General features: G+C 45.5%; 18 protein-coding genes, 1 long non-coding RNA gene and 1 pseudogene across 62 annotated transcripts; 11 read left to right on the forward strand and 9 right to left on the reverse strand.

Annotated features, from left to right (window-relative positions):
* Window positions 1-20,220: 20,220 nt before the first annotated feature.
* On the reverse strand, window positions 20,221-56,883 carry ACAD10 (acyl-CoA dehydrogenase family member 10). Of its 3 annotated transcripts, XM_059138842.1 has the most exons (14): window positions 56,818-56,883; window positions 51,661-51,860; window positions 46,937-47,085; window positions 44,353-44,547; window positions 40,828-40,986; window positions 39,567-39,726; window positions 38,018-38,159; window positions 35,798-35,869; window positions 32,952-33,133; window positions 27,659-27,809; window positions 26,528-26,679; window positions 24,986-25,159; window positions 21,045-21,101; window positions 20,681-20,818 (listed from the first exon to the last, which is right to left on the reverse strand). In XM_059138842.1, exons 2-13 carry the CDS (start codon window positions 51,845-51,847, stop codon window positions 21,067-21,069), a joined length of 1,758 nt encoding a protein of 585 aa, XP_058994825.1. In that variant the 5' UTR covers window positions 51,848-51,860; window positions 56,818-56,883; the 3' UTR covers window positions 20,681-20,818; window positions 21,045-21,066. The 3 variants fall into 3 exon arrangements, with proteins under 3 accessions (XP_058994824.1, XP_058994826.1, XP_058994825.1); XM_059138841.1 differs by lacking the exon at window positions 21,045-21,101 and having other exon boundaries at window positions 20,221-20,818; XM_059138843.1 differs by lacking the exons at window positions 21,045-21,101; window positions 24,986-25,159 and having other exon boundaries at window positions 20,221-20,818.
* A 41-nt stretch (window positions 56,884-56,924) lies between these two features.
* On the forward strand, window positions 56,925-83,275 carry BRAP (BRCA1 associated protein). Of its 4 annotated transcripts, none has more exons than XM_059138844.1 (12): window positions 56,925-57,168; window positions 59,109-59,270; window positions 59,968-60,166; window positions 61,479-61,668; window positions 66,660-66,773; window positions 68,445-68,593; window positions 73,080-73,155; window positions 73,813-73,951; window positions 74,332-74,441; window positions 75,346-75,435; window positions 80,471-80,574; window positions 82,767-83,275. In XM_059138844.1, the coding sequence occupies exons 1-12, from the start codon at window positions 57,087-57,089 to the stop codon at window positions 83,128-83,130; spliced, it is 1,779 nt and encodes a 592-aa protein (XP_058994827.1). In that variant the 5' UTR covers window positions 56,925-57,086; the 3' UTR covers window positions 83,131-83,275. The 4 variants fall into 4 exon arrangements, with proteins under 4 accessions (XP_058994827.1, XP_058994829.1, XP_058994828.1 ...); XM_059138846.1 differs by lacking the exon at window positions 56,925-57,168 and adding an exon at window positions 57,175-57,295; XM_059138845.1 differs by lacking the exon at window positions 56,925-57,168 and adding an exon at window positions 57,307-57,679.
* Window positions 83,276-115,021: 31,746 nt separating this feature from the next.
* ATXN2 (ataxin 2) lies at window positions 115,022-230,638 on the forward strand. 7 transcript variants are annotated; one of them, XM_059139120.1, is made up of 25 exons: window positions 115,022-115,259; window positions 150,935-150,968; window positions 152,314-152,373; window positions 152,913-152,984; window positions 153,738-153,888; window positions 180,539-180,663; window positions 182,976-183,067; window positions 183,973-184,170; window positions 185,650-185,828; window positions 187,668-187,877; window positions 190,341-190,523; window positions 192,343-192,540; window positions 192,904-193,011; window positions 193,265-193,335; window positions 201,876-202,180; window positions 203,663-203,726; window positions 204,304-204,456; window positions 204,840-204,906; window positions 216,131-216,315; window positions 216,629-216,761; window positions 220,371-220,424; window positions 225,723-225,868; window positions 226,536-226,763; window positions 228,994-229,162; window positions 230,019-230,638. In XM_059139120.1, exons 1-25 carry the CDS (start codon window positions 115,036-115,038, stop codon window positions 230,045-230,047), a joined length of 3,438 nt encoding a protein of 1,145 aa, XP_058995103.1. In that variant the 5' UTR covers window positions 115,022-115,035; the 3' UTR covers window positions 230,048-230,638. The 7 variants fall into 7 exon arrangements, with proteins under 7 accessions (XP_058995103.1, XP_058995105.1, XP_058995108.1 ...); XM_059139122.1 differs by having other exon boundaries at window positions 204,840-204,900; XM_059139125.1 differs by lacking the exon at window positions 228,994-229,162.
* A 2,768-nt stretch (window positions 230,639-233,406) lies between these two features.
* Window positions 233,407-268,908, reverse strand: SH2B3 (SH2B adaptor protein 3). 2 transcript variants are annotated; one of them, XM_059139128.1, is made up of 8 exons: window positions 268,523-268,908; window positions 257,553-258,347; window positions 235,698-235,799; window positions 235,525-235,616; window positions 235,344-235,441; window positions 235,027-235,241; window positions 234,760-234,931; window positions 233,407-234,595 (listed from the first exon to the last, which is right to left on the reverse strand). In XM_059139128.1, the coding sequence occupies exons 2-8, from the start codon at window positions 258,318-258,320 to the stop codon at window positions 234,300-234,302; spliced, it is 1,743 nt and encodes a 580-aa protein (XP_058995111.1). In that variant the 5' UTR covers window positions 258,321-258,347; window positions 268,523-268,908; the 3' UTR covers window positions 233,407-234,299. The 2 variants fall into 2 exon arrangements, with proteins under 2 accessions (XP_058995111.1, XP_058995112.1); XM_059139129.1 differs by having other exon boundaries at window positions 235,344-235,438; window positions 268,523-268,905.
* A 2,005-nt stretch (window positions 268,909-270,913) lies between these two features.
* LOC131811354 (uncharacterized) lies at window positions 270,914-287,604 on the reverse strand. Its single transcript, XR_009345904.1, has 5 exons — window positions 287,499-287,604; window positions 275,557-275,744; window positions 272,657-272,723; window positions 272,375-272,530; window positions 270,914-271,916 (listed from the first exon to the last, which is right to left on the reverse strand). It is a non-coding gene; the product is annotated as an uncharacterized LOC131811354 (long non-coding RNA).
* Window positions 287,605-287,771: 167 nt separating this feature from the next.
* PHETA1 (PH domain containing endocytic trafficking adaptor 1) lies at window positions 287,772-294,893 on the forward strand. 6 transcript variants are annotated; one of them, XM_059139808.1, is made up of 4 exons: window positions 287,772-287,925; window positions 289,382-289,464; window positions 290,161-290,384; window positions 292,211-294,893. In XM_059139808.1, the coding sequence occupies exon 4, from the start codon at window positions 292,234-292,236 to the stop codon at window positions 292,942-292,944; it is 711 nt and encodes a 236-aa protein (XP_058995791.1). In that variant the 5' UTR covers window positions 287,772-287,925; window positions 289,382-289,464; window positions 290,161-290,384; window positions 292,211-292,233; the 3' UTR covers window positions 292,945-294,893. The 6 variants fall into 6 exon arrangements, with proteins under 6 accessions (XP_058995791.1, XP_058995790.1, XP_058995787.1 ...); XM_059139807.1 differs by having other exon boundaries at window positions 290,217-290,384; XM_059139804.1 differs by having other exon boundaries at window positions 290,242-290,384.
* Window positions 294,894-301,469: 6,576 nt separating this feature from the next.
* On the reverse strand, window positions 301,470-626,823 carry CUX2 (cut like homeobox 2). Of its 6 annotated transcripts, XM_059139080.1 has the most exons (23): window positions 626,632-626,823; window positions 466,601-466,694; window positions 400,360-400,470; window positions 396,729-396,776; window positions 358,545-358,623; window positions 340,596-340,730; window positions 337,499-337,622; window positions 335,659-335,735; window positions 334,721-334,787; window positions 333,236-333,284; window positions 329,647-329,751; window positions 326,382-326,573; window positions 326,235-326,293; window positions 325,695-325,743; window positions 325,505-325,604; window positions 323,721-324,395; window positions 322,753-322,854; window positions 318,689-319,476; window positions 317,773-317,932; window positions 311,117-311,386; window positions 309,725-309,913; window positions 308,266-308,539; window positions 301,470-304,488 (listed from the first exon to the last, which is right to left on the reverse strand). In XM_059139080.1, exons 4-23 carry the CDS (start codon window positions 396,762-396,764, stop codon window positions 303,687-303,689), a joined length of 4,332 nt encoding a protein of 1,443 aa, XP_058995063.1. In that variant the 5' UTR covers window positions 396,765-396,776; window positions 400,360-400,470; window positions 466,601-466,694; window positions 626,632-626,823; the 3' UTR covers window positions 301,470-303,686. The 6 variants fall into 6 exon arrangements, with proteins under 6 accessions (XP_058995063.1, XP_058995061.1, XP_058995066.1 ...); XM_059139078.1 differs by lacking the exons at window positions 466,601-466,694; window positions 626,632-626,823 and adding an exon at window positions 559,818-560,050; XM_059139083.1 differs by lacking the exons at window positions 466,601-466,694; window positions 626,632-626,823 and adding an exon at window positions 559,107-559,295.
* Window positions 450,262-450,358, reverse strand: LOC131812004 (small nucleolar RNA U13; annotated as a pseudogene).
* Window positions 626,824-657,038: 30,215 nt separating the features above from the next.
* MYL2 (myosin light chain 2) lies at window positions 657,039-665,292 on the forward strand. The gene is made up of 7 exons (XM_059140418.1): window positions 657,039-657,141; window positions 658,615-658,704; window positions 660,807-660,882; window positions 661,989-662,093; window positions 662,711-662,789; window positions 662,875-662,923; window positions 664,957-665,292. Exons 1-7 carry the CDS (start codon window positions 657,139-657,141, stop codon window positions 665,053-665,055), a joined length of 501 nt encoding a protein of 166 aa, XP_058996401.1. The 5' UTR covers window positions 657,039-657,138; the 3' UTR covers window positions 665,056-665,292.
* Window positions 665,293-665,873: 581 nt separating this feature from the next.
* Window positions 665,874-698,083, reverse strand: CCDC63 (coiled-coil domain containing 63). Of its 2 annotated transcripts, XM_059139943.1 has the most exons (13): window positions 697,971-698,083; window positions 695,124-695,165; window positions 694,313-694,407; window positions 693,746-693,915; window positions 690,728-690,917; window positions 686,796-686,915; window positions 683,641-683,822; window positions 682,419-682,600; window positions 680,544-680,764; window positions 675,062-675,136; window positions 671,470-671,662; window positions 668,229-668,432; window positions 665,874-666,076 (listed from the first exon to the last, which is right to left on the reverse strand). In XM_059139943.1, exons 3-13 carry the CDS (start codon window positions 694,319-694,321, stop codon window positions 665,931-665,933), a joined length of 1,692 nt encoding a protein of 563 aa, XP_058995926.1. In that variant the 5' UTR covers window positions 694,322-694,407; window positions 695,124-695,165; window positions 697,971-698,083; the 3' UTR covers window positions 665,874-665,930. The 2 variants fall into 2 exon arrangements, with proteins under 2 accessions (XP_058995926.1, XP_058995925.1); XM_059139942.1 differs by lacking the exon at window positions 695,124-695,165.
* A 78,137-nt stretch (window positions 698,084-776,220) lies between these two features.
* On the forward strand, window positions 776,221-796,388 carry PPP1CC (protein phosphatase 1 catalytic subunit gamma). Its single transcript, XM_059139393.1, has 8 exons — window positions 776,221-776,504; window positions 787,070-787,201; window positions 788,160-788,390; window positions 792,089-792,193; window positions 793,487-793,710; window positions 793,918-794,052; window positions 795,035-795,095; window positions 795,996-796,388. The coding sequence occupies exons 1-8, from the start codon at window positions 776,450-776,452 to the stop codon at window positions 796,064-796,066; spliced, it is 1,014 nt and encodes a 337-aa protein (XP_058995376.1). The 5' UTR covers window positions 776,221-776,449; the 3' UTR covers window positions 796,067-796,388.
* A 22,431-nt stretch (window positions 796,389-818,819) lies between these two features.
* HVCN1 (hydrogen voltage gated channel 1) lies at window positions 818,820-854,951 on the forward strand. Of its 11 annotated transcripts, none has more exons than XM_059140745.1 (7): window positions 820,097-820,266; window positions 820,815-820,894; window positions 844,097-844,375; window positions 848,757-848,861; window positions 851,938-852,169; window positions 854,122-854,234; window positions 854,540-854,951. In XM_059140745.1, the coding sequence occupies exons 3-7, from the start codon at window positions 844,136-844,138 to the stop codon at window positions 854,603-854,605; spliced, it is 756 nt and encodes a 251-aa protein (XP_058996728.1). In that variant the 5' UTR covers window positions 820,097-820,266; window positions 820,815-820,894; window positions 844,097-844,135; the 3' UTR covers window positions 854,606-854,951. The 11 variants fall into 11 exon arrangements, with proteins under 11 accessions (XP_058996737.1, XP_058996727.1, XP_058996729.1 ...); XM_059140747.1 differs by lacking the exons at window positions 820,097-820,266; window positions 854,122-854,234; window positions 854,540-854,951 and adding exons at window positions 820,296-820,398; window positions 826,090-826,129; window positions 843,723-843,771 and having other exon boundaries at window positions 851,938-854,105; XM_059140748.1 differs by lacking the exons at window positions 820,097-820,266; window positions 854,122-854,234; window positions 854,540-854,951 and adding exons at window positions 820,349-820,398; window positions 826,090-826,129; window positions 843,723-843,771 and having other exon boundaries at window positions 820,745-820,894; window positions 851,938-854,105.
* TCTN1 (tectonic family member 1) lies at window positions 851,269-885,470 on the reverse strand. 4 transcript variants are annotated; one of them, XR_009346125.1, is made up of 16 exons: window positions 885,184-885,470; window positions 880,887-881,007; window positions 874,554-874,684; window positions 872,674-872,825; window positions 869,744-869,831; window positions 867,878-867,987; window positions 866,366-866,392; window positions 861,919-862,053; window positions 861,031-861,156; window positions 860,556-860,643; window positions 859,874-860,012; window positions 858,533-858,695; window positions 856,437-856,562; window positions 855,874-856,018; window positions 854,957-855,009; window positions 851,269-852,271 (listed from the first exon to the last, which is right to left on the reverse strand). XR_009346125.1 is itself a non-coding variant. In XM_059140741.1 (15 exons), exons 1-14 carry the CDS (start codon window positions 885,401-885,403, stop codon window positions 855,875-855,877), a joined length of 1,770 nt encoding a protein of 589 aa, XP_058996724.1. In that variant the 5' UTR covers window positions 885,404-885,470; the 3' UTR covers window positions 854,925-855,009; window position 855,874. The 4 variants fall into 4 exon arrangements, 3 of the variants coding, with proteins under 3 accessions (XP_058996724.1, XP_058996726.1, XP_058996725.1); XM_059140741.1 differs by lacking the exon at window positions 851,269-852,271 and having other exon boundaries at window positions 854,925-855,009; XM_059140743.1 differs by lacking the exon at window positions 851,269-852,271 and having other exon boundaries at window positions 854,925-855,009; window positions 885,180-885,337.
* A 22,509-nt stretch (window positions 885,471-907,979) lies between these two features.
* PPTC7 (protein phosphatase targeting COQ7) lies at window positions 907,980-949,845 on the forward strand. The gene is made up of 6 exons (XM_059140511.1): window positions 907,980-908,510; window positions 933,589-933,768; window positions 939,682-939,880; window positions 943,015-943,138; window positions 944,728-944,857; window positions 945,966-949,845. The coding sequence occupies exons 1-6, from the start codon at window positions 908,288-908,290 to the stop codon at window positions 946,022-946,024; spliced, it is 915 nt and encodes a 304-aa protein (XP_058996494.1). The 5' UTR covers window positions 907,980-908,287; the 3' UTR covers window positions 946,025-949,845.
* Window positions 949,846-950,940: 1,095 nt separating this feature from the next.
* Window positions 950,941-986,646, reverse strand: RAD9B (RAD9 checkpoint clamp component B). Of its 4 annotated transcripts, XM_059140510.1 has the most exons (13): window positions 986,474-986,646; window positions 984,551-984,621; window positions 983,252-983,404; window positions 981,016-981,130; window positions 971,790-971,889; window positions 968,479-968,585; window positions 964,178-964,284; window positions 964,031-964,095; window positions 963,364-963,486; window positions 960,375-960,627; window positions 953,603-953,632; window positions 952,735-952,742; window positions 950,941-951,022 (listed from the first exon to the last, which is right to left on the reverse strand). In XM_059140510.1, exons 1-13 carry the CDS (start codon window positions 986,643-986,645, stop codon window positions 950,956-950,958), a joined length of 1,371 nt encoding a protein of 456 aa, XP_058996493.1. In that variant the 5' UTR covers window position 986,646; the 3' UTR covers window positions 950,941-950,955. The 4 variants fall into 4 exon arrangements, with proteins under 4 accessions (XP_058996493.1, XP_058996490.1, XP_058996491.1 ...); XM_059140507.1 differs by lacking the exons at window positions 950,941-951,022; window positions 952,735-952,742; window positions 953,603-953,632 and adding an exon at window positions 951,111-951,854; XM_059140508.1 differs by lacking the exons at window positions 950,941-951,022; window positions 952,735-952,742; window positions 953,603-953,632; ... (1 more) ...; window positions 984,551-984,621; window positions 986,474-986,646 and adding an exon at window positions 951,111-951,854 and having other exon boundaries at window positions 983,252-983,389.
* Window positions 986,647-986,691: 45 nt separating this feature from the next.
* On the forward strand, window positions 986,692-995,526 carry VPS29 (VPS29 retromer complex component). Its single transcript, XM_059140514.1, has 4 exons — window positions 986,692-986,823; window positions 991,573-991,764; window positions 994,574-994,809; window positions 995,042-995,526. The coding sequence occupies exons 1-4, from the start codon at window positions 986,821-986,823 to the stop codon at window positions 995,157-995,159; spliced, it is 549 nt and encodes a 182-aa protein (XP_058996497.1). The 5' UTR covers window positions 986,692-986,820; the 3' UTR covers window positions 995,160-995,526.
* A 791-nt stretch (window positions 995,527-996,317) lies between these two features.
* FAM216A (family with sequence similarity 216 member A) lies at window positions 996,318-1,005,737 on the reverse strand. Of its 2 annotated transcripts, XM_059140513.1 has the most exons (8): window positions 1,005,525-1,005,737; window positions 1,003,929-1,003,969; window positions 1,000,996-1,001,117; window positions 999,196-999,325; window positions 998,933-999,116; window positions 998,297-998,379; window positions 997,825-997,886; window positions 996,318-996,719 (listed from the first exon to the last, which is right to left on the reverse strand). In XM_059140513.1, the coding sequence occupies exons 1-8, from the start codon at window positions 1,005,614-1,005,616 to the stop codon at window positions 996,690-996,692; spliced, it is 744 nt and encodes a 247-aa protein (XP_058996496.1). In that variant the 5' UTR covers window positions 1,005,617-1,005,737; the 3' UTR covers window positions 996,318-996,689. The 2 variants fall into 2 exon arrangements, with proteins under 2 accessions (XP_058996496.1, XP_058996495.1); XM_059140512.1 differs by lacking the exon at window positions 997,825-997,886.
* Window positions 1,005,738-1,006,416: 679 nt separating this feature from the next.
* Window positions 1,006,417-1,020,667, forward strand: GPN3 (GPN-loop GTPase 3). Its single transcript, XM_059139568.1, has 8 exons — window positions 1,006,417-1,006,636; window positions 1,009,499-1,009,607; window positions 1,015,803-1,015,970; window positions 1,017,252-1,017,376; window positions 1,018,263-1,018,378; window positions 1,018,504-1,018,600; window positions 1,019,111-1,019,239; window positions 1,019,957-1,020,667. Exons 1-8 carry the CDS (start codon window positions 1,006,589-1,006,591, stop codon window positions 1,020,017-1,020,019), a joined length of 855 nt encoding a protein of 284 aa, XP_058995551.1. The 5' UTR covers window positions 1,006,417-1,006,588; the 3' UTR covers window positions 1,020,020-1,020,667.
* A 2,832-nt stretch (window positions 1,020,668-1,023,499) lies between these two features.
* ARPC3 (actin related protein 2/3 complex subunit 3) lies at window positions 1,023,500-1,033,648 on the forward strand. Its single transcript, XM_059139569.1, has 7 exons — window positions 1,023,500-1,023,657; window positions 1,027,017-1,027,116; window positions 1,029,406-1,029,482; window positions 1,031,095-1,031,163; window positions 1,032,270-1,032,396; window positions 1,032,760-1,032,854; window positions 1,033,324-1,033,648. Exons 1-7 carry the CDS (start codon window positions 1,023,652-1,023,654, stop codon window positions 1,033,384-1,033,386), a joined length of 537 nt encoding a protein of 178 aa, XP_058995552.1. The 5' UTR covers window positions 1,023,500-1,023,651; the 3' UTR covers window positions 1,033,387-1,033,648.
* Window positions 1,033,649-1,050,001: 16,353 nt separating this feature from the next.
* On the forward strand, window positions 1,050,002-1,072,687 carry ANAPC7 (anaphase promoting complex subunit 7). Of its 4 annotated transcripts, XM_059140143.1 has the most exons (12): window positions 1,050,065-1,050,203; window positions 1,054,399-1,054,610; window positions 1,057,787-1,057,906; window positions 1,059,443-1,059,482; window positions 1,061,105-1,061,216; window positions 1,061,648-1,061,801; window positions 1,062,526-1,062,668; window positions 1,064,548-1,064,665; window positions 1,065,217-1,065,413; window positions 1,068,717-1,068,941; window positions 1,070,057-1,070,207; window positions 1,071,817-1,072,687. In XM_059140143.1, the coding sequence occupies exons 3-12, from the start codon at window positions 1,057,857-1,057,859 to the stop codon at window positions 1,072,004-1,072,006; spliced, it is 1,380 nt and encodes a 459-aa protein (XP_058996126.1). In that variant the 5' UTR covers window positions 1,050,065-1,050,203; window positions 1,054,399-1,054,610; window positions 1,057,787-1,057,856; the 3' UTR covers window positions 1,072,007-1,072,687. The 4 variants fall into 4 exon arrangements, with proteins under 4 accessions (XP_058996124.1, XP_058996123.1, XP_058996126.1 ...); XM_059140141.1 differs by lacking the exons at window positions 1,059,443-1,059,482; window positions 1,071,817-1,072,687 and adding an exon at window positions 1,071,527-1,071,790 and having other exon boundaries at window positions 1,050,002-1,050,203; window positions 1,054,424-1,054,610; XM_059140140.1 differs by lacking the exon at window positions 1,059,443-1,059,482 and having other exon boundaries at window positions 1,050,003-1,050,203; window positions 1,054,424-1,054,610.
* Window positions 1,072,688-1,078,268: the final 5,581 nt, after the last annotated feature.

Here is a 1,078,268-nt window from a genome sequence, read left to right on the forward strand (position 1 = left end):
TGTAATATCATTTTTATCATTTCTCTTAACCAAGATATTTAAGCCTTGAAGTGACAAGTTTGCATGGGTGCTTTGAGGGATCCTCTGGAGACGACATAAAAAATTGGTTGTATGGGACCCCTGGGTGGCTCAGTTGGTTAAGCCACTGCCTTCAGCTCAGGTCATGATCCCAGTGTCTTGGGATTGAGTCCCACATCTGGCTCCTTGCTCAGCGGGAGCCTGCTTCTCCATCTGCCTCTGCCTGCCACTCTGTCTGCCTGTGCTCACTCTGACAAATAAATAAATAAAATCTTAAAAAAAAAAAAAAATTGGTTGGAGAGAGGAGACAAGCCAGTGGCAGAGAGCTGACACGAGAGATGACAAGGGCCTCGTTAAAAGCAATGGGAATGGCTGCAGGAGGGAACAGGTAGAGGTAGAATTAATGGGTTGCCACTGTGAGATCAAAGTGTGGGAGAGGTGAAAGATGGTGCTGACGTTTCCACCCTGTGCTGTTCACCAAGAAGGGGAAGCCATAAATTTAGTTGCGGGGAAAGGGAGAAATTCGTTAGCTTACAGACATCCATATATGTTGAGAGAGTGGAAAGTGACATGCTTGGGTCCCTGCCAGTGTGCATGGTTCTGGGTCTCGCTATAGCATATATATTGGTTCACAGATTTATTTAGTTTAGTTTGTTCATCTGTGCTGCTCACCAGCTCCCGTCAGCAGCTTTCCTGCCCCTGGTCTCATGTGCATCCTACCGTCTCTGCTTAAAGAAATCTTACCTATCAAGATTCTGGCCAGGGGCGCCTGGGTGGCTCAGTGGGTTAAAGCCTCTGCCTTTGGCTCAGGTCATGATCCCAGGGTCCTGGGATTGAGTCCTGCATCCGGCTCTCTGCTCAGCAGGGGGCCTGCTTCCCCCTGTCTCTCTACCTGCCTCTCTGCCTACTTGTGATGTAATAAATAAATAAATAAAATCTTAAAAAAAAAAATCTGGCCAAATGCTATCCTCTGGGGAAGTCTTCCATAACAACAGCAGACTTCATCAGCTTCCTTCACACAATCTTCAATTCCAAGTCATCCAACCACTGCAGACCAGTTGACTGAAACCCTAATATACTTGCTGCTCCGTGCAGCTCAGTGTGACTAGAACATTAACTAGAATGTCACTCTCCCCCTAGGTTTCTCCTTGACAGCGTGTGTTGGTCTTTTCTTCCTTTCTTTCAATTCATTTTCTTGCTCTAAAGTCTTTGTTCTGATTAAAAAAAAAAATTTTTTTTCTCATTTTCTCTGGATCCATCTTTCTCTCTTGCTCTCCATTCCCCTTTGTCTGTGAACTCCTTACCAGGAACTGAGCTGACAAAAGCAAAGAATCTTTAAAGGGCAGAAGAGTGAGGCAAGGAGAGGAAGGAAGGAAGCACAGTGACATTTCTTTTTAGCATGATGAGGCAGGGAAAGATGTGGACTCTTGGACCTGAATTAGTGTTGTCCTTCCACTGAACTGAGATCGCTAGGAGAAGCAGCAGGTTGAGGAAAGCTCCCTTCACTTGCTCTGAGAAGACAGACACCCTCTGAACTTTGCAACACTCTGAAGCATTTCCTGTTAGAGCCCAATTGTATGTTTTCACGTTGAAAATAATCTAGTTCCATTCATTCTCTAAAACAGGTGGTAACTAAAGTGTCCTTTGGAGTCACTGGAGGGTGAGATTTTAGATATTTGGTTAGGGAGTGTCCATCCATTCTGGGACACTGACTCTATCTAAGGGAAGGTCCCCCCCCCCCCACCAAACAATAGATGTGAGGTGGGCAATTCAAAGCAACATTTATTTATTTATTTATTTAGAGACAGAGCAGGGGAGAAGGAGGAGAGGCAGAGGGAGAGAAAGAATCCCAAGCAGACTCCCTGTTGAACGCGGAGCCCAACATGGGGATTGATCCTGCAACCCTGAGATTGTAACCTGGGCTGCAATCAAGAGTCAGAGGTTCATCCGACTGAGCCACCCAGGCGCTCCCAAAGCAACATTTAAACAGGAAGATATTCTGCCTCAAAAGCAGGAGGAAATGTGGTACAGCCCTGGGCCCCGGCTGCTATCCTTATCTGCATATACACAGAAACCTGTGACACGTGTGGTTTTTTTTTTTTTTTTTTAAGATTGTATATATTTATTTGACAGACAGAGATCACAAGTAGGCAGAGAGGCAGGCAGAGAGAGAGAGAGGAGGAAGCAGGCTCGCTGCTGAGCAGAGAGCCTGAGGCGGGGCTCGATCCCAGGACCCTAGGATCATGACCTGAGCCGAAGGCAGAGGCTTTAACCTACCGAGCCCCCCAGGCAACCCCTGTGACACGTTTCATGCTAGCTCACTACCCCACGCATGCAGCCAGGTGCACAGAGCAGATTCCATCTGCTCCGTGCCCGCTGTCCTTGAAAGGTGGTGAGGAGGTAGTCCCAAGGTTACCAGCTTTGACAATAGAATCAATGGGAAAAATAGGTATACTTTCTTTATGGCAGGATATGCTACCCTTGACTCAATGGGGCTTCCTTTACTTCTTCCTCCTTTTCCAGGTGAGGCAGTCAGCACCTCTCAGGAAGCCCCACAGAGACCATAAAAATCCATGCCTCAGAGTGGAAAGAACTCTGCAGTCTCTGAATCTAGGTTCAAATTCATTGACCTTACACAAGTCTCTTTGAACCTCAGTCTCCTCACCTCCAAAATGGGCAGAGAAAAAGTAGTGACCAATTATTGTAAGGGTTCAAATAATATATAGATGGTTCTTGCACCTCGTGTACACTAAATACCCAGTAACTGTTATTCTAGTCACGTGGGGCAGCCTCACTCCCAGGGTGGGGGTCGACCCCGGAGCCCCCGCAAGCCTAAATCTCAGCTGAAGCACAGCCTGCTCTTTAACCCCCTGGGGAGCCCCCTTGGGACTCCGGCCACATACCAGCACGCATGCGCACTGCGTGCACTGCGGGCTTCTTACAAGCCATGCCTCATCTCATCTAATCCCCAGACAGTCCTAGAGGGGAAGTGCTGTTCTCCCCATTTCTCAGATGAGGAAACCAACTCAACCAGATGAAAAATGGCTTCCCAACATTGGCCTGCTAGTCTGTCATGGAGGCAGGTTCAAACCCAGGGCCGTTTGAATCCAGATCCGTAGCTGACAAAGATCCTCTCGGTCACCAAACTCCGCTCAGCTTCTCTAGGCTTTCTTCTTGAGTAGCCCTCAAACTAGGCCTGTTAAAAACTGCAGACTCTCAGCACAAAAGATTTATGAATCTAGCCTCCACCCCCACATTACCACATCAAAAGATTTGAGCAAATAGCAGCGAAGTTTCTCACAACTCAAAGCTGCATCTCTACAGTGACCTCAGCCCAGGAAAGTGCTGCCTAAGACAATTCAAGACTGCCCAAAAGAAGGTATTCTGTTCCAGCCAACACTCCAAGGAAGGGCACTTGTCTCCCAGTCTCGGGTAGGCTCCGAGCCCAGCTTCAATAAGCGAGTGCCAGTCAGCAAACCCAGGTGGGTTTCACATGGACCAGCCCCCCACTTCCCACTTTCTGTAGATCAGCAGGAAATTCCCTGTACAACCCTCTTCCCCGCTCCTTCCCTTGAAAATGCTCATTCTAAAAAATAGAGGTTGGGAGGGCCTGGGTGGCTCAGTGGGTTAAACCGCTGCCTTCGGCTCAGGTCATGATCTCAGGGTCCTGGGATCGAGTCCTGCATCGGGCTCTCTGCTCAGCAGGGAGCCTGCTTCCCTCTCTCTCTCTGCCTGCCTCTCTGCCTACTTGTGATCTATTTCTCTCTCTCTCTCTGTCAAATAAATAAAATCCTTTAAAAAAATTAAAACTTAAAAAAATGGAGGTTGAGGGCAGTTTTTATGCTGCACCCTCTTCCCTATTGCAATAATACATTATTGATTAATGTCTCTCCTTCCCACTGTCATTAGCATCTGCCTTTCTCTTTGACAGCCCTTTGCCCTGTGTTCCCTATCTAGTGCTGATATGATAACAGAATTCCCAGAAGCTGTTCCTCTACTCAGCCATCTTGGTTAGAACAAACAGCTCCGGGAGTCCTTGTCCAACAGATTGCCGATTTGGACCCCTGGTTGCTGGAGTCCGAGACGCCTCCATCCGTGTGCTCTGATGCTCGCACACATTAGCGAGGATGACGGAGGGTACAAGTCTGTAGCCGTGTTCCAACATGGAGGACAGTATAAATACCAACTCTTATGTCTCAGAGATGTTCAAGCACTGTTTCAAACCTGGGCTGGCACAGGGTTTCACAATGACCCAGAGGGGCAAGCTGCAGCACGGCCTGGCCCGCCCACGTTACCCCTGGGGAGCTCTGCAGCCCTGGGTGCTGACAGGCAATGGGCATCTCCAGGCGGCCAGTGGAGACTTGGCGGGGGTGGGGGGCATGTGGTGGAGCATACGGAGCCTATGCTCTGAGATCATTTCCAGCTGCTGTCTTGGGGGTGCCCCAGCCAGGCGAGGTGTCTGGGATTCAGTCTTTCTTCCAGCCTCTATAGGGTTGTTATGGAATTGTCTGATAGTATCTGAAATCAGGGCTTAGGGGAGCATGGGCGGCTTGTGGATGTCATGCCCACAATTTGCTGCAGGGAGAATGAGGAGCTGAGAAAACAGGAGGGGCTGAATGCCCCCCACCCCCACCCCAGAGTCCTTAGTCCTGATGGAACCCTGTGAATGTTTGACTGTCACAGGATCACTGGGGAGGGTTCAGCCCTGCAGAAATCCAGCCCCTAATGCTGGTCAGGAGAGGAATGGAGGAATGTGCGTTCAGTTACTTTGGGATAGAATATTGCTGTGACAAGGGAAAAATCTTTAGCATGTTGTGATCACATGCTGTTCCCTTTCCCCCGGCTAAAAAGAGGACAGGTCTAGCCACGTAAAGATGGTAGCAAGATGATTAATGTTTCACAAATAAAACTGGTCAGACACAATCATTACCACACCAAGTTTGCTCACTTCCAAGTGTGCACCTGCAGCCACAACACACTTGCGTTCTAGAGAAGCACAATGCTGACATCATCATCCCATTTTTACCACATTTGGCTCATCAGAAACGGTAACTGTTGGAGGTGGGAAAGACCAGGTTAGGACCAGGTTAGATTCCTATGTCCTCTGGATCCTTTGCGCTCTATCTTCTTAAGGCCCTGCCCCCACTTCCTTTTCTCTCTCCCCCCCCAACCTCTCTCTCTCTCTCTCTCTTTTTTTTTTTTAACTTTCGCAGGTGATTCTTTTAGAGCCCTGTGCAGTGTTAGGGACCTTTAAGCCAGCTGTAATCCTCCTTTATTCCTTCTTCATTCGGTGAAGTTTGGAGAACAGAAAGATCTTGTCAAAACTCAAGTCATATCACACCACTTTCGAAATTCACCACTTTGTTATGCTTATTATTTTCTTAAGGTTTTACTTATTTATTTGACAGAGAGAGAGCGCACGTGCACACAAGCAGGGGGAGCAGCAGAGGGAGAGGGAGAAACAGGTTTCCCATGGAGCAGGGAACCCAACGTGGGGCTCGATCCTGGGACCCTGGGATGATGACCTGAGCCGAAGGCAGATGCTTAACCGATGACGCCACCCAAGTGCCCCTGTTGCCTTTAGAATCAGCACCAACTCCTGACCAAGGCCGCTGAGGCCCGGCATGACCTGGCATCTCTAGTCTCTGCTTTTCACCCCAACGTACTGAGTTGCTCACCAGGGCACCCTTGCCTGTTCTTGTCATGCACCAGTGGCTCAAAGGCATCTTCTGGAAAGAGTTCCCTAAGCTCCCAAGCGCCCAACCCTCCACCTGCCCAGCAGTGCCTGCCACATCTCCCACCATTGTCTGGGGATACTCTTCACCATCCTCTGGTGAGATGTGAGATCCCGTTTTGTTTACCTGAACATTCTCCAGTGCCTAGACCGTGCCAGGACCACTTGACATTGAGAAGTAGGATTTTTAACAGAACTAGAATCGTTGAGGGAGGGGCTGCTGGAGGTTGCATCCCAGAGACTTCTGTGACTTATCGTTCTTGGCACAGCATTCAAGGGCCCAGAGCTTTTGCAGCCAAGGATCTGAGCGAGCGAGCGGTGAGGCTGTTCCCCAGCACAGTTTCTATTTTTATCCCTGCAGCTACCATTCTTAACAAGCAAGATTAGCCCCAGAGGCCATGAGAGCCAGTGGAGGGCCACCTGATGTGGCAGGCCACCACCCCAGGCACTTCCTTATTTTTAAAAGCCCGCCTCCTCCTCCCTCCTGTGGCCAGAGGCAAGAACCGGGGCTGTACTCTGACCCTGCCAGAGTTTGCAGAAGACTTTGCCAGGGCGGCTGGTGTTGAAATAGACATTCATTTGGGGGCCCGAATCGAACTTGATCTTTCCAGAGCAGCCAGCAGTATAGCTGGGGAGGGCTTGCGTCCCCACACTGCTGGGGTGCGAATCTCTTGTGAGCCCTTTCCCAAGGCACCCAAGCCTCTCCTGTTCGCTGATGGCACAGCCCTGGCTGTGGCTGGTGGCCATTCTCCTGGGTAAAGCTCTGCCCTTGAGGAGGGCGAGTCTGCAACACAGCAGATTTGAGCAGTCCCTGCCCATCTGGGCCAAGCCGGGAAGGGCAGCTAGCTTTTGGCCACATCCTCACAAATTATGAGATTAGCAGACTGGGTCCCAATAGCCAGTGGCTTCTCTTTGCATGCCACCCAGGCCCATGGGTCACCTATTTCTCAAAGAACTCAGACCTCAAACAGTGAGCATTTCTGCCTTCCCCAGAGAGGGGAATATTGCTCTCTGAATTGTGATGCTGTATGGTCTACCATATCTTCTCCCCCAAAAAATGACTATGAAGCAGATAGAAGGGTGTGGAAGTCGTAGGGGCCCTCACACACAGCGAGCATGGTCCTATGGTAACACTTACGTAAGTGTCAGCGAGGTGCTGATTCAGGATGTACCAGGGCTCACAGCATCCGCACCCCCCACACGTATAGGCCAGTGCACTTTGTAAGATCCTCTGTAAACCCAAGGATCAGGAAGGAGCAGAGGCACTGAGACTGAGGGGCTCTAGTATGAACCTTTATTCTCAGTTCCTTTTGAGAACGTTCACTAAGTCTCTCTGGTGTGTTTTCTTACTCCTTTGTGTCCCCAAACGCCGTTTCCAAAATAATCTTAATTAGCATTCTGGGCTATGGACCTTCCAATGAAGAACATCAGAAACCAGTGGCTTCATGATTTGGGCTCATTTCATTTTCCCAGGAGCATTCTGGCCCTGGGTCCTTAGGCTGTGGCCAGTCGTGGCTGTCCCTCTGCTGGCTGGGGAGGGCCCAAAGGAGTAGGAAGTCTGCGGGTTTGGGAGTAAGCACAGGGCTCCTAATCTGGGGCCACACTGCCACAGCCTTTACAGCCCACAGCCAGGAAGGAAGGGGCACAGCTTTGGAGATTGGAGACCAGCTTTCCAGGCTCTGTACACAACCCATTCAGCTCTCGGCGCACCCCCTTCCTCCTTGCCCGAACCAGCAAACTCACAGAAACGCCTTCTGTGGGGACATAAGAAGGTTGAGCTGGCAATGACCATTCCAGGATAGAGAAGCCGGGCAGGGTGCAGAGCACATCACTTACCACTTGGGGCACTGCAGGCCCGGTGCGGACATTCCAGCTGCCGCCATCCTCCAGCTCTGTCTTGGCCACTGCTGCTCGGCGCATCTAGTCAAGGCTGCTGGCAAAATGCAGGCAGGGGCCCAGGCAAAGAACAGAGCCGAGAGGTAGTTGCTGCTCAGCCCTGTTGCTCTGAAGGCCTGGAAGACACAAGGTGGGAAGGAAGGAAGCCCTGGGTGAGCCCTGAGCCCCGAGGGCCCCAGGAACAGGTGCCTGACTCAGAGTGGCTCAAAACAGCTCTCTTCCTGGGGATGTACCCTGACAGCTGTGTGATAACAAAGGTTCTGGAAGACTTCAGGTGAGACCATACCTGCTGTCCACTCTGCTAAGTGAGTTCTGCCACCAGGGGATCTCTAGGTTAAGTTTTGGGAAGGAGGCATGACTGAATGGTTAAGAGGCCATGCGCTGGTGTATTAAGGACCTAGAATTCCTAAAACTCCAAGATCAGATAGGCTGAGTGACCTTAAACAAGTCACTTCACTTTTCTGGGCCCCTGTTTCCTCATACTTAAAATGGGGTAGGATTGGGGACCCCTTATAGGGTTGATTCGAGGAGGAAACAGAAAATCACATCGTGGTAATCGGGCAACAACAGGCAGCTGCTGGAGTTTACAGGAGGTCGGGCAGCTGAAGGCAAAGGACCTTCGAACGAGCCAGCAATCCACAGTCTGTGCTCGCCGGATTAACACCATTGGTCGTCTGGGAGGCCACAGATGGGGCCACAGTTTTCATCATGTCAATATCTAAAGCTGCAGCCTGCAAGGACTAGGAGGAGACCTAGGTAGAAGGGCACACCCGAGAGCAGACTACTTGGAAGAATCATCAGTTTCACGAGGAGGAGTGGAAACAGCAGCTCAGAACAGAGACCTGAGGTCCGGCTGGACCACAAGCTCCGTAAGCAGCCCCTGTCTGGTGCGTGGGCTGTGCCCGGCAGCTAGTGAGACGGCGTGGAGGACTCGGTGGTGACTGCAAGGGTGACCCAGGACGTTGTGTGAGCAAGTACCGGGCCAAGGACAGACTCAGGAATGTGGGAACAGGGACATCTTCCCAGATGGCGGGGACCATCACCAGCACACACAGCACAGAACGGGGAGTGGCTTGTACTCCACTCAGGGTCACAGCCAGCCCTGTCTCCCAACGTAACAAGGGACCAAGGTCAGCCAGGACTCTGGGGAATCAAGCTGCAAGGATCTGCCCTGGGTCAGGCATTCGAGGGGGGCCCCTGCAAGCCTCCCCTGTATCTGGCATTCGAGTGCCCATGAACCGGGACGTTGAGATTCTCAGCTGAGAGGTGGTGGCTACCCTGTGAAGAGTTGGAGAAGACAGGGGTCACTGTAGGCATTGTGCCTGCCCACGAGGGATACTCAGACAGAGCCGCTTAAGGAATCATGTCACACTTGAAAAATCAATCTCTTTTGTTTAGTTCTTTTTCTAACTCAGTTTGCCTGATACCCGCACCCCACTGGGCAGAGCTAAGGCCTGGCAACTGTGTGGCCCCCTGGCCCCGCTGCCTTAGAGACAGAAGTTCACCAGGCCAACAGACAGAACGTTCAGAACGCTTTTATCGTCCCCTTTTCATTTTGAAAAGCTGCCCAAATACATCCACGCAGAAGTAAAGCAAAGTTATTAATGTCGAGGAGCCAAGCTCTTTCTCCACGATTAGCTGCATGGGGAAGGAAGTGTCAGTGTGTGTAGAAGCCCAGGCTGGATTCCCTCGCTTCGACCTCACAACCTGTCATCCTTGGGGGCCCTTCGGCCTTCCGTCTCGTTTCCTGCCAGGTCCACACGGTGGGTAGCTTTCTGCACCAGCAGCCGGGACTGATCCATCTCCATGGCCACTGGGCGATGGATGTCTGCCAGGAGTTTCCCGAAGGCCCCACGGGACCTCACCTCTGGACACAGGAGACACAGCCAGAGGGGTGACGCTGGTGCCCTGCAGAGGGGGTGGGTGGGAGCACACATGGGAGGAGACAGGACAGGGAAGGGAGAAAAGCAGGAGCCTGTCAGCCCTGTAGCCACAGACAATTTCCAGGGAGAAGAGCCAGACTTGCAGAAGGCAGTAACATGCTCTGCAGGAGCTAATCACCATGGTGACTGCACAAATTACTTCCAGGAATCCCTTTCCTCCCACAGTTCAGCCCCCTCTGGGCAGGGCTGGCTGCCCAACAGAGAGCTGAGCTGGCCACTGGCCCAGAGCTTCTGGAAATGAGGCAGTGACTGTGGGGTCCGCCCAGGCTGGCCCAGCTTCGCATCCTCTGGACGCCAGGGAGCCAGGTTGGAGAAAGGTGCCAGAGCCCCCTAGTGGGCAATGGTTATTGCAGTGGGGATTCTAAGCCTGAAACTCATTAGAGAAGGCTATAAGGGATTCTTTTATTTTTTCCATTTTTTAAAAACTAAAATATGCAAAGAATGTATCTCATGGCAGAAAAGGTACACATTTTCACATTTAAAAAAGGGAGAACTTAGGGGTGCCTGGCTGGTTCATTTGGAAGAGCCTGTGACTCTTGATCTTGGGGAGGTGAGTTTGAGCCCCACAGGTGGATAAATATCACTTAAATGAATAAATAAATAAAAACTTTTGTTGTTGTTGTTTTTAAGGAAGATACGGACTCCTGGGTGTCTCCATATGTTGAGTGTCCGACTCTTGGTTTCAGCTCAGGTCATGATCTCAGGGTTGCGATTTGCGAGTCACCTAGAGATTCTCTCTTCTTCTGCCTCTGCTCCTACTCCCCCCTCCCAAATAAATAAATAAATCTAAAAAAAGAAAGAGTATATGGCGAACATCTATGTTAAGGAATAGATTTCTCCAGGGCGCCTAGGTGGTTCAGTTATTAGGTGTCTGCCTTTGGCTCAGATCGAGCCACGCATCGGGCTCCCTGCTGGGTGGGAAGCATACTTCTCCCTCTCCCGCTCCCTGTGCCTGTATTTCTGCTCTTGCTGTGTCTCTCTCTGTCAAATAAATAAAATCTTAAAAAAAAAAAGTAACTTAAAAAAAATAGATTTCTCCAGCATCATTTTGGAATTTCACTGTAGCTCACACCTGGATTTATCTGACCAGGCTCCTTATAGGTTATCCTCACAAGTTGTTCCCAGCATTTTGGTGTTACAATCAGTGTTGCAATCAGTGTTGCAGTGAACCCCTAGGATCAAACCTTTTGTCAGCTCCTATTTACTCCCGTCCTACCAAGTTCCATGAGTGGAACTGCCACTTCGGTGTTACAATCAGTGTTGCAATCAGTGTTGCAGTGAACCCCTAGGATCAAACCTTTTGTCAGCTCCTATTTACTCCCGTCCTACCAAGTTCCATGAGTGGAACTGCCACTTCGATGCTGTGTACCTTCTGAAGACTTTTGACCGTGATGGTCAAACAGCTCCCCAGGAGGGCTGGTCTGAGCTTCAGCACAGGATGGGGCTATCCTACCGTATCTGAACCCTTAAACAGGAGCACTTTCTTTTTGTTTTTTAATTTTATTAAGTTTCTAATTTTACTTACAGTGTAGTTAGCATACAGTGTTATGCTAGTTTCAGGTGTATTATATAGTGATTCAACACTTCCGTACATTACTCAGTGCTCATCATGATGTGTGTACTTTTTTTTTTAAGTGGGCTCCATGTTTGCTTATTTATTTATTTATTTATTTAAGATTTTATTTATTTATTTGACAGACAGAGATCACAAGTAGGCAGAGAGGCAGGCAGAGAGAGAGAGAGGAGGAAGCAGGCTCCCCGCCGAGCAGAGAGCCCGATGCGGGACTGGATCCCAGGACCCTGAGATCATGACCTGAGCCGAAGGCAGCGGCTTAACCCACTGAGCCACCCAGGCGCCCTATTTATTTATTTATTTTTAAAGATTTTATTTATTTATTTGACAGAGAGAGAGATCACAAGTAGGCAGAGAGGCAGGCAGAGAGAGAGAGAGGAGGAAGCAGGCTCCCTGCCGAGCAGAGAGCCCGATGCAGAGCTCGATCCCAGGACCCTGAGACCACAACCCGAGCTGAAGGCAGAGGCCCAACCCACTGAGCCACCCAGGTGCCCCTGGGCTCCATGTTTTATGTGGAATTTGAACTCACGACCTCGAGGTTGAGAGTCTCATGCTCTACTGGCAGAGCCAACCAGATACCCCTTGAAAGTGTACTCTTTTTTTTTTAAGATTTTATTTTTTGGGGGTGCCTCTGTGGCTCATTCACTGGGTGTCTGCCTTTGGCTCGGGTCATGATCCCAGCATCCTGGTATTGAGCCCCACATCGGGCTCCCTGCTTGGTGGGGAGCCTGCTTCTCCCTCTCCCGCTTCCCCTGCAAGTATTCACTCTCTCACTGTCTTTCTCTCTGTCAAATAAATAAATAAAATATTAAAAAGAAAAGATTTTATTTATTTTTTTATTTATTTGACAGAGAGAGGGAGATCACAAGTGGGCAGAGAGGCAGGCGGAGAGAGAAGGAAGCAGGCTCCCCACTGAGCAGAGAGCCTGATGCGGGGCTCGATCTCAGGACCCTGAGATCATGACCTGAGCTGAAGGCAGAGGATTAACCCACTGAGCCACTCAGGCACCCTGAAAGTGTACTCTTTAGTCCCCATCACCTTGTTCACCCATCTGCCTAGTTGCCCCTCTGGTAACCATCAGTGTGTTCTCTACGTTTTAGAGTCTGTTTCCTGGTTTGCTTCTCTCTTTTTTTTTTTCCTCTTTGGTCATTTGTTTTGTTTCTCAAATTCCACGTATGAGTGAAATCATATATTTGTCTTTCCCTGAATTATTTCACTCTAGCTCCATCCATGTCATTGCAAATGGCAAAATTTCATTCTTTTTTTTTCTTTTATTTATTTTCAGCATAACAGTATTCAATATTTTTGCACCACACACAGTGCTCCTCTCTAATAATTTCATTCTTTTTTAATGGCTGGATTATATTCCATTTTATATATATATATCACATCATCTTTTTCCTTTCATCTCTCGATGTATATTTGGGTTGCTTCCATATCTTGGCTATTGTAAATAGTGCTGCAATAAACATAGGGGTGCCGTGTATCCTTTAGAACACTAAGTTTTTGTATTCTTTGAGTAAATACCAGTAATGTGATTACTAGATCATAGGGTAGTTATATATATTTTTAAAGATTTTATTTATTTATTTGACAGAGATCACAAGTAGGCAGAGAGGCGGGCGTGCGGGGAGGGGGGGAAGCAGGGTCCCTGCTGAGCAGAGAGCCCGATGTGGGGCTCGATCCCAGAACCCTGAGATCATGACCTGAGCTGATGGCAGAGGCTTTAACCCGCTGAGCCACCCAGGTGCCCCTGGTAGTTCTATTTTTAACTTTTTGAAGAACCTCCATGCTGTTTTCCAGAGTGACTGCACCAGTTTGCATTCCCACCAACAGTGTAAGGGGGTTCCCTTTTCTCTGCATCCTCACCAGCACCTGCTGTTTCTTATGTTGTTGACTTTAGCCTTTCTGACAGGTATAAGGTTGTATCTCATTGTGCTTTTGATTTGCATTTCCCTGGTGCTGAGTGATGTTGAGGATGTTGAGCATCTTCGTGTGTCTGTTGGCCATCTGGATGTCTTCTTTGGAGAAACATCAGTTCATGTCTTCTGCCCATTTTTAATTGAATTATTTGTGAGTTTTTGGGTGTTGAATTGTGAGAAGTACTTTCTTTTAAAAGGAATAAGAACTAGTCAGTCTCAGTTCAAACGGGTGTGAATCGTAGAAGCTTTTCTCAGTAATCCAAACACACAGGACCACCTTTGTTCTATCTGTAGAGAGGTACTGTGAGACATTGTTTGGTCTCAAGGGTTGGCTTCATTTTTGTGAAATTGACACTACTGATTTGAATTACCGCTCCCAGGGATAGCTCTCTTTTGCACGGGCTTCCAAAGTTTGAGGGGATCAAGGAATAAAGTTTTCTGAGGACATGTTGGGGTACTGGGGTAGGATAGGGCTAGACACAAGAACCCCAGGGACAAAAGCCACCAATGTGGGCTCTCTCTGCTATCTGATGTTTAAAAATGAGCTAGTAGCAGAAGTGGTCCTCAGCAGCCCCATGACCTTTTGGACCTTGGAACTTTGCCCCCTTCTGCCATAGAGGCTGGCCTTTTCCTTCTGATCACCTTGACAGAGGGAGACTCATTCTGTTCTGAATTTCACAAAAGTAATAGATGCAAAGCAAAGACAGGGACACAGCTTCCTGGCAAGAACATCATCTTGCTTCACCTGCTAAGTGCTCTCAGAAAATGATTAGGATTTGAGGTCCAAAAGCAAAACAGACGGGTGGCTCCGGGTCAGATCTGGCATAAGGAGAAGCGCTCAGTGCGCATTCCCAAGCACTGGGACCCTCTGTGACGACCCAGTCTGCTGTATGTCTTGGTGGATCCTGCTGGGCTCCAGTCTGCTCTGGGTGATCTCGAAGCCTTGGTCAGGTCAGCTTGCCCACCTGTTCAAACAGGACTTCACCAGGGCCCCTGAAACACCCGGAAGATTTCCACCGAGCAGTCTGTCTACCTGTTTCCCTTGGATGTGTTTATCCCTTGCAACAGTTCAGGTCACTGGCTGGCAATATTCCTGCCCTTTCCTCAGCCTCTAACTGGGACATGATTGATGGAGAAGGGAGGGCTGGAAGGAGCCTATTGAAAACGGAAAATAAATCACTGATTTGCAGTGTTAAATGAATGACTCTACCTTGAACTGAAACTCCTTGGTGGGATGCGACTCTAACAGTATAGTGATCCTTTGGAAACACTGAAAATAAAAATAAAAATGCTGTCAGTGGAGAGAAAGAGCCCCAGTGGGAGGGGCTCCAAGCCTGGAGGTTGGCTGAGTACTGCGATCTAGAAGAGAAAGTTTACAGTGCACGTCCTACCTACTGCTTCTGTCTTGTGTGCCCGCCTCATCTCACAGATTCTTGTCTTATCTTCCATGTTCAAAAGAGGAAAAAAAAAGTATAAAAATACCTGTCTGAAATTTGCCTTGGGGCCTACCAAATGTCATCATATTCTTGGAGGTTTTGTGTGCTGAGCTTGAGCAAGGGCTGCCCAGAGCCACACACAGAAGTGAGCTGCTCCTGGGATCCTAACCTGGACCTTCCTCACAGCCTGGATGGTTTCCGTCCCCGAGTATCCATGGGAATGTGACTGCTGCCAGGGCTCGGGGCCTGTAGGTCTGTTTTTCCCCTAAACACACCAAGGTGGCAGCGAGGATCCGGGATGGAGAGGAAAGGAGAGAGCCAGACCCTCTCATCTGCCGCCGGAGCCACCAGCCCTCTTCTTGAATGCAGTCTGGCCCAGGAAAGCCGCAGCCAGCAAGCAGAGCGAGCTCAGGGAGACCTCACATCATCAGACTAGAAATGAGAGCTATTGGTTTTTGTCCCAGTGAGGAATGAATCCAACATCATAAGAGCAATTTAAAAAAAAAAAAAATCAGCACATAGAGTTGAAAATATAATTTAGAGACAAGAGGCTGACAACTGCTATGTTATCACTATCACAGCAGGTTCTGTTGTTCCCACAGGTGCTGTCAACGTCATGGGCACAGGCTTCAGAATCAGGCCAACCCTGCACTCTCCGTTCCCTACATGGGGGGCAGGGGGCTAGTACCATAGGCAAGTGACTCAAGTCACTTCTCGGTCCTGATTTCCTCCTCTGTCCAATGAGAGTGATAATTCGTACCTTCTGCGGAGGTGAGGTCCACACAGCCCTTAGAGTAAAAGCATGATGAAGGGCGGGATGATCACAGGCCCCTGTGATGTTGTACACCTTGATCTATCCGGAGGGAGAAGCCCCTGACATCTCTGCCTTTCCAGTGGAGAGGCCGGGGGGCACACCGAAGACGGTGGGGGAGTGACGGAGTGGGGGGATTCCCGGCGCCTCACATGTGTGATGCCTCTGTTGACCCGTGTGATCTGGTGACCATGTCAGCAAAGAGCTGGCCAGGCTCCCTGCCCAGCAGAGCTCAGAGGGGCCCCGCAGGGGTCTGGCCTGATGAGGAGGAGCCCCTGGGGCTGGGTCCTAGCAAAAGGGGAGCCAGCCTTTCCCTCTGGGGACAGAATCAGCCAGTGGACCTTTTGCTCCATATTCCCTGAATCTGGAACGGAACAGTTCAAGAACTAAAAAGGCGAGAAGGCGTTACAGTGACTCCCATGTCCATATTCAAAATTTCAAATCCCTGGAAGTGTGAGCCAGTGCTCCTTCCAAGTCATATTCTCCTCTGGCACCTTCATGAAGGTTATTCCGGAAGCCCAGCCATAAACCTCCTTTGATAGGGGCGCCTGGGTGGCTCAGAGGGTTAAGCCTCTATCTTCGGCTCAGGTCATGATCCCAGGGTCCTGGGATCAAGCCCCGCATCAGGCTCTCTGCTCGGCAAGGAGCCTGCTTCCTCCTCTCTCTCTGCCTGTCTCTCTGCCTACTTGTGATCTCTGTCTGTCAAATAAATAAATAAAATCTTAAAAAAAAAAAAAAAAACTCCTTTGATGAAAGAAAACTGACTGGAACTGGGGAGTCGAAGACTCTAGAAGCAAGCCAGGCCCAAGCCTTGCATGGCTCCCATCTTTTCTGGAAGACTCCCATCCTGAGTGGCTTTCTTGCTCTGCCTCCAACCAGCTGCTGGAAGCCATCCTCCCTTATGAGAAGTTTGAGTTTGGATCAGTGTTCCTGCACCCCATGAAGCCAGAGGGAAGCCCGCGACGCTGGAGGGGGACTGGCCTTCTTGTGGAAGACTAGAATATCCTTGCACGCTCAGGAAAATTGTAAAGGAGGAAACTCGGGAGCACACAGATGCCCAGGAGTTCACACAAATGTGCGCACTCAACATCGGTCAGTCCTGCTCCATATTGTTTTCTCAGGATCCGTCTCCAAGGGTAGGAAAAGCTTCCAAAGCCTTTCAGCCTTGGCTTTCTCCTAGCCCAGGAAAAATAAGTCTGGGAACTACAGTGGATTTTGGCCTATGGAAAATCGTGAAAGGGATTGGAAGGAGGAAAGTAGACAGCCAGAAATGAAGTGTGTGCCAAAAATAATGATGTGAGTCAGCATCATTGGGCTGGAGAGAAAGCCTGCAGATTTGTGGGTGGGGTGACCACGAGGAGGCCTGGGGTGTGGGGTCCTAGCTGCAATGGTGGCTGTCCGTTCACTCCGTGCAGGCTCCATATCCAGACACCACACATACCCGCCCCTCCACTGTTGTTAGCTTTCCTAGGGTTATAATGAATCTTCCAGAACATGCTCTGAGAACACAGGACACTGAAGGATCTATTAGTGTGCCTGGTAGGAAGCAGGCCCAGTACCTGTGCCTGCGGCCTCAGCGGCTCTTATATGGTGCATAAACAGACCCCCGAACCAGCTTCCTTGATGAGGGGCAGCTATGTTCCTTAGACAAGGAACCCCAGATTTCTAAATAGAGCTCCCGGCTAGGTAACTAGGAAGTCTAGTGTGAGGGGCAGGAACTCTGGCTTCAGTTAGATTACCTACTTTAGCACTACTCCTGCCAGACGAGGTATTTGATCATTTTCTTCATCTGTGCAACAGGACATGGCAACCCGCCCATCAGTCAGGAATCAGTCAGGGCTACCGAGTTGTAGCAGTAGACACCAAATGTCACTAACTAAAGGGAAAAAAGGAACTGAATGGAAAGGTTCTTAGGAGCTCAGGTTACAGAAGGAGGCTCCGAAACAGATATCCTAGAGGATCACAGGGGACGGGGCGCTCAGCAGTCCTGCTGGGGAATGAGTGAGTGTGCCAGTGTTTCTTCTCAAAAATGCTGTTCAGTCTCCCAATTCCAGAGAGTCTGGCTGGCCTCACTTGGCTCATGTGCCCATTTCTTGGCCAGGGAGGGCTGGGCTGTCACCCTGAGAATGTGGCCACTGTGTCCAAAGGGGAAAAGGAGTGCCCCCAGATGAAACTAGGTGCTGCCATTGAGAAAGGGAACTGACCACTAGGCAGCCGAAACCCAAGCAGGGTCTAGAACGCTCACCGGACTGGGCTGCTGTAAGGGTACATGAGATGACACAGGGAATATAAAGTGTCCGGCCCAGAAGCCACAGGCTGCACTAAATGTTAGTGAAATATAATTGCCATCACTTCTTCTCATGGGGAGAGGACCAGCTGGCCTGACTTTTGCATTGATACTGGGCCTGTTCTGATGATGTACTTCCAAAATCAGTACATGCACTGGTCTCACTGTTGGTATTGAACTCATTAGCTCAGAGTGCAAGGAGCAAAAGGGAAGATTAACTGGAACAAATAGAGGAGGCTGGAGGCATATAGTAAGAAGCAAAGGAGTTCTAAATAGGCAGAATAAGGAAATGGATCTAATCATGTCCTTGTTATGTCTGGGGGACCCACAGAATTTGAACCTAGGAGCTCTGGACAGGAATCCAGACGCTAGTATTCCTAGCTGTATCCCTGGACTAATCTGTTTCCTACCTTTAAATCAAGGTTAACAATGTGTACCTCACAGGATTTGTGAAATGCACAAAGGGCCAAATGCATCCTCCTATTTGGGGGAATAAAGACACTTGGGAGGAATGCCATGAGCTACACTTTCACCTCTTTACCCACAAATCTTACCTTCATGTTCCCATGCAGGTATAACTGGAAGTGGAATGATCCCTAATCTAGGTTTTGCCTCCGCATTCCTTTTAGAGTCTGGATGTGTTTGATGAATGTTTTCTTTCCAATATTTCCATGCCCTTGACGGGCTTACATCACATGCACGAGGATGAAGTGTGTTGGTGGGAAGCAGTGGAGGGAAGAGTAGTTCATGCATTAATGATGGGGGCATAAGTTAGTGAGCAGCTTCTTGATCAAAACTCGGTAATATTTGGGTGCCTGGCTGGCTCAGTGCGTGGAGCATTGTGACCCTTGATCTCGGAGTTGTGAGTTCGAGCCCCATGTTGAATTTAGGGATTACTTAAAATTTTTTAAGTCTTTAAAACAACTTGGCAGTGTTTCTTAAAACACTAAATGGTCTCATTCTTGGACCAGTGTTGTTTTTTTTTAAGATTTTATTTATTTATTTGACAGAGATCACAAGTAGGCAAGAGGCAGGCAGAGAGAGAGGGGGAAGCAGGCTCCCTGCTGAGCAGAGAGCCTGACGCGGGGCTCGATTCCAGAACCCTGGGATCATGACCGGAGCCGAAGGCAGAGACTTTAGCCCATGGAGCCACCCAGGTGCCCCTGGACCAGTATTTTCACTTCAAAGAATTTATCCTGTTGAAGAAACAGTAAATATACATAGAAGTGTGTAAGAGCGTTCCATGCACCTTGCTTGCAAAAGAGCCAAACCACCTTCTTCTTCTCCTCTTTTTTTTTTTTTTTAAGTAGGCTCCATACCCAGCATGGTGCCCAACTCAGGGCTTGAACTCATGACCCTGGGATCAAGACCTGGGCTGAGATCATGGGTGAGACACTTAACCGAAGGAGCCACTCAGCCACCCCAAATCACCTTCTTATCCTGGAGGACTCCCTCACTATATAAAGTTTAATGGGATCAAGACAGAGTCTCCCACTGCAGAAGGTGACGGGGGCCAGACATGCTTTCCTTCTCCCTGCTTCAGGGCAATGAAGGCGTGGCCTTGGGGCCTAATCCCCGGATTCCCTGCCCTCTGAAAATCCCCATCTCAAACTCAAATCCCTCATCTCAAAGTCCTGAGGAAGCTTAACGAAGAGACCTCCCCGCCGGCAGCTCTTGTGACAACCTTGGCACGCTCTGTGGCCTGCCTTCCCTTGACTTCTAAAGCTGGGTCTCAGCTTCCCTGTCCATGTCAGCAGCTAGCTAGTGTCCTTTGCTGCTTAAGTGATCCAGAAATGACCCAGCCTGCCAAATGAGACCCTCACCGCGTCCCTCAGCCAAGGGGAGGGTAGACGAATTACGTACACCCGGACTGCGAACACCTTGGACGGTCCACCTCCAGGCGCTGATGTGTCATTAAATTAAATAAGCAAATGGGACATTTGAGTGTATACAACAATCCCATACAACACAGGAATATGTTAGTTTGTGATAGAGAAAAGCAGCTGGGAGCCTTATACACCAAACTGTTGACAGTGATTATCTCAGACAGCAGAGAATTTTAGAGAAGTATTTCTATGTCATGAACTCTTTTTTACTCTTCATATTTGAGCTTTGGTTATTTTGCAGTCGGTTTGTAACCAGAAAAAAAGTGATAATGCCATTTTCTTAAAAGCTAGATGATGGGTGGGGCACCTGGGTGGCTCAGCGGGTTAAAGCCTCTGCCTTAGGCTCAGGTCATGAGCCTAGAGTCCTGGGATCGAGCCCCGCATCGGGCTCTCTGCTTAGCAGGGAGCCTGTTCCTCCCCCTCCCCTGCCTGCCTCTCTGCCTACTTGTTATCTGTCTGTCAAATAAATAAATAAAATCTTAAAAAAAAAAAAAAAAGTAGATGATGGCTGCATCATGGGCAAAATGTGTGCTCCTGAAGACTTCAAATAACTTAAAAACAAGCACAAGCTAAGACTCCTCCCGACAGAGAACAGCAGGAAATTTCCATCATCAGCTAAAGGGGTGTCCTTGTCTGTCAACAGTTTGCAGCAGACTCCAGCGCTCTGGCTTTGATGTTATGGGTTCTTCAAAGAGAGACTTAATAAACTCTTAATGAACTCTTAATGAACGCATTTTATTTCACATGGCTTCACATTTATATCATACAAATATGCATAAAATAAGGAGCCCAGGAAGTGAGAGCTGAGTCATCTTGAGCTGGCTCTCCCCGATGACGATGCAAAGCCAAGATGAATTCACCTCGGCCCTCCTCTCTCTTCCCTGCTTCCAAGGGGAACAGACGTGTCCGGTCAGTGAGCTGAGGTCCTGCCCTGTTGACATCTTACTGGCTCACAACACGCTGCTCTCCGTCCAGCAGTGCCGGTGGTGGGGAGGCCGTGGCTCTGACTCCACAGGGTGCCGTGATCACTGAGGCAGGTCCCTGAGAGGTGCGGAAAGACCCTCTGGACAGAGAACCAGAGCATCCTTTGAGGCCTGAGCTGGGGAGGAGTCTGTGAGCTGCTCGAGCGGGTGGGGGGGTTGCTCAACAGAGGCCATGACCGGCCCGAGTGCGGCAGGACCTCAGTAGTGGTTTTGTGGTGGCATCTCTTTGAAAACCCGGAATCCTTCCTTGACTGCAAAATCCCAGGCCAGGTTAGACACATATTCAGTCAGCGTTTCATTTTGTTCGGCGGCTGCCAAGCCTGCTTGCCCTAAGCAGAAGCAAAGAAAAACAGTGATTACTCTCAAACGACCCTCCGTAATAATGCTGTTAGCATCTCCTAGCATTTGCTGAGCACCTGCCACATTCCAGACACGGTGCTAAGTGCTCTGCGTGTATGATTATAGCTCACTGAATTCCCGAAGCAACTGGTGATTTTATTCCCCACTTTATGGACAAGGATCTGGGTCTCAGAGAGAAGGTGTGCCCACGCTTACGTCAGTGGGTGGGAGCCAGGAGTCAGGCTCGGCGGGACTGCTCCCTGCTCCTCTGGTCTAAAGAAAATAAATGAAATCAGGAAGATCCCCAATATTTCTGCTGTTGCCGCTGAGCTTAGATTTTCTGTCATCCCCACCCTCACTGCCCTGGGTTTTCCTGAAGTAAATCTATGAATACTTCATTGATGTCTAATAACAAAGACTTAAAAACACAGAATACCATCATCACGCTTAAAAAAGTTAGCTGTGCCTCCTTGATGTCATCAACTGTCCAGACGGTCCAGTGAGAATTCAAATTTCACTGACTATCCCGTTAATTTTTTATAGAGATCTAAAGATTCAAATGTTATAATGGCTGAGTGTCTTTTAAATCCCCTCCCCCGCCCCTTAAGAGATTTTATTTATTTATTTTACAGAGAGAGAGAGCGTGAGGGTGTGCCAGAAAGGAGGGAAGGAGAAGCAGAGGGGCAGGGACAGGGAGCGAGAGAATCTGAGGCAGATGCCTCACTGAGCGTGGAGCCCGGTGTGGTACTTGGTACTCGATCTTATGACCCTGAGATCAACCTGAGCTGAAACCAAGAGTTGGTGCTCAACCGACTGAGCCACCCAGGTGCCCCTTAAGTCCCTTGTGATCTTCAGGTTCCATTTTCATCCTTTCTCTTTCCCCCTGACATTCATTTGTTGAGGAATTTGCGAAGTGTCCAGAATCTGGAGTTGGTGAACGGCTGTGCCCGGCGGGTCCTGTTTAACTTGCTCCTCGGAACCCTCTGTTTCCTGCGAGTTGGCAATTAGACAACTATTAGTCGGATCCAGGTCTGACTTTCTGGGAGAAGCACCAGCCAGTACACAATGTCTGGCCGTCTCTCTCTTCCTGATGTTAGCCCCGTTGATGCTTATTTTCCAGATCCATTCATGTATTAGGGGTAGAAAATTGGTGATCTGTTAATTCTGCCATTCTGTCTGGGATGCTTTCCTAGAGAGAAACTTCCCCTCCTCAGTTACTTGGTTAGCCTGACCTAGAACTTGTACACGACAGGCAGGATAAATCCTTGATTTTCCCCCCTTTCTTTATCCATTTTTAGAATCACGGATTGCTTCCCTGGTGTCCTCCAAAGCCATCAATGAGATTTTGACTCTGTTTTAGCGTTGCTCTCTACTCTTGGATATAAATACACTTGATGAGTTCCCATCCATTTCAGCTTTGTCCTTGCTGGCGCTCAATGTCACCTGTCGTTAGCCAGTGGGGGCCTATTCAGGCTGACTCCTGAGTGCTGTAGAGATGACCCCAGTTGTCCTCAATAGCTCCCTAGCTTATTGGTACAACAGGTGCTCCAGGCCCACTTGTAGACATCCTGCCCTCAACCTGAACACAACCACTTTTCTAAGAAGTCCCAGTTCTTTCTGGTGGGAATGGAATTTAGAGATTATGACATAGGGAAAACTGGGAGTATATAGTGCTACTGGGACTTTTCTAGAACTTTCTGGGACTTTCTAGGACTTTCTGGCAGGGTCTATGTGCTTTCTTTCTGCCTGTCTTCTGTTCCACAGAGGAAGCAAACTATAATCTGCCTAGAATTCTAGCTTCTTAACTAATTTAGGAGAGAGATGATTTCATTTGCTATCCTGTGAGATTTAGAATTAAAACAAATAAGATTGTGCTACATACTCTCATATACATGTGAACATTCTATAGGTGATATGTTCATGTATATATACATATTCGATTCAACCGTCAACACTTAACTTTTCTTCCGAGGAGCTCAGATGCACAAGATATAATGCATAACTAACTCCCAGCTAGTTCAATAAAGCATTTCCCCATGTATGTAGACGCACCATGTAAGAAAACACAATCTTTTTTTCTCCTTCAGAAGTCATCTTACTGGACAATTTGGCAACATCTACAAAATTTTAAAATGCACACACTTTTAGGAATTCCAATTCTGGGGATTTATCCTTTAGGTATATTCACAAATGTCTGAAAAAGGATGTTCACCATCCATCATTTGTGATTGCAAAAATGTGCAAACCATCCAAGAATACGTTAAATGAATCACACTACATCCATACAATGGAATGTTCTAGAGAAATCCGAAAGAATGATGTATATCTGAACATACTCATGTGGAAAGGTCCCTCTCAATATTGTTGTTTTTTTTTTTTAAGATTTTATTTATTCATTTGAAACAGACAGAGATCACAAGTAGGCAGAGAGGCAGGCAGAGAGACAGAGAGAGGAGGAAGCAGGCTCCCCGCCAAGCAGAGAGCCCGATGTAGGGCTCGATCCCAGGACCCTGGGATCATGACCTGAGCTGAAGGCAGAGGTTTTAACCCACTGAGCCACCCAGGTGCCCCCCTCTCAATATTGTTAAGTGCAAAAAACAAGCAGGGAATATATCTTACATTGTTGTGAAGTATATCTATGATAATCATATATATCCTATACATATACATATCATATCTTATATATGTACATACACAAATATTTCATAGGAACTGTTAAGCATAAAAAATTTTTTTTAATTTATTTTTTAAGATTTTTAAAATTTATTTATTTGACAGAGAGATAGAGTACAAGCAGGCAGAGAAGCAGGCAGAGAGAGAGGAGGGGAAGCAGGCTCCCCGATGAGCAGAGAGCCTGATGTGGGGCTCGATCCCAGGATTCTGGGATCATGACCTGAGCCGAAGGCAGAGGCTTTAACCCACTGAGCCACCCAGGAGCCCCAGCATAAAAATTTTTTTAAAATCAAGGTACTAAAAATGCATGTAGGCTAGTCACATTTTTATAAAACTTAGAGGAGGGGAGCCTGGGTGGCTCAGTTGGTTAACCATTAGCCTTCGGCTCAGGTCATGATCCCAGGATCCTGAGATTGAGCCCCACATCAGGTTCCTTGCTCTGTGGGGAGTCTGCTTCTCCCTCTCCCTCTGCCACTCTCCCTGCTTGTGTACTCACTCTCTGTGTCAAATAAACAAATAAATAAATAAATAAAATCTTTTAAAAACTTAGAAGACAGAGACACAAAAAAAACTGGGGTCGGGCGTGGGTCTGGGTGGCTCAGATGGTTGGGCATCTGCCTTCAGGTGGGTCCTGATTTCCAGGTCCTGGGATTGAGCCCTGCCTCGAGCTCTGGGCTCAGCAGGGAGTCTGCTTCTTCCTCTCCCCCTGCCTCTCCCCCTGCTGCTGCTTGCTCACTCTCTCTCTCACTCTGTCTCAAGTAAATAAATAAAATCTTTAAAAAAATTGGGGGGCCCATTTATCTTTGAGAAATGATACTGAGAAGAAAGGAAAATAATTTTATATATATATTTTTAAAGATTTTATTTATTTATTTGACAGAGAGATCACAAGTAGGCAGAGAGGCAGGCAGAGAAAGAGAGACGGAAGCAAAATGCGGGGCTTGATTCCAGTTCCCTGAGATCATGACCTGAGCCGAAAGCAGAAGCCCAACCTACTGAGCAACCCAGGCACCCTAATTTTGTATTCTTTATGATTTAATTCTTGCCATGTAGGTTTTTACTTTATTTTTTGTATGTTAATAATTTTTAAAAGTTTGGGGCACATGGGTGGCTCAGTTGGTTGATTTAGGTTCAGGTCATGATCTCAGGTGACGAGATTGAGCCCCAAGTCGGGCTCTGTGCTCAGTGGGGAATCTGCTTGAGATTCTCTCTCTGCCTCTGCCCCTCCCTCCACGTGCACATGGTTGCTCTCACTCTCTCTCATAAATAATTAACTCTTAAAAAATAATTTTCAAAAGTTTAAATATTTTAAAGAATATACACATGCCATTAATGACAGATGGAGGAATTAACCGAATCTTATAGAATTCTGGCAAATTGGTCCTTCTGAAGCCTCTGTGGCCACAGTGGTGGCAGTGGGGGGGGGGGGGCTTCCTCCGGGGAGAAGCTGCGTGGCTGTCACTCAGACCCTAAGGCAGCATTACCTGGGAGCGAGCGCTTGTGGACTCCTTGCAGGATTATGGCCATTCGGAAAAAAGACAAAGCCATGTAGAAGTTCCAGTTCTCAGGGGGACGGATCTCCGAGTGACGGCAGTACATTCTGAGATACTCCTCTGCCGTAGGGATTCCCAGCTGAGTGAGATCACAGTCACGCAAACCTGGGGCGACAGACAGAGCCATCTCTGTGCGGGCAGTCAGTGACCGCCCACTCCCCTGTGGCTGCAGGGATCTCAATTATGAAAATCACTTTCTCCCTTGGCAATGAGCTTCATAGCTAGTTCACAGCCTCAGCTCTGTATTTCAGCAGCTCTTCTGCCCTCACGATGCTGGGATCCCAGCACGAAGCTATTCACAAATCGGCCCTCAAAAGTTTCAGACTAAATTGGCAGTAAAGGTGGGGTGCCTGGGTGGCTCAGTCGGTTAAGCATCTGACTCTTGATCTCAGCTCAAGTCTTGATCTCAGGGCTGCGAGTTCAAGACCCACACTGGGCTACATGAGTGGGGGTGGAGCCTACTTTAAAAAAAAAAAAAAAAAGGTCCTGCCAAATTATGAAAAAAAAATTAACAACAAATAATGTTTTTTACTGACTTGCTTCATTTGTAATCTTTGCATGGCTTAGAAGCATGTAGCACATTTTGTTCCTAGGATTTTGTCCAGGAGTATACTTTATAATATAGGCAAGGTTATTCCTACAAAGATGTTCACTGCTTTTTGGTGAGGGCTCGGGGGAGGTAATAGAAAGAAATCAGAAATAAATTAAATATCTAAATAGGAATCAAACATCTTGATTAAGTTAATTCTATTCAATAAAATCCTATTCCATGATGCTGTAGAAGAAATACTTAATGGCATGAAAACATGTCCAAAACATGTTATTAAGTAAAAAAAAAAGCCAGGCCATAAAGTCGTTGAATCACATTTTCATTTAAACAAACGTATGGGGGCACCTGGGTGGCTCAGTGGGTTAAAGCCTCTGCCTTCAGCTCAGATCATGATCCCAGGGTCCTGGGATCGAGCCCCGCCCACATCGGGCTGTCCACTCCGCAGAGAGCCTGCTTCCTCCTCTCTCTCTCTCTCTCTCTCTCTCTGCCTACTTCTGATCTCTGTCAAATAAATAAAATCTTTAAAAAATAAAAAAATAAACAAACGTATGTATGCATGCAGAAAGATGAAAATGTTGACAATGGTCAGGTCTGGGCCTATCCACGACTTTAACTTTTTCTTTCGTTGTCTGTTGGCTGCAACGTTTTAAAATAAATTTGTATTTTTAATTTAGAAAATTAAATAGAAATTAGTTGTGTAAAAACACAAGAGGGGTCTATGCACATACCCTTCTCACTTAAAATACACCCTATACCCATCTCCCCCTGCGGACAGAAATGCATTCCAAGTGCACTTTCCACCCAAACCACCAGCACCTCAATTTCCCTCACCCAGGCCATCAGCCATCACCGCTACTTTTGTGCCTCAGGTGCTTTGAGAATGGAGCTGCCTCTTCCCTCCTCCCGCCAACCCCAGTTCCTACCTCGCAGCAGGGAGCCGGGAAAACTGGACGGCAGGTAGTGAGCGAGGCAGCTGAAGGCCACGTCCGCAAGGGGGTCGCCTAAGGTAGAGAGCTCCCAGTCAAGGACAGCAAGCACCTCGGCCTTCTCTGGGTGGAACAGCAGGTTGTCCAGCCTGAAGAAGGAATGTGGAGAGACAGCTCTAAGGAAACTGAGCACTGGGGTGTGTTCTGTGCCGAGGGTCTTCTATTTGGCCCTCCCGACCCGCTCAGCCCCTCGGTGCCCCTGTCCGCGAGCTCCCCTGCCCTCTGGCTCAGGTGGACCTAGCCAGTGAGGACACCAGCAGGAGACAGGACGGGGGGCAGGTGGCTGAGGGGCTCTGTATCCCTCTCCCAGAGCCCAGTTTGGGTCAGGTAACCCTCTCCACATGGCGATCCTCTCTGGGTTCTGGTAATTCCTCCTTCCCTGTGAAGGGTTCAAACAGGTCTGGAGTTCTTGGACACGCCTTCCACAAAAGGAAGAGTCTAATTCTTTGCCGCTTGAAGCCTTTGGCTTCTAACAAATAGAACCGGCAAGTGAGACTACGTGAATGCAGAGCCTCAGGAAAGGGGATCAGCTTCCAAGCAGCCCGGCCTCTCTTGGAACGCACACCTTTGCAGCCCCGAGCACCCCCAGGGTTGAAGGAGAAGCTTTGATGCTGGAGCAACCATGCGGGGACCACAAGCAGACAAGAGAGGCCCAGGGAGCCCAGCTGTTCAGTCTTCTCTGCCCCAGTGCCAGGCATGTGAGCGGCCCCCAGCCTGACCGCCACCCCAGCTGAAACAGACTTCGGATTCGTGAGCCAAACTACGGCTGTCTGTCTGCAGCCATGTGGTTTGGGAGATCTGTATGTAGTCGTAGTAACTGGAGCACGCGTGTGCACTTTCAAACCTGGGGGCAGTTAGGACAGCCCACCATCATTACCATTTATCTGGCCCCAAATGTCACCGGGTCAAGGTGGAGAAACCCCACCTTAGAAGGCCACCGACAGGGAGATCTTTTGTAAAGGGAATCACCCTCCACTGCACATCAGGCTCAGGCCAGCTGCTTCATTTCCCCTTCAAGTGTCCCGCCCACCATTTGTCACATCTAGACACTGGCTGCTCCTCACAGACCTGAAGTTCCCATGCACCACTGTCGTCTTCTGTTGCTTGGGAAGATGGCGGGGCAGCCACTGGATGAGCCTCTCCATCGCCGGGATGGTGCCGGGTTCTGAGGCTCGATACTGCTTAATCCAGGTTTGCATCTGCTGTGGAATATAGTCCTCTGAGGGAAAGAGAATTCGAACATGGTAGGCCACTCTAACATCCTATCCTGCAAAGGTTCCAGAAAGTAACCAAAACACTGAAAGCGCTGGTAGTGCTCTCCTGATGACCGAGGCATTTCTCACAGGATGCTCCTGCCACCATGGCTGGATCAGTGGGACGCAGGTGTTGCTCCCAGCCACAAGGCCTGTGAGCCTGATCCCTGGCCTCTCAGACATCCTACCAGCTTCCTAACAGCCTTCAAGAAATCCCTTTTTGGCTAAACAACAGTGGTTGGCTAAGCGCAGGGACTGGGGCCAGACTCCCTGGGCGTGATTCCCAGCTCTGCCATTCTCTGTCTTTGTGATCTCAGACACATCACTTGACCTCTCTGTACCTCAGTTTCTCTTCATCAGAGAGATGCTCCTTAGAGTTGCTGGGAGGATGAAGTATATAAAGCCCCTGGAAATGTTTCTGGCATGAAGTAAGTTCTACATGAGGATTTGCTATCATTACTCAGCTGTTTGCTAAGAAACCCAAGAGATTCTACCATTGAGGAACTTGTGAGTTCTGTCTGGGACTGGACACTGGAAGGAATTCTGCAGTCAACTCGGCTCACAGTCAAGGTCTTCAATGGATGTAACTGCACCATCCTCCCTTGGTGGTTCTGTATGAATGTACGGACACTTCCATAGGACTATTTTTGTGAAGGCTAACCAAATTCCTTCCTAACGGGCCAAATACTGAGCTGCACAGAAGGCCACTCAATTTGTCCTGATTTATTGTCAACTGACAATTATTAATTGTCCCTATTAATATAATTAATAAAAGTGTCAGGACCCTGGCTCTAAGCCAAGCCCTCATTTATCAGCTGAGAGAAAAATGGTCCGCAGAGGCTGACGGGTTTGAAGACAAGGAAAGAAAGATCAGGTTCTTTCTGTGGAGTCCACTGCACAGCTGGACCATCTAGACACTTGCCCTTTGCAAGATCTTGCTGGACCATGGGAAGTGGAGATCAAAGTCCATAGGAATTTAATCCAAAACAAATCAAGCCTTTAGAATTATATAATTTACAGAAGACAGAAGTAAATAAAACCATAAGGAAATAATCGTGATAAATATATAACACACTGACTTGGTCTGTTAAAAATTTCATTGAAAAAAAGAGATGGGAGGGACTGTTCTAGATTCTTTGATCAGATCCCAATTGAGGGGGGGGAACTCATTTATAAAAGATTTAAGGGGAGGGGCGCCTGGATGGCTCAGTCGGTTAAGAATCCACCTCTTAATTATGGCTCAGGTCATGATCTCAGGATCCTGCAATCAAGCCCCACATCTGGCTCCACGCTCAGTGCAGACTCTGCTTGAGATTCTCTCTCTCTGTCTGCCCCCACCTTCTCTCTCTCTAAAATAAAGAAATCATTTTTAAAAAGATATAAGGGGGTAATTGATGAAATGTATCTGAATATGGAGTGGGTTTTAAATATTCAGGGAAAGTTATAAATTTTCTTTAATGTGAGAGTAGTACTGGGGATGGTCCTTATTTTTAGGAAATGCATACTGAAGTATTTAGGAGTCAAGTGCTAGGGTCTCTACAGCTTTGTTAAATATATATAATTATATACAGAGAGAGACAGAAACAGAAGGAGAGGGAGAGAGAAAGAGAGGCGAATATGGCAAAAGTTAACCCCTGTTAAAATTAGTAGTGGGAATATGTCGTTATATAATGTACATAGTACAATAGTACATATGTACTATTCACATTTCTGTAAGTTTGTAAATTATAATCATAAGTTAAATACAAAGACCATAGGAACTGAGTTAGGCGCCTGGGTGGCTCAGGTGATTAAGTGTCTGACTCTTGGTTTTGACTCAGGTCATGATCTCAGGGCTGTGGGATCGAGCCTTGCCTCAAGATCCATGCTCAGGAGAGTCTGCTTAAGGATTCTCTCTCTCTGCAACGCCCCCCCCCCCAACTCACACACAACTATGCACACTCTCTCTCTGTTTCTGTCTAAATAAATCTTTAAAAAAGAAACACACACACAGGACCTGAGCCTTTGTGAAAGGAACCTTTCAGGAAAATCTCCTATACTGGGACGCCTGGGTGGCTCGGTGGGTTGAGCATTCGACTTTTGATTTAGGCCCAAGTCATGATCTCAGGGTTGTGAGATCAAGCCTCACACTGGACTGCTTAGTGCAGAGTCTGCTTATCCCTCTCCCTCTGATTCTCCCTCTGCTCTCTCTCCCTCTCTCTCTCTTTCTCAAATAAATAAATAAAATCTTTTTTTTTTTAAAAAGGAAAATCTCCTATACGGTTTTGGGAGCTCCCACCCCAAACACACCAACCAACGCTGCACACATTCTCTTCTCCTGGGAAACAGATGCAGCTGCCCCTGTCTCTGGCTCTGTTGGCCACTGGCAGCTATCAACCCTGCCAAGGCACTGAAACATTTTTCCTCAAGCAGACTGCCCCTCTGGGATAAGAAAAGAGGATTATGTGCTCTTTGTAGGTCACTGGTGATGGAAAGGTTCTTTGTGGTAACTGGACTGTATCTAAAGGATCTTTGTCAAAAGTGCCACCTTTTTTTTTTTTAAGATTTTATTTATTTATTTGTCAGAGATAGAGAGCATGACAAGCGGTGGCGGGGTGGGGGGTAATGCAGGCTCCCCACTGAACAAGGAGCCCGATTCGGAACTCGGTCCCTGGACCCCAGGATCATGACCTGAGCCGAAGGCAGCGGCTTAACGGACTGAGCCACCCAGGAATCCCATCAAAAGTTCCTCTTAATTAGAAATCATGTTTGTGTGCAATCTCCCTCTCTCTTATTATTTTAACAAACGTAAATGTGTGTGCTCTTGAATAGATAATACATACATGGCTTGGAATAAAGTGACAGAAGGGCACATGGTACTCTTTCTCGCACCCTCTGCCAGCCACTCCGCTCTTTTTCCCAAAGGCAACCCACGTGATGAGTTTCATGGAGATAATCACTTGCGCAAGCAACTATTTAAATATATTTGAATATGTAAATTTATTAAAATATGCCACCCTGTGCACAAATGGTGGTGTCTATTTATAGCCGATGCCCTGCCCAGCAGCTGGATTCCTGACATCACCAGAGAAATTGCAGGTTTCTTGAAAAGGGAGAGCTGATGCGTCCGAAGCATGATGAAGCCGCTTTATGCTATTAAGCTCAAAACACAGCTCGTGGCCCAGGATGCCGGCCCTTGGTTCATGTGAAATCACATCAGATTTCTGCTCTGCCTCTTTGTGCTAAGAGGTCAGTGAAAAGAGCATCAAAACAGTCTCCTTTAAAAGTAAAAGGCAAAGGATCCACTCAGCACAGAAGCTGCTGTCTGTCCAGGGCAGGACGTCACACTGCCCATCACTGCACCTGCCTGAGGCTTTACCTTCATTCAAAGCACAGGGACAGCTACCACCTGTGAGGGAGGGAGTGCAGGACATTTTGTTTGTTCTTTAACCCAACTTTTACTACCTTACTATAGAGAAAACTCTAACAAAGTAAGGAGACTTGTCCAAGGTCCCTGACAAATTAGCATCCAGCTTCTGCTCCAATGCTCTTTCCATCTTGAAACATGGATCAATATAGACAACATGTGTTGTCTTTGCCTACTGGCCATTTTACTGGGGATGACGGCTGCCAGATCAAATATAGGATACCCAGTTAAATGTGAATTTCAGATAAACAACAAATACATTTTTATTTCCAAATGAGGTGAAGGGGAACTCACACTGAGTTGGTATCCCTAGTCAACAGGTTAGAATATGGGGGAGATGGGGGCACCTGGGTGGCTCAGTGGGTTAAGCCTCTGCCTTCGGCTCAGGTCGTGATCAGTCCTGGGATCGAGCCCCGCATTGGGCTCTTTGCTCCGCGGGGAGCCTGCTTCCCCCACCCCTGCTTATTTGTGATCTCTCTCTCTCTCTCTCAAATAAATAAATAAAATCTTAAAAAAAAAAAGAATATGGGGCGAATGGATCTGGCTGTCCTTGGAAGGGATGGGGAGTACCCCCCTCAATTTGGGCTGGGAAGTCAGTAAGCTTTCTCTTTTGTAGAAAAGTGTTTCAAACTGATCACTTGTGGGGACTCAGCTCATGTGCCTGTGGAGAGGTGGAACTTTAGGTGACTTGGCAGAAAGGGCAGGAGGTTGATGTATGCGGGAGATGTACATGGGAGACTACAGCTTCTGATGTGGTTCTATCGAAAACACATTTTGGCTAAAAGCAGAGAATGAAAATACAGCTTAGCTGGAAGGTTCTTTTTGACTAGAGCCAAGCATACATATTGATCAAGAGTCAGATACTCTTGAATTTTCCAGGGAAGAAAAAGTGAAATTCTTTGGCTCGTGCTAAAGTTGGTGCATGGAGACAGTGGTGATGGTGGTTTTAAAATTATGTGTGTTTGTCAAATATATAGAATGTTACACTTCAATACACCTGACTTCAAAAAAGAAAAAAAAAAAAAAGGAAGGAAGAAAACTGACAATAACAGTGAGGACGAGGAACAACTGGAACTCTCAGACAGTAAAAGATAAGCAGAAACACACTCTACCAAGAAAATGCCTTGGCATAATGGTATTTTAAAAGTCTAACCCTGTTGAAAAGAGTATTTAGGGGAAAGAGTATAAAACAGTAGGAAGTATCTTTTTTAAAAAAGATTTTATTTTTATTTATTTATTTGACAGAGAGAGAGAGAGAGAACAAGTGGGCAGAGGGGAAGGGAGAAGCAGGCTCCCCGAGGAGCAGAGACCCCGATGCAGGACTCGAACCCAGGACCCTGAGATCATGACCTGAGCCGAAGGCAGAGGCTTAACCCACTGAGCCACCCAGGTGCCCCAGAAGAAAGTATCTTAAGTACTCTTGGCCAGTACCAGAAAAAATAAAGATTGAAATGGTCCAGCAAGATCAAAGTTGCACGGGAGAGAGATTCTATAGGCCAGGAAGGGACATAATGAGGCTAACGTATTAGGTAAATGACACCTCCATTAAAATGAAACTGGATGTCCACGGAGGGGGCGAAGAAGCCCCCCTCACAGTTAGCAAACACCAGATGTGTGAACACCCTGACATCTTGCAAATCCTGAGGGTAAGGGCACCAATGAGGAACCCGTCAGCACAAAAGACAAATGGCGGCCTGCTCACCGTGTTTCCCGTAGTCTTCTAGGCCGGCAGCCTTGAGGTCCACACTGTGAATTTTGCACAAGACTCTGTTCGTGGCAGTGTATATGGCCCGCCTCTGGCTGGGGTCCAAGCCTGGCAGAGAGGGGTCTCTGTAGATGAGGCCTGGGCAGTACTCCATCAGATAGAAGGGCATGCCGATGACCCTGGGAGGGACACAGGTGGGGAGTTTCAGCCCAGCTTCAGGCTGTTAGGGCATTGCTCTTTTTCTTTTTTTTTTTAAGATTTTATTTATTTATTTGATAGATCACAAGTAGGCAGAGAGGCAAGCAGAGAGAGAAGGAAGCAGGCTCCCCGCTGAGCAGAGAGCCCGATGCGGGGCTCGATACCAGGACCCTGAGACCATGACCTGAGCCGAAGGCAGAGGCTTAACCCACGGAGCCACCCAGGCGCCCCTCTTTTTTTTTTTTTTTAAAAGACTCTTTATTTTAGAAAGTGCATGTGCATGAGAGAGAAGGGGGAGGGGCAGAGGGAGAGAAAGAACCCTCAAGCAGGCTCCCCACTGAATGTGGAGCCCAATGTGGGGCTCGATCCCACGCCCCTGAGATCATGACCTGAGCTGACAAAAGCCAGCCGCTTAATGGACTGAGCCATCCAGGCGTGCAGCACTGCTCTTTCTGTTTGCGCTAAGTGCTGGGGAACGAGTTCAGACCCAGAGTGCTGGACACTTCCTTTCCTTCGTACATAAGCACAGAGGGTTGGAAGTACCCCATCCCCAAACCACCACACATACAGCCCCGTCTATACGTTTTTGCCAGCATGTCTCTCTTGTGTTTGGTCTACTCATGCAAGCGACAGGAATGAAGTGTGATAATGGAGGAAAGCGCCATGTTGAGGCGGGTACTTTGGAGCCACACAGAACCAGGTCTGAATCCTGCCTCTGCCTTTTCCTAGCCGTGTGATTGTGAGAGATTTACTGACCCCCTCTGGGCTTTGTTGTTTTAATCTGGAAAACTTCAAAGGGTTGTTATAAGAATTAGGGGAGCAAATATACAAGGATTGCCTGGTTCCAATGAGGCTTCAATAACTATTCCATCTCATTGATGTTATTTCTGTCATTCTCTGCTGGTGTGAGTGGCACATACACTCCCCTGTGGTATTAAGGTGATACACCAAATTCTCATTAAACCATTTTTTTTTTAATTTTTTTTTTAATTTTTTATTTTTTATAAACATATATTTTTTTATAAACATATATTTTTATCCCCAGGTCTGTGAATCACCAGGTTTACACACTTCACAGCACTCACCAAATCACATACCCTCCCCAATGTCCATAATCCCACCCCCTTCTCCCCAACCCCCTTCCCCCGGCAACCCTCAGTTTGTTTTGTGAGATTAAGAGTCACTTATTCATTAAACCATTTTTTTAGTCATTATTAGAAATCAGTTTACAATTCTAAAAAGTTGTTTTGAAAAGGCTACCATTAAAACTGTTTATCCTGGGGCACCTGGGTGGCTCAGTGGGTTAAGGCCTCTGTCTTCAGCTCAGGTCATGATCCCGGGGGTCCTGGGATCGAGCCCCGCATTGGGCTCTCTGCTCAGCAGGGAGCCTGCTTCTCCCTCTCTCTCTTCCTGCCTCTCTGCCTACCTGTGATCTCTGTCTGTCAAATAAATAAATAAAATCTTAAAAGAAAACAAACTGTTTATCCTGTCTTAACCATGGGCTAGATATTAAATTTATTATTAAATTATTGTTAATTATCTTAAGTATAATAACACTGCTGTGGTTATGAAAGAAAATGTCTTCATTTTTAGGCGGTTTATGCTGTATGCAAAGCACTTCAAAAAATTCAGCCAATTGGGGCACCTGAGTGGCTCCATGGGTTAAGCCTCTGCCTTCAGCTCAGGTCATGGTCTCAGGGTCCTGGGATCGAGCCTCACATTGGGCTCTCTGCTCAGCGAGGAGCCTGCCTGCCCCCATCTGCCTCTCTGCCTACTTGTGATCTCTGTCAAATAAATAAACAAAATCTTTTTTTTTTTTTTTTTTTAAAGGATTTTATTTATTTATTTGTCAGAGAGAGAGAGAGGAATGAGAGTGAGCACAAGCAGACAGAGTGGTAGGCAGAGGGAGAAGCAGGCTCCCGGCTGAGCAAGGAGCCCGATGTGGGACTCGATCCCAGGACGCTGGGATCATGACCTGAGCCGAAGGCAGCCCCTTAACCAGCTGAGCCACCCAGGCGTCCCTAAACAAAATCTTTTTTAAAAAGATTCAGCCAAAAATAACTGATATAAAGTGCGAGAGAAAAGTTATTTATTCATACAATGTGTAAAGTTATAAAATTATTAGATTGTATAATTATTGCTATTAAAGTTATTCACATAAAATACATCTATATACATACATCTATAAATATAAAAAGCAAATATGGCAAAATGTTAACAATTTTTTAATCTAGATGAAGGACTCTTTATACTATTTTTTTTCTTCTTTCAACTTTTCTGTATGTTTCAAAATTTTCTTAGATAAAAAGTTGGGACAAAAAGAGATAGATTCAAAAACCTTATTACAAAGCAGTTTAGAAGGACCATAATAAAAAAATTAGTAAAAATAAGCAATATGAAAGTAGATGGATATAAATTTTTAAATGATAAAGAATGTTTTCTACCAATTTTCACAAAAGCAGGCATTTCTTTCAGAACAACTTAAGGACCTGTGAACCTCCAGGGGAGGTTGCTATAAAGTCTCTTTTCTCTCCCACCCCAAATGTATTTGTCTTCACTCTAACAAACTGGTATTTGAGTTACTATATGGGCTTTTCTCTTCTGTAGTTTGAATATGTAATAAAAGAAATAAATCAGAACATTACCCTGAATCTTCACAGCGGTCAAGAACTTTGGGAACAGGCACTCCAGCATTGGCAAGTGCTTTCATTATCCTGCTGGAACAAAGAGAAATGAGTAGCAGTGCTGGCTCAATTGAGATTTTCTTGAAACTATTTTTCTGAATTAAAATCAGTACATCCAGAAATTAAAGCAGAATTCTAAAAAATATTCAATTGACCCCAAGATAGTCAAGAAGAACAAAAAACATGGGAAAAACAAGAAACAAATAGCAAAATTATGGAACTAATTCAAACATCGATAGTTACATTACATTTATTAGACTAAACATTTGAGACAGAGATTGTATTACTGCCTAGAAAGGAAAGACTTAACGATATGCTGTCCACAGGAGACATTCTTTTCTTTTTTTTTTTCCTTCTTTCCTTTTTTTAAGATTTCATTTATTTGACAGAGAGAGAGAGCACAAGCAGGAGGAGTGGCAGGTAGAGGGAGAGGGAGAAGCAGGCTCCCCACAGAGCAGGGGACGCCCCATATGGGACTCAATCCCAGGACTCTGGGACCATGACCTGAGCCAAAGGCAATGGCCAAACCAACTGAGCCACCCAAGCGTCCCATTCTTTTTTTTTTTTTTTCTTTTTTAAGATTTTATTTTTTTAATTTGAGAAAGCGTGCCTAAGAGAGAACAGGGAAAGGGGCAGAGGGAGAGAGAGAGAGAGAGAATCCCAAGCAGACTCCATACTGAGCGTGGAGCCTGACTTGAAGCTCAATCTCATGACCCTGAGATCATGACCTGAGCTGAAATCAAAAGTCAGATGTTTAACTGACCAAGTCACCCTAGGCACCCCCAAGGAGGAAATTTTTAAATGTTTTAAACAGAAAAATAATTACTCGGTCTTATTACCAGTATTTGGCATTTTTAAGTGTTTTATTTTTTTTTATTTTTTTTTAAAAGATTTTATTTATTTATTTGACAGAGAGAAATTACAAGTAAGCAGAGAGGCAGGCAGAGAGAGGAGGAAGCAGGCTCCCTGCTGAGCAGAGAGCCCGATGCGGGGCTCGATCCCAGGACCCTGAGATCATGACCTGAGCCGAAGGCAGCGGCTTAACCCACTGAGCCACCCAGGTGCCCCCATTTTTAAGTGTTTTAAATAGAAAAATAATTACTCGGTCTTGTCACTAGTATTTGGCATTTTTTTTTTTTTTTTTTTTTTTTTTTTTTTTTTTTTAAAGATTTTATTTATTTATTTGACAGAGAGAAATTACAAGTACACTGAGAGGCAGGCAGAGAGAGAGAGAAGGAAGCAGGCTCCCTGCTGAGCAGAGAGCCCGATGCGGGACTCGATCCCAGGACCCTGAGATCATGACCTGAGCCGAAGGCAGCGGCTTAACCCACTGAGCCACCCAGGCGCCCGTATTTGGCATTTTTAAGTGTTTTAAATAGAAAAATAATTACTCGGTCTTGTCACTAGTATTTGGCATTTTTAAGTGTTTTAAATAGAAAAATAATTACTCGTTCTTGTCACCAGTATTTGGCTCCTGCTTTTGCCTGCCTGGTGTCCTTTCCCTGCTTCATGTTCTGATATTAATATCTAGGGTTTCCTTTGGGAAACGGCTCTCTGTAGCTACTGTCAGTCCACAGAGTTTGGATGGGACTGACCCAGTGCTTGTTTCCAGGGATGGGCACAAGAGCCAGATTCGGCCAACCTGAACAATGCAGCCTCCTGACCCCAGATGATGGTTCACCATCTCCAGGAACTGAAAAGTCCCAAGGACAGAGAGTAAACAGTACGAACAAGAAGGGGCCAAGAGACATCACATTTCCTTTCCTACTCTGCAGCTCTCCTTCTGCAGAGCATCGAGGGCTGAAAGGGAGAAGGGAGCAGAACAGGAGAAAGGCTTCAGGAGAATAAGCCCCCAACCAACGGATCCCATCCAGAATTTTCTAGTTTGGAACTAGGTTTTTCAACCTACTATGTTTAATATTTCCGATTTCAGGAACACTCTTTTTCACCCAGAGGTTCCCCCCCCCCCCCAAAAGTCTGGTTTTCTAGAGGTGTAGGTCTAGAAAAGCAAAAACACACTTCGGGATAAAATTAGGTGACATGTTCTTATTGGAAATAATTTTGGAAATTCACACTTGCACATGAAATGTGTCAGGGCTTTCTGATGGGGCGCTGGCTTGTTAGTTCGGGGCTGAGCTGCGGAGGCTGGGGGGTGAGGACACCCCGGCTCTGAGAAGTTACCTGAACTCCCTCTCTACTGCATGGGTGGACGGAACAAGTGTCCCCAGGGGTTTCCTTTTCAGAACCAGCTGGTGGTTACCGAGCCTGACATAGTAGGTTGGACTGGACTGCCCATGATCAAACCGAAGGAGTTCCAATGGACCTGCAAGTTTGAAAACCAAGAAAATGAAAGCGGTTCTGGAGGACAGAGCTGGGCATTCCTGCTTTCTAATGAATACCACATTTGGGGTGTGCAGAACATTCTGATTTGGGCTACACCTCCTCCTCGGGCACCAGAAATGACTGAGGGCCAGGGGTACCTGCCCCCCTGCCCCAGCTCAGGTCCACTACCATGTGGCAAAGGCCACTCCGTTCCTACCACCGTCCTTCTCACTTTGTACAGGTGTCCGATTTTGTCCCTCTGGCCCACTCCCGTTCTGCGAAGAAAAGCTTTTTTGATTCTGTTTATCAGCCACCAGCACAATTGTGACAACCAATCAGGCGAAATGGGATGCTTTAAGCTTGAGGATGAGCCGTGCCCTTGTGTGTCCCTCAGCCCATACCCGGCCAAACCATGCCTGACACTGCCATGACGGCTGAAAGCAGCTTCTGCAGAGGCCAACAGCTGAGCCAAAGTGCTTTCACGGGACGCGCTCTCCCACCCCAGTGGGCTGAACTCTGGGGCTCCCTCCCAGGAACATCCTGATGAACCCTCAGCTTCATCGTAAGACCGAACTCCGGACATAGACTCGTCTCACATGATCAGAAGAGGAGGCAATGGGAGTTTGCCTGAGTTCGTGGGTCTGCTCCGAAAGGGCCCCTTAGTAGTACAAGAGACCCTAAGCACAATCCAATTCCTGGAGAACAGAACTGTGAAGCACAACACAAAATGTCTTTTTCAAGGACTGAATGTATGGAAGCAAGGCTTTATTACCATGTGGGAATGTCTTCATTCCCTGGGTGGCTCAGCCTTCAGCTCGGGTCATGATCGCAGGGTTCTGGGATCAACCCCTGCATCAGGCTCCCTGCTCTGTGGGAAGCCTGCTTCTCCCTCTCCCACTCTCCCTGCTTGTGTTCCCCCCTTGCTGTGTCTCTCTCCATAAAATAAATAAAATCTTAAAAAAAAAAAAAAAGAGCCCCTGAGGCAGCTAGCTGTCTCCCCCCACCCCCCCAGCCCAGACTGAAATTCAAAGAGTGAAAGAAGGACCTTGTCCCATTGTCAACTCAGGGAACTTCTTAAGTCACCTTCACAAAACAGGCTGTTGCCTCAGAACAATTAGACACACTCCAGTGCTCCTGGGCACATACCACTGGCTCCAGGTCCCAGGGGACCCCCGTAAACCTCCCCCCAAACATACACACACTCAGGTGGAAGAGGGGGCACGTGACCTTTTGGGGTTAATGCTTTTTCCCAAGCAAGACTGAAAACTGCTTTCGGATCCACTGAGCCCAATAGCTGTTTACCTCATCACACCGCCTGTCTCCAGCATATTCCACAAGGATTTCAAAGGGAGAGCCAGACTGAAAGCTGAGCCTTAAGAGAGTCAGCAAAATACAAACACGGAAATACCTGTGCTCTGGGTCCCCAGTAGGTCTTTGAGGTACTTCTCCAAGGACTCTCGTGGAATTTCCACTGTTTCCCTCACAGGGCCAGTGTTTGGAATAACCATTCTCATCGTAAAGCCTAAAAGGGTTTCTAATTCCTTTATGGCAGTTTCTGGGTCATTAACCTGGTTTCAAAGAGAATATTGAACATGTATCACCAGTCAATCCTCACCTGGCCTCCTGCCTGTTCTCCAAAAGGGTAGTTTTGTGGGTTTTTTTTTTTTTAAGATTTTATTTATTTGAGATAGAGACAATGTGAGTGAGAGAGAGAGAGCATGAGCAGGGGGAAGGGGCAGAGGAAGAGGGAGAAGCAGATTTCCTCCTGAACAGGGAGGCTGATGTGGAGCTTGACCCCAGGACCCTGGGCATCCTAGGACACGAACACAGGTGCTTAGCGGACTAAGGCACCCAGGTGCCCTAAAAGGGTAGTTCTTTAGAGGGAAATAGCCAAGAAGTCAGGTCTTTGGGCAAGGGCCTTGAAGGCCAGGATAGTCAGCTAACGAGGAAGCTGTAGAATGAGCTTCCTCTTCCCATTTAATTCCTAACCACATTAATCATTCTTCTCCACTGGGAAGAGTGCCAGTGAAGAGTCCGTGATGCTCCCTCACACCAGGAGGCCAGCATACAGCAGCATCCAGCACCCAGCACCCAGACGTCACAAGCCAGTTAGAGACCTCCTCTTGTGGCTTCTCACCCTTCACAGCCATCACCTGGGCGGTCCGTGTGCCCTAACCCAGAACAGCATTACTAGGATAGCCTAACTGCCATCCCAAATGTCCTAAGCCTGCCAGCCACGTCCTTGTGTAATTCCTTTTTTTCCCCCTAAGATTTTCTTATTTTTTTGAGAGAGAGAGAGCATGCAAGGGGAGAGGGTCAGAGGGAGAAGCGGACTCCCCACTGAGCAGGGAGCCCAATGCGTGGCTCGATCCTGGGACTCCGGGATTATGACCTGAGCTGAAGGCAGTCACTTAACCAAATGAGCCACTCGGGTGCCCTTCCTTGTATAATTCTTTCCTCAAACTGACTTTCTGGTAAGTGTTTGTTCTCCCTCCCTTTGGAAATGTGAGTGGCTCGTCACATAGATTTCCTAATTAATAAGAAAAATAAGACTACAGCAGCATGGGGGGAAACCACTAAACACAACTATGATTGTGAACAGTCTGCACAGATATGCTGAGGCTAGTGCCTGTTGCACAGCCGGGGTTCCAAAAAATGGTGACCGTTACCTGAATGGTGCGAATGCCAAGGCTGGCAGCAGCTTTTAGATTTGGTCCAAGATCGTCAAGAAAAATGGACTCCGACGGCTGCAGGCCAAGCCGCTCCAAGCACAGCTTGTAGATCCTGGGGTCTGGCTTACAGATCCCTTCTAGGCAGGATTCCACGACCTGAGCAAGGGACAGGAGTGAGAGGTGAGTGTCTCTAAAAGGCGGTGCTCCCACATGCGTCCTGCTATAGTTTTTGAAGAGAAATAATACAAGGACAGTTGAGATTTGTTGTAACAAGTAACTTAGGAGTTTTATGATGTAAAATGATGTTGTTTTTTAAAGATGGACATGGAAATCCTGGATTGCTACCTGGGAGCAAGCTTGGAAAACCAGAGTTCTGCTTCAGACACAGTGACCTTTGGCAAACAGTGAGGCCATGATGGGCCTCTGTGTCCTCATCAGTAACACGGGGATGTGAACAGCTATCTTACCTACAGTAGCAATCGTTGAGAACTTTATTTTTTTTTATTATATTTTTTAAAGATTTCATTTGTTTATTTGACAGGGAGAGAGAGAGAGAGTACAAGCAGGGGGAGCAGCAAGGAAAGGGAAAAACAGGCTCCCCGCTGAGCAGAGAGTCAGACATGGAGCTCGATCCCAGGCCCCTGGGATCATGACCTGAGCCCGAAGGCAGAGGTTTTAACCCATTGAGCCACCCAGGCGCCCCTGATATGTGGGTTTTTACAATAAAAAACAATGTAAAAGCTTTTTAAAGATTTTTTTTTTTTTAATTTATCAGAGAGAGAGAGAGGGGGAGAGAGCAAGCACAGGCAGACAGAATGGCAGGCAGAGGCAGAGGGAGAAGCAGGCTCCCCGCCGAGCAAGGAGCCCGATGTGGGACTCGATCCCAGGACGCTGGGATCATGACCCGAGCCGAAGGCAGCTGCCTAACCAACTGAGCCACCCAGGCATCCCAAAAGCTTTTTAAATTAAAAAAAAAAAAATAGATGAAAAAAAATTCTTAAAGCCAAGACAGATTCCTACAATACTGAAGAGTTCAGTCTCTAATGCTGTTAGACATTTCAGGATTGCTTACACTATCTTTATTCCAAGAAATATGTGTGTGTGTGTGTGTGTGTGCGTGTGCCCATGGACGTGTGTGTGTGTGTGTGTGTGTGTGTGTGTGTGTATGTATTTAGAGCCTTAGAGAACAAAAATCTAAATCGTTGCCCTTGAGGAAATATTTTTAAAACTCCAGGTCTCTTGCTGATCTAAAATATGAAAACCCACCAGAAAAGCTGCTGGAAAGCACATGCCAGAAAGCCTGTGAAGTCTAAATAAACAAGTCCATTTTTTTTTTTCAAGAAGCTCAATAGGTCTTTTAAATTGTAGCTTCCCTTGGAGGGCTCAGTGTGAACCTGACCAGCTTCAGTTGTCCAGAGGACGATATCATTCCTATAGCTTCCCTGGATGGAAGGAACCTCTGAAAATAACTGCCATGAGCCCGGACCATGCAGGGAGCTTTGCATGCATTACTCTGTGGGGGGCACACAGCTACCCTACAACTAGAAATTGCTATTCCTGAATTACAGATGAGAAAACTGAGGTTCAGGAGAGCAAGTTTGCAAGCTGCAGAAACAGGACGGAACCTGGCCGAGGTTCAGAGCGCTCACAGGGGAGGGAGCTTGGAAGAGGTCTGTATGTGTACTGCAGGGAAATTAACCATCTAAGCAGGTGGGGAGCCAGGCATGATGTCCAGGGAGGTGAGGACTTCATGTCTGATGGGCTTTCTACAAGAAGGAAGGGGGGTGTGGCAGGTGAAAACAGTATGGGCTGCGAAGCTAATTTCCAACCTTCGTGCTCTGAATTTCTGCCTGTCCATTCGACTAGATTTCATGTTCTGAACTAGCACTATCTGATAGAGCCTCCTGCAGTGATGGAAAGGCTGTCTGCACTGTCCGATATAGCAGCCACTAGCCACATGTGGTGAGTGAGCCCTTGAAATGCAGCAACTGGGTGCTCCAGCAGGCAAAGATCGTCCGTCACATGCGACACGGTATCCCTTCGTGCCTCGCCAACACCCTGCACAGAGTAACGGCTCAATGAGAATTTATTCTCTAACTGAAGTTTAAGCAGGTCATCTAAAAATAATTCGTTATCTATCCTAGGATAGTACTCTATTTTCTCTTGGGGAAATGGGGAATCCTTTATAGGTACAGTAACCTCCTAGCCCAGAAGACCATCTCTGCACTCAGTATGTCCTCAGTGTAGTTTGACAGTTTAGCACTGGGCTAGCCAATACAGTATTTGATTATTTACATTTTTTAAAAGATTTTATTTATTTATTTATTTATTTGACAAAGATCACAAGCAGGCAGAGAGGGGGAAGCAGGCTCCCTGCTGAGCAGAGAGCCCAATGCCAGGCTAGATCCCAGGACCCTGAGATCATGACCTGAGCCGAAGGCAGAGGCTTTAACCCACTGAGCCACCCAGGCGCCCTGATTATTAACATTTAAACTAATAAAAAATGAAATAAAATTCAGTTCTTCAGTGATGCTAGCCACATTTCAAGTGTTTAATAGCCATGTGTGGTAGTAGCAACCATATTGGACATTTCCATTACTGCACTAAGTTTTGTTAGCACTAGTCTCAGGATTAATGCCACAGAAATAGAGAGCAACATCGCTGGTCCTTTTTTTTTTTTTTCTTTTTTGAGGGGGAGGGCAAAGGGAGAAGGAAAGAAAGAATCATCTTAAGCAGGGGCTTGAGCTCACAACCCTGAGATCATAACTCTGAGACCATGACCTGAGCCAAAATCAAGTGTCAGACGCTTAGTCAACTGAGCCACCCAGGTGCTCCTTTTTCTTCTTTATTTAAAAAAAATATTTATTGCGATGCCTGGGTGGCTCAGTTGGTTAAGCAGCTGCCTTTGGCTCAGGTCATGATTCCAGTGTCCTGGGATCGAGTCCCACATCGGACTCCTTGCTCGGCAGGGAGCCTGCTTCTCCCTCTGCCTCTGCCTGCCATTCTGTATGCCTGTGCTCGCTCTCTCTCCCTCTCTCTCTCTCTGACAAATAAATAAAATCTTTTAAAAAAAATTTATTTATTTAAGTAATCTCTGGACCCAACACAGGGGCTCAAACTCATGACCCTGGGATCAATATTCACACACCCTCCCAACTGAGACAGTCAGGCACCCCAACAGGACTGGTCTTTAAAAAGGTCAGCAGGCCCTTTAAGACGTGAGGCCCAATGGAAGTTTGTGTGTTATATGACGAATAAGGTTCAAATTCAGAATGTGAAAGAGTCTCTAAAGCTGAGGTTTCAACCATTTGTCAAATCCCATAAATACTGGACTTTGCTGAGAGCTCAGTGACCTTTTAAATGTCCTCTTTTCGTCCTGTTATGTCTAAACCTAGTTTAGTCAAGTTAGTCTGGATAAGAAAACCCATTCACTCAAGATCAGCTAAAAGGCAGCACTTAATGATGACTCCTGAAGCAAGGACAGAGTCTCTGTTTTGATAGTTTGGGTCACTTCAAGCTTACCACATCAAACTGTTTCCGGTCCAGGGGCAAAAAGCTTTTCCCATTGGGAAGATAAAAATTATTGCTCAAGACTGCAGTCCGAAGGCCTTTTGCCCGAATTTGAGTTATGGCCTCAGTCATCACTGGGAACTGCTTTGCCACTTGGTCACTGGTCAGCAGAGAGAAAAAGGAGTCCACGGGTACAGAGGTCTTCACCTAAAAGCGGGGAAGGGAGAGGAGAACTGATAATAATTAAGAGTAGGAGGAAGAGCTTATCACCAACAGAGAAAAATATTGTTGCCTAGGGAATTCTCCTTTGGCTGTTGTGCAGAACCTTGCATACAAGGTTGTAAAAACTGACTTTCCATGCCAATGGTAGAGACTGGAGCCATCTATACCAATATTCCTGATAAGTGAATTCCCTATTTTACTCATGGATTGGCAATCTTCAGAAGTAACAACTGCAAAAGTATATGAGGCAGATCTGATTTAATCCTTAATGATCCAGAAGACATGTAATGATTTTCTTTTTTTTTTTATATAATTTATTTATTTGATAGAGAGAAAGAGAGATCACAAGTAGGCAGAAAGGCAGGTAGTGGGAGAGGGGGAAGCAGGCTCCCCGCTGAGCAGAGAGTCCGATGCGGGACCCGTTCCCAGGACCCTGAGATCATGACCTAAGCCGGAGGCATATGTTTATTGCCTGAGCCACCCAGGAGCCCCTGATTCAAAGTTTTTTTTTTTTTTTAAGATTTTTTATTTATTTATTTTGAGAGAGAGACAGTGAGAGAGAGCATGAGCGAGGAGAAGGTCAGAGGGAGAAGCAGACTCCCCATGGAGCTGGGAGCCCGATGTGGGACTCGATCCCGGGACTCCGGGATCATGACCTGAGCCAAAGGCAGTTGTCCAACCAACTAAGCCATCCAGGCATCCCTGATTCAAAGTTTTTAATATGTTCACAAGGTTGTGTGACCATCACCACAATCAATCTTAGAACATTTTCATCACTCTGAAAAGAAACCCCACATACACTGGCAATCATTCCCCATTCCACCTCCCATACCCCAATACTCTCAGCCCTAGAAAATTAGTAATTTACTTTCTTTTCCTATAGACTTCCCTATTCTGGGCATTTCATATAAACGGAATCATACAATATGCGGTCTTTTTTGATCAGCTTCTTTCTTTCGTTTAGCACGATGTTTTACATACATATTTGAAATTGTGGTAAAATATACCTAACACAACATTTACTATTTTAGCCACTTTAAGTGTCTAGCTGGGTGGCGTTAAGTACATTCATTATTGTGCAACCAATACAACCACTGATCCACAGAACTTTATTTACTATAATTTAAATCATTTTAGTAGGATTACTGTGAAGTCCACACTTGAGTTAATGTAAATAAAGAACTTAGAACCAGGGGCACCTGGGTGGCTCAGTCAGTGAAGTGGGTGCCTTCAGTTCAGGTCATGATCCTGGGGTCCTGGGATCGAGCCCCATGTCAGGCTCTTTGCTTGGCAGGGAGCCTGCTTCTCCCTCTCTTTCCCACTAATGCTTGCTCTCACTATCTCTGTCTCTCTCACTCAAATAAATTTTTAAAATCTTAAAAAAAAAAAAAAAAGAACTTAGAACAATGCCTAGTACAGAGAAAAGGGTCAATATTATTACTGCTTTTTAAAATTTTTTTAAAACTTTTTTTTTTTTTAAGATTTAATTTATGTATTTGAGAGAGAAGAGAGACAACATGAGTAGGAAGGGCAGAGGCAGAAGGAGAGGGAGAATCTCGAGCAGACCCCATGTTGAGCACAGAGCCTGATGCAGGGCTCAATCCCAGGACCTGATCACCAGATCACAACCTGAGCCGAAACCAAGAGTTGGACAATTAACGGACTGTGGCACCCAGGCACCCCTTATTATTGCTTTAATTAAGCTTTCCAATCAAAGCTGTTATGCAGACAGCTCCTTTTACAGATGAACAAGAATTGATAGAGCTCAGTAAGGAATACTTTTACTTATTCATATCTATAGCTACAGTTGAGTTCCTGGGAATGGAAGAAATACATTAAAAACTTTTACTATAGGGGCACCTTGGTGGCTCAGTGGGTTAAGCCTCTGCCTTCAGCTCAGGTCATGATCTCAGGGTCCTGGGATCGAACCCTACATCAGGCTCTCTGCTCAGCAAGGAGCCTGCTTCCCGCCCCCCCTGTCTGCCTCTCTGCCTACTTGTGATCTCTGTCTGTCAAATAAATAAATAAAATCTTAAAAAAAAAAAACTTTTACTATAAATGGGGGATGGGTGTTAAGGAGGGCACTTGTGATGAACACTGGGTGTTGTATCCAAGTGATGTATCAACTACTCCTGAGACTAATATTACACTGTATGTTAACTAACTAAAATTTAAATAAAATTTTGAAAAAAATCAACCAAACAAAATAAATAAAAACTTGAAATATTGAAAAAAAAAAACAAAGAAATGAAAAACTTAAAATAGATTATTAGGTTTTACCTCTTTATCTGCAGTTTAATCAATTTACCGGGTGAGTGGGGTGTCCCCTATCTGGCAAAAATAATATATAAATTCAAGTGTTTTTATCACTCACAATTTCAGAGCAAAGTCTCCTAAATTCTTGCAAGAAATCCTCTGTTGTTATCTCTCCCCTCATAAGTTTCATCCAGGGCCCATTCTCGCCACCTGAGATCCAGGCCTTCCGTATAGTTCCAGGAGGGATATCATTTTGTAGTTCCCATTCTATAGGAAGTAAAAGATGCAGTAAGTGAAGCACGTGGACCCATGGCCCGGCTTTAGGAAGCCTGGGGGAATTAGCATCCCCGACCCGAGGCACTGCCATGGTGCCAGGCGGATTCTGCTGGGAGTCTGAAGAAATTCAGGAAATGCAAAATCTCAGTGGGAGGCCTCCAAGGCGACAGTGATACTGAGTGAGGAGACACCGCTGCTAAGTGTCAGGTCTTTACCGGCTGCTTGACGGGACTCGACACAGCATTATGTCTTTTCTTCCCAGGTCTCTCATTAGCCGGCTCATTCACACGGGCTTGGCAGGTAGTAAGGGAATAACATGCATAATAAGCCGGACGCTGCCGGCACTCGTGAACAAGCCTGTCATTTTGTAAACTGTAGTAATCCCGTATGGCAGTGGGGCTGGTGGTACACGGAAATGTTTGCTTGGGGGATGCCGTTTTTGTGGACTAAAGAAGGAAATTTATTTCTTTTTTAAAGCGTTTATTTATTTATTTGACAGAGAGCCCAAGTAGGCAGAGAGGCAGGCAGAGAGTGAGAGGGAAGCAGGCTCCCCGCTGAGCAGAGAGCGGGTGCAGGGCTCGATCCCAGGACCCTGAGATCATGACCTGAGCCAAAGGCAAAGGCTTTAACCCACTGAGCCACCCAGGAGCCCCCAAGGAAGAAAATTTCTATCCACAAGATGCTCACACAGTGAACAGATCAGCATTTGTCTACACTGGGGACCTTTAGACAGGGGCTGCTTTTTCTTGTACAAGGTTGTTTTTTCTTTCTAAAATATAGCTTCTACGGGGCAAAAATACATGAAGCGAGGCGCCTAGGTGGCTCAGTTGATTAAGCAACTGCCTTTGGCACAAGTCATGATCCTGGAGTCCCGGGATCGAATCCCGCATCGGGTTCCCTGCTCAGTGGGGAGCCTGCTTCTCCCTCTACTCCCTGCCCCGGCCATCTCTCACTATCTCTGTCTCTCTCTCCAACAAATTAAAAAACAACAACAACAAAAAAAAAACCTTAAAAAATATATAAAACTATTGTAATTATTTCTAAGACATAATATGCTTTACACATTTTTTTTTTGTTTGGATAAAATAAGGCCTGTGCACTGAAAATATCTCACCATAGAAAGTATAAAATAAGAAAGTAAAATGATAATCTCATTCTTCAGAAATAATCAGTGTTACTGATCTGATCTATCCTTCGAGAACTGCAAGACTTTTTTTGAGAGAGAGCATGTAAGCAGGAGAGTGGGGAGGGGCTAAGGGGGAAAGGGAAAAAGAATCTTTTTTTTTTTTTAAAGATTTTTATTTATTTATTTGGCAGACAGAGGTCACAAGTAGGCAGAGAGGCCGGCAGAGAGAGAGGAGGAAGCAGGCTCCTTGCTGAGCAGAGAGCCCGATGTGGGGCTCCATCCCAGAACCCTGGGATCATGACCTGAGCCGAAAGCAGAGGCTTTAATCCACTCAGCCTCCCAGGGGCCCTGGGAGAAAGAATCTTAAACTGACTCGACCCTGAGCCTAAGAGTGGCTCAGTCCTACCACTGTGAGATCATGACCTAAGCCAAAACCAAGAGTCGATGCTTAACTGACTGAGCCTCCAAGGTGCCCCGAGAATAGCAAGGCGTTTAAAGCTCAATCCAAACAATCCTACTTGTTTAATCTGAGAACTAAAGTGTGTCACATTTTTTATGGTCTGAGAATTGGCAAGTACATAAGGGAGCTGGCACTCTCATATACTGTTGATGGGAGTGGGAACAAGCACAACCTCTATGGAAAGCAAAATTTTAAATGTATATCCAATGCAGTAATCCTACTTTCTAGGAATCTCTCCCACAGATAGATCTATAAAAGTCAGCAAAGGATATGTACAAGGCTGTGCAGAATTACTTGTAATAAAAAGAATCAGAGGGCGCCTAGGTGGCTCAGCTGGTTAAGCCTTTGGCTCAGGTCATGATGCTGGAGTCTCTCGGGATCAAGTCTTGGGATCAAGTCCCGAGTCTTCCTCTGCCCCTCCCCGTACTTGTTTTCTCTCTCTCTCAAATAAAGAAATAAAATCTTTTTTTTAAAGATTTTTTTAAAAAAATTATTTGACAGGCAGACATCACAAGTAGGCAGAGAGGCAGGCAGAGAGAGAGGAGGAAGCAGGCTCCCTGATAAGCAGAGAGCCCAATGTGGGGCTTGATCTCAGGACCCTGAGATCATGACCTGGGCCAAAGGCAGAGGCTTAACCCTCTGAGCCACCCAGGCAACCCAAGAAATAAAATCTTAAGGGGGGGGGGAAAAAAAAGAGAAAGAACCAGAAACTTAAATGTATATTAATAAATGGCTTGTTAAATCACCTATGGTACATTCATATAACGGACTACCTCACAGATGTATAAACTAAAGCAAGGGTTTGCAAACTTCCAGTTTGAAGCAAGGATGGCCTGGGAACCAACTCTGTGTCCCATCTGTTTTTGTGAGTAAGGTTTTATTAGAATACAACCACACCCATTCATTTACTACTGTCACTGTTTTCTTGCCACAACAGCAAAACAGAACAGTTGTGGTATGGCTTGCAAAGCCTACTTAGCCCTTTATAGAAAAACCTTGCTAACCAAAACACGCCTTGGTAGAGGTTACACTGACATGCTAGCCAGGAACATTCTACCCAGGGAGGAGGTCAGAGAAGGCTTCCCAGAAGCGAAGTCTTAAAATCAATACTAATAATCACCACAAGATGTAGTGAGTGTGCAAGACTCCAGGCACTGAGCCAGTAATACACTGCTTCACTTACCATCAAAAGTACCGGGAGGATTTGAACAGGTAGACAGGACGGGGAAGGGCAGCTGCCAGCAGAGGGGAGAGAACTTGCAAAGACACAAGAGTGTAAATGTGTTTGGCAAGTTTAAAGAACAACAAGTCAGTCCATCGCAGCTGAAATGTGGGCGATGCTGCAACACAAGGACAGGAGGGCTAATCTGCAAGAGGCCTTCGGATACCAAGTGAAAGCTTCTGGACTTCATCTAAGGGGCAAAGCACAGGCACTCAAGGATTTGAAGCAAGGAAGGGAGGGGATAAGATCTGTATTTCAGAAAGGCAATTCTGGGGGCTGTGTGGAAGGTGGCACAAAACCCAGAGTGCTGCAGGTGGGGGGCGGGCAGAGACTGACAGCTTAGGAGGCTCACGTGATGGTGCAGGTGGGGGAAGATAGGGAGCTAACCCTGGGCCGAGGCAGACGGAGAGGACAGAAGCGAATAGGTTCTCCAGATACTCCGGAGAAAGTTAAGAAAACTTTCAGTTCTGTCCAATGATCTTGGTCAAAAGGAGACTCGGCTGCCGGTCAAGGAGGCAGGTTTGTGGCGCGGGGAGTAGGATGGCTGTTGGGAAGGTGGGAACTGCCCGGTCGTAAATGCCAGTGGAATATGAGCAGAGGAATAGAGAAGCTGAGGGCCCAGCTGCCGCTGGAGGTCAAAAACTGCTGAGTCCGCTTGCTTATTAGCTGGGTCATGTGAGAAGGGAAACCTTCCTGAAATGAAGCCAGGTGGCCAGAAGGGGGAGCCCTCACGCCCTTCCGAGTCCCGTCAGTTACAGAACCCAAAAGAACAATCTTCAAAAGGAAAGGATCATCACTTCCCGGCCTGAGCAGGAGAAAGATGTGTGCTTAACTCACTACCCCAGCACCTCCGCTGATGAGAAATCATTGTCGCCCTGAACTCCTGCCTTTCTCCAGTGGACTTTTGTTCAAAACAAGCCCTCCCAGTTTCCTCCTCTTTCTCCACAAAATAATGTTCCTCTCCTTTGTGGGACTAGCCTGTGGTGTTGGCCATAGCTTGCTTGTCCCAAACTGCAATTCTCTTGCTATTCCCAAACAAACTCATTCTCTTTTTAAGATTTTATTTATTTGACAGAGACAGAGATCACAAGTAGGCAGAGAGGCAGGCAGAGAGAGAGGGGGGGAAGCAGGCTCCCTGCTGAGCAGAGCTGGATCCCAGGACCCTGGGATGATGACCTGAGCTGAAGGCAAAGGCTTTAACCCACTGAGCCACCTAGGCACCCCCAAACTCATTTTTTTTTTTTTAAAGATTTTATTTATTTATTTGACAGAGAGAAATCACAAGTAGATGGAGAGGCAGGCAGAGAGAGAGAGGGAAGCAGGCTCTCCGCTGAGCAGAGAGCCCGATGCGGGACTCGATCCCAGGACTCCGAGATCATGACCTGAGCCGAAGGCAGCGGCTTAACCCACTGAGCCACCCAGGCGCCCCCCAAACTCATTTTTGCTGGCAAAATAACTGCTTCATGTTTAAGGTCAATAGGAAATATTTACTCAGGGGCATGTAAAACCTGTACTTGGGTTCGCTTAGCATGGAAAATTGCCCAAGCAGCCACCACAGTAGGTCAGTTCTTCTGCCTTTTTTCCTTCCTGCTGGCTGGAATGAGAACGTGATGGCAGGAGGTGAAGCAGCGAAGACAGGCCATGAGGTTACATGGAAATGAAGAGCTGCCCAAACGTTCCTCTCAGCCTCCCCTTACACGCTTCATTCCCCCTGCGCCGACCCTAGTTTCCAAAAGTGAAACAGAATGAAGAGCTCACCTGCCGCCACTCTCCCTGGAGAAGGAATGAGAACTCCACTCATGTCAAAAATCACCGCTCTGTAGGTGCCACCTCCAGAATGTGTCCATCGCCTGGCTTGCTGGAGCCTCCCCTGGCTGTGTTTCGGGAAGGTTGCCCTCCAAGCCCACTGGAGATGTGAGGACCGGAAGAGCTGCCTCATGTACATGTTGAGGCCAAGGCTGCATGAGAAGAAGACACAGGGCACAGCTTGCTTCTCTGCCTCCAATCCAGACCTCCATCCGGGGGCTTAGGCGTGCCAACTGGACATCTCCACTGATCTCCCGCAAACACTTCAAACAACCACTAGAATTGAGCCCTCCCGGACTACTCTGTTTTCTAGGCTCCTTAGCCCAGGAAAAGGTTCCACCATTCAGCTAGCTGCTCAAGCTACAAAACTGGGATTCGCCCCTGACTTCTCTCAGTCCCCCACTTGGCCACCTCAATTCCATGTGCTCTATGCTGTTGTCTTCCTTCTGAAAATCGCCATCTACCTCTCTCCACTTACTATCCACAGATGGTCTTGCCTACAGATCGTTGCAACATGTTAGCCTCTTATTGGGTTCCCTTGCTTCTTCTCAAACTCTTCGTTCTTTCTCCACTCTTCAAGCAGAGTTGAGTGTGCCTTCAAAATTGCAAATTTGGCCACATCTTATTCCCATTTAGAACTTTCTTTTTTTTTTTTTTAAGATTTTATTTATTTACTTATTTGACAGACAGAGATCACAAGTAGGCAGAGAGGCAGGCAGAGAGAGAGGGGGAAGCAGGCTCCCTGTTGAGCAGAAAGCCTGATGTGGGGCTCGATCCCAGGGCCCTGGGATCATGACCTGAGCTGAAGGCAAAGGCTTTAGCCCACTGAGCCACCCAAGTGCCCCCCATTTAGAACTTTCAATGTTTCCCCACTGCCCTCAAGATAAACTTTCGGTTTCTTAACCTGCCCCAAGAGACCCTTTAAGATCTGTCCCCCTCCTTGGCAGCAACTCTCCCTCTTTTTTTCACTTTAATCTGGATGATGTGGACATGCAAATCTACATGCAGCTTCTTCAAACACACGATGTCCTCCTCCAGCTACCATGCCTTTTCTTGTGCTGTTTCCTTGCCCCGGACTGCTCCCTTCTACCTGTTACCTGGCTAATTCCGAAGTGTCCTTTAGGTTGTAGTTTACCTGTCACTTCCTTCATGAAACCCCCTCTGGCTACCAGAAAAGACCGATGAGAAGCCTTTCCTGTATACTCCCAGAATGCCTGGTACTGACCTCCTCCTAGTACTGACGGTGCCTCCCATCACATCAACAGGCTCCTAACTGTTCCCCATTTGTCTCTTTTCTAAACACACTTTCAAAAGGTAAAAAAAAAAAAAAAAGCCTATACACACACAACACACACACACGTATATAGACACATATCTATATATGGGGGTAGAGATAAACCAAATGTGGCAGGATTTTTAGTCAATCTCGGTGAAGGGCATATGATTGAGAGTATATAAGAGATCATTCATTGTATGTTCTTTCAACTTTTCTCTATGTCTGAAATAAAAAGCTGGGGTGAAAAAAAAATGATGAAAGCAAATTCCATTTGCAGTCAGTTCCACATGAAAATCTTTGCTTTTCTATAGCTTCAAAGCTTACTAAAAATCAGGTTTGAACAAAATACTATGGGAAGACAGCCTGTAAGTTTACAGGAGTCACTTCCGTGAGGCCATCAGTGTTCAATAAAACATAGAAAACTCTAAGGAAAGGGTTCTCAAGCAGTAAATCTTCAAGATGATACTATGTTTTTCATGTAATTGGAAATTTGCAGAATGGGGGGGGGTTAGGTTTTGAAATGAAAAACTCAAAGGTTGATTTGCATTTTCAGTTTTACTTAGGTTCCCATGCCACGGCCAGAGTTTATGATGAAAGGAGTTTATTTATAGGCTCATAAAAGCGTCAAAAACTTTGTGTCAGGGCTTAATGGCGACGAAAGGTGTCTCTGGGGCCTGAAGGGCTGACTTGCATCTCCACGGAGGGTACTAATGGGTGAGTGGGCAATGCTCCCATGACCAGCCTGGTTATTCCTTCCAACTAGAGATGACGGTTCTGTTCTAGCCACTTCCCAGCACTCTCTTCAGAGAGGCCAAAACCCTGATCTCTCCCACCTCCAGGCTTTGGTACCTGCGCACTGACCGTGACGGCTTTCCCTGCTTCATCTGCATATACATTTCCACTCGTTTTTTTTTTTTTTTAAAGATTTTATTTATTTATTTATTTGACAGAGAGAGAGATCACAAGTAAGCAGAGAGGCAGGCAGAGAGAGAGAGAGGAGGAAGCAGGCTCCCTGCTGAGCAGAGAGCCCGATGCGGGACTCGATCCCAGGACCCTGAGATCATGACCTGAGCCGAAGGCAGCGGCTTAACCCACTGAGCCACCCAGGCGCCCTCCACTCGTTTTTATAACACAGCCTCAGCTTTATCTCCTCTGCAGAGGCTTTTTTAAATTAATTATTATTTTTAAAGATTTTATTTATTTGTTTGACACAGAGAGAGATCACAAGTAGGCAGAGAGGCAGGCAGAGAGAGAAGGGGAAGCAGGTTCCCCGCTGAGCAGAGAGCCCAATGCAGGGCTTGATCCCAGGACACTGAGATCATGACTTGAGCTGAAGGCAGAGGCTTAACTGAGCCACCCAGGTGCCCCTAAAATTTATTATTTTTTTAAGTAGGCTCCACACCCAGCGTGGGGCTCAAACTCAAGAGTCTCATGTTCTGCTGACTGAACCAGCCAGGCACCCTGAGGATTTTTCTTCCCAGGCAGCCTCTAGTACTACTTTTTTTTTCTCCCCTTAAACTCCTATTGTTTCTTCTCCATACCTTCACTAGAGCATTTACTCCACGACACAGTAACTGTTTGCATGCTCATCTGCTCCTATCGTTGTAAGCTCCTTAAATCAAGGCCCATCTTGTTTTTTTCATCTTTGTATATATTTCATTTTTGTATATACCCATCCCCCTGGGGCCCAGCACTGTATCTAGACACACAGCAGGTGTTCAGTATAAATGAGCTGGAAGGATGAATTACACTGGATGAATGAGAAATTAGGGAAGGCAGCGGGACAGGTTTAGTTGTTGATCGCCACAAAGACCGGTAACAAGCCCAACTTGCCCGTCACTAGTCAACTATTCTCTGGAACTAGCGTCTTCCTTCTGTACCATTCTGACTTTCAGAATGAGATTAGTATGATAATGTAGCCTTACTACTTAACTCATGCTTTTATAAATATGCACACGTGTGTTGTCACATATTAAGAAGATATTTCAGTAAAGAGGTTGAATGTGGCTCTGGAATCAGACTGCCTGGGTTTGAATTCTAGCTTTGCCACTTACTGTGAGATCCTCAGCAAGTTTCCCCAAGATTCAGGTTCCTTCTCCCTCTGTAAATGGGAATTATTATACACCAGTCTCATAAAGTTGTTACTATTACATGAGATAAAGTATGTAAAGCACGTAAGTTAGTAGCTGGCACACTATTAAATGTTAGTACTACTGGGGCTCCTGGTGGCTTAGCTGGTTTAGCATTTGATTCTTGGTTTCAGCTCAGGTCATGAGTTCAAGGTTGTGAAATCAAGCCCTGCGTGGGGCTCTGCTGCTGGTCATGGAGACCGCTTGAGATTCTATATCTCTGTAAGACTCTTAATCTCACAAAACAGTGGGTTGGGGGGCGGGAGGGAGAGGGTGGTTGGGTTATGGACATTGGGGAAGGTATGTGCTATGGTGAGTGTTGTGAAGTGTGTAAACCTGGCGATTCACAGACCTGTACCCCTGGAGCAAATAATATATTATGTGTTAATAAAAAATAAAAAATTTTTAAAAAATTAAAAAAAAACACACTAAAAGAAAAAGATTGTCTCTTGCTCTCCCTCTTCTCCCCACCCCCTTCCCTAAAGAAAAGAAAAGAAAAATGTTATCTATTACTGTGGTATACTCTAAAAGGTTCATGAGGTCTCACACGTTATACTCACATACTATGTGACTATGGCATATGAATTTTCACAGCCATTCTCAACAAGGTGTGATTCTGGTCCCAAGGGGTCAATTGACAATGTCGTGGTCCATTTTTGGTTGTCACCATTTGGGGGGGTGCTACTGGTATCTAGTGGGCCAGACCAGGGAGGCCATTAAATATCCTATAAAGTATAGAACACACACCCCAAAGAATTATTGGGACCCAAAATGTTAATAGTGCAAAGATTGAGAAACCCTGATCTAAACAGTGTGTATTGATTGAAACCTATTTCGTATGATGCAGTCACACATAGCATGGGTTAATGTTATATGTATATGTAGTCCATGGACCCACACGTGTCCAGGATGTGCTGTGACACATCTTAGAAATCCTTATAGCGTATGCTTGGAATAGCATCCTGTCTATGTCCGACGTTTAGGTATTGATTGTGGCTTCCAGTATCTATATGCTGAAGGCAGTCTGACATACCGGAAAGAAAGCTGAATTTAAGAAAAAGCGATACATGTAGAGCCACAGGCTCTATTTCATGCGCATGACTGTGTATTATCCAATTTTATGTCAAAACCTAGCTCAAGGTCATCCAACCGATCAAGGTCGACTCCATTTGAGCAGGAACTGCGTGCTTATCACGAAAATGGGACCACCCCAGCAGTGCTTAGGTTCTCAGTAAACATTTGTGTTATGGGGCGGGGAGCAAGACCCAGATCTTACTCCCAACACCATGCGCTAAATCAGCCCACCGCCCTATCTCGTCAGAAACTCCGCAATCGAGTCCCTATTCCTCAAGGGCCTTCAGAGAGGCGGAGACCCCTCTCTGCACGTCTCTGAGCTTTGGTGTACCTATGTGTAAAGTGTGGCTAACACAAAGCAACCCCTCCAGCGCTACAGCGAGGGGTCCGACACAACAAAAGGGCAAGAGCTCGCCACAGGTCACGGTTCCTCCCACAATTCGGGGACCTCGCGGACCCGGGGACCCCTCACCGTCGGGAGGCAGCCTGAGGGTAAGACCTCTCAAAGAGGTAAACTCCAGCCTGAGCGCAAACTGACGAATCCGCCTAACGATGCACCCAACTCCTCAACCTTCTTAAGCCTCCTCCTCCCAAACCTCCTCAAGACCCGGTCGGGGAACGCAGACTCACCTCGGCGCCGTTACGCCAGTCACGTGGCGGCCACCCTAGCCAATCAGAGCGAGCGCTGCTCCGCGCACGCGGGTCGGCGACGGCGGCCGGGAGGCGGAAGTGAGGGTTGTTGGGGCTCGGAGGGTAGCGCGCGGAACTGCTGCTACTGAGGCAGTGGCGGCGGCGCTGAGGCGGTGGCAGCGCTGCCGACCCTGGGCCGCTCGGCCTCTCAGCTCGCCTCCCAGCGTCGCCTGAGCCCGCCGGGGCCCGTGCCGGCCAGCGCCTGCCCTATGAGTGTGTCACTGGTTGTCATCCGACTGGAGCTTGCGGAACACTCGCCCGTCCCCGCCGGCTTCGGCTTCAGCGCCGCCGGTGAGTCCCGCGGCCTCGGCAGCCTTCCGTCTAGCCCCGCTCCTGGGCCCGAGAGGCTCGCCCTTCCAGAGTACCGGCCCGGGGAAAGGCGGCGGCGAGGGCCTTTGTGTCAGGAAGAAGCCCGGAGGTAGTTGAGATCCGTCTCATTCCATCCATCCAAAATAGGCCTCTCGGATGTCATCTCTGGGAAGCCCTCCCGGTCCCTCCCTCCCGGTGCCTTCCCACGGGCACTCTGTTTATACCTGGCGCGTCGCCCTCTCCACCCAGGGTTGGAGTCGAGTTGTGTAAGTCGCTCTCCTCCAGGCTTCGTGAAGGCAGCAGCTGGATTCCAGAGATGGTGACGGTTCGTGGTTTAATGAAATCGTTCCTCTTTGGGAGAATTTCTGTTTAGGCGCCCTGCAACTCCAGTAGTGACTGTAGCTAAAGTCCGCACACTTGCTGTGTCGCAGCACTGGACCGAACACCTTGTGTGCATTGTCGTCTTTCATGATCTTCACACCAGCCCTGTTAGGTAAATGTACGTGCTTTTTACAGATTGAGAAACCGAAGCCCAGTGATTAAATGACTTGCCCATAATTGTGTGTAAGGGACGAAACTGGGCTTCTAACTCAGAGCCGGACTTGAGAGTCTGAGCTGTTCGTTACCAGCCCCGCAGCCCCCTTCCTGGGGAATGCAGCTGTGACTGTGTTCCTTGGACCTTAAGCAATTTCCTAACAATAACATTTATTCAAGAAGTAATTACCCAATGCTCACTCTCTGCTAGGACTTTAGTTGTTTGCAGAATCACACATGGTCCCTGCTTTAATGGCACCACCAGCTCAAATGAGGTAGACAGATGAATTAAATAATTACAGAATGAATGTGGAATTACATCCATGAAAAGCTGTGAAGGAAAAAAAAAAAGTTTGGAAAGCTATCACAAGAGGATCTTTTTGGTTTGTGAGGTAGCCTGGGGCAGGTAGAGAGGGTGTCCTTAGAAACTCCCCCTGAGTGTGTGAATTTTGGAGCTGCAAATTAAAAATTGAAAATGTCTTAAAATTTTTTTTTTAATTTTATTTATTTGACAGAGATTACAGGCAGGCAGAGAGAGAGAGGAGGAAGCAGGCTCCCTGCTGAGCAGAGAGCACGATGCTATCCCAGGACCCTGGGATCATGACCTGAGCCGAAGGCAGAGGCTTTAACCGACTGAGCCACCCAGGCGCCCCTAAAAATTGAATATGACTTTAATGGGTTACAAGCATCTTTCAAGTACAAGTGATCCCTAAGTTGTGAAAGTCAGCTAAATTGACATTAGGCACGTATACACTTCTACACAGGCCAGTCGTTGATTCACTGATTCAGCAAAACTTCAAAGACCTTCCAGGGTGTGCTACGTGCTGTGGTGTAAGTGCTGGGGATAATACAGTGGTGGGCAAAACAGGCCTGGTTCCTGCTCTCGTAGAACTTATAGTAAGAGTATTTCAATCAAGTCTCCAAATTCCTTTTCCATTTTTACATGATCACAGATTTTCATGGTATGATTCATGGCTTGAGACTAATCCAGGGTTTTTAAGAAGACTGCTGCCAAAGGTTTTTCACATTTTTATTTAGGGATTTAAGACCTTCATTTGGTGCTCAACACAGTTTCACTTTACTAGAGATTACTTAAAATGTTGGTTCATTGTTGACATTACTGCTGAACCTTCTTTAAAGCTCTTATTTTCATTGATTTGCTTTAAAGTGCATGATTTCACGAAAACAACCCCGCATTTCTGAATTTATTGCACTGGGTGTTTATTACTGGGTACTGAGGAGCCCCAGAGGTGAGTGAGAGATGCAAAAGCCCCTTATTATCTTGGAGGAGGGCAGCAGAGGGAAAAGGGAAGCTTATCGATGGATACATTGAAAGTGTAGAAGAGCTTGTTTTATTATCAGATATTAATCATTCATGTGTTCCTTAGCCGGGGAAATGTCTGATGAGGAGATCAAAAAGAAGACACTAGCTTCAGCCGTAGCCTCTTTAGAAGGGAAGTCACCAGGGGAGAAAGCAGCAATCATACATCAGCATCTTGGCCGTCGAGAAATGACAGATATGATCATTGAGACCATGAAGTCCAATCCAGGTATGCTTTCTAAAACCCCAGACTTGTGTAACATAAGTCCCTGGTTGCCTGTCTTATACATGTTATTCCATGAATCCATGATTTTGACCTCTAGTGTACTTTTATCTTTCACTACCTGTGTGCCTTACATCAGATTGTGAGGCCACATTTCAGCATCTCCAGACATTTCTCCTAAATTAATACTAACTAGGTGGGTTGACAGCTTTATTCAGTGAGGAGAGCTTCTTGCCAACTAGGTTAGTGGCAGATAACCACTGAATCCAGATAAGCATGTTGTGTCTCTCCCCTCATCCTGTACACACACTGCCAGCTCACTCCAATCCAGAGACTGGCTGTGTACTGTATCTCCAGCGTGGAAGTGAACAGAGCTGGTAGATGTGTTTTTCCAAATTAATAGCCCTGAATATCCCATTTAGGAGCACATGATGGAAGACATCTGTTTTTATTATGATACTGCTAAATGTAAGAGCCACCCTTACGTTTCTGCGGGTATTAGTGAAATTTTTATGGGGCAAAGAGTGCTTTCAAGTTTAGATGCTCCTAAAAACTTGGCTGCTCTGTAAATATAGTTCTTAATGCAATACATTACAATTTCTCTGTTGAAGTATATTTTTCTGACTCAGAATTTTAACCTAATTAGAATCCTTCCACATATTTCCTATCAGTTTGTAATCTGCTAATTTTTGATTTATGAAAGATGAGCTGAATGCCACAGTGGAAGAAAGGAAGTCTTCAGAAGCATCTCCCACTGTACAGAGAAGTAAAAATCCAAGTGTAGAATGCATAAATGCTGCTCCCGATTCTCCATCCAAACAGCTTCCAGACCAGATTTCGTTCTTTAGTGGAAACCCATCAGTTGAAATAGTTCATGGTATTATGCATCTATACAAGACAAAGTAAGAAAAACCCTTTTCCTCTTGAATTGGTCTGGTGGATTTTTTTTGGTTTGTTTTTTTGGGGTTTGGTTTTTTTTGTTTGTTTTTTTTTGGGGGGGTCTCAGGACAGTGAAGAATGTCTTGCCCTGCAGAGCAGTGGATATTTTAAGGTTCAGACAGAGAATACCTTTCATATAATGTGTGTTAGAGAATTCTTAGATGTTTTACATTTGGTTAATCTTATAGATTGGGTCAAAGCTTCTTAGAAAAGAAACATGGGGATACACTTGAAGAAAATATTCCCTGAGAAGGTAGGCATGCCAGATGACTGGAAAATTAAAAGGAAGGAAGATAAAAAGGATAAAAACATTAGAAATGATTCATAATATCATTGCAGTCTCATATCCCCTCATATGTTTCCTAAGAAGCTGTTAAGTCAGTTAATGGACTACATTTTCATTGTCTCTTTTACCCTTTTTTGTGGTCCACACAAAACTTAAAAGAAGCCAAAGGAAAAAAAGTGTTTGGCTGGGTAATCTATAAGCTGGGTCATCAGCCCCTTGGATAATTGGTAGCTGATCTCTTTAAAACCTGTCCTCCTAACATATTTGCTAGGTCCCCACTGGGAAACAGTGAATACTCAGGTCACCTTATGGGATCACACCTGTTGAAGTAAGTTTGCAGCATTTCAAAAGCAAATTGCATTGTGGGAGGTTTTTTCTATTTCCTATTCCAGCTATTCCAACCCAGCTACACTTTCTGTAATCTTCAGCGTCACATCTTCATGGTTCTGGATGCTCTTATATTTAGAACACTCCTGTTCTAGACCGCTTGAGAGAAGTACATAATTAGAGGTGCCCATGAACTTGTAGATTGATCTGTACTCTAGGTGTCTCTGCCTTTGTGGGAGTTTTCTTTAACTTCCAGAATAGTGATTTTAAAACTTAAGGAAAAAACATAGAGTTGTGCTTCTGAGTTACCAAATGAGAGATTTTTATTGAAAAGCTAATGAGAATAAAACACAAATTGCAGATTTATATTTGTAATAAGCTTTTAACTGAAGGTTAAGAATTTCAGTAAAGTTTCAGTGGTGGGTGTAATCCAGGCCACTGCACAGCTTGCGTTAAGCTCTGTTGTGGACAGTGTTGAAGGTATTCTACATTTACCCAGGTCGTGTGTGTTTTCAGGTATTGTAGCACTCTGTTTAAATCAATCTGTGAAGTATAAGGTTTATTTTTTTTCTATTTTCTTGGGCATAAAAGTTGTCTGATTAGTGTTGTCTGAACTAACCATACCTCATCCATTCAAGACAGTCTCATTGTTGTCTTATTAGTAAGATGACCTCCTTAAAAGAAGATGTGAGACGCAGTGCCATGCTGTGTATTCTCACAGTCCCTGCTACAATGACCAGTCATGACCTTATGAAGTTTGTCGCCCCCTTTAATGAAGTCATTGAACAAATGAAAATCATCAGAGATTCTACTCCAAATCAGTATATGGTGCTGATAAAGTTTAGTGCACAGGTAAAAGTTAAGATATTAAAAATCTCTTTGTCACAGAAACTGTGTTTTTGAAACTGTGTGATGCTATCTGTGCGTGATTTATATTTTTCTTTTAAGATTCTTGATATACCTATTCTTCTAGGGTATTGTTATTCTAGAAACCTTTCTAAATTCAGTAGCAGACACTCAATGCTAATTCGTACCCATAATGTTTTTATAAAGCAGATTGGGTATGAAATCTAGGGTTGTATGTGTTTGGTTATCCAGCAGTAAATACGCCAGTAGAGTAGTAGTCCCCAAACTTTTTGAAATTGATGCTATATTATTATCTGCCCTTATAACACTGTGCCCTGCTTCTTTCATTCTCTTTTTATTTTATTTTTATTTATTTTTTTTTTAGAATTTTTTTTTTTTTTTATTTGACAGAGAGAGATCACAAGTAGGCAAAGAGGCAGGCAGAGAGAGAGGAGGAAGCAGGCTCCCCGCTGAGCAGAGAGCCTGATGTGGGGCTCGATCCCAGGACCCTGGGATCATGACCTGAGCCGAAGGCAGCTGCTTAACCAACTGAGCCACCCAGGCGTCCCGGTTTTACTTATTCATTCTTAATAGTACATGTATTTCTGTATGAATTTAAGAGTGAGGTAAGCTTTAGCTGTTACCCCGGTTGTTAAAGAGACATCCTATCTGTAGGTTTTGGTTTGTTGTTGTTGCTGTTGTTTTAATGACCTGTTTTATTTGTTCATTCATTAGGTTTTGAAATGCACCTTTGTCAAAAGTTACTTCTTTCTTATCTCCTTGGTAAACAGCCTTCCTGAATTTGGCCCAGATAAACAGTTCTTGCTTGCAGATTGGCAAAGAGTTGGTCTGCCTTTAGATTGTTTGCCACTGCCTCTGACCGGTTACCAAGATTTGTGGGTGAAAGGGAGTCCATGACACGAGGTCCATTTGTCATCTCCTTCCTCCGTGCAGAAATCCAGAGTTGACCACAGTAGCAGCCATTCATTGGCCATGGGGAGGAAATTAAGAGAAGCGAGAATTGGATTATGTTTATGCCTATTCCACGGGGCACAGAAAGAGAACCCTTAGTGTAGCGCTCTATGTATGAGAGGGGACACAATTGGTATCTTTAACCTTTACAAAATACCCCCCCCATTGAGGTGAGACGTTTAAAATAGGTTTGAACTTTCCTGCACACAGACTTAGACTTCACAAGTTGACAGTGAGAATGGAAAAGCACTTCAGCAGCTGTGTTCACTGACTGTCAAGAGACCTTCCAAGGTCATTGAGGAGCTTTGCAAACAGTGGGCAAGTGGTATCTTTTAAATATGGTAGCACATGTAATAACAAGGATAATGATGATAATTTGCAGTCTTACTGCTTGTGCTATACCACTCTCTGCTAAGTGCTTAATGTGCATTATCTCATGTAGTCCTCACTACAGCCCTTTGAAGTAAGTAAGTACTGTTATTATCCTTGTTTTACAAATGAGGAAACTGACTGCGGAGAGGTTAGTGATTTGCCCTCAGTGACTGAGCTGGGATTTGAACCCTCACTTTTAATCCTAGAGCATACTCTTCTTTTACTAGGAGTGGTTAAAAGTGTGGGGAGGGGGAGATAATCACTTGGCAAGAGATTGTGTAATGCCAGCATTTTAGTTATAGCTTCTATTTGACAGGACAGTCAGCAAATGACACAGGAAAAGTCATTGAAACAGATCAGGGATAATGAATCATTGAATGTTACATCAAAAACTAATGATGTATTATAAGTTCGCTAATTGAATTTAAAAAAAAGATTGGGGGGACACCTGGGTAGCTCAGTCGGTTAAGCCACTGCCTTCGGCTCAGATCATGATCCCAGGGTTCTGGGATCAAGTCCCGCATCGGGCTCCTTGTCCAGCCGGGATCCTGCGTCTCTCTGCCTCTGCCTGCCGCTCTGCCTGCTTGTGCTCTATGACAAATAAATAAATAAAATCTTCAAAAAAAAAAAAATGGGGAAAAATGTTTAAAAGCGTATTAGACTTTTTAAGTAGTCTAAAGTCTGCTAAACCCACAAACTGTAGCAAGGACCACCCTTTATAGTGTGCAGGTAATGCTGTGGAAATTTTCTGTTACTATTAATGGATTTTTCCGCAGTCTCTTCACCTCTGTCTTTTGACCAAGTGCATGTTGTACTAGCTTATGGATGTTAGAGGCTATGAAACATTGTACTAGCTCTTCCCCATGGGGTTAGAACCCTTGACCTACATGAGTTGTCTTATTTATTGCTAATGCTGCATCTCAGGGCCTGAGCTTATCCTATCAGCGATTTTCTAAGGTCTAAAAATACCCTCCTAGTATAAGACTTTAAGTTGTTAAATTAATACTGGGCCCTAATGAAAAAAATTGGCTCAAATAGGTACCAGCTGTTGAGCACTTATTAGATGCCAGGCCTATTAAATGCTTTTCATGCATTGGCTCCTTGAGTCCTCTCAACAATGCCGTGAGGTAGGTGTTGTTACTTTCATCTTTATAGTTGAGGAAACAAGCATGGATAAGTCACTTGACCAAAGCCACACAGCTAATAAGTGTCTGAGTTAAATTTCAGAACCACGCAGCCTGACTCCATAGCCTAGGCAGCTGACTATATTCTTTTTCCTTTCTTTTTTTCAGCAGAGAATTTTTATTGAAAGTAATCCCTTCTCTGTATCTCTTAAAAGCTCTGGAATTTCTGTGGGCCTCAGCTTTATGCTATAGTGTTCTAATGTGATAAGCTTACACAGTTGTACTGTGATGCTTAGGAAACTTAGTCTTTGGGTAAGGAATTTATAATTCATCAGGACACAGGAAGGCAGGAGGGGGTTCAGTTTTGTAGTTCTTGGGGACAAAAAAAGAGAACTTCTCAGTAGAGTGTGCAGGCTCACTTTCACTCGCGTGCTTAAGACAGCCCAGAAGACCTCTCTTTTGAGAAGTAAAAACATGATCTTAACACTGTAGTTGATCACTGTGACAGTAAAGGAACACGGATCATAATGGATTTTTCTTTTTCTGAGTTTATCCTGTGAAGAGGACAATTAGAACAAAAGACTCCGGGGGATAAAAAAACCACAACCAAAAACAAAACCAAAAGCAGGGTTTCTTAAAATGTTGGGCTCTGTACAATGCAAGCATTTTTAAATAAAAGAGCTGTTTCTTCTGTGTTTTTTGCAGTTAGCTTCAGGCTTTTGTTTTGTGCATTTCAGTGGTGGGTTGAAGTAGGAACCATGCGTATTTTGTTCTCTCCTCTGGTCCTAGCACATAGCACAGTGCCTGGCAGATGCTGGGTGCCCAGTAAATACTCAGACAAGCTACATTTCCAATACGAGATTTTAAACAAAGAGATCCATGTGTTCAAAAAATACATTTCTTTGTCATGGATAAACAACTCCCCCAAGAAAAGAGCCATTTATCTGGTAGTGAGTAGATTTTGACATCTGCTCAGTATCACAGACTTTGTCCCTTCCTCCAAGGAAGTGTGCTTGCTTAGCAAGCATTTACAGAGCCAGAGGTCTGGGGAGGGGTCTGCCTCTCCTCACTGGCACAGGTGTAGCCAGCTCCCGGTGGCCTTATTTCTGGGTAGTCACTTCCCTTGGTATGCAAACCTACTTGCTCACCGTACTGCTTACTCATCCAAAGCATTTCAAGAAAAAGACGTTGCTCTTGGAGAATGGGGGAAGCCAATTTAGGTTGCCTCATCTTAATATTAAAGACATTTATTAACTGCACTCCTCACATTTTGGAGCTAAAATGCACTGTAACCAAGACCGGTTGTTTCCTGAAAGGGAGGCTCCCTGCCCCACCCTCCAAAACGAAACAAAACTGTGTCCAAAATTGATTATCTTTCCTCAGCTGCTTAGCTCATCTGGTCATATTTAAAAAATATAAATAAATCAAGAATCCACACTTGAATTACATCATTGAAGTAAAATTAAAAGCTACAGAAAAGCTCACAAACTTTTGCCGTAAGGTTCAGAATCCCCTGAGGGTAGACAGGCAAGACTTTTTGCATGGTGCAGAGGTGAAACTCTTGCTAGAGGTTGACAGTGTGGCATTTCCTTTGGCAGAACACCCTTCTTCCCCCCCAGGCAGCTTGTCTGCGTCGGTAGGGCCAAAGCACACGACTTGTTATGTTTGGGTTAATGCCCATGTGGGATTGAAACCTAGACAAACCTTGGCCTCCCACCTGCCTCTCAGAATTGCTGAGTTTAAAAACTGGCATCATGTCTTTGTTCCTTTCTACTAAGGCTATTCTAGAAGTTTGGGTTTACTTGTGCTCGTATTCACAGATGCACAGGTGCCTTTAGAGCTTTATCTGCAGGGGCCTGTTTCCCCTGACTATTTTCCACTCCAAGTATTTTAAAGGCTGGTTCATCTTGGGCCTCTTGATCTTGGCCAAGGGTTTTGCTTTTGATATTATGTACTAGGTTATTTAAAACCTCCTTATTTGTGATGTATTATTATTATTATTTGGTTTATTGAAGAAAAGGAGTTGGCTTTTCACTCCATACCAGTCCCTCTGGTCCTTTATTCTCTCTAACATAGATCCTGATGTTTTTTAAAAAGAAATCTTTCCTAACAGTCGTCCATTATGATTGAGTTCTAAGCTTTGCAAAAACAACTGTTTGTTTTCAGCTGCTGAGAAAGTGCTGATTCGAGGAAAAAATACTGATATCAAGGGAAATGATGGCCATTGCTGGTTGAGTATTAAAGTCGAATTGGCTGTCAGCTTATTGCACTTCAGCAGCTTCTGCTGGTTTAAGCAAGACTGCGGTAGATCAGGAAACATTGTAGAAACGCAGGATATTGACTCGCAGAGTTTGACTCACCTAATGAGCCTGCTTCCTTAGATGGTGCTTTTGGTGGTTGCTTTCTCTCCACTAAGTATAAATTTTAAACGCTGTTGAAGAGAATAATTGAAGCTACGCATCTTGAATAAAAAGCACATTTGCAGGATGTTTATTTTAACTTTTTCCTTTCCTCCATTGGTATACCTAGGCTGATGCAGATAGTTTTTATATGGCGTGCAATGGCCGCCAGTTCAACTCAATAGAAGATGATGTTTGCCAGCTGGTGTATGTGGAAAGGGCTGAAGTACTGAAATCTGAAGATGTAAGTGTACATCTTTCTTGTGTTTTTGTGTGTGTGTATAGCACACACACATGTGAATGTCATAGGTTGAATGTTAGGGTACCTGTGGAAGTGTCTAGAGTATGCCGGTCCATAGAGACAGAGGCAGGTGAGTGGTTGCCAGGGCCGAGGGAAGAGAGAGATGAGGAGTGACTGCACTGAGTACGATATCTTTTGGGGATGAGAAGGATATTCTAGGATTAGTGGTGAGGGTTGCACACCCTTGTGACTATACTAAAACCTGCTGAATTGAACACTTAAACATGGCAGATTTTATATTAAGTGAATTTTATCTCAGTTTTTTTAAAGTATCCCAAAATGTTAAAATTATCTGTGTTATCAAAATTGACTGTTCATCTATTCAGATGGCCTGGATCCTAAAAGAAGCATTTTTACTTTAACTATCAACCCTTGGTCCCTGTGCTAATTTTTAATTCTGTTTGGATAACAATCTATAGTTGTTCTGGTTGGCCACCCTCCGTGGAACCTTTTCCTACAAAATGTGTTCACTTAAATCATTTTATAAAGTAAGTAGTAGGTTCAGCTCTATTATATTTTTAAGATTTTCTTTCTTTTAAGGTAGACCTGAAAGGTGTTTTTACTTTGAAATTGACTTGATGGAAATAAGTTTTGGTTTGATTGTTCTATCATTAGATTAGGTAAAATAAAAATTGACAGATGATATAATCAGCCTTCGTTTGTGCCAGTTTTAGAGATTTTTTTCCCTCTAAATGAATGTGGCTTCTTGAGAGAGTTCCTGTGAAAAGCTGCTCTTCAGGGACCATAGAGAAATGTGATTTTTTTCAGCATGTCCTTCTGTGCATACCTCCCCATCTTTGGTTCAGTGATTCCTGCTCATTTTCACCTGGCGGGCTCATGTCAGTTACCTGTCTTGGGGGGGGGGGAGCAGGGGTTGCCTACAGACCATTATGCCCCCTATTTCATACCCTACTATAGCTTCCTAACCTTTTTTCATAGCACTTATGACCACTGGTACTTGTAATTATAGCATTATGATTATGATCACTGGTAATTTTAAAAATTTGATTTTTGTCTCTCTATAGCAGATTTTAAGCTCTTTGAGGACAGGCCTGACTTGGTTGGTTGGGACTGAGTGTGTCCGTTTTGCTCACCATTGTGCTACAGCTAGAACAGTGTTGGGCACACATAGCAAGGACTCAATAAGTGTGTATTAAATAAATGAACAAATCAGTGTTGTTGATACTATTATCACTTCATAGAAAGTGTTAAGTCTTAACTTACTCTGTGGAAAAATCATTGCTTTTATTCATGTGTGTTCTGTTCTAGTTACAGAGCCTTAGAAGTAGAGCCAAGGGTCTGGTAACACTTTAGATTCTCTTTCAAGTTTTTGGTGGTAGTCTCCCCTCCAGAGTACCAGCTCTGTGAGGGCAGGGATCTTTGTTGGCTTATTGGTCACCCTGTCCCCAGTGCCTTGCACAGCGCCGGGAAGATAGGTGCTCAGTCAGTATTTGTTGTGATGAAAATCTTACCAACGTAAGTTATTTGCACAGAGCAAAAGTGTTAGCAGCATCCTGCCAGGAGTCAAAAAGCAGCAGGAAAACTAGTGTTAAAACCATATATATTTAGAACCACGGATGAAGAGTGAGGCTTACATGAGGTGTTTCCCTGTAGGGCGCCAGCCTCCCCGTGATGGATCTGACCGAGCTCCCCAAGTGCACGGTATGTCTGGAGCGCATGGACGAGTCCGTGAACGGCATCCTCACTACGTTATGTAACCACAGCTTCCACAGCCAGTGCCTGCAGCGCTGGGACGACACCACGTGAGTGTAGGAGCTAGTCCCCCACCTCTCAAAGCCCGTTATTCCCCTTTCCCAGAATTAAAAATAGCCACCAACAAAAGGGAACCATTCCAAGTGCTTGACTTTGTTCACGTGAGCACCACAGCAGTGAAGAGGTTACCCGGAAGGGCCTTCCATTTTACTTCCCTTGCCTCCGTTCATATGGTAAGCAGTCAGCATTCTTACAACACCTCCTCCTCAGTATGTTGATTCAGAATCTGTGTGGGATTGCCAAAAGCAGCATGAATTGTTTGCTTCCAAGAGCCTTTGAGGCTCTTCTACCTCAACGAAGTCTAGGTCTAAAATCTCCTTTATCACCTGATGTTGACTGTTTACTTTGGTTTTCTTACCATTCGGACTGTGGTCTAACATTTCAGATTTGTATGCTGGTGGCGGCACAGTGGCCAGTAGTAATAGCAGTCACTAAGTCTGAAGCACCCATACGCCACCCATACGTCCTGTTTCCCACTGTAGAAGGGGCCTTATTTGTAGGGTGGCATGGCGCAGGCAAAGAACTGAGGTGTAAACTATACCTTGGTTTTTGTTCTTTTAAATCAAGAGTTGTTACTGTGCTGTAGGGCTTAGCTAGAAAAGTAAATCAGCTGCTGGCCTGGGTCTCCCACTACAGAGAGGAAGACAGAATCAAATAATCAAGCACACAGTTATGGCCGTAACGGGTTACGAAGGAACAGCATGCAGCATTATGACTGGAGAACTAGGGCCCTGAGATAGCCAGGGCCGCCTGAGACATGCAGTCTCCAGGAAGCTGAAGAGGTGTCAGCCCGGGAAACGGGGGCACCTGAGAGAAAGCAGTGTGAGTGCGTGGGTGTGCATGGGAAGGGGAAGATCACATGTCAAGGCCCAGAAATGAGAAAGGCGAACATCCATAGGAATCTCTTTTCTACCCTGACGTGACCAAAAGAATGGCAGCTTTCACAGAGCAGGGACCTTGTCTGGCTTGCTCACTGCTGTGCCCTCACCCTTGGCAGGAAACCTGGCACATAGTAGGAGCTCAAAAAATACTCTTGAGCAGATAAACAAACCCAGGGTTTTCTCTAGCCTGTTTAGCTTGACATGAATCTTGCCCTAATTCTAAAGCTCCCTCTGGGGTTTCTTGTGGGGGCTCTTCAAAGAATTGTCCAGGTTTAAATTCGCCTTGAATAAAGCCACACTAAGATGTGTGCATTCCACAAAGTGTTCATCTGTATTTTGTGTCCGTCTGCTATACCATTTAAGTTTTGGACACTTCTTGGTCCCCTGCCACTCCAGTTTTACTCTCAGTGCATGTTAACTGCCCCAGAAGCATGGCATTTTAAAGTTTAAAGTTTAGAAGTTTGCTCAGGAACCATATTGTCCAGCCTCCTCGTTTTAGAGAGGAAGTAACAGATCCAGAAATGAAAAACAAGCATGTTGAAAGCGTTTTGCAGAGAAGACCAGACCGGGACTAGAATTCAAGCCTCTGGATAGACAGACCTGGCAGCTAGCCTCAAAAATACACAGTTCCTTCAGCAAATATGTTTTGAGCCTCAGCACATGCATTGTATACTGCTGGCCGCTGACGGGAGAGAATCAAACATAGATCGTCCTCGGGGAAGTTCAGTCAGCTAAGGGAGCTGATATAAGTGCGTACAATTCAAGGTAGAAATCAGAGGAAAATAGAGATGGCTTTCCCACTGGGGATATTCAAGAAGGGCTACATGGAGGAGGCAGCATTGGTATGCAGTCTTGAAGAGTAGTTTTTGAACACATGGCGATGTCAGAGAAGGACATTCTGGGAAGTTTTCCCCAAATATCTCCTCAGGAAAATAAGATGACAACTCAAGTTATTTTTAAGGAGAAGGAAGCATTTAGTAAACGTTAATGACCTTGTAATCAATGAGATGGTATGTTAACAGAATACGACATGTATAGTACAGATAAGGTGACTTTTGTAGTTTTTTCCCTTTTTTTCCTCAGGATCATACTTACACTTTAGAAAGATCATTCTGACATAATACAGGAAATAAGATTTCAAAATTCATGTTTTGTTTTTTATCCAACCACTACTGCAGCTGCCACACAGACCAAAGGAATGACACAGAGCTAGTCTGGACCTTGAACAAGACAGCTCGCTGCTCGTTACAGCTGCCATTTCATTGTTTCTTCACATTTGTCTTCCAGCTTCTCTCTTTTTGAAGTTTTTATTTAAATTCCAGTTAACATACTGTGTTACCTTCGTTTCAGGTGTGCAGTGTAGTGACTCAGCACTTCCATACATCACCTGTGCTCATCACAAGCGCCCTCCTTCATCCTGTCACCTAGTCCACCCGTCTCCCCTCCCCCCTTCCCCTCTGTTGCCATCAGTGTGTTGATCTCTGTGGTTAGGAGTCTGTCTCTTGTTTGTCTCTCCCTCTCTCTACCCTTTGCTTGTTGTTTTCTTAAATTTCACATATGAGTGAAATCATACGGTATTTGTCTTTCTCTGACCCATTTTTGCTTAGCATTGTACTCACTAGCTCCATCCACATTGCTGCAAATGGCAAGAGTTCATTCTTTTTGAAGACTGAGTAATATTCCATTGTATGTATATGACCCATCTTTTTTTATCCGTTTATCTGTTAATGGACACTGCTTCCATAATTTGGCTATTGTTGATAATGCTGCTGTTAGCATCATGTCTGGGTGCATATCAGGCTTCTCTTTTGATACTAAACGTAGAGACTAGGTCATTTAGCATTTAGCTTTCTCTTAGGAAATATAGATCAAGCTTTGTTATATGTGATAAGAACCTCATGTTCTTCCTGCTAATTGTCTTTACTTGGTTTTGTTTACTCAGTTGGGTAACAAATGAATACTAGTTATATCTTAAGTATTCTTTCTTCTTAGAGCTAGTTCATAATTAGCTTCAATTATAACCTGCTTTCTATCATTTTTGCCCATCTGACAGAAATATTCATGACTGGTACTTAGTGTTACTTGTCTTGAGTATAATAGAAAGGCATTAATGGAATTTTTTTTAAGGTTTTATTTATTTTATTCGAGAGAGCATGAGAGGGAAGAAGGTCAGAGGGAGAAGCAGACTCCCCACGGAGCTGGGAGCCCGATGTGGGACTCCATCCAGGGATTCCAGGATCACTACCTGAGCCAAAGGCAGTGGCTTCACCACTGAGCCACCCAGGCACCCTATTAATGGATTTTTTAATGGCCATTCCCCCCAGCTTTACTGAAGTATAATTGATCACCAAAAAATTATATGTATTTAGGGGTGCCTGGCTGGTTCATTCTGTAGAGTGTGTGACTCTTGATCTTGGGGTCATGAGTTCGAGCCCCATGTTGGGATTAGAGATTACTTAAAAATAAAATCTTAAAAACAACTGTATATTTAAAATGTACAACCTGGAGCGCCTGGGTGCCTCACTCAGTTAGGCATCTGCCTTCGGTTCAGGTCGTGATCCTGGGGTCCTGGAATCAAGCCCTGCATCGGGCTCCCTGCTCAGCGGGAAGTCTGTTTCTCCCCCTGCCTGCTGCTCCCCCTCCTTATTCTTTCAAATAAATAAATAAAATCTTTAAAAATAAATAAAATGTACAACCTGATGACTCAGTATACATACACTTTATGAAGTGTTCACAACCAAGCTAATAAACATATCTTACCTCACACCTTTACCATTTTCCTATTTTTCGTGTGTATGTGTGTGTGGTAAGAATACGCAAAGTCTATCTTCTTAGCAAATTTCAAAAACAATATAATATTGTCAGCTGCAGTCACACTGAGGAACAATTGTTCTCCAGAATTGATTCAGTCTGGCATAATTGAAACCTTGTAACCTTTGACCAACACCTCCCAATTGCCACCTCCCCCCAGACCCTGGTATCCCTCTACCTTTCTGCTCTCTGTTTCTGTGAGCTTGCCTTCAGTGCTATTTTAATTGACTTCTTGTAAATTGAAACTTGAGTACTTGGCACTACTGTCCTCTTCCATGTATTTATTGTATGCTAACATGCCATGTGTGTTCCCGTATTCACTTACTTTCAGTGAAATTTATTACAGATTTTAGTTTTAACTCTTGGGAGCAACCTAGAGAAGACAGAGTACCTTTTGAGTGATTTAGATCTTTGGGAAATAAGGTAGATGATTTGAAATAAAAATACTTTACAGATACCTGGACATAAAATTAACTTATCTAAAGTCCCTAATTCTAGCCTGTACACATTTAATTCTTTGATCAAGCTTCAGATGGAAAAATGGAAGAAGGCATGAAGCAGATTAAGACTCATTCCTTTCATTCTTCTTTCATCAAGATTTTGTTTTGTTTTGTTTTTTCATTTCTTTGGAGAGTAACTTGCATTCTTGAGTGATACCATTAGTTATGATAAACATGTAGTATGTAAGAGACCAAAGATTTAAAATGCAGTTTTTGACTTTTGATTCTGTAACAGCCATCTCTTGTATTCCGTCTGTACCATTCTCGTTTGGTGTCCTGTCTAGGTGTCCCGTGTGCCGGTACTGCCAAACACCAGAGCCAGTGGAAGAGAATAAGTGTTTCGAGTGTGGTGTGCAGGAAGTAAGTATTGGCCGACTGCTGGGAAAGAAGTGAGCACGGCTTTCATGGTCTGGGGTTTGCTTCAATTCTTTTTCAGGCTGAGTCTTTTTTTTTTTTTTTTCTTTTTGTCTACAGTCAGGCAAGATGTGTAAATAAATTATGTTATATTCCTAAGCAAAATACTCTCTGCTTTTTATTCTTTGGTTTTTGAAGAGGACTAGACTTTTGCTGATAAACTGTGAATATTTGTCTTGCTGTTTACTTAGAGTTCCTTAAAACCCAGAAGGAGAAAATGATTGGCCCGTAAAAGCATCCTTGCTTGCTTTTTGGGTTTTAAACATAGATTTAGGGGCGCCTGGGAGGTTCAGTCATTAGGTATCTGGCTTCTGCTCAGGTCATGATCCCATGATCCCATGGGTCTGGGATCAGGTCCCACATCAGGCTGCCCACTCTGCGAGAGGCCTGCTTCTCTCTTTCCCACTCCCCCTGCTTGTGTTGCCTCTCTCGTGTCTGTCTCTTTGTGTCAAGTAAATAAAAATTTTAAAATAAATAAAAATGTTTATTCAAAACTCCTGTAGAAACAGCTCAGCTTCATTCTCTGTCAGGCCCCTTCCCACTCTGAGTGAGCCAAGTCATGTGTTTTTGTATAACTAACGAAGGTCTTACCTTCTCTGACAGAACCTGTGGATTTGTTTAATATGTGGCCACATAGGATGTGGACGGTACGTGAGTCGACATGCTTATAAGCACTTTGAGGAAACGCAGCACACGTATGCCATGCAGCTCACCAACCATCGAGTCTGGGACTATGCCGGAGGTGAACATGGTCTCATTTCCTAATTCGGAATCATTCTGCATGACCATCTCTCCCTCAGAACCTCTCCGCTTTCTCTTCCAGCTTGAAATCTTCCTGACAGCTGTGGCAAACTCAAATTCTCATGGTGCCCCATAGGGCACTATTTCCTATGAATGGCCCGAATTGCACATTATAAAAAGAGTTAACACTGCCACACTTGCCCTCTCACTCTTGCTTAAATTCAAATGATTTAGCCCACTTGTACAGAAGTATCACAATGCATTTAATTTAGAACACATAAAAACAAAAATTTGTCAAAGTTCAGAGTGTATGCAGACTGTTTTCATTGTGAAGAAAGAAGCCAAACCAGCCTTGATTGATGCATTCATTCTTTTCTTTAGATAACTATGTCCATCGACTGGTTGCAAGTAAAACAGATGGAAAAATCGTACAGTATGAATGTGAGGGTGATACCTGCCAGGAAGAGAAAATAGATGCCTTACAGTTAGAGGTAAGATACTTTATTAGTAATTACTAAGTATCTTTTTACTTCTTTTTACTGTCTTTCTGAAATGCAGATGTGGTGTTGCCACTCCCTGGCCCACATTTCTTGACGTAATACCCCAGAGCCTTCCATAAGGCTCCATCGGCTCCATCTGTCCATACCTTGCACCCTTGCCTCATTGATGTGACTGCTTCATCTTGAAGAGTTCCTGAATGTCTACAGCTCACACATGCGGCCAGTAGTTCTCTGGAATCAGCTCTCTGTCTTTACCTTCTCCTGTCTGTCGAAAGCCCTTCCAAATCTCCCCTTTTCTCAGAAGCCCTGCCAGACCCTACTGTCATAAGCCATCTATCTTTTCTCTGCTGTTAACACTGCACTGTTCATCCACCCATGCAGTCAGATGGCAAACGTTTCTTGACGTCCAGCATGTGCCAGGCACTGGGACTACAGAAATAAGCGTAGAAGTCTCACTTTGAACAAGTTGATAGTCTTGTCAGGGAGACCTGGTGGTTAAGTGCTGTTAATGATAGGCACCGTACTAAGTGAACTGAGAGGACTGACTGCTTAACCCAAGGCCGGGTGGGACAGGGACAGCTTCCTAGAGAGGGGTGAGCAGTTTTCACTTATACTTTGATTTAAAAACCTGTGGTTCTTTAAGTTAGCCTGAACAGAAACGTATTTGTTAACATGCATTTCTCTGCTTACTTGTCCAGACTGGATGGTAAGCCCCAGGACAGGAGTGTAATTGACATCTCTATATTCCCTGGTTTGTTGAGTAGAGTGTAACCAAGATGTAATAGACATTCTGATGGTTACACCTACTCTTCCTTAGGTGATTAAATGTTGAGTTTTAATTGAATTGAAGAAACTTAGTGATTAATGTTTTGGTGTCTATTCTCTATGTTTCTAGTATTCGTATTTACTAACAAGCCAGCTGGAATCTCAGCGAATCTACTGGGAAAACAAGATAGTTCGGATAGAGAAGGACACAGCAGAGGAAGTAAGTTTCTGGTTTGGTGCTGCTGACGTGCCACATGGCAGGGCTATCTGATGTTGGGGTGGGAGAAGGCAGGGTACAAGAAAAGAGGAATGCTGGAATCTTCCTTACTCTGATACAGAGATAGAGAATTGTTTGGCTTCTAAAAAGAAACCTTTGTTATACTTTAGTTATATCTCAGTAAAGCTGGGGCACGGGGGAGGGGAGGATGCAGTGCGCCGAGAGAAGAAAGAAAGATTTGGAATCAGTTGTCTCACCCCAGTAATCTAACTTTAGATCAGAATTCCAAGAGAAGTGCTTGAAATGAATCATCATTATATTACAGACTTAGCCCCTAAAGGCAGTTTTAGGCAACAAGAAATTCTAGACCACAATAAGAAAGAAATTAGTCAAAAAGAGGAAAAGGAAGAGACGAAAATATGCTGTTGTAAATGCAGCCAGCTGAACATTATTTAAGAAGGGGAGGGAAGCCAACATGTATTCTTACCTAGGATCAGTAAATCAAGACGAATAGATTAGAATTGTATGCTGAGCTCAATATTACATTAAATATGAGGTGAGGAAGAAACGAAATACCTGTTATATATCCTAAAAAAGGAAAACTTGGGCTTAAAGACCTGAGTATTTTGGTATTTTTGAGTGGGGAAAGATTTGTTTAATTTCTGTCAGGTTTTCTAGTGCCTAGTGCAATTCCATTAAAAAAAAAAAAAAAAACAGAAGTATGTACACGAGGGCTTGTAATTTGAGTCTGCCAGTTGGTTTGTCAGCTTGGGAACAGCTGCTTTGAGGAGCTGCGTGTGGGCTTCTGTGGCAGTACGATGGTGCCGAGCTCTTCAAAATCGCAGAGAAGAAAGGAAGACAGAGGTGCTAGAGCTTCTGTGGTTCCCATGGTTCCTTGTTTATCTAGGGCAGAGGTTTTTAGATGTTAACAAAATCCTTTAAAGAAATTGCCAGTTCACTGCTCCAGCAGGTGAAAGAGAAAAGTGGTATGATTTTGGTGGAAACCCAGACGGAGGGCACAGAGCTCCACTTGCTTTTTTCCCGTTGCCTCCAGCACATACAAGGAACCCTGCCAGTTCCAAAGAAGGGAGTTTGAAAACTAGTGAGCTCTTCAGGGGACTCCAAGAACCTTCCTCAGGTTCTAAGAACAGTGTCCATACAGGCTTTTAAATTATTTTTAATGATGATTTTAGTAATTTTGTGTGTCCCTAGCACTAACTAGACCTTCATATAGGGACTGCAGAGCCAGGCTTGGGTCTCATCTGTGTGGTGGCTAGGATTACCCTGGAATTAGGCAGGCAGGGCCAGGCTTACACATAGGCCAAGTCCTTTGGCCCCAGTTTCTGGATATGCCTACAAATGAGGAGAAATCGGGCTTCTAAAATTAAGGCTTAACACCAGCTTTGACATGATCTTTAGTTATAAGTTCTTGATATAGTTCCTACAAGAACCTTCCAAGTGATGAAAGTGCCTTTCCAGAGGCACTCAGGGTCACTTAATGGACTAGTTCTGAATAGGCCTTGATTGGAGCACATATGATAAAGACATGCTTCCAGCAGCACTCAGGAAGCAGAGCACGGTCACTGCCACTTGGTGTCAAGTTATGAAGTCCCAGGGACTAACATTGGCAACTCTGCACAGCCTGAGTAATGGGTTTGTGCACAGGGGATATACCTGAAGTGCTTCACGTAGACCCTTGAGAGCTAAGCCTAGGGTCCTCTCCACCTTTTCAGATTCCTTAGGATTAACTGCATTCCCTAACAAATGCCCATGAAAAGCAGGTCAAGGGGCAGGAAAGCTAAAAGCTGAAACTTGTGGAGTTTTTTTGTGTAGAGCTAAGATGGAGGCAAGGGCAGCCCTCCATAAAAGCTGGAAGGGCTTGAAAAGGATGTTTTGTTTTCTAGTAACAAATGTCGCTTATCCATAAGTTAACGGATGCTGCAGGCTTTTTGTTCTGCCAGGTCCTCCTTTTGACCAGTCCTCTGTCCACTGGCACCTCCAGCAGGAGAGTGTGTGCAGAGAGATCCAGTAGCAGACCGTGGGTTTCACTGGTGGAGATTCTTGTTCATGGGCCTCATTGGGGGCTTGTTACAGTGCTGTTCTGCCCCTACCACCAGCATCCTTCAGGGAGTACGATTACTATAGCGTGTGAGAGTCTGTTCTAGAAGCTCATGTCCACTCGAAGGTTCTTGTTTTAGTGGGGCCATGTAGGAAGAACACAGAGCAGGCAGACAGGACAGTGAATTCCCCTGAAGATCTGTCTTTTCTCATTGGACCTGGAGCTCCATGTAAATCAGTATTTTTCCAGCTGTGGATCATGAAATGAGTTTGATAGCTGGCATTTTTATTAAACAGGTAAGGTGGATATAAAATATTAGAGCACATTATCATATTTAATACTGTTTTGTGAAGCTCTTGGCGTCAGTTGTGTGTATACTGAGTATTTCTTACTGTGGGCTCATGGTCAGAAAGGTTTTAAAAAGCACTGATTTAAACCATTGTAACTTTTGTCTGTAACAATTTTAGAGAGCTTTTGGGGGCTACTTGGGTTTCATCTTGATTCAAGTGCATTTGGCCTAAGTATCTCCAGTTAACAAAACACAGTTTGGTTCCTTTTGATAGTCATATTTGTCCTCCTCAATTTCCCTAACTAACAGGAGTCAGTTTAGGAGAAGATGTATAAAGATTCTAATGGTCTTTTATTTTAAAACAATATTGGGGAGGAAATTAATACCAAATTAGAATTAGAGCAATTAAAAAAAATTTTTTTTTAAGATTTTACTTATTGGGGCACCTGGATGGCTTAGTGAGTTAAAGCCTCTGCCTTCGGCTCAGGTCATGATCCCAGGGTCCTGGGATCAAGCCCCACATCGGGCTCTCTGCTCAGCAGGGAGCCTGCTTCCTCCTCTCTCTCTCTCTGGCTGCCTCTCTACATACTTGTGATCTCTGCCTGTCAAATAAATAAATAAATCTTTTTAAAAAAATGATTTTACTTATTTATTTGACAGTGAGAGAGAGAGAGAATGAGCGAGCACAAATGGGGGGAGGGGCAGAGGGAGAGGGAGAGGCATGCTCCACGCTGAGCAGGGAGCCCAGCATGGGACTTGATCCCAGGAGTGTGGTATTATGACCTGAGCTCAAGGCAGATGCCCAACTGACTGAGCCACCCAGGCACCCCAAATTAGAGCAATTTTTTTTTTTAAGATTTTATTTATTGACAGAGAGAGAGAGATCACAAGCAGGCAGAGAGACAGGCAGAGAGAGAGGGGAAGCAGGCCCACCACTGAGCAGAGAGGCCGATGCGGGACTCGATCCCAGAACCCTGAGACCATGACCCGAGCCGAAGGCAGAGGCCCGACCCACTGAGCCACCCAGGTGCCTCAATTAGAGCAATTTTTAAGCTATTTTTGTTTTCATGACATAGAGGAATCTTGCTTTAATTGTTCTTCCAACTTAACAGAAGTTGGCTATAAAGTTAATTTCTACAGGTATTTTCTTATTTAAAAAAAAACAGTGCTGTTAGAAATCTGTTAGACCATGTGGCAAGTTTTTAAAAGTATTAAAAGCAGTGACCCTTTTCCTAACCTGATGGACAATTGCTGAGAGTTTGCCTCTGCCCAAGGGTCGTTTTTCCTTTGCTGTATGGCTGTGGCCTCCAGTGTAGTACAGAGAGGTCTAGAGCTTGGCTCTAGATTCAGACTTGGTGCCGAGTCCTGGACCCACCATGCTCTGGTTGGGTGACCTTAGGCAGATTGCCTCACCCTTCTATAAGCCTGTTTCTGTAAAGCTTCTTGAAAAATATAAAGGGATATTGCTTACAAAACACCTGGCTGGTATGTGGGCCATAGGATTTAAATTCTCAGTCCCTTTCAGTTCCTGTTATTACTGCCTCATGATCCACGCAGCCTTGCTACTTCTCCTTCCCATCTAATCTTCTCTCTGTGTCTGTCCGTATATCAGTAGAGCTGAAGCACTTCTCAGTTGTGTAGATCGTCACACCCAAGTGAATCCAGCATCTGCTTAGCTAGACTTCAAAAGTCTCTTGGTTTCCAACACAGAATACACCAGAATTTTTAAATTCTCTTCAGTTTCTTTCTTTCTTTCTTTTTTTTTTAAGATTTTATTTATTTAGTTGACAGAGAGAAAGATCACAAGTAGGCAGAGAGTCAGGCAGAGAAGGGGGGGGGCAGGCTCCCTGATGAGCAGAGAGCCCGATGCGGGGCTTGATCCCAGCACCCTGGTGCTTAACCCACTGAGCCACCCAGGCACCCTCTCTTCAGTTTCTAAGACAATGTAGCATGAATTCATTCTCTCTATATTGCATTTGCAAATTAACTCAAAACAAGAACCACTTATGTTCCATGTCACTTTGTGTACCTGAGAAAATTAGTAAGGAGTTTGGGAAAGGGGGAGCCTGAACAGTTAAAATCAGTTATCACCATTTTCTTGGATTAGATTAGTTTGTTAGATTATTTGAATAGTAATTTTTGGAATGTGATCTCAGGAGGAAAAAAAATGACGAGTTAAGAGGAGGATGCTCTGGGGGCACCTGGGTGGCTCAGTTGGTTAAGCGACTGCCTTCAGCTCAGGTCATGATCCCGGAATCCTGGGATCGAGTCCCATATCAGGCTCCCAGCTCCATGGGGAGTCTCTCCTTCTCCCTCCTCATGCTCTCTCACTCTGTCTCTCTCTCAAATAAATAAATAAAATTTAAAAAAAAAAAAATAGAAGAGAATGCTGTGATCTGGCCTCCGACAGACCATCTCCTGCTTGACTGCCCAAGTCTACTTTTGCGTCTTCCGCTTGGCATTCCGCTGCTCCTGATTATCCTGGTATTGATAAACAGTAAGGGGGAAAAAGGATTTCTCAAAATGTTTATTTCAATTACAGGAATTCTTTCAAATGATTGTCTCACCTTTTTTTAGTTCGGTTTGTCAAAGTTATAGACAGGTAATTGAAGAAACAGTGGTGAAGTTAGCCCCAGAGACCAGGAGCTATGCCTCTGTGAAGTGAAACTGACCTTTGTTTGCTCTTCCAGATTAACAACATGAAGACCAAATTTAAAGAAACAATTGAGAAATGTGATAATCTGGAGCATAGACTAAATGATCTCCTAAAAGAAAAGCAGTCTGTGGAAAGAAAGTAGGTGTAATTGGCCTCTTTTAATTAGCTTTTTCATTGTAACAGGCTCATAAACAGGTAATCTCCTTCACTAACACTTTCCAAGTGTGTCTGTCAACTAGGTTTTCAGGGGTCTCTCTATATATGAAGCAAACTTACTGTGACTTTGCATTTATTAAAGACGACAGCGTTTCACACCAGGTGGATGCCGTGTGGAATGCAGTGCTCTCCTCTGATGTCTGTGCTTCTTGTATGTGCAGGTATCTTTCATTTTTGCCATGAGAAAGCAACAGCCTTGTACTCAGAGCTTCAGCTTCTCTGAGCCATATGGCTGAGAACTGGCACTTAAGAGAGCGACTGTCTAAGCCAGTGTGTACTCTGGGATTAGACAGGAATTAAAAGCCAAATTTGTAGACTATGGTGTGAAAAGCTCAAGAACAGGGTGGCAAGAACATACTCTACTATTATTGTATGGGAAGATCGTTGCTGCTGATTGAAATTACCTTTCTAGCTTAAGTATACTCACAAATATAATGGTTTTTTTTTTACCTCCAGACAAATGGATAAAGGTAAGTTTATCCAGTTTAAGGAGGATATAGCTTTAAAAGTTGTTTTTTATTTTGTTTTTGTTTTAAATAAACCTTTACTCTGGAAGAAATTCAGCTTTACAGAGGCTGCCAAGATTGTGCAAAAAGTTCCCATTTCCCCTTTACCTGTTTTCCCGCTATTCAAAAGTAGGGATTATTGTAATATTTTTTTGTTTTTGTTTTTGTTTTTTTTGTATTGTGGCAAAATCTACATAACATGAAATTTGTCAGTGACATTGAATGGCATTCACGACATCCTGCTCCTATTGCCATTATCTGTTTCAAAATTTTTTCATCAGCCACAATACTCTTCACCAAAGTTGTCTTGTTTTGTTTCTTTTAAACATTTTCTTTGTAAGCAGTCTCTGCACCCAACATGGGGGCTCAAACTTAACAACCCTGAGGTCAAGAGTTATGTGCTCTTGAGCCAGCAGGCGCTCAAAGGCTTTGTGTGTGTGTGTGTTTTAAACTTCTGTAAAAACAACACTACGGCATTAAGAGAAATTAAAATACTGTCCTAAACTTTCAGCTCCCTAACAAACTACATGAAAGAATTAAAACTGGAAGGATTTTTTCCAACCTATAGATCATGCTGTGTATCTAAAGGTTACCATTATTAATTAGTGGTACCAGTAACTATTGCCTCTTCCAAATCTTTTGCTGTATCTGTATAAACATCTCACATACACTATCTTTTCTCTTAAAAAAATAATATTAAGTATTCTGTTTGGTAAAATACTCCATTTTAGGGATTTTTTTTTCATATTGGCACATCTAGAGCTATCTTGATCTTCATAAAGGCGGCACAGTATTCCATTGTCTGGAGGTCCCATAATAATTGATGGACAACTTAAGTTGTCTCAAGTCATAGACTACTGTAAACTCTGTTGCAGTGAGCATTTTTCTCCATGTTTCTTTCAGTGTGGTCTGAAATAGTGCTGTGGGATATATTCTGTAGGATAAATTCCTGGAATAGGTGTGGCAGAGGGCACAGTGAAATTTTTATTTTTATGGGTATTGCCAAGGTGACTTCCAAAGAGTTTGTAGCAGTTCATGCTCCAGTGCCAATGTGTGCAAGTCCCTTTTTCCCCACATCTGAGCTCTCTGGTATTCTGATACATAAAAATGGTATCCCAGGTGGTATTTTAATTTGTAATTTTTTACTTATGAGTAAGATTGAGCATCGAGAATAGGGCGCTCCTATCCTTGAAAACTCTCCTCCAGCAAGTGCAGTGAGATCAGAGCACTTGACTCTCGGAGAATGTCACTTTTCCTCATAACTTCTTTATCGTAGCTGTTATCTCTGAGACACCTATTTAACCACAGACTGCAAAACAGAGAAGCGGTATGAGTTTTATCATGAATCACAGAATTGTTTCTGCAATTGAAAAATATCCGATGCTTAGAAAAATTGTCCCGAAGCCACGCTGTTAACTTGAGCAAAATCCTTGCTTTGTAAAGCTGTTGCAGTGGCAGCAAACCAGTCCCCTTCCACCGCAGGAGGGAGGAGTCCAGTCCCTCAATGGATTCTGAGATCACAGCGCCTCTGTTCAATCCCAGAGCAGAAAGGGGACCGTGTCAGCAAATTAAAACCATGCTTTTGTCTTCCTTTGTCTTGCAAAAAAGGTGCACCCAACTAAACACGAAAGTGGCCAAACTTACCACAGAGCTCAAAGAGGAGCAGGAAATGAACAAGTGTTTGCGAGCCAACCAGGTCCTCCTGCAGAACAAACTCAAGGAGGAGGAGAGGGTGTTGAAGGAGACCTGCGACCAGAAGGATCTGCAGATCACGGAGATCCAGGAGCAGCTGCGTGACGTCATGTTCTACCTGGAGGCACAGCAGAAGATCAACCACCTGCCTGCCGAGACCCGGCAGGAAATCCAGGAGGGACAGATCAACATCGCCATGGCCTCGGCCTCCAGCCCCCCGTCTTCGGGGGGCAGTGGGAAGCTGCCTTCCAGGAAAGGCCGCAGCAAGAGGGGCAAGTGACCTCTGGGAAACAGACGTCCCTGAGACTGTTTTCCCTGGCGCGGCGGGGGTGCGCTGGGGCTCCAGTGTGAGGGTGGACCTTGAGCAAGTACAAGTGAGGACGGAGCCGCCGTTGTTTGGGTCTTTTCTTTGCGGGCACATGCTGCAGGGACTGCAGCCCGGCGGCCGGCGGAGCTGGCGAGACGGGCCGGGGCTTCAGAGCTGGCTGCCGTTGCCCACCATGATCGTTCACTAGCCTCAGGCGCTCTCATGGCCATTTTGCCTTCCTACTTGATAGAAGCCCCAGCTCTGCTGCGCATTTTTCCATTGTATTTATTGAGTTGGTGTATTTGACATTCACTTCTGGGGTCTGGTTCAAGATGACAATTTTTTTTTTTTTTTTCGGGGAACCTCAAAGGTCACATTACCTGAGGTCATAGCAGCTGCTTTAAAGAGAAGTTTGCACTGACCACTGAGGATTTATGCAAATTCCCTAGCATTAGTCGCCTGTCACGGTCATCCCTCCCTGCATCTGGGCATTGAAGAATTGGTTAAAGGTCCCATGAGAGGAGGCCGGGCCTGTAACCGTTGGTGACTAGCCTGTCACCAGCGGCCACCTCTTGCTCCAGGGCTAGCCAGGAAAAACAAACATCCCCCGCAGGCCGAGCAGACCCAGGGTAGGGAAAATGGTGGCGCTTCTAGGTTTTGTTTTTGATGACTCCACGCCACATTGTGAACTTCACGTAAGGAGGAGGCTGAAGGCTTGCTCTAAGACCCAACTCTGAGAGTGGATTTCCTAGCGTCCAGCAAGAATCAGCAAGCAGATTAATCATCCGTGTGAAAATGCGGAGTGAGGCCTCTGACTAGCTGATTGGGTATTTTGCTGGGATCAGTGTTTTCTGAATGTTTACAGAAGATCGGGCTGCATGTTCAGGTTGCGGCTAGAGGGACCTTGGGCAGATTTTCAGTGATGCTTTCAAGATACAACCAAAGGCTGTTTCTAAATCCGAAGATTGGCATTTTAACAGAGCCCCTTTAAAGCAGTCATGCGGTACTTGTTGTGAGCCAACAGAGGGGCTGTGTACTTTCTCTAGAAACCTCAACCTCAAGTAATTAAGTATAATCAAGTAATTAATAATATACAGCGACTGAGCGAAATTAAAGTAAGACCCGTGTTGGAATTGAAGCTTCCAAAAGAGGTAGCTAGATAGGTTAACAAGACATGCTGTTAAATGACGGGGTTTGTTTTCTGCTTCAGAGTTAGCCAGAGTTTTCAGATGATCACATTTTCATTGTTTTTTAGCCTATGGTTAGGCCTCATCCCCTTTGACCTAAATGTCCTACATGTTACTTGATAGCACACAAACTGTATTGTTAATCACCATCCATTTTTGTGGGATGTGCTATAGCATTTCCCAAAAAACCTCAACTGTAACTTTGCAAAATGAATGTACCTCAGACATTCTCAATTTTTACTTAGGGTAGACCCACTCTACAAGTCCCCCTTGGACTTACATATACAGAGATCTTAAAGCAAGAGCGGGAATGTAAAGCATAACCTAATTCTCTTTCCTATAGAGATTCTATTTTATTTAAAATCTATTTTTACACTAGTTAGAATCCTGCTTTTTTGGCCAAGTATTCGTCTTGCATGTCTGACCTTGCAGAAGCTGGGGTGGATTGTAGCATACTAATTAAGAGAATTAGAAGTAGTTGACAAAGCTTGCTCACTCCTCGTTTTCCCATGATCACCTCCATCACGCAGCCTTACCACCAGCTAGAAAAACAGAGATCTTCAGGACAGGTGAGCTAAGTGGTCTGAAAGGCTGTGCCCAGAGGAATGAGCAAATAGGCAAATGTTTCCAAACTACTTGAAGGTTTAAAAAATTTTTTCCAGAATAAAGAATCTTATCAAGATACATTAAGAAAATGTCTTTGATAAAGGTCAAAGAGTCATGTTTGAATTTGACAAAATTACAATAAGATAGAAACTGTTCATGTTTTCTTCAGGATGGAAATGAACCACTTAATATATCCATTCTACTTTGAACAATGAAATTCGATTAAAATAATCAAACTTTGAAATGGTTCTGCCCTGTGTGAAATTTGTGTCTCTCTGATTGACATTTTCTTGGGAGCTTCTATCTACATAACCTAAGAAGGTATCAGTGACCTGGATTTATTTTTTATTTTTTTTTTTTAAAGAGATTTTATGTATTTATTTGGCAGACAGAGATCACAAGTAGGCAGAGAAAGGGAGGAGGAAACAGGGAGCCTGATGTGGGGCTCGATCCCAGGACCCTGGGATCATGACCTGAGCCGAAGGCAGAGGCTTTAACCCACTGAGCCACCCAGGTGCCCCTGACCTGGATTTAAAAGAAGCATTAAAAATCATCGCCTCAGCACTAGAGTGAGCAGCTAGATCATTCATCTCTCCACCCCTTTGCTCCAACTTCCCAAACTCATAAAAAGTAGAATAAGGAGAATTATCTGAATTTGGAGGCTCGGGATAGGCTGAGACCCAGCACCCAACTCTTTGGCAAATGGAAAGCAATCAATATACGCACTGGAGACTTTTCCAGGCCCTATCGCAAACGGAGGCCGCTCTGTGTTTTGAAACTGCCCCAGGCGTGTCTGGTTAGGATACACTGGGTAAGGCAAAGCCCCAAAGCAACTCCTGGCTCCATGCTTGCCCAGGGAGCTTGTCCTCAGCAAGAGGGCTAGGAAACGAACCAGCCAGCCAGTAGTGTGGAGCGCTTGGCAAATCACAAATGAACAACCTTCTGTCATCACTTGGAAACCCCTCTCCTGGTACAGTCTGGATACACAAGTTACAAATACTACCCTTGAGATTTGGCTGCTGTGCGCTCTGCCACGTTGCTTGGGCTGGTGGCAGACAGGCTCACGTGATGAAGTCAATGCGCTTATCTATAAAAGGAAAGTAGCTCTCACATTTGAGGAAAGTGATTTCGTCTTCTCCAGGATAAAGCTGAATTAACTGCCGCAGTGAATTCTGCTGCGTTAATTTCTTTCTTGGCAGCAGAAGGGAGATTTTTCAGGAGTCTCTCATGACCCAGCTCCTGCTCCTTCGTGGTGCTGGGGGATGCCTACACTGCTCAAAGACCTGGCTGTCACCTTAAGTGAGTTTAGGAAGACACCAAGTGCTCTCTGACAGGCTTCTCTGCCTTTGGCCAGCCCTTTTTATTCTTGCCTGTGAAGGTTCTTGAAGTGGGAGTCCGAGAATATCTCCATAGTGTCTACACCAACAGATGTACCTTTTATTTCTCTTTTTTAAAGATTTATTTGAGAGAGAGCATGCGTGTGGGGGTAGGTGAGGGATGGTGGGGGAGAGGGAGGGAGGAATCTTCAAGCTGATGGTGGGGGAGGGGGGGTGAAGGAATCTTCAAGCAGACTCCCCCCTGAGCACAGAGCCTGACGGGCCGGATCCAAAGACCCTGAGATCATGACCTGAGCCAAAACCAGGAGCCAGACACTCCACCTACTGAGCCACCCAGGCGTCCCCAGATCTATCTTTTAAAAGTTAAAAAATTTTTAGGGGTACCTGGGTAGCTCAGTCATTAAGCGTCTGCCTTCAAGAGCTCAGGTCGTGATCCCAGGGTCCTGGGATCTAGCCCTATGTCGGGCTCACTGCTCCGCAGGAAGCCTGCTTCTCTCTCTCCCACTCCCCCTGCTTCTGTTCCCTCTCTTACTATGTGTCTCTCTCTGTCAAATAAATAAATGGAATCTTTAAAAAAAAAAAAATTAAAAATTTTTAAATAGCAGGCAAGAGTGAAGCAGTACTAGGGAGAAAAGCCTTTCCCTTCAGGAACCTCCCCACCCTGTTTTGCCCCAAAGCCAAAGCCAAGTGTCTCATCCTGTGCAGCGTGAAGTTCATTTCCACCCTGCACTGCCCTCAGCCTGGAGCAAACAAACATTTTGGCATTGGTGCGTTAGGAGACCTCAGGGAAGTTATATAAAACTTCTTTTATTTTTTACCCTCTTTTGAAGAGGGATATGGGGAGGGCTTGTGGCCTCTTTATCCTGATTAATGTAGTAATCGACTCCTTTATGCCGCCTTTTCATCTTTTAAAGGTAATGGTAACCATTTACCACTTACTGGTAAGTGGGATTCCTGCCCTCCCCAGAATGCTCAGACACTTAACAGTATTAGATTCTGGGGGCGCCTGGGTGGCTCAGTGGGTTAAGCCTCTGCCTTCAGCTCGGGTCATGGTCTCAGGGTCCTGGGATCGAGCCCCACATCGGGCTCTCTGCTCAGTGGGGAGCCTGCTTCCTCCTCTCTCTTTCTGCCTGCCTCTCTGCCTACTTGTGATCTCTCTCTGTCAAATAAATAAAATATTAAAAAAAAAACAATATTGGATTCTGTTAGACATTCATTTTGAAAGCTGCATTCCCAGAAGCCAAAACTATCTCAGCATTATTTTAGCTAGTATACTTTTCATGCACATGGAACAGTCTCTTACTGTCATTCTGAAAGCTTAGGCGAGTGTGAAGGGGAATCTGCATTTGGTTCTTAATCTAGATTTTGCATTCTTGATGTACTAAAGAAGGCCAGGGAGAGATGAACAATCTGTTGTTTTATACAAGATGATTGTGGTCTTTGGGGCCCAATGTTGAATTGCTTCAGGTCAGAAACTTCTCACTGGAATCATTGGAAAATGTGGTTTGGGTACTTGGCACGGGGCTATGCTGGTGCAGATAACATTTGTTACTCTGAGGCTAATTACCAAGCGCACTAAGTGAACTAAAGCAGCTTTGCTTTTTTTCAGGCTGGGTTCTAAATCTCCTGACCCAAAACTCCTTTCAAACCCAGCCTCGTAATAAATGCAGAGAGGCTAGTATCCTCGTATAATATGGCTGATGGTGAAATTCTTCTTGAAAGATAAAAGCAGGGGCGCCTGGGTGGCTCAGTGGGTTAAAGACTCTGCTTTTGGCTCAGGTCATGATCCCAGGGTCCTGGGATCGAGTCCCGCATCGGGCTCTCTGCTCAGCAGGGAGCCTGCTTCCTCCTCTCTCTCTGTCTGCCTCTCTGCCTACTTGTGATCTCTGTCTGTCAAATAAATAAATCAATCTTTAAAAAAAGAAGAAAGAAAGATAAAAGCAGAGCTCTAGCACTGAGCATAAATGCTGAATGCAAGAAACACTAGTGGCCTGGCCTCTGTGGAGATATCTTTCGCTATCTTTCATCTGGAAGGAGCAGAAGGTCCCAGATCAAATCTGCCCTTATGCCCATTTCCTTACTGAGACCCCTCTAGCCGAGTCGATTAGTGATTGCAGATTCTCAGTCCCTTGGGTATGGCCCAATGGGCCAAGAGTCCAGATTTTTCCCTAGAGGGCTGGGCACAGTTGAGTGCCATTAAAAGAATGATGAGTCTCCACCACTTGGAAAACCAGACGGTGTCACTTTATATCACTAACCTAACAGGCTCCAAAAGACCTCGGTGCTAACTGAAAAGAAGGAACGCGAACTAATTTCGGGGGCAGCAGAACAAGATCACAGAGAAAGACCGAGAAGTGAAGGAGAGTCCATGGAAAATTTTAGGAGGAACAAGAGAGCCGCTCTCCTGGAAACCCTCCAGCAGAGAGCAAACAAATTGTGACTTATCACACACAGCCAGAGGGTCCTCCAGCAGCATTTTCCAGGAATTATCTTTTGTGAAAGACTTAGCCTTAAGTTGTGGCCATGCCCCCTCACACATTCTAGCTGATACATTTGTGCTTACACAGAAACTATGAGCGCAAAAGCGTTTGCAGAAGAGACAGCAATAGAAGAGCCACGTCACAACGCGCCCCCCAATCCCAGCCCCACCTGTCCTTGGGGAAAAAAATGAAAATCCTCTTTTCAAAATGCATGCCTCAGGAAAACAGCTTCGTTGCATTTGTTTCCATGCTGCAGAAAATCAACACTCGCTGGCTTCCATCCCAAACAGGGCCAAATGCAGACCGCGGAGGTTCAGCCGCCAGGAACTCCGAGGCCGCCTCCATCCTCCCTCCCCCCAAGCACATTCGACTTCAATTATGTGGGAACATGCCTGGGCCGGGGGCTGCTGCCAGAACTCTCCTGGCCCCGATGGAGGAGGCCCCGTGCTGCGGCCCAGAAGCTTTCCTAAAAGTCCATACAGGATCTCTCGGCTGCTGCCAATCGTGCACTCTCCCTTTGGCCAGATTCCTAGCTCTGGCCAGAGAAGCGCCAAAGCTCTCCCTTCTCACTTTCTTCCTATACGCTCGGTGCTCCTCTCCCCACGGCCCCCCTTCCCCTCGCTCTTGTAAATAAGAATGTTCCGCTGCTTTTTAGAACCAGAATAATCCTGAGAAAAGGAGCCTACATCTAGCCCCGCCTCTCTCCTCTCTGAGCCCTCCTCAGGAGAGTGCTTTTTGGTGAACCCTTAAAAACAGTTTTCTTTTCACCTGCTGAGATAACATTCTTGTGAGAAGGGAGGTAATTGACGCTAAGAACTCATTGAGTTACTGTAGGCCCGTGTGAACCCATGCTGACTTGGAACAACCTAGAAGAACATCCCCAGGAGAGACCTCTTTTCCAGCACCAGTAACTCCCAAGTAGGCGAGCCAGAGGGGCAGACCCGGAACCTCTGGTTTCTTTGGTAGGACCCAAAGCCGGGAGAGAATGAGAAGCGCAGATTTAAGAGGATTCTCCTCCACTCGCTGAGCGATTGAGACGGGGAGCATGCTCTGCCCTGATGTGATGCACCTGATTCCAGGGGCTAGCACACGTTTGTTGAATTCCTGCTGACCGGACCACAGTTCCTGTGCATGGTCCCGTTCAGTCGCGCACGCCAGCCTGTGAGGTAGGTAGAGCTACCCCGCTGTACCAACCGGGAAACCGAGGTCCAGCCGGAGGCATCTCAGAACTGGCTGAGCTCGCATCGGGGATCCCTGATTAGGGCCGTGCTCAATCCCAGCATTGCCTGAGTCCAGACTCTGGGCTCCTCGCCACCCCACTCGACTGGCCCCTCTAAGCTTGGGACGTGGGGACAGAAAGGACACAGCTCCCAAGTCCCCGTTTTGTGGTTGCCTTGGGAAAGGAGCCGAGTACGGAGTTGAGGCCACTTTGGCGTGAGTAAAATGGTCTCATACCCCTGCCTTGTGCAAGCCTCCCCCTCCCCACGGAACTTTCTAACTTTTGTCTCTTCTCCCATTTCAATGGGGCCTGAGCCAGAGCTGATAAAGGAGGAGGAAGAAAACCACACCAGTGGTTTTCCCCCAATCCACCCAAGGGCCAGCTCTGGGAAATCATTACTTTATTCCAACTAGCCCCGGAGAGGCTTGGGCCTAGTTCATACTAACCATTTAAGCTGACATCTCAGCTCTGTTCTATAGAGCTTCATGGAAGCCGGGGTGCTTCCCGGCTGGAAAAGTTGCTTCTGGAACAAAACTGTCTAGACCCTAAGGAGTCCTTTCTTTGAGAGTGTAGACTCTGTTACTGCCCCCAGAGGCACGAGCAGGAATAAATAGGCTAACTGGAAACTAGATTCTGAAGGGATCAGTTTAGCTTGTGGCTTCAGTTTATTACAGAATCAGTGGAAAGGGAAAGCCTGGAACACATTTTTTATGAACTCCCGGCGGGGGGTGGGGGTGTTACAAAGCGGTGTTAACTTGGCAGGTATAGACTGGTCTGTGTGTGTCCGTGTGTAAAGGTCATCCAAAACCTTTTTCTTCTTCTTTTTTTTTTTTGATATTGTAACAAGTGAAATTTAATTTAGAATACAGATGCAATACCTGTTATCCTGTTTATATATTTTAAATGCTGTAAGATAATGGCAAGAGCATTGTATTTTGAGATATACACGTGTATTATTTGTATATTACTTGTATGGTTTTTTAAAATTTTTGAGATATAATTAGCATATAACAGAATGCAGGTCTGAAGCCTTCAGTGGGATGAGTTTTGACAGTTGTCCACGTCCGCGTAATCACCACCCAAATCAAGATACAGAGCATTTCCATCTCCCCCCAAAAATAGGATGTTTTATTTTTAAAGCAGGAAAATATAGAGAGGAAAAGTAAAAGCAGTCTCATTTCTTTCTTTTTTTTCTTTTTTTTTTTTTTAGAGAGAGAGAGCGCGTGTGCGCGCAAGCACAGGCAGAGTGGCAGGCTAGAGGCAGAGGGAGAAGCAGGCTCCCTGCCCAGCAAGGAGCCCGATTTGGGACTTGATCCCAGGATGCTGGGATCATGACCTGAGCCGAAGGCAGACCGCTTAACCCACTGAGCCACCCAGGCGTCCCAAGCAGTCTCATTTCAATAGAGGAAACCATTAACACGTTGGGGGTGTTTCTTCTAGTATTTTCTAGGCATATAGTTTCTATATGGTTGATTTGTTCCCTCAGTAATTACTTGAGGGCCTACCTACTAAGTGGCAGACCCCGTCAGGATTCTGGGGCTCCAGCAGCGGATACAACTGTCCCCGTCATTGCTGCCCTACAAACAAATGAAATTGTTTGAAATTTTAGAAAATGTAAATGCTAGGATGCAATAGTGTCAGGGGGCAGGAAGGAAGAGCTGCTTCAAGGAGGGTAAGGCACAGATGCCTCCGTGGTTGACTGCATACAAAAGAGGCTTGCTTTGGACTTCTGGCCTCCAGAACTGTAAGAGAATCAACTTTTATTTGTCCTAAGCCCCCTAGTTCGCGGTACTTTGTTATTCTGGGACACTGACCCGTGGGTCTTTGCTTCCATTCCCTCTGACAGCTTGGCAGCTGCTCCCTTCCCCGGCCATTTCGTATTCCTGCAGTCCACCTAGGCACTGTGTCCTCCTGCGGGAGGGAGTCTCCGGGATAAGCCTGGCCTCCCCAGGCTGCGGTTTCTCTCCACACCAGCAGTCATGATTCATTGCTGGTCATCTCCACCAGCTCTCAGAAAGAGAGGGGTTCTCAGCGAAGGGCCCTGGCCTCCGTCTTCCTTATCCTCTCTCAGTGAGCTCACCAGGTCCTGTGGTTTGAAAGACCATCTTGATGCCCTGAAATCCCATTCCCAAATTTCTACCTGCGGCCTCGACCCCGCCCTGAGCTCCAGTTGCCGCGGCTTCCTTGCTGGTCTTTCCACCGTGACTCCTACCCCCTTCCAAATCATTCTCAACACCCCCACTTATGGCAGTTATAAAGCCCATCCGTGATTTTCTGGATCTCAGAGTAAAATCCAAAGTCTTGCCTGGGCCTACGGGTCTTGCGTGATCTGGCCCTGACCTGCCTTTCCAGTCTCACCTCACAGTTCCCTCCACCCCCTCCCTACCTCCCAGCTCCCTTGAGACCTTCACTGGTGTGTTCGTCTGCTAGCACACAGCCAGCAGAGTGCCACAAACCAAACAGCTTCAGCAACAGAAATGCATTGTCTTGTGGTCTAGAGGCAGAAAAGCCCAAGATCCAGGTGGCAGCAGGACTGGTTCCATCTGCGGCCGTGCAGGAAGGGTGGGCTTAGGGCCTCTCTTTTAGCAAATGGAGATCTGGCCAGTCTGCCTCCGAGCTGGACAGGCAGAGCATTTAGAGGTTTGTGCCCAGGGGGCCTGGGTTCAAATCCCAGCTCTGCTACTACCTGGTTGAGTGATTTAGGGAAAGTTACGTGACATCTCAGAGCAGTGATTTCATCTCCAAAATGGCAATAGTAGTAAGAGCTGCTCCTCAGGAGATCTGTGGGAGGATTAAAGGAACCGGTGCTTAGCTTAGCTCGGTGGGCACAAATAGTGGTCTCCATGTCAGCATTTCTCACCCCAACCTGTTTTAGTGGCCGCTGTGCTTATCTGTCACTGTCCCCTGGCTAGATGAAGGTGGGGACCATTTTCCCTCATCTGCACAAGGTCTGGCCCAGAGAAGCCCCTCAACAGGGGACTGTTGGACGGAATGAAGGAAGGAGGGAATGAACAAGGGCCAGGCAGAGTAAAACCAACACGCTCTGCATGATAAAGGGCACGCAAGGGGCAGCCTCGCCTGGACAATGTGGGCACCCAGCCCCTCCCCTAGAATCTGCAGGACTTTAATAGAGTGAATGGGGACAGGCAACAGGAAGAAGGAACAAAATGTCTGAGGGGTTCAGGAGAGGTCAGGGTGATTGTGACCAAGCTTGCCAGGAACAGGCTGTAGGGACAAGGTGGCAACTGAGATGGACCTTGGAAGGACAGAGTGGGCTGGCCTGCCCTGTGGCCTCTGTCTTTGGAGCAGGAAACCAAGTCTGGAGAAAACTGCCTAGACCAAATGCTGCTGGGTAGAGGAATGAGTCTGTGAGATGCCTTCAGGTACAAGTAACAGAATCCCAACTGAACAGGATGGGGGATTTATCTCACGAGGTAAGAATGGAGGTAGGTCCAGTTCTGGATTGATTAGATGAGCGGCTCAACAGCCTCACCAAAGATCCAGTCCAGAAGCCCTCCAAGAGACTTTCCCTCACTTTCTATGAGGCCAACCATGGTTCATCTCCCAAGAATGGGGTTGGGCCTCGCCACCCCAGAAACTCAAAGAGGTTGACTTTTGAGACAGTCGTGCAGCTCTCTTAGCAAATAGATGAAATCATAATTGGTTGTAGCCAGTCATAGGATTGATATGGACAGGGATGGTCATATGGTGAGATTATGGCCAATGAGATGGAGAGTGAAGTCTGCTGGGGGTTTCTGGAAATGATTTTACCCCCTGAGATTAAAAAAAGGTGAAAGTGAGAAAGTTCCTTTTGTTCCTGGCTCCTGCCTTCCTTCTTTCTTTCCTTCTCAGAATGCTGCTGTTGTGAGGCTGTGATGCTTGGTGTCACAGCAGCCATTCTGTGACTCAGAGGGACAATGTTGCAGACATGCTAAGGATGGCAGAGCAGAAAGTAAGAAAGAACCAGGTTCTTGATGACGTAGTTGAATCACCAAACCAACACTGAAATTGCTTACCTCCATACAGCTAATTCATGCAGTAAATAAACCTTTATCACTTAAGTCCCATTAGTAGGTTATTCTATTACTTACAGACTAACGCATTCCCAATTGATAGAGTCCCTTACTTTCCGCAATACATTTCACATTCCTTCTTTGCTGGTAATAAATTTGGAGCTGGTGGCCGTCTTTTCTGCCATGTGGAAAGAGAGCACTTGAGAATAAAATCAATACAGCAAAAAGGAGTGGGGAGAAATGGAGAGGGACTGGATCCAGCTATGCCAGAAATGAGCCCTATTCCTGGCCTTTGTAGTTACATAAGCCAATAAGTTCTATCCTTCCACTCCCCCCACTCTTTTTTTTTTTTTTCCTTAATCCAGGTTCTTTTGATTTTCTGTCACTGAAAGTCTTGACTAATATACTGTGTCCCCAAGTGCCATTTCAGGGTGTTCCCCCAGGTCACAGATCATCACAAAGTATTTGTCAAGGAAATGAATTCACTACTTTACCTTCTCTTTCCTGCATCCCAGACGTTGGGAAGATACCCAGCCCAACTACAGTCCTATTGCTGGGTGTCTACAGTGGACAGCATGTTAGGCCATGATATCTTACAAACTTAAGGCCTGTATTAGTCGGGATCATTTGGGCACAAGTCAGAAATCCAACCCCAACTGATAAAAGCAAAAAAGAGGATTTGCTTAGCTCTCATTAAGAGACGCTTAGGGGTAGGGGTGGCCTTAGGGACCGTGGTCCTACAGCTGGCCAGCTCATTAACCACCCGGAGCTCCGTTTTCCTTCAGATTGATCTCACTTTCCCATCCACACGCAGGCTTCCTCCAGGTGGAGGCTGATGAGGAGGGCGGGGCCCCGCATGGCTCTGGGTACTGCTCACACTGGCTCACCAGCATCCGTTCTCTCCATCCTCCATGTAGAATCCCATGACTTCATTTCCTTTAGCCCAGTCTGGGGCACATGCCCCTATCTGGGATAACCACCCTGACTCTGACTGGCCGTACCTGGGCCATCTGTCACAGTGCTGTGTCCTTTAGGGCAATGGGACTATGACCACCTTGTGTGGGGAAGAGAATGCTCCCCAGAGAAAGGAAGGGTGCTATTGTGCAAATGCAGGGTCAGGAAGGTAGGGCCTGGTGGATGGAAATGCTGACATCTGTCATAAAGCCATCCCATTACAAACTGGGACTTCAAAAAATCTTGATGGATTTCACGAACTGCTTTTGGACTCACTAAATACTTCCTTTGCACCTGTTAAGGGCCACGAGCTACGTGTTAGGAGCTGGAGAAATAAAGATGATCAAGCAGAAGTCCCTACGCCTGCAGACTTCACAATCGAGTAAGTGACCAGATGTGTAAACCGGTATATCATGGTTCGCTGTCATAAACTGTTTGGCTCTGGGAAAGTGAGAGAGGGTGTGCTTCATTCTCCCCGGTTGTCCCCACGGTGGGGGAGCTTAAGGAAAGCTACAAAAGAGAAGTGTCATTTTGAGCTAAGCCTTGAAATCCAAGCATGGAGATTGGCAGGTAGAAGGGGGTGGGCCGGTCCTTCAGCAGAGGAAACAGCAGGAGCCAAGGAACAGAGGGAAGGAAGTGCCTAGTGGATCCCGAGAGCTCGCAGGGAGGCCCAGCTGGTTGGAGGGGGCCGTTGTGTGTTTGGTACCATCGTGGCCAACCATGGCCACACCCTCATCGCCTGAACCTGTGCATATGGCCTTATATGGCAAAGTGGCCTCTGCAGATGTGATTAAGTTGATGATCTTCAGATGGGGAGAATTGTCCAGGTGAGACCTAAATGCAGTCACAAAGGTTCTTTTCAGAGGGAGGTGGGAGACCAGAGCTGTAGGAGGTGGTGTGGGACCAAAAGCAGAGGGAGCAAAGGCCATGTAGGGCCAAAAGCCAAGGCATGGGAATGGCAAGCAGAAGAAGAAAAGGTAAGGAACAGATTCTCCCTAAGAGCCTCCAGAAGAAACGAGGCACTTGGAGTTCGCCCCATAAGACTCACTGTGGACTTCTCACTCCCATAACTCTAAGATGTTGTATGTGGTTTTTATCCACCAAACTTGTGGCAACATGTTACAGAAGCAACAGGAAACTAATACAGGCAGAGGAAAGAGAATAGGATCAGGTTACGAGGACCTTGTCTATATGACTCCAAGAAATTTGGCCTGGCCAGTCCACAGGTTCTAACCCCCTGGCCACAGAAATAGGTTAATAAAAGAACATGGGACCCAGTTCTGCCCGATAAGCATTGGCTCTAGGAATTTTGTGGTGATCCTGTCTTCGGGGATTGCCAAGCCGGTCAGAATGGAAGCTTGGAGCTGTAAGGGGCCATCTTTGCTATGATGTAAGGAGGACTTGTCTGGGGATGTAGTTAACACAGAGGATAGCAGAGCTAAGAGATGGAGAGGAACTGGGTCCCCAAGTCTAATACATTCTTCAGCCAATTTGTATAATAAGCCTTTGGTGCCACTTGAAATGGAGACTCATGGGGAGGAGTGGGGATGATTTTTTTTATTTTTTAAAGTTGGCTCCACACCCAGTATGGGGCTTGAACTCAGGACCCTGAGACCAAGAGTCACATGCTCTTCCAACAGAGCCAGTCAGGCGCCCTGGCTGGGTGTGATTTTTATTGGACGGGGATGATACCTGTTCTTCTCAAGCTCATTCAGGAGCTCCCACTGGCCGGTGTCAGTTCCTCCCTGGCTGTGGCAGGAGGCTTTGGTTCTCGCTACGTGGGTGTCTCCATAAATGGCCAGAGTGTCCTTCTGACATGACAGCTGGCTTCTGCCAGAGTGAACTGTCTGAGGAAGAGAAAGTGAGAGCGCCTGACCAAGATGAAAGCCGAAGACTTCTTAGTAACCAAATCTTGGAAGTGACCAACCACCATTTCTGCCATGTTCCATATGTTTGAAGCTAGTCACGAAGTCCAACCCAGTCACAGGGGGACTAGAGTTAAGCTTCACTTTTTTTTTTTTTTTTTTTTTTAAAGTAAACTCTACGCCACACATGGGGCTTGAACTCATGACCCGGAGATCAAGAGTGGCATGTTCTACCTACTGAGCCAGCCAGGCACCCCCAGCTTCAGCTTCTCAAAAGGGAGACCTATCAGAGGATGTGTAGGGCATCATTTTTAAAGCAGCAGACCACCAAACTTCCTGATATCTCATTCGTGAGATTTGGGTCACATGGTTGTACCTGAGCCAGTCACTGGTAAGGGGAATGGATTCTCCCAAGACTAGACATTTCTGAGGGCTGGGCTCAGTTTCCTTGGGGCTCAATGCCGCGTGGGGGAAGGGAAGTGCCTGAACAAAACCAGTATTCTGGGAGACAGGAAAGAATGGGTGCCAGTGTGGGACCGGCGGGAGTGTGCCATAGGCAGTACGTGGGCTGGGGTAACTGGGAAAGGCTAGGGGGACGTGTCAACGGAAGAGGAGCTAAATTTAATACTTAATTAAGTCTCGGGTTCTTTAGCGGTATATATTTACCAGAAGAAGAAGGAGAATAAGATGAATGGTGTTTCCTTCCTGAGTTGGAACCCTGTTTTGTCCCCTCTGCCCTAGAAATTTTCTAATTTGTGTTCTCTATGGAGACACAATAATCCTTTTTATCACTGAGTCTTTGCAAAAATGCTAACTATTTCATAATGAAAGTCAAGGTTGTGCTAATTAAAAGATCCAACGTGAAGCCCAGTTTTTTTTTTAATTGAAGTGAAATTCACATAACACAAAATTAACTATTTGAAAGTGAACCTTCGGTGCCGATTTGTACATTCACAGTGCTGTGCAAACACCACCTCTGTCGAGTTCCAAAATGCTCGCACACTTCTCCACCCCCAGAGCAACCCCGGACCTATTAGCAGTCACTCCCCGTTCTCTCTTCCCCCAGCCCCTGGCAACCGCCAATCTGCCTTCTGTCTCTATGGGTTCGCCTGCTCTGGGCGTTTCATATAAATGGAATCATACACTCTGTGGCCTTTTGCGTCTGGCTTCTGTCACTTACCATCCTGTGTTTGAGGCTCATTCATGATAGTGTGTGTCAGAATCTCACTCTTTTTTATGACTGAATGATATTCCATTGTCCAAATACACATTTTGTTTATCTGTTCACCCACTTAGGGACATTTGGGATGTTTCCATTTTTTGGCTACTGCGACTAGTGCTGTTATGAACATGTATGTACATATATTATTTTTGAGTTCCTGTTTTCAATTTTTTGGGGGGGTGTACACCTAGGAATGAAATTGCTGGGTCGTATGGTACTTCTGTGTTTAGCTCCTGATGAGCCGGCAAACTGTTTCCTTTTTTTTTTTTTTTTTAAAGATTTTATTTATTTACTTGTCAAAGAGAGAGAGAAAGCACACAAGCAGGGGGAGTGACAGGCGGAAGGAGAAATAGGCTCCCTGCTGAGCAGAGGCTTGTGACCTGAGCCAAAGGCAGATGCTTGACTTGACTGAGCCACCCAGGAACCCCTGCTTATGATTTTCTTAATAACACTTTTTTCCCTCTAGCTTAGTCTATTGTTTTTTTTTTTTTTTTAAGTTTTATTTATTTATCTGACAGAGATAGAAGAGAGCACAAGCTCGGGGAGCAGCAGGCGGAGGGAGAGAGAGAAGCAGGCTTCCTGCTCAATGGGGAGCCCAATGCAGGGGCTCGATTCCAGGACCCTAGGATCATGACTTGAGGCAAAGGCAGACGTTTAACACTGAGCCACCAGGTGCCCCTAGTTTACTCTAGCGTAAGAATACAGTGTATAATACATATAACCTATGAAATATGTGTTCCCTATGTTACCAGTAGGCTTCCAGTCGACAATAGGATATTGTTGACCCTGCATTGTTCAAGGGTCAACTGTATATTGCTTTTACCTTCTCATTCATTTCCCTGGTTCTCTAGGAGTGTGTTAAAATAATTTTTTTTTTTTTTTTTTTTAGTAATCTCTACGCCCAACATAGGGCTGGAACTCAAGACCCTGAGATCAAGAGTCACATGCTTTTCAGACGGAGCCAGCCAGAAGCCCCCAGGAGTGGATTTAAAAAACACAACACATAGGGGCACCTGGTGGCTCAGTCAGTTAGGCATCCAATCTTGGTTTCTGCTGGGGTCACGATCTCAGGTTCTTGAGATCAAGCCCCATGTAGGGCTCCATGCCCAGCGTGGAGTCGGCTCCAGATTCTCTCTCCCTCTCCCTCTGCCATTCCGTCTGCCAACCCGGCTCCAAATACATAAATAATACATAAATACATAAATAAGCATAAATAATACATAAATAAGCAAGATCTTTTTTTTTTAAAATAAATAAGCAAAATCTTAAAACAAAATAGAACAATACATACACATACCACACGTGTAACTCCACTTAAAATCTGTTAATTAGGGGTGCCTGGGTGGTGTAGTCGTTTGGGCATCTGCCTTCTGCTCAGGTCATGATCCAGGGTCCTGGGATCAAGTCCCACATTGGGCTCCCTTCTCTGTGGGGAGCCTGCTTTTCCCTCTTCCTGTCACCACCCCCCTTCCCGCTCAGGCTCTCTCTTTCTCAAATAAATAAAACCTTTTTAAAAATAAAATAAAATCTGTTAAATATCTGTTAATTCATTTAAAATATCAAGCAGGGTGCCTGGTTGGGTCAGTCGGTTAAGCAACTGACTCATGATCTCAGCTCAGGCCTTGATCTCAGGGTCATGTGTTCAAGCCCCACACTGGGCTCCATGCTGGGCATGGGGCCTACTTAAAAACAAAAACCAAACAAACAAAAAACCAAGCATCTATTAAGGGTCAGGCAGTGTTCTAGCCTTTATAACTGCAAACAATAAAGTTCCTGCCTTTGTTGGGCTTACTTCTAGTGGAAGGAAACAAGTAATAAAGAAACCACCAAATATATATCTAGTAGTGATAAGTGGTATGAGGAAAGATAATGCAGATTATGGGGGTAAGTGTGAGGAAGTAGGGTGCTGTTATACACAACAGGGTGCTCAGGGAAGCCTTCTCCACTAAGAAGGATAAAAAATGAGCCCGAAGATCCAAATAAGGTAAAGGACTGAGCCACGTGTATGCCTGGGGGAAGGGCATCCCAAGCAGAGGGAGGCACAAGTGCAAAGGCCCTGAGGCAGGTGGGGGGGGTGTGTGCTTGACAGGTTGGAAGACTGTCAAGGAGGCCAGCGTGTGGAGGCTGGAATAAAGCACAAGAGTGGAAGGAGACGACCGAGGAGGTAGTGAAGGTCCAGATGTTTAAGACCTTATAAGTCAAGGTAACCATGTGGCACTTATTATTAAGACGTGAGAACTATGGGAGTATTTTTTAGCATGGGAGCCATAGACTATGACCTGTGTGTGTGTCTTTTTTTTTTTTTTTTTAAGATGTTGTTTGAGAACCATACCCAGGGGGGAAGATTGTAAGCAGACAGAGGACAAGCAAGTGCAGGGCAGGCCTGGGGGAGAGAATGGGGAGAGAATGCAGCTGAGATCAGGAGGGTGTGAGTCCCTTCAGGGGAGAAAAGCAAGGTGGGGAAGGTAAGCGGGGCTCACGGGGGGAGTTCAGGGCAGAGAGCCAGGTGGCAGGAATGTCTCTGGAAGGAGGAAGTGAGGAAGTCTGCTGCTAAGGCCAGGAAGGCGGGCTTCTGCAATGGGGCCGCCACAGCAGACATCGAGGAAAGTGTTTCTTTGAAGGGGTGGGGCTCAGGAGAGAAGGCGCCTGGCGGAAAGGGAGGTGCAGGCAGGCACTCTGCTCGGTGGCAGGCAGGGCGGCAGGCAGGGCGGGAAGGCAGAGGTGGCCCAAGGGGGGTGAGCACCAGTGGAGGGTTACTTTTGTAAAGATGAGAGGTACTTGTAGTGCTTACTTAAAAACAATACATTTTTAAAACATTTAGAGTTAAATTTTAAAAGAAAAAAAAATAAATATTTAGGGGCCCCTGGCTGGCTCAGTTACTATATATAGCATGTGACTCCTGATCTCCAGGTGGTCAGTTCAAGCTCCATATTGGGTGTTGAGTTTATTTAAAAAAAATAAAAAAGAATGACTTGGGTGGCTCAGTCAGTTAAGCGTCTGCCTTCAGCTCAGGGCATGATCCTAGGATTCCAGGATCGAGACTCCTTGCTCAGCGGGGAGCCTGCTTCTCCCTCTCCCTCTGCCTCTGCTCTCTCTGCCAAGTAAAATAATAATAATAATAATAATAATAATAATAATAATAAATTAATAATTAAGAGTTTTTTTAAAAAATGAGAGCTGTTATAGCATGTTGGTTTGCTGGAGAGAATGAGCCAGAAGAGAGCTGAGCTGAGCACTGGGGCTGTCCCTCAGTAGGAGAGAGATAGTAGGATTTAGATCGAACAGTGAACCCTTCTACAAGCACAAATAATGTTTCTATGGGTGAGCCTGCTACTGAACTTTGAATTTGAACTCCTTAGGGTTTATCTAATAACCTAAGAACATCACCCGTGTTCTCTTAGCTCCAAAGCCATCTGGCAGTAGTTTGTTTCTTAGTACTATTTTTTTTTATTATGGCAAAATATACATAAAATTTACCATTTTAATCATTTTTTAAAAAAGATTTATTTATTTGGGGGAGAGAGAGCTTGTGAGCAGAAGGGAGGGGCAGAGGGAGAGAGAATCTCAAGCAGATTCCCTGCTGAGCGGGGAGCTTGATGAGGGGCTTGATCCCATGACCTTGAGATCATGACCTGAACCAAAATCAAGAATCAGGTGCCTAACTGACCGAGCCACCCAAGTGCCCCCATTTTAGCCATTCTTTTTTTCTTTTTCTTTTCTTTTTTTCTTTTTGAGAGGGAAAACAAGCTGGGGAGCAGCAGAGGGAAAGGGAGAAGCAGACTCCCTGCTGCGCAGGGAGGCCCACATAGGACTCCATCCCAGGATCCTGGGATCATGACCTGAGCTGAAGACAGACACTTAACTGACTGAGCCACCCAGGTGCCCCCATTTTAACCCTCCTTAAGTATACAGATCATTGGCATTAATTACCGTGTTCTGCATCCATCACGACTATTTTTTTTAAGATTTTATTTATTTATTTGACAGACAGAGATCACAAGTAGGCAGAGAGGCAGGCAGAGAGAGAGGGGGAAGCAGGCTCCCGCTGAGCAGAGAGCCCGATGCAGGGCTCAATCCCAGGATCCTGAGATCATGACCTGAGCCGAAGGCAGAAGCTTAACCGACTGAGCCACCCAGGCGCCCTCAAACACTGGGCTTTACCTAGGGGTTGAGAATTTAGGAATCTACCTCCTCAGTTCCCCACTACCTAGGCTTTCCCAAGAGGCCAAGTTGTCACCAGCCCAGCCTCGTTTTTGTCATTGTAGGCGAGCCTCTCGTCTCTGCCCCTTCGGTCTATCTGCAGAAAGTAGCACAAAACACTCAGGGCTCCAAATGCCAGGACACCCACCACCTCTTTAGGCGGGAGGTGAATAAGGCCAGAAGGGGAAGGGTCTGTGGGAGACACATGGGCACAGGCCCCGCATACCCATCATGACTCCCTTCAACACAGCCTCTTGCCTTGCTTTCCCTCTTGGCCAATACAGAAGGGTAAGCTTCCATTTGGAAGGGGAGGGAGATGAGTGGGAATGGGTCCATTACTCGATTACTAGAGGTCAGTCCACAAAAAACAACTTCCAAAGCTTGGCATGAAATAGCCTATGTGTAAATGCAGTCTGTTCATTCAGTGGAAACCTACTGAAAAGGGAAGGAAATTCTATAATATGCTACAACGGGGATGAATCTTGAAGACATTATGGTGAGTGAAGGTAGCCAGACGCAAAAGGTCAAATATTGTATGATTCCACTTCTTTTTTTCTTTTATTTGTTCATTTGAGAGAGAGAGAGAGCGAGCACAAGCAGGGGGGAGAGGGAGAAGCAGACTCCCCGCTTAGCTGGGAGCCTGATGTGGGGCTTGATCCCACGACCTGAAGATCATGACCCAAGCCAAAGGCAGACGTTCAACCATCTGAGCCACCCAGAAGCCCCATCTGATTCTGCTTCTATAAGGTACTTCAAGTAGTCAAGTTCCTAGAGACAGAAAGTAGAAGGGTGCTCACTGAGGGCTGGGGGCTGAGGAGGGTAGGGAGGAAACAGGTAATTAGTGTTTAATGGAGACTGAGTTTCCTTTCGGAAGAGGAATGGTGGTGTTGCCTGCCCAACCATGGGAATGTATCTGATGTCACTAAGTTGCAAACTTAAAAATGGTTACAATGGTAAATTTTCTGTTATGTATATTTTGCCACAAGAAAAAGAAATAGCCCAAGGGGCAGAAAGTAGATTAGTGGTTGCCAGGGGGCTGAGGAAGGGGGAACAGGCATTGATTGCCAATGGTTATGGGATTTCCTTTCGGGATGATGGAATGTTCTAAAATTATACTGTGGTGACGGTTGCACAACTCTGCAAATACACTAAAAACCACTGAACTGCACACACATTTGAATGGGTGACTTACAGAGGACGGGAATTAGATCTCAACAAAGCTGTTAAAAGAATAGTCCAAGTTGGACATCTTAGGAAAAGTGCTAAATTAACAGATTCTTTTCCTTCATTTGCTTTCGCTCTCCCTCTCCTTCCTGCTTTCTTGGCCTTCATGTGTTTGGACAATTTTAAGAAACTGCTGTCTGCCTTTCTCCTTTTTCGTCTAGCATTGTTGAGTATTCTGCTGACTTTTAATGCCCTTTAAGACCCTGGGGGAAAGGAAAGTCTGTTAAGGTCAGGCTGGAATAAATGGGTATTTGTAAAGTGGTATAATAATATTGCCCAATAAAAATGAGATCAAAGGGTTTAACAAGGCTTATGAGGAGGAAAAGTTGAAAATCATAGTCTTACAAGACCATACCAAAAATCTGGGTGAAAGCTGAAAGTTCCAGCCCCAAGTCTTACTATCTTCTCTCTACAAGCAGGGGTTGGGCCATTCAGCACGTGGCCTGTCTTTCATTTTCCTGCAACTTTCCTCTGAAAGTTCCCTTCCTGGTGCCTGGATGGCTTAGTCTGTGAAGCATACGACTCTTGATCTCCAGGCTGTGGGTTCGAGTCCCACACTGCATGTAGAGATTACATAAAAATAAAAGTCTTTAAAAAAAAAAAAGTTCTGGGGCACCTGGGTGGCTCAGTGGGTTAAAGCCTCTGCCTTCGGCTCAGGTCATGATCCCAGGGCCCTGGGATCGAGTCCCGCATCGGGCTCTCTGCTCAGCAGGGAGCCTGCTTCCCTTCCTCTCTCTGCCTGCCTCTCTGCCTACTTGTGATCTCTGTCTGCCAAATAAATAAATGAAATCTTTAAAAAAAAAAAATAAATAAAGTTCTCGGGGCACCTGGGTGGCTCAGTGGGTTAAGCCTCTGCCTTCGGCTCAGGTCATGATCTCAGAGTCCTGGGATCGAGCCCACATCGGGCTCTCTGCTCAGCGGGGAGCCTGCTTCCTCCTCTCTCTCTGCCTGCGTCTCTGCCTACTTGTGATCTTTGTCTGTCAAATAAATAAATAAAATCTTTAAAAAAAAAAGTTCTCTTGCAACTTGAGAACATCTAGTGCCTCCCTCATCATCCATAGGGACAATGAGGATGACTTTCCCAAGGTCATATGATGACATTTCTGGAGTATCAGTATGTTACTCAGAGTCCCCCAGAGAAACGGATAGATAGATATTTATCTATCTGTCTCCTTTTGGTAATGTTTCTCTGGGGGACCCTGAGTAATATGCTGATACTCCAGAAATTCATTATATAATTATAATTATAACATATATATATATATATATATATATCTCCATAAATAGATTTATTATAAGGAATTGGCTTGTGTATTTGTAGAGGCTTAGAAGTCCCACAATCTGACATCTAAAAGCCAGAGACCCAGGAAAGCTGATGGGGTAGTCTAATTCTAAGTCCAAATGCCTGAGAACAAGGAACATTAATGATATTAGATCCCAGTCTGAGGGCAGAAGACCAGTGACCCAACTCAAGTGGTCAGGGAGAGGACTCTTCCTTCTTCTGCATTTTTGTTCTAGTAAGGTCCTCAATGAATTGGGTGGTACCCACACACAACTGGAGAGGGCAATCTGCTTTACTCAATCTACCAACTCAAGTGGTAATCTTTTCTGGAAACTCCCTCACAGACACACCCAGAAATAATGTTTCACCAGATATATCTGGGTATCCCATGGCCCAGTCAAGTTTATAAATAACATTAACCATCACAACAAGCTTTGCAGAAAACTCATGTGGTGCTATTTTCATCCGGATGCTTCTAGCAATCCTGAGTGAGATGACCAAGAATCTGGAGGTTTGATAGTCATCAAAGGGTTAAAGGTAGGCTTCTCAGCTTTCTTCCAAATACTGGGCGTCCTCTTGTTAAAAAAAGATTTAAATAGATTTTTCTAATTACCCATCCCTAATTGTGATAGATTCCAAAAAAAGGAAAAAAAAAGCTACATCTTTCCTCCCTGCATGCTTATCCTTTGCAAAGTCATTTTGCAGCTTGTTGCCTCGAGAGATGGAGTCTCTGTCCCCACCTCTCAAATCTAGGCTTGGCTTTGACAAATGTGACATTAGAAAATGTGACGCAAGAAGAGACATGAAAAGTGCCATGGGTTGAGGCTTGCCCAGTACATGCTGCTCTGGGGCCCGTGGTGACCACTGCCACGTGAATGAGGCCAGGCCAGCTGCAGGATGATTCGAGTTATGTGGCCAAGTTGTGCTTCCCATCCCCAGCTGATCCAGAGCCAATGGCCAGACATGTCAGTGAGGCCATTCTAGACCATCCACGCCAGACCAATCACGCCAGCCCAGAAGAGAAGAATCATTCAGCCAACCTAAGAATTTTAAGGGGAAAAAAAAAAGCTTGTTGTTTTCAGCCACCATGTTGGGGGGCAGTTTGTTGCAGGGAAAATGCTAACCAATACACAAATATTTAGGATGTTCTTAAAAAACACTGAACAACAACTTTTTTAAAAAATGTGTTGAGATTATTAAAAACAGGGGACCCTGAGTGGCTGAATTGCTTAGGTGGTCGGCTCTTGGTTTTGGCTTGGGTCATGGTGTCAAGGTCATGGGATGGTGCCCTGGACTGGGCTCCACGCTCAGTGGGGAGTCTGCTTGGGTTTCTCTCCCTCCCTACTGGCCCAACTCACAGGCACATGTGCACACACACTCTTTCTCAAATAAATAAATTCTTTAACAAAAAAAAAAAAAGGAAAGGAATTGCAGTAACAGGATTCCTGAGTCATTTTCAGGATACCAGAAGCCTATCCATTGCTTATGTGACGGATGAACACTTATCCGGTATTGACACGCTGAGGACAGAAATGAGCCATATGCGTGGTGGAAGAGAGCGGGGTCCCGATCACAGGAGGGTGAATCCAGCACTCCCAGCACCCCAGCAGTCCCCTCTGCAAGCCCCGCTGAAGTCTGGTGACTAAGAGTAGTTTCCCAGGAGGCCCCTTGTGGTTTTCTGGCTTCAGCGTCTCTGATGAACTAGGCTGGCACTTTTCCGAATGCCCGTATCACAAGCTATTAACTGGAAGAGAAGTAAGCTTTATCCATGAGGGAATGTGAACTGCGCCCAAATCACATGCGATGGAAACGCGTGGGTAAAGCAGGCTCGTTGTCCAGCCGTCCTCTCCCTGCCTGGAAATGCTTGGGTCATTAGGGGGTGGCCTTGGATGTGGGCCCCACCATTCTGGCCTGGGGCTGGTAGTCATTAGCAGGTTTAAATAGGAAGCATATGCTGTTCCAGGCCCAAATAAGCAAATGTGTATAAACCGAGAGCGAGTCTCTATCAGATTGAGTGAGCTCAGGTTTATTAAATGCCTACTGAAACTGGCCTTTTCTCTTTTTATGGGAATCAGGATTTTCTGCTAGAGTTTGTGAATGACAATTTGTGGTGGAATAAAACAAAAGTTAGTGGTGGGGGCAGTGATTGATCTTTGGGAAACAGGGAAAGGAGGTAGGTGAGGGAGTCAGTGGTGGGTGACCTTGGGTGGCTCAGGCCACCTCTCTAATCCAGGGTCACTGTCTCTGCAAAGGTGTGAACACCAAAGGAAATCCTACAAATAAAAGTGCTTTGTAAATCATGAAGCGTTATATAAACAGTAGTTATTCTTACTGATGCCCTAACAGTCTATTATTTTTTTTAATAAAAGGTAATATATGCACATGGTAAAATAAATTTCCTTTTTTTTTTTTTTTAAAGATTTTATTTATTTGTTTGTCAGAGAGAGAGGGAGAGAGAGATAGAGAGCAAGCATAAGCAGGCGGAACGGCAGAGGCAGAGGGAGAAGCAGGCTCATCACTGAGCAGGGGACCCAGTGCGGTACTCCATCCCCGGACCCCGAGATCGTGACTTGCTAGCTGTAACAATGAACGTGACTTTAGGCAAAGCGACTTAACCTTGTTGTGCCTCAGTCTCCCTACCTGTCACATGGGAATAATAATCCTGTCTACTTCACAGTGTTATGCAGGTTTTCCCAGCCAACCTTGGCACTACTGATATTTGGGGCTGGGTAATTCTTTGTGGTGGTGGTTTGGGGGAGGGGCGCAGTCCTGTGCGCTGTAGGTGTTCAGTAGCCTCCCTGACCTCACTCACAAGATGCCAGTAGCATTTCCTCTTCATTTGTGACAACCAACAATATCTCTAGACATTTCCAAATGTTCCCTGCCGGGGGAGGGGGCAGCGCAAAATTCTCCCCTTCCATTGAGAACCAGTGGATATTGTGAGGATTAAATGAGTGAGTTATTATGTAGAAAGCACTTAGAACAGAGCTGGCCCATAGAACACTGTGAGGTAAGGGCTTGCAATTATTCTCATTTTCTTGTCCTGGCCTACCTTAGGGAAAATGGATAGTTTTGATAAAATAGGGTCTTGAGCAAGACAATGAGTATTGTTAAGCCCCTATCTGATTTCACTCTGAAACAAACAGCCAAGTCCTCCTTCTAAGATGATAGGTCAGCGACGCCAGTATTAATTATAGTTTGATCCCTCTGGGGGTTCCACTGTGGGGTTCCCCATCTCTTGTAGCAAACTTAACACCATCCCGTGCTAACAGCACTTGAGCCATCTCCAGTGCGGAGCACATCAATTTCAAATTCTCTCCTGTATTCGTCACATGGTGCGTGCTTCAAATCTCGGGTTTTCCATAAATCCATGGCCCCTGGAACAACAGGCTGCCCCCCAAATCCACCGAAAATAGGGGGCGAGTGAAAACAGAAAGAGAGAATGAGGAAAAACAAAAGGCTGCGTTTCTTTAAATTTCTGGCTCTGCGCAGCACAAGCATTTCCAATGAAAAATAAAGAATTCTTTCTTCTGTGTCCATTTCAGCTGGCATCCAGCTTTTGCTTCGTGAATAATGTCGCCGCATCATTATTCTGTCCCACAAGGTAAAACAAAATGAGCAACTTAACAACCAGAAGGGTGCTTGTGTGGAGGAAAGGCTCATTTAAAAGCTTTTCAGATAATGTGGTGGTTGTTCCCCTACAACTTTGCCACACACCCCCGAAATTTTTTTTTTCAAACCTATGGGAAAGTTGTTACTTTGCACACAAGGTGTATAAATTATGCCCTTCTGGAAGGCCTCCGCACCATACATGTTTTCTTTTTTTACTGCTTTTAGTCTTTTGGGATTCCTGGAGTGTCTACAAATAGATTAGCCTCTAAGAATTCTGAGTAACCATGGTTAGAAAAAAACACTGGTTTAATTAGCCATGGTCCTATTTTTGAAATTACATCTGCTCTTTTTTTTTTTTTTTTAAATGAGGATTGATCTATGTGAAAACTTGAAGAGGATGGATGGGGGGCGCATGTTACTTTTGATTTGAATTAATTTTCATGCTTTTGAAAGTGAAATCAAGAGTATTGAGTGAATAATGTATCATCATACATTAAACATGCTCAAATGAAGAGAGTTGAAAAGAAATGATTGGAGGAAAATGAATGGCTGAAAATACTGGATCACCTGATGTGTGCTGCCGTACTGAGAGGTAGCAAATCACCCTCCGCATTTCGGCTTTGTGGGGCTGCCTCCGTTTTTTCAGCCCCATATCCTCAGACTTGATTAATCATTGAAGTGATAAAAATTAAAGGGCCATACGGCTCGCTGAAGGGTCATTGAAAATCAGAAAGCAAGTGCGGAATTCAAAGGACTAGGTTCCCAAGTTTGAAAGTCTTTCTGCTTCCTCATTTGACACATTCTTCATTTCTGAAATCGTGTTTGAAATGTCCACAACTACTTTTGAAATTTAAATTTTAGCAACATTTCTCAATGTCAGAACTCTTTCAGAACAATGTTCTTCATCGCCCTTGATGACAACTCACCAGCAACACTTGTGGATTTGGTTTAAGTGGCTGCCGGAAGATCATTTAGGAAGCATTCAGAAATTTAAATTCTATTGGATATAACATTTCTGATTTCAGCATTTGTCTTTAAAGAATTCTCTTTTTTCGGGGCAGGGGCTGGGTGGCTCAGTTGTTAAGCTTCTGCCTTTGGCTCAGGTCATGATCCCAGGGTCCTGCTCAGCGGGGAGCCTGCTACTCCTTCTCCCACTCACCCTGCTTGTGTTCCCTCTCTCACTCTCTCTCTCTGTGTCAAATAAATAGATACAATCTTAAAAAAATTCTTTTTTAATTTTAAAGATCTTATCTTTTTTTAAAAAAAGATTTTATTTATTTGAGTGAGAGAATGAGAGAGCACAAGTGGGGGGAGGGGCAGAGAAGTGGGGGAAGCAGATTCCCCACTGAGCAGGGAGCTGGCCACAGGATTCCCCAGGGATCATGACCTGAGCAGAAGGCAGATGCTTAACTCACTGAGCCACCCAGGCACCCCTTAAAGATTTAATTTCTTTTTAAATTGCTTTATTTTTAATTTTTTTATTTTTATTTTTAATTTTTTAAAAGATTTTATTTATGTATTTGCCAGAGAGAGAGAGAGCGAGCGAGCACAGGCAGGCCGAGTGGCAGCAGAGGCAGAGGGAGAAGCAGGCTCCCCGCCGAGCAATGAGCCCGATGTGGGACTCGATCCCAGGACGCTGGGATCACGACCTGAGCCGAAGGCAGCTGCTTAACCAACTGAGCCACCCAGGCGTCCATGCTTTTTTTTTTTTTTTTTTTTTTTAATATTTTATTTATTTGAGAGAGAGAGTCCGTGGGAGAGAGCATGAGAGGGGAGAAGGTCAGAGGGAGAAGCAGACTCCCCATGGAGCTGGGAGCCAGATGCAGGACTTGATCCCGGGGCTCTAGGATCATGACCTGAGCCTAAGACAGTTGCCCAACCAACTGAGCCACCCAGGCGCCTTTAGTAATGTCTACACCCAATGTGGGGCTCAAACTCACAAACCTAAGATCAAGAGTCACATGCTTCACCAACCAAGCCAGCTAGGCGCCCCTTTAAAGAATTCTGAACGCACGTGGAAATCATAGGAAATGCACTTTTTGCTTCATCTGTATTGGCTGTCTTTTGCTGCATGAAACATTATCCCAGAACTTATTGATTGAAACAACAAAAAGGCTAAGTGGAGGGTCTTTAGCTCAGGGTCTCTAACAAAGCCTATTAATGTGCTTTGATCAGGACTGCAGCCACTTCAAACCTTGGCTGGGGGATGAGTCATTTCCAAGCTCACCCACATGGCTGTTGACAGCCATCAGGTCCTACTGCAGTGCTTGTGGACAGCAATTCCTTGCCATGGAGATCTCTCCATAGGGTAGCTCGCCACATGGCGCTAGCTTCTTTCAAACAAGTGAGAGAAGGCAGTCCAAAATAAAAGCCACAGTCTTTTTATAACTCAATATTGGAAGTGGAAACCTATAGTTTTTTCAAATTTTTTGTTGGAAGGAAGCCACTAAGGTCCACCTCATATTCAGTTGGTAGAAATTTCACTGGGTCTGGCCACCAGGTGAGCAGGATCACATGGGGGTGGTCTTTTTTTTTTTTTTTTTTTTTAAGATTTTTATTTATCTGAGAGAGAGAGTGACAGACTGCAAGCCAGAGTGGGGAAGGGGGAAAGCAGAAGGAGAGGGAGAAGCAGGCTTTCCGCTGAGCAATGAGCACGAAGCAGGCAGGGCTTGATCTCAGGACACCAAGATCATGACCTGAGCTAAAGGCAGAGGCTAAACCGACTGAGCCGCCCAGGTGCCCCCACATGGGTGGTCTTACTGGGTGCCTACCACACCTTTTTTTTTTTTTTAAGATTTTATTTATTTATTTGACAGAGACAGACACAGAGGAAGGGAACACAAGCAGGGGGAGTGGGAGAGGGAGAAGCAGGCTTCCCCACGGAGCAGGGAGCCCGATGCTGGGCTGGATCCCAGGACCCTGGGATCATGACCTAAGCCCAAGGCAGATGCTTAACCACTGAGCCACCCAGTTGCCCCAGATTTATTTATTTTAAAGGAAAAGAGAGAGAGCTTGAAAACACATGTGTTTGAGTTGGAGAGAGGGGCAGAGGGAGATAGAGAATCTCGAGCAACTCCCCCCACTGAGCACAGAACCTGATGCAGGGCTCAATCCCAGGACCCTGAGATCATGACCTGAGCTGAAATCAAGAGCTGGGTGCTTAACCGACTGAGCCACCCAGGCATCCCACAAACCATTTTGTCTTAAGGTATATTATCCTGACATTTACTGAAAGCTAGAACATGCTGATGTCACAGTTGCTGTTACATAGCTACATTTTCAGATGTCTGGAATGGAGGTGAAGGGTTTGCAATAAAACATATTTATTGGTTTTGGGTGGCGATCTTCCTTGGACAAAGAAATAAAAGGGTGTGTGTACAGAATGGACTCCATTATGTAGAGGTGCTTTCGGTTTCCATTTTAATATAAAAGCAGAAATTTTAATGAGAAACCCTCAAACATTCCAGGTGTAGATGTAAAATGGCAGTCAGTCACTTTAGAAAAAAGTATCTTCTTTTAAAAAAAAATTTTATTTATTCACGTGAGAGAGAGAGAGCACAAATAGCAGGAGAGGCAGAGGGAGTGGGAGAAGCAGGCTTCCCCCTGAGCTGGGAGCACTTCATGGGGCTCTATCCCAGGACCTGGCGATCATGACCTGAGCCAAGGGCAGACGCTTAACCATCTGAGCCATGCAGGTGCCCTGATAGTATCTTTTAAAAAGTTAAATATAAATTCACCATACCAGCCCAACATTCCATTACTAGGCCTCTGCTCAAGAGAAATATATCCACATGAAGACATACATGTACAAAAATGTTCATAGCAGCATTATCCATAATAGCCTTGAACTTGAAACAATCTAAAAGCCCACCAACTGATGAGTAGATACACAAAATGTGATACATCCATACAATGGTATACTACTCCATGATAATAAGTAATACTACTCCATGATAATAAGTAATGATACATGCTAGGACATAGATAAACCTCCAAAACATTAACATATGCTAAGTGAAAAAAGGCAAACATTGCCTATTGTTAGATTCCATTTATATGAAATGTCTACAATAGATAAATCCATGGAAAATATATTAGTGTTTGCTGGGGCTGAGAATGGGAACCAGGAGTAACTACTAATGGGTATAAGGATCTTTTTGGGGTGATCGAAATGTCCTAAAATTAATGGCGATTGTTCCATAATTATGCATTTACTGAGAATCATTAATTGTATACAGAATTGATAAATTTTATAATATGTAAATTATACTTCAATAAATTAAATATATATATATTTTAAAGATTTTATTTATTTATTTGACAGGGAGACTGTGAAAGAGGGAATACAAGCAGGAAGAGTGGGAGAAGGAGAAGCAGGCTTTCTGCTGAGCAGGGAGTCTGATGTGGGGCTCCATCCCAGCACTGGGATCATGACCCAAGCTGAAGGCAGACGCTTAATGACTGAGCCACCCAGGTGCCCCTAATTATTAAATATATTTTAAATGATAGTGAGTAAAAACTTTCTCATCCTAAATGAAATTAAGTTCAGCTGTCAGCTTCAGGTTTTCTTACTCAACTCCTCTTTTATCTCCCACCTGTCTGCAGTTTGGTCCTAAGATTGAATTCTGGGATCATGTTTCCAGATATGGTTAACGATCAAATCATTAAACCAGAGGAAGTTGATGTATTTTTATTATGGTCCTTTAAAACACTTTTTAAAAAAAAAGATTTTATTTATTTGAGAGGGAGAGAATGAGAGGGCAGAGGGGCAGGTGTAGAAGGAAAGCGTTCTCACTCCTGGCTGAGCCGGAAGCCCCTTGTGGGGCTGAGTCCCACCACCCTGAGATCAGGACCTGAGCTGAACGCAGAGGCTGAACCACCCAGGCACCCCTCTCTTCTGGTTTTTTAATCTGTTTCCTTTGGGTTAATTTTTAGAGGATTTTGCAACTGTTGGTTTAAAATGATACTTTTTTTTTCTTCTCAACTTTTTTTACCTTTTTTATTATCCAGTTGGGAGTTAAAGCTGACTTCCTATTTTTCAAGTATTTGCAGAATTAATGTTAATTTTTGCCTGGACTATCTAGGAGATTAATTTCAATTTGGCTCCTGGAGACTTGTGGTTTAATCATTCTCCAAGGTTTTTTTTTTTTTTTTTTTTTTTTTTTAAAATAAAGTCTGTATCTGACAATTCTGGTCAGACTCCTTAACTAATTTTACTTAAAAAACAAAATAAAAAAACCCAAAAACCTCAATTCTTAACTCAACAAAAAAAAATCTATTAGCTTCCAGTTTAATTGCCACACATTTAAAAAACGGACTACTGTGCTGGCTAGCAATCTAAGTTAAAGTAAAACTTCTAAAGGGGCCAAGGTCTAAAGTTTACACATTCTTGTGAGGTCTGTTCTGTCTCCACCAAGGGAGACCCCATTATCCATAGCTCTACCAATCACGTACATTTCCTTTTGAGTCTCATGAATGAGGAAAAAAGAAGTTCAAGTGAGGGAAAATGGGTTCAAATGAAGGTCAGATACCCAAAAGAGTTTTCTGGCTCCTGTGTGCTGCTGGGGTGGAAAAAAGTGGGGAAAAGGTAACCAGATGTAGGTGGCCGGGAGAGATTGCTCGACTCCAACCTCGTTGTTAGTCTTGGCAAGGGAAAAAAGGGTCTGCCTTTTAGACATTCAGTGACGCGGTGAGAACCTACTGTGTGCCAGGTGCCGGGGATACAAAGACAACTATGGGATGCCTGTGTTCTAGATGCTTCTTACGTAGCAAGAAAGAGTCTCCGCCCTGAAGGGACTCGCAGTCCACGTTCGAGGTTGCATCAGGTGGGGGTAAACACCGACTCTCCCAGTACTCTGAGGACGCCGGAGGATTACTGGGGGGCGGGGAAGAAACGCTTCCCTCCCGTCCTCTAGACTAGGCCGGCCGTGAGGGCGAAGACAGACACGCCCTCCCGAAGGGCAGACCCGCCTCGAGGAGGGCGGATCCGGGCAGGGCCGCCAGCCGGGCCCTCACCCGACCCCCGCGAACGCAGCCCAGCGCGGCGCCCGCTCCTCACGTGTCCCTCCCGGCCCCGGGGTCGTCTCACGTTCTGCTTCCGTCCGACCCTTCCGACTTCCGGTAAAGAGTCCCCGTTCCGCACCACCGCGCCCACCCAGCATCGCCACGAGGCGCCTCTGTGTGCCCGACCCCCGATGCGCTCGGCGGCCGCAGCTCCTCGGGGCCCCGCAGCGGCCATCGAGCCACGCCGCTTCGCCGCGGCCAGGTGGCCCGGGCGGCGCTCGCTCCCGCGGCCGGCGCGGCGGGGCGGGCGGGGCGGCGGCGGCGGCGCGGCTCCGGGCCCGTATCCCTCCGCCGCCCCTCCCCCGCCCGGCCCCGGCCCCCCTCCCTCCGGGCAGCGCTCGCCTCCCTCCGCCTCAGACTGTTTTGGTAGCAACGGCAACGGTGGCGGCGCGTCCCTGCCCGGCTCCCGGCGGCTCCTCGGTTTCGGCGGGCCTCCCCGCCCCTTCGTCGTCCTCCTTCTCCCCATAGCCGGCCCGGGCGCCCCCCCGGCCGCGCCATCCCGCGCCTCCCCGCTCGGCGCCCGTGCGTCCCCACCGCGCTCCGGCGTCTCCTCGGCGCGCCCGGCTCCCGGCTGTCCCCGCCCGGCGTGCGGGCCGGTGTATGGGCCCCTCACCATGTCGCTGAAGCCCCAGCAACAGCAGCAGCAGCAGCAGCAGCAGCAACAGCAGCAGCAGCCGCCGCCCGCGGCCGCCAATGCCCGTAAGCCCGGCGGCAGCGGCGGCCTTCTCACGTCGCCTGCCGCCGCGCCGTCACCGTCCTCAGTCTCGTCGTCCTCGGCGGTGGCTTCCTCCTCCTCGGCGGCGGCGAGCGCAGGCGGCGGGCGGCCCGGCCTGGGCAGGTGGGTGTCGCGCCCCAGCCCCCTCCGTTCCGGGCCTGGACGAGCTCAGGCCTCCTGTCCCCTCCCCCGCGGCCCACACCGTCGTCCCCGCCCTGTGACCGGCCAGGCTTGGTGGGGTGGGCTGGGGGCCCGCAGTGGGGGTGGGGCTCCCTCTCCCCCTTGGAGCCCCGGGGTTTGGATGGGGGGGGCACTGCGGGGTCCCTCCGGGAATGTCAGGTTGTGTCCAGCCTCCTGCAACATCCCCACCCCCTCCCCCAAACGGTCAAGATGGAAGGACTGGGCAGCCTCCCCTTCTCCATTTAAGTGTTCGGGAGGGATTTACAGGTCTCACTAATTGTCAGCCCCTGTCCCTCTTTTAGCCCCAACGTGGAGGGGATGCTTGGGCAGTGCCCGCGCCCTCCCCCCCGCGTTTAAATATTAACGTGGAATGGTCTTTAGGTTTTGGTTCAGTCTCCCGAAACTTGCCAACTCCCCCTTTGGGGAATAACAAGGGAGGGGGAAAGTTAGGGCAGCGTCCCCCCCTGTCCGTTAAAGGGGCAGCCACGGGGCTCATCTGGAATCGTTAGGGTCTGTCTGGTGTGTGTAACCACCCCACTCCCCTGCCTTGGGAAAGCTCGAAGAACCGGATTGAGGTGGGTGGGTAGTGGTCCCCGCTCCCCTCCCCATTTAAATCTGAGGTAGCGGCGGGGGCTCCAGAACTCCAGGAATCGTGGGGCTCTGTGCAGTCTCCTGCAGCGTTCCTCCCTCCCCCACCTGAGGAAGGGGTGGGGAGTGCCCGGCCCCCTCCCGGCCTCCCTCCTTCCCCCGCAAGGCCTCTACGCCGCGGGTGGTGGCCGATCCGCAATGCTGTCGAGGCCGAGAAGGCGCCTTTGAATAGTGGTGGGCGAGTGCCGGACCCAGGCGTGCGTCAGAAGTCCAGGCCAGATCGGGGACAGAGGGGGATGGTGGTGGCAAGGAGCGGGCACGCTGCGCATTTTCCCCAACCCCCGCCCCAATTCATAGAATTTCGAGGGGAGAGGGATTGCAGCAGGAGACCTGGTGGGCTTCCTGAAAGCAGAAATGCGGGTGTTTACTTGCGTCGTCTCCTCCTCTTTCCCCATAAACCTAGGCTTGTGGTAGGGACTGGGGACTGTGTGCTGTCTCTCTAACCGGGTCTGACTTTGGAGGGTGTGTTTGTGCGGGAAGGCCTGTTGGGGAGGGTGTGTGTGTGGGGGGTGGTTGACAGTTCGTATTTCACGAACTAAGAAAATGCTTAGTGTTCAAACGGGGCAGCAAATGTCAATAGACTCCATTCCATTGTGGCCAGTGTCCTTAACTTGGGAAGTGCCGCCAGAGCTCACCAAGGGCACGCAAGTCTATTTCCCCTGTGCCCCGAGCCCATCCGTGTTCGGCACTGCCTTGCCTCCCTTAGACCTAGGCGGGGTTGGTAGTCAGTGACGAGGGTCCTCCGGAAATAGACATCCTGGGCTTGAGAAGGTGGGATAGGTCTTTTTTTTTTTTTTTTTTTCCCCACGCACTGAGTTTTCTTTTTGAAAACAGGTTTTCAGCGATCCATTTTCAAAGAATTTTCATTTATGGCCCGAGAAGTTACCCTTCAGGATGAATCCGGGCTGATTTTTAAGGAATCCTGCTTTCAAGGGGGGAAGGACGAACATTGTGTTTTTGTTTTTGTTTTTTTTTACTTCTACCCTACCTCCCCTTCACAGTTGTCCTTTCTCTGAACCACCCTCAAACGTTAACCTTACCCTAACTAGTTCAGATAAAGTGCTTATTTTCCCAGCTCTTTCCACTTAGGATTCTGTAACTTCAGTTTCCCTTTTTCAGTGGCATCCACAGTGAAAAATGGACAAATTTTGTACCTAATTTTTTACAGAAAAGGATCCACGGTATTTTTCTTCTTAGGTATCATAGAGATTTGGCAGATGTATTTTACTTGTTCATATAATTAGAAATTAAAACTTAGGCTTTTAGGTTGCGACCGCTCTCCTTAGGCTTAAAAATTATAATCTGTTGCAGAGTGGCTTGAATGATCAAAAATATTTGGAATGTTTTAGTACCAAAGAGCCTTTTCTGTTCTTTGAGGCTTTACATTTAAGATTAATTTAAATTCTTCTTTGCTTTAAGTTCTTTCATTTGAGACATGAATTCTTGCCCTTGTTCTTTTTGATAGATACGTGAAGTTCTCTTCATTGGATTCATGTAATGTGTACTTTTATTACATAGATCTCACATAGAGTTCCTTTGGATTTTGAACCACTGCTGCTGGGTTCTTTGTAAACTGGTTACAGATTTTAAGGTCTCCTTACATATGTTTGTGTTTGTCAGCAGTTAAAATATGTCCCTGAGGGCAGGGGTAAAGAAAGAAAATGCAGCATTGGGTTTGATGTGTTTAGAGATAGTAGAATATTCTTGAAAGTCAAGAAATTCACATGTCTTCTTTAACATTTCATTATGTTTGACGTTTTAAAAAATAGTGTTTTTTTATGGCTTTCAAAAATTTATTCTGCCTTAAATTATCATATATGTTTTAGAAGGTTACTGTTTTCTCTTAGAACGACATACCCATAATATTAAAGTCTGTTAATCAAAATCTTGTTTTTGGTTTTTACCTTTTCATTTTTATGTAGTTTTAATGATTGTGCAGGTTATTTTGTGTTTTTTTTTTTTAATGGGTTTTTTTTTCTGTTTAGCATTGTAATATAAATTTTCTTTAGGTTTTTGGTTAACCACTCAACTGTTGGGATTTGGGTGTCTACATCTTTGTTATTATAGTTAGTGGTACACTAAACATCTTTATACTAATAGCTTTTGACTTTAGTCTAATTATTGCCTTAGAGAAAGTTCCCAGGAGTGGTTTTACTGGGTCAAAGGGCTTCAAGGTTTTTATGGCTCTTGCTAGCTGTGCCATATTACTCTTGAGAAGACTTGTGTTAGTTTCCATTGCCAGGAAGGTGGCTCTTCTATAGAATGGTTTCTTTGTCAGACACTGTGGGGGATTTTCAAGGGAAAAGTTGCATTTACTGTCAAGTGAATACATTATTAAGTACTTTTGTTAGCTACCTGATTATTTATACTTGAGTTTGAATTTGGTTTCTCTGAGGACTTAATGAAATAATATAAGGGAAGATGCTTTGAAAACAGTAACTGTTAACACTAATGAGGATACATGGTTTAACTATTGTGCTCATACTTCTCTAAGTAGAGGAGTGAAAGTCCTGAGAAACTTGTTCTGAAGCTTTTGTTGTTGTTAATCTCCCTCATTCATCTAAAAGTATTTTTTATTAGCTGTTAGCCTGTGACCAAGTCACTTTTGTTGACTTTTATATAATTTCATGGCACTGTTGGGAATTATTTCTGGCTAACCTATATCTCTTCCTCTCCTACATTCCCTTTCCTGTTTAAAAAAATAATGGGATTACCCATTCTGTTACCCATTCCTAAACCTAAATAATACAACATTAGAATGTCTTTGGATACAGGATTAAATGTGAGTAAAAACTTATTTTAGTCATTTTCAGCTTAGTACTTTCGTAACTGCTTCTTTCTTTCAAGGCATTGCAACTTCGAAATTACGCTGCAATTTAGTGTAAGTTTTCATTTAAGAATCTGCGAGACATTTGTCTCTTTAAATATAGTCTAGAAGAGCCTAAAACATCGACACCATTGAACATAGAAATTTATTGAAAATCCATGTACAGGCAGTTACAAGTGTTTGGGATATACCAATGAATAAAACAAAAAGATAACTGCTCTCCATTCTAACTGTTTCCATTCTAACATGATGAGTCAGACATTAATTGAGACATTAAATTAGCAAACTATGTATAATATTAGGTAAGAGCTATAGGATTGGGGAGAGCAGATTAAGGATATAATATGAGAGTGTGAGGGAAGGGAGTGGGTTTCACTTTTAAGTGGATTGGGGAGGCTTTTTTGAGGAGGTAACATTAGAGCAGAGTTTTGAGGTAGTTAGCCATTTGCTTTAACTGTACACTGGTCAGTCATATGGTCCTATTTGTAGCTTAAAAGGTTTAAACTGTATCATTCCTTTGTTAACTTATTATTTTAAGTGGGTATTGATAAAACCACATTTGCAGTTGGACCAGAAAAGTTAATTGACAATCGAAGTCATCAGAGGTAAGCTGTAGATGGCTATTAAAAGCTGTACATTTTTGTTTTTCTAATGGACTTATGTATTTTAACCTAATTGACTTAATTTTCATCCTAAGTACCTAGAGAAAATAGACTTTTTTTGATTGGGCAAAAACCTATATCAGGGAGCGCCTGGGTGGCTCAGTGGGTTAAAGCCTCGGCCTTCGGCTCAAGTCATGATCTCAGGGTCCTGGGATGGAGCCCCAAGTCGGGCTCTCTGCTCCGCAGGGAGCCTGCTTCCTCCCCTCTCTCTCTCTGCTTGCCTCTCTGCCTACTTGTGATTTCTCTCTCTGTGTCAAATAAATAAAATCTTAAAAAGAAAACAAAAAAACCCCCAACAAACCTATATCAGATCTTTGTTAGAAAAAGTAAGCCTATGGTTGCTTAAAGATTTTGCATTTTGAAAAGTCAAAACATTAATGGTGTCAGTTATGGTGTTCCTTTTTTGGTTAAATGTTAAGTTTGTATTTTCCGTGTCTAATTAGACTTATAATTTTGCAGATTTTACACAAGGGATGTTAACTCATATCATAGCTATTTAATAGCCATATGTTTCGACTTAAAGGAGGATTTAATTTTTTTATTGTTGTTTTGTGTAGCTACAGCTGTGTTAGAATTTATTTTCACTGTGGCAAAGTGTGTTCTTTATTTATTTATTTATTTTTTTTATTTGACAGAGATCACAGGTAGGCAGAGAGGCAGGCAGAGAGAGAGGAGGAAGCAGGCTCCCTGTGGAGCAGAGAGCCCGATGTGGGGCTCCTGGGGCTCGATCCCAGGACCCTGGGATCACGACCTGAGCCAAAGGCAGAGGCTTTAACCCACTGAGCCACCCAGGCGCCCCCAAAGTGTGTTCTTATACCTTGAAAGGGATTTTAAGTCTCTATAAGATTTTTTTCCTGGAGTTGTAGTTTTCCATTTTGGATAGATAGTGATAGCGTTTTGATATGTAAAGAGTTGAGGCTGAACAAAACCCTGTTTTTGTAGCTATTTGAAATCATTGTAACTTCAGCTGCAGTATAGTTGATTAACAGGCCTGGCTGCTACTGTATCTTTTTAAGTGAAAGTACTTGTTTTTGTTTTTGTTTTTTTGTTTTTGAAGCACATCTGGGTCATTTATGACTGTTACCATACCGTGATTTTAAGAGGTCTGTACAGTGGTCTTTTTCATGTTTTAGCAAGAATGTTACTAAAATAAAAGTAGGGTGCTCTTTCCTCTTGAGTCTTTTTTGCCTGCTTAGATGTTAGACTTCAAAAATAGGGATGTTTTTATCAGAAGATTGACTTATCAGTGACTGTGAAGCTGGTATCAAGCCTTTGAAAGGTTGTAGCATCCAAATCTCGAATCTGTAATGTAGGCACCTTTGAATGTGTGACCTTTACTAGCATTACTTAGGATAGGTTGAGCTGCATTTTAATGTGTTTTTTGATATCCTTAAAGTATCTTTTTCTACTCAAAAAGAATTTCTTCTGCTTTTGAAGATAAATGTTCTATGTAGAATAGTAGTAGTCTCCATTGAGGTGCTTGCCAAACAAAGCAGATTTGCAGTTTTGTAGGAGTGGTGTCATAAACCGCTTTTCTGTTATTTAAAACACCAATTAATTCAAGAGATTTTTATGTCATATATATATATGCGTATATATATATATACGCATATATATATAAGATTTCAGGCTTTGTGACTTGAAGATATGTATAGAATATGGTTGTGGATCTTCAGCAGATCTTAACCTGCCTGTAGTATAATGGAGAGAAGAAATGTACTTGAACCGGTGTCCAGAACAGATTTCTTCTCTCTCTCTCTCTTTTTTTTTTTTTTTAAATTTTTATTTATTTATTTGACAGATTACAAGTAGGCAGAGAGGCAGGCAGATAGAGAGAGAGGAAGAAGCAGGCTCCCTGCCGAGCAGGAAGCCCGATGCGGGGCTCGATCCCAGGACCCTGGGACCATGACCTGAGCCGAAGGCAGCGGCTTTAACCCACTGAGCCACCCAGGTGCCCCGATCTTCTTATTTTTTTTGAGTATAGTTGACACATATAATGTTACATTAGTTTGAGGTGTAGAACTTGGTGATTGGATAAATCTATGTATTATGCCATGTTTACCACAAGTACAGTTATCATCTGTCCCATTACATCACTATTAAAATATCATTGACTGTATTCCTTACGCTCTTTTTACTCCAGTGACTGACTGTATCTCCTCCTCCCCTTCACCCATTTTGCTCCCCCACCCTCTGCATATAGTTCTTATTCTGCTCTTTGTTTATTCTTTTTTTTTTTTTTTTTTTTTTTTTAAGATTTCATGTAAGGGGTGGAATCATATGGTATTTGTCTTTCTGGGCCTGACTTATTTTCACTTAGCATAATACCTTCTAAGTCCATCCATGTTGACTCAACAGAACAGATTTATTCTTGAAACTAATAGAGAGTGCCTGGGTGGTTTAGTCAGTTAAGTGTCTGCCTTCATCCCGGGATGGAGCCCAAGCCCCCAATGTCAGGCAGTCTGCTTCTCCCTCTGCCCCTCCCCGCTGCTTGTGCACCTGTACTCTCTCTTGTGCATGTGCAAAAATAAATCTTTTTTAAAATAAAAAAATTTAATAAATAGTCTTTGTACAGGTACTGCCTTATCTATATATGAAAGTTTTGTCTCATAATTTGAAAAACAGTAAGATTTAAATACTCATTGTAGAAAAGAGTACAGAGAATCAGAAAAACAAAGCCAAAACTCCTTTAAAATCACCCACAATCTTTCCTTTGACATACTATTGTTGGAAGTTTGGAGCTCATCTTTTCAGACTCTTTGTGAACATATATAGAATAAACAATGGAATCATATGGTACATAACTGTTGCAGCTTCAAGAGTATATATTGTCTGTCTTTTAAAATATTTTCCTCCTGGGGCGCCTGGGTGGCTCAGTGGGTTGAGCCGCTGCCTTCGGCTCAGGTCATGATCTCGGGGTCCTGGGATCGAGCCTCGCATCGGGCTCTCTGCTCGGCAGGGAGCCTGCTTCCTCCTCTCTCTCTCTGCCTGCCTCTATGCCTACTTGTGATCTCTCTCTGTCAAATAAATAAATAAAATCTTTAAAAAAAAAAAAAAATAAAATAAAATATTTTCCTCCTAAAACTAGAATTTTAGAGCAGGAAGAAATAACAGAAAATCTTAGAAGGGAAGAACCCCTAAGCTTTGAGAAGTTGGGGGACTTGACCAAAACAACTTATTTGTAGAATTTTATTATATTCTTCTCTTTAAATAAATGCAGACATAGACCTAAATAAAGTTATGGTATGTATTTTAATTTTATTTATTTATTTGTTTGTTTATTTGAGAGAGAGAATGAGAGAGAGACCGAAGGGAGAAACAGACTCCCTGCCGAGCAGGGGATCTCTGTCTGTCAAATAAGTAAAACCTTAAAAAAAAAACAAAAAAAAAATTATTTATTTATTTATTTGACAGAGATCACAAGTAGGCAGAAAGGCAGGCAGAGAGAGGGGGGGTAAGCAGGCTCCCCGCTGAGCAGAGATCGGGACTCCGGGCTCAGCTCAATCCCAGGACCCTGAGATCATGACCTGAGCCGAAGGCAGGGGCTTTAAACCACTGAGCCACCCAGGCGCCCCTATCCTGTGTATTTTAAAGAATACGACAATCACAGACGGTCGACCTTCAGGGTATCTTTTTGTAACCTTGAAGTTTGGTTCAGTGAAATAGGAGATCTAGTTTTTTATCTTTTTGGAAGACACATGCAATTTTGTACATATGTGGCATGAAATCTACTTAAATGTTAAGTCCTTGGTTTCATTATTATTATTATTATTATTATTTAAAGATTTTGTTTATTTATTTGACAGGAAGAGAGAGCACAAGCAGACAGAGAGGCAGGTAGACAGAGAGGGGGAAGCAGGCTTCCTGCTGAGCAGAGAGCCCGATGTGGGGCTCAATCCCAGGACCCTGAGATCATGACCTGAGTGGAAGGCAGAGGCTTTAACCCACTGAGCCACCCAGGCGCCCCCCTTGGTTTTACTATTTTTAATAGTTTAGTATTGTTATGAATCTGTGGTTGCTTATGAAAATTTGCCACAAGTTGGCACCTGGGTGGCTCAGCTGGTTAAGTGACTACCTTCGGTTTAGGTCACGTCATGATCCTGTGGTCCCGGGATCCAGTCCCACATCAGCCTGTCCTTGCTCTGGAGGGAGCCTGCTTCTCTCTCTGCCTGCTACTCCCCCTTGTGCTTACTCTGTCAGATAGATGAATGGAATCTTTAAAAAGAGAAAAAAGAAGTGAAAATTTGCCACAACTATTGGCCTTAGATTTTATTTGCTGAAAATTGTTTGCAGTTGTCATGTGAAAATTGGAAATTCCTTTTAATTTAAAAATACTCTGATGTAGATTGCGTATATTATGAGCCTTGAAGTATCTATAAAATAGCAATTTCATGCCATGATTAATACGTAACTGCATTTTGGAAACTGGATAAAATGGCATTCTATAATGGCTTTGTAAATCCTTTCACTTTGTGGCATGAAACTTGTCTGTCATGTAATTATAAATGAATGTAGCCGATTTTTAGTAAGCATATAAGAACTGTAGAGTGTCGTACTTGACAGTTTTGTCAGTAGTCAAATATTTTTGATTGCCACTTTATGTTCTTACTGGTTTTATGAATTATTAAATTATATTATCAATAGTAATCTTGTAAATAGGCAAAATTAATCCTGATTATAGTTTTAGTTTAAAAAGAAGGGAAAGGTTAGTTTTGAATCAAATTGCGCATTTTTCCTTTGGGGCTCAAAATCATTTTTTCCCCAAAAATCCTTTTTGTGGACAGTGTGTAGTTACCTATTTTCATTCCTGAAACACTTGAAATTAGGTAAAGACCTATGGTTTTTACATTGAAGATTGTATAGATTACAGAAAGGGGAGCTCTTCAGGGCCTCTTTCAGAGTTTTATTTGCTTTTACTTTACACATGATTGTACATAGCTTACATTTTTGATTTACAGATTGCCAGCAATAGAGAAATAAAACTTATTTACTTATGTTTTAAAGAGTTTATTTGTTTGAGAGATGGGGGAGGGACAAACAGATTCTGTGAGTGGGGAACCTGACACAGGGCTTATTCTCACGACCTTGAGATCGTGTCCTGAGCTGAAATCAAGTCAGATACTTAACTAACTGAGCCACCCAGGTGCCCCAGAAAGGTGTACATTTAGAGGCAAACATATTGACAGCAATAAGAAATACTAATTGTGTGACAAAAAGTGAAGAGATTGGAAAACTATAAAAAACACAAAAGAACACCATTTGACTCTAAGTTATAGCTGTATGCCTTCTATGGCATTCAGCCTGAGGCATTACTATTTTATAGCACAATATAGTTAGTTGATGGGCTTATAATAGTGACTCAACACAAAGGTAAATTGTTTTTCATATTTTTCAAGGAAGTATTTTTCGAGCTGTACATCAGGACCCCCTAATAAATTGTAAAAATCACTTTAGTGAGTTGTGACAAGCATTTTTAGAAAAATGAAAAAGAATAGAAGATACTAGAATGCATTGTATTCTTAGAGGTGAGAATGATTTTAAAGAACTGTTTGACTTAATGTATATGTACTGTGTTGTGATATAAACTGTAATATTTTAGAGCACTGAGATGTAGTAAAAGGACTGAGGAAGGGTTTTATAGTTAAGTCTCTGCTAGGGTTGCCAGATTTAGCAAGTAAAATATAGGATGCCCAGCTGAACTTGAATTTCTGATCAACAGTGACTGATAACTAAAGTATAAATGTGTCCCAAACTGCATGGAACAAAACTATTCATTTATATGAAATTCAGATTTAATGGGGCATCCTTTATTTTATCTGGTAACCCCAGTCTAGGCTAGAATCAAGGTTCACCCCTTGGTAACTAAAATTTAAGAGCAGTGAGGGCAGAAACAGTTTCTCGGTTGAAACAGTCATTGGCCCTTAGAAGTGGTGAACTATTTGAATAATTGTGGCAGGTCACTCATTCTTAGTCTCAGTTTTTTTTATTAAAAACTTTTTATTTGTGACACCTATTAAAAGGAGAGGGGGCACCTGTGCCTCATTTGGTTGGGTATTCAGCTCTTGGTTTGAGCTCAGATTATGATCTCAGGGTTTTGGGATCAAGTCCCAGGTCCCCCTGCTACCCGTATAGACACTGAGGGCTCCGTGCTCAGCCTGCTTGAGATTGTCTCTCTCTGCTGAGCAGGGAGCCAGATGCAGGGCTCAATCCCAGGGTCCAGGGATCATGACCCGAGCTGAAGGCAGCCACTTAACCGGCTGAACCACCTAGGTGCCCCAATTAAATCTTTCCAAAAAAGGAGGAAAAAAAATACCTACCTTAAAAATTGAGATACTGTTTTTTTGTTTTTGCTTTTTTAAAAGATTTTATTTATTTATTTGACAGAGATCACAAGTAGGCAGAGAGGCAGGCAGAGAGAGAGGAGGAAGCAGGCTCCCTGCGGAGCAGAGAGCCCGATGCGGGGCTCGATCCCAGGACCCTGAGATCATGACCTGAGCCGAAGGCAGAGGCTTTAACCCACTGAGCCACCCAGGTGCCCCGATACTGGGTTTTTATTACATTTCATTCTTGGTACATGGAAAGCACTCAGTATTTTAGGATTTGGAGCTGGAAACTGGCTCAGGTGGATTTTTAGTACTTATTTTTCTTTACGGGTGAGGAAACGAAGGCCACAGAGCTTATTTGCCAGGAGTCTTGTTCCCTTTTCTTTCTAGGATAACATTTTAAAAAATTTATTTAACGTCCAATTAGTTAACCTACAGTGTAATATTAGTTTTAGGTGTATGATATAGTGATACGAATATACAGTTTTTAAAAAATATTTTATTTATTAGAGCGAGAGAGCGAGCACATGCTCATGGAGTGGGGAAGCAGCGGAAGAGGGAGAAGCAGGCTTCCCACTGCCGATCAGGGAGCATGATGCAGGGCTCCATCCCAGGATCCCAGAATCAGGACCTGAGCTGAAGACAGACAGTTCATCAACTGGGCACCCAGATGCCCCTAATATAACCTTTTTCTTAAGACTTATTTTTAAAATTTGGTGTTTATTCAGTAATCTAAGAAAAGATTCACCTATCCTCCCCCAAAACAAACACAAACAAACAAAAAACAAAACCCATAAAACATTTCTGAAGTTTTCCGAGTTAGCAAAGGCTCTACTTTTGCTCTTGTTTTGTCATGTTTCAAGTGAAAGTGTGTCTCCTTTTAAAAAAAATTTGAGAAGGAGCGCTTGAGAGGGGGAAGGAGTAGAGGGAGAGGGAGAGAGAGAACCCCAAGCGCAGGTTCTGTGCAGAGCCTTACCTGACTTGGGCTTGATCCCAGGACCCCAAAAGCATGAACTGAGCTGAAACCAAGAGTTGGATGCTTAAGTGACTGAGCCAGCCATGTGCACTCTTTAGTTCTCAGTAAATGAATTTCCTCTATTGTTTCTGCCAGGGATTCTTTTCCTTCCTTCTGTGACTATCCATTTCTCATACTCATTCTATCTACATGGCAAGTTGGTTTTACCTGATACACCAATTCTGGTTGGAATGTTATGTAGAGGATTTGTCTTTTTTTTTTTTTTTTTAATGCTTTATTTATTAGAGAGTGATTAAGAGAATGAGTAGGAGGAGGGGTACAGACTCCTGCTTGAGCAGGAAGGACTTGATCCCAGGACCCTGGGATTTTGACTTGAGCTTCTGCCTTTAGCTCATGTCAGCCACCCCGGGGCCCTGTGCAGAGGATTCTGAGATTTCTTTTGGCCTTAGGGAAGAAAAGTGGATAGAAGTGGTGAGGGGAGTCTTTATATCATGGGCACCAGACATTATCTGTTGCCTGGAGCCTAGCAGGCTTCCCAGTTGGTCTCTTCATGTCCAGATACTTCTTCCATACTCCATAGCCATAAGAATCTTCCCCAAACATCTTTCACTTACCCACTTACTACTGAGAAACTTTCAGCGGCTCTCATTACTAGCTGAATCGAATCCAGATTCTTTGGCCTGCCAAGTCCCTCTGCAGACTGCACACTGTATTTATTCTCCAGCATAAATCAAATCATGCCAGTGTAGTCCTCTCATCCTCTTCAGCATAGGTCTTTAATGGCTTAGCCCAGATCTTCTCTCGTTGTGTCTTACCATATGTACCTTTGGAAAATGTGGTTTCTCCTGTGCTGCTAAAGCTTTTGGCAGGTATCATTCCCGTGGTATTGAATGCATAGTGCCTTATATTTAAGTGCAGTAGCTTCTCCCCTTACAAACTCTCTTTCGAATGAAATCAGATGGTAGCATAGCTACTGCCCAGAACAAAAGTGGGTTAAGTCTACCAACGGATGGGTGGTATTTTTTTGGGAGGGGGAGGTTATTTATTTTTATTTATTTATTTATTTTTTTAAAGATTTTATTTATTTATTTGACAGAGAGAAATCACAAGTAGATGGAGAGGCAGGCAGAGAGAGAGAGAGAGGGAAGCAGGCTCCCTGCTGAGCAGAGAGCCCGATGCGGGACTCGATCCCAGGACCCCGAGATCATGACCCGAGCCGAAGGCAGCGGCTCAACCCACTGAGCCACCCAGGCGCCCCGGGGGAGGTTATTTATGACTGTGGTCATTTCATAGTCCGCCATCCCTGATGTTTATACTTACCATTCTTAAAGCTGTCATGTTCAACAAGTGCAGCAGCAGTATTGACAGTGCCAGTCAGAATAAAACATTTAATTATGGTAGAAATGAGATATTGGGGCACCTGGGCTGGCTCAGTCAACAGAGCATGTGACTCTTGATGTCAGTGTGGTTCAAGCCCTGCATTGGGTGTAGAAATTACTTAAATAAGTAAACTTACGGTAATGAGAGATTTTTAAAAAATTAGTAGGAAATGATTGCTGGGGACAGGATGAATTATTCTGAAGGACAGAGAACGAAAAGTACCATGGTTTAGTCAGTAATGATCAGCCAAAAATAAAGATAATTAATGGATGAAATGGGAAAACTTGGAAGTTTGCGGCTAACCATGCTGATTTGGGAGAAGGCTAAAGTAAAGTGCTGCTGAAACTGGTGTCAGGACTTGCAGATAGTGCTCCAGGTTCACGGTCATTGAGTACATGGTCTCAGGTGACACTAAGAAGGTTTCTTAAAAAAGGCTGGGGCGCCTGGGTGGCTCAGTGGGTTAAGCTGCTGCCTCCGGCTCTGGTCGTGATCTCAGGGGGCTGGGGTCAAGCCCCACATAGGGCTCTCTGCTCAGCAGGGAGCCTGCTTACAGGCCCCCCCCGCCCCCCCGCCTCTGCCTACTTGTGATCTCTTTCTCTCTGTGTGTCAAATAAATAAATACATAAATCAATCAATCAATCAATCAATCTTTGGAAAAAGAAAATATTGTCTTCTGGGAAAAGACGCCCAATAGAAGTTCATATACTGGGTCTGTAAGCTTCAAAACCTCCTCCTGTCCAACCAAACATGTGGATGATACACAAGAGATTTTAAAAAATGTGTTGCTCAGATACTATGGTTTAGCTCAGGTCGGTAGACAGTTATTCCTTATTGTGGTAGGTTGCATTTTAATTAGCTATATTAAAACGTGATCTACGTAAAGTTCACCCTTTTTAGTGTATAGCTCTTGAGTTTTCACAAACAGAGCTGTGGAGCCACCACCACAATTAGAATGTCACTTGAAAGTTTCCTTGTGCCTCTTACCCATCAGTCCCCATTGTCTAATCCTGGCAATTATGGGCCTTTTCCTGTTGTCATAGTTTTGTCTTTTCTGGAATGTCATTTAAATGGAATCGTACAGTATACAGCCTTTGTGATTAGCTTCTCTCATGTAGAATAATGGGTTGAAATTCTTTTGTGTCACTGCATGTAATAGTAGTTTCTTCCCCACAGTTTGTTCATCGAGTATTGGACAGTCGTTAGCAGTTTTGGCTATTATGAATGAAGCCGCTATAAGTATTTGTGTATAGGTTTTGTGCGGTCATTACAATTTCATTTCTCTTGTGTAAGTACGTAGAAATGGAATTGCTGAGTTGTATGACAAGTGTTTAGTTTTAAAAGTAATTGCCAAACTGTTAAAGTCCTGTCCTATTTTGTATTCCCCTCAGCAGGGTATGAGATTTTTTAATTGCTCTAATTCCTTGGGAACACTTGGGATGTTAATCTTTAATTTCAGCCAGTCTAGTGGCATTTCATTGTGGTTTGAATTTACATTTCTTTATTGCCTAATGTTATTGAACTTCCTTTCACATGCTTGTTTGCCATTTATATGTCATCTTTGGTGAAAAGGAACTATTTGGGCTCTAACTTGTTTGGAAGTAAAAGAGCTTCTGAATTTGTATTGCCTACTAGGTTTAGAGCATCTTTATTTATTTATTTTTTTAAAGATTTTATTAATTTATTTGACAGATCACAAGTAGGCAGAGAGGCAGGCAGAGAGAGAGGGGGAGGCAGGCTCCCTGCTGAGCAGAGAGCTCCACGCGGGGCTCGATTCCATGACCTGAGCTGAAGGCAGAGGCTTAACCCACTGAGCCACCCAGGCGCCCCTAGGTTTAGAGCATCTTGAGGACAGGGACAAGTGCGTTGTACAACTTAGCATACTCAATAAGTGATAAATTCCTTATTGAGTGTATGAGCCTGGGTTTCATTGTTAAGCAGATGAATTTATTCTGTCAAGGAATAGCTGTCATCTCAAAAAGGAACATGCTATTTATTTTATAGGCATACCTTAGTTAAAACTATTCTTTAAAATTTCTCGTTTTCTAGACCCTGGGGATACTGTAGTAATCAATCCAGATGAGGTCTCTTCCTTCCTGGAGCTTACCTTCTAACTGGGGGGAGATAAGGCAGAAAGTTCTAACTGCCTCCTCATGATATGTTTGAGTTGCTAATGCTTGCCTCTTGGAAGGAAGTCTCTTAGATAAGGGGAAGAAAACATGCTGCTTTCATCAGAATATAGGCCCTCTTATAAGTAGTCTAGTATTTTTTTAATAGCTAATATTTTTTAATTTAAATTTTATTTTTTTAAAGGTTTCATTTATTTATTTGAGTGAGTGCAAGGGCATGAGTTTGGTGAGGGGCAGAGGGAGAGAAACAGACTCACTGAGCGCACCCAGCCACTCAGGCGCCCCTAATATATATATATATATTCTTTTAATTAAGTAAGCTCTGTATCCACTGTGGGGCTTGAACTCAAAACCCTGAGATCAAGAGTCCAGGCTCTGTGGACTGAGCCAGCCGGGGGCCCTGAGTAGTCTAGTATGTTGCTAATGTTTTACTCCTAATGCTTTAGGGGCAGCCACTGGCTAATCACAGTAATCAGTAGGTTTGAGAATCCTTGTGGTCTAAGCTTGTGAAAGCTGAGTAAGGTTATAATTGAAAGGGAGGGGGGAAAATTACTGAGTGGAACCCACCTTGAGATTTTTCTGCTTGGGCATATACACTTAATGTAAATATATACGTGTATACATACATATATTTTTTTTCTTAATTGGTTATCACACAATGCTATTAGATAACCTGTTGCACTGTCCCATTTTACCTGTGAGGAAGGTGAGGCCCACTTAGCTTCTCGCTAAGTGCCTGTTTAAATTTACTCTGCTAGAAAGTGGCAAAACTGGAATGACTTCATATTGTTGTCTTAGGATCTCTGAAAAGGTCTGCAAGTGAGGTGAGAAGAAAACTGGTGATGGATTTTTTTTTGTTTAATATATTTTTTTAAATTTATTTGACAGAGACAGACATAGAGGGGGAGCACAAACAGTGGGAATGGGAGAGGGAGAAGCAGGCTTCCTGCTGAGCAGGGAGCCTGATGATCCCAGTACCCTGACTTGAGCGGAAGGCAGACGCTTAAAGACTGAGCCACCCAGGCACCCTGGATTTTTTTTTCTTTTTTTTTTAAGATTTTATTTACTTAACAGAGAGTGAGCACAAGCAGGGGGAGTAGCAGGGAGAGAGAGAAGCAGGCTTTCTGCTGATCAGGGATCCCCACGTGGAGCTCCATACCAGGACCCTGGGATCATGACCTGAGGTGAAGTCAGATGCCTAACAGCCACCCAGAAGGCCCTGGTTATGGATTTAAGGGAAATTACAATTAGCTTCTTATTTTAATTGAATTTGCTTCACCTGGTGAAGAAATGTACTTCAGAGGCTCCTTAGGATGAACAATGGAAAGTGATTAATTTGCATTTGTGATGGATACAGAATTTAGTTGTTTATAGTCTGCAAATGTTATAGGAATTATTTTTTTTTTTTTTTTTTTTTTTTTTTTTTTTTAAAGATTTTATTAATTTATTTGACAGAGAGAAAGATCACAAGTAGGTGGAGAGTCAGGCAGAGAGAGAGGAGGAAGCAGGCTCCCGCTGAGCAAAGAGCCCGATGCGGGGCTCGATCCCAGGACACTGAGATCATGACCTGAGCCGAAGGCAGCGGCTTAATCCACTGAGCCACCCAGGCGCCCCGTATAGGAATTATTTTTAACATATTTTTAACCCAGTCTGAAAGGTTAGAGAATAAGAACCTCTGTTGACAAAAACTTTTTTCCTATATAAAACATGTTAGGAAAAAGCTAGCATTTCTGAGTTGTGTGGTAGTAGTAGTACTAGTAGCAGCCATTTTTATGAAAACAGTTTAGGTATCTGTGATGTGAAAACAGTTTATGGAGAACTTTGTTTATATAATGATAGTTATCATTTATTGTGGACCTGTTAGGTTTCAGGAACCGTGCCAGGTGCATTACTTCTTCTTTTTTTTTTTTTTAAAGATTGTATTTATTTATTTGAAAGAGAGAATGAGAGAGAGAGAGACAGCAGGTGCCTGTCTATATCCTTTACTCCTTAGAACAGATCAGCCTGTCAGGTTGATAGTGCCATATCCATTTTACAGATGAGGAAGTGGTAGTTCAGGGAAATTAAGGAACTTGCCCAAGGTCGAAGAGCTAGGAAGAGATGAAGCTGAGAGTCTAAGCCTGTGAGACTTAAGCACTTCTGCATTTATTTATTTATTTATTTATTTTAATAGGAAAACCAAATTTAATTTTGTAGGTACAGAAGCCCCACAAAAATCTGAGACTCAGAGGCAGTCAGGCAGTGGAGGCTCACACGCCATTCTGAGCTGAGGAAAGAGACGGGGCTGGGGCTTCAAAGGGAAGGAGGGCAATTTGCAGGAAGATGAAAAGAGCAGATGTTTCCTAGGCAGATGTTGGCCCTGCCATGTGGGTAAGTCTTTCAGATTAAAAAAAAAAAAAAACACCTCTGGTAATAACTCTTTTTCTGGACCAGGCTCCCCATCTAAAATTTCTTTTAGGCAGTTTCTTTTAGCCATCATCAGTCAGTTTTTCTTGAGTCTACTGAGACTTGATTGAGACTTGATTGCCTTCAAGTTAAAATAATTTACATGCCAAAGTGGCATATTCTGTTCCCTTCAGTCTCCTCTTTGAAACTTTCCAGTTTGTGAGTTGGTAAATCGCCCTATCTCACTGGACAAGTCTCTTAGTCCAGAGAATAGGCCAGTTCAGTTAAACACTTGTGACTCAATTTAGGAGGCAGAAATGCAGGTTTGTTTCCAAAGTTAGGTCTGTGGTGCAAGCAATTAGATATTTAATAAGAAGCATTTCTATGGAGGGGCGCCTGGGTGGCTCAGTGGGTTAAGCCGCTGCCTTCGGCTCAGGTCATGATCTCAGAGTCCTGGGATCGAGTCCCGCATCGGGCTCTCTGCTCAGCAGGGAGCCTGCTTCCCTCTCTCTCTCTCTGGCTGCCTCTCTGTCTGCTTGTGATTTCTCTCTGTCAAATTAATGAATAAAATCTTAAAAAAAAAAAAAAAAAAAAGAAGCATTTCTATGGAAACAAAAGGAAAACAACAGTTAGTGCCTGGAGAAGATTATACTCCTGGTTTCTGAGTTCTGAAGGCAGCCAGTCGAGAAGACTTTTAGATATCTGACTCCAAACCTCTTCAGAAGGAGTGAGAAAGGACAGTAGCAACCTGACAGATTTTTCTAGTTGGCAGTTCGAATGTCTCTGGTGACCCTTCTGTGGCGCAGAGGCATTAGGATTGTCCGTACATGAGCTATTGTGATTTCTTTGAAGTTTATATCAAGTTGTCCAGCTCTAGCTTGTTTGCCTGGCTTCTGCGATGTTCTCAGCTGCAGCTGCCCTGGAGGAAGCTGTGTCCAGCCAGCGAAGGTCCCTTTGCAGGTCACCAAACTGTCACGGGGTGCGGGGTGGGGGAGGGAGAAATTTTCCTTCTTTCTTTCTAGGTTCTTTGGTTTCTCTAATACGCTGTGGTCATTTGCTCAGGGTCAGGCATCCTTGGTGAACTCTTGGCTCCATGCACGTGGGGATGGGTGGTTTTGTCCGCCATTGTACCTCCTGCCACCAGCACTGTTCTGTGTCAGTGTTCTCACTCCTTCCCCAAACCCACAATTGGAGGTAGCAAGTTACAAACTACCGTGCGTAATTTGCGTAATTTGTCTTTTCTTTTTCTTTCTTTCTTTTTTTTTTTAAGATTAATTTATTTATTTGACAGAGATCACAAGTAGGCAGAGAGGCAGGCAGAGAGAGGGGGGAAAGCAGGCTCCCTGCTGAGCAGAGAGGCCAATGGGGGGGCTCGATCCCAGGACCCTGAGATCATGACCTGAGGTAGAGGCTTAACCCACTGAGCCACCCCCTGTTTTTTCTTTTTCTCTATTGCATCCCAAAACTTTGTAAAGAGCTACTTGGTCAGCTCCTGGGCTGAGGCGTATAGACTGAGGAAACAATTTGTGGAGAGAAGGCCTCGGGCTTTCCTGGTGGCCACTCGCTCCCACCGCACCCAGCCCCACCGTCGGGGCTTGCGAGGGAAAGTGGAGGCGCCCCGCCCTCCCTGCAGAGGCCGCGAGCGCGCTTCCGCTTTTAATAACTGCTCCGCTGCTTCTAGTGTAGCTGTCTGACAGGGCTGATAAAAATCCACGGAAACAATTCAGTCATTATTGTTAGCCATAAAATGGCTTCAGTTATCCATGCCTTAGTCCTAGCAGTTACGTTTATTTATAAAGGAATCTGGATCTAAAAGTTCATGACTTTTATTTTAAAATCTGTAAACAGTATTATAAATGGTGGTTAGTTTTCTACACCTGCCTATTTTGTCAGATTGTCAGTTGTAACCCATAATTAATTTGAACTAAGTATTGTATATATCATGGGTTGAGAAGGTGTTTGTGGTTTGAACTAAGAACCCAAACACCACTTACGATGTTTCTATAGGAAAATTAGCGTAGAACCCACTTCTCCACTCGCCCTGTCTTAGTCAAGTTAGAGGCTGCATAGCCCTGGGGCTAGGACACACTAAAGAAGACTTAGCACACATTAGTCTTCCAGAGAGAAAGGATTAATAGTTGAGGAAATGATTGCTGACTTCAGGGAAATTACTGCTGCAGTTATGTGTATGGGTCAGACCATCATTTTAGGTGATCATACATTTTATTCTTCATTACTGCAACACATTAATTTTGTCCACCAGATTAACCTAGCCTACCTTTTGCTGTTAGACTTAAACTCTTTTGTTCAGAAATCACCCTGTTCCCAAGCCCAAGGTCCTCTTCACCTTTCCATGATCTAACCTAGGGATTGGCAGGCTTTTTTAGTGATGAGCCAGATGACTTGGGCTTTGCATGCCACATACAGTCTTTTTTGTGTATATATTAAACCCTGGGACATATACAAACAGAGCATTTGCTGACCCTTAATAAAACCCCATTTTATGTTTTTGGTCCTATTTTTCATCAGCTCTTCAAACATGACCCATTTAAATCACTAAGGTCTCCTTTCTCATCACCTCTGCAGGTACCAGGCTCAGCCTTCATTCCCTTCTTGCTCTTTCCTCATTGTTCTGTGTTTCCATGTCCTTATATTTATCCTCATTCTCATCCTTAGATCCTTTAGATCTAGCCTAAGTCTTCCATTGAAACAAATTCTCATTTTTCTTTTTATTAACTCCTGTAGAACTTAGCTTGTCCCATATGTTAGTGTTTGAGAACATTTCCATATTTCTCTATAGTAGTTTGCTATGAAATACTAGAATAAAGATTGACATTTTCCCTCAAACTATTTTATGGAGAATGCCTAAAATTACTTTTCTTTTCACAGATCAGTGTTCCTTCTATTTGGCATCCTATTCCCTTCCCACAAATCTGAATTTTAAAATTGGAAGCTTGCGTTTCAGATCATCATGACTCATCTTCTTTATTTTACACAGGAGCAGGCACTTTAAATGACTTGTCCAAAGTCATACAACAATTCGTTTAGCACCCTAGCTCCTTTCTTTGTGACGTAAGGTCGGCTGTTTCATTTGTGCTTGGGTTTCTTCGTCTGTGAAATGGGGAGTATGAAATGAATTATGCATGTAAAGTGTTTAAATCAATGCCCGGTATGTAGTAAGTGCTCAGTAACTTTTAGCTGTTAATTAGCATTTTTGGAAATTGGTAGAAACTACGTGAGCAAGTTAAGGCTGGGAAGTGCTTATTGGTAGGTTTCGGGTAGTACTGGATGAGTGTATGCAGTTAAGCATTTTGTTGAGCTTGTATGTATACTGTTCATTAATTCAGTAAAAGTTTTTTTTTTTTTTCTTTTAAAGATTTATTTGACACAGGGAGAGAGAGAGGCAGCAACAGGTAACACAAGGGGGGGGGTAGAGGGAGGAGCAGGGAGCCCGATGCGATGCGGAGCTCCATCCCAGGACCCTGGGATCATACTTGAGCCAAAGGCAGATGCTTAAGGACTGAGCCACCCGGGCACCCCTTTTTGGTAAAAGTTTGAAGATGTGTCTGGGAGAATGATTCTTGAATCACTATACTGTATGCCTGAAACTAACTCTGTTAACTAACCGGAATCACATTAAAACCTTAAAAGATGGGGCGCCTGGGTGGCTCAGTGGGTTAAGCCGCTGCCTTCGGCTCAGGTCATGATCTCAGGGTCCTGGGATCGAGTTCTGCATCGGGCTCTCTGCTCATCAGGGAGCCTACTTCCTTCTCTCTCTCTCTCTGCCTGCCTCTCAGTGTACTTGTAATTTCTCTCTGTCAAATAAATAAATCTTAAAAAAAAAAAAAACAAAACCTTAAAAGATGAATGAAACATCTCTGCTTCCAGGTTTCTCAGTGTAGTAGGGAAGGCAGGCATTCAGATAGTGTAAGCTGGTAGCACTGAGGAGGGAGTGAGTGACTGCTGTGGGTGGGCGGTTAGGAAAAAAAACCTTGAAGAAAGCAGGAGGGTTGAGATGGATCTTGAGGAATGATGAGCACTTTTCAGTGAGGCCGTGGAAGAGAAGAGAAAGTTCCTGGCAAGGAAGTTTCTGCTAAAGCAGAAGATGCTATCAACATGGCATGTGTAGAAAGATGTGGTTCACAGTGTGGCAGAAGAAATGTAAGGGAGGCACTTACTGAAAGCGGGGGGCCAGATTTGGAAGTGCCTATAGTTAGAGAAGGAATGAAGTGAGTTTCGAAATAAATACCAATGAGAATTTTTTTAGTAGAAAATTTCAGCATATGTAAAAGTAGAAGAGTTTAATGAGCCCTGTTTAGCTACCACTCAGCTTTAGCAGTGATGGCTCTTTTTTTTTCACCTGTACTCCCCTCTTCCTCATTATCACTTGTTGTCTTTTGAAGGGGATTAAAGTTGTTTTGAGTCCCCAGGAAAGATTAATGACCAATGGGTAAAACCACTGGGACAGAGATTGAGTTTACCATTTGGAAGCACTTCTGGTCAGAGGGGATGATGACTGCTTTGGAAGGTGGATAGGGCCTTGTGTGGAGGAAGTAAGCTCAGGGAGAGGACTGAAACTGTACTGTCCAGTATGGTGGCTGTTATCCGCATATGGCTATTTAAATTTACAATTAAGTTAATTAAAATTAAAATTCAGTCCTCAGTCACACTAGCCATATTTCAATTCCTTACCCATCGTGTGTGCCCCTGGGCTATCATATTGGGCAGTACAGGTATAGAACTTTTTTTTTTTTTTTTAAGATTTTATATATTTATGAAAGAGGTAGTGAGAGAGGTAACACAAGCACAGGGGAGCTGGAGAGGGAGAAGCACTAAGCAGGGAGCCTGAATGGGGCTCAATCCCAGGACACTGGGATCATGATCTGAGTCAAAGGTAGACGCTTAACGACGGAGCCACCCAGACACACACACCCTTTTTAATCATTATAGAAAGTTCTGTTGGACAGCACTGACCTTACGGAGCCACCCAGACACACACACCCTTTTTAATCATTATAGAAAGTTCTGTTGGACAGCACTGACCTTGAGCCCTGAAACTCCTTTTTATCTGAGTCTTGTGGAACTTTTGGTATGTGTCTAGGTTGTATCTAATTGTGTATGGCTTCATGTTATGGTCAAGCCCCTTATCCCTTCCTCTAAGTAAAACTTCCTTTGAAGAGATAACTTCTTTTTAAAGATTTTATTTATTTGAGAGAGAGAACAGGCACGTGAGCAGTGGAGGGAGAGGAGGAAGCAGGGAGCCCAATGTGGGGCTTGATGTGGGGCTTGATCCAAGGACCCTGGGATCATGACCTGAGCTGAAGGTAGACACTTAACCTGCTGAGCCACCCAGGTGCCCTAAAGAGATATATTTTTACAGCTTTAGTTTGTTCTGTAATATGAGGAAAATAATTGTATTAAGCCAACAATTAAGCATTCATTTAACGTACCAGGCGTTATTCATAAGCTAGGCTGTCCATATGAATATCTTTTAATTTTTTATAACCTTATTGCAGATACTGGTTTTTGGTTTTGTTCTTTTTCAGAAGGTACTGTATTTATCACCATTTTACAGATCGTAGATTGAGACACAAACAGCTGAAGTTACGAGGTTAAGGTAATAGAGCTAGAAGTGATAGTAGGGTCAGATTTTTTTTTTTTTTTTTAAGATTTTATTTATTTATTTGACAGACAGAGATCACAAGCAGGCAGAGAGGCAGGCAGAGAGAGGAGGAAGCAGGCTCCCCACTGAGCAGAGAGCCCGATGTGGGGCTCGATCCCAGGACCCTGGGATCATGACCTGAGCCGAAGGCAGAGGCTTTAACCCACTGAGCCACCCAGGCGCCCCAGTAGGGTCAGATTTTTAATCCCAGCTGTTCGCATAGAAGTTGTATTAGTTCTTATGGGGATGGTAGTTTTTTTTTGAACTGTTGATTCTAGATGATTATGTAACTGGATTAATCTGACAGTTGTTTTGTGTAAATTTAGAGTTGCCACTTCACATTAGTTTGCTAAATAGAAAAAAAAACCTAGTTTTACTCATCTTTTCAGTGAGGAAATAGTTGTTCAGTAAGTACTAGTTACAGAATTTCCCTTTCTAATAAAAAAACTGAAACGGGAGGAACAAAATGACTCACCTAAGTGAGTTAACTGTAAGAGCTGGAGTTAGATTTCCAGGTTTTAGTTGTCCTTTCTCTTGACAACTGTAGTTACTCTGTACTATAAAAAGAAATTGAACTAGTTGATACTTGTCATAATTCACATAAACTGTTCTGTATACTTAATTTAATTAACAATTTAGAGTACTTACTGTGTACCAGGCTCTGTTTAGCTGTGGGCACACAGTGTTGAAGGAGACAAAAGTATTTGCCCCTATGGAGTTTATATTCTGGGAATGGGAGGTAGACAGAGAAATTAAATAGATGAACACATAATAGAATTTCAGATATTAAGTTCTATGATGCACTAAAGATTAGTTACTAATAAGTACTAAAACGGTGTTATACTGTTGGGGGAGCTACTTTTGATAAGATGGTCAGGGCAGGCCTTTCTGAGGAGGGGACATTTAAATTGAGGTCTAAATAACAAGCAGGTGGTCATGTGAAAACCTGAGGAGAAAGAAGAGCATTATTACAGCTTCTACTGGAAAGGGGTTGGAGGTATGTAGTATTATTTCTAAGTGTGTCAGAGAATATTAGTTACATCCAGACAACAGTTTCTCGTTCTAGAAATCTGGGTCAGTGAAATATTTTGATTGCATTTACTCAGGCCTGTTGAAATAGTTGTAGAAACTAGCAAATGACATGTATAGCTACAGTGTTGAAAGATGGTAATGAAGGAGCAGAATGGTAAAAAGTGAAGAAATAAAAAGTTCCTTAATTACATTGTAGATGGCAGTTCCAATGGAGATTGTGTATTTCCTGGACCCTCAGAATTTTGAAATGATAAGGGAAGGAATTTTATTCGTAGCTAGATTTTTAAATGTGTTTCAGTTACCAGGAGTGTTCTTGGGGGTCATCTGGCTGGCCCAGTCAGAGTATGCAACTCTTGATCTCAGGGTCATGTGTTCGAGCCCCATGTTGAGCCTACTTTAAAAAAAAAAAAAGAAGGAGTGCTCTTGGGTTGTTTTTATGTTTTTATTTATTCAAGTGGTGAAGGAAACAGATAAAATATGCATATGAAAAGACACATTCTATACTTTCTGTCCTAGACATAACCTCTGAAGTGTAAGCTGCCTGAAGACAAGGCTGTATTCATCTTGCTGTTTCAATAAATATTTGTCAAATATAAAGTTAAAAAACAAACTAGTTTTTGAGTGTTTCCTGTGTGCCAGACTTTATTTTACACCTTTAATGAAGTTTAATTGACATAAAATAAGCTTATAACTCTGGTCCAAATGAGAGTGTGTATGTGTACACATATGTTTATGTATGTACATTTTGAGAATTATTTGATCCTCAACAACCCTTTTTTTTTTTTTTTAAAGATTTATTTGAGAGAGAGAGAGTACATGTGAATGGGGGGGGGGAGGGGGTAGAGGGAAAGAGAGAAATTTGTTTTTTTTAAAGGATTGATTTTATTTGACAGAGAACAAGTGTAAGCAGGGGGACAGACAGAGGGGGAGAGAGAAGCAGGCTCCCTAGCAAGCATGGAACCTGATGCAGGGCTTCATCCTCTCACCCTGAGATACGACCTGAGCTGATGCCAAGAGTCGGATGCTCAACCAGCCGAGCTACCTAGGCACCCCCAACCTTATGACTTTTCTTATTAGCGTTTTACAGATAAGAAAATTGGGGACCAGAGTGGTTAAATAACCATTCTGGGGTTCCTGTAAGTGGCTGGCCTAGGATTTGAAACTGAACTGTCTAAAAGGCAGTAGAGTAGAATTTTGGGTGTTGATATGGTTGCCCTCTGTTTTTAAGGAGTGCACTCTGGAGTCCTGTGCTTTTGGTTTCCTGTGTTAGGGGATATCTGAGATCTCTTCCATAATTTATTCATAGTCCTTCATATTTCTGGTTTTTCTTTTTCATGTTTTTGGTTTTGGAGTTTTTTGGCTATTGTTTTATTGATGTCTTTTGCAGCAAAAAATTATTTATTTATTTTTTCAATAAGTGAGCTCTATGCCCAGTGTGGGGCTTGAACTCTTGAGATCAAGAGTTGCATGCTCTACTGACTGAGCCAGCCAGGCACCCCACATTTCTGATTTTGATCGAGTTCCATGTAAAATATATATCCATGGTTTGTGCTTTTAGAGTCTTATCTAAGAATCCATTGCTAAGGGCACCTGGGTGGCTCAGTTGGTTACTCACTGCCTTCAGCTCAGGTCATAATCCCAGGGTCTTGCGAGCCCCACGTAAGGCCAGGGGAGCTTCTTCCCCTGTCTCTGCTCAGGTGCGTATTTAGGCTGTCCCCTTCAAATAAATACATTAAAAAAAAAAAAAAAAAAAACCAACCAAACAAAAAGAATCCATTTCCAAATCCAAGGTCTTGAAGATTTAACCCTATTTTTTTTTTCTCCTAAGAGTTTTTATAGTCTTTACATTTAGGTATTTGATCTGTTTTGAATTTTTATATGTGGTATGAGATAGAGGTCCAACTACTTCTTTTGCATATGGATAGGTAATTATGCCAGCGCTGTTTGTTGAAAAGATTATTATTTCCCCAATAAGTTGTTTTGGCTCTTCCTAAAAGTCATTGATCATAACTATAAGAATTTGGGGGGGGGGTGCTTGGGTGGCTCACTTGTAAAGCATCTGCCTTCGACTCAGGTCATGATCCCAGGGTCCTGGGATCAAGCCCCACATCCGGCTCCCTGCTTGGTGGGAAGCCTGCTTCTCCCTGTCCCACTCCCCTTGCTTGTGTTCCTCTCTCACTGTCTCTCTCTATCAAATAAATAAAATCTTTAAAAAAAATATTTTTTTTCTTTTTGGACTTTGCTGTTTCATAGCTCTTTTATTTGTCCTTATGTCGACATCATATTATCTTGGTTAATGTAGTTCCCATATTATTTTAAAGCAATATTTCAATAGATATCTCTCTAAGAGAATGAAAGTTTTAAAAACAACACATGTATGGGCACATGGGTGGCTCAGTCGCTAAGTGGCTGCCTTTGCCTCAGGTCTTAATGCCCAGATTCTGGGATCAAGCCCCGTGTTGGGCTCCCTGCTCAGATGAGATGCCTCTCCCTCTCCCACTCCCCCTGCCTGTGCTCCCTCTCTTGCTATGTCTGTCACTGTCAAATAAATAAATAAAATCTTTAAAAACAGAACAACACATGTAGTGACACCTGGCTGGCTTACTCAGTAGAGCCTTTGACTCTTGACCTCAGGGTCATGAGTTCAAGCCCCTTGAACATTGAGGGTAGAGATTACTTAAAAACATCACAGGTAAAAAATTAAAATTCTCAAGTATTATTTAATGTCTGGTCAGTTCAAATTTTCCCAATAGTGTGTCTCTTAAAAAGTAAATCAGCTTTACTACTGAAGTATAATTATATAATTATATATAATTATATACAGTAAAATTCACTAAATTTATGTTTGCAATATAATCAGTTTTTTAAAAGTTTTTTTTTATTCATTTGAGAGAGAGCACAAGCAGGGGGAGAGGCAGAGAGAGAGAGAGAGAAGCAGACTCCCCACTGAGCTGGGAGCCCCACATGGGGCTCCAACCCAGGATCCTGGGATCATGACCCAAGCCGAGGGCAGACACTTTACCATCTGAGCTACCAGGTATTCCAGTATGAGTGTTTAACATCAGATTAATTTTGTTACAAAATTCAACCTTTTTTTAGGTATATGTGTTAGGAGTTTCTTTTTTCTTTGGATCTGCCTTTAGTTTGGGGAGTGGCAGGGTTTTGAGGTATAGTTTATATGCAGTAAACTCATCCTGTTCAGTGTAAAGTTCTTTGAGTTTTAACAAATGTGTATAGTCATGCAATCACTATCACAATTGAGATACCACCGTTGGGCGCCTGGGTGGCTCAGTGGGTTGAGCCTCTGCCTTCAGCTCGGGTCATGATCTCAGGGGCTTGGGATCGAATCCCAAGTCAGGCTCTCTGCTTGGTGGGGAGCCTGCTTCCTCCTCACCCTGCCTGCCTCTCTGCCTACTTGTGATCTCTCTGTCAAATAAATAGATAAAATCTTAAAAAAAAAAAAAAAAAGATAACACCCCTTAAAGTTCCCACTGTACTTTTATAATAAATATCCTTTCTTCTCCCTTAGCCCAGGGTAGTCATTGATCTGATTCTGTATCTATAGATTTGCCTTTCCAGAATGTCATATAAATGGGATCATTTGTGTCTAGTTTCTTTCCTTTAGCACAGTGCTTTTGAAATTCACCCAAGTTGTGTGTAGCGTGTATCAGTAATTTGTAACTTTATTACTGAGCAGTATTCCTCTATTAAGGATGTACTATCACAGTATGTTTATTTATTCATCAGGTAATAGACATTTGAACTGTTTCCAGCATTTGGCTATGTGAATAAACCAGCTCTGAACATTCACATTCATTTGGTCTTGAATAATTGCCTGGGAGTGGGATTGCTAGGTTGTATTAGTATGTTTAACTTTATTTAAGTATTTTTATTTATTTTTTTAAAGATTACTTATTTATTTATTTGACAGAGGGACAGACAGCAAAAGAGGGAACACAAACAGGGGGAGTGGTAGGGGAGAGGCAGGCTTCCCGCCAAGCAGGGAGCCCGATGCGATGATGCAGGTTCATCTCAGGACCCTGAGATCATGACCTGAGCTGACGGCAGATGCTTAATGACCGAGTCACCCAGGAGCCCCTAAAGTAGTTTTATTTATTTATTTGTTTGTTTGTTTATTAAAGATTTAATTATTTATTTGACAGAGAGAGAGAGAGATCACAAGTAGGCAGAGAGGTTGGCAGAGAGAAAGGGGGAAGCAGGCTCCCTGCTGAGCAGAGAGCCTGATGGGGGGCTCAGTCCCAGGACCCTGAGACCATGACCTGAGCCAAAGGTAGAGGCTTAACCCCCTGAGCCACCTGGGCACCCCATTTTTATTTATTTTTTGAGAGAGTGAGAAAACGAACTGACAGGGAGGGGGAGAGAGAGAAGCAGACTCCCCAGTGAGCCAGGACCCTTGGATCGTGACCTGGGCCAAAGGCAGATGCTTCACCAACTGAGCCACCCAGGCATCCTAGTATGTTTAACTTTATAAGAAAATGTCAGATTCTTTTCCAGGAAAAGAAATCTGCATTTCCTTTTCCAGCAGTGGTGTGTGAGAGTTTCAGTTGGTTGGCATCCTTCCTCGTGGTTAGTATTATCAGGCTTTGATTTTATGAAGTCTTACTTGGTTAAACGACTGTGTAAGTCTTCTGCCCACTTATGGGCTATTTATCTTCTCTTACTAAGTTGTAGGAGTTCTTTGTATATTCTTGGTGTAAATCTATTATTAGACATTTTGCAAGTATTTCCTTGTTTGGATTGACTTGATTTTCTTAACAGTCTTTCAAAGGACAGAATACTAAAAACTTTGATGAAGTCTCATTTGTTAGTTTTTGCTTTTATGGTTTGCATTTTTTGTCCTGTCTGAAGTTTTCATCTAACCAAAGGTTATAAAGATTCCCCCCCTATTTTCTTTTAAAAGTTTCATTTAACCCTTTTATGATTAGGTCACTGATCTGTTTGGAGTTAGCTTTGCTAAGCTCTTATTTCTTGTAGTTTTTTTGAAGATTCTCTTAGGATTTTCTGCATAAATGATCATGCTGTCTTTATTACTAAAGACATTTTCCTTTTTTCTGTCCAATCATGGAGCCTTTTCTTCCTTCCTTCCTTAAGGTTTTATTTATTTTTTTTGACAGAAAAAGGGAGAGAGGGAACACAAGCAGGGGGAGTAGGAGAGGGAGAACAGGCTTCTCGAAGAGTAGGGATCATGACCTGAGGCAAAGGCAATTGCTTAAGGACTGAGCCACACAGGCAACCCTTATTTCTTTTTCTTACCTTGATATAGCCCAGGCTAGAACCTCCAGTTCAGATGTCTCATCAAATTTTTTTTTTTTTTTTTTTTTTATAATTCTAGTCAAGATTCTTAGGAGATTCGGGGCACCTTGGGTGGCTCAGTGGGTTAAAGCCTCTGCCTTCGGCTCAGGTCATGATCCCAGGGTCCTGGGATAGAGCACTGCTTCTGGCTTCATGCTCAGTGGGGAGCCTGCTTCCTCCTCTCTCTCTGCCTGCCTCTCTGCCTACCTCTCTATTTGTGATCTCTTTCAAATAAAATCTTAAAAAAAAAAAAAAAAGAAGATTCTTATGAGATTCATAAGGTGATATGTCAGGTTTGTCGTATAATCTACCATTTACTGTTTCATCAGTTTGTGCTACGTGCTTTTGATTCAGCAATTGATACAAAGTCCCTGGCTTCGTGAAACTTGCTTGTATTGACATCAGATGTTAGTAAAATATGTTGATTTTTTTCAAAATTTGGATCATCCTCAATTCCATTGTGAAGCTTAAAGATAATTAAGAACAAGAGCACTTTGACATTTTTTCAATTATGTTTGCATTAAACTTCCATGATAAAAGTATTTAATAAGGTATCAGATTTGTTTTAGAAGTAGTGGTATAAAATAGCAGTAAACTTTTATTTTTATTTATTTATTTTTTTAATAAAGGTTTTTTTTTTAATTTGTTTGACAGATAGAGATCATAAGGAGGCAGAGAGGCAGAGAGAGAGAGAGAGAGAGAGGAGGAAGCAGGCTCCCTGCTGAGCAGAGAGCCCCATGTGGGGTTCTGATCCCAGGACCCTGGGCCCATGACCTGAGCTGAAGGCAGAGGCTTTAACCCACTGAGCCACCCAGGCGCCCAAACTTTTATTTTTTAAATTGCAGTTGTTGACATCGCAGCCACTTTTTCAGTGCAGAGGTCAGCAGATTTTTCTTGAAATGACGCAGAGAGGTAGTAGTTTAGGTGTTATAAGCCACACAACTTCTCTGTCGCATATTCTGTGCTTCTTGGCTTGTCCCTTCCCTCCTCCCTCCCTCCCCATCTTCCTCACTCCCTGAAAGCATCCTGGGCTCAGAATCTCAACAAAATCAGGTTGTGGGCTATATTTTGCTGACTGTTGATTTGTGTGGTGATTACTTTGAAATATTTCTCCATCTTTTTCTTTCTTTTTGGCTGGGCTCATTAATTCATTATTTATTAATTATATGTCATATGTGAGCTATGGTTCTTCTGTGCTGATTTTGGTAGATGTTACTAAGATGTGTAAGATACTGTCTGCCAGGCTTGGTTTAGGTTTTATTTCATCCAGGAGCTTTTGGTCAAGGACATGAATGCATGTTCAAATCCAGGAGTTTTGGGGGCACAAAAAGTGCCTTTGGGGCTACCTCCATTTCTGGTACCTCTTCTGATTTTCACAAAAGCACTGGCTGCTGATCACACTCTTTTCTCTAGTGTGGGGTTTGACTCCCTGGAGGAGGCATCATTTTCTGATTTGGTCAGTTGATGGCCCTGAGTAGTCGGCATATGATAGGTCACCAGTAACTATAATACAAATCTGGTTATGTCAGAGTCCAGTCTGGAGAGTTGAAGAGAGCACTGTGTGTTTGATTCAGAATGGTGTAGTCCAAGGAAGGCTTCGTGAAAAGGTGGCGTTTGAATTTTAAGGCTGTGTAGAATTGAGGGTTTTTTTTGTTTAATTTAAGAAATTAAAGACGTCCTGGACATAAAGTAGATAGAAGTTAATAAATCACAGTTCTTTTTTGTTTTGTTTTAAGATTTTATTCATTTGAGAGAGAGCAGCAAATGAGAGAGAAAGCACAAACGGGGTGGGGGGTGCAGAGGCAGAGGGAGAAGCAGACTGCCCACGCAGCAAGGAGCCCAATGTAGGGCTAGATCCCAAGACCCCGGGATCATGACCTGAACTGCAGTCAGACATTGAACTGATTGAGCCATCTAATCATCCCCAGAACCCTGCTTTCGGTTATTTTGGGTATATATTCTGATGTGGTAATTGCTGGATCATATGGTAATTCTGTTGAATTTTTTGAGGAACTGCCATCCTATCTTCCATAGTAGCTATACCATTTTACATTCTCACAGGTAGTGCAGAAGGGTTTTGCCAGTTTTTTGCCAACACCTGTGATTTTTTGTCTTTTTGATAATAGCTACAGTAGTGGGGGTAAAATGGTAGCTCATTGTGGTTTTGATTTGCATTTTTCCTGGTGACTAGTGATGTTGAGCATCTTTTCACATGCTAATTTTATGACTTCTTTCGAGGAGTGCTATTCAGGTCTTTGGCCCATTTTTTGAACTAGGTTGTAGTACTTTTCTTACCAGGTTATAGTTTATGTATTCTGGAATGAACCCTTTATCATATCAGATACGTGGAATGCACATATCTTCTCTCATTCTGAAAAGTATTGTCTTTTCATTCTGATAACTGTGACAATCCTTTGCACAAAAGCTTTTAATTTTGATGAAGACCTTTTTACTGTTATTTTTTTTTATGTTGTCTATTCACTTTGGTGTCATAGTTGAGAAATCATTGCCAAATTCAGAGTCATGAAGACTTGTCCCCTCTTTTTTCTTCAAGAGTTTCGTAGTTTTAACTCTTAAGTTTGCATCTTTGACCCATCATTCTAAGTTAGTTTTTGTGTATGTTATAAGGTGTAAGGGTTTAGCATATTTGTGAGGGCTTATTTCTGGACTCTCTATTCCATTGGATTTTATGTCTGTCCTTATGCCAGTATCACACTATTTTGATCACTAGTTTTGTAGTAAGTTTTGAAATTGAGAAGCCACACTTTGCTTTTGATTTACGTGTATCCTTAAATTTATAATCTTCTCTCCCTCTGCACTGTTTTTCTTTTTTTTTCTTTTTTTGTTCTTCTCCTGTTTATTTGTTGAGGATGCTGTAGTTTTTCCGGCGAGATAAACACAACACCAGGCAAAGTGGGTGCAAGGCAAGATTTATTAAAAACACTCTCTGGCGAAGTTTCAGGGCTCAGGAGAAGGGGAGCCGGGCAAGTTGCACCGGGAGGAGGTGGGCACCCTCGGGCGAGGTTCCACGACTCTAGAAAGCAGAGTGGCGGAAGTCGCTCCCAAGGCAGGGAGGAGGGGGCTTTTAAGGGGTTTTGGGGAAAGCTCAGGGGTCTTTTGGCAAGTTTCCCTTATTCAGATATCCCGCCTGCTCGTCGGGATCCCATTGGTCCACAGGAGCCCAGGGCGGGGGGGTCTCAGATTCCTGCGTGGGCCTTTGTTCTCCTGTCCGAGCTCAGGTCTTGTGGTGGGAACTTTTCGCCATCTTTAGTAGCCCTTCCTGCCAGCCCAACAGAAACTGTTACTTGTTATGTCATATTTACTACAGTCTTGGTTTAACTGATCATAAACTCATGGTAGCAGTTAACATATTCTCCCACACCATGTTTCCTGTAAACTAATAGATCTTGATTAAATCTGGACTCTGATTGCATCATATCAGAAGGTACTTTTTTCTTTTTTTTTTTTAAACTTAAGGAAATTGTAAAAAGCAGGCAGAATGATATATTGAACCCCTACACACCTGGCACCTAGTATTAATGGTTAGCCACTCATGCCAGTCTTACTTCAGTATAATCCCTGCTATTTCCTCCCTCTGTGTTATCTTGAAGCAATACAAACTGTTATTTTAAAAATTTCTTTATATAAATTTGGCATCTTGAATGACACCTTAAATTCATACTCAGTAACAATCCTGAATATGGTTATTTTGTTAAATCTGATCCACCTAATCATAAGTATATTTAGGAGTAGAGTATGATCTTGGCTTTTTTTCCCCCTTTTAAGATTTTATTTGAGAGAGAGAACACCCAAGTAGAGGGAGTGGGAGAGGGAGAAGCAGGCTCCCTGCCTGCTGGGCCTGATCCCAGGATCATGACTTGAGCTGAAGGCAGACACTTAATTGATTGGCTTCTTTGAAATTCTGTTTTTGTTTCTATAAGAAACATTAAGATGCTTTATTCCAAAATGTTAAAGAAGAAAATGAAAGGTGAAGCATAATCTAAGTGGATCCTAAAAGGGGGGGGGAGAATAAATTTGGATTTGTAGCACAAGCTTCAGAAGATGCTATTATGGTATGCTAACATTCCCCTTGGTTATTTGATTTCTTGGTTTGGTCAGTGGAAATCTGTTTCTACACTCTGTACCTCTTTATACTGCTGTGGGTCTTCTGTTATTTTCTTTGTTGCATGATTTGTTCTAATTAGTAAACTGGATTGTCAAAACAGTTCTTTGTTAGTCAAAGATGTAATTATATAATCAATAAAAAATAGTGTGATTTCTATAGAGGGTCTGTAAATTCTTTTAAATAGCTTTATGGGGATGTCACATGAATTTAAAGGTACTTAATTGGGGGGCGCCTGGGTGGCTCAGTGGGTTAAGGCGCTGCCTTCAGCTCAGGTCATGATCTCGGGGTCCTGGGATTGAGTCCCACATTCGGCTCTCTGCTCAGCAGGGAGCCTGCTTCCCTCTCTCTCTCTGCCTGCCTCTCTGCCTACTTGTGATCTCTCTCTGTCAAATAAATAAATAAAATCTTTAAAAAAAAAAAAGGTACTTAATTGGTGGCATTTCTTTAAGTCTTAACCGTTGCATCTCAGCAACCACCAAGATAAGATAACCCACACAGGATTTTTAGCTATTTGGTAGCCTTTGGTTTTAGACTACCGATAATTAGAAAAACCCAGTAAATTCAAATGATGTTTTAAAAAAATAAAAAATTTGGTTAGGTTTAATTGTGAAATTAGTTTATTCCTTGTAATGCAATTTCAGAGAGGCGGAATATAACCTAGAAATGAAAAGCCTAGACTTTGGTCACCTGGTTAAAATACCAGTTCTACTGCTCATTAGCCAGATGGTTTTGGTCAAGATAGTTAACTAAGGTCCAGTTTCTTCACCTGTAAAGTTGGGGTGAGAGTTTGACATAGTGCTTACCATAGTATATGGTTTGTAGTATTATAAGTGGTATTATTAGTCCTATTCCATGGACTACAGGAATTTTTCTGTGCTTTGTGTGAGGCAAAGAGTTACAGAATCAGAATGTTAGAAATGGAAGGACTTTCAGAGGTGCTTTGGTCTAAGATGTTATTTTCTAGTTGAGAGAGGGTTACTGAGTTGGAAAGCAAACCAGCCCTGTCCTTGGCATTCTAAGATCAGTGCCATTTTACTGGGAATTGGCACATTCATACTATTAGACTGTTTAGACCTGAATTGTGCTTCTCTTTGAATCTGTGACTTAATTGAGTATCTTGATTATTTTGTTAAAATAAGATTCTAGGGTTTCCTGGCTGGCTCAGTCAGTTGAGCATCTGCCTTCGGCTCAGGTCATGATTTCAGGGTCATGAGATTGAGCCCTTTGTCCAGCTCCACGGGGAGTGTGGAGCCCACTTAAGATTCTCTCCCTCTACCCCTCCCTAATCAAACTTTCTCTGTCTCTCTTACAAGAGAGAGAGAGAGAGAGAGTCTAGCTCTATTATTCCAGTTTTATTATTATTCCTTTATTCTGTTATTTATGAGGAATATAGCATTTTATGTTAATGTTTTTATCATTTCATAAGGGGCCTAATCTTTTCCAGTGGAATAAGCCTCAGCTTGTATTATGCTCTATAACTAAATTCACTTGAGTCCACCTTACTGGAAATAACTTGACAGCTGACTGGTATACTGCATTGTTTCAGAGGTAGGGGATTGGCAGAGAAAGGTACTTGTTACATAGATCCTGATGGAGGTACTTAGAAGTGAAAGTGCTTTGAATGATTTAACTTATTTTCGGATGTTTTTCTGCAGTTGTAAACATGGTGCCTATTTTTAGAGGCAAGAGAAAAACACAGGAGGTGACTTTGATGTCAGTCAATAATATGTCAGTTAAATCAGGAGTGGAATTTATATTTTATTCCTAAGTAGCTTTCTGTAACAGAACAGTAGGTTACCATGGGACTAAAGATTATTACGTTTGGTATTGGTTATTTTTGCAGTAGGCTGTTTTTATTTTTACTTCATTTATTTTATTTTGATCATGTTCACATTCTTCCTCCTTTTTCCCTCCCATGATACACACCTGTTCTGGGTCTCTGAGCCAGTGATGCCATAGGGAACCATTCTTAGGTAGCCTTTATACTTGGTATTAGATGAGCCTTCCACACAGGTTGCTTGTGCTATATTTGAATGGAATTATAAGATGATTAAATTTGAAAATATTTGAATTTGAAAATATTTATGAAACTTAAATTTGAAAAAAAATTTTAAGCTTGTTTCTCCTGTTGAACTTAATAAACGTTTTATTTTTTCAGAGGTCGAAACAGCAAAGGACTGCCTCAATCCACGGTGAGTAATTTTAATGTCACTTGTTTGGAAGAATTGGTAACTAAAATGTTATTTCTGCGGGGCGCCTGGGTGGCTCAGTGGGTTAAGCCGCTGCCTTCGGCTCAGGTCATGATCTCAGGGTCCTGGGATCGAGTCCCGCATCGGGCTCTCTGCTCAGCGGGGAGCCTGCTTCTCTCTCTCTCTCTGCCTGCCTCTCTATCTACTTGTGATTTCTCTCTGTCAAATAAATAAATAAAATCTTTAAAAAAATAAAATAAAATGTTATTTCTGCACCATAGACGAAAGCCAAGATGAAAAGAAATCTTGGGTTTTATACCTCATACAACTTTTGTACCTCAGTACTGTTTGGTATAAAATTATTAGCTATATGTGTTTTTGGACATGATTCTTCATACAAAATGTAAAATTGTTTGTAAATAGTATTTTTCATGCAAAGTAATAAGTCATTTGTTATTTTATAAATGGCTAAAGGCAAATCTAAATGATTAATACTCCAAAAGATAAGTGGAACAGGACTGGAGTTTGCAGAGTTCTTTGGGGTTTTGATTTTGAATTAATGCTATCTTTTAAGTCCTTTCATTTTTCTCCCTTGGAAAGGGCCATCTTATTTTAAATTTTAGAACTCTATCAATAAAATTAAACTGGGAATGAAGGGAAGTTCCATGTGATGGAAAAATAAATGAGAAACTGTCATTTATCTTTCAGATTTTGGCATTACTGGACAGATATTCTTATTTCAAATCAGAAGGACGCATGCTTTCGTAGTATGTAGTAAAGAGTGGTGTGACTGATGAGACCTGAGAGCACTAGCGTTGATTCATATGTACTAAGAGAAGATAGTCAAGGGTCTTTGACAAAGGTGCACACTCCTGCACTCCGTTTATTTATGTATATATGCTTAACCCTGTTTAGTGTACAGGTCTTTGAGTTTTGATGCGTACAGCTATGTAACCACCATCACAGTCAAGATGATAGGACCTTCTCTCACCTTGAAAAATCACTCATGCTATTTAGTAGTGATCCCTCCTCCCTCTGCTCCCCAGTCTTTGCTCTGTCCTGTTTCTGTGGTTTTGTTATTCCTCATATATGAAAGTTCACTTTTGCTTTTTTTGTATCACATGTAGTCAGAAACATTGTTAGATGGTATGACTGTTTTCACTGTTGAAAACTTAAGCTTCTGTTCTCTAAGGAAACAAAGATCGCAGTAAACCCAAGTCTTTCTTTAATGCGTGTAAGGCATTGCAGACCTAACTAAACATTTTTTAAGAAAATAAATGTTAATTTTAATATATATATACAAGGATAAATACTAATTGCTAATAGTGTTTTTTTCTTAATATTCCAGATTTCTTTTGATGGAATCTATGCAAATATGAGGATGGTTCATATACTTACATCAGTTGTTGTAAGTTACCAGATTATTGGGGAGAAGCTGCCTTGGGAGTGTAAAGTAATTTCGTGATGCTAAAATGTAGACGAATGATTTTCAAAATAACATTTCTTAGGTCACATTTAATCGGATTATTTAGGGAAAAAAAAAAAAAGCTTAGAACTCCATCCAAACTATTGAGACACACTATAAAAGTATTCTTCTTAACCCTGGTATGTATAAAATAATAGTAGTAGTTGATTAGTGCATTATTTTGTCACCTAATAAAGCCAGAATCAGAAATAATTAACTTTAGTATTTATCTATCTATCTCTCTATTTATTTATTTAAACTTCAGTGTTTAAATTCATACTGCAATCTCTGAGCAGTGCCTCCTGAGGAATTTTGAGAATTCAATGTATTGTTAATATTTTAGAATTTATTGTTCTGTCAGTGAATACCTGATATGCTGAGTGAAGCTTGGTGAGCTATATAAAAAAAGTAAAATGAAAACAATTATCCCTCTTGACTGGATAGGACACTGTTTTTTTGATAAATTAATTGTATGTTTTTAGGGATCCAAATGTGAAGTACAAGTGAAAAACGGAGGTATATATGAAGGAGTTTTTAAAACATACAGTCCTAAGGTAATTTTTACTCTTTTCCTTTTTGTTAAATGTAAAAGCCCGTGAATCATCAACTGCTGTATGTTTGTATGCCATCCTGACACTGTGTGTTAGTTCCTGATTTAGCAGTTTGTAATTGTTTCTGATATTTTCATGTTCTTTAAAGCACTTTTAAAAATTTACACTTTGGGGATGCCTGGGTGGCTCAGTAAGTTAAGCCTCTGCCTTCAGCTCAGGTCATGATCCCAGGATCTTGAGATCAAGTCCCGCATCGGGCTTCTTGTCACCAGGGAGCCTGCTTCTATCTCTCTGCTTCTGCCTGCCACTCTGCTTGTGTGCTCTCTCTCTCTCTGAGATAAGTAAATAAAAAATCTTAAAATTCACACTTTGGTTTTGCTCTTTAGTTTGAAATACTGATTATTTTGTAGACTGGTTCATATAATTAAACTTGCTCTGTGTGCTTATTAAAATATCTTGACCTTTTCAAGCATTGGAGGTTAGAAGACATATTGAGTGGTTCATTATTTTCTTCATCATCACCATTAATGTACTTAAAACAGACTATGGTAGCAAGGACCAACTTCCAGATAAGAGGATTTTGAATGATGGAATAAATAATTGGTCATATTTTTGAGAAAAACTTATGATTATAAGGTTCTTTTGAGATAGAATATTTTTGTCAAAGACATAAATAGTACCTTGATGTGCTGAAGAATCCCTGTCATATTTTATTTTATAAGTAATTTGAATATTTACTCATGCTTTTCATTTTAGTGTGATTTGGTACTTGATGCTGCACATGAAAAAAGTATGGAATCCAGTTCGGGGCCAAAACGTGAAGAAATAATGGAGAGTATTTTGTTCAAGTGTTCAGACTTTGTTGTGGTACAGTTTAAAGATATGGACTCCAGTTATGCAAGAAGAGGTAAATTTTGATTTCCTAAATATGCTTCATGGTTTATAAGATATATTTAACCAAGGACTCTATACATCAATTATACAGACTTTTTTTAAAGAATTTTTTTTTTTTAAAAAATAACCAGATTAAAATTAAAGAATAATCTGTTTAATGACAGATGGGAATTTTAATGCATTTTTTTTGAAAAATACTTAAAACTTCAGAGAAACAGTCCTTAGTAATTTTGGTAGGGTAGATAATAAGAGTTCTATTAAAGTTTGTAAAGGATTTTCTAGTTTCATGGTCAAGAATGCTATAGATCATATTCAGCTGAAATTTCTTATTCTTTTTGGCTTACAGTTCTTTAGTTTATAAATTTTTAGTTTTAAAATGGTTATAAATCATGCTTATTTAGTTTTATTATGATTTTAGTTCTATAAATGTTTTAGTTTTGTGACCTGGAAATAGAGCACAGGTCTTAGGGAGAAAGCCAAAGAGCTGTAGATGGAGAAACAATTGTCCAATGAAGATGAAAAAGGTAAAGAAGTAGAACATGCATATTAAAAAAAAAAAAATTCAGAGTATGGGAGTATGTTTTGACGATATAAAAGGGGTGATATAGTTATATTAAAATTTAATCTGTTTCAGGGGCGCCTGGGTGGCTCATGGGTTAAAGCCTCTGCCTTCAGCTCAGGTCATGATCTCAGGGCCCTGGAATTGACCCCCGCATGGGTGGGGGGCTCTGCTCAATGGGGAGCCTGCTTCCTCCTCTTTCCCTGCCTGCCTCTCTGACGATTTGTAATCTCTGTGGATCAAATAAATAAAATCTTAAAAAAAAATTAAAAAATATTTAATCTTTTTCAGATGTCCACTGAGGAGGGAAATATGGGAATGCTGTTACTTGTTTGGAGAGCATTCTTTGCAGTGTTGAGTGTTCATAACATGTTGAAAGGCTCTTCTGGGCAGTTTTGAACTTGGTTCTAAAATTCTTAAATTGATTTTCTTTTTCCTGGTCAAATTCTGTAGTCCATTCTCTTGAGTTTTAACTCACCACAATTTTTGATTTTCATTATTCAGTCTATACCAACAGCTGTTTTTGTTGTATTTATTTTTTTACACTGTTATTTAGAAATACAAGCCCCTAGAAAGTTAAAGCCTTTCTCTTGTACCCTTAACAAGGCTCTCACATATAGTTAGATCGTTCTTTTCAGAGACTAGGTACCTTTAACCGCTTTGCCGTGCTGCAGAAAGCACTGTGTTCTGTTTTTTGTACCTTGTACTCAGATGTCTGTGTTTCTGATTCACAACTCTGTCTAAGAGTCCTTCAATGGCCCATACAAGGAAACAAGTCTTTTTTTTTTTTTAGTTTCTGCCTTTGGAGTTGATCTTGTTTATGCCTGGGACCACAAAAATACAGTTACAGTTGAATGTAGTACATAGTACTCTAAAAAAAAGTATGGGCCACAACAACAAAATACTTCTTACTCTGTTGGGTACCAGGTTGTTTAGCTAACAGCCATTCACAATAGACTTTGGTTTTTTTTTTTTTTTTTAATTAAAGATTTTTATTTATTTACCCAACAGAGATCACAAGTAGGCAGAGAAGCAGGCAGAGAGAGAGAGAGAGGAGGAAGCAGGCTCCCCGCTGAGCAGAAAGCCCTATGCGGGGCTCAATCCCAGGACCCCGGGATTATGACCCGAGTCGAAGGCAGAGGCTTTAACCCACTGAGCCACCCAGGTGCCCCTTGTTTTTTGTTCTTTTTTTTTTTTTTTTAAAGATTTTTAAATTTATTTATTTGACAGACAGATCACAAGTAGGCAGAGAGGCAGGCAAAGAGAGAGGAGGAAGCAGGCTCTCCGCAGAGCAGAGAGCTCGAGGCGGGGTTCGATCCCAGGACCCTGGGATCATGACCTGAGCCGAAGGCAGAGGCTTTAACCCACTGAGCCACCCAGGTGCCCCCCTTGTTTTTTGTTCTTAAAGTGGATTGGCATTTCCCAAATTTGGAAGGATAAATATTACTTGGAAGTATCTATGGTATCCTATTTTTTGATCCTCTTCAAAATAATGTCTTTAAATTTTTTATTTTTTTATTTTGTTATGTCTTTATTTCTCAGAAAATTTGTGTTCATTGTAGAAAGCCAAGAACATACAGATCAGAGTGACAGCTTTGACAGTGTTCAATACACTCATAACGGGCTGGATGTATTTTGCTATATACATAAAAATACAGTTTTTTTGATGAGGACATCCCATAGTGGAGTAATTTAAAGTGTTTTATATAAAGACTGTAGTGGTTTAGTGAATTACAAAGTTGTGTCTAGGGCATAGTATCCTGAATAAGTCATGTGTTTAGGATTTCAGATCTCTTTTTTTTGTTTGTTTTTTATTTTTATTTTTACTTATTTATTTTTAAATTTTTTAATTATTTTAGATTTCAGGTCTCTTAAGCCAGGTTTTTAATACTGTCTGGCAGAAGTTGCCCTCTATAAGTATTATTTTGGAGATAGTAATTAGTATAAAGAAAAATTTTTAGAGTTATTAATTGGCATAGTTCATTAATTACAGAAATTAAGACACAATTCAGTAACTTGGTAAAGTGATGACACAAACCTAGCACTCAGTTCGTGATCCTGTGGTCCTGGTATCAAGTACGACCTTGGGCTCCTTGCTCAGCAAGGAGCTTGCTTTTCCCTCTGCCTCTGCCATTCCCCCTGCTTATGTTCTTCTCTCTCTCTATGACAAATAAAATCTTTAAAAATTTATTTATTTATTTATTTGACAGAGACCGTGAAAGAGTAAACACAAGCAACGGGGAGTGGGAGAGGGAGAGGCAGGCTTCCCTCTGAGCAGGGAGCCCAGTACAGGACTTAGTCTCAGGATCCTGGGATCATGACCCAAACCGAGGGAAGGCACTTAATGACTGAACCCCCCCAGGTGCCCCCCAAATCATGTTCTTAAACATTGTACTACTCTGACATAAATTATGTGGCCTCATTTGTTGTTTAGCTGTGTCAGAATAAATAAAAATAAATGTATTTACCTTAAAGGATTTCCCCACAAATAACGCCAAAGGTTAAAAAAAAAAATTCTTGTTCAATATAAATATGCAAATTATTATATTATTTAAGATTCTTTTTTAAATCTTTGACTTTGTTTTTGGGGAGACTTTTAAAAGTTAGGTTATTATGACTTTTAACTTCTTAATGCTGACTATTGATTTTATAAGTTTGTTTTTTTATTTTAATACATTTATAAGGTTGTCCTGTTCATACATATATGCAAGTGAATAAGAGGCCTAGAAATAATTTTTTTTTATGATATGGTGGATAAGTTTAGTTTGATCTCGTGAATGAATACGTTACCAGATTGATTTGCAGACAAAATGAAAAGTAACTACGATTTTGTAAGCTTTGGGTTCCTTTTGCACATCCATAGTTAGACCATTAGATTATCACTGGAAAATTAGTGTGTGTTTTATACTTTATCTGAATTCCATTGCAGACAGAGCTGGGATGCTCTCATTTTACCCACTTCATTTTGCTACCTATTTTTTAGGGCATTCAGTTGCTTTGGTGTCTGCATTTTTCTACCTTGGAGTTGGTGTATTAGATCTACTCACTTTTTACTTGGTTTCTTTTCTCTTTCTAGTGTTTTCTCTGTCTGCTTTTCTCCTTCACTCTGTTTCTGCTTTTTCTTTTGCTCCTTTTCATATTTTGCTTTTTTTTAAATTTTTTTTTCTTTCTTTCTTTTCTTTCCTTTTTTAAAATATTTATTTATTTATTTATTTATTTATTTATTTATTTATTTATTTGACAGACCGAGATCACAAGTAGGCATAGAGGCAGGCAGGGTGAGAGAGGAAGAAGCAGGCTTTCCACGGAGCAGAGAGCCCAATGTGGGGCTTGATCCCAGGACCCTGGGATCATGACCTGAACCGAAAGCTGATACTTTAACCCACTGAGCCATCCAGGCGCCCCTCATATTTTGCTTTTGATTTAATACCCCAACTCAACTACATTTTAGTTCTGTGGTCTCTTCCTTCTTTCCTTCCTTCCTTAGATATTATTTATTTATTTGACGGAAAGAGGGAGAGAGCACAAGAAGGGGGAGCAGCAGGGAGAGGAAGAAACAGGCTCCCAGCTGAACAGGGGCTCTATCCCAGGACCGAGGATCAAGATCCCAGCCAAAGGCAGATGCTTAACTGACTGAACCATCTAGACGACCCCTGTGTCTACTTTCTTTCTTTTTTTTTTTTTTTAAGATTTTATTTATTTATTTGACAGAGAGAGATCACAAGTAGTCAGAGAGGCAGGCAGAGAGAGAGAGAGGAGGAAGCAGGCTCCCTGCTGAGCAGAGAGCCCGATGCAGGACTCGATCCCAGGACCCTGAGATCATGACCTGAGCCGAAAGCAGCGGCTTAACCCACTGAGCCACCCAGGCGCCCCCGGTGTCTACTTTCTTATTTCATTCTCCTAACTTACGCTATTTTCTACCGGCTCATTTCCTTTGCTGTGTTCTCAGTCTAAAGAACGGGTCAGCAAACTTAAGGCCTGTGGGCCAGATCCATTCATTGCTAAATAAAGTTTTATTTTAACAGGGTATGCCTGTTTATTCATGTATTGTCTGTAGCTACTTTGATGCTACAGTGATAACATTGAGTAGTTGTAATAGAGACTATATGGCTTGCAAAGTCAAACCAAATTTTCTGGTTCTTTACAGAAAAATATTGCCAACTTCCGTCCTGGATCTTTTTTCCTACTGTGTTTGGGTTGTTAGGGCTGATCAAAAATACATACTGTACTCTTTGGTGAAATCATTTAGAACATACTTTGTCTCTAACTTGTGCTTTGGCTCTAATACTGTGTAATTTCATCTATTCCTTATTTGTGACCATTGAAATTGGATTTAGTTTGAAGAGTCAGTTTTCTTACCAGCTTTTTGTCACAATAACTGAAAAAATCACAAATGAGGAAAGTAGTTATTGGGAAAGCCCTCCATCATCAACCAGCTGCTCCCTCCCCCACCTTCAACTTTATCTTCCCCTTGCTATCATTGCTCTCTTGCCTTTGGTTTTAATAAATGGGATGTTTCACTTCCTGCTGAATCCCAACTTCTCTGGTCATACCCTTGATACTATTTTACCATTCCTGGGTTCTTGCTCTTTTTTTTTTTTTTTTTTTTTTTTTAAAGATTTTATTTATTTATTTGACAGAGAGAGTTCACAGTAGACAGATAGGCAGGCAGAGAGAGAGAGAGGGAAGCAGGCTCCCTGCTAAGCAGAGATCCCGATGCGGGACTCGATCCCAGGATACTGAGATCATGACCTGAGCCGAAGGCAGCGGCTCAACCCACTGAGCCACCCAGGCGCCCGGGTTCTTGCTCTTTTATGTCACCTCTGTTTTCAAGACTCTTCAGTCTTTTCCTCTCCAGTTAGTCTTTCCCGTTAGCCAAAACACCTGTACAAGTCCCTCCCTTCCTGAAAAGGATTCCCTTTTATCCTGAACTCCTACTTACTATCCTTTCTTCCTTTCTAATCCAAATTTTCTTTTTTCAAAGATTTTACTTATTTATTTGAGAGAGAGCATGGGGGGAGGGGCAGAGGCAGATTGTGGGACTTGATCCCAGGACCCCCAAGATCATGACCTGAGCCGAAGGCAGACCCTTAACTGACTGTGCCACCCAGGCACTCCATTACCTAAGCATCTTAACTCTTAATAGTTTCTTTTGACTCCTGCAACATAATCTGACTTTTATGTTCACCACTGGGGAACTACCTGGAATTAACCTCTCATTGCTCAGTCCTTTGTAGTCTTGCAGACTTCTATGGTTTTTTGACACTGTTGGTTTTATCCTCCCTCAGAAGCTGCTCTTCTGTTTTGTGTGTGTGTGTGTGTGTGTGTGTGTGTTTTAAGATTTTTAAAATTTATTTGACAGAGAGACAGTGAGAGAGGGACTATAGCAGGGGGAGTGGGAAAGGGAGAAACAGGCTTCCTGCTGAGGAGGGAGCCCAGTGTGGGGCTCAATCCCAGGACCTGAATCATGACATCATGACCTGAGCTGAAGGCAGATGCTTAACAACTGAGCCTCCCAGGCGCCTCTGTTTTTCATGTGTTTTTGTTTTTTTTTTTTTTTTTTTTTTTTTTTAAAGATTTTATTTATTTATTTGACAGAGAGATCACAGTAGGAGAGAGGAAGGGAAGAGATCACAGAGAGAGAGGAAGGGAAGCAGGCCCCCTGCTGAGCAGAGAGCCTGATGTGGGACTCGATCCCAGGACCCTGAGATCATGACCTGGGCCGAAGGCAGCGGCTTAACCCACTGAGCCACCCAGGCGCCCTGTTTTTCATGTGTTTTATTCATCATTTCTTCCCTGACCATTTTTAGGCTTCATTTCTGTTAAAGTGGTCTTCATTGTGTCTGTATTTCCAGTGTTTGTTTCTTTGCTCACTGATCTTAACTGCCTGTCAGTTGTTTAATACTCTTCTAATGTCAGCAGCCACACATATGCCCAGCATCTTTTGTATTGCCTTTATGCCATGTTGTTTTATGTAATTAGATGTTTCTCTCTCCCCTGTTATACTTTGAGCTCCTTGCGCATGAATACTGTTTTGTCTTATTTTTGTTTTTTTGAGTTTTTACTTATTTATTTGACAGAGATCACAAGCAGGCAGAGAGGCAGGCAGAGAGAGAGGGGGAAGCAGGCTCCCTGACAAGCAGAGAGCCTGACTCTCGGGGCTGAATCCCAGGACCCTGAGATAATGAGCTGAGCTGAAGCCAGAGGCCTAACCCACTGAGCCACCCAGGCGCCCCTGTTTCATTTTTTTTAATCCTTGTTGCCTCGCTTAGTATCTTCCCACATAGGACAGGCACAGTGTAAATGTCTCTTGAATGAATGAAATTAGGACCTTCCTGTATTTTTAAAAAACTATTTTATGCAAAGAGTGAGAAAACTAGAAGTGGTCTTATGTATACAGCCAGCCAGCAAACACTTACTGGGCCCTGGAATGTGTTCATTGCTCTACTTGTTTCTATGGACAGTACAGAGAAATTCAAGACTTAATCTATTTTGGGTCCCTTTTGAGAACTTCATGAAACTGTATACCCTAATCCTAGAAAAAACACGCACACAGACTTTTATATTTAATTCTGTAGTGTTCACAGTTCCTTAGGGAGTTCATGTACTCCATGTTAAGAAGCTCTGCTTCAGGCATTTTCACAGTTGGAAATACCAAGGCACATGAAGGAATTCAAGAAAAATGGAATGTTAAAATTGGTGGCATTGAATTCCAAATAGAGTTCAGAGACAAGTAGAATTGTAGTAGTTGGAGGAATTTGGGGTGTGAATGTGTGATTAGAGGTAGAGTGAAGTAAAGTAATACGTGATACTATTGTCGTTCTCATGTGGTTGTTCTGTAGCTCTGATAGGGCATGGTCCTAGGAGTAACAGAGAATGATCTCTTCTTCTTCTTCTTTTTTTTTTTTTCCTTAAGATTTTATTTCTTTATTTGAGTGAGAGAGAGTACAAGCAGGATGAAGGGTAGACAGAGAGGGAGAGGCAGACTTCTTGCTGAGCAGGGAGCCCAACTAGGGGCCGATCCTAGAACCCTGAGATCACAGGCCGAGCTGAAGGCAGATGCTTAGCTGACTGAGCCGGCCAGGAGCCCTGGGAATGATCTTTTCTGAAAGGCATGACATTAGGAAGGCCGTATCAGTCATATCTAAGGAAGAGACAAATCTCTGCAGGCTGTGACTTGGAAAACCTTGAATTCTGAGGAGTCTGAATGTGTTCTAAATTCTTTCATGGGTGGTCTTATAGTAGGGTGATGAGGCCACAAGCCTTGCAGCTGAAGAGGCACATTCTTGGAGCTAGGAGTGCAGTCAGTAGGCTCTGTAGATGGGCAAGCCATGCTAATGTTGCACAGGCAAGCAGCTGTAATGCTGGACAAGTACTAATGATCAGTCTGCCTTTTGGCAGGAGGGAGGGTAGGCCCTCTGGTGAGTAGGCAGATGGGGTGATGGATAAGCAGGTGGTCTTGGCTGGGGGATATCCAGGGAGTGGTGCAGGAAAGCCCAGTAAAGAGATTGGCTTCGGCCTGTGGGCTTGTGGACTAGTTTTAATGTTGAGCCAGCTGAGTAATTTTGTGCTCTTAATGGTCTTCTGTTAAAACTTGAACCATCAGAAAGTTGACTTCCTCTGCTGTGGGCTAGTAAGAGAAGGTTGTGTGTCCATGCTGGGGGGAAGTGGTTGAATGGAAACTAACATTTACTGAGGCCAGTATGGAGGTGACACAGAGATTATTTTATTGAGATTTAAAAAAATAAACACATATAGTAGAACAGATAATGAAACATTAAACAGTAGTTGGAGGTATGCAATAGGGAAGTATTGCATGTTTATTAAAATATCTGATATGTTAAAATTTCATTTCCTCATATGTTTTTAGAGCATATAAAAATTCTCTGCTGTATTCTTCATGTGTATGCAAAGATCAAAACAGTAATTCTTCATTTAAAAAACAAAAGAAAATAAAAAGCAAATGAAAACCTAGAATAAAATAGAATTTTGTTTATATAAAATAGAAATATTTAGAGCTAATAAGAGTAAGGTGGACTGATTGAAGATATATGAAAACTGTTGCTAACTATTGGACAGCATTCATCAGCTAGATATTTTATTTATTTATTTATTTTTCATCTAGATGTTTTAAAAGGAAAACGTCTTCACAAAGGAACAAGACTTAAAGTGTAGAAATAAGCATAGTTTATGTGAATAGGCTGAAGACTTCATAAAAACACTACTGAAGAAAATAAAAGTAGATTAGACTAAATGGAGAAATGTGCCATACTTGCAATGGAAATATGTAACACTGTAAAATTGTCCTTTTTCCTCAAAATAATCACTAAAGATAGTATCTCTGTTTTTGTAGAAAGTGATAAAATGATCCTAACATTTTATTTATTTTTTTTAAAGATTTATTTATTTATTTATTTATTTATTTATTAGAGAGAGAGAGAGAGATTACAAGTAGGCAGGTAGAGAGAGAGGGAGAAACAGGCTCCCTGCCAAGCGGAGAGCCCAACACGGGGCTTGATCCCAGGACCCTGAGACCATGACCTGAGCCGAAGTAGCATTTTTGAGCTCTTCTGGCAGGTAATTCAGATGAGTCCAGGAAGACCATTTACTTGGCAGTAGTATGTAATGCTAGTATACCCAGTTACTGTCTGGTTTTAGTTTTATTTTTTCTGTTGCTCTGCACACAGTGAAGTCTTATGAATAGCACATATATTAAAAGTAGTAATAAAGCAGGGCAGTGAGGGGATGTGGATAAATTGTCTGCATTTTCTTTTCCATTTGACTGCTTTTTTACCCAGATCAGTCCTGGCAGAGAGTGTTAAGGGAGCATGTGCACTTGAACAGTAGTTCTTCTAATTTACATAAGAAAAGAACGGTCTGATTTGTATTTTATATATTTTGCAAAGAAACAGAAAGGTGTTTGTACAGCTGTAAAAATTGGAATTAATTCTATTCACTAGCTTTTTCTTAACCTTGGTCTCAACATTTTGCTATAGAATCGAGAGTAAATTGCAAAAAGAATACTCTATTGGCTAATGGTATTGGCAGTTAGTTCCCAAATTCTTTTTTTGCTTCCTAAACATTTCTGAATTTACTCCCCTCCCCCCTAAATTTTCAACAAAATCACTTTCTTTCCATTTTTCCTTCTCTCCCTTTAACTTTTTTTAAAAGATTTTATTTATTTATTTGACAGACAAAGATTACAAGTAGGCAGAGAGGCAGGCAGAGAGAGAGAAGGGGAGAAGCAGGCTCCCCGCTGAGCAGAAAGCCTGATGCAGGGCTCGATCCCAGGACCCTGAGATCATGACCGGAGCCGAAGGCAGAGGCTTTAACCCACTGAGCCACCGAGGCGCCCCTTTCTCTTTAACTTTTGAGATAAGAACAGTTACCTTTTATTAAAAAATTGCTCTAGCAGTGATTAGACAGATTTCATTTTTTTCTGATGGTATAGACTAAAGATTCCCCCTACCCCTTCAAAATGGGTTCTGAACCAGGAGTCTAATGGAGAGGCTGAAAACAGAATGTCACCTCCTGATACCCCACAAAGTATCTTTCTGTTGGCATCTTTGTTAGAATTTCTTCTGATTTCTTTTGGAGATAATATAGAAAATAGAAGTCTAACATTTTCTGTAATCTGTCACCTTGGGATTTTTTGTTTGTTTAAGATTTTTACTTATTCAAGAGAAGAGAGAGGAAACAAGCAGGGTGGAGGGGACTAGGGAGAGAGAGAAGCAGGCTCCCTGCTCTTCAGGGAGGCTCCTGTGGGGCTTGATCCTGGGACCTTGGAATCATGATCTGAGCTGAAGGCAGATGCTTAACTGACTGAACCACCCAGATGCCTCTATCTTTTTTTTTTTTTTTTTTTTTTTTTAATAATAATAAAGCAAGCCTCACAACGTGGGTTTCCATTTTTCTCTTGTTCTGTTACATTACTCTGGCTCTGGTGTACATTTGATTCTGTGGAGTCTTGGCTATTGATCTTCATTTAGATCTTTTCACAGAAGTCTATGGTTTGTGGGTTTAAGAGGTTTTTTTTTTTTTTTTAAAGATTTTATTTATTTATTTGACAAAGAGAGATCACAAGTAGGCAGAGAGGCAGGCAGAGAGAGAGGAGGAAGCAGGCTCCCTGCTGAGCAGAGAGCCCGATGCCGGACTCGATCCCAGGACCCTGAGATCATGACCTGAGCCTAAGGCAGCGGCTTAACCCACTGAGCCACCCAGGCGTCCCTAAGAGGTTTTTTTATTTGTTTTGTTTAAAGATTTTATTTATTTGAGAGAGAAAGTGAGTTGCGGAGGGGTGGAGGGGGAGGGACAAGTAGACTCCATGTTGAGTGCAGAGCCTGTCACAGGACTTGATTCCATGACTCTGAGATCATGACCTGAGCTGAAATTAGGAGTTGGATGTTCAACTGACTGAGCCACTTAGGTGCTCCTGTTGGTTTAAGTTTTTACCCCCAATACTTGGTTGATTTTTAAGTCTTGTACAGCACTATATTAAATGGTAAAGTTTCTTTTAAAAAAGTAGGATTTCTGAAAAATTTGGGGCGCTTGGATGGCTCAGTCATTAAGCGTCTGCCTTTATCTCAGGTCGTGAACCCAGGATGGTCCTAGGATTGAGCTCCACATCAAGCTCCCTGCCCAGCAGGAGGCCTGCTGCTCCCTCTCCCACTCCCACTTCTACTCCTTGTATTCCCTCTTGCGCTGTGTTTCTGTCAAATAAATAAAATCTTTAAAAATTTTTTTTTTCTGAAAATTTTAGCTCAACTTCTAATTTTGCTAATTAAGATTTTAAGAAAATTGCTTCTCAAATGTTATATTCAGTGTTCTCATGTTATATAGCAGGTTAGTAAAAAGATAAAATAGTTTGTCTAAAAATATTTTGCCTTAAGTTTAAATTAGAGAATCCAATATGTACACTTTTCAGAGTTTATTGGTAAGGAAAATAACTGCTTTTTCATATTTAAGTTGGGTATATTTTTGGATATATTTTTCTTCAAGGGATTTTAGTAATATTCATAGTTCTGTAAAATATTTTATATAAGAAGAATATAAGACTTCTTCATTATTATTTTTTTAAAAATATTTAATTTATTTATTTGACAGACAGATATCACAAGTAGTCAGAGAGGCAGGCAGAGAGAGAGGAAGGGAAGCAGGCTCCCTGTCAAGCAGAGAGCCCGACGTGGGGCTCGATCCCAGGACCCTGGGATCATGACCCAAGCCGAAGGCAGAGGCCTTAACTCACTGAGCCACCCAGGCGCCCCAAGACTATTTCTTTATTAATGCACTTTGACATAATTTGGTGCTGGCCAAGTAGAGCTACTGACTAAGCAATTTATTTAAAGTTTTGGTCAAATACTGTAACATGAAAAGCATTTATAGGGCTGTTTATTGTGAAAGGCCTATATTGTGTGCCCTTTCAAAGTGGTGCATTGATTCACGTTACCCGGTTTCCTGCTTGGAGTCTAGGCTTACCTGTTGGGCTCCATAAGAGTGACAGAGACACAAATTGAATTTAACAAGAACAGTATCTGGGCTTTGCTTTTCCACATCTGTTGATTCTTTCCACACTTTAGTCAAAAGGGTGCCTAGTCCAGATGTCAGAAAAGAACAAAAGAAAACGATTTTGGTGGTTTGATTTGATGCTGACTTAGAAAACCATAAAGTCTGTTTTTTAGTATTTGGTTTATGTACTTTTAACACAGTAGGTGATGCGTGGACTAAAACTGAAGTCTCCCAACATGATACACTCTCCTTGTCCTTGGAGCAGCATTTTGCTCAGGAAAGAATTTTTTCAAGGGGCTCAGCCATGTTTTAAAAAGCCCGTTACTGGTGCTCTCCCTGCGCTGTATGCGCGGTTTGGAGCTGCCGTCCTCTAGGTCCTTGCCTACCGCAGCTGGTCAGATCACCTCCGTCTCCGTTTTCTTGCTAAGGATTTGTCATTCTTCCTTGGGTGGTAGTAAATTTACTTTGAGTTCTAGACCTCAGAAGTTTTTATGGAAATCACAGTTAAAAAGTAAGCACTGTTTTAGGCTATATTATTTTGTTGTCAGAGAACAGGACATAATGACATTTTTTTTATAGCAGCATATAACTTGTCAGGAAGAAAAGATCCCCCTCCCAGGTCTTTTTTTTTTTTCTCTTCTTAAAAGCTGCATCTTGAAATTGTGTAAGCTTCAGAAAAAGTATGTTGCTGTGCTTTTAAATGGGTGACATCCCTTTTTTATTCTTTCCAAGGTGGCTCTTAAACAGTGTAGTCTTTATTTCCAAATGACTAAATGATGTCAGATCCCAAGAGTTATATCCATCCACAATAAAATCTGATAAAATACAATTTTTCTCCTAAAGGGATTTAGGAATTTGGGGCTTTGTAGCCTCGAAGCTTTTATGATTTTGCCTCTTGTTTGTCATTTCAAAAGAGATACCGCTGCGGCGCCTGGGTGGTTCAGTGGGTTAAGCCGCTGCCTTCGGCTCAGGTCATGATCTCAGGGTCCTGGGATGGAGAGCCTGCTCCCCCTGCCCCCCGCCTCTGCCTACTTGTGATCTCTTTCTCTCTCTTTCTCAAATAATTGATAAGCACTGTGTCTAAGAAAGTCTGTTTTTTATTACCAGCTTTAAACAGGCAATGTGCAAAGACATTATTTAGCTTTATTTCAGGTTAAGATAAAGCAGATGATTTGGGTTATATGATCACTGGTTTGATAAACTATCAGTCAAATATGCATTTGAATGCAGAGCAGTATGCCTGATGGAAGGAGCAGTCGACAGTTTTGTGACCAGTGTTATTTGAAAGTTGTCAAAATGAGTCCAGTTCAACTAAGGTTAGACAAAAAACTTTTTGTTAAGAATCTATCTATTTATTTATTTATTTATTTGACAGAGCACAGGTGGGGGAGTGGCAGAGAGAAGGAAAAGCTGGCCCCCTGTGGAGTAGGGAGCCCAATGTGGGGCTCGATCCCAGCACCCTGGGATCATGACCTGAGCCAAAGGCAGATGCTTAACTGACTGAGCCACCCAGGTGCCCCTAAACTTTATTCCTGTGGATAGTTGTATTATTTTGAGTCATCAGTATAACAGGCATCAAGCTCCAAATCCTGAAAACTGGAATGCTGCTGTTCATATATGCTGGTCTCTTGAATTGCATGCCTTTGATGCAAGACAGTGTAGGGATTCTGGCTAGGGTGAAGTTTCCCAGAAAATACAGCTTTCGCCTCCTTATGCCGTATACGTTGCAAAGAAGTAAAGATTTTATCTGTTGTAATACTGGCATTTTTCTTTGTTGCTGACTTATGAGACAGCATTGTAGAGATAATAGATTTCAAGCCCTGAAGTACCTCCAGCTTTTGAGTTGCCTTTCAGTGAGGTAATTGGGGGGGCTGGGGGCAAAGGGACCACTGTCACATATTCCTTCTCTTTTGGACTATTAAGAGCAAAATTAGATTTTTCATAAAAACCGTTTTATTGATATATAATTTCACATACATTATAGTTTTTCATTTATATTATACAATTCAGTTTTTAGTATATTCATAGAATCGTTCACTATAGTGAATTTTAGAATATCTTCAGCCTAAAAAGAAGCCTCGCACTCTTTAGTGTCATTCTGTACTTCCTTCCAACCTACCCAGCCTTGGACAACTACTAATCTTCTCTTTGTCTCTGTAGGTTGCCTTTTGTGGTTATTGCATATAGAATCACACAATATGTGGCCTTTTGAGACAGGCTTGTTTTACTTAGTGTGTATATAATGTGTTCATCCATCCATCTATCAGTGCTTCTTCCTTTTCACTGCCAAGTGATATTCCATTGTAGGGCTAGACTACATTTGTTGTAGACTAAATAACAGACATATATATATATTTAGATTTTATTTATTTATTTGACAGATCACAAGTAGGCGGGGAGGCAGGCAAAGAGAGAGGAGAAAGCAGGCTCCCCGCTGAGCAGACAGCCTAATGTGGGGCTGGATCCCAGGACCTTAAGAACATGACCTGAGCTGAAGGCAGAGGCTTTAACCCACTGAGCCACCCAGGCGTCCCTTAATCCCGTTTATCTATTACGCAACCCCCGCCCCCCCCCTCACCTCCCCTTAGGCAACCACCAGTTTGTTCTGTTTAGCATGGGGTTTTGTTTTGTTTTGTTTTTTCTTTTCTCTCCCCACCCCTTCACTTAGCATAATGTCCTTTTCATCCATTCTGGGTATACATTTTATTTATCCATTTATCAGTTGGACATTTCAGTTTCTGCTTTTTATGTTGAGAATATGCTGCTAAGATCATTCATGTGCTGATTTTTGTGTGGACATTATGTTTTCATTTCTGTTGGGCATGTACCTAGGAGTGGAATTGCTGGATCATATGGGATGGTTTGAGGAAACTGCTGGGATGGTTTTTCAGAGTGGCTATATCATTTGACCGTCCATCAGCAGTGTGTGAGCGCTCCAGTTTCTCCATATCTTCATCAGCAGTTGTCTCTTGGATAATAGCTATCCTAGTGTGTGGTTGTGAGGTAGCATCTCATGTGGTTTTGATTTTCATTTCTGTAGTGATTAATGATGTGAACCTCTTCATGTGCTTACTGTACTTTTCTTGTGTTTTTTGAGATTTGCACATTTCTCTTGGAGAAATGTTCTTTGCCTACATTTTTAAATTAGTATGTCTTATTATTGAGTTGTAAGAATTCTTTAATTCTTTAAATATTCTGGATACCATTTATCCCTTAGCAGAAACGGTTTGCAAATATTTTTTCCCCATTGTGTGGGTTATCTTTTCACTCTTGCTGGTGTCCTTCAAAACACAAAAGATTTCGGGGCACCTGGGTGGTTCAGTAGTTAAGTGTCTGCCTTTGGCTCAGGTCCTGATCCCAGGGTCCTGGGATCGAGCCCTGCATCGGGCTCCCTGCTCAGCGGGGAGTCTGCTTCTCCCTCTCCCACTCCCCCTGCTAGTGTTCCCTCTCTTGCTGTCTCTGTCAAATAAAAACAGAAAATATTAAAAAACAACAACAACACAAAAGATTTCAAGTTGGATGAAGTCCAGATTATCTGTGTTTGTATTTTTTCTTTTTGTGTCGTATTTTTAAAAAGTTGCTTACTCTGAGTTTATAAAGATTTGTTCCTCTGCTTTCTTTCAAGATTTTTATAGTTTAAGGTCTGATAGTTAGGTGTTTGGTCCATTTTTCATTTAAATTTTATATGATTTGTGAGGTAGAGCCCCAATTTAATGGTGTTACATGTGGATATCTACTAGTCCAAGTACAGTCTGTTGAAAAGACTCTTCTTTTCCCATGTAAGTATCTTAGAACCTTTGTTGAAGTTCAGTTGACCATAAATGTAAAGATATATTTCTGTACTCTGTTATATCCTATAGATTATATGTCTCTCCTTATGTCAGTATTATTCTATTTTGATTATTGTACCTTTTTTTGTTTTGTTTTTTAAAGACTTTGTTTATTTTAGAGAGAGTGTGCAGGGGTGGGGGAGAAGAGGAGAGCAGCAAAAGGGGGAGGAAGAGGGAGAGGATCATGAGTAGACTCTGCGCTGGGTGCAGAGCCTGATGCGGGGCTCAATATGAGATCATGACCTGAGCTGAAGCCAAGATTTGGACGTCTAACTGACCGAGCCACCCATGTGCCCCTTTATTATTGTACCTTTGTAGTACAATTCAATTCACTTTGAATTCAAGTGTTAGTGGTTTTTTTGTTTTTTTTCTGCCGAAGATTGTCTGTTCTGGGTCCCTTGCATTTCCATGTGAATTTTAGGATCATCTTGTCAATATCTGTAAATGATAGCTGGGATTTTGATAGAGATTGCATTGAATATGGAGATCATTTTGGGGAATGTTACCATATTAACGATGTTAAATCTTCTAGTTCAAGCACATGGTATATCTTTCCATTTATTTAGGTCATCTTTAAATTTATTCAAAAATGTTTTGTAGTTATCAGGGTGTAAGTTTTATACTTCTGTTGGTAGCTTTATTCCTCGGTATTTTTATTTTGGTTAAAAATGTTAGCCAAAATGGAGTTTACTATTGTAAATATACTTTATTTATTTGTAGAGATTTTTATTTAGTTATTTGAGTGTGAGAGAGAGCGTGGGCGGGGGAGGGTCAGAGGAAAAAGTAGACTCCCCACTGAATATTGGGGAGCCTCACATGAGCTCAATCCTAGGACCCCAGGATCATGACCTGAGCCAAAGGGAAACACGTAACCAATTGAGCCACCTAGGCACCCCATTGCAAATGTATTTAAAAATTTTTTTTTTCATTTTTAGATTAGAGCAGTATTGTTTTATAGTCTTTATCTAATATAAATCTTTGACTCATTAGTAGGATAGGTACTAAGCTTTGAGCTTGTCTGCTCTGCTACCTTTTCTGATTTACTAATTTTCCACTGATAGTAGCATTTATGCATGTCTACTTTATAAAATTCGTTTTCTGTAATAATCAGAACAACTTTGTAATTGGTATTTTGGCAAGGTCAGATTTTTACCATGTTTCAAAGTAACAATGTTTTATGAAACAACTTCTTTCTTTCCTCTGAAGCAAATGATAGAATGGTAATTCATTCTACTGCAAGAGTGGACACATAAAATACCTATTATATAGATTGAGTCTTAGAGGCTATGTAACCTGAGCTGGACTTATTCTTTTAGCTTATAATACACTTCCAAACAAGAGTCACATCTTTTTTTTTTATCCATCCTGTTCTTCAGCTGCTTGTAGGGAAATAACAGATACAAGGATTATTTTGGCTTCTGTTGGGGAGAAAGTTGTATTCTTCCTTTTACCTTGCTTTGTAAAGTTTTCCTTGGTTGTCACATCAGCATTCTTTTCTTCCTCACTGTTTCTTTTCCTGTGATAGTTTGTAACCAGACAGTACTGGAATCGCCTAGTTAACTTCTTCCATATCCCATCACTTTCAGCTAGTCCTGGACATTAGTACAAAGAATTTTTTTTTTTTTTTTTTTTTTTTTAATTAAGAGAGAGGTGAGGCGGCAGAGGAGAGGGAGAGAGAGAATCTCAAATAGTCTCCATGCCCAGAGGGGCCTGATGCAGGGTTCAATCTTAACCCCTAAGATCATGACCTGAGCTGAAATCAAGAATAGCACACTTAACTGACTAAGCCACCCAGGCACCCCAGCACAAAGAAATGCCTAAGCATTGTTTGTTTGTTTTTTTTAAATTAAAGATTTTATTTATTTATTTGACGGATAAAAATTACAAGTAGGTGGAGAGGCAGGCAGAGAGGGGAGGAAGCAGGTTCCCTGTGGAGCAGAGAGCCCGATGTGGGGCTCAAACCCAGGACCCCGAGATCATGACCTGAGCTGAAGGCAGAGACTTTAACTCACTGAGCCACCCAGGTGCCCCTGCTTTTATTACATCATCTCATTTCTTGTTCAAAAATCTATTATTTATTCAAAAATAAGGCAAAGCCTAAGCCTCTGCCTTATGCTCCGGTCATGATCTCAGGGTCCTGGGATCAGCCCCGCATCAAGCTTTCTGCTCAGCAGGGGGCCTGCTTCCTCCTCTCTCTGCTTGCCTCTCTGCCTACTTGTGATCTCTCTCTCTCTCTCTTTCTCTCTGTGTCAAATAAATAAATAAATAAAATCTTAAAAAAAAAAATCTTCAGTAGCCTTTGTAGCTTACCGAATAAAGTTGGGATGCCATACCTGGGCATTCAGGACCCTTCCCTTCCCTTCTCTTTTTCAACCTAAAATTTCATTATTCCTCAATATTAATCCACTTCTTACCCAAGGAGGCATTTTCTGTATGCTAAACATTCCTGTGTCGACACCTTTGAGCTTGCTTAACTAATTGCTGGATTTACTCTGCCTTAAATAACTTCCTTCCTTTGTAGATTTTTTTTTTTAAGATTTTATTTATTTGACAGATCACAAGTAGGCAGAGAGTCAGGCAGAGAGAGAGGGGGAAGCAGGCTCCCTGCTGAGCAGAGAGCCTGATGCGGGGCTGGATCCCAGGACTCTGAGACCATGACCTGAGCGGAAGGCAGAGGTTTAACCAATACAGAGCCACCCAGGTGCCCCTTTCGTAGATTTTTAAATACTTTTCTAAAACCAGGTCAAACCTCCTTTCTTCTTTATAGTGTTCCTTGACCTTCCCTGCTCACTATGGTCTGATACTACACCAATGGCTACTAAAATTTACTACATTTTATTTTTAGCACAGAATGGTTTGTTTCCCCCTACACCCCATGAATCTCATGCTGAATTCCAGTTACTACAACAAGGTAGTGGTGAGGGAGGAAAGTTGGGAGGAGGGTGTCCTAGAGCCTTAACTTACTCAGCTTTCCATTTGTCTGCTGAGGTACCCCCTAAGAAATCATAGGGTTACATGGAGCATAGTGGGAAAGCCAGTTGTCTACCTCATGTCCTGAATGCTCAGCATTACAAAGCAGTGTGTGACATTTTTTTCTCCTAATGCATTATAATTTTCTACAGTTTAGAAACATGTTTATAGAACTAGGTGGGGATGTGTATTCCCTGCGCTGTCTAGCATAATGTCTCACAGAGAGTAGGTACCCAGCATATATTTATTTTTCAATTAATATTTTTTAAATATTATGTTTTTAAATTCACTACATTCAGATCAGGGGCCAGCTTTTTTTTTTTTTCTTACATGGACATATTGCCATAGATGATTAGAAACTGTAAGTACCACTCATTTTCAGGATACTAAAGAAAGCAGTTATTCCTAGTCAAATCAAAGAGCAGCTTTCCTACAACATGACATATTCAGCATGTGTTTTTCTTATAGGAGGTTGCTACTAGGAGGCGTTTTAATAATCCTTTTAAAGTATTAGAGAAAACAAAATCCCAAGTATTAAATTTAAAAAATAAGGTCCAAATGGTGCGTATACAAGCGAGAAAAGTCAGAAACACAAATAAGGGATTTAAGTGTAAATGCATACCTACATATAGGCTATTTGAAATTCTCTTAAAATAATTAACTTGCCTTAGGTATTGTGTGTGTTGGAAATGCATGCATTTTTGGGTTTATATCCATGTATGCAATATATATTCATTTGTGAAGATTTGTATCAAATCAGCGTTATCTGAGTTCAGATTGAAACCCTAAGAGGAAAAGATACATACTTTAGAGATTAATGCATTTCATTTTGGTGCTAACCAGGGTAAAAACAACCCCCTTTCTGCTTGTGGGTCACAAAACTCATTTTCCTTGTTCAGTGCTCAGGAGGCAAATACAGGATTAATTGGTTCTTCTCTGAAAAAAATGACATCCTTTTCTATTAAGGTAGGAGTTTTTTTAAAAAAAGATTTATTTAAATACCCCCTATGCTTGTGGGGTCCATGGATGAAAGAAGAAAGGTTAAGAATTTGTAATCTAGATAGAGGCTCCTCCTTGTGCCCCATTTCCTTGCTTTTCTCTCATTATTTTATTATTATTATTATTTAAGTAAGCTTTGCACCACTGTGGGGCTTGAATGAGCCCATAATCCCAAGATCAAGAATCACATGCACCATTGACAGCCAGCCAGGCCTCCCCTTCCCCATTTCTCTCTTACTCCTTTTTCTCCCTCTTGCCTGAGAAGAATGCCTCCACTTATCCCTTTGTTACTATTGCTCCTTTCCACACACCTCTGCCCTTACAGTGTTATCCCCATCTTTTTCCTTTTTTTTTTTCTTTCTAGCCCGTTTTAATAGTTTAGAAATATATGTAGATAAAAACTTTATAAAAAACCTTATAAAACATAACACCTTAATCTGTAGCATGTGCAATCTTTGTATAATATACTGTTATTTGAAGATTTAGCATTTTCAGGGAACACATCAGTTGCTTCTTGTGTGTGTGTGTGTGTGTGTGTGGTGTATTCCAGTATGGTTAACATACAGTGTTAGATTAGTGTTAGATTCAGGTGTACTATGTAGTGATTCAACAGTTCCCTACATTGCCCAGTGCTCATCATGATACGTGTACTCTAACCCTTTCACTTTTCACCCATCCTCCTGCCCGCTTCCTGGTAACCATCTGTTTGTTCTCTAGAGTTGAGTCTGTTTCTTGGTTTGTATTTGTCTCTTCCCCCACTCCCTTTGTTAGTTTGTTTCTTAAATTCCATGTCTGAGTGAAACCATATAGTATTTGTCTTTCTCTGACTTATTTCACTTAAAATTAAACTTTCTAGATCTATCCACGTCCTTGCAAATGCCAAGATTTCATTCTTTTTTATGGCTGAATGATATTCCACTATACATATATATCACATCTTCTTTATCCACTCATAGTCAGTAGACATGTGGGCTGCTAATATGGCTATTGTAAATAATGCTGCAATAAATAAAAAGTGCATGTGTCTTTTTGCATTAGTCTTTTCATATTCTTTGGGTAAATACACAGTAGTGGAATTACTGGATTGTATGGAAATTCTATTTTTAATTTTTGGGGGAACCTCCATTCTGTTTTCTGCAGTGGCTGTACCAGTTTATGTTCCCACCAACAGTGCATGAGGGTTAAAAAAAAAAAGGAGGGGCGGGGAGAAAAAAATTTTTTTAAATGGGGGTGGGGTCCGTGGGTGGCTCAGACAGTAGAACATGCGACTTTTGATTTCAGGGTCATGAGTTCAAGCCCCATATTGGGTGTAGAGATTACTTAAAAAAACAACAATAAAAAACAGTGCACAAGGGTTCTTCTTCATTTGTTTCTTATGGTTTTGATTTTTAGCCATCTTGACAGGTGTGAAATGATATTTCACTGTGGTTTTCATTTGTATTTCCCTGATGGTGAGTGATATTGAGCATCTTTCCATGTATCTGTTGGTCATCTGTGTGTCGTCTTTGGAGAAATGACAGTTCGTGTTTTCTGCCCATTTTATAATTGGACTGGGTTTTTTTGGGGGGGTGTTTAAGTTCTTCATTATTTTATTTATTTATTTATTTTTATTTTTATTTTTTTATTTATTTGACAGACAAAGATCACAAGTAGGCAGAGAGGCAGGCAGAGAGAGAGGAGAGAGAGGAGGAAGCAGGCTCCCGGCTGAGCAGAGAGTCCGATGTGGGGCTCGATCCCAGGACCTTGGGATCATGACCTGAGCTGAAGGCAGAGGCTTTAACCCACTGAGCCACCCAGGCGCCCCTCTTCATTATTTTAAATGCTAACCTTTTATCAGATATGTTATTTGATATCTTTCCCCATTCAGTAGATTGTCTTTTAGTTTTGTCATTGGGTTGTTTTTTTTTTGCTATACAGAAGATTTATTTTTATGTAGTTCCAATAGCTTATTTTTGCTTTTGTTTCTCTTTCCTCAGGAGACATATGTAGAAGAATGTTCTTGCAGCCAGTGTCAGGAATTACTGCCTGTGCTCTCTTCTAGGATTTTAGGGTATCAGGTCTCATATTTATTTTTTGAGTTTATTTTTGTGTATGGTGTAAGAAAGAGATCCAGTTTCATTCCCCATTTTGTTTCTTTATGCTATTCTTTAATCTTATTTTTTAATAAATATTTATTTTAGAGAAAGGGAATATGAACAGGAGGGGGAGAGGGAGAGAGAATCTCAAGCAGACTCCAAGCGGATCGCAGTGCCCAACATGGGGCTTAATCTCATGACCCTGAGATCATGACTTGAATGGAAACAATGAACCAACTATACCATCGTGGTACCTTGAGAAAATATTTGTTTAGTTTTTGAGAAAATTCACATTATTAATTCATCAAAACAGAAGAACAACACATAAGTTTTAAAAAATTGATCTAGAATTTCAGTGTTTGAGAAAACATGATCCCAGGGTCCTGGGATCTAGCCCTGTGTCAGGGTCCCTGCTCAGTGGGGAGTCTTCTCTACCTGTTGCTTGCTCTCTCTCTCTCTCTCATATAAATATAATCTTTAAGAGAAAAAAAAAGATTTAATTGAGAGAGGAAATAGGTAGAGGATTCTGGTGCAGACTTTTCTGGAAGTGCATTTGAGGGCTTCTGATGTCAAGTCTGATACAGATTTTTAAATTTTCATTTATAACATTTAAAAAATTTTTTTTCAAGATTTTATTAATTTATTTGACAGAGATCTCAAGTAGGCAGAGAGACAGGCAAAGAGAGAGGAGGAAGCAGGCTCCCTGCTAAGCAGAGAGCCCGATGTGGGGCTCGATCCCAGGATCCTGAGAACATGACCTGAGCTGAAGGTAGAGGCTTTAACCCACTGAGCCACCCAGGTGCCCCTAACATTTAAAAATTTTTGATGATTTTTAAGTTTCATCTAGTTTTATGTCATTTTGTGGTTTGAATAAATTTAAATTTGTATTTACTAATTTATAGCATGCCACTAGCATTTTATTTCACCACTATTCTAATCCTTCAAAAAGTTCTCAGACAACTTTGAGGGATTTTTTGGAGTCGTAGATGAGCATAATTGAGAGGTAAAAGAGGAAAAGCTAGGAGCCGAACATGCATCTTGTTTCCTGGGTGTGGGCCCTGGGCTACCCACAAGAGGTGGTGCTTTGGCTGAAACACTTCTTTCTGATTACCACCAGGTGTCGCCACTGACCCAGGGTGACGAGACCTCTGCCTAGAATCAGAAGGTTTTGAGAGCCCATCTTCTGTTGGGGGTGGTGACATTGAGGGGTTTGCAGATGTGTGGGTAGGGGGATACTTGTGTATTCTTTCCCCTCAGTCTAGAGATTTTGGTAAACTGAATGTTTATAAGGCAGGGAATGAAGCACATGAATTTAAATATTTATTATCTTTATAATTTTTATTGTTTCTATTTTCTATACCTGTTACTGCTTCAAAAACAGGTAACATTTTCCTAGCATCCTTTTTATATTCTTGCATCTTGCTTTTATTATGCTTTTGTTTCTTGCATAGAGGATAATGGAAAATTAATATACTCTCACATGGCATTGGAAAAATCTGCATGCAAATTCCTACAATTGTAATTAGATTATGGCCAGTTGATTTCTCGAACTTTGCAGAAACTTGGCTACAAACTGTATTATTTAATACCAGCATTGTTTTTTTAAAAATCCGAACATGGAATTTTCAGAATTTACAGCATTAGATATTGGTTACAGTGTAGAATGAAATATCCAGGTCTTGCTTCCTTCTAGCTAATAATAAAACACAGGGTTGACCTGAAATACAGTATTTGTGGCCAGAGTTTCCCTTAGCATCCTGACTGTATAGCCTCGTTTTTGTGCTCCCTCTCTACCTCCGCTCATTTCTTTTTCTTTTCCCCCACATCTTTCTTTTTTTTTTTAAAGAATTTATTTATTTGACAGAGAAAGATCACAAGTAGGCAGAAGGCAGGCAGAGAGAGAGAGAGGAGGAAGCAGGCTCTTTGCCGAGCAGAGAGCCCGATGCAGAACTTGATCCCATGACCCTGAGATCATGACCTGAGCAGAAGGCAGATGCTCAACCCACTGAGCCACCCAGGCACCCCTTCACTCATCTTTAAAAAAGAGACTTTCTTTGGAGGAGGTCTTAAAATCGAGGAATATCATTCTTAATTAAGGGAAACACACCTTTTGTCTTTTCTCCCTCCCCCCCCATTACTGCCTCAAAAGAAAACTATCATGCTAAGTAACAACATGTGAGTAGTTAATTCCTTTTATAATATTGATACTGTAAACAGAAACTTATGATAAAAATATAATGAAAAAAATAGGTTACTTAATAATGTCTTGTTAAATTTGAGAGACAGGGCCGGGGGTTGTGGGGGTAGGGAAAGGAAAAATGAAACAAGATGAGATCGGGAGGGAGACAAACCATATAAGAGAATCTTAATCTCACATAACAAACTGAGCGTTGCTGGGGGGTGGAGGGGAGGGATAGGGTGGCTAGGTGATGGACGTTGGGGAGGGTATGTGCTGTGAAATGTGTAAGCCTGATGGTTCACAGACCTGTGCCCCTGGGACAGGGGTTTTTCCACACTGACTTCCATTCAGGGATCCTTTTTGAGTTTATTTAGAATAACTGATAAAAATATATTTATCAATTTGAGGACAGCTTGGTTCAGCCCGTCTTTCCTAAATATTTTCACACACACATGCACTCACATGTACATACACATGCTTAGTGAGAAAAAGGCAATTTATTTCATTGTGTAAAAATATCTCTTGCTGCTTTGAGCTTTAATTTCTTGGGTAAAGAGTATCATCTTTAGTGCTGGGATTCCATGTAAGTAAATATTTACTGAAGTAGATGCCTTTCCAAGAACTAATGTGATTACAACATAGGATCAGCAGTATAATAGTAATCCTATTGCTTTTTCTTAGAAGATGACATGACTGGTTGGGAATTTTCCTGTAGTGTAGTTTTCTGGAGAAAATAGGGAATTTCAGCATCCTAATGTAAGTTATTATTGATGTTTTCTTGAAGCATTTCATGGTTTTAAAAATAAACTTGGCAGAAATAATTTTTACCAAAAATTTGTCCAATTACAAGGTGGTAGAGAGTATTGCTTAACTTAGGTGAATGTCACAGAAAGCCAAGTTTCTAGGGCCCTTAGTGGCTTCCAGCTGAAAGTGGCATTATGAAGACAACACCAGTCTATTAGAAGCTCTTAGAGAGCTTTACCAAAGTACAGTAACCTTTCAGTGGATGCTCCATCCTCCTTTAAGCTGAGGCCTGCTGTTCTTGGGGATTCTCCTTGGTACGCTCTTCGCTTTTATAATTGCTAGCAGCAGAAGCCATGCTGTTGGTAGAGCTAGTGACTAAGCCCACAGGTGCAGTTATGCTTTTATTTCTTGGTTTGCATGTACACGCCCATCTACCCCTACTTTAGGATGAGAGGAGGCAAGAGCTAGTTAGGTTTGTAGTACCAAGCTGGCTTAAGTTTGCTGGCTCAAATTTTTTATTTTGGTTATCACGTTGCCCACTAGGGAACCAGTGACTGTTAACAGAAGTCATACCAAATAAAAGATCCCTCTGGAATTGTCTCTATTAAAAGAGCCACAGTTTTTGATTCTTCCCTTCTTCCTACTCCTTGGTGGCCACTTATAGTATGGTGAGGGCACTATGACTGGGAACTAGTATCCTTTGACAGAGCCAGATCAGCAGAAGTATTATCCCCTGGCCCTGTGCTTGGTGATACCTTATGGGCCCAGCCATTTAAATGCAAGCCTGTATCTCCAAAGCATTTTCTAATACTGTTGTTAGCCAAGTAGATCTTTACTTAGCTGGTCCTAACACCCACCTAGAGAAAAATTTTCTTTGTTGGATAGCAGCTATGAGATATTTCCTATCAGCTATACATATTGATGCTCTCACAAGCTACTGCTTCTCGGTAACATTAGAGAGGAAGAGAGGACACAATAATTATAAGTGTTGGTGGGAAGTTCAGGTAGATAGACCTGCCTCCTGAACCTTTTGGGGACAGGTGACACTGTAGCGCCTAAACTGTGTAACAAAGTGGCTATAGGGAAAAATGGGTTTTCTGAAGGATTTGTTCATTTAGAATGGCTTCCGTTACTAATGGCAAGATTATGTTAGGATACTGACCCCTGCATATAGACATGGCTTTGGAAAGTTAAAATATCTGCACATGTTTAGATATAGGAGCTCTGAGCTTTTATTTAATTACTGGATCTGTTAAACCAAAAACATCCCATTTTATTTATTTATTTATTTTTAAAGATTTTATTTATTTATTTGACAGAGAGAAATCACAGTAGGCAGAGAGGTGGACAGAGAGAGAGAGGAGGAAGCAGGCTCCCTGCTGAGCAGAGCCCAATGCGGGGCTCGATCCTAGGACCCCGGGATCATGACCTGAGCCGAAGGCAGAGGCTTAACCCACTGAGCCACCCAGGCACCCCAACATCCTATTTTAGATGGGTTGATAGTTTCTGGGTCACTTCTGAAATATAAAGTAATTATTTTTAATATAATTTAATGACCTGTGTGAATACATTAAAACATTTCATGTGGCTTAAAATTATATGAGAAGAATATACCTTACTCAAAGTGTTATGAAGATTATTGTATTAGAGGCATTATACATCTGAAAGCATACCATTAGTGAATGTTACACCTTCTATATCATAATTATTTTTAGCATATCTCTGTTGATAATTTATGTGTGTATATTAGAGTCACCCATTGTCTGGCTATATGATCTTTCAGCTAAGTCCATCCTTTGCAGATGCTTTTACTGACTCTGCTATCAGTGCTAAAGTGAATGGTGAACACAAAGAGAAGGACCTGGAGCCCTGGGATGCAGGTGAACTCACAACTACTGAGGAACTGGAGGCTTTGGAAAATGATGTAGTAAGTAAAGTGTTTTTGCTGAGTATCAGACTGTGGTCATGTGATGTGGTGTGATATCATTTGGTTTTAATTTAAGTATGTTGTCATCATTCCGGTGGGTACATTTAAATCAGCAGTTTTTATTGTCTATATTATAGAGACCTCCCCCAGGCAGTAAATTTAGACAAATCTTTCTTTGGGATGCTTATGAATGATTTCCATGTTTTTAAATAGATCATAATCAACTTACAAATTTAAGTTGGGAAACATGGGAAAGTGGAAAAACTGGCATGTTTTGTTTTGAATGCTTTACAGAATGAGGCAGCCTAAGGAAATTAGTGTCTTAATTGACTCTTGACCTTTCCTAGAGGTAAGACTCTTGGGCTTCTTATATGAGGAAGACGTACTCACTATTAAGATATATTGTTAAGTTGCATTAGAAATAAAGCAGTAAGTAGATTTCTTGGTCTTAAAATTAGGACCATTCTCCACAAAAATTAATTTTTTTTTAAAGATTTTATTTATTTAACAGAGATCACAAGTAGGCAGAGAGGCAGGCAGAGAGAGAGGGGAAGCAGGCTCCTTGCTGAGCAGAGTGCCCTGGTGCAGGACTCTATCCCAGGACCCTGAGATCATGACCTGAGCCGAAGGCAGAGACTTTTTTTTTTTTTTTTTAAAGATTTTATTTATTTATTTGACAGACAGAGATCATGAGTAGGCAGAGAGGCAGGCGGAGAGAGAGGAGGAAGCAGGCTCTCAGCTGAGCAGAGAGCCCGATGCGGGGCTCGATCCCAGGACTCTGAGATCATGACCTGAGCTGAAGGCAGAGGCTTTAACCCACTGAGCCACCCAGGTGCCCCCGAAGGCAGAGACTTAACCCCACTGAGCCAGCCCGGTGCCCCAAAAATCTGCTGTTTGTTTGTTTCTTTCTTTCTTTCTTTCTTTTTTTAAGATTTTATTTATTTATTTGACAGAGAGATCACAAGTAGGTAGAGAGGCAAGCAGAGAGAGAGGGGGGAAGCAAGCTCCCCGCTGAGCAGAGAGCCTGATGTGGGACTCGATCCCGGGACCCCGAGACCATGACCTGAGCCGAAGGCAGTGGCTTAACTCACTGACCCACCCAGGCACCCAAAATCTGCTATTTCTAAAAGCTTTTTAATGTGTATTATTTTTACTTTTCTGTTAACACATCATATATAAAACAATGCTTAGTAGTAAAGACTATCATTAGGATTCTATAAATTATGTGAAACATAATTAGAATAAGGTAAAGAGATAGAAAGCAAAGTCTTTTGCCAAATATGAATGTTTAGGTACCAAAATTTGAATCGGATGAAGAATCTTCCATTGACTGTTGTGGAGAAGTCTTTATAACAAATCTGTTTTTAGGGGCGCCTGGGTGGCTCAGTGGGTTAAGCCGCTACCTTCGGCTCAGGTCATGATCTCGGGGTCCTGGGATTGAGTCCCACATCGGGCTCTCTGCTCAGCAGGGAGCCTGCTTCCTCCTCTCTCTCTGCCTGCCTCTCTGCCTACTTGTGATCTCTGTCTGTCAAATAAATAAATAAAATCTTAAAAAACAAAAACAAAAACAAAAAAACAAATCTGTTTTTAATGTTTAAGTCCAGCTATGAAACTGAAAATATATAGGCAGAACATCATTATTCATTTTCAGACTTTTATTAAAGAATTCAATATAACCTAATAGAGAGGTTCTCAGGTCTATGCACCACGTCACCTACGTAGGATACAAATCAGGTACTCCTTTTTTACTGATAGTAAGGTGGATAAACTGTTAAGTTGCCAGAGAGCATTCTGACAATATTTATAAAAGTTTAAAACACACCTATAGTTTGTCTCACCTCTGAGAATTTACTTTTGTCTTGGTATATCCATAGGACTTGGAAATAATGATGTGTAAGGATTTTTTTGCAGCATTATCTCTGATAATGAAAAATTAGAAACATCCTGTCCATCAGGAGGACATGAGTTAGATTTATTGTACTTCCATTCAGTTGAAACACTGTGGTTCCACTATAAAGAATGGCATTCTGGTATGGAAAGGTACTTAAGACTTATTAAAAGACCAAGCAAGTTATAGAATAAGAAGATCCTATTTGAATTAAAAAGGAACTTTATCTAACTGATCATGTTCTTAATGAATGCATAGAGTGCATCTGGAATTATGCCCAAGAAGTTAGTAGTGGTTAACTGTTGTGTATAGATTTTGCTATTACAGATGATATTATTAATGTTAGATACTGATTGTGCTTGAGTTAAAGCAATTTCCATGACAAATACTTTGTCATTTTGAAAAATGCTTTATTTTCTTCTAGTCTAATGGATGGGATCCCAATGATATGTTTCGATATAATGAAGAAAATTACGGTGTAGTGTCTACATATGATAGCAGTTTATCTTCATATACGTAAGTTTAAAAACCTGGCTTTTATTTTAGTACATTTGTCTTTGACTTTCATCAACTTATATTAGGATGTTGAATAAATTTTTCTGTTGGATTTTTTTTTTTTTTTAAAGATTTTATTTATTTATTTGACAGACAGAGATCACAAGTAGTAGGAAGAGAGGCAGACAGAGAGAGGAGGAAGCAGACTCCCCTTGGAGCAGAGAGCCTGATGTGGGGCTTGATCCCAGGACCCTGGGATCATGACCTGAACCGAAGGCAGAGGCTTTAACCCACTGAGCCACCCAGGCACCCCTGGATTTTTTTTTTAATGTATTTTATTTAAGAGAGGGGGAGAGGGGCGGGGCCAGAGGAAGAGGGAGAGAGCGAATCTTAAGCGGGTTCCATACCCAGTGTGGAGTGTGACATGGTGCTTGATCTCACAACCTTGAGTGGATGATCTGAACTGAAAACAGGAGTTGTATGCTTAACCGACTGAGCCACTTAGGCGCTCCTCTGTTAGATTTTAAGTTAAACAGTTATGTGAAAGAATTAATCCTGTTACTACTTAAGCTGATAAATTCTCTTTAAAACAGGGCATAAATATAGTTTAGTTTACCTGTATTCTAATTTTATGCTCTAGATAAATTTTGTTCTTGTTTTAAGTTGTAAAAATTCTTAAGTTTGCAAGTGTACATGTTATGGGAGAATAGTTTATTTAACCAGTTTTGGAAATTTATATTCTTCTAGGGAAAAGTGAAACTTTTAAAAAAAATTTCTAATTTTGATTTATACATGAGTAGATCACTCTAAGTGTTTTATATTTTTATCAGTCTTTCAAACTCTAAACTCTTAATAGTTGATTAGGACAGATATATAAACTGTGCCTTCAAAATACTCACTTTGCTCCTCCCCTCCTCTTGTTTCAGGGTACCCTTAGAAAGGGATAACTCAGAAGAATTTTTAAAACGAGAAGCAAGGGCAAACCAATTAGCAGAAGAAATTGAATCAAGTGCCCAGTACAAAGCCCGGGTGGCCCTGGAAAATGATGATAGGAGTGAAGAAGAAAAATACACAGCCGTTCAGAGAAATTCCAGTGAACGTGAGGGCCACAGCATAAACACTAGGTATTTAAAGGAAATCATGATGCAGTATTTTGGATACACAACTCAAGGTCTGTGTGAGAAGGTGTATTATTATTATTTCATCTTCCTTTAATGTAGCTTAGGTAGAGAATGCAAGGGGAATTGGTTTAAGATTCTTTTAGAGAAAAGATTGTAGTAATTTTAGAAAATATTTTTTGAGCATCAGCTCTGTGAAGCCAGGTGTTAGAGGTACAGTGATGAGCAAGCCAAGCTGTGAAGGAGCTGCTTACAGAAAAGCAATCAGGTGGGGGGATGCTGCACAGAACATGATAGCAGTTCAGTAGGATTTGCTGGATTAGAGGTGTATTCAGAGTGAGAAAGAACTAGCATGTATCCAGTGGGGTCAGAGAAAGCCTCACAGAAGAGAAATTTTGTGATAGGATAGTAGCATTGTCTGCTGCCCATCGAGAAGCAAGAGAGAGGCATTCCTTGTATGATGAAAACACATGTGAAAGAACCTGGCCAACTGAGGATAAGGCTGGTTGTTTCATCTGTCTGGCATATGGGTGATGTGGAGGGTGCAGTAGTGGCAGCTGGTGATAGGAACTGAGGTCCTGAAGGGTTTGTGTCCTGTTACAAAGCACCCTGTAGGGAGCGGATGGTGTGAACGAACTCTGGGACATTTGAGAATTGGCTGAAACATGGAGACCAGTTAGTGTATTGAAATTGTTCAAGTGTGAAAACTTGGTAACCATCTAGACCAGGGCTGGTGAGAGAAAGTTAGAAAAATCATGGGTGAGCCTGAGGTTTATTTGATAAGTTGATTGGTAATTGTACTGGAGATAGAATGGAGATAGAATGGAGATAGAAATGGAGATAGAATGGAGATAGAAAACAGAGCAAATTTGAGGGGAGATAGAATGAGCCCTTTGTTAAATTTATTGCATTTGAGGGGCTTGCAGGTCTTTAATTTATTTGTAAACGTGTTGAGGAACAAGTACTACATACCTGGTGGAGTAAGATACAGATTCTTTCTTGAAGATGCAGCTTAGAGTGATGGTTTGAATGAAAGTGTTCAGTTGGAGATGTTGAGATTGTGGGACTGGAGTGCGGATTTAGGACTTGTCAGCATTGCTGATAATTGAATGAAAAAAACAATGAATAGGTATAAAAAGAAGAGTTCCAAGAGAAAACAAAGCAGAGAAGGCCAAGGACAAAGAAAGTCTTAAGAAGATGGACCATATTTGATAGACTCAGCCATTTAGAGGTGAAGTAGGATGAGAATGAACACAAATCTGTTAACCTTTTTGCTTAGGAGGAGAATCTGAGAGAAAGGAAAGGCCAGAGGCTAGACTTCAGGGTAACATGGAAGAATTAGGGGTGTTAGGGAGTGAGATATTTTGGTTTAGTGTTTAACCTTTTTATAACAAGCATTCACTTCTGCCTAAATTATTTTTAGATTTGTTTCATTGGCCTGATATCTGTTAGGATAAAATAATTTAGAGAATCTCTCATTTTCAGGGAAAATAAATATATTCCTCCCGGACAAAGAAATAGAGAAGTCATATCCTGGGGAAGTGGGAGACAGAATTCACCGCGTATGGGCCAGCCTGGATCGGGCTCCATGCCGTCAAGATCCACCTCTCACACTTCAGATTTCAACCCGAATTCTGGTTCAGACCAAAGAGTAGTTAATGGAGGCAAGTATTTTGACCAAATTTGTCAATGTCCTCAATCAAATATACAGTTTTCTGAATATTTAAGTTTAACATAATTGGTAAAAGCATGCACATCTTCAGTGTTTTCTGTGGAGTAGTTTTTACTTCAAAACTATTTAAAATTTGCCTTTGTGGATATCAAATTAGTAGAATTAGTATAAATCATTGGCATATATAGTATTTAGTGTGGTGAAATACTCACGTGTTAAGATAAAGTGCTAAATTTAACCAAAGATAATTCACTTGGCCAGAAAACACTCCACATACAAAGAAATTGGAAACTTTGGATAGGTTCTCAATTTAAAAACCCTGTATGATAAAATTACTTGAACGTAGTTTATATGGGAAATCCTAGTTTGTGTGAAATGCTCAGTAGTTAACACAGATTAAATTCCTTAACTGTTTGCACGTTTATACTCTGCTTATTTCAAGAAACAATTTGAGGTAATTTGCTATACAAGACATGACCAAGAGTCATATGAAGAAGATGAAGAAAGAAAAGTGCTTAAAAAACAATAAAAACGACCGGTTTTTGCAATTAATCATAAGTACAGTGAAAGAGACTTGCATCTTCAGGAGGAAGATATTTTTCTACTCTACCTCTAAATCTAAGATTGAATATAGCTCATAGGTCATGGATCTTTCATGTGAGTCAGGGATACTGGACGGAACTGCTATAGGCAGTACGGAAATACCGTAGCAGAACTATGTTTATAACCTAGGGAACAAAGTGGACATTCAGTTTAAGATATTTAGGTTCAGAAAGTTAGAAAAGTAGAGAACACTTAAGTTTCCAATTTCAGTTGTTTCTGTTGAGTCTCCAGAATTCCTCTCCAAATAAACACTCTTGAGTATTTTCTGTACTTAGTATTGGGGGTGAAATTTCTTTGCTCTCTGAGTAAAGAATTTTAGATCATGAACAGAATTTTCAAGGAAAAAACATGAAGGGGGCTAGGAAATGTGTAATACTCAAGTGTGTGGAACCCTGTGGAGAGGAGACCTGGACTGTTTTCCTAAGATTAAGGTAAGTGATATGTAATGTTACACATTAGCTGTATCTTGACCTGTGCATATCCATCAGTGTCAGCTTATGTGGTGATGACTGCTTTCTAGTTGCATTGCTTATTAAGCAGTCACTTAAGTAAGTGTTAACTGCATAAATTAGCAGGTCTCCCCTTTTTTTCTAATTTGGTAAGGTTAAAATGATTTTTGAAAAGGCAATGAATAGTAACCTTTTTTATGACGCTAAAAAATAGAAGTAATGTTATATTTCTACTAAATGGGCTTGCTTAATGAGATTTAAAACTAAATTTTACCTTCAAATACAAATTAGATGAGAATCACAAATGGTTATATAAAAAACAGCATTTTTAACAGGATATAATAGCTCCTGCTTATTTTCCTGTTTCAGAAGCTAAAATTAGTAAGTAATCTTATTCCTGAGTTTTGTCATTTATTGTGTGAAATTATCTAGTTTATGTTAATACTCCTTTTAATAATTGGTTATTGAGAAACAGTTACAGAAGCAGGATTAATAGGCAAAGTCTTAACTGTCTTCTTCAATAGTATGTGTAGATCCTAATTAACCCTTTGGGAACGTATGTTCATTTAAACAGACTTAATTTTAAGGAGGTTAAAGTAAAATGTGAATTTATGTCAGTTAAGTTATGCTAAAACTTATCACAAATCAAATGACTGTCCTCAAAGGGTTAAAATGTACAAGAAATCATTTTTGTCATTTTACTTTTTTTTCTGTTTACTTTTTTCCCTCATTTTTTTCTTTAGTTTTTATACTTTCCTTCATATCATTTGTTCTGTCAGGTGTTCCCTGGCCATCGCCTTGCCCATCTCCTTCCTCTCGCCCACCTTCTCGCTACCAGTCAGGTCCCAACTCTCTTCCACCTCGGGCAGCCACCCCTACACGGCCGCCCTCCAGGCCCCCCTCGCGGCCATCCAGACCCCCGTCTCACCCCTCTGCTCATGGTTCTCCAGCTCCTGTCTCTACTATGCCTAAACGCATGTCTTCAGAAGGTACAATACCACAATTTGTTCATGTTTTTGTTTGTCTTTGTTTAACTCCTATGTGAGTTTATAATTACAAAATAGTTTCCTCTTCATTATTTAGTAGCCTATAATTTCCGTGTTTTAACTTTAGTTTATTAAAACTATTTCTATTAACCTTTTGTTCATTGGAGAGAAATTTGATAAATGCTCTGTGAAGCTATGAACTATCCTGGATTATAAGAATGGGGGCTTATCTCTGCCTGGTAAAAATGATGTTCCTTTACAGCCCCAGAAGGTCTGCCCCAGGTTTTTGTCCCTCTCAATATACAGTATAAATAGTGGTTAATGATAAATGATGAACTTTCTTCACCAGTTTTGGACTTACTGTAGAACCTTCATTTTATAGCTCTTTGGCCAATGTACTCGTGAACCTACCTGTTGGCCATAGGCAGTAATGGTCCTTTTTGAAAAGAACATTCCATGCAGCTGCCTTTGTGTGACTACTCTTAGATTATAATACAGAGATTTGTTTTATGTTTGGGGAATTTAAGAAAATTAGCTTTGTAATACTTTCTAGTGAAAGTCTAACCTGGCAGTCTTTGATCTAAAATAAAACATTGTTGTTAAAAACCATTTGCCCTTGTCAAAAAAAAAAAAATGCTGTAATTCTCATGCAGTGTTTGATGCTAAGTCTACCGTTACTACATATCAAATCATGGAGGTATTGTAGACAAATGAGACTTTTAATATAAATGCAGTGAATATGGTAAAAACCTATTGTCTGAATATGTATTTTTGATATTATTTCAGGGTATATATGTTTACATTTTAGTCCCGATTTATTCATTAAAATCGTAGTTGATAGAACTTATGCTGAGATTAATACAGTTTTCTGGCATAAAGTTCTTCCCTGCAGAAAACCCACGTTGGCCGCTTTTTAATAAATTGTTGCCATCCAGGCAGGAGGGAGGTCATGTGATCCTGACTAAAGTGGCTGACCTTGAACAGCATGTTGCACTGATTTTCAAGGTGACTTCCTTGCTAGAAAGTGCTTGTGATGGTGGCCACTAAGTGAAAAGTTAAAATCTGTTGTGGTATTTGTTGTGGTTCATGTTTGAGTAAAGCAGGACTCAGTGAGTATGAACGTCTTCACTATAGTAAATTGTACACTGCTTGTAAGAGGGACCGTTCACGTAGAAAATAAACCTTCTGGGTATTCAGAGCTGCTACATTATCCAGTTTTTCTTTTTAACTGATCTGAATTAAAATGTCTTCCAGTCATGTAGCTAGGTGAACTTTAAACGTAGAACTATGAAATTCAGTGGTTTTCTGTGTTTAATATGGGAGAGTATTTTGTATTTTATGTATTACCAAAAAGAATGAAATTTCTTTTAAGTTAGAGTTTGATTTCATTGAGCTATGCCAACTGGCTTTCTTACTCTTTTTCTCTACGTGGGTATAAAAAATTTATGATATGCATATACCTAATTCTTAATTTTTTTTATATAAATCACCTCTCCAGTTGAAAACTATAATATATAACATTAATATTTCTTTTTAGGATTGTGTCCATGATTAAATTCCTACTGAGGGTACAAATTTATTTGACATTCTTAAGATTTTGGCAGGAAGGTAAGGGTGAGAACCCTTGGCTATGACCTTAAGGATGAGTTTTGCTGAGTATTAGCACTGTCTGGCTTTTCTACTGAGAGCCATTCTGTCTACTGATTTCACTTGATTGATTGTTTGAATGCAGAGTAGACTTCTTTAGAAATAGAAGGCACTAATGGGGTGACAATTAATGATCTAGAATTTTTGATGATTCATGTAGTGCACATTTCTTCTCCAAATGCCAGTTATTTTAGTCTTTCAGGTCATGCCTTAACAGTAGAATTTTCAGCTTATAGCCTGTTCAGCCTGAGAAACTGCTTACAGGTGAAGACTGTTTTAAGGCATGGGTTGTAAAATTTATTGCCATATTTCAATAATATAAAAGTATATAGGGATTAAGAGTCTGTTTCAGAATCTTCTTCTAATTTTAGAAATAATAAAGTTTGAGGGGGAAAAGCAAAAAGTATGTGGTAAAATAAGACTGATCCTATCATGTAGCGTAACTTCTGTTAACATTTTATAATATATTTATTTTTATATGCCCACAAGTAATGAATATAGATGAAACAAATGAATAAAAATTTTTGAAGAGTTACAACATCTGTTTGATTTCCTGACACCAACTTCATCCCTCCCTTTCTTTAAAAAACAGGGAAATAATATAAAATTTATTTATAAAACCTTTTGTGGCATTCCACAGAATAATTCTGAAGGAATATGGCCAAGAATACGTTTTTCTGTTTTTGTTCTTTCTTTTATAACCAAGGAGAAGCTAGAGAGAGTGTGTGTGTATGCGTGAATAGGGTCTGTGTAGTTAGCAGAAAAGTTGTACTGATGGACGTTGAAGCATTTATGTGATGTTCACTGTTCCTTTCTTAGGGCCTCCAAGGATGTCCCCAAAGGCCCAGCGACACCCTCGAAATCACAGAGTTTCTGCTGGGAGGGGTTCCATTTCCAGTGGCCTAGAATTTGTATCCCATACCCCACCAAGTGAAGCAGCTGCTCCTCCAGCAGCAAGAACTAGTCCTGCGGGGGGCACATGGTCATCAGTGGTCAGCGGGGGTAGGTAACACTTGGCTCGGGGCATAATGACAGTGGACATTTTGTAACTCTGCTGTATGTAAGAAGGGCTGAGTTCAGTGTATATATTAAAATTATTGGAATAACCAGGAATTGGGAAACCTATATTTTTATTCTGGTTTCCACCGCATATTCACCATATGTTAAAGCAAACCATATGATCGTTCTGAATTTCAGTTTTCTCAATGAATTAGAGTAATTTTTGCCTGTTCTACTTTATGGACTTGTGATAAGATTCATATGAGGTTCATAAGTTCAGGAATATACATCATAGTTCTATAGAGTACCACCCAAATATAAAACAAATAAAGTATGTAACATAATATGAACAGACTGTATTTCCTGTCTTCTTAGCCACAGACACTTACTTTGGGCTTACAGTGCTGTGTATTCCTGTAGCATCTGTATATGGTACTAATTCCTGATTTTATTTCCCTAATAAAGAATATCAATACATGATGGGCCCAAGTTTTACCTGTGATAAGCCTGAAGAATGTGCTGACAGCAGCTATAAAAGTATAAAAGATAAATAAAAAGACTAACTGTAAGCTCAGTCCCAAACTGCTTTTGCTACCTAATGTTTTGCTTCCATGATAACTGTGGAGAGTTAGAACATGCAGTGATTGTGATTTTTAGTCATAGTCTGTCTTAATCAGCAGATAGGATTTTTAAAAGAAAAGATCTTCAGGCTTAAACAAAAACATACCTAACTCTCTAAACTTCATCGATACACATTGCTCAGCATCATGTATGCATAATTTTATGGTCAGTTACTTTGTATATTCTGTTTTCTTCTTTGGTCTTCAAGGAAGACCAAAAGAAGTTAGGTATTAGAAATTAGATATTTTATTAACATAATCTAATTAGAAATTAGGTGTTAATTATTAGAAGGAAATAATTCACTTAACAAGAAAATAGAATTTCTAAAAATCTTTATTTCTTCAGTTGTACCATTCATCATTTGACATTGCTTAGAGAATTTGGAAGTGAATTTTGAGAGTAACAACATAATAATAGAAGTGAAAACAATAACTGTTATTAGGAATACATGCAGGGTGGTGTTGCAGTTTTTTTTAATACTAATTAGAAAAATGACAGTTGTTGGATAGTTTCCTTCCATGATCCTATGACTTAAGAAAGTAAAGAACCACTAAATTGTAATTAGAACCATTTTCTTTAAACCGTTGAATCTGAGTTCTACAAATGGGTTTTTAATGGATTAAGAAACCTAACAGTTGTTTACTTGAGGTCAGGTGGAACAGGAACCCTGGTGAATTATCTTCGGCTTTTGGCTAAATTGGTTCCTTGATTTTCTTAGTTCTTCTAAAGTGCCTCTTGAGGTGGCTGGAAAGAGCATACAGGATTGGCTGCAAGCTGCCAAAAGGTGTTTGAGTTTATTATTTGAAGGAGAAACAAGTAAGCCTTTTTCTTTGGGATCTGCCACCCCACTGTTAAAGAAACACCTCACTTCTTAGTGGAGAATGTTGCTGTCTTCATCTTAAAAAATGGGGTTTATCCTGTCTTAAAATCCAGTTTCTAATTTCATTTAAAGTACTGCCTTTTGGAATTAATCTGATCTATTTAGTTATAAGAAAGAACTGCAGCTGTACTTAGGTGTTAGTAATTGCTGTCATTCTTCAGCTATTTGTGTTTTCAGTTACCACCACTGTGGGTGACGGGATAAAGAGTAATAGGGATGGTGGTTGACCAGGAGTATTTTACCTAAATATTCTAAGAAGCCTCTTTGAAGAAGTGACATTTGAGCTAAGAATGTAATGGATCAATTTTCTCTTTCTTGTAGTTCCAAGATTATCCCCTAAAACTCATAGACCCAGGTCTCCCAGACAGAACAGTATTGGAAATACTCCTGGTGGGCCAGTTCTTGCTTCTCCTCAAGCTGGTATTATTCCAGCCGAAGCTGTTGCTATGCCTGTTCCAGCCGCTTCTCCTACACCTGCCAGTCCTGCATCCAACAGAGCTGTCACCCCGTCTATTGAGGGTATGTAAGAAGGGGCTTCCGGCTCCATGTCATTTGTGAAGTTGAGTGTTAAAAGTGTTACACTAATATGAAAAATGCTGTATTTATTCATAGGTATGTATTTGAGTGTAAATTTAAAATTTGTGTAAATGAAGTATAATACAGTTTTATATTTATTCTTGAATGTCTGTTGTTACAAGGGTTAACATTCTTAGGTAGCGAATATCAATATAAATAAAGTTGTTGGTGTTTCATTTGTCTGCCAAGGGAAAAGCTTCTGGTTAAATGGAAAGTTTTTTTTTCACAAACCATAGGAAATAAAAATTGTTGAATATCTCCCCATTTTACTTTACTATTATTTTTTTTAAATACGTATTTTTTTAGCTAAGGATTCCAGGCTTCAAGATCAGAGGCAAAATTCTCCTGCAGGGAATAAAGAAAATGTGAAGCCCAATGAGACATCACCTAGCTTCTCAAAGACTGAAAATAAAGGTTAGAGCTTTAAAAAGTCTTTCAGTATAATTACAGAAATAGGAAGGAGATGTCTAAGCTCATGCTTAGTACAGATTGGTTTTGGTCAACACTTTTTCTTAGGATTATGCACATTTTAAATGCATAATTTGACAAATATCAAAATCTATAAATAATATATTGAATAAAAGCTTATTTTTATTTCCAGTATCTCATCCTAAAGAATTTTAAAGATTTGCAGTGAATTTATATTTAACAGTTTGTAATTTTATAGGTATATCACCAATTGTTTCTGAACACAGAAAGCAGATTGATGATTTAAAGAAGTTTAAGAATGATTTTAGGGTAAGTGTTGTTATTGATTAATGAATTAGAACTTTAAAAATGAATAGTAAACATGATTACAAATTTTTAGATCCTTCATTTGCAAAAATGCGTTATATGCATACTCGGAAGCAGTGAATCATGTCTGTAGAAAGCTAAACGTTCTTAAAGTTGTCTTTGTGCTTTAAAATTATTTATTGTATTTACTTACTTTTAGAGAGAGAGAGACCTTGCGGGTGGGGGGAGGAATAAAGGGAGAGGGGGAAGAGAGAATCTTGAGCAGACTCTCAGCTGAGCAGCGCAGAGCCTGACTCAGGGCTTGGTCTCATGACCCTGAGATAATGACCTGAGCCGAATCAAGAGTCAGTTGCTTAATGGACTGAGCCACCCAGGTGTTTCTGCTTGTGCTTTTGAGTAGGTAACTAAATCAGCACCTCGAGAACTATACAGATACCAAATGAAAGAGAATATAATTTTGACATTTAAAGTCAGCCATAACATAAGTTATTATTGGATCCCCATTTGATTACTTTATTCAGTGAAGAGTAGAGCAAAGCCAGGGTATTAATTATCTGGTAGGGCTAGTGGGAGATGTAATGGACCCTGGTGTTCTGGATAGTTGCAGATGTACACTTTGTACACAAATGTATTGTGGTAGAAATTGGTCTTTATTTATTTATTTATTTTTAAAGATTTTATTTATTTATTTGACAGAGATCACAAGCAGGCAGAGAGGCAGGCAGAGAGAGAGGAGGAAGCAGGTTCCCTGCTGAGCAGAGAGCCCGACGAGGGGCTCGATCCCAGGACCCTGGGACCACGACCTGAGCCGAAGGCAGAGGCTTTAACCCATTGAGCCACCCAGGCGCCCCAGAAATTGGTCTTTAATACCAGTTATCTGTCTTAGGACTCCGAACATTCTCCCATCTTTTCTGGATGAACACTGTGTTCTTTTGTACACGTTTATTATAATACACTTTGTATATCAAGTCATTTTGGGACCAATGCAAGAAGTTCTCCTGAAACTTAGCTTCTTAGAGGAAAAGATCTGATTATCAGCCTTTGGAAAATATGGTTGACTTAAGAGATGAATCAGTCAAAGGGCAGCTTTGTTATAGTCTGTGTTAGCTTCCTAAAAATTAATGATTTTTTGGTGATATATGGCCTTTTGAGTCTGGCTTCTTTACTTAGCATAATATTTTCAAAGGTCATATTTATTGGCACCATTCAAAATATTACATACCACATTTTTTCACAATTTATCTATTCAGCTTTAATGCTGTTAGTGATTATGAACTTAAATTTTAATTTTTTAAGCCATAGATAATCCATGGACATGATATGGAGAATTACAACCAAATGCCCAGATAGCCAGTTTAATATGTCATGTATTCCCAACACAATTAAAGCTCTTTTATGTACTTGGTCTCCTCAGCTGCATGCTTCTGCCAGAGGGGAGGGTTTCGTTTCTGTGCAGTTCTTTACACTGCATCTGAATAGATTCCTAAAGAATAGATGATACTATTTTGCATAATCTTCCATTTGACATAAATGAGCTCGTATTAGGTATTGCCTATTCCCTTTTATTTTCTCACATTACTTTTTAGACTCAAGCATTCAGTCCTTTCTTATGTTGAATTTATCATGTTATGAAGGAAAGAAAATTTTTACTCTGAAACATATGGGTTAGTAGTATCAGTCTTACTGAGATAAAATTTACGTGTCGTACATTTTAGCCATACAAAGTGTACAATTCAGTGGCTTTTTATATATTCACAGATTTAAACGACCATTACCACAGTCAGTTTTAGAACATTTTCTTCACCCCCAGAAGAAACCCCATACCCCTTAGCAGTCATTCCTCTTTTGCTTTTAAACATCTCTCCCACACCCCTTTCCTTAGGTCCTAGACAGTCTGCTTGCTTTCTCTCTGCAGTTAGTTGCCTCTTTTGGACATTTCATATGAATGGAATCTCATGATATGAGGCCTTTTGAGTCTGGCTTCTTTACTTAGCATAATATTTTCAAAGGTCATCCATGTTGGAGCATCTGTCATTGCTTTTTTTTTTTTTTAAGATTTATTAGAGCACATGAGAGCGTGCGAGCAGTGGGAGGGGCAGAGGGTGAGGGAGAGAGAATCTCAAGCAATCTGTCTGCTGAGCAGGAAACCCAACATAGGGCTTGATCCCACAACCCTGAAATCAGGACCTGAGCTGAAACCAAGAATTGGTCTCCTAACCAACTACACCACCCAGGCACCCCAGTACTTCATTGCTTTTTAATAATACTCCATTGTATGAATAGACCACATTTTATTTATCTATCATTTAATGTCTCTTCGAGTTTTTCCCATATGTTGACTGTTACGAATAATGCTGCTATGAATATTAGTATAGTTTTTGTTGTGGACATATATATTCATTTCTTTCGGGTGTATATACATAAGAGTAGAATTTCTGGGTCCTATGGTAACTCTGTCTTAAACCATTTGAGGAAAATTTCCAGACTGTTGCCAAAGCAACTGGAGTATTGTGGTTTCCATCACCAGCATATAAGGATTTCTGTTTCTCCACATCCTTGCCAGCATTTGTTATTGTCTCTTCTGTTGTAGACATCCTTATGGTATCTCATTGTGGTTTGATATTGGCTAACAATGTTGAGCATCTTTTTATGTGTTCCTTGGCCACTTATAAATCTCTTTTAGAGAAATGTCTATTCAGATCCTTTGCCCATTTTAAAATCTGAGTTGTCTTATTATTGAGTTCTTTATTCTGTGTACAAGTCTCACATGAGATACATGGTTTGCAATTTTTTTCTACTGTTCTGTCAGTTGTCTTTTCACTTTCTAGATGTTGACCCTTATCCCAAAATTTTTTATTTTACTGAAGTCCACTTTATCTCTTTTTTGTTGTTGTTGTTGCTTGTGCTTTTGGTGTCATATCTCAGAAGCCATGGCTTAATCCATAGTCATAAAGATTTACTCTTATTTTTTTTCTAAGAGTCTAATTTAGGGCTTTGATCCATTTTGAGTAATTGTTATATATAGTGTGAGGTAGGCTTCCAGATTTACTCTTGTGCTTGTTGCTCTTACTTGTCCCAGCACCTTCTCTTTTAAAAGATACTGAATTGGGGGTGCCTCTTGGTGGCTGAGTTGATTGGTTGTCAGGTTCTTAGTTTCAGTTTGGGTCATGATCTCAGGGGTCATAGGATCAGTCAAGCCCCATGTTGGGGGATGTGGAGTCTGCTTGGGATTCTCTCTTTGCCCATCCCCCTGCTTGTGCTTGCTTTCTCTCTCTCTTTAAAACAAACAAAATCTTAAAAAAAAGAAAAGATACTGAATTGAATAATCTTTGCATTCTTGTGGAAACTCTCATTACTGGGTTCTGAATTCTCTTCCATACATCTCTCTGTCTTTACTTATGTCAGCAACACACTGTCTCAGAATTAGTGTTTTTGTTTTGTTTTGTTTTGTTTAAGGTGGGGAGGGAAGGGAGAGGGGGAGGGAGAGAGTCTTAAGTAGGTTCTATGCACAGTGCTCCATCTCACAACATAGGGCTCTATCTCACAACCCTGAAACCATAACCTGAACTAAAATCAAGAGTCGGGTACTTAACCAACTCAGCCACCCAGGCACCAATAGAGTTAGAGTGGTTTTTTTTTTTTTTTTTTTTTTTTAAGATTTTTAAAAATTTATTTGACAGACAGAGATCACAAGCAGGCAGAGAGGCAGGCGGGGGGTGGGGTGGGTGGGGAGCAGACTCCCTGCCAAGCAGAGAGCCCGATGTGGGGCTGGATCCCAGGACCCCGAGATTATGACCTGAGCCGAAGGCAGAGGCTTTAACCCACTGAGCCACCCAGGCGCCCCTAGCGATAGTGTATTTTTAATAAGCTTGTAACTTCATTTAGTAGAAAACATTTTGTTTCTCATGTTATCAGTTCACAGTTTTCTGTAAATCTTCTTTAATGCTTGACTCTTAAAGTCCAGGTGGTTGTAGGATTAGAACACTACCTTTTTAGGAATTCTAATCTATTACTATTGGGAGCCTGAAAATTTTAATGTAACATTAAGTCTTGTATAAGTAACTTTTTTGTCCATAAAGGAGTTCTGAAAAGCAAGGAGATGGTATTAAAAAATGTCTGAGAGTGAACTTTATACTTCAATTAGGGTAAAATAACATTAGTAGTTTACACATTGAATATTACCTATGTATCCTATGCTGTCTTAAATGCTTATGTGATCAATCTTTTATTGTCCTATCATCCCTTTGAAGCAGCCTCTATTATTATTTCCAGTGTGTATATTAGGAAACTGAGGTAAAGACAAATTAAATAATTTGCCAAGAATCACATGGTTAGTAAAAGATAGGCCCAGCCATTTGTGTGTTTAAGTTTCTAGTAGTGCTTTGGATAGTACCTAACACATAGGCTGTACTCTGCTATTCAGTGAGTGAATTATCAGAGCCGTCCTCATAGTATACACGTGGCCTCAAACTATGTGATTCACGGAAATCTCTAGTCTTTCTTTGAGACAGAGGTTAAGAGTACTCTGTGGTTTTCTTTTTTCTTTTCGTTTTACTTGACAGCCATCTGCAGGATCTAATATAGCTATGTGCACGATGCTGATAACTTTATTTGTGTACGAATTCTAGTAATTTGATCTGTACAGATTAACAGTATGGGGTTTGGAGGTAAGTAAACGTGTCTGATTTGAATCATTCCTTTACAAATACCCTGTGTGAAACACTACCAAGCTGAAATGGGATTATTGTAGAACCAATTTCATTGTTCTCATGAGAATTAAATGAGATACTAATGTGAAGTGTTTAATATAGTACATGACACATCCAGTATGTATTCAGTGAATATTAATTCTTATTAGCAAAAAAACAAGACAAAACAAAACCCCAGTGTTTTACTGGCAATCACTTGTCTTGTTTGTTAAATCACATAAGAATTTCAGTTTTCCCATTAAATGTCCATACTACCCAAAGCAACCTAGAGATTCAGTGCAGTCTCTATCAAAATTGCAATGGCATTTTTCACAGAAAATGAACCAATAATCCTAAAAATTGTGTTACTGTAGTATATTTCAGACAGCCAAAGCAGTCTTGAGAAAGAAGAGGAAAGCTGGAGGCATTATGCTCCCTGATTTCAAACTATATAATAAAGCTGCAGTAATAAAAGTATGTTCTTGGCATAAAACAGATACACAGGTCAGTTACACAAAAAATAGAGAGCCCAGAACTAAAGCTATGCACATATGGTTAATTAATTTATGACAAAAGAGCCAAGAATATAGACTGAGAATATAGACTGAGAGGCGCCTGGGAGGCTCAGTTGATTAAGCATCTGACTGTTGATTTCGACTCAGGTTATGATCGCGGGGTCCTGGGATTGAGCCCCATGTTGGGCTCCATACTCAGCAGGGAGTCTGCTTCTCCTTCTGCTCCTCTCCCTGCTCTCTCTCTCTCAAATAAAGAAAATTAAAAAAATAAATAAATAAAGCATAAGGAAGGGCCAGTATCATCATTAAATGGTGTTGGGAAAACTGGACAACCACATTTAAAAGAATAATACTAGGGCATCTGGGTGGCTCAGTTGGTTGAGCATCTGATTCTTGATTCCAGCTCAGGTCATGATCTCAGGGTCAGGAGATTGAGCCCTGCATCAGCTCCCCGCTCAACGCAGTCTGCTTGGGATTCTTTCTCTATCCCTCCACTCCTTCCCCTGCTCACATGTGTGCTGTCTCCTTCTCTCTCAAATAAGTAAAATTTTAAAAAGAATAAAACTGGACTGTCTTACACTCTACATAAATATTAACTCAAAATGGATTAAAGACTTGAACAGAAACTCCTAGAAGGAAACCTAGGCAGTGAGCTCCTTGATGTTGGCAGTGATTGGCAGTGATTTTTTTATTTAAAATCAAAAGCAGAAGTAACAAGAGCTAAAATAATGCACAGTGAAGGAAACCAAAATGAAAAGGAACCTACTACATGGTGGAAATATTTGCAAATCACATAGCTGATAAGGATTTAATATCCAACATACAAAACTCCTGTAACTGAGTAGCGCACACCCCCTCCCCAAAAAACTGATCTAAAAATGGCAGAGGATGTAAATAAACACTTTTCCAAGAAGACATACAGATGGCCAATAAGTCCACGAACAGGTGCTTACCACTAATCACCAGGGAAATGCAAATCAAAACCACAATGAGATATCACCCATACTTTTGGAATGTCTGTTACCAAAAAAATTTAAGAAAATAACAAGTGTTGGCTAAGATGTACAATTTTGGTAGAAACATAAATTGCTGTAGGTGCTAAGAGGTTCCTCAAAAATAAAAAAATTAAAAATAGAACTACCATATGATCTAGCAGTTCCATTTCTGGGTATTTATACAAAAGGAATGAAAATACCAACTCAGAAATATAGCTGGATCCCCATTGCATCATTGCAATCATTGTATCATTATTTATAGTGGCCAAGACATGAAAGCAACCTAGGTGCCCATTGATGGGTGAATGGATAAAGAAAATGGGGTGTGTATATATATGTATATACAAATACATATACATATTTATGTGTATGTAATATAGATACAGGAATATTGAGGCATAAAAGGGAGATCCTGTCATTTGTGACAACGTGGATGGACTTTGTGGTCACCATGCTAAGTAAAATAAATTAAAGACAAATAATTGCATAATCTCGCTTATGTGTGAGATCTTAAAAAAAAAAAAAAAGGCCCTTCAGGTACAGATTGGTTATCACAGGCAGGGGACAGTGAAATGTGTGAATGGGGTCAAAAGATAAAAACTTCTATTTATAAAATAAGTCATGAGGGTGTAATGTTCAGCATGGTGACTCTAGTCAGTCATACTGTGCTGTAATATTTGAAACTTCCTAAAAGAATTGATCTTAAAAGTTGTCAAAAGAAAAATTTTTAACTGCAGTTATGGCTGTTAACTAGACATTGATTATTTTGCAGCATATACGTATATTGAATGTGGTGTATGCCTGAAACCAATACATTTATATATTATGTTTTATTGGAAAAAAGTAGTAAGGGGAAGGAAAAAATCTCAGTTTTCACTTAGGCTTCTTTAGTGTACTGCAGTTGGAAATACAGCTGAATGCTGAAAAGCATGAATTGTGCCTTAGTTTATCAATTTACGAGGTGGTGGTAAGTGTCTACATCACATAGGTCTGTTGTAGCAATTAAGGGAATGAGTTAAATCATTTAGAACAGTGTCCACACCATAGTGAGTACTTTAGGTATGTTTTCCATTATATATGAGTAACATAAAAAAAAGTCTCATTTTTGTCTCACTCAAAAGACTTCTGGAAATACTCAAGAGATCTCTGCAGTATGCAGTTGGTCTCTTAATGTAGGTAGCTGCTACTAAAAATTACCTGAACAAATGCTGGCTTAAACATTAAATGCCTGTTGTAACTTGAGTTGCCACTGGGTTCAAATAAATGATCCTATCATCACCTTTCGGCATGAGCTGCTTGTGGATTCTGTGACTGTCTAGGTGATGTGGTGAAGCTGGAGATGCTCTCAAGAAGCCAGCCTGCCAAGGGCCTGAGCAGTGAGACCTTGACATTTGTTTGCCCATCCTGAGGCTGGGGAGAGACCCTTTTTTTCTGTCCAGCTCGTGCAGTCCCTTCTTGATGCCTGGGGCTGCTGCTCTATTCACATTGCCACTTCGGCGGCTTTTCCTTGGTGTCTTTTTCCTTCTCTTTTTCTTGTCATTTCCTTCAGCTGCTTCTCTTACCTTTCTAGAGAGTATGGCATCTTAAATCAATCATCTTCAGACAGTAGTAGCATTGATTTCTTCTAGCCTGTAAACTTAAAAACCCCAGCACCTACTTCACTAACATCTTAGCCTTCTACTCGTCTTGGTACTTGTGTTTTGCACTTTCCTTCTTCGATAAGGTTAGAAGATCTAATTGACCAACCTTCTATCCCTCTGAATCCACCTGCTTCGGACTTGCCAACCCACCACTTCTGCAGTCCAGGCCCAGGTCCTAGTCCACTAGTGCTTTTCTGTTTCTCCCTTTCCCTTGGGTTTTTAAGCATGTTGTTTCTTTAGCTTAGATAATTCCATTTTCCAGGCTACTCTCACCCCCAAACTTTTATACCTTAGACTACATGGCACTTCCACTGAGAAACCTTTTTCTATAAATTGCTTTTCCTTTAGGATCCCATTTCATTTACCACATTTTTGTTAGGTATCTGATCTCACCCAGGTGGTAAGGGTGAGGATAGGAACTATTCGTATTTTCCATACTCAGAGGGTACAATTTCTGACACATGGTAGGCAGTTAGTAGATATTTAACTTTTGAGGTTAGGATATTTGAGTGCCTAGATGACTATGGGTGTGTTGTATATATGTTCTGTTATTATTGCTTTATAGTAAGTACATTACTCTTAAAATGTAAAAAGCCTTATTTGGTATATCATGCTTATAAATATTATTAGTTTGCTTACGCTCATGGAGAAAATTGATTATGGAGTTATTTAAAATATTTAAATATAATTGTTTTCTTTATTCAGTTACAGCCAAGTTCTACTTCTGAATCTATGGATCAACTGCTAAACAAAAATAGAGAGGGAGAAAAATCAAGAGATTTGATCAAAGACAAAATTGAACCAAATGCTAAGGATTCATTCATTGAAAATAGCAGCAGCAATTGCACCAGTAGCAGCAGCAAACCGAACAGTCCCAGCATTTCCCCTTCAATCCTCAGTAACACGGAGCACAAGAGGGGACCTGAGGTCACATCACAAGGGGTTCAGACTTCCAGTCCAGGATGTAAACAAGAGAAGGATGATAAAGAGGAGAAGAAAGATGCAGCTGAGTGAGTAAACTTTGAATTGAGCACATCCTGTTACTTACTTTTTTTTAGAGTGTACAGGGGCTTTCAGCTCAGGAATCTATCTGGACTTTTGGACTGCTTTCTGAGTACCCCCCCAGGTTACAAACAACTGTAAACAGATGACTTCTTAAGTAAATTAAGTCTTTGTACTCTGTACTCTGTTTCCTTCCTTCCCCAGTTTTGTTCCCCATAGCCAAAATCAAGACTAAATTTAGAAGAACTTTTTTTTTGTAAATATACAGGGAGTTTTGGGAAGTATATCCCCTGAATGCTGGTCAGTACCCCCTCCTAGCCCTGCTGCTAGAACCAAGAACTGCTGCTGCCAGAAAGAGATGACAAGTTATTATTGACAAGTTGGCAGATTATTATAATAAATTAATTGGCAAATTTAACTTTCTACCTTTTGAAACGTGGAAATTTATTTTCTAAAACTTTTTTTCATTAAAAGGCACTAAAAGCAAATAGAGCTTAGAAAGATGAGAAAGATCAGTTTTCAGATTGAAATAACAGTGTCTGGCTCCTACTTGGAATTCAGCATGTTTTCCGTCAGAAAACGTTTTATTAATTGTTAGGATTGTTATTAATTGTTAGATTTCTTAAGATAAACTTAATCCTCCACATTTGATATGTCATTTCAGCCTAACCACTGTTAATTTATCTATTCTGGGTTCCATACAATCCATTTACAGCCGAACTTTTGGAATGCAGCCTATTCATCTATCAGAGAGTGCTTATTCTTAATATGAGGCAAAAATTTTTATTTCCCAATAGTGGTATGTGGGTGGTATGTAGGAAAACACTTGGTTGCATTAGAAAATACTGCATGCAAGGGGGCACCCAGCTGGTTCAGTCTGCAGAGCATGCACCTTGATCTCAGTGTGTGGGTTCCACCCCATGTTGGGTGTAGAGAGTACTTAAAAGTAAAATCTTAAAAAAGAGAGAGAGAAGGAAAGAAAATACTGCATTCTAGAGAATTGGTATATTAGGGATTGCCTTTAGCGATATTTTATTTTCTCAGTTGATTTGTTGATTGCCTTTGAGAGAAGATATATTAACACTTTTTTTTAGGATTTATTTGCTGTACACATGCATATGCATGGTTCGGGGATGGGGAGAGGGCGAGAAAGAATCCTCAGGCAGACTCCCACTGAATGCAGACCTCCAGGTGGAGCTTGATCCCAGGACCCTGAGATCATAACCTGAGCCAAAATCAAGAATCAGATGCTTAAATAACTGAGCCAGCCAGGTGCCCCCACTTTTTAAAAAATTGCCTTTTTTGGGCATGCCTTAATCTGATTAAGGTGTGGGAAATACATGTATGCATTTTAATGAAGAGAATTCATGATCTAGTAAGAATTGTTTAATGTATGTTTAGCAGTTTTTTAAAAAAAGTGTAGAAGACTTGAGAGAAACACAAGTTCCATGCAAATTTTATTGGCCCCTTTTAATTTTCCCCTGGTTTAGGCAAGTGAGAAAATCAACTTTGAATCCTAATGCAAAAGAGTTCAACCCTCGTTCCTTTTCTCAGGTAAGTTTATTTCTCTCTTTGAAGTAATCATTTTCTCTAAAAAAATTAATTTATTATTGGTAATAGTATTTTCCACATACCTGCCATCTAAACTCACAGGATGTTGAAACAACTTGTAGTTTAAGTTCCTTTTTCTTATATGGTCATTTATGAATATTTTTGAGTCACTGAAAAGATTTTTGTTTTGTTTTGTTATCAGTTAAATGTGGTCTGGGGTAAATCTTTGACTCTGACTGGCTGACAAGCTAGGCTCTCAGGTTTATAGATAAACTATTTTTATTCTACTGAATTTATAATACACTTAGTAAATTTTAAAAATACTTTAGTTCATTAAAAATCACAACTGTTTTAAAGTATTATTGACAAGTTGGCAGATTATTATAATAAATTAATTGGCAAATTTAACTTTCTACCCAAGTGCTTTTCCTTTTGAAACGTGGAAATTTATTTTCTAAAACTTTTTTTCATTAAAAGGCACTAAAAGCAAATAGAGCTTAGAAAGATGGGAAAGATCAGTTTTCCGATTGAAATAACAGTTGGCCTTTCACCTTTAGATGGTTGATTTTTATTTTTGTAGCCAAAGCCTTCTACAACCCCAACTTCACCTCGTCCTCAAGCACAGCCCAGCCCATCCATGGTGGGCCACCAACAGCCAGCTCCAGTTTACACGCAGCCCGTTTGTTTTGCACCAAATATGATGTATCCAGTCCCAGTGAGCCCAGGCGTGCAAGTAAGTCCTAGATTTTGATGTTCGTTTTCCCTCCTTAGTTATTTGTATTCACACCAAGCACTCTGTCAGTGTGTGGTGACTTAAGGCAGTAGTGGCAAAACAAAAGTACTTGAAAGGGGGAGGCATGCAATAGCATGGTGTGTTGTTAGTATAAAAACCCAAATCTGAGAATGTTTTCTGGTGAGAAAGAAAGACAGTTCAGGTTTACTGCAGTTTGGGGTTTGTCCTTTTAGGTATGGGGTGATTTTATTTTTTTAATAATTCCTGGAGAATGAGGAAACCTCAGTGCTAGCTCTCTAGCAATATACAACTAAGCGAAAATAGTAAAATATATTCTTACTATCTGAAAAGTTTAATCTTTTTTTTTTTTTAATTCCCTCAAGCCTTTATACCCTATACCTATGACGCCCATGCCAGTGAATCAAGCCAAGACATATAGAGCAGGTAAAGGTGAGAATAATCCTGCCTGTGTTTGCTTGTAGTCAGCATGCTGCATGAATTCGGGAACTGATTTATAATGAATGAATATTTGTCGTTGAGCTTTCATTTTTGGTCAGCCTGTGCATTGATTTGTGATACCCAATACTAGGTAAGGTATTTGATGCACTTCCCCCACCAAGATTGATTTATTAGAGAGAGAGAAAGGGGAGGGGGCAGAGGGAGAGAGAAACTCAAGCAGACTTCTCACTGAGAGCAGAGCCAATCTCGCAACCTTGAGACCATAGCCTGAGCCAAAACCAAGAGTTGGATGCTCAACAAACGGTACCACCTGTGTGCCCCTCAGATGCATTTTAATAAACAAGACTAGGGGAGGAGAAAATGTTCATCAGTTGTGATTGTTTAAGATCCTTTTCAGAAAGAATAAGTGATTTTGAAGTTTTCATTACTAAATTTGAAAAGTGTTTGCTAAATTAGTTTACCAGGTTGTTGACCTTTTGTTTCATAATAACATACAACTCCCCCCCCCCCCGCCCAATCTGGAATTTCTTTTTGAGCTGAGGGCAGCTCATTTCAGAAACCGTCAAAATCTTCATAGTAGAGGGATATTTCCTCATCTTCAAAATGAGAATATTGTGGGGAGCCTGGGTGGCACAGTCGGTTAAGCATCCAACTCTTGGTTTTGGCTCAGGTTGTGATCTCAGCCCTGCGTTGGGCTCCCTGTAGAGTATGCTTGGGATTCTCTCTCCCTCTGCCCCTCCCCACCCTCAAATAAATAAATCTTTAAAAAATAATAAAATGAGAATGTTGTGTAATCTAATATTCTAGACTTGTGGTTAAACAGCCTTTGTGGGAAGAAAACACATACTGATCTTAAAAGGAGATCGTTTAATGTGGGCAAATGTTAAAAGGTGTCCTTTTTTGCCATCCAGGTAGTTGAGAGCTAGTTGATAAGTTACTCAGTGCCTAGCAATATTCTCCTGACCTAAAACTTCCAATTCTTAAATTAATAAACTTTCCTAAGTATTTGAAGTAATCATTTTTGGATGTTGATTAAAATTCTTACTTTTTTCTTTTTAAACAAGTATGGTATTCTTTGCCTTGGAACACTGGAACATGCCGAAAGAACTGTAGCTTAGATAATTCAAAGTTCTCTAGTTTTAGGATTAATCTTATTCTGTGGATCTAAAAAAGTTCATGTGGAGGAAAGGTTCTTCTAGTGCCATTTTGAGTGAGGTTAATATTAAGATATGTCTTCCTCTCAAACCGTTGGTGGGAATGCAGGCTGGTGGAGCCACTCTGGAAAACAGTGTGGAGGTTCCTCAAAAAGTTGAAAGTAGAGCTGCCCTATGACCCAGCAATCACATTGCTATGTTTTACTGCAAAGATACAAATATGGTGATCTGAAAGGGGTACCTGCACCCCAGTGTTTATGGCAGCAGTGTCCATAATAGCCAAACTGTGGAAAGAGCCCAGATGTCCATCAGCAGAAGAATGGATAAAGAAGATGTGGTGTATATATATATACAGTGGAGTATTACTCAGCCATCAAAAGAAAAATGAAAGGGCGCCTAGTTGGGTCAGTCGGTTAGGCATCTGCGTTTGGCTTGGGTCATGGTCCTGGGGTTCTGGAATCAGGTCCTGCATCAGGCTCCCCGCTCAGCGGGGAGTCTGCTTCTCTCTCTGCCTCTCCCCGTGCTTGTGTTCTCCCTCTCTCAAATAAATAAATAAAAATTTTTTAAAAGCGTAGGTGGTTCAGTCATTAAGTGTCTGCCTTTGACTCAGGTCATGATTCCAGGGTCCTGGGATTAAGCCTGTATCGGGCTCCCTGCTCTGTGGGAAGCCTGCTTTCCCTCTCCCATTCCCCCTAATGTGTTCTTTCTCTCGCTGTGTCTCTCTCTCCCAAATACATAAATGAAATCTTTAAAAAAAAGAAAAATGAGATATCTTGCCATTTGCAAGTATGTGGATGGAACGAGAGGGTTTTGTGCTAAATGAGAGAAGTCAGAGAACAACAAATACCATATCTCGCTTGTATGTAGTATTTAATTAACAAAACAGAAGATCATAGGGGAAGAGAGGGAAAAAATAAGATGAAATCAGAGAGGTAGACAAACCATAAGAGACTCTTAATCATGGGAAACAAACAGGGCTGCTGGAGGGGAGGGGGGTGAGGGCCATGGAGCAACTGGGTGGTGGACATTAAGGAGGGCACTGGGTATTGTATAAGACTGATGAATCACTGACCTCTGTCTCTGAAACCAATAAGATATGTTAATTTAAATAAAAACAATATTAAGGTTTTCGTATATTACTACCTGGTTATGGGATATTTTAACGATTACTTAAGACAGTACAGTGGTGTGTTTTTATGTTAAAACAAAAAAGATGATTACAATGAAAGCAAAACTATTGTAGGCTCTGATGTGAGGGCGGCACTTTAACTTCAGGCAGCAGTATCATTTCCCAAAGATAGAAGTTACACGCCCTGAGAGACCCTCAGCCAGTGTTGTAGAGCCATTTCTAGGAAGGTGGAACAGGCACACTGCAAATAGCAGCTGTAAACATAGTCTGTGCTATGAAGGTGGAAAGTGACAACATAATTGCTTTGTCCATAGTTCAGATTTGGTGATTATCAAGATTTTGTCATCTTTATTTGAGGGGTGCTTTGTTTCTTTGCTGCAGTATTTAAAGTATCATGCCATTGATATCATGCCATTTTATTTCTATATACTTAGTGTTTATCCTTTTGAATATGGACATTTTTCTTAGCCAGAGTGCTAATTACCACACTTTATAAAAATAGTAATTCCAGAGCGCCTGGGTGGCTCAGTCTGTTAGGTGTCTCCCTTTGGCTCAGGTCATGATCCCTGGGTTCTGGGATCAAGTCCTGCATCGGGCTGCCTGCTCATCAGAGAGTGTGCTTCTCCTACTACCTGCTGCTCTGCCTACTTATGCTCTCTTTCTCTCTAATAAATACATAAAATCTTTTTTAAAAAATTGTAATTCCTTTTTATCTAATAATCACCACAATCGCATTATCTTGATATTTTTTTACAGCTGGTTTGTTTTGAATATGGATCAAAGTAATAAGATCCATACAGTATGTTTATTACATGTCTTTCTAATTCCTCTTCTTTTTTTTTCCTGCCATTGTTTTGAGACAGAAACCAGTTGTTACATAGGAATGTCCTGTATTCTAGATGGTCTCTTCACTTCTTGTGATGTCACCAGTTATATTAGGTTTAATTTAATTTTCTTGTGGCAGAGAGGTAAGAATATTTAACAGATGATTGTGAGATATTTAACAGAAGATGGTAAAGAAAAAAAAAAAAGATGGTAAAGAATCTTTAACAGATGATGTTGGATCGTTCAGGAGATGCTCATTATCTGGTCCTACTTTGATAATTGGTAAAATTAAGGGCTCAGGTGGTGATAGCCCAGTCCTCCCCTCCCCAGATATAAAGTTTTCTGAAATTTGTTAGGACTCTGGTTCTCAAATTTTAGTGTGTATTAGAATCACTTGATGAATTTGTTAAAACACAGATTGCTTGGCCCCAGCCCCAGAATTTCCAATTTAGTAGATTTGGGGTATAGCCTGAGAATTTAAATTTCTAGTACAGCTTATAAAACCAGCTCCCTAGTGATACTGAAGGTCCGTGATCATATTTTGAAAATCATTGGTTAGGAGTTTGGAAACAGTAATTTCTGAACTCCTAGCATTTCTTTTCTATGTATTAGCTAGAATCATCCTGTAAGGGGCTGTTCTTTTCAACTAGGGTTGGATATGATTATCCTCAAATAGTTGGTACAGGAAAGTAAGAATAAATGCTTAAATTTAAGGGCTTAAAATTGCCTTAAGTGCCAACTTTCAGTGAGGAGTTTTTGCCCTTGACACTTTTCAGTAGTATCTAATGAAGTTGCTTTGTTTTGAAAGATGTGACTGTCCCCCCCCTTTCTTTTATTATTTTTAAAAATATCAGGAATGCATGGATTTTCATATACTTTTGTATATTCATATGTTTCAGGTTTTTGCTTCTCCTATTGCCCCATCTTTTTTTTTTTTTTTTAAGGTTTTATTTATTTATTTGATAGAGAGGCAGGCAGAGAGAGAAGAAGGGAAGCAGCTCCCTGCTGAGCAGAGAGCCCGATGTGATGTGGGGCTGGATCTCAGGACCCTGGGATCATGACCTGAGCCGAAGGCAGAGGCTTAACCCACTGAGCCACCCAGGTGCCCCTGCCCCATCTTCTAATCAATGCCACTCCCTTCAAGTTGGCTCCTGTGTCCTTTTAGTACTATTCCTTTGTCTTTGTTTTTGTTGTTGTTGTTGTTTTTTAAGATTTAATTTGTTTATTTGAGAGAAAGCACAGAAGAGCAGGGAAGAGATGCAGAGGGAAAAGCAGACTCCTGCTGAGCAGGGATTCCCGACATGGAACTCAATCTCAGGACCCTGAGATCATGACCTGAGCCAAAGGCCGACACTTAATTGACTGAGCCACCCAGGCTCCCCTATTCATTTGTCTTTGATAGCTTTCTTAGTTTCTGCTGTAAATAAGATATGTCAGGCTAATCTGTGTCTAAACCCCGACCTGGATCCATATTCCTTCAAGGAATCCTAATTCTTTTTGCAGAAAAAGTATTTATAAACCATTTTCTGGTCTTTGAGTTATTGTGTTTTGGCCTTTTCAGTGGACAAAATTGGGAAATTTATAATGCTACATCTAATTCAACTTAACATTGCAAGATTTTTACAGTGACTTTTTGCTTGCATCTTTTTCTTTTCCATTGAAAACCTTGTAAAAATAGTGACTGTATTATCCCTTTTTTGGAAAAAAAAAAAAAAAAAAAGAAAGATAGAAAAGATTTTATTTATTAGAAAGGGGAGAAGGAGAGAATCTCAAGCTGACTCCCTGCTGAGTGTGGAGCCTCCTGCAGGGCTCAGTCTGATGACCCTGAGACCATGACCTGAGCTGCAACCAAGAGACACTTAACTGACAAGCCACCCAGGTGCCCCTGTATTACCTATCTTTTAACAAATTACCGCAGAGCTTAGCTGCCTAAAACAACAAACATAAATTATTTCACACAGTTTCTCAGGGTTAGAAAATCAGGTGTAACCTAACTGGGTGGTTCTGTCTCAGTGTCTAACGAAGTTGCAGTCAGGATATTGGTTAAAACTGTAGGGTCTGAAGGGGCACCTGAGTGGCTCAGTGGGTTAAAGCCTCTGCCTTCAGCTCAGGTCATGATCCCAGGGTCCTGAGATCCAGCCCTGCATTGGGCTCTCTGCTCAGCAGGGAGCCTGCTTGCCTTTCTGCCTACTTGCGATCTCTGCCTGCCAAATAAAATAAAATCTTAAAAAAAAAAAAGAAAGAAAGAAAGAAAAAGAACTATGGGGTCTGAAGGGTTAAATGGGGCTGCAGGATCTGCTTCTAGTTCAGAGATATCGACAGGATAAAGCTGGTCATAACATGGCAGCTGGCTTCTCCCAAAATGAGTATTCAGAAAGAGAAATTGATGTAAATGGAAGCTAGAGTGTGTTTTACAATCTAGCCTTGGCAATGTGGTATGTACGCTGTAGATCACACAAAGCAGACCTGGTACAGTGGGAGGGGACTTGACAAGAGTGTGAGTACTAGGAGGCGGGACCAGAGGGGCCCATCTTAGAGGTGGGCTTATTTACATTTTGATAAAATGTGTATAATAGATTTTAAAAACATTTGTTGTCTAATTGTTAACAATAAAATTTAACATTTCTATGCAGTATTAATTTCCTTAGTATCTAGTTCATTTAGAAATCTTTAAGTAACAGTTTTGAGTGAGAAGTTGTTGGTATTTTATATTTTTATGCTGCTCTTTCAGTGTTTTAAAATTTTTAAACATTGTTTACCAAGTATATAGAGATACACTTGATTTCTTAATACTGACTTTGTGTCTTGCCACTTCACTAAATACATTTATTGTTTTTAGTAGCTTCTTTTAGACTTAGAATTTTCTGTGTACATAATTATAGGCCAATCACTGTATATTTTTCTTGCTTTATTGCACTGGCTAAGTCTTCTAAGTGACATGACCCTTGCATTGCTCCTGTTCTTAGGGTGGAGCCTTGTCTTACAGTGTTAGGTCCAGGCGTACTTCTTCAGTTACACTCTACAGGTACTGCTTTTTTCCAGAGCGACAGTTTGTGGCAACCCTGTTTTAGGCAAGTCTGTTGGCACCAGTTTTCTTTTTATTCTTTTTTTAAATTTACTTATTTGTCAGAAAGAGCGTAAGCAGGCAGAGGCAGAAGCAGGCTCCCTGCTGAGCAAGGAGCCCAGTGTGGGACTCGATCCCAGGACCCTGGAATCATGACATGAGCTTGAAGGCAGCCACTTAACCGACTGAGCCACCCAGGTGTCCATGGCACCATTTTTCTAACAGCATTTGTTCAGCATTTGTCTCTGTCACATTTGGTAATTTGGTAATTCTCTTTGTTTGAAGCTTTTACATTATTGTTTTATACATATATAAAATATGTGATCAGTGGTTACCACTCACTGAAAGCTTACTGTCATCCAAAATCCACCTTTTTGATTTATGTATCTCTCTTAATGATAAGTCTCTCTTAAAGTTTTCCCTTTAGTTTTGGGGTTTTTTCCCCTTTACATTTTACTTAAATCTAGCTGCTTTGTTCTATATATTTTTTTTTTTTTTACAATTTGAATTTCAGGAATTGCATCTCTTTCGTGGTGTTTAAAGTGGCCGTCTGTTCTCTATAACGCTCGCAGACTGAGAGTAAATGTCTAGGGAGGCTTGATAAGATCAGGTTGTAGTTTTTTAAATTTAATCTAGAATGTTGCATAGGTGAAATGTATACTGTCATGAGGAGTCATATGATGTCACCTTTTTGTGATAATAGAATAGCTGTATCTATTCAGAATAACATTTCCTACCAGCCCCTTGTCTGTTTAGCAGCCACTGACAATCATTGTCTAGCCCTAGAGCCATCATTTCATTAAGGGGTTGCAAAATGGTGACATTCTCTATTATCCCTTACTCAATTATTAGTTGGAATATTTCTATAAAGAAAATTTTTAGGGACGCCTGGGTGGCTCAGGTCATGATCCCAGGGTCCTGGAATCAAGTCTGCATCAGACTCCCGGCTCAGCAGGGAGCTTGCTTCTCCCTCTGCCTGCTGCTCCCCCTGCTTGTGCTCTCTTCTTCTCTCTCTCTGACAGAATCTTAGAAAAAGAAAAACTGGTTACTGTGAGGTATAGTTTGTGTAATTAAAATGTTATCATTTCAAGAAAGTTCCCAAAATAATGAGTTGATTTCATACTATCCTCTAAAGGTTGACCAGTGATGGTTTTTGTTGTTCTTTTAGTACAAACTCATTGTTTTTAACATTCAGTTCTCCAGTTGGCATTTTTATTGGAATGATACTAAATTTATAAATTAGGGGTGAATTATTGTCTTTTTATTTAGTCTTCTTATGCAAGAACAATTACGCCTTTCTCCTTTAAATCTGCTTTTGTATCTTTAGTGTTTTTTTTAAAGTTTCTCTTAGAAGATAGTGTGTATTTTTTCAGTTTATACTTAGGTATTTTCTTTTTTTATTGTTATAAAACCAGTGTGTTTTCCACTGCAGTTTAAGTAGTTACTTATGAAGTAAGTTTATGAAGTACTATATATGCAGGCTATTTCTGTCTTTATGTTAATTTTGTATCATGCTCTTTCATTTGTCAAAAATTTGCTTCCGAAACACAGTCATGGATTGTATAAGGCATATCATTCCTGCATGATAGTAAAGCCTTTGCACAAAACCACTTTGTCTTCTTGGTACAAATGTAATGGTTTTCTTTTGCAATTTGTGAGAAAAACTTTGTTGTTTTTAAAAATATGCCAAAGTCAAGAACTTGATTAATGTAGACATTATTATTATTATTATTATTAATGTAGAACAGAATTTCTTAGCCTTGGTTCTGTTGACATTTTGGGACAGATATTTTTGGTTTATTAGCATACCTGGCCTTTACCCATTTTTAAAAACTTTTTTTTTTAAGACTTTATTTATTTGAGGGAGAATGCGAGTGGGAGAGAGAGAAGAGAGAGAGCATGAGCAGGGGCGAGGGGTAGAGGGAGAGGGAGAAGCAGGCTCCCTGCTGAGCAGGGAACCCCCACCCAAACCCCCCACTCCGTGTGGGACCAGATCCCAGAACCCTGGGATCATGGCCTGAGCTGAAGGCAGATGCTTAACTGACTGAGCCACCCAAGTACCTGGGCCTTTACCCATTTGATGCTAGTAGTACTCCCCTTCTCCCATTTGTGGCAACCAAAATGTTTCCAGAATTGCCACATGTCCCTTGAAAGACAAATTGCTCTCAGTTGAAAATCGTTGGACATATGGAAATCATTAAACTATGGTCCATCTAAGTTATAGTTTAATATTAAGATAGATTCAATTTGAGGAAGAAAATATGCCATAAACCCAAGTATATGTCTGTATAAATACATAGGCACATGTGCTAATGCATAGGAGATAATGTAGAAGGCCACACACAGTTGCTGTTAGTGGGAAAAAATGTATGTAAATAATGGGATGGAGGATTTTATGTTGTATTGTAGAATTTTTTTATGTTTTAAAATTATATTCAAGCGGGGCACCTGGGTGGCTCAGTGGGTTAAAGCCTCTGCCTTCAGCTCAGGTCATGATCTCAGGGTCCTGGGATCGAGCCCCGCATAGGGCTCTTTGCTGAGCAAAGAGCCTGCTTCCTCCCTCTCTCTCTGCCTGCCTCTCTGCCTACTTGTGATCTCTGCCTGTCAAATAAATAAATCTTTAAAAAAAATTATATTCAAGCATTTTCTGTGTGTATAACTAGAATTTTAATTTTTTTTAAGACTATGTATTTTATAGAGATTGCATGTGCACAAGCAGGGGAAGCTGCAGAGAGAGAGGGAGAAGCAGGATCCCCATTGAGCAGGGAGCCCGCTGTGGGGCTTAATCCCAGGACTCTGGGATCATGATGAGAGCTGAAGGCAGATGGTTAACTGACTGAGCCAACCAGGAGTTCCTAGAATTTTAATTTTAAAAAAGATGGTACACTTGACTGGCTTTTTAACTTAAATTAATTATTTTAATATATGAGGGTTATAATCAAGTATCAAATAGTAAAAAGGGTTATAATCAAGTGTCAAAAGAAATCGTAAACTTTCATTTGTTAAAAATGTTATAGGAGTTTGAGGGGTGCCTGGGTGGCTCAGTGGGTTAAGCCTCTGCCTTCGGCTCAGGTCATGATCCCAGGGTCCTGGGATTGAGTCCCGCATCGGGCTCTCTGCTTGACAGGGAGCCTGCTTCCTCCTCTTTTTCTCTCTCTCTCTGCCTGCTTGTGATCTCTCACTGTCAAATAAATAAATAAAATCTTTAAAAAAAAATGTTATAGGAGTTTGGGGCAGCTTTACTGAAAGGAATTGCTTTTTCAATATATGGACTCTCAAGATCAAGTTCAGAAAAATATTACTGTATACACATTTCTTCTATTTCCACATTTCCTTCTCTAAATAAATAAAACTCTGTATTACCAGCTCTCTTAAATTTCAGCAAGTCATTAAATTTTTAGCAAGAAAATTCAAATATTTAAACAAATTCTGTCTCTAAATTAGTAATCACTTGTGTAATTAGTTCTGATGATTTTATGAACATGCCAGGTTACACATTCTTTGTGCCTTCTGCCGTGTTGTAAGCAGTGGTTCATGATTCCTCCCCTCAAGTGGCTTTGTTGACATCATACCACCCACCCATTACAGACGACAGTCAGTACAGGGCTCTAATAGACGAGTGAGGAGAAGGTACACAGAGCATGCAGCTCGTCGTTTTGGGGGAACTGGAAAAGATGTTACAGAGGAGGTCACAGCTGATTTTTTTTTTTTTTTAAGATTTTATTTATTTGAGAGGGAGAGAAAGTGATAGATAGCATGAACAGGAGGGAGAGGGAGAAGCAGGCTCCCCGTGAGCAGGGAGCCGGGTGCCGGGGCTCCATCCCAGGACCCTGGGATCGTGACCTGAGTCAAAGGCAGATGCTTAACAGACTGAGCCACCCAGGTGCCCCTGAATTTCTTTCTTTCTTTCTTTCTTTCTTTCTTTCTTTCTTTCTTTTTTTTTTTTAATTTTATTTATTTATTTGACAGAGAGAGATCACAAGTAGGCAGAGAGGCAGGCAGAGAGTGAGGGGGAAGCAGGCTCCCCGCTGAGCAGAGAGCCCGATGCGAGGCTCGATCCCAGGACCCTGAGATCATGACCTGAGCCAAAGGCAGAGGCCTAACCCACTGAGCCACCCAGGCGCCCCCCTGAATTTCTTTTAAGTAATCTCTACACCCAGTGTGGGGCTTAAATTCACACCCCAAGAATAAGAACTATATCCTCTACTGACTGAGCCAGCCAGGCACCCCAGTTGAGCTGAATTCTTTTTTTTTTTTTTTTTTTAGCTGAATTTTTAATTAATTTTTAGAATTTTAACACTGGGAGAACCATGAGGCAAAAATCTGTGTGGAATAATAAAATACATACAGTAGGGCTGCCTGGGTGGTTCAGCTAGTTGGGCATCTGCCTCCACTCAGGTCATGATCTCGGGGTCCTGGGATTGAGAGCCCCATCTGGGGCTCTCTGCTCAGCAGGGAGTCTGCTTCTCCCCATCCCTCTGCCCTGCTCCCTGCTCATGAGCTCACTCGCTCCCTCTCTCTCTGTCAAATAAATAAAATCTTAAAAGTAATAAAAGACTTAACAGGAATTTTTAAAAACAACTATTAGAAACCTGCTGCATGGTACTATGTGTTGTTGTGTTTTGAGAAAGAGCAGAAATTGTAGAAGAATTCAGTGATGGGAAAAGAGTAAAGCTTAGTGTTGGGTTTTGGCTTTTTTCTTGTACTGTTGTTTTTCTTTAAATAATAGCCTTCTGTAGCAAGTGGCATAATTTGGTGTGTCAGACAGGGATTATCTCAGAAAGTAGTATGTAGGAAACTTTTCATAGTGCTGTAAGTGTCAATGTACAGGGACTCAGTCAGATCTGGGGGTCATTGGAGAGAGTCTCTGTGGAGGTTGCTTTCAAGCTGACTCTTGAAGGATGAGTCAGAGTTGTGCTGAGGGTTGGGCATTGGTGTTTGAGGTTACATGAGACACGTGTAAGAGCATGTGTCCGATGCTATGTGCATGTGTCTGATTCTGAGGAGAGGGTATTTTCTAATACTCAGTCATCTTTTCTTCAGTACCAAATATGCCCCAGCAGCGGCAGGACCAGCATCATCAGAGCACCATGATGCACCCAGCGTCTGCGGCGGGCCCGCCGATTGTGGCTACCCCACCAGCTTATTCCACACAATATGTTGCCTATAGTCCTCAGCAGTTTCCAAATCAGCCTCTCGTTCAGCATGTGCCACATTATCAGTCTCAGGTAAGGCTGCCGTGACCTCTTAATTTTTGTTCCATTTAAATAGCTTTCAGTTTTAACCTTTAATAGGGTAAAGGGTTCTTCCTTTATATTTTGTGTTCTGTGTCATGGTAAGGTAGATAGCTAAGGATTTGGGGGCCTTTAGAAGGTTGCTGATCAGCGTAAGTATTTCAAAGGAAATAGCCAAAAACAGTTTTAGGATTTTCAGAGTTGTTTCTCTAAACCTGGAAAGTGTGGAGTTAAGACGTCTGACTGAAATTTGCCTGATTCTGTTTGATACTTTAATGTGTTTTCTTTATATTTTGTTTGAACACAGCATCCTCATGTCTATAGTCCTGTGATACAGGGTAATGCTAGAATGATGGCACCGCCGGCACATGCCCAGCCTGGTTTAGTGTCTTCTTCAGCAACTCAGTACGGGGCTCATGAGCAGACGCATGCGATGTATGGTAGGAAGCATTTTGTTTGTCTCTTTCAGTGTGAGTGACTATTAATTGTTTTAAAGCTCTGAAAAGAAACTTTAAGAATAACTTAGCCTTTTGTACCAATGAGGGTCAAGAATCTAAAGAAAAGATTAACCCATTTCTTTAAGTCTTGTCAAATCATTTCAACTTCTGTTGCTGAAATTTGTGTTCAAACGTCTTTCCTTATTTTAAGTGAAATTGAATGACTTGTATAACGGAAAGTATCATTTGTGGAGAAAGGCATCTTCCTCCTCTTCCTCATCAGTATTACAGCAGTTTGGTATGGCCTGCCTAAGGCATCCAAGAAAGTTGTGACACAATGAAAGCTCTCTCTGACAAGAAAACATTCTGCTCCACTCCTTCCTCGGGCAGTCATTGGCGTTACATATTTTTATTGCTGTTTGTTAAAATGAATGCTACTGTGTGTCTGCCGCATGCTGATTTTTTAAGAGGTCAAAATAGTATGATACTGGGTCTCCTTTAGACATGAGTCACACTTTAAATATAATCATATAAGCAGTGGTAAAATGAGAAGTATCCTATGTAAAATAATTAAAACAATATATAAAGGAATAATAGACAAAAATCTCCATCTTAGTTTTGTGGCTGGAGAGTTTTGTGCAGGTCACCTTTGCATCCATCTAAAGTACTAAAATAATGTGGTTTTTCAATGTTGAGAATTTAAAATGACATTTCCACTCATATCTTAAAGTAATAGAGTCTGTGAGTGGACCCATATTTTTCAAAAAAACTTTAATTCGTTCTAGTTTCATTAAGATGTAAGTTTTGTTTTGAACCTTCCTGAGCACTCCTGTACTGTCATTTAGGTTTTCCCATTGGCATTTCAGTTTTTTGGAGTGGGAGGAGAGAAATTTAAATTTATTCATACAAATGGAAAATACACCACTCTGAGAAAGAAAGTACCATTACATGGACATTGCATTTTTTTAAACCTTTTAAAACTTTTAAAATGACTACGGCTATATGATACTCTGTAGGTTCATAGGAATAGGCCTCAGGCAGCAGCAGTCAAGTTTCTTGTCATCCATGACCTGCTGCTCGCGCTTTCTTCCCGGAGGCGCGCTCCCACTGCCCACGCACAGTGACAGGCATGTTAAATGATTAAAGGCATTGTTTTTGTAAAGTTCCTAAACCCAATCTTTATACCTTACCACTTAAAACCTTCTGCTGTGGATTATGCCCTTTAAGTTAAAATGATGTAATTGCCACGTTTGGGGAAACTTTCTTACAAAAAACTCATTCATAATTTAATTGAAAAAATACCGATAGACTGATTTTGGCTTATGATTTTGGTTATAATTGTTTTTCATTGGCTTGTCTTAACCAGGACTAAGTATATATGAAATTGCATAAAAGTGTATTCATCATACATGCTTCTACACAGTTTGTATACATTTTAACAGTTTTTTGCTAAAGGCTTATGTTTTGCTAAAGGCTTATTATGTGAAAAAGTTTATTATGATTCTTTATATATTTCTGATAAATACATCATGATTTTAAAAATAGAAAAAACACTTCTTCCTTCCCGTTTTCTGGCATACTCCCCTTGGAATAAGGTCTAAAACTTTTGAGTTAAAATTTCCATTACTTTTTAGAGAATAGCTGTTTGTGTACCCATGCTTCTGAGACATTGTAGTAATACTGTGATGTTGAGAAGAATCTTTCTCCTCCGTGTGTTCACTAACTGCCAGCATTTGGTTTTGTCTTTTGGATGGATGTTCATTGGTTTGAAATAGCCTGTATCGTAAATACTGTGTTTGATACACTAATGGTTTTATAATTGCTTTCCCCAAACATTTCCATTTGAAAAGTAGCTGTCCTTGGACCCTGAAGTCTATTCAAATGTGCGTAAATAAGAAATACTGCAGATAAAACACTAGATCTAATGTCCAGTAAAATCTGGAATGATTTGTCATTAGGACTAGTTCTTTATTGGTGGGAGAAAGTTGCTCAGCCAGATTTGAAACTCCTCTCCTACAGTTTACACATGTTGTATCTAATTGACATCTCTTGATAAGAGTAGGCTGAGGTGAGGCTATGGACTTGATATGGTTGTTGCTATGATATGGTTGTTGATACGGTTGTTTACTCAGGGTGTCGTTTTGATATTTCATACTCTAAAAAGAACACTAGAAAATGAAATATTTTATTCTTTGCCATCATAAACCATAATTTAATCTAGTAAAGCAAGGTCATTAATTCTTCAGTAATTTACTTCAGTTATTTTAGATCTTCCAAGACTTAATTATGCCAGATATAGACACTTTGTCTTAGTTTAAAATAATGTACTTTTAAATCTGTTGCATAGAAATGCTAATTTTATACTTACTTCCCTTGAACAGCTTATATTTCATATTCCCAAAGGAACCAAGTATTTTGAGTATGAATTATGTCTATTTTTAAGCTTCATTCTATCTAAATATTTTCAACTTTTTATGCAAATAAAAGAATATGCACCCAGATGTTGGCGACAGTTCTATGTCACCCTTTTGTCATTCATTCGTTGTTAACAGCCACAGCAAAAGGCTTTAAGAATAGAAAGGACACTAATGACTACAAAATAAAAGTGATTATTTTCTTTAAATGGTTGGTGTATTTAATATAAATATGCTGACAGATTATTGAACAGCTAAATTACTAGAGATACTAAACATTCTAAATAGTTATTGACCTTGTTCTCTTTCTAGCGGTTATAGAAAGGAGTTTGATCACCAACTTCATCTCTGACCTTAATCTAACTTAAATCATTGCCTTTGCCCCTTCCCTCCTAAGAAGTTACTTTTTGTTTCCTTGTCTTCTGGTTCACCTCATTTTGTTCTATGGCAGTGGTATTTTCCCTTTCAGAAATACTAGTGATGAAACTTTCTTTACTAACCGAAGCCGTCAGGAAGAATTAGATCTAGAATCCTCTTTGAGTTTATTTGAGTTTGTTTTTGGTAGTTTAATGCAAGCAAATGAGAAAATACATGAGGCAAAAAGATTTAAAATAGACCTATTATCCCCAACACCTGACAACCACCAGTTAACATTTTGGTGCATATCCTTCCAAATGTCCTTACAGACACACAGATTTATGTAGACATTTTAATAAGAAATGATACTATACCCATGTTTAATATTACCATTATTATGTTTCTAAATTTGGGGGTTCACTTCCAGATGCCTAATAAATATCTTACAGAATAATGATGTTTCTCTTCATGATTTACAAAACTGTTTGAGTCTTTTGAATTAAACTTGGTAAATATTCTCTTATTTTGGTGCGTTATTTGTATTCAGGTTGTTCAATGGAATGCCATACTGCTCTTTGATTACATAATGATTTTGTACCTTTTATTTAAGCAAGTCAGAATGTGGAACTCGACACATTAAGTACAGAAGAAAGTGTCTTTTGGTTCAGTCCTTTGTATAATTTTGTAGCAATGTTTAAAGTGCTTGTCATCTCTTGTAAAATAAGAAAAATGATTTATGCATGAATACAAAAAGAAATTACTAAATATGTCAACCTTTCCAGAAAATTAGGAAAATGCACACCTCAGAAGGCTAATTTACCTTTCTATTTCCCAAATTCAGCATGTCCCAAATTACCATACAACAAGGAGACAAGCCCTTCTTTCTACTTTGCCAGTGAGTTGGGTTTTTTATACTAATTTTAATTGAACAGTAAAACACTTTTTAAAGAATACACGTTAAGGGAGTAGACTTGTTGAGCAATATTTTCCTTGTGCCAGCCAAAATTGTTGAATATATGTATATTTGTAAACAATTCAGAGTTAAAAAAAAAAATACAACCCAGCTTAAGAAAGCTGGAGTTAATTTAAAAACTGAATGGCGTCAGAAATTAATTTTTGCATACCAAGCAAACATGTGACGACTGTTTTGGAAGTGCCTAATATTTTACTTGTTCAAAGAAACTTCTGCTGAACTGCCTTTTTTTTTTTTTTTTTTTTTTTTTTAAATCCAAGCCACAAATTTAGTATAGAAGGCTTAAAATAGCAGGCTTTTTCAGTATCCTGGTAAGAAGAAATTCATCCTTACAAGGATTTTTTAATTGAATAGGGTTGAAATTCTAGGGAAGAAACATTTCTGTCTTTTCAGTCTTTGCATGACTGAAGAAGGTTTAAGATATTCAGGTGTAGACACCCCAGGATGTTTTGAGCTTCACCAGGAAAGCGCAGCTTTGCTGCTGGATTATGTTTGGCAGCACCGGCCTCTCTCACCAGCAGTGAAAAGGTAAATAAACAGTGGCTCCTAAATGGAGAAAGTCTGGGCAGGGCTCTGTTTTAGAAATGAATGTGTAAGGTGTGTCTTCTTTATTTTCTAGGGCAGTTTTTGAATAAGGCTAGTCGCAGACTTTCTCGGTATTTGGAATAGAGAGGTACTAACTTGCACAACAAGTCCTTCAGAAATGTATGTCAATAATGAGTCACTTTATGTGCGATACTATATTTTAAGGGATATTAAGGATTAAGATTTTAAATACTAAATTTTGGATTATTTTAGACAGACTTAATGTCTGAATTTACTAAATACCAGATTTTAAAAAGTTGAGAAAACATTTTGACTTAAGTTTTCATTGACTGTGTCATGACTTGGTATCCAAAAATAAGTGTGTACTTGTTACTCATTTGGTGCTAGGAATTGTTAACAAATTTAATCCTTTAATAGATGCTCTTTAAAAAGGAGTCTTGCTGTATATCTATACTATTAAAGGGAAACTTTGTATGTGATACAGTTTGTAAAAGACAGTGTCAGTAATTAATTTTATTATGTACTCAATTTGAGGTCTCAAATGTAGTTATCCTCACCATCTTACTGTCTCTGATAGTAAATTTGGAGTCAGTTTCCTGGTAAGTAGCTAAAAGGTCCTTAATCATCAAACCTAAATATTAACTGCCTTAGTACAACTCCCCCTGAAAGGAATTAATAGTTTTTAAAAGAAACTAACAGTGGGGCTGCTGTTTGTAATTTAATTTGCTGCTTTGTACCACCCCCTCCCAAGAAGCCATTTTGTCCTGGTTTGATCTAGTTGCCTGTTACTCCCCTTTAAGAGTTCAGTTTTCTTCACTTGCTTTTTTCTGAATTTAATAGCAAATTGGAAGATTTTGTTTTCATTTTTAGTTTTGCAGTGCTGGTGATCTCTCATGACTTGTGCATCCAAGGTCAAAATGATAAAACCTAGTTAAAAATTAAACACACAGCCTTGTGGACTGAATTGGCTTCAGTAGGATCATGGCTTAGGAAACAGTTTTTATAATGTAGTTATTAGTGTTAGGAGGATTTGACAAGTCATACATTTAGAGTTTTAAACATTTGTATCAGGGAATACAGTGAATGGGAGACTTCTGGACCAGGTAAAACCCAGAAAAGCAATGCTTCTTTGCTTAGCCTGAATTCATCCAGGTTTCATGAAGGCAACTTAATTTTTATAAATCGAAGTTTAACCGATGAATAGCTAAATCAGAATTTTGAAGAAAACTTATTTTTAGTCTTTGGAATCGTTGGCTAAATGAATGAACTAATTGGACTCAGTACCGCCTAGCTTTTACTGTCTTCCACTCTCCCCTTCTCCCTTTCCCTGAGTCTAGTAAATTTTCCTCATTTATTTTATCTTGGTTCCTTCCTCTTGGCTCTCTTTTCTTCCAACCTTTATGCCTCTCAACCTTTGGATATCTCTCCTACCCAACCTTTGTCCCATTCTTAACTGGCCTTTCAAGGAACCAGACTGAATTTTTTTGGTTATATAAGTATTGAATTAAAATGTGTCAGTTTCACGTTTTTTCCCAATTAGCTGCCCAGTTTTCGTATTTGAGTGGGGGTAAGAGTTCCTGGATGAGGCCCTTGCTTAGCAGATATCTTTTAAGCAAGAAGATAAAGGAAGTTATTTCTAATTACACCTTTCAAAGTTTAATTTGCAGTTAATGATGCATGTTTACAGGTGCTTGATTTTTCTTAGAATGCATTGTAGTTTGCTGTTACTTATGTAGGGAAAGGATTTTTTTTGTTGTTTTTAAATAACATAAGGTATTACTTGTTTCAGGGGTACAGGTTTTTTGTTTTTTTGTTTTTAAACAAAAGCCTGTGTAGATGCGCACAGTTTGGGTTACTTGAAGTATTTGTGCTGTGGATGCAAATGAGATATAAATTAGAATATAGCCTTTTGATACTTTTTATTTTTTTATTTTTTATAAACATATAATATATTTTTATCCCCAGAGGTACAAGTCTGTGAATCACCAGGTTTACACAGTTCACAGCACTCACCAAAGCACATACCCTCCCCAATGTCCATAATCCCAACCCCTTCTCCCAAGCCCCCTCCCCCCAGCAACCCTCAGTTTGTTTTGTGAGATTAAGAGTCACTTATGGTTTGTCTCCCTCCCAGTCCCATCTTGTTTCATTTATTCTGCCTTTTGATACCTTTTAAAAGTGCATGGTAAAACATATTTCATCTTTAATTTTTTTCCAAATAATTTCAAGATTTTAACCTTTTTAAATGGATGAATTACTTCATTATGAGACATCATGGATGTAATTATTCTCCTTGTTGGAGGTAATGTTATTTTGTCAGAAAATTAATAATATAGCACCCAGCTAGAGTTTATTTTATTGTTTTTTAAAACTTCACTTAGAAGGTTAAAGTACAAACCTCTCTTGAATAAAGTTTAAAAAATAGAAATTCTGAGATTCTGTACTAGGTCTTGGTATTCAGGAATAGCTTTCCCCTAGATATATTTAGTATTGTTGCAAATGAAACATTTAAGAAGCTTGGGATAGGGAGGATTTTGATGCTAATAGTGTGAAAATAAGGAGCGTGAGGGGCGCCTGGCTGGCGTAGCGGTGGAGCACGTGACTCGATCTCAGGGTCAGCATCGTCAACTCCACACTGCGGCTAAAGTTGTCTTTTTTTTAAAAAGGCCTGTGAGTGACTCTAGACAACATTCTCCAGTAGAACTTCAGTGATGATAAGTGTGCTGTAAATTGTGCTGTGTAATCAGAAGCCACTAGCTACATGTGGCTATTATAGTTATTTAAAAATAAATTTGAAGAATGAGTATAACATTTTTATAAGCAGAGTTGGGTTCGAAATTTACATCAGGTCTTTTTGACCAAGTCAGTGCCTAGACAGTTTAGGGGGATCTGAAAGTTAACGAAGTGAAGATGATGGTGAAGAATGGCTGCTTAATAAGCAGATGAGTTCGTAGAAAGACACTGACACGTGGGGACCAGGGAGTTCAGGGAAAGCAGTTAGCACATTATTCTTCCTAGCTCCCAGAAAACAGGCATGGACCCTTCCTAAAAACACACAGAGACTATCTTGCCACAATCTTCCTTGTTAATATGTTCCAGTGTGTATTAACTCTTAGGGAAACTTTTTCACTGTATAAATGAAAGTGTTTTGTTTAATCTGGGTATTAACAAATATTAATGCCTGCTGTGACATTGGCAGTGGATGCACAGGTGATCCTAGCACTGGCTTTTTGCCTCACCCTTGCCTCGTTTAAAAGATACGTGTATGGGGTGCCTGGCTAGCTCAGATAGTAGAGTGTGCAGCTCTCAAACTCAGGATTGTGAGTTCAAGCCACATGCTGGGCAGAGAGTCTACTTTAAAAAATACATACAGTTGGGGAGATAACCACTTAGGCTGGAATATTGGTGGCCTTTGGTCCTACAATGTCAGGCATAACAGAATTGCTTCATGTGCCTAACCCTCTGCATAACATTTCTTTGGGACGTGCCGGGTGTCACCTATGCTGGTGACTCTTGGCCGTCTTGCCTATTAGACTGTTGGAGTTAGAGTGCCCATTCTCATAGCAGCACTTGTTTCTTCCTGTCAGTCCCCTGTATGTCTGTATTTGCTCACGTGTCATAGGAGGAACATGAGGAGCTATTTTGGATTGTTTCTGTGTACGAACTTAGCTTCTCTGGAATTTTAGGATGAATTTGAGAGAATGCTGAAGTCCTGTGTTGCTAGGGATGTGTCTTAAGAACACTGTGCTCAGCTCATTGCCACATCGTGGTTAGATTTGTATCCGTGCTGCCAGGAGTTACTAGAAGCAGTGAACTCACTGTGATTTTGATTCTCAGATTGCTGTTTTGGGAATACATGAACAAACAAATTTATATGTAATCTCCTGTTTGGTATCAAGGTATGGTCTTGCTGAGATCCATAAAGAATTGGCATTAGGTTCTCAGGTCTGATGAACACATTTTTACTTAGAATGGCCCATCATACTTCCTTTGAAGTTATTCTAGCTAGTAAAAATCTTCCTGAAGTCTGGGATGCTTTGAAGGGAGTTCATTTTTCTACACAGTTTAGGTAATTCCATTTAGTAGATTTTTTAAAGCAAAGGTGAGGCAGATCCTTGAGTAGGGCGGATCCAGGGTATGAACTGAATGGCAGAGGGACTTCTCTGATCCGCTGAGACTGATTATGGTCATTTTGCTGTGAAGATAGAACCCTGACCTTGCCCTCGCTCCCAGCCCCATTGCAGTCCGTGCCCACGGGACACTGTGTCTGCTCCAGGGCAGTAGCATGGTGAGGTTAGCCAGATGATGGCCTTGAGCTAAAGAGAGAGAGAGTGAGTGTGTGTGTGTGTGTGTGTATGTGTGTGTGGATTGTTTTTGCTTATCTGTTTAAGTTGCTTTTTCAGGAAAATATGGTGACTGTTTATAAGAATAAATTTAATTTGATTTTAATGTGTACAGCTGTGTTATAGAATTAAAATGCTAGTGTAATTGGTAAGTGATAACGTCACACTTAGATTTTCAAGAAAATGGACGGTTTAAGTGGAGTCGAAAACAGATTAGTGAAAGCCTAAGTTAGGCGTGGAGTATCACGAAAGCTCAGCTGATGAGGCACAGAGGAGCACTTGAGACGATCCTACATGTCGATTGTACGCACACCTTTCTCTTTCACTTCAGTTTCCACTGGCTCCCTTGCTCAGCAGTATGCGCACCCTAATGCTACCCTGCACCCACATACTCCACATCCTCAGCCTTCAGCTACCCCCACCGGACAGCAGCAGAGCCAGCATGGTGGCAGTCATCCTGCACCCAGTCCTGTTCAGGTAAGGAGATACCCAGGTCCTTGTAGAAGTGCGTCGTTCTGTTCACTGGGCGTTTCCACTGCTGAGGAGCGCGTTGGGTATCGCTTGATCAAAACCCCTCAGAGCGTTGCTTCGCGGCGCCAGCAGACCGCTAACTCTGCCCGCTGTGGCCCTGGCGTTTGGTTTTTGTTGTTACTGTTTTTAAGGCATATTAAGATACATCTTGAGAATGAAGTGATTTGGGTAAGTTCTAGAAATAATTGATTGAAAAATCTAACATTGTGTAGGAGATTTGCTTGGGATTTTTTTTTTTTTTTGACAGTTAACACAATGAGGTTTTTTCCATGTTAGTTTCTGTAGTCCTATTTGTTAACAGGGCACTCGAGGATCTCTTTGACATCTTTCAGTTCCCTGGGGCAGTGGACTTGTTTTACCTCTGCTTGGTTGGGGTCTTGCTACCGCCAGGCTGAGAATTGGGCTTGTGCCCAGAAGGGAGTGTCTCTGAATGGGGGGTGCCCCCCAGCCCTGCCCTTCCCTCCCTGTACATTCTCTGGTACTTGCCACTGGCCTTCATCTTCAGTGGGCCCAGTGGAGCCTACGCTCATGTATGGAGTTCAGCTTTGTGTGTGACCTTATCTGCTTTTCATTGAAGAAATGGTTTTCTCAGTTCTTTCTTGTCGCTTTGCAGCACCATCAGCACCAGGCCGCCCAGGCGCTCCATCTGGCCAGTCCACAGCAGCAGTCAGCCATTTACCACGCGGGGCTCGCACCAACCCCACCTTCCATGACCCCTGCCTCCAATACGCAGTCGCCACAGAATAGTTTCCCAACAGCACAACAGACCGTCTTTACAATCCATCCTTCTCACGTTCAGCCGGCATACACCAATCCTCCCCACATGGCCCACGTACCTCAGGTAAACCAGCTTTAGCCAACTTTCTGTGGAGATCAAGTAGAATAAGAAAGTTATTGGAGAAGCAGTGAAGAGCCAGGTGCTCTGCAGGCTAGGAAACCCTGTGTGTGATGCCATCTGCCTGTCTCCCTTCCCCACTCAAATACATGTGATCTGGCCCTAACTGAATGTTGGTGTGGTTTTGTAATGGGGTCAGTGAAGTTGTTGATGGGTCAGTCCTTCAGTGTTTCCCATCTGAGACCTTATAAATCTCTCTGATTTTGGAATGCAACCCAGTCCTTTCCTTCCTGTGTCTGCTTTGCTATGTTTGATACAGCTTCACTGCTATATGTGTATACATAGTCACACATTCTTTCTCCTCTTCTCCCTTCCCTCTCTCTCTATCCCTACCGATTCTCCCTCCCTCACTCCCCCCCCCCCCCCGCCATACACACACACAAACACACACACAGAGAGAGAGAGAGAGAGAAAGACTGGCAGGGAGGTTGGGCCTTCACAAATTCTCAGCTCTCTGAGGTGACTGCCCTGAGCCTGTCCGCTTGACTCTTAGTTACACGAGTTCCAGAGAAATCTCTCCCCTTGTTTTCCTTGCCTGTCAGTACATCCGCTTTGACCATATGTTGTACTTCTTGAAAGGGCTTGGCCTTATACATTGGTGAGTGTAACTAGAAGTTGGAAGCACTCAGGCATTCCCATTTTTCTTAGCATCCTGGCTCTCTGGAGCTCTCCTCCAGCGTGAGCCTCTGATGGTTGAAAGGTGTGGTTGCCATCTCCGTGGTTGCCGGCTGCATCAGCTGCTGACTAAAGTCCCTGCAATCCAGGGCCAAGTTAGATGATCTTAATAAGGAGCTGCACTGACATTGGGCTCTAACACTGTCCTTGAGGCCCTCCCTGGAGCTGGTAAGGGTGAATCGGCTGTATTTGATGGCTCTTTTTGCTGCTTTCATAACAGAACTGTCTGAGGCAGGTGTAGGCTAGCCTGCTCACTGAACTCCATTTCCTGTTAAACGGTGCGCCCCCGAGGCGCTGGCGTGCTGGGGGCTGGAGCTCCCTCTCAGAAGGCGACATTGTGACTAGAGTGCTGCAGCTCTGGGGAGTTTGGGCGTCCTCCCCTGCACAAGTGAGGAAGGTCCTGTGGTGTGGCGCACTGCAGCGGATGGTTGGTTTTGACAGTGGGGAGGGGGCCGGTCTGGTCAGGTGTGGGCCAGCGTGGTTTGGCTGAATCAGGAGCTTCATGAGAGCTGGGTCCTTGAGGTGGTTAGCAGAGGCTGGTGGCTAAGTAGATACGTGAATTTACCTTAAGTTAGAGTTCCCAAAACCTCACTTTTGTGTTTTTGTGCTGAACGAGAAAAAGGTTAACACTTCCAGGGAAGTCCAGATACGCCATGGGCCCACTGGAATATGGAAGACAGTAAAAGCAGCATTTCATGCAAGGCTTATTGTGGTCGAGGACAGTGCACAGGGAGGCAGGAAAGGAGGGCTCTTCTGGGCCTGCCGTGTCTCCCCAGGGCTGGGATCCAGCAGGTGGGCTGGCTAACCCTTTTCCAGCTTGACAGACCAGGTTGCACTCACTGTCACTTGGTTTAGGGACACTCCTCCCCCACTTCATTGAGCCATTTACTGCAGCCTCCTGCTCCTGCTCAGTCAGCACGTCTCTTAGAATAAAGGGGCCCGACTGTCTCTTCTCTCGCTGCCCAGACTCATTCTTCACAGAGATGTGCCGGTGAGCAGACAAGCAGAGGGGAGGGGCAGACAACAAGAGGGCGAAGGAATCCATAGATGACTGTCATCGCCCGCTTTCCTAATTAAAAGGGAGGTTACCTTTAAAACTGCTTCAGGCCCCACTCAGACGCCAGATCCTGAAGCATCATTGCATCTCTTCCTAGTAAGTTGAGAAAGCTTCCCTCGGATCAGATAGCTAGCTTTGTGACGGTCTTGCCTGACATACACAGAATCCCGCAGTCAGAAATGTTGAAGGCTAGGATGTTGCAGCCCTTACTTTTACCCAGGCTTGCTGGGCGCCTGCACCCTCAGCCTTGGAGGACCTGCTCACGGGTGACGCATGTCTGTGGGTCAGTGGATGATCCGCTAGGGAGTGTCCACAGGGGAAAGAAAGGGCCCTGAGGGCCCCCCTGTTGGCCTTTCCTGCCCCAGCCCAGCTAAAGGAACACAGTTGACATGTTGTTTAAGCTGGAGATGTTGCCTGTATGCGTAAAAGAGCTCTCTGTTTCAGGCTCATGTACAGTCAGGAATGGTTCCTTCTCATCCAACTGCCCATGCGCCAATGATGCTAATGACGACACAGCCACCCGGCGGTCCCCAGGCCGCCCTCGCTCAAAGTGCACTACAGCCCATTCCAGTCTCGACAACAGCGCATTTCCCCTATATGACGCACCCTTCAGGTGAGGCGTGTGTGTGCAGGGGCCGCCGGGCACCCCAAAGCATTCTGCTCGCACAGATCGAATGGCAGGCAGGGCCAGCGCTTCAAGCCCCGCATTTGAGAACTAGGCAGACCCGTCAGAGTGTGCACAGTAGGGACTGTGACAATCAGTTCAGTGTCAGGGCCTGAGGCTTCCAGGAGCCGAGTCTGTGTGTGTTCTGATGGTATACAGGATTTGGCTTGATGAGAAGCAGCAGCAGCATTCTGTGTGGCTGACGCATGCTTAGGACTCAGTTGGCCTTCCTTGTTACAATAGGCTGGACAGGGCAGCGCTCGCCTTCCTTAGTGCTCCCCTGCCCCCCACCCCCAGTCTGACGGGGGTGGTTACCACCATGGCAGAGTGTGATTGTAGCTCTGGAGAAGACTACTGATGAGAAAGTGTGCTGTGTGTGGATTGGTTTTGAGTGTAGCCTTAGCTCCAGCCTATGCCCTGACAGGGAGAGAAGGCCCCGTGATTGTGCTCTAACACTTGATGGCTGCCATGGCGATACTTCAGTCTAACCTGTTACTCTGAAATCAATACTGGTGCGTGGCTAGTATCTGGGGAGGGGGTATGTTAAGGCCTTTTTCTCTACCCCATGAGCAACAAATCTTCTGGGAGTTTTACCTGAAGTGGTTTTACATCTGACTGGTTTGTTTTCTACCCACCCACCTACCCCTCCCCTTTTTGGTGCAGATGGGAGGGGGAAGAGTGAATTGAATTTTGAGTCTTGTTCAGCTAGCACAAGGATAGTTTACAGGTGTGTGCTGCAGAGACACTAGGCTGATGTACGGTGTTGCCAGTTTTCTGTTTAAATATCCACTTTTCTTTCTTACAGTACAAGCCCACCACCAACAGCAGTTGTAAGGCTGCCCTGGAGGAACCGAAAGGCCAAATTCCCTCCTCCCTTCTACTGCTTCTACCAACTGGAAGCACAGAAAACTAGAATTTCATTTATTTTGTTTTTAAAAAATCTATGTTGATTTCTTGTAACATCCAATAGGAATGCTAACAGTTCACTTGCAGTGGAAGATATTTGGACCGAGTAGAGGCATTTAGGAACTTGTGGGCTGTTCCATAATTCCATATGCTATTTCAGAGTCCCGCAAGTACCCCAGCTCTGCTTGCTGAAACTGGAAGTTATTTATTTTTTAATGACCCTCGAAAGTCATGAACACATCAGCTAGCAAAAGAAGTAACAAGAGTGATTCTTGCTGCTATTACTGCTATAAAAAAAAAAAAATCAAGACTTGGAACGCCCTTTTACTAAACTTGACAAAGGTTCAGTAAATTCTTACCGTCAAAATGACGGGTTATTATTTATAAATCAAGTTTGATGGAGTGATCACTGTCTACAGTGGTTCAACTTTTAAGTTAAGGGAAAAACTTTTACTTTGTAGATAATATAAAATAAAAACTTAAAAAAAATTAAAAAATAAAAAAAGTTTTAAAAACTGATATCAAGTTAGTGTGTGTTTGTATAAGCTTAAGATATTTCTATTATAGGATACTTCGTATCAAGGCAGGAGGGCTGAGTGTGCTTTCTTAAATAATCCTGGAAGGTTAGTTGTCAAATGACTTTTCTTCTTCACCTTTAGTTCTGGTTCAAGGTATCTCTAGAAAGAGACAAGACTGAGACATTCTCTTTGGTGGATAAAGGTCCGCTCCAGGAGGAGGAAGGCTGGCCAGAGCTGGGCAGCACTGAGATACCACATCCTCAGCCTGATGCTGGTTCTGTAAGCTTCCTTTTTAATATCTCCTGAACGCAGATGAGTGTTGTTAGTCAGAAGTCGTCCTGATTCACACACCTATTTTACCAGAAGGGGGCAGGAGACACTTTTTAAAAAGAAACTGATAAATCCAGAAGACTGAAAAGCTAAAACAGCACAGCGCTGTACAGAGTCACATACTGCTGTAGACTCACAGCCGTGCTCACGCTGCTGTGTGAGGGAGCAGAGGGAGGAGCGAGCAGTGGAGCGGAGCAGGGGTTTTGCAGAGACCGCAGTCCTGTAATGATAGAGCCTTTAAAGATTGTGGCAACGAGTCAGTTCTGAAAACTTTTAATTCATGTGTAGCAATTTGTACATTATAGCAAAATTTGCATTATTCAAGAATAAGTTACTTGTACAGTACATAAACAATACATAAAAATTTGCCAAATATCTTCTGCCTATAATGATACAGAATGGATCCATTTACGCCGTTGTCATTACAATGTGCTGCTTATTCCAGCCAAACACTGGGTGTCAGATGTGTCCTTGTTAATGGTGGATAATATACTATCAAGTTCCTCAAGCCTGTGGGAGCTGTTAGAGCTCACGTGACATTTGCAATAAGAGCCGTAGCCCTGAATTAAAAGCATGAAGGAATCTCAGGCAACACTTAGGGAAGAGTTCAAGGCCTTGATTTTGGGTTAAGAAACTGTTATGTAAAAATAGTGTTTTCTGGCCTAAGATTTTAATGATTGCTATTCCTTTTTCCTACACGGTCCAGAAATGATCAAAGGCAGAAGATTTATACCAGATAAAGCCATATGGATTGCTGGTCTAAAATTCAAGGCAGGTTAGTTGACTTAATTCTTTGGTGCTGGTGACTGTTAGTATGTAAAAGTTCATTCAAGACAGAAGGAGGAAGTGATGGTGCTGGGAGCAGTCAAGCTATCCTTGTTGTCTTGTCCTTAGAGCTAACTGGAGGGATCATGGTGCTTACTGTCCCTGTGGCACTCAGAGCCCGGGCTCTCGGTGGAGGCTGCTGGCTTGGCTTCTTGCTGCCAGTCACCCTGGGGCCAGGAGGGTGGTGGGGTGTGCTGTGACCATGCTGGGCTGACTGTAGCCAGCAGGGTCACTGCCTGTGAAGGAGGCATCTAGCCCAGGGGACCCACGGCTCCTTTTCTCCATCTCGACCTGCTCTAGCAGAAAGAAAAGGCAGTGGCTCAGTGTCACTTCTTCTCAGGCCCTGAGGGGGCTTTTTGGGGGGCCGTATTTGAGCTGTCCTGGGAACTTGGACATGTTTTTAAAGGAAGTGTTTTTCTTGAGCGTATTAACTGAAGCAGTCTGGAGGTGGGTGACTTCCAGTTTTCTGTCGCTGAGTCTGGACTTGTCCTTCATAGCCAGTGGGTCAGAGCTGCTAGTTTGCTGTGCCTGGCTTGCCTTTTCGTATTACCTGAGAATTGTATGGTGAGCAGCTAAGCAGTGAGGGTCCCTGGCTTAACGATGTCACATTCCAGGTGTTTCGATTCCATCCCTTCTGGCTAGAGGGACCGGACTCACGTGGGTTGTGCCTAATTGGCCCCTTTCCTGTGCAGCCAAGGGGACAATCTGTACCAGTGCCTTCTCAGCACTTTCTTTGATGAGTTTTCTCTAGGAGAAATTCAGAACATAGAAAAAAACCACAAATCTGGATTGGATCTGCTTTATAATCTACTGAAAACACCCAGGAGTGTTGGTTTCTAAAGTGGTGAAGAGGTGACTGCTTGGCCCCCTCGACACCCCGCCCCCCCAAAAAAAAGAAAACCCCAGAAAATTCTAGAATCAAAAGTCTGACTTCTGGGAATACAGAGAATGGCTTGAGGGAGCAAACCGAACTGTCCCCCCAGATAAGGCAAGCAGTAATTTTAGGCCCGGGTTTAAATTTAGCCTCTGACTGATGTATCTGTAAAGGTTAAGCTGTGCTGGACTCCCAGTTTCCTAGAAGCCACATGGGTGAGCCTGCTGCTGGCACCCGGGAGCAGCTGGCTCCACTCTGTCACTGCCCCCTTGTTTTAGAGCCTCTGCGTGAAAGTCCTAGGGGGAGCCAGCTCCCCTGTGAATTGTATTACTGGTGAAAGGCAAGTATAGAGGGAGGCTCGACCGCAGGCCCCCGGCCGGCGGAGACGCTGCGTGCCCGCGAGTGTGCCCGCGAGTGTGCCCGCGAGTGTGCCCGCGAGTGTGCCCGCGAGTGCGCGCACACATTCCTCATCAAGAGAAGCAGTGAGCGGCTGGCACAGAATGCTGATTGTGGCTGTTAAAGGAGTTTCTCATTAGCTGTGGCACCAGATTCCCAGCTCCTCTTTTGGCTCAAGAACGAGCCTAAAACCTTGTGGGATAGTTTATAAGCCATTAGATGTCTGGGGTTTCCTGAGCCAGCCCCGTTGGTGAAGGATGGCCCAGGAGCCCCTCCTCCCCTTTTGCTTGTCCCTTCCCTTACCCCTTGGTTAAACTAGTTTAACTCTCCCCATAAAACTGCTATTAACCAGAATCCAGTTTTTTATTCATAAGGCACCAGGGTAGAATTATTCCTTGCCACCCTCCTATTTCAGTAATCGCCTGAATTTCCCTGAAAGGGTGACGGATTTCACTTCTCTTCATTAGTAAGGACAGTGGCTACTCAGCAGCAGGTGACTGTCCTGAGGATGAAAGACGTGGAAGCCAGGCGTGCTGGCTCAGACTGGGAACTAGTCAGGTAGGGTTTGCATAGCTGTCTCTGAACTACAAAATCGCATGGGTATTAGTTTAAAGAGTGCAATGACATAGCAATAAATGAGTTTGGAAACCTGAATTCTTTGAAAAATTAATCTGAGGTAAAATGTTTAAAAAATTTTTTTAACCTTGAGCTTTGTCCTAAAGCTGAGAGTCAGAGCAGGAGTGGTGTGTTCACCTATGACGTGGGTGACGGCAGACCTGCCACGTGGACTGAGGCAACAACAGGCAAACCATAGGAGAATCCAGGGCTTGTTAGTGTTTTGGGCTTCCTGACAACACCCCCCCCCCCCCCCCGCCCCGTAAGTCTGCCATCAGCTGTGACAGTGTCAGTGAAAAAGAGAGCCCAGATTCTGCCGCCAGCTCTGGCCCTCACCCACCACCTCCCGTAAGAGGATGGGACTGGTCCTGGGGACTCAGGGCAGGAACTGGTGGCATCTGTGAACAAGAACTACATCTGTAAACAGGTGGTGGGCGATGAAACTTACAGGAGGCCCTTTAACAGGCCAAATAGAAGGGTCACATCGAAACTGGAGCAGTTAACAGTGTCCCTTAACTCTCTCTCTGGAAGGAAGGAAAGAAAATTACATTCACAAGTTCACATCTCTGCTTGCTTGTGCTCCTCAGGGCCATGTGTGAGGCCCAGGATTCCTCACCGCCGGTCAGAGAGGTGTGTACTGATTGTCTATGGCCCGTAGATGGCTCCGGGAGGAGGAGTCCATTTCGTAGTCTGAGTCCCGGGCTCGACTGGCAGCTTCAGGCTCCAGGTGCCGCAGGCTGTTTTCCAGCTCCTCGGGCGAAGGCAGCAGGTGGAATATCTGCTCTGGGGGGGAGGGCCGGCTGGGGGGACCCTCCAGGCCATGCCCTCGCGGACAGCCAGAAGAGCTAAGGTGGGGAAGGCCCAGCTCCGAATCCCAGTGAGCAAGGGAGAAAGGGAACAGGACGGTGTTGGAGGAACCTGGGGGACAAGTGACCAAGAGAGAGAGACCAGCGCAGTCAGTCTTAATGTGATGGGGCAGATGTTGGAAGAACACAAAAACAGATCTCTGTGCCCCTGGGTTTGCAGCAAGCTTTTACCCTCTGGTTCCCTGTGCCACCCACCCCCTTTATCAAGGGTCACACCTGGTGGCTGGGAGACGACGACCACATAGCTGGACAAGCGGACGTCACAGGCAGCCCCGCACTCGAGTGGGATGGGAGAGCGCTGGAAGTGGTGGAGCATGTCCACGACGGAGGGGAAATGGAGGTGCTGCACTCGGCACTGGCCTCGCTCGGTCAGCGACAGGCGCAGGTGCTGGAGAGGAGAGGAGAGCAGGCTCAGCCACTGGCCATGGAGGGCTTCGAACTTGGGGGTGGCGGAGGTGCAGCGCCACCTACTATGTCCCGTACCTTGGCTATGCCTTGGAAGTTGAACGTGAGCACATACTCCCCTCGCCGTGTCTCGCTCTGCCGTACCAGGAACACTCCGTGAGCATCGGGACCCTGCAGCTGAACCAGCTGGGCTGCCTTCACCCGGGAGATGGGGCCATGGAACCAGGGATAGCAGGACAGGAAGTGATCTGTTTTCTGACAGGCTGGGTCCGGCATCCCCCCAGGAGAAGCACCTGGTAGACAGGACAGGTGATGGTCACCCCCGGTGGGTACCTCACATCCGAGGCTGAAGCTGGTTCCGACTTACCCGGAAAACGGAGGCCTGACCCACTCACCTTGGTTCAGGGAATCTGTGCTTCCCCGTGGGGAGTTGGATGTGCCAGACTCGGGGGCTGAGGGAGTGTGCGTCTCTGGGTCTGTGTTCTCCAGCCTGCTGAAGAGGCTGAGGTTAGGATCTGGATAGACCAGGGCAGTAGGGAAAGGTCAGGAGTAGGGCCCTATGGTCTGGGGCCTCACCCTTGGCCTGTGCATTCCCGGAGCTCGGCCATCCAGGAATTCAGCTGCTGCTCGTCCCCCACCTCAAAGATGATGTCTGTCCGGTCCTTCACCTGGCAAGGAGGAAGGGAGTGGCTGTGTGGGTGCCTTGGGTGTGTAGGTGTGACCCCCGGATGGGAAAAGCCATTACTTACCTTCAGGACAAAGGTATAGAGGTTGTCCGGCATCTCGAGGCGTGTGCACCGCCGAACCTCCTGGATACTGGAGCAGGCTGCTTGTAGCTTGGGCTTTGAACTCTAGGAGACCAAGAGAGGGCACTCGAGGCTTGTTCCTGATGGCCCTTTGTCCACCCAGGCCTTTCCTTTCCTGCAGTCTCCCCAAGGGCTTAGTTGGGTGAGTGAGTGCTCGTGGTGCTGCCAGGCGGGCACCCCAAGCCTGGACCAAGGTCTAGCATCGTGGCTTGCTGGAGCCTTGCCGAAGCCCTTCTCCTATAGCCTCTGAGCACTCTTCCCGTGCCCCAGTGTACCTGAACCTGTCTCTGACAGGTGTGCCTGCTGACCTCTGTCCCTCCTCCACCGGTGGAACAAAGAGCGCCCCCCACCCCACAACCCAGCCAGGTCACAACGGCTGCTGACCTCATCAAAAGAAGTGCCGAGAGTGGACATGAGGGCATCCAACCCAAGTCACATTTCCCTCCGTGGCACTGCCTGTGCCGGGGGCTCAGCCCTTTCTCCTGCCTTTAGTTTATCCCCATGCCGTCAGTTCATCAGTGCAGGCCTCTCCGGGCCTTGTAGGAAACATGCTCTCATCACATCATAAAGAGAAGCAGCTCAAATCTTGGAGGTGAAGTCTTTTGCCTGAGGGAGGGTAGATCAGGTTTTCACCTCCGTCCACAGCGTACAGCCTAGAAGTTCACACTGCCACGCCCAGCTAGTCTGTCTACAAGGCTGAAGATGCGGGGTCGGATCTGGCTGCAGGGTGGGGGTTGGCAGAGCGGCTTAGCCACAGGTTCTTGGGGCTCCTGCCAGCATCCCTAAAGGAACAAAGCTTGGTATGGCTCGTCCCAGGTAGAACCAGCTGGAAACCTACACAAAACCTTGGACCCAGGAGTCTCCCGTGACATCCAGCATACACGGGGTTCAGAGTGCACGGGAAGTGGTCCCCTACCCCTTTGCAAGCAAGGGCTCCTCTCCCAGGTCCTGAATGAACCTGACTAAAGCAGGGGCTGAGCTTGCAGATGCCTGTTCCCAGGGAGCAGGAAGCCCTGGGGCCCTAGAGCACAGAAGCCAGCATCTCTAGGGCAACAGCTTCTCAGAATGCAGGTCTCCCCTCTACTGCCCCCCCCCATCTCCTCCTCTTCCTCTTGTGATCAGGGTAATAAGATTATTTCTCGTGAGGTCATGAGATGATGGATGGCTGCTTCCAGTAGGGGCCAGAAGCAGGTAAGAACAGCGGAAGGAGCCAAAGATGATGGAGGAATGGACAGGGAGCCTAGTTGGGCCCCATCTCTCCAGTACCTCTTTCTTCTCAAGGACCGGGAGACCGCCAGGCCCACCTAGGACCAGCCCGACCAAGCCAACACAGGGCAGGGGCAGAGGAATGGAAACAAGGCAGGCCCAAAGGCTTGTTCCTGGCACTGTGACTTTGGGGGAATCTGACCTCTGCATCTCGAGCAGAAGCTGCCTTTTCAAGAAGTGGTACAGGAGCGCATCCCCAAAGCCACGTGTGTGACTGCTCGAGACACACAGGCACCAGGCATCTCTGATAGAAGGATGGTGACCCTAGGGCCAGGCCACCTGCCTTCAGCTACTCCTACCTGCAGGAGGGCTGGTGAACAGTGAGGGATGCAGCCGTCTGGCAGGACGGGGGGCTCTTCCCAGTCCAGGCAACCCCTGCCCCCAGCAGTCCGGAGGAAAGAACAACTCTAGGAGCCCCGGACGTTGGCCGTGGCGGACTGCCTCATCTCACTAACGTGACAGCAGGCACAGAGATGTGGCCAGCCAGTCCCAGCCCTAAGTGACCACCAGCCAGGGTTTTTTTTTTTAATCTTTCCGGTTTCTCTTACTTCTCCCCCATACCCGTTTCTCAGCCTGGGAGCCCGTGAGATGTGGGGAGCACAGGAATCCCATGCGGTACGGACACGGGCCCTGGCCGTGCTAGAGTGCGCACGGCTCCACCTCTCAGAGCCGGTGTTTCCTTTCTGCACAACGGGTACGGTCCAAGTGCTGTTCCTTCCTTCTGCTGTTGCAGTCGGCTCTGCCTGGCCCGCAAGCCTCCCCACTGGCTCCAGGCCCTCAGGATCACTGGGAGGAAGTAGGCCAGGCCAAGAAGGAACAGAACTAGTCTCCCTTTCAGTTCCGCTCTGGGCCTGGCCCCAGGGTGAATGCTGAGATTAACCAACAGAGCCACTGGTTTCACTCTGAATGTGGGGCCTCCATGCCAGCTCTGTCCCCAGAAGCTGCGGAACTGCTGACCTGGCAGGCAGTGGTGAAGAGGATTGCCCTCCTTCCTCACAGCCAGCCCTGCTGCACAGATGCTGGCCCCCAGTTGCCCACAGGCTGAAATACAGGTTCTTCCCGACTCCTGTCAGGCACCTTGGGGGACAGCTGTCCCAGCCAGCCCAGTCGTCTCCCCTGTTGCCACACAGCTGGGGGCACAGCCAGGATCTGAACCCCAGAGTTGGTGTGTCCAGGTACTGTGCTGTCTGATGGTAGAGAGAGGCCAGAGGCTCTGCTCAGACTGGAGTGGTGAGCGAGCACTTGGTGCGGGATAAACCCTGCCTGTGGCCACAGCCCTAGCTGGATGGTCCAGGGCAGGACTCGAGAGCACTGGTCACACGTGGAAGGACCAATGGGTGCCTTCCTGGTTCAGAACAGCTGGGATGGGAAGCCGAGCCCAAACCCTGGGGCTGGATCAGCAGCTATAGGAACACATTCCCCACTCTAGCATGCGCTTTGTCCCACCTGAGTGACTAGAACGGCCAAAGCACTCCAGACGACGTCGTGTAAGCAGTATCATGTCACTCACTACATCCCATCCTGGGAAGCAAGTTGCGCCTCCCAGCATCCACAAAGCTAGCTGCTTTCCTATGGCCCCTCAGGCTCTGGAGGAATAACCATTTCTTTCTTTGCCCTAGCTGCCAGGGAGCTCAGAGGCAAAGAAGCAGATAAGCTCTGACACTGTCCCCACAGTAGGGCTCGCATTTCTATCCCTGACTTTATCTAGGCTCTACACTTTCTTCTCTCTCTAGATGGTAGTGTTCAGTCTTGATTGTGCTACTTCTGTAGCTCTGGCCAAGTGGCTCAGCTCAGCCCTCTGTCGGTGTTGTCATTTATAAAGCAGAGAGATTTAAGAGTCACTCTCTCCTTGCACAGCTGCTATGGTGACTGGGCAAGCTACTGCAAGTGGGAAAAATAATGGCCTGACAAACAGCTGTGAAATTTCCAGGCTGGGGCCAGCCAAGGTGGGTAAAGCCCGGGGTCCCCTGTGGTTCCAGTACGACAGCTTCCCCTCCATGTGACCCAGGGACCAGACACACATGCCTTCCTTCGGCCCATCCTGTGGTGAAATCCACGTGTCCCCTAGCTTGCCTCTGTAAGTGCCCTAGTGAAGGTAAGGGAAAAACAGCAGGGTGCAGTTTATATGAAGATGTGCTTCAGGGGCGCCTGGGTGGCCCAGTCAGTTAAGCGGCTGCCTTCGGCTCAGGTCCCTCTCTTCCCTGCCCTGCTTGTGCTCAGTCTCTCTCTCCAATTTTTTTTTTTTAATGTATTTCAATGTGACTATCCAGACAACACAATGAACCACTTAGGTGCTTCGAGTTTGTTTTAAAATGAACCTGAGAGCAGGGTAAGCCCTAAGAGAACAGTTAGTCTATTCAGTGGACATAAAAACTGGGCAGAAAGTTCCATGTGCTTCTGTAAGACTGTACTTCTCGGGCTCTAGGTTTGTCATCTCTTACACTTTTAGAGGGTGGCATGGACATCTCTGCCTCAACCTGTGGGTTTACCTGGTCCTTCCTGACCCTCACTGACCCATGGGCCCGTCTGCCTCTGCCTTCAGAGGCTTCAGAGCTGCCTGGGGCACAGAGATGGACAACTGGAACCAGACTTCCTTTCCCCTCGAAGCTGTCCCATGACCTGTTGCTGTTGCCCATGTGCTAAGTTAGGGCAGGGGTGGCCCAGAGCTCCAAGGCTACATGCTATATCCCACTCTGCCATGTCCTCGCAAGCACCGTGAATGGGGCCTATCACCATTTGTTCTTTCAAGACCCCAGCGCAGGGACCGGCCAAGCCCTCACTGAACACTGAACTCCGGGTGCAGTACCGCAGTGGAAACAATACCCAGCCCCTGACTCACAGCTTACATTTTAACAAGGGAGACAGATGCCCAGCGAGAAGGAGACCGGAAGGACCCAGACAGGTAGGTGGGGGAAGCCGTGAAGGGCCACAGAAACATGACGGGCTCCCTTCAGCTCTGAGGAGAGCTCAGCTTAGGTTCCCAGGCACCAGGATGGCCCTTGCAAAGGCCCTGAGGTGGGGAAGCGCATGAGCACCTGAGGAGGCCGATGGGACTCCTGTGCACAGTGAGGTGGTTAGAGGAGGGTGCCCGAGTCCCTGTGCGGTGTGCAGGCTTTGAGGGTCAGTTGGGGCTTGTCTAAGTCAGAGATGGGGAAATGGCAGCTGGATGTACACTTCAGAGGCTCCGGGGAGCTCCTGCCCGACAGCAGCACCCCTGCTAGTCGGGCCGGACCGGCTCTTCCCTCCTGCTCCCTGGGAAGCTGAAAAGGAAGGCACCACTTCACTCCCACCCAGGTAGCAAAGGGCCTGGCCCGGAGGGTCCAGAGGTGTGGGGAGGGCAGGCCCTCACACGTTCCATCCGTGGCATCCCCCCGGCCACTGGAGAAGCCCTTATCCAGCGACAGCCTAGGGGAAGGCGTCTCACCAGCGGGAGTCCCCTCAGACCATCGCGTGCCCCTGGCAGACTTCTCTCTCCCAGGGCTTGGGGCCCTCCCTCCTCTCCTATGAGGAACAGCAGTGGCACAGGAAGGAGGAGACTGTGTACAGTTGGGAGGTCTAGGTCCGAGGCCCGTTTCCACCCCAGCACCCCTGCCCTCGCTGCAGCCTCTCAGCGGCCTGGAGCCCTGCTCGAGGGGGTTAGACGAGTCCTAACTCCACCACTTGGTTCCTCTGGCATCTTGGGCATGGCACTAACTGCAGCCTCAGTTTCCTCTTGGTGACCTGGGGACAGTAAAAAGATCTTGCTGACCTCCCAGGAATAGAGGGAGGTTGGGAGGTGGTCTTGGAGGACGGCTTGAAAACTTAAAAGGCTCAGAGCAAATTGCAGATCTAGTCCTGGGTGAATGAATGAATGAAGAAAGGATGAAGCATCCCCATGGAGAGTGCTCAGTCTAGTGCTCAGTCAAGTGCTCAGTCAAGTGCCCAGTCAAGTGCTCAGTCTAGTCTTACTGGCGGTGTCGAAACAGCAGCCCACGCACAAGGTAAAGAGAATACCCTGGCTTATTTCCCCCCCTATGCCTCCAAAGAAGATTTTAGGATCTCTCAGTGGGAGGGAGACAGCTGCTAGAACTTAACTACTTGCCACTTAACTGTCGCTGAGGCACCTGGCAGCCCGTGCAAAAGAAGGACTCTTCCCAAGAGAGGGCAGCCTCCTGTGCCCGAGAATCCTACGCACAGTCCACGGAAGGCTCTGGCCGTGCTGGAGCCGGGAAACCTGGGGGACGCGTGTGTTCCCGTGACTTCAGCGTGATTTCCCGTGACCTGGTGTCCCACTCAGACACCTCTCTGGGGCCTGCGTAACAGCCACACGGCAACCTTCCCATCCTGGGCCTTGGGTCTCAGCTCTGCCTCGTCCTCTGTGCACAGGTGACACCTGTCCGGCTTGTCTTCCCTCTCGTAAGACCCGACAGTGCCACACCCTCCCACGAGAAGCTGGGGACGGAGTGTGCACGGTGGGTACGGGAAGGCCCCGGAGGGCGGACGCAGACCTTCGGAACAGTCCGTCTGCGCGGCAGCAAAGGCTCCTCTCTGCGAAGCTTTCCTCCTGTTACTCGCCACCCCCCTTCTCACTGCAGTCGGCCCACGTGCCTGTCTCCCCACTTTATGCCTAAGCTCTGGAAGACTTCGCTCTCTCCAGCTTTGCCTTCAGCCAGGCGCAGAGTCAGCGGCTCTAAGTGTTTGCAGAGCACCCCTGAGTGGCAGAAGTGGAAGGAAAGGCGCTGGAGGCTAAGAGCACAGCAAGAGCCCCTGCTCAGAGGCCAGAAGGTACGGCCAGACCCAGAAGATGGCAGGGGAGTTGCCTGGGGCAGCAAATGCTGGCAGACCCCCTTTGGAAGCACCCCCGTGTCAGGCACTGCGGCCGGGGCTGTCCCATCAATGGCTTTGGGACTATTGACTTCATAAGCCACCACCATTTAAAACTTTTCTCCAGTTTCACAGGAAAAGAGCACCATATTGAAGAGATGCCAGGACCAAGGAAATAGGAAGGTCACTGTCCCAGTGTAAGGGACAGCCCTCATTAAGTGTGGAGGGAAGACCTTCATGCCCTGCTCTGGGCTGTCTGTCTGCTGGAGGAGCAGTGGTGGGGGCCTTCCGCGCCCCTCCAGCCGCCCGGGGGCCGGTGCTTTATCCCCACTTCACAAGGGCGGCGCCAAGGCTCAGGAAACCTCCGGGGGTTACTAATCACAACCCAAGTCTGGCCTGATGACTGTGTTTTAACCTGAGCCCTGGGTGGCTCTGAAACTCCCTGGCACCTGAGGGGAGTCCTGGGTCCCGCCTCTCCTCGCCCCCCCCCCCCAGGCTCCTCCCACAGACGCAGGCCGAGGGGTGCTGGGGGCCCTGGAATCTGGAGGAGGGCGGCTGCTGAGGGCAGAGTAGGTGCTCCGGGGCACCCCTGCTACAGAGTGAGAGCCGAGAAAACAGGGTGACCTCCCGAGCCCCCAGGAGGTGGGCGGCGCTGAAACAGAGCTGCCACCCACCAGTCCTTCCTGGGCTACTCCGGGTGGGTCCAGAGGCCAGCTGCTCCCCGCCCTGTCCTCCGCTCAGCACTCTGTGGGCCTCACCTCGCCCCAGGAGGAGCGCCAGTCCTCACCGCGGCCCGCAGGACCCCGCGGCGCCTAGTCCCTAGGACCTCCCGGAGCTGGCCGGCTCCCACTCTGAGCACAGCCCTGGCCTCCGCCTTCGGGAAGTGGACCAAGCGCACCCCCGCCTCAGGCCGCTGCACCTGCCGCCCCTCGGGGAGGCGATCCCCCTCGGCTTCACAAATCTAGCTCTTCGCAGATTTGGGTCTCAACCCATGTGCCACCACAGGAAGGCCCTCCCTGATACACAGTCACAGTCCCCGTCACAGAAACCCCCGTACTTCCTTCCCCGCATTTATCATCCTGTGAAACAGGCTCCGCTGGGGCCTTGGTCTAGTCACGCAGCAGCCCTGGCACCGAGTCGGCCCTGAGTGCCGGGGCCTGGGGGACACAGGCCGCGGTCCCTCCTCCACTGCGGAGCCCCACCCAAGGGAACGCTCTGGAGGAGGGACAGGGTACTTCGAGGCGCTCTGTGGTCCGGGGAGGGCCGGGAGTCAGGACGTGAGCTGGGCCTCTCCGGGCTGCAGCTGGCTGGGGGAGGGGGGCGCTGGCCGCAAGCAAGCAAGACTCGGGGCGCTGCACCCGGGCACCGGTAACCCGCCCCGGTACAGATGGAGCGCGGGAGGGCCCGACAGGCGGAATCTGCTTGCCCGGGGCCACACAGAGGAGCTGCTGCGGAGAGCCAGGGCTCGGACCGCCGAGGTGCCTGATCCAGAGTGCGGCCTCCGCAGAGGGAGCCTCCCCTCCTCCAGGGAGCCTTCTCTGCTCGCTCGGTTGTGGTTAGTGCGATTCCCGTGCCTCTCCCTCCTCGTGGGTCTTATCAGGCCGGGCCATAATTTCCTGATGAGGCAGCTGCCCCCACCGTCCGACTGGGAGTTCCTCTGGGGGTGGGGACAGGGCACCAAGACCTTGTTCGGAGGTGGGGCCCAGCAACGGGGCGGGCCAGAGGACATGCTTGGGCTGGGTGCCCGGGTTCCCAGTCGGTAGATGTGGGGGAGCAGAAGCAGATATGGGGTGTGGCGAGTTATCACTCCCCCTCCCCGGTTCCCCAGCGCCTTTGGGGGCAAAGTGAAGGCAATGAGCCTGTTCCGGGGCTGAAGGCTGAAGAAGTGTTAGAACTACAGACCACAGGTCCTTCCTGGGGCCCCAAACCCCACTCCACAGGCCCTTCAAAGGCCTGCTTCAGCCACTTCTCTCTGGGGTGACCCGGAATAAATCACTTCGCTTTCCTGTGCTTTTGGTTCCTGCTCTGTAAAACGGGAATGACCATGGAACCCGCAGCCTAGGGCTTCGGAAAGCAGACCTGCCTGTGACCTGACTACACAGGAGTCCCCCAGACACACCAGTTCACTATGAGCCAGATCTCCCCCTTGGTCTGGCGCCTTTGCCTTACGCCCCTCTCAGAGGAACAGGAAAGGGATGGGAGACACTTCTGGAAAACCCACATGGGTCAAGTCAGCTTCCCCCCTTCCCTGGCAAGCAAGAGTCCCCAGAGCCCCCGAAGGGCAAGCACAGACACAGTGACACCCCCCCCCCAAGTGAAACAGTTCTGCTAGAGACACAGTTCTCCCCTTTGCCCACTCTTGGACCCTAAGGAGCCCCTATAGTGTAGGTGATTAGCCAGAGATGCTGAGACAGGGCCTGGGGGCCTATCTAAAGCCCCACCTGCAATGAGCTCCCCTTCATGCCCGTCAGGGTCCCCCCACATGCCAGACTCACAGTGACCCAGTCACAAAGCCCCCTCTCGAGATGACCCCCACCCCGCCGAGAATCACAGGAACAGGGACACAGAGCTCCAAGATGCTAGAGCAACCTCCCCCTGACAAACACCTGGAGATAGAGACCCCCCCCCCATAGGGAGACAGCCCCCCAACAAACAACTGGCCTGGGATCTCCCTGACAGTCACTCGACTCGCTTCCGAGATGCAGGAGTCCTGGTTGACACAGAGTGCCCGAGTGTGGAGGAACCATCTGTGAGGACAAGCGTGAACTCCACTCCAAGGCCTGCCCATGGAGGGGCCACACCCAAGACTAGGGGGGCTGTGGCTTAAGAGGGGCCACCCCCGCAGGTTCCACACCTGCCGTACCCACTCGTAGGCATGACAGGACAGATGAGCCAAGGAGCCAGTCAGTCCGTCGGCACCTTTGTCAGCTGATCTCGCCCAACAGGGTGACAAAAGTGACCACACCTGGCACCACCCAGGACAGAGCCTTACAGGGCAGGAATGGAGGAAACCAGTGCCCCCCACCTGCACTGGCCAACACCTCCTCCACATCTGTATTCAAGCTGAGCCCCCCACGCAGGGCACCGTTCCTGGCCCAAACCTGGGCTCTCAGGGTGGCAGGTTAGGATCAACAACTCTCCAGACCCTGGAACTGAGCAAAGACCCTGAGGACCTCACGGGCTGGTCACCCACCACCACCTTCAGTCAGTCTATGGCTGGCCTGGAACATTTTTGAGGACGGTCATGGCCTCTTAGTCTGGGAGTGCTCAGCAGGCAGCCAGCAGGCCCAGAGATGGTCCTGAGTGGGGTCGGGACCCAGCCAGAAACCCCCTCTACCCCGCCCTCCCCATCACCCGCTGCAAATCAGCTGCCACCAGCCCACACCTTGAGCGACCACATCCTGCTCCGGGAGACCCCGCCAGGAGTCGCCCCTGCCCCCACATGACCGCAGAGCCCCAAGACCGATGCGCCCCATCCCCATCCACCCTTGCCCCAGGCCATGCCCTCCCATCACAGTGCCACTGCTCCTGGCCACCTCCGTCCTGGGGACACCCCAAGCCATGAGTGCGGGGCTGCGGTGAAGACAGAGCCATGGCTCCAAGAGTCCAGGCCATGTGTCCAGCTGTGCCCAAGCGTCAAAGCTGGCACTGCCCACCTGGGCCTTCCGGCCGCACGGTAGGGTGCACCTGCGGACTTGGACACTCCTGCCCCCAAACACGGATGGGCCACTGGAGTCTGCAGGTGATCACCATGGGTGTCACCAGGCCGAGGGGTCCCGGGCCCCAAGGCCTTGGACGAGGTGCCCACCAAGGGCCCTGCTGTGAAGCCAGAGCAGCGGGGGGAAGCCCCTCACCTCAGCAACTCAGGCTTCAGCTGCAGCCCCAGGGCCCGGTGGCTGCCGAGCCGGCTGAGGGTGGAAAAAGCTGTGGTTGAGAACTAACAGCCTCTGTCGGCGGCCTGGGGTGGGGGAGCACCGGGGCGGAGGGGGCTCGTCACCACCGAGACCCACCTCCTGCCTTCGAAGAATGGTGATTCCGAAGAGGCGGGAACGATGGCCTCTGGGGCAGGGCGGGGGGGGGGGGGCCGGCAGGGGTGCCAGGAAGGCTCGGAGCCCCCGAACGGATGGAAACGCAGGCGAGAGCAAGGAGCTGGCTGGGTCGCAGCCGCAGCCGCAGCCGGCACGGCACCCCGGCACGGCACCCGGCACGGCACCCGGCGGGCCCCCAGCCTCTGAGCGCGTCCGACGGACTTGCCACCCTTACCTTGAGCCTGTTCACCGAGCGCTCCCCAGACCATGTGCCTGCACACACAGCATCTCACGGACATCAGAAAACAACAGGAAATCACAGCAGCCAGAAAGAAGAGAAACTGGATGGGTTAAATAATTAGAAGTGAAAAATAAAGCGCGAGACAAAACTGGAATAGAACCCAAGTAATGATCCGATCCAGGGTGGGAGGGGCCTGAGGCAGGAAAAGCAAAGGACAGAACCCCGAGGGAAAAGGTCACGTATTTTATTGCCCGGCCTTAAAAACCTCCAGAGATGAAGAACCTCAGGATAGAAATTGAAAAGCCAAATGGCGAATAGGGGAATATTATTAGCAGCATGTGACAGCTTATGCTCATGTAAAGAGCTCTTGCAAATCAACAAGAAAAAAGGCAGACAGTGTTGTAAAAGGCCTGTAAGTCACAAAAATCTGTATGACCAAGAAACGGAAGAGAAACAGTCCAAATCCACAGGGACAGAAAGTAGACTAGTGGCTGCCAGGGGTTGGGGAGGGTGGGCACAGAAAGTGGACTGAAGCTAACAGGTACAGGGTTTCTTTCTGGGGCGGCGGAAATGTTCTGGAATTAGCAGTGGTGATTGTGCACACAGCGAATATAGTAAAAACCAATGCACTGCACTCTCCTGTGGTGAAATATTATGTGAATTCAATATTTTTATTGGTTTTGGAGAAATGGTCTGTTCCACTGCAGTCAGAAAGAGCAAGATAACCACTTCACCTAGAAGTTGGCAGAAGTCTCAAATACCCAGTACTGGGCCTGCTGGTGGTGAGAAGGTGAGGGGCCCCAGCCCTTCTGCAAGGCTATCTGCAAAGGATCTAGCAGAAGCATAGAAATGGCCAGGTCAGCACGTGAAAAAAATGCTCAGCATCAGTCGCCATCAGGGAAATGCAAATCAAAACCCCATGAGAGAGCTCTTCACACCCACCAGGACGATTACAATCAAAAAAAGACCGATAACAAGAGTTGGCGAGGATGTGGAGAAGCTGGAGCCCTCACCCCCTGCCGGTGGGAACAAAACGGGGCAGCCGCCGCGGACAACAGTCTGGCAGTAAAATGTGAAACCGAGAATTACCATGCAACCCGGCGGCGCCACTCCTAGACAGACACCCAAGGGAGATGAACCCACGACGTCTGCACAGAAGGTTACACACGAATGTTCACGGCAGCCCAGCCCCGTCCGCCCAGGAGCCACGCCACATGCCAGAATGGGGGAGCGACACAACGTCCGTTCACTGATGGACAGACGGAACGTCGTGTGTCCACACGGTGGAATAGGACTCAGCCATAAAAGGAGTGGGGCGCTGACACCTGCCACAACATGGGTGAACCTTGAAGACGTGACACCAAGTACAAGATGCTGGTCCCAAAAGACCGGCAAATTCTCGGATTCTACTTCTATGAAAACAACCTAATGGGCAAATGCAGAGAGACCGAGAGCAGACCAGTGGCGGAGGGAGGGGACAGTGGGGAGTGCCTGCTGATGGGTGCAAGGTCTCTTTCTGAGATGACGAAAGTGTTCTAATAAAATCAGATCACGGTGATCATTGCACAAGTCCATAAATACACCCAAAGCTGCTGCTGTACGCTCGAAATAAGTTCATTTTCCGTGCTTGTGAACTGCATCTCGGTAAAGCTCAGAGGGCGCCTGGTGGCTCAGTTGGTTAAGGGCCCCCCCTCAACTCAGGTCATGATCTCAGGGTCCACATGGGGCTCTGCTGGGGGGGGGGCTGCTTCTCCCTCTGCCCCTCCCCCTGCTCGCGCTCTCTCCCTCCCTTGCTCTCAAATCAATAAATAAATAATTTTAAGAAAAAGCAAACAGCTCAGCGAGCGTGCTGTAGAAGCTGTCATAAAGCCTTCAACTCAGCACTTCCCTTTCTAGGAAGTTAACTAAGGAAGTAATGAGAGCTGGGCACGAAGATTTATGGACGAGTGTATGTCGCGCAGTTCTCTCTCCAAGCAGGAAAGTGAGAAATGGCTGAATCAGGAGTCTGGATGATATTAAATACATCACAACCTCTCTGTGTAAATGAAATATTGCGTAGTCAGTATAAAAAAAGACATTTTTGGAAGATAATTCAGAAAAATGTCCAAGCTCTGTTAAGTGGGAAAAAAAAAAAAAAAAAAAAAAAAGCAGGTCACAAAGCAGAACGAGGCGTGTGCGTCCCCCCGGGGCTGGGGTTTTTGTCCTAAGGTGTGTGCCCGCGCCCCGGCACCTGGCGCACACAGCGGGCTCCAGAGAGAAGCTCAGAAAGAAGAAGGAGCAAATGCTCGAAGAACTGCAGTTGGGGGAAAGTTAGGAAATGCAAGAAGAAAGGTCACTGAGCCTTCTGCCAAGATGGAAAATGCTGGTTCTCTCCAGGTGCGGGGCTCGGAGGCGGTTTTCAGGGAATGTTCTACAGTCTCCGCCGTGAGCTCTATGAGCAGAAAACGCAAAACCAAAACCCGGAGGAGCTCAACCGTGGAGGCTCTCGGCAAATGAGAGTTTCCTAGATTACGTGGCGGTTCAGATGAGACAGAGCAGGGGCCCTCGGTGCCGCACGATTCCCTGGAGACGGGTTTCTCGGTCCGCGGCTGTTCCTGCAGGCTCGCAGCACCCCCGCCTCGGCCAGCGCTGGGACCCCCCGCTTCAGCCCCCAGTGACGGAGGCTCCCGAGGCCTGGTGGCGGGCGCCGCTTCGGTCGTCCCCGTGGACCGTGTCACCCGCTGGTGTCAGACCCCGAGACGTCAGCGGAGTCCACGGCCGGAGGACACTGGCCTCGTCCCCAGCACAGAGGGGAGATAGGAAAAAGGGGTGTGGGGCCCCCAAAAGGAAGCTGAGGCGGCCCCTCCTGCCTTGGGGAAGGAAGCGCCCACCCCCCCATCACCACCGAAGGCCGGCGGCTCAGAGCACGGAGATCTCTCGCGCATTTTGGTTTCCTTTTCCATTCACAAAGACGTGGGTGGGGGATTTCCAGCAGCGGCCTGCCTGGCTCGCTGGGGCTGCCAGCTGGTGCCCAGGACGGCCACCGTGGGGGCCAGCCGGGCTGTGGCCCAGCCCCAGGACAGCAGCCAGGGACCCTCCTCCGGGATGCGGCGCCCCCTCGGGTGGGAGCATGCTGTGCCATGGCTGAGCCTGCTTCTGACTCAGTCACCCCCGAAATGCCACATACTGACATTCTGCTTTGCAGAATGGGAAACTGAGACTCAGAAAGGTCAAGCTCTCAGCCCAAAGTCACATATCAAGGACATGAGAGCCAAGATCTGAGCCTAAACCCGTCCCCCTGCTGCCCTTCTTCCCCGCGGCCACGCTCACAGCCCAGACTACTGCGATGGTCTTGTCCCAGGCCCCTGTTCCCCGAACGAACGAAAACCGAACGCGCACTTCCAGGAAGCTGGCGAAGGGCCCTGGGGAGCAGGTGAAGCACCCCCAGAGGCGCTGGGGTCAGAGGGTGAGGATAAACCAACGTGGTCCGCCGCCCTCCCCTGCTGGAGTCAGGAGCACTTTCTAGCGTGTGGATTCACAGAATTTGAGCTGAAAGGAAACACTGATACCATCTGCCCGCGGCGTCAGCATGGTCAGGGGTTTCTTGTGAGCGGCAAACTACTCTTCAGAAAGGATCGGACGCGGAGCCCCAGTAAGGGGCCGCTGTGTGTGCCTCCGGGGCCCCACCCCTTCCTTCCTACCCCCACCAGTCCCGGAAGGCCCAGACCAAGCCCCTTTGTTGCCCATTTCACAGCTCAGAGAGGGGTGGGGACCCGCCGGGGCCCAAAGCAGCCCAGAGCGTTGCAAGGACAGGAACCCCATTCTCACTGGGGGAGCCCTCGCCTCCGGTCATCCTGGGAGAGGGTGGGACTGGGGTGCCACTGGCCTCTGGCACTCCCCATCTGTCCCCACGGGAACACGGGGTCTCTGCCTGGCCCACGAAGATCTACAGGGCTGGCCATAAGGGGTAGGTGACTTCTCCACCTGTTGGGGGACCGAAACGCAAACCCCTGGCCTTGGCAGGCCTATAGCAGATGCTGTTCCTGGCTCTTCCGCCTCCCAGCTGTGTGGCCTTGGGCAATCGTTCTACCTCTCTGTGCCTGGTTCCTCACTGGTGAGATGGCTTCATCGCCAGCCCCGGCCCCCACGGTGTGTCAGATCGACAACCAATGTTGGTAATGACACAACCACAGCTCAGCTCTGCTGGCGGCACAGGGCGCCCTCAGGTGCTTCTCGGACAGCAGCTCGGCCGCCCCTCTCAGCTCCCCACAGGTGAGGAAATATTTGAGGAAACTGAGGCACAGTGAGAGAGGGCTGAGTGCTTTTCCCAAGGTCACACAGCTCGGGGGGGGGGGGGGGGGGCGAGGCAGGACTCAAACCGAGGTCTGTCTGAGCCAAGGGAGGGTGCCCCCTCCCGCCGGGCCGCTTCCTGCCCGGCCCTCCTCCTCTTCCTCCTCTTCCTCCTGCCTCCGAGAGGAAACCGCCAGGCCTCCGGCGGACATCCCTTTCTCTCTGCTTCCTCTTTCCCACACTCAGGGGCACGAGCTCCAGGCTCAGGCCCCCGGCATCCACCCTGTGGCTCCCTCTGCCTCTCCCAGCCTCAGTTTCCCTACCTGGAAGGCAGGTGCAATGCCAGTGCCAACCTGATCAGACAGTGAGCAGCTACAGGCTCCTACAGTGGCGCCCTCAGCCACAGCGCGCCCCCCGGGGGTGGGGGGCCCCCGGCCAGCACCCAGGCGGCCAGAGCCCCTGCAGCTGCACAGGCTCCGAGAACCACCAGACCTGCAACTCCGCCTCCTCCCGGACACACAGTGGGCGCGGCTGAGGAGCCGAGGGGGCTCGAGGCCTGGGGGCCTCTTGTCACAAACTGGGTCCCCCAGACTGTCCCCCCCCGCTGGACAATGGGCTCTGTGACGGCGGGGCCGGAGGGGCTTCCAGGCACCCTAGGGAGGTCTGCTGCCTGGATGTAGGGGCCTGAGGCCGACCCCCAGCCACCCAGTCCGTGCACGCTGCATCCGTGGCCTCTGCCACATGAGCAGCCCCACAGGCAGGTGCTGTGACCGTCCCCATTTCACAGATGGGGAAACCGAAGCCCGGAAAAGCTGAGTCGCTTGCCCCAGGACGCCCAGCTCAGAAAGAGCAGAGTGGGAACGGCTCTGAACCACAGTGTCCGACTGGCCCACCCCAGCCGCCCCAGGAGCGGCAGCACAGCTACTCCCAACCAGACCACTTCCTCCTGGGGCTAGTTGAGGCCTCTAGTGTATATGGGGGTGCGCAGGGCTATTGGCTGAGCTGTCCCCCACCTCCTTCCTCTACCTTTCTCCAGGCCAGGCAGCAGAGGCCACGGGCAGAGCATGTGGGGGGAGGAGACACTGGCCGGCCCCCTCTAGGGGGGCAACACTGGACAAAGTGATCACAGGGAGCCTTTCCCGGGCTGCGAGCTCCGAACAGCGCCCCCCCCCAACCCCGATGGGGCCACTAGTGATAGTAAGTCCTGCTGAAGGCCCACTCGGCACCCGGGGCAGCCTGTTTCCCCGGGTTCCTGTCCCAATCCGGCCACTCACGAGCTGTGTGACCTCAGCCAAGTTCTCATCTGTGAGATGGAGGCAGCCCCGGAGCTCTCACGGGGCCGCTGTAAGGGTTCAGCAAGCTGGGTCAGTGAAGTCCCGCGTATATAACAAGCGCCAAATAAATGTCGGCGAACAGGTTACTTTCCGACCACAGCTAGAACTCCACCATCACCCCCTTGTGCGGAAGAGAGAAACTGAGGCTCAGCCCCCAGACCTGACGGGGCTTTGAGACCATTTCAGCCAACTAAGGCCTGGATACATGGGGAAACTGAGGCCCCAAAGAGCAGAGAGCCGGCCCAAATGCTATGGCCGGCCTGGTTGTGCTCGATCTGAAAACGCACCCTGAGCTCCAGGGGAAGGCCTGGCCCGGTGGCTGCTTCGGTCCCTTCTCCCCTCCCCGCCCCGTCCGCCCACCGCCTCCTGCCAGGCTCTCCCTCCGCAGCCCATAGGCTGGGTCCACGCCCTGTGATGCCGGCCTGGCTCTGCGGGACCCACTGACAGGTTTGGGTTTTTTCTTTCAAGATTATTTATTTGTTGGGGGGGGAGGGGAAGGAGAGGGAGAGAGGGAGCAAGAATCTCAAGCAGAGGCCCCGCCAGCAGGGAGCCCAATGTGAGGCTTGAGCCCGTGACCCTGAGGCCACGACCTGAGCAGAAATCAAGAGTCAGACACTCAACCGACTGAGCCACCCAGGTCCCTGCTTATCCACTGACTTTATAAGAGAAGCCAGAAATCTATGGGGCGCCTGGGTGGCTCAGTGGGTTAGAACCTGTCTTGAGCTCAGGTCATGATCCCAGGGTCCTTGGATCAAGCCCCACATCACGCTCTCTGCTCAGCAGGGAGCCTATTCCCACCCGCCCTGCCTGCCTCTCTGTCTGCTTGTGATCTGTCAAATAAATAAAATCTTTAAAAAATTTTTAAAAGAGAAACCAGAAATCTGGATTCTTCTGTGAAATCTCTACATTTTATGTTTTTAAATATTGGTAACCAATCCAACTTTGTTTTTTCTTTTAACTGCTGATTACAATGGCATGTCCCAGGCCTGGCCTGGCGGGGGGCTGACACTCCACGGGCTCGGGCTCCAGGGAGCAATTGAAGACCGTGGCCAGGGGCTTGGAGGTGGGAGCCCCTTGTGATCAGGGTTCCTGTGAGTCCCTTTGCCTCTCCCAGAACTTAGTTTCTCCCCTGTCAAATGGGTCAGTGGCCTTGACCTCAGGGGTAGGGACTTCGGGTCAAGTGTTTAGGGCAATGGTCAGCACAAGCAGGTGCCCAGGCAAGATAGTAAATATGCTGCCCCCCCCCCACTCAATTCTAGCCCAACCCTGGGACTCAGATGTCTGAGGAGGGGGAGTTGCCATAGGATGAGTGGGGATGGAGACCAGAGGGTCTCGTAAGAGAAGAATCACGCCCCTGCTGATAGTGTGAGACCCCCAAGTCCTCCCTCTGGCCACATGGCCCCCACCTAACCCAGCCCCAGCACCTTTCCAATCTTTTCTGTGCTTGTTCCCTCCATTGCAGCCCCCGCCACTTGTTCATCCCTCGAAGTCTCCTGGTTCGTCGCCGCCCCGGGGCCTTTGCACTTGCTCTTTCATTGACCTGGGACTCCTACACCCAGATCTTTCAGAAATGGCGCCTTTCCTCATCTCAGACATCACCTCCTTCCAGGGGCAGGACTACTTTGAGGACCACCCCCCAATGTGGTGAAACACACATTGTGCTTCTCCTGAAGGTGAGCACCCAGAAGGGAGGCCCATCTCCCGCCCACCCACAGGGTTGCCACTGAAACCAGAGATGGCCATAACCACCCATCTTTGGACACTGGAAATAGCCACAAATGTCTCCTCCAACCACCCTCCAGCCACACCCCCCCACCCCCGCCAGCAGCCCGACTCCGGCCTCCACTTACACCCCCATTAGCAAGGAGCTCCCCTTGAGAGCCTCATCATGACCCCGAGGGGCTTTTACCCCTGCTTAGAGGTGAAGGAGGCTAAGTGGAGACGAGGTCAACCAGGGTAACACAGCTGGTCAGAAGCAGAGGTGAATCTTGAGGACCCATGAGTCCTTGGTTCCCTGGCCTCAGATTCTGGGTGGCATGTGCTTGGCTGAGGCCCAAGGAACATGCCTCTGGGCAGCTGCCCTGTCTCAGCTCGTGTCCTCCAAACCTCTGCCTGCTCTAGGCAGTGGGATCTTCTCCAAGCTGGGGCTCAGCACCGTGCAAGGGCCATGGTGTGGGCGTGAGCCCAGGGCCCAGGCCCTTAACCACCACCCACTGGCTGTCAAAGCTGCAGCCTTCCTTTGCCTTCTGTTCAAAGCTGCTCCTCTGAACAACTCCAGGCTCAGAGGTCAAGACTGCCCACCTGGCAGGCACACTCCGTCAAGACTTGGAGTCTAAGAATCCTCAGCCTGGAGCCTGGACACTCCAAGTCATTCCAGGAAACATTCAGGAACAGCCCCTAGATTGTTCCAAACACAGTGGGAGGCTGCTAGAAGCTGCTGGAGCTGGGCTGCTCCATCAAGCCAGATACTTGGTGCAGGGGCTGGGAGAGGCCCTAACAGGGCAGCTCACGTTGTGGGGGACACCCCAGGTCTTGGACCAACCACCGAGCCTGCGACACAGCCCTAGGGCCCCAGCTGCCCTCCCCCAGGCCTCGACTTCACCAGGGCCAGAACACGACACACAACATTTGTGCCTCCCAGTTGGGCAGTGAGGACCCAGCCCAGCACTGGGAATAAAACTGTTCTCAGTCCAAAGTCATTACCATGACCACCACCATGACAAGAAGAAGCACTCACACTGAGTGCTCCCTGGGCCAGTTCACGCAACAACTCCACAAGGCGAAACTGTGAGTACAGTTGTACTGTGAGCCCCCATTGTACAGAGGCGGCCACTGAGGCTCGGAGAGGGGCTATCACTTGCCTATGGCCCCAGAGCTGGGAAAAGGTTAAGTCATGATTTAAACTCACTCAGGTCCACTTGACTCCTGATACCTGGTTTTCCAAGATGGTTTGTTTTAAGCAGAAGTTGTTTTTTAAATTTATTTTTTACTTGTATTTTTGAAAGTATTTATTTAGTGTTCTCTACCCCCAACATGGGGCTCAAACTCATGACCCCGAGGATCAAGTGTCGCTCACTCCTCCGGCTGAGCCAGCCAGGCACCCCAGAAGCTGTTTTGAAAGTGAAGTTTTATAGGGACCCTGTGCTGTCACACAGATAAGACCACGTGTTTGCCTTTCACGGTGTCATAACCTCAAGACTTTAAAAATGATGAGAAAACAGTTTTTATCTGCACTTGCATTTTCCAACAGCTTCCCGTTGTGTTTGAAATAAAACGCTAACTCTTCACGGGACCCTCTAACCACACATACGCCCCATGCCCCATCTTCCCTCTCTGTGCTCCCACCCCCCAGGCCTCTTCTGTTATATTCTTCAAAACACACAGAATGCCTACCCACCTCAGGGCCTTTGTCTGTGCTGCTCCCTCTGCCTGAAACACTGAGAGTTTTTTTTTTATTTTAAAGATGTAATTTTTAAGTCCTCTCTGCACCCAAACTGGGGCTCGAACTCATAACCCCGAGATCAAGAGTCACATGCTCTACTGATGGAGCCAGCGAGGTGCCCTGACACTGAGAAATTCTTCACTCAGGATTAAGACTGGTCCAGAAGTCACCAGCTCAATGCTCACTAGGACACTTTGGTAATTAGGACAGGGTAGTGTTGGCCTAAGGACAGACACATGGGCCAGTGGAACAGAAGGGAGAGTCTTCTAGAAGCACACCAATGGACACTGGATTTAGGATAAAAGCAGCACTGCAATCCAATAGAGAAAAGATGGTCACATCAGCAAATCGTGCTGGAACAACTGGAAGAATCATGACCCCTACCTCACACTGTACATCAAAACTAATTCCAGATGGATTTGGGTCCATAATGTGAAGGCCCAAACAATAAAGTTTCCAGAAGAAAAGATAGGAGATCTTCATCACCCCGGGGGCGGATAAAATGTTCTTAAACAGGACATAAAAAGCGATAACTGTAAGGAAAGCAGCTGATAAGACGGACTTAAAGAACTTGTGTTCATGGAAAGATTCCATTAACGAAGAAAATAGAGAACCCACAGAGTTGGAGATGATATTTACAAAACAAGGAAATATATCCAGCATATATGAAAAGTCCTATGAGAAGAGACAACTCAATAAAAACAATAAGCAAACATAAAAGAGTTAATTCCAGGGGCCAATAAACATATGAAAAGGTGTTTAACCTCATGAGTCATCAGGGAAATGCACATTAAAGCTGCAGTGAGTACCCGGTATACACAGCCACCGGGAGGGGGGATGGAAAAACACTCTCATACACGGCTGGTGGGACAGAAGATCTTGCAGCCACTTTGAAAAAAATACAGACGTTTCTGATGAACATGCACTTGCCACATGACCTAACAAGGCCTCTAGGAATCTCCCTGAGAGAAATGGATGCACATGTCCACACAGGGATCTATTTGCGAATTTCATAGCTTTTATGAATTTTATTCCTAAAAGTCCCAAAGTAGAAACGATCCAAATACCACCGACAGGTGGGTGTAAGCTCCCTGCCGTACCGAGATAGGAAGGGGCTCCTGACGCACAGGAGAGCACGAATAAGCCTCTATAACATTCTGCTGAGCCAAAGGAGCAGACGCAAAAGGCAACCTGCTGCGTGATTCCATTTGTATCAAGTTCAGGAACAGAGAAATGTAATCCGTGGAACAGGAGTCTGTGGGAGGAGGGGGGGGCCTGGGTTACTGACAGGCAGCGGGAGGGAGCCCTGTGGGTGTTGGGTGACTTGGGCGTGTGCGAACATGGCCACCACCGTGGGGCTTCCCATTCGCTCACCCTCTGTCCTGGATGTCCGAGACACAGCGTCGAAGGTTACGTCACACAAGGGGATTCTTTGGCAACACCCAATCCCAACCACCAAATCGGGACCCCTCAGAGATACTCCCAGAGGCCCCACTGCTCCTCCTTTATAACATTGTGCAGAATTTATGACTCCCTATTCGATTGTATGTTTCTTGCCCAGTAGCTCCCACTAAGATGCCAGGACCCCAGCATCAGCATCTGTGTACACGGTCCATGCTCAATAAACATCTGTTAAATGAATAAGTCTCCTCCATTCAGACCGGGACCCTCCGGGGGCTAGGATCACATGTGCCTTGCTCACTTTCCAGCAGCATGACAGAAAGAGAAAGGAATCAAATGAAAGCCACGTGGTTGCATCAATTTGATACAGCTGAGTCCAAGATAGAGCTTGTCAGGTGTTTGGAACCCCTTAAGCCTCCAGCCTCACCTGCAGAGCTGAATTAAGTCGTGGAAAAACACAGAATTTTTAACACTTTAAATAAGACATCCACCAATCATGAGACATGCAAAGGAATCAAAAGGACGGTTTTCAACCCCCTAGAGAACCTCCTCCTCTTGGTCATGGTCCACCTGGGTCAGGGGTGTCAAGGACCAGAGGGACCTGTCACAGTCCACGTGATGCCCATCTACGGTGTCTCTGCACTTTCTACAAAATCCTTGACCACTACTCCTCAAAACCCTCAAAACCGTCATCAGAAACAAGGAAAGCCTGAGAATTTGTCAAAGCCGTGAGGGCCCTAAAGAGACACCACGACAACCGAATCGAATATGGAATATGCTGGAACAGAAAAACCGACGCGAGCCGCGTGCGGTCTCGGTTAGGCACATGCCGCAGTAACGCGAGCTGCTAAGGTCAGGCACGGCTGCGTGGGGCGTCCGAGGGAACCCCGGGCCATCTCTGCACCCTCTCCGCAAATCCAAAACTGCCTGAAAGAAACGCCTCACTTTTTCCAAGGCATGCTTTCCCTTGGGGCGCATGTGGCCGCCTGCGGGGCTGTCACGCGGGGAGCTTACCTTGGGCGGGTCGAAGAGCTCCAGCACGCGGTCCGCACCGCCGTCGGGGCCCCGGGTGCGCCGCAGCGCCAGCCGCCCCCGCTGCCAGCGCGCCCCGCTGTCCATGGACGCCTCGTCTGCCAGGCTGTAGCGCAGCGCCGCCTCCTTGAGGGCCTCGGGCGGCGGCTCGCGGGCCAGGCTCCAGGGCAGGAGCTTCCTGGCCAGGCCGGAGCGGGCCGGGCCCTCCCCCGCCTCCCCCGCGGCCCCAGTGGCGGCCGGCAGCTCCACGGCCGAGCCGCGGCGCAGGATGTGGCGCAGGCTGTGGCGCAGGTGCTGGAAGGTGCAGGCGGCGGACGGTCGCGGCGGGGCCAGCTCCTCCGAGCTACGGGCCTTGGGCAGCGCAGGGGCGGCGGGACCCGGGCCCGACTCGGCCGGGGCTGCCTCGGCCTTGGACGGGGGCCCGCGGCCCGTGTCCCGGTAGTCGCGCGCGGGCGGCGCGGCCCGGGTCCCCGGTGGCCCTGGTGTCCAGCCCTCGCGTACCTCGCGGCAGAAGTAGCGCTGGAAGAGGTCGGTGAACTGCAGCGACACGAGCTCGGCGCGCAGGGGCGCGTGGTGCGGGTGCTCGCGCGCGAAGAGCCAGTACTGCCGCGCCAGCTCCCGGGCCGCGGCCACCGCGTGCAGCTCGCAGAACTCGCTCCAGCCCCGCGGGGACGGCGACGACGCGGCGGCCGACGAGGAGGGCGAGGATGCGGAGGAGGCCGAGGAGGGCTGCAGGGTGGGCCCGTTCATGGCGGAGACCGAGGTGGGGCGGCCAGGCTGAAAGACACAGAGGGGTGGGCAACAAAGGAGTGAGCAGCTGAGCAAAAGACTACTTAAACCCGCGAGACAGGTTATTCACCAGGCACAACGTCAGAAATCGGAAGTCACCGATAATACCCGGTGCTGGTGAAGGTGCAGCGAAATGGTCACTCCCGTACAGTGCTGCTAGTGCTCGGAGTGATACAGCCTTTTTGGAGGGCAGTTTGGCAGGGTGCATTTCAGACCCAGGAACTCCACTTTCAAGTATTCGAGAGAATGCTTGCTGCATGTGCAGAGAGGTAGGTACAAGACAATCCCCGGATGTGACCTACCGGTGTTTATACAACTTAAATGCCCATCAGAGACTGGTACAGCAAACGGCGCTGCATCTGCAGGCTGTGGTATTCTGCAGCAGTGGACGAGGTAGGGGAAGGTCTGCGCTGCCACCCCAGGGAGATCCCCAAGGCAAACCATGAAACAATGCAGACTCTGTGGTCCCATATACGTGAACACACACAAAACCGAACTACCAATTTTGATGTCCATGTAAATGTGTTTAAGTGGCGGGCAAGAAAGGTGTGGCTGGCACAAAGCTGCTGAAAACAGTGGTGACTTCTGGGGGAAGAACCGGATTTGGGATTCAAGTAACGAAGGAACACTGCTGCTACATGTCTCTCTGGTTGAGAACACTGAGCCTGGGTTCAAACGCCAGCACCACCACTGACTCGTTACCTGCCTTTAGGTGAGTTACTGACTTCTCTCTTGTTTCCCCATCTGTAAAATGGGGAACACGCTTGTACCTGCCTTATAGGAGTGTTATGAGGATTCACTGAGTTAATAAATATAAAGGTGTTAGAACTTAGGAAAAGCCTACCAAAGGCTGGCTGTTACTATTTAAATATTACAATGAGAGTGTATCACTGGTGTCAATAAAAATAAATATAAAACGACAAATAAAAAGGAATTAACAAGACTCACAAAGGAGTGCAAAGGTTATTTCCTGCTCCGATGAGGGGGGGGGATATCAGGACAGGCAGACTCTTGCCTACGCATCCCTCCTGGGGCTCCCTTCTCCTCCTACCCCTATGGCTCCTTCTTCGGCACCACACAATCAAAACGGTAGAAGCCCCCCACCCTCTGCTGTCCAAGGTGCTGAACCCTGGACCTCTCTAGTCACAATCAATGCTGTCCTTCCAACTAAGCCTGGCTGGGCCTGGGCTCCTTTGGGGACGACATAATGACAGCTGCTCATTCTGCCACCATGCCCCCTCCCCAATAAAAAACTATTACTGAGGGTCTACTCTGTGCCAGGCACCAAGCTATACTATACACATATGTGGAGGCTGTGTGTGACCTCTGACACCTGACTGGATCTCTCTGAACCCCACTTCCCTCATCTGTCCAATGCGGAGCACATGGTACCCACTTCATTAAATGGTTATAAGGAGTCCTTGAGAGGCACTCAAGGTGGAGACCAGAACCTGGAGACCAAGGTTCCTTCTACCACACCCCAGAGCACACATACCTTCTATCTAGGCAGGGGGCGGGGGGGCAGGCCTGCAGGGAAGCTACAGGACAGTGAGGGCTGCGCTGCCCTGCCCTCCCTGGGCCATACTGGGGACCCTGCAGTGACTGCAGTGGGGCGCCCCAGGCAGTGTAGAGCAAGTGTCTGCATCAGTGAGGAAGGCGGAGACCTCGTCCGCTTTGCACACAGTAGTCAACAAAGGCTGCCAGGCAGAAGGGAAGGGAGGGGAGGAACATGTGCCCTTGGCCCCCACACTGCCCAGAAAGCCGCCCTGCTGCTGAGGGCCTGTGTGTGATTTGTCCTTAGTTAACCCCATGGCCACCCCCATGCAGTCGCACAGGCGAGGCAAGCACTGTTCTCGCAGGTTAGGGGGCCCAGAAAGCTCTAGGATTCCAGACCCAAGCTCCTGCTCCTCTAGGAGACCCTGTGTGATCTGCAGCATCACGTGCTGGCTGCAGCCTCTGGGCCTTGCCTTCAGTGTCCCCTCAGCCCTGCCTGCTCTGAGCTGGCTTCCAACTTCACACGCGAGAACCTTCTATGAGCCCACAAAGTCCTGAACTTGACCTTCAGCACACCCGTCACATGTTAGCATTCAACAGCAGGCGCGGCTCAGTCAGCAAAGCGTCCCACTCTTGATTTCAGCTCAGGTCATAACCTCGGGGTTGTGAGCTCCAGTCCCCCCAATCGAGTCTGCTTGAGATTCTCTCCCTCTGCCTCCCACCAAGTGTGTTCACTCCCTCCTCTAAAATAAATAAATCTTTTTTTTTTTTTAAGATTTTATTCATTTATTTGACACAGAGAGAGAGAGATCACAAGTAGGCAGAGAGGCAGGCAGAGAGAGAGCCGCTGAGCAGAGAGCCTGATGCGGGGCTCAATCCCAGGACCCTGAGATCATGACCTGGGCTGAAGGCAGAGGCTTAACCCACTGAGCCACCCAGGTGCCCCTAAATCTTTTTTTTTTTTTTTTTTAAATAGCTGTTATTTTTTAAATTAGTGGCTATTTCCACACCAGACTATGAGCTTCCCAATCTGGTCCCTGCTCCAGCCCCAGTTCCTAGCATGCAGCGGGAGCTCAGTAAATGCCCACTGAATGAATGAATGTACGAATGCAAGCGATCAGCTGTATTTGCAACCCATAGTCCCGCAAGAGATGCATTGGGGCCAGTCCCCCCTCAACAACCACCTCTCACCAGGCCAACCCACCTCCCAGGCACCCCCGAGTCCCGAAGCCCAAGGGCAGGGCCCAACCTCGGCCGGAGGCTTCCTGGAACAGTGTGCCAGCTCCAGGCTTCCCCACTGCCTGGGGGATGGCTGGCAGCCCTCCTAACCACACCTCCTACAGTTCCCCCAACAGAAGAGCAGTGTGGACCAAGTACTTGCTAGACATCAGGCCTCGGTTCTGCTTTTGCAAAGCATTAACTCTCCTAGGCTTCATGGAAGCCCTAAGAAGTTGGGCCTATAATTGCTCCCATTTTACAGACAGAGAAACTGAAGCATGGGAGGTCCCATTGCTGGCAATAGAAACCCCCACAGAAGCCCTCCCAAAATGCCTGGTCAGTGCCAGAATGCACACCGTTAGGAAGACTCACTTTCCCAGCGAATGTATTTTGAATGAAGGAAACCCAGGGGAGGGACATAAACTTCTCATTCAGCCCCTGCGGAAGTCAGGGGGCATCAGCTCCTCTGCCCAGGTCCCAAAGCCACCAGGGGGTCAGGAAAGCAACCACAGGGTACAAGTTTAAAAAGAATGATTGACATTTGTATACATTGTAAAATGATCACAGGAAATCTAGTTATTATGTTGTATCCTTGAAACTAATGTTTGTTGATCATATCTCAATTTTATTTCTTAAGATTTTATTTATTTGACAGGGAAAAAGAGAATACAAGCAGGGCGAGCGGCTGGGGCTCCATCCCAGGACCCTGGGATCATGACCTGAGCTGAAGGCAGACATTTAACCGACTGAGCCACCAGGCACCCCAATCGTATCTCAATTTTAGAAATACAATTTTAAAAACAAAAATAAGAATAAATGACACTATTTCTGGCTTTTTAGATGCCCTGCCGTGTGCTAAACACTTTGCATTTATACTCACTAGTTTCATCTACACTGGAGGGTAGAGGGGAGACCTATCAATACATCCAGTTTATAGATAAAAAAGCCAAGACATGGGAAGATTAGCTTGCCCAGAGCCCTACGGCCAGTGAGGTATAGAGCTGGGATTAGAACCGCTCTCTGTCCTGTGCGCTCAACCAGGGCTGTTTGCCAGTGAGGTATAGAGCTGGGATTAGAACCGCTCTCTGTCCTGTGCGCTCAACCAGGGCTGTTTGCCCCTGGAAGGTGCAGAGGCCATCTCGCTCGGGTCACCCCCACGGCCAGGTCAGAGTAGATGCTCCCGAAATAGCACCTGTATGAGTTAATGAACTCCTGGGATTGGGGCGGGCTGCGGTTTGGTAGTCCTGCTCTTGGAGTCGTACTCCTGACCGACAGGGACAAACAGAAGGGCTGCAGGGCTCTGAGAAACACACAGAGATCCACCACCCCTCCCAGCCCAGACAAGCACTTGTGGGGCTACCAGCCAAACTTGGGGCCGCCTCCTGCCTCTGCAACTTCTTCGCTGTGCGGTACAGAAAAGGGGGCTCGTCTCTCTGAGCCCGTGCCCCATCTGTAAAATGGGCCAGTGTTCAGCTCTCGGCAGTCACTAGGAACATTCTGAGAATGGAGGTCTGCGAGGCGCTGGGCACTGGGCTCAGCAAACAAGTGGTTGTTGCTATTTTATTACTCTTACTGCTAGCAGAGAAGAGCACCAGCTCCAGAGAATTTCAGGCCTTTGATCATAGAAGCCAGAGAGGGAGCCTGCCTTGTGGGCTGGGCCAGCAGGGAGCATCAAGGGAGCCTGAACAAAAGGCCTTCTCAGGGGAGAGGTGGCTCCAGGCAGGAGCTCCGGGCAGGAAGTCACCAGTCAGAGCACTGAGTGCTCAGCTAGGGCCCACGTCTGGGAGGGGTCTGGGGGGGGGGGGGGCGTGCCTCGGAGGTTTCCTGGCTGGGCCGGCAGCCAGGCGGCAGGAAGATGGTCCTCTCCTTGGGCCCGAGCCCCGGTGGCAGCCATTTATTGAACACTTACTATATGCTAAGTAATTGATCAGATCACACCCACTGTGGGATTAAAGCCTGAAAACCTCTTAGCAGAAAGCATTTATTAATCACCTGAGGAATTCCCAGGAATCTCCAGGCTTAGGGTGAGGGGTATAAGTAGGAGGGTGTTTGGGTCCCTTCCACTGGCCCCTCCTCCCCCCTTCCCCCACCTACCAGAGCACAGGGATGAACGCACTCACACAGACAGGCCTGCAAATCCGCAGAGTCCCTCCCACCTGATGCACTTGGGCTTCTGGGGCGGGGAGTTCCCAGCTATGTGTGTGGAGGTGGGGCGCCCCGGCATTTCCCAAATCCCATGGTGGGGTGAGGGATAAGACAGATGTTATGCGGAGCAGGAAGGTCGAATCCTGGCACCCCCTTCCCCCCAAGTCCCCACAGCAAACACATGAAAATCACGGTCCCCCTGCCCATCCTAGGGCCCTGGGCTGGGCTGGGGGTGGATCTGCCTCTCAGGACCCCATATTCAAGACAATTATGTCCACCCGAGTGCCTGCGGGCCTTAAAGCCCTAGCCCGAGCTTGGTGTCCCCCGCTGAAGCAGATCCAGCCTAAGCAACCCTCAAGCCCCTACCAAGTTGGAGAGAAATGAGGCGCTGAACAGCTGGGAATCCTGGCTCTAGGCAGGGAATCTGAACTGTGGGGCCCGCTCTAGCCCGTGACCCCAGAGACTGGGGCTCCTCAGCCCCTCTTCTATCTGATCACCCTGGGTAACAACATAATCTGGGGAAACTAACATTTCCCACTTAATTATGAGGCCCAGGTGCAGACAAGACCGTTACCCACCTGTGGGAATTTCACCTGCCAAGGCTTGGGGAGAATAGTTTAAATTGTGGTAAATGAAGTTAAAATGAGCCAGTCCAGAGCTTCCATCCTCCCCCAGGTCCACAGCTTCCCCTGCCCCCAGCTCACAGATGTTTGAGCAGGAAGTCCCATATTTTTGGAGGGAGACACCTCCTCCAGGGAGGCCTCCAGGTTGACTATAGGCCACAGCAAGCATTTTGTCCTTTCCCACCTATAGCACCAACTTCTCCAGCAGCCCAGACCCTCTGCCCAAGGAAGCCCAGAGAGTTGGGGGGGGGGGGCGGGACTCCAACACACACGTCTGGGAGTCAGGCCACTGCCCTCTCACACCATTCAGGCTGTCCAGACTGTGGAGAAGCCCCTGGGATGTAGGGAATAAAGGTTCTGAGGTCCTGGGGAGGCTGAGAGGTGGGTTCTGCCCTATATCACTGAGCAGTCCGTGGAGTCCTGAGGCACCCTCTCTGGGGTCACCTAGTGCCCAGGGACATTCAAGTCCTCTGTGCCCACACCCAGCCTGACACCCCAACTACCTACCCAGCTAGGCTTCAGGAGAAAGCCAGGGACTATCCCCCCAAGAAAGGGCAGTACTCCCCAGCCCCAGCACCACCCCTCCATACCAGCGTGTGACTTCTGCTCACTGCCCCCGAGTTGAGAAGGCTGAGACTCTACCCAGGGGACACCCCCGCGGTGTCCTGCACCCTGCAATGGTGTCAGGAGAGGTGAACCTCTCCCCACACTCACCTTCTCTGGCCTGTCCCGTGAGAGGCCGGCTCTCAGAGGGCGTATTCATGCCCAAGGCCCTCTTTTGTGACCGCCTCCCCCAGTCACATTTCTAGTCCTCCAGCTCCCCAAGGCCGGCACCTCCATCAGGCACCCTGTGAGTCAGCTCCCGGTGAGCAGGGCAGACTTCCTCCCTCCCAGGCCTCCCTGGGGACACAAGGGGCAGTGGCAGCCTGCCCTCGCTCACCGCCCCCCCCCCACCAACGGGGGTGGGGGCCCACATCCGGAAAGGCCCCCAGAGGCTCAGGGCCTGGCTCACGAGGAAGCCTGCAGCCTGGCCCCCCTCCCCGACCCCTGACAGGGTGGCGTGGGAGGACAAATCTTCCAGCCATCTGCTCAGCTGCTGGGCTTCCGGTCGAGGCGGGGCCGGGGGACACCAGGAGGACTTGCTCTCCTGGGGAAGTGCCCCTTGCCCTTGCTGGGAAGAAGAATACCAGGTTGCGAAGCCTAGGGGTGGTCCATGGGACCTCAGAGCCCCGGCTGAGGAATGGTGGTTCCCCAGGGGACAGGACCCAAGTGAGCTGTGTCCAGCTGTGGCCTTTGGACCTGCCCAGTTTCCAAGGGACTACAGGCCCCCGGAAGCCAGGGAGCTGGGGTGCAGGGCTCCTGGGTCCAATTAAGCCTGACTCAGCGAGTGACCCCAGCTGAGTCACTTCCCCTGGGCAGACTGCCCGCCTCAGTTTCCTCAGGGAGGGAGGGTAGCTGGGAGCAGGGTCTGGCTGGGAACAAGAAACTTGTATTACACCTCTGGACTCTGAGGCAGGCTTCTCCCATCTGCCAGATGGAAGCAGCTTCCTGCCCCGCCCAGCCAAAGATGCTGAACACCCGGGGCGGGGGGGCGGGGGGGTGGTACGGGTGGCCCTTGGGACCATTTTCCCAGGAAACCCAGCAATGAAGTATTAGCCCCCTCTAGGGCACTCACAGTAGCAGCTCACACTTATTGAGCACCGACTGCATGCCAGGCATTGTGCATGCCTCTTTTCAATATAATCCAGGCATTAGTACTCCCATGTCACAGAGGAGGACAGCAGAGCTCAGAGAGGTTAAGGGACAAGCCCAGGGGCACAGAGCCATAGCAATTACAGCCAACGCCTTTCAAGTCCCTACATTGCGCCGGGCTCACACACTCCATATATTACCTTACCCACAGGTTCATATACCCCTGAAAGGCTAAGACTCTTGGTCCCTGTTGGGCAGATGAGGTCCAGAGAGGTCCGATAATTTGCCCTAGGCCTCACAGCTAGAACCTGGCAGATCCTGGATTTGGCTCCAAAATCCATGTCGCTACCAAGGAGAAGTGGGAATTTAACAGGAGAGGCAACTCATTTAATAATACTACTAATAATATCCTTACCTATTATCGTCAGGGGAGGCCCAGCTCTGACTGCTTCATGTGCATCTCCATACCCCCAACCCCCAAAGTGGGCTGCACTGGGAGGTCTTCCAAGTGCCTCCAGCCCTGCCCTCTTTGTCCTTGGAGAGGTTCCATCCAGGAGGTGGAGGGTGTCCTGGGGTAACACGGCTGGACCAAGATATCCAAGGGCCCCCAAAGGCTGACCTGCTTCAGTGTCTGCTGGGCCCAGGCTCCCCCCATATCTGGAGTGGTTCTACAGAATCTGATTTGTACTAGAAAGTTCTATCTAGCAGGAAGGATTAAGTCCAGGATTTACAGGAACGGCAGGGGAGGGGGAGGGAAAACAGAGGATCAGGAAGGGAAACAATCAGAGCTGACACCCACAACAAACAGTAACAGTCTCATCACTATTGCTATTATCACTCCTGATCAAAATGTTCTAAACGCTTTGCAAATTCGCTCATATGGTTGCAATGACCCTAAGAATTAGGTACTCTGATCACACCCATTTGACAGACGAGGAAACTGAGGCTGGGATAGTAAAGCAAGGCTTTGTAGCCAGGAAGCACCACCCCCTCATCCTGCCTGCATCTTTCCAATTCTTCTCCTAAAAACTCAGGACCACCCCCCCCCCTCAGAACCACCCACGTGCTGGAAATGCTCGAGGGATGCTGATGGACAAACATTCCACGGCCAGAAAAATCAAGATATTGATGGTAATGATAATAATAAAATAACCACCACCATCTGTAATTGAACCTTTTCTCTGCCAGGCAGCAGGTGCTTCTCACACAATGACTCATTAAATCCCTACCATAAACCTGTTATTATCCCATTTCACATGGGGGGGGGGGACTGAGGTTCACAGGTGTCACTTGGCCATGCCCTCAGCTGGACTGAAGCAGTGGGAGCATGGAACCTCCGCCTCCAGGACCCTCCTCTCCCACTGCTAAACCCCGGAAGGTCCTCAGACCCCAGCAGCTGGTACTTCAGTCCAGCTCCTTCCCAGCTGGCTGCCTCTGTGGTCCACAGGGACTCGCACAAGTTCTAGGAATGTTCACCCTTTGGCTCAGAAGGATTTTCCCTCCCAGAGGAGGGTTGTGGGAAAAAGCTCAGAAAAAGTGTATTAAAAACCCTTCCAACTTCCCAAGCGGGCCCTGGCCTCTCATCGGCTGACCCCAGCCTGCCCGGGAGGCCTCTGCCTGCTCTCCCCCCATTAGGGCTGGGTCTCCAGCCCCCGCAGCCCCAGGGAGCCCTCAGAGCTGTTTCCGCTCTGGCAGCCAGGTCAGTGATGAGAAAGCCAGACATGACTCGCGCCCCTAGCCCTGGAGACCCATGTGCCCATCGCCTGGCAGGGGCCTTGCAGCTGGACTGTAAAAGGGAAGGCAGGATGGGCTGGCTGCCCTAGCTGAGCCTGACAGCTGGTGGGGGTCAGGGGATGCTCCCCTCCCAGGAGGGGTGCATGGGGGTCAGATCTCAGCCCCTCCTGCCCCCAAAGCTGGACGTTGGCCCTGCAGACATTGCTTTGCCAGGCCCTCTGCTCCAAAGCCCCCACCGCAGCCCAATTTCACTTCCTCCCGCTCAGTCAGGCCTGGCCATGCCCCTCCCTGGAGGCCTCCAGCTGCAGGCAGTGACCTCCTCACCTACATCATCGTGGCCGGGAATGGGGAAGAGAAACAGGAGAATGAGGAAATTAAAGAAAAAAAAAAAAAAAAAAACGCAGGACAGGCAGGAAGGCCCCCCTCCCCAGTTCCTCAAATGCAATCCCCATCATCCCAAAAGCCCCCATGGGCAGAGGGAGGGAACGGAGGGGATTTCTGCACCAAGCATTAAAGGCCTCTGAAATGACCCTCCCAGCCGTGCTGACCTAAAAGGCAAATCACCCCCATCCCGCCCACTTTTTTTTTTTTTTTTTCTTAGATAGGAGGATTCACCTGAGCTCCAGGTCTGGGGTGTGAGGGCACCAACTCAAAGAGAACTGAGCGCCAGGACTCTTGAACCCTTGGGAAGCCCCAAACTCAGCGGCTTGGGGGCACCTGGCCTGGCCCACCTCTGAGGTATGGTGACTGGGGAGAGGGGCTTCTAGAATCCAGAGACACCCTCCTAGCCACATGGTCTGGGCTGGGAGAATGGGGAGGGACAGGTGGCCCCACTCCCAGAGGGCTCTCCCATCCTCACAGCCCCGTCTGACTGCTTTCACTTTCAAGGTACCAAGGCTTGACCCTGGACCCCTCCTCACCACACACAAGTTGAGGGGGACTGCTGCCCTCGACTGACTGGGCTACTTTAAGGGGTAGACTGGGGGTATTAACCATACCCTCTCAGCGCCTTCCCCACTGCCTCCCCTATTACATCGCCAACACGTGTGTGGGTGGGGGTGTCGGCTGGGAGGGTGTCGCAGGAGCTGCAGAAGGGCCGCCCCTCCCTGAACACCCCATCCGGGTCAGGGGCAGGACAGTATTTCAGGCTGTTGTGGGAGTGCGCAGACACCGGGCAGAACCGGACAGGGGGCCTCCTCTTCCCCCATCAGAGCCCTCCCAACCCCGTGGAGGGAGCGCCGGGAAAGGCGGGCTTACCTGAGAGAGAGGGGGTACGGGCCCGGCCGGCCCATGGCGTCGCGCGCCCCCGGCCCCCCGAAATCCCGAGGGGGCGGGCGGGCCCCCGCCCCGGGCGCGTTCTCTCCCGCGCGCCGGCTCCTGGCTCGCGGCTCGCTCGAGCGGGGCTCAGGCAGGAAACCCGGGCTCGGAAAATGGCCAGCGCCTCATCATTTCCGCCGCCAGCGCTTGACAGTTGCGGGGGGATGCGCCCCCGGGCCGCCGCCGGGGAAACTTTGCTGCTGCCGTCGCCGTCGCCACCACGGGCCGCGACAGTCCGGGCGGGCGGCCGGGCGGAGGCGGTGGCCCGAGCCCATGCCGCCTCGCGCCGTTATGTAAAGAGGAACCGGCTGTGCTAGCGGAGCCCAGCGGGGGAGGGCGGCCACGGCAGAGGCGGGGCCAGGGTGGGGCGGGACCGGGATAGACCACGCCCCGGTCCTTCCCCGAGCCAGACTCGGCCGGAGGGGGGCGGATCCCAGGGGCGGGGTCGGACCTGGTCCCGCCCATTAATCCGGATCCGCCACGGCTGACTGGGTCCTGGGGTCTCAGAGGAGAGCTCGGAGAGAGGCGGGCCCTATCAAGCCACGCCCACACCTCGCCCACCCGAGGTCGCATCGCGAGGGCTAAAGAAGGGAATGAACGACCGAGGGGCGGGGCAACATTGGCCCCACCCACCTAGCCCCTGCAGACCCCCAGGTGCCTCAGCGCCGCGGGGGCGGGGCCAGATGGAGGAGAGGCGGGGCCTGGGGCGGGGCGGGGTCGAGCCTCTTGGCCTCGAGGGGGCGCGCCCCTGCGACTCCCTCCTGCAAGGCCTTATCTGCACGCTCCGGGCGGGTCCGTGCAATAGCGACCACAGCTTTCGTCACCCCCTGGGGAAGGATCCCAACCCCGCCGGGTCTCGACTATTCCGCGACTCTGCTGAACCGACCCCCCACGGCCGTAGCCCCGCCCCATTCGGGTTCTGTCCTCACCCTCGGTTCTGCTCTTGCCGTTGCTGGTGCCTGGGTAGGCCGAGCTCCCCTGGGCCACTACTATCGGGGCCACACCTCAGGAATACATCTTTCTCCAGGAAGCCCTCTCGGACCGCGGACACCCATGCTTCTGGGCCTCCCTCTCTGCTCTCCCCCGTGCTTTCATTTTCTCTGCAGGCCTTACGTGGGGTGAGGTTGACAGTGGGGTGCCCCCCAGTCTGAGGTGGAGCATACAGTCAGCGGGCCCTCCCCCCAACACGGGGCAGCGAGGTGAGAGAGGAATGTCTACTCTTCTCTCCCTCCCACAACAGGAAACTAGTCGATTAGGCCCCAAGCTTGCAGGAACCTCATCACCCCTTCCCAGACAACACACTGTCCGGTCTGCTGCCTCCTCCTCTTACTAACCTTGGGCAAATGACTTGACTTCTCCATACCTCAATTTCCTCATCTGTGAAATGGAAATAGTAAGAGTACCCACTCCACTGGATTACCGTGAGGATTAAATGAGTCAGTGCATTAAAGCACTTAGCGTTGGGCTTTGCCCAAGGGAAAGCACTACTACCTGCGTGTTTGTTAATCAGGCTTGAGTTCTGCCCCTGGAGATGCAGAAAGGGGTTCCCCAGAAGATGGGGATTTCCAGACTCCACCCAGACGGGGATTAGGGCTGGTCTGCTGTAGAATCCTTGAAATCACATAACCTTGAAGGACCTCTAGCAATGAACATGTGCTTTCCCACAAATACTTGTTAAATGCCTCCAATGCGCCAGGCACTGTTGTAGGTGCTGGAGACACAGACGTGAACAAGACAGACAAATAGGCTGCCCTTGTGGAGCTGACATTCTGGCGAGGGGACGCACAGCATAAGTACTTGAATAAATGTGATAATGGATTGAGAGGAAGATAAAACAGTTAAAGATAGACAGTAGGAAGGGGCTGTCTTAGACTGGAGGCTTGGGGAGGACCGCTCTGAGGAACTAGCATTTGAGGTGAGACCACACTTTCCCCATCCTGTAGCAAGAAGCATCTGGGCATGATAAAGTCTGAGGGAAGGGCATTCCTGGCCAAAGGAACAGTGAGTGCAAAGGTCCTGAGGTGGGAATAAGCTTGGTGCATTTGAGGAAAGTCCAGAAGGTAGTGTGATACCCAGGCTTACAGATGGGAAGAGATGAAGTTGGAAAGGTAGGACTGTCACATGGAAACTTGAAGGTCCTGGCGTCAAGTTTGGCAATTATCTTGAGAGCAATAGGGAGCCACGGGGAATTTTTGAAGGACCTGTTGAGTTTGGATTTGAGCTGCAAAGTCTGGAGTTGGCAACCCATTAGAAGGTGCGCCAGTAACATTCACACAGCATCTGAGGATGTGGGACAAGGGGTGGGGGGTGAGGTATTAGGGAAGCCTAAACCGATCACTCCATATTATTATCTCTATATGGCATCTGGGGAGACTGAGGCCTAGAGAGAGCAGTTACCTGCCTGCAGTCACACAGCTGCCAGGTGGTGCCAACAGAGCAGCAGGTACACAGCAGTTGTCAAATGGTTGCTGAAAGCTGCCAGCCACAAGCACTTTCCCTCTCACTGCCCAGACAGCAGTTTTGTTGACTTAAATGGAGACTTGTGGTTCTTCCCCTTTTTAATCACAGTGCAAGCCTTCTCTCGTGCCAGATTTCTCTGAGGCCCAAAGTGGTTTCCCTTCTCGCTTAATTTCTTCTTGCCAGGCGTCCCCTCGAGTCCAAGTTGGTTGTTTCAATGCTCTCTCCGCGAAAGACTTCTCACTCTGTTCATGCTTTTCCTTCTAAAGGCAACGGGTTTACAACAAACACCTCTTCTGTCGCCTTGCCCTAGATTTGAGAGCACCCCCGCTCTGAACTGCGATTTTCCTCTTCTTGCCGTGGCTCCTCCCACTTCATAGGTCCCTGGGGCCCAGAGTGAGAAGGAGGTTTATCCGAATTGCCCTGAAGCAAAGGAGGTAGCCTCAGCCAGCAGGTGCCACCGCCCTTGCTCTCAAACCGTCGGGGAGAACGCCTATTGCCTGCCAACGAGGGGCTGGAGACTCTCAGGATTAATAACAGTAATGAAACAGCAGCCGATGACAACATTAGTAAATGCTTATTAATACCATTAACATGATATTAACAACTGGTACTGATAACAACACAAAAGTTAACCAGTATGGAATTAATAAAAGAATCAATAACAATAGAATAATAACGTAACAACTGTTACTAGATCTTGTTAAAAATAATAAGTTACTGGGGCACCTGGGTGGTTCAATGGGTTAAAGCCTCTGCCTTCAGCTCAGGTCATGATCCCAGGGTCCTGGGATCGAGCCCCACATCGGGCTCTCTGCTCAGTGGGGAGCCTGCTTCCTCCTCTCTCTTTACCTGCCTCTCCGCCTACTTGTGATCTCTGTCAAATAAGTAAATAAATAAAATCTTTAAAAAATAATAATAATAAGTTACTGTTAGTTATTACAGAATTAATAGTAAATATAAAATAACAGTAAGATATTAGTAGCAAAAATAAATATAATAACAGGTCTAGGATTCATAGTTACCATAATAGCAAACGGTACTGGGATTAATAATAATAAATAAAAACTAAAGTAGAAAAGTAATAAGATTAATAATAAGTGTAACATGGGGCGTCTGGCTGGCTTAGTGGAAAGAACATGTGACTCCTGACCCCGAGGTCGAGAATTCAAGCCCCACCCCACACCGGGTGTAGGGATGACTAAAAAAATAAACTTAAATAATAATAATAATAACAAACGTAATATAATAATAATAATATAATCATAGTTAACAGCCCCAGGACTAATAATAGCCCTTAATAGTTACAGGATTTAAAATAATAAATAGGGGCACCTGGGTGGCTCAGTCAGTTAAGCGGCTGCCTTGGGCTCAGGTCGTGACCCCGGGGTCCTGAGATCAAGCTCCGTGTGGGGCTCCCTGTTCAGCGGACGATCTGCTTCTCCCTCTCCGTCTTCCCCTCCCTCCTTCCGGTGCTCTCACTTGCACTCTCTCAAATTAATAAAAACATTTAAAAAAATAATAAAGTAACAATAGGCTAGAAAGAGGACTAACAGTAATAGAATAATAGTGTAATCATAAGAGCTAAGGATCTAGGATTAATAACAATAGGATTACCAGTTGCGGAGGCTCGCGTGCGTCTGGTCGGGCATTGCTCCACGTCAGGGCTGGCAGAGGAAACTTCCTGTGATGATGGAGAGGAGCTGTCTGCACTTGTCCACAATGTCACCACGAGCCACCTGAGGCTATTGAGCATTTGAACTCTGGCAAGGGTCACTGAGGAACTAAATTTTAATTTTCTGTAGTGTTAATGAATTAAAATTTAAATAGCCTCATGTGGTCAGTGATCTCTGTCCTCGACGGCGTGGCTCTGGACATTTTCCATCAGTTAACTCATTTCGTTCTCATGACAGCCGTGGGCTAGGTACTCTTACTGTTGTTATTATCCCCATTTTATTTTATTTTTTAAAAGATTTTATTTATTTATTTGACAGACAGAGATCACAAGTAGGCAGAGAGGCAGGTAGAGAGAGAAGAGGAAGCAGGCTCCCCACTCAGCAGACAGCCCGATGTGGGGCTCGATCCCAGGACCCTGGAATCATGACCTGAGCCGAAGGCAGAGGCTTTAACCCACTGAGCCACCCAGGTGCCCCGTTATCCCCATTTTATTATGAGGAAACTGAGTCATTGAAAAGTAAAGTCATTAGGCCCGATCAGAATCTCCCCACTTCAAAGAACAGCATTGTCTGAGGGGACCCCAGTTAAGAATGAAGGCTCTGGGGTCACCCCGACAGGTTTAGAATTCTGTGTTCGGCATCCTCTTAGCTGGGTGATCACTTGGACTCCCTAGACCTCAATTTTTTTGTCTGTAAAACGGAGACCGTCACAGGGCTGGCTTGGTTGGGCTGTGCGGGAGAATTTGATGAGAAAACTTACAGTGATGGCTGGGAGTTTGGATAGCGCTTCTGTATGAACAGTACGTGTCCGACAGTGTTGATTATAATGTGTAATTGGATGTGAGTCATAGGTCCCTCAGGGAGTAGTTGCGAAGAATGGTGGCCAGAGATATCAGCTTTGTGGGCATGAGAGCCTCACACCCATTCTACAGATGAGGACACTGAGGTTTGACAGTAAAGACTGTTGCCTGAGGTCACCCAGCAAGTGAGCAGAGACCTTGGTGTTCACATCTATAAAATGTGCTTCTGCAGACCTATCCTTTCCCTATGGGAAACAAAGTCTGGGTCACAGGATGAGGCCTGAGCGCTTGGTCTGCCCCCTATGGACTGAATGTTTAGATCCTCCAAAAACTCATGTTGAAATCCCAACCTCCTAGGGGATGGTGCTAAGAGGTGAGGTCTTTGGGAGGCAAATGGGCCATGAGATCAGAGACTTCATAATCTATATAAAAGATTATAAAAGAGACCCCAAAGAGAGCCCCCTCTGTTTCTGCCAGGAGAGGTTACAGCCAAAAGCCACAATCTCTGAGCTGGAAAGGGAGCTTTCACAAGACGCTGAATCTGCCAGGGCCTTGATCGAGGGCTTCCCACTCCGGAGTTGTAAGGAATACATTTCCGTTGTTTCTGAATGGCCTAAGATAGAACGTCCATACTGAGAAGTGGAAGCTGCTGTAGCAAATACCTAAAAATATAGAAGCAGCGTTGGCTCTGGGTGATGTGGGTAGAGGCTGGAAGAGTTCAGGGTGCCACGAACAGACCCTTAAGGGTGATTCCACTGGAGACCCAGAAGAAAAAGAGGAGAGCGGCACAAGGTCCAAGATGTTAGAAGAATGACCCCAGAGGCCCTTCAGAGGTCATCAAGGACCTGGGTGGCCCGAGGATTTCAAGGGAGGGGCCGCCGTTCCGGGCTCCCCCACCCCCACCCCCATCATCGGCGGCCCCAGCTGTGGCTCCAGCTGGTCTCCAGCGTGCTGGGCCCTGCACAGCTGAGAGGGTATGGCTGCCTCCACCCAGATTAGAGAAGAGCTGCACATGCACAACCCAGGCAGAGGGCCACGTTGAGCACGGGGCCACCGCAGAGAGCCCCCACCAAGTCAATGCCCAGCCGATTCACAGGAGCACGGTGCCCGCCGTCCACCCCAAGGGTCCCCAGCCCGTCCTTGGGGAGCTACGAGTTGTCTCCTCTTCCCCCAGAGAATCTGGTTTCGGAGGGGAAGTGACTCAGTGGCCTAAGGCCCAGTAGATAATTATTCACTTCCAATCCCGGTAATTAAAGGCCCTAATGGCTCCCCACAGGACGTACAACCTGCCACTTCCGCAGTCCTACCCCTGCGCCTGGATCCGCGCGCCGCGCACGAGCTTCCCTGGCGCGAGCTTTGCCGCCGTCCCAGGCTGCGGGTCAGCGGCGGCGGCCGAATTGCGCGCGGCTCTGGCGCCCTCTGGTGGCAGCCTTGGGGTGGCGGCCTGGGAAGCGGCGTCCTGAGCAGGATTGTAGTGAAAATTAACTTAATTCATGTAAAAGTCCCTGCTACAAGCGGTAAGTGCTCAATAAATGTTATTGTTAATTTCCAAAGCACAAATTTGGTTATGTGCGACCTCTCTCCCCCTCTCTAAACCCTCCAAGGTTCTTATTACCTTCTGAATAAAAGCCTCACCCTGACAGGCCAGGCTCCTTCACAGTCTCATCTTCAGCGACCTCCTCTTGCCACATATCCACCAAACACCCTGTGCTATGGCCACACCAGACTTCTTTCTGACCCCGCTTCCCGCTTCCAGACCTTTGCCCACACTATTCTCACTGCCTGACATTCCCTTTTCCTTTCCTCTGCTTGTCAAACTCTTATGCATCCTTCAAAACCCCCTGAAACATGATCTGTGCTCAAAGTCTACTCCGGTTCCCTAGGGACATTGCCTCCTCTGGCCTCCTTTGGCTCCCTCTGTCACAAGCTTCTGAGGGAGAGCGGGCTTGTCTCTTATGGTGCAATTACTCATGCATCTGTCTGCATACCCCCCCCCCCCAGACTCTGAGCTCTTGGAGGGGGAGGCAATGTTTTTGCTCACCTTTGAACAGCTGGGATGGAGCAGGATTCGGGCACACATCAGGTGCTTCAAAACCTTGTGCTGAGACCAAACGAAAGGTTGGTGCTAAGTGATTATTGGTGGATGGTGACTCCAAAGCACACTGTTGTTACGCGAGCCTTGGTTCTGTCACCTTCATGCTGGCTTGATCTAAGTCTCAGTTTCCTCATCTGCAAAATGGGGATGAGAATAATACCTACTGCACAGAGTATTTGTGAAGATTGAATGAAAACATCTGTGTAGCACAGGACACTTGATCAATGATGCTTATGATGAGCTAAACCTGTTCTCGGGTCCCCCCCTTTACACTGAGGGGTAGGGGACTGCGAACACCTGAGAATGCGACCCTTCCCTATCTACACTACAAGATGCATCAGAATGTTAGCTACAATACAGCCCCAAAGAACTGGTGACAGGTACTCGAACAGACACTTGTATTTGAATGCCCATTCCGTGTTCACAGAGGCAAAAGGTAGAAACAACCCAGATGTCCATCAGTGGATGAATGGACAACCAAGATGTGATCTATCCTCAACCATAAAAAGGAAATACTGCCATATGATAAAACATGGATGGGCTTCCAAATAATATGCGGAGTGAGGGGCGCCTGGTTGGCTTGGTTGGAGGAACATGCGACTTTTGATCTCGGGGTTGTGAGTTCGAACCCCGGGTTGGACATAGAGATCACTTAAATAAATAAGCTTTAAAAAAGACAAATTCACATGGAATTAAAAAACAAAAAGAAAACAAAACAAAACCCCCTTCCACACACAGAAAAACCCCAATGTGCTGAGTAAAGGAAGCCCCGTACAGAAGGTCCCATAGTGTATAATTCCATTTCCGTGAAATATGCAGAAGGGGTAATTCCACAGAGACAAAACACAGATCGCTGTTTGTTCTGGGTCAGGGGAGGGGGGGTTGAGGATGGGGAGTTCCTGGTTCTAAGTATGGGGTTTCCTTTTATGGGGATGAAAAGGTTTTGGAACTAGGAAGCTGTGGGGGTAGTGCAACATTGTGAATGTGGTAAATGGCACGGAATTGTTCTCTTTAAAAGGATTAATTTTATATTATGTGAATTTCACCTCAATTAAAAAAAAATGTGACCAAAAAAGGGTTAGGTAGAGGACTAAGGTTTGGAGATGTGTCTCCCTTATTCCTCCAGTCCCCCACAGGCTGGTCTTTACCCCAAAATGGGCTGCTGGAGCCTGGTCTCCTACCCCTGGCCAGTCACTCCTCACCTGCAGATCACCCAGGGTGGCTCTGAGACCCCAGGGACCATGCTAGTGGCCACCTGAGCCCCTGGCCAGCCTTTAGGTGACTGAGCATGGCTTCAAAGTGAGCCAAAGCAACCATGGGAAGGTTGTCCAGCAGCAGCTCTATGCTCAAGGATGGCCACCAGGCAATCAGGTCCTTTCTGGGGAGAAAATGGAGCCACAGGGCAGGTGCATATTTGAGGGCAGAGATGACTGGTGTGAGGAGGCTGCAGTGTCCTCTGTGCACTGTCTGGGGCTGAGCTACGGTAGCACCTTGGCCTTGACTTAGTCCTGAGCCCAGAGCAGGACTTTGCCGTCAGCTGCCTGGGACGCTTCCGGACTCTGCCACATGTGCTGGCTGTGTGACCTTGGGCAAGTTACTTCACCTCTCTGAGGCAGCAGGAGCTACGGGACCAAGGAGAGAAGGAGCAGAGAGGAGGCGAGGAGAGAGGGAAATATTCAGCAATACTCTTGGAAACAGAAGTAGGAAGCTGAGGGCGTGCACAGAGAGCAGCTGAGCCCCACATTTCCATTTTCCCCAAGCTGGGCTCTCTTCTGTTTTGGGGTGATTGCCCATGACTGGTGGCCATCAGGGTGGCCTGGCTTCCCCTTGCTATGGCAGCAGCACCTGGTTTTCTAGGTAGCCTCAGATCAAGATGTTCTCTGGGGCTGACCTTCCCATCCCTGCTCCAATGACTGGTTCAAGGATGTGCAGGGACCTGTGAGAATCAATTTCGGACTCAGGCAGAACAGCAAGAAAGTGTCCTACTCCACTTGAAAATTTGAGAGCTGGGAAGACATAAGCTTGGAGCTTCTGGAGGGCCACTGTGTCTCAGAATGAATACACTCAGAGCAAAGCAAAACTTGGAGATGGAGACACTGAGAACTACTGATGTACTCAGCTAGATCCAGCCATACCTGAAACGCTGTTACTCTTAGACTTCTCAACCAGGTGTGTCAGTTGGTTGGCTCTCATTGGCTGAAGCCCTGTTTGTGGGCAGGCTTTTGGTCACTTAGCAACGGAGAGACTCCCACCCAAGAACAACAGTGGTGCCTCCCAGGAACCATCCCCCATAGAAGGTCCCTTATGGGTTTCTCATGGCTGAAATAGGAGATGAGGACATGGTCTTGGGGTTGGGAGTAAGGAGTAGCAGGTGCCGGGCAGGCTGAGAGAAGCTGGGATGCCATGGGGGGCAGGAAAATACTCCCCTCATCAGGCTGAGATCTTCTGAGCCCCTACTATGTGCCGGACACTGGGGATCCAAAGGTGGACCCTACAGACACCGCAGTCTGTTCTCGTGCTCGGAAACAGATCATTGGTAAGTGACCTCTTAAATAAATGGACAGTAACAAGTTGGCAAGGACCTCAAAGTTCATTGAATTCTTCCAACAACCCTTATCTCTGTTTTCCAGGTGAGGAAACTGAAGCCCAGAGAAGGGAAGGTGACTTCCCTTAAGTCACGTAGCTACTCAGATTCCAAGCCAGGATTCAAACCCAGGTCTGGCATCACAGCTTTTAAGTTCTTGTTAATTTTTAAAAAATCTGTTACTTATTATTTACTTTTAGTTTCAAAGATTTTATTTACTTGAGAGAGAGCACAAGCAGGGGGAGCAGCAGAGGCAGAGGGAGAAGCAGGCTCCCCACTGGGCAGGACGTGGGGCTCGATCCCAGGACTCTTGGATCATGACCTGAGCCGAAGGCAGACGCTTAACTGACTGAGCCACCCAGATGCCCCTGGTTTTTTTATGTTTTCTATTTCTCAAAGGTGTGAACTGCCAACAAAACTTGTGAACAAAAGGTGGTAACACCCCACAGTTACGGAGGATTTACTACCTGCCAACCCTGTTCTGCGGGCTTTTTATTTATTTTATTTTATTTTAAATTTTATTTTATTTTTAAATTTCCTTAATTTTTAATTTTTTTTTTTTTATTTTTTAAGACTTATTTATTTATTTGACAGACAAAGATCACAAGTAGGCAGAGGAGCAGGCAGAGAGAGAGGCAGAAGCAGGCTCCCTGCTGAGCAGAGAGCCCAATGCGGGGCTTGATCCCAGGACACTGGGATCATGACCTGAACCGAAGGCAGAGGCTTTAACCCACTGAGCCACCCAGGCGCCTTAGGGCTTTTTATTCTTAACCAGATGGGGCAGCAAGATTTAGACTCAAAGTGGGACTGCCTGGATTTGAACTCATTTTGCTCGCTGCATGAGTCCAGGCCATTTCATCTTGGTTTGTTTATCTGTAAAATGAGGATGGAAAAATCACTCCTACTTCTCAGCGTTGTCCTGACAAGTAAAACACACAGCACAGCTCAGTGAACATGAGCCATTTTTCCTGAACCCCCTCCTAACACCTTATGAGACATGGGGGGTGAGGGTAGGAACGGGATGACATGATGCTGTTATTTCTTCTGTTTTACAGATGAGGAAACCAAGGCACAGAGAGGTTAAGTGACCTCCAGCTGGAGGTCACACAGCTTGAAAATGGAAGAGTGGGGATCGGAACTCACTTATACACATTAAGCCCATTAATTTTGTTGGCAAAATTAAGGTGCAGCTCAGGAACCAGGCCAATCTAGCCTAGGAGGAAGAAAAACAAATCACACTTCATATACAGACTAAAGGCAGCCATTCTGTTGTTCTGGGAATGGGAGTGGCTTGTGTCAAGGGAAGGGATTAGTGATTTGCAGGTTTTGCTAGTGCAGGGTCGGAATAAGGGGAATAGCGTTTCTTTGGACTTGAGGTGGAGCCAGCTGCATGGTTAGGCTGTGATATCCAACAGGTCTGGGTAGTAATGCCAGCTCTGCCCCTTCCTGTGTGACCACAGGCGTGTTACTCACCTTCTCTGAGCCTTGCAGATTCTATGTGAGGGACTGGGGAGAAAGAGCTTGGCAGATCAGCAGTACACCTTGCAGGGGGCTGCCTGGCTGGCTCAGTCGGCAGAGCAGGTGACCAGATCTCAGGATCACGAGTGTGCCAGTGGAGCGTCCTTTTAACTAACTAGCTAAAGAGCTGGAGACACTGGGAGGAGGCTTAAGTCCTTGGGAGAAAGAATTCAGTAATTCGGGGGTCAGTGGCAAGGCGAGGCTTTAAGGAGTGGGGAGAGGCCCCGGAAGGGCTGGAGGGGACAAGGAGAGGAGCTGGCAGTGCTATGGAATGAGCTGGCAAGACCTTCCAGGTCTCTGTGCTTTCAGCAAAATTTCGCTCATACCCAGGACGCGGCTTCAGGCCGCTGGCGCGGACACCAGAGGAGGGGCCCTTGAAGTCAGGGACTCTGGCCCTTCCGGTCACTCCCCTTGCCCCATGTGCCTCCCAGCCTGCCGTGTGCCAGGCCCGCGAGTTGTGGTGGAGGACAATTTCAGTTCCTTCTTGGGGTTGGCAGGTCCTGCCCACTGCTGGGGTGGGGTGGCCGCTGTGGAAGGAAACTCTGCCTCAGACGCCAGCTTGGAGCGGGTCTTCCCCTGCTCGTGGCTAAGACAAGGCACGGGGGCGGTGAGAACTGGAAGTGAGATGGCAGGTCCTGTGGGCACCTTCCCAGGAGGACTGGCTCAGGCCCTGAGTCATGGGCCAGTCACCCAGCCCCGACTATGTGCCCAAAGCTGTGCCAGGCGTGGGGACGCAGGTGCGAGAAAAGCAAACTCCCTGCCCTCGTGGACCTACCATCTAACGGGGGCTGGGGTAGTGACAGGTTCGGCACAGAGTCCTCAGCCCCAAGTACACGGCCTACAGTTGGTTTCTCCTGCGTTTTTTTCTGCCCCCCCACCCTTCCATCGCATGTGCCCTCTGGCCTCCTGGTGAGTTCCTCCTCATCTCGCCTTCTGAGAAAAGCCCCCGGGGCTCGTCATCTCCTCTCCGCTCTCTTCTTGCTCTTTCTTCTCCAGCCACACTGGCCTCCTTACTATGTTTCTTGCCTCTGAGGCTTTGCATTTGCTGTTCCCTCTGCCAAGAATGCTTTTCCCTCTCGATAGCCGCATGGTTTGTGTCCTTATTTCCTTCAGGCCTTTCCTGAAAAGCGCCTTCTCTGGGAGGTCTTCCTGGCCCCTCCTAGCGACCCAGGAGGGCAAGCTCATTATCACTCACACTTCTTATGTTCTTCCCCTGCTTTATTTCTCTCCTTGACTCCTAACTTCATCTACTGTGCTGTGTGAATGTTGCTTCCTTTTCACCCCCCTCTAATAAGAGAGGGGAGGAGCACTTGTCTTTTTTTCTTTCTTTTTTTTAAACATTGTATTGAAGGGGGCACCTGGCTGGTTTAGTCTGTACAGTGTGAGACTCTTAAGATTTTATTTATTTATTTGACAGACGGAGATCACAAGTAGGCAGAGCAGCAGGCAGAGAGAGAGAGAGGCAGAAGCAGGCTCCCTGCTGAGCAGAGAGCCCAATGCAGGGCTTGATCCAGGACCCTGAGATCATGACCTGAGCTGAAGGCAGAGGCTTAACCCACTGAGCCACCCAGGTGCCCCAAGACTCTTGGTCTTGTGCTTGTGAGTTGGAACCCCACGTTGGGTGTACAGCTTATTTTAAATATACCCACCCCTAATTTATTGAGGAGAAATTCACATGGCATAAAATTGACCATTTAATTTATTCTTATTTATTTATTTACTTATTTTTAAAGATTTTATTTATTTATTTGACAGAGAGAAATCACAAGTAGATGGAGAGGCAGGCAGAGAGAGAGAGAGGGAAGCAGGCTCCCTGCTGAGCAGAAAGCCCGACGCAGGACTCGATCCCAGGACCCTGAGATCATGACCTGAGCCGAAGGCAGCGGCTTAACCCACTGAGCCACCCAGGCACCCCTCTTATTTATTTATTTTTTAAAGTTTTTTGCCGGGGAGGGGCAGAAGAAGAGGGAGAGAGAGAGTCCCAGCAGACTCTCTGCTCAGCGCTAAGAAGAGCTCTATGCAGGGCCCAATCTCACAACCCTGAAATCACAACCTGAGCAGAAACTAAGAGTCGGACACTTAACCAACAGTACCACCAGGTGCCCCCTAGACATTTAATTTTTAAGTAATCTCTATACCCAACCTGGGGCTCGAACTTACAACCCCAAGATCAAGGGTCAGGCGACCTACCAACTGAGTCAGCCAGGAACCCCAGAACTCTATTCCTTAATTATGGCTGAGTAATATTCCATTTAATGGATGCACCGTATTTTATTTATCCATTCATCCGTTGATGGACACTTGGACACTTGGGTTGCTTCCAACTTTTGATTATTGGGAATATTGCTGCTATGAGCAGGCATGTACTTATTTTTACCTTGTATCTCGATAAATGCTGGTGGAAAGAATGACTGGAGGAAACAAAGAATGACTTGGAGGAAACCAAGGCACTGGACTCAGTGGGGTGGGGCTGGGAAGAGGGGATGGCTGGGTGAGGACTTGAAGGGGGAGCCTGGAAATGGGCCACATGTGCAAAGGCCCTGAGCACGGTGCGTTGCTGGAGCAGAAGGAAGCCAGGTGGCTGAAGCTGAGGGAGTGGGGATAGGACACCAGGCATGAGAAGCATGAGAAGCTGGAGGGGTGGGCAGAGGACCAGTAGGACAAGTAGGACCTTGTCACTCACAGGGTGGAGGTGGACGTGCTTCTGAGGCAGTGGAGAGCCACGGAAAGGCTCTGAGTAAGACAGTGCCGTGCCTTGGTTTGCCTTAAGTTTTACTAGGATTCCCTCAGAGGAAGATGGATGCACCAGGTGCCGGGGTCGGAGGGGCAGCCGGGAGACGGGAGAGGAGGCCATAGCAGCTGTCCTGGTGAGAGCTGAGAGTTGATGGTGGCCTGGGATGGGGAAGTGGTGGCGAGGATGGAGAAGTGACAGACTCAGATACGGTTCGGAGGTAAAATCATCAGGACTGGTAACCGCAGCCACAACTCAGTTCTGGTTCTCAAATTCCCCTTTCCAGGCCGTCTCAATCACGGCCTCTTCTCCAGCCCTCCCCAGTCCCCAGCCACAAAGCTGCTCAGCCATTCATAGCCGCCAAAGGCTGGAATGACAGAATATCCTCAACAGATGAAAGAATAAACAAAATGTAGCATACCCGTACGGTGAGATACGACTTGGCCACAAAGAAAGGAAGTACTGATAAATGCTGTAAGGCTCATGGACATTGAAAACACTATGCTAAGTGAAAGAAGTAAGGCACAAAAGGCCCTATACTATGATTCCACTTACATGAAATATCCAGCATCGATAAATCCACAGCAACAGAAAGTAGAGGCAACCTACTGAATGTGAGAAGATATTCCCAAATGATATATCCAATAAGGGGTTAATATGCAAAATATATAAAGATCTCATGCGACCTAACACCTCAAAACCAAATAATCCAATTAAAATAAGCAGAAGATATAAATTGACATGTTCCCAAGGAAGACATCCAGATGGCCAATAGACCTATGAAGAGATGCTCCACATCACTCATCCTCAGGGAAATGAAAATTAAAACCACAACGGGATAGCACCTCACTCCCATTGGAATAGCCAGAATTAAAACAACCACAACCACAACCAGAAATAACATATGTTGCTGAGGACGTGGAGGAAAAGGGACTCTCCTGATGGTGGAAATGTAAGTTGGTGCAACCACTGCGGAAAACAGTGTGGAGATGCCTCAGAAAATTAAAAATAGTAACACAGTATGGTTCAGTCATCCCACTCCTGGGTATTTATCCAAAGAAAATAAAAACACTAATTTGGAAAGCTATATGAAATCCTGTGTTTAATGCAGCATTACTTATAACAGCCAAGATATGGAAGCAGCCCGTGTCCACCCACAGATGAATGGATAAAGATGTGGGGTAGATACACAAAATGGAATATTAGTCAGCCATAAAAAAGACTGAAATCTTGCCATTTGCAACAACATGGACGACTGAGAGGGTATAGTGCTATGTGAAATAAGCCAGACAGACAAAGACTATCTTCATACAATTTCACTTACATGTGGAATCTAAAAAACAAAAATGAACAAACAAATAACAACAACAACAACAACCAGAAACAGACCCATCAATACAGTGAACAAACTGGGAGTTGCCCTTGGGGAGGGAGGTGGAGATGGGCAAAAGGGGTGAAGGGGAGTGGAAGACACAGGCTTCCGGTTGTGGAAGAGAAGTCACAGGCATGAAAAGGACAGCACAGGGAGGACCATCAACAATACTGTAATAGCGTTGCACGGTGACAGATGGCCGCTGCGCTTGCGGTGAACAGAGCGTAAGTACATTGTTGAATCACTATATTGTATACCTGAAACTAATGTAGCATTGTGTGTCAAGTACACTTCCATGAAAAAAAAATAAAAAAGTAGACTGGGTGTTGCCAGGGGCTGGAGAGAGAAGAGAAAGGGCAGTGACTGCTAAAGGTTGTGGGGTTTTCCTTTGGAGTCACAGGAACGTTCTGAAACTAGAGAGTGTTGGTGATTAAACATCATGAATGTACGAAATGTCACTGAATTGTTTCTTTTCTTTTGTGCTGGTGACTTTTCTTAAAGAAGTATTTATTTATTTATTTATTTATGAGCAAGAGAGAGAGAGAGATTGAAAGCATGCATGCCAGGAGGCAGAGACAAAGAATGTGAAGGGGACTCCGTACTCAGCAGGCAGCCTGATGCGGGGCTCGATCCCACGACCCTGAGATCATGACCTGAACCGAAGCTAACAGTACGACCCTTAACCAACTGAGCCACCTAGGCGCAGTGTTGATGACTTTTTTTTTTTTTTAAGATTTTATTTATTTATTTGACAGACAGAGATCACAAGTAGGCTGAGAAGCAGAGAGAGAGAGGAGGAAGCCGGCTCCCTGCCAAGCAGAGAGCCCGATGCAGGGCTCGATCCCAAGACCCTGAGATCATGACCTGAGCCGAAGGCAGAGGCTTTAACCCACTGAGCCACCCAGGCACCCCACGTTGGTGACTATTTTTAAAGCTCAAAGCTCTACCTTTTTTCTTTTCTTTATTTTTAGCTTTATGGAGGTATAATGGACAAATTAAAAGTAAGACATTTAGGGCGCCTGGGTGGCTCAGTGGGTTGAGCCGCTGCCTTCGGCTCGGGTCATGATCTCGGGGTCCTGGGATCGAGTCCCACATCGGGCTCTCTGCTCGGCAGGGAGCCTGCTTGCTCCTCTCTCTCTGCCTGCCTCTCTGCCTACTTGTGATCTCTGTCTGTCAAATAAATAAATAAAAAGTCTTTAAAAAAAAAAAAATTTAAAAAAAAAAAAAAAAAAAAAAAAAAAAAGTAAGACATTTAAAGTGTACATTGTGATGATTTGATACATATATATAAACATTGTGAAGATTCCTCTTCCCTAGTTAACACATCATCAATGTGTTTTAGCGTTTCTTTCTTTTTTTTTAAAAAGATTTTATTTATTTATTTAACAGAGATCACAAGTAGGGTAAGAGGCAGGCAGAGAGAGAGAGAGAGGAGGAAGCAGGCTCCCTGCTCAGCAGGGAGTGGGGCTCAATCCCAGGACCCTGGGATCATGACCTGAGCTCCATGTGTGAAGGGGCCCCTAGCGTTTCTTTCTTTCTTTTTTTTTTCTTCTTTCGATGAGAACATTTAAGCTCTACTCTCTTAGCAAATTTAAATTATACAAACTGTGTTATCAACTGGTCACCGTGCTATATATGTATGTACACACACACACACACACATGCATTTAAAGATTTTATTTATTTGTCAGAGAAAGAAAGAGCACAAGCGGAGGAGTGGCAGGCAAGGGAGAAACAGGCTCCCTGCTGAGCAAAGAGCACAATGTGGGACTCAATCCCATGACCTCGGGATCATGACCTGAGCCAAAGGCAGATGCTTAACAGACTGAGCCACCCAGGTGTCCCTCACCATGCTATATATTATGTTTACTTTAAAATGGTTTATTTTGAGGTCACCTGGCTGGCTTGGCTCAGTTGGTGGAGCATGCAACTCTGGATCTCAGGGTTGTAAGTTCAAGCCCCATGTTGGGTGTAGATATTATGAAAAAAAAATAAACATTTTTAAATAAATAAAATGATTAATTTTTTGTTACGTGAATTTCACCTCAATGAAAATTACAATAAACATTGAGGAATTTTTTTAAAAAAAGATGCCAGGTGGTTGCTTTCTGCCTTTTTCACCCATGGAAAACCCCAACTGCAGCATGAGGGGCTCTAAGAACCAAGGTTCACAGACTTCTGGGAAAATTTCCCCACATCAAGACCCAGAAATCTTTGTGCCTGGCATTTTCCTAATCTGGTGAGTGTTTACAGTTGCGGAAATTCGGGCTAGGCTTTCCTGGCTGAAGAATTATGGCAGCATCCGGTATAGGTGGATTCAGGGGTTCAATCACTATCAGATGCATTTAGGTATCTGTCTCGCTCCATGTTGTGGGTCTTGGTCCTACTTTCTCCAGTGCTGGCTTCACTATCAGGTAAGCCCTAGAATTCAACTGCTCTTCTCCACCCACCCCTGCTTTTGCTTTGCTCTAAGCGACAAACCATCACTTGCTTAGACTAATATAATAGGATCCTCCTTGGTATCCTGCCTCTACCCTTCTTCTTGTAGTTCATCCTCCTCACACTAGCCAGGACCATGTTGAACCAAGACAGACCATGTTTCTCTCCTGTTCTCAAAACCCTCCCATGGCTCCCCATTCTTCTCAGAGTAAAAGTAAAATCTTATGATCCACAAGGCTCTAAGCCACCTGGTTCAACCAATACTCTCTGACCTCATTTCCAACGATTATTTCACTGGCCTGCTTGGCTGCAGCCCCACTGGGCCTGTTCCCTGTTCTCTAAACATGCTTGGGATGGTCCAACCTCAGGACCTTTGCATGTGCTGTTTCCTCTGCCTGGAACAATTTTCTCCCGGACATCTACATGGCTCTCTCCCTCACTTCATTCAGGTCTCTACTCCTTAGAGAGACTTTCTCTGAGCACCTTGTCTGAAGTTTCACTCACATTCTTTCTACCTCACCATGGCTGACTGTCTTCCTAGCACAGATCACTTCCAGAACTCAGTTGTTGACTGATTAAGGAACAGCACCTGAAACATAGTAGGTGCTTAGTAAGAGGCTGTAGAACGAATACATGATCCTGGTCTGTCCTGGTCCTCTCTTGTCCTCAGGCCAGGACCGGACAATGACTGAGTCCTGGAGGGTGGCAGCAAGAGCCAGAAATTTAAAAAAGGTCCAGGAGGTAGAACAATGGTATTTTGGGTGGAATAAAAAGAACAGCAGTTCCTGTTTGCTGAAAGCACCTACTGTGTGCCATGAACTTTATATTCACTGTCTTTACAGACGAGGAATCAGAGACTTAGAGACCTGAACTGACTTCTCAAGGGCCCACAGCAATCAAACGGCTCTGGGGGACCCGAACCCCATGCCCGTCCAACTCCAGGACTTTCCCTCTTCACTGGGACAAGGGGTAGGGTTGCCAGGCACCCTGTTTATATAATACAGTTCTCGACTGACTTTGTCAAAACGCCCGAAATGTGCTGTATTCAGATTTTTTGTTTTTTGTTTTAATAAATTACAAATTTTTAGCAGCGTTGTTTTTCAAATTTGGCTAGGAGCTAAAATTTCTAAATCTGGCGACGCTAGTCAGGGAAGAGCTCCGACTCCAGGCCTAGGGCTGCAGGACCTGGTCTCGCCCACGACCCCAGATGATTTTTCCCCTGCAAATCCGCCGTCAGTCCTTACCCCTAGAAGGGCGCGGTCTCCCGGGCCTAGGCCTCTTTCCTGGGATAGGGCGCTGGGGGTTGGGAATTAGGCGCGGTCCCTTTAAGAGCGGTTTCAGGAGCCGGCCTGCGGAGGCGTGGCGAACCCAGGGGCGTGCCGAGTCGGGGCAGGCCAATCCGGGGGCCGGACGAAGGCGGGGAGGTCCCGGTGTGGGTGGGTTGCGAAGGGTTAAAGGGGCGCGCCCGGGGGGTCGTGGACCGTCCGGCTGCTCCCGCCTCCTTCCGCCCGAGTGGCGCGCTCCCGCGGCTGCGCCAGCCCCGCCACCCAGGAGACAAAGCGCCACCGCTGCCGCCGCCACCCAGCGGGTCCCGGGCCATGGCCGGGCCGCCCCGGGGCCCCGCGCCTCCCGTCCCGCCGCTGCCGCCACCTCCCTAGGCTGCACGGCGAGGTAAGGCCGGCCTGGCGAGGGGGGACCTGCGGGTGGCCCTGCGAGGGGACGAGACCGGGCTCGGGCCGCCGTGGGCCTCGGGATCCCCGGCTGTCTGGGATACCTCTGCTGGAGAGAGCTGCCCATCTGCGATAACACGCCACTGGTAATTTACCCTCTGGGGACCCCGGCTGCCGGCCGAGCTTGGCCGCCGACCCCCGCCCCATAGGGGACCTCCACTCGTGGTGGAGCTCTGGTTCCCACGTTCGGCGGTGAACCACCTCATCTGGGCTCTGGCTGTCCTTTAAGGAGCACACCAGACACAAAGAAAGGAGCAGAGAGCAGCCAGGAGCAGTGCCAGACCTGGAGAAGCAGCCTCTGCAACGGGCAGTGGGGCTGCTTCGGGCCTGGGCTGGGGCCCTGGGCTCTCTGTGGCCCTTGGTCTTGGAGAGGCCCTCTTCTTCGGGGTTCTCAGCACGTTTTTCTGTCTGTATCTGCCACACCCTCTCCCCCATTTCCACGATTGGGGACACTTGTGCAGCTGGATTCAATCTCAACACCTGCGGTCTGGCTTCTTGAATTGAATGCCAAATGTCATGCCTCAGTTTCCCCAGAGTCCTGGATTCTGGGCCAGCTGTGTCCCTGGAGACCTTGAACTAACTAATTTGCCTTTTGGACAGCTTCTTGGCAGAGTGCTCACTGCCTGGTAAACATTTTGCCGAATGACTTCTTGGGATTTATTCAATCCTTCCCAAAGGGATAAAGATTAATATTCTCACTTTATGATGAGGCTGACCCTGATGCCCAGCGGCAGTGCTTTTGATTCCTTTCCCAGAGTTTGCCAGTGGGTTTTCCTCTTTCTAGTCCATGCAACCCACTCTGCAGCGAGTTTGGCAGATGGGAAACAGGTTAGGAAAGGTGAAATGAAATGTTTTAGATGGAGGAGAGAACTTGGCCCTGGGACCAGAGAGAGGCCAGGCTCCCTCTAGCTTCCTGCTTGGCCAAAGGCTGTTGAATCAACAGTAGTACCCGGAGTGGACTCTGAACTTGGGAAACAGCATGAGAGTGAGGAGATAAGTGAGTGACCAGGCCCTCCCAGGAGCTGGAGGTTGCATGCCTTCTGTTTCCTGCCCTCTTTTTTTTTTTTTTTTTTTCCTGGGCTGGAGGAGGCAAGAGTCATGGGCAGAGTGGGGTTCTGTGCTGGGCCGAGATCGTGGGCCAGGCTGGCCCCATTTGGGCAGCAGCAGGGGGACAGCTGCTGAGCCATGAGGGAAACTGCTCTTCCTTGGGTCTTAATGGGGTGGGGACATCTCAGGATCAGCCCCTTTGTGCTGGTTGCCTGGAGCATGTGACTCTGGGCACAGCACTGTGCCTTTGGACAAGTTACTTAACCTCTCTGTCTCCATTCTCCACATCTATGAATGTGGGTTGGGATGTAGAGAGATTTCAGAAGATAATTGTCTGATTCATTCCACAGGTATCTGACCATCAACTACATGCCAGGCGCTGGAATTCAGGCAGGAAACCCCTGCCCTCCCAGAGCAGGCAGAGATGACTCAGGTAATTTCAGGTTGGGGTGCAGGGGAGTGACTGGGGGTGTGTGTCTCTTGCGTACCGGGTGCTCAGGGACTGCTTCCCTGATGGTCATGCTGACACTGAAGGAAGAGAAGTCAGCCATGTGAAAACAGAGGGCTATTCCAGGCAGAGGGAACAGCCAGGGCAAAGGCTGGTGTGTCTGGGGAACAGCAAGGAGGCTCGGGTGGCTGGAGCTGAAGGAGCAAGGGGGAGAGAGGGAGGGGAAGGCATTTGGAAGCCACGGGTAGGACTGAATTTAATACTGGGACAAGCAGGGAGTCATGGGAGTGTTTAGAGTAGAGGAGGGACGTGGTTGGACTTTTCTTAACAGGATCCCTCGGTGGGGAATGGATTGTAGTGGGGCCCGGGGAGGGGCCAAGGAGGGAGTTTGGCTCTTACCCTGAAGAGGATAGGGAAGGGGCAAGGGTGGAGGCAGGGAGACAACCAGGAAGCTGCGGCAGCTGTGAGGTAAGTGAGGATAGGGATGGAGGACAGGGAAGGGGTCAAGGGCAGAGATATTAGACCAGTGATTTGGAAGAGGTTGAGATGGGGGGGGCATCACCTGGGCTTGATCAGTGCACAGTGGGGGTGAGGGGGCGGGGCAGAATGCTGAGGGGAGCATTTGGTGAGGCCGAGAAGAGTATCAACACTACCACTGCTGAGGGTGTACTGTGTGTCCAGCACCAGGCTCGGCACCTTCTACAGAGTCACTGTCACATCGCAACACCCTGATGTAGGTGCCGTCATGATCCCATCTTACAGATGTGGAAAAGGAGGCCCAGAGAAGCTTAAAGGTTGCCCGGCTCACACGACCCGAACACTACAGAGCTGACATTTGAACCCAGAGAAGAGCAAGCCAGCACCAGACCGGGCAGAGGGCAGGGAGGCAGGCGCTGGCCTGAGAGGTAGGAAGGCGATGGGGCAAGTAGGGTGGGTGGTTCTTGTGTGAAATGGAGCCAGGGTCTGCATGGAGTTGTTGGGGTGTGAGGAAGGACACATGAGTCCTGTTTTGCAGAGAGGAACTGAGGCTTAGAGCAGGGCAGCCTGTGTCTACAGTCACTCAGCTCAGGTAGGCAGAGCAGGGATTACATGCCCTGAGCCTTCCGGGCCTCTGTCTGACCTTGGTCCCACTGCTAGGTCAAGACAGGCTGATCGCTACTAAATCACAGCTCGTGTTGTCTCTTCCAGGAAGCCTTCCCTGACTGCTCAGGCAAGTTAGATGACGTGGATTCAGTTGGGAGCAGTCGTTCTGCTGCTCTGGGTCAGGTTGCCTGGCTTGGCAGATGCTCCCAAGAGAGTCACCAGCCGTACCTCATTCCTCCAGCCCCTGAGTAAGGCACCACCCAGGCTGGGGAATAAATGTTAATTGAGTACCTTCTGCAATCCAGGGATTTTACATGCTTTGCCTCTTGAAAAATACAGCTACTGTCCTGTGCAGAGTGGGGCTGTGAATCCCAAACAAACTGTCCATGAAATACTCCAAGGGAAGGTATGGGTATGTTGGGGGCCCAGGTTCCACCTCCCAGTTAATCCCGTCTGGCCAGTGTTGCCCCCATCATGTACTCTTTGGGGGAAAGTGGATAAAAATCACTGGCCAAATGTATAGAGTTGGAGTCCTCTACTTTAAGGGGATATTAGGTGCGCTCTGCATCCCTTTCCTATAAGTGAGGGCCAAGCCCTGGGCCTTTTATCTGGGTCACTTCATATCAGTGTTTTCTGCCTCTTCCCTTCCCCCTCGGCTCTGGCCTCACCAGCCTCCTGGCTGTTTCTCCAGCATAGTAGCAGGTTCCTACCTCAGGGCCTTTGCACTTGCTCTTCCCTCTGCTTGGTATGTCTCTGGGGCTCCTTCCCTCACCTCTTCAAGTCTTTGCTCAGATGTTACCTTCCCAGTATAGCCTTTCCTGACTCCCACGAAAGTCAAACATTCCTTTGGTCCCTAACACCCTTGGCCCCTTCCCTTTTTTTAATTTTCTATAGCACTGAAGACCACCTGGCAGACGTACCTTTACCTGTTTGTTAATGGTCTGCCCTCTTCCCCTGCCACTAGCACGTCAATGCCACCAGGGCAGTGGCCCTCTCTCGTTTATGGCTGTACTCCTCGTGCCTGGAACAGTCCTCGGCACATAGAAGGTCCTTAACAAATCTGATGAGTGAAGTTTGATGAATGAAGGCCCTACAGCCTTCCAAAATAAGTTCTGTTCATATCCCCATTCCAGGGATAGGCAAATCAAAGCCAGTTGTAAAAGCGGTGCTGGGACCTGGAAGGGACCACAAAGAGACAGCCGGCCTGGTTTCTGGGGAGCTGAAAACCTCCGGGCCTGAGATGAGGCCTGGGTTTGAATTTCAGTTCCGCCCAACCTGCTTTGTAACTAGCTCTCTGTCTTTGTCAAATAGGGGTGGTGCGAGCCCTACCAGCGGGGGTTTGCTGCGAGATGAAATGAGTTAATACATACAAAATGCTTGGCCTGCGGGAATTACGCTCCACCTTACCTTGGGGAGACTTCGGGGGCTAGTTAGCCCTGCATTTGGGCCCTGGCTCTGATCCTGAAGAGCTGCGTGAGCGTGGCCAGGCCGCTTCTGCTCCAGGAGCCTCAGTTTCCTCAGCTGTGCGGGGGTGGGGAGGCGTTGAGGGCCGCGGGTGGCCAAGGGTGGCAGTAAGGTCACAGCGAGGCGCGGTGCGGGGAGGGACCTGGTGGCCGTGGCAGTCACGGTGGGCTGTCCTGGGGAGCAGGGACAGGCCCCTGCGTGGGCGCCATGAAGCTGAACGAGCGCAGCCTGGCCTTCTACGCCACATGCGACGCGCCGGTGGACAACGCGGGCTTCCTGTACAAGAAGGGCGGCCGGCATGCGGCCTACCACCGCCGCTGGTTCGTGCTGCGCGGCAACATGCTCTTCTACTTCGAGGACCCGGCCAGCCGCGAGCCGGTGGGCGTCATTATCCTGGAGGGCTGCACGGTGGAGCTGGTGGAGGCCGCCGAGGAGTTCGCCTTCGCTGTGCGCTTCGCCGGGGCCCGGGCGCGCACCTACGTGCTGGCCGCCGATAGCCAGGCCGCCATGGAGGGCTGGGTGAAGGCGCTGTCGCGGGCCAGCTTCGACTACCTGCGGCTCGTGGTGCGCGAGCTGGAGCAGCAGCTGGCCGCCATGCGGGCTGGGGACTGTCCGCCGCCGCCGCGCCGGCCGCGCACGCTCCCGCCCAAGGAGAACGGCTGCGCCGTGTGGAGCGCGGAGCCCCCGGCCGCCAGCCCCGCCCCCAGCCCCGCCCCCAACCCCGCCCCCAGCTCCGCGGGCGCCTCGGCTGCGGGCCGGGAGCCCGGCCCCGCGCCACCGCCCCTCCCTCCCCGGCGGCGGGCCTCGGCGCCCAACGGGCCCCTCTGCGCAGGCTCCTTCGCCCGGCTGCACGAGCTGTACGGGCAGGAGGTCAGGGCGCTGAGAAGCCAGTGGCTCAGGAGCCGGGCCCAACCCTGACGTCACCCCTGGGGTGGGGGAGCTGGTTCCAGCTGGACCCCAGCCCCAGGCCTCAGTTCTGACAGGCCCTGCCCTGGGAGACCAGGGTGGAGGGGGGTTCCTGAGGGAAGTCAGGGTGGCCTGCTTTCCGGGACCCGGCTTCGAGGGGTGCTTTAGGACTGTGGGACTCAAAGGGAGCCCTGTGCCTTCCTCTAGGGAGCCTCCGGGGCCTCGCTGAGCCTCAAGAAGCTGGAGTCCTGGTATCCAGGGAACTCTGGCCCCAAGCCGGCCGGAGTCACCCAGCAAAGGCCTGTTGCTGTTAATAGGCCCCCACTGGGGTGACTGGGACCACGTGAGGATCTGGGGCCTGAAAGGCAATGCCAACTCAGCCCTGGTCCTGGCCGCTGGGACTGGCCCTGGACATGGACAGAGAGAAGCCTTGGCCTGGCGGCACCACACCTGGGTCTGACCTTTTGCTCCAGGGCCTGGCTCCAGGCCGCCTTCCTGACTCCCCAGGCAGGTGCAGAAGGCTGCGCAGGCACGGGTTTTCATGCGCGACCGGTGCGCTGAGATGGCCTGCTCCCGAGGCAGGACTTTGCCCTGGGACTCAGCCAGGCCTTGAGAAGGTACTGCTAGCACAGCAGCGGCCCTCTGGTTTGGGCCATGCGTGTGTCCCTGTGGGGGTTCTCACATGCCTTCCCAACACTCCTTAACCACATACTTCAGTCTCCTTCAGAAGTGGGTTTTCTGCCGCAGCCGGGCTGGGCCCTCTCAGGAGCTCCCCTGACCTTGTCCAGCCCTGAGCTGGGCAGGTGTGGCCTGAGCTGACTTTCTAGCCGGGTTCCCAGGGATGGGTGGCCAGGAGCTGACTCACCACCCAGAAAGGGCCTGGGTGCTGATCTGGTACTGCAAAGAAACAGCTGCCACGCTGTGTTTAGCTTCTGGAAGCCCCTCACTCCACAGTCCCCGCCCACCTCCACCCCCAATATTCTGATGGGGAGACCAGGTCTTGCTTTGCCTCGAGGCTGACTGCTGTTTTACGTACTCACCACAGTGGCCATTCTTCTTCCAGGGAGAATCTTGGGGGGCTGGGACACCCCTGGCCCTCAAGCTGGGTTTTGTTTACAGTCCTCAGTGCCCCACACTGGGGACCACCTGAGGACACATATGACCCAACCTGTATTTCCCCAGAGGATCCCTCTTGGTGACAGTGGGGCTTGGTCCTGAGGCCCCTTCCTGCTGTCTTTGAAGACCCTGGGGCTTGGGGAAGAATGGGGGGGGTGTCTGTGTCTGCAGTCACCAGCTCACTGCTGGCTCAGTTGACTGGGGCTTCAGTTTTAATTTAATTTTTAATACTTTAGGGTGTTTTCCCCCCAGCAACAGAGCCTGGTGTTTTCACTGCTTTTGTTTCTTGTTCGCTCGTGGGAGGGGGTGAGGTGCCCCAGCTCTGGGCTGGCTGAGGGTCGGCGGCGGGCAGTTGGCACGGCTCCCAGGGATCAGGATCAGGAGCCTGGGCTGGAGACCATCACCTCAAGAATCTCACCTGGTTTTCTACCTTCTTCCCAGTCTCTACACGTCCTGTTCCGTTGACAGGTGCCTCTGGGGTGTTCCTACGCTTCCCATGCCCCTCCTTTCCAAGTCCCCAGTGGAGGGGGTAGGGATGGCTGCTGTTGTCTATAGGCTCTGGGTCTCCAGGGATGTTAAGATCTGCCCAGAGCCCAGGTACTAGCCAGACCCAGCTGGTGGGGTCAGGTGTCAGCCCCCATCCTGGTACAGGTTTACAAGCTCTGTAAAGGTACAGTGCCTACCATTGCTCCCCTTTATCACCCCACCCCCACAAAAAAGCACAAGATGGGGTCAGGCTGCCTCTGGAGTTGGGTGGGGACAGAGATATCTGGCAGCCTGGGAGGGGCATGTAAAGGCTAAAATAAAAAAAAAAAAAAAACTGGTCAAAAAAATGGCTGATTGTCTCATTTTTCCCCATCAAAATCCTTCATTGCAGAGCAGACCCTACAGGAGAAATGACTTACAGGAGAAATGACTTGCAGATGCGAGTGCCCATGGCTGATGTTCTGCCGGGCACATTCTCAACATCTTACAGCAGATAACAGCTCCGTTTTACAGATGAGGGAACTGAGACTTGAGTTGAGAAAGCTGCTAAGTTCACACAGCTGTAAAAGTGTCAGAGTAGGGACATAAACACCTAGAATCCTGTGGAAGAAGGGCAGAGCCTTCCAGAGGAATATGGTGGGGGAGGGGAGGTGGAGTTGCAAAGTTCCTTTTCAGAGGGGAGAGGAAGGAGGGGGAAAGGTGAAGACTTAAAAGTTAACTGTGGCCTAGGGCTTGACAGTTGGGAAGGACGTCATGGATGGCCGATGGAAGAGTCAAAACCTGCCTCTTCTCACAAATCAGTTCGTGGTGGCTGCCTAGGGCCCTGGAAGAGATTTCTGACATCAATGCTGGATCAGAGAGAAAGAGCCTGTGATGAGTGATGTCTTCTGTGAGCACAGGGTGGATGGTGGTGGTGCTCAAACAAGACTCCTCGAGCTTGTTTGCTGGGCTGCTGGGGGATTCACAGATGGGAAGGGGCTGGCCCAAGGGGGTCCTAATGTGGTTTCAGAACTTGAGTCACGTGTCTCCCTTGCCAGCCTGGAAAAACCGTGCACACTCAGGAAAATGTGGCTTAGGATGAGCAACCTACCATCCTCCGTCCTCTGAATAAGTTCATGAATAAGAAATGAAAATGATCAGGGTCAGGGAATCATGCCACCCTGAGCACCGAGGATGTGCTGAGTAATTACTCCCACCTCTCCCGGGACCACAGCTGACATGGGAGCCAGGGAAGTGGTTCCCCACACAGGCTGAGTCAGGGCGCTCCCTGTGGTGTTTGTGACCACAGTCTCTGCAGGGCCTGGGCTGTAGGATGGGGGAAGTCGCAGGAGAGAGACAGCCCCAAGAGGGAGGGTCACAAGGGTGTCCTCACGTGCCAGGCTTTTGAGGGCTGGAATGTTTTCTTGCAACCCGCTGAAAGGGGAAGGGGAGACAAGTCGGTCCATACCAGAGCGTTGGACATCTACCTGCTAGTATGTCAGTGTTTCTGCCAGACCGAGGGGGGATGTTTGGGGCATGTGTCTAAGGGTGAGTAAAACATCTCCGAAGCAGGACAAAGTAGAGGAAATTGTCCTCACCAAACAGTCTTTTGGGGGATATTGTATATATTCAGAAGGATATTCTGAGAAGCCACTTGGGGTAGGGGTGAGAACCTCAAGGACGGCAACCAGGCCAAAAGCTATGGGCTGGCTGCCCACATCCATCTACCCTAAATGGTTAATTGTGCTGCTCCCTCTTGACTTTCAGGGATCAGCTAGGCTTTAGCTGCTAAAGAATGGCTGTGTGACTGAATTTCAGCCAATGAGATGTGAGTAGAAGGGTCTTTTGGCTTCTAAAAAGAGATACAATGAAGAGCTCTTCATTGCTCTCTGGGGATAGGTTACATCTGATGTGGAGCTGTGGCAGCCATCTTGTGATCATGAGTAGGCCACGCTAAGGAAAATCTGCCCTGCTGTGTTGTACATATTTGAAGATATCCTTGAACTGACAAATCAATGGACAAGAAGCCTGCCCTACTCCTGGACATCTAGTAATTTGAGGTGTTAAATGTTCTTGTTTAAATGTTTGAGTGGACTTTTTTTTTTTTTTTTCAGCCAGAGGCTTCCTAACAGGTAAGTTTGAATGACTGTAGCTGTTCCCTCTAAGGAGCATGGCTCTAGGTGACTAAGTGTAGGGCTGTTCTCAGCTCAGTGGGGAGAAGGTTAGTGCTGGGTGGTATTTGCTGGGACATCCATCTCCTCTTCGGAGCAAACAAATACTGAAAGAATAGCACTGTACTTATACGTTCTAAGAGGAGCTGTTTTGTCCCAACTGCCCACTCCTCCCCACCCATCCCCAGACACCTTAACTCATGTTACACAAACTTGGTTATTGAAAAGTTCCTACTACTTGTCCCAATTTCTGAATTCGCGGCATCTAAAATGAAACTCTTCAAGAGTAGAAAAATGATAAACTCCTTAATTAAGCCCAACTCCAAATTTGCATTTCCTGATGACTTTTTAAAAGGTGGGTCCCATGAACTGTTTTTTCACTTAGGGTTTCAAGACGGTTGCCTGCTCCTGACAGAGGGGTCAGAGCTGGCTTGGTCTGATCACACTTTTGGGGCCACAGCCATGGCTGTTCTTACCAGGAGGGGTTTGGGAAGCACTTGCAGGCTGAGTGCCACTGCACTCCCTTCATTGTTCGGGGGAACTGTTGTTGTTTCTCCGGTTGTGGGGCCGAGATCCAGGGCAGTGCACCCAGGCCTTCCAGAAGGTGCGGATCAGCTCTGCTGTTGGTGTGCACCCACCCAGGGCTTGGCACTGAGATGCCAATCGCTGCCTCCCGTGCCCCGTGAGCTCACGTGATTCTTCTCTCCCCAACTATGGTCACCAGGCAGCAGTTGGTCTCAGACGCAGGCTGAGCCAGGCAGGGTCCTGGGAACTTTGAATTTGGAGGAACAGACTCAGGTGTGAGGGGGCCTGAGAGAGAGACCATCTGGTACCCCAAAGCCTGGCTGAACCTCCTGCCTCTGGATTTCACAGGGTCTTCTCCTGATCTTCCCAAGAAACCGTTCGCACATCTCTAAGAGGATCCATATTGCTCTCAACCCAGCCGTTCCCGATGATGCCAAGACACCCAGCGGATGTTTGTTTCACACACCCATGCTCTCCTGTTGCACCAGCATCTGGGGCCTGGCACACCCAGTGGGGCCAACAAAAAATCAGCTCTTCCTCCCATCTGCTGATACCTGTGATGTCCTAGTCACCTCGGGGTAGCCATGGTTTAAGAATGCAGGTTCCTGGGCCCTGGCTCCCAGAAATCTGGGCCAGGAGGTTGGAGGCAGGGCCCAGGAAGCTGCATGTTGAGTAGGAAACAGGGATTTTAGGGCCACAGTGTAGGAAATGCTCATTTAATCTTCGAAGAAAACTTCTAAGGTGGTGTGGTAGCCAGACCCCATGATGGGCCCCGATGAGCCATGCCTCCTGGTGTCCGTACCTTTGTGTTGTCCCCTCTCGCACTGAGTCATGGCAGGCCTGTGTGCCAAGGGAATATTGTGGGAGTGACAGTAGGACTTACAAGTCTGGGAAGACACCGCAGGCTCTGCCTTGCTCCCTCTTGGCTGGCGTGCTGTGGGGACACTCAAGCAGCCCTGACAGAGGAACGGAAGCCCTCAGCCAACAAGCCAGCCCCAGCCTGCCAGTCATGGAGGGCGCCATCTTGGGATCAGATTCTCCCGCCCCAGACTGCAGCCCCGGTGGTTGGCAGCTTCCTGGTACCCTCGTGAGGGATCCAGGACCCAGAACCACCTGGTTACACCACTCCTAAATTCCTGACTCAACAGAGACTGAGAGGTAAACATTTACCGTTTTAAGCCACTAAGTTTTGGCATTGTTGTGTGGTAAGAGACAGCAAACACAAATAGATGCTATTATGATCTGGTCCTATTTACAGATAAGGAAACTGAGTCTCATTGAAGGACCCTAGATTACCTGATAGTGGAGAGTCAAACCCAGGCTAGGCTAAGTCCAAAACCAGTGCTTTTAACAACACCCTGAGGGCCTGGAGAAGGTCATGAAACCCGTGCTTATTCCTTCATTGTGGCAGATGGGAACCCGACCTGGGGTGAGGAGTCACCTTGGCTAAGGTCACTCAAGGTGCTGTTCCCTGCCCCTTCCTTACTGCTCTTGGGTTTACGGGAGTGACGTCAGCCTCCAGGGTGCCCGCAAAAGGTGCCTAGATTCTTTTTTTTTGGAAAAGATTTTATTTATTTATTTGACAGACAGAGATCACGAGTAGGCAGAGAAGCCTGCAGAGAGATAGGAGGAAGCAGGCTTCCTGCTGAGCAGAGAGCCCGATGAGGGCCTCGATCCCAGGACCCTGGGATCATGACCTGAGCCAAAGGCAGAGGCTTTAACTCACTGAGCCACCCAGGTGCCTCAAGGGTGCCTAGATTCTAAAGCAGTATATACGCTGTGCCTTTGGCTATGGAGAGCCTGGCCTTAATCTTTATTTATTTATTTATTTTTACAAAAATTTTATTTATTCATTTGAGAGAGAGAGACAGAGAGGAGCAGGGGGAGAGGAGAGAGCAGGGGCAGAGACAGAGGGAGCAGACTCCCTGCGAACCTGGCCTTTGGAATGATCTCTAGAATAGCCAGCCTGGCAGTCCTGGGCTAATCAGCCAGGTGAGGTCTGGTTTCTTCACTCACCAGTAGGTGATGGGAAGTGGGGCTGTTGGCCCAAGGCAGGAGCTTAACTAGGAGCCAAAGGGGGGCAGGAGTAGGAGGCCAAAGAGGCCTGAGGCTCAGGGCCTATGTAGGGGTGGGCCTGCTCCTCTCCTCTGGCTTGCCACTTCCCCAGGCAGATGGAACCTCCTAACCTCCTAAGAATGCAAGTCTGACCACAGCAACGGCCTGCCTCACACCGTCCATGGCTCCCTGTACCCTCAATAGAAAGGCATATTTCCCACCATGGCCCAACGGGCTTCGGGATCTGACCTTCCTCCTTCCTCAATGCACCCCATCTCAAGTTCCAATCTCTTTTGGACCTGTTCCCCCAGGTTCTGGCCCCTGCTTCTCCTCTAACTCCTGTAATATTTCAGGTGTCTGCTGAGATGTCCTCTCCTCCAGGAAGCCTTCCTGGACTTCACTACTCATACTGTCACGGTTCCCATGTTTCTGCCTTTGGATCACTGAGCACATGTAGGCATTTGATAAATTCGATAAAAACCCGGACAGTCACCCAGTTTCCCCCAACTCAGCGCTCTCTGTCTCCCCTGTCCCCTGATTGGAATCTACCACCACCCTCTTCCAAGGCCTTCCCTGCCTTCTCTTATCTTTCTGGTCTCTCCAACCCCCACTCACCTATGCTCCCTAGTTCAGCATTCCATATGTCTGTGTTTTTTACTGCATTGTCCACTCCAGATGGGCAGCGACTGCAGACAATATCAACACCAAAGATGACGGCCCAGGATGGAGCTTTAGTTCCCAGAGGCCGGGGGCACCTGCTTCTGCAGGTTCTTAGGTGGCTTGTGGATGTCAGATGTGGCTTCTTCTCTACTCCGGTCCCCACCTACACCACCACGGGGCCATATCCTGGGAACTTCTGCCTTCCGTTTTTCCAGAGCTGCGAACCGAGCTTCCAAAGAGTCAGTCCGTGGCGTTGCCTCATTTGAACCCTCACAACCACCTTATAGGGAAGCTGCCATTATTATTCTTTCCACTGTACTGCTTGGGAAGTTGAAACGCAGAGCAGCTTTGGCTATTACCCAAGGTCCTATGGCTCCAATAGACGGAGCCAGGGTTGAACCCAGGTGGTCTGCCCTCCCCTCCCTTCCCTGGAGCTCTTGGCTGACTCATCCTTCTCTCCAACTCTGAACAAAGGCCAGCCCTGCCTGAGATGTCACCCTTAAGGGCTAGCTCAGAACCCCCATGGATGGGGGCCTTGGCCTTACGTGATGCTGCCCTCGCTGCCTTGATGGGGTGCTTAGGCATCCCAGGGGGCAATCCTGCTGGGTTTGGAGTAATTAATTATCCTAATGAAGGTGATTAATCATTTGATTACCACTTTAAGGACTTGTGGAAAGTTTCCAGAAAGGAGAGGTCTGTCTTGGGACACCATGTGGCCTTGGCTCACGGGTGAGTAATGCCATCTCAGGGACTCTCCTGACATTACTGGTCAAGAAAACCCCTGCAGCTTGAAGCAGAGACTCACCATCACGGGTTGAAAGAACCCGACCTCTGCTCGTGGGAACAGGTCACGTCGAGCCATGATGTGCGGCACTAACATAATTTACACGTGTGGTTTTTCTTCACAACCACCTCCCGAGCTGGCTGGTTGCTGTGATACCCCCATTTTGCAGACAGGGAAATCAAGGTCCGAGTTACACAGCGTGGAAAGGGGCGATGCTCTGTTGGTTACTGGGAAGCCCGTTTTGGCCTTTTCATATCGAGAGGCCGGGGACACCTCCTCACTCCACTGGGTGATCCTGGGGCCATGTCCTGTGGCCACTTATTTGGGGGGGCAAGGCATGATCTCAGGCCCAGAGTCTAACTTGCTTCCACCCTGCTGCACTGAGGACAAACATGGAATCTGATCCTTCCATTTTCCTTTGCTGGAGCCCATAGCACAGTCACCGACAGAGATGTCCACGGGACATAGGCAGGTGGCACAGGCGAGGACTGAGGTGCATCACAGGCAAGTGTCCTGTCTAAAAGGGGGGAACTGCTGTTACCTTAGAACTTGGATCCAGTGTGGCCAGATCTCATGGTTTTCAAGAGAAGTCGGTAATTAATATTTTTATGTGACACGTCCCCATATTTTAATGGTGGCAAACTAATTTAAAAGCCAGTCCCCCCCCTCCAAAAAAATGTCTTGTAAAACACCTCTGAGGGCCAGCTTGGACCTCCAATTTGCATCCCCAGCTCCAGAATAAAGCAAGCAGGACACCCAGACATTATTATACAATTCTGTATTGAGCGACGCGTTTACAGAACGTGTTCTTTTTAAAATTTTAAACAAAGTTCATCAATCTCTCATAGAAACGGTTTTGTGGGTTTTTGTTTTGTTTTTACCGTTATAGGACGCGAACCGGACAAAGTTGTTCATGGGTCTGCTAGCTTTCAGTACAACAGGATTTCCGTGTTCAAAAGACTATATGCTAAGTGCTTAATCAAATCCCGTCACACAAAAGCCAGATTGAGTCCTCTAAGATCTGTAGTCTGCGGGTGAGCCTGGGTTTCAATGTTGTGTGGGTTTCAACAGTAGAAAGTTGTGTGTTTCCTCACGGTCGTCTTCATTGAGACAGGGCGGTGGTGGCTAAAAGGAGATGTTTCGTTTGTTCCAGATTTGATTACTCTGAAAATTGGTCAGTGTTTCCTATTGTCAAAATATAAAAATACCTTCATCTGGATAAAAATGTATACAGTGGAAAACTCTTCAATGCATAGCCTGGGTGTACAGAAAAGGATGTTTTCCTGCAGGGTTTGTGTTCTTTTTCATTGATTGTGGAGTCTGCAGCCTGGCCTGGGTGCATGAGAGTTGAGATTTCTGGAACAGCCCTCAATTGTCCCCTCTGGTTACTGGATTTTGCTGCATCCTTGAAAGCCCTCAGCCATCTCCCCCCAGGGCACTGGGTTGGCACCGATTGTGGCCACGTTTTCATCGTCATTCTGGTTTCAGTTGGGGAGTCACCAATTCAGCCTTCCCACGGAGAGTTTGACAAAGGAAAAGAAATAAAAACGGGAGAGAGAGAGAGAGCGTCGAAAACCAATATGGTGGCCGTTCTATCCACACTGGGAACTCTTCCGCCAGAAACCCTGGCGACGAAGGTTCTAGAGGAAGGGCTCCTCTGAGTTTGGGGGGATTGAGTCTCCGCACCCGAGAAGGTCATGTGTCGGAAGGCAGGAGGGTAGACTTAGAGCCTGGGATACAGTGGTCAGGCTGTGGTGAACTCAACCTTCTTGCTTTGTTCTGCCTTAACTTGGGAGTTGTGGAGGCCTTCCAGAAACAGCACCTGGGTCAGCTTGAAGTGAAGATGGCAAGAAGGGGAACTGGGGTCTCTAGTTGGAGGAATCTACTTTTTGGTGCTGGGTGCTTGTGGGATGACCAATGCTGTTATTCTCTTAAAACACAGGGAGGGGGAGATGGCAGCCGCAGTCCTGCTCTGGAAAGCCAGTGGGGAAACGTCCTGTGCCAGGGCCACGATTCAGGGGAGCGGGGTCACTCTGGCTCAAGTGCTGCCCTCCAATCACCTGACCCCTCGCCTGGCTTCCCGGAGAATCCAGAAACACATCTTGTCTAGAGAGGGACAGGCTGGGTGTCCAAACTTGGCAGCCCCCAGGTTTCTGACGAGAGGGCGAGGAAGCAGTTTTGTACCATGTCACGTCTTGGGGAGGCGGGCTGGCCACGGCCCACGCCTCTACAACATTTACAACAGCACGGGACGCTCCGGGTTACTGAGGCTGCACGACAGACCAGCAGAATGGAACACATCCTCAACGGCATCGAGGTTTTCATTTAGAGTCTTTTGGACTTTCTCTTTTCAACACGGTTTCTGGAAGGGCAGTAGCAATGTGCTGTGTCTCACAGACAGATACGGAAAACAAAAAGCAGTTCAAGGGTTATCTAAATTTTGGTCAGTCTTAGAGTGTTTTGTGATGGCTTTGAACAATTGTCTTCTTTTAATCTCATCTAGTGGCAAAAACGACACAACTTCAGTGTATACTTCGCAACAGTTGTGACAGCATCCTGATTTTATAACTCTCTGTAATATCAAAACAGCATTGGCTGGGAATAAATTCCAAAGGATCCTTTATTAAAATATCTAAAAGAGGTCTATAAATATTTATTTTTCTAAAAGAGTTTGGAGTTTCCAGGTGAACGTGTGGTGCCACATCGCTTCCGCCTCCCGCAGAGAGGCCAGGGTGGAGAAGGGGGTGCTCTGTGGGGCGGGGGTGCCAGAAAGAGGAGGCAGTGGCACTTGCCCCGCCTGCTCACTCACGTCAGAGAACTAGGATTACAACAAAAACCGTAAACTGCATACCACTGCTGTCCCCATTTGGATGGTTGAGTTCCTTCCTTCCTTCCCCCACCCTGTCCGGTCTGGGGGAGTGAGCGACGGTGGGGGGGCGCTGGCCCCCGGTACGCCCCACGCCCTAGCGCCCCTGCCTTCAGAATTCCCACTCCAGGGCCTCCTCCCGGTTGGCAGCTCTCTCTAGCCGGTAGATGATGCTGTTCAGGTTGGCCATCTTCTCGTGTCGCCGCTGCAGGTTGGGGTTCACCTTGGCGCTGGGGTGCAAAGCCCCGGCCGTGTCGGCGGTGGGGCTGGCACTCGGCACTTTGGCAGGAGGGGCGCCGGGTGGGGACGGGGAGATGGGGGCTGAGGAGGAGGGGACGGGTGACACAGACATCATGAGGCCCGGTGAGGAGGCAGCCGAGGGTGAGTTCAGGGACACCTCCAGGCTACAGCGCGAGGACTCTGAGACAGACTTAAAACTTAGAGGGTCCGGGTGGAGCCGCTCCCCGCCCTCGCTCTCCTGGGGGGGCTGTAGTGAGGGGCAGTCTGGCGTGGTCCCGCCTGGAAGGAGGAGCCCCGGGGCCACTTTAGGGAGTCTGTCGTTACCCGGACGGTCAGGATGCGCCTCTCTGGGGGAACCGTGGCCTTTGTCTGGCTCCCCTGAGTCCTGGAGCTGGTTGCCCGCCTCTTCCTCTGCATCCTCCTCAGTCTGTTCCTGCTTAATCCTCACCTGGGCCTTGTCCTGGGGAGTCGGGGGTGTGATGCTCTCCTCGGAGCCTTCCCGAAGCTCCAGTTCCTTCACGGTAGGCTTCTGGTCCTCAGCCTCAGAGTCGGGGCTCTGCGGGGTAGGGTCTGGGTGGGAGTGGCCTGGCGGTAGGACACCAGGACCCCCACTGGGGTCGAGGTCTGGTTCGTCTTGGGTCCCCTCCACCAACATCTCCCGGCGCATCCGGGACCTGGGGCAGAGATGGTGGTGAGCGAGGGGCCGGATGGGGGACCCAGCTAACCCCTGGACTCCATCCAGTCAAGTGGCCTTGTGACCCCGCCCACTTTCCCCGGGGGTGGGGGGGTCTTAACATGCAGCGTCTTAGTAAGTCCTGTCAACAGCCTTACTCATGGGTGCTGTGCTGTTATTAACCCTCCTTCATATAAGAGGAAGCAAGCCTCACACAGCCAGTAGGTAGGGGAGTCTGGGCTTGAACTCAGGATTGTTAAAGATTCCAAAGTTCTTGATCTAGACCTGTGCTGTCCAGTAGAGGAGCCACTGGCCACACGTGGCTCTTGAGCACTTGAAATGTGGCTAGTCTGAACTGAGGTGTGCTGTACGGGTTAAAATACACACTGGGTTTTGAAGGCTTAATACAAAAAAAAAAAAGAAGTTCTCATTAGTAAAGTTTTTATATTGATTACACACTGAAATTGTTACATTAGGCTAAATATACTATTATAATTAATTTTGTCTATTTCTGTTTTTTTTTTTAACATGGCTACTAGAGAATTTCAAATCACATGTGGCTTGCATGGTTTCTTTTGGACAGCACTAGTCTAGAGCACTTCTTGAAGCCAAACCCAGATGTGGGTTGTGGCAACATCTCTCTGCTTCTTTCCTGTGGGGACTCTTAGACATCAGCCCAGATGGGGAAACTGAGGTGCAAAGAGTGACTTGTACAGGTCACCACGGCCTTTATTTGAAAGTGAGAGAGAGTGAGAGAGATCACAGAACCCGCTCATCCTCTCTTCACTTCTGTGGTTTCCCTGCCACCGGAGGGCAACTCAGTCTCACACTAGTTTTAGAGCAGACAAACCAGGATTGGGACTACCCCCCGTCATTATTTTCTTGACAGCAAAGGAAGTCTAGAGAAGTGAAATGACTCATTCAGGGTCATAGAACAGAAGGGTTTCCTCAGCTACCTGCTGTGGCCCTCTGCCCATCTATATTAATAATAAAGTATATGTGATTGATATGTAATACTGACGATTATAAGTTATAAACATCACGCTAAGAGGTGCTTATCATGCATCAGGCACCATGACAAGCACTTTTTCCAGATTATTTATTTTTCAAAATAACCTTAGGAAAAGGATATGAGTCTCATTCCTTTAGATACAGGAGACAAGACTGAGAGAGGCACAAGGATTGGTAGGATCACAGGGCAAGCAGTTGGGCTGGGGGTCCCATCTCAGTAGCCTTGACCTAGAAGGACTCTGAGGGGTTATTTGGTTCAGTCTCCAGTCCCTCTACATAGGAGGCCTTAGTCCACCAGCAAGGGGACTCCACCTTCACCCTCAGTCTCCTTGTGGGTTCCACTGAGGTGAGCTTGGAGGGGGGTTTAGGATGGATCAGTGTCTGAAGTTCCAGCATTAGACTGTCCAAACTGTAGAACAGATATAAATATGAGGCTAATAGTCATTTACATCATAGTATAAATTAGTCTCTCTCTCTATCTCTCTCTCTCTTTTTTTTAATAAAATTCCTGACTCCTGAATCTATACCAGGGTGTACCTGGTAGTTCTTTTTTTTTTTTTTTTTTAAGATTATATTTATTTATTTGAGAGAGAGACAGAGTATGTATGTGTGTGCACAGGAGCAGGGGAAGGAGCAGAGGGAGAGGAGATAATGTCCAGCCGACTCCACTCTGAGTGCAGAAACTGACACGGGGCTCAATCCCACAACCCTGAGATTATGACCTGAGCCGAAGCCGAGTTGGGATGCATAACTGACTGAGCCACCCAGGCTCCCCTCCCTGATAATTTATTCTCGAAACATCCTGTTGTTCACCTTTCCCAGAGCTCACTGCAATTTGTAATGATGCATTCATACGAGTGCTCGTGTAATAGTGTCCGTCCCTGCGGGTCTGTAGGAGATGATAAGGGCAGGGACTTTGTCTTGTTCTCGTCAGTGCCTGGTACAGACTAGGTGCTCAGTAAACATTTACAAAATGAAATGATATATTCTCCTCTAACTTTTTGAGACCAGTTTCTTTCTTTTGGGAGTGGAGTTCTCTCTGCTCCTCAGTGCAAGTTCCTAGTCATCTTTCCAAACCCAGCTCAAATGCCACCTCTTTTGTGGAGCGTCCCCGGACAGAACTTCCCTTTCCCTCAGCCCCTTATTCCTCCCTCTTGTATAGTAATTAGGCTGTGGTAAAATTATCTGGTTCATAATTTTAAACTCTCTAAGGGCAGGGGTGATGGCTTTTTAAAAGATTTTATTTATTTGAGAGTGAGAGGGAGTGAGAGTGAGAGAGATCATGGGGGGGGGGCGATCAGGCTCCCTGCTGAGCAGAGAGCCTGATGTGGGGCTTGATCCCAGGTCCCTGGGATTGCGACCTCAGCCAAAAGCAGGTGACGCTTCACTGACTGAGCCACCCAGGCGCTCTGGGATGATGGCTTTGAACCCCTGTATCTCCAGATCCTGGATCAGTGTGCATACATTGTAACTATTTGTTGGAGGAATATGTTGGATAAAAATGGAGTGCTCAGTTCCTACGGGGAACAAGAAGGGAGAGGACATCCGCATATCCCCCAGGAAGGGAGGAGAACGTGAGGATTTAGGGACCTATGTCGTTTGCTGTTTGGAAGGCCTGGAGTCAGATCATAAGCAGAAATATTTCACAATATTTTTATGTCTAAAGTTTTTTCATTCACTCCTTGATTCAGCATTGTGGGGTATTAGATTCCTTGTCTGCCTTGTCTGTAAACAGGGATGAGACTCAGAGAAGTACAGTGACTCTCCCAAGAACATACAGCCAAGGTGAGACTGAGCTCAAGTCTTTGAGGTGCCCATGCCTGGGCTGTGGAGAGAGATTTCAAACGTTCCACCTTTCCAGGCTCCTCCTCCTTCCTCTTCTCCCTTGGGGAGCAAGAAACCATTTCCCTGCCCCCTGGAACACATGGAGGGACTCTCTCTGGCACTGCACGGACACCAGAGACCCTTCCTGCTCAGGAAGCTTGGCTGGGGAGGGAGGCTCAGAGATGGAATCCCATCAAGCCTTCCCCGCAGGGCTCTCTGCTGAGCTCAGGAAGCCCCTCTGCCGTCTCCTTGGACACTGCTGAACCAGTCACCGCCCCCAGCCAGCCCCGGGACTGAACTCCCTGGAACCCCAGCCACTAGAGACCAGTGACCCCCAAGACTAGGGAGCGATGAGTGGGAGGTAGCCACAGAAATAGGAATCACCCACTCCCCTGGGCAGGCGAGACTAAGGAGACTGAGGGTTCTCCTTTGGCCTTGGAAGTGGGAGAGGCCAAGAGCCCCAAATCAGGGCTCCCACATGAGGCTCATTGGGTAGTTAGGGCTCCTGGGGCCTGTGCCCCCAACACCATTCCCTGTCTCTTCACAGAGGCAGACGCAAACTGGGTGAAGCAATAATTCAGACAGGTGACACCAATATCATCAGCTACCCCATACTGCGTGGCCAGCATGTCCTGTAAATATGGTAGCCCCCTGAATCAATCCTCAAATCCAGGAAGCAGATCCCACTACGGTTCCCATTTTATAGGTCAGGAGACTACAACTCAGGGAGCTGAGGTGACGCGCTCGGGTGCTCACAGCTGGAAATGCTGGGACTGGGGTTTATACCCGGGTTTGCCTCGACTCTGAATCTTAACACCAGGCTGCAATGGTCTCCCCGCGCCACCCCCACCCCCAGACTGAGCTGGGTTCCCCCTGGGCCTGCGATGGGGCAGGGGTCCCGCCAGCACCCGACCCCTCCCAGTGGGCACGCCCCGCGCCACACCTGTAGTTGTGGAACCAGTTGATGACGGTGTTGGTCTTGAGGTTGAGCTGGAAGGAGAGGAGCTCGATGGTCTGCTGGGAGGGGTAGGGCTCCAGCTGGTAAGCCTTCTTCAGCGCCTCCTTCTCCTCGGGTGCCAGCACCACTCGGGGCTTCTTGATTTGCAGGAGGCTCAGGTCCTGGGGCTGCAGGCAGGGGCTGGGGCACTCTGAGCGGGTGGCCGGGGACTCGCTGTCGGAGCCGGTGCTGATGAGGCCGTACCTGCGCTTGAGGTAGGCTGAGGCGGGTTGGGGCGGGGGGAGGAAGCGCTGAGGGGCTGCCGACCAGAGGCCGGGCCCCTAGTGTTGGCAGGTGCAGGGGGCAGGGGCAGCTCCCGGCTCGCGCCCCACACTCAGGGCCACACTGCCAGTCTCATCCTTTCCTCCTCCGGCCTGGGGTTCCACATCCTCCCAAACCCTGCGCTGAGACGCGGGTCTGCCTGCACCTGCCCCTGACGTCTGGTCTGGTCGTTAGCACGTAGAGAGCGTGGCTGGGCCCTCACAGAGGGGAGTGTTCAACACCGGGGGCTATGCCGTGCTCTCTTGGTTGGCGGAAGGGTCACTGAAGGGCACTATAGTCTTGGGGGCGAGGGCAGGACATTCATGTAATGGACCCTGTAACTGCATGGTGCCTCTCCATCCCAAATCTCCAAAATGGGGGAAGAGAAGCCCACTTCAGAATAGAGGGTGTAATTCAATCCCCCCAGCAATGCCCTGAGGCTCTTCTCTTCAGATGAAGCAGCATGAGGCACAGAGAGAGGGAGCAACTTGCCCAAGGTCAGAGAGCCAGGAAGGGGTAGGTCAGTTCTCAGTTGCAGAGTTGTCTGATGCCAACAGCTCGTGTGCCCTTGGCACCCTGCGCCCTCACCGGGAACTGCCTTGCTGCCCTGGGTGACAGCTTTCCAGCTGGTTTTATCTCACCTCCCAACCTTGAGCTTTTTTTAGACTCCCTTTGGTACACCACGAGACTCGGTGGGCACACAGCAGGCGCTCAATGTCGGCTCAGTTTTTCAGGGATATAACAGTGGATGACGGAAGAATTTGCAATCTTCTCGCCCACCCCCAGGAGGGAGAATTCCTGTCCGCTGGGCCACTTTTGTGCCGTGTTGTGTAGAGTCTGGGTGACAGGCCAAGGGGAATTGGAGAGAGAGCATTCTGGGGAATACACGGTTGGGGCTGACAAAAGACCTCGAAGCAGCCTCGGGTGTAAGGAAGGATACCGAGAGAGGCGGGGTACGGGGGCTTTCACGGGAGAAACAGTAAATGGTTTGGTTGCTTTCAATTATGTGCTGGGGATGGCTGTGTTTTGCAGGCCCACACCCGGCTGAGATAGGATCCTTGGGGCCCTGGCTTTCCTTGGGTTACAACTAGATACGGTTCCAAAAGAAAAACCTGAAGCCATGCCCAGAGGACCCAGCGCTCACCTTTCTTCTCCAGCTTCTTCATGTCCCTCAGCTTCTCCACGTTCTGGGGGTCGTTGAGCCACAGCTGCATGCGTACAAAGGGCTCCCGTCCCTTCAGGCTCAGCTTGTGCCAGGGCTTGGGGCGGGACAGCAGGTCAGACACGGAGCCCTGTGTCAGCCCCAGGATGCTCTCCCCGAACAGCCGCTGCCCTAGGGACAGGGGAGGGCAACCTGTTATCCCAGGCTAGCCCCAGTGTGCCCAGGAGAGACAAGAAATAGAGGAGAACCCGGGACATCTCCATGAACTCAGAGGGACGGATCATACACCCAGTGGGATGCACACCCAGTAGGAGTTTGGAGGGAACTTTTCTGCAAAATAGGAGGTTGCGGGTAAGGGACCCGACAGTTCCCAACAAAAATGCTTTCATAATTCAGATTTCCTTCACTTCTAGGAGATCCCCGAATAGGTCAGAAAACTTCGTGTGTACAAATTAGTGTCACCTCATTAGAAAGTAATCTGACAGACGGCATCAAAATTTCAATGTGCGTATTCTCTGACCCTGCAATTCCCTCCAGTTGTATTTGCTCAACTGGAGGCACAAAGATACATACTGATGCGGTTTCAGAGGCGGAAGGAAACTGGAAATAAGCAAATGCCCATCAAATGGGTCAGAAATGTGGGGCATCCCTGGCCTGCAACACTGGGCTACAGGGAAGAAGACTTTCTGGTCATTCTAATGTGGAAGGGTGTCCACAAAACAGGGTTCACTTTTAAAAAGCAGGTTATAGGACAGTATGCATGTTAATTCATCTACATAGAAAATATGTAAAAAATCAGGTATACCTATATTCTTGCATGTTTTCAGAAAGTATCAAATATATATAAAAATTATGGTGTATGATTGGGGGCTTGGGGAGTTTTACGTACTTTTTAGTCTTTTTTTTTTTTTTTCTGCAGTTTGGTATTTTAAAATAAAGAACATGTCTTAATTTTCTAATAGAAATTATAGTGAAGAATCTGGGTTTTGTGTGCATCTCTCTGGGACAGGGGCACGACCCGTAGTGGAGACTCAGAGGAGTTCGAGATCCATAGAGTGAAAGAATTCTAGAACAGGGTTCTCCTCTGTGTCCCCTGAGGGTAAGGGGCTCGGCACTGGGTCAGGACTGTGCTAGAGTGTCACTATCACTATGGGCTGAGGATTTCTGGTCACATCAGACCCGTACTCACCCCGCTCTGTCCTACTCTAGGGTCAGAGTCAGATGCCTTCCAGAGGATCCTGGATACCCGTGGGCTGATGGGCTCCTGCAGGCTGGACCCCGGACCCCAGGATCTCATTGTGGGCACTCAGCTTAAGGCAAGTAAGAGCCAACCCGGGGAGGAGGGCAGCATCCCTGATTCCGACCACCCTGTACCTAGGTTGTTGTCCGTGAGGACCTCTTTGACTCTCTTGGTGATGGAGTATGTGTCCAGCTCAGGGGACATGGCCACAATCTCCTGGATGCCTCCCGTGGTCTGGCTGCCCGAGTACATCTTCCCCCCCAGCGAGGAGCTGGAGCGTCCCTCCGGCTGCTGGTTCTCCTTGCTGCCCTCCAGTGCCAGGATCAAGGGCTCCTGGGAGCTCCTCTCTGGCTCTGTGGGGCTAGGGGGCGGCGATGGCGAGGACCTCGGTTCCGTGGGACTGGCTGTGGGCCACAGAGAGACAGAGAAGGCAGTTACTGCCATTTGGAACAGACACACAGGGTTTGGGTGTTTGTGTGCTGGAGCCAATGTGGGCAACCGTCCTGGATGCAGAAACTAGCAGACGAGAGGCTGATGAAGAGTAGGGTATTTACATGGTCTCAAATTATCTCCCTGTAAAATACTTATTAATTACAAAGGGAAAGACTGTAACTTTCCAGCACAGCTACTTGGCAGACATCCCCTTAACCAAAGGACCAAAGGTAACATCACCAATCGAAGGACAAATCAACAGTTAGTGCCTCCTGATGCAATGGAGTGAGAAGGACACAGTGTCACCTCTGTGACAGTCCTGCTCTGAATGTGGCCTGAACCTAATCACACGGAGGCAACCGACAAAGCCGGACTGAGACAGTTTGTAGAATAATTCAGAAATGTTAAAACTGGAAAACAAACAGAGGCCGAAGACTGTTCAAATTGGGAGACTAAAGAGACAGGACTACAAAATACAAGTGTTCCTGAATCTGATCCTGGACAGGGAGAAACAACATTATATAAAGGATGGGGCGGGTGCCTGGCCGGCTCAGCCTGTGGAGCACGTGACCCTTGATCTGGGGGTTGTGAGTTCAAGCCCGAAGTTGGACACAGAGTTTACTTAAAAAAATGATATAAAGGTTGTTATTGGGACAACCAAAGAAACCTGAACATAGCTAGTGGGCTACATCAATGGTATCATACAATTGTCAGCTTTCTCGTTCTTGGGCAATGCTTTGTTGAAGTATTCAGGGATAAAGGGACACGAAGTGAACTAACCTCTCCAATGGTCAGGAGCGAAAGGGCACAGACGTGGCAAAATTAGCAACTGATGAGTCTGTGTGGGGGGTACAGGGAATCCGTGGTCCTATTGTTTCAACTTGTCAATTAATTAGAAATTACTTCAAAAATGAAAAGTTCCAAAAAGTAAGTTGGGAACCCTTTATAAGCCCAACTGACAGAGATTAACGGAATAAAATATGGTGATTCCCAGAGCAATGAAAGAGGATGTAATGAAAAGCTGTCCACAGAGTAAGAGTCCGTTCTGGGGATCTAATATGCAGTGTGGTGGCTGTGGGGACCAATTGGGCATTATACACTTGACACTTGGCTATAGGAGAACTTCACTCTTCCCGACAGAACAACAAAATGGTAATTATGTGAGGTGAAGGATGCATTAGCTAATCTTACTGTGGTAAATATTTGCAATATATATGCCTATCAAACCATCACATTTTATGGGCACCCGGGTGGCTCAGTCATTAAGCATATGCCTTCAGCTCAGGTCATGATCCCAGAGTCCCGGGATCGAATCCCATAACAGGCTCCCTGCTCCTCAGGAAGCCTGCTTCTCCCTTTCCCCCTCCCCCTGTTTGTGTTCCCCTCTTGCTGTCTCTCTCTCTGTCAAATAAACAAATAAAATCTTAAAAAAAAAAACAAACACAAAAAACCATCACATTGTATACTTTAAACTTATACAATGTTACTATGTCAAATGTATCTTAATAAAGCTGAAAAAAGAAAAAGAAAAGATGTCCATGGTACACTGGCATATTTAAAAATTGTGTTCATAAGCCACAGTTTTCATTTGGCAAAAGCCATTTGGTAGACCTGTTGGGTGGGACGACCTTGCCAACCTCCCAGCCCCCGAATCTGTTACATGGCACCACGGAGCACGTGGCACTATGCCTACAGCAGCCCTCCTCGGGGCCATCAAGAGGCCACCACCTGAGCAGTCAGTCACCCACTGGGCTTTCGGGCATGAACTGAGCCTCCCGTCTATCCCGGGAGTAGGGGAGAGGACTGAGCTGATGCCCTTAAAGGGGTGGGGACCAAGGTGGAGGTTCGAGGAATCCCAGTGCTGGTCCACATGGCACCTTCCAGCAATTTAGAAACAGGTACCTCTTCTTCAAGACATTTGGCTGCTGCCAGCCAGAAATTCACTAAGTATAAACATGTATGATGCCTAGAAAGTCAAAAGTGTCTCACAACCGTCCTGCAGTGGCTTTGATTCTAGAAAGAATATTCTGAGCTTCTGCTCTGGCTGGGTTCTTCCTTCCCTGTGGAGAGCAGGTGGATTACTGCGTTCCAGAATCTGAAACGGCTCCTTATTGATCTTTGCACGAGAAACGTGTTCTCCCTGTTCTAGAGTTTAAGGCTCTGGGCTCTCTTCGAGGACCCACCGCACAGACCTGGAGCTACTCTCACAGCCCCAATTACCCACCCACCACCGCCCGCCCCAAAACTCCTACGCTCTTCTATGCCCCTATGACTTTGCCATCCTGAAGGTCTTCTCCTTACCCTTGACCTCCTATGCATCCTTCAAGACCCAGTCCCAAACACCCCTTCTCTGAGGTACACTTAAAAGGTTTAATAGCACCTTGACTACATTGTTACACTTCACTGTAATTTCCTTCTTGTGCCAGATCTCACCCCTACCTGATGACAGCGATGATGATGATGATAATTAGTAAAACTTCCTTTTATTGGGTACTTATGACATGCCCTGCATAATGCTATGTGATCTCAAGTGACCTTCACAGCATCTCTAGGAGGTAGCTACCATGTCACCCCATTTTGTAGAGGAGGAAACTGAGGCTCAGGGCTGTTAGGCAATGTGTCCAAGGTCACACAGGGACTAGTGGCAAGCTGAGATTTGCTTATATCTGACACTGTCTTCTCGTCCACTATAAGTCCCTGGCAGGCCGGGAACACACATTAGTCATGGGTGAGTTTTAGAGGGTGGGGAGGAAGGAGCCACTGGGCAGGTCTGCTGAGTGAATAAATAAAATAAATAAATTTTGAAACAGGACCCCTGTGTTCCCTCGCAAGGTGCAAGGTGAACCCTTAAAGTTCCGAGCAGTGGCATCGCAGCCCCATGGAACTGGAAGCCCACACTGGGCATCATGAAGACACTGCTGTTCCCCGGCCCCGAATCAGGCTGATTCTGGTCATCCAGGTGGCCTCTGTGTGGTGCTGGAGATGATGTGTCCCCCCGTCACTGTCACCAGCAGAGATACAGAGCTGGTGGGGAAGGGCCAGCCTGGGGAAGCAAGAGGCTGTGTTAAGAGTCCATCTATCACGGGTATGGAAGAGGAGCTGGGCTCAGCTGGAGGAGAATCGGGGGTCTCCAAAGGCATCTGCCTCTTGGAACACCTGCACCCCCTCCTAAAGGGCCAGATTTCCAACTGGAGAGGGAGCAGGATGTGACGGAGGGAGACCCCGATGATAAGCCTGAAATCAGCCGGCCTCCAGGCAGAACGCCAGCCTTTTCTGACTCCAGATTCCAAGGACCACTTCTAATAAAATTATTGAAAGATTCAGAAATCAACGCTATCAGGAGGAACACACTAATCATAAGGGGCCAATGGGTTGAACATCAACAGTCAGGCGGGCTGGGGCTTGAGCAAGGGTGTTGGACAGGGATGTTGGTGGGGCACAGCTGGGACAGCAGGGTAACACCTGTTTGCCCAGGACTGTGCTGGTTGCAGTATAGAAAGTCCAGTGTCCTGGGCAAACAGGACAGTGGTCGTGATGGGGAGAGACAGTGAGGGAGAGATGGAAGGAGAGAGATGGAGAGACAGGGGGACATGGGGGAGGGACAGGCACAGAGTGGGAGAGAGGGGCAGGGAAAGAAGGGGCTGGGGTGCGGAGAGATTGGGACAAAGAGACACATGGGAAAGACAAGGGAGGGGGAGAGAAACGACAATGACCGTAGGGGAGACTCCGGAGGGCGGGGGAGACCACTCTGGGGGAGCTAGAGCATTCTGAGAAGCAAGCCGCAGACACAAGTAGCTGCAGTGCCCATGTTGACCACTGTGGGCAGTGCTGAAGAGCCCATCACTGAACCAGGTTCTGTTGGCGGGCAGCCGGTGTTGGGGAGGCCATGCTTTGGAAGTTTGGAAGCCTCCCCTGGCATCAGGCTCACCCCTGACTCCCGGGCCATGGATGTTATGGCTGGAACAGGTCCATACCCAACCCCGTGGCTAGACTATGCGGGACCTTGTGGGCAATGGATCCTCTCCTGACTCTAGGCTGTGGACAGCTGGTGGCCGTGGGGGCCTTGGTTGGATCAGCCACGCCCCACCGAGCCAGCAGCCAGTGCTCACATCTCTGCCTCCATGAACATGGGCCCTGGCTTCCCGGTCTGTGAGAGAGAGGGGTGGGGGACAAGGTGTCGATGCTCACCGGACCTCACTCCTTTCCTAATCTGTGAAGGATCCTTTTTCCTAGCCTCTGCTTGTGCTGTTTCTTCCACCAGGAACACCACTCTTGACTATCTTAGCCTAACCCTATCCTTACACAACAAAGACGTTTTGAAAAACCCAAACAATCTGACACTGGGCAAACGCAAACCAGAACTGCAACGAGATGCCCACTCAGACCCACAGGGACGGCTTCAGTCAAACACGGAGAATGGCTGGCGTTGGAGAGGATGGAAAGAAATAGGACCCCTCCCCCACACTGCTGCCTGGGGTGTAAAATGGTGCAGTCACTATGGGACACCTCAGTAAGTTTGGAAGGTCCTCAGTAAGTTACAGAATTATCACCCGACCTAGCAATTCCCCTCTGAGGTATGTATCCAAAGGAATCAAAAACAGGTATTCAAAACAGGTACGTGAAGTTCAGAGCAGCATTATTCACAGTAGCCAAAGGGCGGCCTAGCCACATATGGAAATATTATTCGGCCACATACAGGAAGTACTGAGACAGGTTACAACAGGGATGAGCTTGGAGAACATGATGTTCAGTGAAAGAAGCCAGACACAAAAGGCTGCATAGCGTAACAGTTCCACTGATTTGAACGGCCAGCAGAGGCAAATCCACACCGACAGGAAGCAGGCTGGTGGTTCCCGGGCCTGGGGCAGGGCTGGGTGGGCACGACTGATTAATGCACACAGGGTTCCTTTTGGGGGGCTAAGAATGTCCTGGGGTGCTGGAGAGCTGGGGGTTGCACAAAGTTTTGAATGCACTACATGCCACTGAATTGTACACTTTTGAAGCGGTTCAAATGGTAAATTTTACGTGATGTGAGTTTTACAACAATGAACAGATTAATTACAACACAACACAACATGACACAGGGATGAGAACTCTTTCACAGCTATGGGCTCTGGGGTAGGCGCTCCTAGGGACCCTAATGGCTGAAAGTCTTGCGTTCTGATCCTGGCTCTGCCACTAACTGGCCAGTGACCTTGGGCACATCCCTGCACTACTCAGACCGTCCGTTTCTTCTTCTGGACGGCGGGAATGACAAATAATTCCTCCAGTGAAGACTGATGTGAGGATTAAAGAAGCAGCTACTGCAAGTGCCCAGCCTTGGGTGTGACCAACGGCAGCCATCATTAGAACGGCAACATCAGTCCTCACAACTGCCTCATGGAACAGGGTTTTTCAATCAAAAATTTTAAATATAAAGTATTTCAAAGTATAGAAATATGCTGAAAAGAAAACATCAATCACCCTTCCCTTCCTCAGGTCCATGCCCTTAATAGATGTTAATACACCCTTTTTTGCTTCAAATCTCCCTGTTTCTTTTAAAGACAAAAAGCCACAGAGACAGCCAGAGCCTCTCCTCCCCCACGGAACCCCTCTTCCCAGGCTGGAGAGTGGTGGCTCTTTTGACTTTTTTTTTTTTTTTTCCCCCAGTAAGCTCTATGCCTAACATGGGGCTTGAACTCATGACCCTGAGATCAAGAGTCACAGGCTCTACTGATGGAATCAGTCAGGTGTCCTTCTTTTTGACATTTTAACGCACAGGTTTGTAGCCAATGCGGCAACAGTGCGCTGTCTTGTCTTGTGGGCCTGAACTTCTGCAATAAACACCATCCCCTGGGATGCTTTGTTGTCTGACATCATGTTTCTTGTTGACCTCTGCACTTCATCCGGACTCCAACTGACCTGCCCACTGGGCGTTGCAAGGGAGGGAGTGTGGGCTTCCTAGGGTCCCTCCCCGGACTCCATGCTGCCATTTCTGCTCTGTGACATTGGGCAACTCTCTGAGCCTCAGTTTCCTCACCCGGGCAACGTTCAGACCCCACCCTGCCTGTGCATCACGAATGGACGGGTAACAGCCCAAATTTCTGTGCTAAGGTTTCTGAGGCTGCGTGTTGCCTTGCTGGGAAAAAGAGGTCAATCAGTGATTCTGGTCAGGGGATGGGAGGGCGCGGCCCCAGCTCCACACGCTAAGTATTCCCTCCACTTGCTCTAGGCATAGAGTCTAAACCACCAACAGAGGGCATTCCTCTGGTTGGAGGAAGGATGGCACTGCTGTCTTCCAGAGAGAAGTAATGGCCGCTGGGAATGGCAGCTCTGGGGGGCAGGCAGCATCCTTCGAGAGGGCCCCGACCACACTCACCCTGGGAGGCGCTGGGCTGCTGGCTGACGGCCTGGCCGAGCTGGTCCGAGAGCCACAGCTGCATGCGGATGAAGGGCTCTCGCCCCTTCTGTGTCAGCTTGCTCCAGGGCTTCGGCCGGGACAGCATGTCGCTCACGCTGCCCTGGGACAGGCCCAGCACCTGGGGATGGATGGGGCAGGAAGGGTAGGGAGGCAGGCTCCTGGGCCATCCCCGGGCCTCCCCTCCCTCCCTCTGTAGAGACCACTGTTCACTCTGATTCTCTGGGAGACCAGGGCTGCCTTGATTGTTCTTCATCTCCTAGGTGCCTGCCGTGGGCCTGGGCCACGCCCCCCATCGGCAGTGCCCTTCCAGATATCCCTGCATGTAAGAATCCTTCCTGACTTTAAGAGCCCGCAAATGCCTCCTCCTTCAGGAAGTCCTCCTGTGCCTTCCACTTAGGTCACTCCTATCTCTCAACTCACCTGACCCTTTGCCTGCTCCTCTGCTGTGGGCAGAGGTGCTATTAAAAACTACTTAACCACTGGCACTGCGGGGCACCCTTTGCTGGGCTGAGCCTTAACCCTTTAGTGGTCAGATCATTGGGAGGGATGGAGGGTTCTGGAAGACGGGAGGTAAGTAGCTATCCCTAACCAGATAGAAACATTTCACTGCTTGAACAACCACAGGACTGAATGTCAGTCCTGCCTATGGCTCTCTTCCCACAGGACCCAGAGACAGGTGGATGCAGGAAAAAGGGTCTGGGTCATGCAGACCTGGGTTCGAATCCTGATTTTGCCTTGTTCCTATTCATACACACAACCTCTCTTTCCAGACCACAAGCGCTGGGGGCTGGGTCCTCAGGCGGTCCTCCCTCCCCAGGTCCCATGGGCCCCATGGCCCCCTGAGCTCCTTGGGGGTGGGCCCCACTGTCTTCACCTTCTCCCCAAAGATCCTCTGGCAGATTCCGTTCTTGGCTAGCTTCTCCTTGACCTGGCGCGTCAGCTCCAGGGTGTCCACCTCCCGGTACATGTAAAGCTCGTACTGCTCGGGGGTCAGGGGCGGCACGGTGGGCTTCAGTGTGCGGGGCACGTACGCGGGGTAGTAGGCCAGCCGCCCACCGCTGCCTGCCTCGGGGACGCCCCCTTCAGACTTCAGCTCGCCCATCCTGGGGGGCTCCTCCTCGCCCCCCGCCGACTCGTCCTCAGGGGCTGCGGGGGCCTCATCCCCACGGGGCCAGGCCCTCCCATTGGGCTGTCCAGAGTAGCTGGAGGAGGAGGAGGACAGGGAGGGCGAGACGGAGGCATAGGGGCGGCTGAGCAGGCCGCGGTCCGAGGCCCAGTGGTGGTCAAAGTAGCCAGCATCTCCGATCTCCGACTTGACCTTCCGGATGATGCTCTGGACGAAGGCCGCGGGGGACAGGACCGTGAGGGACGTCTGTGTGGCACTACTGCTGGTTCCCCCGCCACCGCCGCCACTGCTGTCCTCCTGCTTGACGTAGGTTGGGGCCCCATTCTGGCTCACAGCAGCCAGCGAGGGCCGCTCTGGGGGTGAGGGAGGGACCGAGCGGCCCCGGGGCCCGGCCTCCATCTCCAGCAGCGCCTGCTGTTGTGCCTGCATCTCGCGGCGTGCTTGCTCCAGAATGTTCTTGATGGCATCTTCCGACGTGCTGGCGGGGGCTGTGCCGTTGGTGATGCTGAGTGGGGCTGTCGCGTTCTTGGAATCACCTGTCGGGAGGATGACACAGGGTGGCCAGAGGCCCACGGTCAGGGCAAGGCTTGACAAGCAAAGGTGTTCACAGCATCAGTCAAAGCATGCTTTGGAGATACTGTGAAGATACTGCAACAAAGTGGTTAAATGAAGTTAATCTCTCTGCCACAGGCAATCACAAAGAATAGCCTCATGTATTGCCTTCTGCTCCGCTTTCTAATCTCACACACGGGGAGATCATGCTTGATGTGGGATTGCAAGCCTGGCGCGTCCCCACTTAGTATCAACACGAGCATTTTTTTCTCATGACTCAAAGTTCTATGTCTCACGGCTGCCTCTGCCACTTGAAGGGATATTCTCTGCTGTGTTTACCTGATCCCCCACTGCTGGACACTTACGCTGTTTCTAGTTGGTCACTGTTGTGAACACCGATAAAGGAACAGCTTGAATATAAATCTCTGCCCCCATCCTGGATAGTTCTTCAATTCCGAGAGTGGAGCTCTCGAGTGAGCAGTCAGCATGCTCACGTCCTCCCTGCGGGGCTGCTGGTTGCTCTCTACATAGCATCCACTCTTGTCAAGGGTGTGGAGCAAACACCCGAATGTTTATGTCTTCAGAGACCCTGAATGGAAACCCCCCTGGCTGGCCCACTCTGCTGTGATGTTGCCCAATATTTTTGTCTTATTATTACTAGTTTTTAGAGACAGAGACTGTGCATGGGCGGGGAGGGGCAGAGGGAGAGATATTTTAAGCAGGCTCCATCTCACTACTCTGAGATCATGAGCTGAGCCCAAAATCAAGAGTCGGACGCTTAACCAATTGAGCTACCCAGGCGCCCGCTGATGTTGCCTTTTTGATTTCTCTGCTGTCTTCTTCCTGACAGCCCCCACCACCGCCTGTGGGAGTGCACTGTACAGGGAGTCAGGAGACCTGGGTTCTCCCTTGGTCTCTGCAAGCATGTCTCCTCCTCTCTGCTCTCAGCTGTCCCGTTTATTTAGTGGGAGAGTTTGATGAATCTGTTTCTCATGGTTCTTTACACTCCAGTGCTGTGTCCTGTCTGCAGCTGTACCTCGTGTCCAGCATGCAGGAGATGCTTAGCCAATGTTTACAGAATGACTGCCTCTCTTGCACAGGAGCTCAAGAAAGAATTCATCTGTACACAGCAGGGCCTCAGAGGATTATTTGGGTGGGGCAGTGTAGGGCCCTGGGGCGGGCTCCTCCGTTCCTCCCAGGGACCCGGCAGGAGGACGGGCCCTTGCTGAACACTTGGCTCCCAGCCACATTCAGACACTGGGGAAGCGGGACAGTTTGCTCCGATTTGCCACCAAGGGGCAGCAGACACCACAAAGTGGGAACGTGAAAGCCAGCATCAGGTTCAAAGTCAGCCGCAATACAGCGGTGCTGGGTGCAGGGGAGGCCACTCCGCCCCCTGCTGCAAAAAGCCCTCTGACAGATGGGTAGGAGGCACAGATGTATCAGCAGAGGTATTTGTAACTTGAACAAATGTAACAACAGAGACAAAAATGTAACATTACCTGTAATGATAGCTACATTTTCAGGGGCACCCTCTACATGCCAGGCCCCCAGGCTGAGTGCTTGGTAGGACTGATTTCATTTGACCTTATACAACCTTAAGAAAGGAGTACTGATATTGTGCCCATTTTAAATATGAGAAAATTGAGGCACAGAGAGGCTAAGAAACTTGCCCAAGGTCACACAGTTAATAAACAGCAGAGCCAAAATTTGCAGCCCGGCCACTCTGGTTGCACTGCATCAAGCAATGTAGGTGACTATGGGGAATCCAAGGAGGGTCAGTATCCAATCCATCTGGATGGGGGTGGGGTGTTTCCTGGACTAGGTGACTTCTGAGTTGAACTGTTAAGCAGGAGTTGGCCAGGGGTGAGGATGGCATTAGGTGCACAGGGAACAGCACGAGAGTGGATGTGGCTATAAGCAACTCGTTCGAGAGGTATAGGGAGTCAGGAGAAGTCAAGACCTTAGGGTCTGGGGCCTTGTCGAGGAGTTGGCATTTTTATCTTTGGGGAATGGGGAGCTGTGGAAAGGGGAGTAGTGACATGACCATTTGTCTGCTCTAGAAAGATCCCTCTGGCCTCTGTGGAGAATGGGCTACGCTGGAACCTAGAATATCATTGGTAAGACCAGTGAAGAGGCTAGCGGGACAGCTCCAGCAAGTGATGGCAGTCAAGGACGGCCGCTCACCCACCTGGGCGCCAGGCACCTTCTGTGACAGGCTCCCAGCCTTGAGCTGGTGGGTATGGGGAGTGAGTGAGGGGCAAGGGAAGACAGGAAGTTCCATCTCAGACATGCTGAGTCTTAGATGCCAGTGGAGGACTCTGGTGGATACGTCCAGCTAGCAATTGGTGTAGGGCTCTGGAACTCTCGAGAGGTGTGGCCTGGAGAGGGGGTGTTTTGGGTGTTGGTGGAACTTCCAGTAATGGACGAACTCATCTAGGAAGGGTAGGAAAGTCAGAGGGCCTGGTGGGGGGAGCCCTGGGGGACCCTGTGTTTGAGGGGCTGCTGGAGAAAGTACACTCTGTTTGGCTGAATAATGGTGTCCCAATGGTATCCCTGTCCCTGGGCCCAGACTATGCTACTTCACATGACAAAGGGGATTCTGCAGACGGGATCGAGTAAAGGATCTTGAGATGGGAGATGATCCTGGGCTACATGGGCCGGCCACACATCATCACAGGGGTGCTTGTGAGAGGGAAGCAGGAAGATGGGAGAGAGAGCAGAAATTGCTATGCTGCTGGCCTTGAGGATGCAGGAGGGGCCACAGGGGAAGGACTGTGGGCGCCTCTAGAAGCTGGAAAAGGTAAGGAAATGGATTCTCCTCTGGAGCCTCCAGAAGGAACACAGCCCTGCTGCCCCGTGAGGCTGACTGCGGACCTGTGACTTTTGACTGAGTTCCTGTGTGATTACGGATCACTGTGTCTCTTCAAAGTTGAAGACACCAGGACAATCCAGACCGGGGTGTTGGCAGTAGCTTGGCTGTCCCATATGGCTGCCACTCGTCACTGTGCAGAAAACTGAAGCTGTAATTTTAGTTAATTTCCAGTAGTTTGAGTGGATATAGTCACACACGGCTAGTGGCTTCCACACTAACAGGGACCCGGTGCCTTCCAGGCCTCACATGGCTGCAGGCTGGTTGGCGAGGAGGTTCTGACCTGCTTGGAATTCCTGATGTGGTGGATGAAGGCGGACAAGGGCTCACCTCCTGCTCAGGGCAGGTCCTGGAGGCCTCAGGCCTCGCCTGCGGCAGTGACACTCACCCCCCTTCTGGGACTCGATCTCCTTCTTGGCCTGTTCCAGGATGCTCTTGATGGCGTCATCCGAGCCTGTCTCTGGTGTGCGGATTCTTGGGGTGATACTGCCTGGGGGAGGCAAGGGGGCATCTGTCGTGGGGACCTGCCTGCTGTGGGTCAGTTCCTGGAGCTGGGCAGGGTGAAGGGTGGGTCCCTTCCTCTCTCAGGGGCTCCAGGGCCAGACCTCGAGTGTGTGTGGCAAGACCACCACTTGGCCAGTCTGTGTGACAGGCTGGATCTACAAATGATTTTGGCTTGAACTAATATTAATAATACCAATCATAATGGTGACAATAATAATAATAATAATACCAATCATAATGGTGACAACAATAATAATAATAATACCAATCATAATGGTGACAACAACGATGGCCACCACAGCTAACAGTTCTCAAGCAGGTACTAGGTTTTGGGGCTGTGCTGAATGATTTCTACTCATTTAACCCTCAGAGGTGCCTGACAGATGGAGATGGATGGGGAAACTGAGGCACAGAAACTAAAGTCAGCTGTCCCAGGTAACCTAGTGCGTGAATGGCAGAGCTGGAACTCAAACTCAGGTGTGTTTGGGAGGTCAAACCTTAGGCCACTCACATGGGATACCCTAAAAGTCAAGTCTGGCAAGATTGGCAGGAACCCGGGCCATTTCACGGATGGGTGAGCTGAGGCTTGGAGGTCCTCAGGAAGTACCGACCTGCCAGGGCAGCCCCTGGCCCAGCCTTCTCCCACCATGATCAGTCTGAGTTGTCCCACTAGGGCCAAGTGGGGAGCAAGGGGTTGCCACAGGTCCCAGGAAGAAGGGAGAGAGGATATATTTCCTTGTTCTATAGAAGGGGAAACTGAGGCACAGAGCAGTAGAGCTGGGAGGTGGCAGAGTCCAGCTCTGAGGCCGGAGCCTGTGCCCTCAGCCCCTGTGCCCTGGGACGGGCCCTCACCTCGCTGCCGCACCTGGATGGTCCTCAGAGCCAGCACGTTCTGCTCATCTGACAGGAACTGCTTCATCTTGATGAATGGCTCCTTGCCCTTCACCGTGAGCTTGCGCCAGGGCTTGGGCCGGGCCAGGATCTCGCTGACTGAGCCCTGTGACAGCCCCAGCACATAGTGGCCGAATACCCGCTGCCCGATGTTGTGTTTCAGCAGCTGCTCCTTCACCTGGAACGCGATCTCCGCCGTGTCCAGCTGCTCCTCCTCGGCTCCGGCCCCTGCCCCGGCTGTGCTGCTCCCACCCCCGTCCCCTGGCTCGGGGGCCCCAGGCGGCTCGGGGCCAGGAGCGGGGGTGGCAGGGGCCGTGGGGGGCTTGGCGCCATAGAAGGCCGGGGGGAACACCAGCAGGCCGCCTGCCTCCCCCTTGAAGGTGGCCGGGGGCATCATGTGCTTGGACAGCAGTGCGTCCCCTGCCAGTCTGTCCCCAGAGGCCAAGCTGGGGAAGGGGGACAGTGAGAAAGTCCTTGGGCCATCGGGGCCCAGGCTAGGACCCAGCAGGGGCTGCCCAGGGCTGGGGGATAGGGGGTCTTCGGGCCCTGGTGGTGGAGGGAGCTGTGGAGGGGATGGGTAGGACTGCTCCGTGCCCAGAGAGTCCTTGATGGAATCGTCCTCCGAAGGGTCCTCTTCTATAACGTTGCGAGAGACGGACAGATGGAGGAAGAAAGGAGAGATAGAGAGAGAGAGAGACAGGGAGAGAGATATTGAGAGTGACAGAGAGTGAGAAAGATACCAGAGAAATGGACACAGGGAAACAGAGAGGCAGAGAGAAACAAGAAACCAGGCATACACCAGGCAAACAAGAAACCAGGGAGACACAGACAGAGGCAGAGACAGAATGAGAGGCAGAAAGAGATAGAGGGACAAAGAGACAGGAAGTGGGAGGCAGAGAGACACATACATGAGAGAGCAATTCGGGGAGAGGAGGGGGGAGAGGGCAGCGGGGGAAGGGAGAGAAGTGTTTTGGGCGTCCAGCAGCACTAGGAGCTCCTTTTCTGACCCTCAAATCCCCATCTGTGCAGGCCTGGCCCACATGCCAGTCCCGGGGACCCTTCCCTCCTACATTAACATGCACTGAGCACTTGTTCTGGGCCAGCCTCTGGCCCCCGGGTGGTGCGCTGGGACCAAAGCCCGCCGCGGCAGGATGCGCACTCCCGGCCCCCGGCCACCCTGATGCCCTCCTCTTCCTACACGTCCCCCGTGCTCGCATTACACAGGTGAGTAGCACCCACGGAGTAGATCTGTTATTGTCCCCATTTCACAGATGAGGACATAGAGGCAGCACAGAGAGCCTTGGCCGGGGCCACAGAGGTCATGGAGCTACTGCGTGGGGAGGAGGCCCGAGCAGCGAAGGTGATTTGGGGAGAGAGCAATGTCTGCGGGGTTTACGATGGGAACGCCCTGCTCGTGCCCTGTGACCTCTTCCTGCCGCTCATCGAGACTCGGAGATGAATGGAGCCTTTTGTGGAGGGTTCTTGGGAGGGCCTGAGTGAGCTATGTGGGGTAGGTGTGTGTGGACACTCGGGGTTGGGGGCGCTGCCAGTTGGCTTCACCCGGGGGAACCCCCAGCTCAGCACCACCACACAGTAGCTGCCCATCCAGTGTGCACCCCTTTCCTCCATCCCTCTCCTGCCCACACAGGAGGCAGTGGTGTGTGAGCCCAGAGAAGGCCAGAGGCAGCCCCTATCATAGTCCCTATCATAGTCCCTCGGCCCCAAGAGCATCCCGTCTCCCCTACCAGGGCTGGCCAGAAGACCCGGCTTTTCCAGAAGGAATTTCTGCGTGGGGAAGAAGGCCTCCTTTGCCATGAGCAATGAGTCTTCGGGCTTGGCCATGCCCTGAGGAGACAAGAAGCCGGGCTGAGAGGGCACGGGTGGCAGAAGGCCCGAGGGCAGCCTGCACTGCGGCGACAGTGGCGGAAAGCTCACCTGCGGGAGGCTGCAGGTGCTGGAGGCCAGCTTCATGGCTTTCAGGATGCTGCCAGAGAAAGCGCAGAGAGTCCGAGGCCAGTCAAGTTTGCGGGGCTTGAGGGGGAGGTCTGAGAGGTACTTCCTCTCGCTCCTCTTCCCTGACTCAGAACAGCGGCCCCACCCCGGAGACCCCACGGAACACTGCGCCCGGGTCAACCACGGGCTCAGGTAGCAGGCTGTGAGCCGGCTCCAGTGATAGCTGGAGGGGTGCTACCCTAACCAAGCCCCGCGGGCCGGCCTGAGCTCATCCGGTGCAAGCACCATTCCGCCAGTTCCCGCACGGGCCATGAGCCGCCTTGCAAGTTCTCGGGTAGGTGGCTCTGGAGGGCAAAGAGCCAAGTGTGGTTCAGTTCTGAGACCCAGGCTGCCCTGGGGGAGGGACAGGGGTATCACCAAGTGGGGTGTGGTGGGAGGAAGGGAAGATCATGAACTATGTCCAGGGTCCCTCCTCACCCAGGAAGAGGGCTGGGCGTGGTGGGGTCCCACTCCCCATGGTACCTCAGTTCTGTTTTAATTTCTTCATAGTCAGACTGCGCCTGGAGCTTCTCTTCCAGCTTCTAGAGGAGAAAGCAAAGATGGATTCAGGCTGGCCCACATCCTTCTGCCCCGCCCGTCTCCTGTCTGCACACCTCTCCCAAGACCTACTTCTATGGCCTCGGACTTAGCCGTGAGCTGCCGCTCCAGGTCCGCGATCTGGTTGGCCGAGGTCTCCTCTAGTTCCTGCAGAGAGTTCTGGAGGTGCTGCACGTCCTTCAGCAGCCGCAGGATCTCCCGATCCTTGGAGGCCAGCGCTGCTTCAAGTCGGGGGCCCGAGCACAGCGCGAAGTTCACCTTATCCTGAAGAAAAAGTGGGGCTTTGAGGGGCTAAGAGGTGTGGGGCAGGGGGCTGGAGGGCTGGCTACCCCACCCCCGAACCCCAGACAAAAGGGGAAATCCATCCATGGCATCCTCCCCCACCCCTGGTGCTGTGCTCCCCGGAGTGACTCAGCCCCTCTTTCCAGGCTCTGGCGTTCCTCCTCCTGTCTCTGAGCCTTTGCTCAGGCCAGTTCTACCAGCCCCGATGCCTTCCCTCTAGTATTCAACCTGGGGTGCGGGAGGAGAGTGGGTAGGGAAGATTTTCTGGAGGCAGATGTGTATAAACTGTGCAGAAGTTCTAGAACAAGTTAGTGACTTGAAAAACTGCTTGGCAGCGTCCGCTAAGGGTGGATATGCGCACTTCTGCCTGGTGCATATGTCGGGGGGAAGCAGGAAGCACGCACAAGGCACACATGTGAACACCAAGCTAACGGTCATAGCAGCCCTCTCTGACAGCCCCAAGCTGGAAGCCCTCCTCTGGCCACCAGATGCCCTCCAGTGAGAAGGGAGGATCGGGTTGGGGCACACCCACACCATAGAGAACGCTACAGCTCTGAAAACGGATAATCCACAACTACTAACACAGCACGGACTAGGCTCTCAGAATATGAAGGGAAAGGAGCCAGACCGCAAAGCATGTGTGCGGGATCTGACTCTGACCAGATACAAAAGCAGGCAAAGCCCAGCTGTGCGGTTAAGAGGAGAGTGGCTCCCTTGGGGAGTAGGTCCCGGATGGGGACCCCAGGGGGGCATTCTGAGGGCTGGGGACATTCTACCTGCTCATCTGGATGCTGGTTATGGCATCTCTGAAAAATTCAACATGCTGTACACTTAGGATATGCACATGTGTCCTTACACATATTATATTTCAATAAAACCTCGGTTATGAAAGGACCAAAAAAAGGGAAGTAGTCTAGTGAGGAAAGGGTGGGGATTGGGTGTTCCCGGCAGAGAGAACATCAAGATCAAGGTTTAGGTTTCTAAATCAGGCACAGGTCCTATCCCAGGGAGGCGTTTCCACTCATTCCAGGCAGACCCCTCAGGATTATACCTGAGACCCCACAGCCACAGGCCATGTGAGCGGTGGTTCCTTTCTCTTCCTAATTAGCCCCTAGCCCCAAGCCCTGTGGCTTCTCCAGGTTTTAGGAGATGGTCCCTTTGTCCTGGATGAAGAAGAAGTTTATGTTTGAGAGGACCTGAAGTTGGGCTTGTCCTAAGCAGCTGCAAATGAATCTAAGAAGCCTTACAAAAAACAAAAAACAAAAAAATGGAGCAGAAAACACAGCCTACCACTACCAATACCGGCTATTCTTCCAGGGAGATAAATGCCAATTAAAATAGGAAGCGGATGCCATTAACACATTAAATTAATTAGCATCGAGCGCCACTGTGGTGCTCAGAAAAACTTACCCCCCAAACCAGCAAAATTCCCCGTGGCTGATTAGCACAGGCATTTGCCGGATTCCACGGGGGTTAATTAAGAACCATCAGTAAATTCCGTCTAAGGCGACCCCAGGAGCCCTCTTGCTCTTGGTCTCTCTCACGCTCGCTCGTTGTGTTGTGCAGATATCCAGGCACACTGACGTCTACACACACTGCCTCCTGGGACACAGACACACATACAGCACACCCCGATACATGTACCTGCGAGAGTACTTGTGCTGACACGCAGATACACAGAAATACCTGGGCACCAAAGAGATGTGTGCACATGGACAGGTCACTGTGACACACAGATCATGTGTGTGCTGAGAGATCACATGCGATGTGGGCAAAACCACCTCAGGCTATAAGCCAAGAACCATTTTAGGTACTTTACATGTAATCCGCTCAACAGCCCTATAAGGTAGGTCTTACTTTTCAGGTGAGGAAACTGAGGCAGAGTTAGATTAAGGATACAGTTATCTGCCCAAAGGCCATATACAGATATACACATTCATGGTGACACACGTCAGGGGAGACACAGTCCGACACTGAAACAGAAAGACCAATACAGGCACAGGGGTCGTGTTTTGGGGAGTCTGGTGGAGTGAAACCTATGCTGGCCACTTCAGGTGTGTGCGGGGAGGCAGTAAATCACTCTGGAGCAGGCCTGTTGATGTAAGGAGTTGGGAATCGAATCCCTTGGTATGCAGAGATCTGGAAAGAAGGTGGACCAGCTGACTAAGGAACCTAAGGCTTCCTGGGAGAGGAGCAATGGCAACTTTTTTTTTTTTTTTAAAGTAGGCTCCACACCCAATGTGGGCCTTGAATTCATGACTGTGTGATCAAGTTGCGTGCTCTACTGACAGCCAGGTGCTCTGCGATGAAGACTCTTAACACAGGGCAGAGGGGTCGGTTGGGGTGACTCTGACTGAAATCCCTCTGACCCCAGGACCCCAGGCGGCCCCAACCATGAGGAAAGAGAAAGGTGCGCTAAGCTGGCTTAACACAGGAACCTCAGGATTGATGACTAAAGACTGGTGCTTTGTAGCATGCGGCTGTTTGGGAAAGCCTACTGGAATCACACTGGCATGTTCTGGGACCCAACTGGCTGATAGGACTGTTTACCTCAGATCTTGGTTAAGTGGTCCTACTGCGGTTTGGTAGGACTTGAGAACCAGTGGTCAATGGCGACACCTGGTGGCAGCTACCAGAACTGCACCTCTGCTCAAGAGCTCAAACTTACCCTCCCTCCCACCCAGTCTTGTCAGGCATCTGGCCATGGAAATGGTCCTCTTTGGCCTGAGTAAGTTGCTGGCATTCTTGGACAATTTGGGGTAAAGGAGAGCCTCCAAAGGAAGATGCTGGACTTCCTATTAATCACACATGGAAGCTTGAGCTTGCAAAGACCTGTGGCTGTATTTTGACCTTCAGCTGGTGAAGCAAGTCATAGTAATTATAGTTAACTATACACTGATGTTATTAAGATGCTATGCCCACTGTATCCACACACTTTCATGTGCCTAATTTCACACAGAGGTACATGACTGATCCACAAAATGTCATCCACATATTCATACTCACCAACATGGCTTTTCCCAACCTTTCCCTCTGGCTCCCGTATCATCCTTACCCCACTGGGTCCCTGGGGGGAGCAGCAGGCCAGGCGGATAGAGCTGTTAACAGAGGCGAGTTGTTCCCGAAGACTTTCTACCTCCCGCTGGGCAGCCTCAGCTCGCTGGGGGAGGAGAGTGGAGGCGAATGTGGTTAAGAGGGGAGCAGGGTCACACTGGATCCCACCCTGGCCTTCTGCCATCGCCCGGCACACCTGAGGAGGACTGGTGTTTGTCTCCAGCTCCCCTGGCACCTAGTGCCACCTGGATGGAGTGTCTGCAGAGTGTTTCCCAGCCCATGAGCTGTGGCAGGCCCCTGGGCAAGTTGCTTCCTCTCCCTGGGTCTCAGTTTTCCTCTTGTGAAATGCGGGCAATGAAATACATCTAAATTGGGATGCCGGCTTACCAAACTCGGTCTATGGTAGAACTTAACTCCTCAAAAATTTCTAAGAAAAAAGCCTGGAAGGAAGCCTCCAAATGTTCACAATGTAGCCTTGTGGCTTTTGAGAGAAATCTGTACTCTGCCATTCCCTGGTTGTGTGACCTTGGGGAGGAGATGTCATCTGCCCAGCCTGTTTCCCTCTTTATAAAATGGGGATGATAAAAAGAACCACCTCATCGATTTGTTTTGCAAAGTAAGTGATCTGGTAAATTACAACTCATTAGGTATTTCAGGTATCAATAGTTGGTTAACTTAATGAAAAAAGCCATGGCTGTAATTTTTATCCTCAGCTGGTGACACAGGTCATAACGATTATAGCTAACTTTCGTGTGATGTTGGCAATCAAGATGCCACTCCTACCACACACATACGGAGACCCACACACATCCACATTCACATTTTGTTAATTAATTAATTAATTTTTGTTAATTAATTTTTTAAATTGATTATTTGTTCACTTACTAGTATCCTGCCTTGTTCCAGAAATGGCTCAAGTAAGTTTTGTTTTGGGAAAGGTTTTGGGTGTGCGGGTATAGAGAAATACTTTGATGTTTCTGCACAGCTGGGGCTTCCCAAGCAAATCTGACTAAAACAGGATGGGGCTAAATGACAAGCCCAGAAGTCAGTTTCTGACATCTGCTGGTGAGAACGGCAGATGTTCCTCTCTGAAGATATGTGTTTACATTTCAAAGCGGGAGGAGACCCCGGCCATGGACACAACCCCTGGGTTGGAAAGCTGGGTTTATAGCTACTAGAAAGTTATGAGTTTTATCTCCCCCATGGAGAGAAATATTTGCTAAAAACCTAGGATCCTTGCCCTTCTGTCTGTTAGGACACTAGGGAGCTAGTTTTCTCCCTCTCAAAGAGTTCCCTCTCCTATATATAGCCACCTGGATTCACGTCTGGGGGTTCCTTGTCCCCAGTAAGAAATCTGGTGCTTGCAGGACGATGACTGATTGTCACCCCCAGGGGAAAGAGCTGGGGCAAACTGGCCGGGTTATTACTATGTAAACAGTAATAATAGTAAATACTATTTACTATGTAAATAGCAATACTGATCTGCTCTGCTCCAGAATCCTCTTGTTCACATTTTGGATAGTCTTAACACAGATTAAAGAAACCCTCATACGATGACATTTATTTTCTTCTCCATACTTTCTATAACGAGGTTTTACTTTTATACTCAGAGAAGATGAACATTAAAAAAATTGTTTCCTGTTCAAACTGCTCTAAGATCTCTTTCCTCAAGCCTATTAAACTGGTGAAGATCCAAAAGTTGGGTGACACATGGTACTAGCGAGGCTGCAGGGGAACAGGCCCTCTCTTCAACTAGCTGCAGGGAGGGTAAACTGAGCAGTTTGGTCACATCTGTCAGATAAAAATGCACAGATCCTCCGCCCAGTAGTTCCACTTCTCAGAATTTATCCTATTTATTGGCTCATGCAGGTCTGAAATAGTGTCTGTGCCAGGGTGTTCCCCGAGGGACTGACGATGATGGTATGTGGCTGGAAATACCATGGTCTTCACCAGTTAGGGACTGGTTAGACCACGGGCGGACAAACTGCAGCCGGATGCCTGGTTTGTGTACCAGGTTTTTCTGGAACACAGCCACATCCATTCGCTTGCATACAGTCTATGCTTTCACGTACGGGAAAGCGGATAAGCTGTGACAGAGACCTACAGAGCTGGGCATAGTTCCTCTCTGCCCCTTCACAGAATGCCCCCCCCCCCCCCCGCCCGGTTACATGGCAGTGCGGCCCTGTAGGGCAATACGAACGGCCATGAATAAACTATTTCTATACAGACACGGAACGAGTTCTAAGATACACACATGGAAAAAAGAAGGTTCAGGAGGGTGGGTACAGTATGTTATAGTTTTTTCTTTTAAAAGGGGTAAAAATCCATATTCATGAGCTTGTGGTTGGAGCTCTACAAGGAGACCCTAGAAACCAGAGAGGCTGCCAAAGGGAGGGGAACTGGCAAGCCGAGTTGGGGAAGGAGATGGGAGCTCCCCAAGTATAAACTTTTCTGTGTTTTGAACTATGTAAATGGATTATGTATTCAAAAAATTACCCTGAAAATGCTACCCCTTTCTATGTTTCTCTGCAGGTGGGAGGGTCCTGCCCTTATGCCCACACAGCCATGCCTCTGGGCCTTTGCTCCTGCGGTGCCTTCTGCCCGGAATGCCCTTCCTCCAGAGAACGGCTCCTGGACTGCTAAGTGTGTTCCTCCAGAGCAATGACCCACTTGTGACCAATGTGACCCACTTGCTGTCACACTGCTTGGCCATGACCCTGGCTGCTGGGTTTGCTGGGAGCCGGGTGCGGGTAGAGACTCCAGACCGGAGCCCATGGCTACATTTCACCTCCATTCAGGCTCTTGCCAGCTTTGCCCACCAGACGGCAACAGGTCTGAGGCCAGAAGGCAGGGTGCGGGACCCCATTCACATATGTGAAAACGGGGACTCGCAGAGTCTCATAGACTTTCCAGGACCTGGGCTCGGACTAGAAGATGGGGAACCCAATGAAGTTTGGGGTCTGCCCAGTGCTTGGCTGGTGGGGCTGGGGTCAAGGGAGAAGGCTGCAGGAGACCTGGTGGTGGGGAGGGAGGGAAAGAAGCAGCAGGGGTTTGTCCCCTGTCACCACCACAGGCTCTGGGGAATACGGTTCCTTACTTGGTCTGCTTGGGAGAGACCCATGTCCCAGCTAGGCCTGCACTCTAGGCTCACCAGTCACTGCTTTGCCGCCTTCCTCCCGTTGGAGAGGCCTCCTGTACAGCCACCAGGGAAGGCACTGCTGTTCTCTGTAGGTGGCCTCCTGGCCTTCGCCCAGGCTGTTCCCTGGCCTGGAATGCTATCCGGGCATCCGTTTTCAATTTGTTCATCAGATCTCAGCATCACGCCCTTTCTCCATGATGTCTCTGACCCTTGAGTCTGGGTCAGGCGTCCCTCCCCGCTGCTGCTTTCTCGTCACCCTATTTCTGAGTGTCCCGTCAGCATCCTTTCCTCCTCCCTCTGGGAGCTCAGGGTCCGGGCACCTCCTGGCCCTAGCACTCAGCATGGCACACGGCACTGATATCAACAGATATCAACTGGGTTCAGTCCCTCCCCCACCCCAGCCCGAGCCCCCAACCCTGGGCAGAGTGAGTATTAGCATACATCTTCTCACCTGATTAGCTTTCTCCAAGTTGGTCATGATCAGGCCGACTTCATCTGCCCTGAGACAGAAAGAGAAGATCCTGAGAAGGGCTTCTGGCAGCCCCTGGGCCCCTACCCCGATAACCCCAGCCCCTGCCTGAAACTAAAGGCCCGCCACAGGAGGTCAAGGAGGCTGCCGTCTACACTTCCTGCTGGAGAGAAACGGGGCTGGGCACTAAAGAGCCCAGTATGTCTGGAAATGGGACGGGGGCCTCAGCACAACACCTCTTCCGGGCAACCTGGCCTGCCGCAACCCCAGGTGGGGACAGAGCTACGCCTCCCAGCCTTTGTCCCTGCTGTGCCTTCTGCCTGGAATGCCCTTCCTCAAGAGGACAGGACCCTGAGCTTTAAAAGCCAGCTCCAAAGTGTCCTCCGAGGAGGCCTCCCTCAGCTATCTCCGTGGTGCTCCTTTGTTTATTTGCTGCCCCCCCAACCCCCACGGTCCCAGCACTAAGGGGGCCAGGACAGGCCGTATCCACCTCGGTCGCCCCTCTGCTGAGCATGGGGTTGGGGGGGGCCACAGGAGGCCTGCGGGGAGCATTTGGTGACTAGAAGCTGTGCGTGTGCTTTAGGTATGTTGGGGCCTTCTTTCATGCAAGCTGTTCCCCCCTGCTCAGAGCACCTGACCTGGCATTCTCCACGTGGCTATCTCCTTCTCATTCTGAAGGTCATCTCCTCAGGTAAGCCCTCTGTGACTATGCTGGATAATAGGACCCAACCCTCCCTGTGATTCTCTCTTGCTGCTCTTGGTTCTTCCTTTCTCAGCATTCACCAGGCACCCAGAACAGTGCCAAGCATACAGTAAGTGCTCAATAGTAATCTGTGAAGGAATGCATTTATCTCTGTACATTATCAGTTATTGTCTGTCTCTTCTCCTCAACTGAGGACAGCATCATGTTCTAGCATTTCTTCCAGGGACCAGCACAGCACTGGGTAAACAGTAGGTGTTTAATAAGTGTCTGTGGAATAAATGATGTCTTTTTTTTTTTTTTTTTAAATGATGTCTTAAAGCCATGTTGAGTCCAGAGTAATTTAAGTGAATTGACACTCAGCCCCTGAGGGTTGGACTGTGGAGTTGTGGTGGAGACAGTTCTAGGAATTTGGGGTAAGGTGAAGGACCCCACTCAGCAAACCTGCTCAGCCACGACCCAGAACGTCATTTATAGTCTGGCACATGAATGGCACAGCAAATGACCAGTGAGCAGCTGTGTGCCTACGGGGCTAGGGAGCACGGGGTGCTTAATGAAATAGGTGTTTCAGGCAGTGAGTTAGAGGGAGGAGTCAGGAAGGAATATTTGAGAGGGCCCGAGGGTGGAGGCAGGCATGGGGGTGTTGGAGGGAGGAGGCATATTTGAGAAGGTCAGAGGGAAGAGACACATCTGGTAAGATAGGAGGGAGGAGGGATGTCTGGGAGGGCCAGAGAGAGAAGACACGCCTCAGCAGGGTTTTCACTTACTTGGATGCTGCCTCCTCATCATATTTTCGCCGCAGTTCCAGCAGCTCTGTCTGTGTGGCCTTTAACGCTGGGAAAAATTAAAAAGCCAGGGTGAAGTGCCCCCCCACATTCCCCAGGACCCCATTCCTTCTGCAGGGCTCAGAAGGCAGAATGAGGTTCAAGGTGGTAAGGGAAGACCTTTCTTTTGGTTAGAACCAGTGACAGGTAGAGTTTCCTGCCCATGGAGGGGCTTCAAGCTGGTTGGAGGGTGGACAGGATGATCTTCTAGGGGTCTATGAAGCTTAGAGGACCCATGTAAGCAGTAGGGGTGTTCTGTCCCATGGCCTTGGGTATAAGCTGTCCCACAGGTTACTTCAGGACCTGGGTGGGGCCATCCGTCCATGAGCTCACCTATCCCAAGGTCCAGACTGGCAAGTGAGGGGGACAGAGAGGAGCAATGAAATCAACAGATATGTGTATATTACAATAAATGAGAAATTTCTTATAAAATTCCAGATTTCTGATTTCTCCAAGAAAATCGAAGGCTTGGTGACACTGGGTCATATGGCCATGCCTGGCTGGTGCTCACAGTGGCCATCTCTTTAGCCAAGGCCCAAGTGGTCCAGTTTGCCTCAGACCCCACCCTGCCCTAGTGCCTTCCCTAACTTGGCTGGCTTGGTTGTGAGTCTGGCCCCTGCAGGCACTGTGTTACTCCTGATTTAATTCTATTTCTCAAACCCTCTCTCCACAGCAATGTGGCCTCTGGAGACTGGGCTCAGACCCCCACTGGGTAATGCTGAACTATCCCCTTCCTCCTCAAACCCCCCCATTGCCTTCCTGATTCCAAAATACCTGAGCCTGAGTTTATAGTGTCACTGACTGTCCCCTCCCACGCCCCTTCCTGGTCCTACTGGGCTGGGGAGCTGCACGGGGCCAGGGAATGTGTGCCAGATACATACCTGAATGTAGGACTTTGATCTTTTCCTCTGCCTCCCCCAGTCTGGCTGCCAAAGTGATTTGTACTTCTTGAAGGCCCCTGCGGAGAGACCGGGCCTGTTCACACTGGCTCTGCACACGCCCATGTGCATGGGCCTTGCCTGGGTCCCCGAGTCAGCCCTCCTGGCTTCCTATTCCTCTCACCTGCTCTCTGTAATCACATGTACCACTGCCTTGTTACTCGGTCCTTAAACATGACCTTCAGGCACTTGGCTGCCTTGCTTTTTGCTAACTGTGTGGACCTGTATTAGTCAGTGACTTTGTCTCTCCGGGCATCAATTTCCTCATCTGTAAAATAAGGTTCCTGATGGTCTTTGCCTCCATGGGTGCTGTGAAAATCTCCAGCGTGATGCTGGTTCTCCCTCAGTACCATTACTTACTATTCCTGTACCCAGGGAGGCATTTTTTCCCATTTCTGGGTCAGTTGTTTGGGATAGTCACCCAGCCCACTGCAGCCAAGAGTTTTGGTGTGACGCACGTGTTTCAGCAGAGACAGAGGGGCCGCAGCTGACCTGGGGGAGGGTTTATACAAAGCCTGGGCCTTATGTTGTCTGGCTCAGAGACCCTAGGGAAGGAGCCCCTTTACCTCTGGTCCTATATCCTGTCCCTTCCCCTCTCTTACATTCCTCCAATCACACCACCTCCTTGCTGGTCAAATGCACCAGGCATGTTTCTACCTCCGGGCCTTTGCACTGGCTGTCCCCTCTGTGTGTAACACCCTTCCCCTAAATATCTGTAAGTTCCCCTCCCTCACCTTCGTAGGGCTTTGCTCACCTCCTCAGTGAGGCCTCCCCTCATACACTATTTAAAACTTTGGCTTCAATCTCATCCCCTCCCCCCCTTTATTTTCCTTCACAACCCTTATCATCATGTAGCAGACCATTTATTTATCTGGTTTATTTGTGTCTTCCTCATGAGAAAGTAAACTCCAGGAGAGTAGGAGGTTTGTCTCTTTGTTCACTGCTGTGTCCCTAGGACAGTGCTTGGCACACAGCAGGTGGCTCCATAAATACATGGGACAAACACATGATGAAGTAAGTGAGCAAAAGGATACATGTAATGACCACCATGAAGCTGGTCTAGAAATGCCCCAAGGATCCAGATTTATAACAAGCAGGTATTCAGGTATTATTATTCTCACAACAACTGTAAGGGCAACCATTTACTTGACACACTTCTCCAAGTGAGTGCCGGGCTAAGCACATGCATTCACTCTCACAGCAGACTAGGAGTTGATAGCACCTGTCCACCTGATCAGGCTACAGTACCCAGTTATTCAACCACACACTAATCTTGGGGTTGCTGTGAAGGTATTCTGTAGTTAGGGCTAACATCTACAGTCAGCTGACATTAAGTAAAGGAGAATAATCTCAATAATGTGGGTGGGCCTTGTCTAATCAGTTGCAGAGCTTAAGAATAAAACTAAGGAAGAAGAAATTCTTCTCAAGATTGCAGCACTGACTCCTGCCTGACAGTTTGCAGCCTGCTGGCTGCCTCTACCGATTCAGACTTTTCAGTCCCACCAGCGTGAACTAAGTCTTTAAAACACATGTCTTAATTAAAATAGAAAAATTTCTTTCTTTTCTTTCCCCCTCTGGGGAATCCTGACTAATACACCACCATTAGCCTCACTTTCCAGCAGGGGAAACTGAAGCTCAGACAGGTGATGTGAGCTGCCCAGGGCTGGCTGTTGAGCTGCTGAAATGGGCCAGGCCTGCATCTCTACCTCCAACCTACATCTGGATTCCCTGACGGTCCCACCTCCCAGCCAGGTGGGGGGCCCACCTGCTCCTCCCCACTCACTTTTGTTTCTCCGCCTCATTTCTCTGCAGCAAAGTTTCTGTCAGGAGGGCTTTGCTGGGAATGCCCGGGAGGCGGCTCCCCTCAGTCAGCGTGGGCCCCGCCGGAGACGTCCCCTCTCTCTGCTCTGGAGGGAAAAAAAGAGGGAAAACCACCCATCGCTGGAAGTGGCACAGCAGCCAGAGCTGTGTTCTGCAAATCGGAGGGTCTGGGAGGGCTGGGACTCAGTTTTCCAAACTCAGGTGATGGAGAGAGTGCAGCTGGAGAGACCTGCCATCACCATGGTCAACTGGGTTGTTGCCCTTGGAGGGCGTGTGTGAATGAATGTCCAGTTCCAGTGTGCCAGCCCCAGCCAGCACGCCCTGAAGCTTCCTCTACCCTCTTGCACCTGTTCCTGCCTCCTCGGCCTTTTTACTTTTTTAAGGGTCATGGTAAAATACACGTAAAAGTATACAATTCAGTGACATTTAGTACATTCACGTATTGTGCAACCGTGAGCACTAATTCCAGAATGTCATCAAAAGGAAGCCCGTCCCCACTAAGCAGTCACTCCTTTTCCTCTCCCCCCACCCTTGGCAATCACCAATCTGCTTTCTGTCTCTGGGGACTTGCATATCCTGGATATTTCTTATCACCGGAATCACACATAATATATGTCCTTCCGCGTCCGGCTTCTTTTACTTAGCAAAATGTTTTCGAGGTTCATCCAGGTTGTAGCATGGATCAGACCATCACTCATTTTTATGATTCACTAATATTCCATTTCATGGACAGGCCACATTTTGTTTTCCCATTCATCTGCCGATAGACATCTGGCTTGTTTCCACCTTCGGCAGCTGTGAATAGGGCTATTGCAAACATGTGTGTACATGTGTTTGAGCACCTGTTCTCAGTTCTCTGGAGTAGACACCTAGGAGTGAAAGTGCTGGGCCATGGGGTTGCTGTGGGTTTAACTTCCCCTCCCCACAGCTGATGGCGCACACTCAGAGGCTCGGTCACAGCCCACTGCACCTGCAGGAACGCCTGTACAGGGCCCATATCAGGTCTCGCTTCGCAGGCCCGTGGGATTCTCCTTCAGGGAATCAGTGTGTGTGTGCCCCGGGCACTCAATTTATCATGGGGACAAAGGGTGCTCAGGGACCGGCCATCAAGGGTGTCCCAAGAATCCCCAAATCTGGGCTTCTGGCCTTGGGTCCGACGGACTCCTTTAAGCTCTGTCCTGGTTTTAGGCTCCTCTGGTGAGTGCAGAGCTGGGCAGTTTGCAGAGTGGGTCCCTTGAGGGCCCAACAGTTTTCAGGCCCTGGCTTGTTCACAAACACACACACACACACATACATGGGACGTTCCAGGGGCTGAGGACACAGCAGCGAACAAATAGGGTTTGACCATCGTGAGGCACAGCAACAAGTGTTCTCATGGAGAAACACAGCCCAGGGCCAAGTCAAGAGCCCTTGGTTTGAATCCCCGCTTGACTGCTTGCTGCCTCTAAGACTGTTACCCCGTTTGTCAAACGGGGCCAGTGACACCCCAGAAAGTTAACAGGAGGAGACAGTGGGAAACCGTGTGACAGGCACATGGCACAGAGTAAATGCTCTCAAGAGGCAGTTCCCACAAGCGTCATTATTCTAATAGAGGGAAATTCAAACCCTAGAGGGACCTCTGAGGCCACACAGAGCCATCGCTGTATGAGCTGGTTTGTCAGGGAGGCTGGAAAGGCATTCTGAGTACAGGAACAGAGCCGGCAAAGTGCTGCATTTTAGTCACCATTAATCTTCCCCAGAGGACCCTGCCAAGGACCAGGCATACAGTAGGTGCTCACTGGCACTGGAAGGAAGGGAGGGGCTGTGAGATGGCGAGCGCGCCGGAGCAGTCAGACTGACTTGGTGGGCCTCAGCCCATGATCTCCACGACTCTAGGAGGTAGACCAGGGGTCTGCAATGACAGCTCTTGGGCCAAATCTGGCCCACCTCCCCTCCTGTTTTGCCTATCAAGTTTTATTGGAACACAGCCACACCCACTCATTTCCCCAAGTTCTACGGCTTTTTTTCCACACAGTTGAGTAGTTGTGACAGAAAATATGTGGCCTGCAAAGCCTGAAGTATGTACTCCCTGGCCCTTTACAAAAAAAAGAAAAAAAAAAAAAAGGTAAATTTGCTGAACTTTGAGGTAAATTCTCCTCATTTATTCCTTAGTCTCGTCCCCTTCTCTCTGCTTCATTTGTCCCCCAAAACATTTCTTACACCGGAAGTACTGTATATTTAACATTTATTGGTTGACAGTCAGCCTTACATTCTAGAAGGTCAGAGCCACAAGGGCAGGGATTTGGGCCTTATTTGTTCCCGGCTATGTCGCCAGTGCCTATGACAGTGTCTGGCTTGAAGCTCAACCAACACCCAAGACTCAGATGGTCACCAAGAGCTTTCAGGGCTGCATTTGTGCCTCCCCAGAGACCTCCTCCTTCACCTGCCATGGGTAACCACTATGCTCGCTTCTGTTCATCATTCTCCTGCTTTTAAACATTTTTAATCATCATATATGTATATCTGAACTCTATTTTTAGCTCTCCCAGTTTCTTGACTTGCCTCGCTAGATGCCGGGACAGTGCTGTGTTCCCCACATCCTGTTTCCCTCCCCTGTGGGGGCACACAGTCAGCCTGCCCTTCCTGGTTCCCCTGCAGCTGGGCGGGGCCCCATGACGGAGTTTGGGTCACCGGGATGTGGCTGGAGGTGCTGTGTGCCACGTCTGAGCCTGGACCCATAAACCTCGGTATGATCCTCTGCAGTCTTTCTCTTCCCGTTGGCTGGTTGTAACAGTCACTGTCATGTGTTGAAGACGGCAGGATCTCCACAGCTTGGGTGTGTGAGTGACCACATGGAGTGTCCCCTCCAACCTGCCACCCTTTAAATATATTATGCTTCTGCGATTTGGGATTGGCTTGTTTCAGCAGTGGTGTACCATAACCCACCCTACATGGAAAATGATAAAGTCAAGCTCCTAGGTGTCCCTACCCCCATCCCTCCAAAGATGGCCAAGCCAAGCTGCTGAAGATCCACAGCCCATTTGTTTATTAGGGACATCCCATGAAGGCCTTATCAGTACCTTTGGGGCCCAGGAGCTCGGGGTGCCTCTTCCACGAAGTGTGGAGGTCTCGCCGCGGCTGCCCAGTAGAGTCGAAGCTGGGGGGCTGCAGTCTGTCGTCTAGGCTGCGTGTCGCTTCAAACACAGGCACAGGGTCTGCATACACAGAGAGAAGAGCCCAGGAGTGGGTGTGGGGGAGCCCTGAGGGCTGCCCAGGCTGAGGCTGTAGGGCCTGGTGGGTTCCCCTACAGGGAGTGGAGGGGACCATCCACGAGAGCCTTCTGGAGTTGCTCCGATGGCTTAGGAGAGCAATGTGGAATTTCTGCTCTGTGAGGGAGTAGCCTTTTTCAGGTACCTGCTCAGGGGAGCGTGTGCCAGCCCCATGGGTGTGGGTATCTTGCCCACCTGGGAATAGTAATAACAATAATTGTCACAGTAACTGCATTTTCTGGATTCTACGGTGCCATCTGTGGTGGCCATGAGACCGTGCCTTGTACACCAACCCCGGGAGGTGTCAGTACGCAAGGACCCCGCTCCTACAACCAGCCTTCCCCTGGCGTGCAGGTAGCTGGCGGGGAGGGGACAGACTCCTGAGGGATACAGGACTGCACTGACGGCCAGCGACTCCTCCAAGGCCTGCCCAGCGCGGACAGATGGTCAAGACCAAACCAACCGGATGCTTCCACCCAGGTCCCCGCCCTTCCCTCCTCTGAGGCCTCCTCTGCCTCGCTCCCTATTTTTCTTCTCCTGCACTTCCTCAATACGATCTATCTAGCTCTTTATCTAATCCGTGGGGTGCCTTTCAATGGACCTGGACCAACACACCATCATTTGTTATATGCAAGTTCTATCTTTTAAGAAAACATTTATTTGAGAGCGAGCGCACATAAGCAGGGGAAGGGGCAGGGAAAAGGAGAGGGGGAAGGAGACTCCCCGCTGAGCAGGGAGCTTGATGCGGGGCTCGATCCCAGACCCTGGGATCATGACCTGAGCCGAAGGCAGAGGCTTTAACCCACTGAGCCACACAGATGCCTCATCTTTTAGCTATTGAGAAGTTGGAAAGTGTCTTACGTCCAGCTTTTCACCCCTACAGAAGCCATTATTTAATTGGCCATACTTGGGGGGGTGACTGGGTGGCTCAGTTGCTTAAGCGGCCGCTTCGGCTCAGGTCATGATCTCAGGGTCCTGGGATCGAGCCCCGCATCGGGCTCTCTGCTCGGCAGGGAGCCTGCTTCCCCCCCCTCTCTCTGCCTGCCTCTCTGCCTACTTGTGGTCTCTATCTGTCAAATAAATAAAATCTAAAAAAAAAAAAAAAAAAAAAAAAAAGATGAGGCATCCGTAGGTCCTTCCGTATGGAATTCTGTCGTTCCCCCCACCCCCCATCTAGTAGGCACTTCCTCTTCCTTCAGATCTAGACCCCAGCAGTTCTTCAGGTGACTTTCCCCAGCTGCCCACCGTGGGCAGGTACTAAGAACACCTGGATAATGCCAGAGCTTGGTGTGGCTTCTTCTAGGTTACAAAGCTGTTCACGGGAATGGGTTCCCCTGATGCTCCCAGCATGCCCCGGAGGCTGGTGTGGATTCAGGAAACCAGCTCAGAGAAGCCAGTTGACTTGCTAAAGGGTGGAGGTGAGGTTCAAGTCTGGGTCTCTTTCTCAGATGCCACAAAGGCTTCCTGTCCCAGAGGTGTGGACATTTCCACCCAAGCAGACCAGGTGGGTGTTCATGGGGGCCCAGGAGAGCCAGGGCCTCCTTGCTCCAGACCAAGGGGCCTGCGTCTGGTCCACAGTCCTTTCAAAAGCACCAGAGCCCTCTTTCTTGCTGGTCCCTTTCCTGGAGCCTCCTGCCACCATCCACTTGGTGACTGCTCTCTGTTGGGGGCAGAGGCATTTCCAGTGTGGATCCTGGTCACTGGTCTAATCTATACTTGCTTTTCAGGACTGCAATGCGACTCTGGCAAACAAGTCTACCTCTCTGTGCCTCCCCATAAAAGCACCGACCTCGCAGGGCTGGGATGAGCATCCACACACAAAGATTTCAACACAGTGCCTGGCATTTGGTCACCTTGGAATAAACAGAAGCTTTGGCTATTCCTGCCTTTCTGAGCTCCAGTCACAGTGGCTTTCTCTTAGTTCCTCAAATGTACCTTCCTACCCCGGAGCCTTTGTCTGGGCAAGAGCCACTGCCAGGAACACCCTGCCTTCTCCTTTAACCTCTTTCAGCTAGTTAATGCTTAATCACCTTCCATATTGCAACTCAAATGCCACTTCTTCCAGGAAGCCTGCCTTGACCAGCCAGTCATTCCTCCACCTGAGCTCTCCCAGCTCCCCGCACCTTTCCGTTAGAGCACTCACTGTACTTACAATTTTCACTGATTTGCAAGTCTACCTAATTAACACCCACTGGACTGCCAACTCCACAAGGCAGGGCTGGGACTGCGTCTGTTTTCACTCCCCACTGGACCCCTAGTGGGTGAATGAAGTCCAACACACAATCTGACCCAACAAACATCTGCTGAGGGAAGAAATGGGGCAGTGCCTACACACAGGAGCCTTCAGGTCTGGCTGGAACAAGGTCGCCTCTGCATTTTATCCCTCTCCTCCTGTCTGTTTGTTTAGGTGGCGGGAGGCTCTGACAATGGGCGTTTGTGCCGAGGTAAGCAGGTGCGCGAGAACGCTGCCTTCTTTCCCCTGTCAGCACTCCCCCCACGCCCCGTCATTAGGCAGGGCCTGCTCAGCGGGGTATGCCATTATGTCTCCCCGGGCTGATGTAATTATACATTGACATAATTAACCCAGCAAGCGCATTAGGCAGGCCAGCTAAAAATTCATCTATAATTATTTGTTGTGTGCATGCTAATGAGTCCATCTGCACTGCCTTTGTACAACACGGACAAATTAATTTACAAGTCTGGATTTTTTAATAAGTTCAAGGAAACGCTTCCTATTGTGTCCTGGTTTTTCAGAAAGAAGAGAAAGGCCGTGAGCACTTGCCAGGGTCAGGGAAGTTAGATAAACACGGGAGGGTGCAGCTCCGAGCGGGCCACAGAGGGCTCACTCTGGTTCCAAGGAGGTGGAAAAGATCTAGCTCATGGCTTGGGGGCGGGCTGGCCACGAGCCCGTCTAAGCCAAACGATTACACTTGGGTGATAAAGGGTGTCATCCACCCCATTTCCAGCCATCAGGGATTGACGCTTCCCTCCTTCACTCTGCTCGGAGGCCCTGTGGGCCACTCCTTGCTGCCTTGTGCCCTCTGTCCAGGGGGAGCTGCCCTGAGGCGGGCCCCTGGAGAGGCTGGAGGAGCAGGGTTGGCCGGATCCCTGCTTAATAGAGGCTCAGCGATTCTAAGGCTCCTGCTTTTCACCTTCATTTGCTGCTACAGGGTAGAACATAGTGGTTAAGCTCACAGAAGCGGAAGCCCAGCTCTGGATCCAAATCCTCCTTCCAAAGAGCCATGAACCTCATTTTCCCTCTAATACAGTGGGAGAACTACAACAGTTCCTAATTCCCAAGAATTATTACTGGGAAGATAAACAAAGATACCAACAGAAGCAATATGTTCCAAGGGCTGCTGGTGCCAGGTCTGGCTCCAAACTGGCTAATAACTCTGGACAGTTAATTAACCTCCCAGAGCCTCCATTCTCTCATCTGTAAAATGGGGCTACGTGTGTAGGGTGTGTTTATGATGTCTGGATGAGAGAAAAACGGAGATCTGCACAGTGCTAGGTGCCTAGCTGGGCTCGGGAAGGGGGCTAAGGCTGCTATTACATGAGGGGAGGCAGCAAGCCCGGTCTTGAGGTGATCTGGAGGCCAGCTGTCTGCTTGGTGATGCTCTGTGGAGTCTCGGGACCAGGGATGGCCTCATATATTCTCATCAATCCCCAGGAGATCCAGAATCCAACAATCCTGTTTTGAATCTCCTCTGGGGCCCAAAAATTCTAGAGTGGAAAGTCATATTGGGGAGGGACCAAAAGGTTCCCCAGTGCACAGAGGGGTTAAAGTGGGATCCTGTGACTTCCCCGAAGTCCACCAGTGAGTTGGTGGAAGGACCAAGACAGGCTCTTGGGCCTCTTCTTCCCACACTTCCTTCCTAGTTCCCCGATTTGAGGGAGAAAGTGGCAGGGGGATATTCTGATGACTCAGCCAAAGTCAGACTGTGACTGAAATATAACAACGAAAGCACGTGACACGAATTACAATTCCCACGATCTTCACCACAGCACTAAGAGATATGTGCTGTTGTGTTCCCATTTTACAGATGGGGGAACTGAGGCATAAGCAGTAGGGTGAAGTCATGTCCCCAAGGTGAGGCCCAGTAAGGAAGATGTTGCTATTCCCCATTTTCTGGACAAGAAAATGAAGGCCCAGAGAAGAGATATCATGTGCTCAAGGTCACCTAGCTCAAAAGTGGCAGAGGTGGGACTTGAACTCAGGGTACCAGGTGATTCTTTGCAGTAGGCCAAGCTGCCTTGAGGCAGGGCATGGGAATTTTTTACTATTAGGCTAGGAGCATTAGACTGATGGTTCTGTTCTTGGCCTTGCCATTGGCCTGCTGTGCGGCCTCGGACAGAGCACCAGACCTCTCTGGGCTCTCCACTTAAATTCCTATTACAAGTATATTAACCCTGGATGTCAATCAAATAGGGGCGGGGTCCTGTCAAAGTGAGTGCTTTTGGCTGTGGAGTATCCCTAGAGCTGGGATGTGTGGCAGAAAGTTTATATTAGACAACTTCACAGGCTAGCCTGACCCAAGAAGTACGAATGTTGTGAATTCCTAAGCCACCCTGAGACAAAGCGGGAGGGGGCCAGGCTGGGACACGGAGAGTGTTTCCTGCTGTGACATCTCCAGAGACAGCTGCTTAGGTTTTGTGTGTCTCAGTTTCCCCAGTGATAAAATGGGGACAGCAGACCTACTGTGTCTGGGCTGTGCGGGGCTCCCAGGAGATGCCGAGCCCCGTAACGGTGCCTGGCACCCAGCAGACTCTGAGTGTTGCCCTTCCGCTTATTATGAAGACTTGTGGCAGCCATGGAGACTCTTCTGATCTACTATAGTGTCAGCTCAGGCCACACCTGCCTGGGGCTGCTCCCAGCCTAACCAAGCATGACAGGGGGTGCAGAGTGAGTCTGCTCCTGATGATGCTGGGATGGGCAAACCTTGTATCATGGACTGAACTGTGTCTCTCCAAATCCATGTAGTAGAACCCTAACCCCCTGATCCAGCCACATCTGGAGAAAAGGGCTTGAATCCTATAGGACCAAGTGCCCTTATATGAACAGGAAGACGGCAGAACTCTCTCTGCACGTGAACAGAGGAAAGGCAGCTTTGCTGTGAAGTCAGCAAAGGCAGCCACCTGCAAGCTGGGAAGAGAGTTCTCACCAGAAACCAGGCTGCTGGCACCTTGATCTTGGACTTTCAACCTCCAGAACTGTAAGAAATAAATGTCTGTTGCTTAGGCCACCTGGTCTGTGGTCTGGTCAGAGCAGCCTGAGCTAACTGGTACATCTTCTTTGGCGCTGCCTGTCAGCCCAGTCGAGACCTGCCCGGAGCTGCACTGCAGTCCGAGGGTCTTCCCGCCAAGCTTCTTCCCCTCACCCCCAGGTTCAGACCACTTTGCCGTCTAAAGGCTCTCGGCACCTCCTCCTCTCCCTCTCCATCCTACACAGCGTCCCCCCCCCCCCCCGCCCCCCGCAAAAAACCTCTTGCCTATCTAACGCTGTTCTGGTATCTGCCTGCTTCCATAGGACCAAAACCAACATGTGACTACTTTTTCTCCTCTTGGACTCTTAGTTTTCCCATCTGTAAAATGGGGGTAGCCATGGGGCCTCTCCTGCAGAGCTGCTGCTAGAATCAGAGTCTATGGATGTGAAACCCGTGGTGTGGTGCTGGCACTTTCCAGGGAGGAGTCTGGAGTGGGCGGAGCTCAAAGGGGGACCTAGGGGTCCACGTACAGGCTTCGCTCAGCATAAATTTGTTGAGCTCTTGTCTCTGTGTGACGGTCATCCCAGTCAGGTATTGGGGGGGGGGATTGGGTTTACCCTAAGGGCAGTGGGGAGGGAGTGACCAGTTCTATTTCGCCTTTTTCAGTCTTGTCTGAGCTGCTGTGTGAGAAACGAGCTGTAGAGGGAGCCCGAGGGGAAGCTACCAGGACCGTCAGAGCAGTGATGCCGTGATGAGGGAGGCGGCAGAAGTGGAGAGAGTGCTCAGAGGTAGACAGGAAGAACTGATGGGGTGTGGTGTCCTAGGTTGAGTAGTGTTCCCCGAAATTCATGTCCATCCAGAACTTTGGAACTTGACCTTATTTAGAAACAGGGTCTTTGCAGAAGGAATCAAGTTAAGGTGAGGTCATCTGGATTGGGGTTGACTAATGACTGGTGTCCTTTTAAGAAGAGGAGACAGCACAGAGAGACACACAGAGAAGTCCCAGAGAAGACAGAGGCAGAGACTCAAGTGATGCATCTGCCACCAAGGATAGCCGGCCACCACCAGAGGTAGACAGGGGACTGGAACCGGTTCTCCCTCAGCAACTCCTGAAGGAACCGAGTGATCCTGTCAACACTTTGATTTTTGGCAGCTTTGGATGCCTCCAGAACTGAGAGAATAAATTTTCATGGTTTCCAACAACCTAGTTGGTAGGCAGCTCCAGAAAATGGTCTGGAGGACACAGGTCCAAAGTCTGCTCTCCCCCAGTGCTCCACACCTTTATCCCGGCTCCTGGCAATCCTTGGCGTTCCTTGGCCATTGTTTCTTGGTCTTGGCTCTGTTTTCACAAGACTTTCTCCTCTGTGTCTCTCTCCTCTTCTTATAAGAACCCCAGCATACTGAATTAGGGTCTACCTGATGACCTCTTCCTAAGTTGATTACATCTATAAAGACCATTTTTCTAAAAGAGGGTACCAGAGGTTAGGACCTCCACGTATCTTTCTGGGGCACATAATTCAAACCATAACATGTGGTAACTGACTGAATATCAACTGTGAGAGAGGCAGGACTGAGGCATTGCCAAGACTCCAAGTCCCATAGGAAGAAAGTCCTCACTTAAAGTCTAATCTACTTCTCTCCTGCTGCACCATGTTACCTGGCATCCAGGGAACAAGCCCATTGTGTAAGAGAAAGTGTCGGGACCTGGTTCTCACTCTATTGCATTTTTATCCTCCAGATCTACTGAGGCATTGGGCCGTGGGTCGAATAGGGTCCCTGCTCTGGAAAATACACAGCAACGATGGTCTCTTACTACCCCGGGTATTTTTTTACCCTTTATTTCCTCCGCACTGGTGCATAGTGGGAATTCTTGGGTTTTACAGTGTGTGAGAAACTCATTTCTTCCCACCTCCCCTATCTGGGAGAAATCCACGGAGCCTGAGCTAAGCTGCCAGGGGCTGAGTTACGGAGGAAAAAAATGACTAGTACCCAGACGACTGGAAGATTTGCCAAATCACACAGAGGTAAAATGCTCAGCCTTGGGGGCTGGCAAATTCAAGGCTTTCCCCCTTCCCTTGTCCAACAGCATTATTCGATCCATCAGCTAAATGTCACTGGTCTGGCCACTCTTACAAACACAAACTGAAAGAGAGAAAAGTGACAACAGATCTTTAAAATGTTTGGAAGAGGTCTTTCAGAGAACCTGACAGCCACAGGGAAGTGGGGAGCGTCTTGCTTTCATTTCTCAGTCTTCCCTTTCCCCTTGGGGCCCTGCCCTGGCATTTCACATAGTAGGTGCTCAATAAATGTGGATTGTGATAAGCTTCTAAGTCTGCGGTCATTGGTTATAACAGCAATAGGAAGTGAATAGTCACTAATGCAGTCACTATTCACCAGTACATTTTTACTGAGCATCTACTATGTGTCAGACACCATTAGTTCAGTTGCCAAATATTTTCTGAGCACCTGCTGTGTGCCAGGGAGGTTTCTGGGCCCCGGAGATAGAGCAATAGATAAGAGGGAATTTCTGTCTTCCTGGGGTTGACACTCTAGAAAGAAAGATGGATAAAGGGATAAAGGACAAATAAACCAGTGGCAGTAAGGGGACAGAGAAGAAAAAGAAGGCAGGGTCCAGGCAGAGAGAGGCCTGACATGCTTGGTGGGGGGAATGCTGCTAATGGAGCAGGGAAAGCTTCTTGAAGGAGGTAACATTTGAACAGAGCCTTGAAGATGAGGGAGCCAGCAGCGGGGAGAGAGAGAATAATCTAGACACAGGAATCACCACCAGGAGAAACAGCCCCCACCGGACCAAGAGAGGGTGGTGGACCCTTGTGACCAGTTGCCCACCCCCCGCCCCAGGTATTGTCCCAGAAACACAACTTAGCTTAATCTTCACAACAACTGACCCATTTTAGAGATGAGGATGTGGGGCTGACAGAGACTGGCAATGTCCGGGGACTTCCAGTGCCAGCCTCCCTCCCTTCCTGCAGGCTGCTCTGGGTGCTGCCGCCGAGGGTGGAAGCTGGGTTCAGAGCAGGTTCTGACCCTCCAACCACTAGTTTCTGGTCTTTGTTTCCAAAACCCCAGCTACCATCGATCCTGAAGCAGGTGGGGCACCCACATCTGGGGAGCTAGGTTCTGGGGTAGATATGACCTCCACCCAGTGTCTTGGGCCAAAAGTTCCCTAGCAAAGGGAAGCCATTTGTTCAAGGCCACCAACCCAGAACAAGGCAGAGCTGAATCTGAACCCAGTACAGCCCAAACGCCAGACATTGACATACGTACTTCACAACTTCTGCTGAATCCACCTGCCCCTAAAGGATTACCAACATGACATTTGTCCTTATATGACTCAGTTTTTTTAACTAAAAATATTTTAAATTATCGTAAATAGATCATTGGGATCCTATATCATAAATAGAAGGTGCCTAAAACCATAAAAATAAACACAAAGAGGGGGCACCTGTCTGGCTTGGTCGGGAAAGCATGCAGCTCTGGATCTCAGGGTTGTGAGTTCAAGCTCCACACTGGGTGAAAACTGATGTTATTAAATTCTAGTTAGACTCTCTTGTTACCTAAGACTGGGATCCCAAGGCTGGCTCTCCCTTGGCTAAAAAGGGAGATGCACAGGTATTCTATAGGTGTTTAAGATGCTCTAGCACCGGACTGAAGTTTATCTAGAAGGAAGGAGGTGACACCCGGCATGCAATGTGTTCAAAGTTTCACTGCTGTGCCAGGTACACTGAAGCTGTTTCCCGTGCCAGGTGACCCCATAAGGGGAAGTGCTGGGTCCCACCAAGCCCCCAATCTTCAAAGTGACCCATGTCCCCACTTTGGTGTTTGGCAAGCCTCCTATCCTGGTGTCAGGAGAAGTGACCAAACATCCCCGCATCTCCTTGTCTGGAGCAGGGAGCCCAGGTTCTGCCAGGCTCAGCACTTCCTGCGAACCTTTCAGCCAAGACCCACAGCTGCCCAGAGTTGGGCGCAGAATCCCTCACTTCACTCCTGCGACAGACACACAGTCGATACCTGGATGAGGGCAGTGGCAGTGGGAAGCCAAGGGCCTTGGATCCAACCTGGACGAAAAAGCCCCAAACAGGGAGAATCCCAAATCAGAAATGTTTGACTACAACAAATCTTTTGGATTAATCGAGCACGATGGCAGACACGGGAGATCAGACGCGAGCCATCCGAGGTGGCAGGTCCCGACGGGAGCGCAGGGAGGGGGACACTGTCAGGAAGCGGAGGGCCTTTGTCCTACAGTCATCAACCTGCTCTTTATGCATAAACTGCTTAATAAAATGACTAATTCATTTTGGTTACATTGGATCTAACCCCTTAGAGAATATTGCCAGCAGACTTGTAATATTTTAATACCACACCGGGCTTCACGGAGGCACTTCGTCTATTCCCTCTCCCACCGCTAGCTGATGCTGTGGTGTTTCTTCAGAAAGCGTCTATGGGGTTTTTGGTGGGGGGGGGGAGCCGGGGAGCTAGGAAAAGCTGTCTCATTCCTCCCACTGTGTCCATCTGAAGGAAAGTGGCATTCAGAGCTTTTTTAGGAAAGCTGGAGCCGCGAAGGCTGTCCGAGAGGCTGTTTAGAAACACATATATGCAGAAGTATGCGTGCGCCCCTCCAAAATATCTTGGAGACAGAAGCCTTCTCCCATCTGGGCCCAGGCTCTGGGCGCCTGCATGGGCGGGAGGCTCGGGCTACTGACGGCGGCAGAGAGACTAACTCTGATCCTTTAATCTTAACTTTTCGAGAGCAGATGGGGTGTGGGGCCCGTCCACACAGCCGTGAGCCATGTGTCCGCCCACCCGCTCTTCCATCCACTGCCAGGACCGGCTGCTCCGGGGGGTCTTCTGGCTGAAGGACGGACAGAGGGCCTGGGGAAGGTCTTCCTTCTTGGCACGGGGTGATGGTGGGAATTCAACACCAGCATAGCTGCAGGGACTGTTTACTGAGCACATACTAGGTGCTAGACACCCAGAGGGCCTTCTAGAATCTGCACCACGGTTACTCCTCTCTGAGGTCCCAGGAGGTAGGTGTGCTTTTCCAGACCAAGAAACAGGCTGAGAGGCAGAACCAGCCACTCAGGGTGGCCCAGCCAGGGAGCACCAGAGCCCGATTCAAAGCCAAGTCCATTATAAAACAAATAAAGTTCCCATATACGGAGTTTCACAGAAAGGCAGGCAGCGACAGTGTGTTTTGCTTCACATTGTGCTCCTGGTGGTGAGTGGAGGGTCCAGCAAACAGGAGGCGCTCAATATTTGTCTCATGAATTGCATGGGGCTGCTACTCTGTACCAGGCACCATACTCAATGTTCTTTTTCTCACCAAATCCACCCAATTGGCCTATAAGTAGGTATGATTATTATCCGTGTTTTATAAATGGGGAAACTGAGGAGCAGAAAAGTGAAGAATGACAAGGGGAGCTCAAGGCAGGACAGGGATTGGCCCTGCTCGGTAGGACGGCCCTCTGGCCTGGGGTCCCTGCTAGTGCTTCTCCTGGTGTCACTCGGCTCCCTGAATTTGGAAGCTTGAGCCGGGAGAACGAGGAGTTCTTAGCTGGGGGGGTTAACTTGTTCCTCTTCTGGGTAACACACTTATATTTCAGCAAAGGGCCCATCCTCTCAATCTAGAACCTCTTAACCTACCAGCAACAAAGACCCTCAGCTGTTTGTCACTCTTTTTGGAGGCCAAATGTCCAGTGGTTTTGTTCAAATCCTTTCAATTTTTAAAATGAACCTGCAAGTAGGTTAGGAGTCTGGGTCAAAATTCAGACTCTACTGTCTCTCTGCTGTGTGACCTTGGGCAAATGCCTTGATCTCTCCGAGCCTCCATTTTTTTCAGCGCACAGTAGGACAGCTTAGCTGCTGTCAAGGGGACTAAGGGGATCATGGACTCATTTCTGTGAAGGGCTGTGCTGCATAGCCTGACGCACAGGCACCCCCCAACCATCCCTGCAAGGGTGGCAGCTGATGCTTTAGGACCACGTTCAAAGCCTGCTTTCTCTGAGGTGCCTCCTCCGGCTGTCCAGCCGCGGGGCCCTTTCTCTGGCAGTCTGACTTTGGGTCATGATGGCCCTGCCAGCCTCCGAGTCTCTGAGGGCAGAAGAAAGCTCAGGCTTGAGCTCCCACAGGGTTTAGCTCTAGTAGGTGCCCCAAGTGAACCGATGAAAAGCCACAGCTGATGTGCCTGGCTTCCCTTCTGCAAGGGAACAGCCGTGCATTGAGCACCTACTGGGTACCAGTATCATGCCAGATGCTTTCGTTTAATCTTCCTCCAGTCCTTGGTTACCAAGAATACTTAAAGTTAGACGGGCCGCCATGGTGGGGGAGCACTTCTGGCAGGGGAGAGGGTGGTGTAATGCCTTCTAAAGTCAGCTGCCATCTTCGGGAAACTCTGACCTTGTTTCCTACGGGATCAAGTGAGCAGAGGCATATTCAGGGAGAAGGGGATGGAAGTGAGAGCAAACAGAAACAAGAGTTTCTCGTTGTACTAAAATCTTTATTACCTGTATTTGTGAAGGTGGCTTATCCACTAGATGGCGGTAGAACTAGTCATTTGGGACAAAAGCAAAGCTAAATTCTTAACCTCCCTTGCTACTTCCATCAAAGATTCATTCTCTAAAAATTAAGGTCACAGAAGTACTAAAAAAGAAAAACCCAAAACTTTCAAGCAAGAAGGGGTTTTTAAAAATATGACATGAAATCCAGGAAATATAAAAGCAAAGGTTTGACAAGAATTTCTACGTTTCTGCAAATATTTTTTGAAAGCAAACTAGGGGAGAAGATAGGAGACATGTTTACCAGGACAAAGATTATTATCTGTAATATATAAAGAGTGCCTACAAATCAATAAGAAAGTGATCTCTGACATTAAAATGGGCTGTAGATACATGAACCAGTGATTCACAAAAGAATATAAGAGGCTCATAATATTTGAAAAGATACTTAGTGTAACAAATGCATGAGTTCAGAATAAATTCTGGGTTTGGGGCCAATGCATGGCTACAATCTATTTTCCTTCCCAAGTTCTCTTCCTTGTCCTCAGAACTACAGCACAGTACCAATAAGCTGCTCATTCCTGAGCACCCTAAATGCCCAACATTGGAGAGGGCAGTCCAGAAAATTACAGCACAGCCACACAAGAGACCATTACACACGATGAACCAAAGTTACTCAGGATTTTTAATCACACAGGGAAATACGTATGCTCATATTGGGTAAAAGGAAGGATGATTCAAAATGGTACAAGCAGAATGAACTACTGTTTTGAGGAAGTACATAGGGAAAAGATCAGAAAGAAAAATAATGTTCCCACTGCTTCTCTAGTAGGGAGTTCTGTCTCCTTCTTTCTACTTTTCCGTATTTTTTGAAGTCAAAAGCATGTATATGTGACTTTTATAATTGGAGAGAAAAAAAAATTAAGCCCCAAACACTGTAAAGTATTTTCCTATTCCAGACTCAGTCACCCTGTTGCCTAAACTGCTCACCCCATGTCCTCGATAACTGACAGAACCTTGTGAGATCAGCAGCAAACACTTGTGATCTATGTAGCTTACACTCTGATGTCAGCTTTGCAGTGGGCTGCTGGTTATCAGACCCTGCCAAATACTTTCACACCCAGCACAGTGAACCTTCGTGTCAAATAGTGAGTAGCTGCTATTATTACCCCTCTGCTAAAGACATAGAACTCAGAGCTCAGAGAGGTTCGGGCCCCTGCCCAAGGTCACACAGCTCAAAACTACCGAACTGAGAGTCCTACCCTGCTGTGTCTGACTCTGCAGCTGGAACACCTAAGCTGACCAGCTTTGCCTCCTGAAAGAAGCAGGGAGAGAAACACCTGTCAGGAGTTGCCGTCTCCTGCACTGGATTTTTAAAAAACCAAAGTAAAGCAGAAAAACCCATTTTGGGGGCACTCACCTCTCTCTTCTTATCTCTTCAGCAGTCCTCTTCTGCCTGCTCTCTTACTTGCTCTCTCCTTGTTTCCTTTCTTTTCATTTCTTTCTTTCTTTCTTCCTCCCCTCTTCCCGCCTTGTACTTTTAACTAAGCACTCAGTTAACAAGTTAGCTTTGTGAAGCTCGGGTTGGTACCTGGTGACTGCGAGCGCGATAAAGAAATCAGCCGCCACCGATACAGAAGTCAGAAAGGTTTAAATCAAACCATCCTCCACAACAATGACATTAATTATGCTTTTAACACGTTTTACTGCTTTTTTTCTCACTTCACGCCACATCTGTGTGAACAATATCCAAAAGATTTACGGTTTTCTTTCGTAATTACAGACATACAGGCTGCACACTTATCAAAATACTTGCTGAGCAATCACGCCATATCGCATTCTCTGCCAAAGATTTGTGTTGGCAGCAGTCATTCAAAACAAAAATGTTGAATCAGGACTTGTGTGGCTTTGGAGGGGGGTGGAAAGTATTTCGACAAATAATTTGCCTGTCAAGAAATATAAAAACAGGAGAGTGTGCATCCTGGCAAATTTTCCAGGAGTGTTATTTTTCTGGAGGGGGTTGGAACAGCGTGTGTGTGGGGGGGACAGTGCGCCGGGAAGCTCCAAGCACCAAAAACACATCTGACATTTGGTTCTTGTGTCTGAGGATAAAATTTAATGAGAACAAAAATATGTCTTCCTAATTCCCCTAAGAAATCATTAAAACATTTTGTTATTCTTAAATGTCTCGAAAATGAATTAGAGCCCCTAAAGGGGCCGTTCGAACAGTATGTCTCCATCAGTTAAGGCTCCTTGTTCTCCAACTCAGTGACAGCTAGGGACGTACGTCTCCCCCGCCTCTCCATTTCTGGGGAGCAGAGTTGCGAAATCAGATGAGTGGAGTCAGCACCAGACTTGGAATGACCCCTTTGGGGGGAAGGGCAGGAGGGCACGAGGACCTTCTGGAAAGCTCTGCACTGGTCTTGGGAACTCTCGCAGTCCCTGGGGCTGGCACTCTGGCCCTGTGATTGTGTTAACCGCCCTATCTAGAGAAAGATGAGGGTTTCACAGTGAACCCTGGAATTAATGACTCTTTTCCAAGCAGGGGCCATAGCCTCTCTCACCCTCAAGCGCTAGGCTTGCTGGAGCTCCCCTAGGTTCGCCATAAGCAATGGTTATTCGAGGGATGATCTGGTCACCTGCCAGCGGCATGCAACCTCCCCGAGGCCTGGGCCCCTGTCTGCATTTGCAGGCTCATGATTAGGTTCTCAGTGTCTAGCAAGTGCCAGGCACACAACAGGCACTTAATAAATGCACTTAAATAAATGTAAATAAACACGTGATAGGCAGAGGGCTCTAGGTCAAAGAGCGCCTTGTCATTCAAATAACCCTTCTCCCCATTTCTGCATGTGAGTCTTGTTTCTCATTCATTCAACAACTATTAGGTGCTTACTGTGTACCAGGTTCTGGGTATACAAAACTGATATGACCAGTCAGTACCAGGCTTAGAGAATTTCACTTCTAGGAAAGCCAGACACATACATGATGACAAGTGTAGCCCAGTCACTAACTTACACAAGAGGAGGGAGGGGCTTGCGAAGTCAATTAATTCATCTGCAGTCACCCAGCGAGTGAGTGGTCTGGGTAGGACTCCAGCCTGAGCCCCGAATCACAAGCCTATCTCAGAGCTGCCCCCTGGTGCTACAGGGGAGGTACATGGGGTCTAGGGGAAGAGCCTTGTGTGGAGACTCCTAGGAGACATTTTTGGGGTCTATTGTGGGTCACTTTCCAATGTCACTTGTTGCTGATCTTGTGGGACCGTAAGGACTGAAAAATGATGGTAAATATGAGGGTTTATTTTCCCAATTATTTTTTCCAGATAGCTCTAATGAGGGTAGAGATATAAGCAGAGCATCTGCTACATGCCCAATGTGGTCCTTAGTGAGGGGGGCAATGGCCAGGGCTGTCTTGGCCTCATGGCCCGGGGGCCATGTCTTCATGGTGGGCATAGAACCCCAAGGGCTATGCTGTCCAACTCCAGCCACTCTCACTGCCCAAACATCCTCCTTGAGACACACACAGCATGCTGCCTTCCAGGGAGTGTAGGACCAGGGCAAAGAGGATGGAGTGTGCACATCCCTTTGTGGGGGGCTGAACGGGGCCCCTGAACATATACCCATGTCCTAATGCCTGGAGCCGGTGAAGTGACCTTATTTGGGAAAAGGGTCTTTGGCAGATGTAACTCAGCTAAGGTCTCTGGAGGAGATCACCCTGGATTATGGGGTGGGCCCTAAATTCAATGGCTAGTGTTCTTATAAGAGAAAAGAGCTGGAGAGTTGGGACCCAGACATAGGGAGGAGGGAGCCTCGTAAGGACAAGAGGCAAAGACTGGAATGACAGGGCCACAGGCAAAGGGACACCTGGAACCACAAGAAGCTGGAAGAGGTAAGGAAGAAGCTTCCCCTAGAATCTTGAGAGGGAGCACGGCCCTGTGGGCACCTTAATTTCGGATTTCTGGCCTCCAGAACTAGGAGACAATAAACATCTGTGGCTTGAAGCCCCCCAGTTTGTGGTGACTTGTTATGGGAGCCCCAGAAAACAAACACAGCCTCCCCCACGCAGCTGAGTTGTGACACGGAGCAGCCACTCTGGACATAGCAGCGTGTGTGCGGAGACCTGAGCCCCACTCTCCTGGCTGTGAGACCTCAGGCGCCAGACTCAACCTTGGGGTACCCCGCGAAGGGGGCTGGTTGGCCTGTTCCCCTGGAGCTGTAACATGCAGACGGTAGAGCGGCCTCAATGCCAGGCGTTTGCCTTCTAAACCCTGAGGCGCTCCCAGAGCTCGGGAGCTTGTTTCATCCTGTTCCTGGCAGCCTCAAGCCCTCCCTGGCTTGTAGCCCCATCACTTCAGCCTGAGCCAGTCTTCACATGGCCTTCCTCCTGGGTCTCTCTGTGTCCTCTCCTCCTCTTACAAGGACACTAGTCACTGGAGGTAGGATCCACCCTGTATCCACATGGTCTCATCTTGAGGTCCTTAACTAGTTACATCTGCAAAGACCCTGCTTCCAAAGAAGATCATGTTCCAAGTTTCAGGGTAGACATGAGTTTTGGGAGGACACCACTCAAGCCACCCTAGTCGCCCAAGACAGACGGAATGAGGGACTTCCCCACCCACAAACACAAAGATCCCACAAACGATCTCCCCATAGAGTAGAAAGGACTTCGCCTTCTCCATGACTCGGCTTAGCTAGGATTTCATGTTCTTCCTCATAAACCCCCAGCCCTGGTCACCCGATAGCATTGATCCCTGTGGTTGTGTAGAAGGGCCCCAGAAAGGACCAGGAGGCTGTCCGGATGGCGGGAGTTGGCAGAGGGTACCCTCCCAGCACCACCATTGTAAGCGAATCACTTACACCTCCCTGGGCTCCCGTTTCGGAGTCATGAAATGAGAAGGTGGCAGAGGAGGGGCCATTTTGGAAATGGGAGACTTTTTTACAGACGTGTGTCTGCATATCTTAGGCACACACCTAAGTGTGCTCAAACCGCTCACAGCTCTACAATCCACACCAAGATCAAGAAGCAGCATCTTTGGCCCCCAGAGGTCCCTTGTCGGAACTATTGGCTCTCCAACAGAAACCACTCTCTTGACTTCTAACAGCACAGGTTAAATTTTTTTTTTTTTTTTTAGTTGAGAAGAAATTCTTAGAACATATAATCTACCATTTTAAAGTGAACAGTTCAGTGGGATCTGGCACATTCATGAAGTCACATAGCCATCACCCCTATCTAGCCCCAGGGCATTTCCATCCTTCCAGAAGGAGACCCCACACCCATTAGCGGTCATCAACCCTCTCCCACCAGTCTGGTATCTGTCTCCTTAGATTTGCCCATTTGGGACATTCCATTTAAGTGGAGTCTTGGATTATGTGACCTTGTGTCTCGCTTCTTCCACTCAGCACCGTGATCGTGAGGGCCGTCCCTGCTGCGTGTGAGCGCGTGTGAGCGCGTCTCTCCTTTTTATGGCTGAATCAACCACATTTTATTTATCCATTCATCCATTCATGGACATTTGGGTTGCTTCCCCATTTTGGGCATTGTGGATAGTGCTGACAGATTCATCTTTGCCTGTCTTTATATTGCATGAAAAGAGAGTCACGTAAGTAATATGTTCTTTGAGCTGAGTTTGGCTGCGCCATGGTGGGGAAACATTGAGGTCTTTCCTCCAGTGCCCTCAGCTGGCAGACAGCCCTGGGCACCATCTGTCCTTTGTGGCAATGGGATGGGGGTTCTGGCAGGTAAGGCACTCGGCTCCCCAAGAAGGTCCAGGTGGGAGATCTTGACAGGAGTCCCCCAAAGCTTTCTAGCTAACATTGGAATGTGGTGGGGGAGGATGGAGGAACTGTGTGGGGACATGTCACACCAGGCTGGGTGTGCACCTCTCACCGCCCCCAACAACCCTCGCTTGCGGAAGGCTCAGCCTTGCCCAGGAGCCTTCGCTTGTCCCTAGATCCCACTGTGGGGAGGCCCCTGTGTAACAACCAATAATGGCTAACTCTTCAATGTCATTAATTATCCAGTTGTGGAACCCAAATGTATCTTACCTGGTGCTTCAATTAACTGCTTGTAAACACTCAGGAAAGCTGCCTCGGCCTCCTGACTTCTCTTACTAAGGGCCACCACCTTTGGAAACAAGAGAGAGAGTCATATGTAACCATGGCATCTGAGTCTACAAGGAAATATGATCACTTTCCTACATGTGCAAACATGGGATGGGGGGAGGTGAGGGGAAATGAAAATCAAAAGTATGGAGTTAGAAGGTCCAGGTTCGGGCACCTGGGTGGCTCAGTGGGTTAAGACTCTGCCTTCGGCTCAAGTCATGATCTCAGGGTTCTGGGCTCGAGCACTGCATCAAGCTCTCTGCTCAGCAGGTAGCCTGGTCCCCCCCCCCCCCAACTCTGCCTGCCTCTTGCCTACTTGTGACCTCTCTCTCTCTCTGTCAAATAAATAAATAAAATATTAAAAAAAAAAAAAAAGAAAGTCCAGGTTCAAATCCTGGCCCTGCTGCATTTTAGCTGTGTGACCTCGGGCACGTCATTGGCCCTCTCTGATCTAAGGTTTCCTCATCGGAAAAATGGAACCTACCTTCTGGGTCTCTTCTGTGGATGGAATGAAATTGCATGTAAGTGCTTAGCACAGGGCCTGGCACACAGCAGGTTAATAGCTATTATTATTGTTTTTGTTATGCAAGGGTCCTGCTGGAGATCCAGATATGACACGTTCTGGGGGAAAGTGGCACACATCTGGGGACTATTTCTTGCCACTGAAAATTACAGAGAACTCGTTAAAGCTCTCGTGAGATGTCAAACAGCTCAACAAATGCTTCCTGGCTGATGAAGACACAAACGGCTCTGTAACCCCATTGTGAAGACCTACCTTCCTACGTTTGTTCTCTTGCTCACAGACTTTTTTGTTCCGCCAGTGATGTTCCTTAAGATAAGGTGGGCAAGACATTTCTGGGGCTCAGCACCATCTCATCCCTCCCTGTCCTTGGCTAGGAATTCCAAGCTCTGGCCTCACAGCTGCCTTGGTGCTAGTTCTTGGTAGCCAGTTTCCCTGGCATCATCCTGGGCCTCCCTGGCACACGGCTGGTGTGAGCTCCTGGTACCTACAGGTCACTGTCCCTACATCCTCGAGAACACCCTGGGTGGGGTTATCTCCCTTTGCACTGGAACATCTTCATTCTTTCTCCCTGACAATGATATACCTCTCCCTCTGGTGCCATCTTCTTCAATGATGAATCTACGGGGAGGATCTATGTGTCAATCTCCCTTTTTCAGAGGTGGGCTTCTCTTACCAATTCCAGGGACGCCACTTGGGGGAGTGTCTGTTATCAAATTCCTTCCCTTGACATGAGCTCTGTGAATGCACTGTGTGGTGCACAGAAGGTGCTCAAAACAATTTGGGGGATGAGCACATATAAGAGGGTTGGTTGCCCCAACTCTAGGTCCTTTTTGTGACACCATTTTGGAGAAATGACAAGGGCCAATTCTGAGATGGTCTATTCAGAGAAGGGCCAACTAAGGCACAAGCCTTGGATCTAGGCCACCTGGGTTCAAATCCCAGGTCCATCACTTACTATCTTTGTGTCTTTGAGCGGACAGGTCATGGCAATCCCTGTGCCTCTACTTCCCCCTCTGTAAAATGCAAATAATAACACCACACCCTCCCTTGCTGGAGGGTCAGATGATTTAACACATACAAAGCCCTTTGTAAATCTTACGGGATACATTAAGCCCCGTATAGGTCACCTCTTGGTATGACCAACCCCTTCCTTCTTGCCTGTTACGGGGACAGGTTCTGTCCAGTGCTGGGTGATAAACCCCAGCTGTGCTTATCTAGCATCCTCCAAAGACCACCTAAGAAAGGCTCCGCCTCCACACCTCGCAGTGCATACTGGGAAGAAGAATGTGAAAACCACAGTGGTTCTTGTAAGGCTTCTAATACGGCAGCCGCAAATCACAGGTGGCTCTTGAGCACTTGAAACGCAGCAAGCACAAATTGAGATGGGCTGGGAGTGCAAAGTGCACACAAGGTTTCAAAGACTTAGCAAGAGAAAAAGAATGGTCAACAGCTCATCATGTATACTGGTTACATATTGAATTGGTAACCTCTTGGATATGCTGGGTCAAATAAAGTCCTTTATTAAAATTCATTTCACCTGTTTCCTTTTACTTGTTTTTCAATGTAGATACTACAACCTGTAAAAATACATCCATGGATCACATTATATTTCTATTGGACAGCATAGCCTGAAGGTTTTATGAAGTCCACAGAGAATTCGTTGTTTAAGAGAGGTGGAGGGAAATGTATGGTGGACGTTGAGCAAATGATTTTAAAAAGGTCAGTTACTAAAACTCCCTAAGCTCTCTTGTTATTCTGTGAACAGTGTCTGGTCTTTTAAATTCCAGAGGGAATGATAGTCTCTCATTCACTCAACAAACATTTCCTGAGCACCTACTATGTGCCCTGTGCTGGGAGCTCATCAATGAATGATGCAGACTGGAACCCTGCCCTCATGGGACTCAGTCCAGCAGGGAGACTGAGATCAAAGCAGATTCTCCAGGTTACTCATTAATTACAAATGCTAAATGCTTCAAAGGGAACGTACAAGGGGGCCTTGAGAGTATGTTAAGTGGGGAGAATCTGGCCCAGTTTGGTGGAGGGAACATTACGCATTGTCTCCTAGAGAAGAGAAAGACAATGGCAAACATAAAGAATGTTCCAGGGGCACCCGGGTAGCTTAGTGGGTTAAAGCCTCTGTTTTCGGCTCAGGTCATGATCCCAGGGTCATGGGATCGAGCCCCACATTGGGCTCTCTGCTCAGCAGGGAGCCTGCTTCCCTTCCTCTCTCTCTGCCTGATTGTGATCTTTGTCAAATAAATAAAATCTTTAGAAATAAATAAATAAATAAATAAATAAAGTTCCAGGATCTAGGAAAGGGAAAAATCAACTGCAGGTCTATTTTTGATCTTGCTGAAATAGACAAGGCACAGTTCCTGTTCTGGGGACTAGCTACGTCCAAGAGGAACCACAACATGAGAGAAGGTGATGCAAACACTAGGAAGCAATTAATTCTGAGTTTTAGGGGGGCAGCCTTGATGGGTCAATAGTAATTATTATAGTTGTAATATTCAGCATTTACCATGTCCCAGATGCTCTTACTCTCCATGATCATCTCTTTCCATGGACACACCAATCAGTAAAGGTAGCTGCTGTCATTATCCTACTACATAGATGAGAAAACCTCGATGACACTGAATAACTTGCCAAAGGTCACCCAGTAAGTAGACGGCACAGTGGGATTCATACGAGGTCTGGGGGTTCAAATTCCTGCTCTGATCCAGATGCTGGGCCCTTTCTCCTGGAGAGAAAAACCATCCCACTCAGTGGGGATAGTTGCTTGGACCCCATATGTTGCCTCGTGACATCATCTATGGCTGTACCAGGTCATAGGCTGCTGTGTTGCTGATCTGAAGCCCAGAAAAGCCATGAGAAATGAAAGCAATTCATCTTCTGAGCCCTAGATGGGAAATTATCAGAGATGAGCCAGCAAAGTCTGAATGTTTCATTTTATAGCATCTATGCTGAGCATGTGTGGGGCTTGGGAAAAGGCATAAGAACGTTTCATTGACTTGGGGCCCCTGGGTGGTTCAGTTGCTTAAGCGGCCGACTCTTGGGTTTCAGCTCAGGTCATGATCTCAGTGCCGTGGGCCTGAGCCCCGCGTCCAGCTCTGCGCTCTGTGCACAGTCTTTGGATTCCCTCTCCTTCCAGCTCATGCACGAGCCCTCTCTCTCTCTCTCTCTCAAATAAATAAATAAAATCTTTAAAAAAAAAGAAAAGAAAAGAAAAAGAATGTTCCATTGACTGCTAAAGAAGAACTGTGAGCAGGGTTGGGGCAAATGCCAGAAGATTCCTTCAATGCTTCCCTGTCCCTGCCTATAGTGCCTTCTGCTTTCTTCTCACGGTGCTTATCAGTTCGTAAGGGCATGTTGTTTACCAGTGTGACAGTCTCCTTCTGATATTGGTCTGCCCACTGGAGCTACACTGTCCAATACAGCAGCCGCTGGCACATGTGGCCACTGAGCACTTGAAATGGGACAATTCCAAATTCAGATGGGCTATGGGTGTAAAATATGGGATTTTTAAGTCTCAGGATGAAAAAAGGGTTGTAAAATACCTCAGTACTTTTTAAAAAAAGATTTTATTTATCTGAGAGAGAGAGAGAATGAGCAGGGGTGGGGGGAGGCAGGACAGAGGGAGAAGCAGTCTCTCTGCTGAGCAGGGAGCCCGACAGGGTGCTCAATCCCAGGACCCTGAGATCATGACCTAAGCCTAGGGCAGATGCTTAACAGACCAAGCCACCCAGGCAACCCATCTCAGTAACTTTTTATATTGATTTTATGTGAAATGATAACACTGTGGAATTACTGGGTTCAGTAAAATATATTATTAAAATTAAATTCACCTATTTCTTTTTACTTTGTAATGTAGCTATTAGAAAAATTTAAATTACATATACGGCTTGTGTTATATTTCTACTGGATAGTGTTGGTCTAAACCAAGGGTCAGGGTTGGCGAACTATGGTCCTTAGGCCAAATGTGGACCTTCATCTGTTTGTGTAAATAAAGTTTTCTTGAAATACAGTTGCAGCCATTCTTTTATTTATTGTCTGTGGCTGCTTTCGTGTTACAATGGTCTAGTTGCATAGCTGTGACAAAGACACCGGCTGTAAAATAAAAAATATGCGGGGGCACCTGGTTGGCTCAGTCAATAGAGCATGTGACTCTTGGTCTCGGAGTCGTTGAGTTTGAGCCCCATGTTGGGGGTAGTGATTACTTAAAATAAGATAAAATAGGGGTGGCTGCGTGGCTCAGTCGGTGAAGCGTCTGACTCTTGGTTTTGGCTTGGTCGTGATCTCAGGGTCATGAGATGGGGCTCTATGTTGGGGGGGGTCCATGCTCAGCGGGGAGCCTGCTTGGGGGTTCTCTCCCTCTGCCCCTTCCCCCTGCTCACACATGTGTGCTCTCTCTCTCTCGTTGTCTAAAATACATACATACATACATACATACATACATAAGTCTTATAAAATAAAATTAAAAAAATATTTACTATCTGGCCCTTTATAGAAAATGTTTGCCAATCCCTGCTTTCGAGACTCATCTAATGACTGGACAATATTTTCAAAAGCAGAGATCAAAAAACATCTTGGAACGGCTCTCAGTTTTAATCAGTTCAAGTTTAGGGCTTCCCACAGTAAAGATGACTTGCAGATAGGGAGCCATGTGGATGCCCTGCCTTGTTCAGTCTTGGTTTAGAACAATAACCCTGTTTCTAGAAGGCCAGGTCAAAATTTCTAATGGCATTAGAGCCTGATCTGGTGCTGGGCCTAATGTCATTAAGCATTTCTTGGCCTTAGTTTGTTCAGCCATCAAGTGGGAAAGATACTCTCCATCTGCCTAGGAAGCAACTGGGGAGGAATGGGCGAGCATGTGGCAAAGAGTGGCCACAGAAGTTGGCAAAAAGCTTTCTAATAAGGCACTTAATTAATTTTTCTTCTGACCACACAGGATGTCTTTTCCAAAGTCTGCAACTTTAGGGCGTTTCAACCACGTGCCCAGACAGGTGAGCTTGGCACAAATAAAAGGCCATGTGTGTCTTTGCCTCATGGCTGGGCCCGACCACACAGAAGGGCGGGAGAAAGTGTCCAGGATGACAGATTTGGCTTGTGACAGGCAGATCTTTGAAGGCCATCTGGGGAAGGAGGAGGAGGAGGAGGTGGCGGCCAGCTACAGACACCAAGAAGGTCACCATCAGAAATAGCTCAGCGTCTGATGGAGCACGTGGCATTTCCACTACCCGCTATAATACGAGGGGTGAAAACGTGTTTGGTCCCCCAAGTATGAAAATAACAGGTGCAAAGCCAGTTAAGTCAGGGGAGAGGCAAAAGTCTGTTCTGGCTACTTAGCTCTCATCTCTCAAGTGGTTAAAAGTAGCAAATTTGGGGGCCTCCTGAAGCTGAGCTTCCACGAGCTGTCCGAGCTAGTGGTGACAACAGCCGCTGGCTATTGAGAACTTCTCTGGCCAAGCTCTTTACAAAGAATGGTCAGAACTTCTGGGAACTGAACCTTATTCTGCACTCAGTGCTTTATTTTTGGATTCTCCGCCAGTTCTCAGATGCGAGCCTGGTTAAGGCCCCCTGTTCTACAGAGGAAGAAACGGACAGAACTAGTAGGTGGCAGAGGTGGCCCAGTCTTCTCATTCCAGGGCTCAGACTTCAATCAGAAACCAGTGCTTCCTAAAGCATGTTGCACGGTCCCCTGGGCATGGACAGGAGGACTTGTGATCAAGTCCACACACACTTTCTGCGTGGATATGTACAGAATATACCAACAAAATGGACGCTTTGACAAGAGCTGCTGGAAAAAGTCTCTGATTCAGCGTAGCCCAATGTTTTCACAAATGCATTTAAGCCACAGAACTTTTTGTTTCGGAGAGTGAACCTGGAAACTAGGGTTCTGTGGAACATACTTTGAGAAAAGCTTTCCTTTACCACTGGGTCCCGGGCTCTGGGGAGGGTGGGTGTGGTGGTTCTGGGAGACAGGACTGGGTGTGTCTGATGTGGCAGAATTCTGGAAGAAACTGAAGACTTATGGACAATGGAGAGGAGGCGGGGTGATCCGATGATCTCAGGATCAGGACCTTTGAGGAGGATGAAGAGGAACTGAGATCTGGGGAGAAAAGGAATCAGCTCAAGAAGGCAAGGGGTGTGGGGCGTGCCCTTAAATGCTGAGGCCTGGTTCTCCCTCTGGAGGCTGGGGGTGCAGATCTGAGGCGATACACGGGGAGTATGGGGGCATGGAGAACTCTGGTGCTCGTGGGCACTGGGAGGAGCACAGAGAAGGGGGTGTGGAGGGCTGCGGTGTTCGTGGGCACTGCGGGGAGCACAGAGGGCTGCAGTGTTTGTGGTCACTGTGGGGAGCATGGAGAGGGGGGTGATGGAGAGTCAGGGAGGCACCAACGTGGGAGGCAGCCTGGAACAAGAGGGTACGAATGAAGAGGGAGCATCGAGTGGGGGCACAGACCCCAAGGGGAGAAGTATGGGGGTACATGGAGAACGAGGGGGGCAGAGGCATGAAAGACAGGAAGAAACCCAGAAGCTGTGAATGGGGGAAGCAAGTTGTTCACCGTGGGGTCTGCTCAGCGGCTGGGGAGGTTTGGTGCCCAGGTCCGGGGGGGTCCTGGAGAACAAATTCGAAAGATGATCAGGAGATAAATTCCTGATTCAGGACAAGGTGGAGGCAAAAGATGGGGAGGGCTGTGGGGTATAATTAGCCAAGAGAGAGGAGCAGATTCAGGGGGACATACTCAAGAATGGTATGTAATCAGCTAAAGATCTTTCTGGCCATTACGTTGATAGCTGTAAATATTCCAGAGGTGGGGTGGACCAGGGGTGAGAGGATGAAGGAAATTTCAAGGAGGCTCCGTCTTAGAAAGCTCGAAGTTCTCAGAGTGAGCTACCTTATGAGATACTGAGCTCCCCATGAGGTGAGGCATCGAAGTAGACAACTACCCATCTGGGAGGCTGTAAAGGTACTCAGGGAGACCTGCATATGGAGGTCTGACTCGACTATCCAGAAGACTCACATGTGATTCTAAGATGAGTCTTAGAGAAGTCTGATAGATCGATCTCTTTTCTTTATAGTAATATTCTGGTTTTCCACCACCTAGAACAGGATAACATTTATCTTGGGCTGGTAGAAGAACTGGTATCATTAATAATAGCAGTGACTACCGAGCACTAACTGTCAGGCACTGTGTTATGTGCTGGGCATGTATTATCTCACTTAATCCTCATAACTGAGGAGGTGGTGTTACTGCCCATTTAATGGATGAGGATATTGAGGCACAGAATGGAGAAGGCCATAGCCTGTGGGAGTTGGGACCCAGATTCAGCTTAGCTGGACTCCAAACCCCATGCTTCCAATCCCTGCTTGGCACTGACTCTAGTGGGAGTTTTGTGGAAGCAGCTAGAATGTCTGAAAGAGTGGGAGGAGCTAGATGGTCAGGGGACTGGGAGGCCAGGAGGAGCCAAGCACCCAGGTCTTCAGCAGAACTTGACTCCCCCTGCCTTATACAGTGTGTTTGCTCGGAGCTCCATTCCTGGGTTGAGTGCTAATGCTCTCTCTGCTATAAGTCACTGATGTGGCTGAGCAAGTGAAAATGACAATTTAATGTTAGGCTTAAATAAGAAATAAGAGTTTGACTCTTATTTTTGTTGGCTATTGTTGATCTGGGCTCTCTTGGCTCCTACCCGCACGAGGCAGAAGCCTGAGACCCTCTCTGGCCTTCTGAGATCATGGGGGGCATTTCCTGGAGGATCATGGGGGTCCGAGAAAGACCTCATTCTAAGGGCTCAGAAGTCAGCATCAGACACTTCCATATCCCGACAGGATGGAGCAGAATTAAGGCATCTGGCCACCTATCACTATTTTGAATCCTCAGGTGTAAATTGCTAATTCAAATTCCATGCTTGAGCTCTGAGACGCCCCCCTCCTCTAGGGCTGCAGGTCCAGCTTCTAAATACTCCCCTCAATGCCTCAACCTGCAACGGTGATGGACATGGGCAGGAGCTCAGTAACTACAACAATAACAGGTGGTATTTACTGAGCACCTATTATGTGTGTGCCTGAGGGGAACCATCTTGCCCCCTCCCCAGGTCCCTCAAACACATACTCAGCGCTGTACATGCATTAACTCACTTGATTCTTGCAAAACTCCCAGGAGGTGGTGGTGTTCCAAAATGAACTGTGTTCCCCTGAATCTGTATGTTGAAGACCAACCTCCAGTGTGACTATATTTAGTGATAGGGCCTTTAATGAGGTATTTAAAATTAAATAATGTCAAAATGGCAGGTCCCTGATCCTATAGGTCTAATGTTCTTTTTTTTTTTTTTAAGATTTTATTTATTTATAAATAAAGATTTTATTTATTTATTTGACAGAGAGAGAGAGACAGTGAGAGAGGGAACACAAGGAGGGGGAGTGGGGGTGTAAGAAGCAGACTTCTTGCTGAGCAGGGAGCCCAATGCGTGGTTCAATCCCAGGACCCTGGGATCATGACCTGACGCAAAGATTTTACCTTTTCAAAATGTAATCTCTACTCCCAATGTGGGGCTCAAATTCACGACCTGGGGACCAACAGTCACATGCTCTATCAACTGAGCCAGGCAGGAGCCTCAAAACTAATGTCCTTATAAGAAGAGGAAGAGCCCCCAGGGATGTAGGAGCAAAGAGGTACATAGTGAGAAGGCAGCTGTCTATAAGCCAAGGAGAGAGCTCTCACCAGAAACCAACCGTGCCAGCACCATGATCTTGGACTTTCTGCCTTCAGAACTGTGAGAGAATAAAATCCTATTGTTTCAGACACCCAGTCTGTGATATTCTGTTAGCCCGATCTAAGGCAGGCGGGCTCTATGGTTATTCCCATTTTAAAGATGAGAAAACTGAGGTACAAAGAGTTTAAAGAGCGACCAAGGATGCAGCAGCTCTTCAGGGAGGCATAGGGTTTGGGCAATCTGCCGTCTTGGGGACTAAAATATTACTTTGATAGGAGGCAGAAAGAAGCCAGCAGGCTGGGGCCCTTTTTACTGAGAGGACGGACAAATGGTTGTTAATGGGACCATATGACACATGCCAAAAGGGAAAACAGCTGTCTGACAGCAGAGGTTTGATATTTTAGAAACCAGGCCTCTTGCAGCAGGTTATACTTTTAGCCCTAGCTGGTTTCCCCTGAATACACTGGTGGGGTGAGTCATGCAGGCACCCCTTCCCTGAGGAGTCATTCCTAGACTCGCCCAGCTCCAGAAGCCATCTTCTCAAGCCAGGATTTGTCAGCTCTTAGGTCTGAGCTCCCCCATGGGAAAGTGGGTTTGTCCATTCATTGCTGTGTTCTCCTTCAGGCAACTCTGTGCACAGCAGGTACTCAATAAACAACTGCTGAATAATGAGCCTCAGTGTTTCTATGTCGTCCTTGGAGGTGATTCTAAGGCTGGAGAGAAACTGGTAGAAGTGGGGGTCCCTCCTTATTGAGCACCTCTTAAAGATGGAGGCTGTTCTAGGCATTGGGCATTAAGCACCACCAGGACTAAATGGAACCCGTACCCTTGTGAACCTGACACTCTATAAAGGCAGAGATGGGCAATAAAATAAATCATTATAGAATGTGTGAACATGATCAAGTGCAGGAGAGGAAAATAAAGCAGAGAAAAGGACACAGGTTTGGGGCAGGGTGTGCACTGCCTAGCAGGGTCAGGGAAGGCCCTGGGACTAAGTTGTGCAGTGATCTGGGGGAAGAGTATTCCAGGAAGTGAGAACAGCAGGTGCAAAGGCCCTGGGGCAGAAGTGAGTTTGGCTTGAGTAACAGCAAAGGGGCCGCTGTAGTGGTAGAAGGTAAGTGGAGGGGGAGAGAAGGAGAAGGGAGGGGTGTAACCTTGCAGGCTACAGTGAAGACTTGGGACTTTTTCCTCTAAGGAGGATGAGAAGTCATGTCAGGGTTTGAGTCCAGGTTTGAGTCCTGTTAAAACGAATGTTTTGGCTATTGCATGGAAAATGGACTGAGTCTGGCTCTGATAGAAGACCAGAGAGGTGGCTACTGTAACAGTCTGGGCAAGCAAAAACACCAGCTCAGAGCAGGGTGCTGGCAGCAGAAGTGGGAGAAATGCTCCGGTCTGGATGGATGTGAATTCAAGCCACAGGATTTGTTCCTCAGGTACACAGAGATAATTGGGGGTGGTGGTGGTGAGAGGGGAATCGGAGGGGCTCCGCAGTTGGGGGCACGAACAACTGGATGATCTTAAATGGCCACTGCTATGATTTTTCTCCCCCCTTCGCAGCCCAGCACGGGGCAGGTCAGGAGTGGGCACTAACCCAACACTGACTGAATGAACAAATGAATGAATGAGATAAGAGGTTCTCTGAGCTAATCTTACAAATTACAAACTTAAAAACAAAAACAAAAACAAAAAAAACCCACCCTCATCAGGAAGGATAATGAATCATGCCCCCAGAGCAGACCAAACTAGGCTGTGGTCTTGGAGGTTCTGCAGGAGGTCTCTTGCGGGCTCTCTGATGGATTAACGGAGGAGCCCAAGGTGGGAGCGGTCAGAGGCCCAGGATGGGCCCCAGAGAACCCCAGTGCTTGTCTCAGGGAAGCCAACAGCTGGGTAGAAAACGGGAGAAGCTAGACCTCGGAGTGAGTAGATGTGGGTTCTGGTTTTGGCTGGGGCCTCGAGACCCTGCTCATCTTTGAGAAAGGCACACCCCCTTTCCGAGCCTCAGTTTCCCCATCTGTAAAGTGAAGGTGCTGGCCTTAAGTTCCCTTCCGACTTTGTTGTGCGATGGTTCTAACTCACCTAGGCAGACAGAAAGACAGACACTCTCCTCCCCACACACTGATCCCCACCCCATCGGTATTTTTTTTTTTTTTTTTTTTAAGATTTTATTTATTTATTTGATAGAGATTACAAGTAGGCAGAGAGAGAGAGGAGGAAGCAGGCTCCCTGATGGGCAGAGAGCCCGATGCGGGACTCGATCCCAGGACCCTGAGATCATGACCTGAGCCGAAGGCAGCGGCTTAACCCACTGAGCCACCCAGGCGCCCCCCCATCGGTATTTTAATCAAAGGCAGTGCAAGGCTTAGGAGCCCACCCAGGTTCTGACTGAGGGGTGGGTCTGCTGGGAGAGGATGAGGCAGGGGAGAAAAACACTGTGCAATTTTATTCTAATATTTGTAATTATTCCCAGGCTAAAAATAAGGCACAGAGAAAAGTGTTTTCAAATGTCGGCATTAATGAACACTTTTTATCCAACATAATACAGGCCCCCAAATGCATTTGATGTCAGGCTCCCTGAGATCTTGTGAGCAGCGCCCCACGCCGGGCTGGCTTTCATGGCTTGGAAGCGGTGCAAAAATGAAATGTCCCACAAGTGCAGGTTGGCAGGCTTGCTATTAGCAAGAGTATAATCATCAATTACGTCCAATCACAAACTACTGATTTTATAATTATCAAATGAAGTTCTAACTTCTCACCTCTGCTCAGTGGCAACTAATATAATCTCTCAGTTCAAAAAGGAAGCTTTTTTCTTTTTCCTTTTCCTCTCGTGCTCTCTCTTCTGGGGAAAAGAATTTCCAGGCCTCCGCGTAAGACTGCATTTAAATTGCTTGTCACTCAAAACAAAGGCGAACCACTCATTTGTAATTCACCAGCCACCTGAACAGACGGCCTGTTTTCCGTTAAGCATCCATGCACTGAAGCACAAAGATCATTTTTCTATTGTTAAAATTGTATAAGCCAGGGCTTTTTTTAGCAGCGAATACACAATTTCACTTCTCTTCCGAGGGCTCCTGGCATAAAAGGGACAGGAGGCTTTCTTTAGTGCCTTACAAATAAATTTTGCTTTGGGGTATTAAAAAAATAAACTATATGCTCATATAATAAGCCACAAAGCCATATATATATATATATATATATATATATATATATATATATATATATATTCAGGACAGGAGTTGTGTTTCTTGTCCTGCCCGCCGGGGTGTGGCCAGTGGATGAAGCTGGATGATTGAGATTCATTCTCATGGGTGCTGGAAGCATCTGTGTCCAATTTCCTCTTTTTGGGAGCTGCCGATACCGCAAACGTGGCTCCGTGCTGATTGGCATTTGGCCGGCAGGCTATGAAAGCAGAAACAACCCAGGGGTGGGTGCCCCCAGCTCAGCCTTGCTGTTCTAGCCAAAGGCAGGCTCCAGCTGTGTGTCTGACTTCCTGGCTACCTCACCCCAGAGGGACGAGCTATGGATGGCTGTCACGCAGCCCCTGCATGCAACTGACTTCTTGTGGCTCAGCCGTTGAGGGCCAGACTTGCTTCGCTAACAGCTCAGTTTTTCTGCCTAACTGATTATAATCATAATACTTCCAATTTTAATCTAGAGCTTTTTATAATGTACAAAGACCTTTCACAGAAATTAGTGCGTCTGAGGCTCCACACACTCCCAGGGGTGTCCCAGGAAAGGGAGTGTGGTTGTTCAAGAGGCCCAAGAGGCCCAGAGTGGCTCCAAGTCACACAGGAAGGGCTAAACTAGGGTGTGAAAGGGGTCTTTGGACTCAGAGCCAGCTGTGGGGCAGGGAATTGGGGGCTGGAATTTGTGTGACTCCCAACCTTAAGTGGGAACGTAGCTTCCATTTTGGGTAAATTAGAACAGACTCGGGTTCACCTCTAAAATGTCCCCTCATGTGCCTGAATGTGCGACACTTCCTGAGTGGGAGAGTAAAAAATGGGGTTCCTGCCAGCCCACCAGAAGTTATTCATAAGCTACAGCCGGTCTTTCTCTGCAGTAGCCGTGGGGACGAACAAAGATTCTTGATTTAAAATAACAGTGGAACTATTCTGTATGATGGTGGACAGACGTTAAGCCATTCCTCAAAACCCACAAAATGTGCAACACAAAGAGTGACCCCTAATGTAAAGGACAGACTTTAGTTGATAACAATGTATCAATGTTGGTTTAGCAATTGTAACAAATATATCTCATTAAAGGAGGATGTTAGGGGAAACAGGGTGGGGGTGAAGGGAAGAGGGAGTGTATGAAAGCTCTATACTGTCTGTTCAAATTCTAACTGCTCTAAAAAAAGTCTATTAACTTAAAAAAAAAGTAGTAGTGAACATGTATAAAGCAGTTACTCTGTGCCAGGTACTGCTGAGTGTTTCCCACATTAAGTCATTTAATCCAATAGCTCTATGAGATTAGTATCATTATCTTTCTCATTTTATCCTTGGGGAAAACAAGCATCAGAGAGGTAAAGTAATTTGCCCAAAGTCACACAGCAAGTGGCAAGGCTATTTCACACCCTGGGCTCCGGAGTCTACGCCTTAGCTGTGAGAGTAATGGGGTTATCACTGAGTCCTCACCCAAAGTCTGTCCCCTTCTCCATGGGATATGGTTGTGTAAGCATCCCACCATGCTCATGGGGGTCACAAAATACATTAGACTAGGGGTCATGAAAGGTGGGGTCCAGGGCCAGATGCACCCCAAGGGCATATTTTCTTGGACCCTCCAGTGTTTTAAAAATATTTGAGGCATCAAAATTCATCAAGTTACACACTTAAGATTTGCGCATTTTACCGTATGTAAATTACACCTCCATAAAATACTGTGAGCATGAAAATATGTGCATATATATTGAGCCAGCATTTAAAAACCAGAAGAGATCCAAATTGCTGGCTTCTCTTGGAAAATCAGAGGATCTGGCTACCCTAGGCCTACGTTTCCACTGACAACCATCGCCTGGAGCCAACTAGCTGTCTCCTGTTGAGACAAGCTGGGGGGTCTCAATCCCCCCAAGCCTCCCGGCCTCCTGCAGTACAGGTGTGGGCCTATCTGGACCCCCAAAGGCATCAGCATTTTCTCTCTGTCCTTTCCCCCCTTGCTTTGTCTTCACCACATTCTTCTTGAGTTCTGTCCCCTTCCTACCTCCTTGCCCTCTTCAAATTGTGATTCTGCAGTCTGCTGAAAACCAGGAGTGAGGGGCAGAGTGTCCCATACTGGTCCTACTTCTCGCTTCCATGCAGGCCCATGTGGCAGGCAAACTGCCTTTCCCAAATGCACCAAGATCTTTGTGTGAGCCCTCCATGGAATAAGTACAGAATGGTCAGGTCCTCCCACTCAAGTCCACCCGGGCTCAGAGAAAAGAGGCCATTTAGAGCATCTGGATGATTCTGCTTTCCTGATGGTGAGGGACTCATAGGCAAAGTTGAGAAAGAACTAGCAGGGCTTGGCAATCTGTATGTTCTGGTGGGAGTGGTGAAGCCAAGTTGGGCCTGGAGAGGAAGGGGTGAGTTCACAAGTCGGGGGGAGAGAAGAGCAAGGGGGTGCATGCAGCAGAGGCTTAATAAAGGCCTGGGGCTTCAAGGAAGGACCACAGAGCACAAGGCTGAGTGACCGGGGTCTGAAGCCTGCATCCCTGGCTGTGTGACTCTGAGCCAGTCCCTGAACTCTCAGAGTCTCAGCCTTCATAATTGTAAAATGGGTACAATGATATGAAGAGCTACTGGGGCATCCAATCACTCAAGGCAGTGAAAGAGCTGGCATGGTGCTCACCTAGCTCACTCTACGTGAATGTGCCAGGGATGGATATGAACATCCTTCCTTGACCTCTGTGTGCCTCCTTTCTCCACTTAAGAGACCAGCTTGGGTATGAAGGCACAGCAGCTAAAAGAAAAGCTTTGTTCACTCTTAATATGGAATGAAGATGGCCAAGTCATAGATGGTTCTGGGGATTTCTGGGCAAAGGGTTCCAACAGTGTTAGAAGTTGATGCTTTCCACAGGGAATGTGGGAGGTGGAAGCTGCTGGAACAACAGGGCCAGAGCCAAACTGTCAGTGTGGGCAGAGGGTCAGGGATGCCAAGAACCACCCCAGGCTGCCCCCCTGAAACAGCCACCAGCACCCTCTGAAATGCAGAGTGGTCCAGGGGTCAGTGCTCCCAGCTCCAATGACAGCTGCTGCCTCCTGAGCCCACTCAATGGCCCTGAGCTGGTCCCTGAGCTCTCTCTGCCCCATGCTCCATCAGCCATGTGCCGTGGCATCCTTGTACCCAGAGGGAGGACTGCAAGGGTCCCAGGTGGCTGCGAGAGGGGAGATTGTGGAAGTTCTCCAAAATGCCAGCTCCGAAGAGCAGAGTTAAAAGAGCATGCATGCCCTTTATGGAGAGGCGGCCACCCAAATGTCACGAAGCACCACCCTGCCCGGGCTTTTAAATATAGCAATGTCCTTTCTGGATGTCTCTGAGGAGTGTGACTCGAGACAGGCCCATGAGGCCTAAGCTGGACATTCAGGGCACTACTCAGCCGGGGCCACTCTGCCTGTAACTTCCAGCCGTGGTTCTCAGGGGCCGCTCAGCTTCCTGAAGGAGGCTGATGTCATTTCCAGTCCCTCTTACTTCTTTGTGACTCTGGGTGGCTGCTGGCCATCTCTGAGCCTTTGTTTCTATATCTCAGCGATACGGTAAAGATTAAAGGTAATATGCATTAATATTGCTCAGCTCACAGGCTGGCAAACAGATGGTGCTTAATAGAGGTTGATTCTACTGCTATGCATTACGATCTTCAGTGTGCCAAGCACTATGAGGGGATGATGAACCCCAAACCCAGCCGACAAGTCCTACAGTAAGAGAGACCATGGAAAAGGGCAGAGAGCAAGAAGCACTTTGGAGAAAGAGTCAAGGAGGGAGTGGCTTATCTTGCAGGGGCACTGCCTAGAGGAGGGCTTCAAGGAGGAGGCACCGGCTCACAAAGGATGAGCAGGTCATTGATGTGCAGAGGAGGGGGAAGGGGGTGAGTGCCAAGGTGGGAGGTGAGAAACAGCCTAGAGTAATCAGACGATGCTCATCGCCCCTCCCTCCAAGTCTGAAGTAGCTAACAGGGGGTCCGCCCGTGGTCCAAATCCCCTCATGAACTTGGTTTTGTTCAAGTTTAAAAAAAATGTTCATTTTAAGCCAAAATTTAAAAATCAAGAGGTTTTTACATAAAAATTGAGATTTCCAGCTTGTCTGGAAAAATTAGAAAACGTGGCCACAGCAGGCTTACATTCCTGCATAACAAGACTATAAAACAACCCCCCAGAAAGAATAGCGAATACTTACTGAGTACTTAAAGTGTGCCAGGCACTGTTCCTGTTTCACACACACACTAAATCTAAAAATGCTCATCATAAAAGCCCTAGCAGTACTAGCAAAGGTTTAACACCTGGTTATGTGGTTGGGGAAAAAAGGCCCTGCTTTGTAGTATTTGCCAGTTTCTGTGGCATAAATAATCCCACTGTGGCAGATTCAAGCTACCTCACTGAGCAAAAGAAGGCACTGTATGAGCCCCTCCAGCACATCAGTGGTAGGTGAAGGTATTGTTTCTAGTCCCCATTAGAGGAAACAGAAGCACAGAGAGGTCAAGACACTTGCTCAACGTCACACAGGCAGAAGAGTGGGCAGAGCAGGGATCTGGAGACAGGCAGTCTGGTTTCCAAGTTTGTGCTCTCAGGCTACATTCTGTGCTGCAAGACCAGACTTCTACAGTCGGCTCGAGCTGGGCAGAGGCCGCTTCTTAGCGCAGGCTTGCCTCTCTCCACTCCTGTCATCTTAGCTGTGTCTGCATTGCTCATTCAGCTTACCTGCTGGGCCCCTGTATCCCTGCTTTGGGGTATGAAATGGCACCCTGCCCCCAACATTTCCCCCTACTATACTGGGAACCTCATCAGGTACCTGGACACAAACAGAAGGCACCCAGGGTGGGGGACAACCAGCTTCTTTTCCTCTATCCCGACCCTGTCCACTAGCACCTGGCACAGGATGCCAGTGCAAATCTTTAGCTCAAATGCTCTCTTCACACTTTCTCTCATTCTCTCTTTGCCAGGGGCACTAACAGAGTCAATTTAATGGAAGCAATTTTTCTCTTCCCCTCTTTGCCTTTCCCCTACCCCATACGACAAAACTTGGGAAAAACCTGATTTATAGGGAGAAAATATAAAAAAAAAAAACAGTTCACTTTAGGTTAGACATGCAAAGGTTGCTGCATCCTCTGCACTTTGTTGGGGGAAGGCGCTTCGTTTTTCAGGGGGAGGGGGCTCAGATGGGGAACCCCATCTTCTTTGCTCTTTTCTCAAAGACAGGCAACCCTTGCAAAGCCCCCGATAACTCTCATCCTCCCAACTGAGAGCCCAGGATGGCAGCAAATGAAGGAAAGGCATATGTTTGGTGGGAAACGTGGAAATAATCAAGTGAGAGTAGATTCATGTAAATAATTTAATTACCATGCACAGCTATGAAATCTCTTGGTTTCCGCTTCCATTATTAATGATGAATGTTAACTATCAGAGGACATTGGCTGAGGTTTCTTGACATACTGGGGGAAGGGGCTTAGGTGTCCTCAGGCAGCCATACCTGGCTTGTCACTGATCAAACTGCTCGCTGCCTCCAGCTGACCCCCACCCCCATCCAGGGATTGACTGGAAGGTGTGTTGTGTATCTCGTGATGGAAGCACCCAGCACCAGCTATGGATAGACTTACTGAAAACACAGAACCTGAATGTGATCAAGTCTCCAATCCAACTGCCCGTGCACGGCAAACACAGGGGACAGAAGCAAATCAGACCATACCATGGGGACACAGGTAGAGCTGAGGGACGTCCTCCAGGTCCCACAGCTAGTGGTGGAACTGGGACTTGAATCCAAGCCCACGAGCACAGCACTCTCCTGAGACCATACGAGGGGCTAGAGAAAGCGCAGCTGGGCTTGCCAGAGGGTGGAACAGGGAACCAGAAGGAATCAGAAGTGAGTTAGGAGCTTTTTCTACAAGGGGCAATGTCTGTCATCCTGTTCTTTGTCTAGGCCAGTCTCCAATTCAGACTCCTGAGATAATGAGTATCGTTGGCCTTGCTTGAGACCAAGGATGGACAAAGGTTCAATCAGCTGTGATCAGGGGAAAGTCTTGAGGAAAAATGGTCCAGTTACTTCCACACGTAAACTGCCAAAAAAAAAAAAAAAAAAAAAAAAAAAGCTGGGGCTGGAAAACGAATTTACAGATGAGAGGAAGTAGTGTGGCCAGCCTGTCCCCGGGGCTTTCCCGGTTTTAGGCCAAAGACCTTCCCAGCTTTTTGTACCTCAAGACCTTCCCAGCTTTATAACTGGAAGTTCTGCAGCCCAGTCCAACCAGGACAGCTGGGCCCATCAACCAATCCCAATGGGCCCTGTAGGAGTCATGATATGGACCAAAAAAAGATTTAAAAAATGGAGGAGCCAATCAGGGACACTGAAACATCACCTGGATATTAGGGGATACCGAGAAACTACTGTTAGGAAACAAACAAGTAACCACGTGTGGTAGGCATGTTAACTAGACTCAATTGTGGCAAGAGAGAGAGAGAGACACATAGCGCACCTGAAACTAATATAAGCTATATGTAAATTACATCTCAGTTAAAAAAAAACTGTTAACAAATTTTAAGTATCTGCAGGACTTAGTGACTCTAGTACGGTGAAGGCTGAGGTGAGAGGGAGAGGTGGGCAGTGGGTGTGAGCATAAATGGACCAAACTGCTAAGAGGTCAGAAGAGGCCCGACAGCCAGCTTGCCAGGCTACGATCTTTCTTCTTCCCTGGAGATGGGCCACGATGTTTGTACTGAGACATCTTCCCGTCCGCAGCTGACTGCATTAGGGGCCGACACTGGTCTCAAGCGAGGCTAATGATCTTCATGATCCCAGGGGTCTGAATGTGAGACGGGTTGCTTTTGATTTGTCTGGGTTGTCGGCATCAGTGGTGGGGTGAACCCAGAGGCTGAGATGGCTGTTATGGGGGCCACCTTCCACCTATCATGTGTGAGAAAGCTGGCCTAGGGAGGCAGGGCGAGGGTCATTGCCCCTTGTGTAGCAGAAGCGCCCTCCTCGTTTCGCAGCCCTTCTGGTTCCTCGTCCACCCTCTTGGAAGCCCTGCTGAACTTTCTCTGGCCCCTCAGGAGAGTGCTGTGCACACGGGCTTGGGTTCAAATCTGAGCTCCACCGCTAACTAGCTGAGGCCTTCTGGCAAATCCCCTCAACTTGATGAGCTACAGTTTCTTCTGTAAAATGGGAAAGAATACCAGTTCTTCCCTATAGGACTGCTAGGAGGATTCAGTGGCACAAATGTGTGCCTGGTGTACAACAGATGCCCCATAAATATCATCACAATTAATGAAGTAATAAATTCTCTTTGTGAAGGCTAGCTTCAGTGGATGTTTTTTTTCTTTTCCCCAATTCAAGGTTTTCTCTTAAAACAGGCCTCCCAGTTCCCTCCCACACGGACACCTCCCACTCCAAAATTTGGGTGGAGCTGGGGTTCTCTTCTCCCCTGCTCAGGCCTGGGACAGAACTTAGGCGGAGACAGAACACAGACGGAGGTACTGGATGGCTCCTGATGGGCCAGGATCCCCGGTGTTGCTGTTCCCCCACCCTTCTCATTACAAAAAGCAACAGGCAAGGCAAACAGATGGCTGAGAGATGGCTTTTTTCCTCTCCTAAATAACAAGGTGAAAAAAAAGGGAAAGGAGATGAACAAATTTCTACCATCTAGATCAGAGAGAAATGGCCATTTTCGCTGATAAACTTCAATTAGATGCTGTCCCCGCGCCCAGGCATGTGATCTCCTGGGGGCGGGACTGGGAAGGGTCTGGCTTGCTATTGCCTATCGATGTATCATTAATTTCTTTTTGTTTCCCGCTATGGCGTACACCCGACTCAAGGTGAGAGAACGCAACTGGGCTGCGACTTCTCAGATTGATAGATTGTGTTTCTGTGCTGGGTCCGTTTCATGCTTGGTGACTTTGCAGCAAAGCAATTATCACTGTGGAATGCATAATGGCCTAATTAATAACTAATGTCAGGTTGGCCTCTGAGCCATGATTATACCTTGGCAAGCCAACTTTTTTTTTTGTTTAAACATTCCAGGAGAAAAATATTATTATAATTGACTGGTTAAATTGTCAAAGTGTCCCTACCCCGTGGACACAGGGTGTAGTAGGAAGCACGTAAAGCCTGGAATAAAGAGAGGTGTTCTGCTGCCAACTGGCTGTGAGACCTTGTTCAGCATCTCAGCATCTCTGCGCCTGAGTGTCTGTACCTGTAAACAGAGCCACCTTTCTGGAACTGAGAGGGATACCTGTGTATATATATATTTTATAATATATATGTGGGCTATGTACCTCTTATTTATTGCTATATCCCCATGGCATGGCACATAGTAGATGCTTACTAAATAATGGTTAAAGTAAAGGACTCTGGAGCCAGACTGCCTGAGTGCAAATCTTTCTTCTGCTCCCTCTGAGCTGTGTGACCTTGGGCAAGTTACCTAACCTCTCTGTACTTCATTTCTCTCATTTGTAAAATTATGATAATAACATCTACCATAAGGTGGTCATAAGGAATAATGAATTGGTATCTGTAAAGTGCTTAGAATGCTGCCTGGGACAGGAAAACCACCATGGTCATGTTTGCCAATCTCTCTATATGTCAACATTCATGGAATAAATATTCATGTAGCACCCACTATGTGTCAGGCTCAGTGTGGGACCTGGGAACATAATAGTCTACAATTAGTGCTCCCTCTTTCCTTTGGTTAAGTGGGAGGGACAAGCATTATTTGAATAATTAGAAATATATATATTTATAAACCATGCTAAATATTGTGAAGAATGCTGTGTGTGTGTAAGGAACAGGGAAGTGTGATTAAATTGGGGAGATCATAGAGCCCCTTCCGAGAAAGTGACATCTGGACAGCAACCTGGAAGACGCGTAGGTATTAGGTCACTGGTTCTCAGCAACTGTGCTGTCTGCAGGCATTTTGGCTGTCCAGCTGCAGAGGGAGGTCCTTCTGGCATCTAGTGGGTCCAGGCCAGGGATGCTAGTCCGCATCCCATAATGCACTGAATGGCCCTCACAACACAGAATTACCTGGTCCAAAATGCCCAATGTGCCAAGGTCAAAAATCCCTGCAGGAAGTGGACAAAATTGGTGGAGTGAGAGCATCAAGTAGAGGGAAGAGCAGGTGCAAAGTCTCTGGGGGTGGGGAGGGCAAGTGTTCAAGAACGTGCATAAAGGATGCAAAGAGGGAAGGGGAACGGGGTGAGAGATAAGGCGGAGGCTGGGGGACCGAGCGCCTCATTGGTCAGAGGTCTGGATTTCATTCCGGGCTCCAGTGGAAGTTACTGGAGGGTTACAAGCAGGGAGGCATACCATGTGTTGTCTGCCTTCTTAAGAGCTCACGTGGGCTGCTGGCAGAGAGCACTGGATAAATTAATTTGGAAAACAATGGGGCTGGATTCTGTGATAGCAAATTTTCAGAAGAGGCAGAGATGTCAAAACATCATCCCTGCCCATTAAAAGAACCTCTTCCAGAGGCGATGGCAGAAAGGCCCAGGGGGCACAGGTGAAGATAGGGACCTGGAGGACTAGGACAGCACAGTCAAGGTCACATTTGGGTGGAGCCTTGAAGGACAAGCAAGGATTTGCTGGGAGCTTATGGAGGAAAAGCATTCTGGGGAAGGGAACAGAATGTGCAAAGGCTCAGAAACCCTGCACAACAGTTCTCTGTCCAGGATAACTCAGAGTCAAGCTATCTGCAGATGGGGATGAATACAGTGACCTTCCTTTGTTTTGGATGCTGGAAGAGTTTTTGCTGCTTTTAGAAGGCAATGTGTTTTTTGGCAATTATTTGGTATTTATCTTTGTAATTATTATAGAAAAGAAAATTAAAGCAGAGAGATTTAAAAAAATCTTTTTATGACTCAAAGATCCTCCACAAGTGACAGATCAGAATTTGAACCCAGGTCCCACACACAAAAAATAAAATGTTCTGGGCTTTTCTCTTGAACCAATGTGAATCAGGCTGTAGCCACTAGTCCTTTGGGTTCTTTGAGACTCTCTCTCCCGTCTCAGGGCATGAGGTTAAGAGCTGGGCCTGGCACTCCTTGGGGCCCAGAGTAGGGCCCATAGTAGACTTATTTACCTCCCAGGCAGAGCTGACCTCCAAAACAGAAGCTCCTGGGCTCTTCACCAAGTCTCCTAGTTGTTTGACCTTCATGCCTCAGTTTGCTCATCTCTATGACAGGCACAGTAACAACCCCTATCCCAGAGGGTTGCAGCGATTCTGTTAAAGGCCAATACTTTTAGAGGTTCTGGAATAATGCCTGGCATATACACAGCACTCAGGAGGGTTTGGCTGCTACTTTGGTTGCTGATGTTGTTATTAGTATAGTATCCTCACAGCCTGCAGAGTGTCTGAGGAGCCCACTGGTTCAGCACCTGCCCTTTCTTAACCTAGTTTTGGTCTGACTCAATAGGAAAAATGATGGTGAGAACAAGGACCATTTCATGAGCACCTACTATGTGCTAGGCATAATCTTACAGATTCCTTCAATAACAACCCTATTAGGGAGGGATAATATTATCCTTGTTTTCCAGATGAAGAAGCTAAGGCTCAGAGAGGGCAGATGACTTGCTCAAGGTCACACAGCTGGTGAAAGGCAGAGCCAGGTTGAGTCCAGGAGTCCCTGGCTGGGTGTTCAAACCAACTGGGATTGTTTTCCCAAAACCAGCTCTGCCTCTGGCTCTTCTGCTATGCTGTCATGTCCTGTTGTCCTCTGGGGCCTGAGATCTCCATCTGCCACGTTAAGTCTGGGCCCCACCTCCAAGCTCTTTCATACCAGCCTTGTCTTTGCCACTCTTCTGCCCCTGCCTCAGGACAGGACACCACTATTGCTGTAGGTCTCAACTGCTCCAGATTTTGCTTCTTGAGTCAACCCCCTCCATGCCACACACCTCCAGAGGGATCTTTCTAGAAAAGGCTTCTGGTGCTGCTGTCCTCATACACCAAAAGGAACTCTGCAACCCCTCCTCTGCCCAGGAGGTGAAGTGTGGACTAAGCCCAGCACTCAGGGCCCTCTGTCATACTTGAATGTCCTCTCTAGCCTTGTCTTCTTCCCTGATGCCCATGGATCATAGCTCCAGAGAGGTTCAGTGGCACCGTCGCTAAATGACCATCTCATTTCATCCTCATGGCAAACCTCTACGGTGGGCACCAATTTACCGATGAGGAAACTAGAGTTTGGAACGAGAGTAAGTGACTTGCTTGAGATCACCTCTCTAGTGATCCAGCTGGGGCTCGAACCCATGTCTGCTGACGCCAAGGCCTGTGCTCTTCATCGCCACACCTCATTCTCCTCTCCGTGCTCCATCCTATCTGTCTTCCTCACCTGAGCGCAACTTCCCCTCCTCCAGGAAGTCTTCCCTATTGCCTGCCTACAAAGCCATCACTTTCTCCATGGCACACATAGGACGTTTTCCTCCTACGTCCTTTCCTAGTGCACTGTGAATCTGGGCTCCTCAGGAGTGGCTTGGCCTTCTTGTTGGACAGAACTCATTTCTTGCCTTTGCCAGTCCAGTGCAGAGCAGGACACATAGTAGGGGCTTTATAACACCTGCCAAATTATTGAACTCATTCCTTGCTCTTGCTTTTCTGCCCCCCACCCCCAGATTTGGAAGACCCTTGAATTCCATTTCCTAATCATCTGTCCCAAATGCACTGATCCTGCTGTGGACAAAACTCTGTGTTCTGGGCCCCATCCTGTTCCCCAGCAGCTAAGGAGGGGGGTACTTTCTCAAGCAGGGAGTCTGTAGGGTAGCAGACAGGGTTATGCGCTCATATAACCCTGAGTTTTTCTCCCCTTCTTGGGCATACCTTGTTAGACTATTGTTTCAGCCTCCCTTGAAATTGGACATGGCCTTGTAATTGAGATTTGGGCAAAGGAATGTGGGCAAAAATGATGTGGCCACTTCCAGGTCTGGGCCTTGAGAACCGCCCAAGAGATCCACCATGTTTTCCTTTTCCCCCCTGTATCAACCAAATGAAGGGGACTCTGGAACACAGTGGAGGACAGAGCTGGAAGATAGGACATGCCTGGGTCCCTGAATGACTACGGTGAGTCACCTTCCCCCTATCAACCAGCACTAGACTAGATCGTGATGTGAGAAATAAACTCCAGTCGTGTTTGATGTTTCCATAGGAATGAGCCTACTAGGACTCATGCTGACACACATGGGTTCAAACCCCAGCTCTTCTCGATGGCTAGATGATCTTGAAGTCTCAATCTCTCTGAGACTGTTTCTTCCTTATAAAGAAAAGCAATAATCTCTACTTTAGAATTTCCTAGACTATTCCACAACATCCCAGATATCAGACAACCAGCATGGAATGTGGTACCCAGAAGAAATGGAAATACCCTCCTGCCCCTTGGCCCCACCTCTGTGTCTCAGGGCAGGGTCTCAGCTTGGTTCTAGGACATAGGATTTGGCTAATCTTAATCTTTGTTGGTCCCCACTAGTATTTGGTTTTATTTATTTTAATTGTTATTATTTTGTGCTTGTGCTGGGAATAATTTTATTATAGGGCAGGAGTTTATAAACCTCAGGGAGAAAATAAATATGAGATCTTTGTCTGCGACAGTGTGGGCTCTAGGGCCAGGAGGGAAGAGAGTGGAGAGACTTTAGGAAATGGCCTTTGAGGGTGGAGAGGCAATGAGTACCACCATGCCAAGGTGAGCCTGATTTAAGGTGATGCTGTGCTTGGCAGGGTGGATCTGGGGGTGGACAGATGCCAGGGCACAGGTGAGGGCCTGGGGACTCAGGATACCTCTCCTGCCTTTTAGCCCTGAAGGTTTCACTTCCCTCCCACCTCAGGGCATTTGCATATATTGTTCTTTTTACCCAGAATGCCATTCTTCCCTTCCTGGGGTTTTAGCCACACTCTAATGTTCCTACTCTTGCTTTAATTCACAGGGCATTTCCTCCTGGAAGCCCTCCCTGACAACTCAGGAGGCTCTCATAGCCCCATGGAGCTCCCCATCACAGCCCCTGCTGCAGATGTTAATTATATTATATTTACTTGCTTTGTGAGTGTCTGAATTATGACTGTCATCTCCCAGAAGGTCACCTCTGGGAGGGAATGGACTTTGTCTTATTTGAGCCTGTGCCTAGAACAGTGCCTGGCATACAGAAGCGTTCTGCAAATATTTGCTGAGTAAACAAATGAATGAATAAGTCGATTCAATCTCTTCTACTTCCTATACACCTAAAAGCAGGGGTCAGCAAACTTCTCCAGTAAAGGGTCAGATAATAAATATCTTTGGTTTTGCAGGCCACAAAGGTTTTGTTGCAGCTCCTGAACTCTGCTCTTGTGATATGAAAGCAGCTATAGATGACACATAAATGAATGAGCAGGGATGTGTCCCTATAAAACTTTATTTATACAAGCAGTCTTTGGCCCAAGGGTCATCGTTTGCTGACCTCCGTCCTAAAGCCTGCCCTGTTCTTACTTAGTACAGGGATTACTTAGGGTCCTGTGCTGGGGGCTGCCCTATAGCAGCATGCAAAAGCCGAATGTTAAATTTTCAGGAATTTTGCAAGCTGGTTGTTAAACACAGCCATTATTAAAAATTAAATCAAATGAACCTATAATTATAATAAATAATTTATATTAAAAATAACGATACTACAAATGGATGAATCTTGAGGACATTATGCTGAATGAAATTAGCCAGCCACATAAAGACAACAACTGTGTGATTCCACTTATACGAATTACTTAGAGTTGTCAAAGTGAGATCCAGAAACGAGTGTTGGTTGCCAGCCATGGGGAATGGGGAATTTTTGTTTAATGGGTACAAAGTTTTAGTTTGGGAAGATGAACAGAGTTCTGGAAATGGATGTGACTACAGTTGCACAACAGTGTGAATGTATTTAACGTCACTGAACTGTACTTTTAAAAGCAGTAATATGGTCAATTATAAGTTATGTGCATTTTGCCACAAAAATTTGGGAAAAAAAGGAAATACATATTCAGTACTCATTACTTCGTAATTATTTGACTGTATTTCACTTGTCTCTGTGCTTTGAGGCTACTCACATCTATTACGTCTGCATGGTGAGTGGTGCAGCTCTTCCCAACTCCGTGCTGAGAGGATTTACACCACGGAAAGTGGCAGATGACACAAGTCACTCACCCCGTGCCATTGTTCAGCATTGACAAGCATGCCCTGGTTATTTTCCCTGACAGCCTTCTCCAATAGATGGTGAGCCTCTAAGGCAGAGCTCCTCAAACATTAGAATCACAAGCAGAAGCTTTAAAAACTCTGATTTTCCTAGCAGCAATGTCACAATAGCCAAACTGTGGAAAGAGCCCTGTTATCCTTCAACAAACGAAGGGATAAAGAAGATGTGGTCCATATATACAATGGAACATTACTCAGCCATCAGAAAGGACGAATACCCACCATTTGCATCAACATGGATTGAATTGGAAGAGATTACGCTGAGTGAAATAAGTCAAGCAGGGAAAGAGAACTAACATATGGGTTCACTTAATTGTGGAGCATAAGGAATAGCAGGGAGGACATTAAGAGAAGGAAGGGGAAATGAAGGGATGGGAATCACAGGGGGAGATGAACCATGACAGACTGTGGACTCCGAGAAACCGACTGAGGGTCTTAGAGGGGAGGGGTGGAGGATGGGCTGGCCCGGTGATGGGTATTAAGGAGGGCACGTATTGCACGGAGCATTGTGTGTTATATGTAAACAGTGAATCACGGACCCTATATCAACACTGATGATGTACTGTATGGTGACTAACATAACATGATAAAAAAAAATCCTGATGCCCAAGACTCATACCAGACCAAGAATGCCAGCTACTCTGGGATGACTCCCAGATCTCGTTTTTTTTTTTTTTTTTTTTTTAAAGCTGTCAGGAGATTCCTTTGGGCAGCCAGGGTTGAAAGCCAGTGGGCTGGTCTAAGGCTGAGCATCTCAAACTCCAGCGTGCCTATGAATCACTCCAGAGGACTTGATTCAAGGGTAGATTCTGAGTCAGGAGATCTGGGGAAGGTGGGAGGCTGAGACTGCCTTTTCACTGAACTCCCAGGGGATGTGGATGCTGCTGGCCCACGGACCACACTTTGAGTGGCAAAGCCTTAGAAGGAAAGATGCTGCTGGTCAGTCAGAGGGAAAGGTTTCCTTTCTGCCTGGTGACCACATGGCAATCTGTCTGTCTCTCTCCCACCACCCCTCTAGTAAACACAGTGAATGGAGTTACAAGAACCATTTTACAGAGCAGAAGACTGAGGCTGGTGAAGTGATATGCCCAAGACCACAGAGCCAATGAGCACTGGTGGGACTTGGACTTGGTTTTTTTGGAGACCCCAAGTCCAGTGCCCTTGCCTTCATCAACTGCCTGATTGAGGCCACTCTGCGTATGGGGATTAGATGGACTCGAAGCTGCATCCAGGCCTCTCCTTTCCTTGGCTGTGTGACCCTAAGTGGGTTTCTTAACCTCTCTGGGTCTCATTCCTGATGCTCAGGGCACAGGGAGGGGCAGACTGTGATACTGGATGCTTGAGGGCTTCTTGCAGGGCTCGCCTCATGGAGGACACCCACATCCAGGAAGGTTCCTTCTCCAGTACCTAAATCTGGGGATGACACTTTAGGGGCTCCACCTTGGCAACAACCCTAGGGGGTCATGCCTCTCTGCTAGATCAAAGGGAAGGCAGGATTGGGGCCATTCTGGGTGCAATTGTATTTGCCTTGGCAGCTCATCTGTCATTAGTTAATACACTGCTGGAGGATTTCAGATTCAGAATATTGTCATAGCCATGGTCAGCGCTTAGCCTCTGACACGGCTCTCAGTTTTCTTTGCACCAGTCATTGCTTTAAGCCTTTTATCTATAACCTCCTCTGAGCCTCATGCTTACCTTATAAGGTATGTATGAGTCCCATTTACAGATGAAGAAATCAAGGCACATGGAGAGAAAAATAACCTGCTCCAGGTTATTTGCCATGCAAGTAGCATGGCAGGGATTTGAACCCAGGCGTCCGGCTCCAGAGCTGCTCCTAACTGCTGCACATACTGCCTTTCAAATAATTTATGTGCAAGATGTAAATGCGCCATGTCCCCCAAAGTACTCTGAGTGCCCCAGGGCCAGAGGTCCTGTCTCTCTTGTTCCCTGCCCCACAGTAGGGGCCCTCAATAGGGTCTGCACACAGTGGAGGCTCAAGAAATAGTTTTGGAACGAGGGAATGAGTGGTCTGGTTTAATCTCTCCCATCCCACATCCTGGCCACGTGAAACTCAATCATAGCCATGACTGGCAGTGGTACTGAGGGGCGTGTGTCCATCTGTCTCTCCCACTAGGCTCTGAGTGCCATGAAGATAGGAATAGGATCTGGGGTGCTCATTGCCATATCCCTAGAGCCTGGCACTCACTCTGGTAAACAGTAGGGGCCAAATAAATGTCTGCTGGAGAGTGAAGTTCTCAATGGAACTGAAAAGGGAAGCAAGGGTGTGCATATGTGTTCCGGGGTGCTGGATGGAGAGCAGCGATATCAAATAATCATGATTCTACGGTCCCGCCTCTGGGAGGTTCACACCACATCGAGTTCTTTATCTGCATGGGTCCCTGGGAGGATCCCTATTTTATATTTATTACTACCCCTATTTTGTAGCCAGGGAAACTGAGGTTCACTGAAAACCCTGCCAAAGGACAGAGATTTGAACCTAGGTCTATGCATCTCTCAGCTTATATCCAAGGGCGCCCAATGATTAAGTAATTGGTGTTCACCCTCTCACTGTCAGTACTTGACACAGTTCCTGGCACACAGCAAGTGCTCAACTATCTCTTGAACATGAGTGAATACTAATGCTCACCACCTCATGTTGGGACACGTAGTAGGTGCCTGGCACATAGTAGGTGCTCAACAAACATCTACTGGATGGACGCATGAATGACCGTGAGAATGGCCACACGTCCCATGATAGCATTGTGGGCCTTCTGTTGCGGCAGCTTCTGCTTTGCTCCCTGCCATTCCCCAACCCCGGGCAGATCTGAGTGCTAAGAGACACTGGCTGACAGTGCCACAAGATGGATGCGTGCCCGGCGGCCTCATCTCCCCACCGACTGGCCCCGCATGGCCTTCCATAATGCAGTCCATTAAAAGGCTTGTAAATTTTCATACACGAAAGCCTACCATGGCGTCAGCATAGACTAATTGTTGTTAAATGTGTGGGAATGTTACCGCCACGCCGCTGGAGCGATCACTCTTCCCAGCCCAGCCCAGACGCCGACCCATTCCTCTGCAGGCGGAAAGCTTACAACGTTTGCACAAGGCCAAAAAGCAATTCGTGTCAAAAAGATCAATAATATAAAAATAAAGCATGAGAATTCTAGTTAAAGGGAATGTCATATAAATATGTGGTTCACGTCCATGATTCCAAGATTAAAAAAAATCAATCAATATCGTTCTTTAGATGATGTTATTTCTAATGAGAAATACCCGGAACAACTGCAAATAACTGCTTAACTGGGGGGAAAAAAGCATTAATAATTTACTTTATAAGGCATATGATACCGAGTGAAAGAGGATCGCTGCTGGTTCTTAATTTGGTTGTAATGCAGCGTGACAGGTTCAATGACGCTTTGGCGGGTTCTTAATATTAAATTCAGAAAGATGTTTAGTTCATTCTGAGTTTTACCCCAAGCTGGGCAGGGTAAAGCCAAAGGGGCAAGACTCGTTATGGGAGCCAAGCAGGACTGCACCATCAAGGTTATTAAGTCATCAAAGAGGAGATGGTAGGGAATGTGTGTGCATGTGTGCGAGCTAGGGGGCAGTGAGAGGGATAAAGCCCTCACGGCATCTTGTACGTGACACCCTGTTTACTGAGCAATTACTATATGCTACACTCTGGGCTGGGTGTGCAGACCTGGGTTTGAATCCCAGCTTCCGTTATGGGTCAGGCTTCCCTAGTGGATTCTAGCTGAAAAAGCTCAGCGAGGTCACATCTGAAAGGCATGCATCTGGCTGAGCAATGAGGTCCTCCCCGGTCCTAACCACCTGCAAGTGTCCAATTTTAGCCCTCAATCTAGAATTTATATCTTCAGTGCTTCCTGCAGCCCCAGACCTCTGTTCAGCCCTTCAAGCTGAGGTTTGCCTCTCCCATCCTCTGCCCTGCTGGTGAAGAGCTGAGTGAGCTCAGGCCAGCAACCCATGTCTCACCTGGAAGAGAGGCCGATACCAGCAGCGCCTCTCTCACCTGCTGCCAACAGGTAGGGACGCATGAGACACTTTGCTAAGGGCTCAGTAAATCTGCTGGCTGCTGAGCCTCAGTGACCTCATGTGAGGAATGGGTGAGACCAGAAGCCTACTCATGAGGCTTGTGGGAAGAATAAACGTGATGACACAAGTCTCAGCTCACCCAGGTGGAACGCCGACTTATGTTCAAGAAGCGCGCACTACGTGCTGGGCTTTATTCCCGGGGCTTTTCAAGTATCGGCTCAACCCTCACATCAGTCTCATTATGACTGATGTGAGGGTTATTTCCATGAAAAGCAAGAAAACTGAGGTCCAGAGAGACCGAGTGACTTGCCCAGGGACACACAGCCAGGAAGCAGACAGCTAGGAAGTAAGTTATTGCCAACCTGGCTCCAGAGTCCACGCATGCCCCCAGTGCTTGTCTTTCTCAGTGGGTTCCGGTTAGCGAGGCCATTTCTTCCTGATCTTGCTGGTTGGTCTGGACTACATGCATCTAATGTTAGTTGTGGCCCTAATAAACCTCACTTACAAACGATGGTCATGCCAGTGCTCGGAGCCTCTTGACAAAGGGTAGTTTGGGGAGCAAGGGAATTAGGACAGCAAAGATAGCTGGAAGAGCAAACAATGTAAAAAGGCCAAAAAAGGGGGGGGGCCCTGTAATTAAATTTCAGCTCAAAGGGAAGGGCAGGAGTCTGGCAGGTACATGCAGAACAAGAGGAGAGCATAGGGACCAAGTTACAACATGGCTTGTAGGGCCGGCTGGCGGACTGTGGCCCCGGGCAGGCAGAGACATGTCTGTCTTAGGTGAGCTGAGCCGTGAGGAACCCCTCCATGTCCTCTCAGGCAGCTCGGCTGCAGGAACACGGATTGACCTCTTTGGAATCTTGTCCTGGGTTAGGACCTCCTTCCCTGCCCCTGAGTGCCTGGGAGGGAAAAAAGATACTCAGTGTTTGGGGCCGGAACAGGTGGTGTTCCTTCAAGCCAACAATGATTTCAGGCTTTGGGCACTGGATGGAGGTGGTGAAGAGGGGGTCAGGTAGAGGGTACAAGGGGCACAGCCACCTCCTCTCAGTCATCTCTGAAAGGCCAAGCACACCCTACCTCATGCCATCTGATTAGCAGTTGGGAAGGATCCTATTGAAACCTGAGTCTGACCTGGTCTGCTCTAAAGTCTCCTATGGCTCCCACCCAATTCTAAGTCAGAGCCAAAGCCCTGGAAGCAGCCCCAAGGTCTGAATGATCCGGCACCTGGAAATATCCTGCTGGGTAAGTGTAAGGGCTGTGCTGTGAAAGGTGGTGGGGGGGGGGGGGGAGCTGGTTAGGGAGGGCTTCCTTACTCCCGGAGGAGGATCTGACACTTGAAAGGAGTGAATCAGGCAAAGAGAACAGCAAATACAAACACTCTGAGGTAGGAACGAGTCAGGCTGTCTGCTTGCTGAGGGGAGAGGCAGGCAGGGGCCGGTCAGTGGTGGGACCCAATGACCTGGGTTTCTGCCCTAAGGACTTTCATCATCCTACACCACCCTCCTGGGCCTGAATCCATGCTCCCTTGCTTCCCTCCTGGCCGCAGGTGCAGACCGAGGCACTGGATGGGTGCTGGCTACCTCCTCTGTGAGCCCTTGGTTTCCTCAAACGTAAAAGGGGATAATCACAGAACCTCTCCCTGACAGACATATTATGGAAAACAAATGACATAACCATTAGAAAGTGTGCAGCATATAGTCGATGTGCAAGGAAAGTCACGTGGAAAGACTTCTCTAACAAATGCAAGGTTCTCCTTTAGTGCCAAGGCTGGCTGCTTACTAAATGATAACAGTGGACAATGAGGCTTTAGAGTCACCCAGATCAGGAGGGGACACCATGGGCATCGTGGCCCAGGTCTGATCAACCACAAGATCCTGGCAAGCCAATGTGGGCAAAAGAAGGCATTTCTAGCTGTGTGCCCACCTCAAAATGAGAGGGACTCAGGGGAGACAGTGTTGGCACCTTTGGCCTTGGTGAGGCCTGCAGGGAAGATTCTGGAAAGCTTCAAACTACAGCAGGTCATAACATCTTATATCTCTGACCATTGTGGCACCCCTGATCCCATGTGAATCGGGGGACAAGTGTCCCCATCCCACTTCAGAGATGACATAGTAGAGGATACCTGACCGGACTACAGGTAAACATATTTACTTGCTCCTTGATTGACTAAATTGTCCACTCACCCAACAAACATCAACAGAGGCAGAGCCGTCAAGCTGGAGGTCACAGTGCTCTATTTTGCCACCTACATGAGCTGCAGGGGAGGCAGGGAGACTCCATCTTTTGCTTTCTTGCAAATCTCTATTTCAACACCACCTCTCTGCTCCTCCATACACAAACCTTCCACTGGGTCTGCTCTAGATTCCTTTGGCCATTGGGGTTTGTCTCAGAGTTGTACCTCAATCCCATCAGAAGAAATACAAAGGAGAAGAGACAGAATCTTCCAAACTGTTGACCCTCCCCACCTCAGTGTCTGCAGGGCAACATGAGGCACTTTGCTCTGGGAGCAACCGGCCCTCTCCCTCTGGAATTGGAGGGGCGGGGGGGCGGGGAGGCTGTGCTCTCCAGAGATGGACGCCAAAGAACTTGGTGCTGGGGGAAATGTTTTGAGAAGGCTGAAATCTGCTAAAAGGCTGAGGGAGGGGAGGAGAAGGTGGAAGAGAGAGGGGAGAGGAGAGAAGCAGAAGACAGCTGAGCATCAGGGGAAAGAGGGGAAAGAATTTGGCGCTCTCAAATCCTGGCTATTCTGGTGATCTACTGCTGTGTAACCAGCCGCCCCAAAATGGAGTGGCCCAGAGCAATTACTTCTTATTATCTCTCATGCTTTTATGGGTTGATGGGGCTCAGCTGGGCAGTTCTCTTGTCATCTCTCAGGCAGTCACAGCCAGGTGGCTGCTACAGCTGCATTGCCTGATGGCTCCACTGAGCTGGATGGCCAACATGGCTCCTTGACTGGTGCTGGGGCCTTGGTGCTCCCAGCTTTTCTCCTGCATATGGAATCTCATCCCCCAGGGCCTACATACAGGTGGGGCTGGAAGACGCAAGAGACAGCACTACCAGTCTGCTGAAGGCCTCCACCTGCTACTGGCAGAGGGTCACCTCCATCAGGCCCAGATTCAAAGAATGGAAACCAAGCTCCATCTCTTGTGGGGGAATGTCGGACAGAATGCAGTTATGCAGGGCCTGGGAGGTAGTGTGTGAGGTTCAGCAAAGAAGCAGAAGCTCTGGGAGGAAATCAAGAGGCCTCCCATGAGCTCTTGACATGACTGGGCATTATTTCGATCACAGGGACTCAATGAACCCCTAGTGACATTCCTTAAGGGCAGCGATGGTGTCTCACCATCTCTGGACCTTCCACAGCTTTCGCTTACAGCCTGGCACATAGTAAATGTTCCAGGAGTATCTGTTAAGTGGACCTGTGAGGCGCCCAGTAGAAAGGCGGCCCTTCTGGAACTGACACAAATACTTGCCCACTTGCCCTCCCCCACATCAAGAAGCATCTAGTTGACTGCCAGGTCATGACCTTCACTGTGTCCAGCACCTAGAACACCACCTGATATGCAATAGGGATAACGTGAAGGTTTGTTGAGTGAATAAGTGATTGCAGGGATTCAACAGATGATGAGTATGTCTCTTATAAGTGGTACCTCGGTCTCATCTCTAAGCTCTGAGAGGGTGGTCATGCTGCACAAACTCCTTGGGTCCTGAGAGGACAGAGAGAGCATATCTTGGCTCCGTGCCACCAAACACACCCCCCCATGATGAGAACCAATGACTCGCCAGCCACCTGACAGAGGATCTCACTGAACTCACGCAATCCTAGGAGCTGTCATGAGGAATCAGTGGCTCAGAGACGTGAAGGCACCTGCCAACGTCACGTGTTTGTCAGTGTTTGATTGGGACTTAGACCCTAGGGGGTCAGAGGAGGCAGCAGCCCCCGTGGGTCCCAAATGGCAGTGTTTCCATCAGGCCCTGGTTAATGTGTCTGCTCTGACTCCGCCAAAGGGTTTTCTATCTCACAGGCCACATCCCCTTCCTGGTGGAAGAAGAAGGAAGCAGAGAGAAAAAAAAAAAAAAAACCCTTGCAGTGGTCCTGCTGCCTTCCTGGCTGGGCCAGCACACACACTCCTTAGAAAAGTTTCACCTCTGGTTTAGCATAACAAAACTTTTAATTTAGATGTTTTCATCTCGCTCTCCAAGTAAAAATAAGTTTAAAATAATGACTGTAATAAATGAAGGTAATTAATTGTAGTTTGTTCCTTTACTGTCTAGTCAGCTTAATTTTACCTTTTCAACTAATAATGAGAAAATAATTTTTGTGCTCGGAGGGTTAATGATATGTAACTGCGAGAGCTGCTAATTGCATGTTGCAATCCATCCATCAACAACCCCATCTGTGCGACTTGATTATGTTTGCTAAATTATTGCTTTGAATTATCTTTCATAAAGCAACTTTTGTAATTAGCGGGGCTTTCGTCTTGCTCTTTTCTCTGCGCGCAAGGATATTCAAACTTTGGCCATTTCAAGCTGTCTCCATTAAGCCACCTTCTCTGGCTGTCTTTGTTTCCCTGAACAGGGGGAATCAAGACTGTCCTTTAAGCAATCAAGGCGGAGAGAAAAACCTTCCTTGATTCACAGCAGGGCAAATTCACTTCCTCTCCGCACCCCTCCCACCAGTGTGAGTGCGCGGCACACACACGCACATGCACACACATACACACGAGAAAGAAAAAAAAGGCCACACACATACGGAATGAAGAGATAAAGAGGATGCCCAGATTCTTTATACGCCACGGCCGGTGAAGTGAAATTAAGGAATGAACTTGAACATGTTATATTTCAACAAGAGGCTTACACTGGGGAAGAAGGAATGACGGGTACGATATTCAGCCCTGGCGTTTTATGGGCTACTTTATGTGACTTGAGACGGTGTTTGCCTCAGGGAATATTCCTGGGAGGTGATTAATGCCCACTTGGGAATCCTCAGCTCTGAGCCTGGAGCCTGGTGGATCGCGAGAGGGAAGTGGCATAAAGGATGAACCCTCATTAAAAAAATTAAAATGAAAATCAAATTTGGATTATAAACGGCTTGTGCGTGAGCAGTTTGTTCTGGACGAAGAAGATGCTTTTTATTAACACCTTTCTTTGGCGCCGTTTCTCCCCTGAGGCACGGGGAGGGACCTGGCGGCTGCGACGGATTAGTCAATAGATCATCAGGAAAGCAGGGGTTTCAGGAATAAAACTCCAGACAAATGTAGTCTTTTTGGTACATTAAAGGGACGATGGAAAGCCCTCTTAAGAAAATTAACGAAGTTATTTGGAGATCCTCAGCTATTAAAACAGTGAATTCAACATGCTACATAGATTTGGAAATGAGAATTCAGCTTCGTCTTCCCTTTCGGACCCACTAAAACTTGCTCTCTCTCAGTGAGTTACTGAATACCAGCTGTGTGCCAGACACGGTGTCAACTGCCTCTACCCTTAGTTGTTTGAATCCTTACTGCTAACTTCATTGGTGAGAGGAGAAAAGCTGAAGCTCAGAGAGGTTAAGGAACCTCTCCCCAGCCACACAGCTAGGGAAGCAGCAGGACTGAGATTCAGGCTGGGCCTGTCTCAGTCTGATTTGCACGTGCTTTCTGCCACGTGGCACTGGGGTAATCTCTGGATCATTATCCAAACATTAACACTGAACTCTTTCTCCTATTGAAAAGGTGATGTAAGTCACGGCTGTTTCCTTCAGGGATAGCAAGCCCCCCCTTTTGGAGAAAAGCCTTGAACACAAACTCAGAAAGAGGTAGAATCCAGTCCAAGACGAGCAGAGGCACTGGAGGTGATGGATAACAGGAATAATAAAATAACCAGGACCACTAAAATAAAGCAATGTTCTAAGCACTTTGTTCTTCCTCAGTCATGACCCTATGAAGGAGATAGAATGATTACCCAGTTTTACAGATAAGAAGACAAAGTAACAGAGAGGCTAAGGAACTTGTCCAAGGTCAAACAGTGAGGAACCGGCAGAGGCAGGGTTCATCCCAGGTTGGCTCCGAAGTCTGCTCTTTACTGCCTGGCAGCTCTCTGTGTGCCAGGCATTACATTATTTCTCAGTCCTTATACAACACAAAAAAGATCAGGAGTGTCTTTACTCCCATGAACAGATAGGGAAACTGAGGCTTTAAGTGGCTAAGAGAAGCTCTGTCCATACCAGCCGAAGCAAGGGCACAGCTGAGAAAGTGACGCTCAGTGCCTATCTCTGGGCTGCCCTGAGGATCAGCTGCCTGAGAGGACTTGTGTACTGAGAGCCCCTCATGGGACCAGGGCCTGGCAGATGGGAACCTCTTTTTTAAAAACACAAAGCCATGACAACAAATTCCCAACAATATTGGTCTTTCTGGTATGTTCCCCCAGCTCCCGCCCCAGCCCGCTGCCGTCCTCTTTCAGATCAGGCACCTCACAACCAAATGAATCAATACTGGATGGCCCTATAAATAAATAAGCACATCAGTCAACTGAGTAATAAAATGAAGGGATGAAAAATATGGAAATCAGCGACATTTGTGTAAATCTAGTTATTGTTTACTTTAATATTGCCTTATGCGCTTACGCGGTTCCAAAGAGACAGATTTAAAGTAATGTGGTGCTTGGCGGACGACAGACTTAAACTGCATCTCCACCGGAGAGCTCGGAGAAGGGCCAATCCTTCCCAGGTCCTGCCTGAATCCAGGGAGACTGAGAAGAGCCCCCCTGAAGATGGAACATTTGACAAATGGCTTCCCCTTGCACTACCCTGCCTCAGTGTAACTCCATTCTCTTCCCCGCCTGCCTCCCTTGCCAGCAGGACAAGCGGACATTTTCAGAATCCTGGTCGCAAAGTCAAGCCAAGAGGAGGGGGGGAGGTTCAGCCCCATGACAGAGGTCTAGGAAGGCCAGAGAAATAACCGGCTGAAGACAGCCCAGCTACTGCCGAAGGAAATAGGGACCGATGCGTTGTCAGGAGAGAACGTCAGTAGGGTTGGTTTTATACTCAGATGGTGGGTCAGTAGAGAGGATTTCAGGGTGGGCTGGCGACTACTTGGACTTCTCTGCAAGACCACTTTAGAGAGAATCAAAGCCAAGCAGAATGCCAGGGGACAGCAAAAGTCACCGATTTCAAACCTCTTGATTTTAAAAATGGGAAACCAAGCCTGGAAGGTGAGGTGGTTTGTTCAAGGTCATAGAAACTGTATATAGCAGAGCTGCTGTAAGGCTGGACAAAGTCTAGGGAGAGGGAGATTTCTTGGGACCAGCACAGAATCCCATCCAATAGAACAGAGAACCTGTTCTCATCATGTCACCACTGGCTGATCTGGAAAGAATGGGGTGGAGTCTGCAGTGGGGATGGGCAGGTTTCTCCTAAGCTTCCAGAGGCTGCTGGCTTCCTCTGGCAACTCCAGGGGGGACAGGAAAGGGAAGCAGGGAATGTTTCTGTGGCATGCCATGGGCCTTGGGTCTTACCTCAGCTTGGAAGCTTTTTAATACAGGAGCCACCATCTCTCTGATTTCCTGAAAAAGAGATCAGCGAAGAGTTCACCACAGTGCCAGGTGGGATATCCCCGTGGCCCCTGCTTGCAATGCACTGTTGTCCCCCAGGCCAGCATTGCCCAAAGGTATCCCGTGGGACGTGTGCTCCATGGGATTTCCTCAGGGGTTCTCATATATACACCTACACACAGACACACGCACGTGTACACACACACATAGGGTGCCAAGCCAAATCAGCCTAGGAAATAAAGTCCAACATCAAGTTTCTTCCCTGCAGGACTTTTTGGAGCCTTTAGTATAATGCACATTGGGAACTTCCGGAAGAGGGGGGAAGGAAGGAGTGCTTCCCGAACAGATCTGACCAGAGAACGTTTTTTTACGCAAAGCGCTCATGGGACTAGTGGTGCATTCTACGACTGACACTTGCTGAAGAGGTGGGCTCGACTCTCCACACCCAGCAGCATGTCACCAAAGTCCCTTCATAAAAACTTTCTGTCCTTCAAACATTTGCTCAGGGCTGTCTCCTTCAGGTGGCCATCTCTGTCTGCTTCCCCACCCAACTGCCCTTCTCTGGAAAAGACTCCATTTTATATTTTAGCAACATCACTTCTGTACTTGTCTCTCTTTCTTCTCCAGAACGGGCGGTTTCTGGCACCCCCCTGGTGCCCAGCTCAGAGGAGGGGCTCTGTAAATGTCTGATGAACTCTGTGGTAGTGAGCTGTCTTCAGAAGGGAGTCTCCTGTTTCTGGACCCTAACTTCCTGCCTTTCACAAGTGACCATGAGGTTCTCAGCCCCAAGGGCTCCCTTGGTTGGCTCCTGTGAGTTCTCCCCAGCATGCAAGAGGGAAGCCTTTTAGAACCTAGTGTCACCAAGATTCCAACCCTAAATGCTTCAGTTTCCTGAGACCCACGAGTGACTCCATGACTGCTGTCAGTCACGTCCCACAAGAGACCCCTGCGGAAGGAGTTGAGGGGGGCTCCAGAGCGTGGGGAGAGGGGACAGTAGAGAGAAGCAGGGAAGGAAGACGTAGGCACAAGAATACATATGTTCAGGTAAAGAATAAATCTCTTAATTACAAGATAAGGTTGTGTTTCTGTCCCTGAAAATGATCCCGCCTCTGGGTCCTGGGTACGCCTCCTCACTGATTAGTGTCCCCCAGGGCTCCTTGGAGCTGGTGATATACTGATGGTATGTTTGGGATCTTCAGGGGGGACATAGGGAGAGTGTGCGAATCTAGTGGAGCCATGGAAAAGGAAATGCATGAAAACCCAGGTCCCAGGTTGTGAACTCAAGTGCCCACAGAGGCCGGGGTGCAGGGAATGGACATGCGGGAGGCAGGCTGGGAGGCAAGGATCGGGAGAGCCCCAAGCACCGTGTAATGGAGGTAGCAGCTGCTCAGCTCTAGCTGGTGACCGCCATGTGGGCATGGAGCCCCTGTGTGACCAGATCCACCAAAGAGTCTCAAAAGATACTAGAAATCTGGGGTTTTGGGTGAAATCTACTGAGATGCCAAATGTTGGTAACTTATTGTAAAACCCAACTGACTTTACAGACCAAATAAAACGTATCAGCAGGTTAAACCTCTGGTCCACGTTCAGGCAATGTTGCAGTTGGAAGGGGCCTCAGAAATCATCTCTCTTGTCCCCTGATTTTCTGAAAGGGGAGACCAAGGTCCTGAGATAGGCTGGCTTTGGATGCAGGTCAACAGGCAACCCAAATAAGCTATCTGCATAACGCCACACTCAAGGGAATTCAAATCTGAGGGCCTGGGGTGGGAGTGGGGGTGGGTTGGCAGGACTTTGGGCCAATGCTGACCATTTCTAGAAGCCCCCTGTCCTGTATGCTTCACCCCTGGGAGGGAAGCTGAGCATAGGCACCAGCAGGAGGTGAGTTGGGCACCAGCCAGATGATGTTCTTAAATAAAGCCTTGGCATGACTCTCCCAATCAGGAGAGACTAGTTCCAAAAAAGAGAATTTTCAGAGGCGCGACTATAATAGGAATGGAAACTTATTCCTCCTAATTACATAATTGCATAATTATGCAGTATTAAAATTATGTAAGCTTAACTCAGAGGCTTAAAACCTGGCCTGGATTTCCCTTATCACCTGGGGGCTCCCGTGTGGCCTGGGAGAGGAGGATGAGATGGAGAATCTGTGCTGACCAGAGTGAGGGCACGTAGGTCTGCGAAGATCTAGGGCTGCTTCATCTGTGCATCCCACAGAATGGAGAGTCAGAGGCCAAGCTTCTGGCATCCTCTTTCTGGGCAGAAAATCAGCTTAAATACCAAATTGTTCTCTGTTCCAAGAAGGAAGCAAAGGGTGCTCACCATCAACTATGCCTTCTTAGCTCGAGGAGTCAAGCCCAGGACTTGAATTGGCCTTTTTGAAGGCGTGACATGGGAGACACTTGGACCTGAGACTCTTACTCCTTCTCTCACCTCGCAAACCTAAGATTCCTTCCATACTTGCTCCATGGGCAAGTTCTAGCTATAGTCCACTTCCCTCTCTTGCCTTGAAGAACTGAAGGTCCTTATGACTTGTGAGGAGAATTTCACAGCTAGAAGACTTGACCATTCTGTGCTCATGTAGCCCAATACCTTGCTTGGCCTGCCTCTTCTCCATCTTTCCATGGCCTCCTCCTCTATCAGGAAGAGGGCAGCAGGTCCCCTGGGTGATTCTAACAGGCAGAGTGGAATCAACATCTGATACTTTCAGAATGCCAAATGCTGCCCCACCCTCCTCCAAGATCCGGGCCTCCCAAGTAGGTTAGGACAGAGAGGTCAACTATTAACCTCTGCTGACCACAGAGAAGTAAAGTTGGTTTTGGGGGCAGTCAGGGTCTCTGTTACCCAGTGGCTCTGATGTGTCACATCTTTGATAACATTACATGGAATCAGAAGGCTTTATTATTCCTCTTTGTGTTTATTTCATCCTTTTTTTTTTTAAAGATCTGAGCAGCAACAGGGGGCCTGACAGAGAAAGTAAAGGAATTAACACATTCGCTCCTGTAAAGAACAAAAACATGCCCATTCTAGTCTCTTCCATTGGGAGGCCCTTATGCTATGGGGGTAAGGGGACAGGACTGCTCTGTCTGGACCACCCTTAGGGCAGCTGGGAAAGTCAGAGCTGGTGGCTGGAGCTGCAAAGCAAGAAGGGAAGGGGAAGAAGGAGGCCTCTTTATGGCGGCGGGAGGTGTTTTAGAGGAGACTGAGGGAAGGCCCAGAGAGGGTGGAGGAGCCCAGAGCTGTCCTTCCCCGACACCAATGGAAAAGGAAAATAAGATCACGAACCCTAGACAAACTGTCTTTGCTGTCAAGGCCAAGCATTTGACTAGAGATGAATATCGGGGGGTAGTGGATGTTTTAGGGAGCCTGCAGAAACAAAGACTTCAAAGGAGAAGCATCCTGCCCTCACTTTAGATAGCACCACTGAGCGCCACTATACCAAGAAACACCCAAAGGTTGGGGGCTGTAATGTCTCTTTGTGGCTAATTAGCTTCTTTTCTTGTTAGTCACTTATGTCTACAGTTTCCAAAATACAGTTTGAACAGAGAAAAATCTGCATTCCTACTGAGTTAATTCTATAACAGCAAATATACTGTACCTCAGGTACATTTTTCTTAAATTCCCGGCGGAGTTCAATTAAATGTTTATGAGAATGTTCACTCTCCTCCTGCCGTGCAGACAGCTCGGAAGCGACGGAATTAAGCTCCTTCTGAAACAATACAAAAAAAAAAAAAAAAAAAAAAAAAGGGAGAGAGAGAGAGAGAAAAGAGAAAGATTTTTTTCCCCTCCTTTTCCTTTTTCATCATCGTACAAAACAGCATTCTGAACAAGTTTTCTTAACTTACAAAGCTGAGAGAAAAGACAGGATATTGACTCCTGGCACAAATGAATAATTTACAAAACGGGATGCAACTGAAAAAAATCCAGGACAGCTTTTTTTGCTCATCGGAAGATCAATAATCTCCCATAAAGTTGGGTGGAGGTTTTTTTTTTTTTTTTTTTTTTTCCACTCTCTCCCCCACCCCTCTGCCCCACCTCTTAAATTTCCAAAGGAGTGATGGCATAAGCTTGTCAGTAACTGTAGAAAACATCTCCAAACCGTGTCAAAATAGTAAAGTGCGGCATATTGTATGGGCATATTATAGTGTAAGAAAGTGCTGTCGACAGCTTTCATATATCAGAGGTGGGAACTGTTCCAACTATGACTTACTTACACTTAAGGGTTCATAAATACGCCTTTTAAGATATAGATGGCTTTTTAATTTCAGTAGATTTTGGAAAAATGAAGGTGCCAATAAGAAGCAAGCTGACCTTTTGTGTATCCTGCAGTAAATCATTTAAGGTTCACTTCAAGTATAAGAAATATTTCACTGAAGACTCCTGGATTCAGAAGAAAGGGATTGGAAGGTGCCTTGCCTGCTTATGTGCAATGAAGGCGCCAGACCAGGTTTTTACAGGACGTACCGTCGAGGGGAAAAAAAAAAGAGTGAGGGATGGAAGGGGGGCCACTCCAGCTCACACACATCACAGACAGCGTCTGCTGGTTGTACATGTATATTTGATCACCCCTCTCTTGGCTTTCTTCGCTTTAATGGTGGCAGTCTCACAAGGGGAGTACAATTCACCATGAGTTGTCATGGGTTTCATTTGCATAATTCAAGAAATGCTCTGTTTATGTGGTCTGCTGCTTTCTTGCACCATCCCGAGATGGGCTTTTTTTCTGGACCATAACTCGAGGAGCATTTCTGTATATATCACCCGATTATATTTGCAGCAATCAAGCCCCATAATTTCCTAAATCCGGTGATGCAATAAATTTCTGCAATCAGATTTATTAAAAACACACACGCAGATGCAAGAGTGTATTTCTAGGGTGAACTCTTTAATCTAACATATGTATGATGAGGCCCGGCACCGTGTTGAAAGACCCCATTTGTCATCGCTAATACGCATTCATCTTGCACACACAATGAAACACTTTTACCATTAGATAATGAAATAAAAGTACTATTAACCCGCTGCAAATCCTTTTCCCTGTAAGAGACGAAATGCATGGTAATTGTCTTATATCATGTCTGAGTCGGTAAATCTGCTCTATAGCAGTTCACCGTAGCACCATAAACCTCATACCCATCAGAGGCAGGAGAGCCTACCCCAAGCCCAGTAGAAGTGTCTCTGCCTAGGGTGCCTTAGGGAGAAACTGGGAAGGGAATTTCTATTTCTGGAGAAACGTCTAACCTCTTGGAGAACCACGGGACTAGAAGAGAGAAGGCCAAGTCATGAAAGTAGTGAAATAGAGTGGGGCTTCAGAGGTGTGGTGCTCTCCAAGGTGCTGAAGTCAATTCTATGCCACAGCACTAGACACACCGACTTGAAGGTGCAGGCGCTGCTGGTACAAATGCTCAATGGAATTTTAAGCCGGGTAAAGAAGAAGGTATCATTAGAGAGGAGAGACAGAAGCAGTTTCTGACAGTCCACCAGAGTGACAGGAGAAAAAAGGCCACTTTAGATTTATCATTTAAAAATAGTTTCCAATAAAGACACTACAATCGACCACAACCAAAATACTGAGTGACTAGGGAGAAGTCTGCAGCAAAAGGACTGATCAAAGGTAGGTAAAATTCAACCAGGTGGTGCAGCCAGGTGGACAGAACCTCACTTGGCAGGAGAGAAGGAACTGGAGTGTCATGGTCAAAGCGAGTTGTGATAAAATGCTCACAGGTTCCCTTAGTTTTTCTCATCTGTCTTGGAGACAAAGATGTGATTTTATGTTGCTGCAGAACAAGCAGAACAGGGACTTGGGCGGACATGATGTGGTTTTGGATTATCAAGTTTCTGACATTATGTTCTAATCTCTGGGACACTGTCCTTCCCCACACCACAGCAAACAATATACCTGGTTGGTGTTGGATTTGGACTCCTCAGTTAAACAGCAAACCCAGGCCCTGAGAGGAAATTTCACAGCAGGATAAGTCCAATGACTTGAAGTGTTGTACCAGACAATTATGCTGTGTGACTGAATCCCTTCACCAGAACCTCCCAGGATGCTGGTGGGTATAAATCTGTCTGCTGCATCCACACTGAAGTCACAGCAGAGGCAACACCAGGCTGGGGAATGTTGTCAGAACCCCCAGCCCCAAGCCTGCTTAAGCCCAGCTCATGGTGTCTTTCCTGTTGAGCCAGAGAAGAGCAAACAATGTCTATGTTCTTCTCAACTTTGCCTACTTCTAATGCTCATACTTCAACCCTAAGTTCTTGCCACATTTCTATGGTAAGCTCACTAAAAACAAAATCATCAATAACAGTAATAGTAAATAATAATCATAATTATCATTCTTTGGGTGCTTATATGTATCGGGTACCATGCTAAGCTCCTTACGTACCTCACCTCATGTAATAAGCACATCAGTGTGTCTGTTTGGGATTCACGAAGCAACTAAGAAATAAGTTACAGTCAATTCTAATAATACAGGTGTGGATTATCCCGTTGGTGGATAATAAAGGCAAAATTATAATGCCTGGCTCTTCGTAGGACTTCTGCTCCACTCTTCCACTAGCCGGGGGATATTCAGGGAGCTTGTTTTAAATGGTATAATTGTATAAACCATCAAGCACAGGACCAAGTTTTCAATAAATGTTGGCTGATATTATTCTGTTATTTGGATAAACTGAGAGTTCAGAAAACATCTCAGGTCTCATCACTAGATCAGTGATTCTAAGAGTTCTGGGTTTCACAGGTCCATAAAAATATCACCAAAGAAAGAAAAAGGAAGATCAACAGAGTATAGCCAAGTTTTACTGCATCAAAGAAAAACATTAAAAACCACTCCCACTCATCCTAAAAGATAGGGCATTTGAACACTAACAAAGCAAAGGGCCAACAACAGAATCAATGAGTCTTTTAAAATAAATATGCCTGGGGTGCCTGGGTAGCTCAGTCAGTTGGGTGTCTGACTTGATCTCAGCTCAGGTCTTGATCTCAGGGTTGTGAAACTGAACGCTGGGTGAGGAGCTTATTTAAGATAACAAAATATAGGGTGCCTGGGTGGCTTAATTTTTAAGCATCTGCCTTTGGCTCAGGTCATTTCCCCAGGGTCCTGGGATGGAGCCCTGCATCGGGGCTGCTCACTGGGAGGCCCGCTTCTCCCTCTCCCACTCCCCCTGTTTGTGTTCCCTTTCTCATTGTTTCTCTCTCTGTCAAATTAATAAATACAATCTTAAAAAAAAATAAGTAAAAACACTTAAAATAAAAAAGATCCCAGCACTGTATTTATTTTAAAGGAATGGAAAAAACTCTCATAAACGTAAACCAGTACGGGTCTGAAGCTGAGATTTAGAAGCAGAGTTTTAGAAATGAATGTCTGAGCCACTACACACATACATGACTAGCAAGGCCCTCCTTTGATGATCAAGCAGAACTCCATTCCTCTCCCACCATGGCCCTCAGCCCCCAGCCCTAGGGGAGCCATGATTAACATAGCCCCAGACTTTGGACCAGGCCCAGGCCGGGAGGAGACTCATCTGATTAACCTGCCATCAGCAGCAGACAGACAGCCCGGAGCCCAGCGCAGACCATTCAAATAATGATCATCATAAACAGCCCATTTGCAACTAAAAAGAAATAATTTTAATGAGCTTGAAGCAGATGATGGATGCAGCTGAGGCTCGGGCCAATGCACAGAGAAAAAGGAAGCTGGGATTGAGCTGCACCCAGGACCAGGAGCAGCAGGAAGAAGCTGGGGTGGGATGGAAGGGTTCTTCTGTGGGAAGATGGGCTCTACAGTCCTGCTGCTTCCCCACCGTAAGTGCCCACTGCCCAGCAAGTGCCCCGAGCTCTGAGAGGATCTTCCATCAGTGTGCTGGGCAACCTTGAGACTTAGATCTTCAAAGCACTCAGAGTCTCGGAACCTATGAACCAGAAGGAAACTTGGGTCTGCCGGTCCATCATTGTTCAAACTTCAACCACACACACACCCCTCTGGCATGCATTTTGCCATATTAATATACCACATGAATTACTATTTAATATTTATCTTCAAATTGACTCCTATTTCTTTCTTTTTAAGACATGTATAGCTTTAAGCTCAATTTTAAGACTGAATTTCTACACGCTTGCAACCATTGCCCAGATCAAGATATAGAATGTTCGTCGTCGTTCCCAGCATCTTAGAGGCTCCCTTGTGCCTCCTTGTGAATACATCCTAAAGGTAGCCATTATTCCGACCCTAGCATCATAGATTAAGTTTGCCTGTTCTTGACCTTCATAATAAACCTCCCCTCTTCTTTTTGACCTAAGTAAGTTCATTTGAAAAGGATACTTTTTTTTTTTTTTAATCACTAGAGAATCCCAGGTCATAAACAGATGGCAGCCATTGAAATAAACTACCAATAAAACAAAGCACTGCTATGTGTCTTTGGTATAAAAGGAGGTTAATTACCAAATGCTAGAGAGATGTTAAAGGTAGTGTAGCACCAGACAGACTTTCTTCTTGTTAGAAGGAATGGAAGAGCACTGAGAAGGAATACATACTCCTGCTGACATGAGTTGATCCCTCTAAAGCCTGGTCTACTGACTGCTTACAATCATCTCATGTCCAGCAGTCAGTCTACATCCCACACTTCAAAATTACCTGAATCTGATTCTGCCATTTTAAAGATGAAGAAACTGAGAACACAGCCTAGACTACCTGCTCAAGTCACACAGCTGTTTAACAGATTGGATTTGCTCAGGGAGAAGGGTGGGTCTTAGGTGGGGAAGGAGTACTGTGAATTATCTCCAGGGAGGCAGGTGGAACATTCTGAGCTAAATTGTGCCTCCCAAGCAGGAGGGAAGGGGAATCTTACAAGAGTTGCTTTTGAAATTCAACACGTGATCTTAAAGTGTCAACTACATACAAAACTTCGGGCTAGATGCTATGTTCTCACAGAAGAAACACATTAAGACGCAACCCAAGTTATGTATATGTATGTCAGTTCCCCCGTCATATGTCCTGGGGGGACAGCACATACAATGTGTCAGCTTCAAAGACAATCAGCTCCAAAGACAACCACACTTTTGGGGGATTCAGACATGTCCTCCCAAAACCAACTCTAAGAAGACACTTTCTAAAAAGAATGCAGTTATTATTGGGGATTGGGCTTTAGGAAGTGAGGACCTCAGGTGTCACTGGGTCCCTGTCAGCTCCTGCCATCCTCCCCTCTCCTCCTCTCCTTCCCAGCCAGACTGAATTCTTTGCAGGAATCCAAATGCAGCAGGGTCTCCCAATTGTATGGCTCCACAGACTTCATTCCCTCAGCCTGGATGATTTCATTCTTTCTTTGTGAGTGATCTTATTAATCCTTTTGTCTCAATTTAAACGTCCCCTCTTCCAGGAAGCCTGCATAAACTCTCCCTTCCAAGTCCAGGCATCTCTTTTGTATTCCTGCTAGTCCTTTCAAATATATATTTGTCCTATTTGGAAATATATGATAAAACATCAGATTTCATTTTTTAAAGCCCTAGAACCTTGTCTTCAAATGAAATCTTACACAGAAAGAAGTTCCCTATAGAAAATAAGAGCTCATAGCTAACATTTCTGAGTTCCTATTAGTATATTTATGCTAATATTTATGGAGTGTACTAAGTACCTTACCTCCTATAAGGATATGTGGCCAAAGTGATGGTTGAAATTCTAGGTCAGGCCTGGAAAACCAGGATGAGCAGTCACCAACTTCCCCAAACACACACATGGAACTCCGCTTTCTCTTTACTGCAGGGAGATCCGGCCAGAGATGATGGACCCTCTCCATCCATTCACCTGTCCATCCACCCATCCATGGTCTCCAGTGTGCTAGGCATGAGATAAGGGGGAGGGCCATAATGAATCAGATACAGCCTGTATTCTCCAAGAGCTCAGAAACCAAGGTAGACAAGCTAGGGCCTAAAATAATTCTGGTAGAAGGGGACAAAGGCCAACATGTGAAGACAAGATCTCCAGAGCATGCTTGGAAGAATGAAAACCCAATATATCTTCTGTCTTGCCTCTGAGGGGTTATGGAAACTGATGGGGCAAGGGAGAGGTAGAGTTTTACCTACCCCTTCTAATGAATCACTATGTGGTGCCCACCTTGGGCAAGGGCTGCCAGTGCCCAGGAAGGTGTTACCTAGGATGGAAGCCCTTTACCCACACCCGTCCAATCACCCATCCACTTATCCACTCATGCATCCATAATCCATCTAATTGATCATCCATCCACCCACCCACCCCCATCCAATCATCCCTCTAACTAATTACTGAGCCACAATTCTGTGCCAGGTACAGGTATGCAGAAACCAGCTAACATGGTCCCTGTCCTTGAAAAGTTCACAGTACAGTGGAGAAGATAGGTCGATTCCAACACTGTGTGCCTAAATACAGTATAAAAGTGTGAAGAAAGTATAACGGGAAAAGACAGCAAGATGACTTACTGTGACTGGGGGGAAAGGGTCACCAAGATGGGAGTATTTGACCTGGGGCCACAAGGATGTGTGTGTCAGACAGAAGGTAAGCATTCCAGGCAGAGGAATGGGATTATTGCAATAACACTTAACTGGTCTCCCTGTTCCTGTATTTGGTTTTATTCTCCTTAACATGTATCACTATCAAACACACTGTGTATTTCACTTATCTTATTTGAGACAATGAAAACTCCACAAGAACAAGACAGATTTTGGTCCTTTTTACCTTACTATATACTCATTGCCTAGAACAGTTGCCGATACATAGTATGCACTCTAGAAATGATTGTTGGTCCAATGAATGAATGGATGAAAGAATGAATGGATGAATGGATGAATGAATGAATGCTACGTGTCAGAAACTCTGAAAGAGTCTTGTCTGTCTGGGAAACAATGATATAATTTAGAGCCCACAGACCTGTATCCAAATTTTGGCTTTGATACTTCACTAGCAGCATGACCTTGGACAAAAGACTCAACCTTAGTTTCTGTGTCTGTAAAATGGAGGTAAAAATTTGTGCCCATAGATTTATTTTAAAGATCCCTTGAGAACCAGATTGCAAGTAGGTAAAGTGATGGGCATAATGTCTAGGATCTTCAGTGTTCACACTCTCCAATGGAATTTCAGTCCCTTAGGGTGGGGACTGTACCTCTCTCATTCACAGCTGTAGCCAGGGGTTCTAGCTCAGTGCTGAGTGCATAGTAGGCACTCAATAAACATTTGCGAATGAATGACTCTTAGCAGATATAAGCATGAGAAGTCCTTTGTGGCAAAAGCAAGGTAAGACCCTCTCTGTGCATACCAAATGTCTCATTCTGCATCTTTGGTCCATAGAGCCGTTCAGGGCTTGACCATCAGAGTCTCAGCCGAACACCGAGTAGAAGGGTTTCAGGGGATGCTGTGGAGCATGGTGGGAGTGACGCCTGCAGGAGGGCCTCCGAGGCCAGCACCGGGAGGAGGCTGCAGGATGACCTGGGTTGGAGGGCACATGCCGGCCTGCCACGAACAAGGAAACAAGACGGATGGCTCCGCAGCCTGCCGAGATGGATAACTGAGCTGCAGCTGAGAGACAGCCCCGTTACCAGAGCCATCCATCACTCCCTGCACCGTATGTAAATTTCAGATGCCAAGATGTATCGGGCCAATTATCTGAGGCTGGGGCAAGGGGTGGTGCCTAAGAGAAGCAGTTCCCTGCCAAGCTAGCTTTACTGCATTCCATCAGCTGGGCTAGGGGTGACAGACAGTTCACATTCGGGTCAAAGAGCCCATTAAGGGGAATGTGGCCAAACCTCGAGGCCTGGATGTGTGGGTGAGACTGCCAACACTTCTTAGCAAACTCCCAGTGCAGTGATAACAATAATACAATAACTACCCCATAGAGGGCTTACTATGGAGATACTAGGTCCATGCTAACTGGCACACGAAAGTTCACTTAATTCTCCCAACAGTGCCTGGCACACAGTGGATTCTCTAGAAACATCTGGTGGGGGAGCAAACGAATGGTCTGTGATGCAGGTGCCATTTTACACGGAGTATCTACTCATCCAAGGTCACATGGCTGGGAAGTGGCATCATGGGGACTTGAACTTGTCAAGTTCAAGTTTCTGGATTCTTTCCTCCAGATACTGACGGGATAAACTTGCCCTGACCTGTCTGTCCTCCACAAGCACCCACGTGGCCTGAAGACCAGGAGCATGGCTGGGCCTCTGTCCCTCTGTTTGTCTGTTCCTCCATCCATCCATTTATACGCATTTACTCACCTTTTAAGCACCTACAGTGTTGCCTGGAACAAGCCAGACCCAGGTCCTGCCCTTATGGGGTTATGGGTCACAAAGAGAACACAGATAATTACAACTATAGTCCATCAGGCCCTCCTAGCAGCCCTCACGGGTCTGGCTTCCAGAAAATCCCGGTGGCAATTTGCTTCTCATTGGAGGCAGCCCAAGAACTGACATTTGGCAGACAGAGTGGGTTTAAATTCAGACATTCTTGCTCACTGGCTCTGTGAGCTCAGGCAGAGCCCCTGGCCACTCTGCCTCTAGGGTTCACCAGTGTTAAATGGACTCATGGCATCCAATCCCCCTTGGTGGCACAGGCAGGGTGAAAGACTTGTGGCTGGCAGGGGGTCCAGGTTGCAGGAAGTGCCTGTAAGGGCTGGGTGCTCAGGGGCCTCAGGTGTTGCTTGGGTTGGAGCCAATGCCAACCTAAAGGCCCCAAGAGAGTAGCAACTTTCTATGTCCTGAGGCCCAGGGCTGTGGTGGACACTGTTTTTATCAGCAAATCCTACCAGTCTGATCTAACCACATCTCATCCTGTCTACCTGGCCGCCCTAGGCCAGGCCACTGTCATCGCCTGCCTGGGTAACCCAGGAGCCTCCACACTGGGCTCCCTGCTGCTGCCAGTACCTTCCCCATCCAGCAGCCACAAGGATGCTATTAAACCTAAGCACATCTTGTCCCTCCTCTGCTCAAAACTCTTCCATGGCTCGCACCGACTGGGAGCCAAGACCAAAAGTACTCACCAAAACATCACGGCTCCATGTGATTCATCCCTAGCCCCACTTCCTGCTACTTCTCCTTTGCTCACACTTCTCCAGCCACATGCTGGCTCTTAAACTCATCAAGCACATTCCCACAACAGGGTCTTTGCACTGACTGTTCCTTCTGCCCCAAATGCTATGTTCTCAGAATTCCACATTGATCTTTCCTTTGTTTCCTCTGGTCTGGGCTCTTACATCACCTTCTCACAGAGGCCTGTCTCACCATCCTATTCAAAACAGCAAGCACCTCCTTCCTACTTTACCTGTCTCTCACTCTGCTTACTTTTCTTCATGCCACTTGCTACAGACACATGTATGTAGTTACTTCTCTTGTTTGTTGACTGTTTATTTCCACTGCCTACGCCCCTCCAATGTCAGCTCCAGAAGGACAAGAACCTGATCTGTTTGGATCATATAAGTATCTCCAATGCTCGGCTCATATTTGGTGTTCAATATTTATTAAATAAATGAATGTATAAATAAATGAATGAAAGACAGGCTGGCCAACCCTGGGCCTCAACTCCCTTCCCCCTGTAGTTGCCCCCAACTCAGTGCCTTGCCCCACCTTCAGGGCCCTACCACATCCCTAAACATCAGGTAGGAAAGCACGCCGGCTCTTCCAGCAGGCAGGACCTGGAGGTGGCTGTCCTTAAGAGAGGATGCCAATCAAACACCTAATTATCTCGCCACGAGCCGGGAGCCACATCCGATCACTTCCTCCTGCCCTTGATTGCTGCTTTATATTCTGGAGTTCTCCGAATGTAAAACCTCACAGTGCCAGGAAAGTAAAGTAGTCCTCACCCAGGCGGGTGTCAAGCGAGGAGTCAGGGACACCTCGTACCCCTCTCTTAGGGCTAACACATCTGGTCCAGCTGGGCGAGTTGGTCGGGCAGCTGCTCCATTAAGGAGGGGGAACCACACTAAGTAATCATTCATTCATTCACACATTCATTAACTCAAGCACTTATTGAGCTCCTACAATGTGCCAGGCACTTGCTGGGGCCACAGTGGTAGTGACTCATCACATCCCAGGAACTAAGCGCTTACATACGGTGTCACTTTTCTTGTCTTGGTTCATCTCGTCTCCTGCAGCTGGGGAAAACTAGTCTTAAAGAGATGATGCCTCTCCTCACAGTCAGGCAAAAGCAATGCTGGGCCTTGAACCTGAAATGGTCTTCTCCAAACCAGGGCACCACCTCTAAAGTTCGTGCCGCTTTCAATGTCTTTTCTCAAATTCAAATTTCTGGGCAGCTTCTCTCGAAGTAGGGGTGCACTGGTTGTAAGAAGGTCTGTGGGACACTCAGAAAGCTCTGGAAAAAATTCACTGATGTACAGGGCGAAGATGATGACAGGTATACAGTCTAGGTAGAGAAAAAAGCATTTATGGAGAGCCTACTGTGTGCTTGGAGCCTGGAGTAGCTCAGTGGCAGAAGACGACAGGCACACAAGAACACAGGCGTCCTAAGGGACGTGTGCAGGGAGAAAACCGTGGCTAACAGCTACATGGGTACTGGCATCTGGGGGAAGGCACCTGAGGAGGAAGATGCATGGGCCAGCGTGTGGAGGATGGAAAACCCAGGCTGTGCTGGGGAGTGGCTGACCCCTTGGAAGCATGTTAGAGACTCATGGGGATTAGGGTCAGAAAGCCATGAGATTAAGGTGAAAGCAACTGGGAGCCAGAGAAAACTGCTCAAGCAGAGAAGGGCATTTGCTTCAGGCAACTCTGGAAGCCACACTGGCAGGAGAAAAAGCCTGGAGGCCAGGAGAGTAGCCCACCAACTCCTGCCACCTGCCAGGTTGGTGAGGGTGAGTGGGGGCAGCAGGTAGGAGAAAGAGGGAATGAGTCTTCAGAACTTACTGGAAAGGAACTGATGCCACTTAGCAACGGCGAGGTTGAAGGGAAGACAGAGGGAGAGGGCCCTCAAATGGGGGCAGCGATTCACACTAGGGATACTCAGGCCCTACACTGGCCCGTCGCTTAATTTGCTATTGACTTTGGCAAGTGCCAGACCTCCCACTGCCCCACTGTTTCGTTGGTTAAATAAAGGCAACATATTTCGAGGGCATACTGGGAGGATCTGAAGAAATTTATAGATGCAATTTCTTCCTAAACAAATGGGAGGAATTCGTGTTAATAAGGGTCTGGTGGAGTCTAATTTTGAAAGTGTGAAGATGGAAACATTTTCAAAGAAAAATATTTAGTAGGGATGTTAAGAGGGAAGAGGGAGCCAGAGTTCAAAGTAAATGCTGCCCCCTTCCATTCTGCGGGTGTAACTGACTCCCGGGGACATCCCTGAAGGCCTGCCCTAATTTGGTTACATTCCATATCCCATGGCTATTCTTTTTACGATTGCAAAATATTTATTTACTTGAGATGCCGCCTCCAGGAAGGCGTTCCTGATTGAAGGGGGGGCTGCCTAGGCAGGGTCACCTGACGGTCCCTGCACCCTTCTGCTATTCAGATGACCCCGCAACTAAATCTCCTGTCTGAGACTTCCCTGACACCTCAATAAACAATCTAATTGGCTATTTCCTGTTCAGGGTTCCAGTCTTATATCAACACCAAGCCCTATTGGGTACTAATATACAATTCTTCCACTTCCAAAATGGAAAGAACAAAAGGGGTTGGAAGAGAAAAAAAAACAACTTTTTGGGGGAATCAACATAATCTCTTTTTATCTACCTATTTTTTATGAAAATGTTTATGAACAACATTAGTGTGAAATTCCCATCAAGCTGATTTTAATTACCCGAAACTGACCGGGGGCCCTCGACTGCCTTCCTGGTGCTCTAAGTAGAGTGATGGACAGGGATGTCCACACGAGGCAGGCACTGATCTGATGGGGAATGTTCTAAGACGAAACTCAGACCCTCACTGCAAGATGGGGTGTCTTGCTCTCTCCCTAAACCACAAAAGCCATTTTCCAAAATGATGCTGCTGTTAAGGCCCTTCTCTTCAATGTTCCCTCCTCATACCAGAGAAGACTTTAATCTCCATACTTTGAGGCATAACAGAATATCTCTCTACCAGAAGACACACAGTCTGTACAGAATTGGGTTTTTACTGTATTCACTGACAAAGAGGAAACTCAAGAGTGACAGAATGGCCTGACCTAGACTAGGGACTGTGGACATCCTTTCCCTTCTTCCTGCTCATCTTGTCCGTTTTCTTTTTCTAGAGCCTAGAGAGGTCCAGCACACGGGACACACATTTTCGAGCAGTGGGCCTAGATGAAGACTTCGACGTAGGCTGGGTTTGAATTCCTGCTTCTGCTGTCTCTAGCTGGGAAAGCCTAATAATACCTGAGCCTCAACCTCCTGATCTGTAAAATGCGGATGCTGCTGCTTTGTGAGCAACATTTGAGCTGGAGGGATGGGAGATGGACATCAAGCCGAGCTACCTACAAGGAAGTACCAAGGAGCAGGGTGGAGCACGGGGCTTGAGGTATCAGTGCAGCCCTGGGTTTGAATCTTGCCTGCTGCACTTGCTAGCTCTGACCTTGGCAAGTCACTGCCCCTCTCTGAACCTCAGTTTCCCCACCTGTAGCATGAGGATAATAAAAATACTGAATGAATCCCAGCCAAGTATCTTAAATATCTCTAACTTGTCCAGAAATAATAACCGCCCCCCACTGCCGCCTTCGTCCAAGCTGCCACCATCCCTCGCCTGGACTATTTCTGGGGCCTCCTTCCTTCTCGGGCTGCTCTCACCCTTACCTGCTACAGTCCCATTTCCATATAGCAGCTGCACTGAGCTGTTCAAAACGTGAATCAGTTCTTGTCTTTCCCAGGCTTGAAACTGTTCCATAATTTATTTGTGATGGGCTTAGATTAGAATCCAGACTCTCCTCATTGGGGCCAACAGGATCCAGCCAGTGCTCAAGGCTCTGGCTTTATGTGTGTACGTGCGGAGGCATCTCTCCCCAACTCTAGGCACTTTGAGTTTTCCAATGCACCAGCCCCTCCCTCACCTCAAGCATTTGCAAAAGCCTGTTCCCTTTATCTGCAATCCCTTCCCCTTCCCCAACGCCTGTATCTTGTCAGTGGGATCCTCCCTGTCCCCACTCCTCCCAATTTTAAAGTAGATCCACCCCTTCCTTGCTCCTTTCCCACACGATATTCATCATTTTTTGCAAGGATAAGCTTACCTGCATATTTCATCCTCAGCCTCCTCTCCCAGACTAAAAGCTTCAGGAGGGCAGGCACTAGGTCTGACTTCTTCTCTGTATTCCTGGCACCTAGGTCTATGACTGGCATACAGCAAAGCTTAATGGACATTTCTCTTTCTTTCTTTTTAAAAAGATTTTATTTTTAAAGTAATCTCTACACCCGATGTGGTGCTCAAATCCACAACCCCAAGACCAAGAGTTGCATACATGCTCCACTGACCGAGCCAGCCAGGTGCCCCTAGACCGACCAACCTTCCTTCCTTCCTTGTGCCCCTAGACCAACCTACCTACCTTACCTCCTTCCTTCCTCTGTCCTTCCCTGTCTTTTTATTTTTATTTTTTAAAATATTATTTATTTATTTGAGAGAGAGAGTGAGAGAGACAGAGCATGAGAGGGGAGAAGGTCAGAGGGACAAGCAGACTCCCCATGGAGCTGGAAGCCTGATGTGGGACTCGATCCTGGGACTCCGGGATCATGGCCTGAGTCACTTAACCAACTGAGCCACCCAGGTGCCCCTTTCCCTGTCTTTTTAAAAAAGATTTTATTTATTTTACTTGGCGGTGGGGAGAGCGAGAGAGAGAGCGAGCACACCAGCATGAGCGGGGTAGAGGCAGAGCGGGAGGGAGAGGAAGAGGGAAGGAATCCTAAACAGAGCCCAATGCCGGGCTTGATCTCACCACCCCCAGACCGTGACCTGTGTGACTTGAGCTGAAACCAAGAGTCTGGATGTTTAACCAACTGAGCCACCCAGGTGCCCTTCCCCTAGACATTTCTTGAATGAGCATTTGCCTTGCTGAGTTTCCTTGTGCTTCCAATGATTATAACACAGATGAAAAGACTCTGATAACTACGGAATGTTTCACACAAATAAAAATAACAATTCTATAAGAATGAAAAGAACTCTGGGGGCCAACAGGCAGGAAAGGAAGAGCAAGAAGAATTAGGAGGAAGAGGCGAAGAAAAGCAAGGGTGGGAGAAAATTCAGGATCAATGAGATGCGACTAGTGGGCTTCCCGGGACAAACCTGTGGGGCTGGTGGTAGGAGGGGGTGTCCCTGGCTGACAAGCTCTCTGGGGGCATTCCAGACCAGCTTCCGCTGTAGGGCGTTCCTGCTGAATTGAAGCACTTGTTCCAGAATGGGAAAGCCATCTCTGCCCCACACAAAACAGGCCACTGCTGGCACTGAACCTGTTATTGCTGTCAAGCTAAACTTTCTGAAGGGGCGTGCTGTTTTTTCAGGTTCGGGGGAGCAGATTTTGGCACCCCAAGATATGCCTCTTTGGCTTACTGAGTATTTTAGGTTGATTATTTTTAAGAAACTGAAGACACAAGAGAAACTCTGAAAACCAAGTAGAAGTTACCCTATTGTAAGAGATATTTACACTTTTAAGGGAAATCTCCATTTGTAAAGGTGTGTCCCTTTCAGTACCAGGAAGAGGGGGGAAGACTTTCAATCTCCAGAAACTACTAACAGTGGAAAAGGCAGGAACTTAAATCTGTATTAACAAGCTCACTCTCAGGATGCCTGGGTGGCTCAGTGGGTTGGGCATCTGTCTTTGGCTCAGGTCATGATCCCAGGGCCCTGGGATCGAGTCCCGCATCAGGCTAAAAACAAGCTCACTCTCCTTTACTGAGTCACCTCCCATAACTGACCCCCCCCCCCATCCCCACCCCAGACATCTTTTGCCATTAGCTAAAGATGGTTTTTAAGGTGATGGCTTCAGACATTCAGGGAGTTACTCAGTATTCCAGGGTTTTCCATGTATATAGGACACGTACAAGTTATTAAACTTTTGCTTTTCTTCCTGTTAATCTGTCTCATGCCAATTTGATTCTTACAACAGCCAGAAGAATCTTGAAGGGTAAAGAAAAATTTTTTTCTCCTCAACACAAGGAACCCTCATGTTGCTTCCATTCTGCTCATTTGCAAGCCAAAGACATGCTTTCATTCATTCATTTGTTCACTCATTTATCAAACATGCATTTGAGCACCTACTCTGTGCCAGGTACAAGGTCACTCATGGCCTGTGGTACTCACAGTCTAGCACCTTAGGTTTCATGGGTGAGGATGTGAAGTCAGGACTTACATGACATTTATATAGACCTGGGGACCAAATTGAGTAACAAAACAATAAAGACAACAATAACAGAAACTGATATTTTTCTGCATGTACTAAGTGACAAACACTGTGCTAGGGGATCTATAGTCATTGTTCTTTGAGTCTTAAGTAGCCCTTCAAAAGTGATGTTAATACTTCCTCTTTCAGATGAGGGAACTAAAGTTCAGAAAGGATAGGTCACCTGTCCCAGGTCACAGCTTGGTTTAAAGTGACAGGGCTGGGATTTGGATCTGGGTTCTTCTGGCTCCAGAGACCATCCATGTTCTTTTCCTGACCCCACAGCATACCTGGACCTAAATTCCCAGAGCAACTTCTGCTACTTTCCTCCTCATCCTGAGGTACCGCATACTATCTAGACATCATATTGCGGGATACATGCAGACCTACAACTCCTGAACCCAATCCTTATCCCAGATATCTATGATTAAAAGATCTGAACTCTGACATTTCTCAGAAAGATTCATCAAGGACCTAAAGCCTACTGAGCAATGATCTTGAACTTCCAGAATTGCACTAACATGGTAGTGATTTGCTTCTTGTGATTATTTAAATTCAGTACATCTAAAGTAATTTATTTATTTTTTAAGATTTTATTTATTTATTTGTCAGAGAGAGAGAGAAGTGAGAGTGAGCACAAGCAGACAGAGTGGCAGGCAGAGGGAGCAGCAGGCTCCCCGCCAAGCAAGCAGCCTGATGTGGGACTCGATCCCAGGACGCTGGGATCATGATCTGAGCCGAAGGCAGCCGCTCAACCAACTGAGCCACCCAGGTGTCCCATCTAAAGTAGTTTAGATGAAATACAATTACGAATTCAATTCCTCAGTTCCACAAACCATATTTCAAGTGCTCAACAACCACCAGTACTAGTGGCTACCATATTGGACAGTTCAGATATACTTTATTTACATTATTGTAGAAAGTTCTGTTGTAAGAGCTGTTTTAGAACATCTAAGACATGTGGTTTTTGTCCCATGCATCCCATGGTCCCTGCCTGCCAGCCATCTCTTCAAATCTCTTCAGGTCACTCAAATTGCTCTCAGAATTTCAAGGTCAAAACCTAACTGAAACCAAGGACCAAAAATACATACTCAAATCTCAAGAAGACACAACTAAGTGCTGGTGAGGATGTGGAGCAACTGGAATGCCCAAATGCTGCTGGTGGGAAAGCATGGTCCAGCCACTTTGGAAGACAGTTTGGCAGTTTCTTAAAGAGTTAAACATAAATTTGTCTTACGACCCAGTAATTCCATTCCTCTACCCAAGAGAATTGAAAATATATGTTCACATAAGACTAGTGCATGCAAACTCACAGCACCGCCACTCACAACAGCTAAAAAGTGGAAACAAAACAGCTGTGCATCACCTGATGCTGAATGGACAAACAAAATGCAGTCTACCTGTACAATGGAATATTATTTACCAATAAAAAGAACAAAATGATCATAACTGTAAAAACATGGATGAATACTAGAAACATAATATTAAGTGAAAGAAACTGACACAAAAGATCACATATTATGTAACCTACTTATATGAAATGGCCAGAAAAGGTAAATCTATAGACAAGGAAAGTAGACTCATGGTGTCCTGGGGCTAGGAGTGGAATCAAGAAGTAATTGCAAGGGCAAAAATTTTGGGGGGCAATGGAAATGTTCCAACACTGGATTGTGGTGATGGTTGCACAACTCTATAAATATTAAAACCACTGAAATGTATACATATAATACGTAAATGTTATTGTGTGTACATCATACCTCAATAAAGGTGTCTTTAAAAACTCAAAAGAGGGGCAACTGGGTGGCTCAGTGGGTTAAAGTCTCTGCCTTTGGCTCAGGTCATGATCCCAGGGTCCTGGGATCGAGTCCTGCATCGGGCTCTCTGCTTAGAAGGAAGCCTGCTTCTTCCCCCCCCTACCCCCCACCTGCCTCTCTGCCTACTTGTGATCTCTGTCTGTCAAATAAATAAAATCTTTTTTAAAAAACTCAAAAGAAATAAAAAATAGGTAGGGAAAACTATGTTCAGCTGCCATTTATAATCATAAATCTCATGGAGCTTCCTTTTGGGAGCCCTCTTTATCTTTGTACTGGACCATCATGACAGACATTTATGGACAAGTCACTTGGTGTGAGGTTTCATGGTCAACATTTTACCTGAAGTGATTAATAGTATCCCCATATCATAGACAGCAAAACTGAGGGCTCAGAGAAGATACTACCCTGGCTTAAGGGCACAGGATGTGGCACAACCAGTGTTCAGAAACATGTCTGTCCTGCCTCTCACAGTCCACAGGATGCAGCATCCAGTTCTCCCAGCAATGCTGGTGGGAGCTCAGAAGAACAAATTGCATTCTGTGCCCTTGAAACCTTGAGCAGGTGGCTGGTTTCCCTCCCTTGTGTCACCTGACACCTTGCCAGCCAGGGCCCATGGGGTCAGTTTCAGATGATTTCCATTCTAAAGCAATGTTTTGTGCATTTCTTCTTCTTTTTTTTTTTTCCTTTTTTCCCCCGTAGGGGTTTATAAACTCTGTCTTTTCTGTATCAGGTTGAAACTTAGAATACAGGTTGTCAGCCAACATGCCAGGCATTTTTCTAAAAATAACCCAAATTGGTTAAGCCATTTTTAAGCGATGGAACAGTCAGGAGAGGGGGGAAAAAAAAAGTTGTTGGGCAGGAGGAGGAGGGAGGAATTTTAAAGGTGATTTCAGAGGCTGTTTTGGAATAGTTTCAAATCAAATATAAAAAAAGGTCTTGTCTGAATGAGAGGAATATGGACCAGTGGCCGCAGATGCCCGCCACAGGATGGATGGTATGTGGCCTTCTATGGTGTCCTGGCCATCAGCCTGGTTCCTCAGGGTGGGCATTTCAATACCCCTGTTTATGGGTCTCCAGAACATCCCATGTAGAAGGGTGGGGAGGAGAGGTAGAGGTGGAGAGGGGAAAGGGGCAGAAGAGGACTTTCTTCAGGAGTAAGACATGGGAAGTGGGGGTATTCCAAAGGGCAAACATAATCAAGGCTGGAGATCGCTGTTCTCTCTCAGGCAAGGCCGCCTAGGGGCTGAGGGTGCTGCCCATTGAGTCAAATTCTCATCTGAATGCACATTCATCCAAATGTGCTAGCAATTCCCAGCACAACTCATGGAAGGCAGGGGCCCGGCAGGTGCTATTAAGGAATGAAGGGGTGGGGAGGACATGGCAAACAGGACAAGTGTCCCCGTGCATGAGGGCAGTGACAGCTCTGGCTGGTGCCACGTGGACTGTGATTGGCCCAGTAGGGTGAGAGAGTCTGATTCGACAAAAGAATCCGAATCCAGATTTTTAATTTGTAAATTTCCTGATTTTTAATTGTTGGCAACAAATTCAGAAAAATTTTTTTAACAATGCAGTCTGTGCCAAACAAAACAGATTTACTGGGGGATTTGGACCTTGGCCTGCCAGTTTGCAAACTCTGGTCTAGCCTGTTAATTACATGGGACGGAGAGAATAGTAACAAGGAAGACTGACGTTTAGAGTGTGCTTGGGGTATTCCTGGTCCTGTGCTAAAACAGCCCTGTGGGACAGGCTCTGTTACTTCCCTTTTAAAGAGGAGCACATGGAGGCACAGAAAGGTTAAGTCATTCACTCAAGGTCACTCAACTGAGGTATCAGGGCTGGATTCAAGCCAGGCATCTGGCTGCAGAGCCCAAGCTACGTGGCCATTGGTGTGACATGGGGGTCCTTAACACTGTCCAGATTCTTCACTCTCAGTTTTTATCGCCCAAAGAGGCTGAGAGTAGCATGCAGAATGTGGGTTTATCTCAGTGTCCACTCCATCCTGGATGACGCAGGCCCAGCTGACCCTAGCAGGTCTTCGGGAGGATCTACACGGCTTTTCAGAGGGGCGTCCCTAGTTCATGCATGCGGCCCAGGGGAGTCAGCTTCCTCTCATCCCAACATTCTACAGGAGTCAGGGGCAGAGACTAAACCACAGGGTACGGCTGACCACTGACTCTGCCCTCCAGCCAGCGTGAGGTCCCCAGGCCCAGCTGGCTCACCACCCCCACACCTCCAGTTCCTTCCTCCCAGGATCCCAAACAAGGAGCGGGTTTACAGCAAAATGCTCATTACCATTCCCATCCCGCCTTTTTCTAGCAGATGTGCGGCCATTACAATAGCAGGGAGAAAATAGAAAGAAATTTCGGAATTTGTTCTCCAAAGATATTCAAATTAGTTAATCAAGGGGCTTATTATTGCTTCCCCCCCCCCACCCAGCTATCCATGAGGATAATTGATCAGCTGCTAATAACTGATTATACTTCACAAGTGTTTTCTTATACCCATTACCAGTGTGTTTTGTAAAGTTCTAATTATTTCAAATTGTTCCACTGTAGAAAACACCTTTGCAACAGTCTGTCATTGGCCTTGTCAGGGATGCCTGTACGGGGTCAAAGCATGTTTGGAGGCAATGATGCGCAGCCTGGAGAATCCCATACCCTTCCTCCTCTCCTGGACTTCGCGTCCCTCCTCACTCCCTGCAATCCATTCTCCACGGAGCCACCAGGATGCTGGCCCCCAACCACCATCCCTAAAAGACAGGCCAGCTCCATACTCCTTTGCACACACTTCTTTCATTCATTCACGCAATCACGGATTCATTCCCTCACTCTTGTCTTCACTCACGTGTTCACTTTTTCATTTAACACCTAGTTCTCAAACTTGTTTTGTGTCAGGACCTGGCCCCGAGTGCTGGAGGGTCATGGGGGTGCCCCAAAGGAAGAGGTGGTGTTGGCCCTGGAGTGCGAAGAGGGAGGGGCCCAGGTGGAGAACAGGGGAAGTACATTAAAGGAACAGCAAGTCCAAAGGCCCAGGGGTGAGGATGGGCACAGCAGATTTCAGCAGGTGAGAAGAGAGACATGGCAGTGAGCGTGCCTGAGCATCGTAATAACAACAGCACTAAGAACAGTAGGTAGCTACACCTATCTGTCCACTATGGACTGGACATCTTCTTAGTGTCCGTGTAGCCTCCCCAATAGCCCCACCAGTGATGCACCACTGTTACCCCTGCTGTGTGGCTGGGGAAACTAGAGCTAAAGGCAAGTCAGCACCTGCCTGGCACTTGCCCAAGGCTAGCGACGTTCAAACCTTCACGGGCTGGCTTCAGAGGCTGCAGGCCCAGCTTCTCTGCTGTTTGTTTGCCAGCGGTGCTATGCGGCAGGTTCTCTCAAGGCCCTTGATTCCCAGAAGCGGGATTCCTTCTGGACCTGTGACACCAGACTCTCCCTCACGGCACTGCAGGGGCAGGGAGTGAAGGCAGTGAGAGGTCTGTGAGAGGAGGTGGTAGGGGATATAAGGAATGCTGCGGTCGTAGCGTGGGGAGAGACTCCGGAGGGCATGGGGTCTGGTCACAGGATTCACGCACATGCTGTACTAAAAACCAAGCACCAGGCTGCCGGGGGGCAGAGCAACGGTGAAGGTTCTAAAGCGGATCATGAGTCAAATCGGGCTCATGAGGACATGCACTTGGAGACATACACAGCCTACCCGCCTCTCTTTTGCTTTGACTCCTCCAGACTGTGGGACTGGGATCTACCACCTTCAGAGGTGTATCTTTGTGAAGACAAAGGGTCAGGGCCTGGCTTACAATGCCAGGCAACTCCCTGGATGTTAAAAAACAAACAAACAAACAAACAAACAAACAAAAAACCTGAGCTAATCTAGTGGACAAAACACCAGAGGCAGAAAGACATCAGATGCCAAAGTATCAAGGTAAAGTGAACCTTGGTTTGAGCAACTTTGGGGAAGTAGGGGTAGCAGAGGAACGTCTACCATGAATGTGGGAAGAGGCCCTCCCTTTGGAAGGCCAGTGACAGGAGTGTGGGTATGTGAATGAGCAGGAAGCTGAAAGGATGATCCTTCGGGGAGCAGGCTCTAACTTGGTTATGTTGGACAAAGTGGGAATCTGTCCCCATTCGCTGCAAGTTCTGAGTGGTAACTATTGAATTAAAAACAACAAGGGGGGAAATAGGACTACAAAGGAAAAGCCACAGAGTGGGGGGAAGGTATATGCAATTCATCTAATAAAGGACTATGTCCAGAATTAAAACCTCCTGAAACCTCATTAAGAAAAATAGAGATGGGCGCCTGGGTGGCTTAGTTGGTTAAGCCTCTGCCTTCAGCTCAGGTCATGATCCCAGGGTCCTGGGATCGTGCCCTGCATTGGGCTCTCTGCTCGGAGCCTGCTTCCTCCTCTCTCTCTTCCTGCCTTTCTGCCTACTTGTGATCTCTGTCTGTCAAATAAACAAATAAAATCTTAAAAAAAGAAAAAAAAAAAAAAGAAAAACAGAGATGATGTAATAGGAAAATGGGCAAGACACTTGAACTAGCACTTCCCCAAAGAGAAGATTCTAATAGCAATAGGCATAGGAGACGTGCTCAGCCTCATTAGTCATCAGGGAAATGCAAATTTAAACCACAACGAGCTACCTCTACCATATTTCACAGAATGGCTAAAATGAAAGACAGATAATACCAAGAGTCGATGAAAATGTGGGGCAACTGGGACTCTCAAACATGGTGGAGATATCAACCGATATCTAGAAAAACAACTTGGCAGTGTCTACTAAAGCTAAACATGCGGCCCTATGACCCAGCAGTTCCACTCCTGGGTACATCCTTCAGAGGAGTATGTTCACCAAAATACAGCCTTGCTATTTGAAATACGGTCATGGGCCAACAACACGGCTTTCATGAGAACTTGTGACAAAAGCAAAAACTCAGGACCCACTCCAGACACTGGGGTCTTTATCTCTGCAAGATCACTAGTTGATTCATGAGTACATTAAAGTTTGAGAAGTGCTGGTCTGGAACATTCATAGAAGCACTATTCATAATAGCCCCAAACTGGAAACAATCCAAATGCCTATTAACAATAGAATGGATAAATAAATTTGAAATATATATTTACCCAGTGGAATACTACAGCCATAAGCATCAATGAACTACAAAGATAAACAACAGTATTGATAAATCTTACAAATGTAAAGCAAAAGAAGCCAGATGCAGAAGATCAGCTACTGATTCCATTCATATAAGGTATGAAAACAGGCACAGTGATTTGTGTAGTCAGAAATCAGGAAAGTAGTTATATTGGCGGGGGCGGGAGCAGAGGGCAATGATTGGAAGTGGTACAAGGGATGCTTTTTGGTGGCTGGGAATGTTCTGTTTCTTGATCTTGGTGCTGGTTCCGTGGATGTATTCAGTTGTGGCAATTTGTTCACCTGTATGCTTATGATTTGTACATTTCTCTGAATGATTGTTCTGAGGCATGGGGAATGAGTAGAGGGAGAGTCAAGGGGTGAGAGGATAGGCTCTTTTTTTTTCTTCCTCCCTGTCCAAAATACTCTAGAATCTGTCCACTCTTGACATCTCCACTTCTACCAAGCCTTAATCATCCCTTGCCTAGACTGGTACAGTAGCTAGTCAGGGACTTCCCAGTGCCTCTCCCTCTCAACAATCGGTTCTGCCATAGTACCCAAGGGTGCATTCACAAACATGAATCAGACCCCACCACTCTATGACTGAAAACTCTGCAGAGATTTCCCACTGCTTCTGAGGCTGATGCCCTAGATTCTGCCCCGGGCCAGCAACCACAGTGTGGTTGGCCCTGCTACCTCTCTGTCTTTATGCCTCCTGCTCTCTATGATCCAGCCACTTCCTAGGCCAAACACTGGACTATCTCAGGGCCTTTGCACTGCTATTCCTCTTGCCTGGACCTCTCTCCCCCTAGATTTTCCTACAACTGCTCTTTCAGGCCTTCCCTGATGATCAGGACTAAATAAGACTCTGTTCTTATTCTCTCTTGGTCTCTGGTGGCTTCCTTCATGGCACTCCTGCTATGCCTCTGTTTCTCCTTCTCAACGTTGATAGCAAAGTCCATGCCTGTCTGATTCAGAGTTGTGTCCTGGCCTGTAATGGCAGCTAGCACACACAATGCTTGCCTCCTTGGGCAGAAGGCAAAGAGCTGGCCCTCCCCATAATCCATACTTTTCCTCTTTCTCCATCACTTCTCACCTGCTCTTTATTTCTGATGTCCTGGATTCTTTGTGTTAGTAACTTATTTACAGAGGCAGAACATTCCTTCAGAAAAGTGCATGCAGCAGGTGCTCAATAACTACCTGCCAAAGGAACAGGCAAGAGGGGCTCAAGCTCCAAAAGACATATTTACAAAGCATTCCCAAGCACCTCTTGACATGAGTTGTCAATGATTTTAATGCCTGTGCCAGTTTGGTTGGCCTACCGTTAAGGTTTTGAAAATATGTCCTTGAGGGACATAAGAAAATGAGACAGAAAGGCCAAGTTTAAAAACAGAGTGACTCAGTGAAAATATATGACTGATGGCTTTTAGGTTGTGGGGTGACTGGCAGCTGTGCCTGCTCAAGGCTCTGTGAGACCTGGCGCCCTTAGCTGACCCAAGCCAGGGGCAGTCCTGCTGTGGGAAGAGCGGGACATATGCCCAAGGCAGGGGGGCGGGTCTCAGTGAAGGTCCTAGGGGGTCACCCGGGCTTCTAGAGAAGGACTAGAAATGGCTTTCAGGAGCTCTAGCCTGAGGGTTCAGCCCTGGGCATGATTAGCTGTCTTAGAGGGTACAATAATAACTTCTATAAATAATTTGTTCTCTTTCTGTGGTTTACAAGTTTCATTAGTAAGTGTGAGTTGGGTAAGATCTTTTAATATGTCCTTTGAGAAATCCTGCCCCAATTTTGAGGGTGAGAAGGTCCCAGAGACCCCTTGAAACTCTTCATCAAAATCGTAGAAAGGAATACTTCTTTCCTGAGCTCTCCCAGCAAACACGGCCTGTGCAAGGTTCAGTGTGTCTTATATATATTGACCACTTACTATGTGCGAAGCCCTGTGGTAAAGGCTTAACATACATGATGCCATTCACTGTTACTAACCTCATTTCAAAGATGCATAAGCAGAGGCTCAGGAAGGCTTGCTGTAGTGCCAGAAATGGGCAGAATCGGAGGTTGAACCCAGACCCGAGTATGCCCGGCTCCACATTGCTAAGGCCTGCCCTGCCTACCTGCCTCATGGGATACTGTGAAAATGGGCTGTGATGTCCTAATGGCAGGCCACTGTCAAGACCACTAGGGCTAATCTGAAGGGGCTCCCATGGGCGAGAGGTAGATTGATTTCAGCATTAAGAAGGAAACTAATTGCAATGGCTCAAATCTATCAAAGAGGTTTAAATCTAGGAATTCATAATAATACAAAATGAAAACCTTCCCTGGTCACTTTGGAGGATGCTGGAGAACCAAATTCATTGCTTTGAGTCTGGGAAATGAAAGGAAAGACTCAACTTTACATCTTGTCCTTACTGCGCAAACTACACCCTGGGGTGACCAAACAGCAGAAGAAGAGAAGTTTCTCTCGTTAGATACATTTCAGCTAAATAACAATAAGGAATAACCGAATTAGACCATTGCCGTCCAGCAGCTCCTGAGGAGCCCTGAGTTACCCCATCGAATCCCACCAATGCTCACTCATTCCATCAAACACACAGCCTATTCGGTGCCAGACACTGTTCCAGGTGCTTTCCACACTGGCTCATTGAATCCTCACAGCTCTGCAAGGTGTTATTATTGTCTATTTCACACATAAGTAAGCTAAAGCAAGAGAGGTCAACTTACTTGCCCAAGAGCACTCAGCAAGCGAGTGCCAGCACTGAGATCTGAAACCCAGGTAGCCTGGCTCCAGCTCCCAGGCATTTAGCGACCACCCTCTACTCCCTCTGAACAGACACAAAGATCAGCAACATTGTGGTCGGAAGCTTGGGCACCAGGGAGGTATGTGGCCAAAGCCCTCAGCCAGGTCTGTGGTGGTAGCTAGCAGGAAGGCTTCCAGAAGGCAGGGCCCCTGAACACCTGCAAGGTGGGTGTGACTCTATCCATTTTATAGTTGCAGCCAGAGAAGTAACAGTGAGGGGTGTGACTTACATAAGGTCTTACCACTCTTGCCACTGTTACCTCCAGGATGCCTGTTTGCAGCTGAGCCCAGTGGTGAAGAAGCAGGCCGATCCTCAGTCACTTGAAGAGGGGGCTATGGAAGACATTTCCAGCCAGAACCCAGTGTTGACAGACATTGTATAGAAGACTTGCTGACTGATGCCTCAGATGACCCACCCAGCCAGTCTCACACAGACAGAGCCAACTTTGGGTATCACTGACCTGGGGGATGATCTCCTCTAAGGGCTGGGTGGGGGGCCCAAGGCACCCCAACCCCTACCTAGATTTCTACCTCAAAAGCAATGGGAGCCACTGACATAAAATTTTTTCCCCAAAAGATTTATTTCTTTATTTTAGAGAGAGAGAGCACAAGTGGAAGGGGCAGAGGGGGAAGAAGAGAGACTCTCAAGCAGACTCCACACTCAGCACGGAGCCTGATGCGGAGCTTGATCTCATGACCCCGGGATCATGACCTGAGCTGAAACCAGAAGCTGGACGCTTAACTGACTTTGCCCACCCAGATGCCCCCACTGAAATGCTTCTTAAGTGTGGAGAGGTAGAAAGAGAAAACAAAGCCGGGAAAGGGGCAAAGGGTGAGGGTCAGGGTGAAGTGTGATTTCACAAAGAACAGCCAGGGGAAGCCTCATGGAAAAGGTGAGTTTTTGGCAAAGACTTAAAGAGGGCGGAGAATCCAACCATGTGGCTGGGGAAGAGCTTTTCACTGAACAGGAACAGCATGTGCAAAGGCCCTGGTCCTGATGCTGGTTTCAGGGAATCCCACTGGCTGTTGCATGATAGAGATTCCGGGCAATGGGCACCACAGAGCAGGAAGCACAGATAATGTTACCAAAAGTATAACACGCATGAATACCTGGATAGCCCAGGCTCTGTGCCTGGTGTGTTTCCAGCATTCATGCACATTCATGCAGGTATAACTCAGTGACCCCCTCAGGTATACGCGAGCACCATCTCCACATTATAGAGGAGGAAACAGGCCCAGAGAGGGCAAGGTCGCCCAGGATCAGAGGTCTGGCAGAAGCTGGACCTGGGAGACAAATCCAGGGACTTGGTCAAAGTTCCATTCTCCCACCCCTACTCCGCACAGCCAGGAGGCCCAGTCCATGGAGCAGCCCTCCTCTCTCTGAGGGACCGTGTGGGGGTGTGGTTAAAATATGTTCAGTTCACTTTGCACAGGCCCTTCCCTCTGCCTGGAATGCTTCCTTCCCCACTCTCTGCCTCACTAATTCGTGCTTGGGGTCTCAGCCCAAGTGTCACTGCTTCTAGGAAGCGCTGCCCCTGCTCCCGCTTGCTGAAGCTCTGAGACAAGAGCATCTCGTCCTCCCCATCAGGGCCCTCGTGACACTTCCGTTGCATCTGGGTCCCCGACTGGAACGTCCACCCACGGAAGGCAGGGCCTGGGTCTGTCCCCTTCCCTCCTTTTATCCCCAGCAGCTGGCCCAGTGCACACAGTCGGTACCCGAAATTGTCCACCTGCCTTGGCCCTTTGGGGTGACAACCACAGCAACCTTCAGATCGCTGATGTAGCAAGGGGAAGAGCAAAGAGAGGATGAGCGATAAAGGACCGAGAGAGACTGAGAAAGGAGAAGAGGGGAAACACTCACACTAGGGCAGCGGGAGTGAAAAAGAAATTCAGAAAGGGAGAGAGAGAAGGGGAGAACAAGAGAGACCAGGAGGATGGGGAGCGAGACAGGCAAGGGAGAGGGAGAGAAAGAGATAGAGGGAGAGCATGAGAGGGGGAGAGAGACAGATCCAGAGGGAGGGGGGGAGAGAGAACTCACGGCCCCTTCATGGCAGGCAGCAGGCACGTGGGCAGCAACCCTGCCCCTGTCAAGCCCCTGCCCGGTCCCTCCTGTCTGGGCAGAGCTGGTGACCAGGCCGCATTACAAGGGCTGTGAGCGTCAGGGGATATCCACGACCAAGCCTTCCAGATGCACGGGTTCAGGGGCTTTGCTCAGCATTGTGTGTAGGGGGTGGGGTCGGGGCGTTCCCCGAGGGGCTCAGGGAGCTGTCTCCATCCTCAGCACCCTCCCCATGAGGCCAGGACTGGTTCTGCCACAGAGGGCTCTGGGCCCAGCACTGCTATCAGTGGCACCTCCTTTCAGCGTCAAAGCTGGTAACAGTACCCACTAATAACTGTGGATGGCAAAGACTGGGTTATCGGATTACACGCACAGTCTCCCTTAGACCCGTCACCACCCCCATCGTGTCACCATTTTACAGATGAGAAAATGGAGGCATAGAAAGTCACTACTGCTGGCAGCCAGTAAGTAACGGGGCCAGGCCAGGACTTCCTAAGCCTAATTCCAAGAATCCAGGTTCTTCCGTTACACTAATTTCTTTAAATAGTAAAATTTTTCCCCTGCTGAAGTAATACATGCATATGATACAAATGGCAACAGCACGGCAAGGCTTAACACTCAACAGTCTTCTGTCCCCAGAGAGGCCCACCATTAGTCTGTGTCCTTTCGAAGATACTCCATTCATACTCCAGCACGTGGGTAAGCAACACCTCTCTCTTCTTTTGTCTGACGCAGATACAAACATGCTACGTGCCATTTTCACAAAACTTACCTTGCCTGCTCCTTTTATCAGCACGTGGGGCGCCATCTATCTTTATTTTCACAACCACAGAGTACTCTCCCGCATGGAGAGTAGCCAGGCCCTCACTCATGGACAATTAGGTTATTTCTGAGCTCTGCCATTGCTAACAGATGTCGGACCGCAACAATGTACTGAGACAGTTATCTTGGTGCCCCTGTGTGGTGCGTCAAAGGCTAAGTTCTTAGATAGACAAGGGCCGGATCACAGGGTAGGCACGTTTGTAAATGTGATCGAGGATGCCAGCTTGCCCTCCAAAGGGACTGGTTCTTGCTCCCACAGTTGCATGAGGGACTGCCTCTCCCCTCGGCTGGCCACACTTTTATCAGAGGGTCGGGACAGCTGACACAGAAAAGGAGGAGGCGCATGCACAATGGGATTTTGTCAGAAGAGGGTGACAATGGGTGACAAGAAGATGTGGAATGTATCAGGGACTAGCTCTGTGATTTCAGAGGTTACTTGACACCTCCATCCCTGACCTCGAATTCTTCCTGATCCAAAAGAGCTCGTTAGTCACATCCGTCCATGGTGGGTGCTGGGTGTTCCTGAATGTCCTAGACCAGCAGTCATCGCCGCCTACGGCATGTGCCAGGCACAGTGTCTGGGCTGACATGGATCACCTCACTTCATCCTCATAGTCACCTTGACAGGGAGGTCATACTATCAGCCCTATTTGCATATTGGGAAAGTGAGACCCAAAGAGGTTCAACTCCTTGCCTAAGGTCACACAGAGCTGAGAATGGGCTTTGAACCAAGATCTACCTGACTTCAGGGTTCAAGTTCTTAACCACTGTGTTATCCTCATCAGAGGCTGTCAGACTGTCCCAGCAAGATGACCACTGAGCTCCTACCCGATCCTGACATCCCATTGGTGTTCCTTCCCATTACTGAACCTCAATCCTGAGATTTCTTTGCATGGAAGCTTCCTGGCGACCTCATACCTATTCTTCTAACTGAAGGGACTGGAACTTGGGCACAGCTCTGTGCCAATGAGGAGGAAGCAGAAGCTGTTCCCAGCAGTCTGGGAAGCCCAAATACCAGGCTAGCCCATGGAGGTCACTGAAATTTCTCTATTTCTGGCTTCTGCTTTTCCCCCATGAAAAGTTAGCCTACCATCCTTAGCTATCCAGGAGCCCAGCTGAGTCCCCAATGGAGGTATATGCTCCATTCATTCATTCATTCATTCAACAGATATTCATTGAGTATTCTCCATTGGGGTTGAGAGCCCAGACTCCAGAAACCAACCTGAACTTGACTTTCAGCCTCATCACTTCCTAGCCGTGTAATCTTGGGCAAGCCACTCAAGGCCTGTGAACCTCAGTTTCAGCATCCACCAACAAGTGGTGGTTACCAACTTCCTGGGGGAACTGGGCAGCTTGAAGAAAGGTATATCTGGAAATCCTTGGCACAAGATCTGGGGCAGTTGGTGGTGAACAAGGGGCAGGTGTTATTCTGGTTATTACTGAGTAAGAGTAACCTCTTTCCTGCCCTCGGGGAGCTTAGATTCACCTTTACCACCAGCTCCCTTGAGCATTCTCAAAGGGGCTTTTGAACATCTGCCTCTGGGCATGCTCAAGGCCTCTCCTTTGCTGACTCTTGCCATGCAGATCAATGCCAGCCTTCTAATTGCTGCAGAAACTCCTCGGCAGACCCTAGAGCTCAAACTGCCACCGCCTCCTTCTCCACCCTCCACTATGAACTTTCTAAAATTAGCTGGCACTTGCCAATTCCAAGCAGAGCTGGCTTCTGGGAGCTGGGAGGCCTTGGCACTGTCACCTGAGCCTTTTCCCCCATCCCACCATGTAATGAATCGTCAGTCTTGGCTACCCCACGACGGTCTCAAGTTTACAGCTGTTTCACCATCAAGGACGCTGGGGCTAATGGCTCTGAGATGAGAGATCAACTGGAGAGCACCAAGATGATGGATGCAGGTGCCCAACGCCAGGATGCTGGCCGCTGGGCCGCATGTAAAAGGGAATGCCTAATTTGTTCATACCCACAATTACCTGCAGCCTGCTTTTCAGGTATGATTGAGTGCGGAAGGGGTCCCAAGTGCGGTCTCTGTTTGCGGGAATTAATTATTTCAAGTGGCGCCAACCTTTGAGCTCGGTTGCTTGGATAACTTGCCCTCCCTCCCCGCTCATCGATAGGGATGCATCCCTGCTTAGGTCCTGCTTGATGTGGACGGAAACAAGGAGAACTAAAAACACAGGCATTCTAGAGGGCTTTGGAGATTGTTTTTTATATCTCACCGTGCCCTAAAACATTTTTTTTTTTGCATCAAGCCTGCACACTTTTAAACAGATGTAAAACCCCCCCAGTTAACTCCCCTCCCCCCGAGATTATGTGCACCCCATCAGAGATAATCCAGTGAGCCGGCGGGCCATTGCACCCCTGCTGAATTACAAGGATTTCTCCTGCCAACCAAATATTTCATCCAGCTGTAGATATCATGAGGAAACGGCAAACAAAGAGAGAGATTTAATAACTGGAAATAAGACTAAGGATACAGATAGTTTAATTTTTTTTTGTATTGCATCTAATTGCAATCAACAGTAGACATCTGACACAGTGACAGCCTCAGCAAAATTGCTGCTGAGAGAACAGAATCTTTGTCTAAAAATAATCAGACATTCTGTGCACCACTGTTTGTTATAACGGTAATCGATGCTGGAGGCTTTGAATTCCATCAATTTATAGATCTGCGCCAGCCTGCCTGGCGATGGGGCGCGGTGCACTGGGGCCCTCGCCGGCGCGGGCAGTGCTGGGGCCCGGTGTGTGATTAAGATAAGCCCCGATTCCTTTCATACATTCCTTATCAGGGTCTAATTCTCCAGCAGGTAGAGATGTTCACAACAGTTAAAGATTAGTGCAGCTTCTCAGACGCCAAATTTGAGGGTATTGATCAATAAATCAAATCAGGCCAATCAATGGCCCAATCAGGAGAGTCTAGCCAGTGCATTATTACCGGCGCCTCCAAGCCAAGGCTTTTCATGGGTTTCATCAAAACAGCCTCACCTTGGCTTCCCGCCAGCTGCTGGCTTGCCTAATAGACTCCACAGCCGAGAGGGGCTCCTGCCCAGCGGAAGAGCAATAAATTTCTCATCAAACAGCCGATGGAGAAACAAGATGAACATCTGTTTTGCTGCAATGAAACTCCTGTGTTCTTCAGAATGCGCAAACCGCCTCTGACAGACCACCCCAAAGGCGGCTTCCCTGGCACGCGGCGGCCCCACGGAATATTCCGCCGGTTATTTCAATCAGGTAATTTAAGGAGACTTTTGCAGTCTTCTCTCTGCAGCTACCGGAGCTCTGCAAAGGCTGTTCCGGCACAGTCGATAATAAATGCCATCCTGGGACCCTGCAGTATGAAGGCAATTTTATGATGCCCATTATGTGGCAATGTAACTTCATTAAAAGCTGTTTATTCCCCCTAAGCATTTTAAGCACTTTGCCTCACCCATAAAGGAGGAGCCGGGAGGTTACTTTTACAGAAAGGGTTCTAGGCCGTATTTCTTCCAATAACATGGAGGAGCCTCGCCCACTGGCCTTCTTCTTCAAGGAGAAGAGGCAGCCCAAGGGTCTAGGAAGTCTGGGTGACGACTCAGTTTTCCCCAGGACGCTGGGGCTGAGATATTCAGGAGAGGAGAGGCACGGGAGGCCTCAATCCTCAGACCTTTGTTCTGGGTCCTGCGAGAGAGGGATGAAGAAAGTTCTGGAAGATGCCAGCCAAAGGCAGCATTTCCCAAACTGGGGGTCCCCTGGACCATTCCTTTCGCTCTTTCATGTTGACCCTAATCCAAAGAAATTATTGCTTGGCCTGTTGGGACAGCCCAAATTCTCTTTTGCGGAGATAGCTGGCGGCTGAGAGATCATTTCATAGCCCAAGATTTGAATGTCACATGTCAAGGCTTCTTTGGCAGAGGTCTGCAGACTCCGGGGATGAGGGAATCAATTCTCAAGGGTCCGCAAGATTTGTTTCTCTCCCTTTAAGGAGATCTGTTCTTGTCGTGAGCCAGAGAAGCAATGTAGCGGAGACTGTATTTTGGCCTCTGTGAAAGCAGAGGGGAGGGGAGGAGAGTGCGTGTTTCTGCAATGGTGAGTAGCCTGCAATTATCAGAAAGATCAAAGGCACGGTTGTTCCATTCTGTGCCTCAGTTTCCCCATCTGCCAAGTGGGGCTGATGATACTCACCTTTGGGTTCTGCTGTGGTGCAGAAAAGGCCCCGGGTCAGTGAGTGATCATGAGGCTCCTTTAGTTTTGTTTTTTTTTTTAATTTTTTATAAACATATAATATATTTTTATCCCCAGGGGTAGAGGTCTGTGAATCGCCAGGTTTACACACTTCACAGCACTCACCAAAGCACATACCCTCCCCAATGTCCAGAACCCCACCCCCTTCTCCCAAACCCCCTCCCCCCAGCAACCCTCAGTTTGTTTTGTGAGATTAAGAGTCACTTATGGTTTGTCTCCCTCCCAATCCCATCTTGTTTCATTTATTCTTCTCCTACCCCTTAACACACCATGTTGCATCTTCACTTCCTCATATCAGGGAGATCATATGATAGTTGTCTTTCTCCGCTTGACTTATTTCGCTAAGCATGATACGCTCTAGTTCCATCCACGTTGTCGCAAATGGCAAGATTTCATTTCTTTTGATGGCTGCATAGTATTCCATTGTGTATATATACCACATCTTCTTTATCCATTCATCTGTTGATGGACATCTAGGTTCTTTCCATAGTTTGGCTATTGTGGACATTGCTGCTATAAACATTCGGGTGCACGTGCCCCTTGGGATCACTACATTTGTATCTTTAGGGTAAATACCCAGTAGTGCAATTGCTGGGTCATAGGGCAGTTCTATTTTCAACATTTTGAGGAACCTCCATGCTGTTTTCCAGAGTGGTTGCACCAGCTTGCATTCCCACCAACAGTGTAGGAGGGTTCCCCTTTCTCTGCATCCTCACCAGCATATGTCATTTCCTGACTTGTTAATTTTAGCCATTCTGATTGGTGTGAGGTGATATCTCATTGTGGTTTTGATTTGCATTTCCCTGATGCCGAGTGATATGGAGCACTTTTTCATGTGTCTGTTGGCCATCTGGATGTCTTCTTTGCAGAAATGTCTTGTTCATGTCCTCTAACCATTTCTTGATTGGATTATTTGTTCTTTGGGTGTTGAGTTTGCTAAGTTCTTTATAGATTTTGGATCATGAGGCTCCTTTAGAATCCTTAGATGAGCTCAGTGTCTGAGGGGAGGGAGAACACTGACTCAGAAGGTCATGGCCAATGGGTGGCAGGCTGTGGGGCCGGGCTTCTGTGTGGGATTCAGTGGAGCACACACGGTGGAGGGGAACAGCTGGGGAGGCATGTCTAACATGGTAGATCCTGAATCTGGATGAAAACTATGAGCCCCTTAACATCAACCACATGATACGCGAAGCTATAAGAAACGGAGGATAACAACAACAATAATAGTAACGGCGGTAACAGCCAATGCGATGAGCCCAAGCTCTGCACCAGCCACCGTTCTAACTCATTTATTCCAGTAGTATAATTATTATCCTCATTTTGCGATTAGGAAACGGGCCCAAAGAGATAAACTTGGTCTTCCCAGGTCACAAGACTGGTAAGCGAAAATTAATCATTAACATTTCTCTGGTACTTACTGAGTGTCAGAAACTGCTCCCTGGTCTGTGTACCTGACAGGCATTCTCTTGATTTACCTTTGTAACACCGCTCCTGGGGAGGGGGGGAGGTTATTGCTATTACCACCATTTTACAGGTGAGCAAACTGAGGCTCAGAAAGAGAGAACGTGAATTAAGCAGTTCATCAAGGGTGGCGCTAGGACTGGAACACATTCCACAGGCCTTGAAGTCTTTTGGGGACCGTTTCCTGGCCTCCCAGGCACCTTGTGAGGCAGGAAAGGGACAAGGGGAGTTCACAAGCCTGCATGAGACTTCCGGGTTCCACTATTAAGAGGCAGCCAGAGAACCGTCTTGCCCGTCTCAGTCTCCCTTGGCCCTGGGCTGTCCACTGACCTCCTTGTGTCCTTCCCTGCCTCAGAGCCGGGGCTCTTCCCTGAGCTTGGTAAGTGACCACCATTTTCCAGGGAGCCTCAAGATGCCACTTCTTCAGGAATGTTCACCTAGGGGCTCCACAGCCCCTGCATTTTCCAATCAGAATCCTCAGCACAGACATAAATAATTCAACTTTGTTACAAGTGACCATATCACAAACACCCATCTCTCCCACTGCACCTCACCTTGTTCACCTCTGTCTATCCTGCCACATAGTAGGTGCTTAAGAAATATTTGTTGAATAATCAAAGTGGGGCTCCCTGCCCTTTCAGTGTCTCCCAAGGCAATGTGGTCCACATGTGACAGAATCATAGGGCGCCTCAACTCCCCATGAAAAGAACCCAGGTGCACTTTGAGTTTCCAGTGGCCTTCCCCCTTCCCAGATGTGTACTGTTCAAATTCAGACCTGGTTCTAAGCCAGGTCTTAAATGTGGGGAGGAGGGTAGCTATATATGTGGTTTTGTAGAAAAGAAAGAGAGGAAGAGATAGAGGGAAAGAAAAAGGAAGGAAGGAAGGGAGAAAGGGAGAGAGGGAGAGAGAGAAGAAGGAAAAGAAAATGTTAAGGACAGGGGACAGGGTCCTGGGTCCATCCTGAAGCCAGGGAAGTTGTGAAACAATGATGACCCAGTCAGAGGGCTGGACTGGTCAAACCAAGAGCAAATTATAATCCTCCAGACCGTGGGGCTGTCCGCCAAAAATACAGATCTGTGAAGGGGTATCTCATACAGAGAGGCCACAGTATATTAGATTTATCATACACTCCAGCCAAGATGTGCTGCTGAGATTTCGGGGCAAGATTTATTACACTGGCTGGTTTTTAAAATGAAAGTGAAAAGAGGATATTCTGGCAAAACCACGGGCTGTTAATGGGGTGAGAATCACATAAAATGGATCATCTTCAAATCTCCTCGTATGCACAGACAGAACTTTGCAAAAAACCCTGGAGTTTTTGGAAAAAATATGCTCAAACCAGTATTTTCATACTGACTTCCTGGTTGATCTTAAGTGAATTATTCTCATTCCTTGGAAGTGTATTTCTTATTTGCAAATAATAGCATAATACCACAAAATAGAAGCCCTAATTTATTGCCTGATTATGCAGGTCACTGTGGGTCACTCTGCTGAACTGGCAACAATACCTCAAGACAGTGCTATTCTTGTCCCCACAACACAGATAAGAAACTGAGGTTCAGAGGGGTGTAGTCAGTCAGTGGCAAAACCAGATCACTAACCCAGACCTGGAGCCAACTGCACTCAGAATCCATCGCTGACCTCCTGTTCTGAAAAGTTAGCTCTGCCCGTTCAGATGAAACCTATGGGATAAACTCAGACCTCATCATTCCCGTTCTCAAAATGGAGATTCCAACAAAGAAGGCCCAGATACCTTCTAGTCCTGGTGGTGTCTGCCTTTTGCAGAGAAAGCTGCAGGGGGAAGAAAAAATGGGTGATTTTATTTTGATTTCTCCTGATCTTTGGTTTCTTCTGAGCTCTCTGAACATTGGCAGGTTCAGCTTGTACCAGGTAAAAGTGGGCTCTGCTCCCAGCAGGCACAAAAAACATTTTGGAGCCATAAGCCACAGGAACGCTCACATGCCAGAGGGGACAGAAACGTAAGGATGTAAAAGCCTCCCAGGTGAGGTGTCATGTCTGGCTAAAGGGGTCCAGGATAGGGAGAAGCAGAAACTCTAGAATAATGGTTATCAACTTGGGGGGGGCAGATTTTGCCCTCCAGGCACATTTAGCAAGGTCTGGAGATACCTTCCAATTGTCAGAACTGGGGGGTACTGCTGACATTTAGTGGGTAGAGGCCAGAGATGTTGCTAACCATTGAAAATGCACAGAGCACCCCTATCACAAAGAATTATATGGTCCAAAATGTCCGTAGTGTGTGGGGTTGAGAAACCTGGATCTACAAAGAGCCGGGGGGTACATCTGGCCCGGAGTACAGAAGACTCAGAGACAGGGGGCATCCTTACATATTTGATAGAAAGGAGAGGAACTCAGATCTGTGTGGGCAGAGGAAGTTACATATAAACAGGTTTCAGTTCACCATAAGGAAGACAGCCTTGATAATGATTAAATGAGTTCTTGGTCCTCAAAGGTTTCCCAGCATAAAGTGGTCAACTCCTGGGCCCAGTAGAAGGGAAAGCAAGCCTGGAACAGGGACCTGGAAGAAATGACCTTTCTTTTTCCATCCAAATCTGACACCAGATAAAGTTCCCAGGAGAATAGCAATGAGATTTGAAGTTCCTTCTGGAACCTTCCATAGATGATCTCATTTAACCCTGACTGAGGCCCAAAGAAGTAAATCACCTGTCGGAGCTCTCTGAGCTCAGGAAAAGCGGGAGTTAGGGTTCAAAACCTGTGTCTGTCTGTCTGTCTATCATTAGGAAGATACTCCTCAAATGCAATAATTGTCCTTGCACTCTTGAAAGCACAGTCCCTACCCCAGGGCCACGCACCCACCCAACCTGTCACTGCCTTGATTTAGCATCAGTCAGAAAATCTGGACCCAACATTTGAGACCTAAGTTCAACAGTTCAGCCCTCTCCTATGTTAAGGACACAAAAACAAGTTCCCTAAATGGCCCAGCCCCCTGCTTATTTTTTTAAACAAAAACACTGCAACAGGCAATGAAAAGACATTGTCCCAAGCGCACACTTTAATTGATGTCCCCGACCATTCAGGAATATGGATGAAAGAAAACTTGCTTTATTAATACGCCCTCATGCTATAATTAGCACAAGTTATTGTCAGGGAGGCTGCCCCTGCCTTCTGCAAACGTTACAAGTGTGGACAAAAAAACTTTTGTCACGAACTCAACACCATACTGCCACATGGCCAAGACTGCCAAGCCGGCCACAAAGAGAGAGGAAAAGCACAGGGCTTAAAGAGGCCGCTTTGAGGCACTGGATTTTGACCTATACATTTATGACATAACTTGATCATTTCCCACTGATAAGAATGACCCAAATTTAAATGTTGGCCGCTTCTGTACGAATATACATATTTCCTGCCACTTTGAGGAAGTTTCCCTAATAACTGGGAAGCTTTGTGGAAAAGTGGAAAAAGGTGTGGGTGAGGGGGTGGGGGAACCAAGGGGAAAAAAAACCTTAAATGTTTAATATTCAATAAATGTGTCAATTTTACATACAGAGGCAAATGGGTCTTTATTGAGGAATTGGTAAATTTCCTCCGAGAAAAGTAAGTGCATTTTAGCCTTCAAGGAGTCCCAGCTGAATAGAAATGGAATGTGATTTGTGATAAAACTCAGCTGCTCTATAAAAGACGTTAAATAAATGTTGCTGTTTCACCAGGGATATACAAAATTGATTGCATTATAGACTGATTCTAAGATGCTGCATCCCTGTACGGCCCCTCACCAGCTTCCGTGTGTGTGGGAAGCTGCTTTCAGAGACAATTTAGACTACGTTGCAACTCCTATTCCTCATGCTGCGGCAGAATTTTCTAGAAATGCAACATTTCCCCTGCATGCTTTGTTTTAGGTTCAACCATAGGAAACTGCTGATATTGAACCATTTTGTATTTCAGAAAAATGACAATTCCTTCTATATCTATTTAATATTTCTGGTGGAATGGCCCTATCATCCTGGGTGAGACCCTTGACTCTACTAAGGGAAATCCGGTCACCATCTATGGTTCAGGCCAGAGGGCATTCTGGGCCTGGATGAGACTCTTGCCTTTCTTTCAGGTGGGTGAGCCTGGGAATATCTCCTGCCCTTTCTGAACCTTAACTTGCCCCATCTGCAAAATGGGTTCAATTCTACCTTTTGCTCAGGGTACCTGGAAAATCAAATGAGGTAACAGATATGACCCTAGCTAGTAAACTGTCAATCATTCACGACGTGCTAATTATTTTAAGATTTCTTTATTTATTTGAGAGAGAGTGTGTGTGAGTGCGGGTTGGGGGAGTAGAGGGAGGGGAGATGAATCTCAAGTACTAAGTGTGGAGTCTGACATGGGGCTTATCTTGCGACCCCGAGATCATGACCTGGGCCAAAATTAAGAGTGGGTTGTTTCACTGACTGAGCCACCTAGATGCCCCCACAACCTGCTAAATATTATAAGGTATTTGTTGTATATCCAACCAATGGGCTGCAGGCGGGCTACAGGAGGCAGATATGACACACACAGTCTCTTCCTTAAGGAACTGATAAGGCCAGTGTCAACATATAGCTCCTTCAGGTAAGAAATTAGGTTTCAGGGATTGATGGATGAGTCCAAACTGATCAGGAAGACTTTCCAGAAAGGGGGTGCCTAGACTCAAACGCTCTCAGACATGTCCATGCTTTCCATGCTCGCTGACAGCAGAGGGTCTAGCCACCTCCGATTCCTGGCTGGATGCCTACAGAGCTTTCTTGTAAGGATCCCTGGATTAATGCCAGCCACTCTTCTACCATCCCATTCCTGCCTTGGCAGCCAGAGAGAGTATTTCAAGATACAAACTGGATACCGACACTTTTCCTGCTTAAAACCTCTCCAGGTTTCCCATCTAATTTCACATAAAATCCAAAATTTCCAGTCAGCCTGTATGGCCTCTAGGGGTCCAGGACACTGTGCTCCCCGTGCCATACCTCCCCCACAGTCCTCCTCACTTTGCTGCTACCATTCTGTCCCTTATTCTGTGACTGGAAACTGCCAAGCCAGCCACAGGGCCTTGTAAGGAACTGTATCCACAATTCCCACTACCCGACTGCCCCCTCTTTCCAGTCTTTTGCCCAGCTTGTCGGTTCCCAAAGTGTGGTCCCTAGACCAGAAGCGGCAGTGTTACCTGGGAACGTATTAGAAATGTAAATTCTTAGACCAGCTCCAGACCTGCAAATCAGAAACCCTGGGGTTGATGCCCAGCAATCTTTTTAACCAGTCCTCCTGGTGATTCTGATGCGCACTCAAGTCTGAGCACCGCTGGCCTAGCTCAGTCCACCCCCTGTGTCAAGTTTCAGCGCAGACATTACTTTTGTAAGAACTGCACCCCAGGAGAAGGTCAGGTTCTGACGGTCATGAGCTCTTACTCCCTGCTCCTCATTTCTATGAAGCACTATTGTGATTGTGATGTAATAGTCAATTGCTTTACGACTGCGCCTCTTCATGGCTAGACTAGGAGCTCCTATGAGGGCAGGTACCAATGCGCCCCAGCACCTCACTGTGCCTGGCCCAGAGAAGGTGCCCAGTAACTGTGTGTTGGATGAGCAGATAAACGAATGCACAAAGGAACAAATGAAGGGAGCCCTGGAAGAATGACAGATGTTCATAAAGAAAACAAACCTGGGAATCCTATTGTCCATCCACCAAGCCACAGAACACTTGCATTCCCATCTGATTTTCTAAATATCACCCCAGTCAAATCAGGAGCCAATTATAGTAGTGCCTGGAAGTGACCGTCAAATTAGAAAGAAGGAAAAGATGGCAAACCAGCAGAGGGGGGATTATTCCCATCCTGTGGATGAACAGCACAGTGGCTAAGCTGGGAACCCCCCTCCACCTACCCCCTCAGGGAACCACAGACCTCTCCCTCTTCCCCAACAGTGACGGGCTGTGCAGGAAGCTTCCAAATAAAAACCTGGAGACTGACAACATTGCAAGCGGGAAATCTACCTGTCAGCTCGGAAGATCCAATCCCACAGCTGTCCGAACCTGCCGGCTGAGACAGAGTCCGTCCTAAGCCCTGAGTTTACTGGAAGCTTCTTGATGCTCCATGCCAGTGTGTTCTGCTCTCTTGGAGCTTAAGCTAGAAGGGAAATCACTTCCTTTCCTATAACTCAGAGCAATTATATTCTCTTAACGTGGACAGCTGGCTCGCTGCTGCTCTCCTTACTTATGTTTTCCAAATGCTATCAGTTCTGGGAAGATCAATTATTACTGAAAAGTCGAGAAACGCTCACCGGTTATTTGCATTGATTTGGTTGACAAGACACAGGTTCCTTATGAACTACGGATGTCTGTGGAGGGGACAGGGAGGAGAAAAATGCAAGAATCTGGGACAGCTCTGGCTTCAGTCTCCAGCAACTGCAGGCATCCGAGGAGGAAGAATGCCTTGCCCAGGATGGGGACACCAAAACACCCTCCCTGAGCCCCTAAAACAAAGCCATTTCCGTAAAGACAAATGGGTAGCTGGCGTTGGCCTGCGCTGCAAGCAGCCACGATGATATAATTGGCCTGTTACCGCATCATCTTTAATCAATAGGATCCGGAGTTTCCACAGCTTGTACAGCCCAAATCTCCCTGGCAGCCAAGAACCAGCGGGTTGTTAAAAGGCCCGATAGTTCTGCCTCGCTAATGGGTGGCTTGTTCCCTCAACCCTGCTGATTTTTTAAATAAACCTAAATTCCAATAATTGTTTAATGTTTATTTTTATTTAGTTCTGGTTCAGATGCTCTGCGTCTCTCTGACAGAAATTGATATCTGGCTCATGGTGAGCTTTATTAAAACACACACACAGACACAAACACACATACACTCACGCAGATGCCACACACCCACTGGGAAGTGGTTTACTTATTTGGTTATTTATCTAGCTGCGGTCTAGACCCACGTATCTAGAGAAGAAGATGGACAAGAGGACAAATTTGCCAAGCTACACTTTCTCTCTGGCTCCTTCCCTGCTAATCCTTTACCAGGGAGCCCTATTCTCTACGCGGGCAACCCACAGAGGTGATGTATGGCCTCTAATTGTGGCCTGCATTTCTGGGCACCATCTCCGACTTCTTCTCAGTGTCACTGCAGCCACATGCCACACACCAGAGAGGGCACCCTGCGCTGTTCCTCTATGTGCTTAAAATAAACAGGACCCACTGCCCCCACCCCCAGCTACCTGTATACAACAGGGACATGGGGACAGAGGCTTCCCTGTACCCCAAGGAAAGCAAGAGGCAAAAGGCTTAAACTGCCTGCCTTGGCTGGAGACGGCCACCCTCACCCTTACACAAGCCCCTCTCGTCTTTCCATCTGGTGCATCTCAGAAAAGCCGAGGTGAGTCTGAGCTAAGGGCAAGTTTTTCAGTGATTTCTCGTCCTTTTGTGGGTGCTTGCATTGCAAGCTTATGCTGTGCCTTTCATCCCAAGGGGCTCATGCCCTCCTTCCCTGAGTCACTGCAAACCAATGACCTGAAAATCAGGCTATCAAACTACAGACGCTCCTTCCCTGCACCCCGTATTCTGTCCATCAAACTGGGGACTTTGTTATCTCCTTCACCGCCAAGTCGAACCAGCCACGGAGACCTGTGATGTCCGCAATGGATGGGGTATCAGCAGCCTCCGGTCCTTCCTCCTGATGCCAATGCCACCTGCCGGTTCAGACCCATGAGGCTCCACCAGGGGTCCTGTGAAACCTCTTGCTGGCCTCTCCCTGCATCTTCCCCTCCTCCACTGTGATTCCCAGATATCCCCTGGCATCACTGATCCCAAACACTAGCCCGATCTCATCACTCCTGATCCCACTCCCTTCCATTCTTGTCCCCCCCCTCCCCGAGCCTTTCCAGCACATCTAGCCATAGGTCAAGGACCCAGACACTAAAGAGGGACAATGTGCAATTTGCAGCTTTCCAACAAACGAAACATAAAAGGAAATAGTGTTAAAAGTGCCTCTTTCCATTGGGAAAAGGGAAGGTTGGAATGACCAAGAAGTGAGTACAGAGGAATGTTTTAAAGAACCCAGGTCCAGTGACCAGAAGAGGTGGGTCTGCCACAGCTGAAGCCACTTTCCAACTGTGCGTCCTGGGCAAGTCACCCCATCCCTGTGATCCTGGTGGTGGCTGTCATGTGACTAATTAATAATCTCATCTTGGGAGGTTTGGGCCGGAAGCTCAGGTTCAGTCCGTCACCACTGTGGGGGCTGTTACTGTTGATTACCCCCCCTCAAAATATTCCTTCCGTTGACGCATTCAAGTGCCCCCTGTCTGTACCTGGAGTTCACGTCCATCCACAGCAAGCCACCACAAACAGTCTCAAGCAGGCCCTCCATCTTCTTTGGAGGGCCCATGGGTCATCTTGCGGCCACCCTGACCCTTGCCCCCCGGATGATGCAGCCCTGTCACTGGCCACAGCAGCAGAATGACGTTTCTGTGCAGTCCCACAACCTAATAATTGTCCCAATACATACGGCGTGTACTCAGGATCTATTATCAGCTAATGAGTAAATAATATTCTGTTCTAAATCCAAAAGCGCTATTAGATACCAGAGGGGGACTAATGGGTGTTTTAAGACCCCTTTAATCACATATTAACGTGCCGCGAAGCAGGCTGCGGAGCCCATATGCCAGTCGCCCTGTGACTGAGGAATCTTCTTCCCTTTAAAGAAAAGAACGAAGCAGGGGAAGAGAGCAAGCCCTTGTCCTTGGGTCTGGTCAAGCAGCCAGGCCAGCCCTGAGGCTGGAGGAACCCCTCAAAGCTGCTTTGCTGTCTCTGAGTTAGGATGTTGCCAAATCTTGGTCTCCTTCTTGGAGGTGTGATGGGTACAGGGGAGAGAGTCAGTGTCCTCAGGCTGTCGTAACAAAGTGCCATCAAATGGGGGATTTAAAACAACAGAAATAGGGGTACCTGGGTGGCTCAGTGGGTTAAGCCGCTGCCTTCGGCTCAGGTCATGATCTCGGGGTCCTGGGATCGAGTCCCGCATCGGGCTCTCTGCTCAGCAGGGAGCCTGCTTCCCTCTCTCTCTCTCTCTGCCTGCCTCTCTGCCTACTTGTGATCTCTCTCTGTCAAATAAATAAATAAAATCTTTAAAAAAAAAAAAAACAGAAATATATCCTCTCAGTTTTGGAGGCTGGAAGTCCGAAATCAAGGTGTTGGTAGGGCTGTGTTCCCTCTAGGACAGGGAAGGCCTCTAGGAGAGGAGGCCTCCTTGTTCCTTCCGGTGTCTGGTGGCTGCTTGCTGTCCTTGGCTTTGCTTGGCCTGTGGCTATATCCCTCCCTTCTCTGCCCCCATTGTCACAGAGTCTTCTCCCTGTGTGTCCTCTCCTCATACGCAGGTCATCAGATTCAGGGACCCCTCTAATGCGGTATGATCTCATCTTAATTATATCCGCACAATCTTTCCAAATAAGGTCATATTCTCAGACTGGGGGACACTATTCAACATAGTAAAGGGGTGAGGGACTGGGTGTCGGAAGGGGGAGGAAGAGGCTCAGATGTGGAACCTTAACTCTGAGTGACTGTAACACAGAGTTCCTGACATTTTGCCCTCCCTGGTCCCTGCCCACCACCAAACATTCCAGAAAAGTTCAAGCACCCGACCCAAATTCCTCCCACCGATCCATCGTGTCATATTAGCAACTTAGTTTCTTATTAGCCACTTCCCATCGAATCACATTAATATTTGTTTTCCCTAATACAATGCAGGAGTCTTCTCAGATTAGCAACTTTCTCATCACATTAGTGGAAACAACTACTAATACAATACAATCTGAACATGACACAGTCTGATGGAGAATTGCTAACACAATCCGACTCCCCTCTGCCTTGGTCCAGGAATGTCGTCCTGTTGTTGAGCAATGCGGGGACATGCTGAGACAATCAGTCCCTGGTGAGCAAAGCCACACAGGCCACCCTGGACAGATGGGATGAGATCCAGGTATAGTAGGAGGTCTCCCCTGGAAGGAACCAATTTATGGGTCTCTCCTGTTTCCAAACACCCCCTACTCCCATAAGGAACATTCTCACTCTTCTCCTCAACATCTAAGCAACCTTGGAATCTTCAGGGAAAAAGAGACAGATGGAGAGAGGGGTCCGTTATACTTTCTACAGCCTCGTTCTCTGCAGCACTAACTTTATTGGTGTGACAAGGCAAGGCCAGCATTGCCAAGGTTAATTCATCAAGGATGTGTGGACACAGCAGAGCTAGGGTAAAGTGAGGAGCCAGACTGTTGTGCTGACAAGGCTGCTGGGGGCGGGGGTGACGACACTGAGCTAGTGATAGGCTCTCACAAAGTGGTTTAAGGAAAGCCCCCCTCAAGCTTGCTCAAGCTCTAGACTGGATTTTTTTGTTTGTTTGTTTTTTAAAGATTTTATTTATTTATTTGACAGAAAGAGAGAGATCACAAGTAGACAGGAGGGGGGGGGGAAGCAGGCTCTCCACTGAGCAGAGAGCCTGATGCGGGGCTTGATCCTAGGACCCTGAGACCATGACCTGAGCTGGAGGTAGAGGCTTAACCCACTGAGCCACCCAGGCGCCCCATGGACTGGCTTGGGTTCTTATGTATCACTGCCATGTCCTAGCTAGGTGATCTCAGACATGTAACTTAACATCTCGGTGCCCCAGTTTTCCCCTTTGTAAAATGGTAAGGAAACAAGTTCTACCCATCTAATTGTTAGGAGGCAATGAGATAGGAATAGAAAATAGTTAGAAGCTTGCACAGCATTTGGCATGTGATCAATCAGCCTTAAAGACACAGAAATGGTGATGACTGCAAATCCTAAAGTAAGTCAAGTTCAACCCCATGTTCTGAGTGAGCTCTGGACTAGTCACTGTGGAAAAACAGAAAGTTGAGTCTGTCCTGTGGAGACAGGATGCCGAACCAGGAGACAGGGGTCACAGCCTAAGTTCTCAAGCCAAATCAAGTCATCTGAACTTCATCTTCAGGGAAACTGGGAGCTATGGAAGCAAAAGGCCCCAAGTTTTAGTAGAGTTGAGGGAAGGCAGGCGTGTGGGGACAGGAGACATTGCTTCTCTTGCTGCCAAACCACCTGTCTTCTTACTGGCTCCTTAAGTCCTGGCAGAGAGAGAGGCTAAGAGGTGGCAAGAGATGGAGGCAGACAGAGGCAGGGAGAATAGCAAAGAAGCTGAGTGTAGGCTTTTCTATGGCGGTGCTTGCTTTCTTGGTCTCTCCGCCAGTTTGTCTGAGAGACTGGCAGAGCCCCCAGCCCACTTTAAACTATCCCAGGCAAAGTTGCCGAATAATTCTCACTGCCTCCAAACGGCGCTCCACGTGGTGGCCAAGAGCCTGCTGCCAAGAGGCAAGTGGCCAAGATTCTCTTCCAACAGAGACATCCCCTTGCCAATCAGAACCCAGCCTGCACACATCTAGTAAAATCAGACAATTTGCCATGAGCCAAGCAAATGACTAGGTCAGGACTTCTAGACCCTGCCCACGGCCTTCCCCCATCCCTAAAGCCTCCCAACAAGGAGGAAGGTCTACATCCCAAGGACCTAAGAACCTGCCCTCTCCTCGTTTGACCTTCAGGATCCATCCGCTGAAATCACAGCCTCTGGAGTCAAAATGCACAGATTCAAAGACCAGCCCCTCCAACTGAGCTGCTGTGCAATCTGGGGCAAGTGACCTAACCTCTCTGAGTCCCATAAGAGTTTCATAACAGGTTCATAACAGTTTCTGTCTCATAGAGTTGTTAGGAGAATTAAATGAGATCATATATGAAGAGCACTTTCCTAACTCCGGGCATTTAGTCCATGCTTAATAAATGTTCATTTGGGATATCTTTAAGACACTTCATCTATCTGGAACTCAGCTAACTAACAATATCAGCTATCCAGAATGGGGCTAAGGGCCAGATGATTTTCAGAAAAAGCCTCCAAGCAGTTAAAATAAATGTCAGAGCCAATACATGGAATGTGTAATCATGAAAACCATTTTTTATATTACTAGGAACATTATGGTCCTATAATTAATACAATAGTAAGGTAGTACTCAGTAACCACTACTACCAAGCTTTGGGCATGGCAATTAAATACATCTTGTCATTTAACCAGTGGTATGCCAGTAAATGCTTAACGACCAGTTCACTGGAAGGAAAGGGGGAGCTCTGATGTGTACCATTTCTGTGGCGTAGACTTTCCCCACTGTGGTCAACTTCTAGCTCCCACTGTTGTCACTACACCTGGGAGTGGGAAGGGAAGCTAACAGCAGGTTCTTGTCAGCCAGCTTGGGTAACCGCTGCATTAACCGACCCAGGTCCCTATGAGGTCAGTGCTATTTTAGGCCCATTTTCTAGACAAGGCAAGCAAGGCTCAGGGACACAAACCTCCTTGCCTGAGATTATACGGTGAGCAAGCTGCGGCAGCACGGGGATTCAAACACAGGTCTGTGTGGATTTTTAAACTCCTGCTCTCCGCATTAGGCCTAGCCCCCAGCCTTGTTAGCACAATAATACTGATTACTTGGTAAAGAGGGATGATAGTGAGTGTCCTCCCTCCCAAACTCATGCCCACCTCTGTTCAATCTGGAGGCCACTTTCCTGGTGAGGTCTCTCTGGTTTGGTTCTGCAGACCCTCCTGCTGTCCCCACCCGCCATGCCACAAACCCCTCCGCAGCCATGACCTTCCCCTGTGCCGGACAGCCAGACACCTTTATAAGATTTTTTAAAAGTCATCTACATGTTGACTTTCTATAAAGAGCCCCACACTGGGCTCCCTGCTCAGTGGAGAGCCTGAATCTCCCTCTCTCTTTGCCTGCCTCTCTGCCTACTTGTGTGTGCGTGTGCGCACTCTCTCTCTGTCAAATAAATAAATAAAATTGTTTTAAAAAAAAAAGTCATCTACATTTCATCAAAATTTCAGTTGATAAAAGAGGATGGGGAAAAAGAAATCATATCATATATGATATTGCCAGCTACATACCACTGATCTGCTATTAATGTTTGCACAGAGTTAGCAAGCCTATGAAGAAGGGACTGAGGGAGAGAGGGACAGGGAAACGCAAAATATCGCCTTATTTTCATTTTAGTTTTACTAAGTGAAGCTGGGCACCCTTCTCACGGTGGCAGTCTTTTCAACCATTGTGTGGCAATGTCAGATTCCACTTACTGGAAAAGTGGTGGGTCTGAGCATGTGTGACCACCCACTGTGCCAAAGGGTGGAGGCCAGCATGCTTCCTAATGACCGAGATGACAGGCCCACGTCTCCCACATCCTCACCTCCACCAACAGTCCCTCAAGACACAGGGGTCATGTCTGCAGCAGCTGCCTGTCGTCTCCACTTCTCAGATTTTCAAGGGTACAAGAATCACCCAAGCGGAGATTCTGACTCCAGAGGTCCAGTGTGGGTCTGAGTCCCTGCATTTCTAAATAGGCCTTCGGGTATGGGAATGTCACCAGTCCATGCTGGACCACCCTTCAGGTAGCTAAGGTCTAAATCCCAAACACTCAAACTGCTTAACTGCTTGTGGGCCCCCAACATTCCTCTGTGACTCAAGGTCTTATAAACCCCTGAAGCAATTATAGCTTGACTCCTAAGCGCAAATACCTCAGAGTTTGCCCCAATCCACGTGGGTCTCTCATGGTCACTCTCTGTGACAAGCCCCATCTTGTACTAACTCCTCTTCAACAAATACCAAGCTCCTACCCAATACTGGGCATGCGCAGGTGCTGGGAATATGGAAAGACCCAACGCCTGCCTGATAGTCTCCTTCACTTGTCAGGAAAATGCCTAAAGGCTATGGGCTCAGTTTCCAGGTAGTAAGAACAACAGACACGTAGGTAGTACTTAGCATGTGCAAGGGACTGTTCCAAGCACTTTATAAATATTAACCCTTTTAACCCACCCTAAGCAGTAGGTCTAGTGATTAACTTCATTTTACAGGGGAGGACCTAGATTCATGGAAATGAAGTCACATATCTGCAAATGAAACGATTTAACACCTCACCCCAGCCCAACCCCAGAAAAGAAAGTTATATACTTGGGACTAAAGGATACTCTTGGGTAGTACCATGAACTTGATACTACCGGCAGGCAAGTTAAGTAGTTATTACCTGAGTGGGACAGAGAGGCATGAGCAGGGAGAAGGCTTATATAATTCAGGACTCTTGGTTGTAAACAACAGAATCCCAACTCAAAGTAGCTTAAACACAAAGGGGAAACTGTTGCTTACATATCTGAACAATGCAAGAGCAGCTTCAGGCATGACTAGATCCAACAGCTCAAACAAGACTGGCAGAGTTTGATTTCTCTCTCTTGGCTCTGCTTCCCTCTGTCCTCCGTTTCCCTTACCATGGCTGGCTTCCCCAGTAATTTGGGGAACATAGCTGCTGGCAGCCCCAGAGTCACATTCTCCCAGAGGAAAGAGGACTTTGCTCCCTGTCATGTTCATATATAAGTCACAGGAAAGTTTTGTTGGAATACATCCACACCCAAGCATGTACATACTGTCCACGGCTGCTTTCCTGTTACAATGGCAGAGAGGAGTAGTTGGAACAGAAACCATGTGGCCCATAAAGCATAAATGTTTACTCTCTGCCCATTTCCAGAAAAACCTGTTTTAGACGGCAATAGTGACAACAATAACACTTAGCTAACACAAACTGAGTACACAGCATATACCAGATACACTTCGAGGCACTTGTTTTTCTCTTAAAACAATGCACCGAGGTGGAGAAACTAAAAACCTGAAGAGGGTAAGAGCAGTCAAGCTCAAGGTTAGTCAGCCAGCAAGCAGGAGAGCTGGGTTTTGGATTCAGCAGCATGACTCCAAATCCCATAGTCTTAACAGCTCCGCTAATCAAATAAGGGTCTTCCGGAAGCTTCAGTAGATAGGTTTTTCTAAATCAGGGTGTGATTTTCCAACTACTGGTTCAAGAAACACACACATACATGAACATGTATTTTCTAAAGTCTAAATGCTAAAGCAAACGGTGAATCCCACACAGAGCGCACACTGTTCTTGAGCTGTTTGGTGCTGCCCCATCAATGCTCCGATGGACACAACTGTCCCAATGAACCACTGGGGTCTTCCAGTGGGCAGAGGGGCCCCAAGCCCCATGAGCTGGCTGAGACTTCATGTCCCAGAAGTTGCAGCTTTAGTGCTACTTGAGTCCAACATGAATGCCAGCCCTTGCCCACTGAGGACCCCAGGCAGGAACTCCAGAGATAAACCTACCTCTTTTGAGATGGGATCTCAGCAGGTCCCAAGAATTCTGAAGAGCCCATGAACTTTTGCTTTTTCTCATTAATTTGTAAAGCCCTGCTTAGGAAGTTGCTGGGGCAATCCCAAAGATCGAGTCTTGTCTCTTGCCCTCAGTGGGTCATTGGGACACTTTGGGCTGGGGGGATAGGGGGACCCTCACTGCCAGTAGAGGGAGGCAGGAGCTGGTGTTCAGAAGCATGTCCCATGTCCAAAAGAAAGTTCACAGCTTCTTAGTCTTGGATTCAAATTCTGATGTTGCCACTTAACAGCTCTGTGACCATGAGCTAGGTGTTTCCTCTCTCTGAGCCTCAGTTACCCCTCTGTAAAATGGGTGTGATGGTCATCCCTGCCCCCTTGAAGGGTACATGTGACTTTAAGAGACATTTTAGAGCAAGCATTTGGCACAGCATATGAAAGTGAAGAGATCAGGCTTTGCAGCTAGACTGGCTTAGTTTCAAATCCTGTCTATACCACACTGCTGTGCAACCACTGCTTTGCTGAACCTCAGCTTCCTGATCTGTATAATGGGAGTCAGTGCAGAACTTGCCTCTTGAGGTTGTTGTGAGGATTAACTCAGTTTATGGGTGGTTAGGACTGACACAGTAAAATGCTCAGCAGCTTTAGCTTTTTTTTTTTTTTTTAAACTATCAGATGGGTAATTGCTGAGGTTGTAATAACGTCTGAGGGGGGCACATGTCACACAACAGTGTGAACACCCAGTCATCACACTTATGAAAAGGATCAGCTTTAGCTTTTAAAGATTACCTTCAACCAAGGCACCCAAGAGATGATCATCTTAGCAATGCAGTGTATCTTTACTTTCTGAGCTAAAAGTAACACCAACTGGCCTCTAGAAAGACTGTCCCAGCCCCTGGGGGAGCCAGCCCTGCGAATAACCCAGCTTCACACAGCACCCAGCTACTGAGGTTTGGGACTAGGTCCCCAGAGCAGACATCCTTCTAATGGGTTTCCTGCATCAGTGCCCCCAGGGCTGTGCAGAGATAACGGGCAGGATGCTCTGCACGGCGCCCCAGAGCCAGGGACAGGTGGTCTGCCCTGTCCCTGGACACAGTCGGGTCCTCTAAGGGCCCCGCCCAGGTTTCTCACCTCATCCCAATGGCACACCCCCTGCAGAGCCCCCCACTCTTTCTTCCAGTGTCTTCCCATCTCAAGAAAAGGTGGCACACCCATTCCAGGTGTTCAGGCCAGGAGCCTGGGAAGCATTTCCATTCACTCCATTCTGCCACATTAAATCACCCACGCATGAACCCCATTAGCTCCACTTTTCTTGAAGCCCCAACCGAGCCTCCTCCTGGCCACCTGCTTGCCCCCGTAATGCTGTTTCAGAGGTATCCCCAATAACACTGTCAGATGGCATGACTTCTCTTTGTACCCTTCCGTCAGCTCTGTGGGCACTAAGTCAAAAACCCAGACCTCCTGTGTGGCTAAGGAGGCCTGTACATCTGGGTGTAGCCTAGCTCTCCTCCTGCACCTCCAACCCCAACGGCTCTGGTCACATAAGCCCTCTACCCTGCGGCAGCCTTCCCTGATACAAGCCACACACACGTGCACATGCGCAGATATTCACAGAGGTCAAGAAGCACACGCCCAGACACAGAGATAAAAACACACACGCACCCAGACACATCCCACACTACCCAGGCCCCCATGCTTCTTCCCATGGCAGACGCCTTATATTTCATGATCCGGTTAGGAACCTCCTTGCCGTGCTGCTCTATCACCGCACATTCTTGATTTGCTTTGCAGGATCGCAATTTGTGATTCTTTTATCCTGTCTGTTGACATGCTTCTTATTGGTGCCCCAGCCCTCTGCTACACTGTTCATGCCACGACAGACCATTTTTCTTTTGTTCGTCGCTGTATTCTCAGTACCCAGCACACAGTACTGGGTACTCTTTTCTATTTTAGTAAGGGGGCTGCACTTGCATGCTTGTCTATGGGTTAAAGTGTCTTGGTAAAAACAAATAAATGTGGAGTAACCAAAAGGGGGTTAGAAGTTCAGGACACTTACCATTCATTCTATGCTTATCTTTAATTTCTCAGTTTAAAAGATTACATGTATGCTGCTTATAGAAAAATGTATCTTTGAAAATTAATCTTTTAAAATAGGATACTCTCTAGTGGTTCTCCAAGCTGGCCCAGCATCCCAGCTGGAAAAGGCCAGGCGGGGTTCCCAGGTGGGTGCTGTCGACATCTTTTTGGGCAGGAGTGAGAGGTCCAAACACCAGCTGGATTTGAGAGCTGGGGGTCTGCATGGCTCTCCCCAGGCCTGAGGGGGAGCGGCTGGGGTGGAGGCCTCACGTGGGTCCCATTTCCTGTGCCCTCTATCTTCCTGGCCTGTGCGCCAGTGAAGGAAATTAAGTTTGCCTAGGGCTGGATGTTCCCGAAGCCACAGGGCCAGCTGTGGGAACCGAGACCACAAGGACAGGGATTGCAGTTTGACAGTTTTTCCTCAACTCCTTGCAGGAATGGATGCTGAAGAGACTGGTGTATAACCACAAAGTCTGTCCTTACACCATTTCTTTTAAATAGGAAGTTACACATTACACGTAGAGCCCTGTTCAATATCGTTATCTCAAGAATTTCCCTTATCCTGAAAGATTTAAAAATATTTTGCAATGAGATTCACAGGTCCCCCAGAACTCAGTCTTGCCACATTCTCATGTGGGTGTCCCAAGCTTTTTAAATGGCTTTTGCCTCCCAAAGTCCAGTTCACTGCCCAATCCCAAGCTAACTTTTTACCCTGCCCAATCACATGACGACTGACTTTCTCCAAGCGTCTCGTCTTCTTATAGAAGACAGAGGTTTATAGAAGAAGAAGGAGGAGGTGGGGGAGAAGGGTGAGCAGGGGGAGAGGAAAGGGAGGGAGGGGGAGGAGGAGAAGAAAAAGAAGGAAAAGAAGGAAAAAAAAGGGGGGAACTTCCAGTTGGTCATTTGCTATTAATCTCCCTGCCCCCGACCAAGATTGCTGAGTCCTTCCTATTTATAGGGTGGAGAGAAGAAGGAAAAGCCTCTGATCCTGTTTTCGCCCGAGATAATTAAAAACTGTTTTCCTATTAACCTGTTCCACTGATGTCTGTCTGCTTAGCCTCTTTTCTTTGAACCTCCCTGACTGTGTCTCTGTGGAACCATGTTGGTCCTTTGCACAGGACAGATGGATCTGACTTCTGAAGGTCCCATTTGCTTTCCGATCCCTGGACAATCTCAGGCTGAGACAATGTGGCAGTCCCCCCACCCCAGTGTCTGCATGGACAGCCAATGAATACTCCCCTTCAAATGCACCTCCTGGAACATGTGTTAGTTGTTAGCTGTTACTAAAGCCACAAATTACTATCCCTGAGTGACCCTTTCATCCTCTCCAACTCTCTTGACCAGCTAAAACTGATTTATAGGGTAGAAATGGAAAATACGTAGCATTCAATTGGCCACTGTCACCTCGTAGGCCAGTGGCAGACATTACTAATAGATTGCCCACTCCTACCCTGCAATCCAGCCGCTGATGAATCGGGTCAGATGGATCTCTACAGTAGAGCTCAAGTCAAATCAATTGCTGCCTATGCTCCATCCTCCACCATTCCTTGCTCAGATGCCTAAAAACACCTTGAACCTGGTCTTTCTAGCTTCTCCCTCTGTTCCTGTTCCCAGAGTGACTATAAAAAAAAAAAAAAGCTTTGATTTTTAAACACAAAGCAGATACTGGCACTTCCCTACTGAGAATCCTCCAAAGGCTTCCCATTGCAATTAGAATAGGATGCCAACTCTCTCTTGTGCTCAAGCCCTGCATGACCTGGTCTTATCGGTGTCGACGATCAGCTTCTCCTAACTGGAATGTGAATTCATTTTGGGGAGGGATTTTAGCTGTCCAGTTTGAGGCAGTGGCCTTGTGCCTTCAGCAGTGCCTGGCACACATCAAATGTTTACAGACTGAATCCAGAATGTGGTCCAAGAATCTTCTCACTGTGACATTCCAGAAAGCTACTGCTGAACTGTCAAAAGTTTGCATGCAAGATGCTACCTACATTCAAAGCTTATCTGAGCAAGTCAACCTACCTCCAGTTATTTGGGAATGAGGTAATGTAGAAATAAATAAATAAATCATTTTAAATAACACTTTTGACCAGCTTACTTGCTTTCATTATACGTACAGAAAAATTTAATGCTTTATTCTTTGCAGTGGAAAAGGTCTGGTGAGGCTAAGCTTTTGGTCCAACAGGCCTGTTGACGGGATGCCTTAGGTTGGGTGTCTGATGACAGGTACCCTGCTGAATCTGTGAGGAACTTCATCATCTTTGTTGGGACCAATGCATTAATGAGGCTGCACTGCAGAGAAAGATGCTCAGGAAAGACCTCCTTAGAACATGACCTTCACAAAAGGTTGAGTCACCATGATGGCTCGAAACAGGTTTTAGAAAATCTAAACTTCTGGAAGGCCCGGGAGTCCCAGAACTAAAGGAACTATGGGAGGCAGAGGAAAAACAATCCAAGAGAGGGAGCCATGATTGGGGTGAGCTCTGGTTTCCCTCTGGTTTTCCAGGGACATTCTGGAACAAAAGGTGAACATTTCTGATGATTCTGCCAGGTTTCTTGGGGAACAGGGATGCTGGCAGGAGGAAAAGTGGATGGAGGAGAGAAGAGTAATTAGTGCTATTAATTACATCTCAACCACAGCCTGTGTTTCTGCCCCGGGATTAAAGAAACATTCATTTGGAACGACTATTAAGGTCTTAAATTCAATGCTTCACAAATCAGGGCGGTGGAATGAAAATTCTTTCTCTGTAGGGACCAGGAGGCAGAGAGTAGAGAATTTCCTATGCAGGTTGCTGCAGCCCGGCTGGAAAAGTCCAGGCTTATGAGCCAGGGTGGAAGACGGTTTGCTGGTTATTTTTGTTGGCGGTTTTGTTTTTTTTTCCCCTAAAGCTGCTTCAGGCGGGGATGTGTTCCAAATGTATAATCTAATATGCTATAAAAATCACTAATGTGATTATACTTTTATATCATATTAGAGAAAATGAATACTAATTCAATATCAAACGCTAATTCGGTAGAACCCCAAATTGTTGAGAGGCTGCAAAACATTTACTGGGCTGAACTTCCCACGGCTGATGCCTGAGAGTCGTGGTGCTTTTAGGACTTGCTACTTCCAGTTTGTGAGCTGGGCAGTCAGCGATTCCGGGGTCTGCTGGGGTCTGCCATCTCCCCTGCAGCGGACAGAAGCCAGGGTAGTTCCCCGGAGAATACATATTCTGCCCCCTTATGGGGCACTTCTCAATGCTCTGAAGAATTTTTCAAATCATAAGGAATGCAAATCCATTTAGATTTTTAAATTAAGCATGTTGTTCGACAGGACAGCATTGGCAGATGGGAGACAGCCTGCCTCTAAATCCGAGTCAAGGTTGGGAACAGCTTCTCAGAAGGAAGACTGCCAAGAACTGTGTCCTAGGAACTTATATTAATGGCCAACATTTCCTGAGCATTTACTGGGAGACAGGCACTGTTAAATGCTTTCCTTCCATTCATTCATTCAAGGCTCAAGAGGACCGTATGAAATGGCATCTTTTTTATGCCCATTTGACAGATGAGGAAAATGGAGGTTCAAAGAGATGAAGTGACTGGTCTAAGGCCTAAGAGCTGGGACGCCAGGCCAGGCTATCTGGCTCCAGAGCTGCGTTCTTAGTCACGCAACTTAACTGCTTCTAGGTAAAGAGCCAGGCCCACTGAAGAGACAGTTACACTGCACGTTGATTTATTATTAATCCTTTTGTACAGATGAGCAAACCAAGGTTCAGAAAAGTGACCTAACCTGCACAATGTCACAAATTACAGAGGAAGTTTCAGAGCCAGGACTCAAACTCAAGGCTGGCCTGATCCAAAGCCAGAGTTCATGACCACTTTACTACAAACCTCCCAAGTTCCCAAAACCAAGGCAACAATCCTCGCAAGACCCGCATCCCTTCCCCTGCCCGAAGTACTGTTCAGTGGCCCCTCTCACACCAGCCTCTCTATACCCTGGAAACTTCTCTCCTCCCACTTCTGACCTGGCAGTCCGGGGAAGGGCAGTTTGGGGCAGCTTCTGGGACAACTCTCGTTCCCTGAAATCTCTCCTGTGGGATGTCGCACTCCTTGTTCTTCCCACACCTCCATCTCATGGGTACACGGTCCCATTTTATTATCAAACATCACCCACGTTTCCCCATCCTGGCCAGCCACATCCAGAAACGCAGGGCCAGAATTACGACGTGTCGGCTCACCTTCATAAATAATATTTTGCAATTTCCTCGTCTGGGGGCATGGATAAATTATTCTTCTGCGTCAAGGTTACGATGATCAAAAAGGTGGCCCGGCTGGCCTTCCTCGAGAGTGGGGATAAAAAGGAGGCTCTGATTACATCGAGGCGCCAGGCTGAGGGGGGAGCCCCAGGCCCTGGGCTTCTGCTTTGTGGCTGCACAGCAATCAGATATCTGAAAATGCATGAACTCTGATTTTAAGGTCCTGCTGGAGAAGGAATTGACGTGACAAGCAAGTCTGACTTTCACATCATTCATAGGGGTTGACAGAAAGAGCCTTCTGATTAGAGCGCAGTTAGCACTGTTTCCTTGTTCCCTTCACTGAGAACCTCCATCCACCCTGCCACAGTCTCTCTCTCTCTCTCTCTCTCTCACACACACACACACACACACACACGGGTGCTCTCTCTACACAGGGTGTTATGGACTGAATTGTGTCTTCCAAAATTCCCACTTTAGAGTCCTAAGGGTCATTACCTCAGAATGGGACCTTATCTGGATATTTGGAGATAGGGTCTTACAGAGATGAGCACGTTAAAATGAGGTCCCTAGTCCACTATGACGGCTGTCCTTATAAAAAGGGGAAATCTGGACATAGACATGCATAGAGGGAGAACTGCCTGGTGAACATGAAGATGGCCATCCGCAAGCCAAGGAGAGAGCCCTCAGAAGAACCCAATGCTGCTGACACCTTGAGCTCAACCTCCAGAACTGCAAGAAAATAAATTTCTGTTGTTGAAGCCAGCCAGTCTGTGGTACTTTGTTGTGGTCGCCTAGGCAAATGGATCCACTGGGACATACTTAAAAAAAAAAAAAAAAATCCAGAACCAAGGTACCAAGTGGATCCTGTCATCAACACTATCTGAGACTGATTGGTGTTCTTAATTATATACCTGCTTATGGTCCATCTGTCCCTACTAGAATAGAAGCGTCATGAGGGCAGGCATATCTGTCCAACCCTACACCCGCAGAAGCTAGAAGAGTACCTGGTTGAATGAGTTCACTGAATGAATGAGTCAGAGAATAAATGAACAAATTCCAGAAAGAAGGAGCTTTGCTTTCCCACACTGCAATCTGGAAGACTGCATCCCTCTACCTGGAAGGGCAGCAGGCAGAGTTGCCTCTTAAAACAGAATTCAGGGGCCTACGCCAGCAAGAATATCCCTATACCCTGAGCTGCTTCATGCGCTGCAGAGAATAAAAAGCACAGGTGGGTTTTGCCCCCAGCTCTAAGAGCCACCCGCTGCCCACTCCTCCACTGCATTTCTTTAGGTGCTCAATAAATATTCCATGAAAAACTAAACAGATGGCAACAGAAAGCCCAGTTCTTGATAACCACTTAGAAATGGCCAAGAAGATGGCCAGGCGAAATCCATGAGCATCGGACGGTGGGAGAGGGCCTGGTCAGACTTCTGTGACTTCTCGGCCAGCCAAGAGATCTCCCTGCTCTCCCAGGGAAGGCCTACAGCACCCAGCCCCTCTCGGGCTGGCCGTCAGCACTGAGGGCTGGCGACAGCATGCCCACCCCTCCCCGCGCACACTTATGACAGCCCCCCACACAGTCTCAGCAAGATGGCACCAGGCTACAGCCTCCCCTTCCGCCGCCTGCTCTTCATGCATCCAGTAGGCGCCCAATTCTCACTGCCCTCCCAAATCCGGACGCAACTGCGAATTCTCCCTGTCAGTGCTGTATATCACTTTGAGATATATACCATATTAGCAGAAAGAACTGAATTATATTGCATTCATGATGCAATTAAACACTTCACTAGGAATCAATGTAAAACTGATGAGGCCTGAAAGTAGTGCATATGGCTTAGAACATTATAAAACATTACCTTCACTCAAATCCTTTTCAGTAGAAATTTAAATCTTCTTACAGTTACTGCTGCCAATGGTAAACCATCTACTGATTCATAACAGTGCATGGTAACGAATGAATTTTTTTAAAAATTTATTCAACTACTAAATTACCCATGAAACCGGAATAGCTGACAGGAGTAATCTGAATTATTATTAGCTCTGCAAGTATTCTGCATTAGCCAATTTAAAACCACGGTTCTCAGGCAGGAACCAGTTAGTACAGCCAGAGTGTTAAATGACGGCAATAGTTCTTCATTTTACTGCTGCTTACATTTAAAGGTCAAGAGATAAAAATTACATATGACTCCAAACATGGGAAGGGTGTTTATCTTCTTCTACGAATCGGGTCAGTTGTAAACTTTAAGAAACATCTGAGATGCTATTGGAGAAACTCAAAGGCCTTTGGAATATTCAGAGATCGGGAGGCTGGGGGTGGGGGTGTGTTTCTTCTCCCTCTTGTATCACTGCAAAAAAAGATGACATGCCCGTCTTCTTTGTGGTCCTGAAACTTGTTTCCCCCCAAAATCTAGTTCCTGTTTTTCTTCTCCGACTTCCACATGCCCCCAAGCTTCTCCCAGTGCCTAGGCAGCTCTGGAAGGACTCTCACAGGCAAGGAGAGAGGAAGTGACCGGAGTAGAAGCTCCCTCTCTACCAAGGGGTCACCTGGTCCAGCCCTCTACCTCCTGCCTAGGATAGCAGCAAGACTGAACTTTCCAGGGCCCAATCCCCTCTCTGACTGCCTTCCTGTCCATGCCCACTGCCTGTTGGTCTCCCCCACTCCACTTCAAATGCCCAGGGGAAAAACCAAAGTGAGAGAAATAAATATAAAGAAGCAACTTTCTTTGGGAGTCCAATGTTATCAATGCATGACTGAACAAGGACCATAAAGCACAAGCCTTGCTTCTTTCCCCGGCTCAGGCAAGATGGGCGCGTGAGTTCTGAGCTCTGTAGAAGGAAGAGAAGAGCTAAGCAAATTCAAGGCATCTTTTTTTTTTTTTTTTTTTTTTAATTTCCTTTCTTTGGGGTCTCAGGGGGAAGTTTTTTCCCCCTTTAGCCACAAAATTAATATATGCTCATTACTAAAAAATTCGAATGACTGGGTGCCTGGGTGGCTCAGTGGGTTAAGCTGCTGCCTTCAGCTCAGGTCATGATCTCAGGGTCCTGGGATCAAGTCCTGCATGGGGCTCTCTGCTCAGCAGGGAGCCTGCTTCCCTCTCATTCTCTCTGCCTGTCTCTCTGCCTACTTGTGATCTCTCTCTGTCAAATAAATAAATAAAATCTTTAAAAAAAAAATTCAAATGACAGAGAAGCACACAAAGAAGAAAGTTTGACAACCCAGTCTTTCAAACCCGACTCAGTTATTGAGAATGATTTAGTACCTACCGTATGCCAGGGCACTGGGGATACAGATGTGAACAAAACTACTGGAACATTCTGGCATCTACCCTTCCGGGCTTTTCATTACACATGAACTAACAGGTACATTCATAAGTAGAATTTTTCCCCCAAATTGGATCCTATTCTACCACTTTCTTTATTCATCCAGCAAAGTGTCCCAATATCTTTAATTGAAAGGCTACAATGCCACTATGTGTGTAGACCATCTACATACACATACCTGCACGGACATTTTTTTGCTAACTTGAGCCATTTTACAAATGAGCACTGTTGAAGCTACAAGTAAGGGTGGGCCCAGCTTCATGCCAAAAGGGATGTTCAAGCTGTCTGGACATTTTGAGCATGAGGGGGTCTAGGCAGTACGGACTCTCCTGTGAAAAAATTTTTTCCATAGGGAAGAAAGCATTTGTGCCCCCTACCCACCCCAGTGACCTTTTGTGAACATGCTGATTTCCATCCATTGATGTGGCTTTAAAATGTGGGTTCTCATGAGCTTGAGAGCAAGCAGTCACTTACAGGCCAGTGAATCTACCTTGGTGACAGCGACAGCAACTGTCTGATATTCTCTGGGTTGCCAGGAGGCCCCTGTTAAGCCAGTGGGTCTAACTGGGGGTGATTTTGCCCCCTTGGGGATATTTGGTAATGTCTAGAGACATTTTCGGCCATCTCACTTTAACGGGTGGGAAGTGTGTGCTATTGGCATCTAGTGGAAGAAGTCCAGGAACGTTGCTACACATGCAACAATGCTTAGGATGCCCCCCCACCCACAACACAGGATTATCCAACCCAAAATGTCAATAGTGTCAAGTTCAGCCTTGCTTTAATCAAAATCTGGGGCAGACTAGGGTGGTATGGTTGAAAGACTGCATTTTGCACACACAGACATGTGTCCCAAGCCCAGTTCAGCCATTTGCTAGCGGTGTGACCTTGGACAAGTGTATTAACCTCTCTGAACCTCAGTACTGTTCCTGTCCGTAACTACTTATTAACGGTGTCCACTTAGGGTTATTGGGAGGATCCCATGTGATAATTTGTGTCAAGTATGCAGTGCAGCATCATTTATTATCACTGGTATTACCAGTAGTAGCAGCAGTAACAAAAGCAGTATTTTTTATTGTGGTAAAATATACATAACATAAAATTCACCATTTTCAACTATTTTTAAGTGTACAATTGAACAGGATTAGTTGTGGACCCATCTCCACCATCTATTTTGAGGACTTTTTCATCTTGCAAGTGAAAATCGGTACGCATAAAACACTAACTCCCCAGCCCCTGGCAGCCACCATTCTACTATCTCTATGAACTTGACTCCTCTGGGTGTCAGTCACATAGTATGATACAGCAGAATCACATAGTATCTGTCTTTTTCTGACTGGCTTATTCACTTAGCTTAATGTCCTGAAGATTCCTCCATATAACAGCACAGGTCACAACTGCCTTCCTTTTCATAAAACTAATTAATTTATTTTTATGAGAGAGAGAGAGAGAGAAGACATGAGAAGGGGTAGGGGACGGGCAAAGGGAGAGACAGACTCCCTGCTGAGCAGAGAGCCCAATGTGGCTCTCAATCCCAGGACAGTGGAATCATGACCAAGCTGAACAACTGCCTTCCTTCTGAAGGCTAAATAATACTCCATTGTATGACTAGACCATATTTGTTTATCCACTCATCTGGCGATGGGCACTTGGCTTGCTTCTATCTTTTGGCTATTATAATTAATGCTGCTGTGAACATGGATATAGAAATATCTGTTCAAGTTCTTGTTTCTAATTCTTTTGGGGATATGCCAAGAAGGGGAACTGCTGGACTACATGGTAATTATGAGTGTTTTGGAGGGGCTGCCATACTGTTTTCCACCACAGCGGCACCACTGTATTAGAGGAAGTATTTTCAGGGACAGGCCAAGGACCATGGTCCTTGACCACGTGTCCGGGGATCTGGACCACCCAAAAGTTCTCACTTACCGAGCCCTCCTGGATACATCACCTTCCAGGACATGTCTACCTGGGTCTTTTCCACATTTGGCTATAGGATCTCAGGGTCTGCTATAGGCCAGCAGCTGTGCCTTCCTCCTCCTCTGCCAGGTGATCCCCAACGACAGCCTTATAGGCGCTCGGCTCCGAGGGGGCACACCATCCACTTTCATATGGTCTCCTCTCAATACCAGAGTCTGTTATCCAACTTGGCCCCATGTGATCTCACCATCGGGGTCCCCAACCTCCAAGAGCTGGATCGTGGAGCTGGGAGAGTGAGATGGCCCCAGGCTTCTGCTCAGCCCCTCACTCCACCCCCTCACTCCAGGGGGCTTCCCTGGGCGGACAGTGCACAGTGGATGCCCTTTGGGCTGTGGGAACAGAGACAGAATGGATCATGGGGACAGAAATCCCAGCCATTTCTGTGCTGCTCTGACCTGGCTACCCTCCCATGGGAGCAGAATGCCAGGCCTGGGAATCACACAGATCTGGGTTCCAATTTCAGCTCTGTGAGCACCTAGGAAACGGTGTTACACCCTGGGCACTCTATATAATTCCCCAATAGTCCCTCTCATTTATAACTCTCATATCAGCTCTGGGAGATCAGAGCTACTGTCACCTCCATTTTACAGAGGAGGAAACTGAGGCTCGGGGGAATGAAGCAATTCAATCACAGCTGCACAGAAGTGTGAGTGGTGGAGTTGGGATTTAAACCCAGGGGGTCTCTGTCAAAACTCTGACCATTATACTAGACTGCGATTGTAGCACCAGGCTTGTCACTGACCCTGACTCTCTTTACTCTTCTGTAAAATAGGATAACCAGAAAACCCACCTGTGGCACGGACAATACATTGGCTCCCCAAAAGCTCTTCCAATCCCTTTCTCCTTTATCATCTGCATTTGTTTGCTAGGGCTGCCACAACAAAAGTACCACAGACTGGGTAGCTTTAAATAACAGAAAATTCTTTTCTCACAATTCTGGAGGACAGAAGTTTTAGATCGAGGTGTTGGCAGAGTTGGCTTCTTCCGAGGCCTCTCTTCTTGGCTTGTAGATGGTTGTCTGTCCTGTGTCTTCACATGGTCTTTCTTCTGTACATGTACATCTCATCCGAACTGCCTCTTCTTATAAGGACACCATTCATACTGGATTAGGGCTCACCCCAATGATCTTATTTTAACTTGACTACCTTTTAAGGTCAAGGTAATTACCTATCTCCAAATAGAGCCACATTCTGAGGTCCTGGGGGCTAGGACTTCAAACTGTGAATTTTAAGGAGGACATAATTCAAGCATTATACCACCTTCTACCAGAGGACGGAAAGCTACAAGGATTGGTTTCCCAGCCTCCTACGTAGCTACAAGTGACCAGTGAGAGTCCTGGACAATGAGATGAAGATTAGATGTCCCCGAAGGGGGCTTCACTTCCTGACCTAAAAGGTAAAATCCTCACTGGAAGAAAACCTTTGCCCTCTGTGCCTTTGGCCTTCCCTTCTTTTCCTTCCTGGCCTGCAAACATGGGACCGGAAGGAGAAGCTGCCATCTTGCAGCTATGAAGATGGAGGCCGTTATGGCAGAATGGAAAGACAGAGGGTCACCTACCTGTGAACTTTGTCATTTGAGAAAAACAAACGCTCAAGATGTCCTTTGGTTGGTAAGTGGATAAACTGTGGTGTACCCAGACAATGGAGTATTATTCAGTGCTAAAAAGAAATGAGCCATGAAGCCATGTTAAAAGACATGGAGGAACCTTAATGACATATTATTAAGTGAAGGAAGCCAATCTGAAAAGGCTACATACTATGATGTCAACTCTAGGGCTTTCTGGAAAAGGCAAAACCAGGGAGACAGTAAAAACACTAGGGGTTGCTGGGGGTTAGCAGGAGGGAAGGATGAACAGGCAGAGCACAGAAGATTTTTAGGGCAGTGAAAATACTCCATATGATATTCTAACGGTAGATACATGTCGTTGTACATTTCTCCAAATACACAGAACCTACAGCAGGAATACTGAACCCTGACGGAAACTATACAGATTTTGGGTGATGACATGCCAGTGTAGGTTCATCAACTGTAACAAATGTACCCCTCTGGCGAGGAATGCTGATGTGGGGGACTACATATATGTGGGGGCAAAGGTTATATGGGAACTCTCTGTACTTCCTGCTCAATTTTTCTGTGAACCTAAAACTGCTCCAAAAATAAAGGTCTAACGACAACAAAAAAATACACCCATAAATTTAAGGCATCACTGGCCAAGTTTCCAGTTGTTTGCAGCTGAGTGCATTACTAACAGGAATAGTCCTTCTAGAACCTCATGATCTGATGACAGGGATAAGGCATACAGGTACCAGGCGGTGGCAGGTTCACTGTGGGTCACACAGGCCTGAGAGGCGTGCACTCAGGGAAGGTGGGCTGGTCCGGGAAGACCTCTCGGGAGCAACAGCGGTGCCAGAGCAGAGCCTTGAATGCCAAGTCAATTTGGACCAACAGCCTCCATTAGGGATGCCAGGCAGGCACCAAGGAAACTCAACAAGGTTTTGAGCAATAACTAGTCAGTCAGTCCTGAGCCGCACTGGATGAAACCCCCAAGAAGAGGAATTGTAAAAAAAAAAAAGAGAGAGAGAGAGAGAGAGAGAGAAATTATGGGAGGTGCTGACAGAGGGAAACTAAGAGAGTATGTCTGCACACACACCCCACATTACACATGCTGGGACAGCGGGTGCCGGACAGCTGCTTAGCACATGTGTGCACATCGATGGAGAAGGCATTAGGCACTGAGGTTTCTGGAAGAAGAAGTGGGCTCCAACTTGGAAAGGAGGCATTGTCTCTTTAAGTGAGCATAACACTGTATCATCCTTTCTCTTCCTATTTTGGGTTTTATTAGCAAAGCAGTACAATGTTTATACTAGTGGGTATTACATTTGCCAGAACAATTACAGTATGACAAATGGTACATCAATGTAATCCATCAACCTCGCCAAGACAGGAATCCTTTACTTGGGACTGCCATTAATTCTGCGCTCCTGTCTCTGGGGTCCTGGGCCCGTGTAGCCATGACAACGCGGATGACGCCTGGTGTGAATGCTAGGCCTCAGAGAAGGATGGGCACCTTCTTGGTGCACTGGAATTTAACCTCCAACACCCGCATATTAGTCTACTCGGAGCAAGAAATTAGAGTTTGGGCCTGGAACAATGCACAGCACTTGGGGGGGGGGGTGTTTTTCTCTCCATCACAGCACAGTATCTCAGAAGTGGAGAGGGACACACATCTATGGGTAGTGTGGCCTGCCTGTCACTGGTTGCTGGACACCAGTTCCAAAGCCAGGAGCGAATTCAAGCAGGGATATGTCAAGTCTCACTAGCAATGGCAGCTTTTAAGGAAAGGGAACAGGGTCTCATGGTACAAAGACAATGAGCATTTGGAGAGTGGGAGAAGGGAAAGTCATTTTCTGATTTATATTTATATAAATCAGAAAAGGAAAGTCATTTTCTGATTTCTGATTTATATTTTCTAAGATCTGGAAAAGCAAACACCTATCTAGGCCCATGGAGGAAAGAATGATTTGATGCACAAAAGGCCCAGATCTCCTCTGACTGGTCAGCTCTAGTTCCAAATGGTTGATGTATAATTTCTTGTCCCTCTACTTCCCCCAGCTGTGGCTTCTCGGGGCAGCTAAATCCCAATGGTTACACATGCCCTCAGATAAGACTGCAGCCGTCAGCTGCAAATTCACCAGGAGTTTCAGAGTTCCCCGATTCATCCCAACCGGCAAATTACAAGCCGGGAGCGGCTTTATAAAATATGAAACGGCTGCTGTCAGTTTTTCCATCAGTTCTACATATTTTGCTGTTAACAAAAGGAACCGATAACCACTTCTCATAAGGAAAAACAAGAATAAAATCAAAGGCCCCTAATGGAGACAATCTCCAAAGTGCAACAACACAAGCCCATTTCTTTTCTTTCTTTTTTTTTTCTTTCTTCCCTGACAAATCAATCTGGCCATGGTCCAAGGATACAGGCAGACAGACGGAGCTACCTCACCTGTTTTATTAAGCCATTACCAGAATCATTTTATTCCCATTTATAATGTTCAATACATGGTCTGAAGACTTTTCTAATATAGTAATTAGATGGAACACTAGATAGATGGATTAAATTGGGACGATATTTTATGCCATTGTACACTGCTTTACAATATTCTGCCTGGCTTCTGAGATACCAAAGTGTGAGCATGTATATATAAATACATCCCTTTTATTCTAGTTGGGAAGGCCGTACTTTGCATGTGGCTCATCTCAGCATGAGACTTCCCATTTGGAAATCTGATGGAAATTTATGAATCCATGATAGAACTCACCGGGAAACCCATCCTACATTCTGTCCCCTGCCCCCAAGCAAAGGTTGCCCAAGCATTACCACTGTTGTCATGGTCACCGCAGCTGATATTTAGTGGGTGCTTACTACATACCAGGCACAGAGCTGCAACCTTGACATTTATCAGGAGGTCACATAACTTGGGGCTCAGGAGCCCAGGTTTTGAAACTGCCCACAGCTGAGACTTAAACTCTGCTACTTACCTGCTGTGTGACTTGGGGAAAGTTACTTTACCTCTATGAGCCTCAGTTTTCCCTACCTGAAACATGGGGATAATGTAGGTACCCACCTCACGGGACTGTTCATAGATGCTTCGATACTTAGATGATGCTTAGCACAAGGCTAGACAGAGAACAAGTCCTCAGCAAACACCATTTTTATTATCATCTCACTTAGCCCAAGGAGATGGTATCGTGCCTCTCTTACAGATGGGGAAATTGAGGCATAGAAAAGGAGAACACGTAACCCTAGTTACCAAACAAGTGGCAGGCACAGGTATCTGTGTCCAGAGCCTGCTCACTTAATAATCGCAAAACACTGTCTCTGTTATGGGGTGCCTGGCTGGCTCAGCTGGCATAGCACAGGACTCTTGATCTCGGGGTCATGAGTTTAAGCCCCACATTGGGTGTGGAGTCAACTTAAGAAAAAAAAAAACTGCCTCCTTTGAAGAGAGGAGGGACACTTCTGCCAAGAACCGTGTGTCATAGTGTGCTGGGGAGGGCAGATATTAAACTAGGTCCCTGAATCCCTAATTTGTGCCTAAGCCACAGGTTTAATTATAATTTTAATTCTAAGGGTCTAAGGAATCGAGGCTTGGTGACCAACAAAGTAGATCTCCCTTCATATGCCGTCTCCTCTCATCTCTTGAGATGATTAAAAATAATAATAATAAAATGAAACTGGAGACATGTGTCCCATAGGTGTCACCTGGTCTCCCTTACTTCTCAGGCACTGTACGTAGGTGGGAAAACTGAGCCACAGGAGAGGCCAACTTGGAACATCAGAAAAGATATGATGCCACTTTATAGAGAAGAATACTGACGCTCAGAGAGGTGGTATAACCTACCCAAGGTCACACAGCTTTTGAGGTCACATCAGAGATCTCCGCAGCCTTGGAGCCCCAGTCAAGGTATGACAAGGGGTGCAGATCCTTGCAATTCCTATTATGCAAAACAAAACAAAACAAAACAAAACCCTAAACAAACAAACAAACAAAACCCAACCCACCCCAATCCTGCCCTCCTCAGCCTGCCTACGCAGGGACCGTATTTAGCTGTGGCGTTTTTTCTGGTTTTGTGGGTAAATAGAAAACATCAACTAAATGAAACCGATTAACATGAAAGATGAGGACACACCCAGCCAAAGCTGGTAGCTGATTACTTCTGAAGACCTGCCTTCACCATGGCCAGGAGAATAAAATTACCCTCTGTATACATTTTTCTGTATCAAGAAGGAGTTCTCAATTTGACAGGCTGTATTATAACTCTTTGTTTAAAAAAAGAAAGACCTCAATTAAACGCCAAAAATCTCTTTGCTGCCAGCTCAATTTACAATACTGATGGAAAAGTGAAACTTGCTTCCAGAACAATTGTCCCCCATCAGCAGAATCCTGGACTGGCTGTTCCCACCCCTCTGCTCAGGAAATCTGGCCCCTCTAAAGCCCTACATGGGTGCTTGGAAAGTTGTTAACTGGGTTTCCAGCTCACCCTAACTCTTCTACTGCTTTTGCAAGTATAGTTGACAAAGAACATCTCAACAATGGAAAATTTTCAGCCAGGAGCAAAGTGAAGGAGGGGGAGCTGAACCAGAATAGGATGTAAAGAAGAGAAGTTACCTGGAAATGCCAAATACTGACAGTTATTCTGGACTTGGCCCCATGACCACCTCACTCCTCCCAACTGCTCTGTTCATAGCTCCATTTTACATATAAGAAGATGGAGGCTCAGAGAGGTCAAGTGACAACTAAGGTCACACAGCTAATTCAAGGCAGAGTCCATCCAAGTGTGTCCGATTTTAACACCCAGGACCTGTAACTACGAACAACCCTTCGGCAGATTGAAGGTGGGCCCACGCTTTTGACACAACAGGCAGTTTCTTAGAGGAAACCTTTCTTTTGAAATCTTATCCTATTTGAAATGACCTTGGGAAGTCGAGCACTGTGCAAGGAATGGATGAGCCTGTGTAATGCATATACAGTCATCCCTTTGTTCATCCACTTTGTATAGTAGATTTTCTTCTATCAGGTTTTCTTTGCCACAATACAAAGCCTCCCAAGGAAGGAGAAGCAATTGGCTGGTCTGACATGTGGTGGGGAAATAGATCAGATAAAGCCAGGAACTCCCACTGCCATAGGACAAGCACCCTGTGAGCATCCAGGAAGCTTTGCCCCAGTGCAGAGCTTGAACAGCAACCATTTCGTTAACCATGACCTCAAAAGCCAGTATTTCTGAACATAAGCCTGTTCCTGAACCAGCTGTCCAGGGGCTCCTTCCTGGATCACTGGGTCTCCCATGGAGGGGAATTTAACAACTGCCCAGAGACCCACTACACAGGCTGTTCTTCTGAAGTCTGACTTTGGTGTTTCTTGCTGCCTCACTTCTTTAGAGAAATATCTGTGGTGATGACAATATTACTTTATTGAGCCCACAGTGTAGACCCTTTGACTGTCAGTGGCAGGAGAGATGTTATGATTGTTCAGATGAGCAAATTAAGGACCAGAGTGACTTGCCCAGAATCACACAGCAAGTAAAGGCTATTCTTCTCCCCAACACGAGCATTGACCTCTTCACTGGGAAGGCTCCCAGGGGTATGAGGAGATTCCTGCATCCCAGGAGGGGCTCCATCCCCCACCTAGCCCTCCAGCCCTAGAAGTCGTCCTTGAGTGAGTATCCCTCTCTCCTCTCTATATCTACTTCTAAAACCCCAACATTCTGTTTCCTAGATGCCTCTTGAATCTACCCCTCTGCCCCCCCACCCCCACACCTCTCTCTTTTCTCTCCCCAAACCCTCTCCACTCTCCTTCTACCAAGCACACTTGGACCACTCACACCAACAGAGCCTCTAATTGGCAAGAAGGAAAGTCATACCCACAATTCTCCCCGTTTCTAGCAGACAAACAAAGAAGTGGGGCCTATCTTATCCCGTGTGCCCCATGCGGCTCAGGGAGGCTGAAAACTGGCAGATAACACAGTACTGAAGACGGGACTTGAGTCTGGATTGGGTTCTGTCCTGGGCTGGGTGCTCTCCCAGCAGAACCTGAGGTGGGGATTCTCGTGCAGGTGACTCACGGAGGGAAGGCACTCAGAAGGAACCTGGAGGGAGTGAGGGAAGCAGGTGGGGGCAGGGGCAGAAGTTGGGCAGACAGCTGGGCTCAGCAGGAGTCGAGTCCCAACCTGATCCCAGGGGGACCTCTGGAGGGTGAATGGTACCAAAGGGAGGTCCTGCCTTAAAGGAAGGAACCAAGCTGTTGGTCCCCTGAATCAGTCAGGAGTGAGGTGGGATGGGCCATCTTCCGGGCAGGCAGGCTGAGAGGTTGAGAGGTTGAGAATTCCCTGGAAAGGGGAACAGTGGGAGCTGCTACTTGCCAGCTCACAACAGCTGGCAGCACTAGCTGGCGAAGGGAGTTGGAGGGGTGGGGCAGGGGGCACCACCAGCATCCCCGACGGATCCACGGCCTTCCTGCTTCCAGCCGTGAAGGGTGGCAGGGTTGGGGATTCCTTGCCTAACCCAAAGCCAAATGGTAGCAGTCCGTCTCCTTGGAAGGAGTCCCTGGGGGCTGCTGTGGGGAACCGAGGTTCAGAAAGGTTGAGCAGTCTGATGAAGGCCACACAGTGTTTCATCCCATTTACACTGAGCCATGACCCTCTGTAATAATGAAGGGCTGGCAGGCAGCCTCTCTGCTGTCCTCTCCACTCCCCTGCCCCTACCCGTCACTCCCTCCCTATCCCCACGTAGCTGCACCTCCCCTTGCCCACTCCCCAGTCTCCCCAGCGCCTGCCTGGGTGCTGGATGGGAACAGTGACACCTTGTCAAACAGGCTTTTGATAAATGCAAATCTCTCTTAATTTGAATTTAATTATCAATGAAGTGAGTGACTCCCATATCGCTTCTCCCCATCAGAAACTGGCAGATACATCTGTGCGCAGAGCGAGACTGGCATCTGCTGGTCCTCATGCCAAGCCCCTCCCGCCAGCCGGCCTGCCTGGCTGTGGCCACTGTTTGGGGGACTGGGTGGGAGGGGGGTGAAGAAGGGTAGGGGTGTGGGAGTTCCGACAGCTGGAGCCCCAACCTCTGCATCTTTCTCGACAGCCCAGGCTAGAACTGTCTATATGGCTGCCGAGGGAGGTTAAGGAACTTGTCTAAAACCTCACAGCAGGGCTGAACCCATCTGACCTGACTACTGGATTGCATGGTGGCCAAAGCTTGTTCCACTGGCTGGTGGCTCCACACCTCATTCCTGTCCCAGCCCCATGCCCATCCCCGAACACGGGAGAGAGGATGCCAACCCAGCACCATATTGCACCTTAATTCACACTAGTTCATTCCATTCAGGCAAAGCAGCCCTCTGGGGCAGCCCTATGGCTGCTGTGACAATCTCGACAAACAGATGTGGAAACAGAGAAGCTGGGAGCCAGCACAGGGTCTCCCAGCCAGTGGGAGAATGTAGGCTCTCACCATGTCATGTGTATGTACCTGCCAGGTGAGGGAGGCCGAGAGAGCAAGGAGATGGTGGTTTCGAACAGAGCAGCTCCTGTTCTGGCAAAGAGCCGGAAAACAGAATCTACAACTTAAAAATTATACCTCACTCAAAATAATAGTACAAACAGCAGGCCCTATGCTGTGGCCTGTGTCAGCAGGTTACAGAGATGAGCTCCCTGACTCCTGTGAGCAGCCCCATTTTACAGATGAGGAAACAGAGGTGCCCAAAAGTTCAGCAATTTTTGAAGCCAGACAAAAAATTTACATCTCGTGCGACAACATGGATGGAACTAGAGCGTATCATGCTTAGCGAAATAAGTCAAGCAGAGAAAGACAACTATCATATGATCTCCCTGATATGAGGAAGTGGTGATGCAACATGGCGGCTTAAGTGGGTAGGGGAAAAATAAATGAAACAAGATGGGATTGGGAGGGAGACAAACCATAAGTGACTCTTAATCTCACAAAACAAACTGAGGGTTGCTGGGGGGAGGGGGCTTGGGAGAAGGGGTTGGGATTATGGACATTGGGGAGCGTATGTGCTTTGGTGAGTGCTGTGAAGTGTGTAAACCTGGTGATTCACAGACCTGTACCCCTGGGGATAAAAATATATGTTTATAAAAAATTAAAAAAAAAAAAGAAAAAAAATATACATCTCTGTACACAAATTAGGAAATCCAGATGAATCAAAAATAATTATCACTCAAAATCCCACCACCTCCACCTATGAGTGCAACAATCTGAGGTTTTCAGAATATTCTAGGAAAAAAAAGTGGAGGGGGTCGGTTGGATAAATGAGACCAGAACAGCAGGCTGCTGACAACAGTTGGTGTTGGGTGATCAGGACAAAGGGGTTCATCGTCTTTTCCTGTTACTGTGGATGTCTACAATTTTCCATAATAAAATCTTTTGAAAACTCTCACCACCTTGGAAAAACCTCTAGTAAACTCTTGGTGATTTTCCTTCCAGAAATTTCCCTCCTCCAAAGGGACTGACTTTAATCTAATTTGACAATAACAATAATTATAATATCAGCAGAATAAGAAGGAGGGCGATGAGACTGCCTTGGACCAAAGTCTCTCATCTCTGGCCCCGAGCTGCCCTGCCCCTACTGCCCTTTCCACGGAGTATTCTTAGGCCAAATCCTGACCCCTCCCTACCCACCTGCGACTTTGGACAGCAAGAACCTGCAAATTCCAGCATTGCCTTCAAAGACACTGGCTCTTGCCCTAAAAAACATTCCCTGAAAAACAAGTGATGGGTCCTGGAGCCACGTTCCCGGAGGTTAAATACTGGTCAGCCGCTTACTTGCTGGGTGACCTCGGGCAAGTCTCTTAACTTCTCTGAGCCTTCCATGCCCACCTATAAAATGGGTTAACAACTGTTCCAACCTCAGAGGGAGCTGTGTCCCTTAAATGAAATGACACAGGCCAAGAGTTCAGCGTCTGGCTCCCAATGAGGACTTGGTAGAGTCCCATCACTTTATTTTCGGACACAAAACTCCCTGACCCTGCTACCCTTGCAGCTTTTCCTGAGACTGCTCAACTGCAGGCCTGACCCCCTCCCCACCAGACCTTGCCTACCATCTGCCCTGGCAAGGTCAGGGCAGAGGCCTACTTGCCCGGAAGTCCACAGCCCCAGAGCTGAGCTGCTGCTCTCCTCCATACAGCCACTCCTCAGTGATGGCAGCGCCATCCTTCACTCGGGTCTGGCTAAAACCTCAGTTATCCCGGATGCCCCTCACTCTCTCACACCTTACATATGACCCATCAGCAAACCCTGCAGGTCTGACTTTTAAATTATAGCCAGAAATTACATCCCTTCTCACCCCCTCCCCTGCCTTCTCATCCCCCCATCGCGACATGTGTGGATGGCTATGGTGGCCTCCCCATGGGTGTCCTGGCTCCTGGGCACAGTCCTTTGAGTTTAGCCTCCAGTGGCTGCCAGAGCCAGCACCTAAGTCCATGACCTCACTCTTCTGCTGCAGACCTTCCTTGGCTCCTACCTTATTGGCAGTAAAGACCAAAGTCTCCACCCAGGACCTATGTACATCAGCTTCCTCGCTCTCCCTTCAATCAAGAGGCACTAATTGTGGTAGAGTACATATAACAAAAATTTAACATTTGAACCACTTTATGTATGTATGCGTTAGAAAGATAGTGGGAGAGCACAAGGGGAAAGAGAGGGACAAGCAGATTCGGGGCTGAGTGCAATGTGCCGAGTACAACTCGGGGCTGGATCTCACCACCCTGAGATCACAGTCTGAGCTGAAATCAAGAATCAGAGGCTTAACGGACCGAGCCACCCAGGTGCCCTGCATTTGAACCATTTTGTGTTTGGTTCTATATCATTTAGTACGTTAAGACTGTTTTGCAACAGTCACCTCTATCTAGTTCCAGATCATTCTCATCACCCCCCAAAACCAGTAAGCACTCATTTCCCATTTCCTCTCCCCCCCAGCCCCTGGCAACCCTATGTTCTGTCCCAGTGGATTTGCCTGGACATTTTGTGGAAATGAAATTATATACTCTGTGGCCTTTTGTGACCGGCTTCTTTCATCTGGCACACTACTTTCAAGGTTTATTCATGTTGTAGCATGTATCGGTGCTTTATTCCCTTTTATGGCTGAATCATATATTCCATTGTATGGATAGACTGTGTTTCGTTTATCTGTTTGTCTGTTAATGGACACTGTTGTTTCCACCTTTCGGCTATTGTGAATAATGCTGCTATGAACATTCATGTGCATGTTTTTGTTTGAACAGCTGTTTCAATTCTTTTTTTTTTTTTTTTTTTTAGATTTTATTTATTTATTTGACAGAGAGAGATCACAAGTAGGCAGAGAGGCAGGCAGAGAGAGAGGAGGAAGCAGGCACCCTGCTGAGCAGAGAGCCCGATGTGGGACTCGATCCCAGGACTCTGAGATCATGACCTGAGCCGAAGGCAGCGGCTTAACCCACTGAGCCACTCAATTCTTTTGGGAACATTCTTGGGAGTGGAATTGCTGGGCTATATGGTAATTCTATGTTTAATTCTATGAGAAACCACCAAACTGTTTCCCATAGTGGCTATGCCATTTTGCACAGTGCCTTGGTGGCTCTCTCAGCTAGGAATGCTTTCTCCAAGCTCTCCTCATGGCTGCTGTATTCATATCCGTCAAGGGCCCCAAAGTCACCTTCTCAGTGAGCCACTATTTAAAACCGCATTAGCTCTACCCTGACTCTGTTCCCCCAACACACACACTTGGCCCCCGCTTTTCCTTCTCATATCACTTATTGCCAAAGAATGACCACACATTTCACTTTTCTATCGCTTATGGTTCTATTCTCCCTGTAGAATGTCAGCTCCAGGAGGGTAGGGACCTCCTCTGTTCTCACCACTGAAAACACAGGACCTGGCACACAGTAGGTGCTCAGTAAACAACCCCCAGAGCAGTTCCTTGTATACACTGCCACTCCCCTGCTTGAAGCGCTGGATAACTCCTATGGCCCTCGGGGTGGCCTGTCTACCTCACTCCCCACTTGTGTCCCTGTCATGTCCCCACACTTATCTTGGTTTAGGTCACACTGAACTAGATATAGGAATCCAAGCACTCATGGTCTTTACGCCAGGAGTTCCCATTCCCACCCAGTTTTCCTGGCAAACCCTTCCTCATCCTTCACAACACAGTTCAAGTGTCACTTCCTCCAAGGAGCCCTTCCTGACCCTCCGAGCAGATTTCAGTTGCTCTCCCTGGACATTTCCTTCACATCTCTATCAGAGCCTGCATTACTCTGAATGTATTTGGTTCAACTACACATTCAGCTCTCCTGGGTCTCTAGCTTGTGGGACCTCTCAGCCTCTATAATTGCATGAGCCAATTCCTTATAATAAATCTCTTTGTGTGTACACACACACACACACACACACACACACACTTCTTGTTGCTGGATCTATTTCTCTGGAGAACTCAAATGCAGATTTTGGTCCTGAGAATGTTTCTAAAGGAACAGAATTGTAAGGATGCGTTTTCTGAATTGATACAAGGCTTCTTGGAACTGGCTCACTAATCTGATTAGATTTAAGGGCTCTAATGAGTCTATTTCCAGAAGTTAAGAGAGCACGGATAGTCCACAGTGCAATATGGCAATACAGACATGCAAAATATCACCACTGGGTATTCCTCACCAACCACGTTATAAGGAGCAGGGGTCTGAGTGACTGTGTATATGATACTTTCAGTATTTTTGGCAAAATAATGAATTATAATGAGATTAGCTGGTTATTCCAATGTAGCTGGACAAAGTAAGGAAAGAAAAGGATGAGCTCGGGGATTTGAATTCCCAGCGCAAGCACCACATAAATGATCTGAAAGCTTCTCTGTGCCCCCAGAAAGAGACCCTTATAGCCTGTGGCTGCAGGGCTGAGACTGCTGAAAATCAACACTGAAATTTCATCCGGCAACTTGCTGAATTACAATGCAAGATGAAGTCTCAGCCTTGTAGTGTGGCTACTGTTTTCTTTTTGTTTTTAGGAGAAAGGGAATTCAGTTAAAGAATATATTAGGTGGGGGCGCCTGCATGGCTCAGTGGGTTAAAGCCTCTGCCTTCGGCCCGGGTCATGATCCCAGGGTCCTGGGATCGAGCCCCACATTGGGCTCTCTGCTCAGCGGGGAGCCTGCTTCCCTTCCTCTCTCTCTGCCTGCCTCTCTGCCTACTTGTGATTTCTGTCTGTTAAATAAATTAATTAATTAAATTTTTTTTTTTAAAAAAGAATATATTAGGTGGATCGTAAGATCCCATAAGGATTAGAGAGCTTTGTTTATAATGTGTCTGCTGTTGAAGTGAGGGCCTCAATGGGGAATAAATGAGATCCTTGAAGTCGGAATGGGGACATACAAGAAGACCCTGATGAAATCCGGGACACTGAACTCCTAAATTCTGATGAGGCTTCTTTACTAGTGAAAGAAGTCCTCCTTGCCCATAGTGGGAATGGCTTCTCCATCCTCTTTATGTGAGGATATCAACTCTGCATTGCCTAAGAAACCTGTAATGGTCTTCCCTGAAGGAGTTGCCATTTGAGGCAAAGCCAATTCTCCCCAGGACCCACATCCACCAACCCTCTTTGCTCCTAGACGTATAACTAGGCTCAAGTCCCAGCAGGCCACTACAGGTAAGGTACAAAGTACAACCCATGAAGAGTGCTACACCCTAAAAGAACTACTTGACTTTTCTAAGTTATGCAGACAGGAATCTTACAAATATATGTGGGAGTGGATATTAAGAATATGGTATAATGGTGGAAGGAACATAAAGTTGGATTATTGATAGGAGCTCACTAAGCAGATTCTAGATCTCCTGTTGCAGCCTGGGACGTCAGAAAGGGCTCTAACTGGCTAGTTGGTTGGCTGAAAAGTGGACCCAAAAGTGGCCCACAGAGAGTGAACTAGAAATGCCAGGCTTGCCTCAGTTTAATGTAGGGAAAGAGATGCAAGGATATTGGAATGTTAGAGTGGATTTATCATTTAAAACCTACACAACTGGGGCACCTGGGTGGCTCAGTGGGTTAAAGCCTCTGCCTTTGGCTCAGGTCATGATTCCTGGGTCCTGGGAGAGCCCCACATCAGGCTCTCTGCTCAGCAGGGAGCCTGCTTCCCTTCCTCTCTCTCTCTGCCTGCCTTTCTGCCTACTTGTGATCTCTGTCTGTCAAATAAATGAATAAAATCTTTTAAAAAATTTAAAAAAAAAAAAAAAACCAACCCAAACTTACATAACCATCCTGGGAGGGTTCAGAAGACACACTTTTCACCACACCTATGAGAAATAAATATGCAAGAGGAGTCTTGGCAATCTTTTTTTTTTTTTAAATTTAAGATTTTGTTTGTTTGTTTGTTTGTTTTTTGACAGAGATCACAAGCAGGCAGAGAGGCAGGCAGAAAGAGAGGGGGAAGCAGGCTCCCCACTGAGCAGAGAGCCCGATGCAGGACTCAATCCCAGGACCCTAGGATCATGACCCGAGACGAAGGCAGAGGCTTTAACCCACTGAGCCAACCAGGCACCCCTTGTCTTGGCAATCTTGAAGAGCTCTGTGATTGCTGTTCTCTGTAGGCCAGACCTCACAGTAGTAACTGAAGTCACTGAATTAGGAATCATAAATGCAAGATTATTAATGGATCCCGGTGCAGCAAGGGCCAAATGATGGCACTCAACTGCCAAAGCAAAGATGAGCATGGTTACTGTAATGGACAGCAGAGTCAAAGCCACAATTAGAAGTCTCACCCAGACCTATGGTGTTGGCTAGTTGGTAAAGATGTTCCTAGAAGTGAAATAGATAAGACACTTAACTAAATTCTAACTTGATCTGTGTAAGCAGAAAGTTCTAGGTCAAGTAAACATAAGCCTAAATCATAAAAACAGAGAAAGTTATAGCATCCCCTGAATGAAAGGGAGGCCGAGTCTCCTTGAGAAAGGACTCTGGTATACTATGGAAAATGTATACTGTGAAATCTTTCTTTGGCCTTTTGACCAGCGTGACTATACACTAGGGAAAAGCAAATAATCAGACCTTTTAGGAACTACCGGTTACTGGCTCTGAACTGACACTGAACTGAAATGTCACTATGGTTCACCCAGAGCAGGGGCTTCTGGAGGTCTGGTGATCGATGGAATTTTAGCTCACGCCTGCCTCACACTGAGCCCAGTTGTGGTTATTTCCCCAGTCTTGGAACAAAGAGTTGGAACAGATATACTCAGCAGCTGTCAGAATCCCCACCCTGGCTCCCTGACCTATGGACTAAGGGCAATGATGGTGGCGAAGGCCAAGTGGAAGCCACAAGAACTGTTCCTACCTAGGAAAATCTCAAATCCAAAGCAATACAGCTTTCCTGGCGGGACTGCCAAGATTAGTGCCATCATCCAGGACTTGAAAGATGCAAGGTGATGATTCCCACCACATTCCCGTTCGATTTGCCTATCTGGCCTGTGCAGAAGGCAGATGGATCTTGGAGAAGGATGGTGGATTATTGTAAGCTTAATCAAGCAGTGACTCCCAATTGTAGCTGCTGTACCAGATGTGGTTTCATTGTTTGAGCAAATTAACACATCCCCTGGTACCTGGTATGCAACTATTGATCTGGGAAACGCTTTTTTCTCCATACCTATTAATAAGGTCCACCAGAAGCAGTTAGCTTTCAGCCGGAAAGGCACGCAATACAACTTCACTGTCCTACCTCAGGGGCATATCAACTCTCCAGGCCTATGTCATAATTTAGTTAGCAGAAGATGTCACTCTGGTCCATTACATTGATGGCATTACGCTGACCGGACCTAGTGAGCAAGAAGGAGCAATACTCAGATTTATTGGCAAGACTTCTATGTCAGAGGGTAGAAAATAAATCTGACAAAAATCCAGGGTCTTCTTACTCAGTGAAATTTCTAGAAGTCCAGAAATGTGGGGCATGTTGACATATCTTTTCTAAGATGAAGGATAATTATTGCATTTGGCCCCTTTCTTATGGTTAAGTAAAAGGGGACAACGTCTAGTGGACCTCTTTAGATTCTGGAGGCAACATATTCCTCATTTGGGCATGTTACTCAGGCCAATTTACCAAGTGACCTGAAAAGCTGCTGGTTTTGAGTGGGGCCCATTCCTTGCCCAGAGAGGAGTGAATCTTATCTAGGACATTATCTCCTCTTTTGGGGAAGGGATTAATGCATTTTTGGTTGTACATAGGATAGCTGTGTCTTGTTATGTGGGAGTATGACCTTGTTATTGTCTCTATTTGGAGATTAAATGTGGTTTAAGGAGATGTATATGGTGCAAGTTGACAAGAGGTAGACTTATGATGGTTAATTTTATGTGTCAGTTTGACCAGATATTCAGTAAAACACTATTCTGGGTATGTTTGTGAGGGTGTTTCTAGATAAGATCAACATTTGAATTGAGAGAGGCAGACTGCCTTCCCAGGATGGGTGGGCCCTGTCTAACCAGTAGAAAGGCTGAAGAGAACCAAAGGCTGAACTTCTGGCTAGTAAGGGGGAATTCCCCCTGCCTGACCATTGAACTAGAACACTAGCTTTTTTCCTCTTGCCTTCAGATTCAGCCTGAAACACTGGTTCTTCTGGATCTTGAGCCTGCTGGCTTGCAGACTAAAACTTAAGCCACTCGCTCTTCTGGTTCTCAGGCCTTTGGATTTCAATTGGATTTAAACCAGTGGGTCTCCCAGGTCTCCTGTTTGCCATCTGCTGATCTTGGACTTCTCAGCCTTCATCTTGGTATGAGCCAATTCTTTATAATAAAGGTCTTTATACACACACACACACACACACACACACACATTCTGCTTCTTTGGAGAACCCTGACTAATACAGTTTATAACCTGGTGGCCCATTTGGCCTTTGTAAATGTGTTTTGTTTTGTTTAGTTTCTGCTGTATCTTAAATGTCAAGGATTTTATACAAAGATCCAGATTTCCAGTTCCTTTTTAAAAAATGGGGTGATCTGACCATACTGTGCTTGCATTCCCACCTGACAATCATTAGTTAGAGCCACTGGCCTGGGCACCCACTCTCTAATTAATTAGCTACAGTCTCTACCACTCCTTATAATTTCACATCTGCTCCTCCTCCCTCATTAAGCCTACCTACTGGACACCTGCAGGAGTTTGAACTTGCAGTTTCTGCCTCACATGTCCCCTACATCTCTAGACTATGAGGCTTAAAATGCAGGGGCCATGAGTGTGTTCATCAATGTGCTTCCTGTGTCTGCCATAAAGCTCATACTCAAAATATATTTGCTGAATGAATGAATGAATTTGTTGAAGTAATGAATGGATGGATCGGTGTCTCCTACATCCAGGACTAAAAGCTAGAAGTGCTCCAACATACGGCAACATAGCTCCCATCCAAAACAACTGGAAGGAGGGGCTACTGGAGTGTGAGGCTGTGAGGCTGTGATGGCTGTGAGGTTTCCTTTTGTGGGGGATAAAAAGGTTTTGGAACTAGATGGAAATGGTGGTTGTACATTATGAAAGTACTAAATGCCATTGAACTGTTCACCTCAAAATCATTAATTTTTATGTTATATGAATGTCGCCTCAATTAAAAAGTGTCAACAGGAGCCAGACTGCCAAGGTTCAAATCCCAGTTCTGAATTTGCTGGCTGTGAGCTTCACCCCCCTGAGCCTTAGTTTCCTTATGTATAAAATGGGACCAAAAATAGCACCACCCTCCATAGGTTTTATAAGTTAAGGGAGTTAATGTATACATAGCGCATGAGATCTGGCACATTCTATGTGGTGAATGAACATTAATTCTTCCCATTGTTGCTCTGAGGTTAACTTTTCCTCAGTTCCTCCAGGACTGGGTCAGCCAGAGACACAGAAGGTTCCTGGGAGCCCAGGAGGGACCGTCAGGACTCCCAGACCCCTTGGCTGTGTCTGACATCTAAGGAAGGGATCAAACATTTCCTGCCCATTAAATTAAAGCAAAGGCCATCCATCTAGGAAGAAATAAAAACTGTAAATATCAAAGCCGATGCCTAAATTTCCCGGGCTTCTGTTGCAACTTCCTTTCTTTAATAATTATTGTTTTAGAGGAGTCTGGGACAGAAGGGGGTGGGGGTGGGTAGATGGGTCCTCAACTCCATTTAAAGTTTACTGCTTGCACGACTTGGGTCTCCCTATCAAATATCTGCAGTCACAAGGAACTAGCCAGTGGCTGTTTGCTCTTCGGACATTATTTATGGCTGGTGTAAATTGGCAAGAGCTCCCCCGGTACATAACTTTTTTTTTTCCCTGACTTGTTTCTTTCCAGAAGATCCCAGACTGGGGGGCCAGCCTCACAGACGCCAACAGAACAATCTTCTTTCAACAGCATTAATTATCTGTATGGCTTTCCATAACAACAAAAGAAAAAATCTTGACCCTACTGCCTGCCAATATTTAAGGCACTTGGAGAGGGAAATCCATTTTATCTTTGCATCTCCCAGAGCAGTTCATTTTGATGAAACATCCTTCCTACCATCCCACTTCCTCCTTTTTTATATTCTGAACTTTCTGGCCTGATTAATTCTCCCCATCTCTGCAAAGGGCTGTGTGTACTCTTGAGTGTTGACTTGATTTTCTTCTATAAAAACATCCTTGCAAGAAATTAAAACAGTTTAGCCCACCCTTGCTCCAGAAGCTACTATATTCGTAGAGTCTCATTCCTCACTAACGGGAGGGGCAAAGAAATGAACAGATCTGTAGGGGAGGAAAAGGGTGGGGGCGGCGAGAGAAGGTGGAAAATGGAATATGAGTTGAGATTTCTTTAAATTAAAGTTAAGGATTAAAGGCATCAGGCTTTCAAGAGTTATCGTGAAAGGCTTTTTAGCAGTCCCAAGTGGACGGGCCATAATCTTCTTTTTAAATGGCTATATTTAGAGCACAGAGCACTCGGGCGGTCCAACCAGAAACTTCCAGCAGGGGACTGCATGCAGGATGGAGGGCAGTGTTTTGATAGTAGCTGCAGAAATGTGATTTACTCACCTAGGAGTGATTTGTTTTCGAGGAACATATAGCACCTGGAAAGAGCACATATATTTTAAATATTGGTGGAAGGGGTTCACTGCCAGAGCTATGTAAAGAGTAAACCCAAGAATTTGGGAAGGCAAGGCCTCGCCTCAAATGCTCCACCATTCAAGGGGTGTCTGATTCATACCTGTAACGATAACCTCTCATTAAAGCAACCATGGGTTATAACTTACACCGGCGTTTTTCAATTGGAAAAATTTTCTTAAAACCATGCCTCTCTTAACAGACCGATTAGTTGATAAGGAAAATAAGATGAAATTATATATAGGAAATATATTTATTTCATTTTTTGCTTTCCATTTCAAGCTCTCTGATCATGTTTACTAAATCTGAAATCTGACCAAGTTCATGGCTACCCTGGTTGAGAACTACTGGGTGATTTACAGTGGTTACTTGAACACAGCCTGTAGTCCACATTAAATCAATATGGTAAAGAACAATTCACCCCAAAACACAAGGTACTAAGTTAGGGATTTTAAAAATTTTAAAAATTATTTATTTATATATTTTTAAAGCTATTATTCATTTGAAAGAGACTGAGAGAGAGAGAGAGCACGAGGGGCGAGTGGGGTAAAGGGGCAGAGGGAGAAGCAGACTCCCCACTGAGCAAGGAGCCTGATGTGGGGCTCCATCCCGGGACCCTGAGATCATGACCTGAGCTGAAGTCAGACGCTTAACCAACTTAACACTTAACCAGGTGCCCCCTCCCTTTTAAAGATTTTATTCATTTATTTGACAGACGGAGATCACAAGTAGGCAGAGAGAGAGGAGGAAGCAGGCTCCCTGCTGAGCAGAGAGCCTGATGCGGGGCTTGATCCCAGGACCCCAAGTTCATGACCTGAGCCGAAGGCAGAGGCTTTAACCCACGGAGCCACCCAGGCGCTCCCCCCTCCCCGCTTTTTAAAACAATTTTAACAGGGTTTGTTTATGTCTAAAATAAACCATCAGTGTTGATGCAACCCAAAGCGGAGCCCTTAAAAGTCTGGTGGGCAACAGGCGGGAACCCAGACATAGGAGTTCAGTGGAAACAAGAATACTTTGGGCTTCTGAGACAGCAGGACCTCCTGGGCTGGTCTCAGTGGGGTTTGGTCTTTGCTCATTACTGGAAGCACGAGAAAGTGTTCTAAAATCAAAAGTGACAAAGACCCAACTTGCAAAGCAACATAATCCTCTCCTAGGAAGCAAGAACACGTTTCCCACATTTATCTCAAATTGCAAATCAAAGTGGACCACTGACATACTTTCTCCAAGCTAATCTCCAGAAGCCGGGTAACTTTTAAAGGGGTTTAAATTAGATGTGATTTTTTTTTGTGGTCACTCCCTTCCTCACAAGAACATGAGAGATAAAGCGTCAAAGCAGCACTGGGCAGTGCTGGGGTGGGAGGAAGCTAGATTCTTCTTCACATGACAGATGCCACCAGGCTTCCCCCATATACCCGTCTCATTAACAACCCAACACCTAGCAGTGGAGCCAGAGAGCCAACAGGGTTAAAAAGATCTCCAGGGATTTTGATATCCCCTGCAGATGCTGAACCATGACAACTTGTGGTTTTAAGTGGAAAGAATCATGATTTAACCCACAATATTATCAAGTCTATGTAATTGCTAGTGAACCTGCTAGAAGTCTATAAATCACATCTAAATGCACGAGCTGGTCATTCATTCTTTCATTTATCCAACAATGTTCACTGAGAGCACCTACTACATACCCAGCCCTGCTCAAGCACCAGGGAAACCCTGTACAGGCTAATGGAGATGGTCCCAGTCCTTATGGAGTTTAGAGCAACACAACCAAGCAACTTCATTGCAGTGTTGGACCTGAGAGGTATAGAATGGAGATTTTCCATACTATTTTCTCTTTTTGTTGACATTTGAAATTTTCTATAAGGTTTTTATAAAAAAAAAAAAAAAAAGTAAACATTATTTCTTGGACCAATGTGTTCATCCAACAAGAATTTGTTAAATGGGGTCCAAGGGTCAAGCACTAGGCCAGGAGAACAGGACAGAGGGATCCTCACCTTAAAAGAACTGTCTGGCAATGGTAGATTTTTGCATATTAGAAAGTGAAAACAGCCAAAACTGTTTAAAGTATTTTTAGGGAACTGGAGGAGTATTCAACCTGTCAACTTAATGGGATGAACATTCAAGGTGATTTTATGTATAGATTTTAAGAACACTTTGCACAGGCATAGCCACCATTCAAAGTAACACCATAGATAGTGGCTGGCAAACTATGGACCGTGGGCCAAATCTGGCTAACCTCATTTGTAAATAAAGTTTTATTGGCACACAGTCATGTTCATTCTTTAACATCTTATCTACGGCTGCTTTCACACTACTGAAGAGTTGAATTCTGTGACACAGCCCATATAGCCCACAAAGTGAAAAATATTTACTATCTGGCTTTCTAAAGACAAAAGTTTGCCATCTCCTGTCCTGTAGTGTTCTTTACAGAATATTGTTGGGAAAATCAAGAAAGCTTTCTAGAATTAAATCATCAACCCCCCAGGTTTTTCTGTGGTGGCCCAGGTTTTTCACACATTGGGTTTGCTTAGAGCTATAAATCTCTGGCTGTAGCTGGAAAGCTTTTAAAAATCCTTATGCCCAGGCCACACACCAGCCTAATTAAATCAGATGACCTGGTGGTGCGACTTGTAGAAAATCTATGTTTTCTGTTTGTTTGTTTTTAAGAATTTTATTTATTTTTTTATTTAATTATTTGAGAGAGAAAGAGAGGGAGTGCATGAGCTGGGGGAGAGAGAGGGTCAAGCAGACACTGCACCAAGCACAGAGCCAGATGCAGGGCCCGATCCCAGGTCCCTGAGATCATGACCTGAGCTGAAACCAAGAGTCAGATGCTTAACTAACTGAGCACCCAGATGCCTCCCAAATCTGTATTTTTTAAAGTTCTCTTAGGTAATTCCAATGGAGAGCCAAAGTTGAAAACCAGCAACCTGAACAGAGAGGCATCAGCCTTGTATTAAATTTTCAAGGGTAAATGCAGACTGTTAGTCCAATGCAGTGGCCTTGTGGAAGCTGGCCCGACCCAGGACCCAGGGCCACTAGGAGGGCGAGCAGGTCCTAGACTGACACTGATGGTATTGCCCACTGGTAAAAGCAGGCAGGCTGCAGGCAGTGGTATGCTAGCAACTGGAGAGAAAAAAAAAAAAAAGAGAAGCCCTGATTGCTAGTGCCTGCTCATTTCTGTGGTATAAATACTCCCACTACAGCCAACTTCAATCTACCAACTGGACATCAGTGACTGCAGGGCAAGGCAGAGATGTATAGTAGCATATCATTATATAGTATCTCCTTTATACTGATGTGATAGGTGTAATTAAACTTAAGAGCATATAATAGGAAAGTAATTAGCCAGTGAGGAGTTTTGATATTTATCATCTTGGTTTGAAATAAATATAATTCATTAAACTGTAGTAAGTTCGTGTAACTTTCCTTTTAATATGTCTTGCAAAAGTCCTGGAAATTTAACATTTGGCTCTCGTGGGCTAGCACAATACTCACTTCAGGGACTCACAAGGTCAAGAGAGAGTTTGGAGTTGTCCATACAGGAAAGCAATGAGGGGAGAGATAGCTAGTAGTTACTAAAAGAATTTACATGGCAAACAGAGTAAAGTAAAGGAACTGGGGTTGCTTCCTGGTAGGATGCCCTTGGCAGGTTGGTTCATTTCCTGAACCTCAGATTTCTCACATTTTAAATGGGGTTATGATAATATGGGCTCTGCGCCCAAGACAGCTTGGGTTCAAATACTGGCTCCACCACTTCCTACTGTGTGACCCTGAACAAGTAACTCACCTCTCTGAACTTCTGTTTCCTCATCTGTAAAATGGAGATAATTATAGTGTCTACCTGAAGCAGGGGCTAAATATTCTTATCTAGATAAACAGTATCTGGTACATGGTAAATAATCAATAAACTTCAGCTCCCATGGTTATCTTACATGTTTGTGTAGGATTAAATGAACTACTTCTTCACTGAGTGCTATGGCAGTCATTAATGCTATTTGCCAGATACTTCTGTGCACAAGGTAGTATTGCACTTCTTGACTACGTGTGACCGAGTGGGGTCATGTGACTAGTTTTGGCAGTGTGTTGAAAGTAGAGGTGATGGATGTGTCACTTCCAGGATGGAGTTTTATTTTTGCCACAGGAAGCTCTATAGCAGTCCATTGGCCTGAGTCCTTGAATAATTGTGATGAGTAGAGCCCCCTGCCCTACCCACAATGGGTATGAAACCACTGGACATGTCAGGTAAGCAAGAAATATGCCTTTGCTGTGTTACGTCATGGAAATTTGTGAGTCTTTTGTTACTGCAATATAATATAGCCTATACTGACTGATAGCTAAATAAATAGCATTCATTACTATTAGAACACCTCCAGAGTCTCCAAAACCACAAATGTCACCCCAAAACTCTTACCCTATCCTCAACATGGATCAAATGCCTTTAACAGGAAACTTAAACTAGCACTGGATCACTGGCAAGATACAGAGAATAAGGTCTGGTATTAACTGTCCAAAACCTACATCTGAATCTGTCACTAGCTAGATCTGTAATCTCAAACCAATCACATCAGTTCTCTGAAACTCAGTTTGCTCATCTGTGATATGGGAATAATAACAATGATCATGTTTACTGTTATGTTTCCATATGTACAACTAAAATGAGAGAGAGTGCTTTATCTAAAACACAAGCTATTACCACTGGAGGAAATTATGATCTCTGATTATGATAAAGTTGGATTATTTCCACTGCACTTCGTCATCAAGCCCCCAAAAAATTCCAATCAAGTTTTTGTTTTGTTTGAATTAATTATCTCTAGATCTAATTCAGAGTAAATTGTATCTCTGATCTCTTGCTGTAGAGAAATCTACATTCTTGTATCTCTCTCTCATCTTGCTCTAAATCACTGACATTCTACAATATGCCTTGGCCACTTGTCTGAACAATTTCCCTCCTTCTCAGAAAGTTCTTCCTAAAGTCTTCCTTAGAAATGCTTACCCTGGGGATTTAATTAACATCAGGGCCTACATATTGACTTACAATCAAAATGCAGAATGAAATCTATATATCCAAGTGATGTCCATAAACCAATTAGTTAACAACACAATGCCCCTCAGCTGCCAACTTCTTAAACATTACAAAAAAAAAAAAAGCTTCTTAATTTCATCACTTTGTTCTCACCACTTCTCAACATTGTGCAGGCCTTGGCATTTCCTAATTATGAGCACAGCCTAATTCAATCAAGATTCTGCCACCGGTTTTTCAAATGCTCCAACTAATGCAGTGAAAGCAACACCTTTTTTCCCCCAAACAAATTAATCCTCTGTATAATAATCATGATCTGAAATTTTCATTTTAAAAAAAATCATAACTACACACATCTACCTGTCAAGTTCTCAACACACACTGCATGTCAACAGAAACTAAAAGTTAGGCAGAAGGTCTAGAAAGGGTTTGGAGGGTTAGACCTTGGTTTCTTCATTAGCAAGCAGAGACTAAGGTGTGCTCAGATTGTGAATGACAACAGTCAGTGACCTGTAGATGTGTGTCCTAACAGCAGGAAGGCATTTGTTCCTTTGTAAACCTTTATTGAAAACTTACTGTGTGCCAGTCTGTGAACAAGACAGACCTGATCCCTGCCCTTATGGAGCTTATCATCTAGAGAAGGGAGACAGACATAAAACAGATAATCATGCAGATCATTATTACCATTGTGATCAGTGCCAAGGAGAAAGAGAGGAGGCACCAGAGTGTACAACAGGAGCTATATCATCTAATCGGGGGCAACAATGACCTCCTTCGGGAGATGGCACCTGAAAAAGGAATAGAGGTAAGCCAGAGGAAGATCAGGAGAAAGAAAATGGAGACATACCATGTTCATGGATTGGAAGACTCAACAGTGTTTAGAAATCTTATTCTCTCTAAATTGAGCTACAGATTCAATGCTGTCCCAACCCAAATCCTAAGATATTTTTGTGTCTATTTTTGTAAACACTGACAAGCCGATTCTAAAATGTATATGAAAATTCAAAGGACAAAGAATATCCAAAGAAATCTTGAAACAGGAAAACAAGGGTGGAGGACAAGCTATCTGACTTCAAAACTTACTGTAAAGATATAATCAATAAAGTATAGTATTGCTGTACTATACTAAATCAATAAAGTATAGTATTGCTGTACTATACTATAGTATTGCTAGACATATTGATCAATTTAAAAGAATAAGGAACCCAGAAACAGACCCACACATAGACGCTCATTTGATTTTTGAAAAAAGGCACCAAAGCAATCTAAAGGGAAAGGAAATTCTTTTAAACAAGTGGTGTTAGAACAACAGGTTATTCACATGGGGGAAAAATGACTGTCAAATCTCTACCTCACACCATACAAAAAAATTAATTAGAGATGAATCAGAGACAAACGTGAATACTAAAACAACAAAGATTTTAAAAGAAAATATACACGAACAGATTCACGATTTCGTAGGACACAGGGGAAGGAATATTCCAGAGAGAACACAGAGCAAGGGCACTTCTCCAGACACTGGAGAAGAAAGAGTCTGAGTATCTTGGGGGTAGAGGGGATCAAAAGAAGGCCAGCCAGGCTGACATGTGGTAAGTGAGGAAGAGGGGCACAGTTAGAAACACCACTTGCTATAGTGATGTTTATAAAAAACCTACACTTCTACAGATGAAAAGACAAGGTGCAGGCTGGGAGGAAATACCAGCAAATCATGTATCTGACAAAGGACTTACCTCCAGAAAATATAAAGAACTCTCAAAACTCAACCATAAGGAAAACAACTCAAGAAATGGGCAAAATATCTGACTGGACATGTGACCAAAACAGATGCACACATAGCAAATTAGACATGAAAAGATGCTCAACACCATTAGCCATCAGAGAAATGCAAATTAAAACCACAATGAAATACCATGACACACCTAATTGAATGGCTAAAATTGGAAAACAACAATGACAAAAACCTGATATACCCAATGTTGGTGAGCATGTGGAAAAACTGGAACTCCTACCCATTGCTGGTAGGAATACAAAATGGTACAGCCACTTAAGAAAAAATGTTGGCAGCTTCTTAAAAAGTTAAATATAGACTTATCAAATCAGCCAGCAATCCCCACCCCCCACGTATTTACCCTGGAGAGATATAAACTATAATCACACAAAAAGCTGTAAGCAAATGTTTATAGCAGCTTTACTCATAACTGCCAGAAACGACAAACAACTCAAACATCCTCCAACAGGTGAATGGATAAAAACTCTGATAGAACCATACAATGGGGGTACGACTCAGCAATGGAAAGGAACAAAGTTCTGAGGCACACAACTACATGGAGAAATCTCAAATACAATGCACTAAACAAAAGAATGTCAATTTAAAAGAATGTGTGTGGTTTTATGTCTATGTCTGTATCTGTATCTGTATCTATATCTATGTCTCCTGCATTATTCCATTTATACGACATTCTGAAAAGGGCAAAGCTATAGAGACAGAGAACAGAACAGTGCTGCCAAGTGTAGAGGGTTGGTAAAGAGTTTGAATATAAGGGAGCGGCATAAGGGAATTGTGGGGAGTGATGAAACAGTTCCATATTCTGATTATGGTCAGAGCTCAGAGGACTATATACTACAACAACAAAAAAATACTGTTTGTAAATTAAAAATAAAACTGCACTGGTCATCTCATCTCCTACTTAAGCATTTTGCCATCTTCTCCATTACTACTAGAGGGAATTAAAAGTTCTTAGCCAGATGTTCAAGGCCTCAAAATACCTTCCCAGGCACCCTCCCAGCCCTTCTCTACCCATCCATGCTCCCTGGCTTCTTCCTCCACTCCAGCTAGCAGGAGCTTCAGGGCTCTAGCCCAGGGCCTTTGTGCATGCTGTTCCCCCTGCCTGGACTGTCCTTACATCTGTCCCCACCCCTCCCTGACAACCTACTATTTGTTCCTTCCAAACATGGCTCAGATGCCACCTCCTTGGGTAGTCTGCCCAAAGCAGTGCCCAAACTACATCTTGGGTCAAGGTGTGCACATTCCAAAAGGGTTAATATGTGGGAAAAGCAAGAGAGCCAAGGGACATTTGTCCAGCTGAAAAACATACACTTTCTTAATAAACCTTATTTAACCTAAAGAAAATGACGAGCTGGAAACTCTCAGGAGACGGAAGGCTGGACAGGGTCCAGCTATTCAAGAGGGAAGTGGTCCTTAAGTTCTGCCCTTTTGGAGCCTCCAAAGCACACAGCTTGTCCTGTTTCCCATGTCCCTACATCTTCCCGTGTTACGATCCACAGTGAAGCAGCAGTTCCTTCCCCATGCCCAGACGGATAAAGGCAACAGCACAGCCCCAGAACACCACTTAAGAGAGATTTCTTAGGCCGCGGCTCTGCGAGTCAGAAATAAAAAGTGGGGTTTCAGCATCGTGCAATTAATGCAGCAAACATTGATTTCTGTACTGTAAGAGGCTGGTTCATTAATTCCAGATGCTCCCACCAGTCAAACCGAGGCTCGGCTTCTTTGCAAGATGAGGCAAATGAGAATACTGAATTTTAAAATTCCTTTCTGCAGCAACCTTTATTACCAAACAGAGCATAAAACCCACCCACCCAGACTGCTTAATTCTTCCTAAATAATTAACAGCACCTGCTCACCTCCCCATTTACATGGGCAAAAACTCATCGTGCTGCTTGATGCCCAAGCGGACACTTTCCGATGAGAGGAGAGATCAATTGGCCACTGACCTCGGCTACCCCCACCCAATCCTCAACAATCACTGTATTGCCCAGTGGAATATTCTTCCATGCTTCCCAGCACAAGGACCTCTTTGCTGGTTTTAGATTTTTCTCTGAATCACCTTGGGAAGGTAAACACCCAAAAGGGACTTCCTAGGAAAGATGTCTGAGGGTCCTTCGAGGGGGAAAAAGAAAAAAGGAAGCCCCCTTGGGAGAGCCATTTTCCTTTGGAAGAAGCTTCAGCAAGTTGAAAACTTTTTTTTTTTTTTTAAGGGAAATTCTCTTTTAAAATCCTTGGCAGGGCTACCTGAGTGACTCAGTCGGTTGGGCATCTGACTCTTGGTTTCAGCTGGGGTCATGATCTTCTTGGGATCATGGGATCGAGCCCCCTGGGACTTGGTGCTCTGCACTTGTTGCTCAGCTGGGAGTCTGTTTGTGCTTCTTCCCCTCCCTCCGCAACTCCCTGCCCCCCCCACCTGTCTGTGTGCCCCACGAACCTGCTCTCTCTTTCAAATAAATAAAAATCTTAAATAAAAATATATAAAAATTAAAATCCTTGGCAGATTTAACAAGGCTCAGACTCTGTAATTCAAGTCCAAGAAGGCACAGGAACTGGCCAACCATATCACTGCGTTTGCTTGCTATTCAATGGAGCCTTGATCTCCAAAGTGTGGTCCAGGAAGGTAGCTCACTATCACCCGGGAGTCTGCTGGAAATGCAGACTCTCAGACCCCACCCAGTCCTGGTGAATTAGAATCTGTATTTACACAAGATCTGGAGGTGATCCATGTTCATATTAAAGTTTGAGAAGCACTGGCGCAAGTTGTCTGTTTCAGAGAAGTAATTCAAGAAAGACCACTGTCATCTCTGTTGGGAGAGTAAGAATGCTTTTTGCTTGCCTCCTGTAAGCTAAGATATCCAGCTCTGGCATTCCAAGAGTTGCCATAGACCTCAGACAAAACCTTCCTATGAGGCGACCAGCTAAGGTCATCAGGTCACTGACCCCATGATGATATCTTAGCATGGTTCAGAAAACCCCAAGAGATGAAGCCCTCAGTGCTATTCAAAGGGTGGTCCCCAGACCAATGGCATCCACATCACCAGGGAACTTTGTAGACCTGCTAAATCCCAGGGCACTCCAGGCCTATGATTCCCCAGGAATCAGAGAAGCTCTCCAGGACAGTCTTGTGCACACCAAAGTTTGAGGACTCCTGACTGAGATCTCTTGCCAAAAGGATTCCAGTGAAGTGGACATCTGAAGTCCATACTGACATCCGAAGGCTGTATTGTTTCAATGGACTCCCTCAACTGGACTGCAACTCATTGTGGGCCTTGGAGTTGTGGGGAGACCCACCCTTGTTCTCTTTCAAATGAAGAAGAAGTTGGGAGAGCAGAGTCAAAGTGAATAAACGGTTCCCACGAGGTCATTAACCTGGGACAGGGCTGGGAAAGTGATGAGGTGTCTGGGATCCACGTTCAAAGCCACTGCCCTGGACCAACGATGAGTTCCTTGGTGAGGGGCATCAACAGGCCCAAACCCTCTCCTTGCCTGTAGCCCTCCCCAGTCACATGAACAGTTTCTTCATCCAAGAGGAACTCACGGATGAAACACTCAGTCTTTTGAATGTGTCGGTTCCCCCCTTTGCACCTCCCCAGGCTTCTCAGTCATCCTGGGGAACGCAACGAAGATTTCATGCACCAAATACCATCCAGCTCCAATTGTCATTTCAGGATTCGCACCGTTTTAATGAATGCCAAAACTGTTTTTTCACTTGATAGAGCCTGACAAGACCAACAATCACAGATTAGAGAGAAACTTCTTGCTTTTCAACAAAGGTTAATAAATAGTGACAGCATTAAGTCTATTCTGATTAACTATGCTGAAAGATATTATTGCTGTTTGTAACATGAAATCATTATTGGATTAAGCACAGCATATAAAAATGAAATGTGAGTTTTAATCTCAAACACAGACATTCAGGCTGCTCAGATAAAGGCGGGGATAACACTCAGAGGCCCATATTAATTTTTAAGTTGTTCTGGTGAAGGGATATTATCTGTCGTTTGTCTGGTCTGTATTTGATGGTCCCTCAGTGAACTCTTCTTGCCCGCCCCCCCCCGCCCCCCCCAAAGATGCAAAGAGCAGTGACAATCCTCCTCTGCTAAATCATATCACATTGAGTGTTAAACAAAGCATGGCAGGATGCAAACAGGCATCCGGGGACAAGTGGCCTCAGCCTTCTAAGGGTTCTCTGACTTCAAAGACCTTCCCCAAGAAAATTCCAATCCCAAGGAGGGGATGCATTACAGGCTGGCAAGACCCACCCACATTTTCTAAATGAAGACATTGGGGGAAAGGAGTAAAAGGAAGGGGCTCCTAGTGAGTCATTCCCCTGGGATAGGGCTGAGAAAGGGATGGCCATCCCATCTACTGTGGATGAAAAGGCCCCTCATTCATTCATGCAGCACCTAGAATGTAATCTCTAAATACCATTTCCCAGTGAAAGGATCCAGGGCTCCTATAGCTGAGTCCACAGCTGAAGTGGGAAATATCCAAGGAAATGTTTCCTTCCTGGAAAGCAAGGAGGCTGTCCAAGACCACTAGAGGAGTCCAAAGGATTCAGAAGCTGACTTGCAGAGGCCCCATGCACCCGCATCCCATCAGAGAGCATGAATAAGGATAAGAACTTAGATGAAGACCCTTCAATTATGCTTGCACCCATGGGCTTATATTTTAAAAATAAATGAAAAAACCCTTCTAATTGGTCCCTTTTGGAGGATGCCAGGGAGCCAACTCTTTATTTTGAAAACTGGCAAATAAAGGGAAAGAATTAAACATTTATTTTCCCTTTCCTGGGCACACTTTCATTCAGCAAATAATTGATGAGGGGTGGTTTCTCTGCAGAGACATCTTCCAGCTAAGAAAGAGGGAAAGAGTCAGTGTATGAACATTTTACAACCTTTAATGAATTAATGGACCTAGGCAATGATTATTGGTGGGCATGAAACCCAGTGGATGAAGAGCTGATAGGGAACTTGACAATGGATGGATTAGGCTGACAGCTCCTGAACCCACGGATCAATCTCATTGTCAAAGAAAGGGAGACAGCCAGACCTCGTGTGCCTCCTGACGACAGGGCACACTGCCACCTGTGATGTGGTCTTGCCAAAAACATTGAACCGGTATCTGATCAAGCCTCGGGGCTACTGCCAGTTCACAGGAGACCCAGGCGATGGAGGGGAGCGTTAAATGACACCATAGGTACATGTTCGGCCAGAGCCAGTGGAAGGAAACTGTGAGACAAACAGCCTGACTTCTTTAATAGGAAAAAAAGGGGGAAACAAAGCGGGAGAGCAGGAAGCTGGGACAGAAAGCCTGGAGAGATGCAGGGGAGGAGAGAGAGGGGACAGAGTGCGAGGAGGACACAGAATAAACTATGAATCCAGGAGTCCCTAGTGACATAAATAAATAAGTGGATAAACAAAAGAGCGAGAAGGTAAAGCTCTTCAACTAATAAATGCAGAAGTAATGATGGAAAGAGAAAAATCACCATTTGGCAAACACCACGGCAGTAATTGTTTCAGGCGAGAAGCATCAACATATGCTAAAATTAGTGGGCAAAAGAACGATGAGTAACCGAGTATTTACATTGCCTCAAAGTGTTTCCCCACAAGATACTTATTAATAATGAAAAGGTAATAATAACTTCACAGTGGAGATTCCCAGCCCACCTCACCTTAAGTAAGCGACCAAGTTAACCTCACTGGTAACGGGACAAATGGACATCACGTGCCTCCTGATCTGATGCACTGAGAAGGACACAGTAACACTCTGTAGGCATTTCTGCCAAAAATGCAGAACCTGAGGCAAACATGAGTAACCATCCTACATTTATAAATTAAAGGACATTCTAAAAGTGTTATAAATGGCCAGTCCTCATCAAAAAGTGTCAAGGTCATGCAACCACAAGAGTGCTGCCCTTTTGAGAGTGGCCTCAGATTTGCCCTCACTGGGACACAGTCCCTGAAGAGTCCATTTGAGATTCACATATCAAACAGTTCTCCTTTTCACGTGGCCCCACAAGGCATCTACCTGCATCCCAGCACTGAGTGTAGAGATAGTCAGTGAATAAATAATTCAATGAATAATAACAATTGAAACAAAAAAAGGATTTTTACTGGCTCACATGACCTGAAAGTTCCAGATCAGATAGCTTCAGGTATGGCTTTATCCAGCTGCTCAAATGATGTTGTCTCACCCTGCTCATCTCCTGGCTTAGCTTTCCTGTGTGTGGGTGGCTTTGTTCTCAGCCAGGGTTTTCCTCTGGCAGCTCTGTTTCACCAGCTTGGGAACTGCCAGGGAAAGAAAGTACCTCTTTCCCAGTAGTTTTAAGCAAAAGTTACAGGATTCACTCAGATTGGATCGATTTAGATACATACGCTTTAACCTGTTCTAGATTATAGGAGGCTAAAGGGACATGATAACTAATGCAATGCATGATCCAGAACTGGACCCTGGACCACATCAGTGGGTAACTGACAAAATTTGGGTAAAATCAATATACAAGATTATAGTATTGTGTCAGTGTGAATTTCCTGATTTCATAATTGTCCTGTGGTCATGCTGAATATTAACATTCAGAGAATCTGGGTAAAGAGAATATGGGGAATTCTTTGTACTATTTTTGGAACTTTTTGTAAATACTTTTGAAACTATTTCAAAATGCAAAGTTAAAAAATAAAATGTTTGAATAAATTAGGTATGAAGCCTTCCCTAACTGCCTTACCTCAAGAGGTTTCCTCAAGCCATTTCACAACACTCTTATCTTGCAACACTCAGAATTATAAATTCACTCTGGCTTCTTTGCTGAATGTAGTCTCTCTCCCTGGCCTGTGGGCCCTCTGCACCCAGGGCACTTTCTTATCAGAGGAGATCACTGTATTTCCTTCACCACCCCCTTCTTTTCCCATGCAGTTTGTATCACATGTTCCTCTTCTGAATCACATGATCCTCTGCATTTGGCTCAGTCATTCATTTGTCCAGTCGATAAATATCTGAGGGCACAGGTGTGCTAGGTAAACAATAAATGTTGAGAACCCAGTAGTGATCCGAACACACCCGTTGTTCTATGTCTATCAGACTGTAATCTCCACGGGGTACAGCCCACGTCTGCTTTGTTTCCTGCTCTGCCTCTGGTGCCTGTCACCCAGCTGGCTTTCAGAAAGCGCCTACTGAATGAATAAATGGCTGCATGGTGTTCGCGCCACCGCTACCTCCAGCACCGCAGCAAGCATACCGAGTGATCCCAGAACTCTTTCCCTTTGAGCTTGGCCAAACAGGCATGCAATGCCTTTGCCCAAATGCACAGAAACAGCCTTGGTAATCATCCATTTTAGAGAAGGAATGAGAGTCAAAAGGGAGGAGAAAGAGACTGGCCTTCGAGCACTGACAGACCCCCGGCCCCTGATATCCAGCCCTGTGCAAGTCCTGCTGTCCCATGAGGTAGGAGACAGTTCTACAACAGCTGCCAAGTTAGAGATAATTGCTGGGCCTCCTCCGACCTCACACCAACCTCCTTCCCGGCCCCTCCAGTACACTGCCCTCCCCTGGTTTACTCCAGCTCAGGGGAGCAGGCAAGGAAACATTTCCCCACAAAAAGTGTTACTGTGTTCATGTTTCAAAGAGCAAAGAAACTGACATGAATATGACGTCATAAGCTGAGGACTGCCAGCTCCTGATGCTCAAACATGTCCTGAAATGGGGACCAAGAACAGATTGCCCATTGGCTGTGCCACTGCATGGCACTTAATCACACTTTATTTTCTATTTGCCTCCATTTGTTTCCTGGGTTTACAACCAGGAACCCTCTCCCTCCCCAAGCCATGAGGTAACCCATGGTTGCAGGTATGGATTAAGTTCTACCTCTGAAAAGCAAGCAAGTCCCTGTCCTTTTCTGGGCCTGTTTCCCCGTTTGTCAATGAAAGAGGGTGGTTTGAAGTGAGAGAGCCCTGGGTTCAGGTCCCAGCTTGGCCACTTCCTCAGAGACTACGTGAGCAAGTACAGAACTGAACCCTGCCTCAGTTTCCCCATATGTGAAATGGGTCTATGCTGTGAGGCTCATGGGTGATGGTGGCTGGAAAGTGTCAAGCTCACAGAGCAGGTGTGTGACAGATGGAAGATGCTCCTTCCATCTAAATTCTCATTTCCCACCTTGTGGGGCCCTCTGGAATCACTGGCTTCTCCATTACGCTGAGTGCATCTGGCAGGAGGGGGTTATCTGACAAAGATCCTTGGAGTTGAATTTAGCCTTGAAGTGGGTGGACCATGTGCTGCCCAGATGACCTCCCCAAAGATGGAGACATCCCTGCACCGTCACTGTCTTGGGCACTGCTTGGCACAAAGGGATTTGGGGCACAATATCATTTGTTTGCTTTCCATCGCTGTGTATTTTTTTAATTTCAGGCATCACAGGCTCCCTCCCTGACCTTTCTGCTCCCTGCACCCTCCGGCCCCACCTAGACAGTGAGCATTCCACTTGCCAGGGCAGATGCCGCCATCCTCCCAAGTGCCTAAGCCAGGTCACATCTAGTAAATACGGTGGCAGCTGCATCATGAGGCTCTGCCCAGGTGAAGCACGTGGCTCCCCCAGAACTCCCGGAGGCAACAGAAGAACTCAGCGGGGAACACAGAGAGAAGAATTGTAAGTGACGTCTACATGACATCTTTGCCTGACTGAATTAGGGAGGGAATCTGGAGGAAGGATGTACGTGCCCCAGTCAAATGTCAAAAAAAAATTCCCACAGAGAAGAAACTTGGGTGGCCCAAGGACTCAACAACCCACATCTGGTGGGTGGGCTGTGTGAAGGGTCTGCAGGCTGGCCATGGAGCTGGAACACTGCCTGGTCGCACCAGGCCAGAAGCTATACGTTTGAATGCACCAGTAGATGTTACGAAGGGCCTCAGTTTCCTGCTCTGTAAAATGAAGATACAGTGCAGAGTCAATGAGATGCTGGAAGTCAACACTTAGCACAACGCCTGGCATGTAATTAGTGCTTGGCCAAAGGACGGGGAGTCACATGTTATCGCTGCTTCTGAATTTCAAAAGGAACAAAAGTGATACGTTGAGCTCATCCATCACCCATTTCATCTCACCTGCTGGAACAACTTTGCTATCACATCCCTGCCCTTCCCTGTCCACCTCCCCTCTCTGGGACATACTGGACAACAGCTAGTCCCCATCTCACCAGATGCTCCACACCTCCCCCATCTTTGGGCCTAAAAATTCCTGATACAGAAGAGTTGTTCAGCCCCTCCCCTTTCTCTCGCATCAGAAGTGTCGTCATTCAAGGCCCTTCTCTTGGAAGGCTTCCAGGGTTCGCGCCATCAAAATCCATCACCCCCTCCCTGGTGCCTCTCAGGCTTCTGAACAACTCCCCATAGCAGGGATTGTTCTCTCCACTTTACAGACAAGAAAACTGAGTCAACAAAGAGGGGAAGCCAGTTGTGCAAGGTCCCCTAGCCAGGAGGCAACAGAGGCAGACTTCAGCCTCGGGACTGTCTACATGGCTCCAAAGCCCGTCCTTTCTTCCATGCAGGTGAGAGGCTGCATGCCCCATTTCTTGGAGGTCCTGAGTAACAGGCCACGGAGGGAGAAACAGAGCCGCACACAAGAGAGCGTACACACACAGACACACAGCTTTCTGGCTTCCCATAGCAGCTCTCCCCTGAATTTCAAAACATCTCCCCTTCACTGAGTCACCTTCCTGGGAAGAGGGGGAGAGAAATCAATACTTGTTGCCTATCAATTCAGTTATCAAATCAACCAACATCGGCCCCCAAGGCCACAGCCGATTATTCCAAAACCCCCAAACCCCATTTCATTATAGTTAAAAGAACATTTCCTTTTAATCACCCCCAAATATTTCTGAGGCAGCGGAAAGAAATAAGAGTGCCGGGGGAGAAGAGCAGACGATGCATCTTTACACAGACGGGCACGGCGCCACGTGGGGGGGGCAGCAGGCTCTTCTCCGTGCAGGGACCGCTCAGTCCTCCGTCTGTTTCCCTGGTCTGTTCTGGGGCAGTGATGAGATGCTGACAGGGCTGATTGGTCAAAGGCAGCTGCTTAGAGGACAGTCGGCCATAGGACATGGCAGTGGACACCTGGCCAGGAGAAACAGTGTTTCAAGAGAAGCCACCAAGGCTGAGGTCCCATTCACCCTCTGCATGAGCCACAAGGCCCCCACACTCCAGTCCTTCCTTGTGAAGAAGCACTGACATGCTCTGAAGGCCACGGTGGCTCCCAAAAAGACAGTCTGGGTAAAGAGCAAGGGCTGAAGCAGAAGTTAGGGTTGTAAGTGGGGCAGGGGCCCACTTGGTGCTCTGTAATCTTGGGGTGTCTCTGAAGCTCCCTGGGCAGCTGTTTCCTCCTGTTAAATCTATCTATTGAGTTCATAATCCCCCTTTCTATTGTGACTCTGAAAACAGTACAGCAGTAACAGTACGGATAACGCTGGAATCAACAAGCACCAGCATGCACTGTGGGCTGGGTCCTTCCCTTACATGCGCTGTGTGAATTATCTTATTTTACAAAGGAGGAACTCGTAGCAAAGAGAGGTGAAGCAACTTGCCCCACAACACACAGCCAGAGGGCACAAAGCCAGGATTTGAACCTGGGAGAGCCTGGCCTCTGAATCGGACACCTTCCCCCATTCCCACCTCCCCAACTGGCCTGGGTGAGGTCAAGGCTTTGGGACTCAACCAAAAATGGCTGGGTTCAGCTAGACAATTCCTGGGGTTCCCTTTGGACCCTGCTGACCCACCCCCCATGAGTCATCCTGGGATTTGGCTTCTAAATTCAATACCCCAGGTCCATCAGTAGGCATTATTAGGCACCCTTCCTATCTTTTATATCGGGCATGGGGTGGGGGAGAGGAAAGAAAGGCAAGAAAGGAAACTCTGGTCTGCTAGGGACCCTGGCCTGATATGAACACAGTGCGGGTAGAACATAGCTGAATTAGATACAAAGCAAAAAAAAAAAAAAAAAAAAAAGTGTCCTAAGAGAGAGAAAAAATACAAAAGACAATAAAGGCAAAAAGAAAAGGTGGCAGCTATGGACCTCAAGCAGGATTTCAAGGGCGCGCAGGTTTGAGATAGGTGGAAGAGAGGAGGAGGACACTCCTGGGGGTCAGAAGAGCACGGGCAAGTGCATGGTCTCTAAGGTGGTCCAAATACAATGGATTGTGGGGCTTTTGTTAGACAGAACTACTGGGAAGGAGGTACTTTCTTTCCCTGGCAGTTGCTACGCTGGTGCAACACAGCTGCTAGGAGAAAACCCTGGCCGAGAACAAACTGCACCTACACAGAGGAAAGCCGAACCAGGAGACGAACAGGATGACAGAACATTGTTTGAGCAGCTGGATACAGCCATGCCTGAAGTTAGTGACTTGAAACTTTCACGTCATGTGAGGCAATAAAAATCCTTTTCTGTTTAAGCTGTTTCCAGGTGAGTTTCTCTCACACACAACCACAAGAATCCTACCCATGATAGTAGAGAGTGCCCCTGATTCTCCCTCACTGTGACACTGTCCCTGAAAAGTCTATTTGAGATTCATGCATCAGTTCTTCCCTTTCACTTGGTCCCACAAAGTGTCTCCAGGCATCCCAGCACTGAGCACAGAAATATTCATAGGAAGAATGAATGACGTTCCTCCTCCCCCAAAGTCACTGCACCGCCTGTCTGTTGAGGTCATGTTCATTGCCTCAAACCCATCCCCTGGTCTTGGAGTTATGTGTTAATGTCTCAATTTTCTGCCAGCTCCTCTACCTCTGGCCATCACAATCATAGTTAGGTGATTAACTCTAGGAGATGTTCCAGGCACCCACAGCTCTGCAAAGTGCTCATTGCTGGAGGACAGATGTCCAGATCAGGCCCCCACCTTCTGTGGGAAGCTACCAGATTGTGCCTGAATCCAATCTTCCCTTTCGCCGCAGTAAGCTCAGGAACACAATCCATCCACTCATCTAACAAGCATGTACTCAACAACTACTACACAGCAGACCTGTTGATCCAAGTGTCTGAATGAGTCTGGTTATAGGACTGGGCACTGGGGCAAAAACCCGGCAGAGCTCCTTCTCAATGAGATAGAAGAGGTTCGATCCCCACAAGCCAATCAAATCTTTATGATAGGAATATTATCTCCTCTAGGCAGGAAACTCACAAACTTATCTAGTGATATAATAAAATGTTTTGAACTAAAACAAAAATAATCCCCCCCCCCATCCAGTCCCATAGACATCAAGGCATCAGAGTTGAATCTCGTCAATATTTCTATTATACTGGCAAGGACTGCCTTGCAAAAAGGTAAAACAGTAATAATTACAATAGTCTTTTAAAAGAAATCATTACCATGCCAGATGCCAGGCTAAATGTTTTATCTATACTGTTTCATTGAATCCTTGCTGCAACCCTAAGCAATGGGAACTGGAGGCTCAGAGAGGTTAAGGAAGTGGCCCAAAGTCACCCAGAAACTGGAGGAAGCAGGATTTCTACCCAGATCTGAAAGATTCCAAAACATCTCCAAACCTCAGCTTTCTCCTTTGTTAATGTAGAGAGAAGCAGGACGGACTTCAAGGGGTCTTCTACAAATGCTAGATGAGCTAACTCGTACAAAGTGTTGTAGCACATGGCCTTGTCCATGTGAAGGGCTCCGCCCCTCTACACCAGGTAATTCATCCTCAGCGTGTCTGACATGGTATAAGGCAGGTGGGCTCCGGGTACCATGTGGGGCCCGGCTCAGTGGAAATTCCCTTCCATACGCGGCTCTCCCTCTGCTGTCTGACACGGATGCTCAAATGCCAGTCGCCTTTTGACAAGTGCACAAAACAGTTTTGGGTGCCTACAGCCTGCTGGATTCACCCTGGCAGGGAGAACTGCCAGGTGGCTCTCTTGCCGGCTGGCTCCTGCCCCTGGCTACTACCCAGAGTGGGTTCACCCAAGACTGTACCTGCTTGCCAAATCGTCGGAGGAAAGATGAGCAGTAGCATGTGGCCCAGCTCCCCTCCCCCATGGGACAAGCACCCTAGAAGCCATGCCACGTGCCCCCTGGCACTCCTAGCCCGGTGCCTGGCACATAGCAGCCGCCTGACAACACAGAGGGGGCAAGACTGCAGAAAGAGCAGGTTACAAGTTGGGTTAAAAAAAAATGATGATGATATCGTGTGCCGATGGAATGTTTTAATCTGGATTCAGGCATTCCAGAAATAACAACAGCTCTAGCTCTACAGCACTCATGCTAACCTTTTATGTAAGGTAAGGACTTTAACCCTCACAACATCCCATGCAGTAGGCACTATTATTAGCCCAATTTTACAGATAAGCAAACTGAGGCACAGAAAAAATGACCTGTCTACGATCACACACAGGTAAGATACACCAAACTGAAGCTGTTCAGCCCACACAAATCAGCCATGTTCACGAAAGCACCTGAGGTAACCAGTCAGAGACAGCCTTGAGGCTGCCACTATCATGCTTCCTGTTTCACAGACAAGAAGACTGAAGCTCAGAGAAGCTGAGCAACATGCTCAAGGCCACACAGCCTTTGAAGCCAGGCTTCAGATCTGCATTCAAAACTGGTTTCCGATTGCATTAAATTTTGCACAGCACCTGGTTTCTACTCCATAAAATCTGACTCCTCCACACCAGCCACTTCACCTTGCAGAGGTGTTACCACAAAAGACAAATCCCAATGATGAGGAGGTGAACCAGATGGGGACAGGGACTGAAAAGAGGTTCCTCTGGCCCCATGGAAAAGCCCCACAGCCACCAGGTTCCCTGCAGGGCATGGGTTTTCTGCCCTAGAGAAATGACTGTGGCTGGCTGCGCCATGTTGGGGGGAAGTTTCAGGGCTCCTCTTGGGGAGCCCTGGCCATCTCTAGGGCTGTGGCCAGAGCCCCCACCACCCGGCACAGAGAAACCAGCCCAAGGCACCAGCCTGCCCCGGGCCAGACCTGCAACCGTCTAGCAGGGGCTCCCATTTTTGGGTGCAGGTATGCCTTGAAAAGCACATTCTGTACCATAACTTTATATTGAGAAAGCAGCATCCCTCCCACAAACAAAACACCCATTGCTGTATGGCCCAGAGGTAAAGCTTGTCAAACATTTCCGCTGGAGCAGGGTGGGTTAAAAATGCTACAAACCCCAGAGGCATCTGGAGGTTCCCTGAGTCTCTGACCCAAGCCGGATCCAGCGGGGAGGCTCGTTGCCTGTCGCCAGTGCTGCAGTGCTGTGTTCCCAAACCGGGGAGGATCCCGCCAGGCTCTGACCCAAGGATGGCTTTTCTGGAGGCTCCACAGGCCAGAGGACAGGACAGCGCCATCCACGCTCTCACGTGCAAGTGGTCACCACACACACGCTCGTACATTCTCTCACACGTGTGCACACACGGCAACACAGTTCAGGCTCACACAGTGTGCGCTCACACACGACACACTCCCACATGCAACATGGTCACGACACATGCTGTCATGTATTCTCTCCCAGTGTATACCCACGCATAGCCTGGCTCACACTCTCACATGCCATGTATGCTCACACACGACATGCTCTCACATGCAGTGTGCCTGTGCACAGCACACGCTCCCCATGTGATGCACTCTCCCACGCATTCCCACATGTTCAAATGCATTCTCACATTATCACATGTACACACACCTTCCCTCACACTCATGTGCACACCCATACACACACACATGGGCATATAGACCCATGGTCACACACACATGTGCTTCCCCAAGATGCCCACACACATTCACACACAGAAAAAGCCATGTAGAGTCCCGAGAAACACGCCCAGACCCATACCCAGCCACACCCAGTTACACCCATGGCCACCTCCCAAACACACACACACAACTCAAGAACATAGACCCACAAAGATCCACACTTGGTCTTGCGCGTGGACAACCCCCCAGAGACACGATGCACACAGAGAAAAACGCCCAGGGAGCCACCTGTGTCCACATACCGGGCTGGACGCACACACAGACACATGGACACACACACACAAAGTCACAGCCTCCTGCTCTCACACCCCCAAGATCTCCCAACCGAAGGCAGGCCCTGGCACTCACCCCGGGCAGGATGGTCCAGACGCAGGCGGCGGTGCTGTCCTCCCAGCCCTGGCCTGGCAGCCAAGCCCACTCTAAGGGCCTGTCAAGCAGCACCACCAGCAAATAAAAAGCGAATGTGCAAAAATAAAACCGAAAGGCTGCGATAAAGCAGTCCCCTTCCCACAGGACTCCGCGCTGACGCAGGTTCTGCTCTCTGCAATAAACATTTTCATTCTAATTTTAAAAGACATTAGCATTACCTCTTTGGCTCTCCATCCAGCCAGACGGTACCTCGCCTGCTGGGCCACTCGCAGGCCAGCCTGGGTGGTGAGGGGATGCAGGGTCCCAGGCCTTACACCCCAAGCCTGCAGCTCACCCTGCATGAGGGGTGACGACCTAGGGACCTGCCAGCCAGCTGGGTTTTATTTATGCCAGGGATGACATATTGGATCAAGCAAAGAGATAGCCCCAAACCTCCCCTGAAGAGCGCTCTCCCACTCCAGTCAGGATCCAACCCTGACCTCCGATATGAGCACCCCACACAAGAACAGCAGCTTTCAAATGGCGGGCCTACCCCCCAACGACCGAGGGGCTGGGAGTGAACTGGGGCGCTGTTCCCCCCCCACCCACCCACCCCACAGCTGGCCCTGCCTGCAAACTCGCCTGTAAACTCGAATCTCAGCTCACACCCCCTGGTAGTGACCCAATCTGATTTCTAGGCTTGGTGAGGACTTAAGGGAGAAGGGAAACCACATGCTAGTCTGGAGAGGGAAATGAGCTATTTTTATGAGCTTAGAGGGCCAGACCCCAAAATGTATAATCTAGCCTCCCGCCTCAGCTCTTCCCTCACCATGCTCACGCCAGAGGCCCGAGGCACTCTACACAGGTGACTTCTGCAGAGCCCACCTCTGAGCCTTTGCCCTTGCTGTTCCCTCCTCCCACAACCCATGTTCCCATCTCTCCCTCAAAGCTGTGCCTGATTTCTCCTTCAGGTCTCAGCTTCCAGTTGCTTCACCCCAGATTGTTGGGGTCTGGGGATCCCATACTGAAGGGGGCAGCCCAGTTCCTGCTTTCATGGAGCTATAATGCAGGCAGCCTCCTCAGGCAGCATCCTCAGCCTCCCAGATTTTGTTGAGCACCACTCCTCAGCACCCACAGGCCCCTGGGCTCCCTGCTTAGGGGACAGCTCTGCACCAGCTGCTTCCACCTGCCTGTCTGCAGTCTGGCTCTGGCAGCTATGACTGGGGGCTCCCCAAGGGCAGGGAGCAGTACGCCGTGCTCACCAGGTCTCCCTGTGCTGGCCACAGCATAATAAGCCCGAGAGGTGGATGCTGAGAACATAAATGAACAAACAGCTTCTGCTGGCGAGGGCACGGCTCACCGTCTTCCTTCTTTGCAGTCAGTCGCACAGAGAAACCAGGAAAGGAACCTAAGTCCTTGCTAGGGAGAGGACAAAACATTGGCTCCCAGCTCTTCTAAACCCTGCCCTGGGGCTGGGGCTGCAACCCCCTCCAGCCATTTCCAACTGTTTACACATCACTCTCTTACCAACTGAGGCTCCATAGATCCCAAGCGTAAAACTGTGGGGTGGGAAAGAGAAATGTCAGCAGATGGCTCGCAACAGCCTCCCTCCAGGGCTTCCTGAATCTCCCTCTGAAACGTCCCTACACTGGCCTTCTCCTGGGCGGCCTAGTGCCACCACCGGGCCCAGGCCCCCTTGACGCAGACCTAGATGGCAGCAGAAGCCCCTCCCCAGCTTCCTGATGGTTTTTACCTGAGGATCCCTCCTCCCCACAGCAGCCTGACGTCTCTGCAAAAGTCAATGGGTCTTGTTACTGCCACTCCCGGCTCAAACCCCTACACGGCTTCTGTAGCTCTTAGTACTGACATCCGCCTCTGCTGCCCCCGACGCCCCGCCCCGCAGTCCTCACCCTGAGCCATCAGGAAAAGCCCAAACCTGACTGAGTGGCCTGAGAGGCCTGATCTGAAAACCCACCACCTGCTCCAAGCTTATCTTGATCCCCAATTAAATGATCCACCAGTCCTCAATGCCCCTGGTTCTCAACCTCTTTGCGAGTGCCCAGGCTGTTCCCTATGTCGGATACTGTTCCTTGGTGTAGAATGGCCACGCTAATTCCCTGCCTGGCAAACTCATTTTTCCAGCCCGCTGCAAACAGTTCCTTTGCCACTCCTTCTCAGCTCCTGCCTCTCCATGAACCCATACAGTGTGTAACCTATGCCACAGAAAACCTCCATCTTGGGCTGTGGGGGGGGGGGGGGGGTCTTTGTTGGGGGGGGTCTTCTCTCCCTGGTGACCCTCTTGAGAGTAGGAGTCCCATCTTATTTAACTAGGGGTTCTGCAGATCTGGCCCAGAGTAGACACATTAATATGTATTAGTGATTACTGCTGTGATGAATATAATTTTTAAGCTCCCCTTGCGGCCTGGTGCCTTGCTATAAGCGCTCATATTAGTTTGTTTCTCATAAATCAAGCCAAAACGAAAGATCCAGATGCCTCTGCTTCATCCCCAACTCTTCGTGCTCCAGTCTGGAAGTAGAGGGCTTAGGGATCAGCATGTGAGCGGTGGGGGGAAGGGTCCCTCAGAGAACACAGAGATGGGGGAGGGGTGTGGGGTGGGTGGGGAGATGATGGGGCTCATCCCCACGACACAGGCATGTGAGTATCTGAGCTGCTCACACTCAGCCCGGAACAACACGGGTCCGAGTTCCATGCTGCATGCCCCCGTGACCCCCACTACTATCCTGCTTTGTCAGCAGTAGTCAGGACAGGGTTAGCATGAGGCTAACCTCATGTGTAGGTTTGTTTTTTTTGTTTGGTTGGTTTTTTAAAAAAGATTTTATTTATTTTATTTGACAGAGAGAGATCACAAGTAGGCAGAGAGGCAGGCAGAGACAGAGGGGGGCTGAGGCAGGCTGAGCAGAGGGCCCGATGCGGGGCTCGATCCCTGGACACTGAGATCATGACCTGAGCCGAAGGCAGCGGCTTAATCCACTGAGCCACCCAGGCGCCCCTCATGTGTAGGTTTTTAAAGACAGGTGGGACCCTGAAAAGGCGACAGGAAAGATCCTGAGTACAGACACCCAGGGGTACTATGCTCTGTCCACTGGGTTGGCAAAACCCTACTTTCAGGATTTGATACTTTATCTTGAGGAAAGAAACTCACCCTCTGAAGGCAAGACCTTTGCTGCGCTCCCACCCTGCCTCCTCTGGCTGGGTCTCCCGGACAATTCCAGCTCCACTCACAAAACGGAGTGCCTTCCAAAGGGAAGAAGGAAGCTGGAGATGGGCTGAGAAGTGGAGACTTAAGACATCAGAGAAGGGCAGATGATTGGAATGCCATGAGGCCTGGGGCAAGGGACTTCACCCCTCTGAGCCTCAATTCTCTCACCTGGAAAATGGGTGTAAATACTAACTCCTGAGATCCCACACAGAGAACACCCAGCATGGGGCCTGGCCTCCTGCTCTGCTCCGCTCTATGTGTGGGGAGCCTTACGACAATAATTTAGGTAAACCTAACTAGCTTCTGGAGAGCAGGAAGAAAGGCCAGAGGGGAAGACAGCAGCTCAGGATGGACAAAGAGACTTGGCCTGGGCAGTTAGGAAACTTGAGACCATGGTCCCAGCCCCATACCCACCCAGAAAGGCTCCGCTTTGCACCCTCTGAGTAGCCACAGGAGTGCTAACCGGCCTCTGGTGATAATGTTCAGAGTGCCAGGCAGCTCCTGAGTCTCCACACTGGGGAGTTGGGTGTGGGGTGGAGGGTGGGGGGCACATTGTGGGGAGCATGCCCAGTGGCTAAGCCAGGAGCTGGCACTCATCCATGAGCAGCTCTCATCGTGCCTCCTGCCCCTGGATTTGCTACCAGCTCTATCTTGTTCTGGGGGACATGAAAACTCCCAGCCCCTGTGCCCTTCCTGGAGGAAAGGGTGGGGGTTGGGGGCTCAGGGCCTGAGCTCTGGAGGCAGATCACAACTCCAGCAAAGAGCTTTTTGTGAAGCAGAGAGCTGCCACAGTTTATGGGCCCGGGGTGGGGGGTGGTGGGGTGGGTGAGGGTGGGTGGCGGGGGAAGTGGGGGGTTGGGGGGGAGGCGGTGGCTCATTCCAGGGCACTTCCAGGGCCAATCACTTTAGACCAGCGTTTCCTGACTCTGTACAGGTCTCAGCATGCCCCCCATTATGGTTTTCAGACCTTGAAAGACAGCAACAGTGCTCAAAGCAGACAAAATGGACAGAGGCTATGAGTGCCCTTGGGTCATGAAGAGCAAAAGTAGTGACGACTGTAACAATAGTGATATTAATCAAACACTCATAATAGTGACAGCCATAAATACTGAACACCATCTTTATACTGGACCTTATGCTGGCTCCTCCACCAACATTCTCTCATTTACTCTTCAGTAGAACTTTCAAGAAGTTAGCATTGTTAAACTTATTCTACAAACAGGAAACTGAGATTGAAAAAGGTAAAGTCATCTCCCTCCTTATCCCTTCTTACAGACAGGGAAACAAAGACACAGAGAGGGCAACCACTTGGCTGAAAACACACAGCAGGTAACAGACCAGAATTTGATCCCAAAGTCTGACCTTCATGCTCTTAACCACAATTCTTTCCTCCTCAGCAAAAGCCACGCCAATCATTCAACTCAAGGTAGTGTTTGTTCAGGGCTGGGGACACTGTGGTGAACATGAGGAGTCCCTGCGCTCTTGCAGCTGACCAGCTAAAAACAGAAAACTGAAAAACAGAAACTGAAGGCTCCATCACTCCTGAGGGGGTCCTGAGTCCCCAGGTAGGGGACCAGGAGGGGACTTTATAATAAAAAGAGTTCACCACCTCCCAGAGATCAAGAAAGCCCTCCTGGTTAAACAAGATGCATTCCAGGCTGCAACAAAATTTCTGTACAGACGGGCAAAAGAGGCCTATCGGACAATGAAGTAAATCCCTTCTATTGCTTAAAATGGTGTGTGCCACCGAACAGCTGAGCACTGTTCTAACCGGGGCCCAGTAGGAAGACACACACCTCCATTCCCTGACCCCACAGACCCTTCAACGTGGAGGCGACCGAAGGTACTTACTTGGCAGGAAAGCCAGGCTCTTGGCATGACCCTTGCCTCCCCCTGCTAGCTCCAGGCCCCTGTAAACTTCTCCTGACCTTCCAGCTACAACGGGATGGCCGGAGCTGCTTACTCGAGGCCCAGCTGCAGCCTCTGCTTCCCCTCTTCCATGAGGCTCTCGGAATTATCGATTCTGCCACTGGAACGGCCAGGATAATTTTGCTTAGCTTCAAATACCTGGTCCTCATGAATTCCTTGGCCAGAAGGTTATAAAGCTTCTTCTAAAACATGGGGGAAAGATTAAGCCTGCTTATGGTTAATAATACGCTGTACCCTGTCCATCAAGCTGCCTGTCTGCTATTGAAAGTTCACTATTAGATACTTATTTAAACAGCCTCGCAAGACCTCCGAGGAAAGTGCAGTTATGCATTTTTCCCCTCCTTGCTGGCGCAAACGACTATAGATAAACATCAATTCGCTCCTGCGGATCACAGTCACAGTAAATAAATTTTTCAGGAAGCTCGAGATCCGCACAAAGGCTCCACCAAGCTCCCATTTCACACAACATCAATGTTTGGCCTCCAAGAAATAAAAGCTGTAAGGTGCCCAGCACTAGGGCAAAATTATCAATTGTCAAGTCATTTTTAAAAGAGAAAGATGATGCAGCATCTCAGGGAGACATTTCCCTAATGCTTGGGGGTAAAAAAGGTAGACGGACAGTTATCTCACCTGCAAACTAACCACTGGGACTTCTCCCCCTAAAACCTCAGGGGGCCGTCCCCAAATTTCTGGGCCCAACTACTGCCCCTTGGCGTGCCCAAGCAGCCACAGCCAGGGCAGCCGGTTCCGGCTGAGTTCAGTGACTTCAGTGACTCAGCCTCCAGGTTATTTTTACTTACTCAAAGTGGGTTTTTTTTTTTTTTCACTACTTTTAGAAGTGGCAGACGAGGCTTGTCTATTATAAAATATTTGTTGCAAACACACACACACACACACACACACACACAGGCACACATATACACACGCTTGTTCTCCACACACACTTCCCGTCTGTGTAAAAATCTCAAGTTGCTGTGGTGTGAGGGACAGGAGATGGGGAAGCTGAGATACCTGTCTGGGCAAATGAGGATTTATGTAACCCTTTGGGCCTCAGACTCAGCACAGTTCTGCCAGAGCTGGGGTCCTCTAAGCGGGGAACCTGAAGGAGACACCATTTTGGAGATGGGGAAACTGAGGCATGGAGGAACTTAAGTCAGGGAAAGGGAAGCATAGAAGTGAACTTGAATGTACCTGTATTTGAATTTCAACTCTACCACCTTCTAGCTGTGCAGCCTTGGGCTGGTAACTTAAATTTGCCCAAGCCTCAGTTTCCTTTCCTGTGAAAGGGGACTTGCGGCAGTCTCTGCCTCACAGGGTCACTGAGAAGATTCGCTTCTAGATTCATACTCGTTAATTCTACTTAAAGGGCTCAGCCCCTCCTTGCCAAGGGCTGGCAGAGACTAGGGCTAGATCTGATAGGAGGAAGCACTGCTCTTAGAGCAGTACAGCCAACCCGGTTCTAGGCACACCACTTCAGGTCACGGCCTTTGCCCCGGTTCCAGATTCTCTTTCCAAACAGTAAGACCTGGGACTCGGCAGTCTCTAGCATTAAAGTCATATGTGATGTCTTCACAACCACCTAGAAGGGAAGGTGCTGTTATTATCCCCAATTCTCAGAGTGGAAAATTGAGGTTCGGGTCAGAACCGAGTTGTCAAAGACCAAGGAAGGAAGGATGAACAGCCCCAGGCCTCAGTGCAGCCCCACTGAGAAGCCTCTTCTGCTCCTCTTCCTGACTGACCAGGCCAACTGCACTGAAGACTTCAGGTCTCAGCTTTGCTGTCAGCTTCATATTTAGGACTGACACTTCCTGGCTGTGGGGGAGCGGGGGTGGGCACCATCCCCATACCTCTTCCTCACTTCTCCACAGAACTCCATACAAAGCTCAGAGCAAGTAAGATCCTCACGACATTTTCTAAAGAAGTTTGTACTGGGAAGAGTAGCGTCCCCCCAGAATTTACTTCTACCTGGAACCTCACACTGTGACCTTACTGGGAAAAAGGGTCTTTGCAGACACAATTAGTAAAGATGAGCTCATACTGGATTAGGTTGAGCCCTAAATCCAATGACAAAGAGAATAGACACACAGAGAAGACAGCCACGTGACAACGGAGGCAGAAACTGGAGTGGTGCAGCCACAAGCCAAGGAATGCCAAGGATGGCCGGCGGCCACCAGGAGCTAGAAGGGGCAAGGAGGGATCCTCCCCTACAGCCTTGAGAAGGATTCCAGACTTCTGACCTCCAGAACTATGACAGAATACATTCCTGTTGTTTTAAGCCCCCCAGTTGATGGTATTTTGTCATGGCAGCCCTCGGAAGCTAATACAGTGCTATTCTATAAAATGTGCACAGAACCACGGTGACAATTGTCTAGACTTTTGGTTCCAGACTAGCTGGGATGAAAATAAAAATGGGCCCTCTTGGCTGGAGAACCAGGACGAGGTTCTGGGGCCGCACAGGCCATCCAGTCTGCCATGACCCCTGCTGTGTCTCCTCCAGGCCTTCCTGGAAAGGGCACGGCTGAGTCAGGATATCCACTATAGCAGCTTTGGGGCTATAAATCTCACTTTCCTCCTCTGAACAGGAACAACAAGGCTAGCCTCACCGGTTATTTATTGTCAGTTGCCTCTTACAGAAGCCATTCTCTGTCCCAGGCACTGTGCCCAGTCACCTGGTTCCTGTCAGAAGCAGGAGCACTATCTTCTTCAGCCACCTTCTTGAGGTGAGACTAGAGGGACCCCTTACACAGATGGGCAAATTAAGGCTGGGAGTAGCTGGAGTTAGCTAGGGCATGGCACAGATAGACACAAAGCCCAATCTGTTGGACTCCATCACTTCTTAATCTAGAAGAAAGAGAAGCAGGTATCACAAAGAAAGGCCTTGGCACACAGTAGGTGCTTCATAAATGCTGGTTTGGGGGCACCTGGGTGGCTCAGTGGGTTAAGCCTCTGCCTTCAGCTCCGATCGTGATCTCAGGGTCCTGGGATCGAGCCCTGCATCGGGCTCTCTCTTGGCAGGAGTCTGCTTCACCCTCTCTTTCTGCCTACTTGTGATCTCTCTCTGTGTCGAATCAATCAATAAATAAAATCTTTAAAAAAAAAAATAAATGCCGGTTTGCACTTGCTGCGGAGCCTGCTATTTGATGAGGGTACTATTTCTCAATAAGCAGGAAAAGGGAGGAGAGCCCAAAGCCAGTCTTCACCATTAAAAGAAAGAAAAGAAGCGATAGTTGGTATATCTGTATTATGCTGGTCAGGTTGCGGCACATTTGGAAAACCACCGGACAAAATAAGAGAATTGTGTCTTCAGCATCAAGGACCTTGTTCCCCTGGGGACAGTCAAGGCCTCTGGGTGGGGTCTGGGATTTGGGGTTTTTGTTGCTCCCTGTGGGGCAACAGCTCCAGGAGCATTTCATTTGACCCTCACAGAGACCAAAGATGCCAAGAGATGGGGAGATGGGAACTACCCCTATTTTACAGATGAGATCATGGAACAGAAAGGTAAGAGGGGCCTCCTGTAAGTGACCTCGCCTAGAATGCAAGTCAAAAATCTGGTTCACCCAAGATGCTCCTTCTTCTGGTCCCTCGCAGAGCTCTGTCAATTCCACAGACTTTGACCCAAGTTTCCTCCCACAATACTGCTCCAGACCCCTGTGGCTGCTTGCCAAGACACGGCAGCAGCCCCCACCCTGGCCTCCTAGCCTCCACTTGAGGCTTGCCTCTGCTCCTCTCCACTCCACAGGACAGCCAGCGTCACTTTTCTCAAGTGTAGGTCTAGCTGTTATCACTCTTCTTTCAAGCCCTCAAGATGAAGTCTAAATTCCTTACCTGGCCACAAGCACCCTGGGATCCCTCCAGAAGAGACTGAGGGCCAGGGTGACTGAGTTAGGCTTTGGGCCTATTTACTGTTCAAGCATTAATGCCCTGGTGTCAGTTTCCCAAAGCACCTGAAACTTCTGACCTCTGAGCCTTTGTATCTGCTGTTCCCTTTCCCTGGAATTCCTTTCCCTCTCCTTCCTCTCACTCACCTGGCAACACCCAGTCATCTTCCAGCTTGCGGCTTAAATGTTGCCTCCTACAGGAAGCCTCCCAGATTCTCTGGGTGGCCCCTTTGACAGCATGTGCCTCCTACTCAGGAAACCAACAGCTAAGGAGAACTCAGGTGAGGGGAACACGGGCCCCAAGGAGCCATGCCAGGGAAGATTATCCCGGGAAGGAGCACAGATTATCTGGAGAGGAGCAAAGCTCCTCTCAGCATACTCTGTTCAGAGCTCTGCGCCCCAGGGCAGACAGATCAGAGCTCCCAATTAGACCACAGACACTGCCAGGGACTGCTGTTCCCTACAAAATGTTCTCTGTTTTCTTATTTAATCTTCATTATTACCCCCATTCCCAGATGATAAAAGAGAGCCTTGGAGAAAAAAAGGCACTTGTCCTAGGCTTTGCAAAGTCTGGTGATGTGCAGGACAAACACTTGATCTCAGCAATGCCAGACTTTGCCTGTGGCTCTGGCCACCACACCACGGGGCAGATGTGCTGGAAACAGCAACGGTACAGCACAGATAAAAGGAACTATGATCAGCACCCATGTGCTAGAGCTGGAGAGGACCATACTTGTTCCACTTGAAATAACCCCCAGTTCTTCTTCTTTCCTGTGCCTTTGTCTCCCCAGCTGTAAAATGGACACAAAACACCAACACTGTACACCTGACATCCTCGCATAAGGCAGGGAAGGTCTGGAAGGGGATCAGGACTCCTGAGTCAGCAGGTCATTTAGGAGCAGTCAGGCTTCTGGGGAAACCCAGGCCGACTCTCAGCTATCTCTTTCCTATAGAGCTGTCAGTCATTTAAGAGACCAGCTATGGTACCCAGCTCCGTGGTCAGACATCATATGATGATGCACGAAGGAGGTAAGCTTCTTGGCTCTGCTTGGCATCCAAACCACACAGACTCAGAGCTGCAGATCTAGAGGAAAGAACTCAGGGTTTTGGGCCAGACACTCCTAGGTCTGAGTCCCATCTCCACCATTTGCCAGCTGTGTATCTTCAGACAAGTCCCTTAACCTCTCTAAGCCTGTTTCCTTCCCTAACTACTTCGTGCAGCTGCTGGAAAGATCTGAGTTAATGTTAAGGGGTTAAGTCCATTGCATTTCCAATATTTGATGAAATGCTTTTACTCCTTTACTTTTAAAAAAAATTGAACATTTTGGGGCACCTGGGTGGCTCAACTGGTTGAGCATCTGCCTTCAGCCCAGGTCATGATCTCAGGGTCCTGGGATTGAACCCCACATGGGGCTCCCTGCTCAGTGAGGAGTCTGCTTCTCCGTCTCCCACTCCCCCTACTTGTGTTCCCTCTCTCTCTGTCACCCTCTGTCAAATAAATATATAAAATCTTAAAAAAAAAAATTGAACATTTTATTGTGAGATCATTGTCGACTCATACATAGTCATAGCAACAAATGCAGAGCTCTCCTGTACCTTTTATCCACTTCCGCCCACGGTAATAACTTGCAAAAATGGTGGTACACAGTCAGTTACAATCAGGATACTGACATTGATACAGTCGAGATACAGAATATTTCCATCACCACAAGGGTCCCCCACATGTCGTCCTTTTATAACCATACCTGCTTCCCTCCCTGTTCCCATCCCATTCTCTATTTCTATAACCACTAATCTGTTCTCCATTTTTCTGGGTCTTAAGAATGCTATATAACTGGAATCATCCAGTATGTCATCTTTTTGGGGACTGGCTTTTTTTCACACCATAGAATTCCTTCAAGATTCATTCAAGTTGTTAGCTTATCAATAGTTCGTTCCTTTTAATTGCTGAGTAGTGTTCCATGGTATGGATGTACCACAGTGTGTTCAACCACTGACATGCTGAAGAACATCTGGGCTGCTGTTTTAGGACTATTATGAATAATGCTGCTGTGAACACACATGCGCAGGTGTTGGGGTGAGATTAAGTTTCCACTTCTCTGGAATATTGTCTTTCAGTTTTAAATCCTACAGGCATATGATCTCATTCCTTTGACAAATATTTACTGAGCACTTACTATGTGTAGGTACTGTTCTGACATTAAGGATAGAACAGTAAATGAAGAAAAGACCCCTGCCCTCCCCAGTAATGCAAAACTGAATAACTGAGCAGATGATTTCTAGCGAAGTCTACTCTCCAGCAATACACAGAAATGGATAAAGTTCACTGATTAGTGATAAATTTAGTAACTGCTCCTACGAGGAGGGTCAAGTGATAATCATTTGAGTCCATTACCTTCTTGTTAAACCTGTACTGCCTCAAGATGAAGAGCCAGAAAATTCTGTAGCAACTTTTCATTCAGGGCGTCTTCTTTAGGAAGGTCCTTGTTATACTGGAACAAGCCTACAATGTTCCCATTTCACAGGTTTTGGAAGCACCAACGCCATCTCCTGATAGCTCAAATAACAGCAACATTTCTTGAGTGTTGACCAGGTTCTGAATTGTTCTGAGATGTGTCATATACAGCACTTTGAATCCTCTTAAGGATTTAACTTTTAACTATAAACTACTCCCTGAGACAACTACACTATTAGTTCATTTTACAGAGGGAAAACTGAGTCATAAGAGGCTAAACAATTTGACAAAGAGCATATAGCTGGGAAGAGCAGGGACAGGATTTGAACCCTCAAAGACAGAGGGTAGTGATTTCATGGCCTCAACAAGGAGTCATCTTCCTCTTTGGTCTACACACACTTCTGCGATGTTAACAGTCTTCTCCTCCTGTTACCACACACCTCATTAAGGGTCCCGGACAGTGACTGTTTCCAATATAAAGTGGACAGTTCCTCATTAACTATGAAAGACCTAAGTGCTGATCACCTCACTCAATGTTCTAAGCTCTCGTCATTATAAAACGAAATAATCAGGTCAGTCAACCCTATTGCCTGGGATCAAAACGTTTTTCTCTCCTCAATGTGCCTTTGGCCAAATGGTCCCAGATGCCAATAGGCTGGGTCCTTTCTCCATCATGAAATAAACTTCCTTTTATGTCTTAAACTCCTGACATCCACTGCTCTCATGACAATGAAGATGCCAGTCATGATGTAATAGGAATATTTAACCTCCAATGTTTCCAAAGTCTTCAACAGGAGCAGAAAGCTTGTTCTTTCTCACTGACAGGGGTTGACAGCTGGGGGACATGATTATTGTGCCCATTATTAGAGAAGTCTCAACTTGCTTCCACGTTGCTTCCAGGTTAAGTATAAGGTACCTAAGAATTATGCAACCAGAATTGGGCTGGACCCTTACTGGAAGGTAAGAAGACAGCAGGGAGCAAGAAAATTTCTCAGAGCTTACACTTCAATAGGGGACACAGACTCTAACTTAATAAATAACCCAATATCCAATTACAAATTGAAACAACTACTAGGAAGGGCACCAGAGGGTGCTGATAAAAGAATAAAGAGGGGAAAATGTGCTTTAGCAAAAAAAAAAAAAAAAAAAAAAAAAAAAAATATCAGAGAGGGCCTCTCTGGGAGGAGATGGGAATTGAATTAACCAGCAATTGAAGAGCATCCGGGCAGAGAATACCATGTGCAAAGGTCCAGGGCCACAAACAAGCTTTTCAGAAACCAAAAACATTTAAGGAACTCTCTGGCTTTGTCTCCTTTCACATTCCCTATTACTCACTTAGTCCCATTCATGATGTGCCTCAAGTCTTCCAAACACATTCCCCCATAGGGAATGCCTGGAACATCTCCCAGGCTTTCTGCATGACCTGTTCCACATGTGTGCTGGTAAATGCTTCATAAGCAGCTCTCTGGGAAAAAAAAGTCCTCACTTGTAGCATCTGCCATTTCCATGGTGTAAATACTCCCACCACGGCGGAAGCCAAGCAACCAGCCAGATGTCACTGAACAAGAAGCCGGGAAGAGTTGAGGGTAATTGGCTCTCATGACCCTGCACAAGCCAACTCTAGCACATCACCGGCTTGCTCTCTCGCATCAATTCAAGCCTTTAAATGTCGTCTCTTGGAGCGCCTGGTGGCTCAGTCATTAAGCATCTGCCCTCAACTCAGGTCATGATCCCAGGGTCCTGGGATCAAGCCCCACATCGGGCTCCCTGCTCAGCAGGAAGCCTGCTTCTCCCTCTCCCACTCCCCCTGCTTGTGTTTCCTCTCTCGCTGTGTCTCTCTTTGCCAAATAAATAAATAAAATCTTTAAAAATAACTAACTAACTAAATAAATAAATAAATGTCGCCTCTTAATCCTGTCCTAATACCCTCGCCCCCATCAAACCAGCACCCCTCCCCACCCTCTCACACCCAGTGTTCATCTGTTTCCTTGCCACCCCTCTCTCTTGAGCAGCAGGGCAGCTCCGCGAGGACAGGGAATTCTGCGGGCTGGCCCGCTCACTGTTACATCACCAGGGTCCAGAAAAGGATTAGCACATAGGAGAGGCTCCCTAACATTCAGAGCATAAAAGGACGACGAGAAGGCCTGTGTGGCTGGGCTGCAGTGACATGAGGGACAACAGGGCTAGGTCAACAGGGCCAACTGCCCATGGCCTGGAGCCTCTGATGTGAGCTTTGACTTTCCTCTGAAAGTTTCTCAGCAACTGAGTGACAAAACTGCTTTGTGTTTTAAGAAGCCTCCTTTGGATGCTGGGTGGGGAGCGGTCACCCCAAGGGGCGGGGGGGGGGGGGCGCTGAGGGACACTCTTGAGATGCATTCTGGGGACAGAGATCCTAAGGACAGAGATCCTAAGGCTTCCACAAATCCCCTGTACCCAGCAGGAGCCTCTCCAGAAGGGGGTCGCCAGGAAGCCTGGATGACGGCGGGCTGTCTGCCAACCCCCCAGCACGTGGCTCCTCATTATACAGTGTAGTTGCTGCTGCCAAGCCTCCACAGCCACTTGCATACCGTTTTGCTTTTAAAATAGAAGTTTCCTGTGAAATTGCAAATAATTCATCGCCAAGAGTCCTTAAAACGTTCACAGGTATTTAAAATGCTATATAATCAAGTTCGCAAAAATATAAAGTGTAAGCGTTAAAATACTTTAATGTTCTAATTAAAACCGACCACTTATGCCCTGGCGCTGACTCCTGTTTACTATTTCTGAAATAGCCGGTGGCCTGCTCTGGGGAAAAAATTTTTTTTTAAATTGGTCTTATTAAAAAAAAAAAAAGCAGGGGGCGGGAGTTAAGTTTTCTCTCTCCAGCAGTACACTGAAGCAACTAAAAACCACGCTCTCTAAAATATCCACAGGTTGCCAACTGCTAAGGTGTAAGGGGGCAGGGGGTCTGTGGGCCCCTCCACCTGCTCCCTTGAAAACACAGACTGGGTAGAGATGGGAGAAAAGGAGAGGAGAAAATCAGCATTCTGAGAACACCCACCGCCCCAGATACAACCAACCACACCAAACCACCAAGTAGGTCCTCAGTGTTGGAAGCCCGGAGGGAAATCACATTTATTTATAAGGTTTAAGGAGATGGGTCAAGGCTCTATTTCCTCATAAGCCCTGGTCTCTGCCAAGCACAGCTATGATACCTTTGCATTTGTTGTTCCCTCACACTTACCCCTGCAAACTTCTACTCCGCTTTCTGTTCTCGGCTCCTCGAAGCTTTCCCTAGTTATTCCCAGTACTCATCCTGTTGTCTGCTCTGCTCCCACTGTTCTCCTGTGCCACGGGTGGCTTGTCACTCTGCTCCCACCAAAGCGACCTTGAATGAGCAGGTTCTTGAGCCAAATGTGGGCCACCCCATTAATGGCAGCCCCTGACCAGCTGCTGGGCTGGTCCCGACCTTGGCTCCCATCACCTAAGCTCCTTCGTGCTTCCCTTCCTTGGCACTGAGTGCCATCCATTACCACGGATTTATTATAATCTAGGCATTTGCTTGTTCAGCGCCCGCTCCTCAACTGGGCAATAATTTCAGGAGATCAGAGGCCACACAGGTCCCCAGGGTCCATCTACGTGCATCCAGTAGGTATGCACTAATGGCATAGAAAACAGTCTTTAAGTTTCCTCCTGGATTTCAGTCCTTTTAATAAAATGCTTCATTCATTCCTTCATTCAACAATACCACCCTCCCCCCTTAGCAAGACTCCACTTTGTATCAAGGCCCAGAGATACCCCAAGATGCATGGGTTCTGGGTTCCCCAAGCCCTCTGCACCCCAAAGGTTCTTCTTCCTTTTCCATTTACCCCTAGCTCCTTGGACCCATGGGGCTCTGGACTTTGGATCCTGGACCCTGGAACACCAGACTCCAACATTCTTCTTCTCCATGGTCTCCCTGACCTTTTCATCACTGGCCCTCTAGTCCTGTTCTCAAAGGCCTTGAGCACCTGCGTCCTCCCTCTCCATTCCTGCCCTACTTCTGGGCTCTATCACCGTTCACCAGCATTCTGGCTGCTCCCTGGCTGGACTCCCTGCTCCCCCTCAATCTGACACAGTGGTTCTCAGGTGGGGGCTACTGTGCCCGCCAAGGGACACTTGGCAATATCTGGAGATATTTTTGGTTGTCTCATTTAGGAGGAAGACAGTAGGTAGAAATCAGGGATGCTGCTAAACATCCTACAATGCACAGGACATCCCCCACAACCAAATGGTCCAAAATGTCGCCAAGAGTGTGGAGGTTGAGAAATTTTGTGATCAAAAGAACCTTTTAAGCAAAGCTCCAAACATTTCACTTTATTGCTCAAACACCTTCTAGGGCTACCTATGGCCCACAAAGCTACTTAGCATCTCCTCTTGACATTCAGGACCCTCCCTTCCCACAGCCTAACCCCCATCTCCCTTACATGCATGAGCCAAGCTGGCCTGTTTAGCGCTTCCCAGGCTTGGTCCTGACCTTCCTACCTCCAGGCCCTCACCCATGCTGTACACTCCTCCGTCTGTCAGCCTGTCAAGCCTTCCAGCTTTCAAGGTTTGTATGAGGGCCCTATCCTTTCTCCCAGGCCCCCCAGCTGATCTAATCTGTCTTTCCTCTGCTCCTGTGCCCTTGGCTTCAATTTCCCCTAGACCACATGCCCTGTCCACTCTGCTCACTGCTGCTTATGGGTTCTCTCAGACTCTGGAAAACCTGGCTGGTCTCGGTCATCTCTCCCCGCAAAATACTCAGCACAATATTTGTCATACAGTAGATGTCCAAGAGATAATGAACTAATTCAAACACCTTTTTTCACTGAAGTTTCGAATCCAGAAAATCCCCTAAAGGCAAACCCAAGTCAGGCCATCAGTCTTTTGTTGGACTGATTCCAATCCTTTAGTTTTGCCTTAAATGATCCGTTGCGATTTCCACTTTTCCCCTTCTCCTGAACTCAGTGCAGAAGCCTGAACTGCTCTGTGCACAGCGTGAGCAAAAACAGAGATGCTACCAAGCTCCACGTTAGCCCCACCGGCAACCGCCCCAGCCTTTCCAGGGATACTGCTGCTCTCTGCAGCAGGTCAGCTTCAACATACAAAAGAACACATTCCCAGGGCTGAAAACCTAAAAACCTCCTTAAGAAAGCCAAACACAAAAATCACTTATAATCTCCACCACCTTAAAAAAAAAAAAAAAAAAAAGAGACCTAGGAGCTATTCCACTCAGGGGTGAGGGAGCTGGGGTATTTATTCACCAATTCCTGGACTGAGAACTACTCCCAGGGGTTATGTCCCAGCACTTCTGGCCAACCCCACTCTCAGGCAAAGTGGTCTTTGTGGTTTTAGACAAAACCCCCAGGGCACAGAGATGAATCATCAGCAGGTGGAAGCTTGACAGAAGACACTGAAAAGTCCCAGGGGACTGGTGACAGCATCTGCTAATCTGCTTTTACCTCTGCCTCAGGCTACATAGTGGATGACCAATGTCCCAGCACCAATTCTCAATACATCTAGCAACCACCCCTTTTTTTCAGCTGGGGATCCCCAGCCCAGTCCATCCTACTCCCTTCCGACTGTTATGAACATCTGTCATGCTCTTTTGGCTTGCCAGTGTCAGAAGCTTCTTATGGTTGGAGAAGTCCCACCTTATATAAGTCTTGGTGGAAGGCTGTGTCCATTTCTGCTTCTTGCAATTAAGAGTCCTGGATGCTGGTTCCTCCTCCATTCTTGGGGTGAAGCTCAAACCTGGGACCAGGCCAATGAACAAATCTTATTCCCCTGGCCAGAGTGGGCTCTGCTCTTTTGGATTTACAAAACTTACACATTACGTGCTGCTCAGGGCTGGCTTTTATCCACATAGCAATACACAGAAGACGGTTCCTTGGAACCTTAAATAGTAATTGGTTTTTGCCTTCTTAAAAGACAATTTCCACACTTTCAAAAAAAAAAAAAAAACGAAAACAAAATCCAATGCATTTTGCTTGGAATAATACTCCTTGAGAAAGCTGGAATCAGGGGGTATTTGCAAACATTGAGTGGGCACTAAGTAGACAGCAGCTAAAGGCAAACCAGAGGAGACTCCCTCCCCACCCCCAACACTGTAGTAGCTACTCAGGCCAGCGATGGGGTGGTGAGGGCTGATCTCTGGATCCCAGGCACTGACTGCACTTCTCGGAAATGCAGCCATAACCAGGGGGCCTTCATTACTCATTTTGTACTTATAACTATAATAGCTTCTATTTATTAAAGAATTACTATGTTGGGAATTCATATTGAGCTTAAACTCAATAACCACATCATTGCAAGTTCACAACAACTCTACGATAGCTATCATCAACAGCACATCCATTTTATGGGTAGGAAACTGAGGCTCAGGAAAGCTCAGTGGTAAGAGTAGTAATAATAACTCAGATTTATTGAGTCTTACTATATACCAGGTTCTGTTCTAAGTGCCTTCCATTGATTTACTTTGCTCATTTTTTTCAACAGTTATTTGCTGAGCACCTACTATGTACCAAGCCCCATTCTAGATGGAAGTCAGAAGAAAGCAGGACAAACAAAAATTTTTGTCCTGCTGGACCTGATATTTTAATGGGAGAAATCAGTGAACAAGATAAATGGTTAAAAGATATACAATGATCAATCACGTTAAGTGGTAAGGAAGAAAAATAGCAGGGAAAAGAATAGAGAGAAGGAATGGTATGTGTTTAAGAGTGTGTGTGTGTGTGTGTGTGTATTTGTGTGTGTTGTGAAATTTTGGTTAAGGTGGGCAGAGAAGGCATCCCCAAGAAGATAACTTTTTTTTTTTTTAAGATTTTATTTATTTGACAGAGAGAGATCACAAGTAGGCAGAGAGGCAAGCAGAGAGAGAGAGAGAGAGAGAGAGGAGGAAGCAGGCTCCCTGCCTAGCAGAGAGCCCGATGCAGGACTTGATCCCAGGATCCTGAGATCATGATCTGAGCTGAAGGCAGAGGCTTAACCCACTGAGCCACCCAGGCAGCCCAAGAAGATAACTTTTGAGTAATGATGAAATAAGTGAAGGAGGAAGCTATGATGATGACAAGTAAGAAAAGAGGGAACAGTACATGCAAAGGTCCTGGGGTGGAGTGTGCCCCACCTGTTCAAAGCAATAAAGCGATGATATTAACATCATTTCCAGATGAGGAACTGAGTTGTTGCTCAAGGTCACAGGCAAGCAAGTAGATGTGTCAGAACTAGACTCCAGGACTTCTGGCACTAGATCAGATGGCTCTTTCTACTAAGATCCCTAGCAAGCAATTACTCTGTGCAATGCCTGAATTAAAATGTTTGTAAAACTCCGCTTGTCACAAAGGCAGCTGGGAAGTGAGGTGTCCTCCCCCAAGTCCCAAAACCACATGGACACTCCCAGTCCTGCAGATACACACATAGGTGTACAAGCAGGCCCTTCTGCCCTACCCCAAAAGACAGATAGTGCAGGTACAAGAACAGCGGCACTGAGGGATGTACAAAGATTAAACTAATAAATAAACCTGCCTAATCAATGGTTCTTGGAGCAGAGCACTAGGGAATGAGAAATCGCTACTCCTGCTGGGAAAGTCTAGCTCCTCCATGTCCTACCAAATCCACAACCTCAACCAGCAGCAATAAGAAAGACAAGCTGAGCTGGGAAGAGAGAAGGGTCAGAGCCCACCAGGTATAACTGTGTGAATGTAAGCAAGCGACTGCCCCTCTCTGAGCCTCATCTGTAAATCAAGGATGCTAATACCAGTCGTTGGCTCTAAAGACCACTGCAGGCCTATCCTGGTGAATGTCGCAGCGTATCTATCACAAATGTTACAGAGAATTTTGACCAGATAATACTTGCCTATGGTAAAAGTTCAGAGGCTACAAGGGGGTATAGAGGAGAAAGTCAATCTCCCACCCACACCAAGTCCCCTTGCCAAGGACGATCACTATTGGCAGTTTCTTATGAGTCCTTCTGGAAAGTTCTATATCAAAAATTATTCTTACTTGCTTATATGTGCAAAGAGCAGCCTGTCTGAAGTCACAAGCTTATGAAAGGCAGTGCTGAGACTGTAAGCCCTCATATCTACCTGACTCCATAGTCCGTCTCCAACCTCTGTACCACCCTATTCCTAGCTCTTCTTTTGAAGAAAAGTCTGGAGGACCAGTCCACAGATGGGCCATGTTCTGCCACAAAGGATCCCTCCACTCTCACGGGACCAGGCCACCACAGGCCTAGGGCTATAGGCCTCATCAGGCTGGGCCAGGGCCCCACCCGGCCAAAGCACCACCTCCTGTTCCTGAGCCACCTGGCCACGGACCAGATTTGGAGAACCCATCCCTTTGCCCTACTCCATGCTGTGTCCCTGGTCCACATCCCCATCACTGCTCACTGCATGGCTGCAGTAGGCCCTGCAGTGGTCTGCCAGTCCTACAGCCCCCTTTCCTCAGAGCGACCTTTTCTAAGGCAAAACTTGAACAAATCACACCTTTGCTCAAAACCTCCCCAGGGCTCCCCATGGCACTACAGATAAAACCTAAAGTCCTTCCCTACGTCCCCCAGCCCCTGTTCACCTTTCCAGCCTCCCTTCCATCTCTCTCTCTCTCACTTTGTCACCCACTCACCTGCCCCCTGGCCTCCCTTGTCACCCTCCCCCCCCAGCATGCCCACCTCTAGGCCTTCACCCCTGCTCTCCTGCCTGCCTGATGCTCGCTTTTCATTTCTCTTTACTCACAGAGACCTTCCTGGACCACAGTGGAAACTATGTATTCTTGTTATTCTTCCTCAGAGCTTCCTCACAGTACTTCGTCACTTTGTAGTTATACGCCTTGTTTCTCCTCCACCCCCTGCCTCAGCCGCTCTCCAGAACATACGCTCTGGGTGGGCAGCAACGGTGTCTTTCTCAATGACGTCTTCAGCCCTGACGCCCGAACACAGAGCTCGGTACTCATTGTCGGCTCGACTGTCTGTTGAATGGATACATAAAATGATCAGAAGAACTCCCTTCCACCGCGAACCTGTACGCATCCAATTTACTCATCTGCCCGCTTCCACAGATTTTCAGTTCTGAAAATTTGAGTGCGGGTCTGGAAACCCAGCTACCTCCGGAGCTAAAACGCCGTTGCCACCTTTGGCTGTTGCCCAGACTCCCTTTGTCTCCTCCCTTGCTGTTACATTAAGCAAAACTTCTCCATTGGCAAATAAATGCTTTTTCCATCAATAACCACGGATGACTAAATCAAACCTTTAGCTGCTGTTCTTATCTCTTAAACAGACCCATGGATTTCCCAACTAATCAGAAGGTGAATCAAATGCTGCCATTTGAGGTGGGAGATAATCCGGTCAATTTCTTCCAGGAGGAGGGATCTGGGTGGGAATTTGCGTATGGCCCCCAAAAAACAAACACTCTTGTAAATAAAGCCGCCCTCCATCCTGTCTCCACAATGCAACTCTTATTGAGTGAGTCAGGTGTTTGGCTGATTAAAAATTGATCCATTTCAAAATCTAATCAACAGAATAGGATTCTTTCATACGTTATCAAGAGAGCTGCTGACATCGAAAACCAAACCTGTTATTAACCCATGAACTCCAGTGACCCGCCGCTCGCCGCTCTGCGGGACCGTAAATTATTCAGTGGTCCAAGACTGGGGCTAGCAAGCCTGATGGATTTAGACAGGGGCGCAGTCCAGGGAGTTCAGGTCGATGGCGTGGCCCCACTGGTCCCCAGAGGCTAGGGTTCCAGACACTTGGGGTCTTCGTATCATGACTGCGAATACATTAGCCCCATCCGGCTGGGTCTTACCACGGCTGTGCCTTTGACGGAAAAGCCTCTCTCAACTCTCCATGCAGAGTAGGCAGGTTGGCCGGGGCCTCGGGTGGCTGTGGGGCTGGGGTACGATATTATCCCTAATTCCCAAGTTAATAAATTATTTTCCTTGAACTACAGAAAGGGAAAAAATAAACAAAGATGAGGGGTGCTGGCTGCATTTGCAAACAGTTAGGAACAGGCAATACAGTCAGTTTAAATATTTTACCTCCTCGTGCAAGGAAGAGCTCTGTTGCAATGGGACTGTTTAAAAGAGGAAATGAAAAAAGCCAGCCATTGGCTGTTTATGTGTCTGGTAGGGCCCAGAGGGGCGACGGGCTTTCTTGCCAACTTCTAGACTCTTTGACCTTGAATTAAAGCCTCGTTAAGAGTCATATCTTAGAAAAACAAGAGCAGAGTAAATAAAGGGTTTTTTAAAGGAAACATACATACCCACGCCAAAGTTTCCATCCTGCTAAGCAAGCAGGAAATCCAGCAGTTGCACTGGCATTATTATTTTGGGGCCCATATTCCACAGCTGACCTGATTAGAGAGGATGATTTAAGAGGGGAAAATATTAAGTCTCAGGCAGGGCTGGAAGGAGACTGGAAAGTGGAAGGAACTGGACCACCAGCAAGGGCTCTACAGAGCCACCTGTGGCAGAGCCAGGAAGGTTCTGGGAGCTGGGCAGGCAAGCTACAGTCGAATCCCAGCTCTAACACTTCATGGCTGTGATCACGGGCATGTGAATCAGTCCCTCTCAGCCTCAGCTTTCTCATCTGTTAAATGGGAATAATAAAGACACTATGTATTTTAATTTCTGCAGGTTCTCCCTGTACCTGTATGAGAGGTACACTGGAATTACTCAACAGATGGGATCTGTTGTTATTGTTAATATTATGGCTATTATGATGCATTATTATGTTTTGCATTCCTTAGGAGAATATATGATAAAGTCAGCAGTGGATTAACATCCTTCTCAACTGCGTATTTCCCAACCAAATGCTTGACCTTCCAACCTGCCTCTTTAGTGCATGAGGCTTTAGCAGGAACCCAGAAAGAACCTATATAATATGTGCTTGAGCCTGAAAGCCAAAGTCTTGGGTTCAAATCCAGTCCTGCCGATTGATAGCTGTGTGATTTTGGGAAAGTGAATTCATTTTTCTGAACCTTAGCTTTCACAACTTTAAAAAAAATGGGGTGATTATACCAACTTCCTGGAACTCACTTAGCATGGTGCCTGGCACATAGTAAGTCCTCAATTAATACTAGCTGTTATCACTGTCATTATTATTCAGACTCAGTTTCCCATTTGGTCAAATGGAGACTCTTTTTTCCACTTGCTAGCCACAGCTGAACCTGGCCAGAGCCTCCTACTGAGTGACCTGGGCAAGTTACTCCATCTCTCTGATCCCTGGGTTCCTCTCCAATAGGGGTAAATAATGAAGACTACAAACTCTGAAGGGCAAGCCCCCATCTGGCGTGGCCACAACACTACTCCCTCACTCGACAACCATGCCGAGCCTACAACAAACAAAAGAAGAAAGAAAGATAGCACTATAATTAAAATATTTGCTTGACGAGTTCTTCCCCCCAAAACGTCTGGGCCCAGCACAAGCTCTCAGCCACAAATAAATGTAGAAAGAAGGCGAATATTTCCTCCTTACACCCAAACCCTGAGAAGCCCTCACTGCAGGGGCAGAAAGCACACAACCCACTCCAGCCTAAACTGCTTTCACATGTTGGCTCTGCCCCAGAGAGTATCCAAGAGGCTAGAGAGAGGCTAACTCCCCAGCTAACAGACTCGTATAGATCACCAGGAATCCTCTCTTAAATAATAATATATTTATAAGTCTGAGGCCCCTATGACCTCTCCTCAAAGCAAAATCATCTCTGAAGGCTCCTCGACCTGATCATATTGATCCCGTCTGAGCTGTGTAATTTTGTGGCTTTGAGTTGAGGAGACAAGGACGGCCTGCCCAGCTGGCTGTGGCCTGGCGGCTCCAGGGGTGCCTGGCAATGGCTGAGATGAAGAAGAAATCAGATCTGTCCTCCAAAGTCAGAGGAGCAACTGCTCCTGCAGACAGGTCTCAGGGAGGGGATAGGAGCTCGCAGTGAGCATCGCCTCTGTCGACCCCTGTCCTCAGGCCCAGCCTGCCCCAATCCAGACCACAGAAGACCCATGGGGACTGAATGAATGGACCATAAGTCCCTGAGGCTCCGGCCAGGCAGTGATTCCGCCCAGGCCCTGCCCCACGGCCAGGCCCAACCTTACCTGACCAGACAGCGGAATCTCCAGAGGCCTCAGGTTTGGGCCCAAGGGGCACCATGCCACCCACAGTAGCCGCCAGAACCTGGTGGGCACCTTGAGCTGAGACAGGCTCCCAGGACCACCAAGTCCTCCCTGCTGCTGATGCCGCCTTTCCTGTTTATCCACTGTCTGTTTTCCTCATGACAGGCCTTCCAAGAACTGCAGACAGAAATCAATGCAGCTGGTCCTAGTGCCCACACTCCCGCCCCTATCTAACCCTCCTGCTGCCAAAGTTCAGTGTCACTTCCTACAGAGCTGGGGCAGGCTCTGAGCTGAGCTTGAGGGGCAGCCCGAGGTAGGGATACCCCCTCAACCCCTGAGCCAGACTGGAGGCCTTGAGCAGAGGAGTCCCAGGAAAGCCGAGGCCAGGCCAGGCCCTTTATCTTGACCCAGTGGGGAGAGCTAACCGGGGAGGGAGCAGCAAGGAAGAGTTTTTCCTGCCCAACTGGCCACTTAGCACATCAGAAACATGGGTAACAGGAGTTTACCCTAAAGTTTTGGTTCTTAGTTACCCGGAGCCTCTCATCCCAGCCTTGGAAATTCAATTTCAAGAGATCTGGGGTAGGGCCGGGATTCCGCACTTTAACAAGCCTCCTAGGTGATTCAAATGGGAAAGTTAGGCTGGGAAACACAATGTGTGTGCCGCTTCCAGGATGCTAATCCCTGCAATGCTCAGCAGAGAAAGAAACTGTAATTAAGAGGATAACTAGATAATGGGGCGCCTGGGTGGCTCAGCTGGTTAAGCGTAGGACTCTTGATTTCTGCTCAGGTTGTGATCTCGGGTTTGTGAGATGGAGCCCCGAGTCAGGTTCCACGATGGGCACCTGCTTGAGATTCTCTCTCTCTCTCTCCCTCTGTCCCTTCCCACCACACTCTTACACTTCCCACTTACACCACATGTAAGCGTGTGCACACGCTCTCTCTCAAATTAAGAAAAAAAGAAAAAGGACAGTTCGATAAAATAAAGGACTCCTGGATAAATGTGAATTCAGATAAACAATGTATATTATTTAGTATAAATACATCCCAAATATCATATAGGCTATACTTGATTATTATTTGTTGTTTATCTGAAATTCAAATTTAGGCATCTGATATTATTTTTATTTTTTGCAAAATCTGGCAGCCCCTGCACATGCTGGCTCTGCCCCAGAAGAGCATCCAAGAGGCCAGAGAGAGGCTGATTCCCCAGCTAACAAACTCTAAACACTTACCATCCCACACCCAAGGCTTACTGACATAAACTGAGAGAATGTCATATAGCCTCTAAAATGGACAGGAGCAGTCCACACAGCATTCGCCATGCCAAGCCCTGTTCCACACACCTCACACATACTACTCAAATCGTGTAAAAATCCAAGTATTTATCATCCAAATATTACCCTTCAAATAACAAGAGGCAGGCATTATTGTCCTTTTTGACAGAAGAGGAAACTGAGGCACAGAGTGACAAAGTGACTTGGCTAAAGACACACAGCTGGAAAGGCAGACCTGGATAACAAACGAAAGGAAGTCAGACTGCAGAGTTAAGGCCCACCACTTTACTCTCTCTAATGGGAGAATAAATGATAAAAGACATAAAAGACAAGATCGCGGGATCTAGCATGGGGTAGAACAATAGTTACAGCATGGTCTCATTCCATAAAATGTGTATATGAATTACATATAAAGGCATTAGAGGAGTTATCAGAAGGTCACCATGGCTGGCAGAAGGGTAAACTGGTACAAGCACGTTGGAGAACCATCAAAGTTATGCCCATCCCTTCCTGTAACCCAGCCATTCCATTCCTTGACACACAGCTTTGAGTCTCAACCAGAGGGGATGTCTGCCCACCTCCTCTGGGACACTAGCAATTCTTGGAGACACTTTTGACTGTCATGAGCTGCGCGATGCTACTGTATTCCAGTGGGTAGAGGGCAGGGATGTTGCTGAACACCCTACAATACCCAGGGCAGTTACCACAACAAAGAATCATCCAGCCCCAAATGTCAAAAGTGGCAAGAAAGAGAAAACCTGATATGTTCCCAAGAAAAATGTCTGCACCTCTACCCTGAGGGATAATCGTGCATCAATATTCCTAACAGTGCTCTTATAGGAGCCCCGAACTGGAAGACACCCAAATGCCCATCAACAGGAGAACGGATGAATAAATTGTGGGCTACTCACACAAAAGAATGCTAGATGGCAATGAGAATGAATGAACCACAACTGCACACGACAACCTGGGTGGTAATCTTGAGAACACAATGTTGGTGGAAGAAGCCAGACACAAAACAGCACGTGCTGGCTGATTCCCTTTACATAAAATTCACAAACAGGCAGAACTGATGTGTGCTGTTAGAAGTCAGAATGGGTCACATCAGGGCACCTGGGTGTCTCAATGGGTTAAAGCCTCTGCTTGCAGCTCAAGTCATGATTCCAGAGTCCTGGGACTTTTTGCTCAGCGGGAAGCCTGCTTCCCCCACTCTCTCTGCCTGTCTCTCTGCCTACTTGTGATTTCTCTCTGTGTCAAATAAATAAATAAAAAAATAAATAAATAAAATCTTAAAAAAAAAAAAAAGAATGGGTCACATTTGGGGGGCAGGTTGACAGGGACAGGAGGGAGCATGATATGGCTTCTGCAGTGGGAGCAGGGACGTTCTATTTGTTAATCTGAGTGGTTTTTTAAAAGATGTTATTACTTTATTTATTTGAGAGTGTGTGTGTGCACGCACGAGAGAGGGAAGGGGGAGAACACGCGTGCGTGCAGGAGCTGGGCGAGGGGAAGAGGGAGAAAGAGGATCCCAAGCAGACTCCCTACTGAGTGCAGAGCCTGACTCGGGGCTTGATCTCACAACCCTGATATTACGACGTAAATTGAAACCAAGAGTCGCACACTTAACCAACTGAGCCACCCAGGTGCCCTGATCTATGTTCTTTTCTGTGTATTTGTTACATTTGGATAAAATGTCTAATGAAACAGTGATAAAGATTTATCTCAGAAGCAGGTGATTTTTATTTTCTTATTTTTGCTTATTTGTTTTTCCCAGAATTGCCACATTGAACATGTCTTACTTTTTTAATGACTGAGTAGGCCCACAGCAAGTGCATTCATTCATTCATCAAAAATGTGCTGACCCCTACAATGTGTCACTGGCCCCCAGCACGGGGCACCGGAGGTGGTAAGGGAAGAGCTCATGGTCTTGGTGGGGGCGAGGAGAGGACGGAACTACTACCTGGGTCTGAGCCAGAAGCAGCCAGCAGCCAGGGATTTCGGCCGCCCAGCCCAGTGTTTAAATCAATTTATTTCCTCAGGGTAGGGTCACGTCTCCCCAGCCGTCTGGCACCCCCACTTCCCCACCAAACTTCCTCTTGCTTACCAGGGCTGAATCCATCATTAATGTTACTGTCTGCCCCTCCACTCATCGGAGTTAGCTGTTCCCTGAATTAGATATCACAGTCAGCACTGTACTCTGACAGCGAGAAGGAGAAGGGACGATAGAAACAGAGGAAGCAAGAAAATGTATGGCGGTGAGGAAGCCCAAGGGTCAGGTAATTTGTTCTTGATGGGAACACAAACACATGGACAAAATACCACTATATAATTAAAGCAGGGCTTTATTTGTGGTCAACCCTGGGGCAGAGGTGTTGCCAAGAGTGAACACTTAAAAGAGAGGCAGGTGTTGACAGACGAATAAGAATCCACTGCGTAGACCAGGTATGGAAAACTACTATGACAGGGAAAAAGCATGGAAGGGAAATAATGTTGCTCTCATTTTATTTTTTTAAAATTTTATTTATTTATTTGAGAGAGAAAGAGCGCACAAGCAGGGGGAGGGGCAAAGGGAGAAGCAGACTCCCTGCTCCCTGGGATCGAGACCTGAGCCAAAGGCAGATGCTAAATGACTGAGCCATCCAGGCGCCCCCACACTCACTTTTTTTTTTTAAGATTTCTATTTATTTATTTGACAGACAGAGATCACAAGTAGGGAGAGAGGCAAGCAGAGAGAGAGGGGTTAGCAGGCTCCCCGCTGAGCAGAGAGCCCGATGTGGGGCTTGATCCCAGGACCCTGGGATCATGACCTGAGCCAAAGGCAGAGGCTTAACCCACTGAGCCACCCAGGTGCCCCTCACACTCACTTTAATATGGGCCAAAACGGAGGGTCAGCCAGGGTGTCCAGGAAGCGAGCATCAGCTATAACTTAGTAAGCACTATATGCCAGGCACTATGCTAAGTGAGTTTTGCCTTATTATCTTCACTAAACCAAATGACCCTATTCTACAGATGGGAAAACTGAGGCTCAGAGAAACAACAGGACTGGCTCAGTGAGGATGGCAGACCTGGGATCCAGAACGATCCACATTCATAACCCCGAGATCGTCCCCCACCCCTCACATAGGAGAGCCATAGGGGCACTGTCAGCACCCCTTCTCCTCTCCTCTCAGGGACCTGCCTGGAGCTACTAGACCCCCTGAGGCAGCACACAAGTCAGCAAAGAAGGGAACAGAGTCTAACCGGGAAAGGCAGAGCAGGTGAGCTACAAAGCACTGCTGCAGGGCCCTGCTGGGAACATAGTAGAAAATACCAGCTGCTCCAACCAGCATCGCCTTTAATCTCTTCAGAAAATGGATGCTGCTCCTGGGTCCCTGGAGAGCCTAAAGTTTGGGCTGAAGGCTTTCTGGAAAAAAAGCTCACTGTTGCCAGCGTCTCCACAGTCACGCCGGGTGACGTCTGACACTCCGGCACCGACTCGCTGACAAGCATCTTCAAAGGACAGAAATCGGCCAGCTTTGCCATCTTTTCATACAGATGTCATTCACCCACAGGAAGCGCCATGCATTGTGAGAGTTATTTTGGTTGGAGGAAACCAACCCCAGAGCAAATCCAAGAAAGAAATAAAAGGAAGGGGAGGGGGGAGAACAACTCGGGCAAAAATGTGAAAAAGTGGCATTTGGCTAAACTGCACACAAAATAATCTTTTTCAAGATGATCTTTTTTGAGATCAAAGATGAGCGGGGAGAACTGTGCTGAACGTCAGCAGGTGCGGCGGGCTGAGAAGACGTTGTGGGACTTTGCAGGTATGTACGGGCTGTACTTAAACAGGCAAAATACAGGCCCAATGAGTCACCTGCTTGGCTCAAATATGCTCAGGGAGGAGCTACAGGACTCCGGCTAGGGGATCCCAACAAGCTCCTCTGAAATGAATTGGGAGACCCGAGGACAGGAACAGCCCACATCTGCTGACACTCTTGCAGGACCTTATTTCTCTGGGATATTTACTGATATGACTATGGCCAAGTCACTGCCCAGCCCCTCTCCAAAAATTCTTGTGGAGAAAGAGTGTTCAAAATCCCACAGACTGTGGAGTGCTGCCCAGGGCTTTGTCCTGGCACATCGTGTAGCCTCCCTCTGTCCCCTTGTCCTCCACATGATGTTCTTCAAACAACAGGGCACATCCTGTACCATGTGGCAGGTCAATACCAGGCCATTGGCAGACACGACGTGTGTCTGCTTCACCTTTGTAGAAATTTGGTCTTGCAGAATGAAATGGACAAAAGTTTCCAGAACCTTCCATAGGTAGATGTTTTAGGGGGTATTTCTCATTGCAGGTGGTGGGAAGTTAAACTAAGTGAGCCTAAATAAAACAACAAAAAACAACAGGGTGGGCACCCATGATCAAAAGATAAAAAGAGAGGAGAAGGCAGCCTCCACAATGATTCAGCCAGGGTTCTGTCTTTCTTCTTATCTTGACTCAGCATCTCTGCAGGCTGCTTGCACTCTGTCCCCATGTGGCTGTCTACAACCGTAGCTACAGGCAACTCTAGGCTTCTATCCTTTCAGCATCTCAGCTAGAGACAAAACAGACTCCTCTCTCTCTTCTAATTGAAAAATCCCAGAGAAGCTCTCTGACTGGCGCAGACTGAGCCATGCAACTTCCCTCTGGACTCATCACCATAGACAGGGGTGGGAGTACTATGAGTGACCGCACCCCCTCTTCCTGGGTTGGGTGAGGTGACTGAGGGGAAGAGGTAGAAAGCATGAGGAAGGCCGCTCCAGGAATGATAAGGAAGAGAGTGCTACAATACGGTGACCAACGGTCTCTGTCCCACTGCCTGATTTTACTATTCCATGCGCACTTGAGGACTTTGCCACCTCCCCAGCCCAATTTCTCCAAGTCCATTATCATGAGAAGCAGACTCATAATGACCATGTGGGTCACAGAGAGGAATATTCATTGAGCATTCCCCAGGTGCCAGGCATTCTGCCAAATGCCTTCCACAAATGATCTCACTGGATCCTTTTGGCAACCCTTCGTCATCCCATCTTATAGTTGGAAAAGTTGATGTTCAGAAAAGGTCAGGGGCTCACCCAAGATCACACAGCTTGTAAGAGGCAAAGCTGGGACTTGAGCCTGATTTTAGTGGACTCATAGCCAGTGCTCTTAATTGTGACCCCATTCTGACACCTAGAATAAAACACTTTAAGGAATTAAGCTCCCCTAGAGTGGCACAAAGGGAATTGCATGCTGGGATAGAGGAAGGTCCCCAAGTATGACCATGGGTGGCATTCCTTAACACTGATGCTTGTCACCTGTACACAGCTGAATCCCCTTCATCCCACATCCAGGGCCTAGCACCAGTAGACGCAACAATGTTGGCCAAACTGGATGCAAGCCCTGGACACAGGCTAAGATGGAGAGATTCCCCAGGAGATACCTAGTCTCTGGTCCCTGGGAGTGACAATGTGGGCCCTGGCCTCAAGGGCAAGTGACAGGTATCAGTTCACCTGAAAAGCATGGTGCAACCAGACATTCTAAAGAAGATTCTAATGAAGAAACTCAACTTTTCATTGCACTGAAAGAACTTCTGTGTCTAATAATATAGGAGACAAGACAACCTAAAAATGTTCCCCACCACGAAGCACCCAGAAATGCTGGATAAAATATACCAGCATCCCTTTAAATATATAGGTCAGTTCAGTAAGAAAGTAAGAAAAATTCCCAAGGGCCAAAACTGAAAAGGAAACTCAAAATCAAACTGCTAAGTATGTGAACTGATACTTCAGTGCCCTTGGCAATAAGGGGGTGGGGACAGGTGCCCACGGCGGTAGTCCAGAGACCTTCACCCTCAGTCAGAGTGGATTAGAACACTTCTGTCCACTAATACAGGAAGAAGAGGAGACAATTTGATCTGTTTTAGCCTTGCCTCTAGACTGGAAAATCAGAAAGTAGCCTCCCTTGAGAATTTGTAACCATAGGTCTGTCTTCACGTGAGTTTGAAGTCCGATATTATATTACCCTTGGAATTCTCAGATTTATGTGCATCAGAATCACCTGGCTGGCTTGTTATAACACAGATTGATGGGTTTCACCCCCCAAGATTCCTGATTCAGAAGATCTGGGATGAGGCCCAAGAATTTTTCATGTCTAAGTTCCCAGACGCTGTTGGTCTAGGGAGCACACTTGGAGAACTAATACTCTCAGTCAAGCAGTTAACATTTAAAAAAAACAAAAACCATTCTTCTCTGGTAATATCCCTGGACATTATGCAAAAGCAAATACAAAATCTCTCTAGAGCATGAGTGAGTGAACTGTGACCTGTGGGCCAAATCCTACCTGCCCACAGGCCAAATTGAGCCAAACCCACTCGTCAATGTATTTATGGATGCTTTCGTTGCACAACAGCAGAGCTGAGCAGATGTATTAGGAACTATAAACTGCAGAGCCAAAAATACTTATTATGAGGTCCTTCACAGAAAAAGTTGGCCAAATTCTACTATGGGAGTAACTCAGGCCACTCCAAATCTCCAAAGATTTAATCCTACCGAAGATGAGCTCTCAATCTAAAATTACAAAATACACAGGGAAACATTGTACTGTGTGTGTGTGAGAATTAACAGACGGGACAACTAGCAGGATCAGATTCAAGAACTTCAGGTAGTGGAATTATATACAGATCTATAAACATAATAGAAGGGAAGAGCCTACATCTAGCAGCTCTCAGATCCTCAATCAAGGGGAACATTGGTCTTGAAGATGAGGATATTTACTGAAGGGCTGCTATGTGCCAGGCTTTCGATCAAGGGCCTTTATATGGTCCAAATCCTTTTCAGGTAAAGAATTCCACATCGTGTATGAGACCAAAGCTCAGAGATGTTTCTTCACTTGCCTAACTTTACATAGCAAATATGAAGCAGAGCCAAGATGGAAACCCAAGTCTTGGCTAAAACTGAGTTCTAGAAGATTTTGAAGCCTATAACTCACTTCCACTCCACAAGGTGGTACATGACAGAGATCAAGAGTGCTTAACTTGGAGTAAATGGCCCCAAGTTTGGAGGACTCAATAACTCCCTGAAACTATATGCAAAATGCTGTGTGTCTCTATCAGATTCGGGAAGAGAAGATCCACAGCTTTCACCAGATTCTCAAAGTTAAAGAACCCCTGAGACCGTCCTATCCAAATGGGTATCTTTTCTCCACACCACACCAGAATCATATTACTAGCAGACATTTCTTACACACAATGCCAGATACCATTTGAACCTTATAAGTAATATGCTTGTATAAATCCCACACAACCCTATAGGAAGTACTTTTATCATCCCCATTTTACAGATGAGAAAACTGAGGCCACAGAGGAGTCAAGTAACTTGCCTGGGGTCCCATAATTAGCAAGTGGCAGAACAGGGACCCCAGAATGGAACACACTCACCTGCACATTTAATCTCTACCAAACTGCCTCCTGACACCCACAGTAGCCAGCTCTCCAGTTCTGAATTCAATCATTTGTCTATACATGCATGGAGGGCTCAGGGTCTTTCTTGTCTACCCTGGAACCACTTCCACATGCACAAGAAACATGAGTGTCCTACCTGCACTTCAGGGCAATGCCCCATGCCTAATCCTAATCTCTAGGTCCAGAGCAACGTTTCCAAGGCCAGCCAGACATGAACTGGATATTTCTTGGGAGTGTAAGTATGCCCCCGTCCTCCACCACCCCGCCTGGCACCAACCCAGACACCAACTACCTCCTTGGCTGGTGCCTTGCTCATCGCCAGCATAAACACACATTTACCCAATTTCTCAGAATGAGCAATATTTACTCAACAGCCCAGAATGGCTCATATGGAACTATTAAACCCCATTGCCTCAGTCTGCAGCTCAGAGCATGATAATGAATCAGTATTTTGGAGTGATTACGATGCTAATAAGAATGTGTGAGGCACAGAATATCACTATGTAGGGGCAGCCGCCAAATCCCCCGGACTCCCTGCCTCATTCGGGAATTCCGCCATTCCAGAAACCAGCCTGCCTGAGAAACTCCAGCCCCCAAGGCAGGCCACGCTTGAGTTACTGGAACACAAAGCAGATGAGAAATAGAGCCCACCATTTTGCAGAGGGCGGGTCCCACTATGCTAGCCCTCCCTGGGGATGTGGAGAGAGACAGTGCCCCCTCTTGACAGCTCTGAAAGGCCCCGGAGCCCCCTATGCTGGTGGGGCTTAGAGTTTTAGCATGGCATTTCACACACTCAGACATGTACAAACATTGGAGAAAAAAAGACTTATTCCCTCAGGCTGCATGCCTGGAGCAATGTTAGATTTGGTGGGTTTTTTTTTTTGGTGTTTTTGTTTTTTTCTTGGATCTTTCTTTCACTTGCCCCTAGGTAAATAATAAATGGCAGAAAGGAAGCATATATTTGAGGTCTTTCCTACCCCCTCCCCATTTGCCTAGGGAAACTGTCCCTTGCTTGACCTGCTCCATCTTGTACAATGCTGAATTTTATGAATGCCTGGAGAGGCCCGGCGTACAGTCTTTGGTTAGGAGACGGGGTGATAGGAGCAGCTGGGCCTCCTTATCTCGCCACTTCTCCCCCACCAGTCTTTACACCCTAAGACCCCCTCCAATTCTCCTCCTCTTTCATCCCTCCAATCCCCCCTCCCCAGGCACTGTTTCCCTCTGTTCAGGATAAAAGCCTCAGTAGGACCGTAAGCCCTATTTAAGCCAACCCTGTCTATCCTCCCCAGCCACACCCCACTTCTCTGCCCCTCACCTCCTGCTCCAGCAACACTGACCATCTTTCACTTCCTAGAGCCAAAAATGTGTCCTTCCACCCCAGGACATTTGCATGCGCCACTCCTATCCTCTACCTGGACAACCACAGTCCCTCTTCTCCTAGCCAGCTCAGGAGTCCTTCCCTAACTTCCTAACTAAATCTGTTATACAATCTCATCATTCCTGACTCATTTCCTCCACAGCCCACAGCAAGGTTTGCAATTTCAAATATGTGTGATTATTTGATTAATGTCAGTCTCTTAAGGGATTTTACTTCCACATACCATGGAGACCAACAGTGCCACGAGGGCAGAGAATACATTCGTGTTGATCACCAGGGCGTCTCCAGCACATGGCCCAGGACCTGGCACATAGCAGGTGCCAAAGAAATATGGATGAGTGACTGACTGACTGGATGAATCAATGAATCCCTGAGCCCCAGCCCCCTCCCCACTCTGCTCTCTCAACTGGTTGCCCCTTCACTGAGTTGAGCCCCATAGCTTTTCATGGCTTTGCTACATGGCCCCGTCTTATCTACTGCAAGGACCAGGTTCACATTACAAGCACCTGAGAAATATCTGATCACAATAAAATGTTCACGGACCCCCCAGTCAGAATAGCGCTTTGCCCTCCCCCTGGTGAGGAGGGAGAGGGCGCTCTGTGGGTTTATGTGTGTCCATGTGTGTGTGCACACATCTGTCTATTTCCACGCGAGATTCCCCAACAGACATGTACACAGGCAGAAAAGCACCTATGTGTGCTATACTTATTCGACAGGGGCTAAGTGAGCACCCACTCCATGCCAAGCACGACTGCTGGAGAATAGCAAATAAGACAGACCCATTCCTGGCTACAAAAGAGGTGTAATCCTTACCAGGTATTACTATATGCCAGTCCCCAGTTAAACACTTCAGGTAAGCTTACTCATCTAATACTAGTAATATTCTTGTGAGACAGCATACCCATTTCACAGACATGGAAACTGAGGCACAGATGGAATAGCACTGGCCAGAAGTCTCACTGAACCCCACCTCTCCAACTCTGGAGACAGGTTCTTGGCCACAAGGTCCTCCCTCCCTCATTGCCAACCAAGAACAGGGCCAAGAACATAAACCCAGAAACACAAATTTTTTTCATCACTGGTGTCTTTTCGAAGCAAGAAGAACCAAAAACCAACCTGGAGATGCCCAGGGACAAGGTCTGGCTGAGCGGAGAGTGATCTATTTGCTTCCTAACATACCAGGCTGGAAAAATACTTGTTCTACAGACAGCAAAATGCTGTGCAAAAGTCTCCTGCCAACGTTCAGTGAAGAGACCAGGAAACAGGCTCAGACATCCCTGATGGGAAACCAGGGAGACAGAGGAGCTAGAAGCACACCGGAGTGTTAACAGGGGCTGCATTCTTGCCATCTTCCCCACCCCCAGCTTCTTTTCTATTTCCCTCCAATAATGTGGCAACACGGCTTTCATTAGACAAAATTAATTTTTTAAATCCCTTCTTTCCCTTCCAGTCATGGGATTCCATGCCTGTGCCTCCCTGCCCACCCTGCAACCCAAAATGCCTTCTTTGGTTCCTCCGGGTCCCCTAACAACTCAGTAAAAAAGGCAGAGTAAAGGCAGCCATGGTGCTGTTGTGTGTCAGGATCCTGGGGATGGCAGGACTGGGAAAACCTGCCTCCCCTCCCTTCTCCGTGTGTATGTGTGTGTGTGTATGTGCACGAGGGTGTGAGCGCACGTGTGCATGTGGCTGAGGATGCCCGGAGCCTGTGGCTCACCAAGCAGAGTCTCCCCAAACAGAGCCTGGTGCCCACACGGCCACAGCGGAGAAACTTCCTGGGGCCTCCCTGGGGAGGGGGCAGCAGGGCAGGCCGAAGGCCCCTGTATCCCAGTGCCAAGAAGTGGCAGGTGTCACCATTCGCTTTCTTTTAAAACATCCAGCCCTTCGTGGAGGAAGATAACTGTGTCATTCCCCTTCATCTTTATCACTGGCACCTGGCCATCCACAGGATTAAGCGGATAATAAGGAGGAAGCAGGGAGGAGGCAGCAAGCCTTCCTTCTCTTTGCTTCTGAGCACCGCAGTCTTTCTTTGGCTCTCAGAGAAGCAGCCTTGTCTCGTCCTCTTCATGGAGGTCACTGGCTCCCAGAGACCTTCCCAGAGCTGCCGGCTGGGATGGGCCGGGTGGGGCTGTGTCTGGGGCAAGTACAATTTGCTCCTCTTAGCCTCTCCAAACCAAATTAAGCTGATGCTTCCCGTTGGGGTCCAGAAAGTTTAGAAGTGAGATCCATGCTCCCAAAACTTTCTGGGAGCAGCAGAACTGTGGTGTCAACACCAAGCCTGTGCTGTGACAAGAGTCAACAACACAGACAAAAATACTGTCCTCAGGGGTCTTGAAACAAAAAAGACAAGCCCAACAACCCAATGAACTATGATGCATTTGTGGGGGAGCCCCCCTAATCCTGCCAGGAGGTTCTGAAAAGCCTCCCAGATTAGAGATGTGAGAGAAGCTTGCCTGGCAGAGCGAGGACCAATGAGTTCCTGGCAGGGGGACTAGCAGAATCAAAGGTCTGAGGTAAGAAAGCATAAAGCAGGGGTGCCTGGGTGGCTCAGTGGGTTAAGTCGCTGCCTTCAGCTCAGGTCATGATCTCAGGGTCCTGGGATCGAGTCCCGCATCGGGCTCTCTGCTCAGCAGGGAGCCTGCTTCCCCACCCCCGCCCCCACCTGCCTCTCTGCCTACTTGTGATCTATCTCTGTCAAATAAATAAATAAAATCTTAAAAGAAAAAGAAAACATAAAGCATCTGTGGGTCAAATAGCAATTTAAGTCTGCCTGGGGGAGCTGGGAACAAGGATATCTAGTAAGAGATAAGATGGTGGAGCAGACCAGGGTGGAGAATGTGATCACAACAGGCCTTGTAAAAGCCAAGGTAAAAGCTCAGACTTCATCCCACAAGCCATAGGGAGCCACTGAAAGTTTTTAACTGGAGGAGTAAGTGTGGTGATCTGATTTTGTTTTTTTATAAAGATCACTCAAGGTGGAGCTCAGGGTTTGTGACTCCGGATTTTAATCTCAGAATCAAGCAAGGGCATGCCACTGCTACCTCCCTGCGATGATTTCGTGGGGCTCCTTCTACGCAGAGTCTTATGACCTGCCAAAAAGACCACATGAGTTGGGAATCTGAGGCCTACGGTTCACATCCCAGGCATCGCTCTCTGACCCTCGGTCTTGCCCATCTGAGAAATGGAGATAAGACTCCACCTGCCTCTTCAAGTTGTGAGGATTAAATGAATTTGTACCTATCAGGAGCTCAGCACGGTGTTGGTGCTAGGAAAACAGTTGCTAAATAATCAATATTGAGATGATTCTTTTCACCAACTTAAGGCCCCCTTAAGCAGATGTGGAGACCCAGAGACCACAGGTCCTGCCTGGCATTTACAAATAAGTTTGATCCATTTGCCCAGAATTTAATTATTTTCCATTTCTTTCCTATATTTACATCATAAAAGAATGTTCATAAAACCCAGGTTTCTGGCTTCTCTTGAAAATCACAACCATCTGCTTAAACCCACTGCTGTGCTGCCCCTCGAGCACCCCCTGAAGGCGTGAGCCATGTCTTCTCCCCCAGCTCCAACTGTCAGACCAGCTGGGGGTTGACCCCAAAGTAGGGAGCTTCCTAGAGCTCAGGGCTGAAGATGCTAAATCTGGGTAGAGGAGAGTTGAGGGAGGGAGGGGCTGCTTGGCAGAACCCACCCTCTGGCACAAATATCCCCTCCTTCTTATCCCCAGCAGCCCCTCCAACCACCTTCCCTTTGGTAACATCCCTTCCAAGTCATCCCTCCTTTACTCCAATATCTGAGGAGGTTTTGCCCTTAAAAAAAAACAAAACAAACAAAAAACCCCAGCTCCATGCTGTGGCCCTCAAGGCCCTGTGTCATCTGCCCTGGCCACCCTCTTCCATCTTTATCTCTTACCTCCCCACCTCTAGATACAGAAAGTTAAGGTTAGGGGGTGAGGGGAACCAGGAAAGTAAGAAGAGGTTGGAAGTAAGTTGCCATTTTGCAGATGGGGAAAGAGGAGGCATAAATGAGGCCCTTCCTGGAAACAAAAAGGTCCAGGAATCAGCCTGGGGTCATACTCCCCTCACTGGGAGACGCCAGCTCTAACTAGAACCCCCCTGACAGGGATCTCTGTCCTAATCAGGACGTTTGGGGGGCATGGTCCTCTCTACCCACCACCCAATACGCTCAGTGTGGCTCTGCACATTTTTTCAGAGACCAAGCCCAACTCCAGAAATGGAAAAGTAACCCTCCGGACCCAGAAACCCTGCAAAGAGGGGCCTCCTCAGTTTATGAGCCAGCTCTCCAGTCAGCCCAGCACGGCAGGTGCCATGATCTGCGAGGACGCAGTGACACATCCCCTTGGGCCTCAGCCTCTCGGGAGCTCTCCTCCTTCTCTTGCACCTCCTGTTTGAGAATTGCTCTGTCTCTGTCTCTGTGTCTCTGTTCCTCTCCTATGTTCCAGGGAAATGAGGGTGGGGGGAACCTCCCAAGATCCCCAATTTAAAATAAAGTCAGATCTTTTTCTCTCCCCTTCCTCACTACCTAATAACCACACTTGTGTGAAGTTGATGCTCTACATAACGAAAAGAGAGGCCTCCTTGGAGAGGGTACAATCAGACAATTTTTAAGATCATGGAGCATTAGACCATTCCCAACTGGGTTTACTAATCAAACAGCCAAATCCTTCATAACCAGCCAATCCCTACAGGGCAATTAAATCCTTCCCCTTTAAAACACTTGCCACACTGTCTGGGGACAGAAAGAAAAATTTGCAAAATTCATTTGATAAATTAGCCAGGGAAAAGAAAGGAGTGAATCAAGCTTTGTTCTTTTCATTTTTTTTAATTATGGAATTCACAATGCCTGAATAATGTTTAATAAGAACTATGAAAATTCCTAACAGTATTACAACACAACACAAAAGAATTAACCTGGTTACCGTGAAAAATTGCATATTTAATTAAGAACAGAGAGTTCAAAACTATCCAGAGATTTCAAAAGTGCTGTTGCCTGAGGGGCCAAATTACATGCTTCCAGGGCTGCTAACGGAGTTAGCGCTTTCAGTCATTACCCAGGCGTTCCCATTAAGTGACTCTGGGCAGATGACATCAAATTCATTTCAAAAGCACCAGGAACTGAAGCATTCACTTGGGTAGTTTAAGGGAAAGCAACTATCCTGCTGGTACAAATCAGACCCCTTGTTGATAAAGGCAATAATTAAAGAATAATGTTAATTAGCTGCTTTTATTTGAAGAAAAGTACGGTAGTTGGAGCGCTTCCAGGCTGCTGAGGTGGGAGCCGCTCTTTCTGGAAGAATGGGAGTCTGCTGGTTGGAGTGGGGAGCTTGGGGGTCTACAGGAAGAGAGGGTGACGGTGGAGGCTGAGGCAGGGAGCAAGAAAGATCCAGTTAAAGAGGACACTGGCCTGGCCTGCCTGATGCCCGAGTCCCCATCTTAGAATCAGCCTGGTCAGTCCAAGGTCTTCAAGGGGACAACCTGGCAAGTGAGAAAAGATGGTGCAGTCGCTATCAGGCCTGCTTCCATCCTGGTAGACTTGGGCCAACCCAGATCGCCCTGTTCGGCTCTTCCTGTCATGCCCAGTCCCCTCATATGGCCCTATTTGTCACACCTACCCCCCCTTACACAACCTCCTGTCACACCTACTCCCTATTTGGCCATTTCCTGTCTCACCCACTCTTGTCATACAATCTCCCGTCTCTTCACGGTCTGTCACACTTGGCCCTGAATCACCATTACTGCTCTTACTGTAGCAGTTTCCCCCAAAGATGGCCACCACAATCTCTCTCATCACACATGCTCTTCTTGCCCTGTGACCTTGACATCTTTTCCATTGAGTGCCAGTGTCAACAGCCTTTCCCTCTGGACCCAGGTGGTCCTTTTTAACTGCCTTGACCAGCAGAAAAAACGGAAGTGAAGCTGTGCGACTTCCAAGGCTAGATCAGGAAAACACCTTTCCTCCCCTGCCTTGCTCCCTTGGAACACTCACCCTTAGAGCCCAACCACCTTATTATGAGGAAACCCAAAGCGATGTGGAAAGGCCACACGCCGGTGTCCTGGCTGGAAGCTGAAGGCCCCAGCTGACAACCAGCATCAACCACTAGATGTGTGACTTCTCAAGTTTCCCCCAAACTGAATCTTCCCAGCTGAAGTCCCAGATGCCACAGAGTACAGATAAGCTGATGCAGTCGGGCTCCATCTTCATTCCTGACTTGCAGATTCTGTGAGGAGAAACAGCTGTTTACCCCCACTAAGTTCTGGAGTGGTTTGTTACGTAGCAATAAATGCCCGATACGTTACCATAGACCTAAATAGTCACACATTTGAACAACTGTCTTCATCCTCAACATCTCCCCTTCCTTGCAGACTCACCGAAGAGACCCAGCATAAGAAACAGGTCGATGGATATGACGACCAGTGACAAAAACTTCAAAAGGAAACCATAATTAGCTTCTGCCTTCTGCCTCTTTAGTCAGGTCTCGACAGCCCCTGTGCTCTCCAAGCGCATGCTGTGTGGGGCAGGAAGGACACAGCAAGCAGCAGGGTCTCGTGTGGAGGAGGGAGAACGGAGGAAGCCCCACACGGCGGAGGACAAACTGAGGCCCCCGTGCCGCTGCATGGTCTGCGCAGGACCCATGGCTGGTTCACCGCAGAGCCAAGCTCAAGCTCAGATCCACCTAACTCCCAGTGAAGTGGTTTGATTCTCATTAGCAAGGTGCTTAATTAGGGCAGCTCATCAATACGTCCCAGAGAAACAAATTACATTCTGGCCCCAGCCCACTCACTGTTGGCTGCCGGTCCAGCCCCAACCCACTAAAGGGGCCATCCCAGGCAGGCACAAGGTAATGTGCACCGAAGGGGCTGCCGAGGCATCCAGGCAGCTCTGGGGGTTAGGGGGCTGAGGAGTGCCTCCCCCAGAGTGCCCCACAGTGGCAGCCAAGTGGGAAGCCCGAGCTGGGCCTGGGTTTCTCTCCTCCCACTCTGGGGATGCAGAAGGCCTCAGAAGACCTCATCTACCACAAGATGCCAAGATGCTCTGCTCTCCTCAGAAATAATTTCTTCCGGAGATGAATTTCACAAAGTAGGCCATGGGCCGTGGGACCTACCCCCTCATTCACAGAGGCTGAGGAGGATGCCCTCTGAGGGATGGCACTGTCTCTGAGAGGCTTCCGGGCTGCTGGCCCGAGAGGCCCAGGGTCTAGCTACTCCTGGAAGTGAAGGGCAGGAAGTAGGCCTGGCTCCTTCCAGAGTCCCTGGCATGGTCACCAGCTCTGACCTTGGCCCTTGGGACCCTGCATCCCAGCTGCCTGTCAGTGCCCACTCCCAAGAATTCAGGCCCAGGCTCCTCCTGCCAGCCAGTGCGGCCCATCACGAACAAAACGCGGTCACATACGGAGGCAAACCTGCACATACCCAACTATGCATAGTATCTGCTCTGAGTCTTCTCAGAAGTAACAAGAGGCAGGACAGCCTATGAACTCAGGCGCTGGAGTCAGAATGCCTGACTCTGCTGAGTGACTGGGCACATTGCTTAACCTTTCTATGCCTTAGCTTCCTCCTCTGCAAAATGGGAACCTTAATAGTATCTACATCATAGGGTTGTTATGGTAATTAAGTCATTTAAATGAGGAAGTACTAAGAGTTGTGCCTGGCACACAGCCACCCATGATAAGTGTCCATTAAGTTAAAAATAAATAAAATAAAAATTAATAATAATTTAAAAAACCTCACAGCTCCTCTCATTCCTGAATGGTCATGTAAACTCTGCCTATTCTCTGGAATGGCTACAGTGAGGCCAGAAAAGCAGAATCACCTCCACACCATTCACAAAGATGGCCTGGCTGGTCCTGACAAGCCTACAGGGGCCACACATGGAGCATCGATGGAATAATTGGGCTCAACCCCCACTCACCTCACCACCTTTATCCAGCTCAACTAACTGCTGCCCTGCAGGAAATGCAGGCCCAGGGATGCCAGCTCTTCTGCTGAACAGAGGCCAGGAATGTGAGGTTTTAATAGGTGGCCTCTATTACAGCACGAGGCACAGCTGCCGCAGCTGTGATGCAGAGAAATGAGTTCACCATCTGATGGGGGAGACCAACAAGGAACCAGGGAATCACCTGGCAGCCCAGCAGGGGAGAGAGGATGTGTTCCACCTAGCAGAAGAGCGGGAACAGCAAGGGGAACAGTGTTCCAAGCAGAGGGAACAGCAAATGCAGAGTCTGGGAAGTGTGAAGAACACAGCAGTTTGGGGACAGGGAGGATGACAGTGTGTAGGGCGCAAGACAGAGAGCTGAGGTTCGAGACTAATGGAAAAAGCTGGGAGATTTCTAGAAGCCAGAAACTCCTGGGGCAAAACCCCATCTCTACTGGGGAAAAACAGATGTCTAGAAGCCTCTGAACCCTGAGCACCTGTGGATTAGCATGTTGTTCTCACTGAAGAGGGTTATGTAGCCCTTGGATAGCTCCAGAGAAGTCACTTGGAAGGGGACCAGACCCTGGAAGAGAGTTTCTTCATTATTTGCCTTTATGCCACAGCCCGAAATCATCTCTCTCACTGCCAAGGCAAGAGCTGACAGGGAGCAAGCAGGACCCCAGATGACAGAACATTTACGGAGGGCCTCAAACATACCAGACTCCATGCTGGGCCTTTCCTTTGTGTTATCTTACTTCCTCCACACTATGACCCCAGGAGGGGTCACACTGTTATTGCTGCCACCATTTCACAGATAAGGAAACTGAGGCATGGAAAGGGGCAATCCTCTGGCTGTATCACACGGTGCTGAGAGGTGAGCCAGTCTGTCTGGCAGGGGCTCCACTCTGCCCCTGCACCAACCTGCCAACCAGGGTTTTTTCCCTTTAAGGGATCGAGCTGGGGCTGGGAGGGGCATAGCAGGAGCGGCAGCCAATTCTGAGGAGGCAGCGCCCACCAGCTGGCCCCACATTACCCCGAGTAACCTCCACTGCAGGAGGATCAATACCTGGGGGGCCATGCTTAGCTTTGGGGAAATCATTAAATGTTACATCAAACTAGTCAAAAAATAGTTGCGTGGCAAGGAGATGTTGAAAGGAGCTTTTGCCCAAGAGCATGAGCACACAAATGTATGCACATACACAATAAGGTGTATTTGTGGACATAGATACACACTGATACACCCATGAGCACACTCACAGAGACACCTACATGCGGATGCAGACACACAGACACACACACTAAAAGACACACACTCACACGCACACATACAGAAACATGCTAAGATACATACACAAGGACACAGACACATACAAATGTGCAAAGACCCACACATGTACTCAAAGATATGCACATGTAAAGATGCAGTTGTACATGTCAATGCAGAAATATCAGTGCGCTGTACTCACATCCGTCTCTATTCATCTGACTGATACTTTTTGTGAGTCTACTATGTGCTCGCCCCTCTGCTGCCCAGTTCTGGAGACAAGCTGCTCCATACCTTCATAGAGCCTAGAGTTCACACAAGGAGGAAGGCATAACTAATAATCCACAGGCCTATGTCTGATACCTGCCATGGTTAAGTATAATAGAAGGCTGAACTACCATCTCAGGGGGTGGGGTGTGGGAGGAGGGAAGTGCCCCAGGGAAATGACATTGAGTAGGTTCCCAGGGTGGAGAAGGAGTTAATGGGGAAAGGGGAGAGAGGGAAGACAGAGAGGTATGTGGGAAGAGTGTCCCAAGCAGAGGAGACCGGGTCATATACAAGGGGATGTGACGCACAGGAAAATGAAGGAAGACATGTCTGGAACATGGAAAGCACTGGGAATGTGACTCAAGATCAAGGTCAAGAACAGAGGACATACTAAATAAAAATTAAAACTTAAAAAAAAAGAACACACTAGAATTAAGCTAGTATAAATCTGAAGCTGATTCTGATGCGATGTACATGGTAAACCCTTGAGCAACTGCTAAAAAAAAAAAAATCTCAAGAGAATAGTTTAAAAATAATTTAAAAATCATTAACTAAATTAAAGGTGCTACAAGAGAAAAAAATCACTCAAAACCAGAAAAGGTAGAAAGGATGAATAGAAGAACAAAAAAGACACGAGACATATAAAAAACAAAAAGCAAAATGGTAGACATATCTAATTCTATCAATAATAATATTAAATATGAGTGGATTAAAAATCCAATCAAAAAACAGATTTTTCAGACTGGAATAAAAAAAAAAAGAAAAACAAGATCCAACTATTTGCTACCTACAGAAGACACTTTAAATTCAGAGACACATTGAAAGTTAAAGGATGAAAAATGATGCATCGTGCAAACAGCATCATTAGAAAGTAGGAGTGGCTATACAGATATTAGACAAAATAGACTTTAAAACAACAAAAAATGTTACAAGAGATAAAGAGAGATTTATAATGACAAAAGGGGTCAATTTGTCAGGAAGATATAATAATTTAAAACATACATACACTAATTAAAGCACCAAAACACATGAAGCAAAATTGATGGAAATGAAGGGGAAAATAAATAATTCAACAATAATAGAAACTTCAATATCTCACTTTCAACAGCAGTTAGAACAACTAGCCAAAAGATCAACAATCAACAAGAAAGGAGAAGACTTGTAATACTATAAACCAAAAATGGTGGGCAGGGTCAGCAGGGCTAAGCCTGTAAGGTTATATTGGGGCCTTTGCCCCAAAGGCAATGGGGAGCCGCTGTACCGTCTTAACAGGTTTTTAATAATTTCACTAAGCTGCCATGTGCCAAAAAAGAATGGGAGAGGCCGGAGTGGGTACCGGGAAGCAAACTGGAGACCAAAATCCAGGGGAGAAGTGATTGGGGCATGATGGGTAGCTGGGTGGTTGAGTGGATGAATGCATAGATGGGTGCATGGGTTGATGTGGACAAACGGATGGATGGAAAGATGGAAGGATGGATGGATGGATGGATGGATGGGGTCAGTAGGAAGAAAAAGTAGACAGGTGGATAGGTGGATGAACTGCTGAGTGGATGGATAAAAATGGGTGAGCGGGTTTATGAAGAGATGCAAGAATGTTGGATGGATGGTAGACGGGTAATCACTCAGTTCCTGCTAGACTTAAGAGTACGTGGGTGCTCACAGATTGGACAAAACTAGAGTGAGAAAAGTCCTCTTTATTCTGTATTCCAGACCATATCGTCTATAATCCCCCATGAAGACATCTAACCCCTCTTCCGCTCAATAGCATCTCCATATAGGAAGCCTAAGACATGGATAGAGCATCCTCATATGGTCTGGGTCACCTCACCTGTTCATTGTCCTTCCTCATGAGCAACACTTGGGAAACACTAGGAACCAGATCCACAAGGCCAGGGTGCAAAGAGCCCTTCTCAGACCGTAACTCAAGCCCTGGCCCCCCTGCACCAACTCTATTTCTGAGGAGGGGGACACAACACCCCTGGTCCACTGCATAGCTGCCACTTAGAGGTCTCCAAAACCCACACCAGCTGGCCACTTGCACAGGGGAAAGAGCACCTGCCACCTTGCTGGGAGGCATCAGGCATGTCCCATGCAACCCTCTCCCCTCTGCCACCAATGAATGGTGTTGATCTTCTAAATACTTGTGTGCCCAAAGCATCCCCATAGCTAAGACCCTCTCTGGGCAGAGATAACGCATCAGTTTGTCACAGACACTCCTCTATCTGTTTCCCAAACAGCCCTTCCCTAAGCCCTTATCAGGCTAAACCCAGTAGGAACCAAATATACCTTGGATCCAGGGAATGGACTCTCAGCCTGCACTGGGCAGCAAACGGAAAAGTGAGGGCAGATCTGTCCCCCAGGGGCCATTCCAGACCCAGCCATGGCCTTGAGTCTTAGCTTCCAAAAACCACAGTGACAGGGGAAAGCTCCATCAGGAAAAGAGAGAGCTTACGGAGCCAAATACAAAATGTAGAATATGGCTGGTATAGCCACAGAAATGCGGGCTGGACTTAGCTTCTAAAAGAAAAAAAAAAAATCTAAAAAACTTTTTTAATAAAGCCTACAAGTCTATACCCTTCCTTCTTTATCAACGACACAATTTATTGACCAGGGAGGCCATATTGACTAAATAAATCTTGATAATGACCAAGGCAGCAATCAATACCTGCTTATTATCAGCCCAGGCCGAGAATTCCATCTTGCGGAACGCAGGCCCGACGACAGGGCACGCCACGCGGCTCTGCACTCCAGCGCGCAGGCTGGGGATGGATGGCCAAGTGGCCCTCATTTTCCAGGCCAGGAGAAGGGAATCCTTCTTGTGTTATTAATAAATCCCACACCCCAACCCCACCCATGCCTCTCAGGCTCGTGAACCTGGATTCATTGCCATGAATTGACAGTGGTAAGGTGTTTTAAGAGGTTTAAAAAAAAAAAATAAAGGAAAAAAGACAAGCATAGTGACTATAGATGGGGAATGCCAGGTTGGGGGTGGGGGGCAAGACTGAGGGGATGGGCTCTGGGAGAGGTACGCCGGGTCAGGGGCAGATCAAGAGCTGGGACATGTGTGGCCAAAGACCTGGGAGCTGGATTTGAGTCCAGGCTCTGCTACTTCCTGGCAATGAGGCCTTGGACTGAGCCCTCTGTGCCTCAGTCTGCCCAGCTGTAAGATGGGACAGTAGTAGTTTTCCCTCCCTGGATTATTGTGAAAATTAAATGAGATATTGTTCGTTAAGGGCTCTGACTACTGTCTTAGCACGCAAAAAGGGTTCAACAGATACCTGTTAAAGAACTGCCAGGCTTCCCTTCTTATGCTCCAAAGCTTGCAAAAGCCAAGCCTGGCCTCGCTAAGGCTAGCCGGGGAGTGTCTGGAGGGGTCTGACCTCCTATTCAGTGCTTCTCTGCAAGGAGCTACTCCACCTAGCTGCTGGCCAGTGAGGCCCACCAGGAGGTCCCACTGCCCCATACCCATGCTCAAACCCTTTCAGGGGTTGCTCTCAAGGCACCTGCATAATTATTATGCACCTGTATAATTACTGTTGTTGTTATTAAATATACTAATTAATAACAGTCACTACTTCAGAAAGGCTTACAGCATGCTCAGCCCTAAGCTAAGTGTCTGTATTGGGTTGTTTCTCTTTACTTCTTAGACCCTTAAAGAACTTCTCTCTCCAAACAATTATAAAGTAGGAGCTTTATGATGCCACACCCCCAGCACCTCGTACTGCTCCTAACACACAGTGCAATTAATGAATAAATGAACAAATGACCTGTCTCAACAACCCAGGGAAGCTCCATTCTGGACAGAGAAACTGAGGCCCAGACATGGTCCTTTGGTCATGGAAGGGAAGCGGAGACTTCAATCCTGGGCCGATAAGGGAAACATCATGAACCAGGCACTGGGAGAGTAACATCTTCTAGGTTAAAACATTAACTGGCTGTTCTGTGTCCCCCATAACAGTTGTCCCATAGGCCACAAGGACCTGCTTTGAGTTGTCTGTGACTGAGGCCACCAAACCACTGCTAATGGTCCACAGCCTGCTGGCAATTAATTAATGGATTTATTAATTAGGATGGGAGCCGCCTCCCAGGCTGGAATTGGGGTCACCAGTTTCTAAAGCGAGACTGACGGAGCTAAAGATAAACCCTCATTCACTGCCGGCCTGAGGCCTATGCTCAATTCCCAGGCGAGGAGTGGGCGACTTTCAAGAGCCAGTGATGGGTGAAGCAGCTGGGGTTCTAGGAGGGGCTGGTGCCCCCAGGGCCACTCCCCAAGGTAGAGTCAAGGCAGCTGCCCCACATCACCCTTCCTGTGGCATTCATCCACTCGATCATTCAAACACTGACTGAGAACTTATTATGTCCCTACCCTCCCCAGGGAGGAAGGCAGACAGTAAAGGAACAAATAAATACACATTATCACATTAGATAAAGCAGGTGGGGTTAAGGAGACGGGAGAAGGCTATTTTGGAAAGAGACGTTAGGGAGGACCCCTCTGAAAAGGTGATATTTAAGCTGAGGGCTCAGCTTAAAAGAGCTAGAACTACAGAAAACCTGGGAAGAGGGAAGAACAAGTGCAAAGGCTCTGCGGCTGGAATGGGCTTGACATGTTCACAGAACAGAGAGAGGTCAGAGGGGCTTGAACAGAGTGGGAGAGTAGCAGGAGATGAGAGGGACAGACAATGGCAGGACAACAGCAGGTAAAGGGGGACCGAATCACACAGGGCCTGTGGACCAAGCCAGAACAAGCAACCAGGAAGAGGCAATGCTCAGAGTGATAGCTCCCCCGGCTCCCAAGACACAGCAGGTACCTCGAGTGCGCGCCTCTTGTGCACTGGGTGCCTTAGGTAGACGTCCGAATCTCACTTCCTTCCTGCTGGAGACTGTGGTCCTCCAGGAAGCAGATGTAAAGCCAGGGCTAACAGGTAAAGAGATTTATCAGATCAATGCCTATGCCTGTGGGAAGGAGCCAGAAGGAAGAAGAGAGGGAAGGAAGGAAGAAGAGCCAGAAGCAAGATAGGAACGAAGGGAGGGAGGAAGGAAGGTTGGTCGGTTGGTGGTTGGTTGGTGGAAGTGTCCTAGATTGCTGAGGAGTCTTGAGCCAGCAGAGGAATCCTTGTGTCCCCGGAACAGGTCTGCGTGAGACCTGCGCTCACTCCCTGGCTGGGGCTGGATCTCTAAGAACAGCATCTGGGGCACCAACCGATCATGTTTCCTATGGTCAGGGATCTGCACGGTGCACTCTCACGGCGCTGTTGGAAAGTCACCGTTACCACATACATCTTAGAGGGAAGCAAGTCTCAGGGGAAGTAACTTGCTCCGGGACACACAGCTAGGAAGGACCAGAGCTGGGATTTGAACCCTGGCTGCCCTGTGAATAATCACAAGATAGAAACAAGAGATGGGGGTTGGGAGGAGGCATTCTGCAACAGAGCAATGAATTGGGCTGAATATCTAGTTAAAAAAATAAAAGCATTACCCAAAGCTTTTACAGTGTTTGCTTACATGGTGTCCAGTGACAGAGCATTCACTCTGAGCCACATGTGTGCTCAGCAACATCTTATTTCATTCTCCATCCTCACCCTCCAATTGACCTATGACAAGAGTAAGGATGGGGCTGGGTCCACCGGCCTGCTCAGGACTTGCATGCAGCCTGGCCTCGAGGCCTTCCCACAGCTCCTCACACGCACTCATCTTCCGCCTACCTCATGGTCTTAGCACATGTTATTCCCTCTACTGAGATGCTTTTCCCTGACCTCATCCTTGAGATCTCAGCTGAAGGGTCACTTCTCCCAGCAAGAATCTCAGGACCTCAGAATTTAATCCTAGTGCATGACTACATACCCGTCTGTCCTATGCATCCACAGTGAGAGCTGTCACTTTGCCTTCTTTGTTCCGTGACATCTCCAGTATATAATTGTTGGTTATAATATTCATGCTATTTATTGTTAATTATTGTTATTTATATAATTATTAGTTTTAATTCTTAATTATGCCACAAAGTAAAGGGTAGAGGATGACAGCAATGATTAACATTATATGGAACGTCTATATGCTGGGCACAGATATCACAGCATTTGCCATGTATCTACCCACTTAATCTTCACAACAATCCTTACGGAAGTGATGCTACTACTATCCCCATTTGACATATGAGAGAACCAAGGCTCAGAGAAGTTAAGTGACTTGCCCAATGTTACACAGCTGGTAAGTGGGAGAGCTGAGACTTGAGCCCAGGCCACCCGGTTCCAGAGCACTCACTATGTCTTTGGGAGGCGGAGGGTACCAGGCTGGATTCTGCAGCCCAAGCCACACTCCCTCAGATACCTGGACCCACAGGCGTTCATAACAGACAACAGGTACCCCAAATATGTGCTCTCAGCAGAGTGGCCTCTGAGTGGCTGCCCTGCCCGGGGAAATCTGCTCCCGACCGAGCCACCTTGGCGACCCCTGTGGTCTCCCTGCCCGCAGCACCCACGCTCCAAACAGGTGGCTGAACAAGTCAATCGACCCTAATGGTTCCCGGGGAGCCATTCACCCTATCCAGTTTGAGCGACGGCGGCTCGGAGAGTCTTAAGCACTGCTCGGCTCCGGGCGTCTCGGGCAGACGACCAGCTCAGGCCAAAGAGGCCAAAGGATTGATTTTCTCTCTCTTTCTTTCTCTTTAATGACAAACGCACATCCTGGAATTGCTGTTTCATTTGGCTGAACTGGAGGATGGCAGAGGCGGGGGTGGGGGGGTTAGTAAAGGAACTGGAAAGGAAGGAGGGGCCGCCACAGGCCCCCTCTGGGGGGTGTCTGAGCTGCTAAGAAGCAGAGACAGCAGGCTCTGTGCTCTCCTAATCCTGTATCTTCATGGAGCTGGTCAAGGGCCTTTCATTTTTTCTGGAGGTACAGACTCTTCTGACACTAGGCACTTAGGAAAAGGCAGCCAGTGGCCCTGACATCTCACCTTCCTCGTGACCTGCCTCATGACCCCTACAGCTGGTCTGATCTATTGGAGACCTTCAACCCAGGCCCTTGGCACTGGCTGTTCCCTCTGCTTGGCATGCCCTCCCCAGGTCTTCACTCCCTGCCCAGTGTGGCCAGAGCTCTTCATTCGTAAGGGACCCTGGACATCCGGATTTCATAGATAACATCTCCTGGGTTGTAAATGCTGACAACTTACACGACAGTGTTTTTAAATATTGCACTAATTTAAACAGACACATCTGTGGACCATAAACAGCTCCTAGTCTGCAACCTCTGTGATCACAGCTCCCAAAATATAAGACATTACATACAATATTAGTAATGTATTAATCTAGTGAGTCCCCAATGCAGAAAGAAAGAAAACTTACCCAGAAATCTCTGAAAGAGCTTGCAAGTCCAGCAAGTTCTAGGAACTGCTGTTTATTTGGTTTTCCACCCTGTCTTACAAGCAAAATAACCACCGAAAATAAGCCGTTAGGCACTTGCAGAACGGTAGGTAACTGTGTGCCCAGTATGTGTTTAACACCTTCGTGTTCAAAGTGCTTTAATCTTCAACAACAACCTAGAAGGTGGAGACTATTAGTAGTCCCATTTAAAAACAAGGACAGCAAAGCTCAGAGAGGTTAACTGACCCATCCAGTGTCACACAGCTAGTAGATGACACAGTGGCAGGATTAGAAGCCAGGCAGGGGCCCCTCACCATCCTGGCTCCTTGTACTTTCCTCTTGAGGTAAAGACTAAAGAACAAATTCCTGTAATTAGCTTTGATCCACCTTAATATTCTTAACTGGCAAGTGAAAAACTTCAGCCATGCCACAGCCTGTATGACAGCCATCCCATAAAACCAGAGGACCAGGATCAGCAAACTCTGGCCCACGGGGCAGATCTAGGCCTCTGCGTGTTTTTTGTGAAGTCTGATGGGAAGACAGCCATGCCTGTTCATTCTCACTGTGTACGACTATTTTCATGTTACAGTGGCAGAATGGAGAACTTACAGAAACCAAACGGCCCACAAAGCCTCAAGTATGTCATTATCTGTCTTTTCATAGAACATTTGCTACCTCTGAGGGCCATCTAGATGGTTTCCTAGAGTGTCTAGAGATGCCACACCAGGAGAAGGTTCCTAGGTCAAAACCCTTGGGGAAACATTTTCCTTAGAGACACAGAAGCACATTTGCATATTAAAGAATACAAAAGGTTGTAGAAGCTTCTTTAGCTCTCTTTAGGCTGAGTGGTCTTAATATTTGGGCTGAGATTAAATGAAATGAAGAAGCCAGCCAGAGAAGGATCTGGGGGAAAAGAGCCTCACTTGGGTGGAGGGAATTGTAAGTCCAAAGGCCCTGAGGTAGGAAAGTACTCAATGCCAATGAGGGACAAAAAGAAGGCCAATGTGACTGGAGCAGAGTGAGGAGGGGGAGAGAGGCTGGAGATGAAGCCAGAGAGATAACAGGGGGGCAGGTGATGTGGAGACTTGCAATCAGGGGAGAAGACTTGGGATGATCGTTGTATAATGGGAATATTGTCCTGGTCCTACAAAACACTACAAGCCATTTCTGTGAATGGTTCTTCAAGGCTTAGAAACCAAGAACTCCATCCTGAACATAATTTCTTGTCTCCTAAACTGCTTAGAAAGTCAAACCCTCCCACGCATCACCACACAGTGGGCCCCAAGGTCATTAGAAGACAATGCGTTTAACCGTCAACACAAAGTGTGTCCGCTTCCTTCACCTTTACAACAACCTGATATGGCAGACCAGATGGGTACAACCGGCCTATGTGATGGGTTAAGAAACAGGACATTTGGGATATTGGATGATTCATCCAGGAGTGCCAGAGGCTGCACAGACAAGAGCTCTTGGGGCATTTCCCCTCTGCCAACTACCTCCACCTTCCCTGACACCTGCAATATAAACCACGGTCATAAGTAAAGAGCACACCCCAGTGAGAAAAATCAAACAGGAGAGTGTATCCTGAATTCCCAAACCAGGAACAAAGGCAAGCTACCACCTGAGTCCCCTTCCCACACTCAACCTCTGCCAGACTTGGCCTGTGAATTAGATAACTGGAAGCCACCAGAAATTGAGCCCTTTCAGGAACCAGTAGAGAAAACCAGTCTCTGGACAGCCATGTCCACCAATATAATATCCAGGACCAAAATCAGCACCAGGCAAGGTGTTCATGCTTACTATCCCATTCACCAGAAGAAAGGTTATTATGACACAAGTCCAAAGACAGAATCCTCTTTTTAACAGGAGAGAAGAAGGGGGAGGAGAAGAGGAAGGAAGGAAGGAAGGAGAAACCACCACCACCACAACTAGAAAAGCTAAATAGCACCATGTTCATCTGAAATAACCCACCGAGAAGCTTATTTACTTCTTTAGGCTTGTCTGTGGTTTCGCAATTTTCTACAGTGAACCCAGGTATTTACAAAAGAAACTTCAAGATCTCCAATAGCAAAGGTGGTCAGAGATGAGACAGTGCTTGTTTTTCTTCTAGCAAAGACAGAGCCCATCTTGGGGAAGCAATTTCTGTCGAGATGAGAAATCAGAATTTTGGGATGCCCAGAAAAGACTGCTGGGTTCTTTAAATAAATTCTCTAACACCTGTTTCTAGCTCCTTCTGCAAAAAAAGGCCCACAGGGTATGGGTTCCAACGAATGGGAGAGGAAGAGAGAATGGGCTCCCCCACTGGTTGGATTTGTAAGGGTCCAGGGGGCCATCCGATTGTTTGGTCTTATTCACAGAGCTGCTATTAGAAATCTCCCCTCACCCCCTGTGCCCCCCACCTCCCCTCCTCCTCCTCCCTCGGACCCACCCACAGCCCTTGCCTAATGCCAACCTATCTCATGGCCCCCGGCTATGGCAAGCCCAGTCTGCTCACGCTCCCCACCCCGGCAGCAATTCTATTACTGCGAAGTTTCCAAAGTTAGGATTCCGCCAACAGGGCTGATAGCTTATTTACTGCTGTCATCTATAGAAAGAGGAATTTTGACACATTGTTAAATGATAGCACATTTAGATAAGTCAAGCTGTCAGAGGCTCTAATGGATGTCTAAACTCTCTGTGGCTGATATGTAAAATTTATGCACTTCAGAATATCATAAGGTTATAATATTTTAATCACATCCACGCTCTTTCTAAACTTTGAGCAGGCAAAAACATTCCATCAAGCACCATCTCCCATGTGCACCTTCCCAAACGTTCCTCTAAACTCCTTTTAAAAGCCTAGCCTCTCTTGCTTTCCCTGTTGCTCTTCCTCCCTGAACACCCAAACCCTAAGCAGAATTTGCCTCTTCCTCCAAAACTTGTCCTATCTGGTCCTTCCAGCCAAACTCTTTCCTCCTAAGAAACACAGATGTGAATTGGGAGTGGGAGCCCTCATTTCGCCTGGACACTGTCAACTCTCATCAGCTTGATTAGCTCTCTTAAAGGAAAAAACAAAACAAAACAAAACAAAAAGATAGCACAGGAGACTGGACCTGGATCATCATAAAAAAAAAGTGGCAAAGTAAAGCAGAAAAAGAAAATCATAAAGGTATGAATCCGGTTATAATGATTATACACAGAAAAGCCATAAAAAAATACTGCATTAGTAATGTTCACCATAAAGCAATCTTATAACCAAATGAAATATGCCTAGCATTATCTTTGGGATGGAATTTTATTTCTTGTCTCTGGGACTGCTAGCAGCAGAGGGAAAAAAAGGAGAAAAGAGAGGGGGAAGCAGTTTCGGGGGTCCTGGAATAGGGTACCACATGTCAGAGCATCTTTACCATCAGCCGTAAGTCATTAAGACTCGCTGACTGACTTCCATCCTAGGAAAACGGCCCTGCTGTGTTCAGAGACGGCGCTGGAAGGAATAACTGGACTGCTTCCATATTTGAAAAAATATATACTTCCGGAGGGCTGTATGCTGGGCTGGTACAAGGTCACCTTTCTTGCCAGGATTGGGGTGGAGTCAGCAGCATGGTCTGGCCTGGGGACACAGGCCGCCTTTGCTGCCTCGGCCACTTTAACACTCGGCAACCAGGCTTCGAGAAACCACTGAACCTGAACAACCAAGAATTGAAGCCACACACCTCCTCACACTCACAGGCAGCTGGGCCGCGTGACGAGTGGGCTCAAAGCTGTCGGCCTGCACAGGGCCTGGGGTGGGGGCCCGCCTCTCCTACCGGGATCTCAGAACAAGCCAGCAGAAGTTTTCCTTTCTGGTTATCTCCCCTATAAGAGGAAAGTGGGAAGGGAAAAAAATGAAAATAAAAGTGTGGCGTAGGAGTCATTAGCATTATGCACAAGAGATGATCCCGGGCAAAAGTGCTTAGGCTCATAATCTGTTTCCAACAAAAATGCCATCAGTGAGAATGCAGGTTGAAGCCGCAGGCCTGTCGGGCAGGGGAGCCACTGAACACTTCAGGCCGAGGGTGGGGACCGTGGCAGATGTGAAGGTCTCAATGTTTGCATGCAGCTAAGGCTGCCACGTTTATTTCTCTGCTCTCTAGAAGTGTGCAGCCTTTCAGACTCCCTCAGGGACACCCCCCCACACTTAATATCCATGTAAATGAGCTTACCCCCTTCCCTGAGAGCCTGCTCCTTTTGTGCCAGACACACCAGCCATTTTCTTAATAAACACCACCACCGTCCTCCTGTGGGGGTGGGGGTGTTGGTCCCATTTCCCCTTCACCTGAACAAGACTCTCCACCCCTCCACCTTCATAATTTCCAGTTCAAATTTGCTTTCCTACCTCAGCATCTTCTAAAACCCTAACAAAGGGTTCCTAGATCAGTGGGAGTCCAAACGGAGTCCAAATGGAATCAAGATTTGGGTGACCTCAACAGCTCCACAAAAGACCCAGGAGCTGGAGAAGGAAGCGAGTGAGGTTCAAACCCCCTCCCCCCAGCTCAGAAATCGGCCCCCTGGGAGCCGCACCCACCCCTCAGCACCCAGCCCCAGCTCTAGCCACCCCTCCCGGCTGCAGCCGGAGCTCCCTGGATTGAAAACGAGTTATCTAATGAAAATTGTGTTAACTGACATTCTGGCCAACCGGGAGCAAATACCAGCGCTGTAAATCTCGACGCGGAAATTTTCTCCAGCCCAGAATAACAATAGGACCCTGCAAAGGGCTTTCGCCAGCCCTTCTGGTTCCTCTCCTCTTGTCTGCCACGTTCTTGTCATTCCTTATGTTACAGAACATCAATCATAAATAAAGACGCTGTCCCCCAGCCGTGCCCCGGTCTCATTTACAAACATTAGCAGGGAATACGATTACCATTGGCCTTCGTGCCAAGCCCAATGTGGCTGCCCAACTCCCTCTCTCCCTCTTTCTCTATTTCTCTCTCTCTCCCCCCTCCCTCCCTCCCACACACACCCCCCACTCTTCCAGAAAGGCCACTTTAGCATCATTTAAACGGGCAAGCACAGCTCACAGCCTGGCCCGCCTCAGCTGGTCACCAAACTGTAGCCCCAACTCGAGAGAGGACCTGGAATTGCAAGGCACTTGCAGTTATTAACTGCATGCCTGAGTGCCCCGATTTTCTCTCAGCTCAATGGCTGGGGGAGGGGACGAGTGGGGGGTTAGAAAGGAGGGGGCTGGGAAGTGGCTAGGAGGAGGAGGGTATAGGAACCACTTATCAGAAGAAACTTAAGAAGATCTGCAGGCGGATTTTCAAAAAAGAAATAAGTGTGTCCCTTTTTATCTCCAGACTGATGCTCTCACTTCTTCTGCGAATGTCAAGGCCAAGGCAGGATGTTCTAATCGCCTGGTTCTCAGCAACACTTCCCCGCCCCTTGTTCCCACTGCATGCCGAGACTTTGCAAGACTCCAGGGTTTGGGAGGACTTGGCAGGAGCGTCCTGGGGCACCCCAGAAAGTACAGAGCCTAGAGCAGTACCTTCCGCGGGTGTTCTCTGAGATTCCACCCCCAGTCCCACCTCCTAGGGGATTAGCACAGAACACCCCCAAATCTAGGAGAGACATACAGACTTCCAGAGAAAGGTGGAGTGGAGAATAAAGCGCTGGTGTTTGGGAGGGAGTAGCCCTGGGGAAAGAGAGGGAAAGAGAAGAGAGAAAGAAGAAAAGAGGGGAGTGGCGGGAGGGAAAGCAGGAGGAAGAAGACTGCAGGGGAATCTCCCATTTAAAAGTTCCCATGGGCCCGAGAGCCGGGAGTCACCTGCTCTGCGCAGCTCCAGGCTCTCCACGGCCCCGGAGGCGGCAGCGCAAACTTGCGCGCGCCCCGGGCCCATCTCCACCGCCCGCCCCATTTGCACTTAAAAAGAGGGTGGAATGGGGGTAAAGGCAAGAAGCAAAGACCAACCCCGAGAACCCGGCCCGAGGAGAGGTCTGCCGGCGCAGGCGGCCAGTCCGGTGATGGTGGCAGCTGCGGCTGGGGCGGCAGCAGCGACGGCCCTTGGGTGGCGGCGCGTCTGGGCTGCGCAGCCAGGCAGGCGGCGGCGGCCGAGGTGCCGGCGGCCGGCGGGGCGCGGAGCCGCCTCCACGCCAACCCCAGCAGCCTCCTCCTCCTCCCTTCTCCTTCTCCTCCTCCTCCTCCACCTCCCTACCCACCAGCTCCCTCCCTCCCTCGCCTAAGCCCCAGCCGGCCGCGGACAGGCACGCGGCGCGCTCCGCGGCCTCCCCGGGCGCCGCGAAGTTGGGAGGCGCGCAAAGTGCAGCGCAAGGGGGGCTGCCGGGGGTCCCGCCGGCAGCCCCCTGCCCGGGACCGCAGCCTCTGCTTTCCCCGTGCCTCGCTCGGCCGTTCTCCCGCCGGCTTGCTCCCCGGGCCGAGGGCTCACTAGCGCTTCTCCATGGTCGCGGCGGCTAATCGATGATTGAACCGAACAAAGAGCAGCGGCGAGATCAATTCCTAATACCTATCGATGGGCAGCGGGCAGCCGAGCCCCAGCGAGCCCCAGCAGCCGCCGCCCGCCGCCCCGGGGCGCCCGCCCACCCTCCCGGGGACCTCCCCAATGCGCCCAGGGCGCGCCCTAGGGCTCCCCACGGCCGCGCGGCCGGCGCTGCCCGCACTAACCTGGAGTCGCCGTAGATCAAATCGCTTCCAATATTGAAACATCGATCCCACATTGGCGGCCATCTTGGGGGCTATTCGAGACGCACACACACAAGAGTTTGGCTTTTCTCAATGGCTGCACTCAATATCCGGGCTGGACTCCCCCCAGCCCCGGGGCCGCCGCCGGCCGCCCGGGCCCTGAGCGCCGCCGCCCGGGGCCCCTTGGGCGTCCCCCGGCCTCCTTCCACCCGCTGCCCCTCGGCGCCGCCGCGCCGCCGCCGCCGCCGGGCCCGGGAGTCGTGCGCCCCCCCGACCCCCGGAGGGCGCGGGCGGAGCGCGCCGGGCGGGGAGCTCGGCGCCCGCCCGGGGGAGGCGGCCGAGGATGGGGCGGGAGGGGAGGGTGGGGGGGAGGCAGCCTCTTCGAGAGGCGACGGCGCCGCCGCTGCCCTGCCTGCAGCCGGCTCCCGGGCCCGCGGAGCGCTCGCTGCATCTCCCCCCCAAGTCCGGGGTCGGTGTGCCGCGCGATTGCACTTGACTTTGGCTTTTTGCAAACTTATCAATACTGACGTAACGTGCTGATCAATGCAAAGGGAAGTTTGGGAGGGGGGGCTGCGGGAGGCCGGCAAGCGGAACGCCAACACCCCCCACTTCGCACCTGTCTACCCCCCCACCCCCTGCATTGCATACTTTAAAAAAAGTTAATAGTTTGCGATGATTTTTTTTTTTTCTTTTGCAATCAGAGGACACACAACACGTGCCTCGGGCTGCTACCGCTCCTCCGCCAGCTAAGCTTCGGATCGGAGGGTTGCAGCTCGCAGGTAGGGCCGCGTAGACTCCCGGGCCGGCGGGCGTGTGGGAGCCTGCCAGCGGGCCGGTGGAAGCCGCCCGGGGGCGCCACTGAGTCGTGGGAAATAGCACCACTGCCGCGCGCAGTTTCCAAGCCATTATATTGTTTTGCTTATTATTGGGGAGCGGCGCCTTAGTCAGAGATCAGGGTTCCTTGCAGGGCGAGGGGATGGGGGCGGGCTTCAGATCCTTCGCAATAGGAGTTCTTATAACTGTTATTATTTGGGGGTCTAGAGATAAAAGGCTCCTCATAACTTTAGAATGGGAGGCCCTTTTACTGTTTCGATGATTATTGGAAGGGATCCTTAGCCAAATCTCTGGAGCACTTTAACCCCCTCAGTGAGTTGGCTTTTATAATTTGCGTAGAATGGGTTAGCTTTTATTGTTATGATCTGTTGAGGGGGCCGTAGCCCTGCTATGGGGTCTTTAGGATTCTCAACAACTACAGAAATTTCTGCTATTGTTATCATCATTATTATCCGAGGGGCCTTCTAGCTGGGGACCTCAGGTCCTTTGCAGTATGAGGCTCCTTTATTACGACTGTCTTTTGGGAGAAAGTCTTTAGCCCAGCTCGAGGGAAGTTACCTCTTCTGCAATTTCTGACCTTGGACAATAGGGATGAGGGATAAATTTCTTCCTTTACATTTTTCCCTCTTTTTGCCTCTGTGCAAGCCAGAGGTTCCCAGTCCCCTCCCAACATCCCACCCCCAAGAGGATCTCAGACCCCCTAAATCCCTCCATCACTAACCCACTTATCCCACCCCCACTCTTGACCCTGGGGTCACGCTCCCTCTCTGGCAAGTCCCCTGCCAAATCCCACCCCACCCTCCTCCCTACTCCCCCCAAAAGAACGCTTCCTCCCTCTTTCTCTGGTCAAAAGATTTGCTTTTATAGACAGCAAATGGAAATTATATTCTCTTTTTATGACCCAGCTTGGACTTCTGACATCACTCTTGGTCTGGGACAATAGATCAATACAGAAGGTTGTAAAAAAGATAAAGTTTAGAAGAGTTGTAAAGGAGAGAGAATCGTGATGGATATTTTTGATGATTTTCCAATATTTGTGTCTTGGAGCACGTGCTTCGAGGCAATTAAAGTTTTTAATGTAATGTAAATAATTGTTTCATAAATGCTTCAGAAGAAGGTGTGATCTTTCTGAGCAATCACTTGAGCTGTTTAAAAAATGTAATGTGATTTAAACAAGGATACAGTATTTCTGTTACCATCCCCATACATTTTCCATGAGGCCTGGGTAAATATATTAATGTACAATTTGAAAGACTCGTAAGACCAAAAGTACAGCATTCACCAAGATGTAATGAATTAGGCCTAGTTAGCAATTCCGAGTGGCCTGTTTCCTTGCCAGATTAAATTGCACGTGATGTGTGGTTTATCTCAGCTCTCGATAACTTCACGTTTAAATTACAGCTCTCATTCTGCAAAATGAATTTAGAGAAATTTCATAACTATCACATTGCAATTTTTTTTAAATGGCTACATTTTCTCCTGAGCATCTGTAAAGCTTGCAGTTTCCTTGTCTTTGAGTCTGTTTTTTAAAGACCTGTAATAGAAAATCTGGAGTGAGTGTGAAACCCTTCAAAGCAATTTTTAACAAACCAAGGTTTTGATGAAAGATAATTTTAAATTTATGTCTGACTTTGCAGTCATGGAATAAATTGACATTGTGTACCTCCTGATATGATGTACTGAGAAGGACACAGCATCATTTCTGTGATATTCCTGCCAAAAGTACATAACCTGAATCTAATTGTGAAGAAATATTAGACAAACCCAAGTGAAGGGGGAATTCTACAAAATAGCCTGTTTTCTTTAAAAATGTTGATGTCACATGAAACACATAGAAAGATGAAGGAACTATTCCAGATTAAAGAAGCAAAAGAGACTTGACAACCAATTAAAACATATGACCCCGGATTTTCTTTTACTGTATAGTGCATTAATTAGAGCCAATGAGAAATTTAGGATAAAGTCAATAGATTGCATAATGGCATTGTATCAATGTTAATTTCCTGGTTTTGATTATTGTATTGTGGCTATATAACAAAAGAGGCTTGTTTTTTAGAGAACAGAGTGAGATATTTAGGGGTAAAGGAACAGACCTCATCATGTCTGCAACTAACTCTCAAATAGTTCAGGCAAAAATAATATGCATGTATTTGTTTATATCTATCTACTAGAATGATACAGCAAATGTTGCAAAATGGTACACCTGAGGACTCTAGATGATGTGTACACAGCAATTTGTACTTTCCTTGCAGCATTTCTGGGAATTTAATATTATGTCAAAAGAAAAAGTTAAAAGAAAAAAATAAATTTATGTCTGACTTTTTTTCAGTTGTTAGGACTATTGGGCTTCAGAATAAAAATTCTGCATGGAACTTTTCTACTTTCCTGACTGACATAGGCTGCACCTTTGACCGAGCAGGAAATTGCCACAGCAAACATGCTTACTGAAGAGCAGCAAGAAAATCCAATAATTCAGATTGTTTTAAGTCTGTGATATTTTTAAATGACTTAATGCAGTGGGTCTCTGAAGAATTCTGACAATTTTAATGGTAGAAACTTGCAGTCCCACTGAGGAACGGGTTGCTACATAAATACTGAATGATCGTGTCTTTCTGCCTGGGCCGAAACATATTAGCTTTGCTTAGTGGCTTATTGCTTTATTCACAAAATAAATTTCAGCCATCTCTCCCCACCATATTCCAAGCGCATTGTGAGCCAGTGCCTTATTAGATGTGAGGGCTTATATTCCAAAGGCATCTGTTACCGTCTCAAGCTCAGCAATAATGAATTAAGCAGTTAAGTGTTTACCCCCAAACAGAGTTAGCTGGGGAAATGATATTATTATGGGTGGTCCTTAATGAAAGACGGTAAACCAGGAAACACTCTTTTAGTAATCAGCCTCAGATTTAAAAACTAAAGTACTAAAATATTAAATATTTTTGCGAAAATCTGTTTTTCATGTTCTTCATGCACACTCCCTGCCCAAACACAAACACACATGTGCAGATATAAAAATACTTAAGCAGGTTCCTTGTTGATTCCTGATTCTCAAAGACCAACTTATCAAGGTAAGTATTTTAAAAATTACAATGGAAAAGATGACACCCTCTCCCTGCCCCAGAGGAAGAAGAGTGTGGCTTGGAATAGACTACCCTGAAAGCAGAAGCAGACAGAGAGCTGAATCCTTTAGGAAATTCATAAACTGTGTAAGAATCCCAGGGAAGATAATGGCAGGTCCTTAGCCATGAACATAATGATATGCGAAATCCCCAGCATCAAAGCTGAAACAAAAGAAAATGTCCTTCGGTAGCTCTGTACTGCCCACCGCAGCTGCCAGGCAGGGAGAAAGACAGCTAGAGACCCCAAATTTATCTGGAAGCATTAGACAGCCCTCCGAGTGGAGTAGGGGATATGGTACTGCCTGGCTGACACCTGCAGGGGTGTGGACTCCTGGACGTGGGCCCATGGTTAGGTCCCAGATCCAGAGGTTGGAGTGACCAACTCTGAAGACCAAACCACCAACTCCTTATGTGCAAACACAATGCTGTCAACCTCTACTATTACTAAGCACCTACTGGTTTTTGGATGCTTATAAGTAAATCTTTAGCATAATATATTGTTAGAAGCAAGACTCGAGTCAGACTGTCTGGATATGAATTCCAGCTCTGCCACTTACAAGCTCTGTGGCCTCGAGCAAGTGACTTTACCTCTTTGTGCCTCATTTTGCCAGGTGTACAATGGTGCTAATAATCGTACAAAAATGTTGAGGATTAAAAGAGTTAATTTCTGTGAAGCACTATGTAAATGTGCCATATCTAGTAGCTATCGTTGTTTGTGGTCTCACGATGCATGGGATAGCAATCTGCATTCCCAAACTGCAGGTGAAAAGAATAAGGTCCTGAGAGAGAAATGGTCAAATGATTGTGAAAGAGCAGAGCCAGGCCTGACACCTAGTTCACTCACATCAGGCCTGGGGCGCTTGAGCTTGCCCTGTCTCTTATGGGGAGGAAAAATGGGTGAAAAAGCGGATGGCCAGAAAGCAGAGCTGCAGTGTTACCCAAGTCCAACTCTCATTGACCAATCAGACTGGAGAGGACAACACAAGAGGGTCAGTCTCCCTTTGCCTGACTCCTGTTGGAGACTAGTTAAACAAGTGTATTTGTAATGTGCTGATTATGCTCCTTTTGTCCCTCCTTCCCCATTCACTCTACCCCTGCCCGGGGCCCCAGGAAGCCAGCCTCTGTGGACTCTATCTCCCAGGCTCCCTTGTTCTCTGGCATCCAGATGGATTTGGCCAATGGGGGACCTGTTTGGTAGTAAGAAGGTGGGAAGAGGGAAAGGTTAGGGTATTTATTTCCCAGCCCCTTCCCTACCTCACTGCAGTTCTGACAGTGATGGGGTTCTCTTACAGACACAGTCCTGGTCAAGTTGTCTTTCTGCTCTCACTAGGCTCTCTCCCTCCCCACACCCTTTGAGATCTGAGGTGGAAATGTCTTCCTCCTCTTGTAAGCATCTGGGTGCTTCAACATTCTCCTGCCCACAATTCTGTAAATGGTCTCATTTACAAATCCTGGCTGAGTGTACCTTCTGGGACCCTGACCTACCACACAACACTATTCAATTATTAAAAAATGTTAATGTTATTTATATGTGTTGAAGTGATATCTAGGATATAAGACAAAATAAACATATCTAGGCTATAGGATATTAAGAAATAATCCCATCTCTGCTTAAAATGTGGTACTTAGGAAAAAGTTAAAGAAAACTCGATATCATATAGTTAACAGAATTAGTTCTAGAAAATGGGTTTAGAGGCCACTAATAATTTTCACATTATTATCTAAAATTTCTTATAATCACAAATACTTTATCATCAGAAATCTTTATTCTTTTGGGGTGGGAGGGAATCTGTTTTCTCCTGAGACCCTGACAGGTAAACATACCACAGAATGCCATATCCATCTGAGATGTCCATGAAAGAAGAATGGACTAAATAGAGAGGCAGTCCATGAACATGGACTGTTCATGGGCTGAAAGATTTAATATGGTGAAGATGTCATTTCTGTCCAAATTAATCAATAAACTTAAGACCATTCCAATAAAAATCCCAATAAAGTGTTTCACAGAACAGGCCAAGCCCATCTTGAAATTCTTATGGAGATGCAAGGGCCAAGGTCAGGGCATTTAAAGAATAATAAAGTATAGGAACTTTTCCTATCAGATATTAAGACTAATTATAAAGCTATAATAATAAAAACAGTGAGGCAGAAGGACAAATAGACTCAGGGAACAAAATTAAAAGCCTAGGATAGGGGCGCCTGGGTGGCTCAGTGGGTTAAAGCCTCTGCCTTCGGCTTGGGTCATGATCCCAGGGTCCTGGGATCGAGCCCAATGTTGGGCTCTCTGCTCAGCGGGGAGCCTGCTTCTTCCTCTCTCTCTGCCTGCCTCTCTGCCTACTTGTGATCTTTCTCTGTCAAATAAATAAATAAAATATTTTTTTAAAAAATAAAAAATAAAAGCCTAGGATAGATTCATACAAGTACAGAATGGACTTACATCGCAGAGCTTGCCTTATAAACTAGTGGTGAAAAGACAACTTCATTTTCAATATGGTGCTGAGCCAACTGACTACCCATATGGGAAAAAGAAAATAGAATCAGATCCCTACCTCACACCCTACACAAAAATCAAGCCCCAGGTGGAGGTGTCTGCATGCTATAGATTTAAGGAAACAAACCAAAAAAATGTTCCTTTTTTACCAACAGCACAAAACATTTTAACTGAAAACTATATCCTTATTAAAATGACTTGACTCTGCCATGTCTGGTTGTTTGTTCAAGCATCCTAACAGCTCTGCTCATGTAATAGCCCAGGGTCCCTTTCAGAGCTGTAGCTATAGCAGAACCAAGACTGATTTTCTTTGAGCATCCCCGGAATGAAACACCACTTGGCACTTGGCAGCTTCCAGGAGATTTAGAAACATTAGCTAATTAGAGTTTCTAGGACTCTGCTCTTCACTGGCACAGGCTCCTCTTCATGCACACAGCTTTGCTGAGCCCCTGAGAAGCTGGTCCCTGGGCAGGAACCTGCCTTCCAATTCTGCATCCCATTTTAGCAGTGGAGTGTGCAAACCAGACAGTGACCTAAGACCTCCCAAACAACCACCGCGGAACTGAGGGAACCCATTTGGCTCTCCATCTCTCCTAGGTCCCACATCTCTGGCACGAGTGTCCCCATTTGGCTTCATGCCCACTAGGGCACTGATTCCTCCATCGGCTCCCAAGACTGTGAGCTCCCAAGGACAGCCATGGGTCTTTCCTGTGCCCTGAGAAGAACTGAGCACCCCCACCAGCACTCCCACCCACCCACTTAAATAAAACTCCACAAATTGTACCCCTAAAACCTGATGAAGAGTGTAGACTGTTATTGCAGCTTTTCTTAAGGGGCAAGGTATGAAGCACTTAACATCTTAACAATCCTTTTTGCTTCTTCCCTGAAGTTCCCTTCATTAAAACAGCCACTCTAGTCTCTATTTGTAATTCCTCTCCCCTCAAATGTCTCGCCCATCTTCTCCCACTCATCACTCACTCTTACTTGCTCAGTCTTCCCTGGTGCCTCCTCCCTTGTCCTCCATGTCTGCCCCTTCCCTCTCTCATTGCTCCTTCTTCACATCTGAGGTTCTCACATTTCATTTAGTCAGCAAAATAGGAAGCCAAACCAAAAAAAAAAAAAAAAAAAAAGAAAGAAAGATAGAGAGATGTGAATCGTTACAATTTTCATTTTGTCCCTGTGTTACTGCTGCACTGTCATCATCACGGTCATATTGATGCCTACTATGCACCAGGGACCTTTCTAACGTTCTCCCCAAATCTCACATCTATCATGGCTGTATCCATTCTGCCAGTGAGAACACTGAGCGTCAGGAAGACAGAATATCTTGTCCAAGTTCACTCAACAGGACAGTGGCTGAGCATGGTTTAGAAGCGCAGTGAGAAACTATGCACAGTCCTGCTACAGAAGCCCTGACCCTAGCTTTAGCTTTTTCTGCTGGCCCTGCTCAGGGCAGGAGGGAGAGCAATGTAGGTACTTCTGGAAGATGCCATTCAGACAAAGCGTAGCTAATAGGGGTTGTTTCTGTCACCCCAGGAGCCAGTCCCTAAATTACCACTCTCTCAGCCTCCTTAAACCTTCTGATTTCTCAGCTCTTAGGTTCCCCAAAACAAAAGATGTTCCACTCGTCCCCAAAGGACAGGAAAATAATAATGCTGCCATTTATGGCCTGCTTTCCCCAAGCTGGGCTCGCTCTGCCCATTATCTAATTTCCTCTTTGTAACAGCACTTGGAGGTAAGTATTGTCATTTCCTCCCCTTAATAGCTGAGGAAACAAAGGTTCAGAGATGGTAAGTGACTTGCCCAAGGTCATCCAGCCTGTAAGCAACTGAGCTGGGGGTCAAATCCTGTTCTGTTTGATGTCAAGGTTGAGGTTCTCAACCCTGAATACCACCCCCTTCCCTTTCTCAGCTGCCTGTAAATCTCTGTGGGGCTTTGAACTCACTTTGAATTTTTTAATTCAATTCCCAGCTGGCGAGGGGCTCAGCCTGGGTTGAAATTCAGAGCCTTCCCTTAAACTCACAGTCTCCAGCCTCTCTCCAGAGCTCAGGGGGCCCAGGATGAAGATTCTGGAAGCTCTCCTTTGAGGTTGGGTCTCCATCCCTTCAACCCCAGAAACCTCTGTGAACCCCTCAGTGCCTGGGGGAGCAAAGCCTCCCCTCCACTTCAAATGCTCCATGACGCAGGAAGCAAATCTAACCATCCTGCATGAGCCCTTCTGCTCCAAACCCTTGGGGTCCATCAGGATCTTTGGCAAATGTGCCAGGCATTGGGGGCCCTGTCCCAGACCCTGCCTGTGAAAACAGCATACGAAAGAGACTTTTAAATGATCCTCAGTACCTCAGGCCAGGGTCTAACCTGCCACCCATGTACCATCCCCCCTTTTGTGCACACACATATACACACCTGCTCTCACAGACATAGTTTGTATACACCCCTATGCACGCTCTCATGCATACACCTTTACATACGCATGCGCGCACACACCTGCATGCACACCACACATTCATTCGTGCACATTTGAACACAAGCCAGAAACATATTCTCTGGGACACACCTGTGTGCTCACACACAGACTTACACAGCCTGTGTGTGCCTATGAATGAGCATACAGCGGTGATACATGCGCTTGTGTGCGCCCAGTGCTACCTTCCAGGGTGGGGCAGCAACGCCTCTGCTGGGGCCTCCTGGAGCCCGGCCTTTGGCAAAAGCCCCACCTGGTGGACACTTGGTGTATACGCCAACCCCACCTCCAAGCCAAGTGCCCTGGGACCACTGAGGCTCTGGTGAGTACCCAGGCTGGCTAGCAGGAAGAGATTGAACCCAAAGCTAGACTTCGGAGCACCCCTATTCCTTTAGAGTTGCCTTCTCTCCTCCTATTCCCTTCCCTGGGCAACAATTTCCCTGGCCAAAGTCAGGGAAAAGAATACTGGGTCCAGGAGAAGGAGCTTAAATCACTGCTCTGCCATGTGCTAGTTTCTCTCCCATGCCTCAGTATGCTCAATTATAAAATGAGGGTCCTCAAACAGGCATTTGGAAGAACTAAATGACATCATGGACACAAAATCAACTGCCGTGTATCTCAGCATTGGACAGCCTAGAATGAGTCTGAAGTCAGACCTGTTTTTTTTTTGTTGTTTTTTTTTTAAAGATTTTATTTCTTTATTTGAGAGAGAGTGAGCTAGAGAGAACAAGTGGGGGAAGGAGCAGAGGGAAAGGGACAAGCAGACACCCCACCGAGCAGAGAACCTAAAACGAGGATCGATCCCAGGAGCCTGGGATCATGACCTGAGCCAAAAGCAGCCGCTTACCCGACTAAATCATCCAGGAGTCCCTTGTTTTTTTTGTTTTTTGTTTTTTTGTTTTTTAAGATTTTATTTATTTACCTGAGACAGGAAGAGAGAGAGAGTGAGCATGCACACAAGCACAGAAGCAGGGAAAGAAGGAGAGGGAGAAGCAGACTCCCCACTGAGCTGGGAGCCCCATGTGCGTCTTTATCCCAGCACCCCAGGATCAACGAAGGCAGATGGTTAACCAACTGAGCCACCCAGATGCCCCGGACCTGTGTTTAAATGGAGACCAGGGCTTAAACTTTCTTGGGTGTGGGCCCTTGGGCAAGTCACTCCATCCCTTGAGTGGGCTTCATTAACTGTGAGGTGGGGGAAAGTCCCCAACAAGTGGTTGAAAGAAGGAAACAACGTCATGGACGCAAAATCCATTACTCTCTCCATTTCTCTCAGACCAAAGACAGGAATAGTTCAACAGGGCTGGAATCGGAAGGACACCGGTCCAAATTCTTTTTTTTTTTTTTTTTTTTAAGATTTTTAATTTTTATTTATTTGACAGAGAGAGATCACAAGTAGGCAGAGAGGAAGGCAGAGCGAGAAGAGGAAGCAGGCTCCCCACTGAGCAGAGAGCCTGACACGGGACTCCATCCCAGGACAGTGAGACCATGACCTGAGCTGAAGGCAGAGGCTCAACCCACTGAGCCACCCAGGCGCCCCTTGGTTCAAATTCTTAATCAAATCCTGATTCTGCCACTTTTGAGATGTGACCTTGAGCAAGTCACTACCCTTGTCCAACCTGTTTCCCCATATGCACAGTGGTACCTCTTAATGTTGTGGTGAGAATTAACCAGATAATGCATGCAAAGAGCCTGACATCAGTAAGCATTCCATAAATGCAGACTGCCACTGTCCGCAGTGAGGTTTGGGGGAAACAAGTGATATCTGGAGGCCTGGGTGATAGATGACCCTCAGGAGCTCCATATAATATCTGTATGTTTAGAACTAACTATAATTTAATCACCATGTGCCAGGTGCTGTACTAAGCCTTTTCTAGGAATTAAATGATTTAATGTCACAACAACTCCATTAAGTAGGCATTATTATTCTTCTCATTTTACAGATGAGGACAGTGAGGCACAAAACTTGCCCAGGGCCACAGAGTCAGAGAGCGGATTAAGATCCAAGCAGAGTCCTCTGGATTTCTCCTGTTCCCTAATCCTACAGAGCTGTCCTATCAGCTCTGACCTCCCAGCCTCTCCTAAGAGAGGGAAACTTCCCCAGAGGCTGAAGTCTGCTTTTCGAGGGCAGGTGCTCCCCAGCAAGTCCCCCAGAGTCCCACTCTTCCTCCCAATCCCAAGGGAGGAAAATGTCCGTGTTCGAGATGTGTATCCTGGAGGGCTATGGAATTACGATAATCTTGGGGAGGCGATAAATGCAATGGAAATAAAGCTAACTAAAGAGACTGTGCTAATCATGGGAGCCTGTGTCAGAAAACTTGCATCTGCTGGAGGTTGCTAAGAGGCATGAAGGTGGAAGGAACCTGGCTGGCGAGGCTTCGTCCCATTGCTGAAGCATCACCACAGAGTGGAGGGACAGATGGTGGCTCAGACAAGAGACGAATGTAGAAGAGAGATTAGGTACAGGAAACTGGGTGCTCCACATTTTATTTAAAAGTCAGTTGCTGGGCACTGGCTGCCTGATGATGCCAGCTCAAGGGAGACACTTTCGGATGTGGCATGGCGTTCAGCAGAAGCCTTGACTCCAGGCTTTTTTGTCTGAACCCCGAACCTCTGGCTCCCTGGCTGTGTGGCTTACATCCAGGAGCTTTGCCTCTCAGGAGCTTGAGTCCGGCCACATGACCTGCTTCAGCTAACAGAACGAGGTGAAGCGTTGCTGTGCCAGTTTGAGCCTCCATCTCAAGATATGTTGTATGTTTATACCTGTCCTCTTGCATGGTTGCCTTTTACCATGGAAAGAATATGCCTGGGCTGGCCCAGGAGGATGCAAGAGTCAAGGGTAGGGAGGACCCTGATTTCCTGGATGACACATGGAAGACAGAAACCCTCACTCAGGAAAACCTGCTAAGGATTATCCCATGACTTCGAAACACACCTCTCATGCTGGACCACTGGGGCCTACTTATCACTGCAGCAAGTGGTCCTAGTGCTGTCCCACTGACAGGCCAGACCCTGCACCCCTTCCTGAGCCAGTTCTGTGGTTTCACCCAACCTGGATGCCATGTGGCTTTGTGCTCTCAGCCTGACCTAAGACTCTGAGCTCCCTGAAATCTGATGAGCCCCACTATTAGGCCATCCAACTGCCCTGACAGGATCCACCTTGGCCCGCAAGTGAGGTTCCCTGGTGCTCTCTTCAGTGTTCTTGGTGGTCTCCACCCCTGGTTCTAGGTTCTGGGATCCTAGCAGGTTTTATACCTGAGCCACTCAGTCCCCATGTCATGTGGCCTTGGGCAACCCACCTAGATCCTCCCAAACCTCATTTTTCACATGTGGAGAAAGGGGAGTGCTGCTTCCTTCCTGACTCCAGAGTGGGAGCATGAAGATCCCAACCGAAACGTGTGAATCCTGTAAAAATAGCTAGAATGAGGTCCATCATTCAATGCTGACTCTTAAGGGGCATCACTGAGAGAAACAGAGAAGAATCCCACTTCTTTTGCCTCAACTTCCCCTTAGCCCTCACCCTATTTCTCTTCTTTGTTAAGGTTTTAAATGTCAACTGTTTTTGGCAAGTTGGTGCTTCAAAAGAAACAAAGACTTACATATCCCAAGACGACCTCGTGTAAAGAGATTTCTTTCTAGAGCTCCATGTGACAGCCCCAGACATGTATTTCACAGAAGAGGACACTCAAATTGCCAACAAATACCCAAAAAGCTCAGCCTCCCTAGTTGTTAGGAAAAGCTCAGATTAATACCAAAATGTGATACCATTTTGCACTCATCAGATTGACCAAAATTTTAAAGCCAGATAATACTAAGTTATATCAAAAATGTTTGGGGCACCTGGGTGGCTCAGTGAGTTAAAGCCTCTGCCTTCGACTCAGGTCATGATCCCAGGGTCCTGGGATCAAGCCCCACATCGGGCTCTCTGCTCAGCGGGGAACCTGCTTCCCCCTCTCCCTCTGCCTGCCTCCCTGCCTGCTTGTGATCTCTGTCTGTCAAATAAATAAAATCTTAAAAAAAAATGTAGAGCAACTGGAACCCTCATGTACTGCTGGTGGGGGTGTAACTGGTACAACTACTTAGAAAAGAATCAGGCAGGCAGAATCTAGCGAAGTAGAAACCACGCATGCCGATTGCCCCAGCAATCGATTTCTAAGGATAAATTCACCAGGAATTCTTGTCCAAGTGTATCCAGCAGGATATAAATGATTTGTATCTTTCCATAAGATTGTTTACAAAAGATTGCCCATAATAGCAAAAGAACAAAACAAATAAACAAAAACAAAGGGGAAAAAAAGTAACAACCCAAATGCCCATCAATAGTAGGCTGGATAGAATAAATCGTACTGTATTCACACAATGGAAATCTATAAACGGAGGGAATAATGATTCAGAACCACACTATTCAACATGGACAATTCTCACAAATAGTGTGCTTAGCAAAGAAAACAGGTTACAGATTACAAACAGTACAATATTATTTATGTAAAATTTAAAAGCAGGTGACCCTATACTGTATATTGTTTAAGGATGCATTGTTTGACTTCATGACAAAAACCAGGGCTAAACCTGTTGTGTGCCACTTAGCATGTGGCCCTGGGAACATTTCATTTTTCTGAACTTGGGTTTCTTTGCAGGGCCACTGTGAGGGTCTTGAAATCATGTAGTGAATATACCTGGTGCGCAGTGAGTACACAGTAACTGTTGAAGATGACGGTTTGATTATTTGGGTAGGTTTCAATTTCCAAATGTCAGTTTTCTTAAGGCAAGGTGCCTTGGGGTTCCCAAAAATATGAGCATTGAGGAGGGCAAGAAAGAAGTGGCTACTGTCTTGGTGAGCGCTCCGTTTTGTAGTCAGTCCACACGCAAGAGGTAGTACCTGTGCTGAAAAAAGGTTCAGTCCCTGCCCACAGCACGCTCTAGACTAAGGCCTTTGATAACCCTCTACAGTCTCCCCCCTCTCCCTTCTTCTTCCACAACAGACTAGGATGTTCAAATCCACTGAAATTAGTTGTTTTTCCTTGAGGGCAGGAAAGGCTTAACTATTAAACCCTGCTAGTGTGGTAAAGAATGAATGAAATATAAAACAGTTACATTTATTTATTAAAATGGTCTAAACATGCATAGTCTTCCATGTAAGTTCTCCTTTGCTACTGTATCAGGCACGGCTCTCCAGACACTGAACCAGTAGGAGATACACATAGTAAGAGATTTATTGCAAGGAACTGATTTATGCAGTTGTGGGGCTCACTAGCCAAGTCTGAAATCCTTGGGATTTCCATGACGAAGAACAGACTGGAAGTCTATGGTGAAGCTGCTGTCCATAGGAGGAAGTTTCTTTTCTTCAGGGAAGTTTCAGTTCTGCTCCTAGGACCGCTTCAACTAATTGAATCGCCAGAGAAAAATCTCCCTTAAAGTCAACTGATTATAAACTTCAATCACATCTAGGACATACCCTTACAGCAACACCCAGACTAGTGGTGTGAGTAATGGGCACCCTCATTCAGCCGGGCTGACCCATCAAACTGACCTCACCTGAAAGCTTCTCAGCAGCGCCCTCAAGTTTGGTGCAGCTTAATGATCAGCTCATGTCAATGCGTCACGGCTTTTTCAGCTGAGCTGCCTCCCGTCTGCTTTTGTCTAGATGTCAGCTTGATCTTGCTCTTTCTACTCTGTCCATGAGTCTGACATCAAGGCCTCTAGAAGCTCTGGATCCACATCCTTACAGGGTCATGGCCAAAAATGAAAGGGAAGGGGCTGATCAGTCAAGGTTGGATCGTGGACGATAGGGTCTGTCGTCCAAGGGCAGTAGGCGGACAGCAAATGCACAGACACCATGCGGTGGCTGCGAGCTGGCAGCTGCTCAAGTGTGCAGAGCTCTGTATTTCCCAAAGTGTGGTCTATGACCTTCAGATATTTCTAGAGCATGCACAGGACATTCTATAACCTCAAATCCCACGGGGAGGAAGATGGCTATCTTTCAAGTGTCTCTCAGCCTTTCTGATCACTCCGAAGCCCACAGTTCATTGAGGGGCTAGAATGTCTATAATACCTCTGTCTCTGGAAAAAGAATCTCCCTTTTAAACAGAGAACATGGGGACGCCTGGGTGGCTCAGTGGGTTAAGCCTCTGCCTTCAGCTCAGGTCATGATCTCAGGGTCCTGGGATCGAGTCCCGCATCGGGCTCTCTGCTCAGCAGGGAGCCTGCTTCCCTCTCTCTCTCTGCCTGCCTCTCCATCTACTTGTGATTTCTCTCTGTCAAATAAATAAATAAAATCTTTAAAAAAAATAAATAAATAAATAAACAGAGAACATGTCTCTGGTTCAGCTCTTCTGGCAGCCAAGGCTTTAATTCATTACTTTACTCTCAATGTATTTATTTACATGTAGCTATTTTCTATTTATGGTAGGAGATGCCAGATTTCCATTTAGAATGGTGATAGGAAGTTTCCTTTTACAAAGACATTTATTTAAGCAAAAAGTGAGCCAGGTTAGAGAAAAATATTAAGTAAATAATAATATAAGGCACATAGGTCCAGGAAAAATGGTGCATGTGGATGTGAAAGATTAAAGCGTTGTATTGGGTGATGGTCTTGGCTTTGACATTAGACATCCCAAGTTTAAATCTAGGCCATACTCACTATGTAAACTTGGGCAAGATGCTGAACTTAGCTGCATCTCAGTTCTTCATCTGTAAAATGGGAATGATGATACTCATCGTCAAACTTCATAACCAGCTTTATCCAAACCCTGCGGGACCAGATGTATTTTGGAATTCAAATTCCCTCAGGTTTTCAGAATACCATATACTGTATATTATATGTAAGGTCTGGGAAGCCCTATGTGGCCCAGTACATCAATATTTCTGCAGCAAAATGTATGATTGTCCACAGTAAGTGGGTTGTTGCTGTTTTTTAACTCTACACATTGTACCAATCCTGGGCAGATTTTTGTCGCCAAATGCTTGCCACAAACTTGAAAATAAAAACTTTCCATATTCCAGAGTTTGGGGGCTTATTGATTATACATAAGGGCTATAAGCACGGACCAGCTTCATATAAAGTGGGCAGGGAGTCGACAAGACTAGTGAAATTTGAAATTGCCTTAGTCAAGCCCATGCAGGGAGGTGGCAGAAGGATCAGGGAGCAGCCAGGGGCCAGGAGGGAGCATTTAGGAAGAGAAGAGAGGCAATCAGCAAAATGTGCACCCGTCTCAGGAGAGATTATAAAGAGAAAATTACACAAGCTCTCCAAGACCTCTCTGATTTCTCCTTCCCCGTGGCCCAAATTCCTCCATTCCTTCTCCTCTTCCTCCTCCTTCTCTGCCTGGTGTTGCTCCACTCATTTCCCTTGCTGGCGTCTGGCCTCAGAGTGGATATGTAACGAAGTTATAGTCAAGAGATATGAGGTAAGAGCTGCTGAAGTGCTTCTAGGAAAGGTTCTTGTGGACATTTCTGTCCCTAGATGTGATGTCTGGCGCAGGGGTAGCCATATTGGGGCCGTGATGGAAAGCAGGCTGAGGGTAGAGGCCACACAGAGGATGGCAGGGTAGAAAATTGATATCATGTAGCCACCGATTACACCAAAATTGGACCTAGCTATTTCTGTACTTCTTGTATGAGATAAAGAATGCCTATTATAATTTTAAACAGAGTTGCAGTTATCTGTTATTTATAGTGGAAGAGTATTATTTTGGTTATTAAAAGAAAGTATAAATCTGGAAGATGAGAAAATGTGGGGAGTCTTAAGTTAGAAGATTGTAATATAAACAAGATCGATTTTTTTTTTTAAAGATTTTATTTATTTTTTTGACAGAGAGAGATCACAAGTAGGCAGAGGCAGGCAGAGAGAGAGAGAGGAGGAAGCAGGCTCCCTGCTGAGCAGAGAGCCCGATGCGGGACTCGATCCCAGGACCCCGAGATCATGACCTGAGCTGAAGGCAGTGGCTCAACCCACTGAGCCACCCAGGCGCCCCAACAAGATCGAATTTTAAAGACTTTAATACCAAATAGCATGATAGACAGGCAGGCAGGCAGGCAGACAGGGGGTGTTCAGAAAGCTGGTGTGGGCTGGACTGGTAAGAAAATGGCTTTCATTAAGGAGGCTGGAAACTTCCTCAAACTTCACTAAAAATCTTCCTGGTGCCATTTCTGTATTCTCAGTGGGGGGGCAAATGATTCAGCTCAAGTCTAAGAGCACTTAAATTCCTTCCCGGGATCATAGATGTTCCTCTACCAGGAAAGAAAGCAAGGCTGTGTGGTTTGGGAAGATTCTGGGTAGACGCACAGCCTTAGCAGTGTTCTGAGCTTGTCTGGCCTTCAACGTGTGATTTTGAGAGTTGGAAACGAGAAGATTATAACTCAGAATGGCACGCGGGTGTGAAGCCGACTGCCTTGCCAGCTATTTGCCTGTATTTAAAACACATATGGGTGATATTTTTAAATATCTTTGCTGTGTGATTGAAAAACATTGCAGTTGCTACTTCGTGGACGTGGGTTTTTATGCAAACCCAGGGATGGAATGATGAGTGTATGTTGTACCTACGTGGGCTTTGCTGGAGAGAATGTAAGGACAGAATGGCACAGCCTGCATAAATGTCGGGCCGAGAACTGCGGCTGGGCCATTCAACATTTAACTTGGGTGTAGGGGCTCCTGGCAAAGCTCCTTGGTTTTCTTTGAGATCCTTCCCTCTGCACTCTTTCCAAGGGGTCTCAGTGGAAGTATTCACCCCAGCTCTGGGAATACACATATAACCCAGAGCTGGCCAGTGGAGTACTCCAGGCCCAGTGGTTGGGTGAGGGGCAAGCTCATGTCCCAAGGCAAGCCAATGAGACCAGTGGGAAAGAAGCACTTCCCTCCTTCTTATGTTGCTAAGCTGAGAGGAAGTATATTGGGAACTTCCCAAGGCCATCTCTGTCATCATCTGAGGAGAGCCTCCTGGGAATAAAATCAAGGCAGTGGAAAAGAAAACCTGAGAGATGGAGAGAATCCTGGATCCAGCCATGCCTGAAATCTATGCCTGGGTCCTTTTTTTTAATTTTTATTTTCTTCACTTTAAAAAAAAAATTGTAGTGATTGTCAGAGGGGGAAGGAAGAGCAGAGAGGAGAAAAAGGTGAAGAGGATTAAGAGAAACAAACTTTCGATTATAAAATAAGTCATGGGGATGAAAATACAGCATAGGCAGGGCGCCTGGGTGGCTTAGTGGGTTAAAGCATCTGCCCTCGGCTCAGGTCATGATCTCAGGGTCCTGGGATCGAGCCCCGCACTGGGCTCTCTGCTCTGCAGGGAGCCTGCTTCCTCCCCTCTCTCTCTTCCTGCCTCTCTGCCTACTTGTGATCTCTGTCAAATAAATAAATAAAATCTTTAAAAAGAAAAAAAAGTACAGCATAGGCAATATAGTCAATAACAACTCTGTGTGGTAAGAGATGGTAACTATACTTGCCGTGGTGAGCATTTTGTAACGTATATAAATTGCATACCTGAAACTAATATAATAATATAATATAATATAATATAATATAATATTATGTCAACTATACAGAAAAAAATTGTGGTAAAATATATTTAACATGGGGCGCCTGGGTGGCTCAGTGGGTTAAAGCCTCTGCCTTCAGCTCGGGTAGTGATCCCGGGGTCCTGGGATCGAGCACCGTATTGGGCTCTCTGTTCGGCAGGGAGCCTGCTTCCTCCTCTCTCTCTCTATTTGTGGTCTCTGTCTGTCAAATAAAATAAATAAAATCTTTAAAATATATATATATATATATATATATATATATATATATTTAACATAAAATGCCATTTTATTTTTTAAAGGTTTTTATTTATTTGTCATAGAGAGAGAGCACAAGCTACAAGCAGGCAGAGGCAGAGAGAGAAGCAGACTTCTGCTGAGTGGAGGGTCTGATGCGGGACTCAATCCCAGGACACTGGGATCATGACCCGAGCCGAAGGCAGTGGCCCAACCAACTGAGCCACCCAGGCGTCCCATAAAATGCCATTTTAGGGGAGCCTGCGTGTCTCAGTCAATTTAGCGTCTACCTTCAGGTCAGATATGATCCAGGGTCCTGGGAGCAAATCCCAGTTGGGGCTCCCTCCTCAGCAGGGAAGTCTGCTTCTCCCTCTCCCTCCCTCTGCTTGTGATCTCTCACTCTCTCAAATAAATAAATATCTTTTAAAAAAAAAAGAATAACAACAAACCATAAAAAAGCCATTTTAACTATTTCTAAGCATACAATTCAGTGGCATTAATTACATTCACAATGTTATGCAACTATCATCACTATCTATTTCCAAAAACTGTCACCCCCCCCAAACAGAAACTCTGTACCCATTAAGTAGGTACTCTCCATCTGACCCCAGGACTTTTAATTTAATGTTTTTAGAGTATAATAATGCATACAGCAAAATTCTCCCTTTTCACTGTGGTTCTATGAGTACTGACAAACAAATACATTTAACTAGCACCATAATGGAGATGTAGTACAGTTCTAACCTCAGCTCCCAAATCCCACATTCTCCTGGTCATCTGCTCTCTGCTCTCCCCACAACTCAACCACCTGGCAACCACTGAAGTGCTTTCTGTGCCTAAAGTTTTGTCTTTTCCAGAATGGCATATAAATGAAATTGCACAGTCTGTGGCCTTGTGAGTTTGACTTCCTTCACTTAGCATAACGCATTTGAAGTTCTTCCATGTCATTGGTGTATCAGTAATCTGTTCCTTTATATTGCTAAGCAATAATAAAACATTGCATGACTGTACCTCAGTTTACCCTTTCACCAGTTGCAGGACGTTGGTTTACTCCTGTACTCTGAACTTCCCTTTCTCTTAAGCAGCTGGAGTTGGGTTTCTGTCACCTGCACCCAGCCAAAATGACCTAGACAATAAAAGGGGAGAAAGCAACTTCCCCTCTCAGAAATTACCTCTGTCATCTATAAAATGGGAGTGCATTGCTCACAATGGTTCTGAGTGTAACAGAAATCTTGACTCCAAATTGGTTGAAAGAGATGACTGTTATCTCCCATTCTGGGGAGTCTTGACATAGAACATATCACAAGGTGGCTAATTTAATGGCTCAACCCCAGAGGTTGGCACTTTCCAACTTTTTGTTCTGCAGTGAGTGCCTCAGGATTTCCTTCTCACCACGAAGCAAGTTCGCGGGAAGTTTTCTTCGAGGACCCCAGACGTGGCGCTCGGGAGCCCCACCCAGCAGGTTTCTCCTCACGTCTGAGTGGTCGGGACTGGGTCACGTGCCTGCCCTGATTCAGTACTTTAGGAAGGGATGGGACCACCTGACTTGCAGATGTGGGTGGGGGGGCACCCATAGTGCCTACCATCCCCAAGAACAGTGGCTCTGCTATCTTACCGGGTGTTGTGAGGGTCAAGGAGGGTATTAGTTCCTGACACCTATGAGATTTTGGACACATTACAATTCTCTTCTGCACTGAAAGGCAGTGTGGCGCTTCCAAACCTGAAACAATAAGGTGACATGGGCACAGGTGAGAAACACCAAAAATAATTTATTAGTTTGTTTAACTGGAAAGTTTAACAGTGCAGTGGACTCCTGGCACAGCCTAGAGGTTCAGTTTCAGACACTGTCATTCTCCTTCTCTGGGCTCTGATTTCTTCTGTGTTGGCCTCATCCTCAGGCAGACTATTCCCTCGGGTGGCAAAGATAGCTGCCCAGGGGTCCAACCTCCCAGGTCCTTATCCCCAGGGGAAAGAGAAAGTCTCCTCCCAAAGGTTCTGATGGAACCCAAAGTTTCCATCAGATATCCTGGGGAAGACTCTCATTAGTCTAGGTGAGATCACATGCTTATGTCTGAGCCAATCACCCCACTCTCCTAGATTGGGCCCAGATGACACACGCCATTTCCAAGCTGGGGCAGGGTGGTGGTAGAGGGTAAAGCCACAAGGACATAAGCTGATCAAAGGAAAACCAAAAGACTGCTTGCACAAGAAAGGGGAATGGCTTGTGGGCATAAGCAGCACTATTTTCTACAGTCGGAATTTTACTGATAGAGAAACTTACACCCAGAGAAGGTAAGACACTCAGTTTCACAACAGTGAATCCTAGCCATGAATTCTAGCTCCTGAAGGTCTAGCCATTATACCAACGGCCAGGGCATGCCACAAGGGTAGGTGGGCCTGTGGTTTCCTAATAGTGCCCACTCTAAGCTCTTTCACTCCCCATCCTCCTTCTCCAATGAGTCTCAACCACTTTTCTCACTTTGAGATTTGGTCTACTTTGCACCTGAACTGCAAATTGATTGCTGTGGGCTGAATTCTGTCCTCCACCATTCAATGTGGACACCTTAACTCCTAATATCATGGTATTTGAAATGGTGTCTTTGGGAGATAATTAGGTTTAAATGAAGTCATGAGGGTAGGGCCCCCATGATGGAATTAATGCCCCCATAAGAAGAGAAACCAGTGCTCTCTTTCTTTCTCTTTCCCTCTCTGTCATGTGAGGACATAGCAAGAAGGCAGCTGTCTTTAAATCAGGAAGAGGGTTTTCACCAGTTGACCATGCTAGCTAGCACCCTGATCTTGGGACATCCAGCCTCTGAACTGTGAGAAAATAAATGCCTGGTTTTAATGTACGGTATTTTATTATGGCAGCCCAAGCTAACCAAAACAGGGATGAATTTAGAGCAATAAGCGCTGATTCGGTGCCTGCTGAGTGCCAGACCCTGTGTGGGATACTAAGGTTCATTAGCTGGGTCTTCACCAACAAAGAATTTGGAATCTAAAAGCAATGTTAAAATATTAATAATAGATCTCCTCTATCTTTTCTGTAAACTTTGAGATCACTTTTATTTAAGGAAAGAAATTTCCAACACAACCAATAACCTCCTTGCACTTTCTTCCTCTCCATCTGTCTCTAGAGACAGAATAGCACGTAGACCACAAAACTTTGCATCCTTCTCTACATACTTATTTCCGTGCATGCCAAGAGGGAAAAAAAAAAAAAAAAATGACAGCTATAAAGAGATGGCAGATGCTCTTAAGTGCCCTGTGTTCAGAGTTTTCCATGTATAACCTCATTTAATCTTCAAGTTAGTTGATGAGGCAGCCATTATTTCCCAGATGAGGAAGCGGAGAGGCTCAGAGACGCAAGTGTCTTGTCCAAGATCACACAGCTGGGAAGCAGAGGTAGGATTTGAACCTAGATCTGATTTTAATGTCCAAACGTTTAACTCCCATTGAATCTCCTTGGCTAATCAGTCCTGTGGATGGATTCACAAAAGAGATACTCATCTAAAGCTGAGAGATTATGATGACCTAGATTTCTCCATGGTAAGGGCAGCTACCACCGAGGAAGCTAGCTGTGATATGAATGGATATATTAAGACTTTTTATTGACTCTCAAAGAGTTAGTAATGATATCACTTTTGTTATTCATATGAGCTTACAGTTATTGAGTTTCACTCTGTGCCAGTCATTCCACATGTTTTAACTTTCTTCCCCTCACAATCCTGTGAGCTAAGTCCTACCATCATCCCCTGCCTTTTCCAGGTGAGAGATTTGAGGCTCAGCGGAGCTAAAGCAATGAATGAGTGAATGAAATTAGAGAATCTCACAAATCTTTGCGGAATTAGTAAATTTTCCAAAGTGGAATGTTTTCTCCAAAACCCTTGAGGTGCTAGAATCTTCTGAGTCTGTATTCAGAGAGAAAGGGGCTAGAGGGAAATTTAGAACAAAATTCTCCTCTCATAGGAGGAAAATGCTGAGTGTCAGCTGAGAGTTCTTGGGAAATGTCATTCCCCACCAACCCCTGCCATACCCACAGGGACTGTGGTTGGACCTGAAAATTCTGGAAGTTTCTCTGAACTGAGAGCTGGTGGAGGTGGAAGAGAGTTGGCTTTTAATGGAGTCTCACAGAAAATGCAACAATAGCAGTGCTATGCCCTGTGTGAGCTGCAAATGAGGTCCTCAGCAAGAGGGAATACAGAAATGCATATGCTTGAGCTGTTCTGCCATCTAAATGTGCATAATGAAAAAAACTTGTATAAAATGTAATAAAACAGGTCTGTGAATTCAGCCTTTAAAAAATCATGTGCATCTGGGTTTTGTCCTGAAGAAGACCAAGGGAAAAAAAAAAAATTCCAAAATTCCACCAGTTTGGTGAAGTTGGATGAGAGGAGTGATTAAACAGTTATTATTTGATTTTGTGTTTTTCACAAAGATAATACATATTTGTTATTATAAATTCAAGTAATGTATAAGTAATGGTGTATCATTTAGGACAAGTAACAGTAAACTTAGTAAGCTTAGCCCAAAAGATGAAAGTATATGGTTAATTAGCAGGAAGCCTGAAGGTAGATGATTCTGGACTTGGTTTAGGGAGTCAACAATATTAACAAGAACCTAGATTCCTTTGTTCTCTCTGCACTGCTGTATTCAGTGTGATGAATGTGGTGATGTCTCCCTTCTGGTCACAAGATGGCTGCCATAGCTCCAGACATCAGGTTCTCATGTCACAGTCTCAAGCAGTAAGGGAAGGGGTATGATGGGGCTAAAAAAAAAAAAAAAAAATCTTGTCTTCTTTAATTAAATTTCATTTTCTTTCCCAGAAACTGCATTCACAAAGTTGTGTGGACTTCGGTTCAAACCCTAGCTCTCCCACTCAATCTCTGAGCTTCAATTTCTCCATCCTGGAAAAGGGAATAATCGTAGTTTCCTTATAGGGTGTTGTGAGAATTAAACGAGAAAGCAAGCCGTGTATAATAAACACTCAGTAGCTATCTGGGTATCTTCTTTTTGTCTGTCCAGATTCACTCTCCTTTACCTTTCTCCTAATTCTGTGCTGCCGTGGAACTGCAACAGCAGTCTCCCTTATCTTCCGGCTTCCGGTTGATTTGGTCAATGGAAAGTATCAACAGGAGACAAGGGGGGAGTAGATAGGTCAGCTATTTATTTTTATAGCTTCCTCTCTGTGGGATGCCAAAGGAGGCTGAGTTTCTCTACTGAAAGCTATAGCTTCTCTCTCTCTCTCTCTCTGTCTCTGCCAGCTGCTCCCTCCAGGTCCCAGTAATGCCCAGATGATAACAGCTCCCCAGGTTACTAGTCCCAGGGGGTTTTACCATTACTTTTCTTAAACCTGCTCTCACCTTACTTAATAGTCTCTTTTATATTAAACTTTTCTCAAAAATACCAGTTTGAGTGTATCATATTTGCCTGCTAGTACCCAGACTGATTCAAAATATTCGCTTTTCTTCCAAAGTAAACTGTTTGCAAACTTCAGGATTTTATTAGTAGTGACAAGTAGTGACTTATGTCACACCTCATGATTGAGAATCACCAGTTCACTTGGTCAAAAGGTCGGTCAAGTGGAATGTTCAATTGAGATGGTGGTTAGAATTGTGAATTAATTTTAAATCCGTGGGTCTCTGGACATATCCAAGGCACAGTATCTTTTAAGTGATAATGATTTTGAAAAAAAAAAAAAAAGGAAAAGACATAATTTCACATTCACATGCCCTGAACTCAAGGCTACATATTCTTGACATCTTTCAGTTAAATGGAAAACACCAGGTTTTGAAACTGTATTGATTTCAGTGGGCATATATTATTTTACTGTAAGTACCAATGTCTGTTGTACTTAATATACAATGGATTAATTTAAAATGCATTAGTTTAATAAAAATGCATAAAATAGAATAGAATTGCATTAGCTTCAATAAAAAATTCAATTTCATAAATATTATCTCGTGTTAAAATGCATTGATTTCCAGGAAAATATATTGGTCAAAGGTAATTTACATTGGTTTGAATGGAAATGCACCAGTCTCCATACATATGTATTAGTTTAGTCAAACGTATCCAATTGTGTAAAATATCGGTTAGGCTGAAATGGATTCTGACCCTGTTGTTGTCGTTGTTGTTGTTGTTTTATTCTCTTTCACTGCATATCTATCTCCCACGCTGGCTTTACTGTGGTTCAGTTCACTTGAAGGAATGCAGGTGGCTGAGCCTGAGGAACATTCTGGTAACTCATGGGTTTGCAAATGGATGTGCTGACTTCCACAGCTGTTAAAACTCCCTTGGTGGCAGGTGAGGTGCACTCATCATCCCCACTGAGGCTGGGTGTGGGAAATGAGCTGGAGATCCAAGCAAAGGCCCAGAAGTAATATGTCCTGTCCTCATAAGGACTGACTGGAGCCACCCTAGGCCAGGAAAATGGTTGTTGGCCTTGACTAGGGCAAGAGGAGCTGGAAAGGAGACTGTGACCTGGAAGCAAATGGAAGCCAGAACCAGAAGGTGAGCTAGCTCAGGGTCAGCAGGACACAGGATCATAGTCTCTTTGTTAAACTTTTTTCAAAAATATCAGTTTGAGGGCGGCTGGGTGGCTCAGTGGGTTAAGCCTCTGCCTTCAGCTCAGGTCATGATCTCGGGGTTCTGAGATCAAGTCCCGCATCGGGCTCTCTGCTTGGCAGGGAGCCTGCTTCCTCCTTTCTCTCTCTCTCTCTCTCTCTCTCTCTCTCTCTCTCTGCTTGCCTCTCTGCCTACTTGTGATCTCTGTCAAATAAATAGAATCTTTAAAAAAAAAAAAAAAAAAAAAGGAGGGGAGGAGAAACCAAGAACTTCCAATGTCTAATGTTAGTACTTTGGGAAAATAATTTAACTTTTTTCTAAATATTCAAAAAAAAAAAAAAAAAACCAGTTTGAGCGTATCATATTTGCCTGCTAGGACCCAGACCAGGGTCTACCAGGCCTGGGTTCAAACCCTGAGCCTGATACTTCCTCTGTTGCTTTGGCCAAGTGACTTAACCTTTCTCCATTGCTCCCAGGCCTTGTGTCAGCCACTGCTGTAAGTAAGGTCTGTCTAGGTACTGATTCTCACCACAGCCCTATGGTACAGATAAGTAACTTGTTCCAGATTATGCAACTAGCAAGTAGCAGAGATTTGACTCCAGAGTCCCTGTTCTCAGCCACTAGATTTTCTCCACTGTTTTGTGGCTCCCAAAGCAGGCGTATCATGGCAATTAAGGAAGGTATCCCTACCCCTGCTCTGTAGCTTCCTAGGAACCTTTGGATAAGTGACTTTGCCTCTTTGGGCCTAAGTTCCTTCATCTGTAAAATGGGTAGAACGAACACCATCCATCTCCTAGGGCTGCCAGGTATACAAGGGACATAGTAAGGCTCAAGGAACAGTAGTCCTTCACCCCAATGAAAGCATTCCACAAAAAAAAAAAAAAAAAAAAAAAAAAGCATTCCACACATTTTTGTGGCTGCAGGACTCATCAGAGCCTTTGAGATGCTAACATAGGCACTAAATCTCTCTGAGGAGAATGAAGAGGCGGAACCTACTAGGAAGAAGGTAAGAACTACAGAAGGCAAAAGAGAATTAGAGATGGAGAAACCGCACACCAACTGAGTAATGTTTCCTAAAGTATGGAAACCTCCTCCCTTGTGATGTGTGAGCTCCTTTTGCTCTCCTCAAGCAGACATTTTTCACAACTTTTATTTGGAAAAAGAATTATAATGGAAGAGTTGCAAGAAAAATAAAATGAACTCTTTGAACTTTTCCAGATTTACAAATGCTGATATTTTGCCACATTTGCTGTATTTCTGTGTGTGTGTGTGTGTGTACACTTTCTCCCCTGAACCATTTGTGAGTTAATGTAATCACTACCCAATACTTTACACACACAGTTCAGTATGTATCTCCTAAGAACAAGGTCATCCTCTTATATAATTACTATATAAGTATTACATTCAGGGAACTTAACATTAATATGGTTCTAGAACCTGAATTTTAGGTTCCATGTTCAAATTTCATCAACTGACCTAAAACTGAACTGTATTTTGTAGCAATTATTTTTCTAGTCTAGGATCTAATCCTAGATGATTTGTCCTGTTTCTTTAATCTTCTTTAATCTAGAACAGTACCTCAGCCTTCCCCTTTGTCTTTCTTGACCTTGACATTTTTGAAGAGTCCGTTTTGGAACCTGCCCCTCAGTTTAGGTTTGTCTGATGCTTCCTTGTAATTAGATTCAAGTTGTGCACTTTCGGCAAGAATGCCATCAAAGTGATGCCAGGTTCCATGGGTGCATTGTTTCAGGAGGTAGCTCATGGGAATGTGTCCCATTTCTAGTGTTGCAATCTCTAACCTCTTGGAATGGGGGGGGGGGGGGGTGTGTCTGCCAGGTTTCTCCACTATAATGTTTTTCCCTTTGTAATTAGTAAGAAATCTGTGGGGGAGAAACAATAGATAAGACTGTGCCAAGTTGGACATTAAAACATTTTAAAATTTAATATTTATATATTTATTTTCATGTTACCTTCTGTTCCTGCAAAGGAAAATTACTGCTTTATTTACAGTAGCGACATAATTTCCCTCTCCAAAACACAAACTGAAAGTGGGGGGGGGGGGTAGGGAAGAAAAAGTGAGTCAATCTGAAGAAAAATATAGGTGGTTCGTGGATATGGCAAAATACAGCGAAGTATGGTACCCAAATAGCTATTGTAGTGACGCCGGACCAGTGTGGAGACTGCCACTGTAGGGTGCTGGAGCTAAGCTGCTGGGGCAGAGAGGGTTCGTTCCCAGGGTCTTGAGAGCCTCGGGGTGTTTTCTGTGGTGTGTGATGTTCCCCCAGGCCCACGGACCCTGTGCCTGGCCTCTGTTTGGCCCTGAAGGCCTGGTGGGCATGGTTATTTCAGTCCCCAGCGGGCAATCCAGGGAAGCCACCAGCAAGTCTGGAAGCTTTCAGAAATTCAGTGTGAATCCTGGTTCATGGAAACCCACCCAGCAGTCTATATAAACTGGGGCCCTGCAGAAAGAGTCCCTCCCAACCCCTTCTAGAACCAGATGCATGGGCAACAAGGAAGGCAGACCAGTTTGGGTGTTGCTCTTCTGAGCGCAAACTGGAAGGTGGAGTCTGGCAGAGAAGGAGGAATGCACGAAGAGGCAGGGCCACCAAGAAGGTGGCTGGTGGCTGGTGAGGGTATGGGGGGCTGAGGAGGGAAAGTCCTGCAGCCCGAGAGGAAGAATCAAATGCAATTTAGCACCTCTTCTTTGGGTATTTGAGGCCCAGAGACTTCTTGAATTCAGGTCTAATAAGTGGCCCCTTGAACTCAACGAAGACTGAGCCTTCAGAGCCTGGCCCTGGCTTGACAATGGTGCCAGAAGTTGCCCACGGGATGCCTCTGTCACGCTGAAATCTACAGCTAGAATCCATGTGTGTCTACGCAGAGCCCCAAATTCAGTTAACCTCACGATCTGGGAAGAATCAAGAGTAAACAGACCCACTCTTTATTTCCAGAGAGGGCAGCTGGTGAGGCACCGACCTCCTATCAAACCCCAGCTCCATGCCAGCCGTGAGGCTCGGGCACACTCACCCCACTGGAGGCTCAGTCTTCTGATCTGTAAAAGGGACTGATAATATTGCCTACACCCAGGGTTGTTGTGAGGGCCACATCAGGGGAATGAATAAAGAAACCGGCACAATGCTAGACATGTTATAAGCAGGCATTAGATCTGTAGCTATTATTATTATTATTATTCTCATCATTGTTGTTTTTGTTCATCAAACCAGTTTCTTGGAATAGCCCAAAGAGAAGTCATTCAGGTGAATGGGAGCTCCTTGAAAGGAACAATTTTGTCCTCATCTTGGTTCCCCCACGCCTGCCAGGGCCTGGCCTGGAGAGGGGCACAGTAATAACTGTTCACTAGAATAATCACAATTGCTCATACTTTTGGAGTGCTTCCTGTGTTTCAAGTCCTCGCTAGGCCCTCCACATGTATTACTGCATCAAAACCTAAGAGCCACCCCAGGCCCTCCTACACGGCTGGTAAAATGGTGCATTTTACATTTCCAGTGTGGAAACCAGTGGCAGTTCTCAAATTTAAACATAAGGTCACCTGTATGACCAGCCACTCCATTCCTACCTACCTCCCCCAGAGAACTGGAAAACAGATATCCAAACAAATACATGTATGTAAATGTTCACAGTAGCCCTATTCACAATAGCAAAAAGGTGGGAACAGTTTAAATGTCCATCATTTGATGAATGAGTAAATAAAATGTGGCCTGTCCGGACAACGGACTAGTACTATTCAGCTGTAAAAAAGATCGAAGCACTGATTCATACTACAACATTGGATCAACCTTGAACACATTACACTCAGTCAAAGAATCCAGACATGAAAGATCACATGTTGTGATTCTACTTATATGAAATGTCCAGAACATGCAAATCCATAAACAGAAAGTAGATTAGTGGTCATCAGGGTAGGAGGGAGCGGGGAAGGAGAGTGACTGCTCAATGGGTATAGACTTTCCTTTTGGGGTGATGGAAATGGAGAAAATGTGATAAAATAGTAAATTTTATATATATTTCGCCACAGTAAAAACAAAATTTTCCTGAGAGTTTTGCACGCACAGGCGTGCGCATGTGCGCACGCGCGCACACACACACACACACACACACACACAACCACTTAAAAATGAGCATCAGTCTCATTTAGTAGTTTCACAATGTTGTGTGACCACTTCTATCCAGTTCCAGAACATTTTCACCACCTCAGATGGAAACCCCACACCCATTAGTCACTCCCCATTTCTTCTTCTCCCCAAGTCCCTGGCACCCAACAATCTAATTTCTGCCTCTGTGCGTTCATCTATTCCAGATATCTTGTACACAGGGAATCATACAATATGGGACCTTTTGTGTCTGGCTTCTGTCACTCAACATCATGCCAACATTCATCCATTGTGTAGCCTCTCTCGCTCTTTCTTATGGCTGAATCGTGTTCTGTGGTGTGGATAGACTACAACTGGTTTCTTCAGTCATGTGTTGATGGGCATTTGGGTTGTTTCCACCTTTTGGCTAGTGCTCATAGTGTGCAAATAGTGGTTTGAGTCCCTGTTCTGTTTTTCGGTTCTCTTGGGTCTATGTGGTACCAATGGGTTTTAAGCAGAGCTCAGGGTGGCTGCCAGGGGAGAAAGGACTCTGTGTCCACAGGATGGGGGAAGGAGGCATCACAGCAGGATGCCTGAGAGGTGCCACCCAGGACTGTGATCATGTCAGCAAAATGAAAAGCAGAGGATGGAAAGGGACATGTTTTGGAAGGGTAGACAGGGTCAAGGAGCTTTCTTCTCCCAGGCCTGCCAGCTGCAGCCACCAGATGTGGAGCCCTGAACCTGACTAGGGTCCCAGAGGCTTTGCTGGCAGCCACAGCCACACCTTGCCGCACGGAAGTGCATGCAGTGCGGGCCGTGCACGGGGAATCAGCTTCCCATGAATGGACAATGGCCTTGAGACCAAAGGGGTGGGCACCAGCAAACAGATGATTTGCAGTAGCTGTAGTGTTGGAAGTGCATTTGGGGTTGGAGAACACAGCACATGGCTGGTGGGGCCAGGGGGAGGCGAGTGGAGAGGAGGGACAGAAAGGCTCTGGACCTAGCTGAGTCCAGTGAAGCTCTCTGGGAAAACCGGGGGCTGGAGTCTGTAGTCTGTCCAGGTCCGGAGGCTGCTGGTCTGACTAAATGCAACTGAGGTGTGCTAGAAGGAGGGCACTGCAGCCAACCAGCTGTGAGGCCTTGGGCAAATTAATTAGCCTCTCGGCCTCAGTTTCCTTGACTTTAAAATGACACTGACAACCCACCAGCTATTTCATAAGGCTGTGGTGAGAACAGAAGAAGGAGGGTGTGAGAGCCAGCTGTGCATTCCAGCACAATCATTTATCAACTGTTTCATGGCTTGTGTGTGCCCAGATCATGAAGTGGCCACACAGAGCTGGAGCCGAATCCCAGCAGGGCCGCTTGCTAGTTATGCAGTTCAGGCAAATCTCATAGTCACTCTGACCCTCAGTTTTTTCATCTGTAAAATGAAGTAAATATTCTGATCTACCCCATGGGGTTGCATGAGGGCTGAGGGAGGAGGTGATGCATGGAAAGTTCCATCACCAGCCCAGTTCCCAGCACGAGGTAATTGCTCCATCCATCCACTTGAGCCACAAGGGTTATGAATTTCCTCGCTGTTTGATTTTACTAAACCCTGAGCTGGCAATAAAGAAGAGAGGTTCAGAATCCAGAGTCAGACCTGGATTCAAATTCTGGCTTTGGTTTTAATTTCTGTGTGGTCTTAGAAAGTTATAGTTGGGACACCTGGGTGGCTCAGTCAGTTAAGTGTGGACTCTTGGTTTCAGCTCAGGTCATGATGCCAGGTTCGTGGGACTGAGTCCTGTGTTGGGGTTGGGCTCTGTGTGGAGTCTGCGTGTCCCTCTCCCCACTTGCCCCTGCCTCAAATAAATAAATAAAATCTTAAAAAAAGAAAGTTACTATATTTCTCTAAGTCCCAATTTCATTCTTTGATGTCTCCATTCATTCATTCAACACTTACTGAACAATGACTACATGCGGCAGTGTTTTAAGCTCTTCGCTTGTAGCAATTGATAGGACTCTGACAACAATCCTAAACAGGGAAGGTGCTGTTATTATCTCTCCATTGTACCTATGGGGAACCCCAGGCCCAGGAGAAGTCGCTGTCCCTAGTGACACAGCTGGTAAGTGTCAGGGTCAGTATTCAGATCTGGGCTACTTGGCTTCGGTGTCCATGTCCTGTACTCTTTTGGGACCAGACTTCCTCTCTGCAAGTTGGAGGTTATAATAGCTCTTTCCTCCTATGATTGTGTGAAGGATTAAATGAGATCTGGCCTTTATATACCTAGCACTAGCACAGTGTCTAGCCCCCAGGAAGGGCACAAGAAAAGGGGGCTATTATTTTAATGTGTTATTTCTTTTAGCTTTTTTTTTTTTTTTTTTTTTTTTTTGAAGTAAGCTCTAAAATCAGTGTGGGGCTTGAACTTGTAACTGTGAGTTCCAGAGTCTCATGCTCTACCAACTGAGCCAGACAGGCACTCCTAATTTGTTATTTCTTATTTTTCTTCTTGATACACCTTTTGCCTTTGCACTTGACTCCACTCCCTGCCTGGCTCACTTCAGATTGTTTTTCAAGCCTCTAATTCAAGGGTCACCTGTTCCAGTAAGCCTTCCCTGACCTTGCAAATGGGCTAAATGGCCCTCTATGGAGTTCTCATAGCCATGGGTCCACCAAACCGCAGCAGTCTTGACCACACCACTCTACAGTTTCTCACTTCCATCGACAAGAGGGTAGAGACTGTGCTGTCTCCTTTGTACTCCTGGCTTCTAGCATGGTCCTGAACTAGCATGGATGCTCCTTTAGGGAATGGGCACTCATTCATTCAGCGTAATGTTTGAGGAAGGATGTATATCAGGCTCTAGGGCAATAGCACATGAGTTTGTTGAATGACTAAAGGGACCCTCCCTACGTTCTGTGCTCACTTGGCCATCTCGTTGTTACTCCCTGTGTATACCTTTTAAGGTGGTACTTTCTGGAGGACCTCCATACCCTCCTGGGAGTGGACCAGGGAAAGTTCCAGGCCCAGGCCCATTTAGTGTGAAGTTCCCAGTTCCAGATACCCAGCAGCCTGGCTTCTCTCCTTGTGTCTCCCTGAACCTGCCAGGCCTCCCCTGAAATAGAGTTTCTTATGACTTCACATTTCATCTCCCCAGACCACAGTCTTGTTTCTCTAGTCCACCACCGGACTTACCAACTCTAGGGGCTAAAAATACCCCTGACATTTTTGAAGGCCTGTTAAGGCTGGAGCTGCTCTCCTGAAGAGAATGGGTTTCTCTAAAAATCGAAATAGGGAGTGCAGCAGTCACAAGCTACCACAATCACACTTGGTCACATCAGTGGGCCAGGCTGCCAGCTTTCCTGATGTCCCTCCTGGACACTGAGATTCTGGAGACTAGGGATCAGGGCTGAATCATCTCCATGCCTCCACACAGCCTGGCACATAGTACATGTCTGTGGAGTGTTGCCTAGTAGTTAAGAACATACACCTGGGCCCAGATTACTTGGGTTCAAATTCTGGCTCTACCACTTTCTGAGTGACCTGACCTGTGAAATGGAAGTGATAAAAGTGCCTATCTCCTAGAGTTGTTAGAAGGACCAAATGGATTACAACAGGTGCAGTTTCTAGAGAAGAGCTCCACGATGGTAAGCGCAGTGCTGAAGTCAGCCGTTACTATTAGTAGGATTACGGTCATCATCTTTATCATCACTAGGAATCTGGCTTTCCACCACTCCGCTCTGTTTTCCTCTCTGGTCTTTATTCTCAGGCAGGTTCTCCCACGTGGTGGCAAAACGGCTGCCAGGCTCTCAAGGTTATATCCAGCCCCCAAGAGTCCCAGCCTAAGGAGAGTTTGTTTTTTTCTTCCCTAACAATCCGGCAGAAATTCTGGAGTGGCTTTGTTCAACCTGGCTTTAAACTCTGCCCTCTCTTGTGCCAAACTCTGGGGCTAGGTACCTGAGCTGTTCTTATTAGCCAGTCCTGGGTCATGTATCTCTCCTGGAAGCAACTGCAATAGCCAGAAGGAATGCACACTCTGGTTGGTCAGGTCTAAGTCACATGCCCATCCTTGGCACCAAAGGTTGAGGTGGGCTTTAACCAAGTGCTGGGACTGCATGAGGGAGGGGTGAGGGGTGCTGTTCTCAGATACAGGAATGTATGGAAGGCAGGCAGAAACAGCTGCAGCAGACTACAGCAACCCCAAAGTGGAACAAAGCTGTTTGTCCCTTTCCCCCAAAATATCACCCACTGGAGATTGTCCTGGATGCTGGCTTTTACTGGACATGACAGCTGCAATGATGTGTGTGTGCATGTGTGTGTGTACATCATCTATTCTTAAAAACCCTTGAGTCTTTCTCTCCTAGTGTTAGAGAACAGCCCCCTGTTCCTCTCTTTCTCTGATTTGTCCTTAGGGGCAGGCGGTTTACATTTTTTCCTATCTGAGTCCATACCCATACTCACCTACATCTGGCCACAAGAGATGGATTTACTGGACAAACTGGCTACCATATTATCCCACTTCGGGTCTCCTCTCTCCCTATGGTTTCTCCTTCTGTGCGTTAAGCAACAATTTACTGGCAGGATTTATAAGTCAAACCTCTTTTCTCTATGAAGGTCTCCCCAGCATGAAAAAGTCACATCACATCTTGGCGGGGGGGAGGAGGGAGTCATGAGATTTGGAATAAGAAAGTTCCAAGAGAAATACTCCCATAGACCCTGGGCATGGCCTCTCAGCTTCTCAAATCAGGCAAACAGTTGTCTTATTTGATTAGGATTAACAGATTTTCCAAAGATAACCTATTTTGGTTTTATGATTTTATCTCTCCAGGCAGTGTTTACAATATGTATTTGCAGAAACAGAGAATGTATGCCAGGAACGAGGAAAGGGCCCTTGCCGGAGCTCACACAGTCTGTCATAAATATAATATTAGTATGACGCCTGAAATTAATGTGAATCATTTCCCAATAAATATAGTCAGTTAGTGAGGTGTTCCAGGACTGCTGATGGGAGATATATTTTGGTAAAATATGGTTTTTTTATCGGTTGGGAACTGGGGGTGGGGGTGCGTGGAGGGCATAAATCTCCATGGAAGAAGTATCTTTTATGATTATTCAATTCCACAGTAGCTCTAAAAGCTCAAAGTAGATTCATATTTACAGTTCCTGGAAGCACCTGGTTTTATATATTGGGGGAAGAATTAGCATCAGGGCCTCCTCACGGAAATCACTGACTTCTGTCCTTGGATGGGCCAAGGGGAGAGCACCTCCAGCTGGGCTACGCCCTGGGGCTGAATTAATTTCATCTGCATTCGGGTGTGGAGCTAAGGAGACTGCCTGCAGCAGTCACACAAAAGAAGGGGCTGCTGGGAAGGTGGGCCCAGCTGGGCTGGGCACAGGAGGCAGACCTGAGGGATATGGGAGGCGCGGTGGGCTTAGGGCCACCAAGCTGGAAAAGGCAGAGGCTAGCTAGAAAAAGTTGCCAGTGACAGGGACATAGGGGCTCCTGCCCCTACGACCTCAGGTTAAGTGTAAACATCCGCGCCTTGACCCACCTGCCCAGATCCTCTCAAAGCCTGCAGATGGGAGAAGGAATTCTGATCTTGTCCCTTGCCATGAATTTCCCTGCATGAGCCTTTATTTATTTAATTTAAAAGTAATCTTTACTATTTTTTCCTGCCAAAAGGAAAAAAAAAAAAGTGATAGAAACAGGTCCACAGTCTGTTAGCCAAAATTCTAAAGTCCAAAAAACTCTGAAAACTGTGAGTTTTTATTGCTAACACATTTGGTGGCAAAACCTGAATTGAAAGGATGTGAGGCTATTTATATTCCTTATTCATCCCACTTTGTGGGAATGTTTATACTTTTCACTGCAGAAATATTAATGTGTTTCAGTAGAAGAGGGCTGCCCCAGACTTCCTGGGAGTGTTAGATAAGCCACATGGAGCCCGATGCCTTTCCAAGAGCCAAACAGATTCTGAATTCTGAAACACATCTTCTCCAAGGGTTTTAGATAAGGGATTGTAGATTTGAACTAGCTAGTTGTAATAAAAAAAATCAAATGACATCATGTAGAAAGGGAAAGCCTTAAGGAAACAGAAGAGCCTCCCCCTTAAACAAAAAATAGGCAAAGCATAGAAATAGTCACAGAAGAAAAACCACTGGTCAGTAAACTTAAAAAGAATTCGACTGCTCTTACAATGGAAGACAGCAGACTGAAACTGTAATAAGCTTCATTTTTATGAAATTAAAATTTGGGAGATTATCTGGCGTTGGTTGAGAATGCGTGGAAAGTTATTTCCCATCCACACTGATGATGGGGGTAAATCAGAATAAACTCTTTTGGAAGACAAGTGAGCAATACCTATCCAGATTTTGAGAGTGTATGCCCTTTGGAGCAACAATTCTGCTTCTGGGCGCTTGTCTTGCAACACTTATACACCCCTGTGCAAAGATAACTGTTCAAGGATATTCACGACAACATGGCTTATAACACCAAAAAACTGGGAACAACCTAAATGTTAACTTTACACAATAAAGGACTGATTAAATATACTTGAAGCATGTAAGTAATAGACTATTAAGAAGCAGTTGAACAGAATGAAGTAAATCCACATGAACTGACTTGGAAAGATGCCCACGATACGATGTCCATGGACAGACTGAGTAATTTTACAGTTGGGTTTTCCCTTTCTGAAAGTATTTATATGCATATTATTATGTTCACATGTGCAAAGAAAAACACGTGAAAGCATATCTCCCAAACTGAGGCTATACTTCTATAAGATGTTTGTGGGGGTCAGGGCTGTCTCTAGATTTTAGATGTTTTTGTACATTTGGTAATTAAATTATTTGCAGTGAGGGAAAGGAAGTAAAATTTCCTCATAATTCTATCCTCCTACCTAAGGATTAGTTTTTGTTAAAATTTGGTGTTCTCCCGTTTTGACAGCTAAAATGCAGAAGTGACGCGGATGCCATTAGCAGCTGAAAGAATAAGAAAATGGAGGAAGTCCATATAACGGAACATTATTCAGCCTTTAAAAAGGAAGAAAACTCTGACACTTGCCATAACATGTGATGAGCCTTGATGACATTACACCAAATTAACTAAGCCAGACACAAAAATATATACTGTATCATTCTACTTAGACGAGGTGCTCGAGTAGTCACTATCATAGAGACAGAAAATAGAATGGTGGATGGCAGGCAGTAGGGGAGGTAATGGGGTATTAGTGTATAAAAGGGACAGGATTTCAGTTCTACAGATGAAGAGTTTGAGGACGGATAGTGGTGATGGTTGTGCAACATTGTGAATGTATTTAATACCACTGAGTTGCATACTTAAAAATGGTCAAGATGGCAACTGTATATGTATTTTACCACAATTAAAATATGGTGTTCTTGGGGCACCTAGGTAGCTCAGTTGGTCGAGCATCCGACTCTTGGTTTCAGCTTAGATCGTGATCTTGGCGTCATGAGATCAAGACCCACACTGGGCTCTGTGCTTGTCGGGGAGTCGGCTTGCGATTTTCTCTCTCCCTCTGCCCCTTCCCCTACTCACACACATGTGCTCTCTCTGTCTCAGATGAATAAATGTTTTTTTAAAAAATGGTGTTCTTTTATTTATTTTTTATTTTTTATTTTTTTTAGATTTTTAATTTATTTATTTGTCAGAGAGAGAGTGCGAGCGAAAGCGAGCACAGTCAGACAGAGTGGAAGGCAGAGTCAGAGGGAGAAGCAGGCTCCCTGCGGAGCAAGGAGCCCGATGTGGGACTCGATCCCAGGACGCTGGGATCATGACCTGAGCCGAAGGCAGCTGCTTAACCAACTGAGCCACCCAGGCGTCCCATAAAAAATGGTGTTCTTTTAGAATTGTTTCTGTGAACACATCTATATCTACATTCTCACACGTTTATTTCTCTTCTATGAAAATGAGTTTGTTCTGTCCAAATTCTTCTGCAATTTTCTTTTCCAACACCACATCCTGGCCATGTTTCCCTGTCCGTGCCCGTCGGTCTCCCTCCCTGGCATGCTACCAGGCCATCACCTACTTCACCAGCCACCCGCTGATGGACATCTGGGCTGGCTCCAACTTGGGAGCCTTATGTTTTGAAAGATTTTTGTCAACCAAACTGAATTTATTAAGCAATAATTAATTCGTGTCTCCATTTTTTATTCATCAAAGACACACAAACTGCAGACCAGGGCTTCCGATGAGCAGGAGGCTCCTGTCAGCCAAAAGCAGAGGAGCTGGGGTCCGAAGGAGCCTGGGTAGCCTTATAAGAAAATGAATGTGAGAATTTCCTTTGTGAGTTGTGTTTCTGCTTTTTAAATTTATTTTTATTTTTTAAAAGATTTTATTTATTTATTTGAGAGACAGAGATCACAAGTAGGCAGAAAGGCAGACGGTGGGGTGGGGGAAGCAGGCTCCCTGCTGAGCAGAGAGCCCGATGCGGGACTCGAAACCAGGACCCTGGGATCACGACCTGAGCCGAAGGCAGGGAAGAGATGGCAAGAACACTGGGAGCAGAAAATTCTGGTGGAAGGGTTTTCAAGGCAAGGGAAACAACAGTTACAAAGGCACAGAAGAAAGATTAAAAAATGGTTTTAACTTTCTGAGCCTTTGTTTCTTCATCTGTATGACGGGGTAATCTTTCCCGTGTCTTCATACAGGTATTCTGAGTTTTTACTCAGTGGCACATAGTAGGACCTTGATAAATTCAATTGGTGGCAAAGAACAACTGGAAAGGGGTGAGACTCCCAGCTTGTGTTGTCTCAACAAGCATTGTGCTCAGGGCTGAGCACTCAGGATACAGGAGTAAGCAACACCCGGCCACTGTCCCACAGGAACCCAGGTCCTGGCTGTTTTGTGTGTGAACAAAGAATGATTTCCCTACAGGGAAGTGAGGCATTGACCCATAGAGGGGAACTGGAGGCTTAACAGGACAGGCAAAATAACTAGGAAAATGCAGGCAGGTGGATGCCAGGGGCAGGGGGAGGGTAGGGCGGGGAGTGACTGGGTACAGGTTACAGGGGTTCCTTTTGGCGTCCTGAGAACGTCCTGGAACTAGACAGAGGTGGTGGCTGCATGACACTGTGAATGTGTTCATGGCCACTGAATCATGCATTTCATATGGTTGATTTTATGCTGTTTGAATTTCACCTCAATAAAAACAAAATTCAACTGGGAACATGTAGGGGCAAATGTAGGGAATCTGGACCCCAACTTCTTGGGTTCAAATCCCAGTTCTACTCCTGCCAAGCTGTGTGAAGAGGGGCGTGTTATGTAGCTCTTGATGCCACAGTTTCCCCAGTTTCCAATTTGAGGTCCTAAAGTTCCATTAAATCAGGTCACATTTGTAGAGCTCTTGGCAGAGGCTGGCCAACAGTAGGCGATAAACGTATGGTGGTAGTTTTTATTGCTGGTGAGGGGAAAGGTGTTCAAGGCAAGGGGAAGAGTCATGGCAAGGGCAGAGAGTTAGGTGGAGATACAGCATAGGCTGGGAACTGAAAAGTGCTTGGTTGGGCTGTAGATACCTGTGAGTGTGTGGAGGGGGAGGAGGGAGAAATGAACCTCTCTCCTGATCTAGCTTAACATGCTAGGGGGGAATTCTGGGAGTCCTCAGATCTCACTTGACCATAATATTTACATTTTTTAAAAGATTTTATTTATTTATTTGAAAAAGAGAGAGAGAGAAAATCAGTAGGGGGGAGGGCAGAGGGAGAGAGAGAGAAGCAGGCTCCCTGTTGAGCAGGGCATCTGATGTGCGGCTTGATCCCAGGACCCAGGGATCATGACATGAGCAGAAGGCAGAGGCTCAACCCACTGAGCCACCCAGGCGCCCCTTGACCATAATATTTATTGCAAAGAATAACTATGTAGTTTCCATGTCATATTTCTTACCAGACAAGAAAAACAGCCATTCTGCCAGGAACTTGAATGTGTGTGATGTTTTTAAAGGGACCTTGACAAGAGCAAGTTTTCAGGTCACTTGCAAACGTCCCACTGTTCCAAGTGACCTCTGGTAAGTACCCATGAACTATCTCCATTCTGTCTTTATAGAAAACTAATTATGCCTTGTGGTCTGTACAATAGATGGAGGATTTTTAAAAAATACACATTGGTGACTACTCTATTTTAAAAACAGAAGTCACAGAGCCTTTGGTTTTCCCATAGATTCCTGGCTTCATGAGAGATGCTGGCAGAGCTTTTTGTAGTAGTGCTCCATGAAGGATGTATCAAATGTGAACTTAGCCCCTAAAAATATTCCTAAAGGCAATCAGATTGGTGCTATAACCCTCCAGGGTGGTAGCTAAAGGATGGGACTCAGGAATGGTGTGCATCAGGGGCTTGGCTGAAAATAGATGCTTTGTGAGGAAAGAGTTTCTCAGTCAATTAAGTTTAGGTGACAGGAGGATCAACAAAGTTCCACAGTTTTCTTTCATGCAGTAATTGTCAGAGCCTTCAAAATCCCAAGGTTCGTTTGACTTTTCCAGAAAGAGACAGATGGGTCAGTGTTTCCCAGATTGAGTTGTACAAGGAATCGTTTTCTCCCAGAGCAATCTACAGAACTGGGGCTTCAAGGATCTCACTTTGGGAACTGCTAGGTTACAACTTCCTTTTCAAGTTTACTTTCTTACAATTGAGAGTACAGTCTGATAACCTTGATTGGACTTAAATATGCCAATTAAAACATTGGTTGAACTGTTTATCAGTGACTTACTTTGTTAGTGCTGGGGAGGCAGCCCAGAAAAGACATAGTCCCTGCCCTTTAAGAGAACACAGTCTAGGGCTCAGTGGGTTAAGCCTCTGCCTGTGGCTTGAGCTCAGCGTCCTGGGATCAGCCCTGCATGGGCTCTCTGCTCAGCAGGGGGTCTGCTTCCCCGCCCACTACTCCCCCCACCAACCGACCCCGCCTGCCTCTCTGCCTACTTGTGATCTTTGTCAAATAAATAAATAAAATCTTTTTTAAAAAAGAGAACACAGTCTAACAGGGGGAACACTTGCAACAATAACAATACCCATAATAGTAGATATTATTTATTGAGCCCCAAGTGTATGCCAGATACTGTGCTAAATGGCTTATTTAAATGAGCTAATTTAAACATCGCAGTAGGGACACGAGTGTTATTATTCGCATCTTACAAGTGAAGATAGGAGGTTCAGAGACAGCAAGCAACATGGCTAAGGGCACACAGCAAAGAGGTGGTACAGCAGTGCTTTGAGTCAGATTCTCTGGATCCTGAAGCCACAGACTTCATGTTGTGCATGCTAAAGACTCCCTGGTCAAAGCAGAAAAGCAAAGGAGTTAAGCCACCAAGTTGGGAGGGGATAGCAGAGATTTATGGACACCCTCTCTAACAGTAGAACAAGATGTTTATGGCCTGGAAGGTGCTCTAGGGTAAGGAAGACCAGGGTCTGGATGAGAGCTGGGGAGAGCACGATCTCCACACAGAAATATCTCTGAGGAAGGGAGCAGTGGCTATGGGTTATCCTGGCAGCAGGAAAGCTGGGGGGAAAACTTGAGAAAGGAGGAGCCCGGGAGGCACAGTGGCAGGAACGTGCACTAGAGAACAAGGAGAACCAGCCTCTTCTCTGGATCTTGCTCTGATTTACTGTGCAGCCTTGCAGAGGTCACCAAACCTCTCTGGTTTATACAGGTCTCACACACCACTCTGGGACTAATGCTCCAGTTGTGAATCTGCTCCCTCCAAAACAGTCCCTTTCAAGAGTAAGGTGAAGCTGCAATTCACCTTCTATTCCCAGTGCATGGCATAGTACCCCCACACATTTTAGGTATTCTATGAACGTTTGTTGATCGAATGAGTGAGTGAGTAGAAAAAGTAGGTGGAACTGTAAAAGGAAGAGGTTTGGTGTCATTGATTTAAATTGGCACCAGAGTAGCAGCCCCTGAGACATATTTTCCCAGCTTTCTACTAAAATACCTAAGAAGACAGCAAGAATTGAAAGCTCACAGTGCTGACACCCAAGACTGACAGGCGCCTGTTGCCAGAATCTGGGAGGAATTTCCATAAATATAAGGCAGATGGAGCTGGGTTGAGATAAACAATCGGGAACCTATTCAAGTTTTATCGTCTGAAACAGGGCACCCCTCCAGGACAAAAGGAGGGAGGAAAACACTCAACTCCTTTCCCACTTGCAACCCCAGACTCTGAGAGCCAAAGTCTGTGCCAACCAGAAAATCAGAGTAGCGAGGAGGAGAGGGAGTTTTCTCCACTGTATGAGGGACAATTCTGTATGGAAAGTACTCTCCCTTCTTGCTGACCTGTGCTGCCACCATTTAGAGACTGTAATTTCCAGAAGACAAAAATTCAGGGGGTACGGGTAGGAATGGAGGGAAGAATGTCAAAAGTATTTTATTTCCTGAGAGGAACGGCTTCCAGGAATGTTACAGGTGAGGGAGGCGCAGAGACAGAGTGTCTGGGGGTTGCCATTTTTAATGTTCTCCCGTAGTTCTTTATGGCACGGAACGGATTTGACCCATTGCTGGACTTATCACATAGTTGCTGGCTTCTTCCAGAGGGAACATTATAAAAGGATCCAACTAAGCTTCAGGACTTCTTATGACCTAACCTCAAATGTCACCACTTTGTTCTATTGGCCATATCAAAGGAGAGGAGGAAGAAAGATTCCACTTCTCAATCTGGAAAGATGTATGTACAAGGAAGGAAGGAAGGAATTGATACTGCCCATCTTAAAAACAAGCTCCCACACACACTGACATACACTTGACAATATCTGAAGGAAAACCCTACAAGGATCCAGATTGCGAGGTACAGGTTACCTGAGAAAAATAAAAATCAGATTCCTCATATGCAACCCTAAATGCTAAAACAACATTCTCAAAATCATGGAGGAAATAGTATGTGTGTGACCCAGTAATTTTATACTCAAATGATGATTTGTGTGAAAAGGCAACAAAAAGACATTCTAAGAGAATGAAAGCTTCAAAGTATATAATGCTCATGTAATCTTTTTGAGAAAGCTACTTGAAGATATACTCCAGTCAACCACGAAGTGAATCCCAATCAAAGGTGCCTGAACTAGAATTGTTCTCTGTTTTGTGGCAATATCTCCAAATAATATATTAATAATATATTAATATTTGCTGTTGATCTAATAAAAGGGGACTAAGAAAATTCTAAAGGATCTGCAGGACTGCTCCTTCTATTTGCATGCATCTCAAGATACCGTCTGGATGCATTTGCATGCATCTCATGATACCATAGAGATATGGGACTCAGAAATAATACCTGACCCTTAGGAGAGAATGAAAACACTACAAAGTCTCTGGATCAGGGGTCCCAGACCAGAATGCTTTAGGGGCCAACAGAATTAATACAGGATAAAGTGGGTCAAGTGCAAGATAGGGAGTTGAGGAGAATTGGGGGACTGGGCCCTTCAATGTCCATTTTACAGAGGAGGAAACAAAGGATTAGAGAGGAGACTGACCTGTCCCAGGTCTCAAAGTAGTTTGGATCAGGGAAGCTTCTTCATTCTGGAAGCTTCCTCAAAGGAAACTGACAGAGTTGCCAGCCCTGTCAGAAGGCAGGAGAGGTCTATGGTTCTGAGAAGTAGAGGTGGGAGCAGCCATTGGCCTGGGGCTCACAACTCTGTCGCTGGGCTCACTGATCTGCTGTCATTCACCCCAGGCAAGGAGAGATCCCTGTTCCTCTTGGAGCCAAGCAACCTTCTCTGCCTCACTTCTTCCTCGTTGTCTGTCCTTCCATATTCTCTTCCTCTCTCATTTCCATGTCTCTCTCTCCCCAACCTGGTCTTTGAAATTTTGTCCTGCCTCAGAAATTTCTATTCTGAAATACTGTCATTAACACTTGAGAAAGAGCTGGTTAGCAAGAGTCACAGCCTTTCAATGAGCCTGCAAGTAGGTGGCCTCAGAGGAGGCAGGGCTGGGCGTTGCTTTGCAAGGCTTGCTCATTTTGGCCCTGGTGCTAACAGGGATCATACCTTTGATGTTTCTTTCTTCCACTGATGCTCACAAGCTGGGGGCTTAGGTAAAGGAAGAGTTCCATTCCAGGACCTTGAGTCAGGCTCAAATTTATGCCTTATATAAGACTACAAACTCCTCTGTGATGGTTAATTTTATGTGTCAACCGAACTGGGCTGAGGGCCTCTCTGAGAGCTGGGGAAGCATGACTTCGAGGTAAATCTGTAAGGATGTTTCCTGATGAGATTATCACCTGACTCGGTGAGCTCAGTAAAAGCAGATGGTCCTCCCCCAAATGGGTGAATGCCATTCCATCCACTGAGGGCCCAAACAGAGCAAAAGGCAGAGGGAGGAGGAATTCACTCCCTTTATTTGCTTCCTGCATGGCTCTAAGAGTTGGGACATCTTGTCTATCTTCTCAGGCATTCCAGCTGGGACTTAAATCATCAGCTCCCTGGGTTCTCAGGCCTTGGGACTTGGGCCAAGTGATACCACCAGTCTTCCTGGGGTTTGCAGATGGCAGATGGTGGGACATCTCAGCCTTCATTATTTTGTGAGCCAATGTGTCATGACATATCTCCTGTTATGTATCTACCAGTGCTGTTGCTCTGCAGAACCCTGACTAATCCACCCCTCTTCCTCTACCTCCTTTCTTCCTTCTACCCTTTTCCCATCCTTAGCCCCCTCTGGCAAGGTCTTGATGTGTTATTTGCTCTGGGATTAAATTAGGCGCACACTTCTGGTTCCCTCCATCACTGCATCCAAATGATGCACTACGGAGAAGGCACCAAGTGTCCCAGCTTGTTTCAGTTATTGCTTGGCAGAGGGGACTTGCGGATTACAGGCCTCCCTTTCCAGTCCATGCCTCCTGTCCACCTCCTTCACTGGGCCCAGCTGCCACGCCCGCAAATTGCCCGTTCAGTGTACGGCATGAAGAGTAGCCGCTGTCGGGTACTGACCTTCAACTGCATGACAGGACCTTGGCTAAATGCATTAGTAGCAAGTTCTCTCGTGAGCCACAAGGCAAACACGTGAGGCAGGTGCTGGTGTGTTCCCATTTTCCTGACGGAGCAGACGCCATCAGGGCTCCAGCTGTCTACCTTCATAGCCCTTCTCCATTCTAATGCATAGTCTCAGTCAGTCTGCATCTGTTCTCCTGGTCCAAGCACTGCCCTCAGGTTTCCAAAAATCACTCAGCTTGAGTACCTGAAGAGCCTCAAGTGCTTGGGAATTTATTACATGGCCTCTCCTCTCTCCTCCACATCCCATCCCAAATCCAGCTCTTAACCGATTGCTGATGACATGGGTACAAATACTCGGGCTCCTCCCTCTGGGGCCATGTGCTAGGGAGGGTGCTGTGAAAGTGGGGGAGATTTTCCACATCCCCAGGAAGCTTGTTGGCCCCTTCTCCTGCCCATCTCCCCTGGCTGTCCAGGTTGGTGGCAGTGGTCAGGAGGCCAATCCTGGATCCCTCCAACACCCTGGCAACTTGACTTATACAAGTGTTGACCCCCTAGAGCCAGGGAGAAAAGTCAGAGGTCTATAGTGTTTAAAAGACCCCAAACATGCATATTTTACACAAAACTACAAACCTCTCCTTCTTCTGTCCCCTTTCTTCCTTCCACCCAGTTCCCACCCTTAACCTCTTGAGAAGTTTTAATGTGGGAATGTGCACTTTGCTCTGGGGTTAAATTAGTACCAAACTTCTGGTTCCTTCCATCATTGCATCATCTTGCTACAGAGGTGGGATTCATTGTCCTAAACTGGTTTGGGTTCTCCATGTCCTTTCTTGGTGAAAACCATTATTTTAATGTTAACTTTTTCTCTTAAGTTTGTGCAAATCACTTTGTGCTTTATGCAGTAATCAAAACCATGAGAGACAGAAATTATGTTGAGTGAAAGAAGCCAGACACTGTATGAATTCATTTATGCAAAGGATAAGAACAGGCAAAATGAATCAAGGTTAAAATAATGATTCCCTCTAGTGAGGTAGGGATGGGTATTAACGGGCAAGTGAGGTGAGGGAAACTTATGAGATGCTGGCACATTCTATACCTTGAGCTGAGTGGTGGTTATAGAGGGTACAGATTTGCCAACATTCATTGAACTGGGCACTCAAGATATGTTCTCTTTATACGATTATACCTTAATTTTAAAAATATATGATGTCTAGTCTCTTTCTAATGCAAGTTAGTATAAAACCTCTCTATTTTCTGCTGTCTTTTGTCCTATTCGGTTTGCTTTATTGGCAGAGAAGTGTTGTTTTTTACTTCTGTCAACTTATTTTTATGGAACACGATGTTAAGTTACTTTTATAGCTTGCCCTTCCCCAGCATGACATGATTCCCCATAGAGTTCACCATCCAGAAGGGAAGCTGAGATTCGCATTCAAGTAATAGTAATAGAAAATTTCAGTGGGAATTAGGGAGTGGTGGTGGTGAGAATCTCTAAGAATGAATGTAAGAGTGCAAATAATGTTCTCAGCACAATTAATCCAATCTAGCTGGAACAGAAGAAGAATAAACTGGGATTCCACAAGGCTGAAGTCAGACATGGAGGGCTTGGATGCCAAGCTATAGCTTATTTTAGCAGACAGTGGGGAGCCACTAGGATTTTTGAGCAGGAGAGGAGCATTACCAAACCCACGCTTCCCTAAGAGAAATATGGCAGTGTGACCAAGATGAGGCAAAGCCTTAAGGCTGAGAAAGCAGTTTAGAAGACACTGCAATAGTCTGGGCAACAAGTACCAGGGCATGCAACAGTAAAGAAATTAGGTGATAGAAGCCTTAAATAATATGACCAATGGTGTAGAGGTCAAGGAGGAGAGAGGAGTTGAAAGGAGGAAGCAAAGGCAAGGCGACTGGAAACATGGGCTCTGGAGTGAGATCGCCGGGGCTTGAATCCACTCTCCTGACATACTAGCTGTTGATTTTATTTTTTTATTTTATTGTATTTATTTATTTGAGAGGCAGAGAGCATGAGTGGGGGGAGGGGCAGAGGAAGAGGGAGAAGCAGACTCCCTGCTGAGTGCAGAGCCTGCCAGCAGGGCTCAGTCCCAGGACCCTGAAATCCATGATTTGAGTAGAAATCAAGAGTCAGCTGCTTAACCAACTGAGCCACCCAGGCGCCCCTCTAGCTGTTGATTTTAGAAAGTCTCTCAACTTCACAAAGCTTTCTGTCTTCTGTCTTTGAATTGCTGATAATAAGAGCACCTGTTGCACAGGCCCAGAAGGCACTATCACAATGTCTGGGACTCATTAGGTCCTCAGTAAATGAGACTTAGTCTAATTATTTTCATTATCATTATAATTATTCAGGATAATATTAACGATGGCTAAAAGACAGCCAATGGAGGGAGGAGCGTGAAAGGATGGGGTGATGATGAGTTCGCGTTTCTTTTCAACAGAAGCTTTAAGAGCAAACAGGGCTCGCCATGTTATTTTCTTCTGCCACGAGCCCAGTGATGCCCCAGAGAGAGGCCACTCCATCGGCCTGGATCCCAACAAGGAGACAAGGAACAGAGACACAACTTGCCCGTGACCAACATATAACATGAGCTAGAAAATAAACCTGTGTTGCTGTAAGCTGTGAAGGCAGGAGATGTTTGTTACCGCAGCATACCCAGTCTCTCCTGCTACAGGGGGCCTATGAATCACCAGTGACCCCAGGCTGAGATATCAACAAAGTTACAGCAGGAAATTCCCACAAGTTCCTCCAGAAAGGCTTACAAATAAGACAGGGCTCCAATCTTTTCCATCGTAACAACTATCATAGCATCAGACTGTTAGCGCACGCCAAGGGGGATAATTTGGGTGGAGTGGGAAGATGCTCTGTACCCAGTATTTTACTGTTAAGGGCAAATTTGCAAAGATTTGGAAAATTGGGTGGTGTGTGGAGTAAACATACCGAACAAGTTTTCAGCTACAACACAGCTGAGCTCAAGGGAATGGGGTTTGATAGTTAGTGTCAGCATAATGAATTAAAAAAAAGAAAAAAACCCTTTCCAGAATGTCTATGAAACACTGTCAAGTTAAAATTATGCCTGCAGGGTTTTTTGGTTTTGTTTTTTTTTTTTTTTAAAGCAATTTCTCTAACCACTACGGCTAATAATATCTCATTTTGTTAACTTTGAAAGAAGATCTTTTTAAAAACACTGCGCCGTGTCATTTCCCAGCTTAACCTCAGTGACTTCCCATGGCCCTGAAGATCAAGTTGAAATTCTTCAAATGACCTGCAAGGAACCTTCAGGCCTGGGCCCTATCTTCCTGTCCAGTTCCACACTTGGCTGCTTTCCTCTCCCATGCTATGATCCCACTACTCAAGGACTAAAAAATTCCAGGAAAAGCCTGCCCATTCTGCCTCTGAGCTTTTGCACTTACTCTTCCCTCTGTCTGGAATATTTTTCTGATTGTCGTGAAAAGATTCAGTTCATGCATAGGACACCAGCAAAGCAAATGTTCCGAGTGTTTGAAATAATTTAAATGTTTATCTTTCTCTGGAAAAGCATGGAACACAGAGGAAATAACATTTTTTAGTGTTCCCTTGTACCTATTTTGCTGTTTAGTATTATTTTTCTTTTGAGCCCTACATACAGCCCTCTCATAATCTCTTCCATGCTCAGGTCTGAGGTAAAGTTCTTAACCTGACCTGGTTTCTGGCTCTGGTTAGTTTTCTTTATTTTTCAGGTTTTAGAGTAAATGCAACTTTCCACAGGAAACCTCCTGGGACTACATCCTGTATCCATCAAGGTTAGTAACTTTTTTCTAGGTTACCAGAGCTCTTGATACTTCCTCTAAGCCCAAAGTGATAATGCAGTAATTTTTTAAAAGATTTTATTTATTTATTTGAGAGAGAGAGACAGAGACAGAGCACAAACAGGGGGAGGGGCAGAGAGAGAGAGAGAGAGAGAGAGAAGCAGGCTCTCCACTAAGCAGGGAGTCCAAAGCAAGACTCAATCCTAGGACTTCAGGATCATGACCTGAACCAAAGGCAGACACTTAACTGACTAAGCCACCCAGGCACCCCTATGCGGTAGTTTTCACCTGGTACATAAATTCCAGGAGGGCAGAAATGGTGTGAGTCACTGCATTTCCACCAACTGGCTCAGCGCTTGGCATACAGTAGAGGTTCAACAAACACTGCCCTGAATAGAGAGACTGAAACATGCATTTCTACCCCATTCCAACCCTAGACAGGGCCCTAGCGCCCAATTTGGAGGTAAATTAATGTGGCTGATTGCATTTGGCAATCCGTGTTTATATGGTCACCAAATGGGATGTTGAATTCGAAGAGAAGAGGTGAGTTGTTTGAAGCAGGCATTCCGCAATCAGAACTCACCCTCACCCCATGTTTTTTGAAAAAATATTTTATTGTGAGACTGCCTGCATGGCTCAGTCGGTCGGGTGTCCGACTCTTGATTTCCGTTCAGGTTGTGATCTCAGGGTTGTGAGATCAAGCCCCATATGGGGCTCCCTGCTCAATGGGGAGTCTGCTGGAGATACTCTCCCTCTCCCTCTGCCCCCCCTTTCTCTATTTATTAAAATAAATAAATAAATCTTAAAAAAAGAAAAAGAAAGGAATATACTTTATTGCAGTAAATATATATAACATGAAATTTGCTATTTTAGCCCTTTTTTTTTTAAGATTTTATTTATTTATTTGACAGACAGATATCACAAGTAGGCAGAGAGGCAGGCAGAAAGAGAGAGGAAGGGAAGCAGGCTCTCTGCCGAGCAGAGAGCCCGATGCGGGGCTCGATCCCAGGACCCTGAGACCATGACCTGAGCCGAAGGCAGAGGCTTAACCCACTGAGCCACCCAGGCGCCCCATGCTATTTTAGCCATTTTTTAAAAAGATTTTTTTATTTATGTATTTGACAGAGATCACAAATAGGCAGAGAGCAGGCACAGAAAGAGAGGGGGAAGCAGGCTCCCTGCTGAGGAGAGAGCCTGATGCGGGGCTCGATCCCAGGACCCTAAAATCATGACCTGAGCCGAAGGCAGAGGCTTAACCCACTGAGCCACCCAGGTGCCCCTGTTTTAGCCATTTTTAAGGAATATACTTCAAAAGCAGTAAGTATATTCACAATGTGATACAACTATCGTCATTATCAATTTCCAAAACTTTTTCATCACCCATGAAGCCATAATTCCTCCCTCCCGCTCCCCCCAACCCTTGATCACCTCTAACCTGCTTTCTGTTTCTACGGATTTACCTGTTTTGGACATTTCATGGAAGTGGAATCCCACAGCATGGGGCCTTTCGTGTCTGGCTTCTTTCATGGAGCATCACATTTTCAGGGTTTAGCCCCATTGTAGCAAGTATCAGTGCTTTCATTCCTTATTATGAATGAAGAGTATTCCATCGTATGGCTATGCCACGTTTTGTGTATCAGTTCATCAGCTTATGGCCATCTGAGTTGTTTCCGCCCTTTGGCTACAGTGAATAATGAATGCTGCAGTGAACACCGGCATACAAGTATTTTTTGTCCATTTTCAATTCTTTTGGGGTCTCTATCTCGGGATTGCCGATCACCTGGGAATTCTCGTTTCCATCTCCCGACTGTCAGGTAAGAGAAGTATTGGTCATGGAGCCCTGGCTCGGGGCTGGGACATTTATCTGCATCACCTCCTCAGAGCCTTTGGCAACCATCCACTATATATGTATTGTACCCATTTTCCACATGGGGAAACTGAGGTCTAGGTAGGTTCTGCAACTTGCCCCAAATTACAAACCCATGGGATAGTGGAAGGGTTTGAACTCCAGAGTCTCTGCTCCTGACCACCACCAGAGGCAGCCTTCCTCCCAAATCTCACAGTATGGTGGCGGGAAGGGGACACAGGAGGCAGCTGGGCGAGACCCTCTTTCTCATGGTGCTGTTCACCCAGTTATTATCGAGAGCAGGTACGAATCCTTGGTTGGTAGTCCAGAACTTAAATTCATTCGAAGGCTTACTACTGTTTTGATAGAAATTTTACCATTTGAATATTTTATATAAGAGAGGAGAAGGCTCGTACTATCATGCAGTGAGACCAACACTTGTTATCAAAAATCAACATGAAAATGAAGCAAACAACCAAGAATACATTGGAACCAATGAAAACAAAAACTACTTGGGGCATCTGGGTGGCTCAGTGGGTTAAAGCCTCTGCCTTCAGCTCAGGTCGTGGTCCTAACATCCTGGAATGGAGCCCAGCATCAGGCTCTCTGCTCAGCGGGAAGCCTGCTTCCCCCCTCTCTGCCTGCTTCTCTGCCTACTTGTGATCTCTGTCAAATAAATAAATAAAATCTTAAAAAAAAAAAACCTACTGTTGCACCTACTCAGAAGCTATCACTATTCACACCTTGGTGCCAACGATTCTTCCAAACATTCTTCTGTGCGTATGCAAACATATGGTGATTTTCTTTTTTAATGAGATCATACAGAATATATGTAACATTTCCTAACCTTTTTCATTTACTGTATCACAACTATATTCCACATTAAGCAGCCTCTCTCTCCAACAGAAATTTATGGTTACCTAGTATTTCTTTTTCTGTGTGTGTGTGTGTGTTTACCTAGTATTTCATTCGTTCCCTCGGCGAGTATTTATTGAGTGCCTAAAATTTTGTCTCAGAAAGCATTTAGCTGAGCCTCTGTTATTGTAAATAGGTTCTTCCTAGCTTCTTGATAGGATGAAGAGCACTGCCCTCAATATCCTCATAGCTAAATCTTTGGACATATACTTTGGCTCCTTCTGGAAATAAATTCCTAGAAGTGGAATTGCTTGGTCCAAAAATAACACCTTTCAAGTTTTTATATTCTCTTAGCCAGGCATATTTGGTTGTTGGGAACAGACACCTTCTTTAACTAGCTCAAGTTCAAGGTAGGTTACAAAAAGGGCACACGTGCCTCAGGCACAGGGGAGAACAGAGTTTCCAAAGGCTTCCAGCAGCCAAAGTGTGAAGTATGTGGTCATTCAGTCTGGTACTCCCACTGACATGGCCCCACCACCAACTCAGTCAGTCTTGATTTCAACCTTATCCAAATTCTTAAGAAAGAGGGAATCCGGTTGGTGTTGCCTCAGGCTAAGGCACTGGCTTCCCTGGGTCAGGGAGTTTCATGATGGAACTAGGGCCCACCTGAAACCAGGGAGGTGCAGGGAGACCCATCTGATGAAAAGGATCTTAAAAATAGCTTGAGACTAGAAATGTGTCAGTAGAGGAAAAAAAATAACCTCCTTTTCCTTTGTAAATGGATTTGCATTCTCAGAGCATTGATTAGCCAGAATTCTTTCGGTTGTGAGTGACAGAAACCCGGTTTAAACAGGCTGAAGCACGAGGACGTGGAAGAGGATTTGGGAGAATCGGTAGCCCCAAGGTATTAATGGTGACAGCTTCATCAGAGCTAGATCTGCTACCAAATACAGCTGGATCTAAAGGTGTCACCAAGACTCTTTCCCTGTCTTTCTCTGCTCTGTCTTCTTCTGCAGAGAAGTCCCTTGTGGGCTGACTCTCCAGGATAAGCTATGACGGCCACCTGTATTTCCTGGCTTATATCCCACCACTTTGGCAATCCCAACAGAAAGAGCGTACCCTTGCCCACTGATTCCTGCCAAAGTCCCAGAGTTGACGCCTAACTGGCCAATAGGATTCAACTGATGACCAAGGACAAGGGAAAGGAATATTTCAGTTGTTCAGGCTTATGTCCTTCCACTGAAGGTAGGCAGGGAGGTCAGCCCCACCTGAACCACACAAGAGTGGGTGAGTAGCAGGTAGGAGAGGGGTGTCTCCCAGAAAAAAAATCAGGATGCTTTTACCAAAAGAAGGGGAATAGTGCTGGGCAGGAAGCACCAACAAGTGTGACTGCAAAAATATAGTAGGGTCCTGTCTTTTTTCAGGAGAGATGGCTCATATTAAGCCATCCTGACATCCTTTTCTTATTGCCCCCAAATGACAAACAGGAGGTTTTGTGAGCTCATTGAAAGAAATGGTGCTGTCCAATAGAGCTTTCTGTAATGATGGGAATATTCGCCATCTGTGCTGTCCAGTACAGGAGCCACTAGCCACAATGTGGCTACTGAGCACTTGAAATGAGAGCAGATTTTAAATTTTAATTAATTTAAATTTAAAGAGCCACACGAGGCTAGTGGCTACCGTAAAAGCCTGCTACATTTTCCTGTTAGCACTGTATAGAAATGCTTCCTGACTTCAGGAACAGAAACTCTTGCCCTTGTCTGCTGGCAGGGAAACTTTCTGAGTCTCAGGGAGTGTTTCCAGGAGAGCCATGGGAGGCCCGCGCCGTGTCCGTGGGGCCGGCGGTGAATGAGGCATCTTGTAATGAAATAACTAAAACGTCATTGTGACTGTAGAATCAAGGGTCTTCCCTCCTTATCTCCAAAGTGCCCGTGTTTTACATGAAAAAGCGTTTCTAATTAATAGGCCAGCCCCTCTTGAGTTTGATAAAAACGGAGGAGAAAAGGATTTGATTAACCCACAATCTTTTCAATTTGGCGTGTTCTGCATGAGTGAAGTGTGTTTTCTGCAACGGAGCCAAGCCGGGCCCATCCTGGTTTACCGTGATAACATTCTTCCCTTTGTGCAGCCCTGATTTACCCCCAGCCTGCCAGGAGAGGTTGGTATGAAGAGATTCTCAGAGGTAATCGCCAGCGCGGGCTGCAAGGGTAATCTGGATTCTCATACAGATGGTGGCCCACCCGAGGAAGGGAAGGATGATGTAGGCTTCCATTGCTCCCAAGTAAGAGCGTCTATTCGGGCTGGAGACTGAGGGCAGGAGGTTTGCAGGAAGCAGGGAGGGAAGGAACCGAACAGAAGGATGGGTGGCACACTCAAAGTCAACATGTCAGGGACTGAGATGGGGCAGAAGGGGGAAAATCAGCTGTTGCCATGTCCAGTGCTGTGATCGGGTGTCCGCTGGCTCTCCCAGCAGCAGCATGGCCAAAAGAAGCCCTCACTGCCCGAGTAAAAGCAGGTCACAGCAATGTGTTTACTGAGTAACGGCCCAATTTCATTTTTCTCTTTGCAGAGATGAGAAGCTTCTTTTCTCCTCTCTCCTTCTCCTGAGGAAAATGGGCTAGATAATGTCTCTCTGGATGGGTGGTGGTTTTAAAATGTGACCTCAGATTCTTAGATGGTTCTCCCATTGAGATGTGGTGTTCCTCTGTCCTCTCCACTGAAATCTGGATGGGCTTGTGACAGCTTTGCCCAGTGGAGTCTGGAGAAAGTGATGTGTCTGTGACTTCTGAGGCTAGCTCATGAAGGTTCATCACCTTATTCCCTGGGATCCTCATGCTTGGAGGCCTGAGCTACCTCGCAAGAGCGCCCCCAGTTTGAGATATTTTGTCATGGCAGCCCTAACAAACTGAGCACCCTACTTCAATCTTATTTTGGTGTTGTCACATGTTTTTTTGGTCTTTTTCCCTCCAATATTTTATTATGAAAAACTCTAAACATACAGAAAAGTAGAAGGCGTTGTGAACACCCAGGTACCCACCTCCCACATTCTACAATTAACATAAGGTTATGTTTGTTGCATTACATGACTATCAACTTCTCCATCCTTCTATCCAACTAGCCATTCATCTTTTTTTCTCCTTCCCTTTGAAATAAGTTGCAAGCAGCATACACATCCTTTTTCAACATTTCAACCTGTGCTTCAGGTTGTAGAGTTCAATATTTGTTTTCCATTTTTTTTATTGAAATACAGAGAAAGGTACAAATCTTTTGTATGTCATTTTTCATGAGTCTTGGTAAACGTCTAAACCACATAACCTTAACCCCTATAAGATACAGACCATCACCACGACCAGAAAGTTCCCTCCTGTTCTTCCCAGTCAATACTGGCTCCTGCTTGCCCAAGAGGACACTGCTCTTCTGGCTTTTCTCAATACGGTTAGTTTAGCCTGTTCTAGAACTTCAGATATATGGAATCGTATGATATATACTTCTTTTGTATAAGCCTTCCTTCACTTGATACAATATTTTTGATTGATTTTTATTTTAAGAAAGCCATAAGACTTGGTTCAAAGTGTTTTAGCACCCTGCTGAGAATGAGGAATAATAAATAAAAAATACATGAAACAATGACTAGGAATATGTGTTCCACCTGCTCCATGCCAGGCAATGGGCTAGGTGCTTGGGATATAATGCTGAATAAAACCCAGCCCTGCCCTCAAGGAGACCGCAAGTACCAGAGCCAGAAGGAAAGGAAAGAGGCTAACCAAGGTATAATTCTGAGTAATAAAGATAAGTACAGAGGAATGGGGCAAAGGGACTGGATGTCTCTTAAACTTGGTTCCAGCAGTATTCTTGTCTAATTAATATTTGTCTTTAAATCTACTCCTTTTATTTCACTAAGTTATTTCTGAAGTCTAACCAAATTTGTCAGGCAAGCAGTATGCCTGGTTAAAAATGCCTTGCCAGACTCCCTTGTAGCTAGGAGTGGTCAGAGAACTTAATTCTAGCCAATAAAATGTAGGCAGAAGTCCACTGGGTGGAGCTCCTAGAAAACTCTTTGCTTTCCTAATTAAAAAAACTGATGATGAAAGGGGTGCCTGGGTGACTCAGTAGGTTAAGCATCTGCCTTCGGCTCAGATTGTGATCCCAGGTCCTGGGATGTAGCCCCACATTGTGCTCCCTGTTCAGCAGGGAGCTTACTTCTCCCTCTTCCTTCTGCTCATGCTCCCTCCCTCTGTCTCTCTCTCTGTCTCAAATAAATAAATAAAATCTTCTTTAAAAACCTGATGATGATGATGATAATGGTGGTGGTGGTTATGGTAGATACACTCAGCTGGTACAGCCTTTTCCCTTCCCCCTTTTTCTCTTCTTCCTGCCTGGAATGAGGGTGCAATGCTTGGAGGAGAGCAACCAACTTGAGGCCATGAGGATAAAAGCCTCATGCCAAGGATGAAAGCAGGAAATTAGAAAGAGCCTGGATCTTTCACAACATATTTGGATAGCTGCACCTGCCTTGGACTGTTGATGTCCAAAAATCCTGGTAATTGAAAAAAATTTAACTCCTTACTTGTTTACACCACTGTTGGTTGAGTTTTCAGTTCTTTGAAACCAAATGCATCCCCAATTAACACATTTAAGTTTGATGGGCTACTTTTTTTTCTAATTTAATTCAAACGAATATGCAATTGTTCAAATAAAATTGCTTTTGAGTACCATCTGAAACTGACCCTATAAACCAGAGGAGGGTCACACTTTTAGAAATTGCAACCTGGTAGGTCATAGCTTTGATTATTTCAGAATTCACTATAATTTCTCCATGATCCTTTATTTTGATCTTCACTACAACTCCATGAAGTAGATGAGACAGATACTGTCCACTTGTTACAAATGAGGGAATGGATGGGGCTGAGAGGTGTTAGGTGATTTGCTAAGGATCTCATAGCTGGTGAGCAGGGAAGCCAGGAGAAGTTCACAGTGTTACTGTCACAAAGGTTCATTAAGCACCTACTAGGTGCCAGGCACTGTGGATACAATGGAGAATAAGATACAGAACCAGTCTCTGCTCCCCTGGCATAAGAGGGAGGATGGACATTTAACCAGGTGTTGGTAACCAAATATGAACAAGAGTATGACAGAGGAAATCTAGAAGTCTGAGGAAACACGAAAGAGGGTTGCTATCTTAATTTCTGTTCCCCAAAAGCAGACCCTGAGGCGAGAATTTGAGACCCGATAGACTGGAGGGAGGTGAATCCAGGAAGTGCAGGTCGAGAAGAGAAGATAAAGCAAGAAGAGGATATGTGCTGGGGCGCCTGGGTGGCTCAGTGTGTTAAGCCGCTGCCTTTGGCTCAGGTCATGATCTCAGGGTCCTAGGATCGAGTCCCGCATCAGGCTCTCTGCTCAGCAGGGAGCCTGCTTCCCTTCCTCTTTCTCTGCCTGCCTCTCTGCCTACTTGTGATCTCTCTCTGTCAAATAAATAAATAAAATCTTTAAAAAAAAAAAAAGAAGAAGAAGAGGATATGTGCTAACAAAGTTATGGTAATAAGCAAGTTCTACCCAGAGGGCAGCCAGGGCTCACCTCCCCCCTCCACTGGGACGCAGGGCCCTCTGCAGAACTGTGTAGAAGACAGCTCAGACCTGCCTTAGGCGGGTGAAAAGCTGGACTATTTATTCAGCACCACTCCTCCCAGGTCGGTTGTGAGCAGCTCCTGGGGGCGTTACCTCCCGGGCGTTCTGGCCTGTCCTACCCAAGGGCCAAGCATCCGGCGTCCAAAATAAAGTCCCCAGACAAGAAACCCCTATCCTGCGCCAAATCTGGGTGCAGGGGACCCCAGGGTGGGGTGGAGGAGTCAGGCACCAGCAAAGGCTGCCACAGGGACCTCCTCTAGCGAAGAAGGGCTCAAGAGGCTTGGGAAGGAAGTGACGCGCAATCAGTCCTCCTTTCGCCACGCAACGCTGCGATCTGACAACACGAGGCAGCGTCTAAGAAGGGCTGCCTGGGAGGAATTAAACGCCTCCATATCGTGACATTTGACCCGCTGGCTCGCCCACGAGGCCAAGCCAGGTGGAACCCAAACCCCACAGCGAGGCTCCAGGATAGAGACAAGATCACAACATACCTCCTTCCAGAAATCTCCTCAGGAGCCTGGCCTCCCGTGAGGGACGAGGGAACCGGCAGCCGGTTTCCAACTTCGCCTGGGCTTCCTGCGGTGCGTGCTTCTGTCCTCGCTGACACGCCGAATGTTCTCCCCCAAATTATTTCTGAGTTCTCCTGGCAGCGGCTCTGCCTCCCCCGCCTCCCCTCCCCGCTCCCTTTGGCAGATCTGTGTTATAAAATAAGAGGCTCGGGATTATGTCTGTCTGACAACTGAAGAATGAGCAACGGAGCAGATGCAGAGTCTTACAAATCCCGTGAATTATACATGGCCATCTGCAGCCTCGAGCCGTCCAGGATTTCCACCCCACACCACGGCGTTCCATATGGAGTCATATGTTTTTAGTATCCGAGCCATGCTGTCAACGTCCAGCAATCCGTCATGTGGCACATGTGTGATGCAAGCGCCCAAATAAATGTTATCTCGGGCCCAGGAGCGCTGCGCAGAGGAGCGCGGTGGCTCCCGCAGCCTTGTCTTCGCGGAAGGGCGGTTGCCGGTAGAGGGTTTTGGGGGGGGGGGGGGGATTTGGACGATGTTCTTAAATCTCTTTTCTATGACCAGCAAGGCAAACCGCACACCCTCCACCTCACGAATACCCTCAGGAAGGCTTGCTTTTCAAATAAAACGTAAAAAGTCACCAGCTTTAAGTCTCAGGCTGGCGGATTTTAATGGATACTCCGGGGACGGCTTCCTGGTTGCCGCCACTTTGTTTTAAGAGTCCGGGTGGTCTCTCTCACGCTGGGCCTGAGATCACATGACCTGACCCTTCCGGAGCTGATTGGCTCAGGCTGGGGCTTCCTGGCCGTGGCTGGGCCAATCAGATTCTCTCATCCAAAATTCAGAGTTAGGGGAGCTACTCAGGCTGTGCTAAGACGTAAATAGAGGAAACAGGGCAGTGGGGAACCCTGGTAGGGCCGTGTGCGTGGGGAGAGAGAATCGGGTGCAAAGGATAGTGAGAGAAATGGAGATGGAGAATAGGAAGGAGGAGGGGGAAGGAGGATCTCCATTTCTTTGACATTCCCTTCTGCTTATTCTCATTCTGACCTCAACTACCCTCTGGCCTCCGTCTAAATTCTTCTTGCCCAAAGGCTGTTTATTGGCTAAAGGTTTGTGGTGAGAGAGAAGCAACCTGTTCAAGATGTCTGGGTTAATCAATTAAAAGGCGGTGTATCTAGGGGCGCCTGGGTGGCTCAGAGGGTTAAGCCTCTGCCTTTGGCTTGGGTCATGATCTCGGGGTCATGGGATCGAATCCCACATCAGGATCTATGCTCAACGGGGAGCCTGCTCCCCCCCCCCTCTCTGCCTACTTGTGATCTCTGTCTGTCAAATAAATAAATAAATAAAATCTTTAAAAAAAAAAATAAAATAAAAGGCGGTGTATCTAGACAGAACATCGCCGCCTCCCAGTTGGGAGAGGCAAGGGATGGAGAGGATAGAGGTCAACGTTCTCAAGCAACCGGGAAGAGGGGCTGATTTCACAGTTACTGGGCCCTGGTAACCTCCCCTCAGAAACACTATGGGATCACTGAGGTGATCCAGCTCTTTGTTGCTCCAATAATAGGAATATCCGGGTCTTGCTGCTGTTTTGCAAATACCAGTTTTATGTCCAGAGGGGATATCTGTTGTCTAGCCTCCTGGACATCTCCTTGCCCTCCTCTGGTAAAAGTGATGAAATTCTAGAATATAGGTGAGGTGAGGTGGGGAGAGGTCCGGAGCCAACAGCTAAGAAAGCATTCGTAAGACGTCTCTGGTGCAAACAGGTCATTTATTAAAGCACGGGGACAGGACCCGTGGGCAGGAAGAGATGCTGTCCTGGGGTTGTGAGGGGTGGCAGTTTATGTACCATGGGGTTGGGGGAAGGTAGGGGAAAGGGAGGATTCAACAGAACTTTGATATGCTAAAGAGGATCTACAAGGTACCAGGATACAGGAAGTCTTGCTGGTGTCAAGGTTGTTTTTCCCTTTTAGCAAGCCTTCAACATTAAGATAGTTGGGAGATTCTTAAAGAATGTCACTTATGTCCCACCCAGGAGTGGATGTGAGGGGGAGATTGCAAGATGTCTAATGGGTCACTGAGATTTGGCCTGGGACTTTTTCCAGAGCTATTAGGAAAAAAGTGCTCTCTTTCTATAGGAGTGATTGAGCTGATTAAGTTGTAGGCATGGAGCTGTTGATGGACACTTTTGCCATTGCAAGAGAATAAGTCAATACAGAAGAGAGGAAGGAGGAGATCTGGGAAGCAGGTGGAGAGAAGAGTGAATGACAGCAGGAGAGAGAGAGTCCAGATGACATAGTGTAATGCCTGGATCCAGCTATGCCTGAAGTCCTTTACACCAGGACCTCTCAGTTACATGAGTAACTCTTACGCATGTAAGCCATTGCGTGTCATTTGGAATAATGGAGTCACGAATGATGCAGCATTTTATACACCCCAAACCAGTACCACCTCCTTGAAGCTAAAGAAGAAAAAGGCTTTTGAGATAATCAGAGGATAGAGGATTCTCTGGAGAGACCAGTGCAGTTGGTGGTTGGGGGTAGGGGGGTGGTTGGGTGGAGAACCAGGCTGGATCATGTGATGTGAGACTGACTCTTAGGGCTCTCCCACATCATCAGGAAGCTCTCTCAGTGATCTCTGCCTCTTACATGTGTGGATAAATGCCTGAAGGGTGTAAAAGTAGATTTCATGGTTCTGAAGAAGTTCAGTTCCTATGACAGTGACAGCCAAGAAAACAGAAATAGACTCGAGTAGGCATCTCAAGAACCAGGACTGGGCCTTGGACCCCAAGCCTTATGGTTAAGACCTGGATTTGAATTTCAGTCCTACGACTTCCCAGCCCTCTTTCCTAGGCAAGTCCTTTACTCTGTGAGCCTCAATTTTACCTCTCTAGAATGGGGATGATGATGGAACCCACCCTGTGGGGGCATGGTGAGGTATAAAGGAGATAAAATCCTACCCTGGTTAGGTACATGATTGGCAGGTATTAGAGGTAATTATGAGTTGGACAGACATTGACAGTTCTTATTTTATGTTTTAAAGATATATTTTTATTTTAGAGAAAGAGAGTGAGCCTGAGTGGGAGGGGCAGAGGGAGAGAGAATCTCAAGAAGACCGTGCTGAGTATGGAGCCTGATGCGGGGCTCAATCTTGGGACCTGGAGATTGTGACCTGAGCTGAAACCAAGGGTCAGATGTTCAATCAAAGGTATTACCCAAGCATCCCAACAGTTTTTATTTTCATAGTTGTTTTTATTTTTAAGGTTACTGTCTGCTTTTAGCAACTGACACTGGTTTTTCAGTGATGGCAACGGTGTTAAGTTCCTTTTCAAATACAATTTATTGAAATAAAAAGGAGGTCAGTTAGGGGGCACCTGGGTGGCTCAGTGGGTTAAAGCCTCTGCCTTCTGCTCAGGTCATGATCCCAGGGTCCTGGGATCAAACCCCACATCAGGATCTATGCTCAGCGGGAAGCCTGCTTCCCTTCCTCTCTCCCTGCCTGCCTCTCTGCCTACTTGTGATCTCTGTCAAATAAATAAATAATTTTTTAAAAGTAGGGGTCAATTTAAAGAAAATACTAAGTCAAAAATAGTACAGCTAGAACTTACAGAAACTCTGAAGGGGAATTTCAATGACTGAAGTTGGCTAAACACCACAATAATGCCTGATGCCTGGCACATAGTAAGTGCTCACTAAAGGTGGATAGATTGAGATGAGATGGCATTTGGCCCTGGCCACAGGAGCAGGAACTTAACTGGATGGAAACCCATGAGAGGGAAGATTCCAGAGGCACATGACCTTAAGGGGTAGATGCTTTGATGTCTGACAAAGTGCCAGATTCACAGTAGGTGACCCAAGTGGTTCTTAAAGGGAATCATGAATCTCAAAGTAAATGATTACAAGAGAAATCAGCCCCAAGGCAAGCCCTGAAACTTGCAGCCAGCAAGTACTAATCCCCTCTTTGGGTCTGGAAAACTTCCCACTTCGAATGCCTGACCCCTCTTGACAGCTGTCATCACACCCAGCATGCAGGAGGGGAAAGAAGCCGAGGGCAGAGTCCTACAAGATGAGCGAGTGTGTTAGTAGCTGCAGGAGGCCACATGTCATCTCTCCCTTGGAACATGGAGACAGAGTCTTACCTAGAGTTGGGAGTCTATGGGGTCCCAAATTTAGAGGACTTTTAGGAAGCCAGACAGGGAATTAAATGAATAAAGTTACCACATGTGAAACAAGAATCCTGGGGGTAATGCCTCACTGGAGGGGACATGTGCCCCACCCAAGGTAACAACTTCACTGACTTGCTTTCCAGATCACATTAGATCCTGTATGTAAATGCTTGGCACAGTGCCTGGTTCCCAGACCTTGCTCAACAAATGGAAGCTATGATTATTGTTGTTGTTCCTCAGTCTAAAGGAGAGTTCTGGGAGCACCTGGCTGGCTCAGTCCATAGAGCATGGGACTCTTAATCTCGGGGTTTTGAGTTCAAGCTTCATGTTGGGTATAACAATTACTTAAAAAATAAATAAACATAAAAAAAAAAAAAAAGACAAGTCCTGAACCAAAGACTGCCAAGTCCCAAGGAAGCCCAATGCCCCATCAATTTCCCAACTTCAGCCACAAAGGAACCTACAGAGAAGAGCCAGGTGTTGGAAAGAAAGGACTGTCCAGCAGATACAGGGGAATCCAATTTCTTTTCCCTCTCTAATGAATTCTATGAGTCATTCTTCAGCAGTAAAATAGAGATTAAAAAATAAAAAAACCTGCTATCTTCTGACAAAGGGAGAATTAAAAGGACAATCCAGTAGTGCTTGGAGCTGAAAAATAACCAATGAATTACTTGAAGTGCTTGATTGTATTGAGAGATTTGTACTAATAGTAGAGTCTGTGGTAAGTTATTGATAAAAACAGAAAAAGACCCCCTCCCAAGAAAAAAGAGAAAAAGAAAAAAAAAGAGAGAGGCAGGGAAAACAAAATATTGTAGTCTTAGTACATAAGGACTTATTGTGAACAATACAAGCAATCATCATAATATAAACATTGAATATTAATTCAATATTTTAATAGAATTTCTTCTTAGAAAAGTCTTAGATTTACAGGAAAATTGATAGTATAGAGAGTTTAGAGAACTCTCATATACCTTATACCCAGTTGCCCCTATCACTAGCATCTTCTATTAGGCTGGTAAATTTGTTACAATTAATTGACCAATATTGATACATTGTTATTAACTAAAGCCTATAGTTTATTCCGATTTCCTTGTTTTTACCTAATGTCTTTTTCTGTTCTAGGAAATCAACATTGCTTTAGGTAGTTTTATCTCCTTAAGCTCCTCCTGGCTGTGAAAATTTCTCAGACTGTCCTTGTTCTTGATAACTTTGACTGTTTCGAGCAGTCCTGATCAAGTATCTTGTAGAATGTCCCCCAGCTGGGGTTTCTCTGATACTTCCTTCATGAGTAGCCTGAGTTGTAGACGTTGAGAGGGAGACCTACAGGGGTGAAGTGCTATTTTCGTCATATCATGTCAAGAGTACATACTACCACCGTGATTTTTCACTGCTCATATTGACCTTGATCATATGATAAAAATAACATCTGTTGATTATTTTTTAAATGTTAAATTTAATATAAAAATAAAATATCATTTGAAAAATAAAGTAGTACCATAACTATACTCAGAATATGAAGTGGTGGGGGGGGGCGCCTGGGTGGCTGAGTGGGTTAAAGCCTCTGCCTTCGGCTCAGGTCGTGATCCTAGGGTCCTGGGATCAAGCCCCGCATCAGGCTCTCTGCTCAGTGGGGAGCCTGCTTCCCTTCCTCTCTCTCTGCCTGCCCCTCTGCCTACTTATGATCTCTCTCTGTCAAATAAATAAATAAAATCTTTAAAAAATATATTAAGTGGGGAAGTCTGTGTGTGTCTTTGGCATGTGGAGTAATGGGGGAGGGCTGAAGACAAAGAAATCTTTACCTTCTATAGTTGAGAGTCAATAGAGGTCTGTCTGGAAAAAGAATCAAAAAATAATAGAGTAAGCATTGCATTTAGGAAAATGCAGATAAAACACAGAGGAAGAAGATACCATTAAAAGAGTTGAAAATAGTTGCTTCAGAGAGCTGAGAGTTCAGCGTGAGAAGATATGGGACAGGGATGATAGCAGAAGACACTGAGGGTTGACCTGCCGGACACCCATCCCAACCTCCTTCTCTTTGCCTTTCTTCTGTAGAGGCTAAAAAACTAAAAAAGAAAAACTCTCATCTCCTAGACTCCTTTGCAGCTAGGAGGGATCAAAATACCCAGTTTTGACTGATGACATAATCTGAAACCTGTGGGGGATCTCTGGGAAAGACTTCTGCCACCTTCCTTCTGCCTGGAACACAGATGTGATTGATGACTTGAGGAGCTCCCACAACAATTTTGTGGTCATGAGGAAAGACCAAGAAAGGAAAGACACATCTGACCTAATGCCATTGAATACCTTAACCAACTGCTCACCTCTGGACATCTATTTGTGAACAACTAAAATATTTAAATCAACTCTTCCAGTTTATGTTACCAGCATTTGGGTTTTCTGTTATTTGCAGTCATGTGCAAACCATGGCAGGTATAAGGGCTATTTATCAACATGTTTGCAATATTTTGATAAACATTAAAATTAAATTTATTTTTTTTAAAAGAAGTGCTATTTCAGCCTTTTCTTTTTTTTTTTTTTAAAGATTTTATTTATTTGATAGAGAGAAATCACAAGTAGACGGAGAGGCAGACAGAGAGAGAGAGGGGAAGCAGGCTCCCTGCTGAGCAGAGAGCCCGATGCGGGACTCGACCCCAGGACCCTAAGATCATGACCTGAGCCGAAGGCAGCGGCTTAACCCACTGAGCCACCCAGGTGCCCCTAAAATTAAATTTAAAAATAGGTAGCGTGTTTGGATCTGGCTGCAGAGATTGCCTGGCACACACATGGTTCCTGTCACTTTTCCATCTCCTTATAGTTCCCCACAGCTCCTGGGCCAAGCCCTCCCAGAGTCTTTAGTCAAACACGTCTCTGATGGGTGGTGGAGAATACTGCAGATGTAATAGCCCCTTTGACAATCCCCACTAGGTTCCTGTGCTGCACATCTTGACATGTATAGATTTTACCTAATGCTGTAAATTAAGATAATTGTGCTGAAGTCCAATTAATTCAGTTAACTTCCCAGGACAAACACAAGCCAAGGCTTGATTATAGAGCAGAATCCTGAGTTCTTCTCCATTGCTTGCTTCTTTCTTTCTGATAAAGTCACTGCATAAAGTCTCCAAAACACTTTCCTGAATTCCCCTCTGCCCTAGCACTACTTCTTGGAGGTGAGACCGAATAGTCAAGAATCAGAGCCAGGCCTGTCATTTTTGACGCCTCCCTCATCTACTCTCTAAAGTCTCATCTCCTCAGAGCTCTCAGCACCATCTCCTTTCCACCTCCCCTGCTAGCTCTCTGGTTTAAGCTGCCATCAATCAATAAGTTGATGTCCTTCTGTATTCAAAAGCCTGCAGGAGCTCCATCACACTCAGTATGAAAGCTGGTAGGCCAGCAGACCCATGTGATCTGGCCCCACATAACCCCTCTAGGCTCTTCTCCACTATCCTTTCCTCTCCCCATTCCAACCATGTGTTGTCAGGTCTCCTCCTACCCTAGGACTTTGCCTGGAATGTTCTTCTACCTACCCAACCTGCATGCTCTCTTTGCCTTTCACCTTTTCAATTCCTACTCATTCCTTGGAGCTAATTTAGCACCCCCGCCCCAGGAAGCCTTTCTGGACTCCCTTTGTTATAGAATGAGAGCTCCCCAAGGGCAGGATCCAGCATTGCCTATTGTGGCCCTAGCATTTGAACAGTTTTTGATACATAGCAAGTGCTTAACAGATGTTAAGGAAGGAAGGAAGGAATATTGGTAGAAGAAAATGATATACATAAGTTTATTAGAAACTTGTAAGTGCTAATAGCAATGAGGGCTTGTGAACAAAGCTGCATTTAGAATGAGAGACTGCCCTCCAAGGCAGCCCATATATACTGTTAGAAATAAATGCTTTGGGTTCGGGGCACCTGGGTGGCTCAGTGGGTTAAGCCTCTGCCTTCGGCTCAGTTCATGATCTCAGAGTCCTGGGATCGGGCCCCACATTGGGCTCTCTGTTCAGCAGGAAGCCTGCTTCCCCCTCTCTCTCTGCTTTCCTCTCTGCCTACATGTGACCCCTCTCTTCCTCTCTCTCTAATAAAAATAAATTTAAAAAGAAAAAGAAAAAATATTAAAAAAAAAAAAAAAAGAAATGCTTTGGGTTCAAGGAACAGTAAATTCAGGAAATATGGCCAAAAATAAGGGTTGGCCCACAGGGCAAATTTGTGGCACCCATGAAATTTCGAAAACAAAGTTTTATTGGCACACAACAACATCCCTTTATTAACATATTGCCTATGGCTGATTTCATGATTCAACAGACTTGAATCATTGCAATGGAGACCATAGGGCCCACAAATTCATATCTGAAATATCTACTATGTTTGGGGTGCCTGGGTGGCTCAGTTGATTAAATTTCTGACTATTGATCTCAGCTCAGGTCTTGATCTCACGGTCAGGAGTTTGAGCCCTGTGTTGGGCTCCACACTGGTCACGGAGCTCACTTAAAAAATGAAAACAAAAAACAAAAACAAAACTACTATGTGGTTCTTTATAGAAAAAGATTTGCCAGACCTTGGCCTAAATGAACAGGGGTTGATTTTTCTCATATAACAAGAAATCCGGGGAAGAAGGCTCCCAGGGTTGGTTTGAAGAATGGCACATACTCAGGGCCCTGGGCTAGTGTCTGTGTCATTTTCTTGGTCTTTCCCTTATGGTCACAAAATAGCTGCCACAGCTCCAGGCATCACATCTTCACACAACTACATTCAGAGGAGGAAATAACCAAAGTCTTAGAACAGAGAGATTCTTCTATAACTTACTTTCCCCTTATTAAGAAAGATAAACGTCCCAGAATCCCCCCAAGGTTGCCTCTTGCAAGGAAGAAAAGAGGGGTGTGCTGTCAGTGGGCAACTGCCGTACTTGCCATAACTCTCCTTCCCACTACATTTCTCTTATTAGTGGCACCTGATACTGCCACCACCACCACCCACTGGCATTCGGACCAAATGTGGAATCCATGGTAAACTGAGGCACCTTTCTTCTCCTCCTCAGCACCAAGACCCCATTCTTTATTAATAAATAGTAACTATCAGTTGTTGAATGCATACTATGCATCTGGCGTCATTTCAAGCACTTATAGGAAGGTACTATTATTACCATTTCACAGGGGAGGCTATGGAGGCACAGAGAGGTCAACTCACTCACTTGAGGTCACACAGCAGGTACCAACAACAATCAAGATTGGAACCAACAGTGTGGCTCCAGAGCAGCCCACCATGACCACTCTGCATGGCCAAGGCTGCTCCCTGGAATCCCGGGAGGGAGTTCTTTCAATTATAAGCCAGGATGGGGCACATTCCACTTTGCCTAGGAGGCCGCATTTGCTTGTCGGGAGGCGATGGACCGAGGTACTATTCTCTTTAGGCAACCTGAACTGCCACCAGAAATGCGACCCATAAATTCAAGACGGAGCGCTGGCTTCCTCTGTGGATTCCGTCCTACTTTACATCCCTCCCTTAATTAATTAATAAAGCCCTGCGCCTCTCTCTGCCTCGCTGCTTCCAGCCCTCCCCACCTCCGCCGAGACTCGCCTTTCCTCCCTGTGGCCCAGCCCTGCTGTTCTCTGCCTCTGTTGTCGCTCCTTGCGTGGAAGCAGTTGGAGGCAGGGACAGTGGACAGAAGGGCCCAGCTGGATTTGTGCAGCCCTTCAAATGCCGTATCTGTATTGCTGAATCTCAGTTTTGGGAAGTCCTGTGCTAAGCCTGGCCTCTGCTCCAGATTTAACCCAACAAGCAGACTTACCAAAAAGAAGAACGGTCCCCAAACGGGGTCAGGTTGAAATGGGGTTCTGAGTTCTCTCTGAGGATCCATTACCTTCAGCTTCCTACATGAGAGGTGTATCATTTTTGGATAGCCTGAGTCCTGGCTGAGAATGTGGTTACAGAGCCCAGGCCCTTCATACAGACAGATCCATGGTTCCAGTCCCAGCCCACCAATTCCTGGTCAAGTGACCTTAATCTCTGTGTCTCGGTTTCCTCCCTTATGAAATGGGGATGAGAGCAGAAATCAGATGATGTTTGGGAATTAACACGCCAAGATGTGGAAATCACTTAGCACAGAGCCTGGTACAAAGTAAGTATTTGATTTTGTAGAAGTCTACTGTTGTTATTGGAATCATTACAATTTTTTAACGACTCTCCAGGACACTTAGCACCCTGCCCCTGGGGAGGAAGCAAAGAGGTAAAACTAAGAACACGGGCTCTGGATCCAGTCTCCACGGCTTTAAGTCCTGGCTCTGTCATTTCTCAGCTGTGTGACCTTGGGCAAATCACTCTACTTCTCTCTGCCTTAGTTGTTTGATCTTGAAAATGGTATCCACCTAACGGGGGTTTGTGAGAAAGATATGAAAGAAGGTACATGAAGGACTGAGACTAGCACCTGCATGGAGCTAGCATCCAAAGAGCATTAGCTATTACTCTTTCTGACCCCCACTAACTTCCCCGTTACTTACTCTTCCGGTGTTAGGATTTGATCAGTGGTGGATGGTAACAACTGGTTCTCCTCAAAAAATGTAGGCAGGCATGTACGTACATGCATTTTTAAAAACATATTTTACTTATTTATTTGACAGAGATCACAAGTAGGCAGAGAGGCAGGCAGAGAGAGAGGAAAGGAAGCAGGCTCCCTGCTGAGCAGAGAGCCCGATGCGGGGCTCGATCCCAAGACCCTGGGATTAGGACCTGAGCGGAAGGCAGAGACTTTAACCCACTGAGCCACCCAGGCACCCCCGTACATGCATTTTTTAATCATAAACTTAAAGAATAAAAGGATGTAAAACACAAAAGTTACTGATAACATTCATAATACATATTAAATGTCATAAATGATAACATTTCATCCATTTTTGCCAAACTCTGTTTCCATTGTCCACCTGAGGCTGCAAGTCCATTGTGATCTGACCATCGGGGTGGGAGGTACTCCAGCCACGAGCGGAGTTCTGAGATGAACGTTCCTTGATTTTCCACTTACGTAATGGAGAAGATGACAGTGGAACGAGGAACACGAATAGAACTTCACTCATCCATCAATGACTTGAGCGACTACAGTAGATAATAGTTTTTGAATACCGGGAGACTATTTTTGGTGGGATGCCTGGGTGGCTCAGTCGGTTAAGCGACTGCCTTCACCTCAGGTCATGATCCCAGCGTCCTGGGATCGAGTCCCATATCAGGCTCCTTGCTCTGCGGGGAGCCTGCTTCTCCCTCCGCCTCTGCCTGCTACTCTACCTGCCTGTATTCTCTCTATCTCTCTGACAAATAAATCAATAAAATCTTTAAAAAAAAAAAGAATATTTTTGGTGTGTACAACACCTGCATTGTTAACACATTCTCTGTGTCTTTTCTTAGCACTAGGCAAGCAAACTCACGAAGTCCTGATTTGCAGCAAGTACCAGTTTCTGTGGTGGGAATGTTCCCACTGTGGTCAGAGGCAAGCTACCAGAGCAGAGTCATTGAATGTGGACTTGGGAAGGGGCGCGCAGGGATGTACCATTGAACAGAGGTTCCACCACATCGACACGACAAACTACTTAACCTCAAGAGTCTCGGTAAGAGCAAAATTTATAAAATAATTATAAAGTAATGAGTGTTGCATATTTTTTACCTGTTTTTAATTTAATCTATTCCAGTGTGAGATTATATAATGTAATTTAAAATAATTGCTGTGTTTAACAACTAGCATGCAGAATTCCTGAAAATTTTACAATCAGATTTCAGGAGCCGGTGTGAGCTACTTCCAACATCCCACTGATTTTGATACCTAAATCCCTAGAGGAAGTTGCAAGAAAGACAAAAGGAGGAAAGGCACAAAATAATTATCAAATATGGGAGGGTTTTTTCCTTTAATTTTCATAAGTGAGGAATTTTCATCAGTGAGGTGTTTCCTTACTATGTCAGATTGTATTTTGCAAAGACGGCCACAAAAATATCTCTTGTTGCCGATGCTTTCCTAGAAGCTTGCCGCTGCCCCACCAAAACATGGAGTCAATGTCCTCTTGCCTTGAATTTGGGTGAGCTTATGATTGTTTGGATCCATATAGCATGCTGGAAGTAGCTTCTATCCACACGTCATTTCCAAGGTCATAAAGATGGCGCAGTCCCTTCCTTGTGAGCTGGAACCCTCACACTTGAACATTCAGCTCCCGGCCAGGCTGTCTGGCTGCTCTGAGACAGCCATGCGGGGAGGAAGTCCCAACTAGCCTATGTGGGGAGCCCCCACGGAGAGGTCCTGGGACTCTGTGATGAGGGAGAGAGATGTCCCCTGCCAGTCCATCTCCAGCTCCATCTGTCTTCAACTGCACAAGAGACCCTGAGCCCAAACAAACATCTGAGATCTTTCCAGGGCCTTGGAGATACTAAAAGTCTATGAAGCTTTGTGGAGGACATCAGTGAGGACCTAAGAAAAATGCTGTTTGAAACTGAAAGAAGGGGAAACCTTCTGGTTAGCAGCAAGATTGTCACCGGCAGTAATGTGGAAAAGAGAAAACCTATGTAATGAATTCCATGATAGAGCAGAATACTGAAAATGTCGTCAGGCTCTTTCTTGCTACCTATGATAAATGCTAAAGGGGAAAGATGTCCAAAGAACAATATATTAAATATAAAGGAGCCAGGGCCTGCTGGCCCCCAAACAAAAGCGTTGCCCCCCACCCCCCAAAAAAATTCTCCAACTGAGAAAAGACCTCAGGCTTTTATACTTGATTTTAAGACTTACTATAAAGCTATAGTAATCAAGACAGTGTGGTACTGGTGAAAGGCCAGACACATAGATCAATGGAGCAGAATAGAGAGCCAGGAAAAATAGACCCACTCATATGCGGTCAATTGATTTTCAACCGATGTGCAAAGGCAATTCAATAGAGAAAGTGTAGTTTTTCCAACAAATAGTGCTAGAACAACTAGATGTCCATCTGCAAAGGAAAAAAAATAAAAGCACATCTCTATACAAAAATTAACTTGAAAGAGATCATAGACCTAAATGTAAAATCTCAAGGTATAGAACTTCAAGGGGAGGACATCAGAGAAAATCTTTGTGGCTGAAGACTTCTTGTATAGGACACAAATCATAAAGAGAAAACTGGTAAAGTGGACTTCATCAAAATTTCAAACTTTCTGCTCTTTCAAAGTCACCGTCAGGAAAATGAAAAGCCAAGAAGCTACATACAGGGAGAAAGTACTTGCAAAACACATTAAAAAAAAAAAAAAAGATTTTATTTATTTACTTATTTGACACAGAGAGAGAGATCACAAGTAGACAGAGAGACAGGCAGAGAGAGAGGGGGAAGCAGGCTCCCCACCCAGCAGAGAGCCCGATGCAGGGCTCGATCCTAGGACCCTGAGATCATGACTTGAGCCGAAAGCAGAGGCTTAACCCACTGAGCCACCCAGGACCCCCTCAAACACATATCTTAAGAAGGATTGGTAACTAGGATAAATAGACTAAAAAAATTCTCAAAACTCAATTTTTTAAAAATTGTTTTATTATGAAACAAACAAAGCGATTTAGAATGGGCAAAAGACTATCTGTTCTCTATTGAATTGCTTTTGCACTTTTATTAAAAATCATCTGTCCGTTTATATGGGGGTCTATTTCTGACTCTATCCTGTTTCATTGATCTATATGTCTATCTTTGCACCAATATGACACTGTCTTCAATACAGTAGTTTTATAAGTCTTGAAATCAGTAATGTTAGTTCTCCAACTTTGTTATTACTTTTCAACCTTATTTTGACTATACTAGGTCCTTTGCATTCCCATATGAATTTTAGAATCAGCTTGTCAGTTTCTACAAAAAGCCTGCTAGGATTTTGATCAGGATTGTATTAAATTTATAGTTCGATTTGAGAATTGACATCTCAACAAAATTGAGTCTTCTGACCCATGAACAAGGCTGTATCTCTCCATTTATTTAGGTCTCTTAAAATTTTTCTTGATAATATTTTGCAGTTTCAGTCTGAGTCTTATGCATCTTTTGTCAGATTTATCCCTAAATATTTCTTACTTTTGATGTTATTGTAAATGATATTGTTTTTTAAAACTCCAATTTCCAACTGTTTATTTCCTGTATAAAGAAATGCAATTGAGTTTTGTATAATGATCTTGTATCCTGCAACCTTGCTGAACTTACTAGTTTTGGTAGCTTTTTTGGTAGCTTCCATCAGGCCTTTCTTTGTGGGTTGATGTCATCTGCAAATTTTACTTCTTCACCAATAAAATGTCTTTTATTTCTCATGTTTGCCTTATCAAACTATGACCTCCAGTACAAAGTTGAATAGAAATGGTGAGATGATAGAAGACATTCTACAACTAATCCATATATGTTTATCATATATATATGTGGATATATAAAAGTGTATATAGTGTGTATATATACACACACATAAAATGGTTCCTAGGCCTAAATATAAAACTACAAAACTTTCTGAAGAAAGAAATACTTTTGAGACCTTGGATTATTAAGCAAAGATTCCTTAAACATAACACCAAAATCATGAACCATTAAAAACCTGGTAAATTAGATTTTATGAAATTTTTATATTTCTTCTCTTTAAATAACACTATTGAAAAAATGAAAACAGGGGTGCCTGGGTGGCTCAATCATTAAATGTCTGCCTTCAGCTCATGTCATGATCCCAGAGTCCTGGGATGGTGCCCCTCATTGGGCTCCCTGCTTGGCAGGAAGCCTGCTTCCCCCTTCCCACTCCCCCTGCTTGTATTCCTCTCCCAATGTGTCTCTCTGCCCAATAAATAAATGTTTAAAATCTTAAAATAAAAACACTTCAAGGCATAGACTAGGAGAAAATATTTGGAAGTCACATATCTGAAAAATAACTTGTATACACAATATATAAAGATCTTTCAAAATTAAATAATAAGAAAATAAGCCATGCAATTTTTTTAACTGGGCAAAAGATTTGAACAGACATTTCACCAAAGATATGTACAGATGGCAAATAAACACACGGACAGACGCTTAGTATCATTAGATTCCTGGGGGAAATGCAGATTACAAATGCAGTGAGATGGGGCACCTGGGTGGCTCAGTGGGTTAAAGCCTCTGTCCTAATCTCAGGGTCCTGGGATCAAGCCCCACATTGGGCTATCTGCTCAGCAGGGAGCCTGCTTTTCCCTCTCTCTCTGCCTGCCTCTCTGCCTACTTGTGATCTCTGTCTGCCAAATAAATAAATAAATGAAATCCTTAAAAAAACAAACAATCAAATGCAGTGAGAAACTACCAGCCACCTACTAGAATGGCTAAATTCAAAAGACTAGTGGGTTGAGTAGTTGTCCTTCTAAAATGCATGTCCACTGAAACCTCAGAATGTGACGTTATTTGGGAACAGAGTCTTCGCAGATATAATTAGTTATAGCAAGGTCCTACTGGATTAGGGTAGTCCCTAATCCAAGGAGTGGTGTCCTTAAGAAATGTGAAGACACCTTGATTCCAGACTTCTAGCTTCCAGGTCTTTGAGAGAACACATTTCTGTTGTTTTAAGCTCCCCAGTTTGTGGCAGCCTGTTACAGAGACCCTTGGAATCTAATTTATAGACCAGTCCACATGTTGGCAAGGATGTGGAGGAAACTGAAACTCTCACACAGTGCTGATAGGAATGGACGATAGTACAACCACTTTGGAAAACAGTTGGGCAAGTTTCTTAAAAAGTTAAATATATGCCTGCCATATAATCTAGCCATTCTGCTCCTAGGTGTTTACCCGAGAGAGAGAGAGAGAAAAGTTGTGGGAGGCAAAATAATGCTCTTCCCAAAGATGCCCATGTCCAAAGCCTCAGAATCTATAAATATGTTATGTTACATATCAAAAGGGACTTTGCAGGTCTGATCAAGTTAAGGACCTTGAGACAGGGAGATGGGCGTGGGTGATTCAGGTGGGCCCAGTGTAATCACAAGGGTCACTGTAAGTGAAAGGGCAGAGCAGAAGAGTAAGTATCAGAGTGAGGCCTGGTGAGAAGCCTTGACTGCCCATGACTACCTTTGAAGATGGAGGAATGACCAATAAGTTTTATTTATTTTTTTTTAATTTTATTTATTTATTTGTCAGAGAGAGAGAGAGGGGAGTGAGAGCGAGCACAGGCAGACAGAGTGGCAGGCAGAGACAGAGGGAGAAGCAGGCTCCCTGCAGAGCAAGGAGCCCAATGTGGGACTTGATCCCAGGACGCTGGGATCATGACCTGAGCTGAAGGCAGTCGATTAACCAACTGAGCCACCCAGGTGTCCCTGGACCAGTAAGTTTTTTTTTTTAAAGATTTTATTTATTTATTTGACAGAGAGAGATCACAAGTAGGCAGAGAGGCAGGCAGAGAGAGAGAGAGGAGGAAGCAGGCTCCCTGCTGAGCAGAGAGCTCGATGCGGGACTCGATCCCAGGACCCTCAGATCATGACCTGAGCTGAAGGCAGCGGCTTAACCTACTGAGCCACCCAGGTGCCCCTGGACCAGTAAGTTTTAAAAAGAAATTTCTGGTGGCTTCTAGAAGCTAGAAAAAGCAAGGGAACAGATTTTACCCCAGAGCCTCTAGAAGGAATGCACATTTGCTGACACCTTGATTTTCACCTAGTGAAACCCATTTCAGACCTCTGACCCTCCCCCCGAAATATAAAATAATAAATATGTGTTGTTTTAAGTCACTGCATTTGTGGTACTTTGTCATGGCAACTATAGGAAACCAACATGAAGACACGTATCCATACAAAGCCTTGTGTACCAATACCATACAGCTTTATTTGTAATAGCCAATTACCCATCAACAGGTGAATGAATAAAAGAATCATGGAATATCCATGCAATAGAATTAGCCATATACCATATAATTCTTTCTGTATGGCATTCTGGAAAAGGCAGAACTAGAAGGACAGAAAACAAAAGAGGGATGGGGTGTCTGGCTGACTTGGTTGGTAGAGCATGTGACCCTTGATCTCGGGGTCATGAGAGCCCTAGTTTGGATGTAGAGATTACCTAAAAATAAAAACCTTAAAAGAAATACAAAGAAAAGAGGGCTTCCAGGGCTGGGGTGGGTAATGGAAGTGATTCCAGAGGTGTAACAGAACAATTTAGGGTGATAGAAATGCCCTATACTTAAATTGTAATGGTAGTTATACACTTTTATGCATTTGTTAGAATTTACACAACTGTACCCGCCAAAAAGGTGGGTTTTACTGTATGTAAAGTCTGCCTCAATAAATCTGACTTAGTAAAAGGAGAGGGAAGAGGGGCGCCTGGGTGGCTCAGTGGGTTAAGCCGCTGCCTTCAGCTCAGGTCATGATCTCAGGGTCCTGGGATAGAGCCCCGCATCGGGCTCTCTGCTCAGCAGGGAGCCTGCTTCCTCCTCTCTCTCTGCCTGCCTCTCTGCCTACTTGTGATCTCTGTGTGTCAAATAAATAAATAAAATCTTTAAAAAAAAAAAAAAGGAGAGGGAAGAGATGTAGTAAAGGTGGTGGGGGGGGACGACTGAAGAAAACAATGGAAGGAAGGAGAGGGGAAGAAAAGAAGAAGAGTCTTGGGCCAAATATCAAATCCAGGTTGGAACTATGAGTTCCTTGGTTAAGGCACCGGAAATATACAACACATTGCCTTATTGAACCTTTTAAGTAGACAAAAGCCCCTTTAGAGATAAAGGCCATGCCTCACAGATACTCTCCTCTGTACAAACAGGCTTCTAAGAATCTTAAAGGTAGTTGCCTCAATGAGAGCCCGAGGTAGAGAAGGGTTTATCTTAAGGTGTTGTTATTTTGGCTTTTCTTGCATGGTATGAGCCTCAGTAAGATTTGTAGAAAACTCACAACGTTTTTAATAGAACTGCACTAGTAGAAGCAGCGCCAGCTGGGACTAAAAGGAACAGAAACACTGCAAAATGAAATGAGGTCTTTGGATTCCAAACCTTCTATGGGTAGGAAGTAAGCTGAGAAAACCATTCAGCTGCAAACACAGGCTATATTTTATGGAAAAAGAAGGACGGCTCAGAGTCCTACCCAGGAAGCAATACTGGGTCCTAACCCAGGAACGGGCAACATCTGCCCAGCTGGATTCAGAAGTGCTATGGACCAGTGACTGCTGTATACCTCCCATTTCCTCCCTCTTTGAATGGATATGTCCATATCAATTATCCTATGCAAGTCCCCCCATTGTATGTTGGGTGCGGGAGGCAGATGACGTGCTCTTTAGTTCACATATCTTCAGGTCAAAAGAAGCTTTCTAGGAGCCATACCCAAGGCATTATGTTTGGAAATTTTCATCTGTACATGGACTTGAGATCTTGCATCTTGGCTCTGAGCCTGAATCCTAATGGGTTAAAACTTCAGGGAAATCTTGGAGGGATGTATTTTGCATTTGAGAGGGGTGTGAATTATTTGAACCAGAGAGAAAACTTGGAAGATTATATTTTCAAAAAATGGCTGCAATAATATTTCCCATTCCATGTGCTCTTCTAGCATGTTGCCACTCCCCCATCAACAGGTGGAATCTATGCCCTATCCCCTTGAACTTGGGTTGGCCTTTATGACTGCCCGGACAAATGAAGTACAGCAAAAGTGACTGTGTGACTTCTGAAGCTCAGTCCCAGAAATACCATACCCTTTCACCTTTATCTCTTGGGATACTCCCTCTTGAAACCCATCCACCATGATGGAAGGAAGTCCAAGTGGCCCTAGCAGAGGTTCCCATGGAGAGGACCTGACATTGTCAGTCTAGCGCCTGGCCGAGTGGCTAGCTAACAGCACCAAGATACCAGCCACATGCATGAGCTGTCTTAGAAGGATTCTAACACTGAGCTACCTCACCTGAAGCCCCTTGGAGCAAACATAAGCCAACCCCACTGGTTCCTGTCCAAATTGCTGATTCATGAGTGACAGAAATGAGGACTGTTTTTTTCAAGCCCTTAAAGTATGGGGTGGTTTGTTACATAGTAATAAATAAATAGAGTCCTTACCTAGAGGTATTGAAAACAGTATAGAGCCAATGCAATAAGAAAAGATTAATAGATGAATACTTCAAAATGTAAAACGTCTGCATATGAAAGAAGAAGTCATAAAGTTAAGAGGCAAAGTTAAAAGTTAAGGACATTCACTTCGGGGGACATACCCCAAAGAACTGAAAGCAGGGATGCAGGCACAGGTTTCTACGTCATGTTCATATTAGCATTATAGACAACAGCCGAAGTTCACTGAGGCCTGAATAGATAAACTAAATCTGGTCTAGCCATACAGGGGAATATCATCTAGCCTTTAAAAAGAAGGAGATTGGGGCACCTGGCTGGCTCAGTGGGTTAAAGCCTCTGCCTTTGGCTCAGGTCATGGTCTCGGGGTCCTGGGATCGAGCCCCATATCGGGCTCTCTGCTCAGCGGAGAGCCTGCTCCCCCCACCCCACTCCTCTCTCTGTCTGCTGCCTGCCTGCCTGTGATCTCTGTCAAACAAATAGATGAAATCTTAAAATAAAGAAATAAATAAAATTATTTAAAAAGAAAAAAAGGAAGGAAACTCTAACCTATGCTACAGCATCTATAAGCCATGAAGTCATTATGCTAAGTGAAAGAACCCAGTCACCAAGGGACAATTATGGTATGACTCCTACCTACTTGAGGTTTCTGGAATAGTCAAAGTCAAAGAGGCAGAAAGAAGAGTAGAAGTTACCAGGGGCCGAGGGAAGGGAAGATTGGGAAGTCGGTGTTTAGTGGGTACAAAGTTTACTTTGGGAGGACTAAAAATTTCTGGAGACAGATGGGTGTGGTGGCCACTGAGCCCTCTGCGTGCGCCTAAGGCCCCTGAACGGTACACTAAAAATGGTTACAACGATATATTTAATACACAAATGTTTTACCGCAATAAAAATGAAATAAAGACACGGAAAACTGGAAAAATACTTGCAATGTATTTGCAAAAAGAAAAAAATAACTGTAATACAGTCCTTTTTTTTTACAAAAAAATGTGAGATGTGACAGAATGCTGCAATGCAATACAAGAAGAATGAGGACGTAGAGGAGGGGAAATCACGATGGCTAAAAAGCACTTTGGAAATATATTCAAGCTCTCAAGTAAGCGGTTTTAGTGAGGGTGTGGGAGAATGTAGAGCTGGTGTGTAAATGAGCATCTTTTCTGGAAGGCAGTTTGGTTCCATGCATCAGATCTCTTTAGAAAGTGCCATTACCCTCACAATTGCACACTAGGAATTAATTCCAAAGAAGTAGTCAGATAAGATACAAGGGTAGCGATGGAGAGTGGCTTATAATCAGGCAAAAATTTGACTCAGCCTAGAGGTCCAGGCAGAGGGGGCTTGTGAAGAAATGCCGGCACATCAGATCACAGTGCAACCTTTCGAAAGGATACATTTAAAAAGGATACATTCTGCTCTATTTATTGACATGCAGAGGTGTTCATGACATATTTTAAGTGTAAAAAAATGCAGAATAAGAAGCAATATGTACAGTACGGGGGCGGGGGAGGGCATGAGTCTGAATACATTAGAAGTCTAGAAGAAATGCTCTTTTCTGGGTGGGGGAGCTCGAGACAGTTTTTTTTTCTTCTTCTTTAGACTCATCTGCATTTTCTAACCTTTATTTGGCTATGAGCATATATTACTTCTATCAGAAAATTTTAGGCAGACCTTTTTTCTTTCTTTCTTTCTTTCTTTCTTTCTTTCTTTTTTTTTTTTTTACAACTAAAGAAAAGCACAGATGTGGTTCTGGCTGGAAACTGAAAACACTCCTATGAATCCCACGGCTGTTCTCATCTGTGGATCTCAAAACACGTCCTGAAACATCTGCTGAAGTCTTGGCAGACCCTAAAGTTGTCTTGGGCAAAGTCGTCTTGCCTGGGAGTGTCCTTGAAGGAGAGCCCCTGATCTCAGGTCTGTCCCCACAGCTCACTTACGGACCTTCCTGGAGTCTTCCAGCGACTGGGGGCCGGTGCAGTCAGGTTCCTGAGGATCCACGGTCTCATTCACTGCCCCTTCCCAGTGCTGTGCTCACTGCTTGCTGTTGCTTCTTCGTGCCTCAAGTTGGTGGCACATAGCTGCCCTGAGCAGAGATGGTCAAACCACACCTCCAGATGCCAACCTTCTCCAAGCAGCCCATTTCTTTGTTCTCTGGATACCGGATGCTGGCTCCCTGGGAATGCTGGGAGTTCCCATCCTGGACATCTGGGGGAGCTCATCAAGGCAGGGAAGGATGCCGTGGGAGAAGCTGAAGGAGTCTGGGAATGTGGTGCATCTCTGAATGAGTTCTTCTTTGCCACGTGTGCGTTCTGGGTTATGTGACCCTGCTGGTGGCCTTTTCCTTTAACCTCTTTATCTGTAGAATGTGCATACTGGACTTCTCTCTAGCGGCTCATCAAGGTAGAATAGCAACGCTGCTAGAAATACCACCAGCACGAATATTAACTCCTACTTCCTGAAAGCCTGCTATGTGCCCAGCCCTGGACCATACACTTGCAGAAACTGCTCACTTAATCTTCATGATGCCGTGAGGTGGGGACTGTGATTGCACCTGTCTGACAGATGGGGAAACTAAGGCTCCAAGAGGCTAGGTGTGCTGCCCAGAGTCTCACATGGAGGAAGGAGTACAGAGTGGGCTCAAGCCCTGTTGCCTGTCTCCCACCCCCACGCTGGGACCATGTTCTGCTCTCTCCTTCCTCTCCCCCCACCAACCCCCCTCACCCGGCTCCCATCTCATGCCTTCCTCTGGTTTGTTTCTTCCTTTTGCCCCTCCTTCCTGAACAAGCTCGAAAGTGACGCCCTCTGCTAGGAGTGCGGAGCCCACAGAGAAGGGAGCTGCTGAAGTCTGTCTCCCTGCCCAGCCCCGCTCAGTCTGATCCTGCCCTCGACGAAACGCTCCATGCAGCGTTGTTTATAGTGGCCGAACCCCCGGCTGTCCATCCGCAAGGGATCGAATAAATAACTCGAGACTTCTGCACCATGGAAATCTCTGCAGCCGTTGCAAAGAGCAAAGTAGCCCCTTAGAAAACAATATCGAAGATATATTAAGTGAAGAAAGCAAGAACAGAAGACATGTTTTAAACTAGCCCTTTTGATTTTTTTAAAATGTGTAACATGATCTTAATTTGATTGATTGATTGATTATTGTTATGACAGTATTCTTTTTTTAATGAGGTAAAATTCACATAATATAAAATTAACCCGTCTTAAAGTAGAAAACTCGGTAGCATTTAGTACATTCATGATGTTGTACCACCATTGCCTCTAATTCCAAAACATTTTCATCATCCCAAAGGAAACCCCATACCCATTATATAGTCCCCTCCCCCAGCCCCTTGCAACCACCAATCTGCTTTCTGTCCCTATGGCTTTTCCCAGTCTGGGTATTTCATATAAAGAGAATTATATAGCATGTGACCTCTTGGGTCTGGCTTCTTTCACAAAGCATCCTGTTTTCAGGGTTCACCCACATTGTAGCAGGCGTCAGCGCTTCCTTCTTCTTGAAAGCTGACTAATATGCCATTGTCTGGGTAGAGCACATTTCGTTTGTCCATTTCTCAGTCGCTGGACCTTGGGTTGTTTCCACCTTTTGGCTATTGTGAATAGTGCTCCTATGAACGTTTGTGAACAAGATTTTAATCAAGGACCTGCTTTCAGTTCTTTTGGGTCTACGTCTAGGAGTGGGACTTCTGGGCCATATAGTAATTCTGTTTAACTTTTTGAGGAAATGCCAAACTGTCTTCTGCAGCAATTGTGCCATTTTACATTCCCACTAGCAATTTGCAAGGGTTTCAAGTTCTCCACATCCTCATCAACACTTTCTTTTCTGGGTTCTTTTTTTTTAACAGCCATCCTGATGGGTGTAACGTGACATTTCATTATGGTTTTGATTGCATTTCCCTAATAGCTAATGATGTTGGTATCTTTTCATGTGCTTCTTGGCCATGTCTATTCAAGTCTTTGGCCCATTTTTAAAATTGGGTTATTTATCACTTTGTTGTCGATTTGTGAGAGTTCTTCATTTAGTCTTCAACCATATGCATGTTTATGTATGTCCATTTAGGGAACAGCACTCATAAATGTTTAATGAGCACCTTCTATGTGCTAGCACCCGGACAGTGGTAGACAAGACAGACAAAAATCCTTGCCTATAAGGAACTTCAAGTCTAATAGGGGAGACCGAAAATAAGGAAGCAAATAAATAAGACAAGACCTGTTTGGATTGCCCTATGTGCTAAGAAGGAAGTAAGCAAGACAATGTGATTGAGTCAGAGGAGGACTTCTTTACTCTGGGGGTCGGAGGGAGGGGCTCTCTCTCAGGAGGGGTCCTTTGGGCTCAGACACACAGAGGACAAAGAACCAACTGAGTGAAGATCTGAGAGAAGGGCTCCAGGCCCCAAGGACAGCTGGTGCAAAGGCACTGAGGCCAAATGAGCCTGGTGTTCTTGAGGACAAGCAAGAAGGCCAGTGTGACTAGAGCAGAGTGAGCACAGGGGAGAGAGATGTGTCACTAAAAGTAGAAATGTGGACAGGAGCTGGACCATGTCTAAAACCTGGACCCCCATAATCGATTATGGCAACTTCTGCAGAGATAGGACCCTTCCGTTTCTACTTTCCACACTTCTCTTGTGTTTGGTTTTTATAAGAAGCAAATATTGCTTTGGTGAGAAAAATTAATATAAAAAGAAATCCATGCCCAATATAGAAAAAATTAATATAGAAATGTGTAAAGAAGAAAATTAAAATAAAAATTACCCATATGGCCAGCCCCTGGAGACAAACCCTCCTACAGGATATTTATTTTTCTTCAGAAAAGGCAATTTCACACGAAGGATCACATCTTCAGGCCACCAGAGGGTCCCCCTGAAGCCAGCCCAAATGTCTTCGTGACAAACACATAGATCTCACATATAAAAGCCTTCAAAGGGTGCACGAACTTCGGGCCAACATTTTGTAGAAGTGCTTCCTAAGGAAATAATCAGATACTTGGACAATGAAAAAATGTTACAGGAATGGTGGCTGCATCACCATTTTATAAAGAAAGATGGAAAACAGTCAAAATGCTATTACAGGGGAAAAATGAATGAGTAAAATATGGGGTATCCATAAATGGGACATTTTAAAGCTGATATGTGGATCAATATTTATTGACACAGAACAAACTTCTGGTTACATAAGTAAACAGACAAGTGGCTGTGAAACGAACTGTATGAATGAAATGCCTCCCCCCGTTTCGTTAAAAAAAAAAAAAGAACATATATGGACATCTGTATAACCGTGTGCTTAAAAATAGACCACAAAAATATACACCAACAAGTTATTTCTGAGAAGAGAGATTACAGATGATAATTTTCTTCTTCAACATCTGATTTTCCCACAGTAGGTAAATATCACTTTTTGCACTTCTTGAAACTGTAAACTAGATTATGCCAGCATGACCTTGGTCCTCGCCGTTAGGTCCCTCTGCCTAGAATGTTCTCCGTCAGCTGTTCTCCACTTCCTCCAAGTCTTAGCTCAAACGTCATTTTCTCCAGGAACCTTCCTGACCACTTTATTTAAAATCATGCACACGCACCTCTCTCACTTCCCTCTTGCTATATAGTATTTCCTTCTTTTATTCCACAGAAGAACATACACATTTCTAACCTAATATGCAATTCGCTTATTATGTTCAGCACCTCTGATCTCCTCCCCACTTCTTCCTACCTAGATCAGGTCCAGAGGGATAGGTATCTTTGTCTATTTTGCTCCCTCTTGATTCAGAGAGTCTAAAGCAGGGCTTGGAGCATAGTAGGAGCTCAATAAATACTGGAGGGATGAGTGAATGAATGAAAGACAGAGAGACAAACAAGCAAATGGTTTTTCTTTACAAGAACTTTCATCCTCGCCCTTCTGATTTTCAAAAGTGGTGGAATGAGACGGGTCTGGCTGGCCTGCGAGGGACAGGGGGAGAAAAGATGTCCCTCTCATCTTTCCATATTCCTTCTCCCTGAATTTGCCTGTGAGCAGACCCAGCTGGGCTGAGCCCTAAAGTTGCACCGCCCCCTTCTGGGAAATATGAAGAACTGCAGTGCTCAGCTGATGGCCCAGATGCATTTCAAATAATTAAGCCTGAGAATTTGGAAAGGAACCAGGTGGAGGAGGCTCCTGGGTTCTCCTCTGGACCATTAGATAAGTCTGTGGGGGACTTTCCAGGCTGGAAGAGGGGCTAAGAAGGAATTGGGGCCCAGTTGCACGGCTCTGAGTCCTAATTCAGGCCAAGTCCATCCCTCACAATGGATGGATTTCTCCTGTTGAAAAATTTGGTCTGGCCTGACCTTGATGGAAATCAGCCATAATTCTCAGTCAATCAAGCCTCCAGTGATCTTTTCTTAAACTTCTGGTTTCTCTAGAGTCAGTTCAAGTCCAGAGTTTTTCCCCGGTTTTGCGTTTAGCATGTATTCTTCTATCCAACCCACGCCACAAAACAATAATTTTAAACCCAATTTTTACCCAGACTTGTAAATGGATGTGCAAATCCAGTTACAGAAGAGGAAGTGGATTGGCCAGATTTGTTCACTGACTTGGCATTTGTACGGGGCAGTCACTGTGGGCGAGACATGGTGCTCTGAGCTGGGAACACAGCGAGAAAAAGACAAGAATCTCAGCCTCCATGAAGTTGATATTCTAGTGGGGAGACAGAGGCTTCTTCCATAAATAAATTCCAATATCTAATTTAACTCTGTAGTAAGGGGTCTGAAAGGGAAAAGCAGGATGTTGTGAAAAAGAGAAGCAGAAGTAGACTTTGATTTGGGTGGGGTCCACATGAGGACATGATATTTAAATCTGAATTCTTTTCCTAGTAGCCAGAAGCAGTCTTGGTGGAGGAAATTTCCAGGATTTCAGCCTCAGCAAAGCATCTCCTCAGAGAGGAATAATTTGTCCATTTTAGTAAATGTTTGCTCTGTGGGATACGGTTTAGCAGAGTGGTCTAGAATCGGGATCTTGGGTTCATGTTCTGGCTTTGCCGGCTTCTTTAATTTCCACATCCTTTGTCCCATAGACTTATGAAGGATTTAATGAGATAATAGAAATAAGGCAACTAATACAGTGCCTGACAAGTAGTCAGTACTCGGTACATATTAATTGTTATTCTAAAAAGGCTCTGAGAACTTTTTAAAAAAGATTTTATTTATTTATTTGACACAGAGAGAGAGATCACAAGTAGGCAGAGAGGCAGGCAGAGGGAGATGGGGAAGCAGGCTCCCCGCTGAGCAGAGAGTCCCATTCGGGCCTCGATCTCAGGACCCTGAGATCATGACCTGAGCCGAAGGCAGAGGCTTTAACCCACTGAGCCACCCAGGCACCCCTGAGAACTTCTATAATGGAGGAACTTATTTAACTACACGCTTTGGCTAGAGAAACTTCTGGTTACAGAACATCTTATATTCCACCATATATTTCTGGGAAAAATTACTTCAGCTGTTTTGTAGGGGATGGGGTGAGCTGTGCCTACCCCAAATCCATTTGCCACCCTTTTTCTTGCTAACAGAACTCTGTCTCCATTCAGGTTTTGGCCAAAGAGCCTTTGATCTCAAGGAAAGTAGGCCAGGCTTGGTCTAGACATGGGCACCTCACCTTGTTTTGGTGGATGAAATATATGGAGACTCTCCTGGAGGGTTTCTAAAAAAGATATTTCCCTCGGGCGCCTGGGTGGCTCAGTGGGTTAAGCTGCTGCCTTCAGCTCAGGTCATGATCTCAGGGTCCTGGGATCGAGTGCCGCATCAGGCTCTCTGCTCAGCAGGGAGTCTGTTTCCTCCTCTCTCTCTCTCTGCCTGCCTCTCTGCCTACTTGTGATCTCTCTCTGTCAAATAAATAAATAAAATCTTAAAAAAAATAAAAAGATATTTCCCTCCTTGACTGGAAGTAGACAGGCTACTTGGATCCGTGGCCACTATCTTGGTAGCGTTAAGGGAAAGCCAATAGAATCACAGAAACACCACCAGGATCTCTGATCCCATCCAGGTACCAAATGGCCATGGAACTCCCTATTCCCAAACTCCTTGTTATAAGTGAAAAATAACTGTCTGTTAGTTTAAGCTGCTGTTAATGGTCTTCTGTCCCCTGTAGCCCAAAGCATCCCTTACTCATCCAGGGGTTCTAGCTCTATGTTCAGAAGTAAGTTCAGCCTGTTCTCTCCATTTGTATTAACACTCACTCACTCACCCTGAGGACAGTCTCCGGGCATTGTACCAGGCAGAACCTTTGCTTTCCCTGGGGCCTGTTCCCCTGGTACGACCAGGATTCACCTCAGAGGCCCTAATTGGCCTCACACCTTCATTCCACAGCAGATTCTGTGATCTGTCCCTCTTTGTCTTTCTTGTCTCTCCTGTCTATTTTTGTCTTTTGTAAAATGCCCCGGACCCTGGCTGGGATACAGGAATATTAGCATGTACTCCTCCTTAATCCCTCAGGCTCCTGTTTGCTTGTCCAAAGTCACCTAAGAGAACAGGGCAAACCTAGCTTTTCTGTCTGGCTTTTCCTGGGGAAATAACATGGCTCCATTATGTGTCCCAACCCCCAAATTCTCTCCTGTTCTCCTCAACACGCATAGCCCTAGAATTTCTCTTTCTGTCTCAGGTCTCAGAGGATACCTACAAAGGAGGAATAGCAAATACAGGAGCATGTGGCATGCGCCACCACTTTCTAATCCAGCGCCCACGGCAGACATTGCTAATCAATCACAGCACTCTCTCTTCCTGAGCCAGGATGGCCATGCTAAGTTGGAGTTGAGCTGGGAAGATAAGCTGACATCTTTGGTGGTCTAGTTAATTTATTCATTCTTACCCAGTTCCCCAGATAAAGGTCTCCAGCACCAGGCCCCTCTCTCCCTCGCTTAGCACAGTTGGATTTCACATTTATTTGTCTGATTATCTGATGAGCATCTGACTGTTTGCTTGGACTACAGGACAGAGATGGTGCCTATCTTGTTTATCATTTTCCCCCAGCACCCAACACAGCCCCTGGCACATAGTAGCCCCTCAGTAAGTACTTGTTAATTGACTGAATGCCCTGTTGCTACATTTATTGCATCCTGCCTTATCATCTTGCTAGTCTGTCTCTTTCTCTAGAACTTTCCAGGACAGAGACCAGGATTCATTCATCTTTCCAGAGCCCTTCATCCTGGCACATTATAGGTATGCCTATAGACTTGTTCCATAAAACTGAATATGAGGGGCCCCTGGGTGGCTCAATCAAGCATTTGCCTGCCTTTGGCTCAGGTCATGATCCCACGGTCCTGGGATCGAGCCCCACATGGGGCTCCCTACTTGGCTGAAAGTTTGCTTCTCCCTCTCCTACTCCCCCTGCTTGTGTGCCCTCTCTTGCTGTGTGTGTCTCTCTCTCTGTCAAATAAATAAATAAAATAAAATTTTAAAAAACTGAATATGAAAGGGACTGAAGACAGTCCTAGAGTGATTCCAGAACATTTGTGGGAAAGGCCTGAGCACTCTTTTATCTCAGAGTGAGCAGAAAAGCCATGAGCAGACATGTGGCAATGTCTAGAGACATCCTGGACTGTCACAACTGGGTGGCATCTAGTGGGGAAAGGCCAGGAACACTACTCAACATCTTCCAGTGCATAAGTCAGCTCCCCACAACAAAAAATTAGCTAGTCCCAAATGTCAATAGTGCTGATGACCTCACTCTATCCCCCACGTCCAACCATGTTGGAGGGGTCAAGGATGTCAGCTCATCTCCCTTGCCAACTCCAATTTAGCATGGTCATCCTGGCTCAATTAGAGAGGGTGCTGTGATTGGCTAGTGATGTCTGCCATGGGCACTGAATGAGATAGGGGTGTGCATTTACTATTCCTCCTTTGTCGGTACCCTCAGAGACCTGAAAGAAAGTTCTAGGGCCATGCATGGTGACACTGAGAAACCTTGATCTAGATAGAGAGAGAAGGGAAGAAAGGTCTAGACGAATGGAAGAGTCTTTATCTTAAGAGCGTTGGCAGTCATTTAAAAGTATGGGTGGTGACAACCAGCTTTGATTAGGTCCCTCTGGCTGCCATGTGGCAATGGTCTGCAGAGGGCCAAAGGCTGAAAGCAAGGAGACACTTGGGGAAGTTTTTGGAGTCACCCAAGTCGTGGTGGCAGAGATTTGATCAGGATAGCTGTGCAGTCTCTGCAGGCCTGAGCTGAGGGACATGAAATCAAGGGAGAAGTTTTGAGCTGGGCTCCCATTTGGGGCTGAACATTCTAAGTATTCCTGAAGTAAGACTGCTGGGGATTAAATGACCATAGGGCCGTCCTTTACCTAAGAGTGAACAGAAAAGCCATGAGCAGAAAAGTCTTGCCTTTTCATCTAAGGGCAGGCTAGAATACCACGGGAAATAGGAAGGCAAAAACAAAGTAGCCTTTTGTTCAACATGATCTCAATGCAGCCTCACAGCATTGACCCCATGGGGTCAGTAATCTTACCAACCCATTTTACAGATGAGAAAAGAGAGGTTGTACAAGGAATACTTGCCATCCCTCATCCAGCTAGCAACTGGCAGAGGGAGCATTCTACCCCAGATCTCTTCCTTATCCCTAGATGACAAGACACCAGGAAGAAAGGCCAAGTGGGGGGGGTTGGTGGACTTCAGTACCCCAAACCACCCTCAAACTCTCTACTGTCAGGGAATCCTCTCTCGCATAGTAATAATTCTCTAGGTGGTTCTCGACCACCAATTCTCAGTAGTTCTCGACCCAGATCATTTCCCCTCTAAGGGGAACAGCTGGCAGTGTCTGGAGACATTGTGGATTGTCCCAAGGCAGGGCAAGGGGCGGGGGTGTTGTTACATGCTAGCCTCTACTGGGTGCAGGTCGGGGATGCTGCTCCGTGTCCTGCAATGCCCAGGACAGCCTCCCTGCCCTTATTAAAGAATGACCTGACCCCAAATATCAGTAGAGCTGAGGCAGAGGCTCCTTCACCAGAATCAAAGCCCCATGAACACCTATGTCCGTGCAGGGAAGGGACAGGGGCCCCGGGCCTGCAAAGTTGTGTGTTGGCTGAAGGTCCTTCACCTGAGAACCTCAGGTCGGATGACGAATGAGCCAGGAGTGCGACCTTTATATAGCTCCAGAGTGGGGCCATGGTGACAGGTTTGGCTGTCACGATGCCATGGCCTCAGCAAAGGGGCTCTGACAGGCGGGCTGTGGAGGGTGCAGAAAAGCTGGTGGGGGGAGGCTGGGGCAGCAGCTGCTGCTGGAATTTGGGCCTCACCGAGAGGAACAATGCCCCCGGAATGCCAGGCATGCCACTAAGACAGCTGAGCCCGTGGGGCGGGCGGGTGTGGGGAGGCGGGCATCTGAAGGGCACCAGTAAAAATGGAATTGTCTGGGTGCTTCTGTCCCCCACACAGGCAAGGCAGGTGACCTAGAGCTAAAAATACCAGGAAAGAAAAAGCCACCAAAGGGCTGTCTGGCTGCCTGGGGCCAGATCCGACCTCTGGGTTCTCTGTTGAGTGGTGAGAGCTGGGGCCCAGATCCCCAAGCCCAAAAATCAGAATATCAGGGTGGGGAAAGGCACAAGGGTAGGGTCTGACATTCTCTTTTGAAACCTGGCAGGCACTTGAAGTGGGCCCTAAAGACTGACCGCTCCTATCTGAGCCTTTGTTTCCTCATCTGGAAAATGGGTCGAATATTAGTACCTTCCTCAAACCTTATTTGAAGATGAACTAAGATGATGGGTAGAGCACTGAGCACAATTCCTGTCACACAGAAAACTCTAGATAAGGGAGAGTCTGGATTCGTTGCGGACCTCAGATTGGCAAGCTCAAGGGGCAGTGACTGGGGACCTGCTCAGACCTCCTATCCCCAGTCTTTACTGCCTATCCCTAAGGATCCACCACCAGATTTTACAGCCCCTCCAGGAGCCAACACATGCCTGCTGTACTCAGCCAGTTCAAGGGTGTCCTTTCTCCGTCATGAAGCTGTCACGGAAGGAGGAACAACTCAAAAAACAAGCACATTTTCCAGGCATCACAGAGTATCTTCCTGCAAGAGCTCTGTGTGAGGAGCCTAGCAGGTGTGTGTGGGGGATGGGGGTTGCTGGAACAGTAAATGAGCCTGGAAAGGTAAACCATAATAACCACACACACACATGCACGTGCATAGGCATACAGGAACCCACACTCACCGTGTGTGTACTCAATGCCCAGCATTATGTAAAGCCTCTCACACACACAGCAGGAGTTGCCATGTGGACGGCACTTGGAACAGTGCCCAGCACAGAGTCAACACATAATAAATGTTAGCTGCTATCATTAGTATCACAATTTTCTAGTTTTACTTTAAAAACCATCTTCCGAGGTCAGCATCACTGTTTCTCCTGTTTATCAAGTAAGGAATCTGAGGTTTGGGGTGATTAAGTCATTGGCGCAGGGCGCTCACAGTTAAGGAAGTAGAGGAGCTGACCTGGAACCCAGCTTTCAATCATTGCACTATTCTGGTAGAGCAGGGTCAAGTGGTAAAAGATCTCCACTGTTGAGCCAAGGAGGGGAGATTTCTTCCCGATGTGGTGGGGAGCCATTGAGGGTTCTGGAACATGTATGGGTCATCATCAGAGTGAGGCATGGAGGAAAGTATTTAGACTGGGGGTGTGTGAAAGATAGGGGTAGAAAGTCATAAGAGGACAGGCCTCAAACCAAAAGAGATCAATTAACATAGTCCAGACCTGGGACAGGACTGGGGGAAGTGAATTTGCAAGACATTTTACATGCAGGGCACCTGAGTGGCTCAGGAGGGAGTCTGCTTCTCTCCCTCTGCACAGCCCCACCACTCATGCGCACTCTCTCTAAAATAAATACATCTTTAAAAAAAAAAAAAAAAAAAGACATTCTAGAGGCAAAATAGATAGACTTTGTCACCGGTGGGGCAGAATGAAATTGGCTGAGGATTTTGGTCTGGGTGCCTAAAAGAGCAGTAGTCGTTAATAGAAAAAGGGTTTAGGAGAGGAAGGGGAGAAAAAATAAACTCGTATTTGATCATGTTATCTCTTTGACTCCCATCTCCCCGGATCCAGGTGACAGCCTAGAGTAAGAGCTGACAGTTTCTTGAACACTCCCTGTATGCCCAGCACTGTCCTAGCACTTTCCAAATATCAGCTAACGATACTCATACTCATTCAAACCTCCTCAGAACGTTGAAGGGAAGGACCACTATTTTCCCCACTTCACAGATGAGGAAACTGAGGCAGGCTGAACTGATGTCGCTTGCCCAAACTGCAGTCTGCACACAGCGAGTGTCCCGGTTAATGTGGCTGACCCGTCTCTACTGGGCACGAGGCCTGGTCCCCCCGCGTCCAACTTGCTGGAGAAGCTGCCTTCCCCACTTGGTGGCTCCCGCTGACGCCTGCGGGGCCTTGACACAGGGAGATAGGTGCTATCACTTGATGACAGAGTCTATCAGCCACCAGGCTTGGGGCTGGCAGGGCCTGGTATGCCTTTGTTCTATCTGGAGATGGTTGACTTCACCACCCCCCTTAAAGGCACATGACGCCCCAAGGCATGTTGACCCGCTAAGCCAGTTACTTCCAGTGGTAACATAGTGAGCGTGTATCTGGCACTTTTCTGAGCTAGGTTCTGTCCTAAATTTTAATGTGTTACTAGATTAACTCTTTAACTCACTGATATTAATATATGAACTCATTTGGTTTGTCAAAGAATTTTACAAAACAACCATATGGAGAAGGCTTTCCTGTTTACCTTACAAGGTGGGGCATAACGGCTTGGATCTGAAATCCAGGAGCTAGAGAGGAGAAAGCACCCTACAAAAGAAATTAATTTTAAAATACCCCCAGCTGGGGCTGGACGAAAACTTCTGAAAAACCTAAAAACAGAAAAGACGCTGACTCCCACGGCCTCATATAAAATGAAAGATAAAAACAGTGCGTAATGGTCAAACTAGCGTAAGAACATCCCACGATGTTCTGATTTTCCCCCACAATGACTGTTTTAAACCTTTTTAAAAATACAGCTAATCCTTTCCCAAAAAAGTTTGTGGAGTTTTTGTTTTGTTTTTGGCGCCCCGCTCAGCTGGCGTTCGAAAGAGCACGTACTAAGTGGGCTGGCTGCGCGACCCGGCCCTGTCGCCAGCCCCTCAGTGGGCCACAGAGGGGAAGACACGCATCCCATTTCATTAGTGAGGTGAGGGCCAGGATTCCTCTCAAGGTCTCCAAGGTTTGTCCTGGAGAGGAAAGGCCCAAGTGGCGTGTGCGTGTGTGTGTGTTTTACCATTTGTGTGAAAAAGTGTATTTGTATGTTATGCATGTGTGTGGCATGATATCAATGTGAACAAATGTCTGTTTGCATGTACAAAAGAGCGTGGACATAGGCAAAAAAAGCTCGTTGCCCTAGACACTTAAGAGACACGCAGTTTCCCACAGGGGCCACTCAGGTTAAAAAAGCAAATGATTAAAAATATATCTGGAAAACATAAGTATTGGTGAGGATGTGGAGAGAAAGGACCCCTCATGCCTTGTTGGTGGAAATGCAAACTGGTGTGGCCACTGCAGGAGACAGTATGGAGGTTCCTCAAAAAATCAAAAATAGAACTGTCCTATGATCTAGCGATCAATTACACTACTGGGTATTTCCCTAAAGAATACAAAAACTTTAATTTGAAGGGATACACGCACCCCTAAGCTTTGTTGCAGCATTATTCACAAGAGCCAAATTATGGAAGCAACCTAAGTGACGACTGACAAATGAATGGATAAGGAAGATGTGGTTTACATATGTATGTATATACCTCTCTACACTGGAATATTATGCAGCCATAAAAAAAAGAATGAAATCTTGCCCTTTGTAAAAGCACAGATGGATCTAGAGAGTATAGCAAAATAGACCAGAGAAAGGCAAATACCATGTGATTTCACTCACATGTGGAATTTAAGAAACAAACAAAAAAAGTGAACAAAGGAGAAAAAAGAGACAAAACAAAAGACAGACTCTTAACTATGTATAGAGAGCAAACTGGTGGTTACCGGGGAGGGGTGGAGAGGAGAAGGGGCTTGAGAGCACACCTATCACAATGGGCACTGAGTAATACACAGAATTGTTAGATCACTATATTGCACTCCTGAAATTAACAGAACACTGTATGTTCACTACACTGGAATTAAAATAAAATAAAAAAATTATAAAAACACAAAAACAAAAACATATAGTCTGGAAGATTTTATACCAAACAAAGACATTCATTCCCTCCAGGGAGGATTTGGCCACAGTGATAGAAAGGAAGCTTTGTAGTCGATATATTTCTGTGGTACTTCAAATTGTTTTATATTAAGAATGCAGTCATTCAGGGGCGCCTGGGTGGCTCAGTGGTTTAAAGCCTCTGCCTCCGGCTCAGGTCATGGTCTCAGGGTCCTGGGATGGAGCCCCATATTGGGCTCTCTGCTCAGCAGGGAGCCTGCTTCCTCCTCTCTCTCTCTCTGCCTGCCTCTCTGCCTACTTGTGATCTTTGTCTCTCAAATAAATAAATAAAATCTTTAAAAAAAAAAAAAAAAGAATACACTCATTCACATAGCACTGATTTAACTTTTTGTGGACATGAAACATGGACATAGAGAAGGTCACTGACAGAGAAGCCCAACTCCACAAATCCTCCCAAACACAGTACATCTGTGGAACCAGCACCCAGATCAAGATACAGAACATCCCCAGCAACCCCCCAAACCCCCCAATTACTCGTTGCTTATCTCAAATTCTGATTTAACTGGACTTTCTATATATATTTTTTTTTGCTAAATCCAGAAACTCCGTAGATTCATTTTGCCTATTTGGCCGTGCATCGTTTTGAAATTTAAATTTTGTTAAGATTTATTTTTAAGATTTTATTTATTTATTTATTTATTTGAGAGAGAGAGAGAGAGAGAACACAAGCAGGGAGGAGGGGCAGAGGGAGAGAGAGAGAGAGAGAGAAGCAGACTCCCTGCAGAGCAGGGGTCTGGACGCAGGACTCCATCCTAGGGCCCCAAGAACATGACCTGAGCTGAATGAAGTCAGATGATGCTTAACCAACTGAGCCACCCAGGTGGCCCTGACACTTAAAATGTTAATGTTTACTTTAGGAGAACATCAGGAAAGCCCTGCTTCAACTCCCTGTTCAGCGGCTCTCCCTCTGCCCCTCTGCCTTCCCCTCTGACCCTCCCCCTGCTCATTCTCTCGCCCTCAAATAAATAAAAAATAAAACCCTTAGCCTCCCTCTACCCATTGAAAACACAGTCAACAAGGCAAAGGCATGAAATCCAAGTAAATTCAATCCAAGTTCACCTTGGACCCTGAGACACTCCATGGTGCTCCATGACGAGGCTCCAAATGGTCAATGGAAAAAAGACTGTCTCCCTTTCAAAGATTCCTGCCCCTAGGCCTGGGAAAAGGCTAGAAACTTCCTGGACCCAAGTGGCGGTCTAAAAACCAGTCAAACAGCTAGCATTTATGGAGTGCTCACAATGGCCCATTGATTCAAACCTCATCAAAACCCTACGAGGTAAATGCTGTTATCATCCCCATTTTACAGATGGGGAAACTGAGACTCGGGAGAAACTGCAGAAGATCACACAGGCAAGCTGGCCTGAACTCAAACCTCATATTTGGATCGAAGTAGGGACCACCCAATTTTTGCCATTCATCCACTTAAATTTTAGCTTAGAAATCAGGTCTTAAAGCTCTAGGAAGTCACTTTATAGAGTTTCACTTGAATTTCCCTTGGTGTTTTGTTTTATTTTGTTTTAGTTTTAGGGAGTAAACCACATACGCGATTTAAAAAAAAAATAATCAAATGAATACACTACTACATTTTTAAAAGAGAATATTGTGCCATATTACAGTTGAAGATAACTACCCACTCTTCTCAGACTTATTATATATGTGTCTCTGCTTACCTGAATGAACTTTTACTGATATCAGACCCTGGAAACAGGACCCGGCACATAGTAAGGCTTCAATAAATATTTAAGTAATTAATATCCTTCAAATTGGGGATCAAAATCATTCTTGCTTTAAAACAGAGTCCATCCACAAGCACTACTTACATTTTTTCCCCTCTCCTCTACCTCTTCTCTTGAAATTGTCAATGGGTAATTTTTTTAAATTGCCATTCAATAAAATTGATCTTTTTCTGGTGTATAGTTGCATGAATTTTAACTTAACTTTCATCGTTGTAATTAATATTACTCAGCGGTTGATCTGTTTTTCTCCAGCTGCTCTGTTTCTCCAGATGCGGTATGTGGGTGGCATCAAAGTTTCCCAAAGGCATCCACACCCTAATCCTTGGAACCTGTGACTATGTTAGCCTACATGACTTCTGCCGATGTGGTTACTGAGGGCACAATCAGGGAAGTGTCTTGGATTACCCAAGTGGACCCAGTAGAGTCACAGGGGATCCTTAGAAGACAGGAGAGAGGCAGGAGGGTCAGACACTGGAGGTTTGGAATCAGACACTGGAGGGATGCGGCCCCCAAATGAGCCAAGGGACGTGGGCAGCCTCTGGAAAAGGCAAAGAAAGGATTCTCCACCCCTGCCAACCCAGTTTCCATTTCTGACCTCAAGAATGGTGAGATAGTAAACTGGTGCTGTTTGAAGCCACCAAATTTATGATAATATTTTTATAGCAGCAATAGGAAACCAATACACTGGGTTTGTTTTCTGATTGTCTTAAAAGTTGCTATTCTTTTTTTTTTTTTTTTTTAAAGATTACATTGTGAAATGAAATCTTTTTTTTTTTTTAAGATTTCATTTGCTTATTTGACAGATATCACAAGTAGGCAGAGAGGTGGGGGAGGGAGCAGACTCCGCTGAGCAGAGAGCCTGATGTGGGGCTCCATTCCAGGACCCTGAGATCATGACCTGAGCCAAAGGCAAAAGCCCAACCCGCTGAGCCACCCAGGTGCTCCCAGAAGTTGCTATTCTGATTCACCTGCCCGGCCTTCTTCTCGGGCTTCTGGGTACCTCAGGTGGGCTAGTTATTTTTCTCTTTGGCTCCATGGGATTTGCCTGATGGGGGAACACTTCTCAGCTATAGGAATCCCACAGGCAGTAGAAAGGTAGAGGGTCTCCAGGGGGTCTTGGGTCTTGTGAGCCTATGGCTCATAGGTAAGATACAGCCCTCTCAGCCCTGAGGACAGAAAGGTTCCAGCCCACCCACTCTCTCCAATGCACTCTCTCTTTTTTTATATATATAAAATATGTTATTTATTTATTAAAGATTTAATTTATTTATTTGTCAGAGAGCAAGCACAGCATGGGGAGCATCAGGGAGAGGAAGAAGCAGACTCTCCGATGAGCAAGGAGCCTGATGGGGGACTCCATCCCAGGGTTCTGGGACTGTGACCAAAGCCGAAGGGAGACACCTAACTGACAGAGCCCCCCAAGCATCCCTCTCCAATGCACTCTTGAGGTTGATGCTGAAATGCCTGAGAGTCTACATAGACCCAAACCCCAAGTCTTCCCAGATTCTCCACTCCTAGGACTTTGTCTCAGGGCTCCGGGGGGCGGGGTGGGTCTCCTCAGTGGTGACCAACCCACGGGCGGGGGGGCACCTCTGGGTCTCCAGTTCTCTCAACAGATCCCAAGGCCTGACACACGACCTATGGGCCGTAAGTCCCAGCAGCCCCCGGGGCTCTGTGCTATTCAGGCCGCCATGTTCCCAGAATCCACCTGACATACATAATCTCACTCACCCCCCAGTAGCCTCATGGGGTGTGCACTATTATGGTCTCCATTTTCCTGAGGAGGAAACTGAGGTCCCAGGAAGTTTACAGCCCTGTTTGAGACCCTGCATCTCTAGCTACTGAACCAGAACTCTCCCCCAGCAACGCCTCCCAAAGATCCAGCTGAATACAACATGTCCACTGAGGACTAGCTGTGTGGGTGCCCTTCGGGGGCACACTGACACACCCACCTACCTCTGGAGGGCCTGAGCCTATCCGAACCCCTGAACCAGGGGCCTCCCAGCCCCTGCCACATTCTGCACAGCCACAGCCGCTGCAACAACCATGTTGCTTGGCTATTTATCGCCCCTGACTGCTCACACAAGGGTTTTAACGAAAATCCATGGTATGCCTATTAGCTAAGGAAACATTTATTCTGGGGTTGTCAGAGAATCTTGGACAGAAAAGCTCTTCTTGACTGAGCTGTGTACACAGGCATGGGTGTGGAAGCGTGTGTGGGGGTGTGTGTGCACCCGTGTGCGCATGAGTGTGCGTGTGTATTATGTGCTGCGTGTGTCTGCACACGGATACGTGTACACACACCCGCACACACACAGGAAAAGCATACCTTCTGTTATCAAAGATTCTGTTGGAAGATGCTCCTGGGTAATTCTGACGCACGTGTGACTGGAAAGAGGGAAAAGAAAATTTACATCTTTTTTTGTCACGGCAATAAACGGTTCCTGGGTTCGTGCCCTTAAAACCGAATTTTGTTTTCAGCTGAGAGGGGTGGTGGGTGATGCCTGCCTGGGCCTCATCTCTTTCCACCCTGCCCGAAGCCTCATAAGGGAGGTCTTTTTGTCATTCCCACTTTATGCACTGAGAGAGGTGAAGTCACTTGTCCAAGGTCACACAGAGCTCAGGTTCAAATGCAATTGTGTCTGCTTTCCCAGCCTGCGGGATACATCACTCCACTCTTCCTGCTTCAAACCTTCTCAGGTTGGAGACATTCTAACAGCCGCCCCCCCGCCCACCCCCGTCAGGCCAGAAGGGCAGAATTTGCCTTACTCCTTTATTAACTAGATTGTTCATTCCTGGGAGTCAAGGGTCTTTTGTCAGTTTTCTCCCTTCATCACCCATGGAAGGTTCCAGAACATCAGAGCAGCTGAGAAGGTATCTGTAGATTCATTTGCTTGATAGGGTCTCTCCTTCCATGGTGGTGCTTGTTGGCCTTGTTCCCAAATCAGTATGTTCCGGGGCACTGGCAGCCCCCAGGACAGGTTAGACAAAGGGTCTCCTGCTCTGAACTCCCTTAGGGCTCTCCTTGCATCTGGAATGAAATCCCAAGCCTGTGATCAGCCCGCCTGCCTCGCTGGCTTCACCTGGTCCCCCGGACTCACTCACTCCCTCAGCTCCAGCCACACAGGTCCTTCTGCTCCTCAAAGAAGCCAATCAATTCACCTTCTGCTCCGAGGCTTTTGCTGTCCCCACTGCTAGGAGCTTCCTCTTCCAGTCTCTGCTCAGAGAGGACCCTTGAGCCAACGAGAGGCAGCTCCTGCATGTTACTTTCACATCTATCTCATTCCTATGTAGGATGAGTTACTACCTGAAACTACCTGGGTTATGCATGTCTTAGTATCTCTGTCCATCTACTCCTTACTCACAGTGTCACCACGGCAGGGAGTTGGTCACTGGGCAGCAGTCTCCCCCTCACTAGCACGGTGCCTGGCACACAGTGGGGGGGATGAAAGCTGGGGACACAGACAATAAGGTGGTCTCTACCCACAGCGTGTCTGGAAAATGAACTATGAGCATGAGACGTGTGTGCACGGTTCCTGGCACAGAGCAAGCACTCGGTAAGTGAAAGATGTTATTTCCTCAATCAACAAGTATTCATTGAGCAGCTGCTGTGCACCTATCATGAGCGAGGAGCCAGGGAGGGAGCAGTTGGGAAAACTGAAAAGGACCCTGCTCTCCTGACCTGACTGTTCACTGACACTGAACAAAATAAATAAGTGAATTCCATAGTATGTCAGGAAGGGATAAGTGTTCTGCAGAAAAACAAAGCAGAGAAGGGGTTCAGGAAGGCAGAGGGTGAGTGGCTATTTTAAACAGGGTGATGGGAGAGGTCTCTCTGAGGAGGGAATACCTGAGCGAAGATCTGAGGGAGGCAAGAGACAGAGCCTCGCAGAGGTCTGATGGGAAAACACTCCAGGCGGAGGGAAGTGCAGGTGCAAAGGCCCTGGGGTGGGACCCTGATCACGTCAGAGAATTGTAGCAGTCTCCTCTCTGCAGTTTTCTTTCTCAAAATTGACAAGCACAAGTGCCTGCCGCCCAAGTGTTGCAGAGAGCGTGCTGCATCTTTCCCTGTGACCCAGCCGCCTGTCTCTTTAACCTTGAGTGCCTTTTTGGGTCTCATGTGTCACTGGGTGGAGAATGAGCTCCCCTTACTTCAGAAGAACGGCATGGGCTGGGGGGGCCTTAGGTGGTGTCCGCCTCACCTATTACTGCCAAAAGTGGTCATGGGGTTATTTTTAAACATGGAGAGGAAGTATTTATTGTTCCCCAGCTGAGGAGAGCTAGGCAGCCCGAGGGATTCTTCTTGGGAAGCAGTGCAGTGTCCTTTCCAAAATGGTGAGTAGTGAGGGCTCTGAGGTGTGATGCTGCGGGGTGGGGGTGGGGGTGAGGTGGGGGGGTGGGGGGGTTAGGAAACAGCACCTGTGAGTAGAGGACAAGAGGGGAGGGGGCGAAAGGTGGCTTTTGAGGGCTCCAGACCCTGGGGAAAAAAGCAGTGCTTGGTATGTGCGCACAGAGGAACCCCAATCAATGCCCCGATAAGCCACAAATAACAGCAGCTCCCAGGGACTCGCAAAAACAAAATAAGAGAGTTGGCTTTTTTATGGCTTGTCTACTGACCTCTCGAGGAATCAATAACTCCCAGGGCTTGCAAAATGGGATTGAACGCTTTTAAGGATCAAATTGTAATTCTTTTCTCTTGTTCAGGCAGCTGGGGAAAAGAATCTTTTTGTTTTCACCTTTTGAACTTGCAAATTTAAAACCTGTCTCCCTGGGTTGTTTGGTTAGGTGTCCCCCCTCCCAAAGCAAGGAGCTGCCAAATCAGGGCCAGCCTGGGGGAATGGTTAGGAGCACAGACTCCAGAGTGCAATTCCGCTCTGCCTTTCTGTGACTGTGTGACCTTGGGCAAGTGACCCAACCTCTCTGAGCCCAGGCTGACTCTCCAGTAAAATGGCTATGGTAGTAGTAGCAGGGCGCCTGGGTGGCTCAGTCAGTTAAGCGTCTGCCTTTGGCTCAGGTCATGATCCCAGGGGTCCAGGGATCAAGGTCCGAGTAGGACTCCCTGCTCAGTGGGGAACCTGTTTCTCCCTCTCTTCCCCTCTCAGTCTCTCTCTCTCAAATAAATAAATAAAATCTTTACCAAAAAATCGCATCTAGTTGACTGGGGGATTAAATTAAATCACGTATGGATGGTGTTCAAGCATTTGCTCTATTTCACATGGGGTAGGGTAGGGACAAAAGTTACTCCGCTCTTCTCTGCACTGTTTGCCTATGCAAGGACAGAACATTTAGAGCGGAGATCTGGAGATTTCGCTGCCACCCGGATCAAAGGAGAATGGGGGAGGAGGGAGCAGTGGGTTTTAACACCCTGAAAAAGTGTCATTTCATAAGGGTGTCCCTCATGGTTTAGAGAGCATGATGTTCCCCGCCCCCTCCAATCAATCCTCCTTCTGTGCATTACGGAAATTTTGTGACATGCACAGAAACAAAGGCGGCTGGATCTTGCTGGGGCTGGTCCGAAAGTGTTGTCTCCTTCCCCGGAGACGGAGACGCTTCCCCACCTCCCCTAGTTTGCAAAGGAGGTTCTGCAAGGCTTACAGCTCCAGCAGAACCAGCGTGCTTAGGGACACATTATTCCGTGTCCTCTGATCCCTCCAATATCGCCATTTGGAGATGAGTGTGGGCCTCATACCCCCATTTCACAGATGAGCAGCTGAGGCCCGCTCAGAGCTAAGACCACCTGACCTAGTTCTCTAACTCCCCAGCTTCTGACTCCTTTCACTGATGCTCCCTCGCAACCCCCTCCTCCAGGCACCAAAGAAAGCCAAGAAGAGAGCAGAAGGCGCCAATTCCAACGTGTTCTCCATGTTCGAACAGACCCAGATCCAGGAATTTAAGGAGGTGGGTGCAGCTGTTGAAAACTCCGCCCAGAGGGAGATTCCCACCTGTTAGAGAGAACGCTCGGGGCTAGATGTTTTTAATCCTCCAAACGACGCCAGATCCCACCTCAACATGTGCGTGGACTATTTAAAGAAATTATTTTTAATATTTTTTTTGATCATCAAAGCAAAGCACGTTTCTTGTTGAAAATATTGGCGGGGGTGTGTGTGTGGGGGGGATTCAGAAAAGCACAAAGAACATAAAACGACCTACAGTTCCACCACGCAGACATAATCAGTTAACATTCTGATATTGTCATTTTTGTATTGCGCGTATATACTTTTAAACTGTTTTGCTATTTTTCTTTGGGCAATTCCTCAGCAACATTTTCTATCATGTATTGAAACCACTCCCTACGGTTGCAGGTTACCTTTGTTTAGACTGTTTTACGATTATGAATAACACATCTTTGCTTGTTTCCTTGGGGTAAATTCCTAAAAGCAGAACTGCTGGGTCAAGGAACTAAAAACCAGACCCAACAGCCCTCTAGAAATGCTATACTAATCCCCGCCCCCATCAGCCTTTTCAAAAGGAAAAAGTGCCATTTGCCCCCATACCTCCATCAACATTGGATATTAATAGCCTAAAATATGATTTCTGCCAAACTGAGAGATGATAAAGAGTATCTCTTGGATTTTAAATTATATAGTCCCCCATTGTTGAACACTAGCCAGGTGGAAACGCCATCGCATTCTATGGGAGTGAGCCTTATTAAGTAAACCTAAGTACCAATTAGGCCAAATTAAGCCACTGCCCGCAGGCTTAGAAGGATAGACTCTGAATTAATTTTCCTGCAGTCGTGATGGCTCACACTGAGTCATCCACACTCCCACCTGGGCCTTTAGAGGAAAATACACCGCAGAGCCAGGTGGGTTCTGTATCAAAAGGGAAACAATTTGGGGCTCCAAGTGGGCCGTGAACACTTGTACCCTTTTGTCCTCACTAATGTTCAGATCACAGGAATGTTGTGTCCCATAGGCCACCAGGGAGAGAATCCCCAGGACGAAATATTCATACCTGAACTTGAAATTGTCACCGTGCAGGGAGAAGACGCCACGCCCCTTCCCCCTCACCCTGTCTCAGTCTCTGAATGAGATCAGCTGCTGGGGGGCGTGGGGAGGGGGTGCAAATACTTTCAGAAACAGCTGCAAAGAACTCAAAAAACCATGTAAAGGATAAGTCGTTTGTAAATTGAGCTGGGCATTTAAAAGGCTCTTGGGAGTGTTCCTGGGTGCTCCCTGGGAAAGATTACCAGCCCCGTTTTATAGCTAACTGGGCTCTGGTGGTAGGGGTCCGGGTGGGCGAGGAGACCCAGGTATTAACTTGATTTTTTAAATAACAATTTCGTGGAGATGTAATTAACACAATCCCAAATTCACCTTTGTATGCTACGAGCACAATTCGGTGGTTATTTACTGAAGTCAAAGAGCTGTGACTTCCAAACAGTTTCCTCACCCCAGAAAGAAACCACGTACCCATTAGCAGTCACTCCCCTTGCCCCCCTCCCCCAGCCTCTGGCCACCGCCCATCTGTTTTCTGTCCCCATGAATTTGCCTGTTCTGGGCATTTCGTGGAAATGCATCGTACAGCACGTGGCCTTTCGCCGTGGCTTCTCTCACTCAGTGTCCTGAGCCAGGCCTCCTCCGTGTCCTGTGTCCCAGCAGGTGTCAGGCTCTCCTTCCTTCTTCTCGCTCAGGAGGAGTCCATCACGGGGCTGGACCACGGTGGATCCATCCATCAGTTGATGGTCACGTGGGCGGTTTCCAGGTTGGGGCTATTGTAAATAAAGCTGCTAGGACGTTCAGACACAGGTTTCCATGGGGACAGATGTTTTCAGTTCTCTTGGGTAAACGCCTAGCCCTGGAGTTACTGAATCCTATGGTAACTCTATGCCTAACATTTTAAGGAACGGCCAGGCAGTTTCCAGTTTTTGATTCTCGATCTCATGGCCTTCATGTTCCCTGAATCCCAGAATCTCCTTTCCTCCAGTCTATAGCCCAATCTCTTGGGCTCCTCCATTCAACTACTCCTGGGCTGACCAACCAACCTCCCCCCTTCCACAGGCCTTCACCATCATGGACCAGAACAGGGATGGCTTCATTGACAAGAATGATTTGAGGGACACCTTTGCTGCTCTCGGTATGTCCCCCTGCCAGGCCTGCAGGAGGGTCTCCTTAGCCCACCCTCCCGAGGGGTGGAAGGGAGGACCACTGTAAAGGTCAAGAGCTTGTCATTTTTCAAAGAAATAGCTCAATCATGGCTGGCCTTTAAGACAAGCTTCGGAAGACAGCAAAGTGTTGAGGCTTTTAAGTGTCTTGACATATTTTTCATTTTTCTTTTAAAATGGTTTTTTTTGTGTGTGTGATTTTGAATGCAATGCCAGCTCGCTGTAGAAAATTTGCAAAATTCAGAAAAGTATAAAGAAGAAAACCATTAGGTCACATTCCACTGTCACATTTCAGCCTCTAAGTCTTTTCTAGGTACATCTGGTTTTTTGTGGGTTTTTTTGTTGTGGTTGTTTGAAGATTAGAATCATTCTATTTTGGATTCACCTCTTCAACATCTCAACAGTGTGAGCATGAGTATATGGAGCTTTTTCAAAATATATGTGTCCAACCTGCAACCACTCACCCCTCTCCACTCCCACTCCCAGAACTCAGCGCCACCATGAACAGCTGTGCAGGTTGTACACTACACCATTCTACAGATTACTATTCATGTCTGAAGCCACTGCAGATTTTTATATTTAAAACATAAATTATCTTAAGAAGGAGTGGCTTTTAAAAATTTGCACAAAGGCACTATATGGGCTTGTGGCCAATGCTAATATCAGAATCTCTAAGGCTGTGTGGGTTACAGCAGTTATAATCAGAAAAAGTTCCCTCAGGTGATTCTGATCTATCTTTCTCACCTCCAACTGAGAGGGATAATTTATAATATGAGCATTTCCCATTTAAGTAAAAAGTTAAAATATCTGTTTAAAATGTTCTGGGTTCTGAAGACACTATTATAAAAATAGCTAGCCCCTCCCCTCATTTGGATGTTTGGGTTGTTTCCAGCTGTCTGGCTATTATAAATGACATTGTGGAGAACATCTTTTCCAGTGAATCTGATCATGCCCACTCCATCTCTGATTGTCCCTATTCTAGATTCCCTCCAGTGTAATTACGAGGGCAGATGCCAGGGTCCTCAGAGCTATTTCTGACCCAGCCTGGGGGGCTCTGACTGTGTGTTTCCTGATGTAGGGCGTATGAACGTGAAAAATGAGGAAATTGATGAAATGCTCAAGGAAGCTCCAGGTCCAATTAACTTTACGGTGTTCCTAACAATGTTTGGGGAGAAACTTAAGGGTAAGTTCATGTGTAAGTCCATATATGTATATTCGTGTGTGTCTGCATTTGTGCATCTGTGTGTGTGTGTGTGTGTGTGTGTGTGTGTGTGTGTGTATTTTCATCTTTGGGCATGAAGGGCACCAGGAGGGCAGACAAGGGTTGGCAGGAGATGAAGACAGAGTAACCCTGGGGGGAGAAAAAATAAAAGCAGCAGTTCCCATTGCTCCAAGTCTTACCCTGAGCTAGACCAGACCTCATGCCACGCACGTTGGATGCATTCCCTCGTTTAGCCTCTAGGAGGAAGGTTCTCTTCTTACCTCTGGTCTAAGGCTCAGAGATGGAAAGCCACTTGCCTATGGCCACACAGCTAGCAAATGCTGGAGTTATGCTTCAAATCCCAGTCTTTCTAAATCTAGATTCACGTTTCAGCACGAGTTTGCTCAGAAGTGACTGGATTCCCAGCCCACTCTTTCTCATTACCAAGGTTCAGCGCTCAGAGGAAGGCAGGGCCTTTCCTCCAAGCAAAACAGCCTGGGTTTGGCCCCTCCATCTTTGGAGGGAGCTGGGCCCTGCCTCCTGGGGTACCGTGGGTCCTCAGCCACCCACGGCATGTTCAACCCTGTTCTCTCTTTCAGGGGCAGACCCCGAAGAGACCATTCTCAACGCATTCAAAGTGTTTGACCCTGAAGGCAAAGGAGTGCTCAAGGCTGATTAGTGAGTAGGATGTGTAGGGGGGGACGTGGGGGTTCCCTGCTTCCCACAACTGCTGGTGCCAACAACTGCTGTTTTCTCTTGGCAGCATTCGGGAGATGCTGACCACACAGGCAGAGAGATTTTCCAAAGAGGAGGTAATGGCATCTTGAACACACAATCACCTTAGCTCCTGTGTGACCCTCTTTCTTAAAACACCCCTGACCCCACACTGACAGAGACCCTGCTTCTGGGCCCCTTACCTCATATCATTCTCTCAACCACCCTATGAAGTAGGGACTACTAGTATTGTCCCTTTATAGGTGGGGAAACTGAGGCCCAGGGAAGTTAGTCACTTGCCTGAAAGGACATCACCAGTGCTAAATGCGGGGGCCTAGATTCAAACCTAGGTCTGACTTTAGGTCCACCTTCTTCACAGTGCTCGGAGCCCTGGTTTGAGCACCAATTTCCTGATGGAGTGAGGGTCATTTGCAGGGGGCCACATACTGTCATGTAGGTTCCACACTGTGCAATTCTTCTGGCTGTTATGCTCGTAAAATACACTACCCAGTTATCTGCTGGTTTCAATTGTGTTCCAGCAGATGGCAGTAAAGTGTCTGTTTTATACACACACACACACACACACACACACACACATATATTAAGTCGTATATATGACTTTTTCTGGTAGGGGCAGTAATATGCCTGGAAGAAGGGGCACTTTTGCTAATTTGCCCAAAGTCCTGTTAATAATATCAACGGCCCTGTTGATATTATTAGTGAAGTATTTAAAATAACCCCTTCTCAGGCTTGAAGCCATCAGTTTCCACATTTCACTAAACACTGTATTTAGGTTTCCCCCGGAAACTCAAGCACTTGAAAGAGCCTGCCTTCACCTCCTACCAGCCTGGTGACTTGGGTCAAGCTCTTTAACCTCCCTGTGCCTCAGTTCCCTCATCTATAAAGCAGGAAGGGTAATAAAACATTCCTGGTAGTATGCTGTGAGGATTAAACCAGTTAAGATGTATAAAGTGTTGAAGTATATGACAAGGACAGTGTTAATAAGCGTTAGCTAGTATTGGCTGAGAGGTATTTTTTTTTTTTAAGATTTTATTTATTTATTTGACAGAGAGAGTGAGATCACAAGTAGGCATAGAGGCAGGCAGAGAGGGGGTGGGGAAGTAGGCCTCCTGCCTCCTGCCGAGCAGAGAGCCCGATGCGGGGCTCGATCCCAGGACCCTGAGACCATGACCTGAGCCAAAGGCAGAGGCTTAACCCACTGAGCCACCCAGGCACCCCAGCTGAGAGATATTTTAAAAAATAACTAGTCCATACTTTTTTTTTTAAAAGATTTTATTTATTTATTTGACAGACAGAGATCACAAGTAGGCAGAGTCAGGCAGAGAGAGAGGGGGAAGCAGGCTCCCTGCTGTGCAGAGAGCCCAATGTGGGACTCGAACCCAGGATCCTGGGATCATGACCTGAGCCGAAGGCAGAGGCTTAACCCACTGAGCCACCCAGACGCCTGTCCATACTTTTTAAATGTGGAAATTGCACGTTGAAAAAAAAATCTAGATTTCTCGTTTTCCTCCAAGAATCAGATTCCCTCAAAAAGTCTGACCTCCTAGCGCATTTGGCTGCATTTGGCTGGCTCTGTCTGGATGGGTTGTACGACTGTTTTTAGCCACAGTCCCCAGCAGGCCCCCTTGCTCCCTTACACAACCTGCTCAGCCCCTTTGTGTACATGCATTTGTCATCCTCGCTTTACCTGCTATGGGCTGGGTTCCCAAGAACATCCCCGCAGGACAGCCCGTGGGGTCAGCACCTGCAGACAAGCAAGGGCGGGCAAGGAAGGAGGGAGGCTCGGAGGGAGCTGCTGACCCCAGCTCAGGCCCAAAGAGTGTCTTGGCTGCACCCCACCTCCCAGGGAGCCATGGAGCGAGGCCCCCAGGTTGGATCCCATCCTGATCAGTTGGCTGTGGGCTGCCCCGCCCAGGAAGGCCATGACCTTGGGGCTGACAGCTCTCTGCAGCAGTGGGGTAACAAGGCCTTCCTGGAGGGGGAACGGAGCGTCGTGTCCCCCCACCCACCCCCACCCTGCTGCCTCTGGCTCGGCACGGGGACCCGCACACGGTGGTCCCTCTTGCTTTCCCTCCCGTCACACTGAGCACGTGCTGCTGCCTCATTACAGATTGACCAGATGTTCGCCGCCTTCCCCCCCGATGTGACTGGCAACTTGGACTATAAGAACCTGGTGCACATCATCACCCATGGGGAAGAGAAGGACTGAGAGGGGCTCGCCAGCCAACCCTGGGCTTGTCTTCGGTGGGGAGGTGGTGCCTGCTGTCCTCTCACTCTGCCCGGTGATGCTGCCGTCCCTACTACTGGCCTGTCAGCTGTGTGGCTGCCTTGTTACCCATTTCCATCTTCTTTGCAGCCTCAGTGGCCTATCGATACCACGCAGCCACACATCCTGCAGCTAGAAATCCATCCCGAAGCTGTGTTCAAATAAACAGGATGTTGTGTATTTGTTCCTGGTGTTTCTCTGACAGAAGTGCCTTGAATAAAGAGGATCCTTTGCTAGTTCCCATGAAGGCAGAGTATGAGCGAGTGATGCCCCTGCTGTCATTATTATTGAATCCTTGTAACTCTTTATTTGAAATAGATCTTCCACAGCCACTCAGGACTATTTCTATCAAGGGCCACGATTTATTGGAGTGTTAACTAGAGGACCACAGCCCTTTTCTGCAGAGCCTAGCTTCCATGACATCCTCTCCTTTAGGATGCCATTGGAATGTTTCTCCCATAGATGTGCTTAGACAGGCCCCGCGAGAAATGAAGAGGAAGAGGCCTCACATTCATTCTAAGAATATGGCTCATTTGGCAAAAAAATCACATCCGTTAATTATCAGAGGTTAATTTCTAATTTCAGAAGTACTAGCTGTTTGTTCTGGTCCCAATCTCAGGGTGTTTCAGGAGTCATGGTGACCTCATACAAGTCTTGCTTTCTGTCTCAGCTCTTCTGTCCTAATTCCTCTACCCCATCCCAGGGTGGCTCCCAGAAGCCTAGTCCAGTCTCTTTGTAATGAGTGTGAGGAGGCACAAGGATTATGGAAGAAAACATTTATTCTCTCTGGTTAAGGTACAAATGTAGCCCCGTCTGTCTCAACCCGTTAACTTCTTCCTGAGCCTTGGATCATCTCCCTTCTCGGGTGTGCTCTCTGAATGTAAGTCCCTGCTTCGAAACTCTCTTGCGATGTAGTTGCTGAACACGAGCTGCTGAAGGCTGCTGTGGTCCAGGGGCTGCTCGACTGCATCAAAGACAGGACTTGTGTGAGGAGTTTGGAAATGAGTCCCAGCGTGGGGTGGGTGTAGATAGCTTCCCTCCCAGGGACGGTGCTTCTCTGCCCCATTCATGGACGCCCAAGGCAAGGATGTCCAGGTGTGGTTTGGGGACTGTCCACACTGCTGGGAGTGGAGTGTGTGCATTCTTGAGTTTCAGGGAGAAAAAGCATCAGGGCACAGGGATGCACAAGACAGTGATTGTTTTTTTTCCCAGAAGAGGATGTGACGGTGAGTTTAGTTTAATGTCAAAGAGACAGGGCCACCATGTGCAGTTGTTCAGGATGTAGACTGCACAGACATCTGGTGGAGACAAGTGAATGGATGGGCTGAAATCCAACCCCCACTCAATTGCCAAACCATGTCCACACAGAAGGGGCCCTTTTTCACAATCTGTTCAGAGGGGGTATCCCTTTGAATTCACACGTATGGGCCATAGAGACTAGTGTTAAGAGAACCCACTGATTATCAACATTCCCTTGAGCAGAAGTGAAGGCATCATCTGCAAGTTCCTGACCTTGTGAGGGCAGCATTACGAGCAGCTGGGTCCTGCCACCCTCCTCTTAAGAACTCAAAGGCCCAAGGGAAGCGGTGTTAGGGTGGCTAATGCCAGACCCAGCTTTTACTCCTGCTAAGTTTTGGTTGCCTCGACTAAATCAAACAGGAGGGTGTGTGTGTGTGTGTGTGTGTGTGTGTGCATGTGCGCACACACATCTGTGTGTTGGCACTCTTCCCCTACTCCCCCACCCCATCACTGACACACCCACACGCCTGAAGGGCTACTTAGAGAAGTGGGACAACTTTTTTTTTTTTTTAAATCCAGTTTCCTCTGATTACTAAAGATGTTCAAGATCATTGTAAAAAAAATTTTTTTTAAACAATACAGAATTGTTTAACTTAGAAATGCAAAGTTCTCTGTAAATCACAAGAACCCACTGTACGTCAGCCTATAAATCCTTTGTTTTTACATGTGTTATCAGATATGATAACATATCATACCTTCCCTTCTTCCTTCCCTCACTCCCCCTCCCCCTCCTCCTCCTCTCTGTCTCTCTCTCTCTCCCATTATATACATCTCTCGCCCTATTATCCATCAGGGCTGTCAAGGGCTGTCTTGTACACTGTAGGATTTTTACCAGCATTCCTGGACACTAGATGCCCACAGCACCCCCCACCTCCCAGCTGCGCCAAACAAAAATATCTCCGGACATTGCCAGAAGTCCTCTGAGGGGTAAATCACTCCTGGTTGAGGACTACTGAATATATATATATATATATATATATATATATATATTCCTATAATCCATATATATCACAATTATATCTATAACTTATATACCCTGTGTGTGTAAGAAAGGGAATGTATAGGGTCCCACTGCATTCTTTTCTGTGTCAGCATAGCATTCCCATGCATGGATCGGTGAACAGTAATTCCAGAAACATTTACTCAAGTAGGACGATGGGCTGCAGTGAACATCGTCCTACTTGAGTAAATGTTTCTTGAAGGACCAGTTTGCATGGGTGAGATTAAGGGCCTAATGGGTGTATCCAGGTCTCAGGCTTGTCACCCCTGGGGCCACACTGCCCCCCCCAAACCCAGATGGGGCTGATTTTCTCTCCACCTCCAGAAAGAAGGGCTGCCTCCGGCAGTGAGGGGAGCGTCATGAACTTCTGCCTGGGAAGAAGCCTGGCCTTGGGGGCCACTTAGGCATCTGGGTCCAGTCACTAGCCAAGTCACAGCTGCTTCAGCTAGGAGGTTGGGGGACACGGTGGGGGCGGCCCAAGGGTGGTCACAGGAAGAGTAAGACTCAGGGGCATGGGTGAAAGGCGGGATCAGGGATTCTCGTGTGCTGCCAGTTTGTAGACTGTGGACATTTTAAGGTTCATTTTAAATGGTCACAAAGTAGTGATTTAAAATATGTATATATCCAGGATCTCTAAAGTCCGGGGTCTTCATTGGGCTGTAGGGAGAAGCATCCCCCCGGCGAAACAGGTCCAGGGCCACAGCCACAGTGGAACCCAATGAGGCTCAAAAAGGGAAACTGAGGCTCTACACTGCAGACTCTCCCCAGCACAGGTCTCCTAGCAACCTGCGCAGGTCGCGGGAGGACAAGGACTCACCTTCATCCAACCTTTCGCCCAAGGGGTCAGCCCCGAACACTGGGGGGATGACCTTGATGGGTTCTGCAGGCTTAAGGAGGGCCGAGCCGCCCCAGAAGGGGTTGACGAAGGGCGGCTGGGTCTCGGTTTCTGCCCCTTCCATTTCCAGGATCCGCTTGTAGGACTCCAGCAGCAGCAGGTCATTGGTCTTCTTTTCGATGATGGCTGGGAAAAAAAACTGATCAGAACCAAGATGGCAGCCCAGAGACCTGGGTCGGGGGTGGGGGTGGGGGTGGGGTGGGGTGGGGTGGGGGGGTGGTGGGATTGGGGGTGACGCCCCCTGCTGGAGAGGAAGGGAAGGGACAGGACGAGGCGTCTCTCACCGGCTACGCCTTGCATTCTGGGGGCCGGGGGGGGGGGGGGATCTCATCCCAAGAGGAAAACTTGTTTCGAGACAAACAAAACAAAACAAAAAACCCCACCTGACTTTATAACACAAAACAGATATACATACAGAACATAAACGACTATATAGTGTACCAAGAGTGTTAAAACTGCCTGAGGACCACAACTGGGGAAAGCATGTCTAAAAAGATTCCTAAAGAGGCAATAGTGAGGGAGGTTGAGAAACACTGGGTTACGCCGAAAACTAGGAGCCCCGGGCAGCCCCTTAAATGCCTGATTTTTCTCTCTTTTAAAAAAGATTTTATTTATTTATTTGACAGAGATCACAAGTAGGCAGAGAGGCAGGCAGAGAGAGAGGGGGAAGCAGGCTCCCCGCCCAGCAGAGAGCCCAATGTGGGGCTCAATCCTAGGACTCTGAGATCATGACCTGAGCCGAAGGCAGAGACTTAACCCACTGAGCCACCCAGGCGCCCCTACAACTGATTTTTCTCCTGTACACACTCTGTCTCAGGCTTCACCACCTTTGCTCATGCAGGCTGTTCCTTCTGCCCAGAAGGCCTTTCCCTACACCCCTCCCCCAATAATGCCTGCTGGCATTTTAAGACTTGGATCAGGGCTCTGGTCCCTGCAGGAACGTTTCTCTGAGCAGCCTACTCCGGGGACCTGCCCCTCCTCTGTGTTTCAGTCACCAGAGTGGTACGCTCATTCACCCACTCAACAAATGATTATCAGACACCTGCCGTGCCAAGCGCAGTGCTGGAAGTTCCCCAGGCATGAGGAGAACCGAAAGGACAAGAACAGTAACTGGGAAGATGCAGGTCCTGACCTGATGAAGCCCATAAGCTTCAGTGTGTGTGAAGAAGACGGAGAGAAAGACAAATTTACCAAGGAACCTTGTTATCCTGATGATCATTATCTAGATTGTGTAACCACTGGATTTGGATACAATGTGGTTTTTTAAAAAGATTTTATTTATTTATTTGACAGAGAGAGACACAGCGAGAGAGGAACACAAGCAGAGGGAGTGGGAGAGGGAGAAACAAGCTCCCCACTGAGCAAGGAGCCCGATGTGGGACTTGATCCCAGGAATCGGGGATCATGACCTGAGCTGAAGGCAGCAGCTTAACCAACTGAGCCACCCAGGCATCTCTGCATAAAGGACATTTAAACTGAGATCTGAGAATTCTAAGACAAGGATACCAGGAACAGCTTGTGCAAAGGCCCTGGGGTGGGAATGCGTTGAGCGGAGGGTTGCAAGAATACGCAGGAGAGTGTGCCATGAGGTGGTAAGCAGGGACGGAAGTAGGATGAGAGGGAGGTGAGAAATGGAAGCAAGGGCCAGGCTGTGCAGACCCGGATAGGCAGTGGGCAGGAAAGAGTTAACACAGCAGTCCTGACTGCTGGCCTTTGAAGGGCCTGCTTCCCTGGTTGGCTCCAGGCTAGCATCAGGGAGCTTGGGTTTCAGGAAGGTTCCTATCATCATTAACTGATAATAGCAGCTCCATGTGCCTAAACTGTGTATACAAAACATGTTTCTGCTAAACACCTGTTGTTGTTGTTGTTGTTGTTGTTTTCCCCACACTGTGAGCTTCTCTAGTGAGCCTCCCTGGTGGACAACATTTCACCCACATTGTCACAACACAGTGCTGGGGGGATTAGCACATCCTGTGTGACCCCGCTGGGAGAGGACCCTTGGAAGCTTGCCCCTGGCTTCCTCCAGACTTCACCCCGGGCCCCTCTTGCCTTTTGCTGATGTTGCTTTTTATCCTTTTGCTCTAACAAATCATAACCATGAGTACCACTATATGCTAAGTTTATAAGGCTCCTAGCAAATCACTGAACCTGGCAGGAGGTTCATGCGGAAGGGGGCATGATGGGAAACTCCCAAACACAGACTGTATTAAGAACCGTAGGTTTTATTCGAAGAGCAGAGTAAGCCATTCATTTCAAATTGTCACGATCTGTGGGAGGTGCCTCCCTCCTCCTCCACCCTGAGCTCAGGCCTATGGCTAGAAATGTGTGTTCTAGTTCATAGGTATCTGCTACATCCCAGGCACTGCTCTGAGCACTTTATTTCTTCCTTTCCAACCTGTATGCTTTCCATTTCTTTTTCTTGCCTTATTGCATGGCTTAGGACCGCCACTGTGATACTGAGTAGGAGCAGCGAGAGCAGACATTCTCGCCTTGTTCCTGATCTTAGAGGGAAAACACTCAAATTATCACCCTTAAGGGTGAGGTTAGCTGTAGGCTTTTTTGTTGTCGTTGTGTTTTCTTAAGAGAAAGAGAGAGCACAAATGGGTAGGAAGGGCAGAGGGAGAGGAGATAGCTGACACCCCGCTGAGCAGGGAGTCCCATGTGGGGCTTGATCCCAGGACCCTGGGATCATGACCTGAGCTGAAGGCAGACACTTAACTACCTGAGCCCTCCAGGTGCCCCCAACTATTGGTGTTTTGTAGACGCCCTTCAAGGTTAAGACAGTTTCCTTCTAGTTTCAGTTTGTCGAGAATCTTGACCATGAACGGATGTTGAATTTGTCAAACGCTTCTTCTGTCTCTACTGACATGATCATATAGTTTTTCTACAATTAAATTTTATTTAATCTTCCCAACAAACATTGAGGTGTGTATTGGGCTTACTCCTCATTAATTTTTTTTTTAGATGAAAAAATTAAAACGCAGATTCAAAAAGTTGCCAGTGGCAACAGAGTAGAACCAGGATTTGAACCCAGGCGGGCTGGCATTATGGCCCACGTGCTTCGCACCAGGCTCACCGCCACCCAAGAATAAGCCCTCATGCCTGCTCATAGAAAGCTCTGGAAATGGATCCTAACGGTCCAGTGGGCCCCAGCTTGACTCACCAAAGTACTGTGGAAGGTTGTTGTCGGTGATTTTCCCTGTCTCCCCTAAGTGCCCCAGGATGGTAGTGGCATCACAATTAATCTTTTTAAACAGATTCTCCACCGAGGTCTTGAGATACTCCAAGGTCTTGCTGATTTCGTTGTAGCTGTTTTCATACACGTCTGCCTCCTCCGTGGTCTTCTTCAGTTTCTCCTGGTGACAGACCCCCAATTCCCAGCCCACATTAGCCAGACTGCTGCCCTGGACTCAGTGGTCCCATGAGGACTTTCAGTGCAGATGGGAGTTTGGGGTCCTCTGGAAATGGGGTCTCTGAACTACAGGATTTCAAACCACTCAGGAGGTACAAAATCAATCTACTAAGCATTTTAATTAATAAATGCTCAATTAGCATTTAAAGAAAGAAAGTAAATAGAACAGAAGAGAAAGGAAGAGAAAATACTAGTATGCATTTTAGGTAAAGAGGAGAAATACTGTTAAATGCACATTTTGTTTCACTTACATGTACATGTGTCAACATGTGTACTGGATTACTACGTCTTTTCATTTTTTTTTTTAAATAGGCTACACACCCAGCATGGAGGCCAAAGTGGGGCTTGAATTCACAACCCTGAGATTAAGACCTGAGCTGAGACCAAGAGTCGGATGCTCAACGGATTAGCCACACAGGTGCCCCAGGATTACAGTATCTTCTAGAAACTGATGATTCACTTTTTTAAATTGTGACCCCCAGGAAGGAATAACATTTTACATCACAGCCCAATGCATGCAACATACATACATATGTCCGTACACGTGCGTATGGGTGTATGTTTATATGTATTATCTAATCAAATGAAGTAAAAGTTTCACTAATCAATGCTCTATGGCGTGTTTTAATATTTTCTGTTTCATTACTTTTGAATGATTTGGTTTAAAAAACTGATTTTACCACTTGCAGTTTAAAACATTATCACTCTAACCCAGTGGTTCTCAAAGTGGGGTCCCAGGACCAGGAGCATTCGCTTTACCAGGGAACTAGTTAGAAATGCAAATTCTTGGGCTCCAGCCCAGACCCTGACCCAGAGGGTCTGGGGATGGGCCTGGCAACGTGTGTTTTAAAGAACGTCCAGGTGACTCTCACGCACGATGAAGTTTGAGAAACCCTGCAAGTCCATTGGCTCACAATCTTGGCTTCTCACTGGTATCACCTGGGAGCTTCAAAACACCTGCTGCCCTGACCAACACCACCCCAACCCCCCGCCCCAGAGATTCCGACAGTTTGGTCTGGGGCACAGCCTGGGCCTTAGGAATTTTAAACCCTCCAAAGTGAACCTGATTGGCAGCCCCGGGCTGACAATCCCTGCTCTGGGGTGAGAGCTTCTGGTGCCTTCCTGTCTCTCCCTCTGAGTTCCTGGCTTGCTGAGGTGAACTAGGCCGTGTGAGGAACCATTCCCCGTGACTCCGTATGCCTCACCCCAAATAACAGTCCTAAGGGGCAGCCCTAGCCACACACTGCATTTTCCAGGTGCAGAAACGAAGTTTCCAACCCACACGGCCAGGAGAGGGAGGCCAAGCTCTGAACTGTCACTCCACCACCACCACACCAGGCAGCTTCCTGTCCCCAGTTCCCAGGGCTGCGGGTCCTCGGGGACAGCAAGAGCTGCCCTCTCCTTCTTAAAGGTGGGTTAAGGAATCCCATGGTTAACAGCCTGATGTGATGGTGACGGCACCTCACAGTCACGGTCACGGTCACACACGTTACCTCAACACCTCCTTACGACTGCTTCAGTGTCCAGATGAGGAAAATTGAGGTTGGAGAAGAAAAGCGACCTTGTGTTTAGCTTCCTTCTACTGAGTGGCCTAAGTATCTGACCTTTAGTCAGGTGACTCAAAATACCTAAAGTGACCTTCAGGTTTTATCTCTTGAGAAGTCATTTTGAACCAAGGCGATGGTGACTTGGAGTTTTCGCTCACAGGACTACCACAATGAAAGCCACGTTTAGGATTCTCTACCCTACAGCGTGCCTAGCGTGTGCACTCGTGACTTGATGTTACCTTTGTGGCCCACTGCAGTGAGGATGGTCATTATCTCCATTTTACAAGTGAGAAAACAGAGGCTCAGAGAGGTGAAGTCACTTTCTCAAAGTCACGCAGCTAGGAAGTGACTTTTGGAGAGTGATACCCAAGCATTTGTTCCCAGGGCCCAAGGAAGCATCTGAGCCAAGGACATGGGACCCCCAAGCACGTGCTCAGCTTGAGGAGGATCTCCTTGGACTTGGGCCCTGACTGGAAGGTTTTTTGTTTGTTAGTTTTGAAAAAAAATTTTTTCTGCTTGGAAGTTTAAATCCTCTTATCTAGGTTCCTGGGAGAGGCCGCTTGCAATATAGGTGCCTTATGCTTTGCTGCCCCCCGGTGGCCAACCAGAGAATGGCACTGCCATCCCTGTAATCAGGGGCGTATCAACAAAGAACAAAATAGGTCACAGAGAAGGAAAGAGAAATGACCCTGGACCTCAGTTCCTGGGCCAGGAACTGCTGCATTAGAGCAGGGCTATGCGGCCACACACTCTGGGTTCATATCTTTGTCAGACGTTTGCTATCCATTCTCCCCTTACACCTTAGTAACAAACTCCTGATCGTATTGGGGGTGGCAATATGCCCAGCTCAAGCTCTACTTCCAATCCTCCTCTGCAATAGAGACAGTCAGTGAGATGTAAACGCAGAAGGCATTGGCTGAGTCTTCACAGAAAGAAACATTTAAGCTGCCTAACCTTCAGTAAAGTTGTTTTTGCCTTCCTGACTTTCTTCCTGCCTGGAACATATATGTGATGGCTGGATCTTTGGCAGCTACATTACAACCATGAGGCATCCTTGGGAATGTAAGCCACATACTAAAGATGGCAAACAGGAGCAGCCTGGGTCACTGATGACATCATGACCCTCCCTAAAGGACCTATCTCCAAACTTATTTCTTAACAAAGTAAATAATGCTACCTTGCTTAGGCCGTTGTTACTTTGGTTTCTTGTGATTAGCAACTAAATACAATGTTAAGCTCTTATACAGCATCCCAGCTCCATAACGTTGGTCAAGTGACTTTACCTCTCTGAACCTCTTTCTTCATCTGTACAATGTAGAGATCATAGCAACTACCTCATGGGACTGTTGTGAAGATTAAATGAGATAGTACAAGCAATGCACTTAGCCCAGTGTCTGGTATGAAGTAATTGCTCAAAAAATGTTCCTAATAATTGTTATTGATTGAAAGTAGGCCACAGCCAAGACAAAGGGGAGAGAAAAAAAAATTACTGAGTCAGAGCTCTGTCTGGGATTTGCCAGTCTGGGATGAAATTAGAGACACAAGTGCCTGGGCTAGGCTCCCTGAAGTCAGGGAGTCTTTAAAATGGACAAAGAGGCTTTAGGGACAAAATTCTGCAGCAATATCTATAGCAGAGGTGGCTCGAGACAAAGGCTCAGGACATGTCCAGACATGAGCCAGGCCGATAGTCTCATGGGGAGATAAGGTACTCCTCCCGAGAACCACCGGACAGACCGCCTGACAGACAGACAGACAACAGAGACTCCCACGTCCCTCCCTCCCCACCCTTGTCTTACCTCCAACTCTCTCAGGATGGAGCGGTTGTCATCATGGGATGATTTCTGCTGGGATCTCAAGAAGATGATCTCATCCTGCTCACAAGAGAACCAGACCATAAGGAGAAGTGGGTGCCCCCCTCCCCACCACACCTGCAGCTAAGCCTGTGCCTTGAGGCGATGAGGGGGATTTAAATTATGTTTCCAGGAGCCCCCAAACCCCTGAGCCCCTCTTATGCCCATGGAGGTTCTTTCTCATGTTTCTTTTTTAAGATTTATTTTTATTTTAGAAAGAGAGAGAGAATCTCAAGCAGACTCCACACTGAGCGTGGAGTCCAACGCGATGCGGGGCTCAATCCCGGGCCTCTGAGATCATGACCTGAGCCAAAATCAAGAGTCTAGCATAAATCAGAAACATCTGGAGGTTTGTGAAAACACAGACTGCTGGGCCCCTCTCCTAGAGGTTCTAGGCCAGTAGGTCTGAGTGGGGTCCAAGAATGTGTGTTTCTCAAAAGTTTTCAGAAGCTGCTGCTACTGTTGATCCAGGGACCAGATTCGAGAACCCCTAGGGCTAGAACAGTGTGTCCAACTGCAAAAGGCTACCTTTTGAGTTAATTTTATCTCTAGGACTCCGTCCCATGGAAATAGTAGGACATGTGGGCTAAGTGGCTGCTCAGGGCTGTCTGTCATGCTATTACTTATTATGGCCCCCAGTTAGAGACGATCTTAATGTGTACGGATAGTGGATCAGTTAAATCATTGATGGTACATTCATGTCATGAGGGGAATGGGTCTTAAATAAAAATATGGTTCAAAATGCAGATTCCTAGGCAATTCTTAGGGAATCTGGGTTTGTAGGTATGGGATAGAACTTGGGGAATCTGCATTTTTAAGAAATAGCTTGTGATTCTACTACAGAGCATTCAGGGTCTCCAGAAGCCACTAAAAAGAACATAGAAGGGCGCCTGGGTGGCTCAGTGGGTTAAGCCGCTGCCTTTGGCTCAGGTCATGATCTCAGGGTCCTGGGATCGAGTCCCGCATTGGGCTCTCTGCTTGGTGGGGAGCTTGCTTCCCCTTCTCTCTCTCTCTGCCTGCTTGTGATCTCTCTCTCTGTCAAATAAATAAATAAAATCTTGAAATAAAAAAAAAGAACATAGAAAATGTTGGAATATATCTATGATGAATTTCAGGGGAAAAAATTTCAAAACAGCATGAACGGTCTAGAATGATCCAGTACTATAAACAGGCACTTTTCTGCCTCAGGGTCTTTGCACTTGCTGTTTCTTCTCCCTGGAACATTCATTCCCCAGGGATCTGCATAGCTATTCCCTCACCTACAAGTCTGCTCAAATCTTAGCTTCTCAACTTCCCATGCCCTCACTTAGCTCCAGAACCCCTCTTTACCTGTTACACTTTATCTCTTTTTCCACATCATTTCCAATTTCTTTTTTTTTATTAAAAGATTTTATTTATTTATTTGACAGAGGGAGATCACAAGTAGGCAGAGAGAGAGAGAGGAGGAAGCAGGCTCCCTGCCGAGCAGAGAGCCCGATGCGGGACTTGATTCCAGGACCCTGAGATCACGACCTGAGCCGAAGGCAGCGGCTCAACCCACTGAGCCACCCAGGCGCCCCTCATTTCCAATTTCTAATGCACTCTATAATTTATGTATTTATTAGGCTTGCCACTTATTGTTTGTTTCTCTCTGTCAGAACAGAAACTGCTGGAGGGCAGACCTTTCTGTCATTTTGTTCACTGTGCCATACTAAGTGTCTAGAATAGTGCCTGGCACATAGTAGTTGCTCAGTAAATACTTGCTAGATAAACAAAACCAAAAGAATATTTTTTGCAATCAGAATATATAAATCTCAGAGCACCTGGGTGGTTCGGTCAGACCTGCCTTTGGCTCAGGTCATAACCCAAGGGTCTTGAGATTGAGCCCCACATTGGGCTCCTTGCTCAGTGGGAAGCCTGCTTCTCCCTCTCCCTCTGTCTCTACCCCCTGGTTTGTGCTCTCTCTCTCTCTCACTCAAATAAATCAATAAAATTTTTTAAAATAATATGTAATTCTCTTTATACTATATATAATCACTATGTTAAGTTTTAAAAGCATCACCCCCCCCCAAAAAAAGAAGTAAGAAGGAAATAGATCAAAATGTCAACAATGATTATCTCTAGGGAATGGGATAATGGATGATTTAAAAAATACAATCCTTAGGTATTTTCCAAATTTTCTATAATGAACATACCCATCTAAGGTTTTTAAAACATAAAGCATTTTCATTAAAAACAAGCATTTTCAGGAATTGTTCAGCAGGTAGTCCATTAAGTCCCAAAAGCCACCATTCTATAATTTCAAAGAAAAGCTCAGAAGCTACTGTTCTGGTCCAAACATCATTCTACAAATGAGGATCCTGAAGCCCAGGGAGATCACGGACTAGTCTGTCCTTCAGCAGACACACTCATGTTAAGGCCAGACACAGGCTGTGTAGCTTAGAGAGGGGGTACTATCATGGTGAATGGGAAAGATCAAGGTCAATTTTGTTTAGTAACCATTTCTTGATCGAGTCAGTTTCTGACTAGCGTTCTCACATCCCTCTCCTATGGTCTGTCCTTGTCATCCCACTGGGACTAGTAAGACGCTGTCTCCCAGAAAATGAGATTCAGTGTCCTGTCCACTTCCCAGGTCCCAAATGGACCCATCATCCATCCTTTCATCCTTGAAATCTCTGTGCCCGAAGACTTTCCATGCGATACTGCGCGTGGCCACCTGAGGGCAGTGGCGAAGCGTCTACCCCGGAGGCAGAAGGTTCAAAGGCCCTCAGGGCAGCGGGCCTGAGGCTCCAGAGCAGATGGGATCCAGCTGGTGTGGGTGGATGAGTGCCAGCTGCCTTCAGCTCCCGGGGTGGGGTGGGGGGGGCCGCGGAGCTGGAGCTGTCAGATCCGATTTTCCAAGAGAAACCAGAAATCCAGGTTTTCATGTGGAATACCCGGATTTTTAAATGTTGGCAACTAATAATTTTTAAATTTGGGGGGTAGGGGAGACCAAGCAAAAGAAGAATGAGAGTGGGGTTCAACCAGTTCAACCACCTCTGACCCTGGTGCTCTCTCCAGAAGGGGTGAAGTCGGTTGGTAGAATCCTAGTTGTTTGGGGTTTATATATTTTTCCTATCTGAGCCCTAGTTTGAGCAGAGGTGCCACAAGAAAACAGGGAGGTAAGGGTTCAGGCAACCCCTCCAGCCACCCCTCCCGCACCCCAACCCCTTCATCCCAAACTGCTCCATTTTACCTGTTTTCTATACCATGTTTCCTCACAGCCTGGGTTTAAATGAAAATGTTCTGAAGCTTTATTTATTTATTTATTTATTATAAAAGTTTGGAAAGTTCTGCTCTAGTCCAAAGAGATCATTCTATAGATGTGGAGACTGAGGCCGGGACAGGGCAGGAGTAGCCACCTGTCATCAGACACACTGGTCCTGACAGAGTCTGAGTGGCTGAAGGAGAAAAGGGTACTATCCTCATGGTGAGTGGCAAGGTCAAGGTCAGTTACTGTTTTGGAGCTACTTCCTGGTGCCTCCCCCTGTGTGCAGGGCTATCCTGGGCATTGGGAAAGCAGAGGGAATACACGTTTGTGCCTAGAAGACACAACGAGGGGATGTTTGTCCCCTAGAAGATCGCCTTCCAGAAGGGAGACATAGGGCTCTTCAAGCTCATCTCCCCCAGCCCTGCCCCCTCTACACACACTGAGCTGAACATTCTCCTTTTCCCCCCAAATCCATCTGCCTTGCTTCCTCACCCTCTGCTGCAGACCCAAAGGCTATGGCTCTGGACTCCCTTGTCCCCTGCCTTGGGTTGCACCCAGCCCCTGGGAGGCGCCAGCGGGAGACTAGTGGGTGGAAAGAGGTTGGGGGTACTTGCCCCCTCCCCACTGTCCTCCGATCTTTGCAGATCACTAGCTTGGCCACAGTCCCTCTAGGATAGACACAGAGACACCCTCCCCCCCACACCTCATTCCTGATTCCAGAAACAGCTCTTTCCTCTCACCTATTCTAGAGCCCTTTCTCGCCGGTCCTGCACTTTCCATTGTGATTTCCTTAAACCTTTGAAATAGTCCCTCTTTAAAAAATCCTGCCTCCATGTACCCATTTGGGGCATGCCCTCTGTCTCCCATGACCACACTGGTACCACCACCTTCCATCTCATCATGTTCGCGTGCCACCTGTACGATTATTACCTATCCCAATCTATTATTGTCTATTAATAGTTTTCTTTCAATCAGTCAAATTGTGTTCATTTTATTATGTTCATCATTATTTTTTTTACTGTTATTACTACTTCTCATCCTAAATAATAATACCCATTAAATCACAAGGTTGCAAGCTATGTTTGTCCTACTCCTCATAAAAATTAATTCACCACTAGTAAATTAAAATGTCTTCACCTGTATTCGGGCTACTAGCTATCTGTACATGACCAGTGCACCTGCACCATATTCAGGAGACACTGACACTGCAAAAGGCTCCCTTCACCATACAAACAGCACAGGGACCCCCAATGGGAGGAGTTATGAATTCCCAGTGGTGGTGACATTTGTGCGGGTCAGGACTAATGAGCAGTATTTGGTCAGAAGAAAAGCAGGAGTCGGGGAGGAAATGGCATGAAGAAAGCCTCAGAAGAGGGAAGTGCACAGGACAGCGGAGACTGGCAGCCATGGAGGGTACCTTTGGGGTCGTGAGAGGAGGTGAACCTGCCAAGGCAGTTTGAAGCCCAATTTTGAAGGGCCCGAGTGTCACACTAAGGAGTTTAGATTCTATGCTATACAGACAGTTCCAAAGGCTGTTTATGTGTGTTCTGGAGAGTAAGCAGCCCAAGGAGCCAGTAAAGTTTGGGAAACTATGGTCTCAACAAAGGTAAATAGGTTTCTTTACTACAGGACTTGTCAGAGCCTTTACTATGCTCAAATACATCAGTTCTCTTCAAGATGGATTGACCATCTCTCCTCAATTCTGTGAAGCTGTTGATTAATAGGGTTCAGCACACTCTTAAGGCAAAGGGCCAGATAGTAGATATTTTAGGCATTTCAGGCCACATATGATCTCTCCTGTGTATATCCTCTTTTTATTTCTCCTTTTAACTCTGTAAAAATGTAAAAGCCGTTCTTAGCTCATGGCCTGTACAAAAACCGACCACAGGCTGTATCCAGCCATGGCTCTAGTTTAGGGAACCCTGGATTATAGAACATGCCACGGATTATAAGTGTCACTATTGGGGGTGTGGGGGCAGGACCACATTGTGTGTGTGCGTCAACTGGAAGACAAAAACCAATTTCAGAAAGGTTAAAATGTAGGGAGGATCCCTGGAGGAATATAGTGTTTCCCAAACCGACTAGACCTCAAGGCCCTCTTTATAGGGCATCTCGAGGAGTGTTTCAAGGAAGCTGCTTTGAGAAAGGCTGTGGTGAGGATGTGCAGGTCCCAGGCTTAGGAAAGAAAAGCCACCTGACCTGGATTCTCTGGGTCTTCTTGTGCATCATCTCCATGTCATTGTTGAGCTCTGTGACGTATGTGAACCTGGCGAAGTTCTTCTCCTCCTTGGCCAGAAAGTCCTCGACAAGCTGATTTAGGTTCCCATCCTCGGTCAGCTTGAGCAGCCGGAGGTGGGCCACCTCATAGCTCTCAAAACTCTCACCCTTGGTCTTCTTCCTGTGCTTCTTTCTCTTGAGAGCTAGAAAGGAGAAGCCGGCAACCGTGAATCTGAAGGGAAGTCTCTCAGAGCAGTGCTGGGCAGGAAGACGTGCTCTGTAATATTGTCACTGTGCCCTGGCGAGGAGACTAGACTTCTCCAGGAGAGGGGGCAAGCGCTTTACTCCTTAGTCATGCCACAGATGTTTAACTGAGCATCTACTATGTGCAGACATTGTGCTGGGCTCTGCAGACACAAAATCCCTGTCCCATGGAGCATGCAGTGGAGGAATCAGACAAGACGAGGAAAGAAAAGGAGATACCCATGTAAACAGAAGAAACACATCACCATGCTGTGGCTCCGGTCACAGAAGAGCAGTATCAGGGGCTGTGACGGGGGAGCTGTGTGGCGTGGCAAGGCCTCTCAAAGGAGGTGACATCTGAGCAGCGTGAAGATCAAGGAAATCCTGTTGGCAGGCTCAGACCTTGGCAAATTTAAGGAACTAAAGCCAAGAAAGTATTCCAAGCTCTGCTCTCTCCCGCCTAATGCCTGTCACAGCCCCACCTTTCCTGAACTCAGTCTTGTCTCTGATTTAGCCTCCAAAGGGCCATCACAAAGATCTTTCTAGATCTTCCTAGGCACAACTGGCCCTGCGACTCCTTTACCTGTTGTTATTTAGAGAGTGAGAGGTGGGGTTTCTCAGAAACACACTTTTTGCAACGCCACAGTCCCAAATGAAAAGGCAGGAGGAGGCAGGAGATGTGAAAAGAACGAAACACAAATACAGCTTCCACGGGGTGTGGTGGGGGGCTCTCTGAAGAGCTGACTTTTCAGTCTGTTCAGGAGAGAGTAAAAACAACAGCCATGAGACTGCTGGCCTCAGAAAGGGCTCTTCTTGCAAGGCTGGCCCCTGGCCGTATCTGGGCACTTAAATGGTAAATGGTCCCGTGGATTGTTATCAGACATTCCCTCAATGCTAGGAGTGCCTCACTGTGGTTACACCGTGCAGACGGTGTGTATGGTTTATGCTGAACACGTGCTTTCCTTCCAGGAGGCTGAACTGGGGCACACAAGGGAGAGGACCCCTACATGGCCAGCCCCTAGTGAGATCTTAGGGATGGAGGCTCTAATGAGCTCCCCTAGTAGATACCTCTTCATAAATGTCACAGGGGGATGCCGGAGCAATTAAGCATGTCCTATGTGACTGCCCTGGGAGAAGATTCTGGAAGCTTGTGCCTGATTTCCTCCAGACTTTGCCCCATGTGGCTTTCCTCTTTGCTTGCGTGCGCTTTGGGTCCCTACCGCATAGCCATGCATGTCACTGCATCCTGACTCTTGTGAATCTTCCTAGCCAATCACCAAAGCTGGGGACCCAACACCCAAGTCTGCTCCCCCAGACAATGGAAGGGGAGCCTCAGAGTAAGGACACAGCCTGTGGGTTAGGGTTGGTGGATAAAATACAGGACACCCAGTTAAATTTGAATTTCAGACAAACCGTACATTTTGATCAAGTATAATTATGACTTAATTGTAGATATGCAACAAATAACTTTTTACTTAATCTTAAAAATGTATTCACTGTTTATCTAAAATTTAAATTTAACTAGACATAATGTTATTTGCTAAATTTGACAACCCTACTCAGAAGGGCCCCCTCAGTTGAGAGTGAGCGACAAAGAATGTCTGGAGAGTGTACCTTCTTCCTTTTTGGCCTGCTCCTCGAACTCCAGACGGTCATTCAGCTTGATAAGCAAGAAAGACTTGAGCTTGGTCTCATGGGCATAGGTGCGCTCCAGCTCTCGGATCTCCAGATTGTACTGAGAAATGTCCTTCTGCTGGCGGTCCTTCATGGCGGCCATCCGAGCCATGGCTTCCAGCCTGTGAGAGGTGGGGCCCAGTCTGGGTGTCCAGAGGCTCCCTTTCCCCTCCCTTCTCCCTACCAGAGTGGAGGGAATTGCTGCCGATGACCATCACTTCTTTTACTCATGGAGGCTCTGGGGATGGAGGCTCCTTACCTGAGTCACTGGAGCTGCCAGCTCTAGACCTAACCAGGAAATGATCTATCATCATCATCATCACCACCACTATGACCACCACCGCCACCATGATCATTATCACCACCACCACCACCATCACCGCCACTGTCACCATCATCACCACCACCACGACCATCACTACCACCACCATCACCATTATCACCACCGCAACAATCATCGCCACCATCATCACCACCAACATCACCATCACCACCACGACAACCATCATCACCACCACCACCGCCACCACAACCATCGCTACCACAACCATAACCTCCACCACGACCACCATGATCATCACAACCACCACCACCACCACTACAACCACAACCATCACCACCTCATCATTATCAGCACTTGTCAATTACTGTGGCCCAGCCAACCCTTATATACATATACTATTTAATCCTCACTAACCCCCAAAGCGTCCTACAATAATATAGTAGCGACAGAACCAGAATTCAAATCCCGATCTCTCCAACTCCAAAACCTATGCTCTTCACAGCCCAACTAATATTCCTCTTACCCCTACAAGTATGAAGCCAGGAGATAACCCAGGACTCAAAGCAGGGGCATCTGGAGGAGAAGGCCCAGAAGAAAGGTTTGAATCTCAACCCTCCACTGTTTACCTAGCTCTCGGGTTCAGTATTTTGGCAGCTCAAAGCCTTCATATCCTGGTCTATAGTAAAAGATGGCTATAACCACCCAGGCAGCTGTGAGGGTTGAATGATCCCCAGAGCATCAAGCACTGTGCCTGGCACACAGTCAGCGCTCAGAGTTATGATGAAGAGGTAAGATCCCTCAAGACACAAGCCCACGGGCAGAGGTGCTTAGCAGGGGGCTAAGAGGCATCTCTGCCCCTACGGTCTCCCCCCAGCCCACCTCTGCTCATAGGCCTGGGAAGACTGCTCAATAGCCATATTCATGGTTTTCTTCTGCATCAGCAAGCGTCGCTGGAGGTGCTGGTACACGTTGTCATAAGCAGCCTTCTCGTACCGCAGGTCCTCGATCTCCTTCCGGAGCTTGGCATTGGTGGTCAGCATCTTGTCAAAGTGCACGGTGACCTGTGGGCAGGGCTGTGCTTCAAAACTGAGCTCCCTCCTGGGGCACGAGACAGGCTTCCAGGAGGCAGCCAAAGGGTGGGAAGATCTCCCCGCCACCTCCCGCCGGAGGTCCAGAGCACAGAGGCTGGAGTGCTAGGTGAGAGGCTGAAGTTGGCCCCCAAATGGCTAAGTGGTCTTTTTTTTTTTTTTTTTTAAGATTTTATTTATTTATTTGACAGACAGAGATCACAAGCAGGCAGAGAGGCAGGTAGAGAGAGAGGGGGGAAGCAAGTTCCCCACTGAGCAGAATGCCCGATGCGGGGCAAATGCTTGATCTTTAGAGATGCAAACAGAAGTATTTAGGGGTGCAATAGCACGATGTCTATAATTTACCTTAAAATACTTCAGGGGAAAGAACAGTGAAACAAATATAGTAAAATGTTACCGATTATTAAATCTAAGTGATAGGCATGTGGGTGTTCATTATTTCATTCCCTCCACTTTTCTGTACATCTTATTAAATTTATCTTAAAAAAAGTTTTTTATGCAAAGTGCTCACGTAGACACGGAAAAGAAACAATGGCAGAAAATATTCCTAATGGATATAAAGTAGCTTCGAGCAGAGTTTTCCAACGCATGTTCTGAGAAACTTTGGGTTTCTGCAAGAAGGGGGAAGGCGAGGTACGCCACCAGAATGCAAAATTTGAGAAGGTACTCGCTCTCCCAGTGTCAGCCCTGCATTTCCATGAGCCTAAGAAGGAGTGCCTCAAATTTTGCATCCTGGGCTCTTTACCTGCCTAGCCCTAGTTCTGGCCCTGTGTTTCTCTGTAGGATGTTTCTGTGGCCACCACACAATGGAAGGGAATCCAGGAACAGAATCATTCTTGTTCTTTCTCTGTCTTCTACTTATCATTAAGAAGATATTGGTCAGTAGTCCTTCACACTTTAGTGTGAATTTTACTCTAGGACTGTTGATATGCTACCTATCCTCCGATTGTGGGATAAAAATGGGAGGGCTCTCAGACCCCACTGAGTAAGTGGAGGAGGCTTTAAGTCCTGTGGTATTCTGGGACCCTGAAATAACCTTTAGAGATGGCTACCTAATCTACCAAAAGGCACAGCCAGACCTGGTCAGGGAAGGGGGTAAAGTGGATCCGTTTGAGAAGTAAAATAGCAGCACTCCTCTCAGAAATGGAAGAAGGGACATTACTATAGACCTTACAGAAATAAAAAGAATTATAAGGCAATGTACTAAGAACAACTGTAAAACAACAAATTAGGATAACTGAGATGAAATGGACAAATTTCTAGAAAGAAACAAACTACTTAATTGACTCAGGAAGAAACAGAAACTCTAAATAGATCTATTACAAAAAAGCACAGCTCTGTAGACAAGTCATCATTAAATCATGAATGCAAAAAAGAAAATCATGCATGCATTTGTTCATTCATTCATTTGTTCATTCCATCAATAGATGTTTGCTAAGTACCTACTCTAAGCTTCACACTGTACTGGGCATTAATGATTCTTAACCAAGGGGACCTTCAGTTTCACTGAGGTTGTTTAATAGTACAGAAACCTGGGTCTAAGCCTTACAGGTTCTGATTCAAAACCAGTGAATCTAGAGAATTACTGACTCAAAACCAGGAATCTACTTTTTAACACACATCCTAGGCCCTCTGAGGCATGGGTGCAAATCACTGGGCATGGATATTAAAAAGACACTGCCTTGCGTTCAGTCCACTTCCAGGTAACTGGGAGACAGAAATCAGATCCAATTAACTTCAGCCATCCCTGGCTAAAGCCTAGTGGTCAGAGTTTGGGGGAAGGTAAGTGCTTTGTATAGTGAGGCACTGACCGGCTTCCCTCCAAATCAATTCACTTGTCCTCTCTCCTGGATTATGTTGTGGGAACTATTATTTCACTAGTCAGACTGGAACGTGTTTGTATGTGCTCAGCATTCTTTCTTCCCTTCTTTTTGCTTTTTTACCACTTCTTCTCAGCTCTCAGTCCCCATTCTTGGATAGAGCTGTCCTCTCTTGACTTGGGGGAGGGGGAGTGATCCAAAGGTAGTCATGTGACTCAGGTCCATGTATTCTTCTGAGCACAGTGATTGGCTGAGGGATGAACACTTGATCCAAGATAGCTCAATGGGAACCCTCCCTGGAACTTGTGATTGAACTCTTAGAAAAGAGATGGTCCTTTTCTGCTGGTGTTTGTTCACATTGGGGGCTGCCCAAGAATTAAGTCATCTCCATCCAAAGGAGAGATGGACAGAAAAAGTATCCTGAAGACACGTTTGGAGCACCTGGATCCAGCTATGCCTGAAGGCCCCACTTTGACCCTAAATTTTTCTGCTCTATGGGCAATTCATTTTTTATGTGTGTGTGTGTGTGTGTGTGTGTAAGCCAGTTCATAATTCAGAGACCCCTGCTTAATGCACAAAGTCACTATAAATTGAAGTGATCAGGAAACATCACTTTTCTCTTTACTAAGTTATGCATGTCTATGCTGAATATTTCCTAGAGACAATATCAACAACAACCAAAAAGCACTAGGTCTAATAGAGGCATGAGCAGATTGCAATGGGGGAAGAAAGTCTTACTAATTCTCTTGCTGAAGGGTAATATTTCAGCTGCTTTTTTAAAATGAGCAAGTTTTTAAGTCAAGGCACTAAAAAGTCATCCCGGGAGAGGTGGGGGATTAGAATAGAGGACGTGGGGGCAACAGCATGGTGCATAAAGTGCGGAGAGCAAAAAGGAGAAAGGCACCTTGGGTAACAATGGGCCGAGTGGGTGGAACAGAGTGGGTGGCACAGAGTGGGTGATGAGTCTAAAAGGCTGCCTGGCTTGTATGAACGCCATTAGTTCACCTTCTCCTGACTCAACCAACAGGATTGGTAGGTTCTGCTAATGGCTCCACAGACATCATTCTCTACTCTGAGCAAGAGAAGGCAGAGCTGTTTGCAAAGCTGCAGAGAACACCTTACGTACAAGATTCAAACGGGTTTCCAGAGCGTGGATCTGCTTCTGCAGTTTCCGGGGGTCATTGGCTTCCTGTATCTTTGCGAAGATCTGTTTTTGGTTTGTAATTTTTTTTTCCATCTGAACAATCTGGAAAAAAAAAAAAATGAAGAGAGAGAAAGAAAACCCCCAGCTGTGTTAAATTAACATCTGTATGGGTACAAATTATACAGTTCACTAATGTAAGCATGCTAAAATAAAAACTGCAATGTTCCTTCTTTTCCTACAAATAGAATTTTAATTTCTTTCTTGAATGCATGTTCAACTCAACTACACTTAGCCAGTTTGGGTAAAATGAGGCAATTTAGAGGTTTTGCTTTTACCTGCGCACATGAATTTCACTCACCTTTTGGTCCAAGCTTCTTTTGGTTGGGTTTCATATCACCTGTGGCCAAAAGGATTCCTCACACACCAGGCCCTTAGGATCATTGATTCTGACTTCAAGTAAGTGACATACACTCTTGCCATAGCTGGCAGGAAAGAATTTGGGTCTACCCCAAACCAACGATAAGAATTTCATTTCCCTTTGCCAGTGATTGATCTAGAAGTAGATATATACTCTAGCCCTGGCCAATGAAGGAAAATCAGCTGGAAAGATTTTGTGAAATATTCTTTTCCTCATTAGAGTGTAAGAACCTGCCCCTCAGCCCTTCTTCACATCACTGAATGTGATGATATGAGAAGCCACACCAGCTACACTTTGGCAGCCATCTTGAGACCAAGAGGATCAGAGAGAAAAAGACCAACCCTCCTTACAGAGCTACTAAAAAAATTCCTGGAATGACCTTTGTCCAGACAGACTTATTATGTGAGAAAAACAAACTTCTATTCTTCCAGCCACTTCCAGTCAAGAACTACATTGCTTGTAGTCCAATCTGTTCTCACCAGTACATCAAACAAGATGGCTGCTCAGATGATCAGGCATCAAGGGAACCACTGGGACTCATAATCTCATAAGGCATGTAAAGGCTGTTTAGGAGTGATACTAGCAGCCAGGGTTTGGTTCAAGTCAGTCAGAAGTCTGTTCTGTTTGGTTCTCTTCTCCTGGGCTCTGCACAGGCGGCACCCAGCACCTTCAACACAACGTTGGCTCAGTAGATGGGGGGGCAGCCTCCCGGGCCTACAGCGTTGCCTGTCCTGAAGGCATACCCGCCCCTGCCTGAGCTGACCCAGAGACCTCAGGCTCCAGCTCCTCTTCAAAGGAAGGTGTAGGTCAGCACGTCCCATTCAGCCTCCTATTCCCTTCGGTGCCTTTATGTCAGATGTTGCTTTTGTGATGCTGAGAGTAATTAGGCCTCTAATTTGTCTTTGGGAGGACAAAGACAAGGCCACCAACAGGAATATGTTGCCTATGTGAGGTGCTCTCTTCAGCATAAAGGCACAGGCTTATTTGCTTTTTGAGGCCAGGTAGGGCCCCAGGAGGTCCCTGCCTCCAGTGACCTCTAGCAAGGAAGCAGCTCTGGAAATTGTGAGGTGGGCACAGCAGCAGGGGGTTCTGGGACCTGCCCACCCTGAGATGGAACTCAGCAGAGAGGGTTTTTATACAGGTCAGTGAGAACCATATTCTCTTGAGGATCCCAACATAGTTGCGATGCCTGGGTGGCTCAGTCAGTTAAGCATCAGTCTTCAGCTCAGGTCGTGATCCCAGGGTCCTAGGATCGAGTCCTGCCTCGGGCTCCTTGCTCAGTAGGGGGCCTGCTTCTCCCTCTGCCTGCTGCTCTCCCTGCTTGTGCTCACTCTCTCTGACAAATAATAATCTTTTTAAAAAGTAGCTTGCCTACTGTTTCTGAGGACCCACATCCCCATCTTTTCTTCAATTTTCCACTTTCTTCACTGTTATTGCCTTTCTCTTTCATTCATATAATCATTCATTCATTCATTCATTCACTCATCATTGATTATTAAACACCTGCTCTGTGCCAGACAACAAAGGGTATGATGGCAATCAAGACAGTATGATGGTTTCTGCCCTCACAGAAACTTACAACCTAGGGCTAGAAACAAGCTATAAAGCAGAGTTAGTCCTGGGAAAAGGGAGATAAATAAAGTATTTTGGACACGGACAGCAGGGGCATCAAGGAGAGGAAATGAAGGAACAACCCTCTGGCAGAAAGAGCATTTGGGCTGAGACCTGAAGGATGAAGAGGACCTCCCCAAGCAGAGAAGATGGGGAAGGGCAATCCAGGCAGAAGGAACAGCAGGTGCAAAGGCCTGCAACTGAGAGAAAGCACTATGGGCTCATGAAAGTGGCCAGTGTGGAAAGAACACGGGGGCGGGGGTGGGGAGGGCAGGAGTGAAGGTGGGAGGGGCAGGAGGGACCCAAGGCAGCCGAGCCAACAAACCAAATCATTGGAGTTTGGCTCTGAGCTCACGAACAATAGGAAATTACTGAAGGGTTGGAAGCAGAGGAAATATGGGATGATAGTTCCAGATTCTCTGTTAGTAAATACTTATTGAGGACCTACTACGTGCCCGGCAATGGGATAGGCGCAGGATGGGTAGAGAGAGGAACAAAACAGACATGGTCCTCGCCATTCCTGGAGGTGACAGGTTAGAGACAGATGACTCCTGTGTTAAAGTCTAATTACCACTGGGAGAAGGGCTATGAGGGACGTGACATGGGATGTCATGAGCGGAGGTAGGGGAGTTGGGGGAGATCTTCTGTGTGCCCCCACAAGGCTCATTCTCCACTCTATCCCACCCACCCGGTTCTGGGCCCCAGGAGGCTGATCCAGAAGGAGCCCATGATGACTCCCTTGCACTGGGCGAGAAGAAAGAGGCTGGGGTATTTATTGCCCCGGCTTGCTCTCTGTCTTCAGGTTCCAGAGTGTTTGCCTTGCCCACTGCGGCTAACCCTACAGGGTTTTCAGTGTCCCTACTCTGGGCTCACACCCTTGTAAATAGAGCCTTATAAAACTCTTCTCAAAGTACTATTGAGCATACTTTGTTTGTTTGTTTGTTTGTTTGTTTATTTTGGCCAGGAACCTAACTAATGCAAGGGGGATACACTTTAATCAGGAGAAAGGGTACAGAAAAGGCGCTCCTGAGAAAGTCACATTTAGGCTGAGCCATAAAGGACAAGAAGCAGGGATCAGGGTAACATGTGCAAAGGCCCCGAGATATGAACAGTTTTTGCATATTTGGAAAAAGACAAGTGTTCTGCAGCTGAGGGAGATGAGTTGAGAAAGGAATGACATGGGATGAGAACAGAGGGGCAGGCTGGGGCTAGACCACACAGGAGCTTTCAAGCCATAGTAAGGGATAGGACCATTAACACGGCCCAGCAAATGTCTCCAGCTCTTTGCCTTCTGGATACACGCACTTCCATTTGTGGATGGGTGGAGTTGACCATTTAGCGGATGGGCTGTTGGAGTATATATGGATTTGGTAGACAATTTTGAGCCTCTGGGTCATGGGCAGAAGTGACGTGCCACTCCCAGGATGCCGTATTCAATTGCCAGTATGAGACTCTCCAGAACTCTCTTTGTCACAGCATCTAGCGATATTCAAGATGGTGGATACCCCATCTGCCTGGTCCCAAATGAGAAGATACAAGAGCCCATAGCCAATCCATGAGAGACATAGCATGAACAGGGAAGAACCCTCTATTGTTTTAAACCACTGAGTTGAGGGTAGGGGTGTTAATTGCTGCATAACTTAACCTCTCCTGATCGGCACAGTAGGGCTGGGAATTTACTCTGAGTGGAGAGGGAAGGTGCTGGAAAACATAGTGGAGGAATGGACTGGGAGAGTAGAGGTCACAAGGCTGGGGAGGAAGCTCGGTCACTTTTAGAACATGGGGCATGAAATCTGGCCAAAGGCATCATGGGTACTCCCCCCCCCCCCCATTCCAGCCCCCTCCTCCCCACACTCCAGTTAACCCTCCAAGGGAAAGACCACACCTTCTCATCCAGTTCTGCCAACAACATTTTCATTGATTTAATCAGGGTCTCATAGTCGTCCTTGGTCTGCAGCAGGAAACACAGCTCCATGTAGTTTTTCTCATTCAGATCCAAGTTCTTTGAGGACTTGATGAGACCCAAAAGCAGAGTGATCTCATCCTGCTCTTCCTGCAGGGCCTTGATTTCCTTGCTGTTGGGAAAGCAGCACGTCATTAACCCTGCAGGCCGGGAGTTCACACCCTGCGCCCCGGAGTTCACCTCACTCTGCGGCTCCAGGCTCCTTAGCGCTGCAAGCACAGGCAGACAAATCACCTTCCTCCCTGGAGGGTGGCAGGGGGCTTACTGCAGGTCTCAGGTCTGGGTCTAGAGCTCTGGCCATCTGCAACCCCAAAGCTCTGCCCCCTTGCTAGGGGCCTTTTCTTCCTAGGGAACAATTTGCAGCTGTGCCTGTCAAAACCCATTACCTACGGGGGTGGGGGGAAGTGTTCTTTCTTTTGCCAGCAGCTCACAGGCATCTGTCTGATTTTGCTGACTTTCTTTCTAGACTTCACAGCCAATTATCTCTGGTAATGAGAGGCAAGCCCATCAGGCAGGCATTTTCAATTTCGCATCAACACAGAGGTGCGCAGTAACCTCCAACCTCCCCCAGTTTCTCTATGCAGGGTGCTAATGATTTATGAAATCGGCTGACATGAGTCTCCTCCTCTCTCTCCCTCTCCCTCCTCTGGAGAGGACAGCGGTAGGACTGTGGACAAACAGGGATTTTTGAATGAAAAAAAGGCTCAGGCGATGGCAAATGAACAATGGGAAATGGCGCTGAGGCCGAGTTTCTGGCAAAGTCTGAGCACCTGACACAGCAGACAGCATGGTCCACAGCCTAGCTGCCTCGATGCCCTTTGGGAGCTTGGAAAAATGCAGAAGTTCAGGCCCCAACCCAGGACCTATTGAATCAGAATCTGCTTTGTAACAAGATCCTCAATCAGGCATATGCACATTTTAAAAAAGATTTTATGTATTTGAGAGAGAGCAAGAGCAAGGAAGAGGGGGAGAGAGAGCGAGCGAGCACAGAAGAAAGAGAACCAGGTTCCCCGCTGAACAGGGAGACCCATTCTGGGCTGGATCCCAGGACCCTGAAATCATGACCTGAGCCGAAGGCAGACGCTTAACTGCCACCCAGGTGCCAATGTTCAGTAGAATTTCTATAATGACAGGAATGTTCTCTATCTACTGTCCAACAGCATCCACCAGGCACCATCAAGTGCTGTTGGGCACTTGAAATGTGGCTAGTGAACTTGCAATGTGGCTAGAGAACTTGAAATGTGGCTAGTGCAAGTGAAGAACTGAATTTTTAATCTTCTTTCATCAACTACAAATGTACATAGCCACATGTGGGGGCGTACCCCTAATTCTAGAGCTGCTTGCCTTCTAAACCAGCTGGGACCTTTCTCTCCCTCTTAAGCCCTTCTTGGGAGGGGGTCTTTGTTAAGATGAAGAGAAAAAAAGAGCAGGAGAGTCCACCAGAGTTGGGAGTTCGGAGGGCACAGTAAAAGCAAAAGGAAGGTTTGTCTGTCTCATCAGCAGGGCTGGAACTGGGGGTGAGGTGCCCCTAAGTTTAAGGAAGCCTTCACTCTTGGGGGGTACAGGTGCAGGACGAGCACTGAGGAAAAAGCACCTCCTTAAATACTGCAACCTCACTGAGCTCTTCTGAGTCCTGGCCCCTTTACAGGTGTTGCACTAGAAGAATCTAAGATCTCTACTTTTCCACCCACTTCCTTTCAGGTCCATCACAGTGAAACCAGATCAAATGGACTGCAGTAAAAGTAGAACTAAGGGTAAGATTTAAGAGAAACTGTCAGAGACCCACCAGGGAGGAGGCTTTTCCTGATGCTTACCAGGGGTAGGCTGTGAATCAGGCCTACCAGGCACAGAAGTGCAGGTTGTGGACTGCACCATCCAAAGGGAGTTCTATCTGCTTGAAAAACAATCATTGATTCCTTGACTTATTCTACTTTCCTGGGGGATGCTTCATCTTGTTCGAAAAAAAATCCCTACGTAATGACAGTGTTTCCAACAGATGGCAGTAAAGTGTCTTAAGAAAGGGCACATTTTTATAATTTACATGAATCTCCCCTATGGACTAGCTCTGTGTGAATTAAATCTACTGAAAATCTGAACCACCCCACTTCCCCTACCCTCTGAACTTCACACAACATCCAAGATTTGTTTTTAATAATTTTCTTTCTAATAATGGGAAGTTTCCGTCTGTATAAACGTTACGGCTGTAGCTAAGGAATTACATTCCTTTGAAGGGAATCTGAAGATATTTGTTTATTCAACCCCAGGGAACACTTTTCTATTGTCTAAAAAAGCTATCCACATCATAATTTCTATTTGTTCTTGCAGATTCCATTTAACGACGCACAGCAGGAAACATCTTTTGGGATAGCCGCAGCCTGGCGATTTCCTCCTCTCTGGTAACCCCTCACTCCAGTTGCTAGAACCATGGTAGCAAACCTCAAGAGCCATTTTTGTATGCTAAGTCCCAGTTCCCGCCCCCTGGCCACAGCTGATTGGGCCAGGCGTAGACACCTGACCAAAGCTAAGCCAATCAGATTCCCCCCTTCCTGGGAGCGTGGGATTCGAATTGAGTCACGGTAGCCGTGGCCTCTGGGTGTTGTCCTGGGTAGCTCAGGAGTTGGGGCAGCCATCCTCCACCAGCCAACGCTGAGATGAAGACGCGGAACAACAAAATCTACGTGTAGAAAGAAACAGGAACCGGAAGTTTTCATTTGGGTCCTTCCCTGAGACATGGGCGTCCTGCTCCCCCTTGGGGCCCTGCTGACACGCTGGCTTCTGAGAATAAATACCCCCTGCCACTGAAGCTGGCCCACCTAGGTACCCAGGAGGGCTTCAGAATCAGATCCCCGCCCAGAGGCGACATGAGAAGGCAAACTGCATGAAACCAAATCCAAAGTTTTCTCCAAGTTCACTCAGTATGAAACTCTGAACATCACTTACCGCTGGTTCGAGATCTTCTGCTGGGAACGGAAGTTAAAGGACTTCCGACTTTCCACCATCTTCCTGAACTGCTGCTTCAGCTTCCGAAGCTCAGCCTCAGCCAGCTGCTCTTTGACCTTCTCCGAAGGTTCCGGGATGGTTTCGGAGCTTTTTCTCCTGTGCTTCTTTGGCTGGGTGAGATGGGGAGAGGCATTGAGCAACTGGTTAGGTGATCAGAGAAGCCTACATGTCAGCTCAAGGGCAGAGGGCAGGAGAGCATCTGGGGGCAGGACTAGAGGTGGAAGATCACCCTTGGGTGATGTCAACTGCTTATCTGTTACATGGAAAACCTACTCTGGGTTGCCAGGGTAGAGAGGAGGCTGGGCCTCATTATTGCATACTGAAGAGGCGGCCTTGCTGTGTGACCTTGGGTCAATCACTTAACGTCTCTGAGCCTTCAGTCTCTCATCTATAAAATGGGTGCATATAGATTTGTTTTCAGGATTAGATGAGCTAATATGTGTATTTAGCGGCTATCACAGTGCCTGACCCACAGGAAGCGCTCCATACACAAGAGCTGATACCTACCATCGGCATCTTGAAGGACTTGTGCTTTCGCTATGCTTAGACACCGGGTAGATCAAAGCCAGTGAGTGCTCCTCTCTCTCTGTCTCTGCAATGTCCTGTCTGTCCACACCGGCAAAAGGAAGACAATGTGTGAGCTACCCGGCTGGCAGTGTGGGACCCAGTGGCCCCTTTTCCCGTCCCCACCCCCTGCAGTTCTTTCCTCCTCCCACTACTTTGGCACATGTGGAGGACACGGCAGATGGCGGCCCGGGTGTGAGAAGAGCCTTCTTCTTCTTCTTCTTCTTCTTCTTCTCTCTTTTTTTTTAATAAGCAATGCAAGCCTGAAACCCGTTCCTCTCACAATTTATTATTAGGAGCCAGGCAGATGGTTCTGGCATATTGGTTACCCTCCTGCTCCCTGTGTTCCAGAAGAAGAGGGGGCAAATGGCATCAGGGCAATGTGACCTCTGATGAGTTAGTCCATGCAATTAGTCCAGCATCAGCTTCAGCTAAGGATAGACTGCACACTTATATACACCTGCCTTTTAAAGCAGGATCCAGAGGTACCAAGAGGCACTTTTATCAAGTCATAACTTGAACTTCATCTGGGCCATGAATTCAGAGGAGGGGAAGACAATGTTAACCCTACAAGACCCAGAGGGCTGTGAGATCCACGGCACCCCGACTCCCAGACTTGAAGGGCTAGATTTCTAAAGCAGAAACTTCTAGCTTTGCCACCCACTGAGGGTGGGTGGGCAGTCCAGTGGGTTAAAGTATTAGTTGTGTCAATCATCAGATCTCGGCAAAAATTCCTCCTCCTCCACTTACTAACCTTGGGCAAGTCATTTCCGTCCTCTGGGCCTCATTTCCTCCTCTGGAAAATAAGAGAAGTTCTAGAAGGCACCTCATAGGTTGGGAAGCCTTAAGGCACCTCACTGAGCCTGGCACATAGTAAGTGCTCAGCAAACAGGCTGGAATGATAATGGTATTGTATGGAGTGTTTCATGTGGTGAAGGTCCAGTGTAGTAACTGTTTATGAGGGCTGAGGAGAGTGCGGTATTCCTCTAGCTTCTGGTGACAACACCTGGATTTGTTCTGGGAAACCATCCTCACCTTCACTCGCCGTCATTTTTTGACCCTGGGACTGACCCCACCCCTTCCTATCAGATTGGAATATGTGACTCTGGAAGGGCCAACCAGAATGCCAGATCCCTAGCTTATCTGCATAATCCCCACCCCCCCAACCCCGTCAGCGTGATCATTATAGGGTTGGGAACTTGACACAGACTCATCCCAGCAGAACGAATAGTGGGGTTTAAGCTTGAACACTCAGAAGAGAAGGATTTTGTTTCCTGCTGCTCTTGAACCTATTGAATGAGGTAGAGAGTGGCTGGCAACGTTCTTGCCTCTGCAGGGAGCCTGAAAATAAAGCTAACATGGAGAAGATAAAAATGGTGAGAGATTGAAACTTGGGGACATCATTCAAACCCCTGGACTTAACCAAGCCTGAGAGATGCCTCTGGGTCATATCCAGTTACACAAATAACATACTCTCTTAAAACAATCTGAGAGGAGTTTTCTATTGCTTGTAACCAAATGAGTTCTCCTGCCCAAAGTGCTTAATTCCATTAGCACACAGACTAAACCCCTACCGTGTGCTAAACATTTTAGGGAATCCAGTGGTAAGTCGGCCTTCAAGGTGGTATGAATTTTGTCTAGGGTAATACAGTGGAAAGGACTCTACAAAGGAAATAAATTTTAATTTGGGTTTTGAAGGATGAATAGGAGTTCAACAAGAGGAGAGGAAAAGTGGGGAAGGAATTCTGGGTAGAAATTACTGGCTGGCCCAAGGTTGAGAGGCAAGTGGATGAAAGGAATATTCAGAGTGGTGTGTGATCTAATATAAGTGGTGACATCCAGGTTGAGAGGCAAGTGGATGAAAGGAATATTCAGAGTGGTGTGTGATCTAATATAAGTGGTGACATCCAGGGAGAAGTGATTGGCAAAGAAGTCTGGAAAAGTCTGGAGGTTCCTTAAAAGCAAATCTTTTGAATGGGGATACTCATACCGAACTCTCAGCATAAACTAATGTGTATAAAGCTCTTAGCACAGTGCCTAGCACATAACAGGTGTTTGATGAATGTACCTTGTTTGTGAATCAGGACTGTCAAGTATCAGTTTATCTTGCCCTTGAGTTATTTGGTTGTGTTGTGTGTTTTTCCCGGGGAACTGGAGGCACCATCCACTTCCCACCTTTTTGCTGATACCCACTCCACACACCCAGAGCCAGGCTCCCCTAGAGAGCTAGGATCTCCCTAGCTTCCAGACACCAACATAGGTCTTTCTCTGTCTGTGCCCCCTGGGCTGGGCCCACTGTGTTCCCTACAGAGAGCTTCATCCCCATTCTCACAGATGAGCCTTCAGAGCCCCACCAGTATTCCAGCCCCTGGCTCACCTCTCTCTCATTCCAGGGTCTCAAACTGGAGGCCTATGGGTGGGTTCAACCTTCTTTCCACCCTGTTTAGCAAGCAGTGTTTTTTTTTTTTAAATTTTTTAAAAGATTTTATTTATTTATTTGACAGAGAGAGATCACAAGTAGGCAGAGAATTAGGCAGAGAGAGAAGGGGAAGCAGGCTCCCCACTGAGCAGAGAGCCCGATGCAGGGCTCAATCCCAGGACACTGGGATCATGACCCGAGCAGAAGGCAGCGGCCCAATCCACTGAGCCACCCAGGCGCCCCTTAGCAAGCAGTGTTTTAAAATACGAATGTGGGTATTGTACTCACTCTCCTGGCTGCAGACTTCACTGCTCCCTAGTGCCTACCTAACTCCTCTCTCCAATTCCCACATTCTCTGCAACTGCCCAGAGCTAGCAGGAATTTGACTTTGCGATTCCAGAGAGGAAGCTCAAAGCCTGCCCTCAAGCACATGCCCTCCGCTTCCCTGGGCTTCAGTCCAGCCACTACAGCATCCATAGTCTGGGGCACAGGATAAGCTCTTAGCAAATAGTGTTTGAATGAATGAAGAGATCACCTTTCCCAACTAACATTTAATTAGCAGGGGCAGGGAAGGCAGGCTCCTCCTCTGCTGCTGAATTTTTACAACTGTCACTAAAGGAAAAGCCAGACCCATGCCTGCATGGGTTATAAAATGCCAGGTCTGAGAGAGGAGCCTATAAAACCTGAACAAAGGCCGCCCAACCTGGTGGTAAGTTAAAGATGTACTTGGGGCATTAGCCAAGTAGGGGTACAGAAATACAGTTTTTTTAAAAGGGATATTTATAGGGTGAAATGGGAGTTTGTTGAACTTTCTTGAAGTTATTTTATTTTTTTTTATTTTTTTTTTTTAAAGATTTTATTTATTTATTTGACAGCGAGAGATCACAAGTAGGCAGAGAGGCAGGCAGAGAGAGAGGAAGGGAAGGAAGCAGGCTCCCTGCCGAGCAGAGAGCCTGATGCGGGACTCGATCCCAGGACCCTGAGATCATGACCTGAGCCGAAGGCAGCGGCTTAACCCACTGAGCCACCCAGGCGCCCCTCTTGAAGTTATTTTACGCATTGTAGTTTATGTTTAATTGAGGGAGCTTACGATATTTTCCAGCTTTAGGGCAGCTTAAAGGAAATGGGCTGGGGGCCGCCACCAGCAGGGGGAGCTGTGGAGCAACAAGTGGTGAAACTTACCCGGGGCCGCCAGCCCCAGCTGCGTGTCAGATGGCGGGGGCAGTTCCGAGGGCACCGAGACAAATGCTCGCTGCGCGGCCCCGCTGCACCCACCCCCAGCCCCGCGTCTGGAAGTTCTCGGAGCCCTGGAACTGGCGCCTTTGTGACCCGCACAGACAGGCGTTCTTCCCTGGAAGGCTCTGGAAGAGAACCCAAGCGAATGGCGAGAAGGTGGACGGTGGAGGACTGACATACCTCTCAGCGACCCCTTTCCAGAATAGCTACCTTCACGATAGTCAGTAACAGCCACTCCCACCGCCACTCAGTCGCCATCTCAGGGGCTCCCTCATCGCTGGCACCTGCATTCACACTCTCCCCACAGCCTTACCGCAGCTGCGATGGGTACACCCTCCACACGCACCAAAACGGACCCATTTCTTCCTGCTCTGCAAAACAAGAGAGAAACAATTTAAGACAACACGAACTTCACCAGCAGTGGGGACATTGCCTGTCATTTTCTTCAGGAGGACCCACACCCACCCTCTGTGAGCATGACACAGGGAACCCTAGTCTGACCCAGGTCACTCCTGGCAGGAGCATTTTTCACAGGCCAAATGGAGTAGTTTAAAGATAAACATTTTCCATACAAATGGCCCCAAAACACCAACTGACCACTTCTTTCTGGGCTAACTTCAAGAAGCAGCCACATTGCTCAAGGCAAATGATGGGGGTATTGGTTTTCTAGGGTGATCATGATTCAATGTGATTTTTACCTTACCCACTAGGCCCTGGAATAACTGTATGTAGCTCAGTCACACTAAGATCTCCATTGTCTTATCCCTAAACTCTCGGGACAAGATGTGTTTTAGAACTTACTGTATTTTTGGCTTCAGAAAGTTAATGTGGTGCACAAGGAAACATGTTGTCCCTGATGTTGCTGGCAGCCACGTTGTAACCATGAGGAAAGTTAGTGTAATGGTATATAATGTATGGGGTTTGGGCAACATGTCATAACCAGGGACATTAATGTTTCTTCAAGGAAAACGTGAATATTCATGCCAAGTAGAATGAAGATTTGGGGCAGCCTCCTGTCAGGCCTTGATGACTCACATGAAATGTTTTGGGGCAAGTGTTCCCAACCTTATTTTACAGATGAGGAAACAGGCTTGAAGAAATAGCGACTGCTGCAGTAAGTGGATAAGCCAGGACTGGAATGCAGGGCTGTCTGTCTCAGGGGCAACCCTGAGTGAAGCCATAGCCCCAGACCCTAGCAGCTCTTCTGGAAGCTGATAGCTACCATCTCTCTGCTATTTAAAGGGCCACCATAGCCCTCAGCTCCATACATAGCCTAGTGACTCACACATTTCAAGTGTCAGCGACTGAAAAACGATTAAGTTCAATTAGGTCCAGGACTTGTTAAAAATAGGTTCTCCTCTGAAGAATTTACTCTCCCTGCCTTTATGGATGCAGATCTCAGCAGCCCCCATGCAGAGAAGTGTGAGGCTTTTTAAATTAGAACCTGCCAGAACTGATTCTGCTAAAGGGATCTTCAGCTCCATCGGCGGGGCTTGGAGCAGAGTGAGATACCAGCTTGCCAAAGCAATGAGCCAGCGGTGAGAAATGTTGGCGATAACAGAGTCCACAGAACGGAGGAGGAAATTAGAATCAGGCTACAGAGGAGCTGGGCAAAGGCAATTGGCCAGAGACCAGGAAGCTGATTGTCCAAATGAGTCTTTGGCTACAAGGATCAGACATCCACTCAAAATAGTTCAAAATGATTTTTTTTTTTTCCTTCTCCAGCATCTGTTCCCCCTTCTTCCTTCCTGGCAGATCCCAATTTGTTCAGGTAACCAGCCCTCTCCCATTCAGCCGATGGAAATTGATTTGTACGTGTATCTCCAGGGTAGATCTCAATTAATTACCCTTAGCCAATCCTTTCCATCCTCCTCGCCAATGATTGGACCAGGAACACAAATGCAAGCCAATCATTTGGCACAGCATTCTCCTGGAGACTGCAAAGCGTCAAGAATAGGTATATAACTGACAGTGACCTAATCAGACAGAAAGGAAGTATTTATAGTCTGGGGTTGGAGGGGAAATGCTTTTTCTAGCTGCATGGATGGGAACAGGAGGCGTGTTGTCCCTGTTGTTGATGGTCCCTCTTCTAACCATGAGATAAGCCAGTGTGAGATCAAAGCCAACACTTGATGGAGAAAAAGGGCCTAAAAAGAGTTGCAGAGAAATATAGCAGGAACTCTGATTATACCATGCCTGAAATCCATGTTGGCTCTGTACTTCCTGTTACAAGAATCTGTAAATTTTCTTACTGCAGCCAAAATCATGCTAAATTATATGAATACCAAGGTTATCATGTGTAAACTGGAGACACATTCCTATGAAGAACAAAAACTAAGAACTAGAAAGCTATCAGAAACCAAATCAGCTCTTCTCTCCAACTCTCCAACTCTGTCTTTCAAACTACCTGGTCTCCCAACCTGACCTCTTGTTTTTATTTTTATTTTTTTAAAGTAAACGTTACCTCCGATGTGGTACTTGAACTTACAACCCTAAGGATCAAGGGTTCCATGCTCTGCTGACTGAGCCAGTCAGCTATCCCTGACCTCTTATTTTTGAAGACTATTTTCTTTGTTCTCTTCTCCTGCCAGCTTGCTTCTTTTGAGTTCCCACTTTGGAACCCAGTTTAAAAACAAAATAAAACAGAGGCACCTGGGTGGCTAAGAGGGTTAAGCCTCTGCCTTCGGCTCAGGGTCCTGGGATCGAGCCCCGCATTGGGCTCTCTGCTCAGCGGGCAGCCTACTTCTCCCTCTCTCTCTGCCTGCTGCTCTGCCTGCTTATGATCTCTGTCAAACAAATAAAATAAAATCTTTAAAAAACAAAACAAAAATAACAACAAAAACACATTGATGTTTTAATCTCAACTGAGGAAAGAGAATCCAGTTGGCCCGGTCTAGATTTAATGTCCACTGTCGGCCCAATCACATGGGGTCTGGGAAAGATGATGAGAGAACACAATCACCTCTTTCGAAGAACCGTGAAAGCAATCTCATAAATGGGAGGACAGGCAGGGAGGGCACAGTGTTATAGGGGAGAGAACATTGGACAAATTGTTCAGAAATCCTGGTTCTAGTCCTGGCTCTGCCACTGCTTTGCTGTGTGCCCTTAGGAGAGTCAGTTGACTTTTCTGAGCCTTAATTTCTTGAGACTGCCAGGGTCGAACTGCAAACTTGAAAACCTAAATGGATTGCTAAATATTTCACTCCATCTATGTGTTCAAAATAAAAACAGTAGTAATCCATAAGATAAGGGTCAGGCAGTCTGATGGGATTCTGACTTCTGCCAGAATGTTTTTTGTTTTTTAAAGATTTCATTTATTTATTTATTTGACAGACAGAGATCACAAGTAGGCAGAGAGGCAGGCAGTGAGAAAGGAGGAAGCAGGCTCCCTGCTGAGCAGAGAGCCCAATACGGGGCTCGATCCCAGGATCCCGGGACCATGACCTGAGCCAAAGGCAGAGGCTTAACCCACTGAGCCACTCAGGTGCCCCAGAATTTTTTTTTTTAACAAAATAACAAATAATTTTGGAAAAAGTACATATGGCTTGGGTGTCCCTAATTCATATTTACAGCTTCAGAATCCTCCCCAGCAGGATTCAAAACTGACTCCCTCTTGCCCTTCCTTTCAGCCCAAAACATTGACTGTAATCTCAGTGGTAGGCTTCTAACATAGGGAGTGATGAGAACCGCACATCCTTCAGAAGGTAATGTGGCCTCCCACAGCATGAGTTCTAAAAATGTTTATACCCTTCAACCCAGGAAACCTAAATCTGGGGGTTCTTCCTAAGAAAATAAATCAAAGGGGCCCCTCGGTGACTCAGTTGTTTGAGTATCTGGCTCTTAATTTTGGCTCAGGGCCTGATCTCAAGGTCCCAGGACTGACCCCAGCAATAGGCACGCCGCTCAGCAGGAAGTCTTCATTTCTCCCTCCCCTCCGCCCCTCCCCCTGCTTGTGTTCTCTCTCTCTTTCCCAAATAAATAAATCTTAAAAAAAAAAAAGAAAAGAAAAGTCACAGACAAAAACAAACAAACAAACCATAGACACAAAGGTGCCCCTTGTAATAATATCTCTGCAGGGACAAGTGGAAATAAGTTAAAAGCAACAACAACAACAAAAATATGTAGAGTGAAAGAAGCCAGACTCCAAGAAGCTCATGCTGAAGGATGCCCTTTATATAAAATACAAAATTGGGGCGTGCACCTGTACAATTAGAAGTCAGAATACAGGTTATCTGCTCAGAGGGAGTTAAAGCAGACATACTGACAGGCAGTCGAGGGACTTCAAATGTTCTATTTCTTTTTTTTTTTTTCTTCTAAGATTTTATTTATTTGTCACATAGAGAGAGAGCACAAGCTGGCAAAGTGGCAGGCAGAGGCATAGAGAGAAGCAGGTTCCCTGTTGAGCAAGGAACCTGATGTGGGACTCAATCCCAGGACCCTGGGATCATGACCTGAGCCCAAGGCAGTGGCTTAACCCACTGAGCCACCCAGGTATCCCCGAATGTTCTATTTCTTGACCTGATTACATGGATAAGCTCACTGGTGACAACTCATCAAACTGCATTTCTGATAGGTATCTCCTCTATACATATATTGTGCTTCAATCAAAAAGTTTTCTTTCTACAGAGATGAACGAGAGAGGGATTTTTTAAAATTTTTTATATTGTGGCATATCTATTAATGGGACATTCTGAAATATTGAAAAATAATTACAAATATAACCACCTCTCTTGGGCCTGCGCATAACACCCCTGTATCGCTTGCCCACCCTACCCATTCTTTCTCTACCCTTCTCGGCCTGCCCTGAGTCCATCCACATCACCCATGGGCTCCCTTGTCTTCCGGCTTCCGGGTGGGTGTAGCCAATGGGAGGGACCTGCAGGAGATCAGCAGGCTGTGGGAGACGGAGGTGGGGCATTTCTTGCAGACTCCTTTGTTGGAGCACCGTGTCTCTGCAGCTGTCTGGATGGCTATCCCCGCAGCCCCAGCCCTCTCTGGGCTTCCGTCACTCTGGTCCCTTCCTATCTGCCTGTCAACTGTTGAGGTGATAAACCAAAGCTGGGGCTTCCACCTCAAGACTTCTGTTAGGTCAGACTGAATTAAGCATCAATCATATTTCTTAAGCCTTTATTAAGGGTAGCAATGACTTCCCTGTGTCGCCACACTCTGTGCATCCACCTCCCTTCCCTTGCCCGTAACCCTGTCCACACTCTGAAAGAAGTCTCTTCTTTAAAGTCCCTTGACCCACTTGAGTGGGAGTCAGTTCTCTACTGAGGCTCTATGTCATGGCCCCTCCCCCACCTCCTCCTGTGACTAGCAAGTGACCTTCCCAGACTTGGTTGCTGCAGAGAGTCTGCCCTCTGGAGGGGATGGGAACCAGCCTGGGAGTGGAGCCAGCATTGATTTCAATTTGGCACCAGGAGCCGTGCCAGATCCTTCCATCTTTTTTAACTACCTGAGCCCTCCCCCTCCTATATGTGTAACCAGCCTCTCCCCCTCATGGTCCTGCTCCCCCACCCACGGGAGGTTATGGACAGGTAGAGCACGCTGAGCTAGCGGGAGAGAGAGGGAGAGAGAAGACTCTGAGTGCCTTATGTTAGCCTGGTGCTCCACGAAGTATGAATACCCACCATGCCACCCCGTTGCTCTAACAAAAGACCGGCTCTGTCTGGCCTCCTCTTCATGGGACACTGAAGCTTGCGTGAGGCCAATACCACCAGTTGTCTCACCACCTCCCCTCTCTCCTTTCCCTTCCTTCTTTTTCCTGCTTTTACTGAGAGTGGCAGGTGACCAACTCCAAAAACTCCCCTGGAATTGGAGCTGGCCTTGTGACTGGCTTTGACCTAAAGAATGCACTAGAAGTGAGGCCTTAAGAAAGCCCTGGCACACACAAACCCCCCACCCCCACCCTTTTACCCTGGATGCCCTGGGAGGGGCATCTGATCACTCCAAGACCACCATGTGATGCGGAAGCCCAAGCTAGCCATGGGACGCGGGACCACCCAGAGGAGCATCCAAGCCCTAGACACGTGAACACAGCCTCCTTGGCCCTTCCAGCCTAGCCCGGCTGCCAGCTGAAGACAGTTCAGTGGATGGCCCCACTGCCATCCTGTCCCTACACCACGTGGGACAGAAACACCGTCCCGCTGTAGTCACCTCCACCCGCTGGGTGCAAGAAATAATTGCACTGTTTTCCACTGCGAAGTTCTGGCATGGTTCCATGGCAACCGTCCCTGAAACCTCTTTCCTTCTTGGGACCACAGGGAGAGAGACATCACCAACACGCTGGGCAGGGAAAAAGGCAAAGGAGAGAAACGGTGTGTGTCCTGGATGATACTGTGGACTTGACAAGCTAAAGCTGGAAGCTTCCACCTCAAGCCCTCTTGGTATGTCACATTGAATTAAGCATCTTATTTCTTAAGCCACTCTCAATCAGTTCTTCTGGTACTAATGGCCGAAGTCACTCCAACCGGTCCAGCAGATCGGTTACAGAGTCAGAGTGAACTGATGCTTGTAGGCGCTGCAAGAGGAAAGGACTGCCTCTCCCAAGGTTAGCTCCTTCCAGGGAGAACCAACAACCCACCTGCCAGCGCACCTTTCACATGCAAACCAGCCAGTCACAACACCTACCTTATCAAGCTCTTAGCTCCCAGCTGTTATTCCCCTGCCCTAATCACCCCAGGCGACAACTGGGGACAGAGCCTGCACCCCTGGGCCTGCTGTAATTATTCAACTGAGCCAATCTTCATCCTTCCCAGCTTGCTGACCCTGGCTTGCCCATTCCTTCCTGCAGAAATTACAATAATGTCTCTTGCCTGTGTTTTCCCTGCACTCTCTCTACCTCCTGCCTGAGCCTGGTGGCTTCCCCATGTGGCCCCCTGTGAAATCATAGAAAATATACACAACACACAGTGGACCCTTGGACCACACGAGTTCGAGCTGCATGGGTCCACATATATGTGATTTTTTTCAATAAATCACAGTACAGTGCTATAAATGTACTTATGATTTTTAACATTTTTCCCTCTAGCTTACTTTATTGTAAGACTATAGTATATAATATGTATAATATATGAAATTGTATTAATCAACTATATTATCAGCAAGGCTTCTGCCCTACAGTAGACAATTAGGAGTTAAGTTTTGCGGAAGTTAAAAGTTATACGGGGATTTTTGACTGGGGGGGGGCAGTGCCCCAACCCCTACATTGTGCAGGGGGCAGTCAACGGTATTGGTCTCTGGCCCCAATTTCTCACACAGAACTCCTAAAACCCCTGGAATTTCCTAAGTGACAAGAGCACCAGAAGCATCTTTTGGTCTTTGAAATCCTGGTTCCTAACACAGTTCCTAAAGCCTTTGGAACTGACATATTTGCATTGATATGTAGTGCTTTTCACTACAAGGCTGACACTGTGCTGGGCATTTGCAAACATTCATTTAAACATCTCTCTGAGGTGGGTACCATTATTATTCAATTTTACAGATGAGGAAACTGGGGTCCAGGGAGGGGAAGTGACCTGCCCAAGGTCACACAGCAAAGAAGTGGAGGCAGGACCCAAATCCAGCTTGTCTGGCTCTATTCAGTGACAATCAGCTAGCATTGGTCATAACTGACCCCTTGAGAAATGCATGAACTCCCAGCTCACTCCAGCGGCAGCCCCCCAGCAATTTTCGATTTCTGTTCCTCCCAGACCCCTCTGAGCTTTTTTCCTGCCCCCCCCCGAGGTGTCTCAACCACAATGGCAGTTTTCCTAAATGACCCCAGTAAGCAAGCCTCAGGCCACTATGTCCAACTTCCGTTTTCTGGGTCCCAGGATTTCTCGAAAATCGTCCTCTGCTCTGAGAGGTTTAGATTAATCCCCTTATTCAATGGCTCAGGATCAGGCTGACAGTCAGGTCACCTGCTTCAGCCTAGCCGGACTGGATTACCTGCCATGACCCCAAAATTCACTCAGGCACACCTGCTACTGAGCTGTTGGCTGATTAAGAACAGCAGGGAGTTTGGGGAGGGAGTGTTTTTTGCCTTCTGGGAACGTCTATGGCTTGAACAGAGAGGCCACCCGATGTAGGGCTGTAGTTAAACGTGCATCTCTTCACTCCTCATCCCCAGCCCCTCAGCTGCCCACCCTGAATTGGCATCACTTGGAAATGCCACCAAATTCCACATCATTTAAAGACCCAGAAAATAAAAGCTGGTTGAGTCAATAGTTGTCAAACTAAAAAATTTGAGAGTGACCAGAATGTTTTCAAATCATGCATGTGATGAACATATTTGAGCCTTCCCTACCTTCTTCTGGTAAGAGCACCCCAAGTTCCATTTTCCCACCCTGAACTTGCCAGCTTTTTTTTTGGGGGGGTGCCCCCTGCTGTCTGAATGTAGGTGGTTTGGTTCAGGAGGCTGCGTTCCTCCACCTTCAGCTCAGCTCCTGTCCCCTGTGATACCCTAACTCCTACACCAGTGGCCCTTTTGAAATCTGCTCTCATCCTCAAATCTTTTTTTTTTTTTTTTTTTTTTTGGCTTCCTTTACCTCTTTGCCTCAAGCCCAAGGACTTATCTGCTTCCCGTTCATTGAAAAAGCTGCTCTAACCCTCTTCCTTTCCAGTTGCCCTCGGACACTTAGCTGCAAGGGGGGATTCAATTTCCCAGCAGTCCTCTTGTTCACCACTCTGAGTTACTTTTCCTTCCTTCCTTCCTTCCTTTCTTTTTTTTTAAGTTGGCTCCACGTCCAATGCAGGGCTTGAACTCATGACCCTGAGATCAAGACCTGAGATCAAGAGTTGGACACTCCACCGACTGAGCCACCCAGGCACCTCACTATGAGTTACTTTCCACTGCATACCAGGCACTGTGCTCGGGATTTCTGCAGGCATGAGCTCATTTGTTATGTGAGAAAATCACGTGGGGAAGGTACACAGCTCATGCAATCTCCCGAAGTTCCAACGGTCACGGACACTGAACCGCATTCCCGATTTGATAAACCAGTGGTGGGCAGGAGGGGATGGTGCTTATAGGCTTGGGCTATGGAATCAGACTTGAGCTCAAATCCTACCACCGCCAGGTGCTAGCTGTGCGACTTGGGCGAGTGACAGAACCTCTCCGGGCCTCTCGGCCATGTCGCCTAACTCCAGGAGCTATCATTCACGTTGGTGCACCAGGGGGCGCTATTTACACGGACAACAGTGAATGACACCCCTGGAGTCCTGCAGGGAGTGGCGCCCACCCCACCCCTCTGATCATTGTTGTCCAGGTTCGCCCAGCAAGAATGAGCACTCAGCAATCATCCCAATCACCTACTTCCCCACCCCCAATTTACAGAACAAGAAACTGAGGTTCAGAGAGGTTAAATGATACGTCGCAGGTTAAACAAGGGACTGAGGCAGGATTTGAATTCAGCTTCTTTTCCCAGAGCCTGTGAGCTCTCTAGGCTGCTGTCTTGTCTCTGTGAATATCTCCAGTTTGGAAAGCTGCTACACTGCGTGTCTTCACAGCCACGTCCATGTCTTTCCCCTCACCTGTCATCATCTCCAGAGGTTTTGGATTTTTTTTTTTTAATAGTTTTCCCTGAAGTGCAAACTCCTTCCTCCCCTCCCACCTCTGTAGAGCTTCATACAGACCCTCACTTGCTTTTGAGCGATCTCATTCCAAACTCTACCCGGGCTGTCTCTAACTCCAGACAAGGCTGGTACTTGGTCCCTGAATGCCGCTCCATGGCAGACATTACTAATCAATCCCGGCACCTTTCTCTACAGATCCGCCATGCAGTAGTCCAGGTGGGCAGGCATTACTGATTCAGGCAATAGGTCAAGGAAAAAAACAAAACAAAACACACTTGCCATTTTTTCTTCTCAAGACTGTAATCTCATTGAGAGCAGAAGTGGAGTTTTAATCAGCTCTGCCTACTCTCTGCCCCAAAAATAGTAGTAAGTTTCCATAGATCAGCAATTTTGGGTGGATGGAGAAACCTGGCTTTCCTTCTTACTAGCAAGTGACTCTGAATGAATCCCTTTTTCTTGCTAATGTCAAACAGAATTGGAAGCTCAGAAAATGAAGGGACTTGCCCAAGGTCACATAGCTGGTAAGAAAGGGAACAAAATTATGTCAAATAGAAACAGTAAGTTCTCCTTCACTATATGCTATTGGAGGCGGGGATCCATGTGAAATTCTTAGTACAAGGCTTGACACATGGTCCAAACTCAGTAACATCAGACTTTTTTTTTTGTATAAACAGGGACTGGCTCTGTTCCCTGGCCCCAGCCTTATATAAAACTGTTCTCTGTCTCTCTGGCCAGAATCCTTCCTTAATATAAGACCATAGAAGGCCCCCAGAAAACCCAGGTTATTGGCTCGTAGATATTGAGAATTTGCCCTCTAGAAAACTGGGGCAGAGTAACTGAGTACTTTCCAGAATCCTGGGCCAGATTCAGGAGCTGTGAGATTGTACTCCTGACACGCTAGTTTGCCCAGCTAAAAAGCACAGGTTGGAATGCAGATCCCAAAAGGTTCCTCTGATATTCAAAACTGTCTTCTCCGGCTCCCTCCCCGTGGCCCAAAGCATGCTGGTGGGTGGCATATTATGTAAGGAGCTTCCCAGCCCGTTGTGCAACCCTGGGCTGCCACACAGCTGCTGGGAAAGCTGGGACCCAGGAGGCTGGGCCTGGCTCTGAAACAGTTCACTTCCTGCAGGGTCTCGCTGGCCACGGAATGCACAACCACGGATGAGGGCTTTCTTCCTTCCCTTCTGCCCACCTCTTTCCTCCCTCCGCATCGCCCATCCCTCCCTCCCTCCCTTTTCTCTCTCTCCCTTCCTTCCTTCCTTCCTTCCTTCCTAGTCCTCTTTCTCTCTTTCTTTCTTTCTCATAGCCTACTGATAGAAAACCTGGATCATGGAGCCATGGGTTCAAATCCCAGCTCCACCACTTATCAGCTGTGGGACTTTGGGCACGATGCTTAAGCTCTCTGTGCCTTACTTTCCTCAACTATTAAATGGGGATAATAATAATACTGACCCTTACAATACAGCCTCACAGTCCCTGGCCTCACAGAACCTAGAGCCTAGGAAGGGAGAACCAGCATTGAATAAATAATTCTGCAATTAACTGATAATTAATGATTATTGTCATGGGTCTGGGGAGTCAGGGAATGTCTCCCATGCAGTTGTGACTTGTCCATTAATTGTCTCTTCTACGAGTTTATAAGCTTTGAGAGGGCTTGGATCGTGTATGTTTTATTCGCTAATGTTTGCCTGGCATCAGGAGGCACTCAGTAATTATGTTTGGATCAATGGATGAATGAATGTGTTCCACTGGAGACCAGACGCGTGGGTAGGAGTAAACCAAGGGACAAGAGTAGATGGAAGAACATCCCGGGAACAAGGAACAGCAAGTGCAAAGGTCCTGTGGCTGGACGGGGGTTGGAGTGTTGGAGGAAATGAAGCAAGGACGATATATCCAGAACAAGCAGAGGGACAGGGAGAGTAGAGCAGGCCACATGGGTTCTTGGAAGCCACACAGTGGATTTTCTCCAGCAAGTTCCCAGCTAGGGCTGTAATTGGGGCCAAGCTGGGTGTCAGTGAGGCCTGGGTGCAGATCCCAGCTTCCCCACTGTCTGGCTGCATGACAAGCTGATTAGCCTCTGTGGGCCCCAGATCCTCATTTGCAAAAAGTTCATAAGAATAGTAATCTACTGCTTGGTACTGGGGGAGGCCTGTGGATAGTGCCTGCCACAAAGGTAGTGCTCAAGAAATGGAGTTGTGTTTATAATAATATTGCTACAATTGACTCAAGTATCCTCCTTCTCTCTCACTGCCCCCTGCAGCTGGGTCTTCCCCTTAAGGAGTGTCTCCTCCTCTAGGTCCTCCCAGGGACATAGCTGTCCTTGTCCTCCCCACTCCTTCCTGGGTCCCTCAGCCCCCCCCCGCCCCCCCGGGGCTGTTCTCCCTGAAGTTCCCACAGCCAAGAATGAGGAGATGGTTCCCTTGGCTCAGGGCAGAATCTGTATCCATGTTGCTAAGCAACCAACCCTCATCCAGATGCCAGCTGCAGCATGGGCAGAGGAAGGAGGAGAAAAGAGAATCGTCAGCACTCCGGGGGAGCCTCCTGGGGTGCCCCCAAGACCTCAGCCTCCAACCAAGGCTGTGACATGAGAGAGACAATGCAGATGACCCACGTGCCACCCCCTGGATCACTGCCCTCCCTGAGAGTCAGCACACAACAGTGGAAAGCCCCTGCGGTCAAGAGCAAATCCAAATGCATCCAGACCCCAGCTCTACAATCTACCAGCTGTGCAGTCTCAGTCAAGCCAGTGAGCCTCTCCTAGCCTCAGCCTGCTCATCTCTACAATGGGAGCAGACCTAACTACACACTCATCATAAAGATTACAGGGGGTGATGTACATGAAAATGCCCCACAGAGTAGATACTCAAAGAATCCTAAAATACGGATGTATAGTCGGGGATGAGTCCACTAATCTTGTCACCCATCAGGACAATAAAGTTCGAACTCCTTAGCCTGCCTTTCACGATCCCCTCATTGATCTCCAACTTTCTTCTGTCAGCCTGATTACCTATAAGTTTAGGGTCTGTCAGTCTCGTCTACTGATCTAAAAAAAAAAAAAAAAAAAAAAAAAAAAAAACCTCTATTGGTATATAATTCTCATATCTTCCATTCACCCATATAAATGCAGAAGCCAGTGCTAATTGGTATATGCGGAGTTGTGTAACTATGATCACAATTTTAGAACATTTTCATCACCCAAAAAGAAACCTCACATCCCTTAGCAGTCACTTCCCATCCCCCTGGGGTTGCTGCTGGCAACCACTATCTACTTTCTGTCCCTGTGGGCCTGCCTATTCTGGGTACATCACATCAATGGAATCCTATAGCATGTGGTTTTTGTATCTGATTTCTTTCACTTAACATAATGTTTTCAAGGTTCATTCATTTGGTAGCATGGGTCAATACCTCATTCTTTCTGATGGCTGAACCACAGTCTACGGTAGAGATAGAGCACATTTTCTTTGTCCATTCATCGCTTGAGGGACATTTGGGTTGTTTCTATGTTTTGAATCATGAATAATGCTGCCACGAACATTCACAAGTTTTTGTGGGGGCGAATGACATTTTGAACCCGATAAGTCTTTGTCTGGCAGGGAAAGGGTGGGGGGTTGTCCTGTGGGTGGAAGATGTTTAACAGCATCCCTGCTCACGCCCACTCCTCCTGCAGTAATGATGACCCAGAATGTCTCCAGACATTGCCCATTGTCCCACAGGGGGCACCATCACGTGGCGGGGAACCACTACACTCCTCGGCTCTTAGCAGTTCCCAAAGCCTGTTCCCTGAGCAGAAGTACCAGAAGATGCTCTGAGGAAAATAACCTTCTGTGGACAAGTCAGTTTAGGGAAGACATACAGCCTGCCTATTTCACTCCTGTCCCTGAAAATTAGTGGTAGCCTATTTGCATTTTTGAGGTTCCCAGAAGGCCTGCGACAGTGACAGTAACACAAACAGTGGGTTGTGCAGCTCAGCCCCTTTCTTAAACTCTCCTGACCAAAGAACCCTGTTTTTAATCATCCTGGGACACCCATGACAGTGACCCTGGGAAACATTTTCCAGGCCCAGCTTCTCCTCTCTGACCACACTGGTCTGCTTGCCACTTTCTTGGATACGTGTTGTACATTTCAGCCATGGAAACCCTGTTCATATCATGTCCCCAGTGTGGCAGGAACTGTCCACAATAGCCACTCCCCACAACTCGCTTGCTAGAGGAAACTTGGTTTTATTTAGGCAGCAGTACACCCAACCTCAGGGGACAAATCACGATTAGTCAAAGCCGAATGTGCCAATCTTACTTCTCTTTGCCGATGATTGGTCTAGGGGCAGACACACGTCTTAGCCAATGAACTAAAGATGGAAACTTCTAGAAAATATTTTTATACCTGATAAAGAGCTGTACAAAATGAAGGCTCTCACCTGCTGAGTCACAACTTCATGCTTGGGATGCTGCCTTGTGAGGACATCATGTGTGGAGCATAGAGCAGCCACCTCGACAACAGGAGGGGACAAGGGTAGGGAATAAAGCAATACACTGAAGATGGCGGGCCAGACAGAGAAAACCTGGGCCCTTTATGGCATCACTGAATGGCAGTATCAGCACTGCCCAGCCCACCTCCAACTCCTTGATCTGTGAGATGAGGAATGCTATCATAACTTGTAGCCAGAGCGTATGCCCACGGATACCCCTTGAGCCAGTCAATTTTTGCTCAATAACAAAACACCAAAAGACTTAGTGGCTTAAACAACAAACATTTACTATTTCTCATGACTCTGGGTCATTGTGTCCTGGAGCGGCTTATATGGGACTGAAAGATCTAGAAATTCTTCACTCACATGCTCAGTGGGCTCAATGAGCACCGCATCCCTCATCCAGCAGACTGGCCGTAGCTCAGCTCCCTCAGACGGTGATTACAGGGTTCACAGCAGGAACAGACACTCCCCAATGCACAATGGCTTCCAGGCCTTTGCATGCATCATGTTTGTTATGCCCTAATGGGCCAAAGCAACCCACATGGCCAAGTCCAGAGTGCAGGGCTGGAGAAACGGACTCCACTTCTTGATGGGAGGGACAGCAATGCCACAATGCCAAGGATAAAGGAATGGGAAGGCCTGGGGGCCCCACTGCAATTCCCCAAGGCCCTTACCCGGAAGGCCCAGCAGTGAACACAGGGCTGGCCCACACTGTGCTCATAAACATCTGTGGAATAAAGGAATGGATTCCCTCAGCCTCCACTGCCTGTGGCCTCAAATCGTCCCCCAGATTCCACATCGGATGGGTCAGGCTGAGGACCTCTAAGGCATGACATAGAATTTGGCTCCCGAGTTCCCCATACCAAGGTGGTACCTGTTCCACAGGGTTATGGGATATAACCCCACAACTGCAGTTAGGTTAGCCAGACCAGTACAGATAGAGGCTCAAATCCCAGCTCTGTCACTGTGTTTGATACTGAGGTTGGCTCAATTAAAAAAAAAAAAAGTTTAAAGAAGAAAGGAGCTTATTTCTCTCTGATGAAAAAGTCCAGGCCAGGCCAACTGAGGAGACCCCCAGGGCAGGATTGGATTCCCCAGCCTTTTCAAGGGTGCAGGGAGTGACATGTCAGTGTTTGGGCCCTGAACTTGGACAGGAAATCCTCTTCTCAGGAACACGGCACGTTTTTCTTGGAGGGGGCAATGGTTATTCTTTTCTGATCTCAAAATGACCCAATTGTCTTAGATGCCCACAAACTAGCAAGTATCCAACAGGACCCAGGAGGAACCTGGAATTCTGCTGGGGGGCTCTCATATTTAGAATCCCCCAGAGACTTGTTAAAAATGCAGGTGGCAGAGCCCTGACCCAGGAAATTCTGAATCCGTAGGTCCAAGTACAAATTTTTTTTAGTGTCCACTTGTTTCTATACCTTCAGAGAGAAAACGCTTATATGGGATTTATTACATGCTAGACTTAATGTAAGTGCTTAATAAACAGCAGCTGATGTCATCTCTTCCTTGAGATTATTACTCCCACTTTACAGATGAGGGAACCGAGGCCCAGAGAGGTGAGTAATTTGCACCCAGCCTTGTAGCTAGCAAGCAACAACAGTAGGATTTGAACCCAAGCAGCCAGGCTCAGAAACCAGGCCCCACTTCCTACCTCCTCTGCTTCTTATGGTTCTAGAAGCAACTTCTGTTGGCATTTCTGTTCTGCTCCTTTCAGATCGCTAGAAACTATCCAGCTTTCAGATTCGCCTTATCAGCATGCGGATGTTGAGGAGGACAGATAGACATTCAGAACAGGGTTACCTGGGTTGGGAAGTAGGGCAAAAGGATGGAAATTGGGCAGCTGGGAGACAGAGAATGGAGGGAAATTTTCCACAACACCTTTTCAAAGAGTTTGGTTTTTTTTTTTTTTAATCATGTGAATGCATTTCCTACTCAAAAAAATAAATATACTGATTTTTGCTTGAATGGGATAATAGCACTTAAAGAGTATATTTTAACCCTACATGGGGTCAAACATATGCTTCTATGTTTCCCACATATCTAGGCAGTCTGCATAGTGTATCTGGAATCAGATACATCTGGGTTCAAACCCGTTTTGCCACTAACCAGCAACAGGCCGTGGGCTAGGGCTGTTGCCTGTCCAAGCCTCATTTTCGCACCTGAAGATGAGGATTATAACAGTTCCTACTTCCTAGGTGAGCTATTGCCTAGAAAGCCTAGCAAAGGACTGGCCTATGTGAAGTTCAATCAAAATGTGCCACACACATGTATATTAACAGACGGACACTTGATTCTCCACTTGATGGTCGGTCTTGAGCCACTTCTCATGTCAATGTCAACAGCTCAGGCTTGGGCTGCTATCTCTCCACATCACATCCTCTAGCATGCTTTTTTATTTATTTATTTATTTTTAAAGATTTTATTTATTTGACAGAGAGAGATCACAAGTAGGCAGAGAGGCAGGCAGAGAGAGATGGGGAAGCAGGCTCCCCACTGAGCAAAGAGCCTGATGCGGGACTTGATCCCAGGACCGAAGGCAAAGGCTTTAACCCACTGAGCCATCCAGGCACCCCATAGCATGCTCATTTAAAATGCAGGTTCCTAGGCTCCACCCAAAACTACTGCATCAGACCTGGGTGGGAGGAGGGAGAAGAAATCTGCATTTTACAAGTATCTGCAGGTAAAGCTTGTATATGCTAAAATTTGAGAATTGTGAAAATACATCTACTTTGGTGTTTTGGGGGGGCAGATACACCCTTATTAACCAGGTCTTATTGATGGAGAGCTGTTTCCACTTGTTCATAAAGAGTGCCGCAGTGATCATCTCCCCCCCCCCCCCACCGCAGTGACCCCCTTTATGCACATGTCTCTATCTCCTCGTGTGAGTGTTTCTAGAGGGGTGGGTACAGAGTATAGTTGCCTCCTCATCCTTATGCATGTTGCCATTTCATTTCCAGCTGAGGTCCTACTGTCTTTGATCAGGGCCCTGGCACCTTTCAATAAAAAGATAAAAGAAAGATGAGCGGGCACGAGAATGGGCAGACATCTCCCAGCAGCCAAGGCAAAAAGGGAAACAGGATGAATCACATGATACCTATGGTATGCTCAGTGCTTTCCTCTGCCCAACAGACACTGATACGTCTCCTGGATCCATGCTCAGCACATGGCATCCCTAGCTTTATTATCATACTTATCAGATGGTACACGAACTATTCCCTTCTCTTCCCGCCCCCCCGTTTGCTGGTGATTGCTTGATGGCTCCTTGATTCCCCTTTATAGCTCCAGTCATTCATTCAGAAACATTTATAAGGCTCCTACTAAATGTCAGGCACTGTTCTAGGTGCTGGGGAAATACCTGCAAATAAGACAGATCAGCTCCCTGTCCTCAAAGGGTTTATACTTTAATGGGAAGTCAGACATTCATAAAATAAGCATACAGATAAATAATTACCAACTGTGGTGAGCTCTATGTAGGAAAATCCTAGGAGGTGGTGGCAGTTCATAACTGGCGGGGAGGAGGGGGTCGGATGTAGTTATGGAAGGCTTCCTGGAGGAAGAGACATTTGAGATAGAGAAGTGAGTGTTACAAAGGCAAGCGGAGGAAAGGGTATTCAGGCAGGTAGCAGTCAGACAGCCCAAATCACTGGGCCCCACCATGGGAGAGGACATGATCAAAGTTGAAGCTGGAGGTAGAAAAGACTAAACAAGGCAAGTCTGATGGCCTGGGCTGAAGTGGGGATTTGAGTCCTCCTAGCCATACTAAGAAGCAAGCGGGTGATGTGGTCAGATTTGGAAAGAGCACATTGGCTGTATTGTGGAGGATGGATGGGAAGGGAGGGGTAAGAGTCACTGGCAGGAGACGCCTTAGGAATGATGGCAGTGTCCACAACAAATTCCCAGGGGAACTTGGACTTTGCAGGTGTCCCAGAATATACTCCAGGGCATCCTGGGAAGGACCCTTCCCTGAGCCTAAAATACTCATAAGCCACTTCTCCCGCCCCCTCTCAACCAATTTCTAGTGCCTTGCTCTATTTTGCTTTTGTTTTAATTTTCATTGCCATTATTTCTTTCTCTCTATTATATATTTCTCATTTACTTCCCTGCTGTCACCCCCTCCAGCATGTCAGCTTCCCAAGAATGGGAACCTTGTCTATTTTACTTGCTACAGTCCTGCCCCTGAACCTTTCAAAGTACTGCACACACAGTACGTGCTCAGTAAAGGCACTGCATGAATGTGCAAGGGAAGAAGTTGGGATGTTAGGACTGCTTATGGCAGTGAGCTGGATCCTCTGCCCTCCTGGCAATGATGGTGATTAATAATAATTCTCACTTCATGGGGCTCCTGGGTGGCTCAGTGGCTTACGCTGCTGCCTTTGTCTCAGGTCATGATCCCAGGGTCCTGGGATGGAGCCCCGCATCAGGCTCTCTGCTCAGCGGGGAGCCTGCTTCCCCCTCTCTCTCTCTCTGCCTACTTATGATCTCTGTCTGTCAAATAAATAAATAAAATCTTAAAAAAAAAAAAAAAGACCTCTCACTTCAATCCTGAAATACAAGAACTCAGAATTCTCAAGGCTAGTTAGGGTTAACCTCCTTCTGAGAAGGTCTGATTAGCCAGAGAGTTGGAGAAAGGTATCCATTTGGCAGAGGAAGCCGGGCAAGTAAAATGACTTGGCAGAGAATAGCTCAGACCCAAGGAGCAGGGGGAGGAGTAAATTTGCCAAAAGTGCTCAATTCTTTCAGCTCTACACACCCACGGGTTTGCCATAGATAATGAGATGGTGATGGTAACGATGTTGACGGTGATAGCAAACATGGCGTAATTCACATGGCTTACCAGATGCTATTGTGGGTGCTTTTGCTACATTAACACATTTAATCTTTACAATAATCCTACGAGATAGGTAATGTGTTTATCTCCATTTTACAGGAGGGAAAATCAAGGCCCAGAGAGGTTAGGCAATGTGCCAAGGTCATAAGGCTCAGAAGTGGTTGAGCAAAGGTTGGAACAGGTGATCCTGGACACTGTGTCAGAGCAAAACATCTTGTTATCATCCTACCACCCAGCCAGCCAAAGTGCCCCAAAGGCTTCTCATCAGATCAGGATTGGGTGGACCCATTCCTGCCCGCCTATTTCATAAATTCCCATTCAGACTACAAATTTGTCTTCATGTCCCAGAGACAGGATAGTGGCTATGGCCTGGGTGCCAGTGTCACTGTCTCTCCAGCTATGTAACATGTTGCTTGAGCTCTCTGTACCTCAGTTTCCTCATTTGTAGAATGGGGGTGAATGTATCAGCCTCATAAGAGTGTTAGGAGGAGATGACACATGCAAAGGTTGAGCTCATAGTAAGCACTCAATGAAAGTAGACTGTAGAATGAGAGCGGCTTTGCACATGCTGTTCCCTCTCCCTAGAATGCCTTTCCCCCTTCTTTGCCAGTCTTAAGCCTGCTCATCTTTCCAGGATCTGGTCAGAAGCACTTCCTCAGGGAAGTCCTTCCCTGCCTCCCTCCTCTTCCTCCTAGAGGAATTAGTGAAATGGAAGAGTTTATTAAGTGGTCTGTTGGCACAGGTGTGGACAGCTTTGGGATGCCTATAAGAGCAGCGCAGGGGCGTCTGGGTGGCTCAGTGGGTTAAAGCCTCTGTCTTCGGCTTGGGTCATGATCTCAGGGTCCTGGGATCAAGCCCTGCATCCGGCTCTCTGCTCAGCCAGGAGCCTGCTTCCCCCTCCTTCTCTGCCCACCTCTCTGTCTACTTGTGATCTCTGTCTGTCAAATAAATAAATAAAATCTTAAAAAAAAAAAAAAAAAAAAAAAAAAGAGCAGTGCAATAACCCGGAGATAGCAAGAGCAAGGAGCCGTCCCACACTAGCCCTGAGCCAAGAGGGGAGGAGAGGCTACCAGAACAAGGATGTGGCAGCTACCCTGGTGGTGAAAGAGGCCTGGCTGAAACAGGGGCCTTTAGTAGAAGAATGCAAGGGGTCCCCTGGAAGGAATAGAGAAAATAAATACCATCTCCTCCCAGGCTCCCATTGGCCAAACAACAAGAAGCAGAGGGCAAGGGAGCCTGCTGCCTCCTGGGTGCAGAAAGCCGGTGAGGGGAGGGAGAAATGGGTCCAGATGGGGCAACCAAGAGAAAATCATCACTGCCCGAGGGCGCACTACAGGGTAACCGCATTCAGAACGGGGACTCAGGCTTTCTGGCTCCTGGCATGCATCCAGACATTTGCTGATGGTGAGGTTGAAAGACCACCCAACAAACACGGAACAGACCCAGCATGGACCCGGCATAGCCTCCGTTATGCCAGCGGCTGGGTCAAATCGCACTCTCCTCAGTGTTAGACTCGAGGTTTTTTCTGGAGCTCTCCTGATCTTATTTGCAGTTCCCTGGGAGCCTTATTGGCTAAGCACCCAGTACACACCGGTCAGATTTGGGTTCAAATCCCAGCTCAGCCACTCCCTAAGAATCCAGGGATAAGTGAAGTCGTGCATCTGCAAAATGGAGCAAATGGAGTTTCACCCGATGTGGGTTGGGAGGACGGGTTGAGGAAACCCCGCCAAGGGAGCGCCTGCAGGTTGAGGCACGTCTGTGCGCGGCGCCAAGGGGTGTGGTTTTTCTTCCCTTCAATCTTGACCCATCTGTCTTCTTGCTACTTCCTACCAGCCAGCCTACCTCCACCCCAAACCTGCAGCCTGCTTGCTGACCTTGCCAGAACCCTCCTGCCTTCTAGCGGATCAAAGTCGAAGATATTAAAGGACCAGCGGGATCCCTCCAGACTCCCCCAGCTTAGCAATGCAGGCAATTAAAGAAATCTCTCGGATTTGAGTTCTGAGCAAATCGGATCTTAAAAAAAAAAAAAAAAAAAAAAAAAAAAAAAAGTCCCAAACTCAAAACCCCACGGAGGAGATAAATCTGGTGTCCCATAAAGCTATTGTTTCAAAATCCTCTGGACATCAGCATTATTGGGAGGTAAGAGTTTTGAGCATCTGAGTCCCAGACGGGGCTGCCCAATCTTTTTCAAAGGGCTCAAGGTCAATGGAGGTGTTAGCAATACAGCTAACCAGACAAATGCAAACCAAGAGACCTTCTACCAAACAACTGGTGTAGATGCTTGGAAAATGTCAAGGTCATGAATGACCCCAAAAAAGAAAGGGGGCTGAGAAACTCTCAGATTAAAAGCGGCGCCTGGGTGGCTCAGTAGTTTAAAGCCTCTTCAGGTCATGATCTCAGGGTCCTGGAATCGAGGCGGTGGGGGCGTGGGGTCCGCTGCTCAGCGGGGAGCCTGCTTCCTCCTCTCTCTCTGCCTGCCTCTCTGCCTGCTTGTGATCTCAGTCCGTCAAATAAAAACTCTTTAAAAAATTAAATAAAAGGGACAAAAATAAATGACAACTAAAAGTACTCTGTGATTCTCAATTATTAAAAAAGGGGGGACAAGTCGAGAAATTTGCTGTTTACTGTAGATTAGATAAGAGTATTGTATCAATACTAAATAACCCGAATTTGATAATTATGCTATAGTTACTAAGACAATTTCATTGTCCTTAGGAGATAAGCAAAGGTAAAAGGCATCACATTAGCAACTTCTTAAATGGTCCAGAAGGAAATAGTGTGGATACTTATCTATGGAAAAAGAGGGATGATAGAGGAAAGGGGATGTGAATCCTTTGTAATAGTTTTGTAACTTTTCTGTAAGAGTGGAAGGGTTTCAAAGTGAGAAGTCTTGTAAAATGCAGATTTTGGAGAGGCACCTGGGTGACTCAGTCTGTCAAGCACCTTCTCTTGGTTTCTGGGGCGGGGGGTCCAGGGATGGAGCCTGACTTGGGCTCCACACTCAACATGGAGGCTGCTTGAGGTTATCTCCCTGTCCCCCTGCCTTCTCCCTCTGTTCCTCCACCTGCTCTCACACACGCTCTCTCTCTAAAATAAATAAAGTCTTTAAAAATAAATAAATAAATAAACAAACAAATAAATATATTTAAAATGTAGATTTCTGAGTCATCTCCTCCTGGAGAGCCCAACTGTTGGATCTTCAGAAGGGCCCAGAATCTGCATTTTTTGCAGCCTTCACCCCCACCCCCACCCCTGGGATTCTGGCACACAGAAAGCCTGACTGTAATTCCAGCTCTGCAGAAAGCTGGAGGCTTCTTTGCCAATCAGAGGGCAGAAGCACAGCCCCGTATGGTTTTTGCTCTCCTTTCCCCCTGTTTCCAGCAACAACCAGAGCCGATAATGGAGGGGTTTGCAAACCAACAGCACGAGAGGTTCCTCCAGACTTTTGCCAAGAGCAGCGCTCACTCGGAGCTCTAACCCACTTATAATTACACGACTTAAAATACAATTTGCTAAAGACAATCTGCTGGAGAAGGGAGATAGAAATGAACTAAGGGGAAAGGAGCCTGCCTAGACAGGATAAAGGGCGTGGGGGGGGGGGGGCGCAGAGGCTGGAGGAGCAGAGGTCTCCTGTGTGTGCGCACTTCATTGGGGATAATGACATTGCTTGGCTTTAATCCTCCTTAGTCGTTTTCATTTGGGGACATTGGCAGCAGCTGCCATTCCTTAATGCATGGGGGGCCCCAGCAGCTTGGCTCGGCTTTGGTGTTCAAATGGGCCAGGCGGCTGTCTCACCAAGACAGGGCTGCCTCTCACAGACGGAGCCTTGGGAAAAGTGACTACACCCCAAAAGGTAATTAGGAAGAAAACAACTCAGGTGGATGTGCAACCCAGCCCAGCCAGAGGCCTCCAAACCACTCTAACTAGGACCCACGGTAAGGAATGCATTTGTAAGACAGCCTGATTTAGCTTACACACACACACACACAAACAATGATGGACAGGAAATGGTCCAGTCTCCTCCAAGGAGGGCTTTGTTAACTTCTGGGAATGCTGTTTGCAGAAAGCCCCCAGCTGTCAGACCCTTGGGCTGAGTCCCTGCTCACCTGACAAGACCCACCTTGCCCAAGGTCACACCCTTTTCTAGGCAGTGCTCAGGTCCAGTGATTTTCTGGGGGGTGGTGGGGGGATAAAGGCCTGGCTGTCTTGGCCCAACGCAGCACAATTCTGAAGAGCCATTTTAACTCCCACGTTCCCTGTGGGGTTAGTCAAGGTCATTGCGGGGCCTCTGTCCCAGCTTGACCTCTCCCCACTGCCCACTCCTGCTTCCTTCCTCTCCCTTCCACAGGCGTTGATCTCAACAATACTCCCTAATAAACCTCCTAAACACTAAATCTTGTCTCAGGACCTGCTTCCTTGAAGAACCTGACCTGGCACGCACATAATTAAAAGCGAGAGTTCTATGAAAACAATATTTATCCTGTGTGCCGTGCATTCTCATATTATCTATTCTGTTTCATTTTTTTAAATGTTGGTCATGACCCACTAAATGGATTTCATGAGTGAGCCATGAAAATTCTAGCCTAGACTACACCCAGTTTGCTAACACTAGCCTGAATGACGCCCATGAAGCATGGACATGGTCAGTGTGTCCTTTGAGCTGTCTTTGGCTGAAAGTAAAAGAATGCCTGAGTAAACATGAATAAAATAATAGATGTTTTCTTTTTTACATAAAAGACATGGCAACGAGTTTGTTCATAACTTAACAACCTTATAAAAACGCAGATTCCTTCTATTTTTTTTTTTTGGTCCCACCATCCTTAACATGTTGGCCATATCTCCTCATAGTCACAAGGTGGTTGCCACTGCTCCAGGCATCATGTCCTCATACAACCACCTCCAAGGGAAGTTGGGGTGGGAAGTATCTCTTCATACATTTCTTTTTAATTCAAGAAGAAAAAAAAAATCTACCGAGGTCCAAGGATCAGATGTCCCCTTGTTTCTCACCAGCCAGATCTAGGTCATTGTTTATGTTTTAATTGGTCTCTGATATCCAATACCTAATTTTCTATTAAAAAGACAAAAAGGGGGACGCCTGGGTGGCTCAGTTGGTTGGACGACTGCCTTTGGCTCAGGTCATGATCTCGGAGTCCTGGGATCGAGTCCCGCATCGGGCTCCCAGCTCCATGGGGAGTCTGCTTCTCCCTCTGACCTTCTCCTCACTCATGCTCTCTCTCTCACTGTCTGTCTCGCAAATAAATAAATAAAATCTTAAAAAAAAAAAAAAAAAAAGACAAAAAGGTGGATGAAGGTTGGTCAGCAACCAACAAAATCTACTACAAGTCACATCAGCCCTTACTTTTTTTTAGGGTCCAATGTCAAAGACCCTGGAATGAGGGCAGAGTCATTGATCTTAGGCAGATCCACACCAATCATACCACCACTTAGCATCCCATACCAGTGATAGATGACAGTAGCCAACCACAGCAATTTTTTCCATGAAGTAGGAATGTGATATCACAATGTGTTGCCACAAAGTACTCTGTGCACCTATTAACAATTTATTAGAATTTAGCTGAGATAAAATCTGGTTCCTACTTAGGCCTCTAGACCAGAGGATAACAGTGGAAGCTAATATGAGGAAGATTAACCAGTTTTTGCTCTACATTTTCAGAACACCCTCTGGCTCATGCTATCCACCCTTCCATCCTCACTCAGAATATTTCCAACTTCTGCTGACCTGTCTAAATCTCACTCGTCCTTCAAAGGTGTCCAACTCAAGCCTGACTCCTCCAGGAAGTCTCCCAGGGTATCTCAACCTTGTCTAAAATTATTCATTGAACCCACTGATCGATCTTAACATTACTCAAAGCGGGATGACCAGACAGTGTGTGTCCACTGGTATAATGCAGTGGCCATATCCCTAGGAAGTATTCTTACTCAAAACCAACCTGAATTACATCCATCCTCAAGATTAACTGCCCGTTTCCAAGAAATATAGAGACTAACATTAAATGACACATGGGATGCAATTAGAAGAAGGCTTAGAATGACAAAAACCAAAGAACCAAAGACCTCGCGTCTTAAGCAAGTAAATGACATTTTTTAAAGGAGGAGAAATTTGGTAGATTTGGATCAGTTGTTTGCCACAATCATGCTAAATAATACACCACGCTAGAATATAGCGATTTAAAATAACAACTGATTCTTTCTCATGAGCCTGTGGTCAGCTGGGTAGCTCTTGGGGTCGGGGCCAGGCTGCGCAGCTCTAGGCCGGGCTTGTGCGTGTATCGAAGGTCTGCGGGCAGGTCAGATGAGGACCAGCTGGTCTGGAACGGCCTCATCCGGGAAAGTCCTTCTGCACAAGTTCTCTTACCTCACGGCAAGCTTCCTGAGCTGGTTCTTCCGCGGAGGCTGGGGTCCAAAAGAAGAAGCGGGCTTTTGCGGGATAACTCACCGCCTGGGCCCGGAAGTCACGCAGCATCACTTCTGCATCCCATTGGCCAAAGCGAGTCCCGTGATCAAGCCCAGGCTCCAAGGGCGGGAAATAGACTCCACCTCTCGATAGGAGAAGCCCGGAAATCGCATCGCTAAGGCGGTGGCTGTGGAGTGAGGACATTTAGCGCGATCAGTCCAACAGTGGGGTTCATAAGACTACGTGCCTGTCAGCCAAATGCAGTGTGTGCTGGGTTCGGATCCAGCTTTCGGCCCATCATGTGTAAGTAAACCTCACTTTGGTGATCATTAGGGAAAATGGAACACAGACGGAGTTTTAAGTACAACGTGGTATTTGCTTTTTAAATACATTTTCTTTTTAATGTCCTTATTGTTAGAACTATGGACTAAAGTATTTGTAAGTGAAATTATATGGTGTTTGGGTTTTATTTTTAAATATATCAGGGAGGGGCGCCTGGGTGGCTCAGTGGGTTAAAGCCTCTGCCTTCGGCTCGGGTCATGGTCCCGGGGTCCTGGGATGGAGCCCCGCGTCGGGGCTCAGCAGGGAGCCTGCTTCCTCCTTCTCTCTCTCTGCCTGCCTCTCAGCCTACTTGTGATCTCTGCCTGTCAAATAAATAAACAAATAAATCTTTAAAAATAAATAAATATATATATATATATATATATATATATATATATATATATATATCAGGGGAAAAAAATAAACACGTGTATGGGAAGGTGGTTAGTGGATGTATAAGGATGGCCAAAGGTTGTAGCTGTTGAAGTTGAGAAATCCACACGCAGGGGTTATATTATTATTCTCACTGCATTTATGTGTGTGTGTGTTTGCAGTTTTCCATAATAAGAAATGTTTTTAAATTGTTCAGCTCTCTTTTGTTCTGGTAGTTTCATAGCGTGTGATGTGATTATCCCTGGTGTTTCCGGAACATCAAAGAGCAAGTCTGAGTTTGGTACTAGCCTGTCTTTAGCATCTATCAAACCCACGTTAATCTCTCCTTATGACAGAGTGAGAGCTGGTCTCAGGTTCCAGAGCCCTCGGTGGGAACAGGATCCAGCAAAAATTTCATATCATTGGTTGATTTTCAGTGCATTTATTTTTTACCATTACCTTCTCTCTACCACGAGTGATGCTGCTTTTCTGTTCACAGATACTCTTTTTAAATACATTTTTAAATACATTTAAAGCTATAGGAATGCCTGGGTGTCTCAGTTGGTTGAGCAGCTGCCTTCGGCTCGGGTCGTGATCCCAGCATCCTGGGATCGAGTCCCACATCGGGCTCCTTGCTCGGTGGGGAGCCTGATTCTCCCTCTGCCTCTGCTGCCATTCTGCCTGCCTGTGCTCGCTCTCTCTCTCTGGCAAACAAATGGATAAAATCTTAAATAAATAAATAAATAAATTTAAGGCTATAAAGAGCGAATTGGATTTCTTTTAAGTAGTTAAAGCCACAGTGGTACAGATGGTAAAGGTTATGGCTAGGATGATGAAGATGATTGCTTTTGTTAAGGTCGGATACCGGCTTCAGCGAACAATTCCAAGTCTTAACCAGCTTTACCCAGCAGAGTTCTATTTCTTAAGTCACAGCCCGATGCAGGGCAGTCTGGGGGCAGAGGGAATCTCTGCTTCATGGAATCATTCAAGGACCCGTGCTCCCTACGGCTCTGAAACCCTCCAGGCCTTGGAGTCCACTTGGACTTCTGTATTCAGCTTGCAGGCTAGAGAAGTGAAAACAAATCCAGTGTCACGTGGAAGGATTTGGGGACCAGGCCTGAACATGCACACTTCCTTCAGCCCACATTCTGTCAGCTAGAACATCATCACATGGCCACATGGGCTGCAAAAGAGGCTAGAGATGTAGCCACATGCTCGGGAAGAAGGGAGTTTGGGTAGCAGCACTACCTGTGTCACGGTGGCCCTCAAATGTAATTTGAGAAGAAGAAGAAAAAAAAAAACAACAGGCTAAAAGATGGAGCCCAAACTCCTCAGCATGGCTCACAATGGTCTATATGATCCTGGCTGTATTAGTTACCAGAGAATCACTATGAATGACACAGAAAAAAGGATTACAAGGGTGAGACTGCACACAATTATGGAAGCTGGTAGAGGAACCTAGGCAATGACCTTGTCTCTGCATCACTTAGATCAGCTGTCAAGGAGGAAGGCTGGGCATGAATGGGACCAAGGCCAAAATGGAGCCTGGGCAGATGAACTTGGAGCCATGAGAACAATTGAGAGAACCAACTGGAATCTGTGTCCACAGTCCCTGGGGTCCTGCACCAACCTTCTGAGCATAAAAAATCATGGCTTCATTTCCACCTTCCACATCTCACATAGATCTCTCTGTGGCCAGCCCAGAACCATATAGGGAAGGTAATCCTGGAAAATGACTTCTAGCCTAGCTGAACACAGTAGAAGCTGTACTGTTCACGGACCTGTGGAACACTCTGGCTTCATCCTACACAACTCCTTGCACTCCAGACCATACCTTCCGTGTTAGCCATGCCAGCTACTTCCATTTTTTCAACTCTACCAGGTGTTTCCTCACTTTATCTAATCTGTTCCCTCTCCCTGGAATGTTCTTTCCTGTCCTTGTCTTGTGCCTAAAACCTTCTCAACCTTTAAGATCAGGTCCAACATCACCTCCTCCAGGAAGTCTTCCTTGTACTCCCAAGTAGAGATGGGAGAGTTGTACAGCCATGAATACAGAGAATTTTGTGCATTGTGCCATGTGATCCTTCTCCATAAGCCTTAAAATCTGCAGCAAAGTTCTGAAAAGCACTAAATGTGACCATGATTGAGTTTCTTCTCAAAATTAGCGACAAGGCTTGACTTCTCACCTCTGTTTGGCTCAGGATGGAGGCAAGAGAGCTCAGACAGGCTCAAGAGCTCTGAGACAGGGAGACACATGGGGAAAGAGAGAAGCAGGAATAAATAAAATATAGGAACAGATAGAAATTGTAGGGAGTCCTTCCCAGACCTGGAAGTTGGGTCTATAACATATTTAACGAAATCTCTAAAGGGGCAAGAGCAGCCCATTACACACGTGGTAGATTGGATTATCCCTCTCAATTCTTCACTCTCTTCCCCCATATAGACTTGAAGTACACAAGAGTGAGGCAAATATATTTCCCTGTCCTGTTGATGTTGGACTTGGACACATGATTTTTTTCCCAGGCAACGGAATGTGGGTACAAGGGACTAGTTCGAGTGCTAGTTCTGAGCCAAAGTGTTAAGAAACTTGACATGCATCTACTCGCCCCCTTGCACTTCTCCTGTTCCCCACGAAAGGAACGTGCCTAAGCAGTTGCTGATCCAGACAAGATGAAAACATGTAGCTAAAACATGTGAACTCGGCTGCAGCCAGGATCCAAGCCCAGGTGATTTTGCAGGGCTGCGATTCACCTGTAGACCAAATGAGCAAGAAAATCAATGTGCATGGTGTTGTTGTTGAACAGCTGAATTGAGACATAATTAACATTCAAGATAATTCACCCATTTAAATAGAATAGTGTTTTTTCTTTTTTTTAGTATATGCACAGTTGTGCAACCATCTCTATGATCAGTCTTAGAACATTTTCATCCTCCCAAAAAGGAAACTCCCATCCATAGCATTAGTGGTGTTTTCCCATTTCCCTGTTTTCTGTTACACAGTGTTATCGGGGCAATAGCAGACACATACACGGGTATCAGAAATGCGTCCAGTGCAAACAAGTCCACATTTTTTTAATTAAAAAAAAGTTTTTTTAAGTAACTTCTGTGTTCAATGTGGGGCTCGAACTCATCACCCAGAGATCAAGAGTCGCATGCTCGACTGACTGAGCCAGCTGGGCACCCCAAGAAGTCCACAATTTTGTATTCTTGTAGGAGTTCAGGGTAGGAAAGCTTTACATGCACACATCCATGCAGACCTCCGGACACATGTCCACACAACATAGGCTCAGACACACTTATGCTTTCATACATTTAAATGTATCACACTCCTATACTCAAAGACTCACACTCATCTTCACTGATGCAAAGATTCATATACAAGACTCATTTGTACACACTCACAATTACACACTTGTAGACACACACACCTGGACTGCACTTGCCTGAGCTCCAGTTATTTAGACAATTTTTTCCATATCCACATGTAACACATTTTTTTCCTTAATTGTTTTCTTTAAATGACTAACATTTTTATTTAAGTAAATTTGTTTTTAAAGGAAAGTGCTGTAAATAGACGGTCTTCATCTTTCCCATTGGCTCTTGCCTCTGCTTTTGGTCACACCCAATCCCACCCATTATATGTGGGGGTGGGGATCCTGGGCCACCACCTCCAGGAAGCTGCCTGACCAGTGACTTGCAACAGGCAGCTGCACAGGACCCAGCACTTAGATGGACCTCTTGCTTACATTAACTCTACACTAGCTCTACTGTAAGCATTTGGAAACTCTTAATAATTTATTAATTAGAATGACAATGTATTTTCATTTTGGAGGGGGCCCCATAAATTCTGTAGTCTCTCCTGCCCACGACCACTGAATATTCCAGCTTCTGGGGGGCTTCCTGAGGTAGCAGCTCCTCCCGTGCACTGAGTCAGGGAAGGTCACAGCTTACACAGCCCAGGCCTCGGAGTCTAGGCAGATAGGAGTTTGAATCTTGGCTCCATTTACTGGCTGAGGAAGCTTGGGACAGCCTGACCTGACACCCACAGGAACCAGGACAAGAGTACCCATGAAGGCCTGCAGGCCATGTGTCTAAAATTCTTCAGGGTATAAATCAAGCTTCCAAACTGTCAAATAAAATATGTTCTAACGTCCTATTTGAACAAATATGCCTTCCTTATAAGAAAGGGAAAGATTATGTGTAAACCTATGGCTTATGTCCTCAAATTGGCAAAATATCCACGATGAGTGGATTAAATATCAATGATGAGTGGACTGTGCATGCCTGGATATTATATTGATGTGCCAGTGTTGTCTAAATTAATGATTTTAAAAGACGTACATAACTGGGGCACCTGGGTGGCTCAGTTGGGTAAGCGCCTGCCTTCAGCTCAGGTCATGATCCTGGGGTCCAGGGATCGAGCCCCACATCGGGCTCCTTGCTCAGCAGGTAGCCTGCTTTTCCTGCTTGCTGCTTCCCCACTTGTGCACTCTCTCTCTCTTTCACACACACACACGTGCACACACACTGACAAATAAATAAATAAAAATCTTAAAAAAAAAAAAAAAAAGGCAAACAGGTGTGGGTCAAGGGTGGAATCTCACCAGACATTCAGCTAGGGAACGACCTGTTTCCAGGTGGTAAGCTAGGATTCAATTCTTCATGGGCTGGCCGACCCCAGAGCCTCAGTTCCTTGCTGGGTGCTGTCTAGAGGTTGCCCTCAGCTTTTTTTTTTTTTTAACCATGTGGGCCTCTCCATATTGTGGCTTACTTCATCAAAGCTAGCAAAGGAGAGCATCAATATAGGAGAATCTGCAAGAAAGACAGTGGTTACAGCTGATGCAAGGTAATCACAGATGTGAAATCCCATCACAGGTGCTATATTCTCCTGGTTAAAAAAGCAAGTCACAGGTCCCATCCCCACTCCAGGGGAGAAGACGACACAGGAGTATGAATTCCAGAAGCTGAGAATTATGTGAGACATTTTAGAATCTGCTCCCTACAGAGGCCGTGTGCAGTTTTTACAGAAATGGCTCTCGTGTGTATACCTCCAGAACCACAAAATGGAACGCAAAAAGCAGCCCAAGTTCCTTCTGCATTCCTCCTATCGGAGAGGAGAGATCTTGCAAGTTAATTCATTTGTCTTTGCTCTTATCTAAGTGCTTGCAACTCTCCATTATCCCTGTGCTGGAGGCAAAACTGGAAAGCCCATCTCCAATTTGGCAACCACATAACCCATGACCCCGAATTCGGACACGACTGTTATTTTGAGGTCATGACCTAAGAGATGTAGAAAAGCTTTTCCCCGGGCCCCAAAGGGTGTTCTTCGGGAGAGTGGATGTTTAGGATCACAAAGTGGTTCTGGAAGAGCTCTGCATGCCAGAGTTTGAGTGACAGAAGCCCCATGGATTTTTAGTAAATTCTTCCTTTGCATGTGTATGTTTGTAAGACTCACGGCTTCTTAAGCATCCTCACAACATGGCGGCTATTTCCCCCAGGAGGGGTGATCCGAGAGAGAGAGCGCAAGCGTCCAAGAACAGGAAGCCACAATGCCTTTTATGATGAGTCTTGGAGTTCACACACCATCGTGTCTGCAATATCATTCTGGTTCAGACCCAGGTCAATCCTACTCAAGTGGGAGCATCCCACACAAAGGTATTGTAGTAACAGAGTTCTAAAATCGTCCCCATGTTTACTATTCCCTCGTGTACATGCGCTGTGGAATCTCCTCCCCTTGAGTGTGAGTGGGACCTGTGAATACATGGATGTCACTCGTGATTATGTCGGGTTACAGGGTAGAAGAGTTTTCTGCATATGTAATTAAGGTCCCTAATCAGTGGATTTTGAGTTCCTCAAAGGGGAAATACTCTGCGGGTGGTGCTGATCTGATCAGGTGAGGCCTTTGAAGAGATCAGACTGATTCTGGAGGAAGCAAATAGCTATGTTTGAACTGCCTCTGAGGGAGGCCATGAGGCCAGGCTTCGAGAAGAGCCACCGGGAGCTGAAGGTGTTGCCCTGTGGATAACTAGAAGGAGAACAGAGCCCTCCATCCCATAGCCAGAAGGAAAAGAGCTCTGTCAACCACCCATGTGCTTTGAAGAGATCTCTGAGACTCAGGGGAGATCACAATCCCCACCAACACCTTGATTTCGGCCTTGGGAGACCCTGAGAATAAGCAAGTATTGTTTTAAGTTGCTCAATTTATGTCAATCTGTTACACAGCAGTAGAAAACTAGTATCAGTGTGACTATTAGAAGGCAACAATTATTGGGGGCTGTCCTAAGGACCAACTGCCAAAGCTCGATATTGTCAGACCTTTGAATTTTTGTCTGTCTTGCTGGTGTCCATGCACTTTTCTTCCCTCTCTTTCCTATGCACAACCTTCTTTACACTTCACTCAGTCACTCCTATCTTGATTCATTCATTCCACAAACAATTCTGGGTCCCCCACTCTGTTCACACCCAGAACAGATTGATGGGGACATAGAAGTGAGTCGTGTGTGTTCCCTGACCTCTAGGACCTCCAGTGTGGAGCAGGAAGCATTCTGTGGTCTTCCTCAGCCCCCTTAGGATTCCTCCCAGCATAACTCACATATGGTTCAGACCCCAGAACCTTCCAGAGACCCGTTTCGGTACATTGTTCCACACCCAAACCATAAATTCAGCCCCAAAGCATTAGGTACAACAGATTTTTCTCAAATTCCAAGTTGAGACCAAGGACAGTATTATATTACATATTAGAAGCCAAATGTTACCAAACTTCTATATTAAACTTCTCCCTCCCCAAGCTCTATTATTCAGGAAATCGTCTCCCACTCACCGCAGCTAAACATCTTTCCTATTTGGGCAAGTTCTGTTTTATTTTCATATCCCCCTTGGCAAAACAGAAGTCTTGCGAGAAACCAAACCAATGCGGAGGTGGGTGGATAAGGGGGTTTGCCTCCATAGTTCTGCAGACAGCTCCACCCCTGTGACCTTGAATGAGGTACTCGCTGTCCCAGTTTCCTGGCCTGCATTCTGCCAAAGGCCCTAAGGGAGGAAGAGCAACTCCCTGGGGACCCCAGCTAAGCTTTTGAAGTTCTTGGAAGAAGGCGTTAGGTAAACAGCAAATCCGGGTAATGCTGTCTGAGGGCCTTCAGAGTGAGGACATTGGAGCATAAGGTCTAAGGCTCTGTGGACGGTGTCGAACATCTACTTCCAGAAACCACTGCAGCCACCCGAGCCAGAGCCCCTCAGGGCCCTTCTGGGTTTGAGACGGAGCGGCTTGCTGGGTGTCCCACCACCATTCTAGAAGCCAGTCCCCGCCTCGCCTGGTGACAAGCATCATCACCCTCTTGTCTCTTGAAGAGATATCTGTCTTCACTCACTCCCACACAATCTCATCCAGTCTTGTGGCTTTTAATACCGTCAACGGGATGATTCATCAGTCTCCTGCCCTGCCTTCTCCCCTGAGTCCCAAGCTCATTATCCAGCCACTAACCAATATGTCCACTGGGATGTCTAATGGGCAGAGCACACTTCCTGGGTCCAAAGTGGAACTGCATTTCCTCCTCCTCTCTCCCCAACCACCCCCACTTGAACCTGTCCCCGTCCTCCCATCTCAGTAAATGACTCCATCACATGCACCCAGCTGCTGGATTCAGAAACCAAGGAGTTGTCTTTGATTCTTCTTTTTCTCCCATCACCAACCATAATTCATCAGCAAGTTTTATCAGCTCTCCTTTCAAAATGCTTCCCCATTCTGTTTGTTTCCAGGTCACCACCCTCTCAGGCCTCCTCAGGGTGCCACCTTCTTCCTCTCTGGCAACCCCAAGATCTATTCTCCACATAGCAACGTGAGAAAATATTATTCCCCTACTTAAACCCTCCAAGACGTTACTCGGCTGGCAGGACCAAGTGTGATCTGGCACCTGTCTTCATCTTGAACTTCATCTCTGACCAATCTCCTTTGTATTCTGCTCTAGCCACACCACGCTAGCCATTCTCTCTGTTCCCTAAACAAACTTGACCCAACCTCAGGGCCTTTGCATATACTGTTCCCTCTGCCTGGAATCCTCTCCTCTCTACCATGTGTTTGTGTACCTCACTCCCTGCCATTCAGATTTAGTCCAAAGGTCAGCTCCTTATAGACCCTGTCTCCGTCTGAAGTTGACCCACCCACCTTCACTCTTCTCCAGCCACTGCCTAGTAGCTCATATTTCTTCCACAATTCCTAATACTATCTAATTATATTATCTTTGTTTGCCTACTTATTTGTTTAGACTGTCTTCCTCACTAGAGTTTCAGCTCTGAGGAGGCTGTCTGGTTCACTGTTCAATCCTCAGCCCTCAACCAATGCCTGACATACAGGACCTGCTCAGGAAACAGCTCTCAAGTTCACTCATTCATTCAGTCAGCATATATACTTTGAGTGCTTACAGCTTAATGCATAACCACAGATAACCAAGGATAACCAAGATGTCTGGCATCAGTGGTTTCAAAATCAGGCTGTACCATTACCCAGCTCTGGCCTTCCCAATCAGAGACTGTTTCCTCATCCATAAGATGGGAATGACAGTGCCTATTTGGCATGATTGCAATGCGAATTAACTTGTAAAAGGCTACCGGGCAGCCTGACACATAGTAGGGACTCATCACATAATGAGTACTTTTCATCAATGACCAAGGGTGAACTTGTCTGCTAGAGTAGTGACCTGGTGGTGACCAGGCCTGGAGGCTCTGAGGCCCCCATGGAACAACTGATTGCTCACATGGGAGGGAGATCAATGTGGGTGAGGGGACACTAAGATCTACCAGTCACCCCCTTGGACACAGGAACAAGGGGGAAAGGACTGTAAGCGATCCAGAGCACCTTCTTGAAATAACAGAGTGGCAACATCTTCCAGGACACTGAATGTCTCCCAGAGATCCTGGCACCGACCTCCTTGACTCCCCAGTCAAGCCAAGAAATATTTCCGTTCTTAGAGCCCTGCTTCCCACCCAGCCCACCTAAGGGTGGGCCAGCTGGGGCAGAGAGATGTCTGGAGGGAGTAAAAGATACCAGACTTCTGGGCAAGGTTTGAAAATAGAAGTTGTTCTTCCACTCAGTAGAAAGCTGAGCAACCACCAAAAGCATAAGGATGCTTTTTTTTTTAAGCTTTTTTTTTAAAGCTTTTTTTTTTTTTTTTTTTTTTTTTTTAAGTAATCTCTATACCCAACCTAGGGCTTGAACCCAGAACCCGAGATCGAGAGTCAGATACTCTACTGACTGAGCCAGCCTGGCACCCTAGGAGGGCACTCTTTATGCACTGATGTGAGTGATCACTCAAAATTTTAAAAGGACTATGAAATATAACATATGTACATGTGCTATATTCTCTGGAAGAACACATAAGAAAGTTAGTGGTGTGGGGCGCCTGGGTGGCTCAGTTGGTTAGGAGGCCACCTTTGGCTCGGGTCATGATCCTGGGGTCATGGGATTGAGCCCCGCATCGGGCTCTCTGCTCAGCGGGAAGCCTGTTTCTCCCTCTCCCACTCCCCATGCTCGTGTTCCCTCTCTCACTGTGTCTCTCTCTGTCAAATGAATAAATAAAATCTTTAAAAAATAAAAAAAAATTTAAAAAGTTAGTGGTAGCAGCTCTCTCTTGGAGCAGAAATGAATGGTTGGGGCATAGGAAGGAAGGTAGACTTCACACTAAATGCCCCTTCATGGGCATTTTGAAGGTCGAATCCCTTGAATGTAATACTTATTCAAAAATACTTAAAATTTGACAAGAAAAATGCAATTGCTACCCATGTTGGGGAATTGCTTTAGCCCTCCTCTCTCACCCAAGGGATTAAAGGAGAGCATACGTCCAGAATGATCTATCTAAAAAGTAAAACTGTTTCTATTCCTCTTTCTGTCACTTCTCTGGTTAAAGTCCTTTAATGACACATCACTGAACATGTTGTATAACCTCAAAAAAAAAAAGTATTTGTTGGATGAGTGAGTAAATAAGTGAACCAATCACCTTTCATCTCTTAATTTTTATGTACTGATATGGAAAAAATTCATGTTAAGTGAAAAAAGAAAATTGCAAAATATTAAGTCAAGGCTGATACCATTTTTGAAAAATAAGATAATTACATATACATAAAATTATATTGCATATTAGTATACTCATGTATATATTCACATATTAGCATAAACATGTATATGATTATTGGTGTAGAAAAAGAAAAAAATCTAGAAAGATCCCAAACTTGCTGGTTCTGTATATTGATCTTAGTAATAATTATATGAGTATAAATGTAGGTAAAATTCATCCATCTGCACCTAACAATTGGAGATATATATATATATATATATATATATATATATATATATATATATATATATATATATAATTATAGCTTAGTTTTTAAAAGGAAAAAAGATATACCCCAAATATTATTAGATGCCATCTTCTGGGCCAGTTGGGATGATGGGGGGCTTCTGATCTCCAATGTATAGCTGAGTATTTTACAACAAGCACACAAGTATGAATCCTTTTAAAATACATACCTTTTAATTCATATTTTATTTCAGATTCTTTAGCTTAGCATGCAAAGCCTTCTATTTCTTCCACTGCCTTCATGCTTCATTAAAACCACATCAAACTATTCATCTTCCCAATTTCTTACCTGCAGGCCTTTACTTTGCTGCTCTCTTTTCCTGAGATACCTTCTCCCACCTCAATGTCTCCCCCGACCTACTAAACTTTTCTAGCCATTTAAGTCTCAACTGAAATGTCCTCTCCACCAGGAAGCCTCCCTTGACCTCCCTACACTGAGTCAAATGCTCTAGAAACACCTTAGAGTTGATTCTATCACAACACCTGACTCACTTGTCCATCTCACCATTCACCTGTGAACCTCTGCTGACAGAGTAGAGTAATAGGGCCACATAAGTCACAGACTGTCTGGAGCCACCAGAAGCTGGAAGAGGTAGGGAAGGATCCTGCAGTCCCCCCTCCCACTTTGGTTTCAGCCACATGACACTGATCTCAGACTTCTGGCTTCCAGAAGAATAAGAGAGTAAATTTCTGTTGTTTTAAGCCACCAAGGCTGTAGAAATTTGTTACAACAGCCTGAGGAAACAAACATGATTGATATCTCCTTTCTAGAAAACAGTTTGGCAAAACCAAATTATAAAGTTGGTTATGTGCATAATGATGAGCCAGCAACTTTACTTGGGATAAACCCTGAAGAAACACTTGTTCACATCCACCAGAAGACATGTGTAAGCACGTTCCTTGCAGCATTGTTTATACTGACAAAACCTGGGGACAGGTTACATGCTCACACCCAGAAGAATGGATCACCGTGGCATACCCACATCATGGAAGAAAGAGTACACAGCTGGGAAATGAACACACTGCAGATGTTTGTGACAACAAGCAAAAATTTCACATACCTAAAGCTAAGTGAAAGAAGCAAGTCACACACAAAAAATATGAACGGTATGACTTTGTTTACATAAAGCTCAAAAACAGGTTAGAACTAAACAATACATTGTTTTGGTGTTTGAACTATAAAGAAAGGAGAGGACTAATTAAAACAAATTTCCAGGGTCACCTGGGTGGCTCAGTGGGTTAAAGCCTCTGCCTTTGGCTCAGGTCATGTCCCAGGGTCCTGGAATCAAGCCCCGCATTGGGCTCTCTGCTCAGCAGGGAGCCTGCTTCCTCCTCTCTCTCTCTCTCTCTGCCTGCCTTTCTGCCTACTTATGATCTCTGTCTGTCAAATAAATAAATAAAATCTTAAAAACAACAACAACAACAACACATTTCCAGACAGTGGTTATTAGAGGGAAGGAAAGGTCTGCGGTGGGGGTGGGGGAACACAACGGAGGCTTCTGGGTAAGTTGACCACGTATTTTGTTGCCTACCTAGCATCCCCCTTTGGGGGATGAAAAGGAGGGTGCTAGTTACAATTATGGCAGAAAACAGGTACAAATCTAAACTGTCCCAAACAACCCAGAACATACGATCACCCTACTTCTGGGACACATAAGATTTTCTTGCATTGCCTGGTTGGTGTGGATATGGGTATTTGTTTTATTAGTGCTTTTCAGCCTACACAAATTCATTATATGACAAATTTCAGAATCTTTTTTTTATAACCAAATGAATGAATAAGGTGGGTTCCAGAATCAGTTCAGTTTTTAGTCACAACTCCAGATACAGAAGCCGACTCTTGACTAAATTCAGCAGAAAGGGAATTTATTACAGGGAGAGCGCTGAGCTCACACAATTGCCAGGAAGGCTGGAGAAAGAGGTCAGAAAATAGGCACAAACAGAAGGCAGGCTCACAGCAGGGCCCACGGCCAGAAGCTTGCCCGCACCAGGCTCCAGAGGACACAGGGCTCCTCCCACTGCGGCTGGGGCTCCTCACCCAGCCCGGCCAGGCCAAGGGACACTCCTGCCAACCTCCCTGCTACTGCGGTCCCTGGAGTCCAGATGGCGTTTCCACTTCTACATACACTCTAAATTTTGCCTTGTCCCTGTTGCTTTGCTGACTCCACGGTCAAATCCCTCAGTGGTGCATCAGACTGGTCGAGCCAGCTGCCAGGGATGCTGAGACAGTGAGTACTGGCCAACTTCTTTGGGAGCGGGCCCTGCCTGCCCCCAGGAGAGCCAGTATCTGGGGAAGTCCCCGATTCAGGATGAGAGTGCAGAGAAAGGCTCAGCAGCTGTAAAATGGAAAGCCCACGATGTTTGGGGGGTGCGTCAGAGACTAGGGACAGAAGCCAAGATGGAGCCGAGTGGATCGAGAGGGTCTTAAAGGTGGCCAAATTCTAGAATTTTAGAATTCCTCTCACAAGTAGGGCTCAGATTAAGACTTAGAGTGAGGTTACTGCAGTTAACACTTGAGTCGGTGTTAGGGTTACTGTTAAGAGAAGTGACCAGACATTGAAAACAAACCACTATTAAGCAACCTGCCCCCCTCCCACTTCTCTGGACCCTGTGTCTAGACCAACTGGGTCACTGATTGGATCAGACCTGGTCACCTGACCCAAATCTAGTCAACCCATTGGCTGGCCAGTAACCAATTAGAGACACTGTCTCCCCCAGGTGCTCCCTAAGTTCCACAATGGGTGTTAAGCCTGCTATCTCTGTTGTTTTGTTTTGTTTTTATATGACAACCTTAGGTGAAAAAAAATACCATTCATTAAGTAGCTAGTGCCAGACAACGTAGTAAGTCTCTATGGCCCAATAACTTAGACTTTGAAAAGATAAATTGAAAGAAAAAAATTTTATTTCCTTCTTAAATAGCCACAATTTGTGTCTACTGGGATGGATGTGCCTGTTGGGGCACTGCACGAATTCTCAAATCTTGGAAGTAGATTGGGCTACACCTTCTTTCCTGTTCCAGGTTGATTTTCAAGTAGTAATTGCTTTTTATTACAACAGTCATAGAAAATCCACCTTGCAAAGATATGACATCATGGAAAGGAATGTCTTGCGATCTAACACCGAAACTCGCTTGAGCTACCTGGAGCTACTAGTTCAAGAGGCATCAGAGAGGTGTCAACTATCCCTGGTTTTGCCTTAAAAATGCAAAATACGACGCGGTGCCCCCGTGAGCTTGCTGCGGAGCCCCTGGTGTGTTGGCACACAATTTAAAAATTGCTGCTTTAAAGCATAAACTAAGAAAGGAGCTGGTCAAATCAGAGTAAGGTCAGATGTTTTCATGCTGACAAATAATCAGAGACGACTTATTTGCAAAGAGGAGAGGAGAATCAAACTACAGACAAGCCAATAGGCCACAGAAGAAGCAAAAAAGAGAGGGCAGTCACCTGAGGGCAGCACTGCCTGCTATTGGATTCCATGATCTCACCCTAGCATCCATGTTTGACCTTGAGCTCCTGATCTGTTGCCCTAAACGAGTGCCTCCCGCCATCTTTCTCAGACTCAGGGAGTGGTGGCAGCTCCATTCTTTCATTGCTCAGGCCAAAATTTTGGCTCATCCTGATTCCTTGTCCTTTTGGGATCATCCTTAACTCGCTTATTCTCTCTCACATCCCACACCCAATCCAACCTTTAGCAAATCCTGTTGTCATTTGCCTTCGACATCTATCCAGAATCTGACCACTTCTATCTCTGTGTGATTGATCTAGCCACCATCACCTCTCATTTGGAAACGCTGTGACTGCCTCACTGCTTCTACCTGGTCTATTCTCAGTGCAGCAGCCAGAGGGGTTTTATTTTTTTTTTTTTGTATCACACATGATTTTTTTATTTCCTGCTTCATCATAGTCATATAGGTTAATTTTACATTCTATTTTGTAATAATACATATATACCTTTATTTTACTATTAAAGTAATACTTTTTAAAAGTTAATAGAAAATTTATATGTATAAAGTATATAGATATAATACATATGCATATATATATATATCAGTAGAAAGTTTATATATATTACCTATAATCAATATTGCTTACTTGATATTTGGGAGGTTTTTTTTGTTTTCTTAGTTTTTTTTTTAATTTAAATTCAATTAATCAACATATAATGTATTATTAGTTTCAGAAATAGAGTTTAGTGATTCATCAGTCTTATAAAACACTTATATAATTCCAGTGTTCATTAATTTACATGCCTTCCTTAATGCCCATCACCAAGTTACCTCCTCCCCTTTAGCAACCCTCAGTTTGTTTCTTATGACTGAATCTCTTATGGTTTGACTCCCTCTCTGAAATAAAACTGCTTGTTTTATTTTTTCCTCCCTTCTCCTATGATCCTTTGCTTTGTTTCTTCGACACATCAGTGAGATCATATGATATTTGTCTTTCTCTAATTGATTTATCTCATTTAGCATAATACCCTCTAGTTCCATCCACATCATTGCAAATGACAAGATATCATTTTCTTGATGGCTACATAGTATTCCATTGTGCATATATACCATATCTTCTTTATCCATTCATCTGTCAGTGGACATCTGGGCTCTTCTCTAGTTTGGCTATTGTGGACTTGGCTGCTATAAACACTGGGGTGCATGTGCCCTTTTAGATCACTACATTGTATCTTTGGGGTAAATTCCTAGTAGTACAATTGCTTGGTTGTCGGGTAGCTCTATTTTCAAATTTTTGAGGAACTTCCATGGTAGTTTCCAGAGTGGCTACACCAGCTTGCATTCCCACCAACAGTGTAGGAGGATCCCCCTTTCTCCAAATCCTCACCAACATCTGTCATTTCTTGACTTGTTAACTTTAGCCATTCTGACTGGTGTGAGGTGGTATATCATTGTGGTTTTGATTTGTATTTCCCTGGTGCTGAGTGATGTGGAGCAATTTTTCATGTGTCTATTGGCCATTTGTATGTCTTTGGAGAAATATCCATTCGCATCCTCTAACCATTTCTTGATTGGATTATTTTTTCCTTGGGTGTTGAGTTTGATAAATTCTTTATACATTTTGGATACTAGCCCTTTATCTGATAAGACTTCTTTTTTTTTTTTTTTAAGATTTTATTTATTTATTTGACAGATAGAGGTCACAAGTAAGCAGAGAGGCAGGCAGAGAGAGAGGAAGGGAAGCAGGTGTCCTGCTGAGCAGAGAGCCCGATTTGGGGCTCAATCCCAGGACCCTGGGATCATGACCTGAGCTGAAAGCAGAGGCTTTAACGCACTGAGCCACCCAGGCACCCCTATCTGATAAGACTTTTGCAAATGTCTTCTCTCATCCTATTGGTTGTCTTTTGGTTTTGTCGACTGTTTCCTTTGCTTTGTAAAAGCTTTTTATCTTGGGCGCCTGGGTGGCTCAGTGGGTTGAGCCGCTGCCTTTGGCTCAGGTCATAATCTCCGGGTCCTGGGATCGAGTCCCGCATCGGGCTCTCTGCTCAGCAGGGAGCCTGCTTCCTCCTCTCTCTCTGCCTGCCTCTCTGCCTACTTGTGATCTCTCTCTGTCAAATAAATAAATGAAATCTTTAAAAAAAAAAAAAAAAAAAAGCTTTTTATCTTGAAGTTGTAATAGTTCATTTTTTGCCTTTGTTTCCCTTTCCTTTGGAAACATGTCTAGCAAGAAGTTGCTGTGGCCAAGGTCACAGAGGTTGCTCCCTGTGTTCTCTAGAATTTTGATGGATTCCTGTCTCACATTTTGGTCTTTCACCCATTTTGAGTATCTATTGTTGTGTATGGTATAAAAAAATGATCCAGTTTCATTCTTCTGCATGTGGCTGTCCAATTTTCCCAACATCATTTTGTTGAAGAGACTGTCATTTTTCCATTGGATATTCTTTACTGCTTTTTCGAAGATTAGTTGACCATAGAGTTGAGGGTTCATTTCTGGGTTCTCTATTCTGTTCCATTGATCTGTGTGTGTTTTTGTGCCAGTACCATGCTGTTTTGATGATTATAGCTTTGTGATTGACCTTGAAGTCCAGAATTGTGATTCCACCAGATTTGGTTTTCTTTTACAAGCCTTTGGCTATTCAGGGTCTTTTCTGGTTCCATACAAATTTTAGTATTACTTGTTCCCTCTGTGAAAAAAGCTGCTTGTGTTTTGATAGGGATTGCATTGAATGTATAGATTGCTCTAGGTAGCATCAACATTTTAACAATATTTGTTCTTCCAGTCCATGAGCATGGAATGTTTTTCTTTTTCTTTGTGTCTTCCTCAATTTCTTTCATGAGTGTTCTATAGTTTTCTGAGTAGAGATCCTTTGCCTCTTTGTTTAGGTTTAGGTTTATTCCTAGGTATCTTCTGTTTTTTTGGTGCAATTGTAAATAGGATCAACTTCTTAATTTCTCTTTTTTCTGTCTCATTGTTAGTGTACAGAAATGTAACTGATTTCTGTGCTTTGATTATATCCTCCCACTTAGCTGAATTTCTGTATGATTTCTAACAATTTTGTGGTAGAGTCTTTTGGATTTTCCACACAGAGTATCATGCCATCTGTGAAGAGTAAGAGTTTGACTTCTTTAACAATTTGGATGCCTTTTATTTCTTTTTGTTGTCTTATTGCTGAGGCTAAGACTTCTAGTACTATGTTGAACAGCAGTGGTGATAGTGGACATCCCTGCTGTGTTCCTGAGCTTAGGGGAAAAGCTCTCAGTTCTTCCCCATTGAGAATGATATTCACCATGGGCTTTTTGTATATAGCTTTTATGGTATTGATGTATGTTCCCTTTATCCCTACACTGTGAAGAGTTTTAACAAAGAAATGGTGTTGCACTTTGTCAAATGTTTTTTCTGCATCTATTGAGAGGATCATACCCTTTCTTTTATTAATATAGTATATCACATTGATTGAACCACACTTGCAGCCCAGGAATAAATCCCACTTGGTCGTGGTAAATAATCCTTTTAAAGTACTGCTAGATCCTGTTGGCTACTATCTTGGTGAGTAGTATTTTGGCATCCATGTTCATCAGGAATATTGGTCTGTAATTCTCCTTTTTGGGGGGTCTTTTCTGGTTTGGGGTTCAAGGTAATTCTGGTCTCATAGAAAGAGTTTGGAAGTTTTCTTTCCATTTCAATTTTTTGAAACAGCTTCAAGTGTAAGTATTAATTCTTCTTTAAATGTTCGGTACAGGGGCACCTGGGTGGCTCAGTCATTAAGCATCTGCCTTCAGATCAGGTCCCAGGATCCTGGGAACGAGTGCTGCATCAGGCTCCCTGCTCAGTGGGGAGACTGCTTCTCCCTCTCCTGCTTCCCCTGTTTGTGTTTGTTCTCTTGCTGTCTTTCTCTGTCAAATAAATAAATAAAATCTTAAAATAATAATAAAATGTGAAAAAAGTCTTCATTTTTTTAAAGTAAATTTTCAATAGACTTCCCCTGGGAAGTCACCTGGCCCTGGATTCTTGTTTGTTGGGAGATTTTTGATTACTGCTTCAAATTCCTTGCTGGTTGTGGATCTGTTCTGGTTTTCTATTTCTTCCTGGTTCAGTTTTAGTAGCTTATACATCCCTAGGAATGAATCTGTTTTTCCAGCTTTCCTAATTTGATGGCATATAGTTGCTCATAGTATGTTCTTATAATTGCTTGTATTTCTTTGGTGTTGGTTGTGATCTCTCCTCTTTCATTCATGATTTTATTTATTTGGGTCCTTCAACTTTTCTTTTTGGAAGTCTGGCCAGGGGGTTATTGATCTTATTAATTCTTTCAGAGAACCTACTTTCATTGATCTATTCTACTGTTCTTTTGGTTTCTAGTTCATTGATTTCTGTTCTAATCTTTATTAATTCTCTTCTCATGTTGGGTTTAGGCATTATTTGCTGTTCTTTCTCCAGATCCCTCCAGGTATAGGGTTAGGTTGTGTATTTGAGACCCTTTCTTGTTTCCTGAGAAAGACTTGTTTTACTATATATGTCCCTCTTAGGACCACCTTGCTGTACCTCAAAGGTTTTGAATGGTTGTATTTTCATTTTCATTTGTTTCCATGAATTTTAAAATTTCTTCTTTAATTTCCTGGTGGACCCATTCATTCTTTAGTAGGATGCTCTTCAACATCCATGTATTTGAGTTCTTTCCAAATTTCCTCTTGTGATTGAGTTCAAGTTTCAAAACAAAATTGTGGTCTGGAATGTGCAGGGAATGATCCTAATCTTTTGGTATCAGTTGAGACCTGATTTGTGACCCTGCATGTGATCTATTCTGGAGAATGTTCCATGTGCCCTTGGGAAGAATATGTATTCCATTGCTTTAGGATGGAATGCTCTGAATATACCTGTGAAGTCCATTTGGTGTGTCATTCAGAGCCCTTGTTTCCTTGTTGATCTTCTGCTTTGATAATCTGTCCATTGCAGTGAGGGGGGCATTTAAAGTACCCTATGTATTATTATCGATGTATCTCTTTAATTTTGTTACATTTATATTAGGGGCATGTTAGAGGCATAAATATTTACAGTTGTTACATCTTTTTGTTGGAGAGACCTTTTAATTATGATCTAGTGTCCTTCCTCATCTCTTATTACAGTCTTTGGTTTAAAAACTAATTTGTTTGATATAAGGGTTGCTACCTCAGCTTTCTTTTGATGTCCATTAGCATAATGAATGGCTTTCTACCCCCTCACTTTCAATCTGGAGGTTTCTTTGAATCTAAAATAAGTTTCTTGCAGACAGCATATGAATGGGTCTTGCCTTTTGACAGAAAGAGAGAGAGAGAGAGAGAGATAACACAAACAGTAGGCATAAGAGTGGGAGAAACAGGCTCCCCACTGAGCAGGGAGCCTGATGCAGGACTTGATTCCAGGACCCTGGGATCATGACCTGAGCCAAAGGCAGACGCTTAACGACTAGCCACCCAGGCGCTAGGGTCTTGCTTTTTTATCCAATATGATACCCTGTGTCTTTTAACTGGGGACATTTAACGCACTTACATTCAGAGTAACTATTGAAAGTTATGAATTTAGTGCCATTGTATTACCTGTAAAGTCACTGTTTCTGCATATTGTCTTTTTTCCTTTCTGGTCCATGTCACTTTTAGGATCTCTCTTCACTTAAAGGATCCCCTTTAATATTTCTTACAGGGCTAGTTTGGTAATCACAATTTCTTTTAGTTTGTGTTTGCCCTGGAAGCTTTTTAATCTCCCGTTGTATTTTGAATGACAGCCTTGCTGGATAAAGTATTCTTGGCTGTCTATTTCTCTCATTTAATGCCCTGAATATACCATGTCCATACTTTCTGGTCTGCTAGGTCTCTGTGGATATGTCTGCTGCCAGTCTAATGTTTCTACCCTTGTAGGTTACGGACCTCTTGTCCTGAACTGCTTTCAGGACTTTTTCTTTGTTTCTGAGATTTGGTCAAGGTGTTAATGTTTTTATTGATTTTTATTTATTGATTTATTGATTGATTTATTGATTTTATCTATTTTTATTCATCGGAGGGATCCTCTGTGCCTCCTGGACTTGAATGCCTGTTTCCTTCCCCAGATTAGGAAAGTTCTCTGTTATAATTTTCTCCAATATACCTTTTGCCAAAGGGATCCTCTTAAAATATAAGTCAGATCTAGGCTCTGAACCTTTTGATGGCCCCCATCTCGTTCAGAGTCAAAGCCAAAGCCTTTAACATGCCATGCAAACCTATAGGAGTTAGTCTCAGGCACCTCTCACAATAGTACCTGCTACTCTGGCTCCCACACACTTCATTCCAGCCACCCCCGCCTCCTCACTGTTCTTCAAACACATCAGGCACAAACCTGCCTCAGGGCCTTGGCACTGGCTGTTTTCACTGGCCAGATATCCTCATGGTATGCTCCCTCACTTCCCTCAGTCTTGGCTCAAATGTCACTTCACCAGTGAATCCTTTGCTGACTTTGTGTATAAAACAGAAACAATTCCCCCCTCCCCACTCACTTTTAGGATGGATCACTGAGTTATAGGACCTGACAGACTCAAATGAACTCATGTAGAAAAAAGTGTATTTTAATAATTCATTTTTTAAAACAAATACTCAGTGTGCAATCTATGTGCCAGACATCAAGCCAGGCATTGAGGATAAAATCACTGCTTCAGTTCAAAGGTGACCATCTCAAGTCACCCACAGTCAGTGTCTTGGACCATGTTCCCCAGGTAATTATGCTTCTCTATTCAGGAAATACACTAGGAGGTGCTTAGAACTGCCTGGGAAGCCTGAGTTAGATTGTCTGGGTGAGGCCCCATCCCAATCACCATTGCAGGCCTGGAACCCTGCCCTGCCCTGCCCGTCCAGCTGCCATTCAGGACTGTAGTGGTGAGGCTGGGCCAGGGAAGTGCTCAGCTCCATTAGTCTATGGGCTGACAGGGAAATCCCAGGGGTGGGCCACCAGGGACACGAGTAGGAACATAGTCCAGGCCATGGGTGCAACTTGATTTCAACTTGTAATATATTTAGACATATGGTATGTGGCCTCCATTTGAACTCCTAGTCCAATATTTCACACAGGATCTAGATTCGGTATAAGAATAGCAAATAATGGCCACAATGACTGTCCCCTTCCAGACCGTGACAGACATCAAAAATGGATCATAACATTCCTTCTCCCTGAGGTGTGGTCTCAGTACTCCTTCGCACACAGTACTCTGGGAAGCCACTACTAATTGTCCATCAGCATGAGAGGGGCAAGGGAAGTTCGTTCCCTGTTCTAGCACTTTCTACATGGCAGTCCACTTTGTGCCTTCCAGTGTTAATCAAGAGGCCTCATTCTTGTCCAGAAACTTTTTTTCTCCTCCAAAAAGGAAGCTGCTGCTGCTGCTACATGTTTGTGGAAAGTAGATAAACTCTCGAATGCTGTCTTTGGTAGCTCCTCAGAATGTCCTGATGTTCTATGGAGAAAAGAAAAAAATGAATAAAATAATTTCCCATTTGGGAAGCAATTACTTACATCAAGGCCATTTTTTAAAGCCCACTCTTTCCTTTGGAGGGACTAATGTTTTGCATTAAGGCCTAACACAACACATTCTGACTCCCAAGATATTTTGGCAGAACAGAAAATCCTGACGGCTCTTTTTGTTTGAATGGTTTATTTTCCTCTCCTCGTGGATCTGTTTCTTTGCCTTTTTTTCTCTGTTTGTCTCATTCTCTGTCTCTTTCTAGTCTCTGCTCTGTATGTGTATTTGTCTCTGCCTGTCCCAGTCTTTCTGTCCCTTTCCACCTCTGTCCCTCTCTTCCTCAGTGGATGGGGAGCCCATCTCTCCATGTGAATCTGTCACTTGGAGTATGTCTGAGTGTCTGTGTGTCTGGGTTTCTTTGGTTCCATCTCTGCACGTGGGCCTCTCTGCTCCCAATCTGTGTCTCTTTCTCTCTCTCCACTCTGTCCATTCGTGTCTTACTTTTGCTGCATGAGTCTTTCTATCTCATCTTTCTATCTCTTCCTGTTTATGTCTCTGTCTCTATGTGAATTTCTGTATCTCTGTCAATGTTTATCTCTCTCCATTGCCCTGCTTGGGTCTCCTCCCCCTCACTCTCTTTCTCTCTCCTTCCCCCACCCCCATCCGTTCCCTCCCTTTGTCTTTCTGTCCATCTCTGTATGCTTGTGTCTGTCTCTCTCTGAGTATATCCATCTGTCGGTCTCTCTCTCTGCCTTTCAATCTCTCTCTCGCTGCCTCCCCCTCACATCCCTTGCTACCCATCTACCCATGTTTCTCTTTTTATTTTTCCCTTTCTCCTCCTCTAGAGCACTAAGGTTGAGTCCAAATGACTAAACCGTGACTATAAAGTGAAAAGTCACCCAGAGGTTTCCAGGCCACCAGATGTGCAGCATATTTAGACAGAACAGCTGGGTAATTTAACAACTTCCTTGTTTCCCTTCTCCCTGGAATGCTGGCCACCAGGACATCTCAGACAATGTGTCTATGTGGGGACATACGTGTGTCTGCATCGGAGTATTCCCTCCTGAGGTTCTGTGCAAAAGTCACCGTTCTCTCGAAAACCCCATGTGTATCCTTTACTGTGATCTGATTCAGATTTCCTTCCCTACAACTGCCTTCTTTTTCTTTCTCCCGGAGAGTCTGGCTTTAGAAGGCTGGTGCCGTTCCTGTGATCTTCACCATGATCTCACGAGTGAGGTGTTCGGGACGGTAAAATCAAAAGAGGTAGTAAGGGTCTAAAGGAAGCCCTGGAGAAAGCTGGCAAGAAAACCGTTAAAGGCAGGGCACTGTGTTCTTCTTGGCCCTATTTTACTGCTGACGGGACTGACAGGCCAACTCTGGGGTCCAGAATCTCAACAGAACTAGTGCTCAAAGCCAGAACGCTCAGCTCCCAGCATGCAACTCACCTCCCAGCACCATAGAGCAGCAAAGCTGGGCAAGACCCACGGATGCGGCTGTGTGGTACAGTGGACATCGCCTCAGTCCTTTCTTTGCATGTGGCAGATGGCTCTGAGCTCAAATCCCAGCTCTGGGACTTAGAAGCTGTGTGGCTTTGGGCAAGCCTCTGTTTCCTCATTTGTAGAAGGGAAATGATAATAGCATCTGCCTCAGAGGGATATTGTGAAGATCCAGTGAACTAAAACATAGGCAGTTTCAGGATGATGACAAGTACCCAAATATGTATGTTGCTGCTGTTGATATTAGAATTAGTGTTTGTATAAAACTGAGGCCCAAGTTCATACAAACTAGTTACCTGCAGATCCAGACTCCACATTTGGGTTCCCCAGCTCTCACATCAGTGTATCTGCCCCAGGAGTTTCCTGCTACCTTCTCCCAACCAAAAAACAGAACATTTTTTGAGCACTTTCTCTGTCCCAGGCATGATCACAGCACCTTACACATGTTCACGTCATTTAATCCTCCAAACATCCCAGTGATCTAAGTCCCCTTATCATCCCCACTTTATTAAGAAACTGAAGCTCAGAGAGCCTAAGAAGCTTGTTCCAGGACACACAGCTGGTGGGTGACAGGGCCGACTGGCACCAGAGTCCACCTTGTACTTCCCACACCTGTCCTATTTTCCATTCAAATTCTTACAGATTTACCCCAAATCATGGTTACGTTTACCATTCTCTTTCTCTCTCACGTTTTGCTTATATAAGTAACACGTGAATACATTCTCAATGGAAAAAAATCGGGAGCATAACTATAAATTCTGCGTTGATATTACCCCTAAGTTCCACTCTTAACCATTTGGTAAGAATCCTTCCAGACTTTTCCCTGTATATTTGCATATGCACTTACTGCTGCTTGTCAGATCCCTTTTGCTGAGCCTCTAGAAAACAGTAGCTGAAGCAGGGACCCTGAGACTGAAGGAAGATGCTGGGGCCTGGAGATGATCTCACTTTCTGTTTTCCAGAAGTCGGTTACTTTCAAATATTCTGAAAGCTACCGGCAGGTTGACTTGGCAAGATCGCAATGATTTGGATGCATAGTAACATTTCTTTGGTTCTACACAGAGACAGTACCAGAGGAGGATGGGTTTATCTTGTTCAAACAGCAGCTACTCCCCACAAAAATTCTGAGCCCTTGGATGTGGCTGGTCCAAACTGAGACTTGCTGTCAGTGTAACATACCCACTAGCTTTTGAAGCCTCATGCATTAAAAAAGAGGGTAAAATATTTCATGAATACTTTTCTTAATACTGTTTACATGTTGAAATATTTTGGATATATTAGGTTAAATAAAATATATTAAAACTAATTTCACTTGTTCTTGGGGCACATGACTGGCTCATTCAGAAGAGCATGAAACTCTTGATCTCAGGGTTGTGAGTTCAAGCCCCATATGGGGTGTAGAGATTACTTAAGTGAATAAATAAATAATTTTAAAATAATTTTAAAAATTAATTTCACTTGCTATTTCCACCTTTTCAGTGTAGCTACTGGAAAAATTTAAATTCCATCTATGGCTCATATTCTATTTCTAATGGGTTGTACTTTTCTAAATAGTTGCTCAAAGAGATGCTCTATTTAAAAAAAAAAAAAAAAGATTTATTTGTTTACTCCAGGGTGGGGGGAGAGAGGCAGAGGGAGACGAAGAGAGAGTCTCAGGACCCTGAGATTGCAACCCGAGCTGAAACCAAGAGTCAGATGCTCAATCTACTGCACTGGCCCTGAGATACTCTGCTTCTTTTAAATTACTGAAAAAAAGTCATAATAGTTAAATTGTGTTGAGTGCTCAAGACCAAGCAGCAGGCTAATCTGTCATCTCATCCATCCCCTCATGTAGCTGTATAAGATAAGCACTACTGTGACCTTCATTTTACAGAGGAAAGAACTGGCGCTGAAAGAACCCAAGAAATAAGGTGGCATTTTAATTAATGATAGGAGAGAGTTTAGTATTTGTGACCAAGAGGGCAGACATAGTAGATTGTATTATTTCCTCAATTTTTCACTCCTTCCTCCTTCCCCTGTAAAAGGATTGCAAGTCACCACCCCCACTTGGCCATACGACGTGCTTTGGTCAACAGAATTTGAGGGGAAGGGCGCCTGGGTGGCTCAGTGGGTTAAGCCTCTGCCTTCATGAAGCTCAGGTCATGATCTCAGGGTCCTGGGATCGAGCTCCGTTCTGCTCAGCAGGGAACCTGCTTCTCCCTCTCCCTCTCTCTGACTGCCTCTCTGCCTACTTGTGATCTCTCTCTCTGTGTCAAATAAATAAATAAAATCTTTTTAAAAAAAAAGAATTTGAGGGGAAGTGATGCACATCACCTCCAAGAGAGAGTTTTAAGGGGTATTGCTAGAGTTTTCTCCTTCTTTCTTGTATGTTCCATCTGCCACAAGAATGGACACAAGAATGAGAAGGTGCTCTGAGCAGAGCCCAGCAGAAGCACAGACATTAACAAGACAAGAAATGTGTGCATGTGGAAAACCACTGAAATCTTAGGGCTATTCGTTATGCAGCAAAACTGACTTACACATTCACCCCCAGCTTCTGAGAAGGGTTGAGTCCTTTGGAGGAAGGCAGGCCTTGGTTCAAACTCCAACTCTGCCGAGTATCCAATGTTTGGTGCCATTGAGCAAATAAGTCACTTCATGTCTTGAGGCCCCATTTTCCTCATCCATGGTATGGAAATAACAAGAGTGCTTCTACTTCATAGGTTATGGTGAGGATTAGATAATGTACACAAGGGGCTTGGTGTTGAGAAAGGGCTCTGGCTCAGAGGAGAGAGAAAATTCTGAGGCACGGTCTTCTCTCTTAGGTGGAAGGACCAGTTCAGCTGACATTTCAGATCCCAGGCCTGACCGATGCCTGATCCTGAGCTTCAGACTGGGACTGTCACCTCTCTGAATCAGACTCTGACTGGAAATAACCTGGGAAAAAATTATGTAAAATTTAGGTTGACAAGAACCCCACAACAGCATCTAGCTTAAGCTACATCGGCTTCCTTCCTCCAACCTCTTCTTCCCAGCCTTGGGTCTCTGAAAGAAGCCCTCACCGCTCAAAACCCACAAAAACAGAAAACCCACAACTGAAGGTGCTCTGGGTTGAACTCTGAAAACTCACAACAAATGGCAAATTCATTTATGCTGATTTTATCAATAGATGCCCTTCCTGTTAGGCTGTTTGAAAAGAGAAACTGGTCCCTAGTCAAGTTTGCCTGCTCTCAGCTGGACTGGATGACCTTGAAGTTTCAGGCAAGTTTTTATGGTGTGGAAATGGCCCATCTAAGAGGTCTGAGAAGACAGAACGTCACACTTGTGTGAACATTCTCACACATATACACATATGCAGGATAACATATACACTTGGACTTGAGAACTTTCCTTGGGAACCGGCAGATAACATAGTTCTTCCCCCACATCAGGCCCAGAGCATAAAAAATAATTTTAAAAATACACAGTAGGTTGAATACCATAGAACTGATTTTGATTTAACCAGTCCAGTGTTTTTTCCTACGTTGCTTGTTTTGTTTGCACTTACAAATGACATTGATACATACAGGCAGAGTATAGCGGTTAGGACTTTAGATGCTACTTAGTTTGAGTTTCCTCTAAAGAGACTCAGAGACAAGGATTCTACTGCAAGTTATTTAAGAGGTGATTCCAGGAAATATCAGAAGGGGAGTAGGTAAGGAAGCAAGTTAATAAAATGTGCACTTCACCAAGCAAATTACCATTGTGGGCGCTGGGACTCATTCTTGCTGGGAGCACTGGGAACCATAGAACATGCCTCAGAGCTCTCCCAGAAGTGAGGAGGAGGAGTACACAACCTCCAGAGCGAGGGCTTCTGTCAGTCATTGGCTGAGGGAGGTTCCCATGCTTAACCCCCTGGCACTTCTCATTGGCCCCCACACTTGCTGAGCTGGCCCTGGTGGACAGAGCCAAGTCTGAGGGCTGACAGGAGGTCTGGGACCTGAGGGAGCCAGGTAAGGTGCCTAGGTTGCAAAATCTAAGGAGGTACTCACTTTTGGGGTTGTGCAAGCATGGGGTGGGAGGTTTGAAGCATCAGATGGGCTTGCACAGAAAGGTGATTGCTTGAAAGAGGTCAGGGAGGCGCTGACAGCATCTGCTCCAGGCTCTGCAGCCATGCTGCCTGAGTCTGAATCCTAGCTGAGCCACTCAAGAGCTACATACTTTACTCCCCTGTGACTCAGCTTCCACATCTGTAAACTGGGATAATTATAGTCCTTACCTCATAGGACTCTTTGGGAGGGTTACAATGGAGTCGTTCACATAAAACTCTTAGAACAGAGCTGGACATAAAGTAAGCTCAGAGTGTTAGCTCTGATGACATTACCATGAATATTGCAGCACATATTTCCTGATATAGATCTTGAGAATCAAGGAAGCAAAATCACCTAATGGTCAAGAAAAGGACCTTTCGAATCAGTCAAATGAGAGTCCAAGTCTCTGATCCAGCATTTACTGTGTGACATTAGATAAGTCACTTAACATCTCTGGGCCTCAGATCCCTGATGTTTAAAATCATTACTAAGTAATAACATACTTCACCACAACTAAAAACATTTTTCCCTAGTAAATAAAAAGATGAATGCAAGATGCTTCTGAGATGCTTCTGTAAGCATTGTGACTGACTTGAAGTAAAATGTGCGATAAGTCTTAGCTATGAGGGGAGCCTGGGTGCCTCAGTGGGCTAAAGACTTTGCATTTGGCTCAGGTCATCATCCCATTGTCCTGGGATTGAGCCCCCGCATTGGGCTCTCTGCTCAGCAGCAAGTCTGCTTCCCCCTCCCGCCACCTACCTCTCTGCCTACTTGTGATCTCTGCCTGACAAATAAATAAATAAAACCTTAAAAAAAAAAAAAGATCTTAGTTATGACTATTGCGTGTTCAATTTTCCATACAAGCAGGAAGCTGCTGCTGTGTTGGAGGAGCCAGGAAAATATAATTCACTCAGCAATATTTACTGCACACCTGCAAGTTGTAAGATGCTAAGATGGCAAGTGAGGGCTATTAGAAAGAAGTGTTAACACTCCATCTTGGCCCTTTTGGAGTACTGGAGTATTTTCGTTCCTACTTTAATAAAATCATACATTCATGCCCTTTGCTTTGTTCCTCACTCCAGTGGGCAGAGTAAACTTACCAGTGGTCCTGAGATCATAAGCCAGTCCAAAAGAGGGCAAAGAGAAAAGCTAGCAAACCTTGGTCTCTTGGTCTCTTGATCCACTTCGTGGATCCCCCCCCGAAAGCCCTGAGCTGCCCACCCATGAACCTGTTTTCATATGAAAGAAAGAGTAATATGTGCTTGAGTGTCTGTTACATGCAGCCAAAATTAATCCTATGGTATACAACTCTCTTTGTTTTTTATCTTCTTAGTTTTAGGCTCTTTTAGGGTAGGGCATGGGGGAACGGTGTTACCTGAAGGTTATCAGGGAACGTTCTCAAGCCTGGCAAGGAGGAAACCGTTTCCAGGCTGACTCCTGCAGAGTTTCCTGCCCTGCCTGGCCTCTGCAGTCCAGCCCCTCCTCTTAATCTCTTATCCCCGTCAGAGGCCTCCAACCCCTGTTCTGCTACAACCTGGTGCCTCCTCCTTTCTCTAAAGACATGCAGCAGACTCATCCATCTTTTCAGATCACGCCTGAGGCTGGAGAGGGCGAACAGCGGTTCGAGCTACCCCCACACCAGCTCGGCCGTCTTCCCTCTCCTCTCGTTCTGTCCTCACCGGGCATCGGTTCTACTCAGAACACACCCGTCCATCTTCCTGCCAGGCCCATTAGTAGAGCACCTGGGCCTTTAGATCCTGACTGATACTTTTTTTTTTTTTTTTTTTTTTTTTTTTGGCAGGAGATGTCAGAACTGCTGGACAATTTTCAGAAATAATTTTCTGGTTCAGCCAAGGACAGCCAGGTTAGAAATTTGGAGAAAGGAAGGCAACCACCATCTTCAAACTCAGCAGCCATTTACTGTTCACCTATTCTGTTTCTCTACCCACCCACGCCTCATCTTTTCACCCTTCTTCAAGGAACAACACCTTGATTGTCTGAGAGACATTCCCCTCCCCGGAACAATGGTTCTCTTTTCCTGCATGACAGCAATGCCACTTCCTATGCCCACGAGGGTCATGTGACCCGGTCCTGGCCAATCAAAGCCTCACATGCTCTCAGCACAGTGATTGCCGCCCCAGGTTGGACCACTAAAGAGTCAGACAAGGACTTTTGTTCCATCTATTAGTCAAGAGTTGGCTCCCTTTTCAGCTAGTCTTGGAGTTCTGAGATGGGAGAGCTGCTAGCAGCCATCTTTCCACCCACAGGGCAGCATCTGATGAGGAGAGTGGAGTTAGCACAAAAGGAAGCTAAAACTGAGTGGAGACACAGGAAGCCTGCCCTGTTAGCATCATTTGAGCTCCTGGATCAAGCCGCACCTGAATGTTTTCTTAATTATTATGCACTCTTCATTCAGATAAACAATTAACTTCTTTGTTTAAGTCACTTGGATTTCAGTTTTCTGATTCTTGCAAATAAAATTCACAATTTTCTATCCCCTTTTCCTCACTACGTCACCCTACAATATTCTATATAGTTTACTTATTTATCCTGTCTATTGTCCCCAACCTTCCCCCCAAGTGCTGCATAAAGGCAGTAATATTTATCTTTTTGGAATGAAGGAGTGGGGTTTTGTTTTGCTGACTGACATAGTCTAGATCACAAAATGGTGCTTGGCACATAGCAGATGCTCAATGAATATTTTTCAGTAGAAAAAAATGAAGAGTCCTGCATTGTCCTGATAGGAGCTATCTATATATAACTTCATTTGGACCTTGTTCCCATTTTGCAGATAAGGAAAACTGAGGCTGTGAAGTTTAATGTGTCCAGAGTGACTGGCCTAATAGTGGGCAATCTAACATTTACACCAAATCTTTCTGGCTCAAAGTCCACTGCTCTTACATTATATTGCACTGAAGTTCCCTTTATCATTCTGAAACAACACAGTCACCATGTCACCATGACAACTACCATTTACTGAACTCTTGCTGCTGCCAAGCAGACTCAGCTCTCTGCATGAATTGTCTTATGGACTTAACTCTCCACTCCCCACCCAAGGAGATGCCACTAATTATCCCAGTTTACAGAGAAAGAAATTGAGTTTCATAAATGGTATCAGTGCCTTTATAAGAGACCCCACAGGGAAAAAAAATAAGAGACCCCACAGAGCTCTGTCAACCCTTCTGCTAGGTGAGGACACAGCAAAGAAATAGCCATCTGTGAACCAGGAAGCAGGCTCCCACCAGACGTCCATTCTGCTGACTCCTTTCTCTTGGACATCCGGCCTCCAGATCTGTTCGAAATATGTATTTGTTTTCTATAAATCCCTCAGTCTATGATGGCTTTGTTATAGGAGCCCAAAGGGACTAAGACATATATTATATGGTCAGAATATTAAAGCAAAAGACAGAAATTTAAAAGTAAAAAATAAAATAAAAGTACCAGGTATTCCAAAGGCCAGTGTTTTCCAAATTTCCTCATAACATTTGCCATATCTTTATGCCCTCTATATTATTTTTTTTTTAATTTTTTATTTTTTATAAACATATATTTTTTATAAACATATATTTTTATCCCCAGGTCTGTGAATCACCAGGTTTACACACTTCACAGCACTCACCAAATCACATACCCTCCCCAATGTCCATAATCCCACCCCCTTCTCCCCAACCCCCTCCCCCCGGCAACCCTCAGTTTGTTTTGTGAGATTAAGAGTCACTTATGGTTTGTCTCCCTCCCAATCCCATCTTGTTTCATTTATTCTTCTACCCATTTAAGCCTCCATATTGCATCACCACTTCCTCATATCAGGGAGATCATATGATAGTTGTCTTTCTCTGCTTGACTTATTTCGCTAAGCATGATACGCTCTAGTTCCATCCACGTTGTTGCAAATGGCAAGATTTCATTTCTTTTGATGGCTGCATAGTATTCCATTGTGTATATATACCACATCTTCTTGATCCATTCATCTGTTGATGGACATCTAGGTTCTTTCCATAGTTTGGCTATTGTGGACATTGCTGCTATAAACATTCGGGTGCATGTGTCCCTTTGGATCACTACATTTGTATCTTTAGGGTAAATACCCAATAGTGCAATTGCTGGGTCATAGGTCAGTTCTATTTTCAACATTTTGAGGAACCTCCATGCTGTTTTCCAGAGTGGCTGCACCAGCTTGCATTCCCACCAACAGTGTAGGAGGGTTCCCCTTTCTCCGCATCCTCGCCAGCATCTGTCATTTCCTGACTTGTTGATTTTAGCCATTCTGACTGGTGTGAGGTGATATCTCATTGTGGTTTTGATTTGTATTTCCCTGATGCCGAGTGATATGGAGCACTTTTTCATGTGTCTGTTCGCCATCTGGATGTCTTCTTTGCAGAAATGTCTGTTCATGTCTTCTGCCCATTTCTTGATTGGATTATTTGTTCTTTGGGTGTTGAGTTTGCTAAGTTCTTTATAGATTCTGGACACTAGTCCTTTATCTGATATGTCGTTTGCAAATATCTTCTCCCATTCTGTCAGTTGTCTTTTGATTTTGTTAACTGTTTCCTTTGCTGTGCAAAAGCTTTTGATCTTGATGAAATCCCAGTAGTTCATTTTTTCCCTTGCTTCCCTTGCCTTTTGCGTTGTTCCTAGGAAGATGTTGCTGCGGCAGAGGTCGAAGAGGTTGCTGCCCGTGTTCTCCTCAAGGATTTTGATGGATTCCTTTCGTACATTGAGGTCCTTCATCCATTTTGAGTCTATTTTTGTGTGTGGTGTAAGGAAATGGTCCAATTTCATTTTTCTGCATGTGGCTGTCCAATTTTCCCAGCACCATTTATTGAAAAGGCTGTCTTTTTTCCATTGGACATTCTTTCCTGCTTTGTCGAAGATTAGTTGACCATAGAGTTGAGGGTCTATTTCTGGGCTCTCTATTCTGTTCCATTGATCTATGTGTCTGTTTTTGTGCCAGTACCATGCTGTCTTGATGATGACAGCTTTGTAATAGAGCTTGAAGTCCGGAATTGTGATGCCACCAACGTTGGCTTTCTTTTTCAATATCCCTTTGGCTATTCGAGGTCTTTTCTGGTTCCATATAAATTTTAGCATTATTTGTTCCATTTCTTTGAAAAAGATGGATGGTACTTTGATAGGAATTGCATTAAATGTGTAGATTGCTTTAGGTAGCATAGACATTTTCACAATATTTATTCTTCCAATCCAGGAGCATGGAACATTTTTCCATTTCTTTGTGTCTTCCTCAATTTCTTTCATGAGTACTTTATAGTTTTCTGAGTATAGATTCTGTGTCTCTTTGGTTAGGTTTATTCCTAGGTATCTTATGGTTTTGGATGCAATTGTAAATGGGATTGACTCCTTAATATCTCTTTCTTCTGTCTTGCTGTTGGTGTAGAGAAATGCAACTGATTTCTGTGCATTGATTTTATATCCTGACACTTTACTGAATTCCTGTATAAGTTCTAGCAGTTTTGGAGTGGAGTCTTTTGGGTTTTCCACATATAGTATCATATCATCTGCGAAGAGTGATAATTTGACTTCTTCTTTGCCGATTTGGATGCCTTTAATTTCCTTTTGTTGTCTGATTGCTGAGGCTAGGACCTCTAGTACGATGTTGAATAGCAGTGGTGATAATGGACATCCCTGCCGTGTTCCTGACCTTAGCGGAAAAGCTTTCAGTTTTTCTCCATTGAGAATGATATTTGCGGTGGGTTTTTCATAGATGGCTTTGATGATATTGAGGTATGTGCCCTCTATCCCTACACTTTGAAGAGTTTTGATCAGGAAGGGATGTTGTACTTTGTCAAATGCTTTTTCAGCATCTATTGAGAGTATCATATGGTTCTTGTTCTTTCTTTTATTGATGTGTTGTATCACATTGACTGATTTGCAGATATTGAACCAACCTTGCAGCCCTGGAATAAATCCCACTTGGTCGTGGTGAATAATCTTTTTAATGTACTGTTGAATCCTATTGGCTAGTATTTTGTTGAGTATTTTCGCATCTGTGTTCATCAAGGATATCGGTCTATAGCTCTCTTTTTTGGTGGGATCCTTGTCTGGTTTTGGGATCAAGGTGATGCTGGCCTCATAAAATGAGTTTGGAAGTTTTCCTTCCATTTCTATTTTTTGGAACAGTTTCAGGAGAATAGGAATTAGTTCTTCTTTAAATGTTTGGTAGAATTCCCCCGGGAAGCCGTCTGGCCCTGGGCTTTTGTTTGTTTGGAGATTTTTAATGACTGTTTCAATCTCCTTACTGGTTATGGGTCTGTTCAGGCTTTCTATTTCTTCCTGGCTCAGTTGTGGTAGTTTATATGTTTCTAGGAATGCATCCATTTCTTCCAGATTGTCAAATTTATTGCCGTAGAGTTGCTCATAGTATGTTCTTATAATAGTTTGTATTTCTTTGGTGTTAGTTGTGATCTCTCCTCTTTCATTCATGATTTTATTTATTTGGGTCCTTTCTCTTTTCTTTTTGATAAGTCGGGCCAGGGGTTTATCAATTTTATTAATTCTTTCAAAGAACCAGCTCCTAGTTTCGTTGATTTGTTCTATTGTTTTTTTGGTTTCTATTTCATTGATTTCTGCTCTGATCTTTATGATTTCTCTTCTCCTGCTGGGCTTAGGGTTTCTTTCTTGTTCTTTCTCCAGCTCCTTTAGGTGTAGGGTTAGGTTGTGTACCTGAGACCTTTCTTGTTTCTTGAGAAAGGCTTGTACCGCTATATATTTTCCTCTCAGGACTGCCTTTGTTGTGTCCCACAGATTTTGAACCGTTGTATTTTCATTATCATTTGTTTCCATGATTTTTTTCAATTCTTCTTTAATTTCCCGGTTGACCCATTCATTCTTTAGAAGGATACTGTTTAGTCTCCATGTATTTGGGTTCTTTCCAAACTTCCTTTTGTGGTTGAGTTCTAGCTTTAGAGCATTGTGGTCTGAAAATATGCAGGGAATGATCCCAATCTTTTGATACCGGTTGAGTCCTGATTTAGGACCGAGGATGTGATCTATTCTGGAGAATGTTCCATGTGCACTAGAGAAGAATGTGTATTCTGTTGCTTTGGGATGAAATATTCTGAATATATCTGTGATGTCCATCTGGTCCAGTGTGTCGTTTAAGGCCTTTATTTCCTTGCTGATCTTTTGCTTGGATGACCTGTCCATTTCAGTGAGGGGAGTGTTAAAGTCCCCTACTATTATTGTATTATTGTTGATGTGTTTCTTTGATTTTGTTATTAATTGGTTTATATAGTTGGCTGCTCCCACGTTGGGGTATGCCCTCTATATTATTACACACTGAACATATTTAATCAACTTATAATTCTTGTATTTAAAATCTATTTTACAAAGAAAATTTTCATAAGTGAAAATCCAGTGTCACTTACCACAAGTAGAGTATAATTGTGTGTGTGTGTATATATATATATATACATATATATATATATGTATTTGTGTATATATATATATATATATATACTTTGAAGATAAAACAATGTCCTTAAATTCTAACTGAGAAAACTGATGTTTTCTCACCTAACAACTGGACCTGAGGTCTAATTGCTCTTTATTATCAGGGTTAGGACACTGTTAAGGACTTGGCAACACCAACTGAGACTTTCTCTTTAAGTTCGCCCTTCCTAATTAAAATATTAAATTAAAATTTAAAAGTAACCCACCGCTCCAAACGAGGATTGTCGGCATAGGTCCATGGGGCTGGCAAATGTTTTTGTAAATAAAGTTTTATTGGCACACCACCACACTCATTCATTTACATATTGTCTCTGACTGCTTTCATTACAGTGGCAGGGTTGAGTAATTGCAACAGAGACTGGCCCGTAAAGTAAAAAATATTTACTATCTAGCCCTTTATAGAGAAAGTTTGCCAATCCCCTACTCTAAATCAGGTCACATTCAAATTCTGTGGTGTGGATTTTTACCACTTTCTAGGAGAAGCACCTCCTTTTAACCAAAAACCCATTGCAATCTGAAAATGTCAAATACCAACACCAGATGCCATCCTGTTTGTGTTGAAAGAAGCTCTTTTTTTAAATTTTTTTTTAAGATTTTACTTATTTATTTGAGAGACTGTGCAAGAGAGAGAGAGAGAGACCACAAGGTGGGGAGCAAGGAGACCAACATGGGGCTTGATCCAAGTACCCTGGGATCATGACCTGATCTGAAGCAGCAACTTCACTGATTGAGCCACCCACGTGCTTTATTTATTTATTTATTTATTTATTTTAAGATTTTATTTATTTATTTGACAGAGAGAGACACAGCAAAAGAGGGAACACAAGCAGGGGGAGTGGGAGAAGGAGAAGCAGGCCTCCTGCAGAGCAAGGAGCCCAATGTGGGGCTCGATCACAGGACTCTGGGATCATGACCTGAGCCAAAGGCAGACACTTAACAACTGAGCAACCCACGGCGGCTCTTGAAATGCAAAATCCCTCCCAGCTTTCTGAAGGCAACAGGCCAAAAATGCCTCCCTGATCCTGAGTGGGGAGGTAAGAAGAGCCGTCAGAACCCCTCGTTTCCAGTGAATGGGTTCGTTGGGTGGTAGAATTGGGTGTGACTTTATTCTTTCCACTTCTCTATATTTTCCAAATATTTTACATGTTGAATTACTTGCTTAGGCTGCCATAACAAAGTACCACAGACTGGGTGTCTTAAGCAATAGGTGTTCATTTTCTCACAGTTCAAGGCTAAAAAATTAAGATCAAGGTGTCAGTGGGTTGGTTTCTTCTGAGATTTCTCCCCTTGGCTTATACATGGATGTCTTCTCCTCATGTCTTTCAAAGTCTTCCTTCTCTACCCATCTGTGTCCAAATCTCCTCTTTTTTTTTTTTTTTCCAAATTTCCTCTTTCTTTAGGACCCCAGTCATGTTAGATTAGGTCTTGCCATAATTACATCATTTTTACCTTAACTACCTCTTTAAAGACCCTATTTCCAAATGCAACCACACTGAGGTAATTGGGGTTAGGACTTTAAAATATGAATTTTACAGAGGCACAATTCAGCCCAGAGTGCACATATTATTTGCATTCTTTAAGAATGGACAGTAAGGGAAGCCTGGGTGGCTCAGTGGTTTGGGCCTCTGCCTTCAGCTCAGGTCATAATCTCGGGGTCCTAGGATCAAGCCCCACGTTGGGCTCTCTGCTCAGCAAGGAGCCTGCTTCCCCCTCCCCCTCTGCCTGCTTCTCTGCCTACTTGTAATCTCTCTCTCTCTGGGTCAAATAATAAATAAAAAGCAATTAAAAAATGGACAGTACATCGCAAAATATTTTTAAAAGGCACACTAACAATTGTAGCAAACATTTTAATCTGAAATTTTTATTATGTAAGTAATGTGGGTCTAACACTTTAAAAACTCAAAATCATGCAGAAAGGTGGCGGAAGGAATATAGACACTCACCCACACTCAATCCCAGTCATCCCAGTTGACAGTTTCCTGCTATCTTCCAGAAATTTTCTCTACCTAAACAAGGATATACAATATTTTCATAATTTTATTTTACAAAAATAAGATTATTTTATATATTACTCTACAACTTGCCTTTTTGCACCAGACAATAAGTAAATCATTATGTATTTTCAAAAGAGTACACACATCTTGTACCCCAAACTCCACCTCAACACTGGCTTTGGGAAAACCCAGCTTGCGAGGGGGTTCCTTGGAAGCAAATCCCAGACATCATGTCATTTCACCTATAAACATTTCAGTAGCTATCACTAAAAGATCAGTAAAAGATTTTATTTTTGAGCATATCTACAAAATAAAACCAGAGGAAGAATATGGGTGGTGGTTTGGGGGAAGGAGCGTAATTATTCTTTTAATTTTTATTTCTGTTATTGATATTGCAAGGTTGATTTGGGGACTTTGGAATATAAGATTAGTAAAGAGCCATTTGTTTCCTACTTCCATTCCTACCATCGAAATAGACAAGGTTTGGGGTGCCTGGGTGGCTCAGTGGGTTAAAGCCTCTGCCTTCAGCTCAGGTCATGATCCCAGGGTCCTGGGATCGAGCCCTGCATCGGGCTCTCTGCTCAGCAGGGAGCCTGCTTCCCCACCCCCCTCTCTGCCTGCCTCTGTCTGTCTACTTGTGATCTCTGTCAAATAAGTAAACAAAATCTTAAAAAAAAAAAATAGACAAGGTTTTATAAGCCCCAAATATCACTTTGGTGCTCAAACTTCCTTAACCTGTAAAGGGGCGAGGCCAGAGAGAGTAAAAACTGCTTTCTTATCCTTCAGTGATTGGACACTTCAGGGGCAGGCAGAGGCCTGTTTTGCTCCCCCATGGGATGCACCACAGATGGTCCCTGCTCCCCACTGTCCCCACATGCCGTCCTGCAGGCCTCAGCCAGACCTGTGACAAAAGACAAATAGCATCCTTACAAGGCACACCGCCTTGGTGCCCAGTACTGTGTTAAGCATTTACCGAGATCATTTTATTGACTCCTGCCCCTGACTATTATTGTCCCCATTTTGCACCTATACTATTAATAGCTTCAATTCATTTGTTTATTCAACAAATTTTTAGTGAGACCCTGGTGTGTGCCAGGCACTGGGGAAACAGCGGTGAACCAAGCAGATGAAACATCTGCCCACACCGCGACAGAAAATGGGCCGACAAAGACCTAATACAATGGCAGATGATGAAGAGTGACATGGTGAACAAGAGAGCAAGGTAAGGGGAGAGAGCATGATGGAAGGGTTGGGGAAGGGGGGGCTATTCTAGGCAGAGTGATCGGCGAAGTCCTCTCTGACAGCTGAGGGGGACAGTTGAGTAAAGACTTGAATGGAGCAAGAGAACAATTCTCTGGAGGAAAAAGCATTTCTGTCGAAGGCTAAGCTCTAGGACGGGAGTATGCCCGAGATGTTCAAGGCATAGCAAGGAGACCGGAGTGTCTGCCGGTGGCAAGCAAGGGAGAAGGTGGTGGGGACCCAGGCTAGAGTGGGGAGGCAGAGCCTGCCCAAAGCTGTTCATACCAACTCCGAAGAGCCGGGGGATATTACACTGGTAACTTGAAATTGACCATGGTGAGAGTCTTTACACCAGGAAAATTGGCCAACACTGTAAATCAGGGCTTTTTTGCTTTCTTTCTTTTTTTTTTTTTTTTTCTTGGAAAGTGGACTTACCAGCACACCACTGTTTGTAGACCACAATCTGGAGTTTAGATCTTACTCCAAGTTTGAGAAGAATCCATGGGAGTCTTTGGAAGCAGAGAGGGGCATGAGCTTATTTCTGTTTCTAAGACCTGGTTCCTGCCTGCCAGGGGGAGAAGAGAGGGCAGGAAGGCAAGAGTAGAAATAGCTAACTTTGAAGCATATTCCCAGAGCCATAGTGCAGTGGAAAGATCCGTGTGTCACCCTGAAGATGCAGATGGCTAGCTATGTAGTCTTCAACAGTTTGGACAGTTCACATCCACACAACGATGACAGGACCTTCTAAGTACTATAACTGCATAATAGTAAACTTCGGCAAAACATATGGAAGCAACAAGACTTAATATATACAATGATGAAAAGTTAATTTATGTGTTTTGCTGAGATTGGAAGTTTATCCTCCTCTACTTTCCAATGGATCACTTGTGAATGTTAATAAGTAGTTATTTGACTTCTGTTTCTGTCATTCAGCCAATAAGGTTCTTACTGAGGACCTCCCTCCCCACCCTAAAAAAAATAAATAGTTAACTTTGGTCCTGGAGGCAAAGGATGATGATAGTGGCTTGGACTTGAAGGGGCTGAGTCTGGGATGGGTTTGCATTTGCTGATGGGTGGGAAGTATGAAGTGGGATCAAAAGAGACACATCAATATTGAGATTTACTGTGGCTGTTCGCGTGTTCTGGTTACCTATTACTGCATAACAAAACATCCTGAAACATAGTGGTTTAAAACAATCACGGTCATTGATTCATCTCTGCTCTACTTGGCCTCAGCTGGGCAGGGAGGGCAGCTCAGAGGACTCCTTGGATGCTGCACTCATCTAAAAAGTCTTCACTCCAGTGTGTGATGGTTGGTGCTGGCTGTTAACTGGGACCTCGCCCATGACCAGAACATCCTCAGGGGCCTTCTGCCCGCAGCCTGACTTCCTCACAGCACAGTGGCAGTTTTTTCAGAATGAACATCCCAAGGGAAAGAGAAAGTCTGGGGAAGCTGTGCTACCTTTCTCTCCCCCAGCTTGACTGAGATATTATTGATGTATAACATACATAAGTTTAACGTGTCAAAGTGATGATTCCATACATGTATATATCACAAAATGATTACAATTAGGTTAGTTACCACCTCTGTCATATATGTGTGTGTGTGTCTGTGTGTCTGTGTGTGTGTGTTGATAATATTTAAGACCCATTCTCACCAGCTTTCAAGGATACAATACAACATCATTAACTGTACTTACAATGCAATGCATTTGATGCCCAGATCGGATTTATCTTAAAGCTGGGAGTTTGTATCCTTTGACCAACATCTCCCCACTTCCCCCACTTCCCCCAGCCCCAGGTCATCACCATTTTACTCTCTTTGAGTTCGGCATTTTAAAATTCAGCTTATACATGAGAACATACCGTCTTTGTCTTTCTCTGACTTATTTCAGGCCAGGAGAGAGTGGGATGGCCTATTGTACCTTCTGAGACGCAGCCTTGGAAGCCGTGTAGTGACTTCTGATGTAGGCATGGTCCCACCCAGTTTCATGGGTCAGGAGCCTGGATTCCATCTCTTGGCAGGGCAGTGGTAAGGTTCTAGAAGAGCAAGTGGGACTGGAAATACTGTCATAGCCAATTTTGGAAAATACAGGCCGTGACATTGTGTTTTAGGTACCATGGGAAGCAGCCCACGTACACGGTCTCGTTCAGTCTTGCACTATTCTCGCTTCACAGATGACACAAATGAGACTCAGAGATGTCACTTGCCTGAGGCCACCCAGCTACTAAGGGGACACACAGGGGTTTGGGTCCCGGTAATAGGTAATCACCAGCCAAGCGGACTTGGAAGTGGCAGAGAATGGCGTTCAGAGGGGAAGTCAGAGACAGGGAGGCCAATTTGGGGGACACTGGCTTCTCTGTGCCCCCTCGCAGCCCCCCTGGCCTCCCCAGGGTCAGCCTGTGTTTCCCAAATGGCTCCAAGGCCTCAATGTTCCGCTAACTACCAAGCTGTGAAGAAGAGATAAGCTTTGAACATTCACAGACAGAAAAGACAATTTGCTCTGGGGCAGGACCTGGGAGCCTGCTCTGACTTGGCTCTGGAGGGCCCCGAAATCTGGACAGAGCTTCCTGGCCAGGCTGGGTGGGGGCCAGCGTGTGGGCAGATGGAAAGGCTAGTGGAAAGCACTTATTCCAGAAAGCATCAGCGTGTGGCTCAGCTTCTCAGCAAAGGAGCTGGAGGGCCAGGCATTCCAGGCCACACAAAATTCAAGATCCACAGAAGGCTTTCTAAGCTAAGCCCGCAGCCCCCTCAGGGCAGTCGCTACTTCCCAGGAGAAGAGGCCAGGCCAGTGCAGAAACTAAGATGGTCTCTAGGGAGCCCCGGTTTCTCTGCCCTGTTGTCCCACCATCAGCTTCCAAAGTGGGCAGCCTCCGTGGTTTGCCAGCATGCTGGCAAGGAAACGTTGGCCTGCTGCTGGCGAGGAAGCCCTGGCTTGGGGTTTGACACCAGGAAAAAAACTGCCAGAATAATATGGGGACAGGGGGCCTCACAGAGCTTATTATTATTATTGCTGTTCCTTGCATTTCCTTTTTCTTCTTATTTTTTTAAGCGATCTCAAATTGTTTAGATTTTTTGTTTTTTGTTTTTTGTTTCTTTAGTAGGCTCTGCATTCAGGTGGAGCCCAACACAGGGCTTGAACTCACAATCCAGAGATTGAGACCTGAGCTGAGATCGAGAATCAGATGCTCAACCAACTGAGCCACCCAGGTGCCCATATGTGTGTGTGTGTGTGTGTTTGTGTGTGTGTGTATACCTATATATATTTTTAATATATATAAATACCATCTCAGGTATTTAAAAAAATGATATTAAGCCCCCAAACTACACAACCCAAGTGCCTCCCAACAGGTGAATGAATAAACATATTCTTCTCTACCCTTCTCTACTATGGATACATCTCAGGAATAAAAAGATGTGTTCTATCGACACGCATGATCTAGATGAATCATAGGACCACTGTGCTAAGTGAAGGAAACCAGCTGCCAGAAGGGCTCACTCTGTGTGATCCCATGCATCTGAAGCGCTAGAAAAGAGAAATCTAATCTGTCATGATAGAAAGCAAATCAGCCGTTGCCAGGAACTGGGTGGAGGCAGACTGACTACAAAGGGCAAGGAGAAAATTTCGTGGGCGACGGAAATATTCTGTATCTTACTGGGTGGTGGTTCCATGGTCGTAGTCACTGGTCAAAATTCATTGAGCTGTACACTTAAAATGGGTGCATTTTATCATACCTAAGTTATATCCAAATGAACTTGTTCTTTTTCTTAAGATTTTATGTATTTATTTGACAGAGAGTAAGCACAAGCAGGGGGAGCAGCAGGCAGAAGGAAAAGCAGGCTCCCCACTGAGTACACAGCCTGACATGGGGCTCGATCCCAGGACCCCTGGGATCAGGACCTGAGCCGAAGGCAGGCGCTTAACCAACTGAGCCACCGAAGTGCCCCAATAAAATTGATTTTAAACACAGTAATATAATAGGCTCCCACATAACCACCATTCCATTTAGAAAATAAAACATGAGAAAGAAAATTGCACTCGGTGTGTACCTGTCCCCAATTCCTTCCTTTCTCCTTTCCCCCTGAATATGATGTGGCCTTTATATTTTTACTACATGGATGCACTTTCCTGAGTATGACATATATTTTTCTCATGTGTCTTTATGCCTTTACTGCATCATGTATATTACTAAACCAGTATTTTTCAAACCTCAGGTTGCAACCCTTTGGTAGACTTTAAAATCAATTTAAGGGTCACACCAGCATTTTTATTTCATTTGCTAAAGATCCATTTGTTTATTTGAGAGAGAAAGAGAGAGAAATGAGGAGAGGGGCTGAGGGAGAAGGAGAGAGAGAATCCCAAGCAGACTCCCTGCTGAGCATGGAGCCTGACTCCGGGCTGGACCTGGGATTCAATCTCACAGTACTGAGATCATGGTCTGAGATGAAATCAAGAGTCAGAAAAGAAGCTCAACCAACTGAGCCACCCAGGCACCCCGCCCAACCAGCATTTTAAAAATTAGGATGGGGGTGCCTGGGTGGCTCAGTCAGTTAAACATCTGCCTTCCGCTCAGGTCATGATCCCACGGTCTTAGAATCAAGCCTCGAATCAGGCTCCCTGCTCAGCGGGAAGCCTACTTCTCCTTCTCCCTTTCCCTTCTGCTCCCCCTGCTTCTGCTCTCTCTCTCTCTGTCAAATAAATAAATAAAATCTTTTGGGGCGCCTGGATGGCTCAGTGGGTTAAGCCGCTGCCTTTGGCTCAGGTCGTGATCCCAGGATCCTAAGATCGAGTCCCTCACCTGGCTCTCTGCTTTGGCGGGGAGCCTGCTTCCCCTCCCCCGCCCCCCCCTGCCTCTCTACCTACTTGTGCTGTCTGTCCAATGAATAAATAAAATCTTTTTAAAAAATAAATAAATAAATAAAATCTTTTAAAGAATTAGGATAGACTAGGGTAAGATAGGATTAAAAAAATAATAAGTGTGTTATCACATATAGTAAGGTCAGTATTGTCTTCTGAAACTTTTGCCCTGGTTTTCTTTTTTTTTTTTTTTTAAAGATTTTATTTATTTATTTGACAGAGAAAGAGAGATCACAAGTAGGAAGAGAGGCAGGCAGGGGGTGGGGGAAGCAGGCTCCCCTGCTGAGCGGAGAGCCGGACGTGGGGCTCTATCCCAGGACCCTGAGATCATGACCTGAGCCGAAGGCAGAGGCTTAACCTGCTGAGCCACCCAGGCGCCCCAATGCCCCCATTTTATATCTGTGTGTATGTGTACTGGATGGGAACATAAGATACCTTTCTTACAGCACAATGTGGCCCCCAAAAAGTCTGAAAAATACTGTCCTAAATATACGATACTGTTTTGTCATTTTATACTTTTATGTAAATAGTCTCCTACGGCACTCATCCTTCCCCAACTGGCATTTGCTCCCCTGGACATGAGCTTCCAGATAGACCCATATTGCTCCCTGTAGCTTGCTCTCATTCATTTCCAGCATTGCAAAAACATGCCTGAGTTATCTTTCCACCCTCCCATTGGATTTTTTTTTTCTTTTGCCAAATGGGACATTCAAAAAATAGCTATCTGTCACTATCGCCACCATTTCATACTGGAAACGACATTTTAATATAAATAAAGCTGGAAAGCCCTACCCTGGGAATCAAAGGCAATCTTTTAAATTGAATAAATCTGGCTTTATGAAAATGCATTCGATTAGCCCCTGGGAGTTAAGATTGTTGTTTTTCTTCCTTGTTGACCATTAGCTTGTTCGCATGTTGTTGTAAACTAGGAAAAAACATAGTCATCCACATACACAACAGTCTTGGGCCAGCTACTTCTGGGGAGGAGGAGAAGAATGGAGTAGAATGGAGCCAGGGTTCCAAAGGAGCCTCAGCTATAATGTCTCATTTCCTTTGTTCCCTAAAAACAAGTCTGAGTCAGACATGACCAAAGGCTAACATTTGTTAATTCTGGAGCATGAACAGGGTCATCCAAGCTTTGCTCTGAATTTTAAATTTTTCACCAAAAAATTTTTAAAGGATAAAAACTTTTAAAGGATAAAAATTTTTTCAAAAATTATCACCAAATTGTACTTGCTCTAGTTTCAAGTTTTAGTTTTAAGTCATTCATTGAAAATATTTCATCATCGGGTTGCCTGGGCGGCTCAGTTGATGAGTGTCTGACTCCTGATTTTGGCTCAGGTCATGATTTCAGGGTCGTGGGGTCAATCCCACAGCAAGCTCCACACTGGGCATGGAGACTACTGTTCGGGGTTCTCTCTCTCCCTCTCCCTCTGTCCTTACCCCCCAGCTCCCTGCTGTCTTTCAAAAAAAAAAAAAATTTTTCATCACCAACCAGAGTTAGGAAACGTACCTTACATTTAAAACAGGTAAAAGACAGTTTGGTCTTCATGGTTTAAAATCCAGAACTGTCAGCTTGTTGGTTTACTCTGTGATCTTGGGAAAGTCATTTAACTTTTCTGGGCCCCATGTACCACCATCTGAAAAAAAAAGGGGGGGGCTGTGACAACCCAAACACCCATCCACAGATGAGTGGATAAACAAAAGGTGTATCCATATACAAAGGAATATTATTTGATTACAAAAAGGAATGAAGTACTGATACCTGCTAATGTCAGTGAACACCAGAAACATCTTGCTCAGTGAAAGAAGCCAGACACAGAAGGTCACACAGTATTGGATTCCACTTAGATGACATGTCCATGATACGCAAATACAGGGAGACAGGAAACAGAATGGAGGGAGGCAGGAGTTGGGAGGAGTCACTGCTAACAGGTTTGGGGTTTCTTTTTGAGGTGATGAAAATGTTTTGGAACTAAGTAGAGGTGATGTTTGCACAAAAGGCCATTGAATTGTATACTTTATCTTTTTAAGGGGCACCTGGGTGGGTCAGTGGGTTAAGCCTCTGCCTTTGGCTTGGTTCATGATCCCAGGGTCCTGGGATCGAGCCCCACAACAGGCTCTTTGCTCGGCTGGAAGCCTGCTTCCCCACTCTCTCTGCCTGCCTCTCTGCCGACTTGTGATCCTTCTCTCTCTCTACCAAATAAATAATTATTTTGAGAGAAGAGAAGAACACCTACAAGAGCATGAGGGGATGTGGGGGAGGACAGAGGCAGAGAAAGAGAGGGAGAGAGAGAATCTCCAGCAGACTCTGAGCTGAGTCTGAAGCCAGATGTGGGGTTCAATCTCATGACCCTGAGATCATATCCTGAGCCAAAATCAAAAGCTGGATGCTTGACTGACTGAGCCACCCCTGAATGGTATACTTTAAAATGGTTCATTTTATGAGAAAATTGAGAATCTCAATTTGTAAAAGGGGAGGTCTGTGCCTCCTAGTGTTACTGAGGATGAAAGTACACATGAACACATAGAAGAGGGTCCCAGCACTGTCTGGCTGGGAAGCACCATGGTTGCTCAAAGGGCCATCACTCCCTCATGGGGGGAGGCGGGGCGGGGCTTATGTTTCACCCACAAAGTCAAGCTAGCGACTTGCCCAAAGCCACGCAGTGAATCACCTGTGTGGACTTTGCACTAGAGCTTGGCTTTTCCAATCTGTGAGTGCAGAACAAGTTCACTCCATTCTGCTTCTCCAGCTTGATAGTAGAATGGCATTTTACTCTTTGTAAAATGTTTTTCCCCTGGTGATTTTCTAACAGCTTTTCTTCAGAGGTTCAGCATGGCAAAATGGTTAGAGATTGTGGCCCCTGGACTCGGACAAATCTGGGTTCAAATCCAGACTCTGTCTCTTCTCAGCTGTGTGCCTTTGGGTGAGTCATCTAACCTCTCTGGCCCTTGATTTCTCCGGGTATAAAATGGAAATAATGAGTTATCCTATGTATTAAGTGAGAATGAATCAAAAAGATACATATATATGAAGCAAGAGTCAGGTCAATGTCTAACACATAGCAAATTATCAGTAAATGATGGCTGTTGGGGCGCCTGGGTGGCTCAGTGGGTTAAAGCCTTTGCCTTTGGCTTGGGTCATGATCTCAGGGTCCTGGGATCAAGCCCTGCATCGGGCTCTCTGCTCGGCGGGGAGTCTGCTTCCTCCTCCCTCTCTGCCTGCCTCTCTGCCTACTTGTGATCTCTCTCTCTGTCAAATAAATAAAGTCTTTAAAAATAAATGATGGCTGTTAATAGTCAAAGAAGCTACTCAAAGCACTGAACACATAGGGTTAAAGGTGACAGAAGAACAAAACAATTTCAAAGCCACTTTGTCACAGGCCCCAAATGCTTGAAAGCAGTGGTCCTTGACAGAGGGATGAGAGAGGGAGTGATTTTGACTTTGCAGGGGATGTGCGGTGGTATCTGGAGATATTCCTAAATGTCACTCTTGGGAAGGGGTGTGTTTCCGGCGTCTAACAAGTAAACCTCAGGGATGCTGCTAAACATCCTACAATACATAGGGCAGCTCCCCCGCAGCAGACAACGATCTACCCCAAGGTGTCAACAACACCCAGGTTGTGAGACCCTGCTCTAGCCTGAGCCTTTCATTGACAGACTTAGTTCCAAATGATGGGGCAATCCACTATCCAGGAGAGCTTGCACAGTGAGTCATTTTGTGAAGCTAAGGAACTTTAAGCAAGGTGATAATCATCATAATTTCTCTGTTGAGTAAGTCTGGATGGAAGTGCGTTTGAGGCCTTCTCTAAGAGAGACACACACCCAACATCAACATAAACTCCATGAGGCCAGGTAATGAACATTGGGGAGGGTATGTGCTTTGGTGAGAAAATCAGTTATAAATAAATAAATACACTCCATGAGGGCCAATGATGGTTCAAGAGATTTTGAAAGACCCACGTAAATCCTTCTTGTCAGAGGCCTATGGGGACATCCCAAAGAATCTGGTCTCCTTAATTGTCCCTGGGAGGCCGTGAAGACAGAGACTGGCACACAGTAAGCCCTCAATAAATGCTATTATTATCATCATCTCCATTGCCACCTTGTTCCTATTATCTCCCCAAGTACATTGGAAGGTGTGTTCTCACAACAACCTTCTGAGATGTGTGATATTGTCCCCATTTTTCAGATGAGGAAATGGAGGCTCATGCCACATTTTTCATCAGTCCCCTCCCTAATCTCCAACTGCCACTCATTATCCCCACAGACACTAAAAGGATCTTTTCCTTTTTCTTTCTTTTTTTTTTTTTAAGATTTTTATTTATTTATTTGACAGAGAGAGAGATCACAAGTAGGCAGAGAGGCAGGCAGAAGAGGGTGGGGGAAGCAGGCTCCCCCCTGAGCAGAGAGCCCAATGCAGGGCTCAATCCCAGGACCTTGGGATCATGACCCGAGCTGAAGGCAGAGGCTTTAACCCACTGATCCACTCAGGCGCCCTGCTTTTTTCTTTCTTTTAAGATTTATTTAGTTATATGAGAGAGGGAGCATGGAGTGGGGAAGCACAGAGGGAGAGGGAGAGAGAGAATCCCAAGCAGACTCCCCACTGAGCAAGGAGCCTGATAAAGGGCTTGATCTCACAACCCCAAGACAATGACCCGAACTGAAATCAAGAGTCAGATCTCAACAACTGAGCCACCCAGGTGCCCCCAAAGGGATCTTTTTCAAATGAAAAAGATATATATATATATATGATTTCATGTATATATATATACATGTATGTATGTATGTATGTGTATATATACATACATGTACTATATATATATATATATATATATATATATATATACACATACATACATACATATATCTTATTTATTTGTCAGAGAAAGAGAGAGACAGCACAAGCACGGGCAGTGGCAGACAGAGGGAGAAGCAGACCCCTCGCTGAGCACCAGGCCTATGTGGACTAGATCCAAGGATCCTGAAATCATGACCTGAGCCAAAGGCGGCAGATGCTTAACTGACTGAGCCACCCAGGCATCTTGAAATCAGATCTTATTTAGGAAAAAATGCTCTCTGGGTAACAATGTACCTAATTTTTTTTTAAATTTTCATTTTTAAATAATCTCTACACCCAATGTGAGGCTTGAATTATAACCCCAAGATCACAGGTTACAGGCTCTACCAAACAGAGCCAGGCCAGGTGCCCCTGTTATGCAGTATTTTCTGATCCAATGTTTATGATTTAGATGTCTTAAAAAATGAAGAGTGATGCCATGGTTGGGTTAGATGTTAACATTAAAGGGAAACTGAGTAAAAGGTATGTGGGATACCATCTTTGCAACTCTCAGTAAACCCCAAACTATTTAAAAATAAAAAGCTTATTTTAAAAAAATGAATCGGGGGTCACCTGGATGGCTTAGTTGGTTAGGCAACTGCCTTCAGCTCAGGTCATGATCCCAGGGTCCTGGGATGAGACCCTCATCCAACTCCCTGCTCAGCAGGAAGCCTCCTTCTCCCTCTCCCCTTGCCTGCCACTTTGCATACTTGTGCTGTCAAAAAAAAAAAACCACAAAGAGGGGCGCCTGGGTGGCTCAGTGGGTTAAAGCCTCTGCCTTTGGCTCAGGTCATGATCCCAGGGTCCTGGGATCGAGCCCCGCATCGGGCTCTCTGCTCAGCAGGGAGCCTGCTTCCCTCTCTCTCTGCCTGCCTCTCAGCCTACTTGTGATCTCTGTCTGTCAAATAAATGAATAAAATCTTTAAAAAAAAAAAAAACCACAAAGAAACAAAGAAAACAAAAATACTTTAAAAAACAAATCAGATCATGTTACTCGTCTGACTAAAATCCTGCAGTGATTCCCCACTGGTCTTAGAATAGAATCTGAATGTCTTCCCTTGGCTTCCTAGGCCCTGAGTGGTTGGCCTTTGCCCATTCTTCAACCTCCCCTCCCAACACTTGCCCCTTACACTATCCTTTGGCTTTTTTTCAGTCTACCAACACTGGAAAATTGTCCCTGCCTCTCTGGGCCTTTGCACTTGCTGTTTCTTCCATTGAGAAGGCTCTTCCCCTATGTAGTTCTTCCCATGACTCTCTTTCTTATCCTTCAGATATTGATTCAAAGGTCAAAGCCTCAGAGTCCTTCTCCCATGTAGTCATGTGACCCCTTCTAATTCTCTCACAAAATTTATCACTCTGAAATTACCTTCTTTGAATGGTTTCTCTGTTCCTGCCTATCTCCTCTAATAGACTGGGAATTTCATGAGGGCAGAGACTATGTTGGTTTGCTTACTGCTATGGCCCCAGATTCTTACACGGGGCCCAACACAGAGTAAGGCCTCAATGAACATTTGCCAACAAGAATACCAGTGTCTGCTGGTAATACCACAGGACATTGAAACAAAGCTGTGGACCTTGTCAAAGGCTTTCACCCGTATTTTTTCCTATGGTTCTCCACTTTGTACAAATCCACCAGAATACACAGGCAGGTCCAGATTTTCTGGCAAACCTCATCATCATTTATTTGTATCATTTAACAAAATCCTGATGCTCATTAAATTGAGATAAGGGAGGGAAAAGAGTTCACCCCCAACTTTCTAGAACAAAGTTCCAAATTTTTGATTAAGGGCCAAATGTAGCCCAGGTATGTTTTGTCAGTCTTATATTGTGTTTTAGAAGCATTTGAGGGGTGCCTGGGTGGCTCAGTGGGTTAAGCCTCTGCCTTTGGCTCAGGTCATGATTCCAGGGTCCTGGGATTAAGCCCCAAATCAGGCTCTCTGCTCAGTGGGGAGCCTGCTTCCCCCTCTCTCTGCCTGCCTCTCTGCTTACTTGTGATCTCCCTCTGTTAAATAAATAAATAAAATCTTAAAAAAAAAAAAAAAAAAAAAAGAAGAAGAAGAAGAAGCACTTGAATTCATGACCAGGCAGTTTAAAAATTGGAACTTTTCACTGAAAAGTGGAATGTCCAAGTTCTCCTGAAAACTCAGAGGATCTGACCACATTAAGCCTGTTTCTCACATGGCCTCAATGGATTCCAACTGAAAGTGGCTGGCTCCTTGGGTGGATGGGTGTGGTCCCTCCAGCTCACCACAGTCTCTACTCTGTCCACCTAGCTTAATTCTTTTATGGTGCCTGAATCCTCCTCAAATCTGAAGTATCCCTAGAAATACAACAGAGTTTCCAAATAATTTGGCCACAGCCCCTCTTACGTGGAAGCTCAATGTATAAAACAGATCACAGTAGTAATAGTTAATATTAAGTGCTTACTGTGTACCATAGTGCTGCTCTGGTTGACACAAGGGATGGGGGACAAGAAACCCATCAGTTCTCCATCATGTCCAGCAGCCCCCTAAGAAAGCTCTGTGAATCCAAGGAAGAGCTTTCAAAAAGCACATTTTAATCCAGTAGATGGGCAAAGGGAGGCATAGAGAGGGGAGGGGACATACCACCTATTAGACGGTAGGTAGCCTTTGAGGCAAATACTTGCCTGTTGTCCTTAGGGAGGCCATTAGTATTGATAATGGCACATGGGGGAACAGGGGGACCAATTCTTTCTTCCAAGAGCTGTTTGCTGGTTTCTGGGAGCCATTCAGGCCTACTCTGTGAGTCCATGCCATTCTCAGGCTCTAAGCCAGCTAATTCCTGTAGACATATGCCACCAAAACCGGACTCAAGGGGGGGTTGTTCAAAGAAGAATGGCACATGGATAGAGACCCTCCCTATGCCCCGGTCGTCTGAATTCTTCCTCCAGCCTGATGATGTCAACAGATATTAACAGACCAGCCATTTTCTATGTGGAAAATCATGGCACTCTTTTTGTGTTAGAGACATGTTTAGATCATTCCACTGGGTTCCACATTCATGTGTCAGGGTTGTGCTAGGTATAGGGGATTCACAGTGGTGGTTTGTTACATATGAACAAGGGCTTTGATTTCTAGCTGTCCCAGGTACCAACCTGGCTCTGCAACTTACTAGCTGTGTGACCTTCAGAAGACAACCTAGCCTCTCTGTGTCTCACTTTCTTCATCTGTAAAATGGGGATGACAGGAATAGTACATAATTCCTAGGATTGTCTTAGGGATTTGATGAGGTAATTTTTGGCACATACCAAGAAAACGAGTGTAGTGTTTGTTTGTTTTCTCCACTGCACTTATCAGCAGCTGATATTTTTATTTGCATCTTTGTTTATTGTCTGGCTTACTAAATGACTCTCCATGAGAAGGGCCTTGTCTGTCTTACTCACCCCTGCTTTCCAGCCTAGAACAATGCCTGGCACAGAGTAGGTGCTCCATAAATATTTGTCTGCTGAATGAATCGCTGTCTTTCATATTACTGCTCTAATTGCCACTGAGATGATGCACCCTGCCCTGGAGGAGCCTAGAGTCTCGTGAAAACCAGCGAGAGCCACCCTGACCTCAACAGCCAGCTGTTCACAAGTGCTGGGCATCAACTCTGAATGTCACCAACTGGGCCCTGTGCCCTAGGGTGACAAACGACACTTGTGTATCTTCTGGTGGACAGAGCTACAGCACGGGAGAATGAATTCAAAGGGGAAAGTGCAGTTAGAAGCTGAGCCAAGGTGTGTGGGGGGGAGCCCTAACCCTCAATGCTCCACCCCAACCCACCTCCTGCCAGTAGCAGGGAAGTGCAGTCCAATGTGCAAGGAGCCCGCCCAGGGAGGGCACCCCTGTGGAGGACTGGTGCCTGGGCGGCGCAATCACCTTGATGGCATTTGGGGATGGGATAGACATCCTGTGTGCCTTGAGAAACAAAATTAATTTCTAGGGGGTTGGGAAAGGGCTTTGCTAAAACGCTGCAGGAGCAAACAGACAAATGTACAGGTCAGGAAAGAGAGCAGATGTTTTCCTGAATGTGGGCTGCATTTCCAAACCCAGCTAAAGGCAAGGTGCAGCAACCCTCCACCCCCAGTCCCGGAGGTGGCATATTCTGGGGGCTTCTTGGAGAGGGGCGCACTTGGGGAGACCGGGAAGCCGAGGGGAATGGGTCAAAGTCTCCTAGGATGCCTGCAGAAACCAGGATGCCTGCACTACCCGCACTGCCGGCCCCTGCAAACTCGCTCCTCTCTTCCGGCCCGATCTCCGACGCGCGAAATCTGCAGATTTTCCCTTTATCTGCTTGCACACGCTTGTTCTGTTCACCTTCGTTTTGGCTGGAATCAGGGTAACTGTTCCGAGGATTATATAATTTGCCGAGTTCAAGAAAGATAATCCAAAGATAGGAATGATGAAAAAATTTTGAGAGGATTAAAAAAAAATTTCCCCAAATGTAAAAGTTACAGAGGACACACACACACACACACACACACACACACACACAAATACCCATAATCCCACCGCGCAGAATGGGTAACTGCTAACCTCTTGACTTATCTGGAAGACGACTTTTTAAATTAGTGACCAAATAAACCTTCCCCTTCCCCCAAACCCCAGCAAATCTGAATCCAAAATAAATCAACCTACTTCTCTTCAATACTCTGTCGCCACCTCTACCGCATATTTCTATTAGGGGCTAAATTACAGAACCCCCGAATTCTTCCGGTGGGCTTTCACACGGCCAAGCCTGCAAACATCCGGCCTAATGAACTGTATCTGGCGGAGGCTGCATCTTCCCCTCATCTCTAACTCCCGCGTGCAACTTTACAGCTCCCGCTCCCGCCAGGGGGCCTATTTGCTCGGCCGGTTTGGCGGAGGGATCCCGCGCGCGATCTCAGTTACGCTCAACCGTCTCCTCTCATTCCCGCGCTCTGGCCCCGCCCCCTCCCCTCGCTCTGGTCCCGCCCCCTCCCGCGCGCCTTTTGGCCCATAAAGAAGTCCCGGCCGGGCCGCTGCACTCCCCCGCGCGCATCCGTGCGCCGACCGAGACTGGCTAAGGAGTCGGCGGCCATTTTGTTCTTCTCGTGGTTCCAGTGGGGAGAGAAGGAGGAAGCAGGGAGCGGGGCGGCTGGGGGGGACCCGCCGCGGCTGCTGCCACCGCCGCCACCACCGCCTCTGTGCTCGAGGCGTGGGAAAGGAGGTGTGAGTCCCGGGCGCGAGCCGGCGGCGGTGCCGCTGCGGGAGGGCCGGCGGTGGGAAGGCGATGGCGGATATAGATAAACTCAACATCGACAGCATCATCCAACGGCTGCTGGAAGGTGAAGGGGTCGGCTGACGCGCTGTGGGGGGGAGGCGGGCGGTCCCGGGAGCTCGCGGGGGAGGGGGGAGTTGGGAGGCCGGTTGGGCTTGCAGCGCCGACGGGAGTGAGCCCCGCGAGTTGGCTCGTGGAGCCAGGTGCTGCAGCCGGAGGGAGGCCGGCCGGGGTCCCGCACTTGGCCCAGCCCGTGGACCCTGCCGGCTCCGCTCATTCATTGCTCGAAGGTGCAGCCTTCTTCCCGGAGATTTGAAAACTCCGCTCCCCACCCCCACGTTTCCGGTCCGTACTCCCCTTGCGCCCCAGAACCGGGACCAGCCCTTGGAGGAGAGAGGGCTGGGGGCCCCAGTCCGCCCTACAGGACGGCGTGTTCCTTACTTTCTGGTACCCGTCCTCTCGGAAAGCAATTTGATGGGGCTGTGGATTCCACCGGCTTTGGGGACTTCTTTCCTATCATGCTTATTTTTTGTGTGGGGCTGGGGTCGGATGGCCCATTTCTTGTTACTTGGTGGCGAACGTTCCAATCTGCTGAGGGTGTGGGAACCCATCTCCTCCTGCCTTCCCAAATACTTAATTCTTAAGTTACCCTATCTTGAAGAGGACTCCGCGCTCTTTTCTGAACGTGCCGCTAACATGAAACCAGCGATGATAACAGTCGGGTTATCTTTCCAGTGTGCCAGGCTCCGTATTAAGCGCTTTGCGTTCACCTCATGGTTACATTCATAGCAATACTCAGCGTTTCTAAAGTGCTCACTGTGTGTCAAACATTCTTAGAGCCGTTTACACACATTTCATAAATTGTCCCAACAATCTTGAGAGATGGGTGCTATTATTTTTTCCCCGGTTTTCAGAAGAAGCGAAGACCGAGATTAAGTCATTTGACCAAGGTCACACATTAGTGACAGGTTTCAAAGCCAGCCGGGAGCTAGAACTTGCTACATGCCACCCATCTTATGTTTGAAGGAAGGAGGTTAAGCTTAGGTTAAAAGAAAGCTTTGATTTTGGCTGACCTAAGACTCCTGAAGTGCCTGACAGTCGATTCACATTGATGGCGGATACAATTGAAGTTTGGATTTTAAACAAGGTAGTTGAAGTGAGCGTCCCCCACCCGAATTTCCAAGCCTGTGTACTAAATCTCGTTTTCTGAGATTTTGGAAGAATTCGGATCTCTTGATTTGGGCACTGGATAATGAAAATTTGGCTGAGTTTTAACCAGCTTTTGCCTTTATACTGTGCTCCTAAAATGTTGTACTGGAAGTGCTTGAGAGATGGAGTCCAGAGCAAGAACACTTGGGGCAGCTCTGGTACTAGAATTTGTACATTAAAAGAATTAAGTCATAAAAATGAAATTCTGAAAATATCTTAATCTATCTTGGATTTTTTTTTACTTTTATATTTTCTTAAAAGAAATATGTCTATAAAGTCCCCTGAAATGCTCTTGAGATGTCGGCGGCATTTGTGGGTGAAAACCTTGTCACTCATTCAGGACTTGGCATTTTTTTAAGAACTATATTTTTCATATATTTTCATGATAGTTAATACAGTCCTTTGATTTCTGTGAGGCCACAGACAGCTGGAAACCGATTAAAACAGTTTGCAGTAAGAAAGGATCTTTCATTAAATATTTTCATTTTAAGCCTTTAACTTTTACATATCTATACATGGTTATGTATGGGCAAATTAGCTGGGCTTTCTTTCACTGAGGAAACAAAAAATTGGAATCCGTGTTGATTAGAATCAGAACTTTAAAACCATTTAAGTCTTGTTAAGACCTTTGTTGCTTATAACTTTATTCACATAACCGATTTGTTTATTTAGTCTTGGTTTTTCAATCATGCTAAGAAATGTACCGTGATAAACTTGGATCATCTAAAATGAGATTGTTTCTTAATAGTTCCTCTTTACATGTTATGTTGCACTGAAAACCAGATTTTTTTATTTTACCATTTTTTAATTGAAATTAATAAAGCATTGCATTTTAGTGTCTCTGGAAAAGGCTAATTGCACAATACTGTATACTTCAGATTTGCTTTTTTCTTACCAGCGTTAATTGGGCAGAGGAACGGTTGAAGATGATCCATTGAGAATACAGATTAAACACAGGCATGCGCGCGCACACATCCATGTTAGAAAATGTTGATAATAAATTTTCTGATTTTTTTTTTTGTACTGTCCCCAAAACCTTTTTTCCTAAGTTGTTTTTGTTTTGTTTTGTTTTTAATTTATTTGACCAATGGTGAGAGAGGGAACACAAGCAGGGAGAGTGGAAGAGGGAGAAACAGGCTTCCCACCGAGCAGGGAGCCAGATGCCTGATGCGGGTGGGGCTGTATCCCAGGACCCTGGGATCATGACCCAAGCTGAAGGTGGACTCTTAACTTACTGAGTCACCCAGGTGTCCTTTCCCTTAGAATTTTAATTAAGATGTAAGTATATCTGAATATGGTATATGAGCTTTGTGATCTTTTTTGTATGTTCAGAATTATCTTTTTAAGACTGAAGTTTAGTTAAGAAATGGCTAGGTAATAGTACTAAAAAGGCAAGTCAAAGTGAGGTCTTCTTTAAGAAAACCATGTTGATTTGGACTACAGCTTTGCAGTTGTTGTCTAGTCTAAATTTTAAGTAGTTTTTCTGTAAGTGAGGCATCACTTAGGTAACCTACCTTGGAAGCTTTTTCAGGCTCCACCTTGCTAATGATAAAACTTGAAACTCCTTAGTTTAACATTCAATAATTTGAATAACTAACTGTACAGTAAAACTTGGTAGATTTAGAGAAAATAAGCCAGCTGTTGATTTGGTCTGATAGTCCCCATGTTGGAGAAAAGTGAGAGGGCAGAGTTTTACTTTGTAAGTGACTAGTTTGGGGAGCAGAGATGGCCAGTACTTTCCTTACATAGCAGGTGGTATAACTTACTTCACATCCAGATTTGCAAAAAAAGCATCTGTGGTCTGAAGATGATGATTGTCAAACTAAGACCTTGTCAGGCTCTGCATAATTGTCCTATTTAAGTGATTGAAATATGACTTCTTCCTTGGCCCTCAGAACACATCTAGTACTTAAATCCTCTGATGTGTAAGAGTTCATCTGAAAGTAGGGAGTGTTCAGATACTCTGAAACTATAAAATTAAGTGGCCCATGTATTTAGCTTTTTGATGTAATATGAGACGTGTTTATGAAGGCAGTAGTGCCTGGTCTTGAGGATCATACTAAAGGACAAAAAAAAGTTCTTTAAATTTTGATCAAAGAAAACAAAGTAATCTTCTAATGAGATCTCTGCGATTACTATTTTTTAATTGGTCTGATAATTTAGCAGTTGGAGGCTTTTCTTGGAAACAATTATGGGGTGTTTTGTTGATAAAGACAGTAATATCAAAGCTTGTGTTTCTAATTCCCTAATTTACAAGAAGTCTGTTTTGAGAGACCCACTGTCCTTCCCTCCCCTTGCAGCATGTCAGTAGTAGGCCTCATCCTCTCCCGTAAGGTGGGAGAGGAAGGATCTCTTGGAGACATGATCTGCAACCACAGCGTGGAAAGGATTACTCTCCTTGTACCCAGAATGCCCCCGTGTTTGTCAGTAGCAGGAGGCATCAGTGAAATCTAACAGGATGGCGTTTGTCCCGAAGTGCTTGAGGGAATGTGAGCCACCAGAGCAGAGGCCAGCCTTCCTTTCTCCCTCACTCGTGAAATGGAGGCTGTGCTGGGCCGCGCATTAGTAATCGTTTTCAAAGGTAGGGGTTGGTCGGTGAGATTGTTTTATGTCTTTGATATTGCGGTCCTGTAATCTTTGACCTGTTCTGCAGATTATGTGCCTGTGCAAGTGAGTTTACTTGAGGTGGGTGAGGATTACTGATCCTGAAGCTGGGCAGTGGTTGATGACGGTTATACCAGCTTGGCGGTTCCACTTCATTTACAGTCACAGCAGTTAGAAGACCTTAAAGATGGAAGTGTGAAGGAGACAATATTCTGATTTGAATTGCTTTAAAACTGGAAGTCTTATTCAAGATGAATAAGGAAAATTTTCATATTTTTGGAGCTTATGGAATTCTGAGATGAATTATTAAAATTTAAGATCAGACCCCTGTTTCCAAGCATGTAAGAACAGATGATTTACCTAACAGGTCTTGATTATGCACCTTAAACTTCCAATGTCTCCACTCCTCTAGGGTTTGCTGGCACCCAGAGTGGGTGTCACTGGTATTAAGCCTTATGAAAATGTAAATTACTCATAAAATACAGGGTCAGACTTCAAGTCTAATTAGTGGTATTTTATCAAAATGGGTTGTTAGACTGAAAAGATAAACATCTTTCAATAAACTGGTTTCACATTAGGTGTAGAATACTCAAGATACTTTGAGAGCAGTAGTGTTTTCCAGCTATATCCTGAGTATTCGTCTTAAGAAAATTGGTATCACTTCTTAATGTCCAAAGTATATACTGTTGTAGCATTATGTGTCCCCCCCCCCAAAAAAATGCACAAAGTATAACAGTAGCAGTTAAGAAAATCAAGATGGAGGGCGTGTGTGGTGCAGAAACAATTCAGATAGTCTAAAAGTAGCAAGTCTTTCTGCTGGTGACTGCTATGCAACCAAATGATTCTTGATAACATTTTTGTGGTTTCTATTTTGTGTAGTTGTTTGTGGGGAAGTTTTAATGTTGCACATATTTGCTGTTTTCGTCTTGGTTTGAGGTCTTTCTTTCCTAAATCTATCATGTAGTGTGAGGTTACTGATACTCTGTCGCTGAAATGAATATGATGTGCAGTAGTTGTAGGATTACCAACTTTAATTAAAGGTTATCTTAAAAAGCAAAATCTGCGGCAGTTTATTTTTATGCTGGTTATGCCATTCTTAGGTGCTCTCTTTGTGTATGCTGTTTCTTTTAATTAGACTTACTTCAACAATTAAGGAACTCTTAATTAAAGAGCAAGAAGAAAACTTTTTTATTACTCCTAGATAATCCCAAAGTAGTCTTAAATTCCCTTGCATGGTTTTCATTTCTGCTTTGCTTGCAGCCAGGCTGTTAGAAAAGTTAGTGTTGCTTGTGAGAAAAAGCTGTCATTGCAAATAATCACCGATTACATTCTTTTACTCTTTCAAGTCTTTGTCAGTTTGGTTTTGATACAATTGCATGGAAGTTTTTTTGTTGTTGTTATTTTTAAGATTTTATTTATTTATTTATTTGACAGAGAGAAATCACAAGTAGGCAGAGAGGCAGGCAGAGGGAGAGAGAGGAGGAAGCAGGCTCTCTGCTGAGTAGAGAGCCCGATGCGGGACTTGATCCCAGGACCCCGAGATCATGACCTGAGCCGAAGGCAGCGGCTTAACCCACTGAGCCACCCAGGTGCCCCTGCATGGAAGTTTTTTATCATACACTCATTTTAGTGATTTTCCAGATAGATAGATAGGTTTTTATAGACCATCCTTGCTGTTAACAGCCATAATGCAGTTTTCTGAATCTTTCTAGCCAGATAAAGGTTTTTACTCAAAAGTCATAAGTTTAAGATCTAAATTGGTATATTAGTGTATTGATCACTAACCCACACATGTTTGCGATGCCTGCTGATTTCCACGCAATGCCTAGCATCTGGGTTTGTAAGAAACACTCCCATCTGGAAAATGAAATTCTTATTTGTTGGAATATTTTGGATTCCTTTGGCGATTGTTGAAATAATTTGCTGTTTACTATTTGAACTCCCATAGCTACTTAGGAAGGTAACATGACAGCTCTTGTGCATGTTTCTCCCATTGCATACACAGCACAGTAAGGGCTTTAAACCTCAAGGCAAGTATTGGTTGATGTTCATTAAGTAGAGCTGCACTGTTTGTAATTAGAGAGGTTTTTATTTAAAATAGAGAGGTTTTTATTTTTAAAAAACCTTTGTCTTTTTAATGATACTGAAGATAATATCCTTACGGTGAACTTTTAGTTTTATAATCTTTATGAAGGGATACTTCTAGTCATAGCCTTTCTACTGAGCTGCAGTTACAAGTCTTGTTTTCTCTGTCTTCCACAAGAGAAAGGACAAGGTTCTTGTCCATCCTGTTTACCAGGGTATCCCCAGCATCCATCAGAGGGTCTGGCACATAGTAGATACTCTGCAACTATTCTCTTGAGTGTTTGAAGTGTGGTTAGTAATAAGTATTGATAGTCTTAACAAACAGATTGCCTAAATTCGTTCTAATACTTCTCAGTTGTAAGGATGCTTAATGATTTTATATCCTGTCTCATAATTTTCTTAGGAAGCAGTGACCACCATATATTAGGGTTTTGGTAGTTTGTCCTGTAAAAACTCCTTGGTTTGGAAGTTAAAGACGAACAAATCCTTCGTTGGGAGGGGAGTAGTATGGTAGCAGCACCACCAGACCTAGAGTTCATAGGGGCCTGGTGTCGTTATAAGCTCTGTGACCTTGGACCAAGTCACTGAACCTCTCCCATCCCAGACTGTAACAGAAGTGACAGAGCATAACTTCGTAGGATTTTTGTGAGGGTTCAGGGGCAATGTAGAGTGTGCGAGTGTGGTGGCCAGCACGTGGTAAGTGCTTGGTAAATGTTAGCTGCAGCTACTAGTGAGTGATTATTTGCTGGACATTGAAAATACTGAAGTAGATTTATGCACTAGTGGCCGGTACGGCTATTTTAAAGAAATATCTAGTGTTTATTTGAACTGCTAAAACCCATTTTGAAATCTTTATCTTTTAATTGTTAGATCATCTTCAATATGAAATTTAAGAGTAATCCTAAATTTTTGCAACTAGAAAAATGTTCTGTTAAAGGCTGATAGGAAAATGACACTGTTGCTTTTTTAATTTTAAAGCAGAGACAGGTTTTTTGCTAATCAAAAGCATGTAGTCTGGAATTCATGTTTAATTCTAATACCACATGTCATCAATACTCAAGAGATTTATCCAGATTTCGTTCATACAGCAGTTTGAGTCCCTGCCACATCTAGCGATGGGCATGTACACTGCAGAGCCAGTCGTGTGGTCTTGGGGTTTACAGCCTACCAGAGGGTCCAGATGAATAGGTGGAAGCAAGATGGCATTTATGGTACAAAGTATGATATGTGTTGAGTGGTAGCCAAGTGTTGTGAGAGCATTTCAGAAAGCATAAACTAGGCTTAAGAGAGGAGAGGAGGTGGATAGGAGAGGCTCTCCAGGGGAAGGTAATAATGTATAAGCAGTCTTGAAGGGTGAGCAGGTATTTGCCAGTTGGTAGATGATAGTTTTCGCAGAGTTCTATTTTCATAATCTTACTGATTGAGCTAATTGTAGGGAATTTAAGATGCTTTGGGACCATGTTGTTTTTAATGAGCACTGTTCTCCAGGTAGAAAATCTTGATTTGTTCTAGAAAAACTGCATTTAATCCTTATTGCACATTAAGAATAATTTCTAGGGGCGCCTGCGTGGCTCAGTGGGTTAAGCCACTGCCTTCAGCTTGGGTCATGATCTCAGGGTGCTGGGATTGAGCCCTGCATCAGGCTTTCTGCTCAGCAGGGAGCCTGCTTCCCTTCATCTCTCTGCCTGCCTCTCTGCCTACTTGTGAGCTCTGTCTGTCAAATAAATAAAATCTTTTTAAAAAATTTTTTAGATTGTTAGCAGTATTGCTTTTTACTTAATCTGTATACTCCACTCAGAGGACAAACAGGAAAACAGAATAAGGAAGCTATCATAAACTATGTCTAAAGGTGGTAGTGGGAAACCCTCCAAAAGCAGTAAAATTTATATTAGCAACATTAACTTAATCTGGTGGCATTGATTTAATGGTAGCATTTACATTAACAGTACAGCCTGCATTCCATACAGGTGTAGAATAATTATTACACACTCTTGAAAGACTTAAAGTGGACCATTCATTCACAAGTGTGCGGCTCTGCTGAAAAAGATTGAGGTTAAAAACCAGAACCTTCTAGGAGTCCCTTCCTAGCCAAAAATAAAAGTTTCCTGCTGGGCAGTCTGCCCAAGCTTCTGGCTGACTTGTGGTATAATTGCTAATGATTGGGGTTTTCTGGCCAGTGAGGCAGGAATCCCACCGTCTTTCCATCAGGAGTTTTTCTTGAGTACCCTACTGTGTGTGTCAGGAGAGAAAATTATTGTGGTTCTGGAAAAACCATTTTTCATTGCTCAATTGCTATAGTATTATAGATGTGTCTGTTTCATATCTTCCCTCAAATTATCATTACTGCACTTTCCCCTTCATTACTTCTCATTTCATAATATTTTGATCAGAAGGAGACTGGTATTGGTGTACTTCAGTTACATATTTTGGGGTCCAAAGTAGTAATTTGTTCAAGACTATAGAACCAGTAAAGAAACTTAAGGCTGTAGTTCACTGCTCTCAGCATTTTCTCTTCATTGTGTGCTTCAAGAGTTTAGCCCTTCTCTCTCGTCATCGTTTCTTATGTACTGTCTTTCATTGAAAAAGCAAAACCCTCTCTACACGGTGTTGGGTTTCTGTTCAGAACTTGTTCTCCAAGAGAACTCAGGGATTCAGTGGCTATTCAGACTGAAGAATGGCTTTGCCTAGGACAGTATTTGTCAGACAGTATTTCTCAGCCATTTTTTTTTTTTAAGATTTTACTTATTCATTTGACAGAAATCACAACTAGGCAGAGAGGCAGGCAGAGAGAGAGGAAGGGAAGCAGGCTCCCTGCTGAGCAGAGAGCCCGTTGCGGGGCTCGATCCCAGGACCCTGAGACCATGACCTGAGCCAAAGGCAGAGGCTTAACCCACTGAGCCACCCAGGCGCCCCTCTCAGCCATTTTTGATGGAAAAAATTTCTCAACAGTTATCAGGTTTTTTACCTGTAATTTTGGACACTCTAACATTAATTTCTTACAGAACAAAGCTAGATATAAAACCAGTTAAACTTACTGTTTTTATTCACTTATCAGGCTGAATGACTTTGTAAATTGAGTACAAAGTCTCCAAAACTGATAAAATTTAAATTCGCAACAATAATTTAATCTGATGGATATTGTGGTTTTGCTAAAACTAAATCACTTTATATTGGGTTTAATGGTGGAAGGATATAACCAAACAGTCTGTATTTAGTCTGGTCCTGTGATTTTGGTTCAGTTCTAATTCATAGAATGCTTTCATAAATCTTTTGTACAAAACAAGTATTAAGACTGCAAGTTGAGAAGAATCAGTCCCTGTATTTAACCATACCTTACCAGCAAGCAGGCCACTTCACAACTGTAAGGTTAAGGTAAAATTAGCAATTCAGTGCTCTTTAATCTGTACTTAAGGACTGTCTAATCTGCTATAACTGGAATCAAAACAGAAAATTTTATTTCCTGCCTACCTGCTGATAAATGAACTCTTACAGGGCTGGAGTGCTTTACTTTGATAGTGAGTAGAACTCAAGGGTGCTCAGATGTGGGCAACACACAGTGCTGTACCAATACTTCTTTCTCCCTTTTCTTTTTTTGTTTTGTATCAGTTCAGATTACTAGGAAGCCTTCTTTACAGCATCTCTGACATCCGTTGCCCCGTAAGGGCATAATCGTATTCACAGATGCAGTCCCAGAGACTGCGCAGCAAAATATGTATAATGAGCCTAAAGTGTTTCAGTGAAATACAAACAACACTTAAATTTTTTCATAGAACTCTTGAGGAAATACCGATCATCCTTTGAAAAACACTGATGGAGGGAGAGTTCTGAGCTTTTCCAGTCTCACCTTTATTTGTTTGTTTGTTTAAAAATATTTATTTAGAGGGGATCTCAAGCAGACTCCTCACTGAGCCCAGAGCCCAACACAGGGCTCGATCTCACGACCCCAAGATCACAACCTGAGCTGAAATCAAGAGTTGGACACTTAACCGATTGAGCCACCCATGTGCCTCTCCAATCTCACATTTTTGAAGATTGATTGATTGATTTAGACAGAGATCACAAGTAGGCAGAGAGAGTGGAGGAAGCAGGCTCCCCGCTGAGCGGAGAGCCCCATGCGGGGCTTGATCCCAGGACCCTGGGATCATGACCCGAGACGAAGGCAGAGGCTTTAACCCACTGAGCCACCCAGGCGCCCCTAATCTCACATTTTAAAACAAGAATCCTTAGAACCAACTCAGTAATGTGACAGTCTCTGAAATCTGTACAAATACTAGTTCATTTATAAGGTTGGAGAGGAGAAGACAGGAGGCAAAAAGAGATGGCCTGGTGGACAGGTTGTAGGTGAACAAGGCCAGTTTTGTGGCTTGGATACAGAACTGAGGCTGTCGGCTGTGCTACAGCGAGTCTGATTTCAGTAAGTAGCAAACGAATACCTTTCTAACAGTGTTCATACACGGAATGTGGCTCCTTGTTGAAGATACTCTAACAAGTCTTAACTTAGTATAGAAGATACAACTAAATATTTGATGAAAACCTGAGATTTTACAGTTATAATTAGGAATTAAAACCATATTCTTTAGAAGGGTTATTAAAATAAAGTCGACCGGGAAGCCGGTTAAACTATATTTTTGCCTCCTCCTCATTAAACCTTGTGCCTTCTCAGGTATTTTTAATTTGTATGTTAAATTGTATTTTGACTTCATCTGACTAACTGGAGTTTTTCTCCCCCTACAGTGAGAGGGTCCAAGCCTGGTAAGAATGTCCAGCTACAGGAGAATGAAATTCGAGGACTGTGCTTAAAGTCCCGAGAGATCTTTCTCAGTCAGCCTATCCTACTAGAACTTGAAGCACCACTCAAAATATGTGGTAGGTTTTGAACAGTTGCCTTTGATTATGCCATTGATTGAGTGACTCGAGAATATACAGGTGCCCTTGTATTAGCCAGCAGAATCGTTTGCTGTTTATGGATAATCAGTAACTACTTAACTTTACTTTTAGAATTAATACCTCTAATGGACTTAGTTTATTTAGATGTGCTTCAGATTTTCTAAAAATTATTTCACTAAAGGAATATAAGCATCGCAGCAGAAAGGAAAGAAATGACATCAAACAGAGCTAAGAAAAGGTCTCTACTATATGAATACATAGGAATTACAATTAAGCTTAAAGCGAGACTGGTTATGCTTAAAACAGACTTTTCCTGGATACCATTTTGTAGTCTGTTTCTACAGGATAGATGCAGATAATCTGTATAAAAACTGAAGATAATCTGAGTAATTCTAAATATTCTAGCGTTTTTTACTACAGTGATAAAGCTTATATGTATGTTTTTAAAGTAAAATGTTCTTTGGCATTATCTAGCAGGAATTGAGAGCTGAATGAATGGTGTGTGTGTGTGTGTGTGTGTACACCTTTGTTCACACAGGTCTGGGGCTCACTAGCAACGCAGCCGTTTTGCTGACACAGTAGCCCACAGGCTGAGCTGCCGGAGATCTGATAGTGGTCAGCAGACCTGAAAGGAATGCCATGTTACTTGGCAAGAAGGCCTGCCTGGGCATTAATAATCCTTTCCACAAAATTAATTCTTAATTAGTTGACTTTGTGTGAGATTCTAGACATAAGCATATGCTTAAAATTGTTATTAAGCTCAATTGAACTAACATGATACAAGATTGGAATTTAATGTTAGCCATCAAATTTAACTCTGATTATTAGGGGTCAGTCCCATTATGCAATGCATGTTTAAAGGATGTCTCTCCAAAACTTTGTTAGTGGATTGAACAGTAAGTATGAGGGCAATGTATAACTAAATATTTGCTTCTAGGTGATATCCATGGGCAGTACTATGATTTGCTTCGACTTTTCGAGTATGGTGGTTTCCCACCAGAAAGCAACTACCTGTTTCTTGGGGACTATGTGGACAGGGGGAAGCAGTCATTGGAGACTATCTGCCTCTTACTGGCTTACAAAATCAAATATCCCGAGAATTTTTTTCTTCTCAGAGGAAACCATGAATGTGCCAGCATCAATAGAATTTATGGATTTTATGATGAATGTAAGTACTTTCTACATCTAAGAAGACTTACTTAAACTGAGATACTTGATCATAAACTGCATATGCTTCTGTTATGATTTGTGAGCATTTAGATGAAGTGTTATAATCTCTCGTTTTCTGTTTCATTAACTTGCTTTTACCTTAGTTTTTTCTTAAGGTAAAAAAAAATAACACTGCCACTGTAGTATAATAATGTCCTAGATTCTTTTGTGTTGTGACTATTAGATTAGATTAAGAAGTAGTGGTCGCAGTGCTGGCTTCTTTAAGATCATTGTTGAACTTAATTCTTAGTACACCTCTGAGGACCTTTCCAAATGGTTTTATTTTTAACAACTTTATTGAGATATAATTTCTTTCCATAAATCTAAGTATACAGTTCAGTGATTTTTAATAAATTTATGGAGTTGTATAACTATCACCACAGCCCCAGGCAGGCAGTAATCTGCTTTCCTTCTTCATGTAAATGGTATCTTGAAATATACAAATAATTGCTTTTTTGTGTGTGATTTTTCCCCCCCTTGTGGCACATGCGCACCCAGGACAAACAGCAGTTATCCTAAAATGTGCTGAAAGAAGAAAGCGAAATTAAAAACAAAAAAATTATTTGTGTAATATTTTATACATGCTGTGACCCCATTTTGGATTGTTTAGTTGAAGGTATACTTTGAGTTGTTAATTGACAAAAAAACAAGATTCTTAAAGCCTTAAAAATTGCCAGGTTTGGTGGAATTTTTGTTGTTGTAGTGTTGTTCAGTAAGTATAAAATGTTTAAGGGGGGATTGGGTCCTTATCCTCCTTTTGTGCTTATTAATTTCTGCCAGGAGAGGCTTCAGACAGGGAGGAGAGAGGTCGTTAAGGAATTTGAATCACTACATTTGCCAGTGATGATAACAAAGCCAGTAAAGAATTGTCACTGTGTTCCTTCCCTAAACTGTAGTCATAACTGATAGTGTGGTGTTTCTCCATCTCAGTTCCACACAGATGTGTGCAGCTAGCTCATTTGTTAGAAGTGCACTGCTAGAAAGATGATGTTTCTAGACTTCGCTCTCCTACTCTCACCCTTTCCCATAATTGTATGTCTGCCTAGTCCGAGGCCCTGAGACCTAGCTGGTAAGATGAGGTGGGGAGGGATCACCGAAGAAAAATATTCGGGGTTCTGAACTGACGAGGGCAACTGAGTCTGTGGCCAGAAAGGTTGTTGTTGTTTTTAAGTAATCCCTACACACAACGTGGGGATTGAACTCCCCACCCCAAGATCAAGAGTCAGATGTTCTACCAACTGAGCCAGCCAGACGCCCCAAGAAAGATTCAATTTTGACAATGAAAGAAATACTAGTAGAGCTTATTCCTAAGATAGTGAGATGAGAGGCAGCAAGTTTTATCAGTTTTGTTTTGGATATTTGTTACAACTAATACTTTTTAGAACAGGTTAAGGAAAGTTTCCTTTTGTATGCTGTTCAGCAAGTACTTTGATGTTTTCATTGATGAAGTTCAATTCCAGATAATCTCTTTGTTGTGACGTATATCCAAATGTGAGGATATTAGCGACATTGTTTTCAGTTTCTATTTAATGCTGAAGAGTTTAAAAATTATTTTAAATGGTCAGCATTGGTCGATTCTTGTTTGGTCCTCAAGACTTACCGATTAACCTTGTGCTCAAGCTCCCCTCACCCCACATCAGGCAGGTATAACTTGCCATCCAGTCTACTTGTGAGCAGAAAAGTGTCCTTGACGTAGGTGGCTTTTGATTGATGGTTTGCAGACTTTTAAAAAAACTGATGATAATTTTATTAAAGTTTTCAAGTTACAGTGAAAAGCTTTATTAAAATGCAGACTTTCATGGAATAGTTTAAAACCACTGCTTTAAGTGATAGGCTTATTTCACAAGTACAACAAGCCCTCTTATGTGCTACTGTTTCTCCCTCTGACCCCCACCCCAATTTTTTTTGTAAGGAGAGCAGTCCTGGAAAAGCTGGTATAAAACGTTGTTAGAAAAATGCGAATGTGTGTTATCCTTTTCTGATACCAGAGCTGTCTGATCTGTAGTAATAGGAAACTGCCTTAGGGGTTCTGGCTCAGAATCCCTGGATTTGGAAGCTCGAAGAGACCTGGCAGTTATCCAGGCTAAACCTTTCTGGAGCCAGATGTTCCTACTGGTCTGGAGTGGCCTTAGGGAGGAAATGCAGAGGACAGAAAGGGTCCTAGGACTTAAGATTCTCAGAGGCAACAGAAGGAAGAATCCTAATTTCTGTTGAAGGAGCCAGCGGAGATAGCAAGGGAGTCTTCAAGACAAGCTGGAGTGTGTTGCATGAATAAAGAAACGGGGAGCAAAGCAGACTTCAAGAAGGAAGAGGCTTCGTCGGCACTGGCAAATGCAGCCCGTGGACAAAGGAAAAATCCAAGTGAGCCATTGGACGGTCATTCAGAGATAGACTTCGGTAGAAAATAGGAGACAGAACCAAATCACTTATGAATGGAGGTTAGGACCAGCCCAGCCTTGTTCTTCTGTTATTTTACTTTTTAAGTAAAAGGTTCCCTTTCAGCCTCTGGCTTTCAGAACCCTCCAGTGAAGGAAGATCAGGGATAGGGAATTAGTGTCCTCCAAAGAAATATGAAACAGGGTGAACCATGGTGAGAGTTATACCCAGTCGTAGAACAACAGAGTATTAAGAGGAAAGACGATAGTCCTGTGCAAAGGGAGAAGTCAAGTATTTGTTGAATTTGTATTACTTTCCAAAGCCTGTGCTGAATTCCATACCTAACTGACTTTACAGTGGAGTGGAAGGTGTGGTTCGGGGACCTGCTGCTTGGGCCACTCTAACTTTCCAAAAAATGTTCAGCTTTAAACCTGTAGGTGTCCCTAGAATAAGAAAGGAGAGGAGACGAAGGACAGACTTGGCTTTAGGAATGAAGATTGTGCTTTGATCTTTGGGTTTTCTGGTATGGAGGTACAGGAGACAAGGCACCTCACAACTGGGCCATTCTCAACCCAATTCAGACATTTGTGCTTCCAGAATTTATAAGTAGGTTTTTAACTCAGAACATAATTTGCTTGCAGGAACAGTGCCCTAAAGTCGTGCTTATGTCCAAATCACACTGTGACTCCAGAATACAGGTGCTGGTGGGGGGAATATAACCACCCTATAACATTGTTTCTGGGGGGGACGTTCTGATCCTTTCTGGAGTGTTAGTAATAGTTATCCTGGAGCACCTACAGTAAGGAGTCTGTATTCCCCCCTATTTGTTTATACCTGCTAACTCGAGTCTGTAGGGCTGGGAGTTACCTGGTACCAGTAAGCTCTTAATGATAGTGGTAGATGGGATGGGTGTTAACTCTCAGAAGCTTCCTCAGAAAGAAGATGGTAATGGCACATGTGTAAGCTGTTCATAATTGCCTCTGGGTTGAGATTGGAATTGGGACAAAACCGGCTAGATTCCAAACAGTCAGAGCTGCCAAATTATTATTGAGGGTTAATGATAATCCTTAATCATTACAACTGGGATTCTGATTTCAATCTTCTGTGGGATTTTAAAGTATATCTAGTTCTGCTAAACCTATCCTCCAGGGAATTTTTAATAAATCATAGCTCTTGTTTACTTAAAAAGTAATTAGCACCTTACTTTGGGAGAAATTGTCCTGAGACAGTGAACCTGTAGAACACCAGTCTCTTATTTTAACCATCCTAAAATTTTCATAGGTAAAAGAAGATATAACATTAAACTATGGAAAACTTTCACAGACTGCTTTAACTGTTTACCGATAGCAGCCATCGTGGATGAGAAGATATTCTGCTGTCATGGAGGTATGTGGGCTAATTTTAGTTGCAGATAGATTTTGTTCCCTTCTGAAGGGGGTACACTTTGACATTTGAGTTGTCATTGGGATGACTTCTCTGTCAGGTGACTCTCCTTTATTGATGTGTTTACCATGGGTCCACTCCGGCACATCCAGGATCATTTGGATAGAAATCTAAAGTAAGGAATTGATTTGTTACAGGGAATTCTAGGCTCTGTAACAGTTTGACTTGAAAATAGAGCAGAAAGTATTTTTTAAGTATACAATGAAGAGTGATTAATATGCTGTATCATAAATCCTCCAGAATACTAAAAATGTGAGTAGACTTTCCTTGGTCTGTTTTTGATCCTCTCCTTTTAGAAATTTTCTGACTTGGATTTTAAAAGCAATTTTATTTTTCTCCGTGATTGTGCTTTATATAACATAATTAAAATAGTAATTATGAAAAGGATTTCTTTTCACCCGTGGTCAGAAGTTAGACAACTGTGGAAGAGCCAATACAAGGTATTTTAATAAAGCCATTATCCCTGCCCTCCTATACTTCAGATGGATTTGGTAGAGCTGGGCAAACGATTTTATTTATTTATTTATTTGCTTTAGTTTCTTGTTTCTGTTTTTTGGTGTGGTTTGGTTTTTTTGTTGTTGTTGTTTTTGTTTTTTATTTTTGGTTTTTTTGTTTTGTTTTGTTTTTTAAAGTAAACTCTACCCCCAACATGGGGCTTGAACTTACAACCCCGAGATCAGGAGTTACATACTCTACCCACTGAACTGTGAGATGCTCCTGGGCATGTGATTTTAAACTCAGATGAAAGTCAACTACATCTCAGCTGGTCTGATAGATTTGATGGTCCTTGGACAGCACAGGTTTCCTGGAAAGCTGCATCACACCTGAGCATCTGCACCCTCTACACTCAGTCGTTACAAATGGTCAATAATAAAATCTAGAATGTACATTGTTCATTATTATCATCAAAGGAGTTGAGGAGTAGTTGTCTATAATTAATTTTATAGGGCTTTGTATGTTGAGGTAACGGATTCCAAATACCTTTTAGACATACTATGCCTGGCAGATTGGTGCATATAATAAATTCAGTGCTTTTTCAGTTGGGGTTTTTGGTGTTTTGTTTTGTTTTTTTGTTTTTAACCAAAACTAAATAAAAAAACATAGCCATTAAAAAAAAAAAAATCATAGCCATAGATTTAATTTAAGCCTTCCGTGTTAGCGTCATTTAGTCTCTCTAAGCAGATGGAACTGTTAAAGTGAAGTTCTATTTTCTTCCAATTTTTTTTCATGTGATAGGTTTATCACCAGATCTTCAATCTATGGAGCAGATTCGGCGAATTATGCGACCAACCGATGTACCAGATCAAGGTCTTCTTTGTGATCTTTTGTGGTCTGACCCCGATAAAGATGTCTTAGGCTGGGGTGAAAATGACAGAGGAGTGTCCTTCACATTTGGTGCAGAAGTGGTTGCAAAATTTCTCCATAAGCATGATTTGGATCTTATATGTAGAGCCCACCAGGTATTGATTTTGAATTTTACATGTACACTTAAGAGCATGTGTGTGAGCACAGATTCTCCTTATTGATTTTAGTGGGTAGGTATTGCTTATTCTACAAAATGTCTCTGCAGATGACCTGTAGGAGATCAGGCTCAATGGGAAACTGAAAAGTGGTTTTAGTCACCTGCAGTTTATACCTACTTACACTAAAAACATTTTCTCTCCAAGGTGGTTGAAGATGGATATGAATTTTTTGCCAAGAGGCAGTTGGTCACTCTGTTTTCTGCACCCAATTATTGTGGAGAGTTTGACAATGCAGGTGCCATGATGAGTGTGGACGAAACTCTAATGTGTTCTTTTCAGGTAGAGGATGTTTTCAACATTGTTTTCCTGCTATTATGTCTGAATTTTACTTCTTTTTTTAAAAAATGGCTGTTTTCTGCCTACTGTTCATTTATGTTTTTATCCTCCCATGTAAGTGTTTGTCCTAATTCAGCAATCAGTGAACCCCTTTTAAGGGGGAAAAAATTGTCAGCTTTTCCTGCCATGTTGAATTTAACTGTTCTTACATTATTTAAATGGGGTTAAAAAAAACAGTTGGCTCCTCATGCTTACAGATCCTTTACTATAAATCTAAAACTTATGTCAGTGTAATGTTCAGCTAAAATTAAATCCCCACTTATATGTGAGAATAGAACGAACTGCCATGTGCCAGATGTGCTGTGTGATTGTTCCCTTCTCCCACCACTTTTCCCTAATTTCCATAAGACTGATTCACCAGGACATCATTTGGCCTTCACTTGGCATAGAAGTATCATTTATACTTAAAGCCTGTCTGGGTCTTTTTCTCACTCTCTCACTACAATTAAACTTACACAGTTTTAAGCTAGCCCAGTCATAAATAAAGCCACTGAGGTCAAGTGGCAGTCATCAGTTAAATGTTTCACCAACTATTGGGGAGAATTTGCAGCTCCCCGAGATTATGAGAGGGCCCCCTGTGGGATTGAGGGAGGAGGGTGAGGGTGTAGGGAGCTTTCCAACCCCATGCTGGAGGGAATAGCCTGGAGATGCTACAGAATCTGACTTCAGAAAATTGTCATTTTATCCAGAGGCAAAATACTTCGTCCCTGTATTTCATTTGTTCATCATAGCATTTATTATCAAAATGTTTACATATTAACTATTAACATGTTTATGTTAATATGGTAGTGGGCCTTTCAGAGTTGTTGGGTCAGCTTTAAATGGTCAAACTTTCTGAGCAAAAGATTTTAGTGAGATTTAAGAAATCTTAAGATTTGGGGTTAAGAATATTTCCTAAAATGGATTTACCTTTGAATCTTTGCAGATTTTAAAGCCTGCAGAGAAAAAGAAGCCGAATGCCACGAGACCTGTAACACCTCCAAGGGGTATGATCACAAAGCAAGCAAAGAAATAGATGTCATTTTGACATTGCCTAGTTGGGACTTGTAACATAGAGTATATAACCTTCATTTTTAAAACTGTAATGTGTATTGGTCAGCTTGCTCAAATAGTGTGTTTGTGGGGCCCCCCCTTCCATTTTTTGAGTTAATGAATGGCATTTGCTGAGTTATAACAGCAAATGAAAGACTCTCCATTCCTAAGAAAAAATGTTTGTTTTTTTTTTTAACTCTGTATTCCTTTTGCAAACAACTTTAATGATGGTGTTAAAGCTGTACACCCCAGAACAGTTTATCCTGTCTAAGGGGTAAGTGTACAATTGATCTTTTTAAAATTCAGTTCAGCCCATGAATAATGTAAATGCTCGTTTTCTTTAGGATATTAAGAGAGCCCTAGGGTGCTCAATCTGTACATGTTATTGTCATAAAATGCATACTGTTGATACAGACCACTGTGAACATATTTTTTTTTTTAATTTTGTTTCAAAGGGATTGCTTTTTTCTCATTGTCTTGTCATGTACAAACTAGTTTTTATAGCTATCAACATTAGGATTAACTCAACCCTGCCAGCATCACTGGTATGATGTATATTTAATTAAAGCACACTTTACCCTACCGTATACTGAAAATGACAATTAAAGCCATTATTTTAAATGTTTGTGACTCTTTCCTAAAGCCAAAGTTTCTGTTGAAATATGTATTGACACACCCCTAAGTACACGGCGGCGTGGTCGTGTACGCCTGCCACCTTCTTGGGGATTCAAGAACAGGTTTTTGGTTTTGAATAGCAGTTAGTAACATAGTGCTGTTTAAGCTATTAATGATTAAAGTTAATAACATTTTGTACAATTTCCATATAGTCTATTCATTAAGTAATCTTTTTACAGTTACATCAGGCCTGAACCCGTCCATTCAGAAAGCTTCAAATTATAGAAACAATACTGTTCTATACGAGTGACCGATTATGCTTTCTTTGGCCTACATTCTTTATTCTGCGGTGAAGTTGAGGCTTATAAGTCAAAACAAAGGAACTAACTAAATATCCACCAGTTTATACAGAACTCACAGTATCTATGACTTTTTTAAACTAAGATCTGTTAAAAAGAAATCTGTTTCAACAGATGACCGTGTACAATACCATGTGGTGAAAATGAATTCAGACTTATTAAACGACGAACTTGTTAAATCCTCTCAGTGTCTATTTATCAGCACAATACACACAGGAGAACTGTTGATGGCATATTGAATAGATTTTAATGAATAAATTGCTCTGGAAACCACACAGTTTCAATTTTGATTTGTTTTCCTTCAAAATAGTCTGTTTTCCAAAGATGGATTGTAACAGGGATGCTCATGTTTGTGGAGTTGTGACCCGACATAACTGCGTTTCTGAAGCCCGGTGATGAGACGGCGCTCTCTTCCGCCCCTGCTGCTGGGGAGGTGTGGGACTTGGTGCACTGCGAGGTCACCTGCATCCGTAGTTTTCTGTGGTCCGGGCTCGGTTGAACAATGGCTTTCTTTCCCAGACTCAAAACACCAGTGTTCGCATGCATAGGTCTTTGCTTTCTTCTCCGTTCCCTGATTCATATGGAACACAGCGTTGTGTCATATTTCATATGTCACGAGTGTGTCAAGTGGATATTAATTTCTTGAGGTACATTAAAAGTGAGTGGAGACATGTTGCTTGCAAAGCACTTTCTTCTATCAAAAATTGGCTTCTCTCAGGGAGTTGGGAGGAGAGCCTCCTAGTAAGAGACTGTTGGAGCCTGTGGTGACGCGTGGAGGGAAAAGCACAGGGCTGCTGGGGTCCAGTCTCCTCTCCGCACTAATGGTCTCTGGTTCTGAGACATCGGCCACGTCTTCCCCCTTAAGGATCTCCTGACCCTCTAGTGCTTTATTCCACATTCTGTGACAAATCCAAACTTGTTTTATTTTACTTTCTTGTCATAGTCTCTCATCTCCCTCTTTAACTATAGGAAGGAAGATGAGCAGTGATTATGGCAAAGGCAAATTTCATGTGTCATTAATCTGTGCCCTGGACATTATCAATCGTGTCACTTTGAGGATTTTGAAATTCTTTAGTTATAAAATTGGGCTACTCTACTCAGGTGATAGAGCATGGAGTGTGGTAGCTTGCTTCAAATTCTTTCAGAAAAGGGGCTTCTGGGTGTCTCGGTTGTGTCTGCCTTCAGCTCAGGTCATGATCATGGAGTCCTGGAATCAAGCTCCACATCGGGCTCCCTGCTCAGGCAGGGAGTAGTCTGCTTCTCCCTCAGCCTGCTGTTCCCCGTCCTTACATGCATGTGCACTCACACTCGCCCTCTCTCTCTCTCTGGTTCTATCTCAAGTAAATAAAATCTTTAGAAAAATAAAACTAAAAATTCTTTCAGGAAGAACACATAGCACCAGGTAAGTGGGAAACAAAATCAGTCTTTGTTTTAGGACTTGAGATCTTAGGAGAGGTTCATAATTCGAAAGTAGTACGTTGCAATAATACTTGAGTTCTTCCCTTACGAATCCTGGTCTGCATTAACCTTACTTTCTCGTTTGTTATTTCTCTTCATGTGCGTCTGAAGTCACATCTGCCTTTGTAAACCATTGGTTAAATTCTGTCCAGGTTCTGGCTTCTTTCCTACCTGTGTGATTTGAATGAGTGACTTAAATGCTGAGCTACGATGTCTCTTGTAAAACAGGGAATGTATTTGCCTCATTGTGAATCTTGAATGAAAAGATGTGATATGCTCAGAGCAATGCTTGACTCATAATAGTATTATTCACTATTTGTTGTTTCATAATTAATCTCCACTTCACATGGTTGAAAACTCAGCTGGCCGGGGCCTATATAGCGTCTGCCTATTACATAGAGCCCTCTAATGACCTGATACTAAGCCGTGGACAGCCAAGCAACTGTGAGCACTGACTGCACACAAAACACCTAGGTATTCAGCAAATACAAAAGAAACAACGAGGAAACATGAAGTTGTTGAAATTATTAGTATAAAATGTAGAATTCTAGTTCTTTTTAAGTATTCTTGTTCTCAAGATGACTGCACCTGTCTATGACCATTCAGAAGGGTGATAGCTGTTCTTATGTAGCTAAATAGTCTGTATGATAGAGTTGAAACCCATCATTTGAAATCAGTGGTTTGTACCTACTTGACTAGGCCTGCCCGTGTCTAGCTGCAGTGAACAGCACAGATGCTAACATGGCATACTTTTCAAGTCACAGAGACATACATGGAATGTGGGACATGGGGACTAGGAACAGACAGTTGAGTGTTGAGTCATCAAGAAGGCACGGAATTCAGACTGAGGGAAGAGAAGAGAAATCACCCGAGATTTCCACTGTGGGACCGTGATGGGAGGTTAAAAGGAAACTGCTGGGAAGTGAAGATAAAGTAATAGCTGGCAAACAGGCAGAATGGGCAAGAGCACTTGAAAAAAGGTTTGAAGGTCTATATGCCCATTTCCCCTCTCCTACGGAAAGACAGACCCATGGCTCCTTCAGCCTTGCAAACCAGCGAGCCAGAGTTGGCAGGGATCATGATTGGCTTCTCTCAGCTCTGAATCAGATGCACGCAGCAGCCTAGAGCGGAAGAATGGGACACCCCAGGCTTTGTTTCCCTTGTGTGTAAGAGCACCAGAATACTGAGGGATCGTGAAGGTGGAAAACCCACAGAAAGTACCTAATATTTGGCTTACACATACTGAGCATTCAGTGAGCAGCTATAAGACACCAACTAAAGATTGTTTCTAAGACTTAAATAAGTGCCCCCTGCCCCCCAAAAAAGGAACTTAATTGAGAAAACTTGTCCAGGCATAGGCAAAAATCAATTTTCATTCATCCATGCTGGATTATATATGTGAGCTTCAGATGAAGAATAAAAATGAAGACCTGGTATCATTGCTTTCAGCCTCATCCCAAGACCAGTGAAATGACCAGAGTTCCTGGCATCCCCAGATTAGTACATGATGAACAATTGGGTGGCCACAGAGAGGACTACTGTTTATCTGATCAGCACAATAGCTGCAGAAGCTTGAACAGGCACAGCATTTGGATTTATTGCCTAGATCAGTAATTTCAAATACAGGTAAGTATTTCAGTTGTGCAGGTTATGTCATTTTTTGGTCAGTCATTGAAAATGTATGTTAGAGGATGAGAGCACTTCAGTTCATTGTGAACACTAATGTAATCAAAAATTAAGAATGCAATAAATAGGAAAATAGATGTTATCTAGATAAGTTAATCTAGATCAGTTTATCTAGATGTTATCTAGATAAGTTATCTAGAAGAACTTTAACAAAAATTTCTAAGCATTAAATATGAGGCATGAAAACGATAGGAAATTGATCAGCATGGCGAAAATCTTAAGTGCTTCTGAAGATACTCAGAAGCTTCTTGCCGTGCATGAGGCTTGAGATGGAGGGATCGTGTACAATTAAATCATCAACCAGGTTTTTTAAAGTCTAAGTACTGGGGAAGATGGAAGTCCTTGTCTTAAAGTTACTAGGACACAACCCTCTTGTGGTTGTAGGGCTGGCCACAAGACGCCTTGCTCTTCCACCACCATCAGGTAAAGGTGAGCCGTCCACTTACTATGACAAACGTGCAGATGGCGCAGGAGCAATATAGCAACTGATGGTGCTAAGAAAGTTTCGTTCCTGCCTGAGGTCAAGCTTGGGAACATTCTGACAGTTTAAGATATTTTTTCTGTCTAGATTTCACATTCCTTGTGTCCCAACCAAGCAGTTCTCTAACAGTGACATTTGGCTGCAACCAAATGCAAAATTTTAATAATCATTCAGCCAAGATGTATATTTGGGGCAGCTGCAGAAAAAATTGTAAGGATCCAGTTTAAAATGTATTCCTTTTCTCTTCTAGCCACCCAATTAGCACAGTATCAAATACCATGTCTCCCAGAGAGGACCAGCCCACACACCAGTTGTTCAGGGCTGGTGTACAAGAGAACAGTAACCAGTCATTATGTTCTGGGACAGACTGGCTGCTTGACCTTTCCAGCAAAACCCTGGCAAGTTAGGTAGGTGTGGCAGGAGAGCGGGTGGGGTAAAGATGTTTCTGCTGAGCTTGGCAGAAGTTCATTTGCTATCTGCTGGGAGATTGGTTCCATCCACCAACTCTAGGAGCCTTCAGAGGAGTCCCAATTCTTTACCTGTTAGTGACCAAAATGAAATCCCATCTTTCCGAGTTTTGATGACCCGCTCACAAACACCTCTATCTCCCTTCTCCTATTTAGCACTAACCCTAATAATTAAGGGATAGCTGGAGTTGACTCAATCTCTTAGTTGGGAGGCCATGAACGTGAATGAGAAGATGCATGGATCCATGGATGAGGGGCTGGCTGGTTTTTCACCAGCTTGGCTCGGATTGGCTTCAAGTCTGCCTCCTCTGTCTGTCCTAGGGCCATGGGGTATTTCTCAAGACTGGAGTAAGGACAGAAGAGGAAGGAAGGCCGACGAAAGGGTCGCTGCAGTGCAAACTGCTTGTTGGGTGCACATTTTGGTCACCTGCTTTTACATTTATAGTTGCCAACTCCAGAGAGCTAGGATTCCTCTTAGACAATGCTGTTCATACTCTCTTGACAGGTGGAACCCTTCAAACAAAATTCTATCAAAGACATCCATAAAGCGAATTAAAAATCAGAATGGCTCTAAAAGCAGAGGCTAAGGGCTCAGGCCCCGCCAGCTTCAGTTCCCAAGGCTTGAAACCACTGTTTTAAGAGAACTACTCTGCTTACAGGCCTGGGTTTGTAGACCAGCTTTGGTAAGACATCAGTACGGCCTTAAACTGTTAGAGCTTTCTCAGCTCTGTGATGCCTTGTCCGATAGCTAACTGGCTAAGAAATGTAATCCAAGGACTCTCCCGATAGAAAATCAAATAGGTAATCACTTTAGGATTATTTAGCTGGCTTTCCTTTCTTAGCATCGCATTACAGGACACAGGTCAGGAAAGCATCCTGTAGATTGAACAGAACATCCGTAGGAGGCCAGGGTTTTTCGTTGGGGGTTCCAGTGCCTCTGTCTGTTTCCTGATTGTGTATTTGTATAATTTCATTAAATGTATTTCACTGTGTGTATATCCAGGTATGTCACCATTTTATGTGTAGTTAGAGACAGTATTTATGTATATTCCTCTAAGTATAATAACCATGGTTATTTTCTATTCCATCTGATTCTTCCAATATCTGAATCTCTGGGGGTCTGTTTCTTTCATTTGTTATTCCTACTGGTTTTTCAGTGTTTCCATGTGTTTGTGACCTTTAAGTGGGAGTTGCCCATTTTTTTTCCTTGCATCTTTACCCGTAGGCAGTCTCTGGCCTGGATGGAGGTTGAGTTTTGTCAGTCAAGATGGAGTTTGCCTCCACAGGTAGACTGGGACACTGATAATATAGAAACTTTAAATTCCTCGCTTGAAATTTTTCAGATCATACAGGTATCGTGAAATTAGGCCTCAAACCTATACGTCCTAATTGTGAATTCTCAGGAGAAAGCTTTTTATTTCCCTGTACTGAGTGCCAGGGCCAAGATAGGCAGGTTTCTTTGCTGTCTCCTTGTGTGTGGCAGGGTTGTTTCTTCTTTAGTTTTATGCCATATTCCTAACTGTATTCGGGGTCCGCTCTAATTAGGTTGAACCGTGGGATGCCTACAAACTTCAGCAGTGTCCTAAAGTTTGGAGTTTAAAAAAAAAAAAAAAAAAAGGGCAACTTCCTAATAGACCTGGAGTAGGTCCTGGCCTCTATCCGCTTCGAGACAGAAACCATTTTGGTGTTCCCATGCCTCCCAAGCTCAAGGCTCCTATCTCCACTTTGTGTAGGGATCAATCTGTTACTGCCAGCCCTGTAGTTTACTTGTTAAAAACAGACTTTTTATGGGATGCCTGGGTGGCTCAGTCATTAAGCGCCTGCCTTCGGAAGGCTTGAGTCATGATCCCAGGGTCATGTGATCAAGCCCCGAGCCTGTTTCTCTCCTCCCCGCTTGTGCTCTCTGTCGCTATTGCTCTCTCTCAAATAAATAAAACCTTTTTTTTTTTTTTTTTTAAACCAACATGCTCTTTATATTTGATTTAACATTTCAGTAGTTTTCATCAGGAGTGTCTCTCAGGGTCTCTCTCCATACTTTGGTCTCTCCAAGTTTCTTAGCTCACTTCTATTTCTATAGTTGATCTAATTAAGTGGAATCCTTGGCACTGTTTTTACTGCTGTTGGAGGAACCCAACATACCACCACTAACACCCGACTTTAGAATCCAAGGTGCCTGTCAGCTTTCTCTTTAATAGTCCTCTCATCCTTTGATCCTGGATCTCACTTCAAATGGGAATTAGTTTTTACTTTATACTTAAATTGTTTGAAGTTCCACCTGCAAATCCTTTTAAGGTCAGAATGGGATACAGAAAATCGTTTCCTGGGTAGGTGTATTGTTGTGGTTATTTTTAAAACTCCTGTTGCTTTGCCGTGCAGTTTTCTTCCTATAAGAATTTATTGACCACTTGGCTTCCACACCAGGAAGTGAAGCCGCTGTCGTGGAGAGATTAATTATCAGGACTGAGGGAAGCCACACAACAGGCCAGACAGCGGAGGCTCTTCACCCCACAGTTCCACAGTTCAGCTCCGGGGTTATTGAGCTGGGTCCGTGAGCTCCCTGAAATTGTATGCAGTATATTACCTCTGAGTGCACGTGTGACTCTATCTAAGGAGAGGTCTCATCAAGTTTGATTAATTAGAGAGCATTTAAGTGGTGGTTTAAAATGAGTGAGTGTGCTTGGGTCCTACCTCAAACTTCATTTGACTTGAAAGTGGCTATTCTTATAATTACTATAATTCTAGAGAGTTTCTAAAATACAAAGATAAATTCTTAAGCCTAGAATTTAATTCTCTCTCTCCTCTCCCCCTCTATGGTGTCATGTTTTAAACTGATATTTATGCACTCTGCTTGGTAATTATCTTACTTGTGGTTCCTTTGCCAAGAGTAACAGAGATCCCGTTGGTAATAACTGGTCTTTACATTGTGCGCATTTGTGTTCATTTTGAGGAAACAAATAGAATCATCCATATTCCAGCCATGAGGGAATTTCTGAGTTGTTAATAGTTTCTCAACAATATAGATGGGTGAGATTCAGTTTAAGCTTTCTATTCCTTTAGGAATCATTTGTTACAAAGAAGTAGGAATGCAAATTCAGTATTAAAAGGTTTTCTGCAAAAGTATGCTGCCCCAGCATGAACAGGGGCATGATTGATTTTTATAATGAGTTTGTGGATCCATGTGGCCTCTGGCTGGTTACAGTAGTCCCAAGTCTGCAGAAGCCCACGTGGGCAGCAGTGGCTCCTCCTGAGGGTCATGCTGGGCAGCGGTTAGAGCACCGGTGTTGCAGGCTTGGGTCAGGGTGGGGATTGTCACCACCGCTTCCAGGTGTGTGGCTTTGGGTGAGTCTTTTAGCCCCTCAGTGCTTCCCTTAGAACAGGGATACTAACATCTACATCAGGGAATGCTGTGAGATTAAACTAAAAGCTAATACATGTTAAGAACTGAGACCTAGCCCTATTATAGCTGTGCAATGACTATGAGGCATTTTTAAAAAAAGATTTTATTTATGTATTTGACAGAGATCACAAGGCAGGGCAGCAGGCAGAGAGAGGGGAAGCAGGCTCCCTGCTAAGCAGAGAGCCCAATGTGGGGCTCGATCCCAGGATCCTGAGATCATGACCTGAGCCAAAGGGAGAGGCTTTAACCCCCTGAGCTACCCAGGTACCCCGAGGCATTTTTTTTTTAATATTTTATTTACTTATTTAAGAGAGAGAGATCATAAGTAGGCAGAAAGGCAGCCAGAGGGGGAGGGAGAAGCAGGCTCCCCGCTGGGTGGAGAGTCATGCAGGACTCCATCCCAGGACCCTGAGATTATGACCTGAGCTGAAGGCTGAGCCTTAACCCACTGAGCCACCTAGGTGCCCCAACTATGAGGCATTTTTATTGTAACTATTTCCTGCCACCAAATCCAGGTAGCATTAAATGAATGGTATAAAACAGTTAAAGTAAACACCAAAAAAACCAGTGGTGTCTGGGTGGGTCGGTGAGTTAAGCATCTAACTCTTGATTTCAGCTCAGGTCATGATCTCGAGGTCATGGGATCTAACCCCACATTGGGCTCTGCACTCAGCACGGAGTCTGCTTATCCCTCTCCCTCTGCTCCTCCTCCAGCCTGCATACTCACGCACTATCTCTATCTCTCTAAAATTTGGATCAATGAAACCTAAGCTGCTTTCATCATGAAAAACAAACAAAAAAAAATTCACTCCCTCACCATCATGTACTTGATAGAATTTGTGAAAAGCACAGAACTGTCAGTATCTGCCTAAAAACATTTGTTCTTAGAACAAGCCACATTCTCAGCCCGGGTTCCTCAAGTGCGGGTTAAGGAGAACCTACTGATTTGTTGCCAGAAGAGGGAAAAGAGCTCAGTGGGCTCTCTTACAGCTCTGTGATTGTGCCAGAAGGAAGCAGAAAGGGCCACACCCCCAAAATGAAGTGAGGACTGGACCTTGAGGGCCCTGGTGGGCCTGTGGGGGCAGCCGCTCGCTCAGAATAGCGTGAGCTACTCCAGTGTTCATGGAACCCAGGTGCTAGAGCAAGGGGAGATGTTTTTCATTGTTTCTATGTAGTTAGTGGTCATGCATGTGATCAAAAAGTTGTTTTCCAGGGTGGGAAAGGAAAGGGTAGGCAGTGGAAGGTCTCCTGAGCCTCAGTTTTCTTCCCCAGAGACAAGGAATCCCTAATTCTGTACATTCATAAAGATAAGTTGATCCTTTTTTCCTAATTTTTTGCACACTTCTACGTCTTGCTTTACGTAAGTCTACTAACCTAAACTGAGTAGTAAATCTTGGGGATCCTCCTATATTATGTGTATATACCCATGCCTTATTCTTTTTAGAAACTGCCCAGGATTCCTTTACATAGCTCTCCTGTTACTTATTAGCTGCGTATGGATGGACTTTTAGGTTATTTGCAACTATAAATCATGCTGGAATAAAGATTGTTGCCCATACTGAGGTATGCACATGTTTAATTCAGGTGCTGGGAGTTGAATAAATTCCATGAAGTAAAATTGTGAATCAAAAGGGAGGTCGATTTTTTTTTTAACTATTCACTCTGGGAAAATGTCACATATGCATCCCAGTAGACAGAAGAGTACCGAAGCCCCAGCAGTCGCCAGCTCAGAGCCAAGCCTGTGTGCTCTCTTTCCCTCACTGACACGATCGTTGGGGAAGATGCCCAAGCTATCGCTGTACCTATAGACACTTCGGTTTGTACCTCTAAAAGATGATATTTAAAACCGTAACTGAATACCATTATCCTACCTAATATCCAGTCAGCAAAATACTGAAATCCATGAGTTCATAATGACAAGAAAATATTAGTTGCACAGTGTTCATACTCTGTCATGCCTTCTTCATTTGTTAACTAGAATATGCCTCTGCAGAGAAACTTCCCTGAAGTTTCCCTGCTACTTGATTATCCTGAATTACATAATGTTAGTAGTCATGTTGTTAATAATATTCATATTATTGGGGCGCCTGGGTGACTAGTTGGTTGAGAGAGTTCATCTCTTGATTTCAGCTCAGGTCATGACCTCAGGGCCCTGGGATCAAGCCCGTGTGCCTGAGTGTCTGGCTCCTCGCTTAGTAGAGAGTCTACTTCCCCCCCTCACTCTCCCTCTGCCCTTCCCCTGCTCATGCCCCCCCCCCTCTCTAAAATAAACAGATCCTTAAAAAACACACATATAAACAAAATAGGGACACCTGGGTGGCTCAGTCAAACATCTGCTTTAGGCTCAGATCATAGTCCCAGAGTCCTGGGATCAAGTCCCGCATCAGACTCCCTGCCAAGCAAGGAGCTTCTCCCTCTCCCTCTACCTGCTGCTCCCCCTGCTTGTGCTTTCTCTCTCTGTCAAATCAATAGATAAAATCTTTACAGTAAAAAAGAAAAGAAAAGAAAATCTCTAAATAAAAGCCACAAAATAATATTCATATCATTACTCTGAAACCATTATATATACTGTAGGATGAAGCATGATTTTGTTACTATTGCTAGGAACAAAGATTTTCACTAAGGGAAGAGATAAAACAACGTAATATCAAAAAAGTAAAAATTGTGTAGCCCTAAATCTGGACTGGAAATATCAGCATAATTATTAAAGATTTATTTATTGGGGTGCCTGGGTGGCTCAGTCTGTTGGGGGTCTGCCTTCAGCTCAGGTCATGATCCCGGTGTCCCAGAACTAAGCCCCGCATCGGACTCCCTGCTTGGTGGAGAGTCTGCTTCTCCCTCTCCCACTGCTGCTGCCCCTGTTTGTCCTCTCTCTCAAATAAATCTTTTTTTTTTTTTTTTTTAAAAGAGGTGTTTATTTATTTGTGGAGGGGGAGGGGCAGGGAAGGGGGAAGCAGAGTGCCTGTAGAGCATGGGGCCAGACACTCACATGGGACTTGATCCCAAGACCCTGAGATCATGACCTGAGCTGAAATCAAGAGTTGAGTTGAACACTCAACCGACTGAGCCTCCCAGGCACCCTGATAATAAGAATATTATTAACAATATGAGTACTAATTTTTTTTTTTTAAGATTTTATTTATTTTATTTGACAGAGAGAGATCACAAGTAGGCAGAGAGGCAGGCAGAGACAGAGGGGGAAGCAGGCTCCCTGCTGAGCAGAGAGCCCGATGCGGGGCTCGATCCCAGGACTCTGAGATCATGACCTGAGCCGAAGGCAGCGGCTTAATCCACTGAGCCACCCAGGCGCCCCTAATTTTTTTTTTTTTTACAGTTCTCTTTGTCCTTAGATTTCATTTTTTAGTCCTGGGATGCACCAATTACTGTCTTAAAGTTCTTTTTGAGTTGTGTTTATTTAATTTTGCTTTTGTACTTAAGGATAAAATAATTACCTGGTCCCAAAGTCAAGTACACAAAGCAAGGTACATTCAGAGAAGTCTAGCTTATCCCCCTGCCCTCTCCACCCTGTCCTTACCTCACTGTTTATCCTCCTAAGTGCATGTGCGTGTGTGTACGTGCATGTGTGTGTGCACATGTGTATGTCTAATGGAAGTAACGACATCTGTATACTCCTAGGTCCCCTGTGTCTTGGAGAATGGAAGCCTATCATACACTTACTGGCACCTTGCCTTTTTCTTTAACAGTATCTCTTAGAGCCCATTCCACGACAGTATTTGAGTTCCTCTTGCCCTTCTCTGGCTCCGTGATCCTACAGGGTGGGATGTACATACCTTATTCAACCAGTTCTCTGCCAGTGATCCCTGGGGCAGTTCCCAGCCCGTGCCCTCATGGCAGTGCGGTGGTAAGCCACTGGCACGTTCCTCTTTCTGAGTTTCTGGCCCAGTGTCTTTAAGATAGGTGCACAGAAGAGGTATTGCTGGCTCAAAGGGTAAATCTATATGCTTTTTGTTAAGTTTGATATATTAATTGGCCAACCTGCCTTCCAGCAACAGAAGGAAGCCCAGGATCATCCTTTGAGTGGGGAGTGGGAGGCAGCACCAAGAAGGACCCTGTCCTCTAGAAGTTACGGTAGGCCAGTGTGAAGCCTAGAGCTGCTACATTTTGCAACAAGGGAGGAAACTAGTCTGAGGAGAAAACCAACACAAGGGGAATAACAGGGCCAAAAGAACAGCAGACAGTCAGCCAGGCTTGATCAGACCCTACCTGAAACCTATCCTACTACCAGACTTAGTTCAGTAAAGAGACAAATTTCCTTTATATAGGTCAGTTTGAATTAAGTTTTCTGTTACTTGTAGCCAAGATCGGCTTCTTATGTTTTCCATCAACTTGGTGAGTGATGGGGAAAAAAGGAGCTTCTCAATAAAATGGTTTAAAATTACTATCAAATATCAACGGTTGTATCATTCAAGTTCGTATATTTCTGTTTTCCAGGAAAAAGCTTCACAGATCACCTTCGTGGTCCAGCCCAACACCACACCTTCTGGTGGCAGATGGGGTGGAATTGTGTGAGAGGTCATTTTTGGTGCTCTTTCTCCCTCTGCTTCCTTCTCCAACAGCAGAGGAGTGAATTCCTCCCATGCTGATGGGAAAGCATGGAGCACCCACCAGTGCTTTTGTAATCCCTCTAGATGAGCAGTCATAGCCTAAAGTTGGAGGGTGTAGAGAAGAAACATTGCCACCAGCAGAAACTGGTGTGGCTCAAGAAAGTGGACGTTGCTGGTGACAGCCCAAGAAAAGACCCAGACCAAGCTGGGTAATGCCCGTGTTCTGTTCGGCGCCAAACCCGGTGCCCGTCCCGGTGTCGGCCCCCTTCCCTCCCACCTCATTGTGAGTGCCAGGCTCCGCCCTGAGCACAAGGTAGGTGCTCTCATCCCCGTTTGACTGAGTGATGAGGAAACTGAGGCAGATTGTTACTACTAAGCAAACGACACTTTTTTTTTTTTTTAATTAAACATTAGCCCAGCCCAGTAGGCACTCCCTAAACATGCACCAAGTGAATGAATGGTGCCTATTTTACCGGGGTTGCAAAAGCTGTTAACTCATTAGTAGCTTTCTTCATTCAGGGATTATTTATAGCAGCTACTTTGCACCAAGCCCTGGAAAGACAGAGGGCCTGCCCTCGTGGATTCAGTCTGGTGGGAGCCATGCGCAGTAAGGCAAGAACTGAGTGTTGTGGGGAGGTGTGCATGAGGCAGGCACCTGGGGGCGGCCTGGTCTGGGGGTGTTGAGAGACCCTGCTGGGGAAACGCCATCGTGACAGAGCTGAGCATGAGAAGGGACGGCTGGACCCAGCTGGTGGGCACAGCATTTCAGAAGGAGGAACAGCAGATGCGCCAGCCATGGAGGAGGAGCCTGGCCTATGAGAGAAAAATCGAGGCCGGCCAAGCAGGAGCAGAGTAAAGGAGTGTGGGCCGGTCATAGAGGAGCAGGCTTCAGACAGGCAGGGCCTCCTGCGTTTTGATCCCAAGAGCCAGGGGAAGCCAGAGAAGTTTGCTGAGCTTTGTGATTCAAGAAATAAGCACTTTATTCCTTAACTGGTGGTAAAGACATGTTTTTTAGTTTTATAGTATTCTGCATAATTATTTGAGTGTCTGTGATATTTCCTAACAAAGATGAGACTGTGTCAAAACTGCTCTCAGTACAGTGTGGGGAGCAGGTCTGAGGAAGGTAAGAGTGGGTGTGCAGAGACTGTTACAAACAAGACAGTGGTTACATGGCCTGGGGTAGTCGTCGTGGAGACAAGAGAGGATGTCCCCCCATGACATTGCAAGGCAGAATTGTAGGGCTTCACGTGAATCATAGGGTGGTGCGGTGAGGGGTAGGGAAGAATCAAGATCCTTTTCTTTCTTTTCTTTTTTAAGATTTTATTTATTTATTTGATAGAGAGAGAGCATGTGACCACAACAAGCAGGGGGTTCATTCAGCAGAGAGAGAGGAAGAAGCAGACTCCCCACTGACCAGGGAGCCCAGTGCAGGGTTTGATCCTGGGACTGGGGTTCATGACCTGAGCTGAAGGCAGACGCTTAGCCACTTCACCGACGGAGCCTTCCAGGGTCCCCTCAAGATCCTCCTCTAAGAGGAAAAGCCACATGCCTAACAAGAAGTTCTATTTCCATTCTAAAGACAACAGGCACTAGCACCTGGTGCTGCCTAGTGGGGACTCTGGGACAGACAAAGCTGGCTTCAGATTCACCAGCCGTGACATGAGGCATGTCCGTCAGCCTCCCTGAGCCTCCATCTCTTTCCTTTAAGATGCCCAGTGGTTGTGAGGATTACATAAGGGCGGGCACAGAGAACGTTTCTTCACACGGTGCCAGGCACAAGAACCAGTCAGTGGAAGGGCTCTGTCTGGTTGTTACGGAAAATCTAGATTTTTTTTTTTAAGACTTTATTTACTTATTTGACAGAGATCACAAGTAAACAGGCAGGCAGGGGGTGTGGGGAAAGCAGGCTCCCCACCTAGCGGAGAGCACAATGTGGGGCTCAATTCCAGGACCCTGGGATCATGACCTGAGCCGAAGGTCAGAGGCTTAACCCACTGAGCCACCCAGGTGCACCAAAATCTAGATTTTTTAATATCTGAGTTGGTGGCAGGATCTGGTTTGGATCCCAGGTCACCAGCTTCATCCACTGGTTCTCGGGACTCCCTTGCAGTGCTTGACAGAAATACAGTGACCTGGCCTCACCTCCAGAGAGTCTGATTGGGAAGCTGGAGCCCAGGAATATGTGGTTTCATTGAGTTCCGTTCCAGAGTGATGCAGATCCTAGGGTCCACAGACCACACTCATAGAGGCCCTGTTCCAGACCCTACTATAATAAGACACACTGACACTCCCCCACCTCCCCCCGACACACACCACTGCCCAGGTGGTGGTAAAAAGAGGCCTGACCTCTCTGCCTCTGTTGGTCACTCTTCGGAGGCTGTGACAGCAACACCAATCAAACCTGCTGCAGCACAAAGGGAATCCGTTGGCCTGTGCAACTCACATGAGCAAGGCAGCTGTGAGCACAGCACGGTGTAGCCTCCCTCTAGCCATGAGATGCCTCTGCCCCTGTCTGTGTTGGTCTGACCCCGGGCAAGCCTTCTCCATATGCTGCCCCCCAGGCCCAGGTGCAGCCATCCTTGCAAATGACAGTCCCAGCAGAGGAGCTGTCAGCGGAGGGTCCCAGCCAGAGGCGCCCGTGGAGCCCCCCCTGGCCTCGTGGGGTCAGCCACTCTCGAACCGCTTGAGCTGAAACTAGGGACAGCTGATGTTACCAGGAGAAGGGGGACAGTTGCCGAGCAGGAGAAAACTGAAGACGGCCACCACACTCCAAAGGGAGCGCTCCGATGAGAACTATCCCTGCAAACAGTGAGTTCTGGCAGGCGTGAGCCCCCAGTCACCAGCCAGAGATGGTCAGGCTATAGCCAGAGAGTACTTTGTTTTGTTTTAAAGATTTTATCTATTTATTTGACAGAGATCGCAAGTAAGCAGAGAGGCAGGCAGAGAGAGAGGAGGAAGCAGGCTCCCCGAGGAGCAGAGAGCCCGATGTGGGGCTCGATCCCAGGACCCTGAGATCACGACCTGAGCCGAAGGCAGCATCTTAACCCACTGAGCCACCTAGGCGCCCTCCCAGAGAGCACTTTGTAAGGTGCTGCCCCAAGAACGGAAGTTTTCTTGCAAATACTTCTCCAGCCTCTAGACCTCAGCTCCTAGAATGTCCTTCCTCTGCCTTTTCCTAACCCAGGAAACCCAGCTTCACTATCACTTTCCCCAAGAAGCCACCCGCCCCAGCCACCATGTGGCTTTGCCTTCTGTGTGACTGTAACCATAGCTCCCAGAGGCAGAGTGGGCTTGAGTCCTGCCCTGCCCCTTCATAGCTGGGTGACCTTGGACAAGGGCCTTCATTCTCTGGACACTGTTTCTCTCATCCATCTAGTATCTGGCCATTTCCCGAAGTTCTCCCTGCCCCTCCTCAGCCATCATCAACTTCTAGCTGTGTGCATGATGCTCCGAATAAAGGCATACTTCTCGTGGTCCCTTGGAGCGAGGTGTCCCGGGGCTAAGGGCTCCCCATGGGGTGGGAGCAGCAGCGTAGGAGCCTGGTCTGAAGGGAAGGCAGGCATGCATCTGGCTGGCTCACACCCTCAGTCTTGCTCCCTGAGATGCACGTGCTGCCACCTTTGACCAGGAGGAAGGCCCCAGGAGTGGCAGAGCAGTGATCCAGAAGCCACTCCATAGAACGGAGCCACCTTACCTGCTCTGCAAGTCAGGCCTCCCATCTTTGGCAGGAGAAGTACCTTCGGGTTTGCTGAAGCCATGATAATTTGGGGCCCTCTGTTGCAGCAGAACATCGCCCGAACTCAGAGTCCCTGCCTCCCGGGGTTGGTTGTGCAGAAGATGTGGTCAAGATGCCTGGCCCGGGGCCCAGTGCACAGTGGGCGCTCCCTCGGGCGGGTGGCTGTTCTCTGCTCCCAGTTATCCTAGCCGTGCGCTCCGTGGGCCTCATGCGTATGAGCGGGCTGTTAGCCGGCCGCCTCCCGCACTGGGGCAAGCACCTTCACGCTGGTGCCTCTGTCTTCTCTCTCCCTCAGCTCTTGCCTGGTTCCTTGGATGCCAACGAGAGAAACCAACTCTGGCCAATTATCGGAAGACTGCAAGGCACCCACAGGATGGCAGGGGAGGCCGAGACCCAGGCTTGGCACAGACGGACGTCACCGTGGCTGAGCTGCCACACTGCTGATCCCGCCCAGATGTGAGCAGATGCCAACGGTGTGGGGTCTCCTTGCATCTCTCCCCCAGGCCCCTTCCAGAAGAGGGGACACCTTGGTGAACACTTCCACCAGAGCAGACCCAACAACAGTAAGTTCATTCCCCAAAAGGACAGTAAAATGGTCACTGAGCAGCGAATGTCCCAAGTATGGATGGGGTCTGGATGCTCTTGGAAGTGAGCAACAAAGACCCTGACCCACACAAGAGTGAACTCCATCACCTCTCAAAAACGGATGCCTGCATGTGGCTGCTCACGGTGAGTGGGTCGGTGGGTGGTCAGCGGCATCACTGGGGCCCAGGTGCTTCCCACCCCTGGCTCCGCCCTCAGGCTTCAAGCAGGAGCTCCAGACCTGAGGAGGAGGGAGAGAGGAAGGCCCCTCCTGTGCCTCTCCTGGGAAGCCCTTTCTGGAAGCGTAAGTGCAAGGACAGATGGAATCACCAAAACGGGTTTGGACTAATCTCCTGAGTGGAAGGAAGTTGAGGGGTTAATCCCAGGTCCACTTCTGGGCAGATGAGGGACCCATGTGGTGGCAACTTCTCCAGCTGGTCAGGAAGGCTGAACCACATGGTTGAGTATTTTCCATGAGTAACCAGCAAGTGGAACAAGGCAGTGCGGCCCAGTCCTTGAGTTCGAGGTCCTGCTCATCAACATGAGTCAGAAGATACTTCCAGGGTCTTCTGCCCTCATCGCCCCAACGTTAAGCCTCACCCATGTCAATAGGCAGGGAAGATTCCAGAGAACTGGAGAATTCGGCTCCCAAGCATTAGCACCCACTGCTCCTGCCACAGACAGGTAAGAAGTCCATTGAGAACCTCAGAGCACGTGTCCCGCCCCGGCTCTGCCGCTGACCGGCTGTGTGGCCGTGTACCTAACTTTCAGAGTCGCTGTTTCCTGCATGAAAGTGGGGACAAATACTCAGCACACGTTTGCCCAACATTCTTCTATTCTAGGGACCATCTAGGCTGGGGGCTCTGCGTGGGCCCTGCCAGTCCTCCCTCTGTTGTCCCCTCTCTCGGCTTGGTTTTGTGAGCGGCCACTGCTCTGGGTGGTTCCTGAGTCTCTTCTCTGTGTCCCTCTTCTCTGCACTGTCCCTCCCGGTCAGCCCGCTCGCCTCAGCTTCTTACACTGACACTTGGACCACTGGCCCCCTGGCCTCCAGGACCCACACACCTTTGGCTTTTTCTTCTACCTCCAGTTACCCTCTGTGGCCCCTCCACAGGCTCTCCTCCTGGCTCAGCCTCTAGCTCAGCGCTGGGCCCTTTGTCCACACCCCGGGAGGAGGCTCTCAGCCTGCTTCAGGGTTTTCGATACCAGCTCTGTGCCGACGACCCCCTCAGAGGAAAAACCCCACGTGTTTCTCCACGTCCTGTACTTTTGTTTCAACAAATGTGTGGGTTTTCCACACCCAGGAGTTCCGGCACTAACAGCCTGGAGTTAGCGCAGACCCCACAGGCTAAGTGCTGTCCCATGAGACCCCGCACCCTGCCCCCCACTACTTCAGATGCCATTTGAAAGTCCAGGTCATCACCTGTGCCTCTTTCATCAACCAGACGTTCCCATGATCCCTCTGCGGGTTTGATAACTTGCTAGGATGGCTCACAGGACTCGGGAAAATGGTTTACTTATAATTAAGGATTTATTCTAGGACACAAGGCACAAACAGCCAGATGGGAGCCATGCACGAGGCAAGGTTTTGGGCCCAATACCTTGGGGCCCTCTCCAGGCATGTAACCTTCCCAGCACTTCCCTCCACCTGCTCACCAGCCAGGAGAGTCTCTCGACTCTTCCACTTAGAGGTTTTTTTTTTTTTTTTTTAAGATTTTTTATTTATTTATTTGACAGACAGAAATCACGAGTAGGCAGAGAGGCAGGCAGAGAGAGAGGGGGAGGCAGGCTTACCGCTGAGCAGAGAGCTGGACGCGGGGCTCGATCCCAGGACCCTGAGATCATGACCTGAGTTGAAGGCACAGGCTTAACCCACTGAGCCATCCAGGCACCCCCGACTTAGAGTTTTGACGGGAGACTCCATGGTGCTCTCACAGCTGATTCACTCACTGGCCCCTGCTGAATCCTGCAGCCTCCAGTTCCCTCCACTCCCCCGGAGGCTGGGGAGTGGGGGTGAGGAAGGGGGGTAGAGGTGAGACTGAAAGTTCCTGTCCCCGGCAACCAGCTCCCCCCATCCTTGGGGGTTTTCCAAAAGTGACCTCATTCACATACACTCAGGTGTGTCGGAAAGGGACTTGTTATGAAGAACGGCAGATGCTCCTTTCGTCTTTATCACTTCTGGAGCCTTTTCAAGAGCTGGGGGCAAAAACCAAGTATTATAAGATGCTCCTAGTGCTCTTATCCCTTAGGAAATTACAAGGGTTTTAGGCGCTCTGGTCAGGAGCCATGGGCGAAGACCAAAATATCTATTTCTTCTATCACAACATCACACCCCGAACCCCTCTCCCAAGTTCCAGATTCAAATCCTACTGCGCATGTGACCCCTCCACTTCGATAATTCAGATATAGTCACCAACAACTGGGCTGTCCCCTCCCGGGCTTTTCTGCCCCAGGGGTGGCACCACGCCACACTCGGGCGCACTTCCTCGCCTTCCCCCTCCATGTCTGGTGCACATGCCATCCGGTCTTGTATTGGTTCTACCTCCCGAATCCATGCCCATTTTTCTGTTCCTACTCCCAGCCACTACCTGGCCTGCTTTTCCACTTGTGCCTTCCCTGAGACCAGCTCCCTAGCCAGCCACCAGAGCTCCCTCAGGAAAAGCAAACCGTATCAGTGGATGAAAAAATAAGCAGACCATGGCACAGCCACAGAAGGGGATATTCAGCCACAGCAGGAATGAGGTGCATGGAGGAACCTTGAAAACATGCTGAGTGAAAGAAGCCAGTCGCAAAAGGCCACATATTGTAGGACTCTGTGTGATGGAAATGTCCAGAACAGACAAATCCACAGAGACAGGAAGCAGGTCAGTGGGAGCTTGGGCTGGGGGGGGGGGGGGGGAGAGTGGGAATGCAGACCAGCTCCTGAATGGGTACCAGGTGTCCTTTTGAGATAACAGAGAAGTTCTGGAACGGAGTAGTGATGAGTACTGTCCCACATTATGCATGTACTGACCGTATATAACGGTTCAAGTAGTAAAGTTTATGTTATGTATGTTTCACCACAATAATAATTTATCTTATCTTGACCCTCCCCTGCTTAAAATTCCCATGCCTTCTTGCACTTCGCATGAACTCCAGTGCTTCCTGTCCCCTGCTCTCCTCTCTGACCTACTTCTCCCCACTCTCTGCCCCTCCCACCATGTTGGGATAATTCTGGCTTCCTTTTGGTTTTTCACCAAGCCAGGCTCTTTCCCACCCCAGGGCCTTTGCACATACTGTTCCCACTAGGTAGAAGGCTTTCCTCTCCCTTCATGATCAGCTCTCCCTCAGTTTTCAGTGTTAATTTAAATGGCACAGAGAGGCCTTCCCCAATCCTCCTACCTCAGTGGGACCCCCTCTCTCTCCCCAGCACTGTAATTCTCTGCCATAACCCCGTGGTCGTTTCTTTCACAATACCACCACTGGGTCTTTGTGTGCCTCCCTACAGAGACTAAGTTCCTTGAGAGGAAGTGGGCTCTGTCTCATTCACCTCTGCGTTCTCAATGCTTAGCTCATAGTTGGCACTCGGATGCTGCTTGCTCAATTAAGGAAAGAACATCAGCTAGCAAGGGAAGGGATGGAGGCAGGATTTAAAGCCAGATTTCTTGGATGCCGACTCCTTTCCACTCCTCCACGTGATTCTGAACTATGTATAAAGCAGAAGCTTGAACCAAGTACCAGAGGAGGGGGTCAGAGTTAGCCATAACCTTTTAATGTAGTGACGTGATCACGTACAGGTCCACCAGGCTTGTGTGGCTGTCACCTGCTCTAGATGAATCACACCCGCTGGCAAAGCAGCCTCTGGACCCAGACGGCAGAGGCAACTCTGGAAAATCCAAACAGGGCCCCGGTTGAGGTCTCACGCACTTCTCTCTCCTCCTTGCTCTTTCCTCGAATCCTCCTAGAGCCAGGACCAGGGTTTTGCCCTAGAAAGGGAAGTAGTCAAGTGCAGCAGCTGAAAACACTGGCCCGGAGGAAACAAAACCAGCAGAGGCAGCCGTCTCTCCTACTGCGTCGAGCCAGAATGAGCCCATGCCCTGGCCCAGTGCCAGCTCTCCTGGGGCACAAGCAGGCCAGACCCAGGGCCCATGCTCTGCCCTTCCTCAAAATGCTCCCCAAACATTAAAAGGCAGGCTCCCAGAAAGCTCCTGAGACAGTGACTGACTCGTCCTTGAGCAAGCTGGGCTTACTGCTCGATAAGAAATGTGCAGTGGGGGGCAGGGACTCCCTTGTGCAAGAGGACTGCGTTGGCATTGCTCAAAGCAGAGGACAAGTCCTTCCTCTAAAGCGGGAGTTCCTAATCCTTCTTTGCAACATCGGTCCTCTTCTCCGGGGCAATGTTTTTAACTCTGTAATACAGAATGCCTTGCATTACAAACGATCCATTATCTTGAAATGCTGTTATTGAATTATTATTTATTTTTTAGATTTTATTTATTTATTTGACAGACAGAGATCACAAGTAGGCAGAGAGGCAGGCAGAGACAGAGGGGGAAGCAGGCTCCCTGCTGAGCAGAGAGCCCGATGCAGGGCTGATCCCAGGACCCTCAGATCACCACCTGAGCCGAAGGCAGAAGCTTTAACCCACTGAGCCACCCAGGCGCCCCTGAATTATTTTTTAAATTGTGATAAATACATGAGAACTGACAGCTGGTTTAGTAACCACAGGAATTTTGAAGCAGTGGCGACTATAACCTAGATTTTAGGATATCTGCAATAACCGTCTTGTGATTTGAAGACATCTGTGATGTCGGTTGATGACAAAGCCGTGGGTACTGCTAATGCAAGTGTGGGCTGTTACCTGCATTCATCACGGCAGGAAATGTTCAATTTCAGTTGATGAAAGCAAAGTAATTTTTTCCTATCCTAAATGACCAGCCTCTTAGACTCTCTGGACCGTAGAGGAACGTGCCGGAGCCTTGCCTCCCCAACTCACATGGGAGCTCTCTGAGGACCGAGCTGCTTATCTTATAGTAAGTTTCTGGAAAGGGTCTGCCTACCACACGGCAGGCATCCAACATGGCTCTGTTGAGCCCCTTGGATCTTCTAGGCAGATAATCACATAGATCACAGATGGGACATTCCCTCTTTTCACTCTTTGTCCTTCTCGCCTCCTTTCTTGTTTCGCTGCATTAGCTGGGGTCTTCCATACGATGTGGAATAGAAGCAGTGACACTGGGCAGCCTTATTCTCAGTGTTCATTTATTAATTCGTGCCGTAGAGATGTAAAGCACCTACCATGTGCCCGATGTGACAAAACTGAGATCTTTTCCTGTCCCACTGAGGAGACTGAGGCATTCTGTGGACAGAAATATTGAGAACGTGACCAAATTCTCCCTACTTGCTAACCTGCTCTCTTAGGAGCCTGATTGCTCAAGAATACGGAAATAAGTCCCTGCTGGTGGTCGCAGGCTCAGGGCACAGCTAAGGCTGGCAGCTGTGGGCTTCCCCTGGACCACAGCAGAGCCGCCAGGGAGGCAGCACGTGGGAAGGATGATGAGAGATCAAGCCAGGGGCCCGGTTGAGGCCACCAGCTGTCTGCACTAAGCTTGTCACTGCAGGCAGAAGGAATTGTTAGAGCCAATGGAAAGAGGGATGCAGCCCCGGGGTGGGCAGTTAGGTGAGAAGATGCCTGATACCTGTTCTCTCCACCTCTTCCCACTCCTGAGGGAGTGAATGCGGAGACCAGGCCAGTGCACACACCCTCCACTCTGTCCAGCGGGCACCGGTAGGGGAGGGACATTGTTAATTAAAAACAAGATTGGGGCGCCTGGGTGGCTCAGTGGGTTAAGCCTCTGTCTTCGGCTCGGGTCATGATCCCAGGGTCCTGGGATCGAGCCCCACATTGGGCTCTCTGTTTGGCAGGGGGCCTGCTTCCTCCTCTCTCTCTGCCTGCCTCTCTGCCCACTTGTGATCTCTCTGTCAAATAAATAAATAAAATCTTTAAAAACAAACAAACAAACAAACAAACAAGATTGATGTGTAAAATGGACCAGAATAGGGGGCGCCTGGGTGGCAAAGTCGGATAAGCGTCCGACTCTTGGTTTTGGCTCGGGTCATGATCTCAGGGTTGTGAGATCCAGAGTCTGCTTGAGATTCTCTCCCCTGCCTTCCCACCCGCCCAGATAAATATTTAAAAAAATAAAATGGGCCAGACTGGGGTTAAGGACTGGAATAGGAATGTTGCAATAAGAAAATGTGACCGAGAAGTCAGATGAGACTGAGTTGTTTTTGTTTGTTTTTAAGAGGGGAGAGAGCATGGGTCGGGGGAGGATGGGGGAGAGGCAGAGAGGGAGGGAGAGAGAGAGAGAGAATCCTCAAGCAGACTCCCCACTGTGCGCGGAGCCTGACTCGGGGCTTAATCCCAGGAGCCTGAGATCATGACCTGAGTCAAAAATCAAGAGTCCGACACACAATCAACTGAGGCACCCAGGCTCCCCCGGACAGAGATGTTTTTAAGAGAGCCTACTGCCCTACAGGTGGGGGGGGGGACAGGATTGGGAAAAGCAGACTCCATGGAAGCCAATGGAAACAATACCACCCCGATAGGCAGACAACAGCCCGCCTCCCCAGATGTCTCCATCCCACTCCCCAGGATTCGTGAATAAGCTACCACACCTGGTGGAAGGGACTTTGCAGGTGTGATTAATCAAGGACGTAGCCGAAGGGGATTATCCACGTGGACCCAAGGTCATCACAAGGTCCTTTCAGGAGGGAGAAGGGTCAGATCTAGTGGAGAAGGGCTGATGATAGCAGAGGTCAGAGGGCAGCCGCCAGCAGCTGAGGAATGCAGGCCCGCTCTGGCAGCTCCAAAAGGCAAGAATCCCCCCCCTGGAGCCTCCAGAAGGAACAGAGCCCTGCCATGACCTTTGATTTTAGCTCTATTAAGACCATTCGCACTACTGACCTCCAGAGCCCTAAGATAACAAATCTGTGTTTTAAGCCACTGGGTTTGTGATAACCTGTTACAGCAGCAATGGGAAACTAATACCGCTCCCAGGACTGAGACTCCTTCTGCCCCCAACTAAACCAGAAGCAGGGAGATGTGAAAGAGAGGGCCTGCTCCACCCCGAGGTTTGGGACAAACGGTCTTTTTAGGAAGACGGAAGCTAATGGAAACTGATTCCAGGACAGTGCCAGGAATGAAGTGCGAGCAGTGCTGGGGCACCCCGGGAGGAGAGGGACATTGCCGCTGGGCCCGGAAGGTAAGGAGTCCACCTGAGCAAGGGGGCTCAGCCTCCAGGCAGGAAGGCACCCTCCTCTGGCGCGGAGACCTCCTGCCCCCATTCAGGAGTGGCCGGGCCTGCCGGCTTCGAGGTTGGCCATGCCTTCAGGACATTCTGCCCACTCTCCAACCTCTGCATGGCACATACAGTGCAGGGGACAAGCAAAGCCACTCAGAGCCACCCCTAAGGAAACCGGACAGGGGTGCCACCGGACATCAGGCCCAGCCTCCCCGAGTGCGTATGGTGGGGAGGGGAGTGGACCCGCCCCCACTCCATCCCGCCGGAGGAAGGAAGTGGTTCCCTCCTCCCACCCCTTCCCTCTGGCTAGCCTGGGACCGGATTCTCGTGATTCGCGATTGGCTCCCACGGGCGGGACCTTTGTCCATCTGCAGGAGCGCAGGAGGCCCCGCCACGCCCGGGCCTACGGAGCGGGAGGGGGCGGGGGAGGGGGGCGAGCCGGAGACCAACAGGGAGACAGACCGGCCAGGGCAAGAGCCCCGGCCCGTGGCGGCGCAGGGTTAGAGGGCGGGCTGGGGGGAGGGGAGGGGGTCAGGAGGAGGGGCGGGAAGGGAAGGAGGGAGGGGCCGGGCGGCTCCGCGGGCGCCGAGCTCGCAGTCGCTGCGGTGGCCGCCGGCGGTTGGGGCGCAGGGTAAGTGCTCCGCGGCTGGGACGCGGCCGCGCCGGCTGTAGGCGCTCTCCCAAGCCGTCCCAGCCGGAGCCGTCCGAGGAGCGGACCCTCACCCTCCCCGACCCCCTCCCCCAGCCTGCCTGGGACCCCGCCCCCAGTTGCCCTCGGTTCCGGCGGCGCGGGCGGACTGGCACTCCCCCCGGGGACCCCTTGCCCTGTGCAGGGAGAACTGGAGTCCGCTGGAAACAGGGCAGGAGGCCTGGTGCCACGGGACCTGGGAGGGAAGCCCCTCTTGGCCTCAGTTACCTCCCCTTGAAAACGGGAGCATTGATAAGAACTACCCTTTCGTCCCGGGCTTACCGTGCAGACAGGTGCCTTCATCACCCGCCGAGGGCAGCAACAGGTGCGGTGAGGACCACGCTTGTCTCGTCTTACAGGTGGAGACGCCGAATCTCGGGCCAAGCCACTTGCCTTGGGTCACCTGGCCGAAGCAGGCAGAGCCAGAACCTACACCCAGGTCTGTGTGAACCCCTAAATCCTTTTATTCACCATCCCTGCCCCTCCCTGCCCCCCCCCCCAGGAAGACTGCGGGGGAGAAGTGAGGATGAAGGTAGTCCTGGGTATCCCAGGAGGAGGCTGAGATGAGACAACCGCCAGGGCCGCATCCCTTCACCTGGGAATACCCCCCCCCCCGAGATTTTATTTATTCATTTGAGAGAGAGAGCATGAGCAGGGCGAGAGGCAGAGGGAGAAGCAGACTCCTGGCTGAGCAGGGAGCCCGAGGTGAGGCTCCATCCCAGGACCTGGAGATCAGGACCTGAGCAGAAGGCAGCTGCATAACTGACTGAGCCTCCCAGGCACCCCTCTCTTGGGGCAAGGTGTGCTGAGGAAAGAGAATGGTGGGTTGGGGACAGGTTAAACTGCAGGAGGCAGCGGTGCTGCCCCCCACAGGAACTTACAGACCTCTCCCCACCATCTCTGCTGGGGGCAGGGGCCCTTACAGCCCCACTGTGGGGCTTCATCTCTTCATCACTCTGTTCCCTCGACTGTCCCGGGGGCTAAGCATGGTACTTACCGTACAGCACTGCTGAGATGAAGTGAGACACTGGGTACAAAGGCTTAGCCCAACACCTTGCCCAAGGCTACCACGGAGCTATGCCCACCGCCCCCACACACACCCTCCAGCTTCTTCCCTGTCCCTCTGAAAGCACACCTCTGTGCCTGACACCTTTAACCTCGGGTCAGTCAGGGCTCTTCGAGATCTGCACAATTTCCAGACAGCTTCTTGAGTAAGCCAAGGCTGCCAGTGGCAACTTCTCGCACTCTTGAGTCCCTAGGGGAAAGACTAGTAGGAGCACCATTTTGAAAATCTTTGGGCTGACATTTGCACAATTCCAGAACCACTCCAAGGTCCCCAGGCCCTCTGCGATCACAGGTTTAGAGAGAAGGAGGAAGCCCTGACTCTTGTTGCCCCAAACCGGCTCCTCATCTCCTCCCCCTACATCTGAGCCCGCAGCGGGTTCTGCTCCTCAGCATGTTCTGAATCTGGCCAGCCCTCTGCATCATCTTTTGCCTCCCGTTGGCCTCCCAGCCACCGCTCTTGACCTCAGCATTGCCTCCCAAGCCCTCTGCAAGGTCAGACTCTTGTGTCCTGCCCCTGTCCTTGCACCGCATGTTCCCTGCAGACCCACTGACCTCCTCTTTCTTCCTTGGACCTGCTGGGGTTTTGTTTTGTTTTGTTTCTTTGTTTTTGTCCCCTTGGGACCTTTGCACATGGCCTGCCTTCTCCAGGGAATACTCTTCCCGGCCATCTTCTTGTGACTTACCTCTTTGCAACTCTGGGACTGCTGTCCAAGTTGCCTCCTCGCCTTCTCACAACTTCCCTGACCACTGCACCTGCAGGAGCCCCACTTCCTGCTCTCTTCCTGCATTACCATCACTCCTTCTCTTTCTTCCCATGCTTAGCCTCAGGGGATCTTACCTTGCTTACATGTTTCCCTGGTTCCCTGTTTGTCTACCCAGCTAAAGTATCTGTCTCCCAGTGCCCTGACCTTTTTCTTCATCACTTCGGATTCCCACCCAGAACCCAGCACAGTGCCTGGCATGTAGTAAAAGTTCCAATTTTGTTGTACAATTGCCAGTCATGTGTGCAACCGTCAGAGTTTGACTTGTCATTGCTTAACAGCCTTCTTTCTGTATTTCTACATAGACCTCAGAATTGTTATTCCTTCTAACAGCCCACTGCCTTTCTCAGCTGTTCTCTAAAGTGGGGCTTGTGGCGTCTTTCCAGGTTTAGCCATCATATCCAAAGTAGCTTGTCCACATTGCACCTGTGTTTTGGTACTCAATGATTTGAAATAATAGCTCCAAACTGATGTGTTCAAGTCAAGAGTATGATTATTTTGAAGGCACTTGGCACTTATCACCAGAGGGCTGTTAAGGAAAAACAATGCCTGGCAGTGTGCAAGTTTCCCTACAGCCCCACAAGCACTGAGTTTTATCACTTTTGTTTTGTCTAGTTTAATGGAGAGGTCATGTATGTATCTTTAAATTTTCTGTTGCTTGAATTAGTGAAGCTGGTTGTTTTTCTATAAATGTGCTCTATTTCCTGCCTTGTGAAGGAAGGAAATCTCCAGGGCACCTTAACAGCTCCCTTCACCTTTGCCTGTGCTAAAGGTTCCACTTGAGCCCGTCTCATGAGAGCAGGGTGAGGGCCCCCAGGGGCTAGAACAGGAACACAGTGAGCTAGCTGAACTGTGCTGGTTGCAGAAGCCATCCTGCCAGTCGACCAGCAAGAAACCCTCTGAGAGGCCCTTGTGCCTACAACCCATGCTACTGAGGAGAGAAAGAACTTTATTTTTTTGTTTAAGTCTTTATGAAAATTTTTTCCAGTTGATAATTTTTTCTTAAATCATCAAAGGACACGGTGTGCAGGGTTATTTATTAGAACATTGGGACAGCAAAAGATTGGGAAGTAATCCAAATTCTGATCACTAGTGGGACTACTACACACATTCCTCCAGGGGGAACCTTGTGGAGTCATTCCAAGGAGTGCATTCAGTATAGCGCGTACTGATCGAGAACAACCAGAAATACTGTATTAGTCTCCAATAGCCGCCATAACAAATTACCACAAATTGGATGGCTTAAAGCAACATAAATGTATTACTTTACAGTGCTGGGGATTTGACGTCCACACTCTGTCTCAGTAGGCCAACATCAAGGTGTTGTGTGGCCAGGCTGCATTTCTTTTTTTCTTTTTTTTTTTTTTTAATATTTTATTTATTTATTTGACACACAGAGAAATCACAAGTAGGCAGAAAGGCAGGCGGGGCGGGGGGGAAGCAGACTCTCTGTTGAGCCGAGAGCCCCATGCGGGACTCGATCCTAGGACCCTGAGATCATGACCTGAGCCAAAGGCAGAGGCTTAACCCACTGAACCACCCAGGTGCCCCCAGGCTGCATTTCTTTTGGACACTCGAAGGGAGAACCTCCAACTTTTGGAGGCTGTCCACATTCCTTGGATTGCAGTCCCTTCCCTCGGTCTTCAAAGCCAGTAGTGTAACATCTTCAAATCTCGGACTCCAGCTTCTGCTCCTGCACTCACATGTCCTTCTGTCTCTGATGCTTCTGCTCTATTCAGAAAGACCCTTCTGATGACATTGGGGCCACCTGGATAATCCCCATCTTGGGAGCCTTAATTGAATCGCATCTACAAAGCCCCCTTTGCCATGTACAGTGACATATTCACGGGTTCTGGGGAGTAGGACAGGTACACCTTTGGAGGGAGGGGGTTCATTATGGAGCTTACCACACCCTAAAGGGAAGTAAGCAAGGTTTCAAGCAGTGTGTGTGTCGGCTCACATTTGTTGAAGTTTAAAGAAGAGAAAAGGAGTAGATATAGATGTGCTTGCAAAGGCGTAGAATACCCCTAAAGACCACACAGGAAACTGCTAAGAGTGGCTGCTTCTGGGAAGAATGGGTAGAAAGGAAGCTTACTAGTCACAATATATCTTTTTGAATTGTTTCAGTTTTTTGGTACATACCTGTGTCACCTACATTAAAAATAAATTTTAAGGGCGCCTGGGTGGCTCAGTGGGTTAAGCCGCTGCCTTTGGCTCAGGTCATGATCTCAGGTTCCTGGGATTGAGTCCCGCATCGGGCTCTCTGCTCGGCAGGGGGCCTGCTTCCCTTCCTCTCTATCTGACTGCCTCTGTCTACTTGTGTTCTCTGTCTGTCAAATAAATAAATAAAATCTTTAAAAAAAATAAAAATAAAAATAAATTTTAAGAACTAATACATACTCATTGTAAAGGGTCAGACCTTCCAGGAAGTGAAGGAAAATACCTACAAAAATCAGTCCCCTCGACCACTCCCTTTTTGTCCATCAATAACCACTGTAAACAGTTTGGCTATATCTTTACGGACTTATTTTTAAAAATGCATATGTAATTTTTTTCACAGATTGGGTCATACTGTATATATTATGCTGTAATATATATTTACATATACACTATATGCACTTTTTTTTTTTTTTTTTTTTTGGACAGAGAGATCACAAGTAGGCAGAGAGACAAGCAGAGAGAGAGGAGGAAGCAGGCTCCCCACTGAGCAGAGAGCCTGATGTGGGGCTTGATCCCAGGACCCTGGGATCATGACCTGAGCTGAAGGCAGAGGCTTTAACCCACTGAGCCACCCTACATATACACTTTAATGTATGTCTATGGGTCTTTATTTTTTTTTTTTTTAGTTTAAACTGGAGTGAAATTCACATAACATGAAATTAACCATTTTACAACTCTGAACAGTTCAGTGGCGTTTAGTGCGTTCCTGATGTCACGTAATGACCACCTCTATCCAGTTTCAGAACATTTTCATCAAACCAAAAGCAAACCCTGCCTCTGTTAAGCAGTCAATCACCATCCCCCTCCCCACCTCCTAGTCCCTAGCACCCACCAGTCTGCTTTCTGTCTCTGTCTCTGTCTCTGTCTCTGTGGCTTTGCATATTCTGGGTGTTACATATCAGTGGAATCATGTCATATGTGAAGTTTTGTGTGTGGTTCCTTTGATTTCGTGTCCAGTGGAATCATGTCATATGTGAAGTTTTGTGTGTGGTTCCTTTGATTTCGTGTCCTGTTCTAGGGGTTCATTCATGCTATAGCATGGGTCAGGACTTCATTTCTTTTTAAGACTGAATAATGTGCCATTGTATGGGTGGAACATCTTTCATTCATCCATTCATCCCCTAATGGACACTTGGGTTACTTCCCTTTTGGCTAAGAGTTTTTTTTTTTTTTTTAAGATTTTATTTATTTATTTGACAGAGATCACAAGTAGGCAGAGAGGCACGCAGAGAGAGAGAGAGGAGGAAGCAGGTTCCCAGCTGAGGAGAGAGTCCAATGCGGGACTCGATCCCAGGACCCTGAGATCATGACCTGAGCCGAAGGCAGAGGCTTAACCCACTGAGCCACCCAGGCGCCCCAGGCTAAGAGTATTTTTGTATATGCATTTGTCTGAGTTCCTGTTTTCAATTCTTTTGGATATGTACCAAGGATGTGCATCCTTCTACATAAACTTTGAGCTTTATGCTATTTTCAGACACTGTTAACGTAAGCAAGTTAAAAATAATTTGTATCAAAGTGTCGCAAAGCACACACTAAGATAAATGATAGCAGGATGTCAGATCTAGACAAACGTTTTCTTATTTTCCAGATCCAGAGAGGACAGGAAAATGGCTACCTGGGATGAAAAGGTAAATTATTTCTGATGGACCAGCAGTGTTAAAGGACCTCCCCAGGCTTGAAGACCATTCTGTTTGGTGTTTCAAACAGGATAAAGGGAAAATACCTGTTTGGGATGCTTCTGCTATCCCGAAGTGTTCAGTCACAAAAGTGAAAACTATAGTAGGAATTCACAAACCTCAAGATACCCCAGTAATCTGAATCAGATCCTTCAGAGCCCACCTCTGCATTTTAATAATAACCATGTGTCATGAGCCCCGGACCTTCACCTCACTGACACCTCTGTCTCCTTATCTGGAAAAGGGAGAGAAAATTACCCTTGTTCCAGAAGGCTTGTCGGGAAGAGTTGAGGAGACCGTGATCTCAAAATGCTAGGCTGATACTGCCCATTTTACAGAGAAAGACACTTGGGCACAGAGAAGTAAAGCCACTTGCTCAAGATCACACAGGTAGGAAGTGGCAGAAATAAGATGTCACCCTGGCTTTACCTCCTGTATCATGTGATCATCCCAAGCAGAACTATTAAACTCTGTCCTTGATATCTGGGGTGCAGGGTTGTTGGGCTTGGGGGGACATCTGTTATGAAGGGTAAGGACAAGGTAGAAAGGAAATGTGGCTTCCATTTTAGTTGTTTTCTGGGAGGTTCCGGGGGAGCTAGCAGGTAGAGCTGGGGGCTCAGGGTAGCAGCAGGGTGATCAGTGAGTGTCCAAGAAGCAGGGTCATGGACTGATAGTGATGCCCTTTTAATGGTAAGAATCATTTGGATTTTAAGGCTGTTTAGAGTGGCAGGGAAGTGGCCCATGCTGTATGCTACCAATTCTGATTTCAGAAAAGTTGGAATCTGGGGAAAATGTTCCTCTTGGAATTCGATGAAATATAGCAGGAGAAGCATTAGCAATCATAGCATGAACATCTCCTGAGCACCCACTCCGTGCCAGCTATGTGCTCAGCGCTTTCTGTATGTTTGGTTGTTTAAGCCTCTCAACAACCCAGTGCATTAAGTGCTGTTACTTCTTTCCCGCTGTTACAGATAGGGAGATTGAAGCACAGCAAGGGTTATCGATTTGCCCAAGGTCACACAGCTGGCCAGAGGCCCAGACCCACGCTGCCTGCCTTCCATGCCCTAAGTACGGATGAGTGATGGTGCCCTGTATGCTTTTCAGACACAGTCGATCCCAAAGATAGGCTGGGTCTCCAGGGCAAAGAGCTCCTGGCAGGAAGGGAGCAGAGAAGGGGGATTGCAGCGGCAACAAGGGCTCTCGGGGGCAGATTCCTTCCCTCAACGAATGTTTATCCGTGCCAGCGGTGTCCCGGCACCAACCTCATCTGGCAGGCTGTACCAGCAGTCCAGCAGACGCTGGTCCCTGCCTGCCTGTGGCTTCTTCTTCCGCTGAGCGAAAGATCCCTGTCAAGTCACAAAACAGTGCGTGTGAAGGGGCACGTTTGCCGAGCCATTAAGGAGTGGTCATGGTTCATGTGGGTCCCTCCCTGGGACCACTGAGATCAGAAGGGCCTCCGGACCTCATCAGATCACAGGTCTCTCTGTCTGACACCTGGAGGGCTGGAGTAGGTTACCAGGTGCTGAGGGATGACCAAGAAGGTGTTGTAGCAGAAGAAGTGGCCCTTGCGGAGGGCCCTGGAGCAGGGCAAGGTGGGGAGGGAGCAGGGGCATGGCAGGAAACTGGCGGGGACCAGCAGCGTGGGAGGGATTTGTGAGTGAGGTGCCCAGAACCTGGGGCCACAGTGGTCCTGGCGTGTATGCAGAATGGGGGACTGATGTTCAGAGGAGAAAGACCACTTTCCTTTGGAGGGTCACGGAAAGTTCTGCAGAAGAGGCAGCCTTTCAGCTGGGGCCTTGGGATTTGAACTCATGGAATCCAAGGAAAGGGCATTTCCAGCGGCAGGAACAGGATAGACAAAGACCAGGAAGCGGGCTCTCCTGTAGAGCTCCACAGAGCAGAGCGGAACGGGCAGGGGCGGTGATGGAGGAGGGAGAACTCTGGTGCCAGAGCGGACTCTCTGCCAATCTGGGAGACGCTAGTAGACCACCTGCTGCTCTGTGGCTCCAGTGGGTGGACGGCCTGGATTCCAATCCTGCCTCCACCCATGGTGGGCTGCATGACCTCAGACGAGTTTCTGAAACTCCCCGAGCCTCCGTGTGCTTGGCCATGAGTGGGGTCAACAGTCCTCCCCATGTACTTGGGTATTGGACGTACAGTGCCTGCCACCGCAGAGTGAGGAACTCCAGGAGTTCAGCGATTTTCATTCATCAAAGGCCAATGGAAACACAATTCCTACTTTCCATCATTTGTAGTTCCCTGTGAAAGCAGGCAAACCAAAAAAGCCGAAACACTTGGTGCTGGTTATTCTGGGGTGAAACCAGCTCATACCTAGTGAGGGGCAGGATCACCCCTACAGTTGTTCTGGATAAAAATTCAATAGTGTGTGTCCAGAATCATGGCAGTGTTCCTCATCAAACCTGGTCCTCTCTCTTAAAAGGAAATGACCCATAAAAAGGAAACTAACTGCTAGCACCCTATTCCATAGCCCGTCAGGTGCCATTGATAGGAGATGTGCCATTATTTTGTCCTATGGAGAAACATGGTCTTGGAATTGGTGATAAACGTGCTAAAAATGAGAAATCAGATTCCATAGTGAGAGCATTAACTTCTTGGTGCAGTTTCTTGGCTGTCAAAAAGGCATAAATCTATGCACATAACTAGCAGGAAAAATAAAATACAGAATTGTCTGCCGTCTTTGATTATAATTAGAGAGAAAGAGACCTTAGGTGGATAAGAAGTCTGGTGTGTTGGGATTATCGTGAATTCCTTTCCTTTTGCTCCCGTTTTCACGGAGCTGAGAGAAAGAAATCTAGGGTAAAGGTCTGTTCCTGGGGTGAATGACAAGCTGGGGTTGGGTGCTGTGCAGGGGATCTGACTGACTGAAGCCAGGGGCCTGGTGGGGTGAGGGGGAGAGGTTGAAGGCACAGAAGCAGCAGAATCACAGAATGGGGGTGCAGAGCCAAGGGGGGGTGGAGGAGGGAATAACTTCCGGGATGGGGGAGGGGCACAGAGGCCCGCCAGTACCAGGAGCTGACAAGAGCTGGGGAATATTGGGCCAGGACCACCTGTAGCAGTTGAACTTCTATTGAGTCAAAGGACAAGTTCCTTTTAGTAATTTACCCTTCTGGAGTTAAAAAACTGTTTTAATCAATTGCTTTTAGGAGCTTTTGAATTGTCCTGCTGCCCTGGTGTCTGAGGGAAAAATGACAGTGTCGTAGGAGGAACTGGTGGGGTTTTTCAGACCTGTCTCACCCGTAGGCAGCTCTGCAGAGCCCATCTCCTTGTGCCTCTGAGTTCCTCTTCTGTGAAATGGGAACAGTGATACTCCTTCTCGAATTGTGGCGATCAGAGCTGCTCACTGCAGCAGGGCCGGGCTACGGTAAAGTTGCCACCTGGAGCAACCTTCGAGGTTGTTCTCTGGGTTCTTGGCCATCAGCTCGCCTCGTCCTCCTCTTGGATGATGCATGTTACCAGCCACATCTGGGGAACCTGGGAGCCAGTGTGCTTAGCCATCGCGCTAGCCCTTTGCTCATTTCTCGTGAGGCTCAGGGTTTACTCGCCGTGCCGGTGCTCACCCGCAGCTGCACATGGGAGGTCCCAGCACCCAGGCCACCCCCAGACCAACCGAATCACGATCTTGGGGCCTGGGACCGCGGCCTTGGGTTTTTTAAAAGCTTACAGGTGGTTCCAAAGTGTAGCCAGGGCTGAGAGGCACCGGTTAGACTGCGGCTGGGGAGGGCCTCTCTCCGTGGGCTGCTTTGCAGTGAGGCAGGGGAGAGGGGCGTCCTGAATTCGGTTCTTCCATCTTTTCCTGGCCAAAGCATTGCTAAGACGCTGGGGCTGGGAGTTGCCCGGATGACTCGGTCAAAATGGTGATAGGTCTTCGTTTCTGGCTGAATAACTGTTGTTTTTTTTTTTTTTTTTCTTGATATGTTTTCATTTTCTTTATGCTTTCATAATAAAATAACATGACTTACGCTTCCCAGTTTGCACGGCTGATATCACATACTTTGAGCAGGGCTGTCTCCTCTCTGGCAAACCCTTCCCAACCCCAGGGAAATAGACCAGGCCTGTGCTCCGAATACCTGTGTCCCTTTCAAACTCAGCTCATTGGTGACTCCCGAGTCCTTTAACGGGCTGCTGTCTGTCATTTAAGCAACGGAGTAGAATAAAATGGAAACCACCAGAGTGCTCGCACAGAGAAGCTTGGTCGTAGATCTCGTGTCTGTCAGTGTGTATTAAAAGGCAGGATTAAAATTTGTTTTTCTCACTGAGTAACCCTGGGCTGAGCTCCCTGCCCAGCGCCCAACCAGGGTGATGTTCAAAGAGGTCGTTGCAAGAAGAGGGGGCTTTGGGCCAGGCGGCTTCCCTCCGAATTCTCTCTCTCTGGCTGTGGGCCCTGGGGCAAATTGTTTGGCTTCCCCCAAACAGAAGTGTTTCGGTCCCTCCTCCTGGGGTTGTTGCAGTGTGTTCTGGGGAAGAGGGGGTAGGGGGTAAGGGGGGTGGTTAACGCCAGGCTCCTGCTACTACAGAATGTTCTTTCCCCCATCTTCTCCCTCCCCACCCCCCCACCCTGGGCCTCGCCATCCTCTTGGCCATCCAAGGCTGGGAGATGACTCAAGATGGGAGGGATCCTGACCCTGCAGGAAAAGGAGAGAAATGTTGCAGCATCCCCTGGGGTACCTGGGCCTCGGTCGGGTGCCTTAGCCCGTAAGCAGCAGCCCCCACAAGCTGGTCAACCACCAGTGGCGGTGGTTTTTGTCAACCTCAGACTTCCTCCCCGCCCTAGAGAAGGAAAGGCTGCCACGCTTATTTAAAGACTTCCCTGATTTTAAAAATAGGCATTCCTCAGAACCCAAATCCCCAGGGTTGGGGGGGGGGCAGCAGCCCTGGGGCAGGTCACCTTGCTCCTGGAGGTGGTCCTGCCTCCCCACAGAGGAGAGTTTGCTGGAGCGTGGGGCGGGGGGGGGGGGGGATTCTTTCCACCATCCAGGCTGTGTTCTGCAGGATCATGTAAGACGGGCCCTGATAGTAGGGACAGACCCAAACACAGGACTCACTCAGTTCCTCCAGGAGCCAGTGGTGACCCTGTGGGTCAGGTGTCTCCTGGGAAGCTTGTGAGAGACGCGGTGCTGGCAGTTTCTGCGGGGGGCCGGTCACAGGGGTACCTTCTGTCCAGCCCTTGCAGACTCCCCGAAGGAAAGCAAGTGCTCCCAGTAAGCCCCGTTGCATACACAGTCTAGGCCCTGTGAGCTCTTCATATCGTGAGTGATGGAACCTTCCAGATACTAGCCAAGGGCCAAGCAGGCCTTTCAAAGGACAGCAGCCTCAAGCCTACTCTGCCCCAGGAGTGACGGGATTATGTCTTGAGACGTGCTCTCTGGCTGCTGATGGAGCTGCTGCGTCCTCCATGTGAGAGGTGGGGGTGAGGCTGGCTGGTGACAGAGGGTGGGAGAAGCAGGTGGCCCCGGGGTTCATGATGAATAGGCTGTGGGGAAGGAACGTGAGCACAGGGGGACAGCTTCTTTGAGTATGTTTTAAGTGCCCTGGACTAGAAGACAAGAGACCGAGGCACATGCCCAGGACTGTCTGCTGACTGGAGGCATTTGCTGGGTTATAGGGCCTCAGTTTCCCCATCTGCTAGGGGAGGGAAGGTTGCACCTCAGAACCTTGATTCTATGTCTCACAAAATCCTCTTCTGTGGCCTCAAAAAATCAGCTTTTCTGGTATCTGTTGTTTTCCCCTCATTGGCAGAGCATTTTAGCAAGAACAAAACTGGTAGACTTGAGTTCATATTGATTGGCTTTACCACTTATGTTTCTTTGTTTTTAGGTGTTTGTTCTGTCCCATTGTTTTGGTTTTCTTACCCAGGGATTCCAGTAATGGATGTATTGATTCAGTCTCCTTCCTGCCTGACCCCCAAATACTTCATTCACCGTTCAGTTCTCTGTAGGTGGGATCTCCCTCCAAAAATGGCTATTTCTTAGGCTTAAATCTGATACAATAAAATCTGAAAGTTTTTCTTCACCCTCCAACCCAACCTCATGCCCTTCTCAGAGGGAATGTTTGATTTGGGTTATCGATTTTGTCTATTTTTTTGGTGGTTTTTTTGTTTTTGTTTTTGTTTTGTTTTTTAGATTTTATTTATTTTCGAGTGAGAACAGGGGGAGGAGCTGAGAGAGAGAGAGATTCTCTAGCAGAGCCTGACACAGGGCTCAATCCCAGGACCCTGAGATCATGACCTGAGCTGAAACCAAAGTCAGATGCCTAACTCACTGAGCCACCCGGGCGCCCTGATTTTGTCTGTTGTTGACAAAGATGGCATATGATGCCGTCTGGTCCACAATGTGCTGGATCTCACTTAGAGTCTGTTTAGATCAAGGATGCTTCTCTGTGTCCGTGCCTACGGGTATACCCCCGATCGCCCTCTGAACAGCCGCCTGGGATTCTCTAGCACAGGTCTGCTGCAGAGTGTGTAATGTTGGACTTTGAGGTCATTTCCAAGTTTGGGCTGTCGTAGCATCACTCTAGGGACCATCCACGTGCTTACGTGTGAGTCCCTTGTCAGGTCAAATGATAGGGACATTTTAGATTTTGATAGAAACTGGTTAAGGCCGAACTCCTTCTTTGCTCTCATGCCTGGCTCATTGGAGAGACTCATTTTTTTTTTTTTTAAAGATTTTATTTTATTTATTTGACAGCATGTGCACAAGCAGGGAGAGCAGCAGACAGAGAGTCCAATGTGGGGCTCAATCCCAGGACCCCGGGATCATGACCTGAGCCCCAAAGGCAGACACTTAACTGACTGAGCCACCCAGGTGCTCCCAAACATCTTTTCAAAAATGAAAGAAACTGCCCTATTGCCCTCCTAAGACGAGTACCCCTTCCCTAACCGCTGTTATCCTGCAGTGGCTAGGGGACTCTGGGCAGTGGCTCTCTTCTCTCTGTGCCTCAGTTTCCCCCTCTGGAGTGGAGAGCCTGCCCTGTCTACCTCTCAGGATTGTTAGAAGCTACAAGTGAGAGTAGAGGTGGGTGGAGGTGGCCTGTAAGCTGTGACCAAAAGGAAGAAGTTGCTGCCAGGATGGGTGGCAGGAACAGGCCTTTCCCAGTGGTTTTGTAACCTCTGAAGGAGACTGCTTTCTCCTCAGAGCCCAGGATGGACGTGTGGCCCACGAAGGTAAAGGGAGGGAGCGGCCACCCATCATCGGCTGACTTGGGTGCGTGTCTCTGCCTTAACTTCCTGGAGCCTCTATAACAAATAACCACAAACCAGGTGGCTTAAAACAACAGAAACGTATTCTGTCAGTTCTGAAGCCTTGAAGTCTAAAATCAAGGTTTTGGCAGGGTTGGTTCCTTCTGGAGGCTTTGCAGGAGCATCTGTTCTCTCCCTCTCTCCCAGCTTCTGGTGGTTGCTGGCGAGCTTTGGTACCCTTGGCTTGTAGACGCAGCACCCCAGTCTCTGCCTCCATCTGCGCATGGTCCCCTCCTCGTAAGGACATCCGTCTTTGGACTTACGGCCCACTCTACTTTCAGGATGATTTCATCTCAAGACCTTTTAACTAGTTACACCTGCAAAGACCCATGTTCCAGGTAAGGTCATATTCTCAGGTTCCAGGTGGAAGTCCATGAATTTGGGGGCAGCTATGTTCAACCCATGATACTGCCCTAGAAGGCAGATCCCCGTCCCTGGCCACAGAGCCCTGTGCTCTGAAACACGGGCTCCCAGTCACAGCAGCCCAGGAGTAGATCCTGGCTCTGCCATTTTCCAAGCGCATGACTTGGGACAAGCCACCAGCCTCACCAAGACCCAAAATGATGGCCTCAACCTCAGGGGTTTGTTAGGGACAAAATTAAATCGTGCATTTATAAGGAATTTTAGTGGTATGTTAATATACTGAAACAAATAACGGATCAAACAAAGCCAGACTGAGGTCATGGCTCTTGCATCTTCCTGGAGTTTTGGGGCAGGAGATGCTGAATTATAAGCAAATCAGGTCCCCAGAAGTAGGCTCTGGGAGGGAGCAGGGACATGGGGACTTCAGGGACATCAAGAGTCTGCCCAATTTCTTTAAAAATACCTTTCTCTGTGATTTGTTGGATGACCACAAAATAGGGACATTTCCCCTCCTACGGGGGACAGTTTCTGACCAAGCCCGTAAAAACAGACATTCCTAAGAACATTTTTTGTCTCTCTTCTACATCTGTTTTTTCTCATTTCTGCCCCCTCTCTCCCAGGTAGTAATCTTTCTGGGATGATACTTGTCGTGTGTAAAAGAGAAGTAGGTGATGCATTTACCTTTCGGGGGTAACTCTTGTGGTTTGCTGTTAATTCACTTGTTACATAGTTACCGAACCCCTGCATGTGACTGAGGGGGGAGGAGTCCCTGCCCCCCCCATCCCCCCCCCCCCGAGTTTGCAGACCAGGGCAGGAGACAGACAGCACTGAGATGCCACAGCACTCGATAGTCAGTAGCAAGAGAGGGAAGTAGAGGAAGAAGGCTCACGCAGCAGGTGGCCACTAGGGAAGGCCTCCCCGGGGAGGAAGAATCTCGAGGTCTGTAAGATCTGAAAGAGCAAGAGCCTGCAGAAGGCAGAAGATCCAGCAGCCAGTAGGCACAGGTGTGCCTAGTCCTAGAGCAAGAGGGAGTGAGGCACTGGGTGCATCTGGGGTGTGGCAGAGGCAGGGGCCCTGGGGAGGAGCCCAGGGGCTGGAGAGACCAAGAGAGCTTTGCTTTGTCCTGAAGGCAGTGGTTGGCAGGGGGCAGGGTGGGAAGCCAAAGGTCCTGGGGGAGGGGGCAGGTGAGAGCAGGGACACAGCCCGGTTGTCCCTGCAGAAGGGGGACCCTGGTCCCCCTTTCTCGTGTGGATAAAGGGCTAGGCAGGAGGCCAGTGCAGGTGTCCAGGCAAGCAGCGCTGGCAGCAGGAGAGGGTAGGAGGGTGAAGAGAAGGCGGGCGTGAGCGGCCTTGTCTAGGAGGTTAGACCGACAAGCCTAGAAGGAGACAGAGGAGGCTGAGCTGAGCTTTGGCTCCTGGCTTGGGCAGCAGGGTGAAGGTGATGCTGTGCGCTAGGGAAACACGGAAGGAAAAGGGGATATGGGGAGGGGCACGTGGGTGGCTTCCTCGGTTAAGCGTCCGCTATTGGCTCAGGTCATGATCCCAGGTTCCTGGGTTCGAGTCTCCCACCAGACTCCTTGCTCAGCGGGGAGCCTGCTTCTCTGACAAATAAATAAATCTTAAAAAACTAAAGAAAGGAAAAGAAAAAGAGTGGGTATGGGGGAAAGATAAATCAATTCAGTTTTGGTCCTAGGGGAACTAATGACCTGGAAGGGTACCAGACAGCAGGCTGGAGACTGATTTGCACACGAGACTGATTTGCAAATGTTCTCAAGGTTGAGAACACAGGTGTGCTGCGACCACCAAAAGGGGAGAGTTGCCCAGCATGAGCACAGGGTCAGCATCGGGGTCTAGGGGACTTCCAGGGCTGTGGGCGCAAGGACATGGAGACAGGAGAGAAATCAAGAGGAAGATGGTCAAACAGAGCCAAGTTAACACTGAGAGGAAGCGGGACGGTCAGAGTGGGAACCCCGTTGTGCACTTTGATACGGAAGCCTGATCCTGGAGAGAGAGGTGTCAGGTTGTAGTGGGGGCAGCAAGGGTTAATGTGGGGGACATGGAGATGGGAGCTGTCCAGTGCCAGGGAATGTACTGGTCTTGATTCTTGGGGTGGCAAGTGACAGAAACAATTCGGTCTGGCATAAGCCACAAAGGGACTCTGTCGGTTCCTGAGACTGAGGAGTCGGGGGGCGGTGGGGGCTGCTGCAGAAGCAGGCGGCCGGATGGTAAGCAGAGGAGTGTGATATCCCCGGATGGCAGTGAAGCTGGAGGACTGGGAATGAGAGTTTGTGTTGCTGAGGAAGAACGGTGGGCACCCATGGGGTGCTGGTCCAGGCCAGGCCCAGAGGGTGGTGCGCTCTCTGAGTAGCTCACTGAGTCAGTCCTTCCGCCCGCCCGGGCAGGGTGGGAGGAACCCGAGAGCCCAAAGTGGGTGGTGAGTTTGCCGAGGCCCATGACATTTTCATGAACAGCTATATCTTTGACCTTTTCTGAAACTTCTCTGCTCTTGGTATGTCACATTTTTGACTTAAAACCAGAGTTGTTTTCTGCTCTGCTGGGTGCCATAAATATTTTCATCCCAAATTACTGAAAGTTGCTTTTTACTGGTCGCACGGTTTCAGAAAGAAAATTTTCCTCTCCTGTAAAATATAAATGTGGTTTTTGCAAAGCACCCCAAGGCTGCTACCATGCTGAGAACCAGCACCGGAAGTTTCCATCTGACAGGTAAAGTGTTTTAGGGGGGAAGTTATGGCCAGGAGCTGCTCAGAGGGCTTCAGGTTAGCTGCAGACCTGGCTCTTGGTCACCCATGGGACCCTAGCAGGGGGGGGTCCAACCCGAGACAAGCAGACCACTGCCCTCAGCCAACGGATGCTTGATGGGCTTCTGCTCTAGGTCAGGCGACCCATGAGACTCTGGGGACACAGGCCTTGCTTTCTTGGAGCTTAACTGCTAGTGTGGAAAGAGGAGTCATAAACAAATGGCCACATACACCAAAAAGTTCTGATTAGAAACTGTAAAAAATACAGAGAGAGGTTATAAAATTGAGAAGTGTTCTGATTTAGATTTTATGGGTCAAGGAGGGCCTCTCTGAAGAAGGGCCATGTCAGCTGAGCCTTCAGGCTTGAGTAAAAGTGAGCCACGCTCAGAGTTGGAAGCAGAGTAGTCCAGGCTGAGGGTAGAGCCTGGGGAGAAACAGAACTTGGAGGGACAGAGGACAAGCAGCGTGTCTGGAGTGTGGTGAGCAGGTCATGGAAGGAGATAAGGACAGTTCCCACAGGGTCGTGCACAACATAGGAAGACTCTTGGATTTTTATCCAAAAATCAGGGGGCAGTGATACGAGCAGGTGCTGAGATCAGGGGTGAGGGTTTACTAGGCCTGCTAGGGCTACTGGTTGGAGAACACCCTGGAAGAACTGGGTCCAGGGAGAGAAATCCACAAGGAAGCTTTTGCAGTCTTCTCTTTTTTTTTTTTTAAATATTGTATTTATTTATTTGACAGAGAGAGCACATGCATAAGTAGGGGGAGATGGAGAAGTAGGCTCCCCGCTGACCGGGGAGCCTGATGCAGGGCTCAATTCCAGGACCTTGGGATCTGGACCTGTGCCAAAGGCAGATGCTTAACTGACTGAGCCACCCAGGTACCGCGAGGCCATTGCAGTCTACAGGGTGACAGGATGAAGACTTGGGCTGGGGTGGTAGAAGAGGAAGAGATGAATAGCATATGTGGGGAGAGGAAAGCCAGACATGCTCCAGGATCATGGATGCAGAAGGAACCAGAAGGTTCACACTTAGGAGGTTATGCACAGGTCATAAGTTCTCCTTGGACCTCTTAGTATCTGAGGAAGCCTCAAATCAGGAGCTCCTAATGCACTTGAATTCTACAGAAGACGGGGCAGAGGAGGCCATCTAGAATCCAAACTGTGGGATTCCTAGGGGGAGCATTTGGGGCACTACCTTCTCCAAACTCATCACCTCCAACCTCGCCCTGCAGTCTTCAGAGTGTGGACTTCCCCAAGGCACTTAACAAGAAAATGTTGGGGTTCGGGGAGGCTTTTGAGAGAGGTGGTATCCTTTGTCCAAATTGGGAGCTTGGAAATGTCCAAGCATCATAGAGTAGATGAAAGGACAGTGGACTGAGGGCAAAAGAGTTGGAGTTCTGTACTCCCAAGTGCACTGAGACCTTGAGCAAGCCCGAGGTGCCCGTCTCAGAAGTGCTCCCATCTCTGAAAGCGGGGAGATCAGGTCATCCCTTTGGACTCTAACCTTTCCTGAGCTCATGAAACCTATTATGAAAAAAAGTATGCATCAAAGGCGTTCTATTGGAGGGAGATAATTTTATTTTACTTTGGAAGGTGTAAAAATATAAAAGAATACAAATACTGGGCACCTGGGTGGTTCAGTCAGTTGAACATCTGCCGTTGGCTCAGGTCATGATCCATGCCTGGGTCAGCCCCGAGTCTGGCTCATGGCTCAGCGGGAGTCTGCTTCCCCCTCTCCTCTCCCTCCCTCTGAACCTTCCCTTCTCGTGCTCTCTCTTTCTCAAATAAGTAAATACAAACTTTTAGAAAAAAAAAATACAGATATTATGAAGTACTTATATAACCACCACCCTAAATTGACAACTATTAACATTTTGTCCTATTTTCCTCAAATCTTTGTGTAATTTAAAAAGATGTTTGTCCATAGCATTCAAGTACTTCTTTTTTTTTTTTTTTTTTAAGATTTTATTAATTTATTTGGCACAGAGAGACACAGTGAGAGGGAGCTCAAGCAGGGGGAATGAGAGAGGGAGAAACAGACTCCCCACTGAGCAGGGAGCCCAGCACGGGGCTCAGTCCCAAGACCCTGGGATCATGACCTGAGCTGAAGGCAGATGCCCAATGACTGAGCCACCCGGGTGCCCTAGCATTTAAGTACTTTTTGACTCCTTCGGTTCTGAGCCCTTGCCCCTCCCTTAGGGCAAACACCATCTTGTATTTGGTGTCTCCTTTCAGTCCATTCATTTTTATGTTTGTCCTCCCTGGTGTTCATTGAGCTTCTTGGATCTACATATTTATATTTTTCTATCAGATTTCAAAATGTGTTCAGCCCATTATTTCTCCAAAATTTTTCTGCCCCAGTCTCTCTCATCTTTTGATACCCTGGGTATATGTATATTAGACCGCTTGATATTATTCCTAAGGCTCTGGGTTTTGTTCCCCTACCTTTTTTTCTCACCATGTTTCCACTTGATATTTTCTATTGTTCTGTCGTTAAATTCACTGATCTTTTCTTCTACAGTATCTAATCAGCTTTGAGCCCTTTCGGATTTTTTTTTACAGTTTCCTTTTCTCTTTTTAGATTCTCTATATGTTCCTCCATTAAGCTCATATTTTCTTTGAAATCCTTGAACATATTTATAATAGCTATTTACAAGTCTTTGTTGGCAGATTCTATTATCCATCCATTTTGGTAAACTAGTGTTTCTTCTCATTATAGGCTATGGTTTTCTGCCTTACTTGTCTAGTAATTTTTTTTTTTTTGAAGATTTTATTTTTTTGACAGAGACACAGCAAGAGAGGGAACACAAAGCAAGGGGAGTGGAAGAGGGAGAACAGGCTTCCTTTGGAGCAGGGAGCCTGATGTGGGGCTTGATTTCAGACCCTGGGATCGTGGCCTGAGTCAAAGGCAAACGCTCAACAACTGAGCCACCCAGATGCCCCTGTCTAGTGATTTTTTTATTGTATGCTATACATTTATAAATGCTACATTGTTGAGTATATTTTGTTGTCCTCTGTAGTAGAATTTGAATTTTGTTCCAACAGGAAGTCAGGTTACCTGGGGATCTGCTTGATCTTTTCCAGGCTTCTTTTTAAGTATATTTGGGACAGGTCTAAGGTAATTCTTACTATAGGGCTAGATTATGCATACTAATAAGGCATGACCTTTCTGGAATTTTGACTAAATTCTCAGGGTGTTCAACAAGATATCTCTACTCTGGATGTTTGGAACTCACACATCTCCCAACCCAGCCTTGTGTCATCTCTGGCAGTTTCTCAGCTGTTTAGAATTCAGCCAAAGTTGGATTTTTGGGGATTTCCTTCTCTGTAGAGCTTCCTAGTCTCAGGTACTTTGCCATGCACATTCTTGAGGGAGGAAGGCTCAATAGTCTTGCTGCCATAGTCCAGAAAGTACCTTTAGGCAGAAAGCCAGGGTGAGTGTGGGGGTTCACCTTGTCTGTTTCTCTTTTCTCAAAGACCACTTTAAATTTCATTCATTGTATCCAGTTCTATAGTTTTTTTATGGCAAGAGCCCTAATCTGCTACTAGTTACTCTGTCATGACCAGAAACAGAAATCCCCTTCTTTTGTATGTTTACACTTCCATTTTATACATTCCCAAAACAGCATATAGTAATACTTTGAATGTATTTTTAAATTTTTACCTAAGTGGTATATTGTTCATATTCTTCTATATCTTCCTTTTCAATTCAAAATATATGTTTTTTGGGGGGATGATGGGCAGAGGGAGAGGAAGAGAGAGAGAATATTAAGCAGGCCCCAAACCTAGCACAGACCCCGAGATGGGGCTCAGCCTCACAACCCTAAGATCACAACCTGAGCCAAAATCAAGTCAGACACTTAACTAACTGAGCCACCCAAGTGCCCCTAAATGCAACATATTTTTAATTTTTCTAATTTAGAAATATTAGAAAAGTATTTTTCTAATATATAGTCTAATAATATTATATAATATATATTTTAAAAGACATTTTTCAAATATATTTTCTTATATAATATCACTAATAAGTGCAATAAAGAAAAAGATTTATTTGAGAGAGAACATGTGTGCCCATGTACAGGAGGGGGCAGAGAGATAGAATCTTTAAGTAGACTCCCTGCTAAGTGAAAAGCCAGACACGAGGCTCGATCTCATGACCCATGAGATCATGACCTGACCTGAAACCAAGAGTTGGACACTCACTCACTGAGCAAGCCAGGTGCCCCTCAACATATTTGTAAAGACATATGCACATTTATGTATTCATTTAGTCACTTAAATATTTGGATGTTTTTGAGTGTGTATTAAGTGCCAGACACTGGATAGGCCATTAGCTCGAGATGGAAAAAGTTCTCTCATGGACCATAGAGTCTTGGAGGGGGGTGGTATAGGCAGATAATAAACAGATAAATAAGTTCATATGTAATGTCACCAATAAATGCGATAAAGAAAAATGAGGGGTGCCTGGCTGGCTTAGTCAGAGCATGAGACTCTTGATCTCAGGGTTGTGAGTTCGAGCCCCATGTTGGATATAGAGATTACTTAAAAATAAAATCTTAAAAAGAAAAAAAGAAAGAAAGTGAAGCAGGGTAAGTGGATACGGTGTGGCTGGGGGAGTGCAACCAGACCAGGTTTCAGCAGAGGTGGTATTTGAGCAGAAGCCTGACCCAAGTGAAGGTATGAACCGTGCAGTTGTCTAGGGAGGGGAAACATTTTCGGGAGGAAGGCCTGAGTATGCTGGGGAAGGAAAAAAAAAACACACACACATGTGAAAGTTTTAAGGAAGGGCAGGGCATGATCTCATTTCTATTTGAGAAAGTTCTTCCAATTTCTGGATGGAGAATGGACATTGGGAGGAGGTGGGAGTCTGCTGTAGTCATTCAGGCAAGAGACAGCAGGAAATAATGGGGAGAAGTGGTCGTACTTGGAAAGGAGTTAACAGGCAGGGCCAGTGAAATTTACTGCTAGATCAGAAATTTTTTTTTAAAGATTTTATTTATTTATTTGATGGACAGAGATCACAAGTAGGCAAAGAAGCAGGCAGAGAGAGAGGAGGAAGCAGGCTTCTTGCTGAGCAGAGAGCTTGATGCGGGGCTCGATCCCAGGACCCCGGGATCACAACCTGAGCCGAAGGCAGAGGTTTTAACCCACTGAACCACCCAAACACCCCTGCTAGGTCAGTACTGAATGAAGAGAAAGACATTTAAAAAATGATGCCAAAGCTATTGGCCTAAGGAACTAGACAAATGAAATGCCCTAAACTGAGATGGGGGTGTTTTGGGTGTCAAATGAATAATTCTGCTTTGAACATGCATGCTAGGTATAAGAGAACTTCTAGATAAGGAAGGGTGGATGTCCTTAGCTGAGACTGGGATTGGAGCTCGTGTTTCTGTAGAATCCACGTACAGACGGCTTTTAAAGCTGTGCTTCTGAATGGGAAGCTACTGGAACTGAGTATGGAAAAGAGACACCTGAGCCCTCGGTATGTTGATACTTAAATGTAAGGTCCTCCTCTTAGGGAATCCAGCAAAAGAGACTGGTAAGAAGTAACCGTCGGGGTGGGAGGAAAACCAGGAGACTAAGGGATCCTAGAAGCCAGCAAAGGCAGGAGTGACCTGCCGTGTTCAGTGCTGCTAAGTGGGTAGCTGCGGATGGCATCAGTGATGTTGAGTAATGCAGTTCATCCATTTTTGGGGCTCTGTAGCTGTCCCTCCTTCCTCTGTCTCCCACCATTTAGGTGAACATTTGCGGTGATCATTCTTGAACAAAGCACTGATTCGAGCACATGTGGGGGTGTTTCTCTCTGGAGCCTTTCTAGGGATGGAATCACTTGATTATGAAGAGAGAGATGCACAGCTTCGACTTGACAAAGCAGTGCCAGATTGTTTCCCAAAATGGTGGTGCCAGTGTCAGTTCCTATGTTCAGTGTTCAAGAGCCCCCACTGTGTCACATCTTTGCCAGTATTTGCTATTGCAGACTTTAGAATTCTTACCATGCACATTTTCCTGAGTCCTAGTGAGGTTGTGTCTCTGCCATTTGGGTTTCCTTGTAGGTGACCTATCAGTACAGTTGCCTAGGGGCGCCTGGGTGGCTCAGTGGGTTGAGCCTCTGCCTTCGGCTCAGGTCATGATCCCAGGGGCCTGGGATCGAGTCCCGCATGGGGCTCTCTGCTCAGCAGGGAGCCTGCTTCTCCTCATCTCTCTCTCTGTCTGTCTCTCTGCCTATTTGTGATATCTCTCTCTATCAAATAAATAAATAAAATCTTTAAAAAAAATACAGTTGCCTAGTTTTTAAAGGAGTTGTCTTTTTTTTTTTTTTTAATTTGTATGATTTCTTTATATATTCTGGACACGGAACTAAACAATGCCTATTAAGTACATTGCAAATATGTGTGTGTCCCACCCAGTCTATGGTGTGTCTTTCTAGGGTTGTGTATGGTATTTGTGGGTGTGTGTGTGAGAGAAAGCGAGAAAAAAAAGAGAGAAATATAAAAGCTTTTAGTTTTGATGAATGAAGTCTGTCCATTTGTTGTGTGTCTTATTTAAGCAACCTTTCCCTATTTGAAGGTCATGATGGTATTTGCTTATATTTTGTTCTAAGACTTCTAATTTTTTTTTTAATTTATAAAAAAAAATTATACCTGTTACAGTTAATGCATCTGAAATTTATTCTGTGTAGGGTGTGAGGTAGGGCTCTTTCGTGTTTTTTGTTTTTTTGTTTCCTATCATGAAGGTCAGGTGTCCTGGCCTCTCCTGCCTTTTCCCACTGATCTGTACGCTATCTCCATCACACCCAGTGCCCTACTGGGGCATGGGTCTGATGGGGCTCTTTTTTTCCTGTTCCACTGATCATAGTCCTCATTCTTGGACCCTTACCCCAAAGTTTTCATTATTGAACTTTATAGGAAATTTGATATCCGGTAGGGTCCGTTGGGCAAAGGGAAGATTATTTGCTTTCTGCTTTGAAGGCACTTGTCTTTAAACCTCTGTCCATCACGCACTTTGAACAGCACTGGTCACGCTTAGGAAAATGTATTTGCTGCTCACATTTCAAGAACTGATCTGTGGCATGAAGGGGGCGGCCCTCCCTTTTCTGTGAAACTCTGGGTACTTTTACTTTTGGCTTTCCACACCCCTGCCCCGCCAACTCTCACCTCCGGTTTTTCAGGTTGTGATGTCTCTGAACCATGGGGCCGCTCTTCCGGTATTTACACGTGGTGGGTATTTTGTGACCGGGCTGTGGTACCGATTTCATTGGTTATTGCCAACCAGACCATAGTGACAGGCCTGATGGGGTCTGGGGTTTCCTGTTGCCTCACCGGCACCGGGACTCTGGATTCCAAAAATAAAAGCACGAGAAACCACCGTGACCTCATGGTCCCCGCTCGCCTGGTGCTCCGAGGGCCACAGGGCTCTCTTCCTCCCCGTGGCCTGGCCCAGCCTGGGCCCTGCTCCCCGCCAGAGCAGCGTGAGGTCCGAGCGGTGTGGACGGGCTCAGAGGCCTCCCCGCCTCAGCACTGCCTCTGTTTCCCCTTCCCGCAGGCCAGCTCCCGCAGGGCCAGGGCGGCCCCGACCCGGAGGATGAGCAAGTTCTTGAAGCACTTCACCGTTGTCGGGGACGACTACCACGCCTGGAACATCAACTACAAGAAGTGGGAGAATGAGGAGGACGAGGAGGACGAGGAGCAGACGCCACAGGCAACCGCCTCCGGGGAGCAGGGCAGAGCCCCCGACCCGACGGCGGCCCCCGACCCCGCACCCCGGCCCCCCCTCGACTTCAGGGCCACATTGAGGAAGCTCTTCAGCTCGCACAGGTTTCAGGTAGGCGGGCAGAGGCCCAGGATGCCTGGGGTGGGGCAGAGCCGCCAGCCAAGAGTCACGAGGCCGGGGTGGGGGCCCGTCTCAGCCAACGCCCTGTTCATGTGACGTCGGTCTCCTAAGCCCTAACCCTGGGTCAGGCGCCCTGTCCAGCGCTGGGGAGACCCCGTGCCATCAGGGGTAGAGTCATGGTTCAGACTCAGTGCGAGCTTTGTCCCCTGACAAGTGAAGGAACAAAATGTAGGCTGTCCATACTTGGACATGAGGAGGAAGGAGGCAGTGACATCTGCCATGAGGGGATGAGCGTTGACAAGGGGACACTCAGAGAAGCCAGACACGCAGGACCACCTGTTGTCTGAGTTTGTTGATGCGAAATGTCCACCACAGGCAAACCCACAGAGAGGACGGCAGACTGGGGGTTCCAAGTCAGAGGGAGGGCAGAATGGCAAGGGCCTGCTTAATGGATACAGGTTTCCGCGTGGAGTTATCGAGACGTTCCAGAACGGTAGTGGTGATGCTTGCACACCTCATGAGAGTGCTTGGTGCCCTTGAACCATATGCCAACTTCAGAATGGTTCACATTTTGTCACAGTAGCTTTAGGTTATGCAGGTTTTACTACATACACAAAAAGTCAATGAAAAGGTAGACATCGGAGGCAGAGAAAACGTTCTTGCATTCATTCGGCCAATACCGAGTGTCTGCCCTGAGTTGAACAAAGCCAAGAGGGTCCTGCGCCTCCCAGACTTATCACCCTGGGGGTTTTGGTCTCCTATTTTGTGGAGTGATCTGCCTGGTGTAGCCCACCGCTGACCTCCAGGTGCGCTGAGGGGAGAACACGAGAGGGACACACGGACTTCAAAGAACAGCAAAGGGTTCAGTGTCTGTCAGCATCTTCTGACTTTGAAGGACAAACGCAGGCTGAGGCTGGTGGGTCCTGTCTCAGCCCCCAGCCCTGAAGTGGGCAGGCAGGTGTCTGGAAGCCTGTTCTGAGGGCCCCAGGAGAAGACCGGAGGCCCAGGACACTAGGGAAGCACGTGGCCCCTTGTCAGCCCAGGTCCCGTAATGGAGCCATTCTGGGGACCCTGTGGCAGGTGTCCTAAACCGAAATAAACTAGTCCCTCCCCACAGCTGACTTCCCCTCTGGAAACAGAAACAGCCCTTGCCTCTCCCATGGCCGCCTTTGTTCCAGGGTAAAATAGAAAAAAAAAATTTTTTTTTTATTTTGGTCTTTTTCTCGCTTTCGCATAGCTTAGAAAAATGAAACAGGCCAAACTCCCCAGCAGGCCTCACAGCTCAGTGCGTTCCTCTGTGGCTGTGACAGGAGAGGAAACATGATATTAAGTTGTTGGGGTTGAAATCCCAAACCCTCAATTTTAGAAGCAGAAGGAGCCAGTTTCCTTCCAGCTGCAAGGGGAAGCCGGGGTCTCCCTGCTCTGGGAGGTCCTTCGGCTCCTGACGGGGCCACAGGGCTGCCCGCTGAGCCAGGACCTCTAAGGACAGTCCTACTGGAGAAGCAGCAGCCTGACCATTGAAACATAATCAGAGATGCTTAGTCATTCACTGGACAGTTCCTTCTTGAACACTTTTGCAGGGGGGAGGCGGTGGAGCACAGAGCAGCAAGCATGGGGTACGCCCCTGTCCTTACTCTCAGAGGACCGATGGTCTGTGGAGAGGCAGGCACTCCAGGAACCATCACCCGGACTGATGCTGGTTGCAAGTGAAGAGAAGCCCTCTGTAGGGAGACAGAAGGGGGCTCTGAGAGATCCTGAGAGGAACACGTGACCTAGGACTGGGTGTCAGGACATGTGGTGGAGGAGGCGACATTTCATCTGACACCTGAAGGTTGGCCAGGGGTAGCCCTGTGAATGGTGAAGAGAGGAACTTTCCAGGCAGAGAGACTGTGTTTGCAAAGGGCCCAAGATAGGAAAGGATCTGCCGCACTCCTAAAATTGAGAAGGGTCCATATGGCTTACGAGTAGCGAGTAGAGGGAGAACTTGGTAAGACAGGAGGTGCTAGAAGGTCTTCTGTGGGCACTGGGCGGCCATGGAAAGTCTAAGTGTGTGGGCGGAGGGAGTGACATGACTGGATTTGTGGAGGGGCTCAGGGAGACCAGCATGGAGTGGGGACACCAGTTCAGGGCTTTGATCTCAGCCAGTAGAATCAGCACACGAGAGGATTCTGGAATCCCTTTCTGGGATACATTCTCTCTACCTGTTCCCATGGTTCGAAGCAGCCTAGGTGGCCTGGTGTACAGTTAATTGCCATCACTTCTCACACAGGATGGTTCAAGCACAGGAGGGAATACGGGGCGTGTCGGGCCTCTGTGGAATCCGTGGGTGGACAGCGTAGCTGAGCCAGGGGCGGACAGTCGTGAAGGTCAAGGAGCTTCACTTCATTATCTGCTCACTACTGCGGGGCCCTGTACTAAGCACCCATCCCACGTTACCTTAGGTCATGCTCCGGCTGTCATTCGAGGGAGGAAAATGTGGTCAGCCCCATTTTCTCCCAGATTCCCACGGGAGGCTCATTGGCCTTGAGAGGTGGGCCAGGGTCGGGGGAGGCTAACACAGGAGCCGGCCCAGGGCCAGCGGGCGCCTCACCACTGCCTGCTCCTGCTGGGCCCAGCCCCTTTCGCCCCTTCTGGATGCGGAACCAGCTTCCCTGAATTCTCGGCGTTTCTCTTTGTGACATGATTCCCCTCCGAAACAGCACTGCCTTGTGAAGTGGCCCATTCAGGGTCTGGGGATTAGTTGACAGAGGCCAGGACCCAAGCATTGTAGTTTTGTGACCTTGGGTCAGTCTGTCTGGCTCCTCTTAACTGAGGAGCTCACATAAAGTTGGTCGTTGTAGTCAGTAATTCAGTGGCATTTATGTGGCACTTCCACATGCTGTGCAGCCAGCACCACTGTCTCTTTTCCATCATCCCAAAAGGAGATCTGGTACCCATCATACAGTAGACCCCAGACACCGCTGATCTGCTGCAGGTACGGACTCGCCTGCTTTGGGTCTGGCTGCTGCTCTCGGCCTCATGGCTTTGCTGCACACTCCCACCGTGGTATGTGGCAGGGGCTCCTTTTTTTTTTTTTTTTTTTTTTTAAGATTTTATTTATTTATTTGACAGAGATAACAAGTAGACAGATAGGCAGGCAGAGAGAGAGGAAGGGAGGCAGGCTCCCCGCTGAGCAGAGAGCCCAATGCGGGGCTCGATCCCAGGACCCTGAGATCATGACCTGAGCCAAAGGCAGAGGCTTAACCCACTGAGCCACCCAGGCACCCCAGGGCTCCTTCCTTTTATGGCTAAAAATTCACTCCATTTTTGATGTCTCTGTGCCTTGGTTTTAGACCAGATGAGCTCTCATGTCCTGTTAGCTCTAAAATAAAACCAAGGATGAAGGAAGAAAGAAAAGGGAAAAACCACCCGCCGGAGGCTTGAATCTTTATTGAGCTACTGAATTTGGATATGTGTGAAAACGTCATTACTTTGCCGTGCAGTTTTCACAGTAAACCACGTGCTCAGACGCTTTAATTGCTGAAGCGATTAGCTAGGGGCTGAAGTGGTCAGGAGGTTTACTAGTCCATTTTTGCCAAGGCCTGTTCGGTTCACCTGAAGCTGCCGGCACTGGCGAGAAAACGGCAGATGATCCCAATGAATCCACCTGAGCGTGTCGGATGGAGGAGGCAGGGTCCCGAGGGAGGCGGGGGGGGGGGGGGTCCCGAATTCCCAAGGGAAGAGAGGGGTCACACACTGTCTGTTGGGGTTCCTCCCGTTGCTGTTTCCACCACCCTGCCATTAGGGCCCCCAGCAGTGTCCTCACCACCTCTGTCGCGCTGGGTTCCCCACCGTCGGTGAGCGCGCACACTCCCGGCACCCTGTCCCCACCATCTGCCCATCACCCCCCCACCACGAGCCTGTTACGTGGACGGTGGATGTCGCTTAATCCCACTGCCTCAAGGACGGCAGTCCCTGGAGGTACTTCCATGACTCAGATCTCTGAGGCAGATCTTTTTAATTATCTATTGAGCATCTGTTCTGGGTGTACCCTGGCAAGAAAACCTCCAGAAATAGGAAAATTAAAACTTAAAAATTTTTTTTTTTTTGCCATCTAGGAATTAGCAGTTTGGCTTGAGAGATGCTGAGAAACAATGAATGAATACGGAGGGCCGGTGGTGACTGTCACTCAGTGAGCCAGGCAGAGCAGATCTGGGAGGACAGGCAGTGCCCCGGGGGGCCCGGGGCCGGGAAGGTGCGCAGCTGTGGGCAGCGGCTTCCCCTCCCTGGCATCTTCACCCAGTGGTTCCCACAGAGGTGTCCGGCCCTTACAGATGGAAGGAGGCTCCCTTTTTAGGTCTCACGGTTTCTCTCTCCTTCCCTTGGTCTACAGGTTATCATCATCTGCCTGGTCATTCTGGATGCCCTCCTGGTCCTTGCTGAGCTCATTCTGGACCTGAAGATCATCGAGCTTGACAAGAATGACTACGCTGCCAAGGTAGGGGGCCAGCGGCCCGTTGATACCATTCACTTATGGGCGCCTGGGTCGCTCAGTGGGTTAAGCCTCTGCCTTTGGCTCAGGTCATGGTCACAGGATCCTGGGATCAAGCCCCGCATCAGGCTCTCTGCTCAGCAGGGAGCCTGCCTCCCTTCCTCTCTCTCTGCCTGCCTTTCTGCCTACTTGTGATCTCTGTCTGTCAAATAAATAAATAAAATCTTAAAAAAAAAAATACCATTCACTTGTGTCTTTCCGGAGGTGGGCAGAGGGGGGCTGAGAGCACCCTTCTGGGAGTACCAAGTCCTTAACAGAGTTGACTGGGTGCTTCTAACCAAAGAGCAGAGAAAATGTCTTCTTTCTTATAGACAAGCATTTACTATAAGCAGGAACCCTCATTTCACTTGATGGCTCGAATCTCGAGTGGTGCTAGACTGCTGAGCTGAGGCATCGTCACTGCTTCTAGATAGAGGGAGGGTCTGACCAGGAAAGGGATACTGTCCCATCTTTAGTGGCAGATGAGCTATTTCTCGGCCTGTCAACATTCTGACGTGGTCCCCATGCTGGAGATCTGCCCGCTGTTTATCCCCCAGTTCACAGCTGCTGCCTGAGCCCATCCGAGACATTTGTGCAGGCTTCCCAAGGCAGCTGCTGGCTCTTCCTCTGTGGCCAGCCCGAGGCCTTCCACAGATGGGTGAATAGTTTTCCTCTCCCTCTACTTTTAACATGATCAGGGACATACCTGCTGTACTGTCTTTAAAGTTTTGTGTTTTTTTTCTGAGAGAGAGAGAGAGCACAAGCAGAGGGGAGGGGCAGAGGGAGAAGCAGGCTCCCTGCTGAGCAGGGATTTTCCCCCACAACCCCAACCCCCCCACTGCCCAGGATCATGAGCCAAAGGCAGACGCTTAACCAACTGAGCCACTCAGGTGGCTGTCTTGTGCCTTTTCCCTCAACTTTTTATTATGAAAAATGACAAGTACACTTTTTGCTACACTTGCTTTATCTCTCTCTATATATCCATAAATACGCTCATGTATTTTCAACCATTTGAAGGTAAGTTAGACATCAGGACACAAATACTTCAATATGCCTAAGAATAAGATCTTTCTCCTACAGAACCATAATCGCCCCTAAAAAATTATTAATAATTCCGTAATGAGCAGCTTATATTCAAATTTCCTCATTTGTCCCAAAAATGTTATAATAGTTCTTGGTTTGTTTTTTTTTTTTCAAACTAGAATCCAGACTTCTGATCCGATACTTGGTTATATCTCCTCAGGCTCTTTTTTTTTTTTTTTTAAAGATTTTATTTCGTTATTTGACAGGCAGAGATCATAAGTAGGCAGAGAGGCAGGCAGAGAGAGGAGAGGAAGCAGGCTCCCCGCGGAGCAGAGAGCCCGATGTGGGGCTCGATCCTGGAACACTGAGATCATGACCTGAGTCGAAGGCAGAGGCTTTAACCCACTGAGCCACCCAGGCGCCCCTCCTCAGGCTCTTTTAATTTAGAAGAGTTCTCCCACCTTTTTTTTTTCTTTTACGGTTTTATTTGTCAGAGAGAGAGAGAGCACAAACAGGAGCAGCAGCCCGCAGAGGGAGAGGTGGGCTCCCTGCTGAGCAAGGAGCCTGATGTGGGACTCGATCCCCAGGAGCCTGGGATCATGGGCCTGAGCCGGGGGGCAGATGCTTAACGGACCGACCAGGCATCACTCTCCCGCCTTCTTTCCCGCCCCGAGTCCAGCCAGTCATCTCGTAGTGTGTCCCACGTTCTGGATTTGTCGGTTTCCCCAGAGGTCCTTCAACTTGTTCCCTTAATCCCCGTGCACCAGAGGTTAGGTCCAGAGGCTCCGTGAGCCAGAGCGTTCAGCTAGTGGGCTGTTTCCTTTACAGCATGGCATGTCACTACAGGGCTACTCGCTGGCATCACCAAAGGCAGAAAGTAGGAGCTCCTCCACTGTCCAGGGCCGCTCTCCCTTTGCAGTTAGAATTCGCCGTGCTAAGATCCTCTTCTCCAGTTCGCATCCACCGACGGTCACTGCCCAAGTCAGTGAGTACACTGGGCGATGCGAACTGGGATTTCTGGCATTCATTCTACATCTGGTAGGTGGGTGGCTTTGTTGGTTTTATACATATATAGAAGAGCTTCCTTTTTTCCCATATGTGTATGTAGCACCAAGGACTCATGACATTTTTTTTTTTTATTCATTGTATTACAATCCTAGTCATTCTGTTCAGGGTCCAAATTGTCCTGCTACATTTCGTCACCGTCTCTTCAGACTGATTGCTCTATCCTTTTAAGATGACTACGTAGTCTTTGAGCATTTCCTTGCTTTCTGGCCCCAAATAATGTCCCAGCTGCCTTTGTATTTTCCCTGTCCTAGAATGGAAATGGTTACTTTACTGAGAGCTAGTATTTCTTTTTTTATAAAGATTTTATTTATTTGACAGAGAGAACACAAGTAGGCGCGGGGGGGGGGGGGGAGCAGGCTCCCTGCCGAGCAGAGAGCGCGATGTGGGGCTCGATCCTAGGACCCTGAGACCGTGACCCGAGCTGAAGGCAGAGGCTTAACCACTGAGCCACCCTGGTGCCCCAAGAGCTAGTATTTCTAAATCAAGATCCAGGAAGCCTCCTCAATTACCATCTACCTAAGTAATCATTTTTAGTCAATACCTAGGAGTTAGCCTTGGTCTTTAACAATTGCATTGCGCTCCCTATGGAGGGACTGTAAGGGATCTGACAGGTGCCCTCCAATAGAATTTCTATTCTATGAACAAGGTAGAAAATCTTATGTCTGCAAATGATGCTACAGCAAAGATCCCTACAACATGCCTTTGTGCCCGTGTGAGCAGAGCTGTGGGATGAAATACGAGCATTTGGAATTACTGGGCCGAAAGGCATGATGGTTTTCAAACCTGCGTGGCCCCAGTCAGAGAACAGCCCCTGGGGAGTTTGGGATGGGTCAAGTGCATTTGCTCTGTGGTGCCCAGGCAGGGGCTCTGCAGCCCAGCACATGTGTGCGCCCTGCTCCAGCCTTTGGGCAGCCCTGGATCGTTCTCACTGTGCCTCTTCTGTCCTCTCCAGGTCTTCCACTACATGAGCTTTGCCATCCTGACCTTCTTTATGATGGAGATATTCTTTAAGTTATTTGTCTTCCGCATGGAGTTCTTTCACCACAAGTTTGAAATCCTGGACGCCTTTGTGGTGCTGGTTTCCTTCATCCTCGACTTCATCCTCCTATTCCAGAAGCACCAGTTTGAGGCTCTTGGCCTGCTGATTCTGCTCCGGCTGTGGCGGGTGGCCCGGATCATCAACGGTATGTCCCCTGTCCTCTCAGGCCACAGAGGGACAGCTGGCTGGGCGGAGCCTGGGACTGGGCCCAGAGGTCATGGTTCCTCCTCTTCCTGGCTAGTGTTTTCTAGAGAAAAAATGAAGTGGTCTGATTCGGTGTCCCACCACTGCCTCTGTGGCTACAAATTCATACCAAGTTACAGATCCTTTAAGAGGAACCACTTTTCTCCATTAGGCCTCGTTTCCATGATTATTAGAAGATATTTGTAGAAAGGGTCAGACTAAGCTTTGATTAAGTTCCTCCAGCTTGATTCTGAGAACACCTTTGTTTTTAATTTGGTGTTTCCTGAAGAATGTTCTACCGAATCCCATCCCCCTGAGAAGGGCACCATCCAGAAGGGGAGAAGTAAGCCGAGAAATGCTGGACACTAGATTCTGCCCCTTCAAGGAAGTCAGAGCACTTGTGGGTATGAGGAAGACTGAGAACGCCGAGTTCCCCAAATTGACCAAGTGGGGAAGTAACACCTGTTAACCCGTTGTAGACTTTGGCTGTAGGGAACACTCTTGGGGAAATGGTGGAGGTCCTGCTCCTCACACACACCCTCGTGGTGTGGGGAGGCTCCGTGTCTGAGAAGCCATGTTTCTGCTGTTAACTGCTCAGCTCTTGGGGAACGAACCCTAGTCAGAGGTGCCCAAATGCTGTGAACCCACCCCATGAGAGTCACCTCCAGTGCTTCTGGAAGTCTGGTATAGACCGTTCACAGGGTGTCTATTTTTGAAGCGCTACCCAGTGATTTGGGAGTCCCTAGATGAGGGCCCAGCACGACAGGCTCAGTCATCGCCAGGGAGCGAGTGAGGCAGGCCTGTCTGACACAGCACTCCTTCACTGGGCAGCACAGTGGGCCCTGTCCCAGCCTCGCCTGCTGGCAGGAGTGTCACATCTCCACCACAGGGCTGGGTGAGGGGCTCTGCCCATGGGCACCGGGGGCTCCCCCTGGCTTTAGAAGCCAGTGTGGATCTACTCATGAAAGCCCATTAAGAATATTCATTTGGGCTCTGTCAAGGGAAGTAAAGGAAGTTTTTCCACTTACTATTGAATATGCTTATGTTAATTGATTACTCATTTAATAGAAAAACGCTCTGTGCAAAGGTTATATATCACGGAGGTAGATAAACCATTACGGTGAACGACTCATGAACACAATTACTACCCTTTACTCTCGTATCACACCATGGTGAGATTTGCTTTTGCGGATAAACCAAATCCCTGAGATTTGTTCATTTCCTTGGTCTGGATGGTGGCAGGCCACAGGACTGCCTAACGCCCGCTGTGGCACTGCCATCACATTTTGTGGCAGGACATGAGAGGTCTAAAAAAGCAACACAGGGTTCAGTTGGACTCAGACAACCAAGAATGCCAGCGACCAGGGGCCAGTGCTCCCGGGCCTCACACCCACCAAGTCCAGACGTGGTCGTTCTCCCTTGGAAGGCCCCGAGCATCCCCAGTTGCTGCACATTCTTTTGAGGCCACGTCCCCACTGTGACTTGGGCATGTGGGAGCCATCAGACAAGGCTGATGTCCCCTCTGTTGGCCAAGCCTTAGCTGTTCACCTGACAGCTCAACTCAACTGGCTGTGCCTGTGGGAGGCGGAAAACCAAAAGTGGCAATCTCCCGGCTCGGCAGCAGCGCTGTCGTGAACAAGCTCTGTGTGAGGGAGTTTCACACTCATCTGGCCAAGTGACCAGTAAAAGATTCCTTGGCCCATGTGACGGGAGGGAAATATTTCCCGACTGGTTAGTGAGGAGCTCAGAAATGAAAAATCTGACCTTCCTGGTTCTAATGCCTTTAAGCGACAGACCGTTTTGTCTGCCACCACTCTGCCGAACTGCTGTACACACTCAGAAGGAAGACGGAGGTTTCTTTTCAAGTGGTTAAATCACAAACCTGTATCACTGACACCCTCAATTATTTTACAGGAATAATTATCTCAGTTAAGACACGTTCAGAACGGCAGCTGCTGAGGTTAAAACAGATAAATATACAGTTGGCCGCCAAGATCCAACACCTTGAATTCAGCTGCTCTGAAAAGGTAAGAAGACACTTTGGGAAAATGCCGGTGCTTGTCCCTGCCAGGTCCTTGCTCGGACACTGCCCTTGGCTCAGTTTTCCTTGTCCTCTCAGATTAGGCATCGCCTCCTTCCCCAGAGCTGTGCCACGTGCCCCTCCCTGAGGACCTCTTGTCACTGCTGTCCCCCGGCGGACCCCAGCTGACTGTGGCAGGTCCGCTGGCAGACCCCACCAGGAGCGGAGCATTCATTCAGTTTTGCGTCCTTGGGGCCCACAGGCAAGGTGCGGCAGGTAAACTGAGTTATGTATCTGCTTTTGTAATGACAGGAACGAGAAATTGAAAGACTGACCAAGCTATTGAGACAGAACGGACTCCTTCCTGAGGTCAACTAGACGTGTGCCTGCTCCATCCCAAAGAGAAGACCCCTGCCTCACGGGTGTGTACCTCTGAGGACAAAGACAGCTGCCCGCCCCCCCGGGGCCATTTGGGGGGGGGGGGAGGTTTGGTTTGATGCTTTTGCCTCCCCCCACCCAGCTCCGGTTTTGGGGGCCGGGAGGAAAGTCTGTGGGAAGGCTTGCTCTGTCTTGGCATGACCGAGAGCTTCCCACCCCATTCTCACCACGTATCACAATGTACCACAAACTATGTCTTCCCACGTTGAACTCTGGACTGTTGCTTGAAAACGAACGACAAAGCTGGAAAACTACAAAGTTGTATATAAAATTTAATCTCATCAAATATACCTTTTCACATTTCGCATGTATAAGGAACCAAGGCGTCCTCTCCTATGAGCATTCTGAAAGACAAAAGAGGAAAGGAAGCTACCTTAGCTACCAGCCTGTTCTAGAAAAGTCTTACTGTCTTAAGCTGTTCTAAACAGCTCCTCCCCATGCAGATGCCGCCAGAGGCTGTTCTCAGGTGCGCAGCCCCCTCGTCCGTCCGTCCGTCCGTCCGTCCGCAGCCTCCATCTTCTAACTGCTCTACCTTGTTCCACCTCCTGACAACATTTTTCTCAATTACTGTACAATTAACATATAAAAGAAACTCCTTCCCTTGGGCCCTCCTGCTCTGTTCTTTCCGGCATCCACCGCTTGGAACTGCTCTGCGACATCCCGGGCAGCCCACCACATGGAGAGCTCCGGTGCCTGCCACTGAAACCGCAATTAGACCCACGACTCCACAGAATAAAGACACTGGGGGCAAGATCCCCTCATGAGGCCGAGTCCTGTACTTGCATGATTTTATACACAATATTTTGCTACTTTTGTACTCGTTTCTGTGGGACCTGAAAAGAAAAACCTGAACCACAAACAATGAGTATTTTAAAAATAACTCACGCTGAAGCAGAGGACGCATAAGCTGGACAAACCCTCGACACCTGCTCTACTTCCGGGTCTGTGCCCTTTACCATCGTCCCAAAGGTGCAGTTTGGTTTCCGCATGTGACCTACGTGCTGACGGGACTGGAAATCACCAAGACCAGACGGTGCCCCGTTCTAAGGTCCAACCGAGGAGAACAAAATTTCCAAAAGGAGGGGAGTGAGGGCAGAGGGGGGTGTGTGGTCGGAGGGTAACCCCATGGGTCAGAGGCAGAACACCAGGATGTCTCCAAGGAGTCCAGGCCCTACAGCACGCGATTCTAGAGGCGATTAGCAACTTACGTCAGACAAACGGAAAGAAGAAATTAAACGGCAGCTTGGCGTTGATGGTTGGCCGAGCTCTGAAGCCTGCCTCGGCAGGTGCAGATGCGTCCACAAAAGTAACCGCAGTGGAAATGAGAACCGTCCTCTCGCTTCCTGAGTTGGTCTGTAATGAAGAGAGTGTTGCAAGCCCTGCCTTGCGCCGTGCGCTCACGTGCTCAGGATAACAAACCGGGACAGGCCGCATTCCCTTCGGCCCGAGCATGGTCGGTGCCTCTCCAAGGCATGCGGCGGGCTCCTCGGCTGCTCACTTGGGTGATGGAGTTTTTCCCTAGGTTGTCCTAACCCACCAGTGTCGGTCACAACTCCATTTCCGAAGAACTTTAAAGATCAAATCTGAACAAGAATGCTAGTGTCGACTGCTGTCAGTGGGATTTTTTTCTCTAATAAAATGATTGCTGAATTGTTTTAAGAATTCAGATTAAAGTTCAATAATGCTCTCACGAAATAAATTTCATTATCACACTTGAGTTTTGCCTGGACTCACATCTTTACCCAGACCTTGAAACCCAAGTTAGACCTACCTCAGGAAAGGAAGATGACAGGAGACTTGCGGTCACATTTACTACTTTAGCTTGTGGGTTTAGTAAGGACCCGTATTTAGTCCACTTCACTTCTATCACCAAAGCCACAGGGAGCTGGCAAGAGTCCTACACAACAAAATGCCATTAATCAATCTGAACATTACACAACCTCATGTCAGACTTAATCTGCAGTTCAGAGTTTTAATTATAAAATGTTTCACATATTACAAAATGTTCTGAACAAGAGAGTAAAGAGACTCGAAGTTCAGATAAAAACAGCTGAGAGCACATATTTTCAAGTACTCAGTGCTCCAAAAATATTTTAACACCTAAAGCATCATTTTCCATCCTCTCCTGTTTCGGAAGAAGCCGGTATTACTTGGAAGTTGTGGAGCTCCCAACATCAAACCATGGAACCTTGGGCCTTAACAGCCTGACCTCATCCAGCTCAGAGATTCCCGAGGAGAGAAGCTGGCATTGGGTGGGGGGGGAGGGAGAGGATGGCATTAGTCATAGAAGTTAAACCCAATTGCTATCCACAAGAAATAGAAATGCTTTCCTTTATTTAACCTCATCACTTGGCGATTAAGCTGTTACACGGGGTTGGGGGGATGACACACAGTGGAGTCCGTGAACGGTAAAAGATACGAACTCTGAATTCTCCGTGTGACCCGAGCAGGTTGGAGATGTGGGAGCGGGCCTGAGGCCTCTGCCCCAGGAAGAGTGGCCACGGGGGCCAGGGCCTTCCCAACCTTGTCCCGGGCCTTTACATCGTGTTTGTTGGCAAATGTGATAACCACTGAAGCTGCATGACAGGTAGAAAGGAATTCTACTGTAAAATTCTACTTCTGTGTATGTTTTAAATTTTCCCACAAAAACAAGCTTTTTAAAATATGCCTCTTCAGGGCATGAAAAGCTAGCAAGCCTGCTAAATTTGGTTCCTGCCAAAAAGGCACGGATGGAACTCCTTAGCTGGGAACTGCCTTTTAGGAAGGTTGCAGGCTGGAAAAGTCGGTGAGGATCTGTTATTAGAAGAGGCAACACGCAGCCAGCAGACGCGGGCCTGGCGCAGGCTCAGGGGCCGCTGCCCCCTGAGTTTCCTGCAAAGTAGGTGCAAAATCCGCTCCAGGCCTCTGAGCTCCCTGCACCAGCACAGACCCGACAGTGCACATGTCCGCGCTGCCTCTCCTCCCAACCTGTTTTCCCTACTGAGGGGCCAGCAACAGTGTCTTCGCCCGTCTCTCAGAAGCCAGAAGCCAGGCGCTTGCTTCACTGAGGCCGCAGAACTGAGCCAAGACTGAGCAGCTGAACAGCAGGGACTGAGTCATCAGCGGGCTCTGCTGGGGACTCAGGAGGAGGGCCGGATCAGAGCTGGAGAGCGAGTGCTCACCCCCATTGTCCCCCGGCTATAAATATGCTAAGCAGATAATGAGAGGCCTGAGAAGCTGCCACCAGCAAAAGCTGGGCGATTACAGGATAAGCGGGAGAGCGAGCCGCCCACACTCTGACGGCTGAGACAAAAGAGAAAGGTGGGCAAAGGAATCACGTGTGATCAGGAACCTCTTTGTAGGATGTCGACTTCCATTAGACTCTTCGGGGAACTTTGGAATGGAAAGCGCTCATGCGTGGGCTGCCTTCATAGACCAGGGCACAACGGCTGGGACAGCGATGCCCACAGGAGGAGTCTCGCTTCTTGCCACGGTCCTCACACTCCTCTGTCTCATGACGATGCCTCATGTCACACCAATGATCACAGGAGCAGTCAGGACGGTGGTGAATCCCTATGTTTGGAGCGACCCCAAGGCCCCACAGATGTCACCTCATTGAACTCAACAACCACATGAGGCTGATACTAGAGATCTCACTCCCTATTTCACAGACGAAGAAACAGCTCAGAGCCTCAAAGGCAAGAGAGCTAACAAAGGGCAGAATCAGTTTTCCAGACCCAGGCCCATCTGATAACAAAGCCTGGGTTCCTGCCCAGAGCCACCCGCTGCCTCAACAGGTGGCTCCCCCAGCTGCCTCTACCCGCCCCCCACAACCCCGGCAGGGGGGGAGAGAGACAACTCACAGGTGGCCTTCAACTTCCCCTTTACCTTCACGTGGGATGCCTGGGTGATGAAGTGGACCGGTACCCAGTCCAGCACATCCTGGGCCTGGGAATTTCCGAAAGGGGCCACATAGTCCGGGAAGCCTTGGCCCTGCAGGAGGCTCTTCACTCTCCGCACTGCGAGCTGGCACGTCATGGCTTTGGGCAGTCTTTCGGGAAGGAAAAAGAGGCCAGTGGAATGGGGCTGTTGTTCACTCCAGCTGTTCTCTCGGGCCTCACCAACACGCATGCCCTCACCAGTTGCCTTATTCTCTCTCTCCAAACGGATTATTTGACAGAAGCCAAATCTCTAACTCAGAAATCCTGGTTGGCCAGGGAGAAACAAAACAATGTTTCCCAAACTGCATTCCATTGAGAGGCTCTGTACAAGGAGAATTCTGTGGCCAAAAGTTTGGGAAATATTGCATTCCTATGTCCCTCCTGGAGCACACCATATTAAAGGCTCTTATATTAAAGACTCACCATATTAAAGGCTCTGAGAAGTCCTTATGGTAAGGAATTGTGTTTTTCACTTCAATCTGGTGTTCCTCAAACACATTAACTGTACCACAGACATATCCCTACTGACTGGAAATGTAATCCAAGGAACACCTTCTGAGAAATACTGGTCTAAATGGATCAGAACCAGTAATGTAAATGGTGTCTGTTAGTCTAACAAAACAATGATGTAATTATTCTGGGGGGACATAGTGGCTGTGTGGTAGGGCAGGGGAAGAAAGGGGAAAGAGACAAATCCTTGTCTTCCATAGTGGGAACTCAACAATTCATAAAACCAAAGTGTTAGGAAGTAGTATTACTAGGAAGTAGGTTATCGACAGATTTGGCGGTAAATTTCCAAAAAACCAGCTATAGGAGCTGCAAGTGATTGCCCGCAGAGTGGGAGAAATGAGGGTAGGAGCTGGCATCTTTATAAGCCATGCAGGGCTGTTTGACATTTGACACTATATATATGTTTGATAGGAGAAAGATAAAAACAGAGGTCACATTCAGGCTTCTGCTCCTTGGGTTTGCTGCAATACGTATATTAAGATTCAGAAATACTGGAAGGACTTTCAAGCAAAGTATTTTTACTGTGACCTCAAGTGCTGTGCAACCTTAAAACCTACAAAAGCCTTGTACCCTGCCACATGTGACCGGAAAAATGACTGCAACAGTTTTCCTCTGGATCACGACAAACGGTTTATGGTTGTGAAAATTACAATTAGAAAACACCAGTACAGTCACTAGTGCTAATGGGTCACACCGCGGCTTTCATAGGTGCTCGCTGGCTGATACGGAGATTTGATCAACTCAGACAAGTTCCAAAAGCAGCAAGTTCTTCTCTTACCTTAATTTACAGCCAGACTGCATGTCGTAACCAAATAATACTGGGGCCCGGATCCCCTCCACTGCGAAGCAGTCTTGCTCGGCTAGGCCACGAAGAATAGTAAGTTGTCCGAATCTGTTCATGGTCTGAATAATCCCAGATATTCACAGAAAGTTAAGGGACTATCACCCAGGACTAAAGCAGTCTGATTCTCAAACCATGGTGACAGGTGTGTGACAGGAGACATGACTGAAACCCAAATATCCCTTCTCTGGGCCTCTGTGATCTTGACAGTTATTTCCCAGGGCAGAGCAAAAAATAGTTCTATTTTCCTTGAGTAGATTCTCAGAAGAAAAATCCTCAGAAACTGTTCCTCCAAAATCATTCCAAGTTTTCCAAATGACTAAATTTAAGAGTTTTTGCTTGCGTGTGTAATTAAATATATCTAAAAGTCTGTCAACTTTTCTGTCCTAAGATTTTCATTATAAAACACATTTCCCTGGGCCATGCTGTTCCACCCCCAACCACCAGTGTCCACATGGCCCTGTCTGCTGTGCAGCAGATCCACCACCCCTAGAGCAACACCTCCAAGGAGTCCAGGCCAAAACTAACCTCCAGCCCCCAGGACCCTCAGCAACAAAGGGAAGAGCACCACACACACATAGACCGGGAAATCAGCCTTCTCCACAGAACCAAAAAGGATATCCCTTCTGAGGCCGAAATCCGGCAGCTAACGGGAGCCCCACGACATAACCAGGGTTTCCGCTGAGAGGAACTGGCTTTGTATTTTGCTGAAAGACAATGGAGAAATGCCCCCCATAATTTTCATTTTAATAAGGAAATAGGGTGAAAATAAAACACTTCTCACAGTCAAATCTGGGATTTCTAACCAATAAAAGAATTTCTCCCCCTACTCAGACCTATAAATATATCTGCTGAGTGTAGGAGTACATCGTTCTATAAAAGAAGGAGCTCCCGTGGAGGAGAATCTTATTCCAGGAAAGGAAAAAGATACAAGGACTCTGCCTGATTTTGTTACAAACACATGCTACATAAAGCCCTTTGTTTAGTACAAGTGGAAAGATGCTAAGACTTCTCAACAGATCTCTTTTTTTCACTAATAAGTTATGATTTTTTGACTTGCAATTAAATACATGTACAACATTGATCAAACTCACCTGAATGAAATGAATTTCAAACTTCTGCTCGAGTGCGACCACTGCCCGCCTCACCGTCCCCAGAAGGAGAGCGAGGCCAGCCTGGGCTACCTCCCCTGCGTCTGTGTACGTGATGCTGTACTTCGCCTGAAAACAAGAGGGAACTCCACACACACCTGTGCCCGCTGCATTTCGGAAGCTGCATCGGGAACTCAAGATACACAGAGTGGGCAAGTCCTTTCCCATTTCTCTACTCGTGGAAGCTTGTCTCTCCAGTCCCCTCAGCTTTCGGGAGGTAACGCCTCAGCACCAGCCCCCGCTGCCAGGGCCATTTGAGCCTCTCTCTACCTAGTTACAGGAATTCCCAGTCAGCAGGTTTGAACAGAACGTGCGTGATCGATCTCTGCAGGGGAAATCTGTTAAAACAACAGCAACAAGGACACATTCTGGGGCGCCTGGGTGGCTCAGTGGGTTAGGCCTCTGCCTTCTGCTCAGGTCATGATCTCGGGATCCTGGGATCGAGTCCTGCATCGGGTTCTCTGCTCAGCGGGGAGCCTGCTTCTCTCTCTCTAACTGCCTCTCTGCCTACTTGTGATCTGTCAAAGAAATAAATAAAATCTTAAAAAAAAAAAAAAAAGAAAAGAAAGAAAGAAAACACACCCTGACATATTCTTGAAAGTCCCTAGGTTTGTGGAGAAAAATCACAAGTGACTGTTTCAGAGCCCTTACCTAAAGAAGCATCCTCTAATGGTACAGCGGGCCGGCAAGCAGGAGGGCAAGTCAAGAACCAATACCCCAGGATGAGCCAGAACCTTCTGCGGAGGGCGTCCAGTGACCCCTCAGGACCATGTGGCTTGAGTCTTCCACACACAGACTCATTTGGCTTTCCATGCCAAATTGGGTACCTACCTCGAGAACGATGTTAGTGCAGATTTTAACATCCCCAGCCTCGACAAGAGTCTGGTTCAATTCGACCGTGTCCTCCAGCCGGGTCAGTGTTTTATTCAGAGACTGCACGAGGACGGACTGAACAGTGACAGGGATCTGCGAAGGGAAGGAGAGCCGGCTCGCGGAGGACACTGCCCCGCGGAGATGAATGGGTCCCAGGCACAAGAGCCTGAAGATAAACCTCCGCGAACACACTGCCAAGCAGGGAAAAACATGCAACAGCACAACACGCAATCTCTTAACTGTCACTCGCAAAAATGCAGATGTTTACACATGCATGCCCGTACATAGGAATTACTAGAGAATATAACCCGAACTTAAAAAGTGGTTCTCTCCGAAAACCTACGTTCACACAAAAACTCGTACACAAATGATCTCAGCAGCAGTCATACAGCCAGAAACTGAAAACAATGCAAACGTCCATCAACTGATAAATGGAAAAATAAAATATCTTATATCCATATAAAACAATATTATTCATCCATAAAATGGAATAAAGGGCTGATTCATTCCACCACATAGATGAATCTTGAAAACATGCTAAGTGAGAGAAGCCAGACACAAAAGGTCACATATTACGTGAGCCCATTTATAGGAAATGTCTAGAACAGGGAAACTCGTAGAGACAGAAAGATGAGTGGCTGCCCAGGGGCTGAGGGAGAGGAGTGGAGAAGAACAGGACAGCCGGCTAATGAGCACAGGCATTCTTTCTGAGGAGATGAAAATGTTCTGGAAGTAGGTGGTGGTGATGGTTGCACAAGCTTGTGAATGCACAAAAAAACACTGAATTGTACACTTAAAAATGGTGAGTTTGGGCGCCTGGGTGGCTCAGTGGGTTAAGCCTCTGCCTTCGGCTCAGGTCATGATCTCAGGGTCCTGGGATCGAGCCCCATATCAGGCTCTCTGCTCAGTAGGGAGCCTGCTTTTCTCCCTCTCTCTCTGCCTGCTTCTCTGCCTCCTTGTGATCTGTGTCTGTCAAATAAATAGATAAATAAATAATCTTTAAAAAAAAAAAAAAAAATGGTGAGTTTTACGGTACATGAATTATAGCTCATTCACACACACTCACAGCTCCGTCACACCGCCCAGCGCGTGCACGCGCTCCCCGCCACAGCACAGCGCCTACCAGTCCACGCAGTCGCTCTGTACATGCACGTGCTCCACAGTCCCAGGACACATGCCCCTAATCCCCACACCCTCCCTGTACACAGGCTTGACCCAATTCATGCACAACCTCTACACACACCCTTACATGTACATACTGGGCCATGGGATCATGGGAAGAGAAAACAGAGACAAATCTTTCAAGCATAATCAGGAAGTCCTGAATAACCCAATGCTATTAAAGGACATCTTCCATGTGTGGCCACTGGCAGCAGAGTGACAAGCAGCGAGCAATCCTTTATACGGCTCAGCCCTCTAAGGAGTTGGGCCTCTTCATACTGTGTGACAAATCTGACGCCCGCACTAAATGGCAGCACTTCGAAACCACTGTTCAGGAAGGAATCTACCTTGTTATCTAGTCATTTACATTGCTTTCAACTGTGCCCTCAATTGTGTACCAGGCTGTTTATAATCAAAATCACTAAGTATTTAAGCTGTCATTTTATAGATAAATAAATAGTCCTTAGCTGTCTGCTCCCATGACCAAGAAGACCTGTGACTGTCCTTGTAAGTCAAACCTCTAAGAATGTGACATGGTTCAGAGGCAAAGACAAGCTGTCATGTGACAAGGGTGGCCGAAGGGCAACACCAGTCCCCACAACACCGTCTGTGCAACAAGCCCTGCGGATGAGTGTGAGAGCTACGGAGGCAGTCCCTCGCTACGAGGTCGAGAGCTCTTCAGCTTATGTCCTCGAAAGACAACCCTGGAGTCCTTTATCTTTATAACCTACTGATCCCTGGTTCCGCAGTAATGCAGGCTTCCGAGAAAATGCACACCCTTCCACACCAGCCTCTGACAGAGCCGTTCCAGTGGTATGTGGGCATGGTTGGCAGAAACCAAAGGGCCCAAGTTAGACAAGCTTTGGAAAGACGGAGGGACGAGTGTAGATGGCAAGAGCTGCCCTGGTCTATCAAGAGCCACTGGAATGGTCACAGAATGAAAATGGTAGGGCTACTCTGGTTTCCTGAATGTCCTATTCGGCCGTATCCCATTCCCACACTACCCTGTGGCAAAGGACTAATGGATACTTTTTTTTTTTTAAGATTATTTATTTATTTATTTGACAGACAGAGATCACAAGCAGGCAGAGAGAGAGAGAAGAAGGGAAGCAGGCTCCCTGCTGAGCAGAGAGAGCCCGATGCGGGGCTTGATCCAAGGACCCTGGGATCATGACCTGAGCAGAAGGCAGAAGCTTTAACCCACTGAGCCACCCAAGCGCCCCATAACAGATACTTAACAATGAAATTATAGAGCCATAACTTCATCTGTCATGGTTTAATAGATATTCAATAGGTAAATTCAATAGATTCAATAGATATTAACTATTCCAGGCAATCCTAACAGGCTGCATTTAATGAGAAGCCTGGATCCAATATTTATATTCATCACCTAACAAATCTTGTAAGTTGCCTTTTAGAAAAGAACTTCAAGCAAATCTCTGATATCAGTTGACATGTTTGTCCATTAGAGCTCTGGTATCTGAGTTATAAGCCCCTGTCTGCCACTTCTGGACTGCATGGCTACAGGGTGCACAGAAAGAATATGCTTGAAGCTTGTAACTGGGGGCCTGGCACAAAGTATAGCTCATCCAGGGTCGTGGTTGAGAGTAAGGTCTTTTGGGGATTCCTGTTCCAGGTCTGCCACTTCCTCACAGCCTTGAGCAAGCTAATCCCCTGCTCTCTAACTCCTGCGCCAAGGAGGGACAAGAACAGGACCTGCCTCGTGGGCTTACTGGACCACTAACAGACTTCAAACATGCACAGGACTTAGAACAGAATATGGCACACAGTACATGCCTTCCCGTAACATCCCATCATACTCACAGTAGGTCTTCCCTGCTTAACTGAATCCATCTCCTAGGCATCCACTCATTGAACACACAACCCACTGAGTGCTCAATACATACTAGGCCCCGCCTCAGCACTATAGATATGTCATGAACAAGGCTGATGGGCTTGCTGCCCCCATAGACAGTTCAAAGTCTGAATGGTAGAATCAAAGCACTTTCTAGAGGCTAGAGGTATTTGAGAGCTAGTCTATTATATGGTTTTCACTCTGTGTTCCTGGGAGCCACAAGGTTCCTCAGAAGGAAAAAAAAAATAGAAAAAACAAACAAAACAAAACAAAAGATTCCTCAGAAGGACCAAAAAGAAGAGAGAAGTGGAGGCTGGGCAGGTGGAGGGCTCTGGCCCCCACCCCCGCTCCAACCAGGGGCTTTGGATTCAATCCAAGTTACACACTGGGAGAGTTCTGCTTGAGATCACATTTGAAAAAACTTTGTAACTAAAACAAGTTTGAAAAACACCTTCACAGATGAGGAAATCCAGGCCCACACATAGAGGTGTGAAGTCCAAAGTCACAAGACTATTTCCTTCCAAGTGTCTACCTCAGACACGTCTGTATCTCGAGACTTAATGAAATCAGTGACAGCAGGTATCACTGTCCCAACTGCCACCTGGGTGCCAGACGCTGCACAGAGCCTGTCACATGCACTCCCCCACTGGGACATCACGTCAGCCTCGGGGCGGACACTTACCATCTGCTGGACAACTGGGGGGAATGAGGCACATGTCACAGGAGAAAACGATGGCAAAGCTGAATTTTGAACCAAGGCCGGCCAATCCCACAAGCTCTGGGAGACCGTAACAAGGCCAGCGCCCCGGGCCTCCTTGGGGACTGTACTCACAGACCCAAAAATAAGGGGTGTTAGATCCATGTTCCTTTGCTCTGACATATCCACAGAAAGATCTTGACCACCGGATCACAGCCTGACAGAACCCCTGAGCTGGGGTCCAATAGAACCTACACCCACAACTTGACCCCTGAAGCTACCCCAGGAGTGTTCCACCCCTACACAGGTGTAGACATACACAGGCAAGAGGTTTCCATCTTCTACCAGAGACAGACAGTGTCTTGGGAGCTAGCCAACTCTGGACAAGAGACCAAGACCTCAAGGGAGGCCAGGAAAGCAGAGAAGCCGATCATACCCATTGTCCGTGAACACAGTCCTGCCATTTAAATGTGAAGAAGTGCTAACTGCAAAAACAGGGAATTTGGAAACCTCCCCCTTTTGTAATTACGAAAGGTTGGGCCACTACAGAGCTTCCTCATTTCATTCTTTTGGCAAATGTTCTTACTGGTAGTAAGGTATCCTTGTAACACTAAGTGTATTCATTTCAAAAGGCTTAGAAGTAAGACAACGTATTATAAACTAGCTTACTTTCCATCAAGAAATACTCTTACCTCTGCCTCTGTTCTTAAACCAGGAACCTAAACAAAAAGAAACAACAAATTTTGTTAAGTACCATGAAAAGCATTTTTATTGCTTTTTCAGGCTTCGGGTTAAAGGGCATAATCACCTTATTAAAGACTTCATAAGGAGGAAAACGGAATTTCCTTAATCAAGACTGACAACCCACGTATTTTCATATCTATGTCATAATCAAAGAGGTAGCTGCATCTTCCTTCTATATTCATTTCCTTCATATTGGAAGCTTCATAGAACACAGCAGCCCCACAGAGCTGGTCTCAGAAGTCTCCCTGCTTCAGCGTAATCATTCGGTACTTTCCACATGGTCACCAGTGACACAGCGCTGTGGGGAAGATGTGGCTCCTAGTCTTCTGGTGATCCTGCTGTGCCCGTCCACACCAAAAGGCCACCATTGCTGGCCCAGGAAATTTCCAGTGCCTCCTAACTGCTCTTCCCACCTACAGCCCGAGCCCCTCAACAGTGAGCTCCTCCCTCCCCAACAGAGCCAAGGACTCCTTCTAAAGGAGTCCTCCCTCATTTCCCATCCCCGCCCCCGCCACTTCTCGTCACTAGACACCCTACAGGGTCAAAGGGAGGGGGCAGAGTAGACATGTTTGGGGAGGCCTGTGCTGAGAGAGTTATGCCTGCACCCCTGACAGACTACAGCCAGGACCGCCAGGAGAAGGCATATAACTGGAAGAATTCACAGGCTACGTAGCTGACTTACGAGAAGAGGGGAAGACAGAATGGGAAAGGAGAAGAAAATCTTCAACTCAATCCTGAAGACTGCAGTCCAGATGAATATTGATGTCATGGACCACCCTACTCCCTTCCCGTTCCCTCCAAAATAAGGAAATCAGGTGGTGGAAATTCACAATAATCATATGATTTTTTTTTATCATTGAACAAAATCTTCACCTCTTACAACCCTCCATGGCATGCCCCAAATAAGAGGCCCAGTGGCCTGTCCTACCCACTAGGCTTCAGTCACTACAACCGGAAAGAAAGGGCCTCTGCACGGCCTTGACCTCCCACTGACCTCTTCTTTGCCAGCAATCCTCTTTCCTGCCTGTCCGTTCCTGCGGACTTGAGCTGACAACAGAAAGTGGATTATCTTTTCTGGCCTCTCAGGTATCTTCTTGGTGCTAATGTGATCATTTCTGTCACAGACATTAAGATGTTTTTATAATTTCTGAAGTTTTGTGTTATTAAATAAAGTCCTTTTTTTTTTTAGGAGAAAGAATTATTGGTTACCATCAAAATGACTGAAAGCCAAAAACAAAACAATGAACAAAAGCAAAATATGAACTATATAAAAATAAAAACCACTTAAGTGATTATTTCAGTATCTTTGGTATCAGCATACCAAAGAACTAGAGAAGAAAAATTTAAACTTGAGTTGTCAATCATGTACTGCAATTATTCTATACTTGTCATACTTCAAAAGGGTGAAAAGAACAGAAAACAAATCTGACGAGTAAGTTTCACTTCAAAATAATTCTTACCCTCAGAATTTTAGGACTGCTGTAATAAGCCATGCCCAGGGCTTCAATTTCTTCACACTGTTCCAAATTTATTCTTCTGGTGCACTTAACAGCTTGGTTCACCAGAAATGCTAGAAATCATAACATTCCCAAGGGGAAAAAAAAAAAAAATGAGAGAATACATTTTTCAACTGTTCAATGGTAACTAAAAAATTGTAATCTAAGTAAAACCATAAAATAAGTTATAACAGAGATATACTACATGTTTAAAAGGGCTTAAAAATTATATTTTTAGGGGTGCCTGGGTGGCTTAGTCATTGAGGATCTGCCTTCAGTTCAGGTCATGATCCCAGGGTTCTGGGATCGAGCCCTGGCCTGGGCTCCCTGCTCACTGGGAGACCTGCTTCTCCGACTCCCACTTCCCCTGCTGTGTTCCCTCTCTTGCTGTCTCTCTCTCTGTCAAATAAATAAATAAAATCTTTTTAAAAAATTATATTTTTAATAGGTAATGCTCTCACACGATTCAGAATTCAAAGGGCACAAAAAGATACTGAAGGACTGTCCCTCTGATGCTTGTCCCCTCCGACCCACCCCCCAGCCACCACCAGAGACAACTGCTTGTCCCCAGAGACAATCAGCATCAAGTTTATTGTGTATCTTTCTGGAAATATTCTATGCAAATAGAAGTGTGTGTATACATATATTTTTAGTATTTCTTTCCCCTTTTGGTAAAAAACAAATGCTATATATTCTACTCTTTGCTCTTTTTACTGACAATGTATCCTGGAGTTCAGGCTATCTTAGAACATGAAGAGCTTTCTCCTCCTCTTTTTTTTTTTTTTTTTTTTAAGGGATAATTAGTATTCTATTATAGATATGTCATAATTTATTCACCAAGTTCCGCATTAACAGACACTTAAGTTGTCTTTGCCATCACAAACAATGCTGCAATGTACTATTTTGTAAGCGGGCCAGATTCTGTAGGACCAACTCCTAGAAGCAGAACAATGGGTCAAAGGGCATATTCATTTGCAATTTTGACACATATTGCTAAATTGCTCTTCACAGAGATTGTAACAATTTGCAGTCCTGCCAGCAGTGTAGATAAGTGCCTACTCCTCCAGAGCCTTAAATTTCTTAAGCTTTGCCAGGCCATTACATGGAAATGGTACCTCAGTTTGGTTTTAAATTGCACTGTTCCTATTGTGAGCAAGGTTGAGTGTCTTTTCAACAGAATCCATTTCTGTTCCTATACGAAATAATGTTTCATTAAGGCCACATGTCACCATACACTACTTAGCTAGCTTCTTCGCAGTGGTGCTGCCTTAAGGATTAGAGAGCCACACCTGAGGCCTCCCACTGCCAAGACGGTCACTCCAGAGACTCTGTGAGGCTCCTGAAAGGAGAAGCACGTCCTGTGGGAGGCGGCTGTGTGGGCTGTATCCCTGCTCCACCACTGCTGAGTGAGCCTGAACAAGAGACTGAATGTTTCTCAGGTTCCTCGTCTAAAAAACGAATAGCACGACCTTCAGGGATTACTGCGGCAATCAAATGGGAAAACACATGCAAGCACACAGTAAGTGCTTAATAAATACTAGTTATTGACAAACTTTAGCTCCAGTGGAGAAAGAACTCTCCAAAAACTAGAAGGGTTAAACAACTGAGCAGGCTGGCTTCAGGTAGTGAGTTCCCCATCACTACAAGTGCTCAAGCAGTGACTGTGTGTGGCAGAAAAGATATGGTTGGAAATCTGACCTGCGTAACCTTTGAGGCCTCTTTCAACTCTAAGACTGTTCCAATTTTGAAGCCTGTTTAATTATGACTACTATAAATTTAAGCTTAGAGCAAACTATGTAGAGAGAGAATGAAAAATACCCAGTGTCTTACCTGCAGGGTTATTATCAGTGCACAGAGATGACGTAAGGGGAGAGGGAAATCTCAAGAAGGAATCTGAAGTCTGGAGAGGAGACCCATACTGCAAAGAGACCAACCAGTAGGCGTTACGGCACTATGAAAGCCTTCATGCAACACACACCGGACACCTACCTTGTGCCAGGCAGCGTTACGGGCACCAGGAACCAAGTCATAAGCAAAAAATCAGATGCGGTCTTTGCCTACATGGAGCTTACACCGGCTGCTCCACCCCTTTCTTTCAAGGATATGTGTTTCTGTGTATGTGCATGTTATTTTATTGGCAGGCTTTCTTTTTTTAAGATTTATTTATTTTAGAAAGAGAGCGCGTGTGTGTGTGTGCACGCGTGTGCACACACGCACGTGCAAGGATGCATACGCAAGCAGGGAAGGGGCAGGGGGAGATGGAATCTCAAGCAGACTCCCAGGCAGAGTGCAGAACCCTATATCAGCTCCATCTCACAACCCTGAGATCATGATCTGAGCTGAAATCAAGAGCCTGATGTTTAACCGACTGAGCCACCCAGGCGCCCCTGCAGGCGTTTTTGTTACAGAATTCCTCTAGAGGGCGCCTGGGTGGCTCAGTGGGTTAAGCCGCTGCCTTCGGCTCAGGTCATGATCTCAGGGTCCTGGAATCGAGTCCCGCATCGGGCTCTCTGCTCAGCGGGGAGCCTGCTTCCTCCTCTCTCTCTCTCTGCCTGTGTCTCTGCCTACTTGTGATCTCTCTCTGTCAAATAAATAAATAAAATCTTTAAAAAAAAAAAAAAGAATTCCTCTAGAAAGGTATATAAGAAATTGACATAGTGTCTGCCTGTGCAGACAGGAACTGGGTGGCCAGGAACAGGGGTGAGAGAGGTGGTTTTTAATTTTTATTTATTTACTTGACAGAGAGAGAGTTCACAAGCAGGGGGAGCTGCAGAGGGAGAGAGGGAGAAGCAGGTCTGCACCGAGCAGAGAGCCCAACATGGGGCTCGACACAAGGACTCTGAGATCATGACCTGAGCTGAAGCCAGATGCCCAACAGACTGAGCAGCCACCCAGGCGCCCCAAGGTAATTACTTTTTACTAGCAGTAATTCTTTAAATAATAACATAGTACACATTAAAATCATAACACTGATGGGCTTTCCTTCCCCAAACCAAACCACATAAAACCTTTCCCCAATATTCAGAACAAAATTTACAGCTATTGTGCATACAACCAATTTTCTTTCTTTCTTTCTCTTTTTTTAAGATTTTAATTTATTTATTTGACAGAGAGAGATCACAAGTAGGCAGAGAGTCAGGCAGAGAGAGAGGAAGGGAAGCAGGCTCCCTGCTGAGCAGAGAGCCCGATGCGGGGCTCGATCCCAGGACCCCGGGATCATGACCTGAGCCGAAGGCAGAGGCTTAACCTACTGAGCCACCCAGGTGCCCCACAACCAATTTTCTTGAATTTAAAAGTAACCAAATGCTTGGGCACCAACAAGGATATGGGGAAACAAATCCTCTCCTTCACTGGACCTGGAAATTTAAACTCCTGTAATCTTTCTAGAAGGGAATCTGACATGGATATTTTAAATTTCCATTCATTTTGACTAAGTTGATCCAGTTATAGGAAGGTATCCTAAGGATTAAATCAAAGACACAAGTATCTATAAGAATGTTCATTCTGGATTATTTATAATAGAAAAACTGGAAACAAATGTCTGTTAATGGGTCAATAATAAAAGCTGATACATACACAGAGGGATACTTTTTATCATGAATACATGTAGCTTCAACAGTGGCTCTACCAAGTTACTTTCCTATATAGAAGTTTTTCTTATCAGTTAAATGGAACAATGACGTATCCCTTTCAGGGTTGTGTGAATTAAGATCTGGAAAGCTCTGCAAGAAATGTTAACTTTTACACTGATATGAGAAGATGCATAAGATTTATCACTGAATAAAAAAGCAAGATTACAGGGCGCCTGTGTGGCTCAGTTGGTTAAGCAACTGCCTTCAGCTCAGGTCATAAATAAATAAAATCTTTTAAAAAAAGAAAGCATGCTTACAGAACAATGTAGATGACTATAAATCTTACTTCTCTACAATACTATACATATATTTTTATAGGTACATTTCAACCAGAATATAAACCAATCTGTTAACAGTGATTTGCAATGTGCATTTTAGTGGACACAGGGGCCTTTCCATCCCAGGTACCTCCATATTTTTAACTTTTAGAACTAGCACATGATGCTTCCGTATTTCTCTTTAAAGATGCTTCCAGGGCCGCCTGGGTGGCTCAGTGGGTTAAGCCTCTGCCTTCAGCTCGGGTCATGATCTCGGGGTCCTGGGATCGAGCCCCGTATCGGGCTCTCTGCTCAGCAGGGAGCCTGCTTCCCTCTCTCTCTCTCTGCCTGCCTCTCTGCCTACTTGTGATCTCTGTTAAATAAATAAACAAAATCTTTAAAAATAAGTAAATAAAGATGCTTCCCAAAAATCTGAAACTTATTCAAAGTTAATATATACAGCATTTACAGGTTTACTAATGAATGTATATAAAATAGCACATATCTTCCTTAAGTCTGCAAAACTAAATAGAGCTTTGAGAAGAGGACCCAGGCACCCAACCAATCCACTCCGTGCCCCTAGCAATATGACTCAAGACCTCTGCTGCGTCTTTTAAGATGGAAAAGTACAAAGATTTCTGCAGAGATAAATGCAGGCTTACTAATGAATAAATAACTTTAACCCCTATGTTAAAACTCAACTACTCATTTTTAATTTTTGTGATCTTTGATTTCTAGGCACGAACATTACGTCTTTACCTCTATAATGTGAATTCTGTCTTGAGGAATTCAAGAATATACTGAAGAATTAACTAACAAGGATGGGGTATTTGCAAGAAGATGAGTGAACTTAATCAAGTTCTTGGCTCACCTTATATTTAGCAGGAGTTAGAGTGTCCGACTGGGTTGAGAAAGAAATCTCTGATTCTGAACTGAAGGAAAAACCATCAGATGTTTTCATCAATTTATCAAAATTATTTTCATCAGGCACTTCTGGATTAATAAAGGATAACGCAGGTTTATCTGTTTTTAGAAAAAGTATTCTAAATCAGCATACAATATGTACATGATATATATAACATAATATTTTGGAGACCGTTTTTAGTCGCATTAGGTTAATGTGTAAAAAACAGCCTCTTTCCATATTTACTTTACCCAGAATTTCTTGAGTCTTATTAAATAAACAGGATCTTCAGACTCAGCCTGCTTCTCTAATCGTGTGTAAGTAACGGTTTCTAAAGCCTTCAGGCAAACAGCACAACAGAAGCCAATAATAACCAATCTTTCTCCAGTCCATGGACTGTGGAGCCTGCTGCATTTACCTCTAAGGCAAAGCTCTCTGCAGATGGCCAAGGGACAAATGATTTTTTTTCTACCCTCACACAGCTACCTCCAAACCAAAGCCCAGGAGAATAATGTGCTGTGTATAGGATATCTTGGGAGAAGGAGGAAATGGGCTGGTATGTTCACTTGCCTGGTGTTATGTCACAGAATCTGACAATGACTGAGCAGTCATTACTTTAGATTACAAATCCCAGAACACTGGGTAGCTCTGGGTGGCTCAGCCAGTTAAGTGTCCGACTCTTGATTTCATCTCGGGTCATGATCTCGGGATTGTGAGCTTGAGCTCCGTGTCCATCCTGGGGTGGAACCTGCTTAAGATTCTCTCTCTCTCTCCCCTTCTGCCCCTCCCCCTCTCCCCTCCATTCTCTTCCCTTCTGTCTAAAAAAAAAATCACAGAGCATTCGCCTAGTTTTAAACTGCAAGGGAACAAATTCAAAATATAAAGATGTTCTGAAAAGATGATGAAGCTTAATTGATAAAACCATAAATACATCTCTGATCTTAGATATCTTGTTAACATTTTAAACTTACATGTACTTTGGATCTAAATACCTATTTGAGCTAAATGCTCAGATAAAAATAAAGATCCTGTTTTCATGCAAATATTCTTAGTAAAAATAAAAGAGAAAAAAGGAAATTGAAACCAAAGCTGAACCTGATTTTCAAACATTAAACCATGAGGAAATTAAAAAAAAATTACACACACATAACCTAAATAAACCTAGATTCCTATACGTGTCTACATATTATAAACATCAGTGAAATAAAGACCACTACAAAGCCACATTAGTTTTAAAGAAAATGCTCATGCCCAAAGGTCTATAAAGTTACTACAGCAGCGCCTGGGTGGCTCAGTGGGTTAAAGCCTCTGCCTTCAGCTCAGGTTATGATCCCAGGGTCCTGGGATCGAGCCCCACATTGGACTCTCTGCTCAGCAGGGAGCCTGCTTCCTCCTCTCTCTCTCTGCCTGCCTCTCTGCCTACTTGTAATCTCTGTCTGTCAAATAAAATAAATAAAATCTTAAAAAAAAAAAAAAAGTTACTTGCAGTGGCCTGTGAAACAGCCTCAGAAGATGCACCTTAGCCAAACCATAAAATTATTGCTTTAAATCTAACTAAATGAGACATATTTCCATAAAAGCACTTTTAAGATTTTATTTATTTATTTGACAGAGAGATAGAGAGTAAACACAAGTAGGCAGAGAGGCAGGCAGAGAGAGAGAGACAAGCAGGCTTCCTGCTGAGCAGAGAGCCCAACTTGGGGCTCGATCCCAGGACCCTGGGATCATGACCTGAGCAGAAGGCAGATGCTTAACCAACTGAGCCACCCAGGTGCCCCTCCATAAAACAACTTTTTAAAGAAAAAACTTCCAGGGCTTCTCAAAGCATGTCACCATCAAATACTTACAGTTTGTAATATGAACGCAGAAAATAGATGGATTAATCTGGTCAACAAGTTTAAATATCCTTTGAGGTGGATCTGCTGTAAAATTCAATGAATAGATGGCTGCTTTTTGACTACAAAACTGACTATCACCCCTGAAAATTAAAAAAATAATAACATAAAATGTTAAGGCATATGCACACAATCTTAGCTAGATTATTTTAAAACTGTCAGATGCCTGTACTGTACCGTGTTAACAACTCCACGGAAGATATTTATGAAAGCATGATGTTAGAACTGAATCCACTTTTACTTAGTTTTTTCAGTGCTAAAGGGTCTGGCATTTGAAATTTTTTCCTCTAACAGGGAAAATATTAAGACAGGTAGAATAACCTTAAAGGAAACCTTGTCAAGTATGGAATACAGATCAGGGTATAATTTTGATGTAAAGGAATCCTGTAAACTCTGACACAATCAATCACATAAAATTTTGCACAACTTCAGATTGTTTGTTAGTACCCAAAATGGATTCAAAATTCCTTTAGAATAAAGTGGTCTTTAAAGGACTGTGAAAATCAGAAAATATTAAGTCATCTGGAAGTCTGGGGGCTTAGAAGTTAGGGTACAGTCAAGACTTCAACCAATCCCAGACTTAAGAAACTCTAATCAATTTGATACAGATATGGTGTGGAGATAGAGATGCAACAAAAAAGGATCCCAATTTACCCACTGCTTTAAAGCCTTTTCTCAATATGTATTGCCCCAATATTTCCCATGTCATTGGTAAGTTTTTGCAATATTATACGAAATGGCTTCACTGTATACCAACTTACTAAGATACTCCAATTTGTTTTAGCCAAATCTTCTGCTGTCGATTTGGGCTATTTCTAGTTTTCCCAGATTAATATAATACTATAATGTCATCCTTGCACATATATCTTTATGAATGTCTCCAGCTATTTTCTTGGGCTAGGCTCCCTGAAGTAGAATTGCTGGGTCAAAAGCTAGGTGTGTTGTTCAAGGCTTCTGAGACATACAGCCAGATCTCCCTCCAGAAAGGGAAGATGCTCGCTCACCAATACCACAGTAAGAGTGCGTAGGTCCCTGTGCTCTTGCCAATAATAGATACTATCCAGTTTCTCCCCCCTGCCAATTTCATGGGCAAAAATCTGTTACCTCATTTTAATTTGAATTTTCTCATTTACTAGGGAGCTTAAACATTTTTCCATATGGTTATAGCTCAGTGGTATCTCTTCTTCAGTATGGTGCTTCTTCATATCTCTTGACCATTTTTTATTAAAATGTTTGTCTTCTCAAAAAAAAAAAAAAAAAAAAAAAAGGAATATTTTCTCATTGGTCTGTGAGAATCCAGATCTTTAAGAATCTCTTCTGAGGGGCGCCTGGGTGGCTCAGTGGGTTAAGCCGCTGCCTTCGGCTCAGGTCATGATCTCAGGGTCCTGGGATCGAGTCCTGCATCAGGCTCTCTGCTCAGCAGGGAGCCTGCTTCCCTCTCTCTCTCTCTGCCTGCCTCTCTGTCTACTGTGATCTCTCTCTGTCAAATAAATAAATAAAATCTTAAAAAAAAAAAGAATCTCTTCTGAGTATCATGAGTTGTAAATATTCTTTTCCTGTTTGTGACCTTTCAATTTTACAGTGCTTTTTGTTATATAGAATCATTCTTTTTTTTTTTTTTTACAATTTTATTTATTTATTTGATGGAGAGACAGCAAGAGAGGGAATACAAGCAGGGGGAGTGGGAGAAGGAGAAGCAGGCTTCCCACTGAGGAGGATGCCTAATGCGGGGCTACATCCCAGAACCCTGGGATCATGACCTGAGCCGAAGGCAGACACTTAACGACTGAGCCACCCAGGGGCCCCGAATCATTTTGGTGCATTATCCTTCCCCCATCTGACTGGAATTACACTTATAAATTAAGTTTTTATAAGTTAGTTTACATGTTTACATAATGATTCTTCCTATCCCAGTACATAAACTATTTCTCCATTTAGTCAAATGTTCTTTTTTTTTTTTTTTAAAGATTTTATTTATTTATTTGACAGAGAGAGAGAGAGATCACAAATAGGCAGAGAGACAGACAGAGAGAGAGATGAGGAGAAGCAGGCTCCCCGCTGAGCAGAGAGCCCTATGCGGGACTCGATCCCAGGCCCCTGGGATCATGACCTGAGCCGAAGGTAGAGGCTCAACCCACTGAGCCACCCAGGCGCCCCTAGTCAAATGTTCTGTCACTATATTTCAAGTTTTCTTCACATACATTCTGAGTACTTAAGTTTTTTCTCTTTTTTTTTTTTTCTTTAATTTTGTTTATCAGCGAGAGAGCACAAGGTTGGGGGGAGCAGCAGACAGAGGGAGAAGCAGGCTCCCCGCTGAGCAATTAGCCTAATGTGGGACCCTGGGATCATGACCTGAGCTGAAGGCAGACACTTAACCAACTGAGCTACCCAAGTGTCCCTTAAGTTTTTTTTTCTTATATGACATTTTTTTTTAAAGATTTTATTTATTTGTTTGACAGAGACCACAAGTAGGCAGAGAGGCAGGCAGAGAGAGAGAGGAGGAAGTAGGCTTCTCACTGAGCAGAGAGTCCGATGCGGGGCTCGATCCCAGAACCCCTGGATCATGACCTGAGCCGAAGGCAGAGGCTTTAACCCACTGAGCCACCTAGGTGCCCCTTATATGGCATTTCTATTGGGTGTTATGAGTAGGATCCATTTCCATTATATTTTTTGATGGTTACTGCTGAAGTATAAAGAAGCTATCATTTTATAAGTGGCCACTTTTCCAACAGCTTTGTACAGTTCTAATGGTATATCAGCCATTACTGTGGACATAAAGAATATTTTTGAAAAAATATAAGTAGTATATATGAGAAAACATCTAGCACTGAAAAATTTACAAGGCCTCTGGGTCTTATAGGATGCGCAGGAGTCAGACAGAGAAGAAATGGCTAATCCAAGGGTAAGAGTGGCATTTGCCAAGGATGGGTAATGTACTGGTGTGGTCTAAAAAATTCTGAATACCAAAGTTAGGCGGCATGGAGGATTCAAGATGGGGTTAGTAGGAAACAGGATCTGAAAGAGTTTGGGAATGGATCTAAATCCAGGCTAAGGAGTCTGTAGGGAATGAGAGCTTCTGAAGGCTTTCAGCAACTGAATGACAAGATGAGGTGTGAGCTTACACTGAGGGAGGAGGAAGGGACAGACACAAGGGCTAGTGTGAAGGACACAGCAGACTGGAACTCCTTACTCTCCCCCTTCTAGTCTCCCAGAGTGGATCCATTTCAGTTCTGCATATTTCTCTAGTCATGACCTTCAGCATGGCGGGGAGGGTACCTATTCATTCGTATCTTCCTCAGTTCCCTGCCTCCAGGCTTAGTCCCTGTGACCCATCATCCATGCTGCGGGAGAACTGCTTCAGATGGGAATCTAATCCCCTCACTCCCTGCAGCCCTGCAGAATTCAGGACAAAAACCCAATCCCCTCAGCATACACACAAGACCCCTCGGGATCGGCCCGTCACTGTGGCACACTCCTCTCCGCCCCCTTCTCCAGCCACACTGAGCTAACTGCAGTTAAGGCAACAGCCATTCTCCTTCACCCCCAAGACTCCGCCACGTGGCTCCCTGGACCTAGAATGCCTTCCACTGATTCCATGCTGACCAGTTTCCACTCGTCCTCCAGAACTCAGTTCAGACTGTCTTTTCTAGAAAGCGTTAACTAGTCCAATAGCCTAGGTTAGAGCCTACTCCTCTGAGTTATCTCAGTGCCTGGGGCAGAACTGCCAGCCACTCCTTTATCTCTCCACTCAGTGGGCTCCGGGAGGGCAAGGCCACATCCAGCTCGTCCTACATCCCTGGTGTTCGGGAGAGGTCCGGCATGGTGTGAAAGGAGGCCAGATGTGAGAAGGCGGAGGGGAGGCAGAAGTCAGGGTAGCCCCCAGGTTCAGGCTTAGGTGTCTGAGAGAACAATGGTAGAGAAGTCAAGAGAATACTAGAGGGTGTGTTAGGGGTAGAGGGGAAAAATTCATTCACTGATTCAACTCAATTCTCACGAGGGCCAACTACGTGGCCGGAGTTGTGCTAGGCACTAGTGGCATTAAGGGATAGTATTCTTGCTCTCAAGTGAAGTTTACATCTAGTGAGGAAAACAGATATTAATCCAATAACCTTAACAATAAATTTACAAATCATTAGATGATAGGATTAGCTGTTAACTGTTTACCAGATGTAAACCTACATAATGAAGATAATCAATTAGTTGGGATTATCAATTTTTATTTCATTATTTCTACACTTCTTATTTAGGAGAAAGTCATAAGCAAAACTAACTCAAAAAAATTCTGAGGTCCTTTCCTGAGGGCACTATGGATTCAGCTCTAACTTCTATACCAGGGGTCCACAAACCATCCCTAGTGTTATAAATGATGTTTTACTGAAACATCGTCATGCCCATTCATTTACATGGCGGCTTTTGCTCATCAGTGGTAGAGGTGAGGAAGTTGCAACAGAGACCACTGACCTCTGAAGCTTAAAATATTTACAATGTGCCCTTTTACAGAAAAAGCTTGCTAACCCACAACTAAATAGTCTATATCTAAAATTCAGTATTACCTAATGAAAGAAAAAATGTCATCTAAATTAATAGAGCCAAAATCTCACTCTCGGGCTTTTGATACTTACTAAGGCAGAAAAGCAGAATGATTTCTAACAAAGTCTGAACCGTGCTGCAGTCCAGATACCCAGAAAAATAAACTGACCACAACAACATACCATTCTCCAAACATTTTTAGAACATTAGAAGCAGACTCAGTTTCCCAATGGTCAGTAATATACTTTCTCATGAGGGGCACCTACCTGGGTGGCTTAGTTGGTTAAGTGTCTAATGACTCTTGATTTAGGCTCAGGTCATGATCTCATGGGTTGTCAGATGGAGCCACAGGGCTGCCATGGAGTCTGCTTGAGATTCTTTCTCCCTCTGCCTCTGCTCCCGCTTGTGCCATGTGTGCACTCTCTCTCAAACTGATTAAAATCTTATATTTCGGGGTGTCTGGGTGGCTCAGTGGGTTAAAGCCTCTGCCTTCGGCTCAGGGCCTGATCCCAGGGTCCTGGGATCGAGCCCCACATCCCTTCCTCTCTCTGCCTGCCTCTCTGCCTATCTGTGATGTCTGCCAGTCAAATAAATAAATAAAATCTTTTTTTAAAAAAATCTTATATTTTGGGGGCCGCCTGGGTGGCTCAGTGGATTAAGCCTCTGCCTTCGGCTCAGGTCATGATATCAGGGTCCTGGGATCGAGCCCCGCATCAGGCTCTGAACAGAGAGCCTGCTTCCCTGCGCTCTCTCTCTGCCTGCCTCTCTGCTACTTGTGAGCTCTGTCAAATAAATAAAGTGTTTAATTTTAAAAAATGTTATATTTTTTAGTTTTATTTTTTTAAGATTTTATTTATTTATTTGACAGAGACAGCGAGAGAAGGAACACAAGCAAGGGGAATGGGAGAAGCAGGCTCCCCGTTGAGCAGGTAGCCTGATGTGGTGCTCGATCCCAGGACCCTGGGATCATGACCTGAGCTGAAGACAGATACCTAATGACTGAGCCACCCAGGCGCCCAATTAAAATCTTTTTTAAAAAAAGACAGTTTTTTAATGGGAAAAACACATTGTATTTCCAAAAGCATTCAATCTATCAAGTATCAATTGCTACAAGACTAAATTTAACTATCTCTGAATAATAATTGGTCCCATCCTGAATAAATTAACCTCTTTTAAGTGCTGTATTTTTCAAAGACCTTTGAAGTCTGAATTACAAGAAACAAATCATTCAGAGGAGATTGTTTCTTTACCTTGTAATTGACTGGGAATATCTTCCATTGTTCTCCTATACAATGTGAATTGTGACAATTCCTGGTAGATTTACGTATCAGAAAAGTACAAACAAAGCTTTCCCATCTAATTTTTTGTTACAAGTACTATGTCCACAACAAAAGCTGTAAATTCAACTGCACTTTCCACCCTAGGCCACTTACGTGACACAAATTCACTTATAAAGCTGTACGCGTTATCTGTTTACAAATCAGAGTGAAATGTAATTCAATCTCTGAATACAAAGATTTCCTTATACTCTTAAGGAAGTAGGCTCTGTCTTTTGCCTGCCCTATCATCCCGCAGGATGCAAATAAGGGAGAGATACTCTTCTGCAGAATGGTCTGGATAGCATGGCTTCCTAATGATGAAAAATTCAAGAAAACCAAATTTGGGTGTTTCCACCTAGAATATTTTTCACTTTCTGTCCCCAGATTTTATAATCTTGGACCAATGTCATCAAAACTGCATGGGAAACCAACTTACGTGACAACTGGAACTGAACAGGCAGAAAAGACACTGACATCCGTGGAGCTGCAATCAGGATCACAGCAGCAGTTGACGTCACACTGAGCGGGAGTCAGGTCACAGACGCACAGAGCAGCAACTACAGAAACAAAAGAGGTGGGCCGCAGAACTTCGCCACCAGCGGGGAGTGACTGCCCCCTGCCACTGCGAAGTGTTGAAAGTCCATTTCATACAAAAGGTCCGTTTTATTTTTCCTATTGTACTTTGGGGGCGATCTGTGAATTGAAAATTAGTCAGTTTGAATGCTTCTCAATCTGAGGTTTCCCCCAAGTAGCCAGCTAATCATCTGACTCACTTGGAAAATGCTGTTTGTGCTCCACCTACAAAGACTCTGATTTGGTAAGCTGACTATGAAACCTAGGCATTTGTGTTTTTCAAAAATTATCCAGGTAATGCTGATAATTAAAACAGGTTTAAGAACTAGCATGCTAAATCACTTCTCTGCCCTTCAGAACCACCAGCTGGTCAGCTAGGAAACCCAGACATGTTTTTCAAAAACTTTCCAGATGATGCAGATAATTTAAGAACCAGCATGCTAAACCACTTGCCGGACCATAAGTACCACTGGTGTAATAGTACAGATTCCCCTGCCCCTTCTCTGAAGATTCTGATTCAGAGGAGGAGCCCAAAGAAGGCCACCAAGAATCAGGGTTCTCAAACTTCTCTCTCTCTCCAGACGTCACCTATGATTTTGAAGCCAAGCCTGCAATCACAAACTATTGATCAAGAATCAAGCTGATTCGGGTGCTTTGTACTTGGGGTTCTGGAAATATCTTTGGTAATTTGTTTTTAAGATTTTATTTGAGAGAGAGAGAGAACATAAGCGAGGTGAGGGGCAGAGGGAGAAGTAGACTCCCCGTTAAGCAGGGAGCCCGATGTGAGGCTTGATCCTGGGACTCCAGGACCATGACCTGAGCCAAAGGCAGACACTTAACCAACTGAGCCACCGAGGCGCTCCTGTCTTTGGTAATTTAAACAATAAAGCATGACAGGGATAGAAATCTCCCCACTTCACAACATTTTTCCTTTTTGAGAGAGCACATGAGAAGGAGTGGGGAGAAAGGGACTCAGGGTGAGAGAGAATCCACAGCCACTGAGAAGCCCCCATGAAAGGCTCAATCTCACAACCCCGAGATCATGACCTGACCCCAAACCTAGACCTGGAAGCTTACCAGACTAAGCCACCCAGGCACCCCCACAACATTTTTAATAATAATGACTGTCTGGATTTTTAATTCCCTATTTTATTCTGTCAAACAGGGAAGAAAAACACCTGTTTAAAGATGGCAGAGCATAAGAATGAAAAACACGGAAATCACGGTAGTAATTATTGCTGGGAAGGGGAGAATAAGATCGCGCCTGTCTTACCTGTAGGATTTCATTGTTTCAAAAAAATCTCATTCAAAACAAACCAGGATCTCAAGGAAATGGCGGTAGAGAGTCCACACAACATTTTGACTTGCATGTATGAACTATTTCACAACAAAAATGAGCTTTAGAGAAATATAGCTCAAAAAGGGTAAAATAACATACACTGGAAAGAAGTGTATGACTAAGAAGAGGAAGGTTTTGCCAATAAATACACAATCCTTTCTTAATCTGAGACACAGAAGTCTCCTGTAAGTTTATATACTCCCCACTCCAGCCAAGCACTCTTCCATGTGCTAAGTAAAATGAAAATGCAATTCATGCATGCTAATATAAAATATAGTGTTTAGGCTCCCTGCCTTATGTGTTTAAAATTACAATCTTGATTTTCCAGAACTCAAAGCCCTTTTAAGTAGCTCTAAGACTAGTAAGGACAGAGCAATAGTTTTTAATAACTCCACTGGGAGGGGGGAAGGTCTCTATCCAGGATGTGAGTGTCCTTAATCAGCTAACAAGTATCAGCTGAGCACTCCCAAGGTCTGAGCAGCTCTCAGCTGCTCTTCTACACCTCTTAACATCCACATGCCTGGCTCTAGAGCAAGATACTAAGGAACAGAGCTCAGATCAAGATGAAAGTTATCACTTTTCTCTTCCACCTGTGATCTACCCCACACATGGTGTCCAGTTTTCACTCACAGTCAGCCCCTGCTCCTGTCAGTGGTGTTACCTAAATATACCTGAAAAATGGGGATGACACACATCACAGGGGATTAAATGAGATACATTACAGACAAAAGGCTTAGCACAGAGCCTGCTACACTGTAAGCAGTAAGCAGTGAATAAATGCCAGCTGTCATCTATTATTACTTTCCAGGTCTAAAGCTGGGCCCTTTAAGAAGGCAGAAGTGCAAATTCATCCCCCCCATGCTGGAAAATAGCCCTGAACACATGCCCTAATAATGATGGTTCAAGAATAGCTTCATTCTGGGGAGAAATCACATAAACAGATGGAATACTTAGATGGATAAAAGAAAACCCAGTCCAAAAACCGTAGAGAATTTTGGATATCGAACACTATGCTGCAGTCTGTCCCCATCTATCACTTATTTACCATCCCTGACTTATTTGGTAAATCAACAGTTTTGATATAAAAGCTTTATTTAAAAAAAAAAAAGCTTTAGGGGCGCCTGGGTGGCTCAGTGGGTTAAAGCCTCTGCCTTGCGCTAGGATCATGATCTTAGGGTCCTGGGATCAAGCCCCGAATCGGGCTCTCTGCAGCAGGGAGCCTGCTTCCCTCTCTCTCTGCCTGCCTCTCTGCCTACTTGTGATCTCTCTCTCTGTCAAATAAATAAATAAAATCTTAAAAAAAAAAAAAAGATTTAAAAAAATTAAAAATTAAAAAAAGCTTTAGGGGTGCCTGGGTGGCTCAGTGGGTTAAAGTCTCTGCCTTCCGCTCAGGTCATGATCCCAGGGTCCTGGGATTAAGCCCCACATCGGGCTCTCTGTTCAGCAGGGAGCCTGCTCCCCCCTCTGCCTCTCCGCCTCTCTTCCCTCTCGGGATCTCTGTCAAATAAATAAATAAAATCTTTTAAAAAATATATAAATAAATAAATAAATTTTAAAAAGCTTTAGTATATACTGAAACAGAAAATGTACTTTCTGTACTTTTCCTTACTCATTTTTTTTAAAAGATTTTATTTATTTATTTGACAGAGATCACAAGTAGGCAGAAAAGTTGGCAGAGAGAGGGAAGAAAGCAGACTTACTGCTGAGCAGAGCCCGATGGGGGGCTTGATCCCAGGACTCTGGGATCATGACCTGAGCCAAAGGCAGAGCTTTAACCCACTGAGCCAACCAGGAGTCCCTCCTTACTCATTTATACTTTTATTTATACATATATACTTATTCCTTACTAACTTACAAAGGAGGCCTTTTGGAGAAATGATGATTCAAGAACTAAAGCCCGAGAGTACAAGGAATCACCCAAGGATGAGTTTTCTATGTACTAATACTGAGCCTTACTTATCTTTTTCTCATATGAAGGGAGAAAAAGAAAAAAAAGATATATATATACTGCACACTTACTGGAGTTACAGAGGACTTAAAGGGTTGTTGTGGTGTTTTTTTTGTTTTTGTTTTTTGTTTTTGAGATCACAAACCCCTTTGAGAAACTTGCTCACTGCTAAGAACCCTCACCCAGAAAAATGCATATTCACAAAACTGCACTCCGAACACCTCAAGGTCACAGCCATCCCCTTAAGTCACCCACATCAAATCAGATTATAAAATATTCACTAATGTCTAACTCCAGAATTAGATCACTTTCTGAGTAATATGTTAATTATCCTTAATGATGAATCCTAAGTAGTGGACATAAACCCTCACCCCCTAGCTTCCCACCTCTAACTCAACACAGGAATTCCGGGGTTTCATATTTCAAGTCCTCAGACAGGGGCGTAGTCACATTTAGTAAACTAGACTTCTGGCGTTTCTTTTTGATAAATGAAAAGTTCAACACATCCTATGCATTCAGTTTCCACAACTGCCCAGAAACTTCGGATTTACGTAATTTCATCTCTGCTGCTAAGGTGCAACGACTCGTTCCTTATTACCTTTAGCGTTAATGTTGTCCAGGACAACTGCAAGTAATTTCAAAGAGTTTAGACTGTCCCACTTACGCTCCCAAGTCTCGGTTTTCTCTTCCGAGGAGGACAGTGAGGTCTACCCTACGGGTTCCTGAGACAATTAACGCCTATGAAATACTCGGCAATGCCTGTACGCAGTAAGTGTTCAATAAACGTTCACTATCATTAGGACAGCCTCATCCGGGCTACCCGCTCCAGGTTGGATCACTCTAGATCCCCAGGAACTACCACTTCGTACCCACCGTCCGTGACCGGGGTGGGCCTGGGGCCAGAGGTGGGGACGGGGGCCTTGGGAGTTCCAAAGGGCCTCGGAGACAAGGCGGGTCGGGGAGTCGTCCGGGCTGCCTCCGTAGAGTTGAGGCCCTCCGTCGGCACAGGTGGAGTAGCCCTGGTCTGGGCGCTCACCGAGGCCCAGCAATCCAGAAGCAGAAGCAGGAGCGGCCGAACGCCCAGCGGCCCCATGGCCAGGCTGAACGCCGCGCCAACCGCGGCGGGGACCGCGCGTTGCCTGGCAACCGTGGCTGCTGCTCGGCGCGGAGCATTACGGGAAGGGTCCCGCGAGGCCGCGCGAGACCGCGGGGGCGGAGGGCGGGGCCTGGACAAGGCCTGCCACGGAGGGGCGGGGACGGGGACGGAAAGAGGGCGGGGCCAGGAAAACGCACGGAGGCGGGGTGGTGTGAGGCTGGGGGGGGGGACCAGGACTTGAGAATGCCAGCGGTGGTTTCCAAGCGGACAGCGGCTCTTGTTTAAAAAAATGCATATTTCCAAGGTCTGACCCTGGATTCAGACTCAGTAAGTCTAGAGCAGTGTCCAGGAATCAGTATTTTTAACAATGGTCCTGACATAACCCGTGAGGGGACGGAAATTTGGGATCCTATCTCCCAAAGCTACTAAATAACGAAAGAGCACAGTGACCACTTCATCGTCCTGGAATTTTCTCTGTCACACACCGTGACAACATTAGCTTCGTGTTTTTTTGTTTTAGATGGCCGGATCTAAGGAGGTCGCCAAGTAACTTCTCTTCACCCTGTTGTAATAATAGGGGGCAAATGAGCACTTAACATTTTACAAACAAAAAAAATTGACAAAAATTAAGTAGAATGATGTGTGTGTTTTAAACGAAACAAGCAAAAACAAATTGAAAAAACTCTGCAAAATGACATGGAGACCACAAGACTTACTTCAGTAAGGCCCCTCCAATCAACTGGCTGATTTATAAAGATACCCCAGCCCAGGGATGTTGGCTATATGGTTGATACTTAATTTTCTTACCATTCAGAAGTAAATGTCAAATTAAAATGTCATGGTATTTACTCAAACACATTTACCAATTCAGGGAAAAAAATGCCCAAACGGTACATATACGCAGTTTATTAAGTTTATATAACAAAGCTAATCATCAAAGAGGCGCCTTGAGCATCTTTCTCTGGCATACCACAGAAAGTGTAGAAAAATAAAATTGGATCAAAGGTGTACTACAGATATTTCCTTTTTTTTTCCCCCTACAAAGGATTGCTTTAACATCTGACTGAAATTCTGGGCCATTTTTAACAACTGATGTAATGCTTTCCTTTAAAAAAAAAAAAAAAAACCCACAACAAAATAAAACTGTATTTTCCCAACCTTTATTTCATAACTTCTAAACCCAGGACTTATTTCTGTGTTTTTGTTTTTGTTTTTTAACTTCCCTTTACTCTTTACCTCCAGATACTACTTTCTTTTCTATTCCTTAATATCTGTGAATCACTTTGTCTTGTTTTCTGTTTTAAAGTTGTAGGTTGCTAGACCAAACTTTGATGAAGAGTCCTTTGGCCATAACATTTTCATTTTATGGTTCGGGAAATCATCTCAAAACCCCTTTTTGTCCAATCTCAAATACTTGGTAGGTTGCCCAAAGGTAATTTTATGACATCTTGCAAGGTTGAAATGAGGGCTACATCAGCTCAGATCCATTTTGCAAATCTTGGGAACACTGAGATTTTCCTTTCACAGGTGACCCATTTCTGCCAGGCTTTTTTCATCTTTCAACCCAGAGGATCCTTCCTCCCTTCTTTTTCTCCTGCCCTTGGCAAGTTCCCTCATGAGGATGGAAGGGCACAAGGAAGACCAAGATCAATTTCTGTATTTTATCCAAAACTGCATCATTTGGGTTGTGCATAAATGTTTGTGATTTAAAATGTCCATCTGTTTCTCTAGGATTATTGGCGTTCTCAACTCCTTATAGTCTGTGCCAACATTGGGAGGAATCGAGACAATTCAGCTTTTCAGAATTCTGCATTTGGAAGCTGCCTTATATGAGGAGCCTGAAAAACCAAAGACAGGAGTGATAGGTGGAAAAACAGCTAAGGCTGACTTTTTAACACAGCACTAACCATTCTGACTTGATTTTTGGCATGGTTTGGGGTGAACTGGTTTCTAACCTATCTAAAATTAGGTATTCAGTTTTTCCTATCTTTATTTGACTTAGCCAAATATTTTACAGATAGAGAGGCAGAACCATCAAGTTTTATAAAAGAATTGCTTAGCACTACAAGAAGATCCTGTGTGAGGACAAAGGATTGACTCTGCCCTCTTTGGTTGAAGTGAGCAGTCCAGTAATTGATTTCTAAATCAACACCCAGAAGAAAATAATCCCCAGCTTCTCTCCTCCTCCAATTCTTCATGTGCCAAATCAACCACCAGGCATCATTCTTGTTCTGAAACATTATGGGGACAGGAGGACTGTTTGAGCAGTCTTCACATTCTTGGAAGTTCCCAAGTTTACAAGTTTGACCTTTCCTGAAAATGAGGTAAGAAATATGGTCACAGACAAACACTCATTGGAATGAAATAAGCATTTCTTGCTTACCAAATAACTTTAAGACTGCATCCTATTAATGGGCTACACTGCAGTTTGAATAAACTAGATAGGTTTTTAAGAATCATTTTTGGTTTTGTTATTTGCATACTGAAACACAATCACAATCAGAGTTACAAAAAATACCACTATACACTGCACTGTGACCAGATTTGACATTTTGCCATATTTATTCCATATTTCTTTTTAGTCATTTTCATGAGGGATAATATGTATACAGTATAAATTTCTTTGTGTACAGTTAACAAACACATATGGTCATGTAACTACAATTATAGTCAAGATACAGAACAATTTTACCACCCCCAGACCCTTCCCCCTGGTCCAGCTCTTTAGGGCAGTGATCTATTTTCTGTTCCTAAGATTTTCCCTACTCCAGACTGTCACATCAATGGAATCATACGGTGTGTAGCTATTTGAGCCTGGCTTTTCACTTAGCCTGATGCCTTTGAGATTTATCCAGGTAGAACCATCCAGTGGTTCCTTTTGTTTTTGTTTTTATGATTTTATGTATTTATTTGACAGAGAGAGACAGCGAGAGAGGGGACACAAGCAGGCAGAGTGGGAGAGGGAGAAGCAGGCTTCCTGCTGAGCAGGAAGCCCTCCCTATGCGGGGCTTGATCTTAAGACCCTGAGATCATGACTGAAGCTAAGGCAGCCGCTTAAGGACTGAGACACCCAGGTGCCGCCAATGGTTCCTTTTGTGACTGTCTTATTACACTTTGTAATATCCTTGAGGTTCATGCAGGGTATGGCATGTGACAGGATTTCCTTCTCTTTAAGGCTGCAGAATATTTCATATATATATGTGTGTGTGTTGTGTATGTATATATGTGTATATATACACATATATGTATATATGTGTATGTATATACATACACAACACACACACACACACATATATATATAACTTTAAAAAAAATTTATCTGCGTGTCGTTGACACAATGTTACATTAGCTTCAGGTGTACATCATAGTGTTTCCCTAAGTATATGTATGATGCTACATGCCCCACAAGTGTAGCTCCCATCTGTCACCATGTAACACTATTATAATATCATTGTGTAGCCATGGCACCCTTGTTGAAGAGCGTTTGGTATATATGCAAGAGTTTATTTCAGTCCATTCCTTTTTCTTTTCTTTTTTTTTTTTAAGATTTTATTTATTTATTTGACACAGAGAGAGAGAGAGAGAGAGAGATCACAATAGGCGGAGAGGCAGGCAGAGAGAAAGAGGAAGCAGCCTCCACACTGAGCAGGGAGCCCGATGCAGGGCTCCATCCCAGGACCCCAAAACCATGACCTGAGCCAAAGGCAGAGGCTTAACCCACTGAGCCACCCAGGCGTCCCTCCACTCCTTTTTCTTGCTGACAAGTTTTCCATGATGGATATACGCCAGTTTCTTCATTCACCAGTTGAAGGTATTTGGGTCTTTCTAGTTTTGGACAATTACAAATAAATCCCTATAAACATTCATATACAGATTTTGTGTGAACATCCATCTTCATTTCTGTGTTGTATGGCGGATGTCTGTTTAATTTTACAAGAAACTGCCCAACTTTTTTCCAAAGTGACTGTACATTTTGCATTCCCACCAACAAGGTAAGAGATTTCTAGTTGCTTCACATGCTCATAAAAAGTTGGTATGGTCAGTTTTGTTTTCATTTTCATTTTTAGCTATTCTAATAAGTGTGTGGCAGTGTCTCATTGTGGCTTTATTAGTGGGCTTTTAATAAATTCTGTCATCTTGTGACAGCACTCTTACACTGCATTTTAATCTTGGGGTGCCAAAAGCACTTGTTAAATATCAAATGAAGAAATGAGTTCTTCGTTTTTCTATAGACAAATAACCTCAAAAAAAATGGAAGTGAGTTCTTCTCTCCATGCCCCTGAAGGGCCCTGCTCTCCCCTCCCCCACTTCTATTTCTATATCTTGGTAAACATGTTTTCATCATTGTCCTCAGGACGTACTTGTAGTTCTGCTTTTATTCACCCTTGACTGGAAGCCTGTCAGTGAATTCTTCCTGAGGCCTGAACCTGCTTCATTTTGCCCTGTCATGGGGTCAGTCATTTCTATTACAGCTTGTTTCAAAGCACGTACCTTTTGTTAACCTAAATTCGTTGGAAAGAATGTGGAGACCAAAGTGAGCAAACAGAAGGTTGGGTAAGCCTGTGTCAAAAGCCTCAGCCTCTCACTTTTGAAGTATGTTTTCCTCCCCAAAACCAGGACCCATGATCTGACAAGTCTGCATATCATTGTGACGACAGTGAAAAAGTTGGAATGTCCTGGAAACTTCAGAGTTATCATGGCCATGGTTATAAAAAATCTGGACGGAGGGGTGCCTGTGTGACTCAGTCGGTTGGGCATCTGCCTTCGGCTCAGGTCCTGATCCCAGATCCCCAGGATCCAGCCCTGTATAGGGCTCCCTAGAGGAATCTGCTTCTCCCTTTCCCCCTGCCTTTCCCTTCCACTGGTGTGCTCTCTCTTTCTCTCTCTCTCTCTTTTTTTTTTCAAGACTTTATTTATTTATTTGACAGGCAGAGATCACAAGCAGGCAGAGAGGCAGGCAGAGAGAGAGGAAGGGAAGCAGGCTCCCTGCTGAGCAGAGAGCCTGATGCAGGGCTCCATCCCAGGACCCTGAGACTGTGACCTGAGCCAAAGGCAAAGGCTTTAACCCACTGAGCCACCCAGGCGCCCCATGCTCTCTCTCTTAAAAAAAAAAAAAAATCTTGGGGCGCCTGGGTGGCTCAGTGGGTTTAAGCCTCTGCCTTCAGCTCGGGTCATGATCCCAGGGTCCTGGGATCAAGGCCTGCATCGGGTTCTCTGCTCAGCGGGGGGCCTGCTTCCTCCTCTCTCTCTCTGCCTGCCTCTCTGCCTACTTGTGATCTCTGTCTGTCAAATAAATAAATAAAAATCTTAAAAAAAAATCTGGATAGAATCAACACTAATTCCAAACTCTAGAATCCCCATCTCTACATTATTGTCAATTTGTTAGGGAGAAAAATCGTCTAATGAGAAAAGATTTTGTTTTTATCTAGGTCTCTTTGGACAAACACGCAAACTGATATCTCTTTTTTATCTAGATCATTTGTTAATTCCTTAAAAGAAAGAATGAATGGCCTTCTGATCTGAATCTAGCTATAAATTCTCCCTCAAAGACAGCTTCTTACTCCATGGGATAATAAAATATCAGTCATATTTTAACTTCTATCCCCTCCAACAAGAATCATGAACAGGCCTAAAAATTTCCTTTTAAAATGTTCTCTTCAAGACATAAGAAGCTGGTAATTTTATTTTTTTTTATTTTTTTTTTTAAAGATTTTTATTTATTTATTTGTCAGAGAGAGAGTGAGTGAGAGCGAGCACGGGTAGACAGAGTGGAAGGAAGAGTCAGAGGGAGAAGCAGGCTCCCTGCAGAGCAAGGAGCCCGATGTGGGACTCGATCCCAGGACGCTGGGATCATGACCTGAGCTGAAGGCAGCTGCCCAACCAACTGAGCCACCCAGGCGTCCCAAGAAGCTGGTAATTTTAATAGTTTCTGTGGAGAAGGAAGGAAGGTGAGTCACTCTTCGATCCATTGTGCCTGTATTACTTTTCATTTAAAATCAAATTGATTTTTCTTGAGGTACCTGGTTGGCTCAGTCTGTGGAGCATGTGACTCCTGATCTCAGGGTTGATTTCTTTCCTTTTTTTAAAGATTTTGTTTATTTATTTGACAGAGAGCACGCAAGAGAGAGAACACAAACACAGGGTGTGGGAGAGGGAGAAGAAGGCTTCCCATCAAACAGAGAGCCTGGTAAAGGGCTTGATCCCAGGACCGTGGGACCATGACCTGAGCCAAAGGCAGACGCTCTAACTACTGAGCTATCGAGGTGCCCTTCAGGGTTGATTTCAAGCCTCATGTTGGGAATAGAGCTTACTTAAAAGATAAATTTGGTTTTTAATTTAAGTGAACGTGAAAACAAAATAAATTTTTAAGACATATGTTCCTCAACATTTTAAAAAAATATTTTATTTATTTATTTGACAGACAGAGATCACAAGTAGGCAGAGAGGCAGGCAGAGAGAGAGGAGGAAGCAGGCTCCCTGCTGAGCAGAGATCCCGATGCAGGACTCCATCCCAGGACCCTGGGATCATGACCTGAGCCGAAGGCAGAGGCTTTAACCCACTGAGCCACCCAGGCACCCCTTGACTTTTTTTTTTTTTTTTAAGATTTTATTTATTTGAGGTTGGTTGGGGGATGGAGGGAGAATCAGGCTCCCCACTCTGCAGGGAGCCTGATACAGGCTTGATCCCAGGACCCCAGGATCATGACCTGAGCCAAAGGCAGATGTTTAATTGACTGAGCCACCGAGGCACCCCTATGCTTCTCCTCTTAATCATCATTCTTATATTCCATTAGGGAGAACAATTAGAAAATAGGGCAAAAATTCTTCCTTCCTCCCAGCTTTGCCCAATGTCTACTGCTGAAAGTACACTTGAAAACAAATTTAAAACGTTGTGAACATTTTATAAGTCTAACAAAAATTAGACTTAAACAAATACTGTAGTCTTCTGTGATTGTACCATAAGAAATGTTTACTTTCAGGAATTATAAAAAATATATCACTCTTAAAATTTCTTTTAAGGATGGCACAAAGGGAGACCATTTTGCTGCCCCACATACCTTCTGTCGGTCACTGGTCATCATGATTTGCAGGCTGGCTCTCCATTCTGACATTTCAGAAACCAAATCTTTCCAGATCAGCCCAGCATTACTGGGCTATGATAAGCAGATCTTCCAGAGATCATCAGGAGAAGAATTGTCCATTTATTGCTCCTATTTATCCTCCAGATTTCACCTCCTCCAGGAGGCCCTCCGGCCCTAACCTACCAAAGAGGCAGAGTCTCACAAATTTCAGAGCAAGGCCAGTCTCAGTCAATCTAGTTCCATCTCTTATTAACTGGGTACTTAACTTTTCTGATGAGATCTACCATACTGACAGTTCCCATTAAAATCAAGACTATGGGGCACCTGGTTGGCTCAATCAGTGGCCATGTTGTGAGTTCGAGCCCCATGTTGAGTATAGAGATTACTTAAAAATAAAAATAAATAAAATCAAGACTAGAGGGTTTTTTTAAAAAAGATTTCATTTATTTGAGACAGACAGAAAGAGCACAAGCAGGGAGAAGGGTCAGAGGGAGAAGCAGATTCCCTGCTGAGCAGGGAGCCTGATATGGAGCTCCATCCAAGGACCCTGAGATTATGACTGGAGCAGGGAGCCCAGTGTGGGACTCATTCCCAAGACCCTGAGATCATGACCTGAGCCCATGGCAGAGGCTTAATGACTGATCCACCCAAGTGCCCCAAGACTTAAGGGGTTTTACTTAAACATATCGATTTTGTATATGTATTTCTTTTCTCCCACACTATAAAGGTCAGTTCTCGATAACACCAACATAATTTATTACTTGATCTATCCCAAAATACACATTTAGCACAGGGCTAAGTCTCAGAATAACAATGTCAACACTATCACCAATCACCTGGGTATTGAAAAGACAGGAGGGACACCTGGGTGACTCAGTGGTTAAGCCCCTGCCGTTGGCTCAGGTCATGATCCCAGGGTCCTGAGATCGAGCCCCACATCAGGCTCCCTGCTCTGTGGGAAGCCTGCTTCTCCCTCTCCCACTCCCTGTGCTTGTGTTCCTCTCTCTCTGTCAAATAAATAAATAAAATCTTAAAAAGAAGGAAAGAAAGAAAGAAACAAGAGACTTCTTTGTAGCTGCACACTTTCATTTAATTCCTCTGCTTTTATCTTGTTGCCTCCACTCTTTTCTCTGAATGCTATCTCTGAACTTCGAGCTGTTCTGTTTGATGTTCTCCAGAGAATAAACAGCAAATCTTCTGCAAGGATCAAGGCAAGGTGTCACAGGAAGAGAGTCTGAGGTTATGCTACTGGAATCCTAGGATATGTTACTGGTACAATTAATGGTCTGCTTTGACTCTCACCTTTCCCCATCTCTGCACCCCACCCCGCCCCCTGAATAGCGGTACCTGAGACCTTCAATCCCTGAGCCCTTCTGGGACTCTGCAGCTGCAATCGGCTTGCTTCTCCTTGGCAACTCCTTCTGCAAGACCTAGGGCTTCTCCATTCACCCCAATCCTCCATCCACTTTCTAGCCTCCAAAAAGGATTTGACAACTCTCTGGAGCAGTCATGATCTCTCCCTTTCCGTGTGGGTTTGGACCTTTTCGCTCCCTCTTCCATCATGTTAGTAGTGTTTCGGGAGAGCGCAGAGATAAGTGAACGGGCCTTATCCACCATGTTTCTCTGTTCCATGTAAATGTGTTCCATATCAGGAGTACAGAGGTATCAGACTGAATGATGAAAAGTACACCCACGGTGTTTGGGTCCAGATCCCTGGTTCTGCTGCTTGCAAGCTATGTAATCTCGGGCATGTGTCCTGTGCTCACATTCCTCATATATAAAATGGGGATAATAGTGGGACTGGTCGCAAAATTGTATGAGTGTGTGACATGGTACTGGACGCTTATTAAGCACTCTGAAGGTTTAAAAAGGTTATCAAAGAAAGGGTGTAGGTTTCCTGAACTGGAAAGGACAAAATGAAGTGCCTAGTGGGCTCAGTCAGTAAAGCACACTGATGTGGGAAACAAAGGCAGAAGAAAAATTATTAAATTTCCTTACTACCTAGAGCCCTCTGACAAGTCTTTGAAACCGAGTGACAATCTTCTATGGACTCAACTGCCTCAATGTTGACCGTTTGCTAAGGGCAAAAGGCAATCCTAGCCACCGTCCCGCACCGCCCCCCCCCCAGGATCCTGTAAGTCTACTTTAACATATAAAAATTCCTTTAGAGATTTCCTTTATCTCTAAACCCCCAAGATACGTGTTGGTAATCATCTCCCGAAGCATATCACTCACCGGAATACATCTGAACGGTCTCATGACTCAGGTTTTATTAGCTGGTAATAAATGACCTTCCCTCAACAATAGCTAGCCCCCTCAAGGTACTGGAAACCTTGTTTCCAAAATTCCTTAGAGACTTATGCTATCCTTAACCCCCTTCCAACTTGGAAGGATATAATGGGTCACTCCTCTTCACCCCAGTGCAGCTCTTTCTGCCCACAGGTCTTGTCCCCATGCTTTAATAAAACCACCTTTTTGCACCAAAGATGTCTCAAGAATGCTCTCTTGGCTGTTGGCTTCAAACCCTAACATTCTAGGTCACACACAACTCCTGATCTCTAGGTCGTGAATTTATGAATCACTAGGTCATGAAAAGCCCCACGTTTGATGTACAGCTTATTAAAAAAAAAAAAAAGGAGAGGACAAAGTGATATTGATTAACTCTGCCAAAAGCTAAGGAAGAACACTTGATTCTCTGATGGTCTTGTCCTCAAGTTGACTATATTCTCAAGGTTTAGCAGCTGTGAATCTTGCAGTTTCATATTTGTCCTGCAGGTGGCAACCTTTGTCACCAAAACTTTGTTCTCAGCCGACGTTGACCCTGAGGGGAAAAATGTACCCTCTATCTTCATTCCTCCTTTGGTTTAATCATTTTACTCAGTATTTACTGAGTACCTACTGTGTATCAGGAACCATTGAAACAACAGTGGTCAAGTACATACCACCACTGCCTTCTCAGAACTTAAGAGTTTGCAACAGCTGGGGCATTTAATTCAAAGAAGCTGAAAGGACCCTTCTTCTCCCACATTCCTCTCCCCAAAAAAACCTTCCATGTGACTGTGCAAGTATGAGGCACAAGCCCTAACTGGAGTCCTACTAAGAAACAGAAGGCCCTCTTGAACGAAAATGATGCTATAAAGGACATTACTTATCACTAGTAATTTTTCAGGCCTACAGGTACTTAAAAGATTTTCATAAGCCCCACCCTCCAAGGAAAGGGTTGGGAGGCTAAGGGCCATTGAGATAGTTACCAACATAGAAAGGGACATTGGGGTGTTGGAGTGGGTGGATGGGAGGCTTTAGGAATTACAGGCCATAGATAACAATTCTCAAATGCCCCCCACCCCCAATTTTTAAGCCATACATCTCCTTTTGAAGAAAACTTATCCAGAATTTGGAAATAAGACCAAGAGATGGCAGCATAGTTCTTTCAATGTTATGTAAGACATTGTCGAACAAGCCCACCTAAGGATGAATTCTCTGGCAGGGGTCTGGAAATTTTTCCTGTAAAGGTCCATATAGCAAAATATTTCAGGCTCTCAGGCTATATGCTCAACTATTCAACTCTGTTGTCTTAGCACTTTCTCTTGTTGTAGAACAAACGCAGCCTTAGACAACATGTAAACTAATGGCTGTGACTGTGTTTCAATAAAACTTTATTACAAATGTAAGCATCAGGGCCAGATTTGGCCCCCTGGTGTAGATGTAAGCCAGGGAATGTACCTTTGTTTGCCAAGTTATCTACTATTGGTTAAAAGCTCAGGTTTTTTGTCTGAGAAAGTTTCAAATCATTCCTGTCCAATGGTGGCGGGGGGAAAACCCTGAAATGTGTAGTCTTTATTACCCTGTGGAGATTAATCAGTTTTTTATTTAAGTTTCCTACTTCTCAAAATGCTCTCTGACCCAGCTGTTTCCTTTTTAACAAGTGGAATAAATTTTTCACATGTTTATCCTCTGTTTGAATGAGTCATGTTGTAACTTTTGACATTGTTTGTTATACTTTTATTGTTCCCCAGTAATTAGTAAAACCCATTACTTTCGAGCCCTGTGTTACCATGGAGGTAGCAAAAAAAAAAAAAAAAGAACTTAGGAATTGCATTCCAATCTGTTGTCAAACTCAGAGGACAGAAACCCCCTGTAGTAGGGACAGAGATTTTGTGCTTTTGGCAAGGAATTTTTTTTAAAGCCTATATCATTTCTCCCACAAGTCCCTTGGCACGAATAAGGTACAATTCTTTATATTTCTAAACAATACACTACAGAAGGAGTCATTCGTCTTATCCAGTCTCAGGCATTCTCTGGGCTCTCACTTCCACATTTTAGTCCCAAAATCCTGGCCTCCTTAAATACACTTTTTTAAAATAAGCACCTCACCAAAGTGTTATAAACTAAATGTTGACATTCCTCAAAATTCATATGTCAAAGTCCTAATTCTCAGTGACCATAATTGGAGACAGGACTTTTAGGAGATAATTAAAGTTAAATGATATCATAAGGAAGCGGATTATGGATGAGGTAATAGGCAAGCCAGAAAGAGAGGCCTCAGAAGAACCCAGCCACACTGACACCCTGATCTCAGACTTCCAGAACTATGAGAAAATAAATTTCTGTTGCTTAAGCCACCCAGTTATGGTATTTTGTTATGACAGCCCAAGCTAAAACACGGCCAAACCTATTCCCACCCCCAGGACATTTGCACTGGCTGTTCCCTGTGCGTGGAATGCCCTTCTTCCAGAACTATAAATGGCTAGTGGTTTTTTCTCAAAATTTCATTTAGGTTTCAGATCAAATGACATCTTTCAGAGTCCTTCTCTGCTCACCCTAATGGAGCCTTCCCACTGTAATCATGTACCTGATCACTAGTGAGATCACCTATCTCTTCACATGTCTGTTGGACAACTGCGTTTCTCTTCAGAAATGCCCTCGTTAAAAGCTAAACTGAGGTATATTAAAAATTTTAGGAGTTTCCTTGAGCACAAATCATTTGAGGTAGTACCAAACCAGAAGTGGTTAGGAGCACCAACAGGAGCTAGGAGCAAGACTTCCAGGAAGACCAGGAGGCAAAGCAAGGAAATCACTTGATCAGCTATACGGTAAGTGATTGCCTTATGTGAGAGAGCCCGGTTGGCTCTTTGTGACAGGTTGTCCTTAGGTTTGAATTTCATAACCTTGAGGCACCTACAGGCTTATCTTTGGGTTTGCTTATGTAGGCTGTTAAGGCACTAAGCCACCTCACTCTAACAGCCTCTATGTATAATTAATTTAATACCCTGTTGGTCATTTCTCATATCTTTCTACTTTTCTATTGAGTCCATTTTCTTTACTATTGTGAAGAAGTTCTTTATGTACTCTGGATACTAATCCTTTTTGACTTTATGCATTATAAATATCTTCTCTCAGTCTATAGATTATCTTTTAAAAAAAAAACTATTTTTATGATGCCTTTTGTTGTGCAGAAGCTTTTAAAAATGTTACCTGTGGTAAAATATACATAACATAAAATTTAAGATGCCCTTTTTAAGTTCAGTGGTATTTCTAAAAAAGATTTTATTTATTTATTTGACAGAGAGACATAACGAAAGAGGGAACACAAGGAGGGGGAGTAGGAGCAGGAGAAAGCAGGCTTCCTGCCGAGCAGGAAGCTTGATACAGGGCTCTATCCCAGGACCCTGGGATCATGACCTGAGCAGAAGGCAGATGCTTAAGGATTGAGCCATCCAAACTCCCCAGTTCAGTGGCATTAGTACTGAACTAGTACTAATGTATTAGTATTGCTCTGCAGCCATCACCCCGTCCATCTCTAGAACTCTTTTTGTCTTCCAAAACTGAAACTCCATACACATGAAAAAAATAACTCTGCATTTCCTCTACCCTTCAGTCCACAGTAACCACCATTCTGCTTTCTGTCTATATAAAGGTGACTACTTTACGTATCTCATACAAGTGGAATTCTATATTATTTACCTTTTTGTGTCTGGCTTATTTCACTTAGCATAATATCTTCAAAATTCATCCATGGGGCGCCTGGGTGGCTCAATGGGTTAAGCCGCTGCCTTCGGCTCAGGTCATGATCTCAGGGTCCTGGGATCGAGTCCCGCATCGGGCTCTCTGCTCAGCAGGGAGCCTGCTTCCCTTCCTCTCTCTCTCTGCCTGCCTCTCTGTCTACTTGTGATCTCTGTCTGTCAAATAAACAAATAAAATCTTAAAAAAAAAATTCATCCGTGTTTGAGGAGGCATCAGAATATCCTTCTTTTCTAAGGCTAATATTTTTATTGCATGGATAGTAGATCCCACATTTTATGTATCTATTCACCCATAGCTGAACACTGGTGTCGCTTCCTCCTTTTGGCTATTGTGACTAATACCGCCATGAACAAATAACAGTTCAAGTTCCAGCTTTCAGTTTTTTTGGGTATACGCCCAGAAGTGGAATTGCTGGATCATACGTTTAATTTTGGAGGAACCATCATACTGATTTCCACAGCAGCTACACCAGTTTACATTCCCACCAACAGTGCACAAGGGTTCCAAATTCTCCACATCCTTGGTAACATTTGTTATTTTCTGGTTTATTATTATTATTACTATAATAAAAACGATACTTATTATATAATATAGTAACCATTCTAATGTATGTGAGGTGCCATCTGTGTGGTTTTGATTTTCATATCCCTAATGATTACTGATGTTGAGCATCTTTGCCTGTGCTTATTGGCCATTTATGTATCTTCTTTGAAATTTCTATTCAAGTCCTTTGCTTATTTTTTATCCTTTTTTTTTCCTGTTGTTGAGTTGTGAGGGTTTTTTTTTTTAACATATTCTGATATTAACTCCGTATCAGATATATCATTTCCATACATTTTCTCCCATTCCATGATTGCCTTTTCACTCTGCTGATTATAATCTTTGATGAACAGAAGTTTTAAATTTTGATTTAGTCTGATTTATCTATTTTTTCTTCTGTTGCATGTGCTTTTGCAGTCATGACCAAAAATTATTGCCAAATCCTATGTCATGAAGCTTCTTCTCTATATTTTCTTCTAAGAGGTTTATAGTTTTAGCTCTCATGTGCAGGCCTTTGATTTATTTTGAGGAGCTTTAAATGTAATCAAATTGATCAAAATTATTCTTTTTTAAAAAAGATTTTATTTATTTATTGGACAGAGAAAGAGAGAGAGAGAGATCTCAAGTAGGCAGAGATGCAGGTGGGGGGGGAGGGAAGCAGGCTCCGCTGAGCAGAGAGCCCAATGTGGGGCTCGATCCCAGGACCCTGAGATCATGACCTGAGCAAAGGCAGAGGCTTTAACCCACTGAGCCACCCAGGCACCCCATGATCAAAATTATTCTTAACCACATGTACTCTTTTATTATCGAAGCCATCATTTCTCATCCCAATATGCTTTTGACCACTGGAATTTACTCTTACTCTTGTATATTGTATGAGTTAGGGGTTCAGTTTAGGTTTTTTCTCCAGAGGGATAACCAATGTCCTCACACCATTCAAAAATAATTTTTTTCCCCAGGGTGCCTGGCTGGCTAGGTAGGTGGAGCATGCAACTCTTGATCTTGGGGTTGTGGGTTTGAAACCCATCTGATTACTTAAAATTACTTAAAAGATTACTTAAAAATAAAATCTTTAAAAATAATAATAATAGGGGCACCTGGATGTCTCAGTTGGTCTTGGTTTCAGCTCAGGTAGTGTGGTCTTGCGTCAGACTCCACACTCAGCTCAGAGTCGTCTCTGGATTCTCTCCCTCTCCCTCTGCTCCTCTTCTGCTTGCACTCTGAAAGAATAAATCTTTAAAAAATAATAAGTAATGGGGCACCTGGGTGGCTCAGTTGGTTGAGCGACTGCCTTCAGCTCAGGTCATGATCCTGGACTTCCAGGATTGAGTCCTGCACTGGGCTCCCAGCTCCTTGGGGAGTCTGCTTCTCCCTCTGACCTTCTCCTCTCTCATGCTCTCTCTCATTCATTCTCTCTCAAATAAATAAATAAAATCTTTTAAATTTTTTTTAAAAAGTAATAAATAATAATTGTTTCCATTAACCTGTAATATTACCTTGGATTCCTCCCAAATTTCCATAGATGAATGTGTCTCTTCTCCCTCTTAATATCTGCCTAGCTGAGCCTTCAGAAACTCATTTATTCCCTTGTCATATCTGTCTGGTTGGTCTACTAATATCACAGTTCTAGCTTAAAAAAAAAAAATCCCTGCCTTCTCCCCTCCAGTTTAGTAAGCCAATCCCTTATTTGTCTTCCATCTTTCCGCTGGTTCTGTTCTGTAGCATGACAGAAGTGTATTTTAAAAATAAAAAATAAAAAAATCTTCATCCCTCTCTGATTTCCTCATCAAACATGTTTCCCAGAGACAAAGTCTTCTGGGTATAAGCATCATTAACTGCCCTCTTAGCTTTCTCCACCTCAATTCATAAAGAAACACTGCCTCCTGTATAATAAGGGTTCTATTCTTTTCCTTTGTTTTCATTAATAAAATATACCCCATTCTGTGAGTAAAGGCAGAGTCTGAGCTCCCTAAATCCAAAGCCATGATCAAGGTTTACTCAGTTAGCAGAACAAAGCCATCCTGGGATCGCAGTGGTGAAATGAGCCTTACCAGTGTGTGACAGACCAAATAAATGTTAAGAAATCAGCCCCTCCATGGGTCTGGCTCATGGCCCCAAAGGAAGCTCAGAATAGCCCACAGAAGAACGGATTTGAGGTTGTTAACTTTGTGGCATCCACCTACACTCTGTGTTCCTGCTGCAAGGAGGCTACAATCTCACAAAGAGCTCTGCAGACCCTGTATAATTTAGCTGTCTTGGCTGTTTTAAAGTCTAGCCTAAAATTTTGCTGAAAGACATTCTACAAGAAGCAAAAAACCTGTCCTCCAGAGCCTAAATATTTGGAGACTAAAATTCTGCCCTCTATAGAGTAAGCCTTTCCTGGGACAAAAAGATTTTTTTCCCCCAATAACCTAATCCCTGTCCCCACCACCTGCTGAGGTCAAAGCTGTGCTCACAGGGGTAAGGTCAAGGCCTGCCCAAGAGGCCCTTGTACTCAGGCCACTGCCAGTTAAAATCCTGCCAAACAACTGTAGCTGTCACAAAATACCCAGGTCAAAACCCACTTGACCCACAATTACCTTTGAGCCTAGGGCCCTGACTGCACCAGAAACTTGATCTCCCTGTGCTATTTTAGCCCCAAAATGTCAGTCCTCCTGCCTGTCTCTCAAAGCTTTCTGAAGAGAAAATGAACAGGTTGGGGGTAAACGTATGGAGTGATCATTAATTACACCCTCCTTGGTCTTTCCAAATTCTAAACCCACTGAGAAGTTGATGTATGAATCGGGCAGCCGGGGCTCAAAAGTATCAGCTTTATGGATAAGGCTGCTTGAAGATCATGGCTTCTGGGTGCTCTCAGTTCCCCCTTCTGGATTACAGAGATCCTCCTGTCGGCTGGATTACTGCAAGCCTCCTCCATAGGGACAGGCTCCCCAAGTTGGAGGAGGAAACATGAGTACCCCAAGGTCAGACCACAGCGAGAAAGAAAAAAAGAGAAAGGGACTGGGCAACATGCTCAGGATCTTCTCCCAAACCCACGAATCAGACAAAGCACTCCTCATCTCAAGGAGGCACAAAAGGAAGAGCCCAGAAGTTTGCCTTCACTCGTTTTTCTAATGAGGATTGGGAGCTCCTCCTCCCCTATGTGAATAAGCAGAGGATAATTTCCCTCCTCACAGCTGCCCTTGGTTTGGGGACTTATTCTTGGTTCAATAAATGTAACCATGGTACCTGGGTCACATGACATGTTTGTCAGGCTTCACAGTGTTGCAAGCCAAACTCAAACAGACTTGAGCAAAAAAGGGAAATAATAGACGTTCAGGGACTGTTCCTTTTGCAGGTGAAGTTGGTTTCGGGGGTGTGCTCAGTGTCACCAGGCCTCTCTTTCTTACCCTCTGTAGGCTCTGCTTCTCTTTGTATTGCCTTTATTCTCAGGCCAGCTCTTCCCGAGCACTGGCAAAAATGGTCATCAGCAGCTCCAGGATTGTAGTCCACCAGCTTACAAACCCTGGTGATAATTTCTCCTTCTTAATACTTTTAGCAAATTGCATGGTGGAATTTCACTGGCCTACCTTGGGTCACGTGCCTTCACTCTGGACCAATCACGGTGACGAAGAGAATGCCGAGCTCTGATTGGTCAGAGCAGGGCCATGTGTCCACCTCGGGTGTTGGATTACACCTGCAAGGAAAATCAAAATACTATTATCAGACAATGGAGGGAAATGGATGCTAGGTGGGAAAAAAACGAGACCATCACACACAATGCAAAGCAAGGTAAGTTGGATGAAAAGAACAACCTGTGGCCAGTTCCTTCAAAAGGGATTGGCCAGGCAGGCACCAGGAGCTTCCTAGAGACCTCTCCAGTTCAGCCCAGCTCCACCCATGAACTTTGTAGGGGATGAACATGTTTCTTGCTCCCTTTCTTCAGCTGTAGAATAAATTACTTGTTCGGTGTGATCTCTAAACTTCTTTTGTTCAACAGCATTCACGTCCCAGATTTATTCAGTGCCTGGACTTGCCATGCAGTGTTCTGGAGACTTGAGATAAAGTAGTGAATAAAGTAGACAGAAATTCCCTGCTCTCGTAGAACTTACGTGTTAGACAGGGAGGAGCCAAACAGTTGACAAAATAGATGAGTCCTACAGGCTGTGAAGGAAACAGCAGGTGGGACTGTCGGGTAGTCACATGATTAGGTTGTCAGAGCGGATGGTACAGGTAAAGCAGGTGTCCATCGTTCTCACTCTCATTCTTCTTCTCATTACTATTGTTTATTATTTTATTATAATTGTAATAAAACTTATTACTTTATTATTGTCACTGGCATATGTAAAGCATTTGGTGACCCCTTCGTGTTTCCAGCTTCATGCAGGTAAGCTTAGCAAATAATGATCTCTGCAGTAGGTCCTCAACTATTTTTTATTTATTTATTTTATTAAAAGATTATTTATTTACTTACTTACTTACTTACTTATTTGACAGACAGAGATCACAAGCAGGCAGAAAAGCAGGCAGAGAGAAGGTGGGGGAAGCAGGCTCCCTGCTGAACAGAGAGCCCGATGCAGGGCTCGATCCTAGGACCCTGGGATCATGACCTGAGCCAAAGACAGAGGCTTTAACCCAGTCACCCAGGCGTCCCCTCAACTATTTTTTAACCTTAGATGCAATTCATGCACTATAACATTTGCCCTTTAAAGTGCACAGCTCAATATTTTTTGTATAAGGTTGTGCAACCCTCACCACTATCTAATTCCAGAACGTTTTTATTACCCCAAGAAGAAACTCCACACCCACTAAGAGTCACTTCCCATTCCCCCACACCCAGCTTCTGGCAACCCCTAATCTGCTTTCCGTCTGTATGGGTTTGCCTATTCCAGACATTTTATATAAATAGAAGCATACAACATGTGGTCTTTGGGGACTGGTTTCTTTAATCGAGCATCACCTTTTTGAGGGTCATCCATGTTGAGGCATGTGTCACTGCTTCACTCCTTTTTATGGCCAAATAGCTCCTAGACTCCTTTCCTAGCTCAATCCCTCATTATTCTTCATTCAGACTCTAATGTGGAACAGTATATCCTTGTTCTTCTCTGCTCACACTCTGCATTTGTTTAGTTTCTATATCTTCCACTCACACTGACCATCCCCTTGTCCCCCTGCCTCAGACCTCTCTCTGTGCATCCAGGTCTCTTCTAAATGTCACCTCTTCGTAAAGTACCCTTAGTACTTCTCCCACCCCAACGGGTCCCATTTCTCCTCCTCATGCTCCTTTTTTATTTTAACCGATGATGTTTATTTTTTCTATGTATTTACTTAACTTTAACCCTCCTGCTCCACTGTGATTGCCATGAAGGTACCAATGTCTTTTTTCCTTATCCCACAGCCTCAGACATCACAAAGTGCTCTTCAAGTATTTACTAACTTGCATTGCATTGTTATCACCCAGTCGGTGGTATTTGGGGGGGGGGGGTTGGGGGTTTTTGTTTGTTTGTTTGTTTTTTGTTTTGCCAGAGAGACAGAGAGAGAGATCCTAAGGGGGGAGCTACAGACAGAGGGAGAGGGAGAGCCCTGCTGAGCAGAGAGCCCAGTGTGGGCCTCAGTCCATTATGACCTTAGCCAAAGGCAAAGGCTTAACCGATTGAGCCACCTAGGCATCCCATCTACCCAGTAGTTCTAAGGGCGGGGGAGCAATTTTGTCCCCCAGGGGCCATTTAGCAATATCTGGAGACATTTTTGGTTGTCCTAACTAGGGGGTGAGGTGTGCTACTGGCATCTAATAGGTAGAAACCAGGGAAACTGGCTAAGCCCCCTCCAACGCACAGAACAGGGCTTTATGATAAAAAATTATCTGGCCTCAAATGTCAGTAGTGCCAAGGTTGAGAAACATTGCCATAAACTAATTAGTGCTCCTTTTGAATAGGTTAGCAAAAGGAAATTAGGAGAGATCAGTGCACCACTCTGGCAGAAAATCATATTAGGGATTTTTTTTTTCTTTTTTTAGGAGCTGGGGGTGACTCCAGTGCAAAGCTCTTTCCTAATGCCACAGAGGTGCCCTGGGAGCACAGATGGTATTTTCACCACTTGTTCCCCTTTGAGAGTGACAACTGACCTCCCAGGAATCTTTGAAGTGCTAGGAATGTAATTCTGTTAAGGAAGAAAACTCTTGGGGGCTTTTTAAATCTATCGAAATGTCAAAAGGGATTTGTGCTTCTGGGGGAGGGCAAGAGAAGGTGCTTTTTTTTTTTTTTTTTTTTTTTTTTTCCAAAGTACCCTCTTCTGACTTCCCCACGATGGTGAAACTTTTCTGATCTGTCTCTGGAATAAATGATTCAAGGGAACCTGAGGCCCTGTCTCCTCTTCTTTCCAAAAACTGCAAAGGAGCTTTAAGAAAGGATTCTGTTCACATTGTGCTGTGGGTGAACAACTCATTTGCAGGAAACTCAAGGCACCGGTATCATTTAACTGGAAACAGCAGCCCCATTAGAGCAGAGGTTACCACCTTCAGAGTCACATCTTAGGTTCCTGCTTGTCTCATCCGACCGGTTCTTATGAATGACATGGATATTAAATAATATATGCCCTGAAAATGAAAGGTAGGAGCAGTCTGAAGAAGTCTGACAAGGCAAGGAATAGGGGTTGACATGCTATTTTAAAAAGTTTGTCCTTGGGGTAGAGTTACCTGACATCCTGGCTGGGATTTGGTAGTGGTGTGTGTTGCTTAAAAGAACAACCTTTAGCACAGCTGGCATAGACATAAATGCCAAGCAGAGGATCCGCAAGCCTCCGCCCCCTCTTCTGGGCGTGCTCCCAATTCTTGTGGGTCATAAAAAATAGCAAGGTGTGACTGCGATCTTGGAATCAACCATAAATGAACTTTTTCTTAGTCCACATACTTGACAAAATGCCGCTCACTATGCAAAGTGATTTATTCCATCCAATTTTTATGAAAATCCTTAAGGATAGAAACATATAGAGCACTTGGCACACTGTGAAACACAGAAGTGTTTGATGATGATAGTAATTAGGATAATGGAACAATGCACTTTGAGTGAATGTTTGGCAGGACTTCCAATATATTAAGAAAGGTATAAAAAAAGAATCATTTGAAGAATGAAATGGAAATCCCCAGAGTAGCTACACTAATGTCAAAAGTGAACTGGAGGGTGCCTGGGTGGCTCAGTCAGTTAAGCAACTGCCTTTGGCTCAGGTCATGATTCCAGACTCCTGGGATGGAGCCCCATATCATGCTCCCTGCTCTGACCCTCCCCCATCTCATGCTCTTTAGCTCTCTCTTTCTCTCTCTCTCTCCCTCTCTCTCTTAAACAACTAAATAAAATCTTTAAAAAGAAAGTGAACTGGAAAAGGACCAACGCATCTGGGTTATAAATGTTTGTTTTTAAAAAAACTAAAAATTATTCCAAATTGGATCACTTGTCTCAAATCTCAGTTTTCTTTTATTTGTAACTACTCTTCATCCAATCATTCTTTTATCCAACAAATGTGATTTTTTATATTATTTATTGTTCCTATTCAGTTATTCCTTCTTTTATTCAACATGCACTTACTAACTCCCTTACCATGTGCCAGACAGTACACTGGATTCTCATAATACAATGGCAAATGATGTTTTGCCCTTAGGGAGTTTAGGATCTAGTGAACTATTCATTCATTCTTTCATTCATTTAGTAAAGTATTTATTGTGTGCCCATGCATTCTGGGGATACAGCAACAAAGAACATAGGACCCTGAGGTAACAAAATTACTTTCTAGTGAGTAGAAGGAAGAGCAAGAGGATAGGCCCTGAAGCATCTGTGAACATGGCTGGAGCCCAGTTAGTGAAAGGACATGGCACCAGATGAGATGGAGAGGTACGCAGGGGCTAGATTATGTAAAGCCCCATCAGGGATGGTATGTAATCTGTACATTCATACACACATATAAATGTATTACACATATTTGATGAACTAATCTTTCCATTAGAATACAAACTGCTTGTTAAATTTAGCTATTTAACCTAAATAATTTCAGAGAAAGTGTGTTAGTAACAATCAAAATCTGGAGAAGGCTACTGTGATGTCTTTGTTAGGGGTGGGCTGAGAGCTGAACAAAAAAAGCAAAGTAACTGCCTTTCTTGTCAGCGGCTGTCCCTCTGAAGAGAAGAGGTGTCAGCCGTGTAAGGAGAGAACCAGGGGCCTCATCTCTGCAAGTCTTTGCCACTGCATGACTCAAGCTAGAAGTCAGAAAACCTGCTTAGACAGGTGGACCCTCAGGAAATTTAAGATTTAGGGCAAAGAAATTTGGGGCCTGGAATTGTTTATCCCCAGATTGTCAGAATCATTTGCAAAGTCTGAAACACTTCTATATGATATATCTATAGTAGCCATTTCTTTATCTCCATCACTATCTGCCTGTTCACCCCCCAGTCTAATACAGACAGTAATAGTTCCTCAAATTTTCCTAAATATTATGTAAAATGGCTCTTCTTTCCAGACTGCCGCCTCTAAACCCTTCCGGTATATAAATTCTGGAGATGTCGCTAAAGTTGTGTTCTTCAGTTTCTTAAGGTATGTATTGCGGAGTAATACTACATGACCTGACCCTGGTTTCTTTTGGGTTTTTCTTTGAAGGGATGATGGGCTTATTTAAAACAATAGCCTTTAAAATATATGGCTAAAACAGGGAGGAAACTTTCAAACAGCCCATCTGTGATTTTCAATAACTTAATTTAGGTTCCGTGTGCGGGGAAACCTCCCAGGTTCTGGATGCTAAGCCATGAAGTAGAGAGACTACAACTCCCAGGCGAAATTGCGTCCACACCCTCTGCGCACGCTCGACCTCGGAGACTATATAAGGCAACGAGCCTGAGGGGGCGTGGCTTGGGCCTGAGCCGCGAACTGTGGGCGGGGCCACAGGCGTGGCCATGGAGGGGGCGGCGCTGCCGGCGCGGCCCGGAACACGCTAGTGGAGCGGAAGATGGCGGCGGCAGCGGTGGCTGCAGCCGGGACCCCACTTGGGCTGAGGTGGAGGAGCCGCCGGCTCTGACCTCGCTCTGGCTCCGGTGCGCGCGGCGGAGCGTGTGCGAGGCCCCGCGTGTCGGGCAAGGGCGGCGGCGGCGACTCTGCGCCGCCCTGAGGAGCGCCCCGGCGGCGGCGCTGCTGCGGCTGAGGAGCGAGCCGGCTCCGGGCCTCCGCGTCCTCCTGCTCCCCGGGCCCCCCGCCTCCTCGGGGGGGCGGCGGCGGCGATGTTCTCGGTCCTCTCGTACGGGCGGCTGGTGGCCCGCGCCGTGCTCGGCGGCCTCTCGCAGACCGACCCCAGGGCCGGTGGCGGCGGTGGCGGTGACTACGGGCTGGTGACGGCCGGCTGCGGCTTCGGCAAAGACTTCCGCAAGGGCCTTCTCAAGAAGGGCGCGTGCTACGGGGACGACGCGTGCTTCGTGGCCCGGCACCGCTCGGCAGACGTGCTCGGTGAGTCCCCGGCCCGGGTCCCCCCGCCCCAGCCCCGGATCCGCCTCCTGGGGACTCCCCTGCTCGGGGCTTCCCCAGTTTTTCCCCAGTTCCTCCGGGCGGTGAGAGGAGCTCGAGAGCCAGTAGTAGCTGTAGGGAGGGAGCGCTTACTATGTGCCAGGCGCCGTGCCAAGCGCTCCAAGGTGCGTTTTCCGTTGCAACAACCCCCATTTTAGAGATGAGGAAACTGAGCCGCAGAGCGGTCGAGCTTTGTGCTCAAGGTCACACAGCCTGACAATGTGACCAGTTTGTCCGAGTCCAAAACCGCACTGTTAGTCACTCGGCTGTGCCGGTCCTGACGACGTCGTCCCTCCCCCCGGAGACACCTGCAGACACCTAACCTCGCTCTTGTTCCCTCCCCGCCTCCTCCCTCTGCGTGCCTCGGAGATCTGATTCTTCGCGTGCTCCTGACGCCACAGCCTGACCACAGGCTGCGGGATCCAGAGGGGACTGACTGTCGTGAGCCCCAGACAGCCCAGCCGCATTCTTTCGCCGCCTCGATGGGGACCAGATCTCCATCCTTTTCGGAGTCTCTCAGGCGATGGCCTGGTGAAAAAGCACTCGCAGTGCATTCTCCCAAACTGCTCTGGCCCACTTGAGGTCACTTGGGGTTGGAAGGGAGTCTCCTTGACCCAAAATAGAATGGTCGAACCTTCTTCAAACTGCCGCAAAGAAAACCTTGAGAATTGGTTAAAGCATTTTCAGGCCACAGGTGCTTCCAGAGGCCTATGCCAGTTACACCTTTGGCTGGGAGACTTGCGTATGAGCTTATAGAAAGGGCTAAATATAATTCACAAGCAGTCAGAAAGTTTATCATAATGCATGTCTTTGGAGACTGTGTGTATGCCTTAGAAGCATTTGCCATTAAATCTCCTTTAATGAGTAAAGCACTTCCTTTGAAATTGAAGGGCATGCTGTCATTGAACTTGGGTTCAAATGTCACTTCGGTAGCACTTCGCAGGTGAGGTTGAGTTTTTGACTGCTTTAAATTTCATATGCTGAGGCACAGTTTGGCATTGGAACAAATGGTCCTGTAACTTTTTATGACAATAATTATTTTTTAATTTGATTTCAGAATAACTGCCCATTATCTTTGTTTCTACTACATGTAGTGTTTGTGAACATGGTTACTGGAAATGTTGTTCTCAGTTTATGAATGACCCCATTAGCTGTGTTGAAAAAAATCATTTAGTGTTTAGGCAACACTCTTTTTTTTTTTTTTTTTAAAGATTTTATTTATTTGTCAGAGAGAGAGAGGGAGCGAGAGCGAGCACAGGCAGACAGAGTGGCAGGCAGAGACAGAGGGAGAAGCAGGCTCCCTGCCGAGCAAGGAGCCCGATGTGGGACTTGATCCCAGGATGCTGGGATCATGGCCTGAGCCGAAGGCAGCTGCTTAACCAACTGAGCCACCCAGGTGTCCCTAGGCAACACTCTTGATGTTAACTTTAAGAGGGTAGGGAAGTATTCAATAGGAGTTCAGTAGGATTCAGAAGGAGCTTGTACATAGAAATCATACAAATTCACTTTGAAGTCAGCTTGACCCTGACTTAATATCTTTTTTAAGAGACTGTCAATAGCTGTCTTTTCCCATTACATTTAGAAGCTTCATTTAATGAGCTTGTGACCTGTGCTGCTTTTTCAAAATTGGAGTCAGTGCAACAGAATAGGTGATAATGAGCCACTAACGTTCCCCCTTACAAATCTGTGTGCTGGCTTTTGTGAAAGATTTGCAATTTGATTAATGATTTGGGGACATTTTAATGAGTCCAATCCCTATGCTTAAGCTTGATTTAAAAAAAATTTTTTTTAAGATTTTATTTATTTATTTGACAGAGAGAAATCACAAGTAGATGGAGAGGCAGGCAGAGAGAGAGGAAGGGAAGCAGGCTCCCTGCTGAGCAGAGAGCCCGATGCGGGACTCGATCCCAGGACCCTGAGATCATGACCTGAGCCGAAGGCAGCGGCTTAACCCACTGAGCCACCCAGGTGACCGATTTTAAATTTTTTGAAGGCTACCTTCTTAATAAAGTGGGGTATTTATAAGGATATGGGGAATTTTGGTCAGACCCATTTTGAAAAAAGTATAAACCTACCATCTTGGCAGAAACCCTGCCAAACCTGGTTCTCAGCTTTGTCAACCTGTCTCTATGATATGTGGTTTGGGGCAAGAGCCTCTCAGCTCATTTTCCCCATCTAGACTAGAGGATGAAGGGAGTGGACTGACCCTTAGGGACTTCTGACCATTGTATCATATTTTCTTGTGTTTTGAAAAAACCTCACCCTTCGTTATTTTGCACCTCAAATAACAGGCATTACTTCCTATTGTATTCACATGGGTACCTTCAGTGTATTTCTCCTCTTTTATATCTGGCGCCAAACCAGTGGTTCTTAACTTTCCTTGGTTCACAGCCTCAGAAGTCTTGACTGCCCAAGGGCTCTCTCCCCAGAAAAATGTGCACAGAGTCAAAATTTTGCATAGGCATTCAGGAACTTCACTGACACCCACTGCAGAGTCCATCAGTGTACCACTTAGTGGTCCCTCCACAGGAACCAGATTAGGAACCACAGCTCTGTACCCCTCTGAAAGGAATACTGCCAGACGTAACCAGACAGGTATTGCTTAGGTGACCTAGGGTTGGTCTTTGGCCATATTTGACAAAGATTTATTTTGAGAGAGAGAAAGGGAGAATGTGTGTATGTGTGTTTGATGTACAAATCAGGGGAGATAGGTTCTCTAGGACTGTCCTGTTTTGGAGGAGCTCTTCCAGAAAGTCATCTTGGGGTCCACCTGAAACAACTTTTGAGTAGGCCTCATTTGAACTTTGGCTTCTATAAACCAGTTTGTGTGGTAGTGACTTCTGTTTTATTGACATTACCCTATCACAGGTAGATCTGATTATTTCTTGCTATGAAAGAGGTGAAGCATCTCAGCAAGTCCTTAGTGAAGCTTTTCCTCCGGAAGCTGGAGTTGTAAACTGAAAAGCATTAAAGGACTATGTTGAATAATGTTATGTTGAACCTCAGTGCTTTGAACCTCCTAGTTCTACAGATAATTCATTTTCTTTGGGTTAACATTGTGTTTATTGCTAAATATATATAAATATATGTACAACTCACTGTGCTCATCTACAATTCCTTGAATGTTTGGAATAAAAGCTGTTTATTTCTTTTTTCTGAGAAAGAGAAAGCTGTTTTATTTCTTTAATTTAGAATTGATCTGTTCTATTAGTGTACAGTGACTAAAAGTACTTGGTGCTTTACAGCATTTTTGTAGTGTCCCCACTGGATTTCTTTTAGGAAAAACCGACTATAGTGGGTGTGGTGAGACATAGGAACCACTCCTATCCCCTGGGAAACTGGCAAAGGTGCTTTCTCTTTATTAGGTCCAACTGGAGTAAACCAATACCATCAGGAGCTATGTGCACTTTTTTTCTTCCTCATTGTGGCTAATCCCAAGTTCTCTTATTACTCTATATGGCATGGATGCCTAAGTACACAAAAATATGAGAGCTGCCTAGTGTGTAATTGCTAGGCCTCCCACAGCTCTAAGCTGCTTAACAGCAGAATCAAAGACTGGTGAGAGTTGTAAGACTTAGAAACCCTGGACGCCAGTGAGGAAATGGAGGCCTACAGAGGGTCAAATGATTTTGCTAAGGTTATTCCACTAGTGTGGCCGAACTAGGATCAGCACCAAGAGTGCGCATTACATACAGTCCACTTTCTGTAGCATCACTAGTTAAGTTTTCCTGATAATAAGGGTGAATTCAAAACCAGTCTTTTCAGGTATAGTTTGTCCTTCTACTGCTTTTCATGCTTGAGGGTATGTGTGTATATATTTACAACTTCTGTGTTCACACAATGACTCATAATTAAAATGCAACAGAAGTTCCTCCGCATGCTAAACCACAGTTTACTGAAACCACTTCTTTAAGAAAAGGCAGCATGATCTATGCCATGTAAAATCTGACCTCGGAATAGAGTTGTAAAGTAATTCTTATAAAACTGCCGGTGTTTATTGAAGCTTGATTTAACTTGAAACCTTAAAAAGAAATTAAAACAATTTCATATTCTAGCCTTTGGATATGATTTTGATTGTGGTCAGGATTTTTGAAGTGTTTTTGTGAGTAATGCTAGTCTTAAAAGTAGTTGTCTTAAGGTATAAGAATTATGTGAACAATATAAGGATTAAAAGTTTATTTAGGAAGTGAGTAGATTAGTTAGAATTTTATGTTTTCCAACAGTCATGATAATTTTAATATATTTGGTAGAACCTCAGTAGCTGAAAGTGAATTATCCTTTTAATAACAAAGTAGTCACATTGGGGGAGAGTTTATGTGTGCTAATTTAAGCCTTTGAAGAAGTCATCTTTGGAATTTCCCTCAGCTAGATTTTAAGCTGTGTCAGGAAACTAGTTTCATTTTTATATAGTCATAATTTTCTGAAAGTCAAATTTTAGCCTGATTTACCTCTTGACAGCAGACATGACCCTGGTTGAATTTTTAAAAATTGAGATACAAGAAAAAAAAAATTGAGACACAGAATTCATCTGTCAGAACGTTTAGCTTTTAAAGTAAAAAATAAATAAATAAAAAAATTAAATGGTGGCATTTAGTATGTTCACAGGGTTGTCCATCCACCACCACTGACCAGTTCCAGAACATATTCACCACCTCAGAAGAAACCCCTATGCACTAGCAGTCACTCTCAGTCTTCCCTCCCTCAACCCCTGGCAACAGAAAGTATAGGCTGACTAGAGATTTGCCTATTATGGACATTTCATATAAATGGAATCATATAAAATGTGGTCTTTTGTATCTGGCTTTTTTCACTTAATATATTTCAAGGTCGACCCACATTGTAGTTTGTCTCAGTGCTTTGCTCCTTTTTATGGCTGAATAATATTCCAATTGTATGGCTATACCATGTTTTTTATCCATTCATCTATGAACGGACATTGGGTTGTTTCCGCAGGTACTTTTAGCTGTTGGAATAGTGCTGTTATGACATATCCATGTACAGGCTTTGGTGGAACATATGTTTTTCATTCTCTTCCATTTTTGGGTCTTAACTATAACTTTATGAGGAATATAGCTGTTTTTTATTTTATTTTATTTTAAATATTTTTATTTATTTATTTATTTGACAGATCACAAGTAGGCAGGCAGAGAGGCAGGCAGAGAGAGAGGGGAAGGGAAGCAGGCTCCTTGCTGAGCAGAGAGCCCAATGCGGGGCTTGATCCCAGGACCCTGGGATCATGATCTGAGCCGAAGGCAGAGGCTTAACCCACTGAGCCACCCAGGTGCCCCATAGCTGTTTTTTATATAATTATTTTTATATACTTATAATCGAGCAAGGAAAATATTTTTTAAAGGTAACAATCAAATGTAAGTTCTAAGATTAATCAGTACTTTGTTATTATTTTTAAAGATTTTATTTATTTGACACAGAGAGACAGACAGAGAGGGAATACAAGCAGGGGAAGCGGCAGAGGGAGAAGCAGGCTTCCCGCAGAGCAGGGAACCCAATGTGGGGCTTGGATGCTGGATCATGACCGGAGTGGAAGGCAGACGTTTAACAACTGAGCCACCCAGGCGCCCAGTACTTAATTTTTTTTTTTTTAATTTTTTTTACTTTCTAAAGATTTTATTTGTCAGAGAAAGAGAGAGCACCATTAGTGAGCAAGCACAAGCAATGGGAGTAGCAGGCAGAGGGAGGAGGAGAAGCAGCCTCCCCACTAAGCGAGAGTCTTGATGCTTGACTCATCCACGGACCCTGGGATCATGACCTGAGCTGAAGGCAGACATTTAACCTACTGAGCCACCCAGGTGTCCCTATTCAGTACTTTAACTATGCCTGATTTCATAATCTGTGTGCTTTCAAGAGAAAATTGTGGACTATTAAAGGAAATGGAGGGTTGTGGGTTCAGTGAAAGAGCTTTCTAGGTCTCATAGAAACAGCAAAGCTTAAGAAGCCACTAACCACCACCACCCCCCCCCCCCAAAAAAAAGAAAGAAAAAGCCACAAATTTGACTAGTTGCTGTCTGACTTTTCTGCGTGTTCTGTTATTGTGTAATAAATAAGATTACAAGGTTGATGGTTAGAGGAATTTTGCTGTTTGGTTTTTGAACTCTTGCTCCCTGATATTTTTCTCATTTTGCTATACAGATATATTGTACTTTTCAGAGGCTGTTATAAGGCACAATTTTTTTTTTGACAGAGAGAGAGAGGGATGACAAGTAGGCAGAGAGGCAGGCAGAGAGACAGAGGGGAAAGCAGGCTCCCTGCTTCTGAGCAGAGAGCCTGATGCGGGACTTGATCCCAGGACCCTGAGATCATGACCTGATCTGAAGGCAGAGGCTTAACCCACTGAGCCACTCAGGCGTCCCTAAGGCACAATATTTTTAAAGTCATTTCCTCATTTGTTAAACTGTCAAAACTTGTTTTCTTTTTTTTAGTCTTTAGAAATTCTCGAGCTTAGTTTTAAATTTCCCTAATTTTCAGCTTCTCTCAGTGTGTTAATCTTTTTAAAGAATTTTGGATGAATTTTTTGTAGAGCAAGGAATTGAACTTTGAAAGCATGACTGTTTATACTTTTTCGAAAATACTTTTTTCTTAAAATGTTTTAAATTGTAGCAGGAGGTAAGAGACACGCTTTAGTTGGTTGTAGTGGGGTTTTTTGGGGGGGGCGGGGAGGGACTGGATCAGAGGAAGCTCTTCCCTGAACTTTAGCACAGCCTTATGAAACTGGGCAATACCAAAACTTGAATAGCTGCAACAGTATCCAAATGGAGTTTGTACTCAGTTGTGACTCAAGAAGCATTATACTCAGGCCACAGTATTTGACTTACAACCATGTTCTTTGAGTAGACGCTTATGTCAAGTTCAAGCTAAATGTCAAATGCATTTTATGTAGGTCCCCGTGCCTTTTAGAGAGGGCTTACTTGGGACTTCAGGTTCAGAATTTTCAGAAAAATGCTTTAGAAAAGTAAGTTAACATTAGTATTTCCTTCCTGAAGAAATTTGACTTTTCAAACAAGAAGTTCTAGTTAGTTGAAAACAGTGTACCTTGTGAGTTTGTCTTTCAAAATTAGTGTTAACTCTTGGTCTCATTTTAAGAAGTGGCGCTCTCTCTGTCTCTCTCTCTCAAGTAAATAAATAATAAATAATAGTAAAATAATAAATAATAAAATAGTAAAATAATAACAAAGTACTGAATCCTAATTTCTTTTTTAAAGATTTTATTTATTTGACAGAGAGAGATCACAAGTAGGCAGAGAGGCATGCAGAGAGAGAGAGAGGAGGAAGCAGGCTCCCCGGCGAGCAGAGAGCCCGATGCGGGACTCGATCCCAGGACCCTGAGATCATGACCTGAGCCGAAGGCAGTGGCTTAACCCACTGAGCCACCGAGGCGCCCCTGAATCCTAATTTTTGTCATTAGTAATAAAATTTAGTGATCTGTTTTGTTTGGGAGTTGTCAAATATTTTAAAAATACAGTTGTTTTCAATCTCCTTGAGAGCTAAAATCATTTGTTTCCTATTAAACAATACACACAATTTTATTAGAATTGCATCATAAATCAAGACTTTTTGCAAAAACTGACTCACTGCAGAGGGCATTGGACTGAAAACACATACTTAATCATCTAAACTTGATGTGGCGAGTGGCATAGCTCTTTCAGTTTAGTTTAAAATTTTGAGGAAAAAAGATGCTCAGTTCTTTTGAATAAGATCCTGAATAGAATTTTGGGTGGATTGAGAGGTGGGTGTATAAAACTTTTCCTTAAAGTGTGAAAGTGCTTCACTCTTTTTCCTGAGCATTTATTCAGCATCTTGACCTAAAATATGATTCATCTTATCAGTGCTTTATATATAGTGATTTAGATTTAACAGTGTGTTTTGTGTTTTACATTGTTTATTTTATTTTTTTTTTTTTTTAAAGATTTTATTTATTTATTTGAGAGAGAGACAGGGAGAGAGAGCATGAGTGAGGAGAAGGGCAGAGAGAGAAGCAGACTCCCCGTGGAGCTGGGAGCCCGATGCGGGACTCGATCCCGGGACTCCGAGATCATGACCTAAGCCGAAGGCAGTTGTCCAACCAACTGAGCCACCCAGGCGTCCCTACATTGTTTAATCTTTTAACTATGAATAGCTGCTTACTTATCTCCACTTAATTTGCATCTGTTTCCTTATGTATAAAGTTGACTCATCAATAAAGTCAGCATAGTTAGTAGCATAGCTGGAACTTGGACCTAAGTTTCCTGCTTGTGTGTCTAGTGTTTTAAGTAAATGCTTTTGTTTTTTGGTTGTAAAAATAACACATTTTCAGAAAAGCACAGTATAAAACACCTGTAACTCATAACTGAGCTATAGTCAGTGTGGTTTCCTTCAGCTTTTGTGTATATAGAATTGCATGTATACATACTATTAAATAAAGTTTAGTTAATATATATATTCTGCTCTGTAGTGTTATTTTTATTTAATGTAAACTGAGCATATTTCCATGCATAACTGCATAGTATTTTTCTGCACATATAACCCATGATTTGTTTAATAACCAGTTCTCTATTTTTAGTTATTTAGATTATTTCCAGTTTTCTTTTTCTTTTTAAGATTTATTTATTTACTTATTTATTTAAAAGTTTTTATTTATTTATTTATTTGTGTGAGAGAGAGAGAGAGAGCACACACAACCAGGCAGTTTGGCAGGCAGAGGCAGAAAGAGAAGCAGGCTCCCTGCTGAGCAAGGAGCCCGATGTGGGGCTCAATCCCAGGACTCCGGGAGCATGACCTGAGCCGAAGGCAGCGGCTTAACCAACTGAGCCACCCTTTATTTATTTTTTTAAAGTCTTACTTATTTAACTAATCTCTGCACCCAGTGTGGAGCTTGAACTCACAACCCCAAGATCAAGAACTGCATGCTTGGGCATCTGGATGGCTCAGTTGGGTAAACAACTGCCTTTGCTGGGGTCATCATCCTGGAGTACCAGGATCAGGTCCTGCATCAGGCTCCCAGCTCAGCAGGGAGTCTGCTTCTATCTCTGACCTTCTACCCTCTTATGCTCTCTGTCTCTGTCTCTCTCTCTCTCAAGTAAATAAATAAAATCTTTAAAAAACAAACAAACAACAAATAAAAACAAAACACATGGTTTACCTACTGGGCCAGCCAGGCGCCCCAATTTCCAGTTTTTTTGTTTTGAGTAACATTAGAGTGAATGAGTATCTCTGCACCTGATACTTCCTTAGAATAAATTCCTCTAAGAGTTCTTGAGTCAAAGGCTGTGAACATTAGCAAGGCCTCTGATATGACTATTAGCATGGATCTCTCCAGAAGGGTTATGCTAATTTATACCTTCCAGTTGTTATGAAATCACTGTCATCAAAAGCTTATTGTTGATCTTGAGTCTGTCACATTTAACAATTTTATACATTTACCAGGTTCTTAAATAGTTGTCTTTGTGGTGAATAAGTTTGGTGAATAGTTCTAGAATTGATTGGATTGTTGGTATGAATCCCACGGACTACAAAATGACTGCAAAAACTTTGCCAGAGACTACAAAAGTGACTTACTACAAAGAGTGCTTTCTGTTGAAAGACCCAGTATTATTTTGACTCAGGCCAATTCCAACACATTTTTGTACCGGTTTTTCTTTTACTCATTAACAGACTATTTTGAAAAGAAAGGGAATTTCTTTTTGTGTGCGTATGTGTGCTGCTTTGACTGTACATTTTGACCTTTCAAGGATGCTATCATCCAGGAAGTTTTTTGGCTTATCAGAATTAGTCTATGCTGTCATTTGATGTAGATGAAAAAGATTAGCTGTGCTGAATGAAATAAAAAGTGCTTCTGTTTTCACATCAATGTTTGGATATAGCACTTTTGGATAAGAATATAGATGTGAGCTATTTGCATAAGAGGTAGAAAACTGTTTATGGCCTCTAAGTTAACCACTGATTGGTAATATGGTCATCAGTGTTGCTATGAAATGAAGTCTAGACAAGGATGTCTTATGCATACATTTTTTTTAAGATTTTATGTATTTATTTGACAGCACAAGCAGGGGGAGTGGCAGGCAGAGGGAGAAGCAGGCTCCCCACTGAGCAAGGAGCCTGATTGATGAGGGGCTCAATCCTAGGACCCTGGGATCATGACCTGAGCTGAAGGCAGATGCTTAACCCACTGAGCCACCCAGGCACCCATGCACACACTGCTTTTAAGAATTCACTTCTCGGGGCACCTGGGTGGCTCAGTGGGTTAAACCTCTGCCTTCAGCTCAGGTCATGATTCCAGGGTCCTGGGATCGAGCCCCGCATCAGCTCTTTGCTCAGCAGGGAGCCTGCTTTCTCCCCCTCTCTCCCTGTCTGCCTCTCTGCCTACTTGTGATCTCGCTCTCTCTCTAAAAAAAAAAAAAAAAAAAAAAGAATTCACTTCTCGGGGTGCGAAGTCCGGCATCGGGCTCTTTGCTCAGCAAGGAGCCTGCTTCCATCTCTCTCTGCCAGCCCCTCTGCCTACTTGTGATTTCTCTCTCTCTCTCTCTGTCAAATAAATAAATCTTCAAAAAAAACAAAAAAAAAGGAATTCACTTCTCTTGGTTCTTGAGCAACAACCTTGATCTTATCGTTGCTTTTTTTGTTCTTGTACGCTAAATTCACTGAACAGTCAGTAGTCTTTGGATAACAAAGTGTGTTTTGTGAATAGGTTCCATGTACGCATATTTATTTACAGATCATCTGAATTCAGTGAAGTAAATTAATGCTAATCCATAACTATCTTTTATTCTTTTATCAGAATTTCAAATTGAAAAATGGTTGGCTGGACTTTTTGTTAGTTGGGCTTAGTTTATTAGACTTTAGTTAGTTAGGCTTAAAGAAGAAGCATATTCTCCATCTTTTTAGGTGGTTAGAACCAAAGTAGAAGGATATGGGGCAGTATTTTTACTCTCTGAATCATTATTGAAACTTCTCTGAACACATACATGTATTGGTATAATAAGGAGAAAGGAAAATTTGGGAAGGCTAAAATGGAGTCTTTCCTTTAAAACTAGGTCATGTAATAAATGTAATGTTGTGTGTGAAAGATAGAGCATAGCTATATATTAACCTTTATTTTATAGTTTCTAAAACAGGTTCCCTTTTCTTGCCATATGACTTAGAATCCCAGAATCTTAGATCTTAGAAAAAGGAACTCTTGGGAGAATTTGTCCTCCTGCCCCTTAGTTCACAGGTGACAAAACTAAAGCTTGGAGAAGTCATTTGGCCAGTGTCCTACAACCAGTTAGTGGCAAAGTAAGCTGGGAGTGGTGCCATCCCCTGACTCTTTTTCAGGGTTCTTTCCATCAAACTTTCTTACATGTTCTGTGAGAGGAGCATCCTGTAGCTAGCTTCAACCCAGGGCACACCATCTCGTGCAACTCTAGGTTGAAACACGGGATGCATTCTCGTTTTGGAGTTCTCAGATGGAAGTTTGTACACTTCAGATGGAAGTTGGTATTATAACTTTTCGGTACAGTCAACTGAGTTCATTGTTTACTGGTTGTTTCCTGTAAGTCCCTGATGGGTGCTATGAAGAAGACCAAGAATAAGAGAGACTTCAGCTCTAAAGTCTGGCAGGGAAGGCCACAGAACAGTACGAAGAATACACACACATCAGGTGTTGTGGAAGCATGGAGTCAGGTCTTAATGGATAGGTTTTTCAGTAATTGAGGCAAGTGAGAAGAATGGTCAGTATGTCCAGGTTGAGGGATCAGCAGATAGAAAAGATTAAGATTCTTTGAACTACAGCTGCTTTATGGCTAGAGAGTAGTTTGGGCTGACCAGGTGGCTTTGGGAGGACGGTTGAGAATTGTTAGAAAATAGGTTGAGACCAGACTGTTGAAGGTCACAATTGCCATGTTAAATAACCGGGTTTCATTTTTTGGGTTTTTTGTTGTTGTTGTTAGGAAGCTATAGAAGATGTTTTTGCTTTTGTTTTGGGTTTGCTTTGGTAGCTTTGGAAGAGGCATGACATTGAAATGGTACAAAATTCAAAAGGTGTATTCTAAATTTAAAAGGGTGCAGAGTGAAGTCTCTCACTCTTGACTTCTAGCTGCAGGTTCCTCTCCCAGAAGAAACTAATGTTATCAGTTTCTTGTGTATCCTTCCAGAGAATTTTTTTAAAAGATTTTATTTATTTGACAGAGAGTACAAGCACAGGGAGCAGCAGGCAGAGGGAGAGAGAGTGAAGCAGGCTTCCTGATGAGCAGAGAGCCCAATGTGGGGCTTGATCCCAGGACGCTAGGATCATGACTTGAGCCGAAGGCAGATGTTTAACCAACTGAGCCTCTCGGGGGTGCCCTGCTCCTCCTCCCCCCACCCAGGATGTTTTTACATATAAAAGTAGAAAAGTGTATATTCGTGGAAGGTATTTGACAAGAGTAATATGGACATAGTAATCTTATAAAAAGCAAAAAAGAAAGAAAGGAAAGAAAACGATACAGAGTGTAATGGGAGAATAGGAAAGCAAAAGACCAGTTAGGAAGCTACTGAAATAGTCTGAGCTAGAAAAGGTTTTAACTAGGGCAGTTCTGAGTAGTTGGGCTTCAGAAATATTACAGAATCAATAAGACTTCTTGATAATTAGACGAAGAGGGTGAAAGAGAAAAGAGAATTTGAAGTTGGTTTTTGAGGTTTTGCATCTGGAAGCCTCCTTAAGTTTCTAGCCTATGGGTGTGGGTGGGTTGGCTGCCATTAATCAGGTTAGGATATGCAAGAGAAGGATCAAATTTGGGAATGGAAAAACATGCATTTCGGAGATGGAATCATCTGGCTCATGTAATGGTTAAGTCCAGCTGGTCTTTACTGAGTTCTGCAGTGATTCTCATTAGGGTCACCTGTGCAATTTGGTTTTGATCCTTTGCTAGAAGATCCAGGCCCATACTGGACAAACTGACTCAGGAGGTGGTGCTTGGGTAATCTCTGTGTGCAAGAATTGAGAACTTTGGTACCATGTACTAGACCAGCCTCCAGAGATGAAAAAGATGGTTGGTTAGCAATGGAAAGAGACTCAGCCCTGAAGAGGAGTCACAATATAGAGAAGGGGAAAGGAGATAGGAAAGTTGTGATAGAGGTTCTGTAATTATTGTAATTATCTAAGGAAGTAGTTTAGGCTAATTTATGTATCACTAGTTGTTACAAGATTTTCCATTTAAAATAAAGAATATCTAAGTCAGAACCCTGGCACTTAGCAGGCAGCAGGCAATTAAGAAATAATTTTTTGGGGGGCCGCCTGGGTGGCTCAGTTGGTTGGGCAGCTGCCTTCGGCTCAGGTCATGATCCCGGCGTCCTGGGATCGAGTCCCACATCGGGCTTCTTGCTCAGCGGGGAGCCTGCTTCTCCCTCTGCCTCTGCCTGCCATTCTGTCTGCCTGTGCTTGCTCTCCCTCTCTCTCTCTGATTAAAAAAAAAAAAAAAAAAAAAAGAATTTTTTTTTTAAGAGATTTGTTTATTAAAGAAAAGATTTGTTAAATAAGATTATTTCAGAGCCATTTCTGGAAAAAAGAAAACTAATTTCTTCAAAGTGCAGGTGGATCTGTTTTTCCTTATGTATTTTTTAGAGACATAAGTTTGTTTCTTACTTACTGTTAAATGTTTAATGAGATATTGAATGGTGGTGGATGTCTGATGGGAAAAACTGAATGGACCACTCATCTTTTATACATTATCTGTGAGTGGGAATTATCTTTTGGTTGTGACCACAGAACAGTGTTTGTAGACTACAAACACCAAAGATTGTTTTTTTCTGATGACTACAGGCCATACTATTCTCTGTGCTGTTATTTAATCTTAAAGATAGGCATAACTCTTTTATTGCATGTTGACTGGGAACTGAGCATTGTGGCAGGTTTTCTTTAACACATTATCCCTGTTCCTCACATCAGCCTTGTAATTTCCATTATTATACCCATTACAGGTGAAGATACTAAGCCTCAGAGAGCTACCCAAGGTCACCTTTGGTACACTTAACTCTAGTCCTGGAGCTGCAGTTTGAACTCAAATCTGACTCCAAAGCCTGTGCCCTTGCCTCGTGTGTATACACTGCTTTTCAAGTCAAATGATCATTTAAAACTTTGTTTTACTGAAGTGATCTTTACTGAGTCTGAATAGTACTTTGATATTAGCTATTCCTAGGCTAACAGTTGAGCAAAGCCCCTTCATTAAAGCAAATAAAGACCTCAGTTGAACTAGTTCAGTGGACCACGGGGACTTGGGTGGCTTTAGGCCAGCCCTTTCTTTCTGGGGACCTCCTTTATGCCTGAATTCCTGCAGTATATGTCGTTTTGGGCTGATTGCTGGTCAGAGGTTCCTGGAGGTCAGGTTTCTCTGCTCTTAGAGCTCTAACCTCACCTTTATTACTGCACTTTATCCGTATTAGTCAGAATCTTCAGGAACTGACCAAATTGCCTCTATCCTCAGCTTCCTCCCTCATGGTTTCATCCTTCAGGGCTCGTATCAGCAACTTCTTTTCTCCATGAATGTTATTCCTGATTCCTTTAGCTAGATGTAATCTGGTCTTCTTGCTTTAGTTTTTATTGGTGCATGTTTATTTTGTTAGAACCATTTACCATAAACCTCTCCAAACCCCTCTCCCCTGCCATAGTCACTACAATTTGATTTTAAGCTCCATGGGGAGGAAATCTTTTGTTCTATGTAAATTCCTTTAACTGCTTTTCAGTACAGTGTCATGTATATAGAAAAAGTTCAATAAACCTTTCAATAAAAATATTTTTTAAAAAATTTTTCAGTTGGGGGCGCCTGGGTGGCTCAGTGGGTTAAGCCGCTGCCTTCGGCTCAGGTCATGATCTCAGAGTCCTGGGATCGAGTCCCACATCGGGCTCTCTGCTGAGAGCCTGCTTCCCTCTCTCTCTCTCTCTGCCTGCCTCTCCATCTACTTGTGATTTCTCTCTGTCAAATAAATAAATAAAATCTTTAAAAAAAAAAATTTTTTTTCAGTAAAAAAGTGTTGAGTAACTTTAATATTGTGTGTAAGTGTAAAATGTAGCTCTAACTGGATTTATATAGTTTTTTTTTAATCCCTCCCATAATGGTAATATACATACTCATTATTGGAAAATGTGGAAAATAAAAAAGAAGAAAAACAGTTACTGGTCCTGTCACCCAAAGATCATTACTTAATTAAACAGCATGTAGGGAAAAAAATGAATTAGTGTTTAGAAATTAAGGGACAGTTCTCCACTTGGCAGGGTTATTCACAGAAATTATGTTCTCATTTTTTTATAAAAGAGTGTTTGTGCCAGAGCTACATGTGACTCTTGACCTCTCCCAGAGGGTAGTATTTCAGTAAAGGCCAGCTCTTACTTTTATAGAGGGGTGAGAAAACCAGGGAGGTAAATAGTAACCTCTTTGGGGTTAGGTCAAGGGTATATAGCTTAATTGTCATAAACATTAGGTTAATCTCTAAGACCAGAATTCTAGATCTAATCTTATAAATTATAAACAGAATGAAAAATTCTTAGCCTAACAGGCCAGTACAAGTAAGCACACATCAAATAGCTAGACTTTAATTGCTGCCATTTTCTTATTTAAATGACAAATTATTAGGTGTTATATAACATTTTCTAATATCTAGAAACTAACAGGAGTCTCAGCTTTAATAGAAGCCCTTAATTCAATAACACAGTAAGAGCCCTGCCCATACTGTCCATAGTTCACTCTAAGTGTGAGCCTGTGATTTGCCTGTTGCTTTTTTCTATTCCGAAAGCATTGCTAACTGCATTTAGCATTTGGGAAACATATGTTGCAGCTCATAAAGGAGTGAAATTACCTTTTCTGTGACTTCACCTTTAACTCTTCAGTTTGTGTGGTGAGAAGGTAGTGATTCCTACCCAAGTCTGTAAGATACCCAAGGTCCCCAGGCCACATTGAGCCAAGTGTTCCACATTAAATGTTTGGTATTTAAACAGAAGAGCTAAACTTAAAAGAAGAACATTTTATTTTAAAAAGGTTGGCTTTAGGGGCACCGGGGTGGCTCAGTCAGTTAAGCATCTGACTCTTGGTTTTAGTTCAGGTCATGACCTTGGGGTTGTAAGTTTGAGCCCTGCATTGGGCTCTGTGCTTAGCTTGGAGTCTGCTTGGGATTCTTTCCCTCTCCCCCTCTCGACTCCTCCCCCTGCTCTAAAATACTCCTCTCTCTAAAATAAAATAAAATCTTTAAAAAAAAAAAAAAAAAAGAAGTTTGACTGAGTTTCTTGAGTTTCTTTGCCTTCACACTGTCATTTCCTTACCCTCTTTCCAGCATTTTTCACCGTTTTTTTTTTTTTTTTTAGATTTTATTTATTTATTTGACAGACAAAGATCACACTGTCATTTCCTTAACCTCTTTCCGGCATTTTTCACTGCTTTTTTTTTTTTTTTTTTTTTTAAGATTTTATTTATTTATTTGACAGACAAAGATCACAAGTATACAGAGAGGCAGGCAGAGAGAGAGAGAGAGGGAAACAGAGCAGAGTAGCTCTCTGCTGAGCAGAGAGCCCGATGTGGGACTCGATCCCAGGACCCTGAGATCATGACCTGAGCCGAAGGCATCGGCTTAACCCACTGAGCCACCCAGGCACCCTTTCACTGCTTTTTTAAGCAAGGTAGCTGCCCAGAATAGTCTGGAAGTTACTTTCTCTATATAATGAAGTATTCTGGGCAGTAGGTATGAATATGTGTGTGTGTGTGTATATTTTAATTTGATTAATTATGAAGTAATTTTGTGTTTACTAAACTGGAAAGGAATAGCTATTTTGTTTGGAATTCTAAAACATAAAATGGACCATTTATTCCTGCGTTGGGGTCCTTATTGGAGTTTTAACTGCCTCAGACAGTTTCATTTCTTTAGCAGAATTTGAGTTTTGCTTATAGGTTCCACTTTAGCACGTTTTATTATGGGATTGAACCTTTCTTCCTTTTCATTCTTTCAGCTTCGTTGCCTCAGCTTTTGAGTTATCTATTCTGCTTAGAGATCTTGAGTTCTTTTTTTTTTTTTTTTTTTTTTTTTTTTTTTTTTTTTTTAAAAGATTTTATTTATTTGACAGAGAGAGATCACAAGTAGGCAGAGAGGCAGGCAGAGAGAGAGAGAGGATGAAGCAGACTCCCTGCTGAGCAGAGAGCCCGACGCGGGACTCGATCCCAGGACCCTGAGATCATGACCTGAGCCGAAGGCAGCGGCTTAACCCACTGAGCCACCCAGGCGCCCGAGATCTTGAGTTCTTGACGTAGACTTGGTCTCTGGAGAATCAGAAGAAGCAGGTTTTGTTGTGATTAATGCAAAGTGGTTGCTTTGGGGAAACTTTTTTTTTTTTTTTTTAAAGATTTTGTTTATTTATTTGACAGAGAAAGATCACAAGTAGGCAGAGAGGCAGGCAGAGAGAGAGAAAGGGAAACAGGCCCCCTGCTGAGCAGAGAGCCCGATGCGGGACTCGATCCCAGGACCCTGAGATCATGACCTGAGCCGAAGGCAGCGGCTTAACCCACTGAGCCACCCAGGCGCCCTGGGGAAACTTTTTGCAAAGGGAATATATCTATATAATTTCACCTCTAGAGAACTGAAAGGACTGTTGGTCAAAGCAAATTGTACTTTTCTGAATAACTCAACTGTTGAATTTTTTTTTTCCCAGTAATCCTTTTTGTTCCCTTTGGGATAATTATTTGCAGATACAACATTTCACAGTCCTGAATCACAGGGGAGTGTTCTTAATGCCCAAATAGTTGAGGCTTCAGCAATGTTAATACAAATATGATCTGTTCTATTTGGTAGATATTAAGCTTATACTCTGATCTCACTTTTCTTTAGTTATAATGCTTCATGTTGTGATGTCTCTAGACAAAGAAGTTTGGCTCTGAGAATACTAGATCATAGTATTTGAAGAAGAACCTCTTCATCTGAAAAGAAGCTGGCTATCGTACTGCAATAAATACCACCTCACCAGTGCCTCATTAGATGACTACTTGCTGCAGAAAATGTAAAACCAGATATCATTATCCCTCCTTATTCAATTCTTGTGATCGAGCCAGATTCTTACTCAGTTTCTCTTCTGGAATTTCAGTTCACTATCAAGTACCCATCCTAGTAGATAGGTGTTTTGCTAATGGAAAAACAATCCCTGTAGAGCTGTCTTACTTTATTAGAGTGTGAGGCTCAATGTTAAATGCCTCAAGATCATCAAAGATGCAAGAAATAAAGCTCTTACCTTTGGGTACTATTTAATATTTGAAATTCTGCCAGTCCTTTTTTGGATAAAATAAAATTGCCTTTTTTTTCACTGATACCTACATTAAAATTGAAATTTAGTATTTATTCTCTAGGCATCACTATCTTGTGGAAAATGTTTGCTTTGTAACTAATTACATGTCAGTCTGAAGATGATTGTAGTAGAAGGGCTTAAGAAGAATAGCAACTTCATGCCCATGGCTAATAATGGAGGACAGTGCTAGAGAGAAATGGGCTTAGTTCAAAGTCTTTTTCAGGGTGAGCCTTTTGCAGCTACACAGTTAGGTGACCATAAATAATTGGAAAATTGGGATTTTTAAGGTTCCACAATTTCAGCTTACCGAATCTATTTTCCTTCACTTTTTGGCATAGAACAAAGGTATTAATTAAAATTCTCAGTTTAATAAAAAGTTGAATGATTTTTAAAGTACAGTAAAATTTTGTTTTTAGATGTTTATAACCAAAGCAAAGACAAAAATGTGTTAGAAAAATGAAAATTGATATTCCTTTAAGAATTTTTTAATAAAAAGATAGACTTAAATGATGGGAAACACATCGGAATTACCCTTTCTCCTTTTCTCTTAAGTCTTCACTTTAGAAAAACAGTCTCTGGGAAGCTTAACCAAAATATTCTGTGAAAAATTGTAATTATATATTTTCTAATTGATTATCTCTGACTTCACAAAACTGGTATTTCCATGCAAGTAGTACATAAAGGAATTATCTGCACTCTATAGTCTCCTCTCAGCCTTCTGCTTGGCTATTTCAGATATGTAACCATTATCTTAATCTAATAACGGTTTTAATTGGATTTTTGGGTCAAAGGAAACACTTAAGCTAAAGGTATGCTGACAGAATGTCATTAATGGAGACATAAGATGATTACAGTGAGTTAAAGGAAATAACTTCTATATTCAGTATAAACTCTTGGCATTCAAAGACTTCCCAGTTATAAACTCAGCCTACCTTTTCAACTTCACCTCTTTTCATCTCTAAAGAAATTCTGTCATTCTGCCAAACTGGATACTTCCTTGAACTTAATCAGCTATCATATTTGTGATTGTAATTTGATGTCTAGAGTAAGGCGCATTTCACAAGTGAGCTCTTTGGCCAGGAATTCTCATTCCTAAAATCCCCACTTGAATTTATTACTGTCTGTGCTTTCTTTGACCATGTCGTCTACCCCAGTGGTTTCAGTTCCTGATCTTTGTCAAAGATTTGGTGGCCCCGATTGCCTTCCCAGTTGCAGACTCCTAGTTCCTGACTTCATATAGAACATTTCCCTAAAAATGTCCTCCTGGCACCTAAAACTCCGCATACCGCGAGACAGAATTAAATGTCTTCCAAAGGCATTTCCAGCCCTTTCCCAACTGGGGAATCATCTAATCAGTACTCATTCCTTGAAGTCCAGAAATCTACTGATATAAAATACATTGATATCAAGTCCAGGTGTCTTTCTGTATTCATTCCTTTGTATTTCCAGTGATTATTTTATTTTTCTTCTTACCTCTAACCTAAAATCTTGCAGCTGATGCCTGACCTCCAACCTCTTCCCAACCCATTCTCTCCATTGCTATCAGGATTTCCAAAGTACAGATTGTAGGGGCGCCTGGGTGGCTCAGTCGGTTGAGCTTCATTCAGACTCTTGATTTTGGCTCAGGTCATGATCTCAGGGTCCTGGGATCAAGTCCTGCATCGGGCTCTCTGCTTAGCGGGGAGCCTGCTTCCCCCTCTCTCTCTCTGGCTGCCTCTCTGCCTACTTGTGGTCTCTGTCTGTCAAATAAATAAATAAAATCTTAAAAAAAAATTAAGTTCTTGGATAACGATTCTCGGCCCTCCACAGCTTCAGCTCCTGTCCTGCATTTTTCAGCTTCTCAGCACTTAACCCAAACCCCCAGGCACACCTAATTGCCCTCCATTTGTTTCCTGTTACTATTCTCCCTTGCCTGTGGAAATCGGGATTTACCTTGCAAGGCCTAATGTGAATGCTATTTCCTAAGCAAAAGCTTGCTCCATTCCCACAGTGCCCCATGAGCATTAACCATTTGCTCTTAACCCCCCACCCCCCATAGCAGCATTTCTGGGAGCTGTTTGTCTAGTTCCTGCGCGAGTGAATAGTCTTTGCCCAGTAGAAGGCGAGCTTCTCATAGGCAGGATGTGTCTCCCTCAGTTCTCTATTTCCTAATATTTACTCTACCCTTCATTTGCTCTTAGAGATGTTCTGATTCTTTGCTGTTTCGTATCTTTGGTATCTTAAGCAATCTCTCCTTTAACAGTTGTTTTCTTTCCCTTTGAAATGTATTCTGAGTGAAATTTCTCTTTGTATCTGGATTAATTCCACTGTTTAAAAGGTGTTCTCCCTTTGTGGATAGAAGTTTTTGCTTGTTCATGAGAGGAAATACTCATTTCCTTGTAGCAATAACCAATATGAATTAAACTAGGTTTCAAATGTACCTGTGGTAGGTTATTCTGGTTTTAGCCTGATTCTAATCCCAACTATGACTCTTCCTCTTACATAACTTGTTCTTTGTAAGTAAATTATTTATGTATACTAAGGCCTTTTTACCCCACAGCTTTATTGAACACTTTATGTGCTTTTTGAATCTCCTTTTTTCCCTAAAGAGATTTCACCAGTGGAGCTTTGCATGGTATCTTTTTCCCATAGAAAAGCAAACAGGTGCTTGAAAGGTTGCACTCTATTCTGGGAGAAATCTGATTAATGTTGAAGGGCTGTGTCAGGTCAGACTCTCTAACCTGCTGACAGATTATTTAGTGAGTGCCAGGATCAACTCTCAACGTTATCTCAGATTTTAATGGTTTTCTTGTGAAGGGCATTTGTAGATGAAACCACTTTGTATTTAAAATTAATTGTGGCTCTTAGATCAGACACTGTTTAAAGAGAAATTCTTTTCTCAAGCAGGCAGTAATTTGGAAAGAATGAATGATTCATCAGATGGAATTGCAAGGTTTATAATTGCATTCTGTATTTTAACACAAATTGTTGCATTTAAAATAATGGTGAGGACAAGTTGCTTGGCTGGCTCAGTTGGTGGGGCTTGAGGTTCTTGATTGTGAGTTCAAGCCCCACATTGGGTGTAGAAATTACTTAAAAATTAAATCTTTAAAAAATAGAATAAATAATGGTGAGCTCTTACCCCTAATGAAAGGGGTAAAGAACCTCCTATTAAACTACCTTAAATTCTCTTACGCATTTCCAGATATCCTCAAAGCTGCTTGAAAAACAGAAAAAAGTAATGCTTCTTCCTGGTAGGGTAGACCTTAGTCATTCCTTACACTTCTCTCTCCCCACCACTGCTACACCCCTGTCCAGTATACCAGTAAGTCCTTCTGTTTCACTGGATCTCAAATCCCTGCATTCTGACTGTACTGCCACCATTTCATGACCAAGCTACTAAGATAGACTCCTGACTCGTCCCCTTTTTCTGCTCTTGCTCTCCACACAGCCAGCAGAAGAATCTGTTTTCTTTCTTATTATTATTAGTTCTGTTTAAACTTTGTGTAATGGCAAATTTCAAATATGTAGCACGTCTCATTCCACTTCAATTCCATTCATGGCCAATCTTGTTTTATCCACTCCTCCGTCACTCCTCCCCCCTATTTTGTAATAATCCCAGGCATCATATCATTTTTTTTAAAGATTTTATTCATTTATTTGACAGAGATCACAAACAGGCAGAGAGGCAGGCAGAGAGAGAGGAAGGGAAGCAGGCTTCTCGCCAAGCAGAGAGCCCGACACGGGACTCGATCCCAGGACCCCGGGACCACGACCTGAGCCGAAAGCAGAGGCTTTAACCCACTGAGCCACCCAGGCGCCCCGCATCATATCATTTTTTAAAAAGATTTATTTATTTTATTTTATTTATTTTTATTTATTTATTTTTAAAGATTTTATTTATTTATTTGACAGAGAGATCACAAGTAGGCAGAGAGGCAGGCAGAGAGAGAGGAAGGGAAGCGGGCTCCCCGCCGAGCAGAGAGAACCCAATGTGGGGCTCGATCCCAGGACTCTGGGTTCATGACCTGAGTTGAAGGCAGGGGCTTTACCCCACTGAGCCACCCAGGCACCCCTGGATTTATTTATTTTAGAGCGAGAGTGCAAGTGCCTGGTGAGGGGTTTCTTGCAGAGGGAGAGGGAGAAAAAGTTTAAAACAGACTTCATGTTGAGCACAGAGCCCCACTCAGGGCTCAGTTTCACGACCCTCAGATCATGACCAGAGCTGAAACTGAGAGTGGGGTACTTAACCGACTGTGCCACCAAGGTGTCCCCAGACATATCATTAATCAACTGATTTGGAACTGCCCCATAATGAAATTTGCCTCCTGGTTGGCCACAAAAGGTAGGGAAAGTTGCTGCCCCGACAGTGATGTTGTCTGTCACCTTCTTTATACTCTGCCCATTATGTTCTCTCGTGTTTTTCAGAATATATTCCATTTCTGCTGAGAAATGCCATCACCAGAAAACCTGTTTCATGTGTTCCTTTCATGTTAAGCCACTTTTTTTCTGGGATGCATTATATAGGCATTTTCCTACTTTTGTACCATATAGGTTCTTTAAAATGTGTGTGAAAAAAAATTTAATAAAATGTGTATGAAAGTTGAACATGTAAAAAATGCAAATATATGTGTAGGGAGGATGTTTAATGCTCAGCAAGCCTTAAAAATGATAAAATCCCTAAATATTTTTATTATTAAATCAATACATGATCATTATAAAATTAGATTTCAAACTATAGAACAGTATGAGGGAAAAAGCTAAAATCTCCGTTAGTCTACTGATCACTTGCGTCTCTTATTTCTAAAACTACCATTAATACTTACAGATCCTGGGGCGCCTGGGTGGCTCAGTGGTTAAGCCGCTGCCTTCGGCTCAGGTCATGATCTCAGGGTCCTGGGATCGAGTCCCGCATCGGGCTCTCTGCTCGGCAGGGAGCCTGCTTCCTCCTCTCTCTCTCTCTGCCTGCCTCTCTGCCTACTTGTGATTTCTCTCTGTCAAATAAATAAATAAATAAATCTTTAAAAAAAAAAAAAAAAAAATACTTACAGATCCTTCCAGAAAGGTTCATACATAGTCACTTAAATCCTTGATATTACATATATATATATATATATATATATATATATATATGATCTTTTAGTTCCCTCAGTTTGTTTGGTTTTTTTTTAAGATTTTGTTTATTTGAAAGAGAGAGAGCCTACAAGCAGGCAGAGCAGCAGGCAAAGGGAGAAGGAGGAGTAGGCTCCCCATGGAGCAGGGAGCCCGATGTGGGACTTGATCCCAGGACCCTGGGATCATGACCTGAGCCGAAGGCAGCTGCCCAACTGACTGAGCCACCCAGGAGCCCCTCCCTCGGTTTGTTAGAATTTGGTAAACAGAAATTGATTTTAATTTGAACAATTAGCTTAGTGTTTTGCAAGTAGTTGAATAGGATATAGTATGATTTTGACTTTGATGTCTTACTGACTTTTTTTTAAAGATTTTATTTATTTATTTGACAGACAGAGATCACAAGTGGACAGAGAGGCAAGCCAGGAGTGGGGGAAGCAGGCTCCCCACTGAGCAGAGAGCCCGGTGCAGGGTTCCATCCCAGGACCCTGAGATCATGACCTGAGCCGAAGGCAGAGGTTTAACCACTGAGCCCCTGAGGCGCCCCTCTTACTGACTTTTTTGAACACTAGTTTCCTCTTGATGAAGGAGTCTTGGAGGGACTCTGAACTCATCAACAGCTCTAGGGACCCTTGAAAATCTCTGTATCATTGCTGTCCAATAGAAATATAGTATGAGGGGCGCCTGGGTGGCTCAGTGGGTTAAAGCCTCTGCCTTCGGCTCAGGTCATGATCCCGGGGTCCTGGGATCGAGCCCCGCATCGGGCTCTCTGCTCAGCAGGGAGCCTGCTTCCTCCTCTCTCTCTCTACCTGCTTCTCTGCCTACTTGTGATCTCTATCTGTCAAATAAATAAATAAAATATTTAAAAAAAAAAAAAAAATAAAAATAAAAAAAAAAATAAAAAAAAAAAAAAAAAGAAAAGAAATATAGTATGAACCACACGTGTCATTTTAAATTTCCTAGTATTTGCATTAGTTAAAAATAAACAGGTAAAATTAATTTTAATCTTTAGCACATTCCATCCAAAATATTTTGTACTAAGTTTTCGAAATCCAGTGTGTATTTTATTCTTTGAGGACTTATTAATTTGAATCAGCACCATTTCAAAGGCTCAGTCATCAAGTTCGGTAGTGGCTGTTGTATTAGACAGTGTAGGCCTGTACAGAAAGGCCAGTGGTTGTCTCTGAGGGAGGAGGAAAGAGGATGATGTATGTTCTTAATTTTCTTTCTTTATTTCACAGTTACCAAAATTTGAAGTTAGAGTTTGCTGTTTTTGATATTCTGAATGATTGCCAGCTTTGGCTCTGTTGTATTTTCACTAGTTTCAGCACAATTTTCATTCTTATAGAATAAAGATGAATAATATAAATACTTCCACACAAAGATGATAATCCTGCTGAAATTGAACTCTTGGCTAGTAGGCAATGCCACCCTGTGGTAGCTCACGTATTTATTTATCAATATATGAAAGATCAGATTCAAAGAAGAAAATGGGGAATAAGAGTATTAGTGTGCAGTTAAATTTCAACACTTTTCATTCTGAATTTCAGGGTAGATGTATGTACTAGTCTGTAATAAAATGAACTGTTAAGAGGAGACAGGGATAAGAATTTGAGAAGTTGGTAAGAATACTCTTTCAATGTAATTTTTGTTCTGTTTTGTTTTTAGGGGTTGCAGATGGTGTAGGAGGGTGGAGAGACTATGGAGTTGATCCATCCCAGTTCTCAGGGACTTTAATGCGGACGTGTGAACGGTTAGTAAAAGAAGGACGGTTCGTCCCAAGTAATCCCATCGGAATCCTCACCACAAGCTACTGTGAGTTGCTGCAAAATAAAGTACCTTTGCTTGGTAAGTAGATAGACTGTGTTTCCCTCAGTAAAGAAGCGCATGAGATGGTTAACAGCAAAACTAAGAAAACCACTTAGCAGCCCAGCTTTTTTTCTGAACTTCTTTACTCAGCAGAGTTTGATAGAGAAGCTATGTGAGCTCACCAGAATATATACTACTGCTCCGAGGGAATATAAATAGGTATGGCCATTTTAGAAAACAGTTTGGAATTATGGAATAAAGTTAAATGTAGAAAGGTAGTATGCCCTAGCAATTCCACTTCTGGGTCTACACCTTAGATTAGAGAAACTCTTGCACATCTGTATATTAAGAGATGGGTATAAGAATGTTCTTGGTAACATTGCTTAGAATAGCAGGAAACTGAGAACCACCTAGAAGTCCACTTACTGTAGAAGAATGCATTTTAAAAAGGAACAGCTTGGGGTGCTAGTGGCTCAGTCAGTTAAGCATCTGTCTTCTGCTCAGGTCGTGATCTCGGGGTCCTGGGATTGAGCCCCGTGTCGGGCTTCCTGTTCAGTGGAGAGTCTGCTTCTCTCTTTCTGCTCCTCCCCACAGCTTGTGTTCTTTCTCTCTCTCTCAAATACAGAAAGAAAAGGAACAACTTAAAGCTGCATTCAATACTCAGGAACATGTTGTTGAGGGAAAATAGAACATTGCAGAGTACCAGCCAACAGTCTGATTCCATATTTCAAATTCAAAAACATAAAAAAGTAAAACCATTTTGTTCAGGGACTCCAAAATAGGATAAAAGAAGAAAGAAAAGTAAGTGATTGTATAATTCAGGATAGTGGTTCTCTCCAGGGGTGGAAGAAAGGGATCTGGTATGTAAAATTAAGTTGGGGAGTTCAAGTTGCAGATCGGCACCCCAGACTGCTAGCAGGGAGCTGATTAGTCTGTGAAATAGCATGGCACAAAATAAATCCCCATTAATCTTGTACTAGACAACTTCCAGGGCGCCTGGGTGGCTCAGTTGTTAAACGTCTGCTTTCGGCTCAGGTCATGATCCCAGGGTCCTGGGATCGAGTCCCACATCAGGCTCCTTGCTCAGCTTCTCCCTCTCCTGCTCCTGTGTTCCCTCTCTCGCTGTCTCTGTCAAATAAATAAATAAAATCTAAAAAAAAAAAAAAAAAAAAAAAAAAAAACCTTAACAAATACCTAGTGTGTGTTTATCTGGTATGCTAATGGAGCATTTTTTGGCCAAGCTTCTACATTTCTTTGTTAAATGGTTTCCTGGGAACTTACCCAACAACTTACCCAGCCTTCTGAGCAAGCTTTCAGAAGGGTGTTATTAAGTTTCTGCTAGTTGCCAGGATCTTTCTGGTTACTAGAAGTAGCCTCCCCCCCGAGTCACTGTCCATATTAAAAATCAACCTCTTTTCAGTGTTAATGGAGTTCTCCACGTTGTAAAATTTTGCCTTCAATTTAAATCTTTTCTAAGAAGGGGTTCTTTTCATCACGCTGCCATCTTCTGTCTTTGTGCTGTGACTAATCACCTTGTTTTCCTTCTATCTGAAGAGAAACCTTGTCTTGAGGTTTCAATATACCGCTTTGTCTTAATCCGCTATTTTGGACATGCAATCTGGAGCTTGCCTGGCACAGTGAAACATCCTAGATTCTGTTTCTAGCACCTCTCTGTCAACTTGCCATATGACTTTGGGCAAACTACTTAACCTCTGACCCTTTTGCTTTGTTTGTTAAATGGAGAGATCTTTTTTTGTGAAAAGGAGCGGCTCAAAGCTCCATGCAATACTCAGAAACAGGTTGAGGGAAAGCGGACATTGCAGAATATTATCTGATAGTCTGACATCTAACAAAGAGCCTATAGATACAGATTCCAGGTCCCAATTCCTGCCTGTTCCCGTGAGTCCTCTGCCAACATCCCCCTATCCATTTACTATGACTTAGAATAAGCAGTTGGAAAACACCTGCCCTGATTTTGCACTTTGAAAGCTTCGGGGTTTTTTGCTGTGTTTCTTCCTTATCCCTCCTTCCTTTCCTGTTTACTGTCGTATAGCTTGAAGATCTTAAAATAAATTTAAGGACTTATTAGAAGTTTTCTTACACTGAATATTATAATCACTTTTCTCGTAAAAGACATGTTGAAATAATCCTTCATTACTATGTTTGACACCTAGACACTTCTCTCACCTAATCTATGTACATACCTCTAAGCTTTTGTAACTAAGTTCAAGCATTTTTTGGCAAAGACAGCCTACTGAATTTTACTGAACCTCAGATATAATTGCAAATAATGATAACTTTACAAGATTAGGTAATCCTTTAAAAAAAAAAGATTTTATTTTATTTATTTGACAGAGAGAGAGACAGCAAGAGAGGGAACACAAGCAGGGGGAGTGGGAGAGTGAGAAGCAGACTTCCCACCGAGCAGGGAGTCTGATGTGGGGCTTGACCCCAGCACCCTGGAATCATGACCTGAGGTGAAGGCAGACACTTTAAAAACTGAGCCACGGAGGCATCCAATCCATTTTCTTTTTTAATCCAGTAATTGCTAAAAAGCCTGTAACACAGTCCAATATAAAGGTCAAACACCTATTTCTTGACAATTTCTAGCTGCTTTTAGATCTGGGTTGACATCACAGGCTAATTGTTAATATGTATTTCCTCAGAAACTCTTAGGTGGAGTTAAGTCTTAGGAAGCCAGCATATCTTAAGAATTTGAGGGGTCAGGGACGCCTGGGTGGCTCAGTTGGTTGAGCGGCTGCCTTCGGCTCAGGTCATGATCCCAGCGTCCTGGGATCGAGTCCCACATCGGGCTCCTTGCTCAGCAGGGAGCCTGTTTCTCCCTCTGCCTCTGCCTGCCATTCTGTCTGCCTGTGCTCATTCTCTCCCCCTCTCTCTCTCTGATAAATAAATAAAATCTTTTAAAAAATATATTTTAAAAAAAAAAAAAAAAGAATTTGAGGGGTCAGTCCTAATAAGGTTCTTTCTTTGCTGCACAGAATGTTTCGTAGTAGTTTGCAAAATTAGGGGATATATATTATTAGGATAAAAATATTTCCGTCTTAGCATGAATGATTTGTTTGGGTGCCTGTCTGGGTTTGTCAGTGGTCTGAACATGAGATGCTGTTGTTCTCAGCACTTCTTTTCTTCTTTTCCTGCTTGTTCCTCTCCAAATACATACGAATAATGAGCTCTTCTCCCAGTATTAGGTTCTCAGGGCCTGAGCCATGTGCACACATCAGTTATATGAAGAGGCAGAGGAGGAGTATATACTCCAAGCCTACATGATTTTGTAAGGCTGGGCTTGTCTTCTTTGGTGCTGCTTTGCATATTAAAGCTCTGTCACTCACAATGACCATTTTGACTCTAACTCAGCGGGTGACAGCCACCCGGGTAGCAAAATGATAGCCTGGGTCTGTCAGTGAGTAATAATGAGTCAACACGAGTCCTTCCTGCCCCAGGATTTTCAAGACTCTACTACTCATCTGTCATTTTTCCTTCTCAGATGAATCCCATCAGCTTTCAGAAGATCTTTTGTGTGGTGATTCTATTGAAGTGTGCACTGAGTTAAGGAGGAAGGGTAATTGGTGATCTTAACTGTACCATAAGCTGTGCAGTAGGTTATCTGGCAGCACTGCCAGTTAGTTACAGCGCCTTATTCCTTTGATGTTTGATGGCTGGAGACTAGATAGCTTAGCGTTAGGGCATCAGGTTAGATAACAAGGAAATGGAATTTCTGAACATTATGATGAGATAAATGCTTAAATTTAAGGTTTTTTATATTAAGTTATACATTTTCATCATACATCCTTCATCAAGGAAAAATATCAGAAATTAAATTATCCATAATCCCTCCCAGAAAACTATTATTATTTTAGTGATTATGCACCTTGATTTTTTTTCTGTGTATGTTTCTGTGTAGAATAATGGTAATAGGAATTGTGAATATACTGTGTGCTTACAGCAGCCTCATGAGGTAGATTCTTTTGCTTTTATTTCCTATTTTGTTAGGAAAAAACTGTGGCATAGAGAGAATAAGTGACTTTCCCACAGTCACACAGCTAGAAAACAATGGGACCCTGGGATTTAACACAGCTGGCTCCACAGCCTGTTTCTTTTGTTTTGCTTTTAACCGTCATCTTAACAGTTTAGCTTTTGCCTACTATTGGTTTATTTTTTAATTACATTAAATTTCACTTTTTTGGATGTATAATTTAATTTTGATAACATTTCTTATTGAAGGAGACTTAAATACTTAAAATCTTAAATACTAGCTTGAAATCTACTTGTTTCACTTATCTTTCATTTTCAAATATATTTCTCTAATAATCTAAGTGGCCACCAAATAGCTAACACTGTGTGATATAAGTGTTCGATATGATTTAACTAATTTTATCCTCACAACACTAAGAGGTAGTTATGGTCTCCCTATTTTGTAAATGAGGAAACAGGTCCAAAGAGGTTAAGTAATTTGTCCAGGTCACACAGCTAGTAAGTAAAAGAGCCAGCATTCAGAGGCAGGGAGGCTGACTGCAGAGGTCTGTACTCCTAAGTATTATATGACAACGTGTAGCTTTTTACTCTATGGATGTACTGTAATTTATTTAGCTGATTCCTTAATTTTAGGAGTGAGGTTCTTTTCAGTTCTTGATCTTTTGATCTTAAGCAGTGTTTCTGTATTTATTTTATTTACATCTCTAGTTGTTTCTTAGGAATTGCTAAATCAAAGGATAAGCATATTTTTTAAGGTTATGTTGCCGTTTAGAAAGTTGTGTAGTGGGGCACCTGGGTGGCCCAGTGATTTAAGCCTCTGCCTTTGGCTCAGGTCATGATCCCAGGGTCCTGGGATTGAGCCCCGCATCGGGCTCTCTGCTCAGCGGGCAGCCTGCTTCACCCACTCTCTCTGCCAGCCTCTCTGTCTACTTGTGATCTCTCTCTCTGTGTCAAATAAATAAATAAAATCTTAAAAAAGAAGAAAAGAAAAAAAGTTGTGTAGTTTAACTATGTTGTCACCGTGGATGACATGGTGACAACCATGTTCCCTGCATTCTTGCCAATACCATGTGGTATCTTTTGACTCTTGTTAAACTAATGGGCAAAATAGCTACTAGTGCGATGATGATTTTTTCATATATTTACAGATTGTTTACATTTACTTCATGGTGAACTGTTTATTTTTCTATTTTGCCTTTTTTTTTTTTTCCCTGTAGGTATAGGTTTAAATTTTAGTGCTTGAAAGTAGTGTTACAGGTTGTACATCAGCTTTTCAGTCTCAGGAAGGTCACCTGAGCTGTGGGCTGCAAAGGTACACAGAGCTTTTTGCTCTCTGTGTGGAATGTGGTCTCTTCCCTCTGAACATTAATAGTCTCTGTAAATTGAACAGGATGATTGCACAGGCTACCTGGGAAAATTGGTTTTGTCAATTCGTAGTGACTCAGTCTCCAATGAAGGTTCTTCATGACCTCAACAGATGGAAGTCTGGTTAAAAATTGTAGTTATGTGCCCTGTCTTAAATTTCAGTGAATTTCATGGAGAAGGCTTCCTGCCAATGACTAATGAGAAATGTCAAGAAAACATAACATTCTTATTCTGGCATTTAAGTATTAAAACTTAATATCTCAACAACATGCTTTTGAGCATTTGGCATAGATTATAGTACTACTGAAATGAAATAGTGTGATTAAATACCAGCCATTTTTATTGTTTTCTATCTCTGCAAACGGAAGAATTCAGATTTCAGGGGCCTGCTTCCTATATGTAATATAAATCCCTTTTTCTTTCCCCATCATGTTGACACTGATCAGGTTACTATTGCTAGTTGTTAGAGGTACCAGCATGACTAAGATAAGCAAAGGAGGTTCCAATGTGGCTTTTTGAGGTGATGGGATAAAAATTGTGGATGCAAAGATAGCCTTGGAAGAAAAAATAAATGGAGATCATTTTTGATTCTAGGTAGCAGTACTGCCTGCATCGTGGTGCTGGACAGAACTAGTCACCGCTTACACACAGCAAACCTGGGTGATTCAGGCTTTCTGGTTGTCAGGGGTGGTGAGGTTGTGCACCGATCAGATGAGCAGCAGCATTACTTCAACACTCCATTCCAGCTCTCAATTGCACCACCTGAAGCCGAAGGAGTCGTCCTGAGTGACAGGTAATCTCCCCCCTCTTGGCCATTATGAGTGAGTGGGGCATGGCTGCTCCTCCTCCTGGCCCCTTTAACTACAGTAGAGATAGGCATTTTCAGTTGCCATGTACAATAAGAAGGTCCAAAGAGAATATTCTCATCAAAAGGACCTCTTAGTTTGACTTCAGAAGATATTTTGCAGGCTCTTGCAGCCAAGTTGAATTCAAATAAACACCCAATAATTTGACAAGACTGAAAACATTCTTCAAGCTTATAGAATATCAGTTTTTCATACCAAGACCAACATGGTACATATGGTTATAGTTGTTAAATTGTGCTGGAGAAATGAGTCATTGTCCATGCATGCCACCGCCTGTACAAGATTTCGCATATGTTAGGGAAAAGTTCAAACAGACATCTGCTTTATTTATCAGAACAACTTCCTGATTCTCGGGGCCTTCTATTATGTGCATCAAATAGAACTTTTAAATTGTCAAGACCTTTCCAAGACAATAACTACTTTTTTTAAATCAACTTTTACAGTTTATTTTTTCTAAGATGAAAATACAGAGTGAGGCTAAGCAGTTTCAGATTCCTCTGCCTGTAACAATTTTATAGGACCTGGCACAAACACTGCTGGTGATTCATAAATGTTGTTAAATGGGTAATGAACCTTTTGTAAAAATAGAAGTAGTCTTGCAAGTGTCTATTGTCTCTACTTAATAGTTCTCATTAAGCCAGATCTTGAGTACAAACTAAGATAAAATGATTATTACTGCCATTTTTAAACTGAAATAAGTATATTATGTAATTAGTTATTCAGGATTGTCCATCTAAAGTCTATTGCTGACTCTTAGCTAGAGGGAAGCATTTTTTACTGTCAGATTAGGTATGTTACCATAATTGGAACAATAATTCATTATAGGCCCTTCTCCAGTTGGCTGTAGTATATATCTATCCATATTAGCTACATTGGAGTGAGGAGAAAGCAAAAGCCCAAGGGCTTGGTAGATAGCAAGCTCAGCTAACAGTTGTAGAGAGCAGTGTTTTAATTTTCTTTTATTTGATTCTTGTTTTGGCGTCTGAGTGCTAGAGCTGCTCTGCCGTATCTCACAGCCTATCTTTGGGACTGTGTGGTCAGGGCAGCACTCTGCCTGGCCTGCCAACGAGGTGGAGGTTGCTTCCCCTGGAGCCCACAGACAGCTTGCTAGCATGTGACTTCAGCTCGTGTTTCAGTGCAGTCAAAAGTTTCCAGCGGCACAGTATGTTCAATCAAAATGGGCAAAGCTTCAGCTGGCGGAACACCAAGCTCATGGGTGGGAGTGTTGGGAGAAGAGGACGAACTGTCCACTGGTAGTGAGTCTCGCACAGGCAGGATAGCAGAGACACTCCTGAGGAAGAAAAGCCTCAGCATAAAATAGAGCTTTGCTGCCAACCTGGTCATTAATCTAAACTTCCAGAATCTGATTTGTTTCCAAAGTCTGAGCAACTGTGAAGTGTCTTGTATTGTTTTTCGTTATTCCACAGAGGGAATCGACCTGGTTTCCACCAGTTTTAGTCTTTTTTCCCCTGCTGCATGAAAGTATTTATTTTCTTTTTTACTTAGTTCCTCTTATCTGTAAAATAGAATTTTAACCTTAATTTACAGGTTTTCCTTTAGTAGCCTTTTCTATAAAGTGTTTGTGGTGTAAATGCGTTAAGTGGAAGTTCCTGGCCAAAGCCCATCACAGCACTGTTAAACGCGCCCCTTCTTTGCTCAGTCAGGAGAGGATGAACCTGAAATTTTCTCAGTGTACTTGGTGTAAATCCCCAGCAGGCATTGGTGGGCTGTTTGTTTTTACGTTTTCTCTTCACATATTTTATAACACGTCAGTGACACAAGTTTTGGGGTCTTTCTGTCAAACTTAGGGAGCTTTGGTTCTGGCTCCTCCTTTCTGGGTCAGTGTGTAAATTTTTTCTTTGCACTTGTTCCCTAATTACAGGTTAAGGCAGACTTTTGGGCATTTCACCATTCCCTCACTTTGGAGGCTTGGATTCAGTGAAGCTGGCCTCTGGAAATGGCTGGGAACCAGCCTTTGAGAGGGCCATTAATTCTTTGACTATATGGTCTTTTCTCCCCACTGGGTGTACATCCCCTATACCCAGTTCTTGTATGTTTTCATCAGGTGTTATCAGAAAAAAGCCTTCCTTCTATCCTTTTTAAAGTTTTATACAAAAAGATGTAGCGAAAAATCTATCTCCTATCCCATCCCAACAGCTTCTCTCCTCAGAGGCAGCCAGTATTATCTGTTTCCTTGTGTCCTTCCAGATTTATTCTCTGCATATAGAAGCAGCTGTATCTATGGGTCTTCCCCCTGCTCCCCCGCCAAACACACCCACACACCACTGTCTGTACGTTCCTTCCTTCATTAGCAATATATTAAGGAGATCCCAGCCACCCCACCCCACCCCCATATGGAGGGTTAGTTACTTTGTTTCTTCATTTATTAGATATTTCTTCAAGACCTGCTGTGTGCCAGACACACTAATAATTTAATACTTACTGTGGTGAGCACTCTTTAAGCTCTGAGAGACACATAGTTCTTACTCTGCCTTACTAGTCCCTAGTAGTCCATACTCGTATGGACAGCTTGCTAGCATGTACGGAATACCATTGTAGTAAGAAATACCATTGTAGGTATTTCGTGTGTATTAATTCTTATGGGATTTGCACGTTCTTATCCATAGCGCTCTGTTGTTCCACTATACTCAGCCTCCTGAGAGCCAGAGTCAAGCCTGCAGGGAACTGATGAGTAGAAAATGAGTAAGAGAGGCTGGAATTTGGCTATAAAGATTTAGGAAATAAAGACTCATTTCTACTAGGATTTTGCATGTTAGTTCTGACTCAGAAAAGAATCCTTTCTTTTAAACCATCTGTGACTAATCATCAAACTTAGTTTTACTTGGTAGAGTCAGTTAAGCTTTTAAAATAGTTATATCAGATTTTTCAATTAATTTTTTTCAAGGTTAAGAATTTCAAAATGGTTTTATTATTGATTCTGTTATTATAAATTAGTTTTTCTTAAAGACTCATTGCATTGTAATATAGTGCCTGTTGAAAACTTTGAACCTTATCTCTGAAGGCCTCTCCTAACTTTGCCCCTACCCTGTCCTTGTCACAGCCCGGATGCTGCTGATAGCACATCTTTTGATGTCCAGTTAGGAGACATTATTCTGACGGCAACAGATGGACTTTTTGACAACATGCCTGATTATATGATTCTTCAGGAGCTAAAAAAATTAAAGGTAATTAACTCACAGGTTGGTTGATGGAAACAATGGCCCTCTCTGGGCAGCTAAGTTTTACTGGTCCAATTGTATTATCTCTTTTTGTAGTTTTGGAAAAAGCTATATTGCAAATTGAGGAAGACAATGGTTCTGGTCTTTCAAGCAATTGTAAGGGGAAATACTCACAATTGGAGAACTTGAGGGAAAAAGAGGTTTCTCACCCACACCTTTAGTAAAGTGGTAAAGGCTGGAAAGCCCAGATGAGAAATTTCTTGTATTTTTAATGGTATTAGCTCCTGGCTGCCTTAATCCTCTTATTCTTTTAACAAACCCGGCAGGTGTTAAAGTTGGAAAAGACAGGAAATCCCCATACTAGAGCCAGATGAGGGCAGCGGGCAGCTAGGGGCCTTAATATGACCTGAGCTGTCAGCAGTAACGAAACAGTTCAGATTTGGCCCATACAGAAAGTGGAAGGAAGTGAAAACCAGTTTTTCCATATTTTCCTGGCTTTGCAAAAGTACTAACTCTGGGGGAAATTAGTCTTTTCCTATGTTCTTAACACTAAGCAGTATTGACTGTGAGTAAGTTTCTAAACTTTTTAAGCAGTATTTTCCTCACCTTTAAAATGGGGGGTACCAAAGGTCCTACTTTATAGAGTTGTGGTGAGGATTACCTAAGACCCTGTGTACAAAATCCTTAGTGCCGTGCGCATCTGTGGGGTGCAGTAAAGGTCAGGTGCTTAGATGGTGCTAGCACTGTGCTCTGTGTGGTGAGGGGGGAGTAGCAGAAGCGTCACATTCCCTCCCGATATGGAACTTATGTTGCTAGTGGAGGAAGACCGATAATACAAAGAAAGAAATATATGATAAATGTTGGTGGTAGATAAGAAGAAAAATAAAGCAGGGCAAAGGAATAGAGAATAAAGAGGGCTACTCTTTTTAGAAAGATTGGTCAGAGAAGGCCTCTTCGAGGAGGGGACATTGAGGCCTTTTATTATTTATACTGAAACTATTCCAAATCTTAGCATGGTCGAGCTAAAATGGACCTTGTTTCCCATCCCCGTTTTACAGATGAGGAAGTTGAAGCAGCAAGGATAAGGGTATGACTCAAGATTACACAGCTAACCAAGAATCTTTCATCATGATATAAAATTCTAAAGGTATTTTCAGTAGGACAACTGGCAGCTCTTACTTGGAAAGCAAACCGTGGTTGGCCAGGCTTGCATTCCTAAGCAAGGAATCTTTTGAGGTCACCCTAAAGTGCTATCAAAATCTGCCTTTTTAGTCCCGTCCAACTTTAGCAAGAATACCTTAAGAATTCCAAATGAGAAAAACCACAAAAATGAAAATCCAGACTTTAGAGCCAAAGGCCACCCTAGCAAAGGGTGACATCTGGTTGACATCTTGTGCAGACTCACTAGTGGTCCTGTTCATTTTACTGAAGATGCAATGTTGTATAGTCTTCTCTGTGATAAAACTTAAATGGTGGAAACTGTGGTTAGATAAATGTTACTGTCTCAAAAAGTGATATTTGCAAGTAGTACACTTGCATGCCGAAATCATGTGAGGCATCATGGTAAAAATAACTCCATCATCCTTTCATCTTAGAATTCAAATTATGAAAGTATACAGCAGGCGGCAAGAAGCATTGCTGAGCAAGCCCATGAGCTGGCCTATGACCCAAATTATATGTCACCTTTTGCACAGTTTGCATGTGACAACGGATTGAATGTGAGAGGTAAGCATTCCTTAGGAAGGTCATAGGGACTGACTGGGGACATAGTGGGATGGGAGCATTCTTGGCTGTGGGGTGAGGTAAACTCGAGCACTGGGGTGAGACTGGTGAGGTGTCCTTTTCCAGCTGTGAGCCCATGGCTTTGAGCAAGGTCAGCAGGCCCTAACACTGGAGGTCAAGAGCAAGTGCATGTCATCATGTCTTCCCCACCGAGGATATCCTCCAGAACTGTACTTTGTTGGCTGTAGAGGCAGGCAAAACCTGAAGCCCTTTATTGCCACCACAGCACTGCTTGGACCTGAGCCCAGAAGGCCTCCAAGTCCTCCTAGAGGCCCTGGACATTCCTAACAGTTTAACATTCTGCCCTTCACGGGTCTGACATTTCACTTCTTCCTTCCCTCTGGCTTTGTGGGACTCGTTGACAATATTTGCCTGCCAAATTACCACAGCAGATTTTGAAGAGGGAAGCAATGTTAAACTGTCCTTGCCTAAAGAGTCCTTCTATCTACTGAACAATATGTAACTTTGGGAACAGGCCAGTAGCTCAGTCTTAGGGCTGGGATGACATGTTGGTGCTGCTATATCAGAACTCATGGATTTGGTCAGTTTCTTGCTGATACAATATTATGACATGTAAAGCATTTCTTAGCCCTCCAGGAAGTATTAAAATAGAAAAAAGCACATGCCATAGCTGTTTGGCAGATTAGAATACAAGACTATTCCTAGTTTCAAAACATTAGATATGTTTGTCCAAATTAGGATTGTGAGTAGAAGCCTGTAACTTTCTCGTCAGGCAGAATTTATCTTAACCAGATTTTGTCTTTACTGTGATTGCTATAAACAGAGGATGTGGTGGCCATTTTAATAGAGCGCCTGTTGTAAAGAAGCAGTGAAGGTTTTTGTTTTTTAAAAAAACAGAACAAAAACTTCAATTGAGTTACATGTAATTTTTTAAAAACAATTCTCTTTATCAAGTGTTTTCTTTTTTCACTAGAACATAACCAAACCTGCCTGAATTGCAAGCATTTGTCTCTTAGTACTTTCTTAGGCTTATATTTTTAATGGACTTTTCCTTTTAAGATCTGTGAAGACATTTTCATTTTCATTTTAGGTGGAAAGCCTGATGACATCACCGTCCTTCTTTCAATAGTGGCTGAGTATACAGACTGACTCGCCTAGGTGTCCACTCTGGCCTTTCCTTTCATCTTCCCAGATTCTCCCCTGCCATGTGTGCTGATCCTGCTGGCAGGACTGTTTCTTTGCCACTGATCTTGATGGCCAGTGATGTAAGCCTTTGCCTGTCTTTTTGAGACCTGGTTGAGATCTTTGTAGAGAACCACTACTGTCGTTCACTAGCTCGTATCTGCCAGCAACTTTGAAGAGATTTGAAGATTGACCTTCACTTCTTACTGTCCTTTCTATGATGGAATGAAGGTTTTCAATGCCAGAATGGCTATTATGTTTTAAAAATGGTTTAAGTATTGAAAATGAGTGATGTTAGTAAAGTGAATTCAAAATTACAGTGTGTAAAAGGGATTTTAAAAGTCTAACACAAATTGTATGTTATGGTACATCTACTAGAAACATACATTATCATCAAAAGAAATGTTACACGTGTACTATACAGTCTTTGTTATGATGATTGGTGTGGCTTTATGTTTTCATTATAAACTCCTATTTTTCAGGGGCTTATAATTCTGCTCTAAAACATTGCTCTGGATTATGAAATCATCATCCCAGGAGCTTTTTGTTAAAAATTGGAAGAAAAATTTAGTTTAGTTCTATGGATGCAAATGTTTTTCTGGTTTTTAAAAGATGCTTAATTGTGCTCCTATGAGGAAAGTTCCGGCAGTTTATTGATTAGTCCAAATTATAGACTTGTGGCCCCAAGGCCGCCTCCTATGCAGGAGGCCTTGGGGAGCCTCCCTACCAGATTTTTTCAATGGAAATATTACCCAAGATTATAAAACTCCTCAAAGCCTAGGAATTTTAATGTTATGGCTGAAATTCCTCCCAGCTTTCTGATAGGAGATCCCTATGTGGGAGCTCTAGGCCCACAGGCCTAATAGGTTGAGAGTGGACAGCTGTAACTTTGAATCTGGTTGGGTTTTGATGTTCCTGCTACTCATAGTCTCCCTCTCAGACCTTTCATTACTAGCCTTGCTTTCTGTAGAGCATGCACCAAATTCAGGGAGTCCATGTGAAAAGAGTCCTGTGGGCAGTGGCAGCAGCGCAAGAGCCCACGAGGAAAACTCCCGGTGATGATCTGACATTTGCATTTGCCCTACACAGAAATTTAGGGGTCCGAATCAAGCTTAATGTTTACAGTTTCCGAATAGCCATCTTGCAGCGTATAGTTTCCTTATAGAACTACCCTGCATTCAGTTCTCCCTTTATCTGCAAGCTCAAACTTATTTTTAAGGTTTATGTATAAGTCAACTGCTGTAAAGATATATATTTTTGGGTCAGTTTTTTTCCTTCATTAACTTGGTGGTAGAAAAGTATATATACTTAGAAATCCTTAAATTAAAGCCATGTTTTATATATAAGTCAGGTAACATTGGTGTATAGATGAGAATGCAATTAAACCTGATGAGGATCTACTGGAGGAGAATACGGAAAGTGTCTTTCTCTAAAGGAGATACTTCTTCCCTGGTTTATTGCATTAAAACTTGTGTTTGAGGTTACCTCAACTTGTTTTAAAAGATTTTGTTTTGTGAATTTGTACTGTATATTTGAGTAACTGTCAAGCTTTTGTTTTATTTAAAATTGTTTAACATGTACCATGTACATGTCATTACTATATTTCAATGCATCATGCTTGTAACAGGCATTTCATTTATAATAAGAATGAGTTATTCATTTGTAAGCCGTTCAGTAATTTATCTACTATTCCTAAATTGGCATAATGTTAGATATCTATTTTGAATCACCTTTAATTACATGTCAGAATGCCTTAACTACCCTAACTTGACAAAACAGAATTCTTTGGTAGAAGAGATAAGGGACTGGGCAGGGAGGGCTGGGTGGAGTTACATTCTATTTAAATAAAGAGTACCCATCGTGCTGCGATAAAACATGGAAGCGTGAGTGGCAAGTGGCAGGGTATTTATTTTGCACAAACTGTTTGCAGTCTCTGTGTATTTAAAAAGTAAAGAAAGTTGCATCCAGAAGGGTTTTGTTAGAAGGAATACATTTATATTTGGGCTGACAATTTCAGTTCTTTTGTTTGGGTTTTTAATTATTTCTGGTCAGAGGTATGTAGCCTTATGATCTGGATATATTTTGCATTAATTTTCCAATGCCTACATTTAATTCCTTGTAAGAGCAGTGCTGGTCAAGTCACTGGCTTTTCTCTGCTCTCATTTAACCCATCAAACACAATCTTTATAAAGCTAGATTGGTGATGTTTTACATGACTCATTTAATCAACTTCGTCTTTTTTAAGAAATGACCATTAGAAATCGACAACATTGGTGTCAGTGATATGAAAATAGTTGGAAAAGAATTTGAGTTTCACAATGGAGCTGACTTTGGACCTGGCCTATAGATTAGTGACACAGAATATTTTCTCTCTTTTCTTTTTGCCCTGTCCTTTGTGTGTGACACAGTTAATTTTATGACTGCCAGGGAGTGATTGGGGGGGGTGGTGATCAGTTGGAGTGCTGCTTAACAAGTAACACTCCTTCCACTCCCAGTAGTTAGAGGCTCTGCTGGACCCATACTGGAATTTTCCAGGTCACAGAACCCAAGTCTCTGTGGGGTGTGACTGCAATATACCACTTGGTGGGTCTGATTCTGAACTTGATGTGTGTTGATTGCATTTTAAATCAAGCAGAATAAAACACACACATTTGCCTCATGTAATGGACTTTTATAACAAAGAGAATTTGGATTTCTAATTTACAAATGGCAAATTATCCCTCTCTGGATGCACCAAAGACCAGTAAAGTTTATAGCTTTTCCATCTATATTTATAAAGCAATACTGTATTATAAAAATCAATATTTTTATCACATGCTTGAAATTTTTATTTTATTCTGTTTTAAAATGTGCACTCTAAACATATCAGAACCTTATTTCTTCCTGTGAACTTAAGCTGCCTGCGCACAAAAAAAATTCACTGAATGGATAATGCAGTAGAGTCCATTGGGCTCTTAAAAACTGAAAGAAGAAATGGGAGTAGGGGAGACAAGTTATTTGTCCTGAATTACTGTACTGGCTTGACATGGTTGATAGGTACTAAATCACAAAAGAATCCATTCCAGGTATGCATGTCTGGGGGGTGGGCTGTGTCTAGAGTAGAAACTAGATTTCAAGCTTTGCATGATAGGAGAGTGTCCTCTTCTAGCAGCTGCATTTGTTCCAGATAGAACAGTCGCCTTCAGGACCACGTTTAGTACCATCAACCTACCACATCGAGTAACAAGGCAGAATTGTGGGAATTCACGGAGTCAGTTGTGAGCATTTTGGAGATTGTAAACAAGATTGGCTAGAACTGTAAATGTTTGTACTTTTGAATAAGTTCATGGTTCCTTGTCACCTTATACCAGCTATCTTTGTTAGAAGCTACAGCATCCAATTTCCCTAGAAACTATCACATTTTTGCAGTTAACAAATTTCACAAGATCAAAAAAATCCCCCAAATCTGCTTATAAAATTGAAAATATGAAGCAGAAAAGCATTTGGATTCCATTCATTTAAAAAAATTCTTTGCAAAATTGAATTTCTCAACTAAAAAGCGACAGTGTCCATGTCAAAATTTTAACTGTTAGCAGGTAGTTTGTGGCAAAGATGGCTAAATACTGAAACAAATTTGAATTTGTGTATACTAATGAGCTGCTTTTTTCTGTTGAGACTATCATTATTTGTCTTACCCAAGAGGCAATGACCTGAATTGGATGTCTGAAATATAACTTATGCAGGAATAGTTCTGTAAATACATTTAAATAAACTGTAAAGATATTTAATAAATATAGTATTTATACTAACCTGTGTAACTCCTCTTAATTTGAACTGTTACAGAGTAAGACACCACTCCTTGGCATTTCATTGGTTTCTATATCAAGTCCTCATTTCCAAGCCTCTTAGTCATTCTAGCAGGAACTCAATTTGTAGCTGTCATTTTATCTCTTTTACTAGTTTATCCCCGAGTTCTTTTTCACCAGCTGGTTTACTACATCAGTTTAGCTGCCTCAAAAATTCCATCAAAATGGACTGATAATTGAATGAAAATATAGATGTTTTCCCAACTGAGAAGGCTTTTGCATCTTCCAAATGGTGTGGAATGAAGCCACAAAAAAATCTGGTGTCATTTAAACTTAACATTCTGTATGCAAATTCTAAAACCCAAATTATAGATAATTTAATAGTGTAACTATCTTTTCCAGACCGGTGCTGCACCCAGGCAATTACTGATGACCGTGCCCTCACAACCTATAACCCTCGGCCTGTTTCGGTGAGTGAACCAGAAACTTCACCCTCTGCAAGCTCTATAGTTACTCGAGTATAAATGCTCTCTTTGTCATCATCTGCATCTGTCAGGAATATGTGAAATTCAGTGTTAATCATCACTGTAAGCATAAGAAATGTAAATCTTTAGCCTACAGTGTGAAAGGACTTGAAATTATGTGGGCATTGCCAATTTCCACAAAAAGCTTGGTGAAAGCCACTTTCATTCATTGAGGAACATTTTGGGACGAACTTGAGTTTTTATTAGGTTATTGTGGGTAGCTCTGACTCATCACTAAGCTACAAGAGCCAAATTCATTCTGGTTTTAGTTAGAACTGTGTTCACAGTTCTAAAGTTTACTAATTCACTCAGCCACCTTTGTGTATGAATTCCTCACAAAATGTAAAGTACAACTGCTTGCCAGTTAACATTTCCTTGTGATTTGTTGGTTTCATAAAGACTTCACAGTAAGACATTGCGGAAGTCAAGAGTTCGTTAGGTTGTAACTGACTGTAAACAGGTTCGGGGGAGGGAGAGGCATGCATCATATTATGTAATAATAGGTTTGTGCCAGATTTCTTTAGTCTGTTTGTTCAGGTAAGAAGCTAATTCTTAAAGGGGCAAAGAACAGAGACCTTCATCATCTACCTCATTTTACTCCAAACCTAGGCTTTTGCAGTGGAGGTTGCTGCTCTATGTCAGATAATACAGAAATAATTTAAGCAGCAGTTCCATTAAATGAATTTCTGCATCCCACTGCAAAATGTATATATCACATGTGAAAATAAGAACAATTTAAGGCTGTAAAATAAAATTTCACAATTTATTAAAAGACTCCAAAGTGAAGGGGGTAGCTATATATTTTTATTCTTGACCTTTTTTTCAGGGATTATTTTTACTTAAAATCTTAACAAAATATAAAAAGTGACGGACAGAAAGTCATGGCATTGCATGGGAAAGGACTGGATAGCTTTTAAATATGTCTCAAAGCACCAAAACTCAAATGTTTGCAATCAAATACAAAAGCTACCTACAAGTCACAGAACTATAGGCCATATTGATGCACTCTAAATGGCTGCTGAAAAAAGTCTAAATACCTTTATAAAACTGGCAAAGAAAATGCTAAAAGCTCTAGTGTGAACGTACGTTGAATTGAAGAATTCTAATGAGCTTTTTCCCTGCACAGAAGACTTCTGCCTCCAAGCAGCATAATGGGTTTTAAGCAAATATGTACACTTAACAAGCAGCTATTTCTAGATATGGCTGTTACACAAGATGACGATGTTTAGCAAAGCAGAAGCCCATCCTCCCATTTCAAGGAAGTCAAGACAGTATCTCTATAGACTAAATGTGAAAACATGTTTGAGACGCAAGTGAGCTAACAAATGGGCTGGGGGCCAATTCAGCTATCATTAAGTGTTAGAATGTGGAAGATCTGCCATTATTCATGTCCTCTTCAGTGTCACTTGCTGTTGCCAGACTGTCAAAAGGATGGTTGAAGTGTTCTTGCTGGTCAGAAGAAACTGCTCCAAAGAACATGCAAGAAAACTGGAGGGAAAAAAGTAACTCCACTGTTCATTTGAGCAAAAGTCAGTGCTCATTAGATGCTCCAGGTAACAGCCCCTTTTCAGAAACTTGGCCCATGTGGTCTCCCTAACTTTGATGGTAATGGTTCATGGAACCAAACCTTCATGACTGGTATAGCACATCCTAAAACAAAACCCTTCCCTGCCTAAAAGGAGCAGTTTGGGATCAGTGATCTTCTGACTCCTCTGCTGGAGCCATTAAGACTCACACCAAGGGGGGCACCTGGGTGGCTCAGTGGGTTAAAGCCTCTGCCTTCGGCTCGGGTCATGATCCCAGGGTCCTGGGATTGAGCCCCGTATCGGGTTCTCTGCTCAGCAGGGAGCCTGCTTCCTCCTCTCTCTCTCTCTGTACCTGCCTCTCTGCCTACTTGTGATCTGTCAAATAAATAAATAAAATCTTTAAAAAAAAAAAACAAAAGGGCGCCTGGGTGGCTCAGTGGGTTAAGCCGCTGCCTTCGGCTCAGGTCATGATCTCAGGGTCCTGGGATCGAGTCCCGTATCGGGCTCTCTGCTCAGCGGGGAGCCTGCTTCCTTCCCTCCCTCTCTCTCTCTCTCTCTCTGCCTGCCTCTCCATCTGCTTGTGATATCTGTCAAATAAATAAATAAAATCTTTAAAAACAAAACAAAACCTCACACCAAGGGAATGATACACAAAGGGACCCTCTGCAGGCAATCCTACTTGACTAATCCCTCTTCTCCCCTTCCCCTCCTACTGCAGCTGAAGCTACCACCCCCAGCTACAGCCAATACTTCCCTCCCAGTCTCTGCCTCTCAGGCCCTCCCAGACTGCTTCTCTGTTGAATAGGAATACCAGCACTTAGGGTGCCTGGGTGGCTCAGTCATTGGGCATCTGCCTTTGGCTCAGGTCATGCTCCCGGGGTCCCGACCCTGGAAGCCTGCTTCTCCCTCTCCCACTCCTCCTGCTTGTGTTCCCTCTCTTGCTGTGTCTCTGTCAAATAAATAAAATCTTAAAAAAAAAAAAAAAAAAAAGGAATATCAGCAATTAAGTGTCTCTCATCTTTAAATAGCCTTGGGGGACCTGGGTAGCTCAGTGGGTTAAAGCCTCTGCCTTTGGCTCAGGTCATGATCCCAGGGTCCTGGGATCAAGCCCCACATCGGGCTCTCAGCTCAGCAGGGAGCCTGCTTCCCCTTCTCTCTCTGCCTGCCTCTCTGTCTGTCAAATAAATAAATAAAATCTTTAAAAAATAATAATAAAATACAAATAGCCTTATCCCATTCCGCCCCCTGCCTCAACTATTGCCTTACCTCTGCTGTCAAGCTGTCTACCTTGACTGTCTCCATTTTCTCATTCTCTGATTCCTTAGTCCTGTTTCTTGCTAATACAAGAAATACCACTTCACAAACTGTTTTTATGGTCACCCCAAATCACCACATCCTTAAGGCAATGACCATTTTCAGTATTTTTTTTTTCTTAAGATTTTATTTATTTATTCATGAGAGAGAGAGGCAAAGGCAGAGGGAGAAGCAGGCTCTCTGCTGAGCAGGGAGCCCGATGAGGGACTCAATTCCAGGACCCTGGGATCATGACCAGATCACGACCAGACACTTAACAACTGAGCCACCCAGGTGCTCCCATTTTCAGTCTTCATCCCAGTTGATACTCAAGACACTTTCTTCTTGTCCCTTCCTCAAGCCACAGTCTCCCGGTTGCTTTTAGACTTCTCACCTGGCTGGCCCTCTTCTGCCCACCCTTTGAATTAAGGTTTCTCCATCCCAGCACTCCTGACATTTTGCGTGACGAGTCTTTGTTGCATGGGCTGTGCTGCCCAGCAGAGGTCCCTGAGCAGCGTCCCTGGCCTCTACTCACTGGACGTCAAGTATCAGCCCCCTTCCCAAATTGCACCATCCCAAAATGTGTCCAGACGTTGCTCAATATCCCCTGGGGAGCATAATTGCCCCAGGTTAAGAACCACTGCTTTCTGTGATGGTAGTCCTCTCTTCTGTACCCTCTCCCTAGGAGATTCCATTCATATCTCTGGCTGAAATTACCACCTATATATGCCAGCGAGTCTCAAAGTTAGAATTTGAACTTCAATCCACATATCCTGCTACTTACTTGATTTCTGTAACTTAACATATCCAAAACTGACTTTGTGATCTAAGTGAGCAGTGAACCTGTTTCTCCAAACCTAAGTCTTTCTGAAACCTCTTTTTCCTTTAACCTCTATAACCATAACAAAATCCTGTTACTTTTACCTCCACAGTTGGTTGTCATCTTTGGCCACGCCCCTCCATCTCTACTCTAAGGGATCACCATCTCCGATGCTACAACTGAGCTTCCACTCTTGTTTCACTGTATCCCATTCTTCACACGGTAGCTGCTTTGTTCTACAGTTACCTTTTAAAAAATCCAACTCTGTACAATGCACCCCAAATAAGAAGATACCTAGGAATAAACCTAACTAAAGAGGTGAAAGACCTGTTCTCTGAAAACTATATTAAAAAGATGAAAGAAATTGAAGACGACACAAAGAAATGGAAAGACATTCCATACTCATGGACTGGAAGAACAAATATTGTTAAAATATCTTTACCACCCAAAGCAATCTACACACTTAATGCAAACTCTATCAAAATACCAACAACATTTTGGCAGAACTACAAAAAACAATCCCAAAATTTATCTGGAACCACAAAAGAACCCAAACAGCCAAAGCCATCTTGAAAAAGAAAAGCAAAGGCTTCACAATTTCAGGAGGTATCACAATTTCAGACTTTAAGTTATATTACAAAGCTGTAGTGATGAAGACAGTATGGTACTAGTACAAAAACAGACACAAAGACCAATGGAACTGAATAGAAAATACAGAAATAAGCCACAATTATATGGTCAGTTAATCTTTAACAAAACAAGAAAGACTATCCAATGAGAAAAAGAATGTCTCTTCAACAAATGGAGTTGGGAAGACTGGACAACAACATGCAGAAGAATGAAACTGGACCACTTTTTACACCATACACAAAAACAGATTTAAAATGGATTAAAGACCTAAATGTGAGACCTGAAACCATAAAAATCCTAGAAGAAAACACAGGCAGTAACTTCTTCAACACTGGCTGTAGCAACTTTTTTCTTGGTATGTCTCCTGAAGCAAAGGAAACAAAAGCAAAAATAAACTATTGGGACTACATCCCTCCCCCCCCCCAAAAAAAAACCAAAACTGTTCTACAGCAAGGGGAACAATCAACAAACTGAAAGGCAACCTATAGAATGGGAGAAGATATTTGCAAATGACAGAGCCAATTAAGGGTTAGTATCCAACATACATAAAGAACTTACAGAACCCAACACCCAAAAAAGAAACCAATTTAAAAAATGGATGAAGGGCGCCTGGGTGGCTCAGTGGGTTAAGCCGCTGCCTTCGGCTCAGGTCATGATCTCAGGGTCCTGAGATCGAGTCCCGCATCTCGCTCTCTGCTCAGCAGGGAGCCTGCTTCCTCCTCTCTCTCTCTCTCTCTCTGCCTGCCTCTATGCCTACTTGTGATCTCTCTCTGTCAAATAAATAAATAAAATCTTTTTTTTTTTTTTAAATGGATGAAAAGGGCACCTTGTACTCAGTTGGTAAAGCATCCCACTCTTGATTTCAGCTCAGATCATGATCTCGGGGTCGTGAAAGCAAACCCCAAGTCAGGCTCTATGCAGAGTCTGCTTGTCCCGGTTCCCCTGCTCCTCCCCCCTGTGTGGGCACTCTGTCTGTCTCTCTCTCTCTCTCTGAAAGAAATAAAATCTTAAAAAAAAAAAAAAAAAGAAGACATGAACAGATATTTCTCCAAAGAAGACTTACAGATGGCCAAAAGACACATGAAGATGCTCATCATCACTTATCATCAGGGAATTGCAAATTAAAACTACAATATTACTTCACACCTGTCAGGATGGTTAAAATCAACAACACAAGAAACAACAGGTGTTGGTGAGGATGTGGAGAAAAAGGAACCCTTGTGCACTGTTGGTGGAAATGCAAACTAGTGCAACCACTGTGGAAGACAGTATGGAGGTTCCCCAAAAAGTTAAAATAGAACTACCTCATGATCCAGCAATGGCACTACTGGATATTTACCCAAAGAATATAAGAACACTAATTCAAAGTGATACATGCACCTCTATGTTTACAGCAGCATTATTTACAATAGTCTAAATACAGAAACAGCCCACATGTCCATCAATTGATAAATGGAGGAAGAAGATGTATATATATATGCAACGGAGTATTATTTGACCATAACAGAGAATGAAGTCTTGCTACTTGCAACAACATGGACAGATGTAGAGAGTATAAAGCTTAGCGAAGTGAGTCAGAGAAAGACAAATTCCAAATGATTTCACTTATTTGGAATGTAAGAAACAAAACAGGAGAAAAATAAGGGGAAAATAAGACTGAGGGCATCTGGGTGGCTTGGTTGGTTAAGTGTCTGCCTTTGGCTGAGGTCATGATCCCAGGGTCCTGGGATCAAGCCCCACGTTGGGCTCCCTGCTCAGTGGGAAGCCTGCTTCTCTCTCTGCCTCTGTTTCTCTTTGCCCCACTCATTCTTTCTCTGTCTCTCTCAAATCTATAAAAACAACAAACAAACAAAGAACAACAACAAAACCCCAGATTCTTAACTACAGAGAACAAACTGATGGTTACCAGAAGGGAGGGGGACCAGGGGATAAGTGGTGAAATGGGTGATGGGGATGAAGGAGCACACTTGTCAGTGATGACCACAGGGTGATGTATGGAAGTGTTGAATCATTACTGTACACCTAAAGCTAATATAACACTGTAAACAAACTGGGATTAAAACCTTAAAAAAAAAAAAAAAAAGTCAGAGGCAGAAGGGAAAACCTCACTGCAAAACTAAAACTAAGGCTAAAAAATAGTATTTAACAGACACTAAAAAAAAATTTTTTTTAATTTAAATAAAACAAGGCACCTGGGTGGCTCAGTCAGTTAAGCATCTGCCATCAGCTCAGGTCATGATCCTAGGGGCCTGGCATCAAGGTCTGCATCACCCTTGCTCGGTGGGGAGCCTGCTTCTCCCTCTTTCTCTGCCTGCCACTCCCCCTGCTTGTACCTCTCTCTGTCAAATAAATAAAATCTTTAAAATTAAAAAAAAAAAAATCCAACTTTGTCAGCCCTCCCTGTTAAAGTTCTTCAAAAACCTTAAATGCCAAGGTACTTAAGTGGCCATTTATGTGGCTTCCAGGACTCATGAGGCATGATCTGGTCCTCAACAACTGCTCTAACTTCTCCCTGTGCCATTGTTTCCCCTTGGCTATCTGCTTTCTGCTATCTGCTCAGCCAGCCTTCACTTCCTTAAAACCACCACACTTCCTCCAGCACAGAGACTTTGCACATGCCATACATGCACCCAATTCCACTACACTAATCTCTCTAGCTCAGCCCAAACACCAGTTTCAGGGAGAAGGCTTTCTGACCTAAATTTGGTCAGTCACATCTTAAATCCTCTCAAAGCATCCTGAACTTTTCCTTTATTGAAATCATCAAAATTTTTTAAATTAGCACATATTTAGTCATGTGACTATTTCTTTAATGTGTATCTCCCCCCAGTCTATAATCAAGTTTAGGAATTCTTGTTTATTTTGCTTTCCATTGTATTCCCCACATCTAAGACACATGACCCTTAACAGATACTTATGGGAATTCCGTGGTAGTTGGATGAATAAATAAATGATTGACCCCTGTTCTGGCTCATTCTCACATATCAGAGAGTGAAGATGCTCTCTGCAGAGTGGCAGTCTGACAGCAGCTGTGGAATTCTATTTCAGATGGAACACCCCAAATTAGCTGTGATAGAATGCCCCCCCCAATGGTACATCTTAATCCCAAGAACTTCTGAATATGTTCTGTCATGTGGAAGAGGGAGATTAAAGATAGTAGATAGAATTTAAGTTGCTCTTCAGCAGACTTGGACCATCCAAGTGGGCCCAATGGGATTACAAGGATCCTTAAGGTGAAGGGGGGAGAGGAAGAATAAAGGTCATGGTAAAGTGATGTGAAAAAGACTTGACCAGCCATTGCCTGTGGGTTTGTTTTTCATTTTATGAGCACATTTCATAATTTTATTAAACTTTTAAAAAAGATTTTATTTATTTGAGAGAGCATGAGCAGGGGAGAGGGGCAGAGGGGGAGGAAGAAGCAGGCTCCCCGCTGAGCAGAAAGCCCAGTGCGGGGCTTGATTATAGGACTCTGGGATCATGACCTGAGCCAATGGCAGATGCTTAACCGACTGAGCCACCCAGGTGCCCCCACTGCTGGTTTTGAAGATGGAAGAAAACCACAAACCAAAGAATGCAGGTGACCTCAAGAAAGTAGGAAAGGCAAGAAAACAGATTGTTCCCTAGAGGCTCCAGAAAGGAACATACCCCTGTCAACACCTAGATTTTAGCCCAATGAAGACCCATTTTTGGAATTCTGACCTTCAGATCCTTGAGACAATAAACTGGTGTTGTTTTAAGGCTCTAAATTTGTGGTTATTTGTTCTAGCAGTAATAGGAAATTAATACAGTATTGGCTTTGATTTTAACTAGAGGCATAGTCTCATTTGCCTCTAAAGAATTTAGCTTGAACCAAGGTCAAGATCCTAAGGCTGGAAATGACCTAAAGATAGCACCTGTGTCCGTTCAGTGTATATCACATGCACATAGCTCTTCATAATGTTTATGGTGCAATATAGTAGACTAGAGAGCTTACATTTACTTTGGTTTTTGAAAATTGCCCTGAATTTGCTATTAGGGTAAATAGTCTTTGCTACCCTCTCTGTACTAAACCTCTGTACTTCACTGTAAATATAATTTGGACAAAATGGGGAATGGAGGCACGGAGGCCATGGGAAGGCTCCCAATAGTTTGGGTGGAAGATGATAAGGGGCTAAATAACAACCATATTGTAATTTCAGTTTTGCAGGAGTTTGCCACATTAATGTAAATAATACCCTTTAAAATAAAACTGTGTTGGGTCACCTGGGTGGCTCAGTCTATCAAGTGTCTACCTTCGGCTCAGATCATGATCTGAGGGTCCTGGGATCGAGTCCCACATTGGGTTCCTTGCTCAGCGCAGGGTGCGGAACCTGCTTCTCCTCCCTCTGCCTGCTGCACCCCCTGCTTGTGCTCTCTCTCTCTGTCAAATAAATAAATAAAATCTTATTTAAAAATAGAGCTTTGTTTTTAAGAACTGAAGTGGCATGATGGGAAAGTTGAAGAAGAGTCCTACAATGGTGCTCAGGGAGCTTACAATTCTTTATAAATGTCACTTTCCCTAGTGAGGAAATGGAAATTTTAGTGAACTTCAGGGAAGCGAAATGGTCAGAAAATGTTTTTGTGTTGTTACCTTTGAAAAAGTAAGCACATTATGTGTGACCAAAAGCACAGGAGGAGAAAAATGCTTCTGTATAATGAAAGACAAATTTCAGTTTTCACCTTATGACCAAGCTAGTAATACACAAGAGAAAATTGCTGTAACTGCTAGGCATATAATAGGTATTCAATAAACACAGCATCAAACTGAATAACGAATGGTGTTTACTACCCAATTTTACTGGCCTAAAAGTCTTTTATACAGTGTAAGATAATGACTTTTTTTTTTAAGATTTTATTTATTTATTTGACACACAGAGACACAGTGAGAGAGAGGGAACACAAGCAGGGGGAGAGGGGGGCAGAGGGAGAAGCAGGCCTCCTGCCAAGCAGGGAGCCCCACGTGGGGCTCGATCTCAGGACCCCAGGATCATGACCTGAGCCAAAGGCAGATGCTTAACAACAGAGCCGCTCAGGCACCCCAAGATAATACTATTTCTCCCTTCAAATTTCTAAGAAACATATTTCAAAACCAATAATAATAGCAACAGTAAAACAAGCTTGAATAGAACATTAACATAAACATGTTAAATTGGGACTTATTATTTGAGATACTTCAAACTCTAATAAATCATAGTTCTCTTCCCTTCAATAGATATCAAAAGGTTTAACACAATAGCATTCTGTAAAGCTTATCATCCAGCTAGTAAAATGTTGGTATTAGAATAGGTTACTAAATGGGACTCCACTATGAAGTAACTGGTAATATTAGTTGGGATGAAATTTATATTTGTACTACAATGAGTAAAGGATTTCCCAACCCAATTTGAAAAATAAAATGAGGCCACTTAATCTTAGAAAGTAGATTATATGACTTTAGCATACAATTTGTATTCAAAGATTATCCTGTGAGCAATCATAATTTATTCTTAAATACAAATGACCCAAGTATCTACTTGAATATACTTTGTTGCTCAAAGAGCAATTTAAGCTCTTGTACTGACAGCCCATAGGTCAGGCTGCTCCATTTCAGATTGCTTTCTCCTATCAAAAAGTAAGGAAACTATTTTCAGGACATTGGGGTGGGCCTGGGCAAGGAGGCTGCCAAGGGAGACAGGTAATTCTTGACTGAGACGTGGTTGTGCCTCAACGGTTTCCTTTTACCTTCCTCAGATATGAAGAGCCTGGCGTCTCCTCCGTGTCGCTGACGCTGCTTTCTGGCACTTCACTAATGTCTCCTCCATTCACTCTTTTCATTATAGGGCTGCCACAGTTTTCCAGCACAGGAATATCTGTTTGAGTCTCATTAGGATAAAGCCTTTTGGGTGCTGTTTTTCTCAAGATACATCCAGGGGCCTTGCTGGTTACATTTTTACCAGTCTTTGAATTGTTGTTTGGTGAACACATCGGATCTGACCTGAGGTATTAACGGATTAAATGAATGAGCTTTTTGCCTGGAAATATACATGTTTATGTAACTAATGAAACAATAGGGGATGACAATGAGAACACTAAGTTTAGAGAAGGTACTGAAACAACACAGAACTGATTGTTGAAAGTTTAAAATTTACCTCAAAAAAGTTGAAAATAGAACTACCCTACGATCCAGCAATTGTGCTACTAGGGATTTATACAACAATACAAAAATACAGATTTGAAGGGGTTCATGCACCCCTATGTTTATAGCAGCATTATCAACAATAGCCAAACTATGAAAAGAGCCCAATGTCCATCAACTGATAAAGAAGATGTGGTGTGTGGTGTATCACTTCTCAGCCTTTTGGCTAAGATTAAGTGAAGATGATATGATGTATATAATGGAATATTTCTCAGCCATCAAGAATAATGAAATCCTGCCATTTGCAACTAGGTAAACAGAACTAGAGTGTATTACGCTAAGCAAAATACATCAGTCAGAGGTAAATGCCATATGATTTCACTCTTAGGTGAAATTTAAGAAACAAAACAGAAGATCATATGGGAGGGGGAGAAAAAAAGAGAGAGGGGAACAAACCATAAGAGACTTTTTTATTAACATATAATATATTATTTGTTTCAGAGGTACAGGTCTCTGATTCATCAGTCATACACAATACAGAGCAAACACCATAGCACATACCCTCCCCATTGTCCACCATGCAGCACCCCATCCCCTACACCCCCTCCCCTCCAGCAACCCTCAATTTGTTTCCTAAGAGTCTCTTCTGGTTTGTCTCCCTCTCTGGTTTTGTCTTATTTCATTTTTTCCTTTCTTCCTCTGTGAGCCTCTGCCTTGTTTCAGTGAGATCATATGATAACTTTCTCTGACTAACTTACTTAGCATAATACCCTCTAGTTCCAACCACGTTATTGCAAATGGCAAGATTTCAATTTCTGATGGCTGCACAATATTCCACTGTGCGTGTGTGTGTGTGTGTATCACCTTTATCCACTCATCTGTTGATGGACATCTGGGCTCTTTACATAGTTTGGCTATCATGGACATTGCTGCTATAAACATTGGGGTGCACGTGCCCCTTTGGATCATTACATTTATATCTTTAGGGTAAATACCCAGTAGTGTGATTGCTGGGTCGTAGGGTAGCTCTATTTTCAACTTTTTGAGGAACCTCCAAACTGTTTTCTAGAGTGGCTGCACCAGCTTGCGTTCCCACCAACAGTGTAGGAGGGTTCCCCTTTCTCTGCATCCTTGCCAACATCTGTTGTTTCCTGACTTGTTAATTTTAGCCATTCTGACTGGTGTGAGATGGTATCTCATTGTGGTTTTGATTTGTATTTCCCTGATGCCGAGTGATGTGAGCACTTTTTCATGTGTCTGTTGGCCATATGGATGTCTGCTTTGCAGAAATGTCTGCTTATGTCTTCTGCCCAAACCATAAGAGACTTAGCAATAGAGAACAATCTGAGGGTTGATGGAGGGAGGTGTGGGGGGAGGTGTGAGGTGTGGGCTAGATGGGGGATGGGCATTAGGAAGGGCACTTGATATGATGAGCACTAGGTGTTATATGTAAGTGATGAATCACTGAATTCTACTCCTGAAACCAATATTGCACTCTATTTTAACTAACTAGAATTTAAATAAAAATTTTTTAAAATAAAGCTAAAGTTTACATATATGATTACTTAGAAATTTTCTCTACAGATTCAAATTCTTTAGTAAAGCAACCCAGTGTGCATGTGACAAATCTGTGATATAGTAACAGGGCCTGGGTTAGGAAAAAAAGTCAAATCATTATACATCTATATGATAAAATTCTATATAGTTATTAAAAATTGTGTTTCTAAGTCATAATCAGTGATAATGGAACATGTTCACAACATATTTTGTGAGAGACAAACAGGATAGAAAACTACATATCCTATATGATCCTGATCTTTTCTTAAAACCTAATGCAAAATAAAAACTCTGAAAGAAAAAACAGTGAGCCAAATGTTAACAGTAGCTATCTCCAGATGGTGCAATTTATCTTCTTTGTACTTTCCTCTGTCTTCCAAATTTCCCATAGTACCTTTAAGGTACTTTTACAGTGAAGCACCCTACACCAAAAGAAAAAAAAGTGTGTGGGGGAGGTGCCTGGAAGGCTCAGTGGGTTAAAGCCTCTGCCTTCAGCTCAGGTCATGATTCCCAGAGTCTTGGGATCAAGCCCTGCATCAAGCTCCCTGCTCAGCAGGGAGACTGCTTCCTCCCCTCTCTCTGCCTACTTGTGATCTGTCTGTCAAATAAATAAGTAAAATCTTTAAAAAATGTATTTTTTAAAAAAGTTAATGAGACAAAAGAAAGAAAAACAAAGGCTGTCCCCTTGTCTGAGAAAAAGTTCTAGGCAGTGAATAGAAAACTTACCCGTGAAGCTTAACACTGTATCCCTCCTAAAAAACGACTGCCAAAACTGGAAATGAGGTTTGGGTAATAACGAAGATAAACCAGACAGTCCCGTCAAATTCTGATCAGAATAGAAAAAGCAAATGTCTAGCATGTGACTGGTGATATTCCTATGCTAGTTAGGTCCTACTGCAGCTCTTCCTGACTCAGTCAATATTTCTGATCGTCTCATGTTTTACTCCTCCATTGTTTCCCATATGAATGCCAATGAACTCTTTCAGAATAGGATTGCAGTGGCTTTCTCTAATAAAGATGTTAAAACATTGGCCTTACCTTTTTTGTTTTTGTGAAAGACACAGTGATTGCTGAGAAGATGCTCTACTTGGCTCATCAGCTAATGTAGCCAAAATAAAGTTAGCTTCCAATAACATATCATCGATACTTAAAGCCATAGGTCTAAAAACAGGCAAAGTAAAAGCAAGCATCATACACGTTTTCTGAGGGACATTAGGAAAATTAGAAAATGACACTTCAGGAGTAAAAAGAGACAGTAAAAGTCAAAGTCCTATTTGTCTTTTCACAAAGGAACATAATCTTAAGAGCTGAAAAGGTCCTTAGACATCATCAGATCCAATTTCAAAAAGTGCATCTATCCTAACCCAATCTCTGAAATTTTAGTTCTGAAATGAAATATCATAGTTTCATAAAAATTAGACTCGTTTAAGCCATGTTTAATTTTATAATTAGGCAATTAATTTAGCACCATGTCAAATTTATAAATGTTTTCACTCTGCAGAATTTATCTTTCTCAATTACCAATTTAAAAATGTCACATGTGGCATCTTTCAAAATCTCCATTTGGTAAGTGTTGCTAGTAAAGTTAAGGAATTCTTGAGGTATGAATTAATTTCAAAGTGATCCAAAGGGTTTTATTATTGATATACAACAAAAGGAGGGGAGAGAGGAAGGAAGGAACTCAGAAAAGTTTCCAAGGACTTACTTCCCAGGAAAATCAAAATGAATGGCTATAGGAGCATGTGTAGCTTCTGAAAATGTCAGCATTCCCTGAAAGAGAAAAAGAAGAAAAATAGTTGGAATCTTCATTTTAAAAACTACCAGCGAAGGTATGACACAAATTTTTGTTTACCTTCAATTCTTTGAAACAGAACGTTATTTCAGTATCAACTCCAATTTGAAAGAAGTCAAACTCTTCCGGGCCAACAAACATTTCACTGTACACAGAATTGGTCAAATCTGTTCAACATTATAGGAAAAGAAGGAATAGGATTAGTTCCAGGGGTACTTGTTAAATTTTAATATTAAAATATAACTGTAAGTGGTAGATTAAAAAAAAAATTGACACTCCTTCACTGAGGAATGGGTTCTTTGTCTGTGTTCCCTCCCCTTAAATTTGGGTAGTTGGGTTCTCTGACTGCTAAGATATGGTGCTATAAATGACCTGGGACTGGTTTCTGAGCCCGGGACTTAAGAGACTGGCAACTTCCACTTCCTCTATCCTCCGTCCACTTCCTCTACCCTACAACACTCACTGTTAGAACTTGGCCACCATGCCGAGTTCATGCTATAGGAAGGCCAGGTTAATGAAGAGGCCATATGTGTGTAGTCACTCCGGCTAACAGCCCAGCTGTGCTCCCAGCATCAATTATCAGCCATGTCAGTGTGCCATCTTGGATGGATTCAGATGATTCCAGACCCAGCCACTATCTAACTGCAATTGCATGAGACTCCCAAGTACGAACCATCTAGCTGAGCCCCATCAACCCACAGAAACATAAGAATAAATTATTTGGAGTTTTTCACTACAAAAATGTTTGGTATACACGCTCAGAAAGACACACACACGAATCATTTTTCTACCTTTTTCTCATTTTCTTTCTTTTCTAATTGAAGTGCAGTTCACATACAGTGTTAGTTTCAGGTACATAATATAAAAATTCAACAACTCTTTATATTTCTCAGTATGCATCAAGATAAATTGCTCTTAATCCGCTTTATCTATTTCATCCATCCCCCCTCTGCCAAGCACTAGTTTGTTCTCTGTATTTAAGAGAATGCTTGTCTCTTTTTCTTTGTTCACTTGTTTTGTTTCTTAAATTCCACGTATGAGTGAAATCATAAGGTGTCTTTTTCTGATTGACTTATTGCATTTAGCATTATATTCTTTTTTAAGAAGATTTTATTTATTTGAGAGAGAGCGGGCATGTGCAAATGAGGTGGGGGGAGGCAGAGGGAGGACAAGCTGACTCCCCCTTGAGCAGGGAGACTGATGCAGGCTCGATCCCAGGACCCTGAGATCATGACCTGAGCCAAAGTCAGGCCACCTGAGCCACCCAGGCGCCCCTAGCATTATGTCCTTTAGGTCCATCCACGTTGTTGCAAATGGCAAGGTTTCATTCTTTTTTATGACTGAGTAATATTACATTATATATATACCACATCTTCTTTATCCATCTGTCTATGGTGGGTTTGGGTTGCTTCCATATCCTGGCTATTGAACACAGGGGTGCATATAACTTTTCAAATCAGTGTTTTCATTTTCTCTGGGTAAACATGCAGTAGTGGAATTATTGGATCATATGATATTTCTATTTTTAATTTTTTGAGGAACCTCCATACTGTTTTCCATAGTGGCTACACCAATTTACATTCCCTCCAACAGTGCACAAGGGTTCCTTTTTCTCCACATTCTCACCAACACTCATTATTTCTTACGTTTTTGATCTTAGCCATTCTGACAGGTATAAGATGATATCTCATTGTGGTGTGTTTTTTTTTTTCTCTTTAAAGAAAGGCAGACTACCACATGCAGCACCTCACTTGGATATGTCTGGATTCTTGGATGCTTGGCTACCCTACAATCTCCCGCAAATGGACCTTGAGAGTTTGCTTGAAGACTAGCAGGGAAGCACAGCTATTCATATACCCTTGACCAAAGAATAGTCTTCCCCTATTGGGAAGGTTGTCCTCTGAGAGCACAGCTTTGGGAGGGACACACATGGAGTGGTGAGGTTCCCCACTCACTAGGGGGATACCCGCCTAGCAGCCAGATCAGCTGAATCAATCCTGGCTGTCTATGGGGTGACTGGTGTTTCAGGCACACGGCCCTCACATCTTCCTTGTGGTTTTGATTTGCATTTCCCTGCTGATGAGTGATGTTGAGCATCTTTTCATGCATCTGTGCCCATCTGTATACATTCTTTGGAAAGATGAATATTCAAGTACTCTGCCCATTTTAAAAAATTTATTTATTTATTGATTTGAGAGAGAGAAAGAGTGAAAAGAGAGAGCTGGAGGCAGGATCAGAGGGAGAGAGAATCTTAAGCAGACTCCGCTCTGAGTACCCGACATAGTCTTGATCCCATGACCCTGAGATTACAACCTGAGCTGAAATCAAGAGTCAGATGCTAACTGACTGCACCACCCAGGCATCCCAATCTGCCCATTTTTTAAATTGAATTACTTTTGATAGCTTCATAGTATTTCATTATCTTTACTCTACCAATCTTCTGGTACTAGATCTGAAGTACAGAAGATGTCCCAAACTATTAAAAGACCTTACCTCTGGATAGTGAGATTTCAGGTGACTTTTTAAAAATTAGTGCTTATTTTGTGTCTTTATTTTCTTCAATGAACACAGATTAATATAAGAACAAAAGATAAACAGTATATATTTTTTAAGGACCAAACACTACCCCAGAAATCATTCCTATCAAACAAGGAGGTTCATGTCACTTCCAGTGTACTGGCATAGAGGAGTTTCAAAAATAGACATTGAGTCCCCAGTCAACCATAACTATAACTGCTCATTAGAAAGCTGCTCACAGGGGCACCTGGGTGGCTCAGTGGGTTAAAGACTCTGCCTTCAGCTCAGGTCATGATCTCAGGGTCCTGGGATCAAGCCCTGCATCAGGCTCTCTGCTAGGCAGGGAGCCTGCTTTCCCCTTTCTCTCTCTGCCTGCCTTTCTGCCTATTTGTGATCTCTGACTGTCAAATAAAAAAAAAAAAAAATTTTTTTTTTAAAAAAGCTGCTCACAAGGGACAATGTCTTCTGGTTACTAAATGGCCATCTTTATTCAGAGATGGCATTATGGAATACAAAACAGACCCTTTCACTAGCCAAGCATATATTTTCTAGATCATGCACTTCCGAGTGTCAAAAAACAATGTTAGCTAAGACTAGAAAGAAGCAATAATGGCACAGTGGTAATGAGCCTGTGCCTTGGAGCCTATGTTCAGATAATCCACACTTACTGTGTGACACCAGACAAGTCACTGAGTCTCTTCGTGCCTCACACAGAAAATGGTCATAATAATAGTACCTAAATCACAGGTGTTACAAAGATCACATGAATTCATAAATGGAAACCATTTAGAAAAAGAAAAAAAAACAAACAAACATGGAGGGACACCCGGACGGTTCAGTTGGTTGAAAAGCCAACTCTTGATTTTGGTTTGGGTCATGATCTTGGGGTCCTGGGATCGAGCCCTGCATCAGGCTCCCCAGTCAGTCGAGAGTCTGCCTAAAATTCTCTCTCGCCCCCCTCCTTCTGCCCATCCCCCTGCTCACACTCTCCTTCTCTCTCAAAATAAATCTCCTTTTAAAAATTTTAAAAAATTCATCATGTCTTATCTCCACTCAATCTAGGTAACTTGGAAGAGCTGACTTAAGAAGTATTTGGATTTTCTGCCATGTATATTTGCCATCTGGAATATCTTACATCTCTAGTTCAAAGCTACTTTTTCTTATGTGATTAAAGATAATCCCAATTGGATTGCTGGCCTCTTAATTTTTCTTTATGATAAACACAAAGGGTGATAAAAGATGAAAAACGGGTGTCTGGCTGACTCATTTGGAAGAGCATGCAACTCTTGATCTTGGGGTCATGAGTTCAAGCCCCATGTCGGGTGTAGAGATTACTAAAATATAAACACATAAACTTAAAAAAAAAAAATGAAAACCAGACCTTAAAAATCTTAACTGAAAATATACTTTTCTCAGTAACAATTCTCCTAATTTTAAAATAACCTGAATTTCAAGGCCAAATATTTTAATTATTGATTATATTCCATTTCCTGGATCTCTTAAAAATTTTAATGATCTTTCTACATCTTACTGCTCTTTTTTTTTTTTAAGATCTTACTTATTTATTTTACACAGATCGAGAGAGATCACAAGCAGGCAGAGAGGGAGAGGGAAGCAGGATCCCCACTGAGCAGAGAGCCCCATGTGGGGCTCGATCCCAGGACCCTGGGATCATGACCTGAGCCGAAGGCAGAGGCTTTAACCCACTGAGCTACCCAGACACCCCTTTATTGCTCGTTAGACAAGAATAAATGTTATGCCACCAATGTTCACTGTATGGTCAGTCATCAAGAAACCCGGGGAGTGACATGCTATCCAAGAGCCACAACAGATGTAGTCCTTACCCATTGGTTCGTCACTGGAACTCTTAAGGCAAACACTGAGTGGGGTAACAGCAAGAGTAACTTCTTCTTGACTTGATGTAAAAAGAACAACGGCCTCAGCGAGCACTCTACAAATGTAAAGAAAAGTATTATGTTGCTTGAAAAGCAAGAAAGAACCTTATTAAATGGGACTTGGATCTTTAATCTGGAAATAAACAAGGTTAATCAGCTGAGATTTTTAAAAAATTTACCCCCAAAAAAACCTATCTTCTTTTTTCTGTATGAGCTGCAATATTTTTAGCATATTTTAAAATTCATTTGAAGGCCAAGAGAATAGTAAAATATATTCTTAGTAAGACATGTGAAAGCTATGGAATAAACCAGACACTGGAAGGAATGTCTTCAATTCCATGGTTTTATATACCCCATATATATTTGTAATGGCTTGCAATCATACTCCTGAGGGAGGTACCAGAAAACATTGCTGTTCAGATAGAACCGGGTGGAACCATGCTGGAGACGCGGGTGAGGGGTAGAGGTTTATGAGCAGCCCGCTACTTATATTTTCTTTCCATTTGTTACTTGCCCTAGATTATTATTACCTATTACTTTCAAGGTTGTCTTGACATCCCGAATGCCCTTTTATCCTGGGCTCCCTTTTTCAAAATAGTTGTATTGATAAAGAATTCACATACAGTACTTCACAGATTTAAAGTTCTTTAACTTGTATTTCCCTATCTACTAAATAAGTTGAGCGCATTTTCACGTGCTTTTCAACCATTTGTATATCTTCTTTGGCAAATGATCCATTCAAATCCTTTGCCCATTTTTTAAAAGATTTTAATTTTATTTAGTTGACAGAGAGAGACACAGCAAGAGAGGGAACACAAGGGAGTGGGAGAGAGGAGGAAGCAGGCTCCCTGCTGAGTGCAGAGCCCGATGCGGGGCTTGATCCCAAGACCCTGAGATCACAACTCAAGCCAAAGGCAGATGCCCAACAACTGAGCCACACAGGCACCCAATGCCCATTTTTAATTAGCTTATCTTTATTACAAGATCTGGGCTACTTATGAAATTGAAGTGTTGTCAGATAAAAATGAGATTCTTAGAATGTATGTAATATTGACGTTAACCTGATGCTAGACATTAGCTCAGCTGTGTTTCTTGAGGCCAAAATGTCAGGAACACCTACCAGATTCATCTAGGAACTCTTCCAGTGTTATGGGGGTGGTGTTTTATAAGATACCAAATAACCTGATACAAAAAAATTACAACATAAATGTGCAATTCAAAAAGGAAGAAAAATACAATCATTAATAAACATATGAAAATATGTTCAAGCTCCCAAGGAATCAACACAACAAAATGGACATCTAATAATTCAATTTTCTACCTGTCAACTTAACGAAAATTTTAAAGATTGATCATGTATGTTACTTGAAAGGACTCCCCTACACTTCTGGTGGGAATGTAAATGGACACAACATTTAAGATAGTAATTTGGTAGTCAAATTTAAAATTTGGTAAGCCTTTGACCCAGTGATTTCATTTCTAGGACTCTGTGTTAAGCTTATAAGGTGGCCCCATAGTGATCTCCTGGTACTCATGCCTTCCCACAATCCTCTGCCCCTGAGTGTGGGCTTAACTTACCAAGTCACTTCTAACAATGAAAATGGCAGTTCTGAGATTAGGTTATAAAAAGACTTTGGCTTAGGGGCACCTGGGTGGCTCAGTGGGTTAAGTCTCTGCCTTTGGCTCAGGTCATGATCTCAGGGTCCTGGGATGGAGCCCCACATCGGGCTCTCTGCTCAGCAGGGAGCCTGCTCCCCGCCCCCCACCTGCCTCCTCTCTGCCTACTTGTGATTTCTCTCTCTGTCAAATAAATAAATAAAATCTTTAAAAAAATTTTTTTAAAACTTTGGCTTCCGTTTGTGAATTCTCTCTCTCAATCGGTCATCTCAATCAACTCTCTGTCTTTCTGATCCAGTGGCCATTTTGTGATGATAATCAGAGAGTGCACAGAGAGGCCTGTGTGGTGAGGAACTGAGGCCTACCACCAACCTGACTAGTCAGCTTGGAAGTTAATCTTCTGATACCTCTCCACAGCCATGTCAGTGCGTGTGGGAGCAAATCCCCAACCAAGTCCAGCCTTCAGATGAGACCACAGCCCTAGCTGATAGCTTGACTTCAACTTCATGAAACACCTTGAACCAGATACCCAGTTAAGCCATACATATAACCATGAAGTAATCAATGTCTGGTTTCTTAAAGCTCTGAGTTTGGGGGAAATTTGTTCCACAGAAATAGGCAACTAATACACTTTTTGTGTGTGGCAAAAAGCTGGAAGCAACCTACTTTTTCACTAATAGGATAATGGGTAACTAAATTATGGTTCATACAATGAAAAAATTATACAATTATTCCAAACAATAAGATTGATTTAAGTGAACTGACACAGAAACTTAAAAAAGCAAGTTGCCAAGTAATAATAATAGGACATTTTCTGTGAAAAAAATGACATGTATGTGTCTCATAAATAATATAAATGTGAGAGGGGAGAAGAAGGAAGAGAGAAAGAAAGCTATCCATAGCTATAGGGAGAGGGTGAGTTACAGGGAAATTGGCTATATATGGAAGAAGATGCACAAGGATATACACCAAATTGCTGATTGATGGTACCTCTGCCAAGTGGGAGAGAGAAGACAGGTAGAGGAGAAAAAGTTTTCATTTTTTATCTTTACAACCCTCTATAAATTCTAGATGTATTACAAGGAGCATGTATGGCTTATGTAACTTAAAACACAATAAGGATAAAATATCTTTGGTTCACAAAGTAATTAATGTTTAATGCTACAGCTTAACTGAATAATTGGGTGCACTTTTACTGACAAATGTACCTAACTCATTCTCTAAAGAAAAAATGCAAACACTTGGGGTAAATCAGTTTACATTAAAAATGTTAATGTTTCCTTGCGTTGTGTGTTTCATGACTCAGACAGAAGGCAATATATAAATGCAAAGTATTATTAGGTAATATATTTTTCTCTTGGTATCAATGTAGAAAGTCACTAATGGAATATTTTTAGAACTTTCTTGCCACTAAATCATATTGCTACCACTAATAAATTACATTATCTACTATTATCTTTCTCAGGGTTTCCTCTTGACCTTGTAAGGAGATTTTTCTAAGTCAAATGTTAGCTTTTTTTTAATTTAATGTTAGCTTTTTTTAAAAATGTAACTGACTTCAAATTTTAATTAAAGGCATTAATTATTTACTCTGCTCCCACATTATACTCAGAAAAAGAAGAAAACACCAGAAAATTCATTACCTTGGTTGAATAACTAGTGTATTAGAACACATACTCTTTTCAAAAATAACTTGCAAGGGCTGACTTTCCTGAAAACACACATTATGAGTTCTTCTAATACCTTAAAAAGAATAAAGCAATCCGTTAATCATTTTAAGTGTGATGTAAACTATTTAAAAAGTATAAGTTTCATAGCCACGTTAAAATAATAAAATTAAAGAAACATTTCCTGTCTGGCAGGTGCCTGTAGCTTGAAGGAGTACTATTTTATGAAATGTGTTTATCGCCCCCTAGTGGACACTATGCAACATGCCATATCCCCGGACAAATCGGGCAGTAGAGCTCCCAAGTTCTTCTGAAATACGGTTATTTCTTTTCTTTTTTCTTTTCTTTTCTTTTCTTTTTTTTTTTTTAAGATTTTATGTATTTATTTGACAGAGAGAGATCACAGTAGACAGAGAGGCAGGCAGAGAGAGAGGGAAGCAGGCTCCCTGCTGAGCAGAGAGCCCGAGGTGTGACTCAATTCCAGGACCCTGAGATCATGACCTGAGCCGAAGGCAGCAGCTTAACCCACTGAGCCACCCAGGCGCCCCTGAAATACGGTTATTTCTCAAACTGTATGTCAAATAGTGATTGCCCACTACAGTTCATGTAGCTATCATTCTCTTTCACTACCTTTCATCCAGGTCTGCTATATCTGGATTTCTGGTAATGATGAAGGAACATCTGGTCTGTGAATTCTTTTCCTCTGAGGGGAGGATGAGGGGAAGAGTGCATAGTCATAGCAGCTATGGCTCTACGTGCCAGCAACTGTAGTACGCATTCTACACACATTACCTATGGTCATCACAATATCCCTATGGGGTAGGCACTTAGTCTCAGAAGAGGAACCTGTAGCTCGGCGAGGCTGACTTTTACAAGGCCATTTTAACAAGGGTCGGTAGAATGTGAGTCTAAGTTTGAATATATAGCCCATGTAATAAAATCCAAATGGACTTAACTTTCTACAGCATATTAATGTTGTGGTAGGAATCAAAAGGACTCACTAGAAATATTTCTCATCTAACTTGGATTTTTTTTTTTCCTTTGAGGAGGACGAGGAGAGGGAGAGAGAGAGAATCCCAAGCAGGCTCCATGCCCAGTGCATGAGCCCAACCCAAGACTCAGTCCCACAACCCCAAAGATCACGATCTGAGCTGAAATCAAGAGTTGGACGCCTAAGCAGCTGAGCCACCCAGGTACTCTTGGATTATTTTTTTCGACACAAAATTAATAATGGCAACATTTATTAATTTTGTTAAGAATTTACTCACCACCTACTATGCACAAAGCTGCATTAGTTAGCTTTTGCTGGAAAACAACTCACTCCAAAACTTAAGTGGCTCGAAATAACAAATATTTGTTATTTCTCACAATTCAGCTGAGTAGTTCTGGTTTCAGCTGGCTTGGCGGTGCCTGGAAATCTTGGATGGCTTCACCTTCATGTCTAGGGCCTCCGCAGGACAACTGGCACAGCCGAGACTGCTGGGAAGGCTGAGGCTTCCCACCACATGGTCTTAATCCTCCAGAAGTCTACTGTGCAGCACTTGTTCTCATGCTGAGGGAAAGTTTCCTGCTTTCACGGGGGAAGCTGCCAGGCCTCTTAAGGCCTAGGCTTGGAACTCACACAAAATCGCTTCTATTTAATTGATAAAGCAACCCCACGGCCAGCCAACATGCCAGCTGGGGGAACAGACTCCGGCTTCTGAAGGGTGAGGAGCAGCAAATAATTTGTGAGCACTTGCTTGGTAATCTACTACACGCGGACAATTTTAGGAGCTAGGGATTAGCAAAGCACCAATTAGACAAAAATCTCTATCCTCACAGAGCTTACCTTCTAGGGAGGGGAGATGGACAATAAGAAAATAAATAAGTATAATAATTGATAGGTCACGTCGTAACAAAAGCCACAGGAAAAAAGCAAAGCAGAAAGGGCATTAGGGGGTGCCAGTCATGGTAGATAGCAATTTTTTTATTTCTTATTTATCTGTTTATTTGAGAGAGAGAGAGAGAATGAGAGAGAGAGAGCATGAGAAGGGAGAGGGTCAAAGGGAGAAGGAGGCTCCCTGCCGAGCAGGGAGCCCGATGCGCGACTCCATCATGGGCCTCCACGATCATGACCCGAGCCAAAGGTAGTCGTTCTACCAAGTGAACCACCCAGGTGCCCGAGTAGATAGCAGTTTTAAATAGGAGGTCAAGGAAGACCTCATGGAAATGAAGCCATCTGAGTAAAGACTTGGAGGAGGAGCAAGCAATATGATATCTGCAGAAGAAGCTTGCTGGGCAGAGGGCTTCCAACCCGTGTAGGACCTTACTGACCATTGTAAGATCTCTGGCTTTTCCCCTGGCTAAATGGGGAGGGTTTGCAGGGTGGGGATAGGAATTTGGAACACTGAATGACATATCCAACCTACTACACCTTTGCACTCCTCCATAAATTTTTGGATATACTACAAAGAGCATGGCACTGTGAGGAATTACTGTGATTTCCATTTTGGGAAGACACAAAGCTCAAAAGTTGGCACAACTTACCCTGTTTTAAAAACTATTTTCAAGTTACTTTTGGAGCAACGGGTATTGGATGCTTGTGGTCTAAATTTCAAAAGGTACCAAAGAGCAGACAGTGGAAAGTCAGTCACCCCCCGCCCCTGACTCCTGCCCGCCCCCCTCCCCGTATCCTCCACAGAGGGAACCACTGTTACCAGTTTCTCCAGTATTCTTCCAACACAGTCTTGGTATATACAGCACGATCAAACCTCTAGAACATACCTCAAAATATTTCACTGAAGTGAATACTGGCATTGCCAAAGATGTCCAAGCAGAGAATGTCTAATTTCTTTGTCATTCCTGATGCTCCTTTTCTTGCCACTTGCTGTCTTCTCCTTTTTCCTTATAGACAAGTGCCAAACACTTTCAACCTATACCTTTGCTCACCCTGCTCCGTTCTGCTCCCTCCTCCAGGAGTTTCCACCTACTGGAAACTCACCCAGTTGTGGTGCCCCTAACCACAATGCCTTCCCTCTCCACCTTTCTCTCCTTTGAATCTCTGGTCCAAAGAATATCCACTGTACCCTCTTTATTTTATCTTACTTTTTTAAAATAGGTTCCACGCTGGGCACAGAGCCCACATGGGGCTTGAACTCATGACCTTGAGATCAAGACCCTGAGCTCAGATCAAGAGTCAGACACTTAACCGACTGAGCCACCCAGAAGCCATCCACTATACTTTTTAAAAAAATATTTTATTTATTTATTTGGCAGAGGGAGATCACAAATAAGCAGAGAGGCAGGCTCCCTGCTGAGCAGAGAGCCGGATGTGGGGCTCAATTCCAGAACCCTGGAATCATGACCTGAGCTGAAGACAGAGGCTTTAACCCACTGAGCCACCCAGGTGTCTCCACTATACTCTTTTTAAAGCATGTACCTCTTCACTGCGGTTTTTCTAGTCTTCTAGTTTAATAACAATTTCCCTTGATAGGCTGCAAGTGGGGTAAACATTTAGAAGCCCTGTTTTCTCCTCGGGTCATTTATGAACTTTATCTTGCGCTGCGCAAAGTACTGGATTGTAACGAGATGAGGAGTTCTGCGTTAGAATGAGAAATGATTTTCATTGAGAAAATCTTACTGTGAAAAACAACAACTGGGTGCTTGGTGGCTCAGTCTGTTACACGTCCAAATTGATCTCAGCTCAGATCTTGATGTCAAAGTTGTGAGTTCAAGCCCCACACTGGGCTCCATGCTGGGAGGGGAGCCCACTTTAAAAAGAAGAAAAAAAGGGGGCGCCTGGGTGGCTCAGTGGGTTAAGCATCTGCCTTTGGCTCGGGTTGTGATCTCAGGGTCCTGGGATCGAGCTCCACATCGGAGTCCCTGTTCAACAGAGTCTGCCTCTCTCTCTCTCTCTCTCTCTGCCCCTCCCAGCCACTTGTTCATTGTCTCTTTCTCCCTCCCTCCCTCTCAAAAAGAAAAAAAGAAGAAGAAAAAAGGATAAAAACAACAACAGCTGAACTAAAGCAAATGCTTAGTCATACGTTTGGCTTAAATTCTGGCATAAGCTCCTTATCATCTCCCAGACCCGTAACAACAGTTTGGGGCCCAGCAGCCAGGTCACGGATCATTCCGAGTGGTAATGTCTCACGCCATCTGCTCCTGGCCATGGGCCTCCCGATGCTAGGAGAGAATTCTACTTGCCACTTCATGAGCTCAATTTGGAACTTCCCTCAGTGGGTCCAGAGAACTCTTGCAAACCTGAAGGGGTATGGCTAAGAAACGACCATTATTTGGGAGATGTGACATTTGTAGGGTTTAGAATTGTGGAGGTGAGTGATCCTTCAAAAGTCTTGTAAGTTATTCAAATAGGACCCGATCCCTAGAAGTTCACTGTTAAGCAAGTTTAAAGTCATTAGCGCATCTGTAGAAATCCCTTGGACAAAAACTTGAAACCCTGAAGTGGGAGGCCAGCCTTCTTGACATCACTTCATTAACACAAGCATATAAATCAAAGTTTTATTTTCACCCAGTAGCCCAGGGCTCTCTGCGCCTCTCTGCTGGAGTGCTGTCCCCTTGAGCCAGCACGGGACATGGGACACGTTAGCATGTGGCGTATATCCGAGTGTTCTTCAGGAGCTCAGGAACTCATCTGCACCAACTCTAGGGCCAGTGCAAAAAAAGTATGGAGAATTGGTGGAATTATTAGTAAAATAAATATTTCAGGTGCGTCTTGGTTCTTGATGATACCAATCATTGTCTCCTACCCGTAGATGCTAAACAATTCAAGAAATCACTGTTCTGGAAACTTTTCGTGGTCAGATTTAGAGACGTTAGTCTTTTTTAGTAGCTCGTGTTTTTTCAATTGTCTTCTATCAGTAAAGAGCACCAAATTTACATCACTGTCCTTAATTCCTTCCCAAATCCCAAACATGTATCTCTAGCAGCTTATGAGCTCTCTTTACCCAGGTGATTTTTCTCAACTAAATTTGAACCGTGTTTCCCCACCAGGTTCTAGATACAAAATCACAAGCATAATCTGCCGTGTGCATACAGTTTTGGAAACTATAACCACACCAGTTATGTACCAGCATCCACGTCCTCTGGTCCCCTTCCCTCCTGAACGGGCCCTTCCCCATGTCGTAGCAATGGGGGGGACTGATTAACTCTACTTCCAGCATCCCTGATAGGCCCTCATTGGTGCAAATCAAATTGGGGTAATCTTATGCCCTCTGCAATTAAATTTGAACCAGACACTGCACTTAGAGATGGCAATGCCCTGTCCACTAGGATTAATGTAAGTTGGTGCAGTTAGGGCAAAGCCAAGCGCTTTTGTTCACTGGATACGTGAAGTAAGTCTCTCACTCCCACTGGCTGCTGCTGCAGAAAGCCTTAGCTTTGAAAGTCTATAACAGAAGCTGGCCTTAGGGTAAATCACATGGAGGAAAGTAGAATTGAGTGAATTTTAAAAAGAAAAGGAAAGAGGTGCCTGGATGACTCAGTCGGTTAAGCCTCTGCCTTCAGCACAGGTCATGACCCCGGAGTCATGGGATCGAGCCCTGCGTCGGGCTCTCTGCTCAGTGGGGAGTCTGCTTCTCTCTCTCTCTCTCTCTCTCTCTCTCTGCCTGCCTGCCTCTCTGCCTGCTTGTGATCTCTCTCTCTCTCTCAAGTAAATAAATAAAATCTTGGAAGGGAGGGAGGGAAGAAGGGAGGGAGAGAGAGAGAGAGCGGAAGGAGGAAAAGCAGTAGCAGCTGCGGCAGCCTGGGTCAAACCATGTCTATGACCTAATTTCGAACTTTTCATTACACGAGCTGACATTCCTCCTAATTATTAAAGTCAGTTTGAGTTGGGTTTTCTGTGTGGGTTTTTTTCTGTTACTTGCAACTCAAAGCATCCTAACTCCTTCAGCTTGCCTACAAAAGCTATTAAAAACCAACCAATCACAAATATGTATTAGACATTAGACATAATCAAGGCACTTGAGAGAGTCTTCAGAAACTGAAAAATGGGCTGTTTAAAATCTAGCTGGAAATAAGTGATGAGGGTCACGGTAACAGCAGCAATCACGGACTACGTAGTCCTCTCTCTGAGCCCGACACCATGCTCTGCTTCGCACTGACAATCCTGGTCCCATTCACAACAACCCCGGAAGGTGAGGGCAAGTAAGATTATCCCTATTTCCAGAAAAGAAAATGTGAGTTCGGAGAACTCATTAGAGAAAAACTCTCTAAAGGCCCTATACACAAGGCAGGCCATCTTAGATTTCTTCCTAAGTTCACATGACTGTATGTAAACTTTGTTCGAACCAAAAGCCTGATGTATTGCCCGCCACATATGCAAAGTCCATCTGCTTTGTGAGTGACGTAAGGAAAACCATCTTGTCCCTGCGGCATCTCAATCAATGCTCCTGCTCCCCGCGCTCCTTTACGATGAAACTCGTGATGCCTGCCTACATGCTCATCTGTAACTTTTTCAGCTTTTACAAGATGTAAAAATGTACATAAGCCTCTAGAAATTGTTCATCCTCTGGAGCACCCTCTTCCCTGTGAAAAGTGTTTCCTGAGCCCTTGTCCTAACTTGGGCTCGAATAAAACTCTCTTACTTTCTGAGATCCTAAAAAGTTTGTTCAATTTGCCTTGACAAAGCTTATGTATTTTCACAAGCAAATAAGAAATATAGAAGAGGGGCACCTGGGGAGCTCAGTCGGTTAAGCAACTACCTTCAGCTCAGGTCAAGATCCCAGGATTCTGGGATCAAGCCCCACATCGGGCTCCTTGTTCCGCACGAGCTTGCTTCTCCCTCCCCTTGCTGCTCCCTTGTTTGTACTCTATCAAATAAATAAATAAAATCTTTATTTTTTTAAGGATTTTGTTTTTTTGTTTGCTTTTGTTTTTACAGAGAGAGAAAGACAGCGAGAGAGGGAACACAAGCAGGGGAATGGTAGAGGGAGAAGCAGGCTTCCTACCAAACAGGGAGCCCAATGGGGGACTCGATCCCAGGACCTGGGATCATGACCTGAGCCAAAGGCAGACGCTTAAAGACTGAGCCACCCAGGTACCCCAAATAAATAAAATCTTAAAAAAAGAAAAGAGGGGTGCCTGGGTGGCTCAGTGGGTTAAGCCACTGCCTTCAGCTCAGGTCATGGTCTCAGGGTCCTGGGATCGAGTCCCACATCAGGCTCTCTGCTTAGCAGTGAGCCTGCTTCCCTCTCTCTCTCTCTCTCTCTGCCAGCCTCTCTACCTACCTGTGATCTCTCTGTCAAATAAATAAAAAATCTTAAAAAAAAAAAAAAAGAAAGAAAGAAATATAGGGGAATGGACACCCAAGTCTGTGATGTCAAGGCCTGCTAAGCTTTTAATTATGCTCTTTATGTGATTCTGCTATTATGCAAACTAAAATTCAAAGAAGGGGGGAAATCATGTTAAATCATTGATATTTTGCAGGGAAAAAATTGAAGAATATAATAGAATATGAACTTAAAATATTAAGATAACTGTCAGGCAAAGTAACAGATATAAGATCATTGTAACACTATCACAACCTTCCAGAAGACGGTTCCACTACAAAAAAAGATTTGGGGGGCGCCTGGGTGGCTCAGTGGGTTGAAGCCTCTGCCTTCAGCTCGGGTCATGATCCCGGGGTCCTGGGATTGAGCTCCGCGTTGGGCTCTCTGCTCAGCAGGGAGCCTGCTTCCCCCCCCCCATCTCTGCCTGCCTCTGCCTACTTATGATCTCTCTCTCTCTGTCAAATAAATAAATAAAATCTTAAAAAAAAAAAGATTTGGACTTATAATATCACAAGCATGAGCTTTTTTTTTTTTTTTTAAGATTTTATTTATTTGACAGAGAGAGACATAGCGAGAGAGGGAACACAAGCAGGGTGAATGGGAGAGAGAGAAGCAAACTTCTCACCGAGCAGAGAGCCCAATGCAGGGCTCGATCCCAGCACCCTGGGACCATGACCTGAGCCAAAGGCAGATGTTTAACGACTGAGCCAGCAAGGCGCTCCAGGAATGGGCTTTTTTAAAGCATTCAATTCTACCTGCTAACTTCAAATAAAATTAGCAGCAGTTATAAAAGTTGTAACTAGAGCTAACACTTAGAAAATGTGCCAGGCATTTTTTTTTAACACTGTAGAACTCTAACTTCCTATAACTCACTGAATCCTTACAAAAACCCAAGAATGCTGGGATGAACATGATCCCCATTTTACATCTGGGGCAAATGAGGCACGCAGAAGTTAAATAATCTGCCCAAAGTAGCAGCAAGGAAAGGACAGGACAGGATCCTGCCCCAGACCTTGTGCCCTCCAGAATTCATGCTCTTAACCATCATGCTAGAGATACTCAAGCATGTAAATGTCTTGTGAGTAAAACATTTGAATATCTACCCGGCAAGGCTATAAGGCAGGAAATGTGATTTACAGTTTGGTGTGACAGAGAGAATGTATAAAGGTTCTTTCTCCTATTAGTGGGGCTCGACTCAAAGCCAGGCTCGGGGACTTACTAGTTCTGTGACCCTGGGGGTGTTAACACACTTCTTTCGGTCCCAGATACGGGACTATCTGCCTGCCAGATCCAGGGTTATCTGACTATCTGACTTCCGATACAGGCTGCCATTATTCCTTTCTGTTCTTACTAAAGAACACTGTTACCAAGGCACTCTCACAGAATATCGTCAAGTAGCCAGTTAATTTTAGAAACACCTATTATTTGAATTAAAGTGGACATTAAAAAAAAAAAGTGGTTTGGGCGCCTGGGTGGCTCAGTGGGTTAAGCCGCTGCCTTCGGCTCAGGTCATGATCTCAGGATCCTGGGATCGAGTCCCGCATCGGGCTCTCTGCTCAGCAGGGAGCCTGCTTCCTCCTCTCTCTCTCTGCCTGCCTCTCTGCCTACTTGTAATCTCTCTCTGTCAAATAAATAAATAAATCTTTAAAAAAAAAAAAAAAAAAAGTGGTTTGTATGCAGGCAAAGCTTGTGCCGCTGACAAGTCAGAAAAGGAAAAAATTATTACCAATTACTTTGTAAAACTTCTACGGAGGCGTAAGATAATACTTTTCAAGTACTTAAACGGCTCTACCACAAAACCAGATTCTAAGCAGGAATGCAGTGAGAAGTCTTAATTTGCACTTTGAATACTCCAAACATAAAAAATACTAAAAAAAAAAAAAAAAAAAAAAAAAAAAAACCACACAGTGCTTTAAACTAGCTTTAATGACACCTACCATGTCTGCAAAAGAACTGAATGACGACTTTGCACTGATCGGATCTGGTGAAAATTCTGCAATTCTCTACATTTCTTTCGAGGGAATTCAGACATCTAAAGATGGGCAGAATTGACTGTAACACAAATACAACATAGAACAGCACATACTTAATACGGTTTTGGTTAGTTTAACTAACAAAAGAAGAGTATGTACAAAGAAGAATTTGGCCTACATGCTTTTTTTAAAAAATATTTTTAAATTTTTATTTCTGTTTTGAACTATGTGACTATGTAATGTCAACCTTAAAAATAAAATAGCCAATGGGGTGCCTGGGTGGCTCAGTGGGTTAAAGCCTCTGCTTTCGGCTCAGGTCATGATCCCAAGGTCCTGGGATCGAGCCCCGCATTCGGCTCTCTGCTCAGCATGGAGCCTGCTTCCTCCTCTCTCTCTGCCTGCCAGATAAATAAAATCTTTCAAAAAAAAAAGAAAAGAAAGAAAGAAAAAGAGAATAGCCAATATTAATTTCTTTTCTGGGTTCAGAAGGTATTTTCCCCTTCTTTTAACACTGTTTTTCTCTCTTTTTTTTTTTTAATTAAATTCAATTAATTAGGGGTGGCTGGGTGGCTCAGATGGTCAAGCATCTGCCTTCAGCTCAGGTCATGGTCTCAGGGTCCTGGGATGGCGTCCCGAATTCGGCTCTCTGCTCAGCAGGGAGCCTGCTTCCTCCTCTCTCTCTGCCTGCCTCTCTGCCTACTTGTGATCTCTCTTTGTCTGTCATATAAATAAATAGAATCTTTCAAAAAAATTTTAAAAATAAATTCAATTAATTAACATAGTATAATATGAATTTCACAGGTAGAATTTGATGAGTCATCAGTTAGTTATATGTAACACCCAGTGCTCGTTATATCATGTGCCCTCCTTAATGCCCATCGCCCAGTTACCACAAACCCCCAGCCACCTTCCCTCCAGCAACCCTCAGTTTGTTTCCTATAGTTAACAGTCTCCTGGGGCACCTGGACGGCTCCATCAGTTAAGCATCTGCCTTTGCCTCAGGTCATGATCCTAGGGTCCTGGGGTGGAGCCCTGCATTGGGCTCCCTGCTCAGCAAGGAGTCTGCTTCTCCCTCTGACCCTCACCCTGCTCATGCTCGTGCTCTCTCTCTCTCTCAAATAAATAAAATCTTTAAAAGGAGAGAGAGAGAGAGTCCTTTATGGTGTCTCCCTGATTTCTTTCTTTTTTTTTTTTAAAGATTTTATTTATTTATTTGACAGACAGAGATCACAAGTAGGCAGAGAGGCAGGCAGAGAGAGAGGGGGAAGCAGTCTCTCTATTGAGCAGAGAGTCTGATGCGGGGCTCGATCCCAGGACCCTGAGATCATGACCTGAGCTGAAGGCAGAGGTTTTAACCCACTGAGCCACTCAGGCACCCCATGGTTTGTCTCCCTGATTTCATCTTATTTTATTTTTTCATTCTTTCCCCTTTGATCCTGTTTCATTTCTTAAATTCTACATATGAGCGAAATCATATAATTGTCTTTCTGTGGTTGACTTATTTCACTTAGCATAATACCCTCTGGTCCCATCCTTGTCATTGCAAATGGTAAGATTTCATTTTTTTTTTAAGATTTTATTTATTTATTTGACAGACAGAGATCACAAGTAGGCAGAGAGGCAGGCAGAAAGAGAGAGAGAGGGAAGCAGGCTCCCTTCTGAGCAGAGAGCCCGACGCGGGGCTCGATTCCAGGACCCTGAGATCATGACCTGAGCCGAAGGCAGCAGCTTAACCCACGGAGCCACCCAGGCGCCCCAAGATTTCATTTTTCAAAAAAGATTTCATTTATTTCTTTGACAGAGAGAAAGATCACGAGTAGGCAGAGAGACAGGAGAAAGCAGGCTCCCCGCTGAGCAGAGAGCCAGATGCGGGGCTCGATCCCAGGACCCTGAGATCATACCTGAGCCAAAGGCAGAGCCTTAACCCACTGAGCCACCAAGGTGGCTTAATTTAATTTTTTGATGGCTGAGTAATATTCCAATATTCCATTGTACATATATACCACATCTTCTTTACCAATTCATCTGTCAATGGACGTCTGGGCTCTTTCCATAGTTGGGCTATTGTGGACATAGCTGCTATAAACATTGGGGAGTCCTGCATGCCTTTTAAACCATGTTTAAATGCAGAATAGATGTTATGTCCTGTGTAATAAAAATTTCTACAATACCAGAGAAAACCAGGGACTCTTATATTTACCTTCATTCCCAATTTGCAATTTAAATTTGATGTTTTCGAATCATTCTCATTTACTTTCACTGAGGTTGACCATTGATAATGTTGAAAAAACAGAGGAGAAAAGAGGACACATCCGTATGCTGACCGACAAGAATTCACAGATCTTAGAGCAAGCTGAAAAATAAGAGGTATTAAGGAAAAAACTTTTTTAAATGATTAATTTTAAAAATTCTATATTGTTTAAGACTGCAATTAAATGTGTTCAAATAAGGCTTGTGGGATGGTAACTGCATTACATGGACTACCTTATACATATGAATTATTATAAATTTTAAATGGGTTGTGTCATCATTGTATATTGAATTCGCATACATCTCCATACATGGATACACATCTATATTGAAAACATGTAAGTATTACCTCTAAAATCTTACATGTTGAAATTGTAAAGTTGTAAATGCCTTTAACTTTAATGCAATATAAGTTGGCAAAAGGCAATTTAAAAGGGGGTAAGAAGATGGCCGCAAAATGACAATCTCTTGCCTTATCTAAAGTGAGAAACCAGCAGTCAGTGCCAGCCGACGACTGCCACCTGGGAATGCTGGCCTCAAACTGTCAGATCTAAGTTTTTAAGAGAAGAAAAAAACTCAGATCTTTACGTGGACCTTCCCCATTTCTAAGCTTAGGAAATTTTTTCATTTGGGGCGCCTGGGTGGCTCAGTCCTTAAGCGTCTGCCTTCGGCTCTGGTCATGATCCCAGAGTCCTGGGATCAAGTCTCTCATCGGGCTCCCTGCTCAACGGGAAGCCTGCTTCTCCCTCTCCCACTCCCCTTGCTTTGTTCCCTCTCTCACTGTCTCTCTCTCTCTCTGTTAAATAAATATAATCTTAAAAAAAAAAAAAATTGAGTGCACAGGCCTCCTGGGTGGCTCAGTGGGTTAAGCCTCTGCCTATGGTTCAGGTCATGATCCCAGAGCCCAGCAGGGAGCCTGCTTCCTCCTCTCTCTGCCTGCCTCTCTGCTTACTTGTGATCTCAGTCTGCCAAATAAATAAATATAATCTTTTAAAAAAATAAAAAATTTAAAAAATGAGTGCAATCCCACAAAACATATCTAGCCTCTTGACGATCAGTTTGCAAGATCTGATTTAAATCTCATGTGTTTCTCTGCATGAGTTTTATAATATGCTTTCAGTGTATTCAGATATGTCAAATAAAGATGAACAGTGAAAGGAATAATTACAATTTCTGGGTTTCCAAATTAACACTCAGTCTGGACTTTAAACATCTTCTTTTGCCTTAATAGATGGTATATCTTACTTACACCTTTTTCAGATGGGTCTAGCCACAGCTCGTCACTGATTCGTGATAGAGCTTGGATTGCTTTTCCAAATACTACGGAGAAAAAGAAAGGTACTGCTTATATTCTTTCCTCAAACAATAAATACAAATCATAGGACTACTTCAGCATTCATAGGACTCAAGTTTTAATGCACAAAGAACAGTGTTTTATAGACCAATGCTAAAAATTGTTTTAAATACATAATACTCTTGACAAAATGTAAGACATATAGTAAGAGCTCAATAAATTTACAGTGTGTGCAAAATGATAAATTGCACACTCTTCCTTTCTGTATATCTGCATGGGGCTACTGTGGCAAGCCAATTTCCATACTAACATATTTTTAGATTTGGTTTAAATACAAATATTACCTGCCTCCTCTCCCCTCCCAAAAAAGAAGTGTGAAAACAGAGCATGGAGGGATTTGAAAGAACTTAATAACTTCACAGAGAAATTAGAGGCATTCAAGATGCATCTCTGATATTTGAGGTTAGCGTGCAAGATGCCAGATCTTCCCACCAAACACACTCAGATGCCGTGTAAGGAAGAGAGGCTAGGCTGGGTGACATATCTGTCTAATCTGATATAACAGTATTAATATTCTTAACAATTATGAATAAGTACAAAATGTGGCAGATAGAGGATACTGTTGGGCTCTATGCTCAGCATGAACTCTGCCTCTCTCTCTGTCTCCCAAATAGACAGATAAAATGGATGGCCACATCAATCTACAGAACAGTAGAAAAAAAGAAAAGATTCCAGAACATAAAATCAAATCATAATGCTTAAGAATCAGAAGCGTGTGAATTGGGGATGCCAGCCTGAAATTGAGATAGAATGAAGGGGGCCGGGGTAGGGGGGAGGTTAGAGGCATTTCTCCCTTTTTACCACTTCCTATTCAACACTTTTTCCTGGAGCTGCCTGATGCAGATCTCCTATGTTCCAAGTACAACCCACCGCCATGCGGGCAGAGCAATGAACAGGACAGGAATGGATCCTGCCCTCCCCGTGCCTTGAGCCCTGTCCAGGAGGAAAAGCAAAACAATCATACAAATATTTGTTTATTGAGAACTGCGCTATATACACTGCTAGAGAAGTTCTAGAACACTGAGAACCTGTAACAGCCGGGAGCTTGTGCTTCCCTTTCCTGTTCATTACTACCGTGCCACGGATGGCCTCAACCCGGAGGAAGCTAACCACGACACAAGACGCCCTTCTACGGTCACTTCCACGTTACAATCTGGGGGAAACCGTTCTTCTCTTAAACAGAGACTTTCTGGGGTAACTGATGTGTAAGCACCATCGACAACACAGCACAGTTCCTGCGCCGTCCCGTCTATTACTGAGCTCTTTACATGCCCGTTTCATCTGTTTCAGCCCTACAAGCCCTATGACGAAAATGCTGTCATTATTCTCCTTTTTACAGACGAGGAAACGCAGCCCCCACAGTGATTCAGTGAATCGTCCCAGGTCCTACATCCAAAAATGGTAGAATCCGGAATAAAAACCAGGCTGATGCTTTCCTCGTGGGACTAAAATACTTGAACTGTTCAAGCCTCTTTCCCCCCAACTCCTCCTCATGCAGTCCTTATCATTCTGCGTTTGAGGCCCGCATTCCAAATCTCTGTTCCAATGGTGCAGGTTCATTTCACGGACACTGAAGACAATAAATACTACGCATTAATCAAAGCCGATAGGCCCTCTTCCTCCCCTCGGAAGCTACTAGGAGCCTGGGTGGGTGGCGGTGGTTCACGGCCGGGCCTTGTGTTGCCAACCCCTACACATAACGGACAAGGGGGAAATCGCCCCCATGAACCTTATAAGGTCTCTCTCGCTCGCTCGCTCTCAATCGCCCTTTTTTTTTCTTTCCCTTTTCTACATAGGAAGGCAAGAAAGTCGCTCCACCTTTCACCTGACTGCCGCTCATCCCGCACTTCAGCATGGCCGCGGCCCCTAACAAGCCGCGCTCCAAGGCACGCCTCTGCTCGACGACCCCCAGATGCCCGGATGTCGCCCGCTCTTTTCGAGGCTTCGAGATCTTACTCCTTCCCCCCCCACCCCACCCCCCCGCCACCATTTCCCAAGGAGCAGCTACGTTTTACGGCGGAGAAGGGCCTCAGCGGGCCCCCGTAGGCCGGCTTCCGCCGACTCCATCTGTCATTGGTTGAGAGCGAAGTGGGCGGGTCGCCGAGGAGCCCGAGGAAGAAGGCGGCTGCGGCGGCGCTGGTAACTGAGCGGAGCCCAGTGACAGGATGGTGAGGACGGCAGATGCGGCGACCGAGGCCTAGCTCTTGGCCGCGGTGCTGCGTCGTTGGGAGCAACTGGGAGTCTCTAGGCGAGGGCGTGGGCCATTTCGGAGTTGGTGGCGCGCAGCCCAGGGCCAGGCCTGGTGAAGGCTTAGGGGGAGGGCAGGAGAGGATAAGGAGAAGCCACCTCTGGGTGCGGCCGGCTCTGGCCTCGCACCCCCGACCCGGGGGCCAGAGGACGCCCGTGGTTAGGAAAGGGCCCGTCTCAGCGGCTCGTCCAGTCACGAGACCCGCACGCCCGATCCGGAAAAAGCCTTTAGGCCTGGGCCTCCGGCGTCCCCGAGACAGGGGCATTGCATCCCCTCCGTTTCCAGACGTTTCCCTACTCCTTTCCCTCAAAAGGCACCTCCGGCTGCTTGGGGTATGCTGGTTGCCACCGCATGTGTTGGAAGCTGGCTTCTGGGATGCAAAACGGGAAGTAACGAGCATAATCCCCTATCCATTTTAATTTGCCTTCTGGGGAAAAGGGGGACAAACTATCCCTTTCGCCCTTGAAATAAAGTGCAGCTGCCATTGAAATGTGGTAGGGAGTCCCCAGGGGACTGGATTTGGCTCTTAGAATGGCTGGAACTGTTGTTTTCTAAAGGGTTTATGAGCTCCCTGAAATTAGAAAATTTTGTGAATATGTATGTTTTTTCAGGTAAAGAGCCAGTGCTGGCGCCAAGGGGGTACTTTGGGGAGTTTTACCTCAGTCGTTCATCAGATTGCCCAGCCAGCTTCAGGGCTGGCCCCCCACGCGCTGGCCTCCAGTAGGTTTCTGCCCCAAGACCGTCCTACCTAAAAACTCAGGAGCTGCTACTAAAGAGGGCTCATAACTGTAATCAGATTTTCAGAGGTGCCTTTCACCCCCTAAAAAGTTAAGAACGTGTTCAAAAAGAGCTCCGATTATCAGTATTTTTGCTATTTGTGTTGCTGAGGGTAACTCTAAAGGGACTTCTCTTTCTGATAAGCATCCATGGTATTTTTAAGATTATCACGGTTCCATGACAAGCATATCCTTTAAGGTGGCTTATAGATGTGACAGCCAAAGATTTACGGTACATGCTGCTTTGGTGTCTTTGTATATGTGAAAGGCGTTAATCCCGTTTTTTATTTTTGCTTCTAAACAGACTCCAGTTCAGAATGATCTGGTTTACAGTAATTTGGAGACAGTTTTGAGAAGATGACATGATTCCATACTCATGTTTCTCAAGTTTTTTTGAAAGATGAACGCTTTTTTAGGGTAGTAATACTGGAACGTAACTTGTCACCTGAGATAGAATTGGGCAAAATTTAGCATTAGCTGATTCTTTTATGATTAAAAACCTTTCACTTGGCAAAGTAGACTAGAAATGTTCAACACTTAGTAATGTCCAGTGTCAATGGGCAGCAAATTCAGGTGTGGAGAGGGTCCAGTTTTGGCTGAAGGAATGTTTTTGCTCTTTTATCATCTTTAGTTGGTGACTTCACCATCTGATAATTTATTCAAAATGCTGTGTTAGATCTATACAAAACAAGGATCTAGCTGTGGCATAAATTTTCCACCTGCTAGAATTTTGAGCATAAGAGAATTAAAATGAGTATACTTGAGGAATAATTAGTCTTTAAGAATCCACCAAAATGTTAGCTTTCATTTACATTGTTACTGATGCATTTTCCAAATTGTCTTATAAAATTCTAGACAACAGGAAACAAAAGGGGAGGAAGGCAATATAGAGAATAAGATGAGAAGCAGAAAAAATTGACAAGGCAGTTTTCCTTTTTCTTTTTTTTACAGTGTGTGTATGTGTGTGTCATGTTTAAAAATACAGCAAATGGTTCTTTTGGTGATGTTTTGAGCAAAGCCAATTTTTAACATTTTCTCTCATAACACCCAGAAATCATTAACAATTGTTTGCGTATTCATTTGATATGAGTTTTTCGTTGCTCTGTTTTTGGTTTCTTTTCGTTGCTTTCTTTTAACATTGGTCATGTTTCACCCTTTTTTTTCATTCCCCTGTCTGCAATCAACTTCTTCATTCCACTAAGGCTGGGCACAGAGTAAGTTTCTTCTCTTAGCTCGTACTAACAGCGGTGGTCGGGTGGCTGATTACTGGGATTTTCACCCTTTTACAGTCTCTCCAATAGGAAGTGGCCAACTTCCTATGCTTTGATTGGGTTGGTTCTTATTTGAATTTAATAAGACTGCCAGTTCAGGATCTTTTGCTGTCTCAAAAGACTATAAACTTTGTCTAACCTGAACTGTCCAAAGTGTGAAGTTTGGGCAAGGAAATTCCGCAGAGTATGACATTTGTTATGCGACACTATAATGTAGTTACCTACGTGAAACAAGAGTCTTAGTAAGAATCTTTACTAGTTTGAAATAATTTTTGTTTGGTCATTCCTATAGTTTTATCTTTAAACTGCTAATAATCTGGGTACACTTGGGCATAATCCAGAATACATGATAGAATTGAGGTCATTAATCATTGTGAAGTATCATATCATACTAATATCTTTTTGAGCACATTCAGATTGAACAGCTCATTCATTATCAGTCCCAAAGATTTTCATCCTGCGGTAGACGTATGCCCTTTATGAGTTTGAGGTTCTTTTTTTTTTTTTTTTTTTTTTTTTTTAACTATAGAAATCTATTTTTTTTACCTTTTTCTCAAATGCCAGCTTCCCACATTAACTATGTACTTCAGTCCATATCCGAAGGGATCCCCCTCTAAAGATGAAGACTGTTCTCTCTCCAGGTACTTTTGCATTGATTACCCATGAGAGTTGAAACTTCGTAGTTGTTTTTAGTTTTACAGTAAGATGTCTTATCCACGAAGATCTGGATTGAAACCGTTTTTTTTTAAGATCTTATTTATTTGACAGAGAGAGACACAGCGAGAGAGGGAACACAAGCAGGGGGAGTAGGAGAGGAAGAAGCAGGCTGCTTGTGGAGCAGGGAGCCCGATGTGGGACTCGATCTCAGGACCCTGGCATCATGACCTGAACCAAAGGCAGAAAGGCAGGTGCTTGAGGTCTGAGCCACCCAGGCGCCCCTGGATTGAAATAATTAAATCACTGAACAAATACTAGCTGAAACTGCTCTTTAAAAAGAAGAAACTTATTTAACAATTTCTTTTTAAAGTATGCTAATTTTGTAATCTTGCATTACTTCAGTTACTGTGTCCTGATAACAGTTCCTTTCCTTTGTAATCATGTTGATATTTGTTGCAAGATGAGTCAAGTTTGTTTTAGTAATAATTATAGTTTCACACATTTTATTTTTGATTAATTTTAGTTCACAAAGTCTATGGTGGCAAAACTATTTTGTTTTTATTCTACTTTAGATACTTAATGTTTTCTTGGATGATATTAAGGAATAGTCATGCCTTCTTTAAAAGGAGTTAAAGGGCATGTACATTTATGGATGGGATGTCTGTATGGGAAAACATCCTGTTACAGAATGAAGGTGTCTGTACTAATCAACAGCAAGAAATTGATAATTGTCCTTTGGATGACAAATATTTAAAATGACCATTGACAATATTCCATTAAATGACTGAATTAAGTGATGTTAATTTGTCAAATTTTGAAATTGTAAAATTAAAATTTTACAAGATTGAAGTTTTTTATTCTGTTATACTTAAGTGCAAAATTTATTTTTGTCATCTGAGACTGTATTGCAACTCTAAACCACCTCCTGCTAAATTTATCACTTATTTAGCTGATTTCTTTCTCTCTCTTTCTCTCTTTAATGCTCTAATGCACACGAAAGACTTAAAATGTTATTTTAAGTTTGGGAACCAAACTGAGGATACATAGGCCGTTTAATCTAGGCAGTAAAAATATAACAGCGAGGATTTCTAATTAGAAGAGAGAACAGAGATCATAATTCAAAAGCATGTGTTTGTCCTATTGAAACTCTTTGAAACATAGGCTGTTTTGTTTTGTTTTTTTAAGATTTTATTTATTTATTTGACAGAGATCACAAGTAGGCAGAGAGGCAGGCAGAGAGAGAGAGGAAGGGAAGCAGGCTCCCTGCTGAGCAGACAGCCCGATGCGGGGCTTGATCAAGAAGCCCTGAGACCATGACCTGAGCCGAAGGCAGAGGCTTAACCCACTGAGCCACCCAGGCGCCCCACATAGGCTGTTTTTATTCCTTTGTACTATATAGCTAATAGTTTTTAGTGACAAATATTGTAACTTTTGGCTGCTTTTCCTCTAAATAGTTTTAGTCTAGTAAACATAAATTACAGAATTTTTTCTCTGTCACTACATTTTTAACAATTCTCTTCATTAATGTTCCTGAAACACTGGAATCAGTACATTATGTTTGACATTATAGCTGCAGAAATATGAATTACTATATCATTCAAAAATGCCAAATTCCATAGGACCCCACAGTATATTTTTCATTTTGCAGTTTTTAAAATTCAGTGTCATTTATAGGTCTCTAAATGAATTGCTTAAGAAAGCCTGATTTTATTCTTGGTAAGTAGAATGATGACGTATATTGTGTATGCACACTGTTTATGATCAGAATAAGGCTGATTAGAACACAGTATGTTACCATACGTGTCTTTGTTTAAATGGTCATGATAACTATATGGATAACTTCTACTCTTTTGGGTTCTGGAATGTCTGCTTAGTTTAATTTACAAGGGGAGTTAAAGTTAAGGAGAACATCTTGTTTTGACGTCATGTTTGACATTTCCCTTGTCTCACCTTGACACTTTAAAGTTGGTGTTGGTATTAGGAGACCTGCACATCCCACACCGGTGCAACAGTTTACCGGCTAAATTCAAAAAACTGCTGGTGCCAGGAAAGATTCAGCACATTCTCTGTACTGGAAACCTTTGCACCAAAGAGAGTTATGACTATCTCAAGACGCTGGCCGGTGATGTTCATATTGTGAGAGGAGACTTCGATGAGGTGATGTATTTCTCTTTCCATTCACAAATATTACTTTTCTTGATACTTACATGTATAAGCTTTATCCTTTACACCTGAGTTTCTCAACTGTCATGGTCTTTTTATTGTTGTTAACTTCCCCAGTACAATTTACTTACACTACTTTTTCCTTACTCTTTAAAAATCACCATGTTAGACTAAACATATTACCATACTTGTTCTAAACTTCTTGATATGGACTAAAAGTGATTTTGTCACTTTTTTATAGTACTATCACTTAGTTTATAAAGTTTTTATTACAGACTTCTCACCACTGCCTTTACTACCCTGTTCCAAGCCACCATATCACTTTCCTGCTTGATATGGACTAAAAGTGATTTTGTCACTTTTTTATAGTTCTATCACTTAGTTTATAAAGTTTTTTAAGATTTTTTTTAAGATTTTATTTATTTGACAGACAGAGATCACAAGTAGGCAGAGAGGCAGGCAGATAGAGAGTGAGAGAAGGAAGCAGGCTCCCTGCTGAGCAGAGAGCCCGATGCGGGACTCGATCCCAGGACCCTGAGATCATGACCTGAGCCGAAGGCAGCGGCCCAACCCACTGAGCCACCCAGGCACCCAGTTTATAAAGTTTTTATTATAGACTTTTCACCACTGCCTTTACTACCCTGTTCCAAGCCACCATATCACTTTCCTGTGTTCCAGCTTCCTCATTCTACCCTTCCTCCCTTCATAGTTAGTTCTCCAAGTAGCAACCAGTGTGATCCTTTTTAGGTGAAGTAAGATCACATCACCACTATGCTGAAAACCCCGCTGTGGGTCTTAACTCCAGGGTTAATTATGAAGGGGCATGAGGAAGTTTGAGAAGGTGATAAAACTGTTCTGGGTCTTGGTTATGGCAGAGCTTACATAATTGTAAGCATTTGTTTGCTATTGTAAGCAAATTGCATTTGTCAAAAACCCTTAAATTATACACTAAAAAGAGTAATTTTAGGGACGCCTGGGTGGCTCAGTTGGTTAAGCGGCTGCCTTCGGCTCAGGTCATGATCCCAGCGTCCTGGGATCGAGTCCCACATCAGGCTCCTTGCTTGGTGGGGAGCCTGCTTCTCCCTCTGCCTCTGCCTGCCACTCTGTCTGCCTGTGCTTTCTCTCGCTTCTCTCTCTATGACAAATAAATAAATAAAATCTTTAAAAAAAAAAAAAAAAAAAGAGTAATTTTAGTATATGTGAATTATACCTCAATAAACCTGACTTTATTTTTTTTAAAGATTTTATTTATTTATTTTATAGACAGAGATCCCAAGTAGGCAGAGAGGCAGGCAGAGAGAGAGGGGGAAGCAGGTCCCCGCTGAGCAGAGAGTGTGGAGCTCGATCCCAGGACCTCGGGATCATGACCTGAGCCGAAGGCAGAGGCTTTAACCCACTGAGCCACCCAGGCACCCCTAAACCTGACTTTATTTTATTTTATTTTTTTTTTAAGATTTTATTTATTTATTTGACAGACAAAGATCACAAGCAGGCAGAGAGGCAGGCAGAGAGAGAGGAGGAAGCAGGCTCCCCGCTGAGCAGAGAGCCCGACGTGGGACTCGATCCCAGGACCCTGAGATCATGACCTGAGCCGAAGGCAGCGGCTTAACCCACTGAGCCACCCAGGCGCCCCCTAAACCTGACTTTAAAGAACAGTTAGAAGTTCTGAGATTGCAGCTTTGTTCATTAGTTAATAATGAGATTTTAGGCAAATTACATCTTTCTGGCCTCAGTTTCCTCTTATGTAAATATGATTGGAGTAGATGATTTTTAAGACCCTCCGATCATACTAACATATTATTCAACATGATAAATCCGATGTGTGAAGAATTTTCTTTGCATTTCTGGGAATAGAAGCTTTTTCACAAATCATTTTTAACTTCATTGGTGCTGTTTACTAGTGTTCTTTAGTACAAAACTGAATAAGCATAGTGTCTTTTTCTTTCTTTTTTTTTTTAGTGGATTTTAAAAAAGAATTCAGATAACCTTTCCCCTGGGGGCGAAAGACAGGGAGATGAGAAGGGAAGGGGCAGATTTCTTGTCAATAAACAGAATATAGGTTTGGTTTGTTAAAAACATATTTGGGGTTCTGTGTATATTATGCTAAAGACAAGTTGGGTAGCAAGAATAAACAATTTTTGCTTCTGATTTAGCTTAACCACTTACTAATGTGTGACCTTAGGCAAATTATTTTAACCTTTCTTTGCCTCAGTTTCCTCATCCATAAAGTGGGAGTCATAATAGAACCTACCTCATAGGATTGTCAGTATTAAATAGGTTGATATTTATAAAACCTTTAGTGCCTGCTTCATACTAAGTGCTGTATGAGTGTTATGTGTCATTATTATTTGAAGCCATCTATATAAAATTAAAGTCTGGGATATAATTTGAACACCTAGCTTATAGGTCATATACCTAGGATTCTTAGAGGAAACTAACAACTTTAGGGGAATAATTATTCTCTACAGCTTTCCCTAAAGAACCCAGATTCTGTTTAAAAAAAAAAAGATAAACACGAGGCAGGGATTGCATGATAAATTCCAGTTTCCCGGAAATAAGGTATGTTTTGAGCATATTTGTAGCCTTAGAGACTGAGGAGTAATCATATATTTAGTAAATGTGTTGATTGTGGAGCACTGTATCAAAAGATCCACATGGGATTAAATACTTAACCAGGTTAAGTACTAAATCAGTTGTTCTTAAACATCAGCATCTCTTAAAAAAAAAAAAACGTGTGTGTGTGTGTGTGTGTATATATATATATATATATATATATATATATAATGTCTGTTTCTTATTCTAGAATCTGAATTATCCAGAACAGAAAGTTGTGACTGTTGGGCAGTTCAAAATTGGTTTGATCCATGGGCATCAAGTTATTCCTTGGGGAGATATGGCCAGCTTAGCCCTGCTGCAGAGGCAGTTTGATGTGGACATTCTTATCTCGGGACACACACACAAATTTGAAGCATTTGAGCATGAGAATAAATTCTACATTAACCCAGGTTCTGCCACTGGAGCATATAATGCCTTGGAAACGTGAGTAGTAATTCGGGAATTTTTTAAAGTTAATAATTGCATGTGTGACATTTCATGAAGGAGGAATGCAACCATTTCAATAATTACAGCCTTTTGGGCAATCTTCTTTTGGTGATTATTTTCAATATATAACAACTAGAATTCTCCTTGAATCCAAATTGTTATAAATTGAAATTTTTAGTGCTGGTGCTTTTTAGTACAAAACACTGACGTTATTTATATTTTTTTCCAGAAACATTATTCCTTCATTTGTGTTGATGGACATCCAGGCTTCTACAGTTGTCACTTATGTGTATCAGCTAATTGGAGATGATGTGAAAGTAGAACGAATTGAATACAAAAAGTCTTAAAAGCCAGGCCTGTCTTGCTGGGTTTTTTTTTTTTTTCATTCCCCTGTTCAAATCAAGTAATTAAACATGAGCCACAAAATTGTATCACTTTTATAATATTTTGCAGTAAAATATATCATCTTGTTAATACAATGTTCTAAGCTTCTTGTAAACTATAAGAATATATTCTGTTTCCATATTTGATTTCTATGAAAAAATGTCCATCATACAGTAAATGGTCATGCGTTAAGAAAAATTTATCCTTGTAAATATCTTCAAAGTTGATTATCTGGAACTTTATTACAAAAGTAGTGCATGAGGAAAATGAATCTAGATTTTCTTGTATACGTTTTTCTCTCCAGTAATAAACAGTTACCTTTCATTTATACTTCCTTGATAAGCTGTGTTTTAATTTTTAAAAATCATGAAAATGAGAGACCATATGAAACTGCACCTAAGCATTAAAGTGATGAGGTAGATGGGTTGACTTTTGGGGCTCTCTCATTTCTCACAATGCTCTAGAGGTCATTATGTTGGGCTCAGATTTGATTTTCTAAAAAATATACTATATTGACATATTAGCAATAATTCCTCAAACTGTTTCTTTAAATTGCCCTATTCCTATATTTCAGGTTTTAATTGTGTATGTACACACACATACACACACATATATATATTTTTAAACCAGCGTTTAGAAAGGAAGCACAGTAGAGTGAATATATAATGTAAAGAGTCTTCTTGGTACAATTACTTCCAACTTATTCTGGTTTGAGAGTCCAACGTTTGGCAATTTTCATAAAATAGAGCAAGTTGATACTTCCCATTTTTAAGTTGTATTCAAGCAGTAAATATCAAGTGCTATTTTGTATCAGACTTTCAGAGCTTTCCTTAACCAGATCAAGAAAATACTTGGGGCCCCTGGGTGGCTTAGTGGGTTAACCCTCTGCTTTCGGCATGGGTCATGATCCCAGGGTCTTGGGATCGAACCCCTCATCAGGCTCTCTGCTCAGCAGGGAGACTGCTTCCCCCCGTCTCTCTTTCTGCCTGCCTGTCTGCCTGCTTGTGATTTCTGTCAAATAAATCAAATATTTAAAAAAAAAAAAAAAAGAATATACTTATAGGGGATTCTCATGTTTTTGTTCTAGGACTTACTATATGGAGAAAAAGAATTAAGCAATTTATTGGACAGATTTAAAGAAAAATAATACAGTTTTAAGCGACAAGAAAATTTTTAATTGTATCTAGCTAGAAATACAAGCATATCTTACACATAACTTTTGTTACACAAATATCATTAGTACATGGAACTACATCAACCAGTTAATTACACTGTTGTAAACATTTCTGAACAAACTAAAATTACTTAATGACTTCACGGTGAGTAACAATACTATCCTAAATGTAGAAAGAGGACACAATTCACAACCCTCCCCCCCTTTGGCACCTCATCAATTCACAAGACTCAAGTTCACAGCAGGTGTTCTCCTTGTTCTTCAATTGACATCGATTGCATACATTTATTTAGCAAATCTTCTTCCTTTTTTTCTTCATTCATGTATGATTCAGAATCATTTGTAGAAACTGTAAGAAAAATAAGTTTATAACGTCTGTTTTGGAAATACAGGTGTATTTCCTGAAAATGGAGATTTGTATATAAGAACAGCCTTCAAAATGACCTATCTTAGTAATAACCCTTTCACAAAAACAAATGGCTTGCAATTTTCAAAACTTAACCACTTCCTCCCCCCAAATCCCTTACTTTCCCAGTAAGTACTGTAATCAGCCAAGTTATGGTATAGCACATTTTCTGTCACTAAGTCCTATATTGTCTTCACATGTCAAAATCTTTTGGTTACAGGAAAGTCATAGCTTCAGCATTCCCCTCTCCGTAAACATGAAGTTGCTACTCCTCTCTCAGGGGTCACAGGGACTTTCCTCCCACCTGGGTTCCTCCAGCTATTATTTTGGGACCTAGACTTACTTTTTCCCCTGCCATAACCCTCATTTCTTGGACTGTCACACAGCATTGGGATAGGGGTTCTGAAGGCCTGACTTCCCTACTTCCTATTTGCTTCCGTACTCACTGTAGGAACAACTACGACATTGTTTAACTTCCACTTAATCCTTCCCACTTTATCAATTCTGAGGAATCCTTCTGAGCATTCTTTCTTCCCCTTTGATTTTCTTTCTTCCCCTTTTGATTTTCCCCTTTGGCCCTTTAAATTTTGTAGTCTTCTGAACTTGAAGGATCCTTGGGCACCTGGGTGGCTCAGTAGGTTAAGCCTCTGCCTTTGGCTCAGGTCATGATCTCAGGGTCCTGGGATCGAGCCCTGCATCGGGCTCTCTGCTCGGCGGGGAGCCTGCTTCCCCTTTTCTCTCTATGCCTACCTGCCTCTTTGCCTACTTGTGAGCTCTGTCAAATAAATAAATAAAAATTTTTTAAAATGCTGATGAACCGGGGCGCCTGGGTAGCTCAGTGGGTTAAGCAACTGCCTTCGGCTCAGGTCATGATCTCAGGGTCCTGGGATCGAGTCCCGCATCAGGCTCTCTGCTCAGCAGGGAGCCTGCTTCCCTCTCTCTCTGCCTGCCTCTCTGTCTACTGTGATCTCTCTCTGTCAAATAAATAAATAAAATCTTTAAAAAAAAATGCTGATGAACCTGTAGGATCCTTTATGCTGATACTTACCAACTCTGGACTTAATCTGAGTTGCTCTGCAAAATTTTGATACCACTTGGTTGGCTTGCTTCCTGGTGTGTTGAATATTAAACAAAATTTATATATAGGTGATACAGCCCTCATAAACTATGATGCCATACAAAATACTTTGTCCCATCCAAAAATGGCACTATCTCATAAAAGTGCTATGGCTTGAAAAAGTCATGTTTATGGCTCTGGGTTCTAACAAATTCATTCTGTTAAAGTCTCTGACCTTGATATTGTAAATACCTTTGTTTAGAAGTACCTTGAATCTTACTCCCCTGAGGTGAGTATGTTCTTTTAAATGAAAGCAGAAACTGTATTTCATACTCACTTGGAGAATTATAAGCAAATCACATTCTAAATTTTAATGTCTTCTGTAATAGAAATGAAATTAATGGGTTTATATTTTTTTAAGCATAAGATCTTTCAAAATGCATTTTTAAAATTCCACATTTACCTGATTGCATGAACAGTTTGCCTGGTTTTCTAAAAATCTTCAGTGACTTACATCTTGTTTTAGATGCATATCCAGTTTTTAAACTATAAGAAAGAGAAGCATCTTAATTGGGATCAGCAAAATCAACAGTTGTCTAATGCATATGGAGGACCATACAAATTCTTTTTATTAAGCTGCCAGCATCACCAAAAAGACTCTTTCAGTCTCCTATGAGTAATTAGCCCTGAAACACAAAGCTAACTATTTTAGTGCAGGTTGAATAATCAGTCTTCTTATTCTCTTTTTTTCTTATTTCCTTCTTTTGTTTATAGTTTTCTCCTGTGCAGAAGCAACCATATGCTCCTTCTGGAAGTGTTTGTACTATTTTGAATTTAAGTGGAAATTACTGAAAAGGCCAGTCTTGCCTATCTCTAGCTGATCAAGAAATTTTTACAATTCCACAAAATGTGTTCTAAAAAGAGTGGCATATTCCAGTGAGATCAGTAAAGAGACTATAAGATCCTTTTGTGCTTTTCGTCTAACCTCTTCTGAATTTAGCCAAATGAACCTATTAGGAAACAAGCTTTAATCTCATTTAGCTACCGTTCCAATAAAATTGGGGTGTATTTTCCTCTTTTTAAACAACAAGAAACAGACCCTTCTTTGTTTCTCACTGGTCGCCAAAGGGAATGCTGTAGGATCATTTCCGGTGCGGGTACAGCGGCCATGTCAAGGGTGCCTGAGTCCACTCTCTCCAGTTGGTGTCGCCATGTGGTGCAGGGGTAATGCTGCTTCTGTGAGTAACGAGAACCAAGGCGGCTCCTGTGATGAGTGAGGATACCTGTCATACAGATCACCTCTGTTAGAAGACCCTCTGGTGTCTTGTGAGAACTAGTGAGAAACGAACGAGGTGCACCTGCCTGGCTTTTGTGAGCTGTGCTGGATCACGTGCATGTACTGCCTCTTCATCAACGTCCGCAGATAGTTGGCGTTATAGATCTTAGCGATGCTACACAGATAACGCTTCTGGCCTGTGGTGAGGTCTGGATGCTAAAAGACAAGATTTATAGGCACTGTAGAACAAGAGGTTGGCAAAATTCCTCATCTGAAAGGGTGAATGTTCAGGAGAGCTGCACCACACGTACATTTTGCTTATTCAAATTCAGCTATGCTAATCTGGCCGAAAAGAGAAAGAAATGGCCATTTTTTTTTTTAAAGATTTTTATTTATTTGACAGAGATCACAAGTAGGGAGAGAGGCAGGCAGAGAGAGAGGAGGAAGCAGGCTCCCTGCTGAGCAGAGAGCCCGATGCGGGGCTCGACCCCAGGACCCTGGGATCATGACCTGAGCCGAAGGCAGAGGCTTTAACCCACTGAGCCACCCAGGCGCCCCAAGAAATGGCCATTTAAACAGCACACGTGGGTCCACCTGCCGTTTCCACTCAAGTGATTCTGATGTGTCTGAGGGGTGAGAACCACTGCCCTAGGAGAGTAAGGAGAGTAGGGATATGCTGCTCTGTCTGTGAGTCTTAGTTCCTGTGTGCCTCAGTGAATTTAGGCTTCTTGCCCTCTAAATACAATTTTTGAGATATCCTGTGGCATCTGAAAGCGACTCAACTACTCTACTTGGTCTTAACTAAAGAAACAGTCTTGGGGCGTCTGGGTGGCTCAGTGGGTTAAAGCCTCTGCCTTCAGCTCAGGTCCTGATCCCAAGGTCCTAGGATCGAGCCCCACATTGGGCTCTCTGCTCAGCAGGGAGCCTGCTTCCTCCTCTCTCTAACTGCCTCTCTGCCTACTTGTAATCTCTGTCTGTCAAATAAATAAATAAAATTTAAAAAAAAGAAAAGAAAAAAGAAACAGTCTTTTCTAGCACCAGAAGAATAACTGTCTGTGTTGAACATACTGAGGGATAGTCTATGGGTCTTTGGTAAAAGTAATTTTAACTAAGATTTTCACTTGCTGATTTTAGAAGATAACACTCACTTAAAATGTATATATATGTGTGTATACACAGGATTTACTGAACTGAATAGGTAAATCCAGGGAAAAGTCAAAATGTTGGTCAGATAAATTGACCAATTTGCACAAATCTATTGTAATCTTCATTTGCACTGCTCACAACGATACTTCTGGCAGTTATGACCTTTAATAATGGGTAATAGAGGTTAGACCGTCTTAAAATGCTGACAGCCATTTTCTTTATTTGCTTCTTTCTAATTTTGCAGACCTTCAGTGGAATCTGAATGAAAATGAGTCTGGGTTTCCATCTCTGGAATGTAACTTTCCTTATCATAAAGCCCTCAAAGAACTCTTAGGATAAAGAATCTAGGGACGCCTGGGTGGCTCAGTGAGTTAAAGCCTCTGCCTTCGGCTCAGGTCATGATCCCAGGGTCCTGGGATCGAGCCTGCATCAGACTCTCTGCTCAGCGGGATGCCTGCTTCCCTCTCTCTCTCTGCCTGCCTCTCTGCCTACCTGTGATCTCTCTCTCTGTCAAAGAAATAAATAAAAGCTTAAGAAAAAAAAATCTATAATGATAAAAATCCTTGTATTCATTTCATGAGTTTACTCAGCAGATAGTTATGGACTCCTGGATGTATGCTGAGTGTACCTTATCTTCTGAAGTGCCTTACCCTCTAAGTAGCTCATCTTCAATAATAAGTTCATCTCTGAATACAAAGAATTTGGTACTTCAACAAAATATTGGTATTTAGTTAGCATACCTTTAGAAAGGACGCATCTGTCATTGATTTAGGGATGTGAATTGCTTGAATTTGAGGAGTTTTCCACAACTCTTGCAGCTTGGCTATGTGTGTGTTCACTTTGTGTCCATCTTTGATTCTGTCTGTAGGCAAGGACATACTATGTGAATTGCATGAGCAAACATCAGCTCAATAAACTTATTATTAATATCTATATATTTACACAGGTCTGTGATTATCCTGGAGTAGGAGTATGAGTCATTCTGTTAAATTTGAAGAGATTTATGATATGGCCATTTGGTTTTAAAGCATACAAAACTCTTAAGATATTTATGAACATTTACTACATATATGTCATTATATATAGACTACATTATTTTGAGCTCAGCTGAGATGCAAACTGTTGACAGTAGCTTATTTTTGTTAGCTGACTGTATGTCAGACCACATTAAACGGGAATATACATGCAGAACTTGCACTGTAAAGATTTACAGCAATATTTTATCATTCATTTGACTTGAGCATATAGTATTAAAGTCAAGATAGAATAACACAAATTTTATATCTTTAATGAGACAGTGTTAAAAGGGCTTTGTAGAATTTTAATAAAATGTATTTTTACACAGTTTCAGTTATTTCAATGTTTTTAATACTGATGTGGATAGATTAAAAGAACAGTCATTTAATAAAAATAAAAGTTGAGGCATATCTCGAAGAATGAAACTAGTTTTCAGTTTCAGATATTGCAACCAGAAACTTAATTTAGGGTATAAACTTCAGTAGCACTTTGGGGAAAAACAATTTTCACTGGGAAAATTTAACTAGTAAATAACTCTTTATAACACTCCCCTTCTTCTCACATACTCAATCCCTCCCTCCAGGCGGCTTTCTACCACTATGGTTAGTATCACTGTAAATCAGTTTGCATTTTCTTGAGTTTGACATAAGTGGAAACATACAGTATATATTCTGTTTGTCTAGCTTCTTTCACTCAACATAATTATACTGAAATCGATCAGTGTGTGATATGTAGCAATAGTTCATTTCTTTTCATTGTTGGGTTATATTCCAATATATCACAATTTGATTATCCATCCACCTGTAGATGGACATCTGGATTGTTTCCAGTTTTACGCTAGTACAAATAAAGCTGGCAGAACAGATTTCTAAGTTAAAAGCTTGTATTTAGGAAGTCAAATTAAATAGCCATGGTTTTGTTTCAGTACTGACAACAAAGGTCACTACAGTTTTACATATTAACTTTATTTATTTCTTCCAGATTTTGACAAATTGGGAGAGTTAATTCAGATAAGTAAGGGTTATATGTGCTTTACTGAAGACGAACTATTTTGCCAACAAATGGAAAATTCACCTGGAAATTATGTTATTATGACCTTTAAGATATAATTTGGAGTCTATAATAATAAAAGTTAAATTTTTTTAAAAATCCTTTTTCAAGTCATAAATGTGGACTAATTATCTAAGAATATATCTTTGTGTCTCCACTAATCAATATTTCCGAGATGTGTTATTGTAGCCTGGACTGAAATTCAACTTCTCAAAACCTTGATGGCATTTCTTTACAGAACATGAAACATTTAAAAGTATTAAGGGCTCCTGGGTGGTTCAGTCAGGTAAGCAGCTGACTCTTGATTTAGGATCAGGTCATGATCTCGGGGTCTTGAGAGTGAGCCCCACATCCCAGCAGCAGCAGGGGGCCTCCTTGAGATTCTCTTTCCCTCTGTCCCTCCCCCTCTCAAATAAATAAATCTTTTTAAAAAATAATAGTTAAAGAGAAACAACCAACTGAAAAATGGGCAAAAGACTTGAACAGACTTTGGATGTCTCCAAGGGAGAAAGTACAAATGGCCAATAAACACATGAAAAGATGCTCACTATCGCCACTCGTTAGGGAAATATAAATAAAACAACAATGAAGTCCCATTTCATACTCATAAGGATAACTACCATTTTAAAAAAATGAAAACAAGTGTAAGCTAGCATGTGGAGAAACTCAGACCGTGTGCATTGCTGGTAAGAATGTAAAATGGTGCAGCTACTGTGGAAACAGTGTGGTGGCTCCTCAAAAAATTAAACAATGATCACCATATGGTCCAACAATTCCATTTAAAAACCACAGTATTTATATGTATATATGCATTTTTAGGTATGTATATACACATAGATATGTGTCTGTGTGTTTTTCTCAGCTTCTGTAAGGACTATGCATTTTCCAAGGAAGGGAATGAATTCAGGTTTATAGATCATTGAACTGAAATTGCTCCCCCCTTGGGGCACCTGGATGGCTCAGTGGGTTAAGCCTCTGCCTTTGGCTTGGGTCATGATCTCAGGGTCCTAGGATGGAGCCCCACATTGTGCTCTCTGCTCAGGAGGGAGCCTCCTTCCCCCTCTCTCTCTGCCCTGCCTCTCTGCCTGCTTGTGATCTCTGTCTGTCAAATAAATAAATAAAATCTTAAAAAAAAAAAAAGAAAAGAAATTGCTCCCCCCTCAAAAGAAAAAAAAAAATAGTGATATGCCTTTGGGGGTTTGTCTTACTCTTAATTCCATCAGCTTTATCCTTTATTTCAAGTGAGAGGAAAATAGCAGCATTGAGAAATATTTTATATGCTTTGAAGTTGTTCAAGTTAGAAATTTTTCCTTCAATTTATAAACCCCAGGCCATACTCTGTGCTTTTCAAACATCAATTATAACACAATTCTTTTCAGATTCATTGCTATTTTGAAGCACTCTTTTTAAAATGCTTGATGTGAAATGTCTTAACAAGAGAGAAAGAACCTGCTGGATTGCTCTTTGAAAATCTTAAAGACTAAGGTCACCAGGATGCTAATAAAGTCTATTTTTAAAACTCCATTATGTTTGTAGTTATAGCAAAATTAGCATCTCTGAACCATGTATTTTGGTAGGTATCATCTGCTTTATATGTTCTACTTACCAATACCTTTGGAATTCTGATAATAAGAATGTCCAGCTGATCTGTTGGAGGGAAAAAAGGATTTAAATAATATGTAATAATTGACAGCTTTATAAGCATTAAAGAAAGTATTTCAAATGAAAAAAGGCAGTATTGCATATGCTTTTTACTTTTCATGTTTCTATCAGATGGAATATCTTGCAAATTTTCTCCTGTAATCCTTTATATCCTAATGGCCCCAGGCTTTTTCTTTTTTTTTTTTTATTAGCCCCAGGCTTTTTCAAAGTGGGTTATCTGAGGTTTTTACTATACTAGAAAGGATTTATCTTAAGCCAGATTTGGTCTTACTTTTAAGGCCTTTTAATCTAATTCCTGCATTGAGCTCAATAAAGAATTTGGGCTTCTGTGTTATCTGTGGTATTTCCTGGCTCTCTTTACTTTTAATAAAGTAACTTGGATATGAAAAAGACTATCTTCTTCTTTACTGTACATAATTAAGGTATACTGGAATTGATAAATTGGTCTGGAATGTTTCTATTTTTGTACAAGTTCTTTTTTTCTTCTTTCAAATTAAGACAGAACACACATCCTTCCTACTTCCTTCCATTTATTCAGTGACCAAGTGTTCATTGATCTCCTGATATATGAGGATCCAGCACTTAGTCAAACACAATAATGAACAGAAAAGAAAGCCGAGACCCCATCTTTAACAGCCTTCTAGGGGCCCCTGGGTGGCTCAGTTAAGCGGCTGATTCTTGATCGGGGTTCAGGTCATGATGATGATCTGGGGGGGGGGTCCTCACTCAGTGGGGAGTCCGCTTAAGGATTCTCTCTTTCCCTCTGCCCCTCCCCCTCCCGCGGCCTCCACACTCTCTCTCCCAAATAAATAAGTGTTTTTAAGAAAGTCTTCGATCCACTATATATATGTAAAGTGGTCATGGGTGCAGCAGGAGCCATGGCTGTGAGCTTTTGGAGAAACACCCTGCAGCTTTCACTCTTAGGGAATAACTGATGGAAGCCGGGAGGTCCTGAAGACTAGTTGTCATCAGCATCCAGGAAATAATAGTAAAAAAAACCTGCTCAAAATAAAATGGATTTATGAAGAAAAACTTCAGGGGGAAGAAAATGTCAAATCAAGGTGCCTCTAATATTCATAATTATCTGTCATATCGGCATTATGAATTCCCTGGACCTAAAGGTGGCTAATGTCGCACACACGGAACTGATTTATTGACTTGGAAACCCTAGATTGAACCTGTTTCTGCTGGGCCCTCAACCCCCTCTTTTTTATAGAGATCCTGTGGGAGACTGCATGTTTTCCAGCAGGTTTCGCAGCGCCCCCTCGAGGCAGAAAAATGCACCCAAGCAATTGTCGCAGTTACCGCGTTTAGTCATTGCACCAACACTCAATCCTACCTCACAAGCCCTTCCCCTAAACAGTGAGTCGGCTTCCATCTGTCCTACCCCGAGCACAACAAAGGCTGTCCCCTCCTCTCACTTCAGTCCACCGGGGACGAGTCCTTTGGAGCTGCCAGCTCCCACCCCCTCCTCCACAGGGGATCACGACCCGGAGCCGGTCAGCGTCCTCCCTAACCCTTCAGGGCCCCTCAGCCTCACCCGCCGCCGCCACCCTCGGTCCCGGCCACTGCGGGAGGCTCTGCGGAAGAGCTGCATTCTGTCCAGTCGGACACCGGACCTTGGCCGGGCATCTCCTCCCCGGTGCCCGGACCTCGAGCGGTGTGCGGAAGCAGCTTTCCCCTCTCCCCTCCCCCGTCAGCACGCGTGCGTCAGGCCGGGCGATATTGGGGGTGAAGAGGCGGACGCCGTATTCTAGCCCCCTCCGATGTGCTCCGGACACTGCCCGAATAGCTTCGGGAGAGCGGGGAGGGCAGATGCACGACGCTGGAATAAGTTGGGGGAGGGGCAGGTCTTTAGTTAATTGCGCGCTTGCACGGTTTGTGGCAGGGATTAGTACATGCCCTCTAAAATAGGAGGTGCCTTCCAGATCCTCAGTATTCCAGACCCTCTACAAATTTGCAAATCTTGGGGCGCCTGGGTGGCTCAGTGGGTTAAGCCGCTGCCTTCGGCTCAGGTCATGATCTCAGGGTCCTGGGATCGAGTCCCGCATCGGGCTCTCTGCTCGGCGGGGAGCCTGCTTCCCTCTCTCTCTCTCTCTGCCTGCCTCTCCATCTACTTGTGAGTTCTCTCTGTCAAATAAATAAATAAAATCTTTAAAAAAAAAAAAATTTGCAAATCTTGAGTGTCACCATAAAGGTCAAAGACCAGGACGCAAATCAAGGACCGAAGTCCCCAGCGCAGGGATGCAGAATGTTAGCCGTTATCCGTTATCACCAAGGCAACCAGGCGTCTCTAGCATCCCAACTGCCAATTTCCGCCAGCTACTTCTGCGCACGCGCACACCGCCTTCCCTGCCCGCCTCCCCGCGAGCCCTCCGCCCCCGCGCTGAAGTTCCCTGAGAAGGCTTTTCACACGAGATTTGACCTGCGGGACGCTCCGTAGTCAGGGACGAGCTAGAACAGAAGGCACAAACAGACTTTGGATTGCGATTGGTTCGCACGTGGGGTTCCCGGCACTCAGTGAGCGCCGCGCGAAGGCTGAAGGGAGCGGGGCGGTCAGCTTCTGTTGTGAGGCGGGCGGCACGGACCACCGGGACCGCAGACATGCCTCGGTATGCGCAGCTGGTCATGGGCCCGGCCGGCAGCGGGAAGGTGAGGATTTGGTCGGAGAAGAGAAAAGTCGGAGAGCTCGTGGGAGGCAGGGAGGGGATCCTGGGATCAAGCAGGGACGTTCTGGTCCAGACCGCGGGACCGATGCGTGCTCTGGGGACCCTTGGGCTTTTGGCTTGGCTTCTGTAGTCTGGGCTGTAGTGCTCGTCGTTGTGGTATTGAAAGGGGAGTAACTAACGGTGGTGCTAACGTTTAAATTCTACTTATGCCCCAGATACTGCTTTTAAACTCCCAATTCATTTCCAGGACAACGCTGTGAGAGAACTCCTGTTATTCCCATTTTTACGGATGGGAATTTTACAGAAAATGAGATACAGAAAGGTTAAGTTCTTTGCCCAGATCCCAGAACTACTAAGTGACGGCTGGAATTTGCATCCAGTTTTGTGTAATTCCAGAATCCGTCCCTGTCCCCCTCATAGAAAGTTCAAGTGAGGTCTCATTAAATCACTGTTTCTCAGAGCTTGACACATGGACTTCTGATATATAGAGACGATTTTAGGAGGTACATGGGCCTAACATTAATGAACATTGAATCATATTGAGAAAATTACTCCCTTTTCAATCCTCTTTCAGTTTGCATTGAAGTGAAATTGTCAGTTGGATGCTTGTATACCTTTAATACTTCTTTAATCAAGTCTCTTCAGAGATAAGATTTTAGAGCTTTTGACCTTTTTATTTAGCCAGAACAGAAAGAGCTTTAAGGGATTTTTATGGTTACCTTCATGTTATAACTGGTATTCTATTTACAAGAGAGGTGTGATTTTTTTCTTGTGAACAAGTATGAGTGGAGTAATATGAGAGACATTCAAATATAGTAATGGGTGAAGGTGTTAGTCAAATAACAGAAGTGTGAGAAGCACTGGAGCCTGTGGAGGTGTTGTTTGGCTTCAGTCTTTTATTTTATTTTATTTTTATTTATTTATTTGACAGAGAGAGATATCATAAGTAGGCAGAGAGAGAGAGGAGGAAGCAGGCTCCCTGCTGAGCAGAGAGCCTGATGCGGGGCTCCATTCCAGGACCTTGAGATCATGACCTGAGCCGAAGGCAAAGGCTTTAACCCACTGAGCCACCCAGGTGCCCCTGGCTTCAGTCTTGAACACATTGTTCTAAGGCTTGACCTATTCTGAGTGTAGGAGATCCACATATGACTGTAATGTAGCCCTTGCCTACCCAAAGTCTATAGTCTACTTGGGAAGATTGATAGATGCCTTGCCAATTAAAACATAGTGTGAGGGGCACCTGGGTGGTTCAGTGGGTTAAAGCCTTTGCCTTCGGCTTGGGTCATGATCCCAGGGTCCTGGCATCGAGCTCCGCATCGGGCTCTCTGCTCAGCGGGGAGCCTGCTTCCCTTCTTCTCTCTCTGCCTGCCTTTCTGCCTACTTGTGATCTCTGTCAAATAAATAAAATCTTTAAAAAAATAAATAAAATGTAGTGTGATTGCATGGAGAGGGCCTCCTTTTCGGCAGAGAGAATAGTATGTCGCAAAGGTCACTGAGCATGATAGAAGTTATTTTCTATATTCCAGATGAATTTTCAGACTGATTATGTTAGACAAGTACTTTCCTACAGATTTTTGATGCCTACTTTTAGAAGTACCACTGACGTGTTCTCTGTGCTAGTCACTGTTCTGGACCCTAGGCATCATATAGTGAACAAAACACACACACGCACACAAATCTCTGCTCTGGGAGAGTTTATATCCAAATATATTAAGTGAATTAGAAATAATTATCAAGCATTTATTATGTACCAGGTACCATGCTGGTCCTAGGCTTATAAAACTGAGTAAAAGACAGCCCTGCATTTAAACAGAAAGTGGGAAAAACAGACAAGTAGCCTAGAAATTTTAACATAGTATGTTAAGGACTAAATGAGGGATAAGGAATTCGCTAAACCAAAAGTTGCAAACTGATAGCCCACCTCTAGACTATTTATTGACCTCAGTGTGCTCTCATTTGGAAATACTTCCCCTTGCTTGGCAAACACATTCACATCTCTTGGCTTAAACATACCCCCCTCTCTCTGTCCCCCGCTGAAACATCCCTGACTACCCTACTTAGAGCTTTGTTTGGACTGTAATCATCTTGGTGGAGACATTGTGTGTTAGGTGCTGCATGGTATGATCAGAAGTCTTCCCTTTAAATTCCACGTGTTGCATGTTAAAGCAGCAAGGAACCTTTTTTTTTTTTTTTTAAGATTTTATTTATTTATTTGAAAGACAGAGATCACAAGTAGGCAGAGAGGCAGGCAGAGAGAGAGAGGAGGAAGCAGGCTCCCTGCCGAGCAGAGAGCCCGATGTGGGACTCGATCCCAGGACCCTGAGATCATGACCTGAGCCAAAGGCAGCGGCTCAACCCACTGAGCCACCCAGGCGCCCCTAGAGCAGCAAGGAGCCTTAGTGGTCGTGGAGGCCATCCCAGTTAGAGACAAGAAAAGTGCGGGGGCCGGGAGGGTGGGGTGCAACACCTGGCTGGTTCATTTGGTGGATCCCACAACTGATCCTTGATCTTGGGGTTAAGTGTGAGCCCTGCGTTGGGTGTAGAGATTACTTAAGAATAAAATCTTTTTAAAGAAAAAGAAGAGGAAACTGAGGGGCAAAGTAGAGAAGCACTTTGGCTAAAGTTACCCGTGAGTCCCAGCCACGTCAGGATCTGCAGCCCAGTTAGGTGTCCCGACTCCCAGCCTGGTACCTTTCCTGTTTTCAGTTGGCTTCTTGGTCAGTGAAAGCATAGTTTTGACCTTTGTGGACACTGACCAAGGGATATAGGGTGTCCCTTTGGGGATGCAGGCGGTAGCACTACACTGCCTGTCGCTTTGACCCCCTCGTGCCTTGTGACGTTACAGAGCACCTACTGTGCCACCATGGTCCAGCACTGTGAAGCCCTCAATCGGTCCGTGCAAGTTGTGAACCTAGATCCTGCAGCAGAACACTTCAACTACTCCGTGATGGCTGGTGAGTCCTGAGCAGAGCCTCCACACTCCTTGAGGAGAAATAAGGGGGTGGAGAGGCCACGAGTGCTGGCTGCTTGGCACAGAAGCTGAAAACGTAATTATTATAGTCTGCTGCCCTATTCCATGGTGAACAATATGAGGCTGAATGTCATTCGGTGACATCCACTCATGATGACATGTGCGACAGTATCCTTTCTTGGTCTTTAGATTAGGAATTAAGTGAGTAGAGTCCTCCCTCCTCTCTCATCACAATTCCCTTCTGTCCCCTTCCATGCTTAGTCCTGCTGTGGTGAATCAGGTTTACTGCAAATCGTAGTATAAGTGAGCAGCTTAACTGTTTCAAGTTTTTAAAAATTCTTTTAGGTGGACCTCCTGTTCTTTCTCTCTAAAAAAAAAAAAAGAAGGGCACCTGGGTGGCTCAGTGGGTTAAAGCCTCTGCCTTCGGCTCAGGTCACGATCTCAGGGTCCTGGGATCAGGCCCCACATCGGGCTCTCTGCTCCGTGGGGGAGCCTGCTTCCACCCTCTCTGTCTCTGCCTGCCTCTGTCTGTCTACTTGTGATCTCTCTGTCAAATAAATAAATAATCTTTAAAAAAATAAAAAATTTTTAAAAAGAATTTTATTTACTTAATTTTTTTAGCAGGGCAGAAGGAGAGGGAGAGAGAGACTCTTAAGTAGGGTCCACGCCCAGTGCAGAGCCCAACTTGGGGCTTGATCTCACAATCGTGAGATCATGTCCTGAGCCAAAAATCAAGAGTTGGACACTTAGCTGACTGAGCCACCCAAGCGTCCCTCAAATAAAATTATTTTAATTTATTCATCCAGATGTCTTTTGAACACCTATTTTTGCCAGACACCGGGGTTCTAGCAGAGAACAAGGCAGACATTATCCTAGTTTTCATGGACTTTTTAGCAGGGAGATGAGCAAAGGGATAAACATTACAGATTGTGATAAGGACTGCAAATTGGCCGATGAGAGGGAGGTTGGGGAAGTTGTTTTAGGAAGGATAGTTGAGAAGAAATCTCAAGAAGAGAGATTTGGGCCCAGACCCGAAGATAGTAATGTCCTCGCCAAGCTGGGGAGAGGCCTTCCAAGATGAGGGAACTTCAGGTCAGTAAATAGCCTAGAGATAGGAAGGGGTTTGGTATATTTCAGAAAAAGCAAAGATGTCAATGAGCTGGAGCATCAGGAGTGAAGGAAAGAAGCAGGTCGGTGCTAGTAGGACAGGAGAAGTTTGGGTTCTGTCCTGTTTTGTTAGTCTGTTTGAACTGCCTTAACAAAATACCACAGATGGGGCAGCTTAGAAACAACAGAAATGTATTTCTCATGGTTCTGGAGGTTGGATGCCCAAGACCAGGGCACCAACATAGGTTCTGGTGAAGGTCCTCTTCTAGAGAGAGGAGGACACTTAGCAGACTGCCAACTGCCCACTGTGTCATCACATGATGGAAGGGGACAATGGATCTCTCTGGGGATTTATTAGAGCACTAATCCCATTCATGAGGCACCATCCTCATGATCCAGTTGCCTCCCAAAAGCCCCACCTCCTCTTAGTATCACCTTGGGCATTTGGTTCTCAACATCAAAATTTTGAGGGAACGCAGACATTCAATCTGTAGCATTGAACAGGAGAATGCCATTGGAGGGTTGAAACCAGGGAGAAGATTGACATCTGATTATTTTAAAGATAACCGGCTCTCAGGGCACCTGGGTGGCTCAGTCAGTTAGGTATCTGCCTTTGGCTCAGGTCATGATCCCAGGGTCCTGGGATCAAGTCCCAGATCAGTCTCCTTGCCCAGCGGGGAGCCTGCTTCTCCTTCTCCCTCTGAATGCCTGACATTAATAAATAAGTAAAATCTTAAAAAAAGAAAAAAAGAACTACTTTTAAAAAAAAATAAATAAAGCTAACTGGCTCTCCAATGAAAAATGGACTCTAGGGCGTCAGGAGTAGAAGCAGGGACGAGCAGGCTGGCTATTGCACACGTCCGAGAGGCTTGTATTAGTGTGGTCATGGTGGAGATAGAAGCAGATGGATTCAGTATCTACTTTGCAAGTAGAATTAGCAGCATTTTGTGGGAGACTGAACCAGAAGGGTGTAAGAAAGGGAGAAAACACCAAGGGTGGCTCTTACTAGACTGTGACTGTCATACTAGATATGTGACTTGAATTGCGGAAGAGAGTGTGTGAAGCATTTATCAGGAAGGAAGATAAGTCTGTTCAGGTTTGAGGCCATTCTCTTTTCACTTACTAAGCTTGAGACATCTGATAGATATCTAAAAGGTGATGTCAAGGGGGCGCCTGGGTGGCTCAGTGGGTTAATCCTCTGCCTTCGGCTCAGGTCATGATCTCAGGGTCCTGGGATCGAGCCCCGCATTGGGCTCCCTGCTCAACAGAGAGCCTGCTTCCTCCTCTCTCTGCCTGCCTCTCTGCCTGCTTGTGATCTCTCTCTCTGTCAAATAAATAAATAAAATCTTTAAAAAATAAAAATAAAAGGTGATGTCAAGGAACCAGTTGGATACAGTAGTCTGCAACAAGGTCTGGCTTAGAGTTATAAATATGCGAGTCAGCAGCATATAGACAGGACGTAATGCTCCAGGACTAGGTGAGATCATTTTAGGAGGAAATATGCTGAGAGAAGAGAACCCAAAACCAAGCCTTGAAGTTGTCTGATCATCAGAGGTCTGGAGTGGGTGGTGGAGTCCATAAGGTCAGAGGAAAGCCAGGAAAATGTAGCATTGCAGAAGCCAGGAGGAGAGACTGAAGAAGTGGCTTGTGTGCTTGGTTATGTCAGGCATGGCTGTGAAGTTGTAGAAGATGAGGATGGAGAAGTGGCTGTTAGATGTGGCGGCGTGGAGATGGAGGCGACTTTGCCTAGCAGTTTCTGTGGAGTGGTTTGAAGAGTGACCTGAAGGTGATGGCCGCATCCGCAGAGGAGATGGGGAAGTTTCGGTGTGGAGGGAGAACTGGAGGGGGTAGGAGGGTCAAGGGAGGTTGCCTTTTAACACTGGAGATGCTAACCGGAACGGGCTTGATTTGTGAACAGAAACATCCGGTAGAGCAAGAGAAACTGAAAATGCCAGACAGTGGGAATAACTTCAAGAGTGAGAAAGGGGAGGGAGATCCCACACAAGTGGGGAGTTTTCCCATCGCTGGGAGTAGGGCGGGTTTTGTTTTTTTTTCCTTCAAAGTTTTATTTTTAAGTAATCTCTATACCCAGCACGGGGCTTGAACTCACAGCCCTGAGATCAAGAGTCGCAGGCACCACCGACTGAGCCACCAGGTGCCCCAGGAACAGGATGCTTCTTTTGTAACTAAAGGGAAGGCAGGGTGGAAGATACTGTGTGATACTGTAATACTGGTGAGAACATGAGAAATGCACTTTGGTTGGCTTCTGATTTCTGTTAATGACACGTGTGCCCTCAGGACATGATTGTGGCTGGAGGTGGGCGCACATGAGGTCGGGGAGGCAGGGGCTCAAAGAAGAGGAGGAGGTATGAAAGAGTCCTCTTCTGTAGGGAAAGGGATTGCTGGGGCGCCTGGGTGACTCAGTCAGTTAAGCATCCAACTCTTGATTTTGGGTCAGGTCATGATCTCAGGGCCGGGAAATTGAGCCCCGTGTTGGGCTCCACAGCAAGCATAGAGTCTGCTTAAAATTCTCTCTCTCCCTCACTCTCTGCCCCTCAAAAAAACAAAAAAAGTTTTGCTTTTCTTTGGTCGCACCCAACAGAAAGCACTGAAGCCAGCTTACGTAAAGTGAGGATATTCATTGATTGATTGACTAACTGATTTTTATTTATTTATTGAAGATTTTTTTTATTTATTAATTGACAGAGAGAGTCGCAGGAAGAGAGGGAACACAAGCTAGGGGAGAGGGAGAAGCACACATCCCACCGAGCAGGAAGCCCAACGTGGAGCTCCATCCCAGGACCCTGGGATCATGACCTGAGCTGAAGGCAGGTGCTTAGTGACTGAGCCACACAGGTGCCCCAAGGAGGATTTTTTTTAAGAAGGAATTGGTGGGGGGGCCCTGGTGGCTCAGTTGTTTAGTATCTGCCTTGGGCTCAGGTCATGATCCCAGGGTCCTGAGATCAAGCCCCACATCAGGCTCCCTGTTCCGTGGGAAGCCTTTTCCCTCTCCCGTTCCCCGCCCCACCTTGTGTCCTGCTCCCCCTGCTATGTTCCGTCTCTCACTATGTCTCTCTCTGTCAAATAAATAAATAAAATCTTTTTTAAAAACGAAAATTAAAAAAAAGAAAAAGCAACTAACAAACTGAAGTTGGCTTTCGCTCTGTCTCTGCCTTTTTCTCCCTCTTACAGACCAGTCTTCTCGGCTTCCGGGGCCCCAGCAAGGTGCCACAAACCTCAGGTTCCCATCACTTTCTGGTCCAGATGTCTTAATGACTGACTTGTGTCCTTGAGTCATCCTTTTGGAAGATCCAGTTTCATTGTCCCGACTTGAGTCAGAGATGTACCCCTCAGATAGGGAGAGGAAGTACATAAGAAGGTATTAGCCACCAAAAAAAAATAAATACATTTAAAAAAAAAAAACAAAGAAGAAGGTATTAGCCACCTAAACGTGGCTATGAGTGAGGCAGTTGTCTGTGAACAGATATTGTAGGTTTGTGCACAGACATTAAAAACCTGTGGGAGAACGTTGTAAATACAGATGTCCAAAATCAGTAGTAGCAGAGAACTATGCGTATACCTGATCTTTAAGCCCCTGCTGTACGTGATTAAGCTACGTTATCTCATAGAGCCTTCATCCTTCAACCCCAGGATATAGGTTTGTCCCTCATTTTATAAATAAAGTGAGGCGTGAAGAAGTTAAGTAGCTTCCCTGAGGTCGTGTTAAGAAACAGCAATTGGGGGAGGCGCCTGGGTGGCTCAGTGGGTTAAAGCCTCTGCCTTCCGCTCAGGTCATGATTCCAGGGTCCTGGGATTGAGTCCCACGTCTGGCTCCTTGCTCAGCAGGGAGTCTGCTTCTCTTTCTGCCTCTCGCTCTTTTGCTCCCCTGCTTGTGCTCTCTCTCTAACAAATAAAATCTTAAAAAAAAAATCAAAAAACAGCTATTGGTTTTCTTGGTTTGGGTTTGTTTTTTTTTTTTTAATTTTAATTTTTTTTTATTTATTTGACAGAGATCACAAGTAGGCAGAAAGAGAGAGGAGGAAGCAGGCTCCCCGCCGAGCAGAGAGAGAACCTGATGCGGGGCTTGATCCCAGGACTCTGGGATCATGACCTGAGTTGAAGGCAGAGGCTTTAACCCACTGAGCCACCCATGCGCCCCTGGTTTTGTTTTAATCATTTTAGAATAGGTAGTATATATTGTTGTGGTTTAAAATGCTAAAGGTACAGAAGAGTAAGTATTCAGTAAAATGTCTCCCAGGTCTATGTCCCAGTAATTGGCTCCCCTCCCTGCAGGAACCCAGTGTTGCCAGTTTCTAGGGTGTCTTTCCATAGAGAATCTATGGATATAAAATCAGATATATGTATTATTATATATATGTAGCAGATCTTTGTCTTTTTGTTGTTGTTGCTGTTGTTAACACAAGTGATGGCATTTTTTTTTTTAAGATTTTTATTTATTTATTTGACAGAGAGAGAGATCACAAATAGAGAGGCAGGCAGAGAGAGAGAGGAAAGCAAGCTCCCCACTGAGCAGGGAGCCCAATGCAGGGCTCGATTCCAGGACCCTGGATTATGACCGGAGCGGAAGGCAGAGGCTTTCACCCACTGAGCCACCCAGGCATCCCATCACATCCATATTTAAAGAGCTTCTTGGCGGGGCGCCTGGGTGGCTCAGTGGGTTAAGCCCCTGCCTTCGGCTCGGGTCATGATCTCGGGGTCCTGGGATCGAGTCCCGCATTGGGCTCTCTGCTCAGCAGGGAGCCTGCTTCCCTTCCTCTCTCTCTCTGCCTGCCTCTCTACCTACTTGTGATCTCTCTCTATCAAATAAATAAATAAAATCTTTTAAAAAAAAATAAATAAAGAGCTTCTCCTTTTAATGGTTACATAGGAGCCCGTTGTCTGGGTGTACAGTAATTAAATTGGTTCCCACAAACACTACTACAGTGAATAATCATAAACAGATATAGTTTTTATACATGTGAGTTTTTATATAATTATTAACTACCACTAACAAGGGAAACAATTTTTGAATGGATATTCTTATATTCTGGGCCCTGTCTGTCTTTTGCAGACATCCGGGAACTGATTGAGGTAGATGACGTCATGGAGGACGACTCTCTGCGATTTGGTCCCAACGGAGGATTGGTATTTTGCATGGAGTACTTTGCTAATAATTTTGACTGGCTAGAGAGCTGTCTTGGCCACGTGGAGGATGACTATATCCTTTTTGACTGTCCAGGTAAGTCAGCAATTTGAATGTGCCGTGTTCCTTGAAGTTGTGCTAATTCTGTCCCAAGTGAGAGAAAGTGGACTGAGCCTTCCTAGCTCTTAAGTACTCTGCAGTGAGATGCAAAGCTCTTATTTACTGGCTCTCACTCATTCAGTGAGTTTACTGAGTGCTCAGTTTATATGCTGGGAATACCACAGACACCCAGATAGCCATGGTCTTTGCCGTCGCAGAGCTCACGGTCAAGTGGGAGTGTTAGACACAATGAACAAAATCACCCAGATTATCACTTAATATTAATTTATGACAGGTGCTCCCTAGGAGTAGGAAGAGCATCACATAGCAACAAGGTTAGGAGGCTTCTGATCACGTGGCCTGTAAGCTGGGCTGTGGGGTGAAGGTGAAGGAGTCCATGGTCCAGGCAGAGGCACAGTGTGCCAGAAACCTTGACGCAGGAAGGAGTAAGGCGGGTTTAGGGCCCCAAGAAGGCCAGTGTGGCCCGAGTGCTGGAAACCCAGGGAAATGTCATGCGGTGATGCTTGCAGAGGACAGATAATCACACACAAAACTTCTTTTTTTTTTTTTTTTTTAAGATTTTATTTATTTGACAGACAGAGATCACAAGTAGGCAGAGAGGCAGGTAGAGAGAGAGGGGGAAGCAGGCTCCCTACCGAGCAGAGAGCCCCATGCAGGGCTTGATCCCAGGACCCTGGGATCATGTCCTGAGCTGAAGGCAGAGGCTTTAACCCCCTGAGCCACCCAGGTGCCCCTGCAACACACACAACTTCTTAAGCCAGCTTGTGGGTTTTAGACTTGAGGCTGACCTAGCTGTGATCCTTTGTGACTCTCACTTTATTTTCCCTCACTTAGTATTTCACTTTACCTTATTTTTTATTTTTAGAGAGAAAGCGTATGTGTGTACAAGGGTTGGGGGAGGTAGAGGAAGAGAGAAAGAGAATGTTCAGCAGCCTCCATTGGAGCTCGACGTGGGTCTCGATCTCACAACCCTCAGCCACAATGAAGAGTCAGACACTTAATGGACTGAACCACCCGGTGTCCCCCCTTTGTTTTAGAGAGAGAGAGAGAATATTTTCCCTTGATTTTAGTTGAACCCATAGAAAAGCACATACATCCTAAGCATACAGCTTGATGAATATTCCCAAAAAACACAACACCTTTGTAGCACTCGCTTTTGGTTCCCTTTTTTAACCATCTTATAGGAAAATTCTTTTCGTGTAGTTTGATGACTACCTATTTCCTGTTTGTATCAGTCTTGTCATGTTCTTCATGTAGGTCAGATTGAGCTGTATACACACCTGCCCGTGATGAAACAGCTGGTCCAGCAGCTGGAACAATGGGAGTTCCGAGTCTGCGGAGTTTTTCTCGTCGATTCTCAGTTCATGGTGGAGTCATTCAAGGTTTGAAGATCAGTCTTACTGGTTTTTTTAGTCCTCCTTTAGGGACTCTGTGATCGCAGCCCTCTGGACATTTCAGAAACTATATTCCAGAATAATTTAGTATCCTTTATTATTCAGTTATTGTAATGACACATTTTTAACTCAAAGATGATGTTATGATATTGTATAGATTTGGGGAAACTACTTACCAAGAAAAATGAGGCAGATGCATATTTTATAAGTATTTTTAATTCTCTGAGTGCCTTTTGTCTAGTGTATGAACTCAATTTCCCATTAATCGCCCTTAAGGAATATTCAGTGGAAAAGAGGTTAAGATACCGTCTAAATTGAGATTTGTGATCATTGTAAAATTTTTTATTTTAGAGTGAAGGGAGAAGCAGAGGGAAAAGGAGAGAAAGAATCTTAAGCCAGCCCCATGCCCAGCACGGAGCCCAATGTGGGGTTCCATCCCACAACCCTGAGATCATGACCTTAGTTGAAATCAAGAGTTGGGCACTTAAACAACTAAACTACCCAGGCATTCCCCCTACCCCCCACCCCCTGCTTAAAAGATTTTATTTTTTAGTAATCTCTATATCTAACATGGGGCTCGAACTTACAACCCAGAGATCAAGAGTCATTTGCTCTGCCAACCAAGCCAGTCTGGTGCCCCATGATTACTGTAAATTAAATTAAATCTACCTCTTTCCTCCTTATTCAGTAACTACCTTTGGAAGCCAAGGGTCAACCATCTATCTAATTAGTAGACTGTCTTTTCTTTAGGATAAGCATTTCTTTTACTTAGGCCAGTTTTGTTTCTGTGAGGAGCAAAAGCCTCTCTTTTATGTGGAGACCAGTGAATTTTCTTCGCAACAGTTCCTCTTCCCTTTTCTGTTCCCTCCTTCAGTTTATTTCTGGCATTTTGGCAGCGCTGAGTGCTATGATCTCTCTAGAAATTCCACAAGTTAACATCATGACAAAAATGGATCTGCTGAGCAAGAAAGCTAAAAAGGAAATTGAAAAGTGAGTTCACGTCTTCCATTATCATCAAATCTTAATTGCAGAGATGTGATTATCTATTAGTCACAAATCTAGTTTCCTGATTTATTCTTCCTTTTATTCATCAGTTTTCTTTCTCACTTTCAAAGGTTTCTAGACCCAGACATGTATTCTTTATTAGATGATTCCGCAAGTGGCTTACGAAGCAAAAAATTCAAAAAGTTGACTAAAGCTATATGTGGACTGGTAAGTTTTTCAAGTTTTTTTTAAATGGCCTGGTCATCTGTTTACCCATAGCTAGGCAGTGGCAACCGTTATAGAAAGCACAGTCCAATCCTGTTTCCTTGCAGAGGGGAGGGAGGTGGGGGCAGGCTGTGGACTGGCCGGTCAGTAGTTTAATTTAGAAGTAGTTATTGGTAGCTGATAAGTTAACTGACATGTCTATTATTCCAGACCATTTGGGGAGTTCAGAACTGTCTGTACCCTTTTGAAACTTCCGATGGTTGTTGAATTCAGATAAATATCTATGAAAGAGTAGGTGTCTAGTTAAGTAATAAGTTAATGAGTGTACTGGGAGGTTAGAGGTCAGGAAAATCAATGATGTCTTGCTTTTGTTCTCTCTCCCGCCCCCCTCCTCCTTCCACACACAAATGTTTTTAATCAGAAGTATAAATGGTTATAAACTAAAGTGTAACTTGAAAATTAAGTATTTTGTACAGCTTCAGAATGACCCTTTATGAAATTCCCAACGTGCAGATTGATGACTACAGCATGGTTCGATTTTTGCCTTACGATCAGTCGGACGAAGAAAGCATGAACATTGTGTTACAGCATATTGATTTTGCCATTCAGTATGGAGAAGACTTAGAATTCAAAGAACCAAAGGTAATTTTTAATCATTGACTTTTGGTAACCGTGTTTACCAGCACTCAGTGGCCTCCTGTGTAATCCCAGTAACTCCTCAGCTTTTGTCTTAGCAGCAGTAGTAACCGGGCATGTTGAGGGGGTGTCTGAAATTGACATCTGTCCTCAACAAACAGTATCTGTTATTGAGGCACTGTTACCCAGTTTCTTTGTCCTCGGGGCTTGGGGGTATGTGCAGAGAGTAGATGAAAGCCCATTGAACTTGGGCCGCCCTCACATTATGGTGATTGTCATACGCCACTATCTCAAGCAAATTAGCCGAGAGCAAGTGTAAACTCAAGTTAAAATGCTTCCAACGAGGGGTGCCTGGGTGGCTCAGTGGGTTAAAGCCTCTGCCTTCAGCTCAGGTCATGACCTCAGGGTCATGGGATCGAGCCCCACGTCGGGCTCTCTGCTAAGCTGGGAGCCTGCTTCCTCCTCTCTCTCTGCCTTCTTTTGATCTCTGTCTGTCAAGTAAATAAAATCTTAAAAAAAAAAAATGCTTCCAACGAGATATAAGTAATTTACCACGAAGCTGGAAAGATTCTATCAGTCATGCTTTTTGCCTCTGTAAGAGACACCTACATTGCAGCTGGACATTATCTCTTGGAAGAGCATTATCTGAAAAATAGGTCAGCACGTCCTCGGTTTAACTTAGGGGAAATGAATATTTTCTGTTTTGTGTTTCCTTTGTGTCAGGAACATGAAGACGACTCTTCTGCTATGTTTGATGAATATTTTCAAGGACACCAGAATGAGTGAAAAATTTATGAGTAACTCTATATGTGAATCACCTGCGACTGAATCAGCAAGACTTTCTTTTCTTCAAAGGATGCAATACCAGAAGGCTACTTATTTCAATGAAAAAAGTAATACTTGGCTCTTTCTCAGCAGCATGCCTGAATCAAATTCTAGTTATTCGGAAATAGCTGGTGTTTTAAGTGGAATCTTTTAGTATTATTTTAACAGCATCAATTTAGATTTTAAATGTTGAAATTGACATGAATGCACATAGACTTGTATATAATATAAATGAGCATTTGTGATACAGTTAGGACCCAGTCTACCTTTACTTTTACTATTTGATTTTTATTGTTTTTGAAGAGTTTTTTTTGGAGAGGCAGGAATTACTATAACAAAATACAGTCATCTGTGTCCCAAGGGAAAAATCTGGAAGGATATAGTTAAGACCATTGCTTATCTGTAGGTCTGAGTTTTCCTACATTGAAAATGTATAGTTTATGTAATTAAAAAATGAAAAATAAATGTTTTAAAATATATATATGTATATAAATAAAAGAAATAGAAAGATAGCACTAACCTTTCACTAAACTTCTGTTTTCCAGTCAGAATTTGAAACACTCAGCCTGGGCAAGTTTTTGAATGAATAAATTTGTCCTAGTTTCAAAACATAGTTCATGATTTCTTTAAAAATGCAGTTTGTAGTCGCTGAGCATTTAAAAATTTATACTTTCCTGGAATAATAAGAGATACACACAAAAATGCAAAAGACAGTTTTTTCTTTTAAATATGTGCATTGGTTGAAGTGTTTTGTTTTCAGTGTCTTTAAGTTCAGTAGCGTTGGGTGTGAAAGCATGGAAAGTCAACAGATATTTCTCTAGCATGCCATGGCCAGGCCCTACTAAAGCAAAATAGAATCTAACTTACTGAGTTCTGCCAGATCTTATGCTAAGAAACATTTTACATAATCTCTTCCATTTAATAATGGGACCAAGTTTTATTGGCTATTTGGCCCTGGATAGTCCAACTAATACAAATTAAGCCCTTAAAAAACCCACAACTGAGGTTAAATTTTTAATCATTCTTGGACTAGATAGCAGGAGTACACCTATAGTGTCACTGATCCATTTTAACTAAAGATGTGCCAAGTGTGAGGAACCATAGCTATCAGTGGTATCTTGTATTTGGGAGCTTAGGCTAAGGGCAAAAGTTTGGTATTTGCATCATGGTCCATTGGTGTGAGCTGTTGTCATGGGGGTAGTCAAAAGAACATGAGTGGGCATCCTGAGAATGTGCTGTCCCTCTTGGGGCCTCTCCCTATGGCCGAGTACTGGTGTTGCTAATTCTTAGAAATTTTATTGTTATGGAAGAAAGGAAAGGCAACTTCATTTGCCCTCACTGCTCCTTGAGCTATTCTTCCTGGTTCAGGTTTTGGAGAATCCAGTGTGTGCCTCTGGGCAAGAAGTGAAGGGCTAGATTGAATTTCCTTCCCCTCTGGACACAGGTTTCAAAGACAAGTATGTCCATTCCATCCTCAAGGATTTCATTATCTTGGCAGAGAGCCTGACGTGATTCTTGGAAAAATTTACTGGTGGTTGCCAGGCACTGGGGATAAAATGGGAACACTCAGGGCAGACAAGGCCTTACTCTCTTGGAGCTGACATGAGGGGCCCTTGAGACCGTAAACAAGGAAACCATGATAAGGAATGTGGGTAGAAATGAAAACAGTAATGAAATGGATAGGGACAAAGGGACTCATTTGAGCTCAATGTCAAAGAAGGTTCCTGAATGGTACTATTTGCCCAGAAACCTGAATGAGAAATCAATTGTAGGAACATTGAACAGACTATTCTGTCTGAGGGACTAGCTGAAGAAATAGCCTGAGGCAGCAATGAACTTGGCTCTTAGGGTGATGTTGAAGAAGAGAATCAAGAGGATATGACCACTGGTTGACCTTTGAACTGGGCCCAGACAATGGGAGATTCTTCACCCCTCCTACCCTTCACTGTGAGAGATGTTCTAAGGACAAAGACTGGAGGGAATAGGGTGTTGAGACCATTGGACATGACTGAATCCAGTTAAGGCTTCTGCACAAACTTAACAACAGTCTGGCAGTAGGCGGGTGAAGAGATCTACTCTTGTCTCTCCAGAGATAATGTTAGGAGTTAGTTGGCCAGTTAGGTAGTCAGGGCTAAGATCCCTAACAAGAAAATATGATGCAGTCCGGACAGCTAAAATAAAACAGCACTGACATCCTGTTTGCAGCTTAGACAGGACCGCACTGATATTCTGCTTTGCAGCCTTTGCAGAAATGACTTATGCAAAGCATCCTAAAATAGGACAACCACAAAAGCATTTGTCAATACCATAGGCAAGGGGCAAGTAAGACATAAGCTCCCAAATGTCAGCAAAAAATAAAAAGACCATCAACACGTAGACATCAACTAATAGGCAGATGCAAAAGAGCTCGTAAAAACCCCTAAACTTAGAAACTCTAAGGGTAACACTTGCATCCCCCTCCCTCTCCAGGAGCTTTGTACTCTTCTTGCTCAATAAACTTTGCTTTGCTGCCCACCACTCTTCATCTGGTCTACCTCTTCATTCTTCGAAGTAGCATGACCAAAAACTGCAGGCACTAAGGGGACACAAAATCCTTTAACAATAAGCCTCACAAATAAGTTCCCTCACTTACTAAAACCACCACCTGTACATCCAGATTGGTCTGCCTCTTCAGTCTTTCCTTACCCTCTGTGTACAGGGGCCAGTTTGCAAACTAACACATGAAGTGCTTTGTAGCAATAGGTTAAAAACTGCACTTTTAGTATGTTCCAGGCTTGTGAGCTTTAAGCATTTTACATGTAGTTCATTTCATCCTCAGGAAACTATGAGGTAAGTAGTATCTCCATTATCAGAAAACAGAGGCACAGAGAGGTTAATTAAGTTGCCCAGAATTACACTGCTAGGAAATGTTAGAGCTGGGATTCGAACCCAGAGTACACTTTCATAGTTTTTACACAAGAAAAATTGGAGTACAGAGTAATACACAAGTCCCTTCTAGAGCACCCCCCTTTATGCATTGTTAAATGCAGAACAAACCAGTTGGGTTCATTTATTCATTTATCAAATACTTATTGACGCTTACTATGTACGTCACTATTTCAGGTGCAGGGGATGCAATAGTGTACCAAACAGACCAAAACCCAGCCTTCTTGACATTCACATGAATGGGGAAACAAATAGCAAAAGTAAGCTAAATAATAAAAGAATCATAAGGAAAAAGGAGGGAAATAAGGATGACAGAGGGGAGTGGAGTGGGTTGAATTTAAAATATTGTGATCCAGGGAATGCTTCACTGAAAAGGTGAACTCAGAAAAAACCCAAGGCTTCTAGAACCCAAGATCTAGCCCCACTTCGCGCACACTTTACGCATGCGCAGCACTCACAGTCCCTATGCTCGGGCGCCCTCTAGTGTCTCTTCGACCGCGCGCAGCCGCAGCAGCCCGCGGCGGGACAGCAAGACCGGAAGTGCGGCGGCCTCCCTTCACCCTCCCCTTCCGGCTAACTTCCGCTTACCCCGCCCGGACCGCCGGACCGGAAGCGCCGAGCTCGAACCCCGTCCTCCTCGTCTAGCTTGAAACCCGGGCGCCGTCAAGATGCCGGTAGGGGAACCAGTTCGCGGTGTGGGAAGATGGCGAGAACTGGGGGGGAAGAGCGGCGAGAAATCGTGCATGAGCTGAGAGAAGGGGGCCGAGGAGGGCAAAGAAAAAGCGGGGCCTGGGAAGGGAAGAAGCGAGAAAAGGGGGCCGGTCGCTGTAGGATTGAGCCGGCCGGGGGGGTGTCGGGCAGGGGGGACGGGGCCGCGGCAGAGTGGGCCAGAGGCCCCGAATGTGCAGAGGAGGCTGTCTCGGCCCCTCTCGCCCCCTTCGCTCCAGGGCCGACCCCTTCTCTCGCTCTTTCTGTACTCCCTGACTCCGGCAGGATCCCCAAAGGTTCACTAAAGCTGAGAAGCGAAGGGCTGTGCTTTTTATTTTTCATTTCTCAAGTCTAGGGTCCGGCTTCTTTTTCTCCTTCCGGCAGGCCCACTTCCTCTTCAGCCCTAGGGGGCGGGTCCCTCCCGCTGCTTTTCACTGTCATACCCACTTCCCGGACTCCTCCTCTGTCGCCCGGCAGTGGTGGCCACCCTTAGCTGCCGGGTGTGGGGCCGTCAGAGCAGACGCAGAGTCCGTTCCTGGTTTCCAAGTGTTTCTGTTTTCGTGTGCCTCTAGGGTAGGAGTAAAATTGATAGTGGTCTGGTTGTCCTTCATTTCTGACAGCCAGTCTGGTGGCTGTCACTATCGCCATCATGGTCTCCATTTTGCAGATGAGGAAAAGAGGTTCAATAACGTGATTACTCACACAAAAAAAACATTACTGAGCGCCTGCTGCATGCCAAGTACTGTTACAGCAGTGAATAAGGCCAACACATCCCTATACTCAAGGAGTTTACCTTTTAACGGGGAGACAAACATGTAAATGTAAATAAAGAAAGAGATTTGGGCGCCTGGGTGGCTCAGTGGGTTAAGCCGCTGCCTTCGGCTTAGGTCATGATCTCAGAGTCCTGGGATCGAGTCCCGCATCGGGCTCTCTGCTCAGTGGAGAGCCTGCTTCCCTCTCTCTCTCTGCCTGCCTCTCCATCTACTTGTGATTTCTCTCTGTCAAATAAATAAATAAAATCTTTTAGAAAAAAGAAAGAGATTTGTTTGTGGTTATTTATTTATTTATTTGTCAGAGAGAGAGAGAGGGAGGGAGTGCACAAGCAGGCAGAGGGGCAGGCAGAGGCAGAGAGAGAAGCAGGCTCCCTGCTGAGCAAGGAACCTGATGTGGGACTCCCTCCATCCCAGGACCCTGGGATCATGACCTGAGCTGAAATCAAGAGTCTGAACCACCCAGGCTCCCAGAAGATAGTTTCAGATAGTGGCAAATGCGATGGAGAAAATAGATGGATAACAAGACAGCTGGCGAAGGGGTGGGCGCAGGCTGCTTTATATGAAGCATTCTTGTGACAAAAAGGAACAAGCCCTAGAGATACTTACTTGATGAATGCTGTCGGTACCGTTCAGTTCCTGCTGTGTGCCAGACAGGCCCTGAGCTGTATACACACTGCATGTGAATTATCCCATTTAATCCTCACAGTGACCCTGTGAAGTAGATACTTATGGTTCCCATTTTGCAGAGGAGGAAATTGAGGCTCAGGGAAGTATAGTAACTTACCCAACAGTACTTGTGGTAGTGAAAGCCAGATTTGCTAGACTTTAAAAAAGTCCTGGGCTCATTCCTGGACTTCCCTATGATTTCTTGCTTAATACCTGCCTCTTCCATTAGCTTGAAGGTTAGCGATCATACTGGTCTTGCATACCATTCTATCACCATGCCTTGCACAGAGGAGGTGCTTGCTAATCGTTCGGTGGGTGAATGAGTATGTGAATATATATGTATATGAATATATGAAAGAAGCACAGATATGCTTCATGTGTTACTAAAAGCCAGACATCTTATAAAAAGCAGAACTAGGAATCAGCATACAAATTGCTCTCATAAATGTGATTTCTCCTGCTCCTTTAACTTCTACCTACCCACTGAGAGCAGTAGATATCTCTTCATTTTATAAATTTGGAAACAGGCTAAGAGAAGAGAAGTGAGTCTTGGTCAAACACAGCCAGGAAGTAGCAAAACTGAAAATCTAGTGCTTGGGTTCTGGTGCAGCAATAGCTAGGGGGGCGATATACCCCTGATCAATATGGTGTCTGCCTATTTTTGTAGCATAAATAACTCCCACCAGTTACCAAAGTGATGTCACTAAACATGGAATTGGAAGATGCACAGTAGCACACCCCTACATAGTATTTTTGGCACAAAGATACAAATAAGCAACCTTAAGATCATAAATGACGTGAAATAATTTTTTTAAATAGGAAATAATGAATTTTGAGTATTTATTACCATGCTTTCAATATAATCTACTTAGTTGCAAGTTTATACAATTTAATTTTTAGTAATGGTTGCATTTGACAACCAGCTTGCCTCAAAATTTGTCAAAATTCCTCAAAATTTGGGGCACCTGCCTGGCTCAGGTGGAAGAACATGCAACTCTTGATCTCAGGGCTGTTGAGTTTGAGCCCCACGTGGGGTGTAGAGGCTACTTAAATAAATAAAAATATTCTAAAAATTGCTCAAGGGCACCTGGGTGGCTCACTTGGCTAAGTGACTGCCTTCAGCGTCTGGTCATGATCCTGGAGTCCTGGAATTGAGTCCCAATTTGGGCTCCCTCTTCAGCAGGGAGTCTGCTTTGCCCTCTTGCCCTCTTCCCTCTCAGCTCTCACTCTCACATAAATAAAATCTTTTTAAAAAATTGTTCTAGGGCGCCTGGGTGGCTCAGTGGGTTAAGCCGCTGCCTTCGGCTCAGGTCATGATCTCAGGGTCCTGGGATCGAGTCCCGCATCGGGCTCTCTGCTCAGCAGGGAGTCTGCTTCCTCTTCTCTCTCTCTCTGCCTGCCTCTCTGCCTACTTGTGATCTCTCTCTGTCAAATAAATAAATAAAATCTTTAAAAAAAAAAAAAATTGTTCTAGAGGTGCCTGGGTGGCTCAGTCAGTTAGGCTTCTGCCTTCAGCTCCAGTCATGATCTCAGGGTCCTGGGCTTGAGCCCCACATTGGGCTCCCTGCTTGGTAAGGAGCCTACTTCTCCCTCTCCCCCTGCTGCTCCCCCCTTGCTTGTAATCGCTCACTCTTGCTCTCTCTCAAATAAATAAAATTCTTAAAAATAAATAAATAAACATTTAAAAATAACTCAAAATTTAGCATTTCGTTTTCATGAGCCAGTAAGAGCCAGCTCCAGCATATCTCTGCTATCATCCTTTTTTCCTCCTCTCCTAGTTAATCTTGGGTGGGTTCCTCATATTTCCTTTGGAGAAATGTCACTTGTCTGCCCCACTGACATTTGTTCTCTTGGTCTCCGTCTTCTTACCTGGCTCGCCACTACAGGCTTACCACTCATCGCTCATGGATCCGGACACCAAACTCATTGGAAACATGGCGCTGTTGCCTATCAGAAGTCAGTTCAAAGGACCCGCCCCCCGAGAGAGTAAGTTGAAACTTCGTTCCACTATTTTCAGATTTTCGTAGGAAACATCCAACAACTCTCTGACATTATCAAATCAGGCAAATTCTTAGCTCAGTCCTCTGTCTCCAACTGCTCTTGTATTTTCTGTTTGCTTGGTAGATACACATTCTAGACTTTTCAAGAGCATGAGTATATGTTGTATCCAGTAAGAAAATGTATTATTGCTCCTGCGATCTCCTGGGTATTTGTTGAGAGGGAAGAGGAAATGTGCTTAATTCTCAACACTGTTCTGTCATCACTCTCAGTTCTTACAAAGTGCTTAATGCTGCTACTTCTGTAGAACACCATGTCCCCATCCTTCTTCTGTCATAAAGCTGGAGGGGGGAAAAAAAAATTAACACCTTCCCCCATCTATACCTTTATTCATTTTTCAGGATCTTCATTTTCACAGTACCTCGATCTTAAATCAAGTGTCCTATATAACATTACACATTCTTTCTCTTGCTTTTTTCAATTTTATATCTTTGCTTTCTTTTTTGGTACTTTCTCTTTTCTTGAACCATTTCTTACGCTTTAGAAAGCCCCATTCTTTTTAGACTCTTCTGACACATTCTTAAATGTTCTGCCAACAATGTAATTTGTATTATATTAGACATGGTTTTCCTTCACCCAGAAAGCATCTGCACTGAGTTCCATTCAAGGTTTTCAGGACCATGGTTTTCATTGCCAATTTTGTACTGGCCCCATCTTCATTCCCCTGCCAGACTATTTGACGTGACCTCTTTTTAATTTTGTTCTCAGCATCAGTCGAAAGCTCAGTAAAGTAAATAAATTTGGTGTGTCACCACTATTCTTACTTGATTCGGAAGGGAAGGAAAAGGAACAGATGGGGAAAAAAGACCAAAAAGAAAAATACTCATCTAAAAGAATTATAGTGCAAAGAAGGAATAAAAAATCAATATTGGTCCAGATTCCTTGAGAAGAACTCTTTTAGATCTGTACAGAATACCATGTAGCATATCAGAAGGTGCAACTGACCAAGGATGGGGTAGATCTAATTACCACCTCTGCAACAATTCATGGGCCCTTGAGGGAGAACAGGACCCCAGGAAACCAGATCTTAATGGTTTCTGTAGACAGGGAATGAATCCCTAGGGCATGGGATTAGAACAGAACTGCAATCATGAAGGAATACAAGCCTGTGCTGTGAGCTGAATAATTGTCAGCATTAATTAAATTCATTTATATACATTCATCAGACACCTTTTTAACACCTTTGTGTGCCCAACACCCTTCTAGGTTCCAAATCTTGTAGCCCACCCACCCCCCCTCACATGGTTACGTTTAGAAGAACTAGCTGGTTTTGTACACACTGAGTCTTCTGAGGAAGTGTCTTTTCTGCAGATAAAAAAATTGAAAGAACAGGAGTCTAGAGTTAGAATCCTGTTGAAATTCTTTAGCAGGGGAACGAGCAGGGTTAAAGACAGCTGAATCAGAACACTAAACCTCCAGGATTACTTTGTGTTTCTGCTGTATGAGAGGGTTAGCAGTCATGGTCTAGAAATATAAATAACTCTCTGGAGGGGAAAAAAAAAAAAAAACCTGTCTCTGCATTGCTGCAACCGCCTGCCGGATATCAAGACCCTGGGATTTTGACCTTTTTAAAGTAAGAAAAGGAAAACAAAAAACTGCCCAAGAAATTGTATAATGAGATCTGTCTCTGTTGCAACAGTATTTCTGGCTTTTCTCAGTCTCTAGCCACCTAGAACAGCTTGTACAAGTATATTTTAAGTCACAGTTTTCATAAAAAGAAAGACGTATGTGTGAACCCAGTGTGTTCCTAAATGACAATTGAGACTTCTTTTTCCCCTGAAACTGCAGTATGTTAATTCATATAAAATTACATTGAGTACTTCTTATTTTTAAACAACAGTTTATCAAAGTTAGTCTGTCTCACTCTATTTTTATAAATGCATTGAGAGATGTCTGGAATGATGTTCACCAAATGTTAATAGTAGTTATTTCTAGGTAGTGAGATTTAGGGTGACAATAAAATATTTTTCTTTACTGATTAATTTGTTTCTAATGAGTATACTTTTTATAAAAACAGTAAAGCTACCAGAATAAACCATGGGCTTATTTTTCTAGAAATTGTTTCTAAAGACCTTATGTTTCAATGGCTTTGTTTTATTTCACTCAACTCCAAGACTTTTGAACATTGAGCTGGGGTTTTTTCTCTACAGCTTTGTCAAGTGTTATTTTTACGCTTAGCTAATGTTCTCTGCCTTCCTCCTCTTATGTTCTATTTAGCAAAAGATACAGATATTGTGGATGAAGCCATCTATTACTTCAAGGCCAATGTCTTCTTCAAAAACTATGAGATTAAGGTAAAATACAGAGCTTTTAATATTTAATTTAGTTTTCTGATGGGGATAATAACCTCCCTGGCAATCAGGGTTGTTCTGAGGAGTAAATAAAATTGAATGAGTTTGTATAACCTTAAAAACCCAGAATAGGGGGGAAAACACACACACACACACCCAGAATAGTGCTTAATATTAGACTCTGTATCAGTATTAGTTTCTCATTTTTCCTCCACAGTCTATACCATGGGTCAGCAAACTGGATAACCTGAGGGCCAAATCTGGCCCACCGTCTCTTTTTCTAAATAAAGTTTTATTGGAACACAGCCACATTCATTTTTTAATATATTATCTATGGCTGCTTTCATGCTACAGCAGCTGGATTGAATAGTTGTGACAAAGACTCTGTTGTCCACAAAACCTAAAATATTTAATGTTTGTTCTTCCCTAGAGGAAGTTTGCCAACCCATGATTTAGATGTTTTTATTCATACAACATTAAAGAAGCACCTACTGTGTGGCAGTCCAGAACTAAAAAATTCTGCATTGTAGTTGTTATTTTTATATACTTTTGTGTCCTGGACCTGAGATGGAGAAATAAAAGTTCAGTGATCCTGACCCTTCCCTCAATTACCTTTTGTTCCTTTCTGCTCTTCTTTCAAGGAATGAGGTCAAAAGGAAGTTTAGAAGCAGGGTGGCAGAAAAGGAGAGGGGGAAATGGAAAAAAAAGAACTTTTCTGAGTTCTTCCTATGAGCAAGTTACAGGAATGTCAACAACTTTTCTTGATAATTTTCTAGAATACGGAACTTCAATCTCTGCTTGCCAAACTTTGACCTTTTGGAATCAAACAGGGTGTGAAATCTTTTTTGTAGGCTTTCTGGCTACAAGTTGTAGTCTAAACATCCTATGATATATCATATCCTATGATCCTATGATCACAGTGTTTTTTTGTATTTATTGCTTGGTCTAAGTGTGATGTTTGTAGTAGGTGTAAATAAATGTAATTTTGCCACATATCATTCTCTCCTGAATGTCATATGCTCTTAAAAATAGGGGCAGGTATAGTTTGGGTTCTTTTTCAACTGTAAAATCTGTGTAAAATCTGACCCGAAGTTTGTGCCACTTTTGCTCAAGTCTTCACATTTTCATTTTGGTTAGATCCAGAAGTGGGCTCTTGGAGCTTTCAAGAACAAGATACACAGGAAGTATCTGCTTCCTCCTCTAGAGTCAGGAATGCTTTTATTCTCGACAGAGATCCTGAAGTGAAAGGGTTTTAAAAATTAGCCAGCCATATGGTGCACTTCAGGCTTTCCAGGCAGCTGTGAAACTCTCCTTCCTCCCTGAGGGAGGGGCTGCCGGCACAGCTCCCTGGGACCCAGAGGCAGGGCAGCTCCACAGCTCCTGCAATTTGCAGGAGGTGGCTCCCTCCCCCGGAGCAGACAGAAAGGTGGCTTGGGAAGACTGCCTTTGGCGAATGGGAGCTGTTGACGCTATAGAAACTACACTTGCACAGTTTTCGGTTGATCCTCAAAAGACAAAGCCCGAATTCATTTCTTGCACGTGATAGGTAACGTTTTGATCAGGACTCTTTTTTAACTTTTGTTCCTCCCACCTCCCCCTGCCCCATTCCCTGCAGAATGAAGCTGATAGAACCTTGATATATATAACTCTCTACATTTCCGAGTGTCTAAAGAAACTCCAAAAGGTAATTAAACTTGGATGATTGTCTACCAGAAAAATGCAGTACTAATACATGTTCACCCTCCTAGCTATCTGGACTCGTTGAGACTTTAAGGGCAAGTAGATAATACTTCCTTCCCCTTAGAGCATGGACATAAGAGGAAAATCTGAATGTGGGTTCTAAACTTGTAGTTTAGTTAACTAATTAGAACATAAGGGGCTGGTGCGTTAAGGCTTTGCATGTATCTTCCCAAGAAAGAAATCTTTCTCAACCCCAATTTAAGAACTCTGAGCCTAGAATATAATTCAAGGGTTCATGAGCTTGAGTAGGAAAAAGATTACGTCTTTCTTTTCACTAAACTTGTAACAGATTTAGCATTTAATTATTAATGTAGGCAACAACCCACAGTAGAATCAGCTATACCTGTGACTTTTTCTCCAGTAGAAGTCACCACATTTTCCCTTTTTTTTTAAATTTTATTTTATTTTTTCATTTGACAGAGAGAGCAAGCACAAGTAGGGGGAGTGGGAGAGGGAGAAGCAGGCTCCCCGCCCCCACAGCATTTTCATATTACATTTAGAGTTGACGATATTTTGAAATTTCATTTTTACTCATTTCAGATAGTAGTTATTAGGCCCATGGCCTGGATCTTGTCATTTAGTGCATTAATAAAGAAGCACATTCATTCATTTAAAACATTTTCATTCATTTAAAACATTATTTTCATTTATTTAAATGAAATTAATTTAAAACATTATTCTGGGGACATCTGGGGGGCTCAGTTAAACATCTGCCTTTGGCTCAGGTCATGATCCCAGGGTCCTGGGATCAAGTCCTGCATCAGGCTCTTTACTCGTCACGGACCCGCTTCTCCCTCTGCCGGCTGCTCCCCCTGCTTGTGCTTGTTCTCTCTCTCTGACGAATAAATGAATAAAATCTTTTAAATAAATAAATAATAAATAAATAAACAAAACATTATTCTGAGGAGTCCACAGGCTTCCCTGGATTTCAGAAGGGTACCCAAATATAGTAGTAATCCCAGAGATACCTACTTAGACTTAAAAAATTACAAATTCGATGTTATTATCTTTTTCTCTATAAAGTATGTATATGTGTATAATTTTTTTTAGTGCAACTCCAAAAGCCAAGGTGAAAAGGAAATGTATACGCTGGGAATCACTAATTTTCCCATTCCTGGAGAGCCTGGTTTTCCACTTAATGCGATTTATGCCAAACCGGCAAACAAACAGGAAGATGGTAAGAACAGGGTTTCTACCTCCCTCTCGATGGCACAAGATTTCCTTCATTTGACTTTTTAGCCGCCCCCGACCCCCACCACTGTCCTTGTCTTGATTGATGTATAGGTCGAGAGCGGACTCCTTAGTACGGATATGATTTTATGAATCACTCTCACAGAAGATTCTTGGCAACAGGTGTAACCCATAGAGAATCTTTTGAACCAAAATAGTTATAAAACCATTGGGACTGTCATTTCTATTTCTTAATCTTCTTTGAATGTGTAGAAGTGTATTGCCAGTGTCATTGTGCAGACCAGTGACCAGCCCAGGAGGGAGGCATTCTCAAGATGTTCTTTATTGTTCTACCTGCTCCTTATTGTAGAGGTGATGAGGGCCTACTTACAGCAGTTGAGACAAGAGACTGGACTGAGACTTTGTGAGAAAGTTTTTGACCCTCAGAATGATAAACCTAGCAAGGTAAGACCCTCGCTTTTATCTATTTAGTTGATAAATAACCTTTTCTCATGTAGCTACTATTAAACAAACTGAGGCTTTCCATGGCCAGAATATTTTGAGTTTCTGCATTGCAGTGTTAACTCCGAATATGTGCTTAGTACATGGTAGGGATTCAGTGAGTCACACTGTGCAGTGAATCGCATATAATAAACATTTTTGGTTGTATGTTTTTACATTAAGGCATTGTAAACCCATAGGGTAGATTTTTTGTGTGAGATATCTTGAATATATTAACATTTTTTTGTCGTCATAATTCTGACTGACATGTGAGTCAGAAAGACATGTTTTTACATGTGTTTTCAAGAAGTTTATAAGGGATGACGGGCCAAGATTAAATGTAGTTATTACATAAATTTCTATTCTGACCTTACCTTGAACTTACACTGTGATTGACCACCACTGTTCATTCTGTTTTATCCCCTCCTATTAGTGGTGGACTTGCTTTGTGAAGAGACAGTTCATGAACAAGAGTCTTTCAGGACCTGGACAGTGAAAAGAGCCTGGACAGACACTTTCCACAGCCGTGAGCAGCATTTTACAGCAAGATGTACACAGTTCTTTGCCTTTATTTGATAAAATTTTATACAGAAGAGAGAAGAGAGCAAAGTGAAGAAAAGTGTCTTCACTCGAAGAGCTCTTTATCAAGAATTTGGGTGGGGGAGGGAAGAATTGGTTGTTAAAGGGTGATTTGAACTTTCTGTAGTATTAAGCTGGTGCTTAATAAAAATTAAGTAAGAATAAAGAAATTTCTAACATTCCATGTCAAAAAAATTTATTGCTCATCTTTGACATTCACTTAAAATTTTTTTGAGATACTATTCACCCTCTTAAAGTGTACAATTCAGAAGTGCCTTTGTGGCTCAGTCAGTTAAGCGTCTGACTCTTGATCTCAACTCAAGTCTTGATCTCAGCATCATGAGTTCAAGCCCCACATTGGGCTCCATGCTGAGTGTGGAGCCTACTTCCAATACATACATACGTACATACATACATACATACATACAATTCAATGGCAGTTACCCCTCCCCCATTCTTTACCTCTTCCCCTGACTACCGCCACCCCCGACTCCTTCAACCTCCAGCAACTGCTGATCTACTTTCTGTCTCTATGGATTTGCCCAGAAAAGGCAAATTTCACATAATAGGGTCATATAATATGTAGTCTTTGTGTCTCATTTCTTTCACTTAGAATGAAGTTTTCAAGATTCATCCATGTTACTACACTAATAGTTCTCCATTCCTTTCCTTCTTTCTTTTTCTTTATTGTGGTAAAACATACATAACATTACCATTTTAACCATTTTTTTTTTAAGATTTTATCTGACGGAGATCACAAGTAGGCAGAGAGAGAGAGGAGGAAGCAGGCTCCCTGCTAAGCAGAGAGCCCGGTACAGGTCTCTATCCCAGGACCCTGGGATCATGACTTGAGCTGAAGGCAGAGACTTTAACCTACTGAGCCACCCAGCCACCCCCATTTTAACCATTTTTAAGTATGTAGTTCACTGGCATTAATTACATTTACAGTGCTGTGCAACCTTCACCTCTATGCATTTCTAAAACTTTCTCAGTACCCCAAACAGAAACACTAATCATTAAACCACTGATGACTATAACCCCCAACTCCTGGTAATCTCTACTTTCAACTCTGAATTTGCCTATTGTGGCGCCTTCATTCCATACAGGTGGAATCCAACACTTGTCCTTCTATATCTGGCTTTTTTTTTTAAATAAAGATTTTATTTATTTATTTATTTTTTAAAAGATTTTTATTTATTTATTTATTTGATAGACAGCGAGAGATCACAAGTAGGCGGAGAGGCATGCAGAGAGAGGGGGGAAGCCGACTCCCCGCTGAGCGGAGAGTCCGATGCGGGACTCGATCCCAGGACCCTGAGATCATGACCTGAGCCGAAGGCAGTGGCTTAACCCACTGAGCCACCCAGGCGCCCTATATCTGGCTTTTTTTGACTTAGCATAATGTCTTCAAGATTCATCTATGTTTCAGCATGTATCAATACTTCATTCCTTTGTATTGCTGAATAATATTCCAGTATACACACTGGATAGGCAATGGAATATTATATATATCATATATATAATTACATATCCCATTTTGTTTATCCTTTCATCAGTTTATGGACATCTGGATAGTTTCCAAATTTGGGCTATTATGAATAATGTCGCAGGACATCCCTGTAATTTTTGTGTGGACATACGTTTCCATTTCTCTTGGTTCTGTAACGACCACTGGAATCGTTGAATCATATGGTAACATTGTGTTTGACTTTTTTTTTTTCCAAAAATTTGTTAGAGAGAGGACAACCACGGAGAGGGGCAGAGAGAGAGAGGGAGAAGCTGGCTTCTGGTGGAGCAGGGATCCTGGTGCGGCCCTCAGCCCCAGGACCCTGAGATCATGACCTGAGCCAAAGGCAGACACTTTACTGCCTAAGCCACCCAGGTGCCCATATAACTTTATGAAGAACTGGCAAACTTTTTCCACAGTGGCTTCACCATTTTACATTTCTAACAGCAAGCAGTAAGGGTTCTTTCTCCATGTCCTCACCAACAGTTGTTACTTTATAGCTATCTGAGTTGTCACAAAGCGATTATCTCATTGTGGTTTCAATTTGTACTTTCCTACGGCTGTTGAGCATCTTTTCATGTGGCTATTGGCTGTTTATGTATCTTCCCTGGGAAAATGTTTATACAAATTTGCCTATTTTTTTTACTTGAATTATTTGTCTTTTGTCGAGTTGTAGGAGTTCTTTAATATGTATTCTGAATACTAGGCCCTTATCAGATATATGATTTGCAGAAAATTTCCCCCATTTCTGTAGGGTTTTTTCACTTTCTTATGTCCTCTGAAGCACAGAGGCTTTTGTTTTGTTTTGTTTTGTTTTAAAGATTTTATTTGAGAGAGAGCACGAGCAGGGCAGAGGGAGAGGGACAAGCCATCTGTGCTGAGCAGGGAGCCTGACCCAGGACTCAATCCTCGGACCCCGGGATCATGACCTCGGCCAAAGCCAGACGTTTCCCCAACTGAGCCACTCAGGTGCGCCAATGTTTTGTTTTTAAAGACTTTATTTCTTTATTTGAGAAAGAGACCACAGGGGAGGGGAGGGGCAGAGAAAGGGAAATGGAGAAGCAGACTCCATGCTGAGCAGGGAACCGGACTTGGGGCAAATCCCAGGACCCCAAGATCATGATCAGAGCTGAAGGCAGATGCCCAACTGACTGAGCCACCCAGGTCCCCCAGTAGAGAGCTTTTTAATTTTGGTGAATTATCATTTGTCTATTTCTTCTTTGGTCATTTGTGCTTTTGGAGTTCTGTCTAAAAAAAAAAACCATCATGTATCCAAAACATCAATGGACACCTAAGTGTTTTCTACTTTAAGCTCTTCCATTTGGGTTTTTGATCCATTTTGAGTTACCTTTTGTAGATGATGTGAGGTAGAGGTCTAGTTCTATTCTTTTGTACACACAGCTATCCATCTTCTGTAGTACCATTTGTTGAAAAGACTCTCCTTTCTCTTTTGAATTGAATTGGCTCCCTTGTCAAAAACCAGGTGACCATAAACTTTCTAGGCTCTATTGTCTGTCCTTATGTGACATTCACTTTTATATTTGGCCAGTTCTTAGCATTTAAGAGGTTTTCATTATTTGGCTAACAAAAGCAGCTATTATGTAGTTGTTCCAAATACTTACAGGACCATGAATTTCCTGGTATGTTGAAGTTACGAATTAGATAGATCAGAAAGTTCCTTGAGTCCTTTAGATATAAAGTTACTGTACTGCCATCTCGATCAAATCTATATGTTTGTCCCTTACTTTAAGGCAGTTGTTTCTGTATCTACATTGGGGTTATATTTGACCCCAAGTACAAAAACCCCAGTTTGCAGTGCCTTGGGGATCTTATCTTTTATTTTGTTTCTGGAAGCAGTCCCTGAATGGGGTAGCCATTAAAAGATGTCATTGAAGATGCAGGCTCCTCTAATTTCCTTGCTTTACCCTTCTTTACATGCCACAGTCGAGCATCTCTAGATGCTCCTGCACCCCTGGCCTGGGCAGGAGGAAGTGAGAGAGCACGGGCACTGACGGGCATACCAGCTGAGTGCCACCTTATATCTCCTCAGAAATCCTGTCCAGCAACTTGCACTATGTATCCTTTCCATCTAGCTACAAGGGAGTCTGGAAAGAAGAAAAAGTTTAGCAGAGCATGTTGCTACCTGATTATTTGTGTTGTGCTGCTAAAGACAAAGAGAAGGTTATATAGAAGCAGAACTAAGTTTCAAATTGTATTAAAACTGAAACTTGATGGTGTTATTTGATAGAGTTGACCCTTAAACAATATGGGTTTGAACTGCTTGGGTCCACTTACAAGCAGATTTTTTAAAAATATTTTTTAAATGTTATTTACTTGATAGAGTGAGAGCACAAGCAGGAAGAGTGAAAGGCAGAGAGAGAGGGAGAAGCAGGCTCTCCACTGACCAGGGAGCCCAATGCAGGTCTCAATCCCAGGACCCTGGGCTCATGACCTGAAGGCAGACGTTTAACCAACCGAGCCACCCAGGTGCCCCTACATGCAGATTTTTTACAAATACAATACAGTAAATGTCATTTTCTCTTCCTTATGATTTTCTTTTTTTTTTTTAAGCTTTTATTTATTTATTTGACAGAAAGAGAGATCACAAGTAGGCAGAGAGGCAGCAGAGAGAGAGGGGGAAGCAGGCTCCCTGCCAAGCAGAGAGCCTGATGCGGGGCTCGATCCCAGGACCCTGAGATCATGACCTGAGCTAAAGGCAGAGGCTTAATCCACTGAGCCACCCAGGGGCCCCTTCCTTATGATTTTCTTTAAAACATTTTATTTTCCCTAGCTTACTTTATTAAAAGAATATAGTTTTAAAATGCATACACAAGGGCGCCTGGGTGGCTCAGTGGGTTGAGTCGCTGCCTTCGGCTCAGGTCATGATCTCAGGGTCCTGGGATCGAGTCCCGCATCGGGCTCTCTGCTCGGCAGGGAGCCTGCTTCCTCCTCTCTCTCTCTCTATGCCTGCCTCTCTGCCTACTTGTGATCTCTCTCTGTCAAATAAATAAATAAAATCTTTTAAAAAAATGCATACACAAAATATATCTTAATTGACAGTTTATGGTATTGGTAAGCCTTCCAGTCCACAGTAGGCTATTAGTAGTTAAGTTTTTTGGGAGTCAACGTTATACACAGATTTTTGACTTGGGGTTGGGGGGAGCCAGTGCCCCTAACCCCCATGTTGTTCAAGGGTCATCTGTATTTCCATTTGGTTTTATGGGTCATTATGTAATTATAACGTATGAGTTAAATGTACTTGAGCCATCTTGTTCGCTAAAGATCTGAGTTATGGACCAAGTGTGAATTTCACATACCCAAGAGTATGGGTATGTAAAAACATACTCCACAGATACATGAAAGTCAAAAGAATGTTTTTCCTGGGTTGTGTTTTTGTTTTATAATTAAAATTGTTATCTAGAATCAGATTCTAAGGGTACATGCATAGTTCAGTGGTTAAGTGTCTGCCTTTGGCTCAGGTACGAGGATCGAGCCCCTAGTTGGGCTCCCTGCTCAGCCCGGGAATCTGATTCTCCCTCTCCTTCTGTCCCTCCTCGTGTTCTCTCTCTCACTCACTCTCTCAAATAAGTGAATAAAATCTTAAATAAATTAAATTAAATTAAAATCAGATTCGGCATTTGGGTTTGAACTTCTGTTACAAACTCAGACACATGTAAGAAAGAAAGAAAACCACAGTGATTCAATATCAAGATTATTCATGTCAAGGTTTATTTATAACAGAAGAGCTTTTGTTTGGCTTGGGTTTTGTTTTTTTTTAATTGTGGAACCTTTGTGATAGCAGCCACTCACCATGATGCCTGTTCCATTAGTGTCAGTGGGGGAATCGCAGACAATACAAGCTAAAACCTGGCTTCTAAAACTTTTCCATTAGTGCTATATGATAGTAGGAGTTTTGTTTTGTTTTGTTTTGTTTTGTTTTTAAATACACCTGAGAGAACAGTCTCCAAGGAATCCAGAATAAATTATACATGAAGGGTAGCATAGTGAGTTTTAAAATAGAGCTTTCATCAAAATGTAATGCCAGCATTAAGAGAAGATTGTTACAAGGTATGCATGGCTCTTTAGGGAAGGCAGTTTTGTAATAATTATATATTTTTTTCTTTTTAAAATTGTGTCAGAGTTTTAAATATTCATCCTTTGTGATCAGCAATCAACTTTAAGCTTTGTTGAATGCTGAAACGCACACTTACACACCTGGAGTCATCTTTTCACAGAGAATGGGATGAATTGTGGTACCTCCATAAAATGAAATTGCAGCCATTAAAAATAATAAAAGATTCTAACTATCCTGTCATAGGAAGATATATTTATATACTTCATTAAGTCAAAAAAAAAAAAAGGACAGCATTATAGTCTGATTCCATCTTTATTGATTTAATTGTATGTACTCTGGGAAAAACTATGGGAGCACACACACCAAACCATTAACAGTAATTATCTTGGGACAGAAGCAAAATTACAAAGACCTGTCCCTTTCAAGTCATACGTACTGTAGTTCAGTCACATATGTGTTACCTTCATAAAGGCGAGGGGAAAACGACTTTTATCAATTAGAAATTGATAAAAAATGAAATATTAGAAAAAATTAACATTAGCCAAAAACAGGCTAAGGACAACAGTCACCTTGTCTTTTTTTTTTTTTTAAGATTTTATTTATTTACTCGACACAGAGAGAGAGAGAGATCTCAAGTAGACAGAGAGAGGGGGAAGCAGGCTCCCCGCTGAGCAGAGAGCCCAACTTGGGGCTTGATCCCAGGACCCTGAGATCATGACCTGAGCTGAAGGCAGAGACTTACTTAACCCACTGAGCCACCCAGGCGCCTCTCACCTTGTCTTTTCTTCAGCATCCTGCTTACATTTATCATTTTAATATGCCACTAATTACTATCAGATGTGTAGAAAGATTACATGAAAACACTTGAAGATTTATGAGAATTATCTTTTTCTGAGAATTATTTTATTTTGCATTTTTCTTTTCTCCAAAATTACAGTCCTGAAGACCTTAATGAGTTCATAGCTGTGTCCAGAAAGGGATGTGATACTGTTATACCGAAAGCCATTTGGTTTGTTTCTCCCTTCATTTTGTTTATAGAAATTTGGAAGAGCATTCCATTAGGAGAGCATAATTTTAGGGCTACATCTGTTCCATGTTGATCTTGAGATAAATCATGAGTCATGATTTTCCTCTTTGCTTTTTACATGGCAGCTCTAATTTGCAGGTAATCTGGCAGTGTGCTAAACACTTTACATTTTAAAATCCCTTTTGACGCTTGCAAGAACTGTTGGGGGCAGTTACAAGTACTCCCCCCTTTCCCAGGGGAAGAAGTTGAAGCATACAGAAATTAGATAACTTGGGGCACCTAGGTGGCTCAGTGGGTTAAAGCCTCTGCCTTCAGCTCAGGTCATGATCTCAGGGTCCTGGAATCGGACCCCACATAGGGCTCTCCGCTCAGCAGAGAGCCTGCTTCCGCTCTCTCTCTGCCTGTCTCTCTGCCTACTTGTGATCTCTCTCTGTCAAAATAAGTAAATAAAATCTAAAAAGAAAAAAAAAGAAATTAGATAACACGACCAAACTCACACACCTGGAATTTGGCAACATTGGCAAGGTAACCTGAGTCTTTTTGAACCAAGGTCTGTCCCTCTTGGTCATTATAAGGTAGTTTATTTGTTACACTACAACTTTTAGTAATGCATTCTGGCAACAAGATCGGGAGATTGCTGTATTCGTTCCGCTGGGCCAGCTACTGGAAGTAGGTACAAAAAAAGTAAATATGAACTCTGCTCTTCAAGACCTTAACCATCTGATGAGAAATGTGTATAACAAGATAGAACCAAGAAACGCAGAGATTGGCTGGACTGCATAGCACTATAGAAGCTTAGAGAAAGGACAGGCTGTTATAGTTAAGGTACGCTGGAGAAGATTTCATGGAGATGGCATTTACCTGATCTCAGAACAAGTAAGCCAGATTGGGCAGGCCTGATGAGAAAAGCGTATCCCGAGCCAGCTACGTGGCATGACCAAGCCTGCCATGAAGGAAACCATAAGGGCGAAGAATATGGTAGGGAAGCAGCTGTCTTAGCAGGAGTTACGTTTCACATTTTTGAGAGCCAGGATCAAGCGTAGACCTTTAAACTTTATTCTCTTAGGAAGACAACAGGACAGATTCTTCATGCCAGCGCACAGTTTGCTTTAATCTACCACCATGAGAACCATTTGCGTGACCAACCATCCTGCTTTTGTTTCCTTTCCAAATCATTCCACAGTTTCTGCACTTGACTCTCAGGAGCTTTTTCTTTCTTTCTTTCTTTCTGTCTGTCTGTCTTTTTGTCTTTCTTTCTTTTTTGAGAGAGAAGGTTGATTTAGTTTTCAACTCTCATTCCTTCTCAAGGGCTTTTTAAAAAGAGATTAATTAATTTATTTATTTATGAGAGAACACACACGGGCATGCACACATGTGCACCCGTACGCAGGGTCAGGGGGGCAAAGGGAGAGTGAGAGAGGGTCCCAGGCTGACTCTGCGCTGAGTCCAGAGGCCAAAACCCAGAGCAGGCCTTGATCTCACAACCCTGAGATCACGACCAGAGTGGAAACAAAAAGAGTTGGATGCTTAACTAACTGCATCATCAAGGTGCCCTTCAAGTGCTTTTTTTTGGTTTGTTTTTTTTAAGATTCTATGTATTTATTTGATGGAGAGAGAGATCACAAGTAAGCAGAGAGGCAGGCAGAGAGAGAGGGGGAAGCAGGCTCCCTGCCAAGCTGAGAGCCCAAGGCAGGGCTCAATCCCAGAATCCTGAGATCATGACCCGAGCCAAATGCAGAGACCCAACCCACTGAGCCACCTAGGTGCCCCAAATGCTTTTTTGAAAAATAGTTTTACTAACATATTATTTAAATTTTATATAATTCATCCACTTGAAATATACAAGTCAGTGGTTTTTAGCATGTTACATTAATTTTTTAAAAGATTTCATTTATTTATTTATTTGTCAGAGAGAGAGAGAGTATAAGCAGGCAGAGTGGCGGGCAGAGGCAGAGAAAGAAGCAGGCTCCCTGCTGAGCAAGGAGCCCGATGTGGGACTCGATCCCAGAACCCTGGGATCATGACCTGAGCCAAAGGCAGCCACTTAACCTACTGAGCCACCCAGGTGTTCCTAGGTTGCTTTTATTTTATTTTTTTTTTTAAAGATTTTATTTATTTATTTGACAGAGAGAAATTACAAGTACACTGAGAGGCAGGCAGAGAGAGAGAGAGAGAAGGAAGCAGGCTCCCTGCTGAGCAGAGAGCCCGATGCGGGACTCGATCCCAGGACCCTGAGATCATGACCTGAGCCGAAGGCAGCGGCTTAACCCACTGAGCCACCCAGGCGCCCCCTAGGTTGCTTTTAAAAAAAAATCACTCAGGGGCACCTGGGTGGCTCAGTGGGTTAAAGCCTCTGCCTTCGGCTCAGGTCATGATCCCAGGGTCCTGGGATCGAGCCTCGCATCGGGTTCTCTGCTCAGCAGGGAGCCTGCTTCCTCCTCTCTCTCTGCCTGCTTCTCTGCCTACTTGTGATCTCTGTCTGTCAAATAAATAAATAAAATCTTTAAAAAAAAATCACTCATTTGCCATTTCATCACATGTCCTCTTAAGACTTCTCTTTAAGCCATTATCTGGTTGTCTTATATTGCTATTGAAGCTTTTCTACATGGTCATGGGCCATGCCTATCATTACTGTGCTCCAATGCCTACAGAGGTGAGGTGCATACAGTAGGCACTCAAACATATATTGAATGAATGAAGCTTTCTGAGGGCCAAAGCTGACCGCTTCTCACACAGTAAATAACAAACATTCAGTGAATTATCCATTTAAATTTTTAAGCAGAGTGGTGAGAGGATGAAATCCGGATTTGTATAAGATTGAGTTAATTACAGTATACTACCCGAATTGGAGGGTAAGAAGATGGGAGAGAGAGATATCAGGGAGTAAGAAGCTTTATTAATGGTCCCGATGTAAGGTTTTAGTTGGGAATGCAAGAATAAGGAGAGATTTGAAGGACATTCTTTTTACTTTTTTAAAGATTTTATTAATTTATTTGATGGAGAGAGAGATCACAAGTTAAGCAGAGAGGCAGGCAGAGAGAGAGGGGGAAGCAGGCTCCCTGCCAAGCAGAGAGGCCAAGTCAGGGCCCGATCCCAGGACCCTGAGAATATGACCTGAGCCAAAGGCAGAGACTTAACTCACTGAGCCACCCAGGCACCCCTTGAAGGGCATTCTAAAAGAGGATTCTACTACACTGGATTTAAACAGCTAAAGGCTACGTTGAGATTTTGAGTCTAGTTGACTTGAAAAATAGCAGTGCCTTTCATGAAAATAGGTTGAGTGACTATATAACTTACCATCCAAACTCGGGTGGTAAAAGAGCATGCTATGGTTAATTCTTTTGGGACAGGGGACATAAACTGGGATTGTCCTGAGGACTTGGGCTTGGAGTCCTTTGGAAGAGAAGCGGGACATGAGTTTAATTCCAAGCACACTGAATTTGAGAGGGCAACTGATGGCCTGGGTGAAATCCAGCAGCAAGTACAAATACATGTGAGAGATCAGAAATAGAAGTGAAGACATGTAGTGGAATTGGCAAGTAGAATCTGATCTCTGAGACAAATCAGCAGTTTTGAATCAGGAAGCTGGAAGGAATCAGCAGGGAATCAGTCTACAGTTGGTGAGAATGAAAGGTTGATCAATAAAGCTTGGGAGTCAGAGAGAGGAAGTTCTTGGAGGGGGTTGTTAATAATATTGAAATCGACAGGAAACTTTATTTTATGGCAGCTGAACGCTGACTGGGGCAAGCTCTCTTGATTTTGCATTTGTGTTTGAATGAGTTCGTTGTTCCAGCCTTTCTTTTCTTTTCTTTTTTTTAAGACTTTATTTATTTATTTGATAGACAGAGATCACAAGTAGGCAGAGAGGCAAGCAGAGAGAGAAGAGGAAGCAGGCTCCCCACGGAGCAGAGAGCCCTATCTGGGCCCTATCTGGCCCTATCGATCCCAGGACCCTGGGATCATGACCTGAGCCGAAGGCAGAGGCTTTAACTTACCGAGCCACCCAGGCACCCCCAGCCTTACTTTTCTGACCATTTCATAAATAAGGTGGATACCTTAGAACCCCAGAATATTCCCTTGACAGGCACTTTTACTGAAAAGGGGAAAATCACTTGGAAAGAGGGTGCTATGTATTCCCTCCAGATTCTTTGACCTGAAGTTACTTTTCCTCTTGAAAGGAAGGCTGTCACTGCCAGGAGACACTTAAGGGATGTTAAGTAATGTTTCCCTTAGAGCAATTTACAAGTGTTGTGTTTTTCCCCTTGTACAAAAGACAGATCTAAGAAAAATGTCTAATGCAGCTGGGAAAGATTTTCGTTCTTGGACTGCTGAACATTTAGAAATGAAATTAAGTGGAGCAGAACATTAACATTTATAAATTGTCCCTCTAATGTATCTGATTCAACACTCCCCTTATCCGTGGTATCCACATCTTTCAGCATCTAAATGGCTTACCTCAAAGTTCAGGGTCAGCTGTGTAACTGTTCACATCAACTAGCATCCCGGAGCCTCAGGCTCACCAAAAAAATGGAGTTTAAAAGTGAGATGACTAGAGGTGCCTGGGTGGCTCAGTGGGTTAAGCCTCTGCCTTTGGCTCAGGTCATGATCTCAGGGTTCTGGGATCATCCCCCACATTGGGCTCCCTGCTTAGGGGGGAGCCTGCTTCCCCCTCTCTCTCTGCTTGCCTCTCTGCCTACTTGTCATTGCTCTCTGTCAAATAAATAAATAAAATATTTAAAAAAAATTGAGATGACTTATAAAGTCCCCTCCAGTTCCAAAATTATCACTTTAGAAGATGATTCCATAAGAAAGAGAAGGCCTGGTCCCCTTGGGTCTCTTGAGTGTCCCAAGTAAGTTTAACGTTATATGTGTTCTTTAATAATATTAAAATCAGTCTGATCTGACTCTTTTTTTAAAGATTTAGTTAGTTGAGAGAGAGAGAGAGAGAGAGAAAAGCATCCACTAAGTGCGGGGGATGAAGGCGGGGAGAGGGAGAGAGGATCCCAAGCAGACTCCTCACTGAAAGTGGAGCCTGATGTGGGGCCGATCCCACAACCCCAAGATCACCAAGCCGAAACCAAGAGTTGGGAGCTCAACTGACTGCACCACCCAGGTACCCCAGTATATTCTTTTATTAGGTTAATGGAACTTAACCATGAATCTATCTTACTTCGGGCTCATTTTATTTTTTATTTATTTTTTTTTAAGATTTTATTTATTTATTTGACAGAGAGAAATCACAAGTAGATGGAGAGGCAGGCAGAGAGAGAGAGAGGGAAGCAGGCTCTCCGCTGAGCAGAGAGCCCGATGCGGGACTCGATCCCAGGACTCTGAGATCATGACCTGAGCCGAAAGCAGCGGCTTAACCCACTGAGCCACCCAGGCGCCCCCGGGCTCATTTTAAAAAGGATTGTAGGTATGCATGGGTGGCTGTTAAGCATCTGCCTTCCACTTGGGTCATGATCCGGGGTCCTGGGATCGAGCCCCACATCTGGCTTCTGGCTCGGCCAGGAGCCTGCTTCTCCTTCTCCCTCTGCCTGCTGCTCCTCCTCCTTGTGCTCTGCTCTCCCTCTGTCAAATAAATAAATAAAATCTTTAAAAAAAAAAAAAAAGGATTGTTAAAAAAAAACTTCTAAAGAGGATTCTCCTTTACTTCTTTTTCTCTATAAATATTTTGTTTTGTGCACGCTTTCTGTGAGTTTGCCAGCAGCACAGGTGTATTTTAGTACTCTTTCTTTAAGAAATTACCAACTTTTCTCCTTCCATTTAGCCAGGGATATGTGCTGACTCATTCCTGTCAATACATAAACACGTTAGTTCTCCTTTCTTAAAACCCTCTCTTTATTTATTCTACTTTTCCCACCTGCTACCACCTATTTCCTCCTTCCCTTTACAACCAGGTCTTCTCAACCTCAATTTCGACATTTTAAACTTGATATTTAAATTTCTGCTCCACATTATTGGGGGGGGGGGGTCTGTCCTGTGCATTTCGCGATGTTTAGCAACAATCTTGGTTTCTAACCCCAGATGCCAGTTGCACCCCCCCCTCAAAAAAAAAGATCTGCAGACATTAGCAAATGGTACCCTAGATGCAAAATCCTCCCCACTTGAGAACCACTGCTCTGCAGCAAAGGAAAGCTCTATTTCTACCGTCTTCACCTTTATTTCCTCCCATCCCCTCTTGACCACTCCCCTACTGAAATGTCAAGGCCCTCAGCGACCTTCATGCTGTTAACCTGATGGCCATTTCTCATCATCTTCCTTAACCTCTCACTAGCACTTTATGAATACGCAATTGATTATTCTCACCTTCTTGGAACCATAGCCTTTATTTGGATTCCAGAGCATCACTGTTTACTTTTCTTTTCACCTCATTCGCTGTTCCTTCTCAGTCTCTTTCGCTGGTTTTTCATCTTCTCTTTCACCACCTAATGCCAGGATGCCCCAGGGTTAATTGTGTGCTGAAGCCAGTTATGTTTTGTTTTTTAAAGATTTATTTATTTGTCAGAGAGAGCACATGCAGGCAGAGTGGCAGGCAGAGGCAGAGAGATAGGCAGACTCTCCGCTGGACAAGGAGCACAATGCGGGACTCGATCCCAGGACCCCAGGATCATGACCTGAGCTGAAGGCAGTGGCCCAACTGACTGAGCCACCCAGCCATCCCTGTTTTGTTTTGTTTTTAAAGATTTTATTTATTTGAAAGAAAGAAACCACAAGCAGGGGGAGTGACAGGCAGAGGGCGAGGGAAAAGCAGACTCCCACTGAGCAGGGAGCCTGATGCGGGACTTGATCCCAGGACCCCAGGAGCATGACCTATCTTATTTATTTATTTGAGAGAGAAAGTGAGAGAGAGAGAGAGAGAGAGAGAGAGCATGAGCAGAGTGAGGTGCAAAGGGAGAAGCAGACTCCCTGCTGAGCAAGGAGCCCAGTGAGAAGCTCCAACCCAGGACCTGGAGATCATGACCTGAACTGAAGGCAGACACTTAATGACTGAGCCAACCAAGCATACCTAGCAGTGTTTTTGTTTTTTTTTTTAAGATTTTATTTATTTCTTTGACAGAGAGAAATCACAAGTAGGCAGAGAGAGAGAGAGGAGGAAGCAGGCTCCCTGCTGAGCAGAGAGCCCGATGTGGGACTCGATCCCAGGACCCTGAGATCATGACCTGAGCTGAAGGCAGCGGCTTAACCACTGAGCCACCCAGGCGCCCCCTAGCAGTGTTTTTAATTTAAAAATATTTCAAATGTATTAAACAGTATAACAGCAGGCATTTGTATAGGTTTTACTGTGTGCTAGCCATTACTCTAAATGTGTTAGATACCATGATGTATCTAACATGTCTGACACCAAGAACAGGTCAATTTTTACATCCTCTCCATTTCTTTCTTCTTTGGGGGGGTAAACTTTATTTATTTATTTATTTATTTATTTACTTATCTTAGAGATTTTTGGAAAAAGATTTTATTTGTTTATTTGACAGACAGAGATCACAAGTAGGAAGAGAGACAGGCAGAGAGGGTTGGGGGGGAAGCAGGCTTCCCGCTGAGCAGAGAGCCTGATGTGGGGCTCGATCCCAGGACCCTGAGATCATGACCTGAGCAGAAGGCAGAGACTTGAACCCACTGAGCCACCCACGTACCCCTAAACTTTATTTTTTAGAGCAGTTTTAGTTTCCAAGCAAAATTGAGTGGGATATACAGAGACTTCTCATTTACCCTCTATCCCACACATGCACAGCCTCCACACTGTCAACATCGCACACCACCGTGGTACCTTGTTACAACTGACATAACTACGTTGACACATCGCTATCACCCAAAGTCCATGGCTTATTGTTAGGTTTCCCTGACTGTTGTACATTCTGAGTTTTAATAAATGTGTAATGATATATGGGCCACTACAGTATCATACAGTAGTTTCACTGCCTTAAAAAATCCCCTCTGCTCCACCTATTCCTCCTGCCCTCCCAAATCCTGGCAACCAACGATCTTTTCATTGTCCTCAGTTTCATCTTTTCCAGAATGTCATGTAGTTGGAATCACAGTATGGAGCCTTTTCAGATTGGCTTCTTCCACCTAATAGTATGAATTTTTATTTCCTCCATGTCTTTTCACAGCTGTGCTGCAGCAATTGACAAATCTGTTTATACTGCTTATGGAACACAAATAGGCAAAGATGATCAGGTTTTTAAAAAGAATTTATTTATTTATTTGACAGAGATCACAAGTTAGGCAGAGAGGCAGGCACAGAGAGAGAGAGAGAGAGAGAGGAGGAAGCAGGTTCCCCGCTGAGCAAAGAGCCTGATGTGGGACTCGATCCCAGGACCCTGAAACCATGACCTGAGTTGAAGGCAGAGGCTTAACCCACTGAGCCACCCAGGCGCCCAAGATGATCAGTTCTGAGTCATTGACAAACTTGTAGAAACTGTATCATTCATTTCTTTACCAATCCAATATGTAGGATAAAAGTTTTTAAAATATATTTTTTTGTAATTTAAAAAGTATTCATCTCTTACCCTTTGTACTGTAATACTGGTTTTATTTTTAATTAAGAAATTTACTGGCATCTTTATTTTTTTTCCAATGGACCACAAACTAGCACCATATTTAGATGAAGTTTAAAGTTTAATAAGATAATATTTTCTTTTCCTTTTCTGGCTATTACTAGTTATTTCATTTCAGGATTATTACTGAAAGTACTTTGTCTTAACAGAGAGGTGATGGTCAAGGGAATGAAAAGACAAATCACAGACTGGGAACAAATATTTATAAAACATATATCTGATAAAAAAAACCACTATCAAATATATGCAAAGAACCCTTAAAACTCAACAGTAAGAGGGGCGCCTGGGTGACTCAGTGGGTTAAAGCCTCTGCCTTCTGGTCAGGGTCCTGGGATCCAGCACCGCATCAGGCTCTCTGCTCAACAGGGAGCCTGCTTCCCCATCTCTCCCTGCCTGCTTCTGCCTACTTGCTATCTGTCAAATAAATAAAATCTTAAAAAAAAAGAAAAAGCAAAGAAACAAAAAAAAAAAAACCCTACGACTCAACGGTAAGAAAACGATCAACCCAGGGACACCGGGCTGATTTAGAAGAGCATGCAACTTTTGATCTTGGGGTTGTGAGTTTGAGCCCCACGTGGGGTATAAAGGCTACCTAAATAAAACTTTTTTAAAATAGAAAAAACAAACAAACAAACCAACCATGAACAACCCAAATTTTAAAAATGGGCTAAAGATCTGAGTAGATATCTCACCAATTATAATCTATAGATAGCAAATAGGAAGCGCAACCTCATACGTCATTAAGGAATTGCAAATTAAAACAGTAAGTTACTACTACACAGATATTAGGATTCCCAAAACGCAACCTAGCCTTTATTCACTCTGAGCTCATTTTAAAGGGTAAAAATAACGCCCTTTTGCACTCAAGGATTCTATGCATAGGGTGAAGCCTGATTCTTGCAGGAACACAGAACACCTGAGAGAAGGGGGCGTGGTGCCTTCAGCCTAGTGCGCAAGCCCGACTGTAAAAGCAGTTAGGACTGCCCCTAGCGCCTGATTAAAAATATTTAACTCCAGCAGTTGGAAATACCTCCAACTATATTGAATTATTTATGGTAAGTGACCATACGTTTTTATTAATTTTTGATACAGAAATTTTTCTCCGAGTCATCTTATTTCAATTGAGCATGTATTCATACTGGAGTGCCTTTTGCCCCACCCGACTGAAAGCCCTCAATAAAGTTTGCAGCTTAGAGAGACATCATATTAGCTAAAACAAAGCAAAATAAAACAAAACAAAACCTCACAACCAAATCATTCCACTTCATAGGGTACCTGGGGGAAGGAACGAAGTTGTTTTTTTTTCCCCTCAGGCACTTCAGTAGTTGCCTGTTTTCCTGGGGGCGGTGCTGCTTGTGGACCTCATGGACCCCGGCGAGGCCGCCATTTTGGAGTCTTCCCTAAGGACCTTCTACCGGCTTTTCGCGCCGCTGCAGCCGCTGCCCGCGGCCTCGCCGGGCAGGATGAATGTGATAGACCACGTGCGAGACATGGCGGCCGCTGGACTGCACTCTAACGTGCGGCTCCTCAGCAGCTTGTTACTTACAATGAGTAATAACAACCCGTGAGTTGAGTGGGGGAGCGGCCTGGGGCTGAGGAGAAAGCGGCGCCGGTTTGGGAGCGGGGTGTGAGGGGCCCTGGGAACTGGCGGGAAGGAGCGACCGTGGGCCTCAGCTGAGGCTTCGGGGTCCGTGACGGCATCGTCGGGCGGAGCCGATGTAGGAACGCAAGTTGAGTTACTCTGCGCTGTGCCATACGTTGGGATGAGCTCCCTGAGGGGGAGGTGGCGAGCGGCGGCTTCGAGAAATGGAAGGTGGAGGCCATGAGGGCGAGCTTGGCTAGGGTTTCCCGAAAGTTGTGAGCGGAGGGTTTCCTGAGGCACCTGTCGCCGGCCACCGCGACTGTCACTCCTCTGGACCGACTCTCTCCCCGTCTCTTTCCCGAAGAACGTTTTCTCGCTCGCCGCAGCTCCAAGAAGCCCACCCAGTCTTGTACCTTCGCCCCCATCTGAGATAGACTTTTCCCCCTTGAGTGTGTCAGAAGGGTCCACGTTCTGGCCTCCAAAACCCCTGAAAACAGGAGACTCCTTTGATGGGCGGGAGTGGCGCCCTTTTAAGGACACGCAGGGCCCCTTTCTTGCTTTCAGAGCCGCCGTTTATTAACTCTAATGTCGGATGCAGCACAGGGCTGTTGGCAGCCTTGAGTGCCCGTTGCTCCCCTGCTTACATTCCTCCATTGTACTTAAATTAAAGTTCCTTCCCATGGCCTCGGAGGCCAAACATTTTTCTCCCTGACCTCATTTCGTGTCCTCGGCTCACTGTACGTCGGCCTTGCAAGCAGTTCCTTCTGTTACTTGAACCCACCAGGTTCGTTCTTAGCTCAGGGCTTTGCGTTTGCTGTTTGTCTTGGAGCCCTCCTTGTCAGCGATCTGTATCCTCGGTCAGGTTTCAGTTCAGATAGCCCCTCCTAGGGAACAGCGTCTGTAACTCCGAATTGCCCCGTTACTAACCCTCGCTCTTCCATCCCTTTGCCCTGTTCTGTATTCTGCATCTCTCTTTCAGGTGTGCAGGAGTGTTCATTGTATCAATATATTTTTGAAATGATCGCAGTAAGTCTAGTTAACATCCATCACCACACGGTTAAACTTTTTTTCTTGTGGTGATAACTTTTAAAGATTTTATTTTTATTGATTTGAGAGAGAGAGAGAGAGAGTGAGTTTCCGGGGGGGAAGAGCGAAGGGAGAGGGACAGGCAGACTGCACTGAGCCCAGAGTCCAAATCGGCTGATGTCACAGCCCAGAGATCATGACCAGGGCAGAAATCCAGAGTCTGATGCCCAACCAATTTAGCCACCTAGGCGGCATCCCTCTTAACGCCTAAGGCAGCCAGCACAGTGCCTTTTTGCAGTGAGCACTCGTTTATTGAACGTGCTAAGGAAGTATGTACGACCTTAGGGAGGTAAAGCTGTCCAAATTTACACATTTAGTAAGTGGAGGAGCCATGATGTCTGGGCTTTGGTCCTTCTGATTTTGAAAACTTTACACTGACCCACCACAGTCTGCTAGTTCTAAGTGGCATAATTGAATTTTCTACTCAGGGTGGACCCATTTGGATTTGGCATGCTCTAGAAGCGGTCTAGGTCAGAAAGGAGAAGCCCCTTAAGTGCCTGTAATGCAGCTGCTGCTGCTCTCTTATTTCCACTCGTGTACCTCTGGACCTCACTATGTGAGACCCATCATTTCACCACCATCTACTTAGTGCTGACAGTAAGGAGCCCTGGTCTCTTTCAGCCTTCTCTGTTTATTCTGGAGCCTTTCAGTTGGTTTTGAGTGATTGGTCAAGGCACACTCCATCATTGGCAATTATGACCAGTTAGTCATTAGTCTTGGTTTTTGAAAATGTTCCAGGATAATAGCAGTTTAATCCTCTGACTCGGCTTAGCCCATATTTCTTTCTATTAGGTTCAACTGGCATTTTCCTAGCTCTAGGGATGTCAGTTTAAATTCTGAACTTTACCGTGTATTATTAGGTGTTCTTATTGAATTAGCACTATACACAGTAAGAAAAATTCAAACAGTATAGAAGAGGTATACATGTAAGTGTCTCTCTGTCCCTGAGTCTTGAACCTCATCCCACCATTTCCATTCTCCAGAGGCAACAACCAGTAACAGTTTCTCCTGTACACAGGAGAAACTGTATCATTCCAAAGATCATTTATGGGTGCATAAGTAGACATGTGTTACAGTATATAAATATCTCAGTGCTTTCTCTGAGTGTAGTAATATTTTCTGTCAAATCTTATTTCTCAGTAAATATGTAGAATCAAAGGTGGAAGAGATCTTAAGTATCTGGACTATACCTTTAGTCCTTGAATTTGCTTCATAATTTTATATCCTATGTTTAGCCTAGCTATCCTTTTTTTTTAAGATTAAAAAAAATTAAGATAAAATTGACATACCATTAGATTCATTCTTTCAAAGAATACATTTCTGTGGTTTTGAGTATATTCACAGAGTTGTACAACTATCACCATATATATTCCAAACATTTTCATTATCCCCAAAAGAAACCCCGTATCTGTTAGTAAGCCCCCCTAATCCCACTTCCTCCAGTCCCTGGAAACCAGTAATCTCTGGTATCTATTCTTGAGTATCCTTCATTTGTTGACAATTAACTGTTTACAGATTTGACTGTGACTGTTATTTCATTTTTTTTTTTTTTTTTTAAAGATTTTATTTATTTATTTGACAGAGAGAGATCACAAGCCGGCAGAGAGGCAGACAGAGAGAGAGGAGGAAGCAAGCTCCCTGCTGAGCAGAGAGCCCGATGCGGGACCCGATCCCAGGACCCTGAGATCATGACCTGAGCCGAAGGCAGCGGCTCAACCCACTGAGCCACCCAGGCGCCCCTGTTATTTCATTTTAAGTGGCTATAGCTTTCACCTGTCAAAGAAAAACGTGTAAATTCCTCTTAATTTGGCAGGAGTCAGGGCATTGAGGGAGGGGGCTGGAATTGGAGATTAAAAATATATGTGTTTCCCATTAATAATGGTGGCCAGCTTGGAGGCAGTTAATGGTTATGAGCAGTGTTCAACATTAATGAAAAAGTTTTGAAACATTGTTTTACACTGTCCTTAAACCCCTGAGACTCGAGGAGATTAAAATTCTTTTAGTGTTAATAAAGTTTAGTTTTGGGGCTTCTGGATGGCTCAGTTGCTTGGTTGGGCATCTGCTTTCGGATTGGGTCAAGAGTGATCCCAGGATCTTGGGATCGGGGCCCGTCTTGGGCTTCCTCCTCGGCAGGGAGTCTGCTTCTCCCTCTCATTCTGCCTCTGTGCTCTCTATCTCAAAAAATAAGTAAGAAGTCTTTAAAAAATTTTTTTTTTAAATAAAGTTTACTTTTGTATATAAAAAACTTTAATCAAATAGGGCTAGTCCTCTTTCTATCCTATTCTATCCCATTGGCTTATCCTATTCTGTTCTCATTCTTTTTTATATTCCCATCTTCAGTATTTAAAGAATTTTCAGTTCCTTTGAAACCTGTTTTTGTTCACTTTCCAAAAAATGTTTCAAAACAGTGAGGTTTCACTTTTCCAGATTCTTCAACCCTTCTTTGATAGTATTAGTTAAACCATTGTGATTTCTCTCCTTTGTCTATATTATGCTAAAAATTGGTGCCAATATAAGATAGTATGATTATATATCAAACTATTAAGTTAAGAAGACTTTGATGGGGGCACTTGGGTGGCTCAGTTGGTTAAGTGTCCAACTCTGGGTTTCGGCTAGGTCATGATTTCATGGTCGTGAGATTGAGCCCTGCACCAGGCTTCACACTAAGCTTGGAACCTGCTTAAGATTCTCTTCCTTTCTTTCTTCCCACTCCACTTGTGTACGCTCGCACACGCGTGAGGACACACGCATTCTCTCTTTTTAAAAAAAGTAAAGAGGGTTTGGGCTAAAGGGGAGGAGATATATAACATTTCTCTTTGTATATCTCCATATTATTGAATTTGATTTAGAGGTATCATTACTTTTACAGTAAATAAAGGAGAAAAGTGTATTAAAACTAATTTAAAGCAGTCGCCTAGATGTATTGACCACATTAGCATAGAGTACAACCCTCACGCCTCTCATTTTAGGGACTAGCACTTAAGGTGCAGTGACTTTTGTAAACTGTCATTACATAAGGGTTTATGCTAGACTTATGTGCGTAGATACTAAGGAGGGTGTCTTATCTAACATTTCAAAATAACCCATGTAGGGGGTATATTTTCTTTGTTTTCTAGTGAGTTATTCTCCCCATCTCAGAAGTACCAGCTTTTGGTGTATCATGCAGATTCTCTCTTTCATGATAAGGAATATCGGAATGCTGTGAGTAAGTATACCATGGCATTACAGCAGAAGAAAGCCCTGAGTAAAACTTCAAAAGTGAGACCTTCAACTGGTAATTCTGCATCTACTCCACAAAGTCAGGTAAATGGAGATGGAATTCTGATTTTTTTTCCTTCGAGAGTGAGAGACTGAAAATTTACAAGACTGCTGATCAGATGTAGAAGATAGAAAAATAAGTAATTTTAAAGGGGAGCTGGCTGGAGAAACAAAGATGGAAAATCAGTTAAATGCAAGAATGCGAAATTCATTCTGGATGAATCTAAAAATGGAGTTAAACAATTATATGGGTTCACTGAAGTTCTGCATTGTTCCTTTTATACAAACAATTTTCAGAATCTAAACTTTTTAAATTTAAAGTACAACTTTATTTTTAAGATTTTATTTATTTATTTGACAGAGACAGTGAGAGAGGGAACACAAGCAGGGGGAGTGGGAGAGGGAGAAGCAAACCCGCTGAGCAGGGAGCCCGATGCAGGGCTTGATCTCAGGACAGGACCCTAGGATCATGACCTGAGCAGGAGGCAGATGCTTAACGACTGAGCCACCCAGGCGCCCCAGTACAACTTTTTAAATGTAACTCAGTTTTTAGGATTGTGAGTCCTTAGGGAAATTTATGGGAAATATTCTAAGAATTCTACAGTTTTAGTAACTTGATAATTGAATAAATGAAGGGAAAAATTTTAATTATACAGAGTTCTCCCATTTGACAGGATTATCCTGTTGCTAGTAATTAATCTTAATAGACTCATGAGAGGTTTACAAGGTATATGATCTAACCAATGCTGCTTTTTGCAGCAGTTTGTAATGATAAGAAACTAGAAGCAAAAGTTTTCATCAGTGGGGTCTAGTTAGAGCATAGCCATAAGATAGAATGTGTTGGAGCTATTACTTAAGTGAAAAATGAGATAAAGGTGGTGCACATGCTGGTTTGGAAAGAACTATATATATTAGTAACGAAATGAGGTTTGAAGAAATGTTTCAGTACTTTCTGTTTAAAGGGGATAGTTTATAGATATATAAATATATCCTGGTATATGCATAATACACACACACACACACGTAATACGCGTGAAAGATTTTGCGTGTTTGAAGGAAAGCAATTTCACAGTGGAAAGATTTAGGGAGAGGGAAACTTTAACCTTGCAATTTGTTTTTTTTTGTTGTTGTTGTTTTTAAAGATTTTATTTATTTATTTGACAGACAGAGATCACAAGTAGGCAGAGAGGCAGGCAGAGAGAGAGGAGGAAGCAGGCTTCCTGCAGAGCAGAGAGCCCGATGAGGGGCTCAATCCCGGCACCATAGGATCATGACCTGAGCCGAAGGCAGAGGCTTTAACCCACTGAGCCACCCAGGCACCCCTAGTTGCTCTATTTTTAAAGCCTCTAGATTTTCATCTTGTTGTCTCCTTATGTAAACCCTTGTTTTTTATTGTTAAAGAGTTGATTGCCAGGATTTTCTGTTTTATTTATTTTATTTTTGTTTATTTTATTTTTAAAATTTATTTGTTTGAGAGAGAGAGAGTCAGAGGGAGACAAGCAGATTCTCCAGGCAGCAAGCCTGGTGCCGGACTCTCTCCCAGGACCCTGAGATCATGACCTGAGCCGAAATCAGGAGTCAGACTCTTAGCCAACTGAGCCACCTAGGCACCCCTATTTTATGTTTTCAAAGTAATCTGTATGCCCAGTGTGGGGCTCAAACTCACAACCTCAAGATCAAGAGTTGTATTCTCCACTGACTGAGTCAATGAGGTCCCCCCAGGATTTTCTGTTTTCTGGCACTGAATGGATGTCATGTATATTATCCACGTAGGGTCATTCATAGAAGTAGCTAACTTTAGAGTTTTCAGTATGCTAAGCACCATGCTAAACCTTTTATGTTAATTAAATAATCTTTAAGAATTTTTTTGACCTTGGGGCACGTGGGTGGCTCAGTGGGTTAAGCTGCTGCCTTCGGCTCGGGTCGTGATCTCAGGTTCCTGGGATCGAGTCCCTCATCGGGCTCTCTGCTCAGCAGAGAGCCTGCTTCCCTCTCTCTCTCTCTCTCTCTGCCTGCTTCTCCGTCTACTTGTGATTTCTCTCTGTCAAATAAATAAATAAAATCTTTAAAAAAAAAAAAAAGAATTTTTTTGACCTCACATTAAAAAAAAATTTTTTTTTTAAGTTTTTGTTTTAATTCCAGTTAGTTACCTTTACAGTATCATATTAGCTTCAGGTATACAGTAAGTAATTGAACACTTGCATACATCACCCTGTTCTCCTCACGACTTAATGCTCATCGCCTATTTAACCCATTCCCTCACCTCCCTCCCCTCTGGTAATTATCAGTTCTCTATAATTAATCTAAGGAATTTTTAAAAAAATTAAGACACAGTGTCATAAAATTAACAATTCCAGAACATTTTTATCACTCTGGAAAATTCCCATGCCTGTTCCCTCCTCTGTAACTTGCCTCTGGGAGTCACTAGCCCCTCTGTCTCTATGGATTTGTATGTTCTGGTCATTTTGTAGAAATGGAATCATAAACATGTGACCTTTTGTGTCTGGTTTCTTTTACTTTAGTATAATGTTTTCAGATTTGATCCATGTTATAGCATGACTCAGTTCTTCGTTCTTTCCTTTTTATTGCCAAGTAATACTCCATTTGTATGGGGATGCCTGGGTGGCTCAGTCAGTTAAGCATCTGCCTTTGGCTCAGGTTATCATCTCAGGGTCCAGGGATCAAGCCTTTAGTTGGACTCCCTACTCAGTGGGGAGTCTGCTTCTCCCTTTCTCTCTGCTCCTTCCCACCCATTCGTGCTCACTCTTGCTCTCAAATAAATAAATCTTAAAAAAAAATACAGCATTGTATGGATATGCCATATTTTAGGTATTCTTTAGTTGATGGGCATGACTTCGCCCTTTTTGTCTGTCATTATAATGTTGGTATGGACATTTGTGTGCACGTTTTTTTTGTGTGTGTTTTTTTTTTAAAGTAGTCTCCATGCTGTGCATGGAGCTCAACGTAGGGCTTAAACTCATGACCCTGAGATCAAGACCTGAGCTGAAATCAAGAGTGAGTGGCTTAACTGATGGAGCCAACCAGGTGCCCCAACATTTGTGTGTAGGTTTTTGTGCAGACATAGGTTTTCAGTTCTCTTGGCTATATGTGCAGGAGCAGAATTCCTGGGTCATATGGTGACTGTATGTATGTATAACATTTTAAAGAACTGCCATACTGTTGAAGTAGTATTTTGAAGAGATGTTTTCATTGCCTCTTAGTGTCTTCCATCTGAAATTGAAGTGAAATACAAAATGGCTGAATGTTACACAATGCTAAAACAAGATAAAGATGCCATTGCTATACTTGATGGGATCCCTTCAAGACAAAGGACTCCCAAAGTAAGTTGAAATAACAATTTGTTACATAATATTCTGCCCGGTCCTTCCAACCCACTTCCTCCTTGTTTTCTCCATGCCTAGGGAGTCCATCTGAACATTTTACTCTTGACTCACTTTGTTCCCCTGTTAATGGAGTGGATGAGGTTCAGAGAGAAGAATTACTTTCTTATGAAACCCTGAAAATTAAGCTGATGAAAATGATAGCTGGAGAATACTACAAGTGTTCTTCATTCTTTGGTATCTTACCAGAGGAAATAATAATTTGCAAATGCTTCCATGTGGCAATGGTTCTTTTTTTTAAAAAACCTCATCTTTTGCATGCTGTAGGTATACGCAGATGCGCCTACAGCACGATAATGATAATTGATAGTGAATGAGCTTATCAATCCTTTTGTTTTAAAATCCAAGATTACAAAATCTTTATGTACTTATGTGTATGTGGGATATATATTTGTGTTTGATTTGGCAACATATTACAATCAATAGAATACCTTCTGCCAAAATCAAGAGATCTGGTATCTTGTCTGAGTTTAGGCCATACAAGCTATGAACGGTGTAGTGTGAACTTGGGCAAGTTACCAATCTGAACTTTTACTTTTTTTAATTTATAAAATGAGGTTAATAATACTTTTCTCTGCTGACCTTTGGAAAAATAAATAAGTTCATATGTGAAAGAGTACTTTTAAAAATAATATTCTGTAAGGAGTATCATATCGGGTATCTTTGATTACAGTTTGTTTTGAGTCCAGTTTAGACAAACAGTGAGAATCCTTGTTCTTAGTATTGAATTCACATCAGTAGTTAATACTCTAACATATGCTCTCATGTGGCCTGCCTTCCTCACTTCATTAAAGACCCATTCGGTGCAACTTGTGCTTAACAGTGAATTTTATATGTAAAATGTCTCTGTACCTCCTCCTGCCCTTAAAAGGAGCCCAAGCAGTGGTGTATTCGTGTTTTTTCACCTAAGTGTTGCTGAGTTTTAAAGTAACCAGTCAAACTTGACGAGAATGTGTTTAAGCATCTCCTTATATTGAGAATTTATTTACTATTTTCTGAGTATCTTAAAAAATAAGCTATTTCCTAGTTTTTTTAATGCTAGTAAGGACATTTGGAAGCATATTATAGACCAATCTGTTTCATAATGAGCTTGGAGGCTATATACTAAGTGGTTTTCTGATACACTATGAAAGATTTATCCCAAGTATTATTTTTTTGTGTATGTGTAGAGTGTCTTCCTTTTGGAAGATGCCGTTTTGAATGATGTCTTTTCCTTATCTTATTGGAAATGTACCACAGTTTCCTCAATGCCTTGAGAGTGGGGACATTTTTTGAAAATGAGTAATGGCAAACTCAGTTTGTGGTATCCAGCACTTTGGTGTTTAAAGCTGTGTTTTAAGAGGGACTAGCAGAATCCACATTTGTGAGGAGTACATATCCATCATTCTGTAGAGCTGTTGTAGCCAGGAACAAACAAAGATGTGTGCCTCAAACATAAATCTATAATATTTACAGTTTTTCTTTCTTGTCCGTTAGGGAGTTAACTGGCTTCTCAGTCTGTGTAAAGGACAAGGAAGTGAGTCAAAATACGTCTAAATGAACGTCTGTTAATGTATGGTAAACACCACCACACATTTCTTCACATTTTAAAGGAAAATTCCAGTGTGAGATTATTATATCTTGGTAAATCTTCAACTTTTAAGAGTAAACATATCAACATACCATTTCTCACTTATTTTTAAGAAAAAGATGACTGCTTGTATTTATAACTGGTATAATGTGGCTTTGTGATGTTCCCAAGTAAGGGTCTGTCTTAAAAAGAATTGACTTTCTCATAGGTAGTATTTAAAACTCATTTTGAAGTGACAGGTAGTCTAAAGGGAATTTTAATATTTGTTGAGACAGATGGTCTCTTGGTCATAGTTAATAACAAGCAGTCAAGAAAGGATCTTAAATTTAACCTTTTATTCTTTTCAAGTATTGACACTAATACTGGAGTTTTCCTTTAAGTATTTTCTTTTGCATTTTCAACATAGCCTGAAATGGAAAAGCTGAGGCCAAATAAAGTTTTATGTCTAGTATTTCATTTATTTCATTATTTGAATCATCGGTATGGATTAATGCCATACTAGATTGTTTTTATACTGTAAGTCATAATTAGAGCAGATGTTTTTCATCTTCAGAGCCACTCTTTTGAATAAAAATCTGGCATACCAGGCTACAAATAATCGAAGAGATTGGGGATTAGCTTTTTGTGTGTCCTCATGTTGATTGCTTCCTTAGGTTAATGATCTGGCAAACACTGCTATGTTTAAGATCTATTAATTTTAAATTGGAATGTTTTTTTTTTTCTCTCTCTCTCTCCTATTAAGAAGATCATTTACTTTCCCTGTAACTTCTACGTTCTTTGAAACTTTTAGGTTTTCTTAGATTTTCCTTGTGTTTTCAGAAAGGGTTATTTTAGAAGAGCTCTACTGAGTAACAAATTTGAATTGCACTAAAAATGCATTTACTGGATTTAAATGATGTAGCTAATCTCTGGATAATTGTACCTCCAGAGGTCAGTTAGAGTTTAATTTTTATAGCTTCACTTTGATGAGTCAGATAGTACCTGTGGGTCTGTGCTTTCAGTGTTAGAAAGGCTAGAGTCTAGCTGCTAGAATAATTGTCAGAGAGAAGCCAAGTATTTAATTCTGTATCTGTCATTTTCTTTTTGGGGAAAATTCATCTGACTTTTCTTAACAAACTACTTTAGGAATTCCTCATTTTCTTATGTGCTGATATTAATTGTATTTAAATTATGTAAACTTGAGCACTCCTAGGGTAATTAATCTTCTGTCTTAAGATCGAAAGAATCAAGGTAATTAGAATTGTGTAAAATTTCTCAAATAAATATTACTCCCATCTCCAGAGGCAGCATCTTTGGTCCAGATAGTACAGGACCTTTTGGTTGGGTAAGTGAGAGGAATTTGATTTTCCTCTTAGAAATGGGAGGACGTAGGAAAAGCGAAGGTAGTGATTTCCTCTGGTTTGAAGAATGGGATTGGTCTTTGTTTATTTCCACAGGGCTGTGGGTAGATTTTCCAGTAAAAAGTAGAATAGTAGCTGGTAATAAAAAAATCAGATCTTAATTGATGGTGAGATATTTTCTTTGCAATATACACTTATCTTACTGTCTTTTGTTTTTGTTTATTACAGATAAACATGATGCTGGCAAACCTGTACAAGAAGGCTGGTCAGGAGCGCCCTTCAGTCACCAGTTATAAGGAAGTGCTGAGGCAGTGCCCATTAGCCCTCGATGCCATACTAGGTACAGATCATTCTCAGTCTATTTCTATAGATTGTTTACTCTCTGAGTTGGTAGTTCTCACTCTTAGCTGTACATTAGAATCTGTACATGTCAAGGGCACCTGGCTGGCTCAGTTGGAAGAGCTTGTGACTCTTAATCTCGGGGCATGAGTTGAAACCCCATGTTGGGTGTAGAGATTACTAAAAAGGTAAATTAAAAAAAAAATTTTTTTTCCATGCCTAACTTCCAGAGAGTAATTCAGTAGACTACTGTTGTCATGTGTTTTTCACAAATCAAGAAATGTTAAATTATGGTGGTTTTGTCATCTGCATCTTGCTTAGAATAGGGAAATGTGTTACCTTGTAGCCAATGGAAAGAGTAGCCTAATGCTTCTTGCATTGTGGAAGAGGGATGCTAAGCTTTACTTATTTCTCGTTTTTTTGTTGGATTAGGTTTGCTTTCCCTTTCTGTAAAAGGCGCAGAGGTGGCATCGATGACAATGAACGTGATCCAGACTGTGCCTAACTTGGATTGGCTCTCTGTGTGGATCAAAGCATATGCTTTTGTGCATACTGGTGACAACTCGAGAGCAATCAATACCATCTGGTGAGAGCCACAAAGTTAATTCAGTGTTCTTGAGGCCCTTTCCTTCATGCAGATCTGGTATAAAATAGAAATTAGCAAAATAGAAATATGAGATGCTTATTTCTTGGTGTTGCAGCCTGTTGTCCTCTGGCTTGGTTTAGTCTCTTAATGTACTTACTGGTCCTAAGGGTAATAATCTGTTTTGAGGACCTGTTAAAGGTAAACTTCGACCTAGTTCAGCTCTGTATTTGCAAAAGTGGTAACCCTCGCACAGCCAGCTGCCTTAGTTGTCATGCTGGAACCTGGAAGAACATCTTTTTGGATGTCCCAGAAGCGTAGATTGCAGCATCTGACTTGGGTTACCTCTTTATGACTGGGATTTTCTTTCTAGTCAGGTAAAGTCCTAATCCTTGGACTTTGTGTTTTGTGTTATGCAAAGTCACTTTTGAATGACATTACATTTAGGATCATATTGTCCTCTGAAAACCTGCAGCTAGAAGGTTCTTTCTAGGTAATGAGAGAAATTTCTGCTTCATTCTATATATTGGCTTTCTTACTGTGTATAACTTTCTTTAAATCAAGCTCAGAATAAGAAAATCTAGTGTATACCGTTTGTTTAAAAAGCTTTTTATTATGAAAAATGTCATATATACAAAAGAAAATAGTGCTTATATGCTGTCACCCAGATTCAGAAACTAAGAGGATGCATAATAAATATTAGGGGTCAATGTTTAATATTTTGAAGTTCACTAGAGAAAAAGTCCTTATTGCGTGATAACGTGGACCTGCTGGGAAGCTTAGCAGATCTGTACTTCAGAGCTGGAGACAATAAAAACTCTGTCCTCAAGTTTGAACAGGCGCAGATGTTGGATCCTTATTTGATAAAAGGTAAGTAATTTTTGAGGCATGGTGGAAGTGGCTGTAGAGGGGAAGGTCAGCAAAAAAAGGGCAGACAATGTAGAGTAATATTCTGATACCATTTTTCATAGAAATATTTTGTGAAACTTATTTTAGTAGCCTTTTACCTTTTTTTAGGTCTGCTACATGTCTCTAACACTTGAGTACTTCCATTTTGAGCAGTTGCTTTTGCTTGAACTCAAGCGTCATTTCCAGGCAGATCATTATTTGACTCTTTTTCTTTTAGGAGGGGTAATAGCCCTTCTTTATGATTTATAAATTTATGATGTGCCTGAGATTTTGGATGGCATCCCCAAAACCCCAAAATATCCTTTAGGGCATTTAGCTTTACTGTGTCCTTAGTATACTTAAAAGAGTGTAAGTGAACAGGCAATAATAAAGTAATGAGGTGACTAAAGGAAGTAATTAATCATTAATTAATCATTGGTCTCAAAGATTGTAGCTGAAGGGGTGAGCCGTAGGGACTTCAAAGGGATGAGTGTCCAGTGCCTGGCAGTGAGTGACAGGTAGTGGGAAATAAGGTCTGATAGGTAGGCTGGAATCTGCTTATGAAGTCCCAAAAGAGGCCATCAGAAAAATATGGCCTAGTGACAGTTGTTAGTCCTGGAGACTCTTAAGCCATGAGAACTACAGAGCAGGGAGATGAGAGAACAGATCCAGAAATACGAAATTGTTTGCCCAAGGTCTTGGGACCCTCCTGCCTAGTGCTTATTTATCTTCTCTGAGTTGTCTGTGCCCATGATGAAAATGGTGTGTTAAACATACTAGTCTGGCAGTAGTTGGCAGCTTGGAGTTGAAAGCTCAGGCCCGAGTTTGAGGCCAGCAGGGAGTATTGCAGTAATCCTGGCAAGATAGACATTTTCCTCGGAGTCTGAAGGGATAACAAGGAATGAAGGGGGATGGTGGTAAGAGATGGGTGACAGCAAGCATGGGACCCTTTTTATTGAGCAGGAGTAAGAATAAGGAGGGAGTAGGGTGATCTTAAATCATCTGGACTCCAAAAAGAACTAGATGCTTTTTTCTGGGATAGGCTACTTTTTCTGAGACTAACCAGCATATTAAGTGTGCACCCTGGACTGTATCTAGGTTTCTTGAAAAGAAATTACATGAAGCCTTTTTGGGCCCTTTCTGGTTTTGAGTTAGGATAACTGTAGATCATGTCACAGGTTGTAGTGACAAACAGTTCCCAAAAATACTGGCTTTCACATTGTGAGTTGTGGATCCTTCTCCTCCTTTGCTTTTTAAACTTTTTGGATGTGTTTTGTCTTTTTTAATAGTCTTTTTTTTTTTTTCCCCTCTGGTCACCTGGGTGGCTTGGTCAGTTAAGCGTCTGCCTTTGGCTCAGGTCATGATGCCAGCATCCTCGGATCAAGTACTGCATCAGGCTCCTTGCTCAGTAGGGAGCCTGCTTCTCCCTCCGCCTGCTGCTCCCCTTGCTCTCCTCCTTATTTAAAAAGTCATTTTTTTTTAAAATTTAAGATTTATCTGCCTATTTTAGAGAAGGAGAGAGAGCCTACAAGCCATAGTGGGGGGCAGAGGTTGAGGGAGAGTCTCAAGCAGACTTCCTGCTGAGCACAGAGCCTCATGTGGGGCTTGATCTCACCATCCTGAGACCATGACGGGAGCCGAAATCCGAGAGTCAGACTCACAACTGACTGAGCCACTCAGGCGCCCCCTTTAGTAGTCATATTGTAGGAAAGTGGGAATGCTAGTAGGAAGATCTCATCCTGGTGGAAAGGGCTCAGAATATGCTGGAGCTGGGGCTTGAGTGGGGGCTCTGATAAAGGCTGTTGTGCTTTTAATAAAGGACACCTGCTTTTTTAAAAAAAAAAAGACTCTTCCTTTCCAGGAATGGATGTATATGGCTACCTCCTGGCAAGAGAAGGGCGACTAGAGGACGTGGAGAACCTTGGCTGCCGCCTTTTCAATATTTCTGATCAGCATGCAGAGCCCTGGGTGGTCTCTGGGTATGTTTATGCATTCTCTCTTCTCTCCAGTTTTCAGTACATTCTTTGGGAAATTGTGGTTCCTCCCAAATAGCATATAGGTTGAAAACACAGGTTTAAGAGATAATCAGAATTCAGATCACATTGACTTGGGACACATTAGTTACCTCACTGAGTCTTTTCGCAGACTTTCATGGACTAGGTGTCCACTGGGATAGTGCATCGAGCTCAGCACTGGAAGCCATCAGCGAACAGGCCAGAAGCTGCTGTTTTGTTACTCATCATGGCTTTACAGATTCTTTGAATATCTCTCACTTGATAACATATCCAGATATCAGGTTCTTTCCCATAATTTTTCCCTTCCATATCAGTATTTCCCCTCCAGAATAAATATTTAGATTTTCTTGGTTTTGTCTCTCCTGCCTGCTAATATCTCAGGTTAAAGCTGTAAGTGTGCTTTGTAATAAGGATCATGTAGAGGACCTTCTGTTTGGTTTTGAATGTTTTTTTACCGTTTTCTCTCAGGTAATGTTGCCTTTTTTTTTTTTTTTTTTTTTTTTTTCCCCCTCCAGGTGTCATAGCTTTTATAGCAAACGCTACTCTCGGGCCCTCTATTTAGGGGCAAAGGCCATTCAGCTGAACAGTAATAGTGTTCAAGCTTTGCTACTTAAGGGAGCAGCACTTAGAAACATGGGCAGAGTCCAAGAAGCAATAATCCACTTTCGGGAGGCTATACGGCTTGCACCTTGTCGCTTAGATTGTTACGAAGGTAAGATGAAAAAGATGAATGGTGTGAATCAGTAGGTGTGTAGCATCAATGCTCAGGTGGAAGATTTTAATTTTTTGTTTTTTTTTTTTGAGAAAGAGTGCACATGTGCTCACTAGTTCTGGGGGGGAAGGGGCAGAGAGAGAGACAGAGAGAATCTTAAGCATGCTCCACACCCAGCGCGGGGGCTTGATCTCACAACCCTGAGATCATGACCTGAGCCAAAATCAAGATTTTTTTTTAAGATTTTATTTTTTATTTGACACAGAGTGAGAGAGGGAACACAAGCAGGGGGAGTGGGAGAGGGAGATGCAGGCTCCCCACTGAGCAGGGAGCCCAATGCGGAGCTCTATCCCAGGACACTGGGGTCATGATCTGAGCCAAAGACAGACGCTTAACAACTGAGCTACCCAGGCGCCCCATCTGGGGGTACTTTTAAAAAATCCTCATGCTACCAGTACTACCAGTACTTCCAGGACTGTACTGAGTACTACCTAAATCAGAAATCCAGTACTAAATCCAGTATACCTAAATCAGAATATTGCATTTGGGAGATGGGCACTGATATTTTTTTGAAGACCCCAGGTAATGCCAATATGTGGTCAAGTTTGCATTACACATTTTAAAATTCATTTAGGACTTTCACTGGACCTTCAGAATTTTTTTTTTATTCTCTTTTCCTGGTTTTCGGTGAAGGAGTAGTTAGGGTTTTTTGGTCCTATTTTTATTTCTTAAACGTGGCCCACTCCTTAATGTGAGTCTATGCTGGCACTGTGCTAGATCGCTTAGTTATGTCTTTATTCTTTTTTAATAGTTGTTTTACCTCGGCCAGAAATGTTACTCAAAGGGTAACTTCATATCCATATGACAGTGTTGGTTGTGGGAACTAGTCAGTTCATTGTGACCTCCTGAGTGGGCACGATCATGGTCAAACTTTGTTTTGTTACATACTATTTTAAGTTCATGTGAACTGACCCTAGGAGTTCAGAGGAGCTATGCCAGCTTCAGCAACATTTGGTGACTCAGTCACAGATGTTAAAATAGATCTTATAAGATGCATTTCCTCCAAAGCATATTTCTGTAAGAATTTAAAAATAAACCCAGGAGTCTAAGAGTGACTTGCTCTTAACAGGAAGATGAGTTCAGATTTGAGGAAATTTGAAAGTTGGGTAAAGAACGAAATCTGCTTAGATAGAGAACTGTGTGTATTGTGGATTTGTTCTTAAAGTATCCCCAGCAAACCATGTTTTTGGTTCTAGATTAAGTTTTTAAAGATTTTTATTTATTTATTTGATAGAGAGAGATCACAAGTAGGCAGAGAGGCAGGCAGAGAGAGAGGAGGAAGCAGGCTCCCGGCTGAGCAGAGAGCCTGATGTGGGGCTCGATCCCAGGACCCTGAGATCATGACCCGAGCCGAAGGCAGAGGCTTAAACCACTGAGCCACCCAGGTGCCCCTAAATTTTTGATCCTAAAACTAACTTCCTTGTCTCTCAGCTGTTTTTATCACGCTAATTCCTTTCTACTGCATATCAGTTTCACAAGAGCCCAGGAGTACAGTTAAATAGCGAACTCCACGATGCTTGGAAAGAGTGATGGTTAGAGTCATTGGGAGCAGAGGACCTTCTCCGGGTTCTCCAGATTACGCTCTCTGGTGCTTCTCACAGCCTCTAGTCAAGCTTCCTTTATTGGTGGAGGCATTGGAGTCATGAAGAGCATTCCTTCCATTTCCTTCTGAAGCTCCAAGAGGGCCGTTAGCAGGGAAATAAAACTGCTCAGTAGTTACAAACAACCATATTCTTTTGTTGTTGTTGTTTTAAAGATTTTATTTATTTATTTGACAGAGAGAAATCACAAGTAGATGGAGAGGCAGGCAGAGAGAGAGAGAGGGAAGCAGGCTCTCCGCTGAGCAGAGAGCCCGATGCGGGACTCGATCCCAGGACTCTGAGATCATGACCTGAGCCGAAGGCAGCGGCTTAACCCACTGAGCCACCCAGGCGCCCTGTTGTTGTTTTAAATTATTTCTTTATTTGACAGATCACAAGTAGGCAGAGAGGCAGACAGTAGGGGAGGGGGCCTGCCCCCTAATGAGCAAGGAGCCTAACGCAGGGCTCGATCCCAGGACTCTGAGATCATGACCTGAGCTCAAGGCAGAGGCTTAACCCACTGAGCCACCCAAGTGCCCCTAAACAACCATATTTGGAATCCAGCACATTGGCCCGAAGAGTTAGGTAATGTCTGGTTCAGCACCATAGTGTGTGGCAGATGTGCACAGATGTCATAAATGCTGCTAGGGCGGAGGAGTACGCAGACAGAATCTGCCGGGGGTGCGTGGGTTTGGGTTTAAGCTGTTTTTCTGTTTTGATGAGAGCTTTGTGTCAAAAAGTACTTCCTCTGTTCTCAAGTTCTTGGCAAGAAGAGTTGAGAGTTGTCTCTGCTTGAAGTGTCCCCATTGGGCATCTTGTTGTGGGTGTGGTAAGAGGCAGAAGCTGCCAATCTCAGTGTATTTGGTATATCTGATAAGCGTTTTCCATCTAGGTTAGGGAAACCCTCAGCAAATGTCTTTGAGATAACTTTTATGTTTCAAATGAAAACCTGTTCTTCTTAGGTTGCTCCCTAGGTCCATTAGTAGAAATTACACTAAAATAGTAGTCTTGTAGAATTGGACATTCACTTGCAACTGTCATTTCTCCCACGTAAGCCTAGGACTAGAGGTGACTGGATACAGCCAGAAATTAATAGCTCATTAAGAGGCAATGGAACCGGGCGCCTGGGTGGCTCAGTGGGTTAAGCCGCTGCCTTCGGCTCAGGTCATGATCTCAGGGTCCTGGGATCAAGTCCCGCATCAGGCTCTCTGCTCAGCAGGGAGCCTGCTTCCTCCTTTCTCTCTCTGCCTGCCTCTCTGCCTACTTGTGATCTCTCTCTGTCAAATAAATATATAAAATCTTAAAAAAAAAAAAAAAAGGCAATGGAACCATATGCTTTGTTGTCAGCATCATCTCTGTTTCAAGTAATGATTAAGGTCATGTTTATTCCTCTAACATTCAGCTGGGCTGCCTACCTGCTTTGTTTTACTTCTACCTATTTGTTTCCTTTGCTAACTAAAGGTGCCTTTGCAGTGCATGCAGCCTTTTTCTACATCCCTGAAGTGCTCTGAGGAGCACTTCTTGTTCCATCTCCGTACTCTCTAATGTCATCAGTTTTCCCCTGGCCTGCCCTTTGTCTGAAGCTTTGCAATTTGGAAGACTGTCAGCGTGGAAGCATTGCTTAGAATGGTAGTGTGGTTAAACTTTTTTTAAATTTTTTCAGGTCTCATTGAATGTTACTTGGCTTCCAACAGCATTCGCGAAGCAATGGTAATGGCTAACAACGTTTACAAAACTCTGGGAGCAAATGCACAGACCCTTACCCTTTTAGCCACTGTTTGTCTTGAAGACCCAGTAACACAGGAGAAAGCCAAAACTTTATTAGATAAAGCCCTGACCCAAAGGCCGGATTACATTAAGGCTGTGGTGAAAAAAGCAGAACTACTTAGTAAGTATATCTTACTTACTTCCCTTCTGTTGTTATTTGTATAAAACCTGGTTTCATTTGGATTTCCTGGTCCCAGCTGGTTACAGATGACCAGACAGGTGTGTGCCTTTTGTAGCAAGTTTGGTGTGAATTGGTTTATATTTAGCACAACCAAATGTAGATGGTTTAGACTGGCTTTGATTGGCAGTGACTCACTTTTTGAGTGGCTCAAACCAGCCATACTTGGTTGGTACCTGTTCAGCTCACTTTGATCTGGTTTTGGTTGTCCTGAACTAGTTTGGGCTGAATATAACTGGTTTTATTTTATTTATTTATTTATTTTTAAATGATTGGATGTGCATGCTATTTTTTAAAAATATTTTATTTATTTATTTGACAGAGATCACAAGTAGGTAGAGAGGCAGGCAGAGAGAGAGGGAAGCAGGCTCCCCGCTGAGCAGAGAGGCCGATGTGGGACTCGATCCCAGGACCCTGAGATCATGACCTGAGCTGAAGGCAGCGGCTTAACCCACTGAGCCACCCAGGCGCCCTAGAACTGGTTTAAGCCAGCTCGAACAATTTTGACCCATCTGGATTTGCTTATTACTTTTCCTTTCTTAGTCCTGATTTATGATGAAATCCTGGGTTTGGGCTAGTTTGGTAAATAAAATGCATTTTGGCTTTTTGTTTGAACTTAATTTAAGAGTATAATTTAAAAAATCAGATCTCGGGCGCCTGGGTGGCTCAGTGGTTAAGCCACTGCCTTCGGCTCAGGTCATGATCTCAGGGTCCTGGGATCGAGTCCCGTATCGGGCTCTCTGCTCAGCGGGGAGCCTGCTTCCTCCTCTCTCTCTCTCTGCCTGCCTCTCTGCCTACTTGTGATTTCTCTCTGTCAAATAAATAAAAATCTTTAAAAAAAAAAAAAATCAGATCTCAGGCTCCACGTTTCTTAATGGAATAGGAAGTCATATAAACTTGTTCTTATTTCTTGCCATACCACTCTTCTCTTAAGGACATCTACAAAGAGATTATTGGATTTTGATCATTGTTGTGCTTTTGTTTATATAATTTGAGATGGGAGTACTATTTTCAGAATGTTGTGTTAAGTAGGAAAATGAGGATCTTTTTCTTTTCAGGCAGAGAACAGAAATATGAAGATGGAATTGCTTTGCTGAGGAACGCACTAGCTAATCAGAGTGACTGTGTCCTGCATCGGATCCTAGGAGATTTCCTTGTAGCTGTCAATGAGTATCAGGAGGCAATGGACCAATATAGTATAGCACTAAGGTAGGCACTTAGCCTCCCATGGGGGGAAGGTCAATGAGGGGAAGAGGAGGCAGGGAACTATGTGATAGGAGTTCTGGAAACGCTTTTGTGCCCATGGTTGAAAACAGAGTAATAACAGTAATGGTAGAAGAGTTATTTGTGAGTACATAACTTCTAAGAAAAAAAAAAAAAGTCATAAAGCATATTATAAGCAACATTAAAGAACTGTTTCACTCATAACCAGCCCATACCACTATATCATCTGTTTTCATTTGTATAGATCATCTTCCTGGCTTTGCCCACACATAAACATATTTTTATAGGGTATATGTAGTATATATTTTATATTCTGCTTTTTCAAATCAAAAGTATTGTAAGTACTTTCCCATGTTTCTACTTACTGTAGTAACGAACTTAAGCGCTGAAGTTTGAATATTACCTTCACCTGTTATCTTGGGCAAGTTACTAACAAATTTGTCTATATCTACCTTATTAGGTATTAAGTGATTAAATGAGGATTAAATTATTATTCCATGTAAAGCTCTTAGTGCTGTGCCTGGTACATGGTAAATACTAAATAAATAGTGGTATTCTTACTGTTTAATATAGAAGTGATTTTTTTGAGGGTTGTCTGTGTGTCTGTAAGATTATGGTGAAGGCCTGTCTTTAATCGAGTCTGATCACATCCATTTATTTGTTCAGCACTTGAGCACCTGGCATCTCAGTAACCACTGGGTATGCTGCGATTCTGGGAACTCTGAGTCGCAGGCATGTAGACTGATCAATGTCACGTGCTAAGTGCTTTCATAGTAGTCTCTAGAAGGCAAGGTGGGAGTCCCAAGGGGGCGGAGCCCTGGGTATGGGTGAGAGTTGTATGGAGGGTTTCAGAGGTTACAAATCAATCTGTAGTTACATAAGTAGAGGTGGAATTTGCTAGCGACTGGACATCTCCTGGCCTTGGTGATAATCACAAAGGCTAGAGGAAGAATTGCTTAGAAGCCAAGTAAATAAATGTTCTGGAGACTCTGAACTTTGGGAATTTTGGCAAGTGTAGTGATTCTTAGCTGCTAAACTCACGTGCCCGAGTAGAGGTAGCTTTGGATCCTGGGGTCTAACCTAGGAGCTGACAAATGTGGTCCATGGTAAGCATGACAATTTTGGTTGACTACTAAAATGCTGATGTGGTTAATTATATCATAAGAACATGAAACAACTTCACTCACAGAAAAATAAGTATTTTTTTTGTAACTTTGTAGCTTAAAAATCTGATACTGTTAAGAAATTACATTTGAATTTTTCTGTTAATGGTTGTTTGCTGCTTTTTCATTTGTGTTATCTAGTATTTTCCTCTAGCAGAATGCTGGGGTAAGAAGTGTGAAAATTTATAAGAAATATGTGGAGAAAAGTCCAACTGAGATTTCTAAAAATTAGGACAAGACACCTATTTTCACTTCTAGTGGTGGACTCCCTCGATCTCGCCTGTGGAACCAGAGTTATTTGGAGAGGCCAGGCGTTAGCAGTTTCTCTGTGACTGGGTGGTCATTTCACTGCCGTGCCAGGGAGATGACGCATCAGCCAGCAAGAAGCAAGGCAGAGATTCAGGCCTCTCCTTTGTTTTGTTGTCCCCTAGTTTGGACCCCAATGACCAGAAGTCTCTAGAGGGGATGCAGAAGATGGAGAAGGAGGAGAGTCCCACGGATGCCACTCAGGAGGAGGATGTGGACGACATGGAAGGGAGTGGGGAAGAAGGGGACCTGGAGGGCAGCGACAGTGAGGCGGCCCAGTGGGCTGACCAGGAGCAGTGGTTCGGCATGCAGTGAGGCAGGCGGCAGCTCTCTGGCCACACTGGCCTGCCCTGCTCTGAGCACTTCCGTGGACTGAAGGAGCCCGGAGGAGCCCGCTCTCTGGGAGGACAATGATTCCGCATGTAATTGCAGCAGGGGTTTCTACCCCTTGCTCCATATTTCTAGTAGTGAATTCATTTTTAAAAACTGAGCCTGACCGACCTTCCATATATCTCTGTCCTCCCCTGCTCCAGTCAGGGAGGATCGAGGGAGCTCTCTGGGAGGCCTGCAGATGTGCCAGGGCTTCTGGGACAGAGTGCTTTTTATATAACTAATTTCTAAATCTGAAAGCTTGAGGAATAGACAGAGTTTTGTCTGTGACATTGTGGGTGAGTTATAAGAGTGACCTATCACCCAGAGCAAGAGTGTCCTTCCCCATGTCAGACAGCAGCATGGGCTGGCGCTTTCGGAGAGGGTTTCCTGTTCCGGAAATCATCATCCTGAGCTGTCCAAACTTCCCCAGTAACCTTGCTTCCTTCTGCAATGTTAGTAATGCCTTAAGCTGACAGTTGCTATTTTGCAGAACAATTTTCCTATTTGCTAATCTGGTAACTTGCCTATGAGCCTGGGCCGGATCTGAGAAAGGGGTGTGACCTAGAGCATGAACAGAGGCACACCTGGGGTAATTAACTAATAAAACTGTTTTTTGTACAGTAATGGTGTTGGGTTGATCAGAATGGAAGCCCTTTATAGATTCTTATTTTTCTTTTTTGGGGGGGTGGGGTTCTCTGATTCACAATGCATTGATTCAGCCCCAGAATTATTTGCCAGAATTATTTGCCTTTCTTCCCAGAATGTTGGGAGCCAGGAAAATTGGGAACTTTGGGTAACACTGAGCTGGTTCACCCATTTGCATTTCTGATTGGTTAAATTCTCCTGGGGCAGAGTCTTTGGCCTGATTGTGGCTGGTTCTGCCCAGTTCTGTCAAGGGCACTGAACAGGTCTTATGGCATTCTGTCACGGGATCAACAGGGGGCACATTCCCTGCGCTTGGTGCTGGGAGATTTCACCTACCCTCCTCTTAAGACGCCATGCTTTTCACTGTACCCTGAACTTGGAGGTGAAGGTGGGGAGAACGGTACAGTTAGCCCGAAATGCTCACTGAAACAAAATTAGTCAAAGGTGGTACAAAATGTGATTTTGATATAAATGGGAAGTTCTGTGCTACAGTGTAAAAACAGTGGAAGTGTTCAGTAGTTTAGGAGCTCAGAACATAACTACAACTTCAAATGGGCAAAAATGTTACTGTTCTGAGTATCTTTCAGTATGAGACTCAAAGCCTGGGCAGCACCATTTGATCAAGCAGTTTTTAAAGATCCCAGCTAGCCGCTGGGGGCGTTCCAGGTGAGCTTGCCGCGGGGCGAGACGCTGCTCATCAGCCTGGGTGCTTGCTCTGAGTGTAGCTTCATGGCCTTCGGCTTCCTCTTAGCAGCTGTTACCAGTCAGTGCGTTGGGAAAAAAGGTGAAACCTTTTTGCCGTTTCCCTGGCTTGGGGATGAAGCCCTCACACACCCTATGTGTTGCCACATGCCAGACTTGTTACTATTACCCCTAAGATTCCCATGGGGTCAGGATGTGCCTTGGAGCCCAAGTCCTGTGTATTCCCTCCTTTCAGCACCAGCATGTTCCTCCCCTTTCCTGGGCTGGCCCTCACCTCTGCGGCTAGCCCCTGGATCCTCCCCGGCCCCGCATCCCAGCAACACCCTGGACTGGATCCCTCTGACCCCTCGACGTGCAGCTCCAGCATTTCTATTCTCACCAGGCTAGGGTCAAAACCGGACTGGAAGAGGCAACTGAAGCTGCATTTTCCGCACACCTGATGTGGGATGAAGACATTCTTGGTCCACATCAAAGAATGGGAGGAGTGTGACTTAAAGGGTGCTGAAGATCTCACCTGGCATTGCTGCTATCACTTGGTCTCACAAAAAAAAGTCATGAGGGCAGGGAGCCCGAGGAAGCAGGGACAGGATCAGGCTGCCCAGCTCTCTGGCTATCCCATTGAGCCGCCTTCCAGGAGATGAAGGATCTTGACAAGGGGTGGGCTCCCAAGTGCCTAATCACCACGGGTACCCTCTGGTGTCTGGAGTTCACACACCAATGAGGAAGGGGAAGTTTTAACGGACCCTGTCCTTCTCCCCCAGCCGCTTCCAGCTTGTTCATAGCCCAGTTTGGAATCAGGTTAGGTTCTTTTAAAAGTCCCTGCTCTCCCACTGTCAGAGCTATGGGTCAGGGGCCAGGCAGTTTGCTTCCGTGGCCTGAGCTTGCATAGCTTCTGGGCCGAGGACAGAATCAGCCCGTAAGGAGTTCAGTGTGGTGCCCATCATGTATTCCGTTACCGTTACAGGGGAAATGCCAGACCCTTCGGAATTGTGCATTGGTGGTACCACTCTGAAGCCTTTCTGTCTTTTTTCTCCTGGAGATCCCTCAGCCAGGCCGGGGGGCAGGGTCCTAAGGAATGGTGCTCCTGCCGCCGCCTTGGGCATTACACCGAACCCTTGCTATGTGCCAGGGATCTGGCAGACATGGCCCCTACAGGTTTGGTGTCAGGAGCTCTCCTTCCTAGCCTTAGTTTGGGAGCCATGCTCCTGCCAATGAGTTCTTCCTCAGAGAATGCGACCAGCTTTTGCTGAGGTCTGTCATTCTCAATTAGATGATGCAGCTCACCAGGCACAGTATCTAACCTGCATCTAAACCCAGGGCTCAAGCCCAGGAATCTGCATCTTCAATCACTCCCACTTTGATTGCCTATTCTGATGCAGGCATTTTGTGGTCCAAATATTGAGAGACCTGGGGGAGGGGATTTGGGGGTCCCAGAAATTGGGCTTAACCTCAGAAGGCCTGTGGGGGCCTCACTGTACAACTGTCTGACCAGGTCTTTGGAGGCCATGCCCAGAACTGCTTGGCCAGCCCTGAGTCCACAGGCACTGCCTTCTGCGTGGTGACTGCATTCTCCGTTGGCTACAGGCAGTGAGGCCTGACTCAACAAGCACCTTACCGTGGCCTCCGGGGACCATGGCCTTGGCCAGGCCAGCCAGGAATCCCTGGCACTGGGAGGGCCCATTGAGGTAAGCACCTCACTAAGATTTTCTACTTCTCTCTGTCCTGGGGAAGTGGATGGGGAGCCTCTGTCCTGGGGCGATGGGGAGAGGGGTGTCCCAGCCACCACTTCCCTTCTTGGGGCACAAAATGGCAGGTTGCTCTTGTCTAGATGCTTCTGAGCTGCTCAGGCTACACCTCTATACAGAGGCAGGGAGTGGGGTTTTTCCAGATGACTGGAAGATGCCAGGTGTTGACAACATAGAACATGTCACTTATTTCACAAATCACACAGTATTACCAGGAACAAGCCAGAAGCCAACAAATTGGTCTCCTTAGCAGCCATTAAAACCGTTGGAAAATAAGAGTACCCTCATGTATTGTTGGTGGGAAAGTAAAATGATAGAGCAGTTGTGGGGAAGACAGTCTGGCGGTTCTTTAAAAGTCCAAACAATTACCACACAGTCCAGCAATTCTGCTTCTGGGTACGTAGCCAGGAGAACTGAAGCAGGATCTTCACCACACACTTGCACACCCTTGTTCATAGCAACATTATTCACAAGAGTGAAAAGGTGGAAATAATCCAAATGTTAAATTGTTGAGTGAATGGAAAAGCAAAAAATGCAGTGTGTGTGTACACACAATGGAATACAATCCAGCCTTAAAAAGGGAAGTCATGTCACATGACAACATGGATGAACTTTGAGGACATGCTAAGTAACAGCCAGTCACAAAAGGAGAAATACTGTCTACTTCCACTTACTGATCCCTGGAGAAGCCAAAATTGAGAGACAGAAAGTGGAATGTTGGTTGGGGGTGGGGGACAGGGAGCAGAGATAGGGAATTAAGTGTTTAACAGGGAAAGGTTTCCATTTAGAATGTTCTGGAGATGGACGGTCATGATGGTTGAACAACAGAAATGTATTTAATGCCACCGAACTGAAAAACGGTTAGGATGGTAAATTTTTTTTATATCTACATACGTAGAGAGATTTATATATATATACGCACACACATACACATATATGTGCATACACATTTGTATTATATATACAAACTATATACACATCCATATGTATATGTATAGAACTAAAAACCAATAAAGAAATGGCCTATAATTCTGTCGTCCGGACAGCCCCATTAACACATGTATTTATAATTACATATGTGTTACATTAATGTACACACAATGTTAAACATTCAAAGAAAGGTATAAGATTAAAAATCTACTGACTTTCCAAACTACTGAAACCCAGTGTCTCTCTTCAAAATAAGTGTTCTGGTTCTAACTTCAGAAAAATAGTTTTGAACTTTTACTTAATGATCTGTATATGAAAGTTACACTAAAGCAGTCGGGCTGTCACGCGGAGAAATTCCTGCCCGAGGTTGCCTGCTCTTCCTTGTTTGACAGTTCCACAGAATTCCATTCTGTGCATGGAACAGTTACTATAATCCTTGTGCTGTTGGTGGACACTTGTTTCCCATTTTGTATATAATTATTACAGTCTGCACTGTCATGAACATATTTTGGCATAATCTGAAGACACAGGTCAAGTTCTTTGTAGTGTAATTTCTGGGTCTCAGACTACGTCCATTTAAGGCTTTGATGGGTGCTGTCAGGTCGCCGTCCAATAGCTTGCTTCCTGTATTCTCACTGATAACCAGTGTCAAGTGTTGTTTTTTTTCTTACCAGTTTTAAATGTGATACACATTCCATCATTTTTATTTGCTTGAGCTGCTATTTGAGCGATCATCTGGGCCAGACCACAAGGCAAGCCCTTTGCTTATGTTATCACCTCTTAACATTTATCCCTGAGCCATAAAGAGAATGTGGACCAAGGAAGGTCCTAAGCTCTGCTGCATTTAAGCCTTGCCAGCCAGACTGTCCAGGGCAACATCATCACAACGCAGCTCTCAGCTCTCGGCTCTCTTTTGTCACTTAAATCTTCCACTGTCTATCTATAAACAACCCTCTGGTGACCTCCTTTGTGCTCACGGCTTTTTCCTTCTTTGGGCAAATTCCCAGGAGGAGGCTCCGAGTGATAGTGCGGAATCTTTTTTGGAATGTTTCAGGGGTCTGGGTGGCTGGTCCTTTCTCTGTTCAGTGAATCTGTAAGCCAGGACTGGCCCTGCAGCCTCCCTTTCTCCTGTTGATGAGGCCTCTTCTGGTGTCCCAGTCTACCCACAGAGTCAGTCCATTTACTGGCTTCAGGTTAGGGGTGAACCAGGAACTCCCTAGTCTCTGAAACTCCCACTTGCTTCCCTCAGTGGAGCTGAGGGCTTGTGGTAGACTCTGGCTATGTCTGCCAAGGCATCTGCCTTTGCTTTCTTGGGCCTTTGGGATTTGGGGCCCCTTCCGCCATAGGACAACCCTTCCTGGATCTAGTTTGGGGAATGTTTTCTAGACTGAGATCAGATCTTGTTTGCTCTTTCTAGGGCTGTGGAAGACTGCTTGATGAGGTTTATGGTGTGTGGGGGGGGTGTTTGCTGGCTACTTGCGTTCTGAGTACCTATGTTCGTCCCATTGAAGGAATCCCACTCTCCCCAGTAGGAGGGCTGAGCCTCTCAAAGGGAGGGCCTCTCCAGCGCTAGGTGGAAGCGTCAGGTCCATGGCCTGTCACTGGCTGTGTGGTCATGGGTAACTCTCAGGCTCCCTCCATGTCCCTTGGGAAGAGAACTCAAGAGAGTCTGGTTCTGTCTCCCTGTTGTTGGATGTGAAGGGGCTTTGTGGCAGGGATGTCAGTGCTCAAGGCTTGCGTAGAACATGTGGGAGTAGATCAGCCTCCCAGGGCTAAACTGGGGATCAGTGACCTACAGGCGACTGGACCCCTTTTGGTGCTGAATCAACAGATTTGCCCAGAGCCCCTCTCGATGACAGATTTAGTTTTACATGCTCTGTGGCCCAGAGATCATCTCCAATCTACGACCTCAGCCTACTCGGCCCACTGGCCCATCTGTCTTATCGGTCCCCTGGGCCCGTGGGGATTTTTGTCCAGGAATTGAGTGGGAGTGGCAGCAAGCAGCCATCTGTCCTGAGAGAGGCCTGTGCCCTCCAGCCTGGGTGGTGCCCAGACAGAAGCCTCATCCTGGACTGGCTGCAACCAGCTCACCCCTCCGCATCCCGCAGGCCCACAGCTGCTTCCCACTCCGGTGCTGTTGCTTTGCTGAGCCTGGTGGCATATGACAGGAAGGGACAGAGATG

The sequence above is a fragment of the Mustela lutreola genome, chromosome 11 (assembly GCF_030435805.1).
Source record: "Mustela lutreola isolate mMusLut2 chromosome 11, mMusLut2.pri, whole genome shotgun sequence".
Lineage (NCBI taxonomy): Eukaryota > Metazoa > Chordata > Mammalia > Carnivora > Mustelidae > Mustela > Mustela lutreola.

Excerpts from the sequence above, each read along its gene's own strand:
- ACAD10 (XM_059138841.1), bottom strand. The coding sequence starts at position 51,847 with ATGTACATGAGGCAGCTCTTCCGGTCCTCACATCTCCAGTGGGCTTGG. Across the intron at positions 44,548-46,936 it reads GGAGACTTTGCTCTGAAATT|GTGAAGACCTCTGTACCCGT; the intron begins GTGAGTGATAAA and ends CCCCGCTTTTAG. Across the intron at positions 25,160-26,527 it reads TCCCGGCTCCCTGCTGCGAG|GTTTGCGTGACTGTGATCTC; the intron begins GTAGGAACTGGG and ends CTGTCGCCCCAG.
- BRAP (XM_059138844.1), top strand. The coding sequence starts at position 57,087 with ATGAGTGTGTCACTGGTTGTCATCCGACTGGAGCTTGCGGAACACTCG. Across the intron at positions 73,952-74,331 it reads AGTCTGGGACTATGCCGGAG|ATAACTATGTCCATCGACTG; the intron begins GTGAACATGGTC and ends TCTTTTCTTTAG. Across the intron at positions 80,575-82,766 it reads AAGCAGTCTGTGGAAAGAAA|GTGCACCCAACTAAACACGA; the intron begins GTAGGTGTAATT and ends CTTGCAAAAAAG.
- ATXN2 (XM_059139120.1), top strand. The coding sequence starts at position 115,036 with ATGTCGCTGAAGCCCCAGCAACAGCAGCAGCAGCAGCAGCAGCAGCAA. Across the intron at positions 193,336-201,875 it reads AGTTTAAGAATGATTTTAGG|TTACAGCCAAGTTCTACTTC; the intron begins GTAAGTGTTGTT and ends TTCTTTATTCAG. Across the intron at positions 225,869-226,535 it reads CTGCACCCAGTCCTGTTCAG|CACCATCAGCACCAGGCCGC; the intron begins GTAAGGAGATAC and ends GTCGCTTTGCAG.
- SH2B3 (XM_059139128.1), bottom strand. The coding sequence starts at position 258,320 with ATGAACGGGCCCACCCTGCAGCCCTCCTCGGCCTCCTCCGCATCCTCG. Across the intron at positions 235,800-257,552 it reads AGCTCTTCGACCCGCCCAAG|AGTTCAAAGCCCAAGCTACA; the intron begins GTAAGCTCCCCG and ends TTGGTCTCCTAG. Across the intron at positions 234,932-235,026 it reads ACTTCCAAGGCATAGCCAAG|CACCTGCGCCTGTCGCTGAC; the intron begins GTACGGGACATA and ends TCTCCTCTCCAG.
- PHETA1 (XM_059139808.1), top strand. The coding sequence starts at position 292,234 with ATGAAGCTGAACGAGCGCAGCCTGGCCTTCTACGCCACATGCGACGCG.
- CUX2 (XM_059139078.1), bottom strand. The coding sequence starts at position 559,880 with ATGGCCGCCAATGTGGGATCGATGTTTCAATATTGGAAGCGATTTGAT. Across the intron at positions 400,471-559,817 it reads TTGATCTACGGCGACTCCAG|AAGGAGCTTAATTCCGTCGC; the intron begins GTTAGTGCGGGC and ends GTATTGTTTCAG. Across the intron at positions 322,855-323,720 it reads CATCCAGGTGCGGCAGCGAG|GCAGTATCACCCCAAGAATC; the intron begins GTGAGGGCCCGT and ends TGCCTCCCCCAG.
- MYL2 (XM_059140418.1), top strand. Across the intron at positions 660,883-661,988 it reads GGACACCTTTGCTGCTCTCG|GGCGTATGAACGTGAAAAAT; the intron begins GTATGTCCCCCT and ends TTCCTGATGTAG. Across the intron at positions 662,094-662,710 it reads GTTTGGGGAGAAACTTAAGG|GGGCAGACCCCGAAGAGACC; the intron begins GTAAGTTCATGT and ends TCTCTCTTTCAG.
- CCDC63 (XM_059139942.1), bottom strand. Across the intron at positions 686,916-690,727 it reads TGGCAGAACTGGATGAGAAG|ATTGTTCAGATGGAAAAAAA; the intron begins GTGTGGTCTTTC and ends TTTTTTTTCCAG. Across the intron at positions 683,823-686,795 it reads TGGAAACCCGTTTGAATCTT|GTCACCGTGCACTTTGACAA; the intron begins GTACGTAAGGTG and ends CCCTGCCCACAG.
- PPP1CC (XM_059139393.1), top strand. The coding sequence starts at position 776,450 with ATGGCGGATATAGATAAACTCAACATCGACAGCATCATCCAACGGCTG. Across the intron at positions 793,711-793,917 it reads TTATATGTAGAGCCCACCAG|GTGGTTGAAGATGGATATGA; the intron begins GTATTGATTTTG and ends TTTCTCTCCAAG. Across the intron at positions 794,053-795,034 it reads CTCTAATGTGTTCTTTTCAG|ATTTTAAAGCCTGCAGAGAA; the intron begins GTAGAGGATGTT and ends GAATCTTTGCAG.
- HVCN1 (XM_059140747.1), top strand. The coding sequence starts at position 843,742 with ATGGGGCCGCTCTTCCGGTATTTACACGTG. Across the intron at positions 843,772-844,096 it reads TCTTCCGGTATTTACACGTG|GCCAGCTCCCGCAGGGCCAG; the intron begins GTGGGTATTTTG and ends CCCTTCCCGCAG. Across the intron at positions 844,376-848,756 it reads TCAGCTCGCACAGGTTTCAG|GTTATCATCATCTGCCTGGT; the intron begins GTAGGCGGGCAG and ends CTTGGTCTACAG.
- TCTN1 (XM_059140741.1), bottom strand. The coding sequence starts at position 885,403 with ATGGGGCCGCTGGGCGTTCGGCCGCTCCTGCTTCTGCTTCTGGATTGC. Across the intron at positions 861,157-861,918 it reads GCACTAACATCGTTCTCGAG|GCGAAGTACAGCATCACGTA; the intron begins GTAGGTACCCAA and ends TCTTGTTTTCAG. Across the intron at positions 856,563-858,532 it reads CCCAGGCATCCCACGTGAAG|GACTCTTGCCAGCTCCCTGT; the intron begins GTAAAGGGGAAG and ends TTTGTTGTGTAG.
- PPTC7 (XM_059140511.1), top strand. The coding sequence starts at position 908,288 with ATGTTCTCGGTCCTCTCGTACGGGCGGCTGGTGGCCCGCGCCGTGCTC. Across the intron at positions 908,511-933,588 it reads CCGCTCGGCAGACGTGCTCG|GGGTTGCAGATGGTGTAGGA; the intron begins GTGAGTCCCCGG and ends TTTTGTTTTTAG. Across the intron at positions 933,769-939,681 it reads AAATAAAGTACCTTTGCTTG|GTAGCAGTACTGCCTGCATC; the intron begins GTAAGTAGATAG and ends TTTTGATTCTAG.
- RAD9B (XM_059140507.1), bottom strand. The coding sequence starts at position 986,645 with ATGGTGGCGGGGGGGTGGGGTGGGGGGGGAAGGAGTAAGATCTCGAAG. Across the intron at positions 971,890-981,015 it reads TCAGTTCTTTTGCAGACATG|GTATTAGAAGAACTCATAAT; the intron begins GTAGGTGTCATT and ends ATTCTTTTTAAG. Across the intron at positions 951,855-960,374 it reads GCTCTTCATATCTGAGGAAG|TTTTCTTGCATGTTCTTTGG; the intron begins GTAAAAGGAAAC and ends TTTTCCCTCCAG.
- VPS29 (XM_059140514.1), top strand. Across the intron at positions 991,765-994,573 it reads TGAGAGGAGACTTCGATGAG|AATCTGAATTATCCAGAACA; the intron begins GTGATGTATTTC and ends TTCTTATTCTAG. Across the intron at positions 994,810-995,041 it reads GCATATAATGCCTTGGAAAC|AAACATTATTCCTTCATTTG; the intron begins GTGAGTAGTAAT and ends ATTTTTTTCCAG.
- FAM216A (XM_059140512.1), bottom strand. The coding sequence starts at position 1,005,616 with ATGCCCGGCCAAGGTCCGGTGTCCGACTGGACAGAATGCAGCTCTTCC. Across the intron at positions 1,003,970-1,005,524 it reads ACCGAGGGTGGCGGCGGCGG|ATCAGCTGGACATTCTTATT; the intron begins GTGAGGCTGAGG and ends TCCCTCCAACAG. Across the intron at positions 999,326-1,000,995 it reads CAGATGCGTCCTTTCTAAAG|CATCCAGACCTCACCACAGG; the intron begins GTATGCTAACTA and ends CTTGTCTTTTAG.
- GPN3 (XM_059139568.1), top strand. The coding sequence starts at position 1,006,589 with ATGCCTCGGTATGCGCAGCTGGTCATGGGCCCGGCCGGCAGCGGGAAG. Across the intron at positions 1,006,637-1,009,498 it reads GCCCGGCCGGCAGCGGGAAG|AGCACCTACTGTGCCACCAT; the intron begins GTGAGGATTTGG and ends GTGACGTTACAG. Across the intron at positions 1,019,240-1,019,956 it reads TAGAATTCAAAGAACCAAAG|GAACATGAAGACGACTCTTC; the intron begins GTAATTTTTAAT and ends CCTTTGTGTCAG.
- ARPC3 (XM_059139569.1), top strand. Across the intron at positions 1,029,483-1,031,094 it reads TCAAAAACTATGAGATTAAG|AATGAAGCTGATAGAACCTT; the intron begins GTAAAATACAGA and ends CATTCCCTGCAG. Across the intron at positions 1,031,164-1,032,269 it reads GTCTAAAGAAACTCCAAAAG|TGCAACTCCAAAAGCCAAGG; the intron begins GTAATTAAACTT and ends AATTTTTTTTAG.
- ANAPC7 (XM_059140140.1), top strand. The coding sequence starts at position 1,050,004 with ATGGACCCCGGCGAGGCCGCCATTTTGGAGTCTTCCCTAAGGACCTTC. Across the intron at positions 1,064,666-1,065,216 it reads GAGCCCTGGGTGGTCTCTGG|GTGTCATAGCTTTTATAGCA; the intron begins GTATGTTTATGC and ends TTCCCCCTCCAG. Across the intron at positions 1,065,414-1,068,716 it reads TCGCTTAGATTGTTACGAAG|GTCTCATTGAATGTTACTTG; the intron begins GTAAGATGAAAA and ends AAATTTTTTCAG.